This window comes from Mesocricetus auratus, unplaced genomic scaffold, assembly GCF_017639785.1.
Source record: "Mesocricetus auratus isolate SY011 unplaced genomic scaffold, BCM_Maur_2.0 Super-Scaffold_100019, whole genome shotgun sequence".
Classification (NCBI taxonomy): domain Eukaryota; kingdom Metazoa; phylum Chordata; class Mammalia; order Rodentia; family Cricetidae; genus Mesocricetus; species Mesocricetus auratus.
Window position 1 is genome coordinate 17,175,303 of NW_024429200.1, and position 1,093,873 is coordinate 18,269,175.

Consider the following 1,093,873-nt stretch of genomic DNA (forward strand, 5'->3'; position numbering starts at 1 on the left):
TCTCCATGAGTACCAGGCATGCATACAATACACACAGACGCATGCAAACAAAATGCTCACACATATAAAACAAAAATAAACCTTTTTGAAAAGAAAGTTTTTAGACAGCTAATCCTCACTGAATGGTGGTCCATTGTTCATTTTATATCTCTCTTTTAAAATTTTGTTAATTTAGTTTATGTGTATGAAGTTTTATCCTCTGTGTATGTCTGTATACCATGTACATATCTGGTGCCCACAGAGGCTGGAAGAAAGAATCAGATCACTTGGAACTGGAGTTACAGAGGTTGTAAGTCATGATGTAAGCACTGGGAATTGAACTCGGGTCTTCTGGGAGAGCAGCCAGTGTTCTTAACCACTAAGCCATCTCTCTGGTTTCTATTTGTTTATCTCATTAACCATATTAATATATGTGAAATGAGATGATGCATTTTAATTTCTCTGTAGTGTTAGTTTTTTTATTCTAAGTGATAATCTTTGCATTTGTGTGACAATCTTGTAACTTGGTCTCTTAGTAAGGCTTCTAACAGTGAGAGAAGGACTCTCCCTGGAGATCAGTTGGTTTATGGTAATCTGTTCCCCAGGCTGAGCAGCCCCACCTTGATGTATGGGGGAGAACTCTGTCCTTCCTCAGCTTGACATTTCATGCTTTGTGCATGTCCATGGCAGGCCTGTCCCTTTCTGAATGGAGATGGAGGAGGAGTGGATGGGGAAAGGGGTAGGTGAGAAGAGGTAGGATGGGAGAAGGGGAAACTGGTTAGTATGTAAAATAAATTTTAGAATGCTACTTAAATAGAAAAGATGAAAAAAGCATTTTACCCTTTTAAGACCCTGTTAATGAACTCTGTACACCTTATTTAAGAGATATCTTCTTTCCCCATGATCATAAAGCTGTTTTCATGTTAATGTTTTCTAGAAATATTCAAATATGAACTTAGACTGTACTTTTTCTCCTTCATGTCTTTTCTCAGTTTCGTTGTCAAGATTATAGCAATATTATATGTGATGTGTTTTCTCATATTTGTAAGTAGGAAAATAAACACATAAATTGGTATCAGACCCTTGTTTAGTATCTAGTAAGATGTTATTAATTCTAAATTTTGTTGGATAAATGTTATAAACCAATTATTCTTATTTTTTAATTTTTTCCACTAAAGTTATGATAATGATCATTGTAATATTAGAGAGATACCAAGTTCTTGCCTCCTCTCTTCTATTTAACACAAATGGATTGACCATAATCTGATTCACAAAACAAATCACATCAAATAGCAAACCAATGTTAGACATATTTTCTAATTTCAGTGAAATAAAATTTACATTGACTAAGACAGAGTTGGTACCATGGAGTGGGTGATTGCTATGGCAGGCCTATCTATGCTTCTTGTTGGCAGAATATAGACTTTGGGATTTTGGATTAGGAAAGCAGGTAACACTTCAAGTGAGACTTAATGGGCCATACTAGCAGGAACACAGAAGACAGTGGTGCTGAGAGCAATGTAGATTATGAGGTCCTGGTTGAAGAGTTTCCAGAGCAGAAGAAAAATTAGTAAGTGGCCTAGAGATGGTTCTGATATTTTTGGCAAAGAATGTGGCTGCTTTCTGCTCTTGTCAAAGAACAACAAAAACCAAAACCAAAATAAAACAAAAAAAAATAACAAGAAAAACCTACATGAAGCTAAATTGAAGAGTTTAAATTAATGTGAGTAGCAGGGGAGATTTCAAGACAGACTAGTATTGACTTTGTAGTGTAGCTATTAGTGGCCACTCTTATAATGAAAAAGGAGCAAGCTGAACAAGGGAAAATATAAAATGTACAATTTGAGGAGAAAAAGCACTAGAAAGTATAGTAAACCTAAGTCTGGTGTTCAAAGAGATTAAAAGTTTAAAGAAAATCCTGATGCTAAAGGAAATAATGGGATGAGTGAACTCACGGCAAGACCCCGCTCAGCTAATCTTCCAAATTGTGAAAAGGCATTAAAGAAAAGCTTAAAAAGTGAAAGAAACTATCAAAAAAAGGAAGCTTGTACAATTGTTTGAAGGAGGAGGCTGACTTGGCAGATTTGGCCACATGGTTCTGGCTTTAGAGTCAAGAGTACAAGAAAGGGATTGTGGAATCTCCCTCTCAGGCTAAGAAAAGCCATCCAGATCAGGCATGTGTCAGAGGTGTCTCTGCACAGAGGCCCAGAGAGGTCTTTTCATGAAGCTATGACAGAAAAGCCTGAATTATGTTCGAGATGCCAAGATTTTCGAGATCAAGAGTCTTGGGGACACCTGCCAAGGAAAGCTAGAGATTGGATATGGAACCAGTCCAAAAAAGAGAAGTTTGTTGCAGTCAACAAAGCTGAATGGACTTAGAGATATGAAGAGGGCTTTGACATCAGACAAACAGATGCAGAGATTAGAGTCTGTCCAGCTTGTTTTCAGTTTTGCTTTGGTTCAGTATTTCCTCATTATGCTATCTTTCCTCCTTTTTGGAATAGTAATGTAAACTCTGTGACATTGTATTTTGGAAGTATGTGATGTGCTTTTTCATTTTGATTTTACAGGGGGTTATAGTAAAGATATTGCCATGAGTCTCAGAAGATATTTGACCTGTGGGTTTTTAAACAGTGTTGAGACTGTTATAGACTATGAAAACCTTTGAAGGTGGGCTGAATGGAGTTTTGCATTAAGATATGCCTACAAGCCTATGGGGACCAGGGAGTGGAAAAGGGCTGGTTTGAATAAGAATGGTCTCTGTAGGCTCATAATTGAGTGCTTAGAGGTTAACACTATTTGAAAGGATTAGGACTTGTCTTTGGTGGAGTAGGTGTGGCCTTGTTAGGGTAGGAATGGCCTTGTTGAGGTAGGTGTGATCTTGTTGGAGAAAATGTGCCACTGAGGGGTGGGCTTTGAGGTTTCAAAAGCCCATTCCAGGCCCAAATGTCTCTCTCTTCATGATGCCTGTGGACCTGTATATAGAACTTTCAGCTATTTCTCCAGCACCATGTCTGCTGCATGCTGCCATGTTCTCCATCATGGTGACAATGAACTAAACCTCTGAACCTGTAAGCAAGCCCTAAATCCTTTCCTTTATAAGAGTTACCTTGATCATGGTGTCTCTTCACAGTGATAGAACAGTGTCTAAGGTGTTACCCATTAATGGCAAAAAGATATTTCAAAATACTCCTACTATTTAGAGATTAAATGCATTTCTAGTAAATGTTTATATACACATATTTACTCCTGATATTTATTGGTTCAGGTTTTATCAGTTACTTGATACTTATCACCTGTGCTCATAGCATTTGAGTATTTGAGTATATGCAGCATTCAATTTATTTTATATTATATTAATTCAAGATTCATTTCATGTCCTTTCATAATAATAACAGTATTATTTCTATGGGTACCATGCTGGTCCCATCAGTGTGTGACTGATGATGTTTTCAAGAGAACACTGCTTTTCTACCAACCTCTTCCACTGTGGAATTTCTACACATGGTTCAATGAGATCACTTGTCTACTATGCTTCCCATTGCTTGTTTCATCGTGTCTAAAAACTGTCACCCATCTATTCTTGCTGTGAGTTGCTGAGTGTCACTGAATTTTATTACTAGGATTTATATCTATCCAGATCTCTTGTTCTGTTTCAGCCTCTAAAGAGTCGGGAACTGGCCACTCGAGTTGATGGTTTTGTGTTTCTGTAATGTATGTCTGTACTGCAGAAGACTACTTTCCTTCTTTAACTAGATGAATTATTTCTAGATTGTTTCCCCTGATGTTCAGAACCGAGTGATATGAAGACTTGTGCCCTGAGAACACTGTATGCCATTTAATTTCCCTGAAGAAACAAACATCTATCTATACCAGATAGGGCACTAACAATAGATGAAAAAATATGATTCCACTCAAGGTTAGCTCCATAAAACAATGAGCTTAACTAGTTACAAACAGGAGATTGGGTGAAGGATTATTTACAAGAGTATGGGCAAATTCTGAGCTGCTATGCTGCTGAAAAAACTCTACCCCCAGTTTTTTGTTGTTGTTCTTTTATTAGATTGCTTTATTTCTTTTTTTCCTCAATATATGTTTTTATTTAAATTAGAAACATGAATGCTTCACATGTAAATCCCATCTCCCTCTCCCATCTCTCTTCCCTTGTCCCTCCACCAGCTCCCCAGCCCCCCACCCAACCCCCACATCATTACCCAGGGAGGGTGAGGCCCTCCTTGGGGTGACCTCCAAAGTCTGTCATTTCATCCAGGACAGGACCTAGGTGCTTCTCCATGTGTCCAGGCTGAGCGAGCATCCCTCTATTTGGAATGGGCTCCCAAAGCTCATTCATAAACCATAGTAAACACTGATCTACTACCCAAGGCCCCAGTGATTTCTGTGGCCTCCTCACTGACACTACATTCATGGAGTCTGGATCAGTTCCCTGTTGGTCTCTAAGCCAGGGTTTCACCATCATGGTCTTGACCCCTTTGCTCATCAAACCCCCAGTTTTAAATTCTTCTTTGGCCCATATACATTGAGCTCTCTCCCTAGTAACCATTCACAACCTATAAACCTTTGGAGAGGGAAAGGGTCTTCTAAGACTGCCTCCCCCAACCTCTTAATGGAATGTCAACAGGTCTTCTTAGAGTAAACAGAGATGCCAGCAGTTCAAAAGGTTAAACCCCATCCCATGCCCAGAGGACAGCACTCCCCAATGCTGTCCTTATACTTCCTTCATTTTGTTATTTACAATATGTATAACAAATTTAGTTCTGGCAAATTTATGTGTATTGAGTTACATAGATTGTATATTTTACTTCAAAGTAACATTTTAACCTTCATTCTTCATATATACTCATGTTTGTCTCAATGATGTGTTTAAGGTGAAAAAAATTAATTTAGTTCAGATTCAACATTAGCAAGGTTAATAATAAACAGGTTTCCAGCATTTCCTCTTGCCCTTGATGTTAAGATTAAATTAATATTGCCACAATACATTACATTTGCATAATTTCAGTTACTATTTGCATAGACTATGGAAAATATGCAAAGATATCTAAATGTAATTTACAATTTGGCTTTTAATGCACTTAAACTTTTTCTATTGACTATATAAATTTTGAAATGATCTTTGCAGTTTGTTTTTTTATTTTCCTTCTCCGTTCATTTGGTGGCATTTATACTAGTTATATTTGCTGCTTTTGCATATTTATTGACAAGTTTTGCTAATGTTTTAATAGCTTAAAGGAAAGTACACATACAGTCTTTATACAGTCTACGGAAACAGAATTTTTATTATGTTTTATTGCCAAATGGGATTTCTAATAGGCTGTTGTGGCTCCGTAATATAGTCATAGATCACAGAACCCACTGATTCAACTTTTAGTCCTCTTTTAACCCAAATTGTTTTAACTTGACTTGCTCTTCTCTATGATGAGCAAACTTACTTCCTAATCACTTCATACATTACACACAAGTGTTTACCTTATTTGAGTCCCTTAACATACACTGAATGCAGGACCATTTCTGCCAACTGTTATTCATGCAGAGAAGGAAAACAAAACAAAAAATAGAGCTTTCAATGTGTATTGAAATCCTGGGTGCTAGGAGATTCTGATTTCTGTTCCACGTTTGTTCACTTTGGAGCACAAGCTCACTAATCACTGAAAGGTTTCTTTCCTCTGTCCCTTCAGTTCAGATACAGGTGTGTAGAAGTGACCTTATTGACATGTTGGTACATTTCTTGTAATGAGCTAGGTCTGTACATAGTAGGATGCTTAGCATCCTGCCTGTCCTCTACCTTCTCGGTGCCAGGAGCAGCTCCCTCTAATTATGACAACAAGAAATATACCTGAGCCTCCAGTTATCTCCTTGAGAACCAAAACATCTTTCATTAAAAGTTATGTGCCATATTTAATTGAATATATAATGTATCTAGTTGCAATTATACCTTCAAGTGACCCAATATACAGAAAATACAGAAACAGAGACAGTTATTACATAATACAATGTTTTTAAAGCTTATATTTGAAAAGAGTCAAGTTTTTAAAATATTTATCAGACTTGTAAAAATAAATAATTCCAACATCGAAATGATGTTAACAGCACCAAGAATATAGCATTATGGCCACTCGGGCACAGTAGCTCCCTGCTAAGAATTTTGCATGATACCAGTTGAAATGCACTACTTATTATCTGATTCAGCAATTCTAAAATGATCATTAGGTTTTAGAGACTGCTCAAAGCAACAGATACAGAAATTAAAAAAAAAAACATAGAGTCCTATCTTCAGGTAAAATATACAACAAATATTTTCTCTGAACATGTATATTTAATAACTTTTAAGAATGGCCAGGCGGTGGTGGTGCACGCCTTTAATCCCAGCACTCTGGAGGCAGAGGCAGGCAGATCTCTGTGAGTTCGAGGCCAGGCTGGACCAACAGCCTCCAAAACAATACAGAGAAACCCTGTCTCGTAAAAACCAAAAAAAAAAAAAAAAAAAAAAAAAGAAAAAACAACTTTTTAAGAATGTAGTCAGAGCAGGAAAAACGTGTCATTGTGTTGCTAAAACCACTGTATACTTTTACGTATGTCCCCCAAAAGTAAATTTTCTATGAATTTGAGGCCATCCTGGTATTAAAAAAAGCATTCTAGGCGGTCCATAACAACATACAGTGAGACCCTGTCTTGACAAAACAAAACAATAAAAGCAAAATATTCTATAGTCAACAGAAGAAAACTGCAAAGTACCAAAAGACATATAATAACTCCCCTTTTGACTTTTTGTTATTTAAACACAATTATTTTAAATGACCTGGTTAGATACTTTAAATAGTGGTCTTTATGGCTGGGTAGAATTATTTTTTGAGGGTTTTTTCTTAGGAGTGTTTTATGTTTTCTTTAATTAATTAATATTTTGTCAAATCATGTAGTTTGATGATAATCTTTATCCTCTCAAACTCCTCAAGATCCTCCCCTACCAGTCTACTAACTTAACTACATATGCTCCCTCTCAAAACAGCAAAAACAAAACCCCAACATCCCAAAAACCAGTAGATTAAAAACACCACCACAGAGCAAAAATGTGTACAAATGTATGCATGAGCATGTGCAAACACACACACACACACACACACACACACACACATAAAAAAAGCATGGTGTCTATTTTGTGTTGGACAATTACCTCTAAGGATGGGACCTAGAGTAGAGTTTGATTAATTTGATCAAATACTCATTGGAGAAAACTGATTTTCCCTTTCCCAAAAGATACTAACTGCAAATACTTTCTTGACTAATTGTGAGACTTTTTATCTAGCTCCCCTTCTTTTATTGCTGGAATCTTGTCTGGTTTGAACATGTGCAGGTCTTGTATGTGATATCATAGTCTCTGTGAATTTCTATGTGTATAAGTCATGTTGTCTCCAGAAAACTAGAGTTTCTGTGGAGTCGTCTACCACTGCCAGCTCTGCTTTGTTTTCTGCATAGATCCCTGAGCCACCAGGGGAGGTGATTAGTAAAGACATCTCATTTAGGGCTGAATGCTATGAAGTGTCTCACTCTCTGCATGTTGTCCAGTTATAGGGTTCTGGGATGATTGCCATATAATGCAAGAAGATTAGCTATTGAGGGTTGAGAAATGCCCTGTTCTATGGGTGTAGAAACTGAAGGAAGCCACAATTATCTTGATACCAAACTACATAAAGACTCAGTAGAAAAGTATAGATCTTTTATGAACACAGATACAAAAATTTGCAATAACACAATTACAAATAGAATTTAAGAACACATCATACACTATGATTATACACTATGATCAAAATTTTACATTATGATTGAGTTGACTTTATACAGGAAATGCAGATATGATTCAACATATATAAATAGATAAACATAAACAGCACATCAACAATCTAAAAGACAAAATACACATGATCATCTCATTAGATGCAGAAACTGCCTTTGACAAAATCTATCATCCTTTCATGATGAAAGTACTATAGAAACTAGGGATGTAAGAGACTTACTTCAGCACAATGAAGGCAATTGATAGCAAGCCCACAAAGAACATCATCCTAAATGGAGAGAAACACAAAGCATTTCCACTAAAATCAGGAACAAGACAAAGATGCCCATTCTCTGAATACCAATTCAATATAGCACTCAGTCTTAGCTATTGTGATAAGACTTTATCAAAGGGATACAAATAGGAAGGGAAGAAGACAAAGTATTCATATTTGCAGATGATATAATTCTATACACAAAAGACCCTAGAATTCATGTAGAAACTTATGCAGTGGATTCATATGTTCAGCACAATAGCAGGATACAAAATTAACACACAAATATCAATAACTTCCTACATACAAATGACAGATATTCTGAGAAAGAAATCAGGGAAAGGGTACCTTTCAAAATAGCTTCAAAAACATCCTGTGATAACTCTAACCAAAAAAGTAAAAGACGTGTATGATAAAAAATTTTAAGACACTGAAGAAAGAAATAGAAGAAGACACTAGAATATGGAAAAACAATCCATGCTCAATGATCAGTGGCATTAATATTGTAAAAATGACCATCCTACAAAAAGCAATCTACATAGTCAATGCAATTCCCAACAAAATTACAACACTATTCTTCACAGAAACAGACAAAACAATCTACAACTTTATATGGAGACACAATAATCCTGAATAACTAAAACAATTCTTAATAAAAAATTCTAGAGGCATCACCATTCCAGATTTCAAGTTGTGCTACAGAACTGCAGTAATAAAAACAGCATCATATTGACATAAAAACCAACTGGTTGTTCTTGTATTTATGTGTCTATATATGTAGATAGTCACATTACATATATGTGCATACATGTGTGTGTGTATATATACATATATGTACATTTATTAAACAATTTCCATATGACTTATTTTATTTATCTTTCTCTCCTCCTCTCTTTGTAACAATACATATTTAAAATGTGCCATAAAAATTATATTTCATTCATGAATAATGAGTATAAATTTTTCTCTCTAAGAATATGTTGGAAACATCTCCATTTTCCCAATTGTCTGTTTTGCATGGGTAAAACAGAATATCTGAGGCTGCGTAATATATAGTGAATAGAAATTTGCCAGCTTATATCTCTGAAGATTTTAAAATTCATTACTCTCATTCCTTGAAAAAGTACAAAATTTTCTCATTGGATAATCTGGTGGCTAGGTCATTAGTGTCGCAAGACTTCTGTTTGTATCAGGATATTTTCTAAGCACAAGGACTGGATTAATGAAAACTGTTTTGGAGTTATACAATGACAACTTGGCTATGTAAACCTGAACACAGATATTCACACTTTCCTGCTCACAAGAACCCTAGGAATGAGAAAACAATGCATTTGGGCTAAATTCTACAAATGGAGATCACTGGACTGATTTTCCTGCAGCATAAAACATGCATTCCCTTCTTTGATCCCTTCTCAAGCATTGAAGCTTTGTGTTTAGTGTATTTCTAAATTCTCAGTCATTACTTATCATAGTGCTTTTTCGTTTCTATACCAATGTGCTACTGCCTTAATTAATATGAAAACCAATCAGAGGAATCATTTTTTCTACCAATGACCTTACAAACTTTAATCAGTCTATCTATTCCAAAATAAACTATCACTTTTAAAAATTTTCTTCATTCTCGTTTGATAATTCCCTTTAGCCTAACCCACGGCTGTGCTTTCTTATGTCCTAAACCCTCTGAATTAGTGGTTGTAGAAAAAGAGGTGTTTTGTCTATTTATGTAGACAAATACATCTGCTTGTATCTGAAGACACTCTTACTGTCACATCTGGAAGGAAAGATGGCCCAAGCATGGAGAGAGACCAGAAATGCTATTGGACATCCTCTAGTACACAAGAGAGCCCACAAGAGACTTACTGGCCTCACAAGTTGAAGGTGAGGAGTCCTGCTCCATTCAGGCAAGGGAATGCACATCCCCTTGATGTATGTGTACATGTGAGTACCTGTTGTTCATACATATGCTATTGTGTAACAATCAGTATCTAGTTAGCTACTGTCCATCTCAGCGTTCTTCATTGGAGATTTTCAAAGCAATGTTGATCTTGGCTTTGTGGCCTAGAATTAGACAACAATATGATTGAATTGTTAAGTAATTCAGAAACACAAAGTATTCCTTGGGTTATTTCTCAAAATATTTTGCTTTAACCATTATATAATGGTTGATAGTGGGGTTTTGTTTGTTTTTTTGTTATTGTTGCTTTTTAGTTCTGCTTATAAATTGTGGATAATGTTTTCTATGCACTTTCTACTTTTTAACATGCTAGTGATTTCTAAGCCCCTAAGTCTAAGCATAGAGGAGAATTTTGCCTTCACATTCATTTTAACACTTGATTTGTGAGGCGAATGTCTTTCCCTGTTTGAAATAGAACTAAAGGAAAACTTTATAAAACAGTATAGGTTTAATGATGTAGAACCACGTGACAACTCATTTTTATGGAGAGACTTGCCAATCACAGTAGGATTCTGTTAAGCCTTAGACTCACTTTCTAGCAGTAAAATGTTCTGCAATGCTTCTGACATTATTTTTCTACTAAAATCATTGATTTTTAAGGAAATGCAAAGCATGATATGACTTGTAGCCACATGCTGAAGGCACAAGGGCAAGTTCATCCTCTTTGGTCAGACCTAGAGGAGTTACGCTTGAGTGTGTAAATAAATAGTTTATTGATTATGTGTCAACAATATGCAGAAAGAGAGATTGACTGACATGCATACCTTCCTTTAAGTGTGATTAGTATGCAGCTCCAAGTATTTGGTTGGCTTTTCTTTGTCATTGTCCCTACTTTAAGATTCCATGTCTGTGCTGTATTATGAGTGTGCTGAGATAAATTCTACTTACCCATCTCCTGGGTGGCAAGCCAGAGGGAGGCAGGTTCATATGAATAGTCTTGACTCCAGAAATTCAAGAGGAAATGGCATATGTGTCCTCTAGATTTGAACAGGAAAATGTCTATTAATTCCCCAGTCCTTTCTTCCCTCCCGTGTATTGTGATATCAGTTCCTCCTTTAGCCAAGACCCTTGAGTGACTCTGACATGTCCTACTGTGAGAATAAAATATGTTACTGAAACAAACCTATAATACAATGCTGGAATTCATGTTAATATCACTACCACAGCATAATATTGTTTATCTGACTAATATGTAATACAGTGAGTGCTTCCTTGCTGGTGCTAGGAGAAAAGAAATGTCGACTGTAACCATAGTTTTATGAAGCAGAACCCTTCACTGCAAAATTAATAAAATTGAAATTCATAATTAATGCATATAAATTCTATTATTAATACTACAATAATTTCCTATATTCTGGCTGGATCAAAATGTATTTTAAGTAAGTTTGTATGAACAGATATTATACAAGTCATTTATTTTCTTATAGAAATTAGGAATGATTATAACAAGTCTGAACCTGTCACCTTTTGTAGCCAGGAAAGACTTTTGGTGGTGGGACTGGGTTACATTCTGTTGGTCAAGGAGGTCCTGTGGGGATCCCTAAACAACTCAGGCTTATCCTAGGACAGAGAACTGACAATGGTACTCTGTTACTGAGAGACAACTTAGGCACAGCTCATTGAACATAGAGAGGTTGATCTGGTCTGGGCTTGGATCCTTCACCCGCACATTCTAGTCTCTTTGGCATTAGATGGTACGTTGCAGGCTATAGAAAGAAAAACCTGGACACCAACCCAGCCAGAAAACCCTCGACCTACAATCTGTCTTACTTACAAAATACGCTGGGACAATGGTGGTGCAGAACATGTAGGAGTGGCCAACTAATGTCTGGGTTAACTTGAGGCCCATGCCACAAGACAAAGCCCATTCCCTGTGCAGCCTGGATGGTTAGGGACCAGAGACTGGAAAGCCCAGAGTCCTAGGGTGGAACCAAACACATCTGGAAAAACAAATCAAAGAAATGATCCCTAAAGATATTCTGCTGTACTCGTAGATTGATGCCTTCTCCATTCATCATCAGAAAGGCTTCCTCCAGCAACAGATGGAAGCAGGTGCAGAGATCCAGAGTCAGAAATTATGCGCAGAAAGAGAGTCTAAATAGAAGGCGTATATCGGGTCCCTCCATTCAGAAATTTGGTAACCCCACAGAAGATGTGGGGGAGATTGTAGAAGTCAGAGGGGATGGAGAACACGGCCCTCCAAATCAAGTAGGCATGGCTCCCATGGGATTACAGCAACTGAAATGGTAAGCATGGAGCCTGCCTGGGTCTGCACCAGGCCCTCTGCTTATATGTTATGGCTGCTAGCTCCGTGTTCTGATGACACTGCAAACACTAGGGGCAGGTGTACCTCTGACTCTTTTGCCTGCTCTTAGGTATCTTTCCCTCCTATTGGGTAGCCTTGTCCAGCCTCAATCTGAGAGCTTTCACATTGTCTTATTGTATCTTGTTTTGTCCTGTTTGTCTGTCATTTCTGAAAGACCTGCTCTTTTCTGAAGAGAAAACAGAGTGAGAGTGTATTTAAGGACCAGGGCAGTGGGGAACAGCTAGGATGAGTAGAGGGAGGGGAAACTGGATTTGGGATGTATTGCGTGAGAGAAGAATCTATTTTCAATTAGAAGAAAAGAAAAATCAATTAGTAATGATGACTGTTTACAACAGGGTGAGCTTCTTGTATGGTATATTTAAATACAGCCTAGATTTCATCATATCTTTGAGGAGTAATGACAGTTACAGACCCGGGGCTGTAATATAAGGAGGTATGAATTGGTATGGTGTCCCTAATCTGGTTCTTCACTTCATTCCCTAACCATGATGAAATATGGAGCTATGCAGGATTTCTACCATTTCTAGCTAGATGTCTCATCTACATTTCTTGGGGAAAAGGGTTTTTTTATTACATTTCAGTTGCATAAAAAAATCTCTGCATTCCAAACACTCTAACATCAGCCAGGATGGGATCTCAGTCGTTTGCCCAGCCTTAGTAATAATTCCTCTTCTAAATCTTAGATGAGAAGGGGTTTGGCTGTCTGCTCAGAGCAAGCTGCAGATCTTTAAATACCCCAGTTTGTGACAGTGAACAAATCAGAGTCTCCTTTGCCATCAATATCCTCAACAGGAAGTGTACTTGTGCATATTTAACTCAAGGATTCTGTGCTACTTCATTACTCAAAATTGTTTAATTAGATAGATACAAAAATAGATGGGTATATGGCAAGGATGAATTCAGATAAAAATAATATTGATGAAAAGTTATCTTCTAAATGGATAACTGATACAAAGATACAAAATATTATCAACATATGAAGTATTTTTTCTTTTTTAATTTTTATTTAATTTTCCTTTTATTAAGGGTAGATTCTTTTCTCATGCAATTATAATCCGAATACTGTTTCCCCTGCCTCAACTCCTTTCAGTTCCTCCCCACCTCCTCTCACACCCAGGTTTACTCCCAAGCCCTTTCAGTGTCTCATTAGAAAAGAACAGGCTTCTAGAAGATAACAACAAAACATAACAAAATAAAATGTAATACAATAAAAGGAAAACCATCATATTGAAGTTGGATAAGACAAGCCAGCAGAAAAATAAGAGTCCCCAAGAGAGAGCACAACAATCAGATTCACTTGTTTACACAGTCAGGAGTTCCGTAAAAGTACAAAACTGGACATTATAGCATATGTGCAGGGAAGCAGGTGCAGACCCATGTAGGCCCTGTTACAGATGTTTCCATCTCTGTAAGCTCATATGGGCTTTGCTCAGTTGCACAAATGAAATATTTAAAAGCAATATGTGTATGTGAGTGCATGAGTGCATGAATGTGTATGTGTATGTGGTGTGTGTGTTATGTGTGTGTATATGGTGTGTGTGTGGTGTGTGCATGTTGTGTGTATGTGGTGTATGTGGTGTGTGTGTGTTTATGTTGTGTGTGTATACGTGTGTGGTGTGTGCATTATGTGTGTGTGTGTGATGTGCTGTGTGTGGATGTGATGTGTGTGTGTGTTATGTGTGTGGTGCGGTGTGTGTATGTGGTGTGTGTGTGTGTGTGTGTGTGTGTGTGTGTGTGTGTGATGTGTTTGTGGCCTGAGGTTAGCGTTAAGTGTTATTCTTCAGTACTGTCCACTGCTGCTTGTGCACACCATTCAATTGTTGTAAGGGCCTCTTAGAAGAGCCTTGCAGTTTTGTTTTTTGGGTTTTTTGCCACTTATACTGAGTCAGGAAGACTCCCTTAAGGGAGCCACATGAGTCTGCTTGTCTCTAGCAAAACAGAGCCCACCTGAAAGAAATGCTGCTACAAAGAAGCATGTTCTTTTGTTTCTAAAATCCCTTTTAAGCTTTTGTCATTCTATGTGGAAATTCATGATCGCACTCCTGACACCATATATTACGTGTAGTCTTCCTGCCAGCTGCCTGGGTCCTGCAGCTGTCTCAGTCTCCAAATAACACACAGAACACTATGTTAATTGTGAAGCTGTTGGTCGTTTGCTTTGTTTCTTATCAGTTAGCTCTGACTTAAGTATTAACCCATAACTGCTAATCTGAGTATTTCCACACGGTCTTCTCTTACCGGAGAAAGGATTCGGAACCCTTATTCTTCTGGTGTCCTACCTCGTGAATGACTGTGCCTCTTTCCCAGAATCCTCCTCGACTCCTCGTCCCACATATTCTTCCCTTTTGGACAACAGTGCTTTATTTAATCAACTAATAAGATAACATATACACAGAAGGACTTGCCCCATCATTGGTTCCTTGGTTGTTTTTAGGTAGCGTCTTATTATGTAGGCCTGGCTGGTCTAGAGCTCATTATATAAACCAAGATATCCCTAAACTCATAGAGATCCATCTGTTTCTGCCTCTGAGTACTAAAATGAATAGTTTGTGCCACCCAATCTTTTTTTTAAGACTTGGCCACTTAGTGGCCAGAGCTTCACTGATTGACCAAGTCTAGGTAGCTAGTGAGCCCTAGAGATCCTTCTGTCTCCACATCTGGGGCTTGAATAATAAATGATGGACATGGTATTTTAGGTGGGTGCTAGAGATCAAATTCATGTCCATACGCTTGTATGACTAACTGTAGGGACATAGACTGACCAAGACTGTCACAGAATAAAGGACAAGAAGAACTTTAGTTCTGTGTCCTGGTCCAGGGGTAGACTTGACAAGGCCTGTCTCACACTGGAACTGGTGCCTCAGGAGAGTCAAGATTGCAGCTTTGAAAGCCCCAACTCTCCTCCCAGCAACCCATGCTGTGATTATCATCAGTCCTAAGGCAGCTGTGTCTAACATATCTTTTGTTCTCTTCACCAACATTGTCTGACTTAGCCTCCTGTTGACCTTGGCCATTCTGCCCCCTACAAATAGTATATATGATGCTGTCATTTATAAACTTATGTGGCATAAGTCATCAGCTTCTGCCAGACCTCCTGGTTCCAGCTATTGTTTTTCTCTTCTTCTCATTTTCTTTATTTCTCATCCCTGGTCTTCCCACTCAACACCCCACCATTAGGGAACCTTCTTCCTTCTGATTCAGGTTATGTGGCAAGCACGTTACTGGATAAACGATTTCCCAGCCAAAAGCATAACACCTGTGCTAGATGTGTGGTCAGAATCTGAGTTGACAACACAGAAGAATCCTTATGAGCCATGTCAGTATGTAATGTACTGCTCAAAAGCTGAGACCTTTTCTTAACAAGAGAGGATTGGGGGCTCATGCTCCCTGCTTCATTGTATCCCGGGAAAAGCTTACTCACAGAATGTTTGGACTTCCCAGCGAAGTGGGGTTCTGTATTAAGGAGATAACAGAGGATGCTTTGCTATCTTTTAAGAGGAATTAGGAGGCTATTTTTAGACTTCACCTTCCTGCACTCACCTCTCATGGAGGAGGCTGCCAGCAGAATATTCACTCCCAATGGGGCTCCTAAGGCAGATTCTTCTCAACACATGCTAAAGAACTTTTTGTCCTAAAGTGGCACAGGGATTATTTAACCTGTGGTATAACTGAGGGTGTTGTTATCACTGGAATGTCTAAAACTTACAACCATTATTTCAAATAAGACACCCATAGAGTGGCTCTCTGCCAAGACCTCCACTCCAACCCTAGCCTCCCCCATTCTCTCAGAATCCCAAAGCATTTTATCACTATGACTGATTTTAATATTCTTATACCTTTAGAGGCAATTGGCAATTTACAGTTATTTGTGAAATTGATCTGCAGCTATTAAATTAAACTATTTTCATCTCTAAGAAAAAGACAGAATCCAGCCAGATAATGACTAGTGATTAAAATGCTACAACTTCTTCAATGTTTTATTTATTTTGCTTGCTGCTGTTCCAAACTGTGTGTCTCTCCTCTGGATGCACACCCCTCCCCCATGTCTGCCATCTGCATCACTTTGTTTTAATTAGGGCACCTTCGTGATGTTTTGTAAAATGAAGAGCATTTTTTAAAATTTTCAATTAAAATTATTAATTATGTATTTCCATGCCTTTTTAAGGCAGTATTTTAGGTAGTCTTGGTTGTTAACTTGTTTGAATCTGGAATCTAAAATGGAAAGCTCTGGCCAAAGCTATTGAAACATACAGTCTTTTGGGCTGGGAATGTACTGTTTTTTCTTAGCCTTTCTGGTACAAAGGCAGCTATTGTTGGACTACCCACCCTCTATTGTTTATGCCAGTCTAATGTATCCCCTTTTAATATGTATTCATTCTATCAGTTCTGTTCCTTTCAGGAACCCTTCCTAATATTGGTAGTTTTTAATAACAGCTGTGAAGATCGTGAATTGTAAGACCCTGAACAGTTCATAATAGGAAGTCTACAAATATTTGTTGTCTTTTCTACATCCAAAGATGTTTAAAAAATTAAGTTCAGGAATTTTTCCCTTGATCTATGTCAGTCTAACACTCAGGAGGATGTGGTCTCATTCCCCAGCAAGTAATCGTCCTGAAAGCAAATGAACAGAAGGCATCACTAACACCAGGAAGTGTCAAAGTATTTGGGATAAAATCACAAATTATAAAAAGAGGTTAGTAGTTTTGTTTGGTTGATTGCTTTAAGATTATAAATGCGGTGGCTAACATTGGTTGTTAGCTTGACACACCTTGTAAGAGGGAACAGCAATTGTATTCCATCAGATTGGCCTGTGGGCATATCTATGGGGCACTTTCTTACATATATATATATATATGTACCCCAGCCCACTGTGGGCAGTGACATCCTTGGGAAAGAATGTTTCTTTTTATGTGCAAGGTAGCTTCCCTGTCTCTGCCTCAGTTCCTGTTTCCAGGCCTCTGTCTGGAGTCCTGCCCTGGCTTCCCTTGATGGTGAGCCATAGTACTTAATAGCTGAAAAAATAGTTTGCTCATCACTTGATTTGGGTCATATTTATCACAGCAACAGAAACCAAAATAGGACAGAAAGTGGTCTTGACATATCAATTATCCTGGGTCATCTACTTGAACTGAAGTGGCCTCTCCTGAACGCTTATGGTGCAAAGCCTTAGCTTCTCTCCATGACACTCTCAAATCTGCAGCCATTATGCTGCTTAAACTAGTACAATTTGGGAGATCGACACACATTTCTAAGTTTGGCTGCCAAGTTGAGATGTAGCCTTGACCTGCTTTGGACCACTACTTCTGTGTTCTGACTTTGAAGAGATATCAGAAGATTTAACCTTAGCAGTCCAGGTCTATTCTTAATCACAACCCATTTTCTAGATCTAGATGACCAAAAACCATAGATTCTTAATTCACAATATCATATGATATGGCCTTGATAGAGTTTTTGAGGGACTTTCAAACTTCCCTCTGAAGTTTCATAAGCCAGGCCTCCATAATCTTCATTTATGTGAACGTTGTCTTCCAAGTTCTCACATAAGGTCTGTGTACACAATGGGTTAACCTTAACAGAACTCCAAAGTCCTCCACTTTCCTTATATAAAATAGTCAAAGCCTTAAAAGCCACAGGGTAACATCCATCAAAACAATATCCCATGTTCCTGGAGTGGTCACTGGTGAAGATAAAAATTCAGTTGAAGTAAACGCCCAGGATACTGGAGATGTCAAGAGCAAAGATGTTTACTACTCAAAGCTGGTAAGCAGCATTCCTCCCTGGTCTCTACTTCAACTCCTGCCTGGAGCTCCTGCCCAGCTTCCCTTGTTGATGAGCTGTCAACTAAGCTGCAATAGGTAATATTGCTGTGTCTTAAACCAGGCTCCACGCTAGTTAGTGGGAAGTGAATGAAAATCACCTTTCATCCCTGCAATTGTAACACCTGTCATAACAAATGAAGATTCCTTAAAGAACAATTTTCTGTGTATAAATCCCTCAGTATCTTTCTGATCCTATTCAACATCTTACAATCAGAGAATTAATTAGAAGGATGTTCCATTTGCAAGATTGTGATCTTCATGTCCTTACACTCATCCACCATGCCTCAGTTGGATGCTATTGTTCCTCTTAATAGTTTTGGTGGTACTGTCAGTCACCAGCATTACAAAAATGCTGTACTAAAATACTGCCTACTTGCTGTTTTCTATGGCTTTCTCAATGGTGAATACCTACAGGACATCTTTTTACCTAAGAGAAATGGTTTCTTGGATGTCCCATGTATTCTCTGGAGAAGAAATTCTCATCTGAAGGTATGAATGGCTACCCAGCTGGGCTCATGACCATAGACTTCAACTTTATAAATGCTTCAGTTGCCCATGTATTCCCCCTAACACAAAGTCTAGATGCTTCTACACAAATGATAAAATGGGACTCTAAGCAGAAGAAAATAATAATTGGGTTTGATTTCTGCAAGGCTTGTGTTAGGCCTGTTTGAATTTGACTTGCAGAGTGTTGGAGGTTATATTTATTTGCTACTCACTGAACACTGTTCTTTCAATTTTTTGTTTCATTCTTATTACTTCTGCCAATTTTTAAAGTTTACGTTGGGTTTTAAAAATTATTTTTATGATATTTTTATCAAAATAGAATCACATCCCCTCTAGTTAGCCTTCCTTGAGTCTCTCCTGTGTCCTCCCAACTCTCAAGCTGATAGTCTCTTTGCCATTGCTTATTATTGTTATAGACACACACACACACACACACACACACACGTATATGTGCATACATACATGTATGTATGTATAATCTGCTGGGTCTATTTTGTTGTTTGTATGCATATGGTTTAAAGGGTTGACCACTCTGAATTGGAGAACCAGCAAGGGGGCTCATCCTTGGTAGTAGCTGATTCTTCTCCCAGCAGTCGGTTGACTGTAACTCTTTGTATAGAGGTGGGACCCTATGAAATATTTCCTATTGCCATTGTTATAGTATCGTTTATGCAGCCATTTCTAGGAGAGACAGTTTTACAGTGGACTTCCTGACACTACATTTAGCAAAGAAACCTCTCTTTACAGAAAATGGAGACCACCCCGGCAAACCACAACTGAATACAACACAGAGAACAGATTGTTGGACCCCAGCCCCTGAGAATAATACATCTACTCACAGCTCCTGCATCTAAGGCTCAGGGAACATTGTCGAAATGTTTATGAGGATTTCTTTTGTTTTCTTTAACAGCTTAATTCAGATGGGGTTTTTTTGTTTATGTGTTTTTGTTTTTGTTTCCAGTTGGTCTCTTCTACCTAAGTAATCCTTCTTCCTGAGAACACTTTGCCCTGTGTGCAATGAGTAAAATATGGACCTTACCCTTATTTTCTTAGGATTTTTCAACAGGCTTCACATTAGATAGTGATACCATTTGGATATTAATTGTACCCACAAGCTCATGTGTTGAGGGTTAGTGCCCAGGTAGGTGCAATATTGAGAGGTGATTGGGTTATGAGGGTACTGGCTCAGTGTGCTATTAGGTCGTGGGCTTAGGAGAGAAAACTGGTCATCAGAGTCATGCCTATAAAGAGTACATCATGTCTCTCTCTCTCTCTCTCTATGCTTCCAACTGTTACGAGTTGAGCAACTCTTCTCCACTACTCTCACACCTCTGTGATGATCTGCCTTCCATAGCCTAAAAGTGATGGAGCCAGTAACTACAGAGCAAAACCTATGAAACCATGAGCCAAAGTAGATGAGTCCTCCATAAAGTTGTTTCCTTGGGTAGTTTCCTCAGCAAAGGAAGGCAGACAGTTACTTTTCTGCATCTTACTCCATGCTAGCATTCCAACTGGTATTACTAATACTCAGACTTCCTGTTTTGTATAACTAAACTTGAACCTTTAGTTGAAAGTTAGTGCTGTCTTCTGAGTTTTCAATGTTGAGCATTTGGCAATAGAGACCAACTGGTATCTACTTCTCAGCAAGTATGTGTGGGACTTGCTAGGGGAACTCTGTTTATGTGTGTGTTTCTTTAATGATTTGATACATCAATTATACCTCTTGTCAATTTCTAAACCAGTTAAACATTTTAATAGTCTTTATCTCTAGGCCTTTTCAAAGGGAAGCTGGAAAGCATATAAAAAACATGAATTTGTTCACTTCTATTCCAACTTGTGGGTGCATTTTAACTTACTTTATTTTCCCAAAATCTTTTGTTTCTTTTTGTTTCAATATAATTTGAACAAGTAAACTACATACACACACACACAGAGAGAGAGAGAGAGAGAGAGAGAGAGAGAGAGAGAGAGAGAGAGAGAGAGAACTTGGATGTAGTAGTGTTATCGATTTTTCTTAATTCTTGACCTTTGTGGGGGAACTTATATATTTCTTAGCATTGCATAGGGAGCGAATTTTCAATGCCCTTTGTAGTATGTGTACTGTTAGAAACAGACATTCAGGCTAAAGCACACTGTGAATGAAGATGGAAGCAAAAAATCTTTTTGAGCAAAATATTCTTAGAAAAACAATTCTCATACACAGCTCTTCCCAGTAAAACTGTGACTTCAGTGTTTTTCTCAGGGCAGCAAGACCTTCAGTGATGATTTTTTTAATATCCCAGTTTGGCAAATAACCATGGATCTTTGAGTGACCCTCACTTCACACAGGTGTCGTGAGCCATTTCCCCACCTGAGAGCTTCTCAGGAACCCTTATCGTTTTCTCTAAGGTGGAAGTTCACAGATGCATCTGAGAGTGGCAGAGAGACTCCAAGAAGTCATGCTATTTGCTTTCCCGGAGAGGTGAAATGATAGGATGAAAGACAAAACTCGACCAGACTGTTTGGTAGAGAAAGAAAAAAATCTCTGGGCAAATGACCACACAAAATTCTGCAGGGGAAATGGCCACACCCAAGACTGATTTCTTTGAGGAGATGCATCGCATACCTCACATAAACTGCCGTGTTCTGGGGTATTCCTTGGCACATAGCAGGTACTCAAACATGCACGAATTTCTTCGATGTTTTCTTTTAGTGGTTCACATTCAGCCTGTAAAAACTAACAGTGAAAGGTGTTATTGAACAGAGTTCTTAATGACTAAAAGCAATGTTTTTTTTAACTGAATGGCTATTAAATGAAAGTAAAATAAAGGTCTTTAAAGGGAAAAAATGAAAAAAATTAAATTCCACTCTGTTTTATGTGATTTGTTAAGAAGTCTCCATTATACACAGCATTTGAACTTTTAAAACATTTTAATATTCCTCATTATATACCCAAGAAAACATGAAAATAAGCAGAATGATTCATGTCACTTTTCACTGTTGTAAACTATGAAATAGAGAGTTGATTCAGTTCAAACTGCTAACCTTAAAATCTCAAGTGCTACATGTTCAGCTCAGGTTCATCTATTCTTAATTATTAATGACATTTTCTGGTATATACTGTGTTTCTTGCTTCCCTCCAGAAACACAAATTAAAACAATTGAAAATGATTCAAAGGAAAATAAAACTAAATTAGCACTAGCAAAATAAAACAACTGAAAGTATGTAGCTCCAATTTATCTGATTTGAGACAACTATTTGATCATCTTGACAATGCTTTCCCCAACCAAATTCTGATCCAATGAAAGAATAGTGCAAGCTCCTAACATAACATGAAACTTTCTGCTACTGTAATTTAAGGAAACAAAAAAATAAATGGCTAAAATTATTTCTAATAATATGTTTTATTTAATACAAAATACTGTATAATTTCATCATGTATCAGTCCTCTTTTCAATGTTGATTTAAATACAGCTCATGTGCTAAAGAGAATAATAGCAGTTCATTTTGACCAACAGCAGGAACATGGATCTAGGTTGCCTTCTATTGTGAAAGAAGTTATATGAACAGGCACAGAACAAAAGAAAGTTATAAACCAATGAATGCACTTACCGTACACTTTAGTGGGAACATCAAGTAGGCAGGTTATAGGGAAATCTTGTCTATGGGTTTGACATGCTATCTTGCATCATTCTTAGCAGTAGAATTGGTCAAAGTGAGTAGTCTGCTAAGTCAATACATTCTATGTGTTTACTACGTGTCACAGGGTATTGGACTAGGCATAAAAGTTGTGAATGCATTATTCTTAAGGAGCCTAAAGATAGATAAGCCAAGGCATTTTGTCCCTGAGACTTTGGTGCTCCTTTTCTCCACAATCACAATGTGCTAGTCTCTTTCAAGCCAGTCTAAAGGATTTTTAGAGCATACACAATGCCTCCAGAGAACAAAGTCTTCAATGGCCACATGTGGCTTTGTAAGCCAACCTTTGCTTAGTACCAACCTAGGTTGCTAAGCATGACAGAACCTATGACATATTTAAATATACATTCTTCCTGGTCTGGCAGAACTCCTGCGGAAGACGCACCCTACATCAGCATCTAGAGAAACAGCCTACTTCAACTCACTGGTCTTCTTGAGTATTTAGGTCTCTACTAGGCTTGAGGAACTTTTTTTAACTATTGTTTTCAAATACTTTCTTCAATCCACTTTCGTTCTTTATTTACTCTGGGGACTTGAAGTAACATGCATGTCAGATAATTTGATATTGTACATATCCCATCCCTACTGAAGAACCACTTCTGTCAAGAGACACTCGGCATGCATTATATTCTGGAAGCTGTGAAGGAGCTGGCCCCCAGTTTATCTCTCTGCATTGTTCTGACAGAAAGCATCTCAGATGTGTTCTGGGTCGTGGACTCTGTTCTGCCCTCTCAACCTCACGTTAAGTTTATGCCATAAGTTCATCATTTCACTGTGTGAATATATGTCACTGTGTTTGACTTAATAAAGAAGCTGACTGGCCCATAGGATAAGGTTATGAGAGAGAACCAGACTAAGGACCCTGAGAAGAGGAAGGGCAGGGTCAGAGAAATAGCCAGACAGACACTGAGAGGAAAGAGGAGGTACAAGATGAAAGAGAGGCAACTCTACGTGCCAGAGTGTAGATTAATATAAGTGGGTTTACTTAAGTTATAAGAGTTAGCTACTAACAAGCTTGATCTATTGGCAGAGCATTTATCATTAATATTAAGTCTCCATATCAGTTATTTGGGAATTGATGGGTGGGAAAGAAAAGTTTGCCTACATTTTACTTATATCATTGTTTGTAGAATTTGCACTTTAAATAACATTTTTAATTAATGGTTTGAAAATTCAATGCAATGTGTTTTGAAGATGTTAACCTGCCTCAGCGCCTCCCTCTCAGCCGTTCCCATTGGACTTTGAGATTTCTTGCCTTCTTCCACCTATTGAGTTCAGTTTGTATTGCACAGCTAGTTTGGGGGGCGTATCTATCATGGATCGTATCGTTTTATAAACCTGACTATGCCTCTCCCAGCAGCTATCATATATCCTTAGCTAGTTGTAGGAATGCATAGCCCCCACCCCCCACACACACCCTGGAATTTCGTCTTTCCGGGGTACGCATGGGTCTTGTGTACACAGTTGCAATTGCTGTGAGTTCTTATGTGCATCTACCCTGTCATATCTTGGAGATGCTGCTTCCTTGGAAATCACCAGCAACCTCTGGCTCATTGGTTTTTGTTGTTGTTGTTTGGTTTGGTTTGGTTTGGTTTTTCGAGACAAGGTTGGAGGCTGTTCTGAAACTCCCTCTGTAGACCAGGCTGGCCTCGAACTCACAGAGATCTCCCTGCCTCTGCCTCCCGGGTGCTGGGATACAACCTCTGGTTCTTACACTGTTTCTGTCCCCTCTTCCACAAAGGTCCCTGGGCCTCAGGATAAATTTCCATGTCCCTACTGGTTGGGATTTTTTTCTCCTTTATTAAGAAATTTTTTTAGTTATTTTAATATATATTTGCATATATTTTAATAATAATTTCACATATTTGTCATAATCCAATATGTGCTTATGTAAAGGGATGTTCCATTTGCTAGTGCTGCATTTGTTTGATGATGTAAGGATGTGTTACTGTTTCACCTTGCCTACCTAAGGCATTTGACCGATCTAATAAAAAGCTGAATGGCCAATAGCGAGGCAAGAAAAGGTTAGGTGGGCTAAGAGGCAGAGAGAATAAATAGGATGAGGAATCCAGGCTGGAGAAAAACAAAGAGGCAAGAACAAGGGAGAAAGAGAAGGACACACCAGCCAGCCAGCTGCCAGCCAGCAGACACAGAGTAGGACATACAGAAAGGAAGATTAAAAAACCCCAAGGCAAAACATAGATGAAGAGAAACAGGTTAATTTAAGTTCAAGAAAAAAAACTGACCTGAAATGAGCATAGGGCCAATATTCATAACTAACAACTAATAATAAGTCTCTTTCTCCTGATTTGGGAGCTGGTTTGTGGCCCAAAAGAAAATGCCTAGTATATTATACAACTTGTTTTATCTACTCTCTATGATCATGGGCATTCTATAAAAACAGAGACCACTAACAATGTTTTTCAAGATTTGGACTATAGCGTGAATCTGTCTCTGCTCACCTGCTCCTACAAGGCTCATTAAACCCTCATATAATTCAATACTTTTTCTATCCACAAAACAATGTCTTCTTCCCTCCTTCCTAATACAATGACACTCATGAGATTCCCAGTGGCAAGCAGTTTATAGCAGTGCTATGGAAACCCTGCAGTCTGCTTAGGACCTGCTCTAAGCTATGATAAGGGCCATCCTAATTATGTATGTCAGGAGCCTTTGCTCCCTCTCCAGAGAGCATTCTGACTCTTGAGCACGCTGGGTGTCTGCAGAGAGGAGATAACCCTCATTTCCTGCCTGCAAGTTGAAAGCGGTTTCTTACAGAATTTCCATCTGCGTACCTCATAAAATACTGCCTAAAACGAATTCAGCTGTGTGGGGAAAATATTAATAAAAACAGAAAATTTGGGAATGTTTTTATACATATTTTGGAAGACCTGAGATCATCAGCAGAGAAATACCGACAAAGATCATTACTTGACATGTGTACAGTTCAATACCAGCTTCCTCCACCTAAATTTTCAGGAATTGCTTCTGTATCCACAGGGGGAAGGTACTTTTTTATGTTCTAGATGATTTTACCAAAAAAGAACCAACTTAATGAGGAAACTACATTTCAGAGGAGATTTCAAACATGTTTCAAAGAGGGGTCATTAACATGATCACAAAATAGGGAAGGTCCATGATGAGGTTTTGGTGATTAGTCACAGATTTAAACCACTGAGGATGCTTTTACACTGAGATTTTAGCACTCAGAGTATGACAATATTCTGCTGAATTTAGAAGGGTGGGTTTCTTATTTCATTCCCTACTATGTGGAATGGAAACAAGTCCTGTGTGCTACATCCTCACAGTACTTGTAACTCCTATTTTAGACTCTATTATGCTTCTTTATTCTAAGGGTGGTTGACTACAATTCTCCTAAAAATATAAATCAAACTTTCTGGGAAATGTGATGTACATAGTAGCAACTCCAACAGATCACAAGAAGGTGATTCGTCATAGCTTATTAATAAGACCACAGCAAAGTTCAATATGGTGATGTGTTAGAGAGAACACAGAAACAAAAAAGTGATCTGCTAGAATAGTTCTTTCTCCTTAAAAATTTCTACTCTTGTGGTAATATATTGTTTATGATTTAATAAGACCACTGGAGATCAAAATGCAAAGCTAGTCACAGCCACAGAGGCAGGCAGTGGTGATACATACCTTCAATCCCAGGACTCGGGAGACAGAGGCAGATGGATCTCTATGAGTTCAAGGCCACACTGAAAAACACAAAATTGATCCAGTATAAAAGAGAAACAGTTTACACAAAGGTGATGTCATCACTCGGGATCCTATGCCTTTAATCCCCACGTTAGGGATGTGGAGACTTGAGTGATATGACTGGGCAGAGAGGATATGAGACTGGAGGAGACAGGAACTGAGAAGATTGCTGCCTGAGGCTTGCTGGGGAGCAGTGCAGTATGGGATGCACTCTGAGGATCCGTGGAGACAGGATCACACATCAGTCTGAGGTAGAGGTAAGAGCTAGTGGCTGGCTGCTTTGCTTCTCTGAGTTTTTATTATTTGTGTTACATACTCTGGGATGCACAAAACTGTACTGATTTACTTAAAAGGAAGGTGTGGGGAACTGAAGGAAGAAACGAAGGAAGGAACAAAGGAGCGAAGGAAAGAAGGAACAAACTCTCTCTCCTCCTCCTCCTCCTCCTCCCTCCTCCTCCTCTTCCTCTTCCTCTTCCTCTTCCTCTTCCTCTTCCTCTTCCTCTTCCTCTTCCTCTTCCTCTTCCTCTTCCTCTTCTTCTTCTTCTTCTTCTTCTTCTTCTTCTTCTTCTTCTTCTTCTTCTTCTTCTTCTTCTTCTTCTTTTTTCACTGAATAAATCCAAGGTGTCAAACATACGAAACTAAATGCTATCCAGGGACAGGTCATTAACTGTCCTGAGTCCATTTCTGTGTGATGGAGGATGGATGACCTGTGCGGGAATGGGGAGCAGGAGAGCTGTTGAGCTCTGAAAGGCTGCCCTAAGATCTCACTGTTGTTGTTGATTTTTTATTCTTTACTCTTTGCTCTTTAGAGGGCCCACCACCCAGCTCCCAAATAAATCAAACGGAGGGGGTTTATTCTTTCTCATGAATGTCTGGCCTTAGCTTAGCTTGTTTCTTAAATTATCCCATCGACCTTTTACCTTTGGGATTTTATCTTTCTCTATTCTATATGCCTTTCTTTACTTCTTAGTCCATGGCTTGCCGTGTAGCTGGGTGTCTGTCCCCTGATGTAATCCTCTCCTCCTTTACTCGCTCCCTGGTCGCTCTTCCCAGATTTCTCCTCCTGTTTATTCTGTCAACCTGCCAGCCCTGCCTATTCCTTGTCCTGACTAGTTATTGGCCAATCAGCTCTTTATTAGACCAGTCAGGTGTTTTAAACAGGAAAGTAACACAGCTTCACAGAATTAGACAAGTGTTACATAAAAGAATGCAATACATCTTTACAACACTAGACAAATGTAACACATCTTTAACTACTATTCTTTAATACTCCACATTCCATTATTTGAATGTTAGTTAAAGCCCCATTGCCAAGTTCACCTGAGGACCTGTGTGTGTGTGTGTGTGTGTGTGTGTGTGTGTGTGTCTGTCTGTCTGTCTTTCTGTCTGTGTGTCTGTCTAAAAGATTCTAACTATTGTTCACTTGAAAAAATCTGGGGCACTCAGTCTCTAGCTGCCCTTTTTGTATGAAGCCACTTAAATTTTACCCAGAAATGTTTTTGTTTAAATATAAAATGTCAACAAACTATATTCAATCTTAAGTTTCATAATATGACTGCTTGAAAGAATAACACAGCTTAAACTTATCGGAAAAAACCTAGTCAGTCATTTTTTCCTCAACTCCTCAAGTTTTAAAATTCTGTGAGAAAATCTAGGTGCCCTGGGGGAGAAAGTTGTGAGACTTTCATTTAAAGTTTTCATCCTCATCAAAGAGAAATAATATAACAATCATATTTCCTGAGTTTAGTTTTTATACTTTACTCCTTTTATTATATGAACCTTGTAGAAAAAGGAAGTCAAAATAGGCAAGCTCACCTCACTGCTCCAGAACACACATTTTTAGTGCCTTGTAAAATGTCTTTTCTATATTATTTTTGCAAAGTTTTCTATAATTTAAGATGTGCTTATAAACATTCCTGCTCCTAGATTACATATAAACAGATGTCCAAAAGCATTGCCATTCACAAATTGTATTTAAGGCTATGATTAATAGATATTATTAAAATGTCAAAATATGATCTGCTTTATAATCTGTAGTGTATAGTAAGCTGATTTGGAGGAAATTGCATTTTGGTACACTGCCTTTGATTTAGAAATTTAGGTTACTTGGAATCAGATTTACTCTGGCTTTTTGTTTGAATTAAATGATCACAGAAACAACATATTGAATGTGTGTTTGGAATGGGTCTATGAAAATGTAATGTAGTCACTGTTCCTTTTAACAACAATTAATGAAAAGAGAAGTCATCAATTTGAAAAGAGCAAGGAGAATATATGAGATGCTTTAGAAGGAAGAGGATGGAAAGAGAATGGTGTAATGTTGATATTAAAATGCCAAAAAAGAAAAGGAAGATTTTTAAAATTAAGTATTTGCCTTACAGGAGCTTTTTATTTTCATGAGGTCCCATTTGTTAATTGTCGATCTCAGTGTCTGTGCTACTGGTGTTATGTTTAGAAAGTGGTCTCCTGTACCAACTCATTGAAGAGTATCTCCCACTTTCTCTTCTAAAAGTTTCAGTGTGGCTGGATTTATGTTGAGATCTTTGATCCATTTGAACTTAAGTTTTGTACAAGGCGATACACATGGATCTATCTGCAGTCTTCTGCATACCAGTACCCAGTTATGCCAGCACCATTTGTTGAAGATGCTTTCTTTTTTCCATTGTATAGTTTTAGCTTCTTTGTCAAAAATCAAGTGTTCATAGGTGTGTGGGTTAAAATCAGGGTTTTCAATTCGGTTCCATTGGTCTACTGCCTATTTTTATGCCAATACCAAGCTGTTTTCAGGACTATAGATCTATAATAGAGATTGAAGTCAGGTATGGTGATGCCTCCTGAAGTTCCTTTATTGTATAGGGTTGTTTAAGACAGAAAGGCAGTCCACAGAATGGGAAAAGATATTCACTGACCCCATATCTGACAGAGGACTAATCTCCAAAATTTACAAAGAACTCAAGAAGCAAGTCTCCAAAACACCAAAGGATCCAATTAAAAGGTAGGGTACAGAACTAAACAGATAATTCTCAATAGAGGAGGCTAAAATGACCATGAGACACTTAAGAAAGTGCTCAACATCCTTAGCCATCAGGGAAATGCAAATCAAAACAACTTTGAGATACCATCTTACTCCTGTCAGAATGGCTAAAATCAAAAACACCAATGACAATTTATGCTGGAGAGGATGTGGAGACAGGGGAACACTCCTCCACTGCTGGTGGGAGTGCCAACTCATGCAGCCACTTTGGAAAGCAGTATGGAGATTCCTCGGGAAAATGGGAATCAATCTACCACAAGACCCAGCAATTCCACTCTTAGGCATATATCCAAAAGATGCAAATTCATACAACAAGGACATCTACTCCACTATGTTCATAGCAGCATTATTTGTAATAGCCAGAACCTGGAAGCAACCTATGCCCCTCAACTTAAGAGTGGATAGAGAAAATATGGTACACTTAAGAGAGATATGCCTGGTACCCCAGAGAAGAGGAATGAGGCAAGATCTTCTGAACAGATTGGGAACACGGCTAGGGGTGGGAGGGAGTGGGAGCTGGGAAGAAAAGAGGGGGAGAAGAGGAAGAGAGAGTAGGTCATGGGGGAACAGGAAGGTTGAGTGGGGGGTAGAATAGAGGGAGAAGGAGTCATAGGTTAGAAGACAGATCTGGCACCAGTGAGACCTCTAGTGTTCTAAAGGGATGACGCCAACTGGCAAGCTAAGCAATAGTGGAGAGACCACCTTAAATGTCCATTCCTGATAATAAACTCGATGTCTATAACCATCTTATAACCTTCATCCAGTGAATGATGGAAGCAGAGGCAAACACTCCAGTTAAACACTGAACTGAACTCAGTGACAGAGAGAGGAGCGGTAAGCAAATTGGCAACAAATGGGCTGGCAAAACCAGCAGAGACAGCTGATCTGAACAGGGGAGAGCTCTTGGACCCCAGACCGACAGCTGGGAGGCCAGCATGGGACTGATCCAGACCCCCTGAGTGTGAGAGTCAGTGAGGAGGCCTGGGCAACCTATAGGGCCCTGGGCAGTAGATCAATGTTTATCCCTGGCATACAAATGGACTTCGTGTGTCCATAACACAAAGAGGGATGCTCTCTCAGCCTGGACTCTTAGGGGGAGTGCCTGGACCCTGCCCTGAGTGAAATGACAGACTCTAGATATCCCCCATGTGGAAGGAAGTGGTGATAGGGTGGGAGGCGGGGGGAGGGGGGAAATGGTGGTGGGGGGGGCGGGCGGAGGGGAGTGAGAGGGAACTGGGATTGGCATGTGAAACAAGCTATTTAAAATTAAAATAAAAAAGAGTACATACTCCCATAGTTACTTGAGCTACACACATTAAACACACTTTTATGAATTTCATACACTGTATTCATGTGGTACCTGACTATACATGTAAAATCATTCATTGGAAAAGGTAAAGGACAGGGACATGAAGGGATGCAGCTTGAGTAATATTTGAAATGAGAGTCATTGACTAGATCCTGGAAGAGCTTATTAGAATTGTGTATCTTCCAAGTCAAATTTTACTAAATAATGATCTGAGTCCAACTGACCATCAGAATCTAATACAGAGGCACATTTCGTGAACACACATATCTACAGTGATGACGAATACTATAAAAAAGACTCTGAGCAATTCACTCAGGGTAAGTAGCCTCACCTATTGCTTGCAATAAATACATAGAATCTATGTGTATCATAAGGGCAAAATAGGGGCATACTTTCCATACAACAGGGGTGGCTTTAAGCCTTTTAAGCCAGTGAATTCTATTCAGTTTAGAAGGATCACTGAGAACAGCACATTTTGCAGAAGTTTGCATGAAAGATATTAAAGGTTTAAAGGCCAGATTCAAAGGTCAGAGCTGATAGCCGGGAAGTAAAAGTTCAGCATCCACAGTTTTGCTTTATTGACTAAGAGAATAACAACAGCTTTGCAGAGTTTAATAAAGGGAATTCTGAAGTGGACGAGTTGAGTTTTGAGTTACTGTGAATGCCAGTGAGACATTCGCGACACATATGCAACACCAGGGTAAATATCAAATATTACCACTGGATACAGGGCTACTTTGAGTTAAATAGCAGCATGTATGGAAACCATAACTATCCTAGTTCAGCAAGAAACTGTTTGAAATAAAATGTGTGCCAGCGTGGATTAAAAAGACGGGGATCTTCCTTCTATGAACACACCCAGTCTGGAGTTGGATATTCTAGGGATTTGCTGTGTCATCTCCAGAAGATGAGGGCTGCTCCCCTCATCCCTGCCTTTTTACTCTGCTAACCTGCCTGCTGGTTTCCAATCTGAAGGTCACACTACCAGCCAGTGAGATGGCTGTTGTCGTTCTAGTCAAAGCATGCACATTCCAGGAATAATAAAGACTGAGCAATAGGGAAGGACCGTACACACATGCTGCTTGTCTTTATTCCTTCTGCCATGCAGTGTCCCACAGAGGAGTCTCAGATGGATTTTTGTTTGTTTCCGCACCACCAACCTGGCTAACTCAGAACTTTGTTGGTGGAGGAAGATTAAACACTAGAGAAATGATTAGTCTCTTTGGTATTAAAATGCATAAATAAAGGGGGGATTCGTTTGTAGGCTTATTACTCCATAATTACATGTGTGTTCATAACCTTCAAAGCCCACTTCAGCTGATTTGGTCTTCACAGAAATACAGAGAGCTCAGAGAAGAAGCAGCGCTAGCAAAAAGAATGCTGCTCACTAAAAATAATAATCAGAAGCAAACTCAGTTAAGATCAAGGCCTTATCATGGTTATAAGCAGTAAGACTGATTGCATTTTCACTGAAATGACAGAATACTTTTAATTTCACATACAGAAAGTACAGGAAATTAGACCAACTTATTTCCAACTTATTATCAGAAAATAATCTACAATATGCCTAAGTTATTCAAAAGCCAAAATTGCTATGAGTCTCTAAATCTCTACAACTAGATGGTGATCAAATGTGTTTTGGTTTAAGGAGAGATTAGAAGAATGAGTGGTTAAGCAAACCCTCTGTTCCCTTATTATATATTTCTACATGGCTTCAACCATGAGGAGTCTTTGGTAGAAGCTTTTTCTTTCACTTTATAACACATCGTCGTAAGATGCAAACCTAGAGTCCCGCTTACATTTGAACCAACTACTTGTGAATTTTTTTTCTCATAATGCAATGAAATTAATTTCTAAGTATCATGATCATGAAAAAATTATCAATCCAAACAGAACAATAAACTTTTGAAGATACCCTTCAAATATGATAGAAGTCATGAAATATGTATCGGTTGTCATCCTTTTTTACAAACGCTTCTTTTTTTTACAGTACTATGCTTTATAAAATAAGACAAATGTTGCTGAAAGTACATATATGCATACATGCACACAGAGAAGGATTTAGACGAAAACATTTTACTTGTAAGAGGGGACAGGAAAAAAAGTTGGAATGTAAGGCCCTCTTTACTGTCTCCAGGATGTGGTTGGTTTTGGCTTGTCACACATCAGCCTATGCTTGTATCCATATTTATTTTCATGCTACCTCTGAGACTAGATGTCTTTTTTGTGACAGTTAATTTAAATATCTTTGTATAGCTAGAAAACATCTTTTTAAAAATGTCACTTGAACTCATTACAAAATTAGGATTAAGAAAATGAATAATAAAACCCTGAACATTTCATAGTAGCATTATTTGTAATAGCCAAATCATGGAAACAACCTAGATGCCCTTCAAATGAAGAATGAATAAAGAAAATGTGGTACATTTACACAATGAAATACTACTTAGCTGTAAAAAATGACGACCTCATGAAATTTTCAGGCAAATGGATGGAGCTAAAAAAAAAACTATCCTGAGTGAGGTAACCCAGGATCATAAGTGGATATTAAATGTAAAGCAAAGAATAACCTGACTACAATCCATAGCTCCAGAGAAACTAGGAAACAAGGAGGTTCCTAAGAGGGACACATGTAAAGGGAAATTAGATGGGACATACAGGGAAGACTGAGGTTAGGGGGCGGTAAGGGGGAGGGGAGAGAGGATGAGAATAGGAGGGAACCAGATGACCAAGGTGGGGAGGGATGCAGTATAAGAGCAATGAAAGAGATATCTTATTTAATTTAAATTAGAAACAATCTTATTTTACATATCACTCCCAGTTCCCTCTCCCTCCCATCACCCCACCCCATCCCCTTTCTGCTCCCCAGTGAGAGTGAGGGCTTCCATGGGGCATCATCAAAGTCCATCGCATCATTTGGGACAGGTCCAAACCCTCCCTCATGTGTCTAGGCTGAGAGAGTATCCCTCTATGTGAAATCTCAAAGTCCATTCATACACTAGGAATAAATACTGATTCACTACCAGAGGCCCCATAGACTGCTCAACCCTCCTAACTGACACCAACATTCAGGGGGCCTGGTTTGGTCCTATGCTAGTTTTCCAGCTGTCAGTCCGGGGTCCATGACTCCCCCTTGTTCAGGTCAGCTATTTCTATGGGTTTCCCCAGCCTGGTCTTGAGTTCTTTGCTCATCATTCCTTTCTCTCTGCAACTGGAATCCAGAAGTTCAGCTTACTGCTTAGCTGTGAATCTCTGCTTCTACTTCCATCAGCTACAGGATGAAGGCTCTAGGATGGCATATAAAATAGTCTCAATCTCATCATAGTGGAAGGGCATTGCTTAGGTTGTTAGTTGGTGTCATCCTTGTAGATCTCTGGACATTTCCCTAGTGCCAGATTTCTCTTTTAACCTATAATAGCTCCCTCTGTTAAGCTATTTCTTTTCTTGCTCTTTTCTATTTATCCCCTGACTCAATATTCTTGCTCCCTCATGTCCTCCTCTCCCCTCTGCTTCCCCCTTCTCTTTCTACAGATATCTTTAATAGAAAGAGACACGATAGGCTTAGGGGAAAAAACGGTGCTAGAGTAACTCCCAAGAGTTCACAAGGAGTACCCCAACTAAGTTTACTAGCAATAGTAACCTGAACCAGCCTATCCTGTAATCAGACTGATGAATACCCCAATTATCATCATAGAGTCCTCATCCAGTAATTGATGAACCAGATGCAGAGATCCGTAACCAAGTAGCAGGATGAGCTCCAGGAATCCAGTTGAAGAGAGTAAGGAGGGAATTTATGAGCAAGGGAGGTCAAAATCATGTCTCTACAGAGACAGCTGAACCAAGCTCATAGAAACTCATGAACTCTAGACCATAATTGTGGAGACTCCAGGGGACCAAACTAGGCCCTCCATATGTGGGAGACAGTTGTGACTATCTAAGGGGCCTTGGTAGTAGAAGCACGATACAAAACTGGTATATGAGCTAGCTTGTTGGAGCCCATTCCTTAGGTGGGAATGCCATGCTCAGTGGCAGTAGGACCACGATATAACCCTGGTACTTGAGCCCATTCCCCATCATGGGATTCCATGCTCAATCTTAAGTCATGGAAGACAGGTGGACCTATTATGCCAGACTATGTTGACTCTTCACCAGAGTCTTTACCCGTGAGGACAAGTGGGCTGGAGGTGGACTAGGGGGTAGGTGGAGGCAAGAGGGAGCAAGAGGAAGGGTGAGAGGGGGAACTGTGCTTGGAAAGTAAAATGAAATAAAAAAATGGAAGAAGAAATAAAAACATGATGAACATTGCCCACTGTCTCCATGATTAGTGTTCTGATGTTTTCTAGATTTGTTTTCAGGCTCAGAGAAAATACAGAGAGCTATTACTGATGGAAGTTTTGTTTTATTTATTTTTGTGGAACAATGTGACACAAAACCAATTCACCTCTTTCCTTGTTACTGAAGCTGCATTTTCTTATTCTGTGTCGTTTTTTTTTCTGATAAACATTCTTCATAAGTAAATTATCTTGGTTTGGACTTTGACTTTCAGAACTGTCAAGTTTTCATGCAATAACAAAATATACTAAATATTTTATTTAACCCTAAACAACCTTTTTATTGTTTTTAGCCATTATTTAAAAGCAATTCATCATGATCATGAATAGGATCTACTTTTTACATTCCTGGTTTAAATACATCACTCCTACCATTCCCCCTATTCTTTCCTTCATTTGTTTCTGTTGTGACTCATCCATTTCCTTTTCTGTTACCATTCTACTTATCTTTTAAATTAATACTTAGTGAAAATGTAAGTTCTATGACTGTGTCGTGTAAATAATCCCCCATGAAACCCTCAAGAACTTTACTCTTCATTAACTCCCTTGTGAGAGCTGTTTTTGTTTCTTGTAAAAGGCAATTTACCAACCACCCCTTAAAAATCACAGCCATTTAGAAAGTGGAGCTGTTTGCTTTGTGTGAATTCTTCTGTTCAGACATGACCCAGCCTGTCTGAACTGGCCTACCTTCATTGGTCAGTTGAGTGGGTCACATCCTAGGTCATCCTAAAGTTCTTTATAATGATGGTTGTCTTTATGAAGTGACAAATGTTCTTGGCAGTTCAGATAACTTACATATATCATTTGGTTTTGGTAGGACTTAGACCACGTTTTGTAGGGCTTGTCTGTTCCTTGTACCTTCTATTTTCTTCTCTGGCTTCCAAAAGCCAGGAAATACGGAATGTGTCTTTTTATTCTCAAACTTTCAGTCTTTCACACAAAGTAAAAAGTATCTGAAGTTAATGAAAGGCAATTTTTCCTTCACCCACTGGGGAAATTGAAAATATGACCTTTCTGAGAGACATACTGAGAAGCAGGTTAAAGTATGATGAAAATCTATGTCAAATTAAACCATCTCCTACTTACCTTATAATCACTCATCAAATAAGTTAGTGCACTCAGGATTACTAGGGAGCTGGCCCATCTTGTACAATTAACAAATACTCCCTGCCTGTGAATTATACCTCTGTTTCAGCCTCATTACTTGTTTCTGTCATTTTTTGGTTTCTGTGGATTTGCTGGTAAAATTACACATTAGACACCTGTAACCTTGAGCAGAAATTTCAAGGTCAGTAAGTTGAAATGAAGAAGCTCATAGCAACATCTCCTCTACTGGAAAAGAGCACATTCACTTCCGTGCTGCAAAAAATCCTGTGTCCTATTCCAGGTTTAGTTATGACTAATAATTTAACTAGAAATAGTGATGGATGAATAATCCTTTTAGGGTGGAGATGACAGTAGAGGAAGTGTCTATGGTAGGATCAATAAAAAGGGTTATAGTAGAAGCAGTAATTAAAAAAACATGTGATTGTCTAGATTTATAAATGGTGCAAATGGCTTCATCTATATTTCTATTCTAGTTTCACACCACCACACCACATCAAGCTCCTGAAGAGGAAAGTTAAAAGGTACTATGACTGAGGTTTTTGCTTTGTTTAAGGTTCCTGAGACAACACATCCCTAACAATCCTTGACTGGCCTGGAACTATCACAGAGAGATCCATTGGCCTCTCTTACCAAGTTCTGGGATTAAGTATATCCAATGTCCAAAAGAAATGTCCATAGAAATTTAAAGGACTTAGGTTGAAGGACTTGATTGACACCACTTCCTAAACTGTAAGTATATAAATAAAAACAAATGAATTGTAACAAACTGTGCTTATCTTCATTCATGATACACTACTGTTCCACCCACTGAAAAACAGACTCTTGAAAATATCATTGCCTCTGAATGAGTGAACAAAGACATAAACAATAAAGTAAATGATTGAGATGAAGCAGCAACCAGTATTTCTTGTGAAGACTTCCCAATCCTTGTTCAGAAAACAAGGAACACTTGGGCAAGAAATACCACCCAGTCTTCACAGTAGTCAGCCTCTTTTATGTTCAGAGTGTAGAACCCAGCCCCTCTGCATGACAGATGCTGCATTGGAGTCAATTAGTACACTGTCTGTCTCCTCCAATACTTTCCAGTATTTTTCTTGCAAACCCTACTTTAGATATTCACAATGAGTTGTTTTTAAGTGAAAAGTGGGCTGGAAACTCCTGGATACCAAGGAATAGAAAGTTGTCCAAAGAATTGTCTACCACTAAAATACTTGCTAAGGCAATCAAAATAACATTGCTTGGGACTCTACTGGTGAATGTTCTTTTCTCAAAAGAACCAGGCAGACAGTAAAATTCTATGTTAGGTCAGTTCCCTGCGAAGCGATACCAATACTGGATTAAATGTGCATGAGCTGAAGTAAGAGAAATGACATGTAAAACAAATGGAGGGAGCTGGAGAAGGCTAGGGAGGACTGAGAGGAAAGTCTGAGCTTGTATACAAAACAGAGCAGGGAGGGTGTAAGGTGTCCAGAGCTATATATTCCATGATGATGGAAGAGTTCCTATATCTTCTTCATTTTAAGAAGTTGGTTTCCTGGATAAATGCTGCAATGCATGGAGTTCCATGCTCCTATAGCGATAATCCTTAGTCTTTATATATATATATATATATATATATATATATATATATATATATATATATATATATGTGTGTGTGTGTGTGTGTGTGTGTGTGTGTGTGTGTGTGTGTGTGTGTGTGTGTGTGTGTGTGTGCCAGACAAGGTTCTACAGGCAGGAAAGCCAAGCCTGCATCAAATAATATGTACCCTGTCTGAGATAATGAAAACATAACCCTTCTAGGAAGGGATAGGGACAATATAGTCAGCTAACTACCAAGTGACCAGTTGGTATTCTCAAAATATAGAGCTGAGTCGGGATCTGTCATTATCTCTGTTGCTGGCCATTTGGACATCCCAAGGCTGCAGTAGTCAAATCAGCTTCGTACATGTGAATGCATGCTTTGATTCCATTGCTCTCCTCTGTCTCTGACTCCATCATAATCAGTGTGGTCTTTACTTACTACTAATGAGGACAGATAACCTCAATGTGCTTGGTTATTTTGTACATTTTGTCATTCAGTATTTTTTTCATGGTGAATAGTTTCTGATGCACATTAACATGTAACAAAAAAATCTTCCTATTTTGTATGTTTACACACTGCTATCCACATACCTGTATCCTGATTGCCTTATATCCTATTTTCTGGTCATTTTATTTAAATGACCCTGACACATAGCCATGTCATTGACCTCTTTTAAAAAAATATAGCACTATCATTTATATTAGTGGACATTTCATGGCTGTGACAAAATATATGATTTACTTAGAAGGAAGGAATATTTATTTTTGCCTCACACTTGCAAAGACATTGGTCCGAGATGAGTAGTTCCTTTGTTTTGGGCCTGATGTGAGACAGGACATCTTAGTGGCAGAAAATGTTGCTTACCTCATGGGAGAGAAGGGAAGAATGAGAGTGAGTATACCTAAGATAGTGAGAAAGTGAAAAAGAGGGAGGGAGAGAGAGAGAGAGAGAGAGAGAGAGAGAGAGAGAGAGAACACTAAATATACATTCAAAAGCATGTTCTCTGGTTGTATACATCCTCCAACTAAGTACCACCTCCTAATGACCTGTTCAGTATGAAGTCATCAAAGTCCTAGCCCATTTTCAAGATTAGTACCTTGTGACTCCATCACCTTCCAATAGTTCCAACAGCTACAGACCAACCCTCAACACATGAACCTTTGAGGGTTATTTTATATACAAAGCACAATGGTTTTCTGTCTCTTTCTTCCTTTTTTACAGAGTAAATGGCTAACTACACTCCCTATATTTTCTTTTTTTACTGTGAATTTTTTATTATTATTTTTTAATTTATTTTTCAGTTTAAATTTAGATAAGAAACAAGGTTGCTTCACAAGTCAGTTCCAGGGCCCTCTCCCTTTCCCTCCCCTCCTCCTGTGACCTCCCCCCAACCCTCCCCATTATCCCCTCATTTCCCCAGGGAGGGTGAGGCCCTCCATGGGGGTGTCCGTAGTCTGTCATTTCATATAGGGCAGGGCCTAGACCCTTCCCCAAGAGTTCAGGGTGAGAGTGCCCCTCACATTGTTGGATGGGAGTCCAAAGTCCATGTGTATACTCGGGATGGGTACACTTGGACATATTTCCTTCTTCAGTAGTCTTTAACTTCTGGAATGAGGCTGCAATACAGACACATTCATTTTTTGTTTTGTACACATACACTGAGTAAACCTATGTATATATAACGCATGGCTGTACACTTTTTAAATCTTTTTTAAATTATATCTTTTATTTTGAGAATAGAATATATCATTTCCCCCTTCCCTTTCCTCCAAGATGCCCCATACGTTCCTCTTTGCTCTCTTACAAGTAAATTTGTGTCCTCTTTTTTTTCATTAATTGTTACATACATATATGTATATGCATGTATATTCCTAAGTATATTCCTTAGTGTGTATATTGTTCCTTGTATGTATGTTTTTAAGGATGACCATTTGGCATTGGATAACCAAATAGTGTATTATTTCCTGGGAAAAGCAATCTCTCCCCCTAAGCATCCCTGATTGACATTTTGGAATCTTCCAGTTATCCACTTTAACATGTTGTTGTACTTGTTTAACACCATGTTTAGAGAGTCATGTTGCAATTTTATGTAACCAATAAAAACAGGTGATGTCAGAGAGGACTTCTTAAAATGCCTAGTGGAGGTCACTTGTAAAAGTGGTAGATTTGATGGAGGTCATGTATACAAGCTTATGTAGACTCTCATGATCTCTGAGTCTGCTAAGTTGACCTGAGATACAATTTCCATAATTCTATGGAATACCAGTAAGCTCACTGAACAGATTTCCACTCCATTTGTGGGGGGCCGGGGGGTTCATGACAGTGTTTCTGTGTGTAGCTCTGACCATCCTGGAACTCACTCTGTAGACTAGGCTCTGCCCCTCCAAGTGCTGAGATTCAAGTCATATGCCACTCTTAATAGAAGGTTCCAGAAATATGGTCACTTACTTATTTAAGCATCCAATATCTAACAGGTTGTAGCCACATGCTAAGAGTTCTTTTACAAATGACACAAGAGTTTTGTTTGTTTGTTTGACTAATATTGCACCAAACTGGACTCTAAGATGCCTTTGTTGTGATTTTTCATATGTATTCATTCCATCCGCTTCTATCTACAATCTTCACTACTCATGATAGTTCTCCCATCACTACCATCATGGTATCTGCAGGATTGCTCTGTACAAGTAGCAATGGATATCCTACAGTGTCCTTTTATGCTGAAAGGACAGCTTTCTCAGGTATATTTACCAAGACAATATTTTTCAGTATAGAATATGTGTCCTCTGCAGCATTTTTGTTATTTCCATTTATTTCTTTTTAGAGGTGTTATGCTTTTTTTTTTTTTTTTGGTTTTTACGAGACAGGGTTTCTCTGTATTGTTTCGGAGGCTGTCGGTCCAGCCTGGCCTTGAACGCACAAAGATCCGCCTGCCTCTGCCTCCCGAGTGCTGAGATTAAAGGCGTGCGCCACCACCGCCCGGCTAGAGGTGTTATGCTTTATTAGCTACCTCTGCAATGGCTTTGATGATCATTGTGATTACCGAAGCACGCGTAACCACTATTGCAGTGTGCTTCTGTCACTCCCACAGATGGCAGTGTATCTTTACAATGCCTGCCTACTGTCGTCACCCTTCTACATATAACAGCTTTTATCCTTTCTTCCCTCCGTTGAAAATTATTTTCTATATCCTGATTGCAGTTACCCCTCTCTCTTTTCCTCCCAATTCCTCTGCATCTTTCTTTCCTTCTGGATCCATCCCCTGTCTGTCTCCCTTTAAAAAACAAACATTTCTAAGAGATAAGAATAAAATAAAAACCTAACACATCAATTCAGTTATGTTCTGGTTTCTCTTCAGATTGCATAAATCTTTTACCTTTTTTTAAAAAAAAACTTTCTAATGAGGCTGGTACCTTCTCACCATTTATTCACAATGACCTTGATAAACGTGGGTTTTGGGGGCTATTTTTTGTTCCATGTTGCTTTCGGGGGTCTTTTGGTCACATAAAATATACCCATTCTGTCATTCTATCATGCCCACTTCTCTTGGACGTTTTATTTCTTCCTGCCTTGTCTGCCATGTGGCAGGTAAATTTGCTGTCCTAAGAGAAATGAGTTCCATCTTATCCTGTATCACTAACAAAACATTATCAAAATCTCAGCCCAAGTGTACCTGTGTCTCGTTATTACGGAGATGTTACACACTGACAAAAAAAAAGGACTTCAACTAGTCCTAATATTCTTATTTGTGGATGAAAGGATTTTGTTTGCAGGATAAAAAACTATGTAATTTTAATAATTTGTACCCTATGCAAAGAGAACATTTGATTTTTATATAAATTATGTGTAAAAATCATTTATGTTTTTACATTTTACTTATTTTTCCTCAGTTTTAGTAGTTCGTTGAGAATTTTATGTGATGTGTTTTGATCCTATTCACTTCATCCAAGGCACACCTATTAGTCTTATTTTCTTCAGATTAGTTATTCTTGCACACGTCCCTCCTACACCTGCAGGAAGAGCAACAAAGGGAGCATCACTCATTTTCCCCAAAGGAATTCGACAATATCCAGAAACAATTTTGTTTGATACAACTAAGGCACATTACTGGTCCCTCCTGGATAGAGACCAAAAATGATGGTAGAGACATTCTATAATACATAGATCAGTGTCCTTACATCTGGATGAATCTGTTCAATGTGGGCTTCAAAAAATGTCAGCCACAGGGCTACAGCGATAGATCAGTGGTTAAGAGCACCGGCTTGTCTTCTAGAGGAGTGCAGCTTGATGCCCAGCATCTACATGGTGGCTCACAACCATCTGTAACTCCATTTCCAGGAGATCTTACACCCTCTTCTGTCCTCAGGTGCCAGGCATCAGGTGCCACACAGGCATGCAAGTAGACAGAATATCACATATATTAAAACAATTTCTAAAATTATGTCAGCCAATGCTTGACAAGCTCCGTTTCTGATCTTTCTCCTTCCTGTTCAGATCTAGCATGTCCCAGACAGGTTATGCTGGGACTCAGCACTGGTAGTCAGTTTGGCAACTACAAAAGAGATTTTTTAGGAGATTTTTAGGAGCACCTGCTGATTTGCATGAAGGGACAAAGGGAGAGCTTTTCTACAGGATATTGTAGCAAAGCAGAGCTGCTAACCCTTGCTAGAGAATGGTGGTCCACATCAGCAAACGTAGAGAATACAGAGAATTTTGAAGAGACATGATGCTCAACAGCATCCATTTAGTCTTTGTCTCAGTTTTCAAACTGCAGGATTTTCCTACTAGGTCCCTGAGTTTTACATATAGTCAAACATCTCTGGAGTTCTGCTGTTCTCGAAATTCTGTCTCCATCTCTCATCTTCCACCATAAATAATGAATATCTCTTCATACATTACTAGCAAGGTTTTTTTGGTTCTAACATTTAACTGCTCTTTAGCAGGTTTCAGTTCCTTACGCTGGTATCAACATAACAGTAGCCACCCCCAAACTATGCTCCTCATGTCTCCAAAATGTCAGCATCATCGCAATTGCCAGTTTTCCAACAGCACATTTATCAAGGCCACCGCCAATGAAAACTCAGGAACTGAACCTGCTCAAACCACACAGGGTGCACATACCCCCTGTTAATCAGCGAATCACCCTCTTCACCCACTCGTGTTTGCTGTCTATATTCTTAGACTGCTCTTCATTCCACTTTTGCCAACATGGATTCCCCAAGAAACAGGTGCTAATGTACGATTAGATATGCAAACGAATTATTAGAGGAAAACCTGTGTGAGAGAAAGCAGAAAAGTAGCAGAAGAAGAAGCCACCAGACCATGATATGAGCCTGAAGACTAGAAATGAAGGCTGCAGCTTTTACTGAGTTTGTGAACTTGTAAAGCTATGATGGGCCAGTTGGAAAAGAATCAAATGTTTCTCCTGGTATGCCCATTTCACTTAGCATTGTTGCGGAGCATTCCTCGTGAGACAGGCTTCTGCACGGATACAATGATATATATTTAATGTTCCACAACACCTGGGACACTCAGACAAAGACATTCCCTTCCTGTGGTAGCTTATTTGTGGGTCACTTTTGCACAATCACCCAACCGCTTTAAAGTGGGGACTATTATTTTCACTTAAGAGAGTGCTTATAGGCTCACAATAGTCAGCTAGAAACCTGCTCTCATACTTCATATGCGTGTAGAGAGACGATTTAGTGGACGGGCAAGTTCTGCCTTTGTCCCCCGGATGGTGACACTGAGTAGCAAGTGAGGAAAAGTTTGCCGAAAGGTAAGGCTTCTCATAGGAGGCTGAGGAAGCTCCATCACCCTCTTTACAATGTGTTGCAATTTATCACTCTCAGAAACAAGCACAATTGAATTAATCATCATAATTTATTAATTGTTAACTTTCCCCCCAGGGAAAGTGATAAAATTAATTACATGACAAATATCAAATAGTTTTTTGAGGTCTACTGAAGGGAACTGTTTAGAAATGTTCAAAAACATGTTCCAATCTGCCCAAGATATTGTGTTTTAGAAAGAAAAATGCCATTTATGAAAGCAGGCTATACTCCACCACTTAAAAGTTTGTATTTTTGGATACAAGGGGGATATTAGTGGAATTCCTCTACTATAAGCTACAGAATAAAACAATGCCTGTAAGACTAGATAAGTATTTGGCATATGCTTATATCTCAAAACAAAGATTTACTATAAACATTATGCCACTTCCATATGATTAAAACAGTGAATTAAAAATAATTATCTTTCTTGAGATGTGGTATGAAGATATTTGAAATGCCATAGGCTGCAATTCTAGTGCTAAGAACTGGAATTATAGTTTATGATATAGATGCTTGACAATGTCCTGTAAATTAAGCTTTTTGATACTTCTCTCACATATAAAAGCAGACTATTTCTCTCATACAGTTGTCTTCAAAGTTAAATGATTGTAATAAGCATATTTAAATGTCTATCTCATGCTTAGCACACAGTAGGTACATAGTAACTATTAGTTATTATCAATTGTTTTCTGTCATAAATATGTCCCTTCATGACTGGAGAGTTCATTATTGGAATTTATTCCTAATGAAAATATCTGTTAGCCAAAAAATTTCATCATTCTTTCGAAGTGCATGTTACTTAGTTTCTAGTCTCTTTTCTTGTTTGCTACTCATCACCAAGATACTCATTATCCACACAGTGACTTCCATCATTCACACCAATTCTTTCCTTTTTAAACTTCTTTATTGAATCTTTGGGGGTTTCACATTATGCACCCCAATTTGTTCACCTCCAGGTTCCCCATATCCTCCCTCACCTCTGTTGCACCCCCGCAAAAAAGTAAGCAAGCAAACAAAAACAATAATAAAAAAACAATAAACCAAAACAGAACAAAAGTCACACAGGAACAGAAAAATCTCTGCTTCTCCTTCTTTCCTGCCTCACCATCACCTCATCCATCCTGTCAGCATTGGAGGCAATCTTTTAAAGAACAAAGTGAATTTACTAATCAATAATATAACAGAATTATGACAGAGTAAAATGTAACTTTCTCAGTGTTTAAACATTACTGGTATATTACTCTTTGAGATTTGTATACAAATAAGACAATCTCACCAGGCATTCCTAGTGTTTTCAAGATTATGATATTTTAAACATAGTTTAAACATTCTACGTCCTACATTCTACAACTTTGGAGTGTCTTCATTCCTCTCGTCTTAGGTTTAGTATCTAATTGGCCAAATTCTTGATAGCTAGATATTAAATTTTGAGCTGATAATATATAAAACAGCAATAAATGCCTTGTGAGTGAGAATTTGAGAGAATTTTCTTGTGCAGATGGATGAACTCTAGCATCAAACTTCCAAGAGATGCATTTTATGCCACTGGACCTTCGTACCTTCTTCTTCTCTTGATACAACTTCCCAAATGGAGAGTTTGGTCGCAGATGCTAACCACAGCCCTGTGCATGAGTAAGATGCCAAAGAAAGGCTTCTAATTACATATCTTGCATATAATTACATGTAGTGGGTTGAGCCCATGTAACACAGTGGTTCCTTCTATTTGGTCTGTCAATATATAGCCACTATTATATTTCAATCACTGCATATATCTGTTGTAACACTGAACATATCTGGTCACGTGTTTTGATGCCTTCCATTTTCTATTTTCTACACGAACAGAAGCACGGAACATCTTGCTTGTTATGTGGTGTCCTCTATGAGGAGTCGTTCCTGTATCTGGTTAGACAAGCATGTGTATGTTTCTTTGCTCTTAGTTACAGCAAACATGCAATACTTCTCTGCTAATTTGTATTTAAGAAGCTCTGTGTGGTTGTGTCTGAGTATTTTCAGCATTTTACTTTCCTTCTTTTCCAGGTGGCATTTAATGCAAAACAAAAACTGATTGGGGGTTTAGAATTATCCTTGGCGTTTTGTGTTTCCATAGTTACAGGTCTGTGTTGTTCATCTTCCTAATTCAGACTCAATGACTTGTCCTGCCTTTGTGACCCCATGCTTATTAAATCCTGATGACTATGTTCCTTTGGTGCTGGCCTCCTCCTTATACACTACAATCACTTATAAAGTAGGCATTCTTCTTACATTGTGATTGAAGCTTTGGAGCACAAACACGACTTCTCCAATATTTCTCACCCCTCATGTTAAAGTCCATCCTAAAATAGCTGGTCCTTTTTCATGGTACCCTTTGTGGAAGCAACATATTTTTTAACTTCTCATTTCTCAAGATTTTCCCTTTATTCTTTAAAGTCTGTTCTTAATCATCCACTTTCTACCTTTTCATCGAGAAATGCAATTATTTCTTTGGGGATTTTTGGTACCACAATAATAAATGTAGTTAATACATAAAGCAATGAGATTTTACTAGAAAATAGGCAGAACATAATATGAATCAATAGAAAAAATAATTTTGAAAATGAAAAGTATAATTCAAATGATTTGCCTATTGCCTTCTGTGAGTGAAATTTGGAAATCTTAGACCAGTCTACAAAATAAAATGGGGAAAATTGAACAAAATTGCTGAGGAATGTAATTGAAAAGCATTCTGTCAGATGGAATTGGACATGGCTGAATGGAGAACTAGCAATAACAATATCAAGAAAAATAACAGTCCTAAGTGAGATAGTTTAATTTTCTCAAAGGGAATCTAAAAGCAAGCAGTTCATAAAAAAATGCAGCTATGGTGCTACCAGCGTCAGGATCTTGTGACCACAGAATCTTTAGTGGTCTGATTTGTGATTTGGTTCCTCAAAGACCAGCTCTCATATTCACATTCCAGACCACAAGGGAAAAGAGCACAAAGGAATAGTCCTTTAAAGTCTTCATTGAATGTGCTAGCATCTCACTGGCTATAATACCATTATAGGCTCCCATAATGTTGCAAATAGGCTGGAAAGGGTAGTCTCTTTATTGAACTACAAGGTAAGCAACAAAAGTTCAATCTTGTTGCTGCTATAGAAGAAGGATAAAGATACTGTGATCAGCTATCAATTTCAATTACAAATCCCCAAACAAATAAGTTGAAGAATGGACTTACAGTAGGCAATGTTGTAACACACCCACAAAAAGATTTTTTTCAAATGTTCATTTGTTTTAAAAGGCATTTGACATAGTTCTCATTTCTCATGACACCAGTGGTATTTTCTATAGGCTTTTTGATAAGTTTATTAAGGTTTAGGGAACCAGATGATTTATTTAAATTATTTTTATTCTTCAATCTAAAAATTTGAAGTATAATTATATTTTGAATATAAATTATATTCTATTTGCAGAGAACAAATTCAATTGCTTGGATATAGTTTATCTCCCCAGAGATCATGAGTTGAAATCTTCGTTTCCTTAACAGCAGTGTAAGAGGAGATGGGCTTCTCAAGAAAGGAGTCTTAAGGAGGAGAGACTGGAATTCTAAGAGATTAAGGTTGAGTCTATGGAATGCTAAATTAGTTATTGGAATAATACATTGTGATAGGATGCCCCTTCCTGTGTTCCTGTCTACTGCTTGCCCTGAGCTGGCTTGGTCTGTATGTAACACTGGCAGTGTGATGACATCTACCATGACATTCAGCTAGGAATGGCTGTCACCAAATCAAGACCATGCTGTGGGGGATGTTCGGTGCCCAAGATGTGAGCTAAATAAGCCTCTTTTCTTTGGAAATTATGTAGCCTTCAATATTCCATTATAGCAAAAAATGCTCAAAATTCACCTTGACTAAAGTCATGGATGGCAACGTGCTGAGTACCAGATTCTAAAGCATAGTGAGAATTGATCAATTCTCACTAAACAGTCAATTCTTAGTGCACAATGTTTGCCTTTTGCCTGTTGTACTATTTTTATATATAATAAATAATCCCCTTAACATATGCTTTTTGTATCTAACTTCATTTTCCCCACCTGTTTTTCAACCAGCACTAGGTAAACACTGTAGCTTTCCTAGTTAGAAGCTGTCTGGAACGTGTGTGCTTTATGCTTCTTCCACACTCTTGTATAAATTAGATGCCTGATAATTATTTAAGGGGAATAAAAGAATGTATTTGTCAATACACTGACTAGTGGTTCTGCTGAGTGTAGCACGAATTCTAATTGTTCTTTTTTCCTTTTTTATTATTTTAATTTTAAATAGCTTGTTTTACATGTTGATCCCAGTTCCCTCTCCCTCCCCTCCTCCCGCACCCCCCCATCATTCCCCACCCAGCCTCCCACACTATTGCCAATTCCTTCCATATAGGGGATATATAGAGTCTATCATTTCACTCAGGGTAGGGTCCAGGCACTCCCATAAGAGTCCAGGCTGAGAGAGCATCCCTCTTTGTGCTATGGACACACACACACCATGTCTGTTTGTATTCCAGGGGTAAACACTGATCCACTGCTCAGGGCCCCATAGGTTGCCCAAGCCTCCTCACTGACACTCACATTCGGGGGGTCCGGATCAGTCCCATGCTGACCTCCCCGCTGTCAGTCTGAGGTCCAAGAGCTCTCCCCTGTTCAGACCACCTAGAATGCCCCTTCCTGATAATGAACTTAATGTCTATAACCATCCGGGAACCTTCATCCAGTGGCTGATAGAAGCAGAGGCAAACACCCACAGTTAATCGCTGAACTGAACCCAAGGAACCCAGTGACAGAGAGGAGCGATGAGCAAATTGGCAAAGAATGAGCTGGCAAAACCAGCAGAGACAGCTAATTGTTCTCAATAATAAAAACTGAGTCAGCTATCAGGGGTGAAAGCTGAAAGATCAGAGAAGCAAAGTGACCAGCCACTAGAGAGTTGTTACCTCTACCAACGCTTAGACCAAAGGGGGCAAGCCTGTCCTCAGACTGCCTCCTCAGACTACACTGCTCCCAGAATGCTGCCTCAGACTACCCCTCAGACTGTGCCTCAGACTACCATGAGTATTCTCCCACCTTATATTCCTTTCTCCGCCCAGCCATATCCTTTTCTGCCTCCACCTCCTTAGTTTAGGAGGAAAAAGTCAATAGACCCAACTGGGCCTTAGCCATTCAAGCTCCACTGAGCATGCGCTATAGTAACTTCCCCCTTGTGCCAACCTGGAGACTGCGGGTGGCTAGAGACTGCTGATGTGGAGGCACATGTTCAGAGGAGCCAATAGAGAAATAACAACCCTCTAAAGGCCTAGAGAGGACAAATGCTTGGAGGGGGCTATAAAGGCAACTCTGATTTCTGCAACAAATGATTCTGCAGCATGTTCTACTATTCACCTGACTCCAGGAGTCTTTGTCGTTGATTCCATGTCTTCCCATCCCCCTCCCACAAGGGGTGTCCATGAAGGGTCTCTGCCCCCCAACACCTTAGTGCTGAAATTAAAGTCATGTCACTCCAAACGCTAGAATCACGTTTATGTGAGCTCTGTTTCTCTTTAAGACTGGATCAATTTCATATAGCCCAGAGTAGCCTTGAACTAACAGAGCTCCATCTGCCCCTGTCTCATGAGTGCTGGGATTAAAAGTGTATACCATCACTTCCTGGCCTTTATGGGTAACTAGTGTGGCTGCTGGGATTAAAGGTGTGTGCCACTGCTGCCTGACATCTATGGCTAATAGTATGACTACCCCTGTGCTCCAATCCTCAAGCAAACTTTATTTGTTAGATCATAAACAGAATATTGCCACAGCTGAGCAGTTTCAGGCCAAAGGCAGAGGGAATCATTCCTGAATTGTAAGCAGAAATAAAAAGCATAAACTTTGGTTGACTTTATACTTCTGAGTTATTATAACCTTCAAGATTGAATAAGGACTGTAAGTATTAACAAGGTTCTGTGCAATTTTGTTTCTGATTGTTTGGTTTTGTTTGTTCTGATTTTATCGTCTGGGAATATGAAAACGAGTGAGAATATAAAAAAGAAATGGTGTTTGCTGAGAGGACAAAATGTAAAACTAATCTTAGAGGTAGCAGAAAGGATGAGATGGGGGGGAGACAAAGAACAGAGACACGGCAAAGAGAGTTCAATATTTCATAGCTATATGGAGAGAAAGAAGGATGGGAACTGTGATTATTAACTTCTAGTCTCCTTTTTAGACCTGGTTAAACTCCATTCATACTTGAGGAATTGAGGGGAGGTAAGGGTGTAGGATTGAAAGGAAGTAAAAGTAGAAATAGGTCTGTGTCCAACAAGAAATGACCTGTGACCATTGACTAGCTGTGTGATATCAGGCACAGAACAAAAGACAATACTGTGAGGGATGGACCAAGTCAAGGTGGGGGAAATTAGGAGTCATGGATGAGCAGAAAGGATGCTAAAGAGAAAGGAACACAAGACATGAAGAAGATGGAGGGTGTCAAGGACAGGCTCATGACATCTGAAGGAGAAGACTGGAGGAGTATGGGGCATGAGAAGTGGCATCTTTTGATAAGCAGTCTTTATTCAGGCCACGGCATTCCAAGGTAGCTCTTGAAAATGTGCTATTTTAGCACATGACAACAGAAAGAGAAAGAAGAACATCCTGTGCAAATTGAATCCTTGGGCATATTCAAAGCAACGGCATATTGTTTATTATCATATTTCATAATCACAGAGTCATTATACCCAACTGACATTCTCCTCAAGTGCTTCCATTTTCCTCGCCACCATTATATGTTACATGTGTCACACTTCCACAAATACATAGCTTTGAGTGAATTAAATCTTCCTCTAGGACATAATGAATGAACTACATATACTCTAGACACAGTAACACAGTCAAAATATCCAGCATTTAGTTTGTTAACACAGATGGTGCGATTTCCCATGAACAAATCTCACATTGATCACTTCCTTAATATGTGTTGATTCGCACCATCTAGCCACACTGTCTTGTCTGGTCCCATTTTATTAATGAATCATTACTTTCAAGAATTTGTAATCCAGGCAGTGGTGGCTTATGCCTTTAATCCTAGCACTTGGGAGGCAGAGGCAGGTGGATCTCTACGAGTTCCGGGCCAGGAGGAGACTATGAGGTTCTTAATTTGTATAGCCAGAGAAATTATGAGTTAGTTTAGGAAAGAAAGGTTTTAGAAGGCCTCATTAGCTATTTGCCCTGGTGAACCATTGAAAGAGTCTATGTAAAGGAATAACACCACTGGGTTTTGAGATCTGAGATGATGGGGGTTTGTTCTAGGACAGTCAAAAGTTACTTGCATACTTTGCATATTCATACCTGCAAGGCGTGGGATGCAGAATGTGAAAGAAAGAACTGAAGGTGACTAAAGGAGGTATATGAGGCTGATGTTCTCATAATGATAGAAAAATGCATTGTTAAACATGAGGAGCTAGGTGACAATGAAGTGAATGTGAAATGAAAAATGCCACATAATTTGAATAGATGGCATGTGTTACCAAGGAGAATAAGTTGTCGAAGCATATTCTAAAATCTAGTAGAATATTCATTACATTTAAATTCAAAATGCAAATATTTGAGGCAAAAAATCAATTCATTTTGTCCCAAGTACAAAGTAGGAGGGAGATGACTCAGCTTCCAAATCCTTGATTGTCACTTGTGGGTTATAAGTTTCCCTTTATACAAGGCACCAACTGAGGCAATCGGTATGGGATTAGATCGTCCTCCTTTAGAAGGTTTGGTTATGGATAACTTCAATAATGTTTTCATGGCCAAGTATAGATAGTATACAAACAAAAAGTTAAACCGGCACTCAAATTTTATTAAATCAAGGATGGTATGCAAGTCTTCATGTAAAACTCAGGTCTTTTTTTTGTTGTTGTTGTTCAAAAATGAAAAAAAACCTTATTTTTGTTAATGCATTCAAGCCAAATTTTGAATAAAAACATTATTTTGTTTTATGGCACATGAGTACAACTATTTTAAGGCAAGATAATTACCATATTTTCCAATGTAAAAAAATAGTCATGGCACAAGGGATCTTGACGTGTTATTGCATGTAGCGAAATGTATGCGTCTTATTTTACCTTTTTCTTGGTTAAGTTGTTCTTACTTTTATGTCCATTAAAATGTTTTTTTTAAAAAGTCATGGATTGTGATAAACCACTTCCTATGAAGTTTGCATAATTTCAAATTCCAACACATTGGAATTTTTTACTTTTTACTCAGTCTTCTTATTCAGATTCTAATAGTGTCCCCAAAAATCACAACACGTACATCTATACAATGTTTTGCAAGTCACCAGTAGCTTTCTCAGCCAAGCTAAGTGCATACGAAAATCTCACTGTCACATGCCCATCTGTGTTTGCCATATGCATCTTGTTAAAGCATTTTAGCCCCCAAATAAAACTAAGTAGCAAAGCCATGTGGCAAAACTATCATAAATTAAATTGACAATATAGGTTGGATATGGTAATGGACACCTGCATTCAGCGTGTAGAAACAGGGAAATCAGGAGTTCATGGCCAACTTGGACCACATAGTGAATTGTTGACCAGTCTGCATATATGAGTTCCTGCTTCAAGAAACAAAAAGAAAACATCAGAATGAATTCTCTTCTTTAAGAAAGAACAATTTCCCAATTTCCTGGATGTTTGTTCTAATACTCAGTAAATGAAATAATTATTATACAATTAGTACTAGTTAACTATTATATAGAGCCAAACATCTAAGTTACCTGGAAAGAGAAGGAAAGAGGATAGAGACTAGAGACTTTCTTGTTTATAACATAAAATATTTATAACTAAACAAAGAGGAAACATTACTTAGTGACAATTACAGTGAATATCTTTTCTTTTACACTCTTTTTATGAATTTAAATTAGAAACAAGTTGCTTCGCATGTCAATCCAAGGTCCCTCTCCCTTTCACTCCCCTCCTCCCACCAACCCCCACAACCTCCTCCCCAATCCCCACTCTTTCCCCAGGATGGGTGAGGCCCTCCATGGGGGGTGTCCATAGTCTGTCATTTCATCCAGAGCAGGGCCTAGGACCTCCCCCAAGAATCCAGGATGAGAGAACATCTCTCATTGTGGGATGGGCACCCAAAAATTAGAAACAAGTTGCTTCGCATGTCAATCCAAGGTCCCTCTCCCTTTCACTCCCCTCCTCCCACCAACCCCCACAACCTCCTCCCCAATCCCCACTCTTTCCCCAGGATGGGTGAGGCCCTCCATGGGGGGTGTCCATAGTCTGTCATTTCATCCAGAGCAGGGCCTAGGACCTCCCCCAAGAATCCAGGATGAGAGAACATCTCTCATTGTGGGATGGGCACCCAAAGTCCATTTGTATGCCAGGGATACATACTGATCTACTACCCAAGGGCCCATAGATTGCCTAGGCCTCCTCACTGACACTCACATTCAGGGGGTCTTGATCATTCCCATACTGGATTCCCAGCCATCAGTCTGGGGTTCAAGAACTCCCCCTTGTTCAGCTCAGCTGTTTCTGTGGGTTAAACAAGGCTAGTCTTGACTCCTTTGCTCATCTGTCCTCCCTCTCTCTCTGTGAGTCCCTTGAGTTCAGCTCAGGGTTTAGCTGTGGCTGTCTTCCTCTACATCCATCAGTCATTGGTTGAAGGTTCTGTTTCCCAGACTCTCTGGCAGTGGGATGGTAGTGTGACACTCACCTGGCCCATGTCTGAAATCCAAATATGAGTGAGTACATACCATGTTTCTCTTTTTGTGACTGGGTTACCTCATTGAGGTTGGTTTCTTCTAGTGCCATCCATTTGCCTGCAAATTTCGAAATTCCATTGTTTTTTTCTGCTGAATACTACTCCATTGTGTAAATGTACCACATTTTCTCTATCCACTCTTCAGTTGAGGGGCATAGGTTGCTTCCAGGTTCTGGCTATTACAAATAATCCTGCTGTGAACATAGTGGAGCAGATGTCCTTGTTGTATGAATGTGCATCTTTTGGATATATGCCTAAGAGTGGAATTGCTGGGTCTTGTAGTAGGCTGATTCCCATTTTTCTGAGGAATCTCCATACTGATTGCCAAAGTGGCTGTACAAGTTGGCACTCCCACCAGCAGTGGAGGAGTGTTCCCCTTTCTCCACATCCTCTCCAGCATAAACTGTCAATGATGTTTTTTATTTTAGCCATTCTGACAGGAGTAAGATGATATCTCAGAGTTGTTTTGATTTGCATTTCCTAGATAGCTAGGGATATCTAGCCCTTTCTCAAGCACCTCTCAACCATTTTAGACTTCTTTATTGAGAATTCTCTATTTAGTTCTGTACCATACTTTTTAATTGGATCCTTTGATGTTTTGCAGACATGTTTCTTGAGTTCTTTGTAAATTTTAGAGATCATCCCTCTGTCAGCTGTGGAGTTAGTGAATATATTTTCCCATTCTGTGGGCTGCCTTTTTGTCTTGTTGACTGTGTCCTTTGCTTTACAAAAGGTTCTCCATTTCAGGAGGTCCCATGTATTAATTTTTGACCTCCGTGTCTATGCTACTAATGTTATGTTTAGGAAGCAGTCTCCTGTACCAATTCGTTCAAGGGTACCTCCCACTTTCTCTTCTAAGAGGTTCAGTGTGGCTCGATTTATGTTGAGGTCTTTGACCCATTTGGACTTAAGTTTTGTGCATGGGGATAGACATGGATCTATCCACATTCTTTACATTCCAGCATCAAGTTATGCCAGGACCATTTGTTGAAGATGCTTTCTTTTTTCCATTGTATATTTTTACCTTCTTTGTCGAAGGTCAGATATTCATACATGTATGAGGCAATATCAGGGTGTTCAATTCAATTCCATTCGTCTACCTCTCTATTTTTTTGTCAATACCAAACCATTTTCAGAACTATAGCTCTATAATAGAGCTTGAAATCAGGGATGGCGATGCCTCCAGATGATGCTTTGTTGAGTAAGGTTGTTTTGGCTATCATGGGTCTTTTGTTTTTCCATACAAAGTTGATTATTGTTCTTTCAAGGTCTGTGAAGAATTGTGCTGGTACTTTAATGGAGATTGCATTGAATCTGTAGATTGCTTTTGGCAGGATAGCCATTTTTACTACGTTGATTCTACCTATCCAAGATCATGGGAGATCTTTCCATTTTCTGGTGTCTTCTTTAATTTCTTTCTTTAAAGACTCAAAGTTCTTGCAATATAGGTCTTTCAATTGTTTGGTTAGCATTACCCCAAGGCATTTTATGTTGTTTGTGGCAATTGTAAAGTGTGATGTTTCTCTGATTTCTTTCTCAGCCCCTTTATTGTCTGTATATAGTAGGGCTACTGATTTTCTTGAGTTGATCTTGTATCCTGCCAGTTTGCTGAAAGTATTTATCAGCTGTAGGAGTTCCCTAATAGAATTTTGTGGATCACTTATGTAATGTATCATATCGTCTGCAAATAGTGAAAGTTTGACCTCTCCCTTTCCAGTTTATATCCCCTTGATCTCCTTTTGTTGTAGTATTGCTCTAGCTAGAACTTCAAGTACAATGTTGAATAGGTATGGAGAGAGTGGACAGCCTTGTCTTGTTCCTGATTTTAGTGAAATCACGTTGAGTTTCTGTCCATTTAGTTTGATGTTGGCTCTTGGTTTGCTGTATATAGCTTTTATTATGTTTAGGTATATTCCTGTTATCCCTGATCTCTCCAAGACCTTCATCATGAAAGGGTGTTGAATTTTGTTAATGGCTTTTTCTGCATCTAGTGAGATGATCATGTGATTTTTGGCTCTCAACTTGTTTATATGGTGGATTACATTGATGGCAGTCCCCAGGTAGTCCCCAGGCACTGAAAGGCAGGCCTGGATACAGGGCCTGGTTTACCAGTAGAGAAGCAGACCAGGAATCTGGGGTTACTAGGCTCCCTCCAGGAGGGGAGGCACAATGGTGGTCCCCAGGCACTGTTGGAGAAGTCCAGGAAACTGAGATGCATAGGCTCCCACGGGAAGGGAGTCTTAGTCAAAATTAGGGGCTTTTAATAATCTTTTCTCTCTCCTGTTTCAACATGTTTATGTCACAAATGACAGGCTGGATAGGATTTTTGCTTTGTGTAGATAGAAATATACGGCAAGCAAAGAGGGTTACCCCAGTGCCACTAATGCCAGGTTCCCAAGTGTCTAAGGGCCTATGAAGTTGGTGAATTCCAAAACTGATGGTTTTCAGTGCTGAAAACTTGGCTTCCAGCTCCTACAGTGAGAGACTTGTAGCTCTAGGGCTCAATTCAGATTTAGCAATGACCCTAGTTTGTTAGCAGGCCAATGTTTGGTGCTTCCTGCATCAGGAAACGTTGGCAGTAGCAAAGATGGACTTGGATTACAGTCCCTTAATTTGGGTATCAGGGTACTTAACTCCTAACAGAAGAGCAGCCAACGCTGGTGGCAATCAGCACTGTCTAGTGTTAAGAATCTAAAATGTGGACAAAGGACTCTCAGATTTAGATGCTTGGGAACTCCCTGAAAATCTTCCAAGGACCAGAGTCCAACAGGTTCTGTTCTCCTATCCTTGACCCATGCATGGTGTTTGCCTTAGAAATTTGAGTTCCCCAATGTCTCTTTGCCTTCTAAGTTCTTCAGCTGACCTTGACTGTCTCATCTACCATCATTCTTTCCCATTTTTTAACCCATAAAAACATAGAAACCAATACAAGGAAATAGAAAATGGTCAGTCCTAAAGTTAAATATATATAAGTAACATTTGGACTGAGCAGGTGTATTCCATATTTAGGAATATATGTGTGTGCATGTATATACAAATATACTTATATTTATATAGATATATGTACACATACATTTATATGTAATGACAAAGGAAAATAGGCCTTTAATTTAGGAGAGTAAGGAGATATCTTTGAGAGTCTTGAGGGAGGAAAAGGAAGGGGGAAATGGGAATTATAATATCAAGATTATTAAAATAGAAAAGAAACATAAAATGTTCCAGTCATAGGCAGAAATAATACTGATCAAACTGTCTCTGGAAAAAGACTGGTGGCAAATACCTTAGAAAATGACTTTAAAACTACTATTTTTAAAATGCTTCAAGAACTCAACAAAGCTAATAAATGCAAAAACAAAAACAAAAGCCAAGAAAACAATGTGTAGATACACGAGTAACAATGAGGAGATAGAATGCCTGAAAAAGAATACAAAAGAACTTTCGAGTTGAGAAGCAAAATTGAAATTTAAAAATTTAATCAAATTATTCAAATAGAAATTTAAGCTGATATGAGAAAACATTAGTGAACTTGAAGACAAGATAATAAAAATCCCTATGTCTGAGGAATAAAAAGAAATATAAAATTGAAGAAAAACATTCAAAACCAATAGAACATCACTGAGTGGACCAAAGTACAGTGTGGGCATCCTGTTGGAGAGCTGTTTCCATGGGGAATTCAGGTCCCAAAGAGGCTATGTTGGGGGCGGGGCAGGGAAAAGGAGGAGCCGGACGCAATCTGAGGTTGGCTGCCAGCACATTTAATTGCAAAAAGAGTACACCTTTTATATTTTATAGTTGGACATAGGATTAAAGGGGAAACAATGGTTGTGAGACCAGGGGTGTGGCTTGAGATCAGGGGTTGTGGAATCTAGCACTGACCTTGACAATTGGCACCAGTCATATGTTAATGGTAGAGCCACAAATTCCTGTGGCTACAGATAAGAAGAATAACTGTTTTCTTGAGCAGGAACTTTGCTTAAGCCCCCAAGGGAATGGAGAGCCTTATCCAAATGCCTGACCATGGAAAAGGGACTTCTGAGGAGCAGTCTACTACAATTTCTTAGTCTTCTTTTTTTAATTAAAAACAATGGTATTTTACTTCCCATTCCCTCTCCCTCCAGTCCTTCCACTCTCCCCACCAACCACCTATCTCATCCCTCAAAGCATCACACAACAGTGTCATCATACTTTTTTTAAAGTATAGAAGGAGTTTTACATAATGTATTTTTGGTAGGAAATTAAGTCCCAAGGGTTTCTTAAAAGACACATTTTACAAAGTATCATTTCTGATCACAATGGGATTAAATTAGAAATCAACAATAGAAGTGAAACGTGAAGATCCATTAATCTTTGGAAATTCAATAATGGGCTTTTAAATAGCTAATATATCAAAGACAAAAATCTCAAACTAAATTAGAAAATATTTGGAAATAAATGACAGTGGAAATGCAGCATGACAAAATGCCAAAGACACAGTTACATCAGTGAGACAGAAACTTGTGTCTTTATGCACTTACATTAAATATATATAACACTCGTGTGTGTGTGTGTGTGTGTGTGTGTGTGTGTGTGTGTGAGATGGCACACCACTCTAGCCCTACTTTTACTTGGGATGTAAAAATAAGATATCATGAGCTTAACATCAGTGTGGGACACAAAGTGAGACCCTGTCTTGGAGAGAGCAGGGAGTGGGATAGAAGGATTCACATTGACAACCTTTGTGAACACTGAAACAAACCTCCAGCTAGGAATTACCTAGCATGCCCATATTTTCTGTCTACTCAGAGACACAGCTGCCATTATCAACAGCCTACACCTGAGTGAAGTATCGTCACTTGTGATTAATCTTCACTGTCATTCTCTTGTACCCATATGTTACATTACATTCAAATGATGTTATATGTTCTGTTGGTTTTGACAATATATAATAACATTTATCCCCCAATATAGCATCATACTCCTTTGCTGCCCCAAACAGTGTTCTGTGCCCTGATAGTCCCTTATGACCACCCATAATTGTTTTCCTATTTCCATAGATATCCTATTCCAGGGTGTCACACAGTTGGAATTACATAGTGGGCAGCCTTTCAAATTGGTTTTTTGTGCTTAGAAATATACACTTAAGAGCCTGCCTTATCTTTTCAAGGCCTGAGATTTCTGGAATGTCTAGAACACTAAACTAAATGCCCTTATCAGTTTGGCACTTACTTAATGAACACACAGTTTTGAAAGATCCTTAAAGTATTTTTGCCTCTCCCCTCTTCTCATCTCCTTCAGGGACTCCAATTATGCACATATTACCTGCTTGAAGTCATTCCATGGCTCTGCTGTCTTTTTATACTTAAAATTTCCTTTCACTCTGGGCTTTGTTTCAGATAGTTTTTGTTGTTACTTGTTCCAGTTAATTAATCTCTTTGTCTCCAGATTAAATTTACTTATTATTTATCTAGCCAATCTTTGTAGTTTCCATTTTATCTTTTTACTCCCTTTCTCCTTCATGAAGTCCAGGATGTCCATAGCTAGGTCCTGCTGGGATGGCACTTTTGTCATCAGCCTATCTATGAGAAGTTAGTACCCCTCATGAGGGCTCCATTGGTTGTTATACAAGGTAAACACATCAGTATCTTGCAGCATAGGAGATACTTTATCTGTTACAGGGACTGGTTGGGCAACCCAGAAAACTGTGAGCGCTCACAGTGTCTGTGTAGCCAAAATAACAGGAGCAGATGCTCAGCTGTCCTCCAGCTGTGACTGAGCTTCAAACATTTTCATACCAGGGTCATGGCTTTACACAATTTCATTGAGTACTCATTGAAATACCCAGTGTCGCTGTGTCTTTGCTCAGCTAACCATCAAATCTCCCTTTTGCTGTTCAGTCGCTCTTCTACCCTGTAAGATAATGGGCTTATTACAAGGCACTCAAAGTAGTTCTGTACCTAACCTTGGCCTTTACTTACTCATCATCTCTCTCCCGCTCTCTCTTACTCTCAAATAGATTATCCCCATTTTATATAAATCGGATTTTAATTATACTTGTAAAAACAACCCCCTTCCCCTTTCAATAGGTAATCAATATATCTGTTTACTTGAATCTATTTCTACTTCAATTTTGTCTTGTGAGACTTCCAATATGATTATTAGGCTTATCATCATTTCCGACAGTTTGTCTAAGGTAAGCTAACATGTTATAATATAGTTTGCTAGGACTGACACAACAAAATACCAGAGATTATGTGGATTAAACAACAAAAGTTTATTCTCTATAGGTTCTGAGGGCTGGAAGTACAAGATAAAATCGATTGGCAATATTTAAGACCTTCTCCTTGAAAGCTATTTTCTGGGATCTTGTCTCTTAACAGGAGTGTGTATGTGCCTGGATTTTCTCTTTATGAGGATATTAGTCATATTGAGTCAGGGTCTAATCAAATCGATTGATTTTAACTTCATTTTATTTTCAAGGAGCCTATCTATAAAAAACAGTTGTATTCTTAATGTAGCAAGTGGTTAAGACTCCAACATATAAACTTTAGGAGGAAATCTCAATCTGTAATGCGTGCTTACCTTTAAACTCCACATTGTTGAAATCTAACAGCTAATTTTCAGTGACATCAATCACATTAGGTACAACTAATAACTATGACTTCTATGAAACACTTTCTTTGTTATGGCCTTTCTGCTATCTGCTTTTCTGGTCTCCCTTGCCAGTTCCTCTTCTATGCGACCTCTAAGGATTGGAGTATCAGTACTTAGTCCTCAGAATTTATCCACACCCATCCTTTACATGATGTCATGAAGCTGCAAATTTTAGGTACATCTACAAGTACTTAGGAGTCTAAAATGTATACAGAAACCCAGACTTTATTCTTAAAGTCTTGATAGTCGTATTCAACTACCCACACATTTCTCTAAAATGGTGTCTGAAGTAGACATCCCTTGCTTAGTGTGTATAGACCCCTTCTTCCTCTCCACTCCTCCATTATGAAAGTCTGACTTATAATAGAATCATAATCAATATTCATAAATGATCACAATCACAGCCAGCATAGTTGATTCTAATCGAAGACATTTTCTCAAATGTGGCTTGGAGTATGGCCTGCAAAGCTGTTTTTGTTTGTGTTGCTACTCTATGAAACTTGGAGAAGAGGAGAATGCAATCTTTCTTTGTTCCCAACAAAGAAAAATGTTTATCTGAATCCCCTGACTAAACCTAGTAGTCAGACTTTTAAAGAAGAAACTTGAAAATTGAATCTCTGGTGTCTTCATTTTATAAAGTGAGTTTCTGCCAAAGTGGTGTGTAACCTAAATGTGGTTGATTCATCATCGAAGGTAGAATAATACTTAGCTCTCTTAGTCCTAACTTTACTTGGGTCCACTGAAAGGTGTAATGTTAGCATTAAATTCTAGTTCTTGTATTTTCTATAATTTTCAATTTTCCAGTTGACTGTGTACATGCTCCAAGAGTTATAGGAATTCATCCACTAAATATTTTGGAGACTAAACAAATTAGTGCTATGGATTTTTATTTAAAGGATGAGATAGAAAGCAAATAAAAACTGGCTCCTTTTGGGCCATGAGGTGGGTAGGAGAAATAGAAAGGGGAGGAGGCTGTACTTGGGTCTTCTTGTCTTTCACTTACTTCTAGATATTCTTTTCATTGGCAAACCTTTTGGAAGTCTACATATTAAAAAATGAATTGTGATTAGTAGTGCTGCTGGCTACAAAGGTTACTAAACATAAATATTCACAAATTAGAAACTAAGTAATATTAAAATTTAGCTATTGGGTTCTTACATTGTTTTCCTACCGCTGCCATAACAAACTCCTACAACTTCAAATGACAAATTGAGTTCATGCCTGCAAAGGTCCATTTTGCCACAAGAGGTGACACATTCACATGTTTGAGCATTAAGATGTGGACATTTTGAGGGACCACATCTTATCTCAATGGTGTGAGCAAATTGGTGTCAGCTCATCTTTTTGTTCCCACTGCTCTCCCATTGCTAATGCAGGGTCACATGACTGCGGATCTTGGAAACCATGCTTACCACAATGTTATATATGACATATATAAATTTATAAACATCATTACTTTAATTTTTTCGATGCATTTGTTTCAGTGAAATGTCCCAGGATACAGTTCTCTCCCTAAAAGGTAACTAACAATTTGTGTACCCATATTTTGGTATCTTTGATAATTTCTTTTAGAATGATCTAGGATTCTCACCTTACTCATACAACAACAGCAACATATCTGCTTACACTTAGTCTAGAGGAGAGCAGTAGTATTCACTGGTGAGGCTAACAATCAGATCTGTTTTGTACTTCGACATTTCCTTAAGTGCTACATAAAATGAGTGTTTGTAGATCTCTTGATTCAGCAACAAAAACACTATATTTCTCTTTCCCTCTATTTTTCTACTTGATATCACACCACAGTGCTATGCTTCTCTGTGGTTTAAAGTACAGGGATAAATTCTGCACACAAAAAAGTATTTCATAGCTTTCAGAGTTAGTTCAATCCAAAAATTATTAAACCTCCTGCAACAATATGAGCTACTCTGTGTTGGGGTGTGTTTGTCTGTCCATATATGTGTATGAGGGGTGTTTGTGTCAGTGTGTGTCTGTGTTTGTGTGTCTGTGTCTCTGTTTTCCTCTGATTTCCCTTGAAGTCTATAGCTGTCCTCAGCATCATATGAAATTTAGAATAACAGAGTGGAAAGAAGGATCTCTGTACTATCGGAGAGAAATATTCCCATAGATAGTCTCAACAGCCTTCTCTTCTGGGCTGTATCCCCAGAATTGATTTTCATGCCCAGACTGAATATGCAAAGGAGACATTAAACCAAATCTGGCATTTAAAAACTCTCCAGTAAGAGGCAACTTCTGCCAGCAAGAATCAAGTGTAGTAAACTCGTTTGGAGGAAGGCAAATAAATGTCTGTGTAGTTTTATGGCATCATATGAAAGTGACACACTTTATCTATTTCTCAGCTGCTAGCCGTTTACACAGTTTTGAGTCCATATGAATACTTCTGAAATAGACTTGTAAACATCTCCCTTGTCATGAATATGCAAGAGTTTCTCTATAACACACACCATGTACTCAGCAAGTAACATCTTATTAATGGGATCAAATTGATTTTCAGTGTAGCACTATTAATTTTCATCCCTTTAAGAAGTGTGTACAGCTTCCTTTTTCCTATAATTTCCAATTGAAGCTGCTATTACCAAAATTGTATACTTTGTTTTGGAAATGGGAAGTTAAATATCCTTTTGCCTTCTCTTAATTGAATTTTATTTTAATTTTCCCATTTTCAATGTTTTACCAAGTAAATACATGCACACAAGCAGACATTTATCAAAAAAGATCAGTTTTCTAATAAGAGAGAGAGCACAAGAAAGGGTGTGGGTTGGGGTTGGTGGGAAGGTGTGTAGGATGTAAGAGTTGGGTGAGGTGAAACCAGAATCATGGTATATTATAAGAAAAATATATTCTCAATAATAAAAGAGATTAGTGCTTTAACTGGTATATTAATTATATAAAACTTACAAATAAGTAATATTAACTTGCATAAGATGGGACTAGGTTTATGCCCTGGGAAGTCAGGAGTGACAGACACAAATCCTCTGGCTATTAATATTATATTGTCCACAAGGAAAGAGTAGAATCAATTAGGAAACAATCCAGTGGGCCTTTGCTCTGTCTAAAAAGGGGGAACAGAACAGGGAGGAGCACGCAGAATGGAGATCCTGCATTTCCTTTCATGAACTTGAGAAAGTAGAAAGCTCAATGGGTAGAGGCAAGCTTGACAAACTAAGCTTAATTCCCAGGATCCCATGGTGAAAAATGGAATACTGATTCCCACAAGTTGTTCTCTAACATCTCTATGTGTAGGCTGTGGCATGAAGGCTATACACGGAGACACAGACAAACATTCTGGGCCCTGTGAAATTGTGAGCATTGCCAACTGGGTAACAATTCTCAGGGATGTGGAAAAGGGATATAGGTGGCTGCTAAAGGAGAAAGCTCCAGTTGGTGAAGAGATGAGCCCATACAACAGAAGAGCCAGATTTTGAAGTTCTAACCCCAGAAGATATCAACCCATTCTGTGTGTCTTAGTCAAACTCTTCCAAAGGGAATATCTAGGAAATTTAATTGTCACAACCACATAAAGGACACCCCTGTGAGGGAAGGGAGCATCAGGTATCGCTCCAGGTGAAGGACAGCTATAAAATGCCACTTTGGACAGAGATTCGTTTCTGATTAAACTCTGGTAGCTACTGTCAGTCCTGAGGGCCGTAACATGAAGTTCAAAGTGAACAATTCCTGAGACAGAGGCTTATCACATCACAATCTTTCTAAGGTCACTATATGTAGGAGGGAAAATGCTTAGCAGAACAGTAAACAAAAGAGGTGTTATTGTTGTAACTACGTATTTCTCTAAAAATGCTTGACTCTCTACTCTTGTGTGGGAAGCCTACATCTCAGTCAACCCTCCTTTAGAAGAAAACTATTGTTTCATTATTTCATTTCCTACTTTTTAAATTGTACTAAAAATGCAAAGCAGATGTTTTCTCATTTTAATTCTATGTGCTGGTGTAAGTTATGAGAATCTGTTGTTTTCCTTTGCACCAAAATTCAAAATTTCAGTTTAGATTACTTCTATTTTCCCATCCAGGCTTGGAATTCATAGCCAACAACTTTCACTTTCTTCCTCTCACTGGCTACCAATTTTTAGAATCTGTCTCTCATTTTTCAAGCCACTAATTAAATAGTTGTTTTTTATTTGGATAGTTGTCCAGTACCAAAGGAAAATGCATTCCTTCTTTCATATCTGTGAAAGAACACCTTACACATTTAGAGTGATATGCTTTACTGGTGGTGAGATAGTTCTCTTTCAATTCATCTGTAAAAGGTGACAAAAAGGACCTACCCATGAAAGGACAAACAAAAGTGATATTAATGAAACAGGAACAATGCCCAAAACTATATGAAATATGTATGGAAGGCATTAGAATTAGTGGAAGAGTGGCAGCGAGAATGCTTCATCTCCATTGGGAGGTCAACATATGGGGACACTGAAGGGCCCAAGCTTCTAGTAATTTTGGGTAGGATTTCCTCTCACATTTTGTTGTTAGCCCCCAGATGTCGAAGGTGCTAGAAAGACATGGATTGTGAAGCTGGCACTAGCATGGCATTTGGCAAAATGAAAACATTATCCAGGATATGCATGCACAGTGAAGAATTCATCTTTTCTACTACTCAAGTATTTTTTATTTGAATTTCATTTTGCATTCCAATCACAGCTCTCAACCCTCCTTATTACCAACTCATCTACCACCCAGCCCACCCCTGTCCACTCTTTCCAAGTGGTAAGGGCTCACATGAGTAGTCAACAAAGCCTGGCCATTAAATTGAGGCAGGACCAAGCCTCTCCCCTCTGCACTAAGACTGAGCACAGCATCCCACCATAGGGCATGGGTTCCCACAATCTAATTCATGCACGGGGAGATCCTGGTCCCACTGCCAGGGGCCTCTCATATAGACCAAGCTACACAGCTGTCTCCCAAATGCAGAGAGCCTATCTTTTCCCATGGAGGCTCCACAGCTCTTGGTCTAGTGTTCATGAGTTCCCTCAAGTTTGGTTAGCTGTCTCTGTAGATTTCCCCTTCCTGATCTTGACCACCCTTTCATGAGGGAATGGGATGGCTGAGTTGGGGGGGAAGCAATGAAAGAGATACCTTGATAGAGAGAACCTTTATAGGGCTAGGAGAAAAGTAGCAAAGAAGAAAAAAACAGCATGGATATGTAATGGATTTCTCTTTGTGAAAATAGTCAAATCATCTTAGGATCAATAATCCAAATCCAAACAATATTTTCATGCATCTCCGTATGAATTCTACCCAACAAGCAAAGCATAGACAAATCCTGTAGATAGGAAAATGACTATGTCAAGAGAGACAGGAGGATTTGCATCCACAAGGAGGTGTTCTCTTATACCAAGGGTGGTGATAACATGTACTTGTTTTATGTTTGGAAATTGGTGCAGAGTTCTGAATCTTTGTCCAGGAAGATTCTTCAGAATAGAAGCATGGTGCCAAACCAAGTCACCATCTTCTCCATCATCATGTATGTGCTTGAGTCCTTGATAATAATTATACAAAGTGGTCTAACTGTTGCAGTGCTGTGCAGGGAGTGGATGAACTTTCAAAGACTGTCGCCGGTGGAAATGATTCTCATTAGCCTTGGCATGTCACATTTCTGTCTACAATGGGCATCAGTGCTGTATAACTTTGGTACCTTTTATAGACCTGTCTATGTATTTTGGAAGGCATCAGTCATCTGGGAGTTTATGAACATTTTGACATTCTGGCTAACCAGTTTGCTTGCCGTCTTCTACTGTGTCAAGGTCTCTTCCTTCACCCACCCCATCTTCCTCTGGCTGAGGTGGAAAATTTTGAAATTGGTTCCCTGGTTGATACTGGGTGCTCTGATAGCTTCTTGTTTGTCAATCATCCCTTCTGTTGCTAAATATCATATCCAGATGGAATTAATCACCCTGGATCATTTACCTAGAAACAGTTCTTTGATTATAAGGCTTAAAATGTTTGAACAGTATCTTTCTAATCCTCTTAAAATGATTGGTTTTGGTGTTCCCTTCCTTGTGTTCCTTGTTTCTATTATCTTACTCATAGTCTCACTGGTCCGGCACTGGGGACAGATGAAAGAATATGACATCAACAGCTCCTCCAACATAAAAGCTCAGTCCACTGTCCTGAAGTCTCTTGCTACCTTCTTCGTTTTCTTTACATCCTATTTTCTGACTGTAGTAATCTCCTTTATTGGTACCATATTTGATAAGAAATCATGGTTCTGGGTCTCTGAAGCTATCATATATGGTTTAGTATGTATTCATTTTACTTCACTGATGATGAGCAACCCTACATTGAAAAAAGTACTGAAGATGCCAATCTGAAGCCTGGAGCCCAGAGCCTTCCTGGGCATGAAATAAGTAAAACCTCTGGGGTAAGAAGACTTTGCATTGATACAGTCCTTATGTGATAATGAAATGCCTTGAATGCAAGCTTGATTCCCTTTCATGCCCACAGATGCCTGACTCTATAAATCATCACTTGTCTTGCCTGTATTCTGACCCACTTCTTTCCTGTCCTACCTATAGTCCCAGGCTGATTTTGATTTTTCTCCTGATTATCCTATCTCTCCTTAGTTTTAACCACCTCTGGAATATTAAAGATGGGATGTTCTATATATTGCAGTCAATATCATTCTCACAGTTGTTGATTGCTTCAGAAATTAGCATGAATCCTCTTCTCTGACAGTTTATTGTCTGTGCATCTAATGCTCACCACACAAAGCCATTAATCCTCCTCCCTAACTTCAATCTAGAAAAGGAGTGTCTTACTATGGTCCAAATCCTTTTCTGCTGCTTCTGGAACTTCATGAAGTAATTTATACCCACCTTTGCTGTCTCCAAATGCCACCCCTTTACTCCTTTATAACACTAACAAAAATTTAATTCATATTTCATTTCATTAATCAAGACATTGTATTCTTCACCCACCAGAATAGTGGGCCATTTATCGAGTTTAGTCTCTCTCATCCTTAATATCTCTAAATATCAATGATTTTTGTGGGTTAAAAACTCATAACTTTTATTGTCTTGATTTTGGCTTCAATTGTCCTGTAACTTAGAGTGAACTTTGTGGACAGGCCTCTAAATTAGCTTTTAACTAGTGATTTTAATTTGTGTGTGGAATGTCCTATATAACACAGAGCTAAGAAGCCCTTTTCCTTCACAACACCTGAGTGATGTCAGCTGGTACTTCCTGTACTCTATTGTTCTGTGATTCTGACAATCCAAAGTCCTCCCAAAATGGGTACAGATATAGGAACCACAGAATAAACAATTTTGAAATGGATCACAATGCATCATTGTTTGATAGAAATTCTTTTTAAGTTCCCCATTTAGCAAATATGTCATATCTTTTTCCTTCAGGGTCTGGTCGTATCTCGCCATATTTTTCTCTTCATCTCTTTGCTTGTCATACTGACTCACTCGCAATTAAATATCTCAGTAACAACTAACTCCAGGCTCTTTATGTCTCAGCTTTCAATGTATTACTCTTAAACACAGTCACATTACTTCCAGCATTCTGGTGCCAAGGTAGAGAACATAACTTTCCCACTTTTATACATGGTGGGCACATTTGGTGATCTGAACTCCTGGCTCTTTCTTTAGAAGACTGACACTACTCCTAAAAGCAAACCATCCTATGGAGAAAAAGATATGGGTAACTCATGTTTGGTTGCGAAAGCAAAGCTCAGTGTCTGGAAAGAAATGGATATTCTTTCTCTTGAGTCTGTCACTCTGACATGTCTTCCATATTGAATAACGTTTGAAACTGAGGGCGTGAATGTAAGTGAAACCTTAAAGACTTCTTCCCAAACTGCCATCCAGCATTGTCCCACAGCGTCACTGATATTGCATAAGAGGGAAAAATGACTGTCCCACTTGAAGAAGGAAGTGATCCAGGCAATCTGGCTATCTCTGGAACTACAGCAACTCAACTGCAATGGAAGGTGGGATGGAAACTTGTGGATTTGGTGATGTCAGCTGAGCAGAGTCTCACCTGCAGTGATACTATGCAGAATAAATGTGAACAGTGTGACCAAGGCCTCTTAGGAAGTGTTTGTAAGCTTCCAGGGAGTTTGGGATCCTTTCAGAATGGATTGACCAAGAGCCAGTGAAATTTGTATGTTCCAAAATCCCAGATAGCTGGAAGACACAAGAACTGTTCTCTTTACATGAATATAAATAGAGAAAAAGCAAAAAGAACCCTCTTGCCTCCACTACCACACATAGAGATACTATTCCAGAACCTGAGGAATATTTTTAGTCTTCTCACTATCTTCATTTGAATAAAGTGCAATGGAAAACTTATCCATGATATGCATGAGGTTGGCGTGTTAAAAGCAGCTGAAGGGATGAGGAAATCTGAAAAAATAGAAACAGAAATGATACTTGTCCTACATATTTGTTGAACCCACTAGTTCCCAAGGAGATTTTTACATACATTATCTCACTTCAAGCTGGAAGGACAAGTCAAGATCATCCAACCAAGCCTGCTGGAAAATAGACTTATGAAAGTTAAATCCACACTGTTGACTCATTCTCAACCTAAAACCAATAAAAATGGATAGGAAATGAAGGTATGCTTTTTAAGGGAGCAAAGGGTTTCAGTCAAGGAAAAGAAAATATAAAAAGGGAGATGCTGTATAAAAATAATAGAATGTGCCCAAGAACAAGGAAGATCTTCTGAGTGTTTTAGTTACTAAGGGGCTAATGTGTTTCTGTTGTTCAGTCTTCAATACTGTATCTTATGTTAGGCTCACTCTGCTTAGCAGTGAGTTTGTTATGATACAATTAAGAAAGTTATGTTTCTAGATACAGAAGCTGAGTGGTAGCATCAATGAAGTTAGGAAAAACTCTATTATCACTGCAGAAAGACACATGAAAATACACACTGTCTCTCTCTCTCTCTCTCTCTACATATATATATATACACATATGTGTGTGTGTGTGTGTGTAATTGTTAGCAATTTGAAATTAAACCTCGACCCTTTATACAGTGCCCCATGACCTTGGTGAATGCTTTGTACCACTGTGGAGACTGCAAACAACAATGAGCTCCTAATAACACCTATTCATAATTAGACACACTCAGATTTTATTTGCTAGATAAAAATCGTTCCTCCTTATCCATATTCCTACTAGGTAGAATGTCTGAGTACTGAAACTTCCATTTGGCTTCTTTGTGAACTCGGTAGTCAAGATATTCCATCATCAGTCTCAGAAACACCTGGCAAGTATTAACTCCCAATAATCTACAATGTAAACTGTAGTGTTTGCATGAGACATATCTCCTTGCTGCTTCCTGAATGTGAATAACCTTGCACAGGATATTTACATAGGCTGTTTCCATGCATAGAAAATGTACTCCTCACATTAACTGTCATTTACCTTCCTATCCAGTATTTCCTTTCTAAAGGCACTGCCTTTCTAAGCACAGCACCATTCCTGCTTATGCATGAATGCCAAATCTGCCACAGGCTTTTGTCCCTTAAAATTAGTCTTCTTTCTACTACACGTCAATGTGCTATCAATGAGAGCTTTGTCATAGTGTAAAATTCTACTTTTTAAAATTGTGCCTTTGTAATGGTTTTCTATGCACAAGAAATTAAATTGCTGTTAAATAATGTCAATGGGGTGATGAGTAACAGGTCTGAATTCAGGAATTTAGAATTAAATAAATATTATGTAATATTATGACTTATAGTATCAATTTACTGTACTCTACTGGGAATGCAAAAATAGATGGCAGTGTAATCAGATCAGCATGTGTTCTCTCACAAAAACGAGTTCTGTATATTGATGACAATATCCAAGGTAGATCTATCGGAACATCTCTGCCAGTTTTTGCTTTTGAGAAGCCCTGGGCCAGGACATGGGTGTTTCATAGCAGGTCCACAGTAGACAAGTGTTTAGAGAATAGCTGCCTATCTCTTTCTTGCCAAGGAATAGTAAAAGCAGAAAAGTCCCTCAAGTTCTAGAGAACAGGAAATAGCCAGCATTTCAACTACTTCCCATATGTAGGGTACCAGAGTACGCCATCAACAAGATATCCCTCTGTTCTCTCATACTTCCTTCAATTTGATGATGCTTCAGAAACAAGAAGAAAGGAAAAGATGTGATAGGCAAATGAGAAACTATGACTTCTATCTCCCCAGGTGACTGTTAACTTCTTAATCAGACCAAAATTAAATGATGAGGATAATTTTTAATTATGTAAGAGAATAATGTTTAGATTGCTAATTTTAAAACATTAAAATGAAAACATTTGCTGGCTCCATAAGATTTATACTATTATCTGTGGTTGAGAAGGGCTGACTATTGGAAAATGATATTCAGAGTATTTTGGGTTCTTTCTTTCTTTTTCTCTTGTGCTTGACCTAATCATTAAGTTTGTTACAAGAAGTATAAAAGTTAATAAGATATTGAAAGTCTTTATAATTTTTTTCTCAAGATTGAGTACCAATTACTGTGCATTAGATTTAGATCCTACTTAAAATTATTCCAAGATAGTATCACTTCTCAAAAAGACCCAAGACAACGACCCCTTTCTTATTACCTTAGTTTTCTATCACCATAGCCACTATAATTCCCTACATCTGAATCCTGATGGAGCATCATGAAATCTAAGGTTTTATAACAGAACCCTTCTACCCACAGTAGAAAACTTTTAACCTGGGGTTCCAATCTCACTCTGTTCGATGCTCATATTCTATTTTATGTGTTTCTTCATATGTTCTTGCATTTCTATTGTAGACTATATTGATTTTCAAAATTACTCTTCTTTCTTTAAAAGAAGACAGAGAGATAGATGATGGGTGAATGGATGGATAGATAGACAGACAGACAGATAGACATGATATCATCAAAGAAGATGGTATGAAAAGCATTTTAGATTTTGTAATTGTAACTGTAAATCATTTTAAATGTTTTACAATATTGCATTTGTTTCAAAAATGTATACTAACAAAGAGAATCTGAGGGACCTTTTTCTCCTAGACTTTAGAAGACTCTATTAGTAAGGTATAACACATTTCAGTGACTCAAAATAAAGATGAAAGCTTCCAAATAGGAGGAGAAGTGAGTCATGGACTTTCTTTATGGAATTGCTACTAGAATATGGGATCATTTGCCATCCATTGGCCAAGTCCTGAACTTTCAGGGCAATATATCTCTGAAACAGTTTCTACTATCTTCATAAAACTTTCAAAATTGTTGTAAGTGTGAATTGGCTAGCTTTAATGGTGGTGATTGGATAAGCAATTTCAGTTCCAATTTTTCCTAGCTTGATATTTTTGATAATATGTATATAAAAATGGCAGGCTAGCCATTGATTGAATAGTATAAATTCTTTATGCATTCATTTTTAATATTTTTAATTTAAATGTTGAATTCTTTTTCAAAATAAACAAGTAAATGAGTGTCTATTTTAAAACTATGTTAGATGGAACTGAATTAGAGCCAAGGTAGTCAAAATGACAGAATAATCAGTTACATATTTTCAGGGGAAAGTGACTCTTCAGATTTAAGTTTAAAATTAGAAGAAAGATAAATTTCACAAGCTTTCATTCTTAAAGCTAAAGATAGGCTGTGTAGGTAGTTATTTTGAGGATGTTGGCAGATCAGTGTTGTCAGTACTTGAGGGTTTGTATGAGGCTCACTTCAAAAATTTGGAAATAAGGTGGAATTCTGATGTAAATCAAGAAATCAGCTTTGCTTCCTGCTTCTTCCCTAAATGTGACAAGCTAAGAATTATCCAGGAAATGGGAGGTTCAAAGGTTCTACAGTTAAATTTAGGATTTATATCAAATCAGAGAAAAAGAAGTGAGTAGGTCTTAAAGAGAGAAGAGGAAAAATAAAAATTTCACAATCAAATAAAAAGGAACACACATTTAGGCTAGGTTTATGTTTGGACAATTATGCCTGGGAAAGTGGATGTTTGGTCAGCTGACTTGGAGTCATCTAGTCTTGCTGATAATTGCTCCATGCTATTGCATGTGCACTTGGGTGACATCAATATCCCCAGTTTTGACTCTTTTCACTCATTCACTCAGTCTACTGATAGTTACTTTTCATCTTGTGTTGTGGTACCTATATCCATAAGTATCTGAGAGTGGAGAATTCCATATCCTATAACAAGTAAATACAAGGTGGATAGCATGAGATGTCAGTATGGTGCAGTAAGACTTTTGTGCCCAGGCTTATGATATTGGAAGTGATGTTTGTCACCCACACAGATTGGTCTACCACCTTTGTTACTATGATGAAAACACTTCAGCAACAATAACAAAAAAAAGCTAGTACTACTTACTACTCTGGAGCGGGTAGCTTGTTCTTAATAAATATTGATAGATTGTTAGATGGTGTCATTTTCTGCCCTCTTCACACTCAATAAATTTTCATGATGTGGTCTGTAGATCTCATGTCTTGACTCTAAGTAGAAACTTCCATGGTATCTTTCATCCTGAAATGTTTCTGTTCTGAGATGGGTCTCATTCTCATTTTCTTCAGCTTCAGTAGTACACATTTATTTCCTAATCTGACTACTGTAGGTTATTGATAACATAGTCATTTTCTTCCTAAAACTCAGAATAAGAACTTAAAATGTGGCAGAGTGTGTCCACATCATTGAAATATTATTTAGGAAATAATCTTGATAGTGGTTTGAACCGATACTTTTATTGTCATGGCCACTGTTCTTATTTACAGGCAATAAAATCCTTCCTCACTGATTTGGTGATGGAAGAATTACTTTAGATAGCATATAAGGTTTCAGGGAATGCTAGGTAAATAGACTAGACAGAAGTAATGTATCCAAAAGGAGTGACTAACCACCCATCAGCTATAGCAGCTATGCCTGCCATTCCACATCCATGATGTTAGGGACCAGAAAGCAGAGTTTAGATGATACCTGTTCAGGAGCATCTAATTACTCTGCCTTGAGATTAAATATAACCTATATGCCTCCATGCCACACCACTCTCTCATTTCTTTCTGTATCTCTGTCAGGCACCTCTATTGAACTTAGCCTGAGTCACACAGATACCTAGCTACTTACAGCTGGTCTATGTGTTTGGGCAATGTCCTGATTAACTTTCTGGCCTCCAGAGAAGGATCACAGGACTGGGACAAAGGGGGGGGGGTACAAGGAGAAGTCTTTCTGTGACTTTCTTATATAAACACTTATGGTCTGTTATTATATACCCATGGACTTCACATATAATAGTCATATAATACTTACATACCTAAAATGGTTATGAAAATTCTCAATTTATAAGCCCTGAAAAATATGAAGAAAAAATATAAAGGAAAAAATAAAGGTCATAAACTCTGCTAGTGTCAAGGCTGTGACCCAAGCAATGATTATGATGGAAAGCTTGATGGTACAGGTTGTCCTACTGCCCTGACATTGTTTAAACATAATGGTGAGGAAGAAGAGATTACGATCTGTAGTGAATGGACTTGACTCCCCTCCTTGAACCCCTTCGCCACATCAGTACATTTATTCCCCAGCTGTTGTCAGTATTAGCTGCTGTCAGCTCAAGGATGTCTCCATTCCAATTGCAAGATTATTCTCAGCACACATTATTTGTGCTCACAAACAATGGTGATTACACTAAGGTATTTACATGTACAGACCCTTTTGATGACACTAACTCTGTGGTACAATTTCTGCTCTGAGAAGGAGACTATTGAATCTGACAGTCGTCATCTGAGACCATGTCCTCATCTAGCTTTTGTCCCCTTGCTCTACCCAGTATCCTTCACTGGCTTTCTTCAGACAATATCCCTTTGACAGAATCCCTTTGAAAATCTCCACAAAATTCTCATTTCAAAAGAATAGAAATGAAGATCTTAGCTCATCTTAGTCACGTTGTAATAGGAAACAAGCAGAAAAAAAAAGCAAAGGAAAAGATATTTAAATATTCCCTGTCCGGGAAGGGAAGCTTAACTCCCCACTCCTTTGCTGAGGAAGTATTTAGTGACCATTGTAGAGCAGCGATTCTCAATCTGTGGGAAATAACTCCTTTATGGGCCGAATATTAGATATCTTATATCTCAGATATTTATATTACAATCAATAAAAGTACTAAAATTATAGTTCTGAGGTAGCAATAAAAATAATTTCATGGTTGGGGGGTCACTACAATATCAGGAACTGCATTAAGGAATCACAGCATTAGCAAGGTTGAGAAAAACTGTTCTAGAGAGTCTAGTATGAAGAGTGAGGAGAATATTAATTCCACAGTAAAGAATCCTGGTAACACTACCCAGGAGGGTGACCAGGATTGGCTTAATCAAGGTGCTATCATGCTTGGAAATATGCCATCTTAGCAGAACATTAGAATGACACCCTACCTCTGCCATTTTAATCCTGAAATTCAGTCTACCCATAAACAAGAATATTAGAGAACCTCAACTTGAAAGACATTCTACCAGATACCTGGCCCTTCAAAGTTCTCCAATTTATGGGATGTCTGTAAAACCATCACAAATCAAAAAAGGAACAGAAGCATATTGACCATATGCAGTATGATGCCGGCGAAACAACACTAAGGAAAAGGAGAAGATTCTAAATAATGTTAATAGTTACAAGCATGGTCATGAATTCCAATGATCAGCGGGAACAAACAAATTGTTGTTGGATTTTGTGTTTTCTTCAGAACTTTTCTATCAATCCAAGTGATTTGAAAATGTAAAATATATTTAAAAATAATTTCATAATTATTCCAATATATGGGAAATTTTGTCTCCTCAAGAGTAAGTTTATTTTTCTAGTGTTTTAAAATTGTTTGCTAAGCATCAGACACCTTACATAGGAGAGTAAAGGATGAGATAAACAGTATTATCACCACACCATTTCTTCCTCTTCTCCCATGCCATAAGTGATCAATTCTCAAAATCTTCCTCTCCTTGGAAGAGGAGTTTGCTCCCTTCTGTATGCCAGACTTTGCAGTTTCCCTAGGACCTTGACACTGTGGTGAGGTCAGGTAAGTTGTGACCTTTTTCCATTTATTAATGTCTTCTTCGTTAAGAGATAAAAGTACATACTTACTAGCATTCCTAGGAGTAAGCCCCTACATCAGAGTGTTTTGTTTTTTTTTCTTAATTCTGCAGAGCTAAGCCCCTAACACATGCAGTAGACAGGGAAAAAATAGAGGGAAGTGATTAGACTAAGATATTTTAGAATATGAATTTCTAAGTGTGTGAAAACTCACAGAATCTTAATCTCCGAGGAAATATCAAAAGACATCTATCTTAGTCTTAACATCTTCAAACTCTGTACTCTTTTGCTAAAATTAAACCTCAGTCCTCATGTTCCTTCCTAGGGAAGATGCTTCCAGATAAAAATCACTATGGCTTCTGCAATGCCCCACCAATCAAGAAAGCTTTTTATTTCCTGCAATCATGAAAAGCACATATATAGTTTTTTCATTGAACAAATAAAACACTATGATACTGAAAATGTTTCCAAATTATATACCCTTTTCTTATTTTCGTTAAAACACCATATGGAGACACGGGAAATGTCTCATTGAATTAAGTATTTGCTGTTTTAACATAAATACTGGAGTTCAGATTCCCAAAACCTGTGTAAAACCTGGAAAGGCATGGTAGCTCTGTTGAGACAGAAGCAGGGGATCCTGGGAGAAGATGGCTAGGTAGACTAGCTGGAATTCATAAGCTCCAGATTCAATGGAATACTCTGCCTCAACAAAAAATGTGGAGAATAATTAAAAAGACACATGTTATCAACTTCAGGCCTCCACATGCAGGTCTACACAAGCACACAGGCACCTGAAAATGTGTGCAGTCACCCACATGTGAACACATACCACAGACACACACACATACACATACAAAAATAATGAAGCACCATATGAAATCCCTTCCTTCCCTAGCTGGAATGTATTTCACATACCCTCAAAGCATCCAACAAAGAGTCAAATTTTGTGTGTATAACTAGAGGAAAACGTATTACACATCAAATTATATGAAGAGAATTTACAAGTTCTTATGGACATTGGATATCAGTGGACTAGTTGTAATGGCAGGAAGATATAAAACAATAGAGTCAGAGATGCTAAGCCTAAGCTTCTTTTATAACGAGAAGGTTAAAAGATGAATTGCATCAAACAGACCTGACTGTCTAAAGATTCAGACCTGACCCTGTAAGCCAAAGATGCCAAGCACCAGACAGACAAGGAGCTTAGATGATGGTGTGAGTATAAATCATATGCTTCTGTTTTCTTACCAGATACAAAACCCACACAAAGAAGAAGAAAAGAGCATCTACTTTGAGAGGCCTAAAGTGTGAAGCCCACTTCGTTTCTATAATTCTTAAATGCCAAAGAAAAAGGGCCTACAGTGATTTCCACTAACAGTGAAATCTGGCCTGGCTGCAATGCTCCCTGAACGTCCCTTGTTGGAAGAATCATCTGATTTTCAATTAAAAGAAAAAAAAGACTAATACAAGGGAAAATTCTCTCAGAATGTGAGTTTGTTGGTTTTTTTGTTGGTTTTTTTTTTTCGCTTTCTTTTATCTTTTTGCCTGACAATGGCATCCCAATGGCTGGTGAGTGTGAAGCAAGCACTCTCGCACTGAGCTACAGCCCAGCCCAGAATACTGATTGGCTTGTTTGTGTTTTAACTAATTGTGGTTATGGGTATGGATGTGTTCGTGTGAGTGTGTCTTTCTTTGTTTTTATTTGTGTGTGTGCGATGTGTGTGTGGATAGCTCACGTGTGATTTGTATTCATATATATATGTGATATGTAATATATATGTGTCATAGATGTGAATGTTATATATTAGCATAGTTGCACATTCTAGAGCATGCCCCTGGAGGTCAAAAGACAGCATAAGGAGTTGGTGTTTGCCTTGTACTTTGCTGGAATCAAGGTCTCTGGTTTCTTTATTAAGAATGTCTCTCTCTAGATCTCTGTGAGTTCGAGGCTAGGCTGGACCGACAGCCTCCAAAACAATACAGAGAAACCCTGTCTCGTAAACCCCCCCCAAAAAAAGAAGAAGAAGAATGTCTCTCACAGGTCATATATTTGAATACTTAGGAAGTGGCATTATTTAAAAGGATTAGGAGATAAGGCCTAGTTGGAGGAGGTGTGTCATTGGGGATGGGCTACAAGGTGTCAGAGCCCAAATCAGGCCCAGTATCTATCTTTCCTCCTGCTTCTTACATATCCAGATATAGAACTCTTAGCTACTTCTCTAGAGCCATGGCTGCCTGCATGCAGCTGCTTTCCTGCCAGGATGAAAATGGACTAAATCACTGAAACTGTAAGCAAACCTGTTAAATGCTTTGTTTTATAAGAGTTGCTGTGTTCATGGTGTCTCTTCCCAAATAGAGCACTGACTAAAACAGTCTCACTTGCTGTTTCTGCTACCCTGTGCAGATAGCTTGTGAGCTGTTGGGTATCCTTCTGTCTCAGCACCTATCTCCCAGGAGTAAGGCTGGGATCCAAGTCAGATAGAATAGTTTCCAACATTTAATGTTGGTGATAGGGGTCTGAACTTAGGCAATTAATTCTGCAAGCAAGCAACTTTACACACTGAACCATTTTCCTGGTTCAGAGAATGTGAATTTTTTTTAAAGCAAAGTTTATAGAATTCAGTTGGTCAGAATCGCTGCAGGAAAGGTTTAGAATGGTCTTTCTCTAGTCTTCCCAAACATAACTTCCATATTATTAACCAACCATGTATGATATGGAAATCACAATAGTTCTGGTACTTATCACATAGATACTAAACACCTGGAGCTCTGTGTGTGGCTTTTTAAGAGACAATTTCTTTTCTTAAGGCATAAACAAAAGGAACTCAACTTTGAATTGACTGTAAAGAAAGTAAATTTTAGTGAGATGACGTAAAATTAAGTGCTTTAGTTATTTTTGTTAGAACAATATCCCCAAGAAAATTATTCAGAGATAAGAGTCTTCCTTTAAAAAACAATTATTCTAATGCAAATAAATGTACTCATGAACGAACACATGACTGGTGTACAGTGGATTCACTGTTCCAAATGCCTTATGAGACACCTCAGTTACTTCTATCCCTTTTATACTTTAGTGGAATATATATATGTATATATATATATGTGTGTGTGTGTGTGTGTGTGTACATATGTGTGTGCAATATATATTAATATATAGTATGTATACATATTAGTGAAAACATTGTTTTATGGGAAAATAAAAGACACAGAGGTTTGGTTTTATTTCAAGAAAAGATGATAAAAATACCAGAAACAACTCTTTCAATAGTCTAATTCTTTCTTTTTAGTTTACTGATGGCTTTAAGGTAGTATTACTCAGTGTTTGCCTCAAGATTATCTGAGGCAAAATTACTTAAAGTGTTTAAAAATGATCATTCCAGTTTCCATTAGTTTTTCTGAAATTAGTAACTCAAGTGGAACCCAAGATGCCCAAATTAAGTTTTCACATAGTTGAAATGAACACTGAAGTAATAGAGTGTCCCAAACCTTTTTTCTGGAAAAGACTAAATGTGGTGACATCTTGCTTGTACAAATAAAACCTCTCTGGAGGTCAGAGAACAGAGCTTGCTATTAGTTAATCATAGCGGTCTGGAGGTCTGCCTGAACTATTAGTCTAGAGACTAGAATCTAGTTCTATGTTGCAAAAGCAGCCATCAATAATGCCTAATGATATAAATAGCTGTATTCTACTGAAATGTTACAAAACTCCAGTAACCAGCTAGATTTGCTCCATCAGGTATAGTCTGGCAACCCCTTTCGGAAGCTGTAACACGCATTCATTTTTAACTTGTAACTTTTCTGTTGCTGAAACCTTCAGGACCAAGACAGCTTATAGAAGGAAGCGATTGTTTTGACTTACATTCCAGAGGGTTAGTGGCAGGCAGCGACAGCAGGAAGTCATGGTGGCTAGAACAGGATGCTGAGAACTCACATCTTAACCACAGGCACAAAACAGAGTCAACTGGGAGTATGGCGGTAATGCTCTTAAAGCAGGCACATACTCCCTCCAGCAAGGCCACAACTCCCAAAACTTCCCAAATACCCCACCAATGGGGACCAAGTATTCAAAAGCCTGAGACTATGAAGAATATTTTCCATTAAAACCATCACCACACCAAAGTTTCATAAAAGAGAATCAAGAAAAGAGGCACCAGCCAGTACTACTGAAGGGTTAGAGGAAGTGGAAGAGGAACTGCAAACTGTCCTTTTCTGATGAACTAGAATGCTGTCTCTGCTGTAACTATTCAGAAAAGGGGATCTTAATCAAGCTACAGACATATTTAACTTTTAATTAAAAAGCAACCAGCAGTTGAACTCTGAAAACTCACTGCCTATCTTTCCAAAAGGTAAAAATATCTGAAGACAGGAGAACTAGATATAAAGTACCCTCTCTGCCACAGTAGCTAAGTTAAAGAATCAACCTAGGTATCCCAAAAACAGAGGAATGGGTAAAGAAAATGTATATTTACATAACTGAATTGTATTCAGCCCATAAGAAATATGAAGTCATTTCACAAAAGTGGGTCCAGGTTGAAAATAATTATGGTATGCTAGTTAAAGTAACAGACAAAAGAATATTACACATTGTTTTCTCTCATTGTATTATCTGTCGTGAAAGGTGAAGTAAAACTGTAGGAGATTAAAAGGGAGCAATGGGAGGGAGAGGAATAAAAGGAGAGAGAGCTATGGCAGTGACAATATTCTTAACATACAATAAATACTTGCATAAAATATCTTTATATAGCACAATACCATGTACAATGGATATATACAATAAAAACTTTAAAATACAAAAGATAAAATTTAGACATGTAAATTATAAAGCACATAATGCCATGTTTGTTTTATTGAAAGGAAAACAAAAACAATTTTGCATTTTTAGAAGACACTAACTTATCACAAAACTCAGGAAGAATGAAAAACTGAAATAGAACCTCTCTGTATTTGGTGAAATTAGAATGCAGTTATATGACCTTAAATATATATAGTTAGGAGGTTGAAAAGGGGCTTATTCAGCAAAATTCTTATTGTCCAAGCATGAGGTCCTGATCATAGCAATCATGTAAAGGCTTGTGTGGCAGCATGTGCCTGTAACCCTAGCTCTTTGGAGTGTGGGAGGGACAGAGACTATGTATCATTAAACAAGGTGAAGAGCTATAGAGGCACATACACACACACACACACACACGCACACACACACACACACGCACACACACACACTTCAGAAATGTAATGAAAATTCAAATAAGGTAAGACTGAATGTCAAGAAACACCACACGTGTCTCTGCAAAACCTCGTGGAGTTCAGAATACAATATACTTCAAAATCAATATATAAGGCAATGGAACTGGAGCTTATTAGCTACTCCCTAATAAATAAGAGACTCCCTAAAGGATAGCCTTAAATATCTGATCACTTTCAACTTTAAAATCTAAAACTTGGTCATGCAGAAAGTAATAGAACTTGAAAACTCAGGGCATTATGCCTGCTTCTCTCCCACATAGATCTTTCTATAAATAGAAAATCCAGGTAGAATCCAGAGTAATCAACAATGAAAGGCCATTCATAGAAATCAATATCAAACATATGTGAAATACAGAAAATCAAAAAAAATTAATGTTGATAAAGAGGACATTACATTAAAGGTCTCAGTAAGAAGATTATGATAATGATCAAATATATTTCCAAAACCTTAAATTAAGTCACAAAAACATACTCTACCAGAGCTGTTGTACACCCATCATCTTAGCACTAGGGAAGTGATGGCAGAGGATTAAAAATTCAGGGCTAGCTTTGACTGTGTAGCAAGTTTAGACCACATGAAGAATAAAGCTGCAATGATGATATAAGGGGGAAAATCATAGCATAAGATGAATATAAGCCTGAATGTGAAAGGAGACAATTAAATGATCACATTCATGATAGATATAGCTAAGAAGAAGATAAATTTGAAAAATTCAAACTAAGAAATGTGCCAACCAGATTTGAGTTAAGGGAGCAAAATGAAATTTAAAAGATAAAATGATTTAAATTAGGATAGCAGTTATTTTGGAAAAGTAGGAAGATTTGGGGGTGTTAGTAGTTGTCTGGCTCCTCAGACAGATGGTCTATACGTTCAGTGTTTTACTTATTGAGCATTCTACATTCATAGTTTTTATTTTCCTTCTGTGGGTTTATGTTATACTTCAAAGCAAATTAAAAGGGAATAGGGATAGCATAACAGAAATGAATGGAGTTCCAACCTATACACTGATGGTACATACTATTAGGACATATTACTGGTATAAACTACTGGTGCATTCTACTGGTGCCTCCTTGGAAAGAAATAGAAGAGTCACAGAAAAACCAATGAAAATTTAATGTGAGAAAACATTCCTAAACACAGATAAAACAAGACAGGACGGAGTAGGAAACTCTCTTTTTGTTGGTTATCATACATATTACCAGAAGGTGCTATGCAGGTTGTTGAGGGAGAACAGGCATCAATGGTCTATGTACTTATGTACTACACTAGCAACCTACTAGGCAGTATGTGCCCATGTGTGCATTAGTGATGTGACTGTTTGGAGGATAGCCATGGCTTTGTGATTGGATCTGAGGACAATTGCACAGGGAGAGAATGCATGCCTTGTTACACACTTGACCTGATCAAAACCTTATGGATAGGGCAATATGGACCCAAGTAGAATATACTATCTTTGTTTCCCTGGATGAACTGTTTCCCTGAATGAAATGTTGTCAAACAGATTTCTAAATATTTACATTTATACCAATCAACCAATGTGGCTTCAATCTGTTGCAGAGTTCTTTTTCACAGAGGTTGACCATTAATGCAAAGGCTCATGATTCCAATAGTGTTGAAAAGTGACTGGTGAACACATAGACTATATTTATTATCACCCTGTCTATAAGATTCTGGGAACATCACAATGGAGAGGGCAGCAATAATTTAAGAGCTGGAGACTGGTGAACAGTGGCATAAGACACTGCCATTGGATTAGGCACCATTATTGAATCCATAAGGACACAGAAGCTATGGAATTCTGTGCCAAACTGATGCCTCCAGTCTTCCACCATGGGCAGAGAAAGAGATAACAGATAATAACTGTTCAAGGCTTCTGGTGGGAAGAGGCATCATTTTCTCAAATGGTGTAGCCACTGGGGAACTGGGTAAGAAAAAAGAATGGGTTCAGAGAAAAGAAGGGGGATAAGAGGGGTTAAGAGAAGGTGAATACAGTCACATAACATTGTGTATATGAAACTTTCAGAAAGAATAGAAAAATATTTTCCCTAAAATTAGAGAAATTCAAAAATAATAATAAAACTCTACCAAGATTGCAGGGAAATAGCACAAAACTCTCAACAGTGAGGTAAATTTCAACAAAAGTTGTGGATTTCATGTAAAAAGAAAGTTGCTGGCAGGGCAGTGGTGGCGCACGCCTTTAATCCCAGCACTCGGGAGGCAGAGGCAGGCGGATCTCTGTGAGTTCGAGGCCAGGCTGGACCGATAGCCTCCAAAACAATACAGAGAAACCCTGTCTTGTAAACCCCCCCAAAAAAAAAAGAAAGAAAGAAAGTTGCTTACATCCCTCTAAGTGTTCATCTCCAAAAGATAGTCCTGAGAATAATGGGTGAACAGTGGCATGTGTGTGGTAAACTCTGACACTAGAGATACAAGATCACAGCCAATGCAGATCTGCATCTAATAGAATAAGAATACAATTAAACACATGCACAACAAATACTACATAAAGCCATTGCAAAAGTAGCTGCCATGATAGTTGTGAACCTTCCAAATTACCATTTATAAAATGCTTTACAAAATCAAGCATAGTCATATAACCAAAAATGAAAAGCAAGAACAATATTAAAACATAATGCTTGAGGAAAACATGTCAGAAATAAGCTCAACTGTATTGATTGATTTAACAAATTAAATAAATAATGCTAAAAGTTTTCTCGTTTTGGACCATAAAACAAAATATAATTATGTACTAACCTCAAGAAAATCAAACATTTCAGTTCAAATAAACAATAAAGGTTAAAGTTAAAAAGAAGAAAAAAGTCTTTTGTAGTAGTCTATTATTCACTGGTGTAATGTTAAGTAGATGAAATGGTTAGTAAAAGCTTAAAGTAACTATATAATATAAAATAAAGCTGATTGTTTTATGTCTAAGTCTGTACCCAGAAGACAAACAAAACCTGTTCAACTTTTTGCAAAATTTATAAAAACTGATTAAAGGGTCGGGGAGATTGCTTACTGAGTAAAGGGATTGCCACACAAAGCTTAAGAACTGGAGTTCAGACCCCTAAGACTCACATAAAAATTGTATCACAAGAACTTTGAATCTTTAAAGAAAGAAATTAAAGAAGCCCTCAGAAAATGGAAAGATTTCCCATGCTCTTGGATAGGTAGGATCAATGTAGTAAAAATGGCAATCCTGCCAAAAGCAATCTACAGATTCAATGCAATCCCCATTAAAATCCCAGCACAATTCTTCACAGACCTTGAAAGAACAATAATCAATTTTGTATGGAAAAACAAAAGACCCAGGATAGCCAAAACAACCCTGTTAACAAGGCAACGTCTGGAGGCATCACCATCCCTGACCTCAAGCTCTATTATAGAGCTATAGTCCTGAAAACAGCTTGGTATTGGCACAAAAATAGACAGGTAGACCAATGGAATCCAATTGAAAACCCAGATATTAACCCATACACATATGAACATCTGATCTTTGACATAGAAGCTAAAAATATACAATGGAATAAAGAAAGCATCTTCAACAAATGGTGCTGGCATAACTGGAGGCTGGCATGTAGAAGAATGCGGATCGATCCATGTTTATCACCATGCACAAAACTTAAGTCCAAATGGATCAAAGACCTCAACATAAATCCAGCCACACTGAACTGTTGGGGGGAAGTCCTCTTCCAAGAGGTTCATTTTGTTCATGGACACAAGTTGTCCTTTTTTAGACTAAAAGGGGAATTGTAGGAGGAAGTCTGTATGCCGCCATTAAACATGTGACTTACTAGAGGTACATACAGATGAGGTAATAAAAGGGCGGTTTACCACACCGCTAACCACACCCACTTTAGGCAGGACTAAAGACATATAAGGCCGGATGTAAAGACGTATACGTACGTAGGCAGTGAACTACGTCACTAGCCAGGCCCACTTTTGGGCATGGCTAGGGGGTGTTACAGGGGAAGGCATAAAAGACAGCATACAGGAAGTCTCGGTCTCTTTTCCCGGAGTTCGGCTTCCGGTTCGGCAGCAGGAAAACATCTTGGCTCATCTGGGTTACTTGTTTGGTATCTTGTGTTTCTCCTTCCCAGAGTCCTCCTGGACTCCTAGTCCCTCCTATCTAGGTTTCCTTATGGCTCAACAGTAGTTTATTGACAAATGCACAGGACTTCCCCCCAACACTGAACCTCTTAGAAGAGAAAGTGGGTGGTACCCTTGAACGAATTGGTACAGGAGACAGCTTCCTGAACATAACACCGCTAGCACAGAGAGTGAGATCAACAATTAATAAATGGGACTTCCTGAAACTGAGAAGCTTCTGTAAGGCAAAGGACACAGTCAGCAAGACAAAAAGGCAGCCCACAGAATGGGAAAAAATATTCACTAATCCCACATCTGACAGAGGGTTGATCTCCAAAATTTACAAAGTACTCAAGAAGCAAGTCTCCAAAACACCAAAGGATCCAATTAAAAAGTGGGCTGCAGAGCTAAATAGACAATCTTCAATAGAGGAGTCTAAAAATGGCTGAGAGGCACTTGAGAAAGTGCTCAACATCCTTAGCCATCCGGGAAATGCAAATCAAAATAACTCTGAGATACCATCTCACTCCTGTCAGAATGGCTAAAATCAAAAACACCAATGACAATTTATGCTGGAGAGGATGTGGTGAAAGGGGGACAGTCCTCCACTGATGGTGGGAGTGCCAACTGGTTCAGCCACTTTGGAAATCAGTATGGAGATTCCTCAGAAAAATGGGAATAAACCTCCCACAAGACCCAGCAACTCCACTCTTAGGCATATATCCAAAAGATGCCCATTCATACAACAAGGATGTGTGTTCCACTATGTTCTTAGTAGCATTATTTGTAATAGCCAGAACTTGGAAGCAACCTAGATGTCCCTCAACCAAAGGGTGGACAGAGAAAATGTGGTACATTTACACAATGGAGTACTATTCAGCAGAAAAAAACAATGGAATCCTGAGATTTGCAGGCAAATGGGTGACACTAGAAGAAACCATCCTGGGTGAGGTAACTCAGTCACACAAAGAGAAACATGGCATGGACTCTCTCATATATGGATTTTAGACATAGATCTGGGGAGTGCCAGCCTACATTCCCATGGCCAGAGAGTCTGGGAAACAGAAACTTCATTCAGTGGCTGATGGAAGAAGAGGCAGACTCTGTCGGTTAAGTACTGAGCTGAACTCAAGAAAGCCAGTAACAGAGAGGGAGGACTAATGACCAAAGGGATTCAGACTGGGCCTGCTTAACCCCCAGAAACAGCTGACCTGACAAAGGTTAACTCTTGAATCCCAGGCATCAGCCTGGGAATCCAGCATGGGACTGATCAAGACCCCCTGAATGGGGGTGTCAGTGAGGAGGCCTAGGTGATCTATTGAGCCTTGGGTAGTAGATCAGTACCCCTCCTGAGTATAAACATGGACTTTGGACTTCCATCCACCAATGTGAGGTGCACTCTCACCCTGAACTCTTGGGGGGAGAGTCTAGGCCCTGCCCTGGATGAAATGACAGGCTATGGACACCCCCATGGAGGGCCTCACCCTCCCTGGGAAAATGAGGGGATAATGGGGGGGGGTTGAGGGGAGGGCACGGGAGGAGGGGAGGGAAAGGGAGAGGGACCTGGAACTGACTTGTGAAGCAACCTTGTTTCTTATCTAAATTTAAACTGAAAAATAAATTTTAAAAAATTAGATGTATATAGAGAACCCTCAAAGTGTTGACAATGATGCAGAAGTATTTTGTTTTTATCAATCAGAATATGTAAATCAAGATACCTGAATTATAACAACTGAGCTAGGTCTGACTGGGTGGTCCCTCAGGACACAGGTCAGAGGCGTGCTCTCCAGGGCACTGGTGGACTCTGTTATCACTCATTCTGATGACAGAATTCTCAGAGCCCAGGACACAAAGAGGCTTCAAGAGGACTGCAACTTCAGCAAATGCTTCATCTCTTATTTCTCCTTTGGTCACTTTGCTTACCGTCAGGCATATCCTAAAGGTATGTGAACTTCCTTTTGCAGAGTATTTACTGTGTGTCATACTGCAGTCCCTTGGTGCAAAAAAAGGAATAACTAACTTATTTATCAGCATTTAAAGGAAACTTTTGACAGTTATTTGAAACTTGATTGTAAATGTTATTGAATTATGACTATTTTTTCCTTGTCTTTCTAGCAATAAACTTTATCTTACCAAAAAAAAATGTGGTGTGACAGCATGCCTGTACTTCTGGTGCTTTGGAATCAGACATGGACATTCAGGCCTGAGGAATCTAGCTAGCTAGATTAGCCTATCAGAAAGCTCAGAGCTCAAATGAGGGGCCCTAGTTTAATACATAAGGTGGAGGGATTAAGGAAGATTCCCCACTATTATCCTCTGAATACAACACAAGTGCGCACACAAGCACATGTACAGACATATATACACTCATTTACACACCACTTTCTCATACCCCTCAAAGGAAAAAAAAACATGATTAATATTAAGCAACCATAAAACTGCAATTTTCAAAAACAAATAGCAAATATGGTAATCTAGTACGTAGCATCAAAATTCTAGAAATTGACACCAAAGCCAAAAAAGGAAAGAGTGCCATCAAATGATTGACTAATTGCTAATATTTCTAACAATTCTTAATTACAAAGAAAAAGACAAACTAAAATGCTACAGACAGAGAAAATAATAGCTATAACATGTTAAAAAGCAGAATCCTGGGCATGGTTAAGGTTTACAAAGGGAATCAGTGAACTAAATAAGCAAAATTACAAGCAAGAAAAACATTAATATAACCTGGTGTGTTGGTTTGAATGAGCCTGGCCCCTATAGGATCATATATAGGAATGCTAGCTTCCCTGTTGGTAAAACTGTCTGGGAAGCATTAGGGGGTATGGTCTTGTTGGAGGAGGTGTGTCACTGGAGGTGGGCTTTGAGTTTTCAAACCCCAAGCCATTCCCAATTAGCTCTCTCTATTTCCTGTTTATGGATCAAGATGTGAAGTCTCAGCGACAGCTCCAGCACCATGCCTGCCTGCTTGCTGCCATGCTTCCCACCATGATTCATGGACTCTAACAGTCTGGAACCATGACTCCCAGATCAAACATTTTCTTTCGAAAGTAACTGGTCTTATCATGGAAATAGGAAAATAACTAAGGCAACTGTTTTTATACAAATTGGGGAAATTATCACCAATTCACAGAAAATAATTAATGAACATCCAAGTTACCATCCTTCAGAGATACAGTTAAAATTTAAGCAAAATAGAGTTTTTTCCCTGAGAAATTTTACATTTCTAACACCAGAAAGGCCTCATAGACTAATCTCCATAGACAATAAAAAAGAAGACATTAAGTTGGCAGGAGGACATGACAGGTATAAGGCAGATTGAAGAGGTTAGTGAAGAGTAGATATGATCAAAATATACATGCACAGATGTATAAAATTCTCAAAGAATAGATAATAATTTTAATTTAAAAAAGTAGAAAATGAGTTGTTAACCCTCCAAATACAAGTAGCTTACACAATTAAATTTAACAAAAATAATTTCAAGACATAAATTAGAGGTACAGAAAATTACAAAGAAGATAGTATTATTTGTGGATGATTCCAATATACTTCTGTGTATCAAGTAAGATCTTTAACACATGATAAGGGAACCAAGTACAGCCATAGAGTAAAAAAGATACAGACGCAGATGCAGACACAGATGCAGAGGCAGATACAGATACATGCTACAAAGAAATAACAGAAAATTTAATGGCAGAAGATCACATATAGGATAACAGCAAAGAAGCTCTGCATTACCAGTAATAACTGGCAAGATGTGTGTACTGTAAGAATGAATCACCATCAGAACATCTGGCAGTGCTTAAAACAACCCTGGGTGACTGCAACAGCAGTTTCCCATCCAGGACAAAGTGACCCATATGTTATTGAGTCACTATACTAATTTTTCCATAAAAATTGTATCCAATACTTTTTAAATAGATAAGTATTTTTTTTTACAATTTATGTTGTAAATTAGTATGCTAGAATAGTTTTTGTCTGTTGCTTGTTGTTAATTCTGAATAGAGTAAGGAAGGTCATAAGAGGAAATGACTCTGGATTAGAAAACCCATCACAGGATTGGGACATAGAACAGTGGCCAGACATTACCTGACATGTGTAAAGACATAAGGTCAGCACCCAGCACAGAAAATATACTCCTATAGACCTAATAAAGTGTATAACATAATCTAATAATGTCATAAAATTTAAATGTGGCAGAAACTACATGGTAAGCTCTAAGTTCATTTAAACATAAAATATAGTTGAATTATTTTCAAGTGTCTGAAAAGAATTAAGACTATAATTTTATCATAAATTATTCAAGAATTAAAAGATTGCTTCTGGGAGAAAATTTGAAATTAAGACTTTGGCACTTTACTTTTTCATATATATCTTGTTTCTTTTTTGTTGTGTGCTCTGATGATTTTCAATCTTAAATTTTAAAAACGTAAATTTTAAATTATGCATACTCATTTTTAAAAAGTCTGAAAATGTTAAAAAGTTTAAATTTTAAAACAAAACTAATTGGTGTTCCATTACCCAGAGTTACACTGATATAAAAATTTCATATCCTTCTCTTTGTTCTCTTCATGATGTGCAATTCATATGCAACATTTATTATATGGAAATGAGCCAAAGAGGCAAGAAGAGAAGGTCATTACGAATGTGCATCTCTACATGGTAAATGGGGAAGAGGAGAGTGGGCATGGGAGGGAAAAGATAGGAAGCTCTGGGTGGGTATCTTAGTTAGGGCTTTATTGCTGTGAAGAGACACCATGACCACAGAAATTCTTTTTTTTATTTTAGAAGTACTCTTATTTACATATAAATCCCCCCATTCCCTCTCTCTCCCATGCTCCCATGGTCCCCACCAACCCCACCCCAGCTCCAAGGATAGTGAATCCCTCCACAGGGGATCATCAAAGTCCATCATGTCATTTGGGGTAGCACCTAGGCCCTCCTTCCAGTATCTGGGCTGCAATAGTATCCCTCCACAAGGAATGGGCTCCCAAAGTCCATTTGTGCTCTAGGGATGAACACTGGCTCTACTGTTAGAGGTCCCATAGACTGCCCTGGCCTCCTAGCTGGCACCCATATTCAGAGGGCTTGGTTTGGTTCAATGCTGATTCCCTAGGTTTATGACTAGGGTCTCCATGTTCTCAGTAGGTTAGATCAAGATGTTTTCTTCCAGTTGCATCTATTTGCCTGTGAATTTCAAGATTTCATTTTTGTTTTTGTTTTTCTGCTGAGTGATACTCTGTGTAAGTGTACCACATTTTCTCCATCCATTCTTCGGTAGAGGGGCATTTATGTTGCTTCCAGGTTCTGGTTATTAAAAATAATGCTGCTATGATTATAGTTGAACATATGCCCTTGTATGAATGTGCATTCTTTGGGTATATGCCCAAGAGACAAATTTCTGGATCTTGAGGTAGACTGATTCCCATTTTCCTGAGAAACAGCCATACTGATTTTGAAAGTGGTCGTACAAGTAGGGACTCCCACCAGCAATGGAGGAGTGTTCCTCTTTCTCCACATCCTCTCCAGCATAGACTGTCATCGGTGTTTTTGATTTTAGCTGTTCTGGGTGGTGTAAGATGTTATCTTAGAGTTGTTTTAAGTTTCATTTACCTGATGGCTAAGGATGTTGGAAATCAGTACTTCAACATATGGTACTGGCACAACTGGATGTGGAGAAAAGAATACTTCTCCATTGCTAGAGGGAATGCAAACTTGTACAGCCACTCTGGAAATCAGTATGTCAGCTTCCTCAGGAAAATGTAAATGAGTCTACTTCAAGATCCATCAGTTCCTCTCCTGGGCATATCCCCAAAGAATGCTGCACCTTCAATTTCAGGGTTTTCAATTCGATTCCAGTGGCCTACCTGTCTACCTTTATGCCAATACCAAGCTGTTTTCAGGACTGTAGCTCTATAATAGAGCATGAAATCAGGAATGGTGATGCCTCCAGAAGTTGTTTTATTGTACAGAGTTGTTTTGGCTATCCTGGGTTATTTGTTTTTTCATATACAGTTGAATACTGTTCTTTCAAGGTCTGTGAAGTGGGATTTTGATGGGGACTGCATTGAATCTGTAGATTGCTTTGGCAAGATTTCCAGTTTTTCTATGTTGATACTACCTATCCAAGAACTTGGGAGATCTTACCATTTTCTGGTATCTTCTTTAATTTCTTTCTTTAAAAACTCAAAATTCTTGCTATACATGTTTTTCACTTGTTTGGTTAGCTTTACCCCAAGATATTTTCTGTTGTTTGTGGTGGCTATTGTAAAGGATGATGTTTCTCTGATTTCTTTCTCAGCCCATTTGTTACATTGATTCTTTGTATTTTTCCTAGTTTCCACTTTATTAATTTTAACCTTCAATTAGATTATTTCCTGGCATCTACTCCTCCAGGGTGAGTTTGCTTCTCTTTGTTCTAGAGCTTTCAGTTGTGCTGATAATTCTCTAGTGTGACTATTCTCCAGTTTCTTCATGTGGGCACTTAGTGCTAGGAACTTTCCTCTTAGCATTGCTTTCAAAGTGTCCAGTAAGTTTGGGTATGTTGTGTCTATATTCTCGTTGAATTCTAGCAAGTCTTTAATTTCTTTTTTTATTGTTCCTTGACCCAGGAATGGTGCAATTTCACATTGTTCAATTTCCATGAGTTTGTTGGGTTTCTGCAATTTTTGTTGTTGTTGAATTCTAATTTTAAACCATGGTGATCTGATAGGATCTGGAGGTTATTCCAATTTTTGTGTATCTGTTGAGGTTTGCTATGTTCCTGAGTATTTGGTTCCATGTGGTGCTGAGAAGAAGGTATATTCTTTTGTGTTTGGACGGAATGCTCTATAGCTGTCTGTTAAACCCAATTGGGTCATAACTTCTGTTAGTTCCTTTGTTTCTTTGTTAAAGTTTCTGTCAGGTGGTCCTGCCTAGTGGTGAAAGCAGGGTGTTGAAGTCTCACACTATAAGTGTGTTAGGTTTTATATGTGATTTGAGCTTAGGTTATATCTTTTAAGAATATGGGTGCCTTAGTATTTGGGCATAGATGTTCAGAATTGAGACTTCATCTTGATGAACTTTTCCTGTGATGAATATGAAATGATCTTCTTCTATTTTGATTGATTTTAGTTTGAAGTCTAATTTGTTACATCTTAGGATTGCTACACCAGCTTGTTTCTTGGGTCCATTTGATTGGAAAATCTTTTCCCAACACATACTTGAGATAGGTAGTGTCTGTCTTTGACATTGAGATTTGTTTCTTGTATGCAGCAGGATAGATTCTGTCTTCATATCCATTCTGTTAGCCTGTGTCTTTTCATAGGCAAGTTAAGACCACTGACAATGAGGGACAATAATGACCATCAATTGTTGATTCTTGTTTGTTTTGGATCTGTTGGCGGTGGTATTATTGTGTGTGGATCACACACACACACACACACTTTTTTTTTTTGGTGTTTGGTAAAGTGGAATTATCGGTTGCCTATGTTTCTGTGAGTTTAGTTATCTTCCTCGGGTTGTAGTTTTCCTTCCAGTACTTTCTGTATGGCTGGATTTGTGAATATGTATTATTTAAATCTGGTTTTGTCATGGAATATCTTGTTTTCTCCATATATAGAGATTGAAAGCTTTGCTGGGTATAGTAGTTTGGGCTGACTGCCATGTTCCCTTAGCATTTATAGGACATCTACCCAGGACCTTCTGACTTTCAAAGTTTGTATTGAGAAGTTGGGTGTAATTTAAATAGGTCTGCCTTTATAAATTACTTGGCCTTTTTCTTTTGCTGCTGTTAATATTTTTCTTTATTCTGTAAGTTTTGTGTTTTGATTATTATGTGGTGAGGGAACTTCTTTTTGTAGTCCAGTCTATTTGGTGTTCTGTAGGCTTCTTGTATTCTCATAGGCCTATATTTCTTTAGGTTGGGGAAGATTTCTTCTATGATTTTGTTGAATATGTTTTCTGTACCTTTTAGCTGTATTTCTTTACCTTCTTCTATATCTATTATTCTTAGGTTTGGCCTTAAAACAGTGCCCCATATTTCCTGTATAATTTGTGTTGGAGATTTTTTGGACTTGAGATTTTCTTTGGTCAATGACTGTATTTCCTCTAGCGAGTCTTCAACACCTGAAATTCTCTCTTCCATCTCTTGTATTCTGTTGGTTATACTTATATCTGCAGTTCCTGGTCACTTAACCAGCTTTTCTATTTCAAGCATCCCCTCTTCTGTGTTTTCTTTATTGTTTCTATTTCAGCTTTCAAGTCTTGAGCTGTTTGAATTGTTTCCTTCACTTGTTTGGTTGTTTTATATTGGCTTTCTTTAGATTCTTTAAGAGATTTGTCTATTTCTTGTACTTTTTGGTTTGTCTGTTCATCCATTTCATGTAATTTTTTTGTTTTTGTTTCTGTTTCTTTAACGTATTTTCTCATTTCTTCAAGTGACTCTATCATCATCATAAAATAGTTTTTAAGGTCCTTCTCTTCTGCTTCATCTATATTAGGCTATTTAGGTGTTGGTAGTATGGAATTCCTAGATTCTGGTGGTGTCAATTTGATCTTTCTGTTGTTGTGTTCTTATATTGTCATCTCCCCATCCCTTCTTCGAGTGGGTACAGGTGGGGTCTCTCCCTCTCCTCTAGTCTCCCAGTGTCATAGGTGGTTCAAGACTTCAGTGTCTGCAATTTTGAATGGTCTGGCCTCTCTTTTTGTTCTCCTCACTCAAGTGGAGAGTGTAGGGGGGCCAAGACTCAAGTAGAGTGTGAAGGGTGGAGGGCAGAGGGCAGAGGTCATGCATGGAGCCAAGAGTAGGGTGTGGCCAGACTCAGGGTGGTTCACCCTGCTGGGGCAGGTCCACTCTGTGAGCATAGCAGGCCCAGGAAGATCCAAGAAGGGGGATATGGCAGGAGTTGGGCCCCAATCAGAGCCCATACTCACCTCAAATAGAGGGCAGAGGGTGGGGCCAAGACTGAGGTATGACCAAACTCAGGGTGATCCATCCTGCTAGGTTGGGTCCATTCTACTATCAGGGCATGCCCAGGAAGATCCAAGCGGGGGAGAATGGCAGGAGTTGGGCCGCAAGCAGAGCCCACACTCCCACAGCAATTCTTATAAAGGGAAAACATTTAATTGGGACTGACTTAAAATTCAGAGGTATAGCCCATTACCATTTTCATGGAAACCATGACAATGTGCAGGCAGACATGGTGCTGAAGGGGGAGTGGAGAGTTCTATATCTTGATCTGAAGGCTGCAGAAGGAGACAGTGTACCTCACTGGGCATAGCTTGAGCATAAGATACCTCAAGCCTGCCCCACATTGAAGGAAGATAACATAATTCCTCCAACATGGCCACACCTCTTAATAGTTCCACTCCCTGTGAACCAAGCATTTAAGCACATGAGTCTATGGGAGCCATTTCTATTCAAACGACCACAGTGGGAACTGAGGAAAAGCTCAAAAATTTGATGTAACTGGGTGTTTTTACTCTTCACTGTTTTGCCTCTTTGTGGGGCTCCTCCTCCCAGATACCAAATAAGTCATACACTGAGGCTTATTCTTTCTTATAAATTCCAGACCTTAGCTTGGATTATTTCTAGCCAGCCTTTCTTAACATAAATTAACCTGTCCACCATTTACCTCTGAGTTTTTACCTTTCTCTATTTCTGTATATCTTTTTTTTCCTTCTTATTCTGTGTCTGGTGTGTGGCTGGGTGACTGACACCTTCTTTTCTCACCCCGTGATCTCTCTTGCTTCTCAATCCCTCTTTTTTCTTCCTCTACATCTCTCTGCCTGCCTACCCCACCTATCCTCTCTCCTGACATGCCATTGGCCATTCAGTTCTTTGCTAGACCAATCAGGTGTTTTAGGTGGACAAAGTAACACAACTTCTCAGAGTTAAACAAATGCTACATAAAAGAATGCAACACATCTTTGCATCCTTAAAACAAATGTTCCACAGCATAAACAAGTGTAACACATCCTAAAATAATATTCCACAACAATTTTATATTATCATTATCTATTAACTACAACTACCATGTATTTCTAAAACATAAAACTGATTTGTGATTGTACAGATAGAAATGCTTACCCTTTTTATTACCCTTGTTGTTATTACATATCATATTAATGTATGAAATTATCATAATATACACCACACAAATGAATCTAATAATTCATTTGTAGTCAGTAATCTATAGTTATTATAATATAGAATGCAATAAATATAACCTTTTTTTTTTTAAAGAATGGCTTATTATGAGGCTCTCAGAGTGTTCATAGAATAAAAGAAAGCTGCTTAAGAAAAGAGAATACTTGTGAGAAAAGTTGTTGCTGGCTATCTGGTTAGCCTTATACAACCAACCTTCAAGAAACACAGGGAGTAATTAGAACTGGCTTTTTAAAAAGTTTCCTAAGTCATTACACTTCAAAACTGAACTTGTATGAGACTGACCCATCTGCAGTCTAGCAGAATTTTACCTATTTAGTGTGCATTTGTAGGTGGTTAGTACACACAGGCATCTCTTCCTGGGTAAACAATCATATAACCTCTTAATTTTTGAAAAAAAAGTGCCATAGAAATATGTGCAACCTCACCTTTCCCATAGTTAAACAACCTTACAAGACTATCAGGATAAAACTCTAAGTTGATGGGTGTTGGCCACCAGGCAATCCTACTTTCTTAGAGAAAAATATGATGCAGCCCCTGTTCAGCAAGATTCATGGTGTTTACCATGTGAGGTAAGAACAGAGTATTATTCAAAATGCCCTTCCCCTACTCCAGTCAAGGAGCTACATGCCTCTTAGTCCGATGCTTGGCCACTTTCTGCACATGTGGTGGTGCTCCTCCAGAATCAGATGAGTGGTGGGCAGACATGAGAATCTCAAGGTCTTGCCTTCTGCAACAGGCTTTCCTTCAGCTTGTCAAACACATGGTCAAAATATCCAACTTTCTTCTCAACCCAACCTCGATTTTCAGTCTTCCTTTGTGTGTTGCCAAATCTTAACTGTTAATAGCTTTGGATTCTCTGAAAAAGTTCAAGAGGGCCGTTGAGAAATTATTGCAGTGTTTTAATTTTTTGGCTGACTTTTACAGTAAACGAAAGAGAATGTACTTTTAAAATGCATTTAGCTAGAGGGATAAACAAGACCCTACTTTTATCTGGAACATTTTTGTGTTGTGTACCTTAAAAGAAAAGCAAACCTGAATTACTATAATTACATTTTAATAAGAAAATTCACTTAGAAATTGTAGTTATAATAAAGTGCTTATTTTTAGTTGATTTAGAAAATGACTGTGACGTTTAGTGCTCTGCTAACAAATTATAACATTCCCCATTAACACCGTACTAGGGTCTTTTGGTCTAATGTTTCACCTTATGCCTTTCAAGTTGTTATGTGGGGGAAAGGTGCATGTACTTTCCTGTTTTGAAAGTTTTATTTCATGACAAATACAAAGTTTTAGAGTTAAGGGTGCCTTGTATTTTCCATAATATTATGAACATTTTCTGTGTCATTAAAATAATGGACATCTTTTATTGCTATTGTAAGAAATGGAACTATCCCAGTAATCTCTCTTTACCCTATTAAAGCCAAAGTTAAGGAAAAAGACTATAATGTTCCCCTGTGTGGATTAAGAAATTTGACTTTAGGGACTGGGAAGATAGGTTAATCAGAAGAGAGCCTGTCCTACAATACAGCAGATCTAGCTCCAGATCTCCTACACTCATGTAAACTCAGGGCTGGGGAGAAGGAAGTAGGAGGAACCTTGCATCTTGTTGGCCAGAAAGATTGAAGAAGATAAGCAATACTGAGCTCTAGCGCAGAGAGAGTGAGAGAGAGAGAGAGAGAGAGAGAGAGAGAGAGAGAGAGAGAGAGAGAGAGAGAGAGAGAGAGAGATTAGGGGAAGAGGAAACACTGGGCAGAGGATAGAGGGGCAGGGTACTTCCCATGATTGCTCAGGGACTCCTGCTGAGAGGCCAGTATTTAGGATCACTTTTGATTCCAATGGAGAGTCTCACTTCCTGGGGTTCTTTCCCTAGGATAAGTTTGAGTGCTTGTATGAACACGAAGAAGCTGCTATCTAGGCATCAACTTTTATTGTCTGAAAATGACAGTGGCCAGGTATGTGTGTCCTAAGGACCATGGAAAACTGTAGGACTAGCTTCTAGTAGAAGAAACAGCATGCAGTCCTGGGGGAACATCTCCAGGCAGTAATTTCTTCTGGGAGAGAGGGAACCCCAAATGCCAACTAGACATAATTGTCTGAGTTAGGGTTTCTACTGATGTGACAAAACAGCAAGGCAAAAAGCAACTGGAGGAGGAAAGAGTTTATTTCATCTTTCATTTCCAGGGAGGAATCCATCACTGAAGAAAGTCAGGGCAGGAATAATCCAGAGGCCATGAAATCGTAGTTACTGGCTTGCTCCTCCAGGCTTGTTCAGCTTGTTTCCTTATACCACCTAGGACCACCCCACAGAATGGGTCCAGCCACATCAATCATCCATCAATTAAGAAAATATACGAAAGGCTTGCCCACACGTCAATCCTGAAGAGGCATTTTCTCATTTGATGTTCTCTCTTCCTAAATAGTCTGTGTCACGTTGACATTAAAAATTAGCAAGTGCAATACTCTAATAAGTTAAAAACTTTCCAGGGCTAATCTTATTCATCATTTGTTGAAAAAAAATCATGTAAGTACCATATTTTCTTGTATTTGATACTTTTGTAAATTTTTTTCCATTTTGTTAGTAATGTTTTAAAATTTTAATGAAGAACATTTTCAAAACATTTTTGTGAAGTTAAATTTATAGAAATTAAAATCTTAGGGCCAGAAGATAACATTTCCAGTTAGGCTACCATCATCTACTGCCATCATCTCCATAAAGATTAAACAAGTTTATAATCACATAATCAATACATGAAAGTACTACTTTACCAATCTTTACCCAACTAAGTATTATCTTTTTCAATGTAGTCCCTATTTTGACACAGGAAATATGGTATATTGACAATATATTTAATCAGTATTTCTTTCATTATTACCATGAAATGCATATTGTTTTATGAACTATTTTCTGGGTAAAACAAATTGCCTGTTTATGGCTTTATTTTACTTTCCATTTGGATGGTAGAGTGTTGCTGATTTTGAGGAGTTCTGTGGTAGTCAGAGTCCTCATTGCTGGAACAAAATGCCTGATAGAAGCAACTTCAGGAAGCAAGGGTTCACTTTAGCTCACAGTTTCAGGGCCCAGGACCTCACAGCATGGAAGCCATCCCAGTAGGAGTATGAGGCAGTTATATATCTGTGTGTATTCTAGAAGTGAGAGAGGCAAGTACCTCTTCTCGACTCCCTCTTTACTTAGCATCTTGTCCAGCATCAAGCTCCCAGAATAGTGTTATACATTCAGGATAAAATTTCCTACCTTAATTAGTCTAATCTAGAAACTTATTTCACAGACAGACATGCCCAGAAGTTTGTTTCCATGGTGATTCTAAATCCCATGAAGCTGACAGTCAACGTAAACAAACACAGCTCCACCCTTGCCAACCTGAGTTTCAAACACTCGCTTTTTTGTTTATTAATGTTTTATTTAAATTAAAAACAACCCTATTTTGCATACCAATCATAGTTTCCTCGCTTTTAAGCCTTTGCCTTTCATTCCTTGTCCCTATATGCCCATGGCCATATCATAGTGCAAAATGTGTTTGGCACTATAAAATATATCCATTGTTTTTAAAATAGTTTAAACAATATTCAAAAGTCGAAAGTCCAAGTTTAATCTAAGGCTCTTACCTATGAGCTCCTGAACAACAAAACCAAATCCCAAACATCTGATGCACAGTGCACCGAATAAATATTACTATCCCAAAAGGAAGACATGCGGGCCCAACAAGGAAAACTCGGCCCAAACAGCACTGAAACCCAGAACTTATAAAAGAAAAAATATTTAATTTGGAGCTCACAGTTCCAAGCTCCTTATGGCAGGGAGCATGGCAGCAGACAGGGAGGCAAGACAATGGAACAGAAGCAGAGAGCTTATGTCCTTGACATCAAACAGAAGCCAGAGAGAGCTAACGGGGAATGTCCTTGGACTTCTGAAACCTTAAAGCTCATATGCAGTGACACACCTCCTCCAACAAGGCCACACCTCCTGATCATTCCCAAAGAGTTCCACCAACTAGGAAGGGAGCATTCAAATATATGAACCGATGGGGGGGGCATTCCCATTCACACCACCACACCCCTCAATATTGCATCCTTCATGTCGTCAAAACTAGTACCTTATGGATGGCTCTTCCATGCTGTGCTGCCAGCTCTTGATAGTGCCTGAGCCCCTTTGATCATGACTATGTGGCCTTTACAAGCAGAGTCTGCTAAAGTAATTTTTAGGCAATTATTCTTAAGCTGGGGTGGCTTCACTTGTGCTCTCAGATTGGGCTCAACCCTTGTAAGTGAGTTTGCATTTTTATAAGTTGAAGCCTTTGATGGGTTCAGTCTTACCCCAGGTACATTTCTCATTACTTCTCTTTAATAACTACCGTTTCTTTTCCTCAGTACTCATCTTGAATACAACTTTAAACTTGTCCTTGCACAAACTATATTTTTAGATCCTTCTTTCCCTCCTGGAAAGTGATGATCAGTAATTATGCAGCAGTCTGAATACTATTATTTCTTGAAATTTTCTCCACCAAACACATTAGTTCCTTGCTTTCAGATTCAGTCATATTCAAGTTCTCAAGACACAGGCAGAATGCAGCTGGATTGTTTGCCAAAATATAATCTAGTTGCCCTCAACCCCGTTCCCAATTGAGCCCTTACTCTCCTCAGAAACATCATGGGTTCCGCCTCCAATGTATGCAATTTCTTTTAGCCTTCTGACCTTCCAAACTCTCACCAGAACAACACATTAAACTTCACTTAAATATTGTAGCATTTCTCTACCCCAGAATTCCAAACTCTTCCACTTCCTCCTGTAAACTAATTCCCAAGGCCTAAGAATCACATGGGTTTATCATAGCAACAGCCCTACGTCTGTCAATTTTCTATATCAATTGCTTTTCTATTTACCATGAAAAAATATATGACAAAACAATTTAACGCAGGTAGGGTTTAGTTTGGATCACAGTTGCAGGGTCTAGTAAATCAGGCAGGGAAATCCTGCCATTGGGAACTTAAGGGGGTCTAATCACCTAGCCTCTGTACCCAGGACAAGAGAGCTAGTAAGGATGCTACTCAGATCCCTTCTCCTTCCTATTCAGTCCCCCCATGGAAGAAGCATTTAGGGAGGTTTCTCCATTGCTCTAGTCTAGAAACTCTTCACAGGCATTCCCAGAGGTTTGTTTCCAAGGTGATTGTAAGTCCCAACATGTGTCTAACTACCATGTATTTTCCTCCCATCTTTACCATTCCCACCCTCCAGTCACATCACAGGTACATACATTCACACATGCTATCATCCTACACATTCTCTCTATTTCTAGACAGCACAATATTATGCCTTAAGCTTTGCTTACTTACTAATCTGATGTTGGCACTGAGAAAAGTTTCGCTTATAATATAAACAAAGAGGGGACAGAAAATGTTGGAAAAATTGTTAGGAATAATAGGAGAAGAAAGGGGAGTTGCATGTATGTCTTGGTCTTCATGATCTTGAACGACTGACTGGTGACTCTGTTGATGTAGAATTGGAGAACAAGGAAGATCTCTGAATTTTCTGGCTCAAAAAGCTTTAGTCAGCAGACAAAGTAGCAGGCAGTATCAGAGATTACAGTACCTACTGTAAGAACTCAGGTTGTTGGTGATAAACCTAGAATTAGAACTTTTATCTTTGGTATCTAATTGAGATACTATTCCCCCCATTCATACAACCTTAGTAGAGTTTATTTATCATTCTGCATGAAACAGAAGGATGGCATATTCTGAATTTCTCCTCCATGTTATTATCAATACAATATTAAGGTCCTGCATTCATCATTGTTAAAATATGGAAGCCTTGTTATATTCAACTTGCACTAGAAACAGGGCTATGTTCAATTTATGCTAATAAACCAAAAATTGTTGGATGTACCTGAAGAGAAGTAAATGAAATAGCAGGAATGATTGTAGGCAGATTTTTCTGTCCTACCTGCCAGCTGCCAAATAACTATTGGAGACTTTTTATTAACAAAGAGTTGGCCGATAGCTTAGGCTTGTTACTACCTAGCTCTTATACCTTAAATTAACCCCTTTATATTAATTCATGTGTTTCCACATGGCTCATGGCTAATAGACAGCAAGCTAAGCAGCAAGAGAAGAGTGGATTTTTAATTCTAGACAATATATTATGTCACTACTTTACCTTCTGTTTAGATCATGAACATTGAGAACCTGAGCTTTGTATGTCCTGGTTGAGAAGGAAAGTAGATTCAGTAGACAGAGCCTGGTGGCCTTGGAAGTTAGAAATGGGCAAGAGTTATAGAGAACTATCAAAGATTGCTACAAATTAAAGCAAACTGAAATATACAGGCCAGTTTATTTTCCAGAGAAGTGTTATGGGAATCCCACCTGGGTCCCGTTGCAGCTTCAGAACACCCAAATAACACACAGAGCCTCTATTAGTTACAATGCTAGTGGCCAATATCTAGGGCTTCTTATTGGCTAGCTCTATCTTAAGTATTAACCCATAACATATATATATACATACATATTATACACATACATATATATATATATATTCCTATAAGGTCTTATCTTACCGAGAAAGCCAAATTCGTGTCCTCTCCTCCCGGGATCACATTGTGACTTCCTATCATATTTCCTGTGATGCTCCTTCTCTCCTAGTCCTGCCTGTCTTGCTTTCCTATTGGCCAACAGTGTTTTATTTATTAACCAATAAGAGAGACATATACACAGAAGGACTTCCCCCATTATCTCCTCTTTTCTGTCTAAATAAAAAGAAAGGTTTTAACTTAACATAGTCAAATTATATATAACAAAGCAGTTATCAAGTAAGAACTATAGTTACAATATTTAGCTCATTAACATTTAGCAAAATATAAAGAAAATCTTCTATCACCTATCCTATCTTTGTGAGTCTAAAGTCTTATATGTGACTTATCTTTTATCATAACTGAGGAAAACTATAACCATAATTATCTGTCTTCAACTCCATCAAAAACTACAGAAGGATAGTATATAAACTCGAGAATTGACAGAGACAACTTGCTATCTATGTTCATGTTGGTAAAGGGGTAAAATATGTTTCATTGTCTGTGGTTAGAGGGAGGTGTGACAAAGGACACCACAGGAACACAGACTCTAATACCACAGTCTTCCTTGTTGTGGGTTACATACAAGTGGGTCTACCTGAAGCTCAAAATCTCCAGGACTCTCAGTGCCTGCACAGGCAATAATTTAAGGAGACAAAACACATGAAATGTATACGATGCTTGAAGAGCACTAGTTCTTTCAGTTTTCCAAGAGAGAATAATTTTCCAAATATAGCCTTGTGGAAGCAAAAGCAGAGAAGGCAAGAAGGAAAGGTCAGGTAAAGATTTGCTTTTTGCTAAAATATAAATATTTTATATGTGAAAGCTGAGATGAGCTTCAAATGTTTGGATTTTATTTTCTAGCTAGTATTTGCTTTTCCAAATTGTAGCAGGGGTAATATTAATACAACAGCATTTCCTAATGCCACAAAATCTTCAACTAACATGGTTCACTTCCTCAGAACAGAAGTGACATACACACTTCACAATTAATATTTCTGTCATATTCTTTGAAAATTGTTTCCCATATTTGTATTCTTAATGGAAGGAGGGCATGGTGGGCAGAAAAAAATGAGACAATGATAATAAGCTAAGATCAAAGTCACAAGTAAAGTATTCTTTGCCATCTGAAAATCTCTATTTCAGTCAATTGCTTGGTTAAACAACTCTAAGAGCATGGGGAAGTCCTTTTAGTTACCTGGATCACAGCTAGTATTTATAGATAGGACAAGGTCTCAGTGTTTAAACACTAGAAATAATTCAGTCTTTACCTCAGGAAATAACACCCACTTTTTTGTGCTGAGGGATTATGAAGGGTCTCTAGTGTTAAGGAAACAATCACCACAGGGAAGGGAAGAGGGAAGGAGAGAGAAGACAGACAAGCTATTTATTTATACTGGATTAACCCAAACTGAATCACAAGGAAATTTTCAAAACTATGAACAAACTAGGAAAATACATTTAGCTTCCTCAGAGCATGGAAATATAATTATTATATATCTAATTGCATCCAAAAGGAAATGTTGAGTTCTAAGTTCTATTTGCTAAGGTTGATTGTGTGTGTGTGTGTGTGTGTGTGTGGTGTGTGTGTGTGTGTGTATCCACTCAGCTTTTTTGAAGATTGAAAAGAAAGAAATACAAATGGCACAGAAATAATTGAACATTGCTTAGAAATGGCATCCTGGATAGCAGATTTGGATTTGAAGGAGGGTGATGTGGCTTGTGGCTATTTTCAGGTGTGTAGGGTTTCTTTCTTTAATAATATTCCTAATGTATATTCTAATCTTGTGGAATATATTTTAAAATCAGATTTAAAAAATAAAGAAAAAGAAATGATGCCTTTGGATATGACTCACTTGTGTAGCATAGCAACAACAAAAAAAGATAAATGAAAAGGCAATAGGGAGGAAAAGAGGGAGAGATGTGCAGGAAGAAATCAAAGAAATAAAAAAGGGAATGTAATGAATATAAACATAATAAAAAGGGAAGCCACAAAAATCAGGGATGGGGTAGGGAGGTTGATCATCCTCCTCTATTATCATGCTTCCCCCATCACTACTCAACCAATGTCTTTTCCTTGTAATCCCAATGTACTTTCCTTCTCTTCTTGCACTGTATTTAGTCTTTCTACTCTTTTTATTCCTTTTGTCTCTGTTCTTTCTTCCCTTCCAGTTCCTAATGAGAAATGTACAGAGCATAGAATAATGGAAAGCGTTGTTTTTACATAAGATGGAGAGATTTTGCAGAAATGTCTCAGAATATTCTGTTCTACCTGTCCTCTCTGTAGCTAGGATTGGAAAGGAGGGAGACCATGAGAGGGGCTGGAAAAAGAAGACAGTATTATCAAAGGGAGAAACAGGTTGGGAGGACATGAGGAATATGAGATAAGGATCACATGGGCATCCAGACCTAAGACTGAGACATTGAGGAATGACCACACCAAAAGGTGGGACATCAAGAGAGAACACTCACACTCTCTCAACAAAGGAAGAAGCGGGTAGTATTAACACGGAATATAAAGAAAACAGGGAAAGTAAATTGGGTTGTTGAAATATATGTCATGTCCCATGATTTTAGTCTAACATCAAAATTAGGACACTTTTTTTTATTTATCCATTGCATGTGCATGTGTGCGTGCGTGCGTGTGTGCATGTGTGTGTGTGTGTGCATGTTCGTGTGTGTGTGTGTGTGTGTGTGTGTGTGTGTGTGTGTGTGTACGTACACAACTATAGTAGCCATTTCTATTCTCCACTTTCAGGATTCCAAGAATGGAACTCAGATAGTCAGTCTTATCATTAAGTGCTTTTACTTGCCCCACCTCTCCAGTCCCCAGAGTATACAAATCTTTCATAAAGGTTTCTTTCCCAGTGCAAACAATACGTGGATGAGAATGCTCTACCATAGCTAGGAGCATTGCTCTAGAAAAAATGTTCATAACAGTTAAAGTTACATGATGTACATACATTCTTAAATCCTGCCCACTCACAACTTTTAATCATTTAGTTTAATATGTAGCTGCTGCTTCAGATAAACGGCTTCAGCATAGCTATTTAAATAATGAAAAGCCTCATTAATTATAAAGGTTGGCAGTAGGCTACAAGGGGGATGTGTCAGGTTGTTTCTTTCTTTTTTACATGTTCTTATTCTGGATGTTAAAATCCTTAAAGCAAAAATGAAATTTGAATGTTATGGAACATGGAAAACACAGGGTTCTAATACCAACAAACAAATATTTATTCCAACCCAGGAGAATGTTTTATCACCAGGCTTCACATTTTTTAAAAGAAAATTTGTATGATTATGACTCATAAGTTGTGATTATTATATATTTGTTCACGTTATTTTATGAAATTATTAAAGAATAAAGTTTCAGAAAACTAAGAATATGTTTGGGTAACTTTTTCTTAAATAAAATAAACATAAGCTATCCATAAACTCAATCTCTATTAGTGTAAAAGAAAACTAATCCAATATTTGAAACAATAAATTTTAATAGTTTTGAAACATAGTTACTATCTGAGTCAAATCAAATACAAGAAGTGAAAAACAAACAAAAAATTAAAAGATTATAAACTACATTTACTTTCACATTGGCATTAATGGTTGAACAGAGTTCAGAGATATAAAGCATGGGAAAAACTGAAATATTAATAGAACAATTTGAGAATTTGCACGAAGAAACAAGAACAAGGATATGACAGGGCAAGAGAAGAGTTGTCGATGAGGCTGAAAGAAGAGCAAAATCACAGCCTTCCCCCTTGCTCCCAAGTTTTTTCTCAGTACCAATCTGAACCCTACTCCCCCCTTTGAGCTACACCCTTGGCCCATTGAGATATGGCCCATCTTGATACCAGACATGCTAAAGCTGTTCACTGCTTTATAAGATAGGCTTAGTAATTGCTGACTGTGTCTTCTATGGGTACAGACTCTCTCTGTTCCTCCTTAAATTACAATTGAAAGTGTTTCTGGACTATCAGCATCTTCAATCACTTTGTTATTTCTATTGTTTTTTTCTAAATCAGTCGCAGATTGATCACGCTATTCAAAGGTGGTGATTTTTTTTCTCTTTATAAGTTCCTTTAAAGATGACAAAACACAATGGAACTGCAAGGTCTCCTACTCCCAAAAGCCAGTTACATAAGCAACAATTTTAAAGTGATACATCCATTGTAATCAAAAAGAAAAAGAAACTTTGGGGCTTTTGTATATGGCATGGAACTCCTACAGACTGCTACAGAGAGGGGGAAAAGTACACTGATTCAATTCTAAGAATTCGCACGACTACTGTCTCTGAAGAGAGAAATCTATTGTAAGGCAGGTAGGCAGAAGAGAAAAAGCTAAGGACAGGCCTTCAGTAAAAGCAGAAGATGTGCTACGGTGCTCAAAGCCTTAGTAGAGACAGAAGATGCTGAAGATGGCATTGCTCAGGGCTTAGCTGCAAATTAGAGGAGAATCTAAAGCCTGAAACCAACATTCTTTCTTTAAAATGCAACAAGGTAATACGCCATTTGAAGAGCATGATGAGACAAGTACCAAAATATTAAAAGTATTTGACACTGAAATCTTGTGAATAAGGCTGCTAAAGCTCCTCACACAGAAAGGAGGGCAATTCTATACCCCTGTGTTCCAAGACCAAGCAAACTTAAGTAATTGTTAAGTGTGCCAATATCCTTTCAACCGCCTTCTGGTAAACCTCTGAATTGGATGTAGTGACACAGGTGTATGATGCTTGATATCAGCTAAGGTTATGTTCAGTTTACAACTGACCCAACAAGCTGATGCGGGGAATCAGGATGGGTCTGCTCACATACACCAGCAAGGACAGCTGGATGCTGGCTTCACTGGGACTACTCTAGGACTAGAGTTTGGCTAGAGATGAGAGGGCAGGTCTCATCAGTGTAGTCAAACAACTAAAGCGGTGACTGCATATCATGGCATTGTCCCAAAGGAACTCCACAAACACTCTAAGAACTTTGATAACCTACTCACAGAAATGTTCTTGCTAGAGTTAAGGAGCTCACAAAAGGCCATCCCAAATCAACAGGAGGAATTTTTCTCCTCAATGGAGGAAGAGCCAAGAATGTGACACCATTTTCAATCTTCTTGCATAGCATCAATAAATACTAACTAAGGCTTATGCCTCATTACCATTCTGAAGTGCTTCAGAATTCAGCTGCTGCTAATGACTTAGGAATGAACTATGGAACTTACTTGACTGAGCACTGTTCTAATGATTAAGTAAGTCAATGATGGTGAACAAATCACTTGAACTCTCTTTGTCTCCGTCTTCCTACTTGTAAACTGAAGGTTAGATTTCCCTCTTTAGAAAACATTCATCTTTTTTCTTGACGCGCAGGATTTTCCTCTGGGGATATGTGGACCTACAGTTTGGAAGCAGATTTTAGGAGGAGGGGTGTTCTCCTTCCAGCAGGCATGCTGTGTGTAGCTAGAATGTGTTTTCTTTGTACTGGCTACATGAAGATCCCTCAAATAGATTTTGGGCTTAGACAGTCTCCAGTTCTGTTTCAGCCCCATAATTCTCAGTGGCCACCTAACTCTGTCTCATAAAGCCCAATCAGTTTAGGGTAAAACACTCAAAATACTATATTAATACAATAAAAGCTTAGTTTTGACTTCTTGAAAATAATGCCCAATAAGTGGCAGCAAAATGAGGGTTTTTCCATAAAATGGTTCAGAGCCCAAAAAAGAATATTCTCTAGTCCTTCCATCATCTACATTCCCTAAACCCACTATGCTGGCAGAGAAACAGAAAAAGAAGGAAAGGTCACTCAGTTGCCATCTAGGAACTGTCATGAGGGAGCTGGGTAACCCTTTATTATCATTCTGTTGGTGAGAGCTTGGTTACACAGGGAGACTTAAGGGTGGGTGTTAAGACCTGTCAGTAAGCCCAGTAGAAAAGGAAATAGATTGTGGTGACTACACACTTGTCTAACACATTATCTGCTCTTTAAAGCTGGGAAACATCATGTGTTTTCACAAATCCGGATGAATTTGAGAATGAAAACAGAGAAAAACTTATTTTTAATTTCCTGTGGGGGAAACATAATATCAAGTGCTAAATAGAGAACCTGAACTCAAAGCCTCCACTTGTTTGATAAACACAATGAAAAGCTTTGTGTGTGTGTGTGTGTGTGTGTGTGTGTGTGTGTGTGTGTGTGCATACAGAACTTTTGATCACACGTAGAAAAAATCCTGCAGTGTACTGTGGCTGTTAAAGCACTCAGAACATGGTAAAGAGCCAGCTAATGACTAATTTGTACCAACCAATTAGGCATCCTTCCTGATGACCCAATGTGGAAGAGAAGCCCTATGGAGTAGTTCCTCCAACATTTGCCCACGCCATGTTCTTTTTCACAGGCAGCACTCATGCCTAGACTTTCGTAGGCAGCCCATTTACACACCTTTTCAACAGAAACATTGTGTTCTTGCAGTTTCCAAACAAGAATTACTCAGAGGTTTGAAGGTGCCCTGTAATCAGAAGTCATTCAAATTAAGCAAATCTGTATTTGCTTGTAAAAGGAGCCACTCTCTTTTCATCTTGCTCTTCATTGATGCTCATTATTCTCAGGTCTAAGGTAAAATGCCCATTCAAGCTCAGCCAGTTTGATCCTGGTATTTGTGTCACTTACAACACAATGATGTGATTTTACTCTCAAGATCACAAATTGGTTAGTTTTTTAAAAAATTATTTCATGTCTAGTTGAGAAACAAAAAAAATGAAAGAAAAAATTATGAAATGCAATACGGGATGCTCACACTGAAGGAGTTGACTTTTTCATTCTTCTCTCAGAGGGATGTGTTACACAGGAACAGTAAAAATGATACTCACCAAAATTGGCAGGAACACAACTAGCCCTCTACTCCACCTCAAACAATTTCTTTGGTCATTACTATCTCTTCTTAACGGAGAAAAAAATTAAACAGCAGCATTTCCTACAGCACATGATAGAATTCCTGACTGATTTTAGGTTTCAAGAAGCATCATGTAAAATTTAATCACAACTAAGACAGATTTTTTTTATCCTTTAATTGCCTTTGAACTGATGACACTAAAAAGAAAATCTGGCTCTTTTCTAGTGTGTTGTGCTTTCAAGTCATTCACTTTTATAAATGGCATCTGCTCCAATCCATAGCAATACCTTTTTAAACAAATTATATATAATCGACCTAAAGGAAACACTGAATAGGTAATGTTAGAAATAGACATGGTGGGCTGGAGAGATGGCTCAGCCGTTAAAGGCTAGGCTCACAACCAAAAATATAAGAAATAGACATGGCTATACTAAACATTTTGAAGGTAGAACAAAAGTGAAGAGCTTTGAGAGATGCTATGAGAGAAACCGATGCACTATAGACCTGTCCATCATATCTGAGGCTGCTCTTGCTAAAGGCAGCACACAGAATGAGGCAGGACCATCAGGGTTCATTTTCTTTGTTATGGCAGTTTTCTGTCCCAGCTGATTCCATTGTCACTTCCAGACCCAAATGAAGACTCAGAGACTTATATTAATTATAAGGCTGTTGGCCATTGGCTAGGGCTTCTTATTGGCTAGCTCTGTCTTAAGAATTAACTGATAACTACTAATCTATGTATTTTCACATGGTCTTGGCTTACCAGAGAATGCCGGACCTGCAATTCCTTTGCCTGCTACATCGAGACTGCTCTGACTCCTTTTCCCAGAATTCTCCTCATCCCCGAGCCCCACCTATCTTCCAGCCTGGTCAATCAGTGTTTTATTCATCAACCAATAAGAGAAACATATACAGAAAAACATCTCCCATCATTTCTTTGTGCTAAATTTACTTGTTTATTACTTTGCCTTGCTCTTCAATTCCAAACTAAGGAAAAGTTACTTGTATGTATGAATCCCAATTTAACCCTGTAGAATACAGGATACACTGCTGTGGCTTGTGAGCAGATGGGAAAAATGGATCATGTATGTGTATTAGCTTTCACTATTGTAATAAACATATAAAATTAAGAACAACATGTTTCCAGTAGCACAATCAATTAATAAATGGGAGCTCCTGAAACTGAAAAGGTTCTGTAAAGCAAAGGACACTGTCAATAAGACAAAATGGGAGCCTATAGAATGGGGAAAGATACTCACCAACCCAACCTCTAACAGAGGGCTAATCTCAAAAATATATAAAGAATTCAAGAAACTAGACATCAAAATACCAAATAATACAATTAAAAATGGGGTACAGATCTAAACAGAGAAATCGCAGCAAAAGAATCTCAAATGGCTGAAATACATACACTTAAAGAATTATTCAACATCCTTAGTCATCAGGGAAATGTAAATCAAAATGACTCTGAGATATCATCTTATACCTGTCAGAATGGCTAAGATAAAAATCACTGATGGCAGCTTATATCTGAGAGAATGTAGAGTAAGGGGAACACTCTTCCATTGCTGGTGGGTGTGCAAACTTTTATACCCTCTTTGGAACTCAATATGGCAGTTTCTCAGAAAATTGGGAATGAACCTCAAGGCCTAGCTATATCAAACATGGACATATATCTAAAGGATGCTCAATCACACCACAAGGACACATACTCAACCTACATGCCCCTCAAGTGAAGAATGTAAAAGGAAAATATGATACATTTACACAATGAAGTATTATTCAGCTATAAAAAAAAGAAATTACCTCATGAAATTTGCAGGTAAATGGATGGAACTAAAAAATATTATTCTGAGTGATATAACCCAGAAAGACAAACATGGTATGTACTCACTTAAAAGTGGATATTAGGAATAAAGTAAAAAGCAACCAGCCTATAATCCACAGCCCCAGAGAGGCTAAATAACAAGGTGGAATCAAAGAGGGATGCATGGATTTCCCTGGGAAGAGGAAAGAGAAAAGAACTCCTGGGTAAACTGGGTGTGGGGATCAGGGAGCTGGGATGGTTGGGTAGGCTGGGCCGAGGAGGCAAGTTGGTACAAGATGGAGGGAGAGAGTAAGACAGAGGCATTTTGATGGGGTGGGCATTTCGGATTAGGCACAAACCTGATGCCAGAGAAACTCTCAGAAATTCACAAGGATGACTCCAGCTAAGACTCCTAGCAATAGCAGAGAGGATATTTTAACTGGCCATCTGCTGTAATCAGATTGGTGGCTACCCTAATTGTCATCACAGAGCCTTTATTAAGTAGCTGATAGAAGCAAATTCAGAGATACACAGTCAAGCACTAGGCTGAGCTCTGGGAACCTTGCTGAAGAAAGAGAGGAGGGGTTGTACTAGTGGGGGGGGATCAAGGTCATGACAGGGGAACACACAGAGACATCTGACCTGAACTCTTTGGAGCTCGTAGACTCTGAACCAACAGTTAGGGAGCCTGCATGGGACCAACCTAGACCCTCTGAATGTGTGTGACAGCTGTGTAGCTTGGTCTGTCTGTAAGCAGTGACATCAGGACCTGTCACTGGCACTTAGCTGACTTTTGGAAACCTATTCCCCATGCTGGATTACCTGGCCGGCCTTTATACAGGGGGAGGGGTGAGGTCCTGCCTCAACTTGATGTGTCACACTTTGTTCAAGCCAATGGGAGTCCTGTCCCTGTCTGAATTGAGACAGAAGAGGACTAGATGGAGAAAGGATTGATTGGAAGGGGAGAATTGAGGGGGGGAACTGTAATTGGTATGTAAATGAAATGAAAAAAAGTTAATCAAATAAAATCAAAAGAATAGCATGTGAATAACAATAAACAAATATAACATTCCTGAGATAAACCAAATACATATATTTCATTCTCTGGTCTGAAACAATGGTCTATTTCCTACGGAAATAGGTAGATCATCAATATAGGAAATACCTTCTTGGTAAAGTAAAAACTTCAACTAGTGGACAAGAGGAAAAAAAAGATGAATGGCTAGAGTCCCTCTATCCCCTCTAAACAATGCCCTACTGACCAAAGAAGATCCCATTGTGCCACACCTAATGAAGATTCCATCTGCCAAGGTATTATGTTGGTGACTGAGCCTTTAACAGGTGGGCCTCTATAGGACATTCCAGATACAAATTATGGCCTTGTGATAGTGTTTATTTCTTTCTCCTATAACATTCTAAGTCTAAGTGGTCCAAAAGGTTTGTACTTCTCCTGTTTTTCCCCTCTTATCCTGGTGTAGGTGTAGTTTAACATTCACTAACATGCTGTCTACATGTAGCAAGAAGAGGGGAAAATCCCAAAGACATATATTCCTTTCTGTTTAAAGAATGTTTTAATTCAGTGAAGATTCATTGTTATGATCACATTCGAATAAAAGGGGCTGGTTGTCACATGGTTTATAAAAATACCCCCTTACTATAGAATAGAGATTGAATGATGATAGGCAAAGAGCATTGGTTTTTCTAAAGATCCAAAGATATCACAGAAAAGGTAAAATTATATTAGGTATCATTTCATTGCTACAATAGGTAATGGCACCTTGCTTTTCTTTTGTATAATAAATTAAATGTAAACCTCTTGGTTTGTAACATTCAAGTCCCTTCACAGTTTTCTACCCTATAAGAGCATAACATTGTGTCGCAAAGATACTTTGAAATGACAGCATATTTGAGATGCTTCTTTTAACAACTGTACATGGGACTAAACTGATCTGGGCAAACCTTTTAGTTAACCAGATGGGAATGTGAGCCATTGAGAGCAGTATTTAGGCTTGATAGAGAGTTTAACTGACACTAAGACCTAGAAAGCTACTCACATATTTAGCTCTTCTTTATGACCAGCCAGCCACAGAAGGTAAGCTTGAAACTCCCATGGAAGAGACTGACACTGACAAATGAAAATGAGGTTAAACAGAGTCATTATAAAAATCCCTCTGGCTAAATTTCAGAAAAACAGAAGTTAAAGCCAGATGTTACTGTTGCCCAGCTCATTCAATCTAAGCACACTCAATCATCAAGAAAGTTCTTTTCTGATATATCATAGCAACTATTCAAGGTATTGGGAATGGAAGGAAGCCTGCCTGGTGTTTTCCAAAGCTGGACCTTTTTATAGGATGCTAGCATATCATATAACCTGAGTTTCTGAGTTATGAGAAGCCTGTGAAATCTGTTTTAAATATTTTATGTTGTATTTATAAAGATATTAGGAGTGATAATATTACATCATTAGTTTTAATATCCCAGAAACAACTGTAACTTGTGACAGACAGAAAGTGGGATTCTACCTAGAAATTAACATAGATTCCATTCTGCTATAAAAATGAAAGTGTTAGTAACTACTAAATAGGGTGACATGATAACAATGACTCAAACTGTGTCATAATATAAGAATTCATTAATTTCAAGGCATAGAAAGTTCATATTTAAATGAATCTTACTGAACACCATATTTTTCAAATATGAGAATAGAATTTTTTTTAACATGAAGACTTGTTTTCAAAAGCTAATGCTGAAGCCAGGCATGATGGCACACACCTTTTACTCCCATTACTTGGGAGGCAGAGGCAGGTAGAGATCTGTGAATTAGGAGCAAGCCTGGTCTAGAGGGTGAGTTCCAGGACAGCCAGGGCTATGTAGAGAGACCCTTTTAAAAGCTATGCATGACCCATCCAACAATGAGAGATGCACTCTTGCCCTGGACTCTCGGGGGAGGGTCTAGGCCCTGCCCTGGATGAAATGACAGACTATGGGCACCCCCATGGTGGGCCTCACCCTCCCTGGGGGGATGAGGGGATATTGGAGAGGTTGGTGGGAGGATATGGGAGGAGGGGAGGGAAAGGGAGAAGGACCTGGAATTGACATGTGAAGCAACCTTGTTTCTAATTTAAATTTGAATTTAAAAATAAAAAAGCTGTGCATGAGGAATCAGCTAAATTGTCCTGAGTATAGGTGTGAGCCAAGCTACAGAGTCCTGTCTCACTCTACCACAGGTGTTCAGCTATTTCATCTTGTTGGCATTTTTTCCCAGCCATTCGGGTATCTGTCTCCTTAACATCTCTTCTTACCTGTCTTCCCACCCCTTCCCTTCCCTAGCCTCTAACCACGCCATTCTGGTTCTTAGGAAGCATCTTGCAAGCAAGGGTGATGGTGAAATTTGTAGTCTACATTTGAAAGAAAAAAAATGACTGTTGACAGATGGCTGCCATTTATACTTCCATTTCCATCCTCTGTCTCCAACAGTACTGTGGTGTGTGGAATGCAGTATGTATGTATGTATGTATGTATGTATGTATGTATATATTTATGTAGGCATGTGTGTGTGTGTGTGTTTAAATTTTTCTATTGAGGGGTTAAATAAGACAAAGTTTCCTTTAAAAAATGATAAAATGCTTAGCAAAACTTCAAATTCCTGCAAGGTCAGCACTTCTTGGAATGAAAATACATGCTCAAGGTTATACTTGGTTCTTAAACTTGCATTATGCTTATCAACACTGTCACTTTAAATCTGCCTGTCCTGTAAGAATGTGAGCCTGAGCTCTGACCACACAGACAGAGACACATGACCCATTTGCATTAGGGGTAAAAATGGATCCCACTGTGTGTGCTTGCCTGCTTAATTTGGCATGGTCAGGCACCCTTCTGGCGGTTTAAAACTTAAGCCCTGCTAAGATATTTTGGATTGCATGGTCATTCTCTAGAGACCCCAGATCCACCTCTTATACTGGTAAGCTATGAAAGAATTCACTTCCATCTCACTCTTGGTCATGATATTTGAATGGAGAGAGCAATTCGTTTGCTTTTTTTCTGGGAGTCAAGTATTTATACACTACTAGGTTCTAAGTGGCAAGAGAGACCAGAAGCACTAGAGGGCTAGTTGCTTGCTTCAAGCACAATTGTTTCTGGACTTGGAATAGATTTATACCCTCATGAACCTATCACAGTATGAAAATATCATTAAGTTAAAAGTGTTTTGAAATACCATTAAACCTGGCCGGGCGGTGGTGGCGCACGCCTCTAATCCTCTAATCCCAGCACTCGGGAGGCAGAGGCAGGCGGATCTCTGTGAGTTCGAGGCTGGGCTGGACTAATAGCCTCCAAAACAATACAGAGAAACCCTGTCTCATAAAAAAAAAAAAAGAGAAAAGAAAAAAAAGAAATACCACTAAACCTACCAGACATTGTGCTTACCCTAGCCTACATGAAACACACTCAGAAACTCAGTATTCCAGGCTGGTTGGTCTGAAAGCTTGTGGGAAATTCTCCTGTACCTACCTTTCACTTTGCTGTAGAAATGCTGATATTACAGTCATGAACCACCACATCCAGTCATCAGATATGTGTCTAACATTTTCCCGCTGAGCCGTCTTCATAGCCTCTCTACACACAGTATTTTGACTACAGTTAACAAGATAATACTTAGTACTTAGCATGTAGTGTCTGAGTGGTGATTTATTACTAGCTAATGTAGATCACTGGGGATTGTTGCTTTCTACTCCCCATCTGTTATTTCTAAAGTTTTTGTTTTGTTTTGTGTTTTTATCATAAGTCTTCCCTAATAGTTCATGTGGCAAAGTTGTGGCCTCTAGAGTGGAATTATATCATAATATCATGAGAAAATCACACTTGCCAGCTAATGAAATTGAAAGAGAAATATTAAAATCACTCTGCATAATATTTTGTCACCACCAGAATATTAATATCTACAATACCATGTCCCTGTATCTGTGGTGGCCATGATGGATTCTCACCCTCTGTCTTACTGTCTTAGTCAGCGTTCAAATACAATGAACAGACACAATGAGCTAGGCAACTCTTATAAAAGAGGGGCCTATTTATCATTTCAGAAGCTTTGTTCATTATCATCATGGCAGGGAGCATGGCAGCAAATAAGTATAGTGCTGGAGAATAAGCCAAGAGGCACATCCTGGTCCACAGCAGAGAGAAGAGGGAGGAAGGGAGAGATAGAGGGAGACAGAGACAGAGACAGAGAGAGACACACAGAGAAAGAGAGACAGAGACAAAGACAGAGAGACACAGAGAAAGAGAGACAGAGAGAGACACACACAGAGAGAGACAGAGACTGGCTGGGCCTGGCATGAACTTTTTGAATACTCAAAGCCCATATCCAGTGATATATTTTCTCCAACAAGACTATACTTCCTAATCCTTCCCATCAGTTCCACTCCCTGGTGACTAAGAATTTCAATCTATGAATCTATGGGACCATTCTTATTCAATCTACCATACCCTCCCAATAGGCAGAATTTAGAACAGTGTACCTTATTCTCATGTTGGGGAAAGCATGTTCCCCTGTATGGGTCTATACTGACTCATGAACAATGATACTCTTTTGACTACCTGTCAAAAACTTAAAAGGCACATAACTAGAAAACTGATAACAAGAAGGAATGTGGATGAGATAAGTGTGACTTTTCTGAATGGAAACAGAATTTGAGTTTATTTATGACATACACAAATACTGTTGAATAATCCCAGTAGAAGAGGAATTCATGATCACATGGACTCACTGATAACTTATGCTTTAGATATCAGTCATCTCTTTCTATATTCACTCCATCAGTAACCATGTGTCTCTACATAGTGGATAACGTAAATAGGGAAGACAGTTTTGGTTTTACTTAATATCATGGACTTCTACTCACCATGTATATGTTTCTTTCAAGTGTTCAATTTTCTAAGAGGAGAAAGTAGCATTCCTCTGTGTAAAGAAACCTTTTTTATTCTCTTAGAAAAGACACTTTATCCACGCATTTGTTTTTCCTATGTGCCTGTCCTTAGACTAAATCACCATCATTGGCTTTTTATAAAAACCATTCACCATTAGGCTATTCCAACATGCATTGCTTCTGAGCAAGGAACTCAGTTCAAAAAACACTTTCCCAGTGGGCTTATTATAATAGAATCTACTACATGTAATATGGAAATCATGACTTTTTGAGGATTGAATTGCTATGGCATCTGGGTGACAATATACTGTGGAGATGATGGAGATGATTGCTATCTTCCATGTGGGTTGTATGTTCTCAACTGGAAACGTATATGTAATGATATAGTTATAACTATACTATTTAGCCTTCAGCTTCCTCATAGAGCCAAGAAGGAAATATTATTAACTCAGTAAACAGGAAGTATGATTAAGCGACTTCTAAAAATGTGACACATGACAAAAACAGCTGGTTGCCTGGACAGTCACCTAAGTTTCCTCTACAACATTTGGTCATCTGTATTCAGCCTATAGGCCTAACATCTCATCTCTGACAGACTTTTCTGTGAAGTAGAATTTTGAAGGATTGTCACACCTTCTATTGGCAAGGTTTACAGTCACTCTTTTTGTGGTCTGTTTTTTCATTTTTGGACAGCATTCTATCAGCAGTCAAGGCAAGGGCACTTTCTTGCCCAGTGGAGGAGCAGGCATGCTTCATTGTCACAAAAATGCCTATGTTATTGAAGCATTTTTGGGTTTTGTGTGTGTGTGTGAGTGTGTGTGTGTGTGTGTGTGCATATGTGCTCAGAGGTGTACGCCCATCCATGAACATGCAAATACCAGCGAAAATATCATGTTCTATCACACACCATTTATTTCTTTATAACAAGGTCTCTCACTGAAACTCGAATTAAGATAACAAATAGAGAGTCGCCAGTGAGTTACATACCTTTCTCTAACTCTCACAGCATATGGGATTCAGGCACATGTGTGAGCACATCTTTATAAATGGAGTCTAGGGATTTGAACTCAGATACTTATGCTTGTGCTGCAAGAGTTCTTACCCACTGAGCCATCTTCCCAGGCTCAAGTTTTCTCTTTTGATTAATACTGAAACGTATCATTCAAGTGACTACCTATTCATAGTGACAAGTTCCCCTGCCCCCTGCCTTTATATCCCAGGATCATCTAAGAATTTATGCTTATTCCAAGGGACTGTAGTACTTAGATTCTAAAATTTGCTTCTTGAGATTTCTTGCCTTAACTACAGGAGGGACTATGGGCATGATTAAATACTATGTCTATTAATATATCATACTGAATACAAAAGGGACATTGCAGTGTGATTAAGGTTACTAATTATTTGACTTAAGTTATTAATTGGTTGACCTTAAGACAAATAGATCACTCTGTGTTAGCCAGGTAGATGCATTCCAATTACTGTGTCTCTTTAACAATATAAGAATAAAGCAGAACATAAGCAGAGTTGTCAAGATTGAGAAAGATATGACATGACATTTCATTTTAAGCTTGAAGCTAAGAAACACAGCACAAAGCGGGGCAGCTAAGGAATGAAAGAAATCTCCTGGACAAAAGAAAGGGAGAAATCAGTGAACTCTATCCTACAGCTACAACACTCTTAGCTCTACCAATAACCTGAATGAAGTTAAATTCTTATTTTTCTTAAGAGTCCCCAGGTTAAAACAATCCTATCCTGCCCAACACCTTGATTTGGGGCCTTAAAGCACTCTGAACAGAGAATCCACTGATGCTGTTCCCAGTGTCCTGACATATAGAACTATGGACTGATTAATGGACAGTACTATAAGCTTCTAAATTTATAATGAATTTTTAAACAAAAATGTAAGACTAATATAAGATCCATTACTGCTTCCAATACCAGGAGCAGAAAGAACAAGTATGAAAGGGCCAAGCTGTAGATGGAGATTCTGTCCCACCTGGTCCCACACCCGTTTATCTCGAAATAAACACATAGAGGCTTACATTAATTATAAATTGCTTGTTCAATAGCTTGGACTTCTTACTGGATAGCTCTCTCTTAACCCATATCTATTAATCTATGCATTTCCACGTGGTCTTGGCTTACCAGAGAATGACCAGGCATCTTACCTTCCCCTGTGGCTACATGGCAACTCTGTGTATTTTCCATCTTTATGTGGCTTTTTTTACTCTTTCTTTCTTCCTTTCTTCATCCCTTCCTTCCTTTCTTTTTTCTCTCTTCCTCCCTTTCTCCCCCCCCCCCCTTTCTTTCTTTCTTTCTTTTTTGAACTTACTCTGTATACCAGGCTGGCCTTGAAGTCACAGAAATTCACCTGTCTCTGCCTCCTAAGTGCTGGGATTAAGGCCTCTACCACCACACCTAGCCACTCTATTTCTTTTTTAACAACTTTATCCTTTACTTTTCTCTCCCAAGACTACCATTTTTAAACATACTATAAACCGTTTAGAGGGTGGTTTTTGTTTATTTTCTGAATCTGTCTTTACTGTATATCTCTGTCTTTGTCTGATCACGAGTCTCTTATCTGATAAATATCATTGCTAGGATTAAAGCAGACATTTTGACTGCTGGTTCCAACCAGTTAGGCTTTCCAACTTGGCGGGGTACTTTTGCCATCAGTTCTTGGAGTAATGCTCACCACCTCAACTCTGGTCTATGCCATCATCAAGCAACTACAACAAACTAGCTCCATATTTTCCCCCATACATGATACAGACTTTTCTTCTACCATTGATACTCTCAAATTTTCTAACTATTGCTATTAGAAACAATACATCTTCCCTGGCAAATATAACCTTGCCCACCAGAGTTATAAACCATGTGGTATGCCCAGTTCCCAGAATAGTCATGTCATCCCTTAAGGGAAGCCTGGACTCCAAAACTTACAATTAATATGTCCCAGATAAAGATTACGTTTATTCAATAGCTCATTAAGTGTTTTCAGTATCTAATGCAATATTAAGGTAATCTATGTGGGCATTGTTCTTTTGCCATTACTGTGAGGGAATCTGACTTCCTTCAGTATTAGTCTAGCCAAAAGAAATGTAGAGAATATTCTTTATTTGTCAGCACACATTGATTTTGTTTAAGATGAATGGAAAGCTTTGAATCAGACCCTTCCAAAATTATTTGGAAATTCCAAATATTAATGCCCTAGAATGTGATCTTATTTGACAATATTGTCTTACAGAGATAATCAAATTAAATTGATGCTCTTGGATTTTAGCCTAGGTCTGATGTTTCATAAACAGGAAAATTGAACAGAGATAAGTATGTGACAAACTTATGTAGAAACATGGTGAGAGATAGCCACATCCAAGATAGGGGAAAAGACTTAGAACAGACCTTCTGCTCAAATCTCTCAGAAGAAACCAAACTCGCAGACACCTGGGTTTGTGCGTATCTACTCTCCATAATCATGACACAATGAGTATTTATTTTTTAAGCAATACAGTTTGTGATATTTTGCTACGGTAGTCCTTGCAAACTTGTAGACTGGATCTATACTTTCCATTGACTTCCCTGTTGCCTTCTGTTTTCTGTTACCTGCCTATCTGCTGAAGAGAGTTCAATCTGTAGACCACAAAAATGAACTTAGATCAGAAGGCCTGACCTATCCTGATACCTCAAGAGTAGTCTGTGACAGTGCTACAAAGTAATCCTAGTTTGCCTAAGATTATCTGGTTTTGCATTGCACATCCTGTAACCTAGAAAATTCTTGAGCTTGAGCAAATTGGGGCTGTGGTCTGTTCTGTGGTCTCCTGTCATAAGAGCAGAACTGAAATTTTATCAGTCAGTTAGAGCGATTGTAATAATGTTAACCTCATAAAATATATGTGCTGTTTTCTTTGTCCCTATGAGACAATTTAGCTCCTAATGAGTTTCCCACTTCTTCTCAAATTTCTGTTCTCTGAAGTTATGGGTTCTGGGTAAGGGTAACTACTTTTTCCTATTATCACTTCTCCCAGAGCAAGGGATGAATATTGTGTTACTTCAATGCATCAATATATGTTTCTGAAAGTATTCCTCCCATGGCAAATAAAGTTGGCTCTAAGCAGCTGTACACATAAACAGAAGTGCCTGGTATTTCTTGTTTTTATCTTGCTTTGTTTGGAAAATTGGTTTTTAAAATTAATAAACACAATTATACATATTATGAAGTACTGTGTGGTGTTTTACATGTGGACATGGTATAACAGTCAATCATGGTAAATATATTTATGTACTCAAACATAACTTGAGTCTTTTCTCTATGTCTGTCTCTCACATACAATTATTCAAGTGTTTACAACTCTTTTTGCTTCCTTGCTATTTGGGAAATCCTGAGGACAGAAACAACCGGCTATCTTTTTTTTCCATAAGATTGAGAACAATTCCTAACAAATGCAATAGATTTTCACTGAATGAGAATAATGTTGTTATATCTAAAGTCCACAAAACAATGTGGAAATAACACTGAAAGTGACAGACTAAATAAGCTAGAATGAAAAATTATGGTTGAGACGTAAAAATCTCAAGAGAGTCCAGAGTTTTAGAACTAGAGTATAAATGAGTAAGTACAAGCATGGACTGTAAGGACAAGGACTCTGCTTTACAATTACTGAAAATGAATTTTTAGTAGAGGTTGTAAATGGAATTTTCAGTGTAATGCATCCAGAAGTGGGGAGATTTGACAAATAGCTTCCATACCAAGGAAGGAGACAGAAATTCATCTAGAAATGATCATAATTATCTTATAGGGGGTAGATGAGAAGGAGCTAGCAAAGAAGAAATTCAAAAAGCAAACCAAGTGATATATGAAGAAACAAGTGTGGTTGTGCTTCTGTGTACTCTCAAACATAGAGAATAGGAACGAGGAAAAAAGATGTTTGATTTAGGCTCCTCTTAATTTAAGAGATTACAGTAAATAGGAACCATGGTACAAAACAATGCATTTGAAGAAAATAGAAAAAGGTAGCAGGAATAGATGCTCAGTCTTGTGAACATGAAGCAAAGTAAGTGAACACTTAGAGGGCAAGTACTCATCCAGCGGAACATGTATTTTATGCTGATAAATACAGCAGTTCTAAAAGTGATGGGGATAGAACAATGAGAGAGAGCAATTCACAAGATCAGAGGCAGGTGATTGATGAAGAATGGGCAAACAACAGCTGGATTATGGTTATATCATTAGGAAGTGAAGAGCAGGAGGAGGAGATTAGATGTCACAATCACAGACATTTTCCCATGAGGCTACTATGTTGTCTAGAGGGTTACTGACTTTTCAAATTGTCTTCAGAGGTAAAGAAAGGAAGAATCAAAAGAGAGTTAAAGACGGTAGACCAGCATGGGTTTCTTCATCTTGATTTACCCTCTGAGTTGCATAAGCTTCATTTTAATTTCTTTTGGAGCAAGCAGAACTACACTTGATCATAAGGCCATGCATTTTGGATGATTGAAGATGTAACTGTCAATTCTATCATGACTTTGATGCTAAATTATTCTGTATATGTTGTAGCCTCAATTGTGTAACATATGTTTCCATATTCTGGCTCAAAATCAAGGTATACACACATTGACAGTTTTAAAAGGAAAACAAATACATATAACCCCAAAATTTAAACATGAAAATCAGTTTTTAGTTTGGAAGACAGGGTAAGGTTTAAGGTGCTATTTTCTCTTTCCTATTGAGTGCTATGAGATTAAGTAAAATTTGATACCCTTCTTACTGGCATGAAACAAATATTTCTTGAAAGCTTTCTCCTTCCTCATTCTTTTTGCAATTTAAATATTTAAGACAACTTTAAGTTCATTGACTAATTTCACTCCCCCTGCTTAAGAATTCTAGGAGGACTAGAAAGTAAGAGTGTTCTTCAAATCTCAACATTATGCTGCACTCATTGAGTCACACTCAACTGATTATCACCAAAATCCTACATTATAATTGAGAGACAGAGAGACAGAGGGAGAGAGGGACAGAGGGACAGAAGGACAAAAGTACAGAGAGACAGAGACAGAGAGACAGAAACAGAGACAGAGAAAATAGACAGACGAAGATAGAAACAGAGACAGAGAGACAGATAGAAAGACAGAGATAGAGACACAAGAACAGAGACAGAGAAAGACAGAGAACAAAGACAGAGAGACATAAACAGAGACATAGAGACAGATAGAGAGACAGAGACACAGGAACAGAGACAGAGAGACAGACAGAGACAGAGATATAGAAACAGACCGGGGTAGAGTCAGAGACAGAGAGAGCCTTTAATTTTTAAAAGAAATGTTCCATGAACATTCTCAGTGCAAGATGCTCAAGTGTCAGTTTTAGAAAACTTTTTTTTTCATATCTATCTTGGGATTTGGGTTTCGCAGTTTCCTGTTTTAATATTAAAAGAGAGCAAAAGTAAATGTAACCAGTCATTGGAGACTTGGACTTTTTGATATAAAATGAAAATTGCTTTGTTTGTGTTACTTGCTAGTATTGAATAGCAATTACTAGCTGAATTTTCACGATAATTCTCTAAATTCTCTGAGGTTGCAAGGAAAACAAACAAGCATCGAGAGATGACATTGGCTTATTTTAAAGATGCTCTAGAGGACCAATCTTTGCAGCCATATTCCTGGTCATGGGCCCATAGGTTCATCCTTTCCGGAGCTGTGATGACATCAAGCTCTCCAAAGGACCAAAACAGCAGCAGGATATTCCAAACTAAAGCTTAGCACAATACTCGTAATGGCAGTTTCACATTGGAAAGAACATCCAATATGGAACTTTCCAATTGGGCTCAAGGTTTTCTTGTATTATTCTTTAAAATAGTTTAACAATTCTTTGAGATTTCACACAATGTATTTTGATTATTTTCACCCCTTCTAATCCTCCCCAAACTCCTTCCAGATCCATCCCCATCTCCTTACCCCAGACTGCATGTCCTATCTAGATTTTTTTATTACTTTTCTTTCTTTTTCTTTTTTGATGCTCCATATATACACACACTGCTGCATGTGAGGTCATCCAATGGAGCATGGTCCATCTACCAGGGACCACACCCTTAAAGAAAACCAACCCTTCTCAAGAAGCAACTATCAGTTGGGGTAGAAGCTCATGAACCACTTTCTCTTGCGCACTGGACTGATGACTCTCTTGATCTCATACAGGTCTTGTACAGGTAACCACAGGCACTTTGATTTAATGAATGTAGTGTCCCTACAATGTCCAGAAGACACTTTCTTGCTCCAGTCCTCCCTAACTGCTGACTCTTACACTATCTCCATCTCCTCCTGATTATGAGGGGTGGGGTGATATAGATGTGCTGAACATTCCACTGGCATTTGTTCTCTGAACATTGTTCAGCTATGAGTTTTTGCACAAAGAAGTGAAGGTTTTTATTCTATTTAAGTATTTCTTCTGTGGGATGTGTGTGTGTGTGTGTGTGTGTGTGTGTGTGTGTGTGTGTACAATGCATGTATGTGTGCCAAGGCAGGCACATGGAGATCAGAGAACAAATTACAAGACTTTCCTTCTGCCTTTTGGGATTCAACTAGGAAACAAGTGCCTTAGCACACTGAGCCAAACCTCCTGGCCCTGTGCTAAGTTTTTTGCCAAGCTATATTAGTGGCAAATAGCATATCTTTTGCCCACCATACCAGTTTTCTTTATACAGGGCACCTATCCATATCAAGATCTTGTGTTGCTATTGTTTGATTATCTTCACCTGGAATAAACTTAAAATTTCAAAGCATATGCTCATTCATTTAGAGATCTGAGTCTTTTTTATTTTCTTTTAATTTATTATTAGAGACTTTGATGCTAAATTATTCTGTATATGTTGTAGCCTCAATTGTGTAACATATGTTTCCATATTCTGGCTCAAAATCAAGGTATACACACATTGACAGTTTTAAAAGGAAAACAAATACATATAACCCCAAAATTTAAACATGAAAATCAGTTTTTAGTTTGGAAGACAGGGTAAGGTTTAAGGTGCTATTTTCTCTTTCCTACTGAGTGCTAAGAGATTAAGTAAAATTTAATACCCTTCTTACTGGCATGAAACAAATATTTCTTGAAAGCTTTCTCCTTCCTGATTCTTTTTGCAATTTAAATATTTAAGACAACTTTAAGTTCATTGACTAATTTCACTCCCCCTGCTTAAGAATTCTAGGAGGACTAGAAAGTAAGAGTGTTCTTCAAATCTCAACATTATGCTGCACTCATTGAGTCACACTCAACTGATTATCACCAAAATCCTACATTATAATTGAGAGACAGAGAGACAGAGGGAGAGAGGGACAGAGGGACAGAAGGACAAAAGTACAGAGAGACAGAGACAGAGACAGAGAGACAGAAACAGAGACAGAGAAAATAGACAGACGAAGATAGAAACAGAGACAGAGAGACAGTGGCCTGTAACTCACTGTGAAGCCCAGGTTAGCCTCAAATTCCCATGATTCACCTGCCACAGGCTCTCTAGCTCTGGAATTACAAGTATCTGGCCCCATCCCCTGACTAAGTTATGCTCCTGTTAAATTTCTCTTTGGTTATCATGACCTGTTATAGAAGGTATTGCCTAAATAATAAAATATGAGTCGTAAAATGTGACATTAGCCTGTGATTGATTATTTAAAAAACAGATTTGAATCCACAGTACCTAGGTATTTTGAGTAAATATATGAGGAGGTAAACTAGTAACTCCACCTTGAAAAACTGCCTTCCATGTTACAAGAAAGTGATAAACGATTGTGCTTTGAGAAAAGTGGGACAGAGAAAATTTAAAATTGATGTTTTCTCACTGGGATCTGTGTTGCTTGGAGTGACTTGAAACTGTCCAGAGCTCCAATTAACCATGCAACTTTGCAATGCAACTCTGCACAAATGTTCTTTGGAGTCTATTTATGTGCAGGGCCAAGACATCCATAAAATGGCAAGATAACTTATAAAAGATAAAAGATAGTTCTGAATGTTATACCCAAAAATAAAAATAAAAAGGAAGAAAAGACAGCACAAGGCAGCTATAACTCACAGTCACTCACTATAGCACTGTCAGATTCTATTAGAATGGAAGCCATTAAAAGACTCAACTCAGCTGGGTTTGGAAGCCTGATGAGATCATAGCCCAGTGGCAGATGGTATCAGGGAGACTGAATCAAAGCACCACCCAATGAAGCCAGAAACAAGAGACGTTGTGTATTTGAGGGAGCACAGAGCAATCTTACCCAATAAGATATTAACTCCCGTCATCTAATCTCACTGACACTCTGTCTTATACAGAGTGATGTTTTAGAACATTTTTCAGTGCCTCATCTGGCCTAACCATAAAACTGGGACAATAATATTTGTTTTACAGGACTCTTGTGAAGAATCAATGAATTAACTCAGGTAAAATGTTTAAGACAATGCCTAACACACAGTAACTTCCAAATCGCTTTTAAAAATTAACTATAGGAGACCCAGGCTACCCTAAGAAAGATGGGCTGAAATAATAAACAGTGATCTAAGAAAAAAAGCCAAATCCTTTCTTTCTTCCCTTTCAATTTCAAAGCTTATGCCGTGGTTCTGCCATCCATGGCAATCGGGAACAGTAGGACACTCCTCTCTGCAAGAGGGTCCTTCACACATTGACTGATTTCAAATGACGGGAAACAGTTGCGGATGTAGAGCCCTTCAGGGAAAAGTATGTCCCAATCTAATTTCACAAAGTAATGGCAGGAAGAAGACAATCAATGCCATCCCAAAGTTACTTCCAGTCAAAGGACTTCAAAGTCTTATGAGCCATCCTTGGGCCGGCAGTCTTAAAAGTCACCGACAGGCAAGTGAGTGCCTTACAGCTACTTATTGTGCCACTTTGATGCTAAAACCAAAAGTTAGGGAAAGTTCTAATTTGTTAAATCAATAAAACTTAGGCTATTGGAGTATTTGTTTTGAATGATGACATTTTTATAGCCCATTTAGTCTTGGTTTAATTTTCTCCCTTCCTTCCTTCCTTCCTTCCTTCCTTCCTTCCTTCCTTCCTTCCTCCCTTCCTTCCTTCCTTCCTTCCTATCTGCTTGCCTTCCTTCCTTCCTTCCTTCCTTCCTTGCTTCCTTCCTTCTTTCATTCCTTCCTTCTTTAAGTATTGGGTATTTAATTCAAGATCTTATAAATGCCAGGCAAGTACTCTGTCATTGAACTATACAACCAACCCTATCTTTTATTTTTATTTGGAAATGGTGATCTCACAAAATTGCCCTTGCTGGACATGCTCTGTCTTAGTTACTGTTCTATTGCTGGGAAGAGACACCATGTCTAAAGCAACTTATATAAGAAAGCACTTAATTGATGGTTTTCTTAAAGTTTCAGAGGTCATCTAAGTGGGCAGGCAGGCATGGAGCTGGAGCAGGGCTCAGTGCTTACATATTGATCGGTAAGCTGGAGTTAAAGAGAGATAACCGGCAATGTCATGGGCCATTTAAACCTCAAATCCTACCCTCAGTGACACACTTCCTCCAAAAAGGCCACACCTCCTAATCCTTCCCAAACAATTCCAACATTCTTGAAATAAGTATTGAAATGTGAGCCTATGGGGTTCATTCTATTTCAAACCAAGGTAAACTGCCTATGTAGCCCACACAAGTTCTTTTCCTGATTTGGCCACACAAGTATCTGGGACCACACAGTAACTTGAAAGTGGAGGAGGCACCTGCCCATATTTGGATTCTTACAAAATACAGTAAGCATTCCACCTGCTACAACTAAGTGAGAAAATAGAATTTAAGAAATTAATAATTTCTGAGGATGTTTAGTGAAAATAGAAGCAATAGCCATTGCCTCTATTCACTAAATTCTAAAAAGTCTTTTATATTCGCCTTTCTCTATTTTTCAGTAATTGTCCCCCAATAAATCATACACATGACTTACCCAAACTCAGGGAATCCAAAATGACAGTAATACAAATTTCTTTGATTTTTAGTTTCATCATCTATAAGTAAGGATAATAATAATTACACAATGATACTTATAAAGATTAAAAGAAACAATGTGTATAAAATTCTTGTCACAAGGTCTAAGACATAGTATGAAATCAATAAATGAAAAGCCTACCAAACTTATCATTAAAAACAAAAGTGAAACCATATACAAGACATATACAAAATGAGTACTAGACAGGGATAACAACAGGCTTTTCTCCATATCTCCATATTTCCCAGAATTTCTATAATAAAATTAAGAAAATAAATATAAACTCTGAATTAGAGGGAAGACTATAGTACAGGACTTTTAGTAAAGCTCTTGATAGTCTTCAACTGCTAGTTACAGACCTGGTAGGTTAAATAATTTTTAATTCACACCAGTTGAAAACCCTATTTGCAGAACTTGCCAGACCCCAAGTTCTTTCAGCAAAATATCCCAGTTCTTGTAGGAAATGTCAGAGGCCTTTACAATACAAACAGAATTCTTTCTTTTAAGTAGTTACAGAATACATTTTATACATCAGAAATTTGTGCATGTATATGGGGGAGGGTCCAGGCCCTACTTTCCATATTTGGGCTGCAATACTATCCCTCCATTGGGAGTGTGCTCCCCAAGTCCATTTGTAGTCTAAGAATAAACCCTGGCTTTTCTGTTAGAGGTTCCATACACGGTCTTGGCCTCCGCATTCAGGGGGCTTGACTTGATCCAGTGCTGGTTCCCCAACTCTACAACTAGGGTCTACACGCTCTCATTAGGTCAGATAAACTGTTTCGGCAGGTATCTCCAGTTCTGTCTTGGTTCATTTGGTCATCTCTTCCCTTTCCACAACTGGATTCTTGGAGTATGGCTCAGTGCTCAACTGTAGGTGCCTGTCTCTGCTTTGATCAGGTACTGGGTCAAAGACCTAGGAATGGTAACCAAGATAGTCATCAACCTCATGATAGGGAAAGGGCATCAAAGGCAGCCACTCCACCATTACCTAGATTTTTAGTTGGGGTTATCCTTGGGGATCCCCTACCATTTCCTCTGTGCCAGACCTCTCTCCAAACCTATGGTGTCTCCCTTTATAAAGGCATCTCCTTTCTTGCCCTCTTCTAATCCTCTCCTGTCTCAGTTCTGTTCTTCTCCCCCCTCTCTCCTTCTCTTCTTTCCTTCTCCCTCCTCTCCCCTACGCCTGTACTTCCAATTTGCTCAGGGTTTCTTGTCCCCCTTCCCTTCTTCAGGGGACCACGAGTTTTGTTTTTCTCTTGGGATCCACCTTGTATTCTAGCTCTTCTGGAGAAGTGAATTGAAGTCTGGCAATCCTTTTCTTTATGCCTAAAAGCCATATTTGAGTGAGTGCATACCATTTTTCTCTTTTTGTGACTGGGTTACCTCACTCGGGATGGTTTCTTATACTTATATCCATTTGCCTGTGAATTTCAAGATTTCATTCTTTTTTCTGCTGAGTAGTACTCCATTGTATAAATGTACCCCGTTTTCTCTATCAATTCTTCAGTTGAAGGGCATCTGGGTTGCTTCCAGGTTCTGCTATTACAAACAACACTGCAATAGACATAGTTGAACATATGTCCTTGTTGTATGAATGTGTATTCTTTGGGTCTATGCCTAGGAGAGGAATTACTGGATCTTGAGGTAGACTGATTCCCATTTTCCAGAGAAACCGCCATACTGATTTCCAGAGTGGCTGTACAAGTTTGCACTCCAACTAGTAATGAAGGAGTGTTCCTTTTTCTCCACATCCTCTCCAGCATAGACTGTCACTGGTGTTTTTGATTTTAGCCATTCTGGCCAGTATAAGATGCTATCTCAGAGTTGTTTTTAGTTGCATTTCCCTGATGGCTAAGGATGTTGAGCACTTTAAGTGTCTTTTGACCATTTTAGATTCCTCTGTTGAGAATTTTCTAGTTAGTTCTCCATCCCATTTTTAAATTGAATTGATTGGTGTTTTGGTGGCTAGCTTCTTGAGTTCACTGTATATTTTGGAAAGCAGCCCTCTGTCAAATATGGGGCTGGAGAAGATCTTTTTGGTTTCTGTCAGCTGCCATTTTGTTTTTCTGACTGTGTCCTTTGCCTTACAGAAGCTTCTCAGTTTCAGGATGTCCCATTTATTAATTGTCGATCTCAATGTCTGTGCTACTGGTGTTATGTTCAGGAAGCTGTCTCCTGTACCAATTCGTTCAAGGGTACCTCCCACTTTCTCTTCTAAGAGGTTCAATGTGGCTGGATTTATGTTAAGGTCTTTGATCCATTTGGATTTCAGTTTTATGCATGGTGATAGACATGGATCTATCTGCAGTCTTCTACATGTCAGCATCCAGTTATGCCAGCACCATTTGTTGACGATGCTTTCCTTTTTCCATGGTACAACTTTGGCTTCTTTGTCAAAGATCAGTTGTTCGTAGGTCTGTGGGTTAGTATCAAGGTGTTCAATTCAATTCCATTGATCTACCTGTCAATTTTTGTGCCAATAACAAGCTGTTTTCAGGATTTTAACTCTATAGTAGAGCTTGAAGTCAGGAATGGTGATGCCTTTGGAAGTTCCTCTATTGTACAGGGTTGTTTTGGCTATTCTTGAGAAATAGCAGTTATAATTGCTTGAGATCATGCAATGTCAATTTAAAAGATTAAAATAGAATCCAAAGATTAAACTATTTAAATTAAATAGTTTCAATATGCTTTCTGGAATTTCATAGGCTTAAAATGTTTCCCTTGCACTCCCAAATTAATTTAAATATAAACCTATTATTGCATTTTATGTTCTATAAAATTTTACTCATATCTGTTTTCACTATCTATATTTAAAGTTTAGCTAGTTCCCTTCTGAGTTCTCACCTTCAGGGTGGGAATTTAAACTGCAGAGAAAATAGGTTGCAAAAGCATATCTCACATTAAGCAACTTTCAATTCTTTATTTAAATGCTGAAAATTTTCTGTTAAAAATAAAAATGTGGTATTTGGAATAAACAGTATTTAAAGCATTATAACCACAAACACGTTTTAATAAAACTAGTTCATATACATAGTTCAATGAGCTTTTAGTAAATAAGCTTTAAACTGCTTGTCATTTTTGAATACTGCTTACTAAAAAAATTTCATTTTGACTTTTGACCAGTTACAGCTGTTTAAACAGAATTCTTGATATTTATTTCAATGAGAAGGAAGTCAGTCTAAACCTCACTGGAACTTATAACTGTAATATGCTATTTACTTTAAAAGTTGCGAAGTTGAGCTAGGCATTGGTGGCACACACCTTTAATCCCAGCACTCGGGAGGCAGAGGCAGGCAGATCTCTTTGAGTTCGAGACCAAGCCTGGTCTACTGAGCAAGTTCCAGGACAGGCTCCAAAACAATACAGAGAAACCCTGTCTCGAAAAAACAAAAAAAAAGTTGCGAAGTTGAGGAATCAGACTTTATAACCTAAAATAGAAATTGATATATTTCTTCCACTGCTGTAAATTACTCAGATAAGGAACAACTCCACAAAAATGAGGCTACACACACACACACACACACACACACACACACACACACATATGACCAACTAATTGGAAAAATACTTACCTAAAATTATTTTTAAAATTCACTTACTGATACTAAAGATAAAGTTAAGGGCACCTATTGTTCTTACAGGGACACAAGTTCAGTTCCCAGGACTCTCATTACACAGCTCAAAGTCCAGCTCCAGGTGATTACACACCTCATTCTGGATTCTGAGGGCACAGTACACATGTGCTTTATGCTCCCACAGGCACACATAAATCTACACAAATGAAAATAAAATAATGTAAAATTTTTTATTTAAAGTAACTATATAGTACTACAGTTACCTATTTCTCAAATTGTCGCTTGTTAGAATTGTATTAAAACCAAGAATCAAACAAAAGCAAATAGTCCTTTAGACTGAGGGATAGAAGATACTGATATATGTATATGTATATATGCAACATAATATATAATATGCACATATATAAAATGATATATATGTATATATAAATTTTTAATAATGGCCACTCTTGTTCATCCAATATTGGACACAGTCACTCTGTGTAGGCTGTTATGAATGATGGTGATGTGAGCATAGCATGCATACACCTCCTTCACATTCCTCATAGACATGCACAGAGACTTGTTTCTAGGGTAATTATAAATCCCTTCAGGTTGAAAAATCAAACATAATACATACTAGTTGTGTATTATAACAACATATTGCTAGATATACTTTCAATGGTCATCACTTAGGTTGATGCCCATTAAACACAGGACTACAAATACTGAATGACCCATTGCTCACACTCACATATGTGCAGCATGCAATATTGGTTGAACAAGAGTGGCCATTATTAGCCTTTTAAAGGGGAGAAGGAATATGACATTTGCTGTAGCAAAGCTAAGCCCAGAGATTTTGGTACATGGGGCAAAATAACAGGCTTGGAAGGGACCAATGCCATGTTGTCTCATTTATGCATGGAATCTATAGGAGTCGGGCTTAGAGAAAAAGAGAACAGAGTGTTGACTACCGAGGTTGGGATGAGAAGATCACATTGAGAAAGGTACTGATAACAGGGATACAGAATAGCACTTAGATCACATTATACAGGTCCTTTACAGAAAATGGCAGTAACAACATACTGCATCCTTAAAAATTGCTAAAAGGGAAAATGTTTACAGTGTCTTTGTCACGAAAATAACTGGGAGATGATGGATATTAGCTTGATCATTTCATAACGAAAGCATGTATAAAACACTACATTGTGCCCTTTAAGTATGTACTTTATTTGTTAAAGACAAAGTTTTAAACTCCTTAGATAAAATAAAGGTTTGTTACTAATGTCAAAAAAACTTTAAAAACAGTTCCTTTCCTAAAAATTTGCTTAGTGCAAGTAATTAATGGAATTTGAAGAAATTGACTTCAACACAGAAGATTAAAATTCATTATAGGTTAACTGTATTTTATAGATTATTGAATGGCCTTTAAAATGCTCTTCTTCAGCTGGACATGGTGTTACATGCCTATATTGATTTTTATGCCAGCCTGGCCTATATGAGACCCTGTAGAAACCAATGTGCAAATTTTGTTTAAAATTATTGCTAAGAAAAACTCAAATTCACAAAAAAACAAAATATAATGTGCATATTTAAGTATAAGTAGATGTAGTTTGGGTTTAGGTACAGTGTGGTGGGAGTTAGTGTCATGTTTATTGTTTTCTTTTTTATTGTGGTTATCTATATTTTTAATTTTGGTGCAATGAGCAAACGCTTAAAGATTGTTACAGTAAAGTAATAATTACTGTATAGAACGGAGACTAAGAAATGGTAACTTAGGTTTTGATCCCTTCAGATGAAAAACAAACAAGACCTGGAATTTATGTAATAAAACCTGTAAATTACATACCAAACAAAAATCCCCATCCTGCACCTGATAGGTAGACCCACACTATGTCTATGGTAGTTTAGGCAGGAGGACCAGGTACAGGCATTTGAATAAACAAGACCACATAGTGTCTCTTTCTTGCTATCTGCAACTAGAATTCCAATTGACTACTGAACACATTTGAACTCAAATAAGTCCAGGACTTGGAGGTGAAAGGTGGGGAAAAACAACTTAGTGTGAGTAATAGAAAGGCTGGGAAGCCCAGGAAGATGAGACCATGTGTTTCAGGGGAGAATAGAAAAAGTGATGATTGCAGACTGCTTTCCAAAACTAATAAACATTTTCATTTTAAGAATTCCAAAAGAAACACATATTCTGGAATTTAAATATGTCATCAAAATTTATGTGTTGCAAAACAAATTCCCAAATGCACTAGTGTTGAGACATGAGAACTTTAAGAGTTGATTAGTGATCCATGCAACTAATATTGGAAAGAGGGGTCTAGATATTTATTTAAAGAGAGCAATCACTTACACGAACAGCTGGGTCAATGCTTTATGGTCTCCCAACCGTGATCAGGATCCAAGAGAGTGAGAGCGCCCACTTGTTCCTTCTTTTATCCCCTGAATCTTCCCAGGTACCCATGATCCCACCACAAGGGTATGGTCAGACGCAGGTAACTGGTCTCTCCCTACAGATTAGGACATGGGGGCTCTGTCTTTTAGATGGTTAATGAAAGTATGGCAGTGTTAGGCTTATGACAAAAGGAAGTTAGGTTTCTTCTATTCTCCTCTTACCTGAAAGATGTCTTATGTCATATCTTGGTCTAGCAAAAAGGCACTGATTAGTTGCAGCCTCTTATCCTTGAACTTTCCAGCCTCAAGAATTATAAGCCAATTAATTTTCTGTTCATTCCAAACAGACTTAGTCAGTCAGTCATGACTGATGGCATAAAGCAGAATAACACAGGATAAATTTGTAGTCTGTTTTCTGCTTAATCTAGTCTAGTAATTTTCTGTTATATAGTCACAAGTAAGAAGCATAAATTAAGAAATGTTCTGTTAGAAAAGCAGACATTATTCCAGCTATTTTAATGAGAACTAATAGATTGATTTAGTGTAATAGGTTCTATGGGTTCAAAAACACACAAACGGAACAAGAAATGCCATAAAAGTAGCAACTACAACTATGTGGCTACCACCTTAAAACTACACCAATGAAGAGGAGAGTCCATGAAAACAAGATGCTAATAGTTGGAGGAGAGACTCCCTGGATACTGCTGTAATTCATGATCTTAGAGTAAGAGCATCAAGGAGCTGGGACTCAAATATCTCAAGATACCGTGTTTGCCAACTTGCGCTGGCCTCGTTAACAAGGCAAAAGGAAGCTGATTGAAGGTGTTTTGAGGAAACATGTAGTAGCTGGAAAAAATTGTTATCATTGCCCACTGAAATTTTCAGGGCAAAAAAGCCATTGACCAGGTGATGTCACAAGAAGAAAAACAGGAAAAGAACATGTCTCTTCATGACCTCTGACCTTTTAATCTTCTTGTAGAATGCTCTATTGTCAAAGTTTAACAAAAGGAACTGGTAGAGCAGAAACATGGTTTCAGAATCCCAGTCCTCTTGGAACAAGACAGAGTATAAAAGATTAGGTGTGAAACAGAAAAGTGGCTAATCACCAGCACATATGATAAAAGGAACTTTTACTTGACTCATTAATTTCATTTTATGGCAAACAATACTGTAAAAATATTTGCAGAATGAATGAACTTCAGATTAGTGAAACCTTAGAAACTGCTAAATAGATTGCTCAACAAATTCAAGGGAATTTTTCTATTTGGTAGATTAAATTATACTAAAAATATCATTCAATTATTTCATTTAATCTTGTTTAATTAACTGTGAATTTAGAGGTAATTTCATGCTTTAGCTGACCAAAAATTTTAAAAAATAGCTTTAGTGTATATTTTTGAAATCTGGGACACCATAAAAATACCAAACCTAAGAATAATAGGAATGGAAGAAGAAACCCAGTTCCAAGGCCCAGATAATATTTTCAACAAAATTATAGAAGAAAATTTCCCTAACCTAAAGATAGAAATCCCTATAAAGCTACAAGCTTATAAACTCTAGGCCCACAGCTGGGCAGCCTCTGATGGTTAGCTTGGTCTGTTTGTGGGACCCCTGGCAGTGGGACCAGGACCTATACCTGGTGCATGTGCTGTCTTTTTGGAGCCCATTCCCTATGGTGGGATGCCTTGCTCTAACTTGATGCAGGGAAGAGGAGCTTGGTCCTGCCTCAACTTAATATGCCAGTCTTCGTTAACTCCCCATGGGAGGCCTCACCCTTTCTGAGGAGTGAGTGGAGTGGATTTGTGGGGAGGCAGGGGTGGAGCGGTAGGAGGGGAAGGAGGGGGAACTGTGGTTGTATGTAAAATGAATAAAAGGACACCAAATAGATTTGAGCATGAATGAAGGCCCTCTGGGCACATAATAATAAAAATGTTAAATATATGGAACAAAGAATGAATATTAAAAGCTACAAGAGAAAAATGACCAAATAACATATTAAAGTGGACGTATTAGAATTACACCTGACTTCTCAGTGGAGACTCTAAAAGCCAGAAGGTCCTAGATAGATGAACTGCAGACAAAAATCATGCTTTATGTTTTTTTTCATTAAGATGTACACTTAATTGTTGGGAGACGTCATTCTGTAAGTATGTGTCTGATTGGTTTGAATAAAGCACTGTTGGCCAATAGAGTAACAAGATAGGTGGGACTAGGAGTCTAGGAGGATTCTGGGAATTTTAGTGAGGAGAGCTCTCACCATGTGATCTCTCGGGAGCAATGGGCGGTCAGGAGGGCATCCTCAAAAAGATAAATTCTTGTAAAATATATATTAGTAATTATGGGTTAATAATCAAGTCAGAGTTAGCCGATAAGAAACCGAGCAAATGACCAGCAGCTTCATAATTAATATACCGTCCTGTGTGTTATTTTGGGGCTGAAAGCAGCAACAGGAACCAGGCCAGGCGGCGGACAGGAAGACTAAACGTTACACTTAATGGATTGAAAATTATTTTTAAAACATCTCTTGAAGCATATTGTAGAATCAATGAATCGCCCTGAATCTTGACCCCCGCCCCCCACTTTCCACACTGTACTAGAGTGTCTCAGACCCACCTGTACCCATCCTAAGACCCATTGGAGTATTGGGCCTGTACCCACCAGGAGAGAACCTTGGACCTGTATCCACCAGGAGAGGAAGAGATCCCAGTGTACCCACTGGAAAGAAGGGATGGGAAGATGACAATATAAACGCACATTCAACAACAGAAAAACAAATATGACACCACCAGAGTCTAGGGACTCTACACTAGCAAGACTTGAACAACCCAACATAGATGAAGCAGAAGAGAATGACCTTAAAAACAACCTCACAAAAATTATAGAGGACCTCAACAAGGACATGAGAAAATCCCTTAAAGAAAAAGGAAGAAAAAACAAACCAAAAAATATAAGAAATCAACAAATATATTAAAGAAAGCAAGGAAAGCCAAGAAAAAAACAATCAAACGGATGAAGGAAATAAATCAAACAGTTCAAGACATGAAAACTGAAACAGAGACAATAAAGAAAACACAAACTGAGGGAATGCTGGAAATAGAAAAGCTGGGTAAATGATCAAGAACTGCAGAGGTAAGTTAAACCAATATACTACAACAGATTTAAGAGAGAATCTCAGCTGTGGGAGACTCTCTAAAGGAAATACAGTCATCAACCAAAGAAAATCTGAAGTCTAACAAATCCTTATCACAAATTGTACAGGAAATATGGGACACCATGAAAATCCAAACCTAAGAATAATAGGTATAAAAGGCGAAGAAACACAACTCAAGGTTACAGGAAAGTTTCAACAAAATCATAGAAGAAATCTTCCCCAACCTAAAGAAAGATATGCCTATGAAAGCAGAAGAAGCTTACAGAACACCAAATAGACTGGACCACCAAACTTACAGAAAAAAAGAAAAAATATTAAGAGCAGCAAAGGAAAAAGGTCAATTAAAATAAAGACAGACTTATGAGAATTACACGGACTTCTCTATGGAAACTATGAAAGCCAGAAGGTCCTGGATAGATGTCCTACATATCCTAAAGGAACTTGATGCAACTCAAACTACTATACCCAGCAAAGCTTTCTATCACTGTAGATGGAGAAAACAAGATATTTCATGACAAAACCAGATTTAAACAACACATATCTACAAAACCAGCCATACAGAAAGCACTGGAAGGAAAACTCCAACCCAAAAGTTAACTACACTCACAAAAACATAGGCAATAGATAATCCTACTTCACCAAAAACTAAAAGAAAAAAAAAAGGGTGGAAATCCACACACAATACCACCACGAACAACAACAAACTCAAAACAAGCAAAATTAACAATCAATGGTCATTAAAATCCTGAAATGTCAATGGCCTTAAGTTACCTATAAAAAGACACAGGTTAACACAATGGATACAAGGACTTCTGCTGCATACAAGAAAGACATCACAACGTCAAAGACAGACATTACTGCAGAGAAAAGGGTTGGGAAAAGATTTTCCAATCAAATAGACCCAAGAACCAAGCTGGTATAGCAATCCTAATATTTAACAAATTAGATTTTAAACTAAAATCAATCAAAAGAGATGAAGCAGGTCATTTCATATTCATCACAGGAAATGTCCATCAAGATGAACTCTCAATTTTGAACATCTATTCCCCATATAAGAAGGACCCACATTCACAAATGAAACATTACTGAAACAAACATACTAAGGCTCAAATCACACACCCCGCTCTCACCACTAGACAGGACCACCAGAAGAAAACTTAACAAAGAAACAAAGGAACTAACAGTAGTTATGACCCAATTAGGTTTAACAGACATCTATAGAATATTCCATCCAAACACAAAAGAATATATCTTCTTCTCAGAGCCACATAGAACCTTCTCTAAAATTGACCACATACTTGGCAACATAGCAAACCTCAACACATACCAAAAAAATGGAATAACCTCTTGTATCCTATCAGATCACAATGGTTTAAAGTTAGAATTCAACGACAACAGAAACTATAGAAACCCTACAAACTCATGGAAATTGACCAATGCACAATTGCACCATTTCTGGGTCAAGGAAGAAATAAAAAAAGAAATTAAAAACTTCCTAGAATTCAACGAGAATATAGACACAACATACCCAAACTTATGGGACACTTTGAAAGCAGTGCTGAGAGGAAAGTTCCTAGCACTAAGTGCCCACATGAAGAAACTGGAGAATAGTTGCACTAGAGGACTTAAGCACAACCGAAAGCTCTAGAACAAAAAGAAGCAAACTGACCCTTGAGGAGTAGATGCCAGGAAATAATCAAATTGAGGGCTGAAATCAATAAAGTAGAAACAATGAAGTAGAAAGAATCAATGAAACAAAGAGTTGGTTCTTTGAGAAAATCAATCAGGTAGACAAACCTTTATCCAAACTAACCAAAAGGCAGAAAGAGATCATGCCAATTAACAAAATCAGAAATTAAAAGGGAGACATAACAACGGACACTGAGGAAATATACAGAATCAACAGGTCATACTTTGAAAATCTGTACTCCACAAAATCGAAATTTAAAGGAAAGGGACAATTTCCTGGGTAGATATTACTTACCAAAATTAAATCAAGAACAGACAAACAATTTAAACAGACCTATAACCCCTAATGAAATACAAGCAATCATCAAAAGTCTCCCAACCAAAAAAGCCCAGGGTCAGATAGTTAAGTGCAGAATTCTACAAGAAATTCATAGAAGAGCTAGTACCAGTACTCCTCAAACTGTTCGACACAATAGGAGGAGGGTCATTGCCAAACTCTTTTTATAAGGCTACAATTACCTAGGTACCAAAGCCACACAAAGACACAACTGAAAGCAATGAAATAAAGTATTAAAACTTCTGGTAATGACAATCAAGTAAAAATTTGGAAACTAAAAAATGATGAGTTTTCCACAATTTAAGCTTGTTTTAAATGTTTGATGCTGTACTAATTAAATTATAAATTCTTATTAGCAAATGGAATTCGAACAAATTAAATACATAGCCTATCATACAGAGAAACAATATAAAACACAAAACATCAAGAAACAGAAAGATAAATAGTACATTTTCTCCCACAAGTATCTAGAATGAAATTTTATATATATATATATACATATATGCATATATGCATACACAAACACGTAAAACATAGCATGGTACTAGAGCAAGCCATAAAAGATGACAGTATTTGAAAACAGAGAGGAAGAAGTAAGTAGAATTTATTGCTTTACAAAACAGTAGCAGCACTAATGTCTCTGAGATTTAAGAGGCACTGTATATGTAGAATTTAAATTCATATCAACTATGACATTGATAAATAATTCAAGGTTGTAATTCAGGACTTTAACTATTAATAACTATTTTTAAGTGTTTGGCATAATGGAAAATTTGGAAAAATTTTAAAAACAATTAAAATCTCTAGAAATAATCAAAAGAAATATTTTAGGGCAACGAGTAATATATCGACCATTAAGCATCCACTGCATAGTGACATATAGCTTTAATTCCAACATTCAGAAGTCAGGAAGATGAACTTATAGGAGTTCAAGGCCAACCAGGTCTACATAGTGAGTTCAAGGCCAGCCACATAGAAATACCCTGTGTACCTAATAATAATAATAATAAGGAGGATGATGAGAAGAAAAGAAGAGGAGGAGGAGGAGTAAAGGATTTATCACTATTTAAATATTTAAATGTTCTTACAATATATATGAGCATGATAAGCAAAACAGTCCTATTGGAATTTAAAATATAGAAAAATATTTAAAACAATTAAAACTAATTTAAAATTATTAGATTTGTCAGCTAGATGTTATTGATAAAGACAAAATGCAATATATTAAAATTAATATAACAAATAACATAAATAAATTCTAAAATACATTGAAGACATTGACTTCTTTTACAAAGAAAACCAAGGCAGAAGTGGTTGCACAAGAAGCCCTTGGGAAAATGACTTCCATGAATTCAAGGCCAGCTTAGACTGCATCATAAGAGTCTGTATCAACAAAACAACAGTAAAACCTAAATAAACAAATTAGGACTGACAGATGGCTCAATCTGTACAGTACTTACCATATTAGTAAAAGGACCTGAGTTTGACCCAGATCACACAGCCAAGTGATAGTCAGGCTTGATGACATGAGTCTGCAGTTCCAACAGGAGACATTACAGGATAATACCTCGGTCTTGCTGTTTAGTTCAATGTTCCTGCTACAGTTTCAGTGAGAGACCATGTCTCAAAAAAAAAGTGGCATTGATTAAGGAAAACATCTGTCAACCTCTGCTCTCCCACATGCAATGCCCACATTCCTGTGGGCGTAGAAGGCAACTATAAATCCATGGTGCACCATACATAGACTTCCAAAGTCATGAACTTGCCACCAGGTGGCTCCCCATGGATGAGAACAGCTAAATTGGAACTTCAACCTTGGACTCCTCCATGTAAGTGACTATGAGGAAGGTAAGGACTTAAACCAGCTCCGTCTTGGCAGAAGGCTTTATGATTCCCTTGTAATATGAGAGTTTGGGATTCTCAGTTTCAGAAAACAAACACTAGTAAGCACAAAATGTCACAGGAGCCCTTGATATAATTATAGTGGATGACTTCAGAACCATGTTGTAATTGTCAGATAGGTCATCCAAAAAGAAACAAGTTAAACTATGTCATCAATCAAAAGGACTTAACCGTTATTGACAGACTATTCTACCAAAAGAAACAAAATACAGTCTTCTTAGAAGTCCCTGGGATCTTCTCTAAAATGGACACAAGTCTTAAATAAAAAAGAATTGAAATTATTTCTGGAATTTTATCAGATCATAACAAGATAAAATAGAAAGCAATAGTAAGAGAAACTTCATAAACTACACAAATATTAGAGACTGAATAATGCATTTTTGAATGATCACTGGGGCTCACTGAAGAAATCACGAAAGAATTGTTTTTAATCATAGAATCAAATGAAAATGGAACCACAACAAACCAGAGCCCTTGAGATATAACTAAATTCTAAGAACAAAGTTTATGCCTATTCACTCTCACATTTAAAATCATCAGAGAGGGATTAAAGAGATAGTTCAACAGTTAAGAGTGCATACTCCTTCTTGTAGAGTGTTGGGAGCGATCATTGTTATTTAAAACCTCTTGTAAATATTGTCAGTCTTATTTAAGAATAGTCCATCCCCTCCTCAGCTATGAATAGAACCTGGGCTCACAGGAATAGCTGATAGCAATCTACAGTTAGGTTACTCAACCCTTTTCCTTGCAATTAGGCTACTTAGAACTAACACCTCTTCATTCCTGCTGCTTAGCCTCAGTGGTGGTCTGCCAGCACCCCTCATATGTGACCAAAAACACACTCCTGGGTACATGACCAAGAACACTCCTCAGCCGATTACTAGGCACCGACCCCTCCCTTATTGTCCTGCATCCTCCTACCTCATTTCCCCCATTTAAGACTGTACAGAACTTTCATTAAATGGCAGCTTGATCAGCCATGTTGTCTTTCTGTCCATCTCTTCTCTTGTCTTATCCATTCCAGATTCCCATGGGCTTGAACCTGTTGTGCCCTGTTGGTCAGGGCAGTAGAATGCTCTAGTTTTATTCTCGGCACCTAACAGAGATCTGATGCCCTCATCAAACCACCAAGGGTACTTACACAAACCATACATACATACATACATACATACACACACACACACACACACACACTACACACACACGAAATAAAAAATAAAACACATTCTTAAAAAAAACTGAAGAGATCCTAATATTAATATGGAAACACAAAAATACCTATATAGCCAAAACACACCTGGCTAAAACAAAAACAATACTGGAGTTACCACGTTATGCAATCTCAAATCTCAAATTACACTGCTAAAATTGCATGATGCTGTTGCAGAGTATTACTTTAACTGTGTAAAGGTGTGTTACATTGGTTTAGTCAACGCTTAACAATGTAAGGATGCTTATTTAATTATGTGAAGATGTGTTACATCTGTTTCACCTTGCCTGCCTAAGAGCCCTGATTGGTCTAATAAAGAGATTAAAAGCCAATAGATAGCCAGGAGAAACAATAGGTGGGCCTGGTGAGCAGAGAGAATAAAGAAGAGGAGAATGCTAAGCTCAGAAGGAAGAAGGAAAAGAGAATGAGAGATACACCTGGGGCAAGAAGTCGGGCAAGCCACCAGCCCGCCAGACATAGAGGCAGCAAGAAAGTAAGAAAGGGTAAAAAGCTCCAAGGCAAAACGTACATAAAGAGAAACCGTTTAAGTTAAAAGAGCTAGCTAGAAATGAGCTGAGCTAAGGCTAGGCATTCAAAACTATAAGACTCTGTGTCATGATTTCAGAGCTGGTTAGTGACCCCCCCCAAAAAAAAGGCACAAGAAGAGATATGTAGAACAATAGAAGAGAAGAGCATCTAGAAATAAACCCACACAGCTAGTGTCACTTTTAAAAAAAAAATGTCAAAACATCCACTGAACAAAAGAGCCTATCCAACAAATATTACAAACAAAATTCAATGCAGACAAATGAAACTAGATCTATATCTCTTAACTCAGACACAAATCAATTCAAAACATAACTTTTAAAACTTAATGAAAGCCCTCAAATATTGTAATTGATGGAGGAAAATGGAATTTTAAAAACCTCATGATATAGGTATTGGCAAAGGCGTTCTAAAAATTACCCTAATGGCATAGAAAACAAAAATTGGCAAATAGAACTGCAAGAAATTGAAATTTTTATGCATGGTAAAGGATCAATTCCGAGAGAGAGGAAACACAGCTTACAGTCTTGCTCCCTAAGGCTTGCCTGGTTGTCTTTTTTGCACAATTCAGGACCACCTGTCTAAAGGTGTGCTGAGTCCACCCATATCAATCATTAATAAAGACAATGCCCCCACGGACTTATCTAAGGGTATTCTGACAGTAAATGACTTAATGAACTGAACAGATAGTTCTCAAAGGAAGGATTGCAAATGGCAAGAAAGAGCTAGAAAAAGTGCTTATTCCACCTGGAAATGAAGGACAACAATGCTGGTGAGGATGAGAGAAAGCCAAACTCCTACACACTGAAGTCACTGAGGAAATCAGATCCTCAAAAAGCTTCTCTTTTTGCCATGCCACTCTTTAGCACACACCCCCAAACTCTAAGTCAATATGCCGCAGAGTTACTTGCATGTCCATGCTTATGGGCACACAGTTCATCGATGTATGGCCAACAGGTAAATGGATAAACAAAATGTGGTGCATATATCTGATACAATTTTAGTCACCTTCACAGAAAAGAATCAAGAATAATGACATTTTTAGGAACAGTGGAAGGAACTAGATATTATGCTAAGCAAATTAAGCCATACTCAGACACTCAGAAACTCAGACAAACATCACATTTTCTCTGATATGCGAAATCTAAAGTTAAGTTATTGGATAGATGCCTCCTACTTCACAGTTTCCTTTGCTGAACAAGAGCTTTCTATGAAAGAAATGTTGGGAAAGCTGGAGGATGCTGTCTGGACGCAACATGAACTCACAGCATATGGGGTAACCTCATTAGATCTCCACAAGATCAAGAGACTAAAAACATGTAGCATATACTCTCATCACCCACAAACCTAGCTGAGGAGCCAAGGCTGTAGATTTCTGTTGAAGGGAAGAGTTAGATGTCAGGCAAGGGAAAGGGCAGACATTAGTAGGCTGCTCATGTCCAGTGGATATGGGGGAATGTATTGGAAGTGCGGCAATGTTAGAAGGAATGATTATTCAGGAAATGCATACAACCAAGGTACATGTATACATGTTTGAAATTTTCAAATAAAAAAGAAGTTTTATTTCTGAAATCACGAATGTTCTTGGTAGAGACCTTAGAGGCATCATGTATGAGATACCTTGCTGAAATATATTAAGTGATTGAATTAAGATCTATTTCAAAATAGCAATCTTAATTTAACTTTGTTTTTCATGTTTCCCTCAGCAACTTTATTTGGAGGCAGATACAGAAGCAGTTTACCAGCTAAAGTTTCTTACTCTAAGAAATGGTGATAGGGATCACCCCTATCTAAAGCAGTGGACACAGGTCAGTTGAATTGCCTCCGAAGGTCTTTTTAGATGAATCGAGCGGTAAGGGATCCACTCAAAGGTTTCCTTTGTGCATACTAATTTGAGTGTTTCACAGTGACAAAGGCTGCATTAGAACCCTCAGCAACGAGACTTCTAGTACAGTGACTCCATGTAGATTCAGAGAGAGAAACTGCATATGTCATTAGCTATAGCTCAGCCTTAAGATTTCTTTATATTCTAAAATTTCACAGCAAAGTGATTTCACAAACTCAGGTAAATCTCAAGAGACTGGGTAATGATTCACACACCAATCACAATGTTTCCATTTTAGACATAGCCGTTATTTTGGTAATGCCATTGATTGCTTAATTCTGCTAGTTTCTTTAACAGCAAAGGGAAATGGAAACCATTCCTGTAATTGCCAATATTCAGCCGTACACAGTAGCTAGTTGAACCAGAATGAAGGTTACACCTGGCTTTCAGTTAATGAGGTTTCTCAATCAATCAACAGTAGTTCCTGAATGCCTGTTGTTGCAATGCACTAACCCAGGTAAACTCTATAGTTAGATTACTTTTTCTTTTAGTGTAGTAGAAGGACTCTTTCTCTAGAACTTTGGAAAAGGTGGAAAATGGGTTTGTCTTAAGAGGCAAACTTTGAAATCAATGCATAAAGATTCAGTAAACAAATTTGCCTTGGAGATTGGATGGCTTTCCTGGCTAATTGTAAACTGATTGAATGAAACAGCAATGTATTTAGAGGAAGGGTGTGTTAATGAATGGAAAATGAGTTTTAAGGAGCAGTGAAGTGAAATGCAGGCTTCTAGAAGGAAATTCTGACATAGAAGCCTGATGTAAATTAAACACAAATGTTTCAACTCTAAGGGCAAAGGAAAATTAAAAATAAGAGACTTAATTTTCACTATTGAAAATTAGGGAGGAGACCACTCTCTTTTTTTCCCCTTAAAACATTCACTTGAAAGCTTACAAATTCTTAATCTTCTTTTTAAAATGCATGTAAATCCTTTCAATAGTTAAATATGTCTCTTGTCAGATTAATGGCCCCCAAATGAAAAGTAATCACCAGGGAAGATGACAATCTTAACTCTCTATTTCTGTGGAAGGATACTAGTACAGTGTAGATGGAGGATAGTCATGTCAATAGAAAGAAGTCTTTCTCCAAGTTACAAAAGTATCCTGTGATAAAGCAGTAACAGTTTAATTTTCTTCTGATAAGACCAATTAGCTGACACTGGTACTAACTCAATTAGTAAGTGAAATGATGATGAACTAGGTGTAATAAATGGTGTCATGTCTTCTTGGAAAGGATTTATTTATCTTAAGACCCTGTATAAACAGATTGCCTACTAGGCTGTAAAAGGGCAAGATCTCCCTTGGTCTTTACAGTCTCACCAGCGCATTACCTTTGATGAACATCTCATTGCTTTTAATGCTTTTGCTATGGTTATTTTCTTCCTCTTCCACACATGATATGGGAACATTGGATATCTCTGAGAACAATGGGGCTTTTCTGGACTCTTGGTGAGTTCAAGTCATTTAACTCAGAGAAATTATTTATTTTCTCACACCTATGTTCTGGACCTGGACCTCCTGCCTCTTCTGGGAGAAATGTAACCAGATTTAGCAAAGAACAAGCTCTTAACGGAATGACTTGCCCTTCCAGGAGGGCTGACTAGTCTCTTAGGCTGAGATTACTAGTCAGCCTTCAACTTCTCTTAGAGTATAACAAGTCTGACACATCAGGAGAAGTGGACATGGTCAGATCATTTCCTGAAGTTAATTTGGTAGCCTCTGAAATGAAGAGGGCTATGGCTTCTACTGTCATAAGGCAAGCTGGCCATCTGTTGGCCAATAGATTCAAGTCTTTACTCAAGTATCCAAATGGGCTGTTAGGCAGGCTTGTGGGCCCGAGTCAGAACTCACAAGGCCATCCCAGTTCCTTCTGACACGTACGGTCTAAACATTTTTCCAATAGGAAGTCTCAAGGCTGGGTCCTCAAGTAGGCATGTTTTGCCTGGCTAAAGGAGTGTTGTGTGTCTGGTTCCCAGGTGAGGAGGGGAGGTCTTAATGCCTGTGTATCTTTCTCTCTCTCTCTCTCTCTCTCTCTCTCTCTCTCTGTCTTTCTCTCTCTCTCTGTCTTTCTCTCTCTCTCTGTGTGTCTCTCTCTCTTAATTGACACAGGGTACAAGATTTATCCTTATATCTGGAGATCCATAACCAGCAGAATCTTGTGGTTCCCAGGAATCCTCTTAGTTGCTTGAGGCCTTTAGGGAGTAAATAGAAGACAACAAACGGGCTTTATTCATTATTCTCTTAATGTTCTAGTCCTATGTCACAAAAGTAGTTCAAAATATTTAATATTTTAATGTCTGGGAAAGTTGCGCTTTAGATTTTGAAACTTTCAACAGCTGCTGTCTCTAGATTGTGAAGTGACCTCAGTGGGGCAGAAACAGTTGTTATCTGGGAGAACCCGAGCCTGGGATGAGACAATCTGGGCAACTTCTTCCAGTGTTTTCCCAAACAGGTGGGGCTAACTGTAAACTCTCCGTGCAGCGTTGGCCAAGTCAATTGAGCAACCACTTCGGAAGGATATTAGGAATCAGGGTGTAACAGAATACAAAAGGAAATATCTTTTAAGTTGAGAATCACCAGAATCCTTTAGCACCTTCCCAGGAACTTGAGTCAGTAAGGTGTATGAATTGGGGACTACAGGACAGATGGAGAACATCGCCTCATTAATAAAACAGAAGTCCTATACTAGTCTCCATTCCCCATTGGGTTTCTAAACTCGCAGTACATAGGGGTGCTTCGGGGAATATTGCAGAAGTTCCAGAGTTTTCCTTAGACTGACCATTACACAGCAATGCGAAAGCAGAAGCGAAAATGGGAGCAAGGAACCCCAGACACTGTGGATGTAGGAAGAGAGAGTCAAAACTTGCAGTAGAGGCACCTCTAGGCTGTTCCTGCTACACATATTGCATCTGACTTCTCAAAGTGCTAGCCCTCTTTGGAGTTTGTCACTACATCCTTTCCTAGCCAGGTATAAACTCCCTCAATGTCCTATAGAACAGGCAGGCTATTCAGGCACACTCCTTGCTCCTGACCTCATAAACAGCTGAAAGAGAAAACATAAGGAGTTGTGTTCAGGTATCCCAAAATAATCTGCTTAACTTTCAATGTACCCAGTCACCAAGTGAAAGGGAGGTTCAAAGAAGAGAGGAGAAGAGACATAATGATCATTCCTCCTGCTTGCAAGTAAGGATAACAGAAGGATATTGTCAAGGATGAATAAGGTGAAGTTAAAATAGTAAGAGTGTTGGCCCCTGTTCTCATCTTCCTTTGATTCCCTGGCCTGAAGTACAATATGATATTGGAACTGATGTGTCTGTGAGAATACTAAAGCCTTTCTTGGCTCTTGGTGAGTTTAACTTGGGGTACCTGGGGTGCGAGAAAGTTCCATGTCTTCCAAAGCCACACTGAACCTTTGGCTTTTGGATTCTCATCTCCCAAATTTGAAAACTGAAATTCACAGAGCGTAAAGGGTAAGTTTTTCAAAGAAGCTTATTACAGATTCATTTGTGGGAGTAAAAGAGAAAGGCAGAAAACAGAGTTCCTGGAACTGGGATTCTGTTGAAGGCCGTGGAGTTAATAAGGTTTTACTGGATGGAGGCACCAAGGGAGAACTAGTTGGTCCAGTTGGCCCCTTCCCAGGAGTCCATATGCCTCTCAGTTTCAGCAGCAACCTCATATGTAGTTTCTGAGAACACAGTACTCATTCAGGGGGAAAGAATTAAGGAGAATCCAAGCCTCCCTTCTGGCAACCTGGTCTCAGGCCAGAGCAAAACCAAAGCCAATTTGGCTTAAATATTTTTTACATCTCTAGCCTCTAACAAGGAGGAAGCTGCCAATGGGGCCAAAGACACTACCAGTTATAGTGAAGGGAGAAAATGTCGACATTTGGGGTCTGCTACCCTAAATTGAATAACCTTATACTCATTACCCTTATTGGGAAATTTTTCTGCATTGAGAGGAGGCTTAGTTTCTCATTAAGCTTCCAAAACACAGTTCCGTGCTTATTTCAAACTTTTGATCATTATTGGTTTTCTTTAAATTAGCCATATCCAATGAATTAAATAGGTATAATTTCTGTCCCACCAGCAGCTCCCACATAAACATAACGAGGATTATATTAATTACAGATGCCTGGTAAATAGCACAGGTTTATTACTAACTAGCTCTTACAACTTAAATTAACCCATTTCTATTAATCTATGTGCTATCCTGAGGCTTGTGGCTTTTACCTCTCCTGAGTGACCTGCTTCCTTCCTGTCTGACTGGTGACTCCTCTGACTCCACCCTCTTTCCCAGCATTGTCCTAGTCTGGCTTTCCCACCCAGTCTCTTTCTGCTCAGCTATAGGCCAGTCAGTGTTTCATTAATCAATTATGCATATTCAGATATACAGAAGGATTATTTCACTGCATTTGTGAAATAATGCAGGTAATACTAAATACCCTTAGTCTCAAATCTAATGACTATGAAAATTAGTGTTGTTACATTCTGTGAGAAGGCTTTCTTCTTTCTTCTTTGAGATAAGGTGTCATGATGTAGCCTTGGCTGGCCAGGATTATGATATGTAGAACAAGATAGCCTCAAACTCACAGAGATCTGCCTGGCCCTGCTTCTTGAATGCTTGGATTAAAGGCACATGCTGCCACATGCAGCTTCCGTTAGAAGTCTTAATAGTTAAGAGGCTTGAGAGAAGGTTAAGCAGTTAAAAGGACTTCCTGCACACAATAACTGTAGTTCAGATCTCAGCACCCACAAAACAAGCCATATGACCCTGCAAAATCCAATATTTCTAACTCTGAGAAATCTAGAGCCCTCTTTTTAACTCCATGTATGAATGAGAAAATCAGCACACACAGGTAGGCGTCAGTCATAGAGATACTCACATATACATAAATAAAGTAAATCTTTGAAAGAAAACAACTAACCAGCCTTCCCTTGTGAATAAATCTGAATATTAGCATGAAACATTTCTTCATAATAAGAGTTGGTAAGTGTTAAAAACAAATAATGTTTCAGAAGGAGAGAGAGTTCAGTGGTAAAGAGCATTGGTTACTCTTCCAGAGGACCCAGATTTGGTTTCCAGCACCCAGGAGGTTGCTCTCATCCATCTGTAACTGCTGTTCCAGGGGATCTGACACTCTTTACTTGCCTCTGCAGGCACTATACTCATGAGGTCTACATATATACATACAGGCAAAACATGTAAATATATACTATCAAATAAATAAATATTCATTAAAATAATGTTTGTTTAGGTCTTGATCTTGGCTTTAGATTAAAACAGGTAAGAACTGGGGAGCCTTACCATTTCATTCTGAAACAGTCAGCAGAATTCTTCAAAGAAGAAGGCAACAGTATTGTAAGATTTAACATTCACTTCCTGGCTGGGCAGTCAGTAGTTGGAGGATATCACTTGATTTTGATCTTCTGCAAACACAGCATTGACAGAACATAGAATCCTGAACTGACTCAGCTTTCCTGTAAGTGTGTATCTCTGTTCATGTCCTTTGGAGACAGAAGAACATGGTATCCTTGAGAACTGCCTACTAAACCTTGAAGTCAGCCAGTATCAATGTAGTTACATCCAAAGTACTTATCCTTTTGAGAGGTTCTTTTCTTTGGACAATAGAATATTTTATTTTCCTATCTTTCAGTTGTTTGCATATTAAGAAAATTTTCAGTTTGTGAATTCTTGGTATTCATGTTATGTTGATTTTGATTATAAAATAGCTTGGTAACATGTCCTAGAATAACTTTAATTTTTCAAAATTATTACCTAGTTCAACATAAACTAGAAATTGGAAGCAATAACTAATTTATGGTGAGTTATTAAATCTCACTACCTTGCCATGTTTTATAGGTAAAAGGGTAATAGATGAATATGACAATAACTCTATGTCTTCCCCTAACCTCAGTCCCTAAAGGTATAAAATATATAGCTATTGCCAATTATGTTAACAAAACTGAAACATAAATGCAGAGGGAAAAGAGAACCTTTACTAATGGGAAGAATTTAGATGTGTAGGCTTCCTATAAGGTCTTCTTTCTTTTTTAAATGGAAATTAGGCAAAAAAGGAAAGAATAAAAAAGAATGGAGATTTTTTTTAAAAATCAGTCTATATTAGAAGGCCTAATCTCAACTACTTTTGAACTTCAAAGTATCCATCCATCTACCCATCTAGATTAAACACATTACACACACACACACACACACACACACACACACACACGAGACAGAGAGAGAGAGAGAGAGAGAGAGAGAGAGAGAGAGAGAGAGAGAAGAAAGGATTTCTCTTTGTGTCAGAAATTTCTCTTGGAACTTGAAAAGCAAAAACAACGGAAGCCTCATCTCCATTTCCAAACAAACTCACCTAATTTTTAGTTACTCTTTAATAGCAATGACTTTTAATACTGGCCTTAATAATCAATTTTATGTTATCATTTTCAGTGCTTAATCAAGAAAATTATACATAATTTGGCTGTTATAATTCCAATAAGCTATTCACATTCTTACTTCACAAAAAGTTATTTATTCAAAAATACAAAATGTTGTGAATTGAATAAATTATATTTACCAGGGAACATGTGATTTCATCTCATATTGCTCTGGAGTGTTAGAATGTTTCATTCAATCTACAATACAAAAGAGAAAGTTAGGATTAAATTGAATTTTGATAAATGTTAAGATTCAATGACATTTGCCAGCATTCTAAGAAAAATAATAGATCAAATTACTGTTTTATCTTAGCATACCTGGAAGTTAGTTACAAAGCATTCAAATAATCATATCTAATTACTTCAACCTGTTCCTGTTCTGGTTCAGTAAAGTCAAAAAAGGCCACTGTAATGAGGTGAAGTATGTCCCAGTCTTTATTAGGTCAGAGACACATGGCTGGTTAGGACAAGCTCCAAGGGTGTCATTACACATTCAAAGTGACCTTGGCCTTGAGCATGTGTTATCCTCATTTCTGTCAGGTGTTGCCATCTTGCAGAAGATGGGAGTATCTAATATGGTCAAAACACATTTACAAATACAGCAGTGCCAGATCTTGGTTCCAGATGCTCACTGAAAGATGGCAGTACAAAACCCTGAAATATCTGATTATATCAGAGCCCTGTCCCATGTGACATTAATGAGGATTCGATAATGGTAAAAATATGAATTAACCTCCAATAAATTTATTACTGAATATAACTTTAGCTATCAATCATCTTAGTTTCTTTCAAAAATATGGCCAACTTTGATATTAAGTTGTGATATTAAGTAGAATACAAATAGATAAATTTCATTGATATAAAAAATAATGTAAAATCCTGGGAATTTCCTTAGCAGCCTAACACCATAATGGCTCCCCCTATCAAGATTATCTCTTTCAGTGTTTACCATCTCTGTCCCCAACTGGGCCATCTCAATCATTCATGTTCCTATCCCCCATCCCACCCCTTCTATCCTAGTTCATGAACTGTTTTTTGGAGTCCATTCCTATGGCAGGATACCTTCCTCAGCCTTGATGCAGAAGGGAGGGCTGGGTCCCACCTCAACTTGGTATACTAGACGTTGTTGACTCCCCAAAGGGAGGTCTTACCTACTCTAGGATGAGGGAATGTGGGGGGCAGCAGGAGGGGAGGGATGGAAAACTGGGATTGGTATGTAAAATGAAAAAAAAACTTTTTAAATAAAAAAAAGAAAAACGTGAAAAAAACTATGAACATATAATCGCAATACACATACCTTGTGACTTTTACACAGTAGCTGTCAATGTAATTGTAATGTGTAACAAGTAACATGAACTCAAGAACAAGGTTTTAATAAAAAGCTATGAAAGAAATTTTAATTCATGCTTACCACATATTCTCTGATTTACAAAATATCTGAAAGATACAGTTTACTTAAGTCCCCAAACAGGAATGTTATGAGAAGAACTGTGATAGGAACTTCTTATAGAAAACTAGTAATGTAGGTAGGCATGGGAGACACCTTGAAATACATAAAACTAATGAAAAACTATCCTGTGGTTATGAGACCATTTGGAATCACACTGCAAGAGAAGGAGAATAAAAATGATAGCAAAGTGAACTGCAAAATTAATATGAAAGGAATGGTGACCAGATAGGAAACAGGAGTTCCTAAAGTAAGTATAATAGTCATAATAGTGCAGGAAGGTGGATAGAGATAAGTTTAGAGATGTACAGAAACAAAATAAATTTAGAAGTTAATTAACAGTGTACAGTACAAAATAATGGCCTCCCTCAAACATCTACATCATAACCCTTAGAAGTGTGTGTGTGTGTGTGTGTGTGTGTGTGTGTGTATTATCTGACAAAGAAAGTCAAGGTAGCAAAGGGAATTAAAGATGCTGGTGGAATAATCTTAAAATGTGAAGATTTCCCCAGCTTATTTAGGTAGGTTCAATCAAATAAGAAAGTAGGAAAATATAGAAGGGAAAATCAGAATAGTGGATGATGAAGTGATGTGTGAGAAACACTGCATTGCATAGTGAGACTTTAAATCAGAGGATAAGGATCTCCTGGTCTGGGGACTACAGGCAGGTCCACTCGCCCCCGGCTCACCAAGCAACCTCAAGTCTGCTGATAGCACTGTGCTAATCCAGCTCCCACCCACCGGGAGAGGGAGGGCCTCAGATCTATCTGCACACATTAGACCCATCAGAGTATTGGACCTGCTTGCACCCACCGGAAGAGAACCTTGGACCTGTGCCCACCAGGAAAGGAAGAGATACCAACTGTACCCTCTGGAAGAAGGGATGGGAAGACAACAATATAAGAACATATTCAACAACAAGAAAACCAATATGACAACACCAGAGTCTAGGGACTCTACACCAGCAAGACCTGAACATCCCAAAAGAGATGAAGCAGAAGATAACAACCTTAAACACAACTTCATGAAGATTATGGAGACCCTAAAAGGAGAAATGAGAAAATCCTTTAAAGAAATGGAAGAAGAGACAAACCAAAAATTGCAAGAAACAATTCATACAGTGCAAGGATTGAAAGCTAACATAGAGACAATAAAAAAAGCACAGTCTGAAGGAATGCTGGAATTACAAAAGGTTAGTAAATGATCAGGAACTACAAATGCAAGCGTAACCAACAAAGTACAAGAGTTGGGGGAGATCATCTCAGATGTGGAAGATACACTTGGAAAAATAGATTCTTTGACCATGGAAAATCTTAAGTCAAACAAATCCCTATCATAAAATATCCAGGAAATATGAGACACCGTGAAAAGGCCAAATCTAAGAATAATTGGAACAGAAGGTGAAGAAACCCAAGTCAAAGGGGCAAAAAAACATATTCAACAAAGTCATAGAAGAAAACGTTCCCAAACTAAAGATATCACAATGAAAGTACAAGAAGACAAGAAGTCTCTGAGCCACATGGGACCATATTTAAATTAACCACATACTTGGCAACATAGAAAACCTCAACAGGTACAAAAAAAGTAGAATAACCCCATGTATCTTATCAGACCACCATGACTTAAAGTTAGATTTCAACAACAGCACAAATTGCAGAAACCCTACAAATTCATGGAAATTGAACAACTCACAATTGCACCATTCCTGAGTCAAGGAAGAAATTAAAAAAAGAAATTAAAGACTTCCTAGAATTCAATGAGAATGAAGACACAACATAACCAAACTTATCGGACACTTTGAAAGCAGTGCTAAGAGGAAAGCTCATAGCACGAAGTGCTCATATGAAGAAGCTAGAAAGTAGTGACACTAGAAAATTAACAGCACAACTGAAAGCTCTAGAACAAAAAGAAGCAAAATCCAAGGAGTAGAGGCCAGGAAATAATCAAACTGAGGGCTGAATTCAATAAAGTCGAAAAAATTAAAGCAATACAAAGAATCAATGTAACAAAGAGTTGGTTCTTTGATAAAATCAACAAGATAGACAAACCTTTCTCCAAACTAACCAAAAAGGAAGGAAGAGAGCATGCAAATTAACAAAATCAGAACTGAAAAGGGAAACATAACAATGGACACTGAGGAAATCCAGATTATCTTCAGGTCATATTTTGAAAACCCATACTCCACAAAATTTGAAAATTTAAAGGGAATGAACAATTTTCTGTAGAGATACAACTAATCAAATTAAATCAAGAGCAGATAAGCAATTTAAACAGACCTATAAACCCTAATGAAATAGAGGTAGTCATCAAAAGTCTCCCGACCGAAAAAAGCCCAGGCCGAGGTGGTTTCAGTGCAGAATTCTACCAGAAATTCAAAGAGGGGCTGATTCCAATACTCTTCAAAGTGTTCCACACAATAAAAGCAGAATGTTCATTGCCAAACTCTTTTTATGAGGCTACAATTACCTTGGTACCCAAGCCACACAAAGACACAACTAAGAAAGAGAACTACAGACCAATATCCCTCAGGAACATTGATGCACAAATACTCAATAAAATACTAGCAAATCAATCCAAGAAGACATCGGAAAAATCATCCACCATGATCAAGTAGGCTTCATTCCAGGGATGCAGGGATGGTTCAACATATGAAAATCTATCAATGTAATCCACCATATAAACATACTGCAAAGGAAAAAACACATGATCATCTCACTAGATGCTGAAAAAGCCTTTGACAAAATCCAACACCCCTTCATAATAAAGGTCCTGGAGAGATCAGGGATAACAGAAACATACCTGAACATAATAAAAGTAATATACAGTATAACAACAACCAATAGCAAACTAAATGGAAAGAAACTCAACGCAATTAATCTAAAATCAGGAACAAGACAAGGCTGTCCACAATCTCCATATCTCTTCAATATTGTACTTGAAGTTCTAGCTAGAGCAATAAGAAAACAAAAGGCCATCAAGGGAATACAAATAGGAAACGAAGAAATCAAACTTTCTCTATTTGCAGATGATATGATAGTTTACATAAGTGACCCGAGAAACTATACCAAGGAACTCCTACAGCTGATAAACACTTTCAGTAAAGTGGCAGGGTACGAAGTTAACTCAAAATACTCAGTAGCCCTATTATATACAGAAGATAAATGGGCTGAGAAAGAATCAGAGAAATGTCATGCTTTACAATAGCCACAAACAACATAAAGATCTTGGGATAACACTAACCAAACAAGTGAAAGACCTGTATAGCAAGAACTTTGAATCTTTAAAGAAAGAAATTAGAGAAGATACCAGAAAATGAAAAGATCTCTTATGATCTTGGATAGGTAGGATAGTAAATATAGTAAAAATGCCAATCTTGCCAAAAGTCATCTACAGATTCAATGCAATCCCCATTAAAGTAGCGGTACAATTCTTCACAGACCTTGAAAACAATAATCAACTTTATATGGAAAAACAAAAGACCCAGGATAGCCAAAACAACCCTGTACAATAAAAGAACTTCCACAGGCATCACTATCCCTGACTTCAAGCTCTATTATACAGCTATATACTGAAAACAGCTTGGTCTTTGCAAAAAAAATAGACAGGCAGACCAATGGAATCGAATTGAAAACACTGATGTTAACCCACACACCTAGGAACACTTGATTTTGACAAAGAAGCTAAAATTATACAATGGAAAAACGAAAGCATCTTCAACAAATGGTGCTGGCATAAATGGATGTTGACTGCAGATAAATCCATGTCTATCGCCATTCACAAAACTTAAGTCCAAATGATCAAAGACCTTAACATAAATCTGGCCACACAGCCACACTGAACCTATTAGAAGAGAATGGGACATACCCTTGAAAGAATTGGTACAGGAGTACACTTCTTGAACATAACACCAGTAGCACAGACACTGAGTTCAACAATTAATAAATGGAACCTCCTGAAACTGAGAAACTTCTGTAACACAAAGGACACAGTAAACAAGACAAAAAGGCAGCCCACAGAATGGGAAAAGATATTCAGTAACCCCATATCTGACAGAGGTCTGATCTCCAAAATTTACAAAGAACTCAAGAAGCAAATTTCCAAAACACTAAAGGGTCCAATTAAAAAGTGGGTAGTCAGAACTAAATAGAGAATTCTCAATAGAGGAGTCTAAATAGCTGAGAGACACTTAAGAAAGTGCTCGACATCCTTAGACATTAGGGAAATGCAAATCAAAACAACTATGAGATACCATCTTACTCCTGTCAGAATCCAAAATCAAAAACACCAATGGCAGTTTGTGCTGGAGAGGATGTGGAGAGAGGGGAACATTCCTTCATTGCTGGTGGGAGTGCTAACTTGTATAGCCACTTTGGAAATCAGTATGGAGATTCCTCAGGATAATGGGAATCAGTCTACCACAAGACCCAGCAATTCCACTCTTAGGCATATACCCAAAAGATGGGCATTCATACAACAAGGACCTCTATTCCACTATGCAGCATTTTTTGTAATAGCCAGAACCTGGGAAAAAACCTAGATGCCCCTCAGCCAAAGAGTGGATAAAGAAAATGTGGTACATTTACACAATGGAGTACTACTCAGTGGAAAGAAACAATGGAATCTTGAAATTTTCAGGCAAATGGATGGCACTAGAAGAAAGTGAGGTAACCCAGTCACAAAATGACAAACATGGTATGTACTCACTCATATATGGATTTTAGACAGGAAGCAGGGGAGTGCCAGCCTACAATCCCACCACCTGAGTGTCTGGGAAACAGGGAGGACCCTAAGAGAGATATGCATGGACCCCAGAGAAGGGGAATGGGACAGGATCACAGGAGTGAACTGGGAGCTGGGGGGGAGGACAGGGAGCTGGGGAAAAGTGAGGGGGAGAAGAGGAGGGGAGAGGAGAATATGGGGGAGCAGGAAGATTGAGTCGGGGAAAGAATAGAGGAGAACAGGATAGAGATACCACAATAGAAGGAGTCATTATAGGTTTGAGGAGAGATCTGGCACTACTGAGATTTCCAGGATGACATCAACTAAAAATCTAAGCAATAGTGCAGAGACTACCTTAAATGACCTTCACCAATAATGAGATTGATGACTACCTTGTATGCCATCCTAGAGCCTTCATCCAGTAGCTGAAGGAAGCAGAGGCAGACACCCACAGCTAAACACTGAACTGAACCCCTAGAACCCAGTTGCAGAGAGGGAGGAATGATGAGCAAAGCTGTCAAGTCCGGGCAGGGGAAACACACAGGAACAGCTGATGTGAACAAGGGCAAGGTCATGGACCCCAGATTGATGGCTGAGAGACCAGCATGGGACTGATCCAGACCCCCTGAGCGTGAGTGTCAGTGAGGAGGTTTTGGCAATTTTGGGGCCTCAGGTACTAAATCAGTATTTATCCCTGACATCCAAATGGACTTTTGGGGCCCATAACACATGAAGGGATGCTCTCTCAGCCTGGACATATGGGGGAGTGCCTAGGCCCTGACCTGGATGTATGACAGACTTTGGAAATCCTCCATGAAAGGCCTCACCCTCCCTGGAGAGTTGAGTGGAGATTGGGTGTGGGGTTGGGGAGGTGGTGGGGGGTGGGGGAGTAGGTGATGGAGAGACAGCTAGGATTGACATGTGAAGCAAGCTTTTTCAAATTTAAATAACAACAAAACAGAAAACAGAGTATAAGGGTTACAGGAAAAGCAACCATCTAAAGTCTCCAGAAAGTAGAGCCACCTCTTGATAACTTGGTGCTAGTTCATTGACCCACAAAACTATATAACTAATAAAATAAGTATGTGCAGAACTAAATAGAGAGTTTTCAATAGAGGAGTCTAAAATGGCTGAGAGGCACTTGAGAAAGTGCTCAACATCCTTAGCCATCCTGGAAATGCAAATCAAAACAACTCTCAGATACCATCTCACCCCTGTCAGAATGGCTAAAATCAAAAACACTAATGACAATTTATGCTGGAGAGGGTGTGGTGAAAGGGGGACACTCCTCCATTGCTGGTGGGAGTGCCAACTGGTTCAGCCACTTTGGAAATCAGTGTGGAGATTCCTCAGAAAAATGGGAATAAACCTACCACAAGACCCAGCAACTCCACTCTTAGGCATATATCCAAAAGATGCCCATTCATACAACAAAGAGGTCTGTTCCACTGTGTTCATAGCAGCTTTATTTGTAATTGCCAGAACGTGGAAGCAACCTAGATGTCCCTCACCTGAAGAGTGGATAGAGAAAATGTGGTACATCTACACAATGGAGTACTATTCAGCAGAAAAAAATAATGGAATCATGAGATTCGCAGGCAAATGGATGACACTAGAAGAAACCATCCTGAGTGAGGTAACCCAGTCACAAAAAGAGAAACATGGCATGTACTCTCTCATATATGGATTTTAGACATAGATCTGGGGAGTGCCAGCCTACAATCCTATGGCCAGAGAGTCTGGGAAACAGAAACTTTATTTAGTGGCTGATCGAAGAAGTGGCAGACTCCCTTGGTTAAGTACTGAGCTGAACTCAAGAAAGCCAGTAACAGAGAGGGAGGACTGATGATCAAAGGGTTTAAGACTGGGCTGGTTTAACCCCCAGAAACAGCTGACCAGACAAAGGTTAACTCTTGAATCCCAGGCATTAGCCTGGGAAGCCAGCATGGGACTGATCAAGACCCCCTGAATCTGGGTGTCAGTGAAGAGGCCTAGGGAATTTATTGAGCCTTGGGCAGCAGATCAGTACCCATCCCAAGTATACACACGGACTTTGGACTCCAATAGAACAATGTGAGGCGCACTCTCACCCAGAACTCTTGGGAAAGGGTCTAGGCCCTGCCCTATATGAAATGACACACTATGGACACCCCCATGGAGGGCCTCACCCTCCCTGGAGAAATGAGAGGATAACGGGGGGGGGGAGGGCACGGGAGGAAGGGAGGGAAAGGGAGAGGGACCTGGAACTGACTTGTGAAGCAACCTTGATTCTTATCTAAATTTAAACTGGAAAATAAAATTAAAAAAAAAATAAAATAAGTATGTGATTTTAGTCTCTCAGCTTGTAAAAATTCACTATGGTGACATCAAGAAATCAACCCATTCATGTTATAGTCAACATGAGACATTAATGGAGAATTTTAAGAAGTTGGAAGAATTTTATACACAAATGTTTTACTGATAGGGAGTGTGCATATTTTAACCAACATTTCTTATTTATTTCCTGAAAAGAACAGTTGCAGGAAAGTTTGCACAAGTTTAAATAAACACGGGTAAATATATTAAAACCTGAATTTTCTTTGGTAGATGTATATAAGAAATATTCCTACTCCCCATTTCATTTGTCCTATGGGTTTCAGCACTAGAAAAACATTGAATGACTGTCGCAGTGCTAACTTCTCAGGTCTGTTCTGTAGCTTAGCAATTTGTTCAGGTCCTTATCTGCTATCAGCTGTCCTTGGTAACTCTGCCTTACCCAACAAGCTGCTTCTGGAACATCTGGAGATATACCATGAGGCTAGGTTGTCATCGACGGAGTCACTGCATCTCCTTAAGACAAAATGTGAGGAGAGAAAAGAGAAGTTCAGGAACAAAGTTCAGAGGAGTCTACGCCTGTCATTCCATAGTAGGGGTGATGGGAGAGAATGGATATTTCTTCCATATAGTAAAGAAGACAATTAAATTATGACTTTTGTTTCTGGTTAGAGAGGAAGGTCCTTTGAGGTTTTTATTCAGTAAATTTAATACCTCATCTCCTTGAGGTTTTGGGTTTTTTTTCCTTCCCTGACTTTGTCTGTCCCTAGCATCTAGCCCTTTCTCCCCACCTACCAAAACCCTGCCTTGGATGTTTTGATCATTTTTGCTTTGACCAATCCAAGTGCAAGGGTTACAACTGTGAAGTCAAAGGTGTCCTGACTTGCTGGGAAGTCAGGCTGTACCTGTAAGAGTTAAAGTTCTTGAGGGAAAGGTAACTGTTGTGAAGTCAGGCGATACCTGAAGCTGGGGTGCGGTGGGTGGGAGATGTAGTAATCCTGCTCCTCTCCAAGAGAGAGTCATTATAGCTGAGCTCTGCCCCTCCAAGGAGTTTCCAAGCACAAGTATCCATTTCTTCTGCTTAGCTCCCCAAGGGAACTTCCCAGCAGGGATTCTGTTTCATGCAGGTGAAAGAAAATCTTAATCCTCACCGCCAGGCCATTCCTAAAGTCTTTCAAGAAAGATTTATTTAGGAAAGAGGAACCCAGGAAAGTGGCTGCCTCTGCCAGGGTGGAGAAGGACAGCTCCCAACTGAACAGGGAGAGGGGCTTATACAGGGCTTCTTAGAGGTGGAGTTTTTCCAGGGAGATGATTTTCAGGGAAGTAATTGGTATGATTTCTATTCCCTTGAGCTTGGACAAACTCAGATTGGCTAGATTTCCTGCTTAGAGATTGGTTGGTTTTGTGTTCAGTTGGTCAGAGACGACTGGTTTCAGAGCCAAAAAATGTGTTTCATTTGTAGTGACCAGTCTCCCCATTTTAGCAGCCATGACAGGCTACCATGTGCTTGCATGACCTTGGCAAGGAGCCAATCAGAAGTTAGCTGGGGGGCTGTGCTTAACGACTCTGGGTGTGCTTTATGGACAGTGCACAACAGTGGCATGCAGAACATAGCAACCGCCCTGGGAGGGCCTATAGGCCATAACAACCAGTTGACCAATCAACACAGGGCAGGTCACCCAAACCTGGAAGTGCACCAATCCTGAGACTGTTTCATATCCCTAGACACTCCCCTTACACTGTCCTTTAAGATCCCTGCCTCAAGGTTGCTTGGGGTCTTTCTCCAGCCATTCACCATGGTGGTGGAGTGAAGGGCCCGAGCTAGTGGGGTTTCTTGTTAAAATGTTTAGGTTTATCCAGTAATGAGACACAAACCATGACTCAATGATCCCATGTGGAGTTTATTGGTAGACAGGGGGGCGGGAAAGGGGGTTGAGAGGTAACCAAACCATGCAGAGCTGAGAGAGATAAGATATGGGGGGGTGGGGAGACAGACAGACAGACAGACAGACAGAGATGAGAGTAAGAGTGAGTAAGAGAGTAAGAGAGAGTGTAAGCAGGCAGGGGTCAGTCCTTTAAAGGGGTCCTTTGCACCTGCGTGGTTCTCACAGAACTCTGGGCTGGCCAGAGTGTTGCCTGAGTGCATCTTGCCAGGTAACAGGGCAAGCCAGCGTAATGCCTGAACCTTTCAGGGTTAGTTCGTTAAACTTCTACAATAAAAGACTCTTTGCTTTTGCATCGAAATGGGCCTCTTGGTGATTTTGAGGTTCAGAATTTGGGCACAACACTTTCACTGGCCCTTTTTAGCCTTTTGGCTCTAGTTTCAGGGCCAGGGCATATTCCTTTCACTGGCTCTGTTTCCAGGACTAAAGTGTTTCTTTCACTGGCTCTGGGATCAGGGCCAGGGTGGGTTCCTTTCACTGGGTCTGGTTTCAGTCAGGGTGGGTTTCTTTGGCTGACCCTTTAATCCTACACCAAGTACCCCAAGAGAAGCCTGTTCTTCTCACTACTGGAGATTTTGTTTGTTTGTTTGGATAGATGGGTGGATGGATGGTTGGGAGGGTGGATGTCAGTGATTGCTTTAGGGATCCAATTCTAACCCAATCAGCACACAGCTGTTTCTAGTACAACATTCAGTCAGAGTCTGATGAATTCCAGGCTTGCGGAAAGCTCTTGAGGAAAGAGAAAAAAAATCCTCCAGTTTATAGATGAATCTCCAAATTAGTCTCCTTTCTCCAGTGTGGAGATGGCGAAGTGCTGTCATGGTCAAAGGAGCAGCCTGGGGAAGGCCCAACTCAAGGTCCAACCTGAAGTTATCAAATTAAAAAGCCCTATAGCCAGTCAGGCCTCTGAACCAATGCATGATCTCACCACTTAAACCAGTTTGAGAGTTTAAGGACTGTCCACTACAAGGACTCATGCATCAAGAAGCAGTTGGTGTATACTCTGAAATTACCCTGAGGTGATCTGCTTGGCCTAAGAAAAACAAACAAACAAACAAAACTGTGAACTTTATCCAGAGAGGTTATTAGCCATAAAAGAGAGGTTTCCAGTAAGAGCACAGACCCATTGTGGTGGGCTAAGTACTAGGTCAAAGAACTGAAGATGTCTCAGAAGCACTATTTTAGAAAACAAATTCCACTTACTTACACTTGTTTCCCCTGTGTTTCAAGTGGATAAACAAAAGCTTGGGATTCTTTCTCATGCTGCTATTTGCTAAAGGAAGTAGAGGTTGAATGCTGTGTGAAGCCAGGAGATGTTGTCAGTCCTTGCTGGGAGTCCTTTGTCCTTTAGATCAGTATCTAGCTAGTCACAGCTTCAATGTGTGTTTTCCTCTCTGTGTGAAAGGTGCTTTATTTCTGTTTATTTTATCTGGCATCCCCTGACTATGTGCTTATCTTAGTTAAACTGCTCTCTAGCAATAAGCTTCAGAGGAAAACAATGACAAATTTCAGGCTACTGAGAATTTCTTCAGTGACTATCTGTCTGGAGTGGAGGTCTTGGTAATTGAATTGAATTACAGGCACCTTGACATCCTATCATCTTGTCATCTTATCTCTTGTTTCCCAGGACCTGGTCACATTTTAAAATAGATTTTTTTTTCCAAAGGAAAGAAGTAATTGTTGAATTTAGATAATGCCTTCTCTGGAAGGGTTGCATTGATTCTGTAGGACTGCCCAGTCCTCTTCTCTCTGCTTCCCAATTACTCTCTTCATTCTCTGTATTCTGCTGTACAGGACTTTCCTTGTTGTGCTTATGAAGCTCCCATTCACAGTCGGTGAGCTCCCCGGCCATATATACACACCTAGTAAATCTGAACCTTATTATGTAACAGAAAGGCTGACACAGGTGCTGCCGACACAAGCGTTCTGTGATACTGATTAAGTTAAGGCCCTCTAAGGAATGTGTCTCTTTACTGTCACTCTTGACTTAAAGCGGTTACCACGGTGTCTTCTGTACATTGCAAGAGTTAGAGGCTGTAGTCTAGACTATATGTATTCCAGCTCTGGTTCTGCTTTTTACTTGCTGAGCAACTTTGAAGGAATTACTTAACATCTCCCCGAGTCTCCACTTGTTTGATTGTAAAATCGGTAGAACAAATGATTCTACTTAATGGATATTTTGTGAGAATCCAGTGCAAGTTTTTCTGTAAAGCTTTTAGAAGTGCAGCTGGTATGTGATACACAACCCCTTTCTCTTTCTAGGTGGCAGCGTTTCGGGGTTTAATGGCAGCTGTTGTGACTATTGTTACTAGTAACTACCTAAATATTTTACTTTCAATGGGATTAGATATCAAATTCCAAACAATACTGAAACTGCATTATGAAAAAGAAGGCAGTGAGTTTGGTCTAGCTTCAGGATGATCCCAGGAAAATTTACTGCTGGATATTAGAGGCAAGAAGCAGTCACATTAGATAATGCTTTTTCTTGGATGCTTTCTACCACTCGTCATCTGAATTCATTGCTGGTCATCTTTGGGGTGCTGGCATATGGCCATATTACTCCCCGAATGCTACAGCTGACAATGCATGGACAGTGATGGGGACGAGCATCAATTGTGGTTTAGTCTATATTCAGAACATTTCAAAGGAACTTCTGGTCTCCTGAAGGTTGTGCCCCTGTTGATAAGATTGGATTATGAGAATTTTGGACAGTCCACTGTTACAGTCATCTATTTAAAATGCTGATCATTTACTACCATTCTCTCAAAATCTTCCCTTCCTTTTTTCTTTTCAAGTCTAGCTCCTGAAATTGTGTGGTTTGGGCAGGCGTGTGTGTAGATACATGAATTGTCCATAGCAATACTCCTCAAGAGAACCCTTAAAATATTTCAATACTATGCAATTTCCTGTTACCTGTGTTTAGTATCTTTAATATTAGTCCTTTGGAATACTGCAAGTGAAAACGGTTGATTAGCTATGATTAATTGAGACTGTTCTTTTAAACTTTACCCATGACTCTGGTTGAAGTACTAGGGAAAAGGTTTATTTTGAAATAGGTCCTAAAGTCGATTCCATTCTGTTTAATTTTCTCAGGAGGAAAGAAAGAAGAACAAATGTAAGATCGATGTGCAGATTCAGGAAAGCCAGTCGTGAGGGACAGCAAGAAAAACCAGCAATGGTCTCCTTAGAGAGACACCAAATTAGGGCTGGATTTTGTGAACTCTTTGTAAGCACTGGCTTGCTACCACAATCGCTGAATTCTGAAGATGGTATATGAGGTGTTTGTTTTTTGTCAATATGCCCATAGAATCACATATGCTATTTTAGTATTTTAATTTCTATCTGAAAAATTTTCTAAGATTATAAACAGAAAAAAATACCAACCTTCTTGTACAATCAGAAGTGATAAAAGAATAGGTTTATAGAATGTGTGGGAGAAAGGAGGAAAAAAGGGAGATACAAAGATAAGAGAAAGAAATTCCTGTTCACCAAGGGACAGAGAGGAAAGCAAGGTGAGACATAAGGAAGAACTTCATTAAATTAGAAAGTAAATGTGAAAAAACACGTATTTTATTTGGTTGCCCTTCATTTTCTGTGTGATGTTAGTTTTTAGTTTGTTTGTTTAATGTTCAATAATACTACTTTTCTCTACTTGTATAATAAATATATCTACCTATAAAATGTCAGTTTACTACAGGTAATTTTAATTAATTCAATGCTTTCTGGAATTCCTTTTACTTTATAAGTCAACTTTACTGAGTTTACAAATGGTGAACTGCATACATATAAATTATGCTGTTTATTGAGTTTCTACAGATGAATGCAACTCTGAAAATGCTGCCCAACTCACAATAAATACTGTTGTTTCTAAAACCCGAGAGTGTTTCTTGTGGCCCTTTGGGTCCTATCTCTTCTTCCTATGCCAGTGGCATCATAATGGAGACATTTCTCTAGACTGAAAGAGGCTGAAAGAGGGGTGCCTCACTTGTAAAGCCAACATGTAACAGAGCACGGGATTTCCTGGAGCAGGTGACCGACTGGTGAGATAATTGTTGATTATGTTGACACCACTAGGTTTTAGGTAAGTTGTTGTTATCCAGCTACCTAAATGGCAGAAAAGGTCAGAAAACATATGTTCGAGGCAATGTCATGGTACTACTCACAGGTGAAATAATGAGTTGTTTCTCATACATGCAAATATATCGAACAAACCTTTGGCTAGAGATAAAGATTCCTACTTTAGGAGAAATCTTTTGAGAACTGAATAAAGAGACAAACCAGGGCAAATCATTGTGAGCTAGCTGTGTCTCTTTTAATCTTTCTGCACTTTCATTACAAAACTGCCATAAAATTAATAGCCACCAGAGACTGTCAAAAATACATGGTGAGATTGCAATTTTAACGAAGATGCCCATCTTGATGATTGCCGTATCTTTAGTAACTAGCATGTAGTCAGTAGGTGCTTAGTAACAATTTGTTACCGTAGAATGAAAGAGAACTTTTGAAAACAATTTCCTCTGCAGAGAAAATTTAAAGAGCACTAAGCATGTTTTGAATTATGTAAGTAATTCATTTCTGTTCTTGACAGAAATGGAAAATAGTGAAGGAAATCACATCCTCTTCCAACAGTAGACTTACTGTTACCATCCAGAGGTGTTTGTTTTATTGACTAACTCCTAATTACTGACTCCCAAACTAATGCTCTGCAAATCCCAAACTTACTTGAGTGTTGCTGTTGTCTTTCAGTGCAAGGCTTTTTGGTCCAGCTTTTTTGAATTTAAAGTATTCTGTAGTTTGAAAAAGTTTTATTTATAGAATACATACACAGTCTTGGACCCTAGAGCTCAGATCTGTAAGTCTAGATATTTGGGACTCTAGCATAGAAAGACTACAAGATCAAGGCATGCATGGGCTATAGAGTGAATCCAACTCAGTTTGGGCAATTTAGTGAGACCGTGTCTCAAAACAAGTTAGATAGGGGTAAGGGTGTACTTTAATGACAAAGAACTCACTCAACTATCATGTGTGAGACTCTAGGTTGATCTCCAACACTATGAAGCCAATCAATCAGTTTAAAAAAATAAAACACAGATAGTTCAGAAAAGAGCCAACTGAACCTCTAGACTGAAAACTGCAAGCACTGTTTGAAATATGATCCACATATTTCCTTCCTCCTCCTTCAATAGCTGTACACCAGGATATTGCCTACAAGTGTCTCAATTTTTAAAAGAATTTGTTTTGTTTTATTTTAACCCCCCCACCCCCACCCCATGTATGTACAAATATGAGCACAGGCAAGTGCAGAATCCAGAAATGGACATTGGTTTTCCTGGAGCTGAAGTCGCTGGGAGCTGGTAACTGAATAGGAGTCCGGTAGAAGAACACTGCACTCTCTTAGCCGTCTGTCTACCTCCAATCTTTTTTGGGGGGGAGGTATTTGCATTTGATAACCTAGAAGTCAGTCCAGGCTTATATTAAGTCTTTGACTTTGGATTATGTGGACAGTTGGGTCCACATATCAAATTCCAGTAAAATTCAAACTGGTGATGGATTTGTTCTGTCTTCTATTATAGCATGGGTTGCCTTTATAATCTCAGAAAGTCTAGGCTGGGGTTATAGTGGCACAAGACTTTAATACCAGCTCTTGGGAGGGAGAAGAAGGAGGATACCTGTAAGTTCAAGGCTAGCATAGTCTACATAGTGAGTTCTAGAACTGCCAGGGCAACATAGAGAGACCCTGTTTAAAAAAATCTGTACTGATTTCCAGAGAAATACAATGGGAGGATAATTAAAGGTTTATTTCATTTCCACGTTTTCTTGTTTCAATATTAAACTGGAATATTTGAACGGCATTGCTTCACCAACATTAAACACACTAAAATAAAAGATAAACAATGTATTTCACTGAAGTAATTTTCTTTGTAGTGAATGTCTCATCTCATAGGCTCATGAGGATTTTGAGTGAAATTCCTTGTCTCAGCTAAAATCTTTCATAACCCTGAACCACTGATGCCCCTCTAGCTAATAAGCATTAATAATTCAGTTTACTCTGGCAGTGTCATAGTATATAACACTTACAAACAAGGGGTTAGAGAAGTGGCTTAGCAGTTAAGAAAATTTGTTGCTTTTGCAGCATATCCAGGTTTAATTCCCAACACCTGCATGGCAGCTCAAAACCATCTGTAATTTCAGCTCTAGGGAATCAGATACCCTCTTCTGAGCTCCAAGAGTACCAAGAATCTACATGGCACACACACACACACACACACACACACACACACACACACACACACACACACACGATGCAAGGTGAACATTCATACACATAAAATAACATAAGTAAATCTAAAATAAATTTAAAATACTTAAAGACAAACCATAGCATTAACACAAAAGTTTGATTTCAACTAGTTTTGGTATAGATTTTTATTTTAATGACTTCTCAACTTTACATTGTGAATATCTATTGTATTTGTCCAAAGATTGGTCCATACATTTGTGGCTCTTGACTTGGAAAATCTATACAATCACAAAACAGAATTAATCAGCAAGACTGTACAAATGTAATTCATATCCTGGATTCCTTGTCAGGATCCAGGGGGTTAATGCTGCTTCATCCTCCTCACCAAAGTCTGTGATGCTGTGGTCCCTCCCCACACTGCAGAGGAGAGCTTAGCTAAAGGAAACAATGCACTATCATCATAGGCACTTTGTGTTTCAAATAGACAAGAAAGGATGTTTTGCTGAAAATTTCGTGGTATGAAGAAGTTGCCAAAACCAAAATGTATTATTTTTGAAATGACATATAAGCAGAGTTTTATTTATTTTCATTTAGGGACAGTTCAAGTACAAAGATTGGCAGACTTGGAATGCTGGGAGACAGTCTTAACATTCTCTTCTAACTTTTTACTCCGATGTTGCTGTGTGTGTGTGTGTGTGTGTGTGTGTGTGTGTGTGTGTGTGTGCTGTACATGCATGCGCGCGCCTTCCTATGTGTGCAAGTGCACAAGAGGAACATCCACTTCTTCAGTGGTGTGTTTAAATTATATGTATTATTTCTTTTCAATCACCTCATTTCCTGCACTTTGCTTACTCTCCCCCGTATTTTCTGTTTTAACTCTACTGTATGACCTGAGTGATTTTGTTATGATAAAAAAAATATGTCTTGGATGTTTAATAGTCACCATTGATCTCAGGATAAAGGACAAAGTTTTACTTGGTGCGCAGGGCCCGGCACTGGATGACTTTATTTCTCAATGCTCAGGATACTCATGCTGTCTTTCAGGAACTGAGAACAAATCTCCCTCCTCCTCACCCAGGGGATTCCAAACATTCTGCGATCTGCATAACCTCCAGCCCTGCTTTGTGTGTGTGTGTGTGTGTGTGTGTGTGTGTGTGTGTGTGTGTGTGTGTGTATGTGTGTGTGTGTGTGCCCATATGTATGTATGCTTTTATTGTTGAAAACATCATCCTCATTACAACATATGTCTAATCTTATTTCATCCAAAGCACCACCAACTCCACCCTTGTGCCATAATTTTGAAGCCAATTCCATGAAATTACTATGAAATTTACCTCTGTGAAATGTCTGTTAGGGGCCACTTACTTTCTTCATCTCTCTGCCAGACTGCATTACACCTAGAAATTCTCACTTTCCAATTGTCTTGGAATGTGTTATGTCTTTGAGTGGCTTCAGTTATAACATATATTTTCTTCTCTAAACTTTGTTTCTTGGGGGGGGTCTATTTTTCTTGTTACTCAATTCCCTGCATTTCTCATAGTGCTTGGCTATAACTGAATTCCTCAAAATAGCTACTGAATCAATGAAGCAAGGGGGAATTTCTATAAAAACATCCCATGCCTCTTGTTGCTTTTTTTTTTCTTTCCATTTTTCAAGATCTTTGATTGACACAGATTTTCTGCAGCTATCTCCTGTGTTTGGGGCCTTTAATCTTTTGGCTGATTCTATTCCTCTTCCAAATAGCCATCTTGCATCTTCAGGTCTTTGGAACAGTTCTGCATCACAAAAAAAAGAAGGCATAAACACAGTTCATAAGTAAGGTTTCTCTTCTTTTTAATATGTATAATGTAAAGCTTATTAAACTAATTCTTTACTGGGTATACAAAATTGCTCTTGAAAGTGCCCTCTGGAAGTTATTACAGATGAAAATATTTATTATATTATCAACAATGTTGTCAAATGAGGGGAAAATAGGTAACTAGAAGATTTATGGATCATCTTAATGAAACTGGTTTCATTACTTTAGTTTTTTTCCTTCCTTCTTTTTCAGTTTTTGTCCTGATTTTCAAACCCAGAGCTGTGCAGGATATAAGCCAAATCCCTGGCTCTAGTTTCTTAATTTCAGTGATTTATTCTACTAAGTGAATGTAGTTTGTTATTCTATTTACATAAATGTAAATACTATTTAAAGATTTTAATTTCTATTTGAATAATAAAATTTTATGCTAACTCTCAGAAAAACTAATTCTTAGGAAATGTTTCTTTAGAATTATTTTATAATTTTTAGATAAAATTTTATTTAAACTAAAAACAATCTTATTTTACATACCAATCCTAGTTCCCTCTCCCTTCTGTCCTCCCATACCCCCACCAATCCCCATCCCATCTGCCATCCACTCCCCAGTGAGAGTGAGGCCTCCCATGTGGGATCATCAAAGTCTGTCACATCATTTGATGCAGGACCTAGGCCCTCCCTCCTGTATCTAGGCTCAGAGAGTATCCCTCCATAGGTAATGGACTCCCAAAGGCCATTCGTGCACTAGAGATATGTACTGGTTCCACTGCCAGAGATCCTATAGAGACTGCCCAAGTCCCCCAACAGACACCCACATTCAGGAGGCCTGGTTCAATCTTATTCTGGTTTCCCAGTTCAAGACTGAGGTCCTTGAACTTCTACTTGTTCAGGTCAGCTATTTCTGTGGGTTTTCCCAGCATGGTCTCAACTCCTTTGTTTATCACTCCTCTCTCTCTACAACTGGATTCCAGGAATTCAGCTCAGCATTTAGCTGTGGATCTCTGCTTCTGCTTCCAACAGCTACTGGGTGAAGGTTCTAGGATGGCATTTAAAGTAGTCATCAATCTCACTATAGGGGAAGGACATTTAAGGTAGCCTCTACACTATTGCTTAGGTTCTTAGTTGGGTTTATCCTTGTAGATCCCTGAGCATTTCCTTAGTGCCAGATTCTAGGAAATGTTTCTTAGAATTATCTTATAATTTTTGAAGACAAGTATATTGATGACAGAAGAGCTAGAATAAATACAGAGCTTACTAACAGTAAATTTTCATTAGGTTTTTCTGCTTTGAAATATCATGTTGCACAGAATTCTCTGTAACTTATATTTTATCATGCCTACAACAATCTATTCAGTATTACTTTGTATAATAAATCTATTGATGATGTCACTCAGAAGGGGGCAATGTCCAAAGAGAGAAATGAGAAAATAAATGTGCCTCACAACAGTAAATGACTGATTTGAGACTTCCATGTGTCTATTGATAGGACAAGGCTCTTACTTTGGATATTTCTCTTTGGCTTTCATGACTCCTAATTCTTCCTTTTATGAAAAGCTTCCTCCTGTCACCTCTTGGTAAAAGCCTTTTGTTCCTTTGACATAAAAGTATTTATCTTAAAGTAATGGAATATTAACCATTTTAAATATTCTACTTATGAAATCTGTTTACACTAATTGAACAGGACATTAAAAGTTATTTATGATGGCATCACCCTGTATCATATTATATAATGAACACAGTAAGTCATATTTCCTTCACCAGAAAAATAATTTTTCTAGTTATTGCATTCTATTGAGTTAGTACTTAAAAAAGTCTTCAACATTTGCATACAATGTCATTTCTTATTCCCAGACAAACTGGGTATTTCAAAGGGCTTTTAGACACTATTATTGACCTTGGTAGAAATCGATACTCTATATAATTCAAGCACTTCTCTTGTTTAGTATGGTATGTGTACAGCGCCTTCGGTTCAGAAAATGCCAGGTGAAATGAGAATTTTGATTACTTTTTAATGTATCATTGGCAGGTAGATGTGGAACAAAGTTACTGTAGTAATCATGTGACATGTGAGAAGTTGCTTTAAAAATTCTGATTATCTTTACATTGTCACAACACAGCTTAAGACTTTTATTAAGGGAGAAAGTCTAATCCAAGCTTTTAACCTTATTTGTAATAGAAGGATTTCAGTATTCAAGAATCTGACCAAATTAAATTAAAGATACAGCACCATCTTATGGATATTTCTATATTTGTAAAATTTGGAAATCTAAAACTCATTTTGTGTTTGGGAACAGAACAGGGTTAGTGCTAGTGGAAGTGTTATGCTCGGAGCCCTCTTGAGGTAGTCAAGTAACACGATGGTGAGTAAGGCATGTGCTTGTGTACATGTATACATGTTATATACACATGCCATGCTGTTGCTCTGGTATGTTTAGGAATACACAGAAACTACAATCATTTTCTCTTGAAAGTTAAGCATTATACCAAGAAATGAAACAAATAACACTTAATTATAATACAGATTAGTAAGTTTGTGCAATCATTGGCCCAGAATACTGCCAGCCTCCAAAGGACACTGGGACATTACTGGCTGTCACCTTTCTAGAATGCTGCAAAGGTAGAGGACAACTGAAGAGTAGAAATGTTTGCACAGCCATGAACCACGGTTGTTATAGAGTGCTGAGAAATTGAGATGTGACCATAAAACTTTTCAATTATCTGCAAAACCTACATAACCAATGATAGTCTCCTTATACTTATCTAGCATTAAATATCTTTATAAATGATTTACATACATTCCCTGCTGTTCAGGTTTTAAGCACAGACATTTACCAATAAACCTTTCCTAATAGTCTTTCTTGTTATTTTAATGTAAATCACATAGCCAGTTTAAAGATTTTATAGAAAAAATGGTGACTAGAACTGCATTGGGAGTTATTAAGGAGTAACTACTTATATGTATTAAGTAGCTTATACTATTAATTGTTAGTTTAGTTACCAAATATGGACCTGAGGCATGTTTACAACACTAATTAAAAACAAGTATCTAGATACAGTGGTTCTTAGCTTTGGGGTATCTTGTATTCTGTGACACTTCTGAGGCAAGAAAGTGTTTATTTCAGCTCACAGTTTGAGGCACAGTCTATCATGATGAGGAGATCACTGCAGTAGGAGTTTGGAGCAGCTAGTCATATCAAGTCTGCAGGTAGGAGAGGCAAATGAATGGATTGTGTGCTAATGCTCAACTTGCTATTCTAGAAGGAACTCTTGGGTATGAAATGGTGCCACTCATACTCTATAGCTCCTTCCCTCAATTAATGTAATAAAGGCAATCCCTCATAGACATGCCCAGACAGGTCTATTTAATCTAGAAAACTCTTCATTGCAGATCCCTTCCCAGGCATTCTAGATTATTTTAAAGACAATTAGGATTGATATTTGAAGTTTTTAAGCACAATCATGATATCTTTAAATGTACACACTAATAAAAATATTAATGAAAAGCTATAATCACATCATGGTACATATTTTTATTTTCATTTCTTTGATGTCAGCAGCTTTTTTAGTTTAATATAAGAAATTTATAGATTTCAGATTATAATAATATAATGTTCAAACATAGATCGAATGTTAAATCAGTTTTAATATATAAAATATAAAATTATTTTTATGTAAATATTTATTTTACCAATATTATAGAACAGCCTTGTTAACTTAGCACAATACTAAGTGTCAGATTGAATAAAATTTAATGAAAAATTAGATATCTGAATATTTATACTATGAAAGAAAATATTTTGGATTCTGTATATCTAAGTATAATGGAATCTACTAGATATGACTGTTCAGTGTAGTGTAATGTTTACTGAACTTGGAGTTCACTAATTCAATGAGATATGCCAATCTTCTAGCTCCTGGATGTCCTCCTGTTTCCAGAATCCTGGGATTACAAGTGTCTGCTGTTATGCCTAGTATTTTACATGTGTGCTCACGAATGAACACAGGTCCTCACATGTGTACTGTATGCACATTAGCACCTGAACAATGGTTCCTCCAGTCCAGGAACTCAGGGTATTTTTTTTTTGAGAGAACTGATACAGATGACAGCTTTGAGGCCTGGGTTTCCAGCAGACATTTCCTCTGAACTGAACAGAGTGAGCTGCCACTTAGTGAAAATACTGACAATATTGCTGCCAAAGATAAGACTCAAGTTTTCAAGTGAAAGTTCTACTCTTGTAAAATTTTATCTTCCACCATCACGGGCTCAGGCGTTTGAACATGTGGTCTTCTTTGTTCTTCTCCCCTCCAGTTCTCCCTCTATTATTTGTGTTTATGGTGGAAGATGTGACCTCTCACCAAGGAAGAAGTTGCCTGTTGCTATATCTCCTTACCATCATGGACTCTTCCTCTAAAGTCAGAAAAATCAAAGAAAATCTTGCTCTTACAGTTGTTTTTGGTCACAGTATTTTGATGGGAAAGTCCTGTGTATATGTCAATAAAGCACTGTTGGCCAATAGGGAAGCAAGGTAGGTGGGACTAGGAGTCGAGGAGGACTCTGGGAAGGAGAAACACAGGGAGTCACCATGTAGCCGCATAGGGGTAAGAAGTCCAGACCTTTTCTCCGGTAAGAGAAATACTTGGAATAGCAATTATGGGGTAAATACTTAAGTCAGAGATAGCCAGTAATAAATCAAGCAAACAGCCAATAGCTTCATAATTAATACAGCGTCTTGTGTGTTATTTGGGGACTACAATGCGGCAGAGCCCAGGCGATTGGTGGGAAAAACCAAACCGGCTGGTAAGGAAAAGGCTTCTCTCTACAGTATTTTATCAAAGCATCAACAGAGAATAACTAATACAGCTACTTAAACAATTTTCTTCTCAGGTTGGTAGTTAGTGAGAAATGTAACTTTTGATGCTATATAATGAACTATCCCATTATTTGGAAGATCTATCATTCAACAAACAAACAAAATTTCCAAATGGCACATGGATGTTGTTGTACAATCATGTGTAGGAAAAGGATCCATTCAAAGGAGAAGATATAGTGATACGTTGTTAAGTAGCATACATTAAGAGAAATGAGTCTAAACTTAAACTACTACATGCTGAGTATTGGTGTAATATCAAAGTAGGATATTCATACCGTATTTGTTAACTTTTTCTTGCTGTGAAAAAACACCTTGACCAGGGCAACTTTAGGAAGAGAGTTTTTATTTTAGTTTATGGTTCCACAAGGATAAAACTGATGATGGCAAAGCAGAACCATGGTGACTAGCAGCAAAGCATGGTGGCAGGAACAGGAATCTGAGAGCTCATATCTTGAACTGTAAGAACAAAGGAGATAGAGACTGAGACAGAGAGACAGAGACAGAGAACACTGGGGATGTACAAGGTTTTTAAACCCCAAAGCCTATTCCCAGAGACATCTTCCAGCAAGAACAAAATTGAAAACCTATTGAATAGTACCTTCAGGGGAAACATTCATGTGAGGCACAGTTTTTAATCTGTTTGGACCAAAATAATGTATATTAACGTATAAACTGAGCATTGATATGAGATTTCATTTCTGTTAAATCAGAAACGAAAGGACCCTGTAGTATGTAAAATAATCCCACTCTTTTCATGAAACCCATTTTTATAAATGCAGTATTTTCAATAAAAACATGCAATATATGTTATATAAAAGTTGGTTATTGTGATGGTTTGAATGGAAATGACTCCCACAGGCTCATATGTTTGAATACTTGGTCCCAAGTTGGTAGAACTATTTGGGAAGTATCAGGAGGTGTGCCTTTATTGTAGAAAGGTGTCACTTCTTTGAGTTTTCAAAAGTCTATGCCATTCCCCATTTGCTCTCTCTGCCTCATGTTTATAGATCAAGATGTTAGCTCTCAGCTATTCTGGCTGCCATGCCTGCTCCTGATTATGGCTCACTCTCTGAAAATCTAATCGCCAAATTAAACACTTCTCTTTATAAGTTGCCTTGCTTTTGGTGTTTATCACAACAATAAACAAGTCACTAAGGCAATTACCTTTATTGCTCTATTTTGCTGTCTTATTGTCTAATATGAGCAATACTGAAATTAATAAAATCCATATAAAGAAAAATTATTTGGGGTCACTAATAGCTTTTAAGAGTGAAAATGTATCCTGAAGTTGAGCTTAGTAATAAATGGTAAAGATCAGAGTAAATGTGTATTTAATAACCAAGCATCTTTATTTTCCCATTTGATGCCATTTTATGTTTTGGAGAAAAATTCTCCACTGTAGTTATTTTCTTAAGAACTACTGTTGACATATTGCAAGTTGTTTACAATTGTAGAATCCTCATCTTACAAGTGAGACTTGCTTGAGTTCCTAGTCAATCAATGCAATTTTCTCTTTACAGTGTCCTATTGTAGTACTTAATATAAAATAGGCACTCAATACATGCTATTGCCTGGCAGAAAATGCATTTAACAGCAAAGTCAATATAAGAAAAAAACATGAAAGCGGGAGGGAAAAATAGATTCTGCCTACTTATTGCTTCGTCCATTTTGGAGTATAGTTCCTGAACTTCATCCTTTGTCACAAAAGTCTTACATGGTCTGTGGGTATTCTAACATGTAAAATATGAGTTCCAGAGGTTGATACCAGTTTCCCTAGAGACCACGATTATACACACATATGTATCTTCAACTAATGTGACCACTCCTCAGGACGGTTTTAGCTGCTCAGCTTCTACCTTTTTATTTCTTTCTGCACTTTCCAATCCAATTCACTCTTGTTCATTTCCTTCAAATTTCTCATAGCATGGAAAAATGAGGCACCAACCAAACTACTATCGGTCACTAGTGAATGCTCCCAGATGTGTTGGGACCAGACCCAGGCTAGCTTTTTCATTCAAGCCATACCATCTTACAGTAACTATAAAACTTCTAAAATCATAATAAAGTGTCACAGTGAATATTTGTGACTTGGTCTGGTTGTTTGAAGGCTAACAGTCCAGGAATATGAAATCTGAGCTGTGTAAAACCCAACTAATAAATGTATATAATTCTTTGTAACTTTAGTTTTTTGCTTGTCTAGTTCTGTGTCTGAAAGTAGAGCTAGTAAGAAAGTGACCCTAATAGCTGTAAAATACTAGATTTTATATGGGCCAAATCGTCTTTCAAGAATTGTCCCAATGTTAATCTTCACAACTTCTCTTAGAGTGTGTGTGTTGTGTATATGTTGTTCATTAGCATATTTTCAACACTTATCTGTAAGTTGTTGGGTCTCTGAACAGCTTCTTCTAGAGCTCAAATTCTAACTGATGGGAAGAAAGAAAACTATTAAGATTGAAATGAATCTTTTAGGAGGACTATAGCCTCATAAATGTTCACCTCAAAGTTTCAAAAAGATTGATAATTTCATCTTACCTTTGTAAGTGTGTGCTTCGTATTAGTTGGGTTGTACTTTGACAGTTTCCTTATAAATATCACAAATGGGTTTTCTATTCAACATGAACAATATTGCTTTTGTTGTAAAATAACTTTAATTCCAGTTATATGACATAACACAATAAAACATCCACTTCCAAATTCCTTAAGAAAATTTTGATACTTTTTTCTGTAACACTAAGATAATATAATTATTTGTTCTGTTCTCATATCTGTTTCATCTGTGTCTTTCAAGAGGCTAAATTCATTGTCTTCAGAATAGTACATATTCTATTCAAGGAAAGAATGTTTTTCATCTGTGACTGAAAGAGTTAAGTCTTTCTTGCCAAGCTCCAGTTAGTTCAACACAGAACTGCCCACCTACAGTTATTCAGATCATACACCTATTTTATTGACAAAATACATTTTATGTTTTATTACTGTTCATCCATCTTTCCTTAGCATTTGAGGTGTTTCATTAAAAAGCTGTATAACTTCAATTTGTTTTTATGTTCACCTTTACCAAAGTAAAAATAAATCATCAAATAACCCAAGTATATTGCATGTATTTGTGAAATGGTACAAACCAATCATATTTTTATGTTGTGTACTATATAATCAATTATTCATCACATCAAATAGCATAATATTGACTTGAAAAGGTAATAGGTTAGGGAGAAAATAGCAAGGAACTCAATTATAAGCAAAAATAGGAAAATTTAATTAAAATTATTAGCATTAAATTGACTAATAATGAATAGACATTAGCTTTGGGTATTTTTCCATACCATTCCTAAAGTAGAGGACAGTCAAGAAGGCTCACACCTTGAGCCCTCATTTCACTCCGACCTCATTCCTCTTGGCCCTTATCTTTCACATTTGTGACTTCAACTACCACCACATACTGATGATTTCCTTATTTGGATTTAACAGTTTTTGTTTGTAACCATTTCTATGATTTCTCTTATATATAACATAAAACTCTCAAAGAGTTGGTGGTTTTCCAATTTTACTAGTCTTCTAGAAGTCCATATTTCAATATCAACTACTAATAGAGTTACTCTATTCTGGGATGTGTATTCTATTCATGACCCTCCTTTCCTTGAGTGCCCCATAAGTAGTCCATTATTTCTCTGTGTCTCTTTTGCCAGCTCAATTAGTGTACATTCTTTGCACATTAAAATGGGTCTCATCATGATGTTCTCTTACATGTAAATCATGCTTGTTTATCTAATTCATTCTCCATTGCTTTAAACTCTGTTTCTTTTCCCAAATAGTATCCCCTGTGCTTTCAAGTCATTTTTTTAACATAGTCTGAAATCTACATACTAGAGAAAATATGTGCTATTTGATTTGGGGGGTGTCTTGCCTTACTTTATTAACCAGATGATCATCATTTGCTAACTTGTAAACTTTCTTTATCCTCCCTCTTAAATTTGAGCATTCATCATATGTCCTAGACTTTCTTAGCTGTCTTCTCACAGCTCACTACTTACACTACTCACTACATCCCATTGAGTGGATACCAGGGTGTTATTGCACACAGCTGGAAAAAGAAGCAGGTTGATGGTATACAGCACAGTCAAGGAGGCCAGAATAATCTCTGTAGGAAAGCAGTCTCCAGGCTGTAAACATCCCGGGTTGTGATCTGGGGAGGGGGCGGGTCAGTAGACGCTTTCTGTACACATTGTCAACATCTACACATGGACACAATGAAGACTGCTATACCTCTGAACTTCACCCGGGGAAGGCTTCGCCACTCCCATGGGCTCAGGCATTAGCGTCCTGGACATGGCTGTGACCATGCTAACACCACACAGTCACTCAGGGCTTCACTCAAGCAGGACTTCTTCGGTTCTCCCTCCTTCTTACTTCTTAGACATTCAGGATGGATATTCAAGCATAATCCAGGGGACGTTTGCTGCAGTGTTCAACGCCAGACTGTACAGATGGGAAGAAGAAAGACTACACTAGGCCCAGCATAAACACTGGGGGAGATTTAGCATGTTAAAGGGATTGAAGTCTTGAGCTCTTCAAGATGTTTTTGTAATATTAGTAGGAGGAACCAATCTAGGATGTGCTAACAGAATTTACCTTCATCCATGCTATCATCACTAAGGGTCCAAACACCAGGAGGTCCAAACACAGCCTACTCAGGTGACCAATCATGTAGTCTTGCTCAGAGCTCCATGGCCAGGAGTCTGTCACCTAAGCTTTGTTTGTATATTGTCAATTGTAATATGATGGAAGTTAAACTGAAAGCAAAAATAGATTTTGTTTGTTTCCCTCAGTCATTTTATGCAATTTGTTTATCTGGTTATTTATCTTCTCAGGTGGACACTCCTCACCTCCATCCCTAGAAACCAAGGGCATGCCTCCCAAACACAGACCAAGAGCCAATGAAACTGCAATGCCTCCACCTTACTTCTGTGGTTTCTCAAAATATCAACTGAAACACAAATATATAACTACTTATCTGTCTTGTTTTTCTGTTGCTGTGAAGAGACACCATGACCAAGGTAAATTACAGAAGAAAGCTTATTGGGGACTTACAGTACAGAGGGTGAGTCCATGACCAATATGGTAGGGAGCATGGCGGCAGGGAGGCAGGTGGGCAGGCACAGGAGCAGTAGCTGGGAGCTCACATCCCATCCCATAAGCAGGAGACAGAGAGATACACTGGGAATGAACTTTTGAAACCTCAATGATCACCCCCAGTGACACACTTCCTCCAACATCAGCACACTTCCTAATCCTTGTCAAACAGTTCCACCAACTGGGGACCAAGGATTTAAATATATGAGCCCATGGCGGCCGTTCTCATTCAGACCACCATAAAAATCCATTTCTTATCTCCCAAATCCTAACATAACTGCCTTTATCTAGATTCTACCTGTCCCATGTTTTACAGCCCATGAACTCCTCTATCCTTTGTTCTTTTACTCTTCTTTTTTTCCTTCTTGTTGTATTTCGAGTATTTAAATGATGCCTTGTATCTTAACCTTCATGGAGAAAGCACTGTACATGCTGGGTTTTTTTTTAATATAACAAGTTTTCCCGTGAGATCTCCAAAGCTTGGAGATCTGTGACTTCTAATAATTTTTAATAGGATGAAAAAAGCTACTACAACAAATGGAAAGAAAATAACAGGCTGTCATACCAAGAAGTAGTAGTAACTAATAAAATTGAAATATATACTTTGAATAGAAAGTAAAGGAAGGAATGATCACATAAAATCTGTACTCTTAGGTCCTTAGGCATTGTATCTCTAGTTTAATAAACACCACATTTTAATATACCTATTTATAATCAAGAGAAATTACAATAAAAACGGCCACTACTATAAATAAATACCTGTGTTGAATCCTTATTCTATCAGTTGCTAGTACTGTAGCCTCAGGTTCCACAGTTGCACTATATGAGTAAAGATAAATAACTGAGATAATGCATTGGGGTTTAGAGCAAAATCTGGTACAAAGAGAGATCATCAGATTACTGTCTCCTACCTGCCTTACGGGCCTACTTTGATAAATGGCATTAGACAAATAGCCTCATGGAGTTTTGTAAACTGCACGAGGTCAGACCCTAAATAAAATGCTTAAGATTTCCACTAATTGCCTACTTTTTCCAAAACAAAAGTGTTTAAATACATCAATTTTGAACTATATTTTTCCTTAGCATCAACGGTTAGCTAGCAGGCACGCCTTTACTAAAGACCTTCTATTACCAAAGGACCAGTTAAGGATTAACAAAAATAGAGAAGGCTCCCTAGGAGTAAATGTCCTCTTTTTTTTTTTTTTCTTTTCTCCATCGAGGAAGAATATTGTTAGATACAGAAGGAGAGTGTCTTTGTGTATGTAACTACTAAATGGCCTGGGAAACCCCAAACTGCTGCTGGGCCACAGGACACAGAAGCTCAAAGCTGGTGGCTGCTTAATTTGTCCTGTGAATCTTCCCCTGAGATCTGCACCCTCCTGGCCAGAGTGATCACTGCACCTGTTTTTCTTGTGTGTGTGTGTTGAATGCCTGTTATGCATATTGCTTCTGTCTCCACTCAGGACAGAAGTTGCAGAATGACAAAGAGAAAGTGCTAGGCAGTTTTGGCACTGAGAAATCTGGCTTCAGGTGCAGCTATGAGATGCCCACTTGAGACCAGGAAGGAGGGCAGCTTGGCTGCTGCGTGTGGTGTGCCCTACCTTGTGTCTCTGCCACAAGCTAACTAACAAAGCAGGACACCTGGCCAGCTCTCAGATGTTTGTTCAGTGTCTGTCCACCCGATACACCCTGTTTTGGGTCAATCCTATTTCAACCTAGGAAACAACTGAGCTGTGTTTGTGCTGAATTAGAGTCTCATTTTGCAAATATAAATTTTAACTTGCTTATGGGTTTGCAAGAAACAGCAAGGATGTATACCAGTTTAAAAGACCCCTCCCCCCCATTTTTTCCATTTCATGCATGTGCTGTGACGTTTACAATGTGGACTTTTCCACAGCCGTGTCCCAACGCAGCGGAGAAAGGCAAGATACTTTTTTTTTTCTAAGTCTCTTGGTAAGAATACTTCGAAGTAAAGGGCAGGGACCCACTTTTCAGAACTCGGGTTTCCTGAAGGGCATCAGAATCGGGTCCCAGCAACTCCGGGACCTCTCTCCCTCCCCTCTTCCTGGGCGTTCCCTGCCCCTATCCCACTACCACCTCCACAGTTCGCCTGCAGCAAGACAGACTTTCGGTGGTGGTCGGGGATCTTCTGGGCTCTGCATCTCTCGCCCCTTTGCAAACTGCGCGCTCTGGGGCACCAGGCACCGGCGGTGGTGGTGGCGGCGGCGGCGGCGCGCGCGCGCGCACGCTCACTCCGCGGCCCCGCGGCCGCTCCTCGACATTCCTTTCCACGTGTTGCTTTGGAGGCGCCACAGGTTCCTCACCTGCGCGGGCTGCGGGGGGTCGGCGGCGGGGCTTAGGGGGCGCACGCGGGCTGGCGGACCTAGGCTGGGCGAGCGGTCCCTGGGCGCCCCGAGCGCCCCCGCGCTAACTCCGCCTCTCGCCTCCCCGCCGCTCCGCTCGCCCGCCCCGCGTCCTGGCCGCGGCAAACACTCGAGCGCCGAACTCGACGTGTCCGGGAAGCCCGGGCCACTTTCCCTTTCGTTCTGCGGCCGCCGCGAGCGGACCCAGACTCCCGCGGACTCGCGGGGACAGCTGCGCTCTCGGCCAGGAGCCCAGGGGACCGCGGGCCGAGCCCAGGGGCCCCAGGCAGCACCATGCTCGACCCGTCTTCCAGCGAGGAGGAGTCGGACGAGGGGCTGGAGGAGGAGAGCCGCGAGGTGCTGGTGGCGCCGGGTGGCTCCCAGCGAGCGCCGCCGGCTGCGGTTCGGGAAGGGCGGCGGGACGCACCGGGGCGCTCCGGAGGTGGCGGTGGCGGCGGAGCGGCTAGACCCGTGAGCCCGAGCCCCTCGGTACTCAGCGAGGGGCGAGACGAGCCCGAGCGGCAGCTGGACGAGGAGCAAGAGCGGCGCATCCGCCTTCAGCTCTACGTCTTCGTGGTGAGGTGCATCGCGTACCCGTTCAATGCCAAGCAGCCCACCGACATGGCCCGGAGGCAGCAGAAGGTGAGTGGCGGGACATGGAGCCTCCTGCGGCCACTTATTCCCCCCGTACTTTCTCCTGAGAGTGCTCTGGGGGCACCCGCCACCACCCTTATGCTAGGGGACTGGACACTATTTTAGGCAGGCTTTGAGGGGTGTCTAGGGCAGGTTGGAGCGCTTGGGTCTTTAACCTCGGTCGGAGCTGGTCAGAGCTGGCCTGAGCTGGCGGGAGCTGTCAGCTTCACCTCACCATCCGCAAGACGTGGACCAAACAGCTGACCCCACCTTGCAGGCCCTGCATTAATTGCACCTGGGCAGGTTACCCTTGGGACAGGGTTAGCATGCAACTCCCAACAACTTTCATTTGGGCTGCTGTGGGGTGGGTGTGTGGAGCTGGGCTTCGCGGGTAGGACAGAGTGAGAGCGTGTAGCTTAGCTAGCTAGGCAAAGCAGGGTGGAACACAGACACTTTTCCAGTACAGAGAAATCTCTACTCAGGCAAAGGACTAGACATATTCTTTGGCGAATTAAAAGCAAAGTTGCATTGCTTAGTTTCCCGTGCTGCCAGAAAAGCAGGGCATAGCATTCAGACACTGAGGGAGATATGCCCCCAGAGTGACAATGGGCAAGTAATTCCAGACCGTGGCAGGCTTACTGAAGTCCACTGGTGACTGGCGAAGGACTGTTGCAAGGGATTCACGTATGGTTCCTTCTCCAAAAAATTTAAGGAAGTTCTGTCAGATGAAATGTCTCCCATGGTTAGTTTTGAAACAGGACCCCAGGGATCTGATGGCCTGTACCATACACAGAGGGGATAAATGCATGCAATAGAAACTGTCCAGGAAGCCTTTACGTGGAATGCTGAGTCCGGAAGGTTCAGAAGAAAACTGTAACACTCCCCTTAGCTTGTGATGGGGCATGGGGTCCCAGGGAGACCAGAACTCATACCTACATGTACAGTCCTTTATTACTTTCCTGGAATAGCAGCTTCTGCATGTGAGACCTTTCTCTAAGAACCTTTTGAATGGACTTTTAAAACTGCAGCTCAGAGGAAGCAGTCCCTTCCCACCACGCCCTGTCCACAACCCTCCTGTTCCCATTTGTCCAATCTTGTTGTTTTTCTTGAATTGAAGTCTGTTTGCCATGTTAAGAGCTGTGCATAGATAGTTACTGCATGCAATTCATTGAGTTTGGGATATCTGGACAACTATGATTTGCCTGGGGTTAACTATACTTAGTTATTACATATTTAAAAATTTCCAAGAGGATAGATCTTACGTGTACTTTCCAGCTTTGAAAGTCAGAACCAGATGAAGTGTTCGGGAACTGTCATTGTCTTGAGTGCTGTTGGCGCATTCCCACACTGCTGAAGGCCATTCACAGGGGCCCATCAGGTAGCCCAACACTCTAGGAGTTCACCCAGCATTGGACTGATAGAGATCTAACCAGTTCTAGGCTGTCTCCTCACACGAAGGGAGAAGTAGGTCAGAGTAGCATTTTCTAGCACCAAGCCAGTTGGCATGATTAGAGCTGCCGTTCCTCAGGTGAAGAGTGAATGCCTTGCAGAGTGTGGCGAGCCGGCTGTTCCGCTCCACATGAGGCCTCCACATGAGGCCTTATACCCTCACCGGCTCCACATGAGACTGTATACCCTCACGGGCTGCTTGTGTTGAGTCTGTGTCATCCGTGTAGGTTCTGCAAGTGCCAACCTAACATAGTCACTCTTAAACTAAGCGTGGGTTTGTATTTATGTTGTTATAGGAGTCCACACCAAGTGTATGAGCACCGTGCAGTGTCTGGTTTCACCTCTCACGTCACATTTAGTCCAGCTTTAATGTGTTAATATGCACAAATTATTATCTGGTAAAAATCAAGAGGTTGTTTGTATTTGGGTAGTTTCCTTTAGAGTCCTTTTGAGAAAAGTCATTTACTGGCTCATTTCTACTGTGAATACTTGTTGCAGTTTGTTAAGGAAGGGGACTCTCCCTTGGTTGTTCAAATAATGCAGCTCTCCTGGCTCTTCCTGTTTAAATAGACTGTTTCTCTAGCAATTATTTGAATTGGCAAACAGGTGTACTCACAATGCTACTGAGGAGACTGTTGATGTAATGTTACTCAGACATTACTGAAATAAACCCAACTTCACGGAAGGAGAAAAGCACTGCATACATTCTGTGTACAATTATTTGGAATGCTTACACTTTTTGTTTTTACATATTGAGAGCCTCAGGCATAATCTGATGAACTTTAGTGATTTATATTTTAATGGGGAGGTTCTATAACAAACATCCTAAGCATTTATCTTATTTAGAAGGTCAGTCATTTTTCTTTTTCTTTTTTTTTAAGACATGCTGCTTGCTAAAGGGAGCTGGAGCAATTCTTGGCAGTCAGGTTTCCTCCTAGGAAGAAATAAAATGGGAATTTAACTGTGTTCATGTGAATTTGATGCACAAGCCAACAATTAATGCCAAAACTTACTTTAAGTGTTGAATTATACAGTTGGGTTTTATAAAAGAAGTAGCATGGTTGCACAGTCACTAATCCATTGTATACTCTTACTCTGTGTCTTTGTAGTCAGACAGGCAGTAAAATGATTTCTTTTACTGCTTTCTCACTTCTCCCAACATTAAGAACTTAGAGGATCAGAAATTGGTGTCTAAAAGGGTCCTCATTCTGTAACTGAAGAAAATGAGCCACAGAGATGAGAACCTTACCCTGGAGGCCACGATTCAGGTTTGTAGTCAAAGTCTCTCACTGGTAAGGCTGTTTGGCTTTGATGAACCAGAGCTGGGCACAGGGTTTGTTTGGTTGTCCCCTTTTTTTCACTTGGCTAAAATGTCCCACAGAACCAGTAAGAGGTTGTGTGCTTCATCTATTTGAGGATGTTGAATAGTGAAAATATGTATGCTGTGGTTTTGACTGGCACACTTCAACGCAGAGGAGTAACAGCTGAGGCCTTTCAGGCCTTGCAATGACTATTGGTGCCTTGACAGAAAATCCTGGGAGTAAATTTGGGTTAGGCTCTGTGACAGAGCACTGTACCAGGTGGTCCCATCGCCTCAGTGTGGTGAAGAACAGCCATCATAGAAGGGTTTCAGCAGTAAACACTGCTTGACACCCCCTCATGTTCATTGATTTGATTGTATGTGTTCCATTATAGAACGGCCAACAGTCATGACCATTGGGTAGTTCAAGATGATTGAAGGAGGGATCATTAGTATTGCTAGAAAAACAGTAAACAAAACAAACGGACAAAAGACAACCCACAAGTAAATCACATATTATACTAAGGCCTTTACCTGTCAGACGTTTAGAACATGTTGAGAACCTAGAGGGAAAAGTAACAAGTGGGGTCCTAGTGGTCAGAAGCTGGGGAAACTGACAGTGTTTACAGATGTGTTTCTGCTGAAGGTCTGTATTCGTAACTGTCCACAGTGAGCATGGCTTAAAGATCCGGTGCTTTGGATTCAGGAGGAGCTGGAAGTTGGGACCCAGCCGTTTCTCTTGTTAGTTTTGTTTTTCTTACTGACTCTGACATGTTGACTCTGACAGCCAACTCTTGTTTTCACTAGAAATAAGGCAAGGGGATTTAAGAGATGAAAGTTACACCTAATTGCTTTCTGCACGACTCCTATGCCTGTGCCCTTGCATTTCTGTTTGCATTGCCATTGAAATGACGCACAATGCAACTTATGAAATGAACAATGCGTTTTATGAAATAAGACATTTTGTACAACCGTTTCTCATCGTTTTGCATAATCCTTGATGGTTCTAAGTTTGAGAAATTCATATAAATAAGCTGCAGATTTTCTTAGGTAAAACTGATTTGGATGAGGTAATATGCAATGGACAGTTGCCTGGCCTGTCTTATATTTGAAATTTGTAGTTTGGGGAAAAGGGAAAACATCCATAATCTGATAACCCAGAAGCCTAAATGCTCAGAAATCTTAAACGTTTTTAGTGCCTACAGATGAATCCTTTCATATCTTGTTTCATTTGACAAGTCATAGCTACAAACTAAAAAAAGTTGTCAGCCATTGCTATTGGGCTATGTGTATAAGTTGAGCAGAAAACAGGAATACATTTTGTATTTACTCTTGAGCCCCATCCCCAAGATAGGATGCAATATGTATGCAAATTTTCCAAAATCCCAAATCTGAAATACTTTTAGCTCTACTCTGTTCAGATAGGCATATTCAACCTATGCAAAAATGACCACTTTCATCTCCCTTGCAAACAGTCCTTTCTGTTTTATTTATTTATTTTTAGGCTTCAGATAACAGGCTCAGGAGAGGCAGCTTTGTTAGAAATAAATAATAGGTTTGCAAGTGCCAAGAGGGCATCTTTCTTTTGCTTAGCACCGTGTTGCCTGAGTGATGTGTTGTCTTACTTTTGGGGCCTGGTACTTATATAAGTATACTGTATACTTAGCATACATACATGTTGCCTGGCATATAGAATCTAGTAAATGTTGGGTATGTGCAGGTCTCACATTTAGTTTATACCTCAAAGACTTAGTGAGGTCTAGAATGGAGGAAAGATACTCTAAAAGGAAAGCATAAAGATCTTGTAGTTTTCCATAGAGCAGGTACCTTAAACATGTTTTGGGACCTGTAAGTGTCCTGGAACAAAGCTCTGAGAACAGGAATCTCTGTTGACACAGAACCAGTGACTTCAAAGAAACCTTCTCAATGCCATTATCAAACCCGGGGGACAAGAGAGCGGTGGCGAACCCCGGCAATCTGGCTTGCTCTTTTGCCTGCAGTTTCCAGCAGACCTGGTGCTATTGTAAAAGAGCCCTCAATATTCCTCCTTTGTGCTCCTTTGGCTTTAGTACAGTGTTGGACAAATACCAAAGGAACGGGTTACACTGTTTGCTGCTTTTAATAACAGGGAGTGCCTTGTCCTCTAGGGATCCAGTTGGAAACCACACATTAAAGAAAAACCTCAGGCTGGACTTGAAATGGTATCTCAGAGAAGAATGCTTATTTCTTCAGCTGATTCATCCAACCCTCCACAGGGTGTCTGGGTACCGCAGCAGCCGCACTTAATTTGGTAGAATGAGTTGTGCTAATGAGAGCTGAAATGGTTTAAGTAATATTGGAGTCCCTTTCTTTCAGAAATGTAATCATCCTTTATTTTGATACTTGAAGACTGCTTGTAAAGTGAAATAAAGTATTGTGATTATATTTCACCTCTTCTGATTCTTTTGGGTTTTTTTCTTTTGTTTTAAGAGCTTCTTTTACTTGTACTCTCTGAAAACAAATAACAGAGTTTTACTTTAAGGTCACTAAAGTATTTCAAAAGAAAATTGAGAAAGCTGGGCCCTCTGGATAGCTCAGCAGGTGAAGACACCTATCCCTAAGCCTGGCAGCCTGACTTACATTCCTCGGACCCAAGTGGAGAAGTGACTCTTTCAGGTTGCCCTTGGATCTCTATACATGTACCTTGGCATGTGTGTACACACATATGGATGTCTCCACTCCATCCAAGCTAAATAAGCAAAAACGAAATTTAGAAGTTGAGGAAGATGGCCCCCAGGTTATGAAATATGGAAATTCTGAAAAGGAAAATCACACTTTGAGCCAGACCACTCAAATTCTTATACATGTTTTACATGCATTTCAAAATGACTGAGACTTTTTCCCCAGTGGGAAATAGTAAGGTATTCTATTCACATGGTATTTTAAATCATAATGGAAAGAGCTCATGATTGCAAATCATAGGCACATTGGTGGCACATGAGATATGTTCTTTACAGTGAGGACTAGTCAAGTATCAAGTGGTGGAGTAGTCCAAAATCATTAACATTTTTCTTATAGCCACTGTATATTGGTTAGAGATTTATATATTATATCCTTAAGGAAAATCTATAATTCTCATCTTTGGCTGCATATTATAATCACCTGGAGAGCTTTAAAAAATCCCATTATCCAGGTGATACTGCAGACTAATTAAATTAGTCTCAGGGGTTGGGAAGGTAGTCTTTAGACTTCCCAGGTGAATTTAGTGTGCAGTCAAGGTTGAGATCTACTGTTCTAAAGAGACTACAGGAAAAAAGGCTTATTTTTACCTTGGCAAGGTGAAAGTATTTGTAATAAATAAGAATACTGTATAAAAATGGGTATTCTGTATTAATAAAAGGTAACACCAGGCCGGGCATTGGAGGCAGAGGCAGGCGGATCTCTGTGAGTTCGAGACCAGCCTGGTCTACAGAGTGAGTTCCAGGACAGACTCCAAAACAATACAGAGAAACCCTGTCTCGAAAAAAACCAAAAAAAAAAAAAAGGTAACACCAACAAAAAGGACATCTAAATAACATGAATTCTTTGAGTTGGTACAGTGGAAAAGACAGAGTGCATTCATTTAGACTTTTAAAGTCTTTAAATAGACTATTATGGATCATAAATAGTAATAACAGCTATAATTCATTTCACAACCATAGACAGATCACTAGCAACAACAAAATAAATACTGGGAACTGAGAGGTGGGAAGTAAGCTTAAGTATTGTTTTCCTCTCCAAATAACATAGGGAAGACGATGGTCATGAAGTCTCAGTGATGGAGTTGATACAAAGCAATGCCTAAAAGAAGAGCGAATTTCACAGAAGTCTTCCATAAAAGAGGATAGTGGGTTTCCATCATGCATGTATGTTTGTCAAAACAATTGTACCTAGCTACCACACAGTGACTCATGTCAACAATCTGCAGAGCATGATAACGCTAAGGGTGAAATAGTGGCATGTATACCTTGGTGATAACCAATAGCTCTTTAATTGGACCTAAAATCTGTTCGAGAAAGAGGGAGATCATATTGGAATTCTAGTTAGCTACTCAGTGCTTTTAAAGTTATGGTTATTGGAGAAGAACCTACTACCACCAATTTACTAACCATAATAAACCTTAACAACAGTCTATCAACAATTGTCTTTATACCCACAGGTAAGTGTAGTCCTCATCCCTCATGAAGGAATCTTCTCTTTGCAACAGATGGAGACCAATACAGAAAACCACAACCAATCAAACTGCAGGATCGTGGCCCTAGTCCCAGTGGATACATGCACAAAACACTCCAGCATCTAAGGCTCAGGGAACAATTGTGGCAGATGGGTGGAAAGACTGTAAGAGCCAGATAACCAAGGAGTTTGCCGTGGCTTCCAGTAATATTGGAAGCTACACCCAGCAGGAAAAGACACTTGCTACATGAAGTCCCACCAACACGACTGCTCAAAAATTACATGAACAATACCAACACCAATGCACATGCCAAGGCAGATATTAAAGAGCACAGAGCCTCAACTCTAGGTAACAGGAAAGCTGGGGGAGGGAGCACATCAGCTGGTTGTCTAGAGCCAAGTGGTCAGTCCTGGAGACATACATAAAAGTATGTGAATTGACCAGGTTACAGCAAGGAACATATATGTATATACATTATGTATGCCTTAAATAACAATTAGTAAAAAGAGGCCTCGAATATGAACTAGAGCAGGAGGTGTATATGGAGGAATTTTGAAGGAGGAAAGGAAAGGGAAGAGATATTGTAATTATATTAAAATCTCAAAAAATGAAACAAAATTTCCCTACCTTTTATACTCAAAAAGTATATTATAGAAGATATTCTCAAGTAATTCTTATTAAATAAAATCACTAGAAACACTTAAAGATTTAAGAGTGAATTACTATTTCTCTACCACATCCAAGCTTCTGACTTAAAAGGTGGACATCAATCAGAAGCCCCTGTTTTTCTTTGAGCTTATTAACTGGATAAGCATTGATTTGCATTTGAAACTTACACTGTAAAGTATCTTAGGGGTTGATGTTGTAGCTCTCGGTGGACCTTCTGCTTGGGATGCTTAAGATTCTTGGTTTAATTCTCAGCAGAGATTGGTGGAAGGGAGAGAAAAGAACACACAGCAAAAGAAACAAAAAACATCACATTTGTCTGCTTTGCTAATATAAATGTTATCACAAAGTTTTGTAAACTCTTTGGTTTAAATATGTTTTCATTATGTAACCTTCAATTTGGTGATGGATTTCTATAAAAGAAATATTACTGGGGCAAAAGGTCTGAATGACTTAAAGGCTATATTGGTCAATCATATCATCATATTGCTGAGAGGAAATGTAATTTCTGATTGCTTGTGGGTTCCTCAGCTTCCTCAGCCTTGTGGTTTAATGCTCTTTCCATCTTTTTCTACTGGAATTTGGTTTTGCCTGCTAGTTAAGACATGTATTAGAGATGGCATTCCTCAGTGTGGGATACTGGTATCATCTGCCTTTCACATTGTTTTTCCTTAATAGCTCATTCCTCAGTTATGGTCACTTACCCACTGAAATAAAAGTTGGAGGTATATTGAATCCTCCCCCCAATCTATGCAGTCATTACAGTCTTTGCATTGATTAAGCACCCTTTGACTACTAGAATCTTACGGACTGGTTAATCATAGTAACTGTTTCATTAATTTGTAACCATTTATTTAGTCCTTATGGGCCATAGAGATGGCTCAGCCCTTAAAAGGCTAGGCTCACAGCCAAAAATATTTAGTCCTTACAATGTGAGTTTTACATTATCTAGTGCTCTGAGGACATTATAAAATATAAAACGAATGGAAATCCTTTCTTGGGTTAATGATCAGAAAATTGTAATTTATGTATTTCTCTTTTCATTTGAATTATTTTGGTATATTAATCTAGTTTTTCCCTGTTCACAGTACAGTATAACTTTGATCAAAGGTTAGTATATGTTTTAATTTCTGATAGTGTTTTGACTTTTTCTTACCTTCAGTGTTCTTCCCTGTCTTCCTGGCTTCTCTAGTTGTCATTTACTGTACAAATGCGTTTCATCTCAGTGGGCCCTGGCTGCTTCTTTTGTTCTTGTGATTAACTGAGATGCTGGGGGTAGCGTATTTAGCATAGTGCCGACTAGTTGTGTATATGCCATTTGAAATGCTGTCATTTTAAACAGTCTAATTAAGTCTGTTTGAGAACAGTATTTGTACTATAGTCAGTCTCCTAGGAGCTCATTCTTCTCCATTTTTCTCAATCCTCGTGTTTGTGTTTTTGTAATCTTTTGAAATTTTGATTTTACAGAACCATTGCACTTATAATTACGGTGATTTTTTGAGTGTTTTATACTGTTGTTATTACTGGAGCCATTATTTATGTGATTACGGAGCACTGGGAAGCTCTTTAATTTTTTATGCTGTAACTAGTCATATTGATTGTACGTATTGACAGCACAGAGTTGATTCCTTTAAAATTGATCTTTCTGGGTTTCTGTCTAGAAGGGCAAAATGGTGCTGATGGGGATGCCCTCGCCCTGTGCAGGAGCTGGCCTGCTACATCTCACTGGCTAGAGTACTAGGACTAGTTACCAACCTGCTTTCTATGGCTTTGTGAGGGAGTGCTTCATGTATTTTACCAGTGAGTATATTTCTGGCTAAAATTTTAGGATGGATACTCTTTATTCTTTAAATATGTATCCTTTCATTTTTATTACATTAATAAGACAAGACACAAAATTGATATTGAATTCTATAAGTTTTTTTTCTTATACATGGAGATTATTGATTGTTTCTGTTTGGTTCCTGTGTGTAAGATTGCTTGAGTTTCTATGAAATAAATTCTGTAATTCCTGGGTAATTTCTACCTGCGTAGGATTTGATTTTGAGTTTGGTATACTTTTATTTTGTGGTAATATATTTTTATGATTTATTAAAAACACTGGAGATCAAAATAGCAAACTAACAGCCATATTAGTTAGCCATAGAAGTCAGGCACACATCTTTAATCCCAGAACTCAGGATTAAGTGTAGACAGATCTCTGTTAGTTCAAGGCCACACTGACTACGTGAAATTGATCCAGTCCTAAATGAAACAGCTCACACAAAGGTGATCTCATCAAGTGGGATCCCACGCCTTTAATACCAGCACTAGGGAGGTGGAGACAGGAGGCTGTGACTGGGCAGAGAAAGGAATATGAGGAGGAGGAGACAGGAACTGAGGGCCTTTTACTTCTGAGGATTCAAGGGGACAGGATTCCATTTCAGTTGGGTAGAAGTAGGATCTACCTGCTTGGCCACTTTGCTTCTCTGATCTTCAGCTTGAAGCCCAATATCAGTCTCTGGGTCTCTTATTTATTGTGCTACATTATTTTTTTGTACTTAATGTGCTTAAAAGAAAGTTCTATCATTTTCTACTTCACAGTCATCATAGGGTTGGGAGAAATAGTGGTGTGAGATTAGAAACATTTCACTGTATGTGTGCTCTTCAGTACTGTCTTCTAGGGTACAAATGCTCTAATATTTGGATTTGAAAGAATTAATCATTACATTATCCACATCCAGCACCCATTTATATTTTTTCTTTCTTTTTAGATAATTAGAATTCCTCAGTTACAGATGCAGATATGGTAATTGCCCATTTTCATAAATTGGCCATTTCTAGAACTTCAAAGTATGTTACCATAGAGTTGAACTTGTTTTTCATTTACTTTCTTTCCTCCTCCTCCTCCTCCTCCTCCTCCTCCTCCTCCTCCTCCTCCTCCTCCTCCTCCTCCTCCTCCTCCTCCTCCTCCTCCTCCTCCTATGTAGTTGTGGCTGCCCCAAAATTCAGGCTGGCCTTGAACCCACAGAAATTGGCCTGCCTCTTCATCCAGTGCTGCATGGTGAGGGTTAAAGACATTCACTACCAAATGGGTTTAATTTATTATTTGGATTTATTTTTATGGGTATGGAAATTGTGTCTGCATAGGTCAAAAAAGGGCATTGGATCCCCTGGGAGTGGAGTTACAGACTGTTGTGAGCTGCCACGTTTGTGCTCAGAACTGAGTCCTCTGAAAGAGCAGCCAGTGCTCTTAACCATGGAGCCGTCTCTCCAGCTCTACTTTCTTTCACACTATTTAAAAAAAACCCATGTTTCCCATCTTAAAATGCTCATTAGACAGTGGAGATGTCTCCATTGGTAAAGTGCTTTCCGCAAGAGCACGAGGACTTAAACCAGGATCCTTGTCATCCATGTAAAAACTGGGTGTGGTAAGTGATGGCACCCACCCATAATTCCATGGCTGCTGTGGTAGAGTCAGGAAGGTCAGTGGGATGTCTAGTCTCATTCTAGCCAAATTGCCAAGTGCAAGGTTTAATGAAAGACCAATAAGGTGGGGACTCTTGACGTCAACTGTAGCCTCTACACGTAGCTTCACACATACATGAACTCGTACATAGCACATACATACACAAAACGAAAATCATCGTTGATAAGGGTTTGAGAGTGACTAGACCTTGCACACCCTGTTGTCTATGAGCCAGGGACCTAGGATGTCTGATGCTGACAACCATGACCTCAAAGACAGGTCTGGGGCAGTGAATCTGGACTCTTGTGGCAGTAAGCAAAGCAGAAGTAAGCTTTATTAAGATCTATAGAGAAGTGAGTGATTGAAAAAAAGAGAAATTAGGAAGAATAGGAACAGTCCAGAGAGTAGGAAAGGTATCCGATAGAAGTAAATGCCTTTAAACTCGAGTTCATTGTCTTGGGTTTTTGTAGGCCCATGGCAGACAGACACTGGACACAGCTGAGGTAATCTGTAATGATTTTGGTTAATTACGTGAGCTCTTATTTTTCCAAGCTGGTAGGCTGTGTGTATGTCCCCCTTGGTCCCACTAGTCACATGGTTATGCTGGGCAGGTGAAGCTCTACCTCTGTCCATCTCTGACTCTAACTTTGTTACTTACCTTAACTGGCTGTCAAGGGTTAATCACTTGGTCAGCATTCTTACTCCCTCAGCCTTGGCAGCTGTCTTGAGTTCTGTTCATTGAACTTTCCTTTGTTCTCACGTTCGTGCGATTAGCTTTGCCCTAAGTGTTAACCCAGACACAGCCACTAAGGTGTAGCAATGGTCTTTCTTGTTTACCATATTTAGCTTCTTGTTTGTGGGGTGGTCTGAAGTGGTCTCCAGGGCAGGAGTGGCTTGTTGGAAGCCACCCTTACTTACAGTATAGTCTGTTACAATTAGAAACATTAGAAGCAATAAGGACAAGTACTTGGGGGGGTGAGGAGTGGAGACAACATGCCTGCTACCCCCCTCTCCCCGTTCTCAGTCTAGTTTGGTTGTATAATGTCTGATTGTAAGTCCTCTTTTTCATCTTCAGTGGTGTCCCAGACCTTGCCATGGTGACCCTTCTTCTTTTTAACCTCAGCCTCTGCTGTCACTGTGATGTATCGAACAACTTGCAGTTTTTATTGTGGGTCCTTTCCCTTTGCTACCCGCAGAGAGCTGGTTCCTGTGTCAAAATGAACCATCTGTAGTTCCTATTCTTGTTTCTCATAGTTTTGTTGTTGTTGCTGCTGTTTTTTTTTTGTTGTTTGTTTGTAGGGACTGAAGGAAGGCAAGATACAAGAATATGATTATTTCCCTGTACATTTTTCCTGCTTTGTAATAGGATAATTTAAAAAATGCCATGAATTTACCTCTTTATTAGGGACTTTGTTCATTGCTGTATCAAAATACCGAAATTATAGTAAGCGTAAGGAAAAGTGTGTCTTCTCTTGCAATGTTAGAAATACACTGGTGGGACAATGGGGTGAGTGGCAGGGGGAGAAGGCATAGCAGTAAGGAACATGAGATTGCTAGTCACATTGTGTCTATAAGTCATGAAACAGAGATGACACAGGAAGTGGATAGACTCTAAGACCTAAAGCCCACCTCCAGTGATGCTCTTCCACCACAGGCTGGGGACCATGTGTTGGAACACGTGAATCTGGAGTGCATTTCACATCCAAACCATAGCCACCCCTATGTATAGTCTTGCATCAATCTACATGTTGCATTACAAAGCTTATTTTAAATTTAAAAATTTAATCTTATTTCATATATTTTACTTTACCTTGAACTAGATAGTCAGAGGGATAAATTAAGCATTGCAGTGGTTGAAGGAATGTTATTTTCTCTTTTTTAGCAGATTTTTAATGTTATGTTGAAAGAGAATGTGGTGTTATCTGAGCAATTAGTATCGTTGTGTATAGATTGCTTTAAGTTACCTCATAGAATATCATGTAAGTGTATGTGTGTGTGTGTGTGTGTGTGTGTGTGTGTGTGTGTGTGTACATGAACATGTGTGTGGAGGCCGGAGATAAACATAGGGTGACCCTGCTTTCCACCTTACTTTTTGAGACAGGGTTTCCTCATTGAACTGGCACTCTCCTATTTATCTAGACTGACTGGGCATTGAGTCCTGTGAATCTGTCCATCCCTGTCTCTGCTGCCTTTGCTCCCCAGCCTTAACTCTATGGCCCTGGGGTTACTGGGATTAGAGACACCTACCAGCACCCTTAGCTTTTTGTGTGGGATTTGGGGATCTGAATTCAGGTCCTTACATTTGTACAAGTACTTCTCTCACCGAGTCATGTTTCCACAGGCTTGCTATGCATATTTTTTGTGTGTGCATGTGTATGTGGGTTTGTGTGTCTTTGCTGGTGTCCATTGCATCCATGTGTACCCGAGTATGTGGAGGCAGGCTAGCAGACAACATTGGCTATCATTCCTCAAGTAATATACACATTGTTCTTTTTTTTCTCTTCTCTCATATATTACATCCTGACTACAATTTCCCCTCCCTCAGCGCTTCCTGTCCCTCCCCCCACCCTCACTGCCACATCCCCTCTCTCCTAGATCTACTCCTCCTCCATTCCTCTTCCAAAAAAGAGCAGGCCTCCCAGGGATAGCCACTGAACATGCCCTAACAAGAAACAATAAGACAGGACACAACACTCATATCAAGGCTGGGCAAGGCAACCCAGAAGGAGGAAAAGGATCCCAAGGTCAGGCAAGAGTCAGAGGTCTCCTACCCCACCTCCACACACTGTCAGGAGTCCCACAAGAATCAAACTACACAACCATAGTGTGTGTGAAGAGGACCTAGCATGTTGCTTTTTGAGATGTTAGCTATTGTTGGCTTGAGGATTGTGGGTGTACTGGGCTGGCTGGCCAATGAACCCCAGGGACCTGCCTGTTTCTGCCCTTATAGTATGGGGATTGCTAGTTCAAGCCTCCATGGATTCCTAAATCTCCAGTTTTGTTTTAAGGTTACAAAGTTAATGGATGTTCCTTTGAAATTGCATTATAACTTTATCAGCTAGCCAATCCTCAGAAAGGTTACTCTTTTAAACACACCCCCACCCCTACAGACACCCCTACTCCCACAGACACCCCCACACACACACGACAGAGAGAGAGACAGAAACAGAGAGAGAGAGAGAGAGAGAGAGAGAGAGAGAGAGAGAGAGAGAGAGAGAGAGAGAGAGTTTCTGTATCAAATGTATCAACTTGGAATTATTTTATATGGAAGGTAGGTAGAAAAGACTTTCTGCTTCCATAAAATCTACATTCTTACAACTTCAATTTTAGGGAAACAGATTCTAAATTTTATTTAAAGACATAAGTCTCAATTTGGGTCTTTGTAAGAGAAAAAAGATTAAAGCTCAAAGTACTGCTCCAGTTAAAAAGGTTTTAAAATGCTGAATACCATGGGAAAGAATTCCAAATGTACAGGGCCTACAGCATGCCAGCCTTTGTTTTCTTAGGAGGATTGCATGTATTCTGGCCTGGAAAGGAGGAAGACCATTGAGACGAAATCCCATAATCTCTTATCTTTGGGAGTCTAGGCTCCCTTTACATGTTTTGTGTAAGGACTTTCTGTCAGAAGAACAAGGCGTTTGCTGTGCGACTGCATCTTTTAGACTTTCAGGAGTTACACCTATGAAGTCTCTTAGCTGAACTAGGACATGGGTGGTTAAAGCCTACAAGGCCTCAACCTTACACAAAATCTGAAGGCAACTAAGGAATGTTGAGAAGAGTGTGAGAACTAGTCTTCCATAGGGAAGAGCACACCAGTTTGTTAACTGACACCAAATGATCAGTCCTGAAAACATACACAGAAGCATCGTTATACAGACTGACAAGATTGTATTCACGAATATACATATAACAACAATTAGTGAAAGAAAGAGAGTAAGCAGGGGTATAGGAGGTTTTGGAGGGAAGAAAGCAATGGGAGAAATGTTACAATCTTTCATAATCTCAAAAAATAAAAGAATTTTTAAGTTTCTTCCTAAGAAATGAGCTTTCTATTTTAAAAATGAGGTCATTGTTTTAGAACAATATATGTATGAAATGATAGGTAGTTTCAAATATTTAAGTAATTATGCAAAATTAACGATACGTATCTCCAGTGTTTGACACCAGAAGAATTCCCATAAATTTCTGTCATCAAACCTTAGGATCCTATGCTTTGAGTTTGATTTTTTTCTTTTGCCTTCATGTTTACTGTTCTGCATCTACTAAGGAGAAAAATAATATTTAATATGCAAATTATTTTTATGAAAAGCAGATGCCCAAATGGTGAGTTACTGAGTATTCCAACTAAGTAGATGTCAAGAAGTCAGTTACTTAGTGTTCAAGGAAGAGAGTGGGGTTCAACAATTGTCATGTGTCTGGCAATTGGCAGTAGGGCATTGGGATGAGATAGCCTGGAGAAAGATAGCTGAGCAAGGACAGCATTTTAATGACTAGCATTAAATGTTTTGGGGATTCAGAATATATTAGGATGCTGGGGTGACAAAGTAAATTGATAAAAGAATAGGCAGATAGAGAAGAAGCAAATTAAGATGTTCTGTGGCATAGAAATGAAAGATAGGTTTGACAGAAGAAGCTGAAGGCAGAGCCAGGTGCTGTGGAGAAATCAGGTGAGCTAAGCATTGAAAATGAGCTAGGCATTGAAAATAGCAACTAGATTTATGGATGTGACTCTATCAATATTGACCCAAGCAACTCAATTTAGTCTTCATAAATAACCCCCTCCCATACGCTGGCATTCCTAAATGGTGTATTTTACATGCTGATTCAGCCCTTTTTCAGTTGGTGAACAGTTTGAGGTTTCAGTTAGCTCTGCCACCTAACAGCTGTTTTGACTTTGTAAAGAATCCTATTTTTTTTGTGGGGCAGGGTCTATATGAATGTGACTGTCTATACCTACATGTGTGTATTTTTGTTTTATAGTAGTAAATTGAAAATTATATCATAAACTTCAAATGTGGCTTAATCCAGGTGAAAATCACCAAGTATCCATCCTGGCAAGAGTCAGTCTTTGATGTTAGTGTAAAGTCATTAAGTTTAGCTGTTTTTCTTTCAGTTGTGAATTTAAAAAGCAAACGTAGGTCAGCTGTATCACAGATGTTCAAATATATATCAACCCGAGTGAACCAGGTTGTAATATATTTTAGCTCAGTAGGATGTTGTGAAGATTATCTGAAATGATTTCCGGAAAGCATAGAGTTACCTGACATAGAGCAAACCTTTAAAGAGATTCCTCTTTAAAATTTTAGCATAGCTTACAGTCAGGAAAAAACTGATTGCATATGTGTGTGCATGTTGAAAGGCCAGAGGGTGATGTTACAGGTCTTTCTTGGTTGCTTTTCACCTTAAATATTAAAGCAGTGTCTCTCACTTAAACCTAGTGCTCACTGATAACAGCTGGTCTAATAAATGCCTCAACTTGTCATAGGATCTAAAAAACCCAGCCTGTTTCTGCTTCTGAGCATTAGAATTGTAGGTGGATTAACACACACTGCTGGCATTATATGGGCTCTGGGGATCTGAACTCTAGCCCTCATCTTGTGTGGCAAATGATTTGCCCTAAGAGCATTCTCCACATCAACAAGGCACCTGGATTTTAATAAAAAATTATCAAGGCAATTTTAACAGCTATTCTGTGATAAGCATCATGTTAGGTACTGTTATATAGATGTGGACAAGCTAGGTTCTTGGTAGCTGCTAGTCTAGTGCAGGTAACTAAGGAGTAGCACATACATGTGTGCATGTGTATTAACAAGGTAGTGATGTGGGAGGGTTTGCCACCAGTTACTATGCAGAGTGGGACAGTCAGGAAGAGCGTCATGGGGAGCAAGTAGCTGCTGAACAGGACTTGAATTAAGTGAAAAATTGGCCTATTTAGAGAAATCAAGGAAAGTAGCTAAGGTTGTACTAAAAGCAAGTACAGAATAATCTTGTGGTAGAATAAATATGCTTTCCTTGTGGAAATACTGCAGAGAGATCCAGGGGACTATGGAGGGGAATGTGTGGCTGTGGCAAATGCCTGGGATTTAAGTACAATGCTGAACTCCCGGATGGTTTTTGACTGGGACGAGGAAATGACCTTATCCAGATTCTAAACTGGTTGACTCTGAGAATGGACGATGCCATTCATTCCATGGAATAATTTGGGGCTAGAGCTGGGCATGTGTGCAATGTATATGAAATATTAGTTACCCCTTTGTAGTTGATAAGAATACAAGTGGGTAAGATGGTTTGATTTAAATAGAGGAGTCAAGAAGAGATATAGACTATGCTAGAGTATTCACTAAATGTCATGTAAGTGCATGAATTCTGTGAGTGCTAGTACAAAATTGTGCTATTATTTTTGCTAAAATCTTACACACACACACACACACACACACTTAGAAATCTGAGCCTTGTAAAACAGAAAACACAGTCTCCTGTCCCACTCTTTCCATTTTAGTGCTTATTCTTCCTCCCCCATGTGTGTTTAAGTGTTCATGAGTTTACATATGTGTGTTGAAGTCAGATCAACGTTGACTGTTGTTCCTTAGCAGCCATGATTTAGCTTGGCTGTCCCAATTCTATCTCTACCTCCCCAATGCTAGAATTATGAATGTATACAACTACCCCTGGCTTTTAAACATGGTTTCTGGAAACTAAATTCAGAGCCTCATGCCTGCAAGACAATCACTTTACTGATGGCTAGTTTCCATCCCACGTTTTTTAAATTCTTCTAGAAAACTCTTCAGAAATCTAAACAAGCTGTTTCTTGTTCCTGTTGTTTCCTGTAGAGGGATCATAGTGAGGCTTTAGCTTGCTGATACAAACATCTGGCTTCCCTTTCTTCTTTTTAGGATATTGCCTATATTTTTGCTTTGACAGAATTCAGAAGATAGAGAGTACTGAGATTTCTCTTAAGATTACCATCCCAAAGATAAATTCGTCAGGATCTGACATTTGTTCCTACTCTTAGAAATAGGAAGAAGAAGAAAGGAGGAGGAGGGAAGAGAGGAAGAGGGGAGAGGAGAATGAAGAGTATAGGGAGGAATAGGAGGAAGAGGAGACCATTGTGGTGATATCTTGCTTGTATAAATAAAGCCTGTCTGAAGGTCAGAGAATGGAGCTTGCCACTAGCTAAGCGTAGAGGTCTGGAGGTCTGTCTGTACAGACAGGAAGTGAGCTAGCTGGGCAGAAACAGGATACAAGCAGGGAGAAGCAGGAACTCTCTCTTGTCTGCTGAGACCCTAAGGATATAAGGTGTAGTGGTGACTTGCTCCTTTCTGATCTCTCAGCATTTTCCTCTTTATCTGACTCTGGGATTTTATTACTTAGACCAATTAAGAACTCCATTCACAGACCATAGCAACAAAGATGACAATGAAGACAGTGATTACTTAAGTTTGTGAAAATAGGTAGTAATGAGAGTGGTGTACATCAGTGTTCCCTGAATCATCAGAACAGCATTTCCTTCCTGATATCTCCTCTTCCTGCTGCTTCCTTTATCAGTCTTGGTGTAACAGGAGTTTGAATGACCACTTAGACAAATTGATGGCTTTTTTTATGTTGGGGGGGTTGTTCCTATGATGGCTAGTTTTATGTCAACTTGATATAAGCTAGAGTCATTAGAGGAGGTAACCTGAATTGAGAAAATGCCTCCATAAGCTCAAGCTGTAAGGCATTTTCTTAATTAATGATTGATGGGGGAGGACCCAGCCCATTGTGAGTGGGGCCACCCATGGGCTGTGGTCCTAGGTTGTATAAAAATGCAGGCTGGGCAAGCCATGGGATACAAGCCAGTAAGCTGTTCCCCCTGCCCCAGGCCTCTGAATTAGCTCCTGCCTCCAGGTTCCAGCCTGTTTTAGTTCCTGTCCCGGCTTCCCTCAATGATGGGCTATGATGCAGACGTGTAAGCCATATAAATCATTTCATCCTGAGCTTGCTTTAGGTCATAGTGTTCAGTAGGAGCCGTAGAAACCATAAGAGTTCCAAAGAAACAAGTGAGAAAGAACCAAGGTCTCTGACAACTTTGCAGAGGAATGGCCCCACTAAGCTAAGACTTCAGTGTGAGAGAGGAGTGATAGTCATGTATAAATGGATGCAAGTGAATGTGCTTAAGTGAATGTGTTAAAATTGATTTCTGTTATCTTAATTACAGTTTGTTTTATAACTTACTGATATCCTTTATTCTTTTTCCTCACCACAAGAACATGATGCCCATTCCTTTTCTGCTGGCAATGTCAATGTTTTGTTTGGAAGTTAATTTCTTTCTTTTCTTTTCTTTTTTTTGGTACAGTATTTCCAGCCCCAAGGAAGATATATTCACTTTACAGCTTCTCTTGCAGCTATAGCTGGTGATGTGATACCAGTTTTGAATTATGAGACAGGGTGATGATATAGTTTGCATCTCATCCCTTCCACATCTAGAGATGTAACTATTATGCCTGGGTCCATAGCTAACATTCTTATGAGGAGGAAAATACTAAGGATTTTTTCTTTGGTTTTTATGAGACAGGGTTTCTCTGTATTGTTTTGGAGGCTGTCTGTCCAGTCCGGCCTCGAACTCACAGAGATCCACCTTTCTCAGCCTCCTGAGTGCTGGGATTAAAGGCGTGCGCCACCACCGCCCGGCTACTAAGGATGTTTTTGCCTTTATTTTAAACTTATAATTACACAATTTCTCTCTTAGATTTCTTCATTCTAACACACCCCAAATATACCTTTCCTTACTGTCTTTCAAATTCATGTTCTTTTTAATTGTTGTTACTTACATCTATGTATATACATATATATGTCTAAACATAACTTGCTCAGTCTGTATAATGTTACTTGTATGTATGTTTCATTTGGTGTCCAATAATTAAAATATGCTCTTCCCTGAAGAAGATATTTCTACTATTATCAGTGTTCCTTAAGTTTCCTGTATTTCTTTGTGTAGAACTCGGGGCTCATAGACTTTCCCCCATCCACGTTGGCCTGTCTAGTATTTTTTGTCCTTCTTCAGCTCATGTTAGGCATTAGTGAGAGTTTATGGATGCAGCTTCTGACATTCCTAGTAGGAGACACAGAATCATGGAAAATTCCCTGATCCTGTGGTTCTTATAGTCCCTCTTCCTGCTTTCCTAAAATGTCTTCTGAGCCTTAGATGCCAGAGTATTTTATAGATGTCTTCATTGGGCTTGGATGCCACAACTCTGCATTTAGTTGGTTGTTATTTTCTGTAATGATCTCCATCTATTGCAAAGAGAAGTTTCCTTGTTGAGGGCTGATGATTACATTTACTTGTAGGTGTAAGGACAAATATTTAGAATGTAATTCACCTTTATGCACTGGTTTAGTAAAGTGGTAGTTGTAAGTTCTCCAAAATCTGTGACTTTACCAACTTTGAGCAGTTGGCAGGTAATGAGTACCAGCCATGGTTTCCCTCTTGTTGAGGGAGTCTTAAATCCAGTTAGAGAACTGTTGGTTATCACCAACTTTGTGAGTTACTACTGCATGCATAGGATTATGGTGCCATGCTGGTTTTAGGATTATTGTGCCATACTGTTTACTTCTCTTCTTTGGAAGTTTGCATGGTGCCTTCTGGTACCATCAGATATGATCTCTGGGGTTGCCATTAGGGGCTTTCAGGTTAGTTCTCCCTCAAGAACCTCTGGACCCTATGCTTGAAGTGTATGATACTTCAGCAGGGACTTACTGCCCCACTTCTGCGGGGCAGCCAAGGGCAATAGCAATAGACTGTAATGTTCTGGCAGTATCTTGGAATAGCTCATACCTGCTATTTGTATTTTTGTTAGCTGATTTATGTCTCTTAGAGGGAGCATTGTCATTCCAGATAAGAACATTTAATTTAAGGTGTGTGTGTGTGTGTGTGTGTGTGTGTGTGTTTGTGCAGACACAGAATTAGGTGTATTATCTGCTTAGATACATACAAAATACCTGTGTGTGCAGAAAATAGTCTCACAAGATTTTCCTCCCTCTTTTCCATAGCCATTTCTAAAAATTGGAAATTACTTAATGGAATTTGTGTTATCGTAAACAACTATTTTTTACGGCACAGCCGCACAGCATTCTTTGTTGCATTTCTAATTATTTATTTCCCATTATTTTGGCCTTTGTCAAGACAGAGTCTCTGGTTGGCCTTGAACTCACAGAGATCCTTTTCTTTCAGCTTCCCAAGTGTTGGGATTAGAGACCTGCACCACCCTGCCTAGCTGGTTGCATTTCGTTTTGTATGCATTTATTCAAGATTTTATTGTTTATTTAGTCTACTTGGCATATCTACTTCACTGTCTCCTTAAGATGCTGCAAATCTAAGTCAGTGGTTCTCTCAGTAGGGGCAGTCATGTACTCTAGCAAGCATTTTACACACATGCACGAACGCATACACATACACACACACACACACACACACACACACACACACACACGCATGTGCGTACACATACACACCCCCCAAAAAAGAAAGGGAAGAAAGACAGTGACAATGTTTCTTCCTCAGTGATTCTCATTCTCAGTTACTACTTGGTAAGAAGCTATGCTAGAAACACTGTAAAACTCAATGAAGATTTGTATTTCATCCTTCATGATGTTTCAATATTCTATTTAATATCTGTGTTAAAGCTTCCTTATAATTACTTGGCCCTAAAATAGTTATCTTTCAAATGCAAGATACCTTTTACATATTTTAATAAATAGCAACATCCTTAGACATGCAAACCATTCCCAGGTAAATTGAGAGAGCATTGAATTTGATTTTCTCAGGAACTTTCCCCAGAATTGCTCACTATTTTGGAAAACAATGTCTCCAACAGCAGTGATGTTTGGGTTATTTGTTTTCCCAATGCAGGATGCATGTGTCAGCCTTCATTTTCACTTGTCAGCTCCCCCTTGATTTTATGGGTATATATAAAACCCATTTAGCCTTTATTTCAAAATGTCAAAAATAAAGAATAGTGTTGACAACATTTAGTAAAATATTGCCTAACATTTCTGAACCAGACTTCTTCATTATTTGCCTAGGTGTATGCACCTATTTTATTTTGTCTTCTAGACCAGTATGGCTGAGGATTTATGTACTGAAATCTATGTGATATTTATTGTTTATTTCTATTCAACTTAGGGCTGTTTACTTATATTTTTTACAGCATTGGTGTATATGATATAGTCTACCTATAAATTTCATTTCTGACTCTCAAAATTAGTTATTAATTATCTTTAGGGAGTCTTATTGTTTAGGATTCAGCAGAAGACCTGGCCTACTCATAGCAATATTTCATAGATGATAGAGTTAGGATTTAGAGGAGCATGAAAGATGGCCCAGTGGTTCAGGGATTCCTTGTGGAGGGCGGTCTTTACTATTCTTAGGGGGCAAAACAGGAAAAAATGGGGGCAGTGGTCAGAACAGGATAGAACTGCTGCTGTAGTCTGGGCTGAGAGCTGGGGCTCCTGTGAAGACTGCAGTCCCTGTCATACCCTGAGCATCAGTGTGCAAACCAAGTAAATAACTCCTTTCATCCTTTGCGTTCCTGCCTTAGCTTTGTGCTGGGACCTCACCAAAGGAAGCACAAAGAGAAGCTGATAAGCACACACCCATGGCTTTCCCTCTCAAGGCACAGATCAAGATGACTGACCAGGGTAAAAGAGATCAGGAGCGAAAGGAGGGGACATGGGCATTTGGGATTGGGAGCATTGTGTCTGTTTGGGCCTAAGAATCCCTTGTCTCAGGGACAACTGTCATCTGTTTTTGTCTTTCCTTTAGACATGCCCTGGGCTTCTGGCTTGCTCTAGTCTGAGCGAGTGTTTGGACAAAGCTGAATCACTGTCCTTGCCTGTAATTCTTTTGAATGTGAGGCTTTGTTGTCTGAGTCTCTCATTGTTTGAACCTTTTTCCAAGTACCTTTCTAAGAAACAGCATCTAATAAAATTTCTGACCCCATGCATATCTTATTTTGTTGGGGGATATTGACTGGGTATTGAATTCTGGACTGGCCTCCCCTGAAGCTAATTGTACGGGCATTGGTCCATTGTATTCTGCCAGCCAGAGTTGCTAATGAAGAATCTGAAGTGTGGTTTCATTCATTTTTTTTAAGTGAACTGTTTCTTCCTTTCTCAATTCTTTAAATGCCTTTGTCCTTTCCTTGAGGCATTCTAAAATGTTTAAATAATCCTGTTAGTTTTCTAAAAAAGAAATTATTGTATAAGGTATCTGCTGGTTACAACCTTGAGCTAGGAACATCCCTTTAGTTTTAAGATATTTTCTTTGTCCTGAAGAATTCAGGATGAGGGCAATCAGAGGGAGAAGCATGGGGTTGGCTGTTATGTAGGGTGAACCACCTCCCTCAGGCCATTCTGTCTTTATTAGTATACTTACAAATCTTGGAATGTTCTGCTTGGATGGTTTTTCTAGTCATACGCTAAAGATTATCATTAACTGGTGTTTTCTCTTGCCCTTTGGCTTTCTTTTGTGTATAACGAGGAATATAGCTTGCTCTAGAGACTCAGAAAGCCTTGTAGTAGCTTGTTCACATGTCCATAATTAGAATATTTCCCACTGATCATCTCTCTTTCTCTCTCTCTCTCTCTCTCTCTCTCTCTCTCTCTCTCTCTCTCTCTCTCTCTCTCTCTCTCTCTCTCTCTCTCTCTCTCTGTGTGTGTGTGTGTGTGTGTGTGTGTGTGTGTGACTTAGTAGATTTACCTTTGATGCCCCTGTATATCAATGGAGCTATTAGCTGAAATAAGACCCATAGATTCTAAAATGACCTTGATGTGATAAAATGCAAACACCTGCCTTGGGAAAGAAACAGCAAAAGGAATTTTGTGTGCATTCTGGCAGTATGTTTTCACCAGGAAACATTTTTTTTGCATACATCAAGATAAGAAGAGTAAGACTTGAAATTACCTCATGTACCTAATTATTAAATTGCACGTAACTTCAGTGTTCAACTAAATATTTAAGAACTCAGGTTTTTGAAGTGTTTTTCTTTAATATAAAAGTACTGTAAGCTTTCAACTAATGAAAATATGGTCCACTGGAAAATCTTGTGTTAATTGGTGGTATATTCCAGAGATGTCTGAAATTTGTGCTAAGGCCAGGAGACCTAATCCATGAGCAGAAATTGACCAATTCTTTTTATGTACCTGGCCCTGAGGCCCTGCTCCCTGACCATATCAATATATAATAGCTTCCGGATGTAGCACCATCTGTATGTTTTTTTTTTGCCCCCAAGAGCCAAATATGTGACAAAGAGAACACTTTACCTTCACTTTTCATGAAGAAGCTTCTTTTGTTCTTTTAAAAATAGCACACTTTATCTTATTTGCTTATATAATACACATTTCACTTTTTTCTCCTCTCAACTGAGACCTCACCAGTTTGCCAGTATTGTCATGCATTTCAGACTTATATATTGCTGTCCAGAGTCCTTGCAGCAGACTAGTATCAATATTGTCAGGAAAATGTATAGTCTTTAAATGTCAGCCATACATAATGTGCTTGAAATATTAATGCTTATCAGCTTCTAAGATGTTATTCTGCGGACAGTGGAAGCAAAAAAGCAAGCGATAAAGCATGCATGACTTCTAAAAGAAATGAATAGGATTAAATGGTACTTTTAAGTCTTAGATGTGTATGACATCTTATTTCCGGTTCTGCATTTGCTCAGAGTGAGTAGTCTGTCCAAGGACACCCAGTTTGGTAATGACGGTGTTTGGATTTGAACCTAGATTTCTATGTCTCCAAATCCTTGGTTCTTTTCTTCAAGAGTTTCCCAAGGTGTCTTTCTTTTCCCTTAAAATTTAAGAACTTCTTTGTTTCTTGCATTAAAAAGTGTTATTAAAAACTGATTTCTTAAATTACGTTGAATTTAAGATAATGTTCTCTTGCAAAACAAATGATGGGCCCCCAAAGCACTGCTGTACGTAGTTAGAGACTGAGGCAAGGCCATGAGTATTTCTGTCATTGTCAACAGTAGCTTTGTAAAGAGTCTTACGTAGTATTTTTTGCAAAACTGTTTAAATAGGAAATCTTAATATGTCAGGCCCTGATAATTGGAGTTGGGTATTTGCATAAATTCTCAGAGAGGCTATCCAGATGCTAAGGAGGCTCTTGATCTTGGTTGCAAGTGGCTGATCCAGGTCTTCTTGACTATCCCCCACCCCAGGTTGTTAATGACTCTGGTTAAGGAAAAGATGCATTGTTTAGTCATTTAGCATGCACACTGGCCCAAAGTCTCTTTGTAATTTTTAATCTTTTACTGCCTTTTTATTATTTTGTATCACCAGATAGTATTTTATATCTGGAGATAGTTGAGACTGTGAAGTTAAGGAACAGAAAATTAGAAGGAGATCACTGATAACGGGACCAGCGGCCACAATGAGTTTTGAGTTCTCCTTTACCACAGCTGTTTTCCTGGCTCCCCCACCGACCATGCCGTAAACACAGTTTTGTACCAGATGGCATCCTCCCAGGCATTGTCCTACTCAGAGAACTCTTCCTGACCCTTCTCAATGATTTCACAGTCTTCTTTCATGTGTACATACCACAACATTTAAGCTCTGATGACTATCTGCTACAAACCTTGTAGACAGGAGAGAGTCAACCTTGCTAGACACAAAACAACAAGTTAGAATGTTCACACTTTGAAACACACACTGAATCATTCTATAGGACAAGGCTGTTGACCTAGCTATGTGTGTGACTAGTTTAGATGAGGCGATGCTCATTTCACTGAAGTCCTTTTAGTCTTGAGTGTTTTATTAGGTTGGTTTTTTTTCTTAAAAACTTAATTCACTTAGTGAATACTTAGTTCTGTAAATTCCTCATCCCATCTTCCCTTTCTCCTCCCTCCCTCCCTCCCTCCATCCCTCCCTTCCTCCCTCCCTCCGTCCCTCCGTCCCTCCCTCCCTTCCTCCCTCCTTCCTTCCTTCCTTCCTTCCTTCCTTCCTTCCTTCCTTCCTTCCTTCCTTCCTTCCTTCCTTTCTCTTTTGTTTTTTGAACCAAATATAATTATGTACCCAGGCTGCCCTTGAATTTGCAGCCTTCTTGTCTCCACCTCTGAACATCGGGGTGGTAAGAATATGCTGCTGTACCTAGAATTCACTTTCTCTTTACTTATTTTGTGTTAATCTGCAGGGCGAATGTCCAGTTTTCATGTGTGTTATAGTCATTGATGGGCCATTACTCTGAAAGATTCTGCAAGGTAGCTGGGAGCTCCATCCTCGGTGCGGAGGTATTGGAGAAACCTGCAAACAGAGGCTCAAATAGGTTTAGGTAGAGTAGTTATCAGTGTGAGGGAGAGAGGAGCTTCTGGTACTTTAGTGGAGTAGGGAATGGGGCATGGATGATGGAGTAGAGAAGAAAGGAGAGCAATGAGATGTTTAAGGAACAGAATGAAAGGCAAGCAAGGGCTGCATGTGTTGGATTTGGAAATTGTTGACAATATCTTGCTGGAGCTCTTGTAGGACAGCTATTGTCAAGAAATGAAATAGAAAAGAAAAGAATTGGAGGCCATTCCAAGTGCTACATTGACACTGACCAACATCAAAATATGTGTAACAGTAGCTTAAGCTACTGGACTTTCTTTGCAAAGCACAGGGATGGGGACCATCACTAGGTGCCATTGACTGGGCTTAGCAGTGGTGTTCTCACCAATATCTCCATTGGAGGTCAAGAGAAAAGGGATTTAGAATGGGAGACTAGCTACCCACCTTCAGGAATAATGGTATATTTTGGCTTTTCTTGTAGGATATTTTTATGTGATAAAAATACTATCGAGAGGCTGGGGATTTTGTAAAGTTGGTAGAGTGTTTTTGTGGCATGCAGCAAGCCCTGGGTTTGAACCCCAGTACTATATAAAACTAGGTATGGCAGGAAAATTCCTCTAATCCCAGACCTAGAGAAATAGAAACATGAGGATCCTAAGTTCAAGATCATCCTCTGCTCCTTAGGAGTTTGAGGCTAGCCTTGGGTACATAATACCCTGTCTCAAAATAAAAAAAAAGAGTCTGGGAGATAGCTGAGTGGGGTGTTTGTTGGGTATATGTGAAGATCTGGGATTAAATACCCATAACCTCAGTAAAACAAGTTGCATGCATCTATAACCCTAGTGTTCTTACTGCATGATGGGAAACAAACAGAAGGGGAGAATACCCAGAAGCTCTCTGGTAGGATGGTCTACCATAGGCAACAGTACACAACAAAAGAGACCCCGTCTCAAATAAGGTGGCATTGAGGATTGACCACTTCAGGTTGTATTATGACATCCATGTGTGGTATGATACATATATACCTGTAATCACATGAACATGTGTCACATACCCCCCCACACACAATTAAAAAAGAACACAGAAAGTGAATGAGAGTCCAGAAGTCATGGGTGTTTGGAATCTAGGTATAGGTTTGGTATAGATTTGCTTCTAAGGAATTTTGAAATTTTCATTCTCTGGTTACTTCTTGTATCCATGGCTTTCTTTTCCTTCAGTTGTGCTCGGTTTATAGGTCTTATGTTAGTTTCTTGTATCAGGACTATACCCGGCACTAGATCAAACTCACTATGGCACCTTCTCAGTCTGGTATAAATCATCACTGTCTTTTTTTTAATCAGTTGCTTTCAGAATTCTCTGGGCTAGCCTTGTGTAAATGGGAGGGTCCCTTTTCTATGTTTAGAACTGAATTCTGATCTACAGTGTGTCAGAAGGATGACTGTACTCAAATTCTTTAATCCATTTCTCTTCCTTGAGGGATGGAATAAATCCGTGTTTGAGTAGTTGCTGACACTGTAAGTAGCTGCTCCCTTTGTTCCCTCTCTGCACAGTTCTGACATTGGAAAAGCTGGCTTCCAGGCAGAACATTGCTGTGGGGTATTAGTGCTAACACCAGGGAAATGATCCCTCCCAGAAATTAGCAACCTCTTTCTCTGGGGAGGTCTTCTTTTCTCTCCCATCAGTGTTCCCCTCCTGCCCTGCCTGCAGCAGATGGGATCAAAGTTGTACCTAAAAGGCTTTCAGGCTTTACCATACACTACTTCCTATCCAGGCAGAAAGGCTTTTAAGTAATTTGAAGCCTTTTACAGGTTATATTTGTATGTGTGTTTTCATATGTAACAACTCAGTAAACATTATCTAATTTTTTTTGGTTGTGTACAAATATAATGATGTCCCTTTATACTATGAGTTTCAAGGATACAGGCTGCTTTTTGAATTAAACTAAGTGGTGTCTAACAGCTGTTGTGCTAAAGCAATGTTTTCCTGTCAGTGAGAGTACCTGTTCCTGAGGTCACATCAGCACTCCCTTGTACCACACGCTTATATAACATAATGTAACCTTAAGTGTTTTTCTATAGGACCTTTTGCTCTCTGCGCACACTTGACATTAAACTGTTCATCATCATTTATTTGCAATGATAATGAGCTATAGCTTCAGGGATGCTCATGGGAGTCTCTCTTGTCCTTGCGTGTGTATGACACACTTTGTTCTGGCACAGCTAAGCAACACAATTCCTGGTGTGCCCCTTGCTGATGGATGAGAACAAACATGAGTGATATTTCCATCTTGATGCCATGGCGACTTATTTTTCTCCACTGCATATTTTGTTCATACACTCTCTCCTGATTTTCTTTTTTATGATAATAACAACTAATACTTTATTAACTCATAAACAAATTTGATGGTTTTTGGAATATGTCTTCCCCAAGGATAACCACACACCAGTTGGGTACTCAAAACCAAATTGTCAGCTCTGGAAACAAATACATAAAAGTAATAATGTATGGACTGAGCACGATATATATATATATATATATGTATATATTCAGACTTCACTTTTTTAATGTTGTGATCAGAAGGTTGATGAAAGTGAGACCAGAGTTTTGCCACTGCCAGTGGGAAGTGTGGTGGTTAGTCATCTCAGTCTTATACTCCCGAGTTTTCTACCAGTGATTCCAGATAGAAGTATCTGGCTTTGGCCTTAAGAAGAGGGAATGTTTGCAGAACATGGAAACCATGGCATGCTGTACTGCACATGCCCCTTCACCTCTTTCCCTACTTCTCTTTCCCTAAATCTCTATTTTTTCCTTGTGTTGTCTTTCTTATTCACTGTGCTCCAGCCCAAGGAGGAATTTATTGGCACTACTGCAGATCATATAGAATTACGAATGCACAAAATTAAAACTAAACACAGTTATATAAAAGCTATGGAGACATGTTAGACAGTTGTGAAAACAGCAGTTGCTACTTAGTTTTATAGATGTGATTTAATACTGGAAATTAAGGAGAAATAAATGAAAAATGTAAAGAACAAATAGGGGATCTGTGTACAATGTGAACTTTACCAGTGACAGGAAGCCTTTCACTAAATGGAATAAAGTGGGGACTTGATATCAGATCCAAGGAGTGTGTTTCCTGGAGGAGACAGAGAACCACCCATTGGAAACAGAACCTAGGATCCAGTTCCCCACTCCCTGTAGTCACTGGTACCATGGAAAAGACACACGAGTAATAATAACAATTAAGTTCAAGATGCTGCTGCTTTTGTAAATGTTAAATAAATCAGAGGAGGTAGGGACCGAAGTGTACTGGTCTTTCCTCTGCAGTTACTTGATCTCCTGTTGGTTTCTCATCATCATATTGAAATGAAAATCCAGCTCTGAAGGAAGCCCAGGACCTGCCATTTGCAGGGTTTAGCTATGTGTAGAAGGATGGAGACTAAATGGAGAAACCCAGGAAAAGCCCTGTTACAAAAAAGGCCCAGATATTTCCTTAAGTAGGTTCCAAATAATTACTCTCCTAGTGTCAGCTGCATCCCAAGTACGCTTTCCACCATTTCCTCTTTAGATTCTTCATAGAGAGAGTGTTGGCTTGGATCTTACAATCAGTTCATAATGCAAGACTCTGCAGTTGTTCCTCGATTCTCTCTCTTGCTTTCACCTTCTTACTTAGTCTCTACATGAGTTGGAGTTGTTTCCTTTTATCAGAGGTCGAATTCTTTCTTCATTTATGTCCTTTAGGAAATTCTGTTGTATTTATTGCCTGTGAAAGTGACAGCCTGTAATCACCTATCAGGCCCTACCGGGTTGGCCCCCTTTATCTCTACAGCCTTGTTTGCTCTCCTTTTCACTGTCTATGCTCTAAGTTAACTCACTTCTTTGATGGTCATGGAGCTGCCCAGTTGTGTAACTATTCTCTGTTCCTTAAGTGTGTCTTCTGCAGGTACCCTTATCTTACCTTCTTCACCTTTGCTGATACATTAATTCAGTGAGACTCTCTCCTCTGTCAAAAAGCTCATTCAATCCTTCGTTGAACTTTATTTAAACTTCCTCCTATTTTACAGTGAGTGCCTCTGTTATGATTTAAGTGGTATGTGGGGTCATGACATTGACAAAGATGGACTTGGGATGGGAAGTCTTCATTGATTGGCTTTGGAATCACCTGAGGGGTGCACCTCTGGCCATGGGATTGAAGGCATTTCTATAGAGATTTAACCAAGCACTTGCTACTCTTGCAGAAAACTTATGTTTGGTTCCCAGAACCCATATGGTGGTTTGCAACTATTTGTAATTCCAGCTCCAGGGGAGTCAATGTTCTCATTTGGACTCTGTAGTCCTGAGACACACATTCAGTGCATGTAAATTCATGCAGGCTAACCCTCATATAATAAAAATAAATATTTTAAAGAAGGAGGTTGTTTTCTCTCTCTCCCTTCCCCTTCTTCCCTCCCTCCTCCTTCCTTCCTTTGCTGTATTGAATCTGGTTAATCAAAGGTCATGATTTCCTCATGATATTTTACTAAATGTTCCACCATTATTTTTAAAGAAAGGTTTAAAATATAATAAGCATGAGTAAATTTGATCTGGGGTATGGCATACTTATTAAGTCCATCACTGACTTGTCTGAGCTGTCTATGTACATAAGGAGACTGAGGACTTGAGGTTATTACCCTTCAGATGAAGACTGTCATCATAAAGGGTTGAAAGGCTTAGTAATTATTGGTAAACCTGATGGGGACTTTGGGAAACAGGTTTCATGTTCATGTTACAGAACTTTTAGGAGAACATGAAAAGCCACTGAAAGATGTCAGAGGCATTTTTTTTCTTTTTGAAGTCTTTTAAAAAGATGACTTTTGCATCTAAATCTCCAGGTTTCCTTTGCTCACCATTCTTATCTCCTGGGAATTTCTTAAAGCTTCTCATTGCTTTGGTGTCTGAAACTCTTAGGGGGAAAACTCAGCTAGATCTCTGCATTTTGCACACAGATGCAAAACATTAGTATAGTCTGATACTTCAAAGTGTGTATTTAACTAGCAATGCTTCTGAATGAAAAAATGAAACAGCACAGTGTGCAGAAAAACATGGGTGTTTGAGGCTGTCACCTCCATGCACTCTGGTAGTAACCTCTGGGTACCAAGTTTCTGAGCAACAGCTCATCTTCCAGATGCATTGCTTCCATGGATACATCTGTCTTGTTCACACCATATTGGTTATTTGAGGGAGGGACGTTGCTTCTGTCGGGATGTTTATAAAAGCTATGAGACCTTTACTATAAGGAAGGTTCTGCCTATTCTGATGGGATCCACACAGAATGGTCTGTCCTGACAAACTGCCATGCAGCTTCTCTATAGCAGTATTGTCTTTCTGCTTTTACCTAACACAGCCTTCTAACTTGGGGATCATGTTATCTTTCATTGGATTTGCGAGATTTCTTTGGCCAATGCTGTGTGACCTTCACCACCCTACCCATGGTTACTCTTTTTCTGTAGCAGCTACGTTTTTCCTTGCTTCCTGTTAATCTTATAAAACAAAATCTTATGAAAGGAGATTATAATCCATATAAATGATAGTTTATAGTAGGAACTGATGAGGTACTCTGGGTGTCCATGATAACTTTATCCTTTCCAAGCAGCTCTAACTGAAGCAAACTTTTGGAAGCCATCTTTTCCTATATGTTAGATGAGTGCCCATATCTTGTCTTTTCTGTGAGGCTGTTGTTAGTTATTAGATTAAAACTATGGTTTAAGTACACATAACAAAGACTTTGTAAGTTTTGCCCATTTTTATTTGACAAGCAAGTAGAAGAGTGAAAGAACAATATCTATAAATGGGAAAATAGAATTATCATGGAAGGCTTCTGATGGGAGGAGAACATTGAACCAGATTGGAAGTGTTCAACATGAGGAATAATGAAGAGACTTAGTTCCCCTTTGAAGAACAATGGTTCTTGAATTTTTGTATATATTGAAGTCACCAGAAGAACCCTTCAGGGCTTGCTGCCTGGCATATACTAGTCAGTGCATTTGGGGAGAGACTCAGGTACCCTTCATAAGCACTCAAGTATTGGCTAGTGGCCACAATAAGATGGCAGAGGTTTGCTGTGAGGTCTTGCAGAGCCTGGATTACTGCTCCAATGGAGGAAACACCCCTGTGATGTGTTAGGAGTTGGAAGAGCTTTTGCATCTTGTGTATGTTTCTTAGAATCTTGTTTTTGACTACACTTTGGTCTGTTCCTTCCAGTTTGTTCTTATCAGGATATAAATAACCAGTCTGTCCCGTTCTTACAATTATTGGCTCCTGTATTTGGAGAGATACCAACATACTTGTCAGCCTCATAGCTTGAGTATTTCTTCACAGATCCTCATTTGAAATATGAATCTGTATAGTTATGTATATATTCTAAGATGGTATTTGAAGCAGTTTCTTCTTGGTTCTATGCTTCCTTTGACCACTCTTGCATTTAATTAAACCTAACCCAAGTTTACTCTGGAGATCCACAAAACATGCTTGTCAAGAGTCTCAATATTTGTAAAATATTTATAGTGATTTTTTTCTTGGAGTTCCAAAGATTAACAGCTTTTTCTTTAGGCCGAAATTTCTTATATTCTTATATATGAAGCCATTTTTCTTAAGTAGGGCTGTTGAGTCTGTCTTATGTATTTTATTTCTTGGAGTAGATATGTATAAACCATCGTACTAGATGTGATAGTACCTTTATCACTTAATATTTGAACATCCTCAGCACTTTGATTTTAATATGGCTAAATGGAATTTGTAAGATGCAACACTTTGCATTTAGTACCTTGTAGCACAATAAATGTTCCAGAACTGTGAAAATCCTTGTAGATAAATAGCTGAAGTGCATCACATTTCCTTACTCTTGAATTTTTACAGTGGCTGCAGCATTTCTTCTTTAACTATTGCATTGAATGAAGACAGATGATGTTAATCAAAATGTGGCCTTGTGTTCTTCAAAGGGGCTTTGTTTATATAGATAGAATCTCTTTAGATAGACTCTCAGGTAGGTGTCATAACTTTACTTGGCTAATAACATGGATGCTGTATCATATTTTCATGTTGTATGATCTCAAAAATAAATGTCCAGTCTTTTATAATAATCAAAATCCAACCAAGAAGCAATTCTTTCTTCTACAGGTAGTTCCACATTGATAGTATCCTTTGGAGGGCTGATGATGGCAGAAAAACTTGTGAGTGCGTGCATGCGTGCGTGCATGCGTGTGTGTGTGCATGTGTGTGTGTGCGTGTGTGTGTGTGTATTGGGGGTGCAAGGCAGGTGGAAAGTGTTGGTGTGCTGGCTAATTCTCAGGGCATCTTGTGTTTGTCTCCCAGTGGGGTAATGGTAAGGAGAGTGGAAGAAAAGCAGATTAGGTCAATAAAGACAGCTTTCTGTTAATTCCTGTCTTCAGGATAGGCAAGAATTTAAAGGAACTGTCTGGTGAGTATTTTCTGATGCTATCCTATTCGTTTCTCTTTTACATTCCTGAGAGGGTCTATTTCTGGCCTTGGTTGGTGGCATTGGTTTTCTTCCTTCGAGTTGGCATGGCTTCATACACATACTCTCCTTGTTTCAGGCTTATTCCATACCAGCCAAGAGACTTTCTCATGTGAAATCACACAAGATAAAATAAATCTTCCATGGGCGATGCATGACCTTAGTGCATGCATTTGTGAGTATTCATGTGCACCCTTTGTTTCAGTATCTTAACCTGTTGTACTGTGCTACAACTTGCAGAAGCAAGCATAGCCAGAAGCAAGCATAGTCGGTCACTAGCAACTGAGCACTGCAGTCATCTATAAGAAAAATGACCGTGGTTGGCATTATTTTTTTGCCTTAATTGCATGGTAGACACTGGGTTAACATGATTGATTTAATTTGGCTCTGCTTGTAAAGTTGTGATGGAGACTATGCCTTTAACAATAATTCATAAATAAATTGTAAATTATATAAAAGTTGAATTAGAAAGTGTGTCATGTTTATACCAGAGGGTTGATTTTCACTGGGTGATTAAAGTCACCAAGAACAAGGCTACATTTGAAGGAGTTCATGAATAAAAATGTATTAACAAAGGAGATGGCTTAAAGTCAGGGAGTGAAATAATGGTCAGAACCATAACTACTTGTAGGAGAATGGTGGTCAGTAGGAGTGTGTATCTTGGTAAGAATTTGTTATATTGTGTATTGTTCAGGGTATTAAAATAGGAAAGTCTAGCTGGATGGTAGTGGTGCACTCCTTTGATCCTGTCACTCAGGAGTTAGAAGCAGGTGGATCTCTGTGAGTTCAAGGCCAGTCTGGTCTACAGGGTAAGTTTCAGGACAGCCAGGGAAGTTACAGAGATAAACCTTGCCTCTACAAAGAAAACAAAAGTTGGAAAGACCAAAGTGGGGTTTCTGAGTGCTGTAGTATAGAAATTGGGACTTATGATGGTAGTGCTGGAATTATAATGGAGCCCAACCTATCCTTCAGGAGATCTGAGATTCAACATGACAGTCTGTGAAGATGATATGAGATATGTAATGGTGGTACACAGTCACCAACTCAAGGTCACATAAAGGCATTTATGGTCTCAAAGTTCCTTAAATAAGCTACTGTTTCTAGCCAATGTTCATAACTCCTGTTATCATTTTTCTTATGTTTGTGTTAAAGAATATATAGTGGGGTTACTTAGTTTATGTTATCTCAGTTAGAAACAGTAAGTTAGGAGCTCTCTTTGAAAATTTAAAACCCTCAAAAGCATGACTTATTGGATGAACTGGAAAGGTAGGAGAAAAAATTGCAAGAGCTAGGCCTTCAAATTGAATGCCATCTTTACATTGTGATGCTGCTTTTGACCTCCTTACCTGTCTGCTTCTGAGCTTTTCTCAGTCCCTTCATCCTTAGCTGAATTGTGCTTCTTTGTTTTGCCTCTTAAACTTGAGAAGCTGTCATGGAAGAGTTCTTAAATTTCTGATCCTTTATCTTACGTGACATGGGATAAACTCTTGGTACATACATTAGACTTGAGTTCTTAGCATTGGACTGTGCAACAGGATACATTAAGCATAGATGGAAAATGAGAATTGTTAGTTTTGTTAACTAATATTGCTTTCTATGTTCATATTTGTACACCAAATGTTAAAATGTTTCCTGTGGTTAATGTGACAATTCAGGATATCCAGTGAAATTTCTAGTTCCTCTATGTAAGTGAACATGGCTCTGACACTGTTTGCATTATAATATATTCTTGGACAGGAAACTCTTAGGAATAAAGTGCGTACACACACACACACACACACACACACAGAGAGAGAGAGAGAGAGAGAGAGAGAGAGAGAGAGAGAGCAGAGAGAGAGAGAGAGAGAGAGAGAGAGAGAGAGAGAGAGAGAGAGAGAGAGAGTTCATCTATTGGAAATAGTTTTTTAATAAAGAACCCTGATTCTTAATGGATCATCATATATCCCTCTTGGGACCAAGGATATATGGGTCATTTATTATAAATGTGAAATCATAAAAGGACATTTCACCATTAACTTAAGAGGATAAACTTTGGAGCAAATGTGACATCCAACCTGGTTGCATCTACTTATGTCCCTGTTCTGCCTGATCTGTCTGTCTGTCTATCGTTTTTTGTGACATCTGATGGCATCCTGTACCCAGCTTCATTCCGCAGGCATGGATAGTCCTATCCTTAGGGAGCCAACGGCTTTGGTTGGATTTGTGCTCAGTCCCACATTCATCTTGATACCCAGTTGCCTGGAAACTGGATTGCTGTCTTGCTCATCCATAAGCCCTTCTCTTCTCTGCTGGGCATCCCATTTTCCTTTCAGACACACAACGCTCATCTTGAATTCTTTGCTTGCCTTTTTCTGTCAGACTTCTCTGCTCAAAATTATTTCCAAGCTGGCTGATCTTCACCTGGACCCTGTTTTCCCTTTGAACCTTTGCATCATGATGACGCCGGTACCTGCCTTTTCATCTCGCGGACTCATCTGCTACTTCAGATCTGCTGGTAGATGCATGACCCTCTCTTCTACCTCTTCATTAGCTAGCGTTCTTTTTCTTTTGCTATTATGTTCTGATCAGTGAAATCCCAAGTCAAGCCTTTCTGAGTCTGTCATGTCAGACTGCTGAATTTTGTGTTGAGGCTTTCTTCTGTTCAGTGTTATAAACTGGCATCTTTACATCCCAAGGAACTGAACTGTGGGTTAGAGTTAATCACACATACATCACATGTTCTGAATTTCAAATAAACAGTACTCTCTGTCAAATTGCATATATTCTGTCTCCTTCTGTTGCCACCTCCAAGTAGTCTTACTTTATTATGATAATAATGTCTGTTATATAATTTCAGGTCCAGGTTTATCTACATGTGGCAGGCCTACAACTAAAGAATTTTAAAAAGGTCTTACGTGTGTGTTTTCATAGTTTATCCAAGGACACACTGGAAGGCCCTGGATGAAATCATGATTCTAAGTGTTTCTTCTTGCTTATCTTTGATTTATTTCACCTTCTCCTGGAAAAACATTTTAATAAATAAGCCCTTAAAGAAACAAATATGGATAATTTCATGCATAGGCATTAGTGGATATTGATCCAATAATTAATCCATGCAAGTAAATTAATCCACAAAAATAATCTGTAAAATCAACTCATTAAATCAATCAATAAATTAAATTCATCACTTAATGTATCCACTAGCTTTTAGTCCATTGATGCTGGGCAGAGTTTAAATTGATCTTGACTCTCTGTCTTCTCACCTTCCTCCTAGGAAGCTATCTCTGCACCTTCATAAGCTGTGACTCGATTTCCCTATGTAGGTTTCCTTCATGTCTGGGAAGGTACCGTATATGGCACTGAGGTGGTATAGGATTTGTGGCCCTAGGATATTAAGAAAATATGAAGACTTCTTTTCACTGTGAGAAAAGAAGGAAATAACTTTCAGTTACGTAAATCCTATATCACCTAAAAAAGTAACAGGAAACTAAAGTGTTGAAGATATCAGGGGCAAACATAACTAAGTTTTAAACAAGCATTTAAAAATCAGAACAGTGACTGTCACTTATTCTTAATTCCATCCGTACATGGCTTCCTATTAAAACAACAAACCATTTATAATACCACTTACCTAGACTGAAACAGAATTCATAGAATTCATACTAAATGGTGTCATGTTTTACATAGACATAAAGAACTAAAGCTAAATTTAATAATGCTACATGCTTATCATTATGTAAGTAATTATTCAAAACCAGTTTAGAAGAAAAAGAATTGAAATGCATCATGCATATTTATATAAAATCAGATTTTATGAGTCACCAGTGCAGATTCATACAAGTATATTACAACAAGAGTTTGAATTCCATGGTGGGCCAGCAGTGTGCTTTTGTAAACCAGAAAATAGCAATTGGTTAATTTCCTAGCAAAAAAGTCCTCCATCAATTAATGCTATGATTGCTTTTTTAAAGTACTTTTTGAAAATATCATGTGTGTTTTAAAAACCTTGCAATATGTTTATACTGGTGTAGGTAGGAATTAGTTTAGGAACTAATCGTAAGTAGGTTTCCATTTACATGAATGTCTTGAGCAGGTTCAAGATCACCCAGCAGTGTTGACTTTGGCTCAGTTAGTGCCAGCTATACCCTCCTTCATTTGGAAACTGTGACTAGATCCAGAGACCTTCAGAATGCCACTGGGTGGGGGAGGATCTGATCTTTGGGACTTTCTCTCCTAGAGGACTGCCAGTCCTCACCTTTGGAGGAACTGTTTTGGTCAGGAAGGGTGGGGACAGTGATTTTGTCATCATCACTTTCTGGTAGGTTTGGTTAATTAGTGCTAGTCCTCATGATCCCCATGACCAGAACAGCCCTGCAATTGGTTGACTCCAAGGACTCATCACCTGTACATGCCTATTTATGTGATAGAACTAGTGTTTTCTTTCAAGTGGTACTTTTTTTCCTCAAATACAAGATGTGATAAAGCTTATAGATAAACCTTAAAGATTGACTCTCACTTTTAGTATTTGTGTTTAAATCTAGGTAATCTATGTTATTCTTTTATCTTGTGGAAATGTTCATCTTTAGGCTAAATGAAACAGGAGTAACAACTTTCTCATAGAGATGCCCTGGTTGTTTGTGGCAGATGCCATGTGTGATGGGAGTATTAGAAATGAAACCAGAATCCTGGAATACAAACTCTCTTTATGCTACTTATTATCTTCAAGACCTTGGGTTTTTCTTAACTTCTTCATAATGCATTATTTTGGTTCATGTCTTTTCACATTTGAGTTCATTTGCTATTTCAATATTTGGCTGTATTCTCATTTTCAAAATGCTATGGCATTTAAAAACCTGGGCACTTTTGGCTTCTGTTTCCCTTTAGCTATGAATTTATAGCTGTAGCTTATATTCTAGTTTGAGGTCCTCATTTCTACCCAAGCCTGTGACCATTGGAAAGCCCTCTTTCATTCTGTCTGTACCACACTTGACAGATAAAATTAAGCTACATCTGTACTATTCACAGTTCCTTTTAGTTGTATGTAAGAAAACCTACATGAGGAAACTAGAGAATGAGTGGAGATTTGTAATAAAGAAATTTTCTTATAGCATTAAGGGCAGACTGAGCAGCCAGACATCAGAAGCTTCTTGACTCTGGAACCAGAAACACTTGAACAAAGGTAGCCGGATTTCATTTTCCTCTCTGGCTGTCCTAGTCTTGGTACTAAGGTCTTGCTTTCTCAACTCTTCATGCCCATGGTAAGTAAACAGCCATGGACTTACCATGTTATCACTTTACCAGCCAACACAGCTTATCCCAAGTAATTACTAGTTCCTACCGGAGAAGGAGACTGTTCTAGCTCTGAGGTAAGACCTTGGCCATGTGCTTAAGTGGGGCTGCTTCCGGGTGATACAGGGAAATACTCAAAAGGAACTGTTGTGTCTAGGCAGGCACCCCATATATGTATGTTTTAAAAATTATGAACAGCATTTTCTCTTCCTTTGTTCTTAATTCCTGATGCGAAAGTCAGTTGACTCCAAAATGCTTCTAAGTGTGGAGAGACTATTTTCTCACTGTCTTCCCTTAGACTTTGTTGATGTTTGACAGTAACTAACCAAATTATTGGCTATATGTCCACACTATTTTGATCTATCTTCATAATCTTGTATATAAGGAAGTAGAGCTAGGATGTTAGCAAGAATATAGTTCTATAAGCTGTCTTTGGAAGAATGTTGTCTAATAAATTTCAGGAACTCATGTAAAAGATACTCGTTTTTTTCCAGTCACCCTCTGCAATCTATATTACATAAGTTGTAGCTTGAATACTGAAATACAGTCAAGGTGAATGTTATAGGGTATAATGTATTATGAGCATAACAGTCATCATCGTCATCAAAGAAGCTGTAACTACTTGCAAGAGACCAGGATAGGCCAGCTGACTCATAAGAGGAAGGGGGTCATTGGGCTCTCAACTGATAGCTTATCCTACCCATTCAGCTGCATATGATTTTTACCACAATTACATGTGTCTTAGTTGTTGTGGATGATGCTAAGATACATAAGAGTATAGAAGGTTAACTAAAGAGGGGATTCTGTATATGCCATTTTGGGGAAATTGTCATCCATTTGTGGGTAAGACTTTTTGATGTTATGGTTGATTGGAATTGTGTTACTGTAAACAACCCCTCACCCATGCTATGAAAATAAGCCTAATTTAGCTCCTTGGTTTCTCAAGTTGGACTTAGTGGAATTCTACTTTGTTATCTGTGCCCTATTTGGGGGATGCAAACACTTTTTTGTATTTTTCCAAGGAAACAGTTCAACGGGTGGTAGAATTTTCTGTCTAAGATTAAGGGAAGGGATGGTAAATATTTATTTTGGTTAATGGTTCTGGACAATGGCTATACATTAGAGTCTCTTATGGAAACAATCAGTAAGATTTTTTTTCATGAATTGGATAAGCTTGAGAGAAAGGTAGTGATTTAGTGTCTGGGTGAACTCTGTTAAGTTTTTTTCCCCACGACTGAGAATGTAGACTGGATACTAGTTGCATTTGAAGTGAATTGTGATTCAACATCTTGGTAGGACTAATTATCCCATGAAGACCAGGGGTAATTCAGACTGTCTCCAGAAAGTGTCAGAGATCTTATATTGTTGCTGATTAGGGCTGCAAAGGGAGTTGCTAAGGTCTATTTCTTTTGGAACAGGATACCAACCAGTATTTTTATAAAGAAAGCAACTCATTAGATTTGAGTCATTTTGAGTAGTAGGTACATTTGAAGGCATCCATTTGGGGCATCTGGATATTACCAGTAAGTACTAGTGCTTCTAAAGTCATGGTTGTACTTTATCCCTTCATTCCAGTTACAGCTTTTTGGCACAGAGGTAGCTCACAGGTCAAAGTAATGATATGACTGTTCAAAACTTACTATACTACTTTGGTTCTACTTTTATAGTATTTTTTTCTCCATGGCAAGATATATGTCTAATCAATTTCTTTGTCTTTCTTTGTATTTTCGTCTTTGTATATTGCCCTAGTTATGGGCACTATTGTTTGATGAAACACCATAAGCAAGGTAACTTGGGGAGGAAAGGGTTTATATAGCTTAGACCTCCATATCACTGTTCATCATTGAAGGGAATCAGGACAGGAACTCAAAAGAGGCAGGAACCTGGAGGTAGGAGCTGATGGAGGAGTGGCACTTCCTGGCTTGCTAATCAAGATTTTCTCAGGTGCTTTCTTAAAGAACCCAGGACCAACAGTGAGATAGCACCTCCCCCATCAATCACTAGTTACCAAAAGTGCTCTACAGGTTTGCCTACTGAAGTTATGGAGGCATTTTCTCAACTGAGGCTCTCTTCTCAAAAGATGATTCTGGTTTGTGTCAAGATGACATCAAATTAGGCAGTATATACACCATTGAAAAGAAATTCCTTATATTTTCATATGATAGGAAAGAAAAATATCCCATGCAATAATGAGCTTTTGTCTGTGCAGTAACAGGCTTTGTCTAACATTGACCCTAAAGTAAGGATTAGCTAGTATTCGTGGAGAAAGCATTCCTTTAGTACAGCCTCTTGTTTTCCCACCTTGCATAGTCTTAGCTAATTTGAAAAGAAACACAGTCTCTTAAATTTTATGAGATTATGAGATTAAAATATGCTTTCCCCCTGTTCATTCTTTCCACTTACATATAGTTTTGTTTTAATTTCTATTCCTGACTTAAACAAATAAACAACAACAACAACAAAAACCCACACACTTCCTTCCCTCCTTACTAGTGTAAATGTGGGTAAAGGCTTAGCAGGATCCCTAGCTTATTTCCTTTAATTGTCTATTGCAAAATTATAATTGTTCTCAAATGTTGCCTGTATCCTTATTGGATAATATAAATAAATGTTTCCCTTCCTGTTTCATTTTTCCTATCTATTTCTTTGTCCTAGACATACTTAGAATTTTTAACATATTTCTTTCCATTTTAATTCATATATGGCTTGCATACTTATAATGTTAAGCTGTTAAAAGAATATAGCCTTTGTCATATACTGTAGCATGCACACTTTTACATAGATTTCACAATAATGAACCTATCGATCATTTCTTTGTCGTGCTGCTGATCATTTGGCTTGTTCTGAAGTTTTGCTGTTTGATGTTCAGGATCAAGGGCTTTTTAGTGGCTACAGAAGAAAAGGAGGACAGCTTCAGGTTGTTAAGGATCCTCCCCTGAGGTGCAATACAAGGCTGAAACTAGCAAGGACAAAGATGCAAACTAGAACCTCAGCAGGATGAGTGGTTATGAGGGTGAACATTGGTTTCTCTACACGTTTCCTCCTTTGTCCATCTTACCCTTCATCCCAGATGGTAACAATGTGGCCTCAAATCCTCTTTCCTTTGATGGGTTTGGAGGGAGGCAGGAAGGAGAAGTCAATTCTGTTGCCTCTGGTTCTGACCTTGCAAGTGCAGTCTGGAGTAGCAACATTTCTGAGCTGGACCTCTTGGTCCTTATGAACAGCCTAGCTGTGACTGTGCCTCAGGGTTTTGGTAATTGTTGTTAACTGTCCTTTTCATCCTAGGGTGGAACAACTTAGCTGATATGATCCCAGACCACTTATATCTTCTAGTGCTTTACTCCACAGCTTTCATGCAAAGAAACCCTCTACTGTATCCCATTTAAGTGTCCTACTCATCCCATTTTTTTGTTGAGACTTGGAAACATCAAGCCAAACATGCTACTTCAAGTAGGAGATGTTAAATATCTTTCATACAAGAATTGGGTTCCCAGTTGTACCGTTAAATGTGGATTATTTAGACTCAATCTGAAGTTAGTTCTTCAATTCTTTTTTACTCTTTTGGAGGGAATACATGAGAATCTAAGTCAGCTTTTCTTTTTCTTTGATTATGATGGTGTCTAGAGTCTTTTTACATTCCCTTGTGTATCAGATCATTGGATCATCTGTTTTTCAGCTTAGTGTTTTTTTTTTTCTGTTCTTAAAACAGAGCTTGGGGAAAACTAATATCTCCACAGAAAACAAATACTACTTCTTCATGTCTACCTCTATTTTGATAAATTGTGACTACAATTTACTTATTACAATATAAATATTTTATGATAGAAGGCATAAATTTACATCAGAAGTATTCTGTTGTGATTTGCTGTCTAGTTGTTTATCAAGTAATTCTTTTCAGTCCTTTGGCTTCATGATGCCTAATTTACCCTGTATTAAATGTCTGTAATTAGATCTTTCCTGGACTTCTAGTGTTCATAACCATCTGCTTCTCTAATTTTGAGGAGTATACATTGGCTTTTGTGATTGTTACTTCATAATAAATGAACCAGGTAAGGTTCTAGATGGTCTCTTCTCTATTTGTTATTTAGGATATTTAACTACACATTTGTTTTTTCAAGTAAAAAATCTGATTTGCTGTTTCAATGAGTTTTCTTTGAGAGTTAGAGGTATACAGAGCATGTAAGAGTTAACTAAAGAGAATTGGTGTATTTGTCATATCTTTTTGTTGAGGAACATGTATTCTTTCCATCAACATGTATTATAGCAATGTTACATAATTGTGTTCAGCTTCACTAAGTATACTCTCATTCCATTTTAGCATTTTATAAACATTTTAGGTTTTGTGGTTTTCTTATGTTAATCTCTACCTGGTAATATTAAAAATGAAAATTTTATTATGTTCATAGCTTTACTAAATATTGTTGATACTTTCATAGGTATTATATTGAAAAAATATTTATTTAAAGATTTTCTTACCCTGTTAATTATGGTGGATATGGGGACCTGATATATTTGGAGAGAAGGTCTATAGTTTTTCATGATCCAAGTGTGGTTTGAATGATTCATTATATTTATCCAATTCTTACTTTTATTTCAAAATTACTTTTATATAAAAATAGACACAGAAGTATAAAGAGTTGAAGGGATAGGAAGGGTTGCATGAGGTGGGAGTTGGCTGGGTGGGTAGAGAAGGAAGGGGATAGATATATGAACTCTAATGAACATAAAGATACGTTTTAAAAGTCACATGAAGATGGGTGGTGGTGGTGAACACCTTTAAGACCAGAACTTGGGAGACTGAGGACGGCGGGCCTTTGGGAGTTCCAGATCAGCCTGTTCTACAGAGTGAGTTCCAGGACAGCCAGAACTGTTTCACAGAGAAACACTGTCTTGAAAAACAAAAATCAAAAAACAGAGTCACATGAAAACTTACTGTAGAAGCTTCCTAAAACATAGACAGACAGACGCGCGCACGCACGCACGCACGCACACACACACACACACACACACACACACACACACACACACAGAGTTAAAATGGAGTGACCTTGTGAGAAAGCAACATCGCCCCTATTAGGTACCAGAAGTTAATATAGAAAAAGCCCAGAGACAGAAATGGGTTCCCTTTTGTAGATGTTGTCCAGTGAGGTTACATAGGGCCCTCCAAAACACTCAATGCTATTACCAGTGCTCTTGGTAACCCTCGAGAACTCAAAAGTAGGGCTTGTTATTGATGATACCATATGTGAAACATTGAACATTGAGAAATCAATCTGGTACTTTCCTGGCTAGCTTTCATAGTGTTGGAAGGTGCTATTGCAGGAAACTAGAGGCAAAAGTAATAATGATTTCTAGCTGTGAACTCTGCAAGCTACAACAATGATTGACTTTGAAAGGCATGCCAGAGGGACAGGGGGCAGCTTCAGTAATGGCACAAAATGTTGTAGGAGTAGTCAACTACTTTCTGATTAGATGTAAGGCATGTTCTGTAAGTTTTGACTGATATCTGGCACCAGTATAGGGGACAATAACATGAAGCTTGTCAGGTAGTAGGCTATGTGGCAGAACCTACTATTACTTTGCTAAACATGCTCGATATTAAACAGATTAGTAATGGTTTCTTGTCACCCCATTGATCAGTGTATCTCTCAACTCTCAGCAGAGAAGCTTCCTTTTTGAAGCAGATGATGATTGACATGGAGACTCACAATTGGCTCTGCTGCAGAGAATAAGCACTTACAGAATGCCCATTCAGGCCTAAGTAGGCTGTTTATATCACTTACCCCCACTGCCAAGGCTCATGGATCATCGAAGGAGAGGGAGGAGGAGCCAGAGGCCGTTGATGGATTTAAGGGAAGTGTTTCTGAATACAGCAGGGCAGTGGCACATACGTGTCTGGGGCAGTCCAGACAACCTGTACACAAACTGTGCTCAAGCCAGACAAAATTCCACATGGAGAGTGGAAGTAGCACATAGTTCCCTCCGCTAAGTAACTATTAGAAATGGATAACTCCTGGAAGACAGTATGCCCCCTGGTAGTCAATCATGTGTGGAAGGCCACACATCCAAGAACATAGGGATACCACAACTTAGACTTCATGTTTATTTTATTTTTTAAGAAGGAACAAAGTTGTATACGTAAGGAATGGGGAGTAAATTATGGAGTAGTTGGAGGGGAGGGGTGAATATGATCAAAACATATTGTATGGAATTCTCAATGAAATAATGCACAATAAAATAATGAGAGATGTCTTAGGTCTTTCAGATAATAGGTATTGTAGTAACTTTTATGTTAATTGGAGGCTGTAATTTTTTGTTTAATTAATTTTAATTAAATTATGTGACTCTTGATAACTTTAAGTTAGTTTGATAATCTATACAAGCTGGGCTGAGCATATACGCATATATGTTATTTAGTAGTACCTTCCATTAGTGGTTTAGTGTGACTCTTACTTACAGTGGCACACAGGAGCTGGAGAAAGAAAACCAACAGGTCTCCGAAGCTGATGATAGATTTCTTCTCATTTTCTTGAGTCACTATGCTTTTCAGTGTTTTGTAGAAGTTCATAATCTGTGTACACAATGATCATTTGACTGTTTTCCATTATAAACAGTAAGAATAAGAAATGTCCTGTAACACTTGCCTTGGTGTTAACTTAATTATATTTAGTGCAGTTTGGAAGAGGTTCCATATTGTATTTGGAACATAAGGCATGCATGTGATTTATCACAGGTATACTTAGATGCATATGTGTATGCATGTGTATGCTTATTCTCTTAGCTGAAAAAGTGAGGTCTTTTTCTCTTCATTAAATGTCAAATAGAAAGCCAAACAGGACTGTTAATGGATTTTTACTTTCTTTATATAAACGTTTGGATACTTTAAATAACCTTGCCTGTCACTGAAAAACAAAATCACATATTTTTTATAGATAACAAGTGTATTTTACATACAGTGTTTGCTACATAAATATGATTTGTGGTGAAAGTTATGATAATTGAAAAGATAGGGGAAGTTGAGGACCATTTTTTATAATCATGTGTAAGATGAACAAAATTGTTTCAATTCATTTTTTAATCAATTCTGTTCTATAGAAATAGGAAATCAAAATTACCTTGTATTCTGACGCTAGAAATATATAATAAAATGAGTTTTATAGTTGTTATAATTATGACTGAAATGCCTATGTATATAACCAAGGCTTGTCTGTCTCTAGACAGGGCACCCAATGTTTTCATGCCATAGCACAGTTAGAGCAGGGTGATGTGGGCACTCAGGTGAGTGAGAAGCTGGCTGTGCCTGTAGTGTTCTTCTGAGCCCAACTGTTGGCACATTTAAATTCCACTGTAGAGTTCATGACAAACCCAGCCAACAGTGTTGACTTGAGTTGCTCAATAGTGCGGCTGCCAAATAGAAAACACTGTAGGAGTGGCTTTGGTTCGTAAATTCTTCTGTGGATAAGCTCTCTGCCCAGGTAGGTTTTCATTCATCTGCACAAACTTCTAGTTTGCTGTCCACTCACTGAGCAGAAAAGCCAGAGTTCTTGAAGTGATTCTATCACATAATTTCTATTAAGGTGTCTCTTTTCATGCTTTCCTCTGGACTTTGGCACTCACCACCAGTCTCTTTGCAGTTTCTTAGCAGATTCAGACTCCTCTCTCTGCCTGGGATGGCCTCCCCAGCAAATGCATGGTTCATTCCTTTACCAGCTACAAAGTCCAGCTTAGGAATGTCATCTGTCACATAACAACCCTGAACACTCATATTTGATTTGTTGCGTTTTTTACTTTGTCTATTGCCATGTTCCCTGTTGGGGAAATCACCTTTGTATCAGTATTTTTGTGGAAAAGGGTAATTGCTTACACTGTAAGTTCTAACCGTCCTGTCCAGTTGAAAGAGAAGTATCCAATGATCTCACCACCAGATCCATTGGTGTTTTCCAGCTCCTGTAGACCATGGTGTGGTGCTAGGCTCTTGAAACTGTGTCCTTGACAATATTTGTAAATTCCAGTGTACAAGTTCTTATTGAGCTCCTGCCTTGGCTTCCTGGTATTATGGAAACCTCTCCTCCTCAAGTTTTTTGGTTTTTTTTTGGTCATTTTTTTAAAATTGCAGAATTGGCCAATAGATAGTAAGACACTGATAATAAAGTATTTAAAAACCTCTTATTACTTGCTGAAAGCTGTGTTTTTAAAATTGTCTTTAAGTCCAAGTTTAGCACTCAAAATTATAACAAAATTTTATATCTTTTGCCATTTAATTAGCCATTACCTTTTAAATGTTAGCGTTTACATATAAACTCCTTACTTTTTTCTCAAATTGATCCACATATCAGTTTAAATATAGTATAGTAGAAAATGGGCAATTTCTAATACATGAACAGTACAAACAAGTAGATGCCATTTTCTTCTATTAAATTAGTGGGAGATTTGGATCTTGTAGTTGCCTATCATACTTCATTAAAATCTTATCTTAAACCACAAAAAATGAATTCCTTGTTTGGTTTTTTTTTTTGTTCTTTGTGTGTGGAGGGAGGTGTTTCATTTTAGCATTTGTTTCATGATGGGGTTGTCCTTCTGTATATGTTTATCTTATTGGTTGATGAATAAAACACTATTGGCCAATAGGGTAGCAAGATAGGTGGGACTAGAAGATGAGGAGAATTCTGGGAAACATAGGCAGAGGAGTCGAGATGTAGGATGCCAGAGGAGTAACAGACCCCTGGTCCTTTCTCCAGTAAGATAAGACCACATGGAAATACTTAGAATAATAGAAATGAGTTAGTAATGAAGACAGCCAATCAGAAGCCCAAGACAATGGCCAACAGATTTATAACTAATATAGCATCCATGGGCAAGGCGGTTGTGGAACCAGACAGGAAATTCTGTAACAGTCTCATTTTTTATTTGTTTTGTTTTGCGTTTTTGTATGGTTTTGGAATGAGAAAGAAACAAAGGAACAAAAATTTGAATTTGGGTAGGTAGGGAGGGTGGGGGAAGTTATAGGAGGGGCTGATAGAAGATAAAGCATGATTAAAAGATATAGGAAAATTTAAAAACATCTGTCTCATGATCATATCTAGTAAATAAAAATCATGGACAGAACAAACTATAAGAAAATGTAGAAATTGTTATAATTGTATATGAATAGTGAGTTTATCTTTCTCTCCTTTTTTGTTTCACATTTTAAAATATATTTTTATTAATTCTTTGAAAATTTCATACAGTGTTTGATCTTACTCACCTCCCCTCCTTACCCTCACTGGTGGACCCAACCCTACCTCCTCATCCCACCGAACTTCATGTCTACTTCTTTTTTAAATATCGCATTGAGGTCGATTTGTGCTGCCCCTGTAGTTGTGGTTCACACTTTCCACTTTCCAGAAGTCATCACCTGTCAATAGCTCTTCAGTCTTCACTTAAGACTGGCGACTCATGAGCAATTCCAGACTTCATGTTGAAATGTTGACTGGATTGAACTTGTACAGGTCTTGAGCAGGTAACCACTGCCAGGAATCTATAAGCACAGTTCTCAGAAGAAACCTCTCCCAGGATGCCTTGGAGAGAAAATGCATGTAGATTTCCCATTTATGGTTGAGCACACTATGTACTTTGGCCAGTGTTGAGTTTTTTCATTAGCCACCATCCAGTACATGAAAGACCTTCTGTCATGAAGTCTGGGAGCCCTGTTACTGTATGAGTAGAGAGATACAAATTGGTAGAACAGTTTGGTAATATGTCCAATTACAGATTCATAGCTGAAGTTTGTGAGCTCAAGCATGGGTTGTTGGTCAGATTTACATTGCCAGGCCTGTGTTTCCATCTGTGGAGTGTCTTTTCCACATTCTTAACAGGAAATAGATGCTATTCTATATTGAAATAGGAGTGCATATATTTTCATGGTCATAATGAAGAAATGTATTCTTCAATAAGCTATCTTTTGAAAAATCCAATGACACCAATCTTAGTGGGAAAATTGCTTTCATAGAAATGGGAATTGGTTTTTTTCTTTGTTTGTTATTTTAGCTTTCACTGTCTTATGGTAGTGTGCTTTCATTATCACAAAATTTTTCTGTGATGAATTTAACTCTTTTGGTATCTAAGAAGTATTTTAGTGTGTGCTCATTTTGTATAAGTGATGCTTGCTTTAGTTGCCCTTGAATAGCAATTCTGCTGTCTTTTGACACAGGAATACATGGTGGATCTCTCCTAGTCACATAGAGGAGTTCTGTTGACATTATACCTCCACTTCATGCAAATTGAAGACCCTGTACAGGATGGTTGCATAAGATCAATTTACAGATGGATAGTTTTACACTCTGTTTATACCACAACGTTTTTTTTCAACAGTTTGCACAAATGAAGTGCTACCTATGAGACCCAATTTCTCAGTGCTGATCATTCTGTACTCTTTGTTAAGTTCACATGTTTAGGAATTATAGTGTGCATGTGGACATGCACATGATTCTTTTGTAATCTTAATATTTATGTACCTTCACTATTTTACTATTTTACATGTGGCTTCAATCTTTAGAACTAGTTTTTCCAATCAAAGTACTTTTGATAGGAAAATAACTTTCTGATGGTTTGAAGGGAATTACATTATTAAATGCAATTCTCCACAGGTCTAGAATTACGTTAAATTAATTTTTTGTGTGTACTTGACACACACTTATTAAGAAATTTTGAATTAGTTTTGAAGGAATAATGTGTATATATGCATTTAAAAACCTACACACACAGAGATGAGACTTTGTTGTAGAATGATTTATGTTGCTTTTGTATTTTCTAGTCAGAATGAGACCATTCACCTCTTACCTTTGCTATAGTAAAATGGCTTTTCTTTTAGAGTAAATTGGTATTTCTCTTTTCTTAGATTTTCATTAATTTTGAAAGAAGAATGCTGTCATAACTCGCTACAAATTCCAGTCCCTTATTTTTATATTTGAGAGTGGCATTCTAGTAGCATTCACCGTTTGTGCTTTCCTTCCGCAGGTGCCCTCTGTTAACCTATTCTTCTCTCACTTAGAGTATAAAGGGATCTGTGATCTTCTGTAAAATTGCTTCAGTGTGAGGGAGATGAGTTTCTTTGCTAATCCAGGGTTTGGCCTCTGCTGAGATGAAAAGTTAGAAGTGAGTTTCATGTGATTGAAATTTTGTGGCAGTAATTATAGAGACTTAATGTAAAATAGCCACACTGCCTTTTGCCCCAGGAATTAATGAAATATTTTCCAATTTTTCTCTCTCAGGCCATTTTAAAGCATTTTATTTTATTATTTTTAAGAAAGCATCTGTGTGGGGGAGAGGGGTGTTGGGCATATGATTGCAGTTCCTGTGGAGAGAGGGGAGAACATTGTATCCTCTAGAGTTGGGGCTTCAGAGGGTTGTGAGACACTTAGTGTGAATGCTGGGAACCAAGTTCTGGAGAGCAGCAAGCACTCCTAGTGGCTGAATCATCTCTTCGTCCCTCTCAAGTCCTTTTGACTTCAAAGCTAGATGGTGTTTGTATGCTGTTGTATTACACTTGAGATGGTATGTTCTGATGAAAGTCTTTTTAAGTAAAGACACTCTTTTCAAAGACTGGGATATTTCTCTTTCATGATACAAATGACATCGAATTAAATTTCTGTTAGGAGAAAGGGGGAAACCAAGTCACAGCTTGGTAAGGAAAAAATAGTGTAGTTTTGAAGTAAGGGTTTAATACAGAACTAAGAGCTTAAGGGTGTGGTGTTGGGTTTTTTCTTTCTCTTTTCCTTTTTTTTCTTTCTCACAAGACAAAGGGAGCTGACTTGGAATTTAGAGTTGGAAGGGAAAGGAGAATTATGTAGTTAGGGCTGTTTCTCTTTAGCTCTCCATCTCTCCCTTCCTTCTTCCCTCTTTCTATCCCTCCTTCCCTCCCTTCCATCCCTCCTTCTATCCCTCCCTCCCTCTCCCCTTATTCCCTCCCCCTCTTTACCTCTCCCTTTCTCCCTCCCTCCCTCTCTCCCTCTTCTTCTGTCTCCCTACAGATGATGATTACCTCAGTCATGCTGTACCTTATTTTTTGAGTCAAGGTCTCTCAATAATTTAGGAGCGCACCAATGGGCTGGTATGGCTCCACCGTTCTCTGCCTCTCCAGTCCTTTATGTTATGGAAGCTTGCTACTACCTGGCTTTTGCATGTCTGCTGGAGTCTGGGCTCAGGTTTTTCTTACTGTGTGGTGGGTATTTTGCCTACTGAGAGATCTCTACTGCCCCTACATAGAGTTATTTCTCTTAACACATTTTCAGAGTTTCTTTTTGAATAGCCTAATAGCAGTGCTTAAACTTTAATTCCTCCATTATATAGGAAGCTTAATGGCATTGCACTGTTCTTGTTGCCACTCAAATACTTAAATCCTCTGCTTGGGTTTATTTTATTCATAAGTTTGGTGGAGTGAAAAGCCGCTTGCTTTCCCTAATGGTGCTATGTTTATGAGTAACTTCATGTGAGTTTTATGATTTGTAGCTGGGATCTACAAATGAAAAATGTCAAATGACTTTTAAAAAAATCAAGTACAGTGGGGTTAGCCTTTTATTTTTATGACTTAATTGTTTTTTGCTTTCTAATTAACATTTTCATTTTCTTGTTTGTTTTCTGAATAAACTACTTGATGGAAGATTGAAATACTCCAGGGTCAAGATACAGTTATTTCAGATATTAAATTAGAAAAGGCAAATTTTTGAGCATTATTCATTGAGCCTGCTTACTTTTTTCTAACATATTGGGTATAGAGCAATTGTGTTGCTTCTTGGTTTATTTATATCCATACTGTTTGTTTACCTTAAATCTCTTCATATTGTTATTTAGGATTATTTTGCTTCTTTGTAAACCTTTTGGGATCAATGGGATTTTCTTTCTGTGCTGTAAATGGTTGTTTCTGTGGCACTGTGCATTAAAGGAATGCCATCATTAATTTGAGCTTATTTCATGTGAAATGCAATCCTTTGTATAAGTTCTGTATTTCTTCTGCCTTTATCATCTTGCACTGATGTCTCTTGGGTAAGATCAGACGCCCTGGAGACAAACTTCCTGAGTTTCAAGGGTGGTTCTGCCATTGCTAGCTGTGTCACAGTGAGCATGTTTGTTAACATTTTGTGACTTTACTTTCTCACCTTGAGGTGAGGATTGTGGCCCCCACATTTGTTGCCTTTTCTTTCTGTGATCTATGTTTTATAACCAGGATCACTGCTATGAAGTTCAGTAAACCACTGTATAGTTATGGTATCTCATGAATATATAAATGCTTTGTTCCCTTCCATTTACTCTTTTATTATAGTGTTTGGAAAAGTGGATGCTCAAGTATCTTTTCTTTTTTTTTCTGAGACAGTGTTTCTCGCTGTAGCTTTGTAGATCAGGCTGGCCTTGAACTCAGAGATCCACCTGCCTCTGCCTCATGAATGCTGGGATTTAAGGCGGGTGCCACCACCACCCAGCTGCTCATGTGTCTTTGGAGTAAGTGTGGCTTAAATTAACTATAATTTGACCTAAGTAAATTTACACTTTGTGATTGGCAACTGTTGATACACAAAGCTATTTTTGAGGCCCCATAGAATACTATTGCTACTGTGTAGACTTTAAAAATGTACAGGTTTCACCTTTACTTTGGGGTTCACAGTTATCTTAAAAGTAATTTATGTTTATTTTTACAGTGATTTTTAATGCATTTAGTTCATAGAATGATGGAAATGGATGGCCTAAAGTAATTGAGAGTGAGGTGGACTACATAACTGTAGAACTACACTGTAATATTTTTGCTATAAAAATTGCCATCTTTTTTACATAATATGATATAAAAGGAAGGTTCCTGACCAGTGCATTTTAGCATTCATCTTTTGTCTTTTTTCATTACATACCATACTTAAACGATTGTTTCTTTTATGTGTGGATAAGTAATGGTAGAAATATGAGAGACTGGTCCAAAAATGCTGTTCACATTCTTTCTCATTGTCAAACACATAATATAAACAAAATTGATGTGTTGCTTCATATTTCTTAGTGCAAAATAGAGATATTTTGTAAGGTACAATCTTGTATTCGCTACTCCTTTGTTGATGGAAAAATAGATCACATTAGAACTGACTTGAATCGATAGTACTAATGCCATGCATTATCTTGAAATGTGAGTGAGCATGCTGGGAGAGAGGACAGTGCTCTCTGGTGCCTGGGGGATGTGTGCAGTTCTATTGCCCTATGCTGACCCATCTTTCCTTCTCAAGAAGGAAGCAGTGGAATCCTGTCCTCAGTATCTACTTTATTTTCTGTGTTGCTGGTTTAAAAGGTGAAGAAACTTTTTTTGAAATGTTGAGTTTATTTGACATTTGTATGTTATGGGTCAGGATCAGTGGCATAGGAGACAACCCAAGTGAAATCCTCAGTAAAGTAGAAAGGTGTCAAGGTTCCTTTGGAACCTTGGAGCAAAGCTACACCATTGGCAATGGTGTCTTGTGTCCTCCATCCACTCAACAAAAGACCAACCAAGCCTACCAGTAGTTTACAGCCTAGACTATTTTCAGTTACTAAAATAAAGTACTTCTGCAAATTGTAGTTTGGCACTATTGTCACTCAGGGGGAAAAAAACATTCCTAACTGAAGAAAAATAAACAAAGAAACCAACTTGTCATGTAGATTTTTGTTCTTAGGTTAGATAAAGTTCTTAAACAGGAAGAAAATGATCAAAGAAAAAGTTGTGGGCAATCATGAACAACAGTAGAACTCAAAGAAGAGTATATGGAATCAACTAAACATCTATTCATGACTTTTTAAAATCATGTTTGATGATTGTAAAAAAAAATATAACACCACACAATATTGTAAGACTATACTTAAAAATCAAAAAGCAACAGATGCTGGTGGCACACACTTTTAATCCCAGGACTGGGGAGGCAGAGGCAGGCGGGTCTCTGTGGGTTTGAGATCAGAGAGAGTTCCAGGACAACCTCCAAAGCAATACAGAGCAACCCTGTCATGAAAAACAAAAGCAAAGCAAACAAAAAGTAAAAAAGCAATGGAAACTAAGTGAAAATCAAATCTCCATTCTCCCCTGAAGGCAATACTGTACTGGTATTAGCAAATTAGTATAAATCTTTTATGTGTTCTTATATACACACATATAAAGTACTCTGAGAAACTAGAGCCTTATGAAAACTACTGACTCTTTAAAACATTGAAGAAACTAAGATGCAGTTCTGTAAAAATGGTTAAAACCTGAAGCAAAGCTGTACAAGGGAAATTGAAGAATGAGAGCCAGAGCAATTAGGTAGACAAATAATTATAACAAGACACATTTTAAATAGCAATATGTAATAACCACCTGGAAGATAAAAGTTCTAAGTGTTCCACACAAAGTCCAGAGACTGTAGAGTACATCAAAATTGTAACTACCAATTATAACTGCTTTTAGAAACTCATTTCAAATCTAATGACTTAGGTAGGTTAAGATGAAAAGGTTGGGAGAAATTATGCCAGACAAACATTAATCGGAAACAGGAATGGCTGTATCAATATTTGGCCATTTAGACTTTGAGCAAAGAAAACTATTGGAAACAAGGGCAGTTCACAATGATGACAGGGTAAATAAATGCCCCACAGAGAAGAGGATTCTGAACATTTGTCTGCTTGACACACTGAAGTACCTCCAAATGAATCAAAACTGAATTGCACAGGAAAGGAGCAGAGGAACTTGCAGATATAGCGGAGGACATTATTCCCTTTGTCTTACTGACTGTCCTCAGTGCTACACTAGAATGCTTAGTATAGGCTATTGTCTCATGCACTGAACTGACTGGTAGCTCCATCCCCTCTTGATCATAGCACGGAATTCATATGTGCTGCTCAATTCTATCTGTTAATATTTCAGCAAAGATGGTTTTGTATAGAGTTTTGGTGCTGTTTTTGTTTGACATTGCTATCACTGTAATTGCACCTTTATTTTTCTCTGTCTTAATCTGGTAATTCTTCAGACTGTATTGAGAGGCTTTGGTTTTAACTGTGTATTGTGCTTTCAGTTTGGAGAGTTTTAGATTAATACATTTTCAGCTATGTTTGTGTAGCTATATGTTTAGGCATCTCTCTGTGTGTGAATTGACTCCACATGTTACATAATGTCAGTGCTATCTCCACCCACTAACACTCCTTGCTCTCAGGTCTGATTTATCTGGTACCTTGGCACTCCAGCTTAATGTTTGCATGATGTATCTTTTTTCTTACATTTACTTTTCAGTTTGCCTGTGTCACTACATGCTTGAGATGAATTTCTGTAAGCAACATATTGTTGAAACATACTCTTAAATTCACTCTACCTGTCTTTTTTATTAGCATATTGAGCCCATTTACATTCCACAAGACTGTATGTTCAGATTTAAGTTACTAATGTACTTTGTGTTTGACATTTTGTTTCTTTTTTCTTTTGTGCCTGTCTGTAGGTTGCTCAGATATAGTTTGGCAATTCATTTTACTTTACCTATAGTTGAATATCTCTTGCAGAGGCCACTCTATCACTAGCAAAAAATGCACAGATTATCCCAATTTGCTATTGATTGCGTGCTTCAACAGTTGGCATGGGGTATAGAAACAGCCCCTCTCTTTAGGTTTAATTTCGTCTCCCTCCCTTTAGATCAAAAGGGATCATGCTATATTTTGTTCAGCCACTGACATATTTCACAAACTAAAGTACAGAAGGAAGGTGTGTCATCTTTTATCATCTGCGGGCATACTGTGGTTCATTTTGATCTTTCTTTCTTCCTGATGTCCTAAGCAGCTACTGCTTCCATTTGATTCCCTCTTTCTTCTGAATCATCTTTCTTATTGGAAAACTCACTTAAGCCTCCTTTTAGAGTAAATTTACTGATCAAAAAAAACCCTCTCAGCTTTCTTTTTATCTGAGAATGTATTGATTTCCTCTTATTTCCTGAAGGCTGTTTTGATAGATACAGGATTGTAGATTGACTACTCTTAAATTACATTTGCCACTTAACTTCTAGCCCTGGTGGCTTCTGAGGAGACTGTACCACTACTCTAATTTTTATACCATTTTTTCCATGTACTCTGCAGATTTAATGATGATGCCCTTGAAATAGACTAACTTAAACTTTGAATTACCTTGCTTCTTGAATCACTAGACTTATGTCACTTGGTTGATTTGCAAAGTTCAACCATTGGGTACCATTCAGACTATCTACTGTTTGTTGCATTCTGTGACTACAGTGAACCAAAATATAGGTTATTTGTGATAATTCCTTAGGTCTCCAAGATTGTGTTCATGTTCTCAGTCACTCCACATGAAGAAACTGGAGAATAGTCACACTAGAGAATTTACAGCACACCTGAAATCTCTAGAACAAAAAGAAGCAAACTTTCTTTCTGTTTTTGTTTTTGTTTTTGTTTTTTGGAGATAGGGTTTCTCTGTGTAGCCTTGACTGCCCCAGCATTCTCTCTGAGGACTAGGATGACTTCTTACAGACTGCAGAACTAACAGCCCAGTGATATAACCACCCAAGATGTAATGAGCCCTCGCCCATCAATCACTAAGAACATGCCCTACAGCTGGATCTTATGGATACATTTTCTTAAGTAAGGTCCCCTCCTCTTAGATGACTATATGTCAGGTTGACTTAAAACTAGCCATGACAAACACTGTCCTTGTATATTTCCAGTCTTACATGTCACGATGCGAATAGCTTTTCTTTTACATTTCTTTTGACAATTAGTTGTATATTATCCCTCCCATTCATGAAAAAGATACTTCATTGAAACATTCTGCACAATGTTTTTTCTTTAGTAGTTTTCTTTGAGTTCTATATGTATATACCACCCCCACATACACTGTATTACATATGGTTGGAATAATAGTTTTATTTAGTACAAAAATAATACCAATTGTATTGTTTGTAAAACCATAGACTGAAAACATATAACAGATGCATTTGATAAATTTATAAGAATAGGTCAGCAGACATTTTCTGTGCCAGACTACAGAAAGTGTTCTATGTTATAGTACTTCTATTGTTCTATGTTATAGTACTTCAAATCTACCTTTGTAGGGTGGAAGTAAAGATAAATATTGCACAAATGGATGGATATAGTTGGGCTCCAGTCAGATTTTTAAGAATAGTAAAGTGTTAACTTTACATAATTTCCATGACAGGAATAGGAACACTATTCTTTTTCTGTCTTTTCAACCACTTGAATATGTGATGACATCCTTAGCTTGCAGGACACATGGTCTGCTGACCCTATGTGATAGAGGGTTTGTAATTCCCAGCACTGTTCACAGTTTCAGCACTGAGGTCAGGATATATCTCCCAGCGAGTCATTTGATGCTTTCAAGAATGCACATCTGTTTCCTCCCAGCCTCATTACAATGAGGAGAAAAATGTTAAAATTTAGTGTTAGTAGCTGCCTTAAATAATATGCTTATTTTACTCCCCTAGAATTTTGCTTATCAATCTAAGTTTGATTTTATTTCTTCTTATCTAGAGATCCAATGAGAATGGTGTGGCATAGTTAAAGTGTCAGAGTCCAAATACTGGCCAAGCCACTAAATTTTTCCTTGGCCTCAATTTATTTCGTTATGAAGTGAGTGTAATATGACTAGCCTTGCCCAGGTTCTTATGTATGCATTGGTAAAGTACTTTTCAAACCCAATTGTAAAAGCAAGAATGAAGAGTAAATGCTACCTTTAAACATGCAACTCAGAGTTGTTTTATTTCTGACTTTGTGTGATATACTAAATTTAAGGGAAGATCTTTTAAACTAATGTTAATTTTGCTATATATAGGTTTTGGGGGGATGAACATCCTTGGTCTGTGTAGTCATTTATTAAGCACCTTTAGTCTCCTTAGGTCAACCCCCATCTTTATGAACAAGAGGAGAGTTCTGAGTGAATCTTGCCTTTTGTTTGGATACATGATTCCTCTCTTCTAGCTTGTGGTTTTTGGAGGATGGAAACTGGCTTGCTCCTTTTATTCTAATAAATCCTTTTCATATGAAGTATTTTGATCATATTCTTTTTGCTCTCATAACTCCTTATAGATCCTCCTTACCTTCCTAGCTTATCTTTATATTCTCTCTCTCTCTCTCTCTCTCTCTCTCTCTCTCTCTCTCTCTCTCTCTCTCTCTCTCTCTGTCTCTCTCCCCCCCACATACACAAGAAACAAAAATCAAAACAAAAATAAGTAAAAAAAAAGGAAAAAGAGGACACAAACTGCATGATTCCCATTTAGTGTTGGATTTAGTATTGGTTAACTACTCTCGGGCATTGGGACTGTCATGGAGTATGTTTGACATACACAGTGTCCCTCCACTGGAGAAAACTGATTTACCCTTTCTAAGCAGATATCACTTGCAAATAGCTTCGTGTTTAGGGGTTAGACATTGTGTTCACTTCCATGTGTAGTTTTTAAAATAGCACATCGATGAAGGAAAATCTTCTAATCTCCATTCTTCATCATGTGCTGTCCTCAGGATGATGGTAGGAATCAATGTTGTAGTGAGCACTTGTGGCAGTGAGGTTCTCTTGGAGTGCTGGTGAGATGGGTTTCTACAGCCTCTACACGTTTGCGGATGTTTCCTTAAATCCATCTTGCTAATGTTCAGTTTTCCTAAACATTTTTGTACTGGAGAGACTCTGCATAAATAAGCAAGGTAATTTACAAGTGACAGTGCTTTTGAATGGCTTTGACTAGGGAACAATAAACACTCCATTTATGGTAATCATCAGTTTGAAATGATCAGTTATGTGATTTCAAAATAACATTTTATCCAAAAGGCTCAAATGTAATTATTATAAATTAGCATAATTAAACAATATAATTATGGTAGGTTGTTCATATAATTAAACCTAAAATTGAACTTGTATAGAAAATTAAAGTGTTTGTTCCTTTTCATGATTTTGCTTTAAGCATGCATTTTATTGGGAATGGGAAAAATGCATAAGTTCAGGTGTTGATTTACATCTTAGAGGAAGGGTCAAAAGAAGCTTAGGAATGATGAAGACACACTTACTTTACACTTTCTCTTTGCCAATACTGTTGGCTTTCATTTGTATTGCCTATGTTACTAGAATATGATGGAGGAAGAATGAGAAGTCTTAGGGCCTCAGTGTTTTGATGGTAGCCTTTCCTGCTTAGTTCTACATTGGTTGTTAACACCAAAAGCATCCTGGGATCACAGGGCACTCAGCCAGCACAGTGGAGAGTGTCTGCTGAAAACACTAGTGCTTTCCCTGTGCACCAAGGAAACAAGAGCACTGCCCTTAGGATGTCTGACAGACTAAATTTCTGAACACAGAAGAATGTTATATGTATATGATAGATGGCCAGTCTGGTGGCTGGAGCATGGCTCAGCGGTTAAGAGCACTGACTGCTCTTATACAAGACCCTGGTTCAATTCCCAGCATCCACATGGCAGCTCACAACTGTCCGTATCTCCTGTTCCAGGAGATCAGACACCCTCACACTGACATACATGCAGGCAAAATACCAGTGTAAATAGAATACAAATCTAGGACCAAGTGTTATCCTTAGGTTCCTGTCTATGGTAATTACTGAAAGATAGTAGGGACTAAATCCTTGGTGAATGAACAAATCCAACACTGTGGAAAGGCCCTGCCATACACAAAGGAACCCTGCTCCTTATAACCCAAACACTCATTTCTCTAATTGCACTCACAAAAGAAGTTTTAAAAAATAGTTTTCATTTTTTGTAACTTTATCCTACAGATGATAATAGCTTTTGGGGGCATTTTTATGCATTTCTAATTCAAAATATAATTACATCGCTTACCCCTTTCTCTTTCCTCTCTCCAGGTCATCCAAAGTCTCTTCTCTTCAATTTCTTCCATGTTCCTCAAAATCAATGACACCTTTTCTCTTCATATATTATTGTTAATATATGTTCATGTGTATGCATATATATATAATATGTTCATATACCATATATGTGGACATGCACCATATATGTATGTAAAATATATTTGAGTGTATCTCATGTATAATTAAAGACTAATAAGCCTGTTTTCCCTAAATCACCCATTGTTGTATTTAAAATATATAGAAGCAGTCTAGTAGTAGTAAGTATTCCTAGTACCAACATTGAGGTTCAAAAATACAGTTTCCCATAATTTCATCTCATATCTTAATTGCACGGAAGCGGTGCATTACTATGGTAAATGCTGTGGTTTTAGAAAATTACAAATAGATGGACAACATGCTTCTGTTCAGAGCTATCTGAATTTGGTTTGCTTTACATTTGAATGAAAACAGTGTAAATGGAAGAAGTATATGGCTTGACATCCAATTCTTCCTACGCCTGAAAACAACACTTGTGCTGCCTGGGTCTTCTTTCATGCCGAACATGTGGTTATACATGGTTTTTCATTGCAGCAGTAGGTAGAGCCACTGGCATTGAGTTCTTAATGCTCTACCACAGGACTTTAAACTCTTGATCTGAGAAGTTGTCATGGTGGTTAAGAATAATCCCTAGGGGTCAGAGCATTCAACAGGGCCATGCTTTAACATTAAGAGAAAGAAATAAGAGAGAGAGAAAAAAGAAATTCCACATATTTTTAAAAGTCTAAGTCAATGAATTATGAAATTCTAGGAGTGCTGAAGTTATTAGAACTGAAGAGATAGCTCAGCAATAAAGACTTTGTAAGGCTCTTGCAAAGAACCAGTGTGCAGGATCCAGCACTTAGGTCAGGCATTTCACAACTGCCTGCGATTCCAGCTCTAGTCTGGCATGTCAGAGACCCTCTTCTGGACTCTGCAAGCACATGTATTTCCATGTGAACACAAGCATGTGCACGCACACCTGCCATGTCTGCCTTGTCTACAGCAGCCTTCCTTCACTCTCTCACATGGGATTCCCCTTTGCACAGGATATTTGCACATGCGTTGCTTCTTGGCCTGCTCACCAGGTGAATATGCTTCTTCTTTCTGAGCTTTCTGCTTAGCGATTGTGATGGGAGATGACCTACTGTGTGCTGTTAATATATGTTTCTCTTACTGGCTGATGAATAAAACACTGATTGGCCAGTAGCCAGGCCGCACAAGTATAGGTGAGACTACCAGACGAGTAGAATTCTGGGAAGAGGAAGGCAGAGAGAAGCCACCAGGTAGACACCATGTAGGTACCAGGAACATAGGATGCCGGGCATTCTCCAGTAAGCCAAGTCCACATGGAAATAATTAGATTAATAGAAATGGTTAATAATTAAGAGAGTACTATCCAATAAGAAGACTGATCCATTGGACAAACAGTTTATAATTAAAGAAAGTGGGAGAGGTATAGGCGTGGTTTAAACAACAAGAATGCACCCCTCATGTATTGGACAGCATTTGATTAGGAAGCACAAATCACAGCAATTTGAACAAGAAACATTTAATTTAAAAAGCCATTAGCTGTAGCAATGGATTAAAAGTGAAAGCAAAAAGAACATTAAATCATTTTCTTCCTGTAAGCTTAGTGTTGTAATGCTATGGGCTGAATTGTGTTCTCCTGCCAACATTCATATGTTGAAGTCCTAATTTTCTCAGCATCCCCCAACATAACTGTATGTGGAGTTTTTTCTAAATAATGCGACTAAATTAAAATGAACCATTATGGTTGCCTGTCATCTAGTCTGCCTGGTGTCACTGGTTTTCTCTACAACACCCAAAAGTGTTTTGATTAATTACACAGTAGCAGGTTTCCTTACGGCATTTTCATCTACAATTACTTTTGGTTGACCATTCTCTCCACTCAACATTTTGAGAAGAGGAAATTTGGAGAAGCATATACCCAAGTATATGTGAGGACATATCCATAGGGTGGCCACCTGGAGAAGAAAGTGACCTTAATGACTCTGTGACCTTGGAGCTGGATTCTGCAGAAGTAGGCATAAATAACTGTATTTGGTTATAGCAGCAGTAGAAAACTAACTACCAGAAAGGGACACACTTAGAAAGGAAGGCTGGCTATAAATGAAATTGGGATTTCATTGAATGCTAGTATCATCCAAAGTAGGCAGGTAAGTAGAATCACTTTTGTATCAGACAACTTAATAACAGTAGGAAGGGGACACCTCTTGGGGTTTGGATGGCCCTGGAGTGGCATATTCATAGAGCACTTTGGAGAGTGCGAACATGAGCATTCTCCATACTATATAAATGTTTGAGCAAAGTACATGTGTCCATGTTAGGGTGGCCATGTTGGAGTTTTTAATTGGTCAGGGTGGGGTTATGATCTCATTAAGTCTTGCTTGAGACATTCATCTGGGGTAGATCATCACTGTATGTCTGCTGGGAACTCTGCTTGTGCTAGGACTAAGAGGAAGTAAATGAAGGAGTATTAGAATCAGAGAAGAAAGCTCCTAGCAACACATCATGTTCACAACAAAAAGAAACGCTGTTTGCTTTCAGTATTCAGCCCTCTCACCTAAGAGCAGTCAATAAAAGATGAAATTGTATCCGTGAGAGAAAAGATTGCTAGTTTTGCATCCATTCACCCCTTTCCCAATGATTATCGGGCATTAAAAATTTCAAATCATCTTACTTTGGTTTTAGAAAAACCATTAAGCTTGAGAAAGTAGGCTAAACTAACAAGTTTCCAGAATTGAAATTTAAAAAGCCATATAGGAATTGAATATATATAAAGTGATTGTTCTGACAAATTCTTATCATTAGCTTAACTCTTGATTTAAATCATCTGGGTTGAGATTACTGTAGCAAAAGGTTTCACAAATCTCATTAATGCTGAGCTGTAGCAGAAAGGTAAAAGTACCGGGGTTGCTGATAATAGCTGTAAGACTCTTTATCTCAACATCTTAAGGTATTTAAGTCAACCTTGGAATATAGTGGTCATAGCATCTAGGTAATCACAAAATTGATTTATTCATGAGTCACCCCTGTAACTTTAGTTCATAGTTTGTGAAGAATTCACCTGCTAAATAGCTTCTGAGAAAATGCATCTCAGCATAGCGTGACGTGACTCGAGAAGAATATCTCAAATATTTGAAGTAAAGCAGGCTCAGTATAATTTATCCCAACTTTTAGAAATAAGCACACAACAAAGGTGAAGTCAAACAGGAACCTAAGTGCAGCTAAAAGGACATGTTGTTTAGTTAAGAGACAGTACTATTTTGCTGGAGGGTCAAGCTTAGAAAATATAAACTACCACTATGAAGCCAAAGTGTTATAGGTCAGTGTTCTTCACTGTATGGCCCTAAATTTGGATAAATGTGGAGGGCCGTCGTAGCCTAAGCATATCCAGGTACATTCTGCCCTCAGTGAGCTACAGAGGACGCAAATCTTGGTGACTTGTGTTCATGCAATGATACTACTGTCAGCTGCTAGCCACCCTCAGTGCACCGCAGAAACCTTTGCTGTGGTTTCTGATAGCTGCCCTTGTTGCTTGAATGATACCCAAGAAAGGGGGATTATGTCACATATCAGTGTAAAAGAGACAGCAGCTTTGGAAGAACTACAACTTAGGTTATAAGCTAATGACTATCAAGAGTTTCAGCCTTATTCAAAAGAAGCATTATTCTTTTGACCAAATCCATCCACTATACAAGTAAAGGGCGTGAACAGCAAAAGCACATGGAGGTAGTTTCTTCATCAATCACTGTGCTCTGCTGGAAGTCAGCCAGGTAGATGTGGAGCACATTCATGTGGCTTCTGTCTTCAAGAAACATGTTGCTTAGCTACTTTGGGTAACCCCAGTAACACGGGCAATGCAGCTTCAGCTATATGTAGCAAGTTTGAGGCCAGTCTGTGACGCATGGCATTCTCTTGAAACAAAAACAATCCCTAAAAATAATAACAAAGTTATAGATTATAAAAGAAGACATGCATGCAAATGACATTAAACAGGCAAAATATGTGTAGAGAAAACAAAGTTATCTTATTACAAGTCATAAATTTTTTTCTGTGACTGGGAATGTAGTTCAGTGGTGTAGCTCTTATCAGAATAAATAAGGCTATGGGTTGGGTCCTTAGAACTGAAACAGCAACATCTTCATTCTGCTAATCTCTATAGAGTGGATGGATACCATTATAAAGTTTGAAAAGGCTTATATCCTATATATATATATATATATATATATATATATATATATATATCCTTCTGACTTTCCTACCCGTCCTTACTGTTTTCTTTTTTTTGTTGGTGTTTACCCCTCAATTCCTGCTTTCGTGTATATCTGGGAGCCATGTGCATGTCTGGTACCCTTGGATGCCAAAAGAGCGTGTTGGATGTTGGATCCCCTGGAACTGAAGTTATTAGCTACCATGTAGATTCTGGGAACAGAACTCTGCAAGAGCAGCAAGTGCCATCTCTTCAGCCCCAGTATATCTCATTTTTTAGTACCTTGTAGAGATTGCCAGTAGATGTGGGTACAAAGCATAGTGAAATAGAATGAGGAGTCTGGGCTAATTTCAATTAAAACTGAGGGAATATTATACATGCCGAAGAATTTGAAAAGCCCAACAATCTTAAGATCATTTAATGCAGGAAAAACTGACTCATTGTGATGCCAAGGCGTTGTGTATTATTTTTTTTTAATTTTATTTTCCAGTTTAAATTTAGATAAGAAACAAGGTTGCTTCACAAGTCAGTTCCAGGTCCCTCTCCCATTCCCTCCCTTCCTCCCGAGCCCCCCCCCGTTATCCCCTCATTTCCCCAGGGAGGGTGAGGCCCTCCATGGGGGTGTGCATAGTCTGTCATTTCATATAGGGCAGGGCCTAGACCCTTCCCCAAGAGTTCGGGGTGAGAGTGCACCTCACATTGTTCTATGGGAGTCCAAAGTCTGTGTGTATACTTGGGATGGGTACTGATCTGCTGCCCAAGGCTCAATAGATTCCCTAGGCCTCCTCACTGACACCCAGATTCAGGGGGTCTTGATCAGTCCCATGCTGGCTTCCCAGGCTGATGCCTGGGATTCAAGAGTTAACCTTTGTCTGGTCAGCTGTTTCTGGGGGTTAAACCAACCCAGTCTTAATCCCTTTGATCATCAGTCCTCCCTCTCTGTTACTGGCTTTCTTGAGTTCATCTCAGTACTTAACCAAGGGAGTCTGCCTCTTCTTCGATCAGCCACTAAATAAAGTTTCTGTTTCCCAGACTCTCTGGCCATAGGATTGTAGGCTGGCATTCCCCAGATCTATGTCTAAAATCCATATATGAGAGAGTACATGCCATGTTTCTCTTTTTGTGACTGGGTTACCTCACTCAGGATGGTTTCTTCTAGTGTCATCCATTTGCCTGCAATTATTACCTATACCAGTAACTGACATCTTCAGTGGTAAGTAAGCAATTGAAGAAAGTCTTAAATAATTTTCTTTCATTCCCTTAATGATACATCTTCTAGCTCTACCAAAATTTCCTACTATTATCTTACATTGTATTTAAGGAATATTCTGGAAAATTTAGTAAATTAAGTGTGCTTTTGTCTTTAAGCTAGGCTACAAGTGAGTCTAAAATTGTCAGCTATTCATCATGGGTTTTCAGCAGCAGATGCTTAGTTATATTGAGAATCTCTCTCTGAAAACATAAAGCTAACCATAATGCAGTTTGTACTCGTGGTTGTAAAAATGCAGTGAGTTAGTCTTTAGCGTTTGTGAATATGTATTTTAAATGGATGTTATAGATAAGCCTTGTGTCACCTTCTAAGAAGTCACTTCAAAAACAAATGTATCCATTTGCCCCTGTAAAAATAAAGTCTGGTTCTTGGAAAACATGGTCCTGATGTAGAGAAGGACAGTTCCAAAGGTCAGAGTTGATGCTTCAGTCCTAGACTTGGCCAAGCAAGCTAGAGTTCAGCTCTTTGTTCATAGTCATCTGTAGAGGAGCTAACTGGGAATAGTGACTGCTTGCAGTACAGCTGTCTCTTTAAGAAAGCTTGTGTGAGCCATGTGGAGGGTGTTTCTATTTAAGACTCATTAGAAGACGGCAAGTAAGACCTCAAAACTAGATATCCCAAAGTCAGTGTTTCTTATTTCAGTAAATAGTGTACCCTGCTCCATGCCCCACCCCCAGGTTAATTTGAACTTAAAATATGTGTATTAAAAAAAGTAATACTTACGTGTTTCAGTTTGGTTTTTGAAAAGCAAAAACTATGTTCTGGTAGTTATCTGTTAACTGTATAATGCTTAGTTGCAAGGTACTTGTTTCTTAATTAAATCATTAGCATTTTAGGATGAATGGAGTGGGTCTGCTTCCTTAGATTGTTTTTCTGTTTAAAAGAATAGTGACCCCAGAGACAGGCTCGCCATCTAGTGGTGAAAGACTACTGTGATTTATGGTGTGTGTCACATTTTCATACATCACTCTGATAGAAAACACCTTAGGAAATGCCAAGGTCTCTGTTACAGTGGCAGCCATCATAACATTTCCTCAAACCCTAAAATGAGATTCTGTGATGGCAGGGTTTCCCTTGCTTGCTCTTTGTACATCACCTAAGTGAGAATTTAAGGTGGATTTTATGTCATTTCTCCTACTATGAAAATTAAATAGTCTTTCTGAATTGCCATTAGGTGTGCCCACATAAATGTGGGTGCAGGCGCGCACACGCGTGTGTGTGTGTGTGTGTGTGTGTGTGTGTACATGCACATGTATGTGGTGGTACTGCATGTTGAATCCAGAGCTCTCTGCACATGCTAGGCAAGCTCCCTACCAGCCCAAGGTTTCCTGGGTTTTCAGAAGCAGGGAAATAAGTAATTGAGTGAATTTTTATTGCATTTTTTGGCTTTTATTCCTGGAATATGTTTTTGTTGAGTCTGATGGTATATTTGTTGGTGACTCTTTTTCTAAATATGTAAACATTGAGACAAAAACAAGGGGAGTTGGAAGAAATGTAGAAACTAATTTCCTTTTCATACTAGAGATACATATATAATTACAACAGACAAACCCATGTTGAGACTTTCACAACTTTAAAAATAATTCAGTTATTTTAGGACAGGTGAAAATGAAATAAATGTAAGTAAAAGCCACTTAAAGTCTATCATTAGTATGACAGGAGTCATCAGTTGTGTGCATACTTACCTAGGTCTTTTGTTCCAAGACGTCTTCTTCTAAGTAGGGCTGTGCTGTGAACTCTGGCATGGATGCTTTAACAGCTGTTCTCAATTAGTCAACAACAGTTTAATGGCTGTATATTCCATCTTATTCATGTGTAACTAACCAACCATGCATACCTTTAGCTTGTTGGGAATAGTGAAAATACTTTAAAACATAGTTAAGTATTTGAGAACTGCAAATCTGGCATACTCTGGGTCTCTAGATAATGGTGAGAAATATGGTACAGAGGCTGATGGGGTCAATTCTTATGGAAGTATTTAAGGAGAAGCAGGTAGACATATTCAGGGTAGGTCTTAGTTTTGGGTGTGATGGTTAGACATACATGGGGCATGTGTGCAGCTCTAATTTAGCCAAGGAAGTCATACAAGGAGATGTTTTAGTGTTGAGATCTAGTGAGTAAGACTGGCAAACTAATACTGCTAACTTCAGTGGAGAGCATTTGAGGAAAAGGAAAGAGGGATGGAGCCTGGAGCCAGGAAAGAGTTTCGATGCTATAGAAAGAGAAAGCTAGGCTTTTTGTTGTCATTTATGGGGACAAGTAGTGACTTACTTAATATTTTACAATATAGATTTCTCTACAGTGGAAATATACACTATTCTTATTTCATTTTGCTTCCAGGCCTGTTCTCCCTTTCTCTTCCTCTCCCTTCCCCCCCTCTCTTCTCTTCATGTAAGACCATCAAAAGTGCCCAAGGTGGCCAGAAACCCACAGTCCTCCTGTCTCAGCTGCCTGAGTGTTAGAATTATAAGCATATGCCACTAGTCTTGTCTTAGGAAATTAAGAATAAAAAGATTGTACCCATATGAAACTCTAGATATTTAAGGTTTTGTTTGATGGAAGTTGACATAATATTTTACATATATTTGTGTATTGATTTTATAATTGATTCTACACTAGAATCCTGTTAATTCTAAGAGTATTTCAGAAATTAATTCTTCTTTTTTGTGTAAACACTAACTTCCAGTAAAGATAATTTTTAAAAAATTCTTCTTTGTTCTTGTGGGTTAGCATAACACTGTCTATAAACTACCTATAATATAACAGTGGTGATAATACTAGGTATCCTTGCCATTATGAGCACATAGAAGCATATGTAATATTTTATATAGGTATCTTTGTCATATATGGAAATTTATACTGAGTATATTTTTCTATCTTTTATTAAATGAACCTTGAAATAATTCTTTCCCTAATGCTTTTTGTTAGCAAACAAAGATGAATTACTTAGATAAATCCTTTCAAATTATTTGCTGATATGATCATATGGCTTTTGTCTTTTAATCTACTAAGCCAACAGATTTATCTAGGACATGTTTGACTTAATGTGTACCTCTTAGGAATCTTAATTGCTTTAGAATTTTTGAAGCATTATTTATAATTACTATGATGCTCCTATGCCTGGGTTTGTGCACTAAGACATGCTTGTCTCATAGCTAAATATTTGGTGCTTTTCAGTGTCTCCTTATATATACACCTATGCATTTGCATCTGGATTCTGTTTTGTTCAATAATGTTCCTAGTTTGAAATATCTGGCTTCCTTTATCTGTATGCTTTGTATGTAATTTCCATTTAGTTGTCTCACTACCCTAATAGTGTCTTTTTCTTTATTACAAAACTTAAGAGGTTTCCTTGATTTTTTTCTTCTTTTTTATTTGATACTACTTTATTGTACCAGGTATATGATGGTAGTTCCTTGGAATTTTTTTCTTCATGGTCTTGAATCCTGGCATTGATTCAATTCATGCTACTCAAATAGTTATCTGGAAACTTCCTAGAAATATAGTCTCTGAGGCCCCATCATTCATCACGAGGCCTGAATCTTCCTTTGAAGAAAACTTCCATATGATCTATATAGATGTGATGTTTAAAATTCTCTGGTCTGGAATTTAATGTAACTTTATAAAGGTTATATGGTTTCTAAAACTCATACCTTTTTTTATTATTATTTTTTTTATTTTCCATTTTAAATTTAGATAAGAAACAAGGTTGCTTCACAAGTCAGTTCGAGGTCCCTCTCCCTTTCCCTCCCCTCCTCCCGTGCCCTCCCCCCATCCCCCCCGTTATCCCCTCATTCCCCCAGGGTGAGGCCCTCCATGGGGGTGTCCATAGTCTGTCATTTCATATAGGGCAGGGCCTAGACCCTTCCCCAAGAGTTCAGGGTGAGAGTGCACCTCACATTGTTCTATGGGAGTCCAGAGTCCGTGTGTATACTTGGGATGGGTACTGATCTGCTGTCCAAGGCTCAATAGATTCCCTAGGCCTCCTCACTGACACCCAGATTCAGGGGGTCTTGATCAGTCCCATGCTGGATTCCCAGGCTGATGCCTGGGATTCAAGAAACTCATACCTTTTTAAGGTAAAAAATTATCTTCAATAACTTATTTAGACAAGTTATATTAAGTATTGTGCTTCTTCTGAGAATTCTATGGAACAGGCTAAATTTCCAAAATACTACATTAACCAAAGCATTTGTTGTGAAAATAATGATTTTTTTATTGATATGTGTGTTGTAAGAATAAAACTAGGGTTAGTTAGCCCTGGGTGTATTTGTTCATTCATTATATTAAAGGCATAATATTCCAAACACCAAACTGGATACTAGATGCTAAAATAATCTTCTATGTGCAAATGCCACAGAATGGCATTTCTTGATCCCTATATGGATGTGGTGTCATTTGCTTCCCAGGAAAGCATTCTTTCCCCAAGGAGGAAGAACAGAAAGTTGTGTTCTCTAAAGGCCTGTTCAATTCAGAAGCAGCATGCAAATTTCCATCCCCTCCTTTGCAGGTTGAATGAATTTCACTTAACCAATAAGTATGTTGACTAAGTAAATATTAATGTGAGACACTGGGCATTTTCTCCATAGGAATCAATAATTTATACTCAGAGTGTTCACTGGTGAGTATATATAGACTAATGAGAGTGCCATTGCTATATACACTAACCTGTTCAGATGATCTTTGTCCCTTACATAGTCTTTCTTTTGATGCCATTTATATTGTTCAGGTTAATTGTATACTGCATGTTTATTCATCTACCGTATACTAAGTAGAGAAGATTGTTTCCTTCTCTTAGTTTAAGTGAACAGCATCATGTTTGCATTCTGTTTTTTTTTTTTTTTGCACTATTTAGTCACAACAGGTTTTAGGTCTTATTTTAAAATAAATGGGCATTACCCAAAGCTAGTATATTATACATGTATATATATATATATATATATTTCTTATTTTTAAATTTAAATTAGAAACAAGTTTGCTTCACATGTCAACTCCAGTTCCCTCTCCGTTTCCCTCCCCTCCTCCCGTGCTCTCCTACCAACCCCCCCAATATCTCCTCATTTCCCCAGGGAGGGTGAGGCTCTCCATGGGGTTGTTCATAATCTGTCATTTCATCCAGGGCAGGGCCTAGACCCTCCCCCAAGAGTTCAAGGTGAGAGTCATCTCTCATTGTCAGATGGGAGTCCAAAGTCCATTTGTATACCCGGGATAAATACTGATCTACTACCCAAGGCTCAATAGATTACCTAGGCCTCCTCACTGACACCCACATCCAGAAGGTCTTGATCAGTCCCATGCTGGAATCCCATCCGTCAGTCTGGGATTCAAGAGCTAACCCTTGTTGGGTCAGCTGTTTTGGGAGTTAAACCAGCTCAGTCTTAACGCCTTTGCTTATCAGTCCTTCCTCTCTGTTACTGGATTTCTTTAGTTCAGCTCAGTGCTTAGCCGTGAGAGTCTGCCTTTGCTTCTATCAGCCACTGAATGAAGGTTCTGTTTCCCAGACTCTCTGGCCATGGGATTGTAGGCCAGCACTCCCCTGAACCATCTCTAAAATCCATATATGAGAGAGTACATGCCATGTTTCTCTTTTTGTGACTAGATTACCTCACTCAGGATGGTTTCTTCTAGTGCCATCCATTTGCCTGCAAATCTCAGGATTCCACTTTTTTTTTCTGCTGAATAATACTCCATTGTGTAAATTTACCACATTTTCTCTATCCACTCTTCAGTTGAGGGGCATCTAGGTCTCTTCCAAGTTCTGGCTATTACAAATAATGCTGCTATGAACATAGTGGAACAGACATCCTTGTTGTATGAATGGGCATCTTTTCTTTTAAGGGAACTATATGAAAACTGATGCAGACAGACTTGATCTCAACAGGCTGACAGTGCTTTACTGGGACGAGAGGGGCCTCATCGTATCCACAGGATGAAGATTGAGAGGGACTGATGGACAGGAATATGTACACATATATATGTATATATACACACCACATATTGGGTAGCTACAGGGAAGTTACAGGTATTTCGAGAGGATTTGACTGGGACAGGGTATGTTGTTTTTGATATATAGGCATATTGTTTCTATAGGTAGAATAGAATGGTCGGGCTGTGGCCAAGTCTTTTTTTATGGCTATGGATAGTGCCTCTACATCCTGATTCAATTTCCCCTGACCAGAAACTACAGGAACTATTGCATTCTATTTGTTGTTTGCTTTCTATTTATTTAACCTACGGAGCACAGTTTCCCCTCCCTCCTCTCCACTCCTTCTCTGTTTCTCTTCAGAAAGGGGCAGGTCTTCCATGAGTATCAACAAAGCACCTCCTCTTGTCCATACTGGTTTGGCAAGGCAAACCAGTATGAGGAATAGGTTCCCTGGAGCCAGCCAAAGTATTAGGGACAGACCCTACTCCCATTGTTAGGAATCACACAACTAGACCTGTAGCATGAGTTCTAATTGGTCTTAATAATAAAAACCCAGAGTCAAATATTGAGGTATATACTGAAAGATTAGAGAAGTAAGTGAACCAGCCACTAGAGAGACTTCTTACCTCTACTGAATCCTGAAATGTAAAATAGGTGATCCTGTGTCTAAGAATGCTCACACTGAATGCTGTCTCCAGGAAATCTTAGACTGAATGCAATGAGCTCCTGTCTCCTCTGGCCTTATATTCCTCTCTTCCCAGGCATGCATATATATCACTCTTGTCTCCATCTCCCTAGTTCCCTAGTGCTGGGAATAAAGGCATGCGATCCCAATGTTGGTTGTAAAAGTGTGAATTTTGTGTTTCTCAAACACAATCGTAGATGCCTAGACAGATTGTTCTTTGAAGACACAGGATTTATTTAATTCCGTGGACAGATAGACAGATATCAATGTGATGGGGATGCTAGGAGGAGAATTCACACCCCATAACAACAGCAACATTACAGAAGTTCTGAAGTGCAGAAATCAGGGCCTAGATGACAGAAGTTATTGTCTTAGTTCATTCAGGTAGTTTCTTAATACCTTTGTTAGAATGAGAGTGTTCAAGGTTTGAGCTTCTTCTCTTTCAGTCAAGTACTCTGATTTCCAGGCAGGAGGGAAAGGATAGTTAGCAGGATGTGTGACCACCCGTATCACCATTGATGCAAATTCAGTTCTCCAGATCCTGGCATCTTGTAATCTATTAGCTAGAGACCCACAGACAATGTCTCTGTAGGGTGCATGTCAGTATCTTTGAAAGGGAATGGAGTACTGTATTCTAATATTACATTCTTACAGTGTAAAAACGGGGGCTATAAGCACACAGCATCCAAGGAGTCAGACTTCCATTTGTAATAAAGAGCTCAACACACTTTTGACTCACGCTTCACCCTTCAGATAAGCTAGCAAGTATAGGGTGAAATTCATATGGTTAATATGATGGGAGCATTTTTCCTGGACCCAGGAACAGGGAGAACGTTGATTGTTATGTCAAACAGTATGGTGTGTGTGAGGGCCTTGGGGCCTTTCTGTCTCCTGATTCTTGTTCTTTGGAGTTAAAATACTCTTACTGGAAAGGGTTAGTGATGAAAGAAGAAAGCCTACCATTAGACGCCTATCACAGTGTTGGACTGCTTATTTGCTGGTCATGCAAGATTGTATCTGTTGATATTTTAAAGGGCTCGTATATCGGTTGTGTGACAGTACATGACAAGAAGCATGTTAAGAGAGAAGGGGTTTGTTGTGTCTCACAGTTAGAGTTTGAGCAGCAGGAGTATGAGGGTGCTGGGTGCCTTGCATTCACAACTAGGAAGTAGAGACATGCTTGTAGTATGCTCACCTTTCTTGTTTTGATTCAGTCCAGGCCCTGGAATGGCACCTTCTGCACTCAGGGGGTCTTCCTTCCTCAGTCTTTACTAGAAACAACCTCACTGATATGCCCAGAGATTTATTTCTTAGGTGATGCTGAATCCTGTCTAGTTGACGATGATGAGCCATCATTGATTGTAAAGATAAAATTTCTGAGCTTAAGTCTTAGAAAAGGAATCCTCTGCAACAGTAGAGGTTGGAGATTTGGACCGAAGAGTTCTGTTCATTAGAGGTAAAATGAAAAGGGAGAGGAAAGTAGTGGAATCTTAAAAAAGAACCAGAGTAGACATTTTTACACTACAATAAATTAGTACTTCTCTTACGACGGCTTTTAGCTCATATCAGGAGATAGTTGAAAGGCTTGGCTGTAGCATTTCTTCTTCATTTATGTTTAGTATTCTTGGCACAGAGATACAATATGACTCTTTTAATTTGTACAAATACGCTGAGTATATAATTGGTGCATCCGCTTAGAATTTTGCAGAGAGCATCTGGGGTCCGAGTAGAAGCTGCAGGAATGCTGTACTCAGCAGCATATCATCTGGAGAGACCACCCGTTTTGCTGGTCACTGTTTCTTGGCATGAAACAAGCCGTTCACCTTTGTTTACTGCCTTCATGTTTCAGAGTGAACATTTTATGGCTCATTTAAATGTCTTTACTGTGTAAAGAAAGCAGGATGCTTAAGAGACCACCACATACAATTTACGGGAAACCCATAATGTGTACCTCTGAAGACTTTTGGGAATCCTACTGTTGCTTTTTCAACTTGGTTACAGTTTCAAAGAGTCACTGTCCTGGGTCATTCACACAGCAACAGCAAAATGCTCTATGTTGAAACTTTTTTTCTGAAAGCTCTATAAAGTAGACTTGGAAGTCCAAGGGTAAGCCTGGACGATTTGGTGACTGGTGGGTTCTCTGTTCCCTGCCACCCCACATGGCTGAGGAGGGAATGACGTTTCAAGGGGCCTGGGAGGCCACAGCATCATTCATGAGCTCACCCAGCTGAGCTTCATCTCTAATTCAGCCCAGGGATCCAGTTTTCTCCTGTGACCCAATATTCAAATGTTATTACCTGGGGAGTGTGGAATTTCATTATAGGAATTTGGGAGAACACAGACATTCAGACCATGGTGATAATTTAAAAGGAGTTTCTTGCTGGGTAGTTTTTTTTTCTCACAGTATGTCTCCAAGTTAGTGGTCTAATCTGTTCCCTATGGGGAGTGCTTCATAATAGATTTTTCTTAGTATGAGCACCACAGGATGTACTTGGTACAAAGTTGTGGTTTGATTGACAGACTCTAAACTGGCCTGTGTGTTTTGAGGTTCCATTTTGTGTGTGTGTGTGTGTTTCATGCAAGAGTGCTGGCTTGTTTAGATTGAATTAGCCATTTGATTTTAGTTCACTTACATTGATTTATTAATAGAAATTATATTTTCTTTACCAGTGGTGATTTGAAAAAATAGATATATGCAAACTAAATTATTTTAGTGGCTATATAAATGCTATAATTGAAATAAAATAAGTTTGTGACTGAGTCAGCCTTTCTGATTGGCAATTTAAAATGTTCCAGTCTTGGACTCTAATCAGATATCTTTTTTTTTTTTGGTTTTACGAGACAGAGTTTCTCTATTATTTTGGAGGCTGTCGATCCAGCCTAGCCTCGAACTCACAGAGAGCCGCCTGCCTCTGTCTCCCGAGTGCTGGGATTTAAGGCGTGCGCCACCACCGCCTGGTTCTAATCAGATATCTTTAATGTGCACCATCCAGTTAGAATTCCACTTTTAAACTTAAAGCTTTTCTCTGAAATTGAAGAGCAAAACTCCTAAGGCAGGATGTTTTCAGAAGATTATTCTATCCTATGTTGCTTTATTTGAAATATTAACTAAGAAACTGGAGAAATGGCTCAATAGTTAATTAACACTTGCTTTCTTGCCAAGGACTAGAATCTAAATTCCAGGGCCCACACTGAAAATCACACAACCACCTATAACTCCAGATTCAGGGGCTTCAACAACTTCTGGTCTTGGTTGGCATGTTTTAACATGTGTCATTCACTTACACACACACACACACACACACACACAAACACACACACATTCTCTCTCTCACACACACAAACATTTTCTTTCTCTTCTCTCTTTCACACAGATTCTCTGACAAACACACATACACAATCTCTGTGTGTCTCTCTCACACATAAACTCTCACACAAATAATAATATCAATAATTAAAAACATTAAATTAAAAATTATATGAAGCATCAGTGAAATACATAGATTTCCAGAGTTGACCAATCTCAGTCAGTGTATTTGCTACTGGAATTCCATGTAGTCTTTTTCCAAGTTGTGTTGGAAAAGCTGCTGTTGATATGGAAGACATTGCAATGCTGGAAACATTTTACGGTTTGCTTGACTTTTTTGATCCTTTGCTCAGTTTGGGCAAACTCAACATTGATTTGCCATTGAGAGTCAAGGAAATGACTCAAGGAAAATGAAAATGTTCAAAAGAAGGATTAGGAATAATGAGACTTGACAATTTACTTTTGTATGTCTTTCTCAGAAAAGAATCCCATCTCGTTCCATCTGTGGTTCCCCTATTGTTTTGTTTGCAGCATAAAATATGGAAGGTAAACTTTTTTCATACAGGAGGGGAAGAGTGGTTCCATGCATAAAACTGTGAAGTTAAAAGAATCCTAACACCTGAACCTCAAGCGTTGCCAACTCCTACTTTATCATCCATTTGGCCCTGTTTAGTAGAACTTACTTTGGTCTGGTCAGTATACTAAGCAGACACCCAAACAGCTATAGAAGGGACTGAAGGACCTGTACATATGCTCTGAGAAGACTGTTTACTGAAGCCAGAATATCTTTTCCTTCTTATTTTTGTTGCTACCAGTCTGTATAAACCTAAATACGTTAGTGTTAAGAATTGATGGCTGGAAACAGTTGGAAAGAAAGGCCCTATGGTGAGCTTGGCTCTGAAGGATTTTTATGCCTGTGGATCTTGAAGTGGTAGATTAATTAGGTGGAACTAGTCACGCATCTCAGCGCCTTTAAGTGCTGTCCCAAAACAGATTTCAGACCCAGGGCTCTTCATGAGCTGTAGTTATCAAGAGTGACTGAGGGATATGGATACCACGTTTAATGAAAAACAGTTTCAAATGGATTAAATAGAATGTTTTATTCATTAAAAAAAGAGTTAGCTAAACCTTCATTGCCTTTAAGACATCCAGGTCTTGTATTTTCTATTAGTTACTATAAGATGCCTTTATTTTCAGTAATTAAATTGACTAGGGGTTGGGTAGGAGCATATTCTTGAGTTACAAGATTATTTTTAGTAAAATCTCATTCAGTAAGTTTTGTTCTTTATGTTTTAATTAGTAACTTAATTACAAATTAATCAACTAATAAATTAATAAATCTTATAGTACCAGGGATTATGCAGCACTCTATCACTGAGTTATATTCTTGGATCTCTTCTTAAAAATTTATTTTTGAGAAACATTCTCACTGAATTGCCCGGGCTGTCCTTGAACTTATTTTGTGGCCCAGGTTAGATCTTACATTGTGATTCTCCTGCTTCAGCTTTCAGAGTACCTGGGATTACAGGCCATGTCACCAGACCTGGCCCTTCCAATCCTAAATATACAACTTTATCTTTGAAATTTTTCATACGAGGCCCTTCATTTTCCACCTTACAGACTTTGTTCAGTGATGGATTCTACATCCTTGTGAGCACATGCCACATTTCTTATAATTTTTCTCCTTTAGCACTGGTCACTTAGAGTTTGATTTCCCAAGAGGATGGGTAAGTGCTATTTTTACTTCATTTTGTATTCATTGCTTCTTCATACCCGTGTTGGCTCTGTTTCTATGCACAGGAAGCTAGCAGTTATCTTTCCGCATAAGAGATATTCCCACACACTTTATCCTTTTTCTTTTTCATTTTTCAAACAAGATCTTTGTTTTTTGGTTGGTGTTTTGCATTTTAGCTTACAAAAGCAAGTTTTACAGTTTTATATGTCAAGTCAATAGGATTTTTGATTGCTGTTTTGGTTATTTTGCATTTGGATATTTTCTACAAATAGCTTTTGAAAAGTTATAATTCTACCACTTGTTTACAATAACAGATTACATGCATATATTTTTACCTGAACTTATTTACTGTTGAACTTATTGCTGTGATTATTTTGCTATATTGTTGTAGAGTTTAGGGACTTACCGATGTTTGGGAGTTACAGGGCAATGTTTACACTAAATAGCTGCTTATTTTGTCTTCCTTATCAGATAACCTCTGTGAGACCCTTTTTTCTTTTGAATGCTTTCCAAAGTAAGATAAAGTGGTTGAGGCAATTAAGTAGAAGCTTGTACTACTAATTATTGGGCCTTTGGAGGAATGAACCAGTTAGAAGCTAACAGTGGTCTTGGGGGAGTTGGGTTAGTTCAGCATTGTCTGCCTTTCTGACAGGTGTAACAGAAATACCCTGACCCGAGTGTACCACACCAGTCTGCTCTACGTGGTGTCACTCATCTGTCCAGTTTGAATGATCCCTTGATAACCCAGATCTGCACCTCAGTTCAGGGTCTTCACCCTTGCCTCCTACATTGATGAGCGGCCAGTGCAGCCAACAAAAGGACAGGAAGAACCTGGTACTTTCTGTTGCCAAAGACACCTGAACAAGAGAAACATACAACTCCTGTCTCCTTTGGTAGTCAGCATCCAGCAGAAATGGCATTCTGAGTGTTAAGAACAAGCACTGCGACAGGAATATAAGCACATTTGCTTTGGAAGCATTATCGTTAGTCCTGGTGACTGACTCTCTGAAAATGACAAGTGACTTAAGTCCAACTATGCACAAAGGAAAAGGTGGGGTCCTAGATTTCCTCTGGGAGAACAGTTTTAGTGCTCTAAACCTTTGCTTGATTATAAGCAATAGTGGAAATGTGTTTCCCAAAAGGCTTTTCTTAAAGTTTTATCATAGCTTCCTCAGCTGGAGACTATCAGAGACAAAGCTACCATCCCTAAGAGATGGATTTGTTGACTTATTCCAGTGAGGGAGACCATACAGGAGAGGAAACACTCATAGAAATTCTCACCAAACAAAGGGAAATACTCTTGTTTTAGGATTTGTGTATCTATTTGTTTTTGAAACAGTCTTGCTATGTAGAGCAGACTGGCATTGAACTCATGATCCTCCTGCCTCAGCCTCCAGCACTGGGATTACAGTATATACTTCCACATATGACAGGATTTTGAGAAAGAGTACAGTTTAGGTGAAATCCAAAGTAGAACAATTTTTTATAGATTCAGAACAAAGCATGGCCATGTTTAAGTTGACCAAAATTACTGCAAAAATGAACCCAGGACCTGTTTCTTTGGAAACTGAACAGTGGGAACAATGTAATGCTATGTGCATCTCTTTTATGAAGCTCTACCCTGGCTGTGAATCCAGGCTACTGTGTCAGAATGACTTAAATCCATCAGTAAGTATAGTCTACCTCCTCCTGACTACTTTTAAATAGAAAGTTTTTGGTCATCTATGATCTTACAGCATATTATCTTACTATCATCTTAGTAAGAGAATGGAAGACACACCATGGTGTCAATATTGATGCTTCATGGTGGCAAAATATACATAGAAAACCATTATTTCCTTTTCCTTTGAAGCTAGCTCTATCAAATGCCAACATGAGGGGTTTCCAGGCTGAATACTACTTCTTTGTCTGAGTTAACTTTTACTACATTTTCAGGGTCCTATAGTTTTCTTAGTCTTAAAAGACCATCTATTATATAAAGCCTATGTGCTGGAGACTCTCCTCTCTAGTTTGGCCATGTGAGTGTACCTTTCTAAGCTTGTTCTGCAAGGTAGAAGTTATGCATGAAGTGTTGTTAGCAAGGATCAGGTGTTTGAGAACCGCCTAGCTTCTCTTACCAAGTGAGGCAAACTGTTGTGTGACTAGCAGTGTTCTGAATGTTACATAATATGCAAAAAGGAAATGTCCTAGAGTTCAATTACTATTATTCACTCCCTTGTTCTTACCTCAAATATACAGCTGGAAACTGACAAGCCTCCATGAATCACGCTCTATAGATCCATTAATTACTCATCTATGAGGAACTCCATGTATCCTGGGGCATGAGCATGGAGACAAACCATTTTAGTGTATCATAGCATTAGAAGTAAGGTAAGCTCCTTCTGCTGGGAACATAAAGCTGCAGCTGACAAACTCCATACTCCTAAGGTCCCTTGGAACTTTACTAAGTCTGAAGGTATGTGAAATTTGAGTCTTGCACTAGACTGGGTGAACTCAGTGCTAGAGTTAAGTTGTGGGTTTGTAGGGAGAGAAAGAATGAGAGCATCATACAGAGAGTACTTTTTGTTTGTTTGTTGTTTGACACCAGGCTTTGTGTATTTTTGGCAAATTTCAAACTCACCATAGCTGAGGATGACTTTGGCTATCTGATCTTCCTAACTCCACTTCCCAAGTACTAGGATATCAGGCATGTGCTACTATGCCTGATTTATGTCATGTTGCGTGTTATGTCAACAACCAGGGTTTCCCGACTGCTGCCCAGCTCTTATATCAACTGAGCCACTTGCCAGAAAATTCAGTAATTTTCAAAAGTCAGTCCCTTACTAGGTCACTGACTTCTATGAACTTTCCTTCAGTGCTTCCAAAAGCTTTTGTCAAGCTCATGTCATGTTGCTGTCAAATGGTAGTAACACAAGAAATTTAACTTTTTTCTCTAGGTGAGGTGACATCTTATTAAAGTCTCATTAGATACAGCAAGTTAAGATACTTAGACCCATCCGTACAGCTGATTAGGGTATTGCTGCTTCTGATGTTCAGGACTCAAATTTTATGTAACTTCAGAGTTAGTAAGGCACCTGCATTCATGAGCATATACCAACATACACGCATACACTTAAAAATAATAAAACAAATCTTTAAAACACAATTTCACAATGGAAAACAGATGAGTGTAGAGCCATGCTTGTTCATGTGTCGGGTATCCCAGCCCAGAACATACCATCCATTGGAAACTGAGGTTCTATCTGAATAAGGTCATCATGTTTCTCACACTTACATTCCCAGTGCTAGAAATCTGGAGACACATATTGTTTGCTAGACAATCTCTAAGATAAGACAAAGCTGTTTCAAATCACTACTCAAGACTATTCAGAAGCAACAGTTTCTAGGACACCAATCCAGACTGAATAAAATCTTGAACATCTGAAGCAGCAGTACCCCAAGCTGCTGCCTATGGAGGCAGAAACATCATAACCCCTGGAGCTGGAGTTGCAGGAGGTTGTGAGCTACCCTATGTGGATGCTGCAAACCACAGTTGGGTCCTCTGAAAAGCAGTGTGTTCTCTTAACTGCTGAGCTGTCTCTTGCTCCCTAGTGCAATAACAAACAACAACAACAATAATAATAATTTAGTTTGTTTTGACCTAGGTAGATAGTGAGCTGAAAACAACTCTTAGTGAAAAAGAAAGAAAGGAAGGGAAAGTAAGGGAGAAAGGGAGGGAGGAAGAAAGTAATGGAGGGAGGGAAGGGAGAGAGGGAGGAAAAAAAGAAGACAAAGAAAGAAGGAACAGCAGGAAATTGGTGATGCTTTCCTGCGCTTTACTTAATGCTTATGCAAAGGACAGAGTGCCAAAAATAGTTCATTCAGTCTCGTCTTAATTCACAGAATTAGTGAAAACATTGCTGTGTTAAAATTGAAAGTCACAATTATCCACAAAGTGTGTCCTGCATATTTGTCTCATAAATGAGTGCTGCACACTGTTAAATCCATGAATACCAAAAGAAAATTTGGATGAATTCTTAGAAACAGTTTCCTAAAGTTAACAGACAGGATTTAGCACAGTGTTTCTCAACCTTCCTTATGCTGAGATGCTTTAATGCAGTTCCTCATATTGTGGTGGCCCCCAACCATAAAATTATTTTTGTTGCTATTTCATAACTGTAGTTTTTGCTACTGTTATGAATCCTAATATAAATATCTGCTTTCTGGTGGTCTCATGCAATGCCCATGAAAGGACTGTTTGACCCACAGATTGAGAGCCACTGCCTAAGTAGAGGCTGAATGTCATACCCTAACACTCTATACCCATGTGTTATAAAATCTATTAGTTTATTAATGTATTACATTTGTAAATCATTTTGATTTTGTTTCAGGCAATATGGATCAGTTTTACTCTCACTGTCTTGGCAGATTAATGTTCGTTCCTTCTCCTTTGAAAGGTGGTTGATGTGCTAATGGTAATTATAAGCAGTTCTATCATTCTCTTGACCACCCTCTAATCTCCCAATATTGATAATTACTCAATTACATAGGGTAAATCTGTATAAGATACTGTCAACATTGAAAAGTGTAAAATAGTGAAAGTCCATATGATGTCTAGGAGGTAAATTTGAAGACCTAGATATTGTTTTATTTTTACCCTTATTACCATGCGCCCTAGGTGTGTTGATCTGGGGTGACCTATAGGCAGCCAATTTGAGTACTAACTTGGGTTGTAGGATTTCAGGGAAGAAAATGCTGTGGGACTTTCTGGAAATCATCTGATTTTTGTTGAAAGGATAGTGTTGGACCCAAGATAAAAGCTTTTAAAGATACAGATCTAGAAAGAGTCTAGTTCTCAGAGCACTGAAGAATAGGTGCATATGAATATGCTGGGTCTGCCTGACTCCCAGAAATTCGGGAAGGAGCTAAGTAGGTGAAGTGGATGAGTTAGGGTAAAAGGCTTGGTAGGAAAAGGTGTCACCCCACTGTCCCTTCAGGGACCAGAAAGTATGTCCAAATGTTCACGATGCACAACTTATTATGAATCTTAGCCCTCTGGTGCCAACTAAACTTCACGATCAAATAGTCTTCAAACAGAGATTCTGATGAAAGAAAAACTAAATCACTTAATGGATGCCATAGTAATAACTGACTCTCTATACAGTCAAATTAACATTTCTTAGCACTCGTTTCTCAAGATGGATGTCTATCAGTTCCTACGGATACTGATGCATACACTGAAACTCTTTGAGAAATCCTTAGTAAATTAGTGCTGCACAAAAATTTTTTTAAATGAAACAAAATTAAAAGGGGGATCTAATAAGCACGTATGATAATTTACATAATAATATCAGCACACAAAGAAAGAGTGAGGGCAAACCAAGTGTGACTTGGCAAGGTTGGAGGGATATTGAACATTTAGGAAAAAGATGGAAAAGTAATGCCACCTAGGGAGATCTAATTTTAGTACCTGAGTAGTAAGCACAATTCCTAATTAAATAATATAATTCATGAATAAAAGGGGAGTTTTGGTTACCTCTAAAGTTTGAGTTATTGTCTTGGAAGATCAAGAATGAAAATAAAATCAGAGTGAACTGTGAACAGAAGATTAAAAGATAGAAATCATAAGAGGAAAGTGGAGCCTTGGAAAACTTATCGCTGAAACATGAAATGAAAATAATTGGAGTTGAATGAAGTGGGGAAAAGGAGCACAAATATAAAAGGTGGTAATTATATAACACAAAAATGTTCCTGACCTGAGCTAGAGAAAGACCAGGACCTGCAAATTGGAAGTGCTGTGCAATGTCTAGGATCACTGGACTTGAAAAGACCCATGTCTAGACATCTTGTAAAATTTCCAAAGTCTCTAATGACATAGGAGATTTCAGGTGAAAAGCTCCAAACTACTTTAAGAAAGAATTGGTTGTAGGAACCAGCTTTTCTTTTCTCAATTATTTATTTATTATTATTATTATTTTGGTTTTACGAGACAGGGTTTCTCTGTATTGTTTTGGAGGCTGTCAGTCCAGTCTGGCCTCAAACTCACAAAGATCTGCCTGCCTCTGCCTCCTGAGTGCTGGGATTAAAGGTGTGCGCCACCACTGCCCAGCTTCTTTTCTCATTTATAAGTCAGGAAAAGAAATGGTGGCATCTATTTTCACCATCTAGAGAGGAAGGAAGAAGAGGAAGGGAGTAATGGGGGAGGAATTGAAGCTGTGTAGTTTATCAGAGAGTATCACCTACATATCTACTCTAGGATGCTAACCAAACTGTGTGTTAACAAGAACAGACTCTTCTGATGAGAAAACATTAGCAGGTAGATATTTAGAAATCTAATGGAAAGAGGTAGCTTTTCAGGAATTTGTAACTTTAGTATTAATAAGGTCATATTAAACTTCTACAAAGAAAATTTAAAAGCTGTACCATGTAGCCTTAAAGTCTAAGAAACAAGGAGAGGTTGGAAATGACAATTACAAACAAAAAATAACCCTTAGCTTCTTAGAGGAAATCAAGAGTAAATAGAGCATCATTTTGCAAAAAACATTGTGGAAGGTGAAATTTTGTTTTCAGAGAGTCATCTATTTTAGATTAGAGATAAGGGGGTGAATAGTTAACTACTAACTGAAGAGCAAAATTTCCAAGTGAATGAGAGAAAAGTAACTTTATCAGGATCTTCAAAACAGGGAGTACAAACAAGTAATTTTAAAAAGTGACCAATAGGAGGGACTGGAGAAATTACTTGGTGGTTAATAACACTCACTGCTTTTCCAGAGGACTCAGGTTGTTTTTCAGCACCCATTTTAGTGGATTCACAACTGCCCATAACTCCAGTTCCATGGAATCTGAAGCCTTTTCTAGCATCTGAGGCAACTGTATACATATGACATACATACACAGACATACAAACATATACAAGTTAAAAAAATGACTATTAGATACAAGAATAAATGGGTGATGTAACATCAACCACTATAGTCATCTTTTAAAACAGAATAGAGTGAATTACAAAACTGAAAGTCAGATACTAGATAGTCAGAAAATAGCTTAATTGTTTCTTCTTTATTGATTCATTGTTTATCATAGTATGTTGAAATAGAGAGCAACACTGAGTTAATACAAGGAAATTCAAAATGAGTGAGTCATTGGAGCCATTTCAATACAATACAGAAATTGGATAAAGAGTAATACTGGTTAAAAGTAAAGGACAAATTTGTTTTGAAGATAAGTTAACATATGGATTATCAGCCTATATTGCCAATGTACTTGATTATCCTCCAGAACTTGATAGTAAGACACAGTTGCTGAAGATACTGCCTACTTGAGTCACATGAAGAAATCAAGCTGGCTGAACTGGAAGTTTCATCTCTACTGGCCAGCTTTCATAGTGCTAGAAGGTGCCATACCTACAACCAGAGAGAAAAGTAACCATCAGATGTGAATGAACCCTGGGAAGTGTAGTAATATTGGTTGGGAAAGACATGGCCATTGGTACAACACTGGCATGAACATCATGGAAGTAACCAATCATTTTCTGGTTGGATTTAAGTCTGACTACACTTGGGTATGAGGACAAATGTTTAGATTGTTGCGAGGGATTCTGCTGGCTTAGTAAAGTGGTAGTTGTAGACTTTCCTTCAGGATTCATGACTTCTTAGTGAGTACATACTGTGTCTTTCTGGGTCTGGGTAACCTTTCAGGATGTTTTTTTTCTAGTTACATCCATTTGTCTGCAAATTTCAAGATGTCTTTGTTTATTACTGCTGAGTAGTACTCCATTGTGTAAATGTACATTTCCTTATGCATTCTTCAGTCGATTGACTAAAAAAAAAGAAATAAATATAAAGCAAGCTGGTTGGAAAGGAAAAAGAAGAGATTCATAACTTCACTGATCCTTGGTAGTTGGCTAGGTTTCTAGCAGCAGGAAAGGCTTTCCTCTTCTGAAGAGGGTCTTAAATCCTGTTAGGGAGCTTTTGGTTAGCACTAAGCATGCATGATACTCCTGTGCTCTTGGGGTTATGATGATATGCTGGCTGTAGTTATGGTTCAGGTGAGTTATATCTGCTTAGGACTGTTGGTTGCTTCCCTTCTTTGGAAACTTGCATGCCACCTTCTGGTATCATGAAAGCTAGCCCCTAGGGAAGAGGCATTCAAGTCAGTTCCAGCTCAGGGGCCTCTGGGCTCTCTCTCTGAAGTGCATGATGTCTTCCGCAGTAAGAGCTTACCTTCCACCTCTTCTTAGGAAGCCAGCAGCAGTAGCAATAATCTGTAATGTTTGAGAATCTCTTGGACAACCTGAACAACAGCTCAAAAGAGAGTGTCTTACATCTGGTGTTGGGGTTATTTGTTAGATGGTCTGTGGTTCTTGGAGAGAGCAATAAATAAAATGTTTTTAATATGTAAAAAAAGATAGTCACTAGAAAAAAAAGATGCACAATGTTTTTAAAAAGAAGGTACAGAGTGCTTGATTTGTCTCCCAAATAAGGATGGTGTGTATCTTTCCATGAGACAGAGTTTCGGCCGATCCATTGTTTTTCTCTTTGGAAATATTGCTATTTCCCCGAACTCCATAGCTGTAAACTGTGACACAAACTAACCATGTGTACTGATTCCTGTGGGAAAACGTACACCATGACTAAGATATTTGAGAACAAAGAGTCAGTGTGTACATGGAGCCAGCGCTGCCTTGTGCCACCACGCTTGGTAAATGTTTTGGAAATTCTCTCCACGACAAAAGATGCGGTATACCTAAAATGAGGATGATTGCTATAAAACTTTTATAACCCACAGAAACACCTGACCTGAACAAGGAGGAACTCATGGATCCCAGACTGACAGCTGGGTGGTGTCAGTTAGGAGGCCTGGGCAGTCTATGGGTCCTCTGGTAGTGGATCAGTATTTATCCCTAGTACACAAATGGACTTTGGGAGCCCACTCCACATAGAGGGATACTCTCTCAGCCTGGACACACAGGGAGGGCCCAGGCACTGCTCCAAATGATGTGACAGACTTTTAAGATCCCCCAAGGCAGGCCTCACCCTCCTTGGGGAGCAGAAAGGAGATGGGATAAGTCGGTGGGGGGGGCAAGGGAGGAGGGGAGGGAGAGGGAACTGGGATTGGCATGCATGTAAAACAAGATTGTTTCTAATTTAAATAAAAATAAAGAAACTTTTATAACATAACAACCAAACATATACAATCTAAAACTTGTATGTTATTTTGAGTTTTAATATCATAGCTGAGAGGTTTTAATATATCTCTTTTAGAATTTAATAGATCAACGGGAAAATGTCAGTTACTTAGGCGATCTGACTGTTGCCCCCTTCCCCCATGGCCAAGATACATGTTGAATAAATATGGATCTCTAACCACAGAGAAGGATCTCTTTAATTAAAAGGTAATATAAATGCTATCTATACTAAAAATAGTAATGCAAAGCATGTTGTCTATGAGACACATAAACAATATATAATGTAAGAAGGAAAGTTCAGTAAGCACAACTAGAGGTGATTGTCTTCATTTCCATGCCTAAATCCACTCAGTGTGAAAATTTGAAAGGAACGATCTAAAAATATTAAACATTTTTTCTAATTAATTTTGAGGTCACATATGAGTTTTGATTGACTTTTGAGATGTATTCTTCAGAATACTCTTTGTACGAAGGTTATGGGAAGTAGACAATTAAAGTAGATGCTTTGATCGAAAGGGTCCAACACAAATGAGCAAAGATTCTAGGGCAGGAGCTAGAGACGCATAGCCAACTTTGCTTCTAGTGATTTTGGTTCCTACTGCTAAATATAAGTTGTGTTAGCACATCATTCCGTTTTTGGAAAAGAAAAAAAATATAACTCTTTACACTTCAAAAAATGTTGTTGGAGATGACTTTTTTGGCAGTTAGTATGTTTCCAGACTTTATGTGACTTTTGTTTTGGGTAACAAAGACTTGAATAGATTTCAGCAAATTACTTGTTGGAGCTTAAAAAAAAATCAACTTTGAATACTTTGTACCCACTTTAGAGATGAATAGTATTTGAAATTGAAAAGTTGTTTTCTTTTTCCTTTTAGTTTTAAAATTTAAAATGCTTACAAGATTTTTGATACTGGTGGGTTACACGATTTCTTTTTCTAGTTATCTCATCTTTTGTAGCCTTTTAATAAAACCTTTTTACACACCAAATTTCCTCCTGATATTTATGTTTATATTCATAGACTTAGTGGGAGAAAAGCTTGTTTGCGGTAGGTAATGATGAGTGAGGAAATGGAAAACCGCCATGTTGTTGAGAATGGGAGCCTTGGGGCTCAGCCCTAAGTGGGGCATCTGTACTAACACCAGCAATAACAAGGCGCAGGGACCATCACGGAAGAGGAGACAAAGCAGACATAAGTGCAAGAAGATGGGAAGGAGGGCTTTAACATGCTCTCTCCTGCACATGACAGGGCTAACACACTCATGAATTCACAGAAGCTGAGAATTCCTGCAGAAAACCAAGACGTCCCAAACCTCAGCAGAGATGAGGTAGATGATCTGCAAGCCTCACCCATATCTAAGGAGCTAGATTTGCTCTAAATAGTTGCTAGGGTAGGAAGAATTATTCTTCTCCTGAGATTATAACCTCTGGTAGTCTCCCGTTTCAAGGCATGGCCTCACAACCATGTGCATATGGATAACTAACTGGACTTGGTGGGTTAAAAAAAAGAAATGTGAAGTTGGTAGTGAGGAGTGTTGGGGGAATATGGTTGGAGTTGGTGGGAAGAAATGGGCTTAGATATGATTAGATATGATCATATTTGATTATATCCATATATGACATTTTAAACAATGAAGAGAAATTAAAATAAAACCAAAAGTTTTTAATCTATAATATTCCAGGTCTGCACAAGTTGAAAACTAAGCAGGTATAAATCCATGACCTGCCTAGCATCCAGACAAATGCAGAAGGAAAATCAGAGTGCTAAACCGAAGGCACAACTACTAAAGACGTAGCTTCCATTGTCCCTGTAGACTATGGAAGGTGGTGTAAAAGGAAGCCTTGCCCTGAAAGTGGCGTGAGAATAGGAAGCACAATTTGATGCAAACAGCATATAAGTATTTTATATGCTAAACCTAGTTGCTATAAAGGCAATTCCTGAAAAACTAATCCTTGCTCATTAGACAGCATGGCAGATGTGTGCAAATACGGGCATTTTCTGTATCTTCAGAATTTCTTTTAGGGAACCTTTCCTGAACTTCTGACCTGGGGGCTGGTCCTTCTGGCTCTGCCTCATTTTTCTTTCACAGCTGTACTTATCTCTCCCATTAGACTGAGTATGGCTCAAATAATCTTCATTTATATTAACAGCAGTGCTGTACAGATCATTTAGTACTGTAGTTTAGACACTAAGTAAATGAATATTGATTTTGTGAATCGTTTATTTTGTTGGGCTTGATTTATTACAGAATAGGAATTGCTTATTTAAGTAGTGTAATTTTGTTGGGGCTTTAGGCTGACTAGCCTTTTAGAAATGCCCTCCCAGTTCCTAGGCTTACCAGTAATTGAGCATAAGAATTCAAAAAACTTGAATTTTAAGTAATAAATGTAACCTTATTGTCTTGGGGACTTTTTGCCTAGTCCTCCCCTGAACATTCAGACTTAGGAATTGCTCCTGTCGTCTGTCCTTTACTTTATTAAAATCTCACTGTATTAAAGCAATTTTAGCCCATTTCATTTGGTATTATTTTCTTCTAGTTTGTTTGCATTTTTCCCTTGGGATCTATTTGGTTTTGCAAAAGCTTCATGCATTTAAAATCATTGGTAGACTGTCATTTCTTCTATCTAAAACATTCTTTGCTGCCAAGAACTTCAGATTTTTCTGTGTTTACTTGTGGCTTGATAAGGTTCACATGGCTTGTGTAGGTGTAGGGAATCATTGTAGTTACTGGATTTGCAGTAAGTGCACATGTAAGTCTAGGAAGAATTGCTACCTAGTTTTTCTGTCTTGAACTGTACATATTTTTCTACCAGTTTTCAGGCTTCCTTTAACCCCTTCAATAAAGATTTGTTTTCTTAAAAATAGGATTAGCAAGCCTTTAAGGTGATTAATTTACAATTGCTTTTTTGTAGTGGGTTTTCTAAACATTTCAATCATATTTATTATTGTGTGTGTGTGCTCTGTGAATGTGTTGTGTGTGTATGTGTGTTTGCACAGGTGCGTGCATATTGTGGAGCATGTGAGACGTCAGAGGACCCCTTTTGGAGGCCAGTTCCTTCCTTCTGATAGGGGATCTGGGCACTGAATTCAGGTTATCCACCTAGTACAGAAAGAAATTCTACCTGCTGAGACATCTCACTGACCCTTTGTAAAATTTGATTTTATTAACTTGTGTGTGCGTGTGTGAATGCGAGTGTGTGTGTGAGTGTGTGTGTGTGTGTGTGTGTGTTCAGTGGATTTTTCTGCTGTACCAAATGGCTATTTTTACTCAGTAGGAAATCCTTGATTTTGTCCTTTATGGTAGATTTGTCTTGTATCCATTGCGTTCATCAGACTCACACTTTAACCAGAGCCTATTCAGTTAATTAATTCAGACGTGCTAGATTGAAAATACTGCATAAAAGTAAAATGACATTTTTATTTGGTTTGGCTTTTAATGGTGTGTGTGTTAATTTCTTTACCCATTAAAATGCCTTGTGTTTTTTTTCAAATTTGTCTTGTAATGATATTCTTAACATTTATTCACTTAAGAAATCTGGAATATATATTGAATTTCACAAATACTTCTTGGCATGTATTAAAACTTTTAATGGTTCCAAAACTTAGAAATTTTGAAGTGATGTGTTAATGAAGCTTGTAAACCATCCTTGAGGAAATAAGATCTATATTTGAAAGGCTTATTCTTCTAATAAACAACTGAAATTGATTCATTTTTCTCTCTCAAATATTTAACACAGTCTGAGTCAGCTGGTGGCCACCCCTGCTTGTGTTCTTTGTCTCTTATCTCTCTGGTTTCACCTGGTTGTTCTAACTTAATTCCCACCCCTTTTCTTTCTTCATTCCTCTTCCTCATGCATCAGCTCAAAACCATTTCTAAAAAGATAAAGGATTTCTGTGACCTAAAGAAAAACCAGAGTATCAAAACCGTTTCTGCAGCTAACGGTCTGGCTTCACTAGCCTCATTGTTCTCCACCTGGCTTGCTGAGCATCCCCCAAAGTGGTCTCTCACATACCTCACTTTCATCCTCCTGTTCTAGCAAACTGGTTTCTCCCTAACACACAGACCTGAACGTGGTATTTCAGATTTTAGAGATAATTGGTGGAACACAGTTGCCTTCACTGTGAAACTGAGAGTCTTCCACTAGTCATTTCTGATTTTGACAGCTTTCAGGTCCCCTCTGCTGCCCTGGTTTCAGCTTTATTATGTCACTCGATGTTAGAGAAAAATGACCCAAGGTCCCTAGAACCCTGCGGTTGTCTATTGCCTTCTTGCTTTGACATGCCTGCAACTCCTCTCTGAATGTATTTCGCAATTTCACTGTTCATATTGATCTTAGGTATCTCCCAATTCCTACTACATCCTGCATATTTGTATTTACTCACTGGGTAGTATTTTAATTAGTTTTAACCTTTCATCTGTGAGAGAACTTCTTTTGAGCAAAGTTGTGTGATTATTGTCTTACACAATGAACTGTGGGGCTGAGTTGCCTTCCCAAAGCACACATGGCTCTGCCCTGTTACGAATTTAAAGTGAATAGAGTATTGTTGAAGACCTTTACTATGAGAAAAATGAGACATAGAATCTAATTTTTAGGGTTATTGTTTTTGTAACACACTCTTCTATTTGGCAGAGCAATAAGGGGGGTAACTGGATATGTACATTTGTGAACAGTCTCACTTGTAAGTTGGTGGGAACCCCTCTTTTTCCTCCTCACTGCTACTGTCCTGTTCTTGATAAAAGATAAGTGTAATCCTTTTACAACAGCATTGTAAATTCTTTAATGATTTACAGTATATTCCTGATAAAGGGCTTTCAGCACTGTTTGCTCAGACTTTAACTACAGGAGGCTGTGGCTCCCATGTGGCATAGTGGTATACCTATGAAACTTTCCAAATTCCAGGAGATTGCAACCCTGTTCCAGACCAGTTAAAGCCTTAGCATTATTTTTAAATCTCCCTGGAGTCTAATGTACACGACAAAACCTGTCTGAACTGTAGTGTATATTCCAAGAAAATCTTATTGAGTATTGGCATTTCTTTCAGGCTTTGTGTTAAGAATGGTTTCTTGGCTCTGAGGCCAGGTTCTCAAGGTACCACCACTCTAGTAATCTGTGGATCTGTCCACATTACCTGTTCCTACTCATGTAGGGGCCAGTTGTTGCTTCAGGTGACACTGGGGCTTTATAGGACTTCCCAGTGAGCGTAACTGGTCATGTATTTTTTGACTCAGGGTGTAGAAACTCAATATGGCTATCAGTCTCCTCCAGATGTAGGACACTGTAGTCGAGTGTAGAATCAGCTCTGCCCAATCTATACTAGATGCTGAGTTGAGGAGGAGAAGGTGGCTTCCCTGTTCCATTTAGTCATGCCTTGTTAAATGAACATCAAACAAAACAAAAGTACCTTTGTTCAAATATGTATTGCCTTTAAAGGAGTGGGGCCAGTGCCTCTTGTGAGTGGCATATTTTATTCTGTACAGAATTTCCTTGGATGAGATTACTTGATAACTGGCTATTTCATTAGACTGTTTTTTTTTATTTAACTGGTCCTTTTAGCCCCTCATATTTTATAAACCTGTGTTACATTGCATCCCCAAAAGTTGTTACATTGATTTCGTGATCTGCATGCTGCCCAGTCCGGTGGAGCTGGGATCAGTAGAAAGGGAAAGACGTGAGATGGCGTCCCTACTTCCTTGAGAATGGAAAGATGGAAGAAGAGTTGAATACTCCTCACAGGACCCAGTTCCATAGTTACTGAATCTCTCCGAGTCTCAGTTTCTGCCTTGGCAAAGTAGCGATTCTGATTCTCATCTTCTGCTTGGTTGGGCAGTTTCTGTGTCGGTAAGTTTTTCTTTGTTGTGGAAAACATATCTGAGACAAGTACTTAAGAAAGGGTCTATTTTGGCTCATACTTTCAGTCAGTGGTCACACGATTGTATTGTTCCCGGGCCACTGTGAGGCAGCAGAAGATGTAGGAGAAGCATGTAGTAGAGCCAAACTGCTCAGCTCATGTTGACCAGGAATCTAAGAAGACAAGGAAAGGCCTAGGGACAAAAAGTACCCTCCAATGTCCTATGCCCCAGGGGTCTACTTCATCCAACTAGGTCCTACCTCCTAATAGCCTATTCAGTTCTGAACTCATCAATAGGGTCATTCATTGCTAGAATCCAACATACATCTCTCTCTCTCTCTCTTTTTATTTTGGTTTTTTGAAACAGGGTTTCTCTGAGTAGCTTTGAAGCCTATCCTGGCACTTGCTCTGTAGACCAGGCTGGCCTCGAACTCAGAGATCTGCCTGCCTCTGCCTTCCAGATGCTGGGATTAAAGGCATGTGCCACCAATGCCTGGTCACACAAGTCTTTTGGGGATACATTTCATGTCGAAAACATTATAAGTCGAATATATATATGCACATACTGCATAATGAATATGATAATGAATATGATAATCGTGATAATTCTAACAGTTCAACCCTCAGATTAGCCATTTGACATTTACTTTTTTTACCATCAGTTTTAAAAGGAATAAAGTGTCTCTGAGAGGTTGAATTCCTCGTCTAAGATACACAGTTAATGATAGAAGATTATAATCCACATCTGTCACATAAAGAGCTCATGCCTCTCTGCCTGCCTTCCTTCCTTCCTCTCTCTCTCTCTCTCTCTCTCTCTCTCTCTCTCTCTCTCTCTCTCTCTCTCTCTCTCTCTCTCTCTCTCTCTCTCTCTCTGCCATCCCACACGGGCAAATGAAACAAAACAGACAAAAACTTTTCCTGCCATTGAAAAGAGGGGAAGTATTTAAGATTCTAATAAATATTTTGAAATGTACACTATAGGAAGTTTTTTTTCTAAAGAGCATTGAGAATACTGATTTGGCTGGTAGGTGAATGTCATTTCAAGAAAATGTTCTCTCTGTAGAATGGTTTTAGTGGGAGACAGGGTAAAGAATAAAAGATGTGAAGTGAGGGCTTTGGATGAACTAAAAGACATGAGCCAGGAAATGTCACCAGTTCTTTAGCCTGGAAGACTCAGGGAAGCCTCAGAATTGTGACAGAGTGAACCAAACAGTGCCTTCCAAACACACACAGTTCTGCCCTGTTACGAATTTAAAGTGAACAGAGATTGTTGAAGACCCTTACTATGAGAAAAAATGAGATATAGAATCTAATTTATAGGATTATTATTTAAGGCGTTCTTCTGTTTGGCAGACTAATAAGAATGAAATGTCTCCTTGTTCAGTAAACTATGCAGGACTTTCCTGAGGGTCATGTTGATGACATAACAGGAAGTCACATTAGTATGTCATTCATTCAGCTCCCTGAAACTCTTGAGATTTGTGTCTCACATGGAGCCCACCCCAGTGTCATCAGCCAGTGCTGTTTGAGTGACAGCCTTGCAGTGGAAATGCTTTTCTCCCATGACTTCTTCTGGCAGTGGTACTTAGCAGCGTTTGCTACCTCTTAGGTCATCACTGTTTCCCAATATGCACTTTATGCCCTGCAACTCTGTTGTCATTTTCCATCTGTGTTTTCTGTTTAGAACAAAACACATCCTTTGTATTCTCTTGTGACATTATATGTCTGAGCTCTTTGGGCTTTTCAGTACTGAAATGTAACACACAAGAAGGAAAATATTTGCTTATAAGCTCAAACATATGGCTTCCCAAGAAACTGTTATCATATAATTATCTACAATATGATTTTCTTCAGATAGAAGAAGAAAATTTCAGAATAGCATACATTTTATGTTTTTGAAAAATTGAAAACATTGCTTTGCATTTACTTTAGGCATCTTGTCTTCAATATCATTTCAAAGAAGAATCTACTATGCCCCAAAGCACATTAAAAGCACTACTAGTGGTTGAGTGGTTAAGGCTCCTAGCATTTTGAAAACCTTCTCAACTTCCTCTTGTTATTTGACCTTAGCACTGAGCAATCATTTATTTGCTTTTTAAATTTTTTAAATATGTTATATCAGTTGAGAATTTTTAACTGTTGCTTCCCTAATAGGATGGTCTTACTTAGATATTCATGACTTTGTATTATATTTCTGATATAGACATCCCTGAATATTTAGGTTTTTGTCACACTTGTTATCCTGGCATTTTTCCTCAATAACTAGGAAGTGGAGTTAAAACCCTGGATTTGGACTTGGTGGTGTCATCTGTTTCTTTCTGTCAGGTGCTGGTCTGCCTGAGCCAAGTAAGTGATTACAGAATCTTGAAGGTGTCAGCTTTAGATCCTCTTATTACTGGGGAGCGGTTTGGCTTTAGTGACCACATTTCCCTTTGTTAATTTGTGACTGACACCTGGCTGCAGACTGTAACAGAAGTTGTATAGAAGAGCAGAAATTGATTTATCCATCTCGGCCACCTGATCCTATTTTTCTGGAATCGTGAACAAAAAGGGATGCAGGATTGTTGTCCCCCTAGGGAAATGACAAATGAGACTCAGCAGGTTAAACACGGGGGTGGGGGGTGGGGGATGGAGGTTTGGGGGGTGGGTTGTGATCTCATATTTTGGAACTTTGATATTTTTTTAAGTGTAGGTCATCTGAGGGTTGTTTTCTTTACTCTTTAAAATTCCAACATGATGAAAAGCCTCACCATCAGAGCGCCTCACATCATGGTGGCTTCCACCATCATGTTTTATCATAGCCTCTTGGAATTAGACTATTTGGAATATCAGTAAATGATTCATTTACAATTTCTAAGATTATTTACACACTGTCTAGGCATAGGTCACGGGGAACCAGAGGAAAGCCCAGTGCAAGTGCCAGCTGTGCAGATTGAAAGCCTTTGTTGGTCTAACTGCATGCTCTCCAAAGCTGCCCTCTACTATTGACTTTTCTTTTAGAAATAATAGGATGGTAATCCTTTTCCTACTGGGAAGCTTAACTTTTCTGAAAAGCGCTGTGGTTGGCACCACTATGGTCTCCAAGGAAATAAGGGGTTAGGTTAGCATAGTATTTCAAAGCATAAACTTTGAGGTTGAATCAAGATCTATCATTCATCTATATGGGCACTTTGCTTAACTCCTGACTTCACACTTTGTTGTTAATGAATTATAGATCGTAAATTGATATCACAGACATTTTTGTATTTAAATTTTTATGTAATATATTTTGAGCATAGTATTTCTTCTCCCTACCTCCCTACGCATTCAACTTCATGTACTCTGTTTTCCCTCCTCAAAATAACCCCCAAATCAAAACAAAATGCAATAATACAAAAGTACCAAGACACAAAGTGAAGAAATATGGAGTCCATTTTGTGTTGATCAACTGCTTTGAGGCATGAGGCCCTGTCCTGGAAGATGGTTAATACAGCCAGAGTCATTCAATTAGAGAAAAGGGGTTTGATTTTTCCTCTTCTGTAAGCCATCATTTACAAATAGCTTCTTGTCTAGGGGTAGGATTTTGTGTCGTGTCTTGGTTGCCCAGCTTTTATCTGGCTTGAACTTGTACTAGTCATGTGTGTGTTGCCACAGTCTTTGTGAGTCATGTGTCTATCAGTGCTACTGTGTCTAGAAGACCATGTTTCCTTGATATCATTCACCAACTTTGGTTCCTGTGGTCTCTCTGCTTCTTCTTGCCTAGATCCTTGAGCCTTGAGGGAAACGGTTTGATAAAGACATCCCATTAGGGCTGAGTGCTCCGATTCTCCTACTCACTCTCTACACGTTGTCCAGTTATGGACCTGTTTGTTAACTGCAGGCTATTGAAAGAAGAAACTTCTCTGATGAAGATGGAGTGAAGCACTGACCTATGCATGTAGCAACAATTTATTAGTAGTCATTTCATTGTCATGGTTCCTTAGCAGAGTAGTAGAAGTAGTTTTCCCCCTGGAGACAATGATCTATCTAATCTCAGGTTCTTGGCCACTTTTTGATTGGACTTAAGGCCCAATCTGTGAGATGGATCCCATGCCTGATACTTCTAAAGTGGACTTCAGAGAGCTTTAAAGATTGTATAAGAAAAAGTATTTCTCAGCTTTGTATCTAAAACCTAGGGAGTGTTCTGAAGGAACAATTTCTTAGTTATCTGGTGGGGAATGACTTAAAAGGACACAATGTGTATTTGCAAAGCCACGTAAAATATCTGGAAGTATCTTTTGCAAACACTACATATTTGTACTAACAGTGGCTTTGGCAGGCAGTGTCCTTCTGATCCTTCCTAAAGTACACAGGGACTAATGACTTCTTAAAAATTAAGTATCTATTCAGTGCTGGTCATTTAAGAAAATCTTTTTATAAGTATTAATTAATCTAATTCCATATCAGCCCTATAGAATCAGTGTTGACATTATACTTTACACATGGGAAGCCAAGCTGTAGAGAACTGGAGAATTTACATTGTTTTCCCAGGAAGAAGTGGATGGAGAAGCTAGAGTTTGATTTCAGTTCTGCCACAGGGCATGAACTGTTGCTTGCCACTCCTCTTCCTGGCAGCTAAGATGTCATCATGTACTGACTCACATTTCCCCTCATCTCTGTGTTCTGTAGTTTTATTAAACGCTTTGGAAATAGCCCTTGTCTGAGCTTTATCATCGTTCCCAATGGCATACGCCTTTTCTTAGGTGTTAGCACAATGGCATTTCAAAATAATTTTGGCATGAAATGACATGCTGTCCTGCATGGAACCCTTCATGTGTTGAAAGGGAGGCAGAGTAAATAATTGTCCTCTGTTTTCTACCCAGTGGCCCAGTGAACATGGGCTTTAGAGCTCTGAACTAGCATGAAGACCTGCTTTCCCATGAGGGGAGTGAACTCAATGGCATATCGGAAAAGTGATTAGAGTTGTAGAATTGTTTTTAAAATTTTTATTATGTTTGTTTGCTTTGTTGGGAAGTCAGGGCACAGTGGGGAGATAAGTCCATAATTTGCAGGGGTCATTTCTTTTGGTCCAAGGACCATACTCAGTTCATCAGCCTTAATGAGAAGTGATATTACCCACTGAGCCATCTTACTGGCTATAGAGATATAGAGATTAGAACTCAATGTAAAGAAATTGTAGGTGAATGCCAGTCATGTTATAGAGGGCTGTGGTTAAAATAATTAAATATACATGCATACATACATACATACATACATACATCTGTTGTCATTTTGCAGACTCATAGAGGAACTGACTAGAAATTCAAGAGACCTGAGATTTTCCTATTGGCTGTACATCTAACCAAGCTCTGTGTGACCTTGGGAATATCATATATCTGGCTGGACCTTGTCTACCCAACCAAAGACAGAGATGACTAAAATATCCTCACAGTGATTTTTGATTATTCATGAGTCTGTACTTCAGTTACGTGTCCTTCTGCAGAAAGCCTGGATGTTTGTGATTCATGGGTTTCTAATGCTTCTGCTATCTCCCAGTGACCAGTCAGACATTCATGTTCTCATCGAGTATTGATTGCGATTCCAGCCATATTGTAGACATTGGAGAGAGTCTTTGGTAGAGCGGGCGCAGAAATAAGATGGATCCAGTGTCCTGGAGATGGAAAATTTTGTTGGGGCTTGGGCTTGTCAACAGAAAGGAGTCAGCATTGACCACATGGGAGAACAGCCTGCTCCATGGCAATGGGAGAAGTGGGATTTCCTGATTTGCTGTGGTGGGCTATCAGGATCATCATCTTGCACGCCGTAGTGCAGGTGATTCAGCTACATGAGCTGCTGAGAGCATGAAGGTAGGGTGGAATGCATGTGCCATGCTTTTAGCAGGTAAGAAGCCGAGACGTCAGGAATGAATTTGTCCTCTGTTCTTATCTACATCATTTCCATGACTTATTCTATCATGTAGTCACATCTCCAGTCTTATATTAATTAAGAGTTCTCTCTGTCTAAAACAGTGCTCTGTGTCCTCTGCCTTATTGTGTCTTTGCCCTGATTTAAGCTGCTCTATGACACTAAGTACCATACTTGTCATACTTAGCCTCAGTTATCACTTGACAGAAGCCTGGGTTCATCTGTGAGGATAGATCTTGAATATAAGAATTGCCCAGAGAAGATTGTCTTGTGACCCTGTCCATGAGTCATTTTCTTACTTGCTAATTGATGTAGGATGGCCCAGCCCATTGTGAATGGTGCCATGTCTAGGTAGATGGGCCTAGAGTGTATAAGGAGGTAATTGAATAATCCAGAGGAAGCAAACCAATAGCAGCCTTCCTCCATGGTTTCTGCTTTAGTACCTGCCTTCAGATTCCTGCCTTAAGTCCCTGCCCTGACGTCCTTCAACTGTGGATTGTGACCGGGAAATGTGAAAAAGTAAATCCTCTTCCCCAAGTTGCTTTGGTTATGGTAATTATTACAGCAACTGAAAAGAAAACTAGGGCAGCAGTCTTGTATTACAGCTTGATTTGCTGGTGTTGTGTATCTCTTCCTCTAGAATTGCAAACTCTATAAAAGCAGCATGTCTGTTCTCTTTATCATCATGTTTTTGATGCCCAGAAAGATGCCTTGTGCCCTGCAGGTGCTAAATAAATGCTACTCAAATTAATGAACAAATGCACTTATTAGTGAAATGTTTATGTAATGATGATTACTGTACTGGTTGCCAAGGATACAATTATAAATAGGATAGAGTCATTCTAATCAAGATCCTGGTTCCAAATGGAAGAGACAAACAGGGAGCTCAGGGTGCTGTTATCTTCTGTGGATAGTAGACAAATAGCAACATGTGGGAGCTCACAGAGTCAGTCCTTCACCTTTAGAGACCAGAGGAGGCATCTTGAGGAATGTGCTGTCTAAGCTGAGTGGTAGAAACAGCCAGATTAAGGCAGACATCAGTTTGGAGGGCCAAGCAGGTGACAAATGCCAAACAGGCAGACCTGAAAGGGAGTGCTTAGAGCAACCTGACGTGGGTCCTCTGGGGGAACATTGTGTACTCTTAAAGGCTGAGCCATCTCTCCAGCTCAAGGAAACTATTTTTGTTGTTCTAATTGCAGGTGGCTCATATTTCTAAATGATATCCATCTAGTGCTGTGATTGAATTAATGATTCCTCTGCAGCCATTGTCAGCTGATTTCCCAGTCAGCCCTCCCCCCTTTTCTTCACTTTTAGTTTTCTTACCTACTTTTCTCTACTTTGGGAGAATCTCTTTTAGTTCTTAATGTTTTTATTGTGTGTTTTATTTCTGTTGCCCTAACTTTATTTTCAAAACACTTGTTTCAATGCTCTGAATTCTTTGCCTTGTGATATGCTTCATGTTTTTCATATTCTACAAGGTTTTGCTTGTGGATATTTTTAAGGACAATGTGATAGAAATCATCATTGCTTGGTGCCCCCTGCTTCTTCTGTTTCTCCTAAATTGCCTTTATCTGTTTTCTCTTTTAACTTTTGTGTTAGAGACTGCTCTCACATCTTTCCTCTGACCATACTGATTCTATGTATATTTCTAAGAATAAGGGGATTAAACACTCTTTGGAAGTACTCAACACGTAGATGGGGCTTGTTGATGTGAAATCTAGCTGAGGCGTTCTAGGGAGCCCACCGTTAGGTTTACTTACGTGTTTTTACATTGGCTTGATGTGGCTCCTCAGAGATGAGCAGTGCTTCTCTGGCAGTAGTGTCCCAGGAGGGAATGGCGGAAGACACTCCATGCTGGCTGTTTATTATACCTGTCTGTTTGGCCCATTTATTTCCCGTGTAGCTTCCTGCCTTCTGTTGTCTGGACCTCACAGGTGAGTGTTGCTCTTTCCCAGAGAGGACATCTTTGTCTCTGCCTGAGCAGCGATGAGCAGGTACCCTGCAGTGTAGAGAGGGTAAGAGTATAAACACATGTTGTATAACACCTCTCAGTAGCACTTCCTTGTTTATTCTTTTCTGTGCGCATGGCATCACAGATTGTTGGAGCTGGCAGTATGTGAGGCTTAAGGATACTTCGTTGTTGATTGGTGTTGGTATCTAATGATCAGATTGGGATCTGGCTTTTGAAAAAAATCATGGTGTTGTTAGCAGTTGCACATTTTTCTCCAGTTTTCAAAATCCCACTGCTATTCTTCTGCCTTTATCCCCACCTCCTATCCCTATGCTTCCCTGTCCCACCTTCCCTTCCTTCCTTTCTCCCTTTTAGTCTTGCTGTGTAGCCCAGGCTGGCCTTCAACTCACGAGGAGCCTCCCGTGTCAGCCTCCTGAGTGCTAGGATTAGAGGTTACAGGAGTGTTGCATTTCCCATGACTTTTTAAACCACCTTTCTCCCTTTTTGTTGGGCTTGTGTATGCATGCTTGGTATTGCTACTGATTCTGAATGGTCTCTTACTAGTCTGGTTGAACAAATCTGAGATATGATAAGTGAGTACAATTTAATGTGTACACTTTTAGTACAATATACTAAGATGAAAACTGAGTCTAGTACACCCATAAATAATTACATTATGTATGTGTATGTGCATATACATTTATACAGTTATAACTGTTGTAACACTACGTGTGATGTATTATATTTCCTTATTTTCTAAGGTTAATGATATTCATTTGTTTGCTCAGTAATTATACAACGTTTAATAATTTGTTTTGTATATCCTGTTAGTTATAGATAATTATGTGCTTTACTAATTATATAGTACATAATGCTTATCAGTATCTCTGCATATATGTATAGGCACACTCTTTATATTTACCTGTATACATATGGTGTGTATATACAGCCACATGCAAAATGCAAAATTGTGACTGGTTTAGCTTAATGAAAATTTTTATTGAGCTGTAGTTTGGTTTCTGTTTTAAGGTATTAATTCTATTAGATTTTGATCTTCACTAGCAAGATTTCAGCATCTGCCATACGATTTGAATAGAATTCGGTAATGTAATATTAAAATCAAATTATGATGATAAGTTGCTTTCTTCAGAAATAGTGGCAATTGGATTAATAGAGGCCTGGACCAGACAGATCTCTCTAGCTCTCCCATCCCATTTCTTCATGCTGCTTAGCTAATCCACTAACATCGTTACATTTCTCATAGATCACGGTGATACCATGTAGTCTAATGAAGTTAAGGTCTTCCACATATTTTTTCAGACATTCCCGAAACATTTTTTTTTCTTGACACCCTCAATGATCTCTGAAAATTCAGAAAGAGTGCCTGTGCTGTATTCCAAAGTTACTCATTTGCTCAATAAAATGTAGAAAGTTGGTGGCCTTTTCTATTGGTACTTTGGAGAGCTTTATTAAAATACTGTTGTAGTTCTTCTCTAGCCTGAGTATTGACATTTATGCACTTTGCTCTATGAGGTCCATCCCGCCTTCTGCCTGCTGCCTGCTCATTCACCCCCTGTTAATAACATGGGCTCTGCTGATTTTTATCCCACCACTTGCTTCTAGTTCTCTGGCCGTTGCCTAAAGTTACCAGTGAGGTAAGCCACATGCAAGACCCACATGGATTTTGTCAAGGCTCCTTAGACCATGGGTGTCTCCATTTAGAAGGAAGAATGATCATTTTCTTTCATTAATTTATTAACTAATTGTTTACTTATGTGTGTCTTGTTCAGCTTCATGGAGACAAAGTTCTGAAGCTATCTACCTAAAGGTTATTTTCCCTTAAAGGCCTATGAATTTTTTTTTCTGAAGCAGATTATCCCAGTTTACTCCAGTATTTTTAGGTTCGGCTAAGAGGTTGGTGAGGGAGGCGTTAGTAATGACACACAGGGTGTGGGGATGGGGGGAACCGACAGAGACTGTTCTAAACAAGCACACTTACAAAATGTAACCCTGGTGCTTTTGTTTATTGGTGGTGGGGTCCCCCCAACCCCACTCCAACACGCATGCTGTTGATCAAGGCTTGTTTCTGAAGCAGTGGCGCTGAGCACCCATCACGTTGATCCCAGAGACGTTCTTGGTAGGAAAATATTTGAATGACCTTCACTAGTGCTTAGCATCAGCTCTGGAAACTGCTTAGGGAAAGGTCAGTTAATATATGCAAGTCTGGCTTTCCTCAAGAGTTCCAGTGGCCTTTGCCCACCTTGCTGTGTGCTCTAAGTCCAGTGTGGATAAGTTAAGCTCCAGCAGTTTACACGCTCAGGGGCATCAGTGCTGGGGTTCATGTCAGTTCTACCTGAATGAGACTTTTGATTTTATCATCTGGAATGCATCCCCGTGGTGCTGTTTTATCTCATCGCCCTGGTGCTTGACTCAGCTGTGAGGCCAACTGTTTTGCTCTCGAGCAATTACAAGACTTCTCTGCTTTGCTTAACTCTGGTTTCAGAATATATGTAGAAATACTGTTAATGTGCTAATATGAATGATAATTACACATCTGGGTTTTTTTGCCTCAACTTTTTAGAAGTTTGCTTTAGTTTCAGCCTGACCCCTTCCTTGTTCTGCAAGTTGGACGCTTAACACCCAAAGGAGCCAAGAAACTCATTCATTTGAAACCTGCAGGCAATATCAAAATGAGTAAGGGTTGGCAATTTTCAGAGAAAGGAACGTAATTTCATGGGAATGGGATGGTAATACAAATATGCATGAAAAACTAAAACTTTAATTCATGATACTATCTGAAATTTGCAAAGAAGTTACTAATGAAGCATGAAGGGTATAGCGTTCCTTGGCTTTGTTTGTTTCTAATAATGGATTCGATATTTTTCTAGGAAAATATTAGCTAGTGAAGGTCATTTTGTCAGATGATGTTGGTTTGTAAAATATATTTGGTAATTTCGATAGGACAATGTAATTATTTTGGAAATCCTGCCTGTACTTGCATGGGTAGTGTTGGCTTTGAGCTGTGGGAACATACACAGGAAAACAGCCAGCCTTTTACAACTCTGAACTTTATAAATTAATTTGTGTGTTTATGCATGTGTTTGTGTGTGCATGTGTGTGGCTGTACGTGCTTGTCTGTGCTCATGCATGTGTTGCTCAGGAGTCCTCTACCTAGTTCTTTTCAAGACAGCTCCCACTGGGCTTGATGATAGAGCTAGGCTGGCCTTCCAGCAAGTCTCAGGTTCCTCTTCCTGCTTCCTTTGCGCTGGGGTAAAGTGCTGGTTACCATGCCACACCTGGTTTTTGTTTTGTTTGTTTGGTTTTTGTTTTTCATGGTCCTGAGGATGGAACACTCAGGTCCCTCTGCTTGCACAGGAAGCTCTTTCCCACTGATCGATCTCTGCACCCACAGCTTTCTCTTCATTTTTCTCTTTATTTTAGAATAAAACTCTGCTCAAGTAGCATCAAAGGGAGAGTCACTATGCTTTTTCCCCCTCAATCAATAACATTAGTTTTTGTCTCCATTTAGCTTATTTCACAAGTACATAATTATTGCTAGTAGATTTTTGTTTTGTTTAGGTTTTACAAAGTTCAGCAATCAATCAAATGTCTCAAAGAAATATCACTATAAGATGCTATTCCATGGCTTTTCAAATTTCATCTAGTTGTTCTTGTTTCCTGATGTTATGACAAAAGCTGTAACAAAAATTATCCAAAAGCACTAGACCTGGAACTAAGTTCTGGTCTGTGTCCAGTATATTCCAGTGAGGGTCTTTATGTAACCCTGTTGTCATATAGGACTTCCAGAAAGAAACATTCAAAATGCTGCCTTTTGGCCACTGTTAGGACTGGCCCATCATAGACACATAAGACACACATCCTAGGGAATGTCCTTCACAAGTGTGCAATGGCAAAGATCTTTCCAGGGTTGTACAATGGGGCAAAACCTGTCTGCTCCCCTTACTGCTTAACCTGAAGGGCACTAGTGTTTGTAGGGAGTTTGATGAAAGAATTCAAACCATTTTCTTGATCATGTCATGGTGAAATATTCAGAAATTTATTCATATATTAAGATTACAAATGCTTATCAATTAAACTTCTCTCCATTTTCTTTAACTCTAACTTGCTTAAATCTAACATTTCATACCTTTCTAACAAATGTGTATAGATTTCATTACCTGACACAGGTCCTTTTCAATTGAATTGAACCTTTCCATATTAAAAATAATTGTATATTTCTATGTTTCATAGTACTGTAGTAAAACAAACAAAACAATAACATTCCCATGTGTTTTTGCATTTTTCCTGTGTTAGATGGTTCCTTCAAATCCACACCTCTTGCCTGTGAATGTTAACATGTATTCATGAAGCTCTTATGATGTAAGCTTGTTCATTCTAAAGTGCCCATTATCACTGGTCCATCAGTGAATGGTTCCGTTTGTTTTGTTTCCCTGAGACAAGGTTTCCTGTGGCACAGGCTGGACTTGAATTCAACATGGAACCAAGGCTGACTGACGTACTGACTCTCTTGCTATCACCTCCCAAGGGTTGGGATTATAGGCATGCACCACCATTTCTGACTCATTTATTTCCTGTTGAAATTAGTACCTCACCCATCAATCTGAAAGATGAAAATAAGATATTTGAAATATTCTAAAATGTCACTTTTAGTAAGTTCATTCTCTTTCAAAAATTTAGGCCTTTTTCTTTCATTTTTAAAAATCTTATATATTTTGTTTTATTTCATGTAGACGAATGTTTTGCATGTGCTTGCCTGGTGCCTGAGGAGTTCAGAAGAGTGTATCCAATTCTCTGGACCTGGAGTTATGAACTGATGTAACCCGCCATGGGTTGCTGGGAACTGATCCTGGGTCCTCTGCAAGAGCAACAAATGCTTTCTTAATTGCTAAGTCGGCTTTCCAGCCCTTCAGCCTCTCTTCTGTATCTTTGATACGCCGTGGTAGGAAGAATGATGAGTGTCAGTCTAGCCTATTTCTTCACCTAAAAGCGGAAAGCAGATGGGACAGTAACAACTTGGGTTTAGTATAGTCATTATTTTATCATAATTTAATATGGGATTGAGGCAGGCTTCCACATAGGAAGACTTCTGTGTATCAGAACCATGTGCTGCTTTAATTATAATGTTTTCTGAGCAAGTTTTTCCTGTTAATGTCTTTACATGTTCCTGTCATGACAGAACATATTTAACGTATTATCCTAGTGTTGTTTCTAAGTTTTCTTAAGCCACTGTTACCAATAATTTATATCCCTGAAAAATGCCATGCTGGTAAACAGTAAAGGCACTAATCTCCAGGAATTTAAATTTTAATTCAAAATAAAATTGGCTTTCAGCATTTGGAGATCCATTAAGATGCAATAGAAATTCTCCTGGTCTAATAATTCTTTGAGCTAGTCTTGTCTCTGTTGTCTGGAAAGTTCACATTTAGGGAAAGTTTTGAGTGCTGATACTTTTCAGCCTTGGTTCCCAAATGTAGTGTAATGTTACTAAGAGTCATGCAGTCCATAATGGACTTGACTTTGCCATCTGTATGAGATGCTTTGGCTGAGTGTAATTATTGCATGACTTATGTTTTTAGGTTCCATCTAATACATTTATAAATGAATTCGTAAAAATATAAAAGTCCTTAAACTTCAGAGACTTTTGGATTCGATACAGATGGATGATGGGATGACACCAGAATCATTCATGTGGCACTTTTGCTCAATTTGCCATGCTCACTTGGAAGAAAGGCTTAGGTGACAGAACCACATCACCACTAGAGTTCATAGATTCAGGTTTGCTGTAAACCTTGCTTGTGACTATTATTTGAAGAAAATCTAGAGTCAGAATTAGGAGTTGCTTTTCTGTGGAAAAAAATTCTAAAAAATTAAATCAATTTGGATATTAAGTTCTAGAGGAGACTGAAAAAATTGTGAATTCAGAAAAAGTATCCAATTTTATTTTGAATAATATATTTTAAAACAAGATAGTAAGAAACATTTATTTGTAAAATTAGAAGACACATGGTTTTTATTTAATTAATTAAATTTTGTAAATTTGTATCATATAAATATATTAATGAGATAAGGTTTAATAAAGCTTTCAAATCCCCTTAATAAATACTTTAAATTGTATTATAACAATATGAGATTATTTCAGGAGTAGGTAAATTAAGAAATACCAGTTGATAAAATTCATACAGTTAAGTACAGTATAAAAATACTAATTTAAAAATGTAATTGTAGGGCTATGGAGAAGGCTCAATGGTTAAGGGCACTGTCTAGTTTTTCAGAAGACCCAGTTTTGACCTCCAGCACCAACATGGCTGCTCACAACTATCTGTCACTCCAGCTCCAGTGGACCTGATGCCATCCTCTGGCCTCTGAGGACACTGCACACATGTGATGAGTAGACATATATGCAGGCAAAGCACACATACACATAAGATATTTTAAATATTAAGAAAATAATAGTAGCAGCTGGACTTCAATACATGCTTATAATCCTAGCTACTAAGAAGGCTGAGGCAAGAGGCTCACAAGTTCTTGGCCAGACTAGAATACTTGCTGATATGCTATCTCAAAATGAAGCAGTAAGCATCAAAAGAGGGCTAAGTATACAGGCCAGTGGCAGGCAATCAGATTAATATGCAAGGGGCAAAGCGTTGAATCCCAGTGCTGGCAGAATGGCAATAACAATAAATAATGTGTCTTTATTTTTTTAATCTCAGAAAAAAACCAAAAGGATAATCCTTCACTAGGGAAAAATTAAACTCTTACCCTTCAAGCAAGGCAGTTTTCCCGTATGGATCAGAGGAACACAGAGGCTTAAAATGGTTGCTCCGTTGTTACTCCTCAAATTCAAGTGAATATTTTTTCTTTTACCTTTGGCCTCCAGAAATATAGCAGGTGACAGGATTGTCATATAATTTTAGAAAATGAAACAAAACAAAAAATAATAACAGTAACAGTAGTGGTAACTAGTGCCATGTTCTATATTAGTAAGACATGTACAAAAAGCAATGGCAAATCAATTGTGTTAAAAACTCTGTGTCTGAAAAACAGAAAGTGTGACAATACAATATGACTAAATCAATCTTACTGATTGGATGAGGTGCCTGGAGGAGGTCAGTAGAGATGTGATTTTGTGTAGGGTAGCACATTCCTCTCTTGGGTTTGTGAGTCATGGAATGTCCTCCCTCCCTTCCTTCCTCTCTCGTTTTCTTTCCTTCCTAAACAGCAACTACTTAATAAAGGAAGTTTATAAAGACAGGTAACATTCAGATATAATTTAAGTTTGTTAAATTTTTATAACGGTTAATTTGTAAGCATCACTGTTTTTGTATTGAGCTGTAGCACAATGTGATCATGCTCCTCAGTAGGTGAACGAGGAAGCTCACCTATGTTTCCTAAGTGCTTGCAAGCTTTTGTGACACACACACACACTCCTACCTCTGAGCTGGCTAAATCAGTCTTCTAAGTTTTGGCCACAATGATTGTTGGTTAAAGCGTATCATTTTAAAAACAAAGATCATGGGAAGAAATAATTCTGCTTTCTTCGCTCATAACTGTATCTGAATACTCCTTGCAGAATACTTCCATTTATTTTATAATATTTTTAAAAATGAAGATAGTTTCTTTTTTGACTTCCTGTCAGAGTTGTGAGCATGTAGTAAGTTTACAATAAATATTTTCTGAACTGTCAAATTATTAGGTGCTGGAATTTGCATTAGATTGTAACACAATTCTTTAAAATATGACTCAGCTATTGCTTTAAAATTTTTCCTGTTTGTGTACAGTTAGAATGCTGTTTGCTGAGAGGTAGGTGGATCTCTGTAAGTTCCAGGCCAGTCTGGGTTACAGAGTGAGTTCCAGGATAGTCAGGGCTGTTACACAGAGAAACCCTGTGTCAAAAACAGAAAAACAAAACAAAACAAAACAGGTTTTTTTTTCATCTAGTAGATGATGGAAGCAGAAGCAAACACTGAGCTGAACTCCTGGAATCCAGTTGCAGAGAGGGAGGAGTGATGAGCAAAGGGGTCAAGACCAGGCTGCAGAAACCCAGAGAAACAGTTGACCTGAACAAGGGGGAGCTCATGGACCCCAGACTGATAGCTGGGAAACCAGCATAGGACCAACCCAGAACTACTGAACGTGGGTGTCAGTTGGTAGGCCTGGGCAATCTATGGGTCCTCTGTTAGTAGATCAGTATTTATCCCTAGTATATAAATGGACTTTGGGAGCCCATTCCACATAGAGGGACAGTGTCTCAGCCTAGACACATGGAAGAGGGCCTAGGCCCTACCCCAGTTGATATGACAGATTTTGAAGATCCCTCAAGAAGGCCTCACCCTCCCTGGGGAACAGAAAGGGGATGGGATAGGGGTTTGGTAGGAGCAGGGAGGAGGGGAGGGAGAGGAACTGGGATTGACATTTAAAACAAGCTTGTTTCTAATTTAAATTAAAAAAGTATGCTGTTCGGTGATATAGTGATATTTCTTAAAATTTTTTATGAGACAGATGTTATATTTAATGCATTATGGAATTTTTGTGCTTCTATGTGCTTAAAGAATTAATGATTTTTTCCTAGAAAGGTTAACTGTTATTTAATTATACCATATTACATTTCAGTGAAAAATGTTTTTATAATATGTGAGCAATGTTAAATCTTTCTACCTCAGGACTAAGGTGGTTTCATTTGTTTTTCTGTCTTTGTTTGGTGATGCTGGTATCAAGGGCTGGCCTTCTCACAGGCTGTAGGAACTACTGAGTGACTGATCTACTTCCAGAACATCATTGGCCACTCCCCTGATATATCGCCCTCTGGTGATAGAAATTCTAGTACAACGTCCTATCACAGACTCCCTTTTATCTCCTTTCCTGCTTGTCTCAATTCTTCAAACATCTGGGTATCTCACCTAATTTCTTTTTCTCTTATTTTATATTTGCTGTCTCAATTCCTAGTAATGGGAGGAGTTACTATTTGATTTGTCCTATTGTAGGAATAGGCTATGAACTTATGCTATTGTAGGAATAGGCTATGAACTGTATGACAGCACAGCATGAACATTAATGGTAACATAACATTGATAAATTTACAAGGATGTTTACAAGGAAGATGCCCTTGCTACCAAAACCCAACAGAATTTGACATTGCCATTATAGAATGCCTGCCATTTTGGTGGGTAATGTTGGGTATGTATATCAGGGAGGTGTCATAACCAACATAAACAACTTTTGATTGTACAAAATTTTCCTAAATTGGGACATTTTATACTCTTCACATAATTCTTTGTAGTATTCATTTTGATGTTCAGTTGTCTTTATAACTATAAATATATTGCTTTTCTGTGTTACACCTATCTCTACCTTAATTTACAACCAAATTTCATACATCTAGATGAATATATTTCAGGGATCTATAACAGTTAAGAATTTTTCATTAAGTATTAAGCTGTTGTTTACTCCTTATTATGTAAATAATAATTTATTAATATAAATACCTATCTTTTGTTTTGTTTTTCTTTGAGACGGGATCTGACTATGTATGCCAGGCTTACCTAACACTCACTGAGTGTCCCAGGCTGGCCTTCAACTTACAGCAATCCTCCAACCTCAGATTTCCACATGCTGCGATTATAGACATGAGTTATCACACTTGGTTCATAGGTATCTTCAGCATGTAGTGTAAATGATGTTCCTTAATAGAACTTTCTATAAGAGAAATTAGGACGTAAACCAATCCAACAGTAATGTATTGCAGTATGAAAAATTTCAGATCTACTTTAACGCAAAATATTTAAGAATTTTGGTCCTATTTATTCATATCCTAGATTATCTTTTAGTTTTTAGTTTCCCTAATCCTTTTTGAGTTTTCTTGGACATCTCTTTTGAGAATACAAGCTTTCTTCTATGACGTGGAACCGATGGTAACATCTAAGTGCTAGTAGAGGATGACTGAGGACTCCTTCCTCTGCAAGTTGCTTTGGTCCTGTGTCTGTTAATAGGTGGATAGTGCTGAAATAGAGTCAGGGAAGATCTTTTACCAGCTAGACAAGGTTTAGGAACAAAATCTATATGGTAAAGCTAGGAGTACACAGCTCTTCACTGTTCAGCCAGCAGATAGCTGCATGTTGCATATAGTGTAGGCTTTATCTATAGACCAGTATCAGTAGCAATGTGTTCTCCACAAGAGACAGTATGCAATTAGCTCTCCATTGTCCTTAGAGTCTTGGACTGTGAGAGTCTTTTCCATGGTTATTTGAATTAGTTTAAATTTATGGCATGGTCATTATTGTATTACAATTTTTTTCCTTTAGGTTTGGGGAGAAGACATATCAAAAGTCACCCTCTTCACAATGCCAAAGAAATGGCGTTTTCCAGACACAGTAGGGCTGATGCATGTAGAAACTCACAGAGACTGTGGCAGTGTGCATAAGACCAGAGAAATCCCAAAATGGAGACGAGTAATTGATCACCAAGTCCCACCCTTACTAAGAAGCTATTTGCAATTAATAACTGCTGGGAGAGGAAAAATAAATCTTTACCAACACAGTGACACTGGGGACATCAGCCACATTTCAGGGCAGGCCATATGCTCAGGAATAAATGAATTCCATGGCTTTTGTGTGGCTTTTTGGTTGTTGTTGTTTTGATTTGGTGTTCTTTTGTTGTTGGTATATTTTGTTTAGAAAGAGAGAAAGAATGTAAAGTTGTTTCCATCAGCCACTGGGTGAAGGCTCTAGGATGGCATATAAGGTAGTCATCAATCTCATTATCAAGGATGGGCATTTAAGGTAGTCTCTCCACTATTGCTTAGATTGCCAGTTTGTGTCATCCTTGTAGATCTCTGGAAATCTCCCTAGTGCCAGATCTCTCTTCAAACCTATAATAGCTCACTCTATTATGATATCTCTCTTCCTGCTCTTCTCCTCTATTCTTCCCCCAACTCAACCTTCCTGATGGAAGCAGTGACAGACACCCACAGCTAAACACTGACCTGAACTCCTGGAACCCAGTTGCAGAGAGGGAGGAGTGATGAGCAAAGGGGTCAAGACCAGGCTGGTGAAACTCACAGAGGCAGCTGACCTGAGCAAGGGTGATCAAATGGACCCCAGACTGATGGCTGAGAGACTAACATAGAACTGACCTAGACCCATGGAGAACATGGGTGTCAGTGAGGAGGCCTCCGCAATCTATGGGGCCACAACTAGTAGATCAGTATTTATCTCTGGCATATGAATGGACTTTAGGAGCCCATGCCACATGGAGGGATGCTCTCTCAGCCTGGACACACAGGGCATGGAGGAGGGCCTAGGCTCTGCCCTGGATGATATGACAGACTTTGGAGACTCCCCTATGGAGGGCCTCACCCTCCCTGGGGAGAAAAGGGGGAATGAGGTATGAGGCTGGGAGTTCTGGGGGGATAGGGAAGGAGGGGAGGGAGAGGAGTTGACATGTGAAGAAAGCTTGTTTCTAATTTAAATAATAAAAAAAGAATGTATAGTTGTATGGGTAGGGCAGGGGAATATCCGGGACAGGAAGAAATACGAGCAAAATATCCAAATATTTCGGGAGGCAGTATTTGTCTCTATTTTCTAAATTTCTTAAAGATACAAAATTGGTTCAAGATAAAATCTGAACAAAAACAGTCAAAGCACAGACTATCTGTTTGTGGTTTTCATGGCATGTGTTTATGTAACCAGTTGCTGTGTGACAAGTGGTGAGTGTTTTATCTTCTCTGGATCCTATTTCTCATGTACACAAAGAGAGGCTTGGGCTTTTGTGGCAGTTGATATTGACTCTCAGCTTGAAAGGGTCTAGAACAGTGGTTCTCAACGTATGGGTTCACATCCCTTCCCTTTTGGATCTGTATATCAGATTTGACATTACAATTCATAACAGTAGAAAAATTATACTATGAAGTAGTAACAAAATAGCTTTATGGTTGTGGGTCAACGCTTCAGGAAGGTTGAGAGTCATGGGTCTAAAATCATCAAGAAGACCAATAGCTGGGCATCTCTGGAAGGAGTCTGTAGATTGGGTTAACTGATATGAGAAGACCCACCCTAAATGTGGGCAGCGCCATTGCCTGGGCTGGGATCTTGGACTGAGAAAACGAGCTGAGGACCAGTGCTCATCTTTCTCTTTGCTTCCTGACGGTGAATATGATGTGACAAGCTGCCTGACACTCGTGCTACATTTACTTTCCTGCCATGATGAACTGAAATAAAAATAAAATGCCCTTAAATTGCAAGGTATTTTGTTACTGTGCTGAGAGATGTAACTAATTTTATTTCCAAAATCACTTACATATTAAAATTACATTTAAGCACACACACAAAAAAGGTCTCCCACCTTCTGCAAGATTCAGGCAGGCTGAGGTAGACTATGGAGGTGACATGGGTAAAGGGGGACCAGTTTCTATTTGCGTCTGACTTTGCTGACCCCCCTTTGGTTGAATAGGTGGTATTCTTTAGGGGCTCCCAATTGCAGTTCTCCAATCCCTGGAAACATATCCCTTACCATTATTTTTCATGAGAAATTTGCTGTAGATATTAGCTAATTTTTAGGTCTGTATGTGTTTTCAAGTTAGTCACAACAGTGTTTTAAGAAGCACTTTTGGTAGGGAGAGGAAGCTTGACTTACAAATCGAATTTAGTTCTGGGAGACTGCTTAGCTGATAAAGTGCTTGCCTTACAAGCGTGAAATCTTTAGTTCAGTCCTCTGGACCCACCTGTAACCTCAGAGCTAGGATGGTAGGGACAGGAGGATCCCCTGAGGCTTGCAGGCCAGCCCAGCATGTCTAGGTGAACCAGCAAGTTTCAGGTTGAGTGAAGCTAGTCTCAAAAATTGGTTCAAAAACCATTGAGAAAGACAGCAGACATCAACCTCTAGCCTCCAGGAATGCATGTGCACACATTACATAGATAACATAAGTAAATTTTGGTTTAGGTTTATACATTGAATTAAATGTATCTGTCAACATTTTATATCATTTTTAAAAAGCAATAAATCATCAGGAATTACAGCAAATGGGGTTGTATATGAATCAGTCCAAGCTATTCCCTTATCTCTCTTCATTTGATGTAGTTGGCTAAAGTTCTTAACTTGTCATTATATTCTCTAGCGATATCCAAACCTAACTGAACATCAATCAGAATCCCTTAGAAACTTTAAACTAGACCTTTCTAAGGTCACTGAATTGTTAATTCTGAAAGAGTAGGGATAGGGGTGCTTTCTCAGAACCTGTGGTCATCTGAGTTTGGTCTTCAGTCATTTGTTCTTTAGAATGTCACACCTGCCACTTGATAGCATTTCACTTTCTGGTTTCTGATTTTCCCAGTATGATGAGATCTACTGTGGAAAGTTCCTTGAGATTTCTTTTCATCTAGCACTGGAAAAATGAAAGAGTTGAAGGTGACTAGACCACTGATATATCAAGTTCTATCTGTCAAAGTGGCTAGGCAGAGATACAAGACAATTCTAAGAACAAAAAGAAAATATAAAGTGAGAAGCATAGTCAGGAGATACAATACAAAGATGGTATGCATTTTTAATAAGTAATGAATATGTCTCAATGTCTCTAATAAATGTTGCATGAGATATACTTTTATTAGTTTGTTTCAGTGGATTAAATATTTACACTTAGCTTTACCTGTTACTTACTAAAATCTCAAATTCATCTGGAAATCCTACATCTAATGATGTTCCCATTCCCATATGATGGAAGGGTATCAGTTTAGACTGTTGTACAGTGTAGAATAGTCATTCAGTTAAAGTAGCTCATAAATGAGTAGGCTTGCATTGAAATACTTTTAATTTCATTCAGTGTTTCTTTGTTGGTTAAATGTTTGCTTTGTAATTTATGGTATTAACTCCAATTTTCCAACCCTACTTTTTTGGGGAAATAGATATATATTCTTTTTATTTTTAAACCTACTTTGGTGAACAGATATGCTAAAATTTGCATATCAGCAGCAATGTTCTGTATGTAAATTCAGATTGCTTTTGGAATCTGAAAAACCATATGTGAATATTTATGTCATCTAGTCTAGGTGTTCAGTTCTTTGAATGATAATCTTGAGGAGAGTTTTTATCCATTTATGCCTTACAAACCCTCAAGTTTGCTGATATTTTAAATTTGTTTGCGTGAGGTCTTGGGGAATATAGCATGCTTGCCAACTAAAATATTGATAAAAGAAAGAAACAAATGTGAATTTTTTTCATTAAGGGAATGATACGCTTCCATTTTACCCATGAATTTATGATACAAGTGTGGAAACTCATCAGGAAAATTTAAATTAATTAGAATAAGTTGTTTTAAAATTTTTGCTGCTAAGTTTTCTTTTTTAGGCACCAACCAGGATTTTATTACTTGTTAGAGAAATATTCAGCCAGGTCTTTGACAGTCCTACGGTTGGTGTATGGCTTTCTAGTTCAAGCCTGTTTGTGGGAAAGGCACATCTAAGTAGCAGTGCTGACCACAACTTGGCATTTCTCTAACTACCCTCTATCCTTACCAGACTCTGGGTGTCATTTAGCTATCAGGCCCTGTTACTATTTGTGGGAGGGGGGAGTAGGTTTCTCTTAAGCACACGGTTCACTTGATTGGTCGGTAAGTGATGTTCCCTTTTCATTAGCTCCATTGGTTTCATTAGGAAACATTTTAAGTTATGGAGAGTGATAAGTCAGGCCAAATCTGAGAGAAGTAAGGTGCATTTTGGAAATGTTTCATCTCTCCCTCCCTTGGTCTCACTCTCTCTTGCTCCCTTACCCCTTTCTCTTTCTTCATACAAAGATATATACATGTATTTATATATACATATATAAAACAGTTTTCTCTTCAGCCTTTGGTCATTTCTGTAAAATTTATTGTAGCTTCCTTAGTAGTACAAAATCCAGTACGTGGAGGATGGAGACAGAAAGCCCTGTTTCTTGATGACTTTGTCTTGCAGCTGAATGACCTATCTCTAAGAGTCCTTTTGCTTATGACCTTCTTGAGACATGTAGTAATATCATCCTCATTAAAACAGGCCATTTAAAGTTGGAGTGCTGTTACTTCCAGTCAAAGTTCAGAGTGGGATACATCCTAATGATAGCATTGATATTATGCAGCTGCTGTCATCAGAGGAATGGTCAGAAATTAGGTGAGGTGGAGCCTCTCAACCCTTTCTCATCTTTGTAAAAAGCCATTGCTCATCTGTGAAATCTTCAGTTTAGAGAGAGCAAAACCTTTCATCATTTCCCAGGAAAGTTAATTTCTAATGAGTTTTGTTTCTAAATCCACCCTGAGAAATTGCTTGTTCCCTACAGAGGAGGCTAAGCTACTAAATGGGCACATCACTACTTGCTACTGCTGCTGTGGGAGCTTCTCCTTCAGTGTGCTTTGTGATGACTGTAAAATCTCCGTGTCTTGCAAATAAGACTCATAGGGAGCCTTGCCATGAAGGAGCAGATGGTACCGAGGCACAAAGTTCTTCCTGCCCGAGAACAACATCATCTGCAGAATCGAGTTTCTCAGCTGCAGCTCTACAAAGAAATCCTCCATGGTGTCTCTATACTGTGTAGAGTCTGGCCACGAGTATATTTGGACAACACACGAGCTATCTTAGAATTGTTTTTGAAGACTTTGCCTGCACTCTCCGTCCCACTCACTTATACACTACACTCTACTGTCCTGGAAAGTAATAGCAGATAGCAGGCTTTCTTCTAGGGTAGAGGAATTGATAATAACAAATACCAGACATAGTGTGGGAGCGGAGAGATAAGGGTGTCTGTACTTAAAGAACCTGCATCCTAGACAGGAAAAGGTGGCATAAGCAAATTATAGCGGCATGATACAGAAATGAAAGAAAAGACAACATGTCCTAATCTTGGGACATCGGGAGGAAGTGAATTACTTGGAGGTTTTATTAGAGTTAGATTCTAAGTGTAAAAGGTGATTCTAGGAAGAAGTAATAAACAGTTTGTGCAAAGTCAGAATGGCAGAAACTATCATGATGGATGGTGTTTTGGGGGTTAAAGGGAAGTTACTTACATTCAGATCCTAATTTAATCACAGGTTAAGCTTTGCTAGACTCAGGTGTTCCTGTATATTAAGCTATGGAGAATGTGATTTGAAGGGTTCCATAGGAAAACTTGGCCATAGTCAGTGGGCACAAATGTGTTTTAAGATATACCAAGCTTGGCACACAAGATTGGCAAACTGGACCACTGCTGTATAATCTTAACTTCCTCATTTGAAAAAGAAGGATGCTATCTCACAGCGAGCCACTGATATTAAAATAATCTCGAAAAAAAGTCAGATTTGTGTTTAGGATGCAGTAAATGTTTAGTACATATTAGCTGCTATTTCCAGGTAAATTGTACACCTGATGAGGGTGGGCAGGGAAGTCAATTTTTTAAAAGTATAGTCCCCATTCTTGACATAGTCCATTAAAAATATTGGCTGTAAATTATTTAGTGCCTCATGGCATGCTATGTCCATGTTATAGGATAGTAAGGTGGCTCAACATATGTTATTTTTCCTGTTCTCTGTCTCCTTCATGGTAAACTTTTGAAAAGAACATTTTGCATAGCCTCTTTGGTTAAGTTGGACCGGACTGCATGACCTGGCATGGAGTAAATGTGACTTAATTGCAGTAAGAACTTCTTGGGGTAGCTTTGGAGACTTGTGTTTCTCTATTACCACACTCATCTTTGAACTGCTGGTTGCAGAAAAAAATTCAGTGTACTCTTTATGATAATTGGTTTGATTTACTTTTGATGAGCTTATGTTATTGATGGGGACGATTGAAGGCTCTTTTTATCATCCTTTTCCCTCTCGCTGGGGGCAGTTAAATAGATTCTGTCAATGAATAAGAGGGTTCTAAAGCAGATGTTTGGGAGATAATGACCAATAAGTTTTGCCAGCTTTCTTTCTTATCTACTTATCATCTCCTTCAGGGACACAAGAGAGCCTTGTTGAATAACTCCTTAGCATTTAACTTGATTATCTTTTAAAAAGATGCGGCTGAATGAAGACACAGAGTCAAATTAGAACTGCCAGCCGTATGAGGGGGATGTAGCAATAGAGTAATGACCGTGTACTTTGAATGCAGAGACCAAGATTAGAACCGTAGTTCTGAGATCCGCATTTCTATTTTAGTCTGTCACTGTGGCTTCTTCAGAACACTTGGGGCAGTGTAGGTGTGCAATAATACCCACCTCACTATCTAACAGAAGACGACTAGGTAAGCATAGTTTTCCCTCTGTATCCAGAGATATGACTGAGGTGCTCCCATATTGATACTGACATCCACAGATGCTTGATGATCTTATTTCAAACACCTAAGTATTTGCATGTAGTGGATGCACATCTTGTATGCTTTAAGTCATCTGTAGATTACTCATAGTACCTAATATAATATAAATGCTATTAAAATAGTTGGTATTCACTATTGTTTAGGTCAGTAATAATGTCAAGAAAAATTTGCCCATGTTCAGTACAGGGACAATTGTTTTGCCTGAATATTCTCTGTCAGCGGGGGTGGTGATGAGTATAGAAGTGGAGCTTGCAGATGTGGAGGGCAGACTCTGGAGTATAGCATTTGGTTCACACTCAATTTCTGTGTAATGGGCCATGTCTCAGAACTTTGCCCCAAGCTTATATACAGTGCCATCTCCCGCTGTGATTCTTGCCATATCTAGTTTGTGTGGGATAGCATGAGCCCATTCCACTCATCTTTTCTTCTAGGGCCATTTGAATAACACATGTCTTTCTACACACTGGTACTGACCAACAGAAATTTGTGAGCCAGAGATGTAATCTAAACTTTCAGGGATCCTTTTGAAACACACCCAAAGAAACAGATGAAGGTTATCTTAATTATTCTAACATCTATATCCATTTTTCTGCATATCACTAATGATTTTAGTGATGTGTTCTTATGTTACTATTTTGTGTATTAGAATTCAGAATGGATTTGAAACAAAACACATATGGACTTGGACCAGTAAAGTTCAAATGCCAAATAGCCATGGTTTATGCTTACTGGGGTGGATGGCATCTATTATTAATTGTTCTTTGACATCCATTCTAAGATTCATTTACTTTCCCTGTGGTTTTTGAATTTGCTAAAGTAAAATAGCCACATTTCTAATGTAACAGCAGTTATAAACCATCTAACATGTTACTCACTTCTGAGTATCTGTTTAATATAACAATCTTGTTAAATGTTATCGTTGCTGTCCTTGTTATATAGATAAAGAACTTGGGATACTGAGATTAATGAGCCCTGTTATTGCCATATAACTAGTGGGGGAATGTAGCTATAAATAGAAAGGAAATAACCTCAGTGGAAGACTCCATTACCTTTTACTAACATTTAAATTGACTGAGTAATTGATGAAATGGTATAATCTAGGGTGGATTGTTTCTGATCCATTGTGGTTGTTAAGTTTGCTTTTTTGCCTGGGAGTGGAGATACAGATATGAGAATGGAGGATGTGGCCGTCCTAAAAAGGAATAGTTTGGTTAGCATGTTGTTTCTGTTTCTTAGTGCATTTGTTTAAAAGGAAACACTGAGGTCTTGTCTTGTGCTAAGCATTGTTTTAGTCAGGGTTATAGCAGAACACTAGAACCAAGTTTTTACCATAAACCAGCTTTCAGTCTGCTGGTGGGAGGATTAAATCATAAGTAAACACACATAGCTCTTTAGAACACATTAAAAAGAGGCATACACTCTAGTTTAATCTGAGAGTTTAAGATAATCATCCATGTCTTAGGGTCATGCCCAGCAAGATACTTAACTTCTTTGAGGTTAATTTGACCACTTGTAAAAATATACCATAGGAGTTTAGGACAATGAATAAAACCCATTGTTTAAGGGTACAAAGTTTCATGTATACAGAACAAAAATGTTCTAGAGATATCATTTTCTTCCTGACAACCATAATTAAAAATACCATATTAAATATATGAAGTCTGTTATACAAGTACCACTTAAGTGTTCTCACCACAGACTCATACACATGCATACACACCCACCCACAGAATTAACTAGAAAGTAATGAATATGTTAATTAGCTTAATTATAGCAACTAATTTACAGTGTGTAAACCTGTCTAGAAAAGGTCAAATGATGGCAAAACATATCATAAATACCTTTGAATATGAACAATTTTATTTGTTGGTTATAAGTCTAGAGGGAGAAAAAGAAAGGAAATGAGGCATGTGGGGGTATATTCTCAGTGCCCCCGGCAGGGAAATTCGTGAAATCCTTGGACTTCACGTTGTCATTTCATTTTTTACCTGCCTCCCATATACACACCAAAGACAGCATCCTAATGGTGTGTGCCTTTCCTGAAATTTGCATTCTGATAAGAATGTAGCTGAGGTAGCTTTGCCTGGGGTCCATTTATCTATAATGCAGTGGGATCTGTGATTAGTTAGGATACCTTTTATTATAAAGTATGTTAAGTTGCTATTGTTCATTTGGGACTTTTTTAATTATCTCATAACATTGTGAGATAATAATATCTCCATTTTGCCAAATAATGTTATTTGTAGTCTACCTCAGGCACTTGTATTTAGATGTTCACAGTTTATTGGGGCAGACTCATTGATTGATGATCTTCTATTGTAAATATATATATATATATATGTATGTATATATACTGTTTAGAATAACCTTACAGGAAATATAAGGCTAGCTAGGTACTGTGTTAGAATAACCTTACAGGAAATATAAGGCTAGCTAGGTACTGTGCTATTTTCCTCCTGGTTCTGTACTTCATTGATTAAAAAAAATTGGTTAGGATTAAGTACCAGTGGCTACATATAAGCCAAGATAAACATTATCTCTATGTGGTGTTCAGTCCTTTCTTGATGGATGTTGAGAGGTAATGGGTCCAGGCATTGCTGTTCCATATGATGTGGTTAACAGCTCCGCCGATCCTGCTACTTCACTGTCTTCCTAGTCAGTGTGATAGCTTCAGCTGTCATGTGAAATGTCAGCTAGCAGCTAAAGAGGAAAAGAAGAAATCACTGCAGCAATCCTTTGTGGCTTCCTGGGCAGTCATATATCTGCGTATAGCTCATTGGCTATAACCTGTTATTTGTAGATTCTGATGGGCATAGTCACCCTCCCCAGGACGGGTTGCATATCCCTGTTTTGAAAGGCTTGGCATCAGAAATGTTTCAGCTTTCATGTTTTCTTCCTGATTTATGGAATGTTGCATAAACCTTGCAGTTACACATTCTTGACGTGAACTCTCTGAAGACCGAAATTATCCAAAGTCAAAGCTCTGCCTACATCTGTGTGCTCGCAAGAGGACAAGAAACTTTATGGAATAGGACAGGATTAATACGAATGTTTCCCATATAAGAGACCTGGTCAGAGCCTCTCAGGAGCGACTCTGCTCTGCCTTTTGGAAGGCTGTTTTATTTTAGAGTATGGAAGGTGACAGTACTGTACATTTTATTTGTCAATTGCTGGTGCATGCTACTTTCTTTTTCCATCCTATCTTTTAGTCTTTACTGTGTCTAATTAGCAGTGTGCCTTTGTGCATTTTCATGAACATCAGTGCCTGGAGTAAAAAATCTTAACCCTAGAAAACTGTCTCCAAAGATAACTCTACCCAGCAGTCAACAGCTGCTTTGCTTTGTAATCTGTTGCCACCTTTATTTATCAGATGCCATGTAGCTACTGTAGGCATTTTGGGCAGATCGGGTGGGACAGGTATTCTGGCACTTGGGAGTCTCAGAATACTGAGTGTTACGCAGCTCAGGTGGAAAAGTATCCTGGAGCTCAGGAGCCAAGGACTACCACAGGCCTCAGTAAGCTTAGCAGCTTACAGCCCAGCTTCAGGGAAAGGCTTCCCAGTGTATTGGCTCTGCTCTGGCAAGAGAGGGTCTTCCAGGTGGGGATGCTTGCCCAGTGTAGTTTTGCTCAGGCAGGAGAGGGTTTCCTGGGCAAAATTGCTACAGTTGAGCTCTGCTCCCAGGAGTGGAGAGCCGAGTGTAACAACTCTGCTCTGCCAGGGAAAGGCTTCCCAGCAAAAGTGCTACAGCCTTGCTGGCTCTGCTCTGCCCAGGGTCGGCTCTGCTCCAGCACAAGAGAAGGTCTTCACCCAAAGCTCATAGAAGGGGTTTATTGGGAGGGAAGAATACAGGAAAGTGGCTACCCTCTTCCACTCTAGCAGAGGACAGCAGGTTAGCAAGAACTGACACAGGGTTTATATTGGTCAGATTTTAATGATGAGCTCACATTGGCTAGAGCTCCTGCTCGAGGATTGGTTGGTTTTCTGCACAGGGTTAGGGTCAGATTTTGTTCTGATTTCAGGGATAAAGTGTGTTTCTTTCTCTGGTCCTTTTTAGCCTTTTGTCTCTAATTTTAGGGCCAGGGTGTATTTCTTTCACTGACTCCGATTCCAGGGACAAAGTGTGCTTCTTTGGCACTGGCTTTAGGGTCAGGGTACATTTCTCTGGATCTGGTAGCAGGGCCAAAGTGTGTTTCTTTGGCTCTGCTCAGGGTGTATTTCTTTGGCTGGTCCCTTTTTCCTACAGCTACTACTATAAGTCTTAAGTGTGGTGACAAGAACTGCAGGCAAAGGCAGCATCCGCACAGTAGAGTAGTGGTTGTTGGGTTCTTGGAGGCATATGGGCTGGTCTCTTGCTAGAAGAATCCTGGCATATGTCCCTAGTTAATCAATGATTTAGAGTGAAAAGTCTAGAATCTAATTTGAATGTGGAATAAAAAAAAACACCAAAGATACACAGGACATCTTTAAGCTCTGGCTTTTGTTCTCCTCATTGTAATTGTTTTTTCAGCTATACTATTATCACAGCCAGACTGGATCTATAAAATTTAGCCTTTACTGTCAATATTTGAAGTCTTTTCATAAGCTTGGTGTCTTATCTGTGTTTGCATATTTTCAAGTACATTTGCATTTTATTTAAACTTCTGTAATTTATTTTATATAAAAGTATGTTTAAATCCCCATTAGATATTTTGTTTGTTAGCTTTGTATTTATACTGCAAAGGCATGTTTTATTCATTGGCAGTAAAAGCAGAAGTCTGAAGATAAAATGTGGGAAAAATTAAAAAACAGTTGAAGAATAAGTCAAGTGACCCCCAAAAATATTGTTTGATGCTGTAAGTCAGTACCAGTAATGGAAGAGTCAGAATTCTTCATCCCGAATTAGTGAGTGTTTATACCACTCCAATAAATACTGTGAATAATGTCTTATTAAAGCAGTGGATAGAACAAATTAACAGAGCCTTGCAGACAGGGGGTAAAGGAATCAGAAGTAAGAACAAAAGTCTTAATCAACTGTAGCAGTGAACTAAATGAATTTAGAAAGATGAAACAGGACTTAATGAAGAACATGGCAGAAGGTCTTAGAAGTTTTTGTTGACAAGAAATGTGATGTGAGTCAGTTGATGTGTCTGCCAAGAGTTAATTATCTTTTAGGTTGAGTTAATAAACATTGAGTGCTCATAATGTGGGAAGCATCTTCCCTCTCCTTTCTGTGTTGGCCACCCTATCCTAGGAGAAATATGCACACTTTATCAGTCCATATTAAGAGGGAACATTGTTATTGTAATGCATTTCATTCCTGGAATCTTACGGCATTCCAGGAATTTTTATACACTTAGTTTCATTTAACATGTTCATTTTATGAGAAGCCATAGTGAAGAGTGTCCCGTGGTTTGGAGAAACCAGGAACTTTTGTCCCAGAAGAGAAGACCTCTAAGCTAGTGCTTGTGTTTAGATTCTTAAATTGCTATGTTGAAGAAATTAGCTTCTAATTGTGTTGCCCTATAAAGTACTAAACGAGGAATGGGTTTGTACTACAAAGTCATAGTATGCATATTTTAATGTTTTATAACTGTCTAAAATGGGAATAGGCTTAATTAAAGTAATATTCTTCCCCCAGCCTTTGTGTGTGTGAACGGTGAGCTGAAATGAATTCTGAGAAATCGCTTGTTAGAGGTCATATGAGATTAATACATTGATTCAGGTGTGGTAGTGCATGCCTATAATCCAAATACTTGGAAAATAGAGGCAGGAAAATCTGGAGTTCAAGACCAGTATGGGCTTCATATCAAGTTTGAAGCCAGCCTAGGCCACATAGTATGTTGCATGAGACCATTTCACAACCAAACAACTAAGATGAATACATTGTTTTAGAATAACGTGAGCATATAATTAGCATGGATTTTTGTTTCATTATCTTAAACTAAGTTTCTTTGAAGCCCTATTTGAAATGTTTAAACACTTAATAAAAAATGCAGTGACATCTGAATTATCCTCCTGAAGGGATAACTTATAAAGTCAGTTGATTTGTATCCATTGTTCATGCCATATAGGCTTGAGCTGTTTGTCATTGATCATCACTGTTTTGAGTTTAAAGTTGTGCAAAATTGCTATTATAGGTGTGCTGGCTAGTTTTATGTCAGCTTGACACAGTTAGAGTCATTTTGGAAGAAGGAACTTTAGCTGAGGTTGCCCCTACCAGAGTGGTCTGTGGTGTATTTTCTTGATTGGTAATTGATGTGTGAGCACCCAGCTCACTGGAGGGTAACCCCTGGGTTGGTGGACCTCAGCACAGCAAGAAAGCAAGTTGAGGAAGCCACAAGGAAGAAATCTATAAGCTGCAATCCTCTAGGGTCTTTGCTTCAGTTCCTGCCTCCAGGTTCGCTCCCTGCCTGAGTCCCTGGCCTGACTTCCCTTACTCATGGAGCTGTGCCCTGAAATCAACACTTTCTTCCCCAGGTTGCTTTTTTTTAATAGTGCTTAACCAAGGCAATATAAGACTTGCCATCTACCTTAAATCTATGTATTAGAGAAGGGGGACGCCACTGAAGATGGTGTGCTACAGAGCTGGGAGGACACTGGGGGATTGGTTATGGAGGGGGGGTGAATATCTAAAGCTTGAGTGAGTCCTTGCTTTGCTGGCCTCCTTGCTTCTCTGTCAGGTTGACTGTTGGATTTAGAGCTGGGATAACAGAATGAGTAAGCAGGATGGTTAGAGGGAAAGATCTTCAGCTCTTCTGGAGATAGGGGTGTGGGCTGGGAGTGAGGGGTGGGTGTAGCAGACAGTCTACTACAGAGATGGGGGTGAGACTTGGGAATTGAATTTGGAGGAGAGGAGGAAGCTATGAAGATCTGTAGTTAGTTTACCTGCTCCCCTGGCCTGAGTGGTCTGTGGTTCCCAGGGAAGGCCTGCTGGAGTTTCAGACTGGGAAAAAGGGATGGGGTAGGAGGAAAGTGTTTCAGGGGAAGATCTGTGTGTTCCATTAAAGATAAAGGCAGAGAGAGAGGGGAGCCTGAAGCAGGAGACAGAAAGGGAGTGGATCCAAATGTGAGGGGGAGGTACTCAGAAGAGTAGAGGGAGGGGAAAATATGATCAGGATATATTATGTGGGGAAAAATCTATTCTTAATAAAACGTATTCTGTTTTTAATTATTTCATTTATTAATTGTGTGTGTGTGTCTGTGTATAAGTATGTGCACATATGTGCAGTGCCCATGGAGTCTGGATGAGCGTGTCAGATATGCTGGAGCTGGAGTTGCAGGTAGGTAAGCCACCTAAGTCTGGAGTGCTGGGAACTGAGCTGAGGTCCTTTGCAAGAACAGTAACATTCTTAACTGATAAGCCATGCTTTCAACCTGCATATTTATTCTTAAGATGATTTATGAATTTTCATCTTAAAACAGTTCTTTTATTCACATATATTGTTATTATTTGTATGTGTGTGTATATGAGAGAGAGAGAGAGAGAGAGAGAGAGAGAGAGAGAGAGAGAGAGAGAGAGAGAGAGAGAGAGAGAGAGAGAGAGAGGCGCGCAAGCTCAGAGGACAAATTTTGGGAGTTGCTTCTCTGTTTCTCGCCTTCAATCCTGGGGATTGAACTCAGATACTCAGGCTTGGGAGCATGTACCTGAATGGCTGAGATTTCTTGCCAACCTAATTTGCATCTTTAGTAGGTTATTTTTTAGAGAAGTTTTGAATTTGTTGTAACATTAATCTTGAGTGTAAGATAGATTTTCCAAACATCTTGCTTCCACATATGCAGAGTCTACCATATTTTCAGCATCCTTACTCTAATGGCACATTTGTCAAACTGGATGGACCGACACTGACGTGTCATTATCCTCCAGTCCTTAGCTTATAATAGAGTTCACTATTGATGCTGTGCATTATGGAGGTTTGTATCAATTTATAATGGAATGTTTCTATCATTATAGAGTCTCCACCTAAGAGTCTTTTGTGCTTTGCAAATTCATACATCATTCCCTGGCTGACCTCAGAAAACTACTGATCATAAGTCATCCTGTAGGAGTGACATAGTTTTTTTTTCTCTCACTGAATAAAATGCATTTTGTTTTCTGCATGTCATTCTGTGGTTTGGTAGCTGATTTCTTTTTAGTGCCAAGTAATGCGACATTCTCTGGATGCACCATACTCTATATATTCACCTATTGAAGAATATTGTAAAAATCTAAACACAGTTGTACAGTTATTGGTTGGGAAATAAGTTTTCAAATCCAAGTAAATACTAAAAGTGAAATTTCTGGATTATATGGCAAAATTCTGTTCACTGCCACTTCAAAAGTGTTGTTTGGTAAATTATCTCCACCACATTTTCTTACCATTGATAGCTAATAAGGTTTCCTACTGTCCTTACCAAGGTGTGGCCTCTGTTATTGTTCAGGATCTGGTCCATTTTAATAGGTATATTTGCTATTTTGTTTTTATTTCTATAATAGCATTACATGAGGTATCATGTCACATGCTTATGTAGTCTTTTTATTAGATCTTTGGTGAGATGACTGCACAGGTCATTGACCCATTTTTAAATTTGGGTGTTCATTTTCTTACTGTTAAATGTTTAGAATTCTTTGTATATATTGGATAGTAGTTCTTTATTAACTGCGTCATTGACTGTGTATTGACTTGTGATCTATTTTAAGTTATTGTTTTTAGTGAATGTAAGGTATTTGTCTAGACCCATATTTTTTGTTAATGTCTAACTATTCCAGTGTCATTTTCTGTAAATGCTCTCTTTCCTCCATAAGTTAACTAAGTTTCTTTGTGAAGCATCATTTGATCTCCGGGTCTCTTTCTGGGCTCTCTTTTCTACTGCATTATCTGCTTGCCTGCACTTATGCTAGCTTCAGTTTCTTAATTACTGCATGTCAGTCCTCCAGCTTGGTTCGTTTCTTTCAATAATATCGTGACTAAGTTTGTTCCTTTGTCTTTGTGGGTAATAAAATTGGTTTGTTGATATCCAGAAAATGATATGTCAGAATTTTGAGTGAGGTTGGTTTTAGTGATGAGATCAGATAAGGAAGAACTGACATCCTAAGAATATTGAATCTGCATACCCATGAATTGGAACTGTCTTTCCAATTAGTTTCCTTTGATTTCTTTATAGGTTTTGTACTTTTTACCTGTAAGTGTCTTGTACATTTGCTAGATTTATACTCGGGTTTTGCATTTGGAAGATAATAAATTATTTTGTACATTGAATTTCAAATTCAACTTTTCACTGGTATTGTGTAGAAAATCAGGTAACGTTTGAACATTAACCTTGCACATTGCTGCCATGCTATACTTGGTTAGGTCAGAGACATTTTGTTGTTAATAATTTTTGAACTTTTCCATAGATTATCATTATTTCCTATGAAAAAAGACAGTTTTTATTCCTTCTTCCCTTTCCTCCACCATTTTTGTCTTACTGCATTACCTAGGATGTCCATTATTCTATTGATTAGCAGTCATCAGTTGAGTACCCATTCTTTGCCCCGACTTTTAGGGTGAAAGCTCTTCATGTCTCACTATTAAATATAACAGAAATTGTGTGGTTTTGTAAGTGTTTTTATTAATGTATAAGTTTAGGGAGTTACTCTATATTTGTGGTTCATGGGAGTTTCTTTTTAAAATATCATGAATGACTGTTGACTTTCCTAAATGTTTTCTCTATATCTGCTGATATGATCATGTGATTATTTTCCATTTTAGCTCTTTTATGTGATGGGTTATACTAATTAATTTTTGAGAGTTGAGCCATGTACCTATGACAAATCATATTTAGTTTTGGTTGAGTAATTTATTTTATACCTATTGGATTCAATTTTATAACATTTTCTTGAGGATTTTGCATTTATATTCATGAGAAATACTCATATGAATGATTCTTTTCATCTAATGAATTTGTGGATTTTGAGTTATAATTAGAGAGGTTTTTCTCACACTAACATATAAAGGCATACTTCCGTGTTTTCATCTAGTTTCTTTATTGCTCAACATTTATATATTAAAAGTTTTAATCCATTTAATCCATATCTTTGTGAGTTATAGTGCAATCTGTATTTTTCTGGGGAGATAGCTCATTATTCTTATGCCATTCTTTGGTATTATTCTGTAGTAAAAAGTGGACCTTGGTGTAAAACATAAATCATATTTCACTAGTATTTTGAGATGCTATGTATCTCAAAATTCACTTCTGATTGCTTTTGTGTTGATTTCTTGTGTCTGCGTACCAATCAAATAGTCTATTTCTTAGTATTTAATAGAGTTTGCATATGGTAAGACCTCTTAGGGAACTACGTTCTGAGAGCTGTAATCAGTGCTGTATTTGAAGATCAATTTCATTTTTCTTTTCCCATTTTATATATGTGTAAATGTAAATATTTTGTTCTAATTGAGTAACTTTATTGACTCCTTATATGACTGTAATGTTTGGTGCTGTTACGTTTCTTAAATATAATAACAGTATCTTTTATCTATCTGATTGTCTGCCTATGTCTGTCTATCATGTCATCTATATATTCATTTTCAAATTTTAATTTTATAAACTTTATTAGAAAAACTTGCTGATAAAAACAGCACATACAAAAATAAACCAGACCCAAAATTTAAACAATGTAGGATTCAAACTGAAACTGTAGAGGTTTACAGAAAACTTTACATTTTCAGTATTGAATATACTTTATCCACTTACCCATAACCAAAAACAAACAAACAAAATGACAGAATAGAGTTTTTTATTTATAGAAGTTGGATCCTGATATGTAGGTACATGATTATACATGTTTTTGGAACTATACCAGTTTTATTATAATTTCTGAAACAACGGCTTGTTCCAATACCCTTTCTTTGATTAATATCTTTGAATTTACCATATTATAATTATTGGAAAGTGATTTTCACAACTAAGCTTACATACTGATAAGATAGAAATTACAAAGATAATATTTAAAGGCATTTTTAAAAGGAGTAACAGAATGCTTTAGATAGAAGAAAGTTGAAGGAGAAGCAAGTTATTTTGAATAAAGTTTTATCAAATGAGGGAGCCTAGACAAATGATTAGGAAAGTCCTCTCTATTTCCTCACCACTCCCACAAGCTTTTCCATTTCCATTATTTCACTAGATGCAGGATTTGCAAGGTGAAGCTTTTTGTTGTGACTCCCATGGCTTGGGAACTAAAGCACCTCAGCTGCCTCATTCTAAGGAATTGCTGTCCCAGTTCTATTTGGTCCTCTTTGTGAGCTGTGCTTAGAGTGCTAAAGTTGTGGGCTTAACTTTGCCTTGCTTGTACACATGTGTACAAAAGGTGCCTGCTTTCATTTTCTTCATATTCTACAGATGGAGGTTGTAGTATAATGATGATGTTTCTTGGTCCTGTACTTCAGCCTTGTTAGCTTCTCCTAAAATGGAGGAAGTAACCTTAGTGAAGAAATGGACTGTCTTCATGTGTCAGTCCTCAGAGCACGAGCTTTTATTTATTTTTTAGCACCTAGGCACAATAGGACACTTTATCAGCCCCAGAGCACCAGCAACAGTTTCATTTCAAGCTATCTTTTTTTGTTAGATTCGTAAATAAAATCCAGGTTTTGAATGAGCTTGTTTCCCTGATATTTGAATGGCATTTTAATAAGCTCTTTGAACAGATTTAAACTTATTTCACACCAGCTTTCTTTTTGCAGCCAAATCATACCGGTTTTGTTTAGCTTTCTAATCCTTTAATCATTTTCCCCCAGCATGGTTCTGCATGCTTCACATCCCTCTATAGACACCACAACTGGACTGAGTTCTTCAGTAGCGTCTAATCAGAATGGACTGCAGCACCCTTTGCTGTTTGTTGTGTGTTCCAACATACACTATTTCCAGAACTTCCTTGTTCTAGTTGAACATGAACACGGCATTTCTATACCTTTAGACCTATTGCTACCTTAATGGAGAAGAAAGGAGAGGAGGGGAGGGGAGGGGAGGAGAGGGAGGGAGGGAGAGAGAGAGAGAGAGAGAGAGAGAGAGAGAGAGAGAGAGAGAGAGAGAGAGAGAGAGAGAGAGAGAGAGAGAGAGAGAGAGAGAGAGAGAGAGAGAGAGAGAGAGAGAGAGAGCGATGAAGATAAGCTTCATGGCATGAATGGACACAGGGCACTGAGACAGGTGTTTTTAGGAGCCTGTACTGGATTTCAATCTCTGTTCCTGTTATCATGAAATTAATTATAATTTTTCTTTTTTGCATTTCTCATCCGTATACTTTTAATTGAAAATTTTTTCTTTGTATAGTATATTCTTATTTCGGTTTTCCCTTCTTCATCTCCTCTCAGATCCAACCCACCCATGTAACTCCAGACCCTCTCTCTCTCTCTCTCTCTCTCTCTCTCTTTTTAAAGCAAACACAGCAAACAAACTAGAATTATAAACAAACTAAAATTAGAAAACATAGAAAAAGCATAAGAAACACACAAACACATAAAATCACAATATTCAAAATTATAATATATAAGCCAAAGACCAATAAGGTTTAAAAATGCCCAAACAAGTCATTATGAGACTACCATTGAGTTCATTTTATGTTGGCCATGTACTATTGGGCATAGGGCCTGACATTTAGTATGCTTTGTATATCCAATGGGAACTAATTTTTCCTTTGAGAATGGGTGTCACCTGGAGACAGCTTCTGGGTTAGGGATGGGAGCTTGTGTCCACTTTCCCTCTCAATACTGGGACTCCATCTGGCTGAGAGTGTGCAGGCCCTATGCATGCTGCTCTGAGTTCATATGTGCATTGGTTCAGTTGTGTCTAGAAAGCCCGTTTCCTTGATGTCTTTCATCTTCCCTGGCTCTTTATAATCTTTCTGCATGAGAGGAGGATTTGATAACAATATTTCTCTCTCTCTCTCCCTCCCCCCTCCCTCCCTCCTTCCCTTCTTCCCTCCTTCCGTCCTTCCATCCCTCCTCATTGTCCAGTTGTGGGTGTCTGTATTAGTTCCTGTATCCTGTAGAAGGAAGCTTCTCTGACTGAACAAAACCTTAATCTGTGGATGTCTAATTATAATATTTTAACAAGAGATACCTGGTCTCTATTTTGCAGTGCAGCTTAAAAGACTAGTAGCTGATACTGCTTGTGGTTGACTAAAGGACATGGTTGGTGAATCCTAACCTTTGTCTAAGCTAGCCTCAGTTGTTATGACAGCTATTGAGTAACTATAGCTGGAGTTACAGTGATGATAAAGTTGGGTTATAAATTTATGTTCCCCCTCAGGCTCTCATCTCTCCCCCATTGGGGCTTGAGTTTATCTGTTGAATCACTGTTCTTCCAAATTTGTCATCTGCTCATGGCTCCATTAATTTTAATTCAAGTTTTTGAAGCATGTTTGTTTGTGGAATTTGAACGTTTAGAAGCCAGCACTCACTCCTTCCAGAAGATTCTTCGTTGTGAGTCCTTCTGTCTTCTGTGACCTTCCAGTTTGTTGCTTCTTCCCCCCAAAGGGGTCTACTTACTTCCTACCCTTTGTGTTATGTTTACTCAGCACAATTTTGTGCATCAATCTCTCAGTAAAATTTTAGAATTTTCCCTATCTCTGCAAAGGGACTGGAAGTTAATACAAGGAATTCTGATGAGGGCCAACATTCTCAGTCAAAGTCCATATCTGAATTCTGAAATGTGCAGTGAGGTAACTTGGGGAAAAATGTTCATAAGTATAAACAGTAAGATTTTTTTCACTTTTGTTTTTCTTTACTATAAAGCTAAATCTGTCTAATCTCATCTACACACAACAACTATAGCTTTTGATGATTGTTCTAGTGTAGTGTACAAATTGGCTGATTTATCTGTTTGTTTGTTTGCTTTCCTTGTAGCTTAACAAGCAACAGTTACAGTTACTGAAAGAGCGGTTCCAGGCCTTCCTCAACGGGGAGACTCAGATTGTAGCAGATGAAGCGTTTTGCAATGCAGTGCGGAGTTACTATGAGGTGAGTGGACAGAGCTCTGTTTTGGGAACAGGGATGCTTTCTAGGACCATTTAAGGACTGTCCCTGATATGGCAAGGAATCTTTGAGCTCTTGACTGTCTCCAAAGGATTGTCACTTCTATTTTGCAATGTAAAAACTAATTCCACAGCCTGGGTTTGAGAGATAAATAAAATTGAAAATTACTCCCATTGTTTGTGAAGAAAATTGGCAGTGACTGATACACCTGAGTCTAGCTATCTTCATGTTCACATTCATGAATGATCCTTTTTAATCAGGATTTCAATAGTAAATTACTATCTTATGCCAGTTTGTTCTCTAAGCTTTGTAATAATTAAGGCCACTAATTAATTTCAAGAGAATGCATTTTCTTTTCTGATTGAATGAATAGTACCACCAATTCCATCTTGCTGTTACTTCTGAGTTTAGCTTGTGAGTCAAATGGGAATTCTCTGTGTATTTCCTGTAAGTAGTTTTCATATATGATCATGAGTTTGTTTCAGTGAATTGCCAAGAGATGGTAAATTGGAGAGCTCACTTATGTCCTAAGTATCTCAGAGTCATTTGGGGAATGTGTTCCTTTCATTGTGTCTGAAGAAACATGACATGCAACACATCTTAGGCTAGTGAAAAATTGAACGCATAGAGATATAATATTCTGAACTTTCCCGAGGCAAGGAGTATTGCCATATACAAAATAAAATATTTGTGATTATAGATGATATGTTGTTTAATATTGTTTAATATACAACTGCACAAGTATATACTGAATTAAAGAAACATGTGGCAGTTATTGAAGTCTTATTTACCAAGTATGTATGATGCAGATCTGGTAGCTATAATAGATATATTGTCTAACTTGATCTTATCGCAAACTGTCTTAAGAAAATAGGGCTTATATTTTACCTTGAAAGTCAGAATCTTACACGATAAACTCCTTGAATCTTAAAAGATGAGCATACATATACATTCATGCATACAATAGCAATTAGTGGGGGAAAGTCATGAATTTGAAGGAGATCTGTTTACAAAGTTGTCAGTTTTTAAAACATAAATCAGTAAGCCTGACTGAGTTTTCATAAATGTCCCAGGGGTAATTGAAGTTGGTGGATGGATGAGTTTCTTTTTAACTATCTTTGTAACTTTTATATAAATCTAAAGTTATTCTAAAATAAATACCTTCTTTTTCTAAATCACTTCAAGATTAATTTTAAAACCTACAATGATCAAGATAGTGGGTATTAGTAAAAATACAATATATTAAGGAAACATAATAGGGTACCTGGAAATACATTACTTCGATAAAATAAATTTTGATCATAGAGCAACTGCAATACAGTGGAGAAAAGATAATCATTTAATTGAAAATATGTCATGTAACACTGTATGTTCACATGTAAAAATTTAACCTGTACTTGGAATTTATGCCTTTCACAAAGTGAAATTGAGTCATAGACATAAAAGTAACACTATATAATTCCTAGAAGATGTAGAAACAATAATTATGACTATGGTTGGGCCTTGACTTCATCCCTGAGAAAAGAAAACAATTGATGTAACTTAGAAAAGAATCTTCTCTAAAAGACATACTGCCAAATGGATGAAAAACTATACCATAGACTTTTGTGAAATACTGTGAAATACTTGCAGAAGACATGCCTAATAAAGGACTAGTATCCAACATATGTGAAAAACTCTTAAGAATTGATCAATAATGAAACAGAATAAAAAAGTCACCATACCTGATTTCAAATTATACGACAGAGTTGTAGTAATAAAACTGCATGCCATTGGCATAAAAATAGACATGTTGATCAATGGAATTTAATTAAAGACCTAGATGTAAATCCACATACCTGTGGATACCTGGTTTTTCATAAAGAAGCCAGAAATATACAATAAAAAAGAAAACATCTTCAACAAATGGTGCTGGTATAACTAGATGTCAGTTATATTGAAGAATGCAATTAGATCCATATCTATCACTCTACAAAAATCTCAAGTTCAAATCTATCAAAGACTCAACATAAAACCAGATACACTCAACCTGATAAAAGTGGGGAATAGTCTTGAACACATTGGCACAGGAGACAATTTCCTGAATAGAGCATCAATAATACAGGTACTAAGATTGACAATTAATAAATGGAACCTCATGAAACTGAAAAGCTTCTGTAAGTCAAAGGACATTATCAATAAGACAAAACAACAGCCCATAGAATGGGAGAAGATTTTTTTTACTAAGTCCTCATCTGACAGAGGGCTGATATCCAAAATATATAAAGAATTCAAGAAACTAGACATCAACAAACTAAATAATCCAATTAAAAATGTAATACAGTTCTGAATAGACATCTCAACAAAGGAATCTCAAATGGCCAATAATCACTTAAAGAAATGTTCATTGTGGCTCCAATAATACAAACGCAGAGACTGAAGATCAGAGAAGCAGAGCTACCAAGCCATGAGAGAACTCTTACCTCCACCAAAGCTGGAGAGATCCTGTCCTCAATGTGGCTGGAGACTAATTGCCTAAGACTGAATGCCCAAGACTGAACGCCAGCTCTGAAACCCTGCTCCTGTCTTATATACCTCTCTAGTGCTGGCCTCTATGGCTGTGGCTAGCTTTGCATTCTGATCTCCAGGCAAGAGTTATTAGATAATAAACAATATATCAGTTCATCCTTAGACATCAGGGAAATGCAAATCAAAATAACTTGGAGATTCCATCTTATATCTGTCAGAATGGCTAAGATCAAAAACACAGTGCCAGCTCATTCTAGTGAGGATGTGGAGCAAAGGGAACACTCCCTCACTGCTGGTGGGAGTGCAAACTTGTACAGCCACTTGGGAAATCAGTATGGTGGTTTCTCAGAAAATTTGGAATAGTTCTACCTCAAGACCTAGTTTTACCACTCCTGGGCATATATCCACAGGACACTCCATCCTATCCTAAGGATACATGCTCAACTATGTTCTTAGCAGCTTTATTCATAAGTCAGAAACTAGAGACAACCTAGATGTCTCTTGACTGAAGAGTGGATAAACACAATATGGTATGTTTATACCATAGAGTATTACTCACCTGCTAAAAAAATGACATAATGAAATTTGCAGGCAAATGGATGAAACTAGAAAAAAATCATCCCAAGTGAGGTAACCCAGACCCCAAAAGACAAATATTGTATGTATTCATAAGTAGATATTAGATGTAAAGTAATAGATAGCCATGCTATAGTCCACAGACCTAAAGAGGCTAAGTAATAAGGAGGACTTAAGGGGGGATACAGGGATATCCCTGGAAAGAGTAATAAGAATAGATCTTGAGGGAGGACTGAGGGCAGCTGGGGTTGGGAACAGGAGGGATCAGGTCATGGGGAGGAAGGAGAAAATACTGGGAGAAACACCAGGAACTTGGGGGAGCATTTCAGACATGAGGTGGAAGCCTATTCCAATGGAAACTCCATGGAATCTATGCTAGTAACCTTAGCAAAGACTCCTAGCAATAGGGGTTATGGAGCCTGAAACAGCCATCTTCTGTAACTAGACAAGGTCTCAAGTGGAGGGATTGGGACACCGAGCCAGCCACACAACCTTCAACCTATAGTTTGTCCTACCTGCAGAGTGTTTTGGGAACAGAATCTAGCAGAATTGTCATCAAAGAGACAAGATAGACTTCATCCTGCAACTGATGGGAGAAGATGCATAGTCCACAGCCAAACATAAGGTAGAGTTCAGGGAGTCCAGGGAAGCCAGAGGGGTCAGGGACAGCACAAGAACACAGCCCACAAAATCAACTGACCAGGATTCATGACAGTTCACAGAGATCAGGGAGTTTGTAAGGTTCTGACCTAGGCCCTCTGCACATATGATATGGTTATATAGCTTCATGTTTTTGTGGGATTCTTAAATGGGCACAGAGGCTATCTCTGACTCTTTTGCCTGCTTTTGGGATCCTATTGTTGCCTCATTTAGTCTTGATGTAATGGTATGTGCCTGTTCTTATTGTGGCTAGTTATGCTATAAACCATAAGAGGCCTGTCTCTTCTGATGGAGATGGAGGTGGGGTGGATCTATGGGAAAGGGGAGATGGGAGGGAAGGAGATTAGAGGGACAGGAGGGACAGAAGGTACAGGAGGGAGGAGAAGCTGGAGCAAGGAGAGAAGAATAAAAATAAAAAGAAAATAAATTTCAAAGTATGTAAATGAAGAACACAAGTGGTACACAGATGTTCATGCAGGAAAACTCATACCCGTAAAATAAAAATAAATAAATCTTAAAAAATTGTTGACCAAAATTTTGATACCATATTTAGGGATTAAAGAAGTATAAAGAATCCAAATTATTGTCAGAGAATTGCAAATTAAAGCAATAGTGAAATAGCACCATTCAAATGGCCATGATGCAGAAATGATATCACCAAAGGCTGCCATGAAGTTAGAGCCACAGGCAGTCTCTCTTTGTTATTAACTGATAGTAATGCTTGAGAATTCTGTACATACATATAATGTATATTTATCACTTCACTATCCATTCATTTCCCTCTAATTCCCATTTTATCCCCTTCAACACTTTTCCCTCCCAACTTTATGTGCTCTTCTTTTAAAAAACTCACTGAATCTACTTAATGTTGCCTGCATGTGCATGGGTATAGGGCTGTCCATCAACTGGAATATGGGTAGCCCCTTTGTCAGTAGCTAGGTGGGATTGCATGAGCCTCTCCCCCACCCATTGATTAGTTTGCTCTTGTACAGGTCTTGTGCATGTGCTCACAGTCAGCTCATGTGTGCAGCAACGTCATCATGTCTGGTAAACTGCAGACATCCACTACCTCTGGCGCTTAGCATCTTTCACCTCTTATTCTGTTGTGACTCCTGAGCTTTCGGGTCAGGAAGTGTGACCTCTGTGTCCCATTTAGAGCTAAAGATCATCTAGCCTTTTATTCTCCAAACGTTGACTAGTCCTGGATCTCTCCATACATCACCAACTGCTACAAAATGAAGCTTCTCTGATGAGAGGTGGGAATGCACTGATCATTGGGTATACAGTAAGAACTTAAGGAACAATTTGTTATGGGGTCCATTTAGCATAAACTGTTTTTAAGTAAGCACCGCATGGAGGAAGTAAAGTTTAGTGAAAATTACCCCTAAGCTGTGCTGATAAAATTAACTCTAGTGAAGCAGAGACTATGCCCATTGTATTCTGAAAATTGGATTTTCTTTCAAGCACAATAAATCAGAAGGCATGAACAAAACCAAGATTTTTGGGGTATTGAATGTGTGTTCTGCTGTTTATTTGTTAAAACTGGAGATACTTAGTTTGGCAACAGCTTGTGCTTCTGCTATATGTGGTCATCAAAGTAAAACTAAAGATCAAAACTGATGTGCGGAAGATTTTTTCTGTCATCTTCAGAAGTTCCATTTTATTGAAAGGAAAAATATGTTTTTCCATGTTGTTAGACTACACAGCAGACAGTTATGTAGCTTTTGTGTTTGTTGTGTATGTAACACTTTAATACCATTTAGCTTTCTATGCTTTCTGCTTGTGGATAGAGAGATACCATCTCTCAGCTTCTAATGTAGGATACCCTCTGTCATGCTTCCTTATCATTCTGCATGTTAAAATAAACTCTTTCCTCCACAAGTAACTTTTGGTCACAGTATTCATCACAGAAACAAAAAGTAACCAATATAGAGTATTAAACACCTTCACCACTATTTTGACCACTACTATGAGCCATTCAGTTTTCCTATTTGTGTAGGGAGGAAAACGAAAATCCTGCAACAAATTAAAAAGTAATTTCAGAGTCCTGTTAATGTGTAACTTCTAAGTAAATATTCCTACCTCTGCAGTTTAATTCTAATGTTGAGCCATTATTTTATATGCAAAGTGCAGTCAAAATCTAAAACTCAAGAGATTTCTACGTAGGTGTGTCTTTAAGAAAACCTGTTGGGGGATGTCCTTCCGTCAGCTGTGAATATATGCTTCTCTTATTGGTTGATCAATAAATGCTGATTGGCCTGTAGCCAGGCAGGAAATAGCGTCAGAGCTACCAGAGTAGGAGAGTTCTGGGAAGAGGGAAGGCAGAGAAGCAGTCGCCAGAGAGACACCATGTAGCCTTTGAAGACTGTGGCTTACCTGGAAAGTTCGTGGCAATGCATAGTTTAATAGAAATGGATTAATAATTAAGAGAGCTAGTCTGTAAGAAGCCTGAGCCATTGGCCAAGTAGTTTATAACTAATACAAGCCTCTGTATGTTTATTTTGGGACTAAACAGCTGGGGGATGGCACAGGACAGAAACTCCCTCTTCAAAAACCCTTTAAAAGAAGTAGGAAATGTTTGTTAGATAATTGTTCTGACTAGTTTTATGTACACTTAACACAAGCTAGAGTTATCTGAAAGGAGGGATCAGTTGATAAAATGCCTGTAGGGTGTTTTCTTAATGAGTGATTGATGTGGGAGAGCTCAACCCCTGTGGTGTCATGTCTGGACTGGCAGTCCTGGCTTGTATAAGGAAGCAGCCTGAGCAAGCCATGGGGAGCCAGCCAATAAGCAGCACCCCATTCATGGCCTCCACATCAGCACCTGCCTCAAGGTTTCCTGTTGTTCCTGTCCTGACTTCCTTTCATGATGAACAGTAATATGGAAATGTAGGTTAAACAAAAACTTTCCTCCTCATGTTTCTTCGGTCATGGGGTTTAATCATAGCAATAATAACTCAAAGTAGGATAATAAAGGAATATTTACTCAAAGCAAAGATTCTATAATAATAAAATGTACCTAAAATAAAATTACAAACTAATAAAAAGAGGAAAAGAAAATTGATATTCCATGTGTAATTCCAATAGCAACTAACAACTTCTTTTTACAGTTTCTTGTTTCTCTTACCTTTATATGAAATTGGAGTCATTACAAGCTTTTATTTACTATATTAAGAGCATCCTTAATTGCACATGTTTTAAATTACTGTGCAACAGTCCATCAAGTACCTATATCTAAACATTATTTCATATCCTAATTGTTAAGTATTTAGGTTTCCTGCATTTTCTACTTAAGAATTCTGAAAGGTCTCCATAGTTCTTTCTCTACAGAATATCTCCCCTTCATATGAACATGCCCATTATTCTGATCTTGTTTATGTAGCCATTTCTGGGAAAGACTGTTTGATATCAGACTTCCTGGTATTCTGGCTCTTAAAATCTTTCTGCTTCTTCTGGATAGTTCCCTGAGCCATATATTCAGGAACTGTAATGTAGATGTATTTGTTGGAGCTGGGCTTCCCAGGATCAGCTGATTTGGACATTGCGTCCAGTTGTGGTTTTCTGCAATAGTCTCTATTTGCTATAAGAGAGCTACAGGCATCTACAGACTGATGGTGGAAAGATAATTAGCTTCTCCCAAGGAAAAGCCCCCTTATTGGTTGTCCAATCCAGAGTGGTCAGCCTTGAAACCATATACACACCATGAAAAAAATGAACCCAACAAGCTGTGTGTGTATGTGTGTGTGTGTGTGTGTACGTGTGTGTGTGTGTACATACATATATGCATACATAATAATACCAAAAGAAAAAGAGGCCATCTAGTTGAGAGTCAGGGAGAGATGAGAGAGGTTAGAAGGATGGAATCTGGGAGGGTAGTTAGAGGAAGGGAAGGAAGGGGGGAAAGTGATGTAATCCTATTTCTGTTAAAAACATACTTTCAAAAGTTTGAAAGGATTGCATATATTCCTAAATTGGCCAGCTTTGATAAGTCTCAACAAGTGGAATACGTGGACAATGGTTAACAACCCTTGTTTAAGCTCAATCAATGCAGATAGCAAGTTGTCCTTGATAAAAGCAGTAGCAGTTTGTCCTATCACAATAACATATAGCAATCCTCTTCCCATTCTGGTATTGTTTAAAAACCGCCAGCTTTTGACTTTACTATTAATTAAGTTTAACTACTTCTCACCAGTTGTTCATACTTTTCTATGAAATACTTCGTCTATTTTTCCATTTGGATGTTACAGTTTTAAATACTGATTCATAGGCCTTTTATGCTCTTATACTATTAACACTGTACATCCAAAGTCAATTGTTTTTGGTTTCTTTTTGCATATTGCATCCTTGTTTGGTAAGTTTCCTAGCCTTTGATATTACTCTTACTTAGTCCAGTAAGAATGAAAGAGCTTCTCATATCTCATGTTGGTACTGTACTCCCTTTGGTTTCCTTTGGGTTCTGTTTTCCTGTTCATGAGTCACTGATGACAATTGTTCTTCTCCTATCCCCCTTTAGACCTCTCAATTCCAGCCCCCACCTCTATTGGATTGGTAGCTCTGTAGAATTCAGGTTCCACTCTGTAGCCAACTTCTGCTCTAACTCATGTCATTGTCATGTACCTGTTACCCCACCCAAGGCAGAAGAAAGATGATCTCAAAGACTCCCCCCAGTTGTCTAAGACCCTGGACAATAAGTACTGTTTTGTGCGTTTGTCCCTTTCTTTGTGTTGAATGACCTTTTATCTCTAAAATATGAAGAATAAAATAAGACTGTGGCTCAGTTCTGTACCTCCAGATTAGATGTCCAAGCCACGATGCTTGCCTCCACATATACACTCATAATTCTCAGTTCAGGTAACAAAGTACTTGACTTTAGTAGCTGGCTCTTTCTAAGGAAACAGAATATATGATCCAACTCTTCTTTAATTTAATTTAGAAACAAGCTTATTTTACATATCAATCTCTGTTCCCTCTCCCTCCCATACTCCTGTGCTCCCCCGATGAGCTCCCATCCCACCACCCACCTACTTCCCCAAGGATAATGAGGCCTTCCATGGGGGATCCTCCAAGTCTGTCACATCATTTGGAGGAGGGCCTAGGGCCTCCTCTGTGTATCTGGGCTGCAATAATATCCCTCCATAGGGAATGGGCTCCCAAGGTTCATTTGTGCACTAGGTTCCACTGTCAGAGGTCCCATAGCCTTCCCAGATACTGGCACCCACATTCAGAACACTTGGTTTGGTCTGATGCTGGTTTCTCAACTTTACATCTGGTGTCCATGTGCGCTCACTTGATCAGGTCAGCTATTTCTGTGGGTTTCTCCAATTGGTCTTGACTCTTTTGCTCCTCCCTCCTCCCTCTCTACAACTTGATTCCAGGAGTATGACTCATTGCTTAGGTGTGATTACCTGCTTCTGCTTCTATCAGCTACTGGATGAAGGCTCTGGGATGGCAACTAAGGTAGTCATCAAAGTCATTATAGGGGAAGGGCATCTAAGGCAGCCTCTCCTCTACTGTCTAGATTCTTAGTTGGGATCTTCTTTGTAGATCTCTGAGCATTTCCCTAGTGCCTGCTTTCTCTTTAAACCTATAATGGTTCCCTCTATTAAGGTATCTCTTTTCTTGCATCACTGTCACTCATATCACTGTTGACACATAAAGTAGGCGCTCTTAAAGGCTTTTTTGTTTTGCTTATGTGATTTCCTTACCTTTTTCAGACTTAATACATATCATACATTTCCTAGTTTTTCATATGCAAGCTAGAGGGGTCACTAGTGGCTGGAAGATAACATTTAAATGTTTTAATGGAAATTCTGTTATTTTATTGAAATAGAAAGATTTCTTTGCATATTCTAGAAAATGTTTGACCTGTCAAATCTTTTTGAACTTTGAAATAATGCCGTGGAAGAGGCATTCATAGAGAATTGATAATCGCTAAGTAAATCAAGATTGGCAGTCCTGGCAGGAGAGGATAAAAAAAAAAAGGTCATCACACTAATAGATGAAACCCAGTAGTCAGTAATAAGAAGTGCGGTTTCAGATTTGCACTGAGCTCTGCAAATCACTTTGTATTTGTTATTTTTGATATTAGCTACTTGAGTTCACATCATATTTTTGTATATGCTAAGAGTGACATTTGAAATTAAGCATTCTGTAAGAATGTGGAGGATGTGTTTTTATGTCTGAGATTCCTGTTTCTATTTAGAGCATCTCGGTCAATGCTACCTGTCAGTGGGCTGTGTAAAGTCACTTGCATCCTTGATGACATCTGCTCTTTTAAATATATAGACAAAGTGGTGTGCATATAAAAGAATAATATTTGACAGTAATTGAGAAAAACAATATTTTCAGTTTTCTTCAAAGCAATTTAAGAATAAACTGAGTTTATGAATATTCCATGTTCATCTAGCAGATTTGTGACAGACAACAGAGCTAAGCCTCCATCTAACTCATCTCTTTTTTTTCTGCATTCTATAACCAGGAAGTAGACTGTTTAACCTTCTGTCTAGTCTCTAGACATTTAAGTCAGATATCAGTAAAGAGCAGGGGTACATGCAGACAGCTTCAGAGCTGTGTTCCCTAATTCCCACGCTCAACACCAGCTTAAGGTGAACTCATTGGTCCATTTAAGATGCTTATTGTCATGTGATATCATATTTTTTCATGCTTTGGCAATGTGTCAAAATCAAGACCTTTCATTCATATGTATCTGTAATCCTTTCAAGAATGTTTATAACCAGTGGATTTTCAGACCATCTTAGTCATTAATTCAACTCAGTACCAGCAAAGCCATAACCCTGCCAGAATAGAAATCCCACATCATTGTTCAGAGGAGGGCACTGCTGTATATTTCTGGAGCCCATTTGGTCACAGGTTTCCCTGGATGACAATACTCCATTGTTATGGCAAATGCCTGTAACTTTGTATTTTTCCTTTAGACTTTTGTGTTGCTTTAATCTTGAAAGACACATCTTCTGCTGACATGAATCTCTTATTTAGTTTGAAAGAAATCGTGTATACCCCATTTAGCAGTCATAAGAGGCACTGGTCTCCCCTTAATATATTTTAATCTTTTCTATTCCTTATTCATAAAACTAAAGACAGAATACTCATGAGAAGGGTAAAATAAAATTTTCAACACTGTGAACAGCTAAAATTGCCATTGATTATCTGTCTCTCAGAACATTATTGATTTTATTTTAGAATGTAATTATTTTTATGTAGATTGCCATAAAAATATTGACCAAAATCCCTGGTTTAATATGGCACAACGTAAAACATATTAAAGACACAATTGCTTTACTTTAAACTTTGTTTGGGTTAAATAATATAACTGCATTTGTTAGTTACCTGCAGTTATTTGTATAGGGCTGAGGCCTCCTGACTTTTCTTTGTTCACTTTGATGTTTTCAGGGTGTGACCTTCAGTGTTAGCATCAGCCTGGTTTGGTTAGGAATCCCCACAAGGTCCCCTTGACCAATAATTCAAGGTAATGTAACCCAGTTCCACCAGTGAAAGCCTCACCAGGCTACAAAAGGTAACCATTTCAGACTCTCTATTCTCTATTACTAGGTATTCTCGCTAGGGTCACCCTCATAGATTCCAGGAAGTTTCCACTTCCCCAGTTTTCTACCACCACCCTCAAGGCTCCCCGTTTCCAGCTGTTTCTTTCCGCATTCTCTTCCTCCACCCCCACTGCCTGATCCTACGAGCTCTAGACTCCACCTGTCCCAGACCACTTGCAAAATTTATTCTGTTTCCCCTTCCCACTGAGGTCCATGCAATACTCTAGAGCCTCCTCTTAACCTCACTTCTCTGAGTGTGTGTATCATAATCTAATTATCATTTACTTAGCAGCTCATATCTACGCATAAGTGAATACATACCATGTTTGCCTCTCTGGGTCTGGCCAACCTCATTCAGGATGATATATTTTTTCTAGTAGTGTTCATTAACCTATAAATGAGTACTTATGATCTAAGCACCAGTCAAGTACTGTCTTGTGTCCTAGATGAGTAATGAAAGGGACTAGTCTAATGGAACAGACTGATGTGCAAGCAATTGCTCCTTAAAATTGTCATGGCCCACTTTTCCAGCTTGGACCGTGTACTGACTGTGCCCATTTCTCCTTGTAAATTTTTCATTGTGTGTTGCAGAACCCTGGTTAAAAATGTGTAAGTTTTAAAGATTTATCTACTTACTTTATTTGTGTGTATGTGTGAGTTCCCTTGTGTGTTTTCCACATGCATATGAGTACTGAGGAAGCCAAATTAAGGTCTCAGAGCCCCTGGATCTGGAGCTACATGCGATTGTCAGACACCTGTTATTTGTCCTGGAAACTGAACGTGGATACTCTAGAAGAGCAACACGTACCCTAAACTGCAGAGTCATATATCTAGCCCTAATATATGAATTTTTATGAAGCTGTGAAGATTAACTTAAATTAAGCTCCAAACTATGTTTCATATAACTATATGTTCAACTCTATGAAAGTGCTAATCTTTGGCAATTTTGATATACTAAATTGTCTGATTCATAACAGTAAACTCAATAGAGCTTGAAGCAGCTACATTGAATTCTACCTTATATCTCAGGCAAGTAGTTTGGCATGTGGTGGTAATCTTGTTAGTTTTCAGTCAGTGTCTGTTTGCCTTGCAGATGGTGAGATGATATGATAAATAAATAAATAAATAATAAAAAAATAAAAAATTTATTTTTACATATGTAGATCCTTAAAGCCACTGGGTATGTACCTCCAAGAAGTTATTGTTCATACTTTTATAGTGTTTGAATACTGGCTGTTACTATACATTTAAGAATGTACATTCATATTATGATGTATTTTAGTATGTGTTTAATTTTGCATCCATTCATATCACTAGCTTAACACCTTCTGCCCTGGCAACACTGTCAGATGTACATACATAGTAGAAGATTATCTGGAGAGAGTATTAAAATCCTCTTTTAAACTTAGAAAATCCTAAGGCAGATAACTCAATAGCCACGCAATAATCTCAGCAATATCTAAAGAATTAAATACGTTTCAAAGTGACAGGAAAAAAAACTACAAAAGAAGGAAATCTACTTGGCATTTGATATGTCCTGTGGGACAGCTGAGAGATATTGGGAAGTCCTATATTTTCACTAGAGTATACTTTGTCTTTTTATTTTCCAAGTGACTCATCACTTTGATTGATACCTTTTCTGTCATATTCAAACTCTGTTTACTTCGTCTTGGCCAATATTTGAGTGTCTATTTACCAGCAATTGAAAACAATATACTGCGCCAAAATTACAGAGCACACACAAGAGTGTTTAATTCAATAATAATATGTAGTAAACAAATATTTAATAATTCCAGTTTTCTGTTCAGGAACACCCCTGATTTGATCCCTGTTTTTTACTTTTTAATTATAGCAGATATTTATAGAGGGGTAATTTTTCTTTCTCCAGTGCCTATCATTATGTGCAAGATTTTGATGAAGTAGTCAGTGATTTTTCTATTTTTTGAGCGTTTTCTTTCTCACTCTAGAATGCATATTATTCTTTATAGACATCTGAATTTTCTGCATAACTGTTGCTTTTCCGGTTTTAAATTTGTCTAGATTTAATAGAAGGATTTAACTCCCATCCTAGGTAGAGGATAGTTGTCTTACCACATTGTATGCACATCTAATGATGTTGCATGTACACAAAAAGTAGAGCTGCTCATAGAGGGATGTAGAAGACCCTTCAAGGAAAAGACATTACATATACTTAACCTCTATTCATGTATGTTGAAAAGACAGCAGGTCCCTGAGCCCAGTGCAGTATGGCTGTAGTTGGTTTTGTGTATACTTGGTGATATATAACATAAATTGGCCTCATTGCATGGTTTAATGTATTCACACGTGGCAGCTCCTGGTATGTACATGACCTTCTAACACCTTTTAGCAGAAGGATAAAAGGAGAAATCAGATGTTTTGAGCAAGATCGTAACACAGAGAATGGGAATGTTCAGATTCCCTTTTCCCATTCATGTCACTAACATCAGACCAACTGGTTCTTTTGCCGCAGTCCCTTCCCATCCTCACCATTTCTCCTTCTGTTTCTATTTCTCCTCCCTCTTTCCTCTTCCTTCATCCTCATCTTTCCCCATCTTATTTCTCTATCTCCTTCCCTTTCCCCTCCTCACTGTCCAACCCCTACCTACTTCCTCTTCCACCTCCCTCCTCTTCCTGTTTCCTCTTGCCAGCATTAAAGTCTTCCTTATCCTTGTCCTTCCCCATTTGTCTCTCTCCTCTCCTCTCCCCTTAATTCTTCCCACATTTCTCCTTGTTTCAGATTCATCTACATCATCCAGGAATCCTCTACAATAACTGGTGATTGCGTATACCTCATTTCACACCTGAAAACCTTGTTTTGCCCTGACTCTTAAGTAAATACTGAAAGATGGTTAAGACTTTAGTGGGAAGGAATTGACATTTTGACTTTCTGTTAGTTTTGTCTTCTACATTGTATCTAATTGTAAGGCATAGCATTACAGCCCTTGAAAGTTATTTCATTGAAACATAAACTGACAAATGATTGGTATCATTGAAATTCATCAATAGTTACTTCTGTTTTCATCCATATGAAAAACTTAGTAATTTATAAGAAAAGACGTTTCTTTAAGAAACAATTCTGGATGTTCAAGGGTATGACATCAGTATCACCTGAAGGAAAGTCTGTGGAATGGATGTCATCATGGTGGGAGAAAGAGATCATATCACAATAAACAGGAAAAATGGAAGATTCCAGCCTTGCTCTTTTAGTACAGCCTATTCTTGAGAAGTAATTCGGGAGGCTCCATAAGAGTGACCATAACTCTTAAAGGTTAGTGGTCTCTACAAGCTAATAACCTCCTACTAGGCTCCTCCTTTTAAAGGTCTGCCAGAGCTTCCCACAAATGAATCTTTGGGAGTTAACTTGAGACATGTCCAAAACCCAAAACACAGCATCTGAGTAAGACAAGAAAGGATAAGTCCATCCTGAGTGATGATTTTGACAGATTCTCCATGAATGAAAACAGGTTCATTCTCTGTATTGACTTTTATCTTAAGCTGGTGGTCTGGTCTTGATCCTACTGATTTCTGAGAGACAACCCAGACCTGCTCAGTGCTCAAGGATTCAGCTTCTCTATGCCCTAATGGTTGATTATTTATATATTTTATTGAAATACTTGAACTGTAGAGGCCTCAGCTTGACCCTTTTCATCAGCTCCCTACTAGTGTTTTTATATTGTTATTTCACTAAGTATTTTTATGAATGATTTGCTGTTTGGCAATGAGAAAAAGTTATTTTCTAAACACGCAAATGCAACCTACTTTGCAATATTTTTCCCATTTAGAAGGTCACAATACTCTTAAGATCTACCTACTCTGTGAGCTGTGGCTGGTGGTGAAAGCCTGTGGGCATCTGGTCCCGATGATCCAGGTCTATTTATCTCCCCTGTCATCCCCATCTTCTTTTCTCATTCTAGTCTGTCTCCCTCCCATTTTTCTTCCCTACCTATTTTCCTCCCCCTCACTTCCTTTTCCTATAATTTTATCTATGTCAAAGTAACACATAAAATGGAGAATAATGAAAACAGAAGGCTTTAAGTGGTAAAGTTATAATGGTTAAATTGTATAATAACAGTGGCAGTCAGAACAGTTCTACCTTAGTTCACTCTAAATGTGTGGACTTTCAGAATAAATGGTTGGAGCTGGAGAGAGTGCTCGGCAGGTATGATCATTTGCTGCTCTTACAGAGGACAGGAGTTTGGTTCTCAGCACCTTACAGCGTGACACAACCACTTGCACCCTCAGCTGCACGGAACCCAATGTCCTTTTCTGGCCTCTTCAAGCACCCCATTCATGTACACACAGACACACACAGACACACACACAGAAAGAGAGAGAGAGAGAGAGAGAGAGAGAGAGAGAGAGAGAGAGAGAGAGAGAGAGAGAGAGGCCTAAAAATACAACTAAGTGTATAGAGCACACATTCTTAAGATAAAGTAACACATGTGGGCAGGGTGCATACCTCAGTGGCAGAGTACATGCCAAGAATGAAGAGTCCCTAAGTTTAGTTCTTAGCACTGGAGAAAACAAATAACAAGAGCTGTGTATAGAGCATGTGGGTTATTGTGCTGCTAGGATAATCTGCTACTGTATTTTCTGTCCAGTAACTTTTCTACATGAAGGAAATGGTTTGGCCTGTTGCGAGGTACATTGTTAATTTTAAGACCCATTAGCTTAAAAGTAAGAAGGATAGATTTTAGTTGCTGAATTTTTGTAAGATATTTTTCAGTACTGGAGAATCCTGTGCTCTCCCCATGGTGAAGAGACTTCAGTTTAACTTTTACTTTGGTCTGTGGAGTTGATGGTTACCTTTCCAATTCCAATATGACATCAAAGAGCAATCCAAGCAATGTCACATGTAAGTCATTTGTAGTTAGTACTCATTTAGATTAAATGATACTGCTTTTTTTAATGGCAGTGTGTCTTACCCTCCCTGTGAAAGTTTTGCATGGTTTTATTTTTTTATTCCATTTGTTTTATACCTTAAGAATTATTTATAGTCTGTTTATGTGTTTCTACCCTCAATTTACACATTTTTGAAGCTGCCAGACAACTCAGGCTTTGCTACTAAACGTCTGTCACCTTCCCTTGCTAGGTATGACCAAACAGAGGAGGAAGTCGCTTCCTAATTGGGTTTCAACAAGCCTATTTGAAAAATTGATTCACAATGATAAAAAGTGATAGATACTGTCAGATACACTGCAAATGAGTTGTAGGATTGGACATACCCTGAGTTTGAAAGTATGAAGGTACACATGACATGCATTAACAAGTCTCCTTCATGCTACGCAAAAGTCTTTGTTTTGTCATTTTTGTCTGTTATAAAGCCCCATTGAGGTGACAGATTTTTGTGGGATGTTACAAAACAGAAAAAAAATACAAACGCTGTAGAGATTTTCTTGTGTTCTAATAGAGTTCTGATAGTAATATGTATATTTTCAGTGTTTCTAATAACAGTAATAAGTATATTCTCAGTGGATGCTAAACTCTGCTTTATTTCCTTTGGATATTTTTTCTTATAGATAATCTATTTCCCTTTCTGATCCTTCTCTTTTTCAATGTTGCTCCCAATGAGCACTGCTTTGGTCCTGCCTCTCGCCTTGAGCTGTGGTCCCTGCCTCTCGCCTTGAGTCCTTCCTCCGGTGGGTTACCTGGGGAGTTCAGTTAGTTAGAAAACCCAGGTGTGTCTTATTTTTTCTCAGTACTTTCTGCTTGCTGGAGAACACTTTATGGAGATCAACCTATAGTCTTGGCAACAGCCTGGGTTGTTTGGGGATTCTCATGGGAACCCTTTGTACAACTACTCAATTAGATGTAACCCGATCCTGGTAGTGGAAGCTTCATTTGGTGACAGGGGATGGCAACTGTCTGCAGTATTACTTGCAATTTCATTTATATTGCTTTCACATGTATGTATTAGGAAGTTTCTATTGTATTAGATTTCCTTAGTACCCCTCAAATGACCTTAATTTTGGCTGTCTCTCCCCATATTCCCTCCCTCGTCCCCCTCTTCCCAGCACCTGTCCTCTTGATCCTCATGTTCTTGTCTCCCCTGTAAATTTCATTATTTTTAACAGATGAGTAATACTATGCTATATTTTCTTTTTTGAGACTTCTTTTTTAAATTTCCTTCCCTCTTCTCCTCCCATTTTCTTAATCCGTTCATTTGGTGAGGGACATCTAGGTTGTTTCCAATTTGTGGCTATTATGAATACCAATGAACATGGTTGGGCAAATGTTTCTGTAGAAGGATGGTATAGCTAGATCTTGAGGTACATTGATTCCCCTCTTCTTGAGGAACTACCACACTGATTTTCATAGTGGTTGTACAAATTTGTATTCCTACCGGCAAGGAGCTCAGTATGGATCTATTTGGATTCTTTAACATGTAGCCATTTAGTTTGACCAGCACCATTTGCTAAAGATGCTGTCTTGTGTTTGTGACAATGCCATGCTGTTTCTATATCTGTAGCCCTACAGTAAAATTTGAAATTGGGGATGGTGACACATTCAGCATTTCTTTTATTATTCAGGACTGTTTTAGCCATCCTGTTTTGTTTTGTGTGTGTGTGTGTGTGTGTTTCCATATGAAGCTGAAGATTGTCTGAACTGTCACTTGTGATATTGATCTAATGATTCTCCCAGGTATAAGATAAAATCTCAGAGACAATGTGATTTGCATTTCCCTGATGGGTAAAGGTGTTGAACTATTGTTTCTCAGCCATGTGAGATTTCTCTGTTGAGAATTCTCTGTTTATGTTTGTACCCCATTTTAAAATTGGGTTGTTGGGTTTGTTGATGTCTTGTGTCTTGAGTTCATTATGTATTTTGGATATTAGCCCTCTATCTGATGTGTAATTGGTAGAAATCTTTTCCAATTCTGTAGGCTGCTACTTTGTGCAAATGATGGTGCCCTTTGCCTTATGGAAGTTGTTTGGTTTCATGAGATTGTAGAGTATTTTCTTAATTAGCAATTGACAGAGGAGTGCCCAGATGAGTGTGAGTGATGCCACTTCTGGGCTACCAGTTCTGGATTTTATAAGAAAGCAGGCTGTGCAGGCCATAACAGAACATACCTAAACATAATAAAAGCTATGTACAGCAAACCAACAGTCAACATCAAACTGAATGGAGAGAAACTCAAGGCAATTCCTCTAAAATCAAGAACAAGAAAAGGCTGTCCCCTCTCCCCATACCTCTTCAATATTGTACTGGAAGTTCTAGCTAGAGAAATAAGACAACAAAAGGAGATCAAAGGAAAGGAAGAGGTCAAACATTCACTATTTGCAGATGATATGATAGTTTGCATAAATGTCCCAAAAAAACTCTACCAGGGAACTCTTACAACTGATAAAACACCTTCAGCAGAGTGGCAGAATACAAGATCAACTCAAGAAAATCAGCATCCCTACTATATTCAGATGATAAAAGGGCTGAGAAAGAAATCAGAGAAACATCACCCTTTACAATTGCCACAAACAATATAAACTACCTTGGGGTAATGCTAATCAAACAAGTGAAATACCTGTATGGCAAGAGCCTTGAGTCTTTAAAGAAAGAAATTAAAGACGACACCAAAAATGGAAAGATCCCCCATGCTCTTGAATAGGTAGGATCAATGTAGTAAAAATGGCAATCCTGCCAAAAGAAATCTACAGACTCAATGCAATCCCCATCAAAATCCCAGCACAATTCATCACAGACCTTGAAAGAACAATTCTCAACTTTATATGGAAACACAAAAGACCCAGGATAATCAAGATGACCCTGTTCAATAAAGCAACATCTGGAGGCATCACCTTACCTGACTTCAAGCTCTATTATAGAGCTATAGTCCTGAAAATCCTTGATATTGGCACAAAAATAGACAGGTAGACCAATGGAATCTAATTGAACACCCTGATATTAACCCACACACCTAGGAACACCTGATTTTCGACAAAGAAGCTAAAATTATACCATGGAAAAAAGATAGTGTCTTCAACATATGGTGCTATTATACAATGGGAAAAAGATAGCATCTTTAACAAATGGTGCTGTCATAACTGGATGTTGGCATGTAGAAGACTACAGATAGATCCGTGTCTTATCGCCATGCATGGATCAAAGACCTCAACATAAATCCAGCCGCACTGAACTTCTTAGAACAAATTGGTTCCTGAACATAACACCAGTAGCACAGACAGTGAGATTGACAATTAATAAATGGGACCTCCTGAAACTGAGAACCTTCTGTAAGGAAACATCACAGTCAACAAGACAAAAAGGCAGCCCACAGAATGGGAAAAAAATATTCACTAACCCTACATCTGACAGAGGGCTGATCTCCAAACTTTACAAAGAACTCAAGAAGCAAGTCTCCAAAACACCAAAGGATCCAATTAAAAAGTGGGCTACAGAACTAAATAGTGAATTCTCAATAGAGGAGTCTAAAGTGGCTGAGAGACACTTAAGAAAATGCTCAACATCCTTAGCCATTAGAGAAATGCAAATCAAAACAACTCTGAGATATCATCTTACTCCTATCAGAATGGCTAAAATTAAAAACACCAATGACAGCTTATGTTGGAGAGGATGTGGAGAAAGGGGAACACTCCTCCATTGCTGATGGGAGTACAAACTTGTACAGCCACTTTGGAAATCAGTATGGAGATTCCTCAGAAAAATGGGAATCAGTCTACCACAAGATCCAGCAATTCCACTCTTAGGCATATACCCAAAAATGCACATTCATACAACAAGAACATCTGTTCAACCATGTTTATAGCAGCATTATTTGTAATAGCCAGATCCTGGAAGCAACATAGATGCCCCACAACTGAAGACTGGATAGAGAAAAATGTGGTACATTTACACATTTTAGTACTACTCAGCTGAAAAAAACAATGGAATCTTGAAATTTGCAGGCAAATGGATGGCATTAGAAGAAACCATCCTGAGTGAGGTAACCCAGTCACAAAAAGACAAACATGATGTGTACTCACTCACATATGTATTTTAGACATGGATTAGGGGAGTGTCAGCCTACAATCCCAGTACCAGTGAGTCTGGGAAACAGGGAGGTTCCCAAGAGATATGCATTATACCCCAGAGAAGTGGAAAGAGGCAAGATCTTCTGAGCAGAGTGGGAACATGGTAGGAGGGGAGAGGGAACTGGGTAAAAAGAGAGGGGGAGAAGAGGAGAGGAGAAGAAGACATGGGGGAGCAGAAAGGGTAAGTTAATGGAAGAATAGAGGCGAGTGGGATGAGAGGTACCATAATAAAGAGAGTCATTATAGGTTTGAGGATAGATCAGACACTAGTGAGATTTCCAGAGATCTGGAAGGATGACACCAACTGGCAAACTAAGCAATAGTGGAGACACTACCTTAATAGCCACCCCCCACCCTGATGATGAGATTGATGACTACCTTATATGTCATCCTAGAACCTTCATCCAGTGACTGATGGAAGCAGAGGCAGATACCCATAGTTAAACACTGAACTGAACTCCTGGAACCCAGTGACATAGAGGGAGGAATGATGAGCAAAAGGGTCAAGACCATGCTGGTGAAACCCACAAAGATAGCTGACCTGAACAAGGGGGAGCTCTTGGACCCCAGACTGATGGCTGAGAGACCAGCAGGAGACTGATCCAGACCCCCTGCACATGGTGTCAGTGAGGAGGCTGGGGCCCTAGGTAGTAGATTAGTGTTTACCATGGCGTATGAATGAACTTTGGTTGCCCATTCCACCTTGAGGGATGCTCTCTCAGCCAGGACATATGGAGAAGGGCCTAGGTCCTGCCCTGGATGAAATGACAGACTCTGGAGATTCTCCCGTGGAGGGCTTCACCCTCCCTGGGGAATGGTGTAGGGATTGGGTGGGAGGCTGGGGGCTGGCAGAGGGGCAGGGGAGGACGGGTGGGAGAGGAAGCTGGGATTGACACATAAAGCAAGTTTTTCTAATTTAAATAAAACTTATAATGGAAAAAGAAGACAAAAAATAGAGCAAGCCAGTAAGCAGCACTCCTCCATGGCTTTTGCATCAGCCCCCTTCTTTCAGGTTCCTGCCCATTTTGTGTTCCTACTTTGATGTCCTTAAATGGTCACTCAGTATTTGCAAACCAAATAAACACTTTTCTTCCCAAGTTTCATAACTAGCTTAATTCAGTAACCCGAATTAAGATAACTGCTTTCCTGGTAGGGACTGGGGCAGTGATTGGCTCTGGAGTGTAGACACACCCCCCCATATATGTGGTTGTCTGCAGCTTGGATGTGTGTCAACAAGAGCATTACAGGTAAAGGTCATACGTCTACTCCTTTTAACAGTCTTGGAGCTAATTTGTTGGAGATGAACAAGCAGTAGCATAGTAGGTACCTTAATAAGATCAATAATATTCTATAGCAACATTTGTGAATGGCTGTACTGAGTGAGTATATAAGCTATAAATGTGTTTGTTTTGCTTAAGGTATCTCTTTTATACACACGCACACACACACACACACACCTTTAAATAAAAATATTTCTTTTTATGTGTGAGTGGGGTGGTGATGTGTGTGTGTGTGTGTGTGTGTGTGTGTGTGTGTGTGTGTGTGTGTGTGTGTGTGTGTGTGTGCCTGCCAGAAGCATCCAGAAGAGGACATCTGATCTCCTGGAGCTAGAATTTTAGGTACTGGTAAGCAATATGATGAGGCTGCTAGGAACTGAACTCCAGCCCTCTGCTTTTTATTGTTATTTGTTGCTCATGTGTTCTATTATGACATATACTCACCACATAGAAAGATTAAGTTATTTTAATTTGTATATCTTTCATCCATACACTGACTGTGTATGCTGAGAACATATGACATATACTCTTTCAGCAATTTCAAAATATGAAGTTTAGTCCCTCCTCTCAATGAGTTTACTAGAAACTTAACAGAGAAATATTTTAGAGTCCATAGCAAACCATGTATAAAAGGACTGTGGTCCTTGGGAATGGATCTTCGAGAACAAAATGTTTCTACTGAGGCCATAGTGGTGATTTGAAATTTAACCATACCTAAGTAAAAGCATGCAAGTTTTTTCTCATTATTATTAGTATTTTAATTTGGGGTTTTATATCAATGTATACTGATGGGAGGTGTCCTTTTGTATATATGTTTCTCTTATTGGTTGATGAATAAAACATTGTTTGGTCAATAGAGACAGGTGAGGCTAGGGAATGAGGAGAATTCTGGAAAAGGTAGACAGAGAGACTGCTGTGCAGAGACACCATGTAGCTGAAGAAGGAGTAACAGGTCTGGACCCTTCTCTGGTAAGATAAGACCACGTGGAAATACTTAGATTGATAGAGAGCTAGCCAGTAAAAAGCCCTAGCCGTTTGACCAACAGTTCTATAATTAATATAGTGCCCATGTGTTTATTTGGGGCTGACCTGGCAATGGGACCTGCTGAGACAAGAAACCCCAGCAGCAGTATGCAGTTCATTTTATAGCTGTACAGTTTGTAAGGGATTTTTATTTTCTCATGTTTTTATTTGCTTGTGTGGCTTTGCCTTAGGATTATATGTGAGGATTTGAGCCACATGCCAGGTAGAAGCTTAACTGTGAAAGATAATAAGTTAAACAGCTTTGTTTTATCTTCATTGTATTTTGCTTCGCGTTGCTTCAATTGAACTTGATTTCATTTGTATCAGGATCTAACCCAGGACTAAAGAAGTATTTTAGCACATAGGATCCCTCTCCTCCAGTACAAGTGAGTTGGGCATTGTTTTGAAGGGAGAACTATATACTCCAGACCTTTTTCAAAGGAATCAGACTCTAGCTGGTTTTTTTAAGTAAAGTTTTTGCTGTAATTTGTTCTTTTAAACTGTAAGGCTCCGAAGTCCTATTAGCATAGATTTCTTATAGGTCTTTAGTCTCCATCCTCAAGGATACAGGGACCTTTGGCCCAAACAACTCATGCTGACAGAGTCATCCAAAGACTAGAAAGATGATAAAATGCCTGTAAGCAGTATAGGTTTCACATGAGATGTGTGCATCATTCCTGTACCTCAGTGTGACAAAGGCAAATGACCCATGAACAAAGTGAGCACGGATCTGAATAAGAATTCAGAGAATAGCAAAGAATGGCATTCATACCACACTGTGACAAATGGAATAAACTGAGCAGCTTATAGCAGCAGAAACATTCTGTCTGAGTGCTGGGGGAGAAACCCTGGGGGAGAATCATGGTGTCGGAAGGTTCTATTTTCCTGGGGAACTCTAGGCCTCTTCCAGATGTTGCTTTCTCTGACTGTCTTGACTTTAGAGGAAAATGAGTGATGTGTCTGTAACTGAGGGAACCCAGAGACTGCTGACAGTACCAAAAGCTGGGAGAGAAGCAGTTAGATGCTTCCTTGGGGCTTGCAGTGGGAGCCAGCTCTGCCAACTTTGGGCTTCCACCCTCTGTAACTGAGAGACATTGAATTCTCCTAGCAAGCCATGTATTCTGTAGCATTTTGTCAGAGAAGCCCTGGGAAATTACTATCTATCCAACATGTTAAGAGTCACCAACATTGGGTAAAGAATATAACTGGTATTTGGTAGAAAATTGCAACAGTAAGTTTAATGTAATGAGTTAGGGACTTATTTTTACTTCAAATGGGGTTGTATATTAACTCAGCATTTAACATGTTCTTGACCACAGTTCAGTGTAGAAAATAATCACTTATCTACCTAGACATAGTTGTTTTAAAATTTGTAATCATGATATGAGACATTCAGATAATTACTAGAGTCCAATGGTGGTTGTCCTACTTGTAGATGGCTGTGGGGTGCTGAGGGGATAACTCTGTCAGTAAAGTCCCTGTGAGGAAGTATGAAGGCCTAAGTTCAATCCCAGTGCCTGGGTTAAAGGAGAGCATGGTGGCTCACACCTGCAATCCCAGCACTGGGGAGGTGATGATGGGAGGAGCTTGATGTCTAGCCAGTCTAGATATATCCATGAAGGGTGACTAAAGAAGGCATCCAACATCAACCTAAAGTTGATATATGCAGTTGATATATGCAGTTGACATACCCATACACATATATACATACACCATAGACATGTACAGATACATAATAGAGAATAGAGAGACAGACAAATGTTGTGTTAAGATTACTATATTCCAGTATTTTTTCATTTCTCATGTGAGGCTCTTAGAGGATGTATGCCATTGGGTGCCTTATAATGAATTTAAAAGTAGATAGGACATTGGGCTGCAGAGATGGCTCAGCCATTAAGTCTAGGATCACAGGAAAGAAGTGGGTGGGACAAAAGTACTAGGCAGCAATCATTTGGAAAAGGCTCAAAGCCATTATTGCATTGACATTTTTGATACTCCTATTTGCCAACTAATTAGAAGACTATTACACTTGAATTGTAACAAGAGCAGTTCATAAGCATACAACCGCCTTGAAAGTGAACAGACTTACTCGTATGTTGGTCCGTGAACTTTTTTTTTCTGTATGGTCTCAGTTTATTCCCTACCCCAGTAAACACCTTCCATGTGTGGCGGGTTTCGGGTGAACCATAAACATGAAAATTCAAATTTTATGTAGGCTGTTCTCAAGTTTACTATGGATTCTTTCTATAATGTCTCCTATGGCCCCTGCTTTTTGTTTAATTTTATTGAGTGGTTGATAAGAATAAAGTGTATTGTTTTGCCAAATAATGTTAATGCAAATGTATATCAAGTATTCATAAAAGTTGAAGTGTAAAACGATGTGGTAAGACAACTTAAAAATTGTAAAGCCTTAGGCATGATAAAAACTATACTTACGACATGTAGATTTTTCACATTAGCTGTATTACTTCTCCTGTTGATGTGCATGGACTATCAATCATTGAGTTCTGACACCTGCTTCATCTCTGTTAGTTTAGCATTCTGTTAAATAGACAAGCAAAACAGCAACAGAACATGTCTAGGTCTTACCCAGAAGTAGTTTCTGTATGTGGATTATAGCTTCCCCACCCCCACAGGACCATAGCCTTATCTGTCACTTAAATTTCAAATGAACTTTTGTATCATCGGTGACCTGAATGTTATTCTTGTAATTTTGCATAGATGTGTAATTTAGCAACTAGTAAAACAAAGCTGTTTTCATTATGTTAAAGATTATTGTGCCAAGAGATTTAACCAAAATTTTACTTCTTTGTTAGTTTCTAATGGGAGGTCTGTGGGTGTAAGGAGACAAAAAAAATCTATTTTGGTCTTGGCCTAGACCTTCATAGTAACTGTGTTCCAACTATCTTCATGGATTCTTTACAAAGCTTGGAGTACTGTATCTCTAATTGGAAAACATTAGCTCTTCTAACTACTAAAGCATGTCATGTAGACAGATGTCTAGCCCTCAAGAGTGGATATGTAAAAGTGATAACTGGTATTTTTGTCAGCACAGAGACATCTTCAGAGCCACAGGATGAGAAAACTCCTCGAAGACCTTGGAGTCATTATCATCTGGTAAAATAACTGAAGAATGCTGATGTACACACAATGATGATATTGGTGCTAGGGAACAGATGAGCTAGCCAGTGCTCTATGCTACTTGAAATGTTGTACTTTGTCTCATTTCATCCTCGTATATGTTCTAAAAGTTTCTGGCTGTTATTACACTTAATACACATAAAAGAAAACTAAGGCATTCCTTTCTTTAGTTAAGCTGCAAGGGTCACAGAGCTAGTGTAGATAAACGAAAGCAAAAGACAAAACAAAAACAAGAAGAGCCAGTCTGTCCTAAGTATTAATGAGATGTGACACCTATTCCTTGCAAGACTCAGGACTAGTGGGGTGTGTAATGGTACATAACTGTAATCCCAGAATTTAGAAGGTGGAGACAAGAAGATTATGAGTAGCAAGCCAGCATAGGTTATAGGAGACTCTGTATGGGAAGCAAACAAACGCCATAAGGAATTTTGATAAAACGTTAAATATTTGCCATTAAATACAACCTTTGAAATACTCTATGAAACCCGAATAAAGGAACGATTAGCTGTGACCATTGGGTTGTTTTGTTTTCATTTATGTGATATACAGCAGGGGGAAAGTACGATCATTTTTATCTCTCTGAAACTAAACTTTATGTCCCCTTTGGGAAGTTGAAATCCCAACCAAAACTAATTGAAACTGAAGGTGATAGGGACAAGGGGCAGAGCCATGAGAATGGGGGTGTGCCTTTATGAAAATGCCTGAGGCACATTCCTCACTTATTCCTTCTACCAAGTGAGGTCACAGTAGGAAGACACCATCCGTGAGCCAGCAAATAACTCCTCTCTGGACCATAAGACTTCCATTATATTTGATTTTCCTGATTCCAGATCTGTGTGAGTTGTTTTACTTTTAAACCACCAACTAAGTGTTTTTCTGACCCTTCAAAACTTGGTTAGCGTTTATCATATCAGAATGTCAGCCTCTTGAATAAGATACAGTCTTGACCTTGTCTTTGAAGTCTTTGAAGTCCTGGGTACATGGAAACTTCATGAAGACAGGAATTGCTCTATTTTTTTTTAAATCACTGTGCTAATCCCATCACTTAGACCTGTGTGTGTGTGTGTGTGTGTGTGTGTGAGTGAGAGAGAGAGAGAGAGAGAGAGAGAGAGAGAGAGATTTTTCTTTAATAACTTGAATGAATGGGTGAAAAATCAGTTGTATAGGAATATAACAGAAAGGAATAAGAAATCATGTCAATTACATGAATTACAATAAATATAAAAAATAAGTAACTGAATTATACAGACCAATTTGCTAGACCCTAACAGGAATGCAAAGGAATACATTAAAACCTTGCAAATAGAGATTAAAAACAAACTTTTGTAAGAGATTAAAAAGGTAAGCAATTTTTAATACCTGTTTAAAAAAATCACATGGAACTATGCAAATCATTTACTGAGAAATATATAAAAATGAAATAATTTCTACTTCCGAAAACATGACCACAGATTTTCCCTTTTTTATTTAAATTAGAAAAAAGCTTGTTTTACATGTCAATCCCAGTTCCCTCTCCCTCCCCTCCTCCCCTGACTCCACCAATCCCTATCCTCTATTCTCCCCAGGGATGATGAGGCCTTCCAAGGGGGATCTTTAAACTCCATCATATCATTTGGAACAGAGCCTAGGCCCTCCCCAATGTGTTTAGGTTTAGAGAGCATCCCTCTATGTGGAATGGGCTCCCAAAGTCTATTTGTACATTAGGGATAAATAATGATCCAGTACCAGAGGTCCCATAGATTGCCCTGGCCTTCCAACTGACACCCACATTCAGGGGGTCTGAGTCAGCCTATACTGGCTTCCTAGCTATCAGTCTGGGGTCCATGAGCTCCCTCTTGTCCAGGTCAACTGTTTCTGTGGGTCTCTCCAGCCTGGTCTTCACCCTGTTGCTAATAATTCCTCCCTCTCCATAATTGGACTCCAGAAGTTCAACTCAGTGCCCAGCTGTGGGTGTCTGCTTCTATTTTCATCTCCATCGGCTACTGAATGAAGGCTCTAGGCTGGCACATAAGGGGAAATGTGTTTAAGGCAGCTTCTCCACTATTGCTTAGATTGTTAGTTGGGGTCATCCTTGTAGATCTCTGAACATTCCCTAGTGCCAGATTTCTCTCTAAACATATAATGGCTCCCTCTATTATGGTATCAATTTTCTTGCCCTCCTCAATTCAATCTTCCTGCACACTTCTGTCCTCCTCTCCACTCCTCTTCTCTCCTTCTCTTTTTCCTAACTCCCTCTCCCCTCCCCCAGGCTAACAATCTGCTCAGGAGATCTTGTCTCTTAACCCCTCTCTGGGGGACGATGTGGCAGTGTGGATTGTAGGCTAGTGATCCTTTACTCCATGTCTAAAATCAATATATGAATGAGTACATACCATATTTGTTTTGGTTTTTTTGTGTGTGTGTGACTGGGTTACCATACTCAGGTCTCTTCTATTTGCCTGTTAATTTCAAGATTCTATTGTTTTTTCCACTGAGTAGTACTCCATTGTGTAAATGTATCACATTTTCTCCATCTACCCATTCTTCAGTTGAGAGGCATCTAGATTGCTACCAGGTTCTGGCTATTACAAATAATGCTGCTATGAACATTGTTGAACAGATGTTCTTATTGTATGAAAGTGCATCTTTTGGGTATATGCCTAAGAGTGAAATTGCTGGATCTTGTGGTAGACTAATTCCCATTTTCCTGAAGAATCTCCATACTGATTTTCAAAGTGGCTGTACAAGCTGGCATTCCCACCAGCAATGGAGGAGTATTCTTCTTTCCGCACATCCTCTCCAGCATAAACTGTGTTCACTGATTTTTAAATATACTAGTTGAGCATTGTGAGGCAGGCCTATAATAAAACACTGGTGGGAATAGGAGCATAGGAGTTCAAGGACAGCTTCCAGTTGAAAGCCAATGAGTTACCCAAGACCCTGTGTCAAACCAGATGATAAAAATGTGTAAATGTATGTTACCTATTTTGCTGTATTATGAATACAAATTTTAAATCTATATTGAGATGGATGCATAAAAGAAATTGTGTGGAGATTGCTAAATTTGACCACATTTCTGCATGGGAAGCATTCTAGGTTGGAGATGTTTATATCTCATAGAAATATTTTTCTCTAACCGTTACTGCTACTAAAATATTTGAACCTTTCTCAGGTATAGCTATAGAGTATAGGTATCCATTATTAATGTGATACAGACTTTTGATAATGACTGTGTGGGATTTATGAACATATAGCTATATAGGCATGTAGAAGTATCTGTGCCCATAGGTCTATTTCTATTTATTTTATGATAAATTGGTATAGACATGAGTACATATGAATGAATATATTCATGTAAAAGTTAAAGTGTGCATTTTCATCAGCAAATGTGGCTAGCTGTATATTAGAAATTCTTAGAACTTTTGTTTGCATTTGTATGTTGAGTACCTATTTCAGAAGCAGAGATGTGGAGGCATTTGTTCTTGGATTTGAGAGGGAGGATGTTAGAAAGATGGCCTGTGATCCTTTGATATTAAATAATCCCTTTTCTGTACAACAGTTGTCAGTGTAATTCTTAGCTGAGGAAAGAGTTGTCAGATGGTTGCCTCTTTTGTTTTTGATTGGTGGCCGTATAAAGCAAAGGCTGTAAAAGCTGATGATGCATCTTAATGTGTTGAAGAGTAGAAATCTAGAAAGTCAAGCAGGTGCCAGGATTCTTGAACAGCTTATCTTGTGGTAATATTGGGATGAAGAAAACATTTTTTTAAAAAAATAAGACAATCACCCACATTCACAAGATGTTCTAGAGGATATGAAAGTGCAGACAAACATGTCAGCATCTCATATATATTGTGAGACAGAATGAATGCAAATGTTTTGTGTCACAGGAATAGGTTGTTTGGCCAGACAGACTAAAATAAATGGATATTGAAGGATGAGATGAATTTGAATAGGTGGAAAATAGAAAAAAATAAGTTATATGGGACCAGGGATGGTGAAGACTGACTTATCGGGCATCTGCCAAGCTAGAAGTATTCTTGGGGATTTATAATTAGGTATGATATTCCATCTGATACTCCCCATGATATCTAGAAGCAGGCATTACTTCCACACCCTAAAGGAATGAACACTTGTAGTGTGGTCCTCTCTCATCCTGAAGGTAACAGAGATGCTATTCTATATAGTTGTCACACAGACTTATGGTTCGGAACACTTTCTGTGAGTGTGTGGAGTCTATACTTCCCTCATGCATCTATCAGGTAATTACATTATCTAAAAATGAGAATGGGATATTTGACCTGTGAACTGAGAAAAAATATAAGGGTTCTAAATGGGACAATCCCCTTGATCTCTTCTGGGCTGTTCCAGACTCCTATAGGCTCACTTGGGTTCATGCCCATTCATAGAATTCAAATAGTTGAGGAAGGCAGAGCTTATGTAAAGCTTCAATGGTTAATGGTAGCTTATGAAGTTCTAGGACTCACTTTAGGTTCTAGAATATTGTAGATGTGTTGCAGCCCCAGAATAGTGCTCACACCCAGTCTTGGCACCAGGAGATCTTAATAAGAAGAGGACACAGTGGATCATCAGGTGAATGGGAGAAGTTCTCTTGATATTTCAAAAGATTCTACTTGGCTATGTTTATTATTTTTGTTTGTTACCTATTTTTCACCCCTGAAATGAAGATTTAATCTGAATGGTTAATATGGATCTACCTTCAACCTTGTGTTTATTTTAAGTTACTAAATAACTCCTATCTCTTCAATTAAAACAACTGCCATTGTTAAATTTTCCCAGTTACCTGCTAGGTGTCATAAAGTTTCTCTGGTTAACTGCCACAATGTCTTCCACAAGCTGGGTTAAATAAGAAGGAAGTGTTCCCAATTTAATGTTAAAGTTATGTAGACAGCTAGGCGTTGGTGGCACACACCTTTAATCCCAGCACTAGGGAAGCAGAAACAGGCAGATCTCTGTGAGTTCTGTTAAGAGAAGCTTTTCCTTGTGAGGAGCCTTTCCGCCAGTCTGGTTCTAGAGCCGCATCAGTCCCAAATAAACACACAGGAGGCTATATTAATTATGAAGCTGTTGGCCTTGCTTGTCTCTTACTGGCTAGCTCTGACTTAAGTAATTACCCCATAATTGTTAATCTAAGTATTTCTCTTACCGGAGAATAGTTCCAGGCGTCTTACCCCAATGGCGTTACATCTCGAACTCTTGTGTTTCTCCTTCCCAGAATCCTCCTGGACTCCTAGCCCCACCCATCTAGATTCCTACAGGCTCAACAGTACTTTATTGACAAATAACAGGCAAATAACAGGTCTTCCCCAACAGAGTTCGACTAGCCTGATCTACAGAGCCAGTTCCAGGATAGGTTCCAAAGCTATACAGAGAAACCCTGTCTTGAAAAACATCGTTGCCTTTCCTGCCCCCATGTTTGAACACGGAAATAATCCATAAGTTCACATATACTTTTTAAAAAATAATCTACTGTATTCTATGTGTAGCATATATAGATCACACTCAGATTGAGGGCAGTTTGAGGTGTTTACAATATGTTTTTTTTCGAACTATCACATGTATATTTTATTGAACATTTGGGTATATTGATTAACTTAAGTTCCAGAAAAAAAGTCTACATTGATATGTATGAGAATTGCAAACTTGCAACCAAACATAATATAAAGTAAAATTTTATTGTAAAAAGAAAATTATTTTTTTACTTTTAGCAAGCCACTTTGAGTCAGCATTTTGTTACCCTCAAATCCCTTTAAGTTTTTCTTCAGAAAAAAGCAGAAAATTGTCATTTCTTTAACTTACATGCAAAATAAGCGTGCTTTATGAAACCTAGGGAATTTTTGGGATCCATGTCCTATCTACTATGACTTGTGGATTACTTTGATGAAGTCTCTTCTGTTTTCCCTGTTTTAGAGATGCTGTTAGGTGCAGACTGTACTTGGTTGCTTTTATTCATCAGATTTGGGATTTCTGGAGGCATGAGTAATGGCCAAAAATCAATAAGAGTGGAGATAAATTGATCACCATCCCCGTTACTCAATGATGGGTTATAATGTTCCTCCAAATTTATCTAGAGTCTAGCTGTTATAGAATACATATACCTTCAGTTTCTCTGTTATTCTCTTACAGTTAAGCCCTCTTAAGAAACAGGGCTATGCTGAGACTGTCACCTCAACAAAGCTCTGTCTTGGGCTAGTATCTTGTGTGGAATGCACATGCTGTTTATTCTGGTTAGTTGTTATTTAAGCATCTCTTTGAGCATATCTCGGGATTTAGGTCCTGGAGCTGCAGCTTCTCCGAGTACTTGCTTTCTGCTTCCTAGTTTTGCTCATTGATTGCAGAAAGCAAATAGCTTTACCTTCTCTCGGAACATTTATGGGCTCAGCTAGGGATCGGCTTCTCCACGAGATAAACTAGGATTTGCCTATGTCAATCATAATTACCAGACTCATTTCATGTATTCATTAAATACCAATTTGAAAGTAGTTCTAGCCAGAGACACTAAAAGAAGGTTGATAAATATCTGGGGGAAATCTTTTCTGTCTTTCTTAAAGGGAAATGTGGGAGTAGAAATGTTGCATTGTGCCTCAGGGTGCTGTGTGCCTATAGATAATTAGAACAGTAACCATCCTGGGAGTTAATCAAGAGAACCAACTTAAGTGGAAAGTCAGCATAATTTACAAGGTAGAAAGGAAAGATGAAAAAAACCAGGAAATTTTGGACTATTGGATCTTCCAACCCTAGTTGTACGTCCAATTTCCCTTCATCTACCTGAAAGTGTCAATAGAATAAAGAGCTTGAAATCTTCAGGTACTGAAAGTTCATATATTGAATAAATGTTTTAGAAGGAACAGATTATAATGGCATCAATTATCCATTCCCTCTTTCTGCCCTATTTAACTATGCTAGCCCAACATAGTAGAAGACTGTTTGCTCTAGTTCTGAGTAAATGGATGCAATTGACAACCATTCATTATGCCCTAATAAGGATGCTTAAAGAGAACTGTTCTGTTTCTGTGCTAGGAAAAACTGGGGAAATGGAGGTATGTCCTGAGAGCATCTTACTTGACAGAAATACTGGTAGTTACAAAAGCTTACTCATGCAGCCAGAGCTCAGCATTTGTTGGCTCTCAGGGATGAGGAACTTTGGAGGTAGTACCTCTCTCCTAAGATTTTACCATTGTCACAGGCCTTCCGAACCTTACATGTGACTTTTTGAGCTAGGTGTATCTAAGTCTGAGAGGCCACTCTCAGCATTTTATGATGTTTACTTGTATCTTTGGCTTTTAGCCACAGTATGCCAGGGTCATTCCCCAGTTATGAAAATAATAATATAAAAAATCTCTGAAAATAGAAAGTACCCCTCAGAAAGCAAAATTACATCTGCTTCAGAGAGCCACTTTTAGATATAGGGAGCATTTTTTACTAATACCATAACAAAAGAGAAGGGATATTTAAACCACTATGACCTTAGCCTCTTAACGGTGTAACAAGAAAAATCCAATGAATTTATAAATTTTTATAAATTGTTCCTTTCAACCAAACAAGGAAACGCTTGACTTGAAGTGTGGTTTGAGCCATACATGTTTTGCTATCTAAACATTTTGCCCTTCCCAACTCAGCAAAGGATTTGGGATGTGGTGGAACAAGACTATTTCCCAGAACTTGAAAGTGGATTAGGAGTTCAAGGTTGTCCTTTGCTACATATTGAGTTTGAGTCCATCCAAATAACCTGTCTAAAAACTACAAACAAACCCATTGAAATATAAAAGCCATGTCAGAATTAGATTATTTTAAATCACCTTGCAGGTCTGGAGAGACAGCTCAGTGGGTCAGAGGACGGGCTGCTGGTCTTCCAGAGGATCCATGTTCAATTCCCAGCATCCACATAGTGGTCTGTAACTGTAGGCTGATGCCTTCTTCTGCCCTCCATAGACACTGCACACACATGGTACACAGACAAAAATAAATAAACAAATAATCCTGAATTAAATCACCTTCCAAAAGCAATCACCAGTTCATCAATTTCCTGCTAAGTAATATCAAACTTCTTAACTAGTCTCACTTTCCCACTTTTAATAGAAGCAGGCAGTAGTTCACACTCTGAACATGGAAAATTCTACCTGTCAATACCGTTCAGATGCAAACTGAATCACACATAAATAAAATTATAAGACTTGAGAATTTGATCAATGTCTATCTTGAAAACATATTAACTGCTGTAGTTGCCCAGTAAGTACAAAGGATGCTTTTGTCAAAAGCATATGCTTTCTTGCCACACCTCTGATTTCAGTGGTAGAGCCCAGTTTGTGCAGGAGCCTCATAAACAAACAAGGCCTTTTCTTCCTGTGTCCTCAAAACTAGCCTACCAGTCACAGAGCCTGTCCGATGCCTAGACAATAAATGTTTGGATGAGTATTGTCACCTTATTATCATCTCTGTGCAAAGATTTCAGGCAAGAATTCAAAGTAAAAGCAAGGTTTTTGAGAGGTGGTTAAGTCATCCTCAAGGCACAAAATTGGCATTATGTCTCTCATGTCCTGGGACATAACCTCAGAGTCCTCAGGATAGCTTGTGTGCCATCAAACACGCCAATTACCCTTTGCCTTTCCTCCTGATGAGTCTGTTTTCCTTCAGATCCTTTAACTTGCCACATGTCTTTCCATCATAGAGCACAAATCTGCCCAGTCCTCCACCTCCGGTCTTGGGAATTTGGATTTCTTTTCCACGTATCAGACTATCATTTTCTTAGACAAGTTTATCTTGAGCCTCTAAGAATGGTCCCCATTCCACATTATCTTTTTCTCTGTACTTGTTATGTTCTGTTCAAAGTTCTGGTAGTTATTCATGTCTGTATTTATTTGTTTCAAATCTACTCTCATTGGATAATAGTAGGATCATTTTTTAAATATCTGTTTTCATTTTTAGTATTTGCTTAGGACATAGTAGATTTTTAGTAGTAACAGACTCAATGAACAAAAATGTGTTTTCTTTGTGGGATGGGTGTATGTCAGAAAAACAACATACATTTTTTCTTGTTCACTTCAATCTTTGGGCTTGGTGTTAACATTCAATGCCAGCAGAGTGTGGAGTGATTTGTTCCTACTGTCCAGATTGTCCAACTGGGTAGTGTAGAAAAGCATAATGAGAACTGACACCTGACCAGAAGCATTCACCAATGTGAATGAATAGTTTGTGAAAGGTTTAAGGTATCATCCAGTGTATCCGCATATAAAAACAAAACTCAAGTAGTATTCTCTTTAATGCTTACCATTTAGTCATTTGAGTGCATTCAAAGTGGTATATATGTACATATGCGTATATATATATGATATAAAATCCTGACATGTAATCTTATCTATATATTAATACATAGACACGTGTAGGAATGCATACCTCTTTTTTTTAAGATTTATTTATTACATATACAGTGTTCTGCCTACATGCCAGAAGAGGGCACCAGATTGACTTATAGATGGTTGTGAGCCACCATGTGGTTGCTGGGAATTGAACTCAGGACCCGTGGAAGAGCAGTCAGTGCTCTTAACCTCTGAGCCATCTCTCCAGCCCCAGAATGCATACCTCCTGACTTATTGCTTTGTAGTTCTTTTGACCAATGGGATTTCAGTATGCATTGCATTAATATGAACTCCTGGATTGGCTTAACAACCTCTGATGTCACAATTTACCCATTAGGAAGTCACAAGTTTCTTGAAATCACACTGAACTAATAACATCTCTTGAATTTTCATTACAAGAATGATAAAGTACCAAGAGTAAAAATGCTGGAAGGAGCAAGGTGTCTTCCACCCAGGCTGACCTTCTTCATTTCTGTGCTTTAGTAATCTGCTCTTGACAGCTCAAGCCAGCTTTTTTTTTTAACCTCTGTTTACAGCAGATGCTACTTGGTTTTTCATGTCTCTCAGTTAAGGGAGGAATGAGCCCACTTGGACTTACCCCTTCAGTTCATAGATCTGTTTCATCTCGGCTACTGAGACTTAGCGTCTTTCTACTACTTAGTCTCCCTGACTCCAAAGGAAAAGCAATATGGACAGCTCATCTGAATATAACATTCCAGGTGGGAAGCCAGATCATATCAGAGCTAGGAGAGAGTGGAGTGTTTGGGAACCACTCTCCTCTGGAGAGGGTGTCTGGTGCCGTGGTACTTCCTGAAGGATGGAATCAGAATGCTTGTAATCCCTTGACCAACTTCAGCAGGCCTGATCAGGCTGACTCGTGGCTGGCCCTCATTGAACGAGGAGGCTGTACTTTTACGCATAAAATCAATGTGGCAGCAGAGAAGGGAGCAAATGGGGTGATCATCTATAACTATCCGGGTACAGGCAACAAGGTGTTTCCCATGTCTCACCAGGGAACAGAGAATATCGTTGCAGTGATGATCGGCAACCTCAAAGGCATGGAGCTTTTGCACTTGGTCCAGAAAGGTGTCTATGTGACAATCATCATTGAAGTGGGGAGAATGCATATGCCATGGCTGAGCCACTATGTCACGTCTCTGTTTACCTTCCTGGCAGCTACGGTTGCTTACCTCTTCCTGTACTGTGCCTGGAGACCCCGAGTGCCTACTTCTTCCACCAGGAGGCAAAGACAGATAAAGGCTGATGTGAAGAAAGCTATTGGTCGGCTGCCTCTTCGAGTGCTCAAGGAAGGGGATAAGGAGCTAGATCCCAATGAAGACAACTGTGTTGTTTGTTTTGATATATACAAAGCCCAAGATGTAATACGTATTTTAACTTGCAAACATTTTTTCCACAAGACGTGCATTGACCCCTGGCTTTTAGCCCATAGGACATGCCCCATGTGCAAGTGTGACATTCTGAAACCTTAAAAAGTCCAGAGCTCTTTCCACAGATGAAAATTAGATGAAAACTCTCACTGCATTGTACACACAGAGAAAACTTGACCCTTGGTTCCTCTATCCAGCCGCAGAAGATGGAATTTGTGTGCTTTGAAAATAAAACTCCATATCGTGCCCATGAAATCTTGTCTTTTTTATCAGTTTAATCATTAGACATTGCTGTGCTTCTCCAAATAAGGAGGTAGGTATGTCGTAAAATGAAGCTCATTCTGGTCTTCAGATTGCTGGGCTTATGCCACTGATGTAGTGGGGGAATTGCTGGGCTATTGTAACATATTTTAACATATTGTAACATATTTTTAACATTTATTTGGGAGGTCTGTCTTAATACTTCACCTAAGTTTTGTTCCTAACAGTTTACATCCTAACTTCACTATAGAATTAGATTTGGGTTTGAAGTGCCATGGTTAATTAATTTTATTAATACCCAGGAAATCTGGCTTCCAAAGCTATGGGTTGGATGGTGCTTTATACTTAATTACTTTATGATAGGATTTTTTGTATACATAAAAGTTTTGAAGTATTTTAGGCATCATTTAGAGCAGTATTATAAAAGTTCACCTGTTGGCCAGAGAACTTTAAATCCTAGCATAGTGAAATAGCCATGTTGATAAGAGTTTGTTCTAGAAGTATCTCTTAGGGTCTGTCATTGTCTTCCCTTTTCAAATGGTAGTGAGCATCTGTAGGGCCTTCGACAACAGAGCAGAGCTAAACATTTGGTTCAGTTTCCATTCCAGTATTGTTGACTCATTTTTTCACCCTCATTTCTGGTGAGTGGATAAACACCTATGTAATACTAAAAAGCCAAAAAACAAGGGTTTGTGGTTTTGGTGAAAGTCTCTCACCTTTTAGTGTTCAATGTAGATGGTATGTGTTTGGGTCTTTTCAAGTCTACACACTGTTTATTGCACTTTTCCCAAGGAGCTGTTTGGAAATGAGCCAGTGATTGCTTCTACAGGAGAAAAATCAACCATTGTGGACTAAAAGTTCCACACTAATACTCTTTCTGATTTATACCATTCATTTGAACATTTTAATTGATTGACTTTGTCAGCTGACAATTTTGCACTTTTATACAGTGTATTCTGGTTATTCTATCTCAGACACCCCTATCTCCTTCTTACCCTATCAGTCTCCAACCCTCATCACTACTAGTCCCTTCTGAGTTATGACCTATAACCAGACCTATCTGGGTGACTATTGGATAAGAATCACCCACTGGAATCTGGTGCAGTCTTCAGTGGGTTTACAGCTAAAGGCAATGGTTCCCCCTACCCTTTAGTCCATCAGTAAGAAATAGTTCTGCTGTGGGGAGTAGACTCTTCTGAGCTTCTCCTCCAGCTATGGGTGAGTGTTGATGTGACCATTCTTGTGTAGAATCAGTAGTGACATCCACAGCTTTTGTGAGTTCATAATTTCAATGACATGTCTTGTCCAGGAGATAGTATTTTGAATTCCTTCTCTCAGTATTCCAGCTTCTATATTCTTTCTTCCCCGCTCTTCTGGGTGGGTACAATGTCTTGGTCGAGGATGAACACTTAGTTCCAGCACTCTACATAGCCAGGAGTCTCTATCTCACCACAGTTCACTACAAAGAGGGGCTTATCTGCTGAAGACTGGGGGTAGTAGATGTTTATAGATACAGACAATACTTAGATGACAGTTTAACACTGTCAACCTGCCACATTCCATTCCTTCCCCAGGACCTGTGATCTCCTTAGCCATGTGTGTTTGACTGGGTTTACAAACACAAATTACCTCCAATGTAGTGGGTGTCAAATCCAATCATACCCATAGCTCACCAACAGTAGTGCTGCAGTTGTATAAGTGAGTGTAGCTTGCCTGGCAGGCTTTGCATATCAAAGGATTCACAACTGGGTAAGATCATTGATGTCCTTTCTCTCCAGGCAGCCTGCATAGCTGCTTCCAGTACTCAGAAAGTTAGCTGCAGGGAGGGAGCATCTAGCTCAGTTCTAGCTTGATTTTTCTGAACCATGTGTGTAGACTGTCTTCATCAAAAGGCCTTATCATCTAATTACAGCAAGCAACCAAGAGGAATGGCAAGAACCTATATTGCTTTGGGAGCTTCTGGAGAAGTAGTTCTCAACCTGTGGGTCGTGACCCTTTTGGCAAAGCTCTAGCACCAAAAATATTTACGGTGTAATCCACAAACATAGCAAAATTAGAGTTAGGAAGTAGCAAATAAAACATTTTATGGTTGAGGCTCACCACCACATGAGGGGCTGTATTAAGTGGTGAAAGGAAAATGAGGAACGGCATTACATTTTTTTGTTGTTGTTTTTACGAGACAGGGTTTCTCTGTATTGTATTGGAGGCTGTCGGTCCAGCCTGGCCTTGAACTCACAGAGATCCGCCTGCCTCTGCCTCCCGAGTGCTGGGATTAAAGGCGTGCACCACCACCGCCTGGCGAACTGCACTAAATTTAAATAGTAGAAGCATTAGGAAGGTTGAGAACCACTGTGGAGCCGCCCTGACCAACACCATACATGCTAATTTGTGTTCTGCATGTAGAACTCTGTTTATTCCTGTCTCAACTTGTTGCTTCATAAGCTATAAAAACTGCCAGTTTTCTAGTCCTGGTGAGTTCAGGTGAAACTGGCTTGTTTTTGAGCCCTATATGCAGAGGCCAAAAACATTTATGTTCAAGCTAAAAGTCCTTAGCTTTGGCTTTCTAGCTAGTAAAGTAGAAACATATTGATACCTACCTGAAAATATATAGAGCAACATTTTTCACTGCCCATGTTTGGTAATGTTTTAGATTTAAAGTTGTTTAAAGCCATTGACTACAAGTAATGAAATTGGAGGCAGAGCAGGCAGGGTATATAGGATCTTCTAGGAGAGATATTGTTTGGTGAAACATTTTGCTAGCATCATCTCTCTGTGACCTGTAACCATTGTTGCTGTCATTGATTAACTTTTTGATCTGTTTTTATTTCTTTTAATCTAGTTACATTTGAAAAACAATCAAGCTTAGATTGTACAACTATGCTTAATCTTTACTCTCCCACCCTTTTTTCTTTTCAATCAGAGTTTGACTAGATTGGTAACAGCTGTGAAGGTCTGCAAAGAAGTAAGCTTCTGTTTTTATTTTTTATTATTATTTTTTTTGGTTTTTCGAGACAGGGTTTCTCTGTATTGTTTTGGAGGCTGTCGGTCCAGCCTGGCCTCGAACTCACAGAGATCCGCCTGCCTCTGCCTCCGGAGTGCTGGGATTAAAGGCGTGCACCACCAGCACCCGGCTGAAGTAAGCTTCTGTAGGTGTTAAGTTTTCCATATTTATTCCTGTCATCTGTATATCTTTAGGTGCCGCTGGACTGTCTATGTAAGTATGAGACAAGGAGATTAACCTGGATTCTGAGCAGTGCTGCGACCCTTTAATACAGTTCCTCACGTTGTGATGTCCCCAAACAATACAATTACTTTCATTGCTACCTCATAACTGTAATTTTGCTACTGTTAGAAACTGTAGTATAAATGTTCTTGGAGCTAAAGGTTTGCCAAAGGCTCACAACCCATAGATTGAGAACCACTGCCTTAAGAGATCAAAACAAAACCAATAAATGTCCCAAAATCCTGTATCATTTATTTGTAAAAAATTGACAGTGACCAAATATGTAAAGTTAGTATTAGAGATGCCACTGCTCTTCAGACTCTTTTGGATATGGTCCTAATTTATGATTCTTTGAATATTTCAAACTTAATTTTGTCAGAACTGTCTGTTTCTTAGGAAATGTGACAGTTGCATGGTATTCTTACATATGCTTTGAGGTTTATAAAAAGAGTCAGTTGCAGAAATATTTGTTTGTTTGTTTGTTTTTAATTTAATGTGCTACCTACAGTCATTTTCTGTGGTTCAGTGATTGAATCACCTTTTAAGTACACCCAAACTACCTATAGCCACATTAGAAACATCTAAGCCAGTACATTTACAGTGTGCTCTGAGCTCTTACCTAATTGGCTGCTTAGTCTTTTATGTCACAATCACCTCATGCAACAACAGTAAGCAGTTTCTAAAGTTACAGCAGTGAGACAGGGATTTCTTTACTATCTCAGGTTTTTCTCTCTAATAAAACATCTGAAACTTAAGACATCTTTAGAAATCTCTTGCTGAAACATGTTGGAAGACAGCGGATCTTGTTTTCACCCAGAAGATATTTTTTCCTTCCTCGTTTTGAATTGATCTGTCAACAGATGTGGCAGCCACACCCTTTGGTTGGGTTGGCTCTTGAAGTCATTCGTGGAAGACAGAGATGAATCTCCTTCACACTGGCACTTGGCAAAACAACGCTGCATCTTTCTGGCTTCTGAAGTTTGGTTTTATTTGGCTCCTTAGTCAGAATTGCTGCACAGCAAGTTCAGTTTGGACTGCTTACATGAACATATCGTTTCATGTGGGGAACCGTATGTTGTCAGAGCTGGGGGAGACTGGGGTCTTCGGGAGAAGCTCCAACTTGAAGAAAGTAGCAGGGGTTGTTGTGCCACCAGAGGGAAAAACCCAAAATGCTTGTGATCCCAAGACCAGTTTCATCCGGCCTCAGAACAAGGAGCCATGGATTGCACTCATTGAACGAGGGGGTTGCACTTTCACACAGAAAATTAAAGTGGCGTCTGAAAACGGAGCCAGAGGAGTAATAATCTATAACTTTCCAGGTACCGGCAACCAGGTGTTCCCCATGTCTCACCAGACATTCGATGAAACTGTTGTAGTTATGATTGGTAACTTAAAAGGCATGGAAATTTTGCATTTAATTCGGAAGGGAGTTCTTGTTACAGTCATGGTCGAGGTGGGGAGAAAACATGTCATCTGGCTGAATCACTATTTTGTCTCCTTTATGATCGTCACAACCGCTACTTTAGCATATTTCACCTTTTATCATATTCGGAGACTTTGGGTTGCAAGGATTGAGAACAGGAGATGGAAGCGACTAACAAGAGAGCTCAAGAAAGCTTTTGGTCAGCTGCAAGTCCGGGTGTTAAAAGAGGGTGACGAGGAAGTGAGTCCAAATGCGGACAGCTGTGTCATCTGCTTTGAGCCCTACAAGCCTAATGACACAGTTCGTATTCTCACTTGTAAACACTTTTTCCACAAGAACTGCATCGACCCCTGGATTCTCACCCATGGCACATGCCCCATGTGCAAATGTGACATTCTGAAAGCTCTGGGGATTCAAGTGGACATTGAGGTCGGAACAGATTCCTTGCAAGTTCTGATGGCCAATGAACTGCCTGGAACCTTTTCACCTGTGGAAGAAGAGACAAGTAATGAACATCCTCCTGCAAGACCTTCAGGAAAAGTGACCCATGTGCAGGAGCACCCTACTTCTCCAGACATTGGCAGCCAGCCTCCTGCAGCCGAGGAAACTGGCCATACATCACTTGGACAGCATGACCATTGAGCAAGTGGATTAAACCTGTTTGTCAAATCAGGTTCTCATACTAACAAGCAGTTTGTGTGAAGTGTGATTTTTTTTCTGTGTGTGTCGTTTTCTGTCACTCTGCTAATTTTCCAAATGTGCTATCAAGCTTCAAATACAGGGAGAAGAAAACCTAGCAGGATTTTATGGCTTTTTACCTCTACATATTTTAACGTCTTTGTGAATATATTATTCTTGTGAGCGCGCCTGAGTTTATTTCTAGTTGACCTGTGTTAAAACCAGAGTCGAACTTGCCACCTAAACTTTGTTTCTGTGTTTATATCCAGCTTTAATTTTGGTAAGAAAATTATTAATATATTTTTGCACTTACAAGAAGTCAGTTATCAGCTGGGCAGTGGTGGCGCACGCCTTTAATCCCAGCACTCGGGAGGCAGAGACAGGCGGATCTCTGAGTTCGAGGCCAGGCTGGACTGACAGCCTCCAAAACAATACAGAGAAACCCTGTCTCATAAAAAAAAAAGTCAGTTATCTTTCATGTTTCTGCAATAGTGAAAAGTAATTATACTTTACTAGAGTAACTTGATGTCATTATGTTGCAGTGTTGTTTTTCATTCTTTGAAATGAAAATTTGTTCTGCAGAATTTTTTATTTACCATTGATCGAGAGTTCTATTCAAGCAGTTAGTAGGTTATATATAACAGTTACCTGCATAACAAGAAATAAAGTAATAAAATTCTTTAAGAAAGGAAAATATTTCAGTGCCCAATATTGCTTATATGTTCATAATTGTTGAATAAAATTGTATAATTTCTGTGATGTTTTGTTCTGTCATATTTAATTTCCAGGGGTTTCCAGTAGCTTTTTCTCTTTTGTCCTTAAGAAACATACTTAATACATGCTAGATTCTTTTGGAGAAAGTGGCACAATGCAGAGTGATTGATCTGACATATTTGGCTCAGGTTAGTTGAGCTCACGTATTTAGTCTTGCACAGTGTATGGCACTCAAGAGTTTTTGGATAAATAAGTAAGCTTAGAAATGTGAAAATATAGAAATTTTTCATAGCATGTTATATTTTAATGTGATAAACAAAGCTATTTATTCCCATTGTAATCCGTGGTGGAAAACAGACTCTGAAATTTTACTTCCAAAATTACATTGACAAAACTAGTAAATTTTAATTTTAGTTTAGAATCCATGATAATTTGCCCTGCCTCTCATAGCAGTTGAGCATAATTTCAGTGAGTCTTTGAACTCTCTCAGGCAAATACTGGAGTTTGAATTATTGGGCAGTACTAAAGAGACCTAGTGAGTATGAATTCTGTGAATTGTTCCATGCGGAAGGGCAGTACTTGACAACAAACACAACCCAATGGAGAGTATTAAAGGAGGAAGGGCATTCATGCAGGGTTAAGAGAGCCAAGATACAGCAAAGCTTGAGCAGATGCCAGGGTGAGGCCATATCTTCCTGCAACACACAGGCCTCTGTGTTCCTGACCCTGTTAATCACACATAATACCAGGTTTACTGGAGGATTTAGCAGGAGCTGAATTTTCAGTGTTTCCAGTTTGTTTTTCCTTACGACACTGAAGTTATTCCTTATAGTACCTAGTGTCATATGAGAGAGGACACAGAGGACTCTAAAGGAACTCTTCTTGGATGACTGAATACTGAATAGATAAGCTGTCATCCATAGACTGTATGTTGGCCATTGGGAGATGGGGCTAATGGATTGGCTCCGGTGATTTTCACCGAAGATGTGGAGATGTTGGATTGCTATCCTGCAGAGTCCTAGTACAGGCCTTAAAGACCTTGGGTCCATTTCCATCACTACAAACACTACCACTAAAAACAGACAGACAGAGCCGGGCGGTGGTGGCACACGTCTTTAATCCCAGTACTCGGGAGGCAGAGGCAGGCGGATCTCTGTGAGTTCGAGGCCAGGCTGGACCAACAGCCTCCAAAACAATACAGGGAAACCCTGTCTCGTAAAACCAAAAAAAAACAAAACAAAACAAAAAAAAAACCAGACAAACAAAAAACTTGAAATGTATATGTCTGGTATTGTGGCACTTTCTGATCCCAAAGTTTTCGGATCATTGGAGCTCCTCACAAATTTACAGGAGGTCATTATTGGTAATAGACATAGTACATGAGGCATTTACTCATCCTTTCCTCTCAAAATGCCAGTGATCTTCTTTTCATCCTCTGTATCCTCTTGGGTTCTCTTTTCCTCATTTTTCCTTCCTTTTGTCTATCACGGTCAAGCTGAGGCTTCACTTAAATCCCAGGATTAAGAAATTACCATTGCTTCACTTATGTAAAATATACATTTTGCTAATACGGATAGTGAACATTTAACATGTATTTCTTGTTCTTTTGCTAGTACAGATAGTGAACATTTAACAGTGTATCTCTTGGAATTCAAGAATTTCAGAGACTTCCTTTAAGGTTGGTTAGCGTTTGTATTGGAGGTAGGAAAGGAGGGTCAGGTCTGTGAACTTGGGAACTGTGGGCACTGAGTGCCTCTTGTGTACATGGCAATGAGACTAAGTACTCTACAAAGCTGCTCTCTTGTGTCAAAACAAACAGTAGTTTCTGGCCTGCCCTTCTAATGATGCATCGTAAATAAATCAATAATACACTTTTATTCCAGGGTTATTTTAGTTTCAGATTTAGTAACCAGAACCAGGAATTAGCACCGGTCTATTAGATATTTATTATTATGTTAGATATTTGTTGTAGTTGAATTTTTACCTGCACTATAGGCAATTCCATTTTGTATTGGACCCAGTAATGCAAATATACTTTGCTTAATGATATGGAACTAGAATGTATAGTATTTTGTTACAATGCCAATATCAAATTGAGTTTTCTTTTGATAACTCTTCTTTTTTATAGGTTTTAGTATTCTTCGGTATTCAGTGTTTGGTTTCCTGCTCACACCCCCGTGGTCAGTAGAATGTTGATTTTTTTAATTAAATTTCTTCTCATCATTAGTGGGGCAAATTGTTTAATATTTTTCTAAAATGAAAAAATATTCTAGTGATTTTTACCTGTGATTGTATGACTGAATAGTACTCATTAAGCATAAAACACAATGATAACATCTTTTTGTCTTACTACAGAATGGTTGCAGTGATCCAAAACAGAAATGGTAGTTGGTAGCTGTTCGAATTAGTGTGAGCCCTTCATCAGGTCTATTGAGCACGGAATCCGGCTGGCCTGATGAGCACACTGTATACTTAAAAGTAATCTCTTCCCTGACATCTGGCTATTGAAACAACAGACAGGAACCAAGAAGAGGAATATCAAAGTCTAGGGAACCGTGAGAGGCAAAGGGGGAAGTCTTCCCATGTTGTTTCTGAGAAGCAATCATTATAACAGATCTCCTCCTTCTGTTTCGTTGTTTACCAATAAGCACCTCTTGGAGTTTTAAAAATGTTTTTGTTTCTTTTGTAATTACTTTTTTTTCAATGTTTAGTTCTTACTGTTTAAAAATTATTGCATTTGCTACCATAGGGATATCCTAAAACATAATTGGCTTTCATCAAAGCAAGGTTTGGGGTTTGGGGGGAAGGCGTTATACATAGAGAAGCAGATGATTTGCCAATCCAGAATTGTTGAAACTCTTCCTCCAAAATGTCTTCACAGACATCTTATTTACACAATTCCAACCGATTTGTATCATTTCTCTCCCCAAGTGAACCTCTGACAGCCCAAGAAGACAAAGTATGTCCAATCAGCTTAGGTGCATCACTGTCAACCACTATGGCCACTCTGATTTGATAACTTCTCGGGTTTTGTTATTTCATCTCCACTTCAGCAATTACCTGCTGTGTTTGTGTGTGTATATGTGTAACGGGGGTGGGGGAGCGCCTAGGGATAGGTGGCTGCTTATATATCCATGTGTCTGCATGGAGAGGCTGGAGGTTAATGTCAGGTGCCTTTCTCAATTGCTTTGCACCTTACTTTGTGAGACAAGGTCTCTCACTGAACCCAGAGCTCATTGATTTGACTAGACTGATCAGCCATCAAGCCCCAAAGACTCTTCTGTCTCTGCCTCCCCAGCTGCAATTTCAGTGGTGGCTATGTTTCAGTTGTTTCCTTTTGTTTTTTTTTTTTTTTTTTACATGGGTCCTGGGGATTCATTTTAGGTCTTCATGTTTGTATGGCAAGTACTTTGTTGTCTGAGTCATCTCGCTGGCTTCTGTCAACATTGTTTTTTCCACTTATCAAGTTCTGTTGTCTTTGAAAACTTGCCAGCTTAGAACACCATTCTCAGAATTTCCTCTTGAAATCTGCTTGACCCAACATCCCTGCCTTCTCCTCAGGGTTGCTTCTGGCTCTCATTGTAACAAGGGTGTCCCTCACTCACCAGCACTTCCCTGTTCTCCTGTTCTTGTCCAGCATGATATAGAATCAAATATCAAATTGATTTATCATCCAAGTACCACTGTGTGTTTCCCCTTCCCTGTTTTCATAGTATCTTTTACTCTTAAAGTGCCTGCTTTTAATATTTCTGTTCCACAGCAGACACTTCTTATTTGGGTTGTAGTGGATCTTATTATCTACTTCTGACCAGATCTTTGTTCCTATTAAAAATTAATAACCTTTCAGTCCCATTCTCCATTTTCTGTAGTGCAGTCCTTTTAAGCCTAGGCTGTATGTCCAAATAACCTGAAGAAGAGTCAAAAGGCTCAGTGAACCTACTGCACTTAAATCTCTAGACCGAGACACAGCCCCAATCTTTATGAAGTTGTTCAGGGAATTGCAGCTATACACTGGATTGGGAACTAGGCACAAGGCTGTAATAAAGAGCCTTTCCTATTTAATGTCCTTCAAGATGACTTGATTCACTTTATGAAGAATATTTATGTAGAAATCAAAGTATCGCTTTAGAAAGAGTTAATCTTCACTGGAAAGAATTAAAACAGACTTGTAGAAATTCACCTGGAAAAGCAAAAATGCCTTCTGAAAATATTTGACATGGAAGGACTTCTGGGTTTGAAAAAATAATTCTCAGTACCAACAAGATGCATCAGTGGGTAAGGTCATACCATCAAGCCTGATGGGTAGAAGGAGAGAACCTGCTCCACAAAGGTACCCTGAAAGTTATACGTTACACACACACCACTCGCTCTGGTTTGTAGACACACACCACCACACACGCACACACATACACACACAAATGCATGCACATATGCACTCACACACGTGCGTGCATGCATACACACTAAAAATGTAATAAAGAACATCTTTCTGCAGAAGGGAACAGTGGGAACAAGTGTTTCATAAAGACTAAATGTCCAATACAATTTTGGTTGAGGACTTGATAAGACAGTATATTCAAGATGCTATTGGAGTAAGCAACAGAATTCAGGTATGAGCCAAGGCAATAATAGGCAAATGGGTCAGTTGCTGCCAAGATACCGTACTCCTTATTTGCTGGCACAAGTTTTCCAAATTCCTTTTTGATGACCAAGGCAACACTGATATCAAAACTTTTCCTGTAATTTTCATTCTCCATTTGTCTCCAATGTAGCAATACACCAACAATATAGACAGAGGTGGCGATGGGTGCGGAGTAGCTGAGGAACAATGAAGAGGCAGTGATGACCTTCCCCTTCTGGTGTATGTCTCCAGATTATAACTGTAACAATCACCAAAAGAGAAACTAACAGATGGGGTAATGTGTGGTTAAAGTGTGTGTGTGTGTGTGTGTGTGTGTGTGTGTGTGTGTGTGTGTGTGTGTGTGTGCGTGTGTGCTTTGAGAATGCCAAAATGAGAAAACAATAGAACTTCTAAGTAATAATAAAGATATGCAAATGTAGTTCTAACCCAGTTAAGCTCATTTTTAATTAAAATGAAACAGCCGAAGTTTAAGACATGGTCAGTAGTAAGTTGTAATTTACTCACAAATTTTCACTTGAATTCTTCTTGTATTAGTTTTCCTGTTATATTATATTTCCTGTTATGCTTTTCCACTGAGTATTCCTGTGTATTATGGTGTATGACTTCCAACCTTTCAAACCTATGTTATAGCTTGCATGACACTGGCAAGTAATCTAGGGATGGTGGAGTAATAACTATAGCTTCAGTGTTCCAGGGTATAGTTAATTCAATTACGTATTTTCTTAGTTTGGAACTCATGTAGTCATCAAATCACTGCAAGATTGGCACCAACACTAAGTACCCTATTCCTTTGTATTTTGTAATTTCTAGATTTCTAGGGATTGAACATAGACCTTCATGAATGTTAGGCAGGTATTCTATCACTGTAACCCAGGTAAATCTTGAACTTGATCCACCCCAAGCAACTGACTTGCAGTCCCATATGACAGAGTCTGCTAGTGTCTCTGTTCTCACAATCAGGATGTCAAGATGGGGAGAGTACCCAAACGATGGAGACAGCTTCATGATAAACCTACACTTGTATTTAGCATAGTTCTGGGGCTCATTGTTTTTAACCTCTACACAACAATCAGCTTGGCACTTCAGTTTTTACATAAAGAAGAAACTGTTAGCATGAGTGCAGTTTTGAGAGTTTAAAGGATAGAGCTATATAGGAAAAACCCCAGCTAAAAGCATTGACAGTGCTGACTGAGAAGTTGGCAGCTCTCGTGTGAAAAGCAGTTATTTACTCAGAGGGTTTTGATGTGAGGTGCCTTTCTCAATGAACTTTGAAAGGGTAGCAATTTTCATAATTCCCTTGCTGCTTGATATTGGCTGTTTTAAGTTCAGGCATAAAACACAGATCTTCTTTCTAAAATAATTGTATCATCTCTATCAAATCACCTGCATTTATTTTCTGTCCCCAGTGAAGATCTCACAGTCACAATGAGTCCTGCTACAGTAACAGCAGTCAGCATCACCTGCTCCCTGTCTTAGGTTTCACTTAGGTGAATGCAGTCAGAAATCTTGGAGTCCATTGGACTTTTTCAGCATGTCCTTCACCAGATCTGATGCACATTCAAGTTGAAGAATTTCATCCAATCAGAGGACCAGTTCCTTTTAGCTAGAATGCTTTATACAGTTGTAATCAGAACTAATATTAAGTGAAAGCAATTATGAATATTAAAGCAGTTGCTATTAGTACATTAAGTTTTGAGATGAATTTAAGCACATTTCAAGTGTGCAATTGGTCTGATTTATGCATATAAATGATTCTTCCAGCTCACATTGCTGGTTCCTTTATTCACCACCACTATCACATCTGCTAAGGAAGTTGTGAGGAAAATTAATGGATTTTAGATGGATTGAAATTTCCAAATCAGAATGATAAAACAATAACTAAAAGCCAAAATGGATCATTATACAACCTGTGCAGTCACTAATAGAAGAGGATAATTTACGGTTCCTCTGTATGGGTTCTTAAGATGTTGTGGTTTGAGTTAGGGCTTGGTGGCACATGCCTTTAATACCAGCACTTGGAAGGCAGTGGCAGGTAGTTCTCTGAGTTCGAGGCTAACCTGGCCTACAGAGCTAGTTCCAGTACTATACAAAAACCCTGTCTTGAAAAACAAACAAAAGGTGTCATGGTTTGGATATTAAATGACTCCCTAAGGACTCATGAGTTGATATTGTCCCAAGTTGATGAAACTGTTGGAGGGTGCTGTCACCTTCAGGAAGTAGATGGAGGTCAGATGGCCAGATGGGTATACCCATGGAAGGGAATTGGGGTCTCTGCCCCTCCCCCCTTTGATTCCTGATAGTTGGAATGAGCAGCTTTCTCCACATTACTTCCCCCATGATGCCCTGCCCTACTACAGACTCAAAGAAACACAGCCAAGAGGCCATAAACTGAGACTTAGGAAACCATGAGAGCAAATAAATCTTTCTGTTCCCTCATGAACACTACAGCAACAGTTGCCTCTCTCATACAGATATTTGAATACTAAAACAGTGGGCCAAAGATGACACTCAGAAGGGAATCATACTAACTTCCCCTTGGCCCCATCTTCATACATACTGGAAGGTGTTCAGTTCAAATAAGTGCAAAATGAACAATTGGGAATATAAGTAATCAGATGAAGATGTGTGGTATCTTCTACTGTATAAATAACAGCACAGTGTTTCACAGGAAACTGAAAATAGAGTTGTGGCTTTATAGAGTTATTACCAAGAAGATGAATAGTTAGACAGACCTCCTACTTAGCTTCCGGTGTCAATGTGACACAAGTGTTATCTGGAGGGAGTCTTACCTGGAAGATAACCCCATAAGATGGCCTGTGGGCATATTTGTAGGGCGTTTTCTTGAAAGTCTTTAAAATTATGTTTACAGGTGGTTTTTTTTCTGTATGTATGTCTGTGAACCAAGTGTGTGTGTGTGGTACTTCTGGGGGCCTGGAGAAGCCTTTATATCACCTGGGACTGAGTTATAGAAGGTTGTAAGCTGCTATGTGGATGCTAGAAATTAAATCCCAGGTCCTCTGCAAGAACAGTCAGTGTTCTTAACTGCTGAGCCATCTCTCCACCTCCGTTTTCTTGATTTTTGATTGATATGGGGGATTTACCTAGCCCATTGTCCATGGCACTACCTCTGGGCTGATGGTCCTGGATCGTATAGGGATGCTAGTGGCTGAGTCTATATCCATAGCACTCTGAACTTCCTTGATATCTCATCTGATCTGTGTAGCTAAGCAGGTTTGGCCTGCTTAGTTACTTGGATGGGGCAAAGCTGGCTGAGCCAAAGCCATGGGAATAAGCCAATAGCAGTATTTATCCATGATTCCTGTGTCTGTTCCTCCTTGAGTCCCTGCCATAACTTTCTTCAATGATGGATTTTGACCTGGAAATCTAAGCCAAATAAGCCCATTCCTCCCTAAATTACTTTTATTCATCATGTTTATCACAGCAACAGAAAGGAAACTAGAACAGATCTTAAAGAAATAAATAATCCCAATCACACAAAACCAACTTTGTGCTATGAAGAACCAGCAGGGTTGGGAGACATCCTTGTCCCCTCAGGAATAACTTAGGCATATTTAGCCTGGAAGACAGAGGAGTGTGTTAGTTGCCATTAATCACTTGTAGAATGGACTTGGAACACATTTACAGTTTCTTTGTTATTTCAGAGGTTAGAACTAGTTGACAAAATATCAGCTATAAGAGAATTAGATCCCCAGGAACTGCAGTTACTGACGGCTATGGCATACCAGATGAGTGCTGGCAACCCAGCCTGGGGCCTATGCAAGAACAACAAGTGCTCTTAGCCACTGAGCCATCTGTCCTTTCCCCTAAGGTGGCTACTTTAATAAACTTTGTCTTAGCTAATACTGTTTTTAGTTTTTAACAAGTATAGATATGTTTTTATTTGTGTAATCACTTTGAACATTGAAAATATTCAGGGACTATGAAAGCTGGTGAAACTCCTAAAAAAAAGAAAAAAGAAAAAAATATCAGCTATAAGGAGTGTTGCCACCTGGAAAGAGATTTTGAGAAGCAGTCGACCTCTGGTTATTCACGATGAAAAATCTGACTTTGTCTAAGGAGCATGACAAAGTTTGGATATCATGTGCATGGTGATGATGGTTTTGGTTGTGGGGTGGTGGTAGGGTGGTCGTGGTTTTGTGGTGGGATGGTAGGGGGGTTGGTGACGATGGAGAGGGGATTTAAGTTTTATAAATGTGATTGAGTTTACAATTTCCAGATCCCTTACAGTTTTGAGAATTAAATTGTAGGATTAAAAAACAATAATATTGTTTCCCAAACATAGTTGCCATCTGGTGGAAAAATAAATAACTACAAGATATAAACAGGAAAAGCCATTCAACAGATACTGATTGAAAGATACAACATACTAAGGAACTTCAGTCAGCAAATCTGAAGTTCATTTCCCTTGAATCTAACAGACTGTTTGCTTTCAAGATCGATTTACTTTACCAAACTTTTTCTTCATTTTGAATTTTGGGACTTCATTCCTCAGCTGCAGATCCTTGGGTTATGAAGTGTAAATAACTTTCCATCTTCACAATTGATGCTTTATAAACCTAGAGAAGTAACATGTTCTCCGGTGTCCTGGTAATATTGTAGAAAATACAATGAGAATATCTTCTCCACCTTTGCTGTCAACATTGGTACATCATCTTCTAATCTTCTACAAGAGGAGTTTCTTGAGACATTGATTGATTCTCAAACAAAAGGCCAGTATTTATGGTTTTCCAATTAATTGTGGAATATATTACAATAAAAAATCATGTTTTACTTACCCAAATAAAAACTTTAACTGATAATGGGATGGGCAAAAAAAACAAGTAAAGTGAAATGTCACTTGCAGGATCTAGATTGTTGCTATATGTATGCTCAAAACAACTTTATCCATACCTTTCCATCTATTTAAGCACTTTCATAATAAAATACTGGCGGATTTTGTTGTCATGGTGATTTTGTGTCATCTGTAACGTTTTTAAACTGTGTACTTAAACAGGCCCAAGTGACTGTATGGACCACAGATCGCATTTTGATTATCACCACCCATGAGAATGTACACTCCTGAAGAATTGCCGTCCCACATCCGCGCATTTGCATCCCTGGTTTCAAACAACTATGATTTGAGACTATTGGGGGGAGGGACTACAGTCATTGTTCTGTACTATTTGCATAGTGTCTACATCATATTAGGTGTTACAAGTAGAGGTGATTTGTAGTATAGAAGGGAATGTGTGTTTGTTACATTCTAATAATGCAGTAGATCTGAATATTGCTGATGGATTTCAGGACCAGTTCTATGAGACAACCATTTTTTTTTGGTTTTTACAAGACAGGGTTTCTCTGTATTGTTTTGGAGGCTATCAGTCCAGCTCAGCCTCGAACTCACAGAGATCCGCCTGCCTCTGCCTCCCGAGTGCTGGGATTAAAGGCGTGCGCCACCACCGCCTGGCGAGACAACCATTTTTATCTCATCTAATACTAAAAAATAATTCTGAGAAAATTTATAACATTCCATTCCAGCAGTTAGAAAGCAGCTCTACAGTGATTTTATACTCCCTTTTGTTTCATTCTGCATCTTGAAGTCATAGGTTTTCTGATGTGCTTTAAGTTTTTACTGCCAGATGGAGAGGAAGTAGAGTGGCTGGGAGAGCAAGTGAGAATGAGGTGAACAGGAGGACAAAGTTGAATTTGGAACACGCTGCAGCTTTAACATGGGAGGAGGGATTACATATTTAACTGTGTATAATAAAAATTATTTAAGAACTTATTTTAAACTGCTTATTATGGGAGTTTAGATGTTATATTTAAAACTTACAACAATACATTTTAAAAAATAATTTATACCATTACAATAAAGATAATAAAAGAAAGTCTTTTCTTGATAGAACTTGCAGAAGAATATAGCCTAGCCCAAGATAGCTCAATCTTTCTGTCAAGCCATGAGATGTAGGAAGAATACACATTGTGGGCCCTAACTTGCCAGAGAACACATGACTTTTCCTTCTATATGGGTCCCATTCTTGTATGTTGTCATGTGAATTTGAAAACCAGGTAGTGTGTTTGTGCTTCTAACAAAAGTGTCATGATATATTCTTATGTTTCAAGCTTTGTAGTTGGAGGGTCAAGGAAAATTTGTGAATAGCCTGGTAAGACTTAGGCTGATAAGTTCAAAACTATATCTGAAAAGGCAAACTAAAGTACTGGCTGTCAACTGACACTAAAAGAAAGCTTTAGAACAACTCCTTAACATTGACAACATGATGGAAGTGCTCAATTTATTTTTTAAAGCTTCATATTTTTCAAGTAGCTTCTTTCTTTGTATGGATGGAGACTCATATTAGTCCCTACAGCATGACTCGATAAGCTTTTGGCAAGTTTTGGCTTTAGGTTTGTTCCAGGAGCTTTAGATTCGATATGTGGGATTTGGGTTAATTCTAGGGAACAGTCCTTTGAGATGAACTCTTCTCTAGGTTCCTAATAAATGTCTAGATGTATCTCTTATTTACAGTAGCTTTTTTAGTAAAGAAGATTATTTGTGGTCAATTTTAAAAGGGGGTTTTCCACATTTACTACAGAATGGGGTTGGTTGTCAGTGGTTTCTAAGACTTTAGGATTCACAGATCAATGAAAATTCTCTGCTAATATCTACCGTTCCCCCTTCTATATGAGGAAAAGAAGGGAACATTGAGAGAAATAAATATATAGCTATCTTTCAACCCCCTACTAGTTAAGATAAGCATTCACTGCTAGTGGTTTTATATAACAAAAGGTGATTTGTTTTTCACTAACGGCTGCCATATTAATAGAGTCAACTTTATTAAAAAGTGGAGATTTAGCTACAGACTCTCTTGGGATGACTGTCTCAGTGTTTATCAAGATAGATCAGTTTGTGTGTCCGTCACACTATATATAAGATAAGCAAATACATGTCATTATCACGGTAGTGATGAGCATACCCAGAACATGATTTGCTTTGATACATATTTACTAGGGAAGGAATATATAGAGAATATTGAGGACCAAATAGTGCTTCCCTTTCTTAGAATAGAAAATACTGCTTTGGGGCAATGGAAGAGAGAACTGGGAAGAGGAGGTTGGGGCGACTTGATGAATGGAAGAAAACAAAGCCATACAGTGCTATCAGAGAAACCTCTGGCTGGCTTTGGTTCTTCAGAGTGAGTGACCAGATATGAATGTAATTTACATTCTGCAAAAATAAGAGTTGTTTAATTTTTAGTGGTACTCAGTTCACCATTATTGTTAGAAAATTCATGAATTGATAACACCTGAAAAATAGTTCTTAAGAAAAAATATTCTAAATTTGATTCTTCAAGGACATAACAAATTATGAAACTTATGAGACAATGTTTTCTTTGGCATTATTGAGGAGAAGAGGCATCTCTTATAAGTGGGACTCTTGTACTATCTGCCTGAAGACATGCTGGCATCCTTCCCAGGAACCATCTCATAGATAGCCACAATGATTTGGCAAGAAGATAATGTTTTTCTAGTCATTATGAAATCCTTTTGAATAAAAGAAGCAGTGTGCAGTTCAGATAGGCAGCACTGTGCATATTAAGTGCTTCTATAGAAAAGTGTATTTGAAATCTTATTTGGACAGCTAGGCAGACTTGGCCTTTGAAGATATTGTTTCTTTTAGTCATCACATTCAATTTTGGTATTAGTTCCCTGTGACTTTGTCAAAATTTCAATTACCTCTTTGGTATATGAACCAGGCAGATGAATGAGAAGCGTACCATTTCAAGAGGACCATGTACAATTAAATTTCACCAAAATGTGCAGAAAAATATCACACAGGGTGTGTTAAAAAGCACCCCAGTGTTAGGTTGTTAAAACCCATGCTAAATTTATTTGTGTGGAATTTTCACAAGATCACTAATGGGTAATTCCACAGGTGTTGGTCAGTACCCAGGAGAACATCTTGGGGTATACAATGGACGTGTGTAAGAAAAACAATTAAAATAGTGTTATCATTGAATCCATAGGCCAAGTTTCCCATTATTTTTTCCCAAAGGTACTATGTCTTTAGTCTATCCACTTCTTGGCTTAAACCATTTAGTCTGAAAAAGAAAATTATGGTCCAGAAAACAAAAAGTTATTGTGCCAATTAATGAAATCATGTCAGAGATCTCCAGAGAGACAGTACCTTCTGTCAGTTCATTTTTTAATATGCTTAATTCCCATGCGACCTACATCTGGACAACTTGGAGCTTTCACAGACAAAGTTTTGCAAATGATCTCCTGTTATAGAGCAGAAAACTATTAGGTGGAAACCCCAAGACTAGAGACCAGTTCTATGACCAGCCTTGATTATAGTCATAGTTTGCCTTCCTGTAATAGCTCTTGTGATAGGACAGTGGATGAAAATGTGACATTTAATGAGACATGACATATCAGCATCATACAGTATTATAATTGTTTGACCTATCACATATGAAAAGCTGTTTATAAAACTTATGTACGATTCCTTCTATAAAAAGAACACAGACAATGGGAATTGTTAGGGAATTTGACTCTCACTCTCCCTTTGGACAATACTCATTGTGCTCCCTTTCCTCTGAGATGTTTTCTCATCTCCCATATCCCCATGGATAAGTTCCATAACTTATACTGTCTTCTTGTAACCTAGTAGAAAATCCCCTTGATTTGTTAATGGATGAATTATGAAAATGGCTAGAGTTCACGACTTGAAAGTCTGCTTTATTTCAACATTCTTTCATTGTCTCACTGATTTCCTTTTTTCAGTGTTTTCGTGGTGCCCCTGGCATTGGGTTGCATCCTGGAGCTGTCTTCCACTTGTCATCCATCTCGGCACCCCAGGCTGTGACTCCTGCTCTCAATACTAGGCTTTTCTCATTTTTGTGACATCATTTCTCATGATCTTTTCTTTCTGCAATGCTGTTCCATTGTATACTAGCATGGTAAAGTAAATCAGTATTCTTTCCTGACTTTATATATATTGAGAGCATGCAACAGGATGAATAGAAGAATTAGATCACCAGCCAGTTTCTCTTCCAAACAACGTGCTCAAAGCTTACTTGCTCACATCCAATAGATATTTTATAAGTGCTTGCTGTGTGCTTGGCTTGATGCTTATGTATTACAGACTGTGAGATAAAACAGTTTCTCACTTTGTGGGACCTATTGATTAAATCATATGAATCTGCTAGTTAACATTTAGTTATTAATTAATTGTTATAGTTGCAATGTGAAAGGTACTTTAAAGGAAAAAGGAAGTTTTATGTATAAAACTAGGGTGACTGGGGAGGAATCACTGAGATCTGAAGATAATTAGACGATGATAAAGTGGACTGTAAAATTTTCGGATGACTAGATGGATCCACAGAGAGAGTGAGTTTCACATATGATAGGGAATTGGCAATGTTTCGTTATGTCATGGGGACCTTGGTATGGATTTTATTTTTAAACTATTGAGTTTGACATGACCTGAGGTTTTTGTTGTTGTTGTTTTAGTATCTTTGTGTCAGTAGAGAAAATATGTTGGGTAAAGTAATGATGGAACTTGCTGTCTGCCAGAAGGCAGAGGAACCAGTGAAGAGTCGGTTGGCCGTTTAGTCATAGGAAGATACATGAAGAACTGTTGTAGGGGTATGAGGAAGTGAAAAGTGGCTAAACGACCCCTGGCATAGGATGAGTAGAGTATAGCGACAAGTTGTGTGTGAGCAGAGATAGCATGAGCAAAGAGAGAGTCACGAATATTTTCCACGTCTCAAGGATAGAAATCAGAAATCCTGACACGGGGCAGGAGCACACCAGTGTGGGGAAGTGTTTTAAACTGTCTTGAGACTTGTGAATTGAAATGCTGTCAGGACTCATAAGAACAGGACTCAGTGGTATTAGAGGTCTCAGTCCATAGCTTGCAGTAAATGTGGGCAGGGGTGTTAGTGGGTCACACTTTGTGGAGGTGATAGAAGCAAAATGGAATGCCCCAGAACTGCCAGATCGTGACCAGCATGGCACCTCAGAAAGGAAGTATACCATGGGGTAGCAGGCCCACCCCTCTGTGCTCAGAGCCAAGAGAACTGTTCTCTGCAAAGCTCTTGTGTTCTGGAGCCCACGCCTTTTGAGCATAGCTTTCCCTGTGCTTTCAGTTATAGATTTGTACATTCCCTGATGTCTCTCCTGCAGCCATCCATATCTTAGGGCGCCTGTAGCTAGGATTTCATCTGACCTCCTCCATCACTGAAGAAGTCAATCATCTTCAGGCATCTTTACTTTTTTAACACACCCTCTTTGGACTCCTAATAAGTGGCACGCTCCTTTTAGACTTCAGACTCATCAGCAAGCAAAATGGAATCAACCCTCTTGGCACCTACTTGTCACTTTGGGGAGACAGCTAATCAATAGATGTCAAGTAGTGTTTTGTGCAAAAGAAAGACACAGGGTGAGAAGGTAAAGAATGATGAATGAGAGATGGAGGGAGGACAGGACTTCCTCTTTCTTGTCTTTTTTATTTATTCTTCCCTCATACATTACATCCCAATTGCAGTTTCTGCTCTCTCCTCTCCTCCCAGTCCCTCCCCCATATTTCCCCTCTCCCCAGGTCCACTCCTCTGTTTCCCTTCAGAAACGAGCAGGCCTCCCAGGGATATCACCCAAACATGGTATGACTTTACAATAAGACTAGGGCCTCCTCTTAAGAGATGATAGGTAGTGAGACCCAAGTGAAGTAAGAGCATGTGCCCTGTGGATGTGTGGATAGGTATGTCTTCCTTTATAAAAGTCATTTAAAAGTAGCGGCATAAAAATCCATGAATAACTGTCTCATCTTTTCCCAAGTGAGAATCTAGGAGGCAGCCTAGTTGGGTATTTTGTGCTTAAGGTATCTTAAAAGAACGAGATCAAGTTGTTGGCTAATACTTCGGACACCTCCAGGACCAATTGGGACTGAAGAATTAGCTTTGCAGTTCACTGGCATGGTTCTGAGCAGACTTCTGTTCACTAAGGGATATCAGACCGAGAACCTCGGGTCCTTGTTTCCCAGCAGCTTTCTTCCCACAGGGGCACATGTTGCAGGACCAAGAGCAAGAAAGGGTGCCACAGCCTGTGTGTGACAACCTCATCTCAGAAGTGACCCAGGGCTGGTTCTGCTGGGTCTTCCGTGCTACTGAGTTAGTTTGTGATTTCCCAGCCTTGCTTTTCTGATTCTTCTCTCACACTTTTTTTCCACTCACGCTTTCTAAAAGCACAACTTAGGTTCCTGTCTTCATTGTATTGTACCATGTCCCCTTGGCTCCTTCCCGCAGCTGGCTCTTCCTCTTTGGCCAGGTAAATGTCCTCTGCTGTTAAGAGAAGCTTTTTCTTTGAGAGGAGCCTTCCCGCCAGCCTGGTTCCAGAGCCGCTTCAATCCCAAATAAACACACAAGAGGCTATATTCATTATGAAGCTGTTGGCCTTGCTTGTCTCTTACTGGCTAGCTCTGCTTTAAGTAATTACCCCATAATTGTTAATCTAAGTATGTCTCTTACCAGAGAATAGTTCTGGGCTCCTACCCCCATGGCGGTTACATGTTGACTCTCTTGTGTTTCTCTTTCCCAGAATCCTCCTGGATTCCTAGCCCCACCTATCTAGATTCCTATTGGCCAGACAGTGCTTTATGAGCATAAGACTTCCCCAACATCTCCTCTTTTCTGTTTAAACAAAAAGAAAGGTCTTAACTTTAACACAGTCAAATTGTATATAACAGAACAGTTATCAAGTAAGAACATAGTTACAATATTTTAGCAAGATTTAAAGAAAATATCATCTATCTCATTCTTGTGAGTCCAAAGTTCTATATGTAGCTTATCTTTTATCATAACTAAGGAAAACTATAATTATAACTATCTGTCTTCAACTCCATCAAAGACCACAGAAGGATAATATATAAACACTAGGATTGACAGAGACATCTTACTGCCTGGACAGGCACCCAAAGTTCCTCTGTAACGTTGGGGCATCCATCTTCAGCCCATAGGCCACAATGTGTCTGGAACACTTCTCAGCAAAGCAGGAAATTTCAAACTGTCCATCTGCATTGACAGTCTATCATTCATTTTTCTTTGTCCTGCAGAAAGTCTCGCGGACTCTTCCATGAAGCAGGAACCCTGTAAGACTGAGTTCAGCAGTCACTTTCCTGTAGGTCCTGCATGTCCAGATTATACAACAACAGTCAATCTAGGCAAGAGCAGTTTCTTGCCCAAATGGCTAATCTTGCCATGTTGAAAGCAAACTCCATAACGAGTTTCTTCGATGCCCATCTTCCTCTCAGACGTAATTGGTGCTGCCAGGAGCAGACATTTCTCATTGTCAAGAAAAACCCTAAACCATTTAAAATGCCATTTTCTGATGGTCTTTGAGAGGTTTGAAGACTATCTGTCTCAAATACATCTCTATATATCTAGAAAACCTAACTTACCTAACTATAAGATCTGACTCTTATAAGTAACTATCTATAGCCTGTATTCAATTATGCATTACGTTTTAAAAGATCAGTATAAGCACAATACTTATTCAAGAGGAGAAATATACACATCACAAAATTGACCTTGAATTTGTATCAATAAATGAAAAACAATACCCATACCATAATTCCCCTTTTTACCATTAAAAAGGTTGGCTGTGATCACTAGCCAATTATAAACAATCCCATTTAAATGAAAACAAAGATTTATAAACAAGATGGGAATTGGGACGTCGCTCATTCCAAACTGCTTCCTGCTGGAAGGGGGCGCTGTTCATACCATGGGGATCATGACAAAACTCAGAAACCTGTATAAGTCCGTATTTTCGGGGTCTGTAAGGCTGTATCATCTTAGCTGGCTCAGTTGTTGAAACACCTGGTCCACTGCTTCGGGGGTCTTGGTTCGCGAAACCACAGAAGCCTGGAAGGAATTCTCAGCTTTTCATTTTCTGTAGAAACATAAATAAAATCTCCTTTTCCAAGTAACATATCCTTATACTTAAATTTTGAAGTCAAGGCATTTTCAAAAGATATAAGTTGAATTAATTTAGCAGCATTTATAATCAAGTGTACTTTAGCAGCTGTTCCTTCCTGAGCAATTATAAAACTGAAAAACACAATAGTGTACAGTATCCAGACTCTCTGTGTATTTTCCATCTTTGTGTGGCTTATTTATTTATCTATTATTATTATTACTCTATTTCTTTCACTTTTGTTTATTTTTCTCTGAGACAGGGTTTCTCTTTGGAAACCTGCCTGCCTCTGCCTCTGGGGCAATTCCTACTGGCGTGTGCCACCACAGCCGGCTTTTGCATTTATTTACCACTTTGCCGTTTCATTTTCTCTCTCAATCTCACGTATATTTTTAAACACACTGTAAACCTTTAGAGGTTTTTCTTTATCCAAGTCTGACTTTACTGTAAATCTTTATGTTTTTTGGCCACGTGTCTTATTTGTAAAACCGTGGCTGTTTTAAACTGCCGTTTCAAGATGGCGGGCGTAAGCGTGATTCCAGCTTACCGCCTCAGTCCATGCTGACATCCAGCAAAAGCTGCCACTTCCAGCTGTACGTACACACCTTTCAATCGTTAGCAGAGTCTCTTAAAACAACTTTGCTGGTTTTTTTTTATGCCGAGTCAGGAAGACTCCAGTAAACGAGCCGCGTGAATCTCGGCTTGTCGCTAGCAAAACAGAGCACACCTGAGAAAAATGCTGCTACCAAAATCTGTGCTTCTCTCTGTTCTTCTGTTTTTAAAATTCCTTTAAAGCTTTTGTTGTTTTGCGTGGAAATTCAATCCCGCTCCTGACAACCATTCTGTTAAGTGAAGCTTTTTCCTTTGCTAGCCGCTTTGGTTTATCCCCCGCCAGCCGCCTGGGCTCTGCCACATTCTAGTCCCCAAATAATCACACAAGACGCTGTATTAATTATGAAGCTGTTGGCCTTGCTTGTCTCTTACTGGCTAGCTCTGCTTTAAGTAATTACCCATAATTGTTAATCTAAGTATGTCTCTTACCAGAGAATAGTTCTGGGCTCCTACCCCCATGGCGGTTACATGTTGACTCTCTTGTGTTTTCTTTCCCAGAATCCTCCTGGATTCCTAGCCCCACCTATCTAGATTCCTATTGGCCAGACAGTGCTTTATTAGCATAAGACTTCCCCAACACTCTGCTCATGGTGAATTGGGAGCAGGAAACAGCAAACAGATCCGTTTTTATTTGATGTTTGTTCTAGACCTTCTTCCTTGCTGCTGTCTTTGGAAGTATCTCCTGCTTTGTGTGTGTGTGTGTGTGTGTGTGTGTGTGTGTGTGTGTGTGTGTGTGTGTTTCTTTTTGTTTCTCTGATTCTCTTCACTGCTACTGGAAACAGTTTTCATAAATTTTATTTTATTAACTTAGTCATTTAAATATAGAAGTTTTAGGCTTTTGTTCTTCACTGTACTTTTTTTCTGTCCACAATCCAAGTTCATTATCTCTAACACTCACCATATCTACCAATTTATTTAAAAAAATAAAGACACAGTTTTCCATCTTTATTGTTAATTATAGTCATAAAAAGAATGAAAATCATATTTTTCCCACCTTAGTTTCCATATCTTGTAATTTGGCAAAGTATTCTATTAATCTAACTTTGCTGCTTCCTGCGTTGCCTTCTTCCGGCCCTCTTGCCCTTGTACTAGTTCATCAAGGCTGCTGTTTCCTTTTGATCATGGATCTCTAGCTTAGCTCCAATAGTTTGCTATCTAGCCTTGTTGCTGGCTCCACTGTATGAAACAAATGCCTCAATCAATGTGTTGACACTAGGTCATCTAGCCACCCTAGGTTCCTGCATTAGTAAGGATTCTCTAGAGCAGTGGTTCTCAACCTATGGGTCAGGACCCCTTTGGGGGGTCACAGATATGCTGCATATATTTACATTTCAATACATTAGAAAGTTATTGTTATTAAGTAGCAATAAAAGTAATTTTATGGTTGGGGGTCACTATGATGTGAGGAACTGTATTAATGGTCCAGCATTAGAAAGGTTGAGAAGCGCTGTCATTGAGGAACAGAACTGATAAAATGAATATATATATATATATATATATATATCAATAGATGGGTCTACATGCTGTAGTATGGGTAATCAGGCCATGCACTGGAGGGACTGAGAACCTGGAAGCTACTTAGGCTATGTGTTGTTGGCAGACGTTTCTGACCTGCCTAGTCCCACAGACTTCCAGTCCAAAATAAACACACTGAGCCATCAGCCAAACAGTTTTTAATTAATTTAAGCCTTGGTGTGTTTATGTGGGACTGAATGGTTGTGGAACAGAAACTTCTGTTTACAGCAATGAGGCTGGGTAACTTAGCAGTTCTAATGTAACACTAAAAGACTGGAATATTGTCAGGGAGCTGCTGCCTAGTCTTTGTTGGAAGGTAGGTTCCAATGTCAGTGGATTCCTCAACAGTGATGCCAACAAGAGGCTTGGCTTACAGGCAAAATCAGCACTGGTTTTCCCTGTGACCTGTTTAAGTAATGAATGTCCCCTTGGGGGAAGTGCTACCCACCCAGTAGGATGTTCCCCTCTTGTTTCATCTCTCTAGAAAACATTCTACAGACCCACCCAGAGGCATGCCTCTTAGTTGATTCCACATCTAATCGAGTTGGTAAGCAAAGTTAACCATTAACAACATTATCAACTAGAACCTGGACTCCTCTCTTGCACACTTGTCATTTTCTCTTCCAGTCTCTAGTGGCCTTCCTGGTTAAAAAAATTGTGTGTGTATGTGGGGGCGGCACTACAGTTCCTCATATTTAATATCAGTATATAGTAGGAAAGTTTTCAGACTTCCCTCTGGAGAGATTAATGTTGTATTCTTCTATTCTTTTTGCTCCCATCCATTTTCTTTTCTTAAAATGTCTTTATTCTCCATTTTTATCTTCACACAGTTCCCAGGCTGTTAAAGACAGGTCCCTGTCTATGTTCTGGGCTTTCCACTAACATCTTCTCACTTTCTACTAAGGGTGTTAACTCCATTTCTTTCATTTTCCTTCCTTTTACATAAGCATCTATTATTGTTCTTTCCCTATTTCGTTTTGTTGATCTTTTTCTGACCTTGTCAGGGTTTGGTCTCTGTTGGATTTATCTGTATGCCAGGAACACTTAGTAGAGCCCTAGCATTTTGTCACCATTTAACAAATGTCAATTAGAAAGTTGGATTAAGTTAGTGCAGCCTTGGTTATGGTTTTATAGGAGAAAACAATCCAGAAACAATGTTCATTTGTATTTTTGCTTCAAAGCTAGGGTCACTTAAGTGTACTCTCCCTCTTGCCTAAATGTTGTACATCAGAGTGAAAAGACAAAATAACTGTTCCTGTAGAATATTAGAAATCAATAGTTTTCCCGTAGTGAGGCTTGAGATATTTGTTTATAAATATATATTTTCTGGTTAGGGTTAGTACACATTACACAATTTCTAAAAGATTCAACTTCAGGAATTTTCTAAAGAGGCAGCATTACATATGGCACCAGTAGTTCTTCCCTTGAATCAACTGAGAAACAAATTACATGTAGCTGACCAGGAAATGTATAAACCAGAGGCAATGCATGAACAAAAGTAGATGGCTACTGTGGGCAAAGAAAGCAACAGAAGAAATATTAGAAATAGGAGACAGAGCATCTGAGGGAGGGAGGAGGGGAGAAATCACATGAGAATCCCATTCTACCAACCTGAGATCTCACTAAACATGTATTTCATGGCAGAACAATGAAGCTGTTAGATTGCCACAGTGATGGACATGGGAGATCTTTTTCATTCAGGTTCTGTGGTCAAGTCCACAGAGAGATGCTAGCCGTTATGGCCATCAAGAAGTCCCATAATAGACCACCAGTCACATGTGCAATCAGCAAGTGTTTAAAAAGAAACAAAGAAAATAACTGCCAACATGTTGGTGTGACAAATGAGGCTCTCAAGCCCCTGTTAAGCCAGGTTGGCAGGATTCCTGGTGAGGAAAGATTAGTCTGGGGACTGATTGGTGGTTGGCTCCAGTGGCAGGGCAGGGAAAGCTATCTTCAGCTAGCAGGAGGCTGCTGGGCCTCTGCTGATTGGTTGACTCTGAGCTGTGGTTTTCCTGATCACTGCTCAGCTCCAGCCAACTCCAGTGAACTGAAACTAAGGCCTGGTCCCTGGCAGGGGCTATTAGAAACCTGTGCTGACTCTGGTCTGGCTCCTCTCACTAGCTTCTGGAACTTACTGGGAATCTCTCAGTGCAGATGATGCTCTGAAAAGGCACTCTTGGGGTGTCTGATAAATAGCTGTCTATAGTTAGTGTCACCTGACTGCAAGTAATAACAAGCCCTTGTTCAACTGATATGCTTGCTGCTTCTGGCTCACACTATTGATACTGCTTTAAATGGTATGAAATAGTGCTGTCTGGATGTACCCCTTTGACTCCTTGGCTTCTATACATCCAACTTAAGAAACACCTATAACAAAAAATACATTTATATATGTATAAAATTTATTGTATTTAAAATATAATTATTATATATAAGTGATAGGTGCTATGATATAATTATGTGGCTTATATATAATGTAAAAGTACAAAGCTTCTTTATAATGACTGCCAATGCCTCATGAGAAAACCAATATTAGATTTGGAAAAAAAGAAGAGAAATAATGGCATCCCCATGAGTTCTCAAGCAACATCATTTCCAGACAAAATATATTATTAAACATCTGAATTCCTTTCTCCCCAACTTAGAATTATTAAAAATATTATTAGTTTTACTCCTTTATAAAAACAATGGTTTTATTTCATAACCAAGATTATCATTAAACTAATTATACTTCTGACCTTGAACTGGGGATTCCCCTTCCTCTGCTTTCAGTGTCTTGGGATTATAGGTATAAGCCACCATTGTTTTTATACCTGTCCAGATATAATTTGTTTGGCTTGGAGACAGAAAAACCAAGTGTAGAAAACTTTCCAATCATAAGAGATCCATAGCTATAAAGAGATAGCATTCGTTGTGTGTGTATATTATATATGTGATTGCCTCAGATAGAAGTTACTAATGCTGTGTCATGGAGTCAAGTAACTAAAATATCTAAGTGTCACTGGCTGAAATAGAAAGAAAAAGAGTTTTGTGAATGACCCAAAAGAGAACTAAAAGCATTTTGGGAAATTGTGGAGTCAGGATAGTAGCACAAGTGAGTCACCTGACTTGTGTAGTCCATGTTTGTAGCTGGTTTATACATATACGGGTGCTGTGGGGTAGTCAAATGGTGTAATCCTAACTTAAGAGAAATTAATCTTTCTGACTCAATTCTTAGGAACACACTTGCACTTTGGGGAGCTGGAGATACAGTTCACCAGTCAAGAATGCTTGCAGCACAATCATAAGGACCCAACACCCATGTAACAAACCAGATGTTCCCTGCACACCTATAACCCCAGTGCTTAGGTGCAGTAGAGACAGGGTCACCGGAGCTGGCTGGTTTCCATCCTAGCTAATGAGGTGAAAGCCACCATTCATAGAGAGACCAGGCTTCAGAGGGTAACTGGAGCTGGCTGGTTTCCAACCTAACTAAGAAAACAAACAAGTACAGGGAAAGACCTGGCCACAGAGGACTAGGTGAAGAGTGATAAAGATAACATTGATATGCTCTTCTCATCTCTAGATATTCACAGATGCTGACAACACATATGCTAGCATGCATACATGCTTGTGCATGAACATACATACATACATACATACATACATACATACACACACAAAACATGAAATTGACATTTCTGCCTTATAAGCATTATCAGTAGCAGTATGTAATAACACATAATAGTTGCATTAGCTTTTCAGTCTCCTGGAAAAATCTGTGTCATATAAGAAAAAGAAATCAGGAACAATAACAGTATCGTATGATTAGTATTGGTGACAAAACCATTGTTGGATTCATAGGCATATCATTGGCAAAACAGTTCTTTATGAATCTTCAATGCTGTTTAGATCTATAATTTAGAAGAAGAGAAAGATCAGTACCAAATCTTGTACATCTTCAAAACATATCATTATTGTTACTCATCTCCCCCTATGTGTTTCATTAGTCTTTATCGCTCTGTAATTATTGTTTGTTAGTTTTGCTTTTTATTTGGTTATATTGCCTGGTAATGATGAATATTAGATTGCTATATTCTTAGCTAGTATTAGTGGAAAGTCACAACTATCTTACGGTTATTTCCTTCTCCTCACACCCGTTTCTTGTAGTTATGAGACAAGTGTTAAGCGCTGGAAGCTGATGAAATCAGAAAAGGGGCCAAACACCTCTGACCTCTGTGTCATGAAGTAATTCAGGTTAACAGCCACATAGGATGTTCATTGACTTCAATTATAGTTCTACAAAACTGTGACCTGTGACTCCCAAATATATGTAGGGAAGATGGTCATATGTTTCCAGCTAATTTCTCAATGATTTGAATGAGAATGAGGTGGGGAGCTGATAAGAGAGTTCTAAACAACAGAAGTTTTGTTCTTCTGGCTTCTGAGTCTGGGAAGTTCTAAGAGTCAGCAGTTCTCAACCCTTTGGGAGTAGAACAACCCTTTCACAGGGATCACCTAAGATCAACAGAAAACACAGATGTTTACATTATAATTCGTAACTAGGAAAATCATAGTCATTAAAGTAGCAACGAAATAATTTTATGGTTGGGGGTCATCACAGCATGAGGAAATACATTAAACAGTTGCCTCATTAGGAAGATTGAGAACCACTTCACTAAGTCAAAGTGCCAGAGGATGTTGTATTTACTGAATGACTCTTGCTTCCTAGACCATTGTTTTAGCACCAGTGTTCTCAGGCAGCAGAGGAATGAGACAGAACTCTAGTGTCTCCTTTCAAGCCCTTTCACTACCACTACACTTTATAAAAGCCTTTTGTGTTGGGGCCTTGGCCTTCAGATGGGAGATATGTAGATTACCTCCACTTCCTCACGACTGCCTCTCTCAGTTTTTCAACAGTTCCAACTGATTTGGGACTTCTTTCGTATGTTACCATGTATTCTGCTATAGTTGTGTTACACATTTGGTGCCATGGTAGAACATTTGGTTCCCAGGCTGGATTGCTTAAAGCATAGACATTAGTGACCATACCTAATTATAAATGTGTTTGATTTTGTTTTTCAGGTTTTTCTGAAGAGTGACCGAGTGGCCAGAATGGTTCAGAGTGGAGGGTGTTCTGCTAATGATTTCAGAGAAGTGTTCAAGAAAAACATAGAAAAACGTGTACGCAGCTTGCCAGAAATAGATGGCCTGAGCAAAGAGACTGTGTTGAGCTCATGGATAGCCAAATATGATGCCATTTACAGGGGAGAAGAAGACTTGTGTAAACAACCAAACAGGATGACCCTGAGTGCCGTGTCTGAGCTTATTCTGAGCAAGGAGCAGCTCTATGAAATGTTCCAGCAGATCCTGGGTATTAAAAAACTGGAACACCAGCTACTTTATAATGCATGCCAGGTAAGTGCTGTGATGTATGCCCTTCCCATATTTGATGAATGGAAGGAACATAGAGTTTTTTCACCCTATGAAGAAGTGTTTCACATTTATAATCAGTTTTCTTGGATAGTTGAGTGAGATTCATTTTTAGCAAATCAAAGAGTGAAATTTGAAAGCATGTTTGTAAGAAGTTGGGTGTGGGGAGAAGAATGTCAGTATCATTAGCCAGTTGTGATTGGTCCCATTTGCCCTATTTAAGGACATCAGGTTTGTGCCTACTAGGCATATACAGGGTGAGCCCTGAATAGAAAAATGACAATCCTCTGCCTCCTCAACAATGTCCCCAGTATATAATAAGCCAGTGCTCCTCAGTGCAAAATAATTTGTCATAAAGGTGTAATTGAAGTAATTGAAATTTCAGTTTTTTTCTTTAGCTCAGTTTAAAAGAAATGAATTGAGAATGATTGTTAAACTGGCTAATTTAAAGCAATGACAGCTAATAATATATTTTTCTTAAATTGTAATTCTAGTCGTGAATATGTAAAATTGAATAAAATTTCATATGGTTTTCATTTTTAGACTGAATGATTTGCCTAATAATGTATGCCTTAGGTTTATTTTGGCTGTATACATTATTTAACTTATCCCTAATATGCAATTCAAATTAACAAAACTCTACCATTTTAAAATTCATTAAGAATTGTGCTTCTATATTATATACATATTTATTTTTAATCTTTTGGAAAATTTATTTCCCTTAATATCTGCATCCTATTCATGTTTCTTACCTTGCATCACTACTTTGTGAATAATTTTAGATTAATAAATGAAGAATTTGTTAATAATAGATTAGTATGTACTTTAACCCTACAAACAATTCGTGTTTTCACTGTGTCATTAAGCCAGATGGCGGGTTGATAGTGGAGGATGACTGTAAAGCACCATCTTATGTATTAACAAATATGTACAACTAAGACATTCGTGTCATAGTGTCCACAGTGGTTCTTTTATGCAGTTTTAATGTTGATGAGCATTAATAAGTGATAAAATTGAGACCCAATCATCCTATAGCTATTTAGTGAGAATTTATTTAAAGTCTAAATTAAAGAAAACAGGCTGAACAAGCTGATCTCCATGTTCCAAATGCAGTGTAGTGGCAGAACCTCCCAAATAATTATCTATACACTCCAATGTACTGCTTATGTAGGCCTATAAAATACAACCCTACATATTACGGGGTTATGGTTATTAACACAACATTTTGTCTTCTTTATAAGAGTGTTCTTTGAGGTTTGAACCTTATAATTTCTCTCTTCTGTGACTTGCAGCACACAATACTTCTATTTCAAATCACTGATGTAATAGTGCATTTATATTTAAATTCAGTTCTATCAGAATTTGCCTCGTGTAGACATGTCTATTAGTCTGTTCTGTCATTCTTGTAGAATTGCATTCTTTATCATGATGTTCTTTGGTGTTTCTCTAAAGCCTACTTTGTCTTAAACTAGCTGCTGCTTTCCTATGATTAGAGTGAGCATGGTGGATATTTTTCCTTGTGTTGACTTTTAACGTATTCTTTAATTTTAAAGATGCAATTGGGTTTCAAAGGTTGATTTGTTTTGTTTACACCCACTCACATAATGCCTGTGTTTAAACCACTCATAATTAAAGTGATTACTATAGTTGACTTAAATAATATAGCCCTTGGTTGTTTTATCCATTTTCCTTTGTCCCTATCTCATTTTCTGTCTTTTGTAATTTTTAACACTTTTTGTGATTTCATTTTTATATCTTTTTTAGATATAGCATACATGTTCAATGTTTAAATATATTTACTAGGTATCCTAAGTTATATATTGTAGATCTTAATATAGCCTAAATCCTCCCTCCTGTGACACTAGAGGACTTTAAGCATATTTCTGCTCCCCTGTAATTCAGTGTTCCCAAGTCTTTCCTCCCTTCTCATGTATTGATATAATCATCTTGATTTTGATATACTATAGTCATTCAATATGTTGTGACAATTATTGTTTTAAACAGTTAACTTTTCTGTTTTGAATAAGACATTCTTAATTACTGTAACAATGCTTTTTTATTAGTATTAGCACATTCTGTTGAGCCTTAAACTTTTCCCTTTGAAACTAGCAGCATATTAATAGTTGTAATTAAATCTCCTTGTTGGACAGTTGTTTCTGGCTCAGATGTTTGCCTTGTCCCTTCTCAGTCTCTTTTGTGCATCTTGGATTATTCTAGAAAGCAGGGATGTTATGTCAGGTGATAGGATCTAAGATAATAAGACCTCCTTCTGAGAACTGTGCTTATCTCACTATGCATTGGATTATGCCTGTTTCCTGTGGCCATACATACTAGAAGCTTCAAAATTCTCCCTGTATGCTGTGTCTCTGTCTTTTCTTTTTTATTGACTAATTGAATTTGATAATTTCATACATGTTCATAATGCATTCCGTTTTCTCTCTTCCCCACACTTTCTTATTTCCCTTCCATCTCTAGCAACCCCCTCCATCTTTCTATCCCCTTTCCCAGATTCATGACTTCTGGTTTTGTTTATGATGCACTTAGTTTAACCAGAGCCATGGTGTGACCTTTTTGCAGATCTATTTCTCTTAATTTCTGTATCCTATTCGTGCTCCTTATTTTGCATCATTGCTTTTACTGTGAATTGTTTTAGATGAATAAATTAACAATTAATTAATAATGAAGTAGTATGTCACCTTAACACTGCAAACAATTCACACACTCGTCATACTTGTTTTCACTGTGTCATTATGACTGAGGGGATCATCAGTGGATATAACGGAAGGCAATGATTTGCTCTCTCACCAAGTTTATCAGCAGGAGGTAGTTCAGCAGTGAGGGATAGGGTTCCATAACTTCTCCTCTATCCATGCTTGTTTTTGTTCCTATGTTCCTGGATTCTGAGCTTTCTTTGCACTCCACAGAGAGTCTGTATCTCACATCTGTTTTGGCTGTCATCTATTGCTATTTTGGAGATGTAGCCATAGGAATGTGCTGGAAAGGGGAAGGGGTGCCTTTTAGTCTAATTAAATCATTCAGTGGACCCTTGTCTCTGAAATAGAACGTTTGTGTTTCTGTTTCTTGTCCAGGGGACTCATTCCTTCCTACTTCAGAATCCCTTATTTCTTTCTATCTACAGACATCCTGATGTATCTTCCTAAGTTCTGCTATCCTGATCACTGAGCTTTTGTGGTTTGGTTTTGTTTCTCCACTAGATAAGACAGGAAAGCCACAGGTGATGGTATTGTTTCACTGAAGCTGGAGGAAGTGTTCAACATTTCCTAATGGTAAAAATTTTCCTCAGTTGGGAAAAGGATCTGGTAAATTTAGGAAAAGCCTTCCACCCTTCCACGGCTACTTGGGACACTCTCTTGAATCGTTATTACTAAAAGGGAAGACAGTGAGACACCCTTAGTCTCTGTATTCAGCTGAGCATCTTGTCCAAGGTACCAGGTAAGCAAGCATCCTACCAAGCATCTGGTGCTGCTCATCCAAATAGTATGCCTTTCAAATTTGTATCTTTTCACATTTTGATTAATGGTTTCCCCAGATTTGGGGGTCTCTAAGTCTAAGAAATGTCTTTGTCCTTGGTGCATGGGCTGGCTTTTTGGAGACCATTCCCTATGGTCTTGCTCAACCTTGATGTAGCAGGGAGTGGCTTGGTCCTGCCTCAACTTGATGTCCCAAGCTTCACTGACTCCCTGTAGGGAGTGGATTGGGAGGTAGGGTGAGGAGAAGGTGGGGGGAGCTGGAGGAAGGGAGGGAGGAGGAACTGTGGTTGGTATGTAACATGAATTTAAAATTTTTAAGTAAAAAAGAAACGTCTTTGATTTTTCTATTTGTTCAACCTTTGCTTTTAAGAATGAGAGTGATAATGGTTCAAATTCCTCATGTGTTTGAACTGAAAATGGAATTATTTGAGTTCTTGACTGAATAAAGGTTTAGAGGTTTAGAGATAGGTCCTTAAAAATAAGTTTAAAAGAATCACAAAAACCTACTCTCACGGGGGCAGTTTTCCTGGGGAATTACAGTGGTTTTGCAGAAATTATGGAATAAACTAAGAAAGCAAACTAGATTCTCTTTTCTGCAAGTGAAGTACAGACACACATGCCACCTCTTGTGTGTGTGTGTGTGTGTGTGTGTGTGTGTGTGTGTGTGCGTGCGTGCATGCATGTTGGTTTTTATTTGTTGTTGTTGTAGTCTTCCAACAAAATTTGGAAAGGAAAGAAAGACAGAAGTCACAGAAAATACTTTGTGATTTATTAGAAAGGAATATTTTGGAAAGAGAAATAGCAAATCTGGTTTTAAGGAGCGCTGAGGGGGCCTCATCGAAGCAAGCTGCTGGAGCCTGTCCTCAGGCTTCCTGACACACAGGAAAGGTTTACACTCCTCATGGTGTCACAGTCTTCCTTATGTTCCTTCTTGCATAGGCTCTTGGATTTGCCAGCAGTGGTCCAATAGAAAACAATAAAAACATATTATATACCTATGGTCAGAGATTCAGATTAGAGAGCTGTTCAGGAATATGCGGAGGACTCAAGCAGCCAGTAGGTCTTCGTGGTCTGGAAAATGGAGACAAAAAGGTCTGGAATGAGAAAAGACCTTTGCCGTGACTGCCCCTGGCACCTGCTAGAAATCACCTAGTCAGATCCGTAGCCCTATAGCTGCACAGTAACATCTGGCTTAAAATAACAGGAAGCTAATGTTTAAAAAGCACAGCCATTAACATTATTTCTGCTCAGAACCAGCACCTTAAAAATTAGCTGATTAAGGCATTGAGGAAGCCCCTAAAACTCCAAGTTAGGACATAATACATACCATGCTAAAGCTATGAAGTCTGGGATCGTTGAAAGAAAAGTGTCTATTTAGATGTTATTTTTAAATACATATGTAATATATACTTGTCATAAAATTATTACAAAATGGATTCTAAGAAATAATAATCTAGGTATTACCATAAATTAAATATCATATTATTAACACAACTTGTCATTTGGTTTGAGGATAGTACGTTTTTACTAGTGCACATCCATGCAGCAAAATGATAGGAAGAAATACAGGTGAGAAACTAGAAGGACTTACCATGAAGAACATATCCAGAGTGTTCATCATAGCTCTACAGATCATTAGCCATGATTAAGTTAGCCCAGAATATTAAAAGTGCTGTAAGTTAGGACAAAGAATAAGCTGACAGCAAAAAGTCTAACTTCAGAAGAATATTCAAAATGCAGTGACAGGGATACTAGATAGATATTAAAGATAGGCAGTAAGTTAGCTGGTTTTCTTTAACCAGAGATTAAATGTGTTTATTAACGATTATTTTAAAATATGACATAAGCTAGATACAGCATGTTCAGATTAATTAGTAAGCTCTTTATCCATAACCATGTATGGATTATAGATAATATACTCCATGAATTGTGTGAAATGAGAGCACATACAGTGACACATAAGATCAAGATACTTGGTAGCCTTGGTTTTTAAAAGCATGCCTTTGTAAATGTCACAGTGATGTAGTAACTTGCTACATGGCTCCACTCTGCAGAGTCTAAGAAAGGCAGGATAATATATTTAGACATGTCATTAAAGAAACTTACCAAAATGAGAATTTTGCTTAATTGCCCAAATTTTCTAGGACAGAGAGAGACACGCACAGACTACAAAATAGGACGTAGGGTTATGGCTAACAATGACATTCACATAGAAAGCTAAGGATCTTCCAAACTGTAAAGACAAGCAGCCCTACATGACCAGAGCCTGAGTCATGAGTACTCTATACTCATGGCAATGCTTATCCTTCTGCCTCTATATTTAGATTTTAAGAGGATTAAGTAACTCAATTTTATAGCTATCTAGATCCTAATCTTTTCTGCCAAAAGGAACCTTCATCATTTTTTTATAATCTCATTCCATTAACTGAATAAAATGACTCACCTAGATTTACTCAAAAGTCAAAGCAAAGTTAATTGAGATCTTGATCTCCAACTTTCATCCTGCACCTAAACTCCCTGTAGTCTGAGAATTTGAAGGGGAATTAAGAATATTTGTATAACTGCCTGAATGTTTTTTTTCCTGTGGTAACCAAAAATATTTGTGAATTGTTAAAATTTAGTGTTTATGATTCCATTTCTCTAAAAGCTTTCAAACCCTTTGAACATTAGGTTTGGACTTGAATTGGATTTTAGATTTAAGCTGTGTTTATAAAACTTCACATACTTAAATAAATAATTGCTGTGTTTCTTGACTCTTCCCCTATGGAAGGGAGTTCCCCCATGGAAGCCTAGAAACCGTGAGGCATTAGATGTTCTGAATACTTCAATTCTAAGCCTGCAAAAGAGCATTAAAGTGGGAGAAAAATGTTCCCAAGACTGGAACTGGCTTCACTACAGCATCTTCTTTTCACTTATTATCATCCAACAGCATATGCTAGAAACTAGTTGTGTTTTCAGTGGAAATAAATGCATTTTATGTAGAGTCACATTTGATAACTTTCAAAGTAAAAAATTAATGAGGAAATTATAATTGCTTAGGGATATTTTTGTGTATATATTATTTGAAATGTCAAAAAATACTTGAAATGTTCAAGTATGATTAAGACCTTGGGAGTAAATAAATTTTATTATTTCCGATTTTTGAGATATTAAAATTGATGATTGAAATACCGATAAATACTTATAAATGTGTTTACTTCTTTTCTACAGAATTTCCTTATGCTGCAAATTAGATGATTTTGATTTAAGTAAATTTGAAATACTAAAATTGATGTTTGAAATAACTATAAATACTTATAAATATAGTTACCTCTTTCCCATGCAATTGCCTGGTACTATAAATTAGATGAGGTTGATTTAAGTGAATTTGAGTCTCTGGTTGGTAATATTCAGTAAATTTTCCCTCTAAAAATTAGATTTGTTTTAGCATTGTAAATATATCAAATTATACATTTTATTAATGAGCTTTACTTCACTATACATTTTATTTCTTAATTTGGGCTTATATATGGCCACTCAAAGAATTGTTGCTGCTGGGTGTGGTGTTGTACTCTTCTAATACATAAACCACAGAACCTGGGATGTGATCTTGAGTTGGGGCTGCCTTGTCTGAATAGAAGACTTGGTCCTTGTTTTGTTGTGGTGGTTTTTCTTTGTGTTTGCTTGCTTGCTTTGTCTTTTTGGCTAGGTTTGGTGACTCACACCTACAGTCACAGCTAAAGCAGGGTGGTCAATCTACCAAGTGATAATACTGTCATAAAAATATAAAGTAGAAGACATTCCTTAATAATATTTCTCCTAAAATGTGTTAAATGTGCTTTTCATTTTAAAAATTACAGCACCTCTTGCCTCTGCTTTCCTTCTTTTTTTAGGTCTAGGCTGTTGATGTTAGGAAATGTTTTCAACTTTTCCATTTTAAAACTGAGAACACTTTTACAAACTGATGAAAATTTTTCATAATAATACCGGGAGAGATATAATTTTGCTAATATACTTGTTGCTTTTCTCAGCTGCTAATATAGTTTCAAATATAGTTTGGAATGATGTCTTTATTCTTCCTGGTTGGTTGCTAATGAAAAGTAGTCTATCAAAGGTACCACTGTAGTTCTGCAATATGATTTGAGGTATTGTATGGTAATGCCTCCAATTGTGTTTTTATGTGGCTCTACATGGTTACCTTTCCTAGATGTATGAAATATGACATCCGAATTTTGATGGCTATCATATTAACTCTCTATATAAATTTTAGCAGTACAACCACTTTCAGGATATTAACTCTTTTCATCATCTAGTGTCTCTTTAATAATTTCTTACCATAGAGTTCTTTCAGTTGTTTGATTAGACTTAATATTAGGTATTTCTTGAGCTATTAAAAGTGGTATCTTTTTAATAATGTCTTCCCTAAGAGTACATTTTTGGTATATATGAAGGCTACTGGGATTTTTAAAAATTATTTCATGTATATTAGTATATACACATGTCCAGAAACTAGAATTACAGGTATTTTTAGCCACCATGCATTTGCTTGGAACCAAACCCTGGTTCTCTCTGAGAGCAGCAAGTGCTTTTAACTGCTGAGCCATTGCAGCAACCCCTAGGCTACTGTTATTTTTTAATGGAGAATTTTTTATCTTGCAAAATTAAAATGATATATTTGTCTGATACATGACCCAGATTTGGTTATTTCCCTCAAGGTATTTTCATGTGATCAGAAGACAGATATTAGTACTGTTCATCGGTACACTTCTGAGGATATGTGCCTGTGAACCTGACGTGAACATATTAATAACAGTATCTTAATTTGGTGTTGGATTGCGTTCATGATTTCTTTAGGTTTCTTCAACTCTATGAGCGCAATAGGAAAATTAAAAAAACTTTGTGAGAACTACTTGATGCTAGGTACCCTCAGATCTTTAATTCCAGCCGTTTGTGCAAATGTGTTCAGTGTCTGCCATTCCTTGGTGCCTTGGTGATACTGACACAAATGTAGTAGTGAGGACCTTATCCCAAATTCACATCTCAGGACTTTGCCCTGTGACTGTATCTAACTGTCAGGGAATGAGGGAATTGTGTCCAAGAAGGAGAGTCGATACGACAGTGTTAAAAATTCAGCGTCTATATCGGAGTCTTATTCAGTTTAACAGGATTTTTAGGGATTGTTTTAAATTTCATGATTCTGTGTATGTGCCTGTGTAAGTATATGCCACCTGTGTACGGGTACCCATAAGATTCAGAAGAGAGGGAAACTTCCAGGAACTGGAGTTATGTGTGGTCATGAAACTCTCAACTTGGTGCTGGGAAGCAAACTCAGAAGGATAGTGGGGCCTGTGAATTGCTGAACCACCTCTCTAGAACATTTTTTAGAATATGGCAATTCCTGTGCTTTAAAAGATGGACATGAACTTAACTCCTGGAAAAAAAAAATACCATTGAGAAATGCACAAGGGACTGGATGCTTCCTGTTATGTTTTGACTATTAAGTATCCCCTGCAGGCTAATGCCTTGAGTGTTCGGTACCCAGCTAGTCATGCTATTTAGGAAGATTCCAGGAACTTTAGCACTTCACTGGAGGACTTAGGACACAGGGAGCACATTCCTGTGAGATGCATCTCTTCTTAGAAACCTCTGCCTACCTCTGCTTCCCATCTACCTCCAGGGGCAGAATCTCTTCTCCTACATGTAGTTCCTCGTGATGATGTTCTGCCCAAACATCTTAAGGTCAGGCAGTCGAGGACTGGAGAGACTCTATAACCATGAAGCAAATAAATTTTCTCTTAGGTATTTGGTCAGAGTGATGAAAGTCTTAACTATATACAGACTGGAATATGTTAGAAGGCATGTTATATGAATTTCTAGAGAAATAAGAGCAGGGCTTAACGAGTCAGACAGTTTGATGGAAGAGCTTAGAATGTGCCTTGTGATAGGCAACACTGCTGAAGAATGACAACTGTGAGAACAGCTGGACTCTGAAAAGTTCTTTGGGGTGTGGTTTAAAGAAAGATTGTCCTGCTTCTCATCTCACCTGTAAGGATGGGTCATGTCTTCTGTTGAATAGAAAAAAGACAAAGGACTGGAACTCCATATTAATCTTTAAGTCATCTCTCCACGTTCCAATTTCCTCTTGTTTTGGTTGTGGGTATATTAACACTCCATGGTACAGATACTTCATAGATAACAACATAAAGAGTTGAATTCTTTAGTTTGGCTAATTATCTTGAAGGGTTCCACCCATGAGCTTGAGCATAACATCACAGTGACCAGATGCAGTGCATGGTTAAGTAGAATAGTTTATTTCCTGGAAACTAGAGAGCAGAGAGAATGGTCAGGGTCCATGTACCAGATACTTCAAAGGGTCTGCCTTCAAGGTCCCACTTCCTCCAGCTGAGACCTGCCATGTAAAGATTCCAGTCACCTCCTTTGGTTAAAATAATATCTACAACATAACGCTATACTTTCATGGTTCCCAATCTTTCACACTTCCATACTGTATGCTTTTAAATCTACTGCAATACCTTTCTTCCCTCATTCTCTTGGGCTTTTTTTTTTAACTCTCAGAAATCTTAGTAATTAAAAATCATCTATCCATAACTATACCACAGTCTAAATGCTACAAGATGGTAAAATTTCCTTCACCACATAATTCATTTGTCACCTTTAATTTCAGCTTCCCACTGAGTTGCAGGACAGAGACAAATGAGGGCAGAGTCTTTGCCAGAATATAACGCAAGTGGCTTTTAGTCCAGTCTCCAAGAGAGCCCTTATTGCTACAAGAAAGTCGTGACTGCTTCTTTTCCCATGAGTTTTCTGAGATCCCACCAGAATCACCTACACAGGTCTTCTTACAGCATTTTTGAACTTCTCTAGCCCAGGTCTCTGATTCTTCCAAATTCCTCCTACAACCCAGGTCAAAAGACCATACTTCTGGTACAACAAGTTTTCTGTAGTGATTGCTTGAGCATCACTACAAAAATCGCAAAGCAAAATTCCTGGCAGAAGCAACCCCAAGGGAACAACTAGCCAGAATCTTGGTTTCAGAAAGATCTGCCCATGGTCACTTAGCCCTGTGTAATTTGACAGAGCATCATAATGACAAAATGGCTGGTTCAGGAAAGTTGCTTGTTCCAAGGCAGCTCGGAAGCAGAGAGAATGAAAAGGGCCCTGGACAAGACACTCGCAAGGGTTCTTGTGACTTCCAGCTAAGTCCCACCTCCAAAGATTGTGTATCCTCCCAAAGCAGTGGCACCATCTGGGGCCAAGTGTTTATAACTTGAGGCTGTGAGTGACATTGCATCCTGAAACCAAAACAGAGCTCCTGTGTTTACTTCTCTATTGCCTGTAAAACTCTAGATCTGCTGGGCCTCACTGGAGTCTGTCCATACATCCTTTTTTTCTAGGCTCTGGACTCTATTTCGGGACTCTTTTCCATCCTACATATCTGCCTAGATGGAAACACTGAGTCACCAGCTTTCCTAGGAAGGAACAAAATGTAAATGTAAACTCCTGCAGGGGTGGGGGTTGTTTATGCTTGTCTGTCAGAGCTTTTATGTAAAGCACCCCATGGGTTCTAACTGTTGTTCTAACACAGCACTTTCTCTGCTCAAGCATTGTTCCAGCCTTCCATTGTAGGATAGCAATTGTCCAGAAGCAGGGCATCTCAGGGGATTTTTGGAATCACTTTGTTATTACATGCATTAAGATTCAAATATTATCTGCCTATGTAAAGATAATACATGAGATTGGATATGCAAATTTATAACTGTAATTAGACATAAGATTTGGGAATAGAGATTTTGGCAGTCATTAGGAGAACTTTAATTTTAAGCCATATCTTAAATCTTTCTTGTTTTAAACAAGAAAAAAATTAAATTCTTTCTTTTGCCCTAATCACCTTAGATAGTACAGAACAGGCTAGCTAATACCTTAGAAAGATCTTATAAAATGAAGAGCTGTGATCAATTCCTAAAACTTTGTATGAAGTAATTGAATGGCTCCTGTTGTTGTTAAACACTTAAAACGACATCATTTCCTATGTTAATGTGATGTTAGAACTCTGAGTTGAGCAACTTCAGGTGAAGGAAGACATGGTATTTCCACCTATGAATCATTTGTGGTTTTGAATTCACTGTACAGTTGTTTGTGGAGGTATGGTTCCAGAACCCCCTTCACATAGCAGAATATGTGAATGTTCCTTCTAGCTATAAAATAAAGTAGTGTAGACTTTGCATAAAACTTCTTGTACAGTCCTACATCCACAGAATGTCTGTATTCTGTAATGCTTAACTGTGTAACTGCCACACAAATAGTTGTCATGATTCGTTCCCTTAGATTTCGGCTTCACCTTGCTTTATCCTCATCATGTGAGTATCCTATCTCTCTATTCTTCAAGTCCAACGGAAATTCCACTTCCTCTACAAAGGCCTCTCTGCTCCTACCTCCATGCCTCCATGTCTTTTAGCTAAATGTTTCAAGAGGAACAAAAATATGAAGAATTGCAATTTTCTATCATAACCCCTAAACCTGTCACTTTCTACTATTCATCTCTCTTTGTATAAAGTACCTCCTTTACTGTATTTTAACAACCTGAACATAGGATGAATATTATTTTCCAATTCACTGTACAGTAATATATAATGTGTTTCCTGTTGTGTGCGTCTGTTCATATATAATGAAAAACAATGAACAGAAAGTATGTGTCACACAAAACGAAGGTGTGGAACAGTTGTGCTAAAACCCAGAGCTAAACAGGGAGATCAATAACCTGGTCCAAACCTTTATCAGTTGTGTGTCTATAGGAAAGTGGCTTAAGCCAACCTGTGATTCAGATTTTCATTACTAAAGGGAGACAATAATAAGACCTATTGTGTAGAAATGTTCTAATGCTAACTGAGCACATGTGTGCAAAAGTTAGAACAGTTACTGATATCAAATAATTGGTGGTTATATATAGTTTTTATTAGTCATGATGAAGTTGCAGTTCCTATCTTGAAAACTGAGTTTACATGCATTATTTTATTTAGTGGTGAACTTCCAACCCTAAGATGGTTAATTAAATATGGATTTAACCATTTCATCAAGTAAATATTATTAGCAAATTGTTTCTTGAAAATATTAGCTAATTACTTCTGTGCAAAAGATGAATTTTTGAAGATTTATTAACTTATTTTTCGTGTATGTGTGAGTGCATGCATACCCAGTACAAATGGAGGCCAGAAGGCATTGGATCTCCTGGAACTGGAGTTATAGGCAATTGTGAGCATCTTGATGTGGGTACTGGAAACAGAACTCAGATTCTCATGAAGACCAGCAAGTACATTTAACCACTGAGAAGATGAAATATTAATACAGATCTTAAAGAAAAATTTTGCAATGTATAAAAATTTACAAAGTTGTATCTGACATTTTAAGGGTTTGTGTACATGACTATATATACATCAATTCATATATACCTATAGAATGGTGTGTATATCCTCCAGGCTACAGAAATCTCATGGCTTTAATGTTTGAGGTTAAACTTCTTATGTTCTTGCCTTTGAACATTTTGATCCATTATTTAATATAGTTTAATTCAGTTCACATAGGGTAATTTTATATCTAATTAACTCATTCATCTTTTCCCTGTTTTACGTATTCAAAGGAAAGTGTGATTTGGGAAATGAATTCTTAAGACTCTTAGAACTGTTCTACAGGAATCTGTGGCAGAACTTCTATTTCTGAGTCAGATTTTTATGCATAATTTAAGAGGTAGATATAAGGGAGTTCTTTTAAAGGTTTGTATCTAACAGACGGAATGTTATCCAACTCTTTCATAGATAACATCATACAGGGAACACATTGCTCTCAAGAGTCAGGGAATAACTTCATTTCCTTATGTTCTTTTGTTGTGTGAAATTGCAAAATAGTTATTTTATAGTTGTTAGCTAATTTTTAATGATCAAAAGACAAGGAGCAGATTTTTAGTTTTGTTCCCATGGGATTGCTTCACAGGAAATAAATCAATGTGAAGAAGAAATTAGGATTCAAGAAACTTCCAAATAGGAGTGGAATTATTCTTTGTATTTGCATTAAAATTGAGTTGTTTGAATCCCACCATTAGAGATGGATGTGTTTCATTCCTGTCAGTAGGCTGAGGTAAAGTGGAAGAAAGCAAATGCTCTACATTTGGAGGAAGAGACCATAAGTACCTGAAAAGCTTAAGACAGTTGTGAAAAGTAGATCTTTGGATAGTGTGTTTGCACTGCTAAATAATGGTTTAGAAACTTTTCTCAGATATTTGGGGATTGATCTGGAAAACAAAAGTGAAGTTGAGGAGAAGAGCAGTCCCTCCAGGAGAAGTGAGCACAGCACACATAGTTTGGAGTATTGTGAATGTGCATGATTGATTTAAAATACGGAACAATTGTTGTAGCTAATGCAATTGTACAATAGGTTAGGATGGTAATAGTAGTTGGTACAAATCATTCAAGGGTCTAAATACTAGACTGATGTGTTAGGGCATCATTCCATATTTCTCACTTATGTAGTTTTTATTTCCATCCATATGCTTTCTCTCCCATGGCTTTCCCTTCCACTGAGATTACAGTATGATTAGCATTAGTAAGACTCATATTCAACTATGGATAGCCATTAAGGAGTTGGTGCTAAAGATCATTAATTTGAATTCATGCTAAGGTGCCGATAAGGAAACAACTTTTCTTCATATGGATTACTAGAGCTGGAACTCAAGAGATGGAGAAGCTCTGTGCCTCAATAAGAAATGACTGCAACAGACTGAACTATTCACAGCAGCCAACAACCAAGACACAAATACACAGGCTGAGACAATGGGGCACTGGGACACATAGCAAAGTGATTAGCTAAAGTCATCTGAGTAGAGACATGTTCTATTTCCATAATTTGTGATTTGAGTAATGGCAGAGAATGAATAGATGAGGTAAAATAATTTGACAATAATAAATCTTTTGATCACTATTTTGAGGTCATGTTAGAGAATTCATTTGTATAGTGGACGTCATCAAGTAAGCAATAAGTGTTATAAAACAGTATGGTAAAGCACAAAACACTGGGTAAACTGATTTTAGAGGAGCATTTTGTTTGCATCAGTTATTTCTTATGAATATGTGTTAACTGATTTGTAGATAAAATGTATGCAGTGCACCATTATGATTTAACCTCAAGGGAGATATCAGGCTCTATACTGTAGAGAGAAACCTTTTCCTTGCCAGCTGCTTTGGTTTTTCTCCACCAGTCGCCTGGGCTCTGCCACGTTGTAGTCCCCAAATAACACACAAGACGCTGTATTAATTCTGAAGCTGTTGGCCTTGCTTGTTTCTTACTGGCTAGCTCTGACTTAAGTATTTACTCCATAATTGTTAATGTAAGTATTTCTCTTACCGGAGAATAGGGTCAGGACTTCTTACCCCTATGGCAGCTACATGGTGACTCCCCGTGTTTCTCCTTCCCAGAGTCCTCCTTGACTCCTAGTCCCACCTATCTTGTTTCCCTATTGGCCAACAGTGCTTTATTGACATATACACAGGACTTCCCCATCACTATACAGTATAAATCATTGTTAATTTGTATTTTTCATACTGGTAAGAAAATTAACAAGATACAGTTAATTGCAAAGACATGCCATAATTGGAGTGGAAATTCAGAGAAATATGTCATTTTTTCCAGTGGGGGAAGAGGAACACACTGTGACAGGCTTAGCATATACAAAGATGTCACTATAGAGCAGCAGAACTATTAATCTTTCCTTGGTGGTCAACAAGATTAATATAAGGACAATCAGGCTGGTTGGCAATAGCAGTTTAATCACAGAAGACTTCCATTATGAACAATGCCATGAGGGACATTTTAGAGCATTAGAAGGACAATATCAGGGGCTATGTAAAGAATCTGTTGAGTGAAGCTTGGTAACATTATCTTCATACTGAATGCAGTGGTTTTCTTAGGCTGAAGAGATGGCTTTCTGTTTAAGCATGTTTGCCACTCTTGCAGAGGACCTGAGTTCAGTTCTCAGCGCCCACTCATATTGAGTGGCTCTCAGCTGCCTGTACCTCCAGCTCCAGAGGATCCAGTGTCCTCTGTGTGCACAAGCGTTCACATATGCACATAGCCATACAAAAACACATGTGCACATAATTAACAATATATCAAAAAGATAGTTTCTTCTAAACTCTCCCTGGGAAGGGGAAATAGATTTTGTGGGTGGACTGGGGTTGGGTGAGGATGGGAACATTAGGGGTCAGGTGGGGAAGAGTACTGATAGGGCAAAGAAGAAACCTGATGCAAGGGAAAGTCCAAGGAGTCTACAAGGATGACCCCAGCTAAGACTCCTAGCAATGGACATATGTAGTCTTAAATGGACATCTCCTGTGATGAGGCAAGAATTCCAGTGGAGGAACCTTCAACCTCCAGTCTGTCCTGCCCATGGCATGTGTTGGGGTAAGGGTGGCACAGATTGTGGGATTGATCCAGCCTGAAGCCCATGCCGCAAGAGTGAGCCCAGCCCGCCCCTCCCCGACACTGCCTAGAGTACCAGGACCCAGAAGCTGGATGGCCCAGAAAGCCAGGATAGAAACAAACACAATTGAAGAAAAAAATGTCAGTGTACTGATGCTATACTCATAGACTGCTGCCTTAGCCAATTGTTGTCAGAGCCTTCACCCAGCAACTGGTGGGAACAGATACAGAGACTCGCAGCCAAACATCAGGCTGAGCTTGGGGAATCCTGCTGAAGAGAGGGAGGAAGGATTGCATGAGCCAGAAGGGGGAAAGGACATCACAAGAAAACCCACAGAATCGACTAACCTGTATTCATAGGAGCACACAGAGAGACTGAACCAACAATCAACGAGCCTACATGAAACCAACCTTGTCCCTCTTCATATATGTGACATCTGTGTAGCCTGGCCTCGTGGGACTCCTAACAATGGGAGCAAGGGCTGTCTCTGACACTTGTTGGCTTTGGGGACCAGTATTCCTCATACTGAGTTGTCCTGCCTTAATACAAGAGGAGGTGCTAGGTCTTACTGCAACTTGATGTGCCATGGCCTTTTTTATAATATCCATGGGAAGCCTGCCCCTTTCTGAATAGAAATGGAGGAGTGAATGGAATGCAGGGGGAGGTAGGGAAAGGACTGGGAGAAGAAGAGCGAGATCAGATTTTTAAAAAATATTTTTTTTAATTTTTTCTTTAAAGTAATGTTCTATATATACAAGCCTACCCAGCACTTCTCAGAAGTATTTTTGTTCTCTGGGGCTTTTCTCCGCAGAACAAGAGAAAGTTTGAGCAATGACAATTTAGGGTTTGAGATCAGCATGCCAGACTTCTCCATTTTTAGTATTTCCACTTTCATAAATTCTTTCTGATCCCGGTAACAAAACAACTTTTTCATTGCAGAATTTCTCCAACACTTGTCATCTTTCTTGCAGTAGTTGTATTGTAGGTAAGCTATCGAACCCAAGCAGTTCTGTGAAGGAAAATATAATTTCTCTACAAAATCCTTGCTCACAACTTTAAATAGGGTAATGATTCCTAAAGGGTCAAGGTAAGAGTTCTCAGCCAGAAAATTCTGAATGGGGAAATAGTATTCCCATAGCAATGAAGGTGCGTAAAATCAAAGTACACTTCTTGACAGCATGTGTCGAGCTAGTGACAAACTTTGAAACTTGAAGTCAAAATGTCTGTGTGATATAAACAAGAGACATCACTGAGATGAGAGGGGATTTTGTGCATCTGTCATGGTCAGGGTTGAGTGACAGTTTTTAAAAGCCCTATCCCCAGTGCCGCCGAAGACATCTGTGCAGTAAGTGATCTTTTGTCACATAAAATATTGAAATCAAGAATTTGGAGGAGATGAAATTGCAACAGAGGGTGCACTGCTAAAATGGAGACTTGCCTGTGATCCTCTGCTGTAAGCCTTTGAGTCCGTATCTCTATATGCTATGACAACAGTATCTTAAAATGCCCACTTCTGTGGTTCATCTCTTCAGGCTTTTCTTTCTCCTGAATACCATACTCCCTTGTGTGGGTGCCAAATCATTTATTTAAGTTGTGCTGAGGATCCAAAGGACAAAGAAGTTATTAACCCTTTCACTCTGTGTGTGCACTTGTGTGTGTGTGTGTGTGTGTGTGTGTGTGTGTGTGTGTGTGTGTGTATGTGTGTACAGAGGCTGCGTGTCAGTTCTCAGTTCTCCTGCCAATCTCTGCCTAGTTTTTGAGATGTGGTCTCTTACTGAACCTGGTGCTCGCTACTTGGCTAAAGTAACTCTCCAGCCAAGGTGCGGACTTCTCTTGTCTCTGCCTGCCCTGTTCTGAGATGACAGATGTGTATCACTACATCCCACACCTGGCCTTCCGTGTATGTGCTGGAGGTCGGGACTGGGGTCTTCACACAGCACTTTACTCGCTGGGTTATCTCTTAATTATTTCTTATTTTAAGTATTTGTAGCTGGATTTGCAAAATGGGATACATTTAATGTAGGTCATATGTGTACACACACACATGCATAAATATACACACTATTCGTGCACAAAAGGAGATCTCGTGAAGTATGCCAAGTACACGTAGGCTGCCTAGGCTTCAACTAGATCTTGCTCTGCATGACTGTGGGTAGACCGGGCTTGAGCTGTTTAGGAAAGAGAGGGCAAAGACGATCCCTTTATTTGGAGCTTGAGGAATTGGGTAGATGGGACACCTCTTACAACATGGCATTTTGTGCTCAGCAAAAGGAGTCAAGGTAGATGATTCATCTCTTCTGGGATCATTAAATTCAATGTGCCGTTTCTTTATGTAAGTTTATGTTGCCGATTACCCTACCCGAACAACCCTTGGGGCAGGAGGTGAGAAGATACAGCACCAAAGACCCAGACACCAAGAGTCGGTGGGTAAAAGAGCAGGGTGCAGACTCGTTTGTTAAAGAAATGAAGCCTGGCTGGGCATTGGTGGCACACACCTTTAGTCCCAGCACTCGGGAGGCAGAGGCAGGTGGATCTCTGTAAGTTCGAGGCCAGTGTGATCTACAGAGAGAGTTCCAGGACAGCCTCCAAAGCCATAGGGAAACTCTGTCTCGAGAAAGAAAAAGAAAAGAAAGAAATTAAGCCTGACTTTACACCCCTCCCAAGGTCCTATTGGCTTAGGCAGCTGACTCTGCTTAATGTCCTTTTCTGTCATTGGTGTCTGTCTCTGGGTCAAGTGTCTCTCCCTCAGTGTCTCTGGGCTTTGAGGCAGGCTTCGGGCTTGGCTCAGGGAGGCAGGGCCTGCTGTGCGTGCCCATGCCAGCCGGCCTGGACATTGGGGACAGGGTGACTGCTAGACTGACCGCAGTTTCTCCTACAAGTTGAATTTTTAAGAAGACAGTTAACGGTAAGTCTGGATGTCCCATGGGATGCTGTACCAGAGATACGTACATCAGAGTTTTTAGTACGTGGTGCTAGTTTTGAACATGATGAGGCCACTCAGGCCCTTTCTGGTTGGAAAAAGGTCAAAGGCTTCAAACTCAAAGCTTGTGTATCAGTGTTACCCTCTCTGGGGAGCATCTCCTATTTTGTTATGTAAATTAAAATAAAATCCTCTTTGCCTTAACAGAATATATTTTTAAACATTGTGTAAGATGAAGTTCATCAGTATTAAAACTTACCATCTGGGGGTTGGGTAGAAGGGGAGAGGTGTGTTTATAATAGGATACCATGAGGGGTCAGAAATGCTCAGTGTCTCAACTCACTAAGTTAGGAATCCTGAGTTCTAAAGTGTTCATTTTGCAAAGAAGAGATGCAGGGCAGACGTTCTTGCCTTTGCCTCCCTCCTTAGACAAATGCGATTAAGGTATTGGTGTCTCTTGCAGAATAACCACACTAAATTGCAGAAATGAGTGGAACAACATTCCTTAAAAATTAAGTAAAACAGCTAGATGGTGGTGGCACATGCCTTTAATCCCAGCACTCCTAAGACAGAGGCAGAAACATCTGAGTTTGAGGCCAGCCTGGTCTAAAGAACAAACAGCTCAGGCTAACAGAGAAACCCTGTCCAGGAAAAAGAAAAATAAGTAAAACTATTAGTCTAAAGATGTATGCCTTTGATGAGGTAAAAACCATCCTGGTGAAATTTGAAGGATTTTGTGGCTTCTTCAAATGCTAATGTTTTGAGGGGAAAATCTATGACTCCTTTAGATGCAAATTGCCTTTTTATTGTATTTTTTTCTCCTATGGAAGAAACAAACAGCACTCACACTCAAAATCTATGGGATCCAATACTCTCTTTTGGCCTCCAGGAACACCTGTACACATTTATCAAGCTTTCACACAGGCACACACATACACATAAATATTTAAATTATCTTCAATAAAATATGGTTATATCCTTTGGTCTAGCTTCTTGATAATGAGGACAGGAAAGGAGAATAGATTGAAGTGAGAAGGAATTTACCATTTTTTAATTTTTTTTATTTTTTTTTATTTTCCAGTTTAAATTTAGATAAGAAACGAGATTGCTTCACAAGTCAGTTCCAGGTCCCTCTCCCATTCCCTCCCCTCCTCCCGTGCCCTCCCCCCATCCCCCCCTTATCCCCTCATTCCCCCAGGGAGGGTGAGGCCCTCCATGGGGGTGTCCATAGTCTGTCATTTCATATAGGGCAGGGCCTAGACCCTTCCCCAAGAGTTCAGGGTGAGAGTGCACCTCACGTTGTTCTATGGGAGTCCAAAGTCTGTGTGTATACTTGGGATGGGTACTGATCTGCTGCCCAAGGCTCAATAGATTCCCTAGGCCTCCTCACTGACACCCAGATTCAGGGGGTCTTGATCATTCCCATGCTGGATTCCCAGGCTGATGCCTGGGATTCAAGAGTTAACCTTTGTCAGGTCAGCTGTTTCTGGGGGTTAAACCAGCCCAGTCTTAATCCCTTTGATCATCAGTCCTCCCTCTCTGTTACTGGCTTTCTTGAGTTCAGCTCAGTACTTAACCAAGGGAGTCTGCCTCTTCTTCGATCAGCCACTAAATGAAGTTTCTGTTTCCCAGACTCTCTGGCCATAGGGTTGTAGGCTGGCACTCCCCAGATCTATGTCTAAAATCCATATATGAGAGAGTACATGCCATGTTTCTCTTTTTGTTACTGGGTTACCTCCCTCAGGATGGTTTCTTCTAGTGTCATCCATTTGCCTGCGAATCTCATGATTCCATTATTTTTTTCTGCTGAATAGTACTCCATTGTGTAAATATACCACATTTTCACTATCCACTCTTCGGGTGAGGGACATCTAGGTTGCTTCCAAGTTCTGGCTATTACAAATAACGCTGCTATGAACATAGTGGAACAGACTTCTTTGTTGTATGAATGGGCATCTTTTGGATATATGCCTAAGAGTGGAGTTGCTGGGTCTTGTGGTAGGTTTATTCCCATTTTTCTGAGGAATCTCCATACTGATTTCCAAAGTGGCTGAACCAGTTGGCACTCCCACCAGCAATGGAGGAGTGTCCCCCTTTCACCACATCCTCTCCAGCATAAATTGTCATTGGTGTTTTTGATTTTAGGAATTTACCATTTAATATCACATATTTAACATCTTAGGACGAACTGATAAAAGAAGATTGAGTAATTGGGAAGGGGGAGTAGCATGGAGACATTGTAGTGAAAGTTAAGAATGATTTCAATTAATAAATGAAAATAATTTTCCATATATGTTGGGGATTGCTGAAAGATGATTGCCTTTTTATTTATCTTTTATCAAATTTAAAACACTGCATGGAACTCTAATGTAATGTGTGTCTGTAGAAATGTGCAAGCATTTCTCGGCTGCGTGAGTGTCGTCACTAGAAAGGGCAATGCAGGTAGACTTAAATGGCAGAAAGTTGTCAGTCAAGTAGCTAGTACTTTTACTGTTTAGCATTAATACACACCAAAAAAATGAAGAGATACTTTAAACATGGGAAATAAGAAGTGAAATGTTAATCAACATCTTGTCATCCAAAAGAAAACAAAATAAGAAATTCATTAATGCTGCAGTGTTCAGGACTGACCTTCTTGAAGAGAAAATGGGATAAACAAATTTGATGATAAGTTGTGTCAACCTCAAGGAAACAAGGACTTCTTGTTTTAGGTTTGTTGCTAACACATTAGGCACAGGGTTATTATAGTAATTAGATTTCTTAATAAATGCAACTAGTGAATCTCACAAATTTAACATTTTGTGATTAAAACCCACTGAAATGTAATATAATTGGGCCACAGTAGAACTAGGCAGATAGGCAGGTAAGGGAATTTACTGAAGCTTTGTTAGTCACTCAATCTTGTTTTTATGCCACTGAGTTGCCATTTTACACACACGTGCATTTCTTTTCATTTTAAGCTGGATAATGCCGATGAGCAAGCAGCCCAGATCAGAAGAGAGCTTGATGGCCGCCTGCAGTTGGCAGAGAAAATGGCAAAGGTATGTTATGCAGGCTAATATGTTTCCTTGTCTGGATGTCTGTCCTCCAAAAGCATGCTTGACACAGACAGACATACCCATCATGAACTATGACTTGCTCTTCCATATTAATAACCTCTTAATCCCAAGTATTTGAATTCACATTTCCTAAATGGAGTACACTATCCTACCTAGAGTTTTCATGCTTACTATGTGATAACTTTTGTAATAGTTTAAAAGTATCTGATTTTTTTCTAACTGCTAACTAGATCTGCAAGTGTTTTAATGTTACATCAGGAAAAATAAAACCAGGGAGAAAAGTTTCCTTATAAGATCATATGAATTCCAAAATTCCCAGGACGCTGGCTGGCAAACAGTGGTGCCAACTAATATTTTATGGAATGATTGGCAGTCCAAAATATAATTTGAAATGTCTAAGATGGAGGAAGTATGTTTTCTATAATATTCCTTGTGATTTTTGCTTTCATAATCGCTATTTTTGAAAACTGAAATATATTTAAAACAAAAGCTGGGTTTGTCTTTAATAATTTGGGTATTTAGAGCGATACATCTTAACCATCAAAACTGTTCTTTGGTGTGAATTGACAGATTGATTTACTTCAATGATATAAAATATGTAATCCTTCACAATAGAATTTTGATGACACAGCTGTGCATTGCTCAGCACATAAGACTTCCTTCCTTCCCCTTCTGCTGAACAAAACTGAGTAGATGGTAGTTAGAGTGTCCTGCCCTCCCTCACTCCCTCTCTCCCTCCCTCCCTCTCTCCCTCCCTCCTTCCCTCCCTCCCTCCCTCTCTCCCTCCCTCTCCCCTGTGTGATCCTTCCTGCCTCCCTCTCTCTTTTCCTTTCTGTATCTTTCTCCTCTCTCTCTCTCCCTCTTTGTCCTCTCTCTTTTCTCCCTCCTCTCTCTTATCTGACATGTATATCAACATTCATGATCATTTACTACAGAATGAGTATATGTCTGTCCACTTAAGCCAAGACAGTGAATTTCCCCAGCACTGAGAATATGTTTCATATGCTGACTCCAAAGCTACATTGTGTACTTCTGCCAAGAAAAACAATATATTTGTGATTATATGATATTTTCAGAGTGCTAATACTCTGTCTAAATTTAAGGCTAGAGAACAGATTGAGATATTGGACAGAAAAAGAGAAAGACAAGCAGAGATTGGGTAATAGGGTTGGTAGTAGGTTGTGTGAAGCAAGGCAGATTTTAAAGGGAGAATATCCAGATGACCGGACCATATGGGATGCTGTGAATGAGAGGCTGGAGAGTGATGTTCATACATAGAGCAGGGTTGAAAGGACGTCTTTCTGCTCTCCTCTAGACACTGACAGAGGCACTGAACCATTCCAGAGGGTGCATTGTGTAATTCACAACACAGAAATCCAGAAATTGCAAGCTACCGGCAAATTTAGAGATAGAACAGTCTTATCAAAAATGCTAGCCTGTTTTGAACCTGGCTAGAAGGCTGGTTGCCTTTTTATAGGCCAAAGGCCAGGAAAGAATCCAGGGACAAGTCTAGATGAACCTTTACTGCTGCCTAATTATAAATTGGACCTGTTACTCCAGAGGCCTAGATGTATATGATTGTTATCCTGTTCAGTTTGCATGATGTTCTGGATGGTTACAAAGGAAAGTCTCAGGTGTGTTCTCAAGTTCATGTCTACAGAGAATGTATTTTTACAAGTCCTTTCCTGATCAACAATGACCAAGAAGGCTTCCCTTTGAGAGAGCCCATTGGTCTCAGTAGAGATGTGACTAATTGGGGAAAGTACTGGGAAGGAAGTGAAACGTGGGATTGGAAGTGTGAAATGCTTCGAAAGTACAAAGCATATTAGCAGAAATATGTCTATAGCATATAGAACAGGTTTCACTGTTCTCCACTTAGTCTGAGACTAAGACTTAAAAGACTAATTCATAAATGGAGAGGGACCTGGAATTGACATGTGAAGCACCTTGTTTCTAATTTAAATTTAAATTTACAAATAAATAATAAAAAAACAAAAAAAGACTAATTCCTCAACACGCTGACCTTGTTGATTGATGCTTTTTTCATTACCCTGTGAACCACAAGGGCTGGCAATAGCAAGGGTTCTATAGACAGAGCTGAGGCTTTGGAAAATTACTCATTTCATCCCCATCACAGTGGAATAAGTCAAAGGCCCTGCCCTGGGCTCTAGAAGCTAGCTGCTCCCTACCTTTTGCACTTATCTTAGTCTGATAAGTGCAGTCTATTGATTCGTTACCAGTTTGCAATCAAGAACACCCCCTTCCATACTTCATAAAGGAGTATAAACAATATAGTAACAGCAAAATCACAGAACAGAAATTTGTGTCAAGCAATTGGGATGTCGATTTTTATTATTTTAGCCAAGGAGGAAGTTAGGAAATGTTAACAAGGCTGAGAAAACCTATAGATAAGTCCATGTTTCCTTTTTAGATGTGCAGTAGTATACAAATTATTTAGTTTTTGATCTTCATATTTATTGCACAATATACTTACTGGACATACACTAGTATAAGCAAGAACTATCCTTGGTGCTTAGGATAAAGCCAGACAAAGTATAATTTCCTTGGACTAAAACAAGACAGAAATATTCGTACATCCCAAATACAGCTTATATTTTATTCGGGAAGGCCCATAATATGTGATAAAATGTTGTGTTGCTAAATTATGAAAGATAATTGTTACTACCAAGAAAACAGATCCATGGGGTTGGCTGTACAGGAAGAAGGGGGTGAATGGTCAGGTGACTAGGCTAGACCAGCTCTGAGAGCACCACTTTTCCTGTTACTCAAGCCACAAAAACTTGGCGTCGCATTTGACTTCTTTCTTTTTCTCATGCTTCATGCAAAACTTGTTAGGAAATCCTTTTGCCTCTACTTATTTTTTCAGACAGGATCTCACTTCAGCCAAGGGTAACCTCAGAGAGAAACCTGACCCTTCTGCCTCAGCTTCCTGAGTGCTGGGATTACGGACATGAGTCACCACCACACTCTCTGCTTGCTCCTACTTTTGAAATAGCTCTACTGTGTGGCAGTTGTTGCCATTTTTCCTCTTCTATTTGGGTTCAGTCATCACTGCTTTTCATCAGGGAAATTGTTCTATCGTTTTAGTTAGTGTATTACCGTCTACCCCTAACCGGCAAGAGAACAGCAAGCGATTCTCTGCAAAAGCCTTAAGAAAGTGCTGTGTCCATGAGTGTCAAATGTTGTTAAAGGTCTGTACAGTGTGCTGTGATTGGTTTACTGCCCAACTGATCTTAAGTACCACTGAGTTCTGGTGCTTGCTCAGTTCATTTTATCTATCATGACCCCTGGCTTTTCTTGCCCCAAGGTCTTTGCCCAGACCCAGTGTCCTCCTTACAGCTGCCTGTGGACACTCATGCCCTCTTGCATGTATTATTTGGTCTGTTCACATAGACAGAATGCACAGGAAGCCAGATAGATGGGGAGGAAGAAAAGCTATTATTTTCTACCTGTGTATATAGCAGCTTGGAAACTCAGTTAAGAGGCAGTGTAGCCTTAAGCCTGCACCTGCAGAGCAGGCCTGTAGAAGGGAGATTCACGCAGGTCTTCTAGGTTTGCGGTCTTGAAGCAGAATTGCTGGTCTCCAGGACAAATTAACTTCTCTTCTTAAGGTCTTTAAAAGCTTTCTGAATGGGGCCCACCCATATAGTCATTGTATACCTTTTACTGTGAAGTTGGGAGCAAACATTTAGTCACCCCACTAGGGGACTTGGTGACACACTAAAGGAAATACTCCGCTCAAGTCCAGCTTAGTGAACCAGTGAGTGTTATCTTTTTTTCCTCATAGGAGCATGGGCAAAAGGTTACTTACGATATTGCCTACATATATGTATGAATACTGGCACATGTAGCCCAACAGGTCATTGGATCCCTAGAACTAGAGTTAAAGACAGTTACATGGATGCTGGGAATCGAGCATCTGTCCTCTGCAAGAGCAGAAAGTGCTGTTACTCTCTCAGTCATCTCTGTAGCCCACATGGATGTCTTTTGAATGGCAGAATCTTTGCCAACTACACATTATCATCAGAAAGCCAGGGCAGGACTGAATTTATGGCATAATTGTGAGACTTGCCTTCACCCATGCAGAGTGTGTTTAAATAGAAAGGGAGAGAGACTATCAGTGAGATAGAGATAACTGAATTTGCTCAAATTTGCAAATACTTTCATTGCCTTTGGGACTACGTCTACATCCAGTAGTTCAAATGATACTATAACCCTAAAATTAATACAGATTGATTATCCCTTGTCCAAAGTGATTGGGGCCAGAAGTATTCCGGATTTGGAATTTTTCAGGTTTTAGTGTGTTTGTGTGTACATAGGAAGTCTCATCAGTAGGACCTTTGTCTAAACACAGAGTCTATTACATTGATACTTTATGCCTTCATTGAATAGGCTGAAGGTGTCTTTGTGAGGTATTTACATGGTACGCCTAAGTTTTGACTGTATATGTCATGTATCAGATATATGGCATCAGAGTGCTCAAAAAGCTTTGTATTTTGGAGCATTGCATACGTTGGTGTTAAAGGAACCTGGTCAGTCATGATAGACAAGGCAGAGATTTTTTAGCTTGGGGAGACTCACGAGCAGTGTGGGCCTGGCTAGAAAGTAAAGAGGAAAGTCGAGAGCATGTGAAACAGTGAGTTCCAACAACTGAGACCTTAGCAGAAGGCAAGCATTCGTGTTCTAACATTTATCATCATATTAGAGGCACTAGTGTGCCTTGGTGCCCACGGGGCCAGATTAGATTCACTTTTGGAGAAAACTCACAGTTTAACAACTTGAAAGTACCTTCTTGTCTAATCCCATTCACATAAATGATCAGATTTAACATATGTGCTGATCGGATATATGATCGACTCTTTGGTTTACAAGAGTCAACAGAAGCAGGGTTAAATGAAGTTGATGAAATATTTCCCATGAGTGTGAAATCTTTAAAAGAAGGCTTATGAGGACTTTTTTCATAAAATAAATTAAGGATACAATGTAATCAGCTCCCCACTAAACTGAAATAATAAATCGATTTTCATGATGCCGATCGGTTTCTTCTTTGAGAGATAATGATGAAGTGTGTTTAGCAACACCTAAATACAAATAGGTTTTCTTTCATGTGCTAATGCTTGTTTTCATAAAGCAACACCTTGGAATTTTGAAAAAAAATGGTGCATCTGAGCTTTCAAATATGTCACAAGTTTTCTTTTTTCACTCCTCTGTGAAGATAGAATTTTAAAAGGCAATTATAAATTCCATACAAATACAAAATTAAAATGCAGTATTTTATTCAATGTATTATCATCAGTGGGCAAGCTAGTTAGTGAGAATATTCCAAAGAGAATCTGAGAAACAAAGTGTTTGGGCATTCTTTAACTTTCTTGGATTTAGTTACAAAAAGTGGTTAATTTAGAATGCACACTTATATTGTAACCATTGAGCTGTTTTAAATAGAAGACAAATATTTGCATCTTTTCCAGACAAACTCGCAGAAGCTAACTTGCAATTTCTCTCTCTGTAATGTTTAATCTCTAGTAAACAGGAAGTGTAACTCTGTACCTGGCCCCCTGGTGGTCAAAGATGAGCATTATCTTGTCTGTCTCTGAACAAATCTGTCCTTCTCCCCGCCCCCCCAACCCCAAAGCTTTTTTGTTTTTTTCTTCACAGAAAGCTTTTTTTTTTACTTGTGGATTTCTTTTTAACTTTCTTTTTTTTTAATACAAAGTTTACTTAAATTAGAAACAATCTTATTTTACATAACAATGGAAGTTCCCTCTCCCTCCCATCCTCCCATGGCCCCATTCCATCCCCCACCCACTCCCCAGGGAGGGTGAGGCCTTCCATGAGGGATCATCAAAGTCTGTCAAGACATTGTGACCTCTAGTGATCTAAATGGATGACACCAATTGGCAAGCTAAGCAATAGTGTAGAGACCACCTCGAATGCCTATTCCTGATAGTGCACTTGATGTCTATAACCATCCTGGAGCCTTCATCCAGTGACTGATGGAAGCAGAGGCAAACACCCACAGTTAAATACTGAACAGAACCAAAGGAACCCAGTGACAGAGAGAGAGGAGCGAAGAGCAAATTGGCAAAGAATGGGCTGGCAAAACCAGCAGAGACAGCTGATCCGAACAGGGGAGAACTCTTGGACCCTAGACCGACAGCTGGGAGGCCAGCATGGGACTGATCCAGACCCCCTGAATGTGAGAGTCAATGAGGAGGCCTGGGCTACCTATGGGGTCCTGAGCAGTGGATCAGTGTTTATCCCTTGAATACTAACAGACATCATGTGTCCATAACACAAAGAGGGTTGCTCTCTCTGCCTGGACTCTTAGGGAAGTGCCTGGACCCTGCCCTGAGTGAAATGACAGACTCTAGATATCCCCTATGTGGAAGGAATTGGCAATAGGGTGGGAGGATGGGGGGAATGGCGGGGGGGGGTTTGCGGGAGGAGGGGAGGGAGAGGGAATTGGGATTGACATGTAAAACAAGCTATTTTAAAAATTTAAAAAATGTTAAAAATAAAAAAAATAAAAAAAATAGTTGACCTAAACTAGTGATGGGAACCCATAGAAATAGTTGACCTGAGCTAGTGATGAGGAACCCATAGGAATAGTTGACCTGAGCTAGTGGAAGCTCACAAACTCTAGACTGACAGCTGGGGGACCTGCACAGGACCAAACTAGACCCTTGAATGTGGGTGACAGTTGTGTGGCTGGGGCAGTTTTTGGGGCCACTGGCAGTGGGACCAAGATTTATCCCTGGTGCATGAATTGTCTTTTTGAAGCCCATTTCCTCCCTATGGAGGAATACCTTGTGCAGCCTAGATACAGTGGGGAGGGCCTTGGTCCTACTTCAATGTGATGTGACAGACTTGATTGACTCCCCATGGGAGGCCTCATCCTCTCTAAGGAGCAGATAGGGGTGGGTTGGGGGAAAGGTGATGGAATCCAAAGGAGGGGAGGGTGGATTTGTATGTAAAATGAAAAAAGATTGTTTAAAAAAAAAAAAACATGAATCCATGCCACCCAAGTCGTCGTCATTCTGTCACCCCAAATGACAAAACAGAATTGGAATTTTATATGAGAAGCCCAGGGTATATTTGTTACAGCAAACACAATTAGGGGAGGGCCTAGGCCCTGCCCCACAGAAATCTTTAAAGCTTATCCAAAACATAAAACTGGGGCTGGAGAGATGCAAGTTTGAGAGCATCTTCTTGAGAAAAGACATGGTTTCTGCCACCCACCTAAGACCCCTTACAAAACCATGTCTAACTCTAGTTCTAGGGGAGCCCAGAACCCTCTGTTGGCATCTGCAAGTATCAGACAGACTCATATACATAAAATTAATTAGGTCATAAAAATTGCAAAGCTGTGGTTTAATGAATTCCTTTTCCTTTTTGCCTTTATGGAAAAGAACATTGACTCACCTTGATTTTTTTCATAAGGAAACTAAGAAATTGTCCTGCTGGATATGCAAAATTTCGATTTAGTGACGAGGCTTCTGACTTAAGGTCTTGAGGAAAATTAATTATTAATGCAGAAGTCTAATGTTTGTGAAAATTTGTAATTTAATATCGATTGTATGTAAATGATTTGCAGAAGAGTATCTGAAGGTTAAATTGGAGGAGAGAAGCAGGCAGCCTGGGACGGCTAGGCTGATCCCTGATGTGATTTCAGATGTCCCAGTCTGTGCAGAGAAGGACCTGGTGCAGGCGAGTCAGAGGCCAGCTGCATTCGTTAGGAACATCTGGATGCCTCCCACTGCTGTTGTAAGGGATGCTGTTACTGAAGGCGTGGTTTTCAGTGATACCAATGAAAGCAACAGTGAAGCCTGAGATTTTCTGGAACATTCAAAAATCATTTGAAATTGACCATCATTTGAAATAGGCCTCCATCCTTAGCTTACATTGGGAGTGACAGAACGTTCCCCCTCATGTAATAATAAGTACATCTCTGCAGTGAAGGAAGGAGCCAAATGTCAAGTTAGCAAAGAATAGAGAGGGAAAAAATGGTTCTTTTTTGCTGTTTTATGGAATATAAATTAGCGTAATCTCAGGACAATTTGGCTATAAATACCAATGTCTGAATGTTGTGCTCTACACTTTTCATTTTATCTATTTTCTTTCATGAGTGGGAGTGCTTTGCCTGCAGGTATATCTGTGTATCGTATGCATGTCTCTGGAGGTCAGGAGAGAGAGGGCAGTTGGGTCCCCTAGAACTGAAGTTACAGATGGTTGCAAGGCACCATGTGGGCACTGGGAAGCCAACCGAGGTCCTCTTTACTGTTGTGCCATCTCTTCAGCCTCCGGGCTGTTGTCTTTAATGGACTGTGAGAAATGAGAAGCTGACTGCAGAAATAGAAAATAAGCTGTCAGTGCACTCCTGAAATAGAATGGAATCGTCCAGATTAATACTGTTACCTCCTTTTCACATATCAGATTCCTGTCACAAACTGGCCTTTGGCTTTAAAGTCAGTGTTTTTTCTAAGCCTTTAGTGAAAGACTGAATTATGGTCACAGGGCATCCTTGCATGTTTGTGCAAAGTGAGAATTATCCAGTTCTAGAAACAGATCCGTATTACTTGCAGTAAAGGGGGTTTTAGTGTAAGCGCTTATGTACAAAGAGTGCAACGTCCAAATAGTATACAAGTACGGAAAGAATGGATCGAGGAAAATGGTTTTCTTCTGGTTAGCAGAACAGTGTATCCTGTATATTTTCTTGCAGACCACTTACTCTAAACCCTTCAAAGATGGTGGCTAATTAAGATTTATGTATACACTAAGCCATTTCACCACAGCTGTTTTCACTTATGTGCATCTTGTAAGAATGATCAGTATGAAAGAATATGTGTAATGTTATTTGTCCCATACCACAGTGGTTCTACATAGACCACATAAGGTACCCTTAGATATAGTGAAAACTTGGGGCTTTTAAGCCCCCAGACTGAATATGGAAGGAATCATAGAACCAGGTGAGTCGTTGCATCATGTAGTCTTTTCTGCCATACCTGTAATGGGAATGACATAACATTTCATTGTTTTTAAGGAAAGAAGATTTCCCCGATTTATCTCGAAAGAAATGGAGACTATGTACATAGAAGAGTTGCGGGCCTCCGTGAATTTGCTAATGGCCAATCTAGAAAGTCTTCCCGTTTCAAAAGGTGGTCCAGAATTTAAATTACAAAAATTAAAGCGCTCCCAGAATTCAGCATTTTTGGACCTAGGAGATGAGAATGAGATCCAGCTGTCCAAGTCTGATGTGGTGCTGTCATTCACCTTGGAGGTAAGCAGCGTTCCCTTCCCCTCACTACAGACATGAGGCTGCCTAGATTTGCCATTGACCTTTGAGATAAGGTTTAGAATTTAAAGCAGGGTAATGAAAATGTTAAAGCAGTGTTCATTGTCTGAACAAATAGGCTCTATATGCAGATGAATACAAGTTTTAAATGTAGCACCCATATTAGAATGAATGAAACAGCTATAAGGCATGGGTATGTACCTTTTAAACTAGTATAAGTACATTGAAAAAATAAGCATCAAATACAAGGAGGTGGAAACAGGGTTTAAACATATAAATGGCTTTAGACAGAAGATTAGACAGATCTGGCTTTTGATTAACTTGGGTTTTAGTTTACTTCACCTATGGGTTAGCATTCTCGAACTTATTCAAGCACACCATTGTAAATAAAGCATGGCGTTGGGTGCTATGATGATGAAAACATTCTTTTTCAGGAGTTCTGCTTTTATTACAGAGATAGGAGACATGACCTGAACAGGAACAAAACCACAGGTTTAGAAGTGTGTCTGCAAAACCTCAGAGTTGTGTCCATTTTATACAAATCCAGAGAACCAGCCATACCCAGGCTGCTCATTCCTGTCTCCCAGGAGAGTGTGTTAATATGTGTTAGTGTCTAATCTGGACATATTGACTGTGTCTGTGATTTTATACACCCATTCCCACAAAAGTTCTTGGAAAAAGACCTTATATAAAGTAAGTGATGATAAAAGACTGTATTGTTATACAGAGTAAGGTCATCATTTAGCTTACATTCTAGCCTTTTCATCTCACGATATTGTTCTGAGTGCCAATGTCAGCAGTGTCAAGCATAAGTTTATAGCTTCTGAAGTGTGTGTGTGTGTGTGTGTGTGTGTGTGTGTGTGTGTGTGTGTGTGCGCATTTGTGGGCACATGTAAAAGCCAGAAGTTAATTTAACATCAGGGCGTCTTCCTCAACCATTTACCGGCTTACTTTTTGGGATTGGGTCTCTCACTGGAAACCTGGAGTTCCCCATTTTAGCCAGATTGGCTAGCCAATGAGCCCTCAGGATCTGCCTGTTTCTACCCCACCACTACCCTAACACACAATGCTAGGGTTACAGGCACTGCTGCCACATATGTGTTCTGAGATCTGAACTTGGGTCCTCATGATTTCAGAGCAAAGTCTTTACTCCCTGAGCCATCGCCCCAGCCCTTCTCCCAAAGCTTTTCCTTAGACTGTGCTTCTCACTTGGTGCAATTCCCAATTAGACTGTTTGTATTTGCTAACTGGCCATGGGAGGTAGATTTTACATTCTTTGATAATGTTCAACTTGTTAAGTGATAGCAGAAAAAGCAAGTATCTACTTTGGTTCTTTTTCCTCCATTTAATGGACTCGAGGATGTGACAACTGCCTCCCTTTCTTCACTTCCAGGATTGCTTTGTAGATAAATGTATTAAACCTGGTGTCAGAGTAAAAATATGTGGCTGTCTTATAACTCAATCCATCCTGGGTTTACCTAATGGCTTTGCCAAATTGCTTTGCCTCTGGGTTTTTTTTTTCAGTCTCTCCAGCTTCAGAACATGAGTGTTTGATTTGGAACTACATAGTGGATTATACTTTGAATTTTCTCATCATTTCCTGCCTTAAATAATTGGCTGACAGAAAAGAAAAAGATGCTAACACTTTAAAAAATATTCTCCTAAATTATTTAATTGCAATGCAACTTCATTCTCACAAGACCTTTGCATTTTAAGTTTATGGGAAGAAAATATAGAGAAAATAATTTTAATGATATATAATTTCACATCTTAAATGAATATCCAGAAGTGAAAATACAGTTCTCACATTTCCATTTCCCTTTTTATTGTTTAAAAGTCTTCAAATGTATTAGTAACTCATGAGTAACTTGCGAGTTCTTTTTCCCTGTCAAAGTCAAAACTGGGCTTGTATGGTAATGCCAAGTGACTGAATTGTTATTCTGTGCTTTATTACCAATATGTTAGATTGAGCTACTGGCTTGGCAATGCAATCTCTAAAGAAGAAAATGCAGGTTGAAACTTCCTTTTGTGTGGTCTGAGAAGCTGCATATTTATAAAACTGTTTTGGCAGCCTTTATTGCCGCATCTGTCTAAGGCAGGTATTTTGCGTCCATAGATGAATACAAATCTGCTTTCTGTGCCCACGGTGCTGCATGAATGAGTTATGTGCTCAGCATCACAATGAAATCACGCTAAGCAAGGATGGTCCAGAACACCTGAGGGATGCGTGGCTAACCTTCCTACCACAGGCTGTTGCACCAGCCAGGCCCATGAAGCAAAGCTGGTTCCTTGGATCCTGATGTCAACAGCGAAAGCTCTTAAAAGTCAGCAGTAGATGCCTAGCTCTCACATTTCAGCTTGGGGGCTTAGAACTGTAGTAGGTATCTTACCCAAGAAGTGAATCTAGGATTCAAGAAGTAAAGCACAGACTGGAAAAGCTTTTCTCATGTCACCCTTCTCTTGAGGAATGGCTCTTGCTCCCTTTTCCTAACTGTTCCTCTTGCTTACCAAGCTCCCTTTCAGCACAGCCCTACTGCCAAGCTGTGGCTCAGTGACTTATTATATCCATTAGAACCTGACTTCTGCTACTGACATGTCAGCTGCAGAAAAGACAACCCACCCCCAATTTTCTGTTTACTGGTGTGCAGAAAACACCTCGCCAGTGCCTGCACTTAGTTCAAGCAGTGTATATTGAACGCGTAAAGGGAGTTTATGGCATCAAAAGCAGTTAGGCATATGGAATTACATTTGCATAGTCTCCATCCACAAAGCCTTTAGAAGGAATGATGGAGCAGAACACAAGCTAACACACAGAACAAGCCATGTCAAAGGGCATGAACATCAAGCAAAACAAGAAAAGCAAATGGTTGTCAACTTAGGAGCCTGTTAGCTGCATGGGGGATCTGTGGCTTGAATCTGGTTAATTTCACATTGAAATTTTACATTCACGTTAGGCTAGCAGACCTTGTGCCAGCCAGTGGGTCTGCTGATACATGGTCATGCTCCCCCATACTGCTTAGCTGCCTGTTTAAGCATCATGTACTCTTGTGGTTACCTGTTGCTCTGTGCATACTGTGTGGTGCCTCCCTTCCCTTTTTCTTGTAGGACAGCCTTGTCTATTTTCTTCTCATTGCATTAGCCACACAAAGACCGAGGAGACATGGCGCGACATACAGCCCAGCTCAGTTGTATTGTCTGTGGTGTCATGATCAGGTTTTGTTGAGAATCAACTGAAATAGCTACAGTTCAATTGGCCGATGGTCTGTGAATACTGGCTCTTTCTCACTAATGTTTGGGCTGGTTTGTACACCTCCTTGGAAATTTATATGTACAAGACATACTATAGATGGCACTAGATAAATTCATCAGTTGCTCTTCGAACTCCTGAATGTTCACGCTACTATTCCTTTAAATTTTATTATTTATTCATGTTTGTATATAAACTATTTTGATCATATCAGCACCCTAATTCCCCTCCTCCAACTCCTTCAAGATCCCCTTTCATTCCAACTCCCACTTCCAACTCAACTCCATCTCCTCTCGTGTGTGTGTGTGTGTGTGTGTGTGTGTGTGTGTGTGTGTGTGTTTTCCACAAAGTCCAGAATTAGCGTGACCCAAATGGACACGGCTTGAAGCCATCCTCTGGAGCTCAGTCAACATTCCAGGAGTCAAACCTCAGAAGAAAACTGCCTTTCCCTTTCCCAGAAGCCACCGACTGCCATTAGATCCTCAGCTAGGAGATCCTTACCAAACAGTCATGCAGTTGCTCCTCCGTTCTTGACCAGCATCAGTTTTACACATTAATTCCAAGTCGTTTTACCTCTAGATCGTCATAATGGAAGTGCAAGGTTTGAAGTCGGTGGCTCCTAACCGGATCGTCTACTGTACAATGGAGGTGGAGGGGGGAGAGAAGCTGCAGACGGACCAGGCTGAAGCTTCAAGGCCACAGTAAGCTCACTGAAATAAAGGAAGACACTTTATTTCAACCAAAAAAATGTATCCTATACAGTTGCATACCCAGGAACTGGAACCGTGTGGCTAGCTTTGTCTCAACTGCGTTGGGATCACCGTGCACATTTCTCTTTTTATGTTATTTTTAATTGAAATATAGTTACGTCATTCTCCCTTCCCTTTCCCCCTCAGGCCCCTCCCGTGTCTTTTCTCTTCTACTTTTTCCCACGTCCCCACCACCACTGCCTCTCAAATTGATACAGATGTGAAGCTGATCACCATGCAGCAACACATTTGCTTCTAAATTGTGTGTAAGGACTGCTGAGTTGGTACCAGTGTTGCTTGGGAACCTGTGTAGATGACTGAGACTGTGCTGTGGTAGCTTCCCCTTTCCTGTGGGTTCTGTAGTATACAAATGGAGAAAAGATTCTCCACCGAAGCTTGGAGTGATTCAATGAGTAAGCAGTTAAATAATAATACCATATAAAAATCAGAAATGAAGGCCGGCGTCAGTGGTGCACGCCTTTAATCCCAGCACTTGGGAGGCAGAGGCAGGCGGATCTCTGTGAGTTTGAGGCCAGCATGGTCTACAGCGTGAGTTCCAGGACAGCCTCCAAAACCATACAGAGAAACCCTGTCTTGAAAAGCAAAAGAACATTTTAAAATTAAAATCAGAAATGATAAAACTATCATTTATTGACTTACTGTGTTTCAAACTTTGAAAATGACTTTCATGAAGCCTAGAAGATATTGTCTTTACTGATTTAGCTTTGGGAAGCTTCACTATCTGTGGTAGAAACTGGCTCTCTGGACTAGGTAACAAGTAGGGGTACATAGATATCCCTGGGAGGGGGAAATAGAGGAGATCTCCTGAGTGGACTGGGGGCCAGTGGGGATGGAATCAGGTTGGGGTGGGTGGAGAGGGAAAGTACTCCCACAAATCTACAACGATGACCCCCCCAGCTAAGACTCCTATCAACAGTGGATATATAGCCTAAACTGGCCATCCCCTATGATCAGATTGATAGCATCCCCAATTGTTATCAGAGAGCCTTAATCCAGCAACTGAAGGAAGCACATGCAGAAACTCACAGCCAAGTTCTGGGAATCCTGCTGAAGAGAAAGAGGAACAATTGTAGGAACCAGCAGGGTCAAGGAAGGACATCTCAAGAAAACTCACAGAAACAACTAACCTGGCTTGTAGGAACTCAGAGTCTGAACCAACAACCAGGGAGCCTGCATGGGAACGACCTAAGCCCTCTACATGTTGCTTGGTCTATTTGTAGGATTCCAAAGTGCTGACCCTACTGCTTTATCTGGCTCTTGGGACATTGATCCTCATACTGGATTGTCTTGCCCAGTATTAATACAAGGGGAGGTGCTTAGTCTTACTGCAACTTGATACTCAATGCTTTGTTGATACCCTTAGGAGGCCCGCCCTTTTCTGAACAGAAACAGAGATGGAATGGGGGGACAAATGGAGGAGGATGAGGGAAGGGAAACTCCAGTCAGAATGTAAAATAAGTAAAGTAATTTAAAAAAAGAAAAGAAAGAGTACCATCAAAAATATTGCCTCTCTGGCCTGAAGGAGGCTGATGTTCATTTTAACCCTGTTTTTAGAACATACCTGTTTTCTTTCTTGCCTGATGTCAATGAACGCCTTGATCATTCAGGAAACTTCTCCTGAGATCCTGGCCAGCAGTGGTTAGGCACTAAAGATGAAATGAACAAGAATCATTTTGCTTTGAAGCAGTTACTTTGGCGAGAGATCCAGAGGATTAAGTGTTATGATCAGAGATTGAAAACAGAGTAGCGTGGTGTACAGAAGCAACCTTTACAGACTCCTCACCCTTTAATCTTTAGCCTGCCACTGTCCAGCCTTTCATTCCCTCCATCCTAGGTCATGTTCTCTTCCCAACTCATGTTCTTTTTTTTTTTTTTTTGCTTTCCAACTAATTATTACTGCTTGTTAGTTATTGAGCCAGCCACTGCTGGAGTATGGGCAACCTACAGAAAGTGGTTGGTAAAATTTATGCCACTATTATACCTATGGGTACACATTATCAGTCTGGTCATTATTGTAGCATTCAGAGTTCACAACTAGGTGATGACTCTTATCTCACAGCAACATACATAGCACCCCCTGGCATAATGAAGTGTCCAGGTATCAACCTCATTGCTCTATGTCAGTGGTTCTCCACCTTCCTAATGCTGCAACCCTTTAATACAGTTCCTTGTGTTGTGGTGACCTCCAACCATAGATTTAGTTTTCGTTTCTACTTCATAAATGTAAGTTTGTTACTGTTTTGAATTGTAATGTTAATATCTGATGTGCAGGATATCTGGTATGTGACCCGCAAAGGAGTTGTGACCTACAGGTCAAGAACTGCTGTTCTGTGCCCTGTGGCCCCAATATTTGGTATCTTTAGCAATAGGATCTTAATGTTCTAGAGGAAAACCAAGAAAAATGATGCTTTCATGTATTGTTGTGGAAGTCTCTGGGACCACTTTGACCCACAACTGTAAGGCTGGTATCCTAAGACTGGTATTAGGCTTTATGTTTGATGTCCTGCTGTCTAGGGAAATCATTATCCCTACTACCCTCTCTCACCTCCCATGTAGGATAACTCCAATTAAACTTTTTTAATATATAATTTTAGAAATATAAATTAACTTTTATCTTGTACGATTTTCTTCTTTTTAAATTTAGTTTTTTTAAGTTTGGTTTAGTTTTTTAAGTTTGTCTATTTTCACAGTATCTTCATTGTGGAAATTTTGACTTTGATTTTCATTCTTATTAATTTATGTAGTTAATACTGTAATTAATCTTTATGCATGATTTTACCATTATCTGTGTGTATCTCTCTAGTATGTCTTCATTTTCATTTATTATGGTGCTTTTGGGCAGTAGCAAAGATACTTTGTATAGTAAATAAAGTCAATGGTAGAACCTTCTTAGCTTCAGGATATGAAAGCCCCAAACCAGTCAGCCCAATGGCTGATGTAGCTGAAGTCTAGTCTAGTCAACACAGTGCACTGAATTCTTGAGTTCTTTTCTGGTACGTACATTTGTTTATTTAAACTTCCCTACTACTCTGTGAGGCTTTGAGAGGGTCCTAAAAGTTCTTATTGCCATGCCTTTTGTATATAATCTTCTTAAACAGTTTTATTTGGTTGTAATATGTATATTACAAGTGTTTTGTTTCCCAAGTTAAATGACAATCACAAAAATTTTCAATTACATGATTTTACTGTGCCTTAAAAGATAGTTTGAAAAGCTTTGCCACACCCACTTGTCTGTAGTCTGTTACACATCAGGGTGGAAGATAAAAGAATGGAATCATAAAATGTTTATTCTCTATAGTTGGCTTTTATTTAGTTAGCATAGCTTCTACAAAGTCTTACAGTCCACTTATGTACATATTTCTATAACACTAGTACTCTTCACAAAAACTAAAAGGTTTTATGACTTGTTGCTCATTAAATCTCTAAAATATTCATAATGTAGTTATAAAAATATTCTTATAGGGAACTTATTAATGAATACTTTAGTCCATTAAAATTGTCCACTATCAGAAAGAAAATACTACAGTAAGAACCGACTACTCTTCACAAAGAAATTTGACCAAAATAGACTTTGTGGTTTGCTATGGACACTGAGTACCTTTTAAAGTGTATTAAAACATGTGAATGCTTAGCCATTTCCCTGAGGCAGATAACCTTAAACCCACTGCCTGAGTGCTAACCAACTGCAGCTTCCCAGTGCAGTTACTTTAATCCCAAACTCATCTTTAACAACAGGAAAGAGATTCATCTCTTCCATCATCATTCTAAATTATGCCTCAGACACGTTTTCTAAATTTTTATTGCTTCAACAGTTTGTGCTTTGTTGGAGATCAATTCATCCTTCTGTCTGATACTAATTAAAGTGCCTTATTTAGTCCATATTCCCAATAAACATAATCAGGAACTTTAGCCATTGCCTATTTCGTTCCTGTAGTTCAGAATTCTTGCCGGTAATTAGGCAGAAATAGCAAGGAAGTTTGGTGTACTCAGAATATAGAACTTGGGGTCCAATGAAAATCATATTAACATATAAGTTTAAAGGATTGGTGAAGATAAAATCTAATTTGGTAAAGTGTTGCTTTTGTGTTAATGTTTTGACATACAGAAGAGGAGAAGGAGCATTTTACTCCCTAGGAATGAGATATAAGAATGCTTTTGATATAACTTTATAGTGTCTTACCATTTCCCCTTGTCTTCATCTGAGGTTTAGCTCATACCATGGAAGCACCTGAAGGAATGGAGGGAGAGTAAGTAATAACAAGTGGGGACAGGAGACTTGTTAGGCTTGTGTAAAGGACCCAGATTTCCTGATGGTCTGTGCTTCTTAAGACCTGTTCCTTCCCGTGGTGAACCTCCTGAGTGCCTGCACACCCCCAGAGCTTATGATCTCACAGGTGGGGTCTAGATAGTTCTCAGTACTTGGGAAATAAAGGCAATGAAATTATTTCAATTTAGCAGAAAATAACCTCTTACATTTTAAATGCATAATTTAGTATGATAATAATGAAACAATATGCTATTAATGAACTAAATATTGGTTACATTCATTCATTAAGACAAAACAACCAGACAGATAGAGGGTGTATTACACACCTGAAATTTCAGAATTAGGAAAGCTGAGGCAGAAGGATAATAATTTTGAAGCTAGACTGGACTATATCTCAAGACCTACAAAACCAACCTCTAGTACACAACAGCACACTTAAACCACACCCACTGTGTCTTCTTGGTCTTATGGAGCTGTTTGATTAGACTATGGATTCTCTGCTTCCTGTCTCCCTAGAAACGTTGATGTCATATCATTAGAGAAATACATTTATGGATGCTAAACAGAATGAGAAGGAAGTATAGTTTACTTCTGATACACATTTATGTAAACTTAATATTGTCACCTGAATTTTTACTATCTGTGCAACTATATGGTTGTCAAAGCAATAATAATATTGCAGCTACAAATATAGGGCTTCTCAGAATGACAGAAGGACTAGGACAGATGTCTGAAGGATCAAATATGCAGATCACATACAAACTAAAATAGAATATGTTTCTTAAAGTTATATTCATTTCCAATTTAATTTATTAATATCAGAATGTTGAGTTATTTATTCGACAATACTTACAGATTAGAAATGGAATGTGCTACATTTTATATAATCTATAAAAATTTTACCAATTTTTGACCAATCAAAAGGAAAACATCTGAACTATATGCAGGTTTTTTTCTCTTCTCATTTCTATCAGTAACACCATGACAGTTTGCTTGCTCTTATTAAAGTCTCAAAAAGGGGCATTTCACTAAGAATGATGTCTGTGATACAGAGCAAAATGGAGCCCAAGAGACAAACATTGGCCTAAAACAGGCATTATATGCATTGAGTCTATATTTGTAAGTAAAGAAAATTAATCTGGGGGTCTTCACAATTGAAGACATGATCAAATGTGAGTTTAGAATGCTAATATTCCAGACTGTAGCCAGGGAGTTCACCTAAGCTCCCGTGGAAAACAGCAGTGGCATTTGGAGACATGCATCTCCTTAGGGTTTCTTAACACTTCTGGTTAGGTTTACAGCTTGCAGATAACTTTCCTTCCACAGCTACCTCTTTTACAGCAATCTCTTGTAACGGTTACTGCTTCATTTCATTTGGGCAGCCCTTCATTGTATCAGCTACTGAGTTTGGCAGGGCATGAAGTAGGTCATGACTTGCCATCAGTTGTTATCCAGCTGTCCTCCAGGATTAGGATTCTTCTTCACAAGGTGTCTTCACAGATACCATGTCTTTCCTGGCCTCTTTCAAAGGTGTCTCATGGTTGTATCAGATTCTTCATGCCAGTTTAAGTCCAAATCTGCTCATTTTCCTCTCTCTCTGTCTCTCTGTCTCTGTCTCTGTCTCTGTCTGTCTGTCTGTCTGTCTGTCTGTCTGTCTCTCTCTCTCTCTCTCTCTCTCTCTCTCTCTCTCTCTCTCTCTCTCTCTCTCTCTCTCTCTCTCTCTGGCTCTCTCTCTGGCTCTGGCTCTCTGTCCCTCCCTTCCTCCCTCCCTCCCTCCCATCTACCCAGAAGCTTGCAATAGGGAAAAGATATTACAGTTTCATCCTTTCATTCTTTCCTCTGAAGAGAAGAGAGGGAAGAGAAGAGGGGGCACTAAGAGGGACTGCCTGCCTGCCTGCCTGCCTGCCTGCCTGCTTGCTTAATTCATATATTCTGAGCTGTCCTCGTGCTCATGGTGTAGCCAAGGATAAGACTGAACTTCTTGTCATCCTGCCTCCACCTCTACGTGCTGAAGTTAGTTAGAGGCATGCACCTCCACACTCAGTTTATGTGGTGTTGGGGATTGAACCAGGGACTTTCTGTGCTGCAGGCCAGCACTGTTATCGACTGAGCTGCATCCCCATCCTGCTTCCCTTCCCTGTTTATCCACCCATTCTACAAGGTTTCACTAGGGTTTGAGTTGAAAAGAATGGGGAAATGTCCTTCTCTGTAGATGCTCTTCATGTTTGTCTCTGGTTGATGGAGCTTCCTTTATCTCTATTGCAGATCTCTTTTCTGTAACTTAATTCTCTATCGATTCTTTGGGAATTTCACATCATGCACCCCAATCCTGCTTACCTCCCAGTCCCTCCTTATCCACACCTCACCCCTTAAAAACAAGACAAATAAAAAGCCACCTCACAACTCCATTTTTTCTAGAGGCATTGGGAGCTGTGATGTGTCATCCTTTTGTCTAATCATCTCCCCCCCGCGTAATGTTCATTGCAAAGAGTCACTAGTATGGTTTAAGGCCTGTCACATACCATCATCACTGGACCCTCACTGAAACTCCTTCCAGATGTCCTGCTGTTACCCTGAGTCATAGAGATCATGTGGCTCTGATTGTGGAGGACTAGTCTCTTTGTGTGCTCCAGCAGGTCACAGATGGAGTAGATGTTAGTGGGGGCTAACCCAAGGCCGAGGATGTGGGCCCCTATGATAGCTGAGCTGGTCAGTCCAGGCAACTGGAACCACCTTCCTCAGTCAAGGGGCAGAGCCAGCTCTCCTAGGCCTATACCATCAGGGTTAGTTCACTCACATCATGGCAAGGGGTGGGGTCATCTCTCTCAAGTGCAGAAGCAGGTCAACTCTCATGTAGCAGTGTTCAGAAAGGAGCAGGACCAGCTATTTGAGAACCAGCGGGGGGGTGGTGGCTCAACATGGTCCTTGGATTTCAACAAGCACGGTTCCTATGACTCTTGCAGTAACACAGTCCGTGGACATCATCACTGACCCCAGCTGCAGCAGGAACACAGATCTAGACATAGCTCTTGGCAACAACTTGGACCCCAAAGTCAAGATGTCACTATGGCCCTGGTGGCAACATGAGGCCACCAAGATCAGTATGGCCCCGGTGACAGCAAGGTCCTTAGACACCAACATGGTCTCAGGTGGCTGACCAGACCTCAGGCATCAGCACAACCCTTGATAACAATAAGAGTCATGGACGTGACTGCTGCAGGCTAATCCAGATCTTTGATGAAGCTCTTCTCACCCCTCGACAGTTCCTAGACCTGCTGTTGTCACATCCCTCATAGAATGATACATCCCAGAGTTAACATCATCGCTTTATGTTTGAACTTCCTTTAATGATCAGAGGGACAAAAAATGCGAAGCTCCTTGAAGAAGCTTGAAGACAAGGTCTGTAAATTATACCACTGGGTTCTACATTTGCATTAACACAGTAAGAGATCTTAGCAGGTGCTCCAGTCTTCTGCACGAAGGCATTTCGAGGGCCAGACAAGCAGGAAGTTCCCTGTGAGATTGTGCCTCTTAGGAAAGACAGAAGCCACACCCATAAAGTCTCACCAGTATGACTGCCTACAAATGAACTGAGTAAGTTCAGCATCAATAGAATGATAAAGTGGACAGGAGAATGCACAACCCTTAAACCCTATGTGGTCTACACAAGAACTACAGCAAACAAATGAATGCTGAAAATGAGAGAAATAATCTTCCCCAAAGAAGAGCACACCAATTGGTTGTCCAGTACCAAATGGTCATACATGCAAGTCTACCAGTTGGTGTCTGTCTTCTTTCTTATCCCAGATACTTATATTTATAGGCATTCCATGGAAAACATTCTCTTCAAGAGATCAGTTCTTTGCTTTCGTGTTTCAATTAGGCTGGAGTTACATAATCACTTTTGGACATTTGCCACTCTGGCTGCGACAGTATTTTCTAAACTGAGATGTGAGGCCTCCTGGATAAACAAGGCAGTTTGTTTCCTAGGAATAATTCAGCCCAAGGCTGGTGCCAGTAGAATTGACCCTCTGGCTCCATGAGTACTCCCTCCTACCACTCTTCTGTCTAGGAGAGGGCCTGTTACCTGCAAACCTCCTTCTCAGCCCCCTTTCACAATTATTCTTTTCCTGATTTCCAAGACCAAGCTATCCCTCTCCACCGACTTCTTCCTTCTGTGTTGGCTCTTCCCCAGAATGGAAAAGCCTACAGGGCAATACTCAAAAGGAAAATACTACTGTTGATTTTGAGGAAGAGATTGGCTTATGAACCAATCAATCCTTTTGCAAATGAGATGCTTTCCACTACTTTGTTTTCAACCTGCTAAATAATTGAAAGCTTGATTTTTGTCTGTTAATCACTGTGTGCCTTGGAGACATTTAAATAGAAAGTAAACACATTGATGGGCATTATTATCATAATACTCCCATACACTCTTTCTCTTAGTCAGGCTGAATGACTCACTCTAGCATTGAAACTGGGTACCTACAGTCACAGCTGTTTGGGAAACTAAGTATAGGCTCTTTCTTTGAGATGTGTGTTTAAGAAATGAATTTGTACTTTATCATTTACACTGAAGTCCTTGAGTATTAGTAATCCTAAGTATAACTAAACTCGGGAGTTTTAGGATAAGGACATCCTGGTTAGAGCAAATAACCATTTCCTTATATAAAAATTTGACATAGATATAGAATATGATCAAATTGTATGTCTCTTGAGAAATAAAATCAAAGTAGCAGTTCCAGGAAAAGGGAGTACTGTGTGTTTTTGTTATTGTTCTACTGATTCACTGTAAGTATTTGAAGGCTTTGGAGTCACCCTGCTGTAAGCATTAGATATCATTGATTCTACTTAAGAGGAACATCATGGTTTTTATGTTAAATGCCAGTATTTAAAATATACCAGAAATCATCCCTCTTTGCAACTTTTTAGATTTACAGCAAAATTTCTAAATGTCTGCCTACAAATGTGTGAAGAGGTTATGTCACTTTGCAGAAGGTTTGAAGGTGGCTTTTCTAAGTGCTGCTATATCCTGGAGTCAGAACTAAGCCTTGAGGTCAAGATACTTGTAACCATGATTCACATGAAAATCACACAGCCAGCAGGGTTACTGTCAATCTCAACACAGCCCCACAGCCCCAGGGAGCTTGCTGGGCCCCTCCACTGCTGTGGTGCAGATCAGAGCCATCTGTGGGGTGGGGAAAACCATAGCTAATGGGACAGATGGACGGACACACACACACACACACACACACACACACACACACACACACACACACGTGTGTTTAGAACACTCCAGGCAGAAAAGTACAGTTCTTAGTAATTTTGCCAGCATTCTCTGAAGAATTCAGGAATGAAGAAAATGATGAGAAAGCTTAAACCCATTTGAAAAAGTTTTGTGGTTTGTTAAATAAGTGTATGGTCTGAAGAAATGCCAATGGCTATAATTATTAAAGTATAAATACATGAGGTAACCGTTAAGGAAGTAAATAATCTTTCAAAGAATTCGGTTGTCAGTGATGCTTAATAGTTGCAGTGTGTGATTTCCACCATGTCCTCAAAGGTACACACATAATTACATAATGAATCTCATAGTTTGTTTAGCTTTGTCTCTTGTCACCAACGCTGCTACACATTAGGTCTCCAGAACTTGACCATCTTATATCTGAGCAATTTGCATATTTTAATGTTCTGCAGTCAGCCCTGCCCCCTGTCCTCGATGCCCCACCCCCATCCTGCTGTTGGCAACCACTGTTGGCTCTTGGTTGCTTTCACTCTTTTGTTTTCATACCCAGGAGACCATACAGCAAGAGAATTGTCTCATGGTCCTGTGACCTTGATTTCAAGGTTATTGTCGTGGGCATTTATCAGGATAACATGAGCCTCAGATGAATTGTGAAATATACCAGAGTCTAAATCCTAACATTGACTCTGATTAGCCCTGGTATCATGAATAGTACTTAAGGCTCTTTGAGTCTGTTTTCTCACTTGTAAAATGGAGACAATGGTACATGTTGGCAGGAATGTTTTGTGGGTCAAAGTGCATACATAGGAATTCTCAGCTCTAATCTTTTATTCTTGTTCTTTTCTCTGTTAACCTTTGTTTGATTTGATTTCCTCTGTTCAAGTGTTCATGTTTCTCCTGTCTTTAAACTTTTCATCTGGCATTCTTTTCTTCTGCCCAGGAATTTCTACATGCTGGGAGAGTGGTATGTACTACCCTTAAAGAAATAATGAGTGTTCTTGAGAGCATCAAGTGTTATTTTATGAAGCAAAGTGTGCTTTTGTCTTTTGAGTCCCGTCTGGATTTTTTGGCTTGAATATTTGTGTTATTGTCTGATATTTATTCAGTAAGCACCTTTTTCTTTTTAAGATTTGAGAGTTAACGTCCATCAAATGGATGTGGTTTTCAGCATGAATAATGCCCTGTGTCAGTTATGATGGGAAAACATCCTTTGGTTGTCATATATTCACTATCAACACTTGTTTAGTTTCTCAGTTGATGTCACAGAAGATTTATATCTGTTCTGGTAAAACTCAGCTGTCAAAAGATCTCTAGTGTTCTGCTGTAAATTTTGGCAGAAACCTTGCAACCGTATCTCCCATATTGGCATTGTGTTAATATATTATTTCCAGGGCACTCAACTGTTACATATTTTGGAACTGTGGGCTTGAAATGCAGCTGGGGACTTGCACTGGGAGCATTCATCACAGAAGAAAGGTTGGTTGGATAACACATACAACTTTGTATTATCCGGATCCTTTGAGGCTCAAGAAAATCTGGACTAGTTTATAAAGACACCTTGGAATCTTATTATTCCTTTTCCTGTTGTAATGATGCACCTGAGATGTGGCAATATTTAAATCAAAGAGATTTCCTGAGCTCAGTTTTTGGAGGCTCAACATTCAAACTGAATCATTCTACTTCTGAGTCCCCCTTGCCCATCACTGCATCATATGTTGGTGTACAGCATCATGGCAGGATCACCTGTGAAATAGAGAGGTCCCATGGAGAAGCAGGAAGTCAGAGAAGGACTGGGGGAGGACCAAACTTGCTTCTTTGTAGCAAGCCACTGGTGCAGTTTAGCCAGAATGTCTTCAGAGTAACACCATTGCCTTGCTCTCAGTGGCTTAACTTCCCCAAGGCTGCCACACAGAGGACCACACTCTTTGTACTAACCCAGGAAGCAGCTGGAGACCAGGAACAGACCATAGTCATTCCAGAACAAGCTGCTCACAATCTGTTCATGGGGAGGAGACATAGGATGCTGTTGGCTGAAGAACCAAAGGAGACAGGAACCTAAAATGCCATGCTTCCTCATTCCTCTCTACTTGAAGTTGCCATCCCTTTCCTGGTTTCTCTCTAGTCCTAAATTCTGATCAGTTCTTAAAGACCAGTTCGACTTCAAAGAGGTTGAACTAATAATGCATTCTTATGTTTTGGATATTTTACTTTGCATATGTTTTTGAATGTGCATGCATTCATGTGCTTGTATATAGAGACCCACATGTAAACTTGTATGTTGTATATATGTGGAAGTCAGGAATCATCCACATTGGTTTTGTTTTGTTTTTGTTTTTTGAGGCTAGATCTCTCACTGGACTGGAGCTCACCAGTGGGTTAGGTTGTTTGGCTGATAAGTTCTGGGAATCAGCCACTCTTTGCCTCCTCAGAACTGAGATTCTATCTGTGCACCACCAAGCTCAGCTTTTTTTTGCGTTGGTTCTGGAGATCAAACATAGGTCTTGATGCTTACAAAGCAAGCACTTTACCTACTGAGACCTATCCCCTTCCTAGAACACTATTTTTTATTAAGACTTTTCTTTACTATTTACCATTAATACACTATTTTATATTTCCGTTTTTATATTCAGTCTAACAACATGGGTGGCTTTATAGAAAGTTTATTGTTTAATGCCCATACATACATGCATATATTATATAGTGTTTTTCAGTTAGGTGATTATGACATAATTATAGTGAAGGGCTGAAGAAATGATATAGCAATTAAGAGAGCATAGTGTTCTTGCAGGAAACAGCAGCTTGTTTCCTAGCTCTCTCATCAGGCAACTCATAGCCTTGTAACTCCAGCTCTAGGCTTCTGTAGATACGTACACTCACATGTACATACCCATACGCAACACGCACACATACATGGAATTTAAAACAAAACCAAATCTTTGCAAATGAAGTTTATTTTTATATGTTTACTCTATGCCGTTTATCTCATATATCCAAATGGACTTTTTTTTTCTTCCCCTCACAATTCTGATCTGTGTGTTATCTAATTATATGTAGAAACATTCAGCTCAAACCACCTTAATGACACCTTTGCCTTGCTGAAGCGTTCTTGCGAATATGTCTGTTACATTAATTTTTCCTTGTATTTTCAATATTATTTTTGATGTCCAATCACTTAGTAAGGAGAGTCGATTAGTTTTAAGTCAATGTTTTAAAACCAACTGTAACGTAGAGGCATTCCTGTCTGGGAGTTTTCAGATGCATCATCTGACACAGGCCGTCTTATCAGGTAGGGTAAGATGCAGATAACCTTCCCTTTTCGGTGCAATTTGACAAAACAATTAATTAAATACAAGAACCTTATTGCCTCGACTATGTAATTTTTCACTGTTTTAAGGAAATACTATTTAATGTAGACTCTAAGGGACTGTTTTTGTACTAACACATCCTCTTCTCTCCTATGTCTGTGTGTTCAGGAGAATGTGCACTCTAGAGACATATTGCAAAGCTCTGGGCATAACATGATTTAACAGTTTGGGAAGACACGCTTTCTCATTTATTTTGACTTCTGAAAGAACTTCATTGGCTGAAAACCACCAAAGAAACTGCACTGTTATTAGGTGTGGCAAAAGAAATAGAAATGAAGACTTAGTGGACACTTAAAAGACGATCAGTTTCACATTCCTGGCTCAGACTTCCTTGTTACATAAAGTGCAAGATGGCGTTGGTTGGCAACAACTTGAAATCTTTTGGCTTATAAAATAGCACAATTTTACCTGGAGCAAGTCTGTGGGATTCTCACTGTGTTCTGATGTTTAATTTTCCTCTTTTGCCATAATATAGCTTTGCTGGCAGATGGCAACATTTGGATTTTATTGAATTTGGCAAATTCTCATAAGATTCCTCAAAATTTTTAATATTTACATGTGAAAATATTACAAATTTTCTACCAGTCTGCCAAAGTGACAGAAATGAAGTTGTCTACATATTCCTAATCTCATTCCCCATATTACTTCATTTTCAAATGGGTTGTCTCAGAGAAAAAGGGAACACCCAGGGTTTTTGTGCTCAGTAGCCCAAGGGTCAGCCTCACCATCAACATTAAACAGCTGTACCTAAGGTTCCAAAACGAGGTGTCTAGTTGGGCAGTGTTTTGAGTCACATGATCCTCTGGTTCTTTCTATGCAAGAAAGCTAGGTGAACCAGCATCTAGACAGTGAGTTAGAACTCTGCTCACAAAACCGGCAGACCAGATGTTTTCCTAAATTCATCTTTCAACAATCTGCTATCATGTGGTTATATTGCACTCTACTGTCAATGAGTACTGTGCTAAGCACTTACCCTACCAACCATGAGACTACAATTAATTTCTAATAAGATTTAGAGTTGGGGGGCCTGATTGCTGCTGCTGCAAACTCATTAAAAATTGCAGGGGTGACATTATTTTTGGAAAGCCTAGAGCAAGTTTGTGGACCTCATATGATTAGTCACTTTTGTGATGAGACATACTAACAGATGGACTTGTCCCTCCCCCCATCATCAGACAGATTGGTGATTGCATTAAAATTTCATCATTAGTGTTTTCTTGGGCATATCTGTGAATGTTTCATGGCTCCCTTTTTCAGAGAAGATCCCCAACCTAGCTAGTGACCTTTGCTGTGTTCCTGCAGGTGGTGAGATCTTTAGAAAGGAAAAGCTTGTTTATACCAAGCTGAGCTTGGCTCTGCTGCTCTTACACCATGGGGCTGCTCTTTCTGTTCACAAGAGGCTGGTTCCTTTGCTTAGCTACTGTGTGTATTGTTGTGGTTTGGTCTATCATGTTGCTTTCTGGTTGTCTGAACAAAAGGTATCTGTATACCTTTTAGTAACCATTTTCTCAAAATTGGCCAACAGAATAAACATCTTTAAATAGCATATTCTTTTATCCTGATCAAACAGCCTAGAGTTTTATAAAATCACTTACGTAAATTAAGATTATTACAAGGAAGATAATTAATATCATCTGGAATACTTATCCATATGGCATAGATGAGCAATAATTTCATCATAAAGTGTAATTATTCCCTTCTATATAGTAGGAAATGGGTATAGCTTGTTCTGTATTACTTTGTCATATATTTTTGTATTGTATGCAGCTTGTCTATTTTGAAAGAAATTTTTTACAAAGAACCAGTGTTCATAAAATATTACAAAGAAATAGCCTTTGGGTGTAGAAGGAAAATCTGTGATCAACAAAATCTAATTTTTGGAAATCTAGACTAGAAACAGATAGCATTGCCTTCTTCTCTCTTCATATCTTAAAACCCTTTAACTTCATCACATTCAAAGAAGCCACACTTAAAAAAAAAAGATAATCTTCCTTTTTTTGTTCCCTACTGTATGAATGGTGTGGTATTTCTACCTGGACAAGTATCCTAGCTAGAAACTTGGATGATTCTAATTTCTTCTCCTGATCCCTATGTCTGAAGCCTGCAGGTTCCAGCAGGTTGCTATCAAGCAGATCTGTCTCTAACTGTGTTTATCGCTGTGGGCACCTTGCACCTCCCTTTGGGAGGTTCTGAAACATACGTCTACTTATGTTACACACTCCCTCCTCAGCATTGACTTTGCTTTGTCTCTTGGGTGACATCTTAATGAAAGCCTCACCTGGACCTGACTACTGCCTCCCTCCAACCCACCTGTTTTTTTCCAGTTTAGAATCTTACCCTATGACTTGTCATCAGAAGCATGGCTTCCTTTGGATGGGAAAATTCTTATCAGTTGCAGTGTCTCCCTGCATTGTGGCCTGTTGAATTCTCCTGGCCTCTGGACCATCCACACTTTAAAAGCAGATTCTTGAGAGGATGGAGACAAGATCCTCTGAATGGATGGGGAACACGGCGAGGGGTGGGGGGGAGTGGGACCCGGGAAGAATAGAGGGGGTAAAGAGGAAGGGAGTTGGTCATGGGGGAACAGGAAGTTGAGGGGGTGGGGGTAGAATAGGGGGAAGAGGGAATCATAGGATCAAAGACAGATCAGGCACCAGAGTGACCTCGAGTGATCCAAAGGTATAACATCAATTGGCAAGCTAAGCAATAGTGGAGGGGCCATCTCGAATGCCCATTCCTGATAATGAACTTGATGTCTATAACCATCCGGGAGCCTTCATCCTGTGTCTGATGGAAGCAGAGGCAAACACACAACTAATCACTGAACTGAACCCAAGGAACCCAGTGACAGAGAGAGAGGAGTGATGAGCAAATTGGCAAAGAATGGGCTGGCAAAACCAGCAGAGACAGCTGATCTGAACAGGGGAGTGCTCTTGGACCCCAGACCGACAGTGGGGAGGCCAGCATGGGACTGATCTGGACCCCCCAAATGTGAGTGTCAGTGAGAAGGCCTGGGCAACCTATGGGGCCCTGAGCTGTGGATCAGTGTCTATCCCTGGTATACAAACTGCCTTCATGTGCCTATAGCACAAAGAGAGATGCTCTCTCAGCCTGGACTCTTAGGGGAGTGCCTTGACCCTACCAAGAGTAAAATGACAGACTCTAGATATCCCCTATGTGGAAGGATTTGGCAATAGGGTGGGAGGGAGGGGGGGAAGGGGAGTGCGGGAAGAGGGGAGGGAGAGGGAACTGGGATTGACATGTAAAACAAGCTATTTAAAATTAAAATAAAAAATGATTAAAAAAAAAGCAGATTCTTGTACTGGACTGTTTTCCCATCATTTTGTATCTACCCTCAAAGGCACAGTGTAACTTGTGTTCTTCCTGTGAGGTTTCCCTTAAGCCCCTTAATCCTGCAAAATTGTATCTTCTCAGTCCCTGGAATTGTCACTGTCTCTGATTGTTATCTCCCTTCCCTTTTCCTCAAAGCCAGTGTGCTCTTTGAGGACAGAATCCAGCTCTGGTTTTTAGAGTTACACCCAGTGTCTGAGTCACTGAGCAGTCTCCTTTTGATGCATCAATCGACTCCCCCAGACAATAGTACTATCTTGAGTCTATAAGGAGAATACTGATAAACAAAAAAATAGATGTGCACATAAAACCATTGTTCTACTCGATACCATCATTTGTGCAGGAGAAGGTAATCTGGAGTATTCTAAATGTGCTTGATAGCAGCCAGTAGCTAGATCTTACCATCTCAGCCCACTACCCACCTAAACATAGTCTGCTAAGTTATGTCATGCAGTCCACTTTCCACAGCACAGATTTCCTTCCACCGATTCCAAACAATACAACATGATAGCCTATACTGCAATTCACATGGAGATTCTTGGTGTGTGTGGGGAAACACTTCCTAAATTTAAGATGGAATCTTAATGTTGCTAAAGCTATTATAATATCATTTCTAATAGGGTACATTGTCCAAAACAGACATCTTTGAAACATACGTAGAATTTTTATTTAACCAAGAATACAACTGTGTGAGTATGTACTTAAAAAATTTCCACCTACATGGCTTGCTTTTCAGTGTAGTTTATGTAAATAAGTACTAACAAGCATTAGCTAAACCTCTCTTATAGTCAGTCTAGGAAGGAAGAACTTATACTTCCAAAACTGATCAACACCAAACCTGATACTAAATTTCAGCACTGAAAACACATACAATTTTTGTGGTCAAAGGGCACAAATGGAGTTTTGTTAGGAAAATGTGTCATCTACACATTATACCTGTTCTGACTAGTTTTTTGAGGGGTTTTGTTTTACTTTATTTTCTCAACTTGACACAAGCTAGAGTCATTTGAGAAGAGGGGAAATTCAATTAATGGAATGGTGGAGACCACTAGTTTGTCCTGTAGGCAAGGTTGTGGGACATTTTCGTAATTAGTGATTGATGTGGCCTGCCCATGTGAGTGGTTGCTACTCTTGAATGATGTTCCTGGCTGGGATGAGAAACAGACTGAGAAAGCCATAAGATGGTAAGCTGTGCTCCTCTATGGCATCCGTACCAGGTCCTGCCCTGAGTTCCCTGGATGATGGACTACAAGCTGTAAGATTAAATCAGCCCTTTCTTCCCTAAGTTGCTTTTAGTCGTGGTGTTTATCACAACAGTAGAAACCCTAGCTAAAACTTTGTCTTTTGTTTTTTCCCTCCATTCCTCCCGGTCCCCTCCTAACCCTTTCCCCTGGATCACCTCCTCCTGTTTCCCCCCAGGAGAAAAAAAAAAGCAGGCCTTCCAGGGATATCCATGGAATGGAACATGGCCTAACAAGATACAATGAGACTGGGCACAAAGAGATATATCATGGCTGTACATGGCAACCCAATAGGAGGAAAAGGATCCCAAGAGTAGGCTAGAGAGTCAGACACCTCCCACTCCCACTGTTAAGAGTTCCATAAGAGCACCCAGCTATATAACCACAACGTATGTGCAGAGGACCTAGTTCAAATCCATACAGGATCTATGTTTGTTGCTTAAGTTTCTGTGAGCCCCTATGAGTTGTGCTTAGTTGATTCAGTGGTTCGTGTCATTGTGATGTCCTTGACCCCTCTGACTCCTATAATCCTTCTTCACCCTCTTCTGTGGGGTTCCCCTGGCTATTTCTAGTGTTTGTCTATGGGTCTCTGCATCTGCTCTAGTTGGTTGCTGGATGACACTCCTCTGATGACAATTGAGCTAGGCACCAATGCATGACAACAGCAATCATTAGGACTTTTTTTAAAAAGATGCTATGTCTGCCTTTGCCCCAAGTTCAGTAAACTTCCCTAGAAAATTTCAACAGTATCTTTAGACTAAATGGGGTCAAGCAAGTTGCAGTTTTTACTCATCCCAAGTCATGAACATATTAAATGCATTTGATTGATTAATGTTCATGCAATTAATTCACAGTATTAAAAAGGAAATTGAGGGTAAACTCTGTTTTAATCTCCTAAATAACATTTCAACAGGAAGTGATAGTTTATGCCTCTACTCCCAACATGTGTGAGGTAAAAACAAGAGGATCCCGGGTCTCAACTGCTGAGGGAGGTGGAGGCCAGTCTGGAATTCAAACTGTCTCATAAACTAAACAAGTGTATTATTTGGTTTTGCAACTTTGCCTAAATGTTTGTGTTCTTATTTGTTTGTTTTTAACTTTGAGTAAGACTTCTTAGTGAATGAAAATATAAAATGGAAGAGATCTATCCCTAGAGAAAACCATAGCTGCTGCTTTAGCTGACAGACCTTTTAATTCGTGTGTTGTATTCTATAATAATTCCCGAAGGAAGTGAATACTATGATAGAACCTTAAAAGGTGAGCCCAAGAAGACACATGAAAAAATCAAATGGATTTCTAAAGCACCATAACAACTAAAAAATAAGTTTTAAGTTTTTGAAACATTTTTTTAATTTTTTTTTTTTTTTGGTTTTTCAAGACGGTTTCTCTGTATTGTTTGGAGGCTGTTGGTCCAGCCTGGCCTCGAACTCACAGAGATCCATCCGCCTGCCTCTGCCTCCCGAGTGCTGGGATTAAAGGCGTGCACCACCACCGCCCGGCCATTTTTTAAATTTTTTACTGGTTTATTTTAAAATTATATTACTTGTTGGAAAATTGCTTAGAGAAAATTATCCTTCTTCATAGTTGGCCTGGGACAGAGGCTGGGTCAGAATTGAATGGTCTTGGGTAAATGCTTTTTAAATATTTAAAATATTTTTATATGTCAACAGTGACAGTTGTAATGTGTAGATATTCACTTAAGTCATGAAATCTTTATAAAGCACTCTAAATATGCTAACACCATATTGGATTTTAGGTCAATCTAATTACATTTATTTAAATCTAATGTTTTAAAATGTAGACTTGTTTGGAGCTAACTGTTATCTCTTATTAAGGGTCTTCCCTCCCTTGAGCTGTTTACATTATCCATAAAGAAATGTGTGTCTGAAAACAAGAAGTACTTTTGCATGCTTTGTGTTTATCAGTGACCCTCTAATTTGGAGAGACTGGATGTCCAGTCTGTGCAATTTTCCAGTGTGGCAGTTATTTAATGAGAACAGTTCCTGACTTGGCATGATTCCTGTCCTGTGTTTAGTTCAGTGAAGTGCACCGTCAAGAAAACTTAGGCTTCTATGAGTTCAGCCCTCTTCGTGCTGTCTTCTTCTACCCTCTGCAATGATACAAGTTATGGTGTTTTTGTTTTGTTTTCTTTCTAATAGTTCAGCAATAGTAGCTTTTGCCATTGATTGCTGATGTTTCCACTTGCTTACAGTTCTTAAATGCACTGGGCTTAGTAATGGATTAGACTGACTCCATCTTAAGATTAGTAGCAGCTATCTTGTTACATGGTTAAAATAAGTTTGTTTCTGCTTACTGTGGAACTTAAGTTTCTGAAATTTTTAACATGTTCCACACCCTATACTCCAACTATACCATGATCTCCATCCTCGTAAGATAAGATGTACTGCCAAATAATTTTGAGATGTTCTGCTAAGTTCCTATGTAGCCAAAATCTCCCCCGGAAATCCTCAACACTTGGGGTCCCTGTTGTTTTACCGTTTGGGAAAGTGTAAAACCCCCCTTCTCCTATGTTTGGGACTGACCTCTCAAATCCCCTCAAAACTTTTAGGTAGAAGCAGTCACTGGACTGACTATATTGGGTACATATTAAAGCTTACTGTAAATTTGACTAATTTGGATGCTTGTCTTTACTCCCATTCAGCGGGATTAATGCTAGATTATGCTGTTTCATTTTTCTGTACATTGATTCACTGTCTCTTTAGAAATTGGTTAGAACAAGACATATGTCGTCATTCATTATTTGTTCATTCAACAAATTATTGAGATCTTCTCTGTGCCGTGTACCCTAATAGGTTTGAAATGATCAGTAATGTTAGATGGGGAACACATTCAGAACCTCATCCTGTTGAGCAGGTGGAGATGGTTACAATCTTTCTGGAAGAGACAGTAACCTTGGTGCCCTAGTCAGCCAGGCAGGTGGTAGGATAGTGGAGTAAGCACTGCCAGTGAAGAAGGCACAAGCGTAGATGTTCTGTGCCTAGAGCCTCGTGGATGAGACGTTTGTGGACAGCTGAGCATGGCAGCAGAATGCATCGTGCCTAGAACGCTACTCACGTCTGATGGCCTTGCCTCTCTCTCACCTTTCCCCACAGACTCTAGTAAGCATGTGGGGGAGGGTTTTTGTTGTTTGTTTGCTTTTAATAAATACAGATTTCCCTAGGGTTTCTCAGAGCTCTTAACTCTGGGGAAGAGAAAAGAACAGCTGGGGTTTAGCCACAAAGAGCCACTCATGGAGGACGTTCATGCACAAAGCAGCAGCTCCCACTCCCTCGCCACAGGGTGGAAGTTGATTGTTAGGGACTGGTTATCCCAGTTCAGAGCTAAATAAATTGATCTCTATGGAGCATCAATTCCTTAGATGCCTTTCTTAGGTCTCCCTTTCTGATTGCTTAGTCACTGCTGTCTGTGTTCTGTTCTGGATTTAGCATCACATTGTACCTTCGTGGATTAGCCTTTTTGTTTGACTGTGGTCATGCTGCTTGTCCTGCACTCATTCTGTAGATTTTAACATCATCCCCACCTTACTAAATACAAGCTGCTTTTTATTATTATTTTTATCATCATTGTTGTTAAAGCAGCCTAACTCGAGGAGAGATAAATAAAGAAATAAAATCTCACCTCTGAGTATGCCATCCAGAAGAGGAAGAAGAGCCTGAATTGGGAATCTGAAGAAAACTAAATGTAACTCTAGATTTCCCACTGCCATGGCCCACATACATAGATAAATGATGTGTTTTCTGAAGTGGAAAAAGTACAACCCTGTAAATTTTTCAAAGTGAACTGAGACTGTAGGAGCATGTGAACATATTAAACCCTTATCAGTAAGACCTCATCAGATACACAGATGAAACAAAGCACGTGACTCCCTCATCTCAACCCATAAAGAGATGGATCCCTGGTACTACAATGGCAATGATAGCCCTGACCTATCTACCTTCTGACTCCCCTGTGTTTGTACCAAGAGACTCCTAAGCAAAGTTGTCCTTAGGGGCGGCTTCTTTAACTCAGATTGGTCCCTGCTATTGACACAGCCCACCCGAATTGCCAACTGCTGTCTTTCCTTTTGTCCATCTGGACCTGCTGTCCATCTGTCCACCTGTTCTGTCTGGAACTGGTCCCATCCCTTCGCCTCTGCAGTAGTCTATGCTGCAGCATTAGCAGCACACTAAGCAGCAGCAGTGGTAGCCCTCACAGCGGACCCTTGGCGGGTTTCTTATCTCACCTGACAGGTTCCCTGGCATTTCTGTCTCTGTTCCTCCTTTGAACCCTTTACAAATAATACTGAGCAATTTTGCTCCTTCTGGAAGCCGTGATGTTTGTGGAACTAACAGATGTCTGTTGTCCCCATGCTACCACTGCACAGCTGGAACTTCTCATTATTTCAACCAAAGACACTTAACCTTTTTAAAAAGGGGCGGGGGAGTAAAAGTGGTGTTGTCTCTGGGAAGACACTCGGAAGACAAATGGAAAGGAAAATGTAGGAGATTCATCCAGGTGTGCCCCCTTGAAACCTCTGATGTCGTTGCTCAAAAGCAGTACTAGCCAGTTATCTCTGGAACAATTAAAAGAGTGCTTGCTTTCACTTCTCTCTCTCTCTCTCTCTCTCTCTCTCTCTCTCTCTCTCTCTCTCTCTCTCTCTCTCTCACTCTCAATATCAGCCCACTTTACTCCTGTTAGCTCAGAGCTGAGTTGTTGGAGGACATCTGATAAAACAAACTAGTAGCTTATGGACACCCTAACTTGCTAGTGCGAAGAGCTGTAGTGATTACTTAGAGATAGTTATAACCTAACCTAATAATTTAGAGTTTATCTTGTTTTGTAGAATTTAGAAAAATATATGCATGCAACAATAGTTGGTGAAAAAAGAGACCATGAATTTGAAGGAGAGTGGGTAGGCATATGTGGGAGGGTTTGGAGATAGGAAATGGAAGGAAACCATGTTGATATCATATTATAATATCAAAAAATAGAATAATTTTAAAGATAAAAATATACTGTATACATTATATTGCATTTGTAGGCATTTCTTTACTTCAGTTCATATATTGTAGCTAGCTTTTACAAACACACAAAATTAGAAGTAACCAAGAGATCTTTCAGATAAACTTGCAAGATATAGGTAGGAAATAATATGAAAACACTGTTAAAGTTCTGTAGGTCCCTCACTCTCATATGGCATTATGTCTACTTCCATGCTATTTTTTGGTGTAAGATTTATTCTGAAATATATACGTGAGTGTTTATATATAAATTATATAAACATTTAATATATATTTACATTTTAATTTATTTCTCTTATATATCAATTCTTTGAAGCATCTTCCTATAGATAAACTCTTAAAAGCTTTAGTCTTCATTTCATAAGAAGTTATAGTTTTTCTGGTATTGTCTTGACCATGTAAAACTATAAAACAGGATGTGACAAATTGTCTCTTTAAAATTAGATGCTTCAAGCTAATGTTTTGAACTACCCTGCTATGAGGAAGAGAAAGGAAAATGCTTGTAAGAGATTATGTCTTCTATCTTTCCTGGTGTTATGCTAAAGCACTTGCTAGACTTTCCCAGAGGAAAATGATACAAGTGTAAATGATGTCTCCAAGCTGGATATGGGGGTTTAATGGCATGAATACTTCATAAGAGAAATACAGACATTAGAAGACAATTTTATCCTATTATTCTGAGGCTTTAGCAATCCTGAGAGCAACAGAATAGGAGATATCTCCTTTAAGGCAAGGAAAATATCTGAGACTGTAAGGAGAGAATGATGCTTCTTTCCTTGTCTTTTGAAAGCAATTGTTACCCACCCTGACCATCCCCCAGTCACTTTCTGCATCCCAAATATGAGATAGAATTCAGAATTTTTTCACTCTTTGTCCTGTTTGAAGAAATAGCTTCTCATTGTCTTTCCACCCTTATAAAACGTTTTCATCTGTTTTTCAAGACATTTCAAGAGCCGAGAGTGATAACACTTCATTATTTAAACAGTGTTTTCTAATTCTTTTAAAATTTCTTATCATATCAACATTTTATATGGATGACTGTTTTTAGAGGAAGCCTTTTTATTTTTGAAGACCTTTTTGTCTTAGATTTCTTTTTTAAAACTTAATATAACAGAATTGTTTATTGATTATCTGGGAGTTCCACATCAGGTGCCCTAATCCCATTGACATCCCAGTCCCACCTTCTTCTCCGTCCCTCAGACACCTCTTCACTCATCCTAGCAGCATTGGGTGTGGCGGTGTGCCAGGCAATACGCCCCTATCTCAATTAGGGCTTTCACTCCCATGAAGACACAGAGTGAACACAGTAACTCTTAGAAAGAACACATCTAAGTAGGGTAGCTTGCTTACGGTTTCAGAGTTTCATCCCATTGTCATCAGGGTGGGTGCGAAGCCTGGTGGCGTGCACACAGACATGGCACTGGAGAAACAGCTGGGAGTCCCTACATCTCGTAGGAAGTCGACTAACAGCCACACTGAGGGAAACCTGAGGGAAAGAGACCTCAAAGCACACCCCCACACTGACACACTTCCTCCCACAGGGCCACATATCCTAAGAATACCACGTCCTTCGGGTACCATTTTCTTTCAAACCACCTCATTCCACTCCCTGGACCACAAAGGCTTATGGCTGTATCTTTTTTGTTTTTCCTATTTATTTATTTATTTTTTATTTTTTTTTTTCAGTTTAAATTTAGATAAGAAACGGGGTTGCTTCACAAGTCAGTTCCAGGTCCCTCTCCCATTCCCTCCCCTCCTCCCGTGCCCTCCCCCCAAGCCCCCCCCCCCGTTATCCCCTCATTCCCCCAGGGAGGGTGAGGCCCTCCAAATGCAAAAATACATTCAGTCCGTCTTCTTTCTTAGTGTTTTCTATTGCTGTGAAAAGATACCGTGACTGTGACAACTTTTATAAAGGACAAACATTGACATGGGGAGTGGCATGCTTACAGTTTCAGAGGTTCAGTCCATTATCATCACGACAGGGAGCATGGTGGCATGCAGGCAGATGCAGTGCTTGAGCAGAGAGTCAGAAATCTTATAGGCAACAGGAAGTCAACTGACTGACACACTGAGGGGAAGCTTGACCAAAACAGACCTCAAAGCCGTCCCTACAGTGACGCACTTCCTCCAACAAGGCCACACCTCCTAAAATGCCACTACCTTTGGGGGCCATTTTCTTTCAAGTCACCACAGCCCCTATGTCCAATCAGCCCCACCCACTAAATGTACATTCCGATGAGTCATTGGTCTGGTTCAAGGCCTCTGGCATACCATCATCACTGGATCTCCACCAAAACTCCTCTCGGGCATTCTGCTATTGCCCGAAACCATAATGATCCTGCAGTTGACACTCGACAGGGCCAGTCCCTTCACGCACTCCAGTGGGTCACGGAAGGATAGCTGTTAAAGTAAGCTAATCCAAGACTTAGGATGTGGGTGGGGGTGGCAGCAGAATTAGTCCAGGCCACTGGGACACACCCCCTCATGTGAGGGACAGAGCCAGATCTAAATGAAGGCTTCTAATTGGATGCAAATGTACATTAAGATTAAAAATAGTCCTCAGTTTATAATTCCCTTTAATGGTTCCAGATTATTCTATTATTGGACTTGTCTCCTCTCTGTTCTTCCTCTTCTTGTCCCTTCTAGTTCTTCTCTCATTCTCATGTCCTCTTTCCCTTTCCTTCCTTTCCTCTCCCTGTCTCTGTGGCATACTTTGCTGTCAGCCAGTCTCACTCATTATAGTGTTTGATTTTTGTCTACATTTTAATATCAGCATTTAACGAAACCTATCAAAATTGCGATGTTCTACACCATTATTTTTCAGTAGATAACTTTTGGTAAAGGCAGCAGAAATAAAAAAAATCATAGTATTACCATAAACATCCTAATAGCTGTCATCCACATTCTGCATGTATTTTCTATGTGAAAAGTGCTATGCCTTTGTATTAATTAAATAAGCATTAGAATGTTAAATGAGTGCTAAAATGGGCTACTTTTATGACTGCCTTATGTTCTATGAAACATATTATTGCATTAGGATAGAGCAGTTGTCCTTTTGCAACTCAGAGTTTGCATGCAAACCTAGAATCTGTCTCTAAAGTGCCCTGTTTAACTTCCCTCAAACTACTGTGGTGTTGTACAGGTTAGTATAATGGTTATTATTTTTAAAAATATATGTTTTCTCACACACATGCTTACATGATACTGTCCAGAACAATATTTTGATGTCTGTGTCCCTAATTTCATCATGGTTGTTATTTTGATGTATGTGTATCCATAATGTTTTTTTTATTTTATTGAAAAGATAGGGTAGTATATAATTTTGTAACGCACCTGGCAATGAGGAAAAATGTCTTATAGCCTATGAAGTTCTGCCATGGTTTCATTCATTGCCAAGACTGTTTGGCTTTGTGTATTTATTGACCTTCATATCACTAACAGGAATTTTCAAATTTGCTTGTAGTATGTAACAATAGAAATTTTGGTAAGACATTTTTATAAACTTTGACAATCATTGTTTGAGAATTTTTATCACTTTAACAACATTCCTGAGAAAATGGCTCAGAGAAAAAGGTTTTATTTGAGTCCGTGGTTTCAGAGTGTTCAGTCCAGTGGCTGCTTCCACTGGTTTCAGGCCTGTGGCAAGGGAGAACACCATGGCATGGAAGCCAGGTAGAGGACAGAGCCATTTAGCTCATAGTAGGAAGCAGAGTGTGCAAAGTGTCTAGACGAGAGATATCTTTGTAGGTATGCCTTCCATGAGCTGTTTACTCTAATCATCCTCATGTCCCAACAATGCCATGTTATTATTCCTTCAAGGAATTACACTAGTGATTATGTTAGACTCTTCAGAATCTAGCTACCTCTCAACCACACCACCATTGAGGCACAAAAATTTCAGGATGTGAATTTTTTGAGAGGATGTTACTCTATCTCCAAACTACAACAGTAAACCAGTTTGAATTAATTTAACCGTATGAACACTTTTGTTCAAAAACATATATAATATCTAAAATTGTAGTCAGTATATGTTTTAAAATTTTAAATGAGTTATATAGATGAACTATTCAGTTGTAGGTAGAAAATAATTGTTTATACTAAAATATTGAAATTCTAACTTTTTTATTATCATTAGTTTAAAAATGTGATTAACTCATATTTGGCATTATTCTCAGGGCCCCAGAACTTGTGGCTAAATAATTGTAGGCCCTAGGGGAGAACCTGTTACTCTTACTTTAGGAGATACTACTATTGAAGACATTAAGCCAACTCCTAAGGACTTATCGTTATACAGTGGATCAGTGCACTGCTCAGTTTTATCAAGGAAGCCTCTGTTTTCAGGAGATGGGGCTTAATACAGAGACTCACATCTAATTAGGTGCAAAGAAGGAGACACTACAGAATGCTCAGCCCTAAATGGGGCATATATATCATACCTTGTCCTCCCATGTCTTGGGAATCATTGATGAAGAGGAGGCAGAAAGATTATAAAAGCCATGGGTGGTAGCGATTAACGAAACAATGTTTTACAGACACAAGGCAGTTGCAGGAATGAATTCAGAGCATTTGAGACAGTATACACAAGACTTTTTGAAACCTCAAGCCATGCAAAACACCAGCCTAGAGAGGAGAGATGCTCACAAAACCCCACCCCTGACTAAGACATTACTGGATATTGATAGCTCCTTGGAGAAGGAAATTCAGTTTTCTATGAGGATGTGGGCCCTGGTGGGCTGACTATTCTCCAGCAAAGGCTAAACCTCCAAGGGTATGAGAAGCACAAGTTGTAGGTAGGTGTCTTAGTTATAGTTTCTGTTGCTGTAACAAACCTGACCATGTCTGGGAGGCTAGGGTCCTCATTATGGTGGAATTTGAACTTTGGGCTAAGCAAGCCTTCAGTACTTAGAGCGCAGTAGACTGTGCAGTAAGCTGAATTCCTCCATGGCTGCTGCTCTGTTACTGCCTCCCCATTTCTGCTTCTAGTTCCTTCTAGACCTGAGAGTTGTAAGTGCTTTTGGTCATGGAGTTTTATCACAGCAGGAGCAACCCCAACTAAGACCATAGGGAGGGGGAAATGGATATGGAAAGAATGGGAAGTGTCAAAATGCATTATATTTATATCCTGAAAGAACTAATGAACAAGGAAAATAAGTAATTAAGCAAAAATAAGCTAAAAATTTTATATAGGTAGATTTTGATTTATGAGTAGCATTTAAAGAATTAGGTTTCACCATGGAAGTTTTCCAGGCAAAGTCTGTTTTAGTTGTCTCAACTACAGGAATTTTTATATAAGTCAACCAATTTTTCTTAGGGTATCCATTTTACTTGCAAGTAGCTTAAAATTTAGTCTCCCTAAGAATCCCATTCTTGTCTTTTCTGCTTTCTAATATTTGTGCAGAAATAGTTGATACAACGTGTAAGGCATAGGCAACAGGCTTGCTAATAATATTAAAACTGGAAAAAAAGTAAAATCCATCATCAGAAAATTGGTTAATAGAGCCTTATGAATATATTTGTTATAACCTTAATAATAATTTTATCAGTCTATTTACAAGATAAAGATGTTAAAATTGCATTAAAAAACAATGCACAGCTGGGCGGTGGTGGCGCACACCTTTAATCCCAGCACTCGGGAGGCAGAGGCAGGCGGATCTCTGTGAGTTTGAGGCCAGGCTGGACCGATAGCCTCGAAAACCATACAGAGAAACCCTGTCTCGTAAAAACAAAAAAAAAAAACAATGCACAGAATAGGCAGCCATGTTCTAGTGAAACTTATTCTACCATTTCTCTTTAATCTTTGACTCAGCTATGCCAGTGTCAGAGAAAATTTTGATATGCTTAGGACTTGTAAAATAACTTACAAGTATTTGATTTTTCATCTATCAAAAGCTTCCCTTCTGTCCATGTCCTTTTTCTTACATATTTTCATAAACCTGCCTTTATTATTTGTGTTAATCAAGGATGCTGTGCTAGACAGTTTTCGTGGCTTTGACAAAATACCTGAGCTACTTTTTAAAAGAGGAAAGGGTTAAATCTAGCTTGTGATTTTAGAAGTTACAGTCCATGGCCAGCTGCTCCATTGCTGTGTGGGGCAGAGGACCGTGGCGGTGAAGGCACAGTGGAGCAGAGCTGTCCGGCTCCTGGCTGCTGGGAAGTGCAGAGGAATCTGAGATACCCGGAACATCCCCAGCGCCCTTCCTCCTCCAAACAGGACCTATATGTTAATATCCCATTCAGTGTGGACTCAGAATAGATCAACTCAAAGAAGTTAGCACCCTTATGACCCAGCCACTTCTCACTAAAGCCACCAACTGGAGACCAGGCTTTCAGTAGTAAACATTTGCACAACACATGGCATGCTTTAAAATATCTATATTTAACATTGTATTGTTTATCATTATTTATAAACACTTTGTGTGATTTGTTGTTTAATTTCTTTTTTTTTTTTAATCATTTTTTATTTTAATTTTAAATAGCTTGTTTCACATGTCAATCCCAGTTCCCTCTCCCTCCCCTCCTCCCGCACTCCCCTTCCACCCTCCCTCCCACCCTATTGCCCAATCCCTCCACATAGGGGATGTCTAAAGTCTATCATTTCACTCTTGGTAGGGTCAAGGCACTCCCCTAAGAGTCCAGGCTGAGAGAGCATCTCTCTTTGTGCCATAGGCACATGAAGACAGATTGTATACCAGGGATAGACACTGATCCACAGCTCAGAGCCCCATAGGTTGCCCAGGCCTTCTCACTGACACTCACATTTGGGGGGTCCAGATCAGTCCCATTCTGGCCTCCCCACTGTCGGTCTGGGGTCCAAGAGCACTCCCCTGTTCAGATCAGCTGTCTCTGCTGGTTTTGCCAGCCCATTCCTTGCCAATTTGCTCATCACTCCTCTCTCTCTGTCACTGGGTTCCTTGGGTTCAGTTCAGTGCTTAGTTGTGTGTTTGCCTCTGCTTCCATCAGTCCCAGGATGAAGGCTCCCGGATAGTTATAGACATCAAGTTCATTATCAGGAATGGGCATTCGAGGTGGTCCTTCCACTATTGCTTAGCTTGCCAATTGATGTTATACCTTTAGATCACTCGAGGTCACTCTGGTGCCTGATCTGTCTTCGATCCTATGATTCCCTCTTCCCCCTATTTTACCCCCACCCCCTCAACTTCCTGTTCCCCCATGACCAACTCTCATAATTTTCAGATTGGCAATTCTCATTAAGCTTAATTCCAAATTTTTAGAGGTTATTACACTATTCTGTTAAAGTATTGATGCTTTTATTTGCATTAGTGGAGTCATGAATGTAGGAGTACTTTTTCAATTTGTCAAGTTTTATAAATGTAGCTGATATTTTACATATTCACATTACCAGTGACTTTATCATATTTGGACCTACCATAAAAAGGACAGGGACTAATCAACAGACATAAACAGACCTAGGACAGGAAAACACACTGTTTAATGTAAGAGAAGGGTACCTGCCTGATAGCAGCTGTGTAGATCAAGAGCACAGTTGTATGTATAGAGTAGTAGGAAGCAGAGAGAGACAGAGAGACAGAGACAGAGAGAGAGAGGTTGTAAATGCCACAAGCCTTTTGAAACCTCAAAGCCCACTTCCTGTGACATGCTTCCTCTAACAAGGCCACACCTCCTAATCCTTCCCAAACAGTTCCACCAACTGGTCCCAAGCATTCAAATGTATGAGTCTATGAAGACCCACACTGGGTCCTCTTAGCCCATGAGTCACTTCTCCACCTACAAACACGTTTAAGCTTTTAACCAAATGATATTGAGCAATCAAATTTAAACTTTCTTTTCATATCACAGTTATATTACAGACAGCTTGAATTTTATAACCTCCAAAAGGAATACAAGTCAGTGCTCATATAATCTCTAATAAAGGAAGGCCATCGAAATGATAAGGTTCATAATCAAAATGACTGAACTGACAGTCTAGTATTTTTAGACTAGTTGTTTTAAGAAGCATAAACAGGAGATAAGTATAAAACAGTGGGTAGGATAATTTCATGAGATTCTTTAGTGCAGCTTATAGATCTGGGGTGTTCACTGCTCATACCTTTAAATACTGAGCTTTTTTTCTTCCTCTTTTTAAATAAAGTAAATTTATTTTATTTTTTAGAATGTCAGATATTCACAATGCCTCCCATTATCCTCTCTTCTACTTCTGCAGACATCCCATCTTTTCCTTCCCAATTCATGTATGTTCATGTTTTTCTTTTTGTTCTTGTGCCTATAGCCACAGCTACAGAGTGGTCCTGATGGCACTGTCTATGCCATATCTAAGAAGAAGCATTGAAAGACACTCCTTTGCATCCTCCAGCCCTTCTATCATCCCCACTTTTTAAAGTGAGGTTCACTGGGCTTTGGAGGGAGGGAACAGAAGTCCTGTTACAAGGCTGACACCAATCACTCACCATTAACACTTTGAGCAGTTGTCAATTTCTGTATTAACTACTGCCCACTGCTAAAGAAGGCTTCTTGGACCAATGCTAAGACCACCACTCATTTATGGCTCTGAACATAAATATTTAGAACATAGTTTAGTTGGTACTTAGTTTCTTAATCATGAATTTATTATATATTTATAACGTGAATTTCAATTAGGAAATTTGGATGGCTCCAATGCAACCATTTTATTCCTCATGATTTTTGAACAGACGTCAAACACAGAGGTTATCAGTGTTTGAGAATTTTTCAGATTCCAGGTATAAATTAGTTCTGCAGCTATTTGGAAGTAGTGGGAAATCGCTAACTCTTAAGATCAAAAGGCAGGGATGGTAAGAAATGTATGTTACAATATATAGTCAAAAGCTATCATCTGTACTCTACTAGCCTATAAGCTGCAAGAGAATAGGGGCTTGGGTTGTTGGCATTGTATTATGTCTTGCTGCATATTTTACATAACCACTCTCTAATAGGAGGCATTTAGTGTGCTCAATATATGAGATAGTATAGTAGATTTATAGTAGTTATATGGGATAGTACAGTAGATTTAATTGTTTGGTTGTATAAATACTGAATAAAAAAGCAACAGCATGTATCTTGGTTCTGGGTAGAAATTCCAGTATACTTTATTTAATAGTCAATGCATAATTAATGTTAGTTATTTTAGTTTGTGTGTGAACCAACCTGTGTTTTCATCTTCAGGAAGTCCTGCTGTCTTTGTAAGGCTGCCTTGTACATATTTAATTCATTTGAAGATCTACACTGGAAGTCTGAATCCTCATAAGTAATGTATCCATACAAGTACAGAAGGGCATTGTATTTTGAGTCAAGCAAATTGATAGCAAGTGTAACATTCTTTTATTGCTTAATACTGAGAAAGTAGTAGGAAGATAATAATTGATAGTAATTGCTGAAAATTTTGGAACATGTCAGTTACGTAGGAAATAGGGAAATGCGTTGATGAACACTGAAGGAAGACTTCTCAGCACTTTCTAAGTCTTTTTCAAGGGGATATGGAACACGTGGAATTTTAATTAATTCATTATTCTAGAATCATAACTATTTTCTAGTTGTACATATATTCTTTTCATATATTTTTATTTAAATTAGAAACAATATTATTTTACATATCAATCCCAGTTCCCTCTCCCTCCCATCCTCCCATGCCCTCCACCTCCCCTTCCAACCCATCCCCCATCCACTCCTCAGGGAAAGTGAGGCCTTCCATGAGGGACCATCAAAGTCTGTCAAGTCATTTGGGGCAGGGTCTTGGCCCTCCCCTGTGTATCTAGGCTAAGAGAGTATTCCTCCATAAGAAATGGGATCCCGAAGTCCGTTCATGCACTAGGGATACATCCTGGTGCCACCACTGCCAGAGGCCCCATAACTGCCCAGTGCTCCTAACTGATACCTACGTTTAGGGGGCCTGGTTCGGTCCTATGTTTGCTCCCCAGCTGTGAGAGTATAGGTTTCAGTATGGGTCCCACAGCTCCTTCACTTGGGTTAATCTTCTCTCACTGCTCCCTGATCCCCTCTGTCCCTCCACCCCATCCCTACTGAACCTTTCAACTCTCAGAATCCCCTTCTCTGCTTTGAGATTGCCTGCACTCTTCTAGCTCAACTTCCTTCAGACATGTGTCTCCTGCTAACGCTTTCCTATTTTGGCTTCTATGGGTTCTTCACGTAAAACACAGGAATCTAAAGAAATTTTATTAACAGGAATTTGTTTAAAAGATGAGTAAATTATATAGAAAAATACTAAGGCCTATAAGACTATTAGAAATCTCTGATCCTAGTTATAGTAAAATTATCTAAGGGTAGCCTTGAAATTGTAACTATGTGATAAAGAATTATAGGAATCTTTTCCAAACTTTCCAACCAGACTTCCGAGCCAAATTCAAGACTTTACTTTTGCATAATGCACTGAGATTCCGTTTTCCTCTCTTTTTGGTTCTAAATTTATTTTATTCTTTTTTGCCTTTGCTCTACAATAGACCAACTGAATTCAGTGAACTGGCAAAAAAAATTTCAAATGAAAACAAGAACTTGATGTCCTTTTTAGAGATCTCTGAAACAGAAATTAGCCAACATTTCTATCCTATTTGAATCCTTCTCTTTGGCCTATGACTTTAGTCTCAAGAGAATAGCTTTCACATAGATGCTTATTTCTTCAGTCACTGTAATAACCTTTATGTTGGACGTGTTTTTACAGTATTTTCAGTGGTATGATAGAAGATAGACACATTTATTCAATTTTTAGCATACTTGTTTTTGAGAGTTAACTAACTTTCTGAATAAGATTTCTAAAATAAGCATATTCACTTTCATGAAAGTGAGAAATTGATTGTTTTGGCATAATATGAGAAAATTAGCATTGTTTTAATGTTTTATTTTTAACCTGAATCTGTATTTTGTTAAACCCTTAATTTTTTCTCTCTTTTGTGGCATTTTGTTCACTGGTGTTTTGTTCATGATGTGCCAAGTCTCCATACCTGTTATCTCTCAGAATTTCAAGAAATACTGATAAGACTTTTTAATGTCAGATGTGTGCCAGTTGAGTTTGTCAATAAGCTCAAATGAATTGGTGTGTGATAAAGATAAGATGATATTAATTAAAAGATAAGCCAAGAAAACATGTTATTTTGTTATGATGATTTGCAAAGCCAGATGTCAGCAGACTTACTTCCATCCCTAAGAGAATGTATTGAGAAATTAGCTGCAGATTGTTCAAATTTTTATGAAGCCTACTTCATTCTTTTTGAAAGATGCTATAAAAGTCATGTAAATAAATATTCTAAGAAAATTGTCCTTGTTTTTTTTTAAATTAACGACAGATTTTATTTAGTAAAGATTTTCCAAAGGTGGGGAAAGTAAAATCCCATGGTATGTAAGAACAGCTTTCTGCAAAGTCATCTCCTACAAAGATACCCCTAGCAGTTTTTCCATTCATAAAAATGCTGTTGCATTGTTCATTATAATTAATAAAATAATAGATTTCACTAGATACTTTTATAATGCATTTTCTCATCCTAAATTCCTATAGCATCCCATATTTTGCAGATCAGTATGCTAACTTTTGGAGCAGCTGAATATAGCATTCTAAGCTATAAAGCTTACTGTTGTTTTCCTTTTGATGGTGCCATATGTCAGAAACAAAAGCAAAGATGAAAATCTCATCGAGTCATAAAAGAGTCTCCATTGCTTAATGCACCTTTTATAGAGACATGTCTGTCTACGGGATAAATTAATACTGCATGTTAAAGACGATCTTGCTTACTCCATTGCAGATGGGGAACTCAAGGAGATTTCAGCACTACCCACCCGCGGCCTGTGGTCAAAGTGAAACTCTTCACAGAGAGCACGGGAGTCCTGGCCCTGGAAGACAAGGAACTGGGCAGGGTGAGTTGTTCTCATTCCTGACTGTCCAGGGTGTCAGGCACTAGCGTGATTCAGAAGAACATGAACCAGCGTGTCTCAGGTGAAACTGGGTGTTCATAAAGTACTTAACATCTGGCTACCAAGATGACTCAGGGGCCAAGCCCTATGACCTGAGTTCAATGCTGTTGCTGCCACGCACACACAGTCATACACATACCAAGGCACACACCAAATAAGTTAACAAATGGGGGTGGGGGGGATATATAAGGCCACTTATTTGTAACTTTCCATAAATCCACATTACGGCTATATTAAGCATAGCTATGTATAAATGAGAATATATTGTTATATGTGTGGATGCATAAGAGGTACACGTGATATCAGAGTCACCAGCTCCATCTCCTCTGGCTGCTGAATGTCATTCACACCAGCCCACTTGTCCCTCCTGGTGAAATGTCAGTCTCTGCCTCTGCCAGGGTAGAGGACAGCTGCCAGCTGCACAAGCACAGGACCTATACAGGACTTTGTAGGGACAAAGTTTTCCCAGGGAAAAGATTTTTCAGGGAGGGAATTGGTCAGCTTTCGATCCCATTGAGCTTGGACAAGCTCAGCTTGATTAGATTTTTGCTCAAGGAATGGTTCGTTTTCCTGCTCACAGGTGGGCTGGTTGCATGTTCGGTTGGCCAGGGACAGACTTGCCTCTGGATTCAGGGCCAAAATGTGTTTCTTTCACTGACCCTTTTTTATTCTAGGCTCAGGACCAGCGTGTGTTTCTTTCACTGGCTCTGGTTCCAGGGCAAAAGTATGTTTCTTTTACTCTGGTTTCAGGATCAGGATGTGTTTCTTTGCTTCTTGTTTTAAGGGCAAAGTGTGCTTCTTTCACTGGGTCTGGTTTCAGGGCCAGGGTGGATTTCTTTGGTTTGCCCTTTTACTTTACAAACACTTCCTCAGTATGTTTTCCTATACTCACTGCCTTCTGTCTAGAAAAAATGTGTGTGTGTGCATGTGAGTGTGTGTGTGTGTATGTGTAAAACCCCTGTATAGTCCATATGCCATCAGAGGGTTAAATAGTTTAGTCATTACCACAGCCCAGTGTGGAAGGTGGTCTGCTGTCTAATAAAGTAGACATGTTCTGAGGAGTGATGCTGTGTTCTGCTATATGAACCCAGAAAACAGCCATCGCAGAGCATAAACGAGTGCTTACTAATTTTTTTTGAATTATGGATGGCTTTTTTAGTATTACAGAAGAACACTAGCAGCACTCTGTGTTTGGAAGGCTATCCCTCTCAGACTCGCGCTTTTATTCCCTTTAGTTCCTCTTCTACCTCATTTACTCTGCTGGAATTTTTGTGTACCGAAGTCCAGATTACTTCTTTGACTTCAGTGCGAACATTACACAGCTGAGCTGAACCTTTTCTCCGTGTAATCCTAGAGTCACACATTTATCCATTCAGTAAAGGCGCCTGTAGCATGATGCAGCAGAGGATTCCCAGAGAGTACATTTGATCTTACGGGTGTATGAATCAGAGTTGTTCACTTAAACCAGAATTATATTAATTTACCTTATCCTTATTGTAACTAGTTTTCAGTATCAAACAGCAGCTCTTTGAAATCTAATTTTATAAGTAATTCTTTGGATACTCTAACTCATTTTAGGTAATTAGATGACATATTTAATCAATTATTAAATGAGACAGCCCTTGTATACCCTTCAAAAACAAGGTAATTTTTCTATCAGTTTCTCAACTTTAGTATTGTAATATATTGAGCAAATACTTAGTATTGGGTGTTTCTTTGTCCATTTTATGATGTTTAATGTCATCTCTGTCCCCTAGAAAATTAGTGCCAGAGCACAATAATCAGAAATGTCTCAAGACATTGTCAGATGCCCCCAGAGGCTCTTATGAAGTCATCTATACTAATGATCTAAGTAGGTTTGAAGATTGCAGATATTATTTGTGTGTCATTGACTTCCAAAGTTATTATCTTTCCTTGGAGCTTCAGATTTACATGCTGAAACTGCATCCCAGGAGAGCATGGGATTCACACCATCGTAAATAAGTATTCCATACAGGCATTGTCAATCAGTGACCTAGAAGTCCCTCTGTTTCTCCTTCCCTCATCCCAGTACCCCACCTATTTGCAAGTTCTGTGTAACACAAATAATATAGACCCAGAGACAGATATTGGGGTTCCAGCTGAAGACCAGAAAAGCAAAGTAGCCAAACACTTGAGAGTTCTCACGTCTATCAATGCTCAGACCGAAGGGGCAATCCACCGATCTTCAGATTGAATCTCTAGACTACACTGCTCCTCACCAAATCTCAGACTACTGCCTGAAACTGAACTGAACTCCTTATATTGTCTCTATCTCTATGGGATTAAAGGCACGAGCTCTGTTTCTCTTTTAGACTGATTCACTCTCAGGTAGCCCAGGGTGGTCTTGAACTCACAGATATCCATTGGCCTCTGTCTCCTGAGTCCTGGGATTAAAGGTGTGCACCACCACTGCCTAGCTTCTATGTCCGTGGCTAGCTTTGCATTCTGATCTCTAGGCAAGCTTTATTAGCTCATACAATCACCACAGTTCTGTCTACTTTCTCTAGAATTTTCCCCCCTTAGCATTGCCACTAGCCAAATTTAAGGTACCATGTTAATTACACATGCCTCTGTAGAAATCCTTTTCCAATTGCCGCTATGGCCCCTATAGTTCAGCTTTTATATTTCAGCTACTATGATTTATTAAAACATCAGAAACAAGCTGGATGTTGGTGGTGCATACCTTTAATCCCAGCACTCGGGAGGCAGAGGCAGGTGGGTCTCTGTGAGTTCAAGGCCAGTCTGATCTATAGAGCAAGTTCAAGGACAAGCTCCAGAACAATACAGAGAAACCCTGTCTCGAAAAACCATATCAATAACAATAATAATAATAATAATAATAATAATAATGATAAATTAAATAAACCAGAAACATGCCATCATTCTGTCCTTAAAAATCACTCAGTGTCTCTCTATTTATTGGAGGAAAAAGCCAACTTAGTGTAGCCTAATAAGGCTTCTTAGTGGCCCTGGAGCAACTGCATCATCAGCACCTGGATATTAGTGTAAGATGCTGGTTGTCACATCCTCCTTTGGAGCTGCAAAATCACAGCCTGGGGAGTGGGGACTGCAGTGCAATTTAGTTGTCATTCTTGGTACCCAATTTAAAGAAACCCTGCTCGGAAGCTGACCTCTGCTTCCGTGTACTTTTTCTGTGTATGAAAACCTTCTTGCTGCTGTCCATCTTCCTTCAAATTTGGCTTGCTTTCTTGCTTTTCAAATATTTATGTCTCATTCCGGTTTTATACTTGAGGTCTTCAGATGTGTCACATCCTGAGCATACATGGCGCATGCAAATGGAAGGTAATCTTTGTAAAGCAGATCATAGCAGATACACCTATACACTTATCTAGGTTTTAGAAAACTCATTTCAGTTCAAAGAAAGAGACCTTACACAATATGAAATCTGTTGTCTAAATTATTAAAAATATACCTAAGAAAAGTTTGTTCTGTTGTTGTTTGCTTTGGTTTGGTTTGATTTTTGGAGACAGGGTTTCTCTGTGTAGCCCTAGCTGTCCTGGAACTCAAATTCTCAGAGATCTGCCTGCCTCTCAAGTGCTGAGATTAAAGATATGTGCTCCCATGCCCAGCTAAGAAAATCTTGTTTTTATACATGAAAATTTTGCTTATAATTGTATTATTTAACTTCAAAAATAAATGACAGTGATGGAGACTAGGTTTATACCACACAATACCACTATATATCTACTATAATTGTTAAAATACAGAAAAGGTGACCATAACAAATGCTGATAAAAATCCAGAACAGAAACTCATGTATTGATGGAGGTTATGCAACATTGAGAAGCCACTTTTGAAGAACTTGTTGTGTCTTACATAATAAACATAAACATGTGACCTCCATGCTGTACTTTTAGGTATGTACTCAACACTTATACATTTCTCACAAATGCAGTATATTGATTTTCAGGTGGATTGATGAGCTGTAGTATATTCTTGCAGTGAAATATTATTTGGTGTTAAAAAAACAAGTTGTTAATTCATGCAAGTTAGTAGATAAAACTTATATCCCAAAGGATTTTTCCTAGGGGAAAAAGTACAAAAAGCTATAACAGTTGAGGCCTAAGGGCTTGGTAGATAAGTGGTTGGCTCTAAAGGGGTGCCTGGGACACTTTTAGAGTGATGGACACATTCTGCATGATAAAGAAGACTGTGTTAATGAATTATACATTTGATAGAAATCCAAGGATTTCTGCATTATATAGAATGTACTTTTATGTATGCATAATAGCCCCTATACAAACACAGAGAGAGAGAGAGAGAGAGAGAGAGAGAGAGAGAGAGAGAGAGAGAGAGAGAGAGAGAGAGAGAGAGAGAGAGAGATGGACGGACAAACAGACAGACAGACAGACACATGTCAACCCATTGGGATCCCCATGTAGAATAGAAATTATGCTAAACAAAATTAATTGTATTAAAAATATGAAAAATAAATTCTCTTAAAAGATTTATGAGAAAAGACTCAGCTCTGAGTCACTAAGACAAAAAAAAACACAAAAGCAAAACAAATAACAGCACTCTCATCTGGCTGGAAGGCTGGCCACTGTGCTGCCAAGACTTCTGTATCTCACTCACACGGGACTGAATGAAGACCGTGCTGAATATCCATGCCATTCTTTCCTCAAGCCCATGAGAAAGTTGTGAGGCAAAGAAAGACTGGCCAGGCTTCCTCAGGATTCTCAAGGTGGTGAAAAATGACACTGATGAAAGAAGACAAAAAAGACATGAACAGTAAATGCAAGTCAGTATGTTGAATTAGCTCTTGAAGCTGAAATGATACTAATTGAAAAACCAGCTCAAATCCATAGCATCTGCAGTTTAGTTGTAGTGATGGACTGCTTTAAGCATCTTGATTTTGATAAATATCCCATGGTAATACAGACTCTTAGTTTTTTTTTTTGTTTTAGAAAACCATGTTAGGTGCATAAAACTTTTCTGTACCAACTTAGCAACCCTTATGGTATTATTAAATTATTCTATAACATAAGCCTTAGTTATTGGAAGACCTATAATAAAGAGTTATTCAATGCTTGTTTGTAGGTGCTATTGATATGTTACTTATGAGCCTAATGTGTGTTTCATAGAAAGAAACTGAGATTGTAAATGAAAACTGTAGGGATCCTATAAACTCATACTCTTGAATATGTAGGAATATATTTCTTAACTAGAAACTGATACTGCATATGAATTTGGTTTCTAAATTCTCATATCACTAAAGAAACTAGCGATGGTGCTGGGCCTGGAACAGGGAAATATACATCAGTGCCTCTACCATCAATGAATTTGGAAAGTAAAAGACAGCATTCTGTATCATTATTTTGTCTGTTTGGTCTTGGTGCCTGTCCGAGTAGTTTCACACTTGACTACTATGTTCAAAAGTAACTGAATGACGAAAACCATTGAGGAAATGTGTATTCTCTCCTTATGCAGATTACTTCCAGTAGCTCTGAGATAGAATTGTTCTTCCCTGAGAAACTCACTTAAGGATCCATTGGATTCTTTGAACAGATGGAGGAGGGTTTGTACACCCTATTGACAGATTTTTAAATAGCCTTGGGGTCTGGCCATCTTTAGTCTCCAGGCTTCTGGTCCCTTGCTTATAAACTGATTGCTGGGAAATACAGAAATGTATCTTTCCTTGTTCTAGTGCTCTCTAATTTTTTAATTGCTATCTACTATTACTACTTATTTTACAATCATAATTCCATTTAATCCTCTTGGAGGGTAGCGGAAACATTCTATTTGTAAATAAAGTAATAATCTAGATTTATTTATAATATATATAACACTTATGGATAAATAGATGGATGGGTGGGGGGTGGATGATGTGAAAGAACAAGAAACAATATGAGGAAGAATGAGGTCTCTAAAAAAGACCTCAAACTCATTGAGATCCACCTGCCTCTACCTCTTAAGTGCTGGGATTAAAGACATGCAACACCATCACCCAGCCTGAAAGTGCTTTAAATATACTTGTTCTATTTATAGAAATACAGCGTGGATATAGTAGATGCTAATTTCAAATACATTTAAGCACTAAGGTAAATTAGCCTCTTAGAATTGATTACTCTGTGGAAACTGTTGTCTTTCAAAAACTTTATAGCATCTTTATTTCTCAAGTGTAAATTAGCTTTTATACTTGTCTTTTTCTTCAAATGTTTCTTTTGTTTTTGTTTCTTGATCATCAAAGTAGTCTCTCTAGAGAGTTATCAGAGACTGTGAAAGCTTTGTTTTTAGTCTTGATGAGAGAGAAAGTATACTATGACATGACCAAGCAGCTGACTGAAGAGTGTGTTAGCTTATCAAGTCTAACATGCTATTCCGGCTACTGTTCTGTTTTCCTCCTTTTCTGTATTATTTGTAATTAGTTCCTCCTCCATTATTTAGGAGCCTTAGTGATTCTTTAAGCCAAAGTTAGCATGATTAGCTGAAATCCTGTACATATTATTAGAACAAAGAAATTAAAATATATTATTAGAACAAAGAAATTAAAATACCTCCCAAATTACCTAATATATACAAGGTGAGGAATAGATTTTAAATGTTGATTGTGTAATTAATCATTGTAATGGTTTTAATAAATAATCACACAGTTAAATTAATAAAAATCACTTCAGGCCTTTCCTTAATTGAGACAAACAAAATGTACATTTGAGGGGTTTTTTTAAAGTGCCAGTGCAATATATGAATTCAGAAAGCAGCAGAGATCTGCTAGTGAAATCATAATCATTGTTATTTTCCCCAATTTGAAAGCAAAGTTTAATATCCAGTTTTATTGAAATAGCCAGTGCATGGTGACTGCTGTCTTAGGTATTGGATTTATACCATTTGCTGTAAAATGAAATGTGGATTCTGTTACATTTCATCTGTCTAACTCAGCTCGCTGTACACAGGAGACCTTTCATTTGTGTTATTTTAGAGTATGCTATGGTTTTTCTGAAACTGAAAAATCAGACACACACACACACACAAATACCTCTGTCCTTCTTCAATCTTTATTGAGATGTCTCTCAAGAGGATTTCAGTCAAACCTCAGTCCCTGTGCTAGAGACAAGAATCAGAGACAGGCAGGTGAAGGACCAGAGATAAGACATCTGTGGTTCATCTCCTTTCTAAATATTATTTCTAGCACAAATTAATTGTGTCTGGTTTACAAAGCAGGTACTTTCGCTTTTAGAGGTAAGGTGACTTGATAATGTACACCAGTTAGTGATTCCTCCGTGAGTTTCTGTCACAATCTGAGGATGTGACCAAGAACTTCACTACAGAAGTAGGAGAAAGCACAGCTTATCTTCGTCCCACTGGGAGGATCTGAACAAGCTGTAGATTGGTGCCCTCTATGATGGATATCTGAAGGGGATTATAGCCTAGAAGTTGACATTTTCTTTACATCCCAGAACAATAAAGGCCTTGTTCTTTCCGTGACGGAACAAATGACAGGCTTAAACACTACAGCAAATGTTTACTATTTTTTTAAAGATTTATTTATTACATATACAGTCTTCTGCCAGAAGAGGGCACCAGACTGAATTGTAGATGGTTGTGAGCCACCATGTGGTTGCTGGGAATTGAACTCAGGACCCTTGGAAGTGCAGTCAGTGCTCTTAACCTCTGAGCCATCTCTCCAGCCCCAACTGTTTACTATTGATAGGTGTGCTTTGTTGTGTCATTATAACTATATTTTGCACTTTCTTAACACAGTAATGACTTTGTGTGATTACTTGGCATCTTTGGTGAAGAATCTGTTTAAACATTTTGTCCATCTTTATTACTATGTACGTTATACGAAGTATGTGGATGCTCCTCAAGTGTGTGTTGGTAGTGTTCCCCCCCTTCACTTTGTTTTTGGTTTCTTTTTTTTTCATTTTGGTTTTTCCAGACAGGGCCTCTCTGTGTAACAACCTTGACTGTCCTGCAACTTGCTCTGTAAACCAGGCTGGCCTCGAACTCATAGAGATCCATCTATCTCTGCCTCCCAAGTGCTGGGATTAAAGGTGTGTGTCACAGCTATCCAGCACCCTCTTCACTTTCATCCTGTGTTGTCTCTGTTGCTGTATTGGTTGCCTCTTTTCAAACAGTCTCTTCTTTCTTACAATCAGTTTATTTTTTATTCTTTGAGAGTTTTATACAAGTATATAATGAATTTCTGTTTTTTTCACCAGTTACCCTATCTAGTCCTCCCCCCCGGCTGTTGAAACACTTCTTCCAAGAAAATTCACCTCCTGCTTTTTTTCATGTCTTCCTGTATGTGACCCACTGAGTTTAAACACGGTTGCCTACATAAGCGTTAGAGATTTACTGAATTCATCAGTGAGGCAATTTCCAGAAGACACTATTGCACAGTGCTGTCCCCCAAATGGCCCTTACATAGTTGACTGTTGTCTCTTCTACGCGAGCCTTGGGAGGGGAGGCTGATATAAATGGCCTGTTTAAGGTGCAGAATTCCTCCATCTCTTATTCTCTGCATTTTGAGCCACTGTGATCTCTGTATTAACTACCATCCTCTGGGAAAAAAAAGTTTTGCCCAGCAAGACTTAAGAACTGCACTAATCTGCAGTTGTAAAGGTAAGTACTTAGAAGTCAGTTTGACTCTGCACCCATTCATCAAAGCAATGGTAGTAGGTTCTCCCCTAGAGTGAGCCCACATGTTCTTGCTATGTATTAATTATGAGTTGTTTCTTGTGAAGCAGCCTTAAATCCAATCAGAAAGCAATTGCTTACTTCCTTAACATTCTCATGCTATTGTGCCAATGGGCACATATTGACAGACCTGTCATTATTTCTTCAGAGTTCACAGCTCCAGGAGACTGACTTTTCCCTGCTAGCAGCTTGCATAACATCTTCTAGCATTAGAAAAGGTCACCAGCCGGGGAGAAACTCCCAACTTTGTCTCTCTCCACGTGAGGCATCTCCAGCTATAGGGTCTTCCTCTCAAGTTCTAGTGGGCAACCAAGAGCAGTGGCAATGGCCTGCATTGTTTAGGGGGCACTTAGACCTCCTTATTCAGCAACTTGTAGAAGGTACCCCGTGCTTGACATTGGGAGTTTTGTTTAGTACGGTTTCTGGGAGGAGCATTGATCCTTCCTCTCCTCCCCTCTCAGGCCCCTATTTTTTTTTAATTTTTAAGTGAACATATAAAATATTTCTCTATGACTTTTCATGCGTATTCCATTTTGTCTCTTCCCCTCCCTTTCCTCTGTCCTGTCTTCCCACGCCTCTTCCAGTATTTTCCCTTTCAACTTCATTCCACCTGTGATCTGCTATTTGCTCTTTCTTGGGGCCATTATCCCCTCCCACACAGTTACACACACCAGTGGCCCCTTTCCATATGCCTGGCTTGTACTCCAAGTTTGTGTTGCTTTTTTGAATTTGAACGGATGGCATATTGTTCATATATACACCACTAGATTATAGGATATAAGTATTTTCTTCTAGTCTTTACTTGTCTTTTCTTCCTTTCTCTGTGTTGGAAAGAAGTTTGCTTTTTCCCAAGTTCACTGTATAAACATTTTTTGCTATGACTCAGATTCACCGTGCTGTTTCAAGCACAATTTGCCAAACTCAACGTCAGAATTCTTGATGTCTTCTAAAAGTTTTAAATGTTGGTGTTTTGCTTCACTCATTATTAATTTCTAATCAAGAGCTACATAAAGACTAATGAACCACATTTCTACCACATACAAATCACCAATTTTCCACATAAATGTGAGAAAAGCATTCTCCATTGAATTTACTTAATACCTGTTTTGAGAAACTAATTTTATCCATTTCTGGGCATCTTTTTCTGGATTTTGCATTTTGTTTTATGATTTCTCTATACTGATATCAATAACCATGCTGTTATGATAGCATTAGCTTTGTAATTAATGTAGAAATCACATAATTAGCATCTTCCCATTTTTAACTATACCCTTGTCTTCTCCCACCTCTACTCCCTGTCTGTGCTGTGGTTATTTCTGGTAATTTGCTCTGTCTTATGAATTTTGGAATCAGGTCATACATTTCTTTCTAAGAAACTACTTCAATTCAAGAAGAATAACTGTCCTCACAACACTAATCATAACTAAGGTGGATCACTCATTTGGGTTCTGTTTAATTTTTCACAGAAGTACTTCATGGATTAGAGATATATAAATTTTATGTCTTTTAGTAAATTTATACAGTGATTATATCATATCCTCTTAATATCTTTGAGTTTAAAACTGTCTTAGGATATTGTAGTTTTAAAGTTTTCATTGTTTCTATTAATAAAACCAATATTGATTTAGGAAGAAAAGTATACTAAGTAAATAGTGACATATTGTATATATGAATAAGACTGAAGTTAATTCATTTTTATCCCTAGGACTACAAAAAATGAAGAACCTAGCCACAGTAACCAGTGGCTATCTTAAAAATTCATGTTATGAGGGTGAAATAATAGAAACCTGTGGATGATTTACTTCCTACGGTTCAAATAGGTCCAAATTAGCTGCAAAAGATATTAAGTAAGCGAAACTCAAGTTTTAGGTTCAGCCTCATCTCTAAGAAAATCTATGGTTGCTTATTTTGCTTATTATATAATTGGTATATATTAAATCTAGAACTGCTTAAGACACAAGACCAGTTGTTTTATCAGATCTTTTCTGTTTTGTGTGTATAATTTGAAGTTAAAAGGAAAGTATAACCTATTTATTTAAGACACTTCATTTTCCAGATAAATATTCTATGGTGCATAGAGACACAACAAAATTTAAATACATAGTAGTATCTAGAGGATTGTTATCCATCTAAGAGTAATTCCAGGGCCGTATTTTAACATTATATCTTTCTAGCAATTTCTGCCTCATAATATGTGTTCAACAAATATTTTACAAATGGACATGTTTCTGGTAGCTTGCCTTATTCAGTCATGTTTCTCTTATATAAAGTTATAGCAAAGAGCAAATGGATAACTTTTGCTTAAATGCCTGAGATCCTAAGCAAGTGATAAATTGGAATATTCACATAGAACAATGCATGACTTGGACTCAACAGTGAAGTCATATATACCCAGTGAGATTCTACTGGAGAAAACTGAGTTTTCCTTTGCAAGGGGGGGTCAGTCATGGATAGATTCTTGGCTAGGGGTGGGAGATCATGTCCACTGCTACCTGTCAATGCTCTGACTGTCTGGCTTGAACCCATGTGAGTCCAGTGCATGTTATAAACATCTCTGTGATTTCATACGTGTATCATTCCTGTTGTGTCTGGAGAACACTGTTCCCCTGGTGTGCCCCAACACCCTCTGACTTTACAGTCATTTTCACCTCCTCTTCCATATAGTTCTCTGAGCTTTGAGGCAAGGAGTTTTATGAAGACCTTCTATTTAAAGTAAGTATTCCAAAAATCTCTCTCACTCTCCATATATTGTCCAGTTGTAGTCCTCTGTGTTAGTTCCCTTCCACTGCAAGAGAAAACTTCTCTGGTGGCAGCTGATCTGTGATATGATTGCTTATTGTTCCCTAGCTATTAGTGATTTTTATTTGAAATGGAATAATATTCAGCCTAAAGAGGAGATCTTACCATCCTCAGCAACAGGGGTGATGCTAGAAAACATTATGCTAAGTGAAATATGCCAAGCAAGAAAGACAAATACGGTATCCTACCCCTCATATGTGCAAGCTTTACGTCAGATGTGGAATGGAATAGAATAGTCGCTTAATTTTGCATTGAATAGAGACATGCAAGTCAAATGGTACAAATTTTTAGTTGTGCAGAAAGTAATTTCTGGCAATCTGTCTTCTTCTCAGTTAATAATAATAATAATATAGTTAATAATAATGTATACTTGAAGGACCCTAAGAGGGATATACATGGAGGTCCCCAGGAATGGAAAATAGTTAAGATCTCTTGGGTAAACTAGGAAGGGGGTATAAAAGAGGGGATGGGGGATTGGAACATGAGAGATCAAGAATACAGAGTTGGAGTAGGGATGAATGGAGGGGGAGAGCAATGAAAAAGATAGCTTGATAGAGAGAGCCATTGTTGGGTTACGGAGAAACCTAGAGAAATTCTCAGGAATCCACAAGGATGACCCTAGCTAAGACTCCTAGCAGTAGTGGAGAGGATGTCTGAATGGGACTTCCCCTTTAATCAGATGAGTGACTACCCTAATTGTCATCACAGAACCTACATCCAGTAACTGATGGAAGCAGATGTAGTGACTCATAGCCAAGCACTGGGCTGAGCTCCTGGATTTCAGTTGAAGAGAGGGAGAAGGGATCATATGAGTGAGACTGGTCAAGATCATGATGGGGAAAACCACAGAGACAGCTGACCCAAGCTAGTAGGAGCTCACGGACTATGGACTGACAGCTGGGGAACTTGCATGGGACCAAACTAGCCCTCTGAATGTGGGTGACAGTTGTGTGGTTTGATCTGTTTGGGGGGTTAGAGTCCAGGCAGTGGCACCAGAACCTATCCCAGGTACATGAACTAGCTTTTGGGGACCCAAAAGCTACAGTATACAGTCTTGATACAGGAGAGAGGAGCTTGGTCCTGCCACAAGTTGATATGCCAGACTTCGTGAACTCCCCAAAGAAGGCCTCTGAGGAGTGGATGAGGGAAAGGAAGAGAGGTGGAGGGGGTAGGAGAAGGGAGGGATGGGGAACTGGGGTTGGCATATAAAATGAAAAATAAATTTTTAGGAAAAAAATGTATACTTGAAATGTTTCTTACATGATAAATCTTAAGTTATCTCACCGTGCGGACACAGAACACACATGTTAATATGAAAATGTCACATCTTAGAAAATAGGCGTGTGATTTTTCTTTGACATCTCTACCTCCATGAAGTTTGGGTGGGAAGAGTATCCAGCTTGGCCTCTTAGAGTGTGTCCTTTGATTTGTAGCTAGTTCACATTTCTATGTAAATTCCATGAGTCAGAAAGTCTTCGAAAATGTACATGATTCAAATGAGTCTTCCACAGTAGCTACAAGGACATGCCAGAGGGACACAGGCCGTTTCTCTGCCTGCTCACAGGGTCTTCCCCTTTCTCTGGATCTTGTTCCCTTTCTCTCCTCTATCTTAGTGTCTCATCTCTTGCCACTCTGCTTTAGTTCAGTTTTCTTGACCTTGTAGTCCTCTCTCTTCCCTCCCCATTGTTTACATGACTTCTGACTCTTTTTTTTTATTTAAATTAGAAACAATCTTGTTTTACATGTCAATCCCAGTTCCCTCCTCTCCTCCCCTGCCCCCCAAGGACCTCCTATCCCATTCCCTTTCTGATCCCCAGGGAGGGTGAAACCTTCCATGCAGGGATCATCAAAGTCTGTCATATTATTTGGAGCAGGGCCTAGGCTGTATGTGGAATGGGCTCCCAAAGTCTATTCGTATACAAAGGATGAATTTTGATCCACTACTAGAGGTCCCATAGATTGCCCAGGCCTCCTAACTGACACCCACATTCAGGGAGAGGGTCTGGATCTGTCCTATGCTGGTTTCCCAGCTGTTAGTCTGGAATCCATGAGCTCCCTCTTGTTCAGGTCAGCTGTTTCTATGGGTTTCTCCAGCCTGATAAAATAGGGAATTGGGATGGTTCTCATTAGTCTCACTTTAGCATATTCAAACTGTGACTGTAGCCCCTGCATAGACTTTGACTGAACAGTAACTTTTCTCTGACTCCTTTCAGAGTGGCAGTTAGTCAGTGATATAGAGGGTATAAGTAAGTTAGTCAAACCCAAAGCACTTTGCTCCCTTATGTGCCCCACATTCCTGAGTTTAATGATACTCCTGGTGGTATCCATGTTTGACACAACATGTTCCTACATTTAGCATCATGTTACAGATACACAGCAAGCAACTTGGCTCTAAGAATCCTCATCATTGATAATATCCAAAGAGTAAAAACAAAGCTAAGCACATTCATACAATGTTTGTGAAATAATTAAAGGGATACTGTGTTAGATTGAGGAGGAAATGGGAAGTTGAAATGGAAAGTTGAAAGAGTGTATTGTTGTCATGAAATAACCTTCCTTAGCTCGTCATTTAACTTCAGTGTCAAGCTATTTACATAACAGGGTAATGTCTAGCTCTTTATGGTAATGTGAAAATTAATTTAAATTTCATAAAGCACTCTGAGGCACTCTGAAAGGGTCTTATAAATGGCAGGTATTAACCAGGCTAGTTTTTTTTAAAGCATAATAAAGCTGCTCATGGGGTGTCCATGATGGAAACTGTATCAGTAAGTAAATGCAAAGGTCATGGTCATTCATAATTTATGGCTGAGGGAAATAGATCAAGAATAATCAGGATGCTTTCCTGTCTAGATTGCTTTAAGACACAGATGTCTCCATGATGAGATATATAATTCCTTTCAAAGAGAAGTATGAAATCAATACTTTCAGGCAACAAAAATGATGGATGGGAAAGAAAAAGGCCAATATCCTTAATTGACCATGAAAGCCATAGTAACTGGCAAGCTTGGTTATGTCTCTCAGAATCTTTAAAAAGGCTTTGAATAGGAGAAAAAGTCCTTGATCATTTCGGCTATGGAACTTGAAATTTGTCAGAAATATGTGTGATGGCCCTGTTCTTTCTGCTTCTTGTTGTTTAATGTTTCCATTTATTACAATAAAAGTTTAGTTTTTTTGCTTTAACTACAATTATGACTGAAATATGGGATAAAACAGTGCATATGAAACATTTAATACAGGTACAGTTCTTTAAGAATGTGACAAAGGGGTCTGGAGAGATGGCTCAGTGGTTAAGAGCACTTGCGGCTCTTGCAGAGGACCTGGGTTCAGTTCTCAGCAGCTGCATGTTGGCTTTGCAACCACCTGTTTCCAGGAATTGGATGCTCTTTGCTGACCTCTGAAGGCCCACACAACATACACATATTTTGTATTTAAATCTTTCTTCAAGTACAGTAATATGACAGAAATAAACACATTTAAGTAAGTAGATGAGGCTATTGACGGAAAGTTACATACAAAGATAACTTTGAATCCCTAAGAGTTTCTTTTCCCACTGAAACTCAGCTTTCATTATCTATGTTAGTTTCTTGTTTTGCTATAACAAATTATCAAAAAGGTAGTGGTTTGAAACAACATGCATTCTTTCCCACATAAGTATGAAGGTGGCATTGGTTAGGCTTTATCAACTTGCTACAAACCAGTCACCTGGGAAGTGAGACCTTCAGCTGAGGAATTTCCTCCATCAGTGTGGCCTGTAGGCAAGACTGTAGGTCATTTTCTTGGCTGATGACCGATGTTGGAGGGCCCAGCATGCTGTGGGGGTGCTGGCACAGAGCCAGTGGGGACACCACCACTGAGCAGGTGGTACTGGATGGGAAGCAAGCTGAGGGAGCCATGGAGAGAGGCATATTTCCTCTGTGGCCATGCTTCTGCTCAGACTCAAGTTGCTGCCTTTGAACTAAATGACAGCTTGTGATGAGCAAGTGTAAGCTATATCCTTTTCTTCCGAGATTGTTTTTGTTGTTGTTGTTGTTGTTTGTTTTTGATGTTTTGGTCATGGTGTTTATTATCACAGCAGCAAAGGTCATAAATCTAACATGCCCTGCTGTGGACTGAAATCAAGTTATTCTTGTTTGCATTCCTTTAGTGGAGAATGTTACCCCTGTCCTCCAGGTCTGGAAGCTATCAGTATCCTCTGGCGCATGGCCTCCTCCCATTTCCAAAGCCAGCAATCAATGGCCAAGCCTCTACTGTGTCACGTCTCCAACACTGGCTTTCTTCCCCTTTATGAAACCCTTTGTGAAATACTGTGGATATGGTTGGGCTGGTATGGTGCTTTCTCTGCAAACATGAGGACCTGAGCTTTTACATCCAGCAGCTGGGTGTGGCAGTGAGCACAGAATCTCAGCACTTCAAAGATAGATAGGAAAGTTCCTAGACTTGCTGTCCAGTCTGTCTAGTCCAGTCAGTGAGATTTAATCTGGTGAGAGATCTTGTTTGGGAAAGAAAATCAAGGGGAAGGACTATGGAAGATACCTTAAACTTAACTTAACTGCAGGAACACAAATGTACAAAGCACCTGAAAATATATGTGTATACATTATACATACTGGCATACACACTATCCCTTTGGTGAATACATTGTCCTCATCCGAATAAATGGGACAGTTAACATCCTTCATTTCTGTTTCATGCCATGTAGCATTATGGTTTAGAGGGCAGGACCTGGGCATCTTAGCAAAGTTAATGTTCTCCATATTGCCTCCAAGAAACAGAAAGATAGCGGTTTCCTATGGTAGTTGCCAGGCCGTTTGTTTTATGTATTTTGATGAAGTATACATTTTTAGAGTTACAGTTTTGTTTTTGATTTTTCTATGCATCTATTTTTGGACAGCCATACTAAAAGCAGCAACAACAGCAAAAACTATTTGCTGAAGGTTGAAGTAAGACATGATAGAGACTATAGTTTTAAATGGTTTTGATATATCAAATAGTGGTCTAACTCACTGGGTATGATGCCACACATCTTTAATTCCAGCACTCAGGAGATCTGCAGAGGCAGGAAAATCTCTTTGAGTTCAGAACTACCCAGGGCTATACAAAGAGATCCTGTTTCAAAAAAAATAGTAACTGGGGCTGGAGAGATAGCTCATAGGTTAAGAGCACTGGCTGCTCTTCCAGAGGTTCTGAGTTCAATTCCCAGCAACCACGTGGTGGCTCACAACCATCTGTAGTGATATCTGGTGCCCTCTTCTGGCCAGCAGGGATACATGCAGACAGAACACTTAATACTGTATATATAACAAATAAACCTAGAAGAAGAAGAGGTGGAGGAGAATTAAAAAACAACAACAATAACATAAGTAGTCAAAATATTATGCATTTTTATAAATTAAAATGTAGTTAAATAATTTTCTTCTTCCCTTTCCTCCCTCCAACCCCTTATATACAACCAAACACACACACATTGCACACATATACATATATGTGTGTGTGTGTATATATATGCCTGAATATATAAATATAACCTGTTCAGTCTTTTGAGTGTTATGTGTATGATTTCAGAACTAACCACTTGGTATTGAATAACTAAGTAGGGGGCTCATCTTAATTAGTGTTTCTACTGCTGTTAAGAGACACCATGACCATGATAACTCATAAAGGGAAACATTCAATTGTGGCTGGCTTGCAGTTCAGAGGTTTAGTCCAGTGCCATCATGGTAGGAAGCATGGCAGCATGCAGGCATATATGACATCGTGGTAGAAAGGTAGCTAAGGGTTCTTCATTTTGATCTGCAGGTAGCAGAAAGTGAACTATGTACCATACTGGGTCTAATGAGCAGATATGAGACCTCAAATCCTGTATCCACAGTGGTACACTTCCTCCAACAAGGCCACACCTCCTCCAACAAGGCCACACCTCCTAATAGTGCCACTCCCTATGGGCCAAGCATTCAAACACATGAGGCTATGGGGGCCATACCTATTCAAACCTCCACACTACTCCTCGAAGCAACTAATGCCTTTACTTCCCTTCCCTTCCCTGTTCTGTCCTGCCCTGCCCTGCCCTACCCTGCTCATCCGTGCCCTGCCCATCCCTGCCCTGCCCTACCCTACCCTATCCTACTCTGCCCTACCCTACCCTACCCTACCCTGCCCATCCCTGCCCTGCCCATCCCTGCCCTGCCCATCCCTGCCCTGCCCATCCCTGCCCTGCCCTACCCTACCCTGCCCATCCCTGCCCTGCCCTGCCCATCCTATCCCTGCCCTCTCCTTACCTCTTCTTTCCCAGCCTTTAGTGAAGCTCTTTCTAGCTAATATCCAGGAATGGAACTTAGATTCACATATAAGTGAGATCATCTGATTTTTGGCTTTCTCATACTCATTGATTTTACTTCGTCTAAAACCTTTCACCCTTACCCATGTTGTTACAAATGACAGCACTTCCTTCTTTTTAATCAGATTTATTCTTCCATTTGGATATCCCACTAGTATGCTCATTTATTATTTGTCAATTTTTAAAATAAAAAACAGTGATGTAAAGAGATGGCTAAGCTGATTAGCCTCAATGTATCCAAACATCACACTGCACACCTTACATATAATTTCAGTTAAAATGAAAAATTAAATGACTTAAGGATGCTGTCTCAATCATCCTGTGTTCTATAGGCCAGTTGCTGCATCTGCCACACAGTAGATTCTGTGCTGCCCACCTGATAAATGCCTGTTCCACAGCAGACCACCATTTAGTCCATGTACATAAGTAAAAATAAGGAATAGGTTTTTATACCTCATTTTTCTTTTCATGCTCAATTCACTATATCCTATTGTGGAAATAGCAAAGCTCTTCATTTCAGTTACTTGACAAGCTAATGGCAAGAAAGAGTATATAATTAGAACAATACTATGTTCCCTTTTAACTTATTTTCCAGGTTTCCTTTACTGGGATTGAACCAGAGCCTTGTGCATGCTGAGGGCCTGCCCTGCCATTGAACTGCACCTCCAACCCCAATACTTTTAAAACGTTCCCTTTTGTTATTTCTAAAACAGGTTTTTATTGTAAAAAGATAATAAATGGACTACATCGGAGGAAGGGACTGTGTAATTCCCTGTTAGGCAACATACACTTTTGGTAAGAGGCTGGGAGTTTAATAGTTCCATATTGTAACCTCTGGGATCCCTTCTAGCCTTTAAAATGAAAGAGACTAGATTTAGCCCATAGACAGTAAGAGTGCCAGAGACTTCATGCTAATCTTTCCGTATACAAAGGGGCATTGTCTTTGCCAGAGTGGGTGGGTGTTTGTTGTTGTTGTTTGGGGTTTTTTGTTTTCTTTTGTTTTTTATTTGTTGTTGTTGTTTCAACTGAATAGGACAGGAAGCAATGATGTTACATCAAAGAAGGAATTATTTAGACTAAGCAACCTTGAGTGCATTAAAGACTGGGAAATGTTACCAATACAGGATGATAATTTTCTCAGAAAATCATCAGCTTCATCTACTCAATGTTGTAGGAGTCCTGATACTAGAGAAAATATAATGCCACGACTAATATCTGCTAAATGATATTTATGAATTGAGGGAAATTATGGTAGTTCTTCCACAATATATATTGTCTTGGGGTTCTAAATTCATAGCAAGGTGCTTGAAAGGTTATCAACAGTCGTTATGAATCTTTACTGAAGTTTAAAGTTCCTGCTGAACCTAAAGTGTTATAGACATAGACCACACCAGTCTGGAGAGAAGATCCATCAGACTTTTGCTATGACACTCCTTCTTTCAAGCATATCTGTTATTAAAAAAAAATTAAGCAAATCTAACCAAGACCTCTGTGGGTATCATCTTAGACTGCTCCAAACATGCATTCTTAACATCATTATATCCATAGTTGGACCTGAGAGTACTTGACTGCACATGAATCCTCTTTAGGCTACATGGAGCTGGAAATGGGACATTTTTCTTGAGTTAAGAGTGTAAGAATCTGATTCCTCCTCCCCTTGCTTAGAAACATCTTTGACTTGCAACTTACACATATGGATAAACTAGAACCCTTAGCAAACACTAGTCGTCCCTCTGGGTCTGTCAGTAGATACCAGCCTCTTCTTTTTTAGTCATCATTCCTAACTAGCTGTGTCCTCACACTCTGTCTTTGTAACAGCATCCTTCAGCAGAAATAGTCATGTCCAACTTGCCTGGTCTTGCTCACTTAGGACTTGAATGAAGTCTTTCTCCATGCCTCAATGATAACCTGTCGCCAAACCCATTGCTGACAGCACCTAATCTTTTTCAGAATGAGCTTTCCGGTGACTGAGGCTGCTCTGCTTCTGAGCCAGGCAGCATGCTTCTTGGGCCCTACCTCACATGGCATCTTGATGGCTATTTGAAACTAATTAGTACCTACTAATTACTGTACCTGGTAATACTCTCCATATGATATATCAAGTTCCTGATTGCCTTTGTTCTTTTTATGTGTATGTTTTCTTGCATGGATATGTGTAAACCACACGCATGCTTGGTACCCAAATCCTCCAAAGTGTAAGACAAATAAATAAATGACCCAAAGACAGATACTGGGGTTCAAACTTCAAGCTGAAGGTCAGAAAAGCAAAGTGGCGGGCCACTAGCTCTTACCACTACCTCAGGCTGAATGGGCTGATCCTGCTGCCTCTCCTTAGCATGGCTAGAGAATCCTGAGACTGAATGTCTTCCTATCCTCTTTGATACTGAGCCTTCCTATCTTCAATGTGGCTGGAGACTCAATACCTCATCTTCAGTGGCTGGAGAATGAATGCCTCCTACTCAATACTGAAGACCCTGCTTCTGTCTTTTATACCCCTCTAGTGCTGGGATTAAAAGCATGTGATCTGTTACTCTTTTAGACTAGTTCATTCTCATGTATTCCCTGGGTGGACTTGAACTCAGAGAGATCCCTCTACCTCTTAACCCTGAGTCCTGTCCTAGGATTAAAAAGATGTGTACCACCACCTCCTAGTTTCTAGCTGTGGAGATTAAAGGTGTGTGCCTGGCTTCTATGGCTTGTTTACTTTGCTTTCTGAATCCTCAGGCAAGCTTTAATAAATCATAAATAATATGTCACCGCACAGAAGATAATGTGTGATCCTCTGAAACCGAAGTTACAACTATGAATCACATTGATGCTGGGAAGCAAACTCACATCCTCTATAAGCATAGCAAGTGCTCTTAACCAAGTGCTACAGAACCAACACTCCAGCCCCACACTCTGGATTTTCTTATAAATCCTTGGCTTCTGGCTTCAATTATTAAGTCCTGGTTTTCCTAATTCTTAAAAAAAATGATGAGGCTTGGGTTATAGCTCACCTGATAGACTGCTTGAATAACATGTACAATGTCTCCAGTATGGTTTAAAGTGGGTATACCTGTAATCCCAGCACTGGGAAGATGGTAGAAGACAGAGAAGAACTTCAGTGTCATAATTATTGGTTTGAGGCCAAATTGGGATACAGGAGACTCTGTCTCAAAAATAATGGTGTTCCATAGTTGCTTCTCCTTGATTTCCGAGGGTACAAGGTGATTTAGCATGGCATAAGAAGCAATGAGTATCTATGCACTGGTTGAAATTATCTTTATGACAATCTATGGATGCTGAGACTATGTCCAGATAGTAAGGGAACATCTGAACAACCAACTTTAGGAAGAGCATGGACCCTATGGCCTTGGTAAGAATGTTGGCATCAGAGTAATGGGCCTTTGCCAAGGCCCCACTGTTAAGTCTTGAGTTCCAACATAGTCCACCTTGACTTCTCATCTCCCACCTGTGTCTCTATTGTAAATCCTATGTTCTTTTAGACTCCCACATCAAACAGAAGTGTCTATGAAGAAATGCTGGGAAATGATAGTAATTGTTTATCTAACATCTCTGTCTTTCATTTAGTGGTGTGTGTATGTACGTGTGTCCTGGTGTGTGTGTGTGTGTGTGTGTGTGTGTGTGTGTGTGTGTGTGTGTGTGTGTGTGTGTGTTCTGGTCAGAAAGTTTCATTAAAGAGATAGACAGATGCACTTGGTGTGGCTCTTGTCTTTCATCAAGATATCTGTATAGAAGAAAAAGGGACCATGTTAGTGAATTCTAAGAGAAATATCCTTATGAGCCCTATATTACTGCAATGCATGTTTATGACATTTGATTTTTGTCGTGTGTATTATATTTGACAGTTTTTAAGCTTTAAAAAATCTTGTATTCTTAAGCACATTTTAAGGAAAATTGCAAGTCATTTTGCCCTTTTTAGTGTGTGAAGAAGATATCATAAGATGTCTTCTTTAAGATAAGACATCATAACATTTTTGTGTCGTGTTAACTGGCAAGACATTTAAAGTGTTAGTGGCAAAAATACCCTAGAAGCAGTAATGCATATATGAAGAGAGGTTAAAAGAAATAAATAGCAAAGAACAAAAGTGTATGTAAGTGAAGTTTTGTATGGGGGCCACAATTTAATTTAGGTGTGTATTTAGAATACAGAGGAATGAACATTTTTATATCTGTTAAATATTTTGGTTATTATGATGGCCAACATTAGGCATGCCTCCTTGTGTCTGAACTAAACACAATTGAATTTGAGTTAAGTTATCAGGAAAAGCAGTTCTGTAAGCACCTAATACAGGGAACGTTTCACAAAGCAGACCATTGCCCTAATACTCACAATCCAACTGAGTGTCGTAACAAGCAAATGAAACATTTCTGTACTCAGACAGTGGTATGCCTTTCTTCCACATGGTCATTCAGGGCTCTAGTTTTCTCATTTTGGTCCTTCTCACTCCCCGTAGCCATCAGTGTTTTCTGTGCATCTGGCCAGCAAAGACTAAGGAAACTACATCTCTACCTTAATCATTTCACCTCAGCGTGTGACATGTTGCACTCTTTGCCCATGTCATTAGCTAGAACTTTGACACTCGGATGCAAAAGAAACCAGGAAGCATGGCTCTCAGGCTGGCTCTATGCTCTCTAACAGTCGTTCTTCACTAATGAAAGCATGGATGCCAGTGGAGTTATCAGGTCAGCAATGCATTGGCCTCTAACACCAAATGTTCCATTAGCAGCACTCCCCTCCACCCCCACCCCACGCAGTAAACATTGATTTCCACTGCGTGGAGTGCACACATGGGAACTGCATAGAGTCCCGTCTCTTCATTACATCCTGTCTGAGGCTGCATAGGGTCTGCTTGCAGTGTTGGATGCCTATTAACCTATGAAGAAGTCCTTGCTGCCACTCTATCCTCTCTTCCTCTAATCTGTCCCAAGAATAACAAAGGAAGGAAGCCATAGTTTTCCTCTTTGAAGGATGGAATAATAAGATGCGCCAGTCCAGGAGCAGTAACGACATCCAGCCAGCAGGCTCTTTGAAGACTGCTTCTACTGGAAGTGGCCACATCCTCTCGATTAGACTGGTGCTACGGATTGGAAAAAAACGCTCTGCGCTATATTCCTCGTGGCCCTCAGAGTTCTCCGCACCATGGGAGCCCCTTCCTTGCAAATATTAATAACCAAGTCCCACAAAGGAACACCTTTCTTTTGATTCAGTTTAGGAACCCAAGGACTATTTGCAGAACAGTTTTGACAATTCAGAGCCAATTTGCCAAGGTAGTTCTCTTAGGAACACATATTCCCTATCTGTATTACTACATTTTTTTTATGCATCACAGTCTTTATTCCTTTACCTGACCATTGCTCCAGAAAAACAAAAACCATGTCTGGGCTTTGAAATTAAAAGGGTAGGCACCCCTAAAGGAAAGGAATGTGGATTGATAACAGAACCGTGAGTTCAGAATGAGCTTCTTTTATTTATTGTCATTTATGTGGTTTTAGTTTTGTTTGTATTGTTTTTTGTTTTTGAGAAAAAGCCTTGCTGTGTAGATATGTCTGGCCTGAAATTCATTATGTAGTCCTGACTGACCTCCAGCTTGTACATGATTCTTCTGCTTCTGCCTTGTAAATACTGGTGTTACAGGCATGAGCCAACATACTCAGCTGTGTTTATTTTTGTCATAATTATTATTTTTTTTGTGTGGAGCTGGGAATGAAATCCCAGGCTTTCCCCATGCTTTACAGGGACTCTACTACTGAACTACACCACCAGCCCTCTGGACAATTTATTTTTTGACAAAAGAGCTAAGGCAAGTCAATAAGGAAAGCATAGCTTGGTTAACAAACAGAACCGGGAGGGGATGCAACACAAGCAAATTCCTTTTATTTTTTTAATGACAGAACAAAAAAGTCAAACTGATGGCGACAAATATGTCACAGCATTAACAAAATCAGTAGCTGACTGCCTGATGTAGGGGCAGAACAGCAGTAGGGGAAAGTGATGTTAATGGTGCTGGGATTTCTGAGGATCAAAGGCTTCCTGATGTGGCTAAGCCACCCACATTCTTACACATCTCTGTGTCCTCACAAGTGGGACCAACGTTACTCGGTGAAGATCAAGCTGAGCAGTAATCTTCCTGCTGGCTTCAGTTGCAAGTGCCCAGTGAAAAAACAAAACAACAACAAAAATGTGCCTGAAATGGTCGTACTTAATTTGTGGTTGATCTCTAATCTCTGGTTTCACTGTAAGCAGTTATTTTGAGACCTTGGTTTATAATGTATGGAACTTTTAGAGTATAAAAAACTCACAAATTCTTACAGTATTTACTTCCTTTATGGACAAATTTAAATTGGGATACTTTTCAATAAACACAGAAGGAAGAATTAATAAGGTTTATAGGTAGCTTGTACCAAATTAGTGTTTTAAGAAAAGAAGAGAAGGAACATAGGAAACGTTTTCCACACATGCTAGGGATATTACAATGATGCTTTGTTTTAGTCTTTGAGTTTTTAATCTCCTTTTAGTTGATAATATTTCGTTGTCTACTGATTTGAACCAAAAGTTACCCACATTTTTTAACTCTACTGCTATTTAAGAAATGAACTGTTTAGTATCTCACTGACTTCAAACAGTCCAAATGAATGAATTTCTACATTGTGTTCATCCTTCGGAAAACATCTAGAATGCCATTTAGCTTCTCCTTGAATGTCATTTATACATCAGAGTCTGTAGATACCCTGAACTTAACAGGGCCTTTAGGATAGCCTTGAGCAAAGACTCAGCATAGTGTGTATCATTGCAAAATTGCAAGGTGATAATGGTTTGAGACATTTTATGGCTATGCTGTGTTTGCTAGAGAAAAGGAAAGCCTTAGTCACAGATTTTTCCTCAATACATCCATTTACATGTAGGATAAAAAGTATCTTTGGAGAGTGCAAGACACCTTTTGGTCTTGCTTTGAAAATATCTTCATATATCTGACCATGTTTATGATTCTTCACTTCATATATAAGTGTCGGGTTCATGGACATTTCTTGATGACTTAGGGGTACAGATGACTCTTGGTGTGCCGTACCTTGCATCCGGTTTTGTCTTTCAGACTATAGTCCCTCTATTGTAGCATAACTACTAAAGCTTGGATAAGGTTCCATTTTGAAGAAGTCAAAATTCTGTGAAGGGGAAACAGTGATTTCACGGAAATGGCAGGGAACATCAGAGGAGCAGGCATCTCTTTCCTAAGTTGGCTTGGCAAAGTGAGGCAATATGAAATAATCACCAGTTAATTTGATATTTGGACTAAAATAGGATGTTGCTTCAATTATAATGTCATCTTGATAATTCTGACAAGAAGCAGTCAGGAAGATAGTCTTTGGTATTGATCTAGAACTGAAAACATGTTATGAGCATTCTTTTCCACCTGTCATTGAGTTGATTTTCTTTAATACAATTTTATAAGGAAGACATTAAAATACAAGACATATCTGCACAGCTTCAATAATTGGTTTTCCTTTTTTGGTGTTTGCTTCTGTAATTTCAAAGATTTTTTCCCTGAACTTCTGTGCCCTGAGTTGTTTGGAATAGTGTTGAAATTATAGGTGTCCATTAAGCATTTTTCAGCTGTCAGCACAAATGTCACCTATTGTGCTAGTAACTCATTATGAAGTGACAGAGAAAGAAACTCATTATGTGATAATAGGAAAGCACATACTTGTCAAAAACAAATAATATGTATGGAAAATCCATACAGTGGTCTATCAGACATACTTGGGTGTTGACACCTTCTTTTCCAATAGGCAAATGCTTACAGAAACTTTTAGTTCCAATTCCTAGGCACCCTGTATCATGTACTCAGAGATTTTCTTTTTGGTGTTGTTGTTGCTTACAGGTGGTATTATACCCAACTTCTAATAGCTCCAAGTCAGCGGAATTACATCGAATGATAGTTCCCAAGAACAGTCAGGACTCTGACTTAAAGATCAAATTGGCAGTGCGCATGGATAAACCACCACACATGAAGCATAGTGGGTGAGTAAAACGTTCTTCCCTGGAATCAATGTGTCACTTATGTCTGTCTGTGGGGGAAACTAGTCTATCAGACATTATCATGGAATTTTCTCAACAAACTGACATAAATAAATTATTTATATTGCAAATCTCATAGCATCTCTGTAGATAGATACATTCAGTTAATGTAACTGTGTTAGCACCAAACAGTATTTTTTATTGATTGCATTAATATCACATTGTTGTGGGGAGTCCACCAGAGATGACCACTCAGACAGTGGGTAGATATCTGAAAGTCTTTATTCCAGCTGTCGGAGACTACCCAGGACTGAAGTATAGCCATGAACATGCTTTTATGCGGTCCTTCCCCTGCAGGCTTTACAGCAGGCAAGAGAAAATGATCCACAAAGGATGAAACTCTGCTCAGCCTGATTTTACTTTAACCTGCACTAGACCAGGACTTCTAGAGTCTGACCCAGATCATTTTCCTTTAGTCATATTTAAGCACAGCACAATTTGGGGAAAAGGTACTCAGATAACAATTAACTCAGTCCCAAGTACACAGTTTCAGACATGTTTACATTGAGATTCTTTACAAAGTATGTCTGACTTCTTTCTCAAGAGTGGGTACTGTCAACTCAGAGATAGTGCTCAAGATTTAGGGTCTAGGGGGCTTGACTGGGACAAACATAACACCTGTGGGTGACAGGATTAGCCTGGCCCTAAGATAACAAAGAGGTCAGTTAGATTGTTGTAAAGCACAAGTGACATCATTCAGAAGAGTTGGTTTTACTACATCCAGTAACTAATCGAAGCAGATGCAATGACCACAACTAAGGACTGGGCTGAGCTCCTGCAGTTCAGTTGAAGAGAGAGAAGAGGGATCATTAATCAAAGAGGGAAGGGGTCAAGACCATGATGGGGAAAATTGCTTATGAACTCTGGACTGACAGTTGGGGAACCTGCATGGGTGACAGTTATGTGGCTTGATCTGTGTGTTGGGGGGGACGGGGGAGAGGACCTATCCTAGGTGCATGAACTGACTTTTTGGAGCTCGTTCCCTATGGTGGGATACCTTGCTCAGCCTTTATATGGGGGGTACCTCAGTTCTCCCTCAATTTTGGTATGCTAGACTTTGTTGACTCTCCAAAGATGGCCTTACCCCCTCTGAGGAATAGATGGGACAAGACCTTTTTTGCCTCTACACTTCTAAAGGCAAAAGCCTCATCTGCCACTGAAGCGGGAGGTCTGCACAATCAGGCATGTTAAGATAAATTAGCTGAGGCATCTTGGCCCTCGGGTCCTAGAATAGAATTGGGTAATTTTCCATATGATTCTCCATCAAGGAGATCAAATTCTAGTTAAACATGAAATGGCCTTATCGAGAATACAAGATGGAGGAATCTCTGTACTGTCTTGCCCTGTCACAACATAGGAGCTACACAGACGTATAGAAAAATTAGAAAACAGACAATCCAGGTATAGTGGTGTCTAAGGGAATAGTGGGCTCACATCTGGTGCTCAGGTCTCTAGAAATAGTTAAACTGTCATAGAATATTTGAAAGCTAAAGAGTGGATCAGATGTAACCCAGAAGGCTGTGAGCATTTTGGTGGGAGGGATGTGAGTGTTTACCCACTATTAGGAGTGAAAACTAAATGCACCCTGGAGGAGACTGCTGATGGAAACCCGGGTGGTAAAGAGCTGCTCATCTGGGGATTGCCGAGGTCTCACACAACTGTCATCACTGCAAATATTCTTCTACTCCAGTAACTGGTGAGGAGCCAGTTCAGAACCAAATCGGAACTCTTTTTGTTGTCAAGACAGAGCCTCACTATGTAGCTTTGGCTGTCCTAGAACTCACTATGTACCCTACGCTGGCCTTAAATTCACAGAGCTCTGCCTGTCTCTGCCTCCCAAGAGTTGGGATTAAACACCGGTGCCACTATGCAGGGCTCTGAACTCTTAAATAAAATGAATTTGTAAAGATTTATATTGTTCTTAGGTTAACACTTTAAGACAAATTCTAGCATTCAAATACTATTTGTTTAGAAAGAATGCAACCATTTTTATTGTACTTTTTTACATCCTTCCTCTAATGCAGAAATATTAAACTACACAAAATAAGGATGACTATGATATTTTATTGAAAGAGAAATCACTTACTTGAAAAGCCAACAAAGGCGAGAACCAAAGGTCCCCACTCTGCTCTCCAGGTCCAAACAGAAACCCAAAGAGCAAGAGTCTCCTCCCCCTTGCTCTATTTATCCCCCAAATGTTCTATGTATCTGTAAACACACCCACATGGGGAGTGGTTATCACTATGGATATGTAAAATCTCTCCCTGTACTCCTCTCCTCTCAGCCCCTCCCCCCACCTCCCCTCTGCCCATCCCCCATCCATTCCAACTCCATTTCTCTCCAGAAAAGGGCGGGCTTCCCATGTATACCAAGCATGGCAGATCAAGTTGCAGTAAGACTTGGCAAGGTGGCCCAGTATGAGAAAAGGGGTCCCAGAAGCAGGCAACAGAGTCAGAGACAGTCCCTACTCCCACTCTTAGGAGTCCCACAAGAACACCTGTTAAGAGAAGCTTTTTCTTTTGCTAGCCGCTTTGGTTTATCCCCTGCCAGTCGCCTGGGCTCTGCCGCGCCAGCCTGGTTCCAGATCCACATCAGTCCCAAATAAATACACAGGAGGCTATATTAATTATGAAGCTGTTGGCCTTGCTTGTCTCTTACTGGCTAGCTCTGCCTTAAGTAATTACCCCATAATTGTTAATCTAAGTATGTCTCTTACTGGAGAATAGTTCCAAGCTTCCTACCCCCAATGGCGTTACATGTTGACTCTCTTGTGTTTCCCATTCCCAGAATCCTCCTCGACTCCTAGTCCCTCCTATCTAGGTTTTCTATAGGCTCAACAGTACTTTATTGACAAATAACAGGACTTCCCCAACATCTCCTCTTTTCTGTTTAAACAAAAGAAAGGTCTTAATTTTAACATAGTCAAATTGTATATAACAGAACAGTTATCAAATAAGAACATAGTTACAATATTTTAGCAAGATTTAAAGAAAATATCATCTACCTCTTTCTTGTGAATCCAAAGTCCTATATGTAGCTTATCTCTTATCATAACTAAGGTAAACTATAATTATAGCTATCTGTCTTCAACTCTATCAAAGACCACAGAAGGATAATATATAAACACTAGGATTGACAGAGATATCTTACTGCCTGGACAGTCACCCGAAGTTCCTCTGTAACGTTGGGGCATCCATCTTCAGCCCATAGGCCACAATGTATCTGGAACACTTCTCAGCAAAGCAGGAAATTTCAAACTGTCCATCTGCATCAGCAGTCTGTCAGTCATTTTTCTGTGTCCTGCAGAAAGTCCCGTAGACTCTTTCATGCAGCAGGAACCCTGTAAGACTGAGTTCAGCAGTCACATCCCTATGGGCCCTGCATGCCCAGATTATACAACAATAGTCAAACAGTCTAGGCAAGAGCAGTTTCTTGCCCAAATGGCTAATCTTGCCATGTTGAAAGCAAACTCCATAACAAGTTTCTTCGATGCCCATCTTCCTCTCAGACGTAATTGGTGCTTCCAGGAGCAGACATTTCTCATTGTCAAGAAAAACCCTAAACCATTTTAAATGCCATGTTCTGAAGGTCTTTGAGAGGTTTGAAGACTGTCCATCTCAAATATATTTCTGTATATCTAGAAAACCTAACTAACCTAACTATAAATTCTGACTATTATAAGTAACTATCTATAGTCTGTACCTAACTATAAATTCTGACTATTATAAGTAACTATCTATAGTCTGTATTCAATTATGCATTACATTTTAAAAGATCAGTATAAGCACAATACTTAATCAAGAGGAGAAATATAAGCATCACAAAATTGACATTGAATTTGTATCAATAAATTAAAAACAATGCCCATACCATAATTCCCCTTTTTTACCATTAAAAGGAGATTGGCTGTGATCATTAGCCAATTATAAACAATCCCATTTAAATGAAAACAAAGATTTATAAACAAGATGGGAATTGGGACGTCGCTCATTCCAAACTGCTTCCTGCTGGAAGGGGGCGCTGTTTATACCATGGAGATCATGACAAAACTCAGAAACCTGTATAAGTCCATATTTTCGGGGTCTGTAAGACTGCATCATCTTCGCTGTTTCGATTGTTGGAACACCTGGTCCACTGCTTCCGGGGGTCTTGGTTCGTCAAACCACAAAAGCCTGGAAGGAATCCTTAGCTTTTCATTTTCTGTAGAAACATAAATAAAAACTCCTTTTCCAAGTAACATATCCTTACACTTAAATTTTGAAGTCAAGGCATTTTTAAAAGATAGAAGTTGGATTAATTCAGCAGCATTTATAATCAAGTGTACTTTAGCAGCAGTTCCTTCCTGAGCAAGCAAAAAACTGAAAAACACAATAGCGTACAGTATCCAGACTCTCTGTGTATTTTCCATCTTTACGTGGCTTATTTATTTATCTATTATTACTTTATTTCTTTCACTTTTATTTATTTTTCTCTGAGACAGGGTTTCTCTTTGGAAACCTGCCTGCCTCTGCCTCTGGAGCAATCCTACCGGCGTGCGCCACCACAACGCCGGCTTTTGTATTTATTTACCACTTTGTCGTTTCAGTTTCTCTCTCAGTCTCACATATATTTTTAAACACACTGTAAACCTTTAGAGGTTTTTCTTTATCCAAGTCTGATTTTACTGTAAATCTTTATGTTTTTCTGGCCACGTGTCTTATCTGTAAAACCATGGCTGTTTTAAACTGCCGTGGGCGTAAGCGTGATTCCAGCTTACCACCTCAGTCCATGCTGACCTCCAGCAAAAGCTGCCACTTCCAGCTGTACATACACCCCTTTCAATCGGTAGCAGAGTCTCTTAAAACAACCTCGCTGTTTTTTTTTTGCTGAGTCAGGAAGACTCCGGTAAGCGCGCCACGTGAATCTCGGCTTGTCGATAGCAAAACAGAGCACACATAAGAAAAATGCTGCTACCAAAAATCTGTGCTTCTCTCCGTTCTTCTGTTTCTAAAATTCCTTTAAAGCTTTTGTTATTTTGTGTGGAAATTCATGATCCCACTCCTGACACCATTTTGTTAAGAGAAGCTTTTTCTTTTGCTAGCCGCTTTGGTTTATCCCCTGCCAGTCGCCTGGGCTCTGCCGCGCCAGCCTGGTTCCAGATCCACATCAGTCCCAAATAAATACACAGGAGGCTATATTAATTATGAAGCTGTTGGCCTTGCTTGTCTCTTACTGGCTAGCTCTGCCTTAAGTAATTACCCCATAATTGTTAATCTAAGTATGTCTCTTACCGGAGAATAGTTCCAGGCTTCCTACCCCCAATGGCGTTACATGTTGACTCTCTTGTGTTTCCCCTTCCCAGAATCCTCCTCGACTCCTAGTCCCTCCTATCTAGGTTTTCTATAGGCTCAACAGTACTTTATTGACAAATAACAGGACTTCCCCAACAAACACCATGTTACACAACTGTCACATGGGCTTAGGTCAGTCTCGTGCAGGCTTTGTGGTTGTTGATTCAGTCTCTGTTACCCCCTATGAGCCCAGGTTAGTTGATTCTGTGAGTTTTCTTATGGTGTGCTTGACCCCTCTGACTCCTATAATCCTTCCTCTCCCTCTTCTGCAAAATTCCCCAAGTTCCACCTAATATTTGGCTGTGGGTTTCTGCATTATTTTTCTTTAGTTGCTGGATGGAGCCTCTCTGTTGACAACTGGGCTAGGTACCAGTCTATGAATATAATAGAATATCATTAGGAATCTCTGTCTGTCTCTGTTGTTCTCTCTCTCTCTCTCTCTCTCTCTCTCTCTCTCTCTCTCTCTCTCTCTCTCTCTCTCTCTCTCTCTCCCTCTCTCTGCTGTTCTCTCTCTCTCTCTCTCTGTCTGTCTCTCTTTCTCTCTCTGTCTCTTTCTGGGTTATCCTGCCTCTGGGTCCTGGCCTTCTAGGCAGTTAGCAGCAGTAGACTCCTCTAATGGGATGGGTCTGAAGCTGGACCAGTCATTGGTTGGCCACTCCCACAATTTCTGTGCCACATTTACCCCCAGCATGTGTTGTAGACAGTACAAATAGTAGGTTGAAGGTTTTATAGCTGGGTTGGTATTCAAATCCCTCCACTGGAAGTCTTGCCTGGTTACAGGACATGACCAGTTCAGGTTCTGTATCCCCCATTGCTAGGAGTCTTAGCTAGGCTCACCCTCATAGATTCCTGGGAGCTTCCATTGCATTAGGTTTCTAGCTTGTCTCCAAGATGTCCCCAATTCCAGTTGTCTCTCCCAGTATTCCCTTCCTCCATTCTCCCCTGACCTTGATCCCTCATGTTCCCAAATGTGAAGAGAAAGAATTGCTGAAGTGGCTAACTTAAGTTTAACAACAGATTTAGCAGTATAAAAACTGCATCCTCTAAGAGGGTTGGGACATTTAAACCTAATCTCCAATAGAAAGGAGAAACTAATTTCTGCTTCAAAAGATAGGTAGGACTTGTTGGTTACTTCAAGGAAAACAAAGTTGGGTGTTGGGTCAGCATTTATCCACCTGTGTATGTCTCTTAGAAAGGAAACTGGAATTCAGGAGGCTACAATGTGGTATCTTTAATCTGCTAATGTAAAGGAAATTCTAGCTGTGATTCCACTCAATACAGATAAAGATCCTGGAATTCACTACTACCTAGAGGCTTTTCATTTGCCCACCTGCCTGTCAGTTTGTGCCAGATTCCTCCTCTTCCATCCCGAAGACACAATTGAAAGCCTGTTTGAAAATCAATAAGGAACTTTGGCTTGTATATAAATAATTGTAGTAGTAAGTGGTAAATGCATTAAGTAAGGAACAGGAACATGATGGAAATCATACCCAATTTTAGCTGGGGCTAGTTAGTTAAAGTCACACACTACCACTGATGTCTGAAGTCAAGGAAAATTCAGTATGTGGCCAGTGGGAAAGAAGGGCATTCCTGTCATGTGACAAGCATTCGCAAAAGACGGGCATTCCGAGGGGGCTTTCCCTAGTGGTGACAAGTTCACCGCAGTTTACTGGAAGAGCTTTGAGACTTCGACATTAGCAGAGTTTCAAGTAAGACATAAAATATACTGCATTTTCCAGGAGCTAGGACATGTCTCTATTTTTTGCTCTGTATCTCTGTCTCTTCATGGATGCTATAATAAGAAATGAGTGGCCAGGAGGAGATTGGATAGTCCAGGAGGCCCCAGATTGTGCCAGGAACAAAGCTTCAACATGAAGTAAGACATGAGTAAATTCTGCAGCCCTGAACACCGGTGGGAAGAAACTCCTGCTCTGACCTAACAACTTGCAGCATAGATTTAGTCAAAGCAGGTGGATCTGTCTAACTGCTTTACAAGGGATGTAAGGATTAGTGTTATCTTTCCTTTGTATCAAATGAGAATTTGCATTTTATTACATTTATTTGACTAAATCAAGATTTATATAATGGTTATGTACTTAGCTTCTTCCCCAAGCTGGAATTGATGGGAGAATAAAGAGGATAATATCATAGTCTATCAGTTTAATTCATAAAGCCCAAGGAATCACCAAAGGAAGCAAGATGCCCTGGTCATGGGAATTGGTGCCTCCCATTAGTGAGGAGGTACTAGGGTCATTTCTGGACACTCAGATATCTCTGTAGTTCATAGCATGCAAAACTGTTGAATTCTAGAAATGAAAATATTTAGGCTGTTCATATACCACAGGTAAGAACTGTGTACCAGCCAGGCAGTGTAGCACACATCTTTAATCCCAACAGACATCCATTACGGCTCTTCAGTGTCTGTTTGCTAAAGATTTAAATATTCCAAATATCTGCCCTGCATCTAGCTATATACATGAAAATCTGATTTCGCCCAAACCTTAACTATAGTCATTATCTTCTGAGGTCCTTTCTAAATGGATTTTAGTCCACTCAATTACATTTGAAAAAGAAATTGGGAACCTAACCCTTTACCTCCCAGCTTCTATCAGACACACAGCATTTGTGTGGGACTGAATTATGTTCTATCAATAATATATCCTAAAACAAATAACAGATGAGTAATGAATAATACAACTAAAATATAAGCCAACCTTAATAGAGAAATTAACTCATCTTCAAAATACGGCACACTTGCTGATGTTAGTTGAGTGAATGAAACGGTAACTGGAGAATTTTAGACTTCCTTTCCCAGAGCATGTCATATTTTGACATTGATTCTGATGTGTTGATCCTGTGAACCTATTCTGCTTTTCTCTGAGGACTCAACATGCGTTCTGTTTCATTTATCCCCTTTAGAAGGGCCACGGATTAACCCCAATTAGAGTGGGTTTGTGTTCATTTACATAAGTGCACATGCCTGTGCATGTACATGTGGAGGCCAGAAGTCAAGTCAAGAGTATTTTTCTCTGCATTCCACTTTATGTATTTTTAAGACAAGGTCTCTCACTGAACCTAGACAAGCTGGCCATTGAACTCTGGGGATGTCTACACCCTCCCCTGACATTATGGTTACAAGTCCACCATCACAAGAAGTTTGCTCACCTAACCATCTCTCTAGCATCCTAGTTAGATATTGTCAGCAGTGTTTACTCTATATTGTATGTGTATTCCTAACTATATTGTAAAATTTTTAGTCTTGTTTGAATCTCCCTACGATATGCAGTCAAGGGTATATATAAATATGAATACTGGAAATGAAAATGAGATTTGCATACTCCATAGACTTTTTCGGGGAAAGTTATAAATAGTAAGTGGTGTTTGGTTTTCAAATGTTGTATTAAAACTATGTGGGTGTTTTATAAAATAAAATATATCTAATCCAAAGATACTGCTTCTAATGGCTAAACACTCTATAACTAAACATTATTGTCTTTTTAAAACAAGACTATTTGCAAATGAAAATACATGTTTTAATTTGCAGAAAATAAGCCTAATTGTGACACCATTCCTTTAAAACCACATTGGATATTACCACAAAAATTATTAGAAAAATGCTGCATTCATTTATTCTTTGGAACTATTTTCTAGGCTCTAGAAATTACTCTAAGACAAACCATTGAATGAATTATCAGCTAGATTTTCAATGATTAACATTCACTCTGGCTTCCTTGATTTTGTACATTGCTGGAGAAGCTGAGTGTTCTGGAACAAATGGATGGTACTTTAGCATAGCCTAGTGGCTAAGCAGCAGTATTAACTGGAAACTCAAAAATACTATCCTGGTTTATGTACAGTGTTTTACTGGTTTTCAGGTTCTTTTCTTTAAAATCTCAGCCATATGTTCTAGAGTTTCTCTCTGTTTAGATCATAATTGATTTCTTATGTATTTGTTGAATATATAGACAGTTTGTAATATTTTGAAATTGTCACAAACAGTATTGTTCACTTTCATTTACATCATGAATCTGTACCTGACACTGTGCTTATTTCTAGCCATAGCTCAGCTTCCAACAGAAAAGCAGGAGAAAAGCCTTTCCTGTTCCAACCTCATGTCTACCAGGACTCCAGCCTGCCCAGCACCCCATGCTTGCCCCGAGGAAGAGCAGTTAGGCCCTCAGACCAGGACATCACACTCTCAGTTCACATTTAACATGCCAGCATCACATTTGCTCACAATGAAATGGATGCCCTCTGGTAAAGTTGTGTTACCTGTTTCTGACTTCGATATAAGACCTTCACCTGGTTAGCAGACAGCAGCAAGATGTCTATGTTTGCTTAGTGGGTCCAGACCTTTCAGAAGGCATTAGTCTTCTGTCTGTTATTTGCCAGAGGAAATTGATTTCTTGTTATAAACCTACTTGTAGTACAGATTTTTCTATAAGTCTCTTTATAGCATAACTATATTTGCCTTACCTTCACCTAAATTTTACAGCTCTATTTGCCTTCCCAGGTCAAATATCTTAGTCTGGATTATTCTGACCCATGCATATCTTACTGCTTGCTATACCTCTGGAACTTCCAGCCAAGTTTTTGCTAGGATTTCAAGCATAGATTAACTTCCTTGTCCATATGTAGTCCTATAAGAGACGTGTGTGCCATCACATTTAGTATGATAAAGGGGGTATGCCAAAGGCCAATTTCTTTTTCCATATACCTTCATATTCATAGCATCTTCTACATACAAAATCATTAAGGACTGTATTTTCACTTTTTAGGACTTAGTAACAAATATGTGGTAATGGTAGAAACCTTCCAGTGGTCACTTAGGCAATCATTGAGCCAAATGTTTTAGTCTTTTGGGCTCTCCTGGTTTCTCCTAACAAAGTGTTTACTCTTAGACCCAAAGTTCATCTTTTCAGTATTTTATTTAAGGTTCTTTCTCAGCAGAAGAACACCTTGACATATATTACATTCTGTTTTATGCATCAAATAAGTATCCACTTCTCAGACACCCTTTTTATAGATATATGGACATATTAGCTGCTTCTCGGGAAAGAAAATTAAATTAGAATATGATCTCATAGTTTTTCTTTAATTTCTTTTATAAGGAACTGTAAGAGAAGCCTTTTTCTTTGAGAGAAGCCTTCCTGCCAGCCTGGTTCTAGAGCCGCATCAGTCCCAAATAAACACACAGGAGGCTATATTAATTATGAAGCTGTTGACCTTGCTTGTATTTTACTGGCTAGCTCTAACTTAAGTAATTACCCCATAATTGTTAATCTAAGTATGTCTCTTACAGGAGAAATTTCCGGGCTTCCTACCCCATGGCATTACATCTCGACTCTCTGTGTTTCTCCTTCCCAGAGTCCTCCTGGACTCCTAGTCCCACCTATCTATACTCCTATTGGCCAGCAGTGCTTTATTGACATATACACAGGACTTCCCCACATCTCCTCTATTCTGTCTAAACAAAAAGAAAGGTCTTAACTTTAACATAGTCAAATTGTATATAACAGAGCAGTTATCAAGTAAGAACATAGTTACAATATTTTAGCAAGATTTAAAGAAAATATCATCCATCCCATCCTTGTGAGTCCAAAGTTCTATATGTAGCTTATCTTTTATCATAACTAAGGAAAACTATAATTATAACTATCTATCTTCAACTCTGTCAAAGACCGCAGAAGGATAATATATAAACACTAGAAATGACAGAGACATCTTGCCACCTAGACAGTCACCCAAAGTTCCTCTGTAACATTGGGGCATCCATCTTCAGCCCATAGGCCACAGTGTGTCTGGAACAAGGCACTTATATATTGTTACAGGTCACTTTAATGTGATATTTTTTAAGTGACTTTATTTAGGAATGCTATGCATTAAATTTTATAAGCAGCTAATGAGCAGATTTATAGTGAAATTGCTTTCATTTTTGTTTGTTTGGTTTTTGGTTTTGGAGACAGTGTTTCCCTGGGTAGCTCTGGCTGTCCTGAAACTCACTTTGTAGGCAAGGCTGGCCTTAAACTCACAGAGATCTGCCTGCCTCTGTGGAGTGCTCAAATTAAAGGTGTGTGCCACCATACCCAACTGCTTTCATTTTCTAAATTGAAGTCTTATTATAAAAAAAAATTGTGGTGTACAGCGACATGGTATCTGGAATTTTGGAAGTATTAATAATTGTCAATAAAATAAAAGTCTTGTGTTTAATGCCAAAACATTGTGGGAGAGGTAGAAAGCCGTTAGACTTTAAAGATTTGTATTTTGTCAGGCAGAAGGATGACAATATAATTATACTTAGGTAGAGTCCAAACTAGGTTCAGATCCAAGACACTTGGGGTTCATATATCGATTCTGTCACTAACTTGGGTAAGCTTGTACATCAGTTCTTGGCTTTAGTTTCATTGTTTTCAGATGTCGACAGTGGACTAGAAAAGTTGAAAGACTTCTTGGGCCCAGAGATTTATGATGCAGGAGGTCCTTTCTTTGTCCCTTATAAGCACATGCTCCACTTATCCCATAGCTGTGGAATATACAGGGGATTCAGAGGACTCTGGCGAAGTGAGTCAGTGAGGTACCTTGGGAAAAGAGGAGCAGTTTGGGAATTTGAGTCTTTGTAAGATAAAGATGGGAAGCTTGAAGATTAACTTCCATAAGGCTATGAAAGGTTTTTATTATAAAAGATTTACTTTGAAAACACATGCTATGCAATTGACTATACTCTTGGCATTAAGAATAGATACTTATGAAGTTTAGCAAGATAATTACACTGAGCATAACAGAAAAATCAAACAAAATTTAGTGAAATTTTCTCTTCTTGCCTTTGTAGATTTTCTGTGATATGTCCACAGTATTTCTGTGATGTAGTGAAAGAATATAGTTATCAAGCTAAAAAATTATTTTTTCTTTTAATCAAAGTCTTTAAAGCAGTTTATTAAAAATCCGAGAAGTCTTTTTGAGTATATTCTTGGATGTAAGCCTAGAGTATCTAGACATTTAATGTTTAAGAGGGTTTGGGGGCCCAGGAACATGATCTTACAATTAGCCTAGGGACCCTGGAAAATTTATAAACCTCTCCGAACTCAGCTTTCTCAAAAGCAAAAATGAAATGGTGAGAGAAGTGGCCTCATGAAGGACAAGCAGTAAAGTATGAAATGCGCTAGGGACGTGCGGGGCGAGCCGAATACCGCAACTGTTGCTACACCCTGGATACGGAGCTTATATATACAAGCAAAAGAAAGGGGGAAACATTAAATTTTAACGTGTGAAATGGAACAGAGCCATTTGGTAAGTCCCACCCCCACATCCCCCACACTCCCACAGACCCCCAGTACACACATGCCCCCACATCCCCCACAGCCCCACACCCCCCCATACACACACACCCCCTTCCGTCTCTGACCCCTTTCTCCCTTAATCCCTCTTGAGCATGATGGCTGTAATCTGGAAGGCCTGGGGTACCAGCTACCAGATCTCTAGTCATACCCTCTTTCTTTCTTTTTTTAAATCTTTTAAACAACATCCTGGTTTTGCTAACTCATCTTCACGCACCTTCCAAATAGGAAATTTATTTTCCCCCCAACCTGCCCCACCCCACTCTTTTAAAATCCTACCTACATTCACTCGCTCATTCATTTAAATGAACAAAATTTTTGTGTTAATCAAATACAATTTTAAAATGTACATACACTATTAACTGACTGTCATGGTAATTCACATATGTTTTAATTTCCATATAATTTTTGTGATACGAACATTTAAATTCTCAGCCATTTTTACAATTACACTATTAGCTCTAAATAGGAATTTTTACAATTTTAAAATATATCCAGTTGTATGATCCTCACTAACTTTTCATGCATGGTATGTTAATTTTTAACTTCATCTCCAATATTTTTTTTTATTTTTATCCTGTAGTTTTATAAAGTTCTTCATTTAAGAAGGCGTCCATAAGCCAGAACAGCTTACTCAATACTTAATGGCTAACTGGCTTTCATTTTGTTGTTACCATGGCACCCAAGACATTCATGTAATTGAATATTCTAATTTTATAATGTAAATATTTAATGAAAATAGTCATTGGGAGCGACTAATGCTGCTGTGATTAGATCTCCAAAGCCCTTTGCCATCGCTGGTGCCACAGTGCTGACCCTTATTTATTTGCCCTGTCTTCCATGAGGTCCCTAAAGAAACCATGTCTACAGAGGCCTGCCCTGTTGCCTCCCCACTACTGTGTGTCCCCTTTCTCCCAGCCTGCTCTCCTTGAACTGGCTTTGTTGGTTTTCTCAAAGCTTGTGTCATTGTCTGCTGTTAAAGTCCTAGGCTCTTATTCATGGAGGATGTGTCCTCCATGGCATGATTTGCTACTGACTCCGAACTATTCTCCATATGTTATTTCCAGAGGGTAGGAACCCTGTCCTGCAGCTGGGCTTATTAAATACAGCCTTCAGATCATTGCCTAGCAGTTAACAGATGTTGGGTAAGCTGTTCTGGCTTCATTTTTGAATGTTCCCCCAAAGGCTGGTACAGTAAAGTCTTTGTGCCAATGTAGCAGGAGTCACAAGTGAGGCTTTGGAGCAGTGCTTGGATAGTGGGGGCTCTGTTTTCATCAAAATATTAATATGCTGTTGGGCTCATTAGAATGGCCCATGCTAGAATCTGTAGGAATAGGGCTGACTTAGGAGAAGTAGTCTCTGGAGATTTGTTCCCTAGGGTCTGTCTTGTCCTCAGCTGCATTCTTGCTCTCCTGCTCTCTTTGCTTCCTGACTTCCTAGAGGTGATCAGATTTGATGTACCATGCACTCCCAATAATGGCATTCTGTCTATCATATGACCAAAAACCATGCAGCCAGGTAACTATGGACTTAAGCCATGAACTAAAATATGCCTCTGTTCCTTTAAGTTGATCAGATCAGGTATTTTGTTACAATGATGGAAAGCTCATTCACAGCCAGATGGTGGTGGCATACTACTTTAATCCCAGCACTTGGAAGGCAGAGACAGTTGTATTTCTGTGAGTTCAATGCTAGCCTCGTCTACAAAGTGAGTTCCAGGATAGGCTCAAAAGCTACAGAGAACCCCTGTCTTGAAAATTCCCCCACAAAAAGAGAAGAAAGCTAATTAACACATGAATTGCTTTTCTCTGCTAAAGAAAGAAGACATTACAGAAATTATTTTCATACTGCTTTTATGTTCAAACTAAAAAGATAGATTGGCTGTTCAGATATAAACTCCAAATTTTAGTGCTATCTGATAGGTACCACCACAATATAATTTTTGTTATTTCTCTAAAGATAATTTTGCTACAGAAGAATGATGGGACAATTCTTTATTCCATATATTTTATATTCCTATACATCTAAATAATATGTTATAAGACTACATATTTTTTTCCAACTCTAAGGCAGTATTTTTCTACAATACTTACTTTTTTTTTTCTTTTGGTTTTTCGATACAGGGTTTCTCTGATTGTCTTGGAGGCTGTCCTGGAACTCGCTTTGTAGACCAGGATGGCGTCGAACTCACAGAGATCCACCTGCCTCTGCCTCCAGAGCACTGTGATTAAAGGCGTGCACCACCAACGCCCGGCCAATACTTAATTATTAAGTATGTTTAAAACTTCTTGCCAACCTCTGATAAAAATACTAAGTTTATAACATCTACTATCTTGCAACATTTATATCTGGGTCATTCCTGGAATATAGTCTTCAACTATAAAGTTTTAGCAACATTTCCTATGGGCTAGAATATATACTAATTTAATATTTTGATTTGCAAAAAAAATAATGTACAACAATTGCTCATCAGTTATTCAAGGCAGAAACAGAGATATTCTAGCACTGAGATTTTTTCCATATTATTTTCATGAGGTCAATAAAAGTCTTTTGCTTACTTTCTACTACTATGACCCTCAAATTCATGAAATAGTCATACTTTATTTCAGGCTTTTCTGTCAAGTTTGTTCTCTGTACTTATATAGACTTAAAAAAATGCTTCATGAAAATACTTCCCCCGAAACAAGCCACAAGAAAGAGGTAAACTAATAAATTGAGTCGCACCATAACTGCCAGCCAGAGACAGAGGAATCCCGGATCTTCACAAGGAGTGGATGAATGCAGGAGGCACCAGAGAAGGTTGGTCAGCCTCAGGGCTTGCAGGGATTGTAGAGAATATGAGCTTTGGCAGGACCCATGAGGAAGTAGTTATATACACTAGGAGACAGAAGAAGCATGACCACAGCAAAGACAAGAGGGGAAAGAAATGAATCTACACATTCTGTACCTGCCCTTATTTCTATCAAAGGGGGAAGAAAATAGATTAGAAAGAATACATCTTTGTAAATGTAAACATGGGTACTTTAAGGCAATTTGGCAGCATATCTCTTTAGCTGAATAATAGGCTTCCTTTTAGGGCCACTGATCTCACCAGCCATAAGCTCTTGAGGAGGTTTATGTTACAAGGCGTGACTTCCCTCTTTGGAGTGGACCTCAAATCCTATCCGAAAGGAAGTGTTTTCCCCCGTAACAGTTGTACCACTACTGCGCTTGTGCTCACACATACAAAGATATGAAAAAAAAAGATAGGGACTTACTGGGGAGAAGTGTTTCAGCAGAACAGGGATGGAGGATATTGGTGGTGAAAACAACTAAAAACTACTGTATAAATATAAGAACTGATAAACAATATCTTTAAGACCAAAAAAAAGGTGGGTGGTTTCTAAAGAATGGCACAGAAAGTTGACCTCTAGTTTCATACACATTGAATACCTACTACACTCAAATAAAAGTCATTGTCATAACATTTTTTAAAAAAGGAAGATTTGACAGAGGTTGAAAGGGAAGAAAGTGGATGTCAGGAGAACTTATTAGAAACCCAGGGTAAGTCTGAAATAGCAAGCATATTAAAAAGCATTTGTTTTTAGAAGTAATCACCGTTGTATATTTGGCTCTGCCACTGTCTCTGTAAACAATAGCTTACAGCCATAAGGATCATAGGGGATACTTTCTACTCTTCTCTAGTGATAGTAACTCCGGTTTAGCTGAATTGGAAACTTGTGATAGAGTATGATGTGTCCACATCTTCCTGTAGATTATATTTGAAACACCTGAAAATTGTGTTGTAAGTGAATAAGACGGGGAATGTTAGAGAAGTGAATTTATTTAAAAAGAAAAATCACTTCAGTCTTAGTGTCATCTGACACCAGAGTTGATGGCATGAATAGAGACAGCAAATGTTTCCTAAGTATTAAAATCTCTAGGGGGCCAGTGAGATGGCTCAGTGGATAAAGGTGCTTCTGCAAGTCTAGAAACTTATAGTCCTCAAAACCAACTTCATATAGTTCTCCTCTGGCCAGCATATATATACCCTCACTCCCTCCCAACATGCACAAGCACACATGCATGTATGCACACACACGCAAGGAAAAGATAATAAATTCCCAGCTCCCATATGGCAGCGCACAACTCTCTATAACTCCTGTTCCAAGGAATCCAACACCCTCATACAACCATACATGCATGTTGTTGGAGTTTCCTGTCCTGCCTGGTCCCACAGTCATCTTTCAGCCCCAAATAAACACACAAAGACTTACATTATTTATTAAACTGTTGGCTGATGGCTAGGGCTTATTGCCTAGGTATGTCTTAATTATTAAACCATGACTACTAATCTATGTATTTCTACATGCCCTTATCTTACCAGAAAACTGGTACATCCTGTCTTCCTGGTCTCTACATGGCATCTCTCCTTGGCACCTCTCTGCCTACTTTTCCAGAATTCTCCTCATCTCCTAATCCCACCTATCTTCCTGCCTCTATTAGCCAAACAGTGTTTTATTTATCAACCAATAAGAGAAACATTTATACAGAAGGACATCCCCCCATCACATGTAGACAAAATGAAGCACATAAACATAAATCAATAAATTAAACCATACTGAATTGTTGAAGCAAAAAATAAAACTGTCTAGTGTAGTACTAAATGTACATATAGGACATTTAAAAATAAAAATTACACATATATAATTAAATAAAATTTTAAATTTCTGGGAGCTGGGAAGATGGCTCAATGCTGTAGAAGCATGAAGAGTTAAGTTCAGATCCCAAACATTTACATTTAAAAGGCAGGCAGGCTAGCTATTATGCACCTGGTATCCTAGCACTAGGAAGAGAAAGATGCTTGGAGTCCCTTCTCCAGTTATCATAGGCAACTTGATAAGCCCCATATTAAATAAGAGACCCTATCTCCAAAAACAAAGTTGAGCACTACTGTGGAGGACATCCAGGATCACCATACACAATAGGAGATAGATAGATAGATAGATAGATAGATAGATAGATAGATAGATAGATAGATAGATAGATAGATGGACTGGCAGACAGATAGATAGATATAGATGGATAGCACATAACAATTATCCTAAGCTTGTTTATATCCTTAAGGGTGTGACATTGGTAAGCATTGTATTAATCAGTGCTTCAGTTAATTGGAAGTACAAATGCTCAGTTTGTTTTAAAAGCAATCAATTTACCACTTTTTGAAAAGCAAATGTCTTTTTAGTGCTTTTACCTTTTTTATATAACATACCTAAACTTTTAAAACTTTCTTTACACTGCATTGGCTCACCCAGGTCCAGATAGAAGGTGATGGTCTCCTCCTCCTCCTCCCCTCTTCCTTTTCCTTTTCATCCGATGATTCATGAAAAGCTGCAAAGGTTATCTTCTAAACTCGAATCTATCACTGGTATCAACAGCCAAGGAATCATCTGCCTAGGTAGTCTTAAAGATAAAGACAGCTACAGTTTTGCTTTGACTATTTCAAAGATTTGGATGTCTGTTCACTTTTAACAGACTGCAATCCTTAGAGACCTCTGGTGGAAAGCATAGCCATTCAGCATTTGACTGGCAGAGCAGAACAGAGACAGGCAACACAATTAACATAATTTGTATGCACTGTGAAGGAAGAGAAGACCATTTCTCCCTGTGCTGTGAAATCAGGACCTCTGCGTATTCCACCCAGTGCTCTTGTTCTTTAAAGAATGATAGATCCCACCCAAAACACAAAGGCTACCAAGAGTGAACTTGGTAGCTCTAGATTAGCTATACTTTAAAACTAATGGAAATAAGCTGCCTACTTGCAAGTCCTGCTTCTTTGAGATATCATAATGCATTGTGTGGAGTACTAAGGATACTAACCTTAAAGTCTGACAAATAGTCTAATGCAGTTTGGTCTAATTTATTACCCATAATACATTATAAAAATGACAAGAGGATGCCATTTGTATTAAGCTCAGGTCTGTTTATTGGTATGTGGGTCCTACTGTCATGAACTTTTGAATGTTCTACCTTTTGCTTTTCTGTTTGTAGTGAAAGGATTTTCTTTTCTTTTCCTTTTTTTTTTTTTTTTTTTTTTTGGTTTTTAGAGACAGGGTTTCTCTGTATTGTTTTGGAGGCTGTCCTGAAACTGGCTCTGTAGACCAGGCTGGCCTCGAACTCACAGAGATCCGCCTGCCTTTTCCTCCCGAGTGCTGGGATTAAAGGTGTGCACCATCAACGCCGGGCTAGGATTTTCTTTTAGTCAAAACTATTAACATTAGCCAAAATGGTCAGCTTGTATATCCTAAGATGTTTTATTTACTCAGTGATGTTTCTCCCTCTCACTTAACCAGGTTAGTCTAATGCCAGGTAACCTATTTTCTTGCATTAGCACATAAATGCCAAGCAAGATGGTTTGTTTCTTTACAGTTAATCTAATCTTCCTTTTGGGTAGGGTCTCAGCTAACTGGAATGTATTTCCTACCTCCCTCCCTCTGGTTCTGAGAGAGCTGCTGGGTCTATTTTACAGTCTAGCAATTTAAGGCTCTGGCCCTCCTTGTACCTCCAAAAGTCTCTTATTCTTCGTTATAGTACAAAATTTGAACTCAGACATGGGACAGAAACTCCCTACCCTAGATGCTATCCTTGACTCTGGAAGCCAGTCTTTTCTACCTCATTTCTGTTTCTGCATATCCATAGGCACCAAAAAAATAGCTATCCTATCTTTTTGTAGCTGTTGGGACCTTCTGTATCTCCCATGTCTGGTTGAGTCAACCATCGCTGCTCTGGGCTATACCAAAGATGACAGTGAATGCACAAAGTTGTTTCTCTTTTAAATGGTGTGTTGATTGCATAGTGAGCCAAATAATCCCCCCCCATGTGTGCTACCTGCTCCCCATCAGAGTAATCCCCTCTGATATTGGTCTTCAGCATATGTTTTATTGTGACCCTTGCATGAATATCAAATCTGACTTTTATATTTCTGCTGCTCTGAGTTCTCTTCTTCACTGTGACAACGTACAGGGAGTTCTCATCCTGGTTGCCCCTGCCAACATCTCAGACATATGATGGAGCCCAGACCAAATAAACAGAGTCAGTGACATAGGCTGTAGCCGACCATAGTCCATAATGGGGTCCTGCCAAGCCCAGATCTGTAGAACTGCTCAGTCAACTGCAGACTTGTAAGAAAGATTGCATGATTTTTTTTTTCAAATCACTGAAGTTTTGGCTGACATATATATGAAAGCCTAACATTTTTCCATTCTTTTTGTTCATCAGATTTCTTTTAGCCATTATTCTTGGCGTATGGCATATGCCACAGTGATTAATACATTCAAAATGTATATCACCTTTCTTATAATATGCATGTATATTGTAATTTGTTCATTTCACCAAAAAGGTCTTTAGAACATTTTCAGGATTTATCTGTCACAGATAATGCCATTAACATTCTGTGCATGTTTCCAGATACATTTGTGTATAGCTGCTTTAAGTGTGTTCCTAGGAGGAAAAAGGCTAAGCATGGGGAAATGTGAATGCTTACTTTTATAATATAGTGCTATAGGTTTTCAATATTTACCAATACCCATTTCCTCTAGTGACATACTTTTGTCCTTCCCTTTTTGGACTTTTGCAATATATTATTTTCATTCATACTTAAATTTTCACTTGTTGATATCTTATATTTATAGAGCTGTTGAAGGTAGGATCCAGAGAAACAAAGGGTAAAGTATTTTTTTATTGAAAGTCACACAATGGTGAAAGTGGAGGGTAAAAAATTATGATCTAGTAATAATAAACTGTCAGGGAGACTTCACAAAGTTTCTCTGTTCAAATTCATCTGTGTCTTGGGAGATAAGGAGATCTGTTCACTCCAGGTATAGGATGTGTATCTCTGTGTTAAAGTTTTATGATATTCTCCAGTAGGAGTTCAGATAATTATTCCATGGCTAAGTTCATAGATGTGGAAAGCAGGTACAAATGACCTCCCCTCTTCTGTGGTTTCCTCTAATGCCATGGTGTCATACTTTGATGTGTTATCTGGGATTCTGTCTGAGACAGTTTTCATACTGTCTCCTGAAGTCGGGAATTTTGCCCCTTATAGTATCACTCTGTTCACAAACAGTAGTAGATGCAAATTATTGATGGGTAATTGGTTTATTTTTATCTACTTTCAAACTAAAGAGATAATATAAAAATGTGTTGATAGTCTCCATTTCATGTTTCTTTGGGCACCCAAAATCTGTGGTTACAGATCCCTAAACACTTTCTGTGATGGAATTGCAGTTATCAGTGCGCTGTCTCAGGTCTAGACAGTGGTAGCTTCTGGTGGACTAAGCAAACACTGAATATATGCTCTGGATATTTATTTTGAGACCACATAGTTTATCACTGCCTATTAAGTTAAACAAACATGTGACATATGTAAGAAATGCGAAAAGCTAAGGACAGAAAGATGGTCAAAGCTGAGTGATCAGATATGTTCCTTGATATAAACAATGAAGACAAATGTAGAAGAGCTCCCTGGGGAAAAAAATTGAGAGTACATGAAACAAACAAAACTCTGAAATCTATCAGACAGCCTCAGTAAAGCAGAGGGGATGTTGAGGGTGAGAAAACTTCAAAGTATATGGATAAAGTTATCACAGCCAAAGGTAACTCCATTCTCAATGGGCAGGATGTGCCCGTTTCTTCTAAGAGACACAAACTGTCATATGTTTAGCTTTTGATTGGCTTTAAGTAAGATTGTTACAGATGTAGCATAGACATTTTCAAAATTTACCCTGAGTTAGAAACAAATATGTGTTATTCCCTCAAGAATTTAGCCATCAGCTTACTAACATATCTGGAAGAAACAGTTAGTTGCGTTTGTATTGCATACATGAATAATAAATTGTGTTGAGACAAAAATAAAAACGTCTAGAAGGGTGGTGTAATACCATAGCAGTGCAGGTTTATTACTGTCCCTGGCTGGGTGACCCTGTGCCTCCTAGGACTCCCAACACTAGATAATGTTACAGAAAGTTACTTGACCATCCTGGGCTCACTTGTTGATATTCAAAATTAAATCTATCATCACTTATTTCCAGAAACTAAACTCCTTTTGCAATTTCATTGTTATTTGTGTGGAGGTACTGTGGTTAGTGGGGCACACATGCCATGTCACATGGGAGGTCACAAGACAATTTCACTGAGTGTGTTTCTTCTTTCACATTTGATTGAGTTCCCAGATTCAGAGTCGGGATTTTATGCTTGCATAGCAATTACTTTTCCCAGGAAACGATCCAGATGGGCCTTGTGTTTTAATTTTTGATATATCTTTTGTTTTTATTCTTCTATCATATAAAACAGCCCTACCACAGTTTGCCCTCCCCTCACAGCCTCCCCCACTTCTGCTCTCCCCCAGATCCCTTCATAAAAGAGCAGGCTTCCCAGAAATGTCAACTGAACATGATCTAACAAGGCACAAACTATGATGTCAAGACTGGATGAGGCAAACCAGTAGAAGGAAAGGGTCTCAAGAACACACAAAAGAGTCAGAGACACCCCACAGCCACTGTCAGGAGTCCCATGAGAACACCAAGCTAAACAACCATAACATATATGCAGAGAACCTAGCACTGACCCTTGCTGGCTCAGTGACTGCCACTGCAGTCTTTTAGTTGATTCTGTGGGCCGCCTTCTCTTAGTGTCCTCTACCCCTCTGGCTCTTACCATTCCTCCTCTCTCTCTTATGCAAGGGTCCTTGAGCTCCAAGGGTTGGGACACAATGGAGATTTCCTTTGGGCTCTCTCTTCACCTAATGGTTTGCTGTGAATCTCTGCATCTGTTCCCATCAGCTACTGGAGGAAATCTCTCTGTCCAGAAGGTGGCCACCGTGGCCTCTGGTGGAGCAAGGGGTCTCTGCCTGAGTCATGGGCTAGGACACATGATGATGGGGGGGTCTCTGTCTTAATTTTATGTTATTCAAATATATCCTATATAACTGTTATATTTCCTTATTACAGTAGTTTTATATATTATATAATATCATATATATAATATAAAATATTTTTAAATTATATATTATAGAATATCTTATATATAATATATAAAATATATTTTTAGATTATATTCCTTACACATAAATCTATAGTTATCAGAGAAATATGAAAGATAATATGAATCACATTAAAATATCACTTCAAAATACACAGGTATAGAGAAGTTAAAAATATATATCTTTTTCTTCTGTCTTTGCATGTATTTGTTATTTTGACATATTTTTTCTTTGCAGTAATTTTACGCTTTATTTCCAGCACTGATATTTCTGCCAGCATTAAGCACTTACTCTGTGATAATTGTTACAGTCATGTGAGTAAATGGTTAAAAATTATTTCCTAATTAAAATTACCCCTACATCTTAACATTTCTACTAAATCAATTGGTTGTGATAAATCATATAATGTGAAAAATTGAACTTTGTGAAACAGAGCACAAATTGCATTAATGATTGATAGGTAATAAGAGTCAGATGAAAAAATTATTAGGCAAGGAGTAGAAAGTGTTTATCCTGCAACCAAATACCCAGTGAATGGATTAGAGCTGTGATCATGCCTTTAATGTTTCCCATGGTAATTGTCAGGAAGAGGTATGAAGAATCGTGGGACCTCAATAATATGCCTTGCCATTTTAATTGCTAAGAGAAGCAAAGGAATCTTAATTGCTTGGAGATGCATTACTAATTAAAGTGTCACTCTACATTCAGGCTGAAATAATTAGTTTGAATATTTGTAGGATCTGAGATATAAATTTAGTTCCAAATTCAGGAACATACCCACAACAGACTTTGTTAAAAATGATTTATGGTTAAGAAAGGTTAACAATCATGAAGTTTTAAATGTTTCTTTAATTTTGCACAATTTAAATTTCATTGGATTATTGAACTTGAAAGTATGGAGTTCACAGTATTTTAAAACTTAGCATGTTTTTATTCAGTTGCTATAACACAAAGTAAAATTTCTAAAATGCCTTAAGATTTCTGGGATGCAGTTATTTTTTCATTATCTTATTTCAACATTTATTGCAATTGGGATATATACTTCCCTAAAAATAAGCACATCGACATAATTATAACATATTATGGATTCTAAGCTTTGTAAGCAATATAATCAACTTTTACAAATGTCTTTGTGTTCGGTAGACTCTAAACAGTCTAGCTAAAATTCCCAATTTTTCTAAAGTTAAATTAAATCCCACACACTCAGAAAGGTTGAAAACAGAATTTGGAAAAAACCAAATTGGATATCAAATGTGACTTGACACATTTGGACATGTGGTTACCTAAAACCATCAGTTGAAGTTTCCTAAAGAAATGGAGAGATGGATCCGCAGTTAAGGGCACTGGCTGCTCTCCCAGAGAACCCAGGTTCCATTCCCACTACCCACATGGCAACTCACAGCTATCTGTAACTCCAGTTCCAGGGGATTCAATGCCCTTGTCTGGCTTCTGTGTGCATTGAGCATACATGTGGTGCACATACATATAAGTAGGCTAAACACCCACACACATAAAACAAAAATAAGTACATTTTTCAAAAAAGTATTAAAGATATACTAGGAAAACTGAAACGTAATAGTGAACAAAACCCTTTTCTTTCACATGGTTATTACATAAAAATGCTGTCAGCTCTCATTGATAAGATTTACATTTTAAAAGCTACAAAATTGTGAATACTCAACTTTTACTACTATATTCTCCACAGCTGCATTTGCTATAGAGGAAACACTTACCTTTGCCCAGGTTGCCTTAACTTGTTTCCTTAGGAAGAGGAAAGCAGAAATTAAATGCTCACATTCCTCATTGTATACTGCAGTTACCAGCCTTCCCTTCATTTGATTTAAACATTGCATTCTTCATTTCGGGCTCTACTCTGCTCATGTAGCTATCAAGTCTCCCAGTCTTCTAGTCTATAGTGGATAGTATACCTCTTATGTATCTGTATAAAATAAATGGTCTTTTTCTTTCTTTTTTTTTTTGCTGCAGTGTTCTTTAAATCGAGATACATTCTGCTTTAGACATTCAGCTTTCTTTCCCCTAAACAGTTGGTGTCTGAATCATGTGTGTGTTTTCTCTTCAGCACCTGTGTATATGCACACGCATTGGAGCATGGTGCTTATAGTCTAGGATTTCCTCTGTCTTGTTATCCTTTTTGCTCTCGTGTGCTCAGGAAAATAGAAGGAAAACTTACAGTACAATTTTTATAAACATTCCGAGAGGTCTTGGGAAGCCTGAGTTATCGAAAATGAGATTTTTAACCTGTCGTGAAATCTTTGCAAAATCTCAAATGCATTTAAGTACTGTCTTCAGTAAGTAACAAGATGGTGTTTCCTTCCAATGTGAGGACATGCAGTAGATAGTAACAGAATATTTGGAACAACTGGCTTTTTTCCTGTTAAGGCCATGTGAACACACTTGGAAAACTTCTTTTACAAGAGTATCTAAAAACAAAACAAAAATAAATGTATTCATTATCTGGTAGAAAATCACAATTTTAGAGTAATATTACATTATATTATTATTTACTAACAAACTGTTGCAGTGTGTGACTTTATCTGTGACATCAAAACAAAGCAGAACAGTTATGTGAAACATATGGAAGTATTAAGATCTTTAAATTCTTGTTCAGAGTATACAGCTCTGTGTGATAAGAGTTATCATAACAAGTTACAGGTGACATTACTGAAACAGAAAGGGATGGAGTCATATCTAACTAGTAAGTGGTTGTGATTTGATCCAACCCTCTGATTCCAGAGTTTGTCGTCTGAACCAGCAGGCTGCACTGCCTCGTCCTACCCAGAGCTTTCTTCTGTGTGATTCCCATTAGGGACTCACATGCTGCCATATACCAGGCCAGCCCAAATACACACATGAAGCAACATGGTGAAATTCATGAGAAGAGCCACAGTGAGAATCACAGGAATCAAAGGAATATGCCCTGCAGAAAGAAGTCTACAATTTCTGTTTTCTAAAAGGTCTGATTTTAAAGCACATCTGTGGCTGAATCTGGCCCATGTGGTCATTGGTCTGCAGCCCTTGGTTTACAGAAACAGTACCTCCGCATTAGCTGAGAATCCCTGGGAAGCTCCACTGGTTCCTTCAGACTGACGAACAGCATTTATTTTTAATGAATAAGGAAGCATAGCTAGTCATGCGTTTTGAAATTGCTTTCGTTGGAATAAGAGAATGAAAGGAATTAAAAGTAATGTGCTCTTGAAAAATCCCTCTTTATTAAAATAATGAAGCCCCCAGTGATGTTCAGTGCCAAGCAACCAGATGATCTTCTGCTGTCTCTTCTGTGGGTATCTGACATTAAGGTTTCTGAGATAAGACTGTATAAACATCCAGTAACTCTCTACAAACTCTAAATAGTAGTGCCTTGATTTAAGAAAAAATAATTTTTGCATGAGTCTAGCATTTATTTTTTGTCTCAGGATTTTTGCCACTTTTTTTTAACATGCTGAATATCTCAATTCTTATCTACATCTTAAGATTGTGATTTGGTGAGTAGTGTATCAAAACAAATTGACACAATGTCTTCTAGACAAATATACATGCGTGGTCCCTTCACTGTAGTTATTTTGTCAAGAATACCAGGTGTACGCTTTGACAGGAGGTATTGTTGAATTTGGTTTGGCTTGTTGAAAGCTATGAGGAATATTTACCTTACTACGAAAGCAAATGCTTTTGATTGTTTAAATGTATGATTAGGAAACAAAACCCTTCTGTTAGAGTGCTCTGGAGTTTAGATAAAAATCAAAAATCATCTGTTGAAAGAGAATTCAAGGACAGTAAATAAAATTTAGATCAGTGAATGTTCAAACTCCTAAATAGATGGCAAATTAGGTAACACCCAAGGGCTGGAGATGTGAATATTACATAATGAGGATAATAAAGGAGTTGAATGTGGTGTGCCTCAGCCACATGTTAGTAGCTAATTCAGGTAGGAAGGCTTTGCAGTGGTTTGTCGGCTGAGATGCATGTGTTTGGCTAAATGGAATCTTGGACGTTCTCTCATACACCCCATTATTTGTAATTGAACACCTGATTTCTATCATGCAACAAATTAACATCTGCACTGGATCTGTCTTTTATGCATATGGATATAGTGATTAGAATTTTGCAGATAGACAGACACTTGAAAACAAAAAGACAACATTGTGAAACACTTCCAGCCATAATTTTTGATTACATATTGAGAATCGTTTAATTATCTTACTCCATTTAATTAGCCCCTCTACTTAGGTCAATTGCTTTTTTTATTAACATGACATGTTAGCAATTTGTTAATTAGCATAGAATAATATGAGAGTTTCTTGTGCTTCGTATGAGAAGTGCCTGTGTATAAGCAAGCTAAGGGAAACACAAAAAGGTAAATGTGTCATTTAGCCACCTTCTAGCATTTGCCGGGACCACTGCCTGGTGCCTTTTGAATTTCTATCTTTGTGTTATCCAGAATGGGTTTGTTGGTGTGAAGGACTAGGAATTTCCAGACCGTGGTTACACATTTAATAAGCAGGAGCTTTTCTAAACACAGGAGCCTGGTGAAAAGTGAAGAAACAGATAAATCAATGCTAGTTGAAAGCAGATAGATACAAGAACATAAATATTTAGCCAAGCAATTTTTTTAACAGGGTCTAGTCGATATGAAACCAGCAAGTACCAAGTGTCTCTCGCTGGTGCTGCTCCGCTCATACGGTTTTGGATGTTTGAAATGTTATTGTTTGTTTATTTTTTGTTTTTGGTTGTTTCTCAAGACAGGGTCTTGGTTTGTAGCTCAGTCTGGTCTCAGACTCAGTATTTACCTCTGTCTTTCGCAGGTTAGTCTTGAACTCATTATCCTCCCTCATCCACCTCCAGAAAGCTGTAGTTATGTGCCTGCCACCATATAATGCTAATCAAAGTGTTTCATGCTAAAATTACTTTACCTGTCAGTACACATATTGGTTATACCTAGGAATGAATTATGGTTTCTTCCAAAGAATTCGTCTAGAATTTGGGACAGATGGACAGCTATAGGTTCCCAGCATTGGGAAGTGGGTGCTTAGCCACAATACATTTCCTCACGTTCTATCCATTATTCAAATGGGGGATATTTTCTTTTTGAGCCCCCACTTAGTTATACTGCTGTAGCATCGTAGTTTTTAGTACTATTTGGTGGAGAAAATAAAGGAATGTAGAATAACATTGGTTTCTCTGTTTACTTCCTTATATCCTACTGCATTTCACATAGTCTATGGTTACATAATGCCAGGTTACCTCAGACCTCATAAAATTTAAGAGATTTTAAATGAGATTTAGAGATCAAATGGCCTTGTGCTCATGCTTTATAAACGGAATAATGAGGGCAAAGGTAGGGAGCCTCCTTAGAATATTTGTAGAGAACTAAAAGATATTTAATTATTTAATTTGTGCTGCATATACTCTGGGCAAAACCCCAAGACGAGCATTGTGGCATATACAATTCACAGTACACCTAAACCTGCACTGATTGTTTCCTTTCTTGTTAGAATTTTTTCATCCACTTGGGGGCACTGTGATCAAATTTAAGGGAGGAAGAAAGAAAATTTTTGATTTATTTCAGTTAGAAAAGTTACCCATTGTTCTATCTGTAAATCTAATTATGTACTTCTAGATGAAATGTCTTTTAAATATATTGAAGTAGCTGAGGTTTTTCTGATTAGGTATAAATTAAAACAGTGTTTTTCACACTGTACTCTCCAGAGCCATAGTAGCAGCTACCTGCAAAGCCTTGGCCAGGCAGATTCTTGGGGCTGTTCTCAGGCCTGTTGGAATTCAGGGCTCCTGGTCCCCCAGCAGCCCAACTTTCTAAAAGTGTCTCTCGAAAGATGTCTTGGTTACTGACATTTGGCAGCCGACTCATTGGAACAAATTCTGGAACAACTTTCTGGCAGTTAGCTTATAATATATGCTTTAAATAGTGTGAAAAATCTCTGTGTTTTAGAGAAAAGTCCTGTTAGATTTGATATATAGAATATGATGACAAGCCAATTTCTCTGTTCAGAAATACACAACTGGATATATATGAACTACAATAGTTATTGGTAGTCATCGCCCTTCCCCTATTATAACCTCCTCAGAAATTACAATCAGGTACATATTGAGACAAATCTTCTCTTTTCTATTATATAGATAAATAGCCAGTTACTTCTCTATCCTTGTGATAGTATCAGAGACATTATCTAGTTACTAATAATGCTTCTAACAATGTTCCCTAACATCTCTGGACTACATTGACACTCACTAAAAGACCTACTATATGTGTTGGTACATCGACAAAAGTTCAGGCAACTGGGAAGCCAATCAGAACCTCTATTTACTATTAGACCAACACTACTGAAGTAGTGCGGTGGCAGAAGTTGACATCCCTCGCCTGTGACAGTTGTACTAAAGCAGAGCTACGGCACTGAGTCTCTTTAATAGGCAGATTATTCTTTTGCCCTCTTCAAAATGTTCATCTAAACTGTGAGAAGAGAAAACCATTGCTCTTAGAGAACCCTGTGCTTCTACTTTTAGGAGGGAGAACTACCTAGAAGCCTAGATCACAGAGCTGGCACTTGAATTCCACACACACACACACACACACACACACCCCTCCTCCCAGGGTATTGTTTCACAGCCTGTCTTCACATTTCCTGGGACATCAGAAGAGCCTTTGTCATCTTCCCATGTGGATTCTCTTTGAGGGAGTTAAAGTTCAAAACTTCTGTTGGGTCTTCATGGGGAGAGGAGACAATTGAGAAAGTGATCCTGCAGATAACATAAGGGAGTGCTAGGTGAGCTTGCTCTATTTCCAGAAGATTCTGAGCCACTGTGTGTCTTGTGGTTCTGTGTGCTTCACTGGAGATGGCTGACTTTAGAAGGCACCTTGGGAGGTTTTCCTCTTTTGTAATTCTTTGTGTTGACATCCACCTGCCTTCATATGCAAACACTGTTTCACAAAGGACCCTTCCACCCAGCACAGGCTGCACATTACTCCGGGGTACAAAAGATGGGGTTGTTCCTGTTCAGACATCAAAACATTCTGATCAGACATTGTTTGCCAGATTCTGCACAGGTGGGGTAACAACTTGCATTAAGATAAAAGACTGGATTATGTCAGGAGCCAGTGTCCCTGCCTTACCCTTTGACACTAAAGTGAGTCTTATGCAAAATAACAAACTGTATTGTTATATGTTAATTAATACTTAAGGGCAGTCCTCAGCACAGGTTTATAATACTAAAAGTAGAAGATGGTTGTAAAATATAGATGTATCATCTGTAGGAATAAATTGTACCTACCTTATGAGATTAATGTAGTAAATAAAGCAAAACATATAAAATATAAAAGCACAGAACACAGAGTTAGATATTCCGTAAATCTGTCTTCTAAAGGTTGAGTTATCATGAGGAAGGCAGTGATGAAATACGTTGAGAAGAATACATTGGCATATCAGCATAGCCTGCAGACTATGCAGAATACTCTCTACTATAATGTAGTCATTGTTTTACTTACTTTCTTCAGAGATTTTAACTTTCAGGTAGAGTAAAGCCTAGCTTACTTGAGTTCACATGAAATAAAGTTAACTTAGGCATAACTGGAAACTTTAAAATTTCATTACATTTTCATTCATTATCTGTATGGTTTATTTTTTTGTGCCTACATGCATCATATAAATAAAGGAACCCAGAGAGGCCAGAGGGCATTAGGTCCCCTGTAACTAAACTTACAAGCTAATGATATTGGTTGTTGGGAACCAAACTCAGGTCCTTTGCAAAAACAGTAAGAACTCTAACAGCTGACCCAGCTCTCTAGACCTGAAAAAATTATCTAACTGCTAAACATTTTGATAAAAAAATTATCCCTCAATTTTACTATAGTTCCTTATTGCTTTTTAAAAGAGTTCATGGGTTTTTTTCTTTGATTATTAAGCATAATAAATAAATTGGTCTGGAAATCTATTTTATAGGAACGTCCATGCTAATTTATCTTACTTTTCATATTATCTTCTGCTTTATGTTGGTGTTAATGATTACTATATCTTCTGTTCTAATACAGTACAAATATTAAATTATCACTAGAAACAGTGATACTAAGATATATTTATAGTGCCTGAAGAAAGCTTGTTTTCCTTCAGTTCCACACCAAAGCAAGAAGAGAGAGACAGAGACAGACACAGAGACAGAGAGACAGAGACACAGAGAGAGACACAGAGACAGAGAGAGACAGAGAGACAGAGAGAGACACAGACAGAGAGACCTACAATGACTTGAGGATCACTTGGTTTTGGTAAATACCAACAACAATGTCAGCATTGTTATTCCCCTGCTTTCCACTAAAAAGCCGATAAAATGGGACAACAACTGAACTTTGGGACACAATTTTGACACCAGTCTTAAAAGAGTCTTGCCGTTCTGTTTTCTAAGGGAAGAGGAATGTTTGTCCTTTAGTGGAAACTAAAGCAACTAACTAAACAAAACTATGTAGGCTGTAACTCCAGAAAGAGAAGATGGAGAAAGACATTTACAGGCTGCCATCTGCCAAGAACTGAGTCTCTTTCTCTCTCTCTCTCTCTCTCTCTCTCTCTCTCTCTCTCTCTCTCTCTCTCTCTCTCTCTCATTGGTATTAATTAAGACAACTTTGTAGTTAGCATCAGATTATTGTAAGTTCCTTGCTGTGAAACTATCTTGGTTCCCCACAAATTCATGTGATGCAGTTCAAATATTTATCCCTAGCTTCTCGTAAAAGAAGAGGTGGTTTTGCTCATGTTTAATTTTAAAGTTAGTACCCAGTATACCTTTTAATAAATAATGAAATGATTTTTACTTAACTTTATGCCGGCACCTACACTTGTTGTGTGGATATTGGGGGATCAACTTAGAGCCTCCCTCAAGCTGCTGAGCTACATACTCAGTCATACACTGAGTGTTTCTTTCTCTTTAGATCCAATTTAACCTGTGAGTATCTGATTCCATTGAGATGAACGTATTGAGCTACTTGAACTGCTGCTTGTTGGCATTTGGGGGGGAACCCTGAATATATGTATATCTCTCAAAATTAAAGGAGGAAAGCAGATTTTTACCCACGTTGGCACTTTGAGAGGAATGACTGACTTCAAGGGCATCTTTGAAAGCAGCCCCACAGATCATTTGACAAAAGGAGTAAGATGTGTCCAGTAGATGGCGCAAACACTCCCCACAAACAGAAAATATCTAAGGACTACAGGCTTGGGAGAAGAAGTTCTATTTACAGACTGGAGACATCAGGACATTTTCTTTTCAAAAATGTAAAACTAGGAGGTTAGAAGAAGGAGAAGTGACCATTCATTTTGGACATATCGAGCTTTTCGGGACACTTTACTGAATTGATATAGGACAGCTTTAATATGTGGTGGTATAGGAGTAATCTCAGCTCCCACAAGGTCACTTCCAACCACAACTCTCTGACACTGAAGTGCCAGTATGTTGGCTAGATACAAATGTTGTTTTTCTTCTTCTCTGTTGACTGTCTGGATTTCCTTTTCCATTTTATTTCATATCTACCTGCAGAAGTCCTGATATGAAATAAAATGAATACTATGGATACAGGTTTGCAGGCATAGAAATCATAAACATGGCACTGTTGAGCTTTAAGCTAAAGGAGAAAAGAAGAAGCATTATACGAACTTAGCGTAGCAAATTTGAACCTCATCGGACCTAGGTTTCTTGTAGTAATGGCATTGCTATTCTTTATCCCCCACAGAAAGTGAGAGAAAGCTTGAACCTCCAAGTAGAGTTTCCTGCAGTAGTTTGTGAAGTTCTTGGGAGGGGGCTAGTAAACAGAATGTAAGAAACTTAGCAGCTTGGAAAGGAAAAGCTGGTCTTCTGTAGAAACTTCGTTTGTTGGGATTGGAAAGATGGCTCAGTGGGTAGAACAGGCTGCTCTGCTGGAGGACCCCAGTTTCATTCGTAGCACCCACGTGGCAGCTCACAACTATCCATAACTCCGATTGCGGGTGTTCTGGCACCACCTTTTGGCCTCTGAAGATACTGGAAACATATGTGGCACACAGACATATGTGCAGGGAAAACGCCCATACATGTAAAGGATGTAAACGTTTTAAAACATGCTTAGTGTAGCTTCTGATGGATTTGATAAAATAGAACAGAGAAACAATGACTTTTCAACTTTGTTCTCCATTTAAGAAAAAGATTTTGGGTGTGTGTGTGTGTGTGTGTGTGTGTGTGTGTGTGTGTGTGTGTGCAGCACACATGTGGAGACCAGCATGGGGCACTGTTTCTTTCCTGCCATGTGGTCCTAGCCTTGAACTCAGGCTGCAAGGCTGGCAGGAGGCACCTTTACTTGTTAAGCTGTCTCGCCAGACCAACCTTTGAAATACTGAGTAGCAATCACAGCTTGACTTTGTCTACTTCTGAGATGTCGACTATCTACTTAGCACACAAAGTACAGCATTAAAACAATCAAGTTATTCTTTTCTTTTGTCCCCCTTTTAAGACAGTTCTCATTGTGTGTCCCTGACTGATCTGGAACTAGCTATGTAGACCAGCTATGGAAACTCAGAGAGCTGTGTGCCTCTGTCTCCCAAGTGCTAGGCTTAAAAGATTTCACCACTACACATATTTTATTCTGTGTTTGTTTTTTTGTCTTTGAGATGAGTATATATATATATATATATATATATATATATATATATATATATATATCAGGTGGGCCTAGAAGTCATTTAGCCCAAGCTGACTTTGAACCTTTGATCCTTCTACTTTAGCCATCCAATTGCTTTAGTAAGTACTACTCCCCCAGGCTATCTCCTCTTATTCACCAAGCAAGAGTAATTTTTAGAATGTCATGTGTATAGGTGTATTGCCTGTATATGTATGTATGTATTTATGTAAGTATGTATTGCACCATGTGTGTGCCTGATGGCCATGGAAGCCAAGAGAGGGCATTGGATTCCTTGGAACTGAAGTTACAAACTTGGGAACTTATGGGTTCTTTGAACTGTACCCATGAGCCATCTCTCTCTCTCTCTCTCTTTTTTTTTTTTAACGAGACTGGGTTTCTCTGTATTGTTTCGGAGGCTATCGGTCCAGCCCAGCCTCGAACACATAGAGATCCGCCTGCCTCTGCCTCCCAAGTGCTGGGATTAAAGGCGTGCGCCACCACCGCCCGGCAAGCCATCTCTTTAGCCCCTAGTCTAAATATTTTTGTATTCTATTATTGGTCTAATGCCAAGAACAACCCCTTGGTTTATTCTATAGCTTGAAAGGTCTTTTCCCATGCAGAATTCCATGGTTAACCATCTTGCACTGTCTGCTACGGTCAAGACATATTTCTGTTCCCTTTCTGGCACTGACAAGAGTAAAATTCATACCAGGAATGTTACTGTTTATGGGCTACAAGACCTAAGAAACCCATTCATGTTCTCTATTTACCTCTCCCTTCCTTCCCACCCATGCACACCCTCCCCACCGGTTTTCATGCATTCATCTCTATTTTCCAAAAATAAAAATGACTGCAAAATAACAACCAAAATCAAACTGCATCTATTTGTTTCCAGGCACAAGTTTCTGCATTGCTATGATACTCCTGCTGGCTCTCTGCACTTGAATCCCACTTCTCTCCCCAGACTTTTTAACTTCCCTAGCAGGTTAGCTACAAAGCAGACGTAAGCATGAATGCAGGAGTCCTTTATACTCTGCCTATCCCTGCATATGTCTTATGGGTAAAATCTTCTTATGCATAGTTCTATACATCATTGTCTGAGACAGTCCATCTAGTAACACTGAAGTTCCTAAGCCCATCCTAATAGAAATAAGACACATTGGCCTGCATTATCTTTATCAGTATTGACAGCTATTTTTCATGTATCATGTATCATGTATCTGCCATTTGTTCAGTGCTTGGAAAAAGAAGCCCTGCGTTGCTACCAGATAGATTCCCAAGTTCTTTTAAAGCATTATCGGTGGAGGTTAAATTTCTGAGGTCACTTTGTGGTCTGTTGGCATTGCACACAATCTGTTTCTGATGGGGAAGGCTTCTGTGATACTTTAGATTAAGTCAGTCTTCATCAGGGGTGCAGAAGCACTAGGAGTCTCTTTGGGGGACACAAGGATAGAAGGTTCCCTGCATTCCTGAATCTCTCCACCCCTGTGTTCACAGCAGCTTTGACATGCTTCTTTTTGCTTAACTCTCCCATGTTAACTTCACCTTTAGGAGCTTTCTGCTGCTCAAGTCATGTGATTATTCTGAGTCCCAACAAATACTGATTTTGTGGAAAAGTCAAAGGTGTTTTATTTTATTTTGATGTGTGTTATAAATACGTTTTACCCAGAGTTTGCTTCTGACACTATATTATAATTATTACTAATGTCCAAGGTAGCCATTCATAAATGGTTACAGAGCATGTGCCACATAAATACCCAACATTGGTGATGAGGAGGGTGGTAAGAAGTTGGTCATTTTGTGTAGGTAATAGGCATCAGATTACACTTAGGCTGGGTATTGGGAAAACGTCTTCATGTCGCCTAATATAGAAAATAAATATATATGATTTTACTGAGTATATTATGGTAGGCTGCCCTACAAAAAGTATACTTGAGCCAATGGCATGAGAACAAGTAGGCACTGTGAAGCTGAAACAATTACTCATCTTAAGTAAATGTTGGCAGTAGATGAAATCTTAAGTAGTACCAGACCACTGGGGTAGAAAACATTTTGCAGAGCAGTAAGAACCCAGAGTATTTGAACAAAGGGATGCTCATTGTGGAAGTCAGTGATGGGAAGCATTTAAGGATTCCGGCACGGGCAATGTTCACAGATGGGAGCAATGTTCAGAATGCGTGAAGAGAGTGACAGAGCAAGCTTAACATGAAGCCAAGCAAAGCCAGGGCCATGGACAGCTGATTAAAACAACTTAAACATAGGGGAGAAGGGCAGGGACTCACACACTGAAACCAAGACATAATGTCAGGTCTGGAATAATGTCAGACAGGGCTTCTTGCTGTTCAGCCCCCCAGGGCCTGAACCAGAACTCCACAGTCCTTGACTTCAGATAAGATTGACCACAGAACATTAAAGTGAGGTCAAGTGACAGCTTATGTAGAACAAAACTGTTGGGAAGAAAAATCTGAAACTTGCTGAGCAGCAGGAGGAGTTCCAATAAATGGCTTTGTAAACTAAGTCATGAGAATAGGAATCAACAGGGTCAGCCTAGGAAAATTTCAGAGCTCTCAACCCGTGCCCTTGTTAACTGAGCCCACAAAGCAATGCTGAAGCGGGAGAGGCCTTTCAGGAATCAAACATATAGATGGAGGTCATCATAGAGCATGTGGACCAATTTTCAAAGCAAACTTTCTCCTTTTTCAGATACAAATCAATTCATTCTTAGTCATGTTACAAGTGAAGAAGAGTCTACTTCTGACTGGAACATTGTTCATTCTAAAGAAAATGTAAAAACTCAGTTGTGGACTTGTGTGGCTCAAGACTTACTCATGGTTATTGTCCAACTTGTTTCCCCAAGACCATGTTAGAGAGCAGGGCTCCCACAGCATGTTCTTTGGGAAAGATTCTGAGGTTTTGAGACACAATGCATACTACTGTGTCTCAACATTTTTCTCCATGTCTCATGAAAAGTGTCTGCTCTTAGAAGTTTTACATAGAGAACCTGTTTAGTTTCATATAAGTCAGTATCATGTTTATTTGCCCACAAAACCTCTTCCTTTTCATAATGCCTCCTAGAATCCACTCTGTGGAACACACAGAATCTCAGGCTGTCTTTTCAGGTAACCATTTCACTTAAACTTGTAAGTATGAAGACAGCAAATCAGCGTCTCCATTTGTAAAAATGAAAACTTAAAAGTTTGATTACCTGCGTCATGTAGAATGTTCAGCTATGTCTGATTGTTTCTCTTTAGGGAGATGTTGTGTCCTAAAGAGAAGTATCTTTAGTAGGGAATAGTAAATAATTTTCTTTGAAGTGCCATGTATCTGTGATCCTTTATGCCATGTGTTATAGAATGTCGTTCCTTCAGGAAGATATCAAACTGGGCCCCAGGGACATTCAGATTTTTTATTACTTGTCTTGGTGATAGAGACATGTTTGTCTGGCTTAGGTAGGGAAGGCTAGACTGCCCATACCCTCAACCCTTTAACTTATATCTGGGACATTCTATAATCAGCTTAGAAATCAGTAACTTTTTCTTAGTATTTAACAAAGCAACAAAGTTGCTGGAGATGAAGGGGGAAGAGAGGAACATTTAAGTTAGGGGAAACCAAGGGATTGTGCCTTTATGAAATATTTATTCTATAGATGAATGAATATATTTTTTATATGGGTTCTCTTATGCTGAACCATCCTGACATCCCTGGGATAAAGTCTACTTGATCATGATGGATAATTTTTTTAATTTTTTTAATTTTTAAGTTTAAATTTAGATTAGAAAAAGGTTGCTTCACCCTTGTTTCTTATCTAAATTTAAACTGGAAAATAAAAATAAATAAATAAATAAATAAATAAGAAAAAGGTTGCTTCACAAGTCAGGTCCAGGTCCCTCTCCTTTTCCCTTCCCTCCTCCCGTGGCCTCCCCCCAAGCCCCCCATTATCCCCTCATTTCCCCAGGGAGGGTGAGGCCCTCCATGGGGGTGTCCATAGTCTGTCATTTCATCCAGGGCAGGGCCTAGACCCTCCCCCAAGAGTTCAGGGTGAGAGTGCATCTCACATTGTTGGATGGGAGTCCAAAGTCCGTGTGTATACTCGGGATGAGTACTGATCTACTACCCAAGGCTCAATAAATTACCTAGGCCTCCTCACTGACACCCCCATTCAGGGGGTCTTGATCAGTCCCATGCTGGATTCCCAGGCTGATGCCTGGGATTCAAGAGTTAACCTTTGTCAGGTCATCTGTTTCTGGAGGTTAAACCAGCCCAGTCTTAATCCCTTTGGTCATCAGTCCTCCCTCTCTGTTACTGGCTTTCTTGAATTCAGCTCAGTACTTAACCGAGGGAGTCTGCCTCTTCTTCCATCAGCCACTGAATGAAGTTTCTGTTTCCCAGACTCTCTGGCCATGGGATTGTAGGCTGGCACTCCCCAGATCTATGTCTAAAATCCATATATGAGAGAGTACATGCCATGTTTCTCTTTTTGTGACTGGGTTACCTCACTCAGGATGGTTTCTTCTAGTGTCATCCATTTGCCTGCAAATCTCAGGATTCCATTGTTTTTTTCTGCTGAATAGTACTCCATTGTGTAAATATACCACATTTTCACTATCCACTCTTCGGTTGAGAGGCATCTAGGTTGCTTCCAAGTTCTGGCTGTTACAAATAATGCTGTTAAGAACATAGTGGAACAGACATCCTTGTTGTATGAATGGGCATCTTTCGGATATATGCCTAAGAGTGGAGTTGCTGGGTCTTGTGGTAGGTTTATTCCCATTTTTCTGAGGAATCTCCATACTGATTTCCAAAGTGGCTGAACCAGTTGGCACTCCCACCAGCAATGGAGGAGTGTCCCCCTTTCACCACATCCTCTCCAGCATAAATTGTCATTGGTGTTTTTGATTTTAGCCAGATGAATGAATATATTAAGACAATAAAATATTAATTAGATTCATTTAGATATTCTATAATGTATACTTATTTAAATGCATGTTGTATGTGTCATAATGCATACAAGTTTGTCAATAAAAATATGCTTTAAGAAAATAAGAAATTAATATAATTTTGAAAGTATCCACCTTTGAGATATTTTTTGTTCCATTAAAACTATATATTTTGAACATTTATTTCTGCTAATTGAGTTCTAAAAGAATGCCATCAAGCAATTGGCAAAGATAAACATTAGCATACCCTCTTCTTTTTAAATTTTCTTATATGAGAAGGATATTGTTAACTAGCCCAGACTGGTCTGGAACTCCCTGGACAGATCTAGCTGGCCACATATTTTCAGTCTCCTGGTCCCCTCCTCCTAACTGTTGTGATTACAGGTAACAGGTAAAAGCCCCCACTTCCAGCTGAGAAACTTTCTTCTTAGAGGAAGATTTCTCTAAACAGTTTGCCTTAGATTGTTTGTCTTGTGTTTGGATACATAAAGATACTTTTCTACATTTGGCTGTTAAAATGCTGGTGCCAACTGAGGTTTAGCAGCTGTAGAAAGGTAAAAGCAATAGCTCTCTGCTCTTGATTCTATACACAGTGATACCTAAGTAAAATAAGGGGAACTATCCTTTACTCTCCACTGTGTCTCCTGTTTACAGATCGTGGAAACATAACTTTTCCCCAACATTAAGAGTCACTGATTTTTCTCGGCCCTAACTTCGCTCCAGATGTCAGGTACTTCGCTTGGTGAAGATCGTTTCTTCTCTTTCCTGTCTAAATACAGGAAGTATAAAAGCCAACTAGAAAGTATTTACTTCTAGATTTCCTAATGCTCAGGTCACAGTGTTGTCTTGATTCAGTTTCTTTTCTCATCCTCAGCTGAAAACAAAACCAAGAAGGAAAAAAAGGAAAAGAAAAGAAAAAGGCTTAATCTTGTGGAGTTAAATAAAAGCAAGAATGCGGTGAAAGGAAGATTCCTTTCATGCAGGCAGCAGAGAATGTGGTGCTGCAGGATGACTGAAAGTGCCTGAGGGCATTTGGTCCCTATTGGTTTTCACATCAAATGCAATGGTGCCCACAGATAGCCTGTATTGTTGTCAGTTAAATGGGATCATGAGTGTCTGAAAGGTGTTTGAGAATGAACCGAAAATCATTTTCACAAGTGGATGATTACTTCTGCCACATGTTAACCGAACTCTATCAGAATGGCCCAGCTTTTGAGCCTGCATTAATTGCTCTTTCAACCTTGACTGAGGTTTCTCTTTAAGAAAGCCCTTTCCAGGACTAAACTACTCTATATATTGATTTTTTTCTTTCTGTATTTTTCCTTGAAAAATGAAGCCTTGTAGAAGAAAAGCCTTTATTATTCAACATGTAGATTGATTGTTCTGTTTCTTTGAATAGAAAGCTGGACTCATAAGTGATCCACCCAAAGTAATAGTCCTTTTTTTAAACGCTGGATAATTCCCATCTTCTGTATACAATTATGTTTTTCAAATATTCATTAGTGATGATTTTTCCTCATAAAGTAAAACCATGAACTCTCACAGCATGGACTCTATGCAAATAAATTGTCATATTCTCTTTTCTATTAGAATTGTATGCCACCATCCTAATTGAAACTAAACTACAACATTTAGTTAAATGTTTGGAGAATTTTTCTGCTGAAAGCATTCTTTGAATAATCTTCAAGTCAAAAAGCTTTTAGAACATGTTTTTAAAGTGTTTTATTAAATGGGACCTTTTCTTTCTTGTAACCATTTCCTATCCCAAACATGGTGTGTATGGTACTAGTGGTGTCCTTACTATTCCTAGGAAATACATGCTACAGATCATGTGTATTGTTATAGGATGAGTTAAACTAATTTTTAAGACAGATTAAAAAACTAATTCTCCAAATTTCATTAACTTTTTTGATGGTGTGTGTGTGTGTGTGAGAGAGAGAGAGAGCATTGAATATATCATATTTATAGAAAATAATTTATTAGTAGAATATACCTCAGTGTACTGGTTAAAGAAAGATATTTAAAAGAATATTCTTTTGTAATTTATCTTTTAAAGTATATATTGAAAGGGATAGTGCACAAAACAGCATTTTAAGTACTTTTGAAGGTATCAGTGATGATGGGGAACAAAAGGAAACTTGGCATTTATGCCAATCTTTGCCTTATTTAAAGTTTATTTTCTATTAAATTTCATGTTTTGTGTAAATCTGTTATTATATTGTTTTTGATACCAGAATCCATACAGTTAATGATGACCATACATCTAGAGAAGTTTTGATTACTGTTGCCCAGAACATTCTGAGAGATTTTGTAAAGGCTAGGTTGATTCCTAAAGGAAAACTTTGAGAGGTACCCATGGATCATCTTTCATCTAGTTTGTTAAAACAGTATTGCTTCCACAGAGGTTTTGCCTTTTTTAATGAGATACTGTAATGACTAGGTGAAACTGTTGATTTAAAAAAAAAGTTGAAAATATGCTATATACCTTGTGGCTAGAAGCTTTTGTATCTTGAGCCTTGACTACTTGGGGGGGAGCGGGGGGATAGGCAAATAGCATCTTCATTTTACTTTCTTTTTAAACATTCCCCTAGAAGCACATTTTAAATATATACTAAAAAATCTTAGAGTCTGGCATGTATGTCTCTGATACTTGAAGATACAGTGTCACCTCCTGGAGTGGTTGAATACATAAAAGTAAATGTCATAGGCCGGAAAACAGGGTTAATGTAGTTATTAGCCTTGCCTCTTGACATTGGTCCATGTTTCTTTGGAAAAGAAAAAAGTCACACTTTCCAACAGAACTCTCCCTGGCTGAAGCAGGAGGACTTTAGGAACTTTGCTGTGTTTGCAGTGATGCATGCAACCAAATGCTCCAAGGCTTTAGACTTCCAAGTTAAGCCCCAGCATTGTGTCAGGGCTACTAATTTCTTTGTTGCCTAATCCAGTGTAAGAAGAGAAGATTTTTAAAGTTAAGCACATGGTTTTCTATTCAAAGAGAGCAACTTCTTAACACTTGAGTTGGGTGTATTGATGAAAGCAAATACTTTTAAGTAGAGGCTGAGCAGTTATTTTCAAATAATCCAGAACACTATAGTTACCCGAGTACTACAGTGCATTGGAAACATTTCAGGGGGGGGGCTACATATTTGCTGATAGTACTGGCAGTGTGCCAGAAGATGTGCAATATGGTATCTCCTTTAAACCCTCTTCAGTGATTCTCAAACCAAATGGAACTCTAGCTAGGGAAGCTTTCTCCTAGGGCCATATTCTGAGGCGAGTAGAGCATAGAACATGACCATGAAAACTGCTTTTATTTGTGTTTTGTTGAAGTATTTTTAAAGATTTTTAAAATCCTTTGCTTAAAGCCAAATTCCATAGATATTGAAAATGAGTAATGTGAGGGTCCCCTCACCAAAATAAATAAATACATCTGCTCTCATTTTAAAAATAAAACAGAAAAAAATTCTACAGTGATCATGAGAGAAGCTTGTATAATGCTAGGCAACACTTATTTTATTGAACAACATTATAAATTGCCACCAAGATGAAAATGTGCGTTCCCATTTTGACAAGTACTTAGCAGGTCTGATTTTCATACTCTTTAAAAACAACTTTATTATTGAATTGATCGTGCAATCAAAAGGAAGCCAGCAATGACTTGGCAAGTTTCAAAATACTAAGGCAGACTGCAGCATCGGAGACAGCCCAGCAGCAGATCCTTGGTCCTCTAAGCAAGTTCTGTCCCACTGAAGATGAGAAACAGTTCTACTGATAACCCCACCATACCCCACCTTTGTTTGGTAGAACCCTGTTTCATAAAGAAATGAGACGTCACTTTGTTCTGAATTTTAATGAGTAGAAGAAGTGTAAACTTGATTTTCAAATACACTACTGTTTTAATATACAAATAACAACAGTTAAATAGATTTCAAGGATCTGTCTAATTAATGATATTGACATTTTATATCAAGTAGAATGATCAGCCAAACTTTTTGTCAAACAACAATTAGGCAGTTTTAATTGGTGTGTAAAGTAGAAACCCCAAGATGCCCCGAGGTCCTTTCTAGTGAGTTAAAGAAATATGGAATTGTCTTCTATCACTATTTAAAGCCATTTATTGTATTCAAGTTCCCTAAAAATTAGTATAAATATGAAACAGTCTCTCTAGAGAGAATAACTCCTTTTTTTAGTAATTGATGGGTATCACAACATTAATATGTATGACATAACACTTATTATCTTGTAAAACGTGATTTCAGAGTAAATTTTCATATCATCCTAAAATTAAAAAGAAAATTGGGATGTAGAGGCCATGAAAGAAGTAATATACAACCTCGCATTGAACATCTTTGAAAAATGAGTAAGTGTCTGGGCGGTGGTGGTGCACACCTTTAATCCAGCACTCAGGAGTCAGAGGCAGGAGGATCTTCAGCAGCCACATTAGGTCTTCAGATGGTTTGTTTTGATTTTTATATTTTCTGATCATGGGCTGCCTAGTGTTTATATAATAGTAACTTGTGTTCCTTTTCCTTACTTCTCCATACTCCAACCCTTCCCAAAATTCCCAGCACCCATCTGTAATGAATTTAGACTCTTCTGAATTTTAAACATTACAAGGGCCTTGAAAAGTGAAGAAGTCATTGAACAGGCAAGATGTTCAAGGAGTTCTCCACTATACTCAAGATGGAGGTAAAGGCTCTTCCCTTTGTTCTGAGTATTCAATTTAATCCTCTGAGAAACAGCAATGGAGTCAGAGTGACCACATATCCAGAGTACTTCTTCTTAACAGTGATTTTTATCATTACAAAATGAGACACATTCTCTCTCACTTCTAGTGACAATGCAGCATGCCATAGTCACTTCTGGAAAAGAGTCTGACAAGTTCTCACACAGTTAAACATACACTTTCAATATGATACGGCAACTTAGTTTCCGGACACCAGAACAAGAGAAACAAAGAAGTGGAAACACTAAACATAAAACATAAATGCAATTGTTCATGGCATCTTTCTTTTTCATAAACCAAGGTGTGGAAACAGCTCACACAGTGCCAACTTGTGAATACATTCTTACAGTGGACTATCTTGCTTAGCAATAAATGGGAACAGATTCCTGGTACTTGCCAATACGAAGGATTGTTCTAAAGGCAGGAGCTCAGACACAAATGCTATATGCAAACAGGATGAGCAGTAGGTCAGAAATAGAATCATACACAGAACTGAGGGTATAAGGAAAACCCTGACCGTGATGGTCACAAGGAACCTGGCATTCTACAAATTGAGTATGAGTATAGCAGTGGCCACAAGATGATCACTTTTAATTATTATTTTTAGTATCTCTTTTAATGGCAGCCTAGTTATTTCTTAAGATGTGAGTTTGAAGTTTTCATTTTAAAATAATATTGGTAAACTATTTTTCTTCATGCGTTCATTCCTTATGAAGAGAATCTACTCTTTCTTTGTTTTTAAATTTATTTTTATTTAAATTAGAAACAAGCCTGTTTCACATGTCAATCCCAGCTACCTCTCCCTCCCCTCCTTCCCCACCCCACCCACCCCTCCCACCCTCACCGCATCCCCACTCTGCTCCCCAGGGAGGGTGAGGCCCTCTACGGGGATCCCCAAAGTCTGCCTAGGCCCTCCCCCATGTGTCCAGGGTGAAAGAGCATGCCTCCACGTGGAATGGGCTCCCAAAGTCCATTCATATTACAGGGATAAACACTGATCACTACCCAAGGCCCCATAGATTGCTGAGGCCTTCTAACTGATACCCATGTTTTGGGTGTCTGAATCAGTCCCATGCTGGCCTCTCAGCCATTAGTCTGGGGTCCATGAGCTCCCCCTTGTTCAGGTCAGCTGTCTATGTAGTTTTTAGCAGCCTGGTCTTTGTTCATCACTCCTCTCTCTCTGTCACTGGGTTCTAGGAGTTCAGTTCAGTGTTTAGCTGTGGGTGTCTGCCTCTGCTTCCATCAGCCACTGAATGAAGGCTCATGTTTGTCTTTTTGTGACTGGGTTACCTCATTCAGGAGGGTTTCTTCTTCTTCTTCTTCTTTCCTCAATATATGTTTTTATTTAAATTAGAAACATGCATGTTTCACATGTTGATCCCAGCTCCCTCTCCCACCCCTCCTCCCTTGTCCCTCTACCAGTCTCCCCCAGACACCCACCCAATCCCTACACCATTCCCCAGGGAGGGTGAGGCCCTCCTTGGGGGGATCAGGAGGGTTTCTTCTAGTTCCATCCATTTGCCTGCAAATTTCAAGATTCTATTGTTTTTTTCCATTGAGTAGTACTTCATTATTCATCTAGTAGCTGATCGAAACAGAAGCAGGCACCCACAGCTAAACACTGAGTCATACTCCTGGAATCCATTTGCTGAGAGGGAGGAGACATGAACAAAGGAGCCTAGATGGTTCTGGAGAAACCCGAAGAAACAGTTGACCTGACCTAGTGAGAGCATGGAGACCCTAGTCGTAAAACTGGGGAAACAGCATTGGACCAAACCAAGACCTCTAAATGTGGGTGCCGGCTAGGAGGCCAGGACAGTCTATGGGACCTCTAACACTTGAGCCAAGAATTATCCCTAGAGCACAAATGGACTTTGGGAGCCTATTCCCTATAGAGGGATACTATTGCAGCCCAGATCTTGGAAGAAGGGCCTGGGCCCTCCCACAAATGATGTGACAGACCTTGATGGTCCCCCGAGGAGGGCCTCACTATCCCTGTGGAGTGGATTGGGGGGGTCTTTGGAGAGCATGGGAGGGTGAGAGGGGGAGGGAATCCGGGAATTGATATGAAATAAGTGTACTTCTAAAATAAAAAATATAAAAATTTTAAAAAGTGGGGTACAGAACTAAATAGAAAATACTCAATAAAGGAGACTAATATGGCTGATAGACATTTAAGAAAGTGCTCAATGTCCTTAGCTGTCAGGGAAATGCAAATCAAAACAATTCTGAGATACAATCTTACTCCTATCATAATGGCTAAAATCAAAAACACCAATGACAGTTTATGCTGGAGAGGATGTGGAGAAAGGGGAACACCCTTCCACTACTGATGGGAGTGCCAACTTGTACAGCCACTTTGGAAATCTGTATGGAGATTCCTCAGGAAAATGGGAATCAGTCTACCACAAGATCCAGGAATTCCAGTCTTAGTCATATACCCAAAAGATGCACATTCATACAACAAGGACATCTGTTCAACTATGTACATAGCAGCATTATTTGTAATAGCCAGAACCTGGAAGCAACCTACATACCCCTCAGCTGAAGAATTGGATGGAGGAAATGCAGTATATTTATACAATAGAGAATCTGTTCTTATAGAGTAAGGCAGGTAGGCCTTGGGACTTAATTACACAGCTCATGCCAATTGAAAACAAGGCTTATATAAATTTTAATATATTCTTTTATTCAATATAGTTTCTGATATATTTCACTCATTTACATTTTATATTAAAATTTTATTTGAGTAATATGAGTTTTTGTTTGCTTCTTTTTTTGAGACAGAGTTTCTCTGTGTAGTCCTGGCTATCCTGGAACTTGCTCTGTAGATCAGGCTGTCCGCAAACTCAGAGAGAAATCCATCTGCCTTTGCCTCCCAAGTGCTGGGATTAAAGGCATGCACCACCACCACCCAGCTGAAATTTTTACAAAGAGAAGATAGTACATGGCTTTTGCATAGTGTGTACAACACCTCCTTTTTTGGTAACCTTTCATTGACTGTTACTTCACTTTTATTTGTAGAGCCCATAAAATTCTCATGACCAGTTCATTTCTGGATGTGTTTGGACAATTGTCACTTATGTGTGTGTTTAAACAAATTTCTTCTCATAGTGCAGTAGCTCTAATGCTTCAAGATCCGACATCCAAATAATGTTGCTCCCAGTACCCACCTTCCTTGCGTTCTTCCTCATTGTAAAACGGTCCACTAGTCTCCAAATGCTGTGTGCATATGTTCACATGCGCACCTTCGCTGTCTGTTTGCAGAGGAACTAGAAGTTGTCATTCTAAATTCACTGGCGCATCATTTTGAATGATGTGGTTCAGCTGGCTGGTGCTCCTCGCAGAGGACCTACACTGTCAGAGCACTCATACTAATTTGCATGTGGTAATGACGTGCATGTGTCTGTCTATTCACTTTCACTTGTGTGTGACCCATCTGCCCAGCACTCTGTTAAGTGAGAGCTTGGAGAGAGCCGGGAAGCAGGCTGTGGCCACAGGCAGAGGTTATTCCCAGGGCCCTCTGTGGCTCCTGAGCAGCTATGAAGTACACATCCTGCTAGTGCCCCTTTAGAGAGAGCATCCGTCATGTCCACAGTAGCAAGCTCCTTAGGTCACCGTTGTTAACCCTGTAATAGGAACTTGGGTGTGTGCATTTCAGGAGAAGGAAATTATATAGAAAAGACAGAAAGAGAGCAGCTGAACACCTATCACCGCGACCACAGAAGAGAAATTGGAGGCTAAAAGAAAGGGCGTTTAGGAGACCTTGGGAAGAAACAGTGAACAGGTGAGAACAAGACTGGCCGACATCTCCACCAGTGTCTAAGTGATTCAACCTTGCATCCAAAGAAACAGACTTTAGGTACATCATGATTGCCAGAGAGGAACTCACCACACTTAGCTGATATGTCTGACAGCAAAAGAAAAATTGATTGGACCATTTGGGTGATGCTTGCAATGAAAGAGCCCAATTGTTTTGAACTTTAATGGCTACTTAGTTCCTTATCCTAATTCTAATATTGTAAAAAACATAGAAATAAGGAAACTTAAGTCTAGCATCATTCCATTCCTCAGGCAATATAGTTATTAATATTTAGAATACTTGTTTCATGTTTGTTCTTAGAAATTTCAAATCATCGAGTATGGGTATAATATTAAATCCTGACCCTTTAACATAGCATTATATAGTAATTTTTTCTCCATTCTATTAACATTATCAAAGTAATAATTTCAGTGGCAAAACATTTTTTTCTATGAATATGCCATGTTAGCATTTAGTAAATACATCCCTTACCCTTGAGCATTTATCATCAGTTTTTCAGTAATAAAACTTAAACTAGCCCATGTGCATCATTAAGTGGCACAACTATTACCTGAGTAACTCTGTACTGTACATATATTAAGCTCGTTTGAGTAACCTTTATACCAGTAAGAACAGATGCTCTATTCTCAGTTGGGGAAATAGCTCAGTAGGTGAAGTGGCTAGAACGCATGTAAAGAAGTTACACGTGATTTCACATGATTTTAATACCCGGATTGAGAAGGCAGAGGCAGGCAGATCCCTTGAATTCATTGACCAGCCCACCTAGCCTACTTAGCAAGCTCTGTGGCAACGAGCGTTACTCAAAGAACAAGAAGGGATAGCTCCTGGGAACAACTCTGAGGTTGGCCTCTGGACTCCACATGTACATTTACTCCTGTACACATATAAACAATTACAACAAAGGGGTTCTATTCAAATGCATGACCAGGTTAATTATTTCACTTCAGATTACAGACATCATGCGAAGTTAAAATGTCATAGCTGAAATGGTGCTAAACTAAATTATGTCACCTTTTTTATTAAATGAGTGTCATGGTCGGAAAAATTGTTCAGTGGAGAGCTTCCATAAGCCACATAAATCTCAAAATGACAGAGCTACCAAGGCACTTGGAAATCAGGACACCCAGAGTTGTTCTCTAATAGGCAAAGAAACGGGACTGGATATCGGGTCAGGCATATTGCAAGGTCACCCAGCTGGACAATGACCTTTCACCCTGGATTCTTGGCTCTGTATCTGCCTCCACATTCATCAGCTCCAGTCATCTGAGCACTGAAGAATTCAGTACAAGTTCCTTCACTCTTTGCCTCTGTATATCCTAAGAAACATGTGCGAAAATAAAATTCCAACTGGTTCTTTGATTATCCTTTCTAACTCCTACTTCGTTCAATTTGTTGTAAAGACTGACAAATTGTAAGCCACATAAATCAATTCCCTTTCAGGAATCGTGAATCAGTGCAGTCATCTTGCAACACAGAAGCCGCATGTTGTCTCCGATTTCAGCTAAACTAAACTTGGCCTTTAGCTGGCTGGTCTCATAAATACCTGTGGAAGACATGGCTATGGGGAACTGTACCATTATTTAGGAACTCTTTTGTTTTTCTTACCAGGTATCTGTATGCCCTTGGACAGAAGGTTTGGAAAAGATGGAAAAAGCGTTACTTTGTTCTTGTTCAGGTCAGTCATTTATTTTCTTGTTAAGTAATTGCTTTCTGACAGTGTGTCTCACACTGTCATCCATTTGCGTCATATCTCTTTCTGATAATTCCTGCATTAGAAATTGAAATTGAGAATTACTTTAAATAATTCATTTGAAAATAAAGAAGTAGTGTGTTCATTGTATGCCAACACAAGTAACTCTTTTTATATCAAACAACAACCCAAACAACTTCTAATGAAATGACAGACATTCTGTTCTTCTGTACATTTCTTCATTGTCTGGTGTGCTGTTGGTGTACTGGTATATTGTCTAGTGTATTGCCAAAATGCAACTGTTTTCCTTTGTCAGCTTCTGTGTTTAACTAGTTACAGTATCAACTCCAATAGTCATTGCAAAGTGACACTGTGCAGTCAGTGTGAAAAAGGCAAAAAAAAATTAGTATTATAGAAAGTGTACTGGCCTCAAGTCTAAGGATCTAAAGGACGCTAAGACAATCCCTTGAAAAAGCTGCAGCATCCAGGTAGTATGCAGAAAAGCTGTGGTCCATTCAGTCTCTCGTTTTATATGAATATGTCTGTTATATATTCATATAAATGTACTTTTAAATCAAATTGTCCACTGTGTTAGTGATTGGGTTCTGACCTTTTAAAATCATAAACAACCTTTGTTCATAGAACAAGGTCTTTGATTTCTAGTTTACATGAAAGTGTTGCTTTCGAAATAGTCATTTCAGTCCAGGATAAATTCAAACTCTTTCATTCTCAGTGGAAATATATGAAAAAAGAATCACTCTTGGAATCCTAACACAGAATAGCTTATAAAATCCCATTGATTCCTACCACACATTAGGCAAGCTTAACTGAACTAGATCAGAATGATACGAGGAAATGCCAACAGAGGAAAATTATCATTTGCTGTTTTCTAGAGATATAGTCATCCATCAGTTGCTGGGAAAAAATGGTTTATTGATGTTTCATGGTAGCATGGTGTCTTCGTGAAAAGTGCTAGAATTCAGCTAAAAGCAGTTGTATCTACAAGGCAGAACACAAGTCTATTTTATTCTTAGCTCAAGGGTAACATTTCTTGTGTGCCTTAGAGTAATAATAAAAGGTATGCGTATGTACATGTGTATACAGTGAACACACATACACAATCTTTTGATCTAAAATACAGGTAATTGCCTTGAGTAAGGGTTTTCTGCCATCTATTCCCCCAAACTGCCCCTATTAAACATCTTCTGCAGTTTTAAGTTGTGCCTTTACAGTGGCACAGAATGGGCTGGCAAAACCAGCAGAGACAGCTGATCCGAACAGGGGAGAGCTCTTGGACCCCAGACGGACAGCTGGGAGGCCAGCATGGGACCGATCCAGACCCCCTGAATGTGAGAGTCAATGAGGAGGCCTGGGCAACCTATGGGGTCCTGAGCAGTGGATCAGTGTTTATCCCTGGAATACAAACAGACATTGTGTGTCCACAATACAAAGAGGCATGCTCTCTCTGCCTGGACTCTTAGGGGAGTGCCTGGACCCTACCCTGAATGAAATGATAGACTCTAGATATCCCCTATGGGGAAGGAATTGGCAATAGGATGGGAGGATAGGGGGGGATGGGGGGTGCGGGAGGAGGGGAGGGAGAGGGAACTGGGATTGACATGTAAAACAAGCTATTTAAAATTAAATAAGAATAAATACAAATGCTTAATGAAGAGTTTTGAATATAGATCTTCCTGGCTGCTCTAATTTTATCCCTATTATAGATGTCTCATCTGTACCTAACGGAATGCGTTTGTCATTGTGATTTGTCTTTGCTACGTCTTTTGGAAGCATTCCACTGACTTTTCATGGAAACAAAGCCTATTTCTCAGTTATATTTCATGACTTTGTATAGAATCTCAGATAATTCCATAATCTCAGTAGACGATTTGGAGGATAAACTACTTTTGAACAAACTAAGCTGGCTCTTAGTTTCACTGATGGGAATGTGAGTTAAAAAAAAATTAAAGTGTGTTTTAAAGGATGGGCAGATACCATTTGTTAGTCTGAGAACCTGGTAAATGCCAGTAGTACAAAAGTTTCCAATGTATGTATCGTTCAATATGGATATTAAGCTTCTAGAGACAGACTTTGAAAAGTTAAATGCTGACCTAATGCCTTGAATCCTGGGAAGGCTTAAGATCAGCATTTGCTACCTATCTTATTTTCTAGTAAATAGTCACATGAATCAGAAATTTTAACACAACTGTGTATACTTTGAATGTCACTTATTAGAGAATTTAGAAATAGAAGAAGGAACTAGGATGTTTCAAAGTGGTATGTTTTTAAGGAACGTTAAATGTGGAGGAGCTGACTCTTCCAGATAACTAAAATACATGTTTTATTTTAAAGGTAAAATCCAACTTGGATCAAAGTAGTGGTTAAATCCATATGCTCTTTAATTTAAATTTAGGAAAAATTCTACCTAACTTGAATTAGTTAGAATGTATTATACTTGATGTCAAATAGACAGAAGATAGATAGATGATAGATAGGTAGATAGATAGATAGATAGATAGGTAGATAGATAGATAGATAGATAGATAGATAGATAGATAGATGATAGATAGAAACACACACAGAGAGAATCATATGCTGAAATATATATGCCAGTACTCTGACAACTTTTTGAAGTTTCAAACACAATTGAATCTTCCTTCCAATTCCAAATGTAATGGGAAGACAAATTGAATGCTCTCACTTCAAAATCAAGATGGATATGTATGGAGATTCAATGAGAATGACCCATTGGGAGGAACTGGGTAGTTTTTATTAGTGTTTTTAAAGACATCTCTCATTCTATCTGCACACAGCTTGTAAGTCCATACCTGCAGGCTGCATTATTGAAAGGTGAAGGAGTTGTTTTTCATAGGGAGGACAGCATACCCTGCTGTGTCTGCTGCTGCCATCGGCACAATGGTGCTCTGGTGATAATGTGAATCTCATCACCACGTGTGAGTGTGGATTATGTGAGTGATATAGTTGGAGACCCAGCCATCAGCCCAAGAATTTGTACTCATAAAAATTGATTGAGAGCGGGTTTGGCCAGCTGCAAAGTCGTTGTTCCAAGTGAGCACTTGAGGAGCCACTGAGGTGAGAAGGCTTTTCAAAGACTCATATAAACATGAAAATCGGAGGCAAAAATGTCAATTTAAATTAGAGTCAAAAAATCAGAAAGCAAATTATCTGTCAATGTTGGGTGTTTGTTTGCTTCCTATTTAAGTTGTACCCCTTTTTATATTCTAATGCTGGTGTGTTTACAGCAATAAATCTGTGTTAATAAATAAGAGACTGAATTTTCAAAGCAAAGACAATTTTTGTTCAAGATAAATTAAAAGAATGATTACAAATAATATATTGAAATCTTACCAAAATTAAACTTTCTGATATATTTTTATGTTTCCCTAATAGTTTAGTATTTATTAGATTTAGGAAAGCATAACTGATATAAACTACTTCTGATACTATCTTGTAACTCAAATAATAATAAGACTTGGATATCTTAGAAACAGTTTTTCATCAGTTAGTCATCATTTATATGAAACAATTTTTATATTTAAATAAGTGGAATTATTTCTCCTATAGTTTTCTAACATCTATTCAAATAGCTGTATACATCAGATATTATATATTTCTGTAATAAATCCAAATTCTCCTGAGGCACTTAGGTATTAACACATCTTTTATGTATTTAATCTGATTGCTATTAAGTGATTGCCCTGTGGCACACATTTGCCTAATGCACTTTTAATGCATGATCTTATTTGCTCTTCAAAATAAGCCTGCCACAGGAGGTGTTACTATTTCCCTCACAGCCCAGTTAAGATAAAATGTATATGGGCCATTGTGTGATGTTCTCAGGATTCATCTACTATGAGATAGAGTCAATTGAATAATATTCTGTTAGACAGTAGAGGCAAAGCTCATATTTCCTGCTCCATATGGCTATGATTAAATTAATGCACACAGCCACAGTTCATCTGAAGATAAACAGATATCTTAAAAATCACTAGGGATCATTAATGCCAGAAGGTACAAAGCAGTGTTGCCGCATTAAAGAAGTAACCATGGAGGGGTAGCCCAAAGAGCCCTGGGATTAAGGAAATGACTGACTGTGTGACATCACTGGAAACTGAAGTAGACATCTATGTTGTGTTGGCCCTGTATCAAGTGTTCACTGCTTGTTGTCAATGTGTCAGAATCATGACTTGAAGTTGCTGCAAACAACAGCAGGCTATCAAGACATAATGTTAATTACGTATCAGCTGAGTTGGCACAGGATGTAAACAGGCGGTGATCAGAACATGCTGCAGGCACATGAGAAACACTGTTCCCCAGGAAGATGTTGTTGGGATTCTATTTAAACCTAAAGAAGGGACTCTCTTTGCCTGATACTTTTTGAAGGACTCAGCGTATTTGGAGGACCCGATGCTAACTCCTCAAAGGCATTTGAAATGACAGTAGTGCATATAGAACACGCACTAGTTGCAGTGTGAAGAGTTTTAGTTTAGAGTACCATTTGTTTGCTTACACAAGACAGTTTGAAGTGATAAAGCTATGGCTGTTACATCAACAAAGATCAGGATGGGGGTGCTGTTGTTGACCATTTAAGTTGGGCATGTCAGTATACCAACACATGGCTTTTGTGGTAGAAAATGAAAAACCCTGTAAGCAGAATTTTCCTATCATGACTTCCTGCCAGTTCCCAAATAACTGACACAGAGTCTTATATTAATTATAAATGATCAGCTAGTAGCTCAGGCTTATTACTAACTAGCTCTTACAAGTTTATTTAACCCATTTCTATGCGTCTACATTCTGCCACGTACTGTTACCTCTCTTTCATTTTGTACCTCCCATTTCTACTTAGTGTTTTTCTGACAACTCCTCTAACTCTGTCCTCCTTCATACCAACCTCCTCTGTGTCTGGCTGTCCAAACTATGCTTCCTGTCTAGCTACCGGTCGGTCATCTTTTTATTAAACCAATCTGAGTGACAAATCTTCATAGTGTACAAAAGGATTATTTCACAACATTTCCCCTTTTTTTGTCTAATTAAAAAGGAAAGTTTCAATTTTAACATAGTAAAATTATATACAACAAAAACAGTTATTGAGTAAGAATTATGGTTGCAATATCCAGTTCATTTATATTTTGCAAAATTAGAGAAAGTATTCTATTATCTATCTTATCTTTGTGAGTCTAAAGTTTTATGCCTAATTTACCTTTTATCATAACTAAGGAAAATTTTAAGTCTAATTATCTAGTCTTTAACACCCTAAAAGAACCCAGAATGGTGAAATGTTATTTCACCTGTGTATCCCAGATATATTTAATAGATCATGGACCTTTAACCTCCCCAAGATTTACAGCCTATGATATTTAATGTGCTCATGCTCTCCACAGAGTATGATAAACATTCCTAACAGCAACTTCGTAGTCTCCAAAAGAACGATGGGACTCCACAACAATTCTACCTGGATTGTCTTAATTCCACTAAACTAATAAACACCACACAAAGATCATCTTTGGACTACAAACTGCTTAGGGCAATTCCAAGGTAGCTAGCTGAGGTGATCCACCCTCATGTACTACTCCAGCCAAGACTTCAGATAGGCCCTGTGCTTTCCCATTACTCAGAGACTGGCAACAAATAATACAGCTAGCCCCCCGGGACTTGACCATTGTTTTGATTTTTCTTCAGGGTTCCCTATAGATGTCATCACCCACCCCCAGACAGCAGCAAGTAATTTTAATATCATAGCACCCACATTTCCTAGAGGTTGGGTGGCTGGCTTTTTTTTTTTATCTTGACTAGGTTATGGATTTTTGTCATCATGTAGGAGTGTGGGTTACAACTTGTTATTGGGTATGGTCAGAAAAAATGCTAAACAAATGAGATCAGATTCAGGAATCTTGTTCTGAAAAGAAAAAGGGAGATAGAAATGATAGGATAAAAGAGTAGATTATTCAATCTGCTTTTAAACTAAAAAAGGAATTACTATTCTTATATGTTTTACATTGGTATAGATTTTTGTATATTGATACAAATTTAAGGTTATATTGTTAGAACATACTGACATGCATTTCTACTTTTGTTTAAGGTATTGTACCTATGAAGTTCATTTAACAATAGAATAAACCTTTCTAGTCCTTGAAAGTTATCTTTACAAACTACGTAATTAAGAAACACAGGTTAATAGTCACCCATAACTATCAAACTTATAGTCATGTTAGTTATGGTTTAAAGATCATGAAGAAATACATTTTAGATAGATAAGTAATCCTCAAGCACTTCAAAGACCTATAGAATATGGCTTTAAAATATTTTAATAATGTGGGTTTTTCTTGACATGGGACATATCTGTTACTGGCAGCACCAATCTACTTCAAAACGGATGCTGGGCATTGAAGAAACTCCATATAGAGTTTGCTTTCTTTATGGCAAAAGCTACCCATTTGGGCAAGAACTGCCCTTGCCTTGACTGTTGACAGTGTGCTGTCCAAATTGGACAAGTAGGACACAAAAGAAAGTGACTGTCAAATTTTGCCAAGACAAGGTAGAATAGCCTTTCAAAATTTCCTGTTTCTGAAAATAATCTATCAGATATTCTAGGCCTGTAGGCCAAAGATGGTTGCCCCAAGGTTACAGAGGAACTGTGGATGACTGTCCAGACAGCCAGCTGTTTCTGATATTTCTCATATTTTTTTGGAAGTGACTTGCTGTACCATTCTTACTTACTCGGGCCTTTGGGGTTGAAGACTAGACAGTTACAGTTATGATTATGGTTCTTCCAAACCTGGGCAAATGGTATATTAGGTATAAACTTTAGACTCTTCAGAAGAGGAAAGCTAATGGAGTAATCTCTATAAATTTGCCAGTTACATATGGACTAGACATCAAGACTGTATTTCTTACTTGATGATTGTTTGTGCTGTGTGTAGTTTTGTTTTTGTTAAAGTTATTACCTTTCCTTTCTATGTGGATATCATTTGATAATAATTCTTATTTTGTATAGTTTTACTATGTTAGAGTTAGAACCTTTCCTTTTTAATTAGACAAAAAGGGAGAAATGATACAGGAATCCTGTCACTAGTATCCAATTGGAAAGAGCATTTTAGTGAGAGTCAGGTTTACATTAGGGACGGGCTGGAGGAGACCAGGTAAAATAGATGGAGTAAGGAGGAACATGGCCTTTTTGAGTGGCCTTTTGGAAGTGGTGTTTTTGAAGTAGCTTGCAATCCTACTCAACGCTTTTTGTGCTTTAATATTTGTGCACTTTCCTTTTTTGATGTTTCAAGACAAAGTTTCTCTGTATAACTTTTGGAACCTGTCCTGGAACTCTATATGTAGACCAGGCTGGCCTTGAATTCACAGAGATCCATTTGTCTCTGCCTCCTGAAAATTGAGATCAAGGCATATCTACCACCACTTGGCACATTTTGTTTTTTAATAAATGGCTAAATAAATCTTTATCAAAACACCATCAATATTCCTTAATAGTACCTACTCCAGTCTCCTACACAAGAATAGTCAAGTAATTATCACTGGTGGGTGCCCTAAACATACATAGACAAACACACATCCATTCCTAATGGAATCAGTCATTGATATTTTTTGTATGTGATTTCTATATCAGCAGGTAAGAAATCTATCTACTTTATTATTTTAAGTGAATAATTACATCCATAATGCAATCTGTATATTTATCTTACTTAGAAATTTTTTTCTGTCTTCAAACAATGATAAAGTAAAAATATATAATTCTCATATATTAATTGTTCTATATATATAGCAGAAGTACTCCTATAGGTATTTCTGTTTTTAAGGGCCCAGATACTTATAATACTAATTAAGACTATAAATCTTTAAAGAACTCATGAATTTTAACTGTTCTCCCAAATGATGGCTATTGTTTTTCTTGCTTGACATTTTGTTCTTATGGTCAAACATTTTGCTAAATTGCCCCTTATTTCACTGGATTTTTCAAAACATACATTTTCAATAATGAGAAAAAAGAATCATTGATGTGGAATTTATATGGATTAATATGTTAGAAACTCATAGATCGGTTTTGTACTTTTTATACTGTTGGATACTTATAATCAAAACTTTTTATCTGGGTTATTGAATAAATTTAGTCTTATTAGAAAATAATAAGAAAGACACCCTTCTGCCTAAATCCTTCTAGTGACTCCCATGCACTTAAAATAATAGATAACTATGACCTAGTGAAGATCCTTTGTACTTCTGGCCCCTAGATGCCTGTCACCAAACAGCACCCACCATTCTTAAATCTGGCATCACTGCTGCAGAGCCAAAGGCATGGCGTCTTCCAAGCCTCTAGACCCCTTCCTCTCCAGTGGCACCTAACAGTATGAGTTCTGTGGGACTCTTGTGCCTGTGTAACAAAGTCCCCCTGCTTTCCCTAGGATGGTTTGACCACTCCTAAACCTCAATGTAGACATAATGTGCTTGCTTTCTCTTCCCCGCGGCTTGTTCATTCTGCCTAAAAATTTAGTTTTCACTTCAAATGTTGCCTATTCAAATATGTCTTCTCTACTCACTCAATTTAAAATCCCTTCCAACTCTCTCACAGCGCCCTGGTTTAATTTTCTCAGAACGTTTGTCTCCAGTTAAAAAAAAATTATTGATACATTTTTTAATCTGTTGACCCTTTCTAGAGTATCTCCTAGGCACTGTATAAAACATAGGTAGAAATAGACTAAATATTTGTTAAGTAAGTGGGTATTTATATGTATATCACACTGAAAATTTGTGTAACAAGGTTGCCTTCCTTTTTTTTAAGGAATTTGAACATGATTATTAGATCTCCCTATGCCATTTGGCCAAGATAGTTAATCATAATACATATTCCACTCAAATCTGTATCTTGAAGATATGTTCCTTTCCCTTGATTAAATTAAGCTCTGGGTTTTTTTTTAAATAACTCCATCAGCACCTTTGCCCTCTGCCAAGAACATTTCAAGCTAAGGATTTTAAAAGCCTTAATCTTTACTGAAATTAGATGGTGGCAGTTGCTAAGCTGCCAGCTGTTAACACGATCCCTGCAGCAGTAATACACATATAAACCTGAATGCTGTGGTCTCTCAAATCTCATAGTTAGCACCTTCATGCGTGCATACGGGCAGGTGGCAAGCAGGTTGGCAATTAAGAAGAAAATGGGAGGTTTCCTATCCCAGATATGGATGCCGTGTGGGACCACAACATCAGTTAAAGTGCCCTGTTGATGCTGAAGGCAGACTTAATGCTGTCTTCAGATTAAAGGCTGTCTATATCCCCCAATTCCCAACAAATCTGTTCTGTTTGGAGTTATTACAAGTGGACTGAGTAGAGAATATTAAATGTTTATGATTGCTGCACTCTCTTGAAGGGATTTTTCTGTTTTAATACAGTAAATTATGTAAGATTTGTTCAGTAATGCACCAGGAAGCTTATGAGAGAAACAAATACTTGATCAGAGTGGGTCAGACCTCCATGTTTCTGTGTCAATAATCCCCCTGCCTCATTGCCACAGTGCAGAGCAAGTAGATGTTGTCAGACTGCTTCCAGCTGAGAGTGAAGGGAGCAAGGCACGCCCTGGTCCTGTAGATGGCCTATCAGAGTCCCACTTGTTCTGGGTCCTGGTTAGTAAATGGTAGCTCCCAGGTTGTTACCATCTGAATGTGCACTCTAGATTGTTTGTTGAATTGGCCTTATAAATGGGATGTGGCATGACCTTGTAAAAGATAACAGGTAAAGTCAGAGCTCTTGGAGTTCCAGAGTAAGCACATGGATTGTGAAATGTGCATCAAATTATTGAATCCAGTAAGTAACTTGTGACTCAGAAGTCTAGTATTAGTAGTACATTACTTCTAGACCCAGTATTTCCCCAAAGCCTAATTGCAGGCTCTCAGTTGTTTTGTGGGTCAGGTTTCCTCACTGTTAGTGACAACTCTGCTCACCGTTGGTATTCTGTTACTCTCCCATCTGTACTCTTTGTTGTACCTATGGGCCCGGTTACTAGAAGCCATTCTGGATCTAGTGGACAGTTTTTGAGATGTTTAAGTAAAATATGAAATGAAGCAATCCTTTTAAGACTTCCTCATTTTATAACCATGTTCTAGAAACAGACTCAATTCTCTAAAGGTGGAACTTTGTGTTTTTCCTTTTAGTTTCTCTTAAAAAAATTTTTAGTTGGTATTTGAGACTTTGTATGCCCTGCTGTTAAAGAGTGGTTTAATATTTGAATCCAGCTAGAATAAAATAATTAGCATAAATGTAAAACAGGACCTGGGCCTATTTTCCAATTTACATAAAGAATAAATAACATCATTGTGTTTTTCATTAGATGCCTTCTGTCAGTTCTTAAGGTCTTGTTCTAAAATGACAAATTTTTCACACTTTTGATGACATATATATATCAAGTCTGGCTACTTTAACATATAACAGTGTGATCATATAAATAATATTTGCAAAATCCTTTAGAAAAACAATGTTTTTGGTTTATAATGTTTATAGTACAACTATCCAAAATAATTTCACAAGAAATAAAGCAACATAGTATTTAAAACTACATTTAGATACATGGCTACTTTTTCATGTCTCTGTCAATTTATATTCATTTGTAAGGGCTTTCAGTTAACATCTTCAACACCAACATCATTTGCTCTTGCTTTATTCATAATGATATGGTAAGAATCAACCCGTGAGATGGGGGCTGGGGACCAAGAGAGAAGCAGAGAAGTAAATGAGTAAGGAGGCAGAAGACAGGACAGTCTGCAATCCCTGGTGTGTTCACAACACCCAATCCTCTGCCTCGTATTACTCTCCTTTTCCACTGAAGAATTCACCACCCAAGGTTACTTCACTGTCTTTTTTGTGATGTGAAGTGGGAGGGACTTATTTTTTGTTGTTGATGGTAGTAGTGATGTTTGGTTTTATTTGGTTTTGAGACAGAACCTCACTCTGTAGCTCAGACTGTCCTTGACCTCAGCCTGCCAAGTGTTGGGATTACTTGTATACTTGAGAAGAAATGAGTAATAAAGAGATAAGGAGCCTCAACTTATTACTTAATTCACTTTTCTCTCCAATACCATTGGTAGCCTTTGATAGTAATTCAGGGCTGTCTTACATAATGGCATTGCCAAACATTTAGAGAAATTAGGCTTCTAATCAGGCAATAGGGTTGTTTAAAGTTTCAGAATGAGGATTATAGAATAATGTTATATCATGAGAGGAACACCAGCCTGGAGTGAGGAGGCACATCCTAGCACTCACGATAAGCATTTTTCCTAGGCAACCTTGGAAAGGCAGATTCTGCTCTTCCTCTCTGTTTACTAGAGTTGAGATCACAATCTCAAAATCTCAAAGGCCCTGACATCTTAATTCTTTTTTAAAAAACATTTTTCTTTAATTTAAATTAGAAGCAAGCTTGCTTCACATGTCAATCCCAGCTCCCTCTCCCTTCCCTCCTCCCCTGTCTCCCTTCAACCTTTCCCAATCTTCACCCAATCTCACTCCACTCTCCAAAGAGTGTGAGGCCCTTCATGGGGGATCGCCCAAGTCTGTCAAATCATACAGGGCAGGGCCTAGGCCCTCCCCCATGTGTCCAGGCTGAGACAGCATTCCTCCACATGGAATGGGCTTCCAAAGTCCATTTGGATGCCAGGGATAAATGATAATCTATTACCCAAAGCCCCAAAGAATGCCGAGGCCTCCTCACTGACACCTACTTTCAGGGAGTCTGGATCAGTCCCATGCTAGCCTCCCAGCCAACTTTCAGACATCTTTATTCTTGGAACTACTGTGTTACAGCAGGTTCCAAGTTTGTTTTTGCTTTGTCATGTTTTATTGAGAAAAGGTCTTACTATTTTTTTCAAGTGGACTCTGGAACTCAAAAATCTTCTACCTCACCCTCACAGGGCTTGGAAATACAGGTATTCAGCTTGTTTTAGAGAGTAATTGTATAATTTCTTTTCAGTAAAGCTTAGCTGTCAGTGTAAGTCTTCTTTACTTAGTGAACTACAAATCATCTGAGTATCCTAGTACCTGAGTTGCAAAAGTATTCTCTTATAATCAAAGTGTGTTAAGTCTTCAATGTCTTCAATGCTGAAGTAACCTATTATTCATTTGGCAATTTTTCGCAGATTAATGACTCACTAGAATGTTAAGGTAGCACTATCATGAAAATAAACCTGTACTGCTAATAGCCCCAATCATACTGCAAGAGAATATGTATATATAAGACTCAATAAAATATTTTATATATGTTGTAGTCCATTATAATTCCAAAAATGTTATCTTTTTCTATTCTATATTTTGGTTCATACTGCCTTGCAATGTTTTAGCTTTTTCTTTTTCTCTATATGTAAGGTATATAGAAATGGTTTGTTTCTCACAGGAGACATAAGCTTTTAAGAAGTTACAAATGTCTTTCTAGGGGCTGAACAGAAACCTTGAGAGTTAAGAACACTTGGTGCTCTTAAAGAGGAATTAGGTTGTTTCCAGCACTCGCATCTGGTGACTCTAAGACACCTGTAATTTCAGTTCAGGGGATCCAGTGGCCTCTTCAGATAACGCATATATGTGGTGTACATAACATACAGTCAGGTACACATACAGATATAAAATGAATAACGCAAACACACATTTGCTTTGTTGGGGGAGTGGCCACACCCTAACTGTTGTTTTATTCTTTCTCAAAGTTAGTTTCCATAGTGTTTTGACTGCTTGCTTATGAAAGTGACTACAGCTTAGCTGAAAAACTTACCTAATGAAGACCTAAAAAAAAAAAAAAAAAAGATGACAACACCAATTGACATGCCAATGTGGATAGGGGAATTCTCAAAGATTCTACCCTCAGGTGAACAGCTATAGCAATTAGATATTGTGTGTGTGTGAGGACGTGTACTCTTCCCGCCAGCCGCCTGGGTCCTGCAGCTCTCTCAGCCCCCAAATAACACATGAAACACTACAGTAATTATGAAGCTGTTAGTCATTTTTACTTGGTTTCTTATCAGCTAGCTCTGACTTAATTATTAACCCACAACTGCTAACCTGAGTATTTCTACAGGATCTCATCTTACTCCTTTGGTGTCCTACATCATGACTGACTGTGCCTCTGTTTCCCAGAATCCTCCTTGATTCATAGTCCCATCTATCTTGCTTCCCTATTGGCCAACAGTGCTTTATTTAATAAACCAATAAGACAACATATACATAGAAGGACTCGGGCTGTGAAACAATAATAACAATCAAAGAATAAGAGGTTTGGAATTCAAGAAGGACTTAGTCAGGACATGGAGGAAGTTAGAGGGAGGACAGGGAGGGAAAATGTGTGAATACAGTACTCATGTATGTAATTCTTAAAAATAAATTTTAATACCTTCTACCTCCATGCCTCCAATAGAATACATTCAATTTTTGCTACTTGGGTAAAAGAAGATGTATCACCTCATGATAATCATTCCCCCAACATTTTAAACAGAGTATTTAGAATTTAAAATTAAATGTCAGCTATGACAAGTAGAAAAGAATGTATTTGCAAATACATGTCATGTGCGTGGGAGAATTATTTGTGCTTCTTGTTTTTCAAGCAAGATAAAATGTAGTTCATACTTTCAGAAGTATTACACTTTCAAATACACTAGAAAGAGAACATTTCTTGAATTTAAATAAAATAAGTTCCATGTAAACATAGGCAGGGATTTTGTGCCACACTCTTTGGAAGTTAGATTATTCACAGTCTGGAGAAGTTGAGTCATAGAAAAGGAAACAGAAGACAAGGTAATGCAGTTAGAAAAGAAATGGGGACCAGTGATAAAGACCTTGGGGGAAAAATGTCAGGGGTTTAGATTGAGAAATAGAAAGAAGAATTTTTAAAGATGAAGGTAATGTTCTCCTACATGGCAATTCGGGTAAAGACATGATTGAAGTGGGCAAGATGAATTGTGTGTCTGGAGTATTTCACCCAGTGATGGCTGCCTATTCTGCTTAGTAACTGCTGAAGGTATTTGCGAGCTGTGTAGAAAAGTCAGACCCTCCGGTGTTCTTCATCTCTCTCCCAGCAGGGTTTGTGTTATGACGGCAGTGATGTGCCAGGGATCTCTTGTTATTATGGTTTTAAAGTCCCCAAAACAAGAGATGGAGATGTGAGACTTATTAATTATATGCTCAAAGAAATCTCTTGTTCTGTTACTAATTTATTGTTAAAGCGTCACTTTGCCAAACCCCTTAATATCTCATTACAATTTACTTATCCTTAAGACAACTTGGATACATCTTGCTTTATTTTATATAGTGGAGCCACCATATTCACTCTATGTCTCTTAAGTGCATGTCCCAAAGACAGAAGTTAGATCTCTTCTTCATCAAGTCCATGGTCAGGGTGGGATTAAAGATCCGGCTGAGAAATTTAAATTTGTAGTGTGATCTAATTGTAAGGTAATAATAACAGTTTATTTTTGAGATGACCATGGCGACACATTCCTATAATTTAATCACTGGGAAGGCTGAGGCAGGAGGATTATTAAATTCACTACCAGGCTGTGCTATATAAAAATGAGGGTTAGGGATGAAACCTGATGATAGAATGTGTGCCTAACATATTGAAGACCCCGGGTTCAGTCTCCAGTTCCAGGAGTTTTCTTGTCCAACACCTGGAAGCGCTGTATCGTATATATTGCACATCTTCTTATATGCTAAGCTGAATTACCAGAAGAAGGATCAAAGATGAAAAGCAAAATGTTTAAGCTTCTGTGTGAATTAGGACTGTGACTGCAGTGGCAGCTGGAGCGTGGGATTAAGCTGGTATGCTTGACATTTACTGTCCAATCAGAGGAAGTCATAATTGAGATATGTCCAAAAAAGGAATTTAAAGTATAGATCTCAAGTAAATTAGAAAAAAATTCCTAAGAAATGATGGACCAAGAAAATAATCTGCCCCCAGCCTTATAAACTTGAGTTTGTGCTTGGTGTCTAAATGTGTACAAAAATTAGCCTCCAAAATTTCTATTAGCTTTTATTCAATATCTTTGTTTCATTAAATATAAGTAAAATATCAAAGTTAGGGAATGTAGATGCTATGAAGAGATGGCTCAAGTCTAGTTTTAAAAGCTCCTATTGCACTACAGTGGGCCTAAGTTTCAGCTCCCAGCACCCAAGTTGGGTGGCTTACAACCGCATACAACTCCAGCTCCAAGGAAGGCTCCTGGTCTTCTGGCATTGACCAGCACATGCAATCATGTACACATACCATACACACACACACACACATACACACATACACACACACACGCATGCACAGACACACACACACACGCACGCACACACACACACACACACACTGAGAGAGAGAGAGAGAGAGAGAGAGAGAGAGAGAGAGAGAGAGAGAGAGAGAGAGAGAGAGAGAGAGAGAGAGAGAGAGAGAGAGCTGGCCTGGTGATAACCTGAAACATCTGGAATTAAAGAACATGGAGGCAGAAGTTCTTCACTTAGGTTTCAGAGAATAGACACAGAGAAAGTTATATCAAATAATAGCTTATGATCTAACATTATGAAACTAAACTGATTTTATCCTTAGGGACTTTAGCCATAAAACTATCCCATACATAAACTATAGAACAGTTGTGTTAAAGCTATGTTAATTTCTAAACAGGCTTGCGAATTTAATAAAAGAACCTACAACATAAGAACAGAACATTCCACCATGAAAACCACATAGGAGATTTAAATCAGGCATTTTCCAAAGGTGGAACGCAAATAGCTTAAAAATACAGAAATGAGAATCTTACATACCCCCGTATGGAGAAATCTATAATAAACATTAAAATAAAATACAATAAAGATCACAAATGCAACTGTCTATAGAACTCTAAAGAAATTAAGTACAACCCAAAATAGACAGATTAGAAAAAAATGTAAAGTTGGTACAAGGATATGTAGGAAAGAATGTAAGTTCCACAATACTGTTTTATAAAATTGAAAGGGACATAAATAGAACATAATGTTTGAAATAATGATAGATAGGATTCTAAAATTAGTATTGCCAGAAATTATCCAAGAGAAAACACACAGCGTCCTACCTAGGATCTGCATGTCACTCCAAAAGATTTCACAGTGAAACTATAGTAAGTCTAGAGAAAGACAACCTTTTCATTACATTATTTGTTTGCATTTGTATGTGTGTGGGTGCCGCTGAGTCTGTGTGGAAGTAAAGGGACAGCCTCCTGGAGTCAGTTCTCTGCCACCTTGTGGGTCCCAGGGATCAAATTCAAATCGTGTTGGGCTTGACAGCAAGAATCTTTTCCTGCTGACCGTATGAGGAAAGCACAATTGAACTTTCACCTAGCTTTTCAGCATGACCACATAGCCCTTTAACAATGGGATATTACCTTCAAAATGCTTACAGGATTGCCCAAGTACATACTCTATAGAAGCAAGCAGACTGTCACTTATGAGTATGAACACAAAATCTTCTAATAAAGGAAGAAACCAAATTCAAAATGATGAAATTAAATTCAAGAAGCAGTGAACAGTGAGAAAACTAATAAAGTATATTAATATTTCAGAAATGTAATATTAATAAAATATAAATTAATATTTAATGTATAACATTATATATTTTAACAGTGAAGTATCCTGTTACTAAATGCTAACATACTAATAACACCCAAATGAGGTGGAAATACAGATAAGGATGAAGTCTGGAGATGGTAGTGGATTAGCATCAAAGCAATTGGTTTGCTGTAATCAAGACCAGCTTAAGTTGAAACAAAAACAAAATAATAGTTGAGTGTTTACTAATACAGGTATGATGGATAGCTCCTATATAACTGTGAGAAACTGGAGCTCTGTTCATTGTTCATGCCTAGTTATGGAACAAAAGGAAAGTTACGTACAGGTTTGTAAATATACAGAAAGAATGATTGTCAAGCAGTATTGTGTTTGGTTGGTTGGTTTGTTTTTCATCTCCAAATTAAATATACTTGACAGAAATGCTAGGTCGCCATTCTCACCAGCTATCCTTGAAACACACTGTAGTCTCAGAGCTGGGTTTTGAGAAATGCTAAAACAATAATTTGCATGCAAATTACATGTTTTTGCTTGGAGAAAAGTCTAGGTAAAGAAAAACTAAAAGTTAAATTATTATTTTCCTTTTTTTAACTGCAAACAATTTTTTCTCTCTCCCTCTGTTTTTCCTGAGCAGGTTAGCCAGTATACCTTTGCTATGTGCAGTTATAGAGAAAAAAAATCCGAACCACAGGAACTAATGCAACTTGAAGGATACACTGTGGATTACACAGACCCCCACCCAGGTAAAGCTAAGTGAACCACTTTTCCAGTCAAGTATGGATGTCTGCAACTTTGTAATCATCTGTGTCTGTTCTCCATTTAAAACGTCCCTTGATGAATAGAAGACTTATTTGAAGGTCATGCAGCTAGACAAGAACTTTAAGATTAAAATTATGCCTTTTACTATCATATGATTCTCTATTATTCCTATATAATAATAAAATACTTAAATTTTGCTGATAGAAAAATTGAATGAGATATAGCAATACATGCAGAAACTTCACTGGGAAGCAAAATTACAAAAAAAATAGGTAATGAAATGGCAAATAAATGATAGGTAGGTAGATAGCTAGATAGATGATAAATGGTTAGATAGACAAATTTTGAGACAGAGTTTATATAGCCCTGGCTAGCCTGAAACTCACTATGTAGATCAGGCTGGCTTCAAATTTGCAATATCCTTCTGCTTTTCCAGTTAAAAGTAAGTACCACCACCCCAACACATATATTATATTATAATTTTCTCCACAAAAACCTTCTTATATTTCTCTCCCTCCGTGTATATTAGCTTATACATCGCCTAATGATAAATCTGAAATTCAAAATCTGAAATATTTTTTAATGTTCATATGATGCCACAGCTAGAAAATTCTATATCTGACCTTATTTGACAAGTTACAGTTAAAATCCATGGACAATAAGAATATTATAAAAAGATTACCTTCATGTTCTAGGTATAAGTATATGTGAAATTGGTGTTAAGACTGGGGTCTCACCCTTCAGATAACTCATTACTTGTAATGAGCTCAAGTTCAAACTCCAAGTATTCTAAGATCAAGCATTCCAGGTGTGTGGGGTCCTCAAATTATGATGGCTTTAGGACTGAACATATAGTGCTTGAAAATGAGTGAATAAATGATATGTGGATGGTAGTGAAATTAACCAGCAATGTTAAGAAACAGATAGTAAGATTTAGATACATTTTTAAATTATTATACAGAGATGAGGTAGAGATTGGTGGCCATATTCTCTAATTGTTCATTTACAAATACAAATGCCACTTGTCCAAAGACTAAACTACCATCGAAACTAAAATATCACTTTTGCCTTGTGTTTTTGTTTCCCCTGAACTCATATTTCACTTACATGTAGAATGATAAATATGCCAACACAAAGAATTTCCTTAAAATAAGATTGTTTCTAATTTAAATAAAATAAAAGGATAAAAAAAATTTCCCTTTCTGGAACAAAATACCAGATTTCACTCTGCGTTACTATGGGATATGTTTGTTGTACTACCTAAGGCTCTCTTGTCGAGAGCTGAGTATCTCCCTGAACTATATGTGGAAATGTTTTTGCTGTGTTCCTTTAAATTGTGGATTGGGGACATGATCCTCAAATAAGATCACTTAAAGCGCCGAGCTTATATGAATGAATCTGGGTAAATAAAGACTAAAATCGGCCAATCGTGTAAATTTTAATGGTGTCTTTCTTCTTTCACAGGCCTTCAGGGTGGCCAGGTATTTTTTAATGCTGTTAAAGAAGGAGATACTGTCATATTTGCCAGTGATGATGAACAGGACAGAATATTATGGGTACAAGCCATGTACAGGGCCACAGGCCAGTCTTATAAGCCAATTCCTGTAGTTCAAAGCCAGAAGCTAAATCCTAAAGGAGGAACTCTCCACGCGGATGCTCAGCTTTGTAAGTTTTGTGAAAATTAATTTGATTATCACGTAATAACCTTAATAAAATACAGAACTGAGGGAAATTTGTTCAGTGTTATGGCTTGTATTATTAATTAACTAATTAAATAAAAGTAGTTCCTCTTAGTCATAGAATTAGTTATCTAATTTTTCACATAAATCTGAAGTGATACCTGTGTGTTGATGAACTGAACAGCTTATATTTAGGAATGTATCTGTATATGTATTTATACATGTGTGCATGTCATTGCTATTAGTTAAATAATAATAATAACAATAACAATAATAAAGAGGCCATAAATCTGAAGTAGACCTGGGAGGTTTTAGATTGAGGTAAGGGAAGGGAGAAATGTTGTAGTTACAATCTCAAAAACATTTTTAAATATTCTTCAGACATTTCAAAAAGAAATTTGATTTGATTTTTCTGTCTTTAGCCTAGGTTTCTTATTAGAAGGAAGAAACTATTGTGAAATTAAATTTGATGATTGTGGAAGAATCACACTGGGCATTTGTTTTTGGTGACATGCAAGGATAATTGGGCTAGTCCCTTCTGTGTTGTAGAGTGACAAGAGGCATGTATAGTAAAGGGGGGAAGTAAAAACGCTGTTTCTTATCTTCAAATTACTAATGTCACTTTTAAATCAGTGTTTGTATGTTGATTTAAAACATTAAAACCCGGTGTGTCTTTCATGTTAATTCAGTAGTGATTGATTGTATGCTCTGTAATGGTGTTTGGAGCAGTTTCAAACACACTTTCAATAATGATCACTGGACCAAATGCTTTATCTGGTTACAACTCTTTTCAAAACTTCCCTTGTTTCTGGATAAATCAGTCTGGCTCTGTCTTAAAGCTCAAGTTGTGGCTTTATATTGTCAAGATTCTTCTCCGGGATAGTAACATCTTGACATGCATTATTTTCTTCTTTTCCTTTTCATGCATCAAATAATTGCCCTCTTCTTCTTAGACACTCTTAAATATATTATTACATCTGAGCATCTTTAAAGGCTCTAAAGAGGCCACACAATTAAAGGTGAGACCTGTGTCTTCATTTCAACTCCTTTGACATCTTTGAATGCCTTGTTTCAAACTGTAGCAGGCCTTTGCCACAGCAGTGCAGAGTCAGGTGTTGAATCTCCTTTAAGAACACTGTGGAGTGCAGAGAGCATGTTCTGGAGGCTCCTTTAGGCATTTCAATTAGCCTAGCCACATCAACTGCATCTTTTCTACTGAAAATGTTAGGTTAGAAACGATGCCATGGGCTATCATATTGAACCATCAGATGCAAGGTCCATCAGCACATGAGAGTACATAGGCATGCCTTGCAGACACAGAGAGAGAGAGAGAGAGAGACAGAGAGACAGACAGAGACAGAGAGACAGAGAGACAGACAGAGAGAGGGGGGGCACCAGAATGCATTCCTCCCTCTGTTTCTGTTGCTCTAATCAGACATTGTCCCTGAGTTATTTTGCCATCTCTGGATGACCTATACTGTTAGATTGAGTTCTTTCCACATTCATAGACTGGACTCTGTCCTTCATCTCTTGGAATAGAGTTCCACAGTATTTAATGGGAAACTGCTTTGTCTTCCTGCAAATCCCTGTTTGATATGTGAGCAGTAACTGCCTCACAAGCTTTATTGCAGTACTAGTTTTCTTGCTCAGCTCTGTTTGAAGTTCTCATTCCTGGTTTCATGTGTGAGCCTAATCTCGTTCTCGTGGCTCATTCTTACTGTGTGAATACTGAGGTGCCCCTGCCTCTGTGTACCTGCTGTTATGTCTACTTTGTTTTTTCCTGTTCACTCTCATAGAGAAGACCTAGAATATATCCAAATTCCCGCCTGATTAAGACTAACTTGTTTCAGCTACACCTATAAAATTAATCTTCATTTATTCAACGCTCCTGTGCCCTTTTTAACCTCTTATCTGTAGGCCACACCTTTATTCTTAGCTAGGCTAATTTCTAAACATGTCACACTTCAATTGCTATTGTATCTTTTTTTTTTCTACTGAGTTGTTGCCCATATATGGACATTTTGTTAACTTTGGAACTAGCATAACCTTTTCTTTTTAATTAATATATATTAATTATGCATAATAGTGAGCTGTATTAAAACATTTTCATACATGTACATGCTGTATTTTTATTTTTTTCACCTCTCAGTATCCTCTCTTGCTCCCCTCCCCCTTCGACTGATGCCTTTCCTATTCCCAACGAGTCTCCTTTGTATATTCATGGTTTTTTAAGTTTTGAATTTTCCTGTTTATTTTTGTGTGTGATGCATTGAGGGTTTGGGGGGTTTCTTACAGGTTCCTGAGTAAGGGATTATTTGCAGCTATGTGCTCCTTACTGATGATTACAAACTGAAGAGAACTCGTCTCCCTCTTTCTGTAATTACTGTCTATGCTCAAGGAAGACCAGGGCCCTGTGTGCCTCTGAACACAGCATTCCATCTCGCTCTCATCCTTATTCTCTCCTCTTCCCCTCTTAGATGCCTTTTAGTCCCTCTTCCATGGCATTCTCTGATCTTTAGAGGGAGTAAAATAGTTGTTCTACTTAAGGCAAAAATGTTTAGCTCTCCCTTATGCTCTGCATTCTGTCACTTACGAGTCTCTGCAGTTACTCTGGTGTCCACCGAAAAAGGGAGCTTCTTTGACCAAAGCTAATGATGGCACTAACCCATGCACATGAACGTAGTTATTGAGAAGTATGCTGTGTCCATTTTAAAGAAAATAATAACAGCTTCTTTGCTCTGGCCTATGATGTCCTAAGCCATGGGTTTTGTCAAGGCATGCAGTATCAGTGGTGAATTCTCTCCTGTGGAGTGGGCCTCCAGGACAATCAAAAAGCAGTTGGTTACTCCCATTACTGGCTTGCCACTATTGCAGCAAAGGGAATTTTTGTGTCTCGGTGGTCAGTAGCAGAGCACACAAAGTCTGCAACCGAATAAGACTCTTATTGAAATCACTCCCTCAGCCCACTCCCAAGCATCCTGCATAGTGTCTTTGGGCATCATGGGAACTTGCTAGCAGGAAGAAAGCTTCCATCCCAGTTCCAGCTAGATTTCTACATGTTCTGCAACCAAAGCATGTGATGTCCTCAGTAATAGAGTCTGCCACTCTAGTGATGAAGCAACCTTCAGACACAGTAAATGTCCTCATTGTTTTTGGGCACCTCAGAAGACTCTCTGGCCAAAAACTTGTAGTTAACCCACCCCTGGCTTTTATTAATAACCTATGGCTTCTGGAGATGCTACTCTTTTGTGGTCATTTACTGTCCATTTATCTTATTTGTTAGTTGACCTCTAAAACATTTGGTTTGAATTACTTCCTTATTATTGAGTTTTGAGAGATCTTTATATATTCCTGATGTAATATATTTATCAAAATTGTTACTTGACAAATATTTCTCATCTGTGGCTTGTTTTACCATAAATCCTAACAGTTCTTTTAAAAACAAATATATCTCAATTTTTGATGAAGTCTATTTTCTTTCTTGCTGTTAGTTGGCTTTTGTTTTTAAGACAATGTTGCATAATACAACTCATGGTCTGCAATCTTACTGCCTCAGCATCTAGAATGCTGCAATTAGAGGCATGGTTTCTCATTTCCTTAAATAGAGATACTTGTCTTAGTGTACCCAGACAAATGTAACTTTAGGAAGAAAGAGTCTTTTGGCTCACAGTTTAAAATACACTTAATAATGCTAAGAGAGCAAGAGTTTGAAGCAGCCAGCCACATGCCATACAGAGTCAGGAAGAGAGCCAGGCTTACTTTCTGCTCCTTCTGTCATCCAGGATAGCACCCTAGGGAATAGTACCACCTACAGTGGGCAGGTCCTCTCACCTCAGTTAACTATTAAAATATTCCTGCAAGCCCAGAGGCCCATCTCCCAGGTGATTACAGAACTCAAGTTGATAGTTGAGGTCAATCATTACAGCATCATTAATGCCATGGATAAGAAATCTTCACCTCACCTAAAACTATTTTAAATCCTTATCCTGTATCTAGAAATTATATAACTTGCCTTTTAAATTTTGCATCTATTTTGACTCAGTTGTTATATGGGTTGATAGTGGCCATCAGTGTTCATGGAATCGTGTAGGCATTTGGTGAGTTGAAAAGGCTGCCCTAGGACATTTTCTGACAACATTTTCTCCCTGTCTGGTGTTACTTTTATGGTTAAGGCAGTGCCAGTCAGGCTGGATGGAACTGAGTGTACTTGTTCTGACTTAAAACAGAATGCTGTCACTGCTAGTGATGATTTTTTTTTCTGTAGGCAAGCTGCTAGTTGTATTCTTAATGAGAGAAGACCTCTTGTTTTTAATCTGTTTTCAATGAGTAAATAAAAATTCTGAGGGAAGGAGGAAGATGCATACGTTTCCATCTTATCAGAATGAGGAATCTGACTCCATCAGTTTGCCCTCAGCCTCTCACTGCCTCCTGTGATGCCATGTTGTTCCTTTCCATTTTTTTCCTGACCATCTCTTAGAACACTTTAATAGTCATCAACAAAAGTAAATCACGAAGTTGAAATGACCCGTTATATAACTGTAGATAATATCTTCTGTCATTTCTCTTCTCGTTTCTTTGCTGACCTGTAGTTGGTAAAGGTAAGTTTCTTTTCTTTCATTTTTTTCTTTCTTTCTGCTTAAATATTATTGTGAATTGATGAGAACTTTGAAGGCTGCCATCTCTTTTACAGTGTCAGCCTCCAACTTCCTAGGCAAACTCAGAAAATTTTCATTAGGTCTCACATTTATTTTTTTAATTTTTTTTAACCACAACAAAAGTGGAAGCAGTCTAATATCTATTATTCATGTGAACATAAAGATAATCTTGTAATAGCATCCAAAATTGGCCAGATCGTATAGAAGTGAAGCATTCTAGTTTATATGTGTGGTATCATTTCCACAATGTTAGGAACTTACTTGTAATATGAAAAGCTAGGCATACTTATACCTAAAACAATCATAATTGATAAGCTGAATTGAGGGACCAGTAATTTTTCTTCTTTTAAGGTTCTCAATTTTATTTATCCTATATATACTTTTACTTCCTTTTTGTTTTTGGTTTTGGTTTTTTTTTTTTTTTTTTTTTTTTTTGGTTTTTCGAGACAGGGTTTCTCTGTATTGTTTTGGAGGCTGTCCTGGAACTCGCTCTGTAGATCAGGCTGGCCTGGAACTCACAGAAATCCTCCTGCCTCTGCCTCTTGAGTGCTGGAATTAAAGGCGTGTGCCACCAACGCCTGGCCTTTTACTTCCTTTTTAAAAAGCTTTTTTTGGAAAAATAAACTAAGCATAATGAATGTTTAAGGACAGTCAAATTAATGCTTAAAAATTTAACTTAGTAGATCACCTTACCTTTTTAGGATATCAACAACAATACATATTTACAGATCTCTCCAGTAGGTAAATCTTTTTCTGTAAGTCTGAGCATGTGTAGAAATCCTTAAGACAGAGTAAGAAGAGTGAGAGACATGTGCTGCTAATGTCCCATTTCAAATGCAGTGAGCTGCCTTGCACAGGTGAGCAGGGTTTTAAAAACTACACTTTGTTTGTTCTATCAATCCAAAACCACCTTGCTTTTCATTTTCTCTTAATTACATACATAGCACAATATATTTTTGATCTTAGTGCCACCTTACAAAGTAGTTAACCTCCAATAATAACTGTTAAATGTGAACCTGGGGCTAGAGAGATGGCTTGGCAGATGGGAGTAATCACTCTTCTAGTAGAAGACCCTAGTGCTCATGTCAGGAAGCTCACAACCACCTGTAACCCCAGCTCCAAGGAACCTGACCCCCCTCTTCTGGACTCATAGTAGCACAATTGCATAACCACACTTGCACATATATTATTTATACACAAATAAGGTGATTTTTTGTAAACATGGTCCAGAAAACCTGACATCTATTTTATTTTTGCCAAATATGTTTGTAAGGAGCCGAGCTTACATTTAATTTTATGAACTTGCTTTCCATGTTGCTTGTATGTTGTTATGTTAACAACATCTTACTTTCCTCATTTCCATGTTAAATTTCATACTTTATAGGTAAAGCATGAGTTTACTTTGCCCTGAACATACTGTTTTTGGTAAATGTTCAATAATTGTATACTTTGCTGACTTATAGTTCTCAGTCTCCATTATTAATTAAAACTTTTATTGTGTGAAAATAATTTTATACTATTTACTACAAAATACAAGGCATGTACCATGTCAATTTTAACTAACATAACAAAAAGAAGCTAATAAATTATTTGATCAATAATTGAGATATGAATTAACTTATAAATGATGTTTATATTAACTGTTACTCTAGCCTTAAGCAAAATCATTATATATGTACATACTAGCCAGACTTAACTACATAGCAATTTAAAACACACTATTATATATGTATATTATTGTTACATACACCTGTTGTTACATATATAGCCTATTGAAGGTCATGTGTGTGATACAAAAACATGGCGGTGCCAACTACTGCAAGCCACTTTGTAACTTCCTGCAAACTTTAAACTGTTTAAGGGTATGATCTCCAAGAAATGTATAGACATGTTTGTGTAAGTTACATGGAGCTGTTGGCAAACCCCTTAAGCACATGGCAGTTTCAAGCATAGGAAAGTGAGTTTATATTTCAAAAGTTTCATCGAATCTTAGGTGGCCCCATGTTTCACAGAGGAGAAATGGTTTCAGCTAGTCATTCCCCCCTCTTCTCTTGATCGTTTGTTACTGAGTCCTAGTTCCAGATACCTCAGTAACTTCCAGTTTCTGCCTAAAATTTTCCAGTTCAGTTGCCCCCTTCTGTCTTCATGCCCTTCCCCTTGTTTGTACAGGATCCCTTACCACACTAAGAGCGGCAGAAGCAGCAGGGTCATTACTGTGCAGTGCAAACAGAATGTAATTTCTCCATTGCACAGTCTGAACTCTGACTTCGATACCCTTCTGGAGATGTGGGTCCTTAGGCACCCAAAGCCAGCTGGGTTCAGTGCCCACCCAATATATAATATCCTCCCTCACCCCAGAGAGGTCAGCCAGGTCTTTGGTGGTCCTTCTGTGTTTGCTGCATTAGTGACTTTCAAGTCAGTATTAACTGTATAAATTGAAACCATTGACCTCCTATCTTTTCCCTTAAGTCTACACATCTATTATCCTAATGAAACATTTGAATTTTTAGGTTCCACTTGAATGAAACCTCTATAATTTCTTGAATTTCTAGCAAACAGCAGCATTGCTCAATTTGGATTTTATTCCATCCACTGTTAGCACTCTTGGTGACAATACAACCTAAAGATGTTACAGCATAGATATCCAACTGTTACCATAGAAACTCCACCAGCGCCTGCAATTACCATGTCCCACATCTGTAGTTAGTCCATAGGTTAATCATCACAATTTATAACACTATCACAGTGAATCATTTAAGACCATTTCTTGCTGGCTTATTTTGATAATTCTCTTACATTGTTTCAGAAGACAAACTAAACTGAAATCCGCTGGCATCATAGCAGTGAGCATTTAACTAGTACTATGGATATTTTTTTAATTGGATAATTTTTTCTTACAGTAAACATTAATTGAAGTTAACCTGATAAAATCCAGTTTTAAGCAACAGGGTTTGGCTATACCAGGTGGTTGGAAACACATTTTCTAGCTGATTCAAGTGCCTCAACTGTGTATTTTAAGAGTAAAATGTAGATGAGTTATGCCAAAGGAAAGCTACGTGAAATTATGTTTTTCTAAAAATGAGAAATTAGACAATACTATCGCTGATTTTTGTTTCAGTTTTATGAGACAAAAACGTGAATGAAGAAATGTAGGGATACACAAAAGATACAAAGTAACAGATTTGTAGGTTATGGGTTTCATGAAAGTTGTAACTAAGACTTCATTGCAGTAAACAGTTCTGTTAAATAGGGAGATGGTAGCTGCTCTTGTCACAAACATTCATTGTGTCACATGACCTGCTTCACTTTATATATTTTCCCTATATATATTCTGTGGCATTATATTGTTCCATTTCTGAAATTTCTGTTAAAAATACTGAGTGTTCAATAGCGTGTGTCTCCATCTTAGTCCTTTGCTTTTATGCTGCTGCCATCCCTTGTACTTTGTAGTGTGCTGTGAGCACTCATATCCAAGGCCAGACAACTAAACCAACTTCAGTTTTAAAAAATAGAATTTGACTAGGAAAAAAAGCTAAAAATAAAAAATATCTGTCACGCAGGGAGGTCCAAATATCCTTAGAGTTTATTTTTAATTCTTCTTGAATCTGTAGAAGCTAATGGTGACATGTCTTTTCATATAGCATTTTGCACTTGCTTGTCTGACACAGTAGGAGCAGAGATGTTGGGTCTTTCCAGAAGGTGTTTCCAAAACTCTAGCCCTGAGGGACTGCAGGTTGTTGTTGGGGTCTTATTATTATTATTATCATATTGATTAGTTTTTATTTGTTGGGTAGCAAGCATGTACCACAGCAAAGGTTATGACATTCAGAGAACAACTTGAAGCAGCCAATTCTCTCCTGGGTACCCACCTGAAGTCAACAAGCTTGTCAGCAAGTGCCTTTACTCACTGAGGCAATCCTTCTCACCAGCCTCTGTTTTTGTTTGTGGTTTCTTTTCTTTGAGACCGAGTTTCTCTTTGTAGCCCTGGTTGTGCTGGAACTCACTCTGTAGACCAGGCTGGCCTAGAACTCAGAGATTCACCTGATCTCTGCCTATGGAGTACTGGGAGTAAAGGCATGCCCCACCGCTCCCCGGCTCTAAGTTGTTTTTTTTTTTAATCTTAAACCTTTAGTGAGTTTGTTTGCCTGTATTTTCTAAGTTGAAGGAGAATATTCTTTTGTGACTTAGTATTTGTGAATGTAATGTTATCATTAATCTAATTGCCAAAAAATAATTGTTCACCCATGTGTGCTTTGTCACACTAATAAAAATTATTTGAAGCTGTGTCTCAAAATATTGTTTCATCGGTTCAAAAATAATTATTTAATTGAAAAAATTAACTATAGACTTGTCTTCAGAAATGTATATTTTAAGACTATTTTCCTATTGCTTTTTTAAAATGATTCTTTAAGCCTTTATAATAAAGTAAGAAATAGGAGAGGTTTTTTTTTCCCTGTGAAATCTATTACATATCCTCTTCTCCACAGAGAAACCATTAATGGTCGTTATTTTTAACTGCTTCATGTGACCTCTGCTGAAAGAAATAATGAATAAAAATCAGCAGTTATTTTATAAAAAATAATCATCTCATAAAGGTGACACTAAGCAAGTCTTTACTTAGGGAAATGAAGATGCTAAAATAGACAATCCCTTCAACTGAAGAATGCATGCGTTTTGCCTTCCGTGCTGCTCTGCCTCCTACTCAGTTGACGCTATTTTGTATGGTTTTATGAGACATTAGACAGGATATAAGAGAAACTGAACTGCCTTATATCTCAGCCCAAGAAAAAAGTCTAGTGTTCATCCGTTTAGTACTACTTTCGTGTGGCATATTTCATCATTTGGGCAGTCATTAAATGTGAAAGAGCACAAATGGCATTTTATTCAGAAATGACCGTTGCGTACCTTACATCACCCGTGCATTGTCTTGCGTTGCTTTGTTGCTGCATTCAGTTTCTCAAGTTATGTGGGCGTGAGGTGTACATTCATCTTTGTGTGTTTCATTTTTAATGTGATTCTCAAGACCCTTCAGCTTGAATTATATAGTTCTTCCATCCACAAATATGGCTGAAAGTTGAACTTGACATGGATCAATATGATCTGGGCTAAATATCTAAATGTGACTGATTATGTTAGCATCATGTCCACAGATCAATATTGAGTTTTATTATGAGCCTGACTCTATAATTGGGTTTAATCAATAAACTTTTGTCTCTTTTCCTTTGCAATTTTAGGATTGTTCCACATAGGTTTTAGAAACTACACTTAGCTTGCATTTAGGACTCTTTCCTTCTGATGACCAGAAAGGGATTTATGTATGAATTTTAAGCAACAATGGGCATCATGTTTACAGTGGTGGAAGAGTCCACTCCAGTTACTGCTTGCTCAGAGCTAATGTAGTAACACCCCAGCACTCCTTCTGGGAAGTGTGGGGTTTTTTCTGTCTATATTTAGTAAATCACATTGAAGACTTTGACAAAACATACCATTAATGAAAGCAATCATAAAAGCTTGCCTTTTGATAAACCCGCAGGGTCCACAGGCGTTGAAAGATGCAATCTGTAAAGAACAATAAATTTGAACCTTTGATTGAAGTGCCATTTGGGATGTGGTGCATTGTCTGCATATCTGCACAGACCCGATGCTCCCTTTTTCACGTCTCTTAAACTTGAAGCCTGAGAGCATTCAATGCCATTTCTGCACTGAAGTTGGTCCCATTAAAAGCTCCATACAAAAAAGCAGACTGGAAGTGATCCAGCCGAAGCTGTGTGCTTATCTCTGCCCTAGTTTGCCATTTGGAAAGCAGGCTTCTGGCCGTCAGTGCTGCTTCCTTTATGAATAGACCTGGATTGTTTTCTTGTTACTTCTCTTTGCAAGGATATTCCTAAAATGCATCAACTTTTCTCTCCCTGACCCTCTCTTTTTGGACAGTGTCTTTCTATGTAGCTAGGACTGACCTGGGATCCTCTATGCAGAACGGGCTGGCTACCAGCCTCTACCTCCCAAGTACTGTGATGATAGGTCTAAACTACCATGTTCAGCCCAACTTCCCTTAAAATTGGAAATAACATTGTCCTTTGAATAGATATTAGGAGTAAATTTGAATAAAAATTGGACTTTGAGCCCTATAATGGCTCAGCAGATGAAACTATCTGCAACCAAGCCTGATGACCTGAGTTTGACTCTTAAAACCCATGTAGTAGCAGAACCCGAAGAACCAACTCCTGTTCTCTGATTTCAGTATATTCATGATGGTGTACACACACACACACACACACACACACACACACGCAGCTAAAAGTTTTTCTTTGAATGTGTTCTTTCTAAATGGTTTTTGGATTTTCCTCATGTCATCCTTGGGCTTCAGACTTTGCAATTCATATTAATATGATATATCCTTTGTGTCATGGGTGATTCTCTGTTATCATGAGACCTGAACTTTGTGTTTCTTGTAAGCTATATTGTTGACTTTTAAATCAGAAGCTTAAATGTACTGCAAATGACCTTTTGAATTGACAGATGCCGACCGTTTTCAGAAACATGGAATGGATGAGTTTATTTCTGCTAGTCCTTGCAAGCTAGACCATGCCTTCCTCTTCAGAATTCTCCAGAGACAGACTTTGGATCATAGACTGAATGATTCCTATTCCTGTTTGGTGGGTACAAATCTGTCTGTCTGTCACCCATACGTTAGAATAAAAGATTTTTGGAAGTGAGAAATAGTTGCTGGAAAACAACAGTTTATTCCCGTCTCATTTGATCACCGTGGTTGGGGTTAGGATAAAGAATTCCAATCGATGGCTTCTCAATTTGAAAATTATACACTTGAAGATCACTGCTGTGCCACTCAATAGACAGGAGAATAGACCGGCATAGATACTGAACTGCTTTATCAGTTCCCCCAGACAACGCTGTGTGGAAAGAAGATTGCTTTAAATAAAGATGGAAAACCTCTGTCATAGGATTCACCAATACCTGCACAGACATTTTAATGTTTATGTCCTATTCATCAGATATTGCTGTCTTGTGCCTGTCTCTTTGATTCCTAAGAAAACGTAAGTGACAGGCGAAGAAGCAGAAAAATTAACAATATGATGGAATATACAAAACAGGACAGCTTTAATTTCATATAGCCCTCCAAAGTTAATTTGAATTGGGAGAGGCAAAAGAGCAGGGGGGTAGAGACAGAGAGACGATTTAAATAGCTAACTGCTACCTGGTATGTGTTGAATAGCAAAATTTTGATGTTATAATATATTCCCTGATAGCATAGATCTAGGGATTAAAATTGTCACCTAACAACTATTTATTATTGGAAATGGCATTTGCCACCACTACTTGACTTTCATGGATACCAAGCCTAATAACTTCATAGAATAAGTTACATTCCCTTTGAAATCAGATCTCACGCAGTGTGTGCTCAAGTCTTTGGAGCTACCCACAAGACAGGAAGAAATCAATCAACTGCTATGCTTACACTGATAATTCATCAATTTGTTTATGAATCTGAGAACAGAGCTGGGTTTGGTGGCAAACATCTTTAATTCCAGAACTTGAAAAGCAGAGACAGGCAGATTTGTCAGATTTCAGTGAGTTCAAGGCCATCTTTGTCTAGACAGAGAGTTTCAGGCCAGCCATGGCTAAATACTGAGACTTGGTCTTTAAAAAATAAAAGAAGGAAGAGAGGGAGGGAGGGAAGGAAGGGAAAAAAGTAAGAAAAATCTGAGAAAAATTCTTACCATGTGTCTTGTATACAGTGAGAGGGGATTGTGATGTGATTAGGAAAAGTACTTGAAGATAGAATGGACCTGGTTGTCAGTCAAGACTCACTAAACGATTTTCTCTGTGGTCTTGCACAATTCTAGTCATATTTCTGATGTAAGCTAACTCATAATATGTACCTTATGTGACAGTTCTAAATACAGACCATTGTCTGTAGTGTGTCTGCTGGTACACTACCTTACCTTTGTTAGTACAGTGTCCTGTAATATCCCTGTCCTCCTCTTCCTTAACAGTTATTGTTTCCTTTAAAAGCCTTATCTTCTCTTTCTCATTTTAATCTAATGCACGTAAGATGAGTGTGTTATGGCGCTCTATGAAGCTGCTCTACCTAACCAAACCTACAGCACCAACCAAACTGGCTGCTTGCCTTCTGCCCCACTCTCACAGCCTGCATCTCACTTCAGAAGGACAAGAAACCACTGCTGGAAAAATCTTAAGTCCTGTGATCGCAGAAGGACAGACTGAGAAAAACATTCCAGGCAGAAGCAGGCAGATGTGTGCCACCAGTGGGGTTGCTGAAAATTTCTTCTAGTTTCTGTTATAGAATGCTTTCGGGGAATGGTCAGTTTCTGAGGTAGTGTCTACTTTGTTGTTCCCTTTTTAACTGACGCATAAAGGCAGCAAGGTGTAGGGAGTATCACTAGCTGTGACTGGGAAATGTAAATAAGTCCTGTGAATAGAATTTGCTTAGTTTTGAATAGCAGTAGAGAAGGCAAGGTGCCACATGTTGTCACAGAGATACGAGACTCCTGAAACTGATGACACTCCATCTCATGACAACATTTAGAACTGTGACTAACAAAGCAAATGCTAAGAGACACTCCGCTGGCGCCGCCGCTGCTGCTTATGGTGCCTAAATGTGCATACAGAAAAGCAAATCCTAGAAAAAAAATGTGTCTTTTTCTTTTCTCTTGCAGGGGTGGTTTAGCCCTGGCCAAGTCTTTGTGTTAGATGAATACTGTGCCCGCTATGGTGTGAGAGGCTGTCACAGGCATCTCTGCTACCTTACAGAACTGATGGAACATTCAGAAAACGGTGCTGTCATTGACCCCACCCTGCTCCATTACAGCTTTGCATTCTGTGCCTCTCACGTGCATGGCAACAGGTATTTTGACTCGCAAATACTCAGTGAAATGTATAGGGTTGCCTGGAAGATGGGGGGAGTGGGCTTTGCCATCATCACCTAGTAACAGATTGTAAATAGCAGGTACTTCTTAGTAGGGAAAAAAGATTCACACAAAGGAAAAATGTACATCAATATGCTGTTGATTTAGGTGAGCTGCACTTTATGTTTCTTTTTGCTGGCAAAACCACTTGAGAGAGAGAGAGACAGAACATATCCATGAGAGTGCAAATTGCCTTTTCTTCTCAGGCGCCCCCTGGTTCTGCATCGCTGAAGTGTCCAGATGATTCCTGTTGTAGTGCCCGTGCGTACCTGGGGAGGATTTACTGCAGGATGCCGCTGGCCTAAGGACCTTTTCTTAGCCTTTATGGAGTAAGCTTTCACTGTGAAAGCAAGATCAGATAAACATACTCATGCTGTGATGCCACCCAGCCCCTTCCTAACTTATGTTTCTGGAGCAAGCAATTTGCATTAGGATTCTGAGACACTGAACTCACCTCTTCTTACTAAGACAGAAAACGAGAATCACCTAATGTAGCCCTCCATTATTCTCTACCTCTGGGCTTAAGAACAAGCCTATGGTACTGTCCTCCTGAAATTGTCTACAGATTCCCTTAGTTAAGGCTCCCCCTATAACTGAGGTCCAGACAGTCCAACCCCTTTGACTTTGTTTAACTATTCTCTATCTCCTGTCTATTAAGTTTTCTTTTCTTTCTTCCCCAATTCCTGCCATTCCTCGGTCTAAAATAAAGTTGATCTAAGTCGTGGGATCTTTGCACGTTTTCACTTGGTTATGGAGCCCATGCTTGCTTGAGTAGTAGGAAAACGTTGTCAGTTGTAGCTTACTTTTGTTGTTGTTTCCATGTCCCCAAACGGAGCCTCTGTTCCGTGCACGTGAGGCTAGGGGTCTGGTGCATGGAAGCTGATGGCTTTTCTTTGACAGCAGATGTCATGACGTCTTTTACTGAAGCCACTTCCCTCCTAGCTGCTGCAGTGCCTCTTGGGTCGTGGGATTTGAAGGAGAAGCATGCCAGAGTGGGAAAGCATTCACAGACGCATAGGAAGAGACTTCCTAGAAACAAACCCAACGGCAGTTACATAATCAGATCGCCTTAGTTAGTGACACTGAACGGTAGAATTAAATTGCAAACACTGAGAAATTCAACTAACGAGCCCCAAAATATGTGTGCTTGAGACATATATTAGTGTAAAGCTCCTGAAGCATCCAGGAGTGCTTGCCACTGCCTAAGAGGGAACCTGATTTGAATCCTAGGTTGCTATAGTTACCTTTATTCTGCAAAACTATTGTTTTCTTCATCATGATAATGTCCTTTTTTATGAAGCGAAGTTGGCGTTTATTAAGAAATGTATTTGGTAGGGGTGTCAGGAGAGGAGAGAGAGAGATGGAAGAGAAGAGTAGCACACACCCTAGAGTGGGTGTGAGATTCTGGGGTCAGATAACTTGGAATGAAGTGTGTTTATATGTCCCTGCATATTTTATACAATTTTTCCATGAAATCCACTTTACAAAAAGTTAAAATATACACAGTGAGTTGGTCTCTGATTCAACGTTTTGGTGTATGCAACTTAAAAAGGAGGATAGATGTTCTTAAAAATGCACGAAGAGCCGTGGCATTTCCTGTGATGTTTGCAGTCAGTAACTGCTATTCAGGAATGTCCTATTCACATGATCAAAGAATAAAGGGGCCCAAACATGTCTACTGGAATCCTGGCTCTAAAATTTGCAGACCAAACTAGGTTGGAAAACTACTTAACCTTCTAGAAATGCAAAATTCTCAGGTGTGAAAGGCAAGGAACATCAGTGTCAAGACTCTGGATGAATATAGGGTTTCTATCAGTATAAGCTGTTATTATTCCAGTGTGCATGCCTGATGCCCCCCCCCAGCCCAGGAAGATGTAAGCTTTGAGGAAGGAGAAAATGCAGAAAGCCTGTAGTCCAGCCATTCTACCTCCTGCTAAGCAGAAATATTGCAGTGTGTGTGTGTGTGTGTGTGTACGCACGCACGCACACTTATACTACTAATTTCTTTGCTAATCGAATATTCTAGCTTAATCGCCTCCTTCTTGAGAATGTGCCACTATGATGTATGTATCCCATGCCTGGTGTTTGTCTACACAGACTTTCTGCGAAGAATTATGTCAGTGTCAAATCCCTACTTTTCTGCAGTCTGCCATCATTTTTCTGATCATTTTTCCATCTGAAAAGACACACAGAGAGAATCAATCATTTTTGTGCATTGCCTGAGAACCACCTCTGACAAAAAAATTCAAAAGGAAGAAGGCTCGCCTTTTGTTGTTAGCTGAAGTGAAGGACAGCAGCAGCAGCGTCTGGAGCAAGTTTTTTCAGGGAGCACATCCCATTGAGCAGGGCTGGGTGTGCGTGTTCTGTGTACTGCATTTTCTCTGAATAGCTCTCTGAAAGAGAAGAATAGATGTAAACAGAAAAGGGCCTGGCTGGTACCAACATGGAGGAAGACAGAAAGAAGAAAAGAAGAAAGAAAGAAAGAGTGAGTCAAGGACAGAAACAGACCCACTCCTGCAGGAAGATAACCACACACACCCATGAATAACACAGCCTCTCACAATGACAGTTCCACCGAGGGCTGACAGCAAGGTGAAAAGAGACTCGAGAAACAATGCATCCGAAGGGCAAAGTTCGAGGCTGATCCTGTGTGCTTATAAGGCCTGATTTTGTAAGTCACTCCAGAGGTGGAGAAATGAAAGCCAAAGCATAAAATGGCTTTTATGTCCGCTTAATGTAAGACCTACGATGTAGTCACCCATGCTTCTACCTTTAGTAAAGCCACCTGGGGTCTGCTACATGGCTCTCAAAAGAGAGCTCTGATGTACTGGCTTTCAAGTAGGAGGTAAAAGTGTACAGTATTGACTGTAGTATGTATAAAATTCACCCTTTTTTCGGTGGCATCCAGATCATAGCACAGAGTGGGAGAAAAACCTTACTGGCCACCAGTCAGAATCATATTCTGATACTTCCGTCTTCATGGATGCTAACATTCATTCTCCTTGTTTGCCACTCCAGATATTATGCCTTCCCCTTCTCCACTCTAATTTTAGAAATAGGAATACATAATTTTTGTAAAGTCATAGATAATGAATCAAGGAGGATCATAAGAATTTTCACTGCTACCTCTTAATCTAGGCTTAGGTGTATGGCTTAAAGAAATGATATTTAATACTGTAATCCCAGCATCTTAGAGGAGGAGATAGGAGGACCAGTAATTTAAGATCATCTTGCATTACATAGCTAGCTTAATGCCAGGCGAGACTGCATGAGACCCTGTCAAAAAAATTCAGATATAAATATCATCAAAATTTTAAGTGTAGAGGCTGGTTTCCAGGGAGTGGAAAGCCTCTGAAATACAGCTTATCTGACTGATTTCAGCCGTTGTGTTAAAAGCCTAAAGCTCAAAGCTAATATGAGTGAATGCCTTTCAAATATAAATCATGTGATGTTTTTAAATTTTTTTGGAAAATATAGAACATCCCTAAATCTGCTTTGATCATACATTCTCAGTATTATCTTTACCTGTCCAAGCTAGTTCAACATGAAGCAGTGTATACACTCTTAACACAACAGAAACCCTGGAAAGAGGGAGACTGGATGTATCCTAAAAGATGCTGTCATGGGAAAAAAAACATCTGTAGTCTTGTTTCTGACTCTTCTGCTTACCAGCTGTTTAGCTTCAAACAAGTGGTTCTAATGTTTCTGAGCCACACCTCTCTTCTACCTGTTCATTTACCTCTGACTAAGAACATTAATGCTACCTACTTCCTTTAGTTCCTAAATAGATCAAATAAAATTGTGTGAACAATTTGTTCATAGTCAGATCAGGCTGAAGTATCATGTCAAGGCCTTTTTATGTACACTTGTGTAAGTTTACTACCTCTTACACAAAATGATTGGGACAGCAAGTGTTTCCAGTTTCAAATATTTTTGAATTTTGAAATGATTGGATGAATTTTACTGATTGGACACCCCAACTGTGGCTGAGCTACAGTGATGGAAAAGTCTTGGATTTCAAATGTCTTCATCAGGGAGGCTCAACCTGAGTTAGGTGCGTGAGCTTCTGGGGGTCTTGTTTTAGAAGCACTGAGTGCCCTGGTGAGTGTTAAGCACCATGGTGGGTGGAATATTCATAAACTAGCTTCAAGTGGAAATTATTTTCTGCAATCTTGTAGCTCCTTTTCACCATGTTGCTTGGAGCCATTGTAGACTTAATGGGATATTAGTAAAAGCTTGAGCTAAAGGCAGAGCAAAGAAACCTATTGTCAAGTAGAGAGAAAAATAGGCTGCATCTTGGAGAATAGTTGCTGAGGCCATATGATTGTTCTCCTCCGTTCTCTGGTCATATTAAGCAACTTTGGGATTTTTCTGAAGCACCGGATAAAATGCCTATTGGAGGTAAACCACAGAGGAAGAGAGGCAAGAAAGGGTTGTTTTAGAACACATGAGATACATCGGGTGAGCCACAGACAGAAACGAGATCTACATTGCTAGCCTAGGACTACAGCATACATTTTAGCTTTTCCTTCCTCTTTATCTGCCATTTCTGCCTCCAGCACGGTCCACTTCCTACAACTGCAACACAGGTAGGAGCCCACTCTGAATTTGCCAACTGGAGTCTAGCACTGTGTACACTCTCTTCAGTCTGTTATCTCTCTGCTTCTAGGGATAGCTCTTCAGTATTCAGTGAAGCATCAACTTATCTCCTATCATCTTTGGTGAGGTGACATCATGCATTTGTCACAATATCCATTCCACCTAGAAATCTCTGGGCATCCTGCTTAATGTGCTGTTGCTTGGTTGCTTGGTTTTCATTTTCAAGTTCTCATGAGATAAAGATTACTCTTTGCCTTCTACAGTTGTTGGTTTTGGTAAGCATGATTATCACACCCTGAAAGTTCACTTCCTTGCTGTTTGCCTTTTCCTTGTCATGGTTGTTTTTCTTCCTCTTAATTTCTTTCCTTCCTTGGTTTTTGAGGAATTTTTCCCCTACCTTCCTAATGCATAGTAAATCATATATTCTACCTTAATGAGGGATTCGAGACTATATACCATCCTAAATATTGCTTTTACAACGTAGTCTAAATCTTCTATATAGGAAATATTGATTCCTTTCATGAAATTTTAATTGTTAAAATTCTTGAGATTATCTAAATCTCATTTTATTCTGTAATCTGTGAGGTACCAATTCTTTGTAAGTTGTAGGAATTTTATGACTAAGTATGTGTCAAATATCAAAATTCTAAAAGTGATACAAAAATTGCAAATGTTTCTTGTTGCTTTTTTACTTTGATGTAGTTATTGCAAGCAGAATCTATGTGCTTCAAGTCTTCTAACCCTTATGAAACTTTGCCTGTTGGATCTTTGGGGTTATGACCATGATATGTGGGAGCTTGTCGTTGCTACTACGCATTCTTCTATTTCTGCCATTTTGCTTTGTATTTTTTGAGTCTATCTTTTTAGGTACACTCAAGTTTGAAATTTTCAGTCTTCCTGTGAATATTGTTACTTAGTGACCTTTATCACAACCAGTGTTGATTTTGTCTAACTTTACTGTCACTTTTTTTGTATTTGTCTCATAAGCATTTGTTTATACTTTTGGCTTTTCTGTATTCTGGGATTTTAGTATGTTATAAAATAGTAAAATAAGTTTTTTTGTTTATTTATTTATTTATTTATTTATTTTGGTTTTTCGAGACAGGGTTTCTCTGTATTGTTTTGGAGGATGTCTTGAAACTCACTCTGTATACCAGGCTGGCCTTGAACTCAGAGAGATCTGCCTGCCTCTGCCTCCTGAGTGCTGGGATTAAAGGCATGCGCCACCAACGCCCAGCATAAGTTAATTTTTTAGTGTGATTAATATTTTAGTCTGTTTGGTCCCTTTATCATTAACATGCACGCTAATGAAATTAAATTAACCTTTAGATTTTGGTTCTATGTTTTCTTTTTGGGGCCTTCTTCCTTTAGTTTACAGAGGTTAACAAATCTATTGTATATTTTCCCCCTAACAACAGTTTATATTTTACAACCATTGTATTTGAATATTTACCAGGTACATTGCCGAATATTTAAAGCTGCATACATAATCAGCTAAATTCTCCTCACCTCTTCCCTGCCTTTCTTGCTTGTGGTTTTACACCAAATCTTTCTTTCTTTCTTCCTTTCTTTCTGCCCTAAACTCTGCATCTCCATGTCTGATGTCAAAACACTCTTCAGATATCCAACTCTGTTCAGCTTTGTTGACTGCAACACACCTCTTTCTCTTGGGCTGGCTCCACTCTGTTAGCAGCTCTCCTCCACAGGTGTCCCATGACTCTGGCATCTCTAATATCTTGGGTTCTCCCGGGCAATCCAGGCTTTAACTCCACAACATCATGAAATGGCCTCTCTACTAGGCATCCATTCAGGGACATCCCTGACACATGCCTGGTCTCAGCGGCTTTCTTTAGGTACGGAGGCAAATTCCAGAAGCTGTTTCTTTTATCCTTAGCTCTAAAGCCAGAACCACATGACCAAATCTGCCAAACTCTGCTGCTTCCTGGGTCCGGAACATGGATCCCTGTTCAGTTACCTCTTCACCAGCTTTCTATCCTTCACTGCCTAAGCTTGGCTGTAGTGAAACTTGCTCTGGAGACCAGGCTGGTCTCAAACTCAGAGATCCACCAGCCTTCCCAGTGCTGGGATTAAAGGTGTGCCCCACCACACCCAGCTCTAAGTTTTCTTTTAGTTCCTTTTCACAAGTTGCAAACCTAGCTGGGTGGGATCTTGCCTTGAGGTCACCACTCCCTTTATTCTATTTCTTAATCCTTTTATCTCCTTGAACAAAGAATTTAGCTCTATTTCATTTCTTGGGGCTCTTTTTTTAAACCTCAAAATTTACATTTTGTCATTTACCAAGCTCAGCTTATTCATTTTCATTTATTAGAGTCACCACACAACAGAGTCTATATATTAGGCTGTTTTGAGATTTCTTCTGACAATAGAATTAATCCAAAGTCTTCACTTAAGCCTCAAGCAGATTTTTTTGGACAGGGGCAAAAGCAGCCACTTTATTCACCTAAATATCACAAAAACTATCTCTAGGCAACACACTAATTTTTTTCTCCTTTGATCAGTTAGCTCTTAGCTCTGTTTTTCATGCTCCTACCAGTATGGCCCATTAAGCAGTACATTTCATTGTTTTCATAGCCCAAAGTACCAAAAAAATCTAAATTTCCCCAAATACATAGTCAGACCAGTACAGCAATACCCCTGTCACTGGTAGAGTTTTTATTGCTGTCAAGAGACACCAGGACCACGGCAACTCTTATAAAGAAAACATCTAATTGAGGTGGCTTGTTTACAGATTCAGAGATTCAGTCCACTGTCATCATCATGGCTACATATAGGGAGGCGTGGTCCTGGCTACATCTTGGCTTGCAGGGAACAGGAAGCCCACTAAGAGTTGTGCTGAGGGAAGCTTCAGCAAAAGATACCTTAAAGCTCATCCCCCACAGTGATGCACTTCCTTCATTAAGGCCACACCTCCAAATAGTGCCCTCTGGGGGCCATTTTTTTTCAAACCACCATACAACAGCATGGGTTTTTTTTAGCCGTGTAAATTTTTAAGGTTATATTTTTAATATTTTATGCTCACTATTCACTTATATTTAGAAACTATTTCACTGTGCCCTAAAGTATAATTCTTTGGAATTTCCTTTAAGAGAGCCCCCATAGTTAATGAATATTTTCATCTGGAAATACCTTTGTTTCATCCTACCCTTTAAAGAAAGTTTTACTGTGTATATAGTGATATGCTGATGATCATTTTCTCTCAGAACCTGAAGACATTGCAACTTTTTCTAACTACCTTTGTTGCTTTTGGAATCTAATTAACAGCCTCTTTTCTGCCTGTGCTCTTAAGATTGAGTGTGGGAGGATAGATCGGTCTATTATAATATATCTGTATGTATGTGTATTTCTTTTCACTCATTCTCAAAGACTTCCATATGGATTTCTGATCCATCTGTGCTGGTTTTGGATAACTGTACATTTCTTTTGATTTATCCTGATCGAGATATGAAGAGTCATATTTATCATCAGTTCTGGAGTTCTGTTATGTTTTTAAGTATTTTCTTTTCTCCAATCTGTTCTTCTCTGAAACTCTTAGTTTACCCATTACACATGAGGTAAGTATTTTATCTTCTATTAACATATATCTAATATCAAACATTGTGACGGTTAGTCTTGACTAGCAATTTGGTGAGATTTAGAAGCTCCAATGAAGAAAATATGGACATTTTAATGGACTATTATTTCAACTAGTGTAATTGAGGTAGGAAGATGTATTCTAAATGCCAGTGGTTACCATTCCATGACCTGTGGTCCTGTACTGAATGAGAAGGAGAAAGTGAGTTAAGTACAGGCATTCTCTGCTTCCTCACTGTGGGTACAGTGTGACTAGCCACTTCCTGCTTTTGCCTTCATGACATCCTTCTACAGTGAACCGTATCCCTGGGAACTGTAAGCCAAACGAAACACTTCCTTCATTGAGGTCCTTTTGTCACACATTTTTATTAAGCCATGAGTCAAGTAGCACATATATATCTACTTTCTATGTCTAGTATGTTCTGTTTAACATTTCCAGTGTGCCTTGTAATTAATGAGTTGACAAACTTGGAGGAGACAAGAAGGAAGGGGAGGAAAAATGAGAGGGATATATGTTTAATTATCTGAGGGAAACACTCTGGCACTGTTGTGCAGAAGCAACCCTGGACAGAATATAAATGATTAAGTGTGGTGCTACCATTCCAGTTGTTAGTGTTAATCTGGGAGAGTGGGGACTAAAAATGAGACAGACAAAAAGTCTCATGCAATAGCCAACTTTATTCAAAGCATCGAACAATTTATATTCTGGGGGTTAAACAAGAGCAAATGAGCAAAGTTCACATGAGTTTAGGCTGTATGCAGTCCAGAAGGCGAACTATGCCTGGGAAACATTTTTGAATAACAAAAGTAAGATGATGTATAATCTGAAGCAAACCCACTCGTAATCACTAAAGCACATTCTAGGAACAACCCATATTGTTGGAGGAACAGAGGTTACAAGACTCTCTTGTCTTTTTTACTTAGAGTTTTCTCACAAGGTATCAGAAATCTCACACAGCTTCATTCATGGACTCCGTTTGGACAGTGTGGCATGCTCCAAACCATTTTTTCTTTTTAACAACATTGAGTAGAGTGGATAGTTAAATACTTTAATTGATTGAATGGAGTAACTTTGTGACCCATTAAACTGGCCCAAACTACATAACAAGGTGGCTGTCATTTTTAAGTATAGAATTTTATATTGAAAAGGATGGGGGTTTACATATAAAATTAAAAATAATTATAACAAATGATAAAAGACCACTGTTAATACTGCTACAGGAAAATGGATGATTTCAAACACTACAGGTCAGATTGCAAAGCAAGTGCTTTCTTTTAAAAAGCAACTTTATGTTGGGCAGTGGTGGTGCATGTCTTTAATCCCAACCATCAGGAGGCAGAGGCAGAGGCAGGTGGACTTGGTGAGTTTGAGGCCAGCCTGGTCTACAAAGCAAATTCCAGAATACCCAGGAATACATACAGAGAAAGAAAGAAAAAAGAAAGAAAGAAGGAAGGAAAGGAAGGAAGAAGGAAGAGTAGGAAGAGTAGGAAGAGGAAGGGAGGTAGGGAGGGAGGGAGGAAGAAACTTTACAGTGTATCAAATACTCAAGTATGCTGTATGCTTAACTTAGCAGTAATCTCCGGAGACCAGAGACTTTTTCCGAGGGAAAAAAATATATACCGAGGAAAAAAATGCATATGATTTAAGAACACACAGCACAAAACTAGCTATTAAAGTATGATTTGAAGTAGATAAATTAGAAGGAAAACTTCCAAATTAGTACTAGAAGAAAATTATGTGGATATGCCATCTGATGAAATAGTCTTCCAATAGAAAAGATATATTAGAATACTTAAGTGATATGTGAAATGTCTACTAAGCTCATTAAAATATTGAAACTGAATAATATATATCTATAGATTTGTAGAAAGAAAACTAGAATGGTATTTACAAGATGGTACATCCAGTTTGTGGTTGGCATTTTATAAGAAATTTGTATTCTTTGTTATTTTCTGAATTCCTAGTTGTCTCTAGTTGTCTATAATGTCCCTTTTAAAAACACACATTTTAAAATACAGTATTAAATATGAAGGAGTCAAATATAGATAGATAGATAGATAGATGGATAGATAGATAGATAGATAGATAGATAGATAGATAGATAGACAGGCAGACAGACAGGTAGTTAGATAAAGATAGATATCAAAGATCTCTATACAGAGATCTCAATTCTATTTTTAACTTAAACTTCTTTGGCATTTTGTTTCTCTTGAGTTCTAAAGTTGTGTATGACAGTAATCTTATTTTAAATTCCTCTAAAAAGAATGTGTGTTCTCAAGAGAAGCTAGCTATTAAATAATTCTTGTCTTTGACACAATCCAGAAATAACATCGTTTTGTGTCTTTACAAACTCAACTTTCTGCCTTCACTGTAGAAGTGTCTTTTCATGCTCAAAATCTCCAAGATTGTACCACAAAATGCAAAGAAAGGATTTTAAGATAGGGTGTCTATATAAAATAAATAAAAGAGTTGGGGGGTATGAGAAGTTGGAGCGAGAAAAGGGAAGTTGTAAATAATGTGATTGTATTTTAATTTCAAAAAATAAAAATAGTTATACAAAAGTAAGAGAGAATATCACTTCAAAATTTAATCTTTTCAAAATTTGTTCATAGACTGTTTTTCTCAATGAGAAGGTATGGATATAATTATCCATATATATTCCATACACACACACACACACACACACACACACACACACAACTTGAGAAGAGGAAACAGCGCTATTTCTGTAACATACACTTATCCAAATGTTAGATTACTCTGATTGAAACAATAGGAAGTGATATGGGTTGGGAAACAAAGAAGACTGTTTTCCCTCATCATCTCCCGCCATTTCTATTCTCGAACTGTGACTTCCTGTTCTTTCCATTCTGTTCACAAATGGATATTGGTGGGAAATCCACGAAGTGCAAAGTGGCTTTACCTGCTGTGCTGCAGGCAGAATTGACAATTCAGAAACACCACCCTCTAGGTGTCTCTCCCCTTCTCACTGTCTCTAGGGGAAACTAAGATGTCATACATTCCTCAGAGGAGAAGGAAGGTGACAGGAAGCCTGTAAGAAACTCAGAGCACCCTAAACTGTGGCATTTGCCTTCTCATTGCTTGCAAATATGCTCTTTAAAAAAATAAAAATAAATTTATATATTACATCCCTCCTCTCCTCCCAGTCCCTCCCCTCCAGTTCATTAAAAACCAAGAGAAACAGACTTACCCAGTGGGTAGAGGGAGTTTGGAAGAAATCCCCATCATCAATACAATCAGTCTGTTTTCTATACAGTGTCACTTTGACCTATACATTAAGTCCATGCTTCCAGAGCACTCTGCCACTGCACATGCCTAGAGATTTGGGGCTCATTCTTACCTCAAGTGTTTAGAAGCTGTCCAGCTGATAAAACTAAGAGAAGGAAATTGCCACAAAAGATATAGTAGTTTTCAGTAAGACAACATGAGGTCATGATTGCCAGGTGGTGATTTTTTAAGGAGAAATTAGGGAAAACCTGTAGTTGGTTGGTTTTTACTCTTTTGCTCTTTTGGCTCTTGGCTATTTGGGGGCCCACTTCCCAGTAAGCACACAGAGGCTTATTCTTTCTTATGAAGGCCCAGCCTTTGCTTGACTTACTTCTGGTTAGCTTTTCTTAACTTACATCTATCTTTTGTCTCTTTGTTTCATTAGTATGTTAGCACGGAACATCAACACTGTCTCAGCCGGCATGTTAGATACCAGAGATGCAGCAAGAAAGAGACAAAGGATAAATAATTAATTAGTAATGATTTCATAATACCAACTGACCTTATACACAATGGACAGCAATAAAGGATGGAAAGGAGGAAAGCGCAGGCTGTAAAAATGGGAAGTTGGCTTTTCATAGAAGACGGTGAGACTAGTTAGGCTGGAGGGGAGGACAGACAAGTGGGAGAGGGGAACAGTAAACATGTTGCAGACCAACATAAAGGCCCTGGCTTATAAACCGTGTCATCATTTGCAGTGTCTTAAGCCAAGAAGAAATGTGATCAGTAATATGTTCCTCATACTCAACAAAGACAGGGTTGGAGGAGCAAGACCAAAGAGGGCTGGCGCAATGGTCCAGGAGAGCTGGTCATGTCTAGCCTTACAAGAGCACTGGGGAAGGTAGTAAGGAGATGGTTAAGTTCTAATGAATCTATAATTTTTATTTTAAAAAATATCTATTATGGTGACTTGAGAGTTGGCTCAGTGGATAAAAGCATTGGCTGCTTCTTCCAGAAGACCCCGGGTTGAATCCCAGTGCCCACATGGCAGCTCACAACTGTATATTTAACTCCAATTCCAGAGCATCTCATGCCCTCTTCTGGCTTCTGTAGGCACTAGGTATGCATGTGGAGCACAGACATACATGTAGGCAAAACATTCCTTTGCATAAAAGAAAGAAATTAAATAAAATTTATATTATACTCATACTACTAAAAGCCATTCATCATCTGTAACTGGTTTAAGATTTCTCTCAGGGCTTCTGTGAATATATCATTTGTGGTATATAAAAGAGCAAGGCTTTAGGGCTTCTATTGTTAACATATTCAGCTAAGTGGATAAGGAACATTGTTTTTAAACTTCCAGCTTTTAAGTTTTCCACTAATGTAGGAAATATCTGCTATATATAAGAATGTTTAAAATATTTCCTTCATTAGTGCTTCTCATATACAACTCCCAGAGCTGAATAGGACTTTATTTTCTGTTCTTCATTATTTTGTAAGAAAAGAAAAGAAAAAGCAAGTAAGGTGTGGGCACTAAGAACACTGGCTTCAGACTGTAGGTGACCCAGCTTGGATTTCAGTCCTCTGCCCCCTCCATTTTTGGAGAAGTAACCTCACCTCCCTGAGCCTCATCGTCCTCCTCTCTTGGAAACTGCAGACAAGACTATTAGGAACATCCTTTTATTCTGCAAGCTAAAAGCCACCTACCCAATGCCAGGTGCATAGTTTGAGTTCTGCAATTAATAATTGCAATGTTTCTTTTGACAACAGCAGTGAGTAAAACACTGCTGATAACCTAAGAATTACTTACGTTTATTATTAAGTCCCTGTAAGCTATTACCCTAAAGCTCGATCACAGCCAAGCTGTCAGTCATCCCTGATAACCTATATTAGGAGACTACTGTGTATTCCTAATATTCAGGGGTTTGCCTTATATATTGCACTTAAAAAAAGGGGGTTAGCTAAAGACAAGTTCAGATCATCCAGTATATTTTACCTGTTTGAGTTGTACTTGTTATTAATAAACTTGGCGAACTGACAGTGTTTCAATACGTGTGGCAGTATTTATCACCTTGATAAATACTTGATGCAAAACCTCCCCTGACTCACCTTTCTCACTGTGCATTGCAGGAAACCTTATTGTGTCCTGCCAGGTAGGCAGGGCTCTGTCATTGCAGATCATGACCTCATCAGGCAGTTGAAACAAGAACAGTCACTCAAACCTCACAGTAGAGCATCTGTCAGAGAACCATGTTAATCATCAGAATGGAAAGCACCTTGAGCTTTTACCAAATTTTCATGGCTTGCTGTGAAACAACCTGCTGCAGCTAACTGTATGGAATGAATTCTTATTGCTGCCTGTGCGACAGCATAATATAAGGCTAGTTGTATCTGAATGCCCACATTCTGAGGTCAGTGCTTTCCACATAGCGGTCAGGTAGTACTGGGGGTATAACTCAGCTGATAGTGTTTGCCTAACATACACAAAGCTCTGGGTTCTACAGCCAGAGCCACCTAGCCAGCACAGTAGTACATGCCTGTGATCCAACATTTGGGAGATGGATCAGGAATTCAATGTCATTTTTGGCTGTATAGGCTAGTTTGAGGATAGCCAGGGATAAATGCAATCCTGTCTTAAACAAAACAGAACACTAAAGTCAGGTGATGTTTTGTGATCACTATCACAAATGTTTACTAATAACTAATAAAAATTGTCTGGACTTCATGTTAACATTTGCTTAGTAAAAGATGATTTTGAATCAGTATGTGAAACAATCTATTATTCAATTAATGCAAAACACCAGCATTAAATGTAATTGTCTGCTGGATAACTTACACATTGGCATTTTCTCCCTCCTAAGAGTACTTGAAAAACAAGCACACTATTTTTTCATTGGTCTTTCCATAGTTAATGCTGAAAATGCATTCTTATATGACAAATATATCTGGTGTGTTATTATAAATATAAAATTAAATATTTCTTTGTTTAGAAATTAATTATAATTGCAAGAAATGTTTTCAAAGACTAAATCCCAACAGCATGCAAATTTCTGAAGTAACAAATTATTTATCGTATATAAGGACAAAGTCCTCATACTTAAATGATGTTTAGATGTGACTAGAAGATCACTATGTCAACAAGGTTAAGGTATAACTTTCAAGTTAATTGCTTTTGTCCTAATTGACTAGTTAACAAGAGTGAATTATATATTCATGAGCACACACACATACACACAAATGGGAAACATCAAATTAAAACCTGTTTGCAAAGTAACTCTAACCATTTCTCTTTGCATTTAATAATCTTTGTTTCTACCTATTTTATACACAAGCATTAATATTAATACTTTGGAATAATGAGTGTACATCTTTGGGAAAATATAATCAGTTAAAAATAAGCTAATGAGAAAAATTCCTGTTGATATTACCAAGTGCTGAAGATGTCCTGCTATACAAGCAGAGATTCAAATTGATAGAGTTTTTGTAGAATTTTCTAAGTATTATTTGTTAATATGTCTTTTCTACTAGTTACAGGCTCAAATATTTATCCAAATTTTCTGTTTCTTAAAAAATTTAAATATCTCCAGCCTCCTGTTTTGTTTGTTTTTATTTGGAAGAGAAGCAGTTAAGATACTTTCATTTGCATTCAGCCTGTTTTTATAATCGTTCCATTCAGGGGATAGTCATTTAATTGGTCAGATGTTTAATTCCACTACAGAATATTTTCCTTGCCATTTTCAAGGACTGGTTGTTGTTCTCTGTGTCTGGAAACGATTCATTGTCATCATTCTCCTTGAAGGATGTCTAAAAGAATAAACCCATTCCATTCATTCTAGGTCAAAAATCTGAAGCAAATGGCTGCAAACAATTCTATTAAATTTCCAGTATAAACACAGCTAAGGCTAATATGCCTTTTATCCGATTATTTGAATGATTTAGGGATACATTTGTGTGTATAAAATCTTTCAAGGTAAATAATCTGTTAATACAAATTGTGGATTCTCATTTTTCTTCAGGCCTGATGGAATTGGAACAGTTTCAATGGAAGAAAAAGAAAGGTTTGAGGAGATAAAGGAGAGGCTTTCTTCCCTGTTAGAAAACCAGATAAGCCACTTCAGGTAAGCCTTGTATTTGATCCAAGTATCTGTTTTTTCCAGTCTTGCTTTATCCTCCATCTGCCCCGCCCCCCATACATTTTTTTGTTAAATCTTCTTGCCACCACTCGAGAATTACCAGTAGGTTCTAACTGCTTGGAGTATATGATCCAGTCTTCATTCTGTGGTCTGCTTCCCAGATGGTCATTTGTTTCCACTGTTTTTATACCTTAGCCGTTCCTGCTGTAATGTTCATCTGCTCTGTCTCATGCTTTTCCTTTACATTTTCATCCTTGCATAGTATTTTTTTTCCATCCCAGCTCTAGTGATTTTTCTTCCTTTTTTTTCTATACCACTAGGCAAGGAAACTCTCACCTCTGTGATGGAGGCGCTCTCAATTTTTCTATCAAAGAATAGTCTCAAGCCTTTCAGCAATTATTTGTGCTTTTCATTTGTCCCTGTATAAGATAGTTAATAAATTCATTGCTTAAGCCACTAGTTATCTTTGAATTCACATCATAAGCTATAGCACCTAGTGCTCCTTGGTCAGTAAGATTAGATATCAATACTAATAATCATTTGCAAAGTGAAAGATAAACAGCTTGATTCTATTCTTGCCCTGGTTTGTTAGTCTCAAATAGCCCGATGGTTAGAAAAATAAATGTAAATATGCTAATATACTTTCTTCTACCACTCTTACTAGACTCTATGAAGTATTGTTACATCAGTTAATTGTATCCTATAAAACATCTATCATGCTGTGCTTATATGGTTTAAATCATTTCAAAACAATCAACAAACTACGAATATACATTCCCACCAAGGTGTTATTCACATTTGAACATGTGCACTCTGTGCCTCCTATCCTTATCTGCTACATGAAAAGATGAGAGACTGTGATTTTTAAAATGACACTAAGCAATAAACTCTCAAGGAGAACAGGTGGTATCTGTTGGTTTACACTAGAGGCTTTCAGCGGTAGCTGAAACCATCACCTCTGGGATGTACAGACAAGAGAATCAGTCATACAGGCTGTCACTAGTGCTAGACCCACACGGGAAAATCACTGCCTCCAGAGAGTGTATAAAAACATAATGGAATTCAACTTGCAAACTTAGTTATCTACATAGATTTTCAGTTTACAAATAAAATATAGTCATAAAGAAGGTTTTTGTATTTGTAAAGGCCTGCTTCTGCATTCACTGTTGTTAAAAGTTTTGCCTTTAGGGTGTAGAGAGTCTCTTAAATGTATTTTGTGAGTCTGTTGTTGGGGTTTTGTTGTTGTTGTGTTGTTTTCTCTTTGGGGGCCTGCCACCTAGCTCCCAAATAAATACACAGACACGTATACTTACTTATGAATGCCCAGCCTTAGATTGGCTTGTTTCTAGCCAGCTTTTCTAACTTAAATTATCCTGTTTCTCTTTATCTACATTTTGCTTCCAGGCTTTTTGCCATTCTTTATTCTATGTGTCTTTCTTTCCTTCTTACTTTGTGGCCAGTTGGCTGTGTGACTGAACCCTGGCATCCTCCCCTCCTCCTCCTTTTCTTGCTTCTCACACTTCCCTCCTAATTACTTTCTGTGCCTGGGAGCCCCACCTTTTTCTCTCTCCTGCCTAGCTATTGACCATTCAGCTCTTTATTAGACCAATCAGGTATTTCAGACAGGCAAAGCAACACAACTTCAGAGTTAAACAAGTGCAACATAAAAGAATGCAGCACATCTTTGCATGATTAAACAAATATTCCACAGCATAAATGAATGTAACACATCTTAAACTAATATTCCACGCAGTCTTTTGAAGAAAATCAATCTTGTAATCCCAGCTACTTAAGAGGCTAAGAGACAGTAAACAGTAAATGATAGGCCCATCTAGGTTAATATCAAGAGCTTAATGTCAGTCTGTGCAGCGGAGTGAGACCCTGTCTCAAAAATAAAGGGGATGAGCTAGAGAGAAGGTCAGTGGTTAAGAGTGCTTGCTGCAGCCGGGCATTGGTGGCGCACACCTTTATTCACAGCACTCGGGAGGCAGAGGCAGGCGGATCTCTGTGAGTTCGAGGCCAGCCTGGTCTACACAGAGTTCCAGGGCAGCCTCCAAACAATACAGAGAAATCCTGTCTCGAAAAACAAAAAGCAAAAAAAAAAAAAAAAAAGAGTGCTTGCTGCTCTTCCAAACAACTTGAATTTAATACCTAGTAGCAACATTGGGTGATGGTAACTCATTGACAGTCCAGTCACCTGCTTAGTATAGGCAAGTTTAATTCCAGTATTTGGGGGGAAAAGGAAGAGAGAAATTTCATTTCATCAATAATAATAATAATAATGAGTATAAAAAGTTATTTAGGCCCAATAATATTCTAGAGATTGTGGTCTATGATCTGATAAAACCGCTGAAGATCAGAATGCAAAGCTAGCCACAGTCATAGAAGCTGAGCAGTAGTGGCACACACCTTTAATCCCAGGACTCAGGAGACAGGAGCAGATGAGAGTTCAAGGCCACCCAGGGACACATGAGAGTGAAACAATCTAAAAGAGAAACAGCTCACGCCTTTAATCCCAGCGCTAGAAAGGTATATAAGATAGGGGTGAGGCATTCAGTATTCAGTTTTAGGCATTCAGTCTGCAGATACATTGAGGATTTATTGGAGCTAGGATCACCCCCAGTCTAAGACAGAGCTAAGAACTAGTGGCTGGCCACTTTGTTTTTATGATCTTAAGCTTTAACCCCAATATCTGTCTCTGAGTTTTTATTATTCATGCTGCAAGAGATGGATTTCAAGAACAGAACAAACTAAACAACAAACTTCTTATGAAGGATGGTAGGTTGAAAAGGAAAATAAGGTGATACCTTGGATATATGTCTCAGTTTCTTGTCAGACATGGAACGTAATGGCCAGAGGAGTCATAAATCCAAAAGGACAAGTGTGAGAACAGAAAATATGAGGAAGAAAAAAAAACTGGAAAATATTGTAGAAGTCAGTCAAATGAACAGTATCTAATATAGACATTCCCAGGGAAAAGAATCCTCGACTGGCATTGTAAAATCAGAGAAATAAATTGTTTGAGATACATACATACATACATATATATATATATATATATAGCCACCAACATCTGTAGGAACTGGAGTAGAGCACCTCCAGAAAGTGAGAGTCCAGAAGGATTTATAAATCCATAAATCCACTGAGATGTGCTTAGATCCCCAGCTGTCTATCCTACACAGCTCTCCTATTCCAGTATCAGTCTACATATTCTCAGAGAAAGTGAAGGTTCCTAGACAGAGATAGTGGGCACAGGAAGCGTCACCCATGGTTGCAGGTTACAATAGGGAGATAGTATAAGCCTCTATTTTGAAATTTTGAGAATGGTATGCCTCTCCCACCTCATAGACTTGACTCTCCCAAAGCTAGCAGTCAGGCATGCATGTTGTCTTCTGAGTATTTCACTAGCCTAAGAGAAAAAACCCTGCAGCTGTAGATAGAAAAGACTTCCCTAACATACCAGCAAGAGGCACCTCAGCAAAGACCATTGTCCTTAAGAACGGCCTACACAATTCTGTTTCTCAGTGCTTACATTCTCTGGGGTAAAGTTTTGGCCAGCAGTTGCATTCTCTAAAGGCAGCCATTGTTAATAATGTGGGGTGCCTCTGCCCATATTTTGTTAAGCTTATATTAATAAAAACTTAGTAGTCCATTAAAAAAAACTGCCTACACGCACACAGCTTCTTTTCACTTTCTAATAATATGCTTTTGAAAATAGTCATTGATGTAGATCATCAGACATTTGAGAAAAGTATTTAATGTGGAGGAAAGAGCCCAATGAAAGTTAACAACAAAGGGAGGTGACAACTTGGGAATTATAAAGATTGTGTGGGGAAAGGGAAAGTGGAGGGATCTTTTATTGAAGTTTTAGAGAATTTTAAAGAGATGGCACCTGTCCATCAAAAATAAGATTGGGAAGTTAGAATGAAACTCCAGAGAACAAATAGAACTCTAGAGATGGCGTGAAAACGTGACACATACAACGTATAAACACACCATTAAGAGGCTGAGTTTATGAAAACTTCCAGAAGACACAATTGTTCTCTTAATTGTTTAAGGATCCCCAGTCAGATAAAACTGACCCTTGACTTCATCATAGAAAGAAATTTAAAGATGGACCAGTATAAAGCAGAGTTAGAGTTTATTGAAAATAAAATAAGAAGCACCCAGAGAATGTGTGTGTAGACTTCTCAAAGAAGAGCCCCCTGGACTGTCTTAACTGTAGCCATATATAGTTCTGGTGATTCTCATGTGACATCTCAAAGACTGATGAGAAAAAGTTCTCCCTTTTTCATCTCTGTGTTCAATAAAGGAAATTCTAGAGTGGCTATCAAAGTGCCAAAGGTGGAATTACAACTGATAACTTAAAACCATAATCAGTGGGATATCATAATCAAAAGTAGACACGTTGTTGTTGTGCCCAGACTCTGAACCCCAAAACCACCAAGAGACCAGCTCTCATGCAAAAGCAGATCTTTAATTTACGAGTTAGCTCGGGTCCTCTGTCCAACCAACACAGCAGGTGGAGTAGGGGGGGGAGCAAGCAGCAGTGGGGTAGGGCATATATGGGGGTAGAGCAAGGGAGTGTCTGAGGGTCTGCTAGTTGCATAGTAACAGTCTCAGGATTGATGCAACTCTGTCCTGAGGTGATTGGTCAATTGCAGCTGCAAAAAGGTTGCTATGCCTGGAGGCCATCCAAGGGCCATTGCTACCTACTGCACACCGGAAGCCTTCCAGGCCAGCTAATTTCTGGTTGGTTCCTTACCACATGGATGGTATCTGGCAGTTTCTTCCCAGTAATTAGGGCAAGGTGGGATAAGGTATATGTGTGTGTGGGGGGGGTGCTGGGGGGGTGGTCAGTACATCCTGCTGAGTCAGGGGCCTACATTTTGCTGAATCTTTTCTGCAGCCTGTCATGGCTTCCAAAGCAAGGGGCTGGGTGAGGGTCTGGGCCCTTCAAAGTCTTTCACTCTGAATGAAATTTGAGATAAGATTCCCAGAAATGTGTAGTTTACAGCTAGGCAAGAGAAAATACTACATAAAGTGAAGCCTTAAGTGTGATCCATTCCCGTTTCAACATTCTTATTTGAAAATATCTCTAACAAGTAGAAATATTGTCCCTGCAGCAAATGTTATTTGTTTTAGAATTCTTGATTTTTCTCCTGACTTGGCCAGAGACTTCAACCAGATTCTGAAGTTAATGGCCCTTTTTTCCCCCATGTTCCCATAATCTTTCCTGGTTTTATTCTGCCTCAGTTAATGTAATGTGAGCACTCAATGATGGGCGCAAATGGTAAACCTCGTTAAGAAGAAGAGATAGGAATCGTATATGCTGGAAAAAAGAAAAAGGAAACAGCATTTTTCAGGAGGGAAATACAACTTAAAACTGCAGTTAGTTCCAGGGTGGCCAGAGTCTGGAATCCTAGCATTAGAGAGGCTGAAGCAGGAGGATGACCAGCCAGAAACAAACAAACAAAAGCCCTCCAGACCTCTGAATCTACAATTCAGAACAGCAAATCTGAACTTTCAAATGCTGTTGGCAAGGCTGGGGCAATACAGCCCACTTTGGTTTCCTTTAGTGTGTTCCTAGATTTGTCAACACTGGCTGCACATAGCACCTATTTCACTATTTCATGCCTAGGAATTTCCCCAAGTGAAAGTAAAGCCCATGCAGACCAAAGGATGAATGGATGTCCATACCAGAATTGTTAATAATAAAATGAAAATTAGCTCATGAGCGGCCATTAAGGAATAGATAAACAGTGTCCTCATAGAATCGTGCAGCCTGCACCAATGCACAGGGATGAAGTGCCATGTGAGCACTCAGACACAAAATAATTCAAACTATCTATGTCTTCTTATGTAAGATTCTAGACAGTAATCTCATTCCAAAGATAGAAAGTTAATCTCTGGGTACCTCGTATAGAAGGAAGGTCATAAATTTCCATGGTGACAATTCAAAAACAAAAAGAGATACACATGTCAAACAAATTTTCGTTTGCTTGTTTGTTTTTGTTTTTTCAAGGCAGGGTTTCTCTGTATTGATTTGGAGGCTGTCCTGGAGATCACTCTGTAGACCAGGCTGGCCTCGAACTCACAGGTACCTGCCTGCCTCTGCCTCCCGAGTGCTGGGATTAAAGGCATGCGCCATGCGCGCCCGGCTAAATTTTTTTAATTTTGTAATTTAAATACGTGCAATTTATTCTATATCATTCAATAGATAACACTGAGGGCTGAAGATAACTCAGCAGGTGGGGTTTATCTGTCGCATGCAGTGCTCCCATCACCCAAAGCATAAATGGTCCTGAGGGAGTCTCTCTCATAGCAGGAAGTTGGTAGAAAGTGAAAACACAAGTGTACAGTTTGAGGATAGAAAGTCCAAATGTCAAAAGAGTAGGCTAAAACTTGACCTCTTTATCTCATATTTTCTAAAACACAGAAATTACTTGGGACAAGGCAGAGCGAACATTTTTTTTTTAATTTCCAAAAGCCTGTTAGAGGAAGTGTGGGCAGAGCACATAGGACTCCAATAAACGTTAAGGCTGCACTTCAATAAGGAAAGGGGGCGGTGCTGAGTTGTAGGGTGGCTCTAACCTGGTTCATTTATCTGTGAAACTCATTTGCCAAAGTGGGAATGAGGTTGCCTTCAGTTTACTCAGGTTAGGTATTAAATGTGGTTGAATCCTATTCAATAATTGAATGTTTTCCACTTTGCTTTGCTGGTGCGTAGCTATCCTGAGTGGCAAAACCCCAAAATATTTATCCTGAAAGGTGGCAGGGCAAAATGATTCCCTTCTTTCAAAACTTGCATTGTAACGATTAATTAAGCTACTGTGTAGTTATTTTCTGTACTTTATTGATTCGGGATTACTCTAAATGTGCTGAATTATTTACACACCCTGCACAGCCAATGCTAATTCAGAACATACCCGTTGGGACCTCAGAGTCCTGAAATGCTAAATGTAATCTGAGGATCAGTAACATTCCATTCATAAAATGTTTCACCCGCAGGTTAATGGAAATAAACAATAGGAAAGACAATGGGTGGATTATGCAAATACACTGGAAAGATTAAGCAGGGGAGGGAAGTACAAGAACCCAAGTGGAGCTTTATTTAAATGTGGATTAAGCTTTAGAGTACACAGAATGATTAAAGCTCCTTTGCTAATTTGCTAGCTCGTAAGAAGCACCATTGCTCAGGAAAGTCTATTAAAATAAATTGTCTGGAGGTGGGAGAAGAGGGCACAGAGAGGCAAAATTAAGCAAGTACACGTTCTAACAGTAAATAAATTATGAATATTCTGAACACTGGGGGGCTAGATCTGGGAAATGTCTATTTGCATTTATCTATACTGGAGAAACTTTCATGAAGCTACCAACTCCCCAAACAAATTCAGATGTGTTTCTCTTAAAAGGAAGAAAGAAAAACGGCTTTTATTCTTTCTTTTAAAGTTGACTTTCGGAAACAAATTTCTACTTGGAACTTATGTACTCGTGTGCTTTCTAGTAATCCATTCGGATTACAGTGGGGGGGGGATATAACTTCATTCTGAGGCCACTGGATAATTGAGTAGGACATCGAGATAAGCAAACTTCTTTCCAGCTCATTAATTTACAGGTTTCTAAATTGAAGTGGGGTGGCAGCTTAAGGACAGCCAGCTGCCTGCAGTCTGGATCCTGGGGGCGCGGGGAGGAGCTACAGCCTCAGAGGGGGAGGGATCTTGGCTGAATCTGGTTCAACAAAGCCAGTGGCTGCAGCAGGGTGTACCAGCTCTGGTCTCGGGGCTCCATAAGTGGAGAGTGACAGGAAGTAAAAATACACCTGTTAGTATACCCCGTGACCACTAACTTTAGAAGGAGCCCACTCCTCCCTGAACAGGCGTACTGGACCTTAGTTTCAGAATATCCCCTATTACCTGCCTTCCAGTTGTTGCTTCGCAGTTAGAATGCACCAGACAAGAAACATTTGGACACTGGCTCTTTGAGGAAGTCCTGCACGGGGGTTTGCATTTGTCCGTGGGGGGCAGGGGTGAAAGACGTAAACACCAGTGGCTGTTGTAGCATCCCTAAAAAGGGGACTTAAAACGCTGTTCATCTTAGGAGTTAAGTCATACAGTGGGTGTGTGTATGTTCTCCTCTACATAAGCATTTCCTTTACTCCGGGAGCTCAAATATCGAACCCTAAACAAGAAGTGCTTAGATGTTACACAATAATCTTCCTTCTACAATGACTCTGGGGTTTGTTCTTTAATGTCTATTCTCCTAGTGCATGTATCACGAAGACTTGAGGATCCTTTTCGTCATAATTGATACCTTACTAGTTCAAGACCTTGAAGTCACAGACTTGGTAAAATTTAACACTTAAAGTCACATCCAAGCTGACTCCTCATTTCAACTTTTCTCCAAGGTTCTCCCTTAATGCCAAGTAACCGTTTAGCTCTTGGATTAATATTAGACGTCTGATGTTTTTGTTCCTCCTTTTGTTTTTAAAGGTACTGTTTTCCTTTCGGACGACCTGAGGGTGCTCTGAAAGCTACGCTTTCCTTGCTTGAAAGGGTATGTATAAGGGTTTGTGGACGTCATTTATGCTCTTGAGGACTGTGCTTCAGCTGTTGAACTGAGCAGTCCCCAGGTGCTGGAGCTTCTTGCTGCACGCAACACTGCGTGAATGTTGGGCCTCTTCTTACTGCTTTCTTGTCTCCCCTACTCCTTCCTCCTTTGACGCCTTCCCACCGCCATGCTATCCTGATACTGTGCTGTGATTGCATTGTGATGTTATCTATCTTTCCATCCTTTCCCCACTTACTAGTTCATGGCATGCCCTGTTGTTGTCATTGCTGTTTGTTTTCTTGCTTTTAGTTATTTCTGCTTCCCAGACCACTTCACGCTTGCTTTCTAACATCCCCTCAGTTTCCCTGGTTTCCAATACTTACAGCCCTCATGCGTGTCAGCATCTACTATATAAAATGATAGACGTACCATTCCTTTTGTCCTTCCAGGCTCCACATTTGGTGTGCTTTCATCAAGGAATTCACAAGTCATAGAAATACGCTTCCCTTACAGAAATAAATAGCAACCAAGGTTTTTACATTCATCCTTTAAACCATGTTTTTAGGCATGGTATGTGCTATTTCTGTGGATGTTGAGGAAAAGTTTTTTTTCATGTTTGTTAATCTCCAAATGCAACTCTTCAACATCAGAATTATAAACAATTTTATTATCTATAGCTTGTTATTTTATTATTCTCGTCCTCATTTACAGACTTCATCTTGTCTATTTTTCTACTGAGTTAACTTTAGAGACGACTCTGTCTATCAGCATGTCTATTAGAGAAAGGTAGCAGGACCATTGCTCAGAACCTGGGTGACTGAAATGAAATCTTCAGATTATAGGTTGAGTTCATGTTATACCCTTGTCTCCTGTGTGCTGTACATGGGACGATGCCAGATGAAGATAGGTCCTTTCTAATTTTTATGCTGTTAAAAGCTGCATGTAGCATTGGCTCTTTTACAAGGTATTTATTCTGTTCCATACAGCAGTTACAAATAAGTTAGTTCTTAAAGTTGCTCTACTTTTCATACCTGAATACCGTCTTGGGTACCACACAACCTCTCTGTGTCCTGGTTTCCATGGCAGAGTCTTGTTTTTCCTCCCAGCAGGGAAGCGGTAGTAATCCAGAGATGCCCTGTGCCTTACATTGATGGGTGGCAGTGTGACAGTGACCCCTTCTAGTTACAGTCACTAATCACATCTCTTAGTGAATTGAAACAGAAATGCTAAAGGTCATTGCTTCATTTTTTTAAACACTCTCAACTAGCTAACAACTTACAAAAACTACATAAAATCTGTAAGAGCTCAGGCTCCTAGAGAATATGAAACACTATTCAAACCCTAGTCTCACTTCTAGGGAAAGCACGTATGTTATAATATCTAGTTATTCTTTCTACTATTTGAAGGTTCTCAGCATGGGAACCCCACATACAATCCATAAGCCTGTATATGGATCAGCATCATCTTAATGGTAAATTTTAGCAAAATTCTCACTAAATATAGTAGTTCACATTTGATGCCTATATATGTATTTTTTTTTACTGTGCACAGGTTTTTTTGTTTTTGTTTTGCTTTTTAGGCTACAAAGATCTACTATCCATTTCTGAATTACCTAATAGATGTCCTAATTAAATTTGATAATAAAAGAAATGTTTAACTAATCAAGCCAACTGTTTTCAAGAAAGTAAATCTTGCCTAAATATACTTGAAAATACTGCCAGTGGTTATTGATGCTCGTATGCTAGAATAAATTCAAGAGTATACAAACATTAGTGCAAAGAGAATAAAATAATAAAGTTCTTAAGGGTTGTTTTCAGTCTCTTTTAGTATTTATTTCAATGTAAGAGACTATTAGAATACTTATGAGACTTTAAAAGCACTTTATATTACCATTTTATATGTATCATCATTTGAATATAAACGAAGCAATTCCATTCAATATATGAAAAAATAGTCTGACTAACTGGGACTTACAATTTATAACAGGAGTTGTAATGAAAGGTATGACTACCTCATTAGAAAGTGTTCAAAATTACCTTTTGACTTTTTTATATAACTGTACTTGCTCCTTGCTAATAATAAAACATGTTAAGGAAAAAGATCCAAGAACACATTTTAGGAACCCAGCAAAGAATGACCTGTGTATTCTTTTTGTCCAAAACTGAAGAAAGTTTCCATGAAGCATTCATTCCACTAAAGCAGTTTCTTTCATCTTTGTTTTAGTTCACCACATCGCGTTCGGATCACAATTATTTTAAAGTTTAATTAGCAGTTTTTACCCGGAGCTCCAAAATTGTGCCCATTCATAATGAATTTTTCTTATGCTTTTTCACATATATTCAGAAGACCTGGGGCTTTTCCATTAGGACTATACTAGACAAACTTTGTTTATCACTTGTGCCGAGGACTGTAATCCTGATCTGAGACAGCTGCTGTAATGGTGTCGTGGATCCCTGGAGGAAAAGTGACAGTCACACTGAATCCTGGTGACCTGGCCTATGGGAGGTTTTGATGTGCACAAATGAGCCTTGGCCAGGAGGAACCAATACTGAAGGATTAGGTCCCAGTTGTGAAGTGCCGACTCATTACTTCCCACAAGTTACTGAAGGCCCCTCCCCCTTCCCAGGAACACTCAAGTCTGGGGCAATTTGTGTGATCTGTTTTTAGACTTTATTTTATGCAACGTCTCTCCTCTCTTCTTCTTTGCCCACCCCAATTCTCTCTTCTCTCTGTAGGTTTTAATGAAGGACATTGCCACTCCCATCCCCGCAGAGGAGGTGAAGAAAGTAGTCAGAAAATGTCTGGAGAAAGCTGCCTTGATCAATTACACTAGGCTCACAGAGTATGCCAAAATTGAAGGTCAGTGCCCTGAGCAATTGCCGAAGTGGCTGTGAGAGCCAACAATGCCTATTAACTGAATTTTCTCTGAGAAGTCCTTTCCCTCCCTGAACAATCCTGTGCCGTGGCAAAGGGAAATGTCTCATTAAAATCTCAGCTGGCGAACTGAAGCGCTTTTTCCTATTCATTGCTTTAATATGCCTCCTGGGACTCGGCTTGAATGAAAGACCCAGGATCCGTGCTTAAGTTGTCCTTTGTTCTTATTTTGAGTTTTCAAGAAACCAAAAGGTGTTTTCGTGGGTTGTATTTTTTGACGTTACTGTAAGTATGTCTAACGTTTAAACGATGGGCTGTGGATTCTTTACTGATTGCTGTCAGTGTAGCATTATGTCATTTTATTTTCTGGTCTGCCCTGTCACTCAGAGGAGGGAGAAACTTGTGGATTGTTGTGAGCGCTGACATAAGCCGGCAGAACTTCCTGCCGCTTCCAATTGCTTGCTCTATATTGATGCATTTCAAAGATTAGACCTCTTGAGAGGACTGTGCACTTTTTTCTCTTTCTTCAATTTTTATTCATTAAGGACACTGATATTTTAAATGTTTAGAGATAAATAGATGGGAAGTTGTGGCAGAGTCACAAGATCAGATTTGATTGTCCAGTCTTTTAACAGATGGTTTTAAAGGATTAAAGATTTGCTCAATTATTTGTTCAAATCGTTTGTTCGGATTGTCATAAAACTGACTTATCTCATGAATGTATCATTACAGAGAGAAAGGAAAAGTTTGTGTCTTGCTAAATGTTTATATCTTGACATAAGTAGGTAGTCATCCTGTAGATAAAGTTTAGTAACTTTTAATATTTTAAAATTCTGCTTAGTAAACGGTTAGTTTATGGACTAATTGGTGTTAGAATAATTTTATCAATTTTCAGTAAATGAGAAAGATAGATGTTGTTCTGTCTTCCTTTTTTTCTCCAAATCTAGACAAGCTCACTAACAAGCATGTGATAACCAACCTCCTGAGTGATTAACAAAAAAGCCATCTCATCACCATAGCAACCAATATTATATCACAAGAGTAACAACATGAAACCTCCTTAGTTACCAGCTTAACATCATTAATTATGATATCATGTTGAGTTAAAGCAAATGCAGTGAACACTTGGTCATTTGAAATAAGTGGAAGACGAATGCTTGGGTTTTCTCTTTGAATACTCCTTCATGTAGTGTTCATGTTTGGACTTTTGAGTGTTCCAAACATGGTTGAGAAAACTGATGTACAAACTGACATTAAAACCTTTCAGGTATCTCAAAGGATAGTTTGTGGGGACCTTCAATCATTATACTATCGTTTTGTACAAGTACATTTCCGATTTAAAAACCAAGGAAGGAAACTTTTCTTTCTGAGCTCTTCTGGCAGTGTTTTACTGCTATGCAAGAACGCTGAGAAGAAGTTAGACTGCGTTTCTCTGAGCTGTTCACTAGTTTATAGCCATAGAATTCATTATAAAAGGAAATGGAAGATCTTCTTTTATCTGTACATAGAGAGGTCTGTCCGAAGACCAAGTGGAGAGGAAGCAGGGATTCCCCCTATTGTCTCCTTTCCTGGACTCATCTTGAATTTAATGTGACAATATTCTAGAAAATGGATCCCAGCAATCCAAGATCTGCCAAGCTGTCTTAATTCAAAAATATGAAATGTTTGCTCACTCACAGATGAAAACTCATGTGCTTTTTCAGTGTCTACTTCTACCTTTCCTATTTTTATTTTCATTTTTAAAGTGATTTTTTTAAATGTTCAAACCAGACCAAGAACATACAAAATGATTTAGAAATAGGAAGACAGGCTAGTTTTCTTTGCTTGCTTAGCCTTAAATTCTCTTTTCTTATGTTTTAGGGCACGCAGAAAAGGAAACAGGTAAATTTTCTGCATGCACATGCTATTATTTTAATGTGTTTGGTATATGACTTTTTAGAAATATTTTTCGAAGTACTGAAGTCATAAAAATTAGCATGTACTTAATTTATATAAAAATGCAGCCATGGAACCATTCACAATGTATACTATAAGCCTGTTCGCCACTTCCAGAAGTTTCCTCCCACCCTGTCATTATTATTACAACCAGGTAGGGGGGAGAAAGTGCTCTCATAGCAGCTCTTAAGTGTACAAAACTTGCTGACCAGAGGTCATGGTATGTCTTTACGGCTTACTGATTTTTTATTTTAAATTTTACGCAATAGGTGATGATTTCCTGCTTTATGTACTATTCTCTTACTCTCTCTTTCCCGGTATTAGAGATCACTCAGTGGTGTCATGTAGTATTTGCCTTATCTATAGCTGGTTTGTTTTGATAACATGATGTCCTTCGTGTATATGTAGATCACCAAGGGTTAAGAGTGGGATTTCCTTTTGTCTGCATATGTCTTTGTCAGTAGACACTGTTTTGTTATTGGGGATAACATTGCAGTGAGATGGAAATAACGATACCTGAAGATTTTTAATTCTGTCCTTTTGGATGTATAGCAGACCTTATGGTAGTTCTATATTTTTTTTCATTCTCCCCCATATTGCTTTCCACAGTGTGTGTACCAATTTCCATTGGCACCCATGGTATCCAAACTCTCTCTTGATGTCCTTGCCCACCACTTGTTACATCAGGCAGTGGGTTTTTTGTGATCATGGTTGTTCTAGAGTAGGTAGTATCTCATTATGATTTTACTTGCATTACCATGATTAGTGACACTGCACATTTTTCATATAAACAAGTGACCCATTGGCAATTTGTAGTTCCTCATTTGATAAATGTCTAATTCTGTTCTTTTGGCCACTTTGATTGCATTATTTGGGGCTTCTGCTGTTGATCAGTTTGAGCATGTTTTATATTTCAAATGTTAGCACTCTCTCAGATAATATATCTTCTGTCATCCACAGGCTGTTTTTTCACTTTTTTTCCTTCCTTCCTGCTGGCTGTATGTGTTGTCTTCCTTCCTCTTGCTTGTATACTTTGACATTTATAAGTAGCTCCCCTGTCAGAGCACTTGTCTGATCCCTTTCACTAGGATTCTGAAAATAGTTGGATTTTTTTAAAACAACTATTGCTAATTCTTTGTAGGGGAAATATATGCTATTTTTTCTCTGACAGACCAGCGGTAGTTTTATACGAATTCAAGGCAAGAAACCTAAGACCACATTAATATTATACATTACATCTTAAGCATCTTATTTGGAAGTGGTTACCAATACTTGAAGGGTTCTCACAAACAGAGTCGAGAACAATCTTCCTTCATTACTTTTGAAAGCTGGCATGAGAGTAAAAAGCAAAACGGCTCTTAAATAAAATGAAGATGTTCTTATCTTTGAACAAATGAGCAGAGGCACTTGTACAGATGCCCCATGTGACATCCCTGTTTTCGAAGGTGTGTGTGTGTGTATGTGTGTGTGTCTGTCTGTCTCTCTGTCTCTCCGTCTGTGTCTGTGTCTATAGGTGAGTTTATGTATAGGTGTAGATGTTTCTGAATTAATTTAACTGTAATTAATTTAACTGTGTGTACCATTTTCTATACACTCCCCCTATCCCCTCTTCAAACTCTTCCATCAAGCAGAACGTGTATTGCCTAACCTGATGACAGAGCCGGCATTCTGAATTTTTGTTAATTAGTTTCCATCTGGGAACAATGGTGCATGAGACAAGTGGTAAGCCGTACTCATATCCACTTGCAGTGGTAGAGACAAATTCTCCTTTCATTTTGAAGCTCACATCTAAGGACTCTATTTCTTGGTGAGAAGCAGGAAGCTTTTTCTATTATTTTCTAGTGTCTGAGTCCTGAAAGGTGACAGGTACGAAACACTGAGACACAAAAGGGAGGGAAGAAAGACACCCTACAATGGTTACTGATGGCACTCAAGAGAAAATAAGTAATTAGCACAAAATGAGATTTTTATCATATCCACTCATGACAGCCCACACAATATCAGTAGTCCCATGTTCTTTAGCAAACTCTTTCAAAATATTTTGTGAAGCCAGCAAAATGGCTCAGCAGATAAAGACACTTGATACCAAGCCTGACAACTTGAGTTCAATCTCCAGAACCCATACTGTTGAAGGGCAGAACAAATTCCCTCAGGTTGCCCACAGGCTTCCTCATATGTCATGTGTACACTCAGAGAATAAACAAACAAACAAGTAAATAAGTGAGTAAATAAATACTTAGAAAAGACTGTATTTAATATGTACTATTTAATCCCCTACAGTCTATAACATGGTTGTTTGGAAAACTTTTTATCCTAACAAACTAACAAGAACTAGAGGAGTGTGTCTATGCCTTTCCCACTTCTGTAGAGTACAGAAGTCATCCATCCTAGACTAGGCTCAGTCCTGCTCCCTACCCTCTGGGGCTCTGTTTCCTCTATGAATAAGAAGAGATCTCAGGGCACCCTCAGGACACATGAGCAGAGAGAGGCTCTTGTATAGATCCCCCCCCCCAGTGGCTAAAGAAATGAGGAAGTAGAAAAGAGTCTTACCACAAGACACCCTCCCTTCACTCCTGTTAACTGTCCCTCCACCGTTCACTTGGACAACTCAGCAGCTTTAAGGAAAATAATTTTGTTAAAGCTAAATGCTTATATATAAAAAGTAAATGAATTATGGATATATGTGATTGACAGAAAGATGAGGAAGGTTCTAAATCAATGAAAGATTTTTAAGAAATGTATATTCCTTTAGTTGGATTTAGTAGTAGGACCAGCCCAAAGAGAGTTCTTGGTAAATGGCCCAGGGTGATTTTAAAAGTGAATACATATAAGAGTATTAACTGTCTTTCTATCGATGAATCCTTTAGAAAGAAAAATCTCTTGAACTACCTAGGAAGAAAATTCTACCCAAAATTCCTTATAATTTTGTAATCTGTCAATCAGCATGTCCTAAAAGTTTACAAAAATTAGGTATTTTATAGGAGTCGCTGATACTTCAGAAAAAAAGTTATAATAGCATTATCAAAATTCTGCATATTGTAGGATATCGCCTCGTCTCTGAGACCCAGAAATGTCTTCTATTCTTTCTCCACTGGTTGCTGGGCCTCCAAGACTGTCAGACTCAAAATGATAGCATTTTTTTTTGACAACCCCCTCAGCCATGTTACAAAAGCTAATAGTGTTGTTTTATCACCACTTTTCCCCAAAATAAAGTTGCTCACTAATATGAGAAGAACATTTCTGTGCTAGGCCCTTTGTAAGCAGCTTACAGGGAAACTTTGTGGTGCACAGTGTTACTGTTATGATTTCAGAAAGTCGAGTAAGTGGCTAAACAACTTATCTAGAGCCACACTTCTCTTAAGTAGGCCACTAAATCTCACTGTGTGCGAGCATTCGTCATATGCTCTCCCCTCTCACCGTGCCCCCCTTGAAAAGTTTGTGTCATTCTTTTCACTTAGTGGAAATTTTACCACATATGTCTCAGTTGTTGTGTTAAAAACACTTTCTATTTGTAAACCTCTTCCCAAGTTAGAGGGCACAGAATAAATAGTTTCTTCATCCTACTTACCATCCTATGGTGATAGCGCCATAAGGAGAGGGGTCTGTATTGCAATACCCGGCTCATCCCCAGTTTAGAGTGAAGCGCCAGGCGCGGCACATGCGTGGTACCTGGTAAATATTTATTGAGTGAACAAATGAGCTTAAGACACTGACAGTTATCTGGCTACTTACAGCGGAAAGAACATCCACAAGCTGGCAAGCTGCCTTGTGAAAGGTCATTCGAACCAATCGCTGAATAATTAAAATATAGGGCGAAAACTAGCCACTTAAAAACAACAGGATTGAAAAATAAGCTCGAGTCACATGCTCTTGTTAGAGAGAGAGGCAGCATGGCGCCGGTGCGGGGTCCGAGAAGACAGGGGTTAAGCTCATATACAGTACTGAGCAGTCTGCTGTTTCCTGACCCCTGCATGCTGCTCAGCTGTGATTCCTGGTTTCTTCTCTCCTTTGGCACTTTTTGTTGTCCATGGGCAGCACAAGTGTGTAAAAGAGAGGGATTTCAGGACCTGGAAATAAATTGGTGAAAGCTAATGACCTCATTCGATATCTCTCCTTCTTGGGCATGCTTCATTTAAACCAGTGGTTCACTTCAAGCATTTGAAATTTTGGAAAAGCAATTCTTGTTTAACTTGGGGGCTGTACAATCACTAGTTATTTAGATTCATATTTTTTTCGTGCTTCATGAGAAATCTTTGATTTATATCATATCCAAACCAAATCTTTTTAAAATCTGTTTATTTTGTAATCATGGGATTAATTTATTATAATCTAGAACTCATCATGACACGTAAACCTTATCTTCCTAATTGTTTATTCTTTTTAAATTGAATGGCTTGATAGTACAAAATAAGTGTCATTTTTGGTGAAAGCTCCCTTTGTTTTTTTAGTTCAAGGTGTTTCTTACAGACAAGAGCAGCAGTCATACATATGTCATTGATCCCTGGGGCTCTAGAAACTGTGTTTCTTACTGAGACTTACAATATAAACATGTTTCTTAGAGATGGCCTTGCATGGTTCTTTGGCATAGACTCCTTTGCAGTCTAGAAATTTGGAGATGCCTGGCATGGATGGAAAAGGAGGGGACTTTGCATGGTAAAGACTCTAACATCCCTCCCGTTGCTAGGTTCCCATACCTAAGCCCCAATGTACTATTTCCAGAGTACCAGTTGAATGGCACAGAAATTCTTTCCCGGGAGATACCATGCTTACTCTCTCTGAGAAAAGAAGTCGCACTGTGGCAGTCCTTACGTCATGAGGATGTGTGTGCCACCGGGGTGGCCTTTTAATTTAGCACTGCATTGTCAAGCGACAGTAGTAAATAATAAATCAGTAGAACCTGTTTTGCTTAAGATCTGTGTGCTGAGAAACAGAGTGTATATTCAGAATAACACCGTTGATGAAAGTATCTTGTTAGCAGTACATAACTTCTTGCCAGTATTTCTAAAATAATGATAATTTTCTCTCATGCCAGCTGGGAGTGAGGATTGAGAAAAAAAGAGACAAGAGACAGAAGATAGACTAGGGAGGGCACTCAGTGAATAATGCAGATACCCCAAGTTTATTACTCTTTGCCCTTATATGCCCCAAGCAGAAAGGAGAGGTCAAAATACATCCTTACCATGATATAAGGAATAGACAAATGTAATTACCTCCCCAATACCCAAAACATCTGGTCACTGCACCCTAAGCCAAACATCATGTAATTTGTTCAAGGGTTAGGATATCCAGTAGCATTACCTTAAGCCAACCATTCTGTCATTTATCCTTGAGGAGCCAGAAGAGGTTTGAACTCTCTGACCTTTAGTCAAGATGGGATGGAGTCAATAACAATGGGCCCTGACATTCTCATAAAAGATTGATGTGCGGGCTTAAAAACTTAAATTTGTTTAGTGTTAGATCTCACAACACATGCATACAAACACATGTACATGCATATACATAAGATTTAAAAAATAATTTAAAACTTAAAAATAGATGCTCCATGAACTGGTGTTTTTGTGACCTGAGTGATAGAAAAAAAAAAGTGTTTTCTAAAGTATGACATCACTTTGCAGAAAATAATCCTTTAAACCGAAGACTACGGAATCTTCGCCCAGTAGAAACCAACAGGTAATTGAAGAATTTCTGTCTGACTTTTTGAAGAGTTTAATTGATATAAACAATGGACTCTTTCACACAGTAAAATCTGTTTCTAAATTGCCTGCTGATTAGGGGAACACCAGTACATGAAAATCTCTGATTTTAGAACAAAAGGAATGAGTAATAATTTCTCTAGCATAGTTGAGAAAACCATTCAAGTCAGAGTTCTTAGTTTGCCAAAGCCTTTAGTAAAGGAAATTCAAGTACACACTCCAAAGATTTGGTAGATACATTGGCCTACCTGCTGTGACCACTGGCTAAAGGAGCATACCAAGCTTTCTTTTATACTGTATTTTAAAAGATTGGGGTATTTTTCACATGGTAATTAATGACATGTTTAAATTACCTAAGAAGGTACATTTTTCCTTATAGCCATATATTGCTTTGATTCCATCAGGTAATATAATCCAGTAGAACTATTATTATTAATATACTTTTATCCTTGTACTGAATTGAACATCATTAATCCTGCCAGATTGATTGTAAGGTTACATTTAAGCCTAATACTAATTCACTTGGGCTTTTTCCTTCTCTGGTTTGGAGTGAAAAAGGATTCTGCCTATTTGTTTGCTTCAGCTTTTCTCCACCTACTCACTAACTACAGAAGAAAATACCCCATGCTATGTAATTTGTATCCCCACTAATTAGCTTATTACAATGTACGCAGATTAATTCCTATGGATCAAAAGCTGTCTGGAGGCATTATAAGCAGTGCTGCAAGAATTACTAACCAGAAATGGCAAATGAAGGCATTACTTGTTCATGCCTAACAAGGTTTTGATGCTCTGTGTGTAACCTCAGTTTTTCAATACAAAGGAAAGTCTCTGTTGTGCAGTTGACCAGTTGCTTCTTACACACTGAGATAACTTTGTGAACAGTCAGATGAGGACATGGGATTGCACTTGTCCATTGCAGAAACAGGAAATGAGGCTTGCATCCCTCGCGGCACCTCTGACTCCATTGGTACCCAGTCTGCACTCCCTTCAGCATGCTTCCTCTGAGCCTAGGTCCAGAGCAGTGGTGGGGCATGTTTCTCGATTTAGGGCTCCTGGAAACACTTTGTGTTCCCTTTGGATTTAGTGTTCCACTCCCCAAGCTGGAAGAAATCTTACCAGCACTTTTCCTCTGGTGCTAAAGGCCTGAAGCTCTGGAATGGCAAGGGTGTGGATGTTTGTAGGAAGTGAAGCCCACAACGCTGACAGGCATGAGGAGAGGTAGGTGTTCTCAATCACCATGAGGCACATAACATTTAAATGTCAAATCTAGCTCCTATGGCAGTCTAAACTGGAAAGGAAACACTGTTCATGATTAAAAACCCAAGTCATCATCCACTTCAAAGCCAGCTCACTGTTCTGTAATGCTGACCCCGATCCCACCTGCATCTTGTTAGGGAATTGTTACTCCACTGTATATCTCTTCTCTCTCTTGTTGGGTAGTTGTTACTCCACTGTGTATCTCTTCTCCCTCTTGTGAATGGTTCCTCTGTCTTCTTCCTAGATCTTTCCCTTCTGTTTATAAACATGGTATCACCATTCAAATCTCATATCCTGAGCTCTACACCTCTTCAGCTGCTGTCAAAGAATGGTCTTCCCCTGATTGCCTTTGCCTCTGCTTCTTGCCTCCCAGTAGTGTGACTTTCGAGCATGCAGTGTGCCTGGTGGCAAGACATTCCTACTTCTACTCAGTCGGGAAGTTAATAAAAACAAGAATGAACTGGGTGAGCCCCCTGCACTCCTCCACTATTCCAATTTCTAAGTTTAGATGGTTAGAAGCCTAGGAAATTATTGTCCAGATGCTACTGTTTTAAACAGAACAGGTTAAAAGTGATTCCTGGTTCACATGAATTGCAGTCGATTAGAAATAACAAGAAATAACCAGGATCTAGTGATGTATTGCCTGGTAAAGTCTGTCAAAAAGCTCAAGTTCCTCCATCCTCAAAATCCCTAAAAGAGATTTCACCTTGGGCTGTTCCATAATCTCATTCTCAATACCTTCCAAAGAACTGAGCCACAATGAGTAGACTCCTGAGGAATACATAAGAGACAACAGATGAAACAGTATGTACCATTAGAGCTGATGATGTATGTATTCGTTTCACATAGTGATTATAGGGAATAACATATTCAGCGAATTATCTTTCTCATATTGGCAAATACTGTGTAATACTTTATGACAAGAGTCTCAAGAATATCATACAAGGTGTTTTGACCATTCTCATCCCTCCCACAATTCTTCCTGGATACATCTCTCTCTCCTATCCACCTAACTATATGCCCTCTCTCTTTTTTTTCTTAACACCCATCAATTTTAGTTTTTGCTGCCCATATATTCTCAGATATGTCTCTTTTGAGAATTGACATCTTCCCAGGGGTGATAATCATAATGAAAACTACTGACACTCCCTCTCCTGCTGGCTCTCAGTTGCCAATAGCCCCATGACAGAGTAGGACTTCATGCCCCCCTCCCCTCCCCATGTTGGAATTTACTCTGGCTTGCACTTGCACAGGTCTTATGCATGCTGTTACAGACACTGTGAGTTCATTCAGGCAACTTCCCTGTTGTATCTGGAAGACACTGTTCTCTTTTTCTGATAGTGAAGAAGTAAACTTAGCAGCATGGACATGAATCAGACTCAGGTGACAGCAGGTTTTTCTCCTGTTACTCCCACATAATTCGTTTCAATCTCATCAGAGTTTCAAAGGCAAAAGCAAAATTTAGATTGTGGAAGTAGTTTTGATATGTAGGCTCTGAAAGCTGTCATACATCCCCACTGGTCCATGAAATACACTCTAAAAGCCTCTGTCCTTTACCTACAATCAACTAATAAAATATAAGTAACAATAACTTTCTCAGTAACAACCAGGGAAGGGTGTCTAGGAGTTACCTTTGCCCAGCATGAAATTTGGACTTTCATAGAACAATATAGACTTTGAGATGGAAAGGGTTGGATTTAGATTTGGAAATGTCCTAAGGAGACCCATACAGACCATCCATGACCTAGGAAGATAACTTTTAAAGGTAAAATCTAAATCAGCTCCATAATTCAAAAAATTTTTTTTGGTTTTGCGAGACAGGGTTTCTCTGTACTGTTTTGGAGGCTGTCGGTCCAGCCTGGCCTCGAACTCACAGAGATCCACCTACCTCTGCCTCCCGAGTGCTGGGATTAAAGGCGTGTGCCACCACCGCCCGGCCATAATTCAATTTTTGTTCATCAAAATAGAATATGTTTATGAACTCTAAATATACCTTAAAATCTAAATTTAGAAAGAAGGGTGCTGATTAACTAACTGAACCTTTTTCCAAAGTGCTTTTAGGACTTATCTTACCAGATACAAGTTACAGAGCCATCATGAAAGCCCACGATCAGATGGACAGAAATATTAGTTTGCATGGGAGCCTGGTATGCTTCATCGGAAAGAAATGTGGAACTCACCTCCCTAGGGAAAGATCTGATGCTTCCAATGTGAGGACTGAAAAATGGGCTTCCTGAATGGAACCTTGGTCTCCAGAGAGATTAGGATGTCTCTGTAACCAAGGAAATACTCACCCTACCTCAGGAGTGTAGCCTTCTCCTTTTATGAGTTCCAGGATAGGATTTTTACCTTTGTAGTCAATCCTTTCCATTTATTTTGTACCTAAGCTTGAAACAAACTGTTTTAACATTGTTAAACAATATAGCATTTTCCATTTTATGTCCTTTTTTTTTAAACAGAAATGGATGAAGCTGCTAGATAATAAATCAGGATACTGAGAATTTACAGAGTCCTTTATAACTGGAAAAGTTACATTCTTCTAAAAATTAACCTCTAGTAAAGAGGTGCCTTCAGAAACAGTTCTGATTGAGGACATGAGCACCACTGGGACAAGGAACATTCCTGTAGGGTCCCTTTGGTGTACTCCCCAGCAGGAACTACCCCAGCTGGGGTACATGATACTCTAAAAGCTCTCGATAGAATTTTCCCTCATTCCTCTGAAGATGCATGAAAATCTCATTACAAGCATTCAACACCTGCTTCCTAAAAGGTCTCAAAAAATATGTCAGTTTGCTCAGCTCACTTGACAGTATGTCACGGATTTGTTGTTGGTTCTTTCTGTTTTTTTTTTTAACTTCCATATGGAATGTGATTCACAGATAAATGCTGTCTTGAAATAACAAGCTTCTCCACGTGCACAATCAGCTCTGTAGCCTGTCATCTCCAAGGTCATAACTTGAAAGCACCCAGTTGGTAACCCCTTGTTTATTTACTAGCATGTGTCAACAGGTAAACCAAGTGACATGTAGCACTGTGGCTCCTGCAGCACCTTGTTAATATGAGCAGCTGAGATGTATTAGGAAGTTTTTTTTCCAAATCAGAGTAATGCAAACTGACAGGTTTCTACTTTTCTCTCAGCAGAGTTTTTAAGGGCTCAAAGCCTGCGCAGATAACATGATATGGGAATTTAGGATGTCTTCCTTACTTACTGAGCATGGCCAAGGTGCTAGAGAGCCAACACTAAACAAAATGGACTAATTGATGATGTGATATTACATATATGTGCATATGCATATATATATGTATATATATACATTATATATATTATAAAAGAGGAAAAAGCCAAAGTCTAGGAAACTTTCACAGCCAGCAGCACTGGTGGATATGTATGCTTCTTATGAAACTTTAGACTATTTCACTCTGGAAACTGAGAGGCACACATGATCTCAATAAAAACACCACTTTAGTAATGTTCTGATAAGTCATATACTGCAACACCTTATAACTGGTGATAAAACATTAGTTTCTGTATGGGGATGCTAGTAATATTTTTTGTCACATTCCACCATCATCATCATCATTATCATCATCACCCCTTTTGGATTTATTTATTTTAGTTTATGTGTATAAATGTATTACCTGCATATGTGTATACACTGAGTGCATGCCTGTTGGATCCCCTGGAACTGGGGTAATAAATAATTGTGAGCCACCATGTGAGTGCTGAGTATTGAACCCAGGTCCTCTGAAAGAGCAGCAAGTGCTCTTAACCACTAAGCAATCTTTTCAGCCATATTTTAAGGATTTTAAGCAAAAGGGATTGTAAAGGGAGGCTTTTCCTTGCCAGCCGCTTTGGTTTATCACCCGCCAGTTGCCTGGGCTCTGCCGCGTTGTAGTCCCCAAGTAGTACACAAGACTCTGTATTAATTATGAAGCTGTTGGCCTTGCTTGTTTCTTACTGCCTAGCTCTGACTTAAGTATTTACTACATAATTGTTAATCTAAGTATTTCTCTTACCAGAGCAAAGTTCCCAGACATCTTATCCCTATGGCAGTTACATCTTGACTCTCTCTGTTTCTCCTTCCCAGCATCCTCCTGGACTCCTAGTCCCACCTATCTTGCTTCCCTTTTGGCCAACTGTGCTTTATTGACACATACACAGGACTTCCCCAACATTTCCTCTTTTCTGTTTAAACAAAAAGAAAGGTCTTAACTTTAACATAGTCAAATTATATATAACAGAACAGCTGTCAAGCAAGAACACAGTTACAACATTTTGTCCATCAACACTGAGCAAGATTTAAAGAAAATATTATCTATCCCATCCTTGTGAGTCCAAAGGCCTATATGTAGCTTATCTTTTATCATAACTAAGGAAAACTATAACTATCTGTCTTCAACTCCATCAAAGACCACAGAAGGATAATATATAAACACTAGGATTGACAGAGACATCTTGCTGCCTGGACAGTCACCTGAAGTTTCTCTGTAATGTTATGGCATCCATCTTCAGCCCATAGGCCACAGTGTGTCTGGAAGGCTTCTCAGCAAAGCAGGAAATTTCAAACTGTCCATTTGCATTGGTAGTCTTTCATTCATTTTTCTGTGTTCTGCAGAAAGTCTTGTAGACTCTTCCATGAATCAGGAACCCTGAAGGACTATTTGAGTTCAGCAGTCACTTTCCTGTGGGTCCTGCATATCCAGTTTATACAGCAACAGTCAAGCAGTCCAGGCAAGAGCAGTTTCTTGCCCAAATGGCCAATCTTGCCATATTGAAAGCAAACTCCATAACAAATTTCTTCAATGCCCATCTTCCTCTCAGACATAATTGGTGCTGCCAGGAGCAGACATTTCTCATTGTCAAGAAAAACCCTAAACCATTTTAAATGCCATTTTCTGACCATCTTTGAAAGGTTTGAAGACTGTCTATCTATCTCAAATATATTTCTGTATATCTAGGAAACTTAACTTACCTAACTATAAGTTCTGACTATTATAAGTAACTGTCTATAATCTGTATTTAATTATGCATTGTTTTAAAAGATTAGTATAAACACAATACTTAATCAAGAGGAGAAATATATGCATCACAAAATTGACCTTGAATTTGTATCAATAAATGAAAAACTATACAAATACAAAGTACTCATTTCCATACCATAATCCCCTTTTTCCTTTAAAAAGAGATTGGTTACAATCATTAACCAGTTATAAACAACCCATTTAAATGAAAACAAAGATTTATAAACAAGATGGGAATTAGGACGTCGCTCATTCCAAACTGCTTCATGCTGGAAGGGGGCACTGTTCATACCACTGGGATCATGACAAAATTCAGAAACCTGTATAAGTCCTTATTTTCGGGTCTGTAAGGCTCCATCATCTTAGCTGTTTTAGATGTTGAATCACTTGGGCCGCTGCTTTTGGGGGTCTTAGTTCATCAAACCACAGAAACCTGGAAGGAATCCTCAGCTTTTTATTTTCTGTAGAAACATAAACAAAAACTCCTTTTCCCAGCAACATATTCTTATACTTAAATTTTGAAGTCAAGGCATTTTCAAAAGATATAAGTTGAATTAATTTAGCAGCATTTATAATCAAGTGTACTTTAGTATCCAGACTCTCTGTGTATTTTCCATCTTTATGTGGCTTATTTATTTATCTATTATTATTACTGTATTTCTTTCACTTTTATTTCTTTATTTGTTTCTCTGAGACAGGGTTTCTCTGGAAATCCGCCTGCCTCTATCTCTGCAGCAAATCCTACCGGTGTGCGCCACCACATCAGGCTTCTCTATTTACCACTATGCCGTTTCTTTTTCTCTCTCAATCTTATGTATATTTTTAAACACACTATAAACCCTTAGAGGTTTTTCTTCATCAAAGTCTGACTTTACTGTAAATCTTTATGTTTTTCTGGCCACGTGTCTTATCTATTAAATCCGCGGCAGTTTAAACTGCAGTTTTTCCAAGATGGCGGGCGTAAGCGTGAATCCAGCTCACCGTCACCGTCACAGTCTATCGTGACATCCAGCAAAAGCTGCCAGCTTGGAAATGTGGTCATTGCCACTTCCAGCTATGCATACACACTTTTCAATTGTTAGCAGAGTCTCTTAAAAGAACCTTACTGGTTTTTTCTTTTTTCTTTCTTTCTTTCTTTCTTTTTTTTTATGCTGAGTCAGGAAGACTCCCTTAAGCACAATGAGTGAGTGCTTGTCGCTAGCAAAACAGAGCCCACCTGAGAAAAATGCTGCTACCAAAAAGCCGTGCTTCTCTCTGTCCTTTTGTTTCTAAAATTCCTTTAAAGCTTTTGTTGTTCTTTGTGGAAATTCAATCCTACATGCTGACACCATTATTTAAAGGGAAAAGCCTTCCTGCCAGCCTGGTTCCAGAGCTACATCAGTCCCAAATAAAAACACAGGAGGCTATATTAATTATGAAGCTGTTGGCCTTGCTTGTTTCTTACTGCCTAGCTCTGACTTAAGTATTTACCCCATAATTATTAATCTAAATATTTCTCTTACTGGAGCCAAGTTCTAGACATCTTATCCCTATGGCAGTTACATCCTGACTCTCTGGGTTTCTCCTTCCCAGCATCCTCCTGGACTCCTAGTCCCACCTATCTTGCTTCCCTATTGGCCAACAGTGCTTTATTGACATACACAGGACCTCCCCAACAGGGGATGGTATAAATATACATCAGAATTCCTGCTAAAGGAAGTCTCACATAGAATCAATGACTTTTCTTATTTAAAGATCTCATATGCTGTGACCTGTCTCTCATAGACCACCACATACTACTGGCTTGTAGCAATCCTGATTTTAGATTTTATGCAGCGGCCAAGGGCAATTATCCCAGTTGCCTTCTTTATTATGGTCTACTGTTGACCTAAAAATGGATTTATTCATGTTAAAGCTAATCCAGATAAGGTATTTAATGTGACAGTAACAGTAACCATAGGAGAATAGTTCAAAGCACTGTGTTATTAGCATAACTAATTCTAAAGCAATATCCACTGTAACTGTGCATTCAATGACAGGGTCATTAAATAAGTTGGTCCCAAAGGGAGTCAGGGATGTAGGAGGCCACAGGCTTACTGTTTTCAAACAATTAAGGTATCAGCATGCTTGCAGATTCTAAGCAACTGTAGGGGAGCCATACCACTACAGATTATTTTCATTCATACACAGAATTGCCCAGATATGAATGGCATTCATGATTACCATGCAGAAATGCAAACTGTATTCAGAGTTTGCAAGAAAAAAACGTCACCTTTGACCTAAATGTCTATATAAAGGTGTAGCCTGAGTTTTGGGAAGGTAGCTCAGTGAGGTAAAATTCTTTCTATGTAACTATAAGTGATTGAGTTCTCAGTTCCACAGAACCGAACGGATGCCCATGGTAGTATACCCCTGTAACCCCAGTGTTCTTTTTTTTTTTCAAGATTTATTTGTATATCTATCTATCTATCTATCTATCTATCTATCTATTATGTATACAATGCTCTGCCTGCATGTATGCTTGCTCACCAGAAGAGGGCACCAGATCCTATTACAGATGGTTGTGAGCCACCATGTGGTTGCTGGGAATTAAACTCAGGACCTTTGGAAGAGTAGCCAGTGCTCTTAACCTCTGAGCCATCTCTCCAGCTCCCCCAGTGTTCTTATAGCAAGATGGGAAGTAGAAACTAGAGAATCCCCAGGCCTTCACAGGCTGGTTAGCCTGGTATGTGTAGCAATGAATAAGAGATCTGCCTCAAACAAGGTCAAGGGCGAGGTTTTCCTCTCACTTTCACTCACATGCCATATCACAACTGTCCACATAAACACATGCTTGCAAAGATTTATTTTTTTAAAAGATGCAGCTTAATTTCAAACAAGGGAGGAAATGGACTTTATACAGAGCACCCTTTGAGTCTAACTCCATCTTTTATAAGTTCTAGTAGTTCTGACAGTGTACCCCTGCGACAGACAGCAGGAACATCATCTGGCAACCATTTCAAAATGCAAATTCCAGAGCCTCACCCAAGACAGTGCAATCAGACACTCTGGAGGTAATGGAAAGCAATTGTGTTTCAGAAGACCTTCATGCAGTTGTGATACACACTGAATGGGAGCATAGCCAATCTACTGGAGACTGGAGACACTATCTGTGGACATCAGCCATCCATCTCAGCAGTCTTGGAACAAGAACGTCTTTTAGATTGCAGAGAGAATGTCATGGGTGCTACATTCTCTTTGCTTAGTCGTCTGGGAAGCAACAAAAATATGGGAGGTTGAGTTTAAGCAACTTCCATACCTTTGTGAGGCAATCTTCATATTTATCCCCTTTAGAGCACTGATTTCAGAGGCTACCCCAGAATCACCCAACTCACTCACAAGTTCTAAAGTGTCAGGCAGGTGGGGAGTGGTCTATGGATTAATGGGAAAGGAGGTATCTAATTTCCCACCTTCCTTCTCTCTGGAGGTTAGAAGGCCCATGAGTACTGGCCCATTTTAAGAGTCCCCCGAGCCTGATTGCCCTAGGCTCTGGCACTAGGCCACTCACCACAGGTTGGGCTGTTCAGAGAAGAGGCCAGAAAACAAATAACAACTTCTACTTTCCAACTGTATCATTGCCCAGGAGAAATGTCCTGAGCCAACAGAAAAGGCCTAAGGAGTTAATAGTGTTAGGCAAATGGCTCATAGTGTGTTCAAGTATGTGTGTTCAAGATACTTACAAAACTCATCAAATTGTGATGAGGTCAAATCATAAAGTTTACCTGGGATATTATTATGTCAAGTAAATATTTTAAAATCAAAGTTTACATCAAAAACATTGTAAATTTCTACATATGGGATATGGGAAAAGAGAAGTGATCTGACTTGTCTTTGTCCCAGGTATCTCTGCAACCTTCACCATGAACATCATTTCTCATCCACCACTTGGGATTCTGAAAAGAAATGGCAGCAAGGGAAATAGCCAGGGAGCACATCCTAGGAGTTCACATGCTCTTTAAAGTCTTGAATCCTAATTAAAGCACACCACAGCAAAGCAGTCAGTCTGTCTGCTCACAGCTTCCCCTCTCCTTACTTTTCCCCAGTGGGATCTCTTCTTAAATGTACAGAGGAATAATTAAAAGAATATGCTTTAGGGAGCCAAGGAGTGCTATCATAGAAAATGACAAATGTTCCAGAATGAAGAATGATTACAGCCAAGAGGAATGCATTGAAATTCATGAAGGAACCTCTCTGCTTTGGGCATATTTGTTTTAAATGTCACTATCTGAAATGTATTACAACAACTGGCAACTTGTAGTTAAGCTTGAAGAATATCAACATTTGTAATGCGGGAGAAATTTTACAAAGAGAGTGGTAGAAAGCATCTTAAAGAGGAATTCTAGTCTCAAATATTCAGTGTAGATTTTTAATGGAGCTGTTGATAACCTTGTTATCTAACAGAGTTCCAACTGTGGAGTGCATTTAACTTCTTGGCTGTAGTCAAAATGGGTGAAAACCAAGGGTGTATACATATTGTGCTTGATAAAAAATGCTATTTATTTAAAGTATTAAGAGTGGCTATTATGTTCAAGGACAAAGTTTTCTTCCTCTCAGCAAACTTTATCTGGGAAGAATAAAATGTTTAAACGGTTTTTGAGTTTTACCTAGGACAAAGGATGCTTTCAACTTTTGTTTGGGACAATATCAAATGTAAAAGCTGATTTAACACATTCACACACAAGTAAAATAAGTTGTCTCTCATTTTTTTTCCATTATTGCATACTGGTGGCTAAGACTGTGTATTTGTGCATGTGATTCCTACTCAGAGAATTAGTAATGAAAAAGAAGTCAAATTATTATTCAGAAGATTTTCTTTGTTGTTGTTCATTGGTTGGTTGGTTGGTAGATAGTCGAAACACAATCTTAATGTCTAGTCCTGGTTGCCCTGGAATTTAAAGAAAGCAGATTGCCTCTCCCTTCCAAACAATGGAATTAAAGGCAGGAACCCCCAAGGCCATCCAAAAAGTGAAGTGTATTCATATTCTCTGTCTCTCTTTTTCTCTGTCTCTTTCTGTCTCTCTCTGTCTTTTTCTCTGTCTCTATGTCTCTGTCTCTCTTCATCTTGATGCATGAGTCCTGCATCTGCATTGCTTCTACTCTCCCTGATCTATTTTCATGTCCTCCCCAGATCCCAAATGCATGACATTATTTTCTTTGATACCTCTTATTATGTAAACATGTGTGTGTATATTTAGTATATTTAGTCCATTTAGTGTTACCTTTGTGTCCAGGAATGATTACTTGGTAAGATTTAATTCTATCACATTCAATAGCTATATGACTTTGGAAAGTCCTTTAACCTCTCTGAACCCAACAACAGAAGATCCGATTCCCTAGTTTAAAGGGTGGCTTTGAGGGTACAATAATCAATATCCTAAACTTGTCTGTGATTGAATTTTGCACTATTTTCAACCTTTTGAAAAATTGCATTTTGTATAAGTTAAAATCGTACATTTCAAAACATAAAATACAAAAGTTTCCTGGAACTCAGTCTGTAGACCAGGCAGATCTCAAACTCAGAGATTCACTGGCCTCTGCCTCCCAAGTATTGGGATGGAAGGCATATGCCACTACCTTCCAGCTTAAAGCCCACAAGTTTTAGTCAACAGAGATTCTCTGAATTATAAAGATGCTTAAAGACTATCTGATCCAGTAATTCTTAGCATCTTGTAGACATAGTGATTACTGTGTGAAAGCATCTCTTGTGTCTTCCCTTATCATTCCATACCATCTTCACAGAGTCCACCATCCTACAACACAGGCTTCTCAGAACTCTGTTACATAAAACCACTAAATACAATTTCCTAAAATTCAGTCTTTTCTGATATGCTATAACATACTTGTACCGTACCATCTGTCAGTAGTCATCCTGTCTTACTTAAAGCCCACAATGTAAAGCATAATTCTCTAGCACATTCTGTAGCCAGGTAAGAGCACACAAGGTCCAAGTCTTTCCTTCATCGCCTTTTAGCTGTTGCATATCATCTCTTTCACACTGTGAATTATATACATTAAAACAAACGAACAAAAATCTTGTCTTAAAAGTGTTAGGAAAGTTGACATCATGATACCTGGGAAACAGTTGCTTGGTGGTGGATGACTTGTCATTTATAAATATCATCATTTGTAAATATCCCAACCCTCCTCTCACACAAAATGTCTCTGTCCTCCAGTTCTCCTCTCTGGAAACCCCTCTTCTTATACATGCTTTCTCCCTAAGTCTCTCTTCCTATCTCCTTTAACACATATATGTTAGCTTCCAAACCTTTTAAGGCTCTTGTTTTCTTCATTAAACAGCTTCAAATGCCTCTACATAGAATAGACTGTCATGCTGAATCATGAGTTACCTTGACTTTGTCTTTGTTAAAGAATGTTGAAGTAATCTTGAAACATGTGGATGCATTGATAGTTGTTATCTAAACGTTCTTTATGTTGTGATTTGGGGTGTTGAATTGTTTGCAATCAGGACATGTTGGCTTAAAAAGGAGAGACAAAGAAAAGAAAAAATACCAGAAAGTCAATGAAAGGAACATTCCTTTGGAAACAAAACATGGTGGCTTGTTTCTATAATTCCAGCACATGAGACAGTAAAGCTTAAGATTTGGAGTTCGAGGCCAAACTAGGCTACATGAGCATTCCAGTCCATTCTGGGCTATTAACAGGAGCCCATCTCAGAATGCAAACAAAAACATTCATTGCAATTGCCATCTTGAAATGCTTACTTTATTCCCTTTACTTCCCTTAGATGAGAACATCTTTGTGTTGACAGACTGATGTTCCTAAAGAATCCCTGTGCTCTTGATCACTGTCAGAGATAAGCAATGCCCCTCCATCATAGGAGAGTTTAGGGTGTGAACCCTGTGTGCACCATGCCATGTCTGACTTACAAGCATATTAAAGTTTAATGAGCAAGCACCAACCAGAAGCCATGTCACATTGCACTGCTATCTGCCCTTTGAGAATGAACTAAGACAAGAAAACCTTAAGAATCTCTTCTGACTTTAAAGCTGAGATTTGGGGAGAAGTTCAAAGCCAAGATTTGTTTCTGGGTAACATAGCAGATACTGAAGTGGGAGGAGGGGAGACACTTCATTCTTCTGAAAACTTGACTTACCTTCCTTACAGCCTCCCTTCCACCAGACATGTGTCACCAGGCTTTGCTTCTCAGTGGGACAGAGAGATCCATGAATGTCAGGCAGAGTTGCTGTGATGTGCTTTGAGGTAGTTAGAGTACATTCCCCATAAACTCATGAATAAGGACCTTGATTTCCAGAGTACTGGGTAACTTTTAAGGTGTGACACCAAGAAAGAAGTGACTGGACCATAAGACTCTTAGCAGGGTTAATACTGTCCCGTCAGGCATGACATGTAAGAGTTTGCTCTCCAAAGAGTGGGTTGTCACACAACAATGATCCCACATGCATGGTCCTTTGTGCTTATGGCCGTCTTCCTTTCCAGTTCCCTACTGTGTTGTAATATGCTAAGAGACCAAACAGATGGAGCCACCCAAATGAGGACTTTCGGCTGCCCAAACTGAACAAAATAAGCCTCTTTTCTTTATGTAGTCATATATACAAAGTGGACTGAGGCAGGCTTGTCTTAAATGTTCCTAGTGAAAACTGTTTTCATGTGGTTTTGAGGCAGTTTTGTCATGTAGGGCACCTCTACTTTCTGCCAGTGTGTTGTGTCTTTGAAATAAGCTATATTTTGTCTTCTCTTTTACTGAATTTCCGGTATCTGCACTTAACCTTATTGTGTTCTGTCCCTTTACACCAATTTAGCTTAACACGGAAAGGAACCTGCAGATTCAAAGAAGGCTTCTGCCCTTCCTTAACCTGCTACCCCCACAGTTGGAAGTGGGCTGGGATGGCAGCAGGCACACAGAGGAGGAAATCAGTTAATTGTGGGCTGTCAGAGTTGTTTTAGGTGACTTTGTACTTCTTGGGATTAAGACCAACATGAACTGAGAATTCAAATAGCAACAAAAAACCTGGGGTTTGCTAATGCCAGGAATGACTCATCTGGTGAGAACTGCATTGTATTCAGAATACAATGCAGACAGAAGGAAAAGACTGTGCTATCTGCTCTCTTTGTGTTTCTGACCTTGAGCAGAATTATAACTTGTTTGTTGCAGAAGTTGAGCATCTAATGTGCTGTTGCACCTGTTAGTTCTTGTATACTAAATGGCAAAGCACTTGCAGATCTGTGATTGCTTTGTGGGTGAAATATTTTCTGCAATCTGGTGAACCGGCTTTTTAAAGACAATGTACTCAATTGTGTTCCTTGCATCCCTTATCTCTCCAAAGTGTGCTTCCTTATGCTGTTTCAATACCCCAATCATCATTACATCTTAGGACGTGTCTGGCTTTGAATTTTCAAGGTAACATTATGATTTTTTTTTCATACAGAGACCATGAACCAGGCAACTCCTGCCAGGAAGCTGGAAGAGGTTCTTCATCTCGCAGAGCTCTGCATAGAAGTCCTACAGCAGAACGAGGAGCATCATGCTGAGGTGATGACTTGTAGCCAGAGCATAAACGAAGGCTTTGCCATAGTGGGGGCAGCACTGAAAAGGTAGCCTGACCAGAGGCTCAGTGTGCAGCTGGTCAAATGTACACATTTCCCGGGAATGTGACTCCTGTGTGTTATAGTGTGTGTGTGTGTGTGTGTGTGTGTGTGTGTGTGTGTGTGTGAGTGTGTGTGTGTGTGTGTGGTTTGGTTTGGTATCTGTTTTTGACAACAATCACATGATAAGGACATGGGAAATCTTGGGGGAGATCTTTCCTCAACACACATAAACAATAATTGGCAGAGCTGGAACACACCCATCTTGGGATGCCAAGCCAATTGCTTTCTTGTCCCCATGATGTGATCATTTTTGCTTGAAAATGTGGTCTAGTAAGCATTAAATGGGAAATTTGCGATAAGTTTTGCAACCGAAAACATTCATAATTGTGTAACTGCTGGCTGTAGTCTTCTCTCTCGCATCAAACTTTCTATGTGTTTTAACTAAGTCTTTGGTTGCTTTGTTTTTGCTGCTGTTGTTGTCTGCCGTGCTTGGAAGGAACCTGGGCTTTCCAATGTGTTATTCAGCACTCTGCCCTAGAGCCACATTACCAACCAATGTTTTTAAAGCTCTCATTACATATTACCATTCCTACAGATCTGAAGTGTTCTCACACCACCCTGCTTATTCTAAGACTTAAACTTCTCTTTCCTATAGTTGTGAATTTATCTACAAAAACACTTTCCAGGCTTTGAATTAAATGGAAGAAATATGCAGAATTAAGTAAAAACAATAAACTTTGGTGTCCTGAAAGTGTTATTATTTTTGAGGAAGCTGATGTAATGAGCCAAAAGAAAACAGACCAAATACATATGAATTTATAGAATACTTATGTTTAATGGAATCTAGTTTTCAAAAAATACGAGAAACTACAGGGTCTATATTTTAAGCAAATTCTTGGAAAAGAGTATTCGTGGAGTCTTACTACAGGCAACTAAGATTTATTGTATCTGCTTATAAATATGATCATTCAAAACATCTGCTTTTAACTCACACTGTGGAATCTAGTTTTTAGCTTGCATCTGTCATGTGTGAACTTGTTATGGATATTTTATTTTAAACTGAAGAAACAGCTGCTTCAATAATTTGAAATGAATTCCCAGGAGGATGTTTTCTGGGCTAGCATTACCACCATGCTACAAAGAAAATGATCATATGATAAAATATAGGTATGTTTCGTTGTCTTTGTCTTGTTCTGAAAGAGATTATCATCAGAGTCAAAGGCATTTCCAAATTGTTCTTAATCAGAACAAATAGTCTATTTCAGTATTGTTCTAGCTAATACAGCTAGTATCCCCTTACATCTTACAGAACTTAAAATTTAATGTTTTTAATATAGTCATTGTGGTCACTAAAAATGCTTGTTGAAGTATAATGGGTCAAGCACAATTAAAATGTAGATGCTGTTTGTCCTTTAATTCATAACATACAATTGACTTCACTGAAACACCGCTCATAAGCATCACCTTGCTCTGGGCTGCATTGAAACAGGAACTATTCTGGTGACTTCTTTATAAATACTGTGTAACACCATGGCATTTTTCTGTTCTGCTTATGCTCCAAATTCTTGGAATCCCACAGGGAAGAGAGGTGAGTAAAACTGTTTCCTTTTTTTTCCTAGCATAAGACAACCCTTCAATGTGACTGTGAAGTAGGACGTTTTCTGATGGTTGTCACTTTAAAGTCAACTTAGTCTTTTCCTTGGAATGCAAGACCTTCCTCTGAGTGGGCTAGCCTATACTGTTAGATGACTGACTGTGTTTAGCTAATGCTTAATTAATGCCTTACAGCCCAAGCAAACACAATGCAAGAAATTTGGAAACGTTGACTTTTTGTTTTGCCTTTCATTGATTTTTTTAATCTTTTTTCTTCCTCCTGTATATCAGATCTGCCCTCTGAGCAATACTAGAGAAAGAATTGGTCTGATGTCAGAGTCATTCTCAGAGTGCCTGGTGGACGGCACTCTCCATTGAGATTCATTTTGCTGGCTTCTCAGGCCAGTTTCTTTACGCTGAGCTGTACCCAGCTTCCTCTGCACTTCATCCCCTCTGGGGAGGTTAATGCATTTGCCTCAAGGCAACCTTCAGGTTTCCATTCTGTGTCCTACTACAGTGCAGACCACTCAACAGGACTAAGTGGCCATTTCTGTCTTCCCACAATCCCTCAGTTAGGCAGGTGTCCAGCCATTCAGCTCTTTGGCAGGAACTTGCTTTTAAGGTGGTCCCTCCTCCTCTGGAGGCCTCTTGACCTCTCGGGCTTTTCTTTAAAGATACTGTGTTTCCTCTCCAGAAAGGTGATTTTAGCTCTTTTCCCAGCAAAATCCCTTTAAGGCTTTCTCCACATTTCAGGGAGCAGAGCCTTCAGACAAATGGATCTAACAGTTCTTCATTCAAAAGTCATTCCCTTTAATAGAACTAGAAGGTCCAAGTGCCTACTAGAAAAGTCACAAGCTCTAATCAGCTGCATTTGCATGCAGATTGGCATCAGGTGTCTTTTTAGAGAACAGTTGCCAGAAGTTGCTTCTCTCCTTCCACCATGTCTAGTCCAGGAACTCAGGCCATCAGAGTTGGTGGCACCTTTACCTGCTGAGTCATCTCACCTTCCCTTTTATGTCTTTTATAGGCCAGTACTAAACTGCTTTAATTAATTTAACTTAGTATATTTTGAATTCAAGCAGTGTAATGCCTCATGCTATGTCCTTTTTATGTGCAATTGCTTTGTGGTTCCATATGAATTTTAGAAAGTTTTTCATAGTTTGATAAAGTAAGTCATGGGCATCCTGAGAGTTATGGTGTTAAATATTTAGCTCACTTTGGGTAATATGGGCATTTTATGGTTGTTTCTCCCAGTATATGAATGTGATATAGCTTTCCAGTGACATCCTCTTCATTTTCTGTCTTTGATGTTTCAATTTTTACTAAAGAGATCTTTTGCCTCTTTATTTAAATTTATTCTTGTACATTTGTTTTTAAAATTTATTTATAGTTATGTATGAGTGTTCTGCATGTATACCTGCATGCCATAAGAAGGAACCAGATCTCATTACAGATGGTTGTGAGCCACCATGTGGTTGCTGGGAATTGAACTCAGGACCTCTGGAAGAGTGGCCAGTGTTCTTAACTCCTGAGCCATCTCCCCATCCCATATATTTAATTTTTAAACATGTAACAACAAAGGTAACATTTCAAAATAACATATTCTGAAGTGTCTTCAACTCATTTCTTTGTATTGTTTCAATGCTTATGTCTATATTGAAAAATGATTATAAAAATAATATATCAGAAGAACTGTGACAAGTCTGCAATTAGTTTGACAACAGTTCAGATGTCATCTTTTAATATTATGGTCCATTCTACTTGCCCCTTCTAGAAAATGGCCTTCCATATTGTTCAGTATGTATTTATGTATGTATATTGTAGGGTCAAGAGATACACTAGTTATTGAATTGTCTCCAGAGCTTTTATAGTCACTCACAAATTATAGCATTGTAGACTAACCTTGTCTTGTGAAATAAAATAAGCATGCCAAAGCCCAGTTTTCTGTTTTTGCTCAATGTAGAGTACTCGTCCATTCTTGTATTAAATTATATATTATGTATTCCAATGGTAAAAGCTATCAAAAGCCTCAGACTTAAGTTAAAAAATATATAAATAAATCATGTTATAATAAATGTTTATGTCAAGAAATCAAAGGAGAGTAGCAGTATTCTAATATTAAAGTACATGATGGATTGATGGATGGATGGATGATAGACAACCAGTGTACATTATATAGTTACTTAAGGAGACTATATCATTGTTCTCCTACTTACTAGCTCTACAAATAAAGTCAGAGTAATTATACCATCTGCTCAAAAGAGCAATTTAGGAGATCAACTAAGATAACACTTAAAACTTTTAGAACACATACATACACATAAAGTTAATTAAATAATTAATTGAAAGACTAATTGCTTAATACTTTCTCAAATCATCACTAAGATATTCACCGTGTCTTGACTTACAGTCACAGGACCAACCATCAGAAGTGCAATTTGAGACATGAATAATACTTCTGTAAAACGTAATGAAGTTTATGGTTGATAGCAAAATAATAAAGCTTTTTTTTAAGTTATATTCTATCATGTTTCATTCCAAGCCTGCCTCTGTCTTCTGTGTTAGCTTTAAAATGAGCTGTGGGAATTTGTGTGATAGTCCTGAAACAAGGCTGAGCTGACAAGCCTGTTAGGTTCTTAATTTTAGCCTTCAGTGAAGATATTGGCGGTGAAAAGGAAGTGAGGTTTTGCAAGCATTGTCTTTACAGGAATGAATTCTGACTAGCATTTCCACCCTGCTCTGCTCAGCGATAACTCAGATTACACTTTACTTTGTCACCACTGTAACTTCAAGTTACAAGTAACAAGAGGTATAGAATAAAGCAATACATACTATTATTATACATTGTTTATTTGCTGTTTGTTATTATCATTAGGTTATCATATTATTAGACTTTTATATATTTTATAGATACCTGTCCTAACTTGTATTTCACCAAAACATATTCAGCAATACCCATTGCATGTGGTGTTATGCTTTGTTTATGAATTATGACATTCTTAATAAGTTCTTCATTTGTACATTTATTGCAGTATTGAGGAAAACATTAAAATGTCTATAATTCTTAAGTCTATTTATGCTACATAGTTGAACTCAGCTTTTGTTTCTCCTTGCTTTATGGTAATTAGTTATGTGTTAACCTTTAACATTATTATTCTAACATCTATGATTTTAAGTCCATATTGACTATAAAAGATTTTAAAATCATGTTTCAGATTTTACAATTCACTCTTAGTTTTTTCATTTGTCTTTTGATAAAACCTACTGCATACTTAAACACAGTTCAAAAGTAAGAGGGTGCTGCTCAGACTGCAAGATTTAAGTTTTCATTATTATTGTTATTATTATTATCATCATCATCATTATCATCATCATCATCCATACATTGCATCTCGACCATAGTTTCCTCTCCATCCACTACTCCCAGTTCTTGCCCCCATGTCCCCCCTACCCCAGATCCACTCCTCCTCTGTTTCCCTTCAGAAAAGAGCAGGCCTCCCAGAAATTCCAACCAGACACAGCAAGTTACAATACCACTAGGCACAAACCCTCATATCAAAACTGGACAAGGCAACCTAGTAGGAAGAAAAGGGTCCTAAAAGCAGACAAAAGAGTCAGAGACAGCCCCTCTCCTACTATTAGGAATCCCACAAGGACACCAAGCTATACAACCATAACATATATGAAGAGGATCTAGTACAGACCCATGAAGGCTCCATGATTGCCACTTCAGTCTCTATACGCCCCTTATAAGCCCTGCTTAGCTGATTCTGTGCGCCATGTTCTCATGATGTCCTTTAACCCTCTAGCTCCTTCATTCCTTCCTTCCCTTCTTCCCTGGGGTTCTCCAAGCTATGTCTAATTTTGCCTGTGAGTCTCTGTATCTGTTCCCATCAGTTGCTGGATGGAAGCCTCCCTGATGAATGCCTAGGCACCAATCTGTGAGTATAGCAAAGTATCATTAGCAATCATTTCATTGATTTTGGGTTTTGTAGGATGTGTTTGGTTCTATCATAGCTCTGTGGGCTATCTAGCCTCCAGTTCCTGGCCATCCAGGCAGTGTTGAGCATGGGCTTCTTCTCGACGCATGAGCCTCAAGCTGGACCAGTCATTGGTTGACCACTCCCATGAGTTCTGTGCCACCTTTACCCCTGCAGGCAGGACATTGAAAGGTTTTGTGCTTGGGCTGGTGTCCCAGTCCCACCATTGGAAGCCTTTCCTAGTTACGGAAGATGGCTGTTTCAGGCACCAGATCACACTTTAATAGGAGTCTTCACTATAGCCACCTTGGAATTTCCACTGAACTAGCTTTCCACAACATCCCCCTTCTCAGATAGCCCCCAGTTCCAACCATCTCTCCCAATACACTCCCCTGCCACCCACCAACCTGATTCCTCCCGCTCCTATCCCCACCCACCCCATTCCATCTGCAAAATCTATTCTATTTCCCCTTCCCAGAGAGATCCATGCATCCCACATTGAGCCCTCGCTAGTACTTAGCCTCCCATTCCCTCTCACCTACTCCCATTTAGCCTCTCCCCAACCCATTCATCATCCTCCTCCATTCCGAGAGGGGCAGGCCTCTCATGGGCTTGAACAAAGCATGGCACATCGAGTTGAGGTAAGGATGAGCTTGTCCCCCACTCCCTCACCCTGCATATATCCTGGACCAGGTAAATCAGCATGGGGAACAGGTTCCCAAAAGCCAGCTAAGTGCCAGGGACAACTCCTGATCTAATTGCTAGGAGCCTTAAAAACAGACCAAGCCACACAGCTGTCACACACATGCTGAGGGCCAAGATGGGTCCCATGCAAGCTCCCTTGCTATAGGTCCTTGAGCTCCCACAAGCTCAGGTCAGCTGTCCCTGTGGGTTCCTCTGTCATGACCTTGACCCCCCTGGCTCATACAATCCCTCTTCCCTTTCTTCAGGAGGACTCCCAGAGCATGGCCCAGTGCTTGGCTATGGATCTCTCCATCTGCTTCCATCAGATAATTAGGGAATTCACCAATCTGATTACAGGAGACAGCTAGCTCAGGCACCCTTTCTACTATTGTTGGAGTCTTAGCTGGGGTCATCCTTGTGGATTCCTGGGAGTTTCCATAGCACTAAGTTTCTCCTTAACCCTGGAACGCACCCCTGTCCCCCTGCATTAAGATGCCTCATCTCTTTTGTTACTCTCCCACTGTGTCCCATCCCCAAACCACCTCCCATGCCCATCCCACCCAAACTTCTTCCTCAAGTTTCCATTCCCCCACCCCCACCCCAGTTTAACCAGAAGATCTCTTCTGTTTCCCCTTCCCAGGGAAATCCATGCATCCCTCTTAGGGTCCTTCTTGTTACCTAGCCTCTCTAGGACTGTGGATTGTAGGTTGGTTATCCTGAACTTTATATTGTATAATATCCACTTATGAGTGAGAACATAACATGTTTGCCTTTCTGGGTATGGGTTACCTCACTCCAAATGATTTTTCTAGTTAAATCCATTTGCCTGCAAATTTCATGAGGTCCTTGTTTTTTACAGCTGAGTAGTACTCCATTGTGTAAATGTACCACACTTTCTTCCTCCATTCTTTAGTTGAGGGACATTAAGTTGTTTCCAGTTTCTAGCTACTATGTAAGTAAAGCTGTTATGAACATAGTTAAGCAAGTGTTCTTGTGTTCAAATTCTTTGGGCATATGCCTAAGAGTAGTATAGTAGGGTCTTGTGGTAGGTTGATTCCCAATTTTCTGAGAAACTGACATATTGATTTCCACAATGACTGTGCGAGTTTGCACTCCAACTAGCAGTAAAAGAGTGTTTTCCTTGCTCCACATTCTCACAAGCACTTGCATTTTTTGGGTTTTTGATCTTAGCCATTCTGATAGGTGTTAAGACCAAAGTAGTTTTGAGTTGCATTTCCTTGATGGCTAATGTCGTTGAACATTTCTTTGTTTCTCAGCTACTTGAGTCTCCTCTATTGAGAATTCCCTCTATAGTTCTGTACCCCATTTTTAAAATTTGGATTGTTTTGTTTGTTCATGTCTAGTTTCCTGAGTTCTTTACATATTTTTGATATTAGTCCTCTGCTGGATGTGGAATTGGTGAAAATCCTTTCCCACTCTGTAGGCTGCCATTTTGTGCTATTGACTGTGTCTTTTGCCTTACAGAAAATTTTTCAGTTTCATGAGATCCCATTTACTAATTATTATTTGTTAGGATGGACATTTTTACTAAGCTAATTGTACTGATCCACAAGCATGGAAAATCCATCTTCTGATATATTCTTCAATTTTCTTCTTGAAAGACAAAGTTTTTGTCATACAAGCCTTTCACTTGCTAGGTTATAGTTACCCCAAGACATTTTATATTATTTGTAACTATTGTGAAGGGTATTGCTTCTCTGATTTTTCTCAGCCCATTTGCCATTTATATATAGGAGGGCTACTGGGTTTTTTTGTTTGTTTGTTTGTTTTAGTTAATCTTGTATACAGCCACATTGCTGAAGGTGCTTATCAGCTGTAAGAGTTCCCTGGTAGAAATTTTTTTTTTTTTTTTTTTTTACGAGACAGGGTTTCTCTGTATTGTTTTGGAGGCTATCAGTCCAGCCTGGCCTCGAACTCACAGAGATCTGCCTGCCTCTGCCTCCCAAGTGCTGGGATTAAAGGCGTGCACCACCACCGTCCAGCTCCTGGTAGAATTTTTGTGGTCACTTATATGTACTATCATATCATCTGCAAATAATGATACTTTGACTTCTTCATTTCTAATTTGTATCCCCTTCATCTCCTTCAGTTGTATTATTCTTTTAGCTAAAACTTCAAGTAGTATATTGAATAGATATGGAGAGAATGGATAGCCTTGTCTTGTTCCTGATTTTAGTGGAATTGCTTTGAATTTCTCTCCATTTAATTTAATGTTGTCTATAGGCTTGCTGTAAGTTCCTTTATTATGTTTAGGTATGTTCCTTGTATCCCTGATCTCTTCAAGACTTTTGTCATGAAGGGGTATTGGATTTAGTCAAAGGCTTTTTTAGCATCTAATGAGATGATAATGTGGGGGTTTTCTTTCTTGAAATTTGATTTTCATATATTGAACCATTGCTACATGTCTGGGATGAAGCCCACTTGATCATGGTGGATGATGATTTTGATATATTATTGAGTAGTTTTGCATCAATGTTTTTTAGGGAAATTGGTCTATAATTATCTTTCTCTGTTGAATCTTTGTGTGGTTTGGGTATCAGGGTGACTATGACCTCATGAAATGAACTTGGCAATATTCTTTCTGTTTCAATTTTGTGGAACAATTTGAGCAGTATTGGCATTATCTCTTTTTTGGAAATCTGGTAGAAGTCTGCACTAAAACCACCTGACCCTGGGCTTATAGAAGCAGTAATTAAAAATCTCCTAATTGGTTGACTTAATTACTGCTTCTATTTTCTTAGGGGGTATAGTTCTACTTAAATTGTTTGACTGCTCTTAATTTAAACTGGGTAAGTGGTATCAATGAAGAAAAATTTCCATTTCTTTTAGATATTCCAATTTTGTGGAGTATAGATTTTTTTAAATATTACCTTGTTGAATGAAGCCTTTTCCTTGCCAGCCACTTTGGTTTTTCCCCACCAGTTGCCTGGGCTCTGCCACGTTATAGTCCCCAAATAACACATAAGACCTGTATTAATTATGAAGCTATTGGCCATTTGTTTGTTTCTTTCTGGCTAGCTCTGACTTAAGTATTTAACCCATCTAAGTATATAACCCATCTAACCCATCTAAGTATTTCTCTTACCAGAGAAAAGGTCCGGATTTCTTATCCCTATGACGGCTACATTGTGACTCCCTGTGTTTCTCCTTCCCAGAGTCCTCCTGGACTCCTAGTCCCATCTATCTTGATTGCCTATTGGCCAACAGTGCTTTATTGACATATACATAGGACTTCCCCATCATTACCTAATTCTTTGGATTTCGTTGGTGTGTGTTGTTATGTCCCCCTTTTTTGTTTGTGATTTTGTTAATTTGGATATTCTCTCTCCGTCTTTTAGTTGGTTTGGATAAGGGTTTATCTTGTTGATTTTTTCAAAGAACCAACTCTTTGTTTCTCTTTGCATTGTTCTCTTTGTTTCTAATTTTTGATTTAAGCCTTGAGTTTGATGATTTCCTGCTGCCTATTCCTATAGGGTTTGCTTGCTTATTTTGTACTCAAACTTTCAGGTGTGCTGTTAAGTTGCTAGTATGAGATCTCTCAAATTTCTTTATGTAGATACTTAGTGCTTTGAACTTTCATCTTAGGACCAATTCCATTATGTCCCACAAGTTTGGATATATTGTGTTTTTTTTTTCACTGAATTCTAGGAAGTCTTTAATTTCTTTCTTATTTCTACCTTGATCTAGTCGTTCAATAGAGTTGTTTGGTTTCTCTGAGTTTGTAGGATTGCTGTTGCTTCTATTGTTGAAATCCAGTTCGAATTGGTAGTCTGATAAGATACAGGAGGTATTTCAGTTTTCTTCATTCTGATGAGACTTCCTTTGTGACTGAGTATATGGTCAGTTTTGAGAAAGTAGTGTGAGTTACTGAGACGAAGGTATATTCTTTTGTGTTTGGGTGAAATATTCTGTAGATATCTGTTAGGTCCAATTGGTTCATAATGTTTGTATACTCCAGTATTTCTCTGTTTAGTTTTTGTCTGGATGATATGTCTGTTGGTGAGAGTGGGGTATTGAAGTCTTTTATTATCAATGTGTGACAGTTGATGTTTGATTTAAGCCTTAGTAATCTTTCTTCTACAAACATTGGTGCCCTTATATGGACTTTGTTTGAACAGAAGATCTCTGCCTAAATTTGGGGTTGAGACTTGGTGATGGGGAGGGGAGGGGGCATTGGGGATAGTAGAGAGGAGGTCCAAGGGCAAGCAGCCTATCTGGAGTTCTGGTGGCTGGTGTGATCTCTAGCCCAGCAGGGAGTCTCCTCTTGAGTTCTCCTACCTGCTCTTCTGGCTGGTGTGGCCTGAACTTCAACCAGAGTTAAGTATTTTTAATAAATAGTTTTAACAGGGAGAATGATGAAAGTATACCACAGAAATTTCCATGTTTATATTGGTTGAAAGTTTATGACAGTGGGCTAGGAGGTGGCTCTGTGGAAAAGGACTTGCTTATGCCTTATGGACCTGATCAGTTCACATCCCCAGAGCCACACAAACTTCAGGTAAGTCCACAGCCTGCGTGCAATCCCAGTGCGTAGAAAGCAGAAACAGGGATCCTGAGAGCAAGCTCACTGCTATACTAGCCAGCCATATGGGGGAACTCTGGGATCAAGTGGAAGACCCTTTCTCATATGTGTGGGGGAGAGTGGTCAAAGAAGACCTCTGACCTACACATCCGTGTGCATGTACAACCACACATGGATGAACACCACACATACAAGAAAAATCTTTTGATACTATCTGACATTCAATAGAAGAAAATGAAGGCAAGAGCTAAAAGACACCACTCAAAAAGGTGATTTTAAAATTCTGTAAGTGTGTGAAAACTTATGAAAGATTATTTGTAATTATAGATAAGCAAGGTTAAAGCAAAACTGAGAACAGAGGCATCCCCATTACTTTCAAGAGCTGTCTAAAAGCAAAGTATTATTTTCTCCTCCTAAGGTAGCATAAAGTTTTAAAGTGACCGTTTTCATTGCCAGTCATGAACAGGCCTGGCTGAGTATAGAGTAAAAAACTGACCAGACCCGAGTGATGAGAGTCTGAGAAGCAGACATGGGGCAATCGCTGTGCCTCAGGGTCTCAGGGTTACTGTCCAGGGGGCCTAGTTGACACTGGTAATCCAGATGTCTTCTCTAGGACAGGAAGATTCAGACCCGAACAAGGAATTCACACAGCTCTGCAAACTAGTTAAGGCTTTTGGATTTTGCTGTGTGTGACCCTATATATGTTCTTAAACAGTAAAGCCATGACTGGTTACTGTTTGGTGCATGGACTGGAGTAAAGACTGTTCTGAGAGCAGTTTGCAATGTATAAGGCTCTGTGACATCCTTTAATTGCTTCGTAATTAGAAGCACATCCTAAGAAACCCCCTTTACTCACTTGTTATCACTGTGACCAGACTGCCCGACAGGAACAATGTAAGAGAAGAAGGATCTAGCTGGGCGCATGGTTTGAGGTGGTTCTGTCTGTCATGGCAGGGAAGACGTGAAGAACAGAGCAGGCCAAATCAGGAAACAGACAGATGCCAGCCAGTTCCTACATCCTAAAGTTTCTAGAACCTTCCAGAATAGTGCCTCCAATACTCTCCTTTTGGAGAGACACTATATCTTCAAACCATAATAAAATAGTCAGTATTCTAGTCAAGGATTTATGTGTAAAGATCTTTCCATACTGTCCTTGGGAATCTCAGAAATTGGAGGAACGTCTTTTAAAGGGAGGATGGTTTCAAAAGTCAATATAGTCTCATACTAGTGCTTTTTGTGAAAGACAAAAATCAAAGGAAAGTATCATACAGTATGATGATAAATATGCTCATATTCCTATTCATAATAAAGGAAATATTAGAAACATTCACATTAGTTGTGCAAAATTTTTATAGATGAGGATTTCTTCTATCTTTTTGTTTTATATTATAAGTTTTCCTGTGGTTTAATTTATATCTGATTTCTAGATAAATAAATGTCTATTTTAGGTTTCATTTATCAATGGCAAATTTTTTCATGGATATGTGATACCTATAAAATTTCTTTAAAAAATATGATATTCCATTTATCACACTTCTATTTTTATGAAACTGAGGCATGTTGTACATGTTTTCAGGCGCATAGAATTTGTACATGTTTCTAACAGGTCATCAATTTCTCCTTTACTTATCTGTCCTCTTGCAGGCATTTGCCTGGTGGCCAGACTTACTGGCTGAACATGCAGAGAAGTTCTGGGCTTTATTCACAGTAGATATGGATACTGCGCTGGAGGCCCAACCTCAAGACTCCTGGGATAGCTTTCCTCTTTTCCAGCTGCTGAATAATTTCCTCCGAAATGACAGTGAGTCCCTGCATTTCCCTTCCTGTATGAAATGGCAAGGGATGGGTACATATCATCTGTGAATATGTATGCACATAGCCCAGGTTTGAGTTTAGTAAGAGTCAGCATGAATAACCAGGGTGCTTACTGAACCTGTGTGAGTCTCTCATTCCAGAGTCTAAGGGAGATGACACCTCACCTCATTCACTGAACTGCAGAACAACTGTTATCTGGAATGCACAGCTTTCTCATTGAACCTCGAGGATCAGAAAACTTAGAAAGTCTGTTATTGACAGAGTACATGAGACTGCAGCCACCTGAAAGACACTCCATGTGTCAAGATTACCTTGTAAATGCACTATGTTTATGATGCTTTCCTCAGATAATTGTAAAATATTGCTACGTGTATGACTTGTTCACTCATATTTAGAAACCAAAGACAAAGTACGGGTCCTCTATTGAGACCGTTTCCCAGTATAATAATAACTTTCATACTTATTCCAGTAGGTAGTCTAGCGCCTGGTTTTTATTAAAATAGTAGTATATAGATTTATGAACCTTTCCTGTGATAGGCTTTTTCCATCTTCTCTATACTAGGTTCAGCTACCAGTAACTGCTCTTACACTGTGTGTGGGGGGTGGGGGTCACTAATTCCCTACTCCATACTGTTTGTTCTTGCTGTTACACACCGTGCTGGGCTCAGAACTCTGTGTCACCCAGACTCCATACTCCTATTGCCAAAGGCTATTTACACTGTCCATACTTTCTATACAGTTAACACTTTCTGTATATTCAAACTCCAAGTCATTTTTGTTGTCTTTCAAAGGTATTATTGCATTTTTTCAGTTCTAAAATTAAATCTGTGTCTTTACAGTAGTGGTTTTAATTTTGTTAATTACTCCTTGGTTTTGTTCATTGTTAGAACTTGACATCTGTCTCTGTATAGTCATTCATCCCTTTAAGTCTACTCCTCTCAATCTGAGGAAGAAGTTCCCATAGATATGAAAGCATGATGCTGTACACCCCAAGTCCATCGTGGTTTCAGATGTTAGCCAGACTGAGAACCCCTGTGATAGTAAGAAAGGTATTGTATTATATAGTACTTAACAACACTGGCTTCATTCCCTAGAGTCTCGTCTCTGCCACTTGACCTTTGACAGTAGTTTAGCCTCTCTAGGCTATAAGGTCTTTATTTACAGAATGAGAAGGGTAATTACACTTACAGCGTCATTGGTTGTGAGGATAAATTGAACAATGACTCATATGTAATAGATGCTAAGTGGGTATCATGAATACTGTAGACTTTCCATTTGTAATTTCAGTCTTGAGGAACTGAGTTCAACCCCAACACCAGCATGAGAAACCATGCATGATGATATGCCCTTGCAATCCCAGGGTTAGAGAGGTGAAAACAGGTGCATCACTGACTATCACTGACTGGCCAGCCTAGCATAATCTGCAAAATCCAGACCAGCGAGTAACACTGTCTCAAACAGCAATATGGACAATTTCTGAGGAAGGTCACTGGAGGTTGAATCCTGCCCTCCACCCATATGTGTATATGAACAAACATATATAGAACCATATTAATTATCTGTGTTGGCATTTATTCAAAAAGAGTAGTTAGTTAATGTTCACACTCAAACAGTAAAGATAATAAGTTATATAAGTTATATAAAATACTTGGACTTTTCATACAGGAAAATAAAATACTTTATAGATTTCTTGGAATTTGTCTTGAATATTCACAAGTACATCAATGTTGTAATATTGTTCCATATTTATTTTTGAGAAATACTCATGTATTTTCAAGAGTAAATTTTTGAAATATCAGAGTAAAATCTACAACATTGTTTAATCTTTGTTTTATATGTGTATATGTGTGCCCTGATACATGTATGTGCACCACATGTATGTACACATCACACAAGACATCAAGTCTCCTAGAATTGGAGTTACAGTCAATTGTTGGTCCTGTGAAGCAAATATGAGTCCTCTATAAAAACAATAAGGACTTTTAACCATTGAACCATCTCTCAAGACCCAAGAGAAAGACAGGATTTTAATTTGGGAGGTAGATTCACAAATACTGAGTTCATGAGGGTTTTATATTCCATTCCTATTTTGTAATGTGTCCTTAGCATTGACTACTGTTTAGCACATATGGCACTATTTTGGGTTATTTTGCTATGCAGTCATAGATCAACAGAGAAGCATTTATTAGAGGCCTCTTTGGGGCCCTGTCAAAATTGAGGGTGCCTATATCTTGGCTTGGATTTTGCAGTGATTAACAGATTTGAGAAAACATCAATTATTTCTGAGAAAAACAGCTCCTTCATGTAGTTGAGGTAAATAAAAAGTTCCCCAGTGCCATAATTTCCTTTTGGTACTGGGAGATTGGTGCAGCCTGGGGAATTGAAGGAGGATGAATAATTTTCATCCCAAACTTACAAGTTTTGTTTCAAAAGCAAGGCCACTAAATAATTCTCAGTAGTTGCTAAAACATACTTTTTTCCCTGGCTATTACCATCACTTTTTATGATAATTAAGACAATTGTAAATAATCATGTGTTTGTCTTATTGCATTCCTTCTACAGTGATTTGGTGAAATCTGTTTAAATATTTAGTGTCAACTTAAACTGCCCTCAAATTATCCATTTTGAAATCTATGGGAAAACATTGTCTTTCCTTTAGTCCTCCTTGAAAGGGAGATTTACATAACAGACATGCTGTTGCAGTTTTTACCATATTGACCCAATTAGAGTTATTGTCCAAATCCCAATTAATTACAACTTAAACTAGCCAGGAACAGTAAAAACAGAGAGCTTTGAGTGTTTAGTCTTGGGATGGGAGATAATTTGCTGAATAATGGTGCTTCCTTATACAGATGATTGTGTATGGGGGGAGGTGTGTGCTGCAGAGGGTGTACTGCTAATTACAGAGGATTTTAAATGATCATGATGCATTACTAATAAATAATTAATCTTACATTTGCTTTTCCAAAATTTAAAATGACTAAGACCATTCATTCAAAATAAGATACCAGTAACTGTAACTTATAATTTATTCTTTATAGGTGAACAGTCTTTACTGGCCCCAAAAGTTATTTACCATCATTTTGTATTAAGATCTTCATGCTTGGTATTTAAAGTGAACTGTTTCATCTTTTGGCCTGTGGGCGGGGGCGGTCCTAAGAAAGGATTCTTGGTTTTCTAGCTGAGGAGACTAAGGCTGGTGAAGGCAGTGAGTCTGAGCAGAGGCTTTGCCCACAGGGAATTAGGGATAGAGATGGGTCTGGGGCAAGATCACTAGTTGTCACCAGTTCAGTTTCATCCCACAGTAAGAAAACATATTCTGGGGGCAATTATGCAACAATATCTTACTTTTAAGCATTGCTTGAGCTTTTGATTTTAACTTAGAAAGCATTTATAGGGCACTGAGTTATGTGGACAGAAAGACGGAGTTGGTTCTCAAGTACAGAAAGGGTTAGATAAAGATGTTAGGAAGCATCTGTGACAAGATTTCCCTAGGAAATTAGTGGTGAAAGGGAGCAAAGACGTCAACTTCTGTTTTAAGGAGGAGAAATTTATGATGTCTGAGGTGTGTGTCTTCCCTTGCAGTTAACAATGATGAGAGCACACCGAAGCTCTGAGAACACTTGCAGATGAAATGTGGTTTTCCTCAGGGGGAAGAGTACCAGCTGCATCACGCTTTTAGCAACTGTCCCCAACCTCCCACCCTCACGATTCCCAGAGCAAAGCCGGTGAGGTAAACAAACTTAGGCTCCATTCCTGGCCAAAAAAGACTGAGCCTCTGCTTGCCTTCCACGCTGCCTCTGTGCACCCCATCTGCTCCCCCAACTAGAGATAATTAGACAGGCAGTTGCTTTAAGAGATATCCAAGGACGCGCATTTGAAAGAGCGATGTATTAAAAGTTGAAGGGAAAACAAATGTTTTCATAATGAAGCAATTACCATGTTAGTTAAATGATAACTAAATGACTACAAAGCAACTACGAATAGATTGCACCCTCGCATAGTCTTTTCCACAATTGTCCTGTGGAGAATAGGTGCAGCCAGTGACCGCTCCTGACAAATGAAAGCCAGCTACAAATGGCACAGATCATTTCTTTCAGCACGGCTGAAAGGCGGGCCCTTGGAGACAGTCACCTTTTAATCTGTGGATATGCTAGCAAGTGGCAAATGACCATTCTATTGGGGACTGATTCCCAAGTGAAAAATACCACGGTGCTTCTTCCTTAATTAACAGCCTTTTCACATTGCTAGCACATTAAAGCCAGCCCGGAGAACACCCGTGCTTATGTAATCAATGTCACAGCGTCTCTGCCTAAAGGAATAATAAATGTTCGGGCTCTGTGCTAAGTGAAAACCTGTTCCCCAAGACTTTCACCTTCATAAAGATGGGCTCATAAAAATCGAAAACGGGAAAAATTGGAATTTGGTCTCATGAGGATAAAAAGGCTAGTGTTAATAATTAACAAGGAGAGTGAAGAGGAGTCAAATTAGCCATAATAGAGCCCAGAGTGACTGGCAAAGTCACCTCTCATTATCAAAAAACTCATTAAGAAATGAAGAGGTGGAAATCCCGCTGGGTTATTCTCACACTTAGGCTGTATCAGAGATTATTTTTCAGATTTCTTTCAAACGAAGAACTGTTAGGTCACCATATTGTATATTAGGTTAATCTTCAAGCTTTGAAATATCAAGGACTGACACCTGCGTGTCATTCCACCCCCAGTGCTTAAATGAGCTGTGTGTCTGAAATCCACGAAGTGGTGTTTATAGAGTTATCTGTATATACACACAGAGAGAACAATGCAGAAAGGGTATCAAGTCTGCAGTATACCCAAGCTGTGTGCCAGCAGCTCTAAGGATAGCTCCTCTACAAGTGATGGGATGACCACCCAATAGGAAAATGTATTTAACTCTAATCCCTAGAGATGATTGAATTTTAAATTATACAACAGAACTTGTTCTCCTTGAACAGAATAATGAAAGAATTATAAAAGCAGCAGAGTAGCATTTTCCATCAGTGGAATTCCACAGGACAATGCCAGTTTCTGCACATAATGCAGACATTTCTTAAACAATTTCAATCTACATTCATTTAGGATATACTCGATTAAAGGTAACAGCCCATTCTAACATGTGTCTGTGTCCCTCACAGAAGATTTACAGAAACATCTATGAATTCTGCTGCTAAACCCCCAAATCCCCAGGTTTAGCTAACATTGATCATGCTACAGCCACACTCACTGCAGACATCGGAAAGCTGCGGCAGATGGAATAAAATTAGACTTTTACCTCTGGCTCTGATGTTACATAATCTCAGTCAGCCTGAAGACTTCCAGAGATTAAGGCATTGTCATCCTGAGCTTTGGTTAAAATTCATACTGAGTTGTGCCTAAATAAAACCCATACAAATACAAAACAAAATATGTGGATAGGTAAGAAACAATTCCTGTCTTTAAAAAACATGAAAACTAGTGGCTAATAAGGACACTTCTATGCTACTAAATATAAATTAATAGATGGTTATAAAAGACACACAACTCAGTGTCTGTTCTCTGAAAGTTAAGTTAGATTTGTTATATTGATTGTATACTATCTATGCAATATCTATATCTTTACTTTTCCTTCCCCCAAAGTAGGAAACACTGTAATATCTGAGTTTTTGATTGTCACCTCTCTGTAGGTATATTGTGTATAAACATTTTTTGTTTAAATCTTCTAGCAAATGCCTTGAGAGGAAAGGTAGAGTCGAGTTTGGTTTTAGGAACTTACTCTGGTAGTTAACATATAAGTTAAGTATTAATAAATGATATAAAATTATTCTTCAAAATATATCTGATTGAGGTTAGCAAAATGGTTAGTAAAGGCATTTTCAGCCAAGTCTAATGGACCCACATGCTAGAAGGAGAGAATTGATTCTAACAAGCTATCCTCTTGCTTACACACATACACACACACAGACCAAGACTCACACACTCTCTACACACAACAGTAAGTGAATAAGTGTATTGAAATGTAAATGAATGATTAATGAAATCCACTGTGTTTTCTACTTGAGTGGGAAGCTATCATAACTTCCATTAGAATGTGTATATAGGAAATACATTTATTGAGTGTGCACTTAATATGTCAGGCTCTCGGCTGGGTGCACAATGCTGCTGTCAGCCCCAAGTCTTCTCACTTCCCTCCTGAAATGCCGACTCAGGTTTTCTGTGTTGCTTGTCTTTGTTCTGTGCATATATAAACCTGAAAAGTAACGATTAATATTATATCTTAGTCCACTGTCTAAGTCTTGCTGCATGTTGACAGAATTTGAATTCCTTTGAATAATGATCTCATAGCAAAGTCTGTTAGTTTGTCTGTGGTTGGGTGGTGTTTGCTTTGTTTTGCTATCTATGAATTACACTTTTACTTATAAAATACCTAATTAGAATTTGAGGGAGGATAATCATTCTTACTAGTAATCCACTAATGCCAACTAATTGGAAGGCAGAACAGCAGCATAAAAGTGGATTACATAGTTCAAGAGAGAGCAGCATATGTTTACCCTGAAAGCAATACATGAACGCTTTCATTTGCCTATGCCTTTTACCCAGTCGCCATTGTCTCAGTAATTTTTATTAATTGGATCATAGTTTAAAGTGTGTTGAAATATTACTATTAAAAGCCTAAGTCAATTACTTTTTATTTATTAATTATTGGAGATGTTCAAACTAATTAGGTCTTCTGCATGCTGAGTTTTGCTTTTATGTAAGTCTTTTGCTTTCTTTCCTGTCATTTTTACTTGTCCTACAAGACTTCATATCAGGGATGTTCCTTCACCCTCCAGCAAGGTGATATTTGGGTACATGGAATCTTTGGAGATAAATGGCTATTTTGGTCAGCCAATTAGGTGCTAAACCTCCATGTAAGTAGCCATTTTTAAGATTCCAGGACAATCCATTGCACTCTGGCATCTGGAGTACAATGTCAAAAATAATCTTGACACTGGGGGGAGGTGCCCGAGACAGGCTACCATAAGTTTGAGGTCAGTCTGGTCAACATAAAGGGTACTAGGCCAGGGCTACCATGAGTTTGAGGCCATTCTCGTCAACATAGAGGGTACTAAGCCAATAAACCAGGACTACACAGCAAACAAACAAACAAACAAACTTTCCTAAATGAAGCCAGGTTGAAAACTTACTCTTTCCAGTGCATCCTTGCAGTGGCGCCTTGTAAGGCCATGCATTAGGCAGGTGACAGCAGCAAATTATAACACAGAGAGAAGACTCCTGATGCCTCAGGCTACCTCTGAGAGGGGCTTTTGTCTGATGGAAGTAGCATGAAAGCTGGCATATGGGCAAGCAGGGAAGATCACACACTGACAGACAGGTGTGAATTTCCGGAGCCTTGCCTCCTCACACTGGTATGCTACTCCCTGCTTCTCATGGGCCTCTCCCTTCTTCCTGACTTCTTCTTCCCACACTGCATGTCTTTGTGTTTCCTCCTGTCTTCCCTTTTCCCTCTTCTCTCATTTGTGTCACAGTACCCACCCTTCTTTCCCTTTCCCTCATCCCCATATCTCTTTGCATTTACTCCTCTCTAATAATCAACTTAAATACTGTCAGTTTTTCTTGTTTTTTTTAAGTGGGGCTTTAAAATAAATCAAAAAGGAAGGCAAGAGATCTATTCCACTGCTAGAGTAAGTACCTAGACTCTCAGTTCAATTTCAGCACTACCAAAAAATTAGAGGCAAGTGTCAGCTGAAATTGGAGCAAACTTCTAGGCAAAGTTTATTATTTGTTAAAAAAAATTCATAAGAAGTTAAATAATCTCCATTTTCTCCAAATTATGCATGAGATAATCACATTGTTAGTAGTAATAACTCCTCAAAAATTCTCTAAGTCCCATATCCATTAAAATAAGAGATCTTCATATTCAGTAGAAATTTTAGCAGCCAGAGTTTAGATTTATGGATCATAATAGAATTTATCATGACAGTATCATCTAATAACATATATTTTATATAAAATAGGAAGGATATACTGGCCTCAATTGGCAATATAGCTGTCATTGGATACAGTCTTCCAAGAAAAGATACAGTAGATTAGTCTTGTATCCAAATATTCATTTACACACCCAACACTTAAACACTACTGTAAGCCAGGCCTCAGCTCAATACTAAAAAACAAGGACCGGTGCTCTCATAGGGAGGAATAGGAGGGGAAGAAGTATAGATGGAGAAAGAGACATCAACCAATGTGATTTTAAAAAGTAAACACAGAAAGCCAATAACAGGTCAAGAAAGAGGGGGCAGAAGAAAAAGCATTTGTAAAATGATAGGAGGATTTGGTGACTCAAGTAAATCATCAAACTTATGCCAAGGAGCACAAGCACCTGAAATGGGCTGGAGAGGTCATGGTAGGGCATCAGTGAGGGCCTTCCTGTCTTGCTGAAGCTTTCAGTTTGTTGGAATGGCACACGGAAGGATTGCACCGGTGTGTGGGGAGAGTTGTACATTTTTCTGTAAACCCTTCTGCTTGACACCGTGAGGTGAGCTGTCCAAGGGAAAATTAGGAACCCAAAGGTCAATCAGGAGGTGCCTGCATGAGTCATTGCAGTAGAGTAAGCAGCAGCAGTGGAGATAAGCGGAGGACCAGCTTGCTGCAAAGACCTGAGGGCCAGGAGATCCACAAGTCTGGATTGGATGTAGGGAGTGAAGAAACGGCTTGTGCTACTCAACTCTATGATGTTTCTGTAGAGATGAGATAGGAAATCTCCACTTTTACTCCAGGTTGGGTGTACAAGGATTGGGAAATTTAATGTAATAGTTTTACTTATTTAAATATATTTTTAATTTATTAATTCTATTTCACACAATATGCTTTTGATCATATTCGTGGCCCTCCCCCACATCCTCCCAGATCTTCTTCATCTCCCTACTCACTCAACTTCAAGTTCTCTCTCTCTCTCTCTCTCTCTCTCTCTCTCTCTCTCTCTCTCTCTCTCTCTCTCGTTTTTTTGAGACAGGGTTTCTTTGTGGCTTTTGGAGGTTGTCCTGGAACTAGCTCTTGTAGACCAGGCTGGCCTCGAACTCACAAAGACCCACCTGCCTCTGCCTCCCAAGTGCTGGGATTAAAGGTATGTACCACCAATGCCCGGCTAAGTTTTTTGCTCCAAAACAATACAGAGAAACCCTGTCTCAAAAAGCCAAAAAAAATAATAAAATAAAATAAAACTAAATAAAAAATAAAACAGGAAAAATAACAAAAAAATGAAAATCTAAGCAGGTAACACAATGAATACAGTAATAGTTAAAGACAAGACTTGCTAGAAGTACCTTTGAGTCTTCTGTTACTTAATCTTAGAATTACTATAACATTTAATAACAACGTGGAATAGAATTATTTTCTACTTCTGCCTTTTATTAAACTGTGACTTCATAGCCAAAGCAGCTAATCTCTCTGTAAAGTACCTTTTGACATGAAGAGTTACAAGCTCATTTGTAGTTGTAATAATTTGTTAAACTTGTTTAGGGATCTTGGGAATAGTGAAATGGTAACAGTGGTTAACTGTATGCTTAAAAAGAAGAACCTAGATTCTTTCTTTGTTTTGTTTTATTTGTCAATGCTGTTCCGTAAGAATAAAATTTAGCCATACAGTCTTGCTGTACAGCAGTGTAAACTGTCTAGTTTTAATAAAGATGATATTATCAGTCTACAGATTTTCCTGTAAAAGCAATTCACTATATTTATAGGTCTTAAAAGATATTAATGCTCTGATACTAAGTTAACAGAGGAATAGACTGGACAGATAGACAGCCAATATTTTATAGTAACCTAAATAAAAGAATTATGATTTTATAATATATAGAGGTTAACATGTGGTTTTGGTGCCAAACGCAGGTTCCATTGCCTAGTAAGTAAATGACCATAGGTAAATTTCCTGTTCTCTCTAAGCTTTAGCTTTCTTTCTTGATACTTTTTTAAAATCTTCCTTTCTTCTTAGAATATTTGTAACAGTTAAGTGACAGAATGTACAATACAACTGAACTCAGCATTCGATACTCCAAAAGAACTGATATAGAGGAGAAGCAATATCTTAAGCAGATCCAGTCAATAAGATTTCATTAAATTTCTTAATTGGGCTGTCATAATGGTTTTGATATTTTAGGTGTGAGCATATTACCCTTAAAGCTTGGCGTCTTTATTTAGGTGACATTTGGTTAAAGGGTAACTGAATTACACCTCGGGACAGTGCCTTCTAGTTCTGTGACTTGAATCTGTGGGAATAAATGAAACACCTTCCATTCATGTACTAATGAAAACATCATACGATAACATTAGTCTTCTCAATAACACATTTATCACTAAATATGGTTTTCTCCAATTGAATAAAGAGACCTTTGGCATACAGATAAGCAAGAAAAGATTTCTTTACTGTATATTTCTTTAGCCTGTACATCCACAGAGATCAGAGTTTCAAGTCATGTGTCTTCCTTTATTGCTGTGTACCTTATTTCTTTGGAGACAGTGTCTCCCACTGAACCTGGAGCTCCTGGATTCTTCTAGATGGACCAGCCAGGCAAGCCCATGAGATACCCCTTTCTCTGCTTCCCAGCACCAAGTTTACAGTTATGCACCACTATGCCCAGCTTTTTACATGAATGCTGAGGATCCAAACTCAGGTCCTCCTTTTTATGCAACAAGCACTTCCTCCCCCCCAAAAAACATGTGGGGGTTTTTTGTTGTTGTTAGTTTGGTTTGGGTTGGGTTTTTTGTTTGTTGGTTGGTTGGTTTGGTTTGGTTTGGTTTGGGGTTTTTTTGTTTGTTGGTTGGTTTGGTTTGGCTTTTTGCTACAAGGAAAAAGTAAACCAGATGAGAGCTAGAATAAAGTTGGTATTGCCCATCCTGGATCTCCTGTTAGTTTCTACTCCCCTTTCACTAGACCGTGTTTCTCCACCCTCTGACAAACTTAAGAGTCACAGAAATATTGAGTGCATTCCCTATACACGCCATGTTAATGAATATCATGTGCTTTGTCAGTCTCAAGACCTGAAGACTTCTGTCCATTTTTGCATAGAGAAGCTAATGTGAGAAGCCCTCATATTGAGTGGAAGACCAGATTCTTTGAGTTGCTACAGGTTAGACCTGTTATGGCTCAACATGTGCAGATATGAAAATCCATTAAAGTGAATGAAACTGGAGAGCTTATTATGTAACATCGTCTACTTCTGACACCTTAATTAAAGCCACCATCACCCTTTACCCTGAGCTTGTCACTAGCCACCTCCTCTCTCTTATTAATGACCTCCATTTGTCATACAGAGACCAGAAAGACCAGGCCATGCCACTCCTTTACAGACAAGTGCCGTTGTGCCCAGCAAACTCCCACAGAATGTCCTAGAATCAGATTCCCCCAAAAACTACTCTATCCTTTCCTGACAATGTTCCTTATCTTTGTAGGACACAATCTCTGTCCCCTTGGAGCTTTTTGCTAGCTGTCCCCTCCACCTGGCAAACCCCTTCCCACCACAAAACTCCCATGGGAAACTTCTGATATTTAGATTAAATTTAAATCCTATCTCATCTCTTTACATATGCCTTTCCTGACCAGTGACTCTGTCTCTGTATATCTGAGACAGGGTTTTTCTGTGTATCCCTGATAGGGCTGGAGAGATGGCTCAGAGGTTAAGAGCACTGGCTGCTCTTCCAGAGGTCCTGAGTTCAATTCCCAGCAACCACATGGTGACTCACAACCATCTGTAATGGGTTCTGGTGCCCTCTTCTGGCTTTCAGTGTAGCACTGGCTGTCCCAAAACTCACTCCGTAGACCAGGCTGGCCTTGAACTCACCGAGATCCACCTGCCTCTCTCTGCTTTCTGAGTGCTGTGATTAAAGGTGTGCACCACGACCACCTGGTGTGATAACTGTGTATTGTTAATGAGTACATTTTCAGTTTAAGATATAAAACATTCATAAATGTGTTTGAGATATACTCATTTGAAAAACATTTGCAATGTATACTAACATTAATCAAAGCATTAAAAAATCCTTCAATCTCAGCATTGCTTAGTATTTTCCTGCAGAGTCTGTCCTGCGCTGCAGCTTAGCCTCATACTGTGACCTGTTTTAATGAAATTATGACCTTTGCATGGACAATATCCATCTCATGGAAGTGACAGGTACACCCTATCCATCAGTCTTATCCAAGTAGAAAAAAATGTAAGACTTCTATAAGCACCCTACAAAGAGTGTCCCCAAACCTTAATTCTTCAGACTAATGGGAAGCCAAAAAGTAAAATGGATGGAATGTGCTGTTTCAAATACAGAGGTATTGGGACTGAAAGTATATGTCAAGTGTTAGAGCATTTACCTAATATACTAGAAGCCCTGGGTTCAACCCCGCAGAACCACCAAAAACACAAAAAGTAATGAACTGAATTGAATACTCAAAAACAAATCTCCAAGTAACTAAAAAATTTGTGAATCAGAATAGATATTCCTGGGACCACAGCCACCCTCCCAAGTGAATCCAAACGTGTAGTCCTTAGATGTAATCAAGCTTACCTCGTATAATTGAACAGGTTTAGCATTTGCTTCCGTGATACACAGCCTAGCAAGGGTACTCTGACTCTGCTTAATTGCTGCATTTACATGTGTTAGGACCTTCTGTAATTTACAGTAAGTGGTCATGTGCCTATGTGTTAAATCTCTTAGGAAGTACAAACATACCACCTGCTCAGAACATTTTATGGAAAAATAATCTATTTTGCTGTGACAGGCATATATATAAGGCTAATTATAATTTTGAGGTAATTTCATGATGTGATATTCAATATAAAGAGCAAACTCGTTTATCATCTATCTGTGCTCCCTCAGTTTTCCCATGTGAGACTCTTTTGAGAAAAATTTTTTCCAGCTGTTTTTTTTTCAGACTAGCTGTTATTGTTATCCCTCTGACAAAAACTGTTTCTGCTTGCCTATTTCAGCACTTTTGTGTAATGGGAAATTTCACAAACACTTGCAAGAGATCTTTGTGCCCTTGGTTGTCCGCTACGTTGACCTGATGGAGTCTGCCATCGCCCAGTCGATTCACAGAGGTTTTGAGCAGGAGACATGGCAGCCTGTCAAGTAGGTACCGTGGTGTCTGCAGAGCACCTGTCTCAGTCCTGACCTTATGACTTTACCTACAGTCATCTGTGGTCATTGCTTATGGTACTCCCTTCCCACGTTGTTTGTTTCTTTACAGGAATATCGCCAACAGTCTTCCCAATGTAGCTCTTCCAAAAGTTCCAAGTCTGCCTCTTAATCTTCCACAGATTCCTAGCTTTTCTACTCCTCCGTGGATGGCTTCTTTATATGAGTCCACGTGTGTATCCCTCACTTACTTCCTGGTGTTGTGTTAGCTAGTGCATGGCCTGGGCTGTCTTCTGTGCAGATGTGTTCAGAGTGCATGGCATTTACCATTGTTGGTTGAGGTGTACTGTCTTGGCTTTATTCGTTTGAGTGTTTCAAGCTATTAAGCTGAGCTTAGCATATTGATGATAAATGCTAGAGGTTGGAAGAAAGAAATCACATAGGTTTTATGTTGTTCATGTCTATTCTGTATGGCAGATGTCAATTTTTAAAATCCCAGGTTATAGAGTCTGTCCTTTAAGTAGTAGGATTCTAAATTTCCCATGTTGATAATTATGGTAAATTCAAGGATGCTTAAATTCATTTTTCTTACTGCCCATATCATTGACATTGTACACAAAGAAAACCATCAGGAGAGGATTTCACTATCATCCTGTTTGCTTTTATCTTAGTGCTAACATTAAAGAAGCAGAATTAGACCTTGCAGGGAAGTGCCAGGATGTTCTTCTGTTGTTCCATTCCTCATTCAGTTGATGTACCTTGAAATTGTAAGGTAGTCTTGTTACCATTAAACATCGTATTTATTTCCTTTAAGTTGTGGTGAACCTGCCTACTACAGACTAAGTAAGGGCCATTATGGGAAAGAGCTCTAAAATTGAGTATGTCTCACCTTAAATCTTAACTTACAGATCATAAATCTTTCTTAGCCTCACTTTCATCAATTTGAAAATGGTTGGTTCCTAATTTAAAGATAGTTTTTTCGGGGGCAACAACACTGTATAAAAGTGTCTGACACGTCCTAAGCTTTCTACAAATAATTACTACTACTGGAACATGCCAAGTATCCAATAAAGGGTAATTACTACTCTGTATTATCATTGTTGCTGACAATCCCATCATTATTATTTATTGTTTTGCTCTTATGAAAAGTCAGAGCCTTATAGCAATCTACTGAAGTTACACACTTAGTTTATAATTATAAAAACACAATAAAGTCTTTTGCCTAGGTTCTTATATGAATTCAGTTAGCACAAATATCAGATGAAAATTACAGAGAATGTATCCATGTATTCGGAATTTGCAGTGTTCTAGGTACAGTGCCAAGTTCTTTATCTCATTTTGTCCTTATAACAACTCTGAAGGTAAATGTCTCTATCGATAGGCAAATTGTAGGTGATTAATAGGCAAATTGTAAGTGATAGGCAAATTGTAAGTGACAGGCATAAACTTGAACCCTCGCTGGCTAGCCCTCAAAATCCTTCGCACACTTCACTTTTGATTCTGCTCCAGTAGAACAGACTGCTGCTCAACAACCTCACTAGCTTTGTACCCACCTTCCACCATCTAATTTACTCTGCCATTTAGGTATACAATCAAGAACACAAACAGAAAGAGACCAAGAAAGAAAGCAATAACTTGTGAAAAAGTTTGCCAGCTTTCTCCCAAGCTAAACATCATTAGTGGACTGGTAACATGACTGGGATACAGTCTTGCATGTCAAACTTTTTCTTAGAGTTAGATGCTTTGTGCCATTGGAATGTGTAGAGTAGTTTTTGTGTATGTTCAGAAATTACCTTTGCAGTATAAGAAACCTTTCTAAAGTTTGGTCTCTATACTCGTGTATAATTTTACTTCTCTTCTTCCTCCTTCTCCATCTACATTTTACTTGGACAGTGTTGTGGATATTATCCTGTATAATTTATTTTCTTATTGCTATTCTGTTAGCTTGCAGATTTGTGTAAAACCTGAGCCCTTTTTGTCGTTGTTGTTGCTTTGGGACCATTTGCAAAGTGATGTAAATCTCAAGACAGGAATCATGATAAGTGGGTAATGATGCCTTCATTGTCATAGGCAAATAAGAAATGTCCTCTATAAGTTGATCACCATGATTATTAGGTTTTTTGTTGTCATAGTGACCATGATTATTCATAATGTTATGATGTCATTGCAGTTGGCATTTTAAATTGGTGTACGTTTATTGTACAAGATGATGGGTTTCATTATGAAAGTCTCACACATATGTATCATGTACTTTGCTCTGATTCATGTCTCCTCCTCTCCTAGTTGTCCCCTTTCTGTTCCCAAATAATTTCCCCCTTCTACTATCAGGACTTTATGGCTTTTTACATCTACATCCAGAGTATTGGCGATGCCATGTGGTACGTGTCTTTCTGAGCCTGGCTTACTTCACCTAGAATACTGGTCTCCATTTATATTCATTTTCCTACTGTGTAATTCAGTTTTTGATATTTTGTTATAAAACATTGAGGAGCAAGAAACATTTCCACTTTGTGTTAAAATTAAAGATTTGACTACTGGTAGAGTGACAAAGTACATAAAGTAACTAGATTAAGGTGATATGTTGGTAAGAGCAAGCCTCAAATGTAGGCCCTACATTTGATTCAAACACCATAAATAAAAAAGGTGGCTTTGGCCAGGTGGTGGTGGCTCACGCTTTTAATCCCAGCACTCAGGAGGCAGAGGCAGGTGGATCTCTGTGAGTTTGAGACCAAGCCTGGTCTACCGAGCGAGTTCCAGGACAGGCTCCAAAACAATACAAAGAAACTGTGTCTCGAGAAAACAACAACAACAACAAAAAAAGCCTTTGACAAAGTTGCACAGGGTGGCATTGCAGCCCCTAGCTGATGTGTAGCAATCATCAATAGTGGCCATCATTGGTAGCTTCTTGGGCACAGGAACAGAGACAATGCCAGTGCCTCTTGGGACAGGGATGGGCAGGGATTAGCTGCACAACACAGAACACTGGACAGTATAGTATTCTTCCCCAAGTAATCCCACTGCACAGAGACAATGGAAAGCTTGGCCAAGATGATGGCCCTTTGGTGCACTTAACAACACTAAGACCAACATGACCACTATAGTCTCTGATCGCAAAAAAAAATCCTTGAACCTGGTCCTCTGGAGCTGGAGTCTGCTTCTGCACTGGCATGATCCTTAGAACATCATCCTTTAGGGATCCACCCAGAAGAAAATTTAATCGGCAGTCCACCTTGGTGATGGGTATGTGTCAGCTTTACCTCTATGAGCCTCGCAGCTTCCACCATGGCCCCAACCTGGACCATGACCAGGGCCCCTTAAGACCACTGAGGAACAACCCTCCACAGGGGCTGTTGCATCCTCCCAACCCGAGTCTAGCTGCACAGGCATCATCTGCCATTTGTTTTCCCAGAGAAGAAAGCTCCTAATTTTTTAAAAGAAAGAAAGATCCAGATGATTCCTCCCCACCTCCTCTATGTGAATAGAGTTATCATTTGGGAAGGGATGGCAGTACAAATGAATGTCATTAAGCTAAATCTGTACTGACTTAGGGGATTACATTTCAGTTGTTTAATCTGTAAATAATGTTTTTAGGACTAGGTCACTGATTAGAAATAATTTAAAATGAAAAGTCTGAATAAATTACAGGTTATCTGTATCAAATCTAAAGAAAACCTATTTATATTTTTTCATCGATTTAATTATAACAAACACTTATTAGACCAATTAAATTCCCAATTAAGCACATTTATTGTCTCTAATTTTAACAGAGAAGTAGTCAGAAAAAAACATATTTGTGTCTTTATAAAGTATAACTCACATTTGTGTAAAAAAATTTAATGGCATTGCCTTGGCTATGAAATTTTTGTTTTGATGATAATTTTTCTGGTGGTATATTGCTAAAGCGTGCATGTTTCTAATGTTATATCCCTCCAAAATTTATAAAGCCAATTTGCCACTCACCAAGTACATCCAACTGAAACACAAATCTTCTAACTGTACCCTAAGGATATATGGGGGCGGGGGCTGCCTGGCCTTTTATTCTTCTCGTGTCTTTCTTGGACATGTGATACATGTAAAGCGAGTATTATTGTCTTACACATTTTTCACAGCAGTGTCAGTACAGCCTTGTCAGACCTTTATTGATGCTGCATTCAGCACACATTAAGGTGCAGAGACAATCAGGCAGTAAAATTCTGTGCCTCCTATTCAGTTTTGCCATGATTGGTCCCTTGAGAACTTAACTCCAAAGACACTTGGCTAGACCAGGAGATCCTGAGAAAATCCTGGCAGAATGGAGAGGGATAGCAACTTAAATTGGAGATAGAGCTGAGACACTGAGGCCAGGGTGCAGGGCAGAAACCAAGCTTTTAATTAGCCAGGGCAAGGGTGATTTTTCTAAAGCTCGCTAATTAAGATATATTTAGCTAAACATTGTGGTTGTTTAAAATCATTTGTTTTAAAGTTTCCAGTGCACCCTTGTAGTAAATGGGTTTTATTTATTTCATTTTGTATTGAAGAGTAAGAATATAAATTTTGTGGGGCAATTGTTAGAACACTGAGAACAAATAAGTCAGCTATTTTCTCAAGTTTTTTATTTTCTTTTTACTTCTGCTTTGTTCTGATTTTGTGATTGAATCACAATGTGGTCTAACGTAGGAATATTTTGCTTTCAAAATCTGCCATCCTATTAACTGGATGCTTGCCTCATCGAAAGTAGTAATGGTATCAGTTGTTCAAATAGCATATGAACTCTGCTGCAGACTACCTTCATACATGGTGTGAAAATGCCATTTCCTAGAGTGATTTTTCTTGCCCTCGCGAATGCTGGCTAAGTCGTGCATAAAGCTGGAAATGCATGATTGTGCTTCATCTCCACATACCGACCCTGTGTTAGACCATTGCTGCAATGTTAGATTTCAGTGGTGAGCTATAAGCAGCACAAAGCAGTTCAAATGGGAAGTAAAGGTTTGCTTTCCTACCTAGCCTATTATTTCCTGTGTGCTCCACTCGTGTAGACAGAAGCCACAGTGACAATGGACGCATAGATGCATGGATGACAGTAAGGTACTGCTAGGTGTGAGCATATAAATTTTCTTGTACAAAACACATGTTCACCAGGCAGTGGTGGTACATGCTTTTAATCCCAGCATTCAGGAGGCAGAAGCAGATGGATCTCTGTGAGTTCAAGGTCAGTGTGGTCTACAAAGCTACACAGAGAAACCCTGTCTCAGGGGAAAAAAAGCCAAAACACTTTTCAAATCTTTAAGATAAGTTCATGTATTCATCACTATCTTAGAAACTAGTAAAGAGTGATTAAAATGTTCATCCTTCTATGCACAACTTGATTTCTGTCTTTGGTCTCTGTACCCACGTTAGTCCTCTTTGCAAAAACTCACAGCCACATTTATTTCTTTTATATTCTTTTTGCCTTGCCTCATTAAGAATTGAAAGGAGGACTTAGAAAGCTAGCAAAAGAGAACACTGGATCATGAGAGAGTGTATGGGGTACATTCTCCACTGATGGCAATAACACAGAAAGAAAAATCAATCGATGGGTGGTCCACGTTGTTAACAGTGAAGGTTCACGATCCTCTCATTTTTTTCCTCTTTTTTTCTAGCAATGGCTCAACAACATCTGAAGATCTGTTTTGGAAACTTGATGCACTGCAAATGTTTGTCTATGACCTACATTGGCCAGAACAAGAATTTGCCCACCACTTAGAGCAAAGACTTAAACTTATGGCCAGTGATATGATAGAGGCCTGTGTCAAAAGGTAGATGTGTATTTCAAGTTGCTGCTTGGTATGCCAGCACCTGTAATGCCACTTTTTACCAAGTACTTGTTACTTAATTGTCACAGGGAACAACTGAGTATGGACCACTGTTTCAAAATATACTGGACATTCTCTTATTTTAGTTGTGGGAAGCCAGGCCGTTGATGAACTTAATCTGATGATACTGTTTTCAGGTCTCCCGTCCCTTTGTCTAATCAGTAGCACCTACACCATATTAATCACATCTACCATGATTGTCTCTCTGGGAGTACTGTGCTTTATATTCCCAAAATAGCATCTCCTGAGACATACAGAAACAGTCTATTGAGTTCTTATGCCTTATGTATGGTGTCTGTGTGCCGTGAAGTGGCCTGATAAGCTCAAGATAACAATTAGCACCACTTCTAGTTCCAAGGTTACTCTCTGCTTTCTGGAATTTGCTAGTTGCATCAGACATTCCTCCGCACTTAACCAGAAATAAGTTAAAGACTTCGGAGACGTGTAAATATACTTTCATTTCTAAACAGTTCTCACAAAGTCAGCATTGTATGCTAATAGGTCAAATGTCCCCAGCTCCTATGCTAATGATGTGTTTATATGTGTCTGTGATCTGTGGGAGAGTACACCTGAGTAACAGTCAAATATTAGTTGGAACAACTGAGCACCCCTAAGCACATTGAGCCAAGAAAGTTCAGTTCTTAGAATAATGTGAATGTCCCTCCTATGGCAAGATTGTCATCTGGGTTATTTGAGTTTTAAGACTCAGCTGTGAGTTTCAAGTCTCAACTATGTAGGTCAAATTATGGTGGTGGGGGTTCTGTAACAAAGACAAATCTAACTTACCTGTCTTACAATTTTTACCTCCAACTTCAAGCATCTAAGAGACTATTTAAATGACATAAAAGAATTGTGGTTTTCTTTGGTGTATTACAATTTTTCAGCTTTCCGGGCTGGAACCTGTTTGTTTTGTTTTTGTTTTGTTCTGCTCTGATACACAGGATGCCCTCTACTTGAATGCAGAAAGGACATGTGGTTTTTCTGCTTGGATATGACCTTAGGCAATCAGTAAAATGATAATTTTCCCCATTAAATATGGTACATCAGACATAACAAAAAGCTTCCTTTGGGTGTCTGTATTGTCTTGAGTGGCTGCATAGAGCTAGCACTCAAAATGCTACCTGGTGAAGAACACTTAAATTGTGTTCTTCTATGGAAACATTACAGCCCAACCTTTATTTGAGACACCTGCCCAGAACATCCCACCAGGTCCCAACCCCCACTCCCTAGCTCCACCATGTCACTCACTCTGTATCTGCATGTGTTATATTATTATCTTGTCATATTGATTTCACTTTTACAAATGAGTGGGATGTGTGTCAGGATGTCTTACTCTAATTCATGTTTTAATAACTAGAACAAGAACTGCATTTGAACTCAAGCTGCAAAAGGCAAACAAAACAACTGACTTGCGCATCCCAGCTTCCGTGTGCACCATGTTTAATGTACTAGTTGATGCTAAAAAGCAAAGCACAAAGCTGTGTGCCCTGGATGGCGGACAGGAGGTAAGTCCTAGGGAACAGTAGTGCAGCAGGGAGGGTTCTCGCCTTTTGTGTGTAAACCTGCCATAACTTCCCAAGTGGCCTTTAATTTCCCACATACCATTTTGGTGCTGACTATTTCCATAAACCTTGCTTGTTACAACCAAATGAGAAAGCTAAACACATGTCTACTTTGTTTAGACAAATTTAGAAGACTAAGAGTTTGCATCCATAAAAGCAAGTCACAAAAATTATAGCATATGAAAAACCTTTATTTATACAAAAGTTTCCTTTTTTAAGGATCAAGTAGACACTGGCTCTTACTGGGGCCAAGTGAGAAAATAGTAGAATTGAAAATGCTACAAGTTGTCCTTTGACCTCTACAAAATGCCAAGAACCCACCCCACCTCTGCCTCCACAAATATGCAAACAAAATCAATTAAAATGCAATTTAAATTTTAATAAAAAATGCTAGTTCTCATTAATAAAAATTTCATCATTTCACTTTTAATTTTTTGTTCATTTTAAACTATTTTAAAAACGGCAACATGATCTTACTTCATGATTTGTTTTTGTTGAAAGTGATGATTGTGTAGATTTCTATGTTTACATTGACATTTTATGTCCTTTTCTATTACCCTTTTCATCATCTTTTTGTTCTTCCCTATGTTCTCCTTCATCATTATTTCATTTTTCCTCCATCACATGATCCAGTTTAGGAGTCAATGGGTAAGTCTCTCATTTTGTTTTGTTTTGGTTTGGATTTTTGTACATTTGGGGGGTGGTTGTTTGTTTTCAGAAAAGCTCATCTTCACTTTAGAATTATGTATTTTTGTTTTCACTTTTTACGAATTAAAGTAATATTCTATTTTCTAGAGGTTTTTTTTAGGCGCGCGCGTGTGTGTGTATACACAAAGTTATACTTTAAAGGATGTCAAACAGGAACTTTTTCTCTTAAGCTACAGAATCTATAAACTACTCTTACATTTTTAAAAGATAAAATTATTTAAAGTCAAATGAATTCATCATCCTTTAATCAAAAGTCTAAATAAATATAGAGGGAAGTGACAATATTTTCAAGTGTGTAGGTACAATTTATACTTCCTGCAGAATATAGAGTTGGAGCTTTAGGTAACAATGAAGGCTATTTCAGGATAATTCCTGAGTATTTGTATCAGGAGGCTATGCCCATGCACAAGGTCACTTCATACTGAAGAATACAAATGTTGATTTCAGTGACACACTGTCCCCCAATGACCTGGAATATAAGTATCAGCCTCCACTGGTAGGGAGGAAACAGCTACTGTCACACATAAAAGATTGTCCTACAGTATTATCTGAACCTTGGAGGTGCAGGCCCTCTCATTTACATGCATACATGATGGAGGAGGCTGCACTCTGTTGTTACCATTATTCAATATTTTTCTTCAGTGGCCATATTCATTCTTATAAGTCACTCTGCTAAACCTGAAGACCAAATAGCAGGACCTTACTTAGCTATCAATTTTACCAGGGCTTGGTTAACTGCAAAGGAAGCTAAAAAGACCTAATATGTGAGCTTCATTCTTATTTAATGCAGGTATACATATTAACATTTGTACTTCATTTCTATTCATTTATATATGCTCATATTTTTATATGTGTAATTTAGGGAGAAAACATATTTCTAATAGCATCATAAAGTCATACAAATACATATGTAAGTAACTGATCTTCCAGTGTTACAGAATGTTCAGTAATTATCATTGTCTGATCACATACAACATGATTTATTATCTCTAATTATCCAAATGAGTAAGCAGCTGGCTTGGATGTCAATGGCCCCCTAATCACTTCTTCATATAGTTCAATACCCAGATGTAAACCTTTGACTGTCTGTCTGAGAATATTATCTTAAGTAGCTTCATAAACCCTTTCTTGTCTCATCTAGATTATGGAGTCGTCTTCCCACAAATACTGGGTGAATATATTCGTTCTTATTTTAGTATGTACATAGTATTTGACAGCATACCAGGCACTTAGCATATATGTGTTGAGTAAATGAACAGGCTGATTTATTGTCACTGCTTTAAAATTCTAACAATTTACTCTAGTATTTAAAAAGAGAAATAGTCACTGCACACACAAACAGTCACATGGCCAAATGATTCTTTACATACATTAAGAAGCGAGTCGTTTTGAAGAGTAATCTGCTACTGTTCATTATGTCTGCACCTGTACCTTCTCACTAGAGACAATTAGTCCCCTACAACTTTCACACAACTAATGTAGTTCAAAATGTGCAGGTGTAAAACCTATTAGCAGCCCTGAAAAGTGGTTAACAAGTGCAAAAGAAAAGGATCATATATGTTACTTTTAGTCTCCAATAAATACACTTACATAATTGTTCATAATGGTTCCTCCCTCCATCAGGTGCTCTCTCTCTCTCTCTCTCTCTCTCTCTCCCTCTCCCTCTCCCTCTCTCTCTCTCTCTCTCTCTCCTCTCCCTCTCCCTCTCCCCTCCCTCCCTCTCCCTCTCCCTCTCCCTCTCCCTCTCCTCTCCCTCTCCCTCTCTCCCTCTCCCCCTCCCCCTCCCTCCCTCCCCCTCCCCCTCCCCCTCCCCTCTCCCCTCTCCCTCTCCCCCTCCCCCTCCCTCTCCCTCTCCCTCCTCCCTCCCCTCCCCCTCCCTCTCCCTCTCCCTCTCCCTCTCCCTCTCCCTCTCCCTCTCCTCTCCTCTCCCTCTCCCTCTCCCTCTCCCTCTCCCTCTCTCTTCCCATGCCAGGTTTTGAATTTGTTATTTTAGAAAGAAACAAAGTTCCTGACAAAACTAGATTAATGGACAATTCAGAACCATGTAAAGCACATTCTACCTAGTTAAACCTAGCAGAAATAAAGCTACCTCACTGAGCTCTGTGATACTTTATTACTAATATATCGTCATTGATGAACGTAAAAATCCCGCCACTCCTAACCACACCAAAGACCTGCCTGAGTTCCCAGATTACAGCTCTATTTCCTTGTGTACCACATGATGATGCAAAGGTGCTCTCTAAGGCCCAGAATGGGGTTTAATGAAGTGATTAGTGAGGGAATGGTCTACTCATGTGACAGATGTTTATAATGAGTCAGCAGACTTAGGCCAGTCCCTCAGGACAGATGTTGAGATCATCAAACCACCACATTGCTTAGAATCCTTCTTATCCATTACTATAGAAAAGCAGATGACTGCCTATGCTGTAGACATCCATCTGCCCTCAAAGCCACTTCAACTCTGGTGCTGCTGACTGAGAATGAAGATCTGAGAATGTGAGCAAGGGGTTCTATTTCTATAGGATTAGTTATCAATTAAAGGGGGAATGTTCCCGTTCCCAGAAGAAGCAAACCAGTCCTAGTAAAATCAACGCAAAAGAAGGGCCAGAGTCTAGGTTGCACTGGAGTTTGGTTAGCCCCCATTTCTAATATATTTGCATGTGAACAATCCAATGAAATGATGATATTCACCTGAGTGTAGCAATGCCAGGATTTTAAATGTGCCTGGGCTCTGATGCAAGGATTTCTAAACAATTGTCCAAGTGTAAATTGAGATTCATTCTCAAAAAAAAAAAAAAGAAAGAAAGAAAGAAAAGAAAAGAAAGAAAGAAAGAAAAAGAAAACGTGTTTGGTTTTGGGGGCAGATGTGGAAAAAAGTCATCTTGCAACTGAGCTATACTCTGCCAACACTGTGGTACTTAGGTCTATCGGGGTTTTAAAATAAATACTAACCATGTTTTTAAATAAATAAATGTAAATGTTTTAAAAAGAATCTATAGAGGTTTTGGAGCTGGGAAGTGCTTGCTATACAAGCATGTGGACCTGAAGTCAATCCTCTGAAGACACCTGCATATACCTGAGGTACAGGATCACACTCTGAGAGCAGGGAGGCAGAAACACAAGGGGCTCCGAGACTGGTTGATTAGCATGTCTAGCCAAATTGGAGATCCCCAGACTGATGAGAGACCCTGTATCAACAAACACGGTAAACAGCTGCTAAAGAATGGACCAAGGTTGTCCTCTAACCCGTGTGTGCATGTATATACATACATGTGCACATGCATATCACACACACACATTTATAGATATTTTTGTAGTTGAGGACAAAAACTTCAAATTTTTATTAACAGTGTCATCTATTAATTGAAGTGGAAAACAATATACCTGTTTTAGCTTAGGCAGTAGAAATAGCTTTGCAGGAAATTCTGTTTGTTGCTTCCTTGTGATTTAGACTGTTCTTTTTATCTTTGGAAGCTAACAGATATATTGAATAACTTACTAGATTTCTCTTAATTATATTGGCATACCGATATAATCATATACATGTGGTTTGATGTCTTTGTAGGATGGATACATAAAATAGGGATGTTCACGCTAATCCTGGCTGGTGTTCCCAGATGATGGGATCAATTTATAGCAGCAGACTCCCATATTGTGTAAATCTAGTGACCCCCATACTTGTTGGTCTCTGGAGTAATACATTAAAGATGGATACATTTTGATCATTTTGTTTTTCAATTTAACTTCAACCATACTTGTACACTTGTACATCAATTTCTCTCTCCTTTCTTTTCTTCTCCTCTGTGTCTAGATGATGAATTAAAGAAAACACACCCAAATGTTCATTATCATTATCAGAATTTCTTGACTCCTGAGGTCCATTGGCTTTCTGGGCCTTTCAATAAAAACAGTATAAATGGCTTCTGGAGTGGCTTATCACTAATTTTGACAATGACCAGGATTAATCCAATGCAAAAGTATAATGTGTAGACCTCTATTATGTTAAGTGTAATAGCATTCTGGAGATATTTTGTTTCTTAAGAGTTAAAATATGGAAGCTGGAGAGATGACTCAGTGGTTAGAAACAGCGGCTGTACTTCTAGAGGATCTAAGTTCAATTCTTATCAACCACATGTTGGTTCACACCATCTATTACTCCAGACCCAGGAAATCCATACCCTCAACTGGCCTGTTGTGGCACCCAAGCATGCAAGTCATACACAGACATACATGTAGGCGAAACGCCCATCCACATAAAAAGAATTTTTAAAAAAGATAAAATATTTTTTAAATGTGTAAAGAATTAAAATATGAAACAAATGGCACGTAGAGCGTTGAGATCAAGACGCGTTTAAGAACACCTTTGAGTCTGCTTGTCTCAGTAGCACCTCCCTGTTGGAGAGTGCTTTCCCCTTTGCTGGGATATACAGAGCTGCAGGCCTTCCTCCTGTATCTCTTTCCAGGTCCTGCTGATTCGTTCCTTTGTGCTGCACAGACACAGGTCTGGAGCAGGGACCTGAAAGGAGAGAGGCAGAACTCATTTGCATAAGCTCTTTCACCACCCAGTTTCCTGTGCAGCCTTTGGCTGGAGCTGGGAGGCCCTTTTGCAAGGGTGTTAGGTCTAACCCTACAAATCACTTGGTCTGAGTACTGAAGCCTTTGCATCGGCCCTGAAGTGCGTTCATGGCCCAGAGCTTTAACTGTTTAAGTAAATCTCGGCTAGCCACCGGTCAGCTTGTTTGGCTGAACTTTACTATTTTGCTTCCACTTTGTTTTTCTTAATTGTCTCATTTCCTATGCCAACACTGAACATTCCAACTCTCCTGCAGTATAAATTCACCCACTATGCCCAACACCCATTCTCGTTGTCCTCTCGAGGACAAAGGTTTGGGAGGCAGCAACGGCTTCAAGTGAACCGGACAAGTAGTACATACTCAGAAAGCTCAGTGGTCATGTGGATGTGGTTGAGATCAGTGTCAATACACACACACACACACACACACACACACACACACACACACACACACACACTGCAGGGGGATATCTTGGAAGTCTCAACATTATGCTTCATTATTTACACAAGTAGATGATAACCACTCTAACCATTGAGCCCTTGAGGGTGTGGGGATCATTCCCTCCTGTTCCAAAGCAAGCCCGAGCTGATGTTTTGTTCTGTGTGGAAACTTTGAGACATGTTTTCTGAAGAAAGAAAAAAAATAGCTTTCAAATACATAGGACTTAGGGAATCATTCAACGGGCAGCTGTGAAGTTGGTCTAATGTTTACCCTGACATGAGTCCTTTTAGTCTGTGCATTATGCTCTCTGTTCCTAGAAGCCTTGAATCATCAGGATAGGGTTAGTCTTTACAAGTCTCATTTTCTGTGAAGTGGCCATTGGGGACAATCTGCTGTCAGATAAATGCTTCCAAAGAAAGAATTGCTGTTTAAATAGATGTGCCTACGTTTGCCACGGAAGTCCAAGCTTCTGCTAATTTGAAAAAGGAGCCCTCTAGTAATCTCCCTAAAGAAAGCAAAAACAGGAGTCTTTCAGATTTATTTTAAATCCATCTTTTTTGTATTTATTTAAAGACATCTTGTTCACGAAGAAGCAGTAATACAGCTATGGGGAGTAGTGTTGTTTCATTATACCTTTTATGGCCTATTAATTTGTTACCATCTATTCCCTTTTGTTGATAAAATTTTAATTTTGCCCTTGCTTGAGCATGTTGTAAGAATTGTATCCACTGCTGCTCCAAGCTGACAAAAAGTCCTTTTAGAGAGAACAATGGGGAGTGCGTTTTATCTCTAGAGCACATTTAAAATAACTTATGAATGAGAGTTGTCAGACATGAAATGCTGTATTAATTAAATCTTTTTTTTTTCAGTCTCCTTGCTTCTCTGACTAAACCAACCCTTTAGAAAAATACAGGGCCACCTTCATTACAGGGGAGAAGACAAAAAGTACCCTTCACATTCCTCTGCCTGAATAAGGATAAGAACTCAATTCAGTCCCCGTAATAACCCCATTAGCTGCTTAACTCAACAGTGCACATGGGAAAATTTTCCAACCACAATGTAGAAGTGTTGACTGGATGGGATCATTGTCACAGCTTTGTTCTTTTAATGTTCAAAATGATCATTTTAAGTAAATTTGATATGCCATAACTAGTAGCTTTAGAGCAGTCATGACTTACAGCAAAGAATTCAAATCTGTATCCACTAATGCATTTTGTCTTTTCAAACCTAGCAACAGTACCATTCAAAAATAGATGATTTGATTGACAACACTGTGAAAGAAATCATTGCACTGCTAGTTTCAAAGGTAATGTATCATTTTTTCACTTTGCAAGTAAAATTAAGAAATAATCTTTGAGGGAGAATTTTTAGACATATCTCATATGTTTCTAAATGTCTAACTGTGAAATTATAATTTAAAAAATAAATGTGGATTAGGTGTGACTTAGTGGCAGAATGTCTGCATGGCATGCACAAGACCCAGGAATCACACACACACACACACACACACACACACACACACAGCAAAGTTGTTAACAAAAACTTCAAACAATAAAATGAACACTATGACACCAATCACCAATGTGGGGATTGCTTTGTTTGATTGATTATGTGAAGAAATTTGCAAGTGTTTTCCTTTGAAGAAACAATGCTTCTTTTCAGGAACCCCTTATTGTGACCCATTCATGCTCTCTGTTTTACTTCCAGAGCAGATTCTGAGTACCCTCAGTCTTTGAACTTAGCCTGTTTTTTGTAGTGACATCCCTTGGGCTTGAGATCTAGCCTCAAACACAGACAAAGCTGCCAGGGTCATATCAGAACTTCACAAATTTCTGCTCTGTGTTTGATAAATGCAATGCCATTTCATTGTATACATGAAAATCAAGAGGAAATGACTTTGCCATTTAGCAATTATGTGATTTAGATGCTACTAAGGCATAACAGATGGCCACAGGTAGCATTTGTGAGGACCAGGCATGTTCAGAGATGTCATTTGAAAGCAAAAGCTTACTGTGGAAGAGATGCTGTCAGCACTAAGAACTCAAAAGAGTTTGAGAAGTCATTAGCTAATGGATTCAAGGTCCCAGGTACACGAGATGGATAAGGACTTTACATTGAGAGCAATTATATTTGTGATTATTGAACCATATTATTCAAAACACTTGGAAGAGACAAACTTATAATGCTCTCATTAGGAAGAGGAGATGATGGGAAAATTAAGTATCCTGTGTTGACAGCACACAGTGTATAAATGTACCAAAATATTATATGCCCTGTAAAGATGCACAGATACAGCATGACTTTTAAATGGTGTAGAAAGAAAATGGATATTCTTTAAGTAGAATTTTGACAAGCAGTTGCAGCTAGTCCTTCAATGCTTTATATCAAAGAAGTTCAGAACAGGTTTCATAATGTATTCACTGCAAAGAAAAAGCAACGCCAATTTTCTAGGCAGGTGATACTCTGTGTAGATAACAATTTAAGAATATTAATCTTCGCTGGACATGGTGACATATGCCTTTAATCCCAGCACTTGGGTGACAGAGGCAGGCAGAGCTCTATGAGTTTGCGGCCAGACTGGTGAGTTCCAGGACAGCCACAACTGTTATACAGAGAAACTGCCTCAAAAAAATCTTCATTAATAATTTAAGGAGTGCAGATACCAGCTTTTCCAATGAATGAGCTTAGATGATTTTAAGTTAACACTGTTGAAAAACATGAAATGAGCCACTCAAGTTTCATATATTCAGGATCTAAATTGTCAGTGTGTCTGGAAGACACTTCAGAAACACCAAACACATTAATATACCTTTGCCTTTCTGCATATTTCACAGTAGTCAGAGATACACACATTATACCCATTCTGACTTTTGTTATGTCAGACATCTATGTTAGCCTATGATTTGGGGAATCATAATTACAAAGTATGTTTTAAAAGACAGCAACAAATGGATAAAAGAGAAAATCTTAGAATGGTGAAGTATGATCTGGATTCTCATTACCTGGGAACTACACTATTAAGAATGGTAACCCAATGTTAATGGAGGCTATGCTGGGTAGTGAGATTCTAATTGATGTCTTCTGTGGTTTCGTTTGTGAAATGTTTCTGGTCAAAGGTTTGGGGTAGAAAACAATCATGAAGAAAAATGGTTTTAGTACACTATTGCCTTGTATCCATTGCTTTTCTTGTTGTCTGATCATATCCAGGAGGAAAAGAATTCAAGGGAAGAGGGGTCTCTCTGAGCTGACAGTTTCAGAGACTACAGTTTATCATGTTCAGGGACATGCAGGGTCACACTCTATCTGCAATCAGGAAGCAGGGCAAGAATCCCTTGAATTTCCTTCATTCTTCCACACTGTTCCCTTTCAGTACTCTGATTGGATACTACTTTCAGATGACTTGGGCTTCTTGTTTGTTTGTTTGTTTGTTTTATATTTATTTCTGTCAATTCAGCCTTTATAGACTTCTATCACAGAGATTCTTATTATTTCTGTCTCCTTATTAAACTTGTTATTTATGTATTTTCCTGATTCACCTAGCTCCTATGTTTTCATATAGTGCTTTGTTAATATACTTTATTATTTCAGAATTTTATACATGTATACACTGTACTTTGATCATATTCACATCAAAGTCCTCCCCATAACTCCTCCCAGGCCCACCCCAGATCCACTCCTCATTCACACAATTTTGTGTCCTTTTTTTTATTTAATAACCCACCAAATTCAGTTTGTGTGACCCATATACTTATGATTATGAGACCATCCGGTGGAGCACAGTAGATCCGCCAGAAGCCACACCCTTAAGGAAAACTGAGTCTCACTCCCCTAGATGCAATCAATTGTCAATAGGTCTTTACCAAGCTGTATGGGCTCATGTGCCTCTCCTACTCCAAGCTTGAATGCTGACTAAATTGAACTTGGGTAGCTCTTGTGCAGATAACCACAGCTTCTGTGAGTTCATGCATTTAGTAATCCCATCATACATATCCAGGAGATTTTTTTTCTGCCGTAGTCCTCTCCAATCTCTGGCTCTAACCATCTTTATTCTCCTCTTCTAAGATGGTCCCATTTGTGGCTGAGTACTCTACAGTTACTTATTCAATACCCATTGACTTGAAATGAATTTCTGCATTGACTACCTATCACTGTACAAAAATACAACACAACTTGTCTATTATGGCCTAGAATCTCCACTAACCTATGGGCGTAAGAATATGCTTAGAGGGCAGGCTGAAGCTATGTCCATTTAACAAAATAATAGTAGTAGATTCACCCCCGGAGCCATGGATTCTTGGCTAGAGTCACAGCGCCAGGCATGTATTTCTCCCGTGAAACAGGCCTTAAATTCACTCTGAAAGAAGTTGGTTACTCCCATAACATTTCTGCCACTGTTGAAGCATTGGGCATGCCTTGTCACACTGGCTGTTATTTGGGTTCACAGGGTTCACAGCTGTGTAAGACTGTTGATGACCTTTCCCCCCTCACTGGCCTGAATAGCACCTTCCAGTGAGAAAGCCAGTCACCAGCAGGGAGGAAGCTTCCTGATCATTACCACCTTGATTCCTTCATGTCCTCTAACCAAAGTGTATAGTGTCTGCAGCAATGAGGTCTCAGTGAGCTTCTTGACGGTGACTGCTGTGGATTCTGTGTCAGACACTTGCTGTACCTCCATTTCTTCAGGCTTGATAGAGGTTTATTTCTGTGGTTGTGTGAACCTTCTCTGATTTCATAACCCATATGCTGGTGCCCATCCATTTGAACAATCGATTGCTTCTTCCAGTATTTACAAATCATCTTTAGAAAGAAACACCTTTCATCAGTCACCGTGGGAACAGATTTTGTTTGAGCCAACTGACATGGTCTCCAAGTGGGCCAGCTGCCAGGGGCTGAGGAGTGGATAAATGGTGGGCTTATTCATTAAGGAAAGAAAATATTTTTATTCAACAGTTCTTAGATGTCAACATGCCAGAAAATTACTTGTGATCTGCTAAAAATCCATTGTACAATGCCTGAGTCTCCAGTGACTCTAAATGAGACATCGGGGAAGAGGAAAAGGGTCCATATTTAATACAAGCATTCCTTCTTCTATTCCAAGAAGTGGTTGGAGATGTGTTGCTGTTTGTTCCCCCTTTAAAAGTCTGGTAGAATTAGACTGTGAATTCATTATGCCCCAGGCTTGTCTTTGTTTCATTTAGTTTTGCTTTTATGACAGTTTCAGCTCATTGTTTATTGTTGTGTTTATATCCTTTTGCTTCAATTTAGGTAGTTATGTCTAGGAATTTGGACATGTGTTAAATATTTTTCAGTTTGCTGCAGTTTAAGTTTTCAAATATTCTTAAATGATGGGCTGGAGAGGTGGCTCAGCAGTTAAGAGTACTGGGTGATCTTCCAGAGGACTTAGGTTTGATTCCCAGTACCCACCTGGCAGCTCACAGCTGCTTGTAACTTGAGTTCCAGGGATATGATGCCCTCTTCTGGTCTCCTCAAGCACTAGGCTTGCATGTGGTATACAGATACACATGTGGGCAAAACACCTGTACACATGAAATACATAATAATTTTTAAATACACTCCTTAATAGACCTATTGATGTCTGTAGTCTCAGTCTCTCTCTCCCCCTCCCCCTCCCTCTCCTCTACCTCTCTCTCTTTCCTGTTTATTTATCTGAGTCTTTTCTCTCTTTTAGTTAGTTTGGCTAAGGGTTCATCAATCATATATTTTTTTAAATAACCAACTCTTTGTTTCATTGATCTCCATTTTATTCTTTTGTATCAGCATTATTTGATTCTGTATTTTTTATTTATATCTGCTAATTACAGGTTTAGTTGTTTTGCTGAGACCTTGATTTGCATTGTTAATTTATTTTTTTAATGTAGGCACTCAAAGCTATAAGCTTCCCTCCATTGTTGTATCTCACGGTTTCTGGGTTCCCATTTTTGTATTTTTAAAATTTTATTAGTGTTTATAACAATGTATGTCTTTGTGTGGGTATGTAGGAGACTACAAAGGCTAGAAACATCAGATGCCCATGTTCTGGTGATGAACTACCTGACATGAGTGCTGGAAACTTACTCTGTAGACCAGGATGACCTGAACTAATAGAGATCAACCTGCCTCTGCCTCCCCTGTGCTGGGATCAGCGGTATGCACCATCACTACCAGGCTAATGCACATAATCTTAGGACAGAAGAGCTTATGCTTTAAGTACTATTTAAATATTAATTCATGTTACTATTGTTGCCCTTGGTTTTGCCTACAAGCCCATATTTCCAGTGGCCTCCTGTCTACCTCCATGAGTCAGTTTCTGTGAGAATGTTCCCATCACTTTCAACCTAAATGCTGTTCATCTGCAAATCCTGAGTCCATTGATATTAACTCATTTAGCCTTTCATACTAGTCCCTAATTAAGGAACAAGTGATTATGCTACCTTTGCACGGTCAGGATACCGCGGCCATTTAACTTAGTCACTGGGCAGGCATTGCCTCTAATACTTATAATGCTGTCTCCCCATTGTAAAAACATCTTCATCCCAGGATCCTTGCCTGAGAGCTCCTCACATGAGAGGATACCAAAGCTTAGTGAGTCCATGTTCTGCCCGTCTCTGTTCTCATTGCTACCCTCTTTTCAATGTTTGTTTAAATCCGTACCTCAGAGTTTGCCGGCATGCTTCCCTTCCATTAATTAGGTCTCCACAGTGCAGCTAGAGTGCCTTTCAGAACACAAGGTAGGGTATGTCTTCAAGGTGCTCCCTGTCCCTGTGCCATCATCCCTGATCCCTGTCACCTGTGCCATCATCCCTGATCCCTGTCCCTGTGCCATCATTCCTGATCCCTGTCCCTGTTCCATCATCCCTGATCCCTGTCCCTGTGCCATCATTCCTGATCCCTGTTCCATCATCCCTGATCCCTGTCCCTGTTCCATCATCCCTGATCCCTGTCCCTGTGCCATCATTCCTGATCCCTGTCACCTGTGCCATCATCCCTGATCCCTGTCACCTGTGCCATCATTCCTGATCCCTGTCACCTGTGCCATCATCCCTGATCCCTGTCCCTGTGCCATCATCCCTGATCCCTGTCACCTGTGCCATCATCCCTGATCCCTGTCCCTGTTCCATCATCCCTGATCCCTGTCCCTGTGCCATCATCCCTGATCCCTGTCACCTGTGCCATCATCCCTGATCCCTGTCCCTGTGCCATCATCCCTGATCCCTGTCCCTGTGTCATCATCCCTGATCCCTGTCCCTGTGCCATCATCCCTGATCCCTGTCCCTGTGCCATCATCCCTGATCCCTGTCCCTGTGCCATCATTCCTGATCCCTGTCCCTGTGCCATCATTCCTGATCCCTGTCACCTGTGCCATCATCCCTGATCCCTGTCACCTGTGCCATCATCCCTGATCCCTGTCACCTGTGCCATCATCCCTGATCCCTGTCCCTGTGCCATCATTCCTGATCCCTGTCCCTGTGCCATCATTCCTGATCCCTGTCACCTGTGCCATCATCCCTGATCCCTGTCACCTGTGCCATCATTCCTGATCCCTGTGCCATCATCCCTGATCCCTGTCACCTGTGCCATCATCCCTGATCCCTGATCCCTGTGCCATCATCCCTGATCCCTGTCCCTGTGCCATCATTCCTGATCCCTGTCCCTGTGCCATCATTCCTGATCCCTGTTCCATCATCCCTGATCCCTGTCCCTGTTCCATCATCCCTGATCCCTGTCCCTGTGCCATCATCCCTGATCCCTGTCACCTGTGCCATCATCCCTGATCCCTGTGCCATCATTCCTGATCCCTGTCCCTGTGCCATCATTCCTGATCCCTGTCACCTGTGCCATCATCCCTGATCCCTGTCACCTGTGCCATCATTCCTGATCCCTGTCCCTGTTCCATCATCCCTGATCCCTGTCCCTGTGCCATCATCCCTGATCCCTGTGCCATCATCCCTGATCCCTGTCCCTGTGCCATCATTCCTGATCCCTGTCCCTGTGCCATCATTCCTGATCCCTGTCACCTGTGCCATCATTCCTGATCCCTGTCCCTGTGCCATCATTCCTGATCCCTGTCCCTGTGCCATCATCCCTGATCCCTGTCACCTGTGCCATCATTCCTGATCCCTGTCCCTGTTCCATCATCCCTGATCCCTGTCCCTGTGCCATCATCCCTGATCCCTGTCCCTGTGCCATCATTCCTGATCCCTGTCCCTGTGCCATCATTCCTGATCCCTGTCACCTGTGCCATCATCCCTGATCCCTGATCCCTGTGCCATCATTCCTGATCCCTGTCCCTGTGCCATCATTCCTGATCCCTGTCCCTGTGCCATCATTCCTGATCCCTGTTCCATCATCCCTGATCCCTGTCCCTGTGCCATCATCCCTGATCCCTGTCCCTGTGCCATCATTCCTGATCCCTGTCCCTGTGCCATCATCCCTGATCCCTGTCCCTGTGCCATCATTCCTGATCCCTGTGCCATCATTCCTGATCCCTGTGCCATCATTCCTGATCCCTGTCCCTGTGCCATCATTCCTGATCCCTGTCCCTGTGCCATCATTCCTGATCCCTGTGCCATCATTCCTGATCCCTGTCCCTGTGCCATCATTCCTGATCCCTGTTCCATCATCCCTGATCCCTGTCCCTGTGCCATCATCCCTGATCCCTGTCACCTGTGCCATCATTCCTGATCCCTGTCCCTGTGCCATCATCCCTGATCCCTGTCACCTGTGCCATCATTCCTGATCCCTGTCCCTGTTCCATCATCCCTGATCCCTGTCCCTGTGCCATCATCCCTGATCCCTGTCCCTGTGCCATCATTCCTGATCCCTGTCCCTGTGCCATCATTCCTGATCCCTGTCACCTGTGCCATCATCCCTGATCCCTGATCCCTGTGCCATCATTCCTGATCCCTGTCCCTGTGCCATCATTCCTGATCCCTGTCCCTGTGCCATCATTCCTGATCCCTGTTCCATCATCCCTGATCCCTGTCCCTGTGCCATCATCCCTGATCCCTGTCCCTGTGCCATCATTCCTGATCCCTGTCCCTGTGCCATCATCCCTGATCCCTGTCCCTGTGCCATCATTCCTGATCCCTGTGCCATCATTCCTGATCCCTGTGCCATCATTCCTGATCCCTGTCCCTGTGCCATCATTCCTGATCCCTGTCCCTGTGCCATCATTCCTGATCCCTGTGCCATCATTCCTGATCCCTGTCCCTGTGCCATCATTCCTGATCCCTGTCACCTGTGCCATCATCCCTGATCCCTGTCACCTGTGCCTTATTGCTTTGCCATCGTTTTCTAAATTGTGCCTTGCACTAGATTTTTGTTACTGTCCCGTGAGATGCGTTTGTTGATGCGTTTGGAGAGCACTGACTAGCTGCCTAATATTCATGATGACGCAGTGTTACACTTAACATGCCCTAGCATCGTTTACTACAAATTCCTAATAACTCAGAGTAAGATCATACAAAAGATTAAGACTCCTAATCCTTAAGATAATTGGGAAGAGGTTCACACATACACCAGGTATCACCTCCAAGTCTTTTTCAACTAATCACTTTTGTTCCTCCAACACTCTTACTCACTTCCCAGGATCTAGTGTATCCAGCATTCTAGTGAGTTCTGTGTTACCTGTTTAACCCTCTGTACCTTTTCACAACCCAGATCCCTGATCAGGAGGTCTTTCTAACTTTCCTTTCATAGTTTCACTGAAAAAGTGTTGACTTCCTTCCTGGACACCATCTAACCTTCCTAGCAAATTTAATTTGTTACCCACACCTTCCTTCATCACTTGACATGTTTTCACATGTGAGTCTCTCTCAAAATCAAGAATCTCATTCTCTTGCTCCATTATACTTTATACTATGTAGAGAGCTTCTCTCGCAACAGTGTTTGTTGAGTGACTAGTATTAAAAGAAGATAAAAGTTTATCTGGAAAACACTAAACAAACCTGCTTCAATGTCAGTGCTCTGGGTTGGTTCTGTCTGTCACCAGGAACATTAAATAAATGACCTTTCGTGAGACTGCGTATTGTTTTAAAAGATTTCAAGGGAAAGGGACAAGAAAAAAAAACACTGAAATTCATGATCCTGAGGCATCACAGATTTTCAACATGCAACTGGGTCCCAGGCCGTGTGCTCAATGCCAGGGATACAGTGCTAGCAAAACAGACAAGGTCCTGCTCTTTGGGGAGTTTTCTGACCCCATGGGAGAAACAAGCTAATAAACATGACATCCAGACAAATGTGTGGCGTGTCACAAATCATATGACACGGTGACTCATGTAGTTAGAGGACAGAACAAGTTTTCTCAGGCAGACGCTGAATTCTAAACAATGAAAGAGTCAACCAGGAAAAGAGAGACAGAGCTGTTAGGTAGAAGACGCTGCAGGCACCAGGGCCTGGTGTAAAATGAAGCTGAACGAGGTGAGGAGAAGCTGATAGGATGTGCTAAGGAGTTTTGAGCCTTGATCCCAAGAGCAGTAGGAAGTCACTGAAAAGATGGGTGAGGTGCAAGGTGAGGTGAAGAATTAAGCAGCTCTGTATTAGAAGAATCATCGGATGGCCTATAGCAAACAGACTTTGCAGGAGGCTTTTACTTTGGCCTCTAGGAAACTAATCCCAAGCATTTAAGATGCACCATGAACAGAGTTTAGTACCTTGCAGAGGCAGCAAACATTAAAGGCTACTCTTCGGTTTATGACAGGAATCACAGACAAGAGCCAAGTGTCATTCATTGATTCAGGTGCCCTGCAAAGAGAAACAGACTTGGAGAGCAAGATCATGATGACATTATAGGTCACAGTATGATTAAGTTTGAGATGTCCCAGGAAGATGTCAGTAGAGGACCTTAGATATGGAGGGGGGCAAGGAAGTGTGTGGGCTGAAATTACCAATGTGATAATTTGAAACGATGCACCCTCAGTAGCTGTTACTCCCAGGCCTGAAGTGCGGTAGCTGGAGCCCCCAGAGGATAAGTGGAAAGCAGAGGGATGAGGCAGAGGTGCTCTCCGCAGAACGGAACTGAGAGCATTTTTTACCAAGAGGGGAAATGATAGACAGAATGCTATATCTAAATCTAATGCTAAACACCGTATTTATTGCCACCTTGTGTTAAAAAAAAAAACACTACTTAAGCTGCCCAAAATTTGGGATAGTAAGAGAAACAAAATGTAACCCTCACTAAAGTTAAGCTGCTCTGACTGAGAGAAAAGTCCGGGGCCCCACCCATGTGGCCCCCACCTCCCACCAGGATTGCAGTTCCCCATTCACAAATGAGGGAATAGACATTCGAGCTCTCAAGGTGCATACTCATAGAACCCTGCTGGCCCCTCAGCCTGCAACCTTTCCATAGCACCCTACAGAGCTCAAGAAGAAGATCACAGAGGGAAAGAGTGGCAGCTTCACCCTCTAGCCCTGACTTCCTTGTGTACAGGTTGTACCAGCCAGACCAAGGACAGGCTCATTTGCTGTTAGTTCCACATAGACATGGATGCCATAAGACTGGTTTGGACAGGTAACTGGAGTTGGCAAAGATGCCATCTGTAAGTCAGGGAGATGAAGATGGAATTCATTATATGTAGTATTGAGAATACCAAAGAAAAACCAGGTGACATTGGTCAGGACAAAGAATTAAGAGATCCAAGAATAAGAAAATGAACAACTATAAGGATGGCTCTCCCTCACTGAGGCACTCTTTGTCTGGTTGTGAATTCAAAGAGCATCTCAAGAATGCTCAACTCCCTTGAGCTTCAAATATTGTTGAAAAGGAAAACAGAAGAAGGGAAATATACTCTCTCACTGAGTATCTAGGTATAGATATGTAGATTCATAAAGTAATGTGTGGGCACACATGTTCTTTCTAGGAGCATAGAATGCTTTATCCCGGATTCCTCTGAGGAATAAGGTGGACACAGAGTAAATATCTCCTGGCTGCCTTGATGTTATGATGATAATAGCTTGCCAACTCAGCCTGGAAAAATTATTTTTATTAAATTTACTTCTTTGGATCAAGGCCATATATGCAGAAGGTACCTGATTAAATCCAAGTATGTGCTCTACAAGGTATGACAAACGCTGCTAAGGGCTGTTCATTTACAAGGAGGTGAGAAATAGGCAGGTCACTACACTAGGGAGAACAAAGGAAGAAGAAACAATGAGGGAAAAGAGGGATTTGGCAACATCTGGGCTAGGTGTGGTGTTTTGAAGACTGTCTTAGAGATTCATTGCGGGACAGGAAACTTTACAGATAAGTACACACTGTCAAGCACTACCCATCCTCCTTCACATGGATGTCCATGGTCTAGAAAGATGGTTTCAGGGTTACAACAAAGCATAAAGGAACTGGTTCACAGTTGGAGAAAGAGGAGAGAAAAAGTTGTTATATTAGTGACATTCTGTTGAGGGGAGAAAACTTCCTTTCAGGCTCTGATTGTCTGGTTATGTGAAATTTTAATATTAGTTAGTCTTGATGTTAACAACAAAGCATCTACTAGTCTATATCCCTTGCTTTTTTATCCCTTGCTATAACCCTTGCTTTTTTACCCACAATAGCATGTTTTGAATGGCTGTCCTGTCTGTGGGAAAAAATTTAAAAATTGCAAAGGAAATGATACAACTGCCCTTTGTTTACTTCATGACTGAAAAGGCAGTATCCGAGTGACGAACCCAGCAGTCTGCAGTCCCCAGCACGCCTCAGAATGTATGGTTTTTACATCCTGCTATGAATGCACGAATCACACCGCCTGTTGCAATGATTCTTATATCCCCTTAAAATTCAGCAGGGCATGTAAAGCGTCCCGCCTTGTGGCACTCCTCATGTTTTGTCCCACCAGTCATTTGAGAGCACTTTCATCTTGCATTTCCTTGAGCGTGTGTATGTAGCACGAGGCAAAGGCAGTAATTACCCAGACAGACTCCAAGTGTTAAATGTTACTCAAACAAACCCAGTGCATGACATCCACAGTAAAGAACAGGGAAACAAAGAAATTGCAGTGTTTCGTTCCAACCCAACACCCTCAGGAGAGCAGAAATCACAAGGCAAAGCCATAAGTATTTATAATCTCCCAGAGCTGTATGGAGAAAGTTCACAGGAAACAGTTAAAGATGCAGCAAGGAAGCTCAGCATTTAGCTGCATTTCTTTGGATTCTTGCTGGTTTGTGCAATTAAAAGCCAAATGGAAAATACGCCGTCACTAATCTTGATTTTAATAGTCTGACTAGGAAGGTAGCTTTTCCGTCATGAGGGCCTCAACAACAATCCTACAAAGGAAACCTTCCTGTAGGAACTGGGGCTCACTTGGTTGATCCCAGGGGTGCAATCTCTGTAAGCCCTTAGAGTCCCTCCTGTGTTTGTGTCTCCCTGGGGACCACTTGGGACAGGGAGGAACCCAAACAGAGGCTTCCTGCTATTGTTGAAATAGAAGTAAAGAATACTGTGTAGGGCATGGCTGTGGCCCACACCTAGGATTTACTCTGCTATTGTCCAGGGATGCTGTATATCCGGAGAAGATAAAACAGGCTACCAGGTGCCTCAGTAGAAAAGTTTCTTCCCTCAATTACTATCCACGAGGCTTCCTAATTTCCAGTAATTGGTTCCATTTCTTCCATCCTGCAGTCCAAACCTCCATGGGATTATCTACCTTTTTTATTGTAAATCCTTCAAAATAATTCTTTCATGCTGTGCCCATTTGTGTTCCTATCTTTCTTCCACAGCTTTGTATATTCCTGAGAAGAAAGGCCTGGATCTCTTTCATGCTTGTCTTTTCTATGTTAGTTGTTTAATGATAATTGTAACAAAATAACATTCATCAAGCACTTCCTAGGTGCTTGGGCACATTTTCTAGTGGGTCATCTCGGTTTTCTCAGTTCTGTGGCATGAGGTGAAGAACTTGGGCTTTAGGATTGACCGCCTATCTTCAAAGCCTTTCTCCCAGGGTTCAAGTGGTCCGGCAGCCCCAACCCCACCTACCTCCAGACACCTCCATAGATTGCACTGACTCAGACCTACTGTCCATGAGCCAAACTCATTATTGCTCCTTATCCCTGAAGTGTCCTACTCGTGACTCGACATATTTGGATATTCAGAAAAATCGTGACTAATTTAACTAATCACACCAGACAGGCCCTTTCTTTCTATTTCTTTAGTGTTTCCTATTTTCAACCATTTCACATTAATGATCTCCACAGTTCTTGGTGCCATCCTAGTCAGGTGAGCTGTGTAACTTCACCTTCCCCGTGGGACAAGAGAAGCAAAATATCTAGACAGCAGCAGAACTACGGCTTGCCCCCTCATCTTCTACATCTGCCCATAGGATTTTTGGCTCTACTTTACCTTGCCCTTGGCCCTGTTCACCTGTGTGAGCAGAGTGACTAGACACGAGCTGTGCCTTTGATGTCTCAGGTTGTCAGGTAACCATAGTAGTTGTCGCACCTCATGGCAAATAAGATCACCTGGCACACCCTTGCTCTCAAGATTTGTGCTATAAGAGATGAGGCATTTTCCACAGAGGGCCATTAAGTCTGGAATTCCCTTCCCCTGGTCTGACAGAGCCCTGGAGAATTGATCTTCTGGGTCTTGGCAAACCACATTAAGTAAAGCTAGGCAGTCAGTCACTCTTGGTAAGAAAGCTTAACGGCAGGAAGAAAGCAGTAAGTAGACTCCTGAGCAATAAGTAGAGTCCTGAGCAATTTGTAATTGTGTGGTTTTCACCGTTTAGACCCCTGAAGATAGCTACTCGTCTGAATGGAATCCTTGAGACATACAACTGTGGTCTGCAGTGTACGCGACTGTATTTCTGTGTTCTTACATCATGTCGCAAATGCTGTGGTGAAGAAGCCTATAGGGAAGTTTTGGTTTCTTCTGCATAAACTATTTTGCAGTAATTGATCAGCCATAGAGAGGAGATTGTCTCCTGTGCACCCACAGTGAGTTCTGCGGCCACGAGAGACTAATAAGTCATGTCCCTGGAACTATTATCACTTTGTTGAAGAAGCTGCTATGTGAACAAAAACCAGCCTTCGTTAATTTCCCTTTTCGTATTTAAAAAACCTTGTCAGTATTTCCCCTCTGGGATTATGTAATTTGTCAATAGTACATATTATTTTAGATATACAGGAGAAAGAAGCAGGGTAATGTGTCCTTATTACTTTATTTTTCCACTGATCTTCATGTCACTCAAGAAGATTTTCCAATTTTATATTGCTGAATACTATACAGATATAAAAGTGGCCAGTGAGATAGCTCATCAAGTTAGAGTTCTTGCAGCTAAGCCTGGCCTCAGTTGGGTTTCTGAATGGGACCCATGTGCTAAATGGAGAGAATTAGTTGTCCTCTGACCTGTATTATAATGTACATACTGTCTCTCTCTCTCATACACACACACCAATAAATAATGTACTTATTTACACAATAAAAATTATATATATATATATATGTCTGGGTGTCTGGGTATGGTGACACATGCCCTTAATCCCAGCACTTGGGAGGCAGAGACAGCTGGATCTCTATGAGCTTGAGGCCAGCCAGATCTATACAGTGAGTTCTAGGCTAGTGAGGGCTACATAGTGAGACCCAGCAAGGGTAGCAGGCAGGCTAGGTGGGGATGTAGCCTAGAGTGGTGGAGTGCTTATTTACCTAGCATGCACAAAACCTAGATTTTGACCCTCAGTATCAAATAAAGTAGACATGGTGGTGCATGCCTGTAATCCCACACTCAAAAGGTGAAAGCTGGTGGATCACAAGTTCACAGTCATTCTTGACGACGTGTGGAGTCCAAGACCAGAATGGGACACATAACACCCGGTCACAAAAGCAGAGAAGGTGGGGACGGAGGGGTTTGGAAGAGGATGAAGGGGAGGAGGAAGAAGAGAGGAAAAAGAAAAGTTGTCTGTATGTGAAACATTTCTGAAGCTGTTTGAATTTCACTCCTTCGCCTTCCCTCCTCCAACATCCGCATGAGTAGAACAGATGATGTCCACATCGCACTCATCTGTGGGAAGCAGGGATGATCCTTGGGTGTCACAATTAGAACTGTCTGGTAAATGCTTGTGAAGGAGGGTCAGATTTATCCCGCTGTTGTAAAAGCTCTGAGTGTCAAGTCACACCTCTCTTCTACTGCCCGGTATTCATACGTAGAAAAAGTTGACCTCTAGGTAAGTCACACATAATAGATATTTAAGTTTAGTTGTCATTGTTCATAAGTGTCTGTATCAAAGTTGAAAAATGATCCTTACTTATTGGTGGTTTAAATCAGTGGTGGTCAGCCTTTTGGCTTTTCTGGGCCACACTGAATGAAGGGGCTTTTCTTGAGCCACTTACAGGGGTGTCTGACTCACAATCCATAGGTAGCAAAAACTCTGTGTGTGTGTGTGTGTGTGTGTGTGTGTGTGCGTGTGTGTGTGTGTGTGAACTGTTTGGTAAATACCTGTTAAAGATATGGGGTGGGGGAGTACGGTGAGAAAGAAAGTAATAAATACTGTGACATGACATTGTCGTCTACAAAACTGGAGATTAGGAATGGCTCAATTGCAAAAAAAAAAACATTTTAAGTAAGTTTATAATTTGAGGCTACATTCATAGCTATGTACTATTCTATTCCACACTTTTTATTTTTAGAAAGTAATGTATTGTTTTTAGCAATGGGAAAGGATCTTGGAGCTTGTGTTCACGTTTGCCTGAACTCAGCTGTCAGTTTATTTGCTGTGGGATTTTTTTTTGTCCTAGAAAAAGTTGGTTTATGGATTGTGTGCCCCATTCTTACACTGTATGCACAGAAGCATTCTTATCACTCACCATGAACTCTATTGCAGTTTGTTTCCGTGCTGGAAGGGGTGCTGTCTAAGCTGTCTAGGTATGATGAAGGCACTTTCTTTTCATCCATTCTGTCATTCACTGTAAGTATCTCAATGAGGTCTCTTGGGTTGTCTTTTAACAGTTACCACAGTACTTATGTATCAGTTAAGAATTCTCATGGTTATCCTTTTCTTTCCCATTTAAGGTGAAAGCAGCTGCAAAATATGTTGATGTCCCTGTAAGTATTTCTTAATGTGTATTCCTTCCCTTCCTAACCTCCTCCCATCCAACCATCCATCCAACCATCCATCCATCCATCCATCCATCCATGCTTCCCTTCCCTTCTATCTCTTCCCAGCCCCTCATAATGATTCCATGTTGGTTGACTTCAATTCTTTAAACCAGTACCATTCCTTGAGTTGGGGAGTAGTTTTCTTTCCTGAAGCAAACCCTAACCCTCATAATAAAAGCTAGGCATCATCATTTCAGTGTATTTTGCTTTTTCTCCAATAACTTGGGAGCTGTCAGAAAGTTAGTCCACTATGAAACCATGACATTAGAGCTCCAAAGGGAGCTTACAGCCCTCCAGAAGGGAACAGAGAATGCCTTACACTATATAAAACAGTACTCTTCTTACTCATTATATGAAGGTTCTAGCAAGTTTCTAGTAAGAATTAAAATAGCAATTAAGGCTCACCAGTTAAGTCGATGAACCCAATTTGTAATAAAAAGGTGATAAATCAATAGTCACTTATTTAAACATTTCATTTTTCAAAGACTTCTTTGGAAATAATACATGACCTATAAATTTGTTCAAAAATTAAGATACCAAGAGTAGAAACCATGGAATAAGATAAACACAAACCAGTTTAGTACAATATTTTGAAGCTGTACTGAATTAATTTGGGTTTCAAATTCTATTAGTATCACATTCAAATATATGGTTTATAGATGACCAAAGCCCAAACTGATCTAATTATGTACTTGAGCATATGTTATCAATTTCCACACAATTAGAGCATGGTGAATACCTTTAAACACAGCAAGTTGCTGGAATATGACCCACCTCTTTGTGCTTGAACAGGCTGCTAAGACTCCTTGAGCAACATTTGCAGGTGCTTCTTATTTTTCAAATGCTTACCTGCATTTTGTCACCAGCGTGACTGATGGAATAGTCTTAAGTGCACATTCTAAATTGGAAGTCTCTGGTCTTCCTTCCATTCGTTGGGGTTTCTTTGGAACATTTTACTTAAAGAGTGACCCCAAAGAAGCCTCTGTACTCTGTCTTGTACTTAGGATCAGTGCTGGGAAATACATGGGCTTAAATATATGCATGGAAGACAGAATGGGAGTACTAAGGGGAAGGTTTTTGTGTTTTATGTCTTCAGAAAGACAAGCCATCGTGTACATGTTACTTCCTTGGACTACTTATGTATCTTCTAATAGGTTGTATCTTGAATTTACATAGAATTAGATATTTTAATTACTTATGTCTCTGGAGTTTTGAAGCTCTCAATTGACTATGAACCAGGTCCTCTATATGCCATAAAATGTTAGTGGAAAGAAGCAGAAAGTGCTTCATCTGCTCTCTTCAATGCAGAAAGATCATCATTTGTCATCCTTCTCAAAGATGCTCTGAGCTCTGTTTAGTTATCTCAGTGATTGCAAACTGGCTGTTAGTCAGCTTATTCTTAATTATAATAAACTGACCTTCTGTATATCTGTGAGTTCTACTCATTAATCCTAGTTCTGCTCTTTCTTCACCAGGATAATCCTTCAAATATATGATGATCTTTATCATGGTTCCTGTCCCCAGGAGCTGTGGTGGTTATTCAAACGCATCTATTATCTGAACAACTCTTATTCTTTAGATTAGACACCCTTACGTCTTCACTGAATCCCTGTGTTAGGTGTGTACCAGACCATAGGCATTTTTAATGGAACAGTGTATCCCATACCTCCACGAGCAGGGAGTCTGGGAGTAAAGTAGTACATAGGTATGCCAACATGAGCAATGCTGTGGCGGCCATTCCCAGACTCTTCATCATATCTGTCGAGGCTTAGATGAATTGCAAATGCCATGGCCACTGCTCAATCAGGTTATCCCCTGGAGCAGAGTTATCTGTTGCATAGAAGTATCCTGGCCAGGGCAGATTACCAGCGGATGAGTTTTCCCTCGGATCTGGACCTCACGATTCTATTGCTGATTCGTATTAATTTTAAAACTGTGAGTAGATCTTGCTCGCTGTTATTATTGTCTATATTCCTGCTCCAGCAAATATATCTGTCTGAACAGGATTTTAAGGAAAATTCATGGACAATGGCTCTATTCTTATAAAAAAATTAAGACATCATAGAACCATATGCAAAGTACAAAAGAATACAATCTTCTAAAGAAAATATAGAGGACTTTGGGTTTAGAGATGAACACTTAGAGACAACGCCAAAAAGAGTACTCTGAAAAGAATTGATAAGTTGAACTTTAAAAAATTGATAAGTGAGGCTGGAGGCATGGCTCCATGGATAAAAACACTTGCCACTAACTCTGAAATCCTGCATCCAACCACCAAAACCTACAGGGCAAAACGAAGAACTGATCTCCTCAAGTTGTTCTCTGACCTCCACATACACACACCTAATCACACATACACAATTAATTAATATTAATTATTTTCACACAGAGGTTCACTGGCCTAGGACTTAGAAATGGCTGAGTTTTTTATTCATCTTATGTGGCCTTGGACAATTGGATTAACTATATGACCTGGGGATTTTACTTAGGTGACCTCAGTTTAGTCTTCTATAAAATGGGCAAAGGAGTTATATGATTTGCATTAGTCCTATGACAAGCCTCTACTCTTTGAATTCTAAATATCTGTTTAAGTCCTTCCAAGAGAAAACAGATCCCAAAATGTCCCCCACTGGATGATGACAAGATAGTGCTTGAGAAAAAAAAAATTCTGTGAAAGGGATAATACCTTCTTACAATAATACTATCACTTGCTGGAAAATTGTCTTGAAAACAAATCAGTATAAACAATGATCCACTATAAAATTAAAATTACCTATGAAATCAAATATTTATATTCTGAAAGGGGGAGGGAGATTCATGTTCCCAAGACCTGTTGACTTGAAATTACCACACAACTGAGGATGAGTAATAGCTAGTAAGAAATTGTTTGGCCCGACGTGGTGGTACATGCCATCAATCCCAGCACTCAGAGGTAGAGGCAGAGGCAGGTGGATCAGATTTCTGTGAATTCAAAGCAGGCCTGGTCCAGGCAAATTCCAGGCCAGCCAAGGCTACATAGTGAAACCCTGGACATGATAAGTGGGTGAAGAGGAGGAGAAAGGGAGATTGTTGAAATGAAGCAGCTTAAATATAGCATAGTGTATGAGCATAGTTTCAACATATGCAGCCCAGCAACCCGTCAGAGAGCTTCCCAGCATTCATGTTGGTGAAGATTTCAGATGGTTTGAAATTTGAAAGGCCTGTTAACTGGGTCTTCTGTAGACCAGGCTATATTTGAAGGTCACCTTAAAATTGTGATCCTCATACCTCCACCTTTGAAGTTCTAGGATTACAGGCATGTAGTACCATGCCCAGTTGGCTTAATTAAAAAAATAAAATAAAAGTCCTGGATGTGGTGACCCTGTCACAACAATACCTAGAAGAAAGGAATACGGATGTGAGAGCCATAGCCAGCATGTTAAATGCAGAGCTAAGAGAAGACAGTTTACGTTGACTTTATAAACAGGAGCACTAGGCCAAAACCAAAAGCTTGGTAACACTGAATGAGTAATATATGTACTAAAATTAACAACAGTTTTTAAAATTGCCTGTCTCGAATAGGAGAAGCTGAGGGCATGTATTACTTCTGTAGAGGACCCAAGATCGCTTCCCAGCATACTTGTCAGGCAACTCCTAACTAACTGCCTGTAACCCCAGCTCCAGGGGGTCTGACACATCTGGCCTCCAGTGGCTTCAGCACGCACACACTCACACACACACACATGCATACACACACTCTCAGTTTTTATGGCATAGGTAAGGTGTAGCTAAAAGCACTGTGTGTTTTGGAAAGAAGGAAGGATAAGATGACTCTGTGTCTAAGGCTAAAGGTAGTTGGTACCGAGTCTGACAGCCTGAGTTCAATCCTCAGAACCAGATGGTAGGAGAAAACCAACTCCCAGAAGCTGTCCTCTGACCTCTACTCATGCATGCACACATACACGCATACAAAATAAATAAACTAAGATGTAATAAAACGGGATGGGAGACTGGAGAGATGGCTGTGTAGGTGAAAGCACCTGTTTCTCAACTGTGGGGGACTTGGGTTCAACTCAGATCCCCAGAAATCACATGAAGACAGGTATGATTGTTGTGTCTGAAATCTCAGCATTCCTGCAATGAGAAGGGAGGCAGAGAGATGAGACTCCCCAGGATAATGTGGGCTAGCCTGGCCTACGAAGCAGTGAGCACCTAAAGAGAGAGCCTGCTTCACATAAGGTAGACGATGGAAACCAGTGCCCACCATTGTTCTCCCACACAGGTACCAGTCATACTTAGAAACATGCACACATGTCACACACACAAAGTTAAATGAACAAAACCTTTGTAAAGTATCATTTGAGACAATAATGTGGTGTAGTTGTTGTTTGGGGGGGCTCTTTAGGGGAGCCAGGATTCCAGTGCTTAAATTCTTCCTCCATCACTTTGCTTATAGTATCACTGTGACCTTGGGCACCAATTTGTTTGTCTATTAAATGAAATTATAATTATACCTCTTACAAGCTTATTGTGAATAAGCACTTCCCAGGCTTCCTAGAGTGCAATTAGCACTTAGTAAATGTCAGTTACTATCATGCATGACCATTGATTATGAAATAAAATCTAATGACTACATTCTACAAAATCAGCATTTATTCGTTGCATCTGTAGTACGGTGGACAAATCACATAAAACATTTAAAAACAGGACACCCTTTTAACTTTGTACAAAGCTGCCAGAAGAGTTAAGAGTTCTACCCGAGAAGCTTGGAAACAGTAACTTGTGAGGATAGAAGTGGAGGAGGGAGAGAAGTGTGGAGTTTATCCTGAAAAGAATCTAACATAGGAGACAGTTCAGTATCTGCAGTCTCTTCAGTAGCAGTCCTTTCAAACATTCTCTCTTTATGCTCATTGCCAAACATATAGAATCTTCATTTAGTTCCCCAAATGTGACTTCAACTTAACTCTGTATTGCACAGATGACATAAAGTCTGGTATCCAGGTTCAGGTCCCTCCTTGGTCCACTGTCAGCTGCCTCACCTGTGGCTTCCATCTTCCTTCCTTTGCATTAAGGATACTGGCATCATGGGGTCATCATGAAGATCCAAGTGTGTATTAGTGTACTTGCAATGTGAGGCACACTTGAAATATCTGAGGTCAGGGGCAGAGGTGAGGCCTTCTTAAACTCCTTGCCATGCAAGTATGAATTCCTGAGTTTTCTTCCCCAGAGACAACACAAAAAGCCCATGTATAGTGGCAGTGGCTCACCCTGACTCAAAAAAAAGACAGGTGGATGATAGTTCCCAAGAAGGAACACACCAGAGGCTATCCTATAATATCCACGCATACATGCATGGCATATCTAGGACTGATGTTGCTGCCAGCCCTCATGATTTCTCCTGCAGCTTCTGACTCCACCTTTGGAAAGAAAATACAGGTATATTTGACAAAGTGAAGAATAGATTTATTTCCATTGTCTTCTATTTTGGCATAATAATTAGCACCTTGCAGGTATCTGTAACGACGTCTCAAGTCATAAGAGCAGTTCAGTGTCATTACCATTCCGCTCCTTCTTTCACATATGTGCTTCTGATATTGTTTATTATGTTCACAGTGTCACTTTACATCCAGGGCTGTGCATCAGAGGGAAAGCCAGGCAGGACTCGGGAGCGTGCTTCCCTGAAGGATCTATGTGCTCACGAGGACACAAAACAGGCGTTGTACCTCTTGTAGAAGGCTTAGCTTCCCTCACTACCTTGCTGTTGTTTGGTTTTGTCTGGTTTTTGTTTTGTTTTCCCCCACTTAGCTCTTCCTTCTTTTACAAGCTCAACAAGTTAGTGGCCTGTCCCTGGCCATTAGCAGTCTAACATCTTCAGGCCTCCTTTCATCAGTTACCTAAAGTGATCCCAGCCCCTCTGAGCCTTAATAACTAGACACGAAGTAGCACACCCAGATTTTTAGCTTGACCTCCGCAAACCCTCATATAATTCTAGTGCATGGTACCATAACATCTGCAGATAGAAGAGGCAAAGTTAACCAACAACATCATGAACCTCGTATCCGTAGCATTCAGCGTGCATGTAATTGTAGAGCTTACATCTGATACACATATTAGCACATTCCTGGTTAGAGGCTGCTGGTCCTCCAAAGAGGTGGCAGGGATGCTTATCACAGATCAGAAGTAGCAGGAGACTCCAGATCCCCAGCCTTAGTGGAAAAATGCATAAAATCTCGGTGGAAAAACTCATTCTGTCTGCTTTCCTTGAGGATCACTCATATTCCTTTTTACTTTTCATTTCCAATTATTTGGTTTTTAATACACTGTTATTCTCTGAAATTAAAATACATCACTTTCCTCCTTCCCACTCCTCCCATGCACTCCTTCTGCTCTCTCTCTCTCAAATCCATGGCCTCTTCTTTTTAGGTTGCGTGTATGTGTGTCTGTGTGTTCCTAAGTATATAAATACAACCTGCTCAGACCATGTGTTACCTCTATAGATATGATTTCAGGGCTGACCACTTGGAGTTGGACAACCAATTGCTGGGCTCTTCCCTGGAGGAAGACTTTCTCCTGCCATCAGCATTCATTCCTTGGATGTGTATAGTTCTTTGACACATCAACATGGCTGCCAAAATAAGACCTGAACAAGGACCACACCAACAGACATGCTAACATTGAAGGGGAAATGCTCAAGGGCCCTCTACCACAGTATTGTTTTTAATATATAAATAACCTTGCCCTTGGAAAGAGTCACTCCAGTAATAAACCAAAAATGTTGGAACACACACACGCTTACAGAAACCATTTCTAGACATGTTGGGATATAAACTATAAATTATGTCTCTCCTTAAAAGACACAATACAGAGCTTTTATTTGAGTGAAAGCTGTGTGACTACTTATGTTACAGGCCTTTAAATGTAGCACATTCCAGTGTCAGGTAGTCTTGGACTTTGTGAGAGGATTCTGACTTTTATTGACTACTAGAAAAGCACACATAAGGCACCTACTCAGAATAAAAACTCTGCAGCAGACAGACACGCTTCCTCTTCCTCGGAAGTCCAAGACTGACTGACATGCACGTACTTAAAACATCTTGTTACACGCTTCAGGTCTGGAAGATATTTTTTTTAAAGGTTGTGCCCGCCTTTAATTCAAATGTTCCCAGCCACATGTTTGTGATCTGTGTGTGTGTTCAGTTATGAATGTGTGCAAGGGTGTGTAGAGGCCAGAGACTGGTGTCCATCTGTCTTTCTCAGTTACTTCACCTGCTTTTCTGAGACAAGTTCTGTCACTGAACCTTGCCATTTTGTCGAGAGTGGCTGACCAGAAAAACTGGATGTCTAGCCACTGGGATCCACCTGCCTCCATCCCCTCCCCCACAGTATGGAAAATCTAGGCATCTCCAGCTGGGAATCTGGGGTAAAGGGGATCTGAACTCTGTTCTGCATGCTTGCACAGCAAACCCTTGATCCCTTGATCCCCTGAGCCGTCTCCACAACCTTGCTTCTCATTTTGGGTCAGGAAAACTTTAAGCTTTAATAAAATCTCTCTCTCTCTCTCTCTCTCTCTCTCTCTCTCTCTCTCTCTCTCTCTCTCTCTCTCTCTCTCGTGTGTGTGTGTGTGTGTGTGTATGTGTCTCTGTGTATGTGTGTGTGTGTGTGTGTGTGTGTGTGTGTTGCTAGAGACCTAACCTAGGGGTCCATGTATGTTATTAATAGATGACATTTGTCTCACTATTTAAAAATTGAAAATCTATTTTAAAATCTTTAAAAAATCATTGTAAATTTTGTTATTTAAATTTCTTCCCTCTGCCCCTTTCCATGAACTAGTACTCTCTCTACAGAGAAGGAAACATAATGTACTTAGGTTGGCATCAATCTAGTTGGAAGGTTTTTTGACTCTGTTTTCTTTTGTCTTTCTACATAGGTGTTGTATAATTGTGATACTTCATTCTTTTTTTTTAAAAAAAAGTAACTAAATAAATCAAGTGTATTTTTTACAGTATCATCATGGGAATACTTAATCATCATTATCTATTGTGTAAATGCCAAAAGAGTGAAATATATGCATTAGACAGTGAAAAGGCATGCAGTTTTTTAACAATCACAAGACAGTTATGTGGTCCCTAATAATCCATTATTATTGAGCCTTGCATGGCAGAGCTAGGCTACAAAAAGGTTCCTGAGTTCCTGCCGCACTCTCAGATCCCAAAGCCATGTTCTTACCTCATGCCTTTCACTTCGTCGCTGGTGATATACGACCAAATGTGGGCATTTCACTTGCAAAAATTCCAGGCATCATGTACAAGGACAGAGGATAGCATAGTTTCACACTTGGTTGTTTCTCCAACACAAGTTTTCTTTCTTTTCTTTTTTTTTTTCCTTAGGATCTAAGAAATGCACTTTTAAATTAAGTCAATTACACTGTAGCTTCTAGTTAATCTTTGAGACAGGAATGGTATATTTAAAAATGTGTCTCCTTGTTAAACAGACACCATGACAGTGTTTGTGTAGTGTATTGTTAACCTCCAGTGGAAGGTTAAGCAGCTTCTTCTGTATCTAAATCTGTCACTGTGAAAAATGACTGCGATGTCATACCCACCTACCCATGAATGGGGAAGTGAAAACTCACACCTGTGTGATTAGGTAGAGCAGCAGGAAGTAAGAGCGTTTGCAGCATATAATTAGCAAGGAATTTTTTTCTCTCTTTTTAAGTGGTATGTTCATCTTGCTGGGTTAACTAGTAATTAATGCTTGAAAAAAAAAACATGCCGGAGTCTGCACTCTTACTCATTCACTCCCTGATGTATTCAGTTACTTACGCAACCATTGTCAGAAAAACTCACCTTAAAATATTTCGTTTTCCTTGCATGGCTACTGGTTTCTTTATGCTCATTGGGAGGGAATTTTTTTTTGTATTTTATGTCTCTTTACTTTGATGGCCAAAATTTGCCTTTCCTAGTCAGAAGGTTAAAAGGAGTTTAGGAAGCTGGGCGTTGGTTGCTCACGCCTTTAATCCCAGCACTTGGGAGGCAGAGGCAGGCGGATAATTTGAGGCCAGCCTGGTCTACAGAGCGAGTTCCAGGATAGCCTCCAAAACAGTACAGAGAAACCCTGTCTCAAAAAAGGAAAAAAAAAAGTAATTTAGGAATCCTTTATATTTGGAGACAACTAGCCTAATAAGCAAACTGGAAAAGTTTATGTAGTGAACTGAGAGTTTCAGAGACTTAAATTGAAAATTTGGAAAAAAAAATCTATTCCTAGATTGTATTTAATAGAGTGCTCACCATGTGGTTTTTAATAGTTATTTTCTCATATTCATTAAGAAGGCTATAATTTAATTACCAATACAGAAAAGATCTCTAAACATGGCTCCGTTGGATACAGTATTCTTGACAAAAAGGCATGGAAACCCATCATTATTGAAGCTTCACAAGGTGCTCTTCTGGTAGAATTGGAAGACATACCTGCTTTTACGGGAGTTTGGACTGCACGGTGCAGTTCCAAACACTCGCTTCATCTACTCTCGAAGGCATACACAGAAAGTTAGCATCACAGTGCTTAGCTTGCAGGGTTACTAAAGCACCAACTAATAAGGTAACAGTTAATACTACAACTAGAAGCAGTGACTTTTCAAGTGTGTAAATTCCACTGCCACATAACAAGAGCCTTGGCACAAAAGAGCACTGAGCCAGTGGTAATGTCTTCTATCCAAACACATTTGTGCTGAAGGTAGAAACTGTTTAAAAGGAAAATTGCATCTTTTTTTCAGCAATTTATCAGAGATAATTACCCTTTCGTACACCAAATGAAGGATAAAGTGTCTTAAAGAACTATAACTCTAATTGGAACATGTCACTAGGTATTGCAGTTATGCTTACTTGTGTATATTCTTTTAATGATTATAGCTTCATGCCACAAACTGCATGAAAATATATTCAGTAGGTGTGAAATTCCCATATGTCACAGTTTCAAGAATAGGTAAACAGCGCCAAGATAAAGGAAGGAATAATGCTAATGAGAAATGTTGAGAGGTCTAGGCTTTAGTTTCCAAGCAAGAACATCAGAATTTGCCAAAAGAGAGGAAAACGCGATTTGGAAATTGCAGACTCCAACAAACTTTACCCAACACACTTACAAAGTTGTGGGACTCTCTTCAGCGCTCAGCTTTGAGCATTACATTGCTGGAGTCTGCCAGGGGAACCAGAATTTAGGTTTCTTTTATGTTAAAGCGGCAGAGTGTTTGTTGGCTTAAATGGTAAAAGAAAAAACAATTCCTGGACAATGTTTTATGAAGTCAGTTGTTAGCGTGGAAGTAATGAAGAATGCAGGAGTGTCTATGAAAGGAAACAGACAAGCCACTGCTCTCCACTGGTCCTGACAATGACTTGCTTTCCACTGACTCTGTAGGGGAAGTGATTGATTGGATTAAAGTCCTAAGCATAGATTTCTTTTGAGAAATAAAATGTAAAGTGAAATTTAAAAGGCTTGGGTAGGGAGAAATGATGGGAAGACAAGCCTCCCTTTCAGCTCCAGAGTAGCCGGACTGTGCCCGATACCTTGCTATCATGGGTGTCATCGCTTCTTGTAGACACCTGTGTGAAACTCAGATGCTGTGCCGCTACCTCTGTAGTGAGTAAAAAAAAAAAGTTGGCCTCTTGTAGTTTTCATTCCAGGGCATCATGCTTTCTGAATGTTCTCATTTTCAGTGTTTTGACAAAGTTTGAGAGGCACAGAGAAAAACTACTTTCCATTTGGGTTATTGATCTCTGTAGAATCAGGACTAATGATCTTTGTACAAATGACACTTGAAAAACTAATGTATAAACTTCAGTTCCCCCAAAATAAAAGCAACTTTGATTTCGTTCATTGACTTTTTGGTTACTTAAAACTTCCAAACACTGGTTATGAGGAGTATGCAGAAAAACAAGGAATGGATTTGTTCGATTGCCTCTACTACATTCGCAATGTATTGCCTATATTACATGTGGATGCTCTTAAAGGAGACACTTGTGAGAACATTTGTATAAATAGTTATTGTATATTTTAACAAAATTTACTTATATCAGGGTTATGATATAATTTACTTATATCAGGTTAGGTTATCCTGAGGTTAGCCTAGCAGTGGCGGCACACACCTTTAATCCTAGCACCTGGGAGGCAAGTGGATCTCTGTAAGTCAAGGCCAGTTTGGTCTACAAAGCGAGTTCCATAACAGTCAAGGCTACGTAGCAAAAACCTGCCTCAAAAAAAAAATCCTGAGTTTTTGTTGTCTATACTTTAAGGTAAATTTATCACAGCTGGAGGTATGTCCCAGTTAATAGATATTTGCCTGGCATGCGCAAAACCATATATTCTGTTGCCAGCACCTTATAAATTGGTAATCCAAGCATTTAGAAAATGGAGGCAAAGATGATCAGAGTCAAAAGTCATCCTCATCTACATTGTAAGTTCAAGGCTACCTAGACCACAGGATACCCTATCTCCAAAAAAAATGCAGTTTTGTTTTTGTTTTTACTACACAGAAAAATAAGTAACCAAAAGCCTGATATTTATCACTGAAATAAAATTCCCTGGTACCTAAAATGCAATGGTTTGGAAATAGGCACTCATTATGGCAAATAAAATACCAATCCACCCTCCTGAAAAAGAGCATAAAGTGGCAAAGACTTCCTGTCCCTCACAAGAAGATGCTCCACCATGTTGCTGTCAGTCAGATCTCTGCCTTGTGATACTTTTGCAGAAGTAGTAAATAGTTAAATAGCTCATGTTCTGTTTGATCTGGTTTGCTTTCAGTACTCACTTTTATAAATCAGTCTATTAGTAAAGGCTGCAAGCACTTACTATGTACATGTGATGGTGTAAGCTTAAATATCTTACTTGGCTATCAGTTCTAATGTTAAGTTCTTACTAATGTTATACTCTAATCAAATAACTCCATACAGGTTATGAGTCAACCCCAGATGTCTGTAATGTAAATAATTTTTTCCATCAGTCAGCCTAGTATATGAAACTTGAGAAAGAGCTGATGATAAGTTAAGAAGGAAATTTCTTTGGAAACCATGAAGGCTTTTGACCCTCATACTGATTTTTCTTCTTCTTTTTTTTTTTTTTTACAGTCTGCAGCAGTGGTTTTCAACTTATGAGTCATAACTCCCATGGAGTCACTTGTCAGAGATATTTACGTTAAGATTTACAACAGTAGCAAAATTCTAGCTATGAAGTAGCAATGCAATAATGTATGACTGGGGTCACTACAACATGAGGAACTGTATTAAAGAGTCATGCCATTAGGAAGATTGAGAACCACTGCTCTAAGTCAAAAGTGCCAGAGGATGCCGTGTTTACTGAATGACTCTTGCTGCCTACGCCATTGTTTTAGCACTGTGTTCTCAGACCGCAAAGGAATGAGACTAACTACCCTGCCTCCTCTACCAGGAGAAAATGCCAAATGTTAGGTGATAATTTAGCAAGTTAGCTGGTTCACCTCTTCGGCCCTACATAAGAAATGAGTTTATTATTGTTCTCACTGCACTTCTATCACATAATAAATACATAAGATAGTATTGGTAAATGGGGAGTAGAGGCAATAGACAATTTAAAAAATCGGTTTTACTTTGTATTAAGTGTTTTCCCAAGTTTCCTAGTATTTTACTGACCTTAATAAGAACACTGGTTTTGTATTCCTTGAATACTCACAGTACTCTAAAAGAGGCAAATCAAAGACAGCTGATGGTTTTCATACCATTAATGAGCAAATAGCAGGTGATGAGAAGTCAGTTGTATAACACTTACAATTAGGACATAATATTTCCATTGAGAAATTTTCTTTTAATCTCCTCTTTTATACTTGTCACATTGACTTTTCAAGATACTCATTTTGTAAAAAAAAAAGAGAGAGAGAGAGAGAGAGACATGTATGGGAGGCAGAAGAGATGGCTCAGCAGTTAAGAGTTGCATGCTACCTTTCAAAGGGCCTGAATTTGGTTGTCATCACCCACCTTGGGCAGCTCACAATTGCTTGTAATCTCCAGGAGCAGAATATTTCTGGTGCTGTGTATGTTCATGAGTACATATACATACCCACATTCAGATACACACATATTAATAATTAAAAATAATATAAATCTTTTTAAAGACATGCATAAACTTACAATCATGTATCCCTAACCATCTTAGCAATAATGGATGTGACTTTAAGTTGTAAAGAGCCATGATAGATGTTTACATGCTGGTCATTGTTGATTTGGTATAAACATACTTCACAGAGGTGAACAATTTCAGTGGCTATTAAAGATTTTTCCAAAATACTATCAAATTAAAGCTTCAGAAATGAGAACTTACTTTTTTTTTATTCCCTATGCTTTTCCCATACAACAGAAACCAGGAATGGACCTGGCAGACACCTACATTATGTTCGTTCGGCAAAACCAGGATATTCTTCGCGAAAAAGTCAATGAAGAAATGTATATAGAAAAGTTGTTTGATGTAAGTAGTTCCCATAGCCACAGGATATTGAGCATTTTTATCTTGATTTAAAATGTTGATGTGCATGAAAAAATATGTGATGATTTTTGTGAATACTAAGGTCTTCATTTAAGCATAACAATTAGATACCTGATCAAGTTTCTATAACCGTAACTAAGAAAGCACACAACTTAAATAAGAGTGTTGTCAGTCATTTGGAACTATGACTACTCAGTTCAAAGAAAATGGTATCATGCTCATGATGTAACTGCACAACTTGCCCCAGTGATGATTCTGAATCTAGGTATTTTCTTCGAAGTGCATTTACATGCATCTTCTCTGCATTTTAGAAATGCTTTTCTGGCGGTTTCATTTAATTATGCACGTTACTGCAAATGTTTTCATAACAGCAATTCACGGGCTTCATGGTGACACTTCAGCTGTGGCTGTTGCTGAAGGTCCCTCTACGTCATCATCTCCACCATGGTCTGACATGTCAGTGTGTGCTGTCTGTGCAACTGGGTGGTCAAAGGGAACCTTATCTTTCTGACTTTATGTTTCCATGCCATTTTACAATAAAAGTATCATCTGTTTTAATAAGCTACGTGTTAATATGCGTGAAAAGAATGATTTCCTAAAAGCTTTGATGCCCTGCAGGGGTAGAAAAATTATCATCTATCCAGCTGGCTCTTTTACAAAATACTGAAACCATATTAGCAACTTCTGCTTCCATTTGGAATTGCTCTGAATTGACGGGCATATGTTTCATTTCCAACTTATCTTTTACTTTTTTGCTTATGTGGTGATTTTCAGAAATGCTGAGCAGAAAAAGAACGGTGAGTTGATGTTATTTCTGTTGTATTTCTTCCTAGCTAGAGCACATACATATTGGATGGAGAAAATAAGGTATAGGCTTCCTGCAAATAGTTCCCTCTAGATAGTCATTGTTGAAAGGGAGGGCTGTTTTCTGAGGATCTTCAGGGGTTTTATCTTGGTGACCTACTTGTTCCAAAGCTTAACCATTATTATGCCAGTTAGTAAGCAAAGGTAGAATTTTTTTCACCTCAAAGACATTCTCCACTTTAACTCGTCTTCATTTGCTGAACTTTAGAAGACTGTAGTAATTATTAGAGTGAGCTAAAGCAGACCTAAGGAGGCCAGTATTCACACAGTACACTCATTTAATTGTCCTGTTAGGCATTCCTTTCTTCCAACACCTAAGCATCTGGCTTGGTTGTAGGTTTGCTTCCAAAGCATTGTGTTTTACTCGAGAAGTTTTTCACATTTTTGTATATCCCCAGTAGAGCTTTGGTCTTGTTATTCGTAAAATAATTGTAATGTCCTCAAACATTCTATTTTTTTAAGTTGCACATATTTATTACTTTAATTAAAAATGAAAATGAACCCTGACTCTATTGGTATGTCACCAAGAACAGCATATATGAGGGGGTACTAGGAGCCCCTAATTAGCCAAGGCTGAATTTGCCTCAATTACAGTTAGTAAATGAGAGGTTATCAAGTATGTGTTGAAAGGTAAAGTAGAATGTGTAGCTTAAGCAACAGATCATTACTGAGAGACATTATATAATTATTGGAAATCTACTTGGCTGGAGCTTAAAATAATATTGTTAGGTGTCAAGAAACAGTTGAAAATAATGACCCTAAATGCACTGTTAGCAACCATAGCCTATTACAGATGAAAGATTGAAGAGAACAATAGTACTCAGGCATAGTGGCAAACTTTCACTCTTCCAATTAGATTACTTCCTATACAAGTAAGTAAATGGAGCCTCCTCAGTTCAGATGCAGATCAACACATACACACACACACACACACACACACACACACACACTATGATATGTTAACTTGCAGTTGTTTTTATCCAATTTGGTAAAATGCCAGGGGCTCCATTTCTGATCATACTGTATAAGAGATTAACTTTTAAAGAATAACATGCCTTTTACCCAGATGAAATTCACTTAGTTTAGAAATATGCCAACACTATCTTATGTAAAAACTGTTAGTCTGCAAGGCACACATTCATTTTAAAGTGTCTACAAAATAACCCATGTATTATACCTTTACCATGAGAAGGGCTATCAAAGTATCTGTGAAACTTACCATACTTCTTAAGATATCATTGGCCTCTAATACTTTTTCATCAGTTAAGCATCTTTATTGCTCCTAATTTTATGGTGAAATACCACTGAGCTCAATTTAAATAATGGTACCATTGACTAAGGCACAAGGATGACCATTGCCATAGATTTGTGCCTGTTGTTTTGGGACATTTAGGAATGAGAACAGTAGCATTCCCAGCTATTCCTATGTGGACACATAACACGTTAAATGAAACTTATGGCCTGTCTATCCTGCAATGCCATTCTTGTTCCAACGTCCATAGAGAAGTGATTTTGTTTCTTGACCTCAACACATGAAAAATGGAAATGGTTTAAATCTGTATTATCCCTAAAGACATACATATTGTCAATTAAGATTTTTATGTTAAATATTGAAGTTTCAAAATCCTTAGTACCCTCTAAAGGTCAAAAACCATTTTATCCTGTAAGTGTTTAAACTTATAGAACACTTTGTCTTTAGGACAGAAACAGCTTCTATAAAGAATAAATAAATGGCCGGACTGTGCTGCTAACAAAGCTTAGTTCAAGACACATCTCTGCTCAGGAGCTGGGGAAGCAGTTAAGTTGGTAAAGTGCTTGGCAAACATAAGTACCTGAGTCCAAATCCCAGCACAATGCTGATCACCTTTGATCCCAGCACTGTAGACGTAGGGATAGGACAGTCTCTGGGGCTTGCTGGGCAGCCAGCTAACCATCTAGTGAAATCAGTGAACTTGAGGCTCAATGATAAACTGTCTCAAAAAATAAGGTAGGGACTGGCAAGATGGCTTCATTGGTCAGTCTGTGGAACCCACTTTATGGAAAGTCAGAACTGACCTCAGCAAGCTGTCCTCTTTCCACATGCTCACCAGACAGACAGACACACATACATACATACAGACAGCACACACACACACACACACACACACACACACACACACACACATCCCTCATCTCTTCACATATTCCAAATAGTGTTACAATTTTTTTATTCCTCTCACCCAGAGCTTCCAACCTTGTGGTGATAGGCCATCATCCTATTACGTCTTTATTTTGTAATTGAAGGATCTTCTATTCAGAGAAATTAAAGGACTTGTTTGGTGTCCTCAAACTCTGAACCTGTATCTCTTTTCAAAATCCTTCCATGAAATGCCACGTTTCAACCATACCTCATACTTATGACATTTGAAATAATAAAGTCACATTCTGTGAAGAAAACTCTAGTGGGATTCCAGATATCTGAATTCCTGTTAATCCTGCTGTTAATTGTGTGGATGATTGGCAAACATCTGTATAATATTTAGTTTAGTTAGTGTGGACTGAAAGTCTTCATCTGGAATTTCAAATCCTTTTCTGAAACACAGACTTTGTAGTTCCATGATCATTTATGTTTTTAATTTAGCAATGGTGGTAGAAATCACTGGGTTGGTTGCTTCAGGAGTCGTGCACAATTTTCATTCTTTTGTTTTAATCAGACGAAATAAAAGTGTCCTAGCTAAAAAGCAAAAGCAAGCACAATTGGTCAGTAGAAAAGAAAGTCTATATTAAAGAATAGCTGTGGGCCAGTAAGGGGGCTCAGTAGATGAAGGTGCTTGCCTCCAAGCACAACCACCAGAATTCAGTTCCTGGGAGCTACCGATGGAGAGAATGGACTTCCACAAACTGTACTTGACCTCCATGTGTTGTCTATGACGCATTCGTGAGCACACACACACACTCTCTCTCTCTCTTTCTCACACACACACACAGACACACACACACCTCTGCAGACCCACAATTCCATTTTAATGTTACCTATGGTTCCTCTTACATAGACTGTCTACTTACTTTCCCGAGCTTCAGGGTGTGTCTTGGTGTCCTGAGAGAGCCTGGGGACATTTCTGGAGTGTATCAGCTCTCTCAGCAGAAAAGTGACAGGTCCGAAGTCAAAACTGACATCCCCAAACAGAATCCACTAGGGTACTGTCTGCAACCATTTCCTAAAATCCAACCCAGACTTGAGACAGAAGACTCACCAAAGCACATCTTATTTTCCAGGACCACAACACTATGCAGTTCTCTAAACTTTGTACATTTAGTGGGCTTGCCCAACTGGAATCCCCTTAAAACAATCTCGTTTTAGTTTTCATGTTGCTGAAGGCACACCAGGGTGCAGTGTCTAATTGGCAAATCATGCAGATTAAGCATTCTCTTGTGTTATAAACTGATTAAATACTTAATTGTTGAGGAGTTTCATCTGTATGAGTTTTTTAAAAACATTGTTGCGATGTCTTATAAAATCAAATGTAATTCTTTAAATGATAGCTAATCAGTTATATTCATCCAACCAGTTTTATAAAGGGTTCATTTCTAAAGACACTTGGAAAGAATTCTTCCTAGTTTTTGTTTTTTTCTAAAAAAAAAAACTAAAACTAAATTAAACATTTGGGGCCAAACTACCCTCTGCTGTAGAAATAGGTTCAGTCACCTAGTGCTATAGTAAAAAGCAAAGCATGAAAGTAATACAATGAAATATGGTTTCAAAATAAAATTAATTTTGTTCTTGCAGTCTCTTGTCTCCAGACTCCTACCTAAGAAAAGGGGAGAAAGAAGTGTTCGGGATGTTTTTATCCAGACTGCAAGCATTCAGTAGCACTACTCCTAACTCATTTAAAGATTCTTTTTGTTACTATGTAAATGTCCCAAGAATAATAAAGGGTGGATTAGAGTGCTTGCTGAACTGGGTGTGATGCTACAGACCTATAATTCCCCCACTCAGGAGGCTGACGAAGAGGGGTCAAGTTCAAGACTAGTCTGGGCTATATGGCAAGACCCTCTCTCTCAAAAAAAAAAAAAAAGAGAGAGAGGAATACTGTCCACTAGATAAAACTTCCATCCCGTGATACCTTTGATCAGATAGATTTAGAACTGGCAGTGTGTGTTTTAAACCATTACCACTGGGTGAGGGCTTTTCCTTCTCCATGTAATTAGCCTTTATTAAGAATATAGGGTGAGAATCAATACAGTGAAAGACTGCTTCTATCCTCCCACATTTCTATTCTCTTATTAAAGATCTCTTCTGTATGGATGTCAATTTGAAAATAGCAGCTTTCCTCTTTCCATGATCTTTCAAATTACTAGGCAGTTGTTCTAAAGTCTACTTAGAATAACATAGATTTCTATTGACAAAGATTTTCTTCCCTGTTTTGTTTTAGATGTTAAAAAAAAAAGTAGACCACTGTAAAACATTGTAGCTTGGCCAGTTATGCCCAACCAGGACTTTTCTAGAGGCAGACAGATATTAAGCACTTCCATGACACCATGACGACACCTGTGTCGTCACCATTTCCCTTCTGCGTCAGCAGAAAGGATGGATATTGCACGTTCAGCAGGGTGTTTGAGGATCTCTGATAAAATGTATGTCTGTCCTGATGCTGTACACCTTTCCGGCCTCGCTGGATGCTAAAGGTAGTTTTGAAAAGTTCATCCTCTGGCTTCCGGGAGCAGTCTCCTGCTCCTTTCACGTCACGTGCTGTAGTACTCTTGCAGCCAGGTCAGCCCTTGGTCTTACTCGCGTGTATTCCCGCGTTGTTTCACCTTGAACGCTGAAGCCGTTTGACCTCTGTGAAGATACTCACAAGCAAACCTTCTGGGTAGAGATGGTCTCCTCGGCCTCTGAGGATGTGCCTCCGACTGCTCTCCCCCTCAGACTTGGTTTCCATTTAAAAGGTACTCTCACATTGCAGCATGGTGGCTGCCTGTTCATTTGCAATGCTAACCCTCCTTTTAGTGTTATTCTTTGTAAGTGTAAGAATTTACTGAAAAAAAGCATCTACTTTTGACGTACAGGGTGTGCCAAAATAGCTCTGGCAAGTCCGGGCGCCTTTCCGAGAGGCCAAAGGCCCTCATTTGAATCTAAACGGCAGCCGAATTAAAACCCGAGAAACTTGAGAGAAGCGTGCCTAATTGCCTAAGAGAAGCTCAACAAGGGGGGGAAATGTAGCTTGTTGATCTTATTTCTTTGATAATTCAAAAGAATCTTCAAGACATACGTGGACTTCTTAAACTTCAGTTCTTGAAATGTGATCATGGTCCACAACTGTCACTTGGCACATGCCCAGAAACACACATCTTTGCATGAGGCACCTGGACATCTGTGGCGGCACTGGTAGAATCAGCTAATTAACAACACAGGCTTAAACAGGCACCTCATCTGGCAGTGCAGTCAGTTGCCTGATGGCGCTCAGCAGGGTTTGGTAGTGCTTTTTATTTTTCTATCCTAATGGTCTGCCGCCCGCCTAATTTTGCCTTATTGTCAGTCACTACTTACCGCGGCTTGGGGCCCTCCCAGGAGGCTAAATTATTATCAAAGGATTAGGGCGATGTAGCCTTGCAGTTCTGACATTTCTGATTACTCGTCTATGCCAGAACACTAATTAGCTGTGACTAATTAAGAAAAATGCCCCTGCCATAGAAAACCATTTAAAAGAACCGAGAAGGAGAAAAGCAATTCAAAACCTGAGCAGTGCTCAAATTTGCTGATGCTCTTTAGATTTCCACCAGAGCCTTAGCTCACCTTTAATTGTGCTCAGAACTGGGGGGGGGGGGTACGCTTGCAAACTGACGGGAGATTTTTGCTTGCGTAAGAAACGCTGATACCCTCAGACGTCTTGGCAATGCTGATATTGTCTTGGACACACAGAAGGCAGGGTTTTTGTGTTAAAGAGATGTTTCTGAACGCCATTTGCTGAACTGGACGTCTCTATCACACGTTGAGGCTACTGACGAAAACCTTGATGGGTTGCCCCTAACGGTATTAAAACAGCACTGAGTTCATGCACTGGTGTTGGGTGCTTAGTGAGCAATGTGTGGATTCAAAGTGACTCAGTGTTGGCTTCCTGCTTCCTCCACCTTAGGCTTGCCTGGAGGCTCTACCTCTTGCACGTAGAGTCTGGTACATGCGGCTTGCTGACAGCTGACAAGACATGCCTGCACAGCATCCGGCCACTGGGGGCTTATTACTGAAAATGCCCAGGCTCCCCTGGGACCAACATCTCTACCACTTGACCAGTGCAGTGTTTGTACAGAATTGATGGCGACTCTCCTTCCTTTCAATCCTGGCTCCATAAGCAAATTAACACACATGGCTTCAAGGCCGATTTCCGTGGTAGCTATTTGGAGTCCTCTTCTGTGAGTCACCCACCTCCCGAGGAGCTCCTCCATGCAGCTCCCCCTCTGCAGCTTTGGCACCATTTACTGGTGGGCACCGCGGTGTCGGCTAGGTTGCCAATATTGATTAAATCCAAATTTGGGGGGAGGGAATCTGTGTGGCAAAGTAGCCTTTTGGCAAAATTATCATTCAGGCTATTTACTGGATGATTTGACAGAAGGCTGAATTAAAGAGTGATTCGTAAAGATGCTTATAGAATAGCTAACCTAACAAGAGCCTCTATTTCCTTATCTCATCCCATGCCTAGAAAAGGTAAACATCTGAATTTTGCTATCTCAATGTGGTCAGATTACTTGGTTTGTAAAAGGAGTGTCCTGACACCCACCTCATCTGAATTCTTCATGCTGCATTTTGAACTTACTTCCCCCTTTCCTCTCACTGGAGAACAAAACACAGGTACCAGCATCCTCCGAGGCAATAATCCTTCCTATGCATGAAGACTGTTATTACGGCACCTGTCATATCTGCCTGTCTACTCCAGGATAAATAATCCTTATTTGTTTAACTTCTCGTCATAGGCCTCTTTCCTAACCCTTTAATCATTGCCATGGCTGTGCTTTGAAATTTCTCAAGGTGTTCAACTGCCGTGCTCAGAGCAAGGATAAGATGCAGCGTATGAATGTGGCTGGACAAGATTCCTCCAAACTGTGTTCCTACAAACACACTCTGATTCATAGTTCCCCATGTGTATGCACTACCATCTCCTTAACTTACTTCTACTACTATAGTTCATTCTGCTGACTTTCCTCTTGGCCACTCCTATCTGCATCTGTTTCTTGGTATAGGGTACCCTTTAAAGTGACTATTGTGCATATACAGAATGCAGAAGACAAACCTACTGCACTATTCAACTGCCATGTGTAAAGAATAGTGGGGAACATTGGGGTACAAATGTAGGGGGTTAGTTTTATCACATGTCATTGGATTCTAAATAGAAGATGCTCCAGCCTCTCAGATGACTCTCACTGTTTTTATGTAGTCTCCCATTAGTGTTCACCTCTAAAAATCATATTTGCAAACATCTGGAAGCCTGATGCTAACCAAGTGCCTGCAAAAAAATGAGTTTATATTCTAAGAACACACAGACCTTCATGAGAAATAGTTAATTTCCACATAGAATGTTCCAGTGTTTCCTCTGCAGAGTAGATCATCATAGATATATTTACAGATGAAAACACAGTACAGGACTAAATTGAGTACCCTTCCAAGTCACTAGATAGTAGTAATTACCCATGTTAGTTCTTTATTTCTCTCTGTTTCAAGTAGATGACTAGGAAGCTGCCAGAGATTTAGCAGTTCCGGTGTCTCACCACCAAATGCAGAGACTGAACGGTCATAGCATAGAAGGTATCCCTTCTCTACCCTCCGTGGGTTCTTTACTCAAACTCCAAGGGATGTCTTCAAAGAGACATCCACATTTCCACAGCAGCAGAATCGGTTCACAAAGTCAACAGGTATAGAAATTTCCCGGATGCATGGCTCAGTGGTGGGAACACGCCTGTGTACAGCCAGCCCCATCTCCAGAGATGCCCCAGAGCCTCAGATAACCAGAACAGGTGACAGGACACATTCTGGAGAGGCAATCTGATACCTGGGTGACAGTCTGGAAGCCAGTCCAGAGCTGAATACAGAATCTTACCTTGCATCACTAGTGTAACTTCATGTGCGAGTGCACATATATGGACATGAACATTTTTTTAATTCATGACACTCCCTCCTTCGCATTGCTCATCACCTAAAATGAAATGACTAAAACATGTTAAGCTCCACTTTGGTCCTGTGTTCCATTTCTTTAGATAAGTACAATGGTCACCTTCATATTTCAACAACTTTAATAGCTATTGGATTTTTGCAGTATTAGAGTTCAAACTCAGGCCCTCATGCATGCAGGACAATCTCTCTACCAATGGAGCAATTTAGTAAGTCCCTATTAAATTCTTTTTCTATTAATAAAATATGATTAAAAACTAGTGACTCTGACATAATCCTGTACTTTTCCTAAAGAAAAGCCTTTCTACTATTTTACATATACAAATGGCATTTTATATTTCCAAGTAGATTTTTTTTTGAAATCTATCAACAAATGTGTAATGTATGCTATGTTCCAGACACTCTACCAGGAGCTAAAGCTATCAATCAAAGCAAGGTTCCATGAAAACACTGTGGCTACTCACACCTTGTGGTGGACTTACAAGCACATTGTACAATATTATTACCAAAGCCCGGCTAGAATATAAGAAGCATGAAACATGAGAGTGCCCAATTCTCCCGTGTTGGGAGTAGTATTGCTTTCTACTAACAATGGTTAGTAGATAATACTAATATGAATGAATAGCTAGAGAGATGCAGTTCGTAATAAAATTCCAAACCAGTGGGGCTGGCAAGCTGAGAAATCAAAGGCAAAGAAAAGCCCAACATAAAGCAGAGCTTGGTTCTGTGGCTGCTGCACAGCCACTGTGGAAATGTACCAAGACAGAAACAGAAAGGTATCCACTTACTTCATTCCCTGTATACTTTCAAGACATGATTTTTGGAATGTTTCCCATTCTCTATAAAGAAACTCAAGTAGAAAGATACTCAAACAGCAAATTCTCAAGCCTAGATCATATCTTGAAATTAAATTGTACCATTTAGTAGCAATTCCTGAAGTTTACTATATCTTTCTTTAGGTCTTATGTTATTGATTTAAAATATAATGTTGACCAAAATTGTATACACAGTGTGTAAATTGTCATCCAACTAGGAAAAAAAATGGTCATAGTGCCCCCCCCAAAAAAAATCATCCTTAAATGATTTCTGTATCCCAGACTGTTACAGATACTGTTAGGACCAGATAGCTTACTCCTTTCTGCCAAACCATTCATTTGTTTTGTGTAAATAGTAACCAAGCTAGTAGTCCCCCATCGTTAGTCCCTAGCAGAAAAGAGTGAAATAACTAATATTTACTATATAATCACTAGCCTTTTAGCATCACAAGAACTGCAGAACAGTTGCCTGCTTGATAATAGTAAATAATATAAAACAATATTGCTTTTGATATTCTATGTGTAGTGTAGAAAAAGCTGTGGGGATGTATTAAAATGAAGAGAATTTGGGATTAATTACAGAGCAGCAAGCTAAACAGCCTCTGCGCCTTGCAGTGTGTGGAGCTGGTGCATTAAACCGGCTATTCTGCTCTGGGGCTGAAGAGGACCTAATTCAGAACTTTCTCACATTTGTGGCTATTTAAAAAGAGGAAATCTGGAACTCCAATGAGAGGGAAGTTCCTTTTTGCATTCAGTGAGTGTCTTCTAGATGCCAGCACTCCCTGGTTGACACACCTTATCTTTTTTTTTCTTCCTTTAATGAAATAAACCTGGCACTTGGAAAGGAGAAGCAAGGTCAGTTCAAGGTCACCTCCATCGGTATATGGAGTTCAAGGTCATCTGAAGCTTCATTAAGATTAACCTTGCTCAAAATAAATAAATGAACACAGGAAAGCTCATCATTTTTAAAACATCAAAGTGTTCTGTCATACTTAGAGCATAACAAATCCCCCTGATAATAAAACATCACAAAACATGTATCATCTGCTCTGTGTTTAAGAAACAAATGGAACATGTAGACAACCCCATGTGTAGAGTTCTATGCATGAGCCGGTGATTTTTTTTTTCCACCATAGTCCACTGTTCTGTTACAGTTTTTAAAAATGGCTTGTTGAGTATTTTTAAACATTAGTCAATAGGGCACAAACTATGAGGGTAAATTGTATAATAGATGTACAAGACAGTCATCTGATTATTCTAACAAGGATTATGATTCCTCAAAGAAGTTCCTTATATCTCACATTAGCAGATGTATAGGTATGTCTGACTGTGGATTTCTTCCAGTTTCGAGAAACTTCAGTGAGCATCTTTGAAATGGTTGGGAGGAATCTCCTGGATTTGTCGCAGCACAGTGTCTTGATTAGCCAGAAGCCACCAGGAATTAAAAGGGTTGTTTCCTTGTTTCTAGACTAGAAGCTTCAAATTGCCTCGGTGACAGAACAGAAATCTAGCTGGTTTCCAGAAAGGAAGTACAATAACATAATTATAAACAGGCTTTGAAGCCAAAATCTAAACTAAAACTCTTATATGATGTATAGATCTGAATTAGTAAATTATTTCATCTAAATCCAGTTTTCTGATTAATGAATATGCAAAAATGTTAATAGAGTGTATTTCATTGATGTTAATAATTGAATTTAGTTTCTCTTACTTGAGCTTCATATAAAAAACAGTGGTGGTGCCTGTGTAACCAGAATTACAATATTAGTATTAGACTAGAGAAGTAGCTCAGATATGAAAATGGCACAGAGCTCTGTGTTTGACCCCTCAGCACGACAGAAACTGAGCATGGTCACATAGCCTATAATTGTAGCACTCAGGAGGGATAAAAGGGAGGACCAGAAGAAGTTCAAAATCACCTGTAGCTACATAGCAAGTTTGAGGCCACCCTGAAACACAGAAGACCCTGTCCCAAAGTAATTAGCACTAATACAAAGCAACAATAATAAAAGCGATAACCCAGAGTTCCGTAACTCCCCCTCACTCCTCAGTACACTTCATTGCTTCATCCTTGTAATATCTGTTATTTCATTAAGAGAGAAAAATGAATTGAATGAAAAAACAAAACAACAGACAATAGAAAGCTCTAGAACTCATAATTTTCATGTTTCTTTAATTCTGAAGGAATGAAGCTGTATTCAGGCAGAATATAAAAACTGAAAGAATGAGAAGTTGACTTTTCCTCTCAGTTTAGTTTTATGTGGATCACAAGTTCATTGTGCCTTTTCCTGAAACAATCAAAGTTAATTTCACAGTATTTTTGTCCCATTGCTGAGAATAGAATACAGGGCCTCATGCTTGCTGAAGCATGTCTACAGAGCTATTGTGTTGGAACTGGCGTATATAATCTGCACCTCCTCATACAGGTGGGGAAACTGAGGCACAGACAAGCTGTTTGACCAGCTCACTTAAGCAAATGGTAGACTCAGAGGGTTCCTTCTACCCTCCTTCTCTTGGACTATTTTCTGCTCCTCTGGGGTGCGGGTGCCCACCCTCTCCTGGCATGTCCAGGAGATGCTCTGTACCCCACCCCAACCTCCATTCCCAGCTGACCGTGTCAGTCGGATTGGACATGTCCTCTGTGTTCAGCTGCAATGAGTTGGTTTCATCCTTCTCTAAGCTAGCATGCAGCTATCTGTAAAGGGCTCTGCTTGCTACTTAAAATCGTGCTTTGGTCTGTTCTGTGATTCTGGATGGTTTCTGTGCAATGCCTTGAATTTGGGGATGGGGTGGCATTGCTGTATCAAGTTTACACTAATATCAAATTTGCATTTGAGTGTTTAGAAATGGGGAGTGAAATAGAGAGAGCCACAAATGTAGTTATTAAGCAGATGGGCTGCTGACAGAGGTAAGGATGGATGCCGGTAGTGTGTGCATGTCTTCACTGAGCTGCTGAAACTGTAGGCACCAGCGTTTCTAAATTTTTGTTTCTCTCTAGAGCTACTAAGTGGTCCTAAAGGGTAGCTTCTAGTACTCCCTCATACCAAAGCCTTCAGTGTTTTAAGATTTTTTTTGTTTGTTCTTTAATTCAATTGAGCTATTGGATTTTAAAGTTCGCATTTCCTAAAATGAGATTTTTCCGGGGTTTATTCCATTTCAACAGTGATTTTGGCTCTGTAAAACAGCCGTTCCGCCATGCTCTGGTGCCCTGGAAAGCGTTGGTCTTTCCTCTTTTCTTACCTCCTCGTTCCCTCCACCTTTCCTTCCTTCCTTCCTTTTTCCATCCTTCCTTCCTCTCATTCCTCTCACCTTCCATCCTTCCTTCCTCTCCTTCTTTCCTTCCTTTCTGTCTTTAACCTATTGAGACAAGCATATGAGAACATACCAAGTGGTTGTGCCAGCTCATAATCAATAAGAATCTAAACACTCAGGCAGAAAACACACCACAGATCTGGGCCATGGCGAAGCAGCTATTTTTCCTTTGCTCTCATCATCAGAGGCTGCATTCTGCCAGAAATCATTTGCTTGAAGCAGCCTCCATATATAAGCCCTATGGGGTCTTGTGATTCAGATTTAGGAATATCAGCCACAGAGGGTCTAAAGGCATTGTGCATTAGTATGTATTGAGACCTCGTTCCAGGTGGCAAGCAGCTGGACTTTCGAAAAATAAAACTTCCAAAATAAATGTGAAGTGCTTGTTCCCAGGCGATAAGTGTTATACTTAATGGAATCATCCTCCAAATGTTATAAATGAGGCAAAAAGGGGAGTTGTGCATATTTAATATATTTGTTTTGTATCTCCTCTAGTCAACAGAATAATGACATTCCTTAACTACTTCTCTTTAACTTGCATGAAGAAAGCACGGTATGTTGCTAAATCTCTTTTCAGCAGCTCCGCGGAGAAACAACTTTAATCCTTGTTAGAAAATTGCCGAGTCTGAGGCTGACAAAGAGCTCATGCCTGTTCCATTGTTAGTGCTCCCGGGCCCCAAGAGCAGAGCCCTTTACAGCTGCGTGGATCCCGCCCGGCTCAGCTGCACTATTTAGGAGCAGAGGTTTGTCAATTTCTATTGACAATGGAGAGAGATTTTCAGGGCCTGTAGCAGAGCTGACACAGTTGGGGATCAATGCCAGCCATTCAGACTGCACCCTCTTTCATTGCTTTGGTTTGTTAATTCAAGACTAAAGGTCCACGGAGGGGGTTCAGGGTGTTTAAGAAAGCTGATGAACTGCGAGCGTTTATGGCCCTGGTGTGGCAATTTCCATAGTCAGTGGCAACTCCTGGCACTGAGGGAGCTGTGCCCTTGTTGACCCTCTTGTTATTAAAAATGCACAAGTGCTGCGCTTCTCAATATTTCCACACTCTTTCATTGTCAATACCACCTTCTGAGCCCGTCAGCTTGTTGCTTGCTCTAAAGATCTTCTTAGATTGGGTTTGAAAACTTCACCTTAAACACTAGATTAGACTGATGTTCTGTTTTCCGTGCTCCTGTTGATTTGTTGAACCTTCCCAGGGCTGGAAAGCAAGTAGCAGCTTGATGGGGAGACGGGCTGCTAATATGATTTACCAGTCTACAGTCATGCACAATAAGTGTGAATAAATACAAGGGTCTCACAGAGTCAACCCTAGCCTTTCCTTTCCTTTTCTTTTTGCTTTAAAAGAGATATCTCAAGAAAATGAAGTGAGTGATGCATGCCCTTACACGAGTTGAATGAACCACAAAAGGAAAAAAGGAGTGCTGGGCTGCTATCATGTGTTGCTGTAGAGAGAGAAAAAAATATATATATATATGTGTGTGTGTGTGTGTGTGTGTGTGTGTGTGTATATATATATATATATACATATAATACAGTTGCTGCTTTATTCCAGAGTAGACCAAAGCAAGGAATAAAATACAAACGCCATTTCCTAGGATACAGCCCAGGCTGTGTGCCCTTCTTGTGAGCCCCTGAAGGGAAAGCAAACGGTCACATAAGTTACTTGATAAAATTAACTTTGCCAAAATGGAAAAGACTTTTCCTGGCATCCTGACTCCACTGCATATTCACCCTTGCAAGTGTCCAACCTCCCCCACCCCTTGTTTCATGCAAAGCCTTGCTTTGGTTTGACTTGGGGCAAATGAAGCTTACCCCATTTTGACTCGTCTTGCGATGAAAAAAAGGGGGACCTACTGTATTCTCACCCCTTAGAAAAGATGTACTAACTCCAGTATCAGAAATATCAAACTGCAGGAAGTTTCTGTTCGGTGGCTTTGTTGGAGTGGGATGAGGGGTTCAGTTTCATCACAGGCAGGAAAGTGGAGAGGAGTGGTGTTGCCGTTAGCCTGCTCTTAGTGGAGGCTAGGCTGAGTCCTGAACGCTAAGCCACTGCTTCCCCTAACCATTTCTTCATCTTAGTCACAATTATTCTCCAGACTGCCTTGACTTAAATCAAAAGCGCATGTTCTGAACTGATAGGCTAATGTTTCTTGGATGCTTTTCCTCTTAGATCAAGATATTTTCCTTCCAAGGGAGATGATGAGAAAGTAGCTGAAACACTTCCCTTAACTGTTGCCTGTCTCTCCTTATTTCTGTAGTTTCATTTACATTATTTTATTCTCAATTTCATTTTCTCTCATAACTTGGGTATTATGTTAGAAATGTTAGATTAATAAAGTCTGTGTTCTATTAAATATCCTTTTCATTCTAGCATTAGAATAAGCATTATTTACACAAGATGGGAAATTCAGTTAAAGTCATTTGAAATGAGGATTTAAAAAAAATAAAGGTATATGTTGAGTGGTTTTTAAGAGAATACTTCCCTCAGATTTGTACAACTTACCATGGACTTGTAACTACCACCTTGCCTTGTACAAGCCTTTATACAGCGTATCATATTTTCTCTCCTCCAACAGGAAAGAGAAATTTTCTATCCCATACAAAGAAACTAGAATGTTTAAAAGTCTAATCCATTTTGACAGCATTTTAGGTTCCAAATTATCTGTTCAACGTGGTATAGGACTAAAAACCTTAGCATTGTATGCTAATACAATATTGCTTATCATACCCAAGTGTTCAGCTACATTAAAATAGAAGCACCTAAGGCTAAGTAATTTGAAATAAGTGAATGTAAAATTAATATCAGAAATAAAAGATAGTGTGAACCCACAGAAGATTTTTGAGATTTCATATATCAGTTGAAGTGCTCCATCTACTAGCAATGGGTCTTATAAGAATTTATGAGTGTAGGCATCTGAATTTTATAAAACTTTTTAAGTATATTTTTACATAAATGGTAAAGCATTCATTAGGAAAGAACAGTATCTATTTAAATCTCAGTCTACTCTGAAATGTAAAGCTTGGAATTCAGTAATCTGGTCATGTTTAGTAAATCGGTTCATTTTAATTTGCTTATCACATTTTATGCATGTGTCTTCAATAGAGTAACAAGTTAATAGAAATAAATGAAGTGTGTGACTAACTCTTTTTTTACTTGTATTTAAACTATGATGTCATGCTCTATTAAATTGACTCACCATTGAATTGTCAATAAATCCAAGTCTAGATGAATTATAGACTTGCAGAACTTATAATTTCTTAGAAGTTAAATTTTATTGTGTTATTTTATGGAGAAAAAGTATTTTAATATTTTTTAAAAATTTGTATTTGGATACCTAAAAATGGTTACATATGTGGTGTGTCACTATGTTTTATATAAAAGCAGCACACAGAAATCTCTTTCAAAACACTTCTTTCATTTTTTAAATACCATATTGATGTAGATATTTCTGTTACCTCAAAGAGTGTCAGCATTCTTACACCATTACCAACACCTGACTCTATCATATAATCATCAAACCCCTTAAAATGTCACAATTAATATCAGATGCCTCTTTAGAAAATAGGAGATCAAAAAATTCTTTTATATGATTTTTTGTGATCATTGTACATGTATTGTACAACAGCAGGAAAATGCCTCCAAAGAATTTTAGGATTTTTTCTGTCAATAGGGTTGTAATAAATGAAGAAATTATGAAGCCTCCAAAAATACTTAAAAAGCAACATAGGTCTTTTCCTTTCATAATCTGGGTACCAGCATATGCTTTGTGATTCTTATAGCATACAAGAATTACATCTTGACAAGGCTCCTTCCTGTGATCCGAGTAAATCTTGATTTAAGGACCATTTAAAAACATCTTGGCAATTGCTTCATAACTGATTTACACAAAAGCATGATCAGGGATCTCCGTTTAGTAAGTTGTGAATACTTTTCGCCGTCCTTCAAAAGGTTATTTCTAGGCATTGACATCATGGCTTATGTTCTAACACTTCTACTGAGTTTTTTCATAGCATGAAGACCAATAGGAAATTTTTCTTTGAAAATTATTTACCTGGTGTGTGGATGGGTGTGTGTGTATTTTTTCCCCTGCAGCTTGGCCATCCATTCAGTCTCATAATATGTATTTAGTGCCCATTGTTACTTACAAATTGCAAAGCAGTCCACTAGGCTGCAAAGTGCAAAAACACGGTTTCCCATGAATATGTTACAGCTAAACACTGTAATGCTAATTCATGTAAAGAACAGCCTGGGTCAGCTCAGCAGACTTGCCACCATAACATACAATTCTGTTAACAGGAAATTATAGCATTATTGACTTCAAGTGCTGATCTGTGGTCATTTCGGAGTGCTTCATTACCCTCTCATTACTGAATCTGTTAAATGAATACTACAGAGATTGTTTTCTTTTTCTGTTCCCCTTCCCTCCACCCCTGTCCTTCCTTCCAGCAATGGTACAGCAATTCCATGAAAGTCATTTGTGTGTGGCTGGCTGACAGACTAGACCTCCAGCTTCATATTTATCAACTGAAGACGCTCATCAAGATTGTGAAGGTAAATGAAAAGTGTTGAAATGTGAATTGCCCGCCAAGCTGTAGAATAGTGGTAAAATACCATCCCACCAGAGAGGAGGAAACAAAAAAGAAAAAGTTGCTGTGACTGAGTGGTGGATGTAAGTACTTACAGTGTAAGACAATGTACATAAATCCCCCCAGCACGTGAACGTGAATGGGGTAGGTACACAATGATTTTACATTCATTGGCATAAAAATAAAGTACATTCCTCATGTTTATTGGGGTCATGTATTAATCATGAAGACTTTTGAGTTGTACGTTTCAATGAAACAAGAAGAGCGTTTGATTTCATCATGCCCTCTTAGGACATTACACACCGTCACTGCCTGGGTTCCTTTGGAAGGTACCTCCCTTGATTTGTAAAAGATGGCCTTTTTGAGTGTTAGAGATTATCCAAAACTATTAACACACATTTTACACGCATTCATCAGGGCACTTTGTCTTTTGCCTATAGGTACCATCCTATGTTTGTCTGTAATGCGTGAGAGCTTTAAAAATAAAATGTCTCTTCAACATAATTTTTCATTTTGTCAATTTTGGTGGAAGCAATTAAAAAAAAGAGTTTGGCTTTTCTTAAAATTGAAGCAACATATTGATATTATAGCTGAAACCAAACTGAGAGTCAAGGGTTTCATACAGAAGACCTATACTTCCATGTTGGTGCTGTTTACTGGTGGCGCCTATGTATATGTGCACATGCTCCATATGTATGTAATATGTCACGTATGTATGATAACATACACACAGTGCTTCTCAGTGTGTCATTTTGACCTAAAGCTATTAACCCCCTGGGGGTTTGTCAGAACTACAGGTCTTTTGGTAACAGCCTAGCCCTGTGGAATCAGGAACTGATGATAAGACCACAGATTAGCAAGTCTCCAGAAGAAGCTAATTGCATGCTGAAGTTTGCAAAGTAACCCTAAGTTACACCTTTAAAAGAAATTTCCATTCACATTTTTTTTTGTTTTTTTCCAGACAGGTTTTCTCTGTGGATTTGGAGGCTGTCCTGAAACTCCCTTGGTAGTCCAGGCTGGTCTCGAATTTACAGAGATCCGCCTGCCTCTGCCTCCCGAGTGCTGGGATTAAAGGCGTGCACCACCAACGCCCGGCTCCATTCACATTTAAAAAATTTTTTTTACCATCATTCTCTTGGTTCCTACAGTCTAATTCAAATACAAATTATTTTATGCTACAGACACACAGTTACCACAAGTCAGAACCACAGTGACTTCTATCCCCAAGTCAGTTCTGGGCAGTTTGTCTCAAAGATGCAAAGTGAACTATGCTGTAACAATAGTAATGATGATGAGTGACCAGTTACAAGTAAAACTATTGCCAACCCGTGACAAAGCCAGCAGTGGTGACACACGCCTTTAATCCCAGCAGAGATAGGTGTATCTGTGAGTTCGAGGCCAGCCTGGTCTACAGAGCAAGTTTCAGGACAGCCAGAGCTGTTACACAGAGAAACCCTGTCTTGAAAAAACAGAAGACAACTTAAAAAAAAAACACAAACAAACAAACCTCAGTTCCTCTTAGCAGGTACTACTTACTTTAAGAGCAGAGTACTCATTGTAACACATACAGATGTCGGTTACTTTACTTCACTATTATTTCTTCCTTGTTTTTATGAATGTAACTTGGACAGCCTCATAAAAGACCATCAGAATACCGTGTTTACCTTAAGTATGCATGTATCTGTTGATGTCACAGTCTATGCTGTTATTTAAATGGGGTCAGCTGGCTGTCTTCATTTACCTACAGCCATTCTTCAAGCTTCTGTCATATTAGGTTTGGGATATATCATTGCCTACCATCCATTGATGGATAGCTAACCTCTCTGTTCTGTTTGGGTAATTAAAATGTTCATGTTTTTTTTTTACTTGTGCATCATTTGTTTCCTCAAAGTTATCTCTTTTCTTATATCAATGCATCTTAATGGATAAAGAGAATATACCATTTCTTTCAGTGTATTGAAACACACTTGACAAAAACTGTCTGTAATCAAAGTCTACAACATAAGGATAGTTAATAGCATATGCATAAAACATACTGAGAGAATGAATCTGCCAGTCTTACCACTGAGTATTTTAACATGAAAGAACAGTTAACAACTTTATAAGTATTACAGCAGCCTCTTTCTTCATTGTGCTCTGAACCAATGCTATTTTAAAATAACCTCCATTTATGGCTAAAAATAATGAAAAATGATAAGTGAAATTAAGTTCTGTAAATGCTCGACAGTATTTTATTTTTACTTTTCTCTGTGCTGGAGGTTGAATCTAGGACCTCGTTTGTGTTAGGTAAGCACTCTACAACTGAGCTAAAACCCCACTTCATGTCATGCATTTCTAATTTTGAAATACTGTCTCGCTAAGGTGCCCAGGGAGACCTCAGACTCTCTGTCACCCAAGCCTGTCTTGAGCACCTAGGGATCATCCTGTCTCAGCGTCCCCCAGGGATGACAGATCTATGCCACCAGCCCCAGCTCATAGTTAGCTCTCCACAAACTCAAAGCTTTCCTGACTTATACAGTTGACCAGGTCAGAAGGCTCTGTTTAATAATTACAATTATTATTTTCACAGTGAAGAGCAAGGTGAGGTAATTATTTAGCATCCTAACCATTTCCCTACTTTGAATGTAAATGAACCTAAACCAGTTTTATACGTGGATTCATCAGTCCCTTGGAAATGATTGTGTTTGGAATAGTGATTTTGCTTAGAAAGCTAAAAAGGGCTAACCAACACACATGTAGAATTGTGAAGGCTGCTAAATAGCCCTTCTCTCTAGATGATTTGGGTTTGGCCTGCCTGTTCCAGCAGATCCCTGTGTTTTAACCAGGACTAAGTCAACTTGACTAGACTTAGTTCTCCTTCCCCTCCTCACTACTCACAGGCATTTCCAGTGTTGTAGGCCCAGGAAGATCTAAAAATGATAGGTATGAGAGTCAACTGTGTCCTCTTAGACAATTTGTTCATTTGTTAAAAAAAAAATCCCAGTAAGACTGGCGTTAAATCACTAAATTCTAAAATCATGTGTGAAGGTTTAACATCAGAAGGATTTCTTTGAGAAGGGGAAAAGCAAAATCCCCAAATAGTCGAAATGGCTGTTGATTTATGTTCTCCCCAGTGGCCATAAAACGCTGTAAAGCAGTTCATATAAATCAGCTGCTTGTTTTGCTAGGAGAAAGGAAGCGGGCAGCACCCTGTGGCAGACCCTTGTCTTAAGGAAGAGCCAACCACGCCAGTGTGGAAGCCTAAGAATTGCTAAGGTGTTGGCAACTTTTTATGAGTTAAGAGTTTGCAAGGATTTGCACTGCACCTCACCTCCTGGCTGTTACTCTTTAACAAAATAAAAAAAAATGGTGGGTCTTTACCGTATTGAAATTAGAAAGCCTTTAGGACTTCAAATCTATAATATAAGTCTGTCAGGGCTAACTTACTAATAAAGATACTAAGTCTAAGTGAATCAATAAAACCAGAAAATAGAGTGTGTCATTATTCATCTGTTAGTGGATAGTTTAATGTATGCTTAATGCAATTTTAATCTAAGTAAAACAACAGCAATAGGCTTTAACATAAATGTTTGTGATAATGATACCATATGAATTAATTACCACATTTTCTAGGCAAAATTCATACCTCAGAATTATTTCTCTGGTTTTAAGTATGAATTACGGGAGTTTTGGTATCATAAAGTCATACCACCATAGTGGTATTTATGAGTCAGAGGTCTGTTTATGACTGCATCATAGCAAGTTTATTTATTAGAGATGATGAAAATGGTAGACTGTACGTGCCTTCAAAGAAGCTATTGAAATAAGTTTCAATAATTTCAACCTAAAGGTGGGAATAGATTTGATCATGTAAGAAAAAATACTCTTGGAATCTGAATCATACTTGCTGTGGAGACACTGACCCCTGATGCCACCCCGCAGTCCTCAAACGTCAACTTAATTTTAAGCGTTGGTGTGGGTTTTTTTTAAACATTCATTTATTTCTATCAAGTTATGAACAGATCAGAAAGATTACATTACTCTCCACCCTTATCATTTACATATCACTTCTAAAACTAGATGAGACCACGGGCACACTGACAGGAGGGTAAACTGAGGCAGCTCCAGACCTTCCACTACCTTGCAGTATTCCTATTTTTCCCAGAAAGCCGTGGGAAGTGACCAGATGTGCTGAATGGGAAGATAAATACACTCTCTTCCTGACCCATGTGATAAGTGTCCTCCATGCAAATGCTTGGGTGCTCTGGGCCTTTCTGCTTGTATAAGAGTTTTTTGACGGTGTTATGCTGTATTCAATAAAACCACACTACTCTTCAATGTGTTTTCCATCTACTAGGGTTATGATATTGGGCAATGAGATACAATATCCCTCCTGATTTGACTTTCTTTTGTTTATTAAGCATTAAAAAAAAACTGGCTGTCAATAATCACTTAAAACAATGCCATACTGACATCACCTGACACTTGGGCAATCCACTGAAGTCTCTGCTTCTGGTTCTAACAAGTAGCAGAGTCATGAAAGATACTTATCACTAAAAATATGTTTTAAGCTGGGCGGTGGTGGCACACGCCTTTAATCCCAGCACTCGGGAGGCAGAGGCAGGCAGTTCTCTGTGAGTTCAAGGCCGGGCTGGACGGACAGCCTCCAAAACAATACAGAGAAACCCTGTCTCGTAAAACCAAAAAAAAAAAAAAAATGTTTAAAAATTCCTCCATAGAATGGGGTATCTTCATGCGTTCTTGGTTTCTCCATTTAAATAACTAGACTTCTTTCTCTCACTTTCAAAATCAATACTACTGCGACTGTTATTAATATAACAGTCTTGTTTAGACTTGGGAAATGTAAAAATAGTCATACTTTAAACGTGAGGGAAGCTTTATGGGTTAAACATTTTAAATCTTGTGGGATGAGATGGTTCAGTGTGTAAAAAGTACTTGCTCTCAACCCTGACAACCTGAGTTGATCCCTAAGATCCATATAGGAAAAGGAAAACCAAGTCCAACTAGTTTTCCTCTGCTATCCACAGACATACACATGAAACAAATAAATGTAGTTTTAATTCTTAAAAAAAAAGCATAGGAAGAAATGATAGCATTGAATTCTATTTTGTATGCAGTCTGTAAATCGCTGTTCTAACATATAATATAATGGCTTATCATTTTGCAAAATATTGTATAAATGCCCATTTTCATTTTCTTAACTATGAAAACTTTTTCCCAGAGTCATGATACTTCTGTTCCAAGAACATTTCAAATAAAAAGATAAAACTCTTATAGGCATTTACATATATATAATATTTGTAATACACATATATATAATTTTCCAGTAGCATAACACAAGTAAATACATTCTCTAATTCATAAGTGCATAACATGTGAACTTCTTGTACTTATAATATGATTAATTTTATCCACCAACACCTGCTCCCCAAAACTAGTGTATTTTATAAAATTAAGTATATTTTTCAGTATTAAAGGAAAGGCTCCCTATTGAAAACCTAAGAAGTCCTTCCTATTAAAACTGACCATAAACATATCATGTTACCTTTGTTACAGACTATTCAGTACTAACTCTGTGCAATTAGTAATGTTTGGAGAAGGGGCATTAATTTGTCATCTGGTAGTCACAACATTTTGATCTATCCATAAGGACTGTAGCTTGAGTAGCACGATCCACAGTCACTCATTCTGTTTTCTCTCCAGAAATGCACTAGCAGGATGATTGACATGGGCAGCCACAGTTGGAGCCCATTAGTGGATTTTCCACATATTTCTAAAAAGCCATTCAAGTACACAGACATATGTCTGCATATACAGGCATGTAAGTATGTGCACACATCTAACTAATCAAAGCAAATACTCTTGTTCATCTCCTAGAAAACCTATAGGGACTTCCGGTTGCAAGGTGTGTTGGAAGGGACGCTGAACAGTAAGACGTACGACACTCTGCACAGACGTCTAACCGTGGAGGAGGCCACAGCCTCTGTTTCAGAAGGAGGAGGACTTCAGGGCATTACCATGAAGGACAGTGACGAGGAAGAAGGCTGATAACGCACAGTTCCACAAAAAGACTGAAGGCCTCGGCATTGTTTTGTGCACCCTGTCCTTGTAATTGTACTTACTGACCAAATAAAAACTGCTCACACTTCTTCAGAAAGTGAACTTGGAGATAAAGAGAGAAATGCCAAGTATTTTTTGAAAGAAAAACCATATTCATATGTATGGCTTGACCTAGCATTGGCCCTGCTTGTGACTGGGACATGAACTTCTTTTGTCCATTAATTTTGCTTTCTTTCTTTGTTGTTGCTGTTAGTATATTTGACTTTTCTTTTTAATAGTCATATCAAAATTGTGCCCCATGTGTCACTTGAGATATGTGTCTCCTGTGAAGCAGCATTGTGAAAAGCCATCTCTGGCCACAGCATCAACTCTATTGTACCTCTGTCAAAATGGTGTACCTCCCGGCTATAATTTATGTACAATGTTAGCTCTGTAGTTAATTTGCCAGTGTTGTGATGTGTATAAAGCTTTAGCCTTGTTTTTCATGACTCTGAATTTGTCTGCAGGTGTAATCTTGGACTTCAAAGAGTTCCATGCCCAGATATAGAGTAGACTGTCCCCAGGCTTCCGTCCTGTTCCTTCCCGAACATTCTTTTCATGTGTGTGACATGGCTAGGTGTTCTTCCATCCACATCCTGTGCCCTGCTTCTGAGTGTAAAAGCTTGCAGGCAATAAAAATCCATCCCGTCATGGCAACTTCTGTGTTCATTAAACTTAAATAGATTAAAGACAGGAAAAAAAATGTTTGCAGGATCTCAAACATCCAGCTATCCAGCTCTGTGTTTCTGCTTTAGTCTGTGAGGTTATGTTTTCAATCAAATAAGGAAAAGTTATGGACATTGTGCTCTGTACCTGGTAGGCCTACAATCTGATAAAAGCATTATTTCCAGAACACACTTTCACAGCAAAGAAAATGTTAAGTACCTAGTCAAATACTGTATATTAATAGTAATAGCAGTCAATAGCTAGTAATATTAGTAATCATACTAATGGTAATTAACAATTGGCATGACTGGTAGTAATTCTCCCAGTGTTTTCTTAATATGATTTTAAAGGATATAGTGTTAATGATTTGTAATTTCCATGTATTTTGGTTTTTTTGAGATATATATATGTATACACACACACACACACACACACACACACACACACACACACACACGCAATTGCACTCATTCTCAGGTAAAGTTTTGTTTGACTTGCGATTTTGATGTGTTGCCCCAGACTGGTCTTGAAGTCTAAGGCTTCCATAAACCCCCCACCTCAGCCTCCTGAGTAGCTGTAGGCATACACCAGCCACACCTATCTATACTGACAATTTATTCACTGTCGAAATGAAAGTACTACCGAGTTTGTGAAGAGTTATGTGATAAAATACCAGAAATGCCTCTAACTTTCGAACTTGTTTCTCCTGTCATGTCACGGAAATGATGATTAGGGTGATCAGACTGGTCCACAAAAATTGGCTTTATCCACAATTTATTACGTAGCAACGTTTGTGCCTGATGTTCAGGTCCTAAAAGTAAGATGACATGATAAGCATGAGAGAAGACAGTTTTTCCCCTTTTCCTTGATCAAAGAGTAGGTAAGGATGTGTTTACTTTTCCTTCTTTTTCTCCACCTTCAGTGCCCTTTGCTGTAAGACCGTAAGTATCCTGTCATGTGACCCTGAACTCCCCAATGGCACCTTCTCAACACAAAATTGCTCTCTCCCTGGAAACTAGTGTGTGTATGCACATGTGCATGCTAGACATGGGGAATTGAACCCTTGGCCTTATGCATCCTATGGAATACTACACTGCTGACCTACTCCAGAAGCCCCCTCTTCCAATGAAATCTCCATGTTCCTGATAGTGTTGGTGTCAGTGTGATTGACTCAGATTGTTCTAAAATGCCCTGATTAGCCCTTGTCCTCTTAACTCTACCGGAAGTCTTTAAAGCAGTAGCTGTTACTTCAAAGGAAAGGACTCCCAAGCAAGGCGGAAGACAAGAGATGCAGGGACAGCATCAGGGCAGACATTGCCGGTTGTACCCTTGCCTATGGCACCTCAGCCATGGGTTTTCTGCGGAGGGTGATGCTTTCTGCTCCTTTCTCAATGCTTCGTTCCCTCCTTCCTACCCATTTCACCCACATTTAGGACAACAGCAAACCAAGTTACAGACCTGCTCGTGTTTTCACACGGTTCACTCTCACTGACCTTTGAGCCACAAAACAACGGTGCAAAACCCTTAAGGAAGTAATGTAAAAGGAGAGAAGAAAGAGTGCTTCAGTAACTTTTGCCCAGAAATTCTTTCTAACCTAATGAAAATTTTCTTGAAAGGGCTTAGATCTTCACTGATTCGGGAAGTCTTTGTGTTGGACACCCAAGCATCTATTAAAGCCAGATCAGTTTCAGACAGTGTTATAGTTTGGGAAGTACTTTTAGGAGGAAAAACGAAGAGTTTGAAAACCTAACGAGTCTGAGTCTTGCAAGTCTTTTGAAGTGGGATCACTCCTCGTGAATGTACTTGGGGAAGAGCAGGATGCTGCACCGGGCAGCTGGGTGTGTTGTAAGTGAGGTCAACCGGAGAGAGGTTATGAATCCTTCCGCAAAGAACGGTCGTTCAAACATTTATTGGAGAAAGATCGTAACGACGTCCTTTTCCCGACAAGAAACAGTGCCACACCGCCTAGAGTAAACCTCTGTGCGCCACCGGCTGTGGGTAGTCCCTACATTCACGTATTTTTCCACTTGAATTCCCTTTAGCTGGTGCTCATTGTCCCTGGATCAGGAGAAGAGATTTCCTGCTAGTTTTCTAACGCCCGTGCAAAAGAGGTTTTGCGCCCACCCCCACCCCCCATTATGGCCCTCCCGGGTCACGGCCTGGCCTGGAGCAGTCCTCCTTCGCCCCCGATAATCCACAGTGACAGTATCCACCGCCTCTTCCAGGTCCCTGGAGTGCCAGGGAATCCTTCCCCTCTTTTACCTTGCCTCCTAGAAGGGGCGCTGGGGGTGGTGAACGCTTGCTTTCGGGGACCCCAGGCTGCGACATTGACTGAGGCATGGTGCAGAAGGCAGTGAGAAGTCACAGCCTCAGCCTTCCTTACCCCCGCGGCCCAGAAACTGGGAAAAGTGCCTCATTGAAGGGGAGATCAGAGGAAGACCTTAGTCACCTTTATTTCTTACTTTCAACACAGAAATGTAAATTTGCCAGTTCGGTTCTCTGAAGGGAGGTGACAGATCTGTGATCCTGGGAGACAATCGTTCACTGTAGCCCAGCAGGTCTCCGTGCCTCCATGCCTGCACCCACAACCGGAGAGCAGTCACACCCCATCCCACCCCAAACACTTAGACAAAGGCAGGTTCTCTGCCCCAACTCAGAATGAGGTTATTCCTGAGCTACCCCACTGTTAGCCAAAGAAGGAATGTGGATCTGTTTTAAATAACCCTCCTAATGTTGGAGGCAGAGAGACCATCCATGTAGGCTAGCTGCAAACTCCGAGCCCGGCATTTACAAACCACAAGTGGACTTTGCAATACTTGATGGCTTTCAGGGAGAAATGCGCAGGTGCAGGTACACCTAGAACCCCTGAAGGAAGGTGTATGCCTGTGGTTCCAGCTAATTAGGGAGCTGACTCCGACTCCGGAGAGGCAGGAGTTGGAGACCAGCCCTGACTACATAGCAAAATCCTGTCTCTGAGCAGAAACTGAAAAGGTACTGAGATATGGATGTGTATCTTATGTATCGGAGCATTATCTTAGTGTGTGTGAAACCCGAGTTCAATCCTTTGTAAGGTAGAGGGACATTCCATCTGTCTGGCTGTGATCGCCCATCCCCCAGCGTAGTATGCCTTCCCCTCCCGCCAGACAGGGTCTCACTTTGTAGCTTTGACTGTCCTGGAACTCATTCTGTAGACCAGACTTGCCTTGAGCTCACAGAAATCAGCCTGCCTCTGCCTCCCAAGTGCTTGGATTAAAAGTTAACTAATTTAAAGGGCTCTGGAAAAGTGCACTGGAAAAAGTCCAGTTTTAACAGTCAGAAAACTCAGTCTGAACCTGAATATGGTGGACAACACCTTTTCCTTGTATCTAAGTCATATAGTCTTGGACAAGTTTTGGGGCACTTAATAAGGAAGATCATTCTAAAGATTAGAGTCATGTGAGTACCATTAAAAAAATGGTAGGGACCAGCAAGTACCACCAATTTCAGGAGTCATTCTGCCTGAGGCTGGCTCAGGTTCCTTTTGGCTCACATTCAGCTCTGAACCTGCAGCCTCACACCTGGGATGTTTGTGAACTGGCTAGGATTGTCCAGTTCCAGCTTTGTAAAGGGGACAGACAGGGAAAGGAGTACTCCCATCATCCAGAAGATCAGTCAGTGTCACAGCTGTGACTGCTGTGGGAGAAGCTAAGGATGCTGAGGGAGGTAGCTAGGGACACTCACCTGGGAAAGGTGGTGCCCTGGGAATCTGAAGTGGGGAGAAGGATGACCCAACCAGTGCCAGACTGCAAGCTGGGAAATCCCAGGCCCGTGGCCAATGCAGTTAAGTTCAAGGGAACGTCAGGGGGGCAAATGGGGCTGCATTGGTATTTTTCTAAGTGTAAAAGGGTGTTCTGAGTTCTAGAACAAGGTTGCAACACAAGCAACCACTTACAAACTGAGAAGCAGCAGGAGAAAGGGGGTAAGATGGGAGAGATGGGGAGTAGGGAGAGGGAGAGTGCAGTGTTCACCCACAAAACACACACTGTGGACCCAGGCATAAGGCAGGCATGGAAGCATTAACAGAGCAACAGGTAGTGTCTGGGTGAGCCAGCACCTAGTTCCAATGGGTTGCTAAACATTTCTAGGACTCAGGAAGCCTCAAACATCATTGAGGCCCAGCACTGGGCAGAAGGTATACCCTCTGAGAATCCTTTGTCCTAGTGATGCAGGGATATGGACACAGAGTGGCCCTGCTTATGCTACATACTTGCCAAAGGGGAAAACCAGTGTGGGAATAGGGTTATTTTACCTGCAGACCGTTCCCTACCCCAGCCATTCCTTTTTAAGAAGCCAACCTATAACTTTCTGAATACCATGATGTTCTCAGGCTCCCTATACTTTGCAACTTTACATCGAAGGGTCTTGCATTTGTGTATTTATTTGTGACTAAGAGATAACATCAAAAACAAAAAAAATCTTTTAGAATTGTCTCTAATTTCTACCCACATTGTATACACCTGGATCAGTGATTCTCACTTCCAAGAGGAAGTGGAGTTATTTCAACTGAATAGTTGATCTCAAACACCCTCAGACACAGCAGTTATTCCTCCCAAAGTACAGCCTGCACTATGTTTGTTTGCAGAGTCCATAAACATAGATTCCACCAATATGCTCCGGTGTGAAACTTCAAAGTGACACATCGAGCTATTTTAGCATCAATTCTCATGGAATCCGACATGCCTTTAAGCCCTAGGCCCTCCACCCCTTCTCCCTCTTGGGTGTAACTGGAAGGAAATATGTCGCAATCCTGAAGTTTGTTCTTCTGTGCTAACTGTGTCTTTGCAGGAGAGGATGATGGGGAAGAAGGAAAAGCTTTATTAAAGAGTGTCACACAGCAAAAAAGATAAAACCCTGTTGGGAATATATCTCAAAAAGTGGAAAGTGAAAGAGGGAGCGGCCTGTGAGGGATGGTGTGAGAGCAGTTTCTGTGAGGTCCCACTGGCTGGACCTGCTAGCAATTCTTCTAGCTGCTTCGGAGCTACTGTATGGAAGCAGTGCATTCACTATCATTCATTCAGACACTATAGGTTGCTGTCTAGCTTGTAGGATCCCAAGGTGTGTTCTTTCATAAAGGAGAATAGTGTCTGGAAAGTTGATCGACTTTACAAATGTGCAGTTGCTTCATAAGGAGTGAAGCTGTGAGCAAATTGGCTTCTTTTTGGCAAGGCTTTGGTGAGAGTTAATTCCTGAGTCTGAAGAAGTGTGTCCCCAGGGTTAAATAACTGGATGTGGGAGAGGAGGCCCCCAAGGACAAGAAATGTCCTTCTAGTGAAAAAGAATTCATAAATGTAATCCCTTCCTCTGTTTTTAACATTTCCATACATGTGACCTAATAAATCTACCATTGAGAGGAGGGGCTATTTTTAAATTCATTTGTCTGAATAATTTAGAAAAGTTTCTGACTTTTTAAACAGTGGTACTAGCTTTTCATACGTAAAGCTATCTTAGTTTAAAGTCTCTTTTCAATCTTGGTGACTTTCAGGGATAAAAAAGAACTTTCTAATGCAGTCCCATTTTATAAAGTAAAGGAAAACCACTAACCTCCATTCTGAACCAGGAATTCACTGTGTTCTGTGAGGCCTGATCCAAGCAGGACCACTTCTGCTAGGACTCGAAAGAGACCACTAGGACTTGAAAGAGGTGTGTGTGTGTGTGTGTGTGTGTGTGTGTGTGTGTGTGTGTGTGTTATCCCAAATATTCAGGACAAATATTGATGTTGTGGATATTTATGAGAACATTCTGAAAGGGAAATGTTACTTCTACCTTCTGTGGTTAATGGAAGGGTCCAGGCTTCTAAGAGGAGAAAGACAGAGTCTATTCTGCTAAATAGATGCTCAGGATGAGGGGGAAAATGGGCAATTTTCAAATAAAATTCCCAGTCCTGCAATTTTAATCAAAATTATGGAAATTAAAGTGACTGACACCTCTACTTGGATTAGATGCTAGAGAACACTGCCAACTCTGCAGACAGATTTGTTAGAGAAAAGCATAGCAGTAAAATACAGGAGACAGGGAAAGGAGAAGGAAACCATCCTCACTTCCAGGCTCCCACGATCAGATCTCCCACATCTAGACAGACAGAGGGAGACTCACTATTCACCCCAAGCTGCAGCCTTGTGCTTTCCAAGTGACTATGGACCCCTGATTGGAAGGCATAGGGCAGTACCTTCCTGTCTGAAACACTGGGATACCTTGATCCCACCATCTCTGGTCCAGCTTTTCCTTTTCGGTGTTTTGTGGGTGCTACAATAGGGCTCTGCAGTTTTAGTTCCTGGTGGCATCAAAGTCAAATGGAGAACTCCCATGTACACACACACACACACACACACACACACACACACACACACACACGGAGGGGGAGAGCTTCTGCTGCTCCAATGTGTTTTGTAGCTGCTCTGCTCACTGGTTCTCTCCTGTTTCAACTTAAGTCTGAGCCATTTAGATGGTTGGTTCTCTTGATCATCACTTACTTGAGGAAATGATAAATTGGAACTCTCCATTCATATTAAAGGCTAACTACATTGCTTAAAATAAAGCATCAGCTAAATAAAATGGCACTGGGTCCCCAGGAAAGAAAAGACTCCAATTATTACCGTGCTTGCTGCCTTTTGTACAAAACAAATGCTCTTAATTGAAGGAAGAAAGAAAGTTAAGAAATCTAGACCAGCACTATAAAAGCCAATTTCTCCTCCCTTTTTCTCTTTTTCCTCTGCTTCAGCAGTGGTGTGAAAGTTCAGATCCTCTGCCTCGTGAGTAAAGAGCTCCAAGAAGAAATAACGTGCCAACACCGGGAACACATCCAGGTCCGCGGTGCGAAAATGAAATATGTGCCATTGAATTATTATTTTTGTCCTTTAGGTTTACATCTCCGCCCTTGTATTATGTAAATTTCTGAGAAGCTGTGAATCACAGGGTTAGATAGAGCCCCCCCCCCCCCCACACACACATTCGCCCGCCTGCTACACAAGCAGCAGGAGCCGACCTGATTCAGTCACTGAATGATTCACACAGCCTTGCCCGGTTCTTCCAGCTTTTTAATCTACAGAACTCCCCTTCCCACTCTTGACCCAGACAGCCTTCTGACGCTACAGGCTGCGGCCCGCACTGGGGAGGGGGAGGTGGGGGCGCCGGCTCAGGCTTTGGTGACGTCAAGCTGCCAGCCCTCCGAGGTCACCTGGGGCCAACAAGGAGCTGCTGGAGATTCTAAGTGTTTCCCGGACCCTGGTCCCTCTGTGAAACTAGTGACCAGAATTAAACCGGAGGGAGTTGAGGGAGATTTCTAGAAAAACTTCTCAATTAATTCAGACTGAGAAGGTATATTTGTTTGTTTGTTTGTTTGTTTGTTTGTTTGTTTTTCAGGTTTTCAGACTGAATCTCTGCAGAACGGGCTGACCTCAAACTTGCAGTGATCCTCCTGCCTCGGGCTCTCTAAAGTCGGGGATACGGACAACAAACGTGTCCATGCAGCAACAAGGCAGCAAGTCTAAGTTGATGTTTGAAAAAGTAGTGAACAGCCCTTATTAAAGGAGCAAGCTTCTTCCTTCTAGGGATTTCCCTGGCGTGGGTATTGTTAAACTCCGGTCACAAGCCCACTCCTGAGGAGGAGGCTGGGATGAGCGAGCGACCATGGATACCGAAGAACGGCCACCGTCCCTCCACCGCTTTGCAGTGAAAGGTGCTATAGAGCCCCTTCTGCCCCTGAAGGCTGTAAGACAGCTGGAGGTGCCTGCGGAATGATGTCTGGTACCACTGCTGTCTCATTCAGTATCAGTGGAGGTCTGGGGTTTGGCCAAGGGAAAGCAGGACTCAGAAGGACAAACTGAAGCTTGTGACTAAAACAGTCAGACGTAAGAGATACCTTGTTAGGAAAAGTTCTCGTTTTGGGACACACACAGACACACACACACACACACACACACACACACACACACGCCGCTGTAAGATTCTTTTTCGAGGATACAGTGAGAAGTGCTACAGGTACTTTGGAAGGGTTTAAGAAAGTGACAGACAAAACTAATAACAATAAAAACAACAACATAAGCTTTCCTTCCTCCTGAGGCTTGCCCTACGGCCAGGTCAGTTTCCTCCCACCTGACTGACCCTTCACTTACAACCGGAATCGTCAGGGCCAGGCTGTATCAGTGAGCGTTCAGTTCAAAAACTTTTCAAGCTACTTCTCCGCGACTGTTGCTTGGTCTTGTAAACACAAACCCGCGCCCCCCTCCCGAAAACTTACGAGCCTCCCCCTCCTTCTTCCAGCCTCCCGGGCTTGCAGGGCGGGGAGGGAGGAGCACGGATCGAGCCGGGGAGGGGCTGCAGGGCCAGTGACGGTCCTGAGGCCAGAGTTCGGGACCAGATCGGCCGCAGTCACGTCGGCCGAGCCAGCGGTGGGGGCCATGCCCTGGGGAGGCGCTGCGCCGGTTCAGAGCTGGGCGGGACGCTCACAGTGCTGCGGGCGAGCGGGAAGGTCCGGCCGCCCGCCACTGGAGACGCGCCCTAGCTCTCCAGTCCCCGCCAAGTCCCGCAAGCTGCACTCCCCGGCTGCTCCTGGGCAGTCACATCAGCTCCAACTCTCTCAAGCCAAGGAGGCGTCCTTTTAGCTGGGATGTTTGAGCGAGGACCAAGCAGAGCAGAGCACCAAAGGGACGAATTTCCAGCTTTCCAATTTTACTTCGGGCTTCTATTCAAAGGCTGGGCTCTGGCAATCGAAGCCTGACCGAGGAGGATCGTTTCTACCCCCACCTCAAGCGACCAGAACACAGGTTCCCTGGGCAGCTGGGGACGGGGCCGATGGCGGACGAAGGCTAAAACAGCCTGGGGCTGCGGGTCAGCGCAGGGCGTTCCCGGGCCCAAGCGGCTGTGGACAGGAATCCGGGAGGTAACTGAAACCATAAAAGACTCTGGGGATTTCTGGCTCACAGATGCTGGTTTACCTGTATTGCTTCTCTATTGCTTTAATTTCGTTCTTCACTCTGTGTTATTTCAACTTCTATTATCGCCTTTCACTTCACGGGATCACTTATGGAAGAAAGTTTGAAACTGCTCGAAAACCCTGGCCAAAAATCAAGAAAGAGTAGCGCTTTATGTTGACTATGGTGCTTACTGGCCACAAAACGACTTTTTAGAAATTGTCTTGTAACTTTTGCGCAATGCTAATCATCAATTGCATTAGCCAGCTTTCCTATCATTGTAGGCCCCGTTGTTAGTGTGTAAGGAGAAAAAAATACTTTAGGCACGTCCTCCTTTCCGTGTTTGCCTCTCAACTTTCAACAACACCGTTGCAAATTGCAAGCAAAACTTTGCTGGGTTTGATTGCTTGACTTTTAAGCTGCTCCACGAAAAAGTTGAGTTCCTTGTTGGTGAACTTCTTTTTTCCACCAAGTCCAGGCCTGAGTCATATGTAGCCGAGAGGGACACGCCTCACAGGCCTGTAGGAACGGGTGAGAGAAATCCTAGCATTAGGGTAGGGGTAGACATCAAGCAGCCCCAGAGGCTGCTGACAGAGCTACTGATGCCTTTTCGAACGCTCCTAAGTTACAATGTTTCACTGCTCTTTACAGAACTGACTTAACACACAAATGCTGTTTTGAGAGCAATGATTTCATTGAATTTAAAGAAAATCCTAATATAAATAACAATAACAAAGGTCTAGAGACAAATAGCAGACTGCTTGCTCTCAAACTCCCCCACCCCAACGTGGGGGGGGCCTCTTTAGTTCACAGAGGCCTAACCGGTGACACTGCCCTTCACATGGTATACAAAATTATCACGGATTATTTTTAAAACAATACTTTTATTCATTATATAATAATTTGTTACAATGTTTATTGCAGTGTAGTTTGATCATATTCGCCTCCAAGTCCCCTCTCTAACTCTTCCCAGTACCCACCTCTCCGCCAAGATCTATTCTAGCCACCAAATCAAACTAAAAGAAACCTTAAAACCAAAGCTGTTCTCCTCATGTTTTTTTAACGTCAGTCCCACTCAATTAGTTTGAAGTATCCAAAAAGTTTATTTCCTTGAACCATAAAGACCTTAGTTGTGTCCTATCAGAACACCAATCTGTGACAAAAACTGTAAAGGAATTTAGGGATGTAGTTCCTCTTCTTGAAGTAATCTATGCTGGCTTTTTGTATTATTTTGTTAGAAGGAAAACAATATCGCTGCACCCAAACATCTAGGATGCCATAACAATTATAACAATAATAAAGAGCACTGACTGCTGGTGGCAGACAGAGGGTTGCAAGTCAGGGATGCTTGTTGGATCTGAAAACACTAAAACATGAGTAGTGACAAATTAGTACTCTTGGCTGAGGATCTGCTATGTTACCATGCTTTCTAATTCATTTATTAAAAAAAAACATCACCAGTATTCTGTGGATTATTAAGGAACTAGCCAAAGATTACAGAATACTTGGTAATTTAAGGTATTTTTAAAATTTTTGGATGGCAATAATCTATACCCTATAACTATTAGCCTATGACAGGGCCAAGTAAAAAGTCTGAGGGAAATTATACAAGTCTGAGAATTATGAAGAACACAGTTGAGGAAACACTGAGGTACAAGTCTAGTTTCTATAGAAAATGTAACTTTCAATTGTTACATAGTAGGAAGGTTTTTCTTGTTTTTCAGTTATTGATTCCACTTCGTTATTAGACCTCTTTATATCAAGGACTATCTTGGGATATCTCATGCTTGCCAACCAAAATACTTAAATTCAACTTGCATCTGGGTTTAAGGTCGATTGGTAGAGCAAGTAAAATCGGATCTAAACAAAAGCCAGGGAGATTATATGATTCTCCAAGAAATTCTAAAGAACCATAGGTTTTCATTTTTCTATCAATTGAACAAACAAAGCTCCTTTATACTCTTTTAAGCAAACCAAACAATTTTAACTGGTGGAATCTCTGAGGCGCTTCTAAATCTTCCAAATTTATGCTCTATGCCTGTAACTTTTCTGTAATTTCAAATGTTTGTAAATAAAACAAAGTATTCATCTCTGACATTAAGAAACTGTTCCTACGTGCATTTAGTATTTTAAGAGAATCTTCACCTTATGGAATGCATACTAAAGGCTAATGCATGCTGTGGTTATATACTGAGTGGAGAACCTTGGCATATTAAGACTTGGATTTGTAAAACACATCTTCGGGCTTTGGGATTAGCAAGATCAGGGCTATCTCAAAAGAAAGGAAATAATTGGTGCCTTGCTGTATTTACTCAAATGACATTTTCAAACACTTGGCAGAAAAGGCAAACCCCGAAAGACCAATGGAAAGCGAACTATTGAAATGTTAACTATATAAAGCCCTTAGCTACTATTTTCCTGTTTTAAAAGTTAGTGTCCACTGAAGAGGAAATTTATCGAAGGCAAATAAAGGCTTTTTTCCCCCTGTCGAGGAGAGGGGAGGGGGAGGGGACGGAGAGAAGAGGGAGGGACGGGTGACAAACGTAGAAGAAACTGGTGGCGTTCAGGCAAGAAGGCAGGTAACGCTCTAGAGGCCGGGGAGTTGCTCATATCTGCTGGGCACTGCAAGGTTTTCCGCTCGCTCGGTGCAGTCTTTCTCTCCTCTTTGCTTTCTTCCTTAAACTTGTGCCGGCGTGGGAGGAGAGCAGCAAGCAGCAGGCAGATTTTTCGCTGTTGGGAAGGCAGGTAGGAAAGGGAATCCGATCCGCCCCCAAAGGCAACAATTAAAGTCTTAACCTCTACCCATCTGTCGTGGGGACAGGGCCATCCCCGCCCCTGGCCTTTCCTTAAGCTATTCGGGTTCCACACCCTTTGTCTGATCAGGGTGAAGGGCCGAGGTCCTGAGGCCCCCAAAAGCAAATCGAAGGAACATTTCCAGTCGAGGGAAACTGGGGTCAAAAAGGGGCTCCGCGACGCCTCCCGGCTCTCATGCAGCCTCCTTCTCTCTGTCCGAGGTGTCCCGCCCTGGACGCCGGCGCTTCTCGGCTTCACCGGTCTTCCAGAAGCTGCCTGGATACCTGAAATGAGACACTCCGTGGCCTAGCCACTAAGGCGGGTCTCCAGCAGCCAGATTTTCCCCACCATCTGGCTTCTTAGCCGCGGCACCTTTTCAGAAAGACTTCCGCCGGCCCCGTAATTTTTCAGCGATTATTTAAACGTCAGGATCCACTCAGCGGTCCCGCCTCACTGTCAGCCCTCAACAACCCGCTCTCTTCGTTTCCACCCCCACTGGCTTTTCCTGGCCGTGGCTGAACTGGCTCACGCAGCAAAGTCAGAGTGGGGCGGAAGAGCCTGGGTCCTTGGATTGGCACGGGCTAGGAAAGGGGTATGGAGGAAGAAATACTTTGAAAGCCAGTAGCCTCCATTTGAACCCCAAATTGGCACCTTTGAGTAAACTGGCCTTGGACTCAACAATCCCAGGCTCCCACACCCTCCGCCCACTGTTGGTCCTTTCCAGGGCTCTCATCAGAGGACAGCACATCGCGCCCTTGGCTAGATACCTGGGCACCCGGTCCACACTATTAGAGTAACTCACCAGGCGGGTGGTGCTTGGAGTTTGCCCGCAGGCCGTGAGGTTCAGGGCTCACAGCTCAGCGCTGCTTCGGGGCGCTAGCTTGAGAACCGCGGGGTTTTCCTATTACCTGCAGCCCCATGAGCCTGCCCAGCCCCTGGGCTCGGCTCCTTGCCACCGCAGGCTCTGCGCCGCCTGCGCCGGGGACAGCGCGCGCTGCTGCTCTCGGTTCGCTCCGACGGGAGCCGCGGGAACCCGCACTGCGGGAGCCTGAGCCTCTGGCGTCTCCACCGCAGCCTCGCCCAGCTCGCGAAGCTCAACCCCGGGAATTCGAGCCCAGGCGTCCAAACAGGAGGGCGCCAGACGCCCGGGCCGGGAACGGGGGGGGGGGATCGTGGGGACGCTCTCAGGGTCGCCGAGTGTTCTTTGGGGGGTCACAAAAGTGACTGTGGTCATCACTTGGGGCTGGGGGTTCGCTCAGTTCTCTGCACACAGACGCGCTAGATGTCGCGGGCGCTGACTGCCACTGAGAAGCATGCAGACGCTGGCAGACTTTGGGGGGGTCCTAGATTCTATTTCAGCCCTCAGCTCAACAATTCGAAGCTCTGTTCGCAAAGAGCCGTGGGAGAAAGTTCTTTTTGGGGTTCTCTCTGGAAACTCAAGGAAGCGCGCGCTCTTGTGGGTGTTTGTGTGTGAGTCCGGTCCGCCGCTTAGTTTTCTTTCTTTTTTTCTTTTTTGTTGGTGTGGCACTCGCTTATTCCTCCTCAACTTTGTGGTGCTAGTACGTCTTTCCCAGGACAATTGTCATGGGCATCGCTTTTACAAAACCACAAACACATAACAAGCCTCCCAAGGCCTTTAAATCTCAGGGGCATTTTTGGGAGGCCAGTTACCTGCTGGTGTCTTCCAAAGGGTCCAGACGCGGCTCGAGCCGTAGAGACTCCAATTCAGGGAACAAGCAGCCCCCCCCCCCCAGGTCCTGGAGGACGAAAGTGGGCTGCATAGGAAGGCAGCGTGGCCGGATCTGGGCTCAGCGGAACCTAGCAGAGGAACCTCGCATATTTGCTGTCAGAGGCTTTCCTGGTCAAGGCTGTCTAGAGCCTGGCGTTTGATAAATATAGCCTGGCATTTGCCCCTGAATTAGACTCTGTTTCCTTATTTAGCCCTAGCACAATGATTTTAGATGATGTCACTTAGAGCTAAACGAGAAAATTGATCTCAGATTTGCTTGGCCTCTAAAGCCTGGTTAAGCAGATTGAGAATTAAAAAGACAGAGGAAGCGAGGGGGAGGGGTGGCTGAAGGATGGAGATGTGTGTGCGGGCGAGCGCTTACGTGGAGGGGAGGGCACGGCGCAATGCGGAGAGCGCCCCCGCCTCCTCTGGGCGGGGGAACCTCTCTCGCCAATGAAAAGTAGTCGCCGACTGCAGAGAAAAAAAAGTTTTCCTGTTGACTGTTGGAAGCGAATTGAGCAATTATCTAGTTTACCTTCTCCTCTTGGAAGTTAACGATTGGCGAGATCTTGGCTGCGTTATTGACACAACACTTTCTATTGATAGAAATAAGTACTGATTGTCCCCGAGTCATTGGTGCGCCAAGAACTCTGCGATGGGCTGGCAGGAGTCCATTGGGCTGGGCAGGCAGGTTCGGCTGGTGATGCTAGGGAGGAGGAGGAGGAGGCTGCTGGTGGTGACGGTGCCCGTCCTCTCCGCAGGTCTGTGACAAGCAGGGGACCAGGCAACGACCGTGCAGCCCAACCCCGGCGGACGGAAGCTGGCGACTCAGTCATGGACAGTAGCTGCCTCAACGCCACCACCAAAATGCTAGCGACTGCTCCAGCTCGGGGCAACGTGATGAACACTTCCAAACCCTTGGCTTTCTCCATCGAACGGATCATGGCGCGGACCCCGGAGCCTAAGGCCCTGCCGGTCCCCCACTTCCTGCAGGGAGCGGTGTCCAAAGGAGACCCCAAGCACTCCCTGCATCTCAACCCGTCGATCCCCTGCATGATCCCTTTCGTCCCCGTGGCGTACGACACGAACTCCAAAGCCGGAATGGCCGGCTCCGAGCCCCGCAAGGCGAGTCTGGAGGCTCCGGCGCCTCCCGCCGTGGCGCCCTCCGCGCCGGCGTTCAGCTGCAGCGACCTGCTCAACTGCGCGCTCAGTCTCAAGGGCGACCTGGCCCGCGACGCGCTGCCGCTGCAGCAGTACAAGCTGGTGAGGCCGCGTGTGGTCAACCACTCTTCGTTCCATGCCATGGGCGCCCTGTGCTACCTGAACCGAGGTGACGGCGCGTGCCACCCGGCTGCGGGCGTGAACATCCACCCCGTGGCCTCCTACTTCCTCAGCTCCCCTTTGCACCCACAGCCAAAAGCATATTTAGCCGAAAGGAATAAACTGGTTGTCCCGGCGGTGGAGAAGCTCCCTTCGGGTGTAGCTTTCAAAGACCTTTCCCAGGCGCAGCTGCAGCATTACATGAAAGAAAGCGCCCAACTTTTGTCAGAAAAGATCGCATTCAAAACCTCAGATTTCAGCCGTGGCTCTCCTAATGCCAAACCCAAAGTTTTCACTTGCGAAGTCTGTGGAAAGGTACGTATTATGCAAAAAGAAGTTCCTTCCTTCCTTCCTTCCTTTCTTCCTTCCTCGTTTCCTTCCTTCTTCCTTTCCTTTCTCCCTCCGTTGCTTCCATTTTAGTATTTGAAGAGTGGGTGTTAAAACTTATTTTGTCCCCTTCCTCCCTCTGTCCACTTGGAACTCAAGTCTCTTGTCCAGCTAACCTGCTTTCTGTGTGTTTAATTTGAAGGTCTTTAATGCGCACTATAACTTAACCCGTCACATGCCCGTGCACACAGGAGCCAGACCCTTCGTTTGCAAAGTGTGTGGGAAAGGTTTCCGGCAAGCCAGCACCCTTTGCAGGCATAAGATCATTCACACGCAGGTATGTTCCTCTGTCACAGTTTTACTCGGGAGATTTCGGAACTGTTTGCTGCTCCCTCTCCCCTCCAAAAAACAAAAAAGCGGTCCACAGAGCCTCACTCTTTAGCGTAAGAGCTGCTGAGCTGGACCAGCGAGATGTCCTGTATTGTTGCCTTTGTTCTGCTGAAAACCTTCAGGGTGTTCGTGTTTTGTGCTGCTAGGACTCCACATCATAATAACAAAAGTACCTTAAATTACATCCTCCGTTCCTCCCTTTCTCTCTGTTGCTTAGGAAAAACCTCACAAGTGCAACCAGTGTGGTAAAGCATTTAATAGAAGTTCCACGTTAAACACGCACACCCGGATCCACGCGGGCTACAAACCATTCGTGTGTGAATTCTGTGGCAAAGGATTTCATCAAAAAGGTATTGAACCCAGGAGATGTCTTCTCATAGTGGTTCTTAGGAAGTCCTACAGAATCTTCTCATGGTATTTTTAAAATGCCCTGTAAGTGTAACTGTTTACCTGATGAAGGCTGCCTTCTGACTGCCTACCCACTGTCAGATACATCCAAGGGTGCTTCTTTGTAACCTCCACTTTTCGTTTGGAATATCTGGCTAGATGAGTGTGTATTGATATGTATAAGAAATAAACTCGGTGTGCTTAAACATAAACTTAGGAGAATCAGTGCCCGGCACCCTGGGTCAGAGCTGTGATGGCCAGCCCCATTACCCTTTATGCGTCTTCTGTCTTCTTTTCAAGCTCTGTTCAGAACCTTATCCCGGCCTTTCTTCCCCCCTCCCCGTTTCAGGGAACTACAAAAACCACAAGTTGACCCACAGCGGGGAGAAGCAGTTCAAGTGCAACATCTGCAACAAGGCGTTCCACCAGGTCTACAACCTCACCTTCCACATGCACACGCACAACGACAAGAAGCCCTTCACCTGCCCCACGTGCGGCAAGGGCTTCTGCAGGAACTTTGATCTCAAGAAGCACGTCCGGAAGCTGCACGACAGCAGCCTGGCGCTGACACGCACTCCTACTGGGGAACCAGGCAGCGATCCACCGCCCCAGCTGCAACAGCCGCCGCCTGCACCTCTGCCGACACTGCAGCCTGCGTTGCCGCCTCCCGGGCCTCTGCAGCCCGGGCTTCACCAAGGTCACCAGTGATGGAGGCCAAAGATCCCCCCAATCCCAGCGGGAGGGCCCCCACTGCGGAGGTCGGCAGACTAGGGCGGACCTCTTGGTCTAAAGTGGCCTGCAAAAACCTAGGCACGTTGAGCCCCTCACTATAAGGCGGACCAGAAGTCTCTACATTCCTTGGCCTTTCGCCTCTTGCATGCACCTGCTAAATGGTTTTGTGTATTATATTCTATATAGGCACTAACAATTATGATACATTTGGAGGGGCTTATTTCAATTTTTAAGTTGAAAAGACTTCATCTCGGGTGGAGAGATGATGTTTGTTTTGTTTTGTTTTTAAACAAATATCTGCTGTATTTATTGAAATCTGTATTATTCTACCCGGGAATGCTGCACCAGTTTAATTTTATTATTGTATATATTTCCATTGTGTTGATTTTGCTGTCTTAAAATGCCTGCTGATTGCTTACAATTTTCTCCTTCCTGAAGCAACGAAACACGGTGTGTATGTTCTATATACACAGATGTGTGTGCCGGTGAAGGCATATTCAACGTTTGTGAGCACATGCATACACACACATACACATTAGATAAGAGTGGCTCATAATGAATGAATTTGAATTTTAGTTTTCATTCTTGCACGTTGAAGTTGATTCATTGACTGTTGGAAATAAATACTTGGAACATGCTTATTTAATCAACAAACTTCAAGACTTTGTATTATTCAGCTAAAAATCCCTGGCTCCGACTTTCTCAGCCATACCCATCTTTTTTAAAATTAATAATGCCTACTAATTTGATCTGAATATTTACCATATGCAAATAGTCTGTCCCTGTGCTTTGGGCAAGGTTATGGTAGTGAAACTCTGAGACCAAAGATGTGTGTCCCACAGAAACACGACTTTGGCACGGATCTTCTGGTAGACTTGGGGTACAAACGCTGGGGACATTGTATCTAGAGGCCGTGCTGTGTGCATTTCCACCCTTCTGAAGACACACACGGGCTGGTACACAGCTGGCAAAGAGAGCCTCTGTGTTTTTAGATGTGTGCACATGTTTATAGCCGAGTATACTTCCATTCAAGGAGGAGACGTGGATGAAAACCAAACCCTGGCGGGTGCCAGGTCCTTGAAACGCTTTAAGTGTTAATCAGCAGCTCCTCTGTGCGCTGGAGCTCTGGTGTTTTCTAACTGCAAGTCTCTCCTGTTTTCTTGCCAAAACAGTGAAACAACTGCTAAAGACTTTAATTAAGAGGGGTAATTAGTTCAGATTTATCAAAGCCGGGTTGTTATACTATTAGCTGCTCAGTAGAAGCTGCCAGACAAACTCACAGCCCTGCATAAGAAATCCTGTCGTAGTGGGCCACGTCCTGGGGGTGAGGCTGCTGGGGTTTGGAGGGTAAGGACAGCTATAGGGATTCCCGCTGGATGGTCACAGTCCCGGGCGTCACAGACGCCGCCTTGCGCCTGGGAATTGGTGCATGAGTCTCTCTCCACTCAGGCTCTGCGGCCAGGGCTGGGTGTCCAGAGAGCCCACTCAATTTCCACACCGCGGACCTTTCTTCTCCTGCCTGGAGCAGGGTGACCTTGCCAGTCCAAGATCACCTGACAGTTTCTGGGTAGCATCCGTACCTCACTTTTGTTGGTCGTGTGGCACACAAGAAATGAGTGGCTCGGTGGAGCGACAGGCCACGGGCAGTTGGGAGGCTAGCTGAGGGCCACTGAAGACACACAGCATCAACTTTCTAGTGACTAGAATTCCCACTTCAATCAAGGCGGTTAAGGGCACACTGTTCTGGGTGCCAAGAATGGGCTAGGACCTGGAAGGTGACAAAGGCGCCTGCGGATGTTCTCAGCGGAGGGGGTGTGAGAGTCCCACTGGGACCCACAAAGGACACCCTGCCAGGGAGAGAGATGGGAGGGGGGAGTGCTGGAGAGAGCTGTAGCCACAGGGTTCCAGAGAAGGGCAGCGAGGTTTTAAGACTTGGTCCAAGTTCCCCAGGCTTGCACGGGTGGGCACATCCAATGCAAGTGCGAACAAGTCAACATCATGAGATCAAATCCGGACTTTTTATCTTCCCCATATCTTCACACCCCCACTTTGTTCTTTGTCAACAGACATTCGACCCACGTTAGATTTGACTTGGGGGAAAAAGTGAGAACTCCAGTAGGGGTCGGTGTCTTTATGAATATGGCACCCGACTTGATCTTCTGGTTCCCAGCGCTGACCACATTCCCTTATAGTTGGCAGTGCAGCAGAGAGTGTGTTGAGAAATGTCTCCCAGGTGACAGGCAACTACCTTTTCAAAGTGGCTTCCTTGAATCCTGAAAGCATTTGTTCCTTTGAGGAAGAAGAATGAGATCAGAGGTAGTTATAACTCGCAATGTATATATTTTAAGTTCAAGGGCAGAATAGGGCCTTTGCTTCTTGAACTTATCCTCAGCATTCAAACTTATTCTCAAAACTTAGGGTGAGACGTCCATCCTTTAGACTGGTAAGGTGATGCCATTGTTATGTGGTGGAAAACCAAATGAACATTGTTGGGTAAAGTACCTAAGCCACAGAGTACTTCTCATCAGGAGGTATTTATATGCGCATTTCCATCTCCTTACCCACATCAGTATGCTTTGATATACTAAATAAAGACGTGTCTCACCAAGGAAATGAATTGGTTTGTGATGTTGAAAGAAGAAAGGGGAGAAGGGGAGGGGGAGAGAAGGGAGAGAAGGTGTGGAGGAAGGAGAGGGGAGGGAGAGGTAGGGATAGAGGGAGAGCACATTCAGCCTAGGTTCTATAGCGATCCATAGCATGGAACGACTTTGGCTAAGGTTGGCAGTGGATGCTGCAGTATTTCCAGGGAGGTTTGCGGGAGGGGGGCGCGGGGTGGGGGGGAAGAGATGGTTGTTTTATTGCTAACAGGTTTGAGCAGGCTGGAGTGTTGGTGATTACACAGAGGAGGCCAAAAGGAAATTCTCAAAGGAAAATTCTCTAAAACTAAGCACTCGCGAGAAGCACTTGTCAGGAGATCAGTGAACTTTGATTTCTGACAAAGCTCTCTGAGATTGCTATAATCAAGGAGAAGCCCTTAAAGATAGCATGAGCTCAGGGATTAAGTTTGTGGGTGGATTGGTAAAGTGGGACACTTAACCGATAGTCAATGGAAGACCTCACAGTTCTGTTTCTGGTAAATATTGAAAGGTTCTCCCTTCTCTTGACTAGATCACTTCTATCCATTTAGCATAGATTTTAATACCTGTTTGTAGAACACAAAGTACTTACATTTTAATACCTGCTTGTAGAACACAAACCCTAAAACATACTGCAGTAAAATTTCGCTTTATCAAAATCTGTCTTCATTAGGTTTCATATTAGACAGCAGATTCTTTCATATTTTCTGAGGGCTAAGGCCAGTGCTCAGATTTTAAACAAACAATAAAAAATGGCTTCTCTTCAACTTGGTTCAGAGGAAGACAGTTTAGACAGAGCTGGAGTGACTTTTGGAGAAGTTGTGGTCCACTGGAACTACATGTTTTTCGAAATCAAAATATTATAAAACAGAATTAACAATGTATGTAATTAAACCTTACCTACCTAATACTTAGAACACAAACAATTTATAACAATTTCTTCCTAAGTATAAAATTTCTTCAGGCTTTCAAGGTTATAACTTCTGAACAAGTTTCTCTGCAAAACTGGGACTAGGCAGTCACGTTGGGTGGTAAGTAAAGTCATTGCTTGAGGGTCTTATCAGAGTCATTGCTTGTTAGTGAGTGATGTTTGAAGGTTAATTTCTTAAAGAAATCTAGAAAAAGGGTTGGGTATGGTGAGACACACCCTTAACCCCAGGACTAGGCAAGAAGAAGTAGGTAGATCTCTTCTGTGTGAGTTCTAGTCCATCCTGGTCTACATAGAGAGTTCAGGGATTCAGAGTGAGAACCTGTCTCAAACAAACAACAAAAAGTAGAAAAAAACTAATCTACCAGGCAGCACAATCTTCATTTCTAGACTCAGTGCATCTTGCTTGAAAGATTTCCCCTTCCTATTGGTGGCAGTTATGTAAGGCATTTTAATTTTGCTAGGACTCGCAACAACTTAAAGACCTGCCAAGTATATAGTTGTAATTGGCCTGTCTTGTGTTTATAAAAGTACCACAAAATATGCAATTATAAGTTATAAATGATCTCAAATCCAAAATTGAGGCAGACAGAAAAATAAGGTTTTCTTTCTCATGTTCTCATGTTATACACTCTTCTATTGGATAAATCTTTATTTGTGTGTGTGAGGTTTGCTTTAAGGCACAGTTGCTTGCTGTTACCAGAGTGCATTGGAAAGAGCCTGGACCTGATAAAATATCTTTTTTTTTTTTTTTTTGCTATACTTTGCTGAAATGAGATTGCTTTCTGTTCTGGGTAGTTTTATGTCAACTTGACACAAGCTAAAATGTTCTGAGAAGAGGGAAAGTCAATTAAGAAAATGCCTCCATAAGACTTGCTGCAGGCAAGTCTGTAGCGCTTTTTCTTAATGAGTGATTGATAGGGAGGGCCCAGCCCACTGTGGGTGGTGCCATCCCTGAGCTGGGGGTCTTGGGTTCTATAAGAAAATGGGATGAGCAAGCCATGGGGAGAAAGTCAGTAGGCAGACCTCCTCCATGTTCTCTGCATCACCTCCTGCCTTCAGGTTTGAGTTTCTGTTCTGACTTCCTTCTGGAAAGGACTACTACAATGTGGAAGCATAAGCCAAACAAACTCTTTTCTTCCCAACTTGCCTTTTGGTTATGTTTTGTTACAGCAACAGAAACCCTAATTAAGTCACTTTGCCACAAGAAGTTATTGGATCTTATTAGATTAGTTAAACATTGAAAAGTAAACTATTTGTAAGTAGAGATACTTGGCTACGAATTTCACTGCTTTTAGGAATTAATGCATATGTCTGTTGCAGCTGCAGAGCAAAGCAAAAATGAACGGCAATATGCTAATAGACACACCTGTCACCCGAACTTGTGATGACTCCAAAATTGCCAGTTTAAGCCAGTGTAGGGTATCTCACTCCACTCAATAGGAAGGAAGAAGTTAGATATCTATATGGCCTTCCTGGGGGGAGGGGAAATCCCTCTATTGTTATATTTGTCTGCACTTTTATGACATATTATAATGGGATCTGAGGAAAAGTCAAAATTCATTGTGGCACAGCACAGGCATAAAGTAATCCTGAATAACCAGGCACAGTTTCTGTTTAAGACTGAGGCAGGGTTCGTGTCAAACAGAAGCTCATTGCTTTGAGTCTTAGCGAGGTTAGATTACTAAGTATATGGAACCAAATTCTTCTGATACAGGTCTCCTGACTTCAGACTTTGCTGTCAAATAAGGAAATGCTATTCGTGGGTGCTCAGATGTGGGAGCAGGAAGAGGGTACAGCAGGCCCCTGACAAGAAGTGGACATCTGTCACGGGTTGAAGTGGAGCCATCAAATGTTCTAAGTCTGTTCCTCACAGGAATAACTGACGTTTTCTTCTCATAGAAATTTGAAAGTTCAGACCACTGTGTGGCCTTCTACTCATAATAACAAGTAAGGTGACATCATTAAAAAATGAAGTTTACTAGCCAAATGGGAACCAAATCAGAGTGTATGTAGTAGTCAGCTTGAGCTACCATAAAACAGCAAACAAACAAACCACAGCAGGACACTAAATGGGTTGTGTTGACACTAAATGGGTTGTGTTGCTGCTGCTGCCACCGCTGACTGTCAGCTTCACAGAAACTAAGTTATCTGGGAAGAGAGAACATCGATTGATAAGATCCTTCCATCAGATTGGCTTACAGGTAAGTCTGTGTGGCATTTTCTGAGTAAGGATTGATGTGGGAAGGCTCAGCCTACTGTGGGCGGTGCCACCTCTGAACAAGTGGTCTCAGGAGGTATCAGAAAGGTAGCACAACATCAAGTTGGGAAGCAACCCAGTAGGCAGCACTCCCCCAAGGCCTCCCTCGGCTTCAGTTACTGCCTCCAGACAGGCCCCTGCCTTGGGTTTCTGCCTGAACTTCCTTCAATGATGAACTGTGACATGGAAGTATCAGAGAAAATGGAGCATTTTCTCTGCGAGCTGCTTTTGACCATGGGCTTATTGCAGTAATACAAAGTTAACGAGGACAATGGGATATCTCCATCAACCCCACCCAGGCTCAGGGAATACCACAGAAGAGGAAGCAGAAAGAATATAGGAGTCAGACAATGGGAAGATGTGGAGCAAAAAATACATCTTCTAGACAGCTGTTACACTCATGAACTCAGGATAGCAGCCATGGCTATCTGTACGAGAACTGTAGGTGATTGGGCTCATCACTATTATATCATGGATGGGAGAGGGGCCCATGAGCTCCCAACCCTCTTTTAGGGTCAATTGACACTTAATATTTGCTGACAGAGAGGGTGTCATTGTCTTCACTGCTTCTAGTAGCCACTAGTAAGTTGCCTGTGTTTCAGTAAGTAAGCTCCTACCACCTCTTGTGAAAGCACCCCTAATTAAACTCAGCTGGTCCCACACAGAAACAGGACATGAAAACAGGTTGAGGACTTGTTGGGGGAGAGGGGAGAAGAGAAGGAAGTGGAAGGGTGAAAATTACAAAAATTCATTATATATGCATTTAAAACTGTCAAAGAATTAAAAACAGTATGTGTGGTTTAGACAACCAAAATTTATTTTCTTATCGTTCTGGAGGCTAAAGTCTTTGGAAAGTATGACACTTTTTTGGAGACTACTCTTTCTCCCCACCTCTCCCCAGTGTCCCTCATTATCCTGGAAATTGCCAAGTAGGCTAGGCTGACTAGCAAGTGAGCATCAAGGGTTTACATGTCTCCACCTCCCCAGTTCTAGAATTTTAAGTATACACAACTAGCTGTTTTTTTTGTTTGTCTGTTTTGGTGGTGGTGGTGGGAAATGCTAACTGTTTGTATTTGCACAGAAACACAATGCAATCTCTGAGCCCAATATACAGAGAGAAGAAGAAAAGCTAGTCTTCTATGGATGACTACACAGGGACCTAGCACCCTCCAACCTCCAGCGAAGCCTGGGAAGCCAGACGGCTTTTCTTTTTCCTATAGAACACAATGGTGGTGTTGAACCCATAGTTCTTGAAACAAGAAAGGATAAAAATGAATTTAGGAGAGAAAAGTGGAGATTCTTTTCCTGTTGTATTGTACTCAATGTATTGCTGCTCCTAAGATAAGTTGAGAACCATGGTGTTGAGGACAGACCTCAAAAAGAGGGCAACTGGGAATAAGAGGTTGGGTGACTGCAACTTACTCCCATGTCCTGGAGAAAATTAAAATATAAAAACAAAATAAAAAGTGTTGGAATTACCCAGTCTTCTGTGCTAGTCATCTTCACCTTCATCCTCCTCTCTTTCCTCTCCTACATCATCATCTTTGTCTTCATCCTCATCCCCTTCATCAATGTCTTCCAATCCTTCCTCTTCATCACCATCACCATCATCATCACCACCATTCCCTTTATCATCATCTTCTTCTTCATCATCTGTATCAGGACCTTAATAATACTGAAAGGGATTTGGCCAAATATCATCTCTGATGACTTCTCCTAACTCATCCGCACCTGCATCAGAACGGTCAGGAGACTGGTAAAGCAGCTCTCTGGCTCTTCGTGCTGCCTCTTCCCGCTAGCCTTTTTCTGCATCTGACTCGAGCACTTTGTCAAATCCTTTCCAGATTCCCATTTGATTTCAGTGGGCTTGGAAGATGGTTCATCACTCTGATTCCGATGAGATCCTTTGGAGAGAACTTTGTTTTTAAAGTAAGGATTTGTAAAAAAAAAAAAAAAAACCTATCCTGTAACCTGATTAATGTCATGAAATTCTCTACTTCAGCTCTGGTCAAATAATGCAGTCTCTTCATCTTCCTCCCAAGCAGCGCAGATACTTGTGGATGCTTGCCAAATGTCACCCCAAATCTGGGCTTTGGACAATCAATTCTGGTCTCTTCTGAAAAAAGTGGGTTGCAGAGTTTGTTGTGTATTTCTGCTGCTTTCACAATTTCCTCATTAGTTTGTTCATTGAGTGTGTCTATATCATTTTGTACTTCTTCAATAAGTTCAATTTCTTCTTGCTGTTCTTTTTTTCCCTTCCTGGAGATGGGGAAAGACCATTGTGGCCTTGGGGCAGGAGCCAGTCTGAGTTTCTCCAGCTGAGTCAGAATCACAGATTGCAGTTCCCAGGCCATGACAAGAAGGAAGTGGCCAGAAGTCTGAGACCAGAGCTTGAAGCTCATAGCAGGAAGAAACTTGTAGATACTCACAGCTGGGTGTTTTAATAGAAGTTGTGAAAAATAACAAAGTTTGATGAATTTATTTATATTATATGCATGAGAGTTGTTGTGCTTACATGTATGGGGACCACATGGGTGCCTTGTCCTCAGTGGTATGAAGAGAGTGCTGAATCTCTTAGAACTGGAGTTGTGGATGATTGTGATCCAGCATATGGGGGCTAAGAATCGAATCTAGATCCTCTGCAAAAAAAACCAAATGTTCCTTACCACTCAACTGTCTTTCCAGCATGAGGGATTTCGAGGATTAACTTAGGTCCTGTGCTTGGGAGTCAACACTTTAGTGGCTAAGCCAACTCCACAGCTCACAGGCTTCATTTCTGGTTGACTTAGAACTGCCGTTTTACTTTCCTTTAACTTTTAACTTTCTTTTAAGATATGTTTTACTTAATTTTTGAGAATTTCATACACTGTGTCTTGATCATGTTCACATCCTACTCTTTCAAGAGACATCTTCTACCTCTCCACCCCTCTGAACTCTCTGTCTTCTTATTTCATCTCATTTATTTTTAAACGCTTTTTTCATATAATGCATTTTGACAATAAGAATATGATCATGTGACCCTTTTATGGGCCTATCAGGAGTAAGAGTAGAATCAGGAGAAAGAAAGAGTGAGTTTTCCTGTGTCTCTTTTTGAGGGAACATGAGTCCTGTCAGAAAAGAACTCTCTCCTCATGACACCATCCATCCATACTCAGCCTCCAATGGCCATCTCTATCTCATCTCTAAGTATCAGCATAGGCTAGGACTTCAACATGTGTTTTGAGGGGACACAAACACTGAGTCCATAAAAATGTGCATTGTTTATACAAAGCTTTCAGTAAACAAGGACTTGGGTTTTGTTTTGTTGTTTTTAAAATTTGCAAAAATAGAACTTAGAGAATAGCATAAATGACATAGCAACCCAGTTTTTCAACAATAAAATTCAAGGAAGTTGGAAGAGAGAGGGAAAGGTAAGGGGGATCAAGAGAGGGAGGAAATGGGGGGTGGAAACTGGTGGAGGGAGAGGCCCTAAGAGTTAAGGAGTTTTAAAAACAGGATGATTGTGATGTGTGACTCTCCTAACACCTCCAATTCCATAAATATACTGTGAAGTAGAAGTAATCTGTGATATCTGAGAGCACATGGAATTGAGCTCTGACTGGATGTCTAATAAAACCAAAGAATCGTTTTTACCTTTACAAATGTGAGGAAACTGCCTTGGCCTTACCAGAAGAGTATATTTATCCTTTAGAGGTATGTATTCGCTTCTTAAAGGCAAGGTGGTAGCATGTCTAGGATTTGCTTAAAAGTTATATTATAAAAGGAGCATGGATATCAGTACAAGACACGTTAAGACCGACCATAAGTGGGTAATCATTGGAGTTGGAGGACAGTAAACAAAGTCATGTTATACACACTGAATGCGTCTCATTTGAAATTTCATGTAGCAAGAGTTTTAAAGGACCTTATCCTAAGTGAGTGTGTCACAAGAAGTTCCCCCTAAATACTTGTAAGACTATCACCTTGAAAAATTCATTGCATTTTTACATTATTTTATAAATGTTGTTCAAAGATCACTACCATTGCAACCTAGACATTTAAACAGTCACACAAATGTCAGTAAAATGAGTGTTGTAAAAGGACTTGAAGTAGAAAGAGAGATGAGACTTTTTTAAAGACGTATTTTTTTTATTTGTTTTGTTTGGAGGTGTGACAGTAAATTGTTACAGCAGCTATAAGAAACTAATGCTGCATTTGAGTGGTACTGAAGAAAATTGTAGCTGGCTATCACTAGGAAAAAGAGTAATTTGTAGTTATCATTTGACAGTTCACACCTGTGTATGAAGTATCTTGAACATATCCACCCCCAATTCCCTTCCCTAACACCTGAGGCATTCCTAACACCTTTCCCTCCTTCCTTCATGTTCTTTATTCTATTCTATTTTATTTTTGTAACCTACTGAATCCGATTAATGCTGCTTGCTGTAATGTTAATGGACCCTGTGCTGCTAGCTTGCCTTTATACAGACCTTGTACAGGTAACCATAACTATAGTGAGTTCATGAGCGCAATGATAACAGCTTGTCTAAAAGACAGCATTTCATAGCACTTGACTGTATCCTCAGCTCTTATGGTCTTTCCGTCCCTCCTCCTCAATGCTCTCTGAGCCATGAGGAGGTGAGGCAGATGCCTCATTTGGGGTGGAGTCCTCAGAAGTCACTTGCTAGAGTTATGAGTCTCTTCAGTAAGTGCCAGTCAGAGCATAAGAAGTATCTCAGGCCAAAGATGAAGGCAGCATTAAGCTATGGATGTAAACAAACATTTAGCAGGGAGTTTGAAAACATGTCTATTTAGTAAACAACTGTAGTGATTCCTTCCCCAACCCTCAGGGCCCATAACCTCTGAGTCATGTGCTGCCCAAAGATTACGGTAACAGGCATGAATTCCCTCTGGTGGAGCAAGCCTCAAATACAATCAGAACCTTCATACCATATTGTACCAATGAGCACGTATTGCTTGGCAGGTCAGTATTGTAACATTCAGGGTCCACTGCCGGATAGTACCATTGATAGTTTGGCCCTGCCAAGTGGCTCACATAGAACCCTCTGGCACTATGAAAGCTAGCCAGAAAGGATGAAGTTTTCAGCATAGTTACAGCTTGACTTTTCTCTCCTATAACTGAAGTGTGTTGTATCTTCAGAAATAGGATCTTCCGGTTTAGTTATGATGGGCAACCAAGAGGAATGGCAACAGTGTATGTGCTGTTTGGGCAGAGGATACTTCTGGAGACTCCTTGACCAATAACTCGTAGAGGAAATCCCCCACTTGTCACTGACATTTTAATTTGAATATCCATGTTTTCTGTAGTATGCATTGTCTTCTTCCTTGTCTTCTTCTTGATTTTAGAAGAATCACATTGAGTTTCTCTACATTTAGTTTGATGTTGGCTGTTGGCTTGCTCTATATTGCCTTTATTATGTTTAGGTATGTTCCTGTTATCCTTGATCTCTCCAAGACCTTTATCATGAAGGGGTGTTGAATTTTGTTGAAGGCTTTTTCAGCATCCAGAGAGATGATCATGTGACTTTTCTTTTTCAGATTTTTATATGGTAGATTACATCGATGGATTTTCATATGTTGAACCATCCATGCATCCTTGGGATGAAGTCTACTTGATCATGGTGGATGATTTTTCTGATATGTTCTTGGATTCGGTTTGCCAGTATTTTACTGAGTATTTTTGCATCAATGTTCATGAGGGATATTGGTCTGAAGTTCTCTTTCTAAGTTGTGTCTTGGGTATCAAGGTTATTGAAACCTCGTAAAAAGAGTTTGGCAAAGACCCTTCTGTTTTTATTGCGTGGAAAACTTTGAAGAGTATTAGTATTAGCTCTTTTTTGAATTTCTGGTAGAATTCTGCACTGAAATCATCTGGGTCTGGGCTTTTTTGGTTGGGAGACTTTTGATGACTGCGTCTATTTCATTAGGGGTTATAGGTCTATTTAAATTGCTTATCTGGTCTTGATTTAATTTTGGCACGTGATATATATCCAGAAAATTGTCTATTTCCTTTAAATTTTCGAATTTTGTGGAGTACAGGCTTTCAAAGTATGACCTGATGATTCTCTGGATTTCCTCAGTGTCTGTTGTTATATCCCCCTTTCCATTTCTGATTTTGTTAATTTGCATGTTCACACTGTGTCATTTGGTAAGTTTGGATAAAGGTTTGTCTATCTTGTTGATTTTCTCAGAGAACCAATTCTTTGTTACACTGATTCTTTGTATTATTTTCCTAGTTTCTACTTTATTGATTTCAATAACATAGGAGTTAAGTATTGCTATGTCACAATGGTGAAAAGTATGCAAGTGATTTAGGTTAGATAATGGATGTTAAGAAGCCAATATCTACGGTCAAAGAGTTAGAAATATTTTCTTTTGCAGTTGGAAAAATCATTCAGTAGAACCACCCCTGTAACACATTAGATGTCAGGCAACCAACTTGCACGTAGACTTAGAGGATAATAAATGTTGGTTTTTACTTCTTACTTTGAGAATGTATTCTAAGAGTTTATACAAGCTAAGAAGAATTCAGAATTCCTTTGGGTTAACACCAGTGTGATATGGATACATAATCCCTAAAAAACAGCCTTATAGGCATCAATATTTGGGTTATTCATTCTCCAGCCACATTGAGAATAGGAAGACATTGAAGTCTCAGGATTCTCCAGCCACAACGAGGAGAGGCAACAGTCTAAGACTTGGTGAGTGCTTGTGGAGACAGGATCAGCCCTTTCAGTCTGAGGCAGTGACCAGATGCTTTGTTTTCCTGATCTTCATCTTGAAGTTTAAACCCTAGTATCAGTCTCTGGGTCTTTTATTAATTCATGCAACAAAGTTTGGTCATAATTGCCGGAAGAAAAAGTGTTTCTCTTTTCTTACAGGACATCCCAGGCAATTTTATCATACAGCAAGGGGTTACTGATCATTTCTTCCCTTGTTTCTGAGTACTTAGATCAGTCATAGGAAACAGGGAGGCTCAGACTCAACTACTGATCTCAGCACAGTTAAAGAAAAGGGAGTTATTCGCTAGTGAAGAAATGGTGGGTTTTCTCCTCTATCCCATTTCAACAAATTATTGTCCATGACTTAGACAACACTTCCTATCTTTGTCTTTACTGCAAATGCAACATGCAGAGAGGTGACATGGATTACCACTTAGCTTTACAAACAAGTTTAAAAATTAGACCATTAATTTCACTGTAAAAGTTAATCGTTATTGCCAATTGTGTTTTCACAAATACAAGCAGTTGCAAATGTTAAGTTAAATGTTAAATAACTCATCAAAGCTTTTTGCTCCATGTTTATGATTTTCATAAATATATGATTATAATTGATCATAAGCATTAAGGGCCTTTTAGTCATAACTACACCTTAATTTCAAAATACATACGTGACAATGCGACTTGCCAATCCTTAGTTTTTTTCTTCTATGCTTAGAAAGACTTGATATGGACAAGGTATTCATATTCCACTTTAACTCAGAAGTATTTTACTTAATTTGTGTTATTGTGTTTCATTTTCCTTGCCAGGGGGCAGTAGTATGTGTGTTGATAAATGTTTAACAACAGGCTCTCAAACAACAAAAACCAAGGTGCCCTGATAGGTAGCATTTAGTAATACCCTAGTGTAAATAATCCCACTGTGGCCAATTCAAGCTACCAATTTGACACCAACTGGCTTACAGAATTCCTAGAAATTTAGTAATTGGCTTTTGCTAGCCAGTTTGAGAGTGGACATCTGTTGGAGTCCCTGCAACTATGAAATCAGGTCAGCCTCCTTGGAGAAAAGTTTCATTACTTATTAAAAAATACTCAGAACAATCAACCAAACTTTCTTCTGTCCTCTCCTTGAGCCTGGATAAATAAAAGACCCACAGACTGACTTTATGGTTTAAGCTTCAAGTTGAATAACAGAAAAGCAAAGCAGCCAGCGACTAGCTTTCACCTCTACCTTAGACTGAAGGGACTGATCATGTACAAGCTCTTCACCAAGCCTCAAACTATTGCCTCTCCTCAGTGTGGCTAGAGAACAAATGCCTCTCTGAGACCTTACTTCTGTCTTATATACTTCCCTGATGTTGGGATGAAAAGTGTGAGCTGTAATTCTTTTTTAGAGTGATTCACTCTTGTGTAGATCTGGGTGGCCTTGGACTCACAGAGATCAGTCTATATCTTAAACTAGAGTCCTAGACTTAATGGTGTGTGCCACCACCTCCTAGCTTCTGACTGCTTGGATTAAAGGTGTGTATCACTAGCAACTGATCTTCATAGCTTGAGGCTGACTTTGCTTTTCTGAATCCTCAGTGAAGTTTTAATAAATCATAAGTAATATATTACTACGCTCTCCAATATTTTATTACAAAATATCCAACATATTTGAAGACATTTTATGGTAAATACATATACTCACCACCTAAATCCAGCCATTGTTATTATTTAATTCTACATAACAGCAATCAATCCATTCTGCTAATAATCCATCTTATTCCACAACACACACTGAAAAGTGAGTTTCAGACATCAATATTCTTCCTGTTAGGTACTGAACTACATGTAGTATTAGCTAGGATCCACTAAAGCCTTTTGAAATAAAATTTGTAAATCAAACATAAACATTTTAAGTGATACATGCCCAAATTCGCACTGTCTTTATTTGCTTTCTGCTGTGATAAATGCCATTACCAAAAGCATCCTGAGGGTGTAGAGGGTTCATTTCATTTTACAATTCCCAAGTCACATTTCGTCACTAAGGAACTTAAGGCAGAAACCTGGAGGCAGGAACTAAAGCAGAGACCAGGAGGGAACACTGCATAATGGTTTGCGCCCCATGACTAGCTTAGCCTGATATCTTACACAACCTAAGAGTGGCAATGCTTAGGGTTAGCTGGGCCCTCTCACAAAAGTTATTAACAAAAAAAAATGTCCTTCAGGCTTTCCCACAGGCCAATCTGATGGAGGCATTTTTTTTCCTCAGTGGGGGTTCCAACTTTCCAGATGAAGCTTGGTTTGTCATGTTGATAATCAGCAAGAATAGAACATTGCACTCACTACAAAAATTCTTCATTTACCTTCTAAATTAAATCATATTATTACCCAAGAAACAACAACAGTTGTGTTTATCTAATGCAGACTTAACTTTGCCTGCAACAGGAATGTCGAATCATATAACATTTACTCTGTTATATAAAACCTCTCTTTTTTGAATTTTTGAGATTTACCACTTAATTGTATGTAGTACCTATAATCACTTTTTGATTACACAAAAACGATTGCACAAAGTAGTATTGCATTGTGTAGATACCTTGCAGTTAGGTTTTTGTTTCTTTATTTTTGTTTGGCCTTCAAATTCATAGAGATCAACCTGCCTCTGTCTCCTGAGTGCTGGTATTAAATGTGCGTTACCACTGCCTGGCTTACAGTTAGTTTTTGCATTCTTCTATCAGTAAACACTTGGGTTTCCCCCCACCAGTTTAGAGTATTTTTAATGGAGTTAATACAAGAATTTTTCACACAATTTTTTGCACACAATTTTTTTGTTCCATCTAGAATTGTAATTACCAGGGCTTAAGAAAGATATAATAATTAAATTTATAGGAAAGAATTTCAAAATGGTTAGAACATTTTACCATCCACTAAAAGGATAACCAAGTCCTAAAGCTAGGCATGCCAGTAATCCTAGCTCTCAAGAGACCGAGTTGGGAGGATTTGAAGCTCAAAGCCAGACTGAGAGTCATAGTAAGATTTTTCTACACACACACACACACACACACACACACACACACACACACACACACACACACCAGTTGCTTTGATTTGGTTAGGATTTGTGTTTCTCAGTATTTTGACCTTAGCCTCTGTGATGGATGTGTTGACTAGCAATGTCAGGAAGTTCTTATTGTGACTATTACCCATTCATGTATTATTTTAAGGAAGTGTTTGTTCAAACAGTTTGTTCAAATTTTTACTGGACTGTATCTATAGCTACATATCCATGCATGCATACATATCCATGCATGCATACATATATCCAATCTCTTGTTACAAATGTGCTGTTTTATTTTTAATATTGTCTTCAGTCTATAGTTCACCAATCCATTATCTTCTTGATGCAGTTTGATAAGCAGCTCTCAATATTGATGCAATTATTAATCTTTGCTCTTTTATTCTCCTCTCTGAGAACTTTGTTCTTACTGCTTCAAATGTAATATGCTTTGACTTCATATTTAGGTCTATAATCCATCTTGGTTAATTCTGGAGTATGATTTGAGGTAGAGGATGAGGTTAATTTTTTCCTCATATGCATAACCAGTTTTTCCCCAGCATCTGTTGAAAATCTTTGTCTTAAGCAGATTGCTTTGGTACTTTTGTTGAGAGTCAAATAACCATATGTGGGTGTACGCTGTTGTGGAATACTATGCTGACTAAGCAAAGATGAATTGCATTTATTTATGCTGCAGACTATGTAAAACTGTGTTACTTTTGTTTGTGCTGCATTTGTTTAATTATGAAAAGATGTGTGCGTTTGTTTCATCTTGCCTGCCTAAGGTTCCTGAATGGACTAATAAAAAGCTGAATGGCCAATAGCTAGGCAGAAGAGGCTGGAAGGCAGAGAGAATAAATAGGAGCAGAAATCTAGGAACAAGGAAAGAAGAAGGAAGAGAGAATGAGGGAGAAAGGAAGGTACACACCCAGGGCCAGAAGCCAGGCAGCCATCAGCCGGAAGACAGGAAAAGCAGTGAAAGTAAGACATACAGAGGAGAGGAAAGTAAAAAGCCCCGAGGCAAAAGTTTGATGGAGAGAATCAGGTTAAGTTGGAAGAGCTAGCCAGAAACGAGCCTAGGCTAGGTCGAGCATCTGTAACTAATAAGAAGTTTTCATGTCAGGATTTGGGAGCATGTTGGTGGTTTGGAAAAAAAATAGCTTGCACAGTGTTTTAGGCCCTGTGTGCTGCTCTGTTGATATGATTGGCTCCCTTCATTCTAACGGTGAACTGTTCTGATTATGTTAGCATTACAGTGCAATCTTTGCTTCATCCTTTTTATAAATCACTACGAACATTGTAGCACCCTTAAGATTTCTATAGTCAATTAGCCTGCCAATTCATAATCAAAATCCCTCTGGAATTATGTTGGGGCTAATAACAAATCTATAGATCAATTTTATGAAAAAGCACATATTCACAATAATGAGCATTTCCATAACAAGCCTGTAAACATACAACTGAGTTGGACAGAAAAGTGACTTGCTATAGACGATGGTTGTATTGTGCTTTGTTTTGTCTGAAATAGTCTTACACTGTAGCACAGACCAGTCTGAGACTCACTGTGTAGATCAGGCTAGCTTTGAACTAGTGGAAATCCTTCTGCCTTAGCTCCCCAAGTGATAGCATTACAGGCATGAGCCACCATGCCCAGGTTTTGGTTTTATATTTTTGTCATGTTTTTCTGTAGATAACTATTTTTTCTCAAATTATGAAACAAATCTTTACAGCAAGAAAAATATTCTTTACACAACACTTACTATTATCTAGCAGTTGTTACCTGCTGTCATCCAGGCTGATCCTAGAGTTTAGATCTAAGTGAGGTGAATGTGAGAGTCTGTGTGTACTAAATACAATGACTCCTATGAATTTAATACACAAGGAAAGAGCTGTAAAAGCTCAGAGTATGTAAGAGTGGCAGCAGCTAGGGCGCTCACTAGTCATGGCTCTAACTCCACAGATTATCACTGTTGTGAGCAGGAACAGCATGGTTGTCTGTAGTAAGTTTCCTTCGCAAGCCTTTAAGTAAAACTTCCAGGAACTTTCAAAAGGATATACATGATTTTCTTATGTATTTACAAATACAATTAGCTATAACTTGCAACCATGTTAAATTTATCTATTCAAGTTTTTACCAGTTGTTGGATTTCTGAGGAGTTGGTGCCTCTGACCTTCTTACTATCCTTGTGAAGTGCACTCCCCCCAGCTTTACTTATTATCACTTTAGATATTTGATACCAGGTTCAAGATGGTAAAACCTTTCTCTTTCTTCACAACCCTTATTGTGGCATCCTCTTGTCTACTTGTCCATGAAGACACACATAATCCATGCCCAAGCTCCCACCCCAGATACTGCCTGTGCTCTCTGTTTAGACGGAAGCAACCACACCTTCCTTCAATGGCCTTCAAACTGCTTCTCCTTGAATTTTATCTTGTTTTTAAAGATTTATTTATTTATTATGTATATAATGTTCTGTCTGCATGCATGCCTGCAGGCCAGACAAGGGAATCAGATCTTATTATAGACGGCTGTGAGCCGCCAAGTGGGTGCTGGGATTTGAACCTGGGTCCTCTGGAAGAGCCAGTGCTCTTAACCGCTGAGCCATCCCTCCAGCCCCTGAATTTTATCTTTGGAATCTCTGAATAAATATCAATACCTGAGTGAATTAAATGTTTTGGCTCATTAACACTGTAGCAGCTACTTCTTTGTGACTTCATAACACCTTATGGTTTCACTGCATAGCAATACTATCACAAGGTGAAGTGAATTCAATAGGATTTTAGTTGCTCACCTCATTCCTGTTATCCTTTAAGTGTCTGATGGTAAGGACGATGTCTATTCTAATACCACTGAGAGTCCAATAAGCTCCATGGAATGAAAGACTGGACTTACTTTATGTGGTGTACACACACACATACACACACACACACACCTTTTCAAAAAGATTTTCATTCATACTCTGACCAGAGCCCTGTGACAGCGTGCATGTCTGCATCTTGCCTTCCTTACAGGAAACAGCATCCTCATAAATACCGGAGCCAATATTTTAAAATGTTTGATGTTCTTTTCTGATTGGGAATGAACATGAGTGGTGTTCCACACTCATTTACATATCCTTATTTTCTGTGTGTTGTCTGTTCTTTGACAGTTTTGCTCCTGTTTGGTTTGTCCTCATATATCTGAAGAACTGCCTCTACCAGGGAGTCAGGTGTTTGTTTCTGACCTCCCTCTCCAGATAGCTGTGATAACCACAGTCATCCATGCAGTTGTTTGGATGAGATGTTTTCAGAGGCTAACAAGGAGTCAAGGAGTCAAATAAGAGCAGTCTGTTCACCTCTATTGAGGGTTGGGATTTTTTTCTTTCTTTCTTTTTTGGTTTTTACGAGACAGGGTTTCTCTGTATTATTTTGGAGCCTGTAGGTCCAGCCTAGCCTTGAACTCACAGAGATCCGCCTGCCTCTGCCTCTGAATATCCCCCATTACTAAGAGACTTTCCTAGAGTCACTCTTGTAAATTATAGGGAGATTTCAATGCAATAGGTTTCTACATTGTCCTCCAATAACCCCCAATTCTAGTCATTTCTCCCAGTGCTCTCTCTCCCTTTCCCCCCTTCTGCCTATCCCTCTCGTTCTCACTTCCACCTGCTGTCAGTTCGTCCACAAAATCTATTCTATTTCCCCTTCCTAGGGAAATCTATGTGTTCCCTCAAGTCCCTCTTGTTACTTTGCATCTCTGGGTCTGTGAGTTGTAGTATGATTATCCTTTACTTAACAGCTAATATCCACTTATGAGTGAGTATCTACCATGTTTGTCTTTCTGGGTCTGGGTTACCTCACTCAGGATGATTCTTTCTAGTTCCATCCATTTGCCTGCAAATTTAATAATGCCATTGTTTTTAACAGCTGAATAGTAATCCATTATGTAAATGTATCACCTTTTCTTTATCCATCCTTTGGTTGAGGGACATCTAGGTTGTTTCCAGATTCTGGCTATCATAAATAAAGCTGCAATGAACACTACTGAGCAGGTATCCTTGTGTTAGGGTGGAGCATCCTTTTGGTATATACTCAAGAGTGGTAGAGCTGAATCTTGAAGTAGATCAAGTTCCAATTTTCTGAGCAACTGCCATATTGATTTCCGTAGTGGGTGTGCTAGTTTGTACTCCCACCAGCAATGGATCTTGTCTTTAAATGTGCACTCCTCAAATTGATGAAGACTCAGATTTACCCGATCCTCACTTAATAGTCCCGTGGCATTGCTAATATTTCTTCCAAATATATAGCTGCCAGATATTGAACCCCTAAATGACACAGAACTTTCTAGAATAATATGCAGCATATTGATCTTCAGATGCTTTTGTAGAAATGGAAAAACATCTGTAATCATTAATCCTTTTGTTCTGTGTATACTTGGTAAGGATTGGAGACACAGTTGGGGGGGCTAAAGGTACATAATTCTTTTTCAGTGGACCCAAGTTTGTCTCCAAGTACCCACATCTAATGACTTACAACTGTCTCCAACTCTAGTTCCAGGAGATTTGCGGCTCTCTTATGGTCTTGTGGGTACTAGCTCCTGCATATACCTCCACACAGACACACAGATGCACATATACATAAGTAAAAATAATGAAAATAAATATATATACACTTAAATATATATATGTAGTTAGTGAACATTTATTATCATTGTAAAACTGAGCAAAGTAAAAATAACAAAAATTTAATTTTGCATTTATGGAAATGACAGTTTCATATTGATTTATTAATAATCTTGAGGGCCAAGGAGGTGGCTCAGTGGGTAAGAATGATTGTCACGCAAGCAAGAGGTGTGAAAGCAAGAATATCCTCATCACTCACAGAAAAACATGGGCCTGGCCACACATGCCTGCAACTCCAGCAGTGCAGGGCAGAGATTAGAGGTTTCCAAGAGCACACTGGCCAGCAGGCCAAGCCAGATGGCAAGCTTCACATTCAGTGAGAGATGCTTTCTCAAAAGAATAAGATGGACAGTGACAGAGGAAGAAACCTGATGCCCTTCTCTTGCATCTGCATGAATGAGCCTAAGCAAAACACCCAGAAAACACATGTGTATGTGTGCATAAACACTTTCACGGACACCACATATGCTCCAAGTAAAAGCAACAGCAGCAGCAACAGAAAAACCTTCACAGCTGGGAATGGTGGTTCATGCTTGTAATCCCAGCATGTAGGACCCAGAGACAGGAGACTGTGAGTGCAAAGCCTGCCCTAACTACCTGAGGAAAATGTGTTTCAAGAAGTCAAAGGTTGGTAAAGTAGATCATTGAAACAGCAGTTGGCCAGTATTCTCAAGGTCTTGAATTTAGTCCCCAGAATCACGGCAAAAAAGAGAGAAAGAGAGAAAAAAAGAGAAAAAGAAATGTAGATTCTGAGTTGTTGTATGATAACAGTACAATTTAAGGCTTCATTCATTAAGTCAACAAATATTATTGAATTATTGATTACCTACCATGGGGTTAGATACTGCTGCAAATAAACAATTTAAGACTTCTGCTACCCCAACAATATTCATGTATAAAATCCTCAAAGATTAAAAAATTTAAATGAAAAATGTTCTGTCCATAAATAAGTGTAAGGGTAGAGGAGCCATCCATTTTCAGAAGAAATATCATCCAAGAGGTGAATTTAAGAGCCTACTAAAGATCAGGTTAGATGTATTCACAGTCATGAGAGCATTTCTGGGAAGGAAAATAGAAACAGGTGTGGAATTGAACAGGCCAAAAATGTTCACACACACACACACACACACACACACACACACACACACACACACTAAAAGAATGAAGCAAAAAAAAAGCTGATTTTTTTCAATTGGATTCAAGTTTGGAGAATAGAAGAGGGAGGATGAGGAAAATCTAAAATGTATTAGGAATAAGCTGCAGAAGCCTTATTTCCCATCTACCCTTCCGTCCTTCTATTCACCCACCTGAGGTGAAGTTCCCATTAATGAAATTCAGATCATAAAGTAGCAAAGCAATGGATGCTATTATAGAGCAAGCAGAATGCTTTTGAATTTGTAGACTAAACTGTATTTAGCTGGACATGACAAGTTTGTCAAGGAGATGGCCTGTCTTTCCCACTCCAAGGAATAGCCACGTAAAAGAGGGTCCTCTTAACATGAAGCCTCAGACCCACAATCAGTGCTCAGTGTGGCTGGTGTATTTGAGAAGGAACAAAACAACACAAACAAATAAACGATGACAGCAACAACAAAACAGCTTCTCATAGTGAGATAACTTTGGACAATCGCAGCAGATATGGTGGTGCCCAACTAATTCCAGCACTTGTGAAGCAGAGACAGACAGATGGAGTTCAAAACTATCAAGGACTTATTTAGTGAGAGCCTTCCTCAACAAATGAGGGAAGGAAGGAAGGAAGGAAGGAAGGAAGGAAGGAAGGAAGGAAGGAAGGAAGGAGGAAAGGAAGGAAGGAAGGAAGGTGGTGAGGAGCAATTCCAACTTCAGCTCCTTAAGAACAGACACATGTTCCTTGCTATCCTTTAATTCATCATCTCAAATGTCAGAGGCAGTTGGGATCCTAGCTGAGGGAAGCACAGTGACTGATGGTTTTTATAGACTCCAGTAAACGTTCTGGAAATCTCAGACTCAAAACCATGCAGCTGTGCTTACCTTTCCATCCTCCACTGCAGCGAAAAATGTAAGTGTCCCCTGGTCAATTTGCTCTTTCACTAAGTCACCCTCTCTGCTTCTGAGTTCCATTTTCAGTCTCCTTTGCATTCCCTTCTTGGGAACATCACAGCCTTCCTTCCTTTATCTAAGTTCCCATGTTTTGCATGGTGTCTACTTTCCCTAGTTAATCTAGAGCATGTGTCAACCAACGGCTGAGCAGATTCAGCATCCTAAGCCCCTTCTGGTTCAACTGTACCCTCAGCTCAAACCTCATTCTTGGACTAACCTGTATCTTTTCTTTCTTTCTTTCTTTCTTTCTTTCTTTCTTTCTTTCTTTCTTTCTTTCTTTCTTTCTTCCTTCCTTCCTTTCTTCCTTTCTTTCTTCCTTCCTTCCTTCCTTCCTTTCTTTCTCTCTTTCTTTCTATACACAAACTGTTAAAGCAATGCTAAGGAATGACAGAATAGAGTGGGCTAATACTGTGGCTTGTGCCTCCTTTCCAACCTTAGTTGAATAATTCCACCTTTTCAAAGGCACAGTGTCTATATAACTTACTTGGAATTCTTCTGCCTGAGAGTTTTACCTCACCCCCATCATTTCCTTCTTTATTCAATCATTATTTACAATTTATGGATTTTTTATAGTTTGAATTATCATCTAATACTTGTCTTGGATTTATCAAAACATTAACTTGTTTTTTCTTTTTTAGATTATTGTAGCTTTGGCCCCTGGGTGCCTTTCAATTCTTTCCGTATCCTTTTGGCACATGCTCGTGACTGCCTGCTGAGTGTATGAGTTTGCATATGTGCATACATTTGAGTGATCCTTTACATAGAAACACTATAAGTTGTCCCAAGTTAATTTTGCATATTTTCTTCCTTTCTTCTTGTTCTTGCTAGGTCCTATCAGCTTCTCACAAGCTAGAGTCATCTGGAAAAGAGGGAAACTCAACTGAGAAAATACCTCCAGCAGTTTAGGTCAGGGGCATTGTCTTCATTAATGATTGACATGGGAGAGCATAACCTACTGTGGGCAGTGCCAACCCTGGGCACATAGTCCTGGCTTGTAAACAAGCAAATAAATAAACAGACAAACCCGAAGCAAGCTGAGCAAGCCAGTAAGCACTGATTCTTCATGGCCTCTGCTTCAGTTCCTGCCCTGAATTTCTGCCCTGACTGTAGGTAGAGTTTTTCTGTGTCCCAGCAGTTGCTCCCAAATAACCGTAAGAGACTTAATATAAATTACAAATGCTCAACCGATAGCTCAGGCTTATTACTAACTAGATCTTAGAACTTAAATTAACCAGTTTCTATTATTCTATGTATTGCCACGTGGCTCATGGCTTAACCTGCCATCTAGTATGTCTTGCTCCCTCTGTCTCTCCTGGGGACTCCACTGACTCTACCCTTCTTCCTCCCAGCATTCTCCGTTTGGCTCTTCTGCCTATATTTCCTTCCTGGCTACTGCTCAGTCAGCTTTTTATTAACAAGGGGAGCAAGACATTTTCACACTGTACAGGATTATTCCACAGCACCTGACTTCCCTTCACGATGGAACGTAAACTGTAATATGAAATATACTCTTTCCCTCCTGGATTGCTTTGGGTCATGATGTTTCTCATAGCAATGGGAACTTAACTAGAGCACTCCTAGGTTCAACCACTATTTTTCTAGAAGCTCTCATGCTTTTCTAGAAGCTCTCATATTTCCCCTTGTTTTTATAATGCTGTTAGTAGGCTGGGCCTGCTTCTAATCCTTGAAGCCTAGAGATCCAAAATATACAAGTGTGCATACTCACTGATATATGGGAGCTACGGATAAGTTCCTATTCAATGAGTACAGGTTATCTTTAATCATGTTAGGCTTCCCCAATTTTTTTCATTAATGTTTCAAAATTTAATACATGTGGTTTCTATATCAGTGATTCTCAGCCTGTGGGTCACAATCCCTTTGGCAAACCCCTATCTCCAAAAATATTTACAATACAATTCATAACAATGGCTAAATTACAGTTATGAAGTAGCAAGGAAAATAATTTTATGGCTGGGGGGGTCACCACAACATGAGGAAGCTAATAATATCATGTTGGAGAGGAATGATCGAAAAAAGAATGTTTCAGTTTTGCTCTTGATCTTCAGAAATCTCAAAGTGAAAGTGAAGTTTAATGTTATCTGCAATATATATGTATATATACATATATATATAGGTTTTTTTTTACTTTTAAAATTTAAGTTAGAAACAAGCTTGTTTCACATGTCAATCCCAGCTCCCTCTCCCTTCTATATATTTGGTTTTTTGAGGCAGAGTTTCTCTGTATTGCCTTGGAGTCTGTCCTGGAGCTCGCTCTGTAGACCGGGCTTGGTTTCCAACTCACAGAGATCCGCCTGCCTCTAATGAAAGAGAACCTGTAAAATAGATAGATAAGATTTGGCTGATGTGGGTAAGGACTCTAGATCTTGAAAGCAACTGCACCATCTGATTTAACCTTTCCCTTCTTTCTTTTAAAAATAACATTTAAAATTTATTCTTCCCCTTTCCATAAACAAAGAACTATGTTTTGGTCATTGATACATAATCATCATCACCATCATCATCATCATGCCATAAGCTTTACCCTGCCTCACACCATCACCTGCTTAACCAAGTAACACAAGTTTGCCTTCCCTGACTTTTAAATTTCTTATTTAGAAAATGAGCAAGCCCTTTTCATTTGATTTCCTCATTCCTTCAATAGAAAGAAAAAAAAACTGCTTTAAAGGTGGGTATGGAGTTGCCTAATTCTGCAATTGAGTAACTCCATCCTGTTCTCCTGCTTCAGTCCTGTAAAGGCAAACAAAGAAAACCTAATCCCCATCTGCTACAATCTGTAGCTGCCTGGCTCCTCCCTGGGGGAGGCAATTCCCAGCTGATACAACCATTACTGCGTGTTCTCTGCATAGACTTGCCTTTCACATGTGAGTTAAATCTTTTTTTTTTTTTGTAGATATGAGCCAATTTTTTTTCTCCCACACAAAATTTGCAGAGAAACTTAAGTTGAATTTCACCTGTATTTGTTCTTGGCAACTTCAGTAGATAAAGTTCACTTTGCCCTAGGGATATTCTAAATTGTTGCAAGGCTTGGTTCAAGAAGGGCACAACTTTTAATGCTGTTTAAGATGAACCCAGTACATGTCTCCCCTATGCTGTGTCGTTGCTGATAATTTTTTCTGCAGTGCTAAGGATCCATCCCAGGAAATTTTGTGTCCGCTAAGCACTTTGCCGCTGAGCTTCAATCGCACCCCATAACTAGGTTCTTAAATTACAACCTTGTGCAAGAGTAATGGATATTTTTATTAATCTAATACAGAAAATTAATATAGAGAAATCTATGTAAACCAGTCTGACCTGGAACTTTAACTCTTGGAAATCCTCCTTCCTCTGTCTCCTGAGTACTTAGGATCACAGGAAAGCGCCAACTTGCCCAGCCTTACAGACTGTTAATATCCTCATTTTAGAGGGAAATGATGACTTTCACAAGATTTCCTGATGGTAGCAGAGCCAGTTTCTTGGTTGCCGTCCTTCTTAAACCAGAATTCAGTTATTGCTCCTTTCTGGTAATGCCTGGTTATCCTAAATCCTTGAACAGAACCCATCCTATGCGCTTCCCCATACTCGAATACATACAATGTGGCTTGTGCAGCTTTCAGTTTTCCAGACATCCAAATACTTCCATAATCTGCCACTTACTCTATTAACCAATTTCCTACATGGATCGTTAAATCTTGCCAAGAAGATCACTTGTCTTTCCACTCCCCATTAAAACCCAACCTTTACTGAAGCAACATCCTCAGGAGCACTGCCCACCCCCACTTTTTCATCAACTGTCTACATTCTGGCTGGGTCAGCTCAAAAGAAAAACTTCCAAGGATGAAGGAAAGATAGGCAGTGGGTGGCTGAGCCCAAGGTGAAATAAAATAATGTTTTCCTTTATTGATTTACCAGTGTTTGTCTTTTAATTTCTAGAGAGCCTCTATTGCATGCAAAATGTTAATAGGAGTTGAAGGTCTTTTATTCATACGGTTCCAATCTATTCTGCAAATAAAAAGCGGTGAAAATGATTCATACATGAATAATTCCCCCAAACCTTTGCTTATTGAAATGGATCAGAGATAATTACTAGGTTGGAGAATTTGCATCCACACAATTTCCTAGTCTCACAAACATAATTTCTTTAGAGTGAATAGAAAATATTTGCTCTTTTAAAAGCTGTTGTGAATGATGGACCATGTTTTCTCTGCCACTGTGGAAATGTGGCTGTACTATCCATTTGCTCTGTTCCTCAGAGCTAGGGTTCCTGGCTCGCAGACTCTCCGGTACCATGCCCTCAACTCATTTGCTTTACACTGCCATCTGTATTAGTCCCAGTGTGGAGTCTGAGTGTCCTGTCACCAAGAAGTCAGTGCAGTTTTAATATTTCGGAGTGTTTTTAGTCTCTTCCTCAAAGATGCACTCTCATTCACATGCAAATGTGTTGGTAAGGGCACCCTGACACATGGCAGTGACATTCGCTGCTTAACTTCTAGTATTTAGCTGGAAGTCATAGGAAATTTTAATCAGAGTTGCTTCGAGAAGGGGGTGGGGATGGATGCTTTTTGTCCATGATCCTTCAGAGCCATCTGGGGTACACATGAGATTCATTTTCTGCCATTGTCTCTCGGAAGCATCAGGCTGTTGTTCCAGGTGTGTGGAGTGCCTGCGCGGCTAAGGTTTAACACGTGCTTTACATTATGCCCAACAGCTTGGTCCTTTATTCTCTGAGGGACGTGTTTTCAATACCACAGGAGAGTTCTTTATGCCCAACCAAATGCATCTTTACAAACAGCTCAACTGGTGTAAGGCCTCAGGTGGGCTGAAGGGAGACGCAAGAACAAGGTTTATGTGTAGGCACAGGGGTGATTCAAATGTGGCATTGTATCGAAGGCATTTTGATTTCTCTCTGCTCTGGCTTTCTAGAAAAACAAACACTACCCGTCCTGTGATTAAACACAAGATTCTACGGTTTCCGGAAACTGCTGGGAAAAGAAGAGGCGGGGCATTCACATTCACAAGGCCGAGTAAAGCACTAGAAGACATTGTGGAATAACAGGGGGAGGAAAGACGTGTTTTAAATTGAGGAACAGATAAGAAAATGGTGACTGCGGACACATTTCCAGAAGTGCGTGGAATTTCTGTGTTGCTTAGAGTTAATCCCTTATCTCTAAAATATAAAAATAAATAAGAAAGAGAAACTAACAGAGCAGCACAGGTCAATAGTAAGTTTAAAAGTCCCTAGAGGTTACATCCTGCATGAAATCTATCCACAATTCATTTTATTACAAAATGAAATACAGGGACAGTAAAAGATGCCCTATAAACTAAAACACAACCCAAAATGTGTACTGTTAATAAAAATATAGAAGTAGAAGAGAGTCGTGTTAAAAGGAAAGTAAGGTAACAATGAAACAACAAACCTAAGTTTCAAGACGGCTAGGAGGAGACTCAGATGAACAAGATGGCGGAAAGGTAGGTGTTATTGTCATTGTTTTAGTTTCATATTGGACAGTGATTTCACAATTGTTTTAGTATTAAAATCAACAGGAGGCCAGGGATGGTGGTGCACACCTAAAATCCCAGTACTCAAGATGGAGGGCCAGAAGCAGGCCAGTCTGTAAGTTTGATGTAAGGTCTACACAGCAAGTTCCAGGCCAGAGAGAGAACATAGAGAGGATCAGTAAACCAACAAATAAGTGCATATCACGCAATAAAATCCAGCCTTTTCTGTACAAATGATGAAAGCTAGTCATTGTTCTGATTTTGAAATGGAAAGTGATTTATTTTAACATTAACGTCAGTAAGTACCCAGGGAACAATTTTAAAAGCAGCCTTTTCTCATAAACGATGTTTGGATCTGAGTTTAGGCTTATGATTACTGCATTCCCATGAATCTGGGGTCCAGTAAAAATTCTGGTAAAGAAAAGGGAAAGAAATACTGGCCCTTTGAGAAACGCCATGTAGAATACTGCTCTTACTCTGTGTGTGGCTCTCCCCTGCAGTATTCAATGCTAATTACCCTCCTTGCCTTAAGTATAGATATATGTATGCTAAGTAGATCTCTAGAGAACTCTCAGTTCCTCCAGCAAGCATTAGCCTTTTGGGAGCTATGCCTGCCTGCCTGCCTGCCTGCCTGAAAAAAAACCACTTGGAAGTCATTTGTTCTCCCCTGTTCCAGACTAAAGCGCCCTCTGCTTTCAGATAGTGGAGTGGCTATCCCAACAGAACAGCAAGCCCCTTCTAGAACTTAAGTTGGATGTCTCTTCATTTTCAGAAGTAAATATATTAAAATGGTTAGCTTGCATTTCTTTCTTTTTAGTCTGTTTGTTTGTTTTTGGTTTTTGAGACAGGGTTTCTTTGTGTAACCCCCCCTGCTGTCCTGGAACTCACTCTGTAGACGAGGCTGGCCTCCAGCTCACAAAGATTCGCCTGCCTCTGCCTCCTGAATGCTGGGGATTAAAGGTGTGTTGTAGCTTGTATTTCTAAGAAAGACTACATTCCCTCCCTCGCAAACTTTATAAATTTCGGAATCTTTTTTTAACGAATATATTTTGTTTTTATTTTCTTTTATGTGTATTGGTGTTTGGTCTGTATGTAAGTCTGTGTACTGTGTGTGTGTCTAGTGCCAAAAAAGTGTATTGGGTCCCCTGGAGCTGGAGTAACAAAATGTTGTCAGTTGCTATATAGGTGCTCTGGAAGAGCAGCTAGCTGTCTTAACTGATGAACAGCTCTCCTGCCTGTAAACTTCAGAATTTTAAATCCCGAATGTAAAGCTCATTACATTGCTATTTTATTAATCATTGCAGGTTATGTCTCCCAGGAAGCAGAGAAGTAGAGAGTTCTGTCCAGGTACCAGGAGGGGAGAGAAGAGAAGCAGTACTGGGCAAAAGTGATGTGAAAACTGCCATGCAGTCCCAAGAGGCCTCCACCTACGTCACAGTGTGTGGCGAGACAGAGTGGGGCTATTTCTTCAGAGGTGTCTTGAACTGAGGCAAGGGGGCTGCATGTATTTATTTATTTATTTATTTATTTATTTATTTATTTATTTTATCCGCACTGCTTTTGCAGATGATTTTCCATAACCATTTTTCTTCCATTGCCCTGTTGTCCTCATGAGTCGATGCCGCACATACTGAGATAGTCCACACATACGATGTTAACCTGGCCTTTCTTCACCTCTGTGACCTGGGCGTGAGGAGCCCCCGACCCTAGGGGAAAGCTGAGGGAGTGGTGTCTCTGAAGCTTTGAGGGCTACCATCTGCCCAGGCAGCTCGCCCGTGTCTTCATCCACGCCTTCCGCCTTTTCTCGGGCGCTGCACAGCTGCTCCACCTCCGTCCTACGGCTCATTCTTGTCTGCTGGCGCGTGACCTTACTCTAGATCTCCAAGCTCCTAATGCCGGGCTTCTCCCTTGACGTGATGCCCTTGCAATCATCATTTCTCAGTGTAGGTTCCCTTGGTACCAAATGCTTGGGCTGAAATGACCGCGGTGTCAAGGCTGTTTGCTTTGAGGTCCAAGCCTGCTGCAGACCCCCTCTCTTCTCGGATCTCCTGGAAAGCTGGAAGCTTTCCGCATCACTTAGTGATTGGGTTTCTTGTTGTCACTGTGAATCATGCTGCTGCCAGAACATAATATTGGTAATTCTGAAATATTCCGGACCACTGAAATCCAAAAGACAAAATGAACAATAGTGACAAAAATAACAATAACTATCTCCCCACCAGGCAAAACCAAAACCCAAAAACCTTGCTAATGTGATCAACCTTTGCATCTTTATGTTTATCTTGAAGCCCTTAGAACATATTTTTCCAGAAAAGCTTCCACTATATTAGATGCTTTTGCTCATCTGATCTAATTATCACATTCTCACTGATATACTAGATCAGTATAGGAGCCTAGATGTAGACTGTTCTTAAAGGACTTGTGTGGTAAACATGTAGATTCCAGGTGTCACAGTTAGTCAGCTGTGAACATGATGTAAACCTAGAGGCACCTGGGAGGAGTGATTTTCAACTGAAAGACATTAAAAAAATTTTTTTGATCAGATTGGCTTGTGGCTATGCCTTCCACTATACTGATTTTTTTCCCTCCGTAATATCCAGTTCTGTTAAGCCTACTGACTTAATTTTTAATTTTGATACATTTTCACATATTATTCATTTTTCATCTCTCTTCTAAAAGTCTTCACATATTTGTACATCTCTTTCACTATTATCCTTTAAAAATATTTATCATGCTTCTTTCAAAATCTCGACCTTTTACTTATGAGACCTTTAGGGGGGCAGGTGAGGAGAGCTAAAACAGTCTTCGGCAAACCAGTCTGGGTATATAATTCCATATGTAATTGAGAATGAAATGGAACTCCCGATTCTCCTTCCTGTACCTCCCATGGCTCTGTTATGAGGTATTTTATAATATGACTTGACTGTTCTCCTCCGCCCAGTACCACATATCTCTGTTTCTCTCCTGTGTCTTACAATGGTTGTACACCCAGACATTACATGTAAGAGAGTAGTAAACATTAAGATAACATGACAATGCTGCTTCTATTAGACTAGCACCCAGCACTAGGAACACTAATTTTAGGTGAACTTCACTTGAACTTTTTCTTTTTTGTTTTGTTTTCTCTGTATGTATCCCTGGTCATATAGGGACCAGGCTGGCCTTCAACTCACAGAAATCTGCCTGCCTCTGCCTCCCTAATGCTAGGTTAAAGGCATGTGCCACTACTTCCCAGCCGGCTTGGGATTTTTGTAGCTTTGGGTAAATTCAACTCACCCCTGGCTTCTGACAGTTTTATATCAGCATTGGTCTTTTAGCAGCCCTTGGTACGGAGCTGGAGCAAGATTTTTGATGTGTCTATGCTTCTTATTCCGGTTGCCAGTCTGGGGGAAGTGGACAGTAACCGTGGCATCGCGGGGAACTTTTCTTGCTCTCTGGTACTGTTGCCACCTTGTCTTTGGTGTATCTCCCCCAATACTTGGTGGGATTGTGTAAGATACAAGTGCTGGGAGGTGATCCTAGGTCCTCTTCAGGAGCAGCCAGTGCTCATAACCCCTGAGCCATCTCTCCAGAGCCCATACTTACTCTCAACTCCTCAGGACTCTGGTCCATGTATGCTGCTACTAAACCTACAACAGAGCTTGACAATGTCCTCTGACACTGGTATGGAGAGCTCCGTCACTGTTGGAAGCTGCTCACAGCCTTACACAGGTTTTCGGGTGACTCAGATAAAGCCATTGTTTATTATTTTTATTTCATGTTTTGAGATCAGCTCTTGCCAAGCAGCTCAGGCAGGTTTGTAACCTAAGCTGGCCTTATACCTAGGGTCCTCCCACCTCTACCTCTCTAGGGCTGGGATTGTAAGTTTGTAATCATGCCTAGTAAAACCATAATTTTAAAGAAGTGTTCTTTAACTTGTCTTGGCATTAGGATAGCAGTGACGGACTGTTGTTACTTTTTATGACATGACTGAAGTAGGAAGCTTGCCTTTATTCACTTTCTTAGGCTAGAGAAGTCAGGCATAGATGCTCCACTTGGCCTCCCCTGGCCCAACAACTCTTACCTCCATGCAATTAATATGATGCTGGTTATGTTAAGTACCAAGTTGGTACATTGAGGGGTTGTAGAGAAGATCAGTGGTAGGTATATGGACAAAGGGAACTCACGATGAGTCAGAACCAGGAAAGAACATTTCCTATTTCATTTTTGTGTGCTTTCATTCTCACAAAGCGCTCTAAATGGCATAAAGATACGAACGGCAACACAATGAAATGGTGTATCTGTTTGCCAAGGTGTAAGTGACCAGTGACTGGCTCCAGGTGTCTTCAGGTCAATATTGTTGTTATTTTACCCATTTCCAGAGTTGGGACAACTTTTTTTTCAGCCTGCGTCATTCTTTGGCCCTTCAAATTGTGATAAATGGAAACTGGAAGGATACCTAGGAATAGAATACACTAAAGGACAGTAAATCAATTTATTCCCTCATCATATAGAATAATAGGCTGCATTCTTTCAACTTGCACCTATGTAGGACTCTCTAGGTATTGGACTATAAAGTGGTATCACTTTCCCAGGTCTTGGAATGAACTATACGCACACTCCAGAGTCTTGAACTTGCCATTTAAGCCTAGGATGAACTGAAGTGCTGCTACATGATGTGGAGAACATTTATGTTCCTGTTTGTTGACTTAAAAAATGATTTTTGTAACAAAACTACAGATAATGCGTATTAAACATGACAATGGAACAAGTTTATCAGTATTCCCCACAAGAAACCAAAAAGATTATATTTGCAAAAAGCTCTTTTAGAAAGGCCTCGTAATAGGAATTTCATAATTGTTATGTGATTTCCACTTTTGTTGCAACACTTAGCATACCTTCTGGGAAAAGAGCCTACAAATCTCAGAGCAATTGATCTTAGTTATGATCCAAACTATTGATTCCATCTCCGCACAAGTAAAATGATATTTATGTGACTTTCAAAAGGCATTTACTGAGGAGCAAACATCCACTGAGAGTCTAGTCAAGCAGGCATGGCTTTAAGAGCTGAGATACTTTTGTCCAAATTAATTTTGTCTGGGCTCTCATGGAGATGCTGGTGGTGAAGGGAGACATCCAATAGGCAAACACACCGGTGAGACAGTGAGTTATAAGAGCTATGGAATAGAGGACTGGGGGATCTGGGGTAGAACTAGGGTGGTTATCTTATGTAATAGAGCAAAGAAGTGGCTAATACCAACAGCAAGGTGACATTGAGCATCCCCTTTGACATCTAAGCAACAGAGACCAAAGTCCCGGTATTAGGATCCTTTGTCCCACAATTTTCCTTCATGCGACAGCATTATGAGGACTTGTAAAGGATTCCTGAAGCACCATCTCAGACAATGCAGTGTAGCTGTGAACTGTTGGCAAACAGGAGTGGCAAACAAATTAGCCTAACACGTCCTTATTGATTACCTACTACTCCAGAGAAGATCACTAACCCCCAAGGGACCAGGCAAATACACACTGGATTTCCTGTCTCTAAGAAGCTGACAACGTGGGATGGGGCTGGGAGGAAAAGCGCACATGAGGCAGGCAGATGTTTGGAGGATGGCATCTGAACGGTGCTGATTCAGAAATACAACCGGGGATGCTGTTAGGATGGTGCCTTTTGCCAAAACCCAAATGACATTCTCCACAGGCTTGCTGAGTGATGGAGAAGTCTGCCTGCTCACCTTCCTTCCAGCCTTGCCCACACACATGGGTTATCATACTGTCGACAGCATAATCTAATAAGAAAGATGGCAAGTCATTGTCTTTTGTTAGCTGGCAGAAACCCAAGGACCGTGCTGTTGAACACAGAAGGGCAGGCAGTTGGAAGTTTCATGCTGTCCTGTAATTGCAAAGTAGCCTTGCCTCTGAGAACCCTTTGCTTCTATTACTCGTGAGTAAGTTGGGATGGAACATTTGAAACAATATGGAATGGACCTACTGGAGAAATTTAATTGCTACCAATTAGATTTAGCTGAGGGAGAACTTGTATCAGACACTGTGGTTTACCTAATTGGGCTGTAGAGCAAAGTTCTGTCGCATTCAGGAATGGCAAGGCTGCTATGGAAGGGAGTATTTGTTTTAAACACCAGTGTTTATGCTGCCGAAAAAGACAAGGATAGGGTCATGCAACTCTGCCTGCCAGAGTTGTTTACTATGGTGCTAGAAGGAACAAAAAGACAACTCAAAAGGTGTTAAAAGGTAACTCTAGTTTACAAAAAAGAAAAAATATCACAAAGCCTTGGCTATCTGTTTTGTGAAAGACTGAGTTGCTCATTTGATCAAAGAAATCCATTAAGGAAATATCCAGCCAGATCAACTCTTTGTCCTTGTGTTGTCATCAAAATCTAGAATTAAGACATCCTGCTTTTATCTTATATTCCTTTTAAAAGGAATCAGTCTCAGTTTTAAAAATATCTAGCATTCTGTCTGTTTTGAGGACTTCTTGCTTCCCTGTAAGTTAAAAAAATACATATTTGCAAGAGTATAGGGTTGTATTGTCCATTTGACTTTCTCCTTTTGGCATATTTCCTGTTCAACAGGAATTATGAAAAGCAGGTTGGCTGGCTGTCTTCTAGTTTTACCAAGCATTTGATGAGATGTGAAAAGCATCTACTTAGTATCTGTCGTTTTAAGCTTAATTGCATCTCTGATATTGTGTTTTTCTCATTTTTCTTTTCTTTTTATTTAACTTTTTCTTGATTCTTTGTGAATTTCACTCATCTCCCCATCCCTCCAAATCTGTCCTCTGCCGTTGCAACCCTCACAAAAGAAAACAAACAACAAAAAAATCTCGAAGTGGAAGCTGTGGTGTGTTATGGTGTGTCACAGTAGTATTGCCCCAAGAGCTTTACTTGCAAATGTTCATTGCAATGAGCCATCGGTCTGAGTCAAGGCCTTTGGTTTCTGCTACACCATTGTACTGTATCATCACTGGGATTCCTCTCAGATATCCTGTTGTTGTCTTGTGTCATGGAGCTTGCAGCTTTGGTTCTACAGGAAACTGCCCCTCCATCACTGTGCCCCAGCAGTTCATGGGAGGGTGGATGTTGGGGTGGGTCATCTCAAAGCCCTGGATCTAGGCCTGCGAGGTAGCTGAGTTTGAGAGCCTACCCACTCCCATGCACCTGAGCCAAGGGGCCAGCTCCCCTGCTTTGCCCAGGCTAGGGGCTGGATCAGTTCTTCTGGCAGTGGTAGCTGGCAAAGGGTGGGACCAGCAATCCATGCTCAGACCCTTGGGCAGGCAAGGAGCAGGGGTAGGTCTCCTGCTGTCTGATCTCAGGGCCAGCTCTCCACATGCCACGGGCAGCAAGGGGCCATACCTGTCCAACACTACTACAAGGCCAATGAGGGGTAGGGCTGAGGAGTTGGCTCAGTGGGTAAAGTGACTGTTGAGTAAACACGAGGATAAAAGTCAGATGCAGTGTGACAAAGTACTTGTAACCCTAGTCCCAGTGGGACTGAAATAAGTAGATTCCAAGGGCTCGCTAGCCAGCCAGTCTAGCCCAAACTTCAAAGCTCCAGGTTCATGGATAAGGAAATAAGGTGGGGAGATATAGAAGAAAACACCTGTCACACACATGCATAAGTGCGCAAGCCACACTAATGCATACACGCACAGGCACACACACACACACACACACACACAATTCCAAGAAATATCAGCACAACAGGTCTGATATGATAAAAATTTTGAAGATTCCAACTCTAATAAGGATGTAAGTCATCTAGAATTTAACTCCCTCCTTACTTCAATATGAGTACATGTGAATGACATGTAGACCCTATTTCAAAATGAATCATATTCTGAGGTACTGAGAATTAAGTCCTTCATATACAAATTTGGGGAGGACATTATTCAGTACATAGCATCTGGGGAGCATGGACGTGTTGTCTAGGCTCCTTGGAGATCCTGTGAATAATGCTGGGTGACGCTGCGACAGTTGCCTCTTTGGGATTGCCTCAGTTGAAGAAAATAGCCCTGCTCAAACTCCGGGCTTCCTCCATAGTTGTGCCAACCAGTGAGCATAAGTTCCTGACTCCTTTGTCCCAGCTTGGGTTAACTTGGAAGGGCCACCCCAGCTACAGAATTTCCTGTGTAGTGAAATGAGCCTTTGTTGGGACTGTATCACGACACAGCTTCTCTTGGTCTGCCCTTGCTTGCATAGCCTTCCTTCCACAGATGGTGATCCTGGAGCATTCCCAGGGTGGCTTTTGTGTGTCAGTTCTGTCCCAGAGTCAGCTTTTGATCTGTAACATCATAACTTTTATGACAAATCCTAAATTACCAAAGTAACTTGTTATGAACAATTGTCCGAACACAACTAGCTTAGGTCACAGGCACATTTCTTTTCTGTTATTGTTTTATTGCTTTGCACTGAAAATTGCTGACAACATTGGTTTCACATCTGGCTATCTGGGTTATCTCTAATCAAATTAACAGCACTTAGCTATATCATAAAGGCGTGGATAGTGGATTAGAGATGCCACATGAGAAGAGGATAGAATAGAGGGATAGGGGGTAGGCTTTTGGATAATATGCTGACCAGGAATAAAAATACCTATTTGTAATGTGCATTCTTCCCACCACCCGCTTGGGTCCTGCTGCTGTGTCAGCCCCCAAATAACACACAATTATGAAACTGTTGGCCATTTTCTTGGTTTCTTATTGACTAGCTCTGACTTAATTATTAACCCAGTATACTAATCTGAGTATTTCCAGGTGTTCTCTTACCAGGGAAAAGGGTCTGAGCCTCCTACTCCTCCCACGTCCTACATTGTGACTGACTGTGCCTCTCTTTCCCCTCAACTCCTAGTCTCACCTATCTTGCTTCCCTATTGGCCAACAGTGCTTTATTTATACCAATCAAACATATATACAGAAGGACTTCCCCCATCATTTCCTCTTTTCTGTCTAAATAAAAAGAAATGTTTTAACTTATCATAGTCAAATTATATATAACAGAACAGTTATCAAGCAAGAATTATAGTTACAATATTTTGTCCATTAACATTCAGTAAGATTTAAAGAAAGTATTTTATTATCTATCCTATCCATGTGAGTCTAAAGTCTTATATATAGCTTATCTTTTATCATAACTAAGAAAAACTATAATTATAACTATCTGTCTTCAACTCAATCAAAGACCACAGAAGGATAATATATAAACACTAGAATTGACAGAGACATCTTGCTACCTGGACAGTCACCTGAAGTTCCTCTGTAACTTGGGGCATCCATTTTCAGCCCATAGGCCACATTGTGTCTGGAAGATTTCTCAGAAAAGCAGGAAATTTTAAACTTTCTGCCTTCATTGGCAGTTTGTCAGTCATTTTTCTGTGTTCTGCAGAATGTCTGACAGACTATTCCATGAAGCAGGAACCCTGTAGGACTGTCCAAGTTCAGCAGTCACTTTCCTGTGGGTCTTGCATATCCAGCTTGTACAGCAACAGTCAAACAGTCCAGACAAGAGCAGTTTCTTGCCCAAATGGCTAATCTTGCCATGTTGAAAGCAAACTCCATAATGAGTTTCTTCGATGCCCACCTTCCTCTCAGACGTAATTGGTGTGCCAGGAGCAGACATTTCTCATTGTCAAGAAAAACCCTAAACCATTTTAAATGCCATTTTCTGAAGGTCTTTGAAATATTTGAAGACTATCTATCTATCTATCTATCTATCTATCTATCTATCTATCTATCATCTATCTATCTCTGTATATCTGGAAAACATAACTTTCATAACTATAAATTCTGACTATTATAGGTAACTATCTATAATCTGTATTTAATTATACATTACATTTTTAAATGAGTTATACAAATACAATCCCTAAAAAAGAGGAGAAATATATATATCACAAAACTGACTTTCAATTTGCATTAATAAATGAAAATCCGTATCAATACAAAGTATTCATTTCTATACCATAATCTCCCTTTTACCTTTTAAAAGAGAGTTCTTGTGATCATTAACCATTTATAACTAACCCCATTTAAATGGAAACAAAATTTTATAAACAATATTTGGGAATTTGGGCATTGTTCATTCCAAACTGCTTCCTGCTGGATGGGGGCACTTTCCACTTCATGGGGATCATGACAAAACACAGAAACCTGGCCAAGTCCTTGTTTTTTGTAGTCTGTAAGTCTGCATCATCTCAGCTGTTATAGATGTTGGATCACCTGGGCTGCTACTTCAGGGGGTCTTGCTTACTCAAACCATACTAGTCTGGAAGGAATGCACAGCTCCTCATTTTCTGTGGAAACAAAAGCAGAAGTTCCTTTCCCAAGTAATCTGTCCTTATATTTAAATTTAGAAGTCAAAGCATTTTTAAAATATGTAAGTTGGATTAATTAGCAGCATTTATAATCAAGTATATTTCAGCAGTTGTTCCTTCCTTAGCAATTGGACAACTGATAAACACAACAGCATGCAGTATCCAGACTCTTTGTGTATTTTCCATCTTTATGTGGCTTATGTTACTCTATATCTTTTACTTTTATTTATTTATTTTTTCTCTGAGACAGGGTTTCTCTGTAGAAATCCTCCTGCCTCTGCCTCTGGAGTGCTGGGACTAAAGGCATGTGTGCCACCGCTGCCCAGCCATTCTCTCTCTCTCTCTCTCTCTCTCTCTCTCTCTCTCTCTCTCTCTCTCTCTCTCTCTCTCTCTCTCTCTCATTTATTTATGTAACCACTTTATCTTTTTCTCTCCCAAGCCTACAATATATTTTTAAACAGACTGTAAACCTTTAAGAGGTTTTACTGCATCTGATTCTGTCTTTATTGTAAATCTTTGTTTTTCCCGCCACGTGTTTGTTATCTGTTAATAGCCCCGGCTTTTTTAACTGATGTTTTTACAAGTCAGCGGGCAGGCTTGTATAAGTTTACCGCCAGCACTGGCTGTGCAAGTCTCTGCTTGTCTCTAGCAAATCAGAGCCCACCCTAGAAAATGCTGCTACCAAGAAGCCGTGCTTGTCCCTGTTCTTTTGTTCCTAAAATCCCTTTTTAAGTTTTTGTTAGATTCTTAAGTGGGAGTTCACGCCCCAAGTCTGGGCGCCATATGTAACGTGCATTCGTCCCGCCAGCCACTTGGGTCCTGCTGCTGTCTCAGCCCCTAAATAACACATAATATGCTGTATTAATTATGAAGCTGTTGGCCATTTGCTTGGTTTCTCACTGGCTAGCTCTGACTTAATTATTAACCCATAATTGCTAATCTGAGTATTTCCTTGTGGTCTCTTACAGGGGTAGGGGGAAGGGTCCGAACCTCTTACTCCTCTGTGTCCTACATCATGACTGACTGTGCCTCTCTTTCCCAGAATCCTCCTCAACTCCTAGTCCCACCTATCTTGCTTCCCTATTGGCCAGCGGTTCTTTATTTATACCGATCAAACGTATGCACAGAAGGACTTCCCCCATCACCTATTTGTTAAACCTACATCAGGTGCTTTAGCTGCAGAAATGCTGCTGCTGGTGCTGGAGAGACAGCTCAGTTGTTAGACCACCTGTTGTGCTTGCAGAAGACATGAATTACACTCTCAGTGCCCATATCTGTGCATCTCACAACCACCTGTGCCTCTTGCTCCAGGACATCCCATGTTCTCTTCTGGTCTACAGGAGCACATGCACAGAGCCCCATAAGCACACACAGAATAAAAATCAAAACTGTATCTTTACAATGTGATTGGTAGCATGAAGTAATATCTTAAAAATATGTAAAATCAGATGTCAGTTTGACTTCCAACCCAGATGTAAAACCAAGACTTACTCATGAGCAGATGTAGGGGTTATTCAAAAGACGTGATTGTGGCAACCAGGCTCAGGTTCGGAAGCCAGGGCTGCTGTTTTGTGGCATCATGAAGGTTCTGCAGTTCTGACTTTTCATTTCCTCATCATATAATAATAGGTCTTTATGTGGATAAGACTAATGTAGAAGGCACTTAGTAGGTCTGGCTCACACAGTCAGTCTATTTATACAATGGCAATATAATCAGCAGTATTTATGCTATCTGGAAGTATAATGAGTAGTTATTTCATACAGTTCCTCTGTACATTTAAGATGTCTTCCAAGTTCTGAAGGAAGAAATTACAGATAACCCTGGAACTCAGCTGTGTCGTGGTTTGGGGTCCTTCAGCCGAAGCCACGTCTGCACAGGCAACGCCAGACTTATGCTGAAGGACTGAAGTATTTCATTTTATTTTTTATTCTTTGTCTTTGTAGTGTTCCCAACAACATCTTCACATCCAATTTTCTGAATTGTCATTTAAACTGTTTGCAGTTAAGGAAGTAAACTATCACTTGAAGAGAACCTATTATATAAAACTGCATTTCTGAAGAACGTGAATTTATTTTAAAAATTCTGTTAAAATAGACCAACAAAACATTATTTCAAGTAAGGAGCTGTCTCAGGAATGGAAGCTTCTCTGCTAAGTGCTAAAAGATTCTGCATGGTACCGGATTATTGAGAAACGGGGCTTTGAAAGAATATCGAAAAGTGCTGGTGCCAGGGCTCATTCTGCATTTGTGTTCAGAGTTGGAATAAAGCTCTTGAGGACACTATGGATGTGCTGACTTCATTATTAAAGGTCCTTAACCTTTTCATGGAGCAGTTGAACAATACTTTTTTTGTGCATCTGAGAATCAAGTAGGGAAGATTGTTGCGTGTCAAGGTTTTCAGGTGCTTTTCTCTTTCTTAAACTGAAAATGATGTTGGCAAAGACAAAGGTAGAGCAATAAAACAGATGGTACCTGTGAGTTTCCCCATCAGGGAGTGGAGTCTCTAGCCATGAAGAATTTTTTTATACAATCCATTCTTAAGCAAAACACTTGCATGAAGTTCGTCTTTTCCTCTTAGAATTTGTGTACTCTTCTTGAAGCTTCGAAATAGCCTGTTATATAAACTTGCAATGGACATTTCAATAGTATCTCACTTTTCCTGAGGTGAATGCAGGTTTAATCAAAGGCATCACTTCACCTAATATGTTGTCATTTTTTTTTTTGCAGGGGATTGAGATTCAGAATCACTATATCTTTAATAAAGTAACATTTCAATCCATTCCCTACTTTTTTAAAAAAAATTTATTTTTGAGACAGGGGTTTCTCTATTATGAAGTTCTGGTTGTCCTGGAACTTACTATTGCAGACAAGGCTAGTCTTGAACTCAGGAATCCATATGCCTCTGCAGCTCCAGTGCTGTACTTAAAGACATGTACCACCATGTCAGGCCTTGTTCTGTTAATGATAATTACAAATGCAAAAAGACACAAAAATGGTACAGTTGTGTCTTAGGGTTTCTATTGCTGTTAAGAGACACCATGACCATGGCAACTCTTATACAGGAAAACACTTAATGGGAGCTGGCTTACAGTTCAGGGGTTTAGTTCATTATTGTCATGGTGGGATGCTGGCATTCAGGCAGACACAGTGCTGGAGACTGTAACTGAGAGTTCTACATCTGGATCTGAAGGCAGCAGGAAGAGATTGCCACATTGGACCTGGCTTGAGCATCTGAGACCTCAAACCCCCACCCCCCAGTGACACACTTCCTCTACCAAGGCCATATCTCCTCATAGTGGGGGCCATTTTTATTCAAACCACCACAAGTTGTAACAGTCAAATGAAAATTTTTGTTTAGAATAATCTGTAGTAGTGGCTATATTTGAAATGAACATGTGTCCAAGCCAAGTGACTCATAGGGTTTACTTTCTTGTATTGTAAAAATATACTTAGTGTTGCAAATATTCTTTGCATGCATCTAATATCACATGATCAGCTATCATTAGATTCTCCCACTCAAAATAAATAAGTAGAAATTAAAAGAAATATGGAAATAGAAGGTATACTTTCCCAAAGGTCACTGATAGTTTATAACTTCTATCCTTCATGAAGAATACTCTGTAGTACAAGTGCATATTTTAAATATATATTAATTATATAATCATGTATATTTATATCCAATCTATAAGAACAACATAAGGCTGTTATCAGTTAGGCACTAGCTAGGAACCTAGGTGGAATTTGGTTTTCACAGATGGCCACTTATAAAATTTCAGATAGATTTAAAAACCTATTTGAACCTCCATTGCATTATCTGTTAAATGACACTAAGCAGGCACAGAAGTTTATTTATAAGATTGAATATCTTTCATGCAAAACAAACTCTTAGCCTATACTACCCAGTAAATATGAACTTTAATTATTATTTATGAAAAGAAGAATTGTTATTCCCATTTCAGTTAGCTTTGTATAACATTCTCACATACTTTAATTTTAAAAAGATTTATATTTATTTATATGCATGCATGTACATCTGTGTGTGAAGATGCCTGTACAGACAAGAAGAGGATATCGGATTCCCCAAAACTGGAGCTATAGGCAGTTGTTAGCCACTTGATGTGGGTTCTGGGAACTGAACTTGAATCCTTTGCAAGAGCAACAAGAGTTCTTAGCTCCTGAATCATCTACTCAGACTCTAGTTCAATTTTTAAATTATTTCTGAATCACATTGTCTTATGTATCTCTTACAAAGAATTTGCAAAATGAAAACCTTATCCAGTATGAGAGTTTTTCTTTAGTAAATGAATTTATGCCATCTGTATTTATTGTTATGTTATATTTTTAATTTCTTGATTTTCTAATTTTAAAATTGGAGCTTTACCAAAACTACTTCTTTTAGAAGAAAAATAGGATAATCAGCAATCCACACTTTGTCTTGTACTTTTCCTATCTTCTACCTTCCTAATGTTAGCGACATTATTTTTGTGTGTGGTGTGTGAATATACATGTGTGCTATATGTATATGTTCATGTGTGAATGCATGTGTGCAGGTACCTGTGTGTGGGGACCAGATGTCAAGTGTCCCCTTTGATGATTTTTGTTCTGCCTCCCTTCTCTTGTTTTTCTCTTTCTCTCTCTCCCTCCCTCTTCCCCTTCCTCCCTCCCTCCTTCCTTCCTTCCTTCCTTCCTTCCTTCCTTCCTTCCTTCCTTCTTTCCTTCCTTCCTTCCTTCTTTCCATCTTTCCTTCCTTCCTTTTCTTTCCTTTTTTCTTTTTTTGGAGAGGCAAGGTTTCTCACTGAGCCTGGAGCTCACCAATTTGGCTAGACTGACTGGCCAGTGAGCTACAGGGATTCACTTGTTTCTTTCTCCCCAGTGTTGGGGTGTGTCATCATGTGCAGCTTTTGCATGGATGCTAGAGCTATGAATTGAGATCCTTATGCTGGTGCAGCTGGCACCTTACCAACTGAGTCATTCCACAGCTCCTCCCTACTCCATGTTAACTACATTATTATTTTCAATCTCTGTCTATAGCTCCTCTATTTTTTCCATTGATAAATATTGATTCATCAAGAACAATTATAGTTTTATTTACTGAGAACATTGCTGAAATTGTAGAATTAATATTTACTTAATTTTCTTCCTGAAGATTTGCTTTGATGTACAGTTTTTAATTGAGCCAGTGTTCAAACTTCCTTCTCTGTTAACATATTTCCAACATGTATTTGTTCCACTGTTGCTTGAACTTTCTTGTTTACGAAAGCTATTTTTGCATTTTCATATTCATATCTTTTTTATTGTATTCTGATAATTTTCTGTATTTCCCTTTTACTTTATAATCCTTGTCAAATATGTCTACTACTATAAACTGATCCGATGGTATATTATTACTATTGTTATTAATTGAAGAATTAATTTTATTATTACTATTATGATTCTTTTCTGAGAGTGTAAGATGGCACCACATCAGTGAAAACATTGGCCACATCAACTGAAACAAACTCATGCTTACCTTATAGCCCTTCAATCCCATTCCCAACATAAATGCACACACACATACTAAACATGTATAGAGACTCTTCAGAGCACCATTATTCCACATTACCACTATGCCATAAATCTTTATGGTAGAATTACCATGTGATAGCTCCTAGAACCCACAAACATTAAAAATAGAAATATTAATCATGATTTAGTCACACAGTAAGATAAGAATAGTAAGAGCAATGAGAAACATGATTTGGATTAAACTCAGGATATAATTTAAGGGATAGAAGCCCAGTTAAATACTAAATCCTAGGAATTCCATTTGCCTTACATTAAAGAATGGAATAAACAATCTGTGGTACTAGAAATTAGATTATAAATGACCTTGAGAAAGAATGACTGTAAGATGTAAGAGTAAGCAACAGAGTGGGATTTCTGGAATGCTGGTAGTATTCTATTTCTTGATTTTATTGCATAGGCATATACTTTTTTTGTATGAAATTTATTGAGCTGCTAGCTGTGTTATGATTGCATACTGAATGAATATATGCTTCAATAGATGCTTACAATTAACACACTTGAAATTCATTTCCAATTTAAATAGGGCTCAAGTAGGCTTTATGTTTTATATTAATCGGACATGCTTAACCAAGTAGAACATGGTGCTGTATTTACTGTCTCATCTTTATAATCATCAGGGAAGATATAATTTGGGCCTATTTTATACATCACAGATTAAGGGTAGAAGAATGAAATTATTTTTTCAGGGTCACACATAATTATGGTACTCTTCCCTGATGATGTTTAAAGTTCCCAATTAGTTTTTAGAACTAAAAGAACTAGAAATTCCAAGCTTCTCCTTATGCTATTTGGTATAAATAAAAAGAGAGACAATGCTGATCACAGATCACAAGCTGATGGACACCAACCCAGAGATGAGCTCCTTTGCTTGGGTACTTACTAACTCTATCAAAAATTACCTTGACAAGCAGAGTGATGTGGCCTCACCCACCCTGACCCACCCTGTTTTTTTGAGCTTTGGTGAATGAGGAAAAAAATCATAAACCATTGGTAGCACCAGATATTTTACATGAATGCATCTGCTTGTTTTGCTTCTTAAGCAGAATGCTTTGGAAACTAGTTGTTCTTTCTACATCTATTGTCGACTACTGAGGCTGTGATAAATAGTTGCCACTGTGTCTTTTGATGCCTTATGCAGAGAGGCAAACTGCCTAACACTCCAAAAGGGTTCTCTTTCTACTATGAAACATATTGTCTGACATTATATTAAGTAGCTTGAAAATACTGTAACCATTGATGCATAGTTGTTATTAAAGTATCTTCGAATCAATGAAAGAAATTAATAAACAGAAAGCTCAGTCTTAGGTGGTTTTTCTAGTTAAGAAAAAATAAATTAGCACTCACAGCAGGAGGAAAGCCACAGATTGTGTGGGACTCTTTTGTCAAAGAAAGACTTTGCTCTCAATGTTAATTTAATTTGCATGCACTTCTGAAGAAGTCGTTTATCACCTTACTACACGTATACCTTGGATAATATTTATGCTTCCATATAAGTTTTTATAAAATATGCTACTTTCTCTGGAATACTAATTTAGAATGAGTTAATACAAGAAATAACCAGAGAAAAATTTGATGATTTTATATAAAGCCATCACATATCATCTTAGAGATTATTTTTCATCATTATGATCAAAGTTTGAGAACAAGAAATTTTCCAACACATTTTATCCTCTCCTTGTGTTATCTATGATGTTCCGAGTTTCTCTTTGATTTCTCAAATGCATGCTGTTTTCAGTCTGTTGGCTCCATATTCAGCAGTCATGCACTGGGGGAGCTCATATAACTTAAAAAGAAGACAAGAGCTGATTAGCCTTGCAGGATGTGAGCAATATTACTGAGGTCACATGGGCAAAGGTGTGGGCATAAATACACTTAGCTTTCAAATGGATGCTCTCAACAGACAACCCAATCAGCAAATGAGATGCACTCTGAACTTGCCATTGACTTTCCACCCCCGCTGAAATTGTTACTCAGAGTTCTCCTACCTTGCTCCCCTTGTGTCCTCTGGCCTCCACCATGCTCTCTGCTTAAGCAAGGAACATCTAGGTTTTATTAGGCATCTGAAAGGCTTTTGCTTCCTTTTCTGCATATATTGTGCCCATTACAATTAGTTGTGGTTGAGCAAGTGCCTGAGGTGGCTCAACTCTCTCTATTCCCTCTCCATTGTTATTTTTTTTTTGAGACCAAGTCCCACCATATAGTAGTGACTCAGCAGGTCTTAACTCATAGGCATGCATCACCATGCCCATGTAGATGCAGAATTTTAATCAAACCATGACATGCTGTTGAGTGTGGGCGGTTCTGACCAGAACCAACCAGGTTTTGTTTGGGGTTTTGATAATGTGTATAAATTGATGCAGAAAATCTCAAAAGGCAGGAGGCTAAACTGATTGCTAACATGGTGTGGACAGCACAATTTTTTCGTTTCATTGGCATAGAAGTGTTTTTCCCGCCTCTGCTCTTATTGCCAGGCACAGGGTTACAGAAAAGAGACGATTTTTGATTCATCATGGAGTCATCATTTTGGTTGGAGTTCCCCAGTGTTCCTCAAAAAAAAGCCTTTACAATTCTGCCTCACAATTAACTAGAGTGCATTGTTTGGATTTTATTTATTACTCATGTTATTTTTTTTATTTCCAAGCTTACGTGTTCAATAAAAAATGTAAATTCTAATGGCAGCCTGCTGCGGTAGTGATAGCAAATTTTGACTGATTGGCTTGCATGAAGAATTTTCAGACATTTTCTTATGATCGTTTTCACCGTACAGATCACCACCCTCCAATCTCAGTGCTCTGGTCTTGATTCGGAGAACTACACTTCCAGAAAACCCCCTCTCCCCACGATAAACCTGAGGGGTGACATTTAGTAGTTGTGGTTTTGTTCTTTAACTAGTTTTCTGTTTCAGTCACACCCGTGCACCGTCATTGGTCATGGTAATATGTGACCCATTCATGCTTTCTCCTCTCTGCATGATAGAAAGCTGCCCAGATTAAAGAAATGCTATGAGGAGCAGTGGGTTCTGAGCTACCTGCTGTCATTTGAGTAAATAATGCTTTTTTAAAAAATGAAAAGATTGTGCGATTTAAAGGTCACATTATAACAGCTCGCTTTGGTCTTTAACGTGGCCAGCCATCAAAGATGGAGCCAGCAGTGAGATCTGGATGAGAAAGACCCGCACTTCTGATTTTCACCTGTTCTCCTTGGCAACCCTTCCTGAGAACAGTGTGAACAAAATTCCAAGACTAAGTAGCCAGTGCTATAATACACTTTCCAGCACGCTGAGAACTAGTGAGTGAAGCAAATTAAAGCTCCAATGGTTTTCTATGAAATATTTAATAAATTATTTCCTGGAACAAAACCGAAGTTGAAAACAGCTAGCACAATTTAAAAAAATACCTGTACAGCTTTAGACCTGGACAAAAATCCAAAATCATGATGTTCTTTACACTGACACTATACCATCGGTGCATCTGAAAAAATATATATGTACATATATCATATATGTGTTTTGTTTGTTTGTTTTTTGACTCAGGGACTCACTATGCAGCCCAGGCTGTCCTTGAATTCATGACCCCCTCCTTGCTCAGCTTCTCAATCACTGTAATTTATAGGCATGCACCATTACATCCCACCTTGGAAACAGTAATTACTCTCTTCCAGGCACAGAGACTGGTGCTTTACTGGAGTTAGCTCATTCCATTCTCATGATGGTACACATAGGCATTTTGAGCTCCATTTTGCAGGTGAGACATTGTAGCAGAGGAACCCTATTTTTGACCCAGTTCTTTGGATCACAGAGCCTGGGCTGTGGGTAATGCTGTTCGATTTCTTTCCTTTTTTATTTAGCCATGTTTGACTTGTATTGCTTCCCACTACTAAATATGCTTTCTTTCTTTTGCTTTTTAAAAATTAATTTATTATTTTTTTATATTCCAATTCCATTTCCCCCTCCCTCTTCTCCCCCCACGCCCCCAACTTCCCCCTCCCTTCCCCTCCCTCCCATCTACTCCTTGGAGAGGGTAAGGCCTCCACTAGGAAGTCTAGTCTGTCCCATCATCTTGTTGAGGCAGGACCAAGGCACCCTCTCCACCCCCCACACTCCTGTGTCTAGGCTGAGCAAGGTGTCTCTCCATATAGGATGGGCTCCACTAAGTCAGTGGCCTCATATACTGTCCCAGTCGCACCATTGTCACCTATATTAAGGGAGTCTAGTTCTGTTTTATGCAGGTTCCCCATTTGTCAGACCAGAGTCAGGGACATACTTGCAAAGACCTTCCCATACTCATTATTAAAATCTTTGGATATTTTCTCTTAGTATCTATTCCTTTTGGAAAGTATGTTTTTGTATTTGGAGGGGCTGATTCTGATTTGCCATTTCCCCTCCCCTGCAAATGTATGGCTACTGAGGTAAGGACTCATGAACGGTCAGCCTTACCTACTGATTAGAATGCTGTGTGGTCACGTACCTCCGCTTGGTTTTCGACTATACTGTATTCTGTCTCCCTTTTAGTTTCTTTCTGACCATATGACCAACATCATGGAGTTTAGAGAAAGCATTGGTATAACGTTGTGAAGCATAAATAGCAACCCCCTCCCATGTTCAGCATGCTCCTGTGTAAGACTCCCATTGAAGAGCCTCAGGCAGGTATTAAAAACATGCAATAAAGTTGGTGAATTGTCCCATGAAGGGGTGAGTATGCACCTCTCCTGAAAGTATTTCCAATGGGGTTTCAACTCATCTTTTTGCCCCCCAGACATCGATGGCCATCAAATGTTGACTTCTGGCCAAGTAAAAAGAATTCTTCTATTGCTAAGAGTCTTAGATATAGTGGAGAGAGTGCCTGAAATGACTTTCTCCTCTAATCAGATTGATGACCACTCCAATTGTCATCAGAGAGCTTTCATCCAGTAACTGATGGAAGCAGATGCAGAGATCCACAGCTAAGCACTGGGCCAAGCTCTGGGAGTCCAGTTGAAGAGAGGGAGGAGGGATTATAAGAGTAAAGGGGTCAAGATCATGATGGCGAAACCCACAGAGACAGCTGACCTGAGCTAGTGGGAGCAAACTGACTCTGGACTGACAGCGGGGGAACCTTTACTTTTTATTTTCTTTTCCCAGACAGGACTTCTCTTTGTAGCTTTGTAGACAAGGCTGGCCTTGAATTCACAAAGATCCACCTGCCTCTGCCTCCTGAGTGCTGGGATTAAAGGTGTGAACATTTGATGGGGGGATGGGGTGGGGGAGGAGGGGAGGGAGCGGGAACCATGCATGGTATGTAAAATGAGAAAACCACTTTTAAATAATTAAAAAATTTAAAACAAAGAATTCTTCAAGAACTTCTACACACTTCATCTTTTAGGAGCTATGAGGCTTTGAGAAACTGCTTAAGCTTCTTCAATTGGTTTCTGTATTCTAAGAAGGCCATGGCATTTACCTACTAGTTTGAACTAATTATTACACGAAATAATCCACATTAAATACTATGCATGTATCTTATTTGTGCCTTTTACTTGTTGGATGTTAGTGAATATTTTTTTTTCAGGGGTGGGGGCAGGGCATCTCTACCTAGCTCTGACTGTTCCAGAGTTCACTATGTATACCACAGGCTGGCCTCAAACTCCTGTAGATCTGCCTGCCTCCGACTACCGAGTGCTAGAATTAAAAGCATGTTCCGCTGTGAAGAACTTTGCTAGTGGATTTTAAAACAGTGATTTAATAAAGGAGAGAAGCATGTCTTTTGAACTAGATAAGGGTCACTTATATAACACATTTTATCTAGGAGCTAGAAAAATTGTAAATATAAATTTGTTCATGTATAGCACTGCTTTGAGGTGTATTTGGTGACTGTAATTATTAGATGCAGTTCTTATTCCTGATAAGTGTGTGATCTGATAAAAATAGATACCGTAGGATAGACGATATCTTTCTCTTCTTGCTTTTGAACATTTGAACTCTCCATTCTTAATCTTAATTCTTATGTAGGATTGGGTTCCACCCAGAGGCAGGCATTTATGTCATAGATCTGGTGTGTGTGTGTGTGTGTGTGTGTGTGTGTGTGTGTGTGTGTGTTTATGAATTTGGATCATGAAACTGTAAAAGAGGTCATGATAAGGGAGGAAGGAATCTTCACGGAGATAGGAAATAGAGACTAAAGCATAACAACATATCTGTGTGGTGATGTCATGGTGGCACTTATTACTCTCACGATTCCCTGGGAAAGGAATCAGGAATACCCTTGAAGGCTAATGCTGCATTGCTCCTCAACCCCATGATTCCGAGCCGCACAGTGGTTTGCATGCAGCTTGTCTCACTCAGCTTATGCCCTGAATAGTTTCAGCCTATTGCCTTGAGGAATGTGCGAAGATGAAGCTGAAAGAGAGATTGAGCAAGAGTGTTAGTTTCTTATGTTTTTGGTTGTGAGCCTAGCCTTTAACGGCTGAGCCATCTCTCCAGCCCGAGTGCTAGTTTCTGTACAAAGACTTCCTTCTGTTATCCGGTGCTCCCTTCTTGTCCCCGAGAACGCGGCTGAGCGCTGAGCCTCTGCCTGCCCAGCAAAGCTTCCCCCTACAGCTGACGGTCATTTCAGGGCAGCCTGTACACCTCCCTTGAGACATTACATCTTTACATCAACACAATAATATTAGGCACTCACAACTGTGCCTAAGATAAACACTAGCTTGCATTAGGGAAGCTGAGGCACTTGGCGTCAGCTAGGTCCGGCCACCTTCTTGAATGAGACTTCTTTTTGTCTTTTTTTTTTTTCAGATGGTGGCCAGAGCCTAAATATGCTTTTCCTGACAACTTAGGCTTCCTTGCTCTTTCTCTAAAGCCTGCCTCCTCATCCCATGGCTGCCTGGCACTGTGTGGTTTACCTCCATGCTGGCAACTCAGATGGCAGGGCTCTTTTCCTCTTCTCGGCCCCTAGGTGGTTGAGGAGACTTACAGATTGCCTGCCTTAGGGTCTGTGTTTTTTTTTTTTTCTTGAACTCTAGTAAAGTTATTCTCAAGAGTTAAAAAGAGGATTGCATTATGAAACAATGTTTTTGCCTGAGAGACCCATCGATATAACTTCTAAGTCTGGAGACAAAGCTGTCAGTCTGGGACAGTGGTACAATGGAACGGGACGAGTCATGGGAAGCACACGGAGGAGCAAGCCATGGCGGCCTCTGGCTTCTCTGTGACAGCATGGGAGGCATTCAGAACTAATCATGACCTTAGGGTTACCTTGTAAGTTGCTAGAAACTTAGTATTTTTCCTCTGCAAAACAGAGTGACAATAGCATCAGTAGTATCTAAAGCAGCTGACCAACCAGAATGGAGATCCAGAGTCACACAGAAGTCAATTAGCTTCAAAATTCAGACAGTCCTCAGCAGAAACGACATCTATGCTTGTATAATTTACACGCATGTGAAACTCCAGCGAGGATAATGAGCGCAGCTTTTGGAGTCACATGGACTTCGGTTTGACTGTGATGCACTTACTAAGTAAGTGTGTGAAACCTGCCAGGTTGCCATAGCTTTTGAGATAAATTTGCCTGATCTATACAATACAGATAGTCTCTGCTGTGACCAGGGGGCACATAGATCATGTCAAAGCACTGTCGAACGTAAGGAGAACTTGGGCACAATGGTGTTCCTCACAGGAAGAGGTAAAGCACAGACAAGACAACTAGGAAAACTAGGGAAAACAGCTAGCCCATTGCTCATACATCCTATAGTGTCTAGGAATTCTACCTCAAGAATTTTGCCTGTAGACATATATCCATATGCATGCAACCATACTTGTGTAGTGATGATCACCAAAGCATTATTTTAAGATTTTTTTTCTGTAGCAAATACTATGAGCTTATCTCAGGTATTTGTAGAATTGTTCAGAGAACTGCTGAGCTGTGGCTAATTTTAAAAGTGGGCTAAAGTCCATGTATAGTGACATGGAGAAATGTTCAAAGACAAACGTTAAGCCAGTAACTTAATTTACAGAAAAAGACTGTGATACTGTGATGTCATCTGTGGAATTGGCATGTTCACAACGTAGCTCTCCATAGTTGTTACTGTAAAGAGGAAGTTGGTTAGGAATTCTACTAATGTACCCATTTTAGACAGGAGGGAATTCATTGTTATGAGCAAGGATACATTTTCCAGTAAGGAACTGTACAGATTTAACTTAAATGTCAAAAGCTTTCCCAGTGATGGAGGCCTTTTAATAGCCTTGATGTTCCACGAGAAATAGGACTACTGTTAGCTCTGCCCAGAGCCCACAAAAGGCAGCAAGATGGTAGCAGCAAGAGCCGTTACCAGGCCACTGACGAAAGGAGAGAGGTTCATGCAGCGTTATATCAGGGGAAGGGAAAGCAAGTGACCTGATACTTCATTTATGTTCAAGGTAAAGTCAATAAAATCTGGCAATGGATCAAATCCTCAGAGTAAGTAGAATAGAAGAAGTATCAATGATAATTCCAAATATCTTTTGTCTGAGCAATAAATAGCCCGAGTATCTGTCTAACAAGCTCTTTCCGCGTGCCTATATGTTTCTGGTGTCCCCGTAGTCTCCCATGCACTTACTTGCTTAGTATATAAGTGATCTACAAACAGCCAGTTTATAAAATACAATTTTGGATTGAATGTGTAAATTGCCATCAGAGGAGAGAGAACAGAGAAGTCTGAGCCCATAACAACTGCATCTTAGATGTTTACTACCTTTGATATGAAGATCAAAAGACCGCTTCATAGACCCGGGAAAGCCTGCAAAAACCATCAAGAGCTCAGACTGTCCGTGTGAACACCCAGAGCAGACCATCCGAGAAAGCAGGTGGCTTCAGCAGCTTTAGATAGTCTCCAAACGGAAAGCGCGTAATCCGAACCCAACCGCATTCTGTTGTGTGTCTGCGCTGTGAGTTCTTAGTGTTTGTTGTGACTTAACAAATTTGGACAGTTTGCTTTGGATTAACCGAGTTTCAAGTTTAAGTACTCATCAACGTTGCGTGCGACTTGAATGAGCCCTTTTGAACTGTAATATTCACTTATAGACGTCAGTTGTTTCTTCAGTTACAAAATATGGCGCAAGTGTTGGTTTTTAGCATTGACACAGGGATTAGGGTACAGCTTTACCCGATTAAAGTATTTAAATCTTGACTAACTTCTACAACTTAAATATTTACTTTACAATGTGTACCAAGTTCAAAGGAAAAACAAAAAGATAAAATTTGGTGCCACCCAGTGGCACATTTGCGAATTGCACCGTGTGAGGAAAATAATTTCAAACGGAAACTAATTGCAATCCAAAGACACAATTATAAGTGATTTGGAATCATCCTTAACCGAAACGAGGAATTAGAAAATGAATTTAAAATGGAATTGAGAGCACGAGTGACCGGAGAGATGTCTCAGCAGTTGAGAATGTTTGCTGCTCTTGCAGAGAACCTGGCTCCTGATCCAGCACTGCGTCAACTCACAACGGACTACCTCTGACTCCAGAGCTCCAAGAGATTTCATGCATTCTGCTAGGCTCTGCTTGGTCCTGCATGTATATAGAACACAAAACTCATTCAGGCAAATACACACATGTATATATAAAATGAGTCATAAAAGAATGATGGTGCTGTGGAATTCTCCAATAAAACAGCAATGTGCTATCTGCACGATGAAGATAAAGGGGGGAGAATTATTATTATTATTATTATTATTATTATTTTGTTTTATTTGATTTTACTTAAATTAGAAACATGCGTGCTTCAAATGTCAATCCCAGCCCCCCTCCCTTGTCCCTCTACCAGCCCCCCCTCACCCCCAGCCCAATCTCCACACCATTCCCCAGGGAGAGTGAGGCCCTCCTTGGGGGGGATCTCCAGAGTCTGTCATTTCATCCAGGGCAGGACCTAGGCCCTTCCCCATGTGTCCAGGCTGAGAGAGCATCCCTCTATTTGGAATGCGCTCCCAAAGTTCATTCATACTCCATGGTAAACACTGATCTATTACCCAAGGCCCCAGAGATTTCTGAGATCTCCTCACTGACACTGCATTCATGGAGTCTGGATCAGTCCCCTCTTGGCCTCTTATCCATCAGTCTGGAGTTCAAGAGCACCCACTTGTCCAGTCAGCTGTCTTTGTGGGTTTCACCAGCATGGTCTTGACCCCTTTGCTCATCACTCCTCCATCTCTGTGACTGGGTTTCAGAGGGTCAGTTCAGTGTTTAGCTGTGAGTATCTGTCTTTGCTTCCATCAGTCACTGGATGAAGGTTCTAGGATGTCATATAAGGTAGTTGTCAACCTTATCATCAGGTATGGGCTATTAATGTAGTCTCTCCACTATTACTTAGTTTTACAGTTGGTGTTATCCTTAGAGATCTCTGGAAATCTCACTATGTCAGCTCTCTCCTCAAAGTTATAATGATTCCAAGAATTATGGTATCTCTCATCCTGGTCTCCTCTATTCTTACCCTGACTCAAACTTCTTGCTCCCCCATGTCTTTTTCTACCCTCTTCTTAGCCCCCTCTCTTTTTCCTGGTTCCCTCTCCCCTCCCCTGATGTTCCCAATCTGCTCAGGAGATCTTGCCTCATTCCACTTCTCTGGCGTATAATGCATCTCTGTTGGAAACCTCTCTGTTTCCCAGACTCACTGGTCCTGGGATTGTAAGCTGACACTCCCCTGATCCATGTCTAAAATTCATGTTTGTCTTTTTGTGACTGGGTTACCTCACTCAGGGTGGTTTCTTCTAGTGCCATCCATTTTCCTGCAAATTTCAAGATTCCATTGTTTTTTTCCCCCGCTGAGTAGTACTCCAGTGTGTAAATGTACCACATTTTCTCTATCCACTCTTCAGTTGTGGGGCATCTAGGTTGCTTCCAGGATCTAGCTATTACAAATAATGCTGCTATGAACATAGTGGAACAGACATCCTTGTTATATGAATGTTCATCTTTTGGGTATAAGTCTAACAGTGGAATTGCTGGGTCTTGTGGTAGACTGATTCCCATTTTCCTGAGGAATCTCCATACTGATTTCCAAAGTGGCTGTACAAGTTGACACTCCCACCAGCAGTGGAGGAGTGTTCCCCTTTCACCACATCCTCTCCAGCATAAATTGTCGTTAGTGTTTTTGATTTTAGCCATTCTGACAGGAGTAAGATGATATCTCAAGGTTGTTTTGATTTGCATCTCCCTAATGACTAAGGATGTTGAGCACTTTCTTAAGTGTCTCTCAGCCATTTTAGATTCTTCTATTGAGAATTCTTTATTTAGTTCAGTCCCCCACTTTTTAATTGGGTCCTTTGGGTTTTTTTTTTTTTTTGGAGAGTAGTGTCTTGAGTTCCTTGTAAATTTTGGAGATCAGCCCTCTGTCAGGTGTGGGGTTAGTGAATATCTTTTCCCAGTTTGTGGGTTGCCTTTTTGTCTTGCTGACTGTGTCCTTGCCTTACAGAAGGACTCAATTTCAGAAGGATCCATTTATTATCGATCTTAGTGTTTGTGCTACTGGTTTTATGTTCAGGAAGCAGTCTCCTATACCAATTCGTTCACGACTACCTCCCACTTTCTGTTCTAACAGATTCAGTATGGCTGGATTTATGTTGAGGTCTTTGATCCATTTGGACTTAAGTTTTGTGCATGGTGATATACATGGATCTATCTGCAGTATTCTACATGCCAATATCCAGTTATACAAGCTATCTTTTTTTGTTGAAGATGCTATCTTTTTTCCATTGTATAATTTTAGCTTCTTTGTCAAAAATCAGTAGTTCATAGGTTTGTGGATTCATCCTCGATTCCATTGGTCTACCTTTCGATATTTTTTTGCCAATACCAAGCTGTTTTCAGGATTATAGCTTTATAATAGAGCTTTAAGTCAGGAATGGTGATGCCTCCAGATGTTCCTTTGTTGAGCAGGGTAGTCTTGGCTATCCAGGTTTTTTTGTTTTTCCATATAAAGTTGGAATTGTTCTTTCAAGGTCTGTGAAGAATTGTGCTGGAATCTTGATGGGGATTGCATTGACTCTGTAGATTGCTTTTGGCAGGATTACCATTTTTACTACATTGATCCTACCTATCGAAGAGCACGGGCGTTCTTTCCATTTTCTGGTGTCTTCTTTAATTTCTTTCTTTAAAGACTCAAAGTTCTTTCGATACAAGCCTTTCACTTGTTTGGTTAGCTTTACCCCAAGGTATTTTATGTTGTATGTGGCAATTGTAAAGGGTGATGTTTCTCTGATTTCTTTCTCAGCTGCCTTATCATCTGTATATAGTAGGGCTACTGATTTTCTTGAGTTGATCTTGTAGCCTGCCACTTTGCTGAAGGTGTTAATCAGCTGTAAGAATTCCCTGGTAGAGTTCTTTGGGTCACTTATGTAAACTATCATATCATCTGCAAATAGTGAAAGTTTTACCTCTTCTTTTCCAATTTGTATTCCCTTCATCTCCTTTTGTTGTCTTATTGCTCTAGCTAGAACTTCGAGTACAATATTGAAGAGGTATGGGGAGAGGGGACAGCCTTGTCTTGTTCCTGATTTTAGAGGAATTGCCTTGGGTTTCTGTCCCTTAAGTTTGATGTTGGCTGTTGGTTTGCTGTATATAGCTTTTGTTATGTTTAGGCATGTTCCTGTTATCCCAGATATCTCCAAGACCTTTATCATGAAGGGGTGTTGGATTTTGTAGAAGGTTTTTTCAGCATCTAGTGAGATGATCATGTGATTTTTGTTTCTCAGCTTGTTTATATGGTGGATTACATTGATAGATTTTCATATGTTGAACCATCCCTGCATCCCTGGAATGAAGTGTACTTGATCATGGTGGATGAGTTTATAATGTGTTCTTGGATCCGATTTGCCAGTATTTTACTCAGTATTTTTGCATCAATGTTCATAAAGGAAATTAGTCTGAAGTTCTCTTTCTTAGTTGTGTCTTTGTGTGGCTTGGGTATTCAATGTTATTGAAGCCTTGTAAAAAGAGTTTGGCAAAGACCCTTCTGCTTCTATTGCATGGAATACTTTGAGGAGAATTGATATAAGCTGTTCTTTGAATTTCTGGTAAAATTCTGCACTGAAGCCATCTGGCCCTGGGCTTTTTTTGGTTGGGAAACTTTTGATGACTGCTTCTATTTCCTTAGGTGTTATAGGTCTATTTAATTTGCTTATCTGTTCTTGATTTAATTTTGGCAGGTGATATCTATCCATCCAGAAAGCTGTCCATTTCCTTTACATTTTCGAATTTTGTGGAGTACAGGTTTTCAAAGTATGACCTGATGATTCTCTGGATTTCCTTAGCGTCCGTTGTTATGTCCCCCTTTTCATTTCAGATTTTGTTAATTTGTATGTTCACATTCTGTCCTTTGGTGAGTATGGATAAAGGTTTGTCTATTTGTTGATTTTCTCAAAGAACCTACTCAACCCACTCTTTGTAACACTAATTCTTTTTATTGTTTTCCTAGTTTCTGCTTTATTGATTTCAGCCCTCAATTTGATTATTTCCTGGCATCTACTCTTCCTGGGGGAGTTTGCTTCTTTTTGTTCTAGAGCTTTCAGTTGTGATGTTAATTCTCTAGTGTAACTATTCTCCAGTTTCTTCATGTGGGCACTTAGTGCTTTGAACTTCTCTTGTAGCACTGCTTTCAAAGTGTCCCATAAGTTTGGGTATGTTTTTCTTCATTCTCATTGAGTTCTAGGAAGTCTTTAATTTATTTTTTAATTTTTTCTTTGACCCAGGAGTGGTGCAATTGCGCATTATTCAATTTCCATGAGTTTGTAGGGTTTTTGCAATTTGTGTTGTTGTTGAAGCATGGTGGTCTGATAAGATACATGGAGTTATTCCAATTTTTTTGTACCTGTTGAGGTTTGCTATGTTGTCATGTATGTGGTCAATTTTTGAGAAGGTTCCATGTGGCGCTGAGAAGAAGGTATATTCTTTTGTATTTGGATGGAGTGTTCTGTAGATGTCTGTCAAAGCCAATTGGGTCATAACTTCTATTAGTTTCTTTGTTAAGTTTCTGCCTGGTAGTTCTGTCTAGTGGTGACAGTGGGGTGTTGAAGTCTACCACTGTAAGTGTGTGAGGTTTTATATGTGGTTTTAGTTTTAGTAATGTTTCTTTTATGAATGTGGATGCCTTTGTATTTGGGGCATAGATGTTCAGAATCGAGACTTCATCTTGGTGGATTTTTCCTTTGATGAATTTGAAATGACCTCCTTCATCTCTTTTGATTGATTTCAGTTTAAATTCTAGTTTGTTAGATATTAGGATTGCTACCCCTCCTTGTTTCTTGGCACCATTTGATTGGAAAATCTTTCCCCAACCCTTAACTCTGAGGTAATGTCTCTCTTTGAAGCTGAAGTGTGTTTCTTGTATGCAGCAGAAGGATGGGTTCTGTCTTTGAATCCATTCTGTTAGCCTGTGACGTTTTACGGGCAAGTTAAGACCATTGATATTGAGGGATATTAATGATCTTTGATTGCTCGTTCTTGTTTGTTTTGGAATGGTTGTTCTTGGTGGAATTGTATGTGGATTTCCACCTCCTTTTTCTTTTGGGTGTTGGTTAAGTGGGATTATCTATTGCCTGTATTTTTCTGGTTGTAGTTAACTTCCTTGGATTGGAGTTTTCCTTCCAGAACTTTCTGTAGTGCTGCGTTAGTGGATATGTATTGTTTAAATCTAGTTTTGTCATGGATTATCTTGATTTCTCTATCTATAGTGATTGAAAGATTTGCCGGGTATAGTAGTCTGGGCTAGCATCCATGGTCTCTTAATGTTGATAGAATATCTATCCAGGACCTTCTGGCTTTCAGAGTTTCCATGGAAAAGACAGGTGTAATTCTTATAGGTTTGCCTTTATATGTTATTTGACCTTTTTCCTTATCTGCTCTTAATATTCTTTCTTTATTCTGTATATTTGGGATCTTGATTATTATGCGGCAAGGGGACATTTTTTTGTGATCCACTCTATTTGGTGTTCTGTAAACTTCTTGTACCTTCATTGGCATGTCTTTCTTTAGGTTGGGAAACTTTTCTTCTATGATTTTGTTGAATATGTTTTGTGTTCCTTTGAGTTGGGTTTCTTCACCTTCTATACCTATTATTCTTAGGTTTGGTCTTTTCATGGTGCCCCATACATATTTCCTGGATATTTTGTGTTAGGGATTTGTTGGGCATAAGATTTTCTTTGATTGATGTATTTATTTCTCCTAGTGTGTTTTCAACACCTGAGATTCTCTCTTCCATCTGTTGTATTCTGTTGGTTATGCTTGCATCTGTAGTAACTGATCATTTCCCCAGTTTTTCTATTTCCAGCATTCCTTCAGACTGTTTTTTTATTGTCTCCATGTCAGCTTTCAACCCTTGCACTGTTTGAATTGTTTCTTGCAATTTTTGCTTTGTATTTTCCTCCCTTTCTTGCATTTGTTGGAATTTTTGGTTTGTTTTTTTTCTTCTACTTATTGCATTTTTTGGTTTTATTTTCTTCCATTTCTTTAAGAGATTTTCTCACATCCTCTTTGAGGGCCTCTATCATTTTCATGAAGGTGTTTTTAAGGTCATTCCCTTCTGATTCATCTGCATTGGGGTGTTCAAGTCTTACTGGTGTAGAATCTCTAGACTCTGGTGGTGTCATATTTGTTTTTCTGTTGCTGAGTGTGTTCTTACATTGCTCTTCCCCATCACTTCTTCCAGTGGGTGTAGAAAGAGTCTCTTCCTCTCCTGGTGGGTAGGTGACCAGGGTTCCCTTTCGGTGGGTACAAGCAAATCCAATATTCTCTGGCCTCTGCTCTCTGTGCTCTGCCTTCTGCCCTGAGTGTGGGCAGAAGTGGCCCAGCTCTCTCTCAGGCTCCTGGTCTTATGGTCTAGGGGGCGAGTCGACATGGCTGCAGTCCCCAAGCCAGGGGATCCGAGAGAGGGCGAGCAGGAGGAATTCAGGTCTAAGATGGAGACCCGGTGCTCACCTCTGCTCTCTGCCCTGAGTGTGAGCTGAAGTGGACCAGCTCACTCTGCAGGCTCCTGGTTGCTTGGTTGTCCATCCAGGAATGAGTCGACTTGGCTGCAGTCCCCAAGCCAGGGGATCTAAGAGAGGGTGAGCGGGAGGAATCAAATTTTTATTATTTTAAGATCTAAACACTAAATACAATGATTTGGCCACTTCTACAGTAGACACATATAGTATTTTCACATGAAGTCAAATATTTTTCTCCATTTACAGAGCTTGTGAATTTTAAGTCACTTTGAAGGCCAAGTATGGGACATGTCCCTAAGCTCCCAAGTCAGAAAATTTCTAGTAAGCAGAATGAAGATACTGGTGTGTATGTATCAGAACATCTTTTTGAACAAGTATTTTTTTAGCAAGACTTCCCACTCAGGACTGAAGTTTCTTGAGGATGGTGCTTGGTTGTTGAATGAGACAGCTATGGTTTCAGTACAGTGGAGGAATGGTCATTCTTACATTGAAGTCTGGGCAGGCCATTCAAATCTGAAGCTCTGTAGCTCCAGTGCCATCTGGGGTCCTCTATCTTTGGCTCTGTGTCCTTAAACAGGAGATGTTCCCTTAAGGAGCATGGTGGTTGCCCAGTAACTCATCATCCTGTCTTCTCTACACACACCCATTTTGTTTTATTGTTCTTTTGAGGTGGCTTCCCTGTGTAGCCTTGGCTGCTCTGGAACTCACTCTCATGACCAGGCTAGTCTTAAACTCAGAGATCAGCCTGCCTCTGCCTCCCAAGTGCTGGCATTAAAGGTGTGTGCCACCATGACTAGCTTTAACACATCCATATCTAACACTGTGGGAGTCAAATGGGTAGAGAGGGGTGCCAGATATGATTATTAATTCCTATGCCTTACTCTGTCCTCACATTTTTGCCTCTTTTCTATGAAAACTGCTGCTTCCAGTGGCATAAAAATACCATCAATATACATCATGAACAGTATATCTATATTGTCTAGTTTATTTATACTAATGTTTAGATGGAAAAAAGCAAATATGATCTCTCTCATCTGAGCAGTAGTCTAGGAGGCTTGACTGCAAACTGTAATGATCTCCCAAGGGGCGTGAAGAGAATTCCACAATCCATAGTTTAGACTTTAGTTCCTTAAATGCAGCAGGAACTGGAATCATCGTCCTAGTCACTTGTAGATATCAGCATCACCCAGGGAACGTCTAAAAGTACATCAGTGATCACTCTCAACCCCACTCCCCATTTCATTACAACACAGGAATCCTGCAGTGAAGTGTGGCTGTCCTGTTCCCGTCCCACCCCTGCTACACACACACACACACACACACACACACACACACACACACACACACATTCACACACACATACACACACTCACACACACTCACATACACACACTCACACACACACATTCTCTCACACACACTCCTTGAACAATTCTAATTGTAATTGTGGATGAGAACAACTATACCTTAAAGAGAAAATTTCTGTGATTTTTCTGGTCATTGTACACATACTGAGTCATCCCTGAATATGTACAACTATTCTGATATATAAATGAAAATATTGAGATAGGAAAACTACAACTCTATTATGTCTATATTGAAATCCATCCCTTCTCACGTGAGCATCTCTTTTAAAATCTTAAATTTCCTCCAATTTTAGCTGGGATGGTAGTTTCAAAATTAAAATTATCATTAATTCTTTTCACAAAATTAATTATCATATTACATATCATGTTTAGATGTAGTTTCCTAGTGCTTTCAACCATTAAATATGCTTGAACAACATCATTACCTCTGAGTGGTAAATATTTGTCCTTTTGTTATTTGAGGATCTTCAACACCATTTTATCAGAAGCCATGGCTGTCTCTCTACTTACAGATTCTGGGCTAAACTGGGGGTTTCCTATTTTGTTTTTAAACCGCTCATTCCCTCTGTGTACAGTGTTGTGTTTCTGACAGCTTGGCATTACAAAGCCACTGGGGAACCTCAGAGGTTGATCCAACAGGAGTTATCTATGAAGTCGTTAATGCCCTTTTTATAGACAATATAAGATTTTCTTGCAGGGTTGACCTTTCCAATCATGCAAGCATGTTGAGTCATGGGTTAGTCAGGACATTTTTATATTTTTGGTTGTGAGTCTAGCCTCTAATAGCTGAGGCATCTCTCCAGCTCAGTCAGGACATTTTAAATTTTGAGACATTTAATCACAGACTCACCAGTTCACTCCAGTTCCAACTGTATGTTGGTAACATCATGTGGAGACGGGAAGTTGACAAAATACACGAGGGCAGAGATCTAGAAACTGAGGGGGCCACAGGTATATGGCCACTGTTAATGGCTTGAGAAAGGTAACTCCAAATGAGTTAAAAAAGTCAACATTGACATGAAATCTTTCAGTTGATCTTTTTCATGTTTTAATGCAGAGATTCCTACGGTAAGGCCCATCTGTAAAACCGTGTCTTTCCAAATCTGGTAATCCAGAAACAAGTAAAGGTAAGAAATGTTTCTGGAAATGTCCTAGGTGGCTGGTTGTTAAGATGGTGAGTAAATGTCTAGCAGGTAACAGACCCCGACTTAAATCCAGACAAGTCTTGCTGCTTTCATCACAGCATTCTGCTCTGCCTTCCTGCCATTCCATCCACACCATTAAGACAGAAAAGAATTTTCCATGACATTGTAGTGTTTTCACCGTTATCTTCACAATGAATTGTTTTTCAGTTGGATGATTGCAATTAGAAAAAACATCACATTTGTAATTCATTTACAACAAAAAGCAATCTTTTTTTCTTCTTCAGTTTTGACTTTAGACTTTGCATCAACTGTAAAAACTGCAGGTAATTTTCAAGGTGTGATGGAGATTTCCAAGATCAGATAAAATTTTAATGGAAGCCTGGTATAAGTGAAGTGAGGTGCTGTGGTAGAGTCTGTCTTTGCCGTGCATTCGTGATCACATAATTACAATAAAAAATACAAAGTCTGATTTGAAAATGTTACTGTTATAACAGACTTATGTAAGATTTTATTTTTGTGGGAAAACTCGACTGCTTTTGATTTTCAATGACTGTTGTAGTGAATGGTGAATTATTTATTTTAAATAATTTAGAAATTTAGAAAAATATTTACAAAATGCCCTTAAGAGCCCCAAATTTCTTGGTGTTGTAGATTAATGTGGGAGGGTGTCAATTTTTTTCATTATAGTAAATAAGATGAATCCCATTACAGATTTTTGAATATTTGTACAAAATTGGGTATTTTCCTTAAAAATTAAGAGAAGTGAGTGTGTGGGGTCCTACAATGTGTGGCTTTCGTGTCTTATTCAGGCACTCACAAATGATACTGTTTGTCAGCAAACCCCGCATACCACTACAACCCCATGGCAGCTCTTCATGCTGTCTTAGAAGGAAGGAAGATTTCTCTTTCTCTCAAGAAGAAAGGGCTGCTGCCAGCTTCTCCCTTCCTCTTTGCTTTTCTCTGCTCATGGCTTGTCTGGCCAGCGAGTTTTGGAGTAACCGAATACGCTTGGCTCCAGATCTTCATAATCTCTCATTTCCATATCTGACTGTGCACATAAGAGTTCTGCCCCCCCTCTCTCACCAGACATCTACTAATGCATTAGCTTAAGACTGTCCTTCAATGCTTACCAAGCTCAAGGCTTTTCCAGGGTGTTATTACATTTTTCTTAGTTCACTTAGACTTCTGTTCTCCTAGATGAATGTTTTATTTCTCTTCTGTTCTCCCATCAGATTTCCAACTCTTCCTTCCAGAGTCATGTTACCAACATAAAACCTTGCTTCTCTTTTTTTGCTGAGAAAACAGAAGTTCACATCAAAGATCATCCTCAGGCTGGCATTAGCTCATCTGCAAGCACATCCATGTCTAAGCCCCCACACAGCCTTCCTTTTGCTCAAAGACTAACAACTTATTTTTAACACAAGCCACACTTTCCCCTTATTAGCTTGGGTCTGATTTTTTTCTCTTACCAAAGGCATTTTTCTGTCAATCTTTACTTTTATATTGATATGCATAGATTTGTAGACATATCTAAGCATATGCTGTACTATTCCTTTCTTACCAAATTCTTTCTATTATCCCGGGTCTCCCACAAGTTTCTATTGCACTGTTCTTTCTGACAGTGAAATTTCTCTGAAAAGTGGATTGTGGTATTAATCTGTTTCTCTACTCCTATGCTTTCATCAACCTGCTTTGTCAGGTTTTTACCTCCCTCATCGAAGTTGGAATTGACCTCAAGTGACATCTCTATTGTTAAATCCAATGGTATGTTTCAAACCTTAACCTGTGCTTTAAGGCATATTTAATTTTCATTAATTGGTTGATTGAGTGATTGAAGACAGTCTGTTGATATATGGCAAAACTCATGATTCTCCTGTCTTAGCCTCCTGAATGCTAGTATTGCAGGTGTGAGCCAACATGTCCGACTTGATGAGATATTTTGATCTATGCAAATATTATACAAAGACTCAGTCAACCTAGCTAACTTAGCTTGGGTTTCTAGTGCTGTGGTAAAACACCATGGCCAAAAGCAACTTGGACAGGAAAGAGTTTTGAATTGCAGTTTACAATTGGAGTTGAGCATGAAGGCAGGTCAGAGGACGAACTCAAGGCAGGAACCTGGAGCAGGGACTAAAGCAGACACTGTGGAAGAATGAATTATTCATGGCTTATTCAATGTGTTTTCTTAAAACATCCATGACTACCAATTGGGGTAGGGCAGCACTGCCCACAGTGAGCTAGCCCCTCCCACATCAATCAAAAAAATGCTCCACAACCTTGCCCAAAGGCCAATCTCAACTGAGCTTTCCTTTTTCTAAATGACTCAAGTAAATGACTCTAGATTAGTCGATATATCCACAACCTCATCATATATTGGCAGGAGTGGGGATGGCGAGAATAGAAAAAATATACTTTGCCAATTTTGTAAAATACCGTATGCAAACTAAGGTCAGTATTCAGTGAAATAGATCACTAAAACTTACTCCTCCCCAAGATCTTTATCATGAAGGGGTGTTGGATTTTGTTAAAGGCTTTTTCAGCATCTAGTGAGATGATCATGTTGTTTTTCTTTTGCAGTTTCTTTATATGATGGATACATTGATGGATTTTCATATGTTGAACCATCCCTGCATCCATAGGATGAAGTCTACTTGATCATGGTGGATAATTTTTCTGATGTGTTCTTGGATTTGATTTGCCAATATTTTGTTGAGTATTTTTGAATTAATATTCCTGAGGGATATTGGTCTGTAGTTCTGTTTCTTAGTTGTGTCTTTGTGTGTCTTTGGTAACAACGTAATTGTAGCCTTGTAGAAGGAGTTTGGCAATGACCTGTCTGCTTCTATTGTGTGGAACACTTTGAGGAGTACTGGTATTAACTCTTCTTTGAATTTCTGGTAGAATTCTGCACTGAAGCCATCTGGCCCTGGGTGTTTTTGGTTGGGAGACTCTTGATGACTGCTTCTATTTTATTAGGGGGTATCAGTCTATTTAAATTGCTTATCTGTTCTTGATTTAATTTTAGTAAGTAATGTCTATCCAGAAAATTGCCCACCTTTACATTTTTGAATTTTGTGGAGTACAGGTTTGCAAAGTATGACCTTATGATTCTCTGTATTTCCTCAGTGTCCATTCTTATGTCCCCCTTTTCATTTCTGATTGTGTTAATTAGCATGCGCTCTCTCTGCCTTCTGGTTAGCTTGGATAAAGGTTTATCTATCTTGTTGATTTTCTCAAAGAACCAACTCTTTGTTTCATTGATTCTTTGTATTGTTTTCTTTGTTTCTACTTTATTGATTTCAGCTCTCAATGATTTTTTTCCTGGCTTCTACTCCTCTGGGGTGAGTTTGCTTCTTTTTGTTCTAGAGCTTTCAGTTGTGATGTTAATTCTCTAGTGTGACTATTTTCCAGTTTCTTCATTTGGGCATTGAGTGCTATGAACTTTCCTCTTAGCACTGCTTTTATTTTGTTTTTTTTTTTTTTGTTTTGTTTTGTTTGTTTTTGTTTTTACGAGACAGGGTTTCTCTGTATTGTTTTGGAGGCTGTCGGTCCAGCCTGGCCTCGAACTCACAGAGATCCGCCTGCCTCTGCCTCCCGAGTGCTGGGATTAAAGGCGTGCGCCACCACCGCCCGGCTCTTAGCACTGCTTTTAAAGTGTCCCATAAGATTGAGTATGTTGTGTCTTCATTCTCATTAAATTCTAGGAAGTCTTTAATTTCTTTTTATTTCTTCTTTGACCCAGGAATGGTGCAATTGCATATTGTTCAATTTCCATGAGTTTGCAGGGTTTCTACAGTTTGTGTTATTGTTGAATTCTAACTTTAAAGCATGGATATCAAATAGGATACAGGGGGTTTTGCCATTTTGTTTTTTGTGTCTGTTGAGGTTTACTATGTTGCCAAGTATATGGTTCCATGTGGCGCTGAGAAGGTATATTATTTTGTGTTTGGATGGAATGTTCTATAGATGTCTGTTAAACCCAATTGGGTCATAACTTCTATTAATTCCTTTGCTTTTTTGTTAAGTTTCTGTCTGGTGGTCCTGTCTAGTGGTGAGAGTGGGGTGTTGAAGTCTCCCACTATAATTGTGTGAGGTTTTATGTGTGATTTGAGCTTTAGTAATATTTCTTTTATGAATGTGGGTGCCTTTGTATTTGGAGTGTAGATGTTCAGAACTGAACTTCATCTTGATGGACTTTTCCTGTGATGAATGTGAAATGATCTTGTTCATTTCTTTTGATTGATTTTAATTTGAAATCTATACAGCAAACCAACAGCTAGCATCAAGATAAGTGGAGATAAACAATGCAATTCCTCTAAAATCAAGAACAAGACAAGGCTATCCACTCTGTCCACATTGCTTCAATATTGTCCTTGAAGTTCTAGCTAGAGTAATAAGACAACAAAAGGAGATCATGGGGATAGACATTGGAAAGGAAGAAGTCAAACTTTCACTATTTGCAGATGATATGATAGTTTATATAAGCGACCAGAAAAAACTCTACCTGGGAACTCCTACAGCATGGGAGGGGAGCCGAGGATGTGCTTCAGGGAAAAACAGCTATGTAAATGGTCATGGACTTTTAGAGTTAAAATGTTTAAAGGAGATAATTTATAGTTAATGTTGAGGAAGGAGAGAAAACATGTGCTGGTATGTTAATTTCATTATTAAAAGATTTTTATTTAAATAAATGTAACCATAAGGTGATTTCTGAAGAAACTGAGTATGCTTACATATAAAGAACAACTATAATTAAGACAAAAACATGAATCAAAAATTTAAAAATGAAACTAGTTTTTCTGTACATAAGTCACAGGAAGAAGTTAAAACATGTTTTTTGTTTGTTTGTTTGTTTTAACCTGAGCGTGGTTTACTAGTCATCATAGTAGTCTGGGATAGGAATGTAATTTCTGAGTACAGCTTTTATGAAAATGTATCTCCAGTCAGTTGAGCAGTAGCTCAACTCAGTCAACAAGAGATGTAAGAAAGATTCATGTAGGTGATGGTGGAGGCCTCTTTTCCTTTCCCTGTTTGTTCATTCCATCATGACTCAGTCCTGCACAGTTGTGGGAAATGTGTGTCAGAGAGGGCCAACTACAACCCCAGATTTCTCCACTGAATGAAAAGTATGACCCCAGGGAGGTGAAAAATATGAAGATCATTGAAATGGGTATTTGATAACACAGCCACAGAGAATGGTTTATGAATTGTTGGGCTCAGATCTGAGGTGCATGTGAGTAACTCTGATCTGAACTAGCATATCAGACACTGTCAGGTGGGCTCAATCTATGCCAGGCCGGCCACTGGGTGGCACACATGTGACTTTGACAATACAATCATCCCTGAAACCACAATACAAACACATCGAGTCTAAACTTGCAGCTTAAATCTGTAGGGATCATTTAACAGAAAAAAGAATACCCATTCTCCCAGGAGTTAGACTAGACCCAGGTTGTCATGGGTTGGTATTTAAATGTCTATGTTATAATATAAAACTGTTTGGCATACAGAGAACTAGGAAAGTTTCAAATTACAGGAAAAAACACAACAAAGCCAACTAACGTTAATGCTAACTGACAAAACTTTAAAATAGCTATTATAAAAATGCTTTAAGAGGTGGTGGGCAAAGTGTCTTAAAACGGAGAGAGAAGATGGTAAGTCTATAAAGAACAGATGCTGCAAAGAAGAAATGAGAGGAAGCATCATGGAAAAAAAGAACCCAGGGTAGACCAAGGAATGAATATGCCAGATACAAGGTCCATTAGAATAATCATTTCCAAGCAGGAGCAAAGAAATAATTATAACGAAGCTGAAAGGGTCCATGGAACAACCCAAATGTCTTACTTCATGTGGCCACTGTTTCAGAGGAAAAAAGAATAGCTGTGAGGTACAGAGGAGGATATGAATAATCCCCCACAACTTCCCAGTTTGACAAGATGAATAAACCTCCAAGTCAAAACAGAAACTGAGGAACCCAAACAGAAAAGTTCAAAAAACTCACACAAGTGGCTTAAGTCACTGCTCTATTGCAGTGAAGGGGCACCCTGACTAGGCCAACTATAGTCAAAGAAAACTTTTAATTAGGGTGGCTTACCGATTCAGAGGTTAGCCTTTTATCATCATGGGGAGCATGGCGGCATACAGGCAGATGCTGGAGCAGTAGCTGAAAGTGAGAGTAAGAGAGAGAGACAGAGACAGAGAGAGAGACAGAGACAGAGAGAGAGACAGAGAGAGAGAGAGAGAGAGAGAGAGAGAGAGAGAGAGAGAGAGAGAGAGAGAGAGAGAGAGAGAGAGAGAGAGAGAGACTGTGCCTGGCATGGGCTTCTGAAACCTCAAAGCCCAACCCCAGAAACACACTTCCTCCAATAAGGCCACACCTCCTAATCCTTTTAATCCTTCCAAATAGGGCCACTCTCTGGTGACTAAGCACTCAAATATATGAGCATATAGGGGCCATTCTTATTAAAACCACCACACCCTGTGTAAAACAACTTGCTATAAACTCAAGACAAAGAAGAAAAGTAATTTTTTTTAGACAGACTTACTGTGTAGAGCAGGCTGGACTTGCACTCATAGAGGTAGGTCCTCTTGCCTCTTTTTCACAAGTACAAGGTTAAATGGCTCGCAACACCAGATACATCAAGAAAAGCTCTTGAAATCCCTTAGAAGAGAGCACTGCTGTCTCCAGAGAGCATTAATGCCAATGATTTAATCAGAAACTATAGAATGAAGAAATGGCCCAACATTTTCAGTTTTCATCCATCTTACTCTTTCTTTTCCTCCTTCCTGCTTTATCTTTACCCCCCTACTTCTCTCCTTTTCTGAGACAGAAGCAGAAAATAAGGGAGCAACAGGGAACAAATCATGGGCTGCTGGGGAGTAGGAATGTGAACAGGATATTATTTAGGGGAAAGTTTGGGGAGATGTAACTTTTTCACATATTTTTTTTATGGTGTAGGTTACAGAAACCATGTGTGTCTTATAATTCATGGAACTGAAATAAAAAAAGAAGTCAAAATGTACATTATTTTAAAAATAAAAGAAGTGTTGAAGTAATCTGATGGGTGAGCTCCACTGATGTCATTCCCCTCTTGCTGACAAATTTCTCAAATGCAGACTGGACACCACAAGTTCCCAAACTGGCTTATTCAGGGAGTCTGTTCCTGGAGGAGTTAGTAGTTTTGAAGAGAAAAAAACAACTCAGTTCAACTCAGCCAAACAGGTTTCTTTCTCTCTCTTCTTTAGCATATGACTGTTCACTGTGGGGCTCCCTGAGAGACATCTCTTGTACAACATTACCCAAGCTTCTGTGGAGGGGACCACCTGTTGTTCATATTAATGTCTCCCCAAGGTACCAATCTTTGGTTCAGACACTTATAGGAAATACCACAGACTGGGTAAACAGCAAAGGTTCATTTCTCGAGGGTTCTGAGGGCATGCTCAAAGTATTGGCATGCTGAAGTCTCTTCTGAGCTTACAGTCGTGTTTCTCTGTATCTGCAGGGTTTCTCCTCCATGAACTTGCATGTTCACAGACTCACTCTGTTTTGTAAGGGCACCAATACCATATAAAACTAATCATGTCCCAGACTGCACTTCCAAATACACCATGATGAAATCTGGGCTTTCAGAGTATGACTCCTTTTTTTTCTTTTTGATTTTTTGAGACAGGGTTTCTCTGTATTATTTTGGAGGCTGTCCTGAATCTCTCTCTGCATACCAGGCTGGCCTGACTCTGCCTGCCTCTGACTCCCAAGTGCTGTGATTAAAGGTGTGTGCCACCAATGTCCGGCTCAGAGTATGACTCCAAAAGAAACAATAAACATGTGGTCTATGACACCCCCAACTTCAGACCACAACTAGGAAAGAACTTCCCATTAATTGTTTGGAAGTTATCCTTATTGCAACATAATTTGAAAATGATCATAAAAAGTCAGGGAGATGGCTCAGGGTGTAAGTATGAGACTCTGTTTGGATTCCAGAACCCTTGTGCATAGAACTGGCTACGGTCATCCCAGAATTCCTGTCACAAGACGAAAAGCAAAGCCCTGAAGCTCAGCCGCCAGCTAGTCTGACTACTGCAGCAAACAAGACACCTGGTCTCAAACAAGGTGGAAGGCAAGTGTTGACACCTGAGGTTACCCTTTGACCTGCACAGGCGAGCTGTGACACATGTCTACTCATAGTCACATTCACACACACATGCATGCAGGCACGCACACACAGACAAGAAAAGAAAAAGTTTTTAAGGCTGGATCTTAGTAAAATTTCCACCGATGCATGTGGTTATGGAACTATAGCCCAAATCTAAATATGAACTAGTTCTACCACCCCACAATGCTTCCTGATGCCGAGGCCAGTCAATCACCTTTCACCCAGAGTCACAGCACATGCTAATTTGCTTCCTGTCCCTGTAGATTTTCCTTCCATAGAACTCAATTCTACTGCATGTGGCTTTTGCGACTTCTCTTCTTCCACTTGGTACGATGTTTTTGACAGTCACAATGTTGTATGTTTCAGCATCCCTATGCATTTTCTCTCTCTTTAGTGCATACACCACAGCTCATCAACTTATTCACTGATATGTATATACAGGTTATGTCTAGGTTTTGGCTCTTAAGAGAGAATTAAAGGGGACATTTATTTCCAAATCTTCTTTTTTTTTACTTCTTTATTGAATCTTTGGGGGTTTCATATCATGCACCCCAATGTTGTTCATCTCCCACTCCTCCCATATTCCCCAACCCCTGCTGCATGCCCTACAAGAAAGAAAACAAAACAAGCAAGCAAGAAAAAAAGGAAGAAGAAAAAAAGGCCAACAAATCAAAATAGAACAAAAACAGCAAAATCTCTGCTTCTTCTTTCCTGACTCTGCATCACCTCTTCATTGGTTCTGACTTGTCTGGATTTAAGTCGGGGGTCTGTTACCTGCTAGGCAGTTACTCACCATCTTGACAACCAGCCACTTAGGTAGTGCTAGACCTAGACTTCAGGTCAGACCCCTAGCCATGGTAGGACCATGGACCTCAACATGGTCCTTAGAAGCAGCTGGGTCTGGATGTCACCAGAGGCAGTATGGTCCTGAGACACTAACTTGGTCCTTGATCTTGTGTATGTCTGCATGGTCTTCGATGATAACAGGAGCATCGGACATCGGCCCAGACCCTGGCTGCAGCTTGGTCCCAGATGTCACAATGACATTGAGTAGCAGCACAGGCCACTCAGATATAGTTGAATCCTGGTCCTCGATCACCAACCCAGACTCAGGTTGCTGGTTTGACCCTGGGCTTCTTCATGGCACTCCGTGGCAACCAGAACCATATGTGTCAATCTGGACCCTGGCGGCTACAGGACCATGGACCTAGACATGGGCCCTTGGAGGCAGCCTGGGTCCAGATAACATCCTAGTCCTGGATGGTAGCACAGGTCACCATATCTGTATGACCTCTGCTGTGGTGTGGTCCTCTTACTTCACCAAGTGGCAGCCTCTGGCCCAGATCCCAGGCCTCTGTATGGATCCTAGTGGCAGCCTGTCCCACAGAGTTCAAAGCAGACCCCAACTTCATCTGGGCCATGGACCCGGACATGGCCTCAGGTAGTAGCTTGGCCTGGTGGAATTCTTCTGAGTGCTAGCTCTGGGCACTCAGATCAGGATGGCTTTGACGACATCCTTGCTCCAGACACTAACAAGACCACAGGATACTGCCCACACCCCAGGCTTCATGTGACTTTTGGTGGGACTGTGGGGACACAGGTACCAATACAGACCTCAGCTGTGGTAGGATCACCGGCACAGGCATGGTCCTTGGCAGCAGCCTAGGCCTGGCTGTCACCATGGCTCCAGGTGACAGCAAAGGCCACCGAGGTCAGTATAGCCCTAGTGGCAGTATGGCTCTTGAACCTGATCTCAGCCCCTGGAGGCAACGCAGACCACTGGAGTCAGCATAGCACTTGACAGCAACAGGAGCCATGGATATAAACACAGCCCCCTGCTACAGAGACCCACATATGGCCTTTTCCCAAGTCTTCTGATGAACATAGCTCTTTCTTTATCTTGGATACTTGGGTGTAGAATTTCTAGCATTTATGAAAACAGACTTTTCATTTTTGTCAGAAACCAGATCACTGTTTTCTTTTTCCTTCCCCTTTTAAAATTAGAAACAAGCTTGTATTACATGTCAATCACAGTTCTCTCTCCCTCCCCACCTCCCCTGCCCCCCACTAACCTCCTATCCCATCGCCTTTCTGTAGTTATTCTGGTATATTATCCTAGTTTTTCTTTTTCTTTTCCTGAATACTTGTGATATTAAATGGAAGTTCATGCTCTTGTCTATCATAATGCATTGCATTGTGTGTGTGTGTGTGTGTGTGTGTGTGTGCGCGTAACATTTGTTTAAATCTTTAGTCAATTTTAAAACATGGCTAGTTTGTAAGAGCCCTTTATATATGATACATTGGGACTTTTATCAGCCATGTGACCCAAAAGCAACTGCTAGTCTGTGGCTTATGTTTTCACTTTCTTATAAGTTTATCAGAGAGTAAGAGGTTTTAGTTTTTTTGATATTTGGTTTATCATTCTTTTTATGACTTAGACTCTATCCTACAAAATCTTCAGTTGGGCCAAAATCACAGACTTAGCATGTTGGCATTTAAACGTGGTTGTTTCCTATCATTTTATCGCTGTGTGATTATGTTGCTTGTGCTTGTGTTTTCACCATTTTAAGACTTTATTCCCTAGTTGCTATCAGAGATACTCTATCCAGTTACTGATGGAAGCAGAGGCAGAGGCAGAGATCCACAGACAAACACTGCATTGACCTCCTGGAGTCTTCAGGAAGACAAGGAAGAGGGATTGTATCAGCCAGGGGGGTCATGATGGCAGAACCTACAGAGACAGCTGACATGAGCTTGGGGGAGCTCATGGAGGTTGGACCAACAGTTAGGGAGCTTGCATGGGATCAACTTAGGCCCTCTGCATTTGTGTGACAATCTTGTGGGTTGGTCTCTTAGTAAGGTTTCTAACAGTGACAGCCAGGACCTCTCCCTCTCCTTAGCTGGGTTTCGGTAACCTGTTCCCCATGCTGGATTACTTGGCTCTGCCTGTATGTAGGGTGAGGGGCTTGATCCTGCCCCAACCTTTGTGCAAGCCCATGCAAGACCTGCCTCTTTCTAAATGGAGTTGGAGGAGGAGTGGATAGGGATTGGGGTAGATGAGAAAGGGGAAGGGACAGGAGGAGAGGAGGGTGGGGAAACTGGTTAGTATTGCTGTCCCTTGGAAAACTTCCAGGAATTCACTGATTTGTTATATTTTATATAAATAATTCATATATTTTAAAAAGGTAAGAATATTTTTTAGAATGTCAGCAGAATCTGTAATCCCAAGGCTTGGCAGACAAAACAGGATTGTTGTCAGTTCAAGGCTCCCCTGAGCTACAGAGTACCCTGTCTGTAAGAACCAAACAACAGACAAAAACAAACCATCACCACCAACAATCTCAGCACATAAATCAGTTTTTCTCATAAAATAAAAGTAATGTAAACTAGTCATCAAAATGCTACTGCTAGCCCCATGGCAAAAATTAAAACAAAGTAGCTCAGATTCTTAGCTTCTTCTGTGTATTCCTTCAGGCCCATAGTTTCTCATATTGTAATCTCTAGAATCAGAATATGCAGCCAATCTGGGTCTGAGTGCAGTTATCTAGATAAAGCCTTGTAGGACTGGAGAACTGGCTTGAAATTTAAGAGCACTTGTTGCTCTTTCAGAGGACCTAGGTTCATTCTCAGCACCCATATGGCTATTAACAACTATCTGTAACTCTTTTTGTTGAATCTTTGTGTGGTTTGGCTCATAGAAACAATTTGGCAATGCTCCTTCTGTTTCTATTGTGTGGAACAATTTGAAGATATTGGTATTAGCTCTTCTTTGAAAGTCTGGTAGAATTATGCACTAAAACCATCTGGCTGTGGGCTTTATTTGGTTGGGAGACTTAAAATGACTGCTTCTATTTTCTCAGGAATTATAATTCTATTTAAATTGTTTAGATGACCTTGATTTAACTTTGGTAAGTGGTACCTATCAAGAAACTTGTCTTTATTTTTTTTGATTTTTCAGTTTTATGTAGTAGAGGATTTTGAAGCATGACCTAATGATTCTCTGTATTTCCTTGGAGTCTGTTGTCATGTCCTCCTTTTTGTTTCTGGTTTTGTTGATTTGGATATCATTTTGTGTCTTTTAGTTGCATAAGGGTTTATCTATGTTGTTGATTTTATCAAGGAACCAAATCTTTGTTTCATTGATTTTTTTTGTATTGTTCTTGTTTCTATTTTATTGACTTCAGCCCTGAGTTTGATTATTTTCTGTTATCTGCTCCTCTTATATGTGTCTGCTTCTTTTTGTTCTATAGCTTTCAGTGTGCTGTTAAGTCACTAGTATGACTTAACTCCAAATTCTTCATTAAAGCACTTTGTGCTATAAACTTTCCTCTTAGGACCACGTTCATGGTATCCCATACATTTGGGTATGTTGTACACTCATTTTTGTTGAATTCTAGGAAGTCTTCTCTTCTTTATATCTTCCTTGATCCAACGATAACTCAATAGAGAGTTGTTCAGTTTCCATGAGTTGTAGGCTTTCTGTTGTTAAAATCAAACTTTAATCCATGGTGGTCTGATAAAATACAGGGGTTTATTTCAATTTTTTTGGTATCTGTTGAGACTTGTTTTGTGGCTGTGTATATGGTCAATCTTGGAGAAGGTTCCTTGAGATACTGAGAAGAAGGTATATTTTTTTGTGTTTGGGAGAAATATTCTGTAGATAACTGTCGGGTCTATTTGAGTCATAATATCTCTTAGTTCTGTTATTGCTCTGTTTAGTTTCTGTCTGGATGAGCTGTCCATTGGTGAGAGTAGGGTGTCAGACTCCCACTATTATTGTGAGGGGTTTTATGTGTGATTTAAGCTTTAGCGATTGTCTTAGCTAGGGTTTCTATTGCTGTGACAAAAATACCCTTACCAAAAAGAAAGTTTGGGAGTAAAGGGTTTATTAGGCTTACATTTCAACATTGCTGTTCATCACTGAAGGAAGTCGGGACAGGAACTCAAACAGTATAGAATCCTGGAAGTAGGAGCTGATGCAGAGGCCATGGAGGGGAGCTGCTTACTGACTTGCTTCCTCTGGATTGCCCAGCCCACCTTCTTATAGAACCCAGGGCCAGAAGCCCAGAGATGGCACCACTCACCATGGGCTTGACCCTCCCCCATAGATCACTAATTGAGAAAATGCTTTACAGCTGGGTCTCATGGTAGCATTTCCTCAACTGAGGCTCCTTCGTTCTGATGACTCTAGCTTGTGTCAAATTGACACACAAAACCAGCTAGTACGACAGACTCCTTGTCAGTTTGACACACAAACACATCACTATTAAGACACAACCTTTCCTATCTTACTCATCCCCAAGATCTTAAATAACATTGAAAATCCCACAGTCTTTACAAATTCAAACACATTAAAATTTTAGTTCCTTTAAAATAACCAACCTCTTAAAATCCAAAGTCTCCTCAACTGTGGGTATGAGGAAAATGTGTTCTTACTTCAAGAGAGAAGAATCAGGGTACAGTCGCAATCAAATCAAAGTAAAACAAAATTTCAATCATTCAATATCTGGGATCCGCTCATGATCTTCTGGATTTCTCCAAAAGGCTTGGGTCACTTCTCTGGCTCTGTTCTTTGTAGTCTTCTACACTTTGTAGCTCACTCCACTCCACCACTGCTGCTGTTCTTGGTAGTCATTCCACGGCACTGCATCTCCAAAACCCTGGAGTCTTCTGTTGCAACTGGGCTGCACTTGCACCAATAGCATCTCATAAGCTCTCCTCATGGTACCAAGCCTCAACTTCTTTGGATTGCCCTTTCAGTCCTGGGCCTTCAACTGCCACCGAGGCTGCACCTTCACCAATGGCCTCTCTGGCCTTTTGCAATGCCAAGCCTCAGCTGCTCTCCATGACCCCTTCATGACTTCAAATCTAGTACCACCTGGGTGACTCTTACACATTATCAAGTCTGGCTGCTAGCACAAGGTACAATCTTGGCCATCTCTGGAACACAGCTTCCCTGAGCTCTTAGGAAACACTTCCCAGAATATTTTATAGCCAATGCTGGTCTCTTCTTAATCACTGTTAATTTCCTAGCTCCAGGTGACCAGCATAAATTGTCCCAGTAGCATAAAGGTTTCACTTCAGTAGTTCTGCCTGCTTGTTAATCACAGCTGATTCTTGAGCCCCAGCAGCCCAGGCATGGCACCACCCACCATGGGCTGGGCTCTCTCCTATTGATCACTCATTGAGAAAATGCCTTAAAGCTTGATGTCACGGAGGCATTTCCTCAGCTGAGGCTCCTTCTTCTGATGACTCTAACTTGTGTCAAGTTGACACACAAAGCCAGCCAGTACAGTAATGTTTCTTTTACAAACATGGGTGCCCTTATATTTGAGGCATAAATGTTTAGAACTGAGACATCATCTTGGATTATTCCTTTGATGAATATGAAATGCTCTTCCCCTCTCTTCTGATTAATTTTGGTTGGAAGTCTATTCTGTTAGATATTAGGATAGTTACATCAGCTTGCTCCTTAGGTCCATTTGACTGGAAAATTTTTTTCTAACCAACTGTCTGTAACTCTAGACTAGTAGTTCTCAACCTTCTCAATGCTGTGACATTTTAATATACTTCCTCATGTCATGGTGATCCCCAACCATAAAATTATTTCTTTGCTACTTTATAACTGTAATTTTGCTGTTATGAATCATAATGTAAATATCTGTTATGTAGGATGTTGGATATGCAACCTCAAAAGAGGTCTTAACTCACAGGTTGACAACCACTGTTTTAGACCCATGGATCGGATGCACCCTCCATGGGTACTGGTTACAACCATTATGTTTAGACAAACACACAGGCAAAAACATTAAACATAAGGCCCTCTATTTGAAATGGTTGCCAACAGGCAGCGTGCTGAGCTCACTGAAGTCCTGTCTTATTTTTCACACAATCCCTCCAACCCTAGTGCCTCTTTTTCTTCCCCTGTATCACTCTTTATTTCAAAGATCCACAATATGTCTTCCTCTATTGTTCTATACACCACAGTTATACCAAAAAATAATCAAATACTTTGCAGTTTGATTTCTATCTATTGATAGTGCAAGTCTGACAGAAACATCACCACTATCCAGATAAATCATGCTAGTGTCCACAAATCTTTAAAACTTATTATGGTGTGTGTGTGTGTGTGTGTACATATGATGATAATGCAGGATGATCAGCACTAAAGAAAACACACACACACATACACACACACACACACTTCACATGCCTTCTCAGGGATTATTTTGGAAGAGGGGGTATAAAGTGTGTAAGAGCCAGAGGTAGTAGAAGACTACAGGAGAACATCTTCCTGACACAGCTGCATATGTAAACTCATAGTGATCATAACAGTATGCACAAGACCCATGCATATCAAGCAGTCCAAGCCCAGCATGGGAAGGGAGCTTGGGCATCTACTCCTATAGTCTAGCTATGGAGTGATTGGCAAATGCCAACTGTTGGGAAAGTAAGGCTCAGTTTCTCTAAGAGTGTAGCTCCTAGAAATTGACCACACTCCACAGAAAGCTCACACCCAACTATATTTTGGGTAGTATAAGTTGGTTTTGAAGGGAGTTTTGTTTTGCAAAGTTGTATCACAGAGAAGGGGAGTGGGTCTGGGCATTAGGAAAGTGAATATGATCAAAAAGCATGACACTAAACTCTCCAAGAACTAGTTAAGGTGGAGAACAGTAAAGTTTTGGGAGCCGTGCAGCCTAGTTTCAGACCAGTAAATGAGTGCTTTTCTGACAGGTCTCCAGATAAGGCAAAGCCCTTGGGACAGTCTCTCAGACATATGCCCATTGAGCTTCAGGACAGCGCTGGGGTGAGTGGCCTGCACACTCCCTTCTTACTCATAATGCTGATGTTTCTCTTGGTGGTTTTAATGTCATTTTGTCAGTCTTGTATGGGATGGATGTGAACATTCCTGGAAAACCCATTTTTCGTAGAATATTTTCTCCTAAAATTCTTTGGGAGCTGATGTTTCTCAGGTTTCTTGTCTAGGATGCCAGCCAGCTGTCACTTCAGACCCTGGGAGCTGTCCTGATTCAGAGTTGACATGGCCAGAGGCAGATCACCTCTATTCTTTTTTTCTTTTTAATGTTTTCTTTTTCATTTTTTTAAAATTTAAATTAGAAACAAGCTTGCTTCACGTGTCGATCCTAGTTCCCTCTCCCTCCCCTCCTCCCCGCCCCCCAAGCCAGGTCCTCCAGCCTCCCTCAACCCCCACTCCGATCCCCAGTGAGGGTGAGTCCCTCCATGGAGGATTTCCAGAGTCTGTCATTTCATCCAGGGTAGGGCATAGGCCCTCCCCCAAGGGTCCAGGCTGAAAGAACACCCCTCATTGTGGGATGGCCTCCCAAAATCCATTCATATACCAGGGATAAATACTGATCTACTATTCAAGGCCCCATAGATTGCCTAGGCCTCCTCACTGACACCACATTCAGAAGATCTGGATCAGTCCCGTGCTGGTTTCTCAGCTATCAGTCTGGTGTTCATGAGCTCCCCCTTGTTCAGGTCAGCTATTTCTGTGGGTTAAACAAACCCAGTCTTGACCCCTTTGCTCATTAGTCCTCCCTCTCTGTCACTGGATTCCGGGAGTTCAGTTCAGTGTTTAGCTGTGGGTGTCTGCCTCTGCTCCCATCAGCCACTGGATGAAGGCTCTGTTTGCCAGACTCTCTGGCCATGGGGTTGTAGGCTGGCACTCCCCTGATCCATGTCTAAAATCCATATATGAGTAAGTACGTACCATGTTTGTCTTTTTGTGACTGGGTTACTTCATCAGAATGATTTCTTCTAGTGCTGTCCATTTGCCTGCAAATTTCGAGATTCCATTGTTTTTTTCTGCTGAGTAGTACTCCATTTTGTAAATGTATCACATTTTCTCTATCCACTCTTCAGTTGAGGGGCATCTAGGTTGCTTCCTGGTTCTGGCTATTACAAATGATGCTGCTATGAATAGAGTGGAACAGACGTCCTTGTTGTATGAAAGGGCATCTTTTGGGTATATGCCTAAGAGTTAACCCCCATTTCTGTAAGTATGTTTTGAATGAGATTGTTGTTTTTGAAAATGTGTGCCTGCCAATCACTTTTTAGTTTTGTAAAGACAGGATGTACCTGACTCGGTATTTGGCCAAGGTAGCAAAATAGTGAGTGTTGTTTTGGTTTAAAGATGTTTTGATATAAAAGTTGGGAAAAAACATATCTATTTGACATATTTGTTTTTGCTGGAGGTTAACTTTGGAGGATGGGGAAAACTTGTTTGTTGTATGGAAAAACATGCCTGTTTTTGATGAATAAATGAAGATGGGCCAGTCACTTATGTGAAACTCATCTGGTGGTCCCACAATTCAGTTCTTTGCACTGATGCTCATTCCTTGTCTCAGGACCTGAACCCAGGATATAGCAGCAAAAGAAGATACCTAGCATGGACCTCTGGTTTTTACATGTTTGCCCATAGGTAAGTGTACCTGCATGCATGCGCACATGCATATATAACACATACAGAGAAATAAAAAACATAATGAGTAGAAAAAATTTAAAAGAACAAGATAAATTATCCAGTATAGGACTAAAATGTAAGAATTTATTAGAGTCAGGAAATTACAAAGTCCACACTTGATCAAGTTATTTTGCTTTCTTCAAAAGACATTAGCAAAAAAAAAGTACTATTGAAGATTAATTATATAAAACATAATTTATGATGAATTATATTTGAAAGGTAATAAATTCCATTTTAACAAAATTGCATTCACAAATTATTTGAGCTCATTAAATCCCAACAAGAAAACATAATCAAAGTAAAACAATTAGAAGGCATATTAGTATTAGCTGAGTAATGCAGTGGCATCTTGGTTTGCCAGTGAACTTGTGACGGTGGCTACACCCTATGAGAATGACTTCAGGTGTTTGGCCGTGACCCCTTTTAAGGTAGAGGTGGGGCTGGCTTGCTCTCTTGGGTTTCAGTGAGAGCATCCTGGAAGGGCGGAGACTGCATCTTCTGGAGCAGGAAGACTGTGGTGGTTATTTACTATTATTTGTGTAAGTGCTTCCCTAATACACATCTAATAATCATTTATATAAGTCTGGGTGCCTGCCTCCAACTGGCACCCAATGTAAGGTGCCATTTGTGAATGAAGGTTTCTGTTCCACCTGGTCCTGCAGCTGTTTGAACCCAAATAAGCACACAGAGGCTTATGTCAATTATAAACTGTCTGACCAATGGCTAGGGCTTCTTAATTGTTAACCCATTTCTACTAATCTATGTATTTCCACGTGGTCCTGGCTTACTGGAGAATGCCCAGATTCCTATCTTTCTGGTAGCTACATGGTATCTTCCCCGAAGCTTCTCTCTGTGTCCTCTCCCCAGAATTCTCTTAGTCTGGGAATCCCACCTATACTTTCTGCCTGGCTACTGGCTTAATCAGTATTTTACTCATCAACCAATAAGAGAAACAAATATTGTCAGAATACAGAAGGACATCACCTATCAGAGTAATTTTTCCATTTGGTGGAGAATTTTAATTAGTAGGGTCTCATGACTCTACAGCAGAGAGCCATCCAAATACATGTTCATACCATCTTTTAACTTATTTTAAGAGTTAAATGTTGTTATCTTCACTCTGTAAAAACATTTAAGTTTTCTCAACTTTAAATTACACAATTGCAAAGTCACAAGTTTTACAAATGGCAGTGTGACCAAGTGCACTGATTAATACCTACCTTTGTTTTTGTTTTTGTTTTGCTTTGTTTTGTTTTTTTATGAGACAGGGTTTCTCTGTATTGTTTTGGAGGCTGTCGGTCCAGCCCGGCCTCGAACTCACAGCGATCCACCTGCCTCTGCCTCCCGAGTGCTGGGATTAAAGGCGTGTGCCACCACCACCTGGCTGTTTTTGTTTTTATGTTTCCAAACACTGACCTCTATGACTCATATATTTAGAAGGTTCTCGTGAATTGAGAAATCAGTTGATCAATAGAATTTCCTGCTGGGCCTCAGTGAGATAGTTCGGTTAAAGTTTGGAGTAGGGGAATAAAAACTACTACAAGACCCACTGAATGAGTCATCTTCATTCCACTGAGAACCTGACTCAAGAAGGTCCCTGAAGAGCTTTGGAAGGCAGCTGCTCAAAATGCAATTATGAGATTAAGGTGTTTGCGTATACTTGAATATGTGGTTGACCTCCTTGAGAGGAGAAAATAGGATCCCACATGTTTGGAAATGGCTTCACACTGATCAAATTACTGTGAGGGTAACATGCGGTAGTGTTCATAGAGAGGCTGAAGTGTGGAGTTGAATTAGCTGTGGCACTTAGCTGTTATGGTAATGAGGTAGACTGTGGGGTTGACTGGACAGTTCGGCCTACTGTGAAGGAGATACCCACAGAAAAGGGTAAATTTAAACTCTTGAACTCTAAGCTCAAAGCACTAGTCAAAGGAACATTCTAATAGCTTTAGAAAGTTGAAGACACCAAGGACCAAAATTTCGAAGAAAAGAAATCTTGTCCACAGAATTCTGTCCAGCCCAAGTACTGGTTGATGGTAGTAAAACTGAGGTTGAAAAGAAGTTACTGCTAATCAATTCAGGCTTTGGGAGCAGTTACAGAACAGCTACTTTTAAGTTAATTAGCTGTCTCCACTTTCTATCATGCCTTTTCATAAAGGGAAGTAATGGTATAATTGATGTTACAGTGTGAAGTATAACAGAACAGACATGGGTCAGCTAGGATACAGTGACTGCCGAGACTATAATTCTGCTGTGTTGAGGCTGAAATTTTATCCCAGCAAGGGTTAAAGTGATGCTGATTGGCCAAAGACGTGGACTGTGCTGCTAAGTCTGTTTGCTGTCCGCTACCCTTGCTTTGATCCATACCATGCCCTTTACCCTGTGTGCTCCAGGAGACTCACTTCTATGCATCACATGACTCTACTGCTCTTGCCCTTTGGCTTCCAGGTGGGTTTAAAGGGAATCAGCTACAAGCATAGTAAGCAGGGAGAATAAGGATGTTATGCCATTCTCCTCCTTTCTTACCATTGGCTGGGGACAGTGTTGGCAATGGCTGTACTGTGTGTTTAAAGTTTCTGCTCAACTATTATTCTTCTATAGCTCCATACATCTTTTATTGAAGATACAATTGTCTATTCTTTCTCCCTTCAGTTCTGGGGTGTCAGTGATTTCCATCTGTAATGAATCCCTGGATATATCAGCAAGTCATTGCTCCCTTAACTTTGGCTATAACTCTTTGGATAATGTTTCTCTAAACATGGAAGCCTACTTTGTGTATGCTTTTCCCTGCTAGTTCATTGATTGATGTATACAGAAGGAGAAATTACACAAGACCAGCTGAAGGCAGCCATTAACACTGCACACAGTTGAAGAGGCCCAAAAGAATCAAATATTCTTGAAGAGAATCTGGGTTTGAGTTTCAGAAGCAGATGGTGCCTTACAACTGTGTGTGACTTCACTTCTAGGGGATCTGACATTCTCCTCTGGCCTTCGACGGCCTTGCACTCATGTGGAATTGTGTGTAGACAAAACATTCATACATATAAAATAAATCTTTTAAAAATTAACAAAAAGTCATCTAGGGAGGCCAAACAGAATTCACAAAACATAGTCACAGAAGGCAATTTATAACTCTAGATGAGCATTGCAGAACGGACAGGAAGGGACAGCAGTGTGCCCATTGAGTTAGAGATCCAGAACTTCAGGTTTGAGAGATCCTGGTAGCCATGTACATGCCACAAGAAAGAGGCTTCTGGGTGTCAGGGCTTCAGGTATCATAACTTTTGCTTCTGGTTGAAATATAGAAGAAAAGGCATCAGTTCATGTGGTTTAGTTTCTCCAAAGACACCAAGCATGAGTTTATATACTCCATACATTTATTCATTCATTATTCATGTTTGTTGAAATTCTTTATGGTATAGGCTTGGAGCTACTGTATTCAATATAAATTCACCCTAATTTAATGTCAGAATTTATTCTTATATAACAAAGTGAGTTATCTCTGCTGATCATGGTGCATGAAAAGAAAGCAGAATTAAGCATTTCTTCCCAAATACATACACATGGCTTACTGGACATGTCAAAGACACAGTATGTCTGGCTGAATAACTCAGGATTTTTGATGTGCTGCATGGTCAGTCCATAAGAACCCTAAGAGCTGATAATTTGAGTCATGTAGCGTCAATACAAAATAAATTGTTCAGAACTAGATAGAAATAGAGATGGACAGAGAGGAGAGAGAAAGACACAGAGAGACTGACCGCATTAAATGTCAGTCTATTACTTTATAATAAGAACTGCACACTACTGATTACAGTATAGTCCATCCTGTGCAGATATCTCTGTTGTGTCATATCAATTCCTCTCTATCCATAAAAATGAAGGAAAAAAGCTTCAGCTTCTATTCTTCTTTAAATTTAAATTGTTTGAGAAGTTGGTACATGAGTACTGTATTTACACCATTTTCAATTCTTTTACCTTCTTCTCCCACGGCTCCTTCTAAAATCATTATCATATACTTTGCATGAGCCGTGTGAGTCCTGAGTATAAATGGAATCCATGGAATGGCCTAGATAGTTATATGAAGCCAGAATCGCAACCAAGAAGCATTGCTTGCTTGCTTGTTTCTTTATCTTTCTTTCCTTTCTTCCTTCGTTCCTTCATTCCTTCGTTCCTTCTTTCTTTCTTTCTTTCTTTCTTTCTCTCTCTCTCTCTCTCTCTCTCTCTCTCTCTCTCTCCTCCCTCCCTCCCTCCCTCCCTCCCCCTCCATCTCTTCCTCCCTCCCTTCATTCTTCTTTCCTTCCTTCTTTTCTTTTTTTGGTGTCTTAGGCAAGGTGTCTCTGCATAGCTTTGGGACCTGTTCTGGAACTCACTCTGTAGACCAGGATGGCTTCTAACTCAAGAGATACATCTGTCTCTGCCTCACCAGTGCCAGAATCAAAGGTGTGGTCTCTGACACCCAGCCCCCAAAGCATTTCAGGTTAATTGTCTAGAAAGATGGGGAGGATAGGATATAAAACTTAAAATCCATAACATGTAATTTTTATTTACTTTTGTAGTTAATTTTGGAATTGCAATTTTTACTATTTTATTAAAGAGACTTGCCCAGAGTCCAGAGAATATTTCAGGCCCGTCAGATCTGGATCTATGCATTTCTATGTGAGGATATGGATACTCTACTGACCAGGCCAAGGACTCCCTTTTCCTGGCAGGGCCCTTTTTATCTTTTGAAAGATAACATGTATCTCACTATCATTTCCTCACCTTACTATTACGTGGGAATCAAGATTCCCTAAACTCAGTATAGGTTAAGTGAAGTTTATTTGGGGAGAACGCACTTGCACATGAGGCCGGTGACCGTCTCAGGTTCCAGCTCCAAGGATCCACTCAGGCTCTCCTCTGTGACCTGACTGGAAGCAAGTGTGCTAGGGTCCCGGACCGCAGATCTAGTCCTTCCTCCATCAAGTCTCACCTGCAACCACGCCCAAACAGGCATGGTCAGTGCTACAGGTGTGGGTAGGGTGGAAATCTCACTACATCCCCCTTTTAGTCTATAGAAAAAGATTTAGGCTTGATACAAAACTATACAAAGATAGTAAATATCAAGCATGCTCTAGGAGAAGGAAAAGTCAGAACAGTGCACTTAAGACCTATCATCAGTGATGCAAATGAGCAAATGGCACATCCAGTCCTAGGGTAAAGGTATGACAGACATTGCTATAGAGTTATCCTAAGGTGGAAAGTTTAAGTCTTGTATCTAATATTTCTATCTAGGAAGAGAGAACAATAATTGTGACAGTCTAATCTTCAACTTCATCACCAAACCATTGCTTCAGGGAGAAAAGAAGCAATGAATTGTGTTTCTTTATGTTAATAAATTCCATAGGTCACTCATTGAGACAGCAATTGTGGTCTCTGAGAGAAAGGAAATTCCTAGTGTCTTCCATAGTTCATTCAAAAAAATGCTTCTCAAATTTGCTTATCTTTACGCATATTGCTGCTGTGTATTGGAGTCACTTGACAGTGGCATTTTCCTGGCTTTCCCCTTAGATCGTAGGAGTCACTGTGCCTTGTGTATCCTGCATAACAGAAACAATGATGTCTTTTGTGAGGAAGGGCTCAGCAACTCTCTATAGCTTTTATCACTCTACTTGATGATAGGCAGGGGTTGCAGACTTGTCAGGGATTGAGGGGGCTTGAAACACATTTGCACCAGTTTCTTTTTCTATGTTTTGGTCAGTGAGATACTCTTTTTTATATTTAATTATATTTATTTATTCTTTGAAATTTTCCCACGTGCGCTTAGTATGTCTTGATCATGTCCACCCTTTTTTTCTTCTTCTCTTTTTAAAAAAATTTTATTTTTAAATTTAAATTAGAAACAAAGTTGCTTCACATGTCAATCACATGTCCCTCTCCCTTTCCCGCCCTTCCTCCCGTACCCTCCCAACAAACCCCCCAATAACCCCTCATTTCCCCAGGGAGGGTGAGGTCCTCCTTGGGGGTGTCCATAGTCTGTCATTTCGTCCAGGACAGGGCCTAGACCCTCCCCCAAGAGTCCAGGGTGAGAGTGCATCTCTCATTGTGGGATGGGCACCCAAAGTCCATTTGTATGCCAGGGATAAATACTGATCTACTACCCAAGGCACAATAGATTGCCTATACCTCCTCACTGACTCCCACATTCAGGGGGTCTTGATCAGTCCCATGCTGGATTCCCAGCCATCAGTCTGGGATTCAAGAGCTACTCCTTGTTCATGTCAGCTGTTTCTGGGGGTTAAACCAGCTCAGTCTTAACCCCTTTGGTCATCAGTCCTCCCTCTCTGTCACTGGATTTCTTGAGTTCAGCTATGTTTAGCTGTGGAAGTCTACCTCTGCTCCCATCAGCCATTGAATGAGGGTTCTATTTCCCAGATTCTCTGGCCATGCATGGGATTGTAGGCTGGCACTCCCCAGATCTATGTCTAAAATCCATATGTGAGAGAGTACTCACATATGTTTGTCTTTTTGTGACTGGGTTACCTCATTCAGGATGGTTTTGTCTAGTGCCATCCATTTGCTTGCAAATTTCAGGATTCCATTGTTTTTTTTTTCTGCTGAATAGTACTTCATTGTGTAAATGTAACACATTTTCTCTATCCACTCTTCAGTTGAGGGGCATCTAGGTTGTGCCCAAGTTCTGGTTATTACAAATAATGATGCTATGAATATAGTGGAACAGATGTCCTTGTTGTATGAATGTGCATCTTTTGGATATATGCCTAAGAGTGGAATTTCTGGGTCTTGTGGTAGGTTTATTCCCATTTCTCTGAGGAATCTCCATACTGATTTCCAAAGTGGCTGTACGAGTTGGTACTCCAACCAGCAGTGGAGGAGTGTTCCCCTTTCTCCACAACCTATCCAGCATAAACTGTCATTGGTGTTTTTGATTTTAGCCATTATGACAGGAGTAAGATGGTATCTCAGGGTTGTTTTGAATTGCATTTCCCGGATGGCTAGGGATGTTGAGCACTTTCTCAAGTGCCGCTCAGCCATTTTAGACTCCTCTATTGAGAATTCTCTATGTAGTTCTGTAGCACTTTTTAATGGGATCCTTTGGTGTTTTGGAGACTTGCTTCTTGAGTTCTTTGTAAATTTTGGAGATCAGCCCTCTGTCAGATGTAGGGTTAGTGAATATTTTTTCCCACTCTGTGGGCTGCCTTTTTGTCTTGTTGACTGTGTCCTTTGCCTTACAGAAGCTTCCCAGTTTCAGGAGGTCCCATGAATTAATTGTTGACCTCAGTGTCTGTGCTACTGGTATTATGGTCAAGAAGCTGTATCACCCACTTTCTCTTCTAAGTGTTTCAGTGTGGCTAGATTTATGCTGAGGTCTTTGATCCATTTGCATTTAAGTTTTATGCATGGTGATAGACATGGATCTATCCTCATTCTTCTACATGCCAGCATCCAGTTATGCCAGCATCATTTGTTGAAGATGCTTTCTTTTTTCCATTGTATATTTTTAGCTTCTTTGTCGAAGATCAGATGTCCATAGATGTATGGGTTAATGTTGGGGTGTTCAATTCGATTCCATTGGGCTACCCGTCTATTTTTGTGTCAATATCACAGTTTTCAGAACTACAGCTCTATAATGGAGCTTGAAGTCAGGGATGGGGATACCTCCAGATGTTGCTGTGTTAAAAATGTTGTTTTGGCTATCCTGGGTCTTTTGTTTTTCCATAAAAAATTGATTATTGTTCTTCCAAGGTATGTGAAGAATTGTGCTGGTATTTTAATGGGGATTGCGTTGAATCTGTAGATTGCTTTTGTCAGGATTGCCATTTTTACTACATTGATCCTACCTATCCAAGAGCATGGGAGACCTTTCCATTTTCTGATGTCTTCTTTAATTTCTTTCTTTAAAGACTCAAAGTTCTTGTGTACAGGTCTTTCACTTGTTTAGTTAGCCTTACCCCAACGTATTTTATGTTGTGTGTGGCAATTGTAAAGGGTGATGTTTCTCTGATTTCTTTTTCAGCCCTTTTATCATCTGTATATAGTAGGGCTACTGATTTTCTTGAGTTGATCTTGTAGCCTGCCACTTTGCTGAAAGTATTTATCAGCTGTAGGATTTCCCTGGTAGAGATTTTTGGATCACTTATGTAAAGTATCATATCATCTGCAAATAGTGAAAGTTTGACCTCTTCCTTTCTGATTTGTATCCCCTTGATCTCCTTTTGTTGTCATATAGCTCTAGCTAGAAATTCAAGTACAATATTGAAAAGGTATGGAGAGTGTGGACAGCCTTGTCTTGTTCCTGATTTTAGAGGAATTGCCTTGAGTTTCTGCCCATTAAGTTTGATGTTGGCTGTTGGTTTGCTGTATATAGCTTTTATTATGTTTAGGTATGTTCCTGTTATCCTAGATCTCCGTAAGACCTTTACCATGAAGGGGTGTTGGATTTTGTCAAAGGCTTTTTCTGCATCTATTGAGATGATCATGTGATTTTTGTTTCTCAGCTTGTTTATATGGTGGATTACACTGATGTTTTTTCATATGTTGAACCATGCCTGTATCCCTGGGGTGAAACCTACTTGATTGTAGTGAATGCTTGTTTTGATGTGTTCTTGGATCTGATTTGCCAGTATTTTATTGAGTATTTTTGCATCAATGTTCATGAAGGCTATTGGTCTGAAGTTCTCTTTCTTATTTGTGTCTTTGTGTGGCTTGGGTATCAAGGTTATTAAAGCCTCATATAAAGAGTTTGGCAAAGACCCTTCTGCTTTTATTGCATGGAATATTTTGAGAAGAATTGGTATAAGCTGTTTTTTGAGTTTCTGGTAGAATTCTGCACTGAGGCCATCTGGACCTAGGCTTTTTTTGGTTGGGAGACTTTTGATGACTGCTTCTATTTCCATAGGGGTTATAGGTCTATTTAAATTGCTTATCTGATATTGATTTAATTTTGGCAGGTGATATCTATCCAGAAAGTTGTCCATTTCCTTTAAATTTTCAAATTTTGTGGAGTACAGGTTTTCAAAGTATGACCTGATGATTCTCTGAATTTCCTCAGAGTCCATTGTTATGTCCCCCTTTTCATTTCAGATTTTGTTAATTTGCATGTTCACACTCTGCAGTTTGGTAAATTTGAACAAAAGTTTGTCTATCTTGTTGATTTTCTCAAAGAACCAACTCTTTGTTGCGTTGATTTTTTTTGTATTGCTTTCCTATTTTCTATTTTATTGATTTCAGCCCTCAGGTTGATTATTTCCTGGCATCTACTCCTCCTGGGGGAGTTTGCTTCTTTGTGTTCTAGAGCTTTCAGATGTGCCGTTAATTCTCTGGTGTAACTATTATTCAGTTTCTTCAGGTGGGCACTTAGTGCTATGAACTTCCCTCGTAGCACTGCTTTCAAAGTGTCCCATAAGTTGGGTATGTTGTGTCTTCATTGTCATTGAATTCTAGGAAGTATTTAATTTCTTTTTTTATTTCTTCTTTGACTCAGGAATGGTGCAAGTATGCATTATTCAATTTCCATGGTTTTGTAGGTTTTCTGAAAATTGTGTTGTTGTTGAATTCTAATTTTAATGCATGGTGGTCTGTTAAGACAGATGGAATTATTCCAATATTTTTGTACCTGTTGAGGTTTGATATGTTGCCAAGTATGTGGTCAATTTTTGGGAAGGTTCCATGTAGTACTGAGAAGAAGGTATATTCTTTTTATTTGGATGGAATATTCTATAGATGTCTGTCAATCCCAATTGGGTCATAACTTCTATTCGCCCCTTTGCTTCTTTGTTAAGTTTCTGTCTGGTATTCCTGTCTAGTGGTGAGTGTGGGGTGTTGAAGTCTCCCACTATAAGTGTGTGGAGTTTTATATGTGATTTGAATTTTAGTAATGTTTCTTTTATAAATGTGCATGTCTTTATATTTGAGGCATAGATGTTCACAATTGAAACTTCATCTTGGTCGAATTCTCCTATGATGAGTATGTAATGACCTCCTTCATCTCTTTTGATTGATTTTATTTTAAAGTCTAATTTGTTCGATATTAGGATTGCTACCCCCGCTTGTTTCTTGGGTCCATTTGATTGGAAAATCTTTTCCCAACCTTTAACACGGAGGTAATGTCTGTCTTTGAGGCTGAGGCATGTTTCTTGTATGTAGCAGAAGGATGGGTTCTGTCTTTGAATCCATTCTGTTAGCCTGTGTCTTTTTATGTGCAAGTTAAGACCATTGAGGGATATTAGTGACCATTGATTGCTCATTCATCTTCGATTTGGAATGGTTGTTATTGGTGGAATTATGTGTGGAATTCCACCCCTTTTTTAGTTGGGATTATCTAATGCCTATGTTTTTCTGGTTGTAGTTAACTTCCTTGGTTGCAGTTTTCCTTCCAGAACTTTCTGTAGTGCTGGGTTAGTTGATATGTATTGTTTAAATCTGGTTTTGTCATGGAATATCCTGTTTTCTCCATCTATAGTGATTGAAAGCTTTGCTGGGTATAGTAGTTTGGGCTGGCATCCATGGTCTCTTAGTGTTGATAGAATATCTATCCAGGACCTTTTGGCTTTCAGAGCTTCCATGGAGAAGTCAGGTGTAATTCTTTGTTTTTTTAAGATTTATTTATTTATTATTAATACAACATCCTGCCTCCATGTATGTCTGCATGCCAGAAGTGGGTACCAGATCTCATTATGGATGGCTGTGAGCCACCATTTGGTTGCCGGGAATTGAACTCAGAATCTCTGGAAGAGCAGTCAGTGCTCTTAACCTCTGAGCCATCTCTCCAGCCCCAGGTGTAATTCTTATAGGTTTTCCTTTATGCATTACTTGACCTTTTTCCTTAGCTGCTCTAAGTATTCTCTCTTTATTCTGTATGCTTGGGGTCTTGATTATTATGTGGCAAGGGAACTTTTTTGTGGTTCATTCTATTTGGTGTTCTGTAAGTTTCTTGTACCTTCATTGGCATGTCTTTCTTTAGGTTGGGAAAGTTTTCTTCTATGATTTTGTTGAATATGTTTTCTGTCCCTTTGAGTTGGGTTTCTTCACCTTCTTCTATACCTATTATTCTTAGGTTTGGTCTTTTCACGGTGTTCCATATTTCCTGGATATTTTGTGTTAGGGATTTGTTTGACCGAAGGTTTTGATTGATGAATCAATTTCTCCTAGTGTATCTTCAACACCTGAGATTCTCTCTTCCATCTCTTGTATTCTGTTGGTTATGCATGCATCTGTAGTACCTGACCATTTGCCCAGCTTTTCTACTTCCAACCTTCCTTCAGATTGTGCATTTTTATTGTCTCTATTTCAATTTTCAACCCTTGCACTGTTTGAATTGTTTCTTGCGATTTTTGCTGTGTCTTTTTGTTCATTGGTTGCATTTTTTGAATTTTTGGTTTGTTTTTTCTTCCATTTCTTACATTTTTTTGGTTTGCTTTTTCTTCCATTTCTTGCATTTTTTTGGTTTGCTTTCTCTTCCATTTCTTGCATTTTTTGGTTTGTTTTTTCTTCCATTTCTTTGAGGGATTTTTCTATATCCTCTTTTAGGGCCTCTGTCATTTTCATGAAGTTGTTTTTAAGGTCATTCTCTTCTGCTTCATTTGCATTGGAATGTTGCAGTCTTGCTGGTGTGGAGTCTCTAGATTCTGGGGGTGTCATATTTGCTTTTCTGTTGCTGAGTGTGTTTTTTTTATTGTCTCTTTTCCATCCCTTCTTCTAGTGGGTGCAGAAAGAGCCCCTTACTGTTCTGGTGGTCAGGGGACCAGAGTTCCCTTTGGGTGGGAGCAAGCAAGTCCAATATTTTGGTTGTTCTCCTCTTCCTGGTCCTAGTCCTGGTCCCTTGGGTGGAGAAGAATACCAAGAATGTGGGGTACATATGCTCTCACCTTTAGGGGAGACTCAGTGGCAGTCTCCAGACACTGGAGCATGGGCCCAGAAACAGACCTCAAATTGCCTGGTCCCGTGGGTGGGGAAGAAGGCAGGAAAGCTTGGGTGTGTAGGCCTGCACTGGGAGGGAAGGCTCACTGATGGTCTGCAGGCCCTGGTCCCCTGGTCCTGTTGATGGAAGAGCAGACCAGGAATCTGGGGTGCGTGGCTCCCTCCAGGAAGGGAAGCTCTGTGGCAGTCCCCAGGCAGTCCCTAGGCACTAGAAGGCAGGCCTGGATACAGGGCCTGGTTTACCTGGTCTCCTGGTCCCATTGGTAGAAGAGAAGACCAGGAATCTGGGATGAGTGGCTCCTTCTGGGAGGGAGGGCTCTATAGCAGTCCCCAGGCAGTCCCTCAGTACTGAAAGACAGCGAGATATTCTTGATAAATACATCTTCAGACATTGCAGGATGCTTCTCCGGAACTGTAGACATAGTTATGGAAAGTCACAGATCAGTGCAAAAGTCTTGAAAATTAGACCCTGGAAGTTGGGTGTGCCTGAATTTCCAACTTATTTGGGAGTTCACAGCAAAGCTGCACTTTTGCTTTTGTTTCTTTGGTTGTCAAAAGCAAGCAGTCTTTCAAGATCAATCCAGCAAAATGACCTTTACTTTGAATTCCTGTCTGTCTAGCTATTGTATGTGCTCCCCTCCTTTGCTTACTCCATATTTTTATTTGGTTTTCAGATAATGAAAGATGAATTACAGATCCTAGTCCCTGGGAGTTGAAAGGTGGTGTTAGTTTCTTGGAAACATCGTACTAACTGGGTGGCTTGAAACAATGAACACTTAAGTCTCAAGGCTCTGAACACCATAAATACAAAGTCAAAGTATAGATAGGCCTACATTCCTCCCAAAGACACCATGGAAGAATTCTTCTTTGCCTCTTCCAACTTCTGTTGGTTTGGGGAGTCGAGTGGCTTATGGTATCATAGCAACAATTCAACCTCCTTTTTATCTGGCCTTCCTGTGTCTTATAGGACATTTTCAGTGGACTCAGTGTTCACTCAAATCAGATATAATTTTACTTTTTGTTTTGTTTTGTTTTTTGAGACAGTTTCACTATCAGGCTGGCCTTGAACTCAAGAGAGATGTTTCTGCTTTCCATGTGCCAGCCTTGGTAATTTCTCTATGTGACAGAAAGAAAAGGCATGACTTTGAGCATCCTAACTCAAAACTGGGGGGCATTCCCAGACCCTTAACCTATTCTTCTAAATGGCTGGACTCTGTGCTATGTGAACTACCAGGCTGTTGATGAGCTGTCACAATTATAGCAACACTAGTAGATGAGGCAACTAAATTCACTTTGGGACATTGATTCAAGGTCCTAACCCCTCACTATGTTCAAAGTGTCCTTGTAATCAAAGGGCACCAATGGTTAACTAGGGGACAACTATCTAAATTCTAAGTCCTTTTTCCTGGAATCACCAAAATTGTCCTCAAGTTGCCACACACTTACTGCATCAACTATGCTCTTGTTTTTGAGGCAAACAAATTAACTCATTTCTGTGTGGGTCATAGAGAAAGAGTGTTCTAGAAAGCTTGCCTTGAAGGACAAGTCCTTAGCCAATCCTCATGGACAAAGTTTACAGACAGGAACTGTTACATAAACAAAGGAATCTGAAGGGCAGGATATGTGCTAGTCATCCTTCACAAGAAAATAGAGGCTAAGCCTCTTCCAATAGCTCAGCTCAGAAAGCTGATATTTACAAATGGGAAAAGATGAGTCAGTGCCAACACTGACTGTACATATTCTTGAATAGTCCTTTATGCTTTTAACAGGAACAAATTCTCTGATTAAATATGACCCTGAAACTGTATCTCTTCCAGAAGTTGTCTGGTGGTGTGTACAGGTAAAGTTATGTGCTGCAAAGGATACCAGAAATGTAATTTCACTATCACACAGAGAATTAAACCAACAGTGCTTGTGCCAAGCACTGCTTCATTTTCAAGATAACCTGGGAGTTAGGGACAATAATAATTGTCACTTAAAATTTCATAATTACTAAAACTTCTTTATATTATTATTATTATTTTTATTTAGGTTAGAAACATTCTTGTTTCACATGTCAATCCCAGCTCCCTATCCCTTCCCTCTTCTCCTGCCCTCCCCACCAGGTCCCCCAGCCCCCCACCCAATCTCCACTCTGATCCCCAGGGAGGGTGAGGCCCTCCATGGTGGATCTCCAGTAATTGTCATTTCATCCAGGGCAGGGTCTAGGCCCTCCCCCCAAGAGTCCCGGCTGAGAGAGCCTCCCATATTGTGGCATGGGCACTCAAGGTCTATTTGTACGCCAGGCATAAATACTATCCAAGGCCCCATAGATTACCTAGGCCTGCTCACTGACACCCACCTTCAGGGTGTCTGGGTCAGTTCCATGCTTTCCACACAGCCATCCATCTGGGGTCCAAGAGCTCCCCCTTGTTCAGGTCAACTGTTTCTTTTAAAAATAATATTTGTATAAGTAACACAGGCTAACCACTTATGCCACTGGAGTGTCCTATCAAGTCCCTCCCCTTGGATCCAGGAAATCCCTCAAAAGAGGGGGGAGAAATAATTGTGGGGGCCAGAAGGGTTGAGAACACCAGGAAAGTATGCCCTGAGCAATCAATTAAGTATGGCTCATGGGAATCCACAGAAACTGAAGAAGCAATCATGGAGCCTGCATGGGTCTGCTCTAGGGCCTTTGCATGTATGTTATGATTATTGGCTTGGTGTTTGGGGGAAACTCCTGACAGTTGGAGTGGGGGGTATCTCTGACTCTTTTGCCTGCTCTTGGGACCCTTTTCCTCTTACTGGGTTGCCTCACCCAGTCTTGATGTGAGGATTTTGTGTCTAGTCTTATTGTATCTTGTTATGCTCTGTTCAGTTGATATCCCTGGGAGTCCTGCTCTTTCTGCAGGGAGATGGAAGAGCAGTAGATCTGAAAGAGAAGGGAGGTGTGTGTATGGGAGAGGCTTGGAGGAGTGGAGGGAGGGGAAACTATGGTTGGGGGTGTGTGTTGTATGAGTGAATAAATCAAAATTATAATAATATTTGAAATTTTTCATTCTGTTAGAACATTGTACTTATAATAATTTCATTGTATAGAAATAACTGGATACTGACATATAGAAAACTGCAGATAGATCTGTATCTATTGCTATGCACAAAACTTAATTCCAAATGGATCAGGGACATCAACATAAATTCAGCCACACTAAACCTCTTAGGAGGGAAAGTAGGAGGTACCCTAAAATGAATTGGTACAGGAGACCACTTCCTGAACATAACACCAGTAGCACAGACACTGAGATAGACAATTAATAAATGGGACCTCCTGAAACTGAGAAGTTTCTGTAAGGCAAAGGACACAGTCAACAAGACAAAATGGGAGCCCATAGAATGGGAAAAGATCTTCACCAACCGCACATCTGACAGATTACTGATTCCCAAAAATGTACAAAGAACTCAAGAATCTAGTCATGAAAACACCAAATAATCCATTTGAAAAGTGGGGTACAGAACTAAATAGAGAATTCTCAGTAGAGGACTCTAAAGTGTCTGAAAGACACTTAAGAGAGTGCTCAACATCCTTAGCCATCAGGGAAATGCAAATCAAAACAACTCCGAGATACCATCTCAGTCATGTTAGAATGCCTAAAATAAAAAATACCAACTACAGTTTATTCTGGAGAGGATGTGGAGAAAGGGGAACACTCCTACACTGCTGGTAGGAGTGCAAACTTGTACAGCAACTTTGGAAATCAGTATGGAGGTTCCTCAGGAATATGGGAATCAGTCTACCACAAGATGCAGCAATTCCTTTCTTAGGCATATACCTAAATGATGTACATTCATACAACAAGGACATCTGTTCAACAGATTAGCATTATTTGTAATAGCCAGAACCTGGAAGCAACCTAGATGACCCTCAACTGAAGAATGGATACAGAAAATGTGGTACATTTACACAATGGAGAACTACTCAGCAGAAAAACAAACAATGGAATCTTGAAATTCACAGGCAAATTCATGGAACTAGAAGAAACCATCCTGAGTGAGGCAACTCATTCACAAAAAGACAAACATGGTATGTACTCACTCATATATAGATTTTAGACATAGAGCAAAAAGGATTACCAGCCTACAATCCACACTGCCAGAGATACTAGGAAACAAGGAGGACCCTAAGAGAGACATACATCTTCCCTGGAGAAGAGAGAAGGGACAAGATCTCCTGAGTTAACTGGGAGCATGGTGGGAGGGGGAGGGAGTTAGGAGAAAGAGAAAGGGAGAAGAGGAGGGGAGATGAGGTTACAGGGAGCAGGAAGATTGAATCAGGGGAAGAATAGAGGAGAGCAAGAAAAGAGATACCATAATAGAGGGAGCCATTATAGATTTAAAGAGAAATCTGGCACTAGGGAAATGCCCAGAGATCTACGAGGATGACCCCAACTAACAATCTAAGCAATAGTGGAGAGGCTACCTTAAATGTCCTTCCCCAATAATGAGATTGATGACTACCTTATATGCCATCCTCGAGCCTTCATCCAGTAGTTGATGGAAGTAGTAGCAGACACCCACAGCTAAACACTGAACTGAACCCTTGAAATCCAGTTGCAGAGAGGGAGGAGTGATGAACAGAGGGGTCAAGATCAGGCTGGAGAAACTCACAGAAACAGCTGACCTGAACAAGGGGAGCCCATGGGCTCCAGATTGATAGCTGGAAAACCAGAATAGGACTGTTCCAGACCCCCTGAATGTGGATGTCTGAGCAATCTATGGGTCCTCTGGCAGTAGATCAGTATTTATCCCTAGTACAAAAATGAACTTTGGGAGCCAACTCCACATAGAGGGATACTCTCTCATCCTAGACACACTGAGAGGGGTCTAGGTCGTGCTTTAAATGACATGACAGACTTTGAAGATCCACCATGAAAGGCCTCACCCTCCATGGGGAGCAGAAAGGGGATGGGATAGGGAGTTAGTGGAGGTCAGAGGAGGAGGGGAGGGAGAGGGAACTGGGATTGACATGTAAAACAACCTTGTTTCTAACTTAAATTAAAAAATTAAAAAAAGAAATTATATATGATGCTGTAAAAACTACTGTTCACATAAGAATTGCAGAGTTTGAGAAAAAATGGAACAAATTTAGAAATGTTCTATTTCTTCCTCTTTGTCTCAAATATCTATGTGTTATGATAATGCTGGAGGGGAACCTTGGTAAATTCCATGGCAGGTGAGGGTGACCAAGGTGGGTGATAAACATGCCAGGCAGACAGAGCTTATGTGAGAAGTTTTATTATAAAGGGAAATTGGGGGAGGAAAGAGAAAAGAGGCAGAGAGACACAGAGACAGAGAGAGGACAGAAGAGAAGAGGGAGACAGGAAAAGTCCTGTCTGCCCCAAGGGAACAGCAGGAAAGAGAGAAAGAGAGTATAAGGGGGTCCTTTGCACCTGTGTGCAGATTAGCATTTGTGGAACCCTGGGATGACCAGGGTACTGCCTGGTGACAGGGGCAGGCCAGCATAATACCTGAATCCTTAGACTATCTCTTTCCCCTTTATGACAGTGGGGCATAAGGACACTGTGTTCCTCCACGGAGGAAATGGTGGGGGCTGAAGTGGAAACTGAATCCAAGTATTAGCTCACATCTAATGGGAATATGTATTATTTAATCATTTTTTAAAAATATACTTTTACTTTATATGTATGTTTGCCTGCACGTATTATGTGCACTGGTTTGTGAACCTCGTGTCCTTAGAGGTCAGAGAGGATGTCTAGTATCTTAACTGAACTTACAAGTGTCTGTAAGCCATCATGTAGGTGCTGAGAACTGAACCTGGCTCCTCTGCAAGAAAAGCAAGTACTGTTAATTACGGAGCCATCTCCATAATTAAGTACCTAATCTTCATCTTTTCTGCACTTCTGGTGAAGGAAAATGATAATGAACCCTAGCGAGCATGGCTTAGTTTTACAGAGGTCTACATTTTTGTAAGTTAGATTATGTTTTGTATAGAAAGTGAGATATGTGGGGAAAATAAATAAATAAATAAATAAAAATAACCTTTTTTATTTTTCCTTTTCTTTCTTTTTTTAAAAAGTGAGTTACTTGGTAGAACACCTGGGCTAGTGTGACTTTTCCCCCCCTCTACCTCCGGATTCCACGAAACAGATCTTATTATCCTATCACCACATGAGGGAACGAAACGTTAAAAACAAACAACTAAAATCTAAGCAACCTGCCCATGATTTTCTACTTGACAGGAGAAAGCGAGGATTGTTAAGTAGGCTGTTGATCCTTGGAGAGATGAGACTGAACACTCTGTCTCATGTTGGTCTAAGGCTGGCTCTGCTGTGGAGGCAAAACTGAGAAAATGAGGAAGCTATGGAAGAGGGAGGCGGTATTTGTGATTGGGTATGCGAAGATAAAGGCAGAACACAAACCAACTAACTTCCAGGGAAAATTCTTATTTTCTCTTCAGTTGGAGCTATGAGTGGAGTTTCAAAAATGTTCCACTCTGTAAGGCAGTGGTTCTCAACCTATGGGTCGAGACCCTTTTGTGGGGTTGTATATCAGATTTCCTGCATATTGACCATTTACATTATGATTTGCAACAGTGGCAAAATTACAGTTATGAAGTGGCAATGAAATAATTTTATGGTGGGGGGGTTGCCACAACATGAGGAGCTGTATTAAAAGGTCGTAGCATTAGGAAGGTTGAGAATGAGAACCACTCTGTTGAAGTGTTGACACAAGAGTTCAATAGCTAGATGTACTTGTAGATGTGAGAAAAAAGCAAGAAACAGCTCTCACCTCAGTGGGAGTAAGGGACAGTTTCTGTTAGAAGCCCATGTGAGTGAACACAGACTCAGGCTATGGCCCAGGAACACAGACGCAGGTTACCAAAAATTCCAAGTTCCAACATGGCAGCAGTTTCTTGTAGTGTTATATTAGCAGAACAACAACAACAACAGAAAACACACACTATTACTTTTCAAACACAATTGGTGGAAACATCAGGTAAGCTGTTTACAGTGAATCAGGGGGAATCTCCGTAATAGGTCTCGCATACTGTGTGGCAGCATTCTTTAGGTTGGTGGAAAATGTTTTACCTGTTAGTCACAGGACGTTATGTCAGACACAGAGAAGGCCAAGGGGCCTAATGATAGTAAGAGATAAACAGTAGCTAGGCTGTGGACATGCAACATTCCAATTTCTCCACAATCACTGCAGTTCTAACCAGTTGGGCTGGTAAAAATATAAGGTTAGGTTAGGTGTCTTAGAGTTTCTAGTGCTGCAAGAAACACCACAACCAAAAGCAACATGGGGAGGACAGAGTTTATTTTGTTCACAGTTCCATAGAACAGCTGATCATCAAAAGCAGTGAAGGCAGGAAATCAAGCAGGGCAGGAACCTGGCAGCAGGAGCTGATGCAGAGGTCATGGAGGGTGCTGTGTACTGACTTGCTGAGCCTGTTTTCTTACAGAATCCAGGACTACAAGACCCCAGGCAGCCCCACAAGCATTCTGCCCTCCCCAATGAATCACAAGAAAATGCCCTGTAGACTTGCCTGTAGCCCAATCTTTTTTTTTTTTTTTTGGTTTTTCGAGACAGGGTTTCTCTGTATTGTTTTGGAAGCTGTCCTGGAACTAGCTCTGTAGACCAGGCTGGCCTGGAACTCATAGTGATCCACCTGCCTCTGCCTCCCAAGTGCTGGGATTACAGGCGTGTGCCACCAAATGCCCGACTTGTAGCCCAGTCTTCATTGAGACAGTTTCTTGACTGAGGCTGTCTCCTCTCTATGATCCTAAATTTATGTCAGCTTGACACACAAACACATCCCTGTTAAGCCCTTTCCTTTCTCATTCATCCATAACTTTTGTGTGCTAACTCCCAGGAAACACAATCCAGAAGATTTCAATTTAATGATGTTGGTGCCTTTTTAGTCATTACTAATTTCTCAGTTCCAGCTGACCAACACTGATTATTCCAGCAAAGCTTAGTAGTTCTGGTATCTTGGCTTTTTTTTTCTGAGACAGGGTTTCTCTGTGGCTTTGGAGACTGGTCTGGAACTCACAGAGATCTGCCTGCCTCTGCCTCCTGAGTGCTGGGATTAAAGGCATGCGCCATTGCCATCACTGCCCAGCAGGTGCTGGTATCTTGTTAATCACAGCTGATTCTTCAGCCCCAGCTAACCAGTACTTAATTCAAAATAACAAATGGCCCAGCCAGAGTCTTTAAACTTCTCTCTGAAACTTCACAAGCCAGGCCTCCATTATCTGCGTTGCCCTCAACATTTTTATTTTCCAAGGTCCTACAGAACAGCTCACGGAGATCTTAATACTCAGTGGCTTTTCTATTCTAAAGTTATGAAGTCCTCCACAGTCATCTCCAACACAAGGGCAGGTATCTCAGAGCAATACTCTGCTATCCTGGTACCTGCTGTCTCCTGTGGGGTTTCCATTGTTGTGATGAAACACCATGGTGAAAAGCAATGCGGGGAGGAAAGGGCTTTATTTTGCTGCTACTTCCACACAACATTTCATCATCAAAAGCATTGAGGGCAGGAACTGAAGTAGGACAGGAACCTAGAAGCAGGAGTTGATGCGGAGGCCAGGGAGGAGTGATGCTTCCTGGCTTGCTTCCCATGGCTGGCTCAGCCTGTTTTCTTACAGGACCACCAGCCCAGGGATGGCACCAACCACAATGGGCTTCTCCCACGAACCGCTACATAAGTAAGTGTCCTATATAGGCTTGCCTACAGCCAGATCTTATGGAGATTTTCTTCTTGATTGAGGCTCCTTCCTCTCTGATACCTAGCTTGTGTCAAGTTGATAAAAACAACAACAAAACCAAAAAAAAAAAAAAAAACCAAAACTATTCAGCACTTTAGGCTTATTTGCAGAAACTTGCCTTGACAAGTCTAAATGGAGGAGAGACTTCCAGCTATTACCCCGAGGCTCCACTATCGCTGAGGCTGGTCTTTATGAAACACATTTTTTTTTCAGCAACACAGCACTCTGTAATACATTCGTCACCCACAAACTTCTGTTCCTTGAATGTGGTGTATTCGGGTTCTCAGATAACAGGATTCTAAAAACACGCTAGAATTCTCATCGTGCTGGACTTTCTATTCCTGTTACAAGCTGTGGGGAAGGTGCATTTCATAAAACAAACATGACACATGAGCTTTCGACTTTTTCCAGGAGATAAGCTAATCTACTCAGTAGTTACTGCCCAGACATTTCTTTCGTTCTTTTTCTGTCTTCGCTTGCTTTCTGCCACAGGCAGTTACAAACCTGGTCAATAACCACCTAGGGAGGACCTGAGTTAAGCCCTAGGGTCAGAGATCTTTCAGGCAGATGAACCTCAGGGTAGGACAGGGGCAGGGCATGACCTAGTACCTGGCAGCGCCGCCGATTGGCGGAAGAGAAGGTTGTTCCTTCGAGGCTGCTGCTGATTGGCTGCGGGAGACTTGTGACGTACTTAAAAGTTGAGCAAACACCTCCCCCTTCTTCTCGCCCCCGGCCCCCCAAGCCAATATTTTTTTTTCCAGGGGAATCAGAGACAGCAGGGTCCAGACTGAGGAGCTCCGGGCTGCGGGGGACTATTCAGAATCCACAAGGTAAGAAGGGAGCCTGGAGGACGACGCGGATGCAGGCTCGATCCCTGCTTGCAGGATGCATTTGGAGCTCGCGGCTCAACCGCGGGACTCCCAGCTGTTGGCCCGGAGGTCGTCCTCAGGTCCCGGAGCGGCGGGGCGACGCCTAGGGCCCCAGGGTCACAAAGCTAGGAAGCGGGACAAGCTTTAGGCCTTGCTGCCCAGCCTGCCCGAAGGGAGGAAGGGCGGTGGGCTCAGCTCCTCGGCTTCTGAGTAGGAGGAGGGGGGAGGGGGCGATGCACTTTTTTCGGGGTGGTCGCTGGCGGTTGTGGTGCTGTTGCAGGAGACTATGGGTTGATGTGTTGAAGCTGAAGTTGCAGAGTGGATAACTTTTTCAAAGCTTACTTGCCGGTGGTGACTGATGGAGGGTGCAAGATTCTCCCCGGAACGCCCCCCCCCCAATTTGGTTCCGTGGAACTGTGACACCGAACTTCACACCCCCAGCTGCAGGTTTAGGGTTGGTCCCTCTGTCTGAGACAGAGACCTGGCTCGGTCAGTCTGTATTCTAAATGAGATAGGCATGAGAGGGAAAGTTGGGTAAGCTGGGTTTCAGGTCTCCAAAGCTCTAGATACCCTGGCTGGCTGTGCAGGCCAGGCCAATGCTCAAGGAGATGGTTCTGCGGATGCGCTTTGTTAACAACTCTGCCTGGTTGAATGAAGAGAGAGGGGAGAGAGAGAGAAGATGAATAAATGAATTCATTCCTAAATCAGTAGAAACTGACGTTTCTTGGATATTATGGGTCATGAGTTGTGGGAATGTGGGCAAACGTGTAGCGTTGACTAGCGTTATGGGACTGTCTGTGTACACCGCACTGGGTGGTCAGTGATGTACACGGAGTTCTTCCAGTTCTTTGTACAAAGCACGATGGCATTGTGTGTGTTGCGTGTATATATGTGTGTGCGCGTGTATTTTGCTATCCCACTCTTCCCTGCCATGAAGGTGAGTGGACCTAGGGCTGTATGAACTTGTTGGCTATGTAATCTTGTTGTCATTTCTGCAAAGTGACATAGGAAGACAAATGTTGAGTTTGTATATTGGAGGTATTTCCCCACTCTTCTAGAAAATCACATACCTTGTCACAATCACTGTATTCATTGAATCTAAGGTGTCTTCAATTTAAGATGCATCCCTATTTTAGAGACGCTAAAATGTGAAAACCTTGTTGAAATAGAGTTAAAATGGCAATGGATTTTACATGTTCAGCTGTGTCTAAAGAGTGGCGTTCAAGACAGGCCTTTTCAATTTGGGTTCTAGTTTTCTTTTCCTATCGGAGAAGCATAATATAAAGGGCAAGGGCAAGTAGTGTCTTTGACTAGGGGTGGCTATGCTCCCATTGGAGGAATCAACAGGCTTGGACTTTTTTCCTTTCTTCACATTTGTTGTTTAGAGCATATGGGAGGGGTTTGGGTCGCTAAGGTTCACAGCAGCCTTGAGAGTTAGTTGGATGTTACAGATGATTGACCTGCAGGTAAGGTGTGAATCAGGTTCAGAGATAAGTTCCTGGTGCTGGGGCCGTTTCAAGGAGGTGAGCCTGAACTCCTTGGCATCTGCTTCCTGTTAGAGGCGCTGGCCTCTGGTTAAGGTGGTTAATGACACACTGCTGGAGCCTTAGGTGATTGTCCTGTCTTTCTCTTTGTTGTCTCGGTGCCTTTTTTGTTTAGCGCACTTCGGCTGGATATGTACAGGCTGATGGATATTCTAAAACTTCAACACTCTTGTAGTCCACATTGCTGACTCTCTACTGAGCTTAATGGAATCAGAATAATATCGCTAAAGGAACCTTTTCTTCTTAAAAATATTCTAGTATTTATGTAGTCTCTCCGCTTCCCCTGGTGTGTGTGTGTGTTTGTACTGGGGTGGGGAAGATGCATTGATAATCTAGTTTTTATTTAGCATGCATGCTCTATTGCATAGGTTTTTGTGATGCATATTTAAAATTTCTCATTACTTACTTTAAGATAAATAATTTAAAAATTTACCTGCTCACAAAATCATAAAACTATATTAATTGGCATCATGTGCTGATTTGATAACATGCATATATCATGTACTGTTTGAATCAGGATAAAAATATCCGTCTCCAACATTTGCAATTTCTTTACTAAGAATACTGTAAAATTCCCTTCTAGTTTTTCAAAATACATAATTCATTAGTATTACAGTTATCTAATTGTGTGGTAAATTTATTCTTTGTTTTTAAATATTTCAGGTTTTCTGATGTGCTAATCACTTGGAATATAGAAGGGAGTAATTCGTATTTACCACCCTGGACTATGAAAATTAGTAAGGAAACATGAATGTAGCAGATAACAATTTTTGATTGTCCTTTAGTTCAGGACTTTGCTTTCCATTTCACTGAGTCTAAATCTGTGATCTAGGAGAGTCAGGTTTTTTTTTTGTTTTTGAGACAGGGTCTCTCTATGCAGCCCTGGGTCTCTTGGAACTCACTAAGGACCAGGTTAGCCCCTAACTCACAGAAATCCACCTGCCTCTGCCTCCCAAGTGCTGGGATTAAAGGCGTGCACCACCACACCTGGCTTTGAGAATCAGGTTTTTCGATCCTTGCATGACAGCAGCTGAGGGACTGAGTCAATATGAATATTCTCAGACCAGATAAATGAACAGTAAGAGACCCGTCCTCAAAGAGTCTCTGTAGTTACCGTTGTTGCTGTGGGGGCCGGGGGAGAAAGCTCAATAGAAGCAATTAGAAGGGGAGAGAGTTTTCTTGGCCCACATAAAAAGGGATAAAGTCCATCACGGAGGGAAGGCATCAGAGTGTGAGTGTGAGGCTGCTGATCACATGTGGTTCAAAGTTAAGACGTAGAAAGAGATGAACGCTGTGCTCAGACTTCCCCCTTTCCTTTTATTCATCCCAGAATCCCAGCCTATGGGATGCTACCACCCACATTCAGGGAGGATCATCCTCCTTCCTCTGTTAAACTTCTCTGGAGAAGCCTCACGAACACGCCTCTGCTATTCTAAATCTATCAAGGTGACAATGGAGGTTAGTCATCACCGTCCAGGTGATTTTAAACTTTAGCAATTTATTTTAATTTAATTTTGTTTTTTTAACAGTTTGGCTAGCACTTTTATAAATAGGCTCAACATGGAAGCATTTGAGAAATGTATTGGGGAAGAGGAAGTGGAAATCTGAGGCCAGTGCCTTTGCAGTTCCAGGCTTGGTTCCAACAAGCCCTTGGAGTTGGGAGGGATTTGGCTTAGTTAGAACTAAGCCATTGTCAGATGTTCTGTTGGCACTGGAACCCTTGAAGTTCCCAGGAACTCTATGGTCTGGGAAATGGGTAAGAAGCATAGGTATGAAGCCACTATGTTACTTTACATATACTGGGAAGATATAGCATATGGAAATATACCAGTATGTATTTTGTTTTAAAATACTAATGCGTGTGGCTGGAGAAACGACCCAGAGATTAAAAACACTTGGCTGTTTTTGCGGAGAACTGAGTTTGGTATCTAGCTTCTTTATCAGGCAGCCCATAAAAACATGGAACTGTACTCCAAGGGCTTAGATGTCCTCTTCTGGATACAGTGGCTATACTAACACACACACATACACAAAATAAATCTTAAAAATATATTTTAAAACACATCTGCAATTTTTGAATGCACTAAAAAGACAGAAACAATTTGCATTTCTTATATATTATTTCTTCATCTGAGGTCTATATTAATTCTTTCATAGTCTCTTAATGTTTAACCCAGGTGTATATCTGATTGCTGCAAATAACTTGGCATTGAAAAACCTCTCCCTGTGATTTAGTAGTTTCAGTCACTGAATTATGGGGAGTAGGGTTGTTCTAAAGAATTAAAACAAATGGTCTCTATGGCATGCCTGAGTGTAAGACACAGATGGAACATTTGGTCTTAATTTCTCCAAAATGAACGCACATTCCTAAGCTTGTTCATGTCCCAGTGGAAGTGATAGAAGTTAAGGGAAACCATGCTTAGGTCTTTATAGTTTGTTATTGAACATAGGCCTAGTGCAGTGCAGTGGTTCTCAACATTCTTAACACTGCAGTCCTTTAATACAGTTCCTCATGTGGTGACCCCAACCATAAAATTATTTTTGTTGCAGCTTCCTAACTGTAATTTTGCAACTTTAAAAAATCTTTTAAAATTTAAATTAGAAACAAGCTTGCTTCACATGTCAATCCCAGCTCCCTCTCCCTCCCCTCCTTCCCAGCACCCCACCCAATCCCCACTCTGCTCCCCAGGGAGGGTGAGGCCCTCCATGGGGGATCTCCAGAGTCTGTCATTTCATCCAGGGCAGGGCCTAGCCCCTCCCCCATGTGTCCAGACTGAGAGAGCATCCCTCAGTGTGGGATGGGCACTTAAAGTCCACTTGTATGCCAGGGATAAATGCTGATCTACTAACCAAGGCCCCATAGACTGCCAAGGCCTCCTCACTGACACCCACATTCAAGCAGTCTGGATCAGTCTCATGGTGGCCTCTCAGCTATCAGTCTGGGGTCCAAGAGCTCCCACTTGTTCAGGTCAGCTGTTTCTGTGGTTTCACCAGCCCAGTCTTGACCCCTTTGTTCATCACTCCTCCCTCTCTGCCCTGGGTTCCAGGAGTTCAGTTCAGTGTTTAGCCGTGGGTGTCAAATTATGCTTCCATCAGCCACTGGGTGAAGGCTCTAGAATGACATATAAGGTAGTCGTCAATCTCATTATCAGGAAAGGTCATTTAAGGTAGCCTCTCCACTATTGGTTAGTTTGCCGGTTGGTGTCATCTTTACAGATCTCTGAAAATCTCACTAGTGCCAGATCTCTCTTCAAACCTATAATGACTCCCTCTATTATGGTTTCTCTCATCCTGCTCTCCTGTATTCTTCCCCTGACTCAACCTCCCTGCTTCCCCATGTCCTCCTCTCCTCTCCTCTTCTCCCCCTCTTTTTTTTCCCAGCTCCCTCTCCCATCCCCTCATGCTCCCTTAATTGAGATATGCATTGTACCCCAGAGAGGGGAAATGGAGCAAGATCTGAGTGAATTTTGCTACTTTTATGTATCATAATATAAATATCTGGTATGGAGGATTTTTAAAATATGTTTTTATTTAAGTTAGAAATATGCATGTTTCAAATGTCAATCCTAGCTCCCTCTCCCACCCCTCCTCCCTTGTCCCTCCACCAGCGCCCCCCCCAAGCCCAATCCCCAGGGAGGGTGAGACCCTCCTTGGGGGGATCTCCAGAGCCTGTCATTTCATCCCAGGCAGGACCTAGACCCTTCCCCATGTGTCCAGGCTGAGAGAGCATCCCTCCATGTGGAATGGGCTCTCAAAGTTCATTTATATGCCACGGTGAACACTAATCTACTACCCAAGGCCCCAGAGATTTCTGAGGCCTCCTCACTGACACTACATTCATGGAGTCTGGATCAGTCCCCTGCTGACCTCTCAGCCATCAGTCTGGGGTTCAAGAGCTCCCTCTTGTCCAGTCAGCTGTCTTGTTCAGGTCAGCTGTTTCTGTGGGTTTCACCAGCATGGTCTTGACCCCTTTGCTCATCAGTCCTCCATGTCTGTCACTGGGAGGATTTTTTGTAAGTAGTTGCTATATAAAGATTGGAGGAGCTTAGAGGAATTTTTGATATTTGCTAGGAGAATTAAAAGATCTGTGAAAGGCCTGGAGAGACAGCTCATTTGATAAATTGCTTGCTACACAGATGTGAGAACCTGAAAAAATAGCGACTGGAGATGCTGTTACATATCAAGCTCTATGGCTGTCAGCCTATCTCTGTGCAGCTCACCGTGATACTCCAGTGACTGAAAGACACATTTTAGGTTCCCAGTGAATCCTATGTGAGTGAGAATATACTGTAGAGATATTTTTTTTCTCAGAAAGACACAGGATACTTTTAAGCTTACATGCTTGAATTTGAAATGCTGACCTTCAATGTGTTGGAGGGAAAAAGATTAGAATTTTCAGGGTGAAGGTCTCCCCCTATCCCTTGAATACATGACACCCCATTTCTAGTTCTTTCTCTTCCTGTGTCTCCGCAGCTCTTTTCCCTCCTGTCCTCACATCCTCCTTACTCATGCTGCCCCTCTTATCAGCACTCAGTAATGTCAGCTGATTCACTAGAGTTGATGGGTAAGCCAGAATCATCCCACCTTGTCTGAAAATAAACTCGGTCTTTACTTCCTAATAGTTTTCCAAATATCACAAAATCCTGGACCGGGAATCCAGAGCAGCGTTTTACAGTCATTGCTGGTAGGTAAGTGGCTGTTCTGAAGTGCAATTCTGATGTCCCTCTGATGCTTTACTTACTCCTTGTCCCCTTTTCCTGGTGTTGGGAGTGGAACCTGCTTTCCTGCTAGGCACACACTCTTCCGTTGAGTTCCATTCTCCGTCCATTTCCTATTTCTCGATGACCTCAGGTGACTGGGAAGCTCTGTGCTGAGACCAGGTTTCAAAGTTCACCAAGTTACAAGTGACCGGTAAGAGCTCCAATAATCTCAGCCCCTATTGTTCCTCAAACACCCAGAGGTCTAGAATTTACCTTGGCAGGGACTCAGGAAAGACTTTCAGTCAACAGAGGAATTGAGGTCAAGAGGGAGCATTGATGATTGACAGGTTGGGTGCCAGATTTCTTTCTGAAGCCAGAGCTGGTGAGAGTAGCAGTGTGCCAAGCCTCCTTGTCTAGTACAATCCCTGGCCTTTGGCAAAGCAGAGAAAACTGCAGGTTTTAAGCTCTAGCCTAGGAATTCTGCTTCTACACAGTAGTGAACCACCCAGTCAGACTCCAGTGTCCTCTTCTTTATCTGTGAGGAAGGGACCATACTGCTATCTACATAAGATTTTTTTTTGCAAGAAGGAAATGAATTAGTATCTGTGAAGGGTGCGGTATAGCGCAAGGCTTATGATATTTACTATTTATTTTAAAATGTGAAATACAGGAACTTAATAATGTTAGAATTCCTTGTGACTGTAGCTTCCTAAGAGGATTCCATTTCTGATGATTTTGTCTTCTAGTTCCATTAGACTGTATGACTTTGCATGATATGTGTGTCCACTGCCATCTCCAATCCAACACCAGGAAAGGAGAGGGTGTCACTGAATTTTGGAAGGTGACTTTGGTTAGTAATCAAGCTTGGGCTGGAGCTTGGGAAAAGGGACAGTAACTAATGATAACGTGTGCACATGCCATCATTTAGGGCCCAAAAGGGAAACTCATGACATGGTCACCTGTGAATACAAGAAGTGCTGTGTGGGCATGTGTGTGCATTCATGTACAAAGGAAACACTGTCTTTGGAGTGGTATTGAGGAACAAAGAAGTTCAGGTTTATGAGACATTGCAAGTGGCCCTATGGTTGGGGGATAGTGTTATGGACTTGGGCTTGAGTTTAATGTCTTTTCTTTGAGTAACAAAAATTAAATGAGTAAGCCAAAAACTGCATGTAGTGTTAGTAATCCTTTACTGAAATGATAAACACCAGTTTGTTGATCTGTATGATGTGTGAAATGCTCAGCTGAACCTCTCTTGGCTCTTGGTGAGTTTAGTGTGTGGAGATAGCATCCAACAAAACTTACTGGCCATGAAAGCTGCCCCGAGCCATTGGCTTTCAGGCTCTTGTGTTTTGAATTCTAAGAATAAAATGCATACCACAGAAGATGAGCCTTAGAAGGTTCGTTATGGTGGGAGCTTAGAGTAATGGAGAGGACTCTGTTTCTGTATAGCAAGAACAGGCCCAGAAAATGGCGTGCTTCCCAGCTGCTACCCTGGGAGCTTTGAAGGACTTTTTTTTTTATTTTTAAGTTTAAATTTAGATTAGAAACAAGGTTGCTTCACAAGTCAGTCCCAGGTCCCTCTCCCTTTCCCTTCCCTCCTCCCATGCCCTCCCCCCAACCCCCCCATTATCCCCTCATTTCCCTAGGGAGGGTGAGGCCCTCCATAGGGGTGTCCATAGTCTGTCATTTCTTCCAGGGCAGGGCCTAGACCCTCCCCCAAGAGTTCAGGGTGAGAGTGCATCTCACATTGTTGGATGGGAGTCCAAAGTCCATGTGTATATTTGGGATGAGTACTGATCTACTGTCCAAGGCTCAATAGATTACCTAGGCCTCCTCACTGACACCCTTTGAAGGACTTATTGCAGAGACTTGGGTGAGGCATGGGGGCAGGGAGAGCCTGGTCAATCCAATTGGGTTACCCATAGGTAGTTCAGGTACTTCCTCTCAATTCCTCCCATCCTGTAGTGTCTCTTCTAGAATTCCTGGCCTTCAGCAAGAGCATTCTCAGAACTACTATTTGGAGGTCCCTACCTGGCAGATTCTATCTCTTGTTCTCATCAAACAGTTTGTCCCCACCAAAGCCTGGACTGCTATGCTGCTGTGTGATTTCTGTTGTGCGTAGCTGTCTCTTCCTGGACAGCTTCCTTCTTGCTTTCTCCCATGGTCCTTTTGTGAAGCGCTCTCTACATCTATAGATAGCAAGTACTTAAGTGTTTGGTCACTGTTACCATCTGTGAGAAAGATGTTCCTTAGAGCTTGAATTCTCAAGTAAACAAAATGTGTTACTTCGTAACATAAAAGTTTTACCAGGTACTATCTGTAATGAGTAGGAAATTTCTAGATCTATAATGGGTAAGATTTTTTTTTGAGAATATGTAAACCCCATAATTTACTGTGAACCTTGCATAGATAGAATAATAACATTTGAACGATTTAGAAAATTATCAGCAATATTTGACTTTAAGGTGTATACAAGCATTTGAAATGGACAAAGAAAAAATACTTTTGGACCTAGATATTTCTAAGGAAAAACCTATATAAAACTTATTTTCATAGGACACAGAATATTTATTTTGTGAAATATGTTTGTTCTGGCTACTAAATGAGTGGAATTGTGCATACTTGAATAGAGGTGAGAACTGTTTGAGAGCAGCAATGCTTCTATACATACAAAGGCCAGAAGGCTGAGTGTAGCGAGGAAGCCTGTTAGATCTGTGAGAGGGAAGCCAGAGTCTGTGGTGAAGAAATCCATGCGATAGAGTGGTTGGTTTTTATTAACTTAATGTAGTTGCCGAAACAGTACTTTTGCTAAATTCAGTAACAGTGAAGATCTTGAAAAATGATCATGAGGTCTAGAAAATCATCATGAAGTTTTTTTTTGTTTTGTTTAAAATGATCATGAAGTTTTTTTTGTTTTGTTTTCTTCCCTTTTTTGGGACATCACTTTGAGCTCATGGCGACCCTCTTGCTTCAGTCTCCTGAGTGCTGGAGTTACAGGCATGCCACCAAACTCAAACTCGACTGAGCGTGTGGTATTAAGGTTTATACATACTTGATTTTTATTTGTGCTGATGATACTTCTTATTGTGGACGGTTAAAAAAAACTCACTTTCGGCCACTAGGGGGCAGAACACACTGAGTGACTTCTATTCAGGAAGCTTATGGAGAAAAATCTCAGGAGTGTTGAAGACTCTTGTATACTGTTATAGGAATCTCAAGCTTTATACCATTAAAACAGGGGCCCGTTTGTAAAGACTGATATGTATTATCTCTTTGCCTTTGTATAATAGACTAACATGTTTAAGCTTTCCTGCTAGAAACATGTTTAATAAAACATTTAAGAAGTTAGGTTGACCAATTTCAGAGACTTTAGTTAGGTACACTTAGTGCAGAAATAAAGGCAGTAATGTGCCTTTAGTAAAGGCACATTTACTGACAGAGATTTGTCCTTCTCGTGTCTGTCAAGTGGGTTGGTTCTCTTCTCAACAGATTTCTAAGGAGACCAGAACTCATCTGTGAGCCCTCTGCTCTTCTCTGTGCTACTGTTGAAACTTGCCTTTACAGCTAGCAGACTTGAAGATGCTGAGAGTGCAGAGACCGAGACTGGTCAGGCTCACAGCCCGCCTCTCCAGAGGTCTCCACCACAAGCCAGTGATGGCGCTCCGGAGAGAGGATGTGAACGCCTGGGAGCGCAGGGCGCCTCTGGCTCCCAAACACATAAAGGGCATCACCAAACTGGGATACAAGGTCTTGATACAGCCTTCCAATCGACGGGCCATCCACGACAAGGTGACTACTTTAAATTTTAAATATCTGTGAATACAACAGTGGTTAATTCAGAAGTATTTGAAAGAACACAAAATGTGCTCATTCCTCTTTAATTCCATTACTTTGCTAAAAATATCATTTTCACTCCATTCCACATAATCTCCTCCCAAGGGTTTAAAGGTCTGCTTTCAGAAGTTTCTGAGTCTCAGTAATTCTCTCCTTCAGGTGCAGTCCATCTCCTTCAGGTATAGCTCCATTTCTGGGGCTAGAAAGAAACAGACTAAGTTGCCATTCTTGCAGCCAGGGAATGCTCCCTCAGGTGGAGTTGAATCTTTATGACGGTGTGTGTACTTCAACAACTATTTTGATAGCCCTTTGCATTCATCGTTCTGTTAACGTTTTGAAGCAATCATAACAGAAGTTATATTCTTGTTCCAATTTTAGGAATCTATATGCGCTTTTCCTTCCCTGGATCATTTGAAAGCAGGTTGCAGATGGTCTAAACACATTAGCACTCAATGTGCGCCTCCTAGGCAGAGCTTTCTTACTTAACCACTATATTATTTTCACACAAGAAACAGAACCCCAAAATTCTATGCTTTTTTATTTTGTTCTGTTTTAGACAGTTTCTCATGTAGCCAAGATTCTTTGAATTCCCTGTGTAGCTGAGAGTGATCTTGAACTTCTGTCCCTTATGCATCTACCTCCCACATGCTGGGGTGGCAGACATTAGGTAGCCTGCCTTGCTTCTCATGTGGTCTGTGTTCAAGTTCTCCACTGGCTCAATCGAGGCTTACCTAAGTTTCCTACAGGCCGTTGTTCCATGTCTTTCGTTGTGATCTGGGGCATGTCCTCCTTTCCTGATTTTATTTTAATGACATTGATTCTCTTTTGAAGAGGCAAGGAAGCTGACCTGTAGCAGGTTCTGCTTCTGAATAGAACTCTTGTGATTGCATCCTCAGGATTAGATTTAGGCTAGACATTTGGGACATAAATGTCAGTCAAGTACCATCATCTCATTGTACTGCATCAAAGACTCAAGATACCACACCATCATTAATATATGATGTCTTGGTTAAGCTGGTTCCCAGATGACCTCTCCAGTGGAGAAATGTATCTTCCCCTTTGTCCTTATTGTGTAATTGGGGGGACAGTGTTTTGGGATCTGTGAAGTTCTTATCCTCTGCCTTTTCAGCAGGCTGTGTTAGCATCCTCCAGGAATCTTCACCTGAACAAGGTTTTGCACAGAAACTGGCAGAGCCGTCCCTTTCTGATGTGACACTCTCTAGTTCATTTGCTTCTCTTTGTTCTCTTTGGCCTTTTGATTATTATTTGAGATTATGGACCTTTTCATTCAAGCCATTGTTTTGAGTATTCCGCATATCTCAAGTTTGGTTGTGGGAGTTTTTTCAAGGATGTTCAAGCATTTCTTGAACAGTTAATTCACTTCTTTGAATTACCCCAGCCTCACCATGCACTTTCCCTGCCTTATACCTGGGATTTACTATTTCATTAAGATACTTTCATTTACTATTATTTTTAGTATGTAGAAATCAGAATCTGGCGTCTGCTATTTTTACTGGTACTTTTAGGGGAGAGAGTTTAGAAGTACACACACACACACACACACACACAAACACACACACACACACACCCATACTGTTTAATCATGAGCTAACAATATTCCAAATTAAAAGCTGATCTTGGGTTGGGTGGTGGTGGTGCATGTCTTTAATCCTAGCATGCTATTGGCATATAATAAATTACAATTTTTTCCTTTTGACAGGGGTCTCCTGTAGTTCAGACTCACCTAGAACTTACTAGATAGCCAGTGATGACCTTGAACATCTGTTCTTCTGTCTCCATTTGTGATCAAAGTATAATCTGCTCTTAAATATGAATGAATAATAGATTTTCCAAATCTTTTCCCATGAGAGCAAAGCAGGATTGATAACTCTTTATTAAGGAAGCTATACTGTTATTTCTTCTAATTCACCAAACCTCATCCTTCTCAAGGTTGTTGTACCTTTGTACATTTTATCAGAGAAAGCATGGGTGCTGCAATCTGAAGAGTAACTTTTGGTTCAAATTGCATCCCCAGGAGTATGCCAGGGCTGGTGGCATTCTACAGGAGGACATCACAGAAGCTTGTCTAATTTTGGGAGTAAAAAGACCTCCAGAGGAAAAATTGATGTCCAAGAAGACTTATGCCTTCTTTTCCCACACAATAAAGGCCCAGGAAGCCAATATGAGCTTGTTGGATGAAGTCCTGAAACAGGTGATTGTGACCAATATTCATGCACAGTAATGTGGCATTGAGCAGTAGGTCTGTCACTCACTTCACTAGGAGATATGGTCCATGGCAGGGTACCCCAATGAAGATCTAGCCTTGGTTGTGCAGGTTTGGAGTATGCATAAAATAATGTGCCTCATTGTTTAATGTATCCTGAAATAGAAGGATAAAAGTTGTGGGTTTTTCCCCCTCAAGAAGTTATTAATTTATAAGGTCGATTGTGTAGATACCACCACATGGAATTCCAGAGCTGAAAAGAGGCTCAGAGATGATAGGGTCTAACAGCTTATTTTCTACGTGAGGCTCAGAGAGGTACAGTAGCTTAACTGAGGTTACACAGCCCTATAGCACAAGAACAGGACTAGGAATGCCTTTACATTCATTACTATTCATACGAGATGAAGTATATTTTGAGATTTAAATACTGTGAAAACATTAGTAGCTATTTAAAATGGGAATGCCTACTGATTGAAATCAGTATTGAATGCCTACAATATTCCTGACACAATTCACCACAATGAAAATACAAAATAGCCACTACCCTTGTGTTTTTGGTGCCTTATTCAGTGGGAGAAGGCAGAGATAGGCAAAGAAGGCAGCCTGAAGGATAATTGGCAAAAGAGGTAAATATAGTACTGAAGGAGAAAGGAACATGGGTACCAAGAGGGGACAATGCAACCGTTGATAGGGCCTCATCCCAAAGGAGGCATTTGCAAATGATATTTGAAGGAGACGAAGGACCAAGCCATGTCTGATGGTGATGAATCTTCCAAGCAGGTAGACATGTAAACAAAAAGATCCAAGCGTCTTTGTGAATGGGTGGGTAGAGTAGGTGGTGTTCTAAAGTGTTTTGTCTTCCTGTTATGTGGATAAAGGTTGGAGGTGGGAGGAGAAAGCAACATTAATCAGGTGACTTAGTCTAGGGCCAGTTTAGACTATAGGCAATATATGAGACTTACTAGCCCTGGGTGATAGAGTAGATACTGTGATGTTTGGGGAACCCTAAGTGCAGTTTACAGGTGAATCCTACACAATTCTTTAATAACGGGAAGGTAGAATTTGAGGAAGTAAATCAGCAGTGATTAGGGCATGGGCTTTCGAATCTGAAAAGGGCCACTATAGACTGGGAGAGTGTTTATATGAGGAGAGCAAGCTAGATTGGCCATGTTGTTTATAAGGAGAGCAAGCAAGGATGGCCATGTTGGGACAGAAGGGTTTAGCTTGTCAGATGTCTGCATTTTGACAGTTGTCAGAAAAACTGATAGTATGTTGGACATGAGTCTATAACCTAGAAGAGCAGCTCTTCCGGACCAGCACTGGAGGGACCAGGTGGAGTGTAGTTAGGGGGGGGCTGGATGAATGTGGGAAGTGAGTGGAGATACAGACCATAGCCAAAGCCCATGACTTTCAGTAAGGATGGTAGAACACTTGATATAGAATCTGAGAATAGAAACAGGTTGAATTTACCAACAATATGAGCAATGGAGGAAATGGATTTTATGTGGGGTAATAGGATTTGTTTCTATTAATTACAAAACCACTCTAAAGCAAATAAACTCTTTTATAGAGCACTTCAGACATATTTTGTTATATAAACTTTTGGTCTTCATCAGAAAATTAATAAAAACAGAACCAGTAGGATGGTTTTTGGGCAGCATGCTAACCAGTCATTCAGAGTTAGATATATGTTAAATAACATTGTATTTGTAAACTTGATTTGAAATTACACAGTTTCCTCCCAGTACTGGCATTGCAACTCATAACCTTGCACATGCTAAGCAAGTACTCTTTGTATGCTTAGCAGTGTACCCCAGGCCCCTAATTTCTATGGTTTTTAAAAAGATAAAAGTATTGTATAAGTATAATATAACTTTTAAGAATTACACTAATGAGACTTTCCTGAGAGAGGGAAAGTCTGTGAAGAAAGAGAAAGAATTTGTGTTTGGCAAAGATGAAGAAGATGAAGAAATGTAAAGATAGAAAGAGGAAGGAGAAAAAGAGGGATTAAAATGGAGAGGAGAGAGAGAGAGAGAGAGAGAGAGAGAGAGAGAGAGTGTGTGTTGACATATCTTTGCTATTTTTTTTTAGCTAAAAGAGATAGTTAAATGACTGAGGAGCCATATACAGGAAGAATATGTAAGGAGGAGATAGTTCAAGAAGACTGACTGGGAAGGACTTGGAATGAGTCAGGATTTGCTCACACACAGGGATTCATCTTAGGAAGGATGTGTTTTCTTTGGAACCAGAAGACTGATGATAAGGAGGGACATAGGTATATTTCAAAGGGTTTTGGGCAGGTTGGGGGAGATGGTAACTTAAAGGAAACCTTTGACCCACTTCAAAGAATGTTTTTAACACAAAGTTCATTCCTTTAGATCTAATTACAGAAGGTTTGTGACCAAGCATTTTCAAAATATTTAATGGTAATGGGTTAGTAGGTCAACATGAATTTTCTAAGAGGGAAAAAATACAAAATTTTACTTCTTTATATGTGGCTTATTCATTGAGTTTGAGCTGAATTTACCTGGTTGCAACAGTTTTTTCTTTCCATTTCTTCAGGAAATCCGATTAATTGATTATGAGAAAATGGTGGACCACAGAGGGTCTCGGATAGTGGCTTTTGGACAGTGGGCTGGTGTGGCAGGTAGGTATGTCAAGGTTCTGTGTCACCTTCTAAGTGTGTCTCAGCATGGCAAGTGTGTTTTCTCTTTCCTATGTTTACTGGTAAGACAAAAACACAAAGAAAAGAAAAAGGAAGAAGGCAAAAGGTTAATACTTAGGAATAGGTTCTAGTTTTTAAATGGTCCTGTTGGAGAAACAAAACTGGGTTTGGTAATGGGACACCATAAATAGAAAATCTGGGTTGCTGGCAAGGGAAACTTCTTGACCAAGTGAGGGGTAAGCCCTGTTGACTACTGTTCCTAGTCATTTGGGACTTACCCAGGTGAATGTTCTGTGTCTCTAGAGAAAATGAGCACATCAGAAATATTCTGATTGATGCAGAAATAACATCATGTCTGTGAATAGGATGTGGTCTTTATTCTTTAAAAAATTATGGAGGCAAGGTAACCCACAAGTATTGTCAGTGCTACTTGCTAGAGAAAGGGCATGGAGCTGGAACTAGCTGTTTGGGGGTGTTGCCCTTGAGATAGTGCATCTGAAGCTGGGACTTGATGGATGATTAAAACCTATTTAAGCAAGTAAGGAGGAGAGAAGGTTAGGCATGTGTAATGTCATTCTATTAATAAAATTGAAAAAACATCTAGATAGACTAAGAAAAAGAGGAAGATGGCGTTATGCTGAGAGAAGAAATATAAGAGAGAATACAATCTCCTCTGCAAACATTGAAAGAACAACAAATGTACTAAGGCTAGTGAGCTTGACAAAATGGTGGACTAGCACTCAGAAGCTTGAGGCAGGAGGATTGCTCTAAATATGAGGCCAGTGTGGGCTACATAGTGAGACTCAAAAACAACTTTAATGTTTTAAATTTTTTGTGAATTTCATTCAAGGGTACTGTATTTCCATCATTTCTACCTCTTCCTCTTTCTCCAACCCCTTCTATGTTTCTCACACTCCTCTCAAATTCATGACCTTTTCTTAAATTATTATGGTTACACATGTGCACACACCCTGCTGAGTCAATTTAGAGTTGCGTGTATGTATGACATTTAGGGCTGACCACTTGGGATTGGATAACCTATCAGGGAGCTCATTCCTGGAGAAAACTTATTCTCCTTCTCTCAGCATTCATTAGTTTCCTGTAGTTCTTCATCTAGCGGTGGGACCTTATGAAGTTTTTCTCATACACATTGGCATGTCACCTGGTGCATGCCACTCTGCAGGTATTGTTTAAACAACCATATGATCGATACTTCATGAGTACAACTTTCCTGTTACGTCTAGAAGACACTATTTAGCAGCAGGTAACCTGTCCCTCTGGCTTTTATAAATTTTCTGCCATTCTTCTACAATTTTCCTTGAGCCTCAGGTGTAGGGATTATTCTGCAGATGTGTCAGTTAAAGCTGGGTAACTTACTTTCTGCATTTTGGTCAACTGTGGATCTCCATAATAATCTCTCTCTACTGAAAAAAAGTTTCTTTGATGAGGGGTGAGAGTTACTATTAGTGAGGTTAAGTCAAAGTATTTAGAACATAGTTAGAAGTTATATTAGTTTTAGAAAGTGTCATTTGTAGGGTCTTTTCTAAGGTCTGTGAACTTTCCTGCCATGGGTAGTTGGCTAGTTTTACAGTGATAGCACACATTCCCTCCTATTGAGCAGGCCTAAAGCAAGTTGGTTATTCCTAATATAAAAATGAATTATTGCACCATTGGGAGCTCATTGCTGGGCCATTCATTGTTGTAGTTTGTAGACTCTGTAGCTGGTAGGACTATTGACTGCTTTTCTCTCTTGGAAGCTTGCATAGCACCTTCCCATACTATCAGAACCAGTCCTCAGGAAAGAAGTTTCCAGGCCAGTTCCAGCTTAATTCCTTCAAGTCCTTTGTCTGAAGTGTATGGTGTCTTCGTCAATAGCATCTTATCTTCAAGAGGATGCAGACGAGGGCAGTGGCGATAGCCTATATTGTTTTGAGCATTGGAGTTCTGGTTAGACAGGGAACGAGGAAAGCATTATTACCCTATGTATCACTCCAGTTAAAGTAGACACATATACATACTGTATATGTGTAATGTAATGTAGCATATTGTGTATATGTTCCACAAAAACAAGTTTTTATAGAAAACTGTAATATTCTGGAAATAATACAAATGTCCATTAAGAGAGAAATAGATAAACAGATTGTGGTATAAATCATAAAATGGGAAACCTCAGCAACAAAAAGACAAAAGCATTGATACAAATCTAAAAATATGCTAGATGAAATGAAAAAACAATAGTGTATATGCTTATAACTTCACTTACATAGAACAAAAGAATCTAATTTATATAGATAGTAGCAACAATTCACATCTTAGATCTGTGATGCATGGGTGTGACTATTTGTTAATAGTTATTAAACTATACCCTTTGAATTGCATTTTATTGCATATAAGCAATTCATTTTTAAAAGTTGACTTCAACGAAAAGATAAAAGAAACCTGGGTAGAATTATATGTATGGCAGAGGTTCTGGAAAGGCATGAAAGACTGTAGTTCCATAAACAAAGGGAGAATAGATAATGAGGTCATTGCTATGGGCATGCTGAGTTTTAGATGTCTGATGACACCCCACTTAAGGCATAGGAAGGATGATTGGCAACCTCTAGAAATCAAAATAATAATCCATACTGGAAGTGCAGACTTGGGGATTATCCATATACAGAAAATACTTAAATTTAGGATGTGTGAAATTATCTAAGAGAAAAGGAAGGTATGAAGAGAATGGAGCCCCAAAGAGAATCCTGAAGGTGCTAATATACACTGAGAGGTGCTTAAAGAAAGTAAGATTGATTCTGACCTTTGGTATGGCTGTACCTGTTTGCAGTCCTACTATTTGAGGCTGAGACGGGAGACTCCAGAATTTGAGGCTGGCCTGAGCTACATAATGAGTTCAAGAGTAGCCTAGGCTATATAGTGAGACAGGAAGGGAAGGATGAAGGAAGGATACATTCAAGTCAGGGAGACTGAGGGGAAATGAGTGTCAATATATGAAACAGTCTACTCTGCCAGATAATTCTGACAAGTTAATCAGGATCTGAAAATTCCATCAAGTTTAGTCATATAGGCCACTAAATATCTGCTAGAATTCCTAGGCCAATGTCGACTTTGGTTTTCTTTGTTTGCTTAACTTTGGGATGAGAGATGGGAGTATCTTTAGATACTGGTATGAATGAACCTACAGAGAACTATGAGGTGGGTGATTCAAGGATGACTTTCTTGGTATGAAGGCTAGGACAGGTTGGGAACTGCAGACAGGGGGAGAGATTAACCTTTGATGAGAAGAGGTATTTTCTTCCATCTTACCAGGACCAATGTTAGGAGAAAACAGGCAAGGATGTAGATGGGTGAGTGTATTTGATAGTAGAAAGTAGAGGATATAGACAAGATATCTTGAGGTACCTTCTGAATCTGAAATACTATGGTCTTTGCTTCCTTAGGGTACATAGCAGGTTTAAAATGGACAAAGAGAAAAATGTATCATTTCCTCTGGTAAATAAATGCCTATGAACGGAATTTATTTTGTGTATTGTTATTCAACTCCACTCAATTAATGGTCTTTTTATTGATCTGGTTCTGTGACAGGAATGATCAATATTTTACATGGAATGGGTTTAAGGCTCCTTGCTTTGGGACATCATACACCTTTTATGGTGAGAGATTTTATGTGTTTATTGGAAACATGTCAGATTTTCAGCACAGAAAGGCGTTTGAGCTGGTGGATTGACGTGGATTGTGTGTGCTTGCTTCCAGCATCTTGGCATGGCTCACAACTACAGGAACAGCAGTCAGGCCGTGCAGGCTGTCCGTGACGCAGGCTATGAAATATCTCTGGGTTTAATGCCAAAGTCAATAGGACCCTTAACCTTTGTGTTCACGGGGACTGGCAACGTATCCAAGGTAGTCCCACCTGTCCTCTCTGTCAAGCAATCTGAAAAGCTGGACATTACGTGGGCATTTCAAACAGAATGAATGATCATTCAGTTTGAAGTGTTTTTTGTTGTTGTTGTTGTCATGTTTTTACTGTAGCAAAGAACAACAGTAGCTCAAACATTTTCTTTTCTTTTAGCTGATATCATCTATTTGAGCAGTGGTTCTCAACCTGTGGGTCATGCCCCCTTTGGTGGCTGAGCAACGTTTTCAGTGTTCACATATCAGGCATCCTGAATTTCAATATTTATATTACAATTCATAACAGTAGCAAAAATACACTTGTGAAGCAGTAATGAAAATAATTCTATGGTTGTGGGTCAGCACAACATAAGGAACTGTATTAAAGGGTAACATGTAGGGGTGAACTCACAACACTGTCCATGCCCAAAAGGGGCGGGGACAGGGGGGTGAGCACAGGTGAGATATTTAAAGAAAGAGAAAGAAAAACCTCTCTTTCTTTCTTGGAAGCCTGCCATGCTTATGATCATCCAGCTTGTGTGTAAGTTCTTTCTCTGGTAAATAAATATATTAATTTTCATATTACATTGATCTCCCTCATCAGTCACAGCATTGGAAAGGTTGAGAACCACTGTATCAGAGGCTTGAAGTGTCCCTTTCCATCTTCCTTCCCCTTATTCTTCCTTCTACGTTTCCTTCCTTTGATAACTGCTTATTAATGATATGAAGCACCTCCCTTCAGGTGATGGGTTGTTTCTTCATTAACTGTTTGGAATCTTGCTAGTAACTAAGTGTCTTAGGGTTTCTATTGCTGTGACAATAAGGCATTTGTTGATGGTGGGAGTGAAGCAGTCCATTGTGGGTGTTTCCATCCCTGGGCTGGCTGTCCTGTGTTCTACAAGAAAGCAGGCTAAGCAAGCCAGGGGAAGCCACCCAGTAAGTAGCACCCCTCTATGGTCTCTGCATCAGCTCCTGTCTCCAGTATTCTGTCCTGTTTGAGTTCCTGTCCTGACTTCCTCCAGTAATGAACAGTGCTGTAGAAGTATAAGCAAAATAAACCCTTTCCTTCCTGTGACCAAAAGCAGATCAGAGAGAAAAAGAATTTATTTGGCTTAAACTCCCACATCACCATTCATCATCAGAGAAAATGAAGACAGAAACCTGGAGGCAAGAACTGATGCAGAGGCCATGAAGGGGAGCTGCTTACTGGCTTGCTTGCCCTGGCTTGCTCAGCCTGCTTTCTTATAGAACCCAGGACCACCTGCTCATAATGGACACAACCACAAAGGGCGGGGCCCTCCCCCATCAAATTAGTTAAAAAATGCCTTACAACTGAATCTTAAGGAGGCATCTTCTCAATTGAGGTTCCCTCCTTTCAGATAGTCCTAATTGTGTGTCAGGTTGACATAAGACCAGCCAGCACACTAAGGAAGATTAAGAATGGAATTAATGCTTCACCCTGGAGTGGCATTGAGGCTGCATTTGTAATCTCATAGAGAAAACTGTAGTTGAAATATAGGTCTGTAATGCAGAAGTTTTACAACCAGAACCTCTGTCCATGCTAAATTGTAAAGCATGCACCTGATCTTTTCCTTCTGTGGTAAACAGTCTTCCCACTTAAAACAATTTCTGTAGTGAATCAAAAAGCAAGTAGGCACATTCTGTTACACCCACCTTTCTAAACTCTTGGTGATGTTCTGAAGAACTAGTCCCTTCTAACGCAGCCGAAACCAAAGCTAGCTTGTCAGCTACCAGCATGACACTCCTCTGTACTTCTGTGCTGTGATCCTGGTTATAGGACTGGGCAAGGGGAACTGTGCAAATGTGAATCCTTACAAGAAATCTGTTGACCATGTCCCTACTGAGGTTTGATTCTGTTGCTCACGCACAATTTGCAGGGAGCCCAAGAAGTCTTCAACGAACTACCTTGTGAGTATGTGGAGCCCCATGAACTAAAAGAAGTTTCAAAAACTGGAGGTAAGGGGTGAGGGAGAACCTTATCTTTTGCTGTTTGTAATAGTCTTTGTGTTAATATTTTATCATCATAAATTGTTATCATTTGCCACTTTACTAATTTCTTCTTTCTTTGTAAGACCTCAGGAAAGTGTATGGGACGGTGTTAAGTCGCCATCATCATCTTGTCAGGAAAACAGATGGTGTGTATGATCCTGTAGAGTATGAGAAATATCCTGAGCGCTATATAAGTCGTTTTAATACAGATGTGAGTATTTGGCTTTGATTTGGTTGCTATGATACCATAGTTAAGCTGTTTTCTGAGAGGGAAATTGTGAATATGTACCTTGATTCTTCAGGTCCTGGGGTAGACTGACTGTGAGTCCTTTGGTTCTATTGTGTTGGAGTAGTAGTTGGCTCCTACTAATACTTGGAATTGATTGAGGTGGTCTTTGCTTAGTGGTTTTGGTGGCTTCTGTGGGGATGTCCATTGCTTCACAGTCTCTCTATTTCACATTGTGTATGCTCATTAGTTTTAAACCAGTTTCTGGAGACCCTTGCTTTCTGTATTAGTCTATACCAGTAAACACTGTTGGCAAAAAAATGCAACATCTCTGAGGCTTGATCTTAACATAAATGTGTCCTAACATTGAAAAAACTGGCTCTTATTCAGTACTTGGAAATGAAAGTAGTGTTTCTCACATCTGAGCAAGTGCTCTACCACTGAGCAACATCGCCAAAGATTTATTCTTTCTGTTGCCAAAAATTGTAACCATAACCTCAGCTGGCATCTTAGTTGACTTTAAAAGAAAAGACTTGAGGTTTGAAAGAAAAGAAGCTATTAAGTTATTAGTTTACCTTTTTTTTCAGAGCAGGCTTGTCACCAGCATTTAGAAAACCAGACCTAGGTAAAGAAGTAGGTCTGGGGATACATGCATGTTCTTACTATAGCAAATGTCTAGCCCGCCCTTAGTTTACCGTTTTGGAGGTCTGAAGTACAAAGCACGGTTCAGGCTCTTTCATAGGTTGCCATTGTCTGCATCACATTATGGTAGGAGGTCATGTGTATCTCTATCCAAGTGCTCTCTTTCCCTCTTCTAACTAAACCACGAAGACTCATCATGGGTGCTCCACTCTTTTCTAATCTAATTTAATCACTGTCCAAAGTCCCCTCCTCTTAATACCATGGTGGTACTCAGCTTTTACCCTCTAAATACCATGAGCATAAGACTCTGTTGGTTAATCTTTGCAGGAGTCCAAGGGACAACTGTATTTCACCCATAGTATTATGCCCCATAAAACTTATGTTCTCCCATTTAGCATATGTGCATTTCATCCCCAATAGTTCCAAAGTCTTAAGTCAAATTAACTTCAAATTTCTAGAGTCTCACTTGGAACTCAAGTTTAACATCTTCAGCTGAAAAGCCATATAAAATAAAAACGAAGCTGGATATTGCTCAAAATATGATTTATAAGCTGCATCCCTCTTGTGGGGAAACAGAGGCTTTGTGGTTTAAGAAATACAATCAGTCATGTAACAGCTCTCCTCAAAACAAGCCAACAAGCTAGAAACCAAACATATCTCAAAATGCATACACACATTGTGAAAAGAAATGCTTTAAATAATTTTAAATGTGCTTCTGCAATGTAGTACCTTTAGATTCTGGTATAAAATTTTGCTATTTTAGGGTGTGTTACAGACAAAACTCTTCCTTTCCATGTGGGAATGCCTCGAGATACTTAAGGCACAAAAGGTATATAAAAACAATTTAGGTTGAAAATAGTTTTAAATTTAGTACACTTCATCTCTTCGTTTTAGAAATATTTTCTTTTATCAAACAATAAATACCTTTATTACATGGGCTAAGAGTGATGGCTTATTTGCCTTTTTGAGCTTTGGTCTCCCTTAGATAGAACTCCAGAGCCTTGCCTCCTAGCACAGAACCTTCTGCTTTGCCACACTGGTGGGTCCTGTGGTTATACAGGCAAGATGCTTGCCCTGCTGGAGCTGCTCTTTCAGAAGACTGCTGGTTTTGGCATTCTTTTTCCTTTCATCGTATTTCTTTTAAATTTTCTTTGATCATTTTTGTTTCATATTTATTCCTCCTCAGGGGTCAGCTTGCTCCCCTTCTTGTGGCCAGGGGCAGTGCCCAGTGGGACTTGTACCAATACTTGGTACAGTGTGGTCAATGCCCAGTGGGACTCATACCAGTAGTTGGTACAGTGTGGTTGATAAGCGTAGTACAGTTCTTCACCAGGGTCTTGGTGTAGGCTGGCTCGTTATTGGGTGCATTGTAGACATATCAATGATCCTTGTTTTCTGAGGACAACACTCAGAGCCCCTAAGATTGGATGTGGGGCATGGCACTGTTCTTCTCATTGCCTCCGCAAACTTGGACTGTGTGTATACCACAGGGGCCAATCTTAGATTGGCAGCAGGGTGTTCCAGCTTCTACTTTAACTTCTTGTTGTAGGCCTTTCTCTTACTTCCCTACCATGCACTGTGATCTGATCAAACTCATGACCTCTTTTTCATATCTCCCTTTGTCTCTGTCTCTCTTTCTTTCTCTCTATATATGAATGTGTGTATTTGTATATGTGTACATAAATGTATATATGTATATATACATACATAAATTGTGTGTGTGTGGGACTAAATATGTAAATACAACCTGCTCATTTAGTGTTACTTGTATATATATATATATATATATATATATATATATATATATATATGATTTCTGGGATGACCACTCTGCTAGACAAAGAGCTATAGGCAATAAGGAATACTATATAAAGAGTGGGATAGTCTTCCTAATGATGAGCCCCTAATTGGTAATCTGCCCTTAATTTTAATCCTGAACCATATATATTAGTTATGAGATACAGAAACGTACTGAAACTGATGGTGACCCACTTGCTACATGTACATGTATGTGTGTAAGCAGTTCCCCAGAGAGGTTATCCGATTAATCCTCAAGCATTCTTTTGAGGACTGGTATCCCCATCTGGCAGGTAAGAGCAAAAGAGTTCAGAGAAGTTGAGTATTATTAGAATTGTGCTCTATGGTATTGAAACTGGAAATAAGAGTTTTGGGTCACTTGATTCTTTGCTATTTTATTTTCCCCAGCTATGCAATATATTATAGAATAAAATATGAATGTTTTTATTATATTTGAATCTTATCATGGAGTAATTCTACAGTGAAAGGTGGGTGAATATTATCTTTTCCTCAGAAGATGGCAGTTGACTCGGACAGCAAAGTAGTTCCACAGAAGCACCACGGATGATCTCTAGTGGGCTTGATTCTAATACAATGTTCTTTCAGTGCAAGTTATTAACATATCCTGCATCCTGTTTTGTTGGACATGGAATATGCTTCACAGATTGCACCATATACAACTTGTTTAATCAATGGAATCTACTGGGAGCAAAATACCCCTCGCCTGCTAACTCGTCAGGATGCTAAGAGTCTCCTAGCTCCAGTGAAGTCTTCAGTGGCTCCTGTTGAAGGATGCCCTGAATTACCACACAAGTAAGGAAATGAAAATGAAGTGAGTTTTTTGTTTGTTTTTATTGTTTTGCTGCAGCACCATCATTAGGGGACCAAAGAATACAGTGTTCTTGCATGCAAGAGATAGAGCGATAGTCTGACCTGACCTCCTGGAAGCATTTCACAGTTCACACCGCCCCCCCCCTCAGATTGACTTCTGACTCATTTGGTTCCAAAGCTCATTCCTCAGAAATGTCTTTATAATTAATCTCATTCCTCTCTAGTTTGTTACTTTGTTTTGAGACATTGGCAATCATCTATTTTCCTGTGTTTAAGGTTATTCTCTCTCCTACTGGAGTTTATTATTCTGAAACATAGGGATGGGTCTTTTTTGTCTTGACTTTGAGTACTTGGTATAAAACAGATATTTAATTAGGTCTTAAATATTGAATGCATTAGTAAATATTTGTGAGACACATTACTTACCAGGGATTCTGCATGGTTGGGCTGTTTGCTGCTCTGAAGCAAATGTCATTGGAACACTAGGAACAAAAACAATGTAACAGGATATTAGATGAAGTAGGTACATGGTGACAGAACACAATGGTTGGATCACTTGTGAGCACAGGCTGATAAGCACAACTCTGCAATGAGAGTGAAATATATTCTATTACTTGTAGCAAAGAAAGCAAGGGACTTTTGTTGGGGAAACTCTATATTTGCGTAGGGATCTCTCTTTGCAACATGTAGAGGTGTACACACTCCTGGATGCTCTCAGTTCAAAGTAATGCTTTTCTATGCATTGCATATTTGGAAAATGGGGAATAGGAACCCTTCTTGGCAGAGCATTTGTTATTGAAACAGCAAACTTATATCACTTAAACAGTATGGGCCAGGGTGTGTTACTATTTGTGTCCCTTTAAGTTTCTTTGAAGGGCCTGTTAGACACAAAAACAACTCAGAAAGCCTATTAATTATTTTTTAAAGATAAAACAGTATCCCCATCACATGCTTAGGAATTGTTTTTAATGTTTCTGATGAGTGACTAACTCTGGGCTCAGCAAAACCATTCAAAAAGGGAGAGGGAGGATGAGCATGTCAGTGTAGGGCTGTTACTTGGTAAGTTCAAAACCAGTGAAATGAAAATGCTGGACAAGGCTATGTCTAGTATACAACCTTATGTGGGCGTGTGGTGACTGGAGACAGGACAGGAGCATTGTGACTAGTCTATTTTCAAAAAACTATGACTACCAATCATACTTCTAGAGATTTCCACACAAGAATAGATGATTATGTAGCACAGTCAACTCCTCCTGTCTATGGGGAATGGTTTCTAAGCCCTAGTAGATTGCCATATCTATTGATATTCAAGTTCCTCATATACTGTATACTTCACATCAGATCCCTGTTGCTGATGATGCCAAGTACATCATCAGTACAATCAGTTGGGCCTGCTAGTGTCCTGTAATATATCTACATGTGAGTCTGAAGAAGGAAGATTAGAAGTATAAGGGTTGTCTTGGATAGAGGGGCTTCATGGCCGAACTGGGCAACTTAGTGACACCGTGATTCAGAATAAATAGGAGAAAAATAATAGGATAGAGAGCTTAAAGTACTATGTTCAGTACCCACCAATGGAAAAAGAAAAAAAAGCAAGTATGATCAGTTAAATTGTATACATGTATGAAATAGTTAAAATAAAACCTAATTCATATAGTGGACATATGCTAGTAAAATTATTACTCAATAGAGCTGTACAAATAATTGTGATGTATTGTTTTAGTAATAATAAGAAATTTTATGTGTGTTGAATATTGATGCAATATTTTAAAAATGCTTTCAGCTCTCAGCTGAATATAAGGATGTAAAACCCTGAAATAGAGAGAGGTAGTTGCACTATCTAGAATAGCTATTTACAGATGGTGAACCAGGCCACCTTATTCTGTCCGCTATCAAATGTTTCTGTAGGGAAGGGATTCTCCCTACCCCCTTTGTTTCTGCTCCTTTCCCTTTTTCATTATTCTCATGGAAAATAAAGAACCCTGTGTCTTAGAACAACCCAGTGTTCCAAAAACTGAACTGTAGGACAAATATTCTAAGTGCCCAGAAAGTATTTGGCATTCACAATGCAATTTGTTTCAAGCACATTTTATTTTTATACATTGTTAGTCTTCCTGAAGGCCTGAGAATTCCACCCTCTCATCTGGGTGTTGGTATTGTTTCCAGGCTTGTGGCAATATGTGACATTTCTGCAGACACAGGAGGGTCTATAGACTTTATGACTGAGTGTACTACGATAGAACGACCCTTTTGCATGTATGATGCAGACCAGCATATTATTCATGACAGGTGAGTTTGTCAAAGCTGCTGTTACCTTACCTCTGTGTGCTAAAGTACTCAACATTTTACTTCTTTATGAATAAGTGAAAATTTGTAGGTATGTGCTCAAACTCAGTAAAAAATGGAAAAAGCACATTAAAATTAGAATGCTTAAATACATGTATACTATATTTAAATGGGAGATGGGTTGTTGAATAAAGAAAAGGCTTTGTTTGAAAAGCAGTCTTATTTATAACATGTTTTACTTTTTAAGACTATAAATATTCAAATAACAATGAAACAAACATTGTAATGGGGTAAAGCCTAAGAAAATTTACAATGTTCAAGTAATATTTTGTGCATTTGAATAAAGCATGTTGCTTCTCCTAGTGTTGAAGGCTCCGGGATTCTGATGTGTTCCATTGACAATTTGCCAGCACAGCTTCCAATTGAGGCTACAGAATACTTTGGAGATATGCTTTACCCTTATGTTGAAGAAATGGTAAGGGGATTGGTAGCCTCCATAGCAACTCTGTGACCTTAAGTAGAAATATAGAGTAAGCTTACAAATGTTCTGGTCTCCTGTCTCTAAGAAATCTGTTGTAAAATGAAATGCCAGCCCTTCTCCAAATGTACTTACAGGTCCATTTTATTCTCCATAATCTTTTACTTGTATCATGGGGACTGTGATTATGTGGCTGACTTCAGGCTCACAAACACAATTATACATTCATCTCATTGTATATACATTTTATTAAGGGTATTTGTGACATGAAAGAGTATAGAGTTACTTTATCATCAATTACATTACTATGTAGACCAATTTATATTGGGGGCGTTTTTATTGTGCTACAATGAACAGATCTGAATAGTCACAATTATAGAAAATACTACTGGATGCCAGCCACTAGTGTTTTGTTCACTGACAGCTTATGGTGAGATAGTGTTTTTCTCCTGTGATTGATTCTGAAATGATGTGTAATCTAGATTCCATTCCCTTTACCAAAGAAATGTCTTCCTTCAGTGTTTATCTTGGGTTCAGACTTGCCATGCTTTACTTTTTATTGCTAACAACAGTTGACCTCTGGCAGAGATTCCAGGTCCTGAACAGTGGCTCTTGTGTCTTCATTCCCCACTTCTCTCCCACTGTGAAACGGGAAGTTGTCTTCTATGAGTGACCAATAACAAGGAGACATAAGAGGATGAGCACATTAGAAAATATTGTGGAAAGATATTACTATTTATTTGTTGATGTGTTTGTATGTGTACATGTGCCCACAGTGGTACGTTCACACCATGATGTGCCCATGGAGGTCAGATGACAACTTAAGGGAAATGTTTTTCGCTTTCTATCATGTGCCAATGTAGTGCTGAGTCTTCAGTGTGTCTGAAGTTGGCTCTGAAGGGAGGGAGTGGCATTTGGAAATTACTAATGGCATCAGCTAGATTTACTTCTTCAGGGTATGCCTCAGGTATCTCATTTGTGAAATTAGGTGGTGGAAGTATATAATCTTAATGGATTTCCAAGTTTTAACATCCTAGAGATGTAAATGTCTCAGTGCCTACATCATGGTGTGTGTCTAGGGCAAAAAGAAGTAGTTAATGTCCCCAACTGTATTTTATGTTCATTTTCCCTTGTCATTGTTTCTCTGCTGACTAGATTTCTTTTTCAAAGCAATATTTACTAATTTTATTATTACTAATTGTATGTAGAATTCAGAAGAATTCTTCGGATATGTAAATGCCTTTGTAGTTTCTGTACTGGTAGCAAGCCTGACTGTATTTTTTTAATTTCAGATGTTACAGTCCTAGAGTTGACTTTTTGGGTGTGAGTGGTGGTTATGTGTTTTTTGGTAGTTTTCTTTTTTCCTGTTGAGAATCTCCACGCTATTGTCATGATCGTCGTTGTCGTCATCATCATCATAATCATCATTGGTTTTAAGAGACAGACTTTCTCTCTATGTAGCCCTGGACGTCCTGCAAGTTGCTCTGTAGACCAGGCTGGCCTCAAACTCATGGCTTCACCCACTTCTGCCTCCCAAGTGCTGGGATTAAAGGTGTGCACCACCACCATCACCCAGCTTCATGCTTTTGTTATTATGAATTTTTCTTTTATCATGTGGAGCATAGTTATAAAAGCCATTTTGTGATCTTTGTTAGTTTCCCTTATCTGCAGGGAGCACATTTGAGACCCTTTCAGTTAATGTTTGAAATGTTTGTGTGGTGTTAAAGCCTCTATATATATCTACTCTGCACTAGCATATCTATGACAAAGTTTATTTTATAAACAAGGTGCAAGATTATGAAACAGAACATTGATAACATTTATGTAAGAAAATCTTGTAAAGTTTATGTCAATGAGGTCTCTCACTCTCATTTGCATTGCATGTGCTTCTTGCCCTTGTGTTGATATTTAATAAAAATACCTGTGATGAAAGGAAGTGAAGTGAAAGGTGTAGGGAACAGTGTTAGAATTAAGCTACTGGAAGAGCACCACAACTAATTTGAGAACCAAGATGGCTTCTAAATGGCTTCAGAGTAGGTAGCATATGCCATATGAATATACTGGTCAAGTGAGATACAGCAGGACAACATAGAATTGCATTTGCTATTCAGAAGGATATATAACTTGTAACTTATGAATAGTTTATTTCAGGAATTTCTTTTTTTAAAGATTTTTTTTTTACTGTTTGATTTCATTTTACATTCCAACCACAGTTCTCCCTTCCACCACCTTGCCTCCTCTCCCCCCTTACCTCCCTCCTAGCCCATCCCCAGTCTACTTCTCTTTACAGGTAAGGTCTCCCATGGGGGTCAACATAGTCTGGTACAACAGGTTGGGGCAGGGCTCGGTACATCTCCCATTCATTAAGACTGAGTGAGCGTGGTATCCCATCACAGGGAATGGGCTCCAACAAGCTAGCTCATGGTTTGTATTGTGGTCCTACTGCCAGGGTGTCCTCTGATAGTCTAAGCTTTACAACTGTCTCCCACATATGGAGGGCCTAGTTCAGCCCCCTACAGTCTCCACAGTTGTAGGTCTAGAGTTCATGAGTTTCCATGAGCACGGATCAACTATCTCTATAGATTTATCCATTATAATCTTGATTTCCCTTGCTCATATGCTCTTTCTTCCATCTCTTCATCTGGATTCCTGGAGTTTGGCCTGGTTTTGGTTGTGGATCTCTGCATCTGGTTCCATCATTTACTGAGTGAGGGCTCTATGATAATAGTTGGGGTATTCATCTATCTGATTACAGGGGTAGGGCATCCTCTCTACTATTGCTAGGAGTCTTAGTTGGAGTCCTCCTTGTGGATTCTTGGGAGTTAGTCTAGCACCAGGTTTCTCCATAAGCCCACAATGGCTCTCTCTCTATTAAGATATCTTTTTTATTGCTATTGACTCTTTTCATACAGTAATTCCAAAGTAACTAAAACCATGGGAAGCAAAACTCTGGACAAGGGGACGCTGCTATGTCTTATCCTTCCAACACTCTGTGTAAATTTAGGATTGAAGTTTGTTAATTGTTTGTGCCTTTGAGACTAGGTAGCAGGTTTCACTATGTTCTTATTGTATGAATGCCATTGTAGGGATTCTGGATTGTGATGCTGCTCTGAGAAAGGGTGAACTTTATTTCAAAAGCAATTTCAGACTCTGCTCGCTTAGACTTTTATTGAAAGTTACATCTCGTCTGTGGAACAAGCTAGCTTAAATAGAAATTTGAGTCTTTTATCTCTACTTGAATGTTTAATGTACATGTTCAGTTTGGGGTTCATGAGACAGAAGAGACTTGCACAAACACTGACTCCCTTTCTCAGAATCTGCCACTTTTATACCCCTAACACATGAGTCTGGTTGCTCTGGGCCTGACAGATTCCCAGTACCCCTTTACTTCTCCTCATCCTGGTTAATCTGAATTGTCAACTTGATACAGACTAGAGTCATCTGAGACGAACAACCTCAGTTGAAGAACTGTATAGATCAGGTTCTTTTGTTGATTCTGTGGATGGTTGTCTTTGATTACTACTTGATGTAGAAAGGTCCAGCCCACCGGTGTCAGCATCATTGCTTGGGCAGATGGTCCTGGTCTGCATGTAAAGCTAGTTAAGCATTGAGTGAGAAAGACAGCAAGTAGCATTTCTCCATGGTTTCTTCCTTGAGTTCCTACCCAGACTTCTCTCAGTGATGGACTATAACTGGTAAGCCAAAATAAAATCATTCCTCCAGTAAGTGGCTTTGGTCAATGTTCTTTATGCCATTGGTAGAACAAATCTAGAGTATCACCTATGTCTTGCCCTCAAAGCAATATCAAAAAGGGGTGCTTCAGCTGTTCCCGCAGATGCTCTTCCATGTGATGCTTCTCCAGAGCTGTTGCCCCTCTTTCTGAACCTCTCTTCCAGTTCGTTATTGCCTAAGCTTTGTCCAGGATTAGTATTTAAGGGAGGGCTAGTTCGCTACATCTAACATACACCTGCCTGTTTCTAACAAGTGGATTGAATCATGTTGGTTCCAGCAGAGCACTGAAATAGCAAGAAGTACTGACAAATTACTGGCTTTGTCATGTTTTTCAGTGCAAGACTATGTACTTTAGCTCAACTTTTATCTTGTTGAATTTAGATTGTGTGCATAGGTGTGACTATTAACATTTCTTTTAGAAATGTATACAGTGTATTTTGATCTTATCTACTGTCACCTCTAACTCTGTCCAGAAGTCTGCAATATATCCCCCTTCCTAATTCATATCTTAAAAACAACCTCTTGAGGCCTGTTATTATTACTGCCTATATGTATTGAATGAGGAGCCATTTACTAAAGCCTGGGCACCTTACCAGTGGCCACATCCCCTAAGAAAAATGACTCTGTCTCCTTAAGCAAGCATCAACTACCAGTAGCACCTAGGAGCAAGGCCTTATGAACCCTTCCTCCTTCCATACTGGAGTTTTGACTGTCTCAATCTTTCGGAGGTTTTGTGTACTCTAAATCAGACAATGGCAGCATCCCCAAAGTCCTTTATCCTCCCTTAGGGCTCTCCACGTCCTTCCTTTCAAAGGTGACATATCCACTCTCCTGACTTCTAACCCTGAACAATTTTGCTATCTTTTAAAAGTTATTGGTGCTTTTTCCCATTTCTTGTGTTTTATTTATTTTTCTTTTCTTCTATTTTCCATTATGTATTTCATTAATTTATTTTATATCCCAACCACAGTTTCCCCTCCCTCCTTTCTTCCCTTTCCCTCCATCAACCTTCCCCAGGCACCTCTGTAAGTCATTATTTTTATATTTTCAACTTACATTTTGTTTGTGTATATGTATAGATGTGCATGCATATGCATGTGGGCACGTGGGGGCATATGTGTGTGTATAGATGTGGATCTGGAGATCAGAGGACTAGTTGAAGTGTCAGTTTTTTTCTGCCATGTGAATTCTAGGAACTAGAATCAAGTTTTCAGGCTTGGTAGCAAGTGCCTTTATCTGCTTGGCCATCTCACTGACCTCCTACTTGTCTTTAATAAAACTTATGATTCAGTGCTGTTCATTTCATACAGGTGGTAGGGGACAGAGAAGTCAACTCAATGAATTTACGCTAAAGCATCATGAGAATTAGCCAGTATAACTCATCATGACAACATTCATGAAAGAAAAATTTGTTAAAGAAAACAATACATATATATAGATATATTAGTAAAATATTAAAGTATCAAAGGGATGCAATTTATAATAGTGAAACATAAATGTAATATATGAACTGAGCATGTTATATTTAGGAGTTATATATATTAAAAGAGCAAGCAACTTTATGCCTTTGTCTCTTTAAGTCTCTTTTTGTTAGTAAATTTTGTTCTTTTTGATTTGTACACATACACACCATGTTTTCCCTTCCTCTGCCACCTTCCTTCTCCTGCATCTGCCTTACCTCTACCATCTCTGCCCCGTGTCTTTTCTCTTTCACACACTTTGGTTTTGCTTAGTGTTCTTCAGAGTTTAATCAGAGTCATCTGTGTGACCATGAGTTGGAACTAACCATCAGAATTTGGTTTGGTGACCAGTGGCCACACACGTGGATACCATGCCTCACCCAATGCCAGGGTCAGAATCTGTTGGTTGTCAGCAGAGTGATTCCTGTAGTCCTGTGAATCTTTCCTCTATGTAGCTGGCTGTCAAGAGAAGCCAGTGCACGCAGCCAGCTGCCGTGAGTTCATGGTTGTCACATCTGTGTTGTACTTAGAATATGGTACTTTACAGCCTTTCTTTCCCCCCTCTGACCTTTCATTGTTTCTGTCCTTCAGAGAAAAGTCTCATCAGCAAGTCTGACATTTACTCTGAAGTTTCATACATTTGTTTTTCATTTTAAAGACTTTTGAACTATTATAATGGATATATTTTTACATATTTGGCATTCATCAAAATTATATGGTTCTTGTTTTGCTAATATGATAAATTATATCAAGTGATTTTCAAATCAAACCATTTTTACATTCATAGAATAAACTCAATTGGCTACAATATATTTATCTCTTATGTATGATCAAATTCAGCTTGCTAATGGCTATGTCAACAAATATTTATTTAACTGTTGGTTGACATTTAGTTTTCTGTTTGGAACTATTACTAACAATTGTCCTATAAAGAGTTGTTCTGACATATCTCTGGGTTATGTGTATGTGCATATGCATTCATACATGCATATGTTCATATACACCCATTAACTGTATTTACATTCATTGGTTTATCTTATTTGGGATTATTACATCTGTGCTTATGAATGAACTTAATCTGCTACTTTATTGTGCCTTGCTACTATATTTGCTTTTATTTTGTTTAATTGGTATATGTTCTATAAATTTAAAATTTCATTTATTATTGGTCTCTCTCTCTCTCTTTCTCTCTCTCTCTCTCTCTCTCTCTCTCTCTCTCTCTCTCTGTGTGTGTGTGTGTGTGTGTGTGTGTGTGTGTGTGCGCATGCATGTGGTGTTGCCTGTGTGTGTTATCCATTCTCTCACCTTTGTGTGGGTTCTGGCGATTGAAATCATTGTCCACATTTGCTCACTCTCACAGTAAATATGGCCAAACATAGTGAGTAATAGCCATACACTGTCTTCAAATTTTCTCCACTCAACAAATTAATCCACAACTTAATCTTAAAAAATATTTAGTTGTATGTGTGTAAGTGTTTGAATGTATACATGTATACCATATATATGCCTTGTGCCAATGGAGGATAGAAAAGGATACCATGTACTCTGTAACTAGAGTTATAGATCCTTGTGAGCCATTATGAGGGCTCTGGGAACCAAGCCTGTGTCTTCTGAAAGAGCAACAAGAGCTCTTAACACTAAGCCATCTTTCCAGCCCCTGCTCCTTACTGCGCCATTTTTGAATTTGGTCTCAGTTAAGTTTTCTGGACATGAGCATGTACAGCTGGATTCCTTACCAAAATGTTACACAAATGGATTCTGGTCTAGATCCTGAAAGATCCCATTTCTGTATGAAACCCCACGGTCCCAGACTTCACAATATGCCTCCCTGTTGGCATTTTGGTCTTTCCAGTTCCCATCAAAACAGCCCGTTGAGCTTTGCTTGTGAATATTTGGGGGTTCCTTTAGCCAGCAGCTCTTCATACTCTCCACGTTTCTCTAATAAGCTTGCTGCAAAGGACTGGGACTCCTATGGTCCAGTTTGTCATAGCAAAGGCCGCACTTCTCTGTTCCAATTTTCTGTACAGCTTTTCTCATCGCTGCGATCAATACCTGACAAAAAGCAACTAAGAGAAGAAAGGTTTGTTTCAGAGCATGGCTGGAAGAATGGCCCTATGCTGTGGGGTTACGAGTATGAGGCTGCTTGATCACATTTGGGAGGAACAGGAAATGGAGAGAGGACAAGAAACAAAGATAAAATACAGACCTCAGGTCCGCCCTCACCGACCCGCTTTCTTCAGCTGGACAGTCCCCCAAAGTTCTACAATCTGACAAAACTGTGCTACCAGTCAAAAACCAAGTGTTCAGACATATAAGTTGTGGGAACCTTCTGTTGACAAACTATAGCAGGAGCTACTTCAGGGTTTATTACTACTCTATTTCCCCCTCATTTTTACTTTTTTTCTTAAATGTTTTTTCCTTTTGTTGAAAATAGTTTTTCCCTCTCAGTATATTCTGAATTTGGTTTCCCTTCCCTCTACTCCTTCCAGTTCCCACCTCCCTTCCCATTGGGATCTACCACCTTTCTGCCTCTCATTAGAAAATAAGCTTCTAAGGGATAATAATAAATTAGTTAAATAAGAGAAAACAAAAAATATAACACGCTAGATCTGAATTGAAAGAAACAGAATGAAAAGAGCCCCAAAGAAGGCACAAGAAACAGAGACCACTCATTTGCACACTCAGGAATCCCATAAAATTATTAAACTGGAAGCTATAATATATATACAAAGGACCTGGTGCATCCCACACAGGCCCTGTGCAAGTTCATAAGTGCTTTAGTCATGCTGATGTAGAGGGTCTTGTTTTCTTGGTGTCCTCCATCCTTCCTCTTTCTGCCTCGTTTTCCCCGGGGTTCTTTGAACCCTGTGGGGAAGAGTTTGATTAGGGATGATTCAGTTAGGGCTGGACGTTCCAAGGTCTCTCACTCTGCATGATACCTGGATGTGGCTTGCTGTAGCCTCTTGGATGATGGCTGAGAAAGTCACTGATCTATAGCAGAGTGTCATCAGGAATTTTTTTTTTTTTTTTGGTTTTTACGAGACAGGGTTTCTCTGCATTGTTGTCGAGGCTGTTGGTCCAGCCCAGCCTCAACTCACAGAGATCCGCCTGCCTCTGCTTCCTGAGTGCTGGGATTAAAGGCGTGCCCCACCACCGCCTGGCTCAGGAATTATTTTACTGATACATTTTTGTTCATTGTTTGCCATTGACTTAAAGTCTGTGCAGACTCTGTGGTATTACAGGACACAGGCTTTGGAATGACAAGCAACATTTGTTTCCCTCAGATTTGATACATATTTGTTGATTTCTGCTTTAGATACACAAGAACGAGCTTACATCTTGTTTCTAGCATCTGCTGTGTAAAGTTTTGTTTCTTATTTGGGTAAGTGATCTAGACCTTAACCTAGAAATGGTAGAGAAGGACAACCACTGTCCCACCATTGACCATCTGAGGTAACAGTCCTGACTGATACCCTGTACTTGGGAACAAGAGTTCTGGGTGTTGGGAACAAGAGAAGACTTCTCAGGTGTTAATATGAGAGATGTGTCCCAGGCAAAGGCAGGGGAATCTCTGAGTTCAAGGCCAACTAGGGCTATGTAGAACGATTGAGGGGGGGGAGAGAGAGGAAGAGAGGGAGAGGGAGAAGGAGGGAGAAGGAGAGGGAGGGAGTAGGAGAGGGAGAGAGAGAGAGAGGGAGGAATGGGGGTGGAAGGGGAAGGAGGAGGAGTAGGGAGAGGGAGAGAGGAGGAGGATTGAGGGAGAGTGGAAGTGAGGAGGGGGGAGGGAGGAGAGAGAGATTTGTCAATATCTATCTGACTCAAGGGAAATGGACAGAATTTATAGGTGCTATTTTGAGCTTTACTTGTTCAAGCCATTATCCCTAAGAGTTGAAATTTTGTGTTACCCATAGAGCTAAATTTGACCAAGAGTTACCTCTGCTGTGAGATTGGTGCGCTTGTCTAGTTCTCTTGAGCAGCTTAAACTCCGGGCTGGGACAGAGCCACTCAGAAGGAAGATTACGGCTCTAATACGTGGGGAACTTAAAACGTGTTCAATATAATACCTCTGATTGCTTGTGAAAGAGTTCTTGTGTGTTCTCAGCAAGCAGAGATGGTTAGAATCAAACTCTAGTTTTAAAATTGGGCATTTTTAGAGTCAGCGGAGTCTCTGCACAGGGTCACAGCCTCTCACTTCCTCCTTTTTGGCCCTTGAATGTAAATAGTCCTGTCTTGAGTCCTCCTGACTGCTCTCCCTACAGAGAGACAAACTGCTCTCCCACTGTGCACATGAGAACACATGCGTGTGCACCTGCGTGCGCGCGCATGCACACACACACACACACACACACACACACACACACACACATAAAAGAGGGGTGTGACGCAGCCTCTGAGCAACACTGGAGTCCTGACTTCCTGCAGGTGTCAGAGACCAGTCTGGCTGAGGAATGGCAGAGCCAGGACCATGGTGAGAAGGGGTTGCCTTGAGACACTGCATTCCTGGACGCAGAGTTAACTACAGATTTCTGTGACCAGTTATTTGTATCCAGCAACATTCAGAAAACTTTTTCTTTAAGCAGAAACGTCGCTGTGCTTATAAAATGCCATCAAGCCACCGTTGCATCTTCCGTTAACTCTCCCCATCCTCTTCTCCTTGCAGTTGTTATCAGATGCGTCACAGCCCCTCGAAAGCCAGAACTTCTCCCCAGTGGTGCGAGACGTAAGTCCTGAGTATTTCCTCCCGTGAACGTAACTTTTTCCTACCATCTTTAATTCTCCTCCTTGCTGTGTGTAGACTTTCTCCTCCCTTCCCTCCCCACTCTCTTGTCTCCCTCCTCCCTATTCTCTTCTCCCTCCCTCCCAAGTCTACATTCCTTTGTCTCCTCTGCTAGTCATGTGTCCATATGTCTAGGACTAAGATGTTGGATACTAAAGAAATGTCTTGTGTATACACATCTAGGCAGTGATTACATCTAATGGTACATTGACTGATAAATACAAGTATATCCAGAAACTCCGAGAAAGCAGGTAAGTACTGTTAAAAATCTTCTTGTTTTATACATTGATTCTTGCCTTGGTTTTTATGAGTATGCTTGAAGGCCTCAATGATAGTCAGTAATGTTAGATCTAAGTAATTTGTGAGGTTTGATAATGTTAGAAACCCAGAGTATGCAACTGGCTAACCAAGGGGAGCTCTTTTTCTTTGAAGAACATTATATTTTCCTCCCAGCCATTAAAATCTGGTGAGGCGTGGCCTGTAAATGAGGAGATGTAGAATGGTTTGCTATTGCGTACCTTCGTGTTCTCGCTTCAGCCGGCACATTGCAATTTCTAGATTAATTTTTCAAAGGAAATGAGCATATTAACGCTTTCTGTGGTACTTTCTGCTTGGGTTTTGTTGACTTTATTTTGTTCAGTATAATGTTTGGCAAAGTGGGATCATGAATAGAAATTAAGGGAGATAGTGAAGAAGGCAGATGATGAGAGGAGGAAGGTGACTAAAATCGCCCGGGAATCTACCTAAGGGCTCAGCCAGCTCTCTGCTCCCCCTAACTGATGTTTCTGTTCAGGCTCGGAAACACTGGGGTTTCTTTGAAACATTCTTGTTTCCCCCACAGACTGTACTTGAGCTCAACCTATTTTGCTGGTCTTTTTATATTTTACAAAATAATGCACAAACAATTCCTGGGAGAAGCCACAGAGAGAAAACACAAACACAGTAGCTTAACTACCTTGACTTCTTTTCAGTGGTTCTTTTTTTTCTTTTTAGATTTTTTATTTAAATGGGAAACAAGTTTGCTTCACATGTCAATCCCAGGTCCCTCTCCCTCCTCTCCTCCCATGCCCCCCCAAGCCTCCCAGCCCCCCCTGCACAATTCCCCCTCTGTTCCCCAGGGAGGGTAAGGCCCTCCATGGGGGATATCCAGAGTCTGTCATTTCACTGGTTCTTACTACAAGAAATAGAGATGTGCCAGGATCAGATTCCCCCTGCCCCATATATATACTTCTCTTTCGTGTGTGAGTTTGCTTAGAACTGCTGAATTTAACGTGGCAATGAAATCTTCTGGCATAAAGCACTGAGTATTTTTTCTTTCTAAAATCAAACTTCCTTCATAGTTCTATAGGAGAGTTTTTACAGGGGAAGCTTCATATTTGTTTGTTATTCAGAGTTCTGTTTATTTTTATGACCTGATGAGTTCTTACTGCAGTAGTAAGGATATGTCAACTAATCAGTTATTTCCTTAGTTTGTGTCCCATGTTTTCTGGGGCAGCTAGTTTGAGTGACCGCAGTTGCTGGAACTTTTTACTTCCATTCCCTAATGTATTCTTGTGCCAGGAATCAGATGATGGAGAACTTGCCTAGAAAGGGAATTTACTTTATTTTAAATACTAGCTTAATTCTTACATTATTTTCATTGCTTAGTGCAATGATTACTAACCTGGAATTTGGGGTGTTAGGGGTACTGTTTATGTGGAATCTGAGCATAGTTTATTAACGTTTGAACAGTTTATATTTGTACATTAAAATGTTTCATTTATACAAATCATATAAGGTACTACTGGAAAGAATATCTAGTAAACAGCTAATGGTAGTTCTTTCAGAGGCTAAATGGGATGAAGATAGTGATTAAAAGAGATCTTATCAGTGATATGAATGTGTTGCTATGTGAAGAAGTAGATGGAGGTTCTCTCCCACCTAGTCCCAGTGGCCTTCAGTCCCAAATAAACACACAGAGGCTTATATTAATTACAAAATGTGTGGCCAATTGTTGTAATTTAAGAAAAGCAGCATGCTAGAAAGAAAAATGCCATTCAACAGGGTTCAAGCTGAGAGTTTTTTTTTTAATTAGGGAAAGGGATCATAAAAGGAAAGGAAGAAAATAAAATATAAAAAAAAGGGAAAGGAAAGGAGGGAGACCAGCCTCTGAGGACAGGAGTGGCGGAAGAGAGAAAGAGAGAGAGAGAGAGAGAGAGAGAGAGGAGGAAAGGAGAGAAGAGAGAGAGAGAGAGAGAGAGAGAGAGAGAGAGAGAGAGAGAGGAGGAGAGGATGGGAGATGAACAGGGAACATGGTGAATATGCACAGGTGGACTCTTAGTTGCTGCAGCTGAGGGCATATCCTGTCAGAACCCCAAGGACAGGGCTGTACAGATAGATACCTGATACTAGCACCAACAGCTCAGGTTTCTTATTGGCTAGCTCTTTCTTACTTACTAACCCATAACTATTCATCTGTGTATTTTTACATGGCCTTATCTTACCAGAGAATGCCCAAAGTCCAATCTTCCCAGTAGCTACATGGAGTCTCTCTGGCAGCTCCTCTCTGCTTTCCTCTCCCATAATTCTCCTTGTCTGGTAGCCTCACCTATTCTTCCTGCCTGGCTACTGGCCAATCAGTGTTTTATTAAACCAATAAGAGAAACATATATTCACACCATACAGCCGGACCTCCCCCTTCATGAAGAGTGGTGGGAACATTTTATTTCATGTTTATTTACTCACTACAAATGAAAGGTTGGCAGATTACAGTGTGAGAATATCCAAACGATCCCAACATCCCAGCTGCTGTTAAGTTTCTGGTACTAGATGACATCCACAGTTTCATAATGTCATCTGGGAATCTGATTCAAAAACATATGATGATCACTCCCATGTTCAAAACACAGTGAAGTAAGCAGAAATGAGTTGGAGTTGAATAAGAGTCCATCACTACCATGGAGGCCATAGTTTGTGGCAAAGTACAATGGTTCAAGAATTCAAATCCTTTCTAGTCTTAATTTCTTGCTTCAGTCTAAAGATACTTGACAAAACAGTTTTTGATGCAGATAATAGAAAGCCATTGTTCAGGCTGTTATTTCCTTGGGCTGCTGTGAGGAGAAAATAATGTTTCCAGCATCCAAACTCAACATAGTTTTCAATAAATAAGTCTGGAAAGATAAAGCGTGAAACAAGTTACTCAGTTATAAATAAACAGAGAAAAGAGTTCAGTTCTCATTCTAGTCCTGGAATTCACAGAAGTCGGTAGACATTGGCCATCTCAGATGCCAGGCTCCATCATACAAGATCTAAAACAAATAATGAAAAGCATTGGCCTAAGGCATTCCTGTTGGAGTTCTTATTGCAAATAATACAGGGAGATTTTGTCGCCTCATCATCTAGGTTGTTTGATTTGGGACTAGCAAGTTTCTGTTTTTTAAAATAAATAAACTTTAGTTACCTCTGCCCTTTTTCTTTTTTAAACAGAGAACGTATTCAGTCTCTTTCAATGAGTACCAAGAAGAAGGTGTTGGTGCTTGGGTCTGGCTATGTATCTGAGCCTGTTTTAGAATACCTGTCAAGAGACAACAATATAGAAATAACAGTAGGTAAATAGGTCTTAAATTATTTTAAGAAGGAGAAAATTGTTTTCACTGCATGTTGAATCTGAATTTTAGCTGATTTTTATCTCTAAGTTTTGAAAAGCTATTTTATGGAGATGTAAAAAAGTGTCTAGTAGGAGAAAAATCTAAAAAAAAGGACTTCTGTATTCTTGAAATAGGCTCTGACATGACGAACCAAATGCAACAGTTAAGCAAGAAATACAACATTAACCCTGTTAGCGTGACCATTGGTAAGCAAGAGGAAAAGCTGCAGTCTTTGGTGGCCTCGCAGGATCTTGTCATAAGGTATTTGACAAGACGAAGTTCCGTGTATGCTTTATTGTTTTTATCTTCTCTTATTCTCTCTTTCCCCCTTCCCCTTCTCTCGTCTGTCTCATAAGCATTTAACTGAAGAGCATAGGAATGAAAATACAGAAAGAATAACTATGGCTGGGTGTAATGGTACATACCTATATTCCCAGCACTTGTTTGCTTGTTTGAAGCTAAGGATTGAAAGTTTGAGGACAGTTTGGGCCACCCCCCCACACAAATAAAAAAGCCAAATATGTTGCTCAATGAATATCTACAGTGTTAACACATTTTATAACCACTAACCATATCAAGGAACAATACTGGTAATATCCCACAAGTCCTCATATTAACTTTTTAAAAAATTGTTGGCTCTATGCCATAGAGTAAACCCTATTCTTCTAATATCTAGATTAGTTTTTACGTGTTTTCAAAATTTGTATAAATGAATCACTTAGTATGTCCTTGTTTGTGACAGTCTTCATTCATTTGATATTGTGATTATGAGAACTGGCTGTGTCTGCCCTACTGTGTGAATATATCATTAGTACTATTGTGACTTTGATAGAATTTAATTGTTTTTTTATTTGGGCTGTTATTAACGTGTTGCTGTATACTTAGTATTTGTCTTTTGGTAGGTACATGTATGCTCTCAGTGTTAGAAAACTAGAGATAAGATGTCTGGATCATTAGATATTTGTGATTTGTCTATGGCCTATGTAAACATATGTACACATAATTAATGAATATAAAAAACCAAAAAGAAAAAACATGAAAAGTGTAGTGAAGATCATTGTGGGGCAGACAGCAGGATGAATGTTTCTGTAGTTTGGAAGACTTTGGTCATTTCTGAGAGAATTGTTTAGTTGGGCATTTTCTTTGCTTGTTTATGTTTTTTCGAGACAAAGTTTCTCTGTATTGCCCTGGCTGTCCTGGAACTAGCTCCATAGACCAGGCCGATATTGAAGTCACAAAGATCCGTTGCCTCTGCTTCCTGAGTTCTGGCATTAAAGGCATGCACCACCACTGCCCAGCATTGTTGGGCAGTTTCTTAGGACTGAGCTGTAGCACATTCAAGCATCCAGGAAGGGAGGGAGGGCTGGGAAGCAAAGCTTCTGAATCCCTTCTCCCTCTGTTTTAAGCTTGTTGCCTTATGTGCTTCATCCTGTTGTGGCCAAAACATGCATCTCAAACAGAGTCAACATGATCACTGCGAGCTACATCACACCAGCCATGAAAGAACTGGAGAAGAGGTGAGTCTCCACTTTCAGGAAGGTGCTTCCAGGGCCTTGTTTCTCTTTTATGTCTGACTTTTTCATTTTCTTCTTTTCCACCTATGGCAGTGTGGAAGACGCTGGCATCACAGTCATTGGTGAATTGGGATTAGATCCTGGTCTTGATCACATGTTGGCAATGGAAACAATTGATAAGGCCAAAGAGCTGGGAGCCACGGTGAGCCCAGTTCCAATATAGAATTCCACTTATGAAAGCATTAAAGATAGGATGGGATCTTCTCAGTAGAGATGGGATCTTCCTTCGATTCTCATTAGCGACTTGCTGTACTACAGTTTATCCTTTGACTAGGAACCACAAAAACTGTGGTATCTACAGATATCTCTGCAAACAACAACTTTAGTCTTAGTAACTGAGTGTTAGATGATACTATAATATCTTTGTTTAATAACAATTTTTGCCTTTGAGATAGATACTTTGATGTTTTACATTTAAAAGTGAGAAAAAAACTTTGGATATCAGTCTATTGACTAATGAAGCATTTACACATGACAGAGAATTATTGTATATGTAGGTACAGTCACTCAAATTAAGTGCTTTAATTTTTTGGCACATATATACATATATGTATTTATACATATGTGTTTATATTCAAAAGCATATACTATGTATGTATGCCTTTGAATATAAAAATTGTAAGAATGAACCAAGAAGTGAATTAATAGTATAATTTATTTTAATTTATTCATTTAAAGACTTCTCACTTCCATTTATGCATGTATGTATCTTTGCATGTGTGTGATGCCCTCAGAGGTCAGGAGAGCATGCTGGGTTCTCTGAGACTAGCTGGAGTTATAGGAAATTGTTAGCTGCCCAGCATGGGTGCTGGAGACCAAACTTGGTCCTCTGCAAGTGCAGCAGACACCCTTTAGCATGATCCTGTCTCTCCAGTTCTAATAGCGGAATTTTAAGTGAATAAAATTTTAGCCATTATCTCTAGCGGAGCTTTATATCATACATATATATGTTCATATATATACATTTTCATATATATGTGTGGTGGCCCTGTGTTAATAAGTATTTATTTGAAAGCCTCAATACTTCAAAACATAATAATGATAGCACATTCACCAGATTTATACCATTAACCCTGATTAGCAAATTAAATAATATTTCTTTTTAATATTGTTGATTCTTCTTCATTTATCCCTTATTTATAGATTGAGTCTTATATTTCCTACTGTGGTGGCCTTCCAGCCCCTGAATATTCAGACAATCCCTTGCGATATAAATTCAGCTGGAGTCCAGTGGGTGTCTTGATGAACATAATGCAACCAGCTAGCTATCTGCTCAATGGAAAGGTAAGGGAGAATCATGGAAACTTGAGAGATAAACACTTTCAGTGGTGGCTAGACGGATTCTTAACCTTTTCCCCCAACAGCAGTGTTGTCTAAGGCTGCTATGCTACCTGCTCTCCCTCGTCTCCTCTGCTATCTCTCAGTGTATATTTTCCTTTTCCATTTAATGAAGGTCACCTTGATTTCTTTCAACCAATCCTGTGTTCATTCTTCCTTCTTGGCTGCTTCTGAAAATGTGTTTCCTACCTTACTTCCATATACAAAAGCTGGTTATCTTTCAAGTAATTTCAATATGACACGAACTGAGTTAGACTTTGAAATAGGCACCAAAGATAGTTATACTAAGTGACTGACATTCTCGATTTCAGAGAATTCGTGGCTACAAAGTGCCCCTTTGCATGGGAGATTTGGAGCATCAGAGAATGAAGCTGATATTTCTTGCCCATATGCTATTTAACAGTGTTAACATTATTTTCACTATTTTATAATAATGAGATCTAGGTATGGAGAGGATGGCTAAGGTCACCATCTGAGACTCAACCCTGGTTTCAACTAACTACAACACTCTTAAAATTATTTTTACATCAAGTTATTTTGTGTGTGTGTGTGCATGTACATCCATACCTGTGCAAGTCATGTGGACATCTAGAGGATAAGAACAGCTTGTGGGAGCTCATTTTCTCTTACTATGTAGGTTCAAACCCAGATCCTAAGGCTTAGTAACCAGTGCTCGTAACTCCTCCAAAGTAATTTGTTTTATCAGATTCACTTTTTTGTGTTAGGGTAGCTAGAAACAGGATTAAATAACTATAATCCCGAGGAACAATTTCCAAAAATATAATTTGCAACAGACCTATAGACAAGAGTTCAGTTGTCTAGCCTGTGTGAAGAGATTGAGGCTGGGGAGTAGAGTGTAACTAAAGAGGATGCGCTGGTCCTTGAAGGAATAGAATGCACCATCCAGGATGGAGAACTGTCCTTCATGATGGAGCACAGTTATAAAACGGAAGATAGGTGGAGTAAGACACATAACACAGCTACAGTTAGAGAATGCAAGGGGCACAGGAGGCATCAACATTATAGCTGACCATCTTTGTGTTCTTCTAACTGTAAGGGAGGACTCACATTTGGGAAGAAAATGTATCAAGACTGAGGGTTCTTCTGTGAATCTGGTATCCTAGGCATCTCCCTTACCTTGTTCCAGTTTTGGTCCTTTAGGATAAAGAATGCATTCAGATCTATATTAAAAAGATTTTTTCCTAACATTCATAGTATAAATTTTCACTTTATTTGTGAATCTAAATATTCAGGGAGAGAGGAATGAGGAAAGATTTGCCAGGGGCTATAAAATTACCATTAGCTAGGAGGAAGGTAGTTCATACTATGGTGAATATCGTTAGCAATCAAGTAGTTTGTATTTGATAGGATTTCCTACAAAACAAGATGAGTGTTCTATCAGCCTTGGTCACTTAGGCCTGTGATATCAGCATGACTCAAAGATATGACTGTTTCACATTGAATGAATCATAATGAAAGTTTGGAAAGTATGGATGCCTAAACCCAGTTTAGGATTTTGTTTGCTATGGAGAATTTTCAAAGCTCACCTAGTGATTTTTAACAAGCAGCTGAACTCAAGAACAAATGACTTAGTAATCAGAGGATCACAGCTTTGTCAAACACTACTAATCGGGCAGGGTGTTTTAGGGGGGATGCGTTAGGATGAGAAAGGCGCTGCCGAGTTCTGGTGCACACGCTGGCATCTTTCATAGTGTTTCCAGAGGCCAGGCCAGGGTAAAGTCCGCCAGGCATCAGGCTCTGCTGTGTGACGGAGCACTGGCATTCCATCTTGTTTTGAGGTCTTGTGACTCAGCAAGGTTTGGGCCTGAGTCTTAGCCTGATATCCTACCAGTCACACTTCCTTCATGTGCCTCAGCCTGTCTCCCTTTGTGTGGCAACAGCCCCGCTCACCTTTTGCAATCTGTCTGGCTCCTGTTTGGTATAGAGTAATATGCAAAGGCTGGAAAAGTGTCTGCTCCCATTGATTGTGGTGTTTGTGTTGAGGAGGTCATATAAAGTATGAGAAAGACAAGAATTCAAGAGTCCGTCAGTGGCACATACCTTCAGGGACAATCGAGGCAGCAACATCAGAAGCCTGGCTTTGTGTTCTAACCCTGCTACTAGTTTCTTGTCTGAAAGCAAGGATAATAATAGCCACATTGCAGCTTCCTTCCTCCCTCCCTCCCTCCCTCCCTCCCTCCCTCCCTCCCTCCCTCCCTCCCTCCCTCCCTCCCTCCCTCCCTCCCTCCCTTCCTTCCTTCCTTCCTTCCTTCCTTCCTTCCTACTATTTATTTGTTTGAGACAGCTCTGGCTGTCCTGGAATTTGCTTTGTAGATCAGACTGGCCTCCAGCTTACAGAGATCTGCCTGTCTCTGCTCCTGAGTGCTGGGAACAAAGGCCTGCATCACCACTGTGTGACACTTTGCAGCCTTCTTGTTGTGTGAATTAGTGAAGCCATGTAGATAGTGATCTGCCTGACAGTGGACTTATTGGCAAATACTAGCTTGGAAAGAACTCAGAGCCGGGCGTTGGTGGCGCACGCCTTTAATCCCAGCACTCAGGAGGCAGAGGCACGTGGATCGCTGTGAGTTCGAGGTCAGGCTGGTCTACAGAGTGAGTGCCAGACAGGCTCCAAAGCCACAGAGAAACCCTGTCTCGAAAAAACCAAAAAAAAAAAAAAAGAAAGAAAGAAAGAAAGAAAGAAGTCATTACTCCTGAGAGCCTGAGAGCCCAGGAAAAGCAACAAGTTACTTCTGGCAGCAGAAGTTGTATTTGTTGAATTTGAAGTGTCTCCCCGACCCCCCCCACCGTCCACACCAACTTTTCATCCTGAACTTGCTTTTTAAAATGGAGGGCTTTCTTGCATTTTTCTGACACTGTGAGATCTGAAGAGAAAAACATGGTGCTTCTCTTTTCTCCGCTAAAATGATACTTTTTCAAGGTCTTGTTCAGATTTCCTCTTGTAGAGTTTCTTAGCCACTCCAGCCTTTGTTCACTGTTCTTTTGTGTGAACTCAATCAGAGTGTCTGACACTCAGGTACGCGGATTGTCTGTGTCTAAGAATTTTCAGTGATTCAAGTCTATAGCTCTGTTCCCTAGTCTTTATTGTCAAACTTCTTAAAAACGCCTCTCATGTTCTTGCCCTCCAGTCTCCTCTGCCACCATCCCCTCTGCCACTGTCACCCTCAGCCACAGAGCTGGCCGTACAAAATTTACAGAACCAAGATGGTGAAGACCTCTCCGTTTCTGGCTTTAAGCCTGAAACTTTTCTAGTAATTAGAAAAGAGCCTATGAATTAGAGCATAGCGCATTACCCTTCGTTCTTGGGAGTTCTAGTCACTGGTGCTGTTCTGACCCCTAGCAAATCTGACTGCGTCCCATGTGTCTGGAGGCAGTGACGAGTCTTCTCTTAGTTCCATTGCTTCATAGATGGTGGTCCAATTCCCATGAAAAGTGGGAAATCAATACATGTGGGAAGCAGGCCCCTCCTCCCTTTTAGAAAATCAAGAGTTACGAATTGCTTCCAGGCCCCGTGGCCACTCTAGCACACCTTTTGGAAGATGTACTTGTATGGGGGAACCTCGATACTGTACCGTGTCAGTATCCTTTTGGAAGTATTGCTCCAGAAATAAACAAAAAGAAGATGATCATGTGATACAGTAGAAAGTATGCCCGCAGTGGCTCAGGTGGACAGGCTCAGATCTGTTTCTGTGTGACTCCCATCCTGTTTATACATGGGTTCAAAGTAAGCACATAAAACACAGGAAGACTGAGGGTCCCAAGTAGATGACAGTCTGTACATTTGCTGTGCTAAATTTCTTTATTAGTGTAGTGATTAATCCCAAAGATCCAAGGAGAAAGACCATTGACCCAAAATCATCCTGGCTAAACTAATTATAGGAGCAGAACATAAGCATAACAAGGTAGTCAAAACCTTCTCAAACAAAGACATGACTGCAAGGTGCTCATAATAAGATGGTTATAACAACAGGTAGTTACAACAAGGGATTGCAAGATAGTTATAATTTTTTGAAACAAAAGCATGGTGGCAGTCTCTTAGAACAGGCAGCACAGAGCCATTTGTAGCTAAGGTTACAAGTGAGGCATAGTGCAATCCTTGAGAAACAGAAATTTAATCATAGACAGGAATGAACCCAGTTTGTCATTACTATAAGATGGCTTCCAAGTCCAAGATGGAGGCAGGCTGCTTCTTCACTTATTTTGTGTATTTGAGTATTTATTTTAAAATGCCTGTGATTCTCATTGGTTGGGTGATGTGTATGTGAAAAAGAATTGGCCTGCAATCACAACATATAATGAGCTGTGCTTCTGTTGAGGGTGGGTCTGGGGCTCGAGCATTGTCTAAGCAGAGAGAATCACATTTCCTTTGCAAAATGGATAGATGAATTTTTAATGTCTTCATCAAAGTTCGTAATAGAATATTGAACTAGATAGGGCTTATTTTTGAACCCAGGATGTGGGGATTGTCAGCTGTTTATCAATTGGTGAGAAGTGTTACTATGGAGGGATCTAGATTGGTTCATTTTCTTTGCCAGTTAAATAATTAAAAGGCAGGAAAAACCTCAAGTGCAATAGATAGCAGAAGGGAAAAAATTGAAATGCAGCAGACAGAAATAACTGGTGAAGAAAGGATTTTATTAGTGGCATGGAACCACACACACAGCAAGTCACAGAGTACACACAGAACAAGGCACAGAGAAGAACCCTCAGCAAAGTGTGTGTGTGTGTGTGTGTGTGTGTGTGAGAGAGAGAGAGAGAGAGAGAGAGAGAGAGAGAGACCAGCAGTCTCTTCTTGAGGAGAGGGCTAGTAGTGAGAGAAAAGTTCATCAGGTTTTAATCTTTCAGGCTTTTGTCTCAGGTCAGGTGGAAGATGAAGAAGCCGGCATCCTGAAGAGAAGAAGCCAGCTATCTCGGAAGTTCAAATCATTATTACCTGGTTGTGTCCCTTCTCCCTATCAGTGTGCCTACTAGGGAATCTGTCTAACTCTTAGTTCCTCCATACCCATACTGCTAATTTGGGATCAGGTCCATTAATTTCTCTAAGTAAATCACTAAAAGTCAGTTTAAACTATCTGATTTTGTGAAACTAGCTGATTTATTTTAAAGTTGGTATTTTTCTTTATTATTTTTTATTATATAGGGCCTTAATATATAGTCTAGCTTGGTCTTGAACTTTTAGCAATTTTCTTGTTGCAAACTCCCAAACTCTGGGATTATAGGTTTTCACTACAGTGCCTGGCAAGGGCTTTTCTTTAAAAATTGTCCTGCTCTTCAGTTGAAGAAGCAGCACTTTAGAATTGCTGTAGGTTACAGAAGTGTGATGGGTACAGAGACCCTGCATGTGGCTTCTTTATTAGGCTGTGTTTGAAACTAGAATCCTATTAGAAGAAGTTCAATACAGTCTAAAGAAGGGGCTGGGAGAAAATTAACTGGGAAGCATTCTTCACATTCTTTGGATTCTTTCTGAGAGATTCTAGAAGGTGTACTGCAAGTGATCTTTTCAACTGAAAAGACTTCAGTGCACCCATCCTGAGTACTCTGTAATCATTCCCTTCTGGACCCTTGGCTGTGTGCAAATTACTTTCCATTTTCTCTCTTACCCCTCAATACAGGTGAGCTCATCCATAAATGTATTCTGGGCACCATTTGCATTTAGCCCATTTTCCTTTGGGGGAAATCCCTGTGAACCCTGGCAACTGCCTCCTGCAGTCTTGGCTTGTGCAGCTTTGCAAACAGGGTCCAGTTGTTTCCAGCAGGGTGAAGTCCAGCTTGACAGCAGCCTCAGCCCTAATTTTATCATTCCAGAATGTTTTCCATTATCTCAAGGACAACCACAGACTCCAAACTCTAAGAGGAAATGCAATACTTTAAAGACAAAACAGTGCCTCCTTGCACTTTGAATGTGTGCTCTGGAGGGGTACGGTGCTCTAGGCAATCAGGACTTGGCTTTTCACCAGCAGAAAGTTGCAGTTGAGCTTCATTGTATAGTCTTGGCATTGTCTCTGTTGTGAAGGTCTTCCTTCTGCTGCCTCTTCTGCATACCCCCCAACATGTGCTTCAGGTTTTATGCAGTCACTGGTGATTGCTGAACGTTCAGCAAATGTTTTCCCTATGAACAAAGAGTGAACAGAAGATGTGAACTGCATCCTATTCATTGTCTTCCTTATTCTCTCTATAATTTGTATCATCTCTGGGACTTACATAATGAGTATTCAATAAATGATAGTTGGGTAAATGAAAAGTGCAAGACTAGTGCCTGATGTATTCAGAAGAGGTGAGAATAAAGGAAAGAATATTGTCATTGCTATCAGACCATACAAGCCATCGAATGCATACCTAATGCTTACAAAAAAAGCAAAGCAAAGCAAACAAAGCAACCCCTAATGCGGCACAATACTATTTTAACCAGGGGCAAGAGTCAATTGAAACAAGACTTTCGTTTAGAAAATAAAATGTATTAGGATTTGGAAGTTTGGGGGGAAAGCCTGCAAGTTATTCTAAGAGGAACAGCTTAGCTAATAGCAGGCTTGATATCAATCATGTTTCATTAATGTTTTTCAAAGCTCTGTTAGATTCCTTTGTATAATTAATGCAGATAAACCCAGAAGAAACAAACTGTTGTGAGTCCCAGCTATTTTTCAATCTTCATCAGGTTGTGAATGTGACAGGGGGAGTCTCTTTTCTGGACTCTGTCACACCCATGGATTACTTCCCAGGCCTGAACTTGGAAGGCTATCCTAACAGAGATAGTACAAGATACGCTGAAATTTATGGAATTCCATCTGCCCATACATTTTTGAGGGGAACACTTAGATATAAGGTAAGTGCTGTATTTTAAACACGTTGATAGTTTTGATAGATTGGTAGTAGAGTATACATGCTTATTTTCTTCTAATAAAATTTGAAACCAAGTTGGAATGTATTTTTTCAGAAAATAAGTTAGGTATTATTAAGTTAATTATATAAGCAAATTATATAATGCATTCTGGTTACTCTTTATCCTACAAGCTCTTGTCACCCCCACCCTCCTCCCCACTTACTGACCCCTTTTCCCTACCTTTCTCTTTCCAAGGTTTGTGAATAAGTTTTGTTGTATGACCTGTTTAGTTTGATGAGGGCTATTTGTCTGATCACTGAATTGGTACTAGTCCTTAGGTGCAAACTGAAGGTAATGAACTTCCCCATTTTCTTGACTCTATCCATAGGAAATTGTTAAGCAATGAGGGGCTCAGTTCTCTGAGTTCCTGCGCCACCCTTGCCTGGTTGCTGATGCATATACACTGTAGTCATACACAGCTGTTGAGAGTTCATAATTGCGATGACTGTGTATTATTTAGAATATGGCATTTCTCTTCTCTTCTCCCGGCCCTCCAGCTCTTATAGTCTTTCTTTTTTCTGTAATGTTCCATGAAATGGTATAAATGTCTTATTTTGGGCTGAACACTCAACTGCTGCTTATTCTGTGCCCACTTTGCAGCTATGACATTCTGTCTCCAACATAGTTTACTGGTTAAATAAAAAAATCGTTTTAGTAAAGTGTTAGAAGACACAACTCAAATAGTGAATTAATTGACAGGGATTGGGTGCAGGTAGGAGGTCAGCTTTAGGTATAACTAGATTTGAACACTGCATTTCTTGGCCTTACAACATTACAGTGGTCTCAGGTTCCCACACTACCAAGTTAGTTCCAGCTTCCTATTATGGTCTATTATGTTCAAATTCACTGTGAGTGACAAACTGTTCCTTTCTATAATATCTAAACATGTAAATCTTGTCTTGTTAGCTGTGATTTATTTTTGAGGTTAGTGTCCTCTATGTCTCCAGAGCTTATGATGGGGTTAGCATCATATGAAACACGTGGACTAAGGCTGGGATAAGTGACAGGGTTGGATGGACTTTCTAAAAGCAAATCTGAAATGCTTTCTTAAACACAAAATAGAAACTTCAATTGATCACACTTGAAATATTGTAGATATGTTCAAAATGAGTACCAGGTAGCATCCTGCCCCATATTCTATACATACCTAGATCTTCACTGTAGGATGAGTTCTCTGCTTTTAGGGGAGCATGGATCATTATTCCTCCCATCACAAGAAAGCAAAATAGATAGAAGCTAAGCTGATGGATTGCTTTCCTAGCACACACAAGGCCCTGAATGTGATCCTTAGCTCATAAAAAGAAAACATCATACAAAAGAAAGATTAAAATATTACTGTCCTGTTGAATACCTTTCTGTTAAACTGCATTATATAATTCACCAGGAAACTAGCCCTTATGTTGCCAGAACACACCATACAACATAGTACTGAGAAAATGAAAAAGGACCCATTTACAGTCTTTCATGTAAACCAATTGAATTATGACACTGTTAATATTGATTCCCATATCAGCAATGAAGATTATTTCCAAATAAACTATAAAGATAAAAACCCTCTTAAAAATTAATTAGTTGTAAATATAGACCCTCCTTCAAAAAATAGCTAAAAATTCATTTGTCCTTAAAGGGATAATATTCATTTGCTGCTTATTAATTCTTGCTTCAGGGATACTCCAAAGCTCTTAATGGATTTGTAAAGTTGGGTCTCATCAACAGAGAAGCATATCCTGCTCTTCGACCTGAGGCCAACCCTCTCACCTGGGTGAGTATCTCCAGAATTCTGTGCTATCTGCTGCACAAGCACTTATGAGATGGCCCAGTGAGAGCTCGGCTTTGCACAGAACTCAAAAGAATTCGAGTGTTCCTTCTGAGGCTGATGTATAGTGAAGAGTCCTTGGAACATCTCCTCCCCCTTCCGCCCTTAGGGTGGGTGGAGAAGTTGATGGGCTGACGTGCCTGGCCTGCTCTGCACTCACTTCACAGGCTCTTCTACCTGAGCTCTGGAAGGAGATGTCTGCACTCTTGGTTTTACACTCTGTGATTTTCCAGCTGTATAGGTCATTTGGACCCATTGAGTGTGCTATTTGGGAGGATGCTGGCATGAGTTTTGCCAGTCCTCTCGTTGGGCCATTTATGATCATGAGTAATAAGTTTGTTACTGAGGTTTAGACATTTCTGTGTCATACCCAAGTCGTGGGAATTTAGGACTCACCAGTGGCTGTCGCAGGAGGTTGTCCTTCTGCATCTCCCAGGATGCTGTTAGTTATTGTGTAGAACACAAGTGATTAATTTGTTGCACAACATCAGATTATAAACATTTTAGACTTTGCGTGCAAAGCATTCTCTGCAAAAGCAATCTAGTACTGCCATAGAAAATGTATATACACATTGGGTACACCTTGAGTAAACTTCTATTTTCCTAAAGCAGGCAGTGAGCCACATTGGGCCTGGGAACCAACTGGTTGACTTCTGATCTAGAGTCTAGCTGCCTTCCAGGACCCTGGAAAAAGTTTTGTTTAGAAAGAAGAAAAATCTATGGGTACTCTTTTAAGTGTTCTTTTGAAATTTGATTTCCTGTGAGGTCTTTCTCATTTTTTGAAGCTACAAAAGAACTCTGGTTGCCACTGGCAACCACAGCAGCAAGTCTCTTGTACTTTAACCTGCTACAGATTGATTGCTACAGGGTATGTGAGGGGTGTTTGTGTGTGTGGGGGGGAGTATCAGTGAAAAACTGATGGGAAGACACATGACCAGGAAGTGTTTTAATATTTCCCCTTTTTAGCTTCTGGTTTTTATTGTTAAATATAGTTCTGGAATCCCATGCATTTGTGATGTATAGATATGCATGAATACATATATGTATGTATTCATACACATATATAATTTAATTGATGTTTTAATTTTCTATTTCAATATTTTCTTTTTTTTCTTTGTTTTACATTTAAATTAGAAACAAGCTTGTTTCACATGTCAATCCCAGCTCCCTCTTCCTCCCCTCTTCCCCTGCCTTCTCACTAGGCCTCCCAGCCCCCGACCCAATCCCCACTCCTTTCCCTAGATCTTCCATGGGGGAATCTCCAGAGTCTGTCATTACATCCAGGGCAGGGCCTAGGCCCTACCCCAAGACTCCAGGTTGAGAGAGCATCCCTTATTGTAGGATGGACACCAAAAGTCCATTTGTATGCCAGGGATAAATACTGATAGATTGCTAAATACTGATTCTGATAGATTGATAAATACTGATAAATACTCAAAGATTGCCTAGGCCTCCTCACTAACACCCACATTCAGGGGGTCTGGATCAGTCCCATGCTGGCCTCCCAGTCATCAGTCTGGGGTCCAAGAGCTTGTTCAGGGCAGTTGTTTCTGTGGGTTAAATCAGCCCAGTCTTGACCCCTTTACTCATCAGTGCTCTCTCTCTCACTGGATTCCAAGAGATCAGTTCAGTGTTTAGCTCTGGGTGTCTGCCTCTATTTCCATCAGTCACTGGATGAAGGTTCTGTTTCCCAGACTCTCTGTTAATGGTATTGTAGGCTGTCACTCCCCTGATCTATGTCTAAAATCCATATATGAGTGAGTACATACCATGTTTGTCTTTTTGTGACTGGGTTACCTCACTCAGGATGGTTTCTTCCAGTGCCTGCAAATTTCAAATTTCAAGATTCCATTTTTTTGTGCTGAATAGTACTCCATTATGTAAATGTACCACATTTTTTTTCTATTCACTCTTCAGTTGAGTGGCATAGGTTGCTTCCAGGTTCTGGCTATTACAAATAATGCTGCTATGAACATAGTGGAACAGATATCCTTGTTGTATGAATGTGCATCTTTTGGGTATATGCCTAAGAGTGGAATTGCTGGATCTTGTGGTAGGTTGATTTCTGCTTTTCTGAGGAATCTCCATACTGATTTCCAAAGTGACTGTATGATTTGGCACTCCCACCAGCAATGGACGAGTGTTCCCCTTTCTCCACATCCTCTCGAGCATAAACTGTCATTGGTGTTTTAGATTTTAGTCATTCTGAAAGGAGTAAGATGATATATCTGAGTTGCTTTGATTTGCATTTCCCTGATAGCAAGGGATGTTGAGCACTTTCTTAAGTGTCTCTCTGTCATTTTAGACTCCTCTATTGAGAATTCTATATGTAGTTCTGTATCCCACTTTTTAATTGGATCCTTTGGTGTTTTGAAGACTTGCTTCTTGAGTTCTTTGTAAATTTTGGAGATCAGCCTTCACTCAGATGTGGGATTAGTGAATATCTTTTCCCATTCTGAGAGCTGCCTTTTTATCTTGTTGACTGTGTCCTTTGCCTTACAGAAGCTTCTCAGTTTCAGGAGGTTCCATTTATTAATTGTCGATCTCAGTGTCTGTGTTACTGGAGTTATGCTCAGGAAGCGGTCTCCTGTGCCAATTCGTTCAAGAGTACCTCCCACTTTTTCTGCTAAGAGGTTCAGTGTGGCTGGATTTATGTTGAGGTCTTTGATCCATTTGGACTTAAGTTTTGTTCAAGGTGATAGACATGGATCTATCTGCAGTCTTCTACATGCCAGCATCCAGTTATGCCAGCACCATTTGTTGAAGATGCTATCTTTTTTCCATTGTATAATTTTAGCTTCTTTGTTAAAGATCAGGTGTGGGTTAATATCAGGGTGTTCAACTCAATTCCATTGGTCTATCTATTTTTGTGCCAATACCAAGCTGATTCATGACTATAGCTCTATAATAGAGCTTGAATTCAGGGATGGTGAAGCCTCCGGACATTGCTTTGTTGGACAGGGTTGTTTTGACTATCTTGGGCCTTTTGTTTTTCTGTATAAAGTTGAGAATTGTTCTTCCAAGGTCTGTGAAGAATTGTGCTGATATTTTAATGGGGATTGCATTGAATCTGTAGATTGCTTTTGGCAAGATTGCCATTTTTACTACATTGATCTTAGCTACTCAAGAGCATGGGAGATCTTTCCACTTTCTGGTGTCTTCTTTAATTTCTTTCTTTAAAGACTCAAAGTTCTTGTGATACAGGTCTTTCACTTGTTTGGTTAGCATTACCCCAAGGTATTTTATGTTGTTTGTGGCAATTGTAAAGGGTGATGTTTCTCTGATTTCTTTTTCAGCCCTTTTATCATCTGTATATAGTAGGGCTACTGATTTTCTTGAGTTGATCTTGTATTCTGCCTCTTTGCTGAAGGTATTTATCAGCTATATGAGTTCCCTGGTAAAGTTTTTTTGGATCACTTATGTAAACTATCATATCATCTGCAAATAGTGAAAGTTTGATCTCTTCCTTTCCAATTTGTATCCCCTTGATCTCCTTTTGCTGTCTTATTGCTCTAGCTAGAACTTCAAGTACAATATTGAAGAGATATGGAGAAAGTAGACAGCCATGTTTTGTTCCTGATTTTAGAGGTATCATGTTGAGTTTCTGTCCATTTAGTTTGACATTGGTTGTTGGTTTACTGTATCTAGCTTTTATTATGTTTAGATATGCTCCTGTTATTCTGTATCCCTCCAAGACCTTTATCATGAAGGGGTGTTTGATTTTGTCAAAGGCTTTTTTAGCATCTATTGAGATGAACATGTGATTTCTGTTTCTCAGCTTGTTTATATGATGGATTACATTGATGAATTTTTGTATGTTGAATCATCCCTGCATCCCTGGGATGAAACCTACTTGATTGTGGTGAATGATTGTTTTGGTGTGTTCTTGGATCTGATTTGCCAGTATTTTATTGAGTATTTTTTTGCATCAATGTTCATGAGGGATATAGGTCTGAAGTTCTCTTTCTTAGTTGTATCTTTGTGTGGCTTTGTTATCAAGGTTATTGAAGCCTCATAAAAAGAGTTTGGCAAAAACCCTTTTTCTATTGCATGGAATACTTTGAGGAGAATTGGTACAAGATGCTCTTTGAATTTCTGGTTGAATTCTGTACTGAGGCCACCTGGACCTGGGCTTTTTTTCGTTGGGAGGCTTTTGATGACTGCTTCTATTTCATTAGTGGTTATAAGTCTATTTAACTTGCTTATCTGTTCTTGATTTAATTTTGGCTAATGATATCTATTCAGAAAGTTGTCCATTTCTTTTAAATTTTCGAATTTTGTGGAGTACAGGTTTTCAAAGTATGACCTGATGATTCTCTGGATTTCCTCAGTGTCCGTTGTTATGTCCCCCTTTTCATTTCTGATTTTCTTAATTTGCATGTTCACACTCTGCCATTTGGTAAGTTTATATAAAGGTTGGTCTATCTTGTTGCTTTTCTCAAAGAACTAACTCTTCATTACATTGATTCTTTGTATTGTTTTACTAGTTTCTACTTTATAGATTTCATCCGTCAAATTGATTATTTCCTTCCATCTACTCCTCCAGAGTGAGTTTGTTTCTTTTTGCTCTAGAGCTTTCATTTTTGTTGTTAATTCTCTAGTGTGACTATTCTTCAGTTTCTTCATGTGGCCACTTAGTGGTATGAACTTTCTTTTTAGCACTGCTTTCAAAGTGCCTCATAAGGTTGGGTATGTTGTGTCTTCATTCTCATTGAATTCTGGGAAGTCTTTAATTTCTTTTTTTAATTTCTTCTTTGACCCAGGAATGGTGATTGCACATTATTCAACTTCCATGAGTTTGTAGGTTTTCTGCAATTTGTGTTGTTGAATTCTAACTTTAACACATGGTGGTCTGATAAGATACATGGAGTTATTCCAATTTTTTTTTACCTGTCGAGGTTTGATATGTTGCTGAGTATGTGGTGGATTTTTGAGAAGTTTCTTGTGGCACTGAGAATAAGGTATAATATTTAGTGTTTGGATGAAATGTTCTATAGATGTCTGTTAAACCCAATTGGGTCATAACTTCTATTAGTTCCTTTGCTTCTTAATTAAGTTTCTGTCTGGTGGTCCTATCTAGTGGTGAGAGTGGGGTATTGAACTCTCCCACTATAAGTGTGTGAAATTTTATGTTATTTGAGTTTTAGTGATGTTTCTTTTATGAACATTGATGCCTTTGTATTTGGGGCATGCATGTTCAGGATTGAGACTTCATCTTGGTGGATTTCTCCTGTGTTGAGTATGAAATGAACTCCTTCATCTCTTAATATTGATTTAAGTTTGAAGTCCAATTTGTTAGCTACTAGGATTGCTACCCCCACTTGTTTCTTGTGTTCATGTGATTGGAAAATCTTTTCCCAACCCTTAACTCTGAGGTAATGTCTGTCTTTGAAAGTGAGGTGTGTTTCTTGTATGCAGCAGAATGATGGATGCTGTCTTCGAATCCATTCTGTTAGAACTGTGTCTTTTTATGGGCAAGTTAAGACCATTAATATTGAGGGATATTAATGAACATTGCTCATTTTTGTCTGTTTTGGAGTTGTTGTTGGTGGAATTGTGGGTGGATTTTCACCCCCTTTTTCTTTTGGCTGTTGGTAAAGTGGGATTATGTTTTTCTGGTTGTAGTTAACTTCTGTGGGTTAGCATTTTCCTTGCAGAAACTTTTGTAGTGCTGGATTAGTGGATACATATTGTTTAAATCTGGTTTTATCATGGAATATCTTGTTTTCTCCATCTAGTGTGATTGAAAGCTTTACTGGTTATAGTGGTTTGGGCTGGCATCTGTGGTCTCTTAATGTTGGTAGATTATCTATCCAGGACCTTCTAGCTTTCAGAGTTTCCATGGAGAAGTCAAGTGTAATTCTTATAGGTTTGCCTTTGTATGTTACTTGACCTTTTTCCTTAAGTGCTCTTAATATTCTTTCTTTATTCTGTATATTTTGGGTCTTGATTATTATGTGTTGAGGGGATTATTTTTTTTGTGGTCCACTATTTGTGTTCTGTAAGAATCTTGTACCTTCATTGGCATGTCTTTCTTTAGGTTGGGAAAGTTTTCTTCTATAATTTTGTTGAATATGTTTTCTGCCCCCCCCCTTTTTTTTTACGAGACAGGGTTTCTCTGTATTGTTTTGGAGGTTATCGGTCCAGCCCGGCCTCGAACTCACAGAGATCCGCCTGCCTCTGCCTCCCGAGTGCTGGGATTAAAGGAGTGCGCCACCACCGCCCGGCTTTCTTCACCTTCTTTTATACCTATTATTCTTAGGTTTGGTCTTTTCACGGTGTCTCATATTTCCTCAATCTTTGTGTTAGGGATTTGTTGGACTTAAGATTTTCTTTGGTCGGTGAAACTATTTCTGCTAGTGTAGCTTCAACACCTGAGATTCTCTCTTCCATCTCTTGTATTTTGTTGGTTATGCTTGCACCTGTAATACCTGACTGTTTGCCCAGGTTTTCTATTTCCAGCATTCCTTCAGACTGTTTTCTATTTCAGCTTTCAACCCTTTCACTATTTGAATTGTTTCTTGTAAGTTTTGCTTTGTCTTTTCCTCCATTTTTTGTATTTTTTGGTTTGCTTTTTCTTCCATTTCTTGCATTTTTTGGTTTGTTTTTTCTCCCATTTCTTTAAGGGATTTTTCTCAGATCCTCTTTGAGGGCTTCTATCTTTTTCATGAAGTCGTTTTTAAGGTCATTCTCTTCTACTTTATCTGTATTGTGGTGTTCAAGTCTTGCTGACATAGAGTCTCTGGACTCTGGCGGTGTCATACTGGTGTTTCTGTTGTTGAGTGTGTTTTTATATTGTCTCCTTCCCATCACTTCTTCCAGTGGGTGTAGGATAGGTGACCATGTTTCCCTTTTGGTGGGTGCAAGCAGGTCAAATATTCTGGTGGCTCTCCTCTTGCGTGTATGGAGGCTGCCCTAGTACCAAGGCCTTGGCCGTCTTTGGGTAGGCTAGACCCTGTCATGATGAGATCTGCAGTGCACAGTCTCCAAGTCTTCAGTGGTTATGCTCAGGACACCAAAAGGCAGGCTGGAAATAGGTCCACGCTTATATCATCTGTCCCGTGGGTGGAAAATGGGACTTAGATCCTGGCAGTCTCTAGGCAGGCTGACTCCTGATGGGATGGGATGCTCAGTGTGCAGTCCCCAGTTCACAACTGGTTACCTGCAGGGCACTGGGAAGTGGGCTAGAGACAAGCCCAGGCGTACCTACTCCTGTGGAGAAAGGGACCAAGATGCTGGCAGTCTCTGGGTGGGTTGACTCCCTCCAGGATAGGAGCCACAGTGTGCAGTCCCCTGGCCTTGGCTAGATGTGTACAGAGCACCAGAGGGTAGGCTGGAAACAGGTCCACGCCTACCTATTCCTGTGGGTGGAGAAAGGGACTATTGTGCTGGCAGTCTCTGTGCAGGCTGAATCCCGTTGGGATGGGATCTGCAGTGTGCAGTCCCTAGGCCTCCAGTCTCCAGTGGTTCAGTGCAGAGCATAGGAAGGCGGGCTGGAAACAGGCCCAAGCTTACCTCCCCTGTCTCATGGATGGAGAATGGGACTTGGATGCTGGCAGTCGCTGTGTGGGCTGATTCCCGTTAGGACGGGATGCACAGTGTGCAGTCCCCAGGGCACAGCTGGTTGCCTGCAGGGCACTGGAAGGTGGGCCAGAGACAGACCCAGGCCTACCTACTCCTGTGGACGGAGAACAGGACCAGGATGCTGGCAGTCTCTGGGTGGGTTGACTCCCACCAGGATGGGAGCCTCGGCTAGTTGTGCCTGTTTCAATGTTTTCTAACAAACTTTTGAGGTTCGAGATTTCTGATTTCTTGATAGACTTATTTTTCTCATAAGTGAAGTTTTACTCCTTAGGGCCTTAGAATTTCCATGTTTCTTTTCCCAATCAGAAACAGCTCCTGTGCGACCTAGTTGGGATTTCCCGCTCCTCTTCATGTGAGAAACTTAAGGAAACTGTCTTCACAAAGCTAGGAGGGGACAGTACTCAACTTGAGGCTGCTGAATGGTAAATACCCATCTTTTCCTTTAGATCAAAATACATTGACCAATGATTAATGACTTAGTCCTTTCTGATAAAAAAAAGGGTATGACACACCACAATTTGGTATTTATATTTGATTAACTAGCTGTTTAATGCTCATTAGTTGGCTTTAGGGAGATTATAATGTATTGTGTTTATATTAGGTTTAAAAAAAGTTGATAAGTGAAGAAACCTGATGGTAATTATGACCTAGAAAATGTCTATTTTGAAGCATTTTCTCATCTGTTCTTGGATAAAGTAGTATTTCTCTGAGTATTTCTCCAGTGACAGCAGAATATTCATTCATGTGACTATGGTATATTATTCATTAATGTGAGTCAACTAATCTGTAAGTTAGCTTAAATGTCATAAAACTTGAACTTGCAATATATCCTCTCTGTTCTGCTCTATGAAGCAGTGTCTCAGGAAAGCTGGGGAGATCCTGAAGCCAAGGCATTCCTATTACTATCATTTCTCAGTTTAGGTGAATTTTAGAACTTTTGAGTTGACTCCTAAGAGCCCAGGGGCTCTTTTGTACTCCCCAGAGAAGAGCATGTATAGGCTGTGAACTAACAGCAACACTTGTGCTTTTCAGGTTGGGCTTATTGGGGGATGAGCAAGTCCCTCAGGCAGAGTCCCTTGTGGATGCATTCTCCAAGCACTTGGTCTCAAGACTCTCCTATGGTATGTCATGGGTTTTCATTGCTGAAGAAGAGTCACAAGGCCAAGGAATTGGTTTCGAGAGCAGCAATCATGCAATAGGAAAAGAGAGATCTGAGAAGAGGGAAAGGGCACTGGTCTGAGGCAATAATAGAAAAATTGCTATGAAGTGATGAATCCAGGAACTACAGGAAGGAAAAAAAAGCTTTTTATTTAATTTATTGGGTAAATATCAAAGTGGTATTTTGGGGAGCAAGTGTCTCTCTCTTCCTTGTCTGCTGCTCAATACTGAAAAAGGAATATGGTCCAAGTTTTCATTTCTTTGAAGTTTTCACTGATCTTTGGGTAAAAAGACATCCTTCCATATGCTGTAAATATGTGTTGCTTTTATTGGTTGATGAATAAAGTTGTTATGGCCAATGGCAAAGTAGAATATAGCTAGGCAGGAATTCCAAACAAAGATATGGAGACAAAGAAGGTGGAGTCAGGGAGACACCATGGAGTCATGATAGAAGTAAGATGATAGAGTATTACCTACTGATAAGCTACAGCCATATGGTAATACACAAATTAGTAAATATGGGTTAATTTAAATGTGAGAGCTAGTCAGTGATATGCCTAAGCCACTGGGCAAACCAGCTTTATTTATCAACTGATAAGAGCAACACATATTCACAGCATACAGAGAGACATCCTATGTCAAAAAGCATCCTAAATTGTTATCTAATGATCATATGTAAGTAGATGGGAAACTTTGGAAAAGGGCAGAAAGGCAAAATACAATAATAGTTAAGTTGTGATGATGATTTAGAATGTTTGCATTTATCTTAAGGCCCCGAAGAAAAAGATATGATTGTGATGAGAGACAGTTTTGGCATCAGATATCCTTCTGGACATTTAGAAAATAAGATCATCGACCTTGTAGTTTATGGAGATTCCAATGGCTTTTCTGCAATGGCTAAAACTGTGGGGTTACCAACCGCCATGGCAGCCAAAATGTTACTTGATGGTAAGTTCCATTTTCTTCAGGACTCAGTCTGTTTCCTCTTTACCCTCAAGACAAAGGAACAGCAAGTAATTTTGCTTTATTGAAAATGAGCAATCCTAGAGGATCCCGGATGACAGCCACATTATGGTGAGGAATGAGAATAAGCCCTGGTAGGATACCAAATTTTTATCCACCTCAATCACAGGATCTCAGAATAATGTAGCTCAACACTTGTGGGCCAAGGTCTCCTCATATTGCAAGGCTTGTTTTGATGGTGTCCTTAACCCCTGTGCTCCTAAGGTCCTCCCCTTTTATTTGTATTTTTAGAGAGTGTTTGCTCTGAATTAGCAGAGGGTATTCATTTGTAGATCATCATGGTTATAGACTGTGGTGTATCAATTCATATCTTAGCATTCTATCTGCACTGAACAAATATTTCTGATGTGTTCCTTGACTTACAGTGGTGTTTTTATTGTGAATAGTTATTGTACGTTTAGAGATACCCTAAAGGAAGATACATTAAATAGAAATGAAAGAGTGAAAAGTATAGTTCAGCAAAGCAAGCCTTTGTAGAGTATCAGCTGCTTCCTTTAGTGGCCTTCTGGTTGATTGGTATCTTTGACTCCCTGTCACCTCCCAGCACTGTGGCACAGTGTCATAAAACATATAACTAGTTTGGACAAAACTCAAATTCTAAGAATTATTTAATGTTTTTGCACCATCAACAAAGTTGAAAACCATGAAGCCAAACTTTTTTTCTTTTTTCTTTATTCTTCTCTCATACAATACATCCTGACTGAAGTTTCACCTCCCTTACTCTTCCCAGTCATCCCCCATCTCCCTCTCAGATGCATTCCTCCTTTTCATTTTAGAAAGGAACAGTCCTTCCAGGGATATCAACTGAACATAAAATAACAAGATGCAATAAGACTAGACACAAACCCTCATGTCAAGGCTGGACAAGGCAATGCAGGAAGAGGAAAAGGGTCTCCCAAGTAGGCAAAAGAGTCAGAAACAACCCTATTTCCACTGTTTGGAGTCTCACAAGAATAGGAAGCTACACATCCGTAATATAAATGCAGAGGACCTAGCACAGACTCATGCAGGCGCTCAGATAGTCACTTCAGTCTCTGTGAGCCCCTATGAACCCTGCCTAGTTGATTCTGTATTCTGATGGTGTCCTTAACTCTTCTGGCTCCGAAAATCCTTCCTTCCCCTTTTCTGCAGGGTTCTTCGACCTCTGCCTAATGTTCGGCTATGGGTCTCTGCATTTGTTCCCATCAGTTGCTAGATGAAGTCTCTTTGGGATAATTGAGCTAGGCACTGATTTATGAGTGTAGTGGAATGTCATTAGGAATCATTCTATTGATTTTGTTTTGCTAGTTTTGTTGTGTTCTATCTCTGAGATACCCAGCTTCGGGTTTCTGGTTGCCCAGGCAGTGTTGGGCATAGGCACCCTCTCATAGTGAGGGCTTCAAGTTAGACCAGTTGTTGATTGGTCACTCTCACAAATTCTCTGCTTCCTTTACCTCACTCAGCACATCTTTCAGGAAGGACAAATTGTAGGTGAAAGGTTTTGTGACTGGGCTTGTGTCCCAGTCCCTCCAATGCGAGCCTTGCTGAGTTATAGAATAAGGCTGCTTCAGGTTCCATATCCTCCATTGCTAGGAGTCCTCAATAGGGTAACCACTATAGATTTCATTCCATGGAGTTTTCACTGCATTAGTTTTCCACATAGTCTCCCTGCCCTCATTCCAGTCATCCCTCCCTGTACTCTCTCCCTCCACACCCCTCCCCACCTGTTCCCTCCTGTTCCACCCCACCCCAGTCAACCCACAAAATCTATTCTATTTTCCATTCCCAGAGAGATCACATGTGCCCCTTGAGCCCTCCTTGTTACTTAGCCTCTCTAGGTCTAAGTAGGGACTTGTTGTGAAGGATTTCAAATTTTAGTCACATACAGATTGAACAGCTTTGCTTTGAAATGCATTTGGCTCTGGTATTCCATGGCAATGGACCATTAGTATCACATTTAAATTGAAAATTAGAAAAGTATTGTTCTTTTCTTTTTTTAGGTGAAATTGAAGCCAAAGGCCTAATGGGACCATTTACAAAGGAGATCTATGGGCCAATATTGGAGCGGATTAAAGCAGAAGGCATTGTATTTAACACACAGAACACAATCAAGCTATAAATGGGCATTTATTTTCCTAGGCATCACAGCCGTCAACTTGTGTGAGACAAACATGCTTGCTGATGTCCTAAAGCATGACATTTTATGTTTTGAGCATAACTTACTCAACACATTTAGCATATGTTTTGTGTAATTTAATGTAATGGCATTTTAAAAACTCAAATCTCTATTTTAGTAAAACTTTTGGAATAGAAGATGCCAGTCATTACAGAGACCTTTAATACGTCTACTGTGTATTTTTGTGTGTATGTAAAAGGGATAATGATCATAGTTTGTTAATTTATTGTGCTTCCTTTGTCTTATAAGAATATATCATCAACAAATACAGTTGTACTTTTTTGCCAGAAAAAATTCATGTAGTTATATTTTTGTATTTTTCAAATTGATTATTCTAGATAACATTAGATTGACATAGCTACAAACAACTTCAAAAGTACTGTTTCATGCCTTTGTAAAGTTATGATCCCTTTAGTAAATTTTTTTGAAAATCAAAAATCATTTTCTTTTGAATTTTTGGAAAAGAGAATTGATACAATAAATTTATTATCCTTTTATTAGAAGCAGAGGAAGTGTTTGAAAAACTCTAGTACCAAATGGACTTTGAGAGCCCATTCTCCCATGGAGGGATATTCTGTCAGCCTAGATACACTGGGGAGGGCCTAGGTCCCCCCGAAATTGATATGATAAGCTTAGATGATCCCCCCTGGAAGGCCTTACCCTCCCTAGGGAGTGGGTTTGGGGAGTCAGTGGCAGGCATGGGAGGTTGGAATGGACAGGAAACTAGGATTAGTATGTAAAATGAGATTATTTCTAAATTGAATAAGAAAAAAAGAAAGAAAAACTCTAGTACCCTTCCACGATAAAACCAAAACAGAAAAACCCACCACAAAACACATTACAAGGGCATACCTTTCTATTCTTAAGGATAGCCATTATCATATTTAATGACAAAATACCAAATGATTTTCACCTAACACCACAAGTAAGACAGGAATGCAGTCACTTGCCACAATGATTCAACTGGTATTATGGGGATAGGCCAGGACAATTAGGCAATTAGGCATCTGTATTGGAAAGGAAGAAAGTAAACTCCATTTGCATAGAATCTCCAAAAATTGCATAGAAAAATCCAAAGACCAGTGAAAATAATACAAAAGAGAACATTTGAATGAAACCTGCGGATTCTGGGATAGCTTGCAGCAATTGCCTTTCAGTAAAGAATGAGTGAACCAAAAGTGGTTTTGGAAAAAAAACCAAGGTCAATAGCATCAAAAAGGAACAAAAGTAATGAGACTGAGCGGTTAGAAGTGACACTCATATTTATGTTCCAGTGCCTTTTTAAAGGTGGACTAAAGCTGGGCATTTGGTGGCATACACCTTTAATCCCAGGACTTGGGAGGCAAAGGCAGGTGCATCTCTGTGAGTTCAAGGCCAGTCTGGTCTACAAGAGCTAGTTCCACGACAGCCTCCAAAGAAATAGAGAAACCCTGTCTCAAAAAAAATGTGCTAAGACAATTCAGTGAGGAAAATAATTTTTCATCAAATGATGACTGAAACCATGAATAACCAGAAACAAGGAAGTTAGATCACTCCCTCACAGCATACATAAGACTGACTAATGATGGCTCTGAAAGAAATCTAAAAAAGAGTTACCACTGTACAAATCCTAGAATAAAACATAGACACAGATCTTCATGTGTTTGAATTAGGTAATTGCTTATTAGATAATTTAAGCAAAAACCACAAGGTCCAGAAGATAAAAAAATAGACAAACTGGATGTGATAAAAATTAAAAACTTTATAGTAATGAAAACATCTTGGTATTGGCATAAAAACAGACACGTGAATCAATGGAATCAAATCGAAGACCCTGATTTTAATTCAAATACCTATGAACACCTGATTGTTGACAAAGAAGCTGAAATTATTCAGTGGAAAAAAGAAGGCATATTTAACAAATGGTGCTGGCATAACTGGATGTTGACATGTAGAAGAATGCAAATAGATTCATATCTATCCTCATACACAAAACTCAAATCCAAATGAATCAAAGACCTCAACATAAAGCTAGTTACACTGTACCTGATAAAAAAGTGAGAAGTAGCCTTGAACTGATGGGCACAGGAGATTACTTCCTAAATAGAATACCAGAAGCACAGACACTGAGAGCAACAATAAATGGGACCCCCTGAAACTGAGAAGCTTCTGTAAGGCAAATGATATAGTCAACAAGACAAAATGATTCCCTACAGAATGGGAAAAGATCTTCACCAACCTCACATCTAATGGAGGGCTGATCTCAAAATATATAAAGAACTCAAGAAACTAGACACCAAAATACCAAATGATCCAATTTAAAAATGGGGTACAGATCTAAATAGAGAATTCTTAACAGAAGAAACTCAAATGGCTGAAAGATATTTAAGGATTGTTCAACATCCTTAGCTATCAGGGAAATGCAAATCAAAATGACGCCGAGATACCATCTTACACCTATCAGAATGCTAAGACTAATGATAGCTTATGCTGGAGAGGATGTGGAGTCAGGGGAACACTCCTCCACTGCTGGTGAGAGTGCAAACTTGTTCAGCCATTTTGGAAATCAGTATGGCAGTTTCTCAGAAAATTGGGAATTAATCTACTTTAAGACACAGCAATACCACTATTAGGCATATACCCAATGGATGCACAATCATACCACAAGGACATTTGCCTCAACTATGTTCATAGCAGCAGCATTTGTAATAGCCGGAATCTGGAAACAACCTAGATGCCCCTCAACTGAAGAGTGGATAGAGAAAATGTGGTACATTTATACAATAGAGTATTGCACAATAGTAAAAAAAACAACAACACTTTGAAATTTGTAGGCAAAGGGATGGGAACAAGAAAAAACCATCCTGAGTGTGGTAACTCAGACCCAAAAAGACAAACATGGTATTCATAAGTGGATATTAGACATAAAGCAAAGGATAATCAGGCTACAATCCACAACCCCAGAGAATCCAGGTAAAAGGGAAACCTAAGAGGAACATATATGGAGGGCCCCAGGGAAGGGAAATAGTTGAGATTTGGGTAAACTGGGAAGGGGTTAGAAAGGAGGGCATACAGAATAGGAACATGAGGGACCAAGAAGACTAAGTTAAGGGAGGGATGGAGGGGGAGAGCAATGAAAGAGAGATCTTGATAGAGGGAGCCATTATGGGGTTAGGGAGAAACCTGGTGCTAGAGAAATTCTCAGGAACTCACAAAGATGACCCCAGCTGAGACTCCTAGTAATAGTGGAGAGGGTGTCTGAATGGGCCTTCCCCTATATAAGATTAGTGTGTACCCTAATTGTCATCATAGAACCTACATCCAGTAACTGATTGAAGCAGATGCAATGACCCACAGCCAAACACTGGGCTGAGCTCCTGGAGTTCAGTTGAAGAGAGGGAGGAGGGATCATATGAACAAAGAGGGTCAAGACCATGATGGGAAAACCACAGAGACAGCTGACCTGACCTAGTGGGAGCTCATGTACTATGGACTGACAGTTGGGGAACTTGCATGGGACTGATCTAGACCCTCTGAATGTGGGTGACAGTTATGTGGCTTGATCTTGTTTGGGAGAGCTGGCAGTGGGACCAGAACCTATCCCAGATGCATGAACTGGTGTGATACCTTGCTCATCCTTGATAAGGGCTGAGGGGTTTGGTTCTGCCTCAACTTGGTATGCTAGATTTTATTGACTCCCCAAGAATGACCTTACCCCCTCTGAGGAGTTGATGGGGGTGGAGGGTGGGAAATGGGAAGATGAGGGGAGGAAAAGGGGAGGAAAGGGGAACTGGGGTTAGTATGTAAAATGAAAAAAAGATCAAATGAAAAATTAAGAAGTTTCCAAGAAATCTTCTGAGAAATAAAAACATCCAACCTCACTTCCAAATAACCCATAGAATCAGAATTTCCTTTGTAAATCATTTATTCAGGGAGGTTTATGTAGCCAGAATATATAAAGAGCTGTTATAACTCCATATGAAAAAGATAACCCAATTTTAATAGTGTTCAGAAGTTTCAAATAGGCAGTTCCCTAAAGATATGTAAAAGTCTAATTGCATAGAAAGTAAAAATTAATTCTACAGTGAGATACTACTTTATACCCACAAGAATGGCAGGAATAAAAAATGACACATGCCTTAATCCCATCACTCAGGAGGCAGAGGAAGGTAGATCTCTATGACTTCAAGGTCAGTCTGGTCTACAGGGTGAGTTCCAGAGCAGTCAGCGTTACACAGAGAAATTCTGTCTTGAAAAACCAAAACAAACAAAATATAATAAATGTTAACATAGATACAAACAAAGATTTTGAGATGTTGAAAGCATTATTGAAAGATAACTAATAACAATGAAGACAAATTCTTATAAAAACCTGTACTTGCATATTTATAGCCTGTGTCACATAAGGTGGTAAGACTTTCATACTGAAATAATCATTATCTGAAGACCCCCAAACTATGTGACACATTTCGGTAGCCACCCGCTTTACAAGAATATCCTTGAAATTCAGCTGTTTTTGGGCACCCGTACCTGTGATATGCATGCAAGTGTGCATGCAGTTTCATATGTATATAGATGCATGCTTGTGTACATGGGTGACTAAAATTGATGTTGACTGTCTTCTGTGATTACTCTCCTCATTAGACACTAAGGCAGAGGTTCTTGTTGGGCCCTGGCCCCATGGGGTCTCTGTGAGCTGCTGGTCAGCCTACAAGTGCAACTTGTTTTCTAGTCCAAGTGCTTCCTGTTTTCTAGTTCTGGCTTACTGCCCCGGCCTTGACCCTCTGACATCAACATCTAGCAGGAGGAAAACAAGCTCTCTTCCACCTGGGGTTTTCCTACTGTGCTGTAAGCCTTTATATAAGACTGCTCCCTCATACAAGAGAGAGACCTCTCAGCACTTGCAATAAAGTCTCTCTCTCTCTCTCTCTCTCTCTCTCTCTCTCTCTCTCTCTCTCTCTCCTGGCAATAAAGGCAGCACATACATTCTCTTAGTACAAACATCTGGACGTCTTGTCTTTCTTTTCCTGATACCTTGGACTTGCTTGTGGTGTGGGCACTGCAATTGGAGGTCCCACCGAGATGCAGAGAGTCTTGGAAAGATAGGCCAGAAAGAAGACTTGGGAGAGGAGAGACTCGAGAAAGAAAAAATTTGAAAACAGGTACCTTAACTTCTAACAGTAAAATTGAATGGTCAAATCTCCAGGCTTTTGCCTGAGAGACCACCTTCTAAGGAGGTGTATTGAATTAATCTCTAGCCTTCACCCAATCCACTGAGGTCAGGAAAGTAAGGGGAAACTGAGAGGCTACCCTCAGTTGAAGGGTGGGTTGGATTAAACCTCCAGGCCTTTGCCTGACACCAAGGTCAGGAAAGAAGGGGAACCTGAGAGATTGCCCTCAGTTGGAGGGTGGATTGAGTAAATCTTCAGGCTTTTGTCTGAGGGATCATCCTTGGTTGGAGGATGGATTGAAAAAGGGTGAATTGAAAAATGAGTAACAGTTAGTAAATGAGGTACTGGTATTAAGTGAAAGAAAAGCAAAAGATAAAAATATATGGAATGGAAAACACACGGAGAGTCTGGGTGCTGTGTGCTGTTGTGTTGTCTTTAAATTGTTTAATTGCTAAGAAAGGAACAAAAACAGCTAAAAGACATTTGATTATCAATGCTGCTGAAATAATCCCACTTAATATTTTTAAAATGCTTTGACTTCTAAATTTAAATATAAGGACAGGTTACTTGGGAAAATAATTTCTGCTTTTGTTTCCACATAAAATAAAAAGCTATGGGTTCCTTCCAGACTAGTATGGTTTGATGAAGCAAGACCACCTGAAGCCCAGGTGATCCAACATTTAAAACAGCTGAGATGATGCAGCCTTGCAGACCACAAAAACAAGGACTTCAACAGGTTTCTGTTTTTTTTTTGTCATGATCCCCCAGGTATTTCAGTGCCCCTTAACAGCAGGAAGTAGTTTTGAAAGAATGACGCCCACATTCCCAAATATTGCTTATAAATGTTTGTTTGCATTTATGCAGGGTTGGTTATTGATACAAATTTAAGGTCAATTTTGTGAGTCATCTCTAAAAACTTGGCCAAAAGTCTGGCCTTTCCACCCTGCATCTACAGAATTACAAGGAGTGGGTACTGCTGTAGCCCCTGAGTGTAGCTCAAAACTTCTCAAGTGGAGGGATGATGAGGGGCATATAGAACTTTTTCAACATTTTGTATTAATTCAAGGATTGGATGGAATTGTTCTGTTATAGAGATTTCAATTAAGGAAGTTTCATTTCAACAAACTAATCATGACCTAGGGAAAAAGGATGACTGAAAGATGTATGTATGTTCTGAATGTATGGTGTGGCCACACCAGTACGTATAAACTGTGATTGTGAATGCGTGTGAACTGCTTAAATTGCCTTGGATATGTTTAAAAGGATATAGCCTGTTGAGGGAAGTCCTGTGCATTTGTCAATAAAGTACTGTTGAGCCTATAGGGAACCAAGATAGGAGGGACTAGGAGTCCAGGAGGATTCTGGGAAGGAGAAACACAAGAGAGTCGAGATGTAACACCATTGGGGTAGGAAGCCCGGAAACCTCTCTGGTAAGAGACATACTTAGATTAACAATTATGGGGTAATTACTTAAGTCAGAGCTAGCCAGTTAGAAACAAGCAAGGCCAACAGCTTCATAATTAATATAGCCTCCTGTGTGTTTATTTGGGAACTACAAAGCGGCAGAGCCCAGGCGACTGGCGGGTGATAAACCAAAGTGGCTAGCAAAGAAAAAGCTTCCCTTAACAATAGCCAAAAAGAGCATCCAGCCAGTCAATGTTTTAACAGGGAAGGTTGACGATTTGAGTCCTCAGAGCCAGTCAGTGGAAAAATAGCAAAAGCCTACAACATGGCCTCAGAGCCAAAGAAATCTATAGAGTAGCAAACAGTTCAAACAAAATTTAAAAAAAATAAAAAAGGGGAAGTAATGTCCCCAGTTCCCACATGATTCATTAAATCATGCACTCCTCATTTTAAATTTTTAATTGTGGATGCCAGTGAGAAATCTGCTGCAGACAGATTCTGGCATGATGGAACTTGAGTGATTTTGCTCAGGTCAAATGGAGACATCCACGTACTAGACAGTGGAGAAGATCCGATTCTACCCTAAGTTGGGGTCGAGGGCATGTTTGTGTTTTCTTGCAGGAAAAGAATAAAGCTCGGTGGCTGCCAGAACATTTGGTGAGATGCATGGAGCAGAGAAAAACTGGACCTGAGATTGTGGGAGCCTGCCCAAGTCAGTTCATGTGAGATCCCCCGTGGGAGCCTGCCCAAGCCAGTTCTCGTGAGATCCCCCGTGGGAGCCTGCCCAAGCCAGTTCTCGTGAGATCCCCCGTGGGAGCCTGCCCAAGCCAGTTCTCGTGAGATCCCCCGTGGGAGCCTGCCCAAGCCAGTTCCAGTGAGATCCCCCGTGGGAGCCTGCCCAAGCCAGTTCTCGTGAGATCCCCCGTGGGAGCCTGCCCAAGCCAGTTCCAGTGAGATCCCCCGTGGGAGCCTGCCCAAGCCAGTTCCAGTGAGATCCCCTGAGCCAGTGTTCCTGACCCTTGATGTCATCGAATCTACAGCCCAAAAAATAAAGAAAACAGGCAGTTAGAGATTTCTGGTTTCTCAACAGGCCTGCTGCATCAATCTCCTGGACATGTGAGTTTTCATCCCAGAACTGACAAAAGAACTAGATGACTAGCAGTTTGTCCTTGACACACGTTGAGACACAGAATTTATTTTGCCAGTTTTTCCCTTTGAGGGAAAAAAGGACCCATTTATAACATTTGGACACTGATGTGGACCATGATGAGTGACAAAAGCCCCCTTTCAGTATTTGAACAGGCCATGGCCATTTGAAATATCAGCCTTTGTGGTTTGTGTTCCTGGAATTGTGCCTATGCCAGTGTATTTTTCTGGAGATATACAACTTGCCCTAAAGCATCAAAAAAGAGACTTTGGCATCACTGCTGGGGTGATTGTAGCTATTTCTGTTGCTGCTACAGCAGCCATTGTATCTGGGACTGCCATCTCACAGTCTGTAACTACAACCAGCACAGTAGATAAACCAGCAGGGGAAGTAACAGAAACTCTCATCACTCAGAGCTCCTTAAATAACTTAGTCCAGGTAGGAATTTTACATCCTTAAACCTGTTCACCTACCCTGGCACACATTTGTGTTACCCCTGCAAAAGTTTATACTCATCAATTGGCCAATCAAATTATTAGGATGAATGAGACCCGGGTTCCTCCATCTTCTGGAGAGATCATCCTTAGGCAATCCCAGATGGCAGACCATTTAATCAAAAAATAGGCTGGGTCCCCATGTCTGGGCCTTATAGCCATAGGGCTTATTGTCATATGCTTTTGGTTAAGGTACCTGGGCACTAGACCAGCCCAGGCTCAAGTTGTCACTCAAGGACCATAGAGAATCCTTCAGCTTGACTACGGCAGCCAATGACAGGTGAGACTAAGGGAATGCCAGCCAACGTAAGACAGGAGGGTCATATAGTCTGGATGATTTCTCCATTGATGGGTAAGGTTGGCATTAACGTCCTAGTCACCTGAGATAGGTGCTAATTTATATATAAAGAAGGGGGGAGATGTTGGGCTCCAGCCCCATGGGGTCTCTGTGAGTTGCTGGTCAGCCTACAAGTGCAACTTGTTTTCCAGTCCAGGTGCTTCATGTTTTCTAGTACTGGCTTACTGACCAGCCTTGACCCTTTGACATCAACATCTAGCAGGAGGAAAACACATGCTCTTCTACCTGAGGTTTTTCCATTGTGTTGTAAGCCTTTATATAAGACTGCTCCCTCATACAAGAGAGAGACCTCTCAGCACTTGGAATAAAGACACTCTCTCTCTCTCTCTCTCTCTCTCTCTCTCTCTCTCTCTCTCTCTCTCTCTCTCTCTCCTGGAAATAAAGGCAGCATATGCATTCTCTTAGTGCAAACATCTGGACGTCTTGTCTTTCTTTTCCTGATACCTTGGACTTGCTTGTGGTGTGGGCGCCATGGTCTCTCACTTGAATCTAGAGCTCGCTCATTCTTCTAGTCCCACCAGCTAGCTTGCTCTGGGTTCTCTTGTCTCTGCCTTCCATGTTCTGGGCTTGCACACGGGCCACCACCTGCCCAGAGTGTGACTTCAAAAGACTTACAGGGAAATTCTGGCTGTTTTTGCTGCAATACATGTTAGTAGCTGAGAATAAATCAAATGCCACTTTCTTCCTTCTCCTTCCTTCTTTCTTCTTCTTCCTCTTGTAATTTTTTTGCCTTAGCAATTTTTCCTAGTTTTTAGTAGCTAGCAAAATGACAGAATACAGTTGTGAGTCCTAAATCATTAGGTAATTACGAGGCTTTGTCTCTACCATGTAAGTTGTTGCCATAGTAAGACAGTCTTCCAGTTTTGTTGATTGGCAATGCATATGAAATGAACAGATCACCCATAAACCCTAGGATCTAGGAGAACCTGGTGAGGTGACAGGGATGCTGCTCTCATCTTTGAGTGACAGTAATTCTAGGTTGTTGCCAAGAAAAACTATTCAGGCATTTGTCTCCAGTAAGATAATTTCATTTCTTCTGAGCCTGATTCATGGTGAGGTTGGCATCGGCTAAAAACAGTCCCTGCAGAAACAGGACAGTCCCAATCAAAAAAACAATTACATCTTATTGAGTTAGTAAATTGTTTGAAAAAATAAGAGAAATACTTAAAAGGGATAGAAACCAGATGGAGTTGAGTTCATGCAGGGAAGAAAGCAGAAGAGATGTTGTAAAACACAGGAAGAGATAAAGAAAAAAGGTGTAAGTGAGAACAGCTATTCCAGCAACGTGTGTCACTGAGAAAAACTAAAAAATAATGTTTTAAAAAGATCATCTGGTTGACAAAGTACTTCTGTTTATTATCAGTCCCCAAGTACAATGGCTTAAAGTGTCAGTCACTCATCTGGCTCATAACTACGCAGTGAGGGCCTGGCTCAATATGAACAATTTTTCTGTCCACTTGAATTGTGTTGATGGTGGAGCAGAACCTCTTTCATTGTCTCACTTCAGAGATGGTCAATGCCTACATCTGGTTATCAGTTGGAAGTTGGGGCTTGGAGACAAGACCTTCGATTCTTTCCACCACTGTGTGGCTTTGTGTCATGACCTGGTGGCATTGTTTCAACACCAGCATTCCAGGAGAATCAGATGTAAGCATTTTGTTACTCAACTTCGGTAGACATAGCGTGTCCAGATGACAGGGGTCATCTGTTCCACTGATAAATCGCATGAGTGTCAAGACACATGGGACCAAAGCTGGGCTTTAAAAAACAAACAGTCTGCCACAGATTGGTGCCCTAAGAACAGTGACGTTGAGGCGGAGTCTGTGAACAGCACTGAGAACCCTAGGGCTCAGCCTTTCTTCTTAGCTTCAATTTTATTTGTGTTTGTTTTCTAGATAATTTCCTGAGTCTTTTTATGTGTTCCCTTGGGCTTCAAACTGGAATACCACATAGGGAAACTGGGGAAGACTTCTCATTTAACATTGTCTAAAGACAAACAACACACACACACACACACACACACACACACACGTGCGCACGTTAAAGAAAAGAGCAAACCTGCAAAGGAATAATTTCAACTTTCTTCGTTGTTTAAAAGCAATTACATAATAAGGGTTAATAATAGCACCATAGTTTTAAGAACCTCGATGCTGGTAATTTTTTAAATACAAAGTCATTAAATAAGTTAGCAAGAAAGATGTAAATTCTTTGCATCAGTCCATCTCTTTGTGGATAATTCAGAATTATTTCAACATATGTGGGACTGCAATAAGATAAAAGGAAGCAGAGAACTGTGGTGAGTGGCATGTTTAAAATTGTAGAGAGAGGAATTTCAGTTTGTGTGTTGAGAACTGTTTAGTAACTACCACTGGTGACAGACTAGTTAGTATTTCTTATTATGGATGTCATGATACATTTCTATTTCCAGCTATGTTTTTGTTACTTCTTTAAATCTTGTTTTCATTTTAAAGACAATTACGTAAGATGGAAAAAAACACTTGTGAATTATAATTGAAGGCCAATGGTGTCTAGATTCTTAACACAGATATAGTGTTTTCCATTTATTTTCCTTACTATTTTAAGCAACCTACTATAATATATCAACATCTTACTGTGGAGGGAGATTTGTAATGTAGCAGGATATTGTACATACAGCATATTGGTATTCCATGTGTAATATTATGCAAACCTGACAATGATAGGTTAATAAAGAATGTGTAATAAAATACAGGTAGCAATATCAAAAGAATAGGTAATCACAAGGAAGTCATAGCTGTGTAATAAGATACTATCCCATTAAACTCTGTGCACAACAGCTACAGATGTAATGAAACAGTAAAATTTCAGTAATGAATGGAGATGATTGCCAGAGGCTCACCTGACCTACTCAATCCAGCTTCATTATCTGTGACTTGTCTTCCAATGTACTGTTATTGTAAGAGTCAATGTCCCAGAGATGAGAGCTTGCCATAGCTTTCAGGAGCATTTGTTCAAGATGTATGTGTTAAAAATCTTTGTAATCTGCTTAATTGTCATGTGTGTTAATTATTGTTAATAGGATCGTTTTTCTCTTGGACATGATTCTGTAATGAACATCACCACTGAATCATCTTGAAGTAGGGAAAAGATTTTTTCTTAATTTTTTTTAATTTATTTAAGTTGGAAACAATCTTGCTTCACATGTCAATCCGAGCTCCCTCTGCCTCCCCTCCTCCTCTGACCCTAGCCAAACCCCCATTAAATCCCCACTTGACTCTCCAGGGAGGGTAATGGGGAAAAGATTTTGTATCATCTCTAACACTTTGTTAATGTAACAAAAGATAAGAAAACAGATGAAATAATGATGGAAGAAGCAAGATTAGGACAGTGTTGGGAAAGCAACCAAGGAACACAAAACTAACCTCAATCTGTTTCTGAAATCCTGTAAAGAAGTGTTTACCTGCATTTGCTGAAGTTTTTCCTTTTGGCTATTTCGTGACTATCACTTTAAATGGAAAGATGTAACAATGAACAAGGATGGGGAGGTTTATAATTTGTACCTCGATTTTAAGGACTTGGTGCAGCTGTCCCAACATTGCAGTAAGGAACTGAAGGCTCCCTGGGCTACTAAGGAGTCCTGTCCAGCTTCAGCATGTCAGGGGGTGGAAGCCTGCTCCAAGTTTCTAACACAGTAGGCTGTGGGTAGGCATTAGGTTGTGCTTTTCTAGCAAGCATGCAGGTGCTGTGGTCTGGGTGTAGCTGAATGTCCCCCCAAGCTTCGTGTATTACAGACTCATCTCCATTTTTGTGATGTGAGGGTAGTGGACTCTTTAAAAGGTGACTTCCTGCTGGTGCTGCCCTCTCAAGTGGGAGTTTCAGAGAAGGAATTGCCATTAGAGTCAATGTGACCTCTCTCCTCCCTTGCTTGGTACTGCTCCATGCTCTCTCTCCCTGTCATATGCAATCTCTACATGTTGCCCACGGTATATATAGCTATTATATATAACTATATTTATAATTCTCTCTATATATATACATAGTGTGTGTGTATGTGTGTGTGTGTCTGTCTGTCTGTCTGTCCATGAACACTCTAGTCAGAGGCTGAATTGAAGGAGCCATTGAATCTTCGCACTTTCAGAGTCTTCAACTGAGAGACCATCATCTTTTCTTTATAAAGTATTCAGATTATAGTAAATGAGAATGGACTAATAGACGTTACTGGTTTTCTAGAAACCACAAATTGGGAAAATGGCTTAAATAGCACTTCTCTAACTTTCTGCTTTAGGTCCTGATCTTGAGGGGCCAGTGTCCCCCTCTCTCTCTAGGTTTTTCAAGACAGGATTTTTCTGTGTACCCTGGTTGCCTTGGAACTTGTAGACCAGGCTGGCCTCAAACTCACAGAGCTCCACATGCCTCTGCCTCCCAAACGCTGGGGTTAAAGGTTATGTGCCATCATCACCCAGGCCAGTGTCTTCTTTATTAGTACTCCAAACACATTTTTTTTGTTTTTACGAGACAGGGTTTCTCTGTATTGTTTTCGAGCCTGTCGGTCCAGCCTCAAACTCACAGAGATCCGCCTGCCTCTGCCTCCTGAGTGCTGGGATTAAAGGCATGTGCCACCACCGCTGGCTACTCCAAACACTTTTGGCCGAGGCAGGGACTACTACAAGTGTCATTGGCTTATGTATGATTCTGTTTCCCTGCTTCCCAGTTCCACACAGCTCTTAGATCCTAAAGGTAACATAGAATCTCTCTCCTTTTTCCACTCTGAGATATGTGACCGTCTTTCTGGTTTCCACCTTCTTGTCTGTGTTGACCTTTGCTTAGACTGGAGTCTGTAGTGGATCCAGTGGCTTCTGACTTCCAGCTTGGCTCTGAACCAAAAGCTCCATCATTTCCTGGCATGTGGTGCTCTTTCTGTCTTGGAAGCTTTCTGATAATTCTTCACAGCCAGCTTGAGCTAATAAAATAAACCATCATGCTCTGGGTGTCTATATATTACACAGTTTTCCTCTTCACAGTTCTAGAAGTCACAAAGCCCAAGGCCAAGATGCTGGCAGATTCAAGGCCTGGCAAGGGCTTGCTTAATATATATATTCAGTTGTGGTCTTCTCACCATAAGAATAGTTCAGGGATCTCTCTAAGGTCTCTTCTATTTAAGGACATTGTTGTGGTTTGAATGTAAACACTGTAGTGTTGTTCTGGAAAGTTACAGAACCTTTAGCAGGTAGAGCATTCCTGGCGGAAGTGAGTCATGGGGCACAGAACCCACTTCCTGTTCTTTCTCTGCTTCCTGCCTAAAGCTATGATATGCCCAGAAGCCTCCTCTTCCTCTTCCAGTGCTTTCCCCACCATGGCGACCCTTTTCTCTCATCAGCCAGCCTAGGGGTAGAAATATCAACACATGGGATTTGGGGAGTCATGCATATTCCGGGCATGGCAATCCCATAAGGCAAAAGAAATTCACAACAGTTCTGCTTATTCAGCAAGTGGGTCCCAACGGCTTAACAATACATTTTGTAGTGCCAGCACCCACAGCTGTGTTGAACTCAAAGTCTTAAAATCTTGTGAGATTCTCCAAGTACCACAGGGAACAGAATTTGGGAACTGTCTTACTTAGGGAATTTATTGCTGTGACAAGACACCATGACCACGGCAATTGTTATAAGTTAAATATTTAATTGTGGTGACAGCTTACAGTTCAGAGGTTCAGTTCATTATCATCATGGAGGGGAACATGGTGGCATGCAGGCAGATATGGTGCTGGTTTCATCTTGACCAGAAGGCATCAGGAAGTTGACTGGCCGGCTAGGTGGTATCCTGAGCATAGGAAATGTCAAAGCCCACCCTCACAATGACACTTCCTCCAACAAGGCCATACCCACTCCAACAAAGCCACATATCCTAACAGTGCCACTCATTATGAGAGTATGGGGGCCAATTACCTTCAAACTACCTCAGGAACCACAGGTTGATACTCTGCTCCATTTCTTTGGGCTTTTCACTTTTTCTCAGTGGGACCCATATTCATAATCTTCAGGCACACAAAGGTCAGCACAACATTCCGAAACTGAACACAGGTTAATGGCAATATATTTATTTTTTGCAACTTTTTAGATAAAAACCATTTAAGGAATGTTTGGTAAGGTGTTATTCTCATAAAAACGTCTTTTAAAACAAGTGGTTTTCTACTTTCCACAAGAGTTAAAATAACATGCAGAAACAGGGTTAGTTCCTTGGCTAACACAGCATAGTTTTAGAAGACATGTCGAGTGAGTAAGACCAGAGAATAAACTACATCATTAAACTCAAGTACACCACTAGAAAACTCACACAGTAGTAAAATATAAAAATCTACAATTATAAATATAAATTTGGTCCATGGAGACACCAGAGCAGTATTTACATAAGTTACTAGATCACTCCTATTTCAGGTGAATACTGCAATTGTAAAATGTTGAATATCATCAGAGACAAAGTGAATTACTTAGCAATCTACTATATCAAAAGTTACATTTCTAGCAAACAATGATGATTGCTACAAATACAGCTAAAAATTTGACACTTAAAAACAAACAGGTTCCAAGGAGGGTGATTCCTATTATCGATAAATTGAATTTTTCCACTAAAATCAATATGGAAAAAATACCACAATTAAATTCTTAGAAATCCTGTAAAATTCAATCATTTTAGTTCAAACATAATAAGTGAATTACAAGAAGTCTTTCGAAAAGGCACACGTTGTTAATGGTGTCAATTTGGCAGCAGAACAAGTTATTGTCATGTCATGGGAAGTAAACAGACAACAGAACTGACTCATTTTTCTAATTTTAGAAAGAGAACAATGCTTAGATTGCATTGTCCTTCATCCTTTCGGCGTTAAACTAAAGATTCCAGGCTTTCAGCTCTATTTCCATCAGGCAAAGCTGCACCATTGCTCTCTAGGGAGGCAGATGGGTTCTCTTCCTGCCTTGTGCTGACAAGGCTGAGGACCACTTTGTAGAGAAACTGATACTGTTCCTAGAAAACACAGAAATAGACAAGAAGCTCAGCAGAGACATGAATTCGCACAAAGTAGGAATGATTTCAGACACATTTTGGCATTGTTCATGGAAGGGCACAGGGGTATATTAAGGGCTTGGGCTCAACCAAGTGCACAATGTACATTTGGTTTTATCGAATTTGTTAAGCTGAAATTGCTTTGCAATGAGCGAATAGTCATTTAGAGAAGAAGCCCATTGGACAGTAATAAGTACTTGGTTCTTGTTCCTTTGTTTCCTGGAGTCGGGAAGATGATGCAAGAGAACTCTGTTGGTGCTCAGCGCCTACAGTCTCTTCAAAAGCAACATCTTTCTTTCCTTTTTCCTCCTCTTTTTTTCTTAGTCTCATATATCTGAGACTGGTGTTGAACTCACTACGTAGTGGAGGAGGACCTGATCCTCTTGTCCCTACATCCTAAGTGATAAGACTACAGATATGTTTTATTCATCCAGCTTATGTGGAGGCGGGAATCAGAACTAGTTCCTTGGGCATGTGAGGGAACCATTTTACCAAGTGAGATATACCTCCAACCTTCAAAACTGTCTTTTTTCCCTTTATTTACTGTGTAAACAAATGTTTCTGTGTACCTACAGAAAGGGAGCAGCAGTGACTGCGATATCACCTTCAGCAGACACTGTCACCAATGTTCTTCACACTCTCATTCTGCCTGGCTTGATGGTCTACCTTGAGAAAAGGGGTTTCATGCTCCCTGGTGATCTTTCTATGAGGCCCTTGTCTGTAATCAGCTAAGAAGCTCACAGAGACACCAGGACTTCGAAATTCACCTGAGACCCGCACCAAGCTTCTTATTTTGCCACAATAGTAACTTTCAGGATATTTCTAAGCCAAATAATGGAACAAGAAGTGCTATGCCTCTTTCTTGACTGAACATGTCTCTTCTTTTAAAAGCACTCAAGAACTAGTTATTTATTAACTTCTGAAACTGGATTTGACTAGAGAAAGGAGCTAATATTTCTAACATTTAAGTGTTTGAGATAAATCTCCGGTTGTTCTATGAAGCCCTTACATGAACCCCACAGATATAATTCCAGTTTCCTGAACAAATCAATTTGTTGGTAATTCCACTAAATGTATTAAGACTCACAATGAATCCTGTAAAAAGGCACAGAGTGACTTAGTTTTTTCTTTTTAAATCTGCCCGTCTTCTGTAAGGTGAAGACTTGTAATGCAGCTTGAATGCTACCAACTATTGCGACCTCCCTTATATAAGATATAAATGACTTTAGTACCATCTAGGAAGTGATATTTCAACAGTGAAAGATGAGGTTCATCACTTACAATGTCAGTGAAGACTCCCGGCCTCATTAAATTGATCATCTTGGCTACTTGATAAACATCCATGGAATTTTCTTTTTCTAGTTGGTGCATAAGTGTTGTCAGAGCACAGAAAGTTCCTGCCGTTACTCCTCCATGCCTTGCAGTAAAAGAGAAAGGGCAAAGACTACATTCAGATGCAGCAAATACATTTGTAACTCAGAGCATGGTCTGAGATGGCATGCATTTCCTTCTTCTTATTGAGCAGTGTCTTTTTATTGAAGACAATGCCCAGTGTAAAACAATATCCTTTAGAGAAGGTTGAGAAGGTTTACTGTTTCCATATGCCTTATTATTTTTATTCTATGAAAGCAGCAGGCAGAACATGCTTGACTGAAGTTATAATATGTAAATTATATACCTTGTAGAATCGGTATATAACACAATTCTAACTTTTTTTGTTGTTTCAGAAACAGAAATATTCAGACAAAACAGGAACAAAAACAACAAAAATCATCGAACTGTAGTCATTTTTACTCCTTTTTCAAGATGTAAATAGCCGCCACATATTCTGGGTGTAGTTTCTACAAGATCCCAGTGCTGAAACAGTGTCTTATCTAAACAAATGCTCTTATATAAAGTATAGGAGCAGATTCTGTGTTCATATACCAGGAGTAACAAAAGAGGGGAAAGGTTCTGTGTCACTGTTAATGATAAGCAGAACGAACTCCACACTGGCTGAGTCAGCACACAGACATAAAGCATCAGACTGGTCTGAGGACAACAGAAGCACACAGATATCCACAGGTATACAATGATCGAGACTGTGAAACTTACTCATCATGAACAATCATGGGCCCATCCCTGTTAGCAGCTTCTTCTTTGATAATACTTATAAGTTCAAATGTTTTACTAATGGGACTATCAGGGTTTGGCCATTTAGGGCACTGAAAATGCCTTACTTCCAGCACATAATCATCCTACAAGAAGAAAAAAGAAGTCAGTGTTTTTAATAGAGTAATGCTGGCTAGTGACAGTTCATCATGAGTGGAATACCTGGGAGAAATTAGAAACTGAAGCTAGATGATAAAAAACAGTGCATGCTATATTTGCGGCACATTGCTCATTGCGGAAGAAGAAAAGCATTGCAGTGGGACATTAATCAAGAATAGATCTATTCACCAGGATAAAAAAGTCACTATTTCCCTTTTAGTCCTTTTTGTGTGGGGATGTGCATGTGTTCACATGTGTGTGGGTGCACATGGAGGTAAAGGGTTGATGTTAAGTGTCTATAAAATTTCTCTGCCTTATTCTTGGAGACAGGATCTTTCATCTGAAGCTTACTGATTTGGACTAGATTGATTGGCCTGCAAACCCTTTATATCTTCCTGTCTCTGCCTCCCCAGTGTTGGGATTACAGGCATGCAGCATGGAAAGATGGGTCAGCAGTTAAGAGCTCTAGCAGCTCTTCCAGAGGACAGTTCCTAGCACCCACATGATGGCTCACAACCATCTGCAGCTCCCACTCTGGAGGATCTGATGCCCTCTCTTGGCATCCATGGGCACTGCAAGCATGTGGTGACAGACATAAACAGATAAAACACCCATCTATAGAAAATAAAAATAAATCTCAAAGGAAAAAGAATTGGAATCACGTTTTTTTTTAAAGTCAACCTAAGTTCTGTCATCAACAAATTTGGAGTAAAAGGGAAACTTTTGCTTTTCAGGGTAAACAAAAGTTAAGAATTGTGTAGTTTGGCAAAGATCAATACTTTGATGATTCATTAAGATTTTGGAAGTAAAAACTATAATTAAAGGAATATTGGTTAGTTCTGGGATTGTCTCAGTTTATAAGAAGTAAGAATCCTTTCCATTTCCATGAAAGATTCCCAGGTTAGCACATACCTCACACATGAGCAGGATAGACATTCATCCTTTAAACTGTTTCCATACCTGTGTTGCTTCTAAGATGAAGTCTTGAACTATCAGCTCTTCCTCATTTGATAGACATTTGTGTTCTTCAGACATAAGAGTGACTTTGAAGCTTTCACAGTTTATGGGCTCATCTTTATTTGGCCAGTAAACAAATTCATCTTCTGCCTGAAAGAGACCAAGGAAGGGTATAGATTTTCATAAGCTAGCTCAATGGCCTGATTGTGAAATAAAATGAATTGGTTGACGTAAACATTTCAAATCAATTTTTTCTTTGAATGAAAAAATTACCATTAAACTGTTCTTGATATCTTAATCCAGATTGGATTTATCTGTAGAATACAACATCACACAACCAAAACAATTGCCATGGCATTTTGTGCTCTTGGCTCATCAGCAGGATTAGTAAGCCTGTTGCTTCTATAATTAACAACTGAGTATGACTGGTAAAGCAAGAGCTCATCAATTTCTAGCATCGCTTGGAATCTCTGTGACTTTCGATACACGAACTGAGTATGAGGGTTAAGTATATATGCTAAGTCCAAGTCAAATATTAATGCTAACTAGCTCTTTAGGTTATACAAACATAGGAGAGTGGATGTGTGACTGATATTCTAGTTCTGAAGAGCTCCTTCCTTTGCAAGCTTACATTTTTTAAAAAGTAAAGATTTCCAGCATGGACAGGAGAGGAGCTCATGGGGCACCAGTCTAACTAAGGAGCAATTGGCAGGTAAACAGGGCGTGGGCCGTAAGATTCATTCCACTTTGGGGCTATGGCACTTGTAGGGTGCCCATGTTCCAGGGGATAGTGAACATACCCATGCTTACATGGTCAACAATAATTGTAGTGAGTTCTTAAAGACAAAGCAAAACACATCAAGTTGGGAGAGGTGTGTGCTGGGAAAATCCAGAAGAAGTTCAGGGTGGATGTTATCCTATATCATTGTTTACATGCATGAATTGTCAACGAATAAATTTAAACTTTTCCTAAATCTCTGTCTTCTTCATAAAAAGACTCATGCTACCAAATCTACATGAAACAGCCTTGGTGGGTATTATTAAGAGGATGTAACTACTTCTTCAACTATGCTTTCATCAAATTGTAAAGAAAATAACAAAACAAAAATGAGAGACTTAGATGGAATTTTCAACACAATGTTATGCATTTTATCTTAAATATGCAAATAGAATAGCATAGCATAGACTCATGTCATTTGTGGTTGCAATCCTGGTGTGCTTACGCAGTGTCACAAATGCATCTTTAGCAACTTTAACCTAATTCATTTTGATCTCTCAGTCATTACTTTGATCCAATGGAACTGTGTTACCAATCCAGTCCAGTGACCTTAGTCTATTAGGTGGAAATAAGATCACTTTTCTTGTGCTTATGACAGGCTTCCGGCTATTGCAATATTATATTTTCCTTATAAGAAACAAAGCAAAAGTGACCTACCATGTTTTGACCATCTGGAATCATAACCACCAGCTGGGCATTATGATCCCATATCATTCTCCAGAAGTCCTTAATGGTGTGCAGTAGGGGATGCTGGGTGATGATGAATTCATTGCTCTGGTAATAACCCTACAAAACCAAAGTCAAGATAAAAAAGCCCTAGCGTATGACTAGACAGAGAAACATGTTTTATGTTAAAGTGGTGTATTTAATTGTAGATCAAGTGTTGAAATTATACTGTATTTGTTGGGCAGTGTCTATATGCCAGGTACAGTTTTCTTCCTATTAAGAGGTCTATGAGATAAAAACTGTAATCCTTATTTTAAAGGTGATTAAACTGGAATGAAATTAATTGTTGTGGACAAGTGTTGTGACCTCTAGAAGTACTAAAACAGCTTGTGCACATCTCTGTTGCACTAGGCAGAGTAGAAATCCATGACATAGTTTATAATCCTCATTGTCTACAAGGTCCTGGCTTTAGAATATGAGATCTCACCTCTTCACCTCAGGTTGCTTTCCGTGTCCTGACCCCCTCGCTGTCAGGACTATGAGAGGGATCAGTAAGGCTCCTGGAAAGTAATCAAATAATTCCCATGCTCTTTGATGAACTAAAAGACCCTTCTCTTGCAGTGTGGTCTTTCACTACTCCCAAGAACTCATTTGAAATACGATGTGTTAGAAAGTGTAACTGCTCGTCTCCTTGTTTCTCACATGCATAGTCTCTGGTCACTTCTTTGCTGGCTAACTAGAACAACAGTTCGGGAATTAAGATTAGGACTCTCTCATTTGAAACCTAGCTGTGTGATTGACCATCCTGAGATGGTATAATTCAAAGCATTCATCTATTCAGCAGACAACCTAATTGTAGAGGGTTGTTAGAAATCCAATAGTTAAGTGAACCCAGGGAAGAGCTGTGTTGAAAACCCGGGGTGATAATGCTAGTGAATTTGAACTTTGTTCCTGCCTCTGCCCCAGATTTGTGCAGATGAATGAAAACACATGATTTATAGTTGCTTGTAAGCTCTGAATAGTAAATTTGAGACCCTATGCTTTGTTATTAACTTTGATGAAGATTTCTTCAGTCCCAGCACACATGAAAACATCAAGGTATGCTGGTATTCCTCTGGTCACTAATAACTGTGTGTTATAGTTATTATATGGGGCTGATGTCCTACAGGTGCTGTTGCTGCATCAGGGAGCCCTCTTTTCTGTTAATTCTGCTAACACAGGCTGGTGATAGCCTCTCCCTTGATGTCTCCTGGACTTACCATGATGTAGGAAGCATTGATGTAGTCTGTGCCTTCTCCACTCAGGGAAGAAATGCCCACCCTTGATCTTTCCACTGGAACACAGAACATTTCAAGTAAACAGACATGCTCACTGCAATGAACCATGTCCACCCCCATTAACTCCCAAAAGCAAAGTACTGTTGCAGTTCTCAATGAATGCCTTTGATGGTTAAACTAATTGTTAAACTCAAGTTTTGCATTGTTGATAAGACTTCAAGGATTTGAGTCATTTTAAATAATCGCATACTGTGTATAATTAGAACAATATGACAAGAGACATAATTAGTACACGTAACTTACTGATAGACGTGCAAGTCTTTTGTTATGGAAATAAAAAGCGAGTTGATTTTCCAAGATTCGGAGTTACTTACCAGGGATGATGGAGGACGTTCTGTTCTTTTCCCTGTTGCATGGCTTCAGGGCTGTAGAGTAGTCACTCTGAAGAATATTTGGCTGACTCAGAAGCTGAGCAAGGGACACAAGGAAATGTGGAGATCATTTCACACACCACACCAAGATACCCAAACACACCAACATGCCTCATCAAAAGAATGATAATGCAAACATAGCAGACTTCTTTCCCCCAGGGTTTGAGTTAAGCCCCTTTTGTAGTGAAGCCTTGAAGCATTTAGGCTGCATCTCAAGAACTTTGATCTTTGAGAAAATCTTCCTGATGGCTTCCCTTGTAGCCCTGTGCCCTCCATTGCCTCTACTTACTCTCACTAGTGTTAAATAGTTATTTAATTTTTGGAATGAATCCTACAAATTACTTCATCAGGATGCTAAAAGGTATACTGTTGGTTTCAGTCACTGAAATGTTAAATACTATTTTGTTGACACTGCCCTATAAATGTTTTATACACACACTATCTTGGTACGAGATATTTGTGTGTTCTATAAAATAGATGTGTTGGTTTCCCACCTAGATTTTTTCCACCTCTGCTTGGAAGTTTTTTTAAGACTCTGGCAGAGCCTTACACCTTTCCCCACCCACTTACAGTATGCTTTCATTTGTTTGGAAAATATTTCTAAATTATTAATCATGTTTCATTCTCTCCTTTCATTTTTTAAAACATGTAGCAGGGACTGATATTGAATTTGTGACAGTCCTTATGCCTCAGTATCTTGGGTGCTGAGATTCCAGGTGTGAGTCATAACACCCAGCATGTTATTCCTCAGTTTGTGAATACTTTACTCTGCCTGCATCAACAGCAGACTTGTTCATGTTCCTAGTGTTTTCTCTCAGCTGCCAGCCTGGGATGCTGGCCAATCATTTCCAAGCACATCCATTCTGCAAACCTCTGAGGTCTTCCTGTTTCATAACGCATTCCTTCACCTGCATTCTCAGTCCTACCTCTTTGAATTTACTAAGGATCTTTACAATTCCATTTTTTCTTCTTCCTAGTTTTAAAAGAAGCTCATACATCTCTCATTAAAACATAGTCAAAATAAAAAAGCAGTAAAAAGACTGTCCTACCCTTTAAGCTTGTATTTCCAAGTAACTATCTTCATTATTCCTTTCAGAGCCAAGTTTTAAAAAGATAATATATATTTTTATTTGTGTATGTGTATATGTATGTGTGTGTATCTTTGTGTACACACCAAATGTGTTCAGGAGCCCAAAAAAGATTATAAAATGATACTATATTCCTTGGAGCTGTAGTTATATTGGTTGAGAGCCTCTTGAAATGGGTGCTAAGACCCAAACTTAGGTGCTCTGGAAAAGCAGCAACCAATCTCAGTTGTTGAGATATCTCTATGGACTTCAGAAAGCCATCAATCAACCAGATGTGACTCCTTGTACCATGTATCCACAGAGTTACAAGCCCAACTAAACTTTTTATTTATAGAGCTCTGTACCTGAGTCACTTCAATTAATAATGGAAGTCTTGCTAATATCACTCTTGTATTTCAAAGTTTTGTAGAATAGAGGTCATCTGACCATCTTATCCTCCACCACATCCTGCAAACCTGCACTTCTCTCTTGAATTCTCAGTCACAGAGAATGATACCACTCCCTCCAAGTTAAAAGTGTCTGAGCAGTTATGTCTGTCTTTTCTCCTTTCCAAAGTAGTGACTTATAAATTAAACAAGTTCTCTTATGTTTGCATACAGTTATTCCCTAAGTTGCATCTTCACCTGGGTACCTATAGAATCCTTTTCTCCCTTAGTGGCATGTAGGGCTCACCCCTAAAGTGGCACTTCCCAGTTTTGTGTTTATCTGTTTTCTTATCTGTATCTCTCATTAGGATGCATGCACCATGAGAGTGGGAGTTAAGTGTGCTCTTTTAATTTTTTGAAAGATGTATTTTAGTTTAAATTGAGTGAGTGTGTGTGTGTGTGTGTGTGTGTGTGTGTGTGTGTGAGTGCTTACATGTACAAGTGAGTTTAGGTATCTGAAGAGTCAAGAAGAGGATGCTGGATTCCCTAAAGTTGGAATCACAGGCAGTTTATGAGCTGCACAGGGTGGGTGCTGTGAACTGAACATCGGTCCTTTACTAGAGCAGCTCAGATCTTCTAACTGTTGAGCCATCTCTCTAGCTCCTCCTTTACTGTTTTTTTAAAACTCATGTTTATATTTTACTTGTGTGTGTTTATGTGGAGGCTGGAGGTTGATACCAGGTATCTTCCTCAGTTGTTCTCCGAATACATGCTCTCATGTTCACACAGCAAGCACTTCACCACCTGAGCCATTGCCCCAGCCCACAAGCTCAAGTTTCAGCACTAAATTCTAAAGCCTATCACCTAAGAGGTGTCTGGTAATATTTATGGAATAGACATGCAGTTTGTTTCAAGGAAAATTTTCTTTGTGTGAACTTGAATGAATACTGTTTTTTTTTTTGTTAAATAAGACACTATAGCTTTACACCTGCATTTTCATGCTTATATTGCGAACAGGAACAAGAAAAAAGTCAAATATCTTTTTTGAATTGAATATTTAAGTTGTTGTATTTCTATTTCAATCCTGGATTATTCAACTTAAGCCATATCAATTCTCTTATGTGACCATGTAGTGGGCAAATTATACTTAAATAAGAGTTATATTGACAAAGGTGATTTAAGCTGAGAAAGACATGGCATCTTTCTGAAAACAAGTTCTGGGATCAGCAGTCACCCCAATTTTTCTTTTGCATCCCGGAAGCACAAAAGGGCAGTTTCTAGAAGGTGGAGGTAGGATCTGATGGTTAGAACACTGTGTTGTAGGCTAGGCAAAGAGCAAGGAGAAAAAGACCTCAGGCTAATGCTTCTGAGCCTTTCCCAGTGTCTTTTCAATTCTCCCCAGATATTCTTTCCTTAGAAATTAGCCCCATTTCATACAATGGGAAAAAGAAAGCATCTTCAACAAATGGTGCTGGCATAACTGGTGCTGGCATGTAGAAGAATGTGGATTGATCCATGTCTATCACCATGCACAAACATAAATCCAGCCACACTGAACCTCTTAGAAGGGAAAGTGGGTGGTACCCTTGAATGAATTGGTACAGGAGACAGCTTCCTGAACATAACACCAGTAGCACAGACAGTGAGATCCACAATTAATAAATGGGACCTCCTGAAACTGAGAAGCTTCTGTAAGGCAAAGGACACAGTCAGCAAGACAAAAAGGCAGCCCACAAGATGGGAAAAATATTCACTAGCCACACATCTGACAGAGGGCTGACATCCAAAATTTACAAAGAACTCAAGAAGCAAGTCTCCAAAACACCAAAGGATTCAATTAAAAAGTGGGCTACAGGACTAAATAGAAAACTTTCAATAGAAGAGTCTAAAATGGCTGAGAGGCACTTGAGAAAGTGCTCAACATCCTTAGCCATCTGGGAAATGCAATTCAAAACAACTCTGAGATACCATCTTACTCCTGTCAAAATGGCTAAAATCAAAAACACCACGACAGTTTCTGCTGGATAGGTTGTAGAGAAAAGGGAACACTCCTCCACTGCTGGTGGGAGTGCCAACTTGTACAGCCATTTTGGAAATCAGTATGGAGATTCCTCAGGAAAATGGGAATCAGTCTACCACAAAACCCAGCAACTCCACTCTTAGGCATATATCCAAAAGACGCCCATTATTACAACAAAGATGTCTGTTCCACTACGTTCATAGCAGCATTATTTGTAATAGCCAGAACCTGGAAGCAACCTAGATGCCCCTCAACCGAAGAGTGGATAGAGAAAATGTGGTTCATTTACATAATGGAGAAAAAAAAAACAATGGAATCCTGAAATTTGCAGGCAAATGGATGGCAGTAGAAGAAACCATCCTGAGCCAGGTAACCCAGTCACAAAAAGAGAAGCATGCCATGTACTCTCTCATATATGGATTTTAGACATAGACTTGGGGAGTGCCAGCCTACAATCCCATGGCCAGAGAGTCCGGGAAACAGAACCTCTATTCAGTGGCTGATGGAAGCAGAGGCAGACTCCCATGGCTAAGCACTGAGCTGAACTCAAGAAATCCAGTGACAGAGAGGGAGGACTGATAACCAAAGGCATTAAGACTGGGCTGGTTTAACCCCCAGAAACAGCTAACCTGACAAGGGTTAGCTCTTGAATTCCAGACTTATGCCTGTGAATCCAGCATGGGACTGATCAAGACCCCCTGAATGTGGGTGTCAGTGAGGAGGCCTAGGTAATCTATTGAGCCTTAGGCAGTAGATCAGTACTCATCCCGAGTATACACACGGACTTTGGACTTCCATCCAACAGTGAGAGATGCACTCTCACCCTGAACTCTTGGGGGAGGGTCTAGGCCCTGCCCTGGATGAAATGACAGACTATGGACACCCCCATGGAGGGCCTCACCCTCCCTGGGGAAATGAGGGGATATGAGGGGGGCTGGTGGGAGGGTACAGGAGGATGGGAGGGAAACAGAGAGAGACCTGGAACTGACATGTGAAGCAACCTTGTTTCGAATTTAAATATATATATTTATATAAGAAAAGAAATTAGCCCCATTTCTCCTGAAACCCTGATGTTCTAGGATAGCATGGGGGTAGATTGCAGGGAAATTGCAGCCCTCATTCCCAGTCTGACCCTATACCTTCTCTGGTACAAGATTGAAGATAGCATGGGGTTGTATGCAAGGAAATTGCAGCCCTCATTTCCAATCTGAGCCTGGTCCTTCTCTGGTACAAGATTGAGGAGAGAATGGGGTTGTGTGCAGGGAAATTGCAGCCCTCATTCCCAGTCTGACTCTGTACCTTCTCTGGTACAAGATTGAAGATAGTATGGGGTCGTGTGCAGGGAAATTACAGCCCTCATTTCCAGTCTTTTTCTGAACCTTCTGTGGTGTAAGGTGCATGTCTGCTCACACCCACTTTCTGAAATCTTTGCAGTTATTTCTGAAAGTCAAACCGCCATTGTTTTGGAACTATGGGAACAAACAAAGCATGCCCCCCTTCCTCACTGGTTTTCTGACATGAGACAGGTGATTGGGAGAAACCGGGGTTGAGGAACCTATTGTAGGTAGGTGACCTACTCCAGCCCTAGGGTTTCAAATGAGACACAGGCTGTTTCAAAGAGTAGCAGGAACCGCCTGAGCCGCTGCACTTGTGCTGAAGTGGTCTGGTTTTTTTCAAAGCAAAAAGAGCACTTATCCAGTTTGTATTCTAAGTCCTGTCTGTTCATTCTGTTATGCTGTGTCCTTTTTCCCTGGGTCACATCTGCATTTATGAAAGTTAGTCCATAGTTTCCAACAACTTTTACCCTTGCTACTCAGAATTAAGCATCTCATTAAAATCTACCTCACGGCCCTGTAACCTATTGTAAGGAACAAGGGTGATTCAAACACAAAGTCATTATTCCAGCAACACTCCCAGCTCCTCCATGTGGCCTTGTCTAGTCAAATGAGGAGCTACAGTGACATTCAGTTCTATAGTGACACCCGAGAGGCATGTGAGCATGCAAACTCACCTGGAATTGTTTCTCTAATTTTGTCTTGCCTGTTGGTCCAGGTATGAGGAGTGTATTAACATAGGAATGAATGTGGCTATCCGGCACCTCTGTTTCTTTGCTGAGTATGGCCTCAACTAGTGTATCGTGAATGAAGACATACTGCTCCTGCAAAAACAGAGGTGATAGGAACAATGCTTGACACTCTCTGACTGATACCTAGGTATAAGAGTAGAAATTTGAATTGACAGAAAGTTAGACTTCAACAAAAATGGGTGTGAGAGGCCCTGTCAAAGACAGCTAATGAGGCCTGGCAGGAGAGCCTGCTGGAGATGGAGAGGAGGTATCCCAGACAGAGACAACCTCTTCATATTCCTCCTCTGTTTGTCTCATGTTGGCCTGGTAGAGAGGAGAACAGAAGACTTGCAAGGGTAAAGTCAAGGCCTCCGCCACCCTGCAGTCTTGAACCTCACTGTTTCCATGAGGAGCACTCCCTTGACTCCAGAGCTTCTGGGGGACTTGCCCTAGTGCAAGAGCAGAGTGGTTTCCGGGTTAGGTATGCTGTCATTTCAACACAAACCTAGACATTCCTGGGAAGAGAAACTCTCAGTCAAGGAATTTCATCCCTCCCTTAGCCTGTGTCTGTGGAGGCATTTTCTTGATTTTTCCTAGATGTGGGAGGGCCCAGCCCACTCCACTGTGGGCGATGCCATCCCAGAGCAGGTAGCTCTTGGATGTATAAGAAAGGTAGCTGAGGAAGCCAGGGGAATCAAGAGTCAGCCTTCTTCCTCAGTCTCTGCTTCAGTTCCGGTCCTGTCTTCCAGGATGGCGGACTGTAACCTGTAATGCAAAATCAAACCTTTCCTCCCTGAGCTGGTTCTGATCAGGGTTTTTGTCACAGCAACAGAGAACAAACTGGAATAGTTGGGGTCAAGCATGTCTAGTTTGGACTGAAATATTCTCTTATATTCCACTAATAAGACTTCTCGGGTCCTGCCTCACAGAAAGTCATCTCAATGATGGAATTTGGTTTGTTTTTTTGTCTCAGATGAGCCACATATTTCTGATTATTCTTAAGGTAGTATCACAGCTTTTGATCTACAATCATTTTTACTTGAAAACAGGGGAGAACAGCACACAGACCTATCAACTCTGCCCTGGCTTAAATGTGATCATGTATTTAAATGGAAGAAACTGAGTCCATTAGTTGCATGTGCCAAACTGTTTTAGGTGTTTGCTAGCATGGTGGATGTTGACTGTTCCACTGATTCTGAAACTTTACCATATCTGGTGTCATCTGAAAGTCCTCATTTTGTCACAAAATGGGCAGAATTTAACTGGCCTATCCAGACTCATTTGTAACTTAGTATCATAGGTTGAATTGCATTTCCCTGAAAGATAAATTGAAACGCAACACCGAAATACCTCTGAATATAGTCTTATGTATAAATAGAGGCACTATAGATATAATGAATTTTTTTCAGGTCAGCTGGCATAGAGTGGTGCCTGGCATTCACATTAGAGGAGGGGAAATTTAGACACAGAAGGAAGAGAGCTAATAGAAGACAGAATGAATGATTAGAATAATGCTACAATGATCAAGGGATACATGCAGCCAGCAGAGTCCAAAATGAGGCAAGAAAGGATAACCTCTCCAAGCTTCTGAAGGACCAAAGTCCTGCTAGTGCTTCACTGATGGGCTTTTACTGACTTCAGACTGTAACACATGCATTTCTTTCATTTTTACCCTTCCTCTAAGCAGTCCCTCCTTATAGTCATTCTCATAGACCAACATACCTAGATTTATATCAGTGGCACCTTCAGACATTAGATTACTAAAGATATATTTTTAAAAATCATACCTCCGTTTGCACCAAATAATTCCTTTGTGAACGAATGTGTTTTAAGAAGCCAAATATGTTGACGGTTCCTTCGTGTTGAATCTGTTGCAACATACTGTCGAGCACAATGTATGTGCCCGTTCTGCCCACGCCAGCACTAATCAGAGGAAGAGAAAGGAATATTTTAATGTCAAGTACAACAGGAGAGTGAAAGTAGGTCACTATTAACGTTCATGCTGAGAAAAAAGATTCATTTCCCCCAGGCAAATATACCATATATATGAATGCAGTGATCTAAAATTGTAAAGAGTTTGTCAGTTTGGGAAAATGCTTTAAAACAATAAGTTTACTTTTGGGTATGTTTCTGTTGTGGGTCAAACTGCTGGGCAACCTGGCTGTTTCTGTGGGACATTTTAAAAACAGTGCCAGCAGTTATTGTTGACTGTAATATGATGAAATCTTACGCGTTGGGGGACAGTGAGTAAAGCAGACATTTAGTTTGAGACATTTAGTTTGAGAGGGGTGAAAGCATCAGCTTCAGAAAATTCTGAAGGCAAAGGTCCCTGGGTCTGTGCTGCCAGGTAGACATGTTTGCAAAGGTTTTGACACTAATGAGAAAAAAGAATCTGATGGGGCTTTCAGCTGAAAATTCATTTCAGTGAGACTGCAAGGGAGAAAGCATGATTCCTGTCATTTGTAAAGGGCCATTATCACCCACCTTCTTCAAAGCCCCTGTCTGCGGGACAGAACTCAGACTTCTTTTCAAATTCCCCACAAGTACTACAGTGAGAATTAGCACCTGTTCTGCACAATAGTCAGGTCCTTGTCCATTCCCGGAGAGACAATCCCTGACCTTCAGAGCTGTTTTCTTGCTTTCTCCGGTTTTCCTCAATTTATTGTCAAGTGACTAGATTAAAAACCCAAACTCTCAGGATCAAGCTCTCCACCTCTATCTAAGAATAAGACCAAGTAGGTGATTAAAATGTCTTCGATGAGTTGTGTATCAAAGGCAAACAGTTGCTTCTGTGAAAACACAGCCACCGCCTCTCCACAGATACTGCGTGGAGAAGGGACAGCGGTTTTGGCAGTTATGAAGCTCTCTGCACTTGGTCAGTATTAGCTGCACTCATTTTCACTGTGAAAAATTAGAGTGGCATATCTAGTACAAACTGTCCTCTTTTCTTCCCCGCCCAAAGATGTTATTGGAAATTCTAGTTCTTGGGCAACAACGAATTGTTAAAAGAGTCAATGTGACTATGAAGAAGCTGGGAAAACAATAAAGGGATTTTGGGGGCCAAAGTATTTATAAAACAAAGTCAGGTTTATTTCGATAAATTTTCCTAGTCTGAGTGCCTTGCTTTCTCTAATATAAACCTGGCATGATGACTCTACAATAGATTAAGTCAGAACGGGTGATATTTTAAGCATTTTCATCCTATGGTGTTGTGTGTTGCTAATAGATGTTTAAGAACAAAACAGTGCTGTCCCTATCTCACACAGTTAATAAGCTGAAATCCAATTCTCATAGACCAACACCTGCTGCTCTGACATTTTCAGCCTTCCAATGGTGAGTCTAGCATACTCACTCTTACTGGTCAATGCTTATGAAGATGGGAAAATAATTTCACTTCCCCTGCTGCATGAAATCACTTCTAGTTGGGCAAAACTTGCTCCTTGAGTCCCCCTGTGCGAGCATAAGCAGTTCTGTGAGCCTAGAAGCACATCCCTGAGACTTACCTGCAGTGGACAACAACTGGCCCCACAGCATGGCGCTTGGCCTGGGCAGCCTTTCTCACGAAGGTCAGCACTGGCAGTGAGTACTCTGGAACACCCATGTCAGGCCATTGAGTGTAATGATACTGTGTGACTAGGCGCCCACTGGATCTTCCTTTCTGAGATCCCTGGAAGAGTTCAGACAGCTGATAGCAGCAAATAAGAATTATGTGTATTTATGGTATACAGCATCTACAAATTCTGAAGCATGGATACATTGTGAGATGGCTCACATGCCATCTCACATACTTAGTTTTTGGTGAGCTATACACATATATTTACACACACATATGTTTATGTTATTTATGATACCAACTTTACATGCCCACTTAGCTAGGCCACAGTAGGCAGTTGTCATCAGTATGACAGATATTGTGGAAGACTTTGATTACCATAGATGTGGCTAAAATTTAAATTCACAGATTGGGTTAAGAAGCTCATCTTCCATGATGTGAGTGAGACTGACCCAGTAAATTGAGAATTTAAAAGCAAAGCCAGGTTTCTGATGAAGAGATGCTTCTTTCATGTTTTTTCTGCAACATGAAAACCCCAACTGGAGTATCAGTCTGATGGGCTCTAACCTGGACAACCTTTTACTTTATTTATTTTAATGAGTTTTTATAGACAGATAGGAATTGTGAATATTTATGATGTATAACATGAGCATCTTTTAACTTTGGATACATGTGAATCACTAAATGAAGCCAATTGACACATGCATTATTTCACAAACTTTTTGGTGAGAATACTTAAATTTGCACTACAAATATTTTTAGTCTGTAATACATCATTTAAAGTTATGATCAGTAGATATCCTGACTGCACTATTATTGCACCCTTTGGTTAACACCACTCTAATTCTCTATATTCATCTTGACAGCTACCATTCTACTTTCTACTTCTATAAGTCTAACTTTCTTTGAGTTCATATATAAATAAGATCACACTATATTTGTCTTTGTGCTCTGGTTTATGTCACTTAACATACTGTCTCCAAGGCTCATATAAATTTCCCAAATGACAGTTGCCATTATTTATTATTGCCGAATAATGTTGGTGTAATATACCCATTATTTACAACTTACTAGAGAATTTTTATGTCAACTCTATACAAGCTAGAGTCACTTTGTAAGAGGGAACATTGATTGAGAAAATGCCCCCATCACATTGGTCTGTGGGCAAGACTTGTGGTACGTTTTCCTTACTGATGATGACTTGGGAGAACTCATCCCACTGTGAGTATTATCACCCCTTGACTGGTAGTCCTAGGTGATTTAAGAAAACAGGTCAAGGAAACCATGAGACGCAAGATAATATGTGGCTTTCGTCCATGCATCTGGCTTCTGCCATGAGTTCCTGCTCTGTCTTCTCTTACTGATGGACTGTTGCCTGGAGTTATAATCTGAAATAAACCCTTTCTTCACCAAGCTGCTTTTGGTCATGGTGTTTTATCACAGCAATAGAAGCTCTAAAACACTTACCTTTTTTATCTTTGTGTTTCTTAGAGTGAAATTCCTCACAGTGTAATAAGCAAGCACCTGAACATTCTTCTGGTTGACTAGGAAGCTTCCATACTCTTCACTGCCATCAGTAGGCCAGTACTGGTCACATTTTCTCTGTAAAAGAAAAACAAAAATATGTTATTTTCATCTTTCAATCACCCAATGTTCATATCACTTTTGAAATAAGTAAAGATTTGGGACAGTGACATGAATGGACTCTTTACTATTTCCTTGTATATTCCTTCATGTGGATAGGTGTTTTTCCATGTATAGCTATGCACCACTTGTGTGTGTTGTGCCCACAGAGGCCAGAAAAACGGAAGTGGATGCCCTGGAACTGAAGTTATAGACAGTTGTGAGATGCTATGTGGGTTCTGAGACTCAAACCCGGGTCCCCTGGGAAAGCTGCCAGCACATTCATTTCTCCACCCCATTAATGAACTCTTATACGTTTAAACTACTGCTTCTTTTTTCCTAAGCGATGGTAAATCAGTTGTAGATGACCCAGAGATAGAATCATAATTCTGAAAGAAATCTCAGGCAATCTAGTTTCATGCTCCCCCTTTAAGACAAAGGTAGTAAAGCTGGGAGCACTGAGTTACCACAGGTTCAGTGCTCAAAGCTAGGTTCCCTGAACTGAAACCTACTTTGCTCTTCATTGGTTTTCATGAGTTCAATTTACTTTTCCTCACATTATGAAAAATGCATTGAGTAAGCAGATAACTTGATTCCTAAAGCATTTTGAGTGATAATGTCAACAGTTTCCCTTGAGTTGTTGTATTCTAGTATGAATACTATGGGGCTGGAGAGCTGGTTCAGCAGTTAAGAGCAACTGTTGTTCTTCCAGAGGACCTGGGTTCAATTACTAGCAACCATGTAGCAACTCATAAACTGTAATTCCAATAACTTGTGATCCAATGCCCTCTTCTGGCCTCCACAGGCACCAGACATGTGTGCACAGAAACATACATAGGCAAAACACCCATACATGAAAGATAAAAATAATTAAGAAGAATACCCATTGTATTTCATAATTTTTGCCGCTCTCTAATATTGACTGTATCAGAAATTAGAAGCAGCTGAGAATGATTTTACAGCTTTGACATTCCAGCATGTGGAGGTAGAGGGGTTTAGGAAATCAGGATCAACTTTGCAGGAGTTTACAGTTAGCCTGGGTTCCATGAAACTCTGTCTTAGAAAACAACAGAATACATTATCTAATTCAAAGTACCCATAACTAATGCGGGGGATATCCTGACAGGTGACTACTTACTCTCCCTTTCTCCACAAGGTTTGTTATCATAACAATGACTTCCACGTTATGCTCCCATATCATTCTCCAGAAGTCTTCTGCTGTGGACTTCAGTGGACCCTGGGCAGCAATGTAAGCTTTTGGTCTGTTGTAGCCCTGAAGAAACAGATCACAAGTATGTTCTGTTACTTGTTTTAAATTGTGGAATCTAAGGTCAACAACCCCTTTTCAGTATCAGAAAACTCCACAAAGAACCTGCAGAGTTATAGACCATTGATAGTTAAGACAATAATTTGCCTTCAACTTTAATGTTTGTAAAAATTAATGAGTTCTCTTGAGACAACCACAGACTTGTATCTCTGCTCCAGAGGCATTTGTTTCAAAACAATCTACTGTGCTTAAAGTCTGGTCCTTAACTATGTTATTTTGAAAAAATTTTCATGCAATAAGTCTCAGTTGTCCATAGTTAAAGTGCTAGAATTATGACCTCTTTCTTCTCCCTGGGGACACTGGGGCTGCCTACTCATTACCAGATGTCTCTGAAGAAGCAAGCAGGTTGGTACTGATGCTTTGCAAATGCTGCTCTAATCTGTCATCTGCACAAAATGGAAGCATCAGTCCTAACTTGGTGATGAGGAAACTGAAGATCAGAGGATGAATGACTGCCCAATATCACTGCTATCCAGTGGCCGATCTGGAATTCCAAGTACTTGGAGTATACCTCCCAACCCAACATTCTTTTGACTCACAAACTGCCTTCCCTGGAAGCAGGAAGTAGATGCTTATAATGAATACACTCTATAGATAGGGACTCACTTCTCTGAACCCAGTGTTGAATGTAGCAACACCATGTAGACAGCTAGACTGTAAGACCAGAGATAGGGAAATGACAGAGGTCTGTTGAAACCCAGTTAACCACCCTGGGGCAATGTAGTAAGTTCTGACATTATCTACCATTCTGAAGAATGCAGCAATGCTGATGGCATGGGGTAGCCTAAAGCCATAGAGGCTGAATACTGACTTCATAATATAATTTAACTATTGTTTAGTACTACCATGGGGAATTTTCACTTCAGATTTATTTTTCATCTGTGATATACATAACAGTGTGCCAGGAACTATGAGAACATTCAAACTAAGTACTACGCCTATAGCCTCACGTTTATTGAGTTATCAGTCTATCTGAATACACATATCCTACCTGGAACATACATTTTAGTACGAGTTTCCCCCCTGTCTTACAAAATAACAGAAGGACAGTACTATTTAATCTAAAGTCCTGTAATTGTAGGCTCTCCTACAATTTATTCAGTTTGTTTGCATTTTCGTTACATCAGAGAACACTTATTATATAATGGTGCACACACATCATTGTGGCATAAGAAATTCAGGGCTTTACAAATGTTCCACAAAATTTTAAGTCAAATATGCTTACATCAACATAATTGGCATTAATGTAGTCAGTCAGTTTTCCATCTTTTTCAGCAAGTTGCGTGAGCTTAACTCTGCTATGATCATCTGGAACACAAAAAGAACATATTTCACTAAAGTATTTCCACACTTACAACATAATTTTATTGTAAAATTAAACTCAACAGAAAAGAATATCCTTCAGTAAGTATGGGCCATCCTGACCGGACAATGTAACAAAGACAAATGGACAAGGATCTTAGATTTAAGAGTTTCTCAAGCAGTGAGACTAGCATACCCAGAAAATGAGGCACAGGTGCCAAAATGAAGGCACACGGTGCCAGGGAAATGTGAGGTAGAAACTATATTAGTGTAAGGAAGTGGTTCTCAGCCTGTGGGTCACAACCCCCATAGGGTCACATATCATATATTTATATTATTATTCATAACAGTAGTAAAATTACAGTCATGAAGTAGCAATGGAATAGTGGAGAGAGTCACCACAACATGAGAAACCATATGGAAGGGTCTCAGTGTTAGGGAGGTTGGGAAACACTGGCATAGGGAAGTAACCAAAGTTTTCAGAGAGGCTGGAATCTGAAGTTGGCATCTTAGAAGGATTTTTGAAATGGCCCAGAGAAGAGTGATGGGAGCTTCACAAAGCTGGGGAAGAATGGCAGCAGAGACTGAATGGGAAGCTGGAAGAGGAAAAGGCAGCAGTGAGGGAAGCAGAGAGGCCCTTGGGAGTTTCTGGCAAGGGTGAGACAAGGAAGTAAATGCCGATCAAATGACAGCAATTCTATTAAGACACCTGACATCATTGCTTCTCTGACAATAGACACGGGTAAGTTGGCTTGTGGCACCTGAAAGATGGATCTGGATGCCAGGCTGACCTGTTTCTGTATTCTGATCTTAATGCATTTTCTTAAAATTGGGGTTGCTTTTCTTCATTTCTAAAATAGAGCTGTTAGCACCTGCTTTTGCAGGTTGTTTAGGCAGGGAATAGAACAGTGCTAAGAAAATAGCAGATGTCCAACAAATATCAATCTCCGTTCCTTCCCAACTTAACCAGGATAACTGTCTCAGGGGAAGAAACAAATCCACAGTAGAACCCGCTGCAGAAAAAGTAAATACTGTGGAAACCCCTCTGACAGGAAGGCAGCATCGATGCAAACTACTGAACAGAACATGGTAATTAAAGAGAGGAGCATGCAGTCCTGTAGGCTACACTGGAATCAGAATTTAAGAGACCATGTGGTAACACATTTGGTTAGGAAGCCATTCAACCATTACAGGATAAAAGATAGAAGTTTTTACATTTCCCCCCTTAGAGGGAGGAAGGACCGTCAAGTCATATTTCAAGATATGGAGAGGATACTCTTCAGGCTACCAAAAGAGAAACATATATGCCAAGCCAGTCATAAAACCTTCAATCTACAATGCTGTCCTCCTTTTCAAAATATCCTAGGGCAATGATGGCACAAAACACATGGGACTAACCAATCAATGTCTGAATCGACCTTGAGGCCCTCTCCATGAGATGGTACCCATACCAGACACTTCTATGAAGACCAAACACCAGAGACTAAATAGCCCAGAGACCTACAGTAAAGCCAAGTACTACTGGCCTTAAAAAACAAAATAAAACAAAACAAAAACAGTGATAAAATCACTCCCAATGACTATATCTGCTATACTCACAGATCAGTGCCTTATTCAGCCACCATAATAGAAAGAAACTTTCTCCTGCAGCAGATGGGAACAAATACAGAGACCCTGCTTCCCAGGGCCAGACATTACACACAGAGGAAGAGAGAGAGAGAGAGACCTTGGAACACACAGCTCTTAAGTGGGATATCTCCATCAAATCCCTCCCTTCAGAGCTCAGCGAATCCTATGGAAGAAGAGGCAAAAGCATAAGAGCCAGAAGGGACAGAGGACACCAGGAGAGCAAGTCTCTCTGAATCAACCGAGCAAAGCTCAGCCACTGAAGCAGCAAGCACAAGGCTTTCACAGATTTACACCAGGCCCTCTGAGTCTATATCACAACTTTCAGTTTAGTGTTTTTATGGGACTCATGAGTATGAATGAGTGGGTTTCTGACTCTTGTGCCTTCTCGGGTTTTTTTTTCCTTATCCAACTTTGATGTGAAGGGTTTTTTTTAAATCTTACTCTATTTTTTGGTCATGTTTGGTTGTTACCTCTTAGAAGCCTTTTATTTTCCAATGAGAGAGTGGATCCTGGTGGGAGGAACAGGTGCTCACTGGAGAGTGAAGAGAGATGGGGATAGAAGGAAGACAGAAATAAAACCACATTAAGGATGGAAGCACCAATGCTGTTCAAGGTCCAGGGCAAATGCAGCTAAGAAACCATGGGAGGGAGGAATGAAAAGATCCTTTGCAAAGCCCAGGAAGAATTCCAAGAATGAAAGTATGGTAGAGCAGAAAGAGGAAACCGAGAAAAGCTCAGCAGGTTAGTAACATCGGACTGTGAACTATAAACAATGGCTGAGACCTCAGAGAAAAACTGTCTGTCTATGGGGGTGAGGAAAGGGCTAGATTAAAACTGAAGCCCCTTCTGTATTAAGGAAACCCATGCCATTGATGGCAGAATGTGCTGAAGTGATCTTAGTGTAGTGCTGGTATTAGCAGGCAGAAAATCGCCTGCTAACACGGATCACCCAGGCCTTGTAAGGACCCTACTGAGAGCTTTGTTGGTGGATGATGTGAGGACATTGGTCTACAGGACAGCACCAATGGTGCCGCAGTCAGCTGAATACAGAACATACTTACAGGCTACAATGTTGACGTATCTGTTCTTGTGCTTGTTGTCTGGATGATTGGAGCTGTCTGCTGTAATACCTAAGTCAACAGTACAGCTCTGCACCTCCTGGAAAAAAATGGCATGCATAACATTTTAACATAAATTCTTTCACACCAAGTGCCTCTAAATATATGGGAGACAAAACAAATGAAATAGTCTAGCAAAAAAATGTATATATATTATATACATATACATATTTATATGTTACAAACTACTTCTTGGCTAAAAGAAAATGCAGTGAAATAATGCCTTACCTGGTAAAACTCTTTCAGTGTCTAATGAGGAAATGAATGCCAAAAAAGTAAAGAAATCAAATTCCACAGCACACGACAAATGAGAAAAGAAAGTGTTCATATTAGGTTTACAATGGAAAACTATGATCATGCAATAAATACATTTGTCACATACTAACACAACAGAATGTTTCAAACAGTTGCATGCAAATCAAAATGTCCAATAATTTGGACCTTAATTATGTAAATGAAAACAAAGCAACATGTTTAAATGGGGATGCTGGTACAATATGATGAATATTTAAGATACAAATAAGAACCACATATCCCATGACCCATTTTGTCATAGTAATTGGATTTGATAATGTAACAATATATTTTGAATTGATCTCGATAGCACCATTTGAAACTCTGAATTAGTGATACATTTTTGAGTTATTTTATGGAATAAATAGCTTCCTATTAGGTGGTTTATTACAGATTTAGGGTTGTCAAACAATAAATGCTCCTAGAAGTGTTTTAATCACAGACATTGCCATTTTGAAACAAAATTTGAAAATCATTACTTTGTATAGATTTAATTGGTAGAACAGTTAAAAAACCTTCAATGGGTATAGAAAAACAGTTTGACTAACTTTCCATTAAAATGGATTAAATACTATTCTAGAAGTGTTTCCGATCTAAACATATCAGTTTAGAATTTATAAATATATAACTGAGATAAAGAAATAAAAGTCTTCTGTTTTCTGAGAAAATATAACCCAAATATGAATCTAACCCCTAGCAAGTGTTCCAATCCCTCTATAAAAGCACTTAGGGCCTCTTTGGCAAGACATTCTGAATGACCAAAAACAATCTAATATAAGAACCACTTAAGAGGTGTAGCATTATTAGTTATTAAGGTAATTATTAAGTTAGATACAAGTTTTCTTAAATCAGACCAAGTGAAAAGCAATAGGATTAGGAGATAATTTTGAGTAGAATTGTGGTTGTTATACTAATTTAATTATTGTGGACTGTTTAATAATTTCAGGATGACTTGACAGGTGTGGATCAATGACTAGCCTATAGACAAACGCTGTCATCAACTTTAACTATAAATGATTTATTTTTTGCTTAGGATTTGCTTTTGTATATGTGGAAAGTCAGAGCCATCTCTCTTCCATTTTTCCCTGATGAATTATAGGTCTGTTTAGTGGTAGCCTGATGATTTCTGTCAGTTAATGGAGCAGGTGACTTTAACACCACAGTTAACATGGAAGCAATCCTGTATACTCCCAGTAACCTCAAACTGAGAGTAAGAAAGCAAATTTGATGTTTTAAACATGAGACTCTTCATAGTCTACCACATTTCCCTTCTAGCCTTTAGAAAGCTTTCTAATCTGTTGCCTTTCCCTTCCCTTCCCTTCCCTTCCCTTCCCTTCCCTTCCCTTCCCTTCCCTTCCCTTCCCTTCCCTTCCCTTCCCTTCCCTTCCCTTCCCTTCCCTTCCCTTCCCTTCCCTTCCCTTCCCTTCCCTTCCCTTCCCTTCCCTTCCCAGGTCTTGATTGACAGAACTCCTAGCAAGTCTGGCTGGGTATAAGAAGTTGTTGTTAATGCAGACTTAAGTTCGAGGAGTCTTGCTACCAGGGCCAGAGCTCCATAGCTTTAAAGAGAGTGAGTTCTAGCAAGTATTGGGGAGTGAGGAAGAGATGCATAGACAATACAGAGTGTGGTGTTTCTGAGCTGGGGTGACTAGGTAGCAGGAGGTGAGGGTGACAACTACCTCCTTGGTGTTTAGGTTAATGGGAAGGATAAGAGATTTCAAATCACAAACCTGGGTTTTAATCCCAGCTTTGCTATTTACCAGTTGTTAATTAATTTCTGTCAAGTTTGATTGCATCAATTGTATGATCCCATGTAGTAAAACACGACTCCCGTTGTGGAATGAAGGTTACCTATGAAGCCCCTGATTAGTAACTTGTCACCTCGGAAATGACAACTCCTCATATGCGTGGTCCTTATTGTTTAACCCAGGACTTGAGACTCCTTATTTTGAGAAATATGCGTGAGTGGTAGGTCAGTGGGCGTGACACACTTGCAGTAAATTTTTTCCACCTCTTATAAGGGTATTTAACAGTATCATTAGATGTTTTTCCATTGATTACAAAGTGTTCAAATGATTTTAGGAATATATGTTTTCTTGGAAAGTGGATGTGATTTTACTTTGCATAGTGAAAGCTTCTAAATAGTTCTGAGTTTGTGTTGAGTTTTCATGCTTACAGTTAAGGGTTTGTATTCAGTTTTGCTAGGAATCATCAAGTTTAGTGGTTTAGTATAACGTATGTAATTTGGAAAAATGAAAATGAATCACTGTTACTAATTCAGATTTAAGAAAAGAAGTTAGCAATCTGTACTTAGTTGGAAAGGATTCACACTTATGCTTGTTTTTTTCTACTAGCCCATGCTTGCTTTTAAAACAGAAAGCTGATTTTCTAAGTGATTTAGTAACTAAAACACATCTCCTAAGCACATATACAATTATGGAAACAATATCATATTTTTCCTAAAATTAAAAGTGATCTCAGTGTCTTTCATCATGAAGTAGCTTCCTGCTGAAACTTTGAAATTTACTACATTTCATATTATTAAAATATAAATATCTAAATCATACCTCAAACTCCTCAGTGAACCCATTACTTGCATGTAAGTCTGTAACATGCTTTGGAAAGTGCTTTATTGGAATTGCTCCAATATCATCTAAATGAATAAAAAAGAATAAAATCAAACAGATTAGAAAGGATAACAGTAGAAATTACTGTTTCTTCCATTTATAAGGGATCATCTAAAATAACTTCAAAATCCAACCATGATAACCCTAACTAAATTGCAAGCTGCAATGATCAACTTTACATATACTTATTATAATTTGGATTTGATTATAAATTTCTTTTCCTGATAAACTCTAAATAGAAATGAATTTCTTTGCATTGTTAGATGTTCCAAATAATGCTAAAATCATAATTCTTACCAATGTATTCATCTTGCTTTGGACAATTTTGTTTAATATGCATAAAGATTGCATGTAAATTCTGGCAAAAAAGATACGTGGAGAGAATATATTAATTTACTTATTTTTATTTATGGTCTCAGTAAAAATATAGAAAAATTCATAAAAAATATAAAAGCTAACCCTAAGTTTGTTATATTGTGCTGGTTGGATTTGAATTTGCTATTGTCTCACAAACCTCAGCTATATTTTCAATGTATTATAGTACAATTACAGTTTTATAAAGTTACATTGTTCCCTCTATATGTAACAAAAATATTTATATGAAGTGTATTCATTAATGATAATGCAACTTATAATTTAAAAAAATCTTTGGATTTTAATCTATAAAGTTTCAAGAATTTTTAACTTGAAAAAAAGGCACGTAAACAAAGCCATGGATCTGTTAACTTATTTGTGAAGGAGCCAAATTGTTTTAAGGAGCCTGGTGTTTTCTTTTTCTTTTCTGGGAAAGATTTTCTGAGATTAAACATAGAAGTTCGCAGTATATGATTTTTTTTCCTAACAAGGGAACATCTAACACATTTCACTAGAAATGGTTATTTACATTAACAGATGTTCAATATTTAGGCCTTCTAAAAAATTTAAGCTTCAGTTACTAAGAATTTCTTGATTAACAAAATCAGACTCCATCTGTTCTCCCTCTTAGATGAGTGGACCTGAATACTAACACTGAATTAGCCAGTGAAGCTCAAGACACACCTATGTATCATTTCACCTTCACACCTACAGCAAGATCTAGCCTGCAAGTAGCATGTGTAATTAGAATGGAAAACAAATGATTTGTCACGCCTACATCATTAGTTCCTATAAATGTCCTTTAGACCCACAAGTCCCCCACGCCCAGCCTGAGGAGATGTTTGGAAGTGGAGGAAATCACAATTCCCCAGACAACTGAGAACTTTCTGTTTCAAGATGCTAAAAGTGTTACAGAATTAATGCTGCACTGAGGTAAAGTTGGTCTTAATATCAGCTAGAATAAAAGAAGGCAATTTCTATGTATAGAAAGAAGAAAAGATAATAATGTATATTCTGTATAATATAAATACTGGTGTAAAGAAAAATATTAAAGAAAACAATTTTTTTATATTTTGTGAATGGGATTTCAGAAGATAACAACATGCAGAATCTGTGTCTCTGGCAACAATTTTTGGAGCATCTGAACAGTTTAAAACAAGACTTGTAGCTGGGCAGTGGTGGTGCTTGGGGGGCCGAGGCAGGAGGATCTCTGTGAGTTCAAGGCCAGCCTGTTCTACAAAGTAAGTTCCAGGACAGTCAAAGCTACATAGATAAACCCTGTGTCAAAAAACCAAGTCAAACCAACCAACCAAACAAAACAAAACAAAATCAACCAAACAAACAAACTAAAAAACAAACAAAAAACCCTAACCAAATAATAACAAAATCAAGACATATAAAATGACCACATTGAGGACAAGACAGTTTCTCTGTGTAACCCTGACTGTCCTAGAACTTGCTCTGTAGACCAGGCTGGCCTGGAACTCACAGAGATCTGCCTGCCTCTGCCTCCCGAGTGCTAGGATTAAAGATGTGTGCCATCATTGCCCCAGCATGCAGTTCATTTTTAGGGCTGAGGCCCTACGAGCCTCTGGACCTTCCCTCATCCATGTTAACATATCTATTGCTGTTGCCTTTTCTGCTCATACTTAAGCAGCTGTGTTGCTGAGACTCTTGGGTGTAGCTGATGATATTTCTTGGAGACACAATATCACAGCAAACTTCCAGTACCTCTGGCAATCTTTCTACCACCTCTTCCACAATGATCCTGATCCTTCTGTACCAGAATCGTGTTGTAGACCTACCAGTTGGAACTGGGCTCACAATTCTGCATTGTGATCAGTTGTGATTTTCTTTAATTGTCTCCATCTGTTCCAAAGAGAAGTTTTCTTGATGGGAGTGAGGATTACACTCATCCGGCTAGACTCTGGAGAAAGATGTGTCCCTTTTTTAAAATCCCTTTGTATTCTGAGAAGTTATAGTATATAATATATATATATACTATATAGTATATAATATATATAATATAATATCACATAAACGGCTTTTATTTTGCCTACAGGGAAAACTCTAGGGTCAGGAAGCATTTGCATCAAAATGATGCTGCTTTTTGAATGTTGCTGTCCATGTAAATGCTGATAAAACAGACAATGTTTTCTAAAAATATTCAATCATTCAATATTGGAAACCTTCAAACAACTATACATTTTAGATAGTCTTGACCCTCCCCTAGTACTACCACCACTGTTTCATTGTGTTTGTTTTGTTTTTTTAGTGTTTGGGAGTGTGTATACCCCAATAATAAGAAACCCTTTCTCACATAAACACATATGATCAGAGAGGATCTGTCATGGTAAGTTTTATGACAACTAGACACAAACTAGAGTCATTGGAAAGAGGAACTCCTGAACACTGAAAAAATGTTTCAATATCATTGGCCTACAGACAAGTTTGCTGGTGCATTTTCTTGATTAATGATTGATATGAGAGATCCCTGCTCAGTGTGGATGGTGCCACCCCTGGGCTGGGGTCTGAGTTGTATAAGAAAGCAGATTGAGTAAGCCATAAGGAGCAAGCCAGTAAGTAATATTCCTCTATGGCATCTTCTTTAATTCCTGCCTACAGATTCCTGTCTTCATTCTCTGCCCTGACTTTAATTGTTACCTGAAAGTGTAAGATGAGATTTAGATATTTGTTTTGCTTTCCTAGACAGGGTTTCTCAGTGTAGCCCTGGCTGTCCTGGAACTAACTCTGTAGACCAGGGTGGCCTCAAACTCAGAGATATGCCTGCCTCTGCCTCCCAAGTGTTGGGGTAAGGGCATGTGCCACCAACACTCAGCTTGGAAGTATAAGATGAAATAAACCCTTTCTTTCACAAGCTGTTTTTGGTCATGGTGTTTCATAACTGCACTAGAAACCCCAACTAAAAAGAAATTGTTACCAGGTTCATGAAATGGCTCTGACAGATGTGACCATGTTTTGGGGAGGCTTGGGAAGAGCTTTGGAACTTTGGGGTAGAAAAGCCCAAAGTGTTCAGAGTTTAATGAGATACTGTGGGAACTCTGGTGATCATGCTGAGAGCAGTATAGATATTAGAAGCCTAGCTTGTGAAGTTTCAGAGGGAAATTTGAGAGTTCCTTAAAGAATGTTTAATATTTTTAACTAAGAATCTGAGTTCTGGTCATCTCAGGCTGGAACACTGGCTGTGATTAAGAAGAGACTAGTATCACTAAGGCAAAAATCTTCTGGGAAGTGTTTCCTTGTGTCAACAGACAGAAGTTGCTGTTCAGAATGGGCCTAGGCTGTATCTTTTCTGGCATCCCAACTTGGTAATATGTAAGAGTTTCCCAGATTGTTTGGTTTTGAAGAAATGAAACAAGAGTGAAGAGAATTTGAGACTTGGCGCTGTGAAGGTCCACGTGAAGGTGTAGCCTCAGTTACACTGAAATCCTAAGGACTTAAAGGGCTATGAAGAGAAGTCGAGGCTTGGTACCATATGGGAGGGTCCGAGTTCCTAAAGAGAGCCCAGGAGAGGCTACTGGTGAACGTGTAGACAAGTTGTAGCAGAGACCCTAGCACTATAGAGATTCTATTAACATGAGATGACATCCAAGGACAGCAACTGGTGTGGAGCAGAGTCGACCTGAGCCTTCAGGACAAGTTGGATGTGCTATTGATGGCAGAGCCAGAGAAGTAGAGCTGCCTAAGTCCTTTGGAGCCCAGAATATCATGGGTTCCAGAAGTCTGACACTGAGCTTTATACTGTTGGACTTTGGTTTTCCTTTGATCTGATTCTGTGTCCTGACTCTTCAGTTAAAAAAAAATTAAAAGTTGGAATGTTTAATATTGCCATTAATACATATTACATATATATTTGAACATGGCATCTTAGAGACAACAAGAAAAGAAATATTATGGTTTGATAGCCGTGTGTTTATATGTCATGTTGTAAAGGGGTTCGTTTTATGGTATTTTGACTCATACTAGAGTCAGTAGGGAAGTGACTAGATTGGCCAAGGCTGTTGGTCAATTTCTTGATTAACGATTGAGGTGGCAGGGCCCTGCCCACAGTGGGTGGTGCCATCCTTGTGTAGGTGGGTCTGAGTTGTGCAAGAAGCAGGCTGAGTAAGCCATGAGGAGCAAGCCTGTAAGCGATGTTTCATGGCTTCTGGTTCAATTCTTGCCTTCACATCACTGCCTTGAGTTCTTGCCCTGAGCATTGTAAGATGAAATAAACCCTTTCCTTCCCACCACAGCAATAGAAATGCTGACGACTACAGGAACTAAATTTTAGCCTCTTTTTTTTGCTGTCCAGATTTATTGCTTTGAGTTAGTCTGACCGTTTTTGCTTAGATTTCCTCGACAGCAATGAAAATTAGTAAAAGCATTATTGTGCTGGATAGTTTCTTGTATGCTTGACACAAATAAGTCACCTGGGATGAAAGAACTTCAACTGAGTAATTGCTTCTATCATACTGTCCTTTGGGCATGTCTATGGAACATTAATTATTGATCTGAGAGAATCCACCTACTATGGGCAGTACCACCCCTAGACAGATAGTCCTGGGTTATATGAAAAAGCAAAATGATCAAGCCATGGAGAGCAAGTCAGTAAGTTCATGTTCTTTTATGCTCTTGGTTGCAATTCTTGCCTCCAGCTTACTGAGCTGGGTAAAGTCCTGACTTCCCCAGCGATGAACTATAAACTGTAAGCTGAAATATCACCCCCCTCGAGTTGTTTTCTGTCATGGTTTTTAGAAACCCAACTGGAAACATTATTTTCAATTAATATTAATTGGTAATAGTGTTTTCTACATATTATACTAGAATAATTATAAATTGTTATGAAATATAATCTATTTGAAATGTATGAGAACAGTATATAAGACTGGGGGCCTGACACATGATGTAAACACAAATATTTACTCATGTGCATTATAGATATTTGAAAACTATTCCAACAAAGGTGAGTTATTCCACATCATTATTTTCATTCAGTATAAACCGGCTACTCATAATCACATCCTAAGTCATTACCTGAAATTGGAAAGATGGGTGTTGGTGGTGTAGATATTACTCGAGGGGATGTATTGTCTTCTAAATAAAAGTGTGCAGTCTGGAAGCATTTTCTGGAAAGAAAGAAAGAACACATAAGAGGATGACATCTAAGCTTCTTGAAAATTATGATGGAAGTTTCTAGATTATAACAACAGTGGAGGCATGACCAGAAGAATGATTATTGAATTTCCATCTGTTTTCATAAAGCAGAAATACTGAAGAATTTCATGTCATCTGAATCTATCTTACTTTTACTGGCACCATATGCAAAAGAGTGATCAGATACCAGACAAGCTGGAAGTGGAGGTAATGGGCAGTTGGTACCAAATGGCATTCTGCAGATGCAGGGAACATCAGTGTCTTAGGTACTCTCCTATATTCACATACTCCGAGGGATCTTGGCAACTTGGCGGGACATGGCTTGGAAGTAAAGAAAGTCCCCACAGAACGTTCTTTAAACCATGTCCTCTGAGGCATATCCATCTGGTAGGAAAAGCTATGTCTATACAGAAGTGAAATTCTGTGGTGACATCATCATTTTGAGGAAAAAAAGAAGGCAGCTTTTACTGTACAGTAATGCAGCATTACTGTACTGAAACTTAAGTGAGGATAATGAGCACAGAAGCAAAACCAGAGGTGATTTCATTTCTGACAGATGCTAGTCTTGTTGACGAGCATTTGGAGAATGAATATATTTAGAACCAATGACAATTGTGACCTACAATGTCACCTGCATCTATTTTCATTCAGATAATAAGAGTAACATCTGGTGAGAGCACACTACGACGTACTGAGGAGAGCAAAGACGCAACTGCTTCTCTGCAATAAAGCAAGCCGTCCCTTGATTTAAGGGATTTAGGTAATTAAAACTGTTAATGACTCTTTTTTATGTGTATAATTTCACTTAACTTACTCACTAATGGTTAAGTTTCAACAGAAAAAAATCTCTCTAAGAGAAAATGCTAATCTTATTTTCTAAAGCTTCAGGCTACGTGTTACCTATCCTAATGAGCTTTAACATGGCATTTGTTCTTATTCAGTGACCACCTAAATCTCAGGATTGTTCCAGTAAATCGGTTCCCTGGATAGGGTTCTTAAATGGCTCCCCGCTGTTATTAGAATCGTATTGTTGTCTTAGCGAGGTAGGTAAGGCCCTTGCTTCCACCGATCTTTGTCACTTCACTGCCTATGACCCCTTCACCCACCTGGCTTCAGCTTCCCCTGCTCTCTTTTTCTGTATCAGAGAAGTCCACTTGTACCACTTTATCCTCTTGGGCATTGCTGTCCCTCTGCCCACATGCCTCCTTCCCATTCTTTCACATCATCCCAAACGCTACATTCCCCGGAGGGCCCCAGATAGCTCTGTCCCTATTCTTCTCCCTTTGTTTTCTCTGTGGCACATGCCACCACGAAAAACACAAATCCTCCTCTACTTAGGATGGGGCTATATCTGGATAAACCTTAGCTGAAATGCATTAAATATACCCCAACCCACCACATGCCACAATTTAGCAGCATAGTACAAGGTAGAGTGTTGGTTATTTGTTTCTGTGATAATGTGACTGGAAATTTTTAGTTATTGTCACTGCCCAGCAACTCAAGAGAATGATGAACCTCATACGGCAGGTCCAGGAGAATAAATTTAAAGTAGAGTTTCTACAGAATGTGAACTCCTTTCATAGTATGGTAAACACAAAATAGCTTGAGTCATCTTAAGCTAGGAACCTTCTATTAACTTATGCATTTGTTTATGTTTTTACATTTATAGTTAGTCTCCTCCACCAAAATATAAGCCAGTCGTGCAAAAATAGTTAATTGTTACAATGTTATTCATAAATGCCATCATGTTATAGGTACCCCTGTACTCTTTCAATGAATGTAGTATAAAATTATGTATTGATACTTGTGTAGTAAGAGAAAAATAAAGCAACAATGTTCATAACAAGACATAACACTTGGCTCTGAGAGTATAAGAACATGAAAATCACACCTGAGAGAACAGTAGATTATTTTGCAAAGACAGCAGTAGTATAAGAAGATGAGTGGATAAAGATTCAAATGTCAAAGAGGCCCTTACACCAACTGCATCTTGGGAAGCAGAGTCTGCAGTCAGATGAGGAATGGGAAAATTGGAGACAGCCAGGCTTACACATGAACGACTCTGCATTCACACTGAAGCAGACACCATAGGTAACATTTGTTGTCTGTGCATCCACAGTAAGCATGTTCTGACACTGACATGGAGGTGATGAACTTGGAACATACCTTCTGGGACTTTCTGCACTTCACAGCTAGTACATGAACCATTTAGCAGGACCCTTGGTATTTAGTTAAGGTTCAGTTTGGGATTTTCAGTAACAAAGGGTTCAGTGTCATGAATCCTATTCAGTTGCTAAACATTGCTTTCTTCTATTAACTTAAAGCTCATTCTCCTGTAAATACTGCCAAAAGAATAGGTCTACTTACAGTAATACTGTGCATACCTTTCTATTGGTATCTATCTTTTTGATACATTTATCTACTGGAACTAGTTAGTATTTTATATAGTTTCTAGATTCTGAAATTCACAATGTTTTAAAACATAAACCTACTTATCTGTGATTCTTTCTTTTTCTGACTTTTTATTTGACATTTATAGTCTAATCATCTGTATATATAGCAGACGATTGAGTCTGCCTCGTTCTTGCCAATTAGTAATTCTCTTGCCTGCTTTAATCAGGATTCTTCTTGGGACCCAAATGTCTTACTCATCAACAGGCCAGGCAACAATTATCTTCCTTCAGGACAGCTCAAAGGAGTTTGCTCTATGAAATAGCTTTCACTTCCTGAGCAGATTCTAGAAACCCATCCACTCTATCCACTGCACCTGCCACAAATTTTAATTTTTATGTTTCTATAGTAGACTGCTTTGAAAAAAATAGCTATTGAGGCCAGAAGTGGTCTTGAGTTTCTGGGCATTGAAATATGCTATTTTAGTTACTTTAAGTTGTTGGTTTTCAGCATAGTTATTTTATAATATACTTTCTCTTTGCTATATCCTTATTACAGTTTTTAAAATATAAGTCTATGTCTGATTTCACAGAAACCCAACTCTTAATACAGTGACAAGAATATAATGGTACTCAGTGTTTGCCATGTTGCTAATATGTGTTAGCGCAATTGTATGGTGAAGAATTAAAATTGTTTTGTCATTTAGGTATATTTTACAGCACAGTCTTATATGGAAAATGACATTCTACCTGAAGGTAGTATGGTACTAGAAAGTCTACATTCAGTATTATTAGTTCTCTCCAAGAACCCACAAATAAGAATTTAAGGTCAGGAGAGAATTTATGTTTCCTAGCCCCATTTTCACAATGGAAAACAACTATTCCTAAGGAAAGTTCTGCTCTCTACTTTTGACATACATAATATTGACATTTTTCCATGGTTTAATTCTTTTTAAATACTCTAAAATTTCTTTGTAGTTTTTTCCCTTAAAAAAGACCATCTACAAACCTCCCCCGTGGAAGCAGTTTTGCATCTTAAAAACTTATGATGTGTCTCATGTAAATTATATCTTAAAACATCTGGAAAACAATTTCAAGGCATATTACTTAATGTATGACAAGCCTAAGTCTCTATATTCCATCTGTTCTGAAGAAGCAGTGAGTGTCTTCACGTCTATGTGCTAAGTGTTGATAACTGTGTCTCCTGCTAATTATCACTCTACCATGAAGAAAAAAGTGATGACTGTTTTAAACTTGTAGACATAGGTCCCATCAATCAATGGTAATCTGATTATTTAATTTACACCTTTCTTTCACAGTATTTAGAATTAAAAGCTGGAAATGTGTAATTATATCCCTTTTCAGAGTCTTCGTACAAATACAAAACAATGTTTAAAAGGTTCGTTCACTCACAGACCACCTAAAGAAAATCTCACAGCACACTTAAAGATATTTTACAGGTACCACCCAGTGGAAAACAGAGGAAACACATTCATAGGTCAGAAGTGACATAACCACAGCCATCTAATAAATTAGAGATGGGCCTGGGGAACGGACTCAGTTTTTGCCACCCACAATTTGTTCTGTCTTTCTGCTAAACTGTTTTCTCTTGATGTTTCTACAAAAGCACAGGGAAACACTTAGGTAAATTAGACAAACTATAGGATTCATGATTCCATGTAGAGGTTAATATTCTACAAAAAATTTTATTAGGAAAACATTTAAAAATTTTTAAAGAATCTTATCCCTTTACTTCCCATATTTATGTCTATGATCTTTTCATTTCTTTTCACTCATTTTTTCCTGATTTTCCATATGTATACAGGGGCACATGTGTGTGGAGGTCAGAGGACAAATCATGGGAGTCTGTTCTCTTTTCACAAATGTGGATCCCAGGAATTGAACTCAAGTGAACCATCTTGCTGGCCTCTATGATCTTCTTTGAGTTCATGTGTGTGTGCGCGCGCCTTGCGCGCGCGCGCGCGTGTGTGTGTTATGAGGAAAAGGTACAATTTGTGAATTTCCTCTTCTCTCATATCATTTGTTGAAATGATATTCTCTGCTCACAAGAAGTACTTGGGACTCTAGTGTAAAATGTATTTATCACAAACATAAGAAACTATAACTGGGGTTCTACTTCATTGGACCATGTGTTCATTTTTAGTGCCAGAACTAGACCCTTGCTTACTTTAGCTTTGGAACAAACATTGAAGTCAGGGAATGTGAGTCATTCATCTTTGTAAAATTCATAGAAGAAAATTTACAAGAAAGTTCTTACAACTCCAGGTTAGGAGCTACCTTCTTAGACATAATAGCAAGTCATAAGCAGTGACAGACAAACTGAATGAACTACACTTCACCAAATACAAATGTCAACATGTTCAAAGATATTACTATGCAAATAAGAAGTCTACACACAAAATAGAAAAGTTGTAAATTGAATAAAGGTGCAGGACATGTATGTTGTACATATAAAATGTTTGCAATTCAGATATAAGAAGTGAAGATCAGGAAGATGGAACATATATATTATATTATATATTTTCTATATATATTATATAGAAAAGCTGGGTAGGCATGGAAGTCTGTATGTTATCCTAGGACACTGGAAGGCAGAGACTTGGAGATCCCCAAAGCAAGTTAACCAATGAGACCAGCTGAAAGGGGGAGCTATGGGTTCAACTCTGGCTTCACATTTGAGGGAGAGAGATTGAGGAAGACAGCCAAGAACCTTGAGTATCTCCACAAATGCATAGACACCTGCATGCATGTATTCATGCAGCTGTACACATGCAAATGCAAATATGCATGCACTCATGCTTGCATAACACACACATGCACACAAATACTCAAAAATAAAACAATAAGCAAATAACCTAATTAAAAAGGCGCTGAAAAGGATTTGAGCACACAGGTCTCTAAAGGTATGAAATCGCTGAATAAGCACAAGGCAAAAAAAAAAAAAAAACAACCAAAAATCAAAAACCAAAAAACCTACTCAGCATTAGTCACCAAGGGAAGTCTGAAAAGTGCTAACATGCATTGCATTGCCCACTTCAAACAGATAGCTTTTATGATCTGTTAGCTTTATCTCATGAAAGTGCCAGCTTTCTTTTTTAGGTTTAAACATAAAATCTTGGAAAAACTCACAAGGACTGTGAATACTACACATATTGGATTTTTTTGCCTTAGATTTTCTTCTTTTGCCTAAGTAGCGTCTTTATTTCTTCAACTTGAAATCAATTCTAGAAGAACTGTCTTTTCTTTCAAAGGAAGGGCCCTAGGACACTGCAGAGAAGCAGTTGAGTAGATGTGGCCGGTCCTGAACCTGCCTGTGCTCTCCTGCTTCGTGGAAGTGAATCTCCTGTAGAATGTTCTTTTTGGCACCCTCCTCCACCTACACCACTGTTCCTCTGTTAGTGTTTGCTCCCTTCCCATGGGTTGTGGATTTCACACATGCCTAAAATGCATCTGTCTTGGCCGATGGAATCCCATTATTAATAAATATGCCCACACTGGAATTTGAATAATTCACACAAGCCTTGAACAAGAGACTGTTGTGATTGGGCACAATTCACCACACCCCCAGTGTGTTCCAATCAATCTAGAAGTTGTTTTTTCCTAGTGAGTTCATTGCATGCAGACACCAGTAAGATAGATATCTAGCAATGTTTTGAAGGGAGTTAGCAAGGAGTTACAATTTTTTATGAGCACATTTAATAGACAAAATGCCTATATAAAGCCACCCAAGTGTTAATCTTTTAACTACATCCTTATTCAAGGTTCATGAAATAGTGTTTGGGAGGAAAAGAGAAACATCTTACTCATGAGGAGTAAATGGTCTTGACAATAAACATTGGATAATCCATATTAATGAAGGTTTAAAACACTCAGATTTTAGTTTCTCATGAAATATGAGACCATATTAAACACACCAAATTTTAGTTTTGCACAAGATAGCTTAGAACAAATAATAGAAATTATGAAACTTATTCTAATTTTTTCATTTTGGTATAAATAACCTGCACTCTTATTAGAGTTTAACATTAGCTCCATTAAATATGAAATATAACTTGTCGTATCTTCCATCTTTTGTTAAATTTATTGAAAACAAATTCTTATTTATCCAAATATAATTAAGGTAAGTGCTATATTGATGTTAGAATGTTAATTTGGTTAATATGAAAGTACAGCTGTCAAGACACCTTAATAAGCATTAACAAACATCAAAGTTCTTCCATTTACCTTCAGTTCTTCAAATACAGAAAACATCGACCTTCAGATTCATAAGTTTACCTTCTTCATAGGTGAATAGGCTAATAACAGCTTTAATGCAAAGGTAATTTTGAATATGATTTAGAGATCTTCCAGATTTAATATAGGCAGAAATATGAGCTTTAATAATGTAAATTTCCAAAACACTCAACTTACCTCCAATAGATGAGAATACCAACAAGAACCACTAGACAGATAAAAGTCAGTGCAGATACGACCACAAGGGGGACAACAGCCTTCTTCTCAGAGTCCAACCCCTCAGCTAGACCAATACGAGACTCATGGCTACTATTACTGGCCTCTGTAGTTGGAGAAAATTGAAAGAGTTGAGATTTAAGATGGAAAAGGAATGGCATTTTCCAGTTGATTAAGTGCAACCTGCATTGTTTCTACTTACCTTTAAAGTTCTCACTTTATGATGCAAAGGTTGCCTATACATCAGCTTAGGTAAAATAAAGTTTACAAATTAAGGCAAGATATTCAAGCTATTAAAAAAAACAAAACAGAACAGAAATCATCAGAGGTGGAGATGTTATAGCAGGTCCTGGAACCAATACTGGTTGGAAAAAGTTGCTCAAAGGAAAGTGTCAACATTAGAAAATTACTGTTAAAAATGAAGCCTAGGAAACCAGTGTTACCAAACCATTATATATAACCTTCATGCTCTAAAACCAGTATTATGTATTTATTTTAGCCTTGTAATTTGATAAACAATTAAGAAAAATTTATACTTACTTTTCAGTCAAGCAAACTTTCAATTTTAAATATAGGTTGACTTTAAGTGTTATTTTCAAAGTTCTTTTAAATTTTTCATTATTTGAGAATTTTGTGCATCCAGATTATGTGTTTTATCAGGTTTGTTTTCAAATTCCTATCAAAAATGAAAATTCTCTATTTCATGTGAAATTAAAAAATACACATATCTAAGAAATTGTGTTTAAACACACTTGTGGACTGGAAACATCTGAAGATAGATGTTGAATTAATCTAGAAGTTGGTGAGCTACTATTTTTATGTTCAATCAGGAACTTTATTGTACAAAATCTTTTAAAAAAAATCACTGTAGTTATGTTACTCTCTATGTTGTCAGAAACCAATTCCAGAACAGTGAAAGCTGGTAAATAGCCTTGATTCTTCTCCTCTGCATGAAAGGTGTTCAGTTGAAAGCTAAGACAATTATTCTTGAGAGCTGTTCCCACGCTACCTGACTCTGGTTGTTGCGCTGTACAGGTACTAAGAGAGCTAAATTGAGGACTGCCATCAAAGTCTTTGTACTGCCAAAATTTGATACAATTCACAGCATAAACCATACCATAAACCAATCAATGTTTATGTTGTGATTAATATTCCTGTGAGAAAGCCAAAGTTTTCATTATTTTAATTAGCTCATCCATATGCTCTGGTGAATATGTTCTCTGTGGAGACTCGTGTAGACCCATAAATAATCTGATGATCAGTATATTGAAATGTCTTCATAACATTTAAAATAGCATCTTGCTTTTTCCATGGCTATCTTCACATTTTTCCTATTCTAACTATTACTTAAATGGAAAGGGTTTGCGGGGAATAAATGAAACAACATGCTTTGTAATCTTTGGTATCCAGTGATTACAAAAGGTGGTTAATATTTTTATGTATATCATTATCTCTAAATTGCAACTCCCAAAATAGAAGTGACAGCATCACCTGTAATGTTTTAAGAATGCAAATTTAGGGCCTCACTGAAACCCCACTAGATTAGGGTGAATAGGTTTCATGTTCAAATCGAAGAAAAAAAAAGTGTGTTAATGAAATTTACATAAATTTATGACCACAGAGATTCATTGTAATATATACACACATACACACACATGCACATACATATATGCATGTGTGTGTTTGTGTATAGCTAAAATATATAGCTTAAGCATATGTACATACACACATGAAATATGTCAGGCCATACATAGGCATATGTACATACACACATGAAGTATGTCAGGTCATACATAAGTAATGTATGTAGAAAATTGCATCTTGAAAATATGTAACACAAATGCAATTATATTTATATACATGCATTATAAACATACTATCATCTATCTATTCATCCATCCATCATCTCTCTATTTTCTATCTACCTCCTTTCTTCCTTTCTTTCTTCCTTTCTTTTTTCTTCCTTCCTTCCTTCCTTCCTTCCTTCCTTTCTTTCTTTCTTTCTTTCTTTCTTTCTTTCTTTCTTTCTTTCTTTCTTTCTTTCTTTCTCCACAGAATTTCCTCATAAGTTCTGGGGAGATGTGATCTTCAACAGATAATTTAGAATGATTCTATGGTATTTATGTATTATTGAAACCTTACGTATTATGTACATGATGGAATACCTTAAGAAAATACAGTTTGCTAGCAGCTTTGGATGCTATTGAGAGTACCAATTAGTTGTTATTTTCATTTATTTGAGACTAAAATGTGTGTTTTGATAGATCTTAGTATATAGCTTATTTAAATGATAGTAATTCAGTTAATCAATAAAGAATAAGATTGACATTTTAAAGGGCTGAGAATAAAACAACATAACTTTGATGTGAAAATTTAAGCATAATATATATTTTATTGTTCTCAATCATGTAAGCATGTTCTAAGAGACAGACACTAATAATAATTCCCAGGGTTAGTTTTGTATTGACTCTTTATGTGATCTGAATCAAGTATCTTTTAGTCTGTGCACACACACACACACACACACACACGACCTATTTATATTATTTTAAGAAATATCATGTAAGTTTTCTACATCTTAAGTACCATAAATGATAAGTTTCAGACTAGGTAATATTATATAATTGGACAAGACAAACTCTCTATTAGCTTTACAGATACAGTTTTAAAAACACAAAGATTTTCGCTAGTCTCATTTGATCTTAGTTTCTTCATTAATTATGTTATTTCGTGAAGATGGATCATATTGCTTTGTCTTCATTGTGGGGAGCCTATTCTTAGCAGTAAATCACTCCTATTAGTGCATCTAAGAGCAGCGATTTTAATCAATAATTCAAGATGTAGTGCTTTATTATGTATGTGTATATGTGGCCTTTCCATAAGAGTATAATCCTTCAAGAAACAAAAATAGATTGACTCATGATCTTTCCCTTTAAAATAAATCTAAAGATGTAAAAAGAAAAACAAGTACCATAATTGAGGAGAGATAACAATTTGCATATGTAACAACACTACTGACTACAGCGACCCATGGACTCATTATTCCTTCTCACACACCAGTTCATACATTGAAGTTGAAAAGCAATGTTAAATGGATATCTAGTCAGAATGCAGAAAAAAGAAATTTCTCTGTCTAAACATATAGATTCTTAATTGCTACCATACTAGAGAATAAGCAACTAATTTGAAAGATGAAAATAACTTAAAAGAAAATATGTTTTAATGACATTGGTTCCATACTCTGAATTTCGAACATTAAATTCTGTGCAATTACTGTTCAATATCATATTAGATTATCTTTTGACTTACTAGGATTTAAATGCTTTTATTGTTAATTAAAAATACTTTATCATTAAGTCAAAGCAATTATATCTTTTTGCCATGAATTCTATGGAATTACCTAGTTATTCATATGTTTAATGGAATTAAACTTGATTTTGTTACCATTGACATTTAAAGCACACATCTGTATTGTATATAGCAATCTGCTCCAAGAAACATCTGGGTAACAAACCAATTTGCATAAAATATATTAACAATGAAATGCATTACTACAGAAAGTGCTCTAGGCTTTTTTTTTACATCTTGTCACACAATACCTATATGTACTATGCATATTCATGTCTGTTATTTAAGTAGGAATGACAAATATTTTAACAAACACAAAGTAGAATGTATTTCGCTGGTTTATACTGCCCTCTTTAGGCAACATAAAGAAACTCAAAGAAAGATAGTTTTCAAACAATATTATGTTTATAAAAATCTTCCTTAGCTGTTAATTCTTAACCCTGTGGTTCTTTTTAGAAGCTCTCCCAGCTACTGTGGACATGGGGAAGTGTCTCCTTGCTTTCCATTGGTGGACAGATGCTTATAGCATATTACTGAGATTTTAAATCCAACAGGACTAGTTTACAACTGATTTTAAGATACAAGTGTGGACATTTAAGTTGTTTCAACACAGCACACTACGTTATAATATACCAACAGTGTATTATGTATACATAATTGATTCTACACACTATAGGAATCCTGTATGATGAGAATTAGTAACAACACACAAAAATGTATTTTTGAAGATAATTAAATCAAGGACCAAAATATGTTGAATACTCATTTGAAATCATATATAAAATAATGTTTTAAAGAGCTATAAATTGATTTGTTGAGTATTTTGATTAAAAAGTGAAGATCTGTTGGTGTACCAGAATTCTTTTCTTCCATGATTCTTCTATTTGACTTTCATAGCAAGAAAATTAGCACATCTTATTCTAATCCCTTTGCTCATAACTAACCTGCCTCTGAACTGTTGGATACTTCTGAGTGTCCACTATTAACAGATGGTGTAGAGGACCGTGTCGATCCAGGAGCTATGCCTGTGTCATCTGCTTCCAGGACACCATCAGCATCTTTTTCATTAACATCTGGAAAACTGAAATCTGTGGAAGTCTCATTATCATTAAGGCTATCTGAGGTGCCTTGCCCTGACCCACTCTCTTCATCACTTGTCAAAACTGTCCAGGCTTTAGATTCTGGGGTGAGAGGAAGTACAGCACTGCCCATAGGAATGTTACTGTCCTCTTTTCCCTCATTGTTCTTCTGGGGTAGCATATTTGTTGATGGTGATTTATTAGAATTTTTTTCCACACTAGTTTGACCTGCACCTCCATGTTCTTCTGGATTCTCAAATAGCAAATGTGAAATTGGGTCACTCTGATCCACAAGACTATTTTCCTGGGTGTCTGAGTCATTCATTACCTTTTCTTGTGATTCTTTATAGGGTGAACATGACATACATTTATTTATGGGAAAACGATCACTATCTATGTCATCGTAATCATCGTCATAGTCATCACCATCTTCACCTCCTACTAAATCAGCATCAGATCTGGCACTAGGAGTCAATTTAGAAGTAGCTTTAGAAGGAAGAAGCAGCTTGGCTGTGGTCATAACATCATCTCTGTTGGGAGAAACAGTTGAAATGGAAATGGACCCACTTCCTAATGGAACAAAACGGTCAGTAGGTACAAGTACAGGAGAAACAACTGTTGGAAGACCAGCAAGTACCTTATGAGTAACAGAACTTTCAGTGAGCATGAAAACTTCCTCAGAATACACAAGCTTTTTTGCAAGCGTATTTTGTGGTTCATCAATTGAGATAACAGGAGTGGCAAATGCAGGCCCCTCTTTTGGAGGATAGGCCTGGCTACTGTCCAGATGTGCGGTTTGGAACAGCTCATCATTACTGTACAAAGATGGCAGCACTTGCTGGGGACCTTTGCTCTTAAGCAAACCTTGTTCAGAATATTTCTCACTTGGGTGAGGAATTGTTAAACCTTGAGGTGAAGTGGAGTGCGTATTAGAAGGTGACACATCGAGAACGGGTACGGATGGAAAGTGCAGCGCGCTTTCACTTGAAGCAGACTCTGATGCCCTGAGATGCAACATGGAAGAGCTACTTTGCCCAACCTTGGGGTTTTCAGCCAATACTGGATCACTAGGCAGTGATGGAAGAGCAGTTTTAAGCAAGGTGTCAACATCAGAAGCCTGAAAGGAAGGTTGCAGCAATACTTCAGTATTAAAAGGAGATGTGGCCTCAGAGAGCAGGGACTGTGTTGAAGGATGTAATACTTCACTAGAAGCAGGGTCAGAGAACGCTGGCTCTGAGTTTGTGCTAAGCACAGGTTTAAGCCAAGTGTCACCAAATGCTGGAGATACAGTGTGTGTAGGCTGAACTGGGGAGTTATTTTCTGGAACTTGACTAATCTCATGATCAAAAACCTTAGTGATCGGATAAGCAAGAGACTCTGGAAGCATGCCATTTACGCTAGAAATAGAAACAGAGGTTTCTTGTAAAGATGTGTTCCACTCATTTACAACATCAGCCATCCTTGGCATGACTGTGCTTTTAGAATGGTATGCCAGCTCACTGAAAGCAGACATTTTCAGTACTGTCTCATTTTCAGATATTTCACTTTTAGGAAACGGCTTAACATCATCACCAAACACAGATGTTGCATATGTAAATTCAGCTACAGAAACAGGTGAAGAAATGTTAAGAGTTCTCAGCCCATCTGTATCAGGTAAAAGCAATTCACTATCAGAGGAGGATCCAGACCACTCCCCATCACCAGACAGGGCAGGAGGAGGCTGTGGCAATGATGCGGTTGGAGTAATAAAGGAGGACTCAGGCATTGATATGTGGCTAGGACTGATAAGTAAGGGCACCTGATCAGATACATCAACAGAATCATGCACAGGTATTGCAGAACTGTAAGAAACAGTGAGCACGTGGTGGGAGCCCTCAGAGGCGTAAGAAGGTTCAGGCCCTGAAGAATGTGCATGCATAATGACATCACTGCTGGGTGATTCAATCTGAGAAACCACAGATGTTTTATAAAGGACGGCAGATTCACTACTAAATTCCAATGTCTCTGAAGCAGCGTGAGTGGTGGCCTGATGTGACACCACATCAGAATACTGAACAAGGCTGGGCTCTAACAGCACATCTCCCCCAGCCACCAGCAGAGAAGCATGCAAGGACAGCTCATCCCTCTCAGCAGCTGAAGTAACTTGTGGAAGGGGTTGAGAAACTGTATGCAGATGGCGAAACAATTCACTACTGAAGGAAGCAGAGGGAAATGGGAGCAAAGGTGCACCATCATAGGAAGACAGGATGGATTCAAATGACACACCGACACTGGGAAATACAGGCGTAGCATGCAAGGCCGAATCACTACTTGAAGCAGCAGGGGTAGTGTTGAGGGTCTGATTGTCAAGCAACAAAGGGGTGACTAGAGGAAAGACTTCACTACTGTAGGAAGGTTGAAGAGGAGTCTCACCATTGTACACTGGCTGAGTTGTCTGTGAATGGAGTACGCTGATAGTGGGAGCCAAATCGAGTGGTCTGGAGGACGGAGTGAAAGCATGTGGCGTTACTTCAGTTGGGAGGTAGGCAAAGGTAGAATAATTTGGCATTTCCATGTCTGTGACTGAAGGGCCTTGTGATACCATGACATCTGGAGAAAATGACTCAGCCGTCTCCCCAGATTCATCAGTTTGTAGGTCTGTGGAGTTAACCTGGGGAAGACTCTCTCTGCCAGATCCCATCTCAGACTGTGTTGTTAGATCTGTGGGTTCAGGAAACCATACATTCCTATCAGGTGAAGGGCCCTTTACTGATTCTTCTGAACCTGATGAAGCTGGATCGTCTGAAGCATTTCTTGTAGACCCTGGCTTAAGGATATCATATGTGGTTGCCTCAGGCATTTCTGAGGAAGATATATATCCATGGGATATATTATCTGAGAAAAAAGGGACAGTAGCGGTCTCAGGGCTGGAGCCTGAAGAATCATCATCTCCTGTATCAAGCTTGAAATCAGTCAGTAAGTTTTCTTCCTCACCAATATCAGTAGATACCTCTTGATACTCTGTTATGGAAACCGTGTTTAACGATTCTGCAGTCCTGTCCAAGTTTGTCTGTGGGGAGACAAAGAGAGTTTTAGATCCATCATTTAAAGAGGCTGAAGTGCCTTCCACACTGTGTGGTGGCAGCTTAGTTCCAGTCTGAGAAGGCAAGGACATTTCTTCCTCTGTATCCAGTTCAGCAATTTGTTGGGAAGTAGAATTCAGAGATGTGTTGAGAACATCACTCTTTCCAGAGAATTCACTTCCTCTGGTTGGAGATCTGTTAGTCTTGGCTTCATTATGTTTAGTGCCCATGTAATTGTAGTGAGTCGTGGTAGAAACCTGGGGTTCCTTTTTCCTTATTTGATTTGTGGCACTGTCTCTATTGGGATTCAAGCCAGTGTTTCCTTCATTGTCTTTTCCATATTCCTCCTCCTGTGAAAGGCAAACGAAATTTAAAGGAGCATAAAGAAGTTCGAGAAAAACAACATCTAAGTGTCTTACACAGCCTTATACTATGAAGCTTCACTTCACTTTGTGACTTCCATCCCTCATCAAATGCAATTCTCCTGTTCTGTTCTATTTTATCCATCTTTTGTATTTATTTGACACACATACTATCATATAACTTTTATATTCACTAGGAAAAGCAATTAAACTAAATGAAGCCACCTTAGCTATAACTGCCTTCATTTTAATGCTATACAATAAGGGATTCAAAATAACATCACTAAAATATTTGCTTCACAATCTGACCCAGTTTTGCAGAGCATCAGTTTAGTGGAAGGGAATTTCTATGCTCTCCTTCAATATTAAAAGTCTAAAAATCTGCCTAGCTCTCTGATGTCACTCCACACTAAGCCCCAAAGCCAATTACTGCTCAAGCCTTCTACTTCCTGTTCTTTCTCTCATTCTTAGCAGACAACACTCTTGTTCCCTTTCCAAAGAAAACAGAAGCCAAGAGGCAAAAGTCACATATGTTCCCAATATTGAAAACACTGCTTAACAAAATCACCCATGACCCTCTTGTCCTATTGTCTCTAAGTAATTGCTAGCCTTTCCTCCAAAGGCCTATTCCTACATCTGTGTAGGAGTTTATTTCTATTGTTTCCTTTCAAATTGAACACAGTTGAGTATTCTTCATGTTCTCAAATCCTCAGATTATTCTAACCAGTTTAAATGAATTCAGGTCTCTTCTATTGATAATAAACGTATAAGAAAAATCTCAAATTTAACCTCAATTATTATTTCCCCCTGCTTTCCCCTTTTTAAACTGGATCTCCCCAAAGATATATCATGTATTGCTATACATGATCTAATGATTTCTATGGACCCCACACTAATCTTCATCTTTGCTTATATTCCCCACTAACACCCTACCATAAACCATGTAGATTTCCATAACAATTTATTGAGAATCTGGTAGTATGCATCTGTTTTGGGGACAAAGATATACACCCAACATGCACATGTACTTTAAGTGGTTTCTTTTTCTAGCAGATTTTAAATTTAATGACTTTAAAATGAAACCTCTTGGAATCTGAGGGAGGTGATCAACTGTGCTCCATGCTTTGCTAGATTCTGTGAGGTCATATCACCTTGTGCTACCATTTCAAGAATATATTGTTCATGCTCTTTGATATATACATATATATACATATGAGTGCAAGTATTTTAACAAATACTCTTTCTTGTAAGTTCTTGCAGAATTGTAATTTCTCTTCTCTCTCTTCTGTGTCACCACACCTGTTTTCTCAGCTTTTTTAAAGCTTTAAAACTCTGACCATGTGGAAATGTTTACTATAGCGATGCTTTTCTACCTGGAGAGGACCTACTTTTCATTTCAATACTTAGGACTTAAACACTGTCATGCATACAACCCACACACTTCTCAGTCTGTCTAATTCACTCCTGTATGGAGATTAGAAGGCACTAGAAATTAAACAGTGGGAGGATTGAGCACTGTTTTCAACTTATCTCAGAGTCACACTGTAGAAAAAACACATTATTAAATATATCTGTTCTGACCTGACCATATACTTACATATTTAATTTCAATAGGATGAAATATACTGATTTGTAAAACTAAACTGAATAATGACAGTACCCAGACCTATTGTTTCAAGTCCCACATATGTGGTGGCAACTGACTTCTTTTCCCACAGCAGTGCAAACTGTGTGATGTTTTATATTATAAAATGGGATTACTGCTTCCCTGGACGCTATTGAGACGGGGAATCCCACAAATACTGTAGTTCTTCATAAATCCTTTGGTTCTCTTCCAGGTCATAAACCTTCCTGATAAGGAAATGATTATTTTTTTTAAAGTACTGAGCCTTCTCACATATCTTCTTTCTCTTTGAGATATGCATTCTCTCCCTTTATGCCCTGATTCTCGCTGTTTTCCATTCTGTTGTACTAGGAAGTGGGAAGCAGGACAGGGAGAATATTGTCAGGGAGCTTTGTCACCTATCTTTTCATCAGAGGATGACCCTATCCTTCTATAGAGGCCACAGCATCTGCTGGGAGACAGTCTCTATAATTTCTTCCCTCCGTTTGGGTGCAGGTACAGCAAACAGTTTCTGATAGCTGTAGGCCACGTGTACAAAGCCACCTCTTGACATCCATTGACTTTTTCATACACCTTTGAATAGGGATTTTATTAGATCAACCTCAATGAGTACACTACACTGTGATATCTGTTTCTTGTTGGAACTTCGACAGATATGCTGGGTTAGTTTTCCTCTTCCTGTTGACGATTCTTCATAACATGATGGACTGTGGAGATGTAATTTGCAAACATTGCAGCTTACTTCTCTAATGAGAAGAACTGCTTGTTTGTAATACATGCAGCTGACGAGACTAAAATAACATGCCATATAAAATCTCCCTCTCTCTAATCTTACACTGCTCACATTTATAGCCTATTCACACAACTACATGCTATAATAAACACAACACTGTAGCTTTATACATAAATTTGCTAGTAATTAACATTGGAAAATTTCAAACAACTTTTGTAAGCTTCTCCTGGGGCCTCTTTAGTGTCAATATTTAATTAATAATAAAAATAAACAGGGAATTGTAATCATGGCAATTATAATGAAAAGTAATTGCATACTGCATTTCATAAGAGATGGAACACAAACAGTATCATTTGCTAATTACTAGAACAAAGACTCGCTTCAGTTTATCAGATAAAAAGAGTTAATTTGGCAGCATAGCAAAAAAAGTGTTTTTCCTTCTTTTGACTTGATTCTGTTAATAATTCTAGGCATTATTTGTACAAATATGAAAATGAATACATGGATACACACAAAAAGCTATCCCCAGATTAATTTTGTGCACTCTTTTATAAAGTAGAATAAATATTTGGGTAAATTAATCCAGTGTAAGAAAGGTCAATGATAGATACATAAATCATTGAGGTAATTCTTTCTGTAAAAAGATAGCCTGGTTTCAATTCATTACTAGGTAATGGCATTATCATTTTTGCCTGCTCCTACACAATTTGTACATATGCACATGTTTATATCATGCAGAATACCTGGTTTGAAAATATAGTTCCAGTTATGATGAACAATACATTTGTGGTCAGGTTGAAATACACATTCACCTCTCATGTCAAATTGTTTTCTCTCATGTCAAAAAGTAAGATAATATTAAAATTTGTTGTTATTCTCAAATGATTTTTATTCAGAGGATATGTGCTAGAAACATATACTTTTTATATGAATAGGGCAAATACAAAAATACTCTATTAATAACTTGGTTCTTATTTATTATGAGTCTGTCATTGGTTATTTATAAACTGTAGCAATTTTAAAAACTATGGAAATATTATTAGAAAAAATAGGATGCTACAAAGTTCCAATATAGCCGTAGCCTATAGTTACAATTATTTGTAAGGTTGATTAGTTTTTTTATTATAACCATTTTGGGGTGTTATACTAATCAAAACCTCTTACAGGTTTGTCATAAATCACATATCCTGAGTGTGTGACATTAGCACATAGTAATTACTCCAGCAGTGAATCACACAACAGTATTTAAAATCCAAGTAATAATTCTAGATAGGCCTTTAAACTTTAAAACATTTGAATATAAAAATGGGTAGGATACCTTGATGATTTCTTCAGATCCAATTAATTCAGGAAACAGGTCAAGTTCTACAAAGTTAAAAACAGTATTATTAACAGATTTAATTTAACTCTTGCAGCCTTATAGGCTTATCTTTAGGTGGAAAGAGAGGAAGTTAAAAGAAAAGTGAAAAATCACTAGCTTTGAAAATAACTCAAGAAAAACAACAACAACAACAACAACAAAAACACCTGCCAAATTTTAGTTTTCAACTATCGACCAATCCATGATGCAGCACTAAAACTGACGAGTGACATTTACATTGATTGCTGTCTTCCACTGGAACTGTCTTCCCCAAGCCCAGCCCAACTCTGTCCAGAGCTGAGACGGAAAGAAAGGACACGGCAATGATAAAACTAAATGTAAAAGCAAGCCCCGTTTCTCATCAGCGCATCTTTGGAGCTGGCAGGAGAGCTGAGGGTGGCAGGGACTTTCCAGAGACTCGGGCAGGATTCATTTTATGACTCAGCTAACTTCCTGAAGTTCTTACGACTAAGACCCAAGCAATTCCTTCTCACTCTTTCTATGGGCGCTTGTACTTATTAGAATGCAGGTAGGTAAGGGGGAGAGCGTTATCAGCAAGCTTCAGCACAGGCTGGCACCATGAAGTGTTGGACAGGGGGATTCCTATGCGTGTTCTCCTGGGAAATTCAGCTAATACCATTTACGCCATTGTAGAGAATCGGTAACCAGAATCATTCAAGTCTGCTTTGTATTTTCCCAACCAATTACAGCCAACACATTTTCACTATTGCTTAAGAACACCTATTAGCAAGTGTTAGAATAGGCTAAGAGCCCAGTGATGTAGCTCAGTGGTTGAGTGCTTGCCTGGAAAAGATTAAGACCTGGTTCTTGGTGTGCAGAAAATAATCCAGCACACAGAGGGATTACTGGGAGTTGATGGATATTTCTCAGTCTTCGGCCAAGTGTTGGGTTTATGAGGAAGAGGATAAACACAGCAGCAGTGAGAGCTCAGGGACAATGTTTCAATGATGTTTTTATTATATACAGGCCTTTATGAAAGGCTTTCACTCCATCAGCAGTTTGAGTTCTGCTCTGTCTTTAAGTCTTTACACGGTAAATGCATATTCTAAAGAAATTCTGTGGCATAGCTCAACTGATAAGAAATAGTCATCATATTTTGACTTTCCCTTCAATATAGACTGTCATAAGTCCATTTCTATCATCAGAAACTCACTAGGTATTAATAGTTATAAAAGCAAAAACAGTTGGGTACATGAATTCTATTTAGAAGAGAAATCACATAATGTCTATAAATATACCCAATTCCTATGATTTAAAGTTAATACTCTTAAAAGCTTAGCTATTTCAGAGTTACTTAACCTTACTAATTTTCTGTGCTATCAAAGTGAAAATTCTCATTTGAAATAATCCCAGACTTACATTTAGTTTTCACTTTTCCCTTGTAAAAATTGACTATGAATGATGTGGGGATTGAGTGGAGGGCTGGGGGGCTGGTGGAGGGACAAGGGAGGAGGGGTGGAGAGGGTGCTGTTAGCTGTTTTGCCTGTTAGCAAAGTTATTTAATTGTTTTAAGGTAAGCCAAGTTTCACGGTGCAGAATGAAAATGAAATGTAGACTCCAATTGCTTCAAGTTGTAACTTAAAACATAAGTATATCATAACATTAGTAGCATGGCATGATGCAAAAGGAGTAACGAGAGACCAGTGATATAAACAAGACATCTGGACACAAACTGCCAAGCACACAGCAGGTGGATAGTAGAATGTGCGGATTTATTTTGTCATGCATCGAAATTTAACACATATAGTTTTCAAAATCCTAACATCAAATGTTCATGTGTCTTCTATATTGTATAATCTTTATCAGAGAAGAGAATTAAACATGCTCATGTTAGTTACAATGAAATTAATATATTTATGAATTATTCATTTGTAAACACAATTTCCCAAAATGTCTCTTAAAAGAGTATTTCTTCTCAACACTTAAGAAGGCATCCTTGAGATTTTAAAATTATTTTCTAAACGTGACTTTAGGAATGTATTTTAAAACATTGCTCGAGATAATACTTAATGGACATTAGTTTATATTAATAGTGTTGTATATAGTGACAAGTAAAATTGGGATGCACAAACAATAAATTGTAAAACTATCAGTTTAAATATACAATTTAATCAAATTAGAAAGATAAAGAACCAATTTAGAAGACTGAATTGTCCTCAGAGTGAATGCTTGAGGTCTATGAAAACATGAGGGCAATTATAAATTGCCTTCTTCATTTCATGTGAACCCAATCAATAGTCTATATAGCATTTAGAAAACAGCTTATTTTAAATAACAGCAAATTAATTCAATTGTCTGTATTACAACATCACCAAGGAAAAGGAGCAGAATGGTAAACAAGATGAAATGGCACTGATCAGAGCTATAAAATACTCGCCAACCTAACACGTTCCAATATTAGCCACAAGAATGACAACGGGGGGGGGGGGAGGGCACGGGAGGAAGGGAGGGAATGGGAGAGGGACCTGGAACTGACTTGTGAAGCAACCTTGTTTCTTATCTAAATTTAAACTGGAAAATAAAATTAAAAAAATTAAAAAAAAACAAAAGAATGACAAGATTCACTAATGAGAAAGTGACCTGTTTTGCCACACAATAAGGTGGCATCATGGTCCAGAGTGTGCCATGTTTACCATAGAAACAATATTTAAGCTAGTGTGAAATGTAAGTGGGAAAGTTTAGGAGAATTAATATTTATTCATAATTAATAAGAAAACTCTGAGCTTGGAATAAACTTGTTCTTGATGAAGAAACTCTTTGATGAGTATAGTTAGGGGATAGTCTACTCATTATGTTCATTATCTTCGGTTCTTATGTTTACCCAGTCAAATATCACCCTACTAAAACACCATTACTATACAAATCACTTTTGGGGTTTAAGACATCCATGGAGATTAAATGGTAGGTCCAACCTAGCGTCCCGTCATAGAAATGTTCAACAGTGCCCCGATCCTTTGAATAAATAGAAATTAAGTTGTAATATTTATTATTTTTTACAGTGAGAAAATACTACAAAGATTAGCAACTTGATAAGATAGACTCACTCTAAAAACAAAGCACCCAGAGATAAGTTATACAGAACACACCCATTTGATCATTCTCATATGCAACAAGCATCGCAAAATGAAAAAAAGAACAAAAATTTTCAAAAAGTTGAAAAATGTGGCATAATAACAAGTATAGAACAAGATACAGTAAGCAGCTCATTTCTTATAAATGCCTTGGAATCTGTTTTATGTACAGAGATGAGGGTGATATATATATTTAAGTGAATGTGCCCCAAGTAATTCATTCATACTAAAATGCATCAATTATATAATACATCTTGATCTATTTATATGTGCTTAGCTAACCTGGACAATGTTGTCTTGTTACTGATGTTGCTTTCTGGATAGATACATGTGGAAAACTTTAGAGAAAGCTGTTGTTTCCTGGAATATCATGACACAGAATATAGCCATGATCATTTCCTGAAAGTTGCACCTTTTTCCTTTTAAAAACAACCCAGTTTTCAAAACTAGACAGACAACTGACCTGGGCTCCTGGGAGATCTTGGACTCTGAGCTGACAGCTAGGGAGCCTGCATGGGTCTGACCTAGGCCCTCTGCATGTGTGTGACAGTTGTGTAGCTTGTGACACTTGTGGAACTCCTAGCAGTGGGATCAGGGCCTGTCCCAGGAGCTTGAGCTGGCTTTTTGGAACCTATTCCCTGCGCTGGGTTGCCTAACCCAGCCTTGATGCAGGGAGAGGAGCTTGGTCCTGCCTCAACTTGATATGCCATGTTTTTTTGATGCCCATGGGAGGCCTGCCCTTTTCTCAACAGAGACAGAGGAGGAGTGGGTGAAGGGAGGCAGAGGAGAGGTTGGGGCGGGGATGGGAGGAGAGGAGGAAGGAGGGACAACTTTGGTCAGGTCAGGTTGTAAAATAAAATTTAATTAATGAAATAAAAAAAACAACAACCCAACTTAAAAAAAACTAAATAAAGGCAGTAAAAAAAAAAGTCATGTAGAGGCCCTGAGGTATAACATTTAAAAATGAGCATGTCATTATATGAGCAAGTCATCAACTATCAATGGGCAAGATTTTCTAATATTTGGTTGGGAAACAAATGCATTCTGATATTTAAAAGTCATACATTCCCTACAGTTAAAAGTCAACTTGTTAGAACAATCATACAAGGTGATGAAACATGCTGGTTATGTGAGCTCACATTGGCATATACTCCTACTATAGCCTTTAGACAATGAAAGCAAGGTGTTTTCTTCTCTGTACGTAAAACATAGTTATGCTATAACTATTCATTTGACACGAAAAACTTGTAAACACTGTAATAAGTAGAATTATGATAGCGATGACCAAAGAATATATGCACACGCACACACACTTCAACTTTAACACTTGAAAACTGCTTTTAGTGTTGAAAGGAAAGCTATGAAAATATGGAGATTGTCAAATTACACCTATATCTTGATTAGTTTATTGCATATGTTTGAGATCAAAAGATTTTTCCTTAATGTTAGAAATGATGCATGCAGATAAACACAACTAGAAGCATTTCTGTTTCTGAGAAAATAAGATCAGTATATTAAGGAAATGAAAAACATGCCTCAATCAAATTATGAAAAGTGAAAAAAATATTTAAAGTAAACTTTGAGATGCATTGTATAGATGTTTCAAGATACCTGGCATGATTCTAGGGTAGAATATACTTACTACATGCTTTGGGTGCTGAAAAGGAAATAAATATACAAATGAAACCAAGTCTTAAGTAAATCTAAAATAAGCCTCAAATTCACTTGTCAATTTCTATTTGATGATTTTTGCAAGCATGACTGGATCTTGTTTTTCTTATTGTATAAGTGTAAAATGTTGGCATTAATAAATGTACAGATTACTTTGTATTAGAAAAAAGATTTTTTTCCTGCCCTGTAACAGAAAAGGAAATTCTCTTTTGTTCAAAGGATATAAAGTCAGTTTTATTTTTATGTTTTAGAGAAAACTCCACACTGATTTCCACAGTGGCTGTACCAGTTTTCAGTCCCACCAACAGTGAATAAGAGTTCTCTAGTGGTTTGAAAAAAAATGAACCCCCATAGGGAGTGGCACTATTAGGAGGTGTGGCCTTGTTGGAGGAAGAGTGTCACTGTGGGGTAGGGTTTGGAGGTCACATTTTTCTCAAGTTGTGCTGAGTGTGACGCTCTGTGCTCAGTTGCTTCTGCTGCCTATGGATTAAAATGTAGACCTCTCAGCTCTTTCTCCAGCACCATGTCTACCCGCATGCTACCATGAAGATAATGGACTAAACCAACTAAATTTTTTCCTTTATAGGGTTTGCTGTGGTTATGGTGTCACTTCACAGAAATAGAAACTCTAAGACATGTTCTTTCGCTACATTGTCACCAGCATTGATAAAAATCTCAAAGTGATTTTAATTTGCATTTCCCTGATGGCTAAAGATGTTGAAAAGTTATTAAAATATTTATTGGCTATTTGTGTTTCCTCCCTCTCTCCCTCCTTCCCTTCCTCCCTCCCTCCCTTCCTTCCTCCCTCCCTCCCTCCCTTCCTCCTTCCCTTCCTCCTTTCCTTCCATCCTTTCTTCCTTCGAGCCATTTTTTTAGTTCACTGTCCTATGCAACACTTTCATATTTACTGTGGCACTATTCATGATAGCAGCAAATGTGACCAGCCCAGAAGTCCATCAACAGATGAATGAATGAAAAAAATGTGGTATATACCACACAATAGAACTGCAGTCAGTCATTAAAAAAAAATCACGACATTGGAGGAAAAATGGTGAAAAACATTGGTGAAGCTGAAAAGCACTGCATTAAGCTAAGTAACCCAGACCCTGAAAGACAAATACTATATTTTTCTGTTTATATGTAATTCTGGGTTTTGTTTTTCATATATGCGTAGGGGTGGGTGGGTATTGGTCATCAAACTAGAGAGGAGTCCATGAGAGAGGGAAAAGGAGGTCTTAAGTGGTAGGGGTAATAGACCATACATGGCATGAAAGCAGAAGGGCGGCTTCTTGGTTAGGGAAAGGAACAGGGGGCGGGGAGGGAAGAGAGGAGGAGAGCATCAACACAAACATGTAGGTATGAAAAGGCTGTAATGAAACCCATTGCTTTGAATGCTAATAAAAATAAACTTTAAAAACTACCCAATGAACAACCAAGTCAGAAGAAAGCACATGTGTGCCCAGCAATCAAAACAGCCTCATTTACTCAGAAAATAGAGGGACATCTCAGGACACTCACCAGTGTCCTCAGAAGGCATGTCGACTATCAGCTGGTCACTGTATTTTCCATATAAGCCATTAGTGCATATGGCCACTATTTGAAGAACGTAACTCATATTAGGTAGTAAGTTATTGAGAATAGCACCCTAGAAGAAAGATGTTGCAAGTTATAAAAAGTATTCTTCTCAGAAAACATTAACAGTGAAAAATTAACAACTCTCTTTATCCTGATTGTGTGTGCCTGCGTGAAAACGCACGTGTGTGTGCACACGCATGTGTCTATGTAGCTCACAAAGCAGTGTTATCTTCTTTATAAACTATGAGAGGAAATATTTGCTCACAGATTCCTCATCTTCACTCTATATTCTAGACAAATGAATTTAAGAGTAGTTAAAAATTTTATCAGTTGTGTCTATATGCTATCAAATATACTTATAATGGAAGTTTCATTTAAGTAGGTTCCCTGGACCTGCAGTCTTGCTGCCTGAACATAGAGCCCAGGGACTTTTCTGATGCAGTGGTGTCTTCCTGAACCTCTCTCTAGATGAGGGACTGCCAACCTTCTGCCATCGGGCCAACCCTTTCCTATGAAATCAAAGTCTAGTATTAAGATATTGTGTCACAGAAGGAATCTGAGCTGTACTTTCTGCAATTGATGTAACTCACGTGCATAGCTAAGAGGGTCTTTTATATTATTCTATCCCCAATGTTCTGAGCTAGTCACCACTTTACATTTGTCACCAAGAAATCTCATCCAAAGCACTGGACTTTTAAGTCCCCTACATTGCTTTTCCTGCGATTAAGTAGAAAATACACAACACGTACAGGGTGAGATTCTCAAGTTGATTGTGGTATTTTAATTGGAGCACTTAATTGTTCTGTGTGTTACTTTATTTATAGAGGAGGGGTATACTAATAATGTCCAGTGCTTAAGTTTTCCATATGTATCCACCTCTTATAATGTTGTTGACAGTGACATAATCTTCTTGTATTTAATTCCAACTACTGACATAATTTATTATGCTTTATATTCCCTGGGAACACCTTCACTCAAAATCTACAGTGACCAAAGGTGAAAATACATAATTATGTAAATTCTTACCTTGGAAGTCAAACTACAATGTTATCAGACAGAAAGTAATTCATCTTATAGTTACCAAGTCCTGATAGCCATCTGTTAAAAACTCATGCTTGGTTTGGTCATTTCCCTCCAGTGGCTGGTACAGAACTGCAAACTTCTCAATCATGGTGTCATAAACAACTCGAGGTCTTTCCCACGTGACCAGCAGGCTGGTGTAGTTTTCAGGGTCAGCCTGCACATTTTCTGGTTCTGAACTGCACACTTCAGGAGAAAAAAGTTAAGTCATTGGCATTTACCCTTTTGGGGGTTTGGATTATATACATCATACTCTGAGATTTAAATTGTATTTTAGTTCAATATGAAGTAAAATATTATCTCTTTTTATCATGACACTTTTGACCATTTTTGTAACTAAAATAGGATGTGGTAGGCTCTTTTCAGTTCTAGAGGGTGGAAGTCCTGGTGTAGGCCTTTGACTATGATGCATCTTGATGGGAGTATGTGCATATCTCACTGTCTACAATGGTCCCTTCCTGTGTTCGTAAACATCACCAAGATTCAACATAGCTGTTATCTCCACAAGCCCAATCTATAATCAAAGACCCTACTTGAAAACATCATACTCTAATTATTTTCTGCCCTCTCAATTCCATTGAAATATAAGGACCATGGCTCCTTTCTTCTTTTCTCTTGCTGTTGCCTAGAACATGGCTTTGAGAGTATTTGACATGGACATTTATTTTTTAGAAACAATGAGCATAGATATCTTCAAGCTCATGGTGTCTGTATATACCTTGTTTGATACCTGATGAAATGTATTTAGCTCAGGACTAGAAAAATTCAATTATAAAATATAAAATAGACTTATAGCTGGACATTTTTGCTATTAGAGAAACCTTGAAATAATTCAAACTTTCCAACCCATGAAAGCTCTATCAAAACTAAAAAACATCAATTCAGTCTTTATGAGAACTGGCAATGAAATTCCACTTTGGCATCATTAACGGATTAAATAACAACTGCAGGGAATTAGGATATCTGAATCATATGAAAAAAATTGTGAAAAAAACTTCAAAAAATTCTTATGTGTCTGTGATAAGTTTTGCGTAACTTACACAGAAAAGGTTAGATGCCACAGACATTTGCGAAGCAGAAGAGAAAAATCTGTCAGGACAAAGGTAAGAAATTAACTTCCTGGACACTCTTTTCAAGGGACATCTACAACTACAAAGATGTTTCATGAAAGCATATGGGTGTCTTCAATGAACCAATGACGGTGGGTAAGATGCCTATAGGGATTCAGAAAATGTGCCAGCAGGTGATACAGAAGGTGATCCAAGGGTTTTTTTCTCTTTCCTTGTCTTTTTTCTTTCCTTTCTTTTTCTTTTTCCTCCCGCCTTTGTAGTTTGTAGTTCGTCTCATAAACACATGAGGGCACCCAAGACTAACAGTTCTGCACAAGTAAGCCTGACTACAGTATTGATTATTCCCCGCCCCCCCCCACAGGAAGACCTGCTGTTTATCTGGTTAAACAAAAATAAAATAAGCTTCATAGGAACTATTTTAAAGTCCAAAGAGACACCGGCTTTGTTTTCAGGCTGCAGTAGCTGCTATGTCTCCTTGCTACTTTTCTCCAGCCTTCCCTGTGGAGCACAGAGATACATTCAGAAGCCTGTCAGCTCACAGGAGCTTTGGAATGCTTCTCCACTGGCTCTTCACCTGCTCATTGCCGGTCATGCCTGCAGCTGGCAATAGTAACATTTAAGGTTTTAAAGGTAAAAGTCCAAAATGCAAGGAAAGGGACTTGCCCCACTCCCCCCCAAAAAAATTAAAAAAACAAACAAACAAACAAACAAGCAAACAACTTTTGCTTTGAGGTTTGGGAGAAATTCCCTTAGTCACCCACTGCCTTGATGAGCTCTGAAATGCCACAGCAATTCTAAAAGCGGCAGAGGCAGCTGGAATCCCAGGTGGGCTAGCAGTGAGGGCTCTGCTTCCAGGGGAAGAATGCTGGCAGTGTGTTCCTTCAATCAGCTTGTTGTGAGACTAGCAGAGACTTAACCTAGTCAACTAACACCGGGTAACAAGCCTTAGTAAATTCCATCCAGATTGCAGTATGGATTAGTAGCAATTTGATTATTAGCAACTCTGTGGTTGTAACAGTACATTAGCTATCCACAAAATATTAACCAACGTGTGCTTTGAATAAATATGTGGATAAATTTACATGAGTTAGAGATAAGATTTTATTCCTTCCTTTTTTTCCCGCAAACTAGTGATGTTACATTTTGTTTAGGGAGGGCTTACAGTGAGGTGTTCCTTTAAGAGTAAGAGGAAAATTCTTTCATTGAAAAGAGTGTGAATTCAAACTAAAAATATGTTTCCAAGTTGTGTTTAGATTACACCATAGACTGCTCCCTGTGATTCTTCTATGATTTTCCACCAGATGGCACAAGACCATCAAACATTCTCAAAATGAGAGCTGCTCATAAACTATCACTGGAGAATCTTCTCAAAATGAGAGCTGCTCATAAACTATCACTGGAAAACAGAGACTGCTTCCTTCTTCCTTCTCAAGGAGTGTACCTGCAGTAGGTCGATTTCTGAAAGGATAATTAGTAGATTTTCTCCTTCTAAAATAAATCCCTCTTTTTGGAAAAGGGGAAAGCTTCCAAGTGAATTATGTTCTTTAAGATACACTCTTCAAAATGTATTAATTTAATGCACCCACACAAAACAAAACCCTAGAGAAAAGTAGAAAATATTAGTTGAGATATGCCCAAAGCATTCTTGCCTAGTTTCCCAGGCTTGTCTGCATTTGTACGATCTCACTAGTGGCAAACAGGAGATGCTTCAAATGGCAACTATCTGTGTTAGCTTAAAGTGAGACTTTTCAAAGAAAGTTATATTTCTTTGGTAGCAGGTTCTCATTTCTTATCTGCCTTACTTATACGTCTATATGATTCTATTAGTTGTTTTAGTAGTTTGGGCTTATGTAGTTCCCCACTATTTCTTCATTCTCCTTTCTCAACTCTTTGCAGATCCTCATATTCCTAACCACCCAATTTCATGTTTTCTCTTTCTGAAAACTGTAGAGTCCAGTTTGTGTTGGCTGACTACTCCTGAGCAAGGAACCTGCCTTGGAGTGTCAATGATATGCTCAATGTCACTTCGTTGAAGAACCTGACTTTCTTTATCATAACAGCTATCTGTTAGCAATAGCTCCTTGGTCAGAGATGGGGCTTCATGCCTGTTCCCACTCCTTTATACTGGGAGTTTTGTCTGGCTTGAGCTTGTGTGGGTCTTGTGTTCACTGTCACAGTCTCCATGGATTCCAAATTGCATCTGCTCTGATGTAGCTGGAAGACATTGTTTCCTTAAAGTTATGTACCACCTCCCCTTCTGTATAGATCTTTGAGCCTTGAGGGGAAGAGAAATCCTGTTGAAGGATGAGCATCCCAAATTCTATTGTGCTTTACATGCTGATCACTTGTAGGTTTTTGTGTTAACTACCGTATACTTCAAGAAAATGTTTCTGCAATGCAGGTTGAGTCATTCACCAGTCTACGTATATGATGACATGTCATTAGGAGTCATTTTATTGCTGTTTTCATTCAGCATAATAATAATAGTAGGCTTTCCCCCAGAGCCAATGACCTATCTAGCCTCCAGTTTTTGGTCTCATTGACAGTGTAGGATCTCATGCAGTGGGCCTTAAATCCAAATTTTAAAAGTGGTTGGTAACTCACATAACATTTGTGTCAAAATTATATCAGCAGGCATATCTTGTAGGTTTGTCATTATAGCTCTTGGGGTTCATAGCTGGGGAGATTGATGATTATTTTTCTCTTTGGGTAGTATGAATAGTAACCTTGAAGCACAATGAATGCAAGCCAGAAGGAATGAAGCTTCAAGTAGAGTCCCTGCTAGATTTCTCTACGTTCTGTGACATAAGCACATGGTTATCTTCAGCAATAGGATCTCACTGTCAAAATTCCGGAGGGTAATCAATAGCAATAGCAACTGGCCATAGTATTTGGGATTCCTATCAGACCTCATTAATGAACAACTAAAAAAGTTGTAACTCTTTCTAATTCTTGGGGCTTTTATTTGGTTGTCTACAATGTCAAATTGGGATATTATCATACTCATAATATGGTAACTCCATTTATTCCCCTTTTAAATATGCATATATTTTAGCAAGCTTCTATAGTAGTAGATTTCCATATGGCTATTTAAAAGAAATCTTCCCTTCCCTAGAAGATTGTCCCCCATGCTTTATTTGTTATCTCACCTCTGTGGATATTCTAAGTGAAAAGCATATATCTTTATTTTAATTAGAACACTGTTTTTAAAAATAGCTAAGTTTTGTTCTTTAATTTTTGAAACATAGGACTTGAGGGAATAAAATATGTACTTTAGAATGTGTTCAAGAGAAAAGTCTAACTTACATCTATACACTGTGATCTTGCCAAAGCACTGACTAACAATTGAGTAACAATCTATCTGGTTCCATAAATAAATTTGGTATTTTGACATAAAATTAGGCAATGACCGTGGAGTAGATAATTAACATGATCTAATATTGTTTCCTTAATACTTTTCTATTGACATTAGGTACTATTTTTATTTTAGATTACATGAACATGTAGTGTATGTCTCTGTGTAGAGTTGTGTACACTGAGTAAAAGCATGGGTGAAGTCTCAGAAAGAGTGTTGATTCCCTGGAACTGGAATTATATATAGGAGCTGTGAGCAGATGTGCATCGTTGCTGGGAACTGAACCTAGGACTTTGCAAGCCTATTAGGCACTCTTAGTAGTAGGTTCTCTTAATTGTTGAGCCATTTTTCCAGCCTCTGAAATTACTATAATTATTGTATTAGAAATATATAAACTATACTAAGCCAACTATCTGGATTAAAAATCAAGAAGTCTTCTCCAGGTCAGTATGCAGTTCATTGCCTTATACTACATAGTTCAGATACATTATGCTACAAAGGTTCTCCCAACATGCTCTATTTCTAGAAAAGCACACTATATTGTATATCTTTAAATGTGTACATTATATTTTTTAGAGTACTAGCTAACACTTGAAGTAGCTCAATGAAGTAATTATATAACAATGTATTTTAAATGCATACCATGCTAATTTTGCATAGCTATACTTCTTCACCGTTATTGCTTGTTTTCTCATGCATGTGACACGTGACAACAATAGCAATCACTGAGTCTGCAGCCCACTCATCTAAGGCACTGCAGTACATTGCAAAATTTAGCTTTTTTGAGTCCCACAGCAGCTCTCTGAGGGGACCACTTTAATTCTTCTCATTCTTTTATAAGCTAAGACATGGTGGTTTATACATCAACAACTTGACATTTTTTATATAACAAAGCACGGGTGCTGGGTTTGGAAGTAAATGCTGTCTGGTCTTTGAAGCCCAAGCTCTTTTTCCTGCATGCTTCAACAGACCCTGCTCTCCAAAGGGAGAAACTTACTAGGATGTTAACAGCACAGTATGATAGTGTCTGCTTGGAAGGTTGGAAATAAATATGAACTTTATCTATTTTATACTTTTGCATGTTTAAACTGTTGTACATGGTGCTTACTTAAAAGGCAACTTTTATTAAATACTTCCCGATCAGATGGTTCTATCAAATCCAATGATTCTTAGAATCTACAATGCCCACTTTATGATGCCCAAATGGTAGCCTTACATCAAAGCAGAAAAGCAGAACCTCGATGCTCTGGTGAAGTGAATACCGAGGCTGTTGTGAGTGTAAAAATGAATGTGGTCTGGGCTTTAATCTCAGAGTATACTTAGAAACAAGGAGTCACAACTTTTGAGCATGACTTGCTACAGATGTTGAAAATATATATTCCCTGTGTTGTAGTTATTCAGAGCAAGATTATGACAATTTTCTCATACATTTTACTTCTTTTTTAGTCGAAATGAAGATGTTAGATATTTATAAAGGTAAAAATTATAAATATACCTCGAATGTCCAAGAGTGAGGAAAATGTTTAATAAAATTTCACTAAGTAGTGGAATACTATATAACAGTTAAACACTTTATTAAAGATTCACTTACTGTCTCTATGCAAAATACCTTCTATTATGAGATATAACAATATTTTAATTGGGGTGGAAAGTCTGAAAGGATATTCAACAGAGTTCTCAGTGGTCATCTTTGGGTGGTGGCATTATCAAAAATTTTTAGTGTCTTCTGTGAGCTTAGTCATATTTTCTTCTTTTGTTTGTTTTTTATGTTTTTTTTTTAGACAGGGTTTATCTGTGTATCTCTGGCTGTCTTGGAACTCACTCAGTAGACCAGGCTGGCCTCAAACTCAAAGAGATCTGCCTGCCTCTGTCTCCTGAGTGCTAGAATTAAAGGCATGTGCCACCACTGCCAGGCTCATATTTTCTACTTTAACAATAGTACCAATGTAGCACTTTATTTTTAGACTAAATTTAACAAAAATTGAAACCTGAATTCTACTTTCAGTTGTCAAATTAAGTTCCATAAAGAAAGGAGATAATACTTTATTTTCAAAAGAACCATCACAGGGATATGCAAAACAAATTAAATAAACACTAATTAATGCTTCCTGGAATGCTAACAGTCTTGATAGAAAAACAATTGTTCCAGCTCATAATCAAATGTTCTAATTCTAAACATAAGTCCCCTGTCTCAACTGCAAACAAAGAACAAGTAACGCAGTTTTTTATTGTAAGTTCAGCAAACGCAAAATATTATGCGGTGGGAATCTGAAAGATTACTATGTAATTATCTTTATATGTTAAATATAGAGCATTGTCAAATATAATAATAGTTTTACCTGAACAGTGAGAGTTCAAATAAGAAAAGCAAATTAGTTTACTATATCTTTTTCTCAGTCACTGAGGAAATGACTTCTTAATTTTATTATGACACAGATACTTTTTAAAAACTACAATCTATTTTTTTAAGTTGTCTTTAATCGAGAACCTACACTGTATGCCATACAATGTTTTGAAGACTTTGAGCATTTAAAAATTTTTTTCAAAGAACATTGCATAAAGAAGAACTTGCCTTTGATTTGTCTGGCAATCTAAAGCTACTCATCCCTTCAGTGCCTGGAGCCAGCAACACATGTTCTCTGCAGCCCCAAAGGCTAAGGAACAAATGAACTCAATGTATTCTTTAACTCATTCTTGTGTTCCTCACTTGTCAAGAGATCAGAAGGTTGTTGTGCCTACTGGACAGGGACTGCCCTTTATTCCATACTACAGGTGACAGTGAGATGCTTAAGGTGGAAATCTACCAAGAAAGCGAGGCAGGTGCGTGGGTAGCTCTGAAGCAAGGCAATGAGAAACAGCATCACAGCAGGCAAAGGAACAGGATGGTTCAGCAGAGAGGGCTACACTTGGGGATGGAGGAATGGTGTGTCAAGTAAGACAGGTGAATATTGTTGATAATGTCTCATGTGAAATCTAAATAACATTTGACTGAACATTCACTGTATGGATGAAACTGTTAAAACTGACAGAACTGGAATTTGCTAATAGGCAGATTTCATTGCAACCTCAAAATCCCATGTTTTAAATATAAACGAAGCTTTTAAAATTAAATTCTATGGAACTAAAAAGAAAAGAAGGAGAAGAGGAAGAGGAAAAGGAGGAGAGGAGAAGGAAGAGAAGGAGGAGGGAAAAGAAGGAGGAGGAGGAGAAGGAGGAAGAGGAGGAGGAAATGTCACTCCTATGTCATCTTGGTAAGTAGGGTCAAGGTAATTCTTTCACTGAGAAGAACATGAGAACTACAATAGGATGAAGGAAGCAGTAGAGAGTCTGCCTGGGAGACAGGACAAAGGGAAGGTCAAATGACCAGAGGATCAGAACCTGGATCTCAAAGACACAGAACTACAGTAAAAGTTAGTATTGGCTCTCCAAGCACCTTTGCTTAACCAAAGGGAACCAATGTAAGACACTAACTCTGTCTGAGCAATTGCCTAACCTGTGTGCAGATAGCTGTGGGAAATGCCAAGTTGGCTGTCCTTGGGGAATCTTGGGAGAATTGCACCTATGAACAAATACACTGCCCAAAGAGCCCAGGGATGTACATTTTTATGGTAGAATTCATTCATTTAAAATTTGCATCTGTAGTTCCATCTGATTTAAATAGATAAATCTATTTCCAATAGTTCCCTTTCCTAATTAGTTCTGCTATTTGAATTATATTGGTACAAAGTTACAAATTTGTGGTAATTATTACTCAGAGAGACATATCGACGCTGCCACAGACTGTAGGATAGTGTGACAGTATACATGCACAGCTGAGAGGAGTAAGACTGATTCCATACATGCCATTTGAGACCTGCATTCCTCGATAGCCTCCTCACATACTTACTGTAACTTAGAACACTGAGTAATGGAGAGATTGTAGTGTCTCTGTTCGAACTTAGAATAAACAAAACACTCAAGTGTCAATACTTTCTCAGGTTTCATGTTTTATTAGGACATTAATTTTTAAAAATGTAAAAATTATGTTCCCTCCAAGCAGAAAGAGCTTTGGACAACTTTAAAGTTAGAGATACCTGGGTTCAAATCCTTACACCACCCCTTTCTAGCTGTTTAAAATTGGACAAATCATTCAGTGTCAGTTTCCCAAACTATAGACCATGGAAATATTGGCCAACATTATATCAGTCAAGGGAGTGTTATACAATAGTTGGTAGCTATTGCTGCTTATTGCCTTTACTACTAAGCAAAGCCTTTACCTTAATTATGAAAACTATGTTGTCCTATGCTAACTCAGAGCTACATGTGGGTCACACACTGAACAGTGCAGACTGGACCTATCAAGCATCAACATGCTTTTATTATATGGAAGTTTACTCTTTTGGATGTGCAGTAAATATTCAGTGAATTGAAGCTTTGGTTTTGTTCAGAAATACATAGAGATAAAAGATGTAGCTACTGCTACCTTGGGCTTAGACGGCAATGTGACAATCATGTGCACAGGCCATTGCTATACTCTGGTCATTACTAGGAAGCATCGACATGGGTACACTGCATGGAGTCCAGCTGAACATTGTTTATCTTGAACTCCATGGCTGTGATGCCACCTGAGAGTTGTCCTGTGCATTGGCCAGATTCAGTGTGGTGATAATGGTCCCATAAGAGATGATCTCTGAGTGGAGGAATACCTTGCTTGAGTTTAGTAGAACAAGGAGCAGGCAAAAATGTGAAGATAGTGGGCAGGGGCACGCTGCATAGAGGAAACATCTTCAGTGTGACTTGTGAGGATGTGTCTCCCTGCTTCAGGGGACCTCATGGAGTTTAGAGCGAGAGAAAAACCTTGATGAAGATGGGCCAGCTTTAGGATACGTGAGTATGAAACATGTCCTACAATAAGTGACACACTATGATCTTACTCTTAAAGAATCGAGGATCCATCCAGAGTTTAAATAACATGTGATTTAAAGTATAACGAAAAAAGCAATCATTTTTAATTTGCTGTTTAGTCTATTGCATTTTGTAAAAGAGGGTGGTTCAGGTTCATTTTCATTTTTTTCTGATCAATTACATATTATTCACTACAAAACTATTGAAGTAATTGATGTGGCTGGCAGAAATGTTACAGAATTTTATTACTTTGGGCAATTTTAACTTGAATGCTAATGTCACACTAGATACAATTATTCAACATTGTCATTTTTTGGGTTGGATAGCAAACACTTCTAAATATTACATTAAAACAATAAAGTATGAACATTAGCTATTAACTTAAATTGATATTAAATTAATATTATTCATGATAACATTAAGTGCAGAGCTGAGATAAAAGATTATCTAGTTGGGAAAGTCTTAAATTCTCAAAGTGAAGGCTACTTTAACTATTTCTTCATGGGTTACTACATTTATGACGACTTTAACTACTATGTCATCACAAAAGGCACAGTACATATGAAGGGAACCCACCTTTCCCCTCCTACTGGTTGGTTATGACAAAAACAAACTTATTTTCCTCCAAAGAAGGAAACTGAGGACATTTTTGTTAATTAATAGTAATTCAGTATAATGTTTTCAATACCTGTTAGGGGCTTGACTTTTTTCTTGGAACTAGCAACACAGGTGTGTGTACCATGATCTCATGCTGAGGTTCAGTTCTTGTTACCATCTCCAGTCCCTGCCCCTGGGGATGCCTACCAGACATAACACCCAAGATCTACCTCTGCTTCTTATTCCTTTTCCCCTTAGAGCTTTAAGACCAGAAGATGCTAGAAAGTGAAGATGGAAAATGTATGTAGGGTTTGCTACTTATTGTTGTAATTTGGAAAACTGGCTACCATTTACCAGATCTTATTTTTTCTTACCTGTAAAAAATTCATAAAGGAAGAATAGATTTTCCACATTCTCATTTGTAGATGTGGGAACCACAATTTAGGGAAGCTAAATTGCTTGCCTACAGCTACAAAAGTTAATTTAAAGCTTTCAAACACTGTGTTTTCCACCACACCAAAATAACCACCCATGCTAAGCCTGTGGAGGGCACAGAAAAATGATATTTCAATACATACCTGCTTCATGAATCTCTTCTTTTCCAGTGTATGAGGAAAACACCTGCCTGGAAAACTTGTACTGTTGTTCTCGGAAATTGTTTTGTAAGTAATCCATCAACATGACATAGCCAGACTGTTGCATTGTGAGAACTTCACAAAATACAGCCAGCTGGAAAGAAGACCAAATCGTTTAACAGGCCTGCTTCAAAAGCCCCAGCAAATGCTTTAAAGTGATACTCTGTAGCAAAGCCACAAAACAATGCTTTTACAATAGCTTCAAATCACTTCATTGTGTGAGCCTCAGAGATTACCTGGCTTTCGGAAATGCTAACTGTATCCTTCAAAACAATCCATTCAACGGTGTCTGTGCAGGGAGGAGATGTCAATGAGCCGTTGTAAATGTAATACTTCTCAGTAGAGTTTGGCAGAAGGTTCTGCAAGATGAATGGCTCTAAGGCAGCCTGCTTCCCTATGAAGTAATAACACACATCTCAGCTGGAGTCCCAACACTTACCTATCAAATGTGCTACGAAATAAGGGCTCACTCTGACTTACATGCTTAGAACTGAAGTTTTAAGAATGTTAGCTATATATGTATGTACATATAGTATAATACGCATACCACAAATTGCCTTAAATATATCATTACAGGCTGTTAGATGTCTTGTCTTGTAGCCTGACACTAAAAAAAAGAACATTTCATATAAAAAGGTAAAGAAATCTCTGATTACATCAATAGATGCCACCTACATATTTTGAAAAATAAAATCACTCTAGTTCATAGACTATAAAAACAAAGGCCTAACCTGTTGACGATTATTGTCAAAAGTCTATAGTGTGCATTGGTTTAAGAGTGATATACTGAAAGTTTCCCCTAAAAATTAAGAATGAGGCAAGCGTGTCTTAAGTCTTCACTTTTGTTTGGTATTAAGCATGAAGGAGAAGAACAAAACCGTGCTGAGTGAGGTGGCACATGTCTTGATCCCGTCACCCTGGAGGCCGAGGAGGAGGATCAGGAGATGGAGGCCTGCTTGGGTTAATCAGGAAGAAGGGGCTGGGAAGAAAGGGATTCCCATTTACAGGAATTGAGATCATGGTTGTGCATCTGTGGCTCAGGGAACATTACAGAAGAGGAGGCAGATAGACTTTAAGAGCCAAAATACCAGGATGTTGGGTGTTAAACATTCTAAACATTCTCTCCTAGAAATGGCTGCCCAAACAATATTCAACAATGACAATTTCAATGGACATGTTAATGTGAAGGTGGGAAAATGTCATGGGATCCCATCCCAAGACAGGCAACCAATGATTGCTGGGAGGGGAAAAATTAACCTCTCCCAGGGGTTAGCCCCTTATTCGTTGCCCAGTGAAGATTGGTCAGTCCTAAAAGCCATATACACACAAACAACAAAAGCATACTCAGCAAGTTATATTTATGTACATTGTGCATACACATACATATACACACATATATACATAAATATGTGCATATATGGAACAGTAACAGTCAAAGAAAAAGAGGTTATCTACTTGATAGTGAGGAGCGATATGGAATGGACTGAGGGAGAAAAGGGAAAATGGAAGAGCTGTAATTCTATTTTGATTAAAAAGTTTTCTTTTTTTGAAGGGAGCTTTCTAAATAGTGTTCAAAATGGCTATCACTCCACAGTCAACTGCAAAAAAAGAATGTGAAGTAGTCCCTCTGAAAAACATTTTTTAAGGAATCAGAAGGCTGAGAAAACTTTTGGACAAGTAATTAGGTGATTGTTGTGGGGAAAAACAGAGAATAAGAAAGCCAAAATGTGTTCTAGCCAGCATTCTTTGGATTCTGGGTTCTTTGGAATTTCAAAATCAATACAAACTGATGCTCCTTCTTATTCTTTGATCCACTGCCCTCATGAGTTAGGACATTTCCATGTTTTAAAAATTCTGGTATGTATAGAAGCATGACAAAATACTATTAATTACAGATAAGGAAAATTGAGTAGAGAAATATCTCAAGTGTTCTGGAAAAGGATAAATAGTAGAAATGTTACTAGTATGGAATAAGCAATGTGTTGTAATCTGAATAAACACTTATCTTTTAAGAAATACTTTAAAGTGTAAAAAAAAAGAAGAATTAAAGGCATGAACACAATTGCACCGGTAAGAATTTGTATGGCAGGGAATTATGCAAGCTTATGTGCAGGTGAAGAGTTGAAGAGCTCTTACTATGTCTATAGACATTGTAGAACCGATTGAATGTGCGCCAAGTGTTTTATTTCTTTCCTCATTTAAATTCTGTATTACTTTTACCGCATACCACATTTGCATGCTTCAAAATAAAATGGAATAAAGCATGTATATTAAGTATTTTAAATGACTATTCAGTTTAATAAATGAATCTAGCAAAGTCACTGTGCATAATACGAATACAAGAAATCAATTATACTTCTACATCAGTTTCAAACAATAAAAATTAATTTTTCTATAACGACTTTTCCCTCTATTCCTTTTCTTTAGATTTTTGTCATACAATGTATTTTGATATATTCTGTCCAAACTTTCCTCCAATACCTCCCAGATTCTTCCTTCTACCTCCTTACTCCATGCCTTTTCTGTCACTTAAAAAACAATAAAACCCCAAACCAAACAAAAACTACAAAAAGCATGAAACAACAAACAAACAGACAAAATTGGGGTCTGTTTTGTGTTGGCCAACTACTCCTGCATATGGGGCCTGCCCTGGAATATGGTTGATATAACAGGGTAACTCCATTGAAGAAAACCGATATTTTCTTACCCAGAAGCTATCAACTGCAAAAACAACATGGGTTAAAATAGCAGCAAATATGAAATACAAGTAGATCTGCTAATGCTGTATGAAGTCTCTATGTTGTAATATATTCATATTCTATGAGATAAAATCTTTTTAAAAAGGTATAAATATGCCGGGCGGTGGTGGCACACGCCTTTAATCCCAGCACTCAGGAGGCAGAGGCAGGCGGATCTCTGTGAGTTCGAGACCCGGCTGGACCGACAGCCTCCAAAACAATACAGAGAAACCCTGTCTCATATTTTGAATACACTATGCATATATACCTTTAAATATATATATATATGTATGTATATTCTTGTACATGAACTTACTGCAGTTTAGAAAATTCTTATACAATTATGTGTACACTTTATTTTTGCATATTTCCAACAGTTCTGTCAACAGCACAACTTGGCCACCTGGCTCTTTCTGCACTTTCCTTACTCATATAGGCTGTTACTTGGTGGCTAGCTGGATGCCTTGCATTTGCTCATCTTTCTCAATATATAGCACCGTCCATATCTTCTGCTCTATCCAGGAGAGTTAGGTCATTACACAGTATCCTGGAAGCCAGTTTAGTCTGTGTGAGAGGGCACCTTATTAGAGAAACCCAGGGAGTTTTCAAATAACATCAGCGTCACAGACTTCCCATCATTGAAAATAGACATTCTAGGAGTGGAGGCTGGCTGCAAGCCTTTTTAAAGCTATCCCCAGATGATACAGACACATAGTCAAGGTTAAAACCCAGGTATAAGAAAGTGTTTTCAAGATTTTCACCTTTCTGATAACATTTTTCATGGGTAGTATTAATAAAATTAGAACTAATTGACTACAGTTAGAGTTAAAAGCTAAGTCTTACAAATAGAATACTATTTGACTGAATTACATTCTCCTGGATCAAATAAAATCTTATTTCAATCCATTAGAAAATTCACATTTTGTTTGGCTTAGTGAACTATTGTTGTCTAGATATATTCAATATCAAGATGAGGTTACTAGAATTCAGTGTCACACTAGGATTGGGAAAAGTCCATGAGACCTCAACCCTACACAAATAACTATGGGTAACTGAGGAAAGCTTGAGCAGGAGAGGTGGGGAGTGCCAAATAGAAAATATACATATAGGTGGCATTATATGTATTGAAAATGTTTTATTTAGGAACATATATGTATATGCATATACATATATGCATGCAATAATAATTAGTGGGAAAAGAGGCTATGTATTTGGCAGAGAGTGGGCAGGGGTATTTGAGAGGGCTCATAGGGAGGAAACGGGAGGGAGAAATATAATTAAATTATAATCTCAAAAATGAAAAAATAATTATCAGAGTTCAGATTCCAACTTAAGTTCTAGGAAATGATCGGGGTACTAATGTATGGATATTTTTCAGTTTCAGATTCCTGTTTTTAAGGCTTGAATTTTTTGTGATTAAATAATCTCTCTTGAATGGTAAATGGACTAAAATTGTTTTTGTTTTCTACTAAAGACAAAATTTCTTTTACATGTGTCTTATGAAATTACAATTGTGGAATATACTAATTCAATAAAGAGGCAGAAATTGATGCCCTACTACCTGGGAGAAGTTTAACTGATTCCAGAAGATCTAAAGTCAGGGCAGAGAGGACAAGGGTTTGAGACCTTTGTGGAGATGTGGAGCACAGAATTTTATGGAATATGAAGAAAATTAAAGGTAAAGAAAGTTAAGAAGAAAGAGAAATCTTATTTTTTTCTCCTTAATACAGAATCAGATCTGTCTTTTCTGGACCTTAGCAGGCATATTCCCTTGCTGAGGGGCTAAAAGTTCATGCTGTTTGTTGCAGCTGGTATTTGCATGTTTGTCCTAAAATTCTGCCCTAGATATGACACAGATTTTTCAATTATGGGTCTGCTTTTCAACTACACCACCATATATTGAGAAAATTAGACTGTGGTGGTATTTTGTGACTTGAAAACTAGTCACGAATTTCATCTGAATAACTGTGTAAGAGGGAATCATACCTGGGCCAGCAGCACTTCACTAGTGCTCAGGCATTCATATCAATCACCAGTTTGTCAAACACAGATGAGTAACCGCCCAACTTGCTAGATCCTTCCAATGCAAGGTTGACAATGGGAGCAGGAAAGTTGGGGCAGAAAGACAGGTAAGTGAAGACCACAAAACAGCCAACCACCAGGGGAGTGCTGCTGGGGGGCTTAAAACCAATTATTACCTACAACAATGGTATGTAAGGGGCCTGCTCAAAACTGCTTGTGAGGGGTTTTCAGTATACAGTGGCCTGAGCCTAGTCTGCAATTGAGCAAGCCGCACAAGTAGTTCTGATGAGACTGTCCACTTGAGAACCACCAGTAATATGACCTGCAAGTTTTTCTTCTTTGCAGCTGGAAAGATTCACTAATACTTCTCTATTCTGTCTGCTCTGCTTAAAGACTATTGATAATTGATATTTTGTCTCTGTATTACTGCAAAGTTACCACCTCTCTACTCAGTCTATAGATACAACAATGCCTAGCGTCAAATAGTTACGGTGAGAGGAAGATGAGAAAGAATAGGTTCTTAAAGTGAAATGAGGTTTGTCTTTTACAGAGAAATGTAGGAGATGAGCAACCGGCCCATGTTATAGTAAACAGATTTTATATTCTGAATGATGTTTGTGATATTGAGTTGTGGACAACTCTCTTTACATAGAGAACATGAGTCAGGATTTGGAAGTGTAAACACAGTCCAAGATCCTTTTTGTCTAAGAGTAAGAACTACTTCCAATCTTTAAGATTCCCTATAATAGCTCAGCAGACCAAACTGAGAAGTCCTTAGCTTACTAGATTCTAGGGAATGTTCTAGGCTCCAAACAAAGATAGGGGAAGTTATGCAACTTTACAAGTTAGAGTTAATAGTCTGGTTCTCTTGTCCCCCCAGCTGATGCAAAACACAGAAACAGCCCAGGTTCACATTTTATACCCCTTTAAGGAAGTGTTGAAATCCAACCCAGTTCCCTTCCTTCAGTTGGAGAATCCACTTTGTGCCCTACAGAGAGAAAATTAAGAGTTGCTTATGGTATTTGGTGTTGAATTCTGCTTCTCGGTGGGCTGAGGGGGCAGTCAGCTGGATCTTGCTTTTGGTTAAGAAGCAGGCTTCTGCTCTGCAGGAGTCCACACATTCCTGACTTGTGAAAAGTTCAGTCAATTCTGATCCTCAAATGTAAGTGACAGAGATGAATCAATCCTAGGTTGGGGCTGTGCTTTCACAAAAGGGGACTATGTAAGCCTTGTTTCTGGCTTCAGATTCGGTGGCTTTCCAGGGAGGAATGGTTTATATTTTATTGATAACCAGGGGAACATTAATATTGTTTGTGTGGGCACAGGTTTTGGGCCTGTCACAAACGTTGTCAAAAGCATTTGCTGCGATAGATGACAAGCTCCACAAAGTTTCTATCAGACAGAATAATATAAAGTGCATTCCATCCTGTTCTATGTAAACATGCAAATTCTTATAAATATCTTCATTCTTTAAAATACTCATCTGTCAAAAAACCACCAGAGAATTAGATGTCTACTTGAGTAAAATTCCCTTTTCACTTCATAATTTGATATTTATAAAAATTAATCAGTTTAATTATTGATTAAGTTGTGAAATTAATCAACAAAATTAATTTATTACAAAATAATTGCTTGATTAATTAATTATCTCCATATAGTCTTTAAGGGAATGTACGATACGGAAGCAAAATGGGTGAATGTTTTAAAAGCATAGCACAATCAGGTTATTTTTAAGAATGAATTAGACAATGTCAGATTCCTTTTTACATTGATAGCATATAATTTAATTTTTTAATTAGCCAATTAATGATTTATGTTTTTGAGACAGGACCTCCCTAGTGTAGCCCTGGCTGGCTACCCTGGAACTTGCTGTGTACACCAAGACTGCCTCGAACTCCTTTGACTTCTAAGTGCTGGGATTAAAGGCATGTGCTACCATACTCAAGCTTTCATAATTTTTATGGCACACAAAATTCCCTGATAAATGGTTTTTTATTTAGTGATAAATAGAGAAATCAGTCAAGTGTGGGAAGGGAAATACCCTCATATTTAAAGAATCTTCCTCTCCATCTTTCACAAGTGATTTTTGTCACACTGCAGGTACTCATAGGTATTCATATCTTAATATTAAAAGCTTACCAAAACGACTAACACTTTCAATTCCATCAATAATGGCTTTGAAATCCAAATTTTCTTCAATTCCCACCTGTCAGAGAAGAATGGCATTATAAGACAGGATCCAACGATTTACTGTTCAGCAATAAATTCCAATTTAAGTATAAAGTATAAAGTATGTGCCAAACACAACCCACCCCCCTTATTTTTTCAATTGTAAGGTAGAAAAAAACATAAAAATCAGGGAACTTTACATTTTACACTATGAAAAGTAAAATGGAAAATGTTGTGATTTAGTTACTGTTACTGAGTTGGGATATGCTTCATGAACAGATGGCCAAATCTGTGCACTTAGCACTGTCCAATTCATCTGGAAGAAACCTATTCAGTTAATGCATATGAGTTTTCTTTTAAACATACCGGTCAGGGGTCAGCTTTCCTGGAAATGACCAACAGTAATCAGTATGGTTGTGATCTTTTCCTCTTGTATTTATATTAACATTTACTCCTGACATTCTACAATTGGAAAGATTAGTTTCAAACTTATGTATAATAATTACCTCAAATAAAACAGATAAAGCCCTTAACCTTCCCTTTCCTTTCACTGCTTCTTCAAAACTTGAAAATCGATCCGCATCAAAGCAATAGACTTGCATCTGTAAATATAATAATGATAGTTTTATTAGAAGCACAGCACAAAAGCCAACAGAGACATAACAGAAAAGCTGACCAAGTCAGTAAGTTCTGCTGAAAAATTCTACAGACTATAGAGTTTTCCCAAATAATTTCTCAATTACACATATACTTATTTTGTGTATATACTTAGTTTGCTATCATTCGTGTCCTTGAACATAGAAAGAAATACAGAATCTTCTCTAACACAGCATGTACTACCAAGGGAATAGTAATAAGCATTCCAGTAATAATTCAATAAGTTCAATAATAATTGTTGAACTTAAAAAAATTGACAAAGGCTCTTAACTATTTTGGTTGAATTCAACAAACCTGGAGCTCCCCATTTCTTGAGTGAGCATTCCTTTCTTCATGGTCCATCACTGCAATGTTGGGTGTTATCATAGTGTACTTACTGTTATTACACTTGTATCTAAAAATGCCAAGTGTTTTAAGCTTCCTATTGTAACTTTTCCTGCTGTGAAGCTAGCCCTTGTGAGTGTCTACTCCACTCTAGATGCTCTGCCATGGCAGGTTGTATTCAAGCTTTTAACGTATTCTTTGCTCATGGGCTTAAATCCAGGTAACTTAGTTATATATATTCTGGGAGAATAGCCTGAAGATCTTGTGCCCACAGATCTCCAGAGAAACCAGGAATGTCAAGTATGCAGTATTGTTTTCCAGTGGGAAAGATGAAAAACGAGAATGGAAATGATTAACTGCTTGGTGATTTGTGTTATCTGTTAGGCCAGACCATATCAAGCTCCTACACCTAGGACTGGAAGTGGCTGGTAATCTAAATGACCTTTAGAGCTAGAGACTCCCCCACACTCCTACAATCAGGACCAGAGGTAGTTAGTAGTCCAAATGACTTCCATGCCATCTGTTTGACCAAGACCGAGCCCTTAAGCTAGTACAGGTAGCTTATCTCTAGAACCCATCTTCTTGGAATAAACGACATGTACCCTAAATTGAGTTTACACCAGGAGACCTTTAACAAATTGTACTGGACTTAAATGTGTTGGGAATAAACTGCCCAATATTAGACTTTCTGAAGTCTGATCCTGGTTGACGGAATCAATCTGCACTAGGTTTTCATTTTTAACATTCTAATGGTTCACTAACCTTCCCTGTGTGACACCTGCAGCAATGTCCTCGTATAAAGGTAGAATTCAGGCAAGAGTAGACAGCCTCTGAGAATGCTCAAGGATTGTGAGTGGAGAAGCACCATGTCCATCAGAATGGCAGTGGCTATGACGTGCCACCATGCCAGGGTATCTCAGCTGACATATGAAGGACAAATAGCTTTGAGCAACTTGAAATCAAAAGGTATGGGGGTTGTCATCCTTGTTGTAAGGAAGTACCCCCAGAAAGTATACACCAAGAAACTATAAGTGTGGGAAACTGAAAGATATTTTCTGTGACACCAGTGAATAATTGTAAGGGAGGGGCTGGAGAAACAGACAGTGGTCACACTAAGAAGCCATGGGAAGTCACCATTGCTCTCTAGAAAACAGTCATAATGATGGGATAGGAATAGGAGTGGGGATGGACTGAAGGAGACTAAGCTTAAACAAAGACTAATATATTGTCATTTAAAAAGCTATGAAGAAATAATGGTGGCTTGATTTGCTTCCTAAAACCCATATAACTTGTAAAAAAGAATTCAAAAGACTTGGTTGTGGGATTTGGGAGGCAAAGAAAGAAAAGGAGGGAAAGACAGAGGGAGGGGTGGAGGGAGGGAGGGGAAGAGGGAGGAAGGGAATGAAGGAAGGGAGAGAGGGAGGGAAGAAGGGAGAACAAATGAATAAGCGATGAACAAAGGGAAAGTTCTAGGATGTTCCTTTGAGATCCTGTTTGCACAACCGCATGGAAAATACTTCCAAGGATTTATTTACTTAACTTAAAGATTTGTTTATTTTTATTTTATGTGTATGAGAGTTTTGCCGGCTTGTCTGTCAATGCATCACATGTGTGTTTGGTACCTAGGAAGACCAGAAACGGCCACGTATCCTCTGGAACTGGAGTTACAGATGGTTCCCAGCCACAATATGTATGTGCGAATTGAACCTCAGTACTCTGCAGGCACAACAAATGCTCATAACCACTGAGTCAACTCTTCAGACTTGACTTATTTTTATTTTTAATGAGGTATTTATGCGTGTGTCTATGTGGACGTATATGCTGGTAAGTGTAGTTGCTGTCAGAGGCCATAACAGGGAGCTCGATTCCTGGAGCTGGAGATACAGGCAATTGTGGGTCATCTTGTGGGTACCGGGAACTGAACTCAGGTCCTTTGCAAGAGCAGTACACAATTCTTAATCCCTGAGCTATCTCTCCAGCCTGGAAAATATTTTTAAAAAGCAACACAGAAAAGAAACAGCAAGCAAGCCAAAGAGAGTCTTTTGAGTCAAATAGTTATTTAGAATTTAGTGCATACATTCTTTTGTACTTTTTTTGATTGTTCATGGCTTTTGCTTTGGATAGCTTTTTAAAAATATTTAAAAATTAGGTAACTGCATGAAAGCTTTGAAGTGAGATGCTATGCACTTACATAGTTGTTTTTATTTCTTTGACAATATTTAATAAATATGACTTTATTCCTGGATAGTTAATATGTAACACCTCCTGTTTATAGTCCACAAATGTACTTATCCGTATTTTTAAAGGTCTTTTGGTTCTATTACAGAATTCATCCTAGTTTTGTTTTTATTACTAGTAACTGTTTTGAGTTATAAAAGTAATAGAGTTTCATTGTAGGTAATGGAGGATTTATAAAGGAGCAAATATAAGAGGCATTTATAATACTATCAGCACAAGAAAGCTATTGTTCACCTTTTCAAGGTTTCTGTGAAAGATTTTTAAAGAGTAATAAACATATTCCCTACTTTAATTAACTCCATAAACTGGTACTAGTGGGTCTGTTTCATTGGACAGAAATAGAAGAATAGGCAAATCAAATGATTTGTACAACATCACGTCACTGAGGGTAGAGTCTGATCCATTTGATCTGTATAATTAGTTTTTATCTTTTACAAAGTTGGAAATATAATGCTGATCAGGCCATTTTATATTCTTATTTTTAATGCATTAATAAGATAAAACATTTTGTTGTGGGAAGGGTATGTAAATCATTCAAAACATGATATTTACAATGTCTAATATTCCATCATAATGTATTTAATCATGCTCTTTGTTTCAATATTTAATATTATAAATAAATCGTCACACATAAATTGGGGTATATTTATAATTATTGTTGCTATAATGTGAATCATAAAATACTGAAAATAAAAAAGTTTTAGCAACAAAACAAACTATTTCCCAGAAAGCTTAGCACTTTAGAGACACATAAACATCATTTATCATACTTACAACTCTTTTCAACTTTTAAACGTAAAAGTTTCCATATTCTAATTAAAAGACTTAAGTACAAGCATTCTGCTGTACTTTGATGAGATCACCCACTTTATTATTTTATTCATTCAATTCCTCATCTGCTTTGATTGGTAAGCTAGTCAGGAGCAATCTGGGTATCTAGAAGTAGAAAGCTAAAGATGCTCATTGACTTTACAGTCTTGCAAGGAAAGCACATATTGATTAAATCATCAAAGCACGACTGTATGTTCTAAATTTTGATCTAAACAGTAAGTCAAGCTCTAGGCTAGAGGAAATCTCAAAGATGTAGGCAGTAAACCTGAAATACGGCTGCTACCTTACCTCAAGTGGGAACTTCTGCCCTTCCAAACTGTGCTCCGAACCTTCGGAGGACATATTGCATTTTCCCCAGTGAAAAGTTATTTTGCTTGCTTTGAATAACTTTTCTGAAAGTCCTCCACTGAGATGGTAGTCATTAGTGAGATTTATTTCCACTAAAGCAAAACAAACAAAACAAAAACTAAAGCAAAACACCAAATATCACATCTAAGTTTGTGAAAAGCAAAATTAAGAATTTTTACTGAATCGCAGACACTGGCTAGCCAGCTAGTGATACAAGCTCCCACCGGTCATACTAATAAGAACGTCAGGCACAACAGTGACAATGAAAACAATGGCAGTCAACTGCTATCATTTATGAAGTCCCTTGTATGATATGAATTGCTTTATACCTCTTAACTACTTGATTCTCACATAACCTTAGGGAGCAAAGACCACTGAAATCTCTGTTACACATAAGGCAACTGAGTCACACACAAGGTAAGTGGTCTCTTCCAAAGTTTACACTGTCATTTGAAGAGCCACTGATAAACTCAGAGTGACTGTAAGGAACCAGTGCTTAACCATTATACACTAAAAGAATAAAGCAGAGATCCCATGTGAAAAGTACAGCTTTTAACATTCACAGAAATTGTATTAAACTGTAAATATTTTAAACAACTTACTTTTATTATTAAATTATAATCTCAAAAATGAAAAAATAATTATCAGAGTTCAGATTCCAACTCAAGTTCTAGGAAATGAACGGGGTACTAATGTATGGATATTTTTCAGTTTCAGATTCCTGTTTTTAAGGATTGAATTTTTTGTGATTAAATGGTAAATAGACTAAAATTGTTTTTGTTTCTACTAAAGACAAAATTTCTTTTACATGTGTCTTATAAAATTACGATTGTGGAATATACTAATTAAATAAAGAGACAGAAATTGATTTCCTACTACCCGGGAGAAGTTTAACTGATTCCAGAAGATCTAGAGGCAGGGCAGAGAGGACAAGGGTTTGAGACCTCTGTGGAGATGTGGAGCACAGGATTTTATGGAATATGGAGAAAATTAAAAACCTATTTCAATTTTAAATATTTTTTCTAATTTTTACAAAGATATACACTTGTATTTATACAATTCCCTGAAAAACTGTTTCGTGTCAAAGCAAAACAGCCAAAAGGGAAACATATAACATTTTGAAAATTACTATACTATATATGGTTTACCAGAATTTTCTTGAATGTTAAGGAAGTACATTTTGCATGTTTAAAAGATAGATAATCTTACAAAAGGTACTTGCTAAGTACCTCCTTAAGGATAGGTTGTAATTTTAAATTTCCCAAATGAAAGGGCTATTAGTTGGTTTTTTACACCTAATTGTAATTGATTATCTCATCATATTCAAATATTGATAACAGCATACAGCTGAACATCCAAGATCAAACTCTAATGCCCAAGATACAGAAATTCTGACCGTGTCTGAGTAAGCACTGAGTTACAAAATTTCACCAGCTGAACATCCAAGATCAAACTCTAATGCCCAAGATACAGAAATTCTGACCGTGTCTGAGTAAGCACTGAGTTACAAAATTTCACTAGCTCTGACTTCATCATCTTTTTCATATCAAGTGGCAAGACCACTCTCATTACACAAATGGGAAACATGACACAATGATATTGTTGATCACATGTTTGTACACATTTTCAAAATTTTTCATTTTGATGAAACATCTAATTTTCTCTGTTCCATTTCACTTATTCTACCACCAGCCTCTTTTCAGTCCCTAGCATACTCAAAAGAGATGCATCTTTATCTAACAGTAGTCTTTGTCTGAAAAACCTACCAGAGGAAAACGACAAGGACATTACCTGTTTTCCCAGTGTTGTGAATGAACGTGTTTTCCAAGGATGCTTTTTCCCAACCCTGAAATTTCAGTTTCTTAAGATTCACATTGACTTGTGTAAGATCTTCATCAATATTAATAGGAGACTGCTTTGGGCTATTACATATTGGATATTTCTTTCCCCAATTTTTTTGATTTAGCGCTCCTAGGGAAAAGTAAGAACAAGGGAATTAGTTTCTTAAATTACCATGTAAAAACTAGTATTTGGTTTTATCCAATAATAACTTACATGAAAATAGATTAGAATGGTAGAAAATTGTCATATATTTAAAACAAATCATACAATAATTATGCCTTGATTAGGGGCTGGATTTTAAATGCCTCATCATCTCCCAAGTCACAAGAGAATATGGTGTAGACCGATGTTTCTCCAAAAGTTGAGTTTACTTAGAATTTCCTAAAATCCCAATCATATAAACTATTGATCCACTCATACACTTGCTAAATTCAAATTCAGGATTCATCAGTAGCTTGTTTTGGCTGTTGCTTTTTCCAAGTCTTCAGAAAGCCAAGTTGCTATGTAAGTAGGAAGCCGAGACCAGTCTCCAGATAGAAAGGTCAGGCAGTGGAGTGGTTCTGACATCTTTAGCAACCCACACAGGATAGCCTACTTCAGACCCTCTGTCACTCCAGCCACCAAAAGATTTGGCTTGATTTCCATCTCTTCAAGTTGTATTTCTGAAAACATAATCATTAAGCTATCCTTGTACTACTGGTCATACAATCAGATCTTATTATATAACCACATCAAACCAAAATACCCTGTCAATATTTCAGTGTCCAGTGAGGGAATTTTCATCTCTTCTACAAAATGAACAGCCCTCTGAACCAAAAGTGCCTAATTGCCTTTATTTTCCTCCCACTATCATCCATCATCTTGCACATTCACAGCATCAAAGTGATGCTAAGAATGGATGTTTTTAACCTAATGCTTACAATGCTTACAATATTATTAATTCCAAGACTTAAACTTTTCTCATCTTCTACACAGTTATTGCAAGGAAAGGAAAATGGCAGCATAGTTTAGGTGGCTATAATTCTGAAAACTTTTCTTTCTAAAAATGAGTATGGGTGAAGTCTAATTTATATCACTAGAATTTTGGGAAATCCCAAGTTAAGACGTTTGGTACAGCACCTGCCTACACTATATTCTCCTTGTGATGTGAGAGCTTCACCATGAGTCGACGAGATCCTCTTCATGGTTTACATTTAAAAATAGTAGTAAAATAAACTGCTTTGGAAAAGTCACATAGCCACAGTTCACAAAGTATGGAAATTTAAGTCTCTGGTAACACTGCACATGATACTACGTGTGTCCCTGGTCCATTGCGTTTCACCATCAGTCTGACTTGGATTTTAGCATATCGAAGATAGAACTTTTATTTTGAGATAGGGTCTCTCTCTCTCACTCTCTGTCTCTCTCTCTGTCTCTCTCTCTGTCTCTCTTCCTCTCCCTCTCCCTCTCCTCTCTCTCTCTCTCTCTCTCTCTCTCTCTCTCTCTCTCTCTCTCTCTCTGTTTCTTTCTCTCTCTCTCTCTCTCTGGCAGTCCTGACTCTGTCTCTCATGTGCTGGAATTAAAGGCGTTTGTCACCATATCCAACCTCCAAAATGGAACTCTTGGTTTCTAATCTGAAACAAATTCTTCATATACTTTGACATTCTCTAAACTTAAAATTATTGATAGGTCTCAGTGTCCACCTCAGTGGAATCTGCCTTCATGTGGGATCTGCCTTCAAAATATATTTCTAAGTAGACGGTCATCTCTACCGTCATCACACTAGCCCAAGTAACAGGTTTCCTGTATTTAGTACTCCACAAGAAGCCCCCTGAGAGAGATTTTGGGAGAACCAGCTCTCTATAAATTCATGATTTGCATTTGAGTACAATCCCCAGGAAACTCATCTACATGAACTCTCCACACTTGCTTAGAGATCTCTAATGCTTTCTCTGCATCTACAGCTGTATCTTCCATCTCTTCCACAACTGTTCTCCTTATGTGGCAAGTGCAATTATGGAATGACTGTCTAAATTCTCACTATTTTATATCTGTCTCATATAAACTTTGTGCTTACTGCTGGGTAGTTATTCTCTTGATTAGTTTCATATTCTATGGGAAAGGCAATAGCAAGTCACTGCTTGATTTTGGTATGGAAACTTCCTCAGCAATTGGAGATTTTAAGTGTTAGAGATTCTCTGGCTGGTTTTGAAGAGTTGGGTGACCAGACTGTAATAGATTACATGCCCAGAAACTAAGAGCCAAGGTTGGGAGCTGAGGGTGCCCCCAACTCCCAACCAGAGCAAGGAAACTAAAAAAACAGGCACCACAATCTTGTGACCCCAAAGTTAAAATTCTTTGAACAAGTTGAAAGAATCCTTGGAAGAAGAAGCCCACCTTCAAATGAGACACCTTGTTGTTACACTTGTGAGACTCTGACCAGAGACTCCAACCAAGTAGACACTCTACTACTACTGACCCACAGAAACCAGGAACTAATTTGTGTTTAAATTACTATCCATGTAACAATTTTCCCTGAAGTCAATAAAATTCAGTAGTAAATCTTGTGTGAGTGTGTGTGTATTGTATGTGTATGAGAGGGTTTCTCTGTGTAGCTCTGGCTGTAACTGGGATAACCCTGGAACTCACTGTTTAGACAAGGCTGGTTTTGAACTCATATCTGCCTGTCTCTGCTTCTGGAATTAAAGACATGTGCCACCACCATCGGCTCAGTTCTAAATCTTTATAAATACACACAAGCTCTCAGGTCACTCCTTCCCTTAAATCCTCCCAATGCCTGTTCATCTCACTCAGAATAGAAGATCACTGTTCAGGCCGTTAGGTCTTGTACCATTTATGTCCTCTCTGCTTTTCTTTACCAATAATCTTGTTGACTGTGTTATAATCACAGTGTTCCCAGAGCATGCAAAAACTTGGCACTTACTCTCATCTCCTGGACTGCTCTCCCAGATATGTGCAGGGCCCAGATACCTTGCCTTCTGGCTCCAGTTGGGTCTGCTCAAATACAGCTCCCCAGAAACACATTATCCTAGCAGATTCGCAAAAATACTGTTCTGTTTTTGGTCACGCTCAATGACTTTCCACCATTTTCTCCTTCTAGTGCATTATATTTATTTCTTTGTTGTTTCCACAACCTAGTATCTATAACAAATAGTACACAATGGGTATTTTATAAACATTTGTTGAATCTTACAAGAAACGGTGTTGGTTTTATGTATTTGAACTCATGGCAATCAAACTTGGGACAACAAAATTAAAAAAAGAAAAAAGCCAATTACAGGCACATTCCTAAAATCAAATGCAAATCTTGCTTTTGCTATATGACAGTAGAGTATTTTCTACTGGTGTTCTGCTGGAGGGTACTAGGAAACAACGAAGGTCTGAATGCTGTTTTTTATGTTATAGCACAACATTGCTGAATAGTTGGATTGCTTTTTAACTGCACAGAAACTACAGTGTGAACCAGTCTACAACATTTTCTACACTGTGAGTTTTGGAGCAGCACAGGATCTAAACGATGCCTTTTTTTTTTTTCGAGACAGGGTTTCTCTGTGGCTTTGGAGGCTGTTCTGGAACTCACCCTGTAGACCAGACTGGCCTCGAACTCACAGAGATCCACCTGCCTCTGCCTCCCGAGTGCTGGGATTAAAGGCGTGCACCTTAATTTTTATGATTGGAAGGCAAAAGATAAGAGGCTAGAACAAGGTTAAGGATTTTATTTGTAGAAAAATAAATTTAAAAAAAGACAAAGCACAGAAAAAAACTGAGGTGACTCCTCATAGAGAAGACCCTATAAGACAGGCTGTTTAAATGACCAGGAGTACAGAAATCAAGAGAAGTTAGCCAATAAATGTTAAAATTATATACACATGCACATATACTCTCATGTATGCATGCACACACAACACTCATCCACCCATACACACACACACAAAGGTAATAAGCATTAAATATATTTCATATGTCTTTAATATTGACAAATTAAGCCACTATTACACTCAAACATTATTTTGTAAGTTCTCAAATTCATCATTAATATAGCTGGAGACTTTAGTATCTGTTGTGGTTAAAGCCTGGGATTATGCATCTGAAAATGGGTAGTGTCATTAATCAAACTGAATCTATCTGAGTTGTGTTTGGGCAAGTTGCAGAAGATCATTAGATGATTTACCTGCAGCAAGCACTTCAGAATACTGAATGGAAGCTCTAGGCAATGTAGGCAAATTGTTCCTTTATCAAATCTTTCATCCATCCATTGATTCACTTGAATTAGTACCACTCCCACAGATTTCTTGTGCTTGTCTACTGGAGAATTTAACAGATTGTAATTTTTCAGCTAACTTGTCTACTTCACGTAAACATTTTTCCAAACCATACAGAAAAAGTCTAGCATACAGAAAAAGCAAATTAGGATTTTTGTGAAATAGTCTTAGTGCATCAAAGTATTTGTATATCATGCACTGTCTATTCCAAGTGGAAAGGAAAGCAATTCCAAACTCTGTAGGGGACATGCAAGAGTTCAATGTTGTTTGCTTGTTTGTTGCATTCTGGAAGGGGATGTGTGGGGAGAATGTTAAATAAATCCACATACGTCTGAAGGAGTGGATATGATGAATGAAAGTGAACTGGTGCTGGTGTTAATGGACAGATACGACTTTGACAGAGGGGACCCACATCTTGTCCCACTGAGTGGTAAGCCTGAACAAAGTCAGGAGGCAGAGAAATTCAGCTTCAGCCCAGGGAGCCTTGATCAGGCAAGCCTAGTTTAGTAAACAGAGTGTCTGCTAACACATTCTGAAGAGGGCAATGGAGAGACCAACTGCTGAGGAATGAACCTGAGGCGGGGCGTGGGAGTGAGGATACCTTAGAGATTATGGCCTCCAATTAGTAGGACAGTTAGGAAGGAAGAGGCTGCAAAAATCAATGGCTATTTTCATGAGGCATCTCCTACTACCATGTGAATATATTTTATATGATCCTGGACTTATTTGAATATCCATATATCTGTCTCTTATTTAGCACCTGTCTTCTGACTTAGAAGGATTAACTGTTTGCTGAATGAGGACACACTTCAGTGTTTTACAGTTATCTATTTTCAATGTTTATGTGCTACACAGATTGACCATTGCTGTTCTAGAGTGGAATACATTTTACAAAGATTTCTGCATGGAAAACATTATTTCAATAGTCACTAGCATTAAAAATATGAAGTGAGAAAAGTAAATGTAAAGCAAAGAGGAAATAAGTAAAATTACATTCATATGCAAATTTCTGAAGATTTAGAGAAAACGTACAAAGAAAACGGTGTGTAAATGATGCAAACAGAAGAAGGCAAAAAGAAAAAGTCATTTTTCCCTCTCTCTATCCTCTAAATTCATTCTACCCATGGCTCTCCCTCTCCTGGCCCCACTCCCTTACTCATTACTTTTTATTGGATCTTGCCTTTAAATATCAAATAATGCACAAAATGACCAGAATATCAGTTGACCATTGTCAGAGATCTGACAAAAAAGTCTCATTTTTTTGCCTCAAATTGCTACTGCTTAATAAGTTTTGAATTTTAAAGCTTGCAACTAACTGATCAGTAAGATGAGATGTCCTTTAAAAACACACAGGATATTCTTAATTTCAAATTTTTCTCACGAATTCCAGGTTTGGGCACAAGACAATGTTTGTGTCTCTCTGTATTAGTATAAATCACTACTACAAGAAATTTAAGTGACACTGAAGTGAATAGTACAGTAATGTTTGCAGGATCTAGTCTACAGGAAAGAACTTCACTCAAGAGTTCACCCCTCTAAGCCATAGCCTTACATATGACCACGAGAGAGCCTTTTATATGCTAACAAGTATTCTAAACATAAAATTTAAAAACTATTTTATTCTTTGAGAATTTTATACAATATATTTTGATTGCATTCATCACGCTTCTAAACTTCTCCATATCTCTACCCTCTCAACTTTTGTGTTCTCTGTTGTAAAAATAATTAAAAAGAGAAACAACCGAATAGTATTTGTGTTGCCCAAATACTCTTAGATCCAGGACCTGCCCCAGAGCATGGTTCATCTGCCAGGGTCACACCATTAAAAACAAAAACAAAAATCTGATTCTTCCTCTCCCAGCAGCTCTCAAATGCCAAAAGTGCCTCAGCCAGGGGTGAGCTTTATGTCTTCTCATTCAGCCCTCCATGCTGAGCTTTCGTCTGGCTTGAGCTTGCACAGGTCTTGTGCATGTGGTCACATTGTTCTGAGTTCATATGTGCAATACCTTGTTACATCTAGAAAACAAGTTTTCTCATCCCTCACTGCCTGTGAATCCTACAGTCCTTCCACCTCCTCTTCCAGGAAACCCCTGAACATTGAAAGGAGGGGATTTAGGGCTGAACAATCTTCAGTCCCTTATTGTCTGCCTGTTGGCCAGCTGTGGGTCTCTATGTTAATTACTGTCTGTAAAAAGCGGCTTTTCAGATGAAGGCTGAGGGAGGCATTGGTCTATGGGTATAAAAGAGAAAGTAATTAATAAATGTTTGGATGTCCACTTAACTGAAGATCTATCTAGCCACAGGTTCTTGACCCCGATAACGATGCCTTCTCTGGGTTCCATCTCATGTAGTGGTTCATACATAAATCCAAACAGAAAGTGGTTGGTTAATCCCATAGCATCCATACCACTACTTAACTAGTGGGCAAGTAGCAAACATTTAAAGTCATTTAAATTGTATAAAGATATTGACAGTAGAATGTTTAGGTTCACATTTTAAGTTATAACAATATACAAGTGAAAAAATCATTTCTATGACAATGTAAGATAGAATTTAGAACTCCAGCTTAATGGAGAGATAATTTATAGAAGAAGCCACATTCTTTTTCCAGTTGTAGCCCTTAGCCCAGGGGCAAGGGGATCTCTTAAAATAATTAGCAGCCTAAAAATCATTAAGTGACATATGTCACACTAGTAAATGCCGTCACATATACTGATTTAAGCCAAAGAAGATGTCTGAGATAATGTCCCATTCCAAAACAAGAATGCACAGAGTGTCTTTTGGAGAGGGAAAAAGTACAGCAGTTGAACACAGAACAGCTGCGAGCTATCTCAGAATGAAAGCCTACAGTCAGTACTCCATTTGCCTTCTAACCTGCCCCAGTGGACACTGCCCATCAGTCCAGTAGAAAACCCTTTGCAAGACTGTTTGAAATTTCTAATTGATAGGGGTTTCTATGTCATCAGTGGTATTTATCTATGTTCTTAGAGAAGTCCTAGCCAAATGTTCCAATACCACTGTGAAATTTAAGGAAATCATTAGGTGAAGTTCAACATAAATACACAGGCAAGAAACTTCTTCAAACTTCTTGCTTAAAATTGTACACATTTTTCAAATTGGAAAATGTCTCCAACAATGTCTTTTCAAAACTTAGTGATAAAAATACTGTTTTGTCAGATGGAGAGAGATGCATAGAATCCTTCGGACAAGGGTGAAGAAGAATTATGGGAGCCAGAAGGACCAAGGACACCATAAGAAAACTCACAGAATCAGCTAATCTGTGCTCTTATGGGCTCACAGAGACTTAACTGACAACCAGGGAGCTGTCATGGGACTGACCTAGGCCCTCTCCACATGTTACAGTTGTCTAGCTTGCTCTTCTTGTGGGAGCAGGGGCTGTCACCCGTTGGTCAGCGTTAGGAGAGGAGGTGCCTAGTCTTACATGATATGCGCGTCTGGTTCATATATATACACGGAGGCCTGCCCTTTTCTGGGGTGAAAGGAGGAGTAGAGGGTGGGTGGGGAACAATTACTTAATAAGAAAAATTGAAAATACTGTTTTATAATTCAATAAATTCATAACAGACTAATGGGGTAAGTACAACATAAATGAAGCTAGTAATATTGAGATAGTTAAGATATTATTACTTTAGCTGTTAGTATTCAGACCCTGATAATTTTGATGAGTACAATGAAATCAATAAAAAGAACGAATATGATTTTAAGCCACCACTGGTATACTGTTATCCATAGTCTCTGTAGCCCAGATCTCCTAGTGGATTTAATATTTATATTTATGATTACTGGTTAAAGTTATTCTATTAAGAAAAATAAACAATCCTTGTTTAAAAAACTTTGATAGCTAATGATAAGAAGTAATATGAACGTGAACCCTGAATCAGAATTGTGAACCAAAACAGAGTCATCTGGAAGGGTTTGGAGTGGTTTGAAAAAATTCTCACAGAGAAGTAGGAAGCTTAGAAGGGCAATGGTGCTCCTAAAATGCTACAAACCCGGATGCATGATACCAGTCATGGGGAGAGATATGAGTTGACAGAAGGTGTTTGAACCAGATCTCTTGTCATTAAGCAGCCTGTAAACTTTCACTAGGCAATGAGAAATATGGTTCCTGAATCTCCTAAGAGGTCTGGGTACTGATAGATACTATGGATCATCAACATAGTAGGTTAAAACCATAGATGTGTTTGAAATATTTCTGTTACATTTGATAAATGAGAGGAGGGTCAATTATGACTGGACATCTGAGACAAGGGACACAAAAAACATGAGGAGAAAAGGTAGAGCCAAGGGAACTTAAAACTGAGCGTCCTGCAAGGGAATTGCAAATCTAAGAGCAAATAGTATTAAGAGTGTCACAAAGGGATAGACTCAAAGACCAGAGACTCTCCTGAACTAAGAGTTACACACAGACAACAGGGCCCACGGTGTCACAACTGAAGAATGATCACTGGATGTAATTTCCCAGCTTCAAAGTTAATATTCTTAGAATAAAACAACTCCACAGCCACAGACTTGTATTCACAGAGTGAATCAGAGCTCATAAAGTAGAATGAAATGGGAATTCAGGAGCTGGTCATGAAGACCAGTGGTACTCAGAGACAGTGAAAAGTATAAACAGTCCTCACAAAGAAAAATGAACAGTGAGAGGAGAAAAGGCTTGAGAACTGGAGGTCCTGGCAATTTTTGTTAAACCTCTCTGCTGTAGTTTGAATGGGAAATGTCTCCCATAAGCTCCTATGTTTCAACCCCTGGGATCCAGATGCTGGAAGAAGTATATCACTTAGGGGTGGAGACCAAGTTTTAGAGCCTGGCCCTATTTCCTGTTTTCTCTCTCTCTGCTTCCTGTGTGTGCATGCTCTGGATTTTGTCAGATTCCAGCTCCTGCCACCTTGCCTTCATTGACTGTTGTCATGTTTTCCCTGCCATGGAATACTCTATATCCTGAACTGTGAGTCAATACCAGCCTTCTCTCCTAAGTTGTTTTCTGTTATGTATTTTATGGCAGAAACAGAAAAGAAACCAATACACTCCCTTACCCAGGTCTCTAATCTGGTATAGGAAGAGACAGTAAATTTTCAAAATGCTATTGAACAATTACAACTAAGGTTTCCTCTGCAACCCCTCCTTCGAAATATAAAACGAGATATTGATGGTTCTGAATCCAAATCTTGCAATGAGTTCATTGTACAAGTTCAGTATGAAACATTAAATCAGGAATGAAGAAAATAACAGAGTAAATTTAACCAGCTCAAGAAATCCTGTAGAGTTCTTGTTTCTCTGAACTCTCTGATAAACCAGCATTTTTAGAAGGAAATGAGACTCAGAGATTAGTAACATTGATTAGTGTTATCGATTCTGTATTTATCTGTCTTGTCCACATGAGCCCATTGTATTTTCATACTCAGGCTTTAGGCTGAAGACAATGATAGATGACTCATTGTAGTAATTTTCCCTAGTAGCAGCTGCAATTATCTAGTTTGTCTCAGTGATAGGCAAACGATCTAGGTGAGGAATGACTGAGAGAAACAGAGGAAGGTTTTTGATGCTGAAGTCTGGCTAATACCATTGGAATGAATATAGAAGACTCAGCCTGAGAAATTTTCCTGGTTTGAGAAGGGGTGGTGATGGTGACTGGCGATGACGATTGAAAACTCTGCTATGGTCACCATCTTTCCTCTTTCTTTAATAACTGATCAGGCAGGAACTTAAGGCAAAAAAGTAGCCACATAGAGGATAACAACATAACACCATCATGTCAGTTTTCCATGCTTATTACCCACAGGCTTATACATATAAGGCTTGACTGCGGCTCTGATCCCTAAGTTTGTTATGATGGTTGGAGATTCAAGTTTGAAATCTGAGACGCAGCTACATCCCACCATCCTGCGTTCATGACAGAACCTATTTTTAAAATTATGTGTTTATTTATTTAAATGCCAACCATAGTTTCCCCTCCTGCCCCCCGGCCTCTGCCCCCATACCTGCTTCTCTTCTGTCTCCATTCAGAAGGGGTAAGGCCTTCCATAGGAGCATGACATATCAAGGTGAGGCAGGACCAAGCTCGTCACCCTTGCATTAAATCTGGGCAAGGCATCACATCAGAGGGAATAGGTCCCAAAGAGCCAGTTCATGCATCAGGCACAAGGACCTATTTCTTATGGTACTGCACCATTGTTTAAAGAGCATGCTGCTTAAAATGTCAATGTTTTCTTTAATTCCTGTATAGAGTAACTGACTTCTTCATCTGCTAAATATTAGTCACCAAAGTCTCTTCTATCAGATCCTCTAGATGCAGGTTACTGATCATGTGTGAAGGTCAGAAAAGGATCTGTGAATCTGTTCTGGTAGCAATCAAATTCATGGTTTAGAATTCTATCAGATTATCCTCAGATTCTGTGAAATTGAAGTGCTCCTGAATGCAGCTTTTACTGTACATCTGTTTGCTCATTCATTAAGTACTTATGGAGTGGTTAGTGTTATCTAGAAAACAAGGCTTAATACAGAAGCTTCAAAAATGAGCAAAGCATGTCCTATCAAGGAACTCACATGCTAGAGTAGGCAAACATCATAAACTGCCACTCACAATGCTATATACTAAGTATAATGGAAATATGTACAGAGTAATTTAGCGGCACTAACAGAGTACATAACCAAGACAGGGTAAAAGACAAACAGGGCTTCCTGTAAAACAAGATGTTTGGGATAAGTCTTTTAAGAGAGGGACAAATATCCAGCTGGAGACAAGGGAAGAATTCTGTGTTGACACTATCCAAGGACAGAGTACAGTGGACACACAAAAGGGAGGTGTTAGCTTTTTAGAAAGAGTATCAGAAAGCATTATGTTGATACATGAGACACAAGACCTAAAATATTAAAAAATCACTATCAAGGGATACACTTGCACAAACTCAAATGTCTTTTAAATTGCATCTACATTATTCAGCTTGGTTAGCATTTCTTACTTCTCTATTTCGTACAGTAGAACTAAGCACAATTGCTCATAAATGCATTGTCAGGAAGCCAGGGCATGGGAGTGAAGCAGGTACTGAGAAGCAGAGGTGTGGGGGTCACAGAAACCCTAAGGAAAGTGTAGGACCTCCCTGACAGTGTAAATGATGACAGGAGAGAGGTAAGCTGACCAGGATAAGCCAGATCTTCAAAAGGGTGAATGGTCAGTGACCTATATTTTCATATTGGCACTCTTGAATAATCAGCACCACACTGTCAAAAGGTGTTTATGACAGTGGGAGCAGGAAAAGCCCAAATAAGCCAATCTTCTTCACTTCTCCAACTATCAGCAGAAATTATACTAGTCACATCCCAAAGTAGTATAAACCGGACTTCTCCAGTGGCAGCAGGAAGGCTTAAGTTACAACATGGTTACCACCACCTCAACTCTTAGAAGACACTGCTAAACTCCACATAAGACATTTGGCCAAGAAACCAACCTGGATGCATGTTTGAAAAAGCTAATTAATTGTCTTAACAAATAACGTCCATTTTCCACAAATTTACTCTTATTCTATTGGTTTGAAAGAACTCTAGAAGGAAACATGGAAAAATCATCTAGTTTTAAAACTTAATTCAATCATAACCCATTACTCTTTATAAAAAATCAGTTAACTCTTACAGTCTTCCAAGCAAACTGTATTTTGTGAGTTATTTTTGGAGACTATTTTCACATAGTACTCATTTAGAACCTCGATGGGTATCTGGGAAATGGATACTGGCTCTGATTTTGTTATATTTCTACATTTAACTTTATTTGGCCTTCTTATCCTGTTCTCTAGACTGGCAGGGGTCTGCTACTTGCCTCAGTTATAGAACTTATTTTTTAACACTTCCAGGCCTGAAAATGCAATGTAAATTTTCCTTGTCTCGGTAGTCACCTGTGCTTCTTTCATGAGCATGCGCATACATGGAACGTTCACCCCCTCCTCTTTCTCCCCTGGCTCCGTTTCTCCTATTATGCCATCCCAGATTCACTATCTCCGTCTGCTGTGACCATTCTCACAGCACTCTTCATGCTGCAAATTTCTTCTCTACTCATTTGCTTTCATCTTTCTTCCATAATAGAATCTAAGCTTAATCAAAACAGGTGCCTTATCAGTCCTCTGAACTGTGAAACAAGCTGAGTAGCACCTACTGCTATTTTCATTGCTGCGTGGTTAGCACCTATATCCTTTCACCTACTACTCAGAATGCTACTCGAAGCAGGCAAAAAACAAGCTCAGATCTTTAGAAAAAAACATACAAGCAGATAACATTTCACAAGGGAAGATGGTCACCAAAGTGGACAAGACCATTAAAACTCTCCCCACATTTCCCAGGGACTGAAGAGAGAACACTTTATTGTAACACTAAATTGTCTCCTAGGTGTGCCAGATTGTCATATTGGAAATGTTTAGCATGCACGTTAAAGAGAAACATAGTCAGATATCGATATGATATCACCCTGACAACTATTTAATTTGGCCTGGATATTGCCTCAGAAAAAAGCATTCCGGGAGGGCAGATAAATAACTAAATCATGAGAAGTCATAAAACGTATCTTTTAAATTTTATTTATTTGTGTTACTGTGTATGTATGTACACATATGTATATGTGTGAGCTTCTGTGCCATGGTGTAAAAGTCAAGGTCAGAGGACAACTTTGTAGAGTTGGTTCACTTCTTCCATCTTTATGTGGGTCATAGGGATTGGGTTTAGATTGCCTGGCTTGCAGAGTGAGCACATTTACCTACTGATCCAAGTTGCTGCTCCCACAAAGCATATTCTTACTGCAACACCTGACTTCCTTTTGTTTTATACAGAACCCCTGGCAGACATGAAGGAAAGCTCACATTAAGGTCTGTGACCCTTGGGTTATTTAGGGGTGAAGTAATTTTGATAAAACGTCAATAACCCGAATGTGGAATTACTAATTGAATTATCTCTTTTCAGTTAAACTATACAGTAATGTATAGTGGGGACTTGTGCAATCCGGTTTCTGTTTCTGCCAGCATATGTTGCTGAATTCAGTGATCTAATCTTGCCTTTATTTTTATTTATTTATTTATTTATTTTTATTTTTTGGTTTTTCGAGACAGGGTTTCTCTGTAGCTTTGGAGGCTGTCCTGGAACTCACTTTGTAGACCAGGCTGGCCTCGAACTCACAGAGATCCGCCTGCCTCTGCCTCCCGAGTGCTGGGATTAAAGGCGTGCGCCACCAACGCCCGGCCCTTGCCTTTATTTTTATAAAGCGCAAATGATCACCAACAGATACACTGTGTCGTGGCATGGCTTGCGGAGACCAGAGGACAGCCTTAGGGGTCAGTCCCCACCTTCAACTATGTTTGAGGCAGGGGTTGTCTTGTTGACCCGTGCATATGCCAGGATGGGTGGGCAGTAAGCTTCCAGGGGTTCTTGTAACTTGGCCACTCATCATCATAGTGCTTAGATTAACAATGTGTGCTACCATGCCTGACTTCATATGGGTTCTGGGGTCCAAAATCAAGTTCTCACACTTTGGTGGCAAGTGCTTTACCCTCCTTAACCCTCCTTTCTTTTTTTATTAATCAATTAAAATTCTCATGCATGGTCAATGCAACACACCAGCACCAGAGTAAAATATTGAAAGCCTCCATTTTTATCCTCTTCATCTTCCCTCCCATTTAAAAAAGGAAGTCCTGTTTACTGGATGTTTTATAGCCATTTCCTTTGAAACAATTTTAGACTTGCAGTTAAAGTTCAAGCAGAGAAGAAAAACTTAACCACCTGAGATCACAGTGATAATCTCTCCTTGATACTGTGTACCTTAGAATATGATTCTTAAATACAAGTACTTTCCCCCACACAATCACAATACAATCATAAAAAGTATTGGCCCTTTCCAGTTATTATGGAAGTACAAAGAACACCTTTCAATAATGTCCCGTATGGCAAGATTCAGTTTGGTGATAGGGTTTTGTTTTATTTCCTTTTTATTTTATTATGTTTTTAATATTACCATGTATGTTTGTTGTATAATACATTTTACTTCTATGAACTATTTCACTCTTTTTTTAATTTTTAAATTCAAATTAAAAACAATCTATTTTACACACCAATCCCAGTTCACTTTACCTCCCATCCTCCAATTACCTCCACCATCTCCCAATCTTATTACCCATCCATTCCTCAGAGAGGGTAAGGACTCCCATGAGGGATCATCAAAGTCTGTCACATCATTTGAGGCAGGTCATAGGCCCTCCCCCATGTAGTTTATCTAGGCTGAGAGAGTATCCCTCCATAGGGAATTGGCTCCAAAAAGCCTATTCATGCACTAGGGATAAATACTAGTTCCACTGCCAGTGGCCCCAAAGACTGCCCCAGTCTCCCAACTGACACCCTCATTCTGGGGGCCTGGTTCAATCTTATGTAGGTACCCCAGCTGGGTGACAGCACTTTTAGTTGTTATATCAATTGGTAACATTTCCTGCATTTTTTCCTGACTCTCATATAATTACAACACTCTGGACACCTGTGACTGCTTCGTATGCTCTCCCTCAATTTGGATTTGTTTGATGCTTCCTTGTGAGAGATTGAGGTTATGCATTTTTATTACGAATGTCACAAAAAAGGAATGCTCTTTTATCATTGTGCTTTAGTCACAGGGATTCCATAAGGCTCATCATTGCTGGCGCTTTCTTTGATCGCTTGATAAAAGTGGCCTGTCAGAGAAGCATGAGCTCTTCCACTAAAATGTCGTGTTCCTTCTCTTCTAATTAGAAGGTATTTTGTGGGGGAAGTAATTTGAAACTACATCTATGTCTGAGAATTCGCCATCAAATGTAACTTTTTTTTTTGGACCTTGATGTATATTGGCTAAAGCTCTTTTCTTATTTTATTCACTAGGTACAAGCAGTTGCTACAGTTATTGATTGGAGCTCTACAGATTCGGGATCTTTGTTTTCCCCATTCTTTCTATTACTGACTGATTCTTTTCAAGAAGTGGATTAAAAGCCATGTACCTGTGCTTAGGGTTAACATAGGAAATCAATTGTTCCTAATTGCAATTCGTGAGAGACTTTGAAATCCTCAGAATTATATTCACTCTCACGATGCCCACTGAAATTTTGTGCTATGGTCCAGAAGAGGCCCTCATGCTGGGGTTAACACTAAGTATAGAAACACATGGGCAAACAGTGGCTCTATGTAGCTGAACAGTTCTTCCCAAATGTATAGGTAATATTGAGGTTCATCTCCCACTTCTTTGTTTAGAATGACAGTTTTTGTTTCAGAAATTTCAAGTACCTTTGCCTACCCCTGTAAGAAATATTTCTCAGACTTGTCTGTTATTATCAAGGTGACTAACATCAAATAGCATATATATAGTGGGTGGAGTACAGAAATCTCAGTGAGTAACGGAGATGTCATAATCAGGGCAGGATGCCTCCAGAATGCTCCTCTATACTTAGCTATGCTTCATGAAAATAAATTGGCCAAACTGACAAACTGCCTCTAACAAAGCTTTAAGAAAATTATCCTGTTACTAAGTCTAACATGGTTTCAAGGTTGGTGGAGATGTGGCAACTTTTAAGCTATCAGGGCTACTGCATGGCTTATAAGGAACAGATAACTCCTCCCTGCACTGAACATGAATTGAGATGCTCAGCCTGGTACACTGCCTCCAGGGTGTGGAAGGGAGGAAGTTCAGAATGCAAATGAGGAAGTATGACTGGCTACAAAGAGTAATGAGAACTAGGTTGACTTCAATGGTTCCCAAGAAGCTCCTAAATGGCGCAAGTCATTACTAGGTACAGCATAGTAGAGCTTTTCAAATTCCCTGGTGGTATACAATGAATCTTCTTAAGCCAGTGAAAAATTGATTTCAAGCAAATTAGGTAAGGGTGGGGAAGTATTACAAAGCTTTAAACTTTGAAAATACATAGATAATTATGATTTAATTAAAACAAACTGGCTTGGTCTTAGAAATCCACAGTTGTTTATTTACTTAGAGCAGTGCCTTTAATCCCCATAATTGTGGAAAATCTCCAGAGGATAATTATCTAAAATGACTTTCCTTGACACTCAAGAATGTCAGTCACCATGAGTCATTTATTTCCCTATAGGTATTTTAGAATTTAAGCTCCATGAGGGACACTTAGTATTTCTCTTTCTTTCCTTTGTGTTGTTATTTCTCTGTGCTGGCAGACTGGCATGCTCAATTAAGATGTATTAGGTGAATAAGTGAATAAAATTGCTATGCATCAAATTCAGGCTCTAATATCCATTACAAGACAGTCTTGCTAGGTATGGTGACTCTTGCCTGTAACACCAACACTTGAGAAAGTTGTGAGCTCATGCAGAAGTATTGCAAAAATTCAAAGATGGGCAACATAGTGGGTTGCAGACCAATATGGGCTACAGTGTAAGATGTTGTGTCCAAAACCAAACCAACAAAACAAAACCAACCTCACAAAGACATTCTATAAAATTCTCTGCTGAAGTACTGGAAAGTGACATAGCTTTCTTATGGACAATTATTACAAAATTTCAAATACATCCCAAATGTCTGGAGATTAAAATCTGAGAAAAATTCAAGCCAGTGACAGAAAGTAATTGTAATTGGCTTGTGTAGCAGTAAACCATTTGTCTTGTGTCGTTGACAGCATTGACTTGAAAAGTGATGATGAATGATTTAGTCAACTACAAACTCTAATGCAGGAAGATTGAATGAACACCTACACAAAACAAAAATGAAGAAATTCTTTGAGAGTTTTAAAGGCGCCACTACAATGAACTGCCCGCAAAGCAAACTGTTAGGAGGCCATTATTAATAAAATATCACATAGGAAACTTATGCTACTGGGATTTAGGAACTAAAAATCCTGCACAGGAATGGATAATCTCTCTTTCTGTGTGTGTGTATGTGTGTGGTATGTGTGTGTGTGTGTGCGTGCACACGTTTGCACCGGCACATACCTGTGAATGAATGTATGTATGTGTGTATGTATAAATGTATGTATGTATATATGTATGTGTATGTAAGTATGTATGTGTGTATGTATGTGTATATGTATGTGTGTAGGTATGTATGTATGTGTGTGTTTGCATGTATGTATGTGTGTGTGTACGTGTGTGTGTGTGTGTGATTGTGGGCACATGGAACATATGTGGAGGTCAGAGGGCAACCTCAGGAATTGGTTCTTACTCTCTTCTGCACATGCCAGCTAGTTGACCTGAGTGATAACAATGGATGCTCTTGTCCTCTCCTCTGAACACGACACAAAAGCAGTGTGATAACAGATGTGCCTGGGCTAACAGATGCAAAGGTTCTGGGATGTACACTCCGGTCCTCATGCTCACATAGCAAATGCTTCACTTATGTTCTTGTCAGCCAGAAATTACTTTTCCAAACCTTTTTTTAAAAATATGGTATCTTATTCATTCTTACAGAATTCGTAATGCATATAATGTATTTATTCATATTCATGCCCCCCCACTCCTTTCGTGAGCATCTCCTAGATCCACCTCCTGCCTCCCCGCACACCCTCCCAAGTTGTTGGATGTTTTTAATGATCCACTGAGTCCAATTTGTGTTGCCCATACACTCGCAGGCTTGGGGTATCCACGGTAGCCTTGCTGGCAGAGCGAAGCCGACACACTTTAAAACTGTGCTCTGGATTTATTTCTCTATGCGCGTAGACTGCTAAAACTCTCAGACATCGACAGGTCAGTTTCTTTGTGCGATGGACAGTGACTCGAAACTGCCTGAAGTGCAGAGAACAAGTGACTGTAGAGTCCTGAGCCCCAAGTGGGACATCTGTACCCCATGGCCTGTCCCAAGGCTCAGGGATCACCTCTGAGGAGAACGGAAAGATTGTCGAGAGTCAGAGGCTAGGGAGGACTGGAACACAATGGTGTCTTGTGGACATGACAGGACAGAGACGCTCAGGAACTCACCAGCTGTTACTGCTGGCACAAGATCAAGACAGCCAGAATTCCAACAGAAGTAGATGAGCTGAAAGCCCCCGCCCCTTACTGTGAAGATACTGGCTGTGGATATCTGCAGGTCAAGGTAGAACCAATTTTCTTTCAAGAATCTTTTCGACGTTTATACTTCTGCATCTGCATCTGCCCACGTGTGTTTGGGTGCTGAGGAGGACAGAAAAGGGCATCAGGCACCCTGAAGCTAGAGTCACAGGCAGTTGTGAGCCACCGGATGTCAGTGCTAGGAACTGGACTGGAGTCCTCTAAAACAGCAGCCTTAATGTTGTCATCTCTCCAGTCCCAAAGCCTCTTCTTTTAATAGATTTCCTTTGAAATCACTGGGCATAAACAAGCCAGAGGGAATGAGCATTAAGAGGGCTTATAACAGACTCACTAATGAGTGATACCTACAAGACACAGCTAGGCCAGTGATTTCTCCGGGTAAGTGGCTCCATCCAGAAAATATTGGGAAAATATTGCAGGTTGCAGTACAAGAGTTATCTCTTGCTGACACAGATAGCAGAATTGGACATCAGACGATTCCCACATATTGAACAGAAGCAATCCTGTTGTCTTTTGAGTCAACTAACCTCATCCATGGTACTAAAAATACTTCCAGTTGTACAAAAACAGTGTAATCCTTTCACTATTTCACTCTCTCCTTGCTTCACTGGACAAATTAGACAAATTAAATACAACATAAGCTAGGATAGATCCAGTTTCTAAACAGTGAGAGATGAGGTTTCTCCTATCAGTAGCATCGAGTGACCTCTATCTCAACTTCGTGAACGAGAAACTGTGGAAATCAGGCCTGGCAATCTTTGCTTTTCAGTAATGCCTCAAGGTAATTCTGATAAATTCTGAAATTTAGAAACCTGATTTAGATTATTCAATATCTACATTTAATCTTCTCTTCATCCTTGACTATTGTAATTGCTTTGGGGAAAACTTTGTTTTGAAGAGAAGGAACAAGCTATGAAAGCTTAGGACTATTCCAACCTTCAGAAACCCCATACTTTACAGTGAATGTTGTGTATGCCAAGTACTGCAAAATACTTTCCTAAGACAGTCCCCAAGTTTTAACTTGGTGTGTCCACTTTCTATACACAAATGTTTATTACACACCTATCTGCAATATTTTCAGTTTTAACACAAACAAGTAATAAACTGCTGAGTGAAAACATGTATTAACAGTAGCATATATAAAGTCCATCTTATAATGTATTCTAAACATGGGAACATACACATATATATATACATATATATATTCATATATATATATATATAGTTGGCAAAGTTTAATACTTATCTTGCCAGCAGCTGCTGTCTGTTTAATTGCTTAACATTAGAAAATTGGAAAGAAATGTGATTATCTATCTAAGGCCAAGTATTAATTAGGATCAAATAAATATAGCTCCTTAGATCTCCATGGTATCTAATCTACATCAACATCTTGCACTGAGAACTCATAAATGATTAAAGGCCGGCCAGATACATTAGAGGATTCTGCATTATATGCCAGAACTCAATTTTCTACTCAATTTACTTTTAAAAATGTTGGTGGCATAAAAACACATCAATGGGACTAAGATTTTTTAAAATCAAGGCTTCTCTCTTGTGCTCAGGCATGAGCAAGCAATCACCAGAATAAAAGTAATAGAAGAGCTGTTATAATTTACTTACTAATGTACATCCTGGGGGTGGGGGCAGGGATGGAATCATAACTAAATCATAAGACTCTCTCCCTAACTGTGCTCTGAAATTTCATAAGCATTTGCTTAAATGCCTTTCTTCCTTGTCTCCATAGAAATTAAAGATGTGAGTTTTGTGCAAAGCAATATACAATAGACTATTCTGTAAACATGAATTCTTCCAGCAAAAGAGAACAGAATCTTTCCGGCTGATAGAGGCAGAGAACGGTGAACCAGGAATGCTTGCTGTGAGAGAGGCAGTCATTTTCTTCAGTGGTATAGCTACTGTTAAGTTTCCTATGCTGTAAATACACGCACCCAACCCTACCATGTAAATAACCTTAATTAAATTTTGTGCCAACGAAACAAACAAAAGAAGACATGAAAATTGGAGGGAGGCTTGTTATGACTTTACAGAGTTCAATGAAAATTGGAGAGGATGAGAGATTAATGGAAGGTGTGTGTGTGTATGTGTGTGTGTATGTATGTGTGTGTGAAAATGACCAAAATATTTTGTATACATGTATGAAACTATCAAGGAATTTAAAAAATGCTTTCCCAAGCTGGGCATGCATAGGGTGCATGTCTGTAATCCTAGCACTTGGGAGGCAAGGGCAGAAGGATCACCATGAACTCAAAGTCAGCCTGAGACACAGCAAAGATCTGTCTCAAAAACAAAAGTCAACAAACAAATCAAGCTTCCCTCTACATTTGTTTTATACCTGCTATGGAGGATTTAGGTAATCTGGCAATATCTGCATTTGCGATAAACTCCACAGAATTAAAAAAACAAACAAACAAATAATGATGAATTGGGATGTGGGCTCTGATCTGTAAGTCAGCAATACTGTCTATTAGTTTGCAGAGAAGCTTAAGCTGCCCGGTGAGGATGGCTCTGAAGCACGTTTGAGGGCATATCCTGGTTGTGGATTTCCTGGATAATTGTTCTGACTTCTTAAGAAATTCTCCTCTGTTGATGATAATGTGCAGAACGTGGCTGAGTTGGCAGCGACTCAGACAATCACTATAAGAGATTGGTTCTTGCTGAGCTAGGATAATGATTCCAGATTGTGAAACGAATTCAGAGTGAGGTTATTGCACCACAGCAGAGAAGAAAATCAAGTCATGAGATACTGGAAGTGCCCTAGGTAGAATCCAGGCTAGACCGAGTATATTGAAATGCTAATATATAGCATGGCCTTTTTCTCCAAAAGAGTACCCTTGTGGGAAGTTTTCCCCACTCTGTGACGACACACATGATTAGCAGCAGTTCTGTCTTGACTGGTCAGTAAATCAGTTCACGGTGGCACAAGCCACTGAGACACCAAAGAATTAGAGCCAGAGTGGAGAGCGACGGAGATGCAGAAGACTTTCTGTCTTCTTAAGCCACCCTTAGAATGAAATTAATTTATATTGTACAAGATAGACATTTAATCCCGTCTCCCAACTCAGTTATAAAATGAATACGTTTCTCGAAAAAGCTAGAAAAAATGAGGTAAACAAAAAGACAAAAATGAAGAGAAGCTACAATCCCACTTTCCAGAAATGGCTGCTTTTAACACGTTCCTTAAAACAATGTACTGAGAAGGCAAAAAGCTATTGCATACAGTGACTTTGAAGGCATTACAATCTACATTTACACAGGAATTCAATGCCGGATGGTTTCATGGCTTCCACTTACTCCCCAGTCACCAAAGCAGAAGGAACCCAAAGCTTGGCATACACCTGGGAGTCAGGCGGTGGTTCCCAGTCTCGGGTAACTTTGTAACTCCTTGCCAACCACTTTATCTCTGTTTCTTCTTTTGTAAAACCAGGAGCCGGAGCGGGGAGGTGGTGGTGCACGCCTTTAATTCCAACACTCGGGAAGCAGAGGAAGGTGGATCTCTGTGAGTTCAAGGCCAGCCTGGTCTACAGAGTGAGTTCCAGGACAGTCTCCAGAACAATACAGAGAAATCCTGTCTCGGAAAACAAAAACAAAAACAAGCAAAAAAAAAAAAAAAAAAAAAAAACCAGGAGCTGGGGCTTGGTGGCTTTGTTCATTCCTGCATTCACCTAGGCTGAGCACACTAAAGGTCTGACGCTCTGGAGAGGGTCACAGGCATGGAGTGTGCAACTAGCTATGTCCCTGTTGCAACAAAGAGGACACAGTGATGGTAGACCAGCGTGTCTTCTCAGGACAGGAGATGAGAGACAAGGAAGCCTCACATGGATGGGTTACTCAGGGAAGACATCCAGCAACAGCTAGAGTTGGAGTCCTGCTCTCAAAGGTGCTGACACTACAGCAGGCATGGGGAAAAGTAATTGTGAGGACTGGAAAACCATTGGTGGCCTGGAACTAGATCATTCCAACCAATGTGTGACACACTGTGCTGAGGAGTCCATTCTATTATTCTGTGAGTAAAGGGAGAAAAGAAAGGGAGTATGAGTGTGTGTGTGTATGTGTGTGTGTGTGTGTGTGTGTGTGTGTGTGTGTGTGATATGAGCATATATCCCTACCCATGCATGCATGGAGACCAGAAGTAGGATCAGGTATCTGTATCACTCTCTATTTTTTGAGATAGGATCTCTAACTAATCCCAGAACCTGGAGTTTGGGTTAGTATGACAGACGAACAAGTCCCCAAGATCTATCTATGTGTCTGCCCCTGCACTGGAGTTCAGGTGCATGCTGCCCCACTTAACTTCTACGCAGGGGCTGGGGATCTGAACCCGGTTAGTTTCCACTGCAGCAGCAGCAGCAGCAGCAGCAGCCTGCCTCTGCTGACAAAGCAGTTATGTCAACACCTGCCACCAGGTGCCTGTCCACCGTCGCTAAGTGACAGGTGTACCCCTTTAAAATGCTCACCAGTGCACAGCTGGTCTCTTTCTCTTCTTTGCCTTCTCTTTCTTCTCTTGTCCCTCTTGCCTCTTTTCTCTCTTGCCTCTCTTCTTCCTCTTGTTTCTTGTCTGTCTGTCTGTCTGTCTGCCTGCCTGCCTGCCTGCCTCTATCATGGCCCCACTCCGACATGAGTTTCACTCTTTCACTCTCCCCCTCCCCAATAAACTTTCCACACTAACTCTATGGCACATGGCATGCTTGCTTAGTGGCATACCTTGGCAGGACTTGCCAAAAGGTACTCACTTGGCCTTTCTTTTCTATTTATAGTTACAAACCTCGGTCCTCATTCTTGCACAGCAAGAAGTTTACACAATGAGCCATTATCTCTCCAGTCACAACTGAAGGGATCTGAACTGAAAAAAAAATCATAGAGTATTTTAATAATATCTGTACTTTAACAACAGCCTGGTCCAAGACAATTACTGAGTATTAGAGATTTATGTGACTTTACTAACTTTCTTGGGTACTTTATGCATGTCAGGCACTACTTCTAAGTGCTTTGGGAATACAGACTCACTTAACCTTGTCAGTCCTTTGAAGTAGGCATTTATGATGATTATGGAACATGAATTTAAAAGAGAAAGGTGGAAGCCAGATTTGAAGTTGAGCAATTAAATTAACTCTACAGCACATGCTCTTCCTACCAGGCAAACCAGTGGAAGGACACCCACTAATCCTGCTCTGTTAGAATACACCCAAGTCAGTAATTTGCATCTCACAGTGAACTCCCTGCAGAGATGTGTGGCATGCCGATTAGACCTGGCTACTTGAAACCCTGCCACTTTGGGAGCATGTAAAACTTTCTTTATGTCGTCCTTTTCAGCTCTCTCACTTTCTTCTTCCATTAGTTACCAATTAGAATGTTGGTACAAAATCAGTCCAAGTATCTATTAGACACAAATGTCAGTGACTGAAAGTTTCGGTCATTGACAATAATAAATATAATGTTACCTAGAATTCTAACTAAAATAAGGATCATAGAAAGAATTCATAACTCAAGAAGATTGTCTATCACGTTCCTAGTTTAGGTCAAAAGTCATGGAGTCTGGAGATCCCTCTCTCCCCTATAGGTCAAATACAGCTGCTTCTCCTTCATAATACTAACATGACCACAGCTTGTTCTCCATCTCAATTTAAATTCCCTTTCTCCAGCCATTTCACTTGAACTGTGCAGGTGCTGTCACAGTTCTACCACTGTGGCATAGATCACAATTTTAAAATCTCACTGTTACACTGTCTGCACACTGCTGACTACTTCAACCCACTGCCTCCCTGATGTCCTGCAGTTTCTGGCTCCTGGTATGCTGCCATTGAGTACTGATCAAACTAATGACCTCAACACTTTACATTTCCTCTGCTAATGAGGTGGGAATGCCACTGAGGTAGGGGGCATGGCTGGGGAAGTGAGCAGATGCTGTCTCCTTTGCATTCTAATACTGGATGATTAAGCTAAACATTTCAGGAACAGAGAGCTGAGTGGCTTATGTGCACAAAAGCAGTTGATAAAAACAAAACAAAACAAAACAAAACCCAGGGACTTCAGAAATGAAAAACCATGCAAAATTTATTAGAAGTGGGTGCTCCAAGTGGGTGCAACATTCTAGAGACATGCATAAAATATGTAAAGATGGGAACCACGTATGTAAAGGCTAGATACGCCATCTACCTGCAAGTTATAAGCTGTCTCATATGGTACACACCATGTTTAGATTTCCGTTGGCATTAATCCAGTGGGTGTGCCACTGTTTCTGTTTCCAGGTTGCAAAGGTCTACAAAATGCAGACTTTTTTTCTTTTCTGGTTCTTTGCAAATTGTATTTAGTTGCTTCATCAATAGTCACTCCACAATATGTTATGTATTTATTTATTTGTCGTATATCCCTTTTGTTGTTAGAAGGATATGGGACAGTCCTCTAAAATCAGGATATAAGTGGTCACAAATTTTTCCAACAGGAAATTAATTCTGTGTCCCCCAGTGACACAGGAGACAGACTACTAGTTACTAAATATGTTTTGGATACCACAATAGGTGAGGCTCTGTTTTAGACAGAGAAATGCAGTAAAGGAAATGGCCCCATGGAAATGTATGCTTTCTGTTGTTCGAAAGACTTAATAATAATACAAAACCCTGGAACAATATCTGCAACTTGGTAGCAAGATAAAAGCAGTTACAGAGAACAGTACATACAGTGAGAGGCCCCAGGACTGTCAGGAAGGGTAACTTAAAGTATAGACAAATAATAAGATGAGGCTTACTTACCCCTGTTGAAAATAAGAAGAGAATGTTCCCTAAATAGATTATTGTTAGTGCTTTATAAGGATGCTTTATATAATGTATGTAAGTCCTTATGAATATCAGATAGCCTAGACTTTTGTCAGCTTAAAACTCAGTATGTCTTCCTTTAGGACTCTGGAACCATCTTTCTGATATGCAGACCTAGTTATATTTCACTGGCTCTAACAACACTCTTCGAATTTCCATAGAAAGACAAGAGTCCAACTTCTGTAAGCACCTTGCACCAATCTTAATGTTTTTCCTCTAAAAAGAGCCAATCTGTCAATATAGAGTCATTCCATTTGCCTGGTAATACTGAATGAATAGCCTATGATCAAAATTACGGTCAAGTCTTCCTATATGAAGACTAATTATCATTCATTTTGAAGACATGGATCTACTGTTTGCTTGGTTGTGAACTGCAGAGTCCTTTGCAATCTCTTTGGGAGACTTCCTTTGATGCTACTGCATATTCTTCATCGTCACCACATAACCAAACCACTCTCTTCTCTACTGCCTCATGGGAAGGGTTTCTGAGTTAAGATAAATTTTTAGTTTTAGTTTCGTTTTCTACAATAGAGATATTAATGGCAATTACTTCTGGAGGCTAAAAGAATTCCAACTAATATGCATACACACATATAATAAGGTAAACATACTTATCTTAAATGAGCAAGTTTCTTTATTGGCAAACATATGTCACCTGACACAGTGGACATCAAGAAAAATAACATGGATGTTCAGACTTCATAGACTAGTCATTGAGGGTAATGACTAGAAAGACATTCATAGTCTTCCCCTGCTGGGTCTCTAATGCCTGGGTATGAGCTTTTGTTCCATTTATCATCAGAATTTACTCTAGTAAATTAGAAAGTTGAAGAGTAACCCTCTAGGGTACTGGCTGGTTTTGGGTGTCAACTTGACACAAGCTAGAGTCATTAGGGGAAGGAGCCTCAGCTGAGGAAATTCCTCCATGAGATCCAGCTGTAAGGCATTTTCTCAACTAGTGTTTAATGGGGAAGGGCCTAGCCCAGGGTGGATGGTGTCATTCCTGGGTGCTGGTCTTGGGTTCTATAAAATGGTGGGATGAGCAAGCCATGTAAACCAGTAAGCAGCATCCCTCCATCACCTCTGCATCAATTTCTGCATCCAGGATCCTGCCCCGTTAGAGTTTCTGTTCTTAACTTCCTTAAGTGATGAATAGCAATTCTGAATTGTAAGCCAAATAAACCCTTTCCTCCTGAAATTGCTTGTTGGTCATAGTGTTTCATCGCAGCAATAGAAACCCTAACTAAGACACCCTAGAGAAAAAAGTGTAGTCTGTGAGTACAGAAGTCCTATTTTAAGTTCAATGTTGCTGCTTCTTCCTGGAGACTATCAGTTGTCACCTGGGCATGGCAGTTCTACTGGATGTCACAATACCTTCTGTGCCTCTTCTGACTGCCCCTGATGTCTACTTTGGAACCCTGAGCATTTTAGATTTCCTGTGTTTCTTTCTGCCTCTTACAGAAAGTGTCCCATGTTGGGGTCACTTGGGTTATTTTGTTTGCAGGGAAGAATGCACAGGCAATTTAGGGGAAAAGAGTCACTTGGTAGAAAGTGGTCAGAAAGACTTCTAGGAGCCCCATAGTGACCTAGGTCCCTCTCCTATTGATATTGAGCTCTGCTCTGCTCTCTGCTGCCAGCTTTCTTCCCCCACAGCAGTCTCTGTAGGATCTCTACTATCTTTCTCTGCATTCTGGTTTCCAACAGGCCCATTGTGTACAGTTTATCAGTTGCTACATATAGACCTAACTCCTGCCTTTGACTGGGGTTCAAGTTCCCTCCTCTTTCATGGAAGCCTCAGATCATGACCTGTGGGCTGAATCTAGCCAACTGTTACAGGTATATAAGAATATTATATGATAATTAGGATGCTTCCTAAACAATGAGTGACACACACACACACACAAGATTATATTGGGTTACATTAGAGCATTATCATAAATGTACATAATGTACCTTGAACATATTCCATCATGCTTTTCTTTTGTTTTCTTCTTACCCTTCCAACATCCCATTAGTCCTTTCTAGTCCCAGAGACTTTCTTGTCATCAGTACATATACTCTATGTTGTGTGTGTGCGTGTGTATGTGTGTGTGCGTGTGTGTGCGTGTGTGTGCGTGTGTGTTTCCTGAAAATATAGAGGCAATAGAACTTATTAGTTCTAAATTTATTTAAATATATTTAAAAACTATTTTGTGTATTACATTTCTCACTCATTTACTTCACTTAATAATAATAAAAAATTCTGGACATATGAAACTAGCAATTTACATATGTTTCATCTTTTCCCTCTCTGATAACTCATGGTTTAAAGAGTCAGTTACCATGGTGAAGACACGGGAAATTGAAACTGAGTAAACCTTTCATTTGGTGCAAACTGATGTATAAGGTAGCAGGGTGCTTTAGGTTAAACTATGGTAATCAAATTTGACCTCACAGTTTAGGTCAGTCCAGTTTTTGTGACAATCTAAACTATGGCCTACCCTTCAATTTTGTTGTTTTTTTGACTAGCCATGAAGTTTCCTCTTCTCTTTTCTTTTTGCTCCAGTGTGTTTCTTTTATAAAGTAGGTGATTCCAGAGAAAGAACACAGATAGTGAAATAAATGAAGTTTATTGTGGTAAGAAGCAAGGGCCCCCTGAAACATGGTTCAGGATGTTTGAACACAGACCCAAGGAGAAGCGGGCAGGCCCTCTCATCTTGAGTTTTCACAGGACTTGCCTAATCTACTGATTCAATTAGCTCCATCTGTAGGAGTAACTACAAGGCTGGACCAGAGAATCAACACAATTTTCTTTATGGATAGGTGCAAAGTTATTAATGACTCTCTAGGCTCATGTGTTGAATGTGTAGTCACCAGATGGTAGCGCTATTCTGTTTGGAAGAGTTGGAACACTAGGAGATGAGACCTATCTGGAGGAAGTCAGTTACAGGGATGAACTTCTGAAGGTCATGATCCCCAGGTGTTCCTCTTTCTCCTTTCTGTCCACCATGAGAAGAGTAGCCTATGCTGCATGTTCTTGTCACCCTAAGGCTTTACCTTGCCTAGAATCAGTGTAAGCTGCAATATGGAACCTGAGAGCCACAGTAAAACCTTTCTTCCTTACAATGGTGCATTCTTAACTATTTTTGTAAGAAATGAAAGGTCTGACTAGCACAGTGAAGAAAACACACTAGAATATAGTTCTGCCACTGGACAAAATAAGCAGTGATTATATGTGATGCTATTCTGCAGCCATATATTACTTTCCCCTCGAAACTTTCTCCTAGATAATAGTTTCAAACATTTTTATGACATACTTGTTTTGTATTTAATAAATTAAAAGTATGTATGTACCAATTGCATTATATATATTATATATAGTGTAATAGTGAAACTGAGCTTATTAGCACATGTATTATCTCATATCTTTATCATTTAGTGACAATGAGAATTGTAGCCTCCTCCCTTCTTTTCATGATTTTTGAAAATACAGTACAAGAAAACTCTGAGTTTGATACCATTAACTGAAACCTATTCAGCCTCCACAATGAAGTGTGACAAGGCACCACATTTGCCACAGGAAAAATATCTACCAAAAATATTTATCTTAAGTAAGCTTTGAATAATACACAGAACATAGGAAATATATGTCTATAATGTGCACTTTAGCTGATATACTCTTTCTAAATCCTCTTCTGAGATTATCAGATGTGCCCAGGCTTGTTCAATCTGTTTGGGCTCAGGCTAAGACACTGCCAAACAATAATCACTTGGATTTGTAGCATACAGTCCCTGCTCAAAGAGCTTTCTTGCAACAACGGGAGTCATTTACCTAATCCATATTCAATTAAGTAGGGCATTATTAAGAACATTTTACAGATGAAAAACCTGAAATGAAGAGCAATTAGCAGCCTCTTCTGCCTACAGGCCAGCCATAGGCAGGGAATGGATGCAGAGTGCTGTGGGTGCTCCACTAAGTGCCTACTATCCATCCACTCCTGAGACTCAGCCTAGCAGAGACCCCGTATCACAGTGAGGGAAGACCCAGAGCTGGGGATCTTACCTAACAACCTTGCCCCCTTTAACTAAAACAAGACAGATACATTGAAAATATTTTATAACAATGATTTCTTTTACAGAATATTTCTTTGTTGATAGAAAGAGTGCTCAGTGAGCCATGCACAGTAGGAAGTGACAATCCTGTTGCTATGTTCTCATCTGTTTCCATTGACTCATTCTCCAGGATGATGATACCAAGGGTCTAGTCTGTTTTTTCCCAGGCCTTTTCACTCTGCCCACATAAATGTGCAATTTTAGGCAGAAATGGGGCAATTCTGTTACTTGATTTTTTTCACTCCTACATTTGAAATGAGAATGCACAATCTCTCTAATATAAGGAGTTCAAATATAAGGGATCAAAGAAGAAGAAATAACACATTGAAAAGACATTCCAGAAGCAGGAGATGGCCCAGACAAGCCCGATACTAGCCATTACTCCGAATAGATTCAGATAGTCTTTGAGTTGTGTGTGATCTAAAATACTAAACTATATTCCTAGTCAAATGCCACATCACAAGGCCCATGTAGGTGTGTGTTTTCTATAAGTAACATCTCTGGTCTACATATTTATCAAGCAAGAAAAGATATTCTTTTTCAGGAAATAGAATCATTTCAGTGTTTAAAATCTCCTTCGTCCTGGGTGCCCAGGCAAGTTCAACAGTGGTCACAGGGGTTACATTTTCTGCCTTGTGCCCATTGCAACCCTTTAACTAAAATTTAACTTTAAAAAGGTGCTTAGAAGCAAGAAAATTTGAGAATATATCACTATTAAAATAAGTCAATTCTAGGTTTCTTTAAAGAATGTTAAAAGAGAAATAATATGATATTTCTAACTCTAGGAAGTAAAAATATTTCAGTAGTGACTACTTCTAAGAAGAGTTAAAATGCATGCATTTCCAAAAATCTTATCATTACTCAAGCTTGTTAGGTAAGACCTAACATGTCAAGTGTAAAGATAATTCCAGTACCTCTTTGGACAATCTTGAGCTATACATTTGTAATATTAAGAATGAAAGACAAAATGTTAGATATTTTCACTCTCTGTCATAGAAAATCTAATGTTACACTACTAGAGAGCAGACCTTGTCTTCTAAGGTGGAGTGAAGCCATGGAGACAGGTTTTTAGTTCTAACATTCCCAGCTTTTCAGTCTGCGCTTCCACCACACCTTGCTTATCTTCCTCAAATAATTTTAAAAATGGAACTGTGGTGTTTATTGTACAACCCTGTCATTTCTTAGCATAATGACAGCAGTCCTAAACAGAAAAGTTGTTTTTAATCTACGTGAAAAGCACAATTAAGAGAGTAATTCTTGTCCGCCCTCTGTTTCTCCACCCATCTGGTAGCTAGTAGGGATTTGCACTGTTACCTCATCTTCTACAATCATATAATCTTTGCTAAACAATCTCAGCTTACCTGACTCCACTTAAATCAAGTTTGGTGTGTCAAATGTCTAAAATGACTTATGGTGGCATTGAAAAATGTCAAGCTTGCAGCTTTTGTTGGTAGAATAGTCTATGTACAAACCCTTTCAGAAATCTTTTTCTAAGAGTTCAGCTAATTCAACAAATTCAAATACGACAATACAAAACATAATCTAAACATGTAAATGGAATCAGAACTAATCCATTTCTGCTGTTTACAAAATTGTATTTAACAATCATACAATAAACTTGATTTTAAATTTTATATGGTAAGCATAATTTTTATTTTTAAGGAAGGAAGGAAGAATAATAATCAAAGCATTGGAAGCATTAACCAATCTTAAATGTTGAAATTTTAAAAAGAGATAAAAGTTGTGGTAAATAATAATTTTCTTGGGAGAGATACATTCATTTGGGTAAGATGTTTATTGTATTTGATATCCCAATTACAAAAGAATAAGGTCACCCTCTGTAGGAACTCTAAACAATTATAAAATGTCCTCACTGCTAGTCTTTTCCTTAGACTCCTCCAATATTTCAAAAATAATTTTCCAAACCAATTGAAGACATTAATATAAACAACACAATTCATCTTTCACAATCACTCTGACTGTTGAATGGAAGCCTCTCATCCTTCCTCCCACAGCAATACCACTTCTTAATAAGTTTACCCTTTTTATCACAACTGCTTCTGATGGAAGCTAAAACCAACAGGTTTGTGGTTACGGGCAGAGTCATAGAACTTGATTATAGAGGAAATAACTGCTCATTATGTATGCACAGACCCATCCAATCGAAGCCTGGTCACTTGACATTCCATGTCTGGTTCAATTAGGACATTCAAGGAGTAGTTCTGCGACTAACTCCCCTGATAATCGTGTATTTCACATTGCCTGTGCATTGTTGCTAGTACATCTACTGAAACTCACTGGTAAAATTGCTTTCTTCTTAGCTAACAAGTCACACTCGGCTTCCCTGGGACCCAGGGACAATGGGCAGTATCTCCACTGTCATTCCATTAGTCCACATACGTCTGCTGTCCTTTCTTGGAGCACTGAGAACTATAACTCTCTCCAAGTGTGCCCACACTTTCTTATCCTACACTTGGGGTAAGGAAGGGAGTGCTGTGGAATTATCACAAGGCCAGCCTGGGCTACAAAGCAAGCTCCAGGACAGACTACAAAGCTACACATAGAAATCTGTCTTGGCCAATAGCTGTACAGGAAGAGAAATGGGTGAGACAGCCTGAGACAGTAAGAATGCTGGGATGAGGAAGGGTGGAGTCAGAGGAGCCTGTGGGATACACAGAGGTAGCAGAATATGAACATGTCATGCTAATAAAGGTACCACCACATGGCAGAGTGTAAAAAAGGAAATTGGCTAACTTAAAATGTAAGAGCTAGTTAGTAATAAGCCTGAGGTATTGGTCCGAGCATTTACAACTAATATTAAGTCACTGTGTTGGTTACTTGGGAACTGGCTATTGAAACATGGAAAAACTCTGCCTATATGGAGGTGTATAAAAGCTTGCTTTGCACTTCAGGCTAACAGCCTTGATAATCACCTGGGTTCTTGGCTTAAAGTTTCATTGGACAAAACGAACCTGTTTTTGTGACCTCTGAACCTAGAAAGTTAGTTGTTAATAGAGTATGTCAGGTTGACTGTTCTGTGGGAAACAACTCCATGTTGCAGGTCTTATACAACAGTAGTGCATTAGTATTTGTGTATAAAAACATGTTTTTTAAAAACAGCTAAGAAAAGTGGTAAATTTTTAAATGATGGTTTGTAAATTTATTAGGAATGGAAAAGAAAAGTACAGCTATAAAAGTCAAATATGTAGAACTTTTAAACTTCATGAAATTCCTTGGAGAAAAGCTGATCTCAGAAACTTTTTTGTTGTTGTTGTTTTTGTTTTGAGACAGAGTTTCTCTGTGTAGCAGTCCTGGTTCTCCTGGAACTCACTCTTTCACTCTGTAGACCAGGCTGGCCTCAAACTCACATAGATCCACCTGCCTCTGTCTCGCAAGTGCTGGCATTAAAGGCGTGCACCATTACCACCTGGTTCAGAGACAACATTTTTAACCTACTAGGAGCCATGTGTAAGAAGCACTGGGGAAGTGACAGAGATGGAGGAGTGATGAGCAAAGGGGTCAAGACCATGTTGGTGAAACCCACAAAGACAGCTGACCGGACAAGGGGGAGCTCTTGACCCCCAGACTGATGGCTGAGGAGCCAACAATGACTGATGCAGACTCCACGAATGTAGTGTCAGTGAGGAGGCCTCAGAAATCTCTAGGGCCTTGGGTAGTAGATCAGTGTTTACCATGGCCTATGAATGAACTTTGGGAGCCCATTCTACAATGAGGGATGCTCTCTCAGCCTGGAAATGTGGAGAAGGGCCTAGGTCCTGCCCTGGATGAAATTATAGACTCTGGAGATCCCCCCAAGGAGGTCCTCACTCTCTCTGGGGAATGATATGGGGATTGGGTGGGGGGCTGGGGGGGCTGGTGGAAGGACAAGGGAGGAGGGGTAGGAGAGGGAGCTGGCATTGACATGTGAAGCATGCTTGTTTCTAATTTAAATAAAAACATATATTGAGGGAAAAAAAAGAAGCACTGGGGAGACAGTTTGCCTCCACATTGCCCAGAATCTGATGTCAGCAGATATTGTACAGAGCAATTCATTGAGATGTCATTTTGCCATAGTGAATGATTTCTCTGGCATTTGTCTTTTCCAGTTATTAAGGTATAAACAATTGCAATTTTATATAAAACACAAGATTTCTGTTTCAGATGAAAATTAATTTGAAATGATTACAGTTGTCAGATGTAAAGTTATAAATTATATAAAATTATACAGTTTTTGAAAAAAACAGTACTTTGTTATATTCATTAATAAAACTTGTAACTCAAACCAATAGATAAAAATCATACATGAAAAAGATCTTTTATAGCAATACAAATATGCCACCTATCTAAAATCTGCTTCTAACAATATTCACTTCACTGGGCTTTTTTTAGTAAAATCAAGCCTGGATTGGCTAGGCATATGGTCAGTGCCTTCTACCCTGATTTCATCTTACCAACCTGCTTGTGTGTCTAATCAGTGGCCGACCACAGTGCTTTTCAACAATATCCCAAGTGGTTGCCAAATGGCTGATCCATCCAGATTTCTCTCGTGTTCTTCCAATCAACACTACAGCTTCTCTTCCCTCCAGGGCTTTGATCATGACTTCTGGTTAGGATTCTTTCTAACCTACTTCAAATATTTATGATGATTCAAGCCAAGTATGATAATCAGACAGAATAATTTTAGAGTTTGCTTCCAGTGAATTCAGTCACAGACACGCAGAAGGAAGACCCTTAACATTATCAACATTAGCTAAACGGGTGAAAAATAATCACTAACACAATTATAACAATGGCAGCTAGTACTTACTGGAAGTTTCCATTTGAAGAAAGATCTAAGCAAGTGCTTTACATTGAATTAACTGTCTCCACACTCAGTGTAGCCCTCAACTTTCACAGATGAAAAGACGGATCCCCAGGTAGGATATACAAATTTCCAAGAAATAAAGGTAAAGTCCTTAGAACTAAGCCCAGCTCTATTAAATACTCTATCCTACCAAACTTACAAAAAGCCCACTAAAAATCACTTTTCTACAAACTATAGCCTATTAATAGGACCACAAGGAGGTAGACTAAAATAATGCACTAGGCTACAAGAATTCCTTTTATGTATAGAAACATATACAAAGCAAAGGAAAAGTTTCTGTTAATCCTTACTGTGTCAGTAATATGCTTACCTGTATAGGACCAACCAATCTCTTCTACAAGTTTTCTCTGTTGTCTGTAGTACCCATAAGCCCAATCTAGAACCAAGAAAAATGAAGTGATTAGTTTTCAGAAAAACGTAAGAATTATAATTTGCCCAAATTATTCACACCATGAGTGATTATTTTAATATTCTTTTTCTATGTCACTCTCCCAACATTTCTATTCAATTAACACCGCCACATTATCAACACCAACACCCCTGTTCCGGAGTAGTTAGTAAAAACTTTAGGCAATACTTTTAAAGAATGCTAAAACTCAAGCAGAGACAAGGCAACGTTCTCAGTGACTTAGAGGTATATCAAAAAGAAGGATATGGCCCGAAGGGACAGCTTGTCTCTGAGTTCAATATGGGAAATGCTGTTGCTTGAGAAAATTTGGGGTTTACAATCCAATATACATCTATAAATGTTTAAAGGAGCACAGTCGTCATCTTATGTTCCAGACTTGTATTTCTGGAATGAAATGAGATGTCTTGAGGAAACTGAGATCTTTACTATGTGAATGTGACTGAGGAAAGGTTGTATTAGACACTGTCTGTGAAGTCATCCCTGGTGACTGGAAGAAGTTGGTGCTTGTAAGACCACAGGAGGCTTCCAACATTGTGAAAGTGGCAGCTGCTTCTCATGGCCCAAGGAGAGGGGTTCTAGGGAGAATGCGGCACAATTCATACAGGAAGGAAGTGGACAGAAGCCCTGCGTTTCATTCTGTGTGATTCAAGATGTGCCTAGACCCATCATAGCATTCAGAGATCATGTTCACGGTACTAACTCCTGTGCCATACACCCTTAATCCCTGACTACAGGAATGCCACTGCTCTGTTTCAGCTTCTGGGTGGGCTCAGGAACCCTTTGCAGGCTGTGTCTGGGACCTGACCAGTACAGCTGAAAGAACTGTTTAGGCAGAACAGGCTACAAGCAGTTCACTAATAACCTAAAGAACACTGTTTACTCAAAAATGGAGTTCCTACTACATTGCTCTCATTTTAGTATTCACACATATATGCACTTGTTGTGTATTGATTTTTCCTCATTAACACGGAAAAGTATTTCTTAATCTTATTACCTACTCCACATGTCTGAATATGGCTAACATTTCATGTAAACACAATTATATAATGAATGATTTTTGAGATCAGCTTCATTCATTGTACGTAATGTTCTCAAGGCTCCTGCATGATATATATGCATGTACCAAAACTTTATCCATTTTTCTACCACCAAAGATTATTTCACTATATGGTAACCAAGTCAGGGTCAACTTCCCTTGTGTTGCCTAACTATTGACCAGTTTTTGTTTTGTTTTGTTTTCTTAGACTTACTAAAGAGATGCTGGAACTCTAAGATCTTTCTCTTCCAGTGAGATACAGAAATCTTTAACAGCCAATCTGGAAATTTGCTTCTCAAATACCGGGAACCAGATCTGAAGAGTGCAGCCCTCAAGGGTATCCTTGTCTCCCAGGGTCAGTGGGAACTTGCTGCACATGGCAAGCACTTGAGTTTAGTTTTCCTTTGGATAAAGTCTGTACACGCACACGTGACTACTGCTTTCCCCAGATTCCTGTCAGGTCTTTCCACCAGCTCCTTGCAGTCCTTAGAAAACCTCACCCCCCCCCAACTTCATAGGAGCTGAGGTCCGATTGGCTCTGCCTTTGCTCTTCCTCAATAGCCCTGAAAACAGTGCTTCTAGAACGTTTAAATTTGCCTCGTGAGAATTTTGTTTTGAAAGTAAATATGCCCTATTTAATTTACCCAGTTGTTATCCAATGGGTATTCCGGTAGTTTCTACTCATGGTGTGTTATGAATAACCCTGCTGTAAACAGTTTTGCATGTGTTTCTTTTGCTACTTGATGGTAAGATTAGGCTCACGGTTAATTGTTCAAATCCAATTTTCTTCCAATGATAGTTACCTAGAATAATTTCAATGCTGAGGATAAAGGAATATATACAACTAGGTACTGGAAAACACCAAGAAATCATTAGACTTTAACTATTTGGGGGAAATTTTTCTGTTTCACCAGAGAAATAATTTGTACATGTCGTCATTGATAAAAACGGAAGCACTAATGCGTAGCTTCTGCTCCCCCATTCACTGATTCTGTCCCAGGGTTAAGGACCTATTTCATGCCTTTCTTGAGGCACTGTCCACTGAGCAGGATCCTTGTATACCTTAAAGAGAAGTAGAACAAAGCAAAACCATGTAGGAGGTCAGAGGTCTGCTGGCACCATTGAAAACACATCAGCTATGGAGGATTTGTGGCAAGAGATTTGTCCTGGCAATTAGCAGGATGTTTCCCTCAAACTTTGCAACCACAATAAAGAAATGTATCGTTATAGATGTTAGGTACTTTTTAATCATATAGAAGCCTTTGGAAGACTTACCAAGATTATATACCATGCAAAAACTGTACTTAACCAGGGTTCCTTTGAAGTAAGTGTAATGGCAAACCCTTGATTTAACAATTCGTTACAGAGAATGACAGCAAAACACGAGACAACTTTTGGCTTTCCTTATAGGGCTTTGTCGCAGCACAATGGGCATTTGTCCTTGGTTTCTAATGACATACATTAGGGAAGCCTTTTCAATATAAGATTCCCAGGTGTTGGTAGGTCTCTTCAGCTCCTTCATAGATTGCCCCCTTAATTGTTACTTCAAACAATCCAGTTACACATTCATATGCTAATTACACAGACCTTGGGCGTGAGAGAGTACCCCACTCTGAAAACTGCTCTCAGAGGTCTGATAGATGAGATGTGATAGCTTCAGTGAATAAGGAAAAAGGACTAGGCTTATTTTTTTTTCCTGGCAGGGAATACACTGAAGGCCAGTAAACCCTACATAAAGTACGATTTATCAAAGTGCTTAGACATTTACCATTCACTAGAATTATAAATTACAGAGTGGCTTTCTATTTTTGTAGATTATCATTTCTGTAGATTTTATACTTTTATTTCTTTACATTTAAAACACCTGCTAAGCCTGGCTGGTTTTACGTCAAATTTACACAAGCTTCAGTCACCAGAGGAGGGCAATTTCAGTTGAGAAAATGTTTCAACCCTAAATAAGTCTGTTTAAATCCGTTTTGTAATGATACAAGTAGGATATTCATATGAATATCATATGAATGACTTGTTAAAAGTCTACCCTGAAATTTGTTGGGAAATTATTATTATTATTATTATTTGGTATTTATGAGACAGGGTTTCTCTGTATTGTTTTGGAGGCTATCGGTCCAGCCTGGCCTCGAACTCACAGAGATCCGCCTGCCTCTGCCTCCTGAGTGCTGGCATTAAAGGCGTGCGCCACCACCACCTGGCTGCGAAAATTATTTTTTATGAAGTCACATTTGAACTTGCTTTAAAAAAGGTTCAGCTTATATTCTCTCAGATAGTGTTAAGCATTCATTTTTCAATCCATTTCATCCTAATCTTGCCTTAAGAGTCAATATAAGTGGCTCAGTAGATAAAGGCACTTGTTGCCAAGAATGATTGTCTGAATTCAATCCTGGGAACACACAATGTGGAAACTCCTACATGTTGTCCTCTGACCTTAGCACATGGGTCAGAGAAAGCATGTTACACCCCCTCCAACCCCGTCCCAGGCAAAATTTTAAAACTAAAAAATCTTTCAAAGAGTCTATATGTATGTAAATAGGAATATACACATACTCACAATTAAATGTTTGCTTCTCTTTTTACCCATGTTAAATTTCACTTTTTTAGTAACCACCATTAATTACTATTTTCTCCCTCCTCTTTATGAATAAAAATGAGGTGCTTATTTCATAATAAAATGTCAGAAATATTTTAGCTATAAAATCACGTCTGATTGCGAGTTTACCCTAACTAAAGTCTGTTACATCTTGATCTATATGTTATCATCTGCCTCCTGCTACAGACTGTAGGAACAGTGTTCTGACAGTGAAAACACAGACGTGCACATATTTAATGTCATACAGTGTCCACAATAGGAAAGAGAGAGAAGAAAAATAGAGTGAGTCTCAGAAAAAGAAACGAGGGAAAATACAACCACAAAATTTCTGAAGATGGACTTGCCACAGTAGATAGTACATCTACACCTCAAAACCTTTAAAGCCAGCTCTCAGGCTCTTCAGCAGAGGAGGAAAGAAGTCAGTTGATGATGAAAATCCAGAAGGGTGAGGAGGTAGCCAAAGAATTAGAGTGAATTTTACAAGCTCTTGAGAAAGGCTCACAAGGAAAGCCATGAAGAGAGGAACTGTGTGTTCCAGTAGAAGAACGTGGCTGAATATCAGGAGTGACAAACAATGGAGCTTTCCAAAAGTCAAATTCTCACATGAATCTGCAGATTGTTAGAGAACTATTCTTGGGGACATTCACCATGATAAAAGGTGAATGTCCCCATCTTTAATTTTCATCTTACTTCCTTTTCTTCCTGGGATTTCTGGTTTTAAGGGAAAGGAAGCAGTCTATTGGGTTGATGAAAGTATGTTGACTATATTCATGTCTGAGTAAGCTTTGAAGGATATCAAAAACGATTATGGAGTAACAAGATAAACATTTTGTCTGAAGTCAACATGGTTGGGAGTATGTCCATGAATAAGGTTACCTGACTTGTAAAAGAACAGTCATTCACTAGATATTTTGACATGTAGATACTACACAGCAATTATTTAAATTTTTTTATTTAAGTTAGAAACAAGCTTGTTTCACATGTCCATCCCAGCTCCCTCTCCCTCTCCTCCTCTCCCTGCCCTCCCCACCAGGTCCCCCAGTCCCCCACCCAGTCTTCACTCCAATCCCCAGGGAGGGTGAGGCCCTCCATGGTGGATATCCACTGACTATCATTTCATCCAGGGCAGGGCCTAGGCCCTCCCCCAAGAGTCCTAGCTGAGAGAGCATTCCATATTGTGGCATGGGCACTCAAAGTCTATTTGTACACCAGGGATAAATACTACCCAGGGCCCCATAGATTACCTAGGCTTCCTCACTGACACCCACATTCAGGGGGTCTGGGTCAGTCCCATCACAGCAATGACTTTTAAAAAGGTTGAGGGTGATAGCTCTCAGGACTACCTATTATGGAAATAGAACAAATCCCCCTTTGAGGAAATACAATAAAATTAAATCTAAAACAGGGGTTTCAGAAGAGACGCCACTTGCCTGCAGCCACACCACACAGGAGTAAAATTGTTTCTGTATGGTAGGCACCACGTTTGCATAGCTGTGACCAAATACCTGACAGAGACACTGTAAGAGAGGGAAGAGTCATTTTCACTGGGACTCCTGGTGTCAAAGCATTCAGTCTATCGTTTCCTGGCCCCAGGAAGAACATCAAAACTGAGGGAGACTATGGAGGGAAGGTTGCTCTCCATTTTGCAAGCAGGAAAAAAGGAGACCCGGCAGGGCCAGGGAGACTATACCCTAAAGGACCCATAAATGGCGATCTTCTTTCTCCAGTCTCACCTTCAAACATTTCTAGAACCTCCCAAAATAGTGCCACCAGCCAAAACACCACCCACCAACACACAGGCCACAGAGCACAGTTCATCTTCAGACCATGATGTGTACTCCGATTTCCCTACTGGGGTTGTCTTTATTTTACAAGAAACTTCAATTCATTATCCAGGTGATAAAATGTCAACTAATGCAAACTTTGCATGTAAAATAAATTCACCTGTGAGTAAAGAGTCTTCAGTGTCATTCCAATGCAAGTCACAGCAACACAATTCTCTCCTTGAGGGCAACCAATCGATGGTAGAATTTCTCTGCTCATTTTCCTGACATTTGTTTCTAATGACCATGTCCTTTTCACTTTTTATGAAGCATATACACAAACAACATTTGTGGCCAAGACTTGACTAATTATAGTCAGCCTGATAATGTAGTTCGCTTAGGATATAGTAATCACCCAAACAGCTTCTTACTATTAATTACTGTAAATGTAACCAAAGTCTCTAAAACCACAGCTCTTTGTAAAAGGTATATATTACTAGGAACTACTCTAGCTGTTCAACTTCAACCTCCTTTCAGGGATAGAAGGAGCATGTCACTGGGTTTACTCCCTTCTGCAGAGCCTTAAAAGCAATTTTCTAGTCTCAAAACTTATGAAAGAATACAGTGTTGAACATGAGGATGCTTTAACTTTTTTTATTAATTATTTGGAACTCTATATTAAAAACACATTTTAAGTTCAAGTAACCTGTTTCTAGACAGTAAGTTTAAAGAGATGGTGGAGTAGATACTTGAGGAACTCAGTGAAAAACAGTCTAATGATGGAATTAACAAAAGATTTGGAAAGATTAGTCATGAATAATAATATAAAGGAACAAAGGGAGCTATTTTTTCAAATGTTAATTTCACTCATGACACATCCAATTAAGTATACATGTTTACATGTCTTCTAGGACTGAGGAAGAGTCAGAGGTGAGCAGCTAAATTTTATTGTCCCATAGACACTGAGGACTACCGTTGCTTTTCCAGACAGGATATTTGCCACCTCTACTCAGTTCCCAGTGACAGCTCAAAATGTTCACTGATTTTTCTTAGAGTGTGTGTCATGTTTTCTTATACTTACACATACTTTTAAACTCCTGGTGACTCATCTGTATTTTTAAAGCTGAAGATTTTTAAAATTTAAAGACATGCTCATACTAATCTTTACCATATAAGTACTTGGGGCATGCTTGTTTTAGATAAGTCAGAAGTGCACACACACACACACACACACACACACACACATAATAGTTTTTAAAATCACACAATCTTTCATCCTTATAGATAATTATAGTTTATGATCTTACCCATTTTATTTGTTTATTGTTTGAGAATTTCATATATGTTAAGCCCATTGAATACACCTAGTGCTTTGTGTATGTACATGGGTATAGACTCACCTTCTGGGTTGTGAGTAGCATGGTCTCAAGGGCTGTGTCGAGGAAGAAACCTGACTTTTCCTTCCCAATCATCAATCAATTGTCAGTCACTCCTCAGCTAGTGGTGGAATTTCATGCTCAGCACCTTTATGCACACCAAGGTTTTTATCTGGCCTTGTCTTGTGCATTCTGTAACAGCTGCTATCGGTTAATGTGTGTGACGGCCCTGTCATGTCCAGAGAACACAGTTTTGCTGCAGTCAACCACTACCTCTGTCTACCTCCTGCATGAGTGTTGGGATGGGAGTATGCATATGTTTTAAAAGATTATAGATTTAGTATCTTTATTTTGGATTTTACATGCACCTAATTAAATCCTTTACTTAGTTGACAGTATGCATTTTTCACAAACTAACAAACCACAGATCTAATCTCAAGGTAATGAATGTGTTTCTACAGCACCACTGGAATATATTTAAGGCATTCTCTGTACTTTAGATATGTAAAGTCTAGGGGTGGAGAGATGGCTCAGATCTACCTCTAACCCCAGGAGATCTGACTTCATTGTCTGGCCTCTGTGGCACCACACTTACATGGACAAACCCACACATACACACATAATTTAAAATAAAATAATTAATAATAATAATAAAATATCTAAAGAGTTGATTTAAGCTTGAAACTCTTATCTCATGCACTTACATGAGTGATGACAAGTCCCATTATGCCAACTGGAATAAATTAATGTATAAAATAAAGTTTGTAGATTGATACCATTTATCACAAAAACAATGGTGAGACAGATAACACAATCATAGCTACTACCTACTTTACAGCCGAAATTACCAGTGACTTTGTTCTGGCATAAAGGAAAAATCTAATTTTTGATGACACAGTAATAACAAGACTAGAGACAGAAATAACAAGATGTGTAAAAATATAAAGCATGGTGAACTGAAGTATGAAAAGTAGGAAGAGAAATACATATAAGAAAGCATTCATGAAAGTGGTTAGGAAACAGACTATAAGTTATTAAATGTGCTATTGAGTTTATATCGCATGTCACCGTTATTATGTACTGTCAAATCGTCTTGACAGTAATAGTGTATTACTATTTACTATTTAATAATATAAATGAGGCTTCTGTTCTCATGCTTCCACTGAAAGACAGTATAGAACACCTGATGCACCATTTTATGATGGGCTGCTTAGGTTTACCAAACAGCTTGCACACTAATATGAATAGCTACAGTATGCAATTGCACCTACAAAAAAGCACAAAATACAAATAGAATACCTGGAGAAATCAAGCTGCAACTGACTGCTGCTTAGTTTTCATGGTGCTGGAAGGTTCTGTGCAAGCAGATGAGGGAGAAAAATCACCAAGACTCATCTAAGCTGTGGACTCAAAGAGATACACCACTGACCTGTCAGTCAAGACAGCCTGCTAGTGCAATAGTGGCATGACTGTTATAAAGGTAAGCCATTGCTCCCCGATTGGATTTGAGGCACACTCCACAGAAGGGAAATCATGCTCAGTAGTATTAGCTGGTTCAATGGCTCATTGCCATGAAGGTCATAAGCCATTGTGGGGGAAGCTTCTATTGTTGTATTGTTAAGGGGATAGATATATGTCACTTTGACAAGCTCAGTCTTGAACAGGTTATCAGAACTACTGTGAGTTCTTGAGTACAGCAACCATGTCATGCTTCGAAGATAGCATTCCACAACACTCCTCCTCTTTTTCCCACAGGCTCTTACATTATTTCCATGCCTTCTTAAATGATGGTCCCTGAGCCTTGAAGAGGATGATAAAGTGTTCTGTTTAGGACTTAGCATCCATTAGTCACTCACTCTTAGCACATTATCAGTCTCTGCAACAGGCATCACCGCCCTGCAAAGAGAAGCATCTCTGCCTAATGCTGTGAATGCTGTGAGCAGCATCACAAAAAATAAATACTTAGAAGGCACCTTTATTTATATAGATGTTAATTTTTATAATTGTTATATTCAAAACATAAATTTCTGCATACCAACAAGAGCAAAATATGAACAGAGGAAAAAATGCAGATGCAATAGATCTACTAGGAACTGGGGAAGGGAAATGGGCTCAGTTGATAAAAACTTGCATTGTAAGTACGTGCATCCAAGTTTCCTCTCCAGAGTTCATGTCTTAAAAAAAAAACAATTGTGACAGTGAACTTACAATCTGCCCTGAGAGGGTGGCCACATGTGGGTCCCTGGGGCTCACTCCCCCTGCTGGCCTAGCCTACCTGGAGAGTTCTCAGCTTCTGTGAGATCCTGCCGAAAAAGATGCTGGAGAGCACACCAGGCCAGCATCCAACACTGCCCCCTTGACTCCACGTGAATGTGTATAAATATGCTCCTGTGCATATACTTACAGGTATATAGGTGCACACACACACACACACACATACACACACACACACACAATTAAAACTGAGAGAGTGTGAGTTTAGTGAACAGACACACAACAATGAATCTTTGGTTGTCTGTTCTTCAAATACAGTGATCATATGTGTTAAAAAAAACTAACAGGATCCATAGCAGCATTTTATTTGTAATAGCAAGACCTAGAAGCAACCTAGATGCCCCTCAACTGAAGAGTGGATAGAGAAAATGTGGTACATTTACATAATGGATTACTACTCAGCGGAAAAAACAATGGAATCTTGAAATTTGCAGGCAAATGGACGGGACTAGAAGAAACCATCCTGAGTGAGGTAACCCATTCACAAAAAGACAAACAGGGTATGTACTCACTCATATGTGGATTTTAGACATGGATCAGGGGAGTGCCAGCCTACAATCCACACTGCCAGAGAGTCTGGGAAACAGAACCTTCATCCAGTGACTGATGGAGGCAGAGGCAGACACCCACAGCTAAACACTAAACTGAACTGGAATCCAGTGACAGAGAGAGGACAAATGAGCAAAGGGGTCAAGACTGGGCTGGTGAAACCCACAGAAACAGTTGACCTAAACAAGAGAGAACTCTTGGACCCAAGACTGATGGATGAGAGTTCAGCATGGGACTGACCAAGACCCCCTGAATGTGGGTGTCACTGAGAAAGCCTAGGTAATCTATGGGGCCTTGGGTAGTATTTATCCCTGGCATACAAATGGACATTGGGTGCTCATCTCACAATGAGGGATGCTCTTTCAGCCTGGACTCTTGGAGGAGGGTCCAGGTCCTTCTCTGAATGAAATGACAGACTCTGGAGATCCTCCATGGAGGGCCTCACCCTCCCTGGGGAATGGAGTGGGGATTGGGTAGGAGTCTGGGGGGTCTGGTAGGGGGCAGGGCAGGAGGGGAGGGAAAGGGAGAGCGAGCTGGAATTGACATGTGAAACAAGCTTGTTTCTAATTTAAACAAAAGAAGAAGAAGAAGAAGAAGAAGAAGAAGAAGAAGAAGAAGAAGAAGAAGAAGAAGAAGAAGAAGAAGAAGAAGAAGAAGAAATGACTTAGTCTGGTGATGTAGAGCACTCAGAGCACAGGGCTTCACAATACTATGCCAGCAGGCCTGGAAAAAAATAAAACAAAACTAACAGGAGAGAGAACAAAGTGTTTTGTGCCAAGATAATCATCTCACTGCAAATAAGAACTAGTTACTCGAAAGTATGTGTATGTGAAAGTGAGGATATTTAAATTATGTAATGTTCATACTATGAAAGAATGTGAAACCATTAAGATTATGTTTTTAAAATTCTCATGCTGTGGTAACTGTAGAGTACAGAAGCCATTATTGGCAATTACGATTTTAATCTTTTCATGTGTTCCTATGACTTGCATGTATTTGATGAGATTGAATCAGTTTCTTTTTTCGTTTCGTTTAGTGAATCAGCCAGACAAATTAAAGATGAATACCTACTCTAAAGACTGCGTAAAGAGCATTGGAAACTGTTTTGACGTCTCATTTTGGCCTTAACAATAAAGACTTATTTTTATTCACAGGCAACTGCATTCACAGATGCAATATGTAATACAAAGAGCATTTTAGAAGTTAGCCTGATGAAAACACACCCAAGTCTCACTAGGCAGCTTTGACACTTAGGCTACCAAGAGCCACAGCTAATTCACAGACTGTCCCTATGATACTCTGGGTGGGAGAAATCCTTGAAGCTGCCCTATCCTCATCGGCATCTTAGCTCTAGTAAATTTATTTACAGATAAAATTAAACACCCAAAGTCTGTACACTGAGTGGGAAAATCTGGCAGCTTTGTGTGTTAACCTATTCTGAAATAGGTGTGGATTGTACTTTAAAACTGCTGCCAGTATGTTGAGAGATTCATCAAACAGTTAAGTCTGGGCACAACAGAGAGATTTTCTTGACTTCTTTCCAGGGTATGGACTGGAAGTCCATTTTTTGTCATTAATGCCATTTAGATTGTTTTCACTGGTCTAGAAAAACAATAAATTATTCATAGGAAGCATTTCAAAATAATTATCTTCTTGTTACCTTTTCAGTGGATTTTTAATGGATTAACTTTTTTATTTGTCAGTATCTTTTAAAAGCTGAACAGGCTATGTGTTACTGCTCATTAGACCTATTTGAACCCGTCAGTATATTTCAGAAAGAGATCAAGGCCAGCATAGCAGACTTTGTCTAGTTTTAATTGCATACCTAGGGAAATATTTGTGTGACTCATCACTTCATTCTGAGGTACAATGAGAATTTGAGAGATGATCTTGAGAGTCATGTCCTTTGCTTTTGTTTCCACAAATGTAAAAAAGAGATACACCACACTCCTTCCCTTGTTAACAAGGGACTGAACACACCATTTTAAGCTTTTTGTTTAAAAAATGCTTATATAACATATATCATTTCCTAAATTTTATGTTTTCAGATTTTTTCAATAATAAAGCAAAATAGAAAGCTCCGGCCTTGACACAATATGTATGGTATACCCTGGCTCAGTAGCAGACTCTTGTTTTTTGTTGTTACTCCATTCTTAGCCCAGAGATCTCTGGGTCATTGCAACTAGACAGACATGGAATACACATAGAGATGGCACACTTGCAAGCATATGTTAAACGGCTTCCTCGGAGGAGCAGTATGAACACTGGGAAGATCAATATTGAATGTTAGTTAGACTCAGAGGGACTATCCTTATCTAAGTATTCCGTTGCATCTTTTTGGTTTTGAGACAACGTCTTGTAATGTAGCACAAGGCTGTCCCCAGTACTGACTCTTTTTCCTCAATCCCCCATGTGCTGGGATGAGCGCTGTACTATCTCACACCCAGCTTTCGAAATAAACACAACTTTAACAGCAAGACTTTCAGAACACTGACAATCGCCTTGAATTAAAAGAGGTTAAAGATAGCTTAGGACCTCTGTTTGTTAAAATGTCAAACCTTTCCTGGTGTGCAATGACCCCCACCCCTGTAATCTTTTAAAAATTAAGATGTTTTCAATATATCCTTAGTCAGTTGCATTCAGTTGCTATGGAGTGCCAATCCACGTTAGTCACCAGTGCTTTTAATAAAAAGGATGACATCTATGGCATTCTTAGTACAGCTAGGTGTTTTCCTGCCAATAGATGGTCAGGTAACGGTTTTTACTCATCGTCTTATTTCTGTCCACTGTAAAGTGTGAGGCAAGCAGAGTCTGTCCACCCCACCCCGCTCCCACCCCCAGGGTCTTCTGGGCCATTAGGTTGGTTTTATTGGTGTCCTATTCCTCTGTTTGGCACTTAGACTTCTCTCTGCCTTACCCCTTTACTACACACTAGGGACACTACTGTCTCCTACAGACAGGGGTCTTCTTTCTGCATCTTGGTTTCCTCACAGTGCTCATTCCCTGAGCCAGCAAAGTTGGCCTTAGGAAAATGATTTAGCTCAACCACCAACTGTGACATTCTTCTTCAAAGCTTGTGGCCGGTGACCTAACTTGATAAACAGCAGCACTCGTTCTTATTGGTTCACTGTTGCAACAGCTGTTCACAAATTTTGGCTGAAACATAAATGCTCACTGCAGTGGCAGATGCTCAAAAATGCTCATTAGGTGGCCTAGATAACACAGGATTATTGTGCTTATAGGAACAATATGCATAAAGCACTCCTGTTCAGTGTATAATTAATAGCCTTGGAGAATACATCTCTCTAGTTACGTTTTACACATAATCACAAATGGTTGGCTAGGGGGTAGATATTATTTTTCTTGGACTAGCTAGCATAGTTGGAGCAGATATGTTTTCTCTCCAGGTTTATCATTTCATTTGTGAGAGGGTCAAGGGACAGAACAAGCAGTGTTTGGGGACCTGGATTGCAACTAGGACTCTGCGGGCACCTAGTCCTGGAGTTATTAGGCCACTGGGACACCTCAAGGTACTTAACATACTCCTGCAGTCTAACAATGGTGATGTGTAAAGAAGAGCATCTACAGCAGATCAAAAGTAGCATTCTTTTTCACCCCAAGGGAGGGAGCTATCTCTGTGTGCAAGTCAAGAAAAAGAGTGTTTTCCTTAAAGGATTTAGGCCTTAAACTTTGTATATGATATAGCATGAAGATGCAAGATATTGAAACAAAACAAAGTGATGATTCCTTTCAGGGGTTAAAAAAATCATTAGCACTTATTTGTGTGTGCGTGTGTGTGTGTGTGGGGGTGTCCTGTGCCAAGGCACATGAGTGGAAGTCAGAAGACAACTTTCAGGAGTGGGTTCTCTCCTTCTACAGGTGGGTTCTGGAGATCAAATGTATGGTGTTGGACTTAGTGGTAATCACCTTCATCCTCTGAGTGATCTCTCTGGCCTCATACATTTTTAAAAGGCTAAGAAAGTATACTTTCCTCAAGTTTATCCTTCTGTCATTCATTTCACTAAAGCAAAACTGTTTTGATGGAAAACATTTGATTGATGACACATCACACCATGCAAAATACACACTGACTCACCTTTCAAGGTGAAATCCCAAAGTAGATATTTGTACCCAAAGAGCTCATAATCTAGCAGCATGCACTGGGATCCTGCTGTGTCACCTGTCTGCCCTAAAACACAGGTGTTCCTGCAGCAACCTCCCTAGTGCTAAGAAACTTGACCATAGTGTGTTTTAAGTAACCATGCCATCTCAGAAACAGTTCACAGAGACTGCTGATTTGTTCCATTTTAAACCACACTATGCATCTTCAACTGACTGAAATGCTTTGTGTCATATATTTAAGTGAATGGTTCCTATTAAGGTTGGATTCCCAGAAGCCTCTCTGGTCTAAGAGCAAGGAACAGAAGTCACTTGGCTACATAGTCACTTTGGACACTACTTGGTGATATAACGGTAAGGTTGTAACGGTAAGATTGGGGCTGGTGGTCCATGGCAGGGGAAACCACTGGTGATATTATCACATGAAACATCTTTTTCAACTTTTATAATGGCTGTCACCCAGAAGGAGAGTGGTGTGGTGTACCCAGCAGTACTGGTGGTCTTCACTCATCAGGGAGACAGGCATCCCCTTCTTTCATGAGCGCACAAGGATTAATGTCATTTCATCAGATTTTCATGGATATTGCCTATAACACCCAGTCCAACTGGCAGTGCTTTGGGAAGTAATAAGAAAATCCTGAGGAGTGTTTTTATATGTATAACCAGCATGGTCCTGGCACACTCGGAGGTAAATGGAAGTTACCAGTGGGTCCCATAGCTGGAGAGAGGCAGCAAGTGTCCAATAGAAGCTGTACAAGACAGGAAAGCACCAAGGGGTATAATTCTAGTGACTCCAATTACTCCATCACTTTCTTCTTTTAATAAAAATGTAAAAGTTTGTTCTTTAAAGTAACACTGACTGCTAGAGGTATTTCAGGTATTTCAGGGGAGGGAGGAGGGGAAAGTACTGAGGGGAGGAGGGAGAAGACCGACTCAGCTGATGATTTATGGTTTTAATGAACTTGACTCTTTGAATGCAAAGCATGTCTTGAGGATTTTTCACAGAAACAATCAATCCTTTTCAGGGCTTAATGCCACAGTAACTTCCTGCACACAGCCAGTGGTCACCATGGACACACGCGGATGCCTTTCACTCTCTGCATCTCCACGGGGCTATATTTGGGGACGAAAAGAAAAAGGAGCGAAGCTCTCTGTGTTTAAAAAATTCTTGTGTCCTTAGACTACAACCAGCTTTGTAGTTTGAACTGACACCAGAAAGTTAGAGAATGATAAAAACAATTTCCATGCACACAAGCAAACGAGAACCACTAAAAACTCCAGAAAGTACTGAGCGACCAGAAACAAATGTTATGATTTAAGGGAGTGGTAAAGGTGTAAGAGCTCTCAGAGTTGGAGCAGCCCAAGGGGAAGCTCCGAGTTTCTGCTTCTCTTAAAGGGATGCCCTGTAGAGAAGGAAAGAGAATAAGAATGTAATTAAAACTTCAATCTGACAGCATGGCGGAATAGCTCCAGACCTTGATTCCAGTTTTTCCCAGCAAGTAAACCAGATTAATTTTGTCTGGATATCATAACTGATTTCTGGAATACTTTGTGTCAACAAGCCTAGAATCTTTGGGTTTAATATTTGAAATCTCACTCAATGTTGCCCAATTGTACAGACATTAACAAACAAGGACAGAACATTTCCTCCTTTGTTTGCTGAGGTGAGGTAACTATGGCAACATCAGGGGAAACCCATCCCAAGGAGTGTTTGGTTGTACCCACCATCCATGTGACCACTTGTAATACTCACTAAATTAGCAGAGGTTGAATATAGCATAATCTTGCCAAGTCCACACTGCTAAATAAACAAATTTATTCAGGGAAATATTAATGAAAAATGTCCAAATATCTATTCCATGTACCTTATTGATCTTACATATGAAAACTTTTCTGGATCAGTTTTCAGGGTTCTTAGTCAGAATATTCTAGTTATCTAGTGCCCTTGGCAGTATGTAATAGCTAAGCATGTGCTGCTAAAGTGATAACCTAACAGAGTACCATGGAATACCGGGTAGAACACCTTGCTGCCTTCAAACTCTATTCTGCCCAGGGCCTCAACTCAACCATTCTCTGGATACCTTGACTTTCTTCCTTCTCTGTCTCACCCCACACATCCCAATCCTCATCGCCCTGTGGCACCTTAATAACATGTCTTTGACTCATAAACATTCTTTCTCAGAGTTGTAACTGAATCACAATTTATCCGAAAAATTTTTTTATTATTTATTTAGTGTGTTTAGTTCTGAATTCCTGGAGAATTCAGAATGTGTCTGTCTTGCTCCCTGAACCTAATCAGGCATTTAATTATGTGCTTGGTAGATGTTTACAAAATATTAATTCCATGAATAAACATGGATTTAGGGGTTATTATCTCAGAGGAAGGCTTTCTGCCACTTACAAGTCTGTTGTCTCTGTTCCTAGATAGAACAGTGATGATGCTAAATTCTGTGGATGCTGCAAGCTACACTGCTCATTCCGTTATTATCACTGAAAAAAAAAGAGACAGCAGCCATTGCTCAGGGTTTGTAAGTGCCCATCTCTCCACCTCTCGGCTGATTTCCATTCTCTCCCACTGGCTACTTTCCCTCTGTATTTCACAAATGTGCACACTTTTTCTATCCTCCTTCCAAACATTCTTCTAATGTCACCCGTCATCTTATTGTGACATCTACCCATCTTCTTTTTGTCTGGAGAATCACTTTGCCAGTGGAAGCCGGCAAATCTATCAACCTCAACAGGCAAAGATGAATAAGAGGGGTTATTGAGTACAGAATGAATGGCAAGTGATGAAAAATGCACTTCTAACTTAATAAGCACCTGTTATTTTATGTCCCCAGTGTCAGCTGCTGTCAAAGAGAGCAGCACACAAAGATACTTTATTGGTTTTGAAAAGTAAACCTTGTCTTACCATCATTTTCATAGAAAATGGTTGTCATTAGCCATAAATATATGAAATTTACTTCAAACTTCCCCTGGGATTTACCAAGTTTTCCAGAAGTTAGCCAGTACTTCTTTCTGTTCAATTATTGAAACCTTCAATTATACATTAACCCCTTAGGATAAAAAAATCTCATTGCTCAGACCCAGTAGAAAATATCTCACCGTGAGTTTCCATTTCAAACATAATTTCCATCTCCCTTTTCAGAAATAGCTTTACTTTTTGATTAACAGGTCATGAAAGGAACCTCAATTAATTTCCCCCTTATGTCCTTCCTGTGAAGATTTGCCATTTAAATAAATGTAATGACTGACCTTATAGTTGTCTAGGTGTCTATGGTCCTGAAAATCTTATTGAAATATCAAATACCTTATTAAAACGAAAAGCATTTCATATAAGCACATAAAATTGGAAGACTCCTAATATTATTTTTATCTGGTGATTTATATGGAGATCCTATGTCTTGAAATATACAGCTAAGAGTTAGCGATGGAAACAGTTTCACAAGGGAAAAAACTGAATTACCTTCTAAAGAACTAGTTAATGGGATTTGTTCCTTGGTAACTTTTCCCTGTCGTTTTGGAACTTACCCTTGACAGCCTAGGAAATGTCCTAGAAAGTTTGGTCACTTACAATCATACCACCCTCTGCCACCCATTGTAGGCAAAGGGAAGGACAATGGAAGACAAGAAAAGAAAAGTGCATCAGACACTGGGCAGGCCACTGTACATATCTGCTCAAGATGGTTGTCAGAATTTACATATGAAAAGATATTTTAAATGTACTCAGTGTAGAAACATTAGCTGTCAGTAAAAAGCAAAATCACAGCATCTATTTATTCATCATTACAATTCATATGGTAAAAAGTTTATCTTATTTAACTGGCTGGTTATAATACAAACTAATATGTCGTCAGTATGTTAACTATGTGACAGCATGGAACTTTTAATTCACCCAAAGCTTAATTCCCTGCAGTCCATAACTGTATATATCACACAAAATGAAATCATTTGAAATAATATATAGGTTAGTTAGACTTAGCCATCTGACTCTTATTTAATAGTAAAACATCAAATGAACTCAGTTTGGGCATAATTGAATGGCATTTGTCGACTTTCCTTGGGGTAATCTCACTCTTAACAGTATGATGAACTGTTTTGGTATTCTGGGAGAAGGATGCAAAGGTGCAGAGGAAAGGCCCTCATATCATCCTCAGACCTTCAGTATATGCCTGTATGTACATTCAGTCCCATCACTCCTTCCTGACCTGTCCTGTGCACGGCTCTGAAAGGCATGGGCTGAAGGACAAAGCCAAAGCTCGGTTTGACGTCGGAAGAAGAGCAAGTGAGCCACCCAGAAGACAGCAGGAGAAAAAAATTACTGAATACACAGAACAGTCAGAAGCATCTCAGAACCAGAGCCTGAATGTGACCACCCGTGTCCTGTACACACCGAGGACATCTCCATGAATGAGTCTTCAGAGACTCATGGCTCTTTTTGTCTTCGTTTTTAATATCCTAGACTATTTGTGTGTGAGTTACACTTTCCTAATCCATACCCACGAGGACCTCACACTTATTTCAAAAAGATGAGGAGCACTACTGTTGTAGAACTTCTTCCTGATCTGAACAAAAGATGGACTGTCTAAATATGATCACTTTACAACTTACATTTGCAGATAAGTAAGCTCCAATCAAGAACATAGAGCCTCCAAATGGTAGTCTAGTTTATATTCATTTGAAAAAGAGTACTTAAGAAGTGATCTGAATACTTGAGAATCTCATTAAATTACACATCCGAAAAGAAATAATCATGGCATTTTGTTTGGGTTTATAAATTTATTTATTAAATATATTCACATTTACATTTGGAAATTTGGAATAGAATGGTAACATGACATTCAAACAGTTTTTATTAGGTTTTAAAAATTCACTATAGTGTGTGTGAAATGCATAAATGTAAGCTATAATAGACATACATATAAGATAAATTAGATTGCTAAAATACACTAACATGTATTAAGATCTTTTGACCTTGGCTCGTTCCACAGATTTTGACATATAAATCATATAAATAAATAGTCTGTAACATATCATGATATTTTCTAGTCATCTAAAATATTCTTCTAAACCTATGATTAAATAATCTGTGTGAAAGCTTAGATGCTTAGATAACTCTTTAATTTATGATCTCTGGGCATCACTAAGAAATCAGAAAAAGCATTCAGTATACAAAGGCATAAAGCAACATGGGACTATGGCTTCCATTCACACTAATGTTCATCTGGACGTGACAAAGTTAGTTACATGTCTCTCAGGTTAGCTTACATATTTAAATTGTTTTGAACTTACCCAAGTTGTTTCTTATAATACACAGTTCAGTAAAACTAACAAGATTTTTAATTAATATTCCAGTAAGTTTAAAATCATTACTATTCATACTTAATCATAGCCACATGATATAACTCTGGCTTTTTGTTAACTTAATGCTTATAAGTAAAAGCAAAATTTATATTATATAACATTATTTTTTACCATGCATTAGTTGCATAATTATTAATGGAACTAAATTCTGTACACAGAATTTATTTAAATAATGAGATACTTAATTACTCACAAAGAATAGCACAGAGAGACTTTTCAAGTTTTCAATTTCATTATTATACATTATACAATAAAAACAGAGAAGTCTCCCTGTATACATAGCATAGACTTTGCTTTGTCAAACAGTGGTCTTAAAGATCTACTGGTTTATCATTTGATAAGAATACTAAATAGAACCCAAGTTTATTTTCCAAAAGTATAGATCATAGATTTCACTTTTTAAACAGTGTGAATTACCTGAAAACTGGCTTTTTTCATTAACATCAGGAAAGCAAGATGCAGCAAGTCACTCAGCAGAGGATGTCAAGCCAGGAGATGCTGTTAGCATGCATGGCATGTATGGTTAGAAATTCCTGTCCTTTCCTGTCTAACTCAGATTGTCTCCCTGAAACTGACCTCAATTACCTGAAACTCCTTCAAACTTTACTTGAGAAAATGCCTCAGTGTTGAACTGGTGCCTGGCAAACGACAAACTTCAATTTAGTTTTCATTTTTTTATAAAGCATGAATCTGAATTCCAACTATGATGACATTGGTTATTGAATCATAGCAGATTGCTACAGTTGAAGAAAAAGGGTGAAATTTAATAGTTTTCATTTTTCCTCCCGAATACAATTTATATAATTTTATTATGAAAGCCTGTTATATAACATGAAAAAGTATAACAACCATGTTGGTCATTGGAAAGTGACTAGTAGCCACCTGTGTGTTTCTCTAAATGTGAAATTCACATTTTGAATCTGAAAGGTTTCTGGGGCAGGAAATATTCCTGACATGATTTTTCATCTCTAACACAATCTTCAGTCAACCACAGACATTTTCTTTTGGAATGATTTTTCCCTTTAAACGGAGGCAGAGTCCTTTAAACCCTGTTGTCATTCGCCCATTAATAGATTTAAGTTTCCTGGTTTCTTAGGGAAAATATACCCTGAAACATGACAGAGGGATAAGAAAACCACCACACACAGAGAGATCCTCAGCGGAAGCTGGCAAAGTATTTTAGCTTTTGTATGCTAGAAGTAAATGAGAGAAGAGGACTTACAAAGATTATAGACAATTATCTTTTTAAATCATGTCAACTGTCGAGGAAAGGTGTTCCACAAGGTAATGAAATAATGGCAGCAAGGAGATTGTAGTCACATGATTTTAGGTTTACTTGTAGCTTTTTCATGGTGAGCAGTTGTAGATTTTCAAAGCAGTCCTGAATTATTTGAATTCACGTCACAGTTCGTTTTTCTTTTCCCTCTCCTAATGAAAGCCCAGATGGCCTCCCTCCCTCCCTCTCTCTCCCTCCCTCCCTCCCTCTCTCTCTCTCCCTCCCTCCCTCTCTCTCTCTCCCTCCCTCTCTCCCTCCCTCCCTCCCTCCCTCCCTCCCTCCCTCTCTCTCTCTCTCTCTCTCTCTCTCTCTCTCTCTCTCTCTCTGTGCATATGTGTGTGAATGAAGATATAAACACAAGAATCACTACCTGCAATGGCTTTAGATTAAAGACGTTAAATACCATTTCGTGCAGAATTCCCCAGTCTTTCTAAATGATTCTCATGTTTAATTCCATTATCTATTTGGCTTTGTTGTTGGCTGTGGTCTGGCCATGAGGTGCAGCATCCACCCTTGTAACAAGTTCAAGGAAGCTGGCCCTGGTGACTGCCTGCCCAAACACTCCACACGAAGGCTGGAGAGTGGAGTGTGAAGGATACTGGGTAAAAACTGCTTGGTGCCCAAACTGTTCTCTTGGTTAATGCTTAGCAAGACATTGATTGCGTCACATTGTTCTAAATATTTTTGGTACACTCTGTGGAACATGAAACACAGAGGCACTGCTCTCTTCACAGCACAACTGAGAGCAGAAATGCCAAATCAAGAGAAAAAGTCTTTCTCAAAATCACTTTACTCAGGGAAATTACCTGTAGTTCCTTTGGGTAATCAACATAAAAAAGGTATCCTAAGGCTCAAATCATTCAGCAAGCTTTAAAGGTGATTACACAGACATAAATCTACATAATTATAGCTCACATTAAAGAGTTTTAAGTGAACAACTTGCAAGGATAGCAAAAAATGAAGTTATTTGTAGTCTATCAAAGTAAATCTAAAACTGCATCTATAATTCTTAGGTGTATGTAAACACTAAAATATGATAGATTACTTGGTCATCATCTTTCCAGACACTAAACTAAACAGTGTTTATATTTAGTAGTAGTCACAGGAAAGATTATGCTTCCTACCCAAGGTCAAGTTCTTATTACTTTCAGAAATCCAATAAAAATTCCAGAAATTTCCAAAGCTATTATTAAATTTTCAGAAGCAATAAAAACTATTATTCCTAATCTTACTGGAAGAAATCAACTGAGTATCTTCTAATTATGTGTTCCTGAAAGTTGTATTAGGGCTTTAAAGTGCATTTTCTGCTTCATAACAATGGGAACAAAATGTTGAGCTGCCTTGTGCTAAAATGGAAAAAATGCAGCTTTTAAACACCAAACAATTTTATGCTAATGATTGGGATCTATGAACACGAAGGAGCACATGAAGAAAGATATGGCATGGTGTTCTCTAAGTATTAACTGAAAATGACTAAATGAATACCAAAGCAGAAAGTAAGTGCAAGATTTTTAAATGGTAAAGGCTTGCATGACTTTGTTCTAGTTTTCAAAACTCTCTCTCTCTCTCTCTCTCTCTCTCTCTCTCACACACACACACACAGCAGGTTTCTGAACTTAAGAAATAGTCTAACCAAAACAAAGCAACAACAACAAAAAGGAATTACAGTGTTGGGCCTCCTTTGGATATAAATTACCATTTGTAGACCATTCTGCTAAAGGAATATGCCTTGTAGCCTTCACTATACATTTCCAAATGATTTCCCTTTCTGAGTGTATATGTGCTTGTTAGCAAGAGGGCGTGCTGACGCTCCACTTCCTCCTGGGTCATAGGAAAGAAAAGTGTGAAGATGAAAGACAGTGTCTCATTTGGGGGGTAGCTCATCTCAACCGTCTGACTGCCAAGTGGACGCTACGGAAGGGAGACAATGTGGAAGTATCATGTTGGCCAGAATGGTGATGATGGGGAAAAGAAATTTAACCTTCTCCATAATACTGGATTAAAATAGGTGAAAGAAAACTAAAGATACAATTAACATGAATTTTTCATGACCTGATAGGCATTCTGGGATAACTCCTAGGATAATAAATTAATCAAATAGCAACAAGTTGTGTAACTTCTTTATGCTTCCATTTATTTTGTAAAATATATATATATAACACATCTTGTAATTCACATTAAGTTTTCAGAGCTGAATTAGTAGATAAGAGAAAATACTTAGCAGTAACTGGTACACCCTGCATGTACAAGAAACAGCGTACATTATACCTTTCAGATTTCTTTCTTTTTCTTATTAGAAACAATCTTCTTAGAAACAATTTTATTTTACATATCAATTCCCAGTTCCCTCTCCCTCCCATCCTCCTATGCCCCCCACTGATGCCCCCATCCCAACACACATTCACTCCCCAGGGAGGGTGAGGTCTTCCATGGAGGGATCTCAGATGACTTTTGAATGTAGGGATTTCATTTCTGTTTTGTATTCCAAACACTGCTAACAGTGCCTCTGAAGCCCCATGCACTGGCCCTGGGCATGTTCTTACCCTCCTCTGCCCATCTCATGCCAGGTCAAAGCCAGGCAGGGAGAGGCATCTGAATGATCTCCAGGAACTCTCAAGTTCTGCAATTCTACATTGTTCATAAGTGGTGAGCTAATGTGTGAAACCGAGGACTTCACGGGAAACAAGAGGAGCCGAGCATAAGCAACGACCATTAAAGGAAGCAATTAACACTATCTAATCCAAACAAGAGAAACCCTGAAACAGTGTGATCTTACGGAAGAGGAGCAGACAAAGAGAGAAGGGTCACACACAAGAAATCTGTCCCTGTTCCGAGTGAGGGGCCTCGCCTGAGCTGTGCTGGTTTCTCCAGTCTCCGGGATTGTGACCCTGTGCACGCTGCTATCCCTGAGTCTTTGGCATTTCGTTTCAGCTCAGTCTACCTTTACCCCAGTCATGTTTCATACTTTCTTCTAGCTTTCCAACTTGACCTCTCCACCCTGAGAATCAATATGAGCTTGACACCTGTCTCTCAGGTTTCAATGCCTGCTCATATGTCCTATTCTGCTCTGCTAAATGACCATCTCACCTGTGCTCAACTTCAGCCATGATAGTCGGTACTGCCTGGATGGAATATGATTCCTGAAATGGTCGCGATCTGTTTCAAAGCAATGTAGTTCCCACAATTTATCCATGGAAATCATAGTGGTTAGACTATCGAAGAACTATTTCCCCAAAGTAGATGATATTGCCAGACTTAGCTTATACTTTACTTCTCTTGACTCCAAGTGTGGTCTCTAAAAGCCCATAAAAGCATCTTTAACCCCTACCCTCCATTTCATGGTGACTCAAGAGGCCAGACAAGAACCACCTGGAAGCTACATCACATCCCTAGCTCAGAATTCTCCAACTAAACAGGGGCCTTCCCCAGGTCTAGGGGAAAAACCCTGCTTTGTTCCAAGACCACCGCTACTCAGTGTCCCTAGTCTCTGATTCCATGGTGCTCAAGAATCTAAATTTCTCTCTTCCTCCTCCTGAAGAGGAAAGGAAGGGTAGGAGAGGAGACAGGAAGAAAGGATAGACAAAGGAAGAGAACCGTTAAATTAGTATTTTGTTCAAGTGAAATCTATGCTTTTAGTAACTAACAATAATTAAAAAAAACTTTCAGTAACTGAAAACCACACGAACTCACAGGCAGGCACATGAATTCATCTTACATGTATTCAGTTTTGCATATAAAATAGTGCACATAATAGATAGCAGAGCAAGAAAGTCGCAGAGCATGTATTTGGGAGCTCTGTAACCCACATTGGAATACACCCCCAAGCATTAGAGGGTACAGTCATGACTGAATATAAATGCAATCACTGTGAATGTGGATCCAAACATCAGTGCCTGCTAGGATTGGCCAAGAGGAAGCATGAGATGTTTCTATCACTATTGTTTCAGTTCAGTTAAGGCCACTAATACTGATGCCTTTTATTTTTTATTTTTATTTATTTTTTTAATGGTCCCACATGGAGTTTTATTGGTGGACAGGGAAGGACAGAGGGGTGAGGGATAACCAACCCATGCAGATCTGAGAAAGAGAGATAAGTTACGAGAGACAGAGAAAAGCAAGAGAGAGAGAGAGAGAGAGAGAGAGAGAGAGAGAGAGAGGATGAGATGATGAGAGTAAGAGAGTAAAAGAGAGAGAGAGTAAGACGAGAGAGTAAGGCAAGAGAGGAAAATGAGAATAAAAGAACTACTGAGGCCTTTTAAAATGAAGGAAATAATAAAGGAAATTTCGCCATCTTGGAGCTGGAATGGTAAGATGAAAGAGAATGGAAAGCAGTGCTGAAATAGTGTCATCTAGAAAAACGTAAACTAAGGAGCTGGGGTTTTATGATGGTCAATCTACAGACTATACATCTTGGACTTTGGGAGTTCTTTCTGTATCACAATTGCTTGAAAATTCCTTGTGTATTATAATTAGCTATTCTTTTCCATTCCCTACTTTATTTATTACTTTGTGTGTGTGTGTATGTGTGTGTGTGTGGTATGTGCTTGTATGTGTACACATGCATATGGAAGTATGAGGTTAATGCTGTATGGTTTCCTTAATTACATTCCACCTTAGTTTTTAGACAAGCTCTCCCACTGAACCTAGAGCTAGACTAACTGGCTAGCAAACAGCTAGACTCCCCCCATCTCAGCTACTGCGGTTGCAGGGCAAGACGACGTGCCTCGCTTCTTACACAGATGCTGAGAATCTGAACTCAGATCGTCATGCTTGCACGGCAAGCACTTTACAAACTGAGTCATCTCGGCAGCTCCACTAATTTACATCTTACTTATATGCTAGATGTTGTTCTTTTGCTTAAGGATAATTAACATCAAGTACTTGCTAAAAGCTCCCCTGGACTTTGGGGTAGATTGTCAGTAGGAATACTTCTCTTTGTAGCAGACATTATTTGTTCTTAGTGTCACATCTGCCCTGTTCTACCATAGGTTAACAAGGCACAATTGAACAGATCTCTCAGTCCCTTCAAAAGCACATATTGAAATTTATTCCCTCACCAGCCCGAGGCAATTGCAGCAATGTAAATGAATTTAGCAGTTTGCTAGCATGGAAGACAACACTATTTTTTAAAGTTAGGGTTGAATGCAAACTTCAACCTCTTCTGTTCTAGAAAATATGGTTTGGATGCAGCAGAGAGAATATCTGCTGTATTTCTATCATAGCTACCAAGCACAGCAGATAAAAAGATTTCCTAGAAATTCCTTTAACATCAGAACAACCTTCTGAAGATGGTATGACAGAATTTGGGGGCTGAAAGAGGGGTCAACATCATGAAGGGAAAGCCAACAGAGACAGCTGACCTGAGCTCCTGGGAGCTCACAGACTCTGGACCTACAGCCGAGGAACCTGCAAGGGCTTAATTAGGGCCTTTGCATGTGGGTGACAGTTGTGTAGCTCAGTCTGTTTATGGGGCCCCTGGTAGTGGGACCAGGATCTATCCCTGGTGCATGAGCTGGCATTTTGGAGCCCATTCCCTATGGTGGGATGCCTTGCTCAAACTTGCTTCAGTGGGGAGGGGCTTGGTGCTGCCTCAACTTGATGTGCCAGGCTATGTGGACTCCCCATGGGAGCCTTACCCTTTTCTGAGGAGTGGATGGGGAAGTGGGAGGAGAGGGTGTGCAAGGAGGAGAGGGAGAGAGAACTGTGGTTGGTATGTAAAATGAATAAAAAATTAAAATAAATAAAAAATAATAAAACGTAAAAATGGGGGCGGTGAGTAAACACATGTCCCGCTACTTTTGAGTTCTAGAGTGCACATGAATAAACTGAGAAACCCAGCAGCCTCTTCTCCATGGTTAAAGCAAGTCTCCGCTGAAGGGGATGTTGCGGGTAGCGTGAGGTTTATCAGAGCAGCACGTGCTCTTTGACATTGCTCATGCTTCTGCGGTTCATTACTCTGCTGAAGTTCATACTTCTTTAGATACTGGTTGTGCCGTTTCCTGGTTCTGTAGCACTTAAATGTGTTACCAAAGCGGTACATGGTGCATCTAACAAGATGCCACTTACCTAGGAAAAGTCCTTAAGATAAAAAACAAAAACAAAAACAAACAAACAAAAAGATTTAATGGGGCTGCTATAATATCTAAGACTTTAGGGCAAATAGCAGGAGCTTCAAAGCTCTAGTTAAAGCCAGGCTGTAGTGATGCATGACTTTAATTCCAGCACCAGGGAGGCAGAGGCAGGTGGATCTCTGTGAGTTCGAGGCCAGCCTGGTCTACAGAGAGAGTTCTAGGACAGCCTTCCATGCTTCCAGCTGTCTCTGAGCTCTAGTTGAATGACTGAATGAGTAATAAAGTCATGAATAGAAAAACTGGTCTTGTATACTATTATGTCCTTCTCTATTTCTGGCCAGATAATCACTTAACAATTCTTGATCACTATCTCTTTTTTTTTCCAGGAAGCAGGGGACATTGATTCTATATTGTCATGGGAAAGACACAGGGAAAGCTGCTGAGCATAGACTTGTAATGAGCAGGAAGACTAAGACCGTGACATCTTGGTGAGTGATGGCTGTTAACACAGACAGTGGCCAAGCAGCTATACATGAGCAAAGCAACCAAAACTGTGTGTCAGAGCTGCAGCAAAAAGGAATGTATTGAGGGATGCTCAAGGACAAACACCCACACCCCCGAACACCCATGCCCCTGAACACCCACACCCCTGAACACCCACACCCCTGAACACCCACAGCCCTGAACACCCACACCTCTGAACACCCTCACCCCTGAACACCCACACCTCTGAACACCCACACCCCTGAACACCCACACCCCTGAACACCCACAGCCCTGAACACCCACACCCCTGAACACCCACAGCCCTGAACACCCACAGCCCTGAACACCCACACCCCTGAACACCCACACCCCTGAACACCCTCACCCTGAACACCCACACCCCTGAACACCCATACCCCTGAACACACGCACCACTGAACACACACACCCCTGAACACACGCACCCCTGAACACCCACACCCCTGAACACCCACACCCCTGAACACCCACACCCCTGAACACCCACACCGCTGAACACCCACACCCCTGAACACCCATACCCCTGAACACCCACACCCCTGAACACCCACACCCCTGAACACACGCACCCCTGAACACCCACACCCCTGAACACCCACACCCCTGAACACCCACACCCCTGAACACACGCACCCCTGAACACCCACACCCCTGAACACCCACACCTCTGAACACCCACACCCCTGAACACCCACACCCCTGAACACCCACACCCCTGAACACCCACACCCTGAACACCCACACCCCTGAACACCCACACCCCTGAACACCCTCACCACTGAACACCCACACCCCTGAACACCCACACCCCTGAACACCCATCACCCCTGAACACCCACACCCCTGAACACACACACCCCTGAACACCCACAGCCCTGAACATACACACCCCTGAACACCCACACCCCTGAACACCCATACCCCTGAACACCCTCACCCTGAACACCCACGCCCCTGAACACCCACATCCCTGAACACCCACACCTCTGAACACCCTCACCCCTGAACACCCATACCCCTGAACACCCACACCCCTGAACACCCACACCTCTGAACACCCACACCTCTGAACACCCACACCTCTGAACACCCACACCCCTGAACACCCACACCCCTGAACAACCACACCCCTGAACACCCACAGCCCTGAACATCCATCCCCCTGAACTCCCACACTCCTGAGCTCACCATGGACACACATACACCCCTGAACACTTACACTCTTGAGCTCAGCATAGACATGGATACTCCTGAACATCCACACTTCTGAACACCCACACTCCTGAGCTCACGGTGGATACACACACACACACACACACACACACACACACACACACACAGTCTGAGAGCACCACCCAGCACAAAGCCTGAGACCAAGTGTCCACTTGAGAAACTTACGATTATAGTTTTTCAGGAAAAAAATAACACATTTTCTGCTACAGAGATCAATTCTTAGTAATGTATATGCTAAAATGGATTAGGTCAAACCAGTTTCAAACCCTAATTCCTCCCACAATTTTCTGTGGATCTCATTACCACTGACAACGACAGGGGCTAAAAGCAAAGCGCTTGTTGGGAAGGAACAGAGTATGAATAGATTTAAATCCCCCCAATTGTAAATTAACAGAAACTAAAGCATGATTAAAATAAAATGACAACAATAATGTCCATTACAGTATTATAAATATCACATGAAAACACAATATTAAATGAATATCTCAATAGATCATTTCTAATGTGATAATATTAACCAAGCTGGTTTCTCTCTTCATAGAGGAAATGCCATTATTGTGAAATGAATCCTGTCAACTTAAAGATCCAAGCATATTGCCAATGGAAGGAAAATGCACAGAGGTCATAAGTAAGAAGAAGTGGAAAATGTCTCATGCCACAAAGCCGTTTCCCTATGCTCAGAAAAATATCTACTCTACGTTAGTAGAATTGGGAAGCATTTATCTTTCCGTAACTGGCCTCATTTCACTGCATATGATGTTCGTGAATTTCACCAGCGCTGCAGCCTATGGCAAACTGTCCTCTTTTAAAGTCTGAGTGAAATTCCACTGCATGCACATGCTACAGTTTCTCTGTTCATTCATCATTTGTGAACACTTAGACTATATCCATCTCTTGGCTGTTGTGAAAATGGCTCAGCATCTAACACACTCAATCTCTCAGACATAAAGAATATAGTGGTAGCTTTGGGGGCTTGAGGAACAAAGGCATGTGAGTTGATATTTACTGAGAGTTTCTGAAATTCAAGATGAAAAGCTTTACAGACATCCTGTGTACAGCATGCTTTCAGTGAACCGTACTATACTGTAGAATCAGAAAATAAAGAAGGTATACCATACGTTACATGTTTTTAACACAATGCATTTTTAAAACCTATTTTATTTCCATAACAATCGCATAATTATTGCTATTAAATACTCTTCATATGTATGTGTCATTAGTTGTGGCTATTCAAAAATATATTATAAATTACATTGATCTGATATTCATTAAAGACATTGATAACTAAGCAGTCAAGGAAAATACAGGTTTGATTGAGAAAAAAAAGGCAGAACAGGGGACTCAAGTTAGAGAGCATAGACAGTCTAGTGATTTGGACCCAAGCAAAGTGCAGGAAATGGTGATACTGGCCTTCTAAGTGCACCCGAAGCAGTATATGCCTGGGGAGGATGAGAAGGAAATAAAGAAGCCAGTGTTATGTTCAAAACAGTGACTTAGTAGTTATGAGGCTAACAGACAAGTGGAAAATGTTCTAACACAAATAATCACACTGAGGAAATCTCAATATGAATTGAACTGACATTGACTTGCAGGAGATGTCAGCACTTGAAATGTTCTTAAACGTGTTTAAATGAAACCACTACAATCTTAAGAAATATAAATGAAGAGAAAATAACGCATCTGAGGGAAATAATGGCTATACTCAGTTGTAAAACCCAAAATCTGATTGCTTGATGGAACAGTGATGCTTGATAGAATATTAACTAGGCAATTAAAAGTGTGAAGGCAATCATTTCATTAAATAGTTACTAGAAGCAGCAGTATTTCTGCTAGTAAAGAAATGCCAGATATCTATAAGTAATGATTAAAGTTTCTGTGGAAATCATGGGGTAAAACTGGTCTTTAAGACACAGTTACATAGGGAATTAATTAAATTATTCACGTTTGAAATCATGAGCACAGGGATGAAATTGGTAGGTTTCACATTAGTTTTTAAGGAATGAATGTTTCCTCAGGAAACATTCCTGAGGATATGACCAAGTTACACAAAACATCTTTGCTTACTCTTCTTAGTCTGAATTCTGCAGTCATAGCACTAAATGCTGAGAAAAAAAGAGTCACTGCCTAAGAGCATCATCATATACTATTAAGAGAATTTATATAAAACAATTATGTTAGTTGGAATCTGAATTTGTAGGAGATTTTTGTGAAGAAATGATTAAGACATTGTAAGCCAATAAGCATAAAGAAACAGAGAGATATCAGTAACACATGGAGAACATGGGCAAAAAAAGTAATTAGAACATAGTTACCCCTCATTCCACAGCAAAAAAAAATGTTAGGTAGTTGACCATATAGAATAGACACCAAAGTGTCCATTTGTGACAACGTGGCCAAATTCTGGCAAAGTAAGGCAACTCTTGCCCTGTGCCTTCAAAGGTAATATGCAGGCCCTCTCCTTCTCATTTGATAGAATACTGATGTGTCTCTGAACCATTCAGAATGTTGGGACAAGGATAATGCAGGGAACACTATATAAAAAGATCTCGGGTTTCTACCCTGCAGTATATATAAACCATCTTTACTGACTGCAGGAACATGGTCACTCGGTGTGGATTCACAGAGTAAATGGAAAGAAAGGCAATTTTCTCGTTTGGACCATGCAGTTGAGATGCGTTTGAATGCAATCAGACTGTATTCTCAACCTCATTAATAAAACAAATGAAAATGATGATGTTTACTGGCATGATATATTTTTCCACTGTATTTTAAATCTAAGCAGCAGATCACCCACCAATCTCTTAAATAAAAGTGACGGATGAAGGGAGGAGATGTCGGACCACTGAGAGCTTGGTGAGAACTGTAGATAGAGACAGTGGCCAGTCTGAGCAAAATGGGACATTGAGAGTGGCATGATCTAACGTATCAACAAGCTCAACCTGGACAATGGCTGAGCAAGACAAGGAAACTAGCTGGGAAGCTAGTGTGAGAGATGCATCCACATGTACTGTTAGGTTAATACAGGCAGTGAAAGAATTGCTGATGGCCCTAAGACTTTTAACTTGAGCCAGAATGGGAGAAAGATCAGCAGATCACATTGAAGTCCACCGAATATGCAAATGGTAGTGAGATCTGTTCCTATGGTGTTCGGGTAAGAGGTCTGGCCTACAGATATAAATCCTGGAGATAAGAATGCAGAAAATGTAAGGATGAGACAGACAGGTGTGTTGGGGACTGCTAGAACCTTGAACAAAATGGAGTCTGTCAACCGTTTCTTGGCCTTCCGCCTACGTGACTGCGAGCACACATGCCCTTGAGACAAAGGAAAAGGCTAACCATTAAAGTTAAATTTACACAGGGCAGCCCACCCACCTAGCCAGGGGAAATACCCTTACAGAGCAATTGTCTTTGTTAACAAGATTATAGCGTTCTGCTGTACACTTCCTACCCCTCCCTAATTCCTGCACCTGACTTACGCTGACAAGCATTTGTGGAATGCAACTAATGACTGATGGAAAATTACAGCTTTGTCTTTACCGTATTTGGTGTATGTTTGAATTGAGACTTGATTGACATGCTTGTACCACCCCCTGAGGTCCTTCCTCTATAAATTCCAGCGCGCCCCAAAAAATAAAGGCTCTTGATCAGCGAACGTTGTCTTGAGCCTGTTTCCATTAACCTCTTGAAGTTCACTTTCCAGATCGGATCTGCTCGTGAAGGCCCACCAAATTAGTAGCGACCCTCATCACCTCACCCCCGCGGGTCGGGGGTCCCTTCCCGGGGGTCGCAACTGGCGCCCAACGTGGGGCACGAGTTACAGACCACCGATCGGACGGCAGAGGAGCGACGAGTCCGGAGCCCACTCGTAAGGCGTCAGGTAAGCCCCATCCGGGTGGCGCAGAGTAGGGTTAGTCTAATGACCTAGGTTAACACCGCCGTCCCATCCGTCCCGCGAAAATGGGGACTAGTATCAGCAAAGAAGCTAGATTTATTAAAGGAATTCAAGAAGAATTAAGAGATAGATAAACTGAGGTTAAAAAAAAATAAGGAAGCCATATTTATTAAAGGAATTCAGAAAGAATTAAGAGATAGAAACATTGAGGTTAAGAAAAAAGATTTACTTAAGTTTTTGCTTTTTGTACATGAAGTCTGTCCCTGATTTGTCATTACCTGCCCAAAAATAGTTTGCAGTACTTGGGAACAAGTTGGGGCCGAATTAACTAATTATTTCGAAACCAAAGGCTCTGAAAGCGATAAAAAGATTATGCAGCAGTGTTGGGATCTCTTAAAAAGTATCATTGTTAACGCGGAGGAAAGCCTCCGAAATGAACAAATTCTTAAAGATGCCCAACAACATCTAGAGGTCGCTTCCCGAGGGTGTTCTAGTGCAGCTCCAGGGCAAGTTCTGTCGCTGATCTTTCTAAAGATTGTTCCTCTTCCTCTGCTAACTCTGACTTTGATAAGCTTCCTCCTTCTCCTTCTGATCAACCTACTTCATTTGCCCCTAAAGTTCACTCTCTAGCCACTGGTATCTACCCCTCCCTACGGGCTCTCGCCTCTGCTCCTCCTGAGGAACCTCTCGATCCTGGGGACGCCCAGGAGCTAGAGGAAGAGGCTGCCGCATACCTTCGGGTTCAGGCACAAGGTCTCTCTGGCCACGAGACCTCCTGCCTACGATCCTTCCTAGCTCCCTGATCTTCCTCAACCTTTTGCTCCCAAATACTCCTCCACTGTTGATTCTCTTGCTTCCTCTCTCTCGTTCAAGCTCTCAGCGACAAGTTTTCACAGCTCCTCTCCTCGGCATCATGTAAACTCCAGTTCCCTCTTTTGACCCTGAAGGGTAGGGAGCTGAACCGCCTCTCCCTGCTAGACCTCTTCCTGCGGCACAGGGGCAACCACGCACTAGACAGGCGGCTTGAGCCGAAGAAGCGGCTCGCCAAAATCCCGATGATAGAGCGGGCCTTGGCTATAGCCCACCTGCTCAAAATTTTCAGTAGTGGTTACTACCTCCCCTGTACCCCACCCCACCCCACCCCCGCCCCGGCAGATAAAATCACCTGGATAAATGATGATCCTGTCTGGGTAGGGCAATAGCCTCTAGTCAAAGAAAAATTAGAAGCAGCCCAGCAGCTTGTGCAGGAGCAATTCAATGCTGGCCATATAGAACTCTCCACATCTCCTTGGAATACCCCTATTTTCGTTATCAAAAAGAAATCAGGTTTGTGGATGCTTTATTTTTGGAAGCCACAGATGTAGTTTTTCTGGATGAATTGTTTTTCTTATAGATGTATCGGTGTGGTATGCTTTTGCATTGATCTACAGGGTGATTTAAATTTTATTTTTACAAGCAGTTTTTCAATCAAATTCTATATTTGATACAATGTGTTAAAGGTAGATCAGCCTAGAGTCACACAGCTAACAGCTGGGACCCCTGAGTGTCTAGGAGTCCTTAGAGGCTAGGTGGTCTCTCTTGGTAGTCCCTGTGGTGGTAGCGCTGGCTGGTCACAGGAACGAACCTTCAGGGCCCTCAGCATGGCCCTGAACTCTTGGATTGTTACAAGGATTTTTCATGGGCATTTTGCTACACAGGCAGTGGACAATCCCAGTAGTCCCAGGCATGCCATAAGCAACCTTTCTGTGACCTCTCCCTAACTCATTTTTCACACCTATGAAAAAAGGAGTGTGCCCTGAGTAGATGTTACTCTCCCTTGGTGTTCATATGCCTCATTTGCAAATGCAAACATTTTGTTTATGTTTTAAACCCTTCCCCAAAGTAACTGTGCTGGCTGGCTCACTATAGACAGTACACGTGTAGCTCTGTCGTGGGCATCCTGTGGCAGGCATGCTGATCCTGTAAATTGCACTGATCTTGTGACAGTTTTCCTTATCACATCCAGCAATGAATCTGCTGTACTCATTTAAAGTGATTGTAAACAGACTCGTAGTGGCAGGAGTGATGTGGATCTGGGACATTGCCTTGCTTCTACGATCCCAACACATTTCAGTATTATATGCTAGAGTGTGCGGACTAGACTCTGCTCTCTCGAGCACTGTAGACTGGCCTTGTCTGACTTTCCAACAAAAAGTTTTCCACCTCTAAACAGCATGCTCTTTAAGACCTAAAGAGAAGGCTTGAATGTAAACATATTAGTTAGGAGTCTTTGTGGCACTTTTGGTCTGTTTAGTTTTCTTGTGATCGGTTTTCTTGTGATCGGCCAGGCCCCAAAAGTATGTCATTCTAGTTCTGTGTGGCCTTTGACAGCTTGGACAGCATCTAAATGGCCCAGCTAGTGTTACCAGGCCATTGCTGCATTTCTTTAGCCAGTCCTAAACTTAAAGCTGTGAGGTCACTGCTGTGTCACACTGTCGTTTATGATACATCCATGGGTGGCAGGGGCACCTGAAGCCTTGTGACCCTGCTGGGTTCTAAATCCATGCTCTATTCAGCCCCACACAAACTGTCTGTGGTCAGGGTACCCAGTGTCTGAAACTAAAGGAGCTTTTACACTCAAACCGCTGTATGTGTGTGTATGTATGTGTGTATGTGTGTGTGTGTGATCAGTGCCATTACAGAGCCTTCACTTTATGTCTTTGGATTTGTTCTGCCATTTTATTGTCTCTCAAGTTGAATGTATCAGCTTAGCCAAATCACTACAGAAGGTGGTTTCTAAAAACCTTTCACATAGATGCATAAAAGCTACCTCTGACTTCTCTTTGGTTTGTGTTCAGTCTAACTCTTTACAGTTAGCACAACAAGATCATAGGTTACATCAACTTAATACACAAACACTTAGGCTACAATATTCCATCACTCGAGAACAGGCTCGAGAGATAGTTAAATCATGCAAAGCTTGCCTCTCCCTTTTGCCTGAGCCTCATACAGGAGTCAACCCCCGTGGTCTTGTGCCTGGTGAGCTTTGGCAAATGGATGTTACTCATTATTCTGCCTTTGGTAATCTTAAATATATTCATGTTACGGTGGATACCTTTAGTGGCTTTGTTTGTGCCTCTCTCCAAACAGGAGAGGCCACCAAAGACGTTATTGCCCATATTTTACATTGTTTTACTATTATTCCTGTCCCTATCGCCATTAAAACTGACAATGGCCCAGGGTACATTAGTTCTAAATTTAAGGATTTTTGTAAAAAATTTGGCATTACCCACAAAACAGGAATTCCCTTTAACCCTCAAGGACAGGGAGTTGTAGAGCGAGCTAATCAGACCTTAAAAAATATGCTCTTTAAGCTTTCTTCCGAAAGAGAAACCCTGTACGCTCGCAAAGGCAAGCATCGCCTACTTTTAAATCATGCACTTTTTGTGCTCAATTTTCTCTGGACAACAATGGCCGATCAGCTGCTGATCGGCTCTGGCACCCTTCCACCCATAAAAACTTTCGACAGGTTCTCTGGAAGGATGTGCACACGGGCCAATGGCTCGGTCCTCACCCAGTCCTTATCTGGGGAAAAGGACATGCTTGCGTTCATAACACCAGCAATGGAGAAACGCGCTGGCTTCCAGACAAGCTGGTCAAGCTTTATAACCCTCCCAGGGAAAGAGCCCCTGAGGAATCTCCTGTTTTCTCTTTCAGATGCTGTTGATAACAAAACTCCCAGTGAAGATAACACCACATCGCCTGCTACTTCTTCCATTTCTCCTTTTGATTTTTAGTTTCCCTCCTTACATCCCCCGGCCAGACAGCTTAATTTTGGCCCAACACCACTTAATCCCCTTTGTTCACACAGTTGGTGCAACCTCTTCCATATCCAGTTTACAGCTGCAGGAAAAAGGTTCCTCTGGGAAGGTTCCCGAGGCGCTTACTGGGGTCTACGCCTATATGTTTCTGGCACGGACCCAGGCCTCACCTTTTCCATTAGACTTTTGAAGGAAATCCCTTCCTTTCGCCCTATTGCTGTTGGCCCCAATCCTTTTTTATACCCCTCTGGCGGTGGCTCATTCCTACCCAAGGCTGCCGCCCCTCGCCCTCTTCCTAATCTCCATTCTCCAGCTCCCGCTGCCGCCACCACTGTTTATCAACCCACCATGCCCGCTGGTCCAGTCTCCACCGCGGACCTCATCCTTCAGATGGTCAACGCCTCAGCCCAGGCACTCTCCAACACCACCTATGAGCGCTGCTGGATTTGCTATTCGCCCATCCCTCCATTCTACGAAGGAATTGCAGCCTTCGGCTCACCCATCTACACCAACGACACCAATCTGCTTTGCTGGGGCAAGCAGCCACAGCCACGTGGCATGACCTTAGGACAGGTCGTGGGATCTGGACTCTGCCTTTTGGGACCACGTATGCTTCCCCCCACCCCGCTGTTAGAAGCATGTACTCAAACCATGCAAGTTGCTACTCATGCTTCCTTCCTTATTGCCCCCAACCTCACCTTTTTTGCTTGCTCCACAGGGTTATCCCTGCATATTATTGTAGATGTTTTTCTTGCGCACAAGGACTACTGGTCCTTGTTGTACTCGTGCCCTAATCCACACAAAGGACTCTGTTAATGCTCTAACCCGCACAGTTGTTAGAGACATAGACGAGCTAAAAAGAGATTTAGATTACTTAGAACAAACTGTTGGTTCCTTAACTGAAGTGATACAACAAAACTGTTGTGGTCTCCACCTCGCCTTTTTGCGGGAGGGGGGAGTTTGTGCCACCCTTAAAGAGGAATGTTGCTTTTTCAAAGACAAATCAGGATTAGTTAGAGATAGTATCAGAAGAGTTGAACAGAGTCTGGAAGAAACAAAAAGAAATTTGGATCAAAGTGAATCTTGGTACAAAAATTGGTTCTCTACCTCCCCCTGGCTATCAACTTTGCTGCCTAGTTTGTCAGGACCTTTTATTGGCTTCATGTTACTTATTTCCTTTGGTCCTTGGGCATTTCGCCACCTTACTGGTTTTGTTAAAAATCAGGTTGATGAGGCTACCAAAAATTCAGTTCAGGTTCACTATCAGCAGCTCTCTCAACAAGACCCCGAAGAACCTGAGGCTGTAGACAAACCTACATTCCAGCCTTTGAGCTTTCAGGAGTTTGAGTACCTGGCCAACCGCCCGCGTTCACTCTGCTCCAGGCTGTGGAGATGCTTAAGACGGGGATAGCTTGGTGCCAGAATCTGGGAGCAAACATGGCTCTCTAAACATTGCCGGCAAAAACTTAATTCGTATCCTCTCTCGCCATGTCCAGAACTGGAAGCCCACCAGGTAACCTAAGCCAGGCACTTCACCCAACTGCTCTCTTCTTTTACTATATAGAAAAGGGGAGATGTTGGGGACTGCTAGAACCTTGAACAAAATGGAGTCTGTCAACCGTTTCTTGGCCTTCCGCCTACGTGACTGCGAGCACACATGCCCTTGAGACAAAGGAAAAGGCTAACCATTAAAGTTAAATTTACACAGGGCAGCCCACCCACCTAGCCAGGGGAAATACCCTTACAGAGCAATTGTCTTTGTTAACAAGATTATAGCGTTCTGCTGTACACTTCCTACCCCTCCCTAATTCCTGCACCTGACTTACGCTGACAAGCATTTGTGGAATGCAACTAATGACTGATGGAAAATTACAGCTTTGTCTTTACCGTATTTGGTGTATGTTTGAATTGAGACTTGATTGACATGCTTGTACCACCCCCTGAGGTCCTTCCTCTATAAATTCCAGCGCGCCCCAAAAAATAAAGGCTCTTGATCAGCGAACGTTGTCTTGAGCCTGTTTCCATTAACCTCTTGAAGTTCACTTTCCAGATCGGATCTGCTCGTGAAGGCCCACCAAATTAGTAGCGACCCTCATCACCTCACCCCCGCGGGTCGGGGGTCCCTTCCCGGGGGTCGCACAGGTGAATGTATAGACATAAGCAGCCAATATCAGCAAGTCTTCAAAATACTGCAACAGAGGGGATCATCCTCAAAAAATAAAATAAAATAAAATAAAAAATAAAAAAGAGGTTTCAGGACATGGTAACTGACCCCATTGCTCTGGACCTGTGGCCAGGCAGTGAGCATGGCAGGAAGAACATGGCAGACCAGACTGCTTTTCTCGTGACAAAGAAGAAGGGCAAGGACCGAAAACTGAAATTTCACCTGCAAGGTCACACCCTCAATGGCCTAAATTCCTTCCATTACACCTCACTCCTCAGATGTTCTAGTACCTCCCAACTGTGCATATACTGAGGATCAAGACTTCAACACACAGTTCTTGTGGGCGGAGGTCAGTTTGGATCCAAATTATAGTATAGCTTAAGGCATGAGTTTGGGGGTTGGCTCTAATGTTAGAGCTGAGGTTGGAAGAAGGAATCAAGGGGTTGAGAGACTGCAGTGGGACTGTAGGAAAGTGGGCTCATGAGACATTCTGGAAGTCGAGGGAACAAGGCATCTCTAGAATTACAATTACACACTGGTGCAGCTAAGTGATGGCAGAGAATGCTGCTCACTACATGTAACAAATTCAAGGACACTGCTGGGATGGGTCAAGGAAAGGTTTTGCAGTGATGGGACCAGATTTTTGTTTATTGCAGACTCAAGAACAAGTGGAAGGAGAGAAAATACAGTTGCTAACTGTGGAAATTTCTAAGAGGTTAGCAATTCTAAGAGGTTAGCAGCATATGAAAGGTCAGAAATGTGGCAGGGGTGAGGAGAAAAATACTGCTCTGTTTAGTTTTTTATTTGTGTGTTGTGTGTATTACGAGTGTGGGCATGGGTACGTGCATATAGTGACATGTGAATTAAGGTCAGAGGACAGTCTTGGATCTTAGTTTTCACCTTGTGTGAAACAGGTGGTCACTGCTTGTTGTTGCTAACACTGGGCTAGCTGACCTACAGCTTTTAGGGATTCTCTTTCCATATCCCCCATGGCTCTGTAGGAATGCAGTGATTACAGATGTAAACCAACACATCTGGCTTTACATGCAATTTTAGGATCCACACTTCAGTCCTTATGTTTGCATGGCAAATGCTTTATCTACAAAAACAGCTCCCCAGTCAAGAGGGCAGTATTTGTTTTAATGAGGATAGGTCAGCACGTTAAAAAATTGTTAGCATTATCAAATACTAAGATAGTAACCTGAAAGAAGGCATCTGTGCTTTGATTGCAAGTGGGCATAATGTACAGACAAAAAGAATCATGTACCTAGAGAGGTGCTTCTCCTCTGTGAGCACTTAGTCCATTCTGCCCCAGGATAGCAGGGACCCCTCGCAGTGATTCCAGGCATCCTTGTTATATTCTCTCCCATTGAATATCTGCTTCTCCTTTCTATGAGAGCATCATTCACTATCAAATGCTTCTAGAAACAGACTGTTTGTAATTTTTTAACTGATATTCTTGTGGCCTCTGAAGGAATGTAGCTAAAATTGGAAATTTTCCATAAGCCCCCTTATACTAAATATTTAAGTGGGACTTCATTTTACATAAGTAAAAAACTAAACTCTTACAAAGGCAGAATGAAATATTCCTTCCTTAAAAACTAATGTGAAACCTACCAATTTCATCCCTGTGCTCATGATTTCAAAACTTGAATAATTTAATTAATTCCCTATGTAACTGTCTTAAAGACCAGTTTTCCCCCATGATTTCCACAGGAACTTTAATCATTATTTATAGATATCTGGCATTTCTTTACTAGCACAAATACTGCTGCTTCTAGTAACTATTTAATGAAACGATTGCTTTCACACTTTTAATTGCCTAGTTAATATTCTATCAAGCATCACTGTTGCATCAAGCAATCAGATTTTGGGTTTTACAACTGAGTATAGCCATTATTTCCTTCAGATGCGTTATTTTCTCTTCATTTATATTTCTTAAGATTGTAGTGTTTTTTTATTTAAGCACATTTAAGAACATTTCAAGTGCTTAAATCTCCTGCAAGTCAATGTCAGTTCAATTCATATTGAGTTTTCCTCAGTGTCATTATTTGTGTTAGAATATTTTCCACTTGTCTGTTAGCCTCATAACTACTAAGTCACTGTTTTGAACAGAACACTGGCTTCTTTGGTATTGTATTAAACATTTGTAGCATCTTGGTAGATTTCTATTTGCAGTCATAGACACCTCTCTAATATACTAAAATGCGATGCCAGCAGCTTAAAGGGAAGTAACCGAGTGAGCACAAAGTGTGTGGTTTTAAAATGTCTCTCAGGGCCCCCAAAGGGAGCTGAGCACAACTGTGCTATTGTCACTTTTTTTAAAGTATTTTTTATTTATTAATTACATATACACCAGATTGAATTGTAGATGGTTGTCAGCCACCATGTGGTTGCTGGGAATTGAACTCAAGACCTCTGGAAGAGCAGTCAGTGCTCTTAACCTCTGAGCCATCTCTCCAGCCCGCTATTGTCACTTTTTAAAGACTGTGAACCATCAACAACCCTGCCCTCTGTTCCATGGAAAATGATTTTTGCTCTGTAAGTCTCTTATGTCTCTTGAAGAATTTAAAGTATAGGCCCAGGACAGAGTGCTGACTTTGCCACTATTGGCAGCTGCAGGTAACACCTGGGCGTGAGACACACAGCACTGTCTCCAAGCTTGAATCAAACAGGATCTCACATATCTGATCTTGTTCTTGGGAAAAGGGGATAAAAGAGGCTGAAAGAAACGCTCTTGGCTGGCGCTGACTGGGGTGTTGGAGGGCTGAAGAGGTGTTAGTGAGAGGGATCCGGTATCGTTTTTGTTTCATTAAAACCCTGGCTTGACAGGAAACGTAGGGGAAACTTACCCAAAGAAATGGTGCATCCGCTGTGCAGGCCAAAAAGTAGATTCTCCCACCACTAGGTAGAATAAAGAAACTTATAGTGCTCTTTCTCTCATGTTTCTGGCCACAGACGTCTTTCTTCCCTTCTTCTGCATTCACTATTGTACTCTATTCTAGTCACTTAATTTTCTTAAAAGTCCGAATGCCAAGAGGAAGTTGTCCACGACTGTGTGCCAATTCGGTTCAAAATCTATATAGACACTTGGACCTGTGAAAATTAGACTGAGATTGCCTTGACCCACTTTTAGTTTACCTTTTGAAAAATTAGAGGAATTGAGTGAAGTTGAGGCTGAAGTGAATTCTAATTCCCAACACTGGAAATACGATCCCAAGTTTCTTAGAGAGCTAAAGAGTCCCCTGAATGAGTTGACATAAAGGAGCCATCACTAGCTAGATCCGATTAGTTTTTCTGTCTTCAATGTTTGTTTTGGCGGGAATTTCACTCATAAAGACTGCAGAGATGTACTGAGTGCCTCCTACATAGGCAAGGGGCCCTGATGCAGAGCTCAGTAGATGTACATCCTGAGATTAGTTTCCTCAAGGAAAAGCAAAGTGTGGAAACAACTGGCATTCAGAATGAATCCTGTATCCTGGGGGAGGTGGTGACCTGAGAGAGCGGTGATGTTATGGGAGGTTACACAGAGGACGCAACTAGAGACTCAAGAGTGCCACCACAGAATGACAAACATCAGAGAAGCAATCTGGGTTCAGCTTTTAGAGAACCTTGGGTGTCACAGGGCATCAGAAGTTACAGGAACCTATGTGTCCTTCCCAGTGATGGCCAGTGTAACCACACAAATCTTACCCAATATTTCCTCAAAGGTTGCTGTGGTTGGAAACCCTGGCAAACCTCACTGTGCTTCACTGCTGAAGCCGGTTGCAAAAGATTTCTGTCTTGGAGCTACGGCAACAATACTATGAAAATGCAAAGTCCTCTGAGGACACAAGTCCCTTGAAGTATTCCCACATCCGTTGCTACACACTTGCAAAAAAAAGTCTTTAATGTTGGTTTTGGAAAAACAATTATTTACACCAAGAACTTAATGATGCTCACTGGATTGTGGGCATTTCCAAGGCTTGTAGCATGAAGATGTGTGTCTGTTTTCATAGCTCTGTGTTAGTTATGTTTCGGGCAGTGAAACATTCCACCTTTGTTTTGGTTAATTATTATGTGTGGATTTCTGGGATTTTCAGGTGAATGAATAAAGACATACATAATATGTGCCAAACCTTTTCATTTCTTGTTATGGAGTTCATACAAGAAACATGTGAGGGATGATTAACAGAGATTTCAACTCCAGTCTACAAATTCTACACATTAATATTTTCCCATCGAAAGTGCCAATAGTCAAGCACAATTACATCCACACAAAAAGTCTGTGTCAGCCTCCCTTTGATGACCTGTTCTCTATTTGTTTTCTCAAGCAGTATGATCACCCAAACAGATCTCCAGCAGAGAGTTTTCATCCTTACTCCCATGCAAAAGCCAGCATTCCCCAAGTATCTATAAGTGAAAACTTACTGCACAGAGGGACATTTTGCCAGCAGAAGACCTAGTCTGCCTCATGGGAAAAAGTTTTCAGCAGCTATTATTACAGTAGAAAGACTATTTGGCTGAGTATTTCATCTTTACTTGCCTAAATTCCATTGGGTTTAGTAAAATTTCAGTTTCAAAATTTGTAAAAGCAAAAGGGCACCCACATTCTAATTCACAAGTGCTGCAGGATTTTGTTGTTGTTTTTGGTTTTGTTTTTTTGAGACATGGTTTCTCTGTGTAGCCCTGGTTGCCCTTAAACTCACTCTGTAGACCAGGTTGTCCTCGAACTCACAGAGATTCACCTGCCTTTGGTGCTGGCTGGTATTAAGGTGTGTGCCACCATTGCCTGGCAGGATTTTAATTTATAAATATAGAAAAAGAGAATGTTGCAAAAAGCTCCTTCCAAAGACTGAACCACAAGGCTGTTTTGTAGGCATCTTGCCATTGGGAGAGGGGTTTGTATAAAATCTAGAATTTACTGAAGAGCACGCATGTATTTTGTGTTTTGATTAATTCTGCCAAGAATACTGAACAGTCAGAAAGTGCTGAAAGTTCAGTAAGAAAATGAGTTGGAATCACTGTTAAGATGGAGGGGACTTTCTGGTGGGATAGACGGAGCCCAGATTGTGCTGTCTTATAGGATTTCAGGGCAGCATGCCCTAGCCACTCATGTCTAATTAAATGTGTTTTCACTCTTCACAACATCCGTTCAGCAGACAGCATTGCTATCTATGCTCAGAATTTTCTATAAAAACCTAAAATTAGAGGCTTACAGACTGACTCTTTAACATCGTAGCACACAGAATTGGCCTTTGGGATAGAATGGCAGTTCCCTCTGTCAACAGTAAGGCTTCATGTACAAACCACGTGACATATTCCCAGCCCTGGATACTGAGCTGAGTGTACGCAGAGAGGGTTTTAACTTACACATTTTGTTCAAATGTTTCCCTAGCTACATAATTATTTTAAGTGTGATGGGAGGAATACCGAGAACTAAATGCATTTCAAAGAACCTGAGTAAACAATCTACAGTCTGAAAAAAAGATTTTTTTTGAGGCAAGGTCTTGTTCTACAGCCCCTGACTGGCCTGAACTTGCTATGTAGACCAGCCTGGTCTCAAATCTGTAAAGATCTGCCTACCACAGAAAAGACAGAGGACACACACAGAGGATTCTCTTATGAAATGAGACAGCAAACTGTCTTGTTCAAAAGGAAGAAAGAAGGGCTGCTCACACTCATGTGACTTTTAAAAAGTGTTTTCTTACTTTTGTTATTTTCTCTATCCTTTTTCTGACCCTAATCCACCAGGCTGTACTTTGAATCTGTAACGAGATTCACCCCCCCCAAAGATGGGAAATATTGATTCAAGCCCCAGTGTAGTGCTGAGCACACAGTAACCCCAGTGAGCACCTGGTGATCCGAGTGAAACTAATCTAATGGGGCCCAGCTCCTGTTATACTAGTATAACTGCACATATTAATATTACATACCACTTCCCTATTATGAAAGTCATCAAGCAAAAACTGACCACTACCAAACATGTCTTGTTTTGTTTTTGTTTTTTGTTTTGTTTTGTTTTTTCGAGACAGGGTTTCTATGTGGCTTTGGAACCTGTCTTGTAGCTCTTGTAGTCCAAGCTGGCCTCGAACTCACAGAAATCCGCCTGCCTCTGTCTCCCAATTGCTGGGATTAAAGATGTGAGCCACCACCGCCTCTCTCAAACATATCTTATATAGAGTCAATCATTTTAACCTTGTAATCAAATCCTATATGCCACAATGTACTATATTTTTAATTACAAATGGAAAATTGTGCTTACATTTCCATGACAAACGGAAAAAGACTTAAAGTTTGGTTTTGCTGCTACTTTCTTCCTTCCCTAAGCTATATGATTTCTCGTGAATCAAATTTAAATTAAAGAGATATATAGTAAGTAATAAAATTTTGTTGTTTTGTTTGATAAATAGCAACACATCAGCCTTGATATGCAAGTGTGAAGTCCTCAGTTTGAATTCTCAGAATCTATGTAAAGAGTGGGTGGCAAGGAATGCTACCCTTGGTTGTCCTCTGACGTCACACATGCCGTGGCAAGCACATACTCTCCCTCTTCCTCCATCACTCCCTCCTTCTCCTACTCTCTCTCTCCTCTCTCCATCTCCTTCTCATTAATAAACGTCAAAGCAGAATCAGGGAAGACTATTCCATGGATTGTTTTCTGTTACACTGTTTCTAATGTGAAGCTCCCACGGTGGCAGTGGCGAGCAATTCCCGGAGACACTAGTTTATGAGAGATGACTATGGTGCACCTCAATTCCTATGAACTCATGGATAATTAAGAAGGCTTTTGCACCAGCAGCCTGCTAGCTGCAACTACACGAGTGTGTATGCTCACAGTGAAAAGGACACACACGTGGGTGTTTGTAGGAGTGAACCCCACTCTTTACAGGTGTTCAAAGTCAATGAAGTGAACAGTGTCGATGTGGGTGCTGCAGATGTACACGATGCTGCCAATCTGCTCAGATCCTTTCACCCTTAAAAAGACGTTTGTTTGGTAAAGCTCTGGCTGTCATCTCTACAATCAGCGCCACTTGCTTTGATTGCTGCCCAAGTCACTGAGCTAATCGGTTAGGAGGAATGTCTCCCTTCAGTGCCTGGGGCTCATTTTAGCAGACTTCACTTGACTCTTCAATCAACATGTAAACCCACGCTGCCACCTCACTTTCTGTCCCTTTGCCTCCAGATCATCAGCGCCTTTTGAAATGTGCATGTTTGCTGCCTATGCTTTTCCTTCTTGGCTATTTCTCTGACTCTCTATGTTCCTTGCTACATTCTTCACCTTCCCAGGCTGGATACTCCCTCAAGGATCACCAATGGGATCTCGTATAATGGGATCATAGCCTATCAAGTACACCAGTTATACTTAAAATCAAGTAAAGTGATGTATATGAAAAATGTGTTTTCTAGGCAAGAGGATAGTATGGTGCCATCACACTCAGAATCTTCAAGAACATTTCCACAGTAACAATGTTGCAGCAGCTTGATTCCCTGTCTTACTCTGCCTCCATTACACTCCTCTGATACCTGTATTGTTCCATGATCTACAGACCTGGGCAGGGGTAATGGGTCAGTGGGCTGCTTGCAGCATGAGCATAAGGATCTGATTTCAGATTTCCAACATCTACATAAAAGTCAGGTGTGGGTGTATGCCCATAACCCCAGCACTGAGAGGTGGAGTCTCTGGGATTTGATGATCAGTCAGTATAGCCCAAATGGCAAGCTTTTGGTTCAGTGAGAAACCCTGTCTCAAAATATGAGGTGGGAAAGTGACTGGCAAAAACATTATAATGTCAAACTCTGGCTTCAACACATGTCCACAAAGGCAAGCATACCCATACACAAATAACCCCCCTCTTTCTCTCACTCTTGCTGACTCTCTTTATCTCTCTCCCTCTCCTCTTATAGACACATACAAATAAAGTAGTAATAGTAATAATTTTTAATTCAAAAATTTAAAAATACAGATTTTCTAAAGCAATATTACTGTTCAAAACCTTGCTGCCATCCTCCATTACAGTGGATAAATGTCAGTCCCAATCTTTTCAAGCAGCTGCTGGAAATCTTCCCTACTGTTTGAGAATTTTTATTACTATACATCCATCCTAATAATTCCCTCTCTCCAAATAAAAATTTTGATTCTCTTCTATGCTTCTGTGTATGTTTTTGTTGGCCCTTGTGCCTTGCCCCCATTGTGACCATGCAAGTCTTCCTATCCAGCCTCCTTTTGTGGTCTAAAAACAGTTGTCTTCCAAGATGTGGACTAAGATACATATATCCTCATGAAATCCAGCTGCAAAGTTTTCCACTCTAGGTACCTACTTTTCTATATTGTGAGGCTGTAACTAACTAGTAGGTATATATTCTCTTTAGAGGAATATTTATCTCAAAGAATATTCTCAATCAAGATCCACAGCATCATTTTGTGCTTATGTTATCATTACTGAGTAGCAGTGTATTGAAGAGGTAATTTGACTATCCAGGGAAGTCCATCATTAGCTTTTAAGTGGATGTTATTAAGGATTTTCAAACACAGTAAAATCTAAATAGCCAGGAAATGCTAAATAATTGATTTTTTCTTTATAAATTTTATCATTCATAATTTATACATTGATATTTTGAGCTTAGAGATAACATAAAATAGATGAAAACAGAGGGAGAAATATAGCTAGATTTTGTATTAACTTAACTAGAAGAAAACACTAACTGAAAAACTTACAAAGAAAACAAGACTAGGTACCACCAAGAATAAGCATCATTGGCAAATGGAAAGATAATATATGCTTGAGTCTGGACAAATGACACTTGAGACTCTTATCTCTGAAGCTGATTCATTTGTCTTCCCAGCTGCTGATAGACTTGAACCTTTGGATCAACTCCAAGACTCTTGCCCTTCTGAAGTCTGGCTTGCAGACTCTGAGGTCAGTCACAGTAGTCCATGCTCCTCTTCTAGGGTTACCCTGAAACTGAAACTACCTTAAGAAGAGCAAAGATGGATGGGACATTTTCCAAGGCCTTTGTAAATGGAGCTGGCTTTGTTTTAGCGAAGCACACAACCTACCCGTGTCTCCACCTGAAGGAAAATGAACTAAAATTAGTAGTATCATGAGGTTGGCCTAGATCTGTGCTTTTCAAACCCTGAGTGTGTCCTCCAGTCACCTGAAGTGTTTTAAGAAAATGTCCATACCTTATCACAGTACTCAGACATGACAATACACTTTGCTAGAAGTTATTTGTGTGCATTGATTATCCAGAGTATTATAACAAAATACTTAGACTAAGTGGCTAAAACAACAGACATTTGTTTCTTACAGGTTTTGAGGATAGAAAGTCCCATATCAAAAGGTCAAGAGATTTGATCCCAATGAAAGCTCTCTGTGGTTTTCAGATACCTGGCTTCTTGCTGTGTTTCTAAGGGATGGAAAAAGACACAGCCCTTGCCACTTTTCTCTGGGGCATTAATTTCTTTTGTGACAGTTTGGAACTCATGACCTATTTACCCTTCAGAAGTTATATTTCTAAGTACTACCATCATGATAGGGGTATGGAATGGAATTTGGAGGGGAAGCACACAATAACTCCTGGCAAGTCTAAAGTGTGGCCATGACTGAGGACTTGTGACCCCAGTCAAGGTCTGTGAATACTATTGCAGGCAAACAACCATGAGAGCGATATCCTATGTGTTCCTCAATGCCATGCCAATGTCTCCTGTAAGCAGATCTTGGTTTTGTACAACTCTATGTAACAGGTGACACCTTTACATGTTCTATTCAAGAAAATGTGTGGATGATAATTTATAGAAATCAGTTTTAATAAGTGATGATGTGATTGAAAACTATGAGAACATCAGGAAGGTTATTTATATCTGGCTAGCATTTCAAAGTATGTGAACAGGATTTGGGTAGGAACCATAATATTGGCTTTAAAAGGTCACTTTTTAAAAGTGTAATTTTTTCCATTTATTCCTACTCAAGATACTGAGTTAATCAGTTCCAATAAAGGTCTAGTAGTAAGACCCATGCTTAGAGGAAGGTGGGCAGAGACAGATGGAGTACTTCTCTGAGAATGAAAAGCTACCTGTAGCCTAGTTACTCTTATAGATACTTTAATCCAACTTTCTTCTTTCCAACTCATGAATAAATTATTCTTTCCAAAAATATAAAGAATGTATTTCCAGAGAGATTTACACAATTTATGCCTTATGAACAAGCACATGACAAAAACTCACACTTATTGAATCAGACCCGCAAGTTCTCATTAACCAAGACCCTGAATAACTGAGTTTACTTTAATATCTCTGAGCAAACATCAGAAGAAATAAAAGACAATCGAGCCTATTTTAACCACGGGAATTTTGAGTAGAAGCATCTGTTAATCCATCCAATTAAAACTATTCTAAGTACCACGCCTTCCAAATTATATTAACAAAGTAAAAGTACGTGTACTAATGGCATTGAATACCATCAATTTCCTCCCTATCCAACTCTTCATCAGGATGCAGAGGAAATGTGCCAAGTTCATTTGATTATTTAAATTCATGCTCAAAGGAAGTGAAGATGAAAGAGGAAATAACATCAAAAAAGGGAAGAGGGAGGGGAATATTGAGAAGGATATCAGGAAAACATCATAATAGAAGAGCAAATCTTTTTAACTTCTGCTCTTGACCTATCTGACAATATCTCACCTGTCCCAATCCCCACCCATTTGAATTCAGTTCCGTTAAAGAAAACATACTGCACACATGCTATGTGTAGGGTTAAACTCTGCCCTGCATTTCATCTCTACAGTTAATAAGAAAATGATAGAACTCTAATAAATATGTATTATGAGATGCCACTGTTCTTCCCATCTTCTTCATTGCTGCTATTTTTTTTGTTTTCAGAACAGTCTTGGGCCACCAACCACTCATGGCTAATTTGATGGGATCTATCCAATTGCATGGCTTTGGGCTGATGGAAAGTAGTCTTTGTGGAGAAAAAGTAATAAGAAATGAAAGATCTTATGCTCGCTTCTTAACACACGAGCAGTACACATACTTACACACACATACAGAGAAGCACATTCATCCTGAACCCCGGAACATATTCAGGTTCACTCATGTCAACTCATCAACAAGCAAATGCTCACTTATGACTACCACGAACAACTGTCAATGAAACATTAAACATGGGCACATTACTTTTTATGCAAAAGACAGCATCTGGATCTAGGTGATCCTTAGAGGAGTTTTATCTCAGAGAATCACTGAAAATGAGGGTCTGATGCCAGAACAGGTGTTAATGGTGAACAGGTCAAGATAATGCTGACCAAAGTCTTGATCTAAAAACAGAATCAAAAGGAAGACCAATAGAAATTGGCTGATCTCAATAACAGAAAGGTAATCTCAAAGGCCTTGAGCATTAAGGACTCAATAGGCATGTCTTATAGGTGACAGCTCTAAGAAGCTATGAAACATACAATACAATCTTTGCCCTTGAATAGCTGGTCCAGTGGGGAAGACAGACTATCAGAAAGTACAATATTTGGTAAAAACCAGTTATGGAAAAGGTAGTGTGAGACAGATCACTCACACATAAATCACCAGTTGTAGATTCCAGCTTATAAAGGAAATTAAGTGGCTTATTTATCCTTATTTATCCACTATATATAACCACCATCATGTCTCAGAATCTTTGTATAGTTGACATAATACAGACCACAAATAACTACTATGCATAAACAGTTCAAACAATTTTAACGACTTTAGAATCCTTTTTAGTTGGGTTGATAACTACTTATGAAGACAATCAACGATTGTTTTCTATTTTTTTATCATTATCCCAAAACAGTGTTGTTCTGTGAATTTTCCTTATTTGTATGTGCAGGTACACACATGCGCGTGCGCGCGTGCGCGTGTGTGTGTGTGTGTGTGTGTGTGTGTGTGTGGTGTGCATATATGCAGAGGTCAAAAGATAACCTCAAGTGTCATTCCTCAGGTGCTACCCGCTTTTGTATGAGACAGAGTCTCTCATTGGACTACAGCTTTGCTTAGTAGGCTGCACTGTCTGCACAGTAGATTCCAGGGACATCCCTGTCTCCACCTCTCATCATCACTGGAATTGCAGCCACAAACCATCACATATGGCTTTTATATAGACTCTGGCGGCATGAATTTAGATCCTCATTCTTACAAGTCATACACTTTGCCATCTACACCATCATCTCACAATAGTAGATTTTTTCTGAATGATGTAAATGCATCCAAACTGCCCTTTGTTGGAGTCACATACCCAGATGACTAGGCTATGACTGATGCACATCAATCATGGTTAGCGTGATAAAAAGAAGAGTGATTACATTTTGATAGAGTATAAACCAAATAACCACATATCCCTAGTGCCCATGGTACCAAGGAGCATAATATAAAAACTGAAGTATTTTAGAATGCAAAATAGCACAAAGTAGTTCCCTTAATGCCTAATGCACATTATACATATATCAGAAGAATTGCAGATATAGATAAAATTTGGTTTCCACTACACAAGCCATGCACCAGCACTCCAAATAATTTTAATGACTTCAGATACATGCATATATGTATCTTACTTAAATTGGCTCTCACCATTAGCATTACTGAGTGATTGGAAGCATTTTAAAATATTTGAGAGATAATATTTAACACATTCACAGACTGCTGAAAAAGACAGTTACTCTCAACAGGTTGTCAATGGAGAAAGAGTCTTAAAAGTTAGAGTTGGGTTTTGGTGTGGTCATTTATTTATTTATTTATTTATTTATTTATTGGCTTTTGTTATTTTGAGACAATTTTTACTCTGCAGAAGAGGTTGTTGGCCTGAAACTCAGTATGTAGCCCAGGTTGGTCATGAACTCACAACAATCCTCCAGCCACAACCTCTCAAGTGCCAGGATTAGAGATACAAATCATAATGAGTGGCTTGAAAGTGGGATTTAAAGGTCTTCAGTACGGGGTTGGATCAGAACGTGTGAGTGGAGGGCGCAAGTGTCAAAGACCTGCTTCAGCACTGCTGGGTTCTTAGTGTGCAACAGACAACAGCAAAGAAAGGGGGACAGCAGTCTAGGTGGGGCTGCCTTCATTACATAATCATATGGATTTGTGACAATTTTCATAATTATATCGAGGCCTGGAAGTTATTGTTACCTAAGAAAATGATAGACCGCACTTAAATTTTCAAAAGGGAAATAAATGCAATGTGGGAATATACAAGAAAAGTCACCAACGTCATTTGCAAGAAAGCAAACAGGACTGAAATGTTCCATCCCATCCCGGGACTTGAATCTGTAAATTCTCAACAGGAAAAGACATTCTTGGAAAGAATCATCAAGGCATGGTGATGGACACCTCTTAGAGTTTAGAATGTGGAGGCAGGAAGATCTTGAGTTGAAGACCATCCTTGACTACATAGAGTTTTTAAGGCCATCCTGCTACACGAGACCCTGTCTAAAACAAAACAAATAAACAAAAAGGACAAAAACCAAACCACAGGAAAGGAATGTCTGGTTTAGAAGGGACAGAGACTAACTAGCTGTGTGATGCCAGAAAAAGTCTCTTGACTTCTCTGTGTCTGTGTTTCCACATCAGCAATTTGTATCATTCATATTAGGTGCTGTGGTCTTGGCTGACAGAGCAATTTCCAGACACAATCTGAGAAGTTCCACAAATAGGTACTCAAATTGAGCTCCCAGTATGGACCCATTCAGACCTCCTTTAAGTATGAGGAGTGGGGAAACAGTTCATGCTTTCTGAAAAAAAATGTTTACTAAAAGCAAAATTCTCACAACATACAATGTTAAGCAAGATTCTTTATTTCTAGTGTGGAAATAATTCATTGGTAAGGTAATATCTCTTACAAATTTCTCTCTTGATCTTGAGAGCAGCCTTGCTCTGCAGAGAGAGAGAGAGAGAGAGAGAGAGAGAGAGAGAGAGAGAGAGAGAGAGAGAGAGAGAGAGAGATCCTAAACATAGGAAAACATTGTAATGCTAACCAAAAATAATAAATTTCCTGAATGGTGACTAGTTACTATTTGGAGGAATCATGAGTATTTTACATTTGTGGTATAAATGTAAAATGAGTATTTTACATTTTTATATTTGTGAAGAAGCCCCCTGGCACAACATTCTGAATAGCTGAAGTCATAATTGCTGCAGGGGCCTTAGGTATGATCCATTTTTAACATGGTCCCCACAGCAGTGAGACATGACTAGGAAGTTCAGAATCATATTCATTACTTTTAACAAGAGTGTGTGTAAGCATGATGATTTGCTGTAGCTTGCAGCTCTGTAATTTGCTTAATTCTAAGATCCTGTGGTCTCATAAATGAAAAGAAGTGATTCCTTAACAGCTCTTCAAACCTCTCCATTTCCTCCATGACTCATAAACACACCTTATTATGGGAAAGTCAAATGGCTTGGTTCAAACCATCAGGACACCTGGGACACAGAAAGTGATACTGTTATTAACTGCCAACAGTGAGTACCTTAGTGAATTCTTCATTGTGCTCCTGGATAATGGTAAGAATAGTGGTCTAGTTATATCAGAGTTGCCAGCCTGCATTACACCCTCAGTGAGTCCTCAGACCTTTTATTTAGCACATATTATGGATAGCATGGTACCCTGGATGGCCCAAAGACACTGAAGAAGAGGAATAAATACATCCACAAGTACTGATGTATATAGGGTGTATTAAAAGGGAGGCTGAATTTTTCATTTGTAGATAATGTGCCTTAGTTTTCCACAATATGTCACACAGAGATCAATATATCCATCCCATTTGCTGGTGCCCCCATTGTCGGTAGCAATGTAAAAGGAATGGTATCGTTGTCTCATAGTAGTGGTCATTACAAAGTAATGGGGGGGAGAGTGAGAGAGAGAGAGAGAGAGAGAGAGAGAGAGAGAGAGAGAGAGAGAGAGAGAGAGAACTCATATTTCATTTCCACTGGATAAGCTTAGATTTAATGCTATTGCATGGGCTTGTAAGTCTTAAACAATGCAGTCAATTCTTTCCCCTTATGCTTTATATCTTCAAAAGCATGTGTCCAATAAGTCAAAATCTATGCAACCGTAAGCAGGCCTTATTAAGGATAAATAAAAATCAACTTTGCAAATGTGTGACTTGCACATAATGGGATCCAGCTCAGTCATAAAAACCAATGAGTGCTGATATATGCTATGACATGAGTAAACTTTGAAAACATTGTGCTAAGTGAATGAAGCCAGGCATCAAAGGATGCATGTTTCATGATTCTGTTCAGATGAAATGTCTGGAGCAAGCAGATCGGTAGACACAAAGAGCTGATCAGTGGGCTGGGAAATGTCAGTCAATGAGCAAGGCAGGCTCATTAGGTGCCAGTGATGACACAGGACTCTGCCTATACTAAATACCACCAAACCTTACTCTTGAAACAGATAAATTGTGAGGCAACTGATTCTGCGTTTCTTAATCAAAACCATTCCTAATGGAGTCTTGGGCATGTGTTTTTGTTGAAATGCAGAGCAATACTGTAATTTGTTCCCCTAATCCTCTGAGATCTCCTTAAACAATAATTTAAGTACCAAGAGTCCCTGGATTTGTTGCTAAAGTACCCATGTCTGGAATGTGAAAATGTAAATTCAACAGGTGTGGATTGGAAGAGCACTTCCAATGTGGTAGGGATGAGGGTTTGGGGGTATGATTGGAAGTTGGGGGGGAAAGTTCCCAACGACTCCATACTGAACTTGCAAGCAGTCAGGCAAGGCACGGGTGGGGGTCGGGGTGGGGTTTCTCCTGTTGTTTTACATATCAGTGTCCATGATGTACAACGCATCCAGCACACCAGCCCTGAGCCCTTTCCCCAAACCTTAGGGACCGAAGTTAGGTGAATCAACAGAGTGAGTTATAGGCAATCATCACCAGAGTGGCGACACAATTCTCATCAGTCAGAACTAGAAATTACTTCTGTTTACAAGGGCCAGGGCTCCAAGAGCAGCACCGCCCACTGGATGGGAAGGCACATTTAATATATCCTTGATTACACACATACTAAAATTAAAAAAAAAAGGTTATAGGAAGAAGACTGATGGGAGCTAAACAGTTATACTCACATAATGAGGTACATATTCTAATTTTTAGGTTAATGGCTCCAAATAGTTCCTTAATCACCGTGAAGGTGCCTCTCAGAAATAAAATTGTAAACAAACAAACGAACAAACAAAACCCCACACATTTTACATTCTTGTTCTTTTTGGAAGCCTAAACACCTAAACCTGCACCCCTTAGCCTTCCTGCCCCCCCCCCTCCGGAGTTAAAACTGTTGATTGCCTAGAGTAATGTCCATTTAACACATATATGGTGTGGAAAGACTGCAGGAATGGGCTGGGTCCCTAGTATGCCCATCACCCACAGCTCCTCTCTGAAAGCTGTGGCAGAAATGCTCATAGGGAGTTGAAACTTTTTCTGTAAATGGCTGCCTGGACTTGAACGTGACTAAATAGAAAGTACTAGACCCACAGAAAAGTCAGGTCGGTGCTTGTTCAGCTCAGTACCTTTCAGGCGAGTGCGTGTAATTCAAGACAGACACGTGTACTTTCCGTTCAAGTCCACAGTACTGGCAGCATGAAAACGAACGTTCAGGTCGTAGCCCCTAGCCACCGCTGTATTGTATTTCTAGTCACTGACTCATCCTCTTCTGCAGGTCTACAAAGCTGTTTCCACAGTTTGCAACATGGAGAAGAGAGGGAGCGCCAAGAGGGGACCGTGACCCGGCTGTCTCCGGGGTCCAGGTGTCCTGACCATGGGAGCCTCAGTATGGGGACCCGGCAGGTGGCAGCGGCGCAGTTGAGGGGGTGGGGGCGCAATCCGCGCGGATGACATCTAGGGGTCCAGCATGACTCTTCCTGGGTGCTGCTGAATATTCTGAAATCCTCACCTAGCCATGTCCCAGAGACTGAGCCCCGCGCGGCCGCCCCGCGGAGATCTTATCACTTACCCAGGCGACACACGCACAGTAGCTGGACGCACGCGAGGAAGCGCTGCAAGATTCGCATCTCCAGCCGGATCCGCGGCCCCTCGCCGGCCGCCGGGCGTGCAGATTAGGGTGCAGAGGGTGGGGACACCGAGGCAGGGGACGCTGGTGACTGGCTAGGGTCTAGAGTGGACGTGTGATATGAAAGAGAGAGAGAGAGAGAGAGAGAGAGAGAGAGAGAGAGAGAGAGAGAGAGAGAGAGAGAGAGAGAGAGAGAGAGAGAGAGAGAGAGAGAGAGAGTAGAGAGGAGAAGGGAGGAGAGGCAAATGAGGGGCTAGGTGGCTCGTGGGCGCGGGAACCGAGCCCGGGCAAGGCGCGGGGCTTCGGGCAGGACGCTGTCCCCTGCCTGCACCGACTGCGGCGGCCAGGATCTGAGCGCTAGCAGCCAGCGGCGCGGGAGTGCGGGAACGCGCTCGGGGCTGGGCACGCGCGGAGCGCGGGGGCGTGGGCGGGGGGAGCAGAAGCGCGGGCGGGGGCCGGGGTCGCGCAGTGACAGAAGAGGGGCGTGGCGGATCCCAGCTTGTCCCAGCCCCGCGCCCCTCCCCCGCCCGTGGCTGGAGGTGGAGTGGAATCTGCTGGAGCTTAGAATCTTCGCGGAGAAAAAGCTCTCTTCATTAAGACTCCTTCATCCCCTAGGAAGCTACAAGAGGAGGCTGGGTCCTCATTGTCCAGCACCGCTTGTGGCTGACCTTTGGGCTTCACCCCTGGGAAATTCTTTCATTTGGTTATTGTCTTTTCTGCAGTTGCCAAGTGGGTCCTATCAGAAAGGGGTGAGAGAGCCTGGGTAAACTGCGTTCTCCTCCCCTTTCTTTCTATTTTCCAAGTAAGTAAAGTAGTTTCAGCCCTATTACCACTAGGGCAGTTAGCTCCAATCATTTCCAGTCCTGTTGTGACCATTTGGTCCGGCCTGACCCTTCCCTGGACCCCAATTACTCTGCCGTGCTGTGCACAGCTGTGGGGAACTCGCGACACTGCTGTGGAACTTCCCAAGTGCCTATTTGCATAGGGTCCTGCAGGAAGATTTTTTAAAATTGTTTGATTAAAGATACACGAAAGAAATATAATACACACACTGTGTTCCTCGGAGATGGGCATGTCATTCTCTTCATTTGAGCTTGTTTCTATGGAGGTGTTTGTTTTTTGTGTAAGAGCGTGAGTGCTATAACCTGAACTCCCGGTTGGGGGTGGGGTGGGGATTTTTAATAGGTATTTCTGAAATGTTTGTTGAATTAAGTTGAAGTCCGCATGAAATAAGTTAGCTGGTGGTGATGTCAGACAACATCCTAAATACACCTTCCTGAATATTCGTGAGCTTTTCATACATCTGATGTGTTTTGGTTATCGGTACATGTTGGCCCGATAAGAGACTCCATTTGGAATCTTTTAGGAGTCGCATCCAAAGGCACAGAAAACCAAGTTCTGGAATTATCCCTGGTACTTAGTTTGAGGTAAGGATTTGTACAGCTTGTACTCTTGTGTTCTGTTATTGTCTCGAAGCCAGTGCTGAAGCTTTATAAAATTCAAAGGACACTTAATGCATACAAATTGGAGATTCGAGTTTGTTTCAGCTGTGACTACCAGTGCTCACAGAATTCCCACCACCTCTGAACACTGGGTTCAATGTACAGAGCTAATGATGCATCTTGCTATCGATTCGTGAATGGTGAATGCACTGTAGTCAGGAAAGGACAGATCTTGAAGCTACAGGGTTTTGTTTTAGGAGCACATATCAGTGTACGAAGTTGATCCTTGACCCTATTTTTCCCATGCATAGAAACTAAAATGTCACAACGATTATAATTGAGGTTGAGAGTTTCCATAGAGGAAGAAAATTTTAGCCTTTTTTTTTTTTTGCTACAACAACAGGTGTGTATATCCTTTAGAAGTGTATCCAGAGTTTCAGCAAAAAAAATGCTTTTTGAATGTGGGCTGGAGTGGCCAGGGACATTTTCCTAGAGATGTGTATTTATGCAGAAAGGAAAATTGGAGAATCTGATTATCAAAGGGGTTGGAGAACAAACTGAAAGACACTGAAATCACATATTTGAAAGCACTTTGATTTCCAGGAGACTGAGAATGCTCATACTATGACAAGCATTGATTTCCTCATGAAGAAGCTTGCACTTGAAATGCTAAGCCATCCCACTAGCATTTGAACACCTAGGGAACAACAAAAGGGAATCCAATTGCTTAGAATAAGCTGAACAGGCAAGATGGCTAAGTAGATAAAGGCTCTAGCCACTCAGCCTGATGACCGGAGTATGATCCCCTTGTCCCCCATTGGAAAGAAAGAACTGGCTTCCATAGGCTGTCCTATATCTTCTACTCAAATGCTGTGGTATGCACCACCTCCAGTAAATAAGGAGAAAGGAAGAGGAGGAGGAGGAGGAGGAGGACGAGGACGAGGAGGAGGAGCAGGAACTGCTGATGAGTTTATACAGGGGAAATGAAGAGTTGATTCAACAGTCACAGTAGAAATCTAAGTTTTTTTTTTTAGAAGATCTAATAGGTGAATCTATGACCTCTGATATCACCATTCTCATAGTTAAGAATATTGCCAGTCACCTGGGAAGACACAAAAGCTACCAGGAGGCATCATTCAGTAGTAAGCTTTGCAGGGAAACAGAATATCTAATTTTCCAGAATGACAGCAACGGAAAGTTGGATACATTTCAACTCTATAGTCATTATGTATCAGGCACTGTTTAAGAGGGAATGTCACTGTCCCTAGCAGAGACCATGTCTAAGTGAAGAAAATAACCACCACTAGAAAACATCCTTGCATTCAACTGGTAAATAAAGTAGATGAGACTCAGTTAAATTTACATATTAAATGATGAATAATTTTGTAATGTGAAATAACTTTAGTGCACTACAATGTACTACATTTAATGAGGTATTTTAGTATGATGAAGCACTTTTCTTTGTTTTTTTTTTTGGTTTTGGTTTTGTTTTTTTGTTTTGTTTTGTTTTGTTTTGTTTTTTGGTTTTTCCAGACAGGGTTTCTCTGTATTGCTTTGGAGGTTGTCCTGGAACTCACTCTGTAGAACACGCTGGCCTCAACTCACAGAGATTTGCCTGCTTCTGCCTCCTGAGGTGCTGGGTTAAAGGCGTCTGCTATAACATTGTAGCCTGGCTTGCCATCAACAGAAATCTATTTTCTATACCTTTGGAGGCTGTGGTCCAGAATCAGGGACTGGTAGCTTTGCATATGGTGAGACCCAGTTCCTCACTTGTTGATGTCTGGCCTTCTTGTTGAAACCTAGCATTGTCAATGAACAGAGCACTCTCCAGAGATTCATCAATAAAGTCACTAATCCCATCCGGAAGGTTCCACCCCCAGGATGCAATCCCCTTCCAAAAGCCCCAGGCTCCAACAGCTCTTTGTGAAGACTGGGTTTCAGTACATGAATTTACAGGGAACAACAGGGCTCTTAAGTGTTTGGTCTGTTATGATGCCATGTTGATGGATATGTTCACCTTTGTTTGTTTTTAAAATTAAAGGTTAATAAGAATCTTTCAGAGCCTTGCTTTATCATGAACTAGAATTTTGTTTATTTGATCAATCTCCTGTTAAATGAATTTAATTTTTCACTAGATTTTAGTTTTTATAACAGTTTTAAGCTCAAATTGAATGACTGAGTATAAAGTTCAGAGTTCACACATAGTTCTTGCACCCAGAGATGCACAGCCTCCCATTATCATAATCCCAGTGGAACATGTTCTCTGATTAATGGATTTACACAAACATATCATTATTATTTCAAATATGCATTTTATATTAGGCTTACTATCAATGTTGTACATGCTTTAAATTTTTGTCAAAACTGTAATTATGTGCAATGGATTGATTCATAGGTGAAAAGATGACAGACAGATATATATGGAGAGATACTGTTATTGATAATACACTATCATACAGTAATATCATTGTCCTAAAATCCTTTGCTTTGACATTCACTCCCATAATTTTTACTTTTTCAAACATCTTGTGGCTGGACATTATTCAGTATGTATCTTTTTCAGGTTGTTTTCTTTCTATTAACAGGTTTTTTTAAGTTTACTTCAAGTCTTCATAGCTTGATAGTTCATTTCCTCCTAGTCCTGAATAATATATTGTCTGTATGTCTATTTCCCCACTGAAGAGCATCATAGTTGCGCCTCTGGCAGTTATTAACCTCAGCTAGATAACTGTAAGCATCCAGATGAAGGCTTTTCTGAGGATATCAACTTCAACCCATTTCAGAAAATACCATGGAGAATGGTTGGTTGCTGGATCATTTAATAGAGTACCTAGTTTTGTAAGAATCTGCTACACTGTCTTCTTAAATGGCCTTCTATTTTCACTAGCAATGAATCAGAGTTCTGGTTACTCCTTATGCTTACCAGAACTTGTGGTGTCAGTGTTGTAGATGCTGACTTATTTTAATAGGTAGATAGCAGTCGTCAATCATTGTTTCAATTTGAAATTTTGTAATAACATATGACACTGAAATAATAAAAAAAGTAAAATTAGTTCCTATATGTACATTATCCAGATTTTCCAGATAATTTTGCATTAGTATTCTTCCTGCCTTTTTTTTCTTCTATATCTATATATCATACCTACATGTAAAAACGCAAAAGTCCTCTTGGAAAAGCAGTGGGGCTCCTGTAAATTGCTACATTAATTCCTCTGCGAAATTTTGTTTTGGTGTCTTCTTGACCACACAAAAGGATCTTTTGTTCATTGTAGAATACTGTATTAAAGCCTATTTTATGATCACTCAAGAGAAGAATCGGTGGTCACCAGGAGCCATCTTGAGCTATCTAAGAACAATAAGTCATGCTGGGTTTGTGAAAATCTATTCTCAGCTCTCACTCTCTTACTCCCACTTCCCATCCACCTTGTTTCTGGCTGGCTGTTTTCAGTACCCTGTCATTAGTCCTTCTGTATACTTCACTCCACGCTCAGTTTCAGAGAAATTTTCTAAAGTAAGCATCTAATGTGAGTTACACACAAGTAAACAGGAGACTGTGCCAGTGGGTATTTCCAAAGACAACATATTATCTAAAATGTATCAGTTTTTCCCTTATAGTAGAAACATTTTCGGCAAGGATGTATTATCCAAAATGCATCAATTTTTTCCATATAGTAGAATCATTTTTGGCAAGGCTCATGTTAGTCCTCAGTGTGCTGTATAAGCTGTTGGTTGTAGCAAGACAATTATTTTACTGATTGTATATTTAGAGAAGGGGGACAGCTCCTCTTCTACAACGTGTTGGCTATAAGCTAGTGATCATCTATACATCTTGTTCCCTTCCCTGTGATAATAATGGAGGAATCATATTCTCCCCACCAGCTTAGGTTACTTGCTATGTAAACCTTAGAAAAATGTTCAAGGTATCTTAAAAGGAAAGTATAAAATCAGTTTTGGGAATCAGCTAATAAGATTGGGATAAGCTATTCTTAATGTAAGTACTTCTCACAAATAGTAATCTAAAAGCATAATTCAATTTTAACTAAACATAACCTACAAAAACCATAAATGACCCACTATATATATGCATATGTATGTATATATATATGTGTGTGTGTGTGTATATATGTGTGTGTGTGTGTGTTTGTGTGTATGTTTGTATATTTTGTCTTTGAGACAGTCCAGCTTATCATGACCCAAGTTCTGGACTTTTAGATGTGTGACAACAACATCTGTCTATTTATGATGCTTTTTTTATCACACTAAAATCATTATTTAGCTGGTATACTTAGCAAAATATTATCATTCAACAACTGCCAGCCATTTATTTGACTTAGTGATTCAAGTTAAATAGCTTCCATACATTTAGGAAAAGAACTTGTATTTTCCTCCAATTCTACAATGAGGTCCTCCTGCTCCCACTAAATTCTGATTCCTCTTTATCGGAACCATCTGGCTTTGGTGGGGTCAGGGATCTGTTAATGCTTTCCCTCTCCTATGCCTATTTCTTTTCCTCATCAAATGCTTATAATATTTTTTCTGTTTGATTTTTTTCTGTTAAAATCCTGTTTCATTATAATTAGAGTTCCAAAGATACTTTCTTTCATAGTTTTTTTTGTAAGACCAGATTACCACTATTTTGCCTACTTTTTAATTTTTTAATACTGCTTCAAAACCCTGAAACTGTGTTTCTGAATTCATGTCATTTACAGTGATCTTGAAATGGCATCTTAGAAAATATTCTGTTGCTGTTAAGGGACACCATGGCCAAAGCAGGTCTTACAGATGTTAACTGGGGGTTACTTACAGCCCATTATCATCATGGTGGGGAGCACTGCAGCATACAAGCAGGTGCTGGAGCAATAGCGGAGAGCTGCATTCTGATCTGTATACAGGGAGAGAGCCTGGGCCTGGGATGAACTTTTGAAACATCAAAGCTCACCCCCAGTGACACATTTCCTCCAACAAGGCCACATCTACTCTAACAAGACCTCACCTCCTAATTCTTCTAATCCTTTCAAATATGCTGCTCTCTGATAACCAAATTTTCAAATATATGAGACTATTGGAGACATTCTTATTCAAACCACCGCAAAAGGTGAAAACAGGACTTCCTAATGTATTTGAATTTTCTGTGCACCTAAAGCTAAGTATCTAAGTTCCTTGAGTCTTATGCTTTCTGTGGTCTATAGGACCTGGAAATTCATACTTTCTCTTCCCCTGTCACCTCTACCTCATCAATCATCAGGTCGACAGATTTCTTCTCAACTTTATTCTGTTGCTACCATCATTTTTATTCTCAATGTTCAATAAATACTCAAATACATGCATTAATCTGTCCAAAAAGGGAATCTTCCAAGCCATTATTACTTGCTTCTTCTCTTGTCCGATTATGATGAAGTTCCTGTCAGTATCTCAGATGTCTCTGTAACATTCTGCACACTAATTGAGCCCCCCAAACTGTGATGTTTCTCTTTTCTGGGTTTGGGTTTGCTTGCTTTCCTTGGTGAGGATAGTAGGCATATTGTTCATAACCTATATGTCTTGACCTGTAACTTGGTTTCAAGTTTGCAGTTCTTCAAATGATAACATGCACAAGCAGGCATAAATCACTTTTAAGGTAAGCTGATATGTCTCCTCTTTGCACCCAGGGACTCAGCCAAGACTGGGGCTTTCTTACTTTCTTTGAAGGTTCAAGCACCGGTATTTGGCCACATTTATTTATTTTTTTTGGCATGCTTATAAACATTTTGGTTTAGAAACTTGCAAATAAATAAAAACATCACATTTTTAAGTGTTAAGTATTTTTATTTTTGGAGCTCTAAAAATCCTGGCATTTGCCTCTAACCATTTTCCTTAAGTACCTACTGCTACTATATTTTATTTCCAGCTAGCTTCTCCTATTCCTAAAAATAGGAAGAGAAGTTGAGGAAGTCTACTGCTCTAGGGGACTGGCTCATTACTCTCATAAGAAATAAGAAATATACGATTGAGATGCTGGCATAAAGCAATACACCAAAGCACTATCAACCTTCTAGTTTATATCCTGCAAACATGAGAGGAATGTTTGATGAGCACTGTGTCAATGATTATGTTATCCTCACAGGAAACTTTGAAGTGAGTACCACCTTCCCAATGTCACTGTAAAATAGAGGCAAATTTTATGCCAAAAGTCACGTACTTGTCTATACTTCTTCCTTGTAGACATCTGTGAGATTCAACACTAACCAGATCCTTCTCAAACTCTAACCAGGTGCCTATTATGGTTGAAACTTGGCCTCTTTTGCTCCCCAATACATAGTACATTTAGAAAAGTTGACTCATAGTCAAATATGAGTAATATAAATGGTGTGTGATATGAGAAATAAACACCATTAAAAATTTCAGATATGCTTTCTGCCCAAATAAGATGATTATTGTCCTGACAGAAATTTCTGGCTTGCGTGCCTACTTGGTTATTCAAGCAGAAGTATTTTGTAGCATAATCCCTGAAAGAATCCAAAACATTAATACAGGAGAACAGAGCAGAGGCACCCCCACACCAGGGAAAGATTGGATGGTGCAGGCATTGATCAAAGCTTTGCTTCGTGTCTGAAAGCAAACAAAGTCAGTTGAGAGTGTCTGAGTGTCCCTTCTGTATAACTTCACTGCATAGCAGATTGTATGGCTCTAACATTTACCCAAAGCTCAGGGAAGCTGTGGGAGAGTCACACTGAAGACAGGAAGCTAAAACATGATGTTCGGTATCAATATGTCTTTTGTAGCTTTACAGGGAGAGTATTCAATTTGATGACTGCCTCCTTAGTGTCTAGGCAAACATTATCCTTACAACTTGTTCTATTGATCTTTTTCAGCACTATCTAGTGTCCGACATTCTATACACAATGGAGGAAAATGTATTTCTGCCTTGGGGGAACTTAAAAAATCAGAGAATGTTTTAATTGTACTATGACTTAGCACTAATTAGAACTATTAATTATTACTTAGAACTCGGATTCAGAATCTCCTCTTCCAGTGAAGCTATGGACCTTAACTTTTCAACCAAAAGAACTTAAAAGTTGTTTCTTATTTTTTTTAAATTTATGTTTTATATGGATGTGTATGCTTATGTATGTGAGAGTGCCTGCAGAAGACAGGAGAAGGCATCAAATCAGCTGGTGCTGGAGTTAGAGACAATTGTGAATCATTTGATGTGGGTGCTAGGATGTGGTCCTCTGCAGGAGCACCAAGTGCTCTCAATGACTGACGCGTCTACAGGTATGAAACCAAAAGACCAGCCTCTACATAGTCAATTCTTCCTGTCAAATTAGCTGAACAAATCTTTTGGAAGTTTCCCACTATGAAATTAAAATTTCTTCAGATAGAGTTATGTTTTGATATATAGCAAAGGCTAAAAACTAAGGTATAAAAAATTAAAATGTGATAGCATCAGTGCACTAAAAGGAATATAAGAAAAAGACTTTTTAGAATTTTCTCTTTAAGATAGAAAAAATAGGACTGAGAAATGGCTCAGTGGTTAAGAGCACTTGTTCTCACAGAGGACCTGCGTTCAATTCCAAGCACTTACACGGCAGCTTATAACTATCCTTAATTCCAGTTCCAGGGGATTTGACACCCTTTTCTGATTTCTATTGCCACAGGCACTTGAATGTGGTGCATAGACCTACATGGTGAGCATAATACTTGTATACATAAAATAAATATTAAATCTTTTTTAAAAGATAAGAAACATAAGAAAACACTAATGTTATAATAAACTATGAATAATGAATTGAACAACATGAATATGTTAAAATAATAAGTAAAAATCAATACAAAGCAAGATACATATATATGATATCCACAAGACACAGAAATGACAAAAGATAAGAATAGCTTGCAAAACCCATATAAAATAAAACTGTAAAATGTCCCATGCTAAGATAAGGACTTAAAAAGAATTTGAAAACAATAGCAGAACCAGTCAACCCTGTGTGTTCCCAGCTTGCTTTCACCTCCCAAGGTGCTCAAGGTCATTTTCTAAACTCTTACCAGGGAAGCAGCTCATGTCAGAATTGTCATTGCTTCCTTAATGTCTACCAACTCCACTCATGCGTTTTGCATGCTAACTTCAGTCTCTCCCAAACGCCACACATGAGGCATCATTTCCCCGTTTTACAAGTGTTCCCCAATACCCAAACTGTTCATCAGTACTAGACACAAAGATGTGATGGTCACATTGGAACTTAAACCTCTACTCCTATGATTGCATGGTATCATCTTGTCATAGCTAGCTAGACATAGAAAGTCATCATCTCTCCCAAGCAGTACTCGGGTCTTCCAATATCATCTAGTGAGTACCTCCATGTAAGCTGGTTTAACATTTCATGCCAGTTTGTCTTCCAGTCAAACTGGTTCATCATAGCGCGTATGCGTATGTAGCTTACATACAGGCCAACCTGAAAATTATAATTTGAAGCCTAATCAAGCTTTTAATATCATGAAGGAATGTCTCCAGATGAAGCCAAGTTAAAATGACAAGAGGCAATATGAGGCAATGAACAATCAGTCAGGGTGGGCTGGGTTATGTTGCAATAATAGGGAAAATTGGATTTACATCAATTTCTTCTTCCCTCCGTGCCTGTAGTGGATTTAATTGACTGATTCTGTAGGGCATCTAACTGCTCTGCAATTGGTTGGTCAGCAGTTTAGGAAGCTATGAGTGTTGGGATAGCTTCTTTTCAGCATGTGCTTTAACAGTTTCTGGGAAAGAGAGAGCTGGTTAGCCTTGCACTGACAACTTAATTATTTCCACACAGACAATGAGCCATCTATGCATGCCAACCTTCTCTTTGCAATATGTCTACAAGGAGATGAGAAGCAAAAATGAATGATGGCAAAGTAATCTGCTCTTGGGGTGGGTGAAGGGAGGGAGAAAGGGTTGGAGCAGGAGAATGAGAAAGGAAAATTAAAGAACACAAGGAAACCTGGAGTCTTGAATACTGTGTTATGGCTGTGTAATGGCTTGGTTATTATTTTACTGTCTTTCCTCATGGTTTTAATGCTGAAAGTGATTCTAAGATCTTCATGTCAGAGATGAAACATTAGTGTCTGTCTTCTGTGGGTCTCCGAGCTGTTGCTCCCTTGTGAGGGTGTTTGCAGGAGGTTGAGAAGGGAGAATGAGTAAGTGGTGGAAAAGGGCAGGAATATTGCAGATTACAAGAGAAAAATCTCTTCCGAGTCTTTTCTTCCTTTATTCTCCCATAGAAAGAAAAGTGTCAAATAGGTTTATGTGCTTTAAAATCATGACATCATGGACCTTCATCTGTTTCTATTTACAGCAGCCCCATTTTTTTTATACCAGTGCTTCTGAAATGAAACAATTTTATCATTTTAAACCTGGGTCACATTACCTTCTTTTTACTGACAGGACAGTTTAAAAGAGAAAAGCCTTAAAAAAAAGCACAGTTCTTCAGCTCTACTCACATGCTACCAAAGGAGAGAGATAAAGAATGACCCAGCTACAAACCTTTGTGTCTGTGACGGTGACCTGCATGCAAGATGTACTAGTGCAATAGCAGAGTGAAGCTTGTGGGGACAACCAACCACTTTCTGATTGGACTTAAGGACCACTGCTTGATGTGGAACCCATGCTCGACACTTCTTGGGTGGCCAAGAACCTGAGGCCATATAGGCCAAGGACCTTCAGGGAAACCAAATACTACTACTGCAAAAGTAATGTAGCAACAAAATCACTGCTAACCTTATTCTACTCTTCTCATAGACCAGTGTCTCTCTCAGATAGCATCAGAGAAGCTTCCTTCTGCAGTAGATGAGAACAAATACGGAGACTCACAGTCGGATGATGTGCAGAGTGTAACACTCCATCCTGAATGGGATGTCTCCATTAATTCTCTCCCATCACAGCTCAGGGAACACTTTGGAAGAAGAAGCAAAATGATTGTCAGAGTCACAGAGGATGGAAAAGAGAGCACCAAGGAAACAAGGCATTGTCATCACTGCAAGAACAATGCACACATGGACCCACAGAGACTGTGGCAATATGTATCAGGTCTGCTGCATAGGCCGGGGGCTGATGGGATCCCAGTGTTGAAAGTGAACACAAGCCCACGTCCCTAATCCCAAAACTGTGTCCAATTGATAACCACTCACAAGTGAAAAAAAATGGTTTTCTCTAATAGAGTATTACTGGGTATACAAACCGCTTTTAAGGCCAGACCTCATGCCCAGCAGTATATGGCCAACACAAAATGAACTCAATGGTATTTTGGATTTTTTTTATCACACAGTGCTTTGTCTAGGCATTTATTTTTCTTCCTTCCTTCCTTCCCTCCTTCCCTCTTTCTCTCTCTCCCTCCTTTCCTTCCTTTCTTTACATTACAGGTCTTTTTCATATATGTTATGGCTTCTTATTTTGTGGTCTTAAGGGATTTCTATGTGTCCCAATGTATGTGTCTTTATGTTTACATGTGTTTCTTGTGATTTTTCTTTGACTCTTTGTTTTTCTGCTTGTTTTGTCCTGTTCTGGTTTGTTTTTAGTTTTATCTTGTTTTATTCTTTTTAAAAGTACTCCCTCTTGTTTCCTAATGAGAGAGCAAGAAAGGATATGGATTCAGATGTATGGAGAGATGGGGGAGATCTGTGGGGTACTGGGCCAGGAGGAACCAAAATCAGACTGTATTATATGAAGAATATCTATTTTCAGTAAAAAAGAAAAACAAAATTATACTGAGTTGGAATTCCAAATTTTTCTATGCTTGTGACAGATATTGAAGTGGTAAAAATTCAAGAGAGATAAGTTTTCCTACTAAGAATCCTTGACTGTATATGGCTATTTTCATTTGGTATTACACCATGTTCAGTCATCAAATTTAGAGGTATTTGTATTTATTAGAATTTAATCGAATCCATTCTACTCCTACAGTATGACACGGATTGATCACCTATACCAATACTGCCCTCTCCAGCCCTTACAGCAGAAGCAAATGCCTTGGGTATGAGCCATTAATCTTAATTGAATTTCCTAATCTAATAAGAACCCCAACTCCTCTGTGGTGGGAGCAGACCAGAGAGATCTGAGATTATGTAATCTCCGTCATTCTTGCCACTTCTCTGGATGGCTGTGCCTTTGTGGGTACTCAAAGCCTAACACCTGTGTGATGGGTGAATGTGTACATTCCTTAGAGAGTCTGATGCACATGTAGCATCTCATGGTCTGAAGAGACACGGTGATACATTACCTTTTAGCTGACCCATGGGAATCACTCTTGTGTAAAATCCTAGAATGGTGGCCAGTGCCTTACCACCTTTGATTTGTTCTTTGCATCTATAGATATTCTTGAACAAAACAGTGACCCCATCAAAGAGCTCCATACTCCGATCTTTACAGCATGCTAATATGTCTTGTGACATATTAGTTAGGTTGAAAAGGATTTAAGGTTTGCTGACCAGCTGTCCTGAAATTAAGTAAACTGGATGAAAGACATGGATAGAGAAAGAAAGATTTTTCTTTTCTTTTTTTAAATATTCAAATTAGAAATAAGTTTGCTTTACATGTCAATCCCAGTTTCCTCTGCCTCCCTTCCTCCCCTGGGCCCCACTAGCCCCCTATCCCATCCCCTTTCTGCTTCCCAGGGAGGATGAGGCCTTCCATGGGGCATCTTCAAAATCTGTCATATCATTTGGAGAAAGGCCTAGGTCCTCTCCCTTGTGTCTAGGCTGAGAGAGCATTCCTTCATGTGGAATGGGCTCCCAAAGTCCATTCGTGTACTAGGGATAAGTACTGATCCACTACCAGAGGCCCAATAGATTAAACGACTGACACCCATGTTCAATGGGTCTGGAACACTCCTATGCTGGTTTCCCAGCTATCTGTCTGGGGTCCATGAGTTCCCCCTTGTTTAGGTCAACTGTTTCTGTGGGTCTCTCCAGCCTGGTCTTGACCTCTTTGCTCATCACTCTTCCCTCTCTGCAACTGGATTCCAGGAGTTCAGCCCAGTGTTTAGCTGTGGGTGTCAGCTTCTGCTTCCATGAGCTACTGGATGAAGGCTCTAGGATGGCATATAGGGTAGCCATCAATCTCATTATCAGGGAAGGACATTTAAGGTAACCTCTCCACTATTAGATAGTTAGTTGGTGTCATCCTTGTAGATCTCTAGAAATTTCCCTAGTGGCATCCATTTGCCTGAGAATTTCAAGATTCCATTGTTGTTTTCTGCTGAGTAGTACTCCATTATGTAAATGTACCACATTTTCTCTATCCACTCTTCAGTTGTGGGGCATCTAGGTGGCTTCCAGGTTCTGGCTATTACAAATAATGCTGCTATGAACATAGTGGAACAGATGTCCTTGTTGTTTGAATGTGCATTTTTTAAGTATATGCCTAAGAGAGGAATTGCTGGATCTTGTAGTAGACTGATTTCCATTTTCCTGAGGAATCTTCATACTGATTTCCCAAGTGTCTGTACACATTAGCACTCCAACCAGCAGTGGAGTTGTGTTCCCCTTTCTCCACATCCACAGCATGAACTGTTGTTGGTGTTTTTGATTTTAGCCATTCTCACAGGAGTTAAGTTGGTGTCTCAGAGTTGTTTTAATTTGCATTTCCCTGATGGCTAAGGATGTTGAGCACTTTCTTAAGAGTCTATCAGCCATTGTAGACTCCTCTAGTGAGAATTCTCTACTGAGTACTATACTCCACTTTTTAATTGGATTATTTAGTGTTTTGGAGACTAGTTTCTTGTGTTGAAAGAAAGCCTTTTCAGAACACATTTTTTCTCTCTCTAAAGGACTGAATATCTAGACAATTCTAGAACCATTTTTACAGACACCTAGAAAGGGTTGATTCGGGAGTTGGTGAGATGGTTCAGGAGGTGAAAGTACCTGACGCTAAGCCCAAGGACTCGAGTTCAGTCTCCAGTTCCATGTGGTGGAGAGAGAGCCCACTGCCACTAGCAGCCTTTTGTCCTCTGCATGAACACAATACAATAAAATAATTTACAAAGTTCCTTTCAATACGCAAAGAAGTGTGAGATGACCTCTTTAGGATGAAGCATTTAATTTTGATCATTGGCCTTGAGCTAAAATTCTGACATAACAAGGAAAATTCTATCCCACGTCCTATAATATGATGAATTATATATTTACTAAGAAAAGACTCTGCTCTCCCCAGTAAAAATGTGAAGTTGCTCCGAGGAATCAAATATCTGAGACTTGTTGCCTTGTCTGTCTGCCTCCTACAACTTTGCCTTTTCATTATCAGTATCCATGTTTTCAACTGTAAGTTGAGAAACATTTATTTTGTTTCCCTCCTGGAAGCTGGTACATGTCTTCAAGTTCTAATTATTCAGATTTAAGAAGGTATAGCTCTTCAAATGAATACACTGCTTGGTATATTTCACAGCAGGTGGTAGTGTGTGATAAAGAATGGCGGTATTCAACTAGAACTTGCAGAACAATGTATTAGAACATCAATCAAATAAAGCACAGTTGTTATAATTGGAAGAATTTCGGCACTCCCTTCTTAGCATTTATATGTTGAATGGTTTTAAACACCTAGTTTTTAATATAGTATTTTGTTATTCATTAATTTCATTTAATATATTGTGATGACATTCATCTTCCACTTTTCCTTTCTAACTCATTTTAGATCCATCCCTACTTCCCACCCCTCCCAACTTTGTGTAATTTATGTATTTATTTATTTTAACTACCTACCAAGTCCAACTTGTACTTCTGATATATATCAAGCATGGGGTCATCTGGTGGAGAATAGTCACCCCGCTGAGAGCCATACCCTTAAAGAAACATCTCTCCTTCCAGATGCCTTCAATACTCAATAGCTCTCAGGCATAGGAATTTGTGAGCTCCCATCTTGCCAAGCTAAAATGCTGATTGCTCTGATCTTGTGCAGATCTTTTGAAGGCAGCTACAACTCACGTGAGTTCATGAGTACAGTAACTCTGCTATAATCAGAAGACACCATTTTACTCTAGTCTTTCCTGACCTCTGGCTGTTATAATATTGCTACCCTTCCTTCCACAAGGACCACTGAGTTGTGGGGTGTGTATGAGACAGATGTCTTATTTGTAGCTGAGCATTCCCCTGACACACATTCTCTGTATTCTGATAAATTGTAAATTTCTGTTTTAGTTACAGTCCACAGTACAAGGAAACTTCCTGGTTAGGGTAGCTGCACTAATGTATAGTAGAGGGATGGGTAGCTAGAGGGTAGCTCAACATTCATCTAACAGAGTAGCAATGGGAAGTTCATCCCTAAACTTGTGAATTTCCCAACCATGGGTTCTTGGCCTGACTTGTAGTACCTGGAATGTGTTTCCTTTTGTGAAGTAGGCTCAAATCCCATCCTAAAATGATTGGTTACTCCCATGGGGGCACATCTTGCTACATTGGCCATTATTATATAAAGCAATAAATAAGCAACTATTTTTAACAACTTGATCTCACACACATACATTATAAATTCACAGACAAATTTATCTGTTAATTATTTGCAAATGTTGCAGCACCACTTCCTTTTCTAATGCTCTCTATTTGAGAAGTGTGTGCTAGAAATACACTTAAAGCCATGATCATTTTCATTCCCAGTCTTTATTCCTTTCCTCATTTTGAAATAAATGCGAATACAACAATATTTTTCTATGTGATAGAAGAAGAGACTTTTGTTCTATTGATTTTTGCATGAAGGCTACCTATTTTTCATATCTCCTAACTTATGTACTGTTAGATTTTCCTCAGTGACATGATTATCTAAGACAGCTTTAAAGCCACTGAGATGATTCTAGATAAGAGTATTTTCTATGCAAGCAAGAAGAACTGAATTAAAATCCCCAGTCCCCAGAACCTGCCTAAAAGCAGGCTATGGCCATTAGTACTTGAAACTTCAGAAAACCAGAAATTCACTGTTCTAGTCATCTTAACTGAGGGTTAAGCAAGGTCAGCAAGAGGCCCTCCAGATCGAAAAACATGGTGACAACAGAGGAAGACACCTGGCATTACCCTCTGGTTTGTGCACACATACATGGGCATGTATAAGCTACACATGAGCACATACACATATGTGCCCGAGTGCTCTCTCTCTCTCTCTCTCTCTCTCTCTCTCTCTCTCTCTCTCTCTCTCTCTATCTCTATCTCTCCACCCCCACACATCTCTACCTCCCTCCTCTCTCTCTCTCTCTCTCTCTCACACACACACACACACACATACACACACACACACACACACACACAAGCAAGCAAACACAGACAACTCTTGTGTTTAATGCTGCGAGATCATTTTCATCACCACTTGCAGTATCACAGAGAGTGTGACGCTGGCAGAAGAGAGCTTTCCCACCAGTCATGTCTCACACATGTCTCCCATCAATATTTCATATTATCATTTTATACAGAATTTGGATAACACTTAGTAGCTAGAAGCCAATAAGACCATAGCAACAGAAGATACTGTGAAGCTGTGCTTGTAGCTCTATGGATTTTTTTCAATTATATTAGGGTGGTTATTTGTCAAGGTGAAACTTCAGTCTTTGTTGGAGGCGATGATGTCTAAATTTTGTGGACAGCCAGTCAAAGAAGAAGCCTAATGAGAATCAGTGATGTTTTCACCTGTAATTGAACCATTCACACTGAAGATAATGGAAGAATGAACTCAGACTGCAGAGGGGTATCAATTCATGTTTTCTCTTCAAGGGCAGAATGTTTTAGCTACAGCTTCAATATGTGATCATTGACACTCAGAGACCTATCTGCACTCTTAACTTTATTTGCTAGCTGTAGTTTAGGTAACTTACCTAATTTTCAGTTGGCTTACTGGCAAAATGAAGACTATTTTTAAAATTTTTTACACATAATGTATGTGAGTATCTTTTATAAATTTCATCAAAAGCCAGTAATATGTGGGTATATTGTTTTCTATAGAAGAGTGGATGACATAGTCCTACAGGATGTTTTAACACATTATTTGACAATCATGTATTCAGTAACCAGTGGTTTTATTCTTTATCCTAGAGAGAACATTGTTCAGTAATGAGCAGTTATTAAACATCTCACTATTCTCAGCAGAACAGCTGATTTTTGTGGCAAAACTGCATAGTGTTTTCCCTCTTCTGTATAAAGTAAGATAGCTATAAAGTTCTGTTCTTTGCAACTAAAATGTACTGATTCAGCCTTATAACCCTTGATTAAATTATAGTCTTAAAATATACTTCTCAGGCTAGGATTAGTATTATAAAATCACCTCTATACAGTAATATCCTTTGCCAATAAATACTATATTTTGATATATTTCCTTTTATCTTTAGTCTATGGACCCTCATGAAAACATATACTTCTGTGTCTACGTATGTTTAATCACATATAGACTTCAAGATTTTATGGAGTATGATGTCTACTTATAGCTATTTTTTAAAAAAAACTACATACTTCTGTCTGGTTTGAAATTTGTGAGAAAAACTAGGTGCTTTCTGTCATTTAGAAGTTACTTGAGTTGTGGTATATGATATGACTCTGTAGCAATGTGCAGTTAGGGCACGGATGATATATCGCATCATCCTGAAAGCTAAAAATCCCACCACAGAGGTCAGTACCTACTCTGTTACCCTTGCTTAGGCTGTTGTATGTTAAGTTCTCACTGTATTTATTGTGGCTAATTCCTTTTTAAACAAAAGAAACATAGGGCATATACTTTCATTCCATATTTCTCTTTCATTATAAAAACAGTTTATTTCTGAAGTTGCCAAGAAGATAACGATAAAATGAACAAAGTGCCGATTAACAGAGAAAATTAAACATTGCAATACACTTTATCATACCCTCTTTCTGCCCTTGTCTAGAGTGTACACACATTTTCAGAATTACTATCATGCTTCCAAGTTTTATTCTGCTATAAACAGTATTCCAGTAGAGGTCCATATGCATAAAGATATTTCTAAAAATATTTTTCTCTTTGTTATCAATGAATAGGAATAAGATTGTGAGCTGAAAGATGTGCTGAGTTTTAAAAAATATTTTATGCTTGGTTTTATGGAATTTTATTATGAGATGTCTAAATAATGTCCTTTGTATGTGAAGGGCAGACAAGCAGATATACATACAAGCTGTAGAAATTTAAATTATTTTTTGAAAGTGGGGAGTAATTGTTTCTGTTCTAATTTCCTCAAATGATCTCTAAATTAAGAGATCTTCCTATGGGATGATATTAATCAAGGAGATTTGGGGAATCCCTCTCCCTCAGAGTGAAGATAGAGTGGAGGATGGAACTTCAACCTGGCTTGTACGTGAATAATAAGAAGGAAAGACACTGTTACTGAAAATAAAAGCTTTTAATGAAAAGTTAGAAAATAAAAACAAATCTATGTTCAGCCATTAAATGTCAAGTTTTCTTAGTAGATAATTAGAATTAGAAACGATAGGGATTTGTTTGTAGCTAGGGCTTCCAGTTAGGTTTTCTACTGCTGTCATAAACCAACATGTCCAAAAACAACTCAGGGCGCAAAAAGTTGATTTCAGCTTACGATTCCATTCCATTACCAAGGGAGGTCAAGGCAGAAGGCTGGAAGCAGGAACTGAAGCAGAAATCATCAAGGAATCATGCTTATTGGTTGGTTCTTATGGCTTGCTGTGCCTGCTTTCTTATAGCACCTAGGATGGCCAGCTCAGGGTTGGTACCATTCATGGTGGACTTGGCCTCCTATTTCATTCTTCAATCAAAAAAATGTCCATAGGTCAATATGGGGGGCATTTCTTGATTGAGGTTCCCTCTTCACAAATGAGACACTGACTTCTGGCAAGTTGACAAACACCTGTCAGCACAGCCATCAAGAAAGACAAAGATGAGGGCTGTGCTATGCCTTCTCCCCAACCTTTGGGAGCACAGCTTGAGGTTGGGTTTGGCTACTTATACGTGAGCCTTAGATCCTCAGTCAAAAGTGTTCAGAGACTATGAGCTCTCTTAAAAGAAAAGACAAATATCAGAATTCACCTAAATAGTACTTTTGTATTTCAATGGATTTTAAATCCCGTGAAAATAGTATTTTTCTTAATTCATTTCAAGGTTCAGTCATTTTCTTTCATTCTTCATGAAATTACTTAGTACAACAAATATAACTAAGGTAATATTTAACACTGGGCATGCTGGATTTTCTAGCAGGCAGGACTGTGGGGGAGCTGGTCCTGCTGGTCCCTCTTTGGAGCTTAGTGGAATGGAGTGCATAGACAACCCAGCCCCCTCTCCTAGTCACTGGAGAGAACCATATTGAGTCGGGAGAATTGTTGAAGCAGGATCTCGTTTTATTGCAACAGGCATGTGCTTATATCGTGTTGAGAAAGAGGGTAGAGACCTCAGGATGGGGTGAGGTGTAAGGACCAATAATATTTCACCACGTTAGCAGTAGCTCAGAAGAGGCAGTTTTAGATTAGGTCTTCCTGAGTCGCCCCTATGTGGATAGGCCAAAGACAGGTTGCCAAACTCTAGCCAGGCTCAGGAAGTACCAACTGGGCCTTGCACCCAGGTCGCTTTAGGCCCAACATGGTAACATACAGATCGATGTCCAAGTAGTGACTAATTCATATAATCTCTATTGCAGGTTAAACATTTGAAAGAAGATGTAGAACCAAAAGAAAACATCTGTTAATTTTGGAAGAAGTATTCACATAGGCACTGTCAACTCAAATAAAAGTATCCGTCATCTTATGTGTTTTGCACATTATCCTGGACACCATGAAATTGGGAGAAATAGGTGCTAAGTATTGTGAGTGGTGTCTAGTCTTACCCTTATGGCTCCATTTCATGAATATTGATTGGCCAGTTGAACTATAAATGAACCACCATATGAACAGATGTATCTATCTAATTTTTGTTCTTTGTAAACATAGTATGAAAATGTTCATAAATTTTGATATGTATGTATCATTTGTGTGTGTGTGTGTGTGTGTGTGTGTGTATGAATCCAGCCAAAATTCACCTTTTTATTATGGAACTGAAGATTTATTTTAACTAAAATCTTTTCATGCAATATATTTTGATCATGTTTTTCCCATCCCTGACCCCTGTTGGAGTTTTTTTTTTACTAAGAACCACAAGCTTTCATTTTTTCAGAAAAATATAAAGACTATATTTCAGATGTAACATTAAACTGTGCTTTATTATAAATAGGAACCTGGATAAAGTATAAAAAAGGGAAATTAATCTTTCACGGCTTCAAAGATGAATATAAATCCAATAAAATATCATTATCCATTTAAAATGCATATATGTTTTAAAAAAAGAAACATATCATCTCTCTCTGAAAGCAAACTCAATTCCCAGGCAACACTGTGGAGCAAGTCAAACACTTTTTGCATGTTTTATGAGGCATGAGTTCTCCACAGGCAATGCCACTGAGTTTTTATTGTCTAATATTTTAATTTTAATTTTGATTAAGATATTGTTACATCATCTCCCCTCTTCTTACCCCTAACTTCCCCACATCCCTCCCAGTCCCTACCCACCCTCTCTAAAATTCATTATCTCTATTATTTATGATTTATTAAAACTTGCCTGAGGATTCAGAAAGCAAGTCAGCCACAAGCCATAGAACCCAGGCACACACCTTGAATGTCAGGACTCAGGATTAAGAGGTAGACAGATCTCTATTAGTTCAAGACCACACTGACCTACATGAAATTGATCCAGTCCTAAAGAGAAACAGCTTACATAAAGATGACCTCAGCACTTGGGATCACATGCCTTTAATCCCAGAACTTTTAGAGGTGTTTAAGACAGAAATGGGGTCATAGAGCTGGCATTCATTCTCCAGCCACATTGAGGATAGGGCAGCATTCTGAGGGTAGTCTCTAGCCATGTTGAGGAGAGCATAGCAGTCTGAGTGAATCTGAGGAACAGTGCAGTCAGGAACAGTTTGAGGATCATCCCTTTAGTCTGAGCTGAGGTAGAGGTAAGAGTTAGTGGCTGGCTTCTTTGCTTCTCTGATCTTCAACTTGAAGCTTGAACCCCAACATCTGTCTCTGGGTCTTTTATTTTTGGTGCTACAGACGTCTTTTTCTTTAATTATTGTTACATATTCATATGAATATCTATATAAACATAATCTAAGGAGTCTGCTTTGTGCTACTTGTATGTGTATATTTTTTAGAGCTGACCCCTTGGTATTGGATAAACAAATTAGGGAACTTATTCCTGGAGAAGTCCTTCTCCTTCTCTCAGTGATTGTTTTCTTCTCAGCAATTGCCCATAGCTCTTCATCTAGGGGTAGGTCCCAGTAAGATTTCACCCATCCACACTGGGATTTCAAGTAGTGTTGCTATCACTCAGGTCTTATTTAGTCTTTCATACTGTTGAGATTTTATGGGAACAGTTTGCCTGTCATATCTAGAAGACACAATTTCACAAAAAAGCCCCTTGTCCTCTGGCTTCTACAATCTTTCTGCCCCCTCTTCTGTGATGTTCCCCAAGTCTTGGGTATAGAGGTTGTAGATGTATCAACTGGGTCTGAGCTACCCAAAGTCAGTTGTTCTTTGTATCTTGAACAGTTGTGAATTTTTATAATGTTTCTGGGGCAAAGGGAAGGTGCTTTGATGAAGGGTGAGATACTCTTTTCTGTGCATATAAGGATCATGAAGTTAGGAATTACTTTGGTTTAGTAAAGTGGCAAAAACAGGTTCTCTAAAATTCATGACCTCACTGGCCAAGGGTTGACTACATTTCTAGTACCAGGCTTGGTTTCCTTTATCTTGAATTGGTCTTAAGTCAAACAGCCTAGCTACTGATTATTGCATTTAGTGATATCACGCCATACTAGTCATTTTTGTGGACCGTGGACCCTTTCGTATTCTAGCTAACATACTGGATTTTTTTCAAACTGCCCTTCGGGGCAGGTGGGTACCAAAGTACAATGACACAGGTCTACATTGTGGGTAAACAAGGCAGCATGTGTGTTAAAAAGACTAAATTTCACAACAGTAGTTGTTTTTCCAAATAAAATCCTGAGTCAATTCTAAATAAACTAAATTCAGCTACTATTTAACTAAGCTAAATATTACTGTAACATAAGACAATATTGTATAATAAAGGTATACATTTCCTTGCTAATTAGGTATATATAGAACAGGTTATACAACATATATAATATGTTTTGTGAAATTTGACAAAAACCATGTAATGATTCTAGTATATCCTCAGCAATATGAAAAACTAGTATAAATCCACATTTTAACAAATATTATCCTCATGAGACAGGGAATACACATGGTTTTGTACATGTAGAGAGAACAATGGTGATATGATCAAAACTTCTGTTTACTGCGGTGGCTTGAATGAAAATGGCCCCATAGGTTCATAGAAATTATGAGGTATTATTAGGAGGTGTGGCCATGCTGGAGTAGGTGTGGCCATGCTGGAGGAAGTGTGTCCCTGAGGGTGGACATTGAGGTTTCAAATGCTCAAGCCAGACCCACTGTCATTCATTCTTCTTGCTGTGTACCAATCCAGATGTAAAATTCTTGGATCCTTATCCATCAACATGTCTGCCTGCTCACTGCCATGCTTCTCTCCATGACAATAATGGACTAACCCTCTGAACCTGCAAGCCAGTCCCAATTAAATGTTTTCATTTATAAGACTTGTAGTGGACAGCAGCAGAAACCCTAACTAAGACAGCTGATATATAGTTAATACAAATAATAGTGAGAGACTCCAGATGGTACAGTTATATTTTTTAAAGTAGCTGTTTTATAAAATTCATTTGGAGCATTATTGGTGTAATGCATTATATGCCTTGATTTAGGTCATTAACATGTGCATTGTTTTTCCATAATGTGTCTGTTGAAAATTAGCCATCTTATTTTAAAATATCAGGCAGCATTCTTTCAATTCATTTAACTCCACTTTTGGAAAACTATAATAAGATTTTAAATATCAGTTAATATAATAGGTTTAGCATGTCATGCTTTATTTTTAAACTATGTGATGAACTAATATAATAATTGATGTGAAGAGAAACTGTATTATTTCCATGCCAACTGTTCCTGAAGTTAAGTTACTAATTTATTTTTGGATTTGTTATTATTTCAGCTTTAATTATGTAGAATTAAATGTGAGATGAAAGAAATGAGGCATAATTTATTGACAGCACACTCCATTGTTCCTGTCAGTTATGGCATCGTATTTATTGACTTGCTTTGATTGTGAGAGAAACTGAAGAACGCATAAAATGTGGCAATTCTGTGGATTGGGAAATCACTGCAATTTGCAATTCTTCATAATGTCAATGTTAACCTGCAAAACATATCATCAAATCAAAAATTAAGTTATTACACTGCATTTTAGCCCAATTTGACAAGTTTTATGCTTCTGAACACAAAATTTGTGCTCAAAATATTTTTGTTACAAGAGTATAAATATAAGACTCAATTTTTTACTATACTGTAGAGTACAGAAAAGAGGCATAACTTATGAGTCTGTAGATAGATAAGAAGAAATGGGAAATGCAGTACTGATGGGGCTGTCCTTCTACATATATGTTTCTCTTATTGGTTGATGAATAAAACACTAATTGGCCAATAGCCAGGCAGAAAGCACAGGTGGGGCTACCAGATCAGGAGAAGGCTAGGGAGAGAAAGGCAGAGAGGGTATCAAGAGACCTGGAAGATAACATGCACCAGGCGTTCTCTGGTAAGATAAGGCCATGTAGAAATACATAGATTAGTAGTTATGGGTTAATAATTAAGAGAGAGCTAGCCAGTAAGAAGCCTAAGCCGTTGGTCAAGCATTTTATGCTTAATATAAATAAGTATTTGTGTGTTTATTTGGGCCTATTTGGCTGGGGGACCAGGAGTAGATCTGAAATAGTCAGTAAATTAGCTTATGATTGATAATGCCACATAAAATAAGCCGAAAATTTGTCAGCTTAAAGCAACTACCATTATTTTTTCACACAGTTTCTGCAATTAAAATGCAGGCATTGTAGTTCTAAGTGGTTGTGGTTTAAAAGAAAATGGCACCCAAAGGAAGTGGCACTATTAGGAGCCGTTGCCTTCCTCGTTGGCGAAAGTCTGTCACTGTGGACATGACTTTGAGGTCTCTTTTGCTCGACTTCCCTCAGTGTGTCAGCCAGTTCACTTCCTGTTACCTGCAAGACATAGGAGTCTTAGCTCCACCACCACATCTGCCTGCATGGTGCCATGCCCCCCTTCATAATCACAATGGGCTTAACTTCTGAAACTGTAAGTTAGCCACCCTCTCTTAAATGTTTCCTTTATAAGAGTTGCCGTGGTCACAGTGTCTATTCACAGCAATGCAGCAATAGTAAACCCCATTTAAGACAGTGACACAGGCACAGAGGTTTAGTGAAACTTCAAGCATATTCTTGGTCAAGGCTGTGAATGCCAGGAGCAAAGTCTCTAGGCGGTCAACCTGGAGGGTAGTTATTGTCAGCCTCCATCAATCCATTGATTTAAACCTTCATTAATTTGGAAGCATTCATTAAGTCTCTACTATGTGCTAGGAGCTGTGTCAAAGGCTGAAAAGTAGCAGCAAAGCATATATGGTTTCCACATTTATAAAGAATCACCAAGCATTTCAATGTTGAGGCTGTGTTAAGGGGATCCAAAGATCACCTCATAGAGCTTCATGGTACATTGCAACTATTTACCATGACCCTAGAAATTTTCTGAGTCCTTAAGTGTAGGAGTCATTTTTACCATAATGAGTGAATTTCTTTTTCTGAAGATTCCACTTTTATTCTACTCTAGTACATGCTTTATGCATATCATACAATTTACTGCCTAAAGTTGTTTTACATGTACAGCCATACCACCCTGAACACTCTCCATCTCCTCTAGTTACTTCACTTCTCAAATCACTTATTTAAACAAGTATCTCTTTAGTCACAACTGATATTATGAACTTCCTTATTAGCCATTTATATTTCAGTGATTCTTGTGTTTTTCACTTCATTTACCCTCAGATTTCTTCTCTTATTTTCGCTTCCATTCCTACTCCTTCTCTACAATTCTGTTATTGTCAGCATTTCTACTGCTTGTCAATCAAAGTTCCAAATTGATATGTGACGTTTATGTCATTTATTTATGCATTAAGGTAAGAGAATGTAATTGGAGAAATCCATCACGGGTAAATGTGCTTCTCTATAAGCATACCATCATAAAGCTCATATATATTCCCACTCTTCCTGAAATCCAATCTATTTTCTCAAGTCAAATCCTTCCATTTATTCATTATTCTTCTACTACTATTTTTGGTGTGTGGTCTAGTCTGTAACGCTCTGTCCATGTCTTAATGTGCAGTAAGTAAAAGTTCTGGAGCTGAAATGGAAGTCAGTTTCTGTACTTGCCTTGATCTCTTCCCATCACATTCCTATGTGCAATTGCAGCCTGTCTTTCATTGATCTTTCATTTAAAGAGATACACTGACCTGTCT

General features: G+C 39.3%; 7 protein-coding genes, 1 non-coding gene and 2 pseudogenes across 29 annotated transcripts; 6 read left to right on the top strand and 4 right to left on the bottom strand.

Annotated features, from left to right (window-relative positions):
- Positions 1 to 65,080: 65,080 nt before the first annotated feature.
- Positions 65,081 to 65,965, top strand: Tas2r16 (taste 2 receptor member 16). Its single transcript, XM_005078057.2, has one exon. It carries the CDS (start codon positions 65,081 to 65,083, stop codon positions 65,963 to 65,965), a length of 885 nt encoding a protein of 294 aa, XP_005078114.1.
- A 114,300-nt stretch (positions 65,966 to 180,265) lies between these two features.
- Cadps2 (calcium dependent secretion activator 2) lies at positions 180,266 to 700,169 on the top strand. 18 transcript variants are annotated; one of them, XM_040728757.1, is made up of 33 exons: positions 180,268 to 180,858; positions 311,983 to 312,096; positions 379,757 to 380,089; positions 401,942 to 402,022; positions 411,102 to 411,338; positions 415,180 to 415,301; positions 449,605 to 449,716; positions 475,472 to 475,611; positions 524,108 to 524,174; positions 541,399 to 541,507; positions 542,988 to 543,188; positions 547,792 to 547,800; positions 554,377 to 554,513; positions 556,557 to 556,744; positions 572,244 to 572,345; positions 580,853 to 580,916; positions 583,646 to 583,769; positions 585,645 to 585,665; positions 606,121 to 606,224; positions 607,860 to 607,868; positions 618,725 to 618,881; positions 631,863 to 632,004; positions 632,123 to 632,242; positions 637,629 to 637,784; positions 639,199 to 639,346; positions 640,037 to 640,051; positions 641,253 to 641,282; positions 646,358 to 646,432; positions 661,933 to 662,016; positions 662,121 to 662,153; positions 675,567 to 675,674; positions 693,274 to 693,378; positions 699,291 to 700,169. In XM_040728757.1, exons 1-33 carry the CDS (start codon positions 180,511 to 180,513, stop codon positions 699,459 to 699,461), a joined length of 3,966 nt encoding a protein of 1,321 aa, XP_040584691.1. In that variant the 5' UTR covers positions 180,268 to 180,510; the 3' UTR covers positions 699,462 to 700,169. The 18 variants fall into 18 exon arrangements, with proteins under 18 accessions (XP_040584699.1, XP_040584701.1, XP_040584691.1 ...); XM_040728758.1 differs by lacking the exon at positions 641,253 to 641,282 and having other exon boundaries at positions 180,269 to 180,858; XM_040728759.1 differs by lacking the exons at positions 640,037 to 640,051; positions 641,253 to 641,282 and having other exon boundaries at positions 180,269 to 180,858.
- On the top strand, positions 347,615 to 348,917 carry Rnf148 (ring finger protein 148). The gene has a single exon (XM_005078056.4). The coding sequence runs from the start codon at positions 347,801 to 347,803 to the stop codon at positions 348,749 to 348,751; it is 951 nt and encodes a 316-aa protein (XP_005078113.1). The 5' UTR covers positions 347,615 to 347,800; the 3' UTR covers positions 348,752 to 348,917.
- Rnf133 (ring finger protein 133) lies at positions 352,802 to 354,242 on the top strand. The gene has a single exon (XM_040728777.1). It carries the CDS (start codon positions 353,053 to 353,055, stop codon positions 354,196 to 354,198), a length of 1,146 nt encoding a protein of 381 aa, XP_040584711.1. The 5' UTR covers positions 352,802 to 353,052; the 3' UTR covers positions 354,199 to 354,242.
- A 14,250-nt stretch (positions 700,170 to 714,419) lies between the features above and the next one.
- Fezf1 (FEZ family zinc finger 1) lies at positions 714,420 to 717,458 on the top strand. Its single transcript, XM_005078054.4, has 4 exons — positions 714,420 to 715,283; positions 715,498 to 715,632; positions 715,903 to 716,035; positions 716,422 to 717,458. The coding sequence occupies exons 1-4, from the start codon at positions 714,483 to 714,485 to the stop codon at positions 716,778 to 716,780; spliced, it is 1,428 nt and encodes a 475-aa protein (XP_005078111.1). The 5' UTR covers positions 714,420 to 714,482; the 3' UTR covers positions 716,781 to 717,458.
- A 6,662-nt stretch (positions 717,459 to 724,120) lies between these two features.
- On the bottom strand, positions 724,121 to 724,982 carry LOC101831950 (annotated as a pseudogene).
- A 92,996-nt stretch (positions 724,983 to 817,978) lies between these two features.
- Positions 817,979 to 882,838, top strand: Aass (aminoadipate-semialdehyde synthase). Of its 2 annotated transcripts, XM_013119111.3 has the most exons (24): positions 817,979 to 818,092; positions 827,943 to 828,167; positions 830,248 to 830,424; positions 832,999 to 833,083; positions 836,684 to 836,751; positions 836,852 to 836,998; positions 838,888 to 838,966; positions 839,083 to 839,210; positions 842,329 to 842,477; positions 844,662 to 844,784; positions 845,145 to 845,256; positions 855,112 to 855,171; positions 855,412 to 855,479; positions 858,694 to 858,815; positions 858,989 to 859,115; positions 860,261 to 860,371; positions 860,462 to 860,570; positions 861,572 to 861,712; positions 868,440 to 868,607; positions 870,331 to 870,426; positions 878,371 to 878,486; positions 879,097 to 879,185; positions 879,994 to 880,170; positions 882,225 to 882,838. In XM_013119111.3, exons 2-24 carry the CDS (start codon positions 827,958 to 827,960, stop codon positions 882,341 to 882,343), a joined length of 2,781 nt encoding a protein of 926 aa, XP_012974565.1. In that variant the 5' UTR covers positions 817,979 to 818,092; positions 827,943 to 827,957; the 3' UTR covers positions 882,344 to 882,838. The 2 variants fall into 2 exon arrangements, with proteins under 2 accessions (XP_012974565.1, XP_021087475.1); XM_021231816.2 differs by lacking the exon at positions 836,852 to 836,998.
- LOC121133081 lies at positions 839,818 to 839,965 on the bottom strand. The gene has a single exon (XR_005869823.1). It is a non-coding gene; the product is annotated as a small nucleolar RNA SNORA72 (small nucleolar RNA).
- Positions 840,820 to 841,950, bottom strand: LOC110342431 (annotated as a pseudogene).
- Positions 882,839 to 897,013: 14,175 nt separating the features above from the next.
- Positions 897,014 to 1,068,356, bottom strand: Ptprz1 (protein tyrosine phosphatase receptor type Z1). Of its 4 annotated transcripts, none has more exons than XM_040728492.1 (30): positions 1,067,927 to 1,068,356; positions 1,012,818 to 1,012,883; positions 978,375 to 978,554; positions 976,524 to 976,675; positions 972,692 to 972,787; positions 972,156 to 972,222; positions 965,493 to 965,650; positions 965,200 to 965,350; positions 954,717 to 954,901; positions 953,579 to 953,705; positions 947,256 to 947,302; positions 940,022 to 943,568; positions 935,691 to 935,835; positions 928,750 to 928,841; positions 923,299 to 923,384; positions 920,669 to 920,689; positions 920,384 to 920,480; positions 917,617 to 917,699; positions 916,203 to 916,337; positions 914,909 to 915,043; positions 913,392 to 913,555; positions 911,676 to 911,811; positions 909,835 to 909,981; positions 904,294 to 904,387; positions 903,902 to 903,975; positions 902,634 to 902,762; positions 901,202 to 901,348; positions 900,086 to 900,228; positions 899,273 to 899,408; positions 897,014 to 897,952 (listed from the first exon to the last, which is right to left on the bottom strand). In XM_040728492.1, the coding sequence occupies exons 1-30, from the start codon at positions 1,067,982 to 1,067,984 to the stop codon at positions 897,812 to 897,814; spliced, it is 6,939 nt and encodes a 2,312-aa protein (XP_040584426.1). In that variant the 5' UTR covers positions 1,067,985 to 1,068,356; the 3' UTR covers positions 897,014 to 897,811. The 4 variants fall into 4 exon arrangements, with proteins under 4 accessions (XP_040584426.1, XP_040584428.1, XP_040584427.1 ...); XM_040728494.1 differs by having other exon boundaries at positions 942,569 to 943,568; positions 1,067,927 to 1,068,354; XM_040728493.1 differs by lacking the exon at positions 920,669 to 920,689.
- Positions 1,068,357 to 1,093,873: the final 25,517 nt, after the last annotated feature.

Excerpts from the sequence above, each read along its gene's own strand:
- Tas2r16 (XM_005078057.2), top strand. The coding sequence starts at position 65,081 with ATGGTGCCAAACCAAGTCACCATCTTCTCCATCATCATGTATGTGCTT.
- Cadps2 (XM_040728757.1), top strand. The coding sequence starts at position 180,511 with ATGCTCGACCCGTCTTCCAGCGAGGAGGAGTCGGACGAGGGGCTGGAG. Across the intron at positions 380,090-401,941 it reads TACTTTATAATGCATGCCAG|CTGGATAATGCCGATGAGCA; the intron begins GTAAGTGCTGTG and ends TTTCATTTTAAG. Across the intron at positions 572,346-580,852 it reads AACCAGATAAGCCACTTCAG|GTACTGTTTTCCTTTCGGAC; the intron begins GTAAGCCTTGTA and ends TTGTTTTTAAAG.
- Rnf148 (XM_005078056.4), top strand. The coding sequence starts at position 347,801 with ATGCTACTTGGTTTTTCATGTCTCTCAGTTAAGGGAGGAATGAGCCCA.
- Rnf133 (XM_040728777.1), top strand. The coding sequence starts at position 353,053 with ATGAATCTCCTTCACACTGGCACTTGGCAAAACAACGCTGCATCTTTC.
- Fezf1 (XM_005078054.4), top strand. The coding sequence starts at position 714,483 with ATGGACAGTAGCTGCCTCAACGCCACCACCAAAATGCTAGCGACTGCT. Across the intron at positions 715,284-715,497 it reads CTTGCGAAGTCTGTGGAAAG|GTCTTTAATGCGCACTATAA; the intron begins GTACGTATTATG and ends TTTAATTTGAAG. Across the intron at positions 716,036-716,421 it reads CAAAGGATTTCATCAAAAAG|GGAACTACAAAAACCACAAG; the intron begins GTATTGAACCCA and ends TCCCCGTTTCAG.
- Aass (XM_013119111.3), top strand. The coding sequence starts at position 827,958 with ATGCTGAGAGTGCAGAGACCGAGACTGGTCAGGCTCACAGCCCGCCTC. Across the intron at positions 833,084-836,683 it reads ACAGTGGGCTGGTGTGGCAG|GAATGATCAATATTTTACAT; the intron begins GTAGGTATGTCA and ends GTTCTGTGACAG. Across the intron at positions 868,608-870,330 it reads GGGGAACACTTAGATATAAG|GGATACTCCAAAGCTCTTAA; the intron begins GTAAGTGCTGTA and ends TTCTTGCTTCAG.
- Ptprz1 (XM_040728492.1), bottom strand. The coding sequence starts at position 1,067,984 with ATGCGAATCTTGCAGCGCTTCCTCGCGTGCGTCCAGCTACTGTGCGTG. Across the intron at positions 1,012,884-1,067,926 it reads ACTGTGCGTGTGTCGCCTGG|ATTGGGCTTATGGGTACTAC; the intron begins GTAAGTGATAAG and ends TCTTGGTTCTAG. Across the intron at positions 928,842-935,690 it reads GGTATTCTCATCTATTGGAG|AAAATGCTTCCAGACTGCAC; the intron begins GTAAGTTGAGTG and ends CTTTCTTTCCAG.